The sequence below is a fragment of the Leopardus geoffroyi genome, chromosome C1 (genome assembly GCF_018350155.1).
Source record: "Leopardus geoffroyi isolate Oge1 chromosome C1, O.geoffroyi_Oge1_pat1.0, whole genome shotgun sequence".
NCBI lineage: Eukaryota > Metazoa > Chordata > Mammalia > Carnivora > Felidae > Leopardus > Leopardus geoffroyi.
This window is the reverse complement of record NC_059328.1, coordinates 113,928,762-115,082,194: the sequence shown is the minus strand read 5'-3', so window position 1 is coordinate 115,082,194 and position 1,153,433 is coordinate 113,928,762. Positions and strand designations below refer to the sequence as shown.

At 39.9% G+C, this 1,153,433-nt stretch overlaps 1 protein-coding gene and 2 long non-coding RNA genes across 6 annotated transcripts; 1 reads left to right on the top strand and 2 right to left on the bottom strand.

The window, feature by feature from the left end:
* The first annotated feature begins 279,257 nt into the window (after positions 1-279,257).
* Positions 279,258-1,086,945, top strand: CNTNAP5 (contactin associated protein family member 5). Of its 4 annotated transcripts, XM_045479456.1 has the most exons (25): positions 279,259-279,780; positions 462,418-462,522; positions 480,784-480,977; positions 630,293-630,440; positions 652,537-652,740; positions 666,709-666,893; positions 686,258-686,401; positions 717,030-717,294; positions 735,884-736,033; positions 738,842-739,013; positions 772,641-772,747; positions 814,926-815,045; positions 840,358-840,558; positions 929,539-929,695; positions 945,319-945,446; positions 945,626-945,796; positions 956,075-956,293; positions 976,929-977,168; positions 985,657-985,881; positions 1,032,566-1,032,696; positions 1,039,943-1,040,030; positions 1,074,589-1,074,807; positions 1,076,870-1,076,941; positions 1,079,600-1,079,773; positions 1,084,015-1,086,945. In XM_045479456.1, coding segments are annotated over exons 1-25 (3,903 nt in total). In that variant the 5' UTR covers positions 279,259-279,698; the 3' UTR covers positions 1,084,017-1,086,945. The 4 variants fall into 4 exon arrangements, with proteins under 4 accessions (XP_045335414.1, XP_045335412.1, XP_045335413.1 ...); XM_045479457.1 differs by lacking the exon at positions 1,079,600-1,079,773; XM_045479455.1 differs by having other exon boundaries at positions 1,079,600-1,086,945.
* Positions 640,949-642,646, bottom strand: LOC123598776. Its single transcript, XR_006712778.1, has 3 exons — positions 642,402-642,646; positions 642,092-642,172; positions 640,949-641,084 (listed from the first exon to the last, which is right to left on the bottom strand). It is a non-coding gene; the product is annotated as an uncharacterized LOC123598776 (long non-coding RNA).
* LOC123598777 lies at positions 1,086,407-1,091,270 on the bottom strand. Its single transcript, XR_006712780.1, has 3 exons — positions 1,091,016-1,091,270; positions 1,086,678-1,086,812; positions 1,086,407-1,086,546 (listed from the first exon to the last, which is right to left on the bottom strand). It is a non-coding gene; the product is annotated as an uncharacterized LOC123598777 (long non-coding RNA).
* Positions 1,091,271-1,153,433: the final 62,163 nt, after the last annotated feature.

The following is a 1,153,433-nucleotide window of genomic DNA, read 5'->3' as shown; positions in this document are numbered from 1 at the left end:
ATAAAAGTGAGTTAGTATCAGGAAACATAGTTGAGAGTTGAAGTGTTTAGAGTTTGAATAAGTGGAATTGCCTCAGAATCATAGTTAGGCAAATGCAAATAAAGTTTCATTTGCACATATGCAACACATGTATTGTCCTCCTCCAGCCTAATACTTGAATACACATCACAACAAAAACTGGAAGGAACTTGGGAATGAAAGAAATTAAATGCAAAGTCATATATACGGGGAGCCTGGGTGGCTTAGTAGGTTAAGCATCCAACTCTCAGTCTTCAGCTCAGGTCATGATCTCACGGTTCATGGGAATGAGCCCCACGTCAGGTTCTTAGCTGACAGGGCAGAGCCTGCCTGGGATTCTCTCTCTCTTCCCTGCCCCTGCTCGTGCTCTCCCTCTCTCAAATAACTAAACTTAAGAAAAAAAAAGTAATATATATGAAGAGTGTTTAGAATAGTGCGTGGTACATATTAAGTGCTTTATGCTTTAAGTATTATTATTATTAGTGCTACCAACAGTATTAATAATGCTACATATTCAGATAAAAGAAGAATATGAAATATCAACAATTTAAAGTTAAAACCATCAAAATTTATTTGGAGTATTTATTTCAATATAATAACATGACTAAAAGTGACTGGCTGGCTCAGTCAGTGGAGCATGTGACTCTTAATGTTGGGGTCATGAGTTTGAGCCCTACAATGGGGGTAGAGATTACATAAAGTAACTAACTAACTAACTAACTAACTAATAATAATATTATCTTTCCAGAAAAATTTACACAAACACTCCCAAGAACCAATAAGCAAGTATAGCAGGATCACTAGATACAAAACTAGTATACAAAATTCAATTACTTTCCTATAAGCTTGCAATGAATATTTTGAACTGGAATTAAAAAAAATAGTATTTATAATAGTACCAAAAATTGAGGTTCGCGGAGGTAAATATTGCAAAAAATATATAGAATCTGCATGCTCAAAACTACTAAACACTTTTGGAAGATCAAAGATTTAAAGAAAGGGAAGTGTTTTGTTCCCACTCATGGGAAGATTCAGGATTACTAAAATGTTAATTCCTCCCAACTTAATCTATAGATTCAATGCAATCTCAATCATAGTAATTGCTGTCAAGGATGAAAGGCTTGACAAGCCTTTCAAGGAGTTGATGAACTCCTTGCTGGTGAATGTGGAAGATGGTATAGCCACTTAGGAAGAAACTTTGGCAGTTTCTTACAAAACTAAATATAATATTACCATAGGAACCAGCAATCATGCTCCTAGGTATATATTCAAATCAGGTGAAAACATATATTTACATAAAAACCTGTATGCAAATTTTATAACAGCATTATTCATAATAGCCAACAATTAAAAGCAATGAAGATACCATTCAACGGTTGAATAGAATTTCATATATTTAATAAATAAATAAATAAATAAATAAAAACAAATAAATAAAAATCAACAGTTGAATAGGGAATTAATCTGGTATATATATGTACAAGGGAATACTACCCAGGGATAAAAAATAAATATCTCATTACATCATGAAAATACATGTATGAGTTTTAAATGCACATTGCTAAATATAAATGTATTTGCATGGATGTAATCTTCCACTCCAACAGCAGGAAATCTAACTCCTGCCATCTGTCTTATATTACATACCTTTTCATTTACAGTATAAATAAATAGTGGTTTTTGAATTATTGACCCAATATTTAGGAAATTCTAAAGAATCAAGTCTGAAATCTATATAATATATGATTCCATTTGTACGACATTTTGTATATACCAAAATTGTGAAGAGATTACACAGATCAGCATTTGACACACTTTTGGCAATGGTGAGGTTTAAGTACACGAAGCACAGATAAATTTTTAAGACTGTAAAATTATTTGTGACATAGAGATGCAAAAAACCTTCAACAAAATATTAGCAAACCAAATTCAATAATACATTAAAAGATCATATACCATGATCAAGTGGGATTTATTCTAGGAATGCAAGGATGATTCAACATCTGCCAATCAAACAATGTGATACATCACATTGACAAAATGAAGGCTAAACACCATAGATAATCGTCTAAGTAGATGAAGAAAAACATCTGAAAAAAACTCAACATCCACTTATAATAATAACTCTCAAAAAACTGTGTATGGACAGAATGTATTTCAACATAATAAAGGTTCAGCATAATAAATGACAGCTAACATACTTAATGTTGAAAAGATAATACCTTTTCTTTGAGATCACAAACAAGAATGTTCTCTCACCACTTCTATTCAACATAGTATTGGAAGTCCTAGCCACAGCAATTAGGCAGAATAAATAAATAAAAGGCATACAAACTGGAAAGGAAGAAGTAAAGCTATTTGCAGATCACATGAGTTTATTTTTAGAAAACCCTGAATAGTCCACCAAAAAACAGTTAGAACTAATAAATTAATTCAATAAAGTTGCAGGATACAAAATCGATAGGCAAAACTCTGTTGCATTCTTGTGTACTAACATGAACTATCAGAAAGAGAAATTGAGAAAACAACCACATTTATTACTGAATCAAAAAACACACCTAGGAGTAAATTTAGCCAATAGGTAAAAAATCTGTTCACTGAAAACTATGACATGGATAAAAGAAACTGAGGAAGACACAAATAAATATAAAGATATTTCATGCTCATGGATTAGAAGAATTAATATTGCTAAAATGTGCATATTACACAAAGCAGTCTACAAATTCAATGCAATCCCTATTAAAATTCCAATGGAGGGCTGTTGGGGTGGTTCAGTTGGTTAAGCTTCAGACTTCAGCTCAGTTTGTGATCTCACGGTTCTTGGCTTTGAGCCCTGCGTCAGGCTCTGTACTGACAGCTCAGAGCCTGAAGCCTGCTCCAGATTCTGTCTCCAACTCTCTCTGCCCCTCCCTTGCTCATGCTCTCTCTCTCTCTCTCTCTCTCAAAAATAAATAAACATTAAAAAATTAAAAAAAATTCCAATGGAATCTTTCACAGAAATAGAACAAATAATCCTAAATTTTGTATGGAACCAAAAAAGATCCTGAATACCAAAACCCATCTTGAGAGAAAAATAACAAAGCTGGAAGGATCATGTGCCCTGATTTCAAACTATGTTACAAAGCTATCATAATCAAAAAAGGCATGGTTTTGGCATAAAAACAGACACATAAATAAATGGAAGAGAGTAGAGAGCTCAGAAAATAAACCACCCCTAATTAATTTATGACAAAGGAGGCAAAAAAGTTAGGGAGTAAGCTCATTAACATTGATCTTAGTAATGAATGTTTCATACCAATGAATTTTTGAATCTGACTCCAAAAGCAAGGACAACAAAAGCAAAAATAAATACATGAAAAGTCAAATTAAAACCTTCTCCACAGCAAAGGAAACCATCAACTAAATGAAAAGGAAACCTGATGAATGGGAGAAGATATTTGCAAATTATACATTTGATAAGGGATTAATATCCAATATATATGAAGAACTTATACAATTCAATAAAAAAATTCATTTAAGAAATGTGCAGAAAATCTGAATACATGTTTTCCCAGAGAAGACATATAGATGGCCAACAGGCGCATGGAAAGATGCTCAACATTACTAATCAGTGGTAAAATGTGAATCAATTCCATAATGAGATACCACCTCACACCTATCAGAATGGCTAGAATCAAAAAGACAAGAAATAAGTGTTAGCAAGAATGTGGAAAATAAAACATTTGTGCACTATTTGTGGGAATGTAAATTGGTGCAGCCACTATGAAAAACCATATGAAACTTCCTCAAAAAATTTAAAAAATAGGAATAGGCATGTGATTCAGCAATTCCACTTTTGGGTATTTATCCAAATAAAATGAAAACCCTAACTAGCAAATATGTATGCATCTTTATGTTTGTTGAAACATTATTTAAAATAGCCAAGATAAAGGATCTTGGGAAGATGGCGGCGTAGGAGGACGCTGGGCTCACTGGGCGTCCTGCTGATCACTTAGATTCCACCTACACCTGCCTAAATAACCCAGAAAACCGCCAGAAGACTAGCAGAACTGAGTCTCCAGAGCCAAGCACAGACGAGAGGCCCACGGAAGAGGGTAGGAAGGGCAGAGAGGCGGTGCGCGCTGCACGGACTGGCTGGAGGGAGCCAAGGCGGAGGGGCAGCCTGCCGGCCAAGCAGAGCCCCTGAGTCTGGCTTGTAAAAGCTGAGGGGCCGGAGGGAGTGTGTTCCGACAGCAAGTGGGACTTAGCATCTGGGAGGTCATAAGTTCTTTGCTCGGAAAGCGGGAAGGCTGGAGGACAATGGGAGGGAGAGTTGTGCCTCCCTCCCTGTCCGAGTTGTTGAGTCCCGGACGACAGAGCTCAGCTTGGCTGGGAACAAAGGTGCTCGCCAGCCCCATCTCCCTTGCCCATCCCACAGCCAAAATCCCAAAGGGAACCAGTTCCTGCCAGGAAACTTGCTTGCACCTTGCAAACACCCAACGCTGTGCTTCTGCGAAGGCACCCCTCCGGCAGCGGGTCTGACTCCCTCCCGCTGCCACAGGGCTCCTCCTGAAGTGGATCACCGAAGGAGAAGCGAGCTAAGCCTGCCCCTCCTGCCCCCGTGCACCTTGCCTACCCACCCCAGCTAATACGCCAGATACCCAGCACCACAAGCCTGGCAGTGTGCAAGTAGCCCAGACCAACCACGCTACCCCACAGTGAATCCCGCCCCTAGGAGAGGGGAAGAAAAGGCACACACCAGTCTGACTGTGGCCCCAGTGGTGGGCTGGGGGCAGACATCAGGTCTGACTGCGGCCCTGCCCACCAACACAAGTTATTCAAGACAGCACAGGGGAAGTGCCCTGCAGTCCCGCACCACTCCAGGGACTATCCAAAATGACCAAACAGAAGAATTCCCCTCAAAAGAATCTCCAGGAAATAACAACAGCTAACGAACTGATCAGAAATGATTTAAACAATATAACAGAAAGTGAATTTAGAATAATAGTCATAAAATTAATCGCTGGGCTTGAAAACAGTATAAAGGACAGCAGAGAATCTCTTGCTACAGAGATCAAGGGACTAAGGAACAGTCATGAGGAGCTAAAAAATGTTATTAATGAGCTGCAAAATAAAATGGAGACAACTACGGCTCAGATTGAAGAGGCAGAGGAAAGAATAGGTGAACTAGATGATAAAATTGCAGAAAAAGAAGAAGCTGAGAAAAAGAGAGATAAAAAAATCCAGGAGTATGAGGGGAAAATTAGAGAACTAAGTGATGCACTAAAGAGAAATAATATACGCATAATTGGTATTCCAGAGGAGGAAGAGAGAGGGAAAGGTGCTGAAGGTGTACTTGAAGAAATAATAGCTGAGCACTTCCCGGATCTGGGGAAGGAAAAAGGCATTGAAATCCAAGAGGCACAGAGAACTCCCTTCAGACATAACTTGAATTGATCTTCTGCACAACATATCATAGTGAAACTGGGAAAATACAAAGATAAAGAGAAAATTCTGAAAGCAGCTAGGGATAAACGTGCTCTAACATATAAAGGGAGACCTATGAGACTCGTGACTGATCTCTCTACTGAAACTTGGCAGGCCGGAAAGGAATAGCAAGAGATCTTCAATGTGATGAACAGAAAAAAAAAAAAAATGCAGCCAAGAATCCTTTATCCAGCAAGTCTGTCATTTAGAATAGAAGGAGAGATAAAGGTTATCCCAAACAAACAAAAACTGAAGGAATTCGTCACCACTAAACCAGCCCTACAAGAAATCCTAAGGGGGATCCTGTGAGACAAAGTACCAGAGACATCGCTACAAGCATGAAATCTACGGACATCACAATGACTCTAAACTCGTATCTTTCTATAATAACACTGAATGTAAATGGGCTAAATGCACCAACCAAAAACATAGGGTATCAGAATGGATAAAAAAACAAGACCCATCTATTTGCTGTCTACAAGAGACTCATTTTAGACCTGAGGACACCTTCAGATTGAGAGTGAGGGGATGGAGAACTATTTATCATGCCACTGAAAGTCAAAAGAAAGGTGGAGTATTCATACTTATCTCAGACAAACTAGACTTTAAATTAAAGGCTGTAACAAGAGATGAAGAAGGGCATTATATAATAATCACAGGGTCTATCCATCAGGAAGAGCTAACAATTATAAATGTCTATGCGCCAAATACCGGAGCCCCCAAAAATATAAAACAATTACTCATGAACATAAGCAACCTTATTGATAAGAATGTGGTAATTGCAGGGGACTTTAACACTCCACTTACAGAAATGGATAGATCTTCTAGACACACGGTCAATAAAGAAACAAGGGCCCTGAATGATACATTGGATCAGATGGACTTGACAGATATATTTAGAACTCTGCATCCCAAAGCAACAGAACATACTTTCTTCTCGAGTGCACATGGAACATTCTCCAAGATAGATCACATACTGGGTCACAAAACAGCCCTTCATAAGTTTACCAGAATTGAAATTATACCATGCATACTTTCAGACCACAATGCTATGAAGCTTGAAATCAACCACAGAAAAAAGTCTGGAAAACCTCCAAAAGCATGGAAGTTAAAGAACACCCTACTAACGAATGAGTGGGTCAACCAGGCAATTAGAGAAGAAATTAAAAAATATATGGAAACAAACGAAAATGAAAATACAACAATCCTGACACTTTGGGATGCAGCGAAGGTAGTCCTGAGAGGAAAATACATCGCAATCCAGGCCTATCTCAAGAAATGAGAAATCCCAAATACAAAATCTAACAGCACACCTAAAGGAACTAGAAGCAGAACAGCAAAGGCAGCCTAAACCCAGCAGAAGAAGAGAAATAATAAATATCAGAGCAGAAATAAACAATATAGGATCTAAAAAAACGGTAGAGCAGATCAACGAAACCAAGAGTTGGTTTTTTGAAAAAATAAACAAAATTGATAAACCTCTAGCCAGGCTTCTCAGAAAGAAAAGGGAGATGACCCAAATAGATAAAATCATGAGAGAAAATGGAATTATTACAACCAATCCCTCAGAGATACAAGCAATTATCAGGGAATACTATGAAAAATTATATCCCAACGAATTGGACAACCTGGAAGAAATGGACAAATTCCTCAACACCCACAACCTTCCAAAACTCAATCAGGAGGAATTAGAAAGCTCGAACAGACCCATAACCAGCAAAGAAATTGAATCAGTCATTAAAAATCTCCCAACAAATAAGAGTCTAGGACCAGATGGCTTCCCAGGGGAGTTCTACCAGACGTTTAAAGCAGAGATAATACCTATCCTTCTCAAGCTATTCCAAAAAATAGAAAAGGAAGGAAAACTTCCAGACTCATTCTATGAAGCCAGTATACTTTGATTCCTAAACCAGACAGAGACCCAGTAAAAAAAGAGAACTACAGGCCAATATCCCTGATGAATATGGATGCAAAAATTCTCAATAAGATACTAGCAAATCGAATTCAACAGCATATAAAAAGAATTATTCACCATGATCAAGTAGGATTCATTCCTGGGATGCAGGGCTGGTTCAACATTCGCAAATCAATCAATGTGATACATCACATTAATAAAAGAAAAGATAAGAACCATATGATCCTGTCAATCGAAGGAGAAAAGGCATTTAACAAAATTCAGCACCCTTTCTTAATAAAAACCCTCGAGAAAGTCGGGATAGAAGGAACATACTTGAACATCATAAAAGCCATTCATGAAAAGCCCACAGCTAACATCATCCTCAACGGGGAAAAACTGAGAGCTTTTTCCCTGAGATCAGTAACACGACAGGGATGCCCACTCTCACCGCTGTTGTTTAACATAGTGTTGGAAGTTCTAGCATCAGCAATCAGACAACAAAAGGAAATCAAAGGCATCCAAATTGGCAAAGATGAAGTCAAGCTTTCGCTTTTTGCAGATGACATGATATTATACATGGAAAATCCGATAGGCTCCACCAAAAGTCTGCTATAACTGATACATGAATTCAGCAAAGCTGCAGGATACAAAATCAATGTACAGAAGTCAGTTGCATTCTTATACACTAACAATGAAGCAACAGAAAGACAAATAAAGAAACTGATCCCATTCACAATTGCACCAAGAAGCATAAAATACCTAGGAATAAATCTAACCAAACATGTAAAATATCTGTATGTGAAAACTATAGAAAGCTTATGGAGGAAATTGAAGAAGATATAAAGAAATGGAAAGACATTTCCTGCTCATGGATTGGAAGAATAAATATTGTCAAAATGTCGATACTACCCAAAGCTATCTACACATTCAATGCAATCCCAATCAAAATTGCAACAGCATTCTTCTCGAAACTAGAACAAGCAATCCTAAAATTCATATGGAACCACAAAAGGCCCCGAATAGCCAAAGTAATTTTGAAGAAGAAGACCAAAGCAGGATGCATCACAATCCCAGACTTTAGCCTCTACTACAAAGCTGTAATCATCAAGACAGCATGGTATTGGCATAAAAACAGACACATAGACCAATGGAATAGAATAGAAAACCCCAGAACTAGACCCACAAACGTAGGCCAACTAATCTTTGACAAAGCAGGAAAGACTATCCAATGGTAAAAAGACAGTCTCTTTAACAAATGGTGCTGGGAGAAATGGACAGCAACATGCAGAAGGTTGAAACTAGACCACTTTCTCACACCATTCACAAAAACAAACTCAAAATGGATGAAGGACCTGAATGTGAGACAGGAAACCATCAAAACCCTAGAGGAGAAAGCAGGAAAAGACCTCTCTGACCTCAGCCGTAGCAATCTCTTACTTGACACATCCCCAAACGCAAGGGAATTAAAAGCAAAAATGAACTACTGGGACCTTATGAAGATAAAAAGCTTCTTCACAGCAAAGGAAACAACCAACAAAACTAAAAGGCAATCAACGGAATGGGAACAGATATTTGCAAATGACATATCGGACAAAGGGTTAGTGTCCAAAATCTATAAAGAGCTCACCAACTCCACACCCGAAAAACAAATAACCCAGTGAAGAAATGGGCAGAAAACATGAATAGACACTTCTCTAAAGAAGACATCCGGATGGCCAACAGGCACATGAAAAGATGCTCAACATCACTCCTCATCAGGTAAATACAAATCAAAACCACACTCAGATATCACCTCACGCCAGTCAGAGTGGCCAAAATGAACAAATCAGGAGACTGTAGATGCTGGAGAGGATGTGGAGAAACAGGAACCCTCTTGCACTGTTGGTGGGAATGAAAACTGGTGTAGCCACTCTGGAAAATAGTGTGGAGGTTCCTCAAAAAATTAAAAATAGACCTACCTTATGACCAGCAATTGCACTGCTAGGAATTTACCCAAGGGATACAGGAGTACTGATGCATAGGGGCACTTGTACCCCAATGTTTATAGCAGCACTCTCAACAATAGCCAAATTATGGGAAGAGCCTAAATGTCCATCAACTGATGAATGGATAAAGAAATTGTGGTTTATATACACAATGGAATACTACGTGGCAATGAGAAAGAATGAAATATGGCCCTTTGTAGCAACATGGATGGAACTGGAGAGTGTCATGCTAAGTGAAATAAGCCATACAGAGGAAGACAGACACCATATGTTTTCACTCTTATGTGGATCCTGAGAAACTTAACAGAAACCCATGGGGGAGGGGAAGGAAAAAAAAAGAGGTTAGAGTGGGAGAGAGCCAAAGCATAAGAGACTCTTAAAAACTGAGAACAAACTGAGGGTTGATGTGGGGTGGGAGGGAGAGGAGGGTGGGTGATGTGTATTGAGGAGGGCACCTTTTGGGATGAGCACTGGGTGTTGTATGGAAACCAATTTGACAATAAACTTCATATATTGAAAACAAATTGAAAAAAATAAAAAACAGAGATGTGAAAAAAATAAAATAAAATAAAATAAAATAAAATAAAATAGCCAAGATATGGGAGCAACTATCTATAGATTGATTTATTGATAGATATATTATTATCTATCTAATTATAGATATATATAATCTATATATATATATCTACATTATATAATATCTATCTATAATATATCTATATATCTATATATAATTATATAGAGAGATCTATTAATTGATAGATCTAATAATTAATTATATATAGATCTATCTATTATTATCTATAATATATATATATAAATACATATATATATATGTATATATATACCAAAATACTACTCTGCCATAAAAACTAATAATATCTTTCATTTGTGACAACACGATGGACCTTGAAGGTATTATGCTAAGTGAAATAAGTCAGAGGTGACCTATACTTTGTTATTTCACTTATATGTGGAATTTGACAAAACAAAAGAAAACAAAACAAGCCAAAACTCTAGATATAAAAACACATTTGTGGTTGCCAGAATAAAGTAGGTTTGGGGGTTGGTGAAACAGGTGAAGGAGATCAATATCAAGTTAGAAAATAAATCATAAGGGTACTGAGTATAGTCAATAACACTGTAATGCATATTTGAAAGTGACTAAGACAGTAAATCTTAAAGGGTCTCATGAAAAGGGTCACATGAAAATAAAATTGTAACATTGTGTGGTGACAGATGATAACCAGACTTATTGCATTGCTGATAATGTTGATAACGCATACAAATATTGAATCAGTATGTCGTATAACCAAAACTAATATAATGTTATGCCAATTACAGTTCAACTAAAAAGAAATAAATGACTCAAAACAAATGTTACAGTAACTAAATCTAATGAATACTACCTCAGCCAGGTGATCAAGGTTAACATCAACTGTACAGGTCATGCTGACAGTATGTACCATTGATATCATGTTATGAAAATGACACTCTGTGGTTTTCCTCTCCCAAACCCAAAATGCTAATAAAATCATGAAAACACATCTGACAGATTCCAATAGACTGGTGTCCTGTAAAATATCTGACCATTACTTCTTAAAACTACCAATTTTATCAAGAAGATAGGGTATCTAAAAATCTGTTACAGCTAAGGGGAGTCTAAGCAGACATGATAAGTGAATGATGTTATCTGGTATACTGAATGGGATCCTGGAACAGATAAGGATAGTGGGTAAAAATAAAGTAAATCTAAATGAAGTAGAGACTTCAGTTAATAATAATAAATCAATATTAATCTCTTAAATGTTACAAATGTACTATGCTAATATAAGATGGTAAAAATAGTGGAAACTGAATATGGGTTATAAAGGAACTCTCCACATCTATTTTAAAAATCAAAAAATATTATGAAACAGTAAAGAGCTTATTTAAAAATACAGCTGGGGTGCCAGGGTGGCTCAATCTGTTGAGCATCCAACTCATGGTTTGGGCTCAGGTCATTCATGATTTCATGGTTATGGGATCAAGCCCCGTGTTAGGCTCCATGCTGTCTGCACAGAGCCTCCTTGGGATTCTCTCCCTCTCCCTCTTTCTCTCTGCCCCTCCTCCTCTCACATGGTCTCTATCTCCAAAATAAACAAATAGACATTAAAAATAAATAAATAAAACTGTAAGTCTGACTGAGTCCTTCTGTAAAAACAAATTGACCGATTCACACAAAAAGAAAAAAACTGTGGGAAAGGAAAGAAAAGAAGGAAAATGGGAATATATGGAACATCCAGTATGTGCAAGGTGTTCTTCTAAACACCTTCTAGATATTCAATGTAATCTAGTTACTTTATGTCTTATAATAGCATGTGGGAGGACATTGTTACTTCCAATATTTAAATGAATAAACTAGAGTTTAAATGACTAGTCGAATATCAAAACTGTAACAAAGTGTATTAAGAGTTTAAACCTAGACTTGTCTATTTGTTTGTTTAAATATTGTGTGTGTGTGTGTGTGTGTGTGTGTGTGTTTTAACCAGTTTTTAGTGAATGATTCCAGAACGTTAATTACAATCACAATGCTATATTAACCTCATCACTAATTTCAAATTTTTCATTCTTCCAGACATTAACTTTGTACATATTTTCCCATTTCATGGGCTTTAGGTGACCTCTTATCTCTATGTGTTTCTGTATTGCATATATTTTATTTAAATGAAATCACACAATATCTATTCTTTTGTCAATGGCTTATTTTATTTAGCATAATGTTTTTATGGTTTACCTATGGGGTAACATGAATCAGAGCTTCCTTAATTTGTATGGCTCAATAATACTCCATTGAATATATATTCTATCTTTATCAGTTGATACACAGTTGGTTTGTAACACCATGAGAATGAAGGGAATTACAGTGTTTCAATTTTTGAAAAAATAAGCAGCTGTGCAGCAAAGCTATAGATCACCACTTGGGTAGTTTTGGCATCTCTAAAATATCAAGTCCTCTTACCTATGAATTATAGGATATCTTCCAATTAATTTTAGGTCCTCTCTGATGTCTTTCAACAATGTTTTGTAGTTTTCAGTTTATACATAATTCACTTTGTAGTTAAATTGATTCCTGGATATTTTATTCTATTATATGCTTTTATAAATGGAATTGCATTGAAGTTTCCTTTTATGAATGTTCATTGTGAAAGTAAAGAAACACAACTGATTTTGCATTTTGGTCTGGTATCATTCCACTTGACTGAATTTATGCAATAGCTCTCTTATACCTTTTTGGGGGGTTCTTTGGGGTTTTCTATGTTTAGGATCATGCCATCTGTGAAATAAGATAGCTTTACTTCTTTCTTAACAGTTTGGATGCTTTTGTTTTGTCTGTTTCTCTAAGTGCCCTGGCTAGAACTTCCTGTACAATGTAGAATAGCAATGATGAAAGTCGGTATCCTAATCAGTCTGATCCTAATCAAATCAGTGTTGCTGATCTTAGCAGGGAAGATTGCAGTCTTTTACCAATGAGCATAATGCTAACTGTGGGATTTTCATTAATGCCTCTTATCATATGGTGTAAGTTCACTTCTATTCCTAGTTGTCCAAGTATTTTTATCATAAAGGGTATTTGATTTTGTCAAATGCATTATCTGCATCAGTTCGGGTGATCAGAGTGTGTGTGTGTGTGTGTGTGTGTGTGTGTGTGTGTGCATTTTTATTAATTCCATTTAAGGTAGTGTGTAACATTAATTGATTTTTTTTTTTATTTTGAAACCCTTTGCTTCTTGGCATAAATTCTACCTGGCCATAACATGTAATTCTGTTAATATCCAGTTGGATTCATTTTGCTGGTATTTTTTGAGCATTCGTGCATCTATATTTATAAGGGATATTGGTCTGCAATATTGTTTCTTGTGTCTTTTTCTGGCTTCTGAGTCATGCTTGGCATATAGAATCCGTTAGGAAGTGTTGTCTTCTCTTCTATTTCTGGGAAGAGTTTGAGATGGACTTGAATCCATTCCTCCTAAAATGAGTTTAAAAATATAGGGTATTAATGCGAAATTTGAGGTATAGTAAGACCAACAGAGCCGGAGACGTTTTCCATTGAAAGATAATTTGTTACTTGTAGTTCTGAAAAGAAAATGGTATGCCATGACCCAGAGGGATCACATGGTACTAGAAGGTGGAGGAAGGTTAGTAATGCATCTTCCAGACTAAGAAGACACTTGAATGCTAAAAGATGAAGAAAGCAACTCCATACAATTTACACAATTTAGTTTTATTCAGGGTAACTTACCGACAGGGGCGATCAGATAGATAGTATATGGCCTTTCTCTGTCCCTATTCTCCACCCCATCCCTAATTTAATCCCCACCTTTTATGGAGTGAGGGATGTGGTGGTGAGGTCTCAGGGTAGTTATCTACAGTGGGGCCATCTGTGGGCTAGAGGCTCCTCTCGAGTCCTAGAAAGTTGTTCCACTTGTGGGCCAGAGGGGAGTTGATATCAGCACTCCTATACATGGTAAAGCACCAAGTTCTATCAGGAGGTAAACAGAAGGGCAAAAAAACATGGGTAAGAGAATTTATTGTGGTTTCTTCAGGAAAGAAAGGGAAAGGCAGGATAAAGAGGCTTAGGGGAGTTTAGTTTTAGTCATTTCAATGGGCTCTGGGGCAAAGACGCTGTTCCTAGTTGTTAGGTACTTGTCCCTGGGGGGTGGTTAGGACAGGTGAGTAGTGTGGCTCAGGGTGTGAAACCTGGTAAGGATGGTAGAAAGAGTGTGCGCTCTGGATTGGGTAGTTTGTATTTGACAATTGCACTTGCAGGAGAATAGGATAATTGTTGATTAGCTGTAGGAATTGGCTAACCAGTTGTTTGTTTTTCAATTGTTGGGTTTTAGGAGATTTTTGTGCATTTTAAATAACAGTCCTTTGTCAAATACATCTTTTAGAAATACTTCCTCACAGACTGTGGCTTATTGTCTCATTCTGACTGTCTTCCACAGAGCAGATTTTAAAAATTATAATGAAGTGCAATTTATCAATTACTTCTTTCATGCATTTTGCCTTTTGTGTGATACCTAAAAAAGTCATTGCTGGGGGCACCTGGGTGTCTCGGTCGGTTAAGCATCTGACTTCAGCTCAGGTCATGATCTCACAGTCTGTGAGTTCAAGTCCCACATCGGGCTCTGTGCTGACAACTCAGATCCTGGAGCCTGTTTTGGATTCTGTGTCTTCCTCTCTCTCTCTCTGCTCCTCCCCCACTCGCGCTGTCTCTTTCTTTCTCTCAAAAATAAATAAACATTAAAAACATTTTTTTTAAGTCATTGCTGTACCCAAGCTCATCTCGATTTTCTCCTATGCTCTCCTCTAGGGATTTTATAGTTTTATGTTTAAAAAAAATTTTTTTAATGTTTATTTATTTTTGACAGAGAGAGACAGAGCATGAGCAGGGGAGGGGCAGAGAGAGAGGGAGACACAGAATCCCAAGCAGGCTCCAGGCTCCGAGCTGTCAGCACAGAGACAGATGTGGGGCTCGAACTCACGAGCTGTGAGATCATGACCTGAGCTGAAGCCAGACGATCAACCGACTGAGCCATCCAGGTGCCCCTATAGTTTTATGTTTTATATTTAGGTCTATGATCCATTTTGAGTCTTTTTTTTTTTTTTTTGTCAGAGACGAAAGCCTATGTCTAGAGATACTTTCTAGATGTCAATGTCCAGTTTTTCAACATCATGTGTTGAAAAGACAATCTTTGCCCCATAGTATTGTCTTTGCTCCTTTTTCAAAGATCAGTTGATTATTTTTATTTGGCCCTACTTTTAGACTCTATTTTATGTAACTTACCTATTTTTTTCACCAATACTCCACTGTCTTGATTACTATGTCTTTATATAAAGTCTTGAAGTCAGGTTCTGTCAGTACCCTGTCTCTCTTCTTGTTCAGTACCGTGATGGCTATCATGGGTCTTTGTACATCTCCTTATAAACTTTAGAATCAGTTTATGAATATTTACAAAATAACTTGGTGAGATTGGAGTTGAGATTATATTGAATCTATAGACCAAGTTGGAAGTAACTGACATCTTGAAAATATTGAGTTTTCCTATTCATAAACATGGAATAGTTCTCCATTTATATAGGTCTTTTTGATTTATTTCATCAGAGTTTTGTTGAAACTTGATCTTTATCTAGATCTTGTACATATATATATATACATAAATATATATATTAATATATATACATAAATATATATAAATATATTTATATATATATAATTTGTGAGGTGCTAATGTAAATGGCGTTGTGTTTTTAATTTCAAATTTTGCTTATTCATTGCTGGCATATAGGAAAGTGATTGAGTTTTGTATAGTAACCTTGTATCCTGAAACTTTGCTGTGATTGCTTAAGGATTTTTTTTTTAATTAGTTTGGATTCTGGGGCACCTGAGTGGCTCAGTGGGTTAAGTGTCTGACTTCAGCCCAGGTTATGATCTCATGGTTCCTGAGTTCCAGCCCTGCATCAGTCTCTGTGGTAACAGCTCAGAGCCTGAAGCCTGCTTTTGATTCTCTGTCTCCCTCTCTCTCTGCTCCTGCCCCATTCATTCTCTCTCTCTCAAAATTAAAAATAAACATTAAAACATTTTTAAAAGAATAATCAATTTGTTTGGACTTTTTACATAGGCAATCATGTCATCTGTGAAAAATTTTACTTTTTGTTTCCCAATCTATACATTTTTCCTTTATTTTTTTCTTCTCATTGTTCTCATTATTTTCTCTTCCTTTCCTTTCCTTTCCTTTCCTTTCCTTTCCTTTCCTCTCCTGTCCTCTCCTGTCCTCTCCCCTCCCCTCCCTTCCCTTCCCATTTTCTTCATCTTCTCTACTGATTTTCTGTTTTAGATTTCATTGCTTTCTGTTCTAATTTTAACCATTTATTTTGCTTACCTTGGATTCAATTTGCTTTTCTTTGTCTAGTTCACTAAAATAGATGTTTATATTGATGATTTTAGATCTATATATTTTTTTTAATTTTTCTTCAACGTTTATTCATTTTTGGGACAGAGAGAGACAGAGCATGAATGGGGGAGGGTCAGAGAGAGAGAGGGAGACACAGAATCGGAAACAGGCTCCAGGCTCCAAGCCATCATGAGCCATCAGCCCAGAGCCTGACGCGGGGCTCGAACTCACGGACCGGTGAGATCGCGACCCGGCTGAAGTCGGACGCTTAACCGACAGCGCCACCCAGGCTCCCCTAGATCTATATTTTAAAAAAATAATGTTTACTTATTTTTGAGAGAGAGAGAGAGAGAGAGAGAGAGAGAGTCAGAGCATAGAGGGGGAGGGGTAGAGAGAGGGAGACACAGAATCCAAAGCAGTTTCCAGGCTCTGAGCAGCCCCTCATTGTGGAGCTCGAACTCACAAGCCAGGAGATCATGACCTGAGCTGAAGTTGGCCACTTAAAGGACTGAGCCACCCTTGTGCCAATCTTTCTTTCTTTCTAAATTATGTATTCAGTGCTATAAATTTCCCTCTAAGCACTACTTTTGCTGCTACCTACAAATTTTTGCAAGTGATGATTTCATTTTCATTTTAGTTCAACATACTTTTAAAGTTTCTCTTCGGAGTTCTTTTTAGATTCATGTTTTATTTAGAACAAATGGTTAACCCAAGTAATTTGATATTTTCCAACTCTCTGGTATGGATTTTAAAATAACTACTTCTTCCCCACTCTACCAGAAGCATAGGGGATATTTTTTCAGATTTCCAGTGTTAGAACCTATTAGAATAAACAGATGTTAAACTCACAAAAGTGTAAAGTGTCCCTATTATTGAGTCACCGTGGAGTTTTTACTCTCACACTCGTTCATGCTGAGCCTCCAACAATCCTCAATTATAGTTCAAGTTTTCCACCCATCCTACTGGATCCCATGAAGTTTACTACCATGCATTTCAGCTCCAGTAATTCATGATTCTCTTTATTCCCCTGTCTGTATTTTTTATGGCAGTTGTTTTCTCTGTGACCCCATTTTTCTAATGAATCTAAGAAGTATTGTTGATTTTTCAGTTTATTCAGTTTTTTGTTTTTTTTTTTTTTAGCAGATTTCATGCTCCTTACATGCTGGACAGGAAACAGGCAATCTCTGCCTTTTTCTTTTAAAAAAAAATTTTTTAAATGTTTATTTATTTTTGACAGAGAGAGAGAGAGAGAGAGAGAGAGCATGAGCAGGGGAGGGGCAGAGAGAGAGGGAGACACAGAATCTGAAGCAGGCTCCAGGCTCTGAGCTGTCAGCACAGAGCCCAACACGGGGCTCGAACTCACAAACCGTGAGATCATGACCTGAGTGGAAGTTGGTTGCTCAACTGACTGAGCCACCCAGTCACCCCAATCTCTGCCTTTTGAATGGAGAGGTAATCCATTTACATTTAATGTAATTACTGATAAAGAAAGACTTACCTCTCCATTTAGATTTTTTAAAGACATACTTTTCTGTATATCTTCTGCCACTCTTGTGTCTCTAATTGTTCTCCATTATTGATTTCTTTTGTGTTCATTTGACATTGTTTTGTAGGAAAATCCTTTGTTTTCCTTCATATTTAATTCATGAATATTTTAAAAGATATTTTCTGTATAGTTACTGTGGCAGTCACACTTAATATCTTAAACTCATAGCAGTCTACTTCAAATTGATAACAACTTAATTTCAGCAGCATACAAAAACTCTGCTCCTATACATTTCCACCATCCCCCACAAATATTGCTGTCATAAATTACATCTTTAAATATTATGTGTCCAAGAGCATATACATGATTATTTTTATGCATTTATCTTTTTTAAAAAATTTTTATTTATTTTGAGAGAGAGAGAGAGAGAGCACATGAGCAGGGGATGGACAGAAAGAGAGGGAGAGAGGAATTCAAGCATGCTCCATGTCGACAGCACAGCCTACTTAAGGCTCAATCCCAAGCACCATGAGATCATGACCTAGGCCAAAATCAAAAGTCAGATGCCTAACCTACTGCATCTACCTGGGTGCCCCTATGCATTTGTCTTTTAAATCCTATGGGAAATAAAAAGTGATGTCACAGTCCAAAAATACAATATCTACTTTTATATTTGCCTATGTATTTGTCTTTACTGGGGATGTTTATTTTTTCATGTAGCTTTGGGTATCTTCATGTGGCTAGTATCATTGCATTTCAATCCCTTTTTTCACATATTTTGTCAGGCAAGTTTAGTGATAATTAACCATTATCTCTTGTTCATTTGTGAATGTCTTAACTTCTCATTCATTTAAAAAATTGTTAATGTTTATTTAATTTTGAGAGAGAGAGAGAGATAGAGCATGAGTAGGGGAGGGGCAGAGAGAGAATGAGACACAGAATCTGAAGCAGGCTTCGGGCTCCAAGCTATCAGCACACAGCCCAACGCAGGGCTTGAACCCAGGAACCATGAGATCATGACCTGAGCCGAAGTTGGACGCTTAACTGACTGAGCCACCCAGGTGCCCCTCATTCATCTTTAAAAGATACTTTTTAAGATTATAGAGTTTTTAGTTGCTTTTGTTTTTTTGTTTGTTTTTTTGTTATTTTTGTTTTCAAAGATTTCTGAAAAATCCTCCATTCTTGAAAACTAAGTAACACATTTTTAAATTACCCACAGGACAAAAAACAAATCAAAAGGGAAATTAAATATATATATTTTAAATTGAATCCAAATGGAAATGCATGTCAAAAATTAATCTGTCACTGCTGGAACAATTCATAGGAGAATTCTGTATCATTGAATGGCAAGTTTAGAAAAGAAAAAAAAAAGGTCACAAATTAGAACATCCCCTAATTAAACCAAAGGAATGCATAAGAAGTAAAACACTAAAGATCACAGGAAATAATTGAAACAAAAACGTACAATTATAAGAAACCAATGAAACAAAATCTAGGTCTTTAAACATAATAAAATTTAAAAAAAGAATATTAAATTGATAAATCTTCAGGCAGGTTGACCAGGAAAAAGAAATGACACAATGACCAATGTCAGAAATTAAAGAGGTAAGAGGTCCTGGTGGCTCAATCGGTTAGGCATCCAACTTTGGCCCAGGTCATGATCTCACAGTTCGTGAGTTCAAGACCCGTGCCAGGCTCTGTGCTGACAGCTTGGAGCCTGGAGCCTGCTTCAGATTCTGTGTCTTCCTCTCTCTTGGACCCTCCCCCATTCATGCTCTGTCTCTCTCTGTCTCAAAAATAAATAAACATTAAAAAATTTTTTTTAATAAAAAATAAATAAACTTAAAAAAATATTAAAGAGGTGACATAATTGTAGATTTCAAACATATCAAAAGGCAGTAAATCAATGTCATTAACAAATTCATGCCAATAAAGAAGAAACCTAGATAAAATATACAAAGTCTTTAAAGACCAACTATCAAACTCACTGAGGAAGAAATTAATAAACTCCATAGCCCTGTATCTATTAAAGACACTAAATATATATTTTAAAACTTTACTACAAAAAATTGGTGAAGTATATCAAACAATAAATTAAGACATAATATCAATTTTATACAAACTTTTAAAAAATTAAGAGAAGTAATATCTCCTATCTTATTCTTTAAGATTGAAATTGCCCTAAAACCAAAACCAAACAGAGGAAAATAGAGACCAGCATGGCCCCTGAACATGCAAAAATCCTAAATAAAGTTTTAGCAAATCAAATCTAGCAATATATTAAAGAGCTAAGATAAAATGACCATGTACAGCTTATTTCTGGGACATAAGATTGATTTGCCATTTGAAAATCATTCAACATATTAATTAATGTGAAAAGATAAAACCTTATGCCTATCCCAATATGTGCAGCAAAACCATTTGTCACATCCTAGCACATTTCCCCAATAATGACTTTAGGCAAATAGAAACAGAAGGGAACGTCCTCAGGGGTTCATGATCTGATCATGTGAGACTTCAGAGACTAAGATTTTGGCTCCTGCATTGGTAATGTAAGAGATCATTGTGCAATTAGAAATGGAGTAAAGGTTCAAACTTGGCCTGTTTGATTACGTAACCAGGACCCTTCTTATTAATTCGGATATAGCAGGACCCAAAGCTGACACAGAACCCTCTCCTGTGATTCCCACTTTAAACATTTGTGGGGCGCTTGGGTGGCTCAGTCAGTTAAGCATTCGGCTTCAGCACAGTTCATGAACTCACAGTTCATGGGTTCGAGCCCAGCATTAGGCTCTGTTCCGACAGCTCAGAGTCTGGATCCTGCTTCGGATTCTGTGTCTCCCTCTCCCTCTGTTCCTCCCCTACTTGCATTCTGTCTCTCTCTCTCTCTCCCTCTCTCTCTCTCTCAAAAATAAAGATTAAAAAAAATTGTGGAAGGAATGTCAATGACACAGGAACAAGTTTTCAGTGGCCAAACATAATTGCACAATACCTCGAGCTCTTTGTACTTCTCGGACTTCGTGAGTAGGGAGCGTATGTGCTCACTTGTTCTCTATTTCTCCTCTCTCCTCTCCTTTTTCTCCCTCTCTCTCTTCATCTTTCTCCTCACATCTCTCTCCCTATTGCAACTTCTGAAGTATCTCTTCACTTCTTTTTTTTTTTTTATTTTTTTTTCAACGTTTATTTATTTTTGGGACAGAGAGAGACAGAGCATGAACGGGGGAGGGGCAGAGAGAGAGGGAGACACAGAATCGGAAACAGGCTCCAGGCTCAGAGCCTGACGCGGGGCTCGAACTCACAGACCGGGAGATCGTGACCTGGCTGAAGTCGGACGCTTAACCGACTGCGCCACCCAGGCGCCCCTCTTCACTTCTTTTTAAAATGCCCCTAATCATCCTCCCAACTCCCTGAACTTGCTGCTCTCTCTCTTGGTGGCCAGGGGAAATGCACCTCCTCATTTCGGGCCACCGGTGTTTTGGGACTCATGGGCACCACGTGGCTCTAGTTCTTCTCCATCCACCCTGCCACAGGCAAGGTCTCCTAGGGAATGAATGTCATCATATAGTGTGGCTTTACTCGAGAGGATCAGGCTTCTCTGTTTCTGTCTGTACCACCCTGTCTTCCCTCTTCTCTCAAGCTCTGTAGGGGTGAGATACTATGAATGTGCCTGTTTAATGTGTGTGTGTGTGTGTGTGTGTGTGTGTGTACCGATATGGAGAGAGCAGGAACCAGCCAGACTTAATGGCCTAGAATAAATGGCTGATCAATCAGAACCACTAAGTATTCGCTTCATATATACATATACTTATGTATATTCAATGTTTAACCATACACTTACTCATAGAATTCTCTAATTCTGTCACGTGTATATGATTTTATTATCGATACAGACTTTGAAAAATATTTTATTGTGACAAAACGCATAACATGAAATTTACCATCTTAATTTAAAAAAAAATAATGTTTCTTTATTTTTGAGAGAGAGAGAGAGAGCACGTGCAAGCAGGAGAAGGGCAGAGAGAGAGGGAGACAGAATCTGAAGCAGGCTCCAGGCTCTGTGCTGTCAGCACAGAGCCCGACGCAGGGCTCAAACCCATGAACCGTGAGATCATGACCTGAGCTGAAGTCAGATGCCCAGCCAACTGAGCCACCCAGGCGCCCCATCTTAACAATTTCTGAGTGTACGGTTCGATAAGTTATGTATATTCACATTGTTCTGCAACAAGTCTCCAGAACTTTTTTTATCTTACACAACTGAAATTTTATATTGATTAACAACAGGTCCCCAATACCCTTTACTCTTAGCCCCTGGCCACCACCATTCACCTTTCTGTTGCTCTTGAGTTTGACTGCTCTAGATCCCTCCTATAAATGGCATCACGTTGTTTGTCTCTTTGTGATTGGCTTATTTCACTTCTCAAAATGTCCTCAAGATTCATCTATGCTATAGCATGGTTTTCCTTCCTTTTTAATGTCACGTAACATCTCCTTGTATGTATATACCACATTTGGTTATCCATTCAAATAATCGGATTATTTATGCATCCAGATTTCTTGGGTGGACAATCTGGTCACTTCTATCTCTTGACTATGGTGAGTAATGCTGCTATGAATACAGTAGTATAAATATCTCTTTGAGATTCTGCCTCAATTATTTTGGATATATACTGAGAAGTGGAATTGCTGTATTATGTTGTAATTCCATTTTGAGTGACTTCCATACATTTTCTACAGCAGCAGCACCATTTTACGTTCCCACCAAAAGTGCACAGGATTCCAGTTTCTCCACATCCTCGCTCACACTTGTTCTTTTCTTTTCTTTTTCTTTTCCTTTTTTTTTTTTTTTGACAGTAGCCACCCTAATGTTTTCTCAAGTGACATCTAAGCTTTAGGCTTCTTAAAGATTGAGGAATGTCTTTTTGTTCGTTTGTTTGCTCTTGCTTAACACAGTCTTGGGCACATAGTAAGTATTCAATTTATAATAAGTTATTGAAAGAAAATTATACTGGAGGGGAAATATCCCTTTGCTGATAAATGATCTCTATAAAAATGCTGAAACATACAATGTAAAATTGTAAAGGGCAGACTCTCGTTACTGTAAACGTATTGGGAGCTTCATGCAGACCACTAGTTCACATTATCTACATGTGACCAAGGAAGTACAGAACAAATTTCTGATGCATTATTCATCCCTTATGGAGGTAGTTTTGCTTTTGTATGCTGATCCATAAATGCATGAGTGCTTAATTTAATCTGATGTCACTCCCTAAAGCTGGTGCAGATCTCTGCCATTTCTGCTGTCACAGTTAAGGGGAGGATCAAGTGGTATCAACAAGGGAGGCCCGAACCCCAGGATATATTTATGATTTAGATATAATTACCATGGTTCAGTCCAATTAATACTGAATTTATAAAAGCTGCGTTCGCTGAATAATCTATTTATTATTTAAAGGCATCCCTGGGTTCTCGCAAGCCAAGACTGCTGCTCCAGAGGGCTGAGGCATGCCAGGAACAGAGAGCAGACAAATTGTTCAGTGAGTTTAATTTTTTATGCATGTTTTATACATAAGTAAATTGGAACATGGAGATTAGATCACACTCCAGCTGTTTCCTTTTAAACTGTGTTGTCCCTTTTATGCTACTCCAAGATAATAAGCACTTTTGTCTCCCCAGGCTGATGCATGGACACACCACACAAGCCATGTTCACCTGAACCTTGTGCAGACCATCGCCTGTCCCTTCTTCAGGCAGTGGGCACTAAGGATGCTTCTCTGTGCTGGTGCCATCAAAACGTTCTTTGGGTTTTTAATGAGTTCATTTATAAATGTGAGAGTCATCGAGGTTGAACCGATCACCCGAGTTCACCCACGATGTTAACGTGTGAGGTGGTACTGTGTTACTACTCAACAAAGCAGTTTCTTTTCTGGTCTTAATGAGGCTCTACTGAACGCAGTCAGAGAAGCTTTTCTCCTGAATAAACCTTTCTTCCAATTCACTGAGTGTATCTTTCAGGCATTTTGTCTAGATGAAATGCATACTGAGAAAGATGGACAAAAATGCTACAGTCTCACTTATAAAAACTTTTAAAAATTGTATGTGAAGAATAGTTTATATAGGCTAAACAAATTAAACCATGTAACAGGTGTTCATTGATTGAAGGTACTGTTTAGGTGATCTCAGGTTTTTAAAAAGTACTGAGCAAACGCATAGTCTCTTTGTGAAAGGAACATATTTCCTGGTTACGGGGAGAAGACGTAGAACAGCCCCAATTCTCCACAACAGGCGAACACCCGGTATGAAATGTGCATTCACCACATCACAATACCATGCATTGGAGGACCACCCTACGCAGCGTGCCTGGCTTATTCTAGCACGTGATAGCTTTCCTGTCCTGAATGTCGCTCTGAACATCCTTCCTTCTCAAAATATCCCTTTCTCATAATAGAGGCCAGCACAAGGAAGGCGGATTGATGACTGACTGTGGAGGGGCTTGAATGTTAGGTGAACTATAGCCCTTGTCAGCTTTCGGGTGCCAATGAGGGGCACAGAAACTGAACAAGAGTGGTAAACTGAACAAGAGTGGTGAACTGAGCTCCTTGGATAGATGAGGAGGTTCAAGACGTTTTGACATGTTATCAAAATCTAATAAAGTGACTATGTTATATCAATAATGTAAAGCATTTGCATAATTTACAAGTGCTAGTTAGGAGGCCTATGATCACACCCCTTAAGTGAGTGAGGCAGCCGCTTAAATATGTTTCTTCAACTTCCTTGGCAGTTATAATAGTAAGCTGCCATCTATATGACATTTTTCCTCTTGAAATGTTAATAGATTTCTGTGTCTCCTACTTATGACTAGTGAGGCACTTAGAGCACCTTCAATAAAGGTCATACTTTCTCTATTTTTAAATGCTATTTCTCTCCCTATAACTGTAACTGGTGTTTTCACTCTGCAATCTTCCAAATCTGTTGTGTGGTTCCCTCTTTGGGTATCAAGTAATATTTCAAACACCTGTCCTTAATTAATTGTCAACGTATTACTGGACATGCATGAAATTAGACATTTATTAAATACCTTGGTTCAAAGGTATAAGGAAGCCTCAGAAAAATACTAGTTTCTGCTGTTAAATCATACTTGATAGGGAGCAAAATGTAACTGAATTATCCCTAGCCTCATTTAGAAAATTTTAAACAAAGCTAGTTTTTTTAAATGTTTATTTGTTTATTTTGAGAGAGAGAATGAACATGAGTGGGGGAGAGGCAGAGAGGGAGAGAGAGAGAGAGAGAGAGAGAGAGAGAGAGAGATAGAATCCCAAGCAGGCTCTATGCTATCAGTGCAGAGCCCGATGCAGAGCTCTATCTCACAAACTGTGAAATCACAACCTGAGCCAAAACCAAGAGTCAGATGCTGATCTGACTAAGCCACATAAGCACCCAAAGCTAATTTTTTTTTTAATTTTTTTTTCAACGTTTATTTATTTTTGGGACAGAGAGAGACAGAGCATGAATGGGGGAGGGGCAGAGAGAGAGGGAGACACAGAATCGGAAACAGGCTCCAGGCTCTGAGCCATCAGCCCAGAGCCCGACGCGGGGCTCGAACTCACGGACTGCGAGATCGTGACCTGGCTGAAGTCGGACGCTTAACCGACTGCGCCACCCAGGCGCCCCATTGCTAATTTTTTTTTTAAGTGGAGTAGCATAACACGGGCTTGAACTCAAGACCTGAGCTGACATCAAAAGTCAGATGCTTAACTGACTGAGACATCCAGGTGCCTTTAAACAAAGCTATTAATTCAGATGTGAACATTACAGTGAGAAAATTTAAGAAAAGTAAAACATTTTCCATTATCTGCAAGATTTTAGGGATTTGTTTTTTAGCTGTAGAATCAAAATATTTGAGCCAATTAGGGAAAAAAATAGAAATAATGCTATTACTAAGCAACACAAACAATGAATGATGTAGGAAGTTTAAGGAAAGATGATCACAAGAAACAGGAATGAACTAAATTCTATTTACAGATAATAAAAGCATATAAACAGATTATTTTATGTGGAAGATCTGACATATGTCAAACGTAAATTAAGAGGTAGTCAATTTTGCCAGAATTAATTACCAGAAAACTGTCCATGCTGTAGGCACTGTGCTATGGATGATAATAAGACGATAGTCAAGACTAATTGACATACAAGCAAATATTGCCACACTTGGAAAAAAGCTAAAGTAACAAAGGCATGATCTGTATATGAGGTGATCAATAGGAAGGATTAATTAAGATTTGTTTGTGGTGGTTGGGTAACGATGGATACATTTGCCGGGACCATGTTATGTTGGTAGGACCAGGGTATGATTGGGTTTGCATAAACCGCCAAGGATGAGGGTAGGAGTGCCTGACTTAGTTGGCTGAGTGTCCAACTTGGGCTCAGGTCATGATCTCATGGTTCATGAGTTCGAGCCCCGTGTCGAGATCTGTGCGGACAGCTCAGAGCCTGGAGTTTGCTTCAGATTCTGTCTCCCTCTCTCTCTGCCCCTCCCACACTCTCAGTCTCTCTTTCTCAAAAATAAGCATTAAAAATTTAAAAAAAAAAAGAATGGGGGTATATTAGTTTCTATTGACACTGTAAAAAATTACCGCAAATTTAGTGGCTTAACACAACCATAATTTATTTTCCTTTCTTCCTACAAAAGTACAACATGGGTCTCACTGGGCTAAAATCAAGGTGATATGCCTTTCTGGAGGCTCTAGAGGAGAATCATTTTCCTCACCAATTCCAGCTTCTAGACACCACCTGGATTCCTTGGCTCGTAGCACCCCCTTCCTCCATCTTCAAAGCCACCAAATATTTGACTCTTTCCTGTCCTTACACTTTGGCCACAGGCGAGAAAAGTTCTCTAGTATTAAGGATTGGGGTGATTAAATTGGCCCCTCATGGATAATCTACCATAATGTCACCTCAAGGTCCTAATTTTAATTACATTTGCCAGATCCCCTCTGCCATGTGAGGTAGATTTCCAGAGTTCGGATGTGGACATCTTTGGGAGACCATTTTTATGCTTACTGTAGATAGTATTTTAGGTGTGCAGCCATTTTTGGTTTTTTGCCTCCTTTTGTTTCGTCAACCAATGTTTTTCTATCGATCGTTATGTGCAAAGCTTTTTGTAGATACCAATAACAATAAATCTCTACGTTAAAGAAACATAGAAAGAAAGATAGATAAATACTTAGGTAGTTTCAGAGATAGCTATGACACCTATGTGTCCAGACAATTTATGTATATATATAATTTATATAGAAATTTATATTTAAATATAAATATATATTTATAAAATCTGTATACAAAAATCTTTACGTCATACCTCCTGTCTTCTACATCCCCTGAAGTGTCTAAAACAGGGCTGTGTACCGAAGAGATATTTGGGAAATATCTACTGATAAAAAAAAATAAATGTTTTCTCTCCTGTTGCTGTCTTTGGCTTTTGAATTCCTGAAACTTTGAACCTGGCCGCCATGGGTGCTCAAGCCTCCAAAAAAGCACTAAGGATGCTCCTACTGTATTGACAAAATCATAAACACCGCATGAAGCAAACAACTTATTATATTCATCATTGTCTTCTAACTTGAGCACAGATCCAAAGTACAGGCACCAATCTGGTGCCCCTAATTTTTCACACAGCTGAACCCAAACGAGGACATTCTCCCCCTGTGCCAAGGACTGTAACAACAACTCTGTCCCCCTATATGCCAGCCACTGCGTGTGCGTGTAGGTAATTCATCTGAGTCATGTTTATAACAGCATGGACAGCTAGTTGGTTTTTGCAGCGGAGCCTCTTAGGCGAGAGCGGAGAGAGAGGGAAATGGCCCAGTCTGAGTTATAGAGCTGTGCCAGAGCCACACACAAAAAGCAGCAGACCCTGCAGCTACTGTCATTACCTCAAAGAAATACTTGTTGAATAGATGGCCTCACTATGCGATCTTTCTCCTTAAGGATAGCACAAAAGGGAGTTAACTATTGCTGATAAAGTGAGTCTCTCCCCGCCGTGAACTTATTTTCCAAGACAATGTCGATAGGGCATTAAATAATCAAAATAAGTCAGGGGAAAAAAAAGTGACCGCGTTTAACTGAGTTCAACAAATCTGTGATCAGCAAACCTTTGAAGCCAGGCACGGTGCCAGGTGCGTTAAATACACTGTTAAATGAGGAGTTCGGTTTGGGCTCTGTTCTCGAAGAGTTAATAATTTAGTTGACATGGTGACATAAAACCACATGTAATACATCGGTAGACCTATGAGATATAAAAAGTACAAAGAAGAGAAACTACATCCGGGATGTTGTAAGGAAACGTTCATAAGGGAGGAAATTGATAGACAACTTTATCATATCCTTTGTTTCTTTGCCGTCTAGAAAAGTGTTTCTCTGATTTTTTTTGTTTCAAGTCCTCATTTATAATCCTTTAAATTTTGAGGACCCTGAAGAGTGTTTCTATGAGTTAGGGTTATCAATATTATTATTATTAATGAACTTTTAAGTTAAATATTAATAAGATTCATTTAAAAGTTACAGCAAGCATTTCATTAACATTTTTATGAAAAATAACTATATTATTTTTTAAAAAGAACAGTTTATTAAAAGTGTCACTGGCTTACTTTAAGATCCAGTCTAAAAGAAGATGGCCATATTCTCATACCTGCGTTCAGTCACTTGCTGGATGTTCCTTTGCTTTCAGTATATGAACAAAGTTTAGTGCACAAAGACAGGTAGTTGGAAAAGAGAATTTATTTGAATAGGCATTTCAGGTCATGCGGATAATCCTCTTTTCTACTACTGCAGCAGAACTCAACAACTGGTATTTTCTTTTTGTTTTTTTAACGTTTATTTATTTTTGAGACAGAGAGAGACAGAGCATGAATGGGGGAGGGTCAGAGAGAGAGGGAGACACAGAATCTGAAACAGGCTCCAGGCTCTGAGCGGTCAGCGCGGGGCTCGAACTCACAGACCAGGAGATCATGACCTGAGCTGAAGTCGGACACTTAACCAACTGAGCCACGCAGGCGCCCCATCAACTGGTATTTTCTTAAGAAATAGAAAATAGTGGGGCGCCTGAGGGGCTCAGTCGGTTGAGCGCTCTGACTTTGCCTCAGGTCACGATCTCACTGTTCCTGAGTTCAAGCCTCGCGTCGGGCTCTGTGCTGACAGCTCAGAGCCTAGAGCCTGTTCCATATTCTGTGTCTCTGCAGCTCCCTGCCCCTCCCCCACTCATGCTCTGCCTCTGTCTCTGCCAAAAATAAATAAACATTTAAAAAATTTAAAAAAAAGAAATAGAAAATAGAAATTACCAAATATTTCACAGAACTTTTGAACTCTGTTATACCAAAATTCATTGGTCTACCTTGAATTTTGAATAAATCTTTTACCCATGTATGGTTTTGGTGCATTGTGACTTGGTCACTTGTAGAACATATCAATTCACTGGTTTATGCCTATCTCCCAAACACTGACACATTTTATCATACAATATCAAAAATCGCAATCATTCATAATATCACCAGTCTCATCAGGAAAATTTTGAATACTGAGAAGCTGTCATATTCATGCTGGCCAATATTGGTTTTGGTTTTCCAGTATCTAATTTTCATTTGAAAACTTGGAATTTATAATTGGCAACAATACTTACAGTTGCTGTCCTTGAGGTGCCAAACTCACTTTATTTTCATCAAAATATCTGCCAAATACTCAAGTCTGAATAAGCCATTGTTGTGTCATTCTTTTGGGTAAAAAACGGGGTTCCGTGGAAAAAGAAACATGTTTAGTTTACACACCCAGAACACAAGTATTTTTCCCTGAATCAACCATTGTATTTCAATATGCAGTAAAATACTTCATGTGCCCTTCTCATGTTTTTGACACAAAATACTAAAAGAATGTGTATTGGTGAGTCATAACTAATTAAAAATAATTTTTATTTCTTCATCAAAAATATTCTTCTGTGAAAGTGGCGTATTGTTTTTCTCTGCAAGTACATGGTGGCAAAGACGACAGTAATAAGTAGCACTGAGTTTGGTGCCTCTGCTTGTTTTGAGCTAAGTCCCTTTGCCCACGATTACTTTTGCATCATTAATGCAAATGTCTACACAGTGAAAAAGGCAAATAACATCTTGGTTTTATGAAAATAATTTTGACCTTGCAGACCCCCAGAAGTGTCTCAGGGACTGCAAAAATGTATGCAGCCCACATTGCAGGATACTAATTTATAAAACATAGAATAAAATTCAGCAGGGCAAAAAATAAAATAAAAACAAATGAAAATCTCAAATCATCCAGTGTTGGTATAATGGTGCATAGCTTTTCAGATTTTTTTTTTCCTGGAAAGACCATGTACCTTGCATAGTGACAGGTAAGTAATAAGGATATGTCTGTTGACGAATTATGTAAAGAATACACACACACACACACACACACACACACACACACAGCATATACCCTGAATTGATACTGTAGAAAATGGTACTCAGTAGCCACGTGTGATAGTTAAGCTTTAATTAAAATTTTCTGTTTTACTTTATAATATACTATATTGTCAACATAATTTTGATCAAGCAAATTTCTCAAAAGTATGAAGAGGCTGAGATAATTCCAATTATGGTTTTTAGGTTTCCAATTTATTTAACAATTATTTGAACTGATTTATAAATTTTATAATATTCACATTTAACTGTTACAGGATTTTTGACTACATACTTTTACTTCATTTTTTTCACTGAAAGTATGTACTTGGAGAAAAGATCAAGACATTGATCTCCATTCTGAATGGAAGCCTAAGATCATGTAGGGTTTTCCGATTCTGTCCCTACTTCTAACCTCATCAGCTTTCTGATTAATACATGTATAGCTATCTATAAATTATTTACTCAATATTATAAAGTTTTCAATATTTTTGCATATGTTACTCTTATTATTGCCTCACTTTAAAGCCATAGACTTAAAATTTCTGGGTCAAAGTGCTCTGCATAGTTTGGGATTATAAATGCATATTTCTAAAGTATATCCCCAAACACCTGCAACTGTTTACACCTCCACTAGTATTGTGTGACTATGTCCATACTGTATACCAATGGGACTTTATTCATCCTTTTAACATTTGCCTAATCAATGTGATTAGAACATGCTATTGTGTAATGTTAACTTGTACCATTGGTTTCATTTCCTTGAGCAGAATTTTAAGAAGAGATTAGACATGATATTCTCTAGCTCCATCCACGTCATTGCAAAGGGCAATATTTCATTCCTTTTATGGCTGAGTTATATTCCATTATATACAATGATATATATTGTGATATATATTTATTCATTCATCGTCGAGGGCACTTGGGCTATTTCCATAATTTGGCTATTGTAGGTAATGCTGCTATAAATACCAGGGTGCATGTATTCCTTTGAATTAGTGTTTTTGTATTCTTTAGGCAAATATCTACTAGTGCAATTGCTGGATTGTAGGGTAGTTCTATTTTTAACTTTTTGAGGAACGTCCATAGTCCATACTTTTTTTTCCAGAGTGGCTGCACCGGTGGGAAAGGTATATAGGGGGATGTGTTAAACAGGTGATGGGGATTAAGGAAAGCACTTATGATGAGCACCAGAATGTGTATGGAAGTATTGAATTGCTATGTTGTACACCTGAAGCTAATATTACACTTAGGTTAACTAACCAGAATTTAAATAAAAACTTAAAAATAAAGCAAAACAGGTTGGAAAATCTGTAAATTATAGGATTCAAGGGGAAAGAGGGGTGAAAGAAGGTCTTTCATGCAGAGAAAAGACAGGCATGTGCTGCAAACACTCAACTGAAGAACATTTCTTTCTAGCATTTAATAGATAACCAAATAAATTCCAGGTGTATATGTATGTGTTGTGGTCATGCCGCAAAAGCAGGAGGGACCTGTGCTCAAAATTTATCAACACTAATGACAACACACATGTACCAAGGGACTATGGAACGTTTACTACTTATTTGAGACCTTTGGGGAGAACAGGGCAAGCCTCTCAAGCCATTCCAGAATAGCTGGAGAGGGCAAGCGAAGGAGACTGGCCTGGGTGCCTACTGTGATTGGGGGTGGGGCTGGTGTGAGGGTTCTCGTGTTCAGTCAGGGACTTGTGTTGCTAGAATCTTCCACTGGCATCGAAAGAGCAAGAACTCAGGCTTTCTTACCAACTTGTCCAGATGTGGGACCCAAGGAGATGAGGAAGGGGTGAGAGTAAAAGCTGACGGCAGTCACAATATCAAAATACGGGGTTGAACTCTTCAGTGTGTTATGTCGGTGTGTGTTTGATTATCCTCAACTACTGTCAAGTGCAAGTTCTCTTCTATATACTGACAAGTAACTCTCACCTTTGTGAAAAGGCATTGTTTGCTTTTGGCTTCTGTTTCTGTAGCTGTAGCAGCCAATTCTTGGTTTGCCTCCTCTTTCCAACTTCCCTTGGTCACAGGCGTCACCAATGCCCTTGAAAACCCTTTTCGTGTTTGCTTTTTTTTTTTTTTTTTTTTTTTTTTTTAGAGTCTGGCAACTCTCAAAAATTTTGTGATGCTTAGAGTTTTTCTAAAGCTCATATCCCAAAAATCTAATGAAATGTGCTTTGCCTTTAAAAGAAAAAATGAGTCATTTTTGGGTAACCAGCACAGAGATGGTTCCCAACTCCAATTTCTATTACTGGTTCTAGAAATGGCCACCTCATGGAGATGATGTTGACGGGGTCTACTGAAGGCAATCCTAGGTGTCTCATGGATGGAAGACAGGGTTCTAAGGTAGCGTCTAAGATTCCTACCTTGTGGGATACACACCCTGCATAATCCCTAGTTTGTCAATACGAATGATAATCAGCGGCGCCTGGGTGGTTCAGTCCATTAAGCATCCAACTTTGGCTCAGGCCATGATCTCACGCAAGGTTCATGGGTTGGAGCCCCACGTCAAGCTCTGTGCTGACAGCTTGGAGCCTGGAATCTGCTTCAGATTCTGTGTCTCCCTCTCTGCCTCTCCCCCATTGGCACTCTGTTTCTTTCTTCCTCAAAAATAAATAAACATTTTTAAAAATTATTAAAAAATACAATCGATAGTCATTCCCATGAGGAGGTTATGTTCAATGACACAGCAGACATCAAGAAATGGAAATTAGCCCGGGTTGACATAACCTAACTAGATATGCCTTCAAAGGGGACCACGGTTTTCCTAAAGAAGGAGATTCTCCATTGCTGGCTTTCCAGACAAAAGGCCTACAAGTGTCTAAGGAAGTTTGTGTAGACAGCTCGCTGGATCTCCACCAATTCTTCCTGCTGCTCCCCCTTCTCTGACTGTGACTCCAGTGACTCAGAACAGTTAGTGTTTACTGAGAGACCCTGCTACGTACCATGAACAAGTCTTTAAATAGCCACAGTAAAAGACTGAGCTCTTAGTGAAATATTTTTGTTATGGTTGAAAATGTTCTCAAACTCTTTAAATAACTTCAGTCAGGCGAACCCAGGCATCCATCGTCCTCTTTACTTTAGTCAAAGCCTCATTTGTTTCCCCTAAATGATATGGCTCAGTTGATTATTTACCATATCTCTCAAACTTGTCCCCCAAGGTAGGGGCCAGAAGGAAGAAATTTGCCAGAGCAAAGAATCTGTCTGATCCTATGAAAGAGAAGGTATCCAGAATAGCTTCCAGCATCTGAATATTTTAGAAACCAGCAATACTCCTTAATTCACTGGCTTTCAAATATACGCTTCCTTGGATTAGTGAAAAATATTGATTTCATGTCTTGAGAATGGTTAAAAAGGTATGTGGTTTATTTAGCATAAGTCTCCTCTAAACTGCTGAAAAAGCAAGGGTCAACCACCAAAAAACATAAACTTAAATGCCAGCTAACATTTTATGCTTTTAACGTATTATTAACTGTATCTCTGATTCTGAAAAGGAAGTGCGTATAACTTTACTCCTTTCTGCTTTATAATTGTCCTAGCAATTTCCATCCAGGTTAGACTAATGTTTGTGTCCTTTTCCCCAGCCCGAACTCCTCTCTGTGTGTGAACGTCAGTGTTTCTTACATATCATGGAGAGAGAATTAAAGAAAATACATTTGCACTGTCAACCCATGTACTGTGCCTCTGGCATTCAAGGCCACATATCAATACTCACCAAAATGTCTTACAGTAGACATGAATATTACCATTTCACAGGAGCAGAAAAAGAAGATCAAAGAGGCAAATCACTTGCTTCTGCATTGATTACCCCCTTCTCCCCAATTATCCATTACTAAATGTCAATTATAATTAGCCACGGGAAGAGAATTGCTACTCTTCTGACTTTGGGATGGGCAGGAAGGCTTGGTTTTCAGTGAGAGGGAAGAATTTACTTCCATAATCCTACCTAGGCATTTCTTCATATGGATTGTGCATATGAATTGTGGTCACCACAGCAAAACCACAGAAGGAAAAAGATACCAACACGTCCATACCAATTCACTCCCTTTCCAAATGAATTAATATCTCAGAAGTACTAAAATAGCAAAAGAAGAAACTCATAAGTTAATGTCAAGCACTGATGAGAATAAACAAAGGGGAGAGAAGATGAGGTTAGCATCATTTGGTTTCTCAAACTGAGACTGCATGATTGAGGTGACAGATGACATACTGATAAGATGCCACGTGAAACTTGAATCCAATGTCAAATGGTTCATGAAGGCAGGTGAAATCAGTGTTCTTCCCTTGATGTGGTAAAAATAGAGCCAGACTTGAGCAAAATCTACATAATTGTTTTTATTTTTTTTAATGTTTATTTTTGAGAGATGGAGAGACACACACACAGAGCATGAATGGGAGAGGGACAGAGAGGAGGAGACACAGAATCTGAAGCAAGCTCCAGGCTCCAAGCTGCCAGCACAAAGCCCGATGCTGGGCTCGAACTCACAAACTGCAAGATCATGACCTGAGCCAAAGTCGGACGCCCAACCAACTGAGTCACCCAGGAGCCCCATCTACATAATTTAAAAAAAAAGTTTACTTTTTTTATTTTAGTATATATATAGAGAGAGAGCAGAGCAGGGGCAAAGAGAGAGGGAGAGAGAGAATCCCAGGCAGGCTCTGTGCTGACATGAGGCTTGAACTCACAAACCCTGAGATCATGACCTGGGCTGAAATCAAGAGTTAGACGCTTAACCGACTGAGCCACCCAGGTACCCCAAAATCTGCATAATTTAAGCATTTTTTTATTTGTGAGATACGAATAGATAGTCCAACATAACCCCTTAAAATAAGGGAAAATATTTTTTTTTCTTCTCCAAACTTTGCAGAAGTGTCCAAATCTCATTTTAGCATACATTAAGCCAATTGTATATTCATCACTAATTTGGGACTTTTTAAAATTGCAGTTATTAGAAAAAATGGAATTTTGCATGTGTAAAAAGGTATCTTCTGACCTTTGGAAACCTTTGTTCTTTAGCTAACTAATTGTATGCAAATGAAAAATCAGCGAGCACATTTAAATGTTAATTTTACATCTTTTCTCTCATTTTTTAAAAGTAGTTCTAGTTCTTTCATTGGTCTTGTGCCAAGAGCTCAAGAATGTGGTTTTTTATGTTTCCATTTCTGCTGTGTACCTAAGATGTGAAAACAGTTTGCACCATCGTTAAAAAGTCATTTTAACAAATGACCATAGAAAGCCTCACTGCTTCCACCCACCCTCAACTCTCTCTCCAAAGGAGCCAAGAGCACTTGGGTTCACACTTCTGTGGAAGCCAAGGCGCCCTGCATCCAAATCTGACATGCTAATAGTATGATCTCTACCATGCCCTCACCACCCAGCAAGATCTATGAGGCCTCCACCTATGGATACCACTGAGTCTGTCCAGTTTCTGCTTCAGCTGCACAATTCTCAGCAAAGTCGGCTAGGAGGCTGATACTGATGCGCTGGACAGAAGGGCACAGGGAGAAAAAAATGAGGATATGTTCCTCCTGAACGTGTGGTCTGTGCCCCACGCTGTGCAAGTTACTTTACATGCTCGGTGTCATTAAATACTCATAACCGTACAAAGTAGGCATTGTTGGATTCATTTCCGAGTGAGAAATATTAGTATCACATTGGAGTAAAAAAATAGCCCCAAGTAGGAATAGAAAGTAAGAGGATTCGATTAAGATCTAGGTTTTTCTGAATCCAAATTCCTTAAGGGTGTATGATTTATTTTCATTTGTCTGCTTGGTGGTTTGTTTCAACTACCTCTGTGGTACAAGCCCCTCCCTAAGGAAGGTGGGGGGATAAATTATATAGAAAATACTCTTTCTCATGCTGAGGGTGCATTCGTTGAGTTTAGGCATTGTATTGTTGTTAGAGTACAAATTCCATTTTAACATTAAAAATTGGCTGTGACCATCCCATAGGATTAATTAGTCAATATCTATCTAATCAAATAATGAAATACACAAAAGACAATTAGTAAACTAACAGATGCATATTCGTTTGTTAAATGTTTAAATAGTGCTTTGCACATAGCAACCATTATATATATATATATATATATATATATATATATATATATACACATATTTTTTTAAGTTTATTTTGAGATAAAGAGAGAGAGCGCACATGAGTGGGGTAAGGGCAGAGAGAAAGGGAGAGAGAGTATCCCAAGCAGGCTCAGTGATGTCAGGGCAGAGCCTGATGCAGGTCTCAAACTCACGAACCACGAGATCATGACCTGAGGCAAAGTCAGACACTTCACTGCCTGAGCCACCCAGGCATCCCATGTCACTTTTAAATTGGAAAAAAGACTGTGAATTTTGTCTCTTGCTCCTTCTTTGAGCTTCTAGCTTGCCAATTCTAATGAAGCCGGCTGCGGTGTAGACAGGCTCATGTGGCAAACATTTGAAGGCAGCTGACGTTTGGCAGCCAAAGAAATAAAATCCTCAGTTCAACAGCTCCGAAGAAACTACATCTTGTGGATAATCACGTGAATAATCTGGAAAGCAAATCCTTTCCCAGTCAAGCCTTACTATGAAACCACAGTCCCTACTGGCATCTTGATCACAGCCTAGGAGGGATCCTGAAGCAGAGGGTCACAGCCCGAACAAACCTTCTGTACACTTGATGTACAGAAACTGTGAAATAATAAATGTTGTTGTTTGATGCCTCTGCATTTTGGGCAATCACATGAATAGTGATAGATGACTAATACATTGTGCTATGAGAGTTTAAACTTCACTGAGTTTGTTTTATACAGGTACACACACACACACACACACACACACACACACACACACACTTTAGCGATCTTATTACTTTTCATGATTTGGATACACCTAATCAAATCTAGGTATATATTGCTGAAATAAGACACATCCTCAGTTGTTGAAATGAGTTGCATACTCTCAGGATTTAAAACAGAACCTGGATGTAAAATAACCTTCATGTCTCACAAGCACTGGAAGGCAGATATTTATAAAATTCTAATTCCCACTGGAAAGAGAACCCCTGGAAATCAGACAAATAATTTTTTAAGGACATCTATTTGTATTTAACCAGGTACTTGTAATCCCACTTAATATCCAACCTCAAATCTAGATTGGGACTCTTTTCAAAGTTTGGCTAATCTCAGGCATTGGAAATGAATTATATTCTGAAGACAATGTGATACACAATCATAATATCTTTTAATAACAGCATTGCAGTGTTGATTCAGTTTATTCGCGAATAATCTAATGACATTTGTTGTTATTTGTTCACCGAGAGGTAGTGACAATATTTTCTCTTTCTCTCTCAAAATGCCCAGGGATAACATTCAGTATCTTCAATTAAGGAGATTCAAGAACCATCAACATGACATCTCTGAGAAGACATGAAAATAACAGAAGGAACAACGGTAACTAGTCAAACAATAAAAAGAGAAGCTAAAGTGTCAGTGAAACTTTCCCAACATGCTATGTTTTCAAGACATGTTTATTTTAACAATCACATCTCTTTTTATCTCTAACTCAAAACTTTACATTGAATTAGAGCTGAGAAATGGAACTTGAAACCACATAAGATGTGGTTATGAAACAAAATACTTCCAGAGAGTCAAACTCACTCATTTCTTCTTAGGGCATGAAGCACAGACAACAAGGTATGAGGTGAAATGTTTCCAACTGCACAGTAATAGCAGCACAACAAAAGGAATTTCTTACCAAAAGACAAAGAGATGAAATTGCTAAATCCAAGACAATAAGTCCATTCAAGAAATAAATTAAAAAAAATACATCTTAATTGGAACTGATTGCATAGCATTTTACCACAGACCAAAGTTTATGCAACTCTCAGAAAACATGAGAAAATGCCATATATACTTACAGGAGCAATAGCATAAACACCATAAAAATAAATGCAGTGGGATGTAAAATAATGACACTGTTGACAACTTGAAATGAGGGCTTTTTCTCTTTGAGGAAACCATGAGTGTTCTAGTGATGCCCAAAGAGCGTCAGCAATTCTCAGAATGCAGCCTGAAAGGCCCTTCAGACACAGTTGGCAAGCAGTGCACCAAACCCAAATGCTCACAGAGGCAGACAATCCAATCAATTTTACCAGGTTGGTTGAAGTAAGGTAAATGCAATGGAATCAAATGAGCTGCAGGATACGTGTTCCAGGTGTAAGGGACCACCCCCCACTCAGCTCTGGCCAGTCATTATCACAAAGGTCTTCTGTTACCAGACTTTCTCTTTTTCAAGAGAAGCTGGAAATATATATTTAACGTGAACTTCCCTGAGTTTATGTTGGTAATTCATTTAGGTGCAAAATTCTTTTGCAAACCCAAATGCTCAAATCAGATGGGACAGGTCCATGAGTCGGATTCAGTTGAGAATAACTGGTTTGTGATTAATCACTTACTCCATAGGGCTTGATTAGAAAAAGTGACTGGTTGTTAGATACAAATGGACTAGGGGAAAGGTGCGATGTTGACAATGTTTTAGAGAAAAGTATTGAAAAATAAATCTAGGAGCAGGGCAAGCAAAAAATAATACTGAGACAAGTTTCCAAGGCCTACAACCTTAGATTAGAGATATCAAACTAAATGTTTGCATTTAAGAGGAAGAGTTAGACAGTAAGGAGGAAATCAAGGAAAAAGCTAAAGTAGCAGAATTTAAGATAACTCCTAAATGGAGAAGGGTCCCCTTATATAGCCCCCTGAGAAGGACTATTGAATTAAGTAACCTACACATGTAGTTCTGCTGCTTAACAAAAGTCTTGTGAAATTACTTTCAGGTTACTTGGTTGTAAACAATAGCTTCCAAAAAAGGATACATAGTTTACGAAATAAAAAGTCAATTATTAAAATGACCCTATTATTTCTGCTTCACATAAATATTTTTCTATTATCACACTAGTTAAATAAATATACCAAGTAGAAAAATTTTGATCGCGCCCCACGCCCCCAAGTATCTGCTACAGATGCCTTTGGGATTTTGATAGGAATGTATAGAATGTATAGAAATGTATAGAATGTATAGAAAGTCTTGAGTAGTGTTGCCATTTCGGCAATATTGTTTTCCAATGCATGAACGTGAGATGTCTGACCATTTATTTATATCTTCTTTAATTTCTTTCAACAGGATTTTGGGTTTTCAATGTGTCAGTTTGTCATTTGCTTGGTTAAGTTTATTTCTACATATTTCACTTTCTATTATTCTATTGTAAATGAATTGTTTTCTTAACTTCCTTTTTGGTTTGCTTATTGTAAATGGATAGAAACCCAATTAATTTTTGTCTGTTGATTTTGTATCTTGCAAATTTGCTGATTATATTTATTAGTTCTAGTAGATTATTTTGGTTGTTTATTTTGGTGTGTAATTTTTAGAATTTTCTACATACAAGATCATGTCATCTGTGAACAGGGATCATTTTATTTCTTCCTTTCTCATTTGGGTGACTTTTTTTTTTCTTTTTCTTGCCTAATTGCTCTAGCTAACCCTTGTAGTGTGTTATGAAATACAACTGAGAAAAGCAGTCCTAGTTTTCTTATTCCTGATCTTAGAGGAAAACCTTTTATCTTTCATCACTGAGTATGATGTTAGCTGTGGGATTTTTATATAAGGACTTTATCCAGTTGGGGAACTTTCCTTTTTTTTATTTAAAAAATATTTAACGCTTATTTATTTTTGAGAGAGAGAGAGGGAGAGAGAGAGAGAGAAAGAGAATGAGTGGGAGAGGGGCAGAGAAAGAGGGAGACAGAATCCCAAGCAGGCTCCAGTCTCTGAGCTGTCAGCACAGAGCCCAACTTGGGGCTCAAACTCATGAACTGTGGGATCATGACCTGAGCTGAAGTCAGATGCTTAACCGACTGAGCCACCCAGGCACCCCGAACTTTCCTTATATTTATAGTTTACTGACTGTTTTTTAATCATGAAAGGGTTTTGAATTTTGTTAAATGTTTTTCTTCTTTTTGTTAAGATGAACATTTTTTCATTCTATTAATGTAATGTATTACATCAATTAATTTCTATATGTTGAAACTTCTTTGGAATAAGGGAATAAATTCCACTTGCTGAGGATTTATAATCCTTTTACTAAGCTTTAAATTTGGTTCGCTAGTGTTTAAAAATTTTTTAATGTTTGTTTATTTATTTATTTATTTATTTATTTATTTATTTATTGAGAGAGAGAGAGACAGGGCAAGGGGTAGAGAGAGAGGGAGACACAGAATCTGAAGCAGACTCCAGGCTCTGAGCTGTCAGCACAGCACATTGTAGGGCTGGAACTCATGAACCACAAGATAATGACCTGAGCCGAGGTCGACGTTCAACTGACCGAGCCGCCCAGGTGCCCGGGTTCGCTAGTTTTTTGTTTTTTGTTTTTTGTTTTTTTTTGATGATTTTTGGAATCAATAGTCATAAGGGGTATTGGTCTATCATTTTCCTTTAACATCGTTGTCTAGCTTTGGTATGAGGGTAGTGTTGACTTCAGTGAATGAGTACAGGGGTATTTCTTCATCTTCAACTTTTTTTAAGTTTATTTATTTTGAGAGACAGACACAGAGGAATTAGGGGAGAGGCAGAGAGGGGGAGAGAGAGATAATCCCAAGCAGACTCCCTGCTGCCAGCGCGGAGTCCGACACAGGGCTCAAACCCATGAAGCCACGAGAACGTGACCTGAGCCAAAACCAAGAATGGGACACTCAACTGAGTCACCCAGAGGCCCCTTCATCTTCAATTTTTGAGGACAGTATGAGAAACATTGGCCTTGGGTTTTTTTTTGTTTGTTTTTTTTTTTAATTTTTTTTTTCCTCAATGTTTATTTTTATTCTTGGGACAGAGAGAGACAGAGCATGAACGGGGGAGGGGCAGAGAGAGAGGGAGACACAGAATCGGAAACAGGCTCCAGGCTCTGAGCCATCAGCCCAGAGCCCGACACGGGGCTCAAACTCACGGACCGCGAGATGGTGACCTGGCTGAAGTCGGACGCTTAACCGACTGCGCCACCCAGGCGCCCCAGCCTTAGGTCTTTTTAAACACTTGGTAACTTTACTAGTGAAGTATCTGCCCCAGGGCTTTCTTTGGTGGACAGTATTTTATTGTTAATTCAGTCAACTTCCTACTTACAGGTCTATTCAGATTTTCTATCAGTCGTGATTTAGTCCTGGTAGGTTGTGTGTTTCTAGGAATTTGTACATTTCATCTAGGTCACTCGTTTTATTGGTGTATTATTTTATAACATAATAATAACAGTATTATTTTATATATTTAATATATAAACATATTTTCATATTATTTTCTAATCATTTTATTTTTGTAGAATTCAGAGTATATTTTCATTTCTTTTTTTTTTTTTTCTTGACAAACTAATAGTTTGTTTATGTTCTGGAATTTTTCCAAGAGCCAACTTTTGGGTTTATTGTTTTATTTTGCTGTTTTTCTATTTTATTTTATTGAACTCTGCTCCATTCCTGATTATTTCCTTCTTTTTGCTAGGTTTATGTTTGTTTGCTATTCTTTTCCTAGCTCTTTAAGATGTAAATTTAGATTGACTTGACATCATTCTTCTTTTTTAACATTATGTTTTTCTAGCTTTAACTTTCCCTCCCAGCACCGCCTTCACGGTATGCCATAACTTTTTGTATGTTGTGCTTTTGTTTTTATTTTTCTCTAGGTATTCCCTAATTTACCTTGTGATATCACCTTATCTTTTTTTATGAGCAGTGCCCACCATTTTTCCTTAATGCTTTTTGAGTTATGCAAAATAGAGATTATTACCTTACTTTAGCCCTTTAGGTATCATGCACTCCAGTTAGAACAAACACTCACGATAATTTTCTAATAAGATCTCTTCTGCTCTCCAGCTCAAGGTGGGCATTGAGACCCAGCTACTGCTGCTAAAGACCAACATTGTCACTGCAATGGGAGGAAGTAGGGTGACAGTGGGTAAAAATGCCAGAAAACATTCTGTTTTGAAAACTGCTTTCCCTTGATTGGGCATTTGCTTGGTTGCTGGAAAGTTCTGGATGTTTTCCAGACCTCTTTTGGTTCGGACAGCTTCTGGTTGTTCCTTTGATATTTCTGTAGAGAAACAAAAGCTGAGTTTTTTAGTCTGCCATTTTTCTGAATCACTCCTCAATTGCAGACATCTATTTTTTTTTTAATGTTTGTTTCAAATAGTGGATAATAGCATGTCAAAATTATTGCTTTTCGATGGTCAGTGACAGTCCATAAGTTTTATGACTTTATCAAGGAGGTATATTTTCCATTTTAAAAGTATTTTGTTTATTGAATTTGCCTCCTCGTGTATTAAAAAAATTCTATTAAATTTAGATACATATTACAGGGTAAAAATATTAAACATTCTTATTCTGTTTTTCGTATTGTTTTAAGCTTTCATGAATGAGCATAGTTTTATTGTCTGAAATGTATGATATGGAGCATATGATTAATAACCGATTATAACTTTGCAGAAATTTGTTATCCCGAGAGTCTATATCTTCAGGCAGTACTTTCAGACTATAATATATAGGTTTTCATGTTTTCTTTTCTCATCCTAGAGAATATTAAATTTCACTTTGGTCTCTCTGTTCCTATTTCCTCTATTCTTCTACTGAAGAAGTATACAAATCTATTTGTAAAGAGTGGAAGTACATTTGCATGTTTATTGTTTTCTCCTCTCCATTCATTACAAATGGATGGATTGCTTTTGTGCAGGAAGCATATAAGCTCTTGCAAAGGCTGATAACACACTGTTCAACACCACTGTTCTGGGACAAGTTTGTTGACCAGCATACTGACCTCCTGATTTGATTACTCTTTCTGACATCCTGACCTGTTGAGTCAGAAGAGTTTGAAACGGCAACCCCAAACACTTAATTCATTCAGATGATGCTCACACGATTATATTTTTATAAAGCCCATTTCTATTGCTATTTAGATAAACAGAAAGGGCATTTTCAAGGTCCTAAGAAATGTTGGAATTATTTACAATTTCAAAATCTTCTTGAATCAGAAGATTTTGGAAAAAAGGAGGAACAGAGTCAGAATGCTTCTATCAAGTTAGTGCTGATCAGACCGACTGCTCATACACACCAAGAGTTTTGAAGACCCAGAGAACATGAAGGAGTGGGGTGGTTGCAGGATACTGAGTTCACACTGATCAGAAAGAAATGTTTTGAAGCTATTATTATGCTCACAACTGTCTTACTCACATAAACATGCGCTCACTTATACTTTTATTTATGTCATGCATCTACGAGAAGGTCTTCCTCTCACCAGTTTACCCTTCTCCAGGGTCACCATCAAACTACCGAGAACTACATTTTAAACAACTGGATAAAACGGTCTCTCGTGTCACTTATTGAAGAGACCATAACTCACTTCAAATCTAATACGTGTTTTATAAATACTAATTTTTTAATTGAAGTGCAGATGAGTGTGAACAGATGGGCAACTAAGGTTTATGATAGACTTCTTCAATGTTACACTAATAATTATATCCACATTTTGAAATAATTTGCAGCTTACAACACGTTTTGATAGATTTCGCATCATTTACAGCCTCATAATAGCTCTGTAGAATATATGCTACTAATGTTTTTGTTACATTTTCATTTATGACTAAGATTAATGAATTTATGTATCTGATCAAAGTTTAGCAGGTAATAAATCATAAAGTCTGCCTCAAGCCATACCTTTTAATTTAACTTCAGATTTTTTTTTCAATACAGCATAGGTCCTTAACAGAAGATGTTATATAGACAATCTGAGATGGAAAGTTTACCAACAATGTTTTCCAATAAATTGTGGAAATAAACTATGGTTACAATAAACATAGATTTCCCATTCTATGTCCCTGCCATCATTTGATGGGTTTTTAGTAGCAAAGCTTTTTGCCATAAGCAAAAATAGGGGAGGACAGTGGGATGGATAAGATAAAGAAAAATTAACCTCTAAGATTTTGAACAAAATTTAAACCTTTCATAACCAAGATGTGTGTGATTTCTGATGAAATATGAAATATTTCTGTATGTAATAATATAAATGGCATATCAGATACAATCGTGGTGCATAAGCGAAAGTGGCAGTAGATGTTGTAACCTAGTTTGGAAAGTGACAAATTTTTTCTAATAACATTTTCTCTGTGAATGACAAAACTACATAAACATAAAGGAAAGAACAGGGTTTAAAAAGCCAGAATAAAATATTTAGCAGATAGAGTCCATTGCAATCAGTGAAATATTTATATGCATAATCCGTTTTCCTATTTGACTCAAATACATGTTTGTAGGGTATACTATTTTAATGTTCTTATTTCCTTTATTACAATTTAGAACTTGCTCTGCAGTTCTCTGTGTTCTTGAGTTTTTCTCTTCATCATCTCCTCAAAATAAAATAAAATATGGAGTCTCTGATATTAAATGCCTCAGTCCACCATTTAGAAATTTTTTCTGGAGTGCCTGTGTGGCTTAGCTGGTTAAGTATCCGACTTCTGTTCAGGTCATGATCTCGAGGCTCATGGGTTTGAGTCTCATGGAGGGCTTTGTGCTGACAGGTAGGAGCCTGGGGCTTACCTCTCTCTCTGCGCCACCCCCCCCCCTTCTCAAAAATAAATTAGGAAGAAAGAAAGGCAGACAGAAAGAAAGAAAGAGAATTTTTTCCTAAGGGAGAAGAAAGAAAGAAAGAAAGAAAGAAAGAAAGAAAGAGAACTTTTTCCTAAGGAGAGAGAAAAAAATAAAGAAAAAAAAAAGGAAAATCAAAGTTTTACAGAAGTGCGTGTATATTTTCCCCTGAAATTTAATGGAACAAAGCTGACAATATGCGTATATAAGATAACTCTGATCTCTTAAGATGCAATTATTCATGTATTTGTCTACTATTTCAACAGATTATTATTCTGATTTCCAATTCCTACAACTTGCAAACCCCTCACAATTATATCTAACACCTTCCAGTTTAGATGCTGGTGTGTGTTAAGAATTTGCATTCATTCTGTATTAAATAAAAACCTGATAAAATATGATAAGGTATGTCAAACCTCCCACTATCCATCTCTACAAAATCCCATAACCTCATTAGACATGTTTAAAGGTTAATCACTAATATTCTATCTACCTTAAAATACTAATTGACAGTTTTATAAAAAATTTTTTTATAAAAATAATATTTCTTATGCATACTTTATTCTTTTTCAAATTGTTTATTGTTTATTTATTGATCCTAAGAAAGAAAGAGAGAGAGCATGAGGGGGAAGGGGTAGAGAGAAAGGGAGAGAGAGAATCCCAAGCAGGCTCAGCATTGTCAGCAAAGCGACCAACATGGGGCTCGATCCCACGGACCATGAGATCATGACCTGAGTTGATATCAAGAGGCAGATGCTTAACTGAATGAGTCACCCAGGCGCCCTTCAAATTCTTTTGTCTGATTCACCTCCACAAACCACTATCTAGGAACTAGAGAAAGTATCTCAAATCCCATTTGACAGAGGCAGAAATTGAGGCTAGGAAAGGGAGCCAGGTTCGTGGCAAAGTTAATAACATGCATCCTGATATCAGGTTCAATGTATAGCAATTAGCTTGTGTATAAACTATTGGAATGATGAAGAGAATGGAGAAGGAGGAAAAATATTGACAAAAGAAGATTCTGAAATGGATGCAAATGATGATGAAAATTAATTGGAGCTCTCAAATAACTGGTGGGAAAGCAAACTAGTATGGCCACCATAGAAATCAGATGGCTTTCTCTTATGTTTGACTTACAGTTTCCATATGATCCAGCAAGCCCGCTCCTGGGTGTTTACCCAAGAGAAACGGCGACTTACCCTCGCACAAAAACAGGTACATGAATGCGTGTAGCAGCTCTATTCTGAATCATCCTAAAGCGGAAATAATATAAATAGTTTTCGATGGTTGAAAGCATAAACTATGGTTGACCTATACAATGGAATACTACCAAGGAATAACACAGGAGCGAACTATTGTTCCGTGCAACTTAGTTGAATCTCTAAGCCGAGTGAAAGAAGTCCATTTCAAACAGTTACATATTGTGTGTTTTTATTATGTGACAGTCCTCACAATACAATACCCGTATGATGGAAATCACATTAGTAGTTTTCAGGGATTATGAGTGGGAAAGATAAAGCAACGATTAAGGGATAACAGGAGGAAGTATGCTGGGGTGGTAAAAATGTTTTGATTCCTGATTGTAATGGTGGCCACAAGAATCTATAGGTGTGCTGAAATTTATCAAACTATATAAAAAATTCAGTTTTACCGTAAGAGAAGTTAAAAACTATACTTAAAAAATAAATACATTTTTAAAACTGTGAAGGGGTGACACAAGTCAAGGTAGATTTAACTGATTTTCTAATACACTTTGCCAGAGTAAATGCCTGTACAGTATAAATGACAAAAACAAATTACAGAATTTTTAAATCAAATTTGAAATATTATTTTAAAACAGGAAAAGGAAGATTACTTACATGACAGAGTCAAAGACATATTTTTTTAAACGCGTATTTATTTATTTTGAGAGAGAGAGAGAGAGAGAGAGCAGGAGAGGGGCAGAGACAGAGAGAGGAAGAGAGAAAGTCTCAAGCAGGCTCCATGCTGTCAGCACAGAGCCAGACGGGGACTTGATCTCACCACTGTGAGATCATGGCCTGAGTTGAAACCAAGAGTCAGATGCTCAACTGACTGAGCCACCCAGGCGTCCCCAAAGAAGTACTGTTTTTAATCACAACCAATATTTTCTTGATATCTTACGTGACTCCAATTGTATCTTTTTAACCTAGATGACTATCACTGTAGGTGTTGTACATTCAATAACCCACATTTGGAGGGACTGTGTCCTTCACTTTTTAAAAATCCATAGCTGAACAGTTTTAAGAGAACTTATTTGTCATTGATGCCTGGGGATAAGCCGGGAATAATATTCTTGAAGAAACTGGTTCATAAAAAGAGTAGAAATGCTCTGAAAGACTGTGGACTGATTAAAGAAGAATTATCCCCTGTTCTCCCCTCTAGGATTCTGAAATTTGCAGCAGGTGCCCATAAATATTGAAGACAGATTCATGAATTCCTCAGGGGTCTCCATTCACAGTTCTATATTATTTCCGATTAACATGCTAATGAAAAGTGATCTAATTCAATAGTAATATGTTAACATTCAGAAAGCAAGCTGATGATATTCTGTGGATAAATCCAGATTTCATTTAAACTGTTGCCTTTCTATCAGATTATTTTGGGTCAACAAATTCAGATGGAAGTTGTTTCATTTGTGACTTTTAAATTATAGTTTTTAAATGCACAAATAATTGAGGTGAACAAAATCTGCATAATAATATTGGGTGTTCAACAGGATAGATATTTAATGGATAGATTTAGTAATAAATGATAGAAACGAGTACCCTACCAAAAGGAAACCTCTGTGGTCTTAACAGTTTTATTAAAATGTAATTTGCATGCCATACAATTTACCCATTTTAATGTGCAGTAGATTTTAGCAAACTTACGGACTCCATCACTACAGTTTCTTTTCAGCACACTTTAAATGCTGCAAAACGTAATGATATACTCATTTGCTGTAACTTTTCATGCTCCCCACCCCGAGGAAATAATTAATTTACTTTTCATCTCCATCAATTTGCCTGTTGCAGGCATTTCATAGAAATGGAATCCTGTAATGTGTGGTCTTTTATGACTGGCTTCTTGCACTTGGCGTGCTTTTGAAGTTCATCCGTGTTGTAGGAGGTATCAGTACTTGACTGATGGACGTTTGGATTTCCACTTTTTGGCTACTTTGAATAATGCTGTTACGAATATGCATGAGTTTCGTCTGAGCATATGTTTTCGCCCTCTTGTGTGGATACTCAGGAATGGAATTTCTGAGCCTTATTATAACTCCATGTTTAACATTTTGGGATAATGTCTAACTGTTTTCCAATGTGCCATTTAAAATGCTGCTATTTTACAGTTTGCTAATTTGCCAGCAAATTCTAAGGGTTATAATTTATCTCCACATCTTGCCAACACTTTATTATTATTATTATTATTATTATTTAAAATTTATAGCCATTTTAGTGGGTGTCAAGTGGTATCTTATTGTGGAATTGATTTGCATGTCTCTAATAACTACTCATATTGGATATCATTTCATTTGCTTATTGACCATTCGTATAGGCATTTTTTTTTTTAAAAATTGTGTTATACACTTTGATATTGTTAAGTTGTAAGTATTCAAGTTGTAAGCATTCTGTATAGATTCAGGATATAAGTTCCTTCGTAGATAAATGATTTCCAAATGTTTTCTCCCTGTCTGTGGATTGACTTTTCACTTTCTTGTGCTTTGCTTGGGAGCACAAAAGGTTTTTATTTTGATGATCAAGAAACTTACATTGCGTGCAGAAAATGCACCTTATGAGCATCGTGTAGATTCTACTATTCATTGTAATTTCATATTAGATTGAATTATGAGCACAAATATCTGGTCTTTAATACGGATTTTGTGCTGAGCGAAAATGCAGTGTGCAAGCAGTAGTGAGTTGTGCTTGCTAGAGAGCTGATGAGGTTCTAGTCCAGCTTTCTGGCAGCTGTGATTTGCCCCTGTGTATCTGTGGGTCCATCTTAGGGAGACTCCTAAAATCAGGGGATGGTGGAGAGAGATGTGGAAGTATTTATGGCTCTTCATCCTTCCACAGCTCTGCCCGTGTCACGGGAACAGAAGGGGCTGTTGGTGAGTCGTGATTGTCAAGCATGTTTCCTTTTGCCATGGGGGTAGCAGTGTTCCACAGAGATGCTGTGCTCACAAACTGCGTTCCAGAATGAAGATGACATGGGCAGAATTTGACATGACACGTGAGTAAGGAATAATCCTTTGTTGCTTCAAGAAAACTGAAATTTCACACCTGTTTATTTCTGCGGCATGACCTAGTTCCCTGACTTAGCAGTAAGCACCTATCTCCCATGCCATGGACCATATACTTCTTACGACTAAATCGGTATTTTGTCTCCATTTTGCAAGTAAGAAAACTGTCTTCTTATAGGCTATAGTGCCTTGGGAATTTTAGTAAATTCCCTTAAGCCTCAGAGTTGTGATCCAAACTCCTTTCTGTCTGAATTTAAAGCTCATATTCCAACAACCCTGCTTTCTGGGCCCACGAGTATTTATGAAAAACAACAACAACAACAAACAAGATTCATCATAGTTGGAAATTCAGGTGCTGTTGCTAGATTTTGTTTTATCTAGTTCCATCTCTTAAATTAACATCTCTGCTACAAATTCCTTAATTAATCTAGATCCAGGTATTTCTAAAACTGGATTTCATACACTAGAGTTATGATCCTCTATCCAGAAAACAAACAAAAGCCAATGATATGAAATAAAGGTTGTGGTTTTATGGTCTTTTTTTGATGAATAAAATATTAGATTTAAATAAAAACACACGAGGGCCTCCTGGGTGGCTCAGTCAGTTGAGAATCCAACTCTTGATTTCGACTCAGATCATGATCCCAGTGTCTTGGGGATCAAGCCCTGAGTCAGGCTACACACAGAGTATGGAGCTTAAGATTCTCTCTCTTTCCCTCTACCCTTCGCCCCTGCTTGTGCTCTCCCTCTCTCAAATTATATATATACATATACATGTGTATATATATATATATATATATATTCAGTCAAATATATATTTTATATAGAAATACTCAAATATATATATATTTTTGACTGAATATTTCATTTGCAGACAAATTAAAAAAACATAGAAATTTAAAAGTAAGAGGGCAGCACAAGGAATTAGAGAGACCTGAATCTCATATGGATATAGGAAGCAAACAGAGAGAGCAGGAAATCAAGGACACTTGAAGGATTGAGGCAAAATCTTTTGCTGCAAGAAACCAAGAGTAGGATCTATAACAGTTACACAGTTATGCCATGTGATTTGATGAAATAATATTATTATCAGAGAAAATTCTATTACCTGTGTCACGAGACTTTACCGTATCCGGAATTAGATTGTGGGATCTGTGTTGACGTTCGTTTGTTTTTTGCTTATTTGCTTGACAATATTGAAAAAGAAGCTGTGAGGCTGAGATAATATAAATGCAACGACCGAGCTACGTGGGAAAAACGGAGAACATTCTGTGCATGCGTGTGCGTGTGCCTGTTGTGTGTGTATGTGTGGACATGTTTTCTTAGATACACATTTGCATGCAGAGAGATAAAGACAGAGAGAGAGCACAGATCTAAAGCTATCACTTAAGGCGCACATTGGGGATGGAACAGATGTGGGAAGCGAGGTGGGAGCAGTTGCCTTAATCCTGTTATTTTATAGTTAAGGAGAAGCATGAAACAAGGAAAGAGCATGAGTTAGGAATTTGGCTTACTTAGTTTGAATCTTTTTTGTCTGTTTTTAATTCATCCGGCAAAGTAGTTGACCTCCTTTGCAAGTGTGTTGTGCAAATTAAAGGCGTTCATCTTGTAATATGCTTAGCGTAACTCCTGGCACACAGACATGCACATAAACACTTGGGCAACCATGACTATTATTCTGGAAGAGAGGACAGTCCCATGGAAAGTCTCATTTCCTCCCCTATGAAGTAATGAGAGGAACGGTCTCCTGATTGTAGTGAGAACGTTGAGTAATATGTGTAAAACGGCAGACCGCATCAGCCACTTTCCCTTTAGGAACACACGCACACGCACAGAATGGTTTACTTTTTTCCCACATAGCTTGATCACTGAAATGATTCTTATCTCACAGATAGCCACATAGCTTCTTTCAACTTACTTAAGTGTTGCTCCTTTCATACAACAACAAGGAAAAATCCTTTCTGAGGTCCATATTCAACTTTCCATTGCAAATAAATAGTTAGGTCTTTTCTCAGTTTATTGGTACATTCAAATTTTCTGACAAAACAATACAAAAATAAGTATGCCTTCTTAGAATAATCTTGGCTTTAAGAAATTTATACAAATTCAGCCTTAGCATTCTGCTCTCCTTCTTTCCCTTTGTGCTAAAGTCTGGTATGAACTTTTATTATCTTTTTTAATGTTTATTTATTTTTGAGAGAGAGACAGAGCATGAGAGGGAGGTGGGGGGCAGAGAGAGAGAGAGGGAGACACAGAATCTGAAGCATGCTCCAGGCTCTGAGCTGTCTGCACAGAGCCCGACGTGGGGCTGGAACCCACGAACCATGAGATTATGACCTGAGCTGAAATTAGATGTCTTCCCGACTGAGCCACCCAAACACCCTTCCGGTCTGAACTTTTAATCCTACTGGCTATGTCTATTTACCTTTCTTATACACATTGGACCTCAGAATGCAAGCAAGGCTTTGTTGTGCTCTACCCTCTGTGCTTGCAAAGCTCTTGTGTATTTGTTTCTTGCTCATTTGACTATACCTTATTTCCCTAACCAGGGAGGGTATGAAAAACAGCAGAAACACAGTCACCCTTGTATCCTCCAGAGAATGTAGCACAATAATTGACATAACCTACGTGATGAAGATATGCTTCAATATAATTTCATTTTATTTTTGGATGGGGATGCATATATGTTAGTCCTTGTAAAGTCCTGATTACAAGGACTTTGTAATCAGAAACAACTGAGTTTGAATCCCAGCTCTGTCACATATTAGATGTGTGGCTGTGAAGAGTTGCGGAAGCCTCAGTTTACTAATCGGTTAAATAGAGATACTAGTCTTTAGCTCAGTAGTCTATTGTGAGAATTAAAGCATGATTTTCTAAGGTGCCTGGCATGTAAAGTACCATTGAACAATGTGGAATTTAGATTTTACAGAGGAAGGAATGATGATTAGGTAAAATGATTTGGTCAAGGGCACACATCTTGTTATTACAAAGTCAGAAAATGTAATATATAATCTTTATAAGAGTACATCCTGTGGTTCAATTTGTGTAACCTTGCAGGTTTTCCTCATGTGAAAGCCAATCTACTTTGTGCTGCCAGGTTTATTTATAGTCTGATCTAATGAATCTTTATTTTATTTTATTTTATTTTATTTTATTTTCAAATTTATGTTATTTTTGAATTTATTTTATTTTACTTTTATTTTGTTTTTTAGAGAGAAAGAACACATGAGCTGGGTAAGAGGGTAGAAGGAGAAAGAGGGAGAATCTTAAGCAAGTTCCACACTCAAGGCAGAGCCTGATGCAGGGCTCAATCCCACCACCCTGGGACCATGACCTGAGCTGAAATCAAGAGTCAGATGTTGCACCAACTGAGCGACACAGGTGCCCCAACCCTTATTTTAAAATGGCTAGTTAATTAACATATCATGTTTATAATATTTAAATAATATCTTCGGGGTCAGGATTTGTGATATAGATTCAATGTCATTGTCATGGGGTGACCATGTATAACTACAGCCCGAAAGCAGTACACTTGTGAGAGTGAAAGATGGTGAGACTCATACTAAGCCAGATAGAATGCCAGGACAACTAATTTGAAAGAGAACTGTCCTGAGTAAGGGAGGACATACAATTACCCTATTTGTAGAATTAGAATAAGATCAAAGTGGCAGTCTGAGAAAAAAACAAATAACCATAACCTTAAATATGTCTAATAATACCTAAACTGAATGAAAGATGTAAGAAAAGAATACCTTGGATGAATCAGTAACCTGCAGCTAAAATTATTATTTTGAGTTTTATGACATTTCTTAGCTAAAATATTAGAAAATATTATCGAAGAATAATGTCTGTGTCAATTACCCAGTAGCACATGGGCAAGCTGTTTCTTCAAATATACTAATGAATCTTTAATGTCAGAAACTTGTGCAGGTTAATCCTCTGACATCAGTATCTGGGGAGTGTGCACGTGGGGGTTGGGAAATCCATTGTTGTTGAAGCGACAAGCAGAAAATTCATTTCAGCCCTTAGTTCCCTTCAAGTTTCCAGACTTTACATTTACAATAGCTTAGAAAATGACTAAATCTCTCATTAGTTTTTCTTTACATAAAAAAAAAAGGCACATTCATGCCTCAATGTCTGGCTTTTATGAGGGCAAATGTACTTACGTGTTCAATATCAAGGACACTGATTTGCCATGAGAATGAGTTTTCTAACTCTCTTCTAGTGACTTATGTGGCTATTACTGACTTTACAAAAGTGGGAAAAAAGATTTTAAAGTCAAACAGTCAGTTAAGAGTTAAATCTTTGAGATTTAAAAATCACAAAACCCAGGGGCACCTGGGTGGCTCAGTCGGTTCAGCATCCAACTTTGGCTCAGGTCATGATCTCATGGTTCGTGGGTTTGAGCCCCACATCAGGCTCTGTCCTGACAGCTCAGAGCCTGGACCCTGCTTCAGAGTCTGTGTCTCTGTCTCTCTCTGCCCCTTCCCTGCTCATGCTCTGTCTCTCAGAGTCTCTCAAAAATAAATAAAACATCAAAAAATTTTTTTAAAAAATCACAAAACCTGTACATAATAAAATCCAGGATTAATAAGGATGAACTAAAATAAACATTATTTCAAAATTATACTAGCAAGCTTAATTAACTAACACACTCACATCCACCCTTGTGGGATATATCTTTTTATAGAAATCAGACGGACATAGGTTTCTGCCTGTGTTTCCTCATTGATGAGGACTGACCCAAAGTCCATCTTACTCATGGTCATCCAAGGTCTTCATCTTGAGAGGCACTTATGTATTTGTTAAATGCGTGAAGAACAAATAAATGAAGTGGGTAAATTAGCAGAGCTGCAGTTCCAAACCCATTCCTTTTCCTGTGTAGAAGTTGGATGGGAGTTGCCCTGTGAGTCAGGCCCGAGTTTCCTCACTCACTGTTTTGATTACTCACTAATCTAAATTCACCATTTGTATACTCTTCCTGAACAAGTTACACCACACCTATAGCAACCTATCGCCTGGGCTCTGGGACATGATCCATTACAGTTGGCACTTGTCAATTAAGCAAAAAATAACATACATAGTTTGTGTTCAAGACACATTTAATTGATCCTTGTTTGAAGGAAGGAGAAACAAAAGAAATGAAATTGAAACAATAGAGAAAACACAAAAGAGCAAATTCTTATGTGACAGGACTTTTGTATATATCATTTCACAAAATCTTCACAAAATATTATATACTCTTATAATCCTTTTATATATTCAAAGTTAATATTATAAAATATGCATAATAAATGCAATATTAACACACTATAAATTCAGTAATCTTCATTTTACACATGAGAAAACTTGGACTCAGAAATGTTAAGTGATTTGTCTTAAGGTCATGTGCAAGTTTACAATATGTAGAAACCATATCTGTCTCATTTAGGGTTCAGGCTTTTATCAAAATCCCACTTTGCTTTTCCCAGGAAAAGGCAAATTGTAGATTAGAAGTGCCGGAAGCTTTGGAAAGTGTATGTAAAATTGGAGCAACTAAAAGAACAAATGGAGATTTATTGATCTGTCCCACCTGATCCCTCATCTTTTCACTGACACCACACAACTTGGAAGGTCAAGCAAGATCACTCAAAAAAAAAAGAAACATACATCCATGGGATTACTTTGGGAAGTAATCTCTGTAACTGTCTTTTGTATACATGTATTGGCAATGCATTTGTAACTTGAACAGCTATAATATTTTAAGCTTTATCAAGTTTTGCTCCCCACCAAAAAAAAAAACAAACAAACAAAAAAACAAAAAACAAAAACGGATGAAAGAAGGAAGGAAAAAAGACAAGAAAGAAAGAAAGAAAGAAAGAAAGAAAGAAAGAAAGAAAAAGGGAGGGCAGGCAGTAAGGAAGGAGGGAGGGATGGAAGGAAGAGAAGGGAAGGAAGGAAGGAAGGAAGGAAGGAAGGAAGGAAGGAAGGAAGTTTCCACTCTGGTATTTCCTGGCTTCCTCCAGAACTTAGAAGCCTTTTTTTTCCAACATCTTATGCTTTTATGTTTTCTGCAAAGATCTATATTCTTTATTTGTTAAGTATCTAAGAACATTTGCTTATGTAAAGGGAGCCTTAAAGTATTAGATATTAAATGTTTGCCTGGTTTACAGAAACATGGATCTTTTGGAATAAGTAGATATGCCACCAGCAAAAAACATATTGAATAATAAAATGTTCACGGTGCCCAGTATTTTTTGTAACTCTAAATTTATTTATAGATTTTGACTTTCTAATAGTAGTCAGTGCATCTCTGTTTCATGGCGTGCAAAGGCACCCAGAGGGAGAATTCATTCTAATCATATTTAACACGTCAGAAATAACCGCACAAACAAATCAACCAGCCCCTCACATTGTAAACATTGGGTAGACAGATGATTACACTGCTAAGTTATTTTACCTCGAAACTAATCCTCACTGGTTGAAATGTTGATTTCTTTTCTACAAACTGCATTTCTTTCAATGTAGAATACATTTTAAGAATCTACTATCTTTGGGACCAAGTTTCAATATCTTTTACTTTTTACATTATTGATTTACCTATACAATTTCGCTATGAAAGGACCAGATAGTTCACAATAAAATTTCAGGTCAGTCCAAAAAATGTTAATGCGTGTAAAAATAACAGAGAATAAAAATAAGGAAGTAAAGAGAAGAAAAATTTTATATGCAAATTGAATCACATACATACATCTTTAGTTATTTATCATGTCAAAACAGAAACCCAGTGGGTTATATCACTCAGTAAAAAAAGTGGATAACTCGGTGAGAGCCTGTATACAAAATCCCTCACAATTGTCTCTACTTCAATATCATTTTTTATTAGTTTTCTCCAAAAACCTATGTTATAACCATATTTAAAATTCTCAAAATTCATCTCCTTAAACAAGAACCATAAAGAGAGAGGAAAATGGTATATTAATTTATATATGTATTTCTACCACTATATAGAAGACTGAGGCTGTGCCCTTTTTTATTTGCTGTTGTAATTATACTTCCAATACAGTTTCTTGAAAGGCCAAGGAGTCGAAACTGTTATTGAACCAACCCCCAAATAGGTAATTATATGGGAGAGATGCTCGTTAGAAACCGAGGCCATAGGTAGGGTGATGCAGCCAAATAATGAAAACCTGAAAACAAGGAAGCCAGGGAAATGAAGAACCTAATTTCACTCACCACCTGCACTCTAATTGGCTCTGTCTCCAAGTGGCTAAAACCTAACTAGACGTTGGATGACCTGGAAGCTTCTGCTACAGTCCATAGAAATCAGCGCACCAAGATACAGGAAAGCACAATCAAGGGTGGAACATGGATCCATTACAATATGGAAATGCAAAGTTGCAAAAATAGCCAAACGATGCATGAAGAATTTCTAGTTGGAAGGATTTTTCCTATCAAATGTACTGATTTCTTTTTTTTTTTTTAACGTTTATTTATTTTTGAGACAGAGAGAGACAGAGCATGAACGGGGAAGGGTCAGAGAGAGGGAGACACAGAATCTGAAACAGGCTCCAGGCTCTGAGCTGTCAGCCCAGAGCCCGATGCGGGGCTCGAACTCACGGACCGTGAGATCATGACCTGAGCCGAAGTCGAACGCCCAACCGACTGAGCCACCCAGGCACCCCTCAACTGTACTCATTTCTTATAAAGCTACAGTAATTAAGACAGAATGGCACTAGCATAATAAGGTAATTAGACCAATGGAACAGAATTAAGAGACTAGAAACATATCCATGCATAAGTATGAATTAAAATATAAGTTAAAATGAAGGTAGCTTTTTGGAGCAGTAAAAATAGGATAATATATATTTTTTTCATTCTCAAGTTAGTTAATATACAGTGTAGTCTTGGTTTTAAGAGTAGAATCCAATGATTCCTCTCCTCCATACAACACCCAGTGCTCATCCCAACAAATTCCCTCCTTAATGCCCATCACCCATTTTCCCCAACCCCGCACCTCCTCACACCTGTCAACCCTGTTTGTTCTCTGTATTTGAGTCTCGTATGATTTGCCCCACTCTCTGTTTTTATCTTCTTTTTTCTTCCCTTCCCCTATGAACATCTGTTAAGTTCCTCAAATTCCACATATGAGTGACATCATGTCATATCTGTCTTTCTCTTACTGACTTATTTCACCCAACATAATACCCTACAGGAGGATAATATTTTCAATAAATGGTGTTGGGACCACTGCAGATAGTATAGAAAAAAAAAATGAACCTTCCAGCGCATCATGCAAAAATCCTGGAAAGGTTGAAAAATACTCATGTCCAGAATGTATAAAAAATATCTACGTATCAATGAGATATAGACAATCTAATTGTAAAACGGCCAATATACTTAAAAATATACTTTATAAAATTGGATGTTCAATTGGCCAGGCAGTATATGAAAAAAAAAATCTTTAGTTAGGAGCAAGGCTCATCTACTCACAGGAACAGAAGGGAAAAGAGATTTTAAGGATTAACATAGATGTTGGTGATTATATGTGTAGGAGGAGTCTCATAGTCACCTTATGATTACTTTTATTTTCTTACTGAAATGAGAAACAAAGTTAATGGGTAAGAGTAAGGATAGTGAAAGGAAGTGCTGGACAATCTAAACATATGGATAATTTCCTAGAAATAAGCAACCTATCAAGACTGAATGAGGAAGAAATAGATCATCTGAATAGATAAATAACAAGTAAGGCAATTAAATCAACAACAAAAGCTTCCAAAGAAAAGCCCAGAACCAGATTCTTTCAGTGATGAATGTTAGCAAACATTCAAAGAAAAAATAAAAGGAACCTGAATCAGAAAGTAAAATGCTAAATTGTCTCTGTCTTCAATGACATATTATATATAAAAAACCCTAAAGACGCTACCACAAAACTGTTAGAATGAAAAAGTAAATTCAGTAAAGTTGCAGGATACAGAATCAACATACATAAATCAGTTGTGTTCATATACACTAACAACAAGCTCTCTCAAAAAGAAATGATGAAAATAATGTCATTCACAATAGCATCAAAAACAATAAAGCACTGAGAAATAAACTTATCCAAGGAAATGAAAAAGCTGTACACTGAAACCTATGGGACATCATTGAAATAAATTGAAGAATATAAATCAATAAAATCAGAACAAAAATAAATGGAAAGATATCCCATGTTTATAGATTGGAAGAATGAACACTGCTAAAATGTCCATCCTAACACAAAACCATCCAGAGTCAGTGTGATCTCTGTTATGATTCAATGTTTTTTTTTTTATAGAAATAGAAAGAAAACAATCTTAAAAGTTGTATGGAACCACAAAAGATGTCAAATAGCCAAAGAAAGCATAAGAAAGAGGAATAAAATTGGAGGCTTCATGCTATCTGAATTCACACAAAGTTACAGAAATCAAAATAGTATGGTATTGACATTAATATAGACACATAAACCAATAGAACAGATATAAAGCCCAGAAATAAACACATGACTATACAGTATATTAATGCTCAACAAAGCTGTCAAGAATATACAATGGGAAAAGTTAGTGTCTTCAGTAAATAGTGTTTGGGAAACTAGATATCCACATGCAAAAAAATGTGAAACTGGACCCCTATTCTGCACCACTTGCAAAAGTTAACTCTAAATAGGTTAAATTCTAAAATGGAAGACCTGAAACCATAAAACTCCCAGAAGAAAACATAGGGAAAAAACTCCTCTGCATGGGTCTTGGAAATGATTTTTGGATGTGATACCAAAAGCAGAAGGAACAAAAACAAAAATAAGTAGGATTACATCGAACTAAAAATCTTCTACAAAGTCAAAGAAATGATCAACAGAATGAAAAGGAAATCTATAGAATGGGGAACATACTTGAAAATAATTTTTCTGATACATGGTCAATATCAAAAATATATAAGAAACTCACGCAGTTCAATAGCAAAACCAAATAATACAATTATGAGCAAAATAGTTGGAAAGACACTTTTCCAAAACAGATATACAAATGACTAACGAGTACATGAAACGGTGCTTGACATCACTAATCATCAGGGAAATGTAAACCAAAACCACATTGAGATAGTACCCCACAACTGTTAGAATTGTTATTATCAAAATACAAGAGATAATAAGTATTGGTGAGGATGTGGAGTAATAAGAACTCTTGTGCACTGTTCACAGGAATATAAATTGGTACAACTATTATGGAAATCAGTATGAAGTTTCCTAATAAGGTTGAAATGTTACCTCTGGGTGTATATCCAAGGAATTGAAATCAGCGTCTTGAAGTGATATGTGCTCCCTCACCTTCATTGCAGTGTTATGTACAGGCAGCCAAGACATGGAAACAGCCTACATGTCCATTGACAGATGAATAAATAAAATATCATACACACACACACACACAATGGGATATTATTCAGTCATAAAATAGAAAGAAATTCTGTCATACGTGACATATAGATGAGCCTTTTAGTCATTATACTAAGTGAAAACAGCAGAGAAAAACACTACTACAAGATCTCACTTATACGTGGAATGTTAAAGAAAGTGAGTCATAAAGAGTAGATTGGTGGTTGCCAGGAGTGGGGGCAAGGAAGAAATGGCAGAATGGGATCAAAGGGTTTAAAATTCTGCTTATCAGATTCTGGGAATAGGTTTCTGGGAATCTATTGCACAGCATGATCATGGTGAATATTGTATTGTATACTTGAAAGTTGCTAAGAGAGTGATCTTAAAAGTTCTCACCACATACACACTCACACGAAAGCTAAGTATGTGAGATGTCAGACGGGTAACATCCTTACTGTGGTAATCATTTTGCAATATATACATGTATAAAATCATCCCACTGGACAGCGGTACACCTTAAATTTACACAATGTTATATGTTAGCTGTATCTCAATAGACCTGAAAAAATAAAAGCAGAGCACTCAGCTTTTGAGGAGGCTAAAGGAGATGTGGTTTCTTCAAGAGAAAGAAATGCGAAGGTACAGGAAATGTTCAGAGCAGTGAATGAAGAAATAAAGCGTGCCGATAACTCGCTGGGTGGAAGGCAATCACATAAGGGCATGTGAGTGTGATTCAGGGAATGTAGCAGTGAATTGAAACGTGGTGGAAGCATCAGGATAGAATTTTAAGGCAGAGCCAAAAGGATTTTCTACTGCACTGAAAGTGTCCTATGAATGAAAGAGGATTCCTTGGTGATTCCATGTATTTAAGCTTGAACATCTGAATTAATACTGTTATTGATCAAGATTAGAAAGGCTGAGAGAATGACAGATAGAGAGGGGGGTAGGACTAAAGATTTGAACACATGGATTTTTAGGTGACTATTGGCCGGGAGCTGTTGAAAAGCAAATTGGATCAAAAGATCAAGAAAGCAGTTGGTGGCATCAGCATATACCCTGAGTATATTTTTTACATTGTTCTTATTATATGAAATATACTTACAGAAAAGCACATAAAATAGGCATGTAAACTTAAACAGTATCTGTAAAGCAAATACCCATTTGCCACAATCCAGATAAAGAAATGGAGCATTGTCCGGACCCTAGAAAACCCCAACCTTTGACACCTTTATGTAACATAAACCTCTGTCTGACACCCTCCAGAAAAACCAAATTCCTGAATCATGTGATACTAAATTGCTTGTTTGCTTTATAATGTTCATATCTGTGAAGGCGCTCCTAAACAACACAGGTTAATTTTGCTTGTTTTTGAAATTTGCATGAACAAAATTATATTGTATGTATGCAATTTCATCTTGTCTCCTTAGCTCAGTATTAGTCTAGCCAAGACAATTAGGTGATAGAAAGTATGCAAATGGGAAAGGACAAAATAAAATTATCTCTATTTGCAGATAACATAGTCTTATATAGAGAAAATTGTAAAGAATCCACACAACAAACTTTGAGAAATAATAATTCTGACAAAGTTGCAAGATAGAAGATGAACATACAAACTCATTTGTATTTCGATGCACTAACAGCAAACAATTCAAAAAGCAAATTAAGGAAACGGTATCATTTGCAATGGGATCAAAAAATACAACTATTAGGAAGAAATTTAACTAAGGAAATAAAATATTTGTGCAATGAAAATGTCAAAACATTGTTAAGATAAAGATGACCTAAGTAAATAGAAAGCCATTCATATTCATGGATTGGAAGACAATAAATATTACGATGGTAGTGCTCCCCAAATTGATATACAGATTCAAAACAATCCTTATAAAATCCTACCTCTTGTAGAAATTGACAAGCTTTTCCTAAGTTGTATATAAAATCGTTAGGGACACTGAATATTCAGAAAAAAAATACTTGAAAAGGAAAGCAGAGTTGGAGGACTTCTCAATTTCAGACGTTTTAGAAAGCCACAGTAATCATGAAAGAGTAATCATGGATATATAAATAAATGGAGTAGAAATGACTGTCCATAAATCAACCAATGCATCCATGGTCAACTGATTTTAAACAAGTGTGCCAAAATCATATAATAGGGAATGAACAGCTTTTCAGCAAATGGTGCTGGGACAATTAGATGATCCTCACGAAAAAAAAGGAACTTGTACCGTTACCTGACACTTTACACAATAATTAGGTAAAATTGTACCAATGACCTAAATACAAGAGCTTACACAATAAAACCCCAGAAGAAAACATGGTGAATCTTTATAACCTTGAGTTTCATAGTGGATCATTAGATCTAATATGTGAAGCATGAGAAAAAAATAAAAAATAGATAAATTGGACTTTAGAAAAATTAAAAACACCGTACATCAAAAACCACTATCATGAAAATAATAAGATAGTCCACAAAATGGGAGAAAACTTTTGAAAATCACACAGCTGATAAGGGTCTGGTATCCACAACATATAAAAAAAACTTTAATAACACACAAAACAAAGATGGCCCAATTAAGAAATGGTAAAAATCTGGTTAGACATTTCTCTAAAGATACGCAAATGATCCATAAACACATAGAAAGATGTTCAATACCATTAGGTAAATTCTGATCGAAACCACATGATATGCTACCTTACACCCAGTAGGGAGGCTATAACTTTAAAAAAAAAAAAAAGGGAAAATAAAGTTCTGGTAAGGACTTTTGGAGAAATTGGAACCCTCAGGCAGTGTTCGTAGGAATGTAACATGATTCAGTCATTGTGGAAAAGTTTGGTGGCTCAAAAAGTTGCCTATGACCCAGCAATGGTACTCCAAGGAATATAGCCAAGAGAAATAAAAACTTATATTCAATCAAATATTTTACACGAATGTTTATTTCAACACTATTCACAATAGCCAAAAGATGGAAACAAACCAAAGGTCCAAAAATGATAATTGGGTAAACTAAGTGTATTTTATCCATTCAGTGGAACATGACTCAAACATAAAAAAAAAAAATGTAATAGGAACATATGCCACAAAATGAATGAACCTCCAAAGCATTATGCTAATTCAAAGAAATCAGGTACAAGAGATCATATAGTGTCTCAGTCCATTCAGATGGAATGTCAGAGTAGGTAAATCCAGAGAGATAGAAAGTAAATTATTGTTTGCCATGAGTTGGAGGGGTGGTAATGGGAGGGTAATGAGAGGGACTGCTTGATGTATATAGTTTTCTTTTTTGGGTGATGAAAATTTCCCGGAGAGTGGTGATGGTTGCACAGTGTTGTAAACATTCTAAAAGCCACTGATGTGGCACAATTTTAAATGTTTAAAATGTTGAACTTTATATTGTGACTTGTACCTTAATGTAAAAAAAATCACTTGTCAGCATATTATCCTTATTTACTGTGAGATCTGTTTCCTAGACATTCATAAGTGAGATTTGCTTGAGTTTTCTCCCCTCCTTACATAGTTTTGGTATTAAGATTATGCTAACCTCATTTTGTGAGTTGAGAAATTGTCTCTTCTATTTTTTTCCCCACTCTCTGAAGGAAATGTGTGAATGATTGTAATTATTTTTTCCTTGACTGATAGATGGAATTGGTCAGAGAAGTCACTTGATCAGGGAGTTTTGTCACAAAATTTCTGACTATGGAATAAGGATATTTCATGATTACAGGAAAGTTAATTTATACTTTTTGTGTGCAATTTGGTAACTTCCATTTTTGTGTGTCTATTTTATTACATTAAAAAAAAATTGGGGCACCTGGGTGACTCTGGCGGTTGGGCGTCCGACTTCAGCTCAGGTCATGATCTCACGATTCGTGAGTTCGAGCCCCGCATCGGGCTCTGTGCTGACAGCTCAGAGCCTGCAGCCTGCTTCGGATTCTGTGTCTCCCTCTCTCTCTGCCCCTCCCCTGCTCACACTCTGTCTCTGTCTCTCTCAAAAATTAATGAAAGTTTAAAAAAATTATTTTTTAAATAATTAACTGTTTATCTAAATTCCAGTTAATTAACATACAGTGTAATATTAGTTTCAGGTGTACAAAATAGGGATTCAACACTTCCATACATCACCTGGTGTTCATCACAACAAATGCACTCCCTTAATCCCCAGCATCCATTTACCCCACCCCCCAACCCAACTCCCTTCTGGTAACCCTTAGTTTGTTCCCAGTTGTTAAGTCTGTTTCTTGGTTTGCCTTTCTCTCTCCCTATTTTCCCCTTTGCTCATTTGTTTTGTTTCTTAAATTCCACTTATGAATGAAATCATATGGTATTTGTCTTTCTCTGACTGACTCATTTTGCTTAGCATAATACTCTCTAGCTCCATCCATATTGTTTCAAAGGCAATATTTCATTCATTTATGGCTGAGTAATATTCCATTGTATATATCCACCACCCATTCTTTATCCATTCATCAGCCAATGGACACTTGGTTTGTTTCCATAATTTGGCTATTGTTGATAATGCTGCTATAAATATTAGGATGCATGTATCCCTTCGAATTAACATTTTGGTATCTTTTGAGTAAATACCTAGTAGTGCAATTGCTGGATCATGGGGTAGTTCTATTTTTAAATGTTTGAGGAACCTCTACACTGTTTTCCACAGGGGCTGTATCAGTTTGCATTCCCACCAACAGGGTAAGAGTGTTCCCCTTTCTCCACATCCTCATGAACACCTATTGTTTCTTGTGTTGTGGATTTTAGCCATTCTGACAGGTGCAAGGTATATTGTAGTTTTGATTTGTATTTCCCTGATGATTAATAATGCTCAGCGTCTTTTCATGTGTCTGTTGGCCATCTGAATGTCTTCTTTGGAGAAATGTCTATTCATGTTTTCTGCCCATTTTTTAATTGGATTATTCATTTTTTGGGTGTTGAGGTTTAGAACTTCTTCATATATTTTGTATTTTATCTATATTTTCAAATCAAGTTCAAAATACTTGTAATACATTCATTTTAATAGGGAAAACTTTTTTGGTAATACTCTTTTTTTTCATTGCTGACATTGCTTATTTCTGTCTTATTCCTTCTTTATAGAAAACCTTCATATTTAACATCCCTTTTAAATATTTCTACTTTTGTTTTGTTGATCCACTCCATTGTATTAGTTTTCCATGTCATTAATTTCTATTTTTAACTCTATTAATCTCTTATGTTTAGTTTGCATTTGTATTGCAGTTCTTTATAAAGCTTTTAGAGATGGATATTTAGCTCATTAATTTCAATACTTCTTTTGGGATAAATACATTTAAGTCTAATTATTTCCTCTAATTACTTTTAGCTGTATCATATAAGCTTTTATTCATAATATTTTTATCACTCACTTAAACATATTTCCAAAATTTATCTTTTATATATCATTTACTTAGAATTGTGTTTTAAAATTTCCAAATATAGAGATTCTAGGGAAGATGGTGACGTAGGAGATGCTGGGCTCACCGCGCGTCCTGCTGATCACTTAGATTCCACCTACACCTGCCTAAATAACCCAGAAAACCGCCAGAAGACTAGCAGAATGGAGTCTCCGGAGCCAAGCGCAGACGAGAGGCCCACAGAAGAGGGTAGGAAGGGTGTAGAGGCGGTGCATGCTCCACAAACTGGCGGGAGGCAGCCGGGGCGGAGGGGCGGCCCGCAGGCCAAGCAGAGCCCCCGAGTCTGGCTTGCAAAAGCAGAGGGGCCAGACGGAGTGTGATCTGACAGCTAGAGGGACTTGACATCTGGAAGGTTATAAGCTAACAGGTCTGCTCGGAGAACGGGAGGGCTAGAGGACAACAGGAGGGCGAGTTGTTGAGCCACGGACAACAGAGCTCAGTTTGGCTGGGAACAAAGGAACTCGCCAAGGCCATCTCCCTCGCCCATCCCCCTGTCAAAAGCCCAAAGGGAACCAGTTCCTGCCAGGGAACTTGCTTGCACTGCACAAACACCCAACTCTGTGCTTCGGGTCTGACTCCCTCCCGCTGAAACAGGGCCCCTCCTGAAGTGGATCACCAAACGAAGAGCGAGCTGAGCCTGCCCCTCCTGCCCCCGTGCACCATGCTGATCCACCCCAGCTAATACACCAGGTCCCCAGCACCACAAGCCTGCAAGTGTGCAAGTAGCCCAGATGGGCCAAGCCACCCCACAGTGAATCCCGCCCCTAGGAGAGGGAAAGAGAAGGCACACACCGGTCTGACTGTGGCCCCAGCGGTGGGCTAGGGGCCGACATCAGGTCTGACTGCGGCCCCACCCACCAACACAAGTTATTCAAGACAGCACAGGGGAAGTGCCCCCAGTCCCGCACACTCCAGGGACTATCCAAAATGACCAAACGGAAGAATTCCCCTCAAAAGAATCTCAAAATAACAACAGCTAATGAACTGATCAAAAAGTATTTAAACAATATAACAGAAAGTGAATTTAGAATAATAGTCATAAAATTAATTGCTGGGCTTGAAAACAGTCTAAAGGACAGCAGAGAATCTCTTGCTACAGAGATCAAGGGATGAAAGAACAACCAGGAGGAGCTAAAAAATGCTATCAATGAGTTGCAAAATAAAATGGAGACAACTACAGCTCGGATTGAAGAGGCAGAGGAGAGAATAAGTAAACTAGAAGATAAAATTATGGAAAAGAAGAAGCTGAGAAAAAGAGAGATAAAACAATCCAGGAGTATGAGGGGAAAATTAGAGAACTGAGTGATGCACTAAAGAGAAATAATATACGCATAATTGGTATTCCAGAGGAGGAAGAGAGAGGGAAAGGTGCTGAAGGTGTACTTGAAGAAATAATAGCTGAGAACTTCCTGGATCTGGGGAAGGGAAAAGGCATTGAAATCCAAGAGGCACAGATAACTCCCCTCAGATGTAACTTGAATCGATCTTCTGCATGACATATCACAGTGAAACTGGCAAATACAAGGATAAAGAGAAAATTCTGAAAGCAGCTAGAGATAATGTGCTCTAACATATAAAGGGAGACCTATAAGACTTGTGACCGATCTCTAGTGAAACTTGGCAGGCCAGAAAGGAATGGCAAGAGATCTTCAATGTGATGAACAGAAAAAATATATATATATGCAGCCGAGAATCCTTTATCCAGCAAGTCTGTCATTTAGAATAGAATGAGAGATAAAGGTCTTCCCAAACAAACAAAAACTGAAGGAATTTGTCCCCACTAAACCAGCCTTACAAGAGATCCTAAGGGGGATCCTGTGAGACAAAGTACCAGAGACATCCCTACAAGCATGAAACCTATGGACATCACAATGACTCTAACCCCTTATTTCTATAACACTGAATGTAAATGGCCTAAACACACCAACCAAAAGACATAGGGTGTCAGAATGGATAAAAAAAAAAAACAAGACCCATCTATTTGCTGTCTACAAGAGACTCATTTTATACCTGAGGACACCTTCAGATTGAGAGTGAGGGGATGGAGAACTATTTATCATGCTACTGGAAGTCAAAAGAAAGCTGGAGTAGCCATCCTTATATCAGACAAACTACACTTTAAATTAAAGGCTGTAACAAGAGATGAAGAAGGGCATTATATAAAAATCACAGGGTCTATCCATCAGGAAGAGCTAACAATTATAAATGTCTATGCGCCAAATACCGGAGCCCCCAAAAATATAAAACAATTACTCATAACATAAGCAACCTTATTGATAAGAATGTGGTAATTGCAGGGGACTTTAACACTCCACTTACAGAAATGGATAGATCATCAAGACACACGGTCAATAAAGAAACAAGGGCCCTGAATGAGACATTGGATCAGATGGACTTGACAGATATATTTAGAACTCTGCATCCCAAAGCAACAGAACATACTTTCTTCTCGAGTGCACATGGAACATTCTCCAAGATAGATCACATACTGGGTCACAAAACAGCCCTTCATAAGTTTACCAGAATTGAAATTATACCATGCATACTTTCAGACCACAATGCTATGAAGCTTGAAATCAACCACAGGAAAAAGTCTGGAAAACCTCCAAAAGCATGGAGGTTAAAGAACACCTTACTAACAAATGAGTGGGTCAACCAGGCAATTAGAGAAGAAATTAAAAAATATATGGAAACAAATGAAAATGAAAATACAACAATCCAAACGCTTTGGGACGCAGCGAAGGCAGTCCTGAGAGGAAAATACATTGCAATCCAGGCCTATCTCAAGAAACAAGAAAAAACCCAAATACAACATCTAACAGCACACCTAAGCAAATAGAAGCAGAACAGCAAAGACAGCCTAAATCCAGCAGGAGAAGTGAAATAGTAAAGATCAGAGCAGAAATAAACAATATAGAATTTAAAAAAACTGTACAGCAGATCAACGAAACCAAGAGCTGGTTTTTTGAAAAAATAAACAATATTGATAAACCTCTAGCCAGGCTTCTCAGAAAGAAAAGGGAGATGACCCAAATAGATAAAATCATGAATGAAAACGGAATTATTACAACCAATCCCTCAGAGATACAAGCAATTATCAGGGAATACTATGAAAAATTAAATGCCAACAAACTGGACGACCTGGAAGAATTGGACAAATTCCTAAACACCCACACTCTTCCAAAACTCAATCAGGAGGAAATAGAAAGCTTGAACAGACCCATAACCAGCAAAGAAATTGAATCAGTCATCAAAAATCTCCCAACAAATAAGAGTCCAGGACCAGATGGCTTCCCAGGGGAGTTCTATCAGACGTTTAAAGCAGAGATATTACCTATCGTTCTCAAGCTATTCCAAAAAATGGAAAGGGAAGGAAAACTTCCAGACTCATTCTATGAAGCCAGTATTACTTTGATTCCTAAACCAGAGGCCCAGTAAAAAAAGAGAACTACAGGGCGCCTGGGTGGCACAGTCGGTTAAGTGTCCGACTTCAGCCAGGTCACGATCTCGCGGTCCATGAGTTCGAGCCCCGCGTCAGGCTCTGGGCTGATGGCTCAGAGCCTGGAGCCTGTTTCCGATTCTGTGTCTCCCTCTCTCTCTGCCCCTCCCCCGTTCATGCTCTGTCTCTCTCTGTCTCAAAAAGAAATAAACGTTGAAAAAAAAAAAAAGAGAACTACAGGCCAATATCCCTGATGAATATGGATGCAAAAATTCTCAATAAGATACTAGCAAATCGAATTCAACAGCATATAAAAAGAATTATTCACCATGATCGAATGGGATTCGTTCCTGGGATGCAGGGCTGGTTCAACATTCGCAAATCAATCAATGTGACACATCACATTAATAAAAGAAAATATAAGAACCATATGATCCTGTCAATCGAAGCAGTAAAGGCATTTAACAAAATTCAGCAGCTTTCTTAATAAAAACCCTTCAGAAAGTCAGGATAGAAGGAACATACTTAAACATCATAAAAGCCATTTATGAAAAGCCCACAGCTAACATCATCCTCAATGGGGAAAAACTGAGCTTTTCCCCTGAGATCAGGAACAGTACAGGGATGCCCACTCTCACCGCTGTTGTTTAACATAGTGTTGGAAGTTCTAGCATCAGCAATCAGACAACAAAAGGAAATCAAAGGCATCAAAGTTGGCAAAGAAGAAGTCAAGCTTTCACTTTTTGCAGATGACATGATACTATACATGGAAAATCCAATAGACTCCACCAAAAGTCTGCTAGAACTGATACATGAATTCAGCAAAGTTGCAGGATACAAAATCAATGTACAGAAGTCAGTTGCATTCTTATACACTAACAATGAAGCAACAGAAAGACAAATAAAGAAACTGATCCCATTCACAATTGCACCAAGAAGCATAAAATACCTAGGAATAAATCTAACCAAAGATGTAAAAGATCTGTATGTGAAAACTGTAGAAAGCTTATGGAGGAAATTGAAGAAGATATAAAGAAATGGAAAGACATTCCCTGCTCATGGATTGGAAGAATAAATATTGTCAAAACGTCAGTACTACCCAAAGCTATCTGCACATTCAATGCAATCCCAATCAAAATTGCACCAGCATTCTTCTCGAAACTAGAACAAGCAATCCTAAAATTCATATGGAACCACAAAAGGCCCCGAATAGCCAAAGTAATTTTGAAGAAGAAGACCAAAGCAGGATGCATCACAATCCCAGACGTTAGCCTCTACTACAAAGCTGTAATCATCAAGACAGCATGGTATTGGCATAAAAACAGACACATACACCAATGGAATAGAATAGAAACCCCAGAACTAGACCCACAAACGTATGGCTGACTAATCTTTGACAAAGCAGGAAAGACTATCCAATGGTAAAAAGACAGTCTCTTTAACAAATGGTGCTGGGAGAAATGGACAGCAACATGCAGAAGGTTGAAACTAGACCACTTTCTCACACCATTCACAAAAATAAACTCAAAATGGATAAAGGACCTGAATGTGAGACAGGAAACCATCAAAACCCTAGAGGAGAAAGCAGGAAAAGACCTCTCTGACCTCAGCCGTAGCAATCTCTTACTTGACACATCCCCAAACGCAAGGGAATTAAAAGCAAAAATGAACTACTGGGACCTTATGAAGATAAAAAGCTTCTGCACAGCAAAGGAAACAACCAACAAAACTAAAAGGCAACCAACGGAATGGGAAAAGATATTTGCAAATGACATATCGGACAAAGGGCTAGTATCCAAAATCTATAAAGAGCTCACCAAACTCCACACCCAAAAAACAAATAACCCAGTGAAGAAATGGGCAGAAAACATGAATAGACACTTCTCTAAAGAAGACATCTGGATGGCCAACAGGCACATGAAAAGATGCTCAACGTCGCTCCTCATCAGGGAAATACAAATCAAAACCACACCCAGGTATCACCTCACGCCAGTCAGAGTGGCCAAAATGAACAAATCAGGAGACTGTAGATGCTGGAGAGGATGTGGAGAAATGGGAACCCTTTTGCAATGTCGGTGGGAATGCAAATTGGTGCAGCCACTCTGGAAAACAGTGTGGAGGTTCCTCAGAAAAATTAAAAATAGACCTACCCTATGACCCAGCAATAGCACTGCTAGGAATTTACCCAAGGGATACAGGAGTACTGATGCATAGGGGCACTTGTACCCCAATGTTTATAGCAGCACTCTCAACAATAGCCAAATTGTGGGAAGAGCCTAAATGTCCATCAACTGATGAATGGATAAAGAAATTGTGGTTTATATACACAGTGGAGTACTACATGGCAATGAGAAAGAATAAAATATGGCCCTTTGTAGCAACGTGGATGGAAATGGAGATTGTGATGCTAAGTGAAATAAGCCATACAGAGAAAGACAGATACCATATGGTTTCACTCTTATGTGGATCCTGAGAAACTTAACAGAAACCCATGGGGGAGGGGAAGGAAAAAAAAAAAGAGGTTAGAGTGGGAGAGAGCCAAAGCATAAGAGACTCTTAAAAACTGAGAACAAACTGAGGATTGATGGGGGGTGGGAGGGAGGGGAGGGTGGGTGATGTGTACTGAGGAGGGCACCTTTTGCGATGAGCACTGGGTGTTGTATGGAAACAAATTTGACAATAAATTTCATATATTGAAAAAATAAATAAATAAATAAATAAATAAACAAATAAAATTTCCAAATATATGAATCTTCCTGGTTATTTTTTAGTTTTTGAATTTTTTTTTGTTAGTTTCATTGTGATCAGAGATATGCTCTGTATGATTTCAATTAGTTGAAATTTACTGAGACTTGCCTTATGACCAATGCAATAGTTAATTTTTGTAAATGTTTATGCTTGAAAATAATGTGTTTTCTTCACATTTTCGAGAAGCAAGAGCAAATGGGAAGGTAGCACCCCCTGTACCTCTTCTGGGCAACAAGTATTTTAGGTACAGAAGCAACAGATAACAAATACGCATAATTCTCTTTGCTCACCAGATTCAAGGGTCAGTTCATAGGGATCTACTGAGGCCAGATGTCGCACTACATAAAGGAAATTGATATTATATCTATATCTATTATTATATTCAATTGTGTAGGGGTTTGGGCCTGCATTACTGATAAATAATCAAGAGATGAAGTTCCAGTTGGTAGACCTTCAATACAAGGCAGCTAACCTTGGCTCTGAGTTCTGTGCTACCACCTAAGCATCCATGGTTACATCATCCCTCACGTAATCAAGAAGCTGGAGTTCAAGCCTTGCTTTTATAACTCTTTGATGTCTTGGACCAATGGCTTGACCGCTGACCTTAGAACTCTGCCAAGATCAATTGCTTTACAAGTTCAACTGTAATTTAATGTCATGGAACTCTGCAGAAGATCAATTGTATCTATGGACAGCCCACCTAAAGGACTCAGTTTTGAGTAAATTGACCCACGTGGATCCACATACAGTAGGTCAACTCTAATTTTGCCCTCCATATTGATGTTTTTATTCCAGGTGATGATTTTCTGCTCAGTCTGTGTGTTACTAAAAGGAGTTTAATGAACTCCACTATGGTAATAAATTTGTCTGTTTCCCCTTGCAGTTTTGTTCAGTGTTGGATTAAAATTTTATGACTCTATGATTAAGTAAGTATAAATTAAAATTTGAATATTTTTTATTAAGTCAATGTTTATTAAAAAGTGAAAATTTTTATATCTAGTGTTACTTTTTCATGTTAAAGTCTATTTTATTTGTGTTACTAAAGCTATTTAGGTTTCTCCTGGTTCATAGATGCACAAATTATCTTCTCTCAACTCTTTTCGTTCAAACTTTCAGGATTTTTTAGATATATCTCTTTTAAATAGCACATAGGTGGCATTTCAAAAATCTAATCTTTGCTATTTATTGCATAATTCACATTTACAGTTGACCCTAGAATTGCATGAGTCCATTCATGCAGAATTTTTAGTACAATACTGTAAGTGTATTTTCTCTTCCCTATAATTTTCTTAACATTTTCTGTAACTTACTTTATTGTAAGAATACATAATATAATACATAAATATACAAAATATGTGTTAATTGATTATTTATGTTATCAGTAAGGCTTCCAATCAATAGTAGGCTATTAGAAGTTAAGTTTTGGAGGAGTCAAAAATTATTCACAGATTTCTGACTGTGTAGGGTGTTGTTGTCCTTAACATTATTCAAGGTCATTATTCAAGGTGAACTACACTGTCATTATTGATTAATATAAACAGTAAGTATAACATTTTATAACATTTGTTCTATACATTTCAAATTTTCCATGTTTCTTGTCTTCTTTGTTGACTTCTTTCTTGCATTAAATGTTTTACCACTCTTTTTCCCCTTTACAAATTTGGAGATTATATGCTATATATTTTCAGAGGTTGTCTTAGAATATTCAACACACATATTTAAATTACCTGTGTCTAGTTTAACCAATGCTTTTTAAACATCCTCCAGACAGATTAAGGATCTTAAATGATTATATTTGCCTCACTTCCAAATTCTGTTATTATGCCCATGATATCTTCATTATTTTATTTAATTCTTTAAAACACTCCACGTGACATTATTTTTACTGCTTAATCCACTCAATATTTATTAAGATTTAATCATAAGTTTAGTTTTTTTCCAAATCGTTATTTATTTTTACCTCATTCATTGTGCACTTGGGATCGCATTCCTTGTGTCTCAAGCATCTTATTGATGGTTATTAACGATCTGATGTTCTCAAACCCTTTAGTTTTCTTGGTTGAAAAATGTCTTTCATTTGTCAGTTATCATAAAGACAGTTTTCCCTGCATATAAAATCCTATGTTGGCAGTTCTTTGTAAGTAAAGATATTTTTCTATTACCTGCTAGCTCCCATCAATGCTGGTATTCTATCATAAGGTTAAAATGTTTGTGGGGGGTTTTTATTTGTTTGTTAGTTTTTTGTTTCTTGTTTGTTTTTGTTTTAATCTGTAGCTCTAGTTTCAATTTTCTGTCTTTACTGTTGTTTTTGTTTGTTTGTTTGCTTTTTTTTTTTTTTTGTCCTACCCTAGATGTGCCTCATTCTTTATATTTTTCCTGGTTGGAGTGTGTTGTGCTAATTGAAACTTTAGATTAATTTCTTGTATTACTTCTAGAAAACTTTGTCCCTTTGTATCTTCAGATATGGCCTCTATCCAGTTCCTTCTCTGCCCCAATCATTTTACACTTGCTCCTCCATGTTCCTGAATCTTTATCCTAACTTTTTATCTCTGTGATTCATCCTTCAAGATTCTTCTGACTTATCTTCAGAAATTCTCTCTTGAGGATTATCTATTCTGCTCTTCAACCTATCCACTGGGTTTTAAATGTTGGCCATTACACTTTTCAAAAACATCAATGGGATTTTTGTTTTCAGAGTTACCTGGTCCCATTTTATAGTTTCCCCCTCCCTGGGGAAATTTTCAAGAAAGACTTCCTTTTTTTTTTCATTTCTCTAAACAGTAAGCATACTTGTTTCATAACCCGTGTGTCTGCAACACTCATTCTTCTGTATATGTGTGTGTAGGTCTGTATGTGTTAATTCACTCTATTCTCTCTCATAGCATCTTTCCTGTGTCTGCTTACGTTTGTTTGTTTGTTTTGTTTTGGTTTTGTCCCACATGTCCTCATTCTCAAAAGATTATTTGTGTGGATCGGGTTCTAGGATGAAAGTTCCTTCTTCTAAAATAGTATCTATAATCTATAAACTATCTGAGGCACTGAAACTAAATGGACAATTTGAGGATTCTTTTAACAAGCACCTGGTAGAACTACCACTTGGAATATTTCAAACTAAATCCTTGGCTTTATTTTTTTTGTATTTTGGTTTTGTTCTGGATTTTTATTGTTTTTTGTTTGTTTGGTTGGCTGGTTGTTTTTTGGGGGGAGGTGGGGAGCACATGGGGCTAGATTGCTGTTATAAGAGCTCAGAATCGTTGCTTCCCTCCTATCTGATTCTGGGCTGTAGTATGTATGCTTTCTAATCCTTGTGATGTAGTGGACGGAAGTTTACATGGGTTCATCTTTACCCTTATGTTACTGTCTCCTTGTGTCTTCAGCCTACTATGAATGGGTCTCTAGTTGGTTAACGTCCTTGAAGTGGCCTGAGGTGTTTAGCTTTTTAGTTGCTTTTGGTTGAGGTTTAGTGCAAATAACCTGCCCTATATTAGTTTAAGAAATTATATTAGGTGGGCACCTAGATGGCTCAGTCATTTAAGCATCTGACTCTGGCTCAGGTCATGGTCTCATAGCTCATGAATTTGACCCCTGCATTGAGCTCTGTGCTGACAGCTTAGAGCCTGGAGCCTGCTTCAGATTCTGTATCTCACCCTCTTTCCCCCCACCCCCCATTTGTGCTCTCTCTCTCTCTCTCAAAAATAAACATTAAAAAATTAAAAATATATATTTTAGGAATAATATTATAACACAGCTTATTATATCCACATATTAATTTCACAAAATAATTTAACTTTAGAACTGCTATATCCTATTTATTTTATTATTTTTTTCTTTCTCATAAGGGGCATAATAGCATTCCAATTTGATTATCAGTGTGCATTTAACTGGTAAGTGTCAATGGCCCCAAACTCACAACTATTTGGAAAAAATAAACAGACAAATGAAAAATCCTAAGTAGCTTATTTTAAGCAAACAGGAAATCAAAACCACTGCTGCAGAATTTACAAAACCTAAATAGGAACATTATATATTACAAATTATAAAAATGTTCATAACTACAAGCCCTCTCTAAGGAAAATAATGTTAATTTAATTTTTAAAAATCAGAGACTTCCACTCCTGGGGACATGCACCGAATGTACTTTCTCTCTTTCCCCCACTAAGTACAACAAAGACCCATGGAATTATATATAAAACAAATAGGTAGAGAGAAGAAGCTGATTTTCTAGAGACCTTGGGAGTCAGGTAACCACATAACAGTGAGTTTTCTTGTTAATCCATCATCCTTAATATCCTACATTGGATACTGGAGACGCTGGCAACCTGGAAACCCCGTGGCACAGATAACAAAAAAAGGGAGACTTCCTTCCACCTGGAGTTTGCTCTCTGCAGCCAAAGGACCAGGAAAGGGGAAGAAAATTTTTAGACAATGAACACTCTAGCCCAGTCAAGTGTTACCCACATACAGTCACACATATACAAATGTGGCCTTCACCTTACTCATACTAGCCAAGTCAAAGGGGGAACCTAGATTCCCACCCTTGCCAAGTTGTAATGAGACACCTCTCCCGCCAGTGTCTATGGAAACTAGTTGAGGAGCCCTAAATGGTAATATTGAGGTGTGTTTCCAGGTCCTTGTAGGGGTCGTTCCAAGAGAAGCCTACTGGAGCCCCAGGACTTTCACCACCACTCAGAAGTGAGACCAACCACTCTGCATTGTCAGGAGAGACCATGTGGGGATGCTGAATGTCCATCCCCACACATAACACATAACTAGTGATATCACCTTCATCCACCTCACTAAGGTGGTGTGAGAGGAGGCCAAAGAAAAAGAATGATTTATACCACTTTTCAGTGGTAACAAGGTCACACCTCAATGATGTCAGGGAAAATCATTTGGTGGGTGGTAACAAGGAGTCCGTGACCTTTTGAGCCAAGAGGGAGGCACAGTGAGATGCCTGAACCCCTGCTCTCATTCAGAAGTGGTGAGGAGCCCACCTCCTGATGTCAATGGAAGCTAATTATAAAATCTGGATATTCACCACTTGCCTGGAAACGAGGTGGAAACTCCCCTAAACGTACTTGAACGCTGACAGAGGACTCCTCCTAAAACATAATATATTAATAGATTCCACCTTAAACAACAATGCCCCTAATGCCCAGGTTTCAGTAAAATATCACGTATTATGCCAAGAACCAGGAAGATCTTAAAGGAGAAAAGATAATGTTAAGATGCTGTCACTGAGATGACACAGACACTTGGATTATCTGACAGTATTTTAAAGCAGTCACCATCATGGGATGCCTGGGTGACTCAGTCAGTTGAGCATCTCTTGATTTCAGCTCAGGTCATGATCTCATGGTTCATGAATTTAAGCCCCACTTTGGGCTCTGTGCTAAGTGTGGAGCCTGCTTGAGATTCTCTCTTCTCAATCTCTCTCTCTCTCTCTCTCTCTCTCTCTGCCACTCCCCTACTTGTGCTTTTTTTTTCTGTCTCTCTCAAAATAAGTAAATAAACTTAAATAAAAAGAACACAGCCACCATCTAATGTTGTAATGAGATGTTCCAGACATACTTGAAACAAAGGAAAATGTTTAAGTGTCAGCAAATAAATAGAAAGTTTAGAAAATACACAGAAGTTAGATCAACATAGATAGATAGATAGATAGATAGATAGATAGATAGATATAGATATAGATGATATAGATATAGATATAGATGATATAGATATAGACATAGACATAAAAGTAGACATTTTAGAATTAAAAATTGAAATAACCAAAATAAAATAGCTACATAGCCTCAACAGCAAATTGTAGAGGACAGAGGAAAGAATCAGTGAACCGGAAGATAGAACAATGGCAATTACACATTCTGAAATACAAGGTGGAAATAGTCTGGAACAAATTAACAAAGCCTTAGGGATCTATGAAACTACAAGACCGATGTCAGATTCCTTCCACCATCCCATTTCCTCTCTTCTTTTCTCCCTCCTCTCCTCTCTCTCTTTTTCTCTGGGTGTCTCTCTTTCTTCCTTTGTTTTTGTTGAAGGAGGAGTTCTTCAGAAGAACTATGCTAGTTCAGGCTAATGAAAGTGTACTTTCCAGCACTACAAAGTCACACAGAGCCTAAATTCATGCAAACAATCCAGGGGTTACCAGGAAAGAATGACAGCAATGGGGACGAATGTAAAGAAAGATGGGAGTGGATTGTTGATTGAAGCAAAAAAAAAAAAAAAAAAAAAAAGAAACTGAAAATTCAAAACACATGCTCTTTCTGAGACTTTGAAGAAAGGACAAAAATGTGGTCCCAAGGTGTGCTGAAGGCTTAAATGGCCAAGAGGCAAGCTTAACAGGACACACAAGACACGTCTCTAATGTTTACACTTCTTTAACATCTTTCCAGTTGCTGTGTTATGAAACTGTACTTCAGTGAAGCCAGATACAAAAACTTGTAAAATTAATGCAAAGCATCAAGAGATGGAAAAGAGCCACTACAAAAAGTGTAACTACCTAAATACTTGTCAGTGAGATCATCTTTGCTGCAGCAGTATTGTTCAAGGAGATGGAAAGGGCCTTAAGAGAGTTCCACAAAACTTGTGAAAAAGGGAAAATTGAGGCTATCATGCATTTTGTTATAATCAACTAACCTCATCTAAATATAAATAAATAAATAAACAAACAAACAAATAAGTAAGTAAGTAAAAATAAGAATATTTGTCATACCATATATCAAAACACAATTCTTTTTTTTGGAACATAAAAATGAAAATCATTAATTTTACATTTATTTGTTGAGTGCCTACTATGCACCTGTCATTATTCTAAGCACCAGGGTAACAAACAGAACATAGACATCAGTGCCATTCTCATGAGCTTTACATTATAGTGGGAGAAAGATAAGAGTAAGTAAAATTAATAAAAAATCAATAAAGCAACAACAAACAAATGGAAAGTCCACTTGTGAAAAACAATAATATGTTTGCAAATTATTCTAAAAATTAGCCTTCCAAGAAAAGATTAATATATTTACTTATTTACATTTTTACCAACTAACTTCTGGGAAGGTGGCAGTGTGTTTGTTCATCCCTGAATCCCTCTCCCTCCCCAAATCTCTATATTATGAAATAATGTAACAAAGGGAGGCATCCAAACCACCCTCAAGTGAAATCCCTCTAGCTCCCCCTGAACGTTCCAGACGAGAAAGCAGGGATGAAATTTCATTATCCTTAGTCCTCAAGGAGATCCAAGCAAACAGATATTCCTAAGTAAAATTGACTTTTTTTTTTACTTGCAAGTGCCAATCAGTGAAAAATATAATGACCAGTAGTACATTTGGGTGCCACTACCTTGATTTTTGCTAAGGCATCACCAGCGTTACCCATCATTGCTTTTGTATCATGATTACAAAAGTAAACACAGTTCTTCCATGAGGTTAAAGAAAAATGAAGAAATTTGGGGTCACTTAGGTGGCTTAGTCGGTTAAGCGTCTGACTCTCAGTTTCCACTCGGGTCATGATCTCACGGTACACGAGTTTAAGCCACACATCGTGCTGTCAGTGTGGAGCCTGTTTGGGATTCTCTGTCTCCATCTCTATGGCCCTCCCCCAGTGTACTCTCTTTCTCTCTCAAAATAAATAAATATACTTTAAAATGTAAGAAATTTAAAGACATTACTCAACACTGTGAATATTTCAGTTTCATTTGTGCTTGGTGCCAAACATTCATATAAAACAAGATCTTCCTGGCTGCTTAGTTCATGCCCTTACCAGATAAATACAAACAAATGGGCAAGTCCAGCCGTATCTGTAGATTCACTGATTTGTAAGAGAAAAGTACAGTTCTGAAGATATTATCAAAACTCCATTCTAAAAGAAGGTAGTTCAACGTTTCCTCACAAAATCTGGCAACTATGTAACTAAGGCACTTTTTTTTTTCCAAAATTAAAATAGATACACTTTTCTGGTGAAGAGATTTTACATTTATATTTCTACATGAATCAGTTTCAGAAGTGGAACAGTAGTGGTTTACTTGCCATCATGAAAGATGAAGACATTAACATGTTACCATTCCTTCCACCCTGTCCACCACCCACACCTCTTAGTGTCATGGGTATCCAATAGGGTTTTTCTCCAAAGGAAGAATTTTTACATTATTTTTATGTCATATAGCTATCATTTGAAGAATTATAGTGCTTTCATACTATGTATTATAATGTATCGTAGTTGATATAAACTTGATTTCATTTTTAAATGGACAACATGTTCTCTATAAGTTGCTTCACATGCAAATTCATGTTTCCTATGAATAGATTCCTTGGTCAAGCTTGAAGTGCTTGTTTATTTGTTTTCCTCATTAAATATCAGTGGTAATAAAGCTATTGAATCTTTGCATATCTGAGAATGTCTTGCTTGGGATTCACACATGTGCAACAACTTAACTGCATGTGGAGATAAATCTTAACAGATATCTCTTCAAAGCTATAGATTCTATTATACTTTATTCTGGAATTTGAAGACGGTGTAATTGAGTAGAAGTCTGAGAACAGCCTATTTTTCCCCCTTTGGACTTTAGTCCAATCTCAATGTTTGTAGGATTTTTTCATTATGCTTAAAATTAAATACTTACTCAAAAATATAACCTCATACATGTTACTTCTACTTATACTAGAGAATTACTAGACAATGTTAATCAACAAATTCCTTTAACACAAAAATTTTTCTCCTACTTTATTTCGGGAAATTGCTTTGTTCATTATTATGTTTTCTGTTTGAGAAATCAAACCTTATAAATTTTACTTGCTATTGTCTGTTTTCCTTGCAATACTTTTCTTGAAATCACTAGCTCTGATATATTAAATTCTGTGATCATATTACCTGTATATGTGAATTGGTCTATTTGCTCGCATAGATACATTTTTAGTCCACATTCTGTTTGTTTGTTTGTTTGTTTGTTTGTTTGTTTTGTGAGGGGGGTGCAGGGCCGAGAGAGAGGGAGAGATAGAATCCTAAGCAGGCTTTGCTGTCAGCACAGAGCCCAACAGTAGACTGGATCCTACGAACCATGAGATGTGACCTAAACTGAATCAAAAATTGGATGCTTAACCAACTAAGCCACTTAGGTGCCCCTTAGTCTACATTCTTAACATCATAACTTTTATCTATAGTTTCATAGTGTTAACACTTCTGTCATTTTCCTTCAGAAAACAAAATAATTTTGCCTAAAGTTCTATTCTTTCCTAGAGATGAGTTGTCCCAAACTCTGCATGTTCTCTGAAAATACCAATTTTTCCAGTTTTCTTTTTTTTTTTTTTTTTTGAAGTGATTTTTACAGCTCCTGTGGTTTGTCTGTATTGTGTGTTCATCTCTGAATAAAAACATCTCTAACCAGTCTTCCTTTTTCTCTGAAAAGATTCTTCCTGGCAACTTTGTCTACCATTGTATCACTTCAGTCACCCCTCTGTGAATAAAGGTAATGGGCAAGTTGCCACAGATTTCTAAACTCTGTAGGGCAACTATATCCGTAACTAGCCGGAAGTCCAGCATTTTCGTGGCTTAACATAACAGACATTTGTTTCCTGCCTACAAAACAATCCTGTGTTGGTGTTCCTGGTCTGAGATAATTAGGGAATCTAGACCTCCTCCGTCTGATCGCTGTACGATTCACTAGGGTCCTCCTTTTTTGTTTTCAACTGGCTAGTAGAAGGGTAAGAACAAGAGTATATGGAGAAAACGTTACCTGCTATTTAAACTGCCCTGGGGGAGAGTAACAGTTTGTACTTGTTAGCCTTTAATTGACTCAATGATGGCCCATAGCCATACCTACAAATAGAGGAGAGGGGTTCCTGGACAGCTTCTGTATATTTCTGTATACCAACGTAATGGGAGGGAGGAGGACACATGTTGATGGACGTCTTCCACCTCTTCCTAGTCTGTCTCTCTGACCATTATCAGTGAACATCCTTCTCAGAGCTAGTACGCATTCATGCCTCTCCAAAAGACAAGCCAAAGCCCCATCCAGTAGCAATACCCAGCTCAGAGTTCAGGCTCCCTGAGTGACAGGTGGTCCTCTCCTTCATTTCTGGTTGTGATTTCACACGTCATCTTGTCCCTCACCACCGAGCAGGAAAGAGACAAGATAAACTGTAGTAACAACTCCCATTGGGTAAACGGAAGCATAAGAAACCTCGGTTATATGCGTCCACAGTGAGCTAAGTACCTGTTGGGCAGGTATTAGGAAAGCCCCTGCCCTGCCAATGGGGGAAGGTCCTTGTTTGGATGCTGCTTCTGCTCCCTGGGAATAATGACCTTGTCCACGTTTCTCCACATGCCCTTGGCACGGCCTTCGGGGTTAAAACTCTTTGCCTCTCCTCTAGTGCTTTCCAAGGTGCCACTGGTGAGCGTGCATTCCTTGGAGGACATACAGCTCCTTCCTTATGCCATCTCCAAACACACCCTTCTACCTCCTGCTTCGTGGTACTGATGCTGGCACTAGTCAAGCCACACTTCTGCTTTGCCAGCTGGCTCCCGCATAGCTTCTGCCAATAGGGGCACTGAAGGAAAGCTGCTAGGCAGAAGTAGAGAGAAGAAATGTGTGCTTTCCTATCTGCACCCCAGAGATGTTTCTTCACCACAGCTGCAGGAGTGACTGGTCCTTCCAGCTGAATCCCAGAGTTTGGCGTTCGTCCAACACTCGCAGGGATAGCCAGCTTGCACCTCCCTCAGAGGCACAAATATCAGCCCAGCAGTTCTTAGCATCACAGTGACGGAACCCCTCCTCGAGACATCTAAGATTTAATACCTTCAAACTCTTTGCTTTGTTCCTCCAGCTCTCGGGATAATAGGTGCCTCCTGAAGTGACTGCCTCTAAAATTATCTTAGTCTTACGTCTTTTTAGCCTTTATAGTTATCTAGTTACCAAATTTATATCTGATCAGCAGTTCTTTATCTTATATTATCTCTGTTAAAATAGCTGTCATGATTTCTGACGCCTGACCAGACCATAGATGATGCTGACATTGCCACCAGCAGGGGTACTGAGAAGTGGAAACTCAAGATGAGGTTTGGGCATATCCGTTGGGCTGTATCTTTGGGTTTGAACACAACATTGGCTACTTGCCAATGGGTAATGGGAGTCTCTCTACTCCATGGAATATCATGGCCCCATGATTAACCCAAATTTCACTCATGGTTATTGTGATAAATTAGAACTAAAGAAATTGTTGGGTGACCAATGAACTGCCACTATTCATTCGTAGTAATTATCATGACTACAAGACTTTGGTATGGGACAGATTTTCATGATTATTCTGGAGCATCTATAGAGAGATTACAAACTAAGGCAATTAGACTCTCAACTCAAGTCACAGAGAATGAGAATACTTCTAATGAAACCTTAAATTCTCTCTTTTTTCTTATAGCCACAGAGATAGTATTTCTGAAAATAAAACCAAAATTGGATTGTGTGGGTTATAGAATTATAACACAATCTGAATTCACAGACTCACCAGTCTTTCCTGTAGAAGTTAGAACTTACAACAGGGACTTCTGGGGGCACCTGAGTAGCTCAGTCAGTTGAGCATCCAACTCTTGATTTTGGCTCAGGTCATGATCCCAGGGTTGTTGGATCAAGCCCTGCATCAGGCTCCACACTGAGCATGAAGCCTGCTTAATTAAGACTCTCTCCTTCTCGCTCTCTAATAAAATAATAATTAAAAAGAGAATGGGGACTTCTGGTTGGAGTCATATGAAGCTAAGAATATTGGAGCTACACCTCACTGTGGGTTTCATTGACATAGAAGGACCTTTTCCTACCCAGTGTGAGAAGACTAATATTTTTCTTTAAAATCTTATATTAAGTTTATCTAGGGAAGATGCTTTATATAAAGATATCAATTATCCCCAAGAGCCCACCCCAACCAATCTTTGCTGCCATTGGACCCACAACTATGGTAATATATTAGCATGTTCCACATGTCAATTACAAAGTCTGATTCAGTAGGAAGTAACTTACACATTCAAAGTTTTGCAAAGTTTTGCTTCATTAATTTAATTAAACAGAAACCCAAGGTATGTGTATATTGTCATTCAAAAGCTGTTAGACCAGGGAATACAGAATACAACACCAAATCAGATGTTCTGTTTTGTTGTTTGTTTGTTTGTGTTTTGGTTTTAGTTTTGGGTTTGGTTTTTTTATAGGGGTGCACTTGTTAGAGATTTTAGGAATGTCTCCTATATTTCATTTGGTTAATTGACTGCACTTGGCTTAGCAATGACTGATACATAATGAGGTTGAGATGTCAGAACTTCCTTCTCAAACATAGAAGATCCCTAACAGCTTCATGAGATAGAAATGTCAGAGAGGATTTATCATATGCATTCTTTTACCTCATCCTCTAAGACACCCCAGAGACCAGTATCCTCAGTAAGGCATTGAAATATCTAGTGAGGGAAAGCTCTATGGTGCTGTCCTGTCTTGGCCAGGAATGATGATGGCAAAGACCACCATTAAACTTCCTGATTTCAGTGGGAATTATAAAATCCCAGAGTAGCAGAGGCCAAATGATAGTGTTTGATTATTAAAGATGAGGCAGGTGCATTTATCCTAATGTTCAGCAGGTACCAAATGGTTATCAGAATGTTTAATTGCAGGATCTTGATCAGTAGTTCATTCATGATAATGTTCCTAGGAACAAAATAAATGGGTGTTTCCTTGTGTAACAGGAAAAAATCCTGTTTGGTGGCCAGAAACATGAACCGATCATCACGATGGAGAGTTGCACCTTCTCACCCTATTTTGAAATCTAAGCCAGTTTGCTTTTTTTTTTATTTTTTTTAACATATTTATTTATTTATTTAACGTTTATTTATTTTTGGGACAGAGAGAGACAGAGCATGAACGGGGGAGGGGCAGAGAGAGAGGGAGACACAGAATCGGAAACAGGCTCCAGGCTCTGAGCCATCAGCCCAGAGCCTGACGCAGGGCTCAAACTCACGGACCGCGAGATCATGACCTGGCTGAAGTCGGACGCTTAACCGACTGCGCCACCCAGGCGCCCAAACATTTATTTATTTTTTGAGAGAGAGAGAGAGAGAGAGAGACAGGGCATGAGTGGAGGGGTAGAGAGAGAGGGAGACACAGAATCTAAAGCAGGCTCCAGGCTCTGAGCTGTCAGCACAGGGCCCAATGTGGGGGGTCAAACTCACAAGCTGTGAGATCATGACCTGAGCCGAAGTTGGATGCTTAACTGACTGAGCCACCCAGGTGCCCCCAGTTTGCATGCAGTCTTCTTGATTGAAGGAGAGGCTCATTTCCCTTGAGTAAACACTGCAGTTCTGTCACTGTAAATCATCCTCCAAAACTTCTGAGAAATTGATGACCAATTATTTGAAAAACTGTGTCTTGGGGAGAAGAGATATGTAGATTTTTCAGAGATTACTAGATACTAGCCCTGTGACACTAATTCCTGGGCACTGAGTCATGGCCACTGTGGTCCATGGTTTAAAATGGGGCATGTGTGGGGCGCCTGGGTGGCTCAGTCGGTTAAGCGTCCGGTTCAGCTCAGGTCACGATCTCGCGGTCCGTGAGTTCGAGCCCCGCATCAGGCTCTGGGCTGATGGCTCAGAGCCTGGAGCCTGCTTCTGATTCTGTGTCTCCCTCTCTCTCTGCCCCTCCCCCATTCATGCTCTGTCTCTCTCTGTCCCCAAAATAAATAAACATTAAAAAAAATTTTTAAATGGGGCATGTGGTGGAGTTTTGACCCAAATTCATAAGAGTGACCTGTATACTTAGTAGATCTGCATATCCCTCCTGTGTCTGTGGTTATTTCCTCACTTACTGAATGTATACTTGGAATGGCCATTCTTAAATGATGGCAGGATGCTCCCATTAAATCACAGGATTTTGTGATTGAGCCTCTCTTTGATAGTCTCTTTCCTTCAGGAACAATGTAGGCTTCTGATCTATTTGCATTTTATTCTGTTCAAAATCCCAGGAACCACATTAATAGTTACCACTTAGGCTAAGACAAAGTTCTCAAACCCTTTTTTTTTTCTTCATTGCCTTATTTATGGAGCTTAAATCATTTAATAGGTGCTACCATAGGGTCATCTAAAAGAAATAGGCTGTAATGAGGAGGCAATACCCTTACTAATCTGGTCCTCCAAGTTATAGCAGGAATATATTTTACCAAATATTTTGCCTGTTTATTATTATAGGCCTCTAACTTTTACATGTTTTTTTTTTTCTCTCTCTGCCTTAGGAGTAGATATGAGAAGAAGGGACTTTGAAGCATACACTTCCCATTACCTAGGGCTCCTGGCTATGCTGTCACTGCCTGAATGAAGAGCTAGAAAGAGAGTGTCCTGTCTAAAAGCCAAAGAAAGCTGTGGCCTGCAGGAGCCTAGACCTGTTAGGGGTGGTCCAGGGGAGACCGCATGCTCTGTGGTAGCCTAGTATGTGGGCTAGTCTAGAACCATGAAGAGACAACCCTTTCTCCCCCATGATTCCCCCTGTCCTTTCTATTACAAGGCTTGAAATTGTGCCACTCAAAAAGAAATATTTGCAGGACCCAGCTTTTTTTTAATGACAAAGCAGAAAAAAGCATGAATTTATAGTTGAGTGGTGATAGGTTGATAAGGGGCACAGCTGGTAATAACACAGCGCCCCTGTTCAGGAGACACCTGCATCAGCGGGTCACATGGTAACATTCAGACAGGAAGGGGCCAGGCAAATGGACTTCATGAAGGAGCCTCCCCTTCTCATGCTATGTCCAGGGACTGAGAGATGGCATTTTTGTGGCAACCGCCATTTCTGGTACAGTTCAAGTTGTCCATGCGTTCAGTGGCTCATGGGGAATCGAGAGAATATGAGGCTTCGAAGTTTTTAATTTACATTCATTCTATTGAAATACAAGATAAATCAACTGTAGGTCAGCTTGCTGGTGTTAAGGAGTTTCAGAATCCCACTGCTATTCATTCCCTGCTTTGGTGTGAGCCTGTCTCATTAGTGCAAAGTTGAGAGAGGAAAAACTCAGAGTCTCTGTCTTTTACGATTTGAAGATGGCATATATTATCTACCATGCAGTTGTCTTTGTTGCTTTTAGTCTACAGTTGTGAAAGTAGCTTCAACTAGTTTATCTTCTGGATCTATGAGAGTTCCCCACTGATGCTAGAGTCCCCCGTGTACCATCCTGGACGCCAGTCTTTGAACTTCCAAACTGGGGATATCAGTTATTTTCCTTAAATCTCTACACTTACTTCCTGCATATCATACTCCCTCCTAAGAAGAGGAGTTATATTTCCACTAAAGCATAGGTCTAGTCTTTCTTATGTTTGGTCATATATCCAGATCCTTGGGCATTTCCTGTTGTAAAAGTCAGTTTAATTATGGCATTGTGACTAGGAATGATTTACTAACTTTCAATTAAGTAAATTTAATGAAAAGCTAATTGCAGGAGAGACATGTATTAAATGCTGTTAAATCTGTATAAAGAAAAAAGTAATCCTCGATGATCTTATAATTCACAAGGATCTATCATTAATTTTAGGGGCATGTCTTTTTAGTTCCTTTACCTGTGCAAGTTTAATATATTTTAATTTATGCTAAAATAAAGTTTATCCTTTTAAAAGTAGGATATAATATTAAATCCTTGTGAATGTCGTTTGTAATGTTTGCACAATTTACTAATATCAGTGTGCTGTGTTTGAAGTAGTCACTCTACTACATTTGGAATTGGTATTGGATCTGATTTTTCTCTATTATGCCTAGGTTTACAAATAAGCAAAATCAAACACAAAATGGTTTCCCTAAATTTAAATTTTGTAAAGAGAGATTTAAAAAGGTCAAATTTATGGCGTGCCTGGGTGGCTCATCAGTTAAGTGTCCGACTTCAGCTCAGGTCATGATCTCCTTGTTTGTGAGTTTCAGCCCCACACTGGGCTCTGTGCTGACAGTTCAGAGACTGGAGCCTGCTTCAGACTCCGTGTCTCCCTCTCTCTGCCCCCTACCCCCCACCATTCACACTCTTTCTCAAAAATAAATAAAACAAATAAAATAAAAACATTTAATAAAAAAGGTCAAATTTCAAAATTGAAAATTGTGAAATATTAGGTCTTGATATATATTGATAATTGTTTTCTTTCTTTTTTTAAAGTTTATTTATTTATTTTGAGAGAGAGAGCAAACACGAGTATGGGAGGGGCAGAGAGGGAGAGAAAGAATCACAAGCAGGTTCTGTGCTATCAGCGTGGAGCCCCACACTGGACTCTGTCTCATGACCCTGAGTCATGATCTGAGCCAAAATCAAAGAGTCAGACACTTAACTGACTGAACCTCCCAGACACCCATGACAATGTTTTTCTCAAATAATTTTTCTTCTTAACAAGAATTATGATGACATCATCTTAATGAAATCATCACCAGCACCAACGCATGTTTTTAGTGTCCACATCCTTGAAGGGATATTGTCAACTTTGTAATATCCTTTGTGCCTAATATCATTCTAAACACCTGGTGCTAGAAATTTCTATCATGTGACATTACAATTGTCTGTCTCTGAAAGTCCCCAACTGTCCCCCATATGCTTGGGGGATTATCTCTTGTCTTTTCTTTAATGTTGATATTTTTATTTTCTCCCTCAGAAGTAACTAGGAAAATAAAACTAGTACTTCTGACATTAGGTGTTACTTGGTTTTTTCACGTGTAAAGAATCTTCTGATGTTCTTTTTATTTTATTTATTTATTTAAGTATTATTTTTAATACAATTTATCGTCAAATGCCTAACATACAGTGTGTAGTGTGCTCTTGGTTTTTGGGGTAGATTCCCCGTGGTTAATCGCTTACACACAACACCCAGTGCTCATTCCAACAAGTGCCCTCCTCAATGCCCATCACCCATTTTCTTCTCTCCCCCACCCCCCCATCCGCCCTCAGTTTGTTCTCTGTATTTAAGGGTCTCTTATGGTTCTTGATATTTATAGATGACAATACTTCCTATGTGAAATCTTACATAAGAATGAAAGGACTAGCTGTGTCCTGAAAAAAATGTAGAACACATGAAAATGACACTGAGTTTGCTAAGTACCCATGTACCAAGTACTTGGCAGTAATGATCGCATTCAAGTTTTAAAGTTAACTTTGAAATAGTGTTAATTCAGGTACTGCATATGCTCCTTTCACACAGATACCAACATTCAACGAACTCAACATGGTGTAACAGTCTTGACCTCCACAGTTGGCTCACACACATGCTATTCTCTCCTTAGCAATGCCTCTTGTAACCCTCAGTGACTCTCTGCTAGGGAATGATGCCACTTCTTTCAGGAATTAACCTCTAGTGCATAATGCCCCCCCCATACATAAAACAAAACAAACAAAACAAAATTCTTATAACTCTGTCCGCTGGCTAGGTGGATCCTCTTAATGTTCCTGTTGGCTTACTCTGCAGCTGCTAGAGGGTCAGTCTGGGAAGATGACCTAATTCACATATCTAAAAGTCGCTGCTGGCTGTTGGCCTGGGAGTCTTGGTTTCTTCTTCATGTGGCCTCTCATACTCAATAGATTACACTGGTTTCTGTTCATGCAGGTCTTAGGACAGTAGGACAGAATTCCAAGAAATTGAAAACACAATATGGAAGGTCACTTAAGGTCTGGTTTCAGAAACTGTGTAACATCACTTTTGCTAAATTGTATTGGTCAAAGTAAATCACAAAACCAGCCCACATCCAAGGAGTGGGAAACCCAGTACTCCACCTCTGGATAGGAGGACTGGCCAAGTTGCATTGAAATGGCCATGCATACCGGATTGGGGAGAATTTGTGGCCATATTTTGCAATCTGTTTTAGACCTTATCTGACTATAATTATTTACATTTCTCCTTCATTAAAAATTCACTCGTAGTACCCATAAGTTTCACCCAGTGATGGCATTAGACTCAAAATTCAGTATCCCAGGAACTGAATCTGGCTCATAGACAGGTGAGGCTTCTTGGATATAGCTCCCTTTGATCCAGAAACCTATAAACTAGAAAACTAAGTTATCTACCCCATCCCTCACCTCCACAATGATGGGATGAGACAGGATAACCATCAGACATTCACATCCCAAAAAGAATAGTGGGAGAACACAGTAATCGCCAGTTTGTAGCAATTCTGAAATTCAGTCAAACACACATATTGCCGGATCTCTCTACTCTAAGAGCCAGGTATGATCCTTTCCTTGATGAAGAGCTTTTTTCTTTTTTTTTTTTCTTTTTTTTTTCTTTTTTTTTTTTTCTCTAGGAGTACTTTTCTAGTGCATTCTTCCACTTGGTTCTTGTCTCTCCCCTCTTGAATAATCTAAGACAGTATTTTTTAAATATGAAAAATTTTAAATTTTAAATTTAAAACATGAAAAGTTTAAAGTTCTGACTACATTGTTCTCCCATCCTGCTTTCTGACCATATAAATTGAGGGTAAAAGACCTCTTTTTATTTTCAACTGTCTCAGTGTGACACTATTTTCAATAATACAACTCTATTTTGAAGTATGTGGGTTTCCTAGAAATCTGGCTGTGGTTTCCTCATGCCTCAAATAGTCACATCTATAATTGTTCTGGAAACAATCATTCTATTTTGGGTCATGTATGATGCTGCTGTGGGGTTACACAGCAGTTATTTCTATTTTGTATGAACTTTTTCTTTTTCAGCTGTAAAGTTTTACCAGGCATTTCTTAAATCTTTGAGAGGGCTTAATAAAGAGTTTTCGGCTTTGTTTTCAAATTTCTGTTCTTGCCTCAGGGTTAATTCTTACTTTGGGAATCTCTTCTGGGCTGACATGAAATGAAAAACAGCTTTATTTCCAATTCAAACATATGCTGGATCTCTCGATTTTTTTCTACATTCTGCTTGAGAACTAAACATTTCCTTCATAAGTTCATTTCTGTTTCACATGCCTTATAATAGCAATCCGAAAAAATTCAACCGCCACTTTCAGTAGTGTGCCTGGAAATCTCCATAGCCAGTTCCATATGCTCGTTAATTACATGTTCAATATTCCACCCTACCACAGGAGAAAATTCACCGATTGTTCTGCCACTATTGAACACCAGTGTCCCTTTCTTCAGTCTCAGAGAACAAATTCTTTACCACTCTTCCTGCCTGGTGCCTGTCCTTGTCCCACACCCAATGGCACATTTTAGGTTTCTATTCAGGCACATTTCCTGATACCAACTACTATCATGTATATACAAACACCTCAAAACTCAGTGACTTGAAACCGTGGCCATAATTTATATCTTCACATTTTCTCCATTTGGTCCTAAGCTTAGCTGGGTGCCTTATCTCTGATCCGTTTGGCTCAGTCCTGAGTTCCTCATGATTGACCGGAGCACAAATCTCCTATTTCAGCTGGCATGACTGGCATGGTAGGATTTGGTTGTTCCTTTCCATGTTCTTGGGTCCTTTTATTCCCCAGGGCCTCTCTCTCCATGTGGCTTCTTATCCTCAAGGACAGTCCTTTAAATGGCATGTGAGAGCACAAGAGAGCAAAAGCAGTAACTGCACATGTTCTTTGAGTCTCAATTTGTCTATCTGCACAATGGGATGGGGAAGCTAATAACTGTAACCTAGCTTATAGATGAAATGAAAAAGTTTGTAGAATCGTTTCTGGCATAAGGTACTTTTAGCGGCTATAGTACGAGTAAAACTGAGAGGAAGCAAAAACAAAATTTTAGCTGATGGTTTAAATGTTTTTACAAATGTATTTTCAAGATTCTAGGGAAGCTGAGAAGTGGGGCAAGCAAACAAAGATTGAGTGGGAATAGATGTGGTACCATGGAACCCAGGAAGAAAAAGAATCTTGTGGAAATGCAGCACAGGGAAACTGAGGGGGAGCAGGGTCATGATTCAGCAGCAGAAGAGGATGAGAGATGAAGACAAGGATCAAAAGGGTCTTGTGGTCTACTTCCTATTCAAATGTATGGGGAGCTATGGGCATATCTTACGTAGAGTAATTTCATGCATAGGTTTGTATTTTAGAACAACACTCTGCCAGCAAAAAGATATAAGTTTTAAAAGACCCTCAGGGAGAGAATCTCTATCGCCTGATACCTGGTTGGATGATGCCATTTGCACGTGAGAAGAAAGAGTCAACATTTTAATGTATAAGAAAAGATTTTACATACATACTATTTCTTTTTTATTTTTTTTTAATGTTTATTTTTAAGAGAGATCGACACAGAGAGAGACAGCGTGAGCAGGGGAGGGGCAGAGAGAGAGGGAGACACAGAATCCCAAGCAGGCTCCAGACTCTGAGCTGTCAGCACAGAGCCTGATGCGGAGCTCGAATTCACGAATCGCGAGATCATGACCTGAGCCCAAGTCGGACGCTTAACCGACTGAGCGACCCAGGCGCCCCTATACAAACTATTTCTTGATAACACAGTTGCCGCATAAAATAAGGTGTATGTGTACACTTATGAATATGAAAGAGTTTTCTAAAAGACAATACAGACCCACAGCCATTTATGCAAAATTCTCAAGTCCATCAAGCTCAAAAATAAAAAAAAAACTTTTTTGTGTGTGTGGCAACAGAAGCTCACTCTACTTGACATTTGTGGCAAAATTGTAGCTATGTGTAGCATTTATTATTGTTTTCCCACTTGAGTAATATTTATACTTTTGTGATTTACTTTTGAATTAGGGCGGATGCGTTATAAAATATATACACACTGTATTACCATTCGGAAACACTATTTACATAATATATTTATATTTGTGTTTGTATTTATATTTATATTTCTTTTTTGTGCGTATTTGAATTCTGAAATACTTCTGATCCCAGAAGTTTCAGATAAAAGATTATGTATCTGTGCTACACAACTATAAGAATTTAATAGCATTATTATCCAAGTCAGAGCAAGAAAAGTAGTCAAAATATCTAATTAAATGCATTTCAAATGGAGAAAAGGAATTATTTCTATACACTTTACATCATCTCAAGCCAGATATTGTTGACTTCCAATCTGGTTGACAACACCATTATCTGCCTAACCTGATTCCATTCAATCATGACTCCAACGAAGCAGTTTGAATAAACAAGTCTGTTATGACTGTCATATCTTGTTAAAAGGAGATAAAAACACAGAGCTGGGGGAGACCACTGCATATGGTCAGGAGTCTGTAAAAGCAAGTACTCACTAGAAACCAGAAGAAAAGCCCACAGCATTGTTCTCAAACCATCTGCTTACAAACCAGCACTCCAACCCTTGCAAGATCATTATTTTATTAATTTAGAAAGATCTCTATGTATTTTCATATCATTTAAAATAGTTAGAATGTCATTAAAATGAGAAAGCAGTTTCAATGATTGTATGCCGCCTCTGACTCCTCCAACATTTCAAAGGTCTCAGGAGAATGGACCTAAATTTCCTTCAACCTATTTTATATTTTCACGGCACCTGGTACGGTGTGATTTGCAGGTTTGGCATCAGCAAACCATTACTGATTGCATTAATGTTTGGCCTTCTTCTAGACCTTCTAGGGATCAGTGAAGTCACACATGGGCTGTTAACTATTGATAATATATGATGCTCACCATATTCATCTTGACTGGCCATGGCCACATGATCATACTATCGGGTTTTTCTAAGGGCACAGGAAATTTAAGGTGTCAGTGATCCTTCTCTTGATGTACCAAAATGTTTCCAATTTCCTTATTAATGTAGCATATATTGAGTCCTATAACATTCTGAGATTTTATTTCATCACTTAAAATCTTTCTTTGGATATCTAGAATTAACTGAACATGTCTTTCAAATATAGGCAAAAATATGGGATGACAATTGCATATTATACTATCAGAGACCAGTCAAATTTGAACATCTTATGTACTTTTCTCATATGAATGACAACTTGGCTAGATAGATAGAACATTTTTGAGACATAATTTTGCTCTCAAAATCTAATTCATTGCTTTCCTGGAAATAATGTTGTAGAGAAGTCTAACATCATGGTGATGCTTCCTCTCTGAGCTTTTTTATTTTATGTGTGTGTATGTGTGTGTGTGTGTGTGTGTGTGTGTGTTTGCTTCGTGCTTTAAGAAGTCATTACTTAACTTGAAGTTCATTGTTTCACCAGGATATATCTGTGTCAACATCTGCTGATGTGTGCCATGATACAATATTTCCAAGAGATATATTTGAAAAAAAGTTTTCATGGTTTCGTAATTTGATAAGTGGATTATGCTGTATCACCCTTCCTAAAGAACTATAGTGCACACTAACATGTCAGGCTATGAGAAATCCTGCAATCAAGAAACCTGGTGAATCATGGCTCTATCCAACGTTCTCCAAACCCATTTAAATATTCAAACACTTGTTTCCTATCCCTTTTAGCCACATCCATGGACAAATCATTCTTTCTTTTAAATTTTTTTAATGTTTATTTATTTTTGAAACACAGAGTGTAAGCAAGAGAAGGTCCGAGAGAGACGGAGACACAGAATCCGAAGCAGGCTCCAGGCTCTGAGCTGTCAGCACAGAGCCTGATGCGGGGCTTGAACTCACAGATGGAAAGATCATGACCTAAACCGAAGTCGGATGCTTAACCGACTGAACCACCCAGGCGCGCTGACAAGTCACTCTTAAGAAATGGTTTATAAATATTAGTACTTTTAGATCATTTTTGATACCTTGTAAACTTTTTCAATATATAAATTCCCATATTACATTTCAGTAGAAAGGCTTTGTTATACCGCATTGTTGACTATTATTTCTATCTTGTTTTTTTCTTATCTCTTCAGGAATATTTGACATCCATTCCTTCTCCTTTATTTCTAACATTATTTCCTTTCGGTATGTTTCCATAACTTTCTGAATTCATCCACCAAGTCGCATGAATCAGTCAAAAATCTTGGTTGTAGACAACAGAAATGAACTTTTCACAGAACACAGCAGAAAAAAGCATTTGGAGAAAGCATATTCAAATACTCAAATCGCTCGCTGTAGCAGTGAATGGGTGGCATAACTGACTACAAAGAGTTTGTGGAAACAGATGGAGGCAAAACACAGATAGAGCCTCACCAGAAACCACCTGACTTAGACACTTGCATGGCCACCATGGTCCCTGGGCACTCACCTAGGTCACCGTTGTCCATGCTCCTAGGCATGCAAGAGTGTCCACCGGGGCTTTCCTCTCCAGGACCTTTGCTGCCACACTGCCAAATGCAGGACCAACTAGAAATCTCTCCCCCAGATTCCCTAACTTTTCTGTGGAATAGCATTCCATTCAAATTCTTGAGCCATGCCATCAACTTAACCACTTTCGGCCACATGGTTTCACTATATGGCAGAGACAAAGGGGGAAATATGGACCCATCTTTAAGGGGAGCAGGGCTTTATCCTTTTCTCATGTGGAGCTATTCCCCCCACTTTAAAGGGTACTTTTTGACTAGGCTACCAAATACACACACACAATAATGTCCATTATATCACTAATTTGCTTTTTGATGTATCCTTTTTAAGGATATGTGTAATGTGCATTGTTTATAATTATGTTGATGCATATTTGATTTTATAGCATTCTTTATATTATCTAGCTTATTTGCTTTACATTTCTGCTTGCCTTTCGATTAACTTTTCACCTCACACTGCTATCCTATCTTATCTCTCATTTTGTAGAATCCATGCTCCATAAATTTGACTAAGATAACAGCAGATGCTGTTTAAAGTTTACTCCTCTTCCCTACAGTGAAGCTCTTGAAAAATATGTACTTCTGCCTTTTATTGTTGTGTTTTGTCTCTGACATAATAGAACATTTCCTTTGGTTTAATATGATTTTTTCCCATCTTTATTCATCCTTTTAAAATGAGATAACTGTTAAGATTTAGTGTCTGCTCCTAAAACAAAGCAAGGATAATTATCTTTGATATGTCACATTTACATTCAGATGTCTCTTCTTGCATCTGGGGCTGGGGAGCTGATTCAGCAACCCAGGACCTGTACAAAGGGCCAGAGTCACAGGAAATTGAGCAGGGGAAATTCATGACCCCTGCCAGGCACCAACTCTCATGAGGCTTATATGCTTTCTTGCTACTGTCATCTTCAGTATCACGGAATAGCCTGTAGTCTGTAAGAAGAAACTCCTGTCATTTCTCCAACCCCCAAATTTGAAATTTGTTTGGTGGCTTCCTCTCTGTGCTAACACCTGTCCCAACAGAAAAACAAACAAACAAACAAACAAACAAACAAAAAACAACACTGTCATGCCTCCAAAGGTACCACAGGGGGCTATTCCATGGTTTGTGAATCCATGACTTACTGAATCTTGGGTTTACTGGATTATTCTGCACACATTTTCCTAGCCTCATTCTTGAAACTACCTCCTACAATTTAAAGGACAAGGGCATCCCACTTTTTCTCCATCAATGGCCATAGCTAATGTCTTCTTTTAGGTGTAGTCCATTCCTTGGAACAGGGGAGGGTACAGTCTGCCTCAAGCTTGACTGGCATTGGTCCAAGTGCTGCCTGCTCACCAGGGAAGCACATTTCTACTCTGAAGAAATTAAATCCTTTGGTTCCATAGTTCACTGATCCTCTGGCTTCCATTCACTGGATCCACATGATATCCACAGATATCTCAGCCTCCATCCCAAACTCTAGAGAACTCATGGAATCCAGAATTTTATTGCAATTACTTCTTACATACATAGAAAAGAAGTTTCAGTCCTGTCCTTCTTCGAAGGTTGTGGTAACTTAATATTACCTGTCCTTAGTTTCCATTAGAGAGCAGGGTTATTTTTGTGTTCTTATTTTTTATTGCTGCAGATACGGAAGGAAGGAAAGTCATCTACTTCTACCCAAGCTTTTCTCATATCTGGATCTGTAAAAACTTTTCAGCAGTTTGTTTGGATCTCATACCAATCTATTTCCTTACTTGTCGATCAGTTGCAATTTCCCAGCCTTTGGTCCTCGACTTTACTAGTTTTATATATTTTTAAAGATTTGCCATTTATTTATGTTTCAACTTTTATGCCAATTCAGAAAATTACTTTTTTACTGTTTGACTTGATTGCAATTCAGTGTAATTCATTGGGTTGACTTAGCTCAGTCTAACAGACCATTGTGACATTTTCTATTCTTTATTTTGGCTGTTCTGGTATTTTTTAAACAGACTTTACTCTTGTATATACAGATATACAGACTCTCTGTATATCATATATACAGACTCTCTGTATATCCTTCCCACTTCTTGGTGAAAGTGCTAAATATAAAAGTGACAATGGCAAAGTGCAGGCCACCTCATAAAAGCCCCTCTTCCACACATTACATTTCTACTCACCGCCATACTACCTTTATCACCTTATTTCTAGGAGTGATTTGTGGTGTGATGGGTTTTGGTTATTAACAACTATGGTTAAAGTATGGTAGAACTTTCCAAAAAGGTCCCTAAGGTAAATTAAGGTATCTGATCACAGAAGAAGAATTGTAAAGACTCCATGATTTTCCTTAGGGAGTTTAACTTTCTTTTATTAGTATGCACAAAAGCAGTATCAGTAATTTGTCTAGAACTCCATACATTCTAATTCGTGCCACGTGTTCCTATACATCTGACTTTTACCCTTATTGTTTTTATTGAAGTGTAATCGATCCACAATGTTCCATTCGTTTCAGATGTATAATAGTGATTCAACCACTCTATACATTATGCTATGCTCACCACAAGTGTTATGGTTTCTTAAAAGATCAAGCCTATCATACAGTCATTGCTTTATTCTGTGACCTTATTTAAAGGAACCTAGTACAAAAACACCAGGTTCACATGTTAACACTGTTGTAATATGATGTCTAGATTATCTAAATGCCCAGAGTTTTTTTTTTTTTTTCTGTTTGTTTGTTTGTTTGTTTGGTTTTTGGTTGAACAAAATCTTCTCTGAAAAAAAATTACCTCCCCTAGAAATAAACAATTTTTTTCCCTAATAGAACACAATAATGAGAGAGACCTGGGAAGACGGCAGCATAGGAGGATGCTGGTCTCACGTCGGCCTGCTGATCACTTGGATTCCACCCACATCTGCCTAAATAACCCAGAAAACTTCCAGGGGCCTAGCAGAATGGACTCTCTAAAGCCAAATGTAGACAAGAGGCCTATGGAAGAGGGTATGAAGGGTGGAGAGGCTGTGCGTGCTACACGGACTGGAGGGAGGGAGACGGGGTGGTGGAGGGGCAGCCCACAGCAAGGTAGAGCCCTGAGTCTGGCTTGCAAAAGCGGAGCAGCCAGACTGCCTGAGTTCTGACAGCCAGCGGGACTTAACACTTGGAATGTTATAAGTCAACAGCTCTGCTCCGAGAGCGGGAGGGCGAGAGGACACCGGGAGGGAGAGTTGCTGAACCCCGGGAGACAGAGCTCAGCTCTGCGGGGGAACAAAGGTGCTGGCAAGTGCCATCCCCCTCTCCCATCCCCCAGCTGAAATTCCAAAGGGAACCGGTTCCGGCACTGAGCTTCCTTGCACCGCACAAATGCCCAACACTGCACTTCTGTGGATCTATGCCTCCCACGGGTGTGCCTCTCTCCCAGTGTTGCAGAGCCCCTCCCACAGGGGACCACAGATGGCAAAGTGAGCTAAGCTTGCCCGTCCAGCCCCTATGCACCTTGCGGATCCACCCCAGCTAATATGCCCTTGGCCAGATCACATTGAAGCAACACCACAAGCCTGGCACTGTGCAAGCATCCCAGACAGGGGCCACACCACTCCACAGTGAGTCCTGCCCCTGGGAGAGGGGAAGATAAGGTACACACCAGTCTGACTGTGGCCCCAGTGGTGGGCTGGGGGCAGACCTCTGATCTGACTGCGACCCTGCCCACCAACACAAGTTACTCAAGACAGCACAGGGGAAGTGCCCTGCAGTTTGGAACCACCACAGGGACTACCCAAAATGAAGAAACAGGACATTTATTCTCAAAAGAAACTCCAGGGAGTAGTGACAGCTAACTAATTGATCAAAAACTATTTAAGCAATATAACGGAACAAGAATTTAGAATAATAGTCAAAAATTGATCTCTGGGCTTGAAAAAAGCATAGAGGACAGCAGAGAATCTATTGCTACAGAGATCAAGGGACTAAGAAGTAGTCATGAGGAGCTAAAAAATGCTATAAATGAGGTGCAAAATAGAGTGGAGGTGGCCATAGCATGGATTGAAGAGGCAGAGGAGACAATAGGTGAATTAGAAGATAAAATTATGGTAAAAGAGGAAGCTGAGAAAAAGATAAAAAAATCCAGGAGTATGAAGGGGAGAATTAGAGAACTAAGTGATGCATTCAAACAGAACAATATCTGTATTATAGGAATTCCAGAAGAAGAGAGAGAGAAAGGGGTTGAAGGTGTACTTAAACAAATCATAGATGAGAACTTCCCTGATCTGGGGAAGGAAAAAGGCATTGAAATCCAAGAGGCGCAAAGAACTCCCTTCAGACGTAACTTGAATCGATCTTCTGCACAATGTATCATAGTGAAACTGGTAAAATACAAGGATAAAAAGAAAATCCTGAAAGCAGTTAGGGATAAACAGGGTCTACTTACAAAGGTAGACACATAAGAGGAGTGGCATATCTATCTACTGAAACTTGGCAGGCCAGAAAAGAATGGCAGGAAATCTTCAGTGTGATGAACAGGAAAAATATGCAGCCAAGAATCCTTTGCCCAACAAGTCTGTCATTCAGAATAGAAGGAGAGATAAAGATTTTCCCAAACAAAAACTGAGGGAATTAATCACCACTAAACCAGCACTACAAGAGATCCTAAGGGGGACTCTGTGAGTGACATGTTGCAAGGACAACAAAGTACCAGAGACACCACTACAAGCATGAAACCTACAGACATCACAATGTCTCTAAACCATATCTTTCTGTAATAACACTGAATGTAAATGGACTAAATGCTCCAACCAAAAGACATAGGGTATCAGAATGGATAAAAAAAAAAAACTAGACCCATCTATTTTCTGTCTACAAGAGACTCATTTTAGACCTGAGGACACCTTCAGATTGAAAGTGAGGGGATGGAGAACTATCTATCATGCTACTGGAAGTCAAAAGAAAGCTGGAGTAGCCATACTTAGATCAGACAAACTAGACTTTAAATTAAAGGCTGTAACAAGAGATGAAGAAGGGTGTTGTATATTTAGAACTCTGCATACCAAAGCAACAGAATATACTTTCTTCTCGAGTGCACATGGAACATTCTCCAAGATAGATCACATACTGTGTCACAAAACAGCCCTTCATAAGTATTAAAGAATTGAGATCATACCATGCATACTTTCAGACCACAATGCTATGAAACTTGAAATCAACCAGAGGAAAAAGTCTGGAAAACCTCCAAAAGCATGGAGGTTAAAGAACACAGTACTAAAGAATGAATGGGTCAACCAGAAAATTAGAGAATAAATTAAAAAATATATGGAAACAAACAAAAATGAAATACATCAATGAATGTATTGATGGAAAATGAATACATCAATCCAAACGCTTTGGGATGCAGCAAAGGCAGTCCTGAGATCCAGGCCTATCTCAAGAAATAAGAAAAATCCCAAATACAAAATCTAACAGCACACCTAAGGGAAATAGAAGCAGAACAGCAAAGACACCCCAAACCCAGCAGAAGAGAAATGATAAATATCAGAGAAGTAAACAATATAAAATCTAAAAAAACAGTAGAACAAATCAATGAAACCAAGAGTTGTTTTTTTGAAAAAATAAACAAAATTGATAAACCTCTAGCCAGGCTTCTCAAAAAGAAAAGGGAGATGACCCAAATAGATAAAATCATGAATGAAAATGGAATTATTACAACCAATCCCTCAGAAATACAAGCAATGATCAGGGAATATTATGAAAAAAATTGTATGCCCACAAACTGGACAACTTGGAAGAAATAGACAAATTCCTAAGCACCCACACACTTCCAAAACTCAAACAGGAAGAAATAGAAAACTTAACCAGACCCATAACCAGCGAAGAAATTGAATCAGTTATCAAAAATCTCCCAACAAATAACAGTCCAGGAACAGATGGCTTCCCTGGGGAATTCTACCAGATATTTAAAGCAGAGATAATACCTATCCTTCTCAAGATGTTCCAAAAAATAGAAAGAGAAGAGAAATTTCCAGACTCATTCTATGAAGCGAGCATTACTTTGATTCTCAAACCAGACAGAGACCCAGCAAAAAAAGAGAACTACAGGACAATACCCCTGATGAATATGGATGCAAAAATTCTCAATAAGATACTAGCAAATCTAATTCAACAGCATATAAAAAGAATTATTTACCATGGTCAAGTGGGATTCATTCCTGGGATGCAGGGCTGGTTCAACATTCACAAATCAATCAGTGTGATACATCACATTAATAAAAGAAAAGATAAGAAACATATGATCCTGTCAATTGATGTGGAAAAAGCATTTGACAAAATTCAGTATCCTTTCTTAATAAGAACCCTCGAGAAAGTCGGGATAGAAGGAACACACTTAAAAATCATAAAAGCCATTTATGAAAAGCCCACAGCTAATATCATCCTCAATGGGGAAAAACTGAGAGCTTTCCCTCTGAGATCAGGAACACAACACGGATGGCTGCTCTCACCACTGTTGTTTAACATAGTGTTGGAAGTGCTAGCATCAGCAATCAGACAACAAAAGGAAATCAAAGGCATCAAAATTGGCAAAGATGAAGTCAAGCTTTCACTTTTTGCAGACGACATGATATTATACATGGAAAACCTGATAGATTCCACCAAAAGTCTGCTAGAACTGATACATGAATTCAGCAAAGTTGTAGGATACAAAATTAATGTACAGAAATCAGTTGCATTCTTATACACTAACAATGAAGCAACAGAAAGACAAATAAAGAAACTGATCCCATTCACAATTGCACCAAGAATCATAAAATACCTAGGAATAAACCTAACCAAAGATGTAAAAGATCTGTAGGCTGAAAACTATAGAAAGCTTATGAAGGAAATTGAAGAAGATATAAAGAAATGGAAAAACATTCCATGTTCGTGGATTGGAGGAATAAATATTGTTAAAATGTCAATACTACCCAAAGCAATCTAAACATTCAGTGCAGTCCGAATTAAAATTGCACCATCATTCTTCTCAAAGCTAGAACAAGCAATCTTAAAATTTGTATGGAACCACAAAAGACCCCAAATAGCCAAAGTAATATTGAAGAAGATGACCAAAGCAAGAGGCAACACAATACCAGACTTTAGCCTCTATTACAAGACATCATGGTATTGGCACAAAAACAGACACATAGACCAATGGAATAGAATAGAGACTCCAGAATTGGACCCACAAAAGTATGGCCAACTAATCTTTGAAAAAGCAGGAGAGAATATCCAATGGAAAAAAGACAGTCTCTTTAACAAATGGTGCTGGGAGAACTGGACAGCAACATGCAGAAGAGTGAAACTAGACCACTTTCTTACATCATTCACAAAAATAAACTCAAAATGGATAAAGGACCTGAATGTGAGACAGGAAACCATCAAAACCCTAGAGGAGAAAGCAAGAAAAAACTTCTCTGACCTCAGCCACAGCAATTTCTTACTTGACACATCTCCAAAGGCAAGGGAATTAAAAGCAAAAATGAACTATTAGGACCTCAAGAAGATAAAAAGTGTCTGCACTGCAAAGGAAACAATCCACAAAACTAAAAGGCAACCAATGGAATGGAAAAGATATTTGCAAGTGACGTATCGGACAAAGGGCTAGTATCCAAAATCTATAAAGAACTCACCAAACTCCACACCTGAAAAACAAATGATCCAGTGAAGAAATGGGCAGAAAACATGAATAGACACTTCTCTAAAGAAGACACCCAGATAGCCAACAGTCACTTGAAAAGATGCTCAACGTCACTCCTCATCAGGAAAATACAAACTGAAACCACACTGAGATATCACCTCATGGCATTCAGAGTGGCTAAAAGGAACAAATCAGGAGACTATAGATGCTGGAGAGGATGTGGAGAAACAGGAACCCTCTTGCACTGTTGGTGCCAATGCAAGCTTGTGCAGCCACTCTGGAAAACAGTGTGGAGGTTCCTCAAAAAATTAAAAATAGATCTACCCTAGGTCCCAGCAAAAGCACTACTAGGTACTTACCCAAAGGATACAGGAGTGCTGATGCATAGGGGCACTTGTACCCCAATGTTTATAGCAGCACTTTCAACAATAGCCAAATTATGGAAAAAGCCTAAATGTCCATCAACTGATGAATGGATAAAGAAATTGTGGTTTATATACACAATGGAATACTACTTGGTATTGAGAAAGAATGAAATATGACCTTTTGTAGCTACGTGGATGGAACTGGAGAGTGTTATGCTCAGTGAAATAAGTCATACAGAGAAAGACAGATACCATATGTTTTCACTCTTACGTGGATCCTGAGAAACTTAACAGAAGACCATGGTGGAGGGGAAGAAAAAAAAAAGTTAGGGAGGGAGAGAGCCAAACCATAAGAGACTCTTAAAAACTGAGAATAAACTGAGGATTGATGGGGGTGGGAGAGAGGGGAGGGTAGGTGATGGGCATCGAGGAGGGCACCTATTGGGATGAGCACTGGGTGTTATATGGAAACCAATATGACAGTAAACTTCATATTGAAAAAAACAAAAAAAATAGAAAATAAAATTTGATAGAACGTATTTCCTCATCAATATAAAAATCTTGCACTTAGAGTTGTATTACTTAATAAATTATATAATATTCATACAGTGCTTTCCAGACTTAGACACACACACACAATGTATACATACATGAGAAAATCATAAAAAAAGAACACAATAATGATGAGGAAGAAGCAAATTCAGTAGTTGCTTTTCATGGAAAAATGGGACAAATTCCAATGATTCTAAAATTTGACCAGATCATTCTGAACATAATTTATAATGAAAGATCACTTTAGAATCTTTTGACATTTTTGAAAATGTACAAGATGTTCTTATTCTAATAGCCACTTGTCCCTAAGGCCCCAAGCACCATTTCCACTTTAGCAGAAAGCTTCTTCCATGAATAGAGTCATTCTGAAGAAGTATCCTTGAAAAAAATCAACTCATAATTCTAGGTCACATTGGGAAGAAGCAGGAGAAATAGGATGACTGGAGAAGGTCATTAACAAAGGTGTCATTTCTAGGACTTTAAGGAAAAAGAGGTTTATACATTACTTATTTGCCTGATTATTAGTGCTCATTTTAAATTGGCCAGTGAATGAATATGAGGTTTGTTATAACCTGCAGTCAAACTTCACTATACTTCATTGAGTGTGCTTATTGGAAACTTATTTTTTATTTTATTTTCGGTGAAGGAAAACCCCCAAGTAGGTGTAGCCATAAGCAGCGACAACACACAGGCTTCCCAGCATTAGGTATCTCTGGTGCAATTTAAAGGCAGTCCACCCTTAGTCCACTTTCTGCAAAGTTTCCAAACTAAGACAGTGGTGTCCTGAAATACACAAGGGAGTGAGGCTTATCTCACTTACTCATTCTTGTAGAAAATTAAACAGATTACCGTATTTAGGAAAATGTATATGTTCTACTAGGTTACTAGATCCTTCTTTCAGAAGGAGAATAAGTAGGGGTGTATGCTCTTGACTTTAAAAACTAAATGAATTTAGCACATAAATAGTAAAACCTTAAGGATCTAGATAAAATACTTAACATATCAAATGTTGAAAGCAATTATTGAATACAGAAAAAAAAAAAGACAACAAAACCATTGCTAAAATACTGACCATTGAAAAAATCAAAGTCGAAAATGCATTTGGGGTCAAACGTTGTTATTAAATTAGACGTATCATTGGAAACATCGTTGTGATCTAAATGTGAAGAATGGGCAGAAAATCAGGAATTTCTGAGAGTGGATTTCTCATGTAGATATGGAGAAGGTGTGGAGGGAATGGTATAGGCAGCAAGGAAATAATTCTAAAGGACAGGGGTTTCCCATCCTCATCACTTTCACTGGTTTCAACAGTAAGAATCTGCAACCTAAGCTAACATATCCTCAGAAAATGGTGCTTTAATTATGTTTTATTTTCCTATACATAAATACATTTATTCATATCAACAAATGTTTATCTTGTTAAACAAATCCCAGGAAAATTGAAAATATTATTGGTAATAGTATAAAATTAGAAATTATCTAAATGACTGTTAATAAAGATATATTACAGCATATACACTCAATGAACTATCAAGCTGATGATTCAAGTGATTGTTCATATCTGATAATTGTATGTAAAATAATTATGTGGGATAATTATAAAGTTAAAGCAGTTGTGTTTAGATATCAAATTATGATCTTTTTTGGCTTCAGGATACTTAACCAGTTATTTAAACAAATATTTAATAAAATATGGAGTAGCAAGACACACAATGTAACACACTGAATGCATATTTTTAAAGGAAAGAAGCCTAGGGGCGCTTGGGTGGCTCAGTCGGTTGAGCGTCCGACTTCGGCTCAGTTCATGACCTCACGGTCTGTGAATTCGAGCCCTGCGTCGGGCTCTGTGCCGACAGCTCAGAGCCTCGAACCTGTCTCGGATTCTGTGCCTCCCTCTCTCTGACCCTCTCCTGTTCATGCTCTGTCTCTCTCTGTCTCAAAAAAATAAAGGTTAAAAAAACATTTTTAAATGAAAGAAGCCTATATGAACAAGCTTCATGCTGTATGATTCCAACTACATGACATTCTGGAAAAGGCTAGACAATGGAGACAGTAAGAAGATCAGTGGTTGCAGGGGTTGGGATAGGGCATGGAAGGGAAGGACGAATAGGCAAAACAGAGTGGATTTTCAGGACACTGAAAATACTACGCATTATACAATAATGATGGATACATGCCATTATACATTTGTCCACACCCATAGAATATACAACACCAAGAGTGGACTGCAATGTAAATTTTCAACTTTGAGTGATTTTGATTGTGTCAATGTGGATCCATATGTTGTAAGAAATGCACTACTCCGGCGGGGAATGCTGATGGTGAGGGAGGCTATGCATGTGTGGAAGCAAGGCATATATGAAAAGGCTTTGTGTCCTGTCTCCAATTTTGCTGTGATCCTAAAACCGCTCTTAAAAAAAAAAAAACAAGGACTTAATTAAAAAATGTTAATACTGATTTTGTGAAAGCACATTAGTTAAAGTGATAACTCCAAGTACTGTTCCAAATAAGCCCCCAAGCCCTAGGGTTTAAACATAATGGAACATTGCAGTAATTTTAGACTATTTTTAGAAATAAATAATATATTTATAAGACAGGTAGCAACCAACACCATTATGTATTTATAGCCTAATAACATATTATAAGTACTCAACATATTCTATCTCCAATTTCAGTGACTCTTGCCAATATACATTATTATATAGATCTTTATATATATGAAAACTAAGGATTGGAAAACTTAAGTAACTTATCCAAGATCACACTAAAATTAAGTAGAAAAGTATGGACTCAAACCTATTTTTGTGACTCCAAGCTCACTTACCTTTCCACCTGGAATGTTCATGTTTTCATAAACCAGTATCTTCATGGCAACAATGAGGAAACTCAAGGTGACATTGCTCAAGGTTTTGTTCATGATGCCTTTATAAAGAAGACAATCTATCCTCACTTTTCCAACATTGGGAATTGTTTTCACGAAATTTCAAGCCCCCACCATGGGAAGGTCTTCATCTGATTAGCTATCACTATCCCCTGATTTACAATAGCCATTAGTCGGGGCAAGCCACTTTTGCAGGCATCCATATCCCAGTGAAGTGATTTGTCCATGGCCGTATATAATTATAGACCAATTGGATCAGGCAGGAACCGTCCAACTGCTCCAACATTCATTTTATTATCAGCCTTGATTTGAGCTTTAATTAAATAATAATTTATTCAGTACCTCCTTCAAAGCAGCCTGCTGTGATTAATACTCATACATCACTTCAAGTGTCTATACATACTGTGGAAACTCAATAAATGGTGCTGACTAACTTCATGCCTGGCAGAAAGAGAAATACTGTTGAGGCAGTTGGAGTGGAAACAAACCCAGTAGTGTGATATGTAAAATTGAATCTGTTGATCTGTGTGTTAGTTAACACAGGGACACAGCCGCGTATTGATGACAGGCAACGGTTCAAAGCCATGTAATATCAGAAGCAGCTGTATAACCTTAACTGCGGTGCCCACTGGCTTATTTCCTTGTCGTTAGAAAGATCAGCTATGGCATTTTCACAAACATAGCTAGCATTTGACACAGCAGGCTTCCCTGGGGGTTAGTTGCATGGTGATCCTGGGCTGAAGCTCCATCAGCCATTGCAAGATGGCACTCTTTTCCCTAAACACCAGATCCACTCAGGAATGGCAAATGCATGCTGTTGACATTAATAACACCCGCTGTTTATTTCTAGGGAAAGGAGTTAAGATATGTCTGCAGTGGAGGGAGTTCAGTAGCTCCATGAACTCCATCTGCATTTTCCAGATAAGAAAATAAACACCCAATTATAAATAAAACATAAATAAAACAAACAAAGGTAGTCAGATCACATGCACACCATACATACAAAGGCACAAAGCATTAACCATTATAATTGAGAAGTCTAAATGGCAATGAATATTTAAGAAGGGACTTACCTATATCAATGGGTCAAATAGATAAAAAGCCTGTGATTTATCACCAAAATGATTCTTAGGTAGAATTAAAACACATAGGATTGGATTAATATACAAAGCCATCTTGACTTGCATCTTTGTATTTCTTGCCTCTAGGAGAAATGAGGATTACATTTATATATTTACATATATATATGTTTATGTTATGTTTATATTTATATACATATACACACATTTTAAAAAAATATTTATTTAGCGAGAGAGAAAGAGAGAGCAAGTAGGGGAGGGGCAGAGAGAGAGAGAGAGAGAGGGAATCCCAAGCAGGCTCTGAGCTGCCAGCGCAGTGCCTGACATGAGGCTCAGTCTCACCAACCATGAGATCATGACCTTAGCAGAAATCAAGAGTCAGATTCATAACCAACTGAGCCATCCAGACACCCCACATTTTTTTTTTCTTTTTCAGAAATGGAGCCAGGCTCCTTCCTAACTAGACAGGTTTTTTAAGCTCCTGAGAAGTTTATCCAGAATTGCAAAGCTGTGGAGGTCATTGTAAGCTACAGAGACTAACCAGGAAGTATAATAATGACCACATCCTGCCAAGCTTCACGACAGAAAGGATTGTGACAAAAATGATATTTTGGAATCCACAAGCATCAATAGGTAATGTTTTACAAGTATGGGGCTTCTCCAAAAGTTACCCTTTACCAGTATTACCCATTTTGCAAAGGAAAACGTTAGTTCACCAACTGTTTAAAGCCAAAAACCCAGAATTATTTTTTTTCCTTTCCTCTTCTCCTGCTTTACATCAAAACCATCAGCAAATGCTATGAGTTTTATTCTCAGATTGTGTCCTCTATCTGCCAACAACCCCCTATATTCTCTGCTACCAGCCTGATTGGAGCCTTGGTCATCTCTTGCCTGGACTGTTGGCAATAACATCTAAACTTTTCTGTTTCCAACATGGCCACCCTACATTTCTTCTCAACATATGACCTTGCACTATTCTTTTAAAACATGAATCACATTATGTGATCCTTTTGCATAAAACCCTTAAGAAATTTGATTTCATTTAGAGTAAACACAAAGACCCTATTATGGTAAACAACCCTGAAAGACCTGGCCCCTGCCTACCTTTCTGACTTCACTTATGTGCCCATAACTTTCCCTTGCCATCCTATGCAGACATCTTTTTTCACAGATGTTGATAAAAATGGCAAAATGATAAAATGATGACCACAATTTCATGAGCTTATTGGTCATTTGTTTATAATATTTGGAGAAATGTCTACTTAAGTCCTTTGCCCGTTTTTATTTTGGGTTCTTTGTTTTTGCTGTTGAGTTTTAGGAGATTTTATATAACCTGGATAATAACCTTTATCATATATATGATTGAAAATATTTTCTTCCATTGATTATTTTTTCCAATATTGACAATGCCCTTTGATGCACTTTGATGCACAAAGTTTTAATTTTGATGTGGTCTATTTATCTTTTTTTTTTCTTTTGTTGCCTATGCTTTTGGTGTCATAGCCAAGAAATCATTGCCAAGTTCAATTTTGTGAACACCTTTCCCCATGTGTGAGTATAAGAGTTTTGTATTTCTGTTTTGATCTATTTTCATCTAGGTTTTATGTGTGCCATCATGTAAGAGCTCACAATTCTTCTTTTACATGTGGATATCCAACTTTTTAAGCACCATATTTTGAAGATTGTCCTTTTCTTATTGAATGATTTTGGCACATTTGTCAAAAATCATCTGACCATATGTGTGAGGTTTATTTCTAGTTTCCCTGTTCTATTTCATTGGTATATATGCCTTCCTATAACAGTACCACATTGTATTAACTACTGCAGCTTTCTAGTAAGTTTTGAGTTTTAGAAAGTATGAGTCCTCCAAGTTTGTTCTTTTTTTTTTTTTTTTTTTCCAGATTTTTGGGCATATTCCAGGTCCCTTGAGATTCCATGTGAATTTTAGGATTTTTTTTCAATTTCTACAAAGAAATTGCCAATGGGGTTTTGATAAAAGTTGAATTGAATCTGTAGATCACTTGGGGCAGTAATTTCATTATAACATTATTAAATCTTCCAATCTATGAGCATGGGATATCTGCTCATTTATTTATGTCTTCTTTAATTTCTTTCAGCAATGGTTTATAGCATTCAGTGTTATGTCTTTCAACGCCTTAAACTTATTCCTACATATTTTATTCTTTCTGGTGCTATATTGAAGGGAATTGCTTTCTTAAAATTTGCTTTTCAGAATATTTATTGGTAGTGTTTAGAAACATAACAGACTTTTCTGTTTATATTTTGTATCCCACAATTTTGCTGAATCTGTTTATTAGCTCCAACAGGTCTTCTTTTGTTTTTGGTTTTGTTTTTATGGAATCCTTAGGGTTTTCCACAAATGAGATGTGGTCATCTGCAAACAATTTTATTTACTTAATTCCAGTTTGGAAGTTTCTTTTTCTTTCTTTCTTTATTTTTTTTCACCCCAGCTAAGTGCTTTGGCTAAAACCTCCAATGCTTTGTTGAACAGAAATGGTGAAAATGGAAATCCTTGTTTTGTTCTTAAGCTTGAGGAAAGCTTTCATTTTTCCATCATTGTGCACAATAGTAGCTGTCAGTTTTTCACATATGATCTCTATTATGTTTTCTTCTATTCCCAATCTGTTGACAAATTTCATCAAGAAAAAGATGTTCAATTTTGTCATATGTTTTTTTCTGTATCAGTTTAGAGTATCATGTAGCATTTTTATCTTTGTTCCAGTAATGTGGTATGTTACATCTATTGAATTCCATATGTTGACCCACCCCGCATTGAAGAAATAAATACAACTTGGCTGTCATTATAATTCTTTTAACACACTGGTAAATTGGTATGCTAACATTTTATTGTTTAAATCAATATTCTTTTTTTAAGTTTTTATTTAAATTTCAGTTTAACATACAGCATAATATTAGTTTCAGGTGTGCAATACAGTGATTCAACCCTTCTGTACGATACCCAGTGCTCATCACCACAGGTGCACTCCTTAAGCCCCATCACCTATTTCACCCATCCCCCTCCACACACTTCCCTCTGGTGAACATCAGTTTGTTCTCTATAGTTAAGAATCTATTCTTGGTTTGTCTCTCTTTCTTTTTTTCCCCCTTTGCTTATTTGTTTTGTTTCTTAAATCCCACATATGAGTGAAATACTATGGTATTTGTCTTTCTCTGACTAACTTATTTTATTTAGCATAATACTCTCTAGTTCCATCCATGTTCTTGCAACTGCCAAGATTTCATTCACTTTATGGCTATTATTCCATTGTGTGTATGCGTGTGTGTGTGTGTGTGTGTGTGTGTGTATGTGTACACATACACACACATACACACGCATACACACACACGCACACACACATGTATACATACACACATCTTCTTTATCCATTCATCAGTGAATGGACCCTTAGGCTGTCTCCATAATTTGGCTATTGTATATAATGTTACTATAAACACCAAGGTGCATATATCCCTTTGAATTAGTATTTTTGTATCCTTTGGGTAAATATCTAGCAGTACAGTTGCTGATTGTGGGGCAGCTCTATTTTTAACTTTTGAGGAAACTCCATACTGTTTCCAGAGTGGTGGAACCAGTTTGCATTCCCATCAACAGTACAAGAGGGTTCCCCTTTCTTCACATCCTCACCAACACCAGCTGTTTCTTGTGTTGTTGATTTTAGCCAGTCTAACAGGTGTGAGGTGTTACCTCATTGTAGTTTTGATTTGTATTTCCCTGACAATCAGTAATGACCATCTTTTCATGTGTCTGTTGGCCATTTGTATGTCTTCTTTGGAAAACTGTTTATTCATGCAGTCTTCCCAATTTTAATTGGATTATTTTTGGTGGTGTTGAATTTTAGAAGTTCTTTATATATTTTGGATACTAACCCTTTATCAGATATGCCATTTGCAAATATCTCCTCCCATACATATACTGATTTAATCTCCTTACTATTTATAGACCAATTGCAACTTTATATTTCTTTATAATTTAGTTTTGGTAGATTGTATTCTTCATATTTTTCTAGAAATATGTCCATTTCATCTTGGTTATTCAATGTCTTGGGTAAATTTGTTTATAGTATACTCTTTAAAAAAAATGTTTTATTTCTTTTTGAGAAAGCCCAAGCAGGGGAGAGAGGGAGACAGAGGATCTGAAGCAGGCTCCATGCTGACAGCAGCAAGCCCAAGGTAAGGCTTGAACTTATGAACTACGAGGTCATGACCTGAGCAGAAGTCTACCGACTGAGCGTCCCAAGTGCCCTTGTAGTATACTCTTAAAATCCCTTTTATTTCTGTAAGTTCAGTAGTGAAATATTCACTTTTATTTCTGATTTTATAAATTTGAGTCTTCTTTTTATTAGTCAGTCTAGTTAATGGTTTTTAAAATATTGTTGATATCTTCAATAAAACAACTTTGGCTGTATTGATTTTTCTCTTTTGTTTTTCTAACCTCAATTATACTTATCTCTGGTTTAAGCGATCTTATTTCTTTTATTTTGTAAGCTTTGGGTTTAGTTTGTTCTCTTTCTAGCTCATTAAGGTGTAAATTTAGTTTTAATGCATGTATTTATTTACAGGTATAAATTTCCTTGTTAGCACTACTTTCACTGCATTTCATAAATGTTGACATGCTGTATGCTGTATTTTCACTTTATTTATTTCCAGGTATGTTCTAATTTTTCTTGTGACTTTTTTTCTCGAACCAATTGGTTGTGTAAGGTATGCTATTTAATTTTCACATGTTTGTGAATTGCCCAGTTTTTTTTTCCTGTTGCATTTAGTTTTATTCCATGAAACAAAAGATACCATGTAAGATTTAAATGTTTGAAAAAAAATTAAGTTGATTTATTTATTTTCAGAGACAGTGCAAGAGCAAGCAGGGAAGGGGCCGAGAGAGAGAAAGAGAAACCCAAGCAGGCTCCGCATCATCAGTGCAGAGCCCAATGCAGGGCTCGAACTCACAAACCCCGAGATCATTCTGTAAGTCGGATGCTTAACCAATCGAGCCACCCAGGCACCCCTGAAATTTTTTTGCGACATGTTTTGTGGACTAATAAAAATTAGACTTCTGTTGCCTAACTTGTCTTTCAATCTACCTGGAGAATGTTTATTGTGCGCTTGAAAAAGAAAAAAGTGTATTCTATTGTTGGATGGAGTGTCTTATATATACTACTAAATCTACTCTGTTCATAGTCTTCAGTCCTCTAGTTTCTTATTGATCTTCTCTCTAGATATTCTGTGTTTGAAATTAGTGTATTGAAGGGTTTTTTAAATTTTTTTCTGTTGTATTTTATACTTGAGAGTGAGAGAGAGAGTGAGGTCGTGGGAGGGGCAGAGAGAGACGTAGACAGAATCCAAAGCAGGCTCCAGGCTCCAAGCTGTCAGCACAGAGCTGGACGTGGGGCTTAAACCCACAAATTATGAGATCATGACCTGAGCCAAAGTCAGGTGCTCAACCGACTGAGCCACCCAGGTGCCCCAGTGTATTGAAAATTTTTAAGCATTATTGTAGAATTCATTCTCCACTCAATTCTGTCTACTTTTGCTTTATGTATTTTTGGGCCTCTGATGTCTGATGCGCATATACTAATCATTGCTATATCTTGATGAATTGACCATGTTTTTCTAAATAAAATGTCCTCTTATCTCTTAGAAATATTTGGCATAAGGTCTCTTTTGTCTGATATTAGTATAGCCATCACAGCTACCTTTTGGTTACTGTTTGCATGAAATATGTCTTTTCATCCTCTTATTTATTTATTTATTTATTTATTATTATTATTGTAATTTTTTTTTAATAATCCAGGTTAGTTGGCATATAGTGCAATAATGATTTCAGGAGTAGAATCCAGTGATTCATCTCCTACATAGAACACTTGATGCTCATCCTAACAAGTATCCTTAATGCCCCTTGCCCATTTACCTCATCCCCCAACCCCAAACCTCAGTTTGTTCTCTGTATATGAGTCTCTTACGTTTTGTCCCCCTCCCTGTTTTTATATTATTTTTGCTTCCTTTCCCTTTTGTTCATCTGTTTTGTCATCTGTTTGTATATATGAGTAAAGTCATAGGATATTTGTCTTTCTCTGACTAATACACTCTAGTTCCATCCACGCTGTTGAAAACAGCAAGATTTCATTCTTTTTTTGATTGCCGAGTAATACTCCGTCTTTTCCATTCATCTTTATCCACATCTTTATCCATTCATCCGTTGATGGGCATTTGGGCTCTTTCCATACTTTGGTTATTGTCGATAGTGCTGCTATAAACAAGCAGTGGGATGCGTGTGTCTCTTCGAAATAGCACACCTGTATCCTTTGTTCATTGTCTCATTTTAAATGTATTTTACCTATTCAGGTCATTTTGACTTATTTAGATCTATAGCGATTTCTTGTAGACAACAGAGATTTGGATCATGGGTATCTGTCTGTTCTACCAATCTGTGCATATTAATTGCAAAATTATACACTCCATTTAGAGTAATTACTGATATGGAAGGAATTACTTGTCATTTTGCTGTTTGTTTTGTGTATGTTTTACAGTTTTTGTCATTAACTCCATTACTGCCTCTTTTCATGTTTAGGTTTCTTTTTCCCTTTTTTTAGTAGTGATATATTTTGATTCCTTTATCATTGTATTCTGTGGATATTCTATAGATATTTGCTTTCTGGCTACTATGAGGATTACATTTAACATCCTGAAATTATAACAATCTATTTTGAACTGATGACAACTTAACTTTAATTGCATACAAAACTGTAATCCTATTCAACTGTGTCCCCTACTCCTTTGTGTTATTGGTGTCACAAATTACATTTTTATCATTGTGAGTCTAATAACAGATTTATAAGTATTTTATGTACTTGTATTATAAATTCTATAATAACTAAAAAATGGAGTTATAAAATAAAAGTGCAACAATATTCATTTTTATTTGCCTGTGCATTTACTTTTGTCATAGATGTTTATATCTTTATATGGGTTTGAGTTAATATCTAGCCTTTCATTTCAAGCTGAAGGGATAACTTAGAATTTTTATAGGTTAAGTCTAGTGCTGCTGAACGCATTCAGCTTTTGTTTATCTGGGATTATATCAATTTCTCCTTCAGTTTTGAAGGACAACTTTGCTGGATATATAATTCTCAATGACAGGTGTTTTTGTGAGTTTTTCAAATTTGTTTATTGTTTTCTTGTTTGTTTGTTTCCCCTCCAGGTCTTACTCCACTGACTATTTGCCTTCAAGGTTTCTGGTGAGCAATCGGCTGAAAACATTACTGACAATCCCTTTTATGTGAATTACTTATCCGTTGGTGCTGTCAAGATTCTCTCTTTATCTTTGATGTTTGACAGTTGGATTGTAATGTGTCTTTGTGTGTCTATCTCTGAGTTTATTCTACTCTGGATTTGTTGAGTTCAGAATTGTGCCTTTCATATGATTTGAGAAGTATTGAGATATTATTTCCTCGAATATCCTTCTGCCACTTTTTCTCTCTCTTTTTCTAGTATCCCCGCAATGGGATCTATGGAAATTCACAAACCTTTAAGTTCTCTTCACCTCTTTTTTCTTAAGTTTATTTATTTATTTTGACAGAGTGAGAGACAGAGAGAGAGAGAGAGAGAGAGAGAGAAAGGGGGAGGGGCAGAGAGAGAGAGATGGAAAGCGAGAGAATCCCAAGCAGCCTGCACATGCTGGAACCCACAAAACATGAGATCATGACCTGAGCTGAAGTCAAAGGTTTAACTGATTGAGCCACCCAGGGGTCCCTAGTTCTCTTAACTTCTTTATTCTTTTTTTTTCTTTCTTTTTTGTTCCTCAGACTTGGTAATTCCAATTGTCATCCTATTTTCATGTTTGCTGATTCCTTCTTCTGCTTGCTCTAATCTTCTTTTGAATCTTTCTTGTATAATTTCCATTTCAGTTATTTTACTTTTCCATTCCAGAACTACTTTTTGGCTTCTTTTAATAATTTGTATCTCTTTACCGATATTCTCATTTTGTTCATAAATTTTTCCATCTTTGTCCATGTCGTCCTTTAGCTATTTGGACATCTTTAAGACAGTTATTTTGAAGTCGTTATCCAGTAATTCTAGTATCTCAGTTGTTTTTTTAAGTATATTTTCCATAGGTTTATTTTGTTCCTTTATTCAAGGGATCCAAATTCTTGTTTCTTTGTATGCATTGTGATTTACACTGAAAAGTGGATATTTGAATCAGATTTTTCCTTTTCCCAAAAGTTTGCTGATTTAACGAATGTTGTTGGAATCAGCTTGAGATGAAAGCTTCTTGGGTTAAATATTTAGAAAAAAATTAATTCCTACCTTACTTATATTCAAAATAAATAGTGGATGGATTTAAAAAAAATTTATTTAAGGGGCACCTGGGTGGCTCAGTTGGTTGAGCATCTGACTTTCACTCAAGTCATGTTCTCATGGTTTGTGGGTTTGAGCTCTGTGTCGGGTTTTGTGTGCTGACAGGTTGGAGCCTGTAGTCTGCTTCACATTCAGTGCCTCCCTCTTTGTCTCCCCTCTCCTGCTCACGCTCTGTCTCTCTTTCTTAAAAATAAACAAACATTAAAAAATGTTAACTATTATGTAAAATACAGATTCATAAAATCATCAAGGAAAATTTAGTGAATTGCATTGAGCTTGTAAATAAGCAAGGTCTTTGCAAGCAAGACAAAAATGCAGAAGGTAAGATTTGATTATATAAAAAACTAAAAGAATTGAACAGCAAAAGGTACAATCACTCAATGAATCAATAAACAAATAAATAAAAGCTATATACTGGATGAAAATGCTTTCTTCTTGTAGAGCTAATAGATACTAGAAGTAATATCTCAAATTAATAAAAGTTCTGCAAATAAAAAAGAAAGGCGACAAGTAAAAAGACAAATTGATAAAGGATAAAAACTGACAATTCCACAAAATAATACAAACATAAGCCCTGAATATGTGAAAAATGCCCCATTTTACTAGTAATTAACGAAAAGAAAATTAAAATGCAAAGTTTATGCAGATTGATAAAATTCTTCAGAGTTTGATAATATTGAGGGTTGTCATGGGGATGTGGGGTTTGAGTGGTTATTCCATACATTGTAAGTGCAAAGTGAAAATTAGCTTAACCACTGTGGATTTTCTATATGCATAGCCTTTGCTGTAGAAATTGTATTTTTCAGATTTGATCCAGAGAAGTATTTATGCAGGTGAATATGAATATACTGTATGTTGCAGCACTGTTTGTAATGGTGTAATTGTAAACAATCTATGTCAGGACAAACTGAACAGTGTAATAAATAATAATAGAGCTATTGTTAGGAATAATAAGGAGTCATTAAAAACAATGTATAAAATCTGTATTTATTGGGGCGCCTGGGTGGCTCAGTTGGTTAAGCAGCCGACTTCGGCTCAGGTCATGATCTCGCGGTCCATGAGTTCGAGCCCCATGTCGGGCTCTGTGCTGACAGCTCAGAGCCTGGAGCCTGTTTCAGATTCTGTGTCTCCCTCTTTCTCATCCTCCCCCATTCATGCTCTCTCTGTCTCTCTCTGTCTCAAAAATTAATAAACGTTAAAAATTTTTTTAAAAAAAATCTGTATTTATTGACACAGAAAATTAGGTAAGCTTTATGTTCAAGAAAAAAACAGAGTGATAGTGCAATACAAATACAGTAAAACCTTGGTTTGTGAGCATAATTCATTCCAGGAACATGCTTTTAATCCAAAGTACTTGTGTATCAAAGCGAATTTCAAGAACCATTGGCTCAGCTGTGATCATGTGACATTCAGCCTCACGTACTACTCGTATTGCAAGTCAGCTCTGGTTTATCAGGTAAAAATTCATTAGAAATATTTCTCATCTTGTGGAACACTCACACACGGAACAAGTTACTCGTGATCCAGGGTGTTACTCTACTAAGATTCATATGGGCTCAGAATAAAAAAGTTTGTGAAGATTGAGTCTTATTAACAGCAAGTATCCCTAAAATTCGAACAGATGAAATGGGTTTGAGTGAATAGGAAGGGAGCTGAAGGGAAATGATTATTTTTTTTCTGTATCATTGTTACCATAAGCATATATCCATCCTGTAATGAAAACAAATAATTATTTAACACTAATTACGATAATAATTACAAAATATCATCTAATAATAGGCATTAAATGAGCATTAAGAAACCATAGAGGCAGCCTCAAACTAGCAGAAAAGAAGTTCCTATAAAAGCAGAGGGGTAACATCGGAAAGCCTTTGTTCTACAAAGAGACTTTAAATCACTTTTGATTACTATGATTATTGAATACCTGTAGATGAGTATATTCTAAGTTCTTGCTTGCCTGCGTCCTTGCATTTTATCAGAAGTTTCCATATGAGATTCATAATTTGTCTATGAGAGTGTGAATGTGCACATGTGTCTGTGTTCATGAATGTAACATTGGAGCCTTAAAAAAATGCATTGCTTATTTATCACTTATTGTTTTAAGGTATCAATCACGGAGAACCTCAAAGTATTTCCTTTTTAACCTGTGTCTCCCCACCTTACTATTGCTTGAGGCCTGCTGATATTTATTTGCAACATAAATTGTGGATATAAAACAGCAAAGGAAGGATGTTTCCACTAGATGTGCAGCAATCGAAAAGGAAGCTTTTGATCATTTTGGAAAAACTAAAATTCTTCAGTCTCCATTAAATGTGTATTTTTCCCCCTAAGGCCTCTTACAGTGTAGTTGTAAGATTGACGACCAGTAGCTCTCCCTAGGTGTATTTATTGAATTTAGTAGTTTCATTTTGTTGCCAGAAATGTCATAATTGTGAACAACAGCAAAAGATAATAAAATATAGATAGAACCAGGCTGATCCTGTCATCTCTGGAAATGTTTTCTGTGGGTCTTAAATTTGGATCCTGACTCTATTTCAGTCTGTTCAGTGTTGATGGAACCATGAAATGCAGACCTTACTAGCCAAGGAAAATACTTGAATCATCAGGTAGGTGTGTGGCAGGCAGCCATACAGGAATTTAGACTCAATAAATCTAAAAATCCACGCAAAGGGAGAGGCAGGGAGCCTCAGAACACCATTGCCTTAGATGGCTTCTGTTCATCTTGCCAATCACCAAAGGCAAGTTCAAAGCTCTACGGCTCTTGAGAGAGCCGAACACACAAGGTTTTTCATTTATTTCAATAGATCAGGTCTACAAGTGCTATCTGTCTCTTAAACTCAGTTTCTAACCAAAACTGCTTCTCCGTGGCTGAAAAGTCATTGCTCACAGTAACTCCTTTCAGTTAAATGTTTTTCAAAGTACTAGCATATCAGAGCTATGCAGTATTTGGAAAGATTAATAATTTATCTTGTGTACTTTAGAGGTGGGCACACCCACACACAGTAGGCGTCACGTGGCTTGCCTAGAGCCATAGCAAATTGGTGGGAAACCTAAAAGTGATACCCAGGATGTTTTGTCTCACAGTCCAGAGCTTTTTGGAGGAACCACACTAGTTTATCACAATGAAATGTGGAGTCCAGAAAGCATTGACAAAGAAGGGGACAAAGAAAGTTTTATATGAAACAAATGAATGAACAGAGAAGGTGGAAAGAGAAAAGGGACAAGATTGAGGGGCGCCTGGGTGGCGCAGTCGGTTAAGCGTCCGACTTCAGCCAGGTCACGATCTCGCGGTCCGCGAGTTCGAGCCCCGCGTCGGGCTCTGGGCTGATGGCTCAGAGCCTGGAGCCTGTTTCCGATTCTGTGTCTCCCTCTCTCTCTGCCCCTCCCCCGTTCATGCTCTGTCTCTCTCTGTCCCAAAAATAAATAAATGTTGAAAAAAAAAATTTAAAAAAAAAAAGATTGAAAACAAGGCGAAATTAGAGAAAAAAATTGAAACCAAAGTTAAATAACTCCATTATCAGGTGCTGTTAAAATAATACATAGAATATAAAGGTTCAGGCACGATTCCGTCAAAGCTATGATTCACTCCAGCAACTTGTATCAATGTTCTACCGCACTGTATGAGAAGATACCAGAAAGAACACAAAAGAACAGGACTGAGATATGATCCACCCCAGCAAGCAAGTCAGACCACAGCATTGTGTCAAATCTATGTCATCGTGTCTTTCCAAATATTCAAATTAGCTTTTATAACATAAAAAAGTAAAAATGGGGCAGAGAGAGAGAGAGAGCAGAATACAGAAGGAATGGAAGCTGTTTGTTTTTTTAATTGCACTCATTTGGAATTTGTTCATGTAATATTAACTTAAAGTATGCAAAGCCCAGAAAATTTGGGAGATAAGCCTTTCCAGTAGGAGGAGAATTGTGCAGTCGTATGAGATGAGGACTTACTAGGCAGGATTATTGGGGATTCCATTAACATCGGCCTGTAAGGTTTATGGAGTGTACATTAATGCAGTGCATTATTAAATGGAAGTCAGTTCAGAGAGGTTCTGCTGCAAATGACCAATAACCATATGTTGCCCTTTCAGCTCTAGTTTGCTGAATTGTTCTGGAAATGAACTCAGTTGGGAGGCATTCCTCTAAGTGATTTAAAAGAATGAATTTAGAAGCCTCCAATGTATGCTGACTGTGAATAAACTGTTCTAAATCCAGAAAGGATAATTTTCTCCTTTTGAGATGATTCCTCGGTGTGGGAAACCCCATCTTCCTGCAGCCAGTCAGAGTGATTTCAGCACACCATCAGCACACAGCTAGGATTAGAGGTTCTATGTGGCATATTCTTTCATGTGATGTGTGTAAAATGTGAGCCAAGCTTTTCATGATGTTTTTCAAGTTTAAGGCAAAGTAGCTGAGTCAGAGGCAAGAGATGTTGTCCAAAATTATTCTTTTGAATCATTGAGCATTCTTGGTGATAACATGTATTTGAGAGAAATTAGCTCAATGTTTCTGAAGAAACAGGTAAAAACTGGTAGTTTTCAGGATCTGATTACTGTGTCCACATATGCATGCATTTGTGTCCACACCTGTGTATGTTCATGTGCACATTGTGTGTGTCCATTTCTTTATACAACCCCGCTCTGTAACAGTCCAAAGAAGCTAAGCAGTAGTTGGAGAAAGCACTCGTTTTTTTTTTTTAATTTCATTAAATCTTTGCTGAAATAAAACCTTCATATGTGTACTTGCTGTTTGACTGAAACATACATGGCTCTCTAGTTTACCACATTAGTGTAAAAAACTTGGAACTGATGTCCACCCTTAATCTTACCTCACCATCCAGAAGGAATATAACTGATGGACAATAAAGCTCAAGAGGACACATCTCCATTGAACCCTTCTTACTTTCCTTATACTTTGTTTTTCCTTCTCTAATCCGGTCCCACCCTGCATTTGAATGGGATTATTATTCACCTACCAATCACGGAGGACCTACTATGTACCTGCTGAATTTTGTTTTTTGTTTGTTTGTTTGTTTTTGAGAGAGAGATGGGGGGAGAGAGAGACAAAGAGAGAGAGAGAGCAGGAGAGGAGTGCGGGGAGAGAATCTTAAGCAGGCTCCATGCCCAGCATGGAGCCCTACAAGGGGCTCGATCTCACAACTCAGAGATCCGGAACTGAGCAAAAATCAAGACTGGGACGCTTAACTGACTGAGCCACCCAGGTACCCCTCTATTGAGTATTTGAATAACACATACTCCTTTGACTTTTTAAAGCATTTTTGAGATCTTTCTCTTGTTCTAGACAAGAAAAAAAAATCAGCTTGACTACCATGACTGGAAACATCTACTAACTCCCAAATCTATGGTTTCCCTAATTAATCATTAGCTCCCCAGGAGACATGGGACCTCCATTCACTATGTAGTTTCCTTAATTTAATTCATCTGAGTAATTTTGCTTAATGCTAGCCTTCTGGAAGAGAAAACCCTAGCTCTACTTTTATCTTTGTTGTTTCTGCAGAACCCATGTAGTAACACACAGAATTGCAATCGGGGGGGGGGGGCGGATAAACACCACGTGCATTCTGAGATTTTCTTTTGTTTGCTGTATGATAGGCACAGCTAAATTCCCTGCTGTATGTAAGGATGCTGCAGGAAAAGGCCACATCATGATGCTTCATACAGATTATTTAAAAACATTAGGCTTGGGTTGGTGTTCCTAACCCAGTTCTGAATCCTGTAGATCTCCAAAATGGGTGTTCTATCTACAACTTAGGCAAAATAATTCATCAGAGGTAAAGAGATGAACACATGTCTTGGGAGCACCTTCACCCCTACATTTAACATTCAGTAAATATACATAACTGTCTCCTACTTTAGGGATTGCATCATGTGCAACGGTTCAGTACGGCTACACTGTTCGCATGGAGGTTTCCCCCAACCCTGGGAGATGTGCTGGTCAAATTTAATTAACCAGCTGAGCTGGTCTTTTAATTTAAAAAAATAAGTTTCAAAAGAACTCAACTGTTTCCACTAGTTAGTTCTGGTAGGACAGCAGTCTTGCATTTATTTGTTGTTCTCACATTAATATTTAACAATACATTTTGTGCATGATTGGCTACTATCCTACCCAAATGCAGATGATTTCAGGAATTGCACTCTTCTTCTGTTAACAAATGGATGGTTTTAACATATTTAAATAGACTTAGATATTTCTATTCATTCACTGCCCATTATTACTATTTTTAAACAAATAATTCTATTTTTTTCATATAAGAATGAAAAGCTTCTTTATGTCAAAATGCACTATAAACAAAAGAAATTAGGGAAAATCTTTGCTAAAAGGCAAAAAGTTTATATTCTTAACACAATTTTACAAATCAGCAAGAAACACATTCCTAAATTAAATGAGAAAAAGACATTAATGTGTCACACACACACACACACACACACACACACACACACACAAAGTAGAAGAGAACTAAACTATGAAGAACCACTATTTCTTACTGGAAATAGAAGAAATGCATATTAAATAGCAATGAGCATCTCTTTCTTTGTCAACTGAGCATTTATTCAAAGGATAGTGTTCAATGTTGACAGTACAAGAAAAAAAGATCTTTCATACAGGCTTTAGCAATCAATTTTATAATGTTTTAAAACTAATTGGTTTTGGGACACCTGGGTGGCTCAGTTGATTAAGCGGCTGACTCTTGATTTCGGCTCAGGTCACAATGCCATGGTTTTGGGTTTCCAGCCCCGAGTTGGGCTCTGCACTGACAGCACTGAGCCTGCTTGGGACTCTCTCCCTCTCTCTCACTGCTTCTCTCCCCTCAAAATAAATAAATAAACTTAAAAAATAAATAAAACTGATTGGCTTGGGCACCTTTTTAAAATCACATAGATTTGAAAAGTCTCTTACTTTCTTTTCCATATCAGCAGTGTTATCCAATTTTTTCTACAATAAATATGTATCCTTTTAATAATTAACTCTATATATACGCATCTTAAAAAATGTATCTAATAGAAGGCAAGATAAGAATATGTTCATTGTTTTCTTTTTTATTGTGGTAAAACATACATAACATTAATTTTACCGTCTAAATCATTAAAAATATTTTTTAACATTTATTTTTGAGAGAGAGAGAAAGCATGAGCTTAACTGACTGAGCCACTCAGGCGCCCCCATCTTAATCATTTTTTAAGTAAATAGTTTGAGGATATTAAATAGATTCACGTTGTCATCCAACCATCACCGCCATCCTTTCCCATAACTCTTTTCACCTCGTAAAACTGGAGCCCTGTACCTATTGAATGGTAACTATCCATTCCCCCAATATATTAAGATGTTTACTAAGTATGTGCTATGTGCCAGGCATTGTGCTAGCTACTGGATATGCAATGCGTTTAAGAAGCATCATCTTTGTTCTCATAAAACTTAAAGTCTAATAGAGGGTTCTAGCTCTGACAAGCACAAGGCATGGAGGTCATTACTCATATCCTTGTAGGAAAAAGCTAGACAGAGAATCTCTGACATGGCTTGGATCCAGCTGAAAACTATAGCTATAGGGCAAACTTCCACCTCCAGAGAGTCACAGCTAGGAACTGCTTAGGTGGCAGAGAAACTGCTGAGGAATCAACTAACAAGAACACTTGAATGGTAATTTTGTAAACTGCTGGAAGCTGAGTGTAGGAGTAGTGCTAGTGAGAAATTCCTGAGGCTACCGTCTTAGAGAGACCCCTACACTTTCACATGTTTACCTCCAGACAACCCATGTTCCCATAGTGAAAATGTAAAAAAGATTTCATCCTTTGTGTGGATATACCCCAGGAGTTTTTAGATAGAACACCAAAAACATGATCTTTGGAAAAAAAAATAATTTGAGCTTTAGTAAATGTAAATCTTCTGCTTCAAGAAAGCATATTAGTAAGGGAATGACAGGGAAAGCCACAGCCTCAGGGAAATTATTTGCAAATTCATCTTTGATAAAGGATTTGTTTCTATATCAAATGATAAATGGAAAAAACAAGCAAAGAAAAGCTGACAATATGAACTGCTAGCGAGGATGCAACAGCAACTCTCATTCACTGCTAGTAGGAATGAAAATGGAAAATGGTACCACCACTTTGGAAGATATTTTGACACTTCCTTACAAAGCTACATGTCGACGTACTATATCATCCAGCAATTGTCTTCCTACTGATTTGTCCTTCATCTGATTTGAAGTTTTATGCCCAAACCCAAAACAAAACAAAACAAAAAACCTGCATGCAAATTTTTATAGCAATTTTATTTATTATTGCCCCAATCTGGAAGCCACAAGGATGTCCTTCAGGGTTTTGGTTACTGATTCAGTCTTTTTGCTAGATATATTGTACATTCAGATTCTCTATGTCTTCATGATTCATTCTTGGTAGGTTTTGTGGTTCTAGAAATGTGTCCATTTCATCTACGCTACCCAATTTGTTGGCAAATAATTCCTAATACTGTCCTATTTTTGTTTTTTACTTCTATAAACCTGGTGATAATATCCCTAATTCCACTTCTGATTTAGTAATTTGAGTCTTTTCTCTTTTTATTTGTAAATGTAACTTAAGTTTGTCAAGTTTGTTAATCTTTTCAAAGAATCAATTTTTGGTTTCCTTGATTGTCTCTACAGTTTTTCTATTTTCTATTTTATTTACTTTTGCTCTAATCTTTATTATTTCCTCCATTCTAGTATTTTGATCCTATTTTTTTACTTCCTGAAGGTGTAAAGTTAGGTTTCTAAGTTATTTTTTTTTGTAATTAACATTTTTTAATGTTTATTTTTTGAGAGAGAGAGAGAGAGCATGAGTCAGGGAAGGGCAGGGAGAGAGGGAGACACAGAATCTCAAACAGGCTCCAGGCTCTGAGCTGTCAGCACAGGGCTCAACGTGGGGCCTGAACTCATGAATGGCAAGATCATGACCTGAGCCTTAGATGGACACTTAACTGATTGAGCCACCCAGGCGCCCCTAAGTTATTTCTTATACATTTCCTCCTTAGAACTATTTTCCCTGACTTCAATATGTTGTTATGTTGTGTCTTATCTTCACTTGTCTTAAGGTATTTATTAATTCTTCTTATAATTTTTCTTTGATTCATTTGTTGAGTGTTTTGTATAACTTCCATATATTTGTGAATTTTCCAGTGTTCCTACTGTTTGATTTCTAATTTTATGCTATTGTGATACGAAAAGATACTTTGTAAAGTATCAGTCTTTTCAAATTTATTAAAACTGATTTAGTGGCATAACATAAGGTCTATTTTAAAAAATGATCAATGTACACATGAGATAAATATGTTTGCTGCTGCTGTTTGGTGCAGTATTCTGAATGAGTCTATTATATTCAATTACCTTATAGTGTGGTTCAAGCCCTCTTTCTTTATTGATCTTTTATCTGGTAATTCTATCCATTATTGAAAGTGGGATATTCAGTGATTTTGCAGAAATGTTTGCTTCCCCATTCAGTTATGCTCAGCTTTGCTTCACATTTGTTTATACTCTAATTTGGGGTGCATACATTTTTATAATTCTTATATCTTCATGGTTACTGCCCCTTTGTTCAGTATACAATGTCTTTGTCTCTTGTAAGAGACTTTTATTTAAAGTCTATTTTGTCTGATATTAATATAGAGGCTCAGCTTGCTTGTGTGCTCTCTCTCACTAGTCACATGAAGTGTCTTTTTCCATTCTTTCAGTTTTAATCTACTTGTGTCTTTAATCTACTTGTGTCTACTAGGTATCAAACTAGTCTCGTATGTGGGCATAATAGAGTTGGGTTTTCTTAATCCATTTCATACTTCTAAGCCTTTTGACTGTGGATTTTAATCCATTTACACTTAAGGTAATTACTAATAAGGAAGAAGTTACTTTCTCCATATTATTATTTTTTGTCATAACTCTTTTTATCCTTTATTTTCCTTTTTATTGTTTCTTTTGTGTACAGTTCCAGTGGCAAACTTTTGTTCATCTAAGAATCTCTTAAATTATTCATAAGTTTTAAAGGAAGTTTTCCTGGATATAGAATTATTTTTCCCCAATACTTTAAATATAATATCACACTGCCCTCAGGCCTTCAATGTTTTCTAAGAAATCTACTGATGATCTTCTTGAAGATTTCCTTTTAAGTGACAGGTTACTATTCTCTTGTTGCCTTCAAGATACTCTCTTTGTCTTTGTCTTTTAAAAGTTAGATTAAGTGTCTCAGTGTGAGTAACTTTGGGTTTATCCCATTTGGATTTCATTGAACTTCTTGGATTTTTAGATTCATATCTTTCCTTAATTTGGGGACATTTTATGCCATTATTTTTTCAAATAATCTCTCTGCCCTCCTCTCTCTCATCTCCTTGTCATGTAATAGTGCCCAATTTAGCTTCACAGCATTATCTAACTGCACCATCCAACTATATTGCCACCCACTAAATTCCTCTTGGGTGGAAGTCCATGAGCTGGCATTTGTTTTACTGTGAATCTAAGTGAATAATGCTAAAGATATGAGACACAGAACAGTGTGCATTTTCTTATTTATTTATTTATTTATTTTAACGTTTATTTATTTTTGAGATAGAGAGAGACAGCATGAACAAGGGAGGGGCAGAGAGAGAGGGAGACACAGAATCCGAAACAGGCTCCAGGCTCTGAGCTGTCAGCACAGAGCCCAATGCGGGGCTCGAACTCACGGACCCTGAGATCATGACCTGAGCCAAAGTCGGACGCTTAACCGACCAAGCCACCCAGGCGCCTGAGGACAGTGTGCATTTTCAATTAGCAGACCAAGCAGACAGGATACCCGCTGAGCAGGGGCACCAAAAGAGGTGGGGATTTTGTTATTAGTACTTCCAGGGAAAAATTCCTTTTTAAGTTTGATTTAGTCTTATTTCTACTCATTTGGGTATTTTGGGGGTGGGTTGGGGAAAGATTAGAGTATCAATCTTTTTGGCATTCGTGGCGTCTATAGTTCCTTCATTGGTCTGATATGGCAATGGCAAATTGCAATTGAGATATGTAGGCAACAGACTTGAGTGATAATACAGAATAAACAAGACCTGTGTTTGGAAAAAGTGATCTTGAAGAATATAATGACAAAGTAATACATTCCTTAGAACACCAGTTGGGAGCAAGAAAAAATTCCTGCTAGAGAAGAAAGAGATTAACCTAAAGCAGCTGGCCCAAACTGATGGCCCTAGGAATATTGTTCAAAAGGATACTAAAGGCATATATGAAAAAAATAAAAACATGTTCATGTCAGTATGAGATACTCTGGACACAATAGAGTTATTCAGATTTCTTTATTTTATTTCTTATTAAAGATACTTCTTAGAGCTTTTGATATGCTAATAACAGTCCATGTGACTAGGAAGTTGGGGTATAGCACTCAGAATTTCCCTTGATAAAATTACCACCATACTGTTTTCGTTGGGGAATTCATCTAGCACGTCTTAAAAATGGTGTCTGCAGGGGCGCCTGGGTGGCGCAGTCGGTTGGGCGTCCGACTTCAGCCAGGTCACGATCTCGCGGTCCGGGAGTTCGAGCCCCGCATCGGGCTCTGTGCTGACGGCTCAGAGCCTGGAGCCTGTTTCCGATTCTGTGTCTCCCTCTCTCTCTGCCCCACCCCCGTTCATGCTCTGTCTCTCTCTGTCCCAAAAATAAATAAACGTTGAAAAAAAAAAAAATTAAAAAAAAAAAATGGTGTCTGCAAAGCCAAGTTTGAGAAATTTTTGGACAGATAGTGTTGTTCTAGAAACGGAGAGCTAGTGTTACTCACTGAATCCTTTACACAAATGAGGATTCCTTTAGAAGAGAGTCTTTTCAGAGCAATTTACCATTAACTGTCTTTTCTTTCCCCAGCTTTGTTGAGATATAATTAACACATAACATTGTAAGTTTAACATGTGCAATGTGTTGATTTCATACACTTATATATTGCAAAATGATTCCCACAGTAGGGCTGTGGTTAACACCCCCCATCACCTCCCATAATTACCAATCCTTTTTGTGGTGAGAACATTTAAGTTGCTGCTCTCTTAGCTACTTTCAAGGATCTAATACAGTATTGTTAAATATAATCACGCTGCCATATATTAGTTATCCAGAACTTATTCCTCTCACACCTGAAGTCTATACCCTTTCACCAACATTGACTTCTTAAGGTATCTTTTCTAAAATTTGGTACTTATTAACTGAAACTTGTATTATTTCTAGCACATAATGAAGACTGGAACTATGTATTTCATTGAGACCCCTAATTGTTAGATAAGTTGTATGTTTCCTCTTGTTTACACACATTTATAAATATAAGGACTGCAGTTTATGAAAATACACGTTGTTACTGTTGGTTTATGGTAGTCATGGTTATCACTCCCTGGAGCTATACATAAATGCATTTTAAGATATTTTTGCAGAATTAGATTTCCTATTGCTGTTCCAATGTAATTGCTACCCTGTAAATATTTGGACTTCTTTTTAATTCTCTAGCATCAGTGAGTTCTTCTTCCCGAAAATATAGGAAAAGGGGAGTGAATGATCCTGGAGTCTTTTACCTGGCTTTAGGAAGGTTGCCAAACAAAAAAGCAACAGAAAACAAAACAAAAAAAAAACTTACTTAAAAAAACAAAACACACACACACACACACACACCACCACCACCACCACCATCACCGCCAGCAGTAACGATAAACAATACTGGTCAAAAACCACTATTCACACTTACCACATATATGTCTGTATGTTAGACATGCTGGGAATTATTCCTGAAATCCACAGAGGTCTTTCTTAACTGTCATATCTATAAAGCTGCACCTACCTCCTCTGTCATCATGCTTGTTTTTATCCTTCTTTTTTTTTCCAAAATATGTGTTAGCGCCTGAAATTTGGTTATTTGGTTTTTAAATTAATTAATTTTCTCATCTCCACTGAGAAGGCAAACCACAAAGACATGGATGGATGCCTTAACTTATCTTGTTTACCACCAAGCTCCCTGTGTCTAAAACATTGTGACTGGCACAGGGTGAAAAAGAATTATAGACATATTTTTTGGGAAGGGAGAAAGAGAAACAGGAAAAGAAGAAAGAAAAAAAGGTGAAAGATAAAAAGTGAAATTAAAAGCAAAAGAAGGTAGGGAAAGAGAGAAGATTGAAGGGAGAAAGGGACAGACACAATGAAAGGAGAGAGAGGAAGAGGGCAAAAGTCTTCAGTGTCTCACACCTTTTTCTACACTGGTCATGCCCAGCATAGTATTTAGCACAGCATCTACCTTATATAGGCCAGTAATCTGAAAATAACCTAAAAGAAAAACTTCAATATCTCGCCCATTGCATTTGTCCCTGTATTTGGCATTCAACATGTGCCAACACTTCAAGGCTCTTTGTTGCTATAATGTCTTTTCCCTTTGCCCTCCGTTCCTTTTGCTTGCCTCCTCTTCTAGGTCCCTTTGTACCACATAAGCCCTAGAGAGATGGTCTTTTAACAAGTATCCCTTCTCTCTCAAAATCATGTCAGATTAATCTTCCTAAAGCACAGATCAATGCATGCCCATTCAAAAAACAAAAATTAAAAGTCTCTAATTACATAGAGAACAAGATCGAGTCTTCTCATCCTCACATTCAAATAGATTTTCTAATGAAATTTCCCTCCAGATTTTCTAATTGATTTCTTACCAATAACCCAAACATGTGGACTCTGGACACAGGCCGAAACAAACACATAAACAAACAAAAAGCCTACACTGCTAGGAATCTACCCAAGGGATACAGGAGTGCTGATGCATAGGGGCACTTGTACCCCAATGTTTATAGCAGCACTTTCAACAATAGCCCAATTACGGAATGAGCCTAAATGTCCATCAACTGATGAATGGATAAAGAAGATGTGGTATATATATACAATGGAATACTACTTGTCCATGAGAAAGAATGAAATCTGGCCATTTGTAGCAACGTGGATGGAACTGGAAAGTATTATGCTAAGTGAAATAAGGAAGAGAAAGACAGATACCACGTATTTTCACTCATATGTGGATCCTGAGAAACTTAACAGAAGACCATGGGGGAGAGGCAGGGGGAAAAAGTTACAGAGTGGGAAGGAGTCAAACTATAGGAGACTCTTAAGTACTGAGAACAAACTAAGGGTTGATGCGGGGTGGAGAGAGGGGAAAGTGGGTGATGGGCATTGAGGAGGGCACTTGCTGGGATGAGCACTGGGTGTTGTTTATCTGTGTTTCCAACTTGCACATGGAAAAAAAAAGTATACAAAGGTGTACCAATGTTACAGAGTGTTTGCGATTATCATGTGCTGTAGATAAAGTGCCTGGGTCTCTGGTTTCAAATCCCAGTTACTTAACCTCTGTGTGCCTCAGTTTCTCAAGTGTAAAATAGAAATAGTACCTACTTCATAAGTTTCTTCTAAAGATTGAATGGGTTTAATTTTTTTTGAGACAGAGAGAGACAGAGAATGAGTAGGAAAGGGGCAGAGAGAGGGGGAGAAACAGAATCTGAAGCAGGCTCCAGGCTCTGAGCTGTCAGCACAGAGCCTGGCATGGGGCTCGAACTGTGGAGTGTGAGATCATGACCTGAGCTGAAGTCAGATGCTTAACCGACTGAGCCACCCAGGCACCCCTAAATGAGTTTAAAATTTTAAAGTCCTAGGGCGCCTGGGTGGCTCCTTTGGTTGAGCCTCCAACTTCGGCTCAGGTGATGATCTTGCCGTCCGTGAGTTTAAGCCCCATGTTGGGCTCTGTGCTGACAGCTCAGAGGCTGGAGCCTGCCTCAGATTCTGTGTCTCCCTCTCTCTCTCATCCCTTGATCAAACTCTGTCTCTCTGTCTCAGAAATAAAGATTTTTTTAAAAATTGAATTTGAAAGTCTCTTAGAGCAGACAGTAGTGTTCATATATGCTGATTCATAATATACTTATACTTTTAGGCAATTCTCCCTTAAGAATAAATTTTCCATCCTCTTTTTTATTTTTTGTATAATATTAACTGATAACCCCTCTGACAACTCTGCCAATATTTATTTTCGCTCTTCAAGACTTCTTGAAGACTTCCCTGGTCCTTTATTGAAGCCTTGATCTACCTGACGATCCTAGTTTCTTTCTTGTTTAAGACTTTAGTGATGCATGGCTTTCTCACATTATTGTTCTTACTCTTCATTTACTGACTTAAAAAATAGGTACTAATTGAAAACTACCTTTTTTTCAGATACTGTACTTTGGCTATACAGATAAGCAACTTTTAAAAATGTAACTAAGGGGCGCCTGGGTGGCGTAGTCGGTTAAGCGTCCGACTTCAGCCAGGTCACGATCTCGCGGTCCAGGAGTTCGAGCCCCGCGTCAGGCTCTGGGCTGATGGCTCAGAGCCTGGAGCCTGTTTCCGATTCTGTGTCTCCCTCTCTCTCTGCCCCTCCCCGTTCATGCTGTGTCTCTCTCTGTCCCAAAAATAAATAAACGTTGAAAAAAAAATGTAACTAAAATGAGACATCAGCAAGATAGCAGACCAGGAAACTCCAGGTCCTCAATCCCCAAAGGAAACATAAAAACAAACAAACAAAAAAAGCTACAGAAGGGTAAAATACTTTATAGCTACCATGGAAATTAGTCAAAGATTGCAACAACCACACAAATGCTCAGTCAAGAAAAAAATACATGCAAATGATAAGAAAGTTTGTGGCAATTTCATTCACCTTAACTGCAAGCCCTCCCGCATGAGGCAAGATAAAGAAGAAGAAACCCAGTTCCTGGTTCACTCTTGATAGGAAGGGGCAAAGAAAATTTTTTTTGGCAAAAGTCTAAACTTTTCATGGTGTGCCCTAAGGACTGGTTTATTTTGCCTGACTGGGAGCTAACATGAGGAAAGTCCACATAGCCCAGATTTCAGGTTGGCAAAGGCCACAGAAAGAAGTGGTTGACCCTACCATTTGTGTAAGAGTCAGGAGGTCTGAACACCTGTGGAAACCTGGCACAGAGATTCTGGCGACAGAAATACAATAAAACCCCTAAGACATTGAGAAAGAACTGGAATTAATCTTTGGGAAATTAAGATCTTTAAAAGCCATTGTGTATATGATGGAATTTTTTTAAACACACACACACACACACATACACACACACACACACCATTCTAGGCAGGACATTTCAGCAAAAGAGACATGAGACCATCTCAAGCCTTCACCCAGAGTGGATCCCAATGCTCAGAAAATGCCCTATTAATTAGTGAAGTTCTATCTGCCAATCTACAAAGATTTGAAGAGGTGGCTGTTTTCCCAATTTTGAAACAAAACATCTTCAGGCATATAAACAAGCAGGAAAATATAATCCATTTAAGAAAAAAACCACAAAAATAAATCTCAGAAACCATCTCTGAAGAAACACAAGCAACAGATTTGCTAGACATAAATACTATAGAACAACTTTTAATATGCTTAAATAGCTAAAGGAAAGCATTGATAAATAACCAAAGAAAGTCATGAAAATGACATAGGAAGAAAATAGAAATATCGACAAAGAGGTAAATATTATTTGAGAAAAAAGGTTGAAGAGAAATTATGGAGCTGAAAATCACAATAACTGAATTTTACAATTTATGAGAAAGGAATCAAATAGGCTGAAGAAAGAACCAGCAAGCCTGGGGATAGGACAATTGAAATTACTGAGTGTGAGAACAGAAAGAACGAAAGAAGAAGAATAAGGACCTACGTGATTGTGGGATATGATAAAGTCAACCAATATATACATTATGGTAGCAGGAGAAAAAAGAAGGAAAGGTGGGTAGGGACTATTTGAAGAAGTAATGGCTAGAAACATCCCAAATTTGAGGGAAGATATGAATCTACAAATCCAAGAAGCTCACTGAAATTCAAGTAGGATAAACCTAAAGAGACCCACACAAAATCATACTAAAATCAAACAATTTGAAAGACAAAACAAAGACGGATTCTAGAAAGCGTACAAGAATAGTAACAAGTCACTTAAAAAGTGATCTTCAAGAAGGTTATCAGCAGATTTCTTACCAAAACCTTGGACGTCTTTGTCTCTTGCTACAGTTTTCGACTAAAAGTATCTTTTTTTTTTTTTTCAACGTTTATTTATTTTTGGGACAGAGAGAGACAGAGCATGAACGGGGGAGGGGCAGAGAGAGAGGGAGACACAGAATCGGAAACAGGCTCCAGGCTCTGAGCCATCAGCCCAGAGCCCGACGCGGGGCTCGAACTCATGGACCGCGAGATCGTGACCTGGCTGAAGTCGGACGCTCAACCGACTGTGCCACCCAGATGCCCCTAAAAGTATCTTTTGTCTCATATTAGTATAGTCATCCCTGCTCTATTTTAATTAATATTTGCATGGAATTTTTTTTCATTTTTTTCAATATCAACTTATGCATGTCCTTAGATCTAAAGTTAGACAGCTTATAGTTGGATCCTGGTTTTTTTTTTTTTATTTTATTCACTCTTCGTGTTACAGATTTTGATTAAAGAATCTAATCCACTTATATTTAAAGTAATTACTGATAGGGAACAAGTTACTTTTGATATTCATTATTTGCTGTATGCATGTCTTTTAGTTTCTTGTCCTTCATTTCCTCCATAACTGCTTTCATATTTGAAAGCCTCATATTTGGAAGCCAGAAGGCAGAGAGATAATCTATGTTAAATAGCCAAGGAAAAAATTATAAAACTAGAAATCTGTATCTGCCCAAACTGTCCTTCAAAAATGACAGAGAAATTAAGGCATTTCAAAATAAAGCTGAAGGTCTTCATTACCAGCACACCTATCCTAATAGAAATGCTAAATGTAGTCCTTCAAGTTGAAATGAAATGAAACTAGACTGCTACTCAAAGTCACATGAAAATATATAATTCCCTGTTAAAGGTATACACACATAGATAAATATAAAAGCCAGTATAATTGTAATTTTGATTTGTAACTTCTCTTCTTATTTTATACAGAATTTTAAAAATAAATGCATATAAAATACTATAAAATATGTTAATGGGTAAATATATATAACAATGTAATTTGTGACATCAGTAACATAAAGTGCAGGAGATATTGATCTGTACATGAGTAGAGATTTTATATGTAATTAAAGTTAATTTGGTATTGGGGTGCCTGGGTCCCCAGGCTCAGTCCATTGAGCATCCAACTCTTCATTTTGGCTCAGGTCATGATCTCACAGTTTGTGGGATCGAGCCCCACATTGGATTCTCTCTCTTCCTCTTCTGCCCTTCCCCTGCTTTTGCTTTCTTACTCTCTCTTTCAAAATAAACAAACTGAAAAATTAAAGTTAATTTGGTATCAATTTAAAATAGAGGTTTAAAACTTTAAAAAACATTTTAAAAATAGAACTTTAAGATGTTATATGAAATCTCTATGGTAATCTTTATGCTGTAAAGAATGTATCTACAGACTATATTTAAAGGGAATTCAAAGAGAATCAAAATGTCACCAAAAATTTTTTTAAACAAATATGAAAGCAGTAGTAGAGGAAATGAAGGACAAGATGCTAAAAGACATGCATAGAGCAAATAATGAACATCAAAAGTAAGTCATTCCCTATCAGTAATGACTTTAAATATAAGTGGATTTGATTCTCTAATCAAAAGATGTAACTAGGAGAGTGAATAAAAAAAAAAACAGGATCCAACTATAAGCTGTCTAACTTTAGATCTAAGGACATGTATAGATTGATATTGTAAAAATTAAAAAAAAATTCCATGCAAATACTAATTAAAATAAAGCAGGGATGGCTATACTAACATGAGACAAAAGATAATTTTAGTCAAAAACTGTAGCAAGAGACAAAGACATTATATAATGATAAAGGGTAAGTTTACCAAGAAGATAAAGCAATTAAAATCATACTTGTACTAAACATTAGAATTCCAGAATGTTTGACAGAATTGAAAAGATAACTAGACAGCTCTACAGTAATAGAAAAGGACTTCAATACTCTTTTTCAATAATGGATAGACCAATAAAAACATGCTATACAGCCCTATATATAACATAATGCCATGTTTATCTGTGTTTAAAAACATACTAGAAGACTATCTGCCTAAATATTAACAAAAACTATACTTGAGTGATACAATTTTCTTTGTTTTCCAAGTTTTCTGCAGTGAATATGAATGTGTATTACTTATGAAGTGAAAAAATGGATGTTAAAAAATATAAGGATATAGCAGACTTGAACAATACTATAACCAATCAGAACTAACATCATTTGACAAAATTAAATACCCTATCCTGTTTTAAAAAACAACAACAACTCAATACACTATGCATAAAGGAAATTTCCCCAACATGATATAGGGATTTAAAAAAAATGAAACAAGAAAAAACAAAACAAACAGCCATCAGAGGTGAAAGATATTTTCCTTAAGATCAAGAACAATGCAAGGGTGACTGGTGACTAACCAGATCATTTAGGCAAAAAATAAATCAATTTATTAATTAAAAAAACATTCAAATTGGAAAGGAGGAAGTAAAATTATCTCTCCTTGGAAACCACATAATCTTACATGCAGAAAGCTCTAAATAGTCTGCATTCAACATACACACACACACACACACACACACACACACAGCTGGTAAAAGTCATAAATGAATTCTGTGAAATTCAATACACAAAATTCAGCTGCATTTCTATACTCTAACAGTGAACAATGCAAAAATGAAATTAAGAAAACAATTACATTTACAATACCATCAACAGGAATAAAATACTTAGGAGTAAACTTAACCTAGGAAGCATATTCAATACATTGAAAACTACAAAATATTATTGAAAAATTTTTATGGAAAACACCAATAAATGGAAAGATATCTTACGTTAATAGGTTAGAACACTTAATCTTGTTAAGATATCCATAGTAGTAGCCAAATGATCACAGATTCAGTATTAAACCTATCAAAAATTATAATTTTTTTGCAGGAACAGAAATATACCTCTTAAAACTCATATAAAATCTCAAGGAACCCTGAATAGCCAAAACCATTTTCTTTGTTTTTTGTTTTTTTTTTTAATGCTTTTTTAATGTTTATTTACTTTTGAGGGAGACAGAGACAGAGCACCAGCAGGGCATGGACAGAGAGAGAGCGAGACACAGAATCTGAAGCAGGATCCAGGCTCTGAGCTGTCAGCACAGAGCCTGATGCATGCCTTGAACCCACAAACCTTTTGTTTTTATTCATTTTTTGTTTTCTTAAAGTTTTTTTTAATGTTTATTTAGTTTTGTAGCTGAAACCATTTTGAAAAGGAGCAAAGTTGGAGGGCTCACACCTCCTGATTTCTAAACTTCCTACTAAGCTACCATCATTGAAACAGTGTGGTGCTGGCATAAAAAAAAAAAAAAAGACTTATAGACCAAAGGGATAGAAAAGATTGCCCAGATATAAAGCTTTACATTTATGGACGAATGCTTCTTATCAAGAGTTCCAAAACCATTCAATGCAGAAAGAACATCGTGTTAATAAACGGTGCTGTATGATATCCATATGCAAAAGAATTAACTTGAACCTTTACCTTACACTATACACAAAAATTGATGCAAAATGGATTAAAGACATAAATGTAAGAGCTAAAACTATAAAACCCTTAAAGTGAAACACAGGGGAAAACTTCATGACACTGGATTTGATAATAATTTCTTGGATGTGACATTAAAGGCAAAGAAAACAAAAGAAAAAGTACCCAAATTGGATCTTATCAAAATGTAAAACACTTGCACATCAAATGACACTATAAACTGATTAAAAAAGGCAACTTGTAGAATTTGAGAGAATACTTACAAATCACACATCTTTTATAAATCAATATCCAGAATACATAGAGAACTTCTAAAATTCAACAACAACAAAACAATTCAAAAGTGGGCAAAGAACGTGGATAGCCATTTTTCCAAAGATAGTCAATGTCTGATAAGCACATGAGATGTTCAATATCACTAATCCTTAGGGAGATGTAAATCAAACCACAGCAAGATACAACTTCACACCCACTTGGATGGATGGCAATTGTAAGAGCACAAAAAATAAGAAAAAGTCAGTTTTGTTGAGTCTGTGTAGTAATTGGAAATCTTGCATATAGCTGGTGGGAATGCAAAATGGTGCCGCTATTATGGAAAACCATGTGGTGGGTTTTCATAAAATTAAACATGCAATTAACATATTACCTAGGAATTCCATTTCTGGGCATGTGTCTAAAATAATTAAAAGTATGGATTCAAAAAGATAGTTGTAAACGAACATTTATAGTAGCATTATTCTCAATAGCCAAAAGGTAGAAAAAAACGCAGGTGTCCATCTACATGTGAATGGGTAAACAAAATGTGGTATATAAAACAATGGAATTTTATTCAGCCTTAAAATGTAAAAAAGTTCTAATGTATTCTAAACATCAATGAACCTTAAGGATATCATGCTAAGTGAAATAAACAAATCAGAATTGTGCATTAATTCCTCTTATTTGAGGTATCCGAAGTAATAAAAATCACATAGAAAGAAAGTAGAACGATGGCTGCCAGAGGCAAGAGAAAGAAGCAATGAGTTGTTAGTGCTTAAAGGGTACAGAGTTTCAGTTTGAAAAGATAAAAAAAATTCTAGAGATGGAAGGTGGTGATGGTTGCAGAACAGTGTGAATGTACTTAATGCCTCTGCACAGTACATGTAAAAATAGTAAACCTAAAATCACAATCCAAAACTGCTATAAAAGAGCTTATAATCTATTAGAAATTGCAAACTCACTCACCTTCAGGGACTGGGTGATGAAAGAAAATGGAATAGTAAGGCTAATGTTATAAACAAAAGGTGGGTTTCCCACCCAATAGAATTCATTGAAACCAAAAGAACACATAAACAAAATAAGTCAGTAGATTATATTTAACTCACTAGCCTTAAATTTAAGCCTTCTAGTCTAGGCTTACATTTTTTTTTTTAACACGACAACAACAGGGGCGCCTGGTGGCTCAGTTGGTTAAGCGTCTGACTTGGTTTTGGGTCAGGTCATGTGTGGGAGTTCGAGCTCCACATCGGGCTCTGCACTGACAGTGCGGAGCCTGCTTGGGATTCTCTCTCTCCCTCTCTCTTTCTGCCTCTCCCTGGCTTGTGCTCTCCCTCTCTATCCCTCAAAATAAATTAAAAAATAATAATAATAAACTTAAAAATTATTTTTAAAAAACGACGACAACAACAAAAAAAGAATTGTGAAATGTGTGTAGCTGCACAAGAAAAACTATTTACCAGCCAGGCCGGTTTCCAGCCCTGTGTGCTCCTGGATTGTCCAGTCCTGCTCTCCTCTGTATCTGATGCAGCGCAGATCAGTCTTTTGCTAGATGGTCAAGTAATATGTGTTAGATTGTCTGTATTGAATTCCATCCGGACAATCACTTCTTGGCATCCAGGCGCGATTCAATTCTTTTGACAGCTCATCCTACGTCTCAGCAGCTAAAGACCTAGGCTCTAAATTGACAGTGCCCCAAATCAGCCCAAAATCTTTCAATGAGAAAAAATTTCACCATAAACCCTGCTCTCCCGTGCTCCATTCTGGGTTCACCTGGGCAGCTCTCTGGGGTTCATAATGTAACATAAAGAGACATTTTTTTTTCAGTGTTTATAGTTTAAAGGGTCACTGTGTAAAAGCAGTGAAATTAAACTCCCAGGGATACAGTTCTGGCATGAACAGAGCTGTGCCATTATCCATTCAGTTCTAGCATCCTTTAAGCAGAGATTTTAAACTTACCTTTCCTATTTCTTTGTCCATTAATAAAGAAAATTATAGAACACCCTCTATAGTTGATGCTTAACTGTAATGACACTTGAAATGTACTGATTAGGCCATTATAGAAAGGGCCTTAGCAATCTTGCCTCCTGTCTGCTCTAGGAGGGGGAAAAAAAAAATCAAAACTCTCAATGTGACTGTTGGAAATGACTAGCAAGAGCTTTCTGTCCCTTGTTCTTATTTATTTGCATTTTAGAAAAACTCTTTAGAGGGACAGCATGCCCTTGTATCCTTCCCACCCCACATGGCCCATCAGAATCCATATAAAATGTATTTTGTTGATTAGAATCACATCTCTCTGGGGTCTCATGCATGACTCATTCCTAGGCAGAGTCCCTCTTCTCTCAGCCCGGTACTTCCTTACCCGCCTCATATGTGCCCACATTCTAATGCAAATGAGAAGTATTTGGACCTTGTAGACACTGCTTTACTTTGCACTGGGTTCTCTGACAGGTTTCTGGTGTCATGTACCATGCTTCCTGTATCCTTGAGGTCTAACCAGCTAATTCACAGAAATACAGTGTTTACCAATACATAGTTCCTGATAATATAATTAAGAGGAGGAAAAAGTCCAGGAATTTAATCACTGAGTGTTTAGGATTATAGGCAGCATAGATTTGGAGAGATTTAGGGGTCCAGCCTCTTTTCCCCAGAAGACAATGTGGCTTGAATATTAGTTTTGGAGTGAGACTGTTTAGGATTAACTCCTTGAGTTTACATTTCTTTGTGACCTTGAGAATGTTGCTTTCCTTCTCAGTGCCTTATTTTCTTCATCTATAAATTAAGCTATAATAATAGTAATTAAATAAAATGATTTGTTATAAGGGACCAATGAGTAATTTACATAAAATGCTTAAAGAGATGTTTGACAGAAACGTGCTCAGTAAATTTCTAACTGCAGTAATCATACTTATTCTGAAATCAGGCAGACATGGTTCAAATTCCGGATCTACTTCCTGCTAATTTAACTGCATAGAACTTTAATTTACTCATCTGCAACACAGAGACAAAAAGGTTATATAGGCCGTCAGTGAGACAATGTACCTAAAAATCTTACTAAACTGGTGGAAATCCAATAACAAATACCTTTTGATAAGCATGATGACAATGTATTCAAAAAAAGGTTGGTATGAAGTCAATAATGAATAAATATTAGTTTTCTGTCTCTAATATTCTAACATTCCACTTTGTTAATGCCTTACATCTGTGTTAAAGATGTGACAGATAGAAGAAAAAACAAATCATTTGACCCAAATTAGCTAAGATGTTTTGCACTTCAAAATCAACCTATGTTTGAAATTAATGACTATAATAGTCACCATTTTCTGATCATTCTCTTCCTGCTTCACACATCATCTTGGTGCTCTGTAGAGTCTTAGAAGCTCATTATTATATAATTATTACTCCTGCTTTTCTGACGGATAAACCATAGCTCAGACAATGAACCCAGCCATGCACAGTTGTCACAGATAACATAAAGCAGAAATTGGCTTTGAAAGCAGAAGTGTCCATGCTTTTTTTGTGACACCTGTCTTAAAATGAAAGTAAATGGTCTCTTTAAATATTATAGATTTAAGTTTTATGAATTCAATATTCATTTTCAGGCCTCTTTCTATAAATTGCTCCTAAATATTGAGACTATTAAAAATAGAACTAGAACCAATTGCATTCTGAAACACAAACAGAGTATCTAGGAAGCAAAGGAGCCTATTTATATAAATGGCAACTGAGAAAAGGATTATAGAACCACCCTGAGCTGGAACAGACAGCTTTCTTGAAGCAAACAGACTGGGTGGAGGTGATAAAATGATGTCCAACAAAGGAAAATCACACCCCCTGAACACTTAAAAGAGACTCTTGCAATAGACTTCACCACCGTTCGAAACGTCTGAGGGCTTAGAGAACATAGTGGCATGTATTTCTAATGCTGAGGCTTATTGATGGAGTAAATTACATATAAATTACTGAAGATCCCCCTTCATACACTAAGAAGGGTTGGGTTGTAAAAGTTTTAAATTACAGTCACAAGTGATATTTGGAAATAATTGTAATTGTTTATTTGAATTAAATTAAAAAAAAATAAAAGCTTAGGGGAACAGGATCTGGCCTGTTTTTGAATAAGCTTCAACATGGTCCTTCAAATAAAAGTTCCAGAGAAAAACAATCCGTGTTGGGTGTTTATACTTAGCAAACTCAGAGTTTAATTCTACCTCTCACCGCCTCTTTAAATTCGATCGCTTTGTGAAGTCTACCCAACCCCAACATAATTCAGGTCAAACACCATTTGGTGTTGGGTCTTTTGCCAGTCATCCGCCATTCTGATTGGCAGTGAGGGTTCAGCAATGACTATGCAGACAGTATGCACTGGCAGAACCTTTCTTCTGGTAGAGACAGGCGTGAAGATTTTTCCTTGCAATTGATATTCGCTTTAGTGAAGAAGGATGGAAATATTTGTAGACCAGTTCTGGAACCAGGATGGCCTGCTGAGATCACCTAGAATTCCAAATTATACTCCTAATATTTCCTTTAAAAAAAAAGTATATTTATTTGAGAGACATGGCGGGGGATGGAACATGCACACAAGTGGAAGAAGAGCAGAGAGAGAGGGAGAGAGAAAATCCCAAGCAGGCTCCTCACTTTCAGTACGGAGCCCAACACGGGGCTCGAACTCACCAACTGCAAGATGATGATCCTCAGGTCAGATGCTTAACCCACTGGGCCACCCAGGTGCCCCTTTAATATTTCATTTCATCTAATGCTTAGGTCTTGGAGAAACTTAGCATAACTGAAGAACTTAATTTCTCTGATAAGCATTTGAAAATCATTATAGAATTTGTGAAACATGTTGCCAAAGTTATAGTGAAACAGGTTAACTCTGATGTCAGTGTCCCTGTCATTATAGCCTGTAAGACATTCTTCACACTCTAATTTCATCCCCTATAGAAATGTTCTTAATTTCTATACATGTCTGGCAATGTAATGGTTTTATATTTATCCTGGTTCTGAGTTCTTTTTTTTTTTTTTTTCCTGCTGGATCCATTACTAATGTGTCAGCTCAAAGTTATATTCTCAATGACTTCCTTTCAATCAGCCCTGATTTTAGGCTCTCCCTTTTGATTGCCACTGAAATACTCAAAATTTAGTGATGTGAAGAGATTATATTAAAGCAATGTAAACAACTTTAAATTCAATATTACACATTTATATAGGTAAAAAAAAATCACTCTTAGGGTGCCTGTGTGGCTCAGTCAATTAAGCATCAGACTTCAGTTCAGGTCATGATCTCACGGTTTGTGAGTCTGAGCCCTGCATCAGGCTCCACACTGATGGTGTAGAGTCTACTTGGAATTTGCTCTCCCTCTCTTTCTGCCTCTTCCCCCATTCACTCTCTCTCCCAAAATGAACTTATAAAGAAATCACTCTCACAGGTGGTTTAAGATGGTAGACTAAGAAGATCCTGAACTCAGCTCCTTCAGTTAATACATCAAATACAGTTGCATATGGAAAAATTCACTCCAAAAAGAACTTGAGAACTTGCCGAACACCTGTTCCACAGCAAAGGATCGAATGACCACACGGAGGTGGGTAGGAGAAGCAGAGAAACATTTGTACCCCAAACTCCACCCCTGAGGAAAGGGCAACCCACAATTTGTAGGAATCTCAAAACAAACAAAGAAACCAACAAACATATAAATGGGGTTTCTTCTATGGAGTAACCCCACACCAGGCACCCCAAACCTCAAATCCTGCATGAGAGATAAGCCCCTGAAACATCTGGCTTTGAAAAGCTGAGGATTACATTCAAGGTAAAAACAGAGCTGTAGAGAATGAAGATTCTGCTCTTTAAGGGATTGTGTGCAGACCCATTTACCTCAGGACACAAAAAGCCCCTAGACTGTATGTAAAGGAGATTCCCTTGATAAACTTAAAGCAGCTGCCAAAGGGGCAAAAGCCTTTTGGGGCTGTCTCCAGGGACAGAATGCTGGCCGATGACATTTTACTGAGCTCCCTCTATGTTACCAACACTCGTGTTGGTGGGCACCATTTTTGCACCTTCACGCTATTGACCTAATAGCAGCAGGTGAATTCCCCGGTTCTCCCACCACTCGTGCGGTATTGCCAGGCATGGAGAGTGAGTAGATCCACAGCCCCCTCTGCTGCTTGTGCTGCCCCAACAGGCACAGCAAGTGAGGGGACATATGCTTCCCCCACCCCACACCACTCATGCAGCCCTGACAGACACAGCAGATGAGAAGTCCTGCCTCCGTGTGCTCCTCGCACAGCCTCAACAGAGCCAACACGTACACCAGCCCACACGGAGGACTCCCCTTGTGCACCAGACTCAGATCACAAGGGAGAATTGTGTCAGAGGAACACACAAGTCTGAAGGAAGGAGAGTGAACACAAGAGACAACCAAGCACTACGGCAAGGTTAAATGGTAAACTTCATCCTCTGCACAGAGCCATTGCTTCAAGACAGGGAGAGATTGTTGTTTCATATAATGCACAAAAACACAGAGAATCAAGCAAAATGAAGAAGTAGAGAAATATGTTTCCAATACTACCTAGATGATAGAATAGAATGGGTCAGTGACCTAGAAGACAGGGTAATGGAAATCAGCCAAACAGAACAGGAACAAGAAAAAAATAATAATAAAAATAAGAAGAACTTAAGGGGTCAGAAGGATGTCATCAAGTGTATTAACATTTACATTATAGAAGTCTCAGAAGGAGAAGAGAGAAATGAGCAGAAATGTTATTTGAAAAAATAACGGCCAAAAGCTTTCCTAGCCCAAGGAAGGAAACAGACATGTAGGTTCAGAAAGCACAGAGAGAGTCCTAAACAAGATGAATCCAAAGAGATCCACACCAAGACATATTATCATTAAAATGTCAAAAGCTACAGAAAGAACCTTAAAAACAGCAAGAGAAAAATAACTAATGACATACAAGAGCAACTCCGTTAAGACTATCAGCTGATTTTTCAGCACTAACTTTGCAAGTCAGATGTATAATATATAGTATTACTTGGTCATAAAACAGAATTAAATCTTTACTCAGCTATCAAAAGGAATGAAACCTTGCCATTTGCAACAACATAGATGGAGCCAAAGTGTATCATGCTAAGCGAAACAAGTCAGTCAGAGATAGACAAATACCACAGGATTTCACTCATGTGTAGAATTTAAGAAACACAACAGATGAAGTGGGGAAAGAGGGGGTAGAGATAGAAGGAAATAAACCATAAAATACTCTTAGAGAACAAATGGAGGGTTGATGGAGGGACGTGGATGGGGATGGGTACTAAGGAGGGCACTTGTTATGATGAGCACTAGGTGTTGTACGTAAGTGACTGATTGATCATTGAATTCTGCTCCTGAAACCAATATGGCACTGTATGTTAACTAACGAGAATTTAAATAAAAAATCGAAAAGGCAAAATAAAGAATGTGACAATATGGATGGGCTTGGAGTATATTATACTAAGTGAAATAAGTCAAAGTAAGGCAAATACTACATGATTTTACTTATATATGGAATCTATCAAACAAACAAAAACAAGCAAAACAAAACAAGAATAGAAACATACCCACAGATACAGAAAACAGACTGATGGTTTCTACAGGCGAAGAGGTTGGTGGGTGAGCAGAATGAGTGAAGAGGTTCAAGAGGTACAAACTTTTAGTTATAGAATTAGTCATGGGGGTGTAATGTGTAGGATGGGGAATATAGGTAATAATATTATATTATTTTTTATGTTACAAATGGTAACTAGACTTATAATGGTGCTCATTTTTTAATGTCAAATCACATTGTTGTATACCTGAAACTAATAGAATATTGTATGTCAATTATACTTCAATAAAAATTTCACTCTCATTTCCCAAATTCAGACTACAGATTCTTGCATGCCCTTTACTCTTTCCATGTTTTAAACTTCTCTTTTAATCCCCGGGCTCCAGTATCCACTTTTAATCAGGTGATTTGTTCATATATGAATCTTTGTTCCTTTGTCTAGACTAGAAATAACTTTGGCTACTAGAGCTTTACCTATCCCCCAAGCATCACTTAATAATAAGAAAGAAAAATTCTCGGCACTAATTTCAAGATGATATATGGTTTTACTTTTCTACAGTATGTAAATAAGGAGATGATTTAACAATAAAAGTCACATATGTACCTTGTCTCTCAATTGGACACTATATTCTTTGTGAATGCTATTCATATTTTAAACTCCTTTGAATCCTCTATTTCATTTAATGCAGCACTCTCAACACAGTACCATGGAAGGCAGAGAATGTTCTCAATGCTGATGTTCCTTTTGGTTGTCCTTTTGCATCAGCAGAATGTAGAAGGTAGAATGCTAGCTTTCAAGCTAGGTTCTTTTTTTGTTGTTTACTTATTTACTTTGAGAGAGGGAGAGATAGAGAGAGAGAGTCCCAAGCACAAAGCAGGTTCTGCACTGTCAGCTCAGAGCTGGACACGGGAACTGATCTCTCAATCTGTGGGATCATGACCTGAGCCTAAATCAACAGTTAGATGCCCAACTGACTAAGCCACCCAGACACCCTCGAGCTAGGTTCTATTAACTGCTTACTGTCTGAATTTGGGGTAAATCATTTAACTCTTCTTCTCTTTAGTATCCCCATTGGCCAAATTCATTCCATATGGTTCAGTGATGTTGTAAGAGTAAAATAAGGTAAGAAATCAAACTAAAATTATGTGTCTTCCTTTCTCTTCACTGTCTATAGTTTTGCAAAGCAAAAGAAAGTATAAAATGAAATGTTTCGGGTGCTCTTCAATGGCCATCAGGCAAACGTAAAGGGAAACTTTCGGTTGATTGAAAGTTTGTGTGTTATGTCTCTGTTGCCCTTCCCCCAACTTGCATTCACTTCCAGGGGACACCAATGTGTTGATCGTGTTTCTAGCTTCTGTAAACCCGATGCTTTAACATCTGCCCTACGTGCATATGCTAGACCCACTTGGTCTGGGACATGATAATACGCCTGAGTTACCCGTCCTTGACCTCCTGCCTCCCTTCCAGCTCCCTTCCTCCTCAGCAGGAGCCCTCCTCCCCAGGGCATAATTTTCAAATACAAATTGACCAATCCAGAGTTCATACCCCAACCACCTCCTTTATCAGGCATTCAAACTGCAACCACTATACACCTGTACTCTTCACCCCACAGTCAGGTACCAGAGAAGCAGGGACAGCCAGTCCCAGTAGGCTTTAGAGCCTATTGAAGTTATTCAAATGAACTGATCCTAAGACCGCTTACCCTGCCTCACCTGTTTTTCCTGAGGAAATCACAGCTGAGGCTCTTACCTCTTCTCCCCTTTCCCTCTGCCTTATAACCAGTCCTGGTAATTTCCATTTGCCCTACCCCCACCATGATATGTACTCCCCCTCTTGGTATCTATGAGTAAGCAGACTCTTTTCAATAACAATACTCTCCCGATAATTGTTCTTACTCAACCTCAATTTTGTAGGAATACACTTTATTTTAAAATATACCACCAGCATAAATCAGTGAAGTTACCAATAGGAGCATTGGATTCTTGTTGTACCATTAAGCCAATTAGTCCAAGTTGACTTTTTCTCTTAACTGGATTTCTGAGAAAGAATTAGATCAGTCTATGACTACAGAGATATGTCACATATGAAGAACACTCAGTATTTGGTTTCTTGGTTGACCCTAATCTTATTTTTTTTTATCATTTTTGAATAAAAAATGAACACACAGACTCTACTGGAGCTCAAAAACCAATAGGACACACACACACACACACACACACACACACACACACACACCAGGCAAAGATGTGGGCATATGACATACTGGAGAGTTGGTAAAGGAAGAGCTTTGTTACTTCTCTCTCTTATCAACCATAGAGTCTTCTGAAAATCAAAAAGAAAAAAGAAAAAGAAAGAAAGAAAGAAAGAAAGAAAGAAAGAAAGAAAGAAAGAGGGAGGAAGGAAGGAAGGAAGGAAGGAAGGAAGGAAGGAAGGAAGGAAAAAAGAGCAGTAGAACATGTTTATTCTTTAAAAGTCCATAGAACTCAACTCAACTGGCATAGTTTTGATATGAAAATGATAATAGACACATTTATACTGACTAGTGACCAATCATCCCTGTTAAACATATTTGGAAATAAAAAATAACTATCCAAATTGGCAATAATAGAATATTATGATACTGAGGTTGAGAATGGAACTAACTGGAAATGTAATGAAATATTTCTGTTTCATGTATTGGAGAGACATTGCAGTGCACATAATATATGTTCCATGTGTTGGAAACACCGCATCATTCATTTGTTCATCTGTGAAATATTTACTGAGAAGTTACTGTGATCTACATATACAAGATGTGATGAAGAGCCCGATTTTCTGTGTGCAGTTGTCTACGACAGAGCTGAGGGTACACTCATAGAGACAGACATATCATTACAATCCAGGGACAGCTGTACATTAAAGGTCCTTAAGGAGACACCTATATTAGACAGAGAGTCCTGATGGCTTTTTAAAGGAAAAGATACTTGAAGGGGGCCTTAAAGAAGTAAATGGCATTATTCTCTCCGGGGCTCTTGCCACACTGAACATTTAAGCAAAAGAGACAGGCTGAGAACACAAGGAAATGAGAAGGCTAGGAATATCTTCTAGAAAAATTTTCATAAAATTTCATAATCAGGATCTCAGCAACTTATTCTTTATTTTATAGACGAAGATTTACTGCAACCCGGGGAGGTTAAGTGACTTGCTAAGGGCTACGCAACTAATTAGCTCCTTAGTCAGAACCAGACTTTCTGCCTCCTAAGTCCACAGCATGTGGCAGGAGCTGAAGCCATATAGAGAAAGTAAAAGGACTATAACATAATGGTGAGGTATTTTAGGGACATGTTCTTATCCTGGAGTCTTTTTCAAGACTTTGTGCTGCCAAATGTGTTTGGGACTAGATTCATTTCCCTGTCCCCGTGTATCCTCAGAAGGTTACACTGCAATTGACCCTACTAGGAAAACCCACAGGTGAGAAGAAAACATCACAGCAAAGAAGTCAGCTCACCTATGCAGTCACTAAATAAAACAGAACTTTATATCAGGGTTGGAAGAATGTTTTAAATAGAAACTTAGACAACAAATATCATATTGACTTATTAGTTTCTTCTCTCATTCTTTCTAGAAAATAAGTTAGCACAATAGAGGAACAGATTTTTTTTTTCTTTCTGTTTTTGTCTAAGGGAAACACAGGGACCGGAAGTAGAGTTTTAGTTTTGTTAGTTGTGTCTTCGAAAAGTTAAGGCAAGTGCCTTGCATAGAACATAAATTTGCCCTTCTGAATAGGTCTTTTTATTAAACAGTTAAAGCAGTCACTCTGAAAACAGTAATTGAGTACTTACCAGTATGGCTTACATTGAGAAAGATCACGGTTCTTCTTCATGGGGAGCTTAATATCTCTTAAGGTTCGAGGTGGGAAAAGCCAAGAAACAAAACCAGCCTATCTCTCAGCCTGTGAAATCATCCCACCCCAATCAGCCTTAGTTGGGCTTACTCTAATGGTTGCTTTAAGATTCAACTCAAGTTTCACTTTTTCTTCCTTTTCTTGGCTTGACGTTTCAAAAATGGCTCATATGTGCTTCCTCTTTGCTCTTGACATCACTCTGTATTTCAATTGTAGTATTGACTGCATCATGCTGTGATCATAAGAGCCTTTCTCTCTCATTAGATTGTATATATATATACATATACATGTGTATGTATATATATATATATATATGTACGTTTACTCATTTATTTTGAGAAAGAGAGAGAAAACATGGTGGGGGGGGGGATCAGAGAGAGAGGGAGAGAGAGAATTCAAAGTGAACTCCATGCTGTCAGCACAGAGCCCAATACAGGTCTCAAACTCCCAAACCGTGAGATCGTGACCTGAGCCAAGTCGGATGCTTAACCGACTAAGCCGCCCAGGTGCCCAGGTCAGGGACTATATTTTATTTTACATTCTTTACATTCTGAATAAAGGAATATAGAGTGTTGTGGATGTCCAAGCAATAATTAACTGAAGAAAATTCAACACATGCCCAACAGCTGTTTATATAGGTTTATATAGGTGGAGATCGTGTCATATTCATGTTGGTATCTGAGACTTCTGAGTGTGATACAGAAAAGGAAGTCATTAATTTTAATAAGTAAATGTAAATGAATGGGAGGTCAACTGAGGAGGCGAGGCGTTATACGTAACTAATAATAAAAAAGAAAGATGAATTCATGTTAACTAGAACAACAGCAAAGAAAGTTAATAGATAATGAGAAGGCATTAACTGGACCTTGGAAGACCCTAGATTTTGGATGGAGATTGAGGAAGAGGGCAGGGATTTCAAGTGAGATATAATTTATATAAAGACATATTAGTAAGAATGAACTTAGGATATTTGAAGGTAGTCAATTGGAATATTGCCATATGGGTGGGGCAAGTCTGACCAGACAACCTACACAAGATTCACACGCCATAACTTACAGGTCCTTGATGGTATATTACAAGAAACATTAAATAAATACAGATCAATACTCCCATTGTAATCAACCCAGCACAGTTATTGTATACTGATGCAACGACAAGTGTCTACAACAGTCTTCACGTGACATTAATCTCTTCTAATTAAGACTAAATGGAGTACAGATTTGTTAGACATTTCACAATCCAAAAGATATATCAATGTTGAAGATTAGCAGTTAATAAAATTTCTTTGGCAATATTACCTAAAAATACATAAAGTTTCATGAACATGACTTAATTAGATGCTGGTATTTTAGTCCAATCATGTAACTTCTGTTGCAGTCAATTAGAGAAACTTCCCACAGCAGAAGATTTAGACATTGCCTATATGATCTGAGTAGGATATTTCCAAAGATATTAGAGATAACATCCTCCAGAAAAGCCAGCATATATGCATTGGAACCAGATGAATCTTCTTCCAAATACCTGTTTGCTACTTACTATTACAGAAGATACTTAACATGCTTGAGCCTGATTCTTATCTGTAAGTGCCTACCTTGTGAGACTCATGTCAAAGGTTTGCAGTCAAGATTAAAAGAAATAATCCCTATAAATTGTTGACTATAGTATCTGGGATATATTGGGTACCAGTAAACGGAATTATTTTTCATAATTCATTTGTTTTATTTGTTACAATTCAGTTACTGATTGACATTCATCTATTTATCCATTCATATGTTTATTGTGTGGCAACTATGTGTGTTTAGTTCTATTGTTATATGCTAGTGATGTATCAGTAAATTAAACAGACAAAATAATCCCTACTCTCGTTTGCTTGTTATAATCTGTTGGGGAGAGGGAGAAGAAATAACAGCCAGTGAAATAAAGAAGTAAACTTTATAGTATCTAATATAAATGGTAATTACTAGGGAAGGGAGTTAAAATAGGGAAAAGGACAGGGAATGTCAGAGGCGGAAGAGTTAAAATTTTATTTATTTATTTATTTATTTATTTATTTATTTTTTATTTATGAGAGAGAGAGAGAGAGGGAGAGAGAGGAATAGAGGGGCAGAGAGAGAATACTAAGCAGGCTCCACACACAGCCCAGAGCCAAAAGAGGGACACAATCTCCCAAACGTGAGAACATGACCTGAGCTGAAATCAAAAGTCTGTTGCTTAACCAACTGACCCAGCCAAGTGCCCCAAGAGTTACAATTTTAAAGAAGGTAGTCAGAGAGTGACTCCCCAAAAACTGATAGCGAGCCACACTTTGTTTTTAAGTAGGTTTCACGCCTATCATGAAGCCCAGTGCGGGGTTTGAACTCAACCCTGAGATCAAGCTCTGAGCTGAGATCAAGAGTCAGATACTAAACTAACTGAGCCACCCAGGAACCCTAGCACACACTTTTAAAAGGATGGAAGAGGGAGACGTTCAGATGTCAGAGAGAACATTCTAGTCAGAGAAAAAAAAAGAGTGCTGTCGCCTTGAGGTGGGGTTGGCCAAACCTCATCTAAAGACCAGCAAGGAAAATGGCATGGCTGGGGCACAGAAAACTGGGGAAAACTGAAGATGACTTCAGAGGGAGAGTGGAGCCAGACATTTAAAAAATTAATGGCTTTGGCTTTACTTCTGGGTGACATAGGAATAGTGGAGGGAACTGAGCAGAGGGGTGATGTGACCTGACCGCTGGTAGGTTTTAATAAGGTAGCTCCAGCTGCCCTGTGAAAACAGATTACATGGGAACAAGAACACTAGCTGGGATCAGGGTAGGGACAATGGAAGGACCAGTGCAGATCACACTCTGGATACAGCGCAGATATACTAGGCGTAGAGCCTGAAAGAAAAGGCAGTATCAAGAATGACAACAAGGTCTTTGGTCAAAACCACTAGAAGAAAGGAATTCCCAGTAGAGGTGTGCAGAAAACAGTGGAAGGGACAATCGTGTCTTCTGCAGACCTCATGCCTTCCCATCCTCTGCCCCAGAATTTCAAGTTCTGCAAAGGCCATATCCTATGTCTATATTCTACCTGTGTCTCTAAGAGGTCCAGAAAAGAGAGCTCTTTCATATAGCTAGTGGTTAATAAATATTTGAATAGAAAAAAAAACTAACCTTTGTAATGGTCTCTCTGTGGCACCATACCATGTTAAGCACCTCATATATGTAATATCATTTAATGTTTGATTACTAAGCAAAGCTTAAGACTCTGGATGGTCTGTCTACACATTCCACTAAAATTGCCAGTGAAATGTTTCCCAGATCTACAGAACTGGAATTTCTTGTCCCAAGCCCTAGGAATCTGAATTTTTTACAAGGACATACGATGATTTTCACACACACCCAAATTTTGGAACCACGATTTCAACCGACTGGTGAACGATTGGAAAGGATTAAAGTGGTAGAATAGATGATCCTCCGTGGTATAATTGCGCTCCATTATTGCTATGGTTCTGGCCATCGTTTTATATGCATTTCAGATGTTTGAATACGGATGCATATAGAACGTATCTGCATACAGCTTATTACTTCAACAACTAAAAGAAGTAAGTTACAATCTCTTTCCAAATACGCAAGAATAATACATTCTAGGTTTTATAAGGAGATTATATTCAAAGTATAAAAACCACACTTCTATTTACAGGTGAGCAAAATTAATTGGTTTACCAGGTGGCACATCTTCCTTTTAGAGAGAAAACACTTAAACCCATAAGTGTTATCTGTCCTTGATATAGCTCTATGATGATCGGTGTTTAATAGATAACATTGGTAGTTTTTTCTTTAAATAACCAAAATCTTTCACAATTTCAACCCTGAGAGCAGGCATATGTTTTCTTTTTAGAAACATCAGAATTAAGGATTAACTTTTGGGGGGGAAATAATTCGTGATAAAGAAACAGAAGGGAATTATTACTATAATAAAATATAGAAGAGCAACTATATTTATTTTTGTTATTCAAACTGCTTTGTTAATCACTCCCTGTATACCACCCACTAGGCTCACTCATTGTTGAATCAGAAAACCATAGTCATATCCTGGCTGTAGATTTAGCCCGGCAAACAATCCAGATAGTTTTGATAAAGTTGGAATTTAATGAAAGTCCTTCTATTATGCTCACCGATGGCAGTCTAATATTGGAAGATTGAGTACAGTTTGTGCCTGTGGCGTATTTTTCTAGAGTCAGATCAACCTCAGCAGTAATTTAAGTCCTTCCCTGTACATTATAGTTTCTACTGAACTAGATCTTTACCTATTCACTGAAGAAGACTTTTCTAATCTGTGTTCTAAGGGACACTGATTCCAGATAATGTCCCGGGGTCAACAGAATATAGGACATATATTTCCTCTTACAGTACATCATATACTCTAGCAAAATAAAGCATCCGAGACATCCTGCAGCAAACGAATATGGTTTTGTTTGTTTGTTTGTTTAACTCGGTGTTACCAATATTATTGTATCATGGAACCATTGGCTACCCAGCAGTGCAGTGAAATGGATTATGACGAACCACACTTGGGAAGCACTATTCTTCTTAATTTACAGGTAACTTTGAACATAAGTGTCAGAAGTATGGTTGAGTATACACAATTGCGATATCAACTCACGACTCCAGGCCATTTCCTAAATACTAATTCCCAAGACTGTAAATTCCATAAACTTATTATACTGCTTACACTCACCAATCCCACTATGTTCTAGCAACTTTGGTAGGCACTGGGGATTCAGTAAAGAACATAATCTCTCAGCAAGTCACAGCAATAGGAGAAGGGGTCACAAACACTGAACAATCAGAGTTGTGATAAGCTTAAAGAGAATAACGCATGTGAGGACCCGTGCCTGGTGGTGGGTATATGGTCTACTGTCTTTTTCTCCCCTTTCTCTTTCCCTCAATGTTGGGAAGTATCAGGATTGTGAAAAGGTGGGCAATAGACATTAAGAGCAGGTCTTGGTAAGATCTTGGTGCTAACTCTCAGAAGACTGTCTGTAGAAAATAAAAGAGAACTAAAATCCAGAGGTGGATAGAAGGGTGATGTTCAGTATACTCAGGAGCAAAGATACGTGTGTGGCAAGGTGGTCCCAAAAAGGATGGCGGTGGGGGTCAGGGAGCAGTTTGGGGGCAGGAAGAAAGCCCCGTCATCCCCATTCTCTGCCTTTCAGTATTAGAAAAATGAGTCCCCAGTCAAGGATATTAATAAGTGAAAAAAGGGAACTAATTTTGTAAAAATGTAGCAACCGAGCCAGGAAAGGCAATCTTCCAGTTACAGAAGCAAGAGAAGATCAGTGTATGATCCACATGGGCTGATCCGATATTGAGATCCTGGCTACTGACTTGCCATTTCCTAAAAGGACCTCCATCCAAAGTCAATCAGCCTCACGCCGGGGACAGAATTTCAAGTAGGGGACCAAAGGCCAGCCAAAAATCTCTAAGTCAATACTTCCAAGGCCATATTGCCGATACTGATTTGCTAAACCTATCAATTTGCTCTAAGATCCATGAGTGTCAACCCTTCAGGAGTGAAGGGAAGTCAGACTGAGTCAAGAATAATGAGCCCTGGGGTGCCTGGGTGGCTTGGTCGGTTAAGCGTCCGACTTCGGCTCACATCACGATCTCACGGTCCGTGAGTTCGAGCCCCGCGTCGGGCTCTGTGCTGACAGCTCAGAGCCTGGAGCCTGTTTTGGATTCTGTGTCTCCCTCTCTCTCTGCCCCTCCCCTGTTCACGCTCTGTCTCTCTCTGTCTCAAAAATAAATAAACGTTAAAAAATAAATAAATAAATAAATAAATAAATAAATAAATAAAATAAAATAAAAAAAAAGAATAATGAGCCGTAACCTTTTAGACTCTAAGCCTGAAGTGGGAGTGGTTAGGATTATAAAGAAAAGCCCGGAATAAGACCAAAATGTTTGACTCCCCTGGGACATCCACTTGGGGCTGCTTTCTGCCTTTTCTCTCTAGGGTCCTGGCTGTACACGTGAGCATGCGCACATGCTCGCACGCGTGCACACTCAGACGCACGCGCGCACACACACACACACACACACACTCTGAAACCAAACCAGGACCCCGTTGCTGCTCCTTTAGATAGACCCCCATGGTAAATGTGAGTAAGTTGCCTCAGCTGCCCTAGATAGAGTGTCTCATGAGGGGGTTATATGGTGACTTAGTCATGTGGAGAATTATTTTTTAAGGTATAGATTGTTGGCAAATTGTCGTTCTACCAAAGCAGGGGACAAGACAGATCTTTCCATGTACGTCCCATTTCTCTTTCCTTTAAGACGTGTTACTGTATCAAACAAAAGTGTCCGGCAGAAAACTCTTATGTGCTAGGTTGGCAAAATAAATACCATTCGACACTGATACCTTTCTAATATTTCTTCTCTGTTTGCTAAATGTCTAGTTCAGGTTGGAGAGGGGGGGTCTAGCTCCTACCCTGACTCTCCAAATTGCTCTGCTTTGGATGTTTACTCAGGCATCTTGTCTTTGCTGACGTGTCTGTTTTAAAAATTTCCTTCTCCTTTTCCTCACTCCCAAGTGCTCATTTCTTTGGTAAGGTGTTATAGAGAAATATGGTTGATTAAAATAGTTTGTGTTAAGGTGTGAATGACTCATAACTCACTTGGTACACCAATGGGTGTTGCATCTTAATGAACACCTTTCTGGAAATGATAGTGGAAGTAAAGAATTTCATATGAGAAAGGAGAAGACAGTACCTGCCTAGAATTTTCTAAACTTCAGTATTTACTACATGCGTTCATTTTTAGTCTAGGTCTTTATAGCTGATATGACATTTGAGGTAACATTAAAGGAAAAGAGAGGGGGATAGAATTTGGGTCTAGAATGATCTATATAATTGCTTCAATTCTGTTTTATTTGGGCTTCTCATAACTGGCTTTCCCAAGAAAAACTTCTGCAAGAAGCAAACATTAACAATTCCAACACAGCACGGAAACTCTAAGAAGTATAGCTAATGGAGAAGCCATACAAAAATAATGAGCTATGAGTTTCAATTGTTGTCAACCTAATGCAGCATCCTTATGACAGAAACACTAATCAAGTTTAGAACATCCGGTTCATTTCCAACTTTTGTCTTAAATAACCAAATTAGTCACCCATACAATATGAAATCTCTTGTTCATTACCCATAAAATGTTTTGCTTTATTTTGGGATAGAAGTTGCTGAAATTAAACAGAGAGTGACACATAAAGCTATAACTAGTTTTCCTGTAAACGGATGTCTTAGTATAGCATATCTTTTCTCTTTTTCAAATGCATTTGGCTTCACACACATCATAATTCCTGCAGCAAATTCAATGTTGATACTCAAAACAGAAATATTCCTGCAAGTTTTATTGTCCTATAGCATCTAGTGTAATTCTCATCTTCCCAAAGGTTCAATCTCTGCTGGAAAACGGACTACTAACTGAATTGGGTTTTCCTCTTGTTAATTTAAGCATGAGTGTGCATGTGTCTATTGGATATTTAATAGAGGATCAGAGTTAGAGCTGGGTCAGAGTCAAGACTGTGCCTCCACATCACTGAAGCTAAAACCAGGATCTGAATCTTTGGGCTATCGCTGAGTGTACTGGAGATTAAGGGAAAGGAGGTGAAGTGGCTGCAGGAGGAGAAAACTATGTTTTTGTAATAGACTTGAGATAGATGAAGGAAGTTTACAAGTCAACCTATGTCCAAATAGAGGGCTCGAGGCTGACCTGGTTAGTGCAAGTAATATAGTCAAGAGAGGGTGTCTTTTGTGCAGGGTGTCTTATGCACTGGGGACCTCATCCTGGAGAGAGGACCAGGGAACCCTACATGTCAGATAGTGAGACAGAATCGCTGCTCAGAGCCTACACTTGGTGCACCTTTGCAAGTAATATATGCAAATGGAAGGTATAAACTTGCATTGCATATCTATGATGACTTTCCAAATTTCTCTCTGAGGCTGTACTTCCTGAGAAAAGAAATGGTTAGTCATAAAGAGAACTTCCTACAAGCTATTGTCCCAGGTAGCTATTGTCTCTACCTGGAGAACAGCTATTCATTGACTTGAATGCTCATATCTTCCATATTTAGCATCTCTCTTGCACATTAGAGGGTACTGTGCTGTTTTTGGTCTCTTTGTTTATTTGTTCCTAATGTTTCAGGCCCCTACCCAACACAGTCTTTCTTTGGTTACCTTAAGTCACCATTTAAGCTATAGCGTAGTAATGTTTCTGTCCTTTTAGGAAATACTCTGACTCTTACTAGGTGTGAGGAATTTGCTGTGGAGAAATGGCAACAACATGTACTTTGTCTCTAAGAGTTTGAAAAGCAACTACTTTTATCCCCGGATGTTGCCTTCAGCCGCCCAAACCCGCTAGTTGCTAAACAACATCATAGTCACTCAGATTTCCAGTACAGTCAGAGTGGCCAAATCTATTGACAGACCACAGCGTGTTCCATTTTGGACCCAGAAATTTAACGAGCAACATCACACACTGCCCACTGACCTCGTAAAAACATCCAATGTCATTAGGCTTTCATTTGGCAGCCCCTACGCAGGGGAAGTTCAGCGAGCACCTCAGGCTATTGGATTGTGCTGGAAAATGTCATCCACAACTGGTAACACACCATAAAATTGTGCTAACTGCAGCTGGGCCCCACTGAACCTTAGCATCCCTTTTCATTCATCTCCAGTTGGCTTCTCAGCACACCTCTGGCAAAGGTGCTTCACTGTCCCCAGTGCTAACATCCTCTTACTCTCCGCAGATGAAAATTTCCTACTGCTTCCCCAAGACTCCCAAGACCTTTCTACATACCTTTTCCACTTCAAAGTGATCTTTATTTATTTTCTCCTCCCTTCAACTTTTCCTTTCTCTGCCCTCCTCTTCTCCCCGCCCCCCCCCCCACCGTGGTTCCTTCCATTTTTATTTACATTTAATAAGGACCTGTTCTGCAGTTTATTAATCCCACGGTTTCTAATCTAATGCAAATTCCCTTCTGCCGCAAACTAAGTGTTCCTCTATTTCCTAAAATAGGATTAAAGACTTAAATCAGGTGGAATTTCTTCCGAGGAGTGTTGTCTGAACTCTCCAGGCTGACTTGGATTCTCCCTTTCTGTGCAGCCAGAGACCACATGCTGACCCTTAGCAAACTCGACTGTAATTACCACTCACTGTTACACTGCTGGCTCCCCTCACTTGTGATCCCTTTGAAGAGAATGGTTGCCTGTGGTCGGTCTTATGCTTTTTACAGCATCAGACGCAGAGCAAGTTCTCAATAAATATGTATTGGATCACTAAAACACACACACAAACAAGTGAAACTTATTTCTGATCCCTCTCTATGCTTGTTCATGTACAAATTATTCCCTGTCTCTGCCTGGAACATATCTGACCTTCCTACCTTCTCCTTTTCGGTAGCTTTTATATGTGCTTAATCTCCCCCTATGAGAAAGTCATTTTCTTTTTTTTTTTTTTTTTTTTTTTTTTTTTAATTTTTTTTTTCAACGTTTATTTATTTTTGGGACAGAGAGAGACAGAGCATGAACGGGGGAGGGGCAGAGAGAGAGGGAGACACAGAATCGGAAACAGGCTCCAGGCTCTGAGCTGTCAGCACAGAGCCCGACGCGGGGCTCGAACTCACGGACCGTGAGATCGTGACCTGGCCGAAGTCGGACGCTTAACCGACTGCGCCACCCAGGCGCCCCAAGAAAGTCATTTTCTTGATCCTCCTAATGACTCAAAGTATCCTTCATCATTTGGGAGAATAACTTGTATTTGTTGTCTCCACTTTATCACCTAGAATTCACCATTCTACTCCTGTGGCTTCTCAAATTGTGGTTCCTAGGTAGACATCATTGACCTCTCCTGTGATCATGTGACCTGTGCAAATTCTTGGTCTCTAGTCAAGAACCAGTCGATCAGAAACTTTAGGGTGGGGCTCAACCATCTATATTTTGATAAGTTCTCCCAGCGATACCAATGCATGCTAATGTTTACAACCACTGTTTTTGAATTATTTTTCCCATACAACAAAAGACCTTGATTTTATTGTCAAATTGAATACAACTTTTTAGTTCTTTTCCTAATAGGTATTTGGAAACATTATTAGAGCTCAATAACACATCACACACTATAATCAATGATATATAGCTAACATAGTACCTAGAAGAAAATTTATAGGGGAGCCTGGGTGGCTCAATCGGTTAAGCTTCCGACTTTGTCTCAGGTCATGATCTCAGGGTCCATGAGTTCCGGCCCCACATCAGGCTCTGTGCTGACAGCTTGGAGCCTGGAGCATGCTTCAGATTCTATGTCTCCCTCTCTCTCCGCCCCTCCCCCATTCACACTCTGTCTCTCTCTCTCTCTCAAAAATAAATAAACATTAAAAAAATGATTTAAAAACAAGAAGAAAAATTAAACCATTAATTGAAATTATTGAAAGATTGCTTCATAGCTTTCTCTGTAAGTATTTAGAGTGTTGTTGTTTCTAAAGATTTGAGGGGTGTTTTTACTGGTTTCTAATTTTATTTCATTTTGATCAGAACACAAGATCTATATTAATAACTATCCTTTGTTATTTTTGATATTTTTATGACCTATACATGATCATTTTTCCTTTTGTGTTTGAAAAGAATGTGTACTCTATAAGTTGTTGGTATAGCTTTCTATACATGTTATATTAGGCTTGATGATAGGGTTGTTAAAATCTTTTATAGCCCTACTAGGTTGCTGTCATTAAATTAATTGACATAATATTGACTGACATAATATTGATTGTGGGTTTGTTCATTTCTACTTCAACTTCTGTTACTATTTGCTTTTGGTATTTTGATACTGTATTATCATGTATGTATAATTTTAGAGTTTTTACATTTTAAATTATATATTTTTTAATATTTATTTATTTTTGAGAGAGACAGAGACAGAATGCGAGTGGGTTGGGATAGAGAGAGGGAGGCACAGAATCTGTAGCAGGTTCCAGGCTCTGAGCTGTTCAGCACAGAGCCTGACCCGGGGCTAGAACTCACGAGCTGTGAGATCATGACCTGAGCCGAAGTCGGACGCTCAACCGACTGAACCACCCAGGCGCCCCAAGAGTTTTTATATTTTATCAGTACATTATTTTTATTATTCAGTGTCCCTTGTCATCTGTAAATGTATTTTGCCTTACTAATATCACTATCGATATATTAATATTGGTTATCATTGCCTTGTTAGATCTTTTTTCCACCTTTTATTTGTGTGTGTGTGCTTTGGAAGAAATTGGTGACATCAATTCAGTCAACAAGTGCTTAACTTAAAACAAATATTGCATTCCAATTGAAGAAAAATAAATAAGTGGAGTTTCTTGAGGCATCTGAGTGGCTCAGGTGGTGAAGCTGTGACTCTTAGTTTCGCCTCAGGTCATGATCTCCTGGTTCACGAGAGGGAGCCCCCAGTGGGGCTCTGTGACGACAGCAGGGAGCCTGCTTGGGATTCTCTCTCTCCCTAGCTCTCTGCCCCTCCCCTATGTACATGTGCTGTCTCTCTCTCAAATAAACTTTTTTTTAAAAAAAGAGTTTCTTTTTGGCAGACGGGATAGAAAGTGAAAAACAAGGCATTATTGTTAGAAGAGAAACAAAAGTTAAAAATAGTGAGGTAATAGGGTGCCAGGTTGGCTCACTATGCTGAGTATCCTACTCTTAGTTTCAGGTCAGGGCATGGTCTCACTGTTGGTGGGTTTGAGTCCCACATCTGGCACTGTGCTGACAGTGTGAGGAGACTGCTTGGGATTCTCTCTCTCTGTCTCTCTGCTCCTCCCCCAGTTGCACTCTCTCTCTCTCGCTCTCTCTCAAAATAAATAAATAAATAAATAAATAACTTAAAAAAAAGTTTTTTTAAATAGTGAAGGGAGAAAAGCTTTTTTAAATAGTGTGCTAAAAATGGAAATGATGAAATAGAAAATAGCCTTGGAATGATTAAAGCAAATGCAGAAGAAAAATACAAAGAGATTAATAGAAAGAGACTATAATGGCTGTCAAGACAAGGAAGAATGGTATCCCCAGCTCCTGGCACTTCCAATGCTAAGAGCACTGAGAATTGGCTCTTGGATGTGATGATGATGATGGGGGTCCTCAGTGACCAGGGCTGCTGCTCTAGAGGAGGGGGGTGGGTGGGCAAGGCGTCAGAATGGACAGCAGTCATGGGAGAACGAACAAAGTGAAGACAGCAAGTACAGGTAAATTTTATGAGCTTTTGCACTTCTAAAATAGTGATGAAAAATGTTTAAATCAGCCAATCATAAGAATTGACTCACTTATGAGGGAAAACACAAGTGTAGTTTACACGAAGAAAATGGAATGACATGGGAGGAGAAAAAACTGTGACCAAGTAATGCTCCCAGTCAATCTTTTATTGATTGATAGAGGACGTGAAAGTTATAATCAATGTGTAGGAACTTGGAAATGTAAACAGCATGCATGCAACTTTCTTTAAAAGAAATAAAATCGACAAAATCCAACTGGCTGTGGTAAAAGTCATATCTTACAGAGGACAAGAAGCCACACTGCCAAGTATCCAAGCAATTTTAAATGGCTGAATAAATTTATATTTAGCCAGGCTTTCCTGATATATAAAAACAATTTACTCAAGGGGCACTTGTACCCCAAAGTTTATAGCAGCACTTTCAACAAAAGCCCAATTGTGGAAAGAGCCTAAATGCCCATCAACTGATGAATGGATAAAGAAATTGTGGTTTATATACACAATGGAATACTACTTGGCAATGAGAAAGAATGAAATATGGCCTTTTGTAGCAATGTGGATTGAACTGGAGAGTGTTATGCGAAGTGAAATAAGTCGTACAGAGAAAGACAGATACCATATGTTTTCACTATTAGGTGGATCCTGAGAAACTTAACAGAAGACCATGGGGGAGGGGAAGGGGAAAAAAAAGTTACAGAGAGGGAAGGAGGCAAACCATGAGAGACTCTTAAACACTGAGAATAAACTGAGGGTTTATGGGGGGTGGGAGCGAGGGGAAAGTAGGTGATGGGCATTGAGGAGGGCACCTGTTGGGATGAGCACTGGGTGTTGTATGGAAACCAATTTGACAATAAATTTCATATTAAAAAAAAACAACGTACAGATAACGCCAATAATGCCAGAAATCAGACTATGCTAGATCGGATCCATTTTATAATAGATATATTCCAATGAACTAGGAATAAAATATAAACCAAGATAAATGGCTGAGGAATGAAAAAGCTATGACAAACAGTGAATGTGTCATCTTCTGAGATATTGAAATAGGACTGAAACCATCTGGTAATTACTCTTACAGAAAAGAATGCAGATGTTCCGAACTCTAACAGGGTTAATTTTTTTCTTTTTAATTAAGTAAAAAAAAAAATATATATATATATATGGAGGTCAGAGGATGGAAGAAGTGAGAAATCTTGTGACTATTTTTTCAAGTTCTGAAGTAGGGAGAAAATCACTATACGTAACCCTGAAACATGTAGTTAATGTGAAGTCATTGTAAACATAAAATACTAATTTTTTTATAACGCTTGCAAAACATTTTGGAAATCAGTATTTCTTTCTTTGATTAAATATTTGCCTTATGTTTATCCAGTTTTAAAATTCATCTTTGTTTTCTTTTGTTATTTTCAAGTTAAAATAAATTTGATGATGTATATGAAGCAGTATAATTTTATTGTTTCATAAAATTATTTCTAAATACCTATTAAGCTATGTATGAATACTTATATATCTCTTTCAGTATATACCCATAACAAGATTTGGGGGGTGTTAATAATCATTTATGCTAGATGATGAAATTTTGTCCTTTCTTTTTTTAAATACTTTTCAATACTGTTGAGATTTTGTTGTTGTTGTTAATAAAGAGCAGTAGCTGGCTTTATAAAATTAGGAGTGTCTTAAATTTTGTAAAAGATAATACATTTATTGTAAAATACATTTTGAAAACACAAAGAAAAGAATACAGGCCTTTTGTGTTCATTCCACCTGGCACCAAATTTACTTTCTTAGAAAATCCTTAGCTCCCCTCCGCCATCTTCAGTATAGAGCTCAGGTGATTCCCTAAGTCACAGGGAAGGCTGTCAAACCCACTTTATCTCTCCTGGTACTAACATGTGTCAATCTGCTTTGAGCTGGTAAAATTAGAATATGTATTTACTCAAGTGACTGCACAACTGCAAACTCTCTTCCACTGATTTCTTTAAAACAAAATGAGGCTCTCACCAACACAAGTCAACTACTCACGAGATAAGCTCACACTGGCAGAGAAGAAAGAAGGATAATGTAAGTTTCTGAACAATTGCACTTGGGGTGATGGCGAAGAAGTAAATGAGTGTCATGTAAGCAATAGAAAATGCAGGATTGGGCAGGAGCTCAGGGCCAGCCCTATACATTCAGGAGTGTGAGAGCAATGGACTCTTCACAAAGGTGTCCAAGTGGTGTGTGGGGGTCCGGCGGGGTGGGGAGGGTCTTCAGGGGCCACCAACATGGGCAGTTATCCCAGGATGTCACTATTTCCTGTTAGCAGCTTGTCTTCCACAGTCACTGAAGGGCAGCACTATATTTGCATGCTAGAAAGATGATCACATCAAGACCAATTTACAGTCTTTCAGACGTCACGGAATACTGTGTGTAATTAACACATATAAATTAACGCCAGTGAAAAGCAACTGTATTTCTACCAGAGATTTTAAATATCAGGTTATTCTTTTACTTGTGGGGGTAAGCACACTGGTTTTCATGTTTTTGCTTTTCAAGCTCTGTAGATCTGTGTCAGGATAATTAAAGAAGTAATGAATACATATTCATCAGAAATCAGAATGATAGAATCAGAATTGGTGAAGCAAAAAGTTTCCCAGATGATGCTCTTATAGACCAGAATGCTATGAAAAAATAATTATTAAATAACTGAGTGGTTTTGTTTGCATTTCTTTTCTCTCATCACTCCAGCTTAACATTTTTGCTATATCATTTGGGCTCCAAAAATAACAGCCAAAAATGAAACTACCATTTGGTAAACATGGACTTTAAGAGGAAAAAAGGAAACTGAATTAGATTCAAATACTGGTTCTACCATTTAACAGCTATGTGACCTTGGGAATTAAACTCACCTTTTCTGTCATACTTTCCCGCATAGCAATATGGGGCCATGCCCATCACACAGAGGGGTTGTGAGGTTGATACAGGTCCGTGTGTGCAAAGAGCTTGGAATGTAGGAAGGGCTTAATAAGTGGCAGCGACTGTTCCACTAGACTCCAGAAAAATTATATTTTGAAACTTTTGCCCCTTTAAGGGATGCAAAATTTGACATTCCAAAGTCCTTATAAATTTTCACATTTTTTATTAGCATCCTCATTTCATTAGCAGATGTACTGTTATTGGCACAGGCTGCTATTTCTTAGGTAGGAACATTTGCTTTCAGCTTGGTTGGCTGACATTCTCAGTTATATCCTAACTATGATCTCACATTCTGTCCCTGAAGTACCGAGCACTCAAAAGCACACTCATTTTTTTTTTTTGCATGAAACAGACATGAATATGATTGCACAGTTGTTGATGACAGAAAACAGTCATCAATACAGTTTACTCATTGAATCCAAATAAGTTATGTATACTGGACCAGACTCAGCTAGATACATCTCCCTTTTGAGTCCAAATCCTTAAAACAATATGAACAAAGAGCAAAGCCCGGATGAGACCATGTGTTCTCCCTGCTTGCAATTTCTCCTCCTCTTATACCCTGAACACCAATGGTTCTACTCAAGAATACCTTAAAAATGTTAAAAATACCCACATGTGAGGCAAGTTGTTAAATGATTTGTATACATTAACATCTTCAAGCCTTACAACAATTTTGAGAGGTTAGTATGTCTATTTTAAAATGAGAAAGTTGAGGCTCAAAGGGTTTATGTAATTTGCCAGATATTGTACAGCCAAAACCCAGCTGAGCTAGACCAAGTTCATGTCTTCCTGGCCCTTAGACCCAGAAGTTTTGTAGTACACAGCCCTGCACGATTATGGTTACTAAAACATGGTTGTTCCCTCATATAGGTTTCCAGTCAAATACCCATCACCAACTGCTCACTGCCTACGAGGTAAAGGTCATGTGTTTAGAATGTTAATACTCTTACCCAAACTTGGGTTCAGCTTGATTGACTTACCTGCCATATCAGAGAAGGCGACCTGCCTCTGGTAACCCCATGTCCCTCACTCTAGCAGGACCCTGGTGTTCTAAACCCCCTCAGGAAAGAAATGTGTAAATCAAATCCATCCCAAGCCAGGATGATTGATGATTTCACAGGGAGAGGTGAAGGACTAGAGAACATGTTAGGGGGCAGTTATGAAGGACATCTTGAGAACACCCTAGAGCTATGTATTTTATTTCCTTGTTTTCCTTCTTAGGGTGAGTGCTTCCAATATTCTTTTCATCTACAATAACTAGGGGATTTTCTTGATATGGAACTTGATGCAAGGTAGAAAACGCAATTTTTGACTCTGATGACCTTTGATTCATTTCAGATTTTCATGAAGTACACAGTGTAGGTGTATGGTAGGTTGGTAGAGTGCATGGTTAAATTAAATCGTCCCTTTTATTTAAAGAATGGGATACAAAGGCAATGTCATAATTTAGACAAACTGTTTTCAACCATGGGCATACTTGCTTGGGGCTAGATGCTCCTTTAAGCCACAGTGGATGGGATGAGAAAGAGAGATGACATCCAAAAGAGACCAGACAGACATAGTCTCATTTCTAGTCAACACCCAGCTGGGTCTCCCATTCCTTCCAATTATGAACTTAATTATGGAATTTCATAAATTGACTTCATCCAAGGAACTGATGATTTTTTTTTAATTTTTTTAACATTTATTTATTTTTGAGACAGAGAGAGACAGAGCATGAATGGGGGAGGGTCAGAGAGAGGGAGACACAGAATCTGAAACAGGCTCCAGGCTCTGAGCTGTCAGCTCAGAGCCCAACGCGGGGCTCGAACTCACTGACCGCGAGATCATGACCTGAGCCGAAGTCGGCCGCTTAACCGACTGAGCCACCCAGGCGCCCCAAGGAACTGATGATTAGATTCAAGGGTATTTCTGCAAACTGAATTTACTTGACTCAGATGTATAAATTACATATCAGGGTGATTTTTACAATTGGGTTTTTTTCCTTTCTTATGACTGAAATATTGTCTCATGTCATAGGCCCTTCCCTTTTGAAGTCATGGCCTCTGAAGATTGAATTCATAATCAAAATATTGAAGCAAAGGCAAATGGATAGTCTCTTGGTAATGGTTACTGGATCTAAGGTAAGCTTTGTTGAAAAAGTTTGCCTCACAATAAGATGTACCACGATAGGGCTCAGAATATCTGGGCCACAACGATGCCCTATGTTTTTATAAATAATTACCTCTGTAATGATAACACTACTTGAGAACCATTTTGCTGGTTTTTATTTTCTTTGCAGATGACTTATGCAAATGGCTGACTCACTCCTGGTGAAAGGATTCTGTGGGCGTCCACAGAGTTGCCCTGATGGAAAGAGGGTGCTGGTATGGGTGGGTATTCACTGGGAGGCTGCCCCTGGCTCTCTCCTGGACCCACTGAGAGAGTCCAGGCTTGTTCTTCTCTTTCTCCATCCTCCACAGTGGCTCCCACTTTGTGACATTGACTCAAGAACTTTGATAATAAATAGAGTGAGAGTACAGAAGAAAGCAGGCCCCTGAGAGTGTGTGACAGCCAGGGCTGGAGGGATGTTGAGGAAAGTAGCCCAGGCGAAACCATATGTCCTGTAAACTCCATACTTGGTGTAAAGCATGTATCTGCTTTATATAAAGGGGAAAGTAGCTGGATTTTTAAAAGCTTAAAAAAAGGATTATCTTTGTTGTTATAAAATTGTGTACCTTTTCCATGAAGAAACACAAATAAAGCACATAAGTTTGATATTGCATTCGACTGCATAAATTTAACAAAATTAAACATTAATCCTTTATTCCTTTTTAGCCCGGTACCACATTACTGTTGCCCTTGTCTGGTACAGCCCACTTTTCCAGTGTACTTAGTATGTAGTTTTGTTGTTATTGATTATTGCAAAATGCATATGTTGTTTGCATACTTTCCCATATCTATGAATAGTATATTGTTATACGGCACGTTTTCTTTGATGTTTTTATGAATCACTTAGATTTTACGCTTCATCTCTATTCCTATGTAATGCTTTTCATTAGTAATGCTAATGTAATGCTCATAAAACTCCAAATGTTTACCTGTCTGCTCTCCTGCTTCTGGCCACACACATTGCCCCCAGTTTTCAGACACTATACATAATATTTTATTTAACATTTTTGTATATGTTTCTTTATGGACCCATTGATTATATATACAGGGATATACTTGAGATACATACCTAGAAGTGGAATTGCCAATTCAAAATAGATGCATATATTTAATGTAACTGTCAGTACTCAATGCAAACACTGGGCTTTCACCACCGTTCTCACATTGATTACAACCTACTGTTTCAACAGGTATTTTAATTCTAGACGGTATTATTTCAATGGTATTATTTTAACTGTCTTGAATTTTTAACTGATTTATGCAGGTTACAGCTTTAGAAGGACTACAACTCTGTTCTTCAAGTTAAGGTAAAGCAAAGAAGGATGATTCCAGCCAAGGGGAAGGTAGGAGCCTGCATTTGACTTGTTTTGGTTTGGAAGATAAAAAGAAGCAAAAGTCAAAGAACTAATGTAGGCTGTTGAGAGCTTAACATAGTGGCTCTCGACCTTACAATGACCAATACATCATTTTATTTTGTTTTTTTTTTAAGTTTATTTATTTATTTTGAGAAAGAGAGAGAGAGAGAGAGCACAAGCAGGCTTTGCACCACCAGCACAGAGCGGATGTGGGGCTCAAACTCATGAACCGTGAGATCATGACCTGAACAGAAATTAATAGTCAGTTGCTTAACCAACTAAGCCACCCAGGTGATCCACAATTTTATAATAAATGTTTCATAATGCCCCTCTACTATTTGCAAGTGGAATTTATAGGTAATGTAACTTACCAACACAATATTTTCAAACTATTGCTCTAAGACTAATATAAAGGAAAAACAAAAGGGAAGTAATTTATACTGAAATAATATGCTTTTCAACTTGCAAATGACCAGGAAGCTCTAGTAAAGAAGACATAAAGAAATAAATGCTTGCATCTGTACACAGAATGATAATGATACCACAGCTATAGAAATTGTCTGAAACAGGTGTATTTTATTAGCAATTCAAATACTACAGCATATTGCTCATGATGTGCTTTTCCAAAAGAGTGAACAATTCCTGGCAGCCTTCCAAGAAAGAAAGATAGAAAGAAAGAAAGAAAGAAAGAAAGAAAGGAAGAAAGAGAAAGTAAAAGCTTGCCTCAATTTACAGGTTAGTTGCATTCTTGAAAAAAATAGTAATATTAAAACCATGGAAAAAAAAAAAAACATGTTTTCTAAACGTAAAATGGATTTAGGTTCTAGGCTCAAAATCTCTAAACAGGTTTTTCCTCCTGTACGAATGTCCATTAAGTTATTTGATAATGATGCAGAATACAGGGTAATTCCTTTTTGGGGACCCGTCCAGCTTTACTATGTTTGTCTCTGTCCCCTGAAACCACCAGCAACATCCTTCAATAAACCAAAACATCCCCTGGATGTGGAAAACTACTAGCCTGGCTAAGTGATCCTTGAAATCAAATCTAAACATGTAATTACTATTTTAAGTGTGGTTAAATCTTCTTAACCTAACAAGTCGTTTCCCAGTTACAGTTCAAGCTAAGCAAATACCAAATTTGAATTGCTAAGTCTAAATAAATCACATACACAAAACCATGATGTGTGTATAAGAATAAACAACGAAATTTGGTAAAGCCAGGGTCAATATCTCTCCCATTATCAATGATGGAAGAAATAGTTGCCAAGAATAGAGAATATAGGTTTTTGGGGGGATTTTTTTGTTTTTGTTTTTGTTTTGTTTTGTTTTTTTAATTCAGGTTGGTTTCTAATCTGATTCTCTCACTAGGATATACAATCAATCAAGTTACATACCCTCCCTAAGCCTCTGGCCTAACTTGATAGACTGGTTGTTGATATTTGGTACACAGCATTGTTGTTTAGTACAAACAAAATAATATATGCAATCCCATGCCCCAGAGCAGACAGCTAATGAAGGTCACTGTACTTTCAATGAGGGATAACTGTTTCTGCAAATGGACCTCGTGTCATTGACTGCGGGAATTGTGTTTGCATGGCTTCCTCTCCATAAGTACACAATAAGTTCTGTGGATTGATCCACTTCTAACTAACTATAGACAGAATCATTTAGAGTAAAATCTGCTTTAGAAACTCCAATTTGTATTCACACAAAAGAGAAAAAGAAAGATTAGTGAGAGGAGATATTTAACAAGGAAGAAGGCCAATGAAACTCTGAGCACTGGGGTTAGGACTTTGCTCCCAGATTCATTCTGTAGCATTTTATCGGTCTTTGGAAGGCCGAGTAGCTGAGTCTCACATCGGGGGTCTAACACCTCTTGAAACACTGTACGAGAAGGATGATATTCTCTTCTTGCAAATTGTTCTTCATTATCTAGAGTGTCCACTGTGTGTGTGTCTGTGTGTGTGTATCTGTGTGCTCGTGTACATTTAAAGTGTATCTTTCTATTTCATTTTATGATGAGCTGTAGATTTGCAATGTATTTGTGTCTCCGTGGATTCTGTCTTCTGTCTTCTGTGTGCTATTGAAGAGTCAGTTTTGTCGAATCATCACTCCATCTGTCACATTTCATTTATCGTATGGAGTTGGTCCTAAAGTTCAATTTTCCAAAATGCACTGCGAGAGACCACTCTTACGCAGAAACTGCCTTTTAGTATTTACCCACCATGCCATTTAAGCAATTAGTACATTTTAGAGAAACGATAGCAGCTCCAGCAAGCACACGGACTCTGCATTCGTCTACAATCCACCGGAGCTGATGAGATGCCGTCAAGAGAGTGCCTTGCAACCAATGCCCCCTTTGGAAACCAAGGATGATAGCCAGTTTTGTCAAGCATTTCTGTAGTGGGTGGAGATCCCGAGATGAAACATGCAGGTGAATAGAAGAGTATTATAGATGGAGTATGGCGACTTTTATCTTTTAAAAGCACAGTCTGATCTTTGTTCCCTGTACCTCTTCAGCAAGACCCGATGGGATGGGGGAGTGTGGGGCGCACCCCCTCACAAGGGTGGGAAAGGGGGAGGGGCACAGAGAGATGAAACCTGAAGTGGAGCCTCAAAAGCTTCTTTCCAGAGTACAGAACAAGAAGCTTCTTGCCAGGAGACAAATTTACGAATGAATCTGATGCTCTTTTATCTTGCTGGTGCTTTTCAACAGTTGAAAGTGTTTGGGGGCAGACACAGCTGTCTGCATTGAGACAGTCTGTTTGCTTTAACAGAGTACTGCATCCAAAGCCTGTCCAAAGGCAAGAGTTCAGATGATCTGCCTTCACCTGGAACAGAAAACAACCCAGGCTCACAACTCCACTGCTGCAAGAGTGCGTGACTGATTATGGGACAGAGTTTCTGAGGTGAGACCACAGAGAGCTGAAAATGGAGAGAAATAGAGGAATATGCAGGGCCTGAAATTTGGATAAAGATGCCCTATTACCAAAGGAAATGCGCTGCCATGGGGCCAGATTGGCCATGAGGGTAAAGAATAAAAATGGAATGTACTTTTGAACTGGTACATGGGAATGTCAAATTTATTTATTTATTATTATTTTAATGTTTTTATTTATTTTTGAAGGAGAGAGAGAGAGACAGAGCATGAGCAGGGGAGGGGCAGAAAGAGAGGGAGACACAGAATCCGAAGCAGGCTCCAGGCTCTGAGCTGTCAGCACAGAGCCCGACGCAGAGCTCGAAATCAGGAACCGTGAGATTGTGACCTGAGCCGAAGTCAGACGCTTGACCAACTGAGCCACCCAGGCGCCCCGGGAATGTCAAATTTAGAGAAATCAAGTGAGGCAAACTTGAGGACAAGGATGTTTGACAGATCTATCCAAATCATAAAGACTTGAAGGACCACTCAAAATTGAAAGGAAGAGAAGAAAATCGTAGTTTTACTCCCTACACATGGCCAGACCCTGTTTAGTGGTTCTCAAAACATGGTCTCTGGGGGCGCCTGGGTGGCGCAGTCGGTTAAGCGTCCGACTTCAGCCAGGTCACGATCTCGCGGTCCGTGAGTTCGAGCCCCGCGTCAGGCTCTGGGCTGATGGCTCAGAGCCTGGAGCCTGTTTCCGATTCTGTGTCTCCCTCTCTCTCTGCCCCTCCCCCGTTCATGCTCTGTCTCTCTCTGTCCCAAAAATAAATAAACGTTGAAAAAAAAAATTAAAAAAAAAAAAAAAAAACATGGTCTCTGGCCTGCTCTCTGCATGCTGAGTATTGTTTAGATTGACTTTTAAGATATGGAAGCAACTCAGTGAGATTAGCGAACCAGTAAAATGTAGTCATCAGGGCTAAGGTTCACACCCAGATGGGTCTTACTTTAGAACGTGCTTCCTGTCTGATTTTTTTTTCCACACTGTTTCCCAATAAGCACTATAAATATCTGGTATGAATGCAAGGGGGAGAGAGGTATTGTATAATCAGTCAAGGAATGAGTGCTCGGTGGGGAGGTAGTAGGAGTTAGGCAAGGAGTTACAAAGGTCCAGACTGCAAGAGTTTTAGATTCTAACAACGGATTCCTCAGAATCTGTTACCCATAGCAAAAGTTTAGAGTAAGTTACCTGCAACAAACAGCTGAATACTGAGCCCAAAGCCCTGCTGGGCCATACAGTATCTCTCTGGCCCGAGTAATGATTTCCCAGCTGTGCCCTGGCCCAGCAGCAGCACTTAGGAACTTGTTACTAATGCAAACTCTGGGCCCGAGAAAGAAACTCTCGTGGAGCAGAGCGGTCTTTATCTTAGTGAACTCTCCAGGAGACCGGGATGCACGCTGAAGTTCAACTACTGGACTGGAGACAAAATTGGGCTCCAAGGGAGGACAGGAGAGAGGTTATAAAGGAGGTAATTAGTAATCATGTGGATTGAAGGAGCAAGGAAAGTGCAGGGAGCAAGCCAGCCTAAAACGTGAGGCTGCAGGAAAGAAAAACAAGGAACCTACAGAAGAGCAAGGCAGGCCTTGGGGAAAACAGTTGGAGGCACATCAGTGCTGCTTTTCCTCTAGCATCTCATTTTTTGCATGATCAATGCAAAGTCCGTGTCAAAGGGTAATTTATCCACTGTTAGCGAAGCAGTTAATTGTGTTGTAATTTTCTTCTGAATAGGATATTGTACACTGATTATTTGATGTATTTACTAGAGCTTGAAATTAACACTGCCATCGGACCAAGACTCCCTGACGTGGCTTCCAGCCCCAGCAGGGAGTGTCCTTTTGCAGGGAATACCCTCACACCTGTCTGTCAGTGGTGATGCTCCTGGAGTAGGTGTGAGAGAGAATCAGAAACAGTGAGGTTCCTAAAGTCATTAGCATTTAATTATCAGTGCTCTTTGTCAAGGTCGGTAACGATCATTTTTCAGTTTATGAGTTTATCTTGCTGGTTCGTGAGGTTAGTTCTAGGAAAGAGAACATGTCTGAATGGCCTAGATCATTACGGAGCAAAATAAATGTAAGAGCTCCCCCTTGGATCCTTTTCTATATATTCAGGTAGGGCCACTCCCCCCCACAACACAGACCCTGGCCACACTTCCATTTAAAAGATGATACAAAATCAAAAGGCAATGAGATTTGGCATCGGGCACATGTAGGTCTCTAGCCATTCATGAACTAGACTAGGCTCCCCTGAAGCAGTTTCCTGTTCCTTGGAGCTTCTCTTTTCTCATATATACGTCGGGAATAGTGAACTCTAACATAACCATAGCTCATGGGTGTTAAACATGATACCAAATACAAACAGTATGGAATAAAATAATGGTCAGCTTTTTATTGAGCACCTACTCTACACTAAAATATGCTTAATTAAGGGTTTTTTGTTTGTTTGTTTTTTTAAGTTTTCACCCTGGAGCTTCTCAGAGATACCATTATAATAACTTTAATAGCAGAGGAGGTAAAAATGATACCACAGCAATCCAAAGACAGAGTCTGATGTGGTCAACAAATAGCATTAAATGTGTATGAACACATTTTTTTGTTATTTTCTATGTGAATTGTAAATGTAACTCTGGAATATAATTATATTTGTTTCTATTAAAATCTATTTTTTTATTTTCTATTTTTTTAATGTTTATATATTTATTTTGAGAAACAGAGAGATCGAAAGCAAGCTGGGGAGGGGCAGGGAAAGAGGGAAACAGGAAATCCCAAGCAGGCTTAACACTGTCAGCACAGAGCCCGATGTGGGGCTCAACCCCAGGAACCTGTGAGATCATGCCGTGAGCCAGAATCAGGAGCCAGGTGCTTAACTGACTGAGCCACCCAGGCACTCCTAAAATATATTTTTTAAATTACTTAATGCAAGCAAATAAGTAATCAGAGATATGCTACCTTCACCCCCTGGCTTCAATTACAGTGAATGGCAACAAAAATTAACTGGAAAGCAGACTTTGTCCTTCCCGCCAGTGATTTTGCGAAGTTCTTCCCTTGCAGTATCTTGTTCAATACTCACAGTGATCTCATGTGGTAGATTTCATTGTTATTCCCACTTTACAGTTAAAGACACTGCACATTGAGAGGTTAAGTAAACTTCTCAAGATTGCAAATGCTGAAAGCGATCAGAATTTGAACCCAGGTTGTCAGCCTCCAGACCCCAGGATCCATTTCACATGCCAGTGGAGGCTTCATTCTCCTTTGATTTCTTTCTTCACCTCCACATGTTTATTTCCAAGTTATAGTTAAAAAATTTGGTTGTTTTTCTATTCTCTATTTCATTTACTTCAGTTCTATTGTCATTTCCTTACTTCCGCTACCTTTGGGCTTAGTTTGTTCTTTTTCTAGTTCTTTGAGTTATAACATTGGGTTGTCTGTTTGAGATCTATCTTATTTCTTTTTTTTTTTTTTTTTTTTTTTTTTTCAACGTTCATCCATCTTTGGGACAGAGAGAGACAGAGCATGAACTGGGGAGGGGCAGAGAGAGAGGGAGACACAGAATCGGAAACAGGCTCCAGGCTCCGAGCCATCAGCCCAGAGCCCGACGCGGGGCTCGAACTCACGGACCGCGAGATCGTGACCTGGCTGAAGTCGGACGCTCAACCGACTGCGCCACCCAGGCGCCCCAATCTTATTTCTTAATATAGGCATTTACAGATTTAATCTTCCCTCCTAGAATTGTTTTTGCTGCATTTGTTAATTTTGGTATGTTATTTCCATTTTCATTTGTCTTAAGATTTTTTTCTATTTCCTAATGAGCATATTGCTTAATTTCCACATATTTTTGAATTTTTTTTCATTTTTTTAAAAAGATAAAGAAAGTAGACTTTTAGCTATGCTAAGGAAAAAAGAGAAGACGGAAATAAATAAAACTACAAGTGATCAATTGACCTGATACCACGAAAATACAAAGGATGATTAAAAATTATTATGAATAATTTACACACCAACAAACCAGATAACCTGGAAGAAATGGATACATTCCTGGAAACATACTTGTTACTGGAGGGTGGGAGGGACTCTGGTCCTTGTCTCACGGAGTCAAAGAATGAAACTCGTGGACAAGAGAGAGTGAGCCAAGCGATAGAATTTATTGAGAGAAAGTGTAAAGCTCTCAAGAGTGAGAGGGGTCCCAACTGGGTTGCCGCTGGGGATTTCTGTCCCTGGCTTTTTACTGGGACCTTATCAGCAAGTTGGTGAGACCCCACGCCTGACACCTGGCCCAGGCAGGTCCAGAACTCATTGATCTTCTCCTCTTCTTCCCCAAACTCCGCTGCCATTTCTGCTTCTTCAGCCTCCCACTTGTAGCTACACCCCACCTCCCGGAAGGTCCCTGGTCTCTCCTTGCCCAACACAACCCATTTTCTACTCAATATTGAACCTAAATCATGAAGTAATGGAAAATCTGAAAGATTAATAACAAGTGAGGAGATTAAAGCACTAATTAAAAACTTCCAAACAAAGAAAAGCCAAGAACCTGATGGCTTCACTGGTAAATTCTACCAAGCATTTATAAAAGAATTGACACCAATCTTTCTCAATTCCTCAAAAAAATGAAGAGGAGACAATATTTCCAAACTCATTTAATGAGGCCAGAGTTACCTTCAAAACAAAGCCAGTCAAGGATATAAGAAAACTATGGGTCAATATCTCTGATGCACAGTACAAAAACCCTCATCAAAATACTAGCAAACTGAACTGAACAACACATTCAAATTGTCATAAACCATTATCAAGTGGAATTTATTCTTGGAATGCAACGATGATGGTTCAACACACACAAATCAATACATATTATGCACTACATTAACAAAATGAAGAGAAAAAAATCACATGGTTATCTTAACAGGTGCAGAAAAAACATTTGACAAAACCTAACATGATTTCATGATAAAAACTCTCAACAAATTAGGTATAGGAGGAATGTACCTCAACATAATCAAGGCCGTCTATGACAAGTCCATAGCTAACATCATTGTCAAAGGTGAGAAAGCTCAATGTTTCTCCTCTAAGGTTAGGAACATGACAAATATGTTCACTGTCACCACTCCTTATTCAACATGGCACTGGAAGTCATGGCCAGAGCAATTAGATAAGAAAAATAAAATAAAATAAATAAAAAAGAAGAAGTAAAATTGGGCCTGTTTGTAGATGATGTGATCTTGTGTATAGAAAACCCTAAAGACTCTGCCAAAAAAACAAAAACAAAAACAAAAAACGTATAAACAAAGTTACTACAGTTTGAATATTTGCAGCGTAAAAAATCAATATGCAAAAATCAGTTGCCCTTTTATACACTAACAAGAAAATATCCAAAAAAGAAATGTAGAAAATAATCCAATTTATAATAGTATCAAACATAATAAACTAGAAATAAATTTAACTAAGGAGGTGAAAAATCTGTTCACTGAAAACTATAAAATACTGATGAATGAAACTGAAGATGACACAAATAAATGGAAAGATACCTTGTGTTTGTGGATTGGAAAAATTAATATTGTTAAAATATCTACACCACCCAAAGAAACCTAAAGACTTCATGGAATCCCTATCAAAATCCCAATGGGATTTTTCACAGAAAAAATAAATGTTAAATAAAATTAAATAAAATATTAAATAAAAAGTAATATTAAAATTAATGCAGACCCTGAAAAGACCTTCAAAAGCCAAACGATCTAGAGTATAAAGAACAAAGCTGTAGTTACCAGATTTCAAAATATACTACAAAGCTCTATTAATCCAACCAGCTTGGTGCTGGCATAGAAACAGACAAATAGACCAAAAGAACAAAGTAGAAAATGTAGAAGTATATCTATATCCCTATGGTCAATTTATTTTCAGCAAAGTTGCCAAGAACACACAATGGGTAAGGACAGTCTCTTTAATAAATGGTGTTGGGAAAACTGGATATCCACATGCAGAAGAATGCAATTGACTCTTATCTCATACCATATACAAAAATTGGCTCAAAATGCATTAAAGACTTACATATAAGACCTAAAATATTTAAAACTATTATACTAAAACTTTGGAGAAAATCTTTTTGACATTGGAATAGGTAGTGATTTTATGGATATGACACCAAAAGCACAAGCAACAAAAGCAAAAATATACAAATGGTTTTGTATCAAACTAAAACACTTCGGCGCAGTAAAGAAAACAATCAAAAGAGTGAAGAGACAACCTAGAGAATGGGGAAAAATATTTGTAAATCATACAGCTGATAAAAATTAATATCTAGAACATATAAGGAATTCATATAACGCAATAACAATAAAAAAATTTAAAAATAGGCAAAAGACCTGAATGGACATTTCTTAAATGACATAAAAATGATATACACATATGAAAAAATCTTGAACATCCCTAATCCTCAGAAAAATGCAAATCAAGAACCGCAATAAGAGATCACCTCATACCTGTTAGAATCCTTATTATTAAAAACATAAAAAAATAAGTGTTGGTAAAGATATTGACAAAAGGGAACCCTTGTAAACTGTTGGTGGGAATGTAAATTAGTACAGCCATTATGGAAAGTAGTATGGGGAATTTTTTTAATTTCTTCAGAAATTAAAAAAAAAATAGAACTTTTATGATCCATCAACACTGCTTCCAGAAGAAATGAAATCAGTATCTTGAGACATAAATTCTCCCATGTCTATTGCAACATTATACACAATAGCCAAGACATGGGATCAACCTAAGTGTCACATTTGCAACCATATGGGTGAAACTTGAGCACATTATGCTAAGTGAAACAAGCCAGGCACAGGGGAAAAGGAAGGAAGGAAGGAAGGAAGGAAGGAAGGAAGGAAGGAAGGAAGAAAATAAGGAAGGAAGGAAGGAAGGAAGGAAGGAAGGAAGGAAGGAAGGAAGAAAGAAAGAAAGAAAGAAAGAAAGAAAGAAAGAAAAACCCTGCATGATATTTCTCATGTATTAAATCTAAAAAAAAAGCTATTTCACAGGCGCCTGGGGGCTCAGTCCGTTAATCATCTGACTTGGCTTGGGTCACGATCTCATAGTTCGTGAGTATGAGACCCTCACAGGGCTCTCTGCTGTCAGCTTAGTTGGATCCTCTGTCCCCCTCTCTCTGACCCTCCCCTGCGTGCCCTCTGTCTCTCTAAAAATAAATAAATAAACAAAAAAATCTTAAAAATAACAATTTCATAGAAGAGAGTAGGATGGCTGTTTTCAGGGGCTGTGGGTGAGGGAAATGAGAGACCTTGGTCAAAAGATACAGTTTCTGTTATCCAAAATGAAGAAATTCTGTGGCTTTAATTTACACCATGATGACTATACTTTATACTATATTATATACTCGACATTTACCAAGACAGCAGACCTTGAATGTTCTCACCACCCCCGCAAAAATTACCATGTGACATGATAGAAAATGTTAATTAGCTTGATTGTGGTAATCATTCCACATTGTACCCATATATCAAAGTATTTTACAAAGTAAATACATACAATTTTTGTCAGTTACATCACAGTAAAAACTGGAAAATACAGTTTTTCAAAAATCTTTCCATATTCTCTATTCTCACCACTCCTGTTTTTGTTTAGGGCTGCCTCACTCTGCAATGAATTACAAGTAAGCAAGCAGTTACTATAATGTAATTATTTCTATAATTGAAGATGGTAAAATTTGCTGCAGAATTCATAACAAATGACTTGATAAGTAATAAACAGTACAATCTACCACCAAGATAAACAATGTATGTATAAAAAGGCCTTCAATAAATGTTTGCTGAATTTAATAAAAGCTTGTAAGGAAAGCGAGTGAATAAACTAATTCAGTTATCTTAGGAGAAGCCACCTTATAGAATGATTACGGTAACTGATTATAACCCAAATATCTTTTTAAAACAACTTCCTTCAGTTTAATTCCAAATGCCTTAAATTCCTTCAGTTAAATTCAAGCTGTTCATTCATTCCGCTGTTTATTCATTCATTTATTCCACAAACGCATATCTGCTGCTTACAATGTTACAGAAACTATGCTGAATCCACGAAATATAAAGAAGAATGAAGCGTAGTCTTTGCCTTTCAGAAATCACAAGTTGGTGAGACTCCTGATATGTGTTTAATTTTTAGGTTATCTAAAGCTGATGAGGTTATCTGTCTTTACAGCCATTCAATATAGGGCTGTTACCAATTCAGACTGACAAATAATCGGGTTAGTTAAATGAAAAGGAGTAGAAGTAGGCTTGCCAGATTTGGTGAATAAAAACAAGCGTGCAATAGATTTGAATTTCATGGAAGTAATGAATTTTCTCAGTATAAGTAGGTCCCATATAATCCCTGGGCTGTACTTACATAAAACATTGTTTTTTGCTTATCTGAAATTCAAGAGTGTCTGTGTCCTGCATTTTACCTGGCAACCCTCGTTTGGGGGCTTTTACAATCTCGTTCCCTCTTCTGGTTTTAATGGAGTTATAAAGGTGAACAGAAAAGAGCACTGCCTACTTACCCACGGTGCCCAAACCACAGAGTGGCAGCACCTAAAACAAAACTAATGAGGTTTTGAGACCCTTGTAAGAAAGGCATTTTTTTTCAAGGAAAATTATGTACCCTGTGAGACATATTTTCCACTCAGAGAGCACTAGTTTTCTCATTTAAATCTGCCTGTCAGGGCATATTTTGAGTGCAGTGATATTTTTAATATCATATTTCACTCAAGGATTTCAAAGTACTTTAGAAATAATTACATTATTAATGCCTTTGTGACCCCCGTGAAGTAGCTAGGGGGCATATATTATTTATAATCACATTATGGATGGAGAAACTGAGATAAAGAAAGGCTTAGTGGTTTGATCAAGGTCATGAAATGAGTCACTCATGAAGCCAAGCACAGAACTTACTACTGGTGAGCGGTACAGTTCTGTGCACTTAGGGTATGAGGGTTGGGGTGGGGGAAGGGATTATGGGAGTTAAAATTTGGCGGAAGCTTTGAAATAGAGGACAATCACAATTACAATGAACTAGAATTATTCTTCATGTCCTTTCCCTGCCCCTGCTCATCTCTCCTGCCCTATCCTGGGGCAGTGTCATGAGGGCAGGATAGCCACATGGCAGGTGACATAGGAGATGTCACACTGAAGGATGTGACATCGTCTGTGTTGTGGTCCTCATCTTAATCAGATGAGGCAGAAATTAGAACCAAACAAAGTCCGCTTCAGTATAGTCTTGTCACTGCATGGATTGTGCAACATCTAAACTAGATGTGCATCCCTGAGAAAGACATCCAATTTCTTCCAGTTTTAGGGGCCTTATCTCTGTTATAAAGATACTGGTATCAATCTTGACACATTGTGCTATTATAAATGCCATTCATAAAAGGCTGAGCGAATGGTAGCACATATTTTGACCAAATAGGCTAAAATCGAACATTCTTTTTTCACAGTTTATTTTATTATTTATTTTGAGAAACAGAGAAAGAGAGACAGAGACAGAGAGAGAGAGAGAGAGAGGGCGAGCATGAGCAGGGGAGGGGCAGAGAGAGAGAATCCCAAGGAGACTCCAGGCTGTCAGCACCTGATGCAGGGCTCAAACTCAGGAACCATCAGATCATGACCTGAGCCAAAAACAAGAGTGGGAGGCTTAACCAACTGAGTCACCCAGGGGCCACTGAAATCAAATATTCTCCAGAATTTCTCCTTTTCTCTGGTTCTTGGTTCCATCAGCAATGGAAAAGGATGGCATTAGGAGCAGATGACCTCAGAGGTCTTCTCTGGCTTTAAGATGATCTGATTTTATGGATTGCAGCTTTGAAACAGTCACCGAGGTTCACCTTAAAACAATGCTAGGTTTATAAACTGTCTCTCAAAACAGACTTCAATTCCGTACAATTCTGGTGCAATGATGCTACTACTGATAATCCTGTGCAAGGTGCAGATAACATTCTTTTACACACACTTATATACCCTCTGATAGCTGAAGATTTATTTCCAGCATTAAATACAACCCCCCCTTTTTTAATCTCAAAAAGCCCTGAAGTTATGGCATTTACATGCAAGCTGTGCCTGTGGAAAGCAGGGTATCTGTGCCTCAAACCAATTTCCCAGCTGGTTGGGTAACCCAGGAGCAGTCCTGGACTTTGGAGATAGACCTTCATTTGACCTTGGGCAGGATGGTTCACTTTTCTGGACCTCCCTTGGTTACTTTCATATGAGATAGATGTAATATGATCTAACTTCCAAGTTTGTTATAAGGATGAAATGTCATAGTAAAAATGTTCTCTTACAGAACTTTCTATTTTAATTAAATTTCCTACTAGTTGAGGTTGGAAAGCCTCATTAGGGGTACCCCCTCCCTATGCGCAGGTCTTTTCAGGAAGCTCTACAATAAAGAAATAAACCAGTGTACTTTTTTAAGATTCATTCATTCATCCCATTCATCCATTTACGCATTCATTCATTCATTCATTCATAAGAATGCTTTCTCTTTTATTTAAAAACAAAGCAAGTTGTTTCAAAGGAGAGAATGTTGCTTAGATTAACTAAAATACCTTATTCTTTTTTCTTAACAATTCAACATTTGGAAACACGTGCCTATAAGATAAAGTGTCCCTTAATTTTTTTTTTTTTTTAATTTTTTTTTTCAACGTTTATTTATTTTTGGGACAGAGAGAGACATAGCATGAACGGGGGAGGGGCAGAGAGAGAGGGAGACACAGAACCGGAAACAGGCTCCAGGCTCTGAGCCATCAGCCCAGAGCCCGACGCAGGGCTCGAACTCACGGACCGCGAGATCGTGACCTGGCTGAAGTCGGACGCTTAACCGACTGCGCCACCCAGGCGCCCCGACCCTTAATTTTTCTATGATCAGTTGACTAATCTTCCACCCACAGTTTGAAATGTCTGCTCAATTTATAGTGATATACCAAATGAGAATAAGAGGAAAAAAGTAGAAAATTATGCAAAATTGGTAGCAAGTGTGTATACACACACACACACACACACACACACACACACAATTAAAAGAAAACATTGCAGTGAACCAACACATTCTTTTAATTAACTGCTTGTGAAATCCCAGAATAATGAGTCGCTGTTCAAATCCCATTTCTATAATCTTACCACACCTTTAATCATGCTATTTCAGCACCTACCACATTAGATAGAACTCACATCTCCCATGGGGAATATAGCCCTGACTGTTTACCAAGGCAGCAAAACTCAAAATCACATAAGATGACCGTCTCCCACGTGGCTCCATAGTCAGCTGGACCACGCTGTTTGCCCTATCTCCAGGCCACACTCTCTCCACCTGTCAGGTTCCTTGCTGCGACCCCCAGGTCTATCAGTCCAGCTCCATTGGGTACCACACCCATCCACCTTAGGCTCCTTCCCACTGCTCTCCTTTCTCACTCCATGGTCAATAAACTAGCAGGACTTCTTCCACAAGAGGCTGGCTCATGCCTCTGTGCTTCTGCTCGTGCTGCTGTCTGTTCCTGCCACCCTTCCCAATGCACTTCATTTCCTTGGATGCTTCTCTACTCAGATTCTGTTGCTTCCCTAAAGACTTTCTTGGCCCCTCAGGCTGGCCTAGACACAGTTTCTGTTGTGGGCTGTGATCTCTGATGCTTCAATCAGAGCGTACCTACTACCATATTCACTGCCTATGAGCTTAGGAAGGCCGTGGCTATGAGCCACCATGATTTTATTCCTGAATTCCCACAGTCTGGCATGTAAAACTAAATACATGGAATATGAGGGAAACATTGGGTAAGTAAAAGATCATATTCATTGATGTCTTCCATAGAGAAATCTATAGCCAATCTGTAGGGTAAGCAGGAGCTTGTGAAGAGGTCCGGCATGAAGATCTTAGCCCAAGATAGGTAAAAGCAAGAGGATTGTGTTTGTTTGTGTGTTTGTTTGTTTTTTAAGGTTTATTCATTTTTCAGAGACAGACAAAGTGTGAATGGGGGAGAGGTAGAGAGAGAGGGAGACACAGAATCTGAAGCAGGCTCCAGGCTCTGAGCCATCAGCACAGAGCCCAACGCAGGGCTCAAACTCTCGGACCGCGAGATCATGACCTGAGCCTAAGTCAGATGTTTAACTGACTGAGCCACCCAGGCGCCCCTGTTTGTTTGTTTTTAATGTTTATTTATTTTTGAAAGACAGAGTGTGAGTGGGGGAGGGACAGAAAAAGAGGGAGACAGAATCTGAAGCAGGCTCCTAGCTGTCAGTACAGAGTCTGATGTGGGACTCGAACCCACAAACTGTGAGATCATGACCTGAGCCAAAGTCTGATGCTTAACTTACTGAGCCACCCACACCACCCCAAGAGGATTGTGTTTAAATGAACAAAGAAATGTTTCTCAGGAGTCTGAGTGTAAGATATATGGAGAGTGCTTGATGTTGGAGGCAGAAGCCAAAAATATACATGGGAAAAAAAAAGCTGTATATGTGCCATGAATTATAAGAAATCACCTGCAATGTGGGTGAGATACATGTACCTCCCTCATAAGTAGGTTTCAAACATTCGAGAAATGCATGTAGAACACTTAGAATGGTGCCTTGCTCCAAAGAGGCAGTGCAATAATGCTAATAATAGAAATCATTAGTATATTGTTAATTATAGAGTTTCATGAAGATGTTCTAACTCTGTGACTAAACTTTGATGATATCCTATGATAACTCTATGCTATCACTTATTAGCCATTTACTTGTCTATTGATTGAAAAAATCCACTTACCACATACATATTGAGTGCCTATGATATCGCAAGCACTCTTCTTGGTGTTTATTTTATCCCTATGCGGTAAGCTTTTGGTGACTATATTTTTTGTTGAAGTTAACTGACATACAATTTTATATTAGTTTCAGGTGTACAATATAGTTTACTTATGTATATTATGAAGTGATCACAGCTATAAGTCTAGCTACCATCTGTTACCAAAGTTGTTACAATATTATCTATATCTCCTATGTTGTACATTGTATCCCTGTGTTTTATTTATTGCATAACTGGAAGCTTGTACCTTTTAATCCCCTTCCCCTATTTTCTTCTCCATCTCCTCACCCTCATTTCCCTCTGGCAACTCTCAGTTTGTTCACTATATCTATGAGTCTTTCTCTGTTCTATTTTGTTTCTTCATTTGTTTGTTTCATTCTTTTTTTTTTCTTAAGTTTATTTTTCTGTTTTGAGAGAAACAGAGAGGGAGTGGGGGAGGGGCAGAGAGAGAGAGAGAGAGGGAAGGAGGGAATCCCAAGCAGGCTCCACACTGTCACTACAGAGCCTGATGCAGGGCTCAAACATCGAACCATGAGATCATGACCTGAGCCAAAACCAAGAGTCAGACACTTAACCGACTGAGCCACCCAGCTGCCCCCATTCTTTTTTATGGCAGAGTAATATTCCAGTAATATTCCAGTAGTATAATATACTGGAATATATATATATGTATGTGTGTGTGTATATATATATATATATATATATACACATACATATATATACACACATACATACACATATATGTATATATATCTATATATATAGATATATAGATTATATTGTATGTATTATAGATATATAGATAATTTATAGCTATATATAGATAGATCTATATTATACATATATCTATAAGTATCTATAAATATCTATCTATAAGTATATATATATATATATAATCTCACATCTTCTTTATCTATTTATCGCTTGATGGCCACTAGAGAATATCCGGTACGATTAACAACTTTGTTTTTCACACGTAAAGGTATTTTAGCTTAAACAAAGTTCAGGTCCCTTATGAAGATTCTTTCTAAGTCTCCCAAGGGGCTCCTAGTTTTCCCAAAGGTGCAAACAGATCACTAGGACTCTCTGACATCTCCAGGGTTTTTATCAAAGAAGGATCCCAGTCTTTGCCTTTGGGTGGAAACAGGATCACACTGGATCAAAGATGTGTGGCCTTTATTTTCTTGAATATCAATCCATAAGTTTCTATTAGTAAGTGTCTACTGTGTATGGGGCAATTTCTTAAGCACAAGGGATAAAAAAGATAAATAAGGAAGAATCCTAGGCTTTCAGTTATGAAAATTCAGGCTCAGTTATGAAAATTAACCACAACATAACAATCTGAAAATGCCCATTGTATAGAAGAATAAACTACGAGAGCATATAAAAGGGGCACCTAACAGTAAGGGAAGGAGTGGGTCAAGGACATCTTCTTTGAGGAAGTGATGGCTAAATAAATTTTGAAAAAAGTCAGTGTTAATGAGATAGTAGAGGAGAAGTTTCTAGGAATGAAGAATAGTGCTTTGAAGGCAAAAGATATAAAACAGCAAAATGCACCCAAGTGATTACCCATACATATTTCAGACACGTTTAACTGTAATATACAACATTATGATATACATCTATCTATGTGTCTCATACAAGTACATCTAAAAGAGGTAAAAATTCAAAAGGATATATTTTGATGCAGAAAGCCCAGATTTATTATAAGTCCAAATTTCTTGATGAAGCAATTTGACTTTTATAACTTCACTTATCTCTCTAGCTTCCTATTTCTCTCTTCCCTAAGGATAGTCTTTAATTTGGGTGTAGGCATATTTTTTCTATGAGAGACCAGATAGTAAATATTTTAGGTTTTGTGAGCCAAGCAATCTCTGTTGGGACTACACAACTCTGTTGTTGCATGAAAGCAGCCATAGGCAATACATAAACATATGGGCATGGCTGTGTTCCAAGAAAACTTTTTTCATGGACTCTGATATCTGAATTTCATGTAATTTTCATGTGATATGAAATTGTATTTTCTTTTGACTTCTTTTTCAATTATTTATAAATGTAGAAAAGTTTGTTAGCTTGTAGGCCATAAAAAACAAGTAACAGGCTGGATTCCATCCTCAGAACATAGTTTATCAACTCCTGTTTCAGAAAATCATTATAACTTAGGAGGAATTATAGAACAAATTTCATTAGCATTTTCTCACTGTTAGATCTGAAATCAGAATACACTGTTATTAGTTTTATGTATCTATACTAAACTTACTGTGTTTTTTTCTGATGTCATTTATAAATATGCTATATTTTCCATTGCGAAGTAATTAAAGGTCAACTGTATATGATGACCTTGTGAGTATCACATTTGATAGGAATGGATTCAGAACCTGCGAACTGCAGATAGGAATGCCTTTGTAAAGCATTTTTACCAGGAACATGGACCATCTGTTTCCTTGGGTGATACAGTATCTCAGTCCACAATATGGTTCCAAATGAATAATGGAGATTGGTTTTTACGAGTCAGCTTTATCTGTTTCAGCAATGATTAATAGCTCCCTGGTCCACCTTGCTTACAAAAAGGGAGAAAACATGTGAAAACAATTTCGTATCTGAGTGAGATGAATCCAAATTTTGCAAATAAGATTACAGTCAACGGATGCAGATGCCACTGAGTTTAGAGCTTTTCCTTAATGTGTTGTTTAAGGGAAAGAAGGTGGGGATTGGAGACTGTATGTCTTGGATTAGGGACCAGATTATTCCTTTAATGTAGCCTCTGACAAATCACCTCACATCACTGAGCCTTCGTTTTATCTCTGTGACATGAGGATACCAACACATCTCATATGCTATTTGGCTGAACATTTATTATTTTGCATGTATAGGATCTCGAACATGGTAACCTACATAGTATTCAATAAGGTATTTAGATTTATTTTGGCAATGATCTCTGTGTGTGTGCGTGCGTGCGTGCGTGTGTGTGTGTGTGTGTGTGTGTGTCTGTGCGTGTGTTATGCATATGACTAACTCCATTCCAATAGAACTACCCTACAATCTAGCAATAGCACTGCTAGGAATTTACCCAAGGGATACAGGAGTGCTGATGCATAGGGGCACATGTACCCCAATGTTTACAGCAGCACTTTCAACAATAGCCAAATTATGGAAAGAGCCTAAATGTCCATCAACTGATGAATGGATAAAGAAGATGTGGTTTATATACACAATGAAAAATACTTGGCAATGAGAAAGAATGAAATCCTGCCATTTGCAGCAACATGGGTGGAACTGGAGGGTATTATGCTAAGTGAAATTAGTCAGTCAGAGAAAGACAGATATCATATGTTTTCACTCCTATGTGGATCCTGAGAAACTTAACAGAAGACCATGGGGGAGGGGAAGGGGGAAAAAAGTTACAGAGAGGGAGGGAGGCAAACTATAAGAGACTCTTAAATACAGAAAACAAACTGAGGGTTGATGGGGGGTGGGGGAGAGGGGAAAATGGGTGATGAGCGTTGAGGAGGGCACTTGTTGGGATGAGCACTGGGTGTTGTATGGAAGCAATGAATCACAGGAATCTACTCCCAAAACTGAGAACACACTGTACATACTGTATAGTAGCTAACTTGAAATTAATATATATACATATATATATTATATTACGTATATACATATATGTATATATTATATACATTACATATATTATATATACCTATATATAATATAATTATAATATAATATATATTATATATACATATATATTATAATATAATATATCATTATAATATATACGTATATAATTATAATATAATATATATAATATAATATATACTATATATGTGTGTATACATATATATATATATATAATTAAAACATTTTTAAAAAAGCTCTTATTCCAAATTAGCTCTTGATTGAGGCCCAATGACCTCCATGTCCCTGAAACAGACTTTTTTCTTCCATTTTCCTTATTTAACTTCTCAGTACTATTATTTAAAAAGATTATTCTCCTTTGGTTTCTTGAATACCAGATTATTTTGTTTTTATTGTTACTTCTCTGATATCTCTCTCTCTTTTTGCTCTCTCTTTCTTGCTTTTCCTTTTTCCTTCAGTAAAAAGCCATTAAACAATGGACCTCTGTAAGGCTCAGTCCTAAGGCATTATTTCCTTTTACCTTGTGTTCTAACCCTAGGAGACATTTTTGCTCATGATTTCAAATATCGTCTGTACCCAGATGACTTACAACATATGTCTTTAATGCGCAATTCTCTTTTGTGCTCTAGAACTAACTAAAACCTAGTGAGTACATGACACCTCTCTTTGATTGACTAATCTGGCATTGTATCCTTCAAACCCAGTATGTTTCCTGTGTTTTCTATAGTGTTGTTACAGTCTTTCTGTTGCACGATATCCTTGATACCTCTTACTCTCTTATCCCACATACCTTGTCCACCATCAAGCTTTGTTAACTTTCCTCCTAAAATATTTTTATAGCAGAGTTTTCAACCTTAACACCATTGATCCTTTGGGCTGGCTAATTCTACACTATGGGGTACTATCCTATGCATTGTAGGAGGCTTGGTATTATCCCTGACCTCTATCACTTGATACTAGTTGTATGACCCTCTCAAGTTCTGACAATCAAAATTACTCCAGATGTTGCCAAATGTCCTGTGTTGGGAGTATAGAGCAAATAGGTCCCCTTTGAGAATCATAATCTATCCATCCCTCTCTGTCCATCTCACTTGGATCACATAGACCAAGCTTGTATTTCCCTCGCTCTGGAGGGCAGAAATAGCCTTCTAACCAAGCACCCGCATCTACTCTTTTCCTCTCCCCTTCTTCTTCCACTGTAGGAGCAGTTTCGTTTGGGAATTCACAGTGTGAGTGCTGAAGCCTGACAGCTGGGGTCTACTCTGCCACATATTCACTGGGTGAGCGTGGACCAGATAATTGCTCCTTTCCTCAGTCTCCTCACTCTTACAGTGGGGATGGCAATACAAACCCTGTAGGGAAGTCATGCACATCCAATGGGTAACAGGCGGGTAGTGCTCAGAACAGTGTCTGGCACAGGGTAAGCTCTCAATGAATATTAGCCATAATAGAATGGTCTTTTGAAAACAAATCAATAATGACAAGTCTTTACTAAAAAATATGCTTCAATCAATTTCATGGCTCTTAAGGGAAAGAAAAAAAAAAGTTATTAGCATGGCCCACAGGATCGCCTGGCATTGGCCCTATTTATCTCCCTTGTCTCAGGTTGCACAAAGCTTTTTCTTGATATCTTGCCCCAAATGCTTTTGATTTTTTCATGTTCTGTACATTCACGATATATGTATCATGAATCCTTCAGCTTCCAGGTCTTTGCACCTGCCATTCTTTCTGGAATATTCTTTCTTCCCCTAACCCTATACTCATTGCCTCGATAACCTCTACTCTTCTGGTTTCTGTCCAATCACCACTTCTTCAGAGAAACCTTCCCCAGTCTCCCCAACTAGATCTGTTATCCTTATTTTATCAGTTGATAGTCCCTTATGCGTGCTTTTCACATTTATTAATTTTATTTTGTGTGATTCTTGGTTAAATGTGCATTTTCTCCACTAGACTATAAACTCTTTGAGAACAAAATTTCCCTGTTATTTTTTTTATTTTTTTAGTTTTACTCACTGTTAGATCCATGCCTCACGTAATTCTGGACTTACAGGCATTCAAGAAGTCTTTCATGGTGAGTAAAGTATATAGATAGTTTTATAGATGATTAAATGACTTTATAGTTATAAAATTAATGTAAATTGCTATGTAGTAAAGACAGAAGTTAATTTAAGTTTTGTGAAAGAAGCAAAGACTGAGAAAAGCCTTACATGTGGGAGGTTTACCCAAAGATATGTTGCCTACTTGATGGCCACCATGAGTAGCTATGGCTAGATTCTGCCAAGGAACCTGTAGAGAATGCAGCCAAGAATTGTCTACCAGTTAACAGAAAAGAGGGTTATTTATTTACCAATTCCTATTGCCTATGTTCAAGTGTCCATTTGAGTACCAACTTCCTCACATATCCATTTTTTTTTCTCATATACCAAGAAGCTGAATGGATGGCTTGTAAGCTTTCTATGTGACAAAATCAGAATTTGCAGGATAGAAAGCAAAATAGCTAAAGAGCAAACATTGATGTCTAATCATTTTATCTCTAGTACTTCTATGAAGCCACATTTTCATATATTGATTGGCTATTTTCTTGTTGACACAACGTGTGTATGAGTCACTTCTCTTGGCTATTCACAATTTTAGGGGGTCTTTTGTAGACTGATAAGATGATCTCTTTGTCTCACATCTTATTTTAATATAAGAGAATCTGATAGTTTGTGCTTTATAAATCTTTGGTTCCTTCTCTTGTTTCCTGATACCAAGGGAACAAAATAATTAGAATGTTTTTTTTTCTAAAAACCTTATACAACATATATTATTTTTATGCAAATCTTTGATCCACTAAGAATTTATTTTGGTGCATCAAACAATGCAGGAGTGATCCAGATCTTCCCCTTCCTTGGCAACATTTGGTTGCCATTTTGGTGGCTATTTTGAAAAAGCCATTTTTCAATTTTTTTTTACATTTATTTATTTTTGAGAGACAGAACGTGAGTTGGGTGGGGGGGGCAGAGAGAGAAAGAGACACAGAATCCCTAGCAGGCTCCAGGCTCCAAGCTGTCAGCACAGAGCCCGAAGTGGGGCTCAAACTCACAAACCATGAGATCGTGACCTGAGCTGAAGTTGTACGCTTAACCGACTGACACACCCAGGGGCCCCTAAAAAGCCATTTTTATAGGTGTGTAGTGATATCTCATTGTAGTTTCAATTTGCATTTTCCTAATGACCAACAGCGTTGAACATCTTTTCAAGTGTTTATTCACCAGCTCTATATCTTCTTCAATGAAATGTCTGTGTGTGTTTATGTGTGTGTGTGTGTGTGTGTGTGTGTGTGTGCGCGCGCGTGTGTATAATTTCCTAATTGGATTATTTGTGGATTTTTTAAAATTTCCTTTATTTTTTCATACTGTTGACTTTTGGGAGTTCTTTATACTAGTTTTTTTTTTTCTTGGGTATGTAGTTTGTAAATATTTTTTTTTCCTACTCTTTAATCTTGCCTTTGCTCATTTAATGAGATCATTCACAGAGCAAGAATTTTAATTTTTTTGAGATCTAATTTATCACTTTTTCCTTGTATGGATCTTGCTGTCCCTGAAGTACTCTCTACATTCACTGTTTAGATTCTCATCAACCATCTCAAACTACAAACACATAGCCCATAAACACCTCTTGGTTACTATGCAGACCTAATTAGTTCTTCTTGTACTTCCCCTATCAACAATAAAAAAAAAAAAAAACAGTTGATCTATAAACAATCTACACATTCATTGAGATCTGCTGTCCGTAGAAAGAAATGCATGCCATTGTTGAGCCATGGGCTTAAACGGCCCATAGCTATTTCTACTCAATCAAGAGACATGTAGCTAGTGACAAGAAAAAGGAAAAAAAAAAAAACAAACAAACTGTTAGAGCTATTTATCTTAACCAGATTATAATTAACTATTAGAAATTTCATGTAAATATTGGGTGATCTAGTGAAGGTAAGCTACAGACATTTAGAATAGAAAGATTATTGTTAAGATAAAATATCCAAGAAAGGAATCTATTTCATTAGACTCATAGCTTGGAATGTTGTATTCCAAAACATTCCACCATAGAGTCAAATGTGGTCTAATATGTGCATGGAATAACCACAGCATTGATTTCATGTTTGATGAATACTAGAAGTTAGGATGAACAAAAAGGAACAAAGGAAACAGAAGATTCATGTTCCCTCTCTGAGAGGAAAGATATAATCAGCAAGCACAGTGTAAGGGCTGCACCAACTCTAGGGCAGAGTTGTTACATCAGTTGCTGTTAATATCAGTTGGAAAGATAAGTACTAGATTTCAGAGAAAACAATGCAGTGAACCTTGTTAGTAATTGGAAGAGATGCATTTGAAAGAATTAAGCTGAGTTTCTCTTCAGATAGCAAAGAAAGAATAAGACCTGTGGGTGAACTTAGATTCCCCTGGAGAGTCGTGGGGGAAATCGCTTAAGCAAAGTTTTCAGGGGTAAAGGGCATAAGAGCAATAGCTTTGAAACTGAAATCAAGCCAGTTAGTAACTTGGCTTCATTTAGTTTAATTGCATTTAATGAATATCTCTCAAATTCCAGTTACAAGCTTGGCGGTTACTAGACACTGGGACCATGAGGAAGAAAACCACAGTAAAGGTTGTTAAATAATATTTTAGTATATCAGAGGAGACAATCAGCCAAAAGTGTAAAAATCCAACTATAATGACAATGTGCAATAACAGAAATTTGTAGGGTCAAATAGCTTATATTAATTAAATGGATTGTAAGCATTACTTTTAATGAATACCGTAGCCCGGTATCTATAATCCCTTTTCTAAATGAGAACAGAGGTTGTGTCAGTGTTACTTTCTTGATCCCACGTGCTTTTCCTGACACTTTCACAACTTTTTAAGTGTATTTATTTATTTTGAGAGAAAGAGGGAGAAGGAGAACAAGTGGGGAAAAGGGACAGAGAGAGAGAGAGAGAGAAAGAGAGAGAATCCAAGCAGGCTCTGAGCTGTCAGAGGGGGGCTTGATTTGATGAACCATGAGATCATGACTGGCTCAGGCTTAAGCCAAAATCAAGAGTCAGATGCTTAACCTACTGAGCCACCAGGCGGCCCACTCACAATTCTTTCTGGTCCTGGCAACAAATATGTTCCAAACAATATTTTGTATGTGTGGTTTTCAAATGTCTTTCTGCTGTTGTCTCTTGCGTCTACTGCAATTGGGTTTCTGCCCCCAACCTCTCCATAGAAGCCGCTTCTCTCTGTCACTTCCTTTCCTGTGGACCTTTGCTTGTTCCAGCACCACTTCCAGAAGAGGATATCTCTCCTGCACTGAATTGCCTTTGTACCTTTGTCAAAAATCAGCTGAGCACATTTAGGTGGGTCTTTTTCTGGGTTCCCTGTTTGCTCTCGCTGACCTAGATGCCTCTCATTCTACTAATGCTATGCTATCTTAATTAGTGTAGGTAAATATTAACTCTTACATAAGGGTAGAGTTATTTCTCATTTTACCCTCCCTCTACGAGATTTTCAGTTTAGTTAACCTGGTGCGTTTTCATATAGATTTCATATAAATTCTAAAGCCTTGGGGAGCCTGGGTGGCTCAGTCGGTTAAGCGTCCGACTTCGGCTCAGGTCATGATCTCGCGGTCTGTGAGTTCGAGCCCCGCGTTGGGCTCTGTGATGACAACTTGGAGCCTGGAGCCTGCTTCGGATTCTGTGTCTCCTTCTCTCTCTCTGCCCCTCCCCACTCATGCTCCGTCTCTCTCTCTGTCAAAAATAAATACACCTTAAAAAAAAATTCTAAAGCCTTTACATAGGAACACAATCAAAAATTTGTTTTTGTCTGCAAAAGAAAAACATCTTACTGGGATTTTAGTAGGAATTGTCTTAAAGTTATAGATAATGTGGGGGAGAATTGGAATCTTTACTATGTGGAGTCTCTTAACCTATGAACGTGATGTTTCTCCATGTATTTGTGTCTTTTATTTCTTTTATCAGCATTTCATATTTTCCAGCATACGTATCTTATACATGATTTGTTAAGAGTACACCGGGCTGTTCCACTTTCTTATAATGACTGCAAATGGTATTTTGTTTTTTAATTCTTATTTCCACATGTTGATTTTTAGTATATAGGGATGTGTCTGATTTTTGTGTACTGGTCTTGGATCCTGTGACCTAGCCAACCTCATGTATTCATTCTAAGATGTGTTGTTTTTACAGATTCTTCTGGATTTTTCACGCAGACATTCAATTCATCTATAAATAGAAGTAGTTTCTTTTTTTATCTCTTCCTTCCTAATCTGTATGCTTTTATTTTTCGTTCTCTGAATGCACTGGCTAGAAATATCAGTACTGTGTTGAATGAGAATGATGGCAGCAAGCATCTTTACCATGTTCCCAATCTTAGAGAGAAAGCATTCAATCTCTTGGCATTAAGTAGGATGCTATCTTTAGGATTCTTGTGGGGACTCTTCAGAAAACGGAGGTAAATTCTCTCCACTCCTAATTGGTGGAGAGTTGTTGTTTGTAAATAGGTTTTGAATCTTGTAAAAAAAATTCCACATTAATTCGTATGCTCACATGATGATTCTTCTTTAGTGTGACAATTAGTATATTGGCTTATGTCTGTCATATAATTTTATATTATCTCATTTTTTGAAAGACATGTTCACTGGCTATACATCGAATGTTTCTTGTCTTGGGTCAAAATTCCACACCATTGTCTTTTGGCTTCTACTATTTCTGAGTAGAAGTCAGACATCTTTATTTTTGCTCTCCTGGATGCCATATGTCCGACTCCTTGGATGATTCTTAGATTTTCGTTTTCTCTTAGATTTCTAGAAGTTCATCTCTGATATGCCTAAGTGTGGCTAGGATTGTATTTATCTTGTTTGAAGTTTACTGCTGTTCTTGATTCTGTGGGTTTGTTTCTTTCATTGCTAAAAAAATTATATCTTAACCCCTCTCACATCGCCTTCTAGGATTCAATTACATGTGTATGAGACCATTTAATATTCTCCCACAAGTCTCGGATGGTCTGCTCAGTTTTCTAAAATCTATTTTGGTCTCTGCATGTCAGTTTTCTTTGTGGTGTCCACTCTACTGTCATGTCTATCAAATGACTATTCATTTCTAATGTATTTTTTTAATCCTAAAATTTCCATGACTTCATGTTTGTAGTTTCCTTCACGTTGCTGAAATTCCTTAGCTGATCCCATAGATCACTTTCTTTTTCCACTTGGCTTTGGTATGTATTTATCATTGTTATTTTAAGACCCTTCATTAGGCTGCCGCTTAGCAGGAATACAGGCAATGGTCTTGTGTATGTTTGGGGAGAATGTCTACCCCCTTTACTCCTTACTCCTGAGTCTTTTCTGTACTGCTGCCCATGGTGAAAGGCCCATGGGAAAAACAAAAGTGCTGATTCTTGTAGATTCACTCAGTGATCAGGGTATCTGGGAACTCTCATTCCTCATGCCAGGTCTCAGGGGGTCATTTAGTTTGATTTGAGTTTGGGATTTTTCTTCCATACTCTTTTCTGATTGCCCTTTCTAGCACTGGACCAGTGATAGGGTATCCATGGGTCTCTAGACTCCCAGGAACAGCCTAGTCCTTTTAGAAATTTAGCTCATTTATGGAATCTTTGGGAGGCTCAGTCAGTTAAGCATCCAAGTTCGGTTCAGGTGATGATCTCACGGTTTGTGGGTTTCAGCCCTGTATCAGGCTCTGTGCTGACAGCTCAGAGCCTGGAACCTGCTTCGGCTTCTATGTCTCCCTCTCTCTCTGCCCCTTCCTCACTTGTACCCTGTCTTTTCTCTCAAAACTGAACTTAAAAAAAAAATAAACAAGCAAACAAAAAACCAAGTAATGTAACCAAGTAAGCAGGCCTCACAGTCAAGCCAAGTCATACAATTTATTTATGAGAACCTAAATAGACTTTTCAAAACTCTAATGAATAGAAAAGTAAAAAATCAGGAAAATGATCTTTAGTCATTTTTCCCACATTTTACATTAAACCCACAGGACAGGATGAAGTATTCTGATTCGTTGGGATAATTCCTGCCTCGGGATTTTGCTGCTGTTAATTCGATGGGCACTGCCTCAGTGGCCTCGCCGCCTAGCCTCTGTGTGTGAGAGGTGGTGGCTAGATGTGGTTTCAGAGTTCATAGAGCTGTGGGATGGAGCTCCAAGATGTGAGCTTTAACACCAGTAAGTCCTGGTTTATAACCCCACTTCCGTATGTTACTACTAATGCAGAACTTGGGTTTTTAACTTGCAACCTATTGACCGTATAGGACTAATATGAGGATTAGAAACAGCAGGTGTCAAGGATCCTGCACCCAACAGGGACTCGGCTGATGGTAGTTGATGCTGGGCTAAATGCTTTGTAAGGAGGCATATGCTTGGACATAGTCTCAGAACAACACCTAGAGGCTAAATATGCAAAGATTCTGGCTGCAAGACTTCTCCAACTCTTGAAGGACCTCTGAGTCTTGGAGGCACGCTAGAGAGACTTTACAGGACTGAAGATGCGTGAGACTTAATGTATATTTTATTACAACAGTGAAAATATAAACTATCAACTTGGAGATGATTTTAAATATCATTTAAAAATATTTTATTCATGACTGGACAAGTATTTATACTATATATAACTATAATAATATATAAATATTAAAATATGTGTTATAAAATAAAAATTATAACAAGCTAACCTATAAATAAACATAAATATATAAATCATATAGCTCATATATAAGTATAATAACATGCAAAAGTATATATTTCTTATACATATGGTATATATTTTATATGTAATAATATATATAAGAAAAAGAAATCATGTATACATTAGCTAATATTCACCGAGTTTCTTTTCTCCAGACTCTTCTATAAATAGGAATCATTAAAGCAACCCAATTCTGGGGCGCCTGGGTGGCTCAGTCGGTTAAACATCTGACTTCGGCTCAGGTCATGATCTCACGGTTCGTGGTTTCGAGCCCCATGTCAAGCTCTGTGCTGACAACTCGGAGCCTGGTGCCTGCTTCAGATTCTGTGTCTCCCTCTCTCTGCCCCACCTCTGCTCGTACTCTCCCTCTTTTTCTCAAAAAAAAAAAAAGGAATAAATAAACATTTAAAAAAACCAAACCAGTTCTGCCTAACAAAAAGGGAGGAGGGCACACTTGGAGAGGCAGTGGAAGGCAGTGAAGAGGGGAAGAAGGCTGTGCCAAGTTCACGCACACTACACATATGCTCGAGCAAGAGAGAGGAAAAATGAATTGGATGGTGAAAAATGTGCAGCGACAGCCTCTAAATACATTTATCATTGCAATTTGACTTTATAACATACCCACGGTATGGTTTCTGTCATCATCCTTATTTTGCCTATGAGTAAACCCAAGAACAGAAAACCGAATTATTTGTCCCAGTTCACACAACTGGCAGGTGGTGGATCCAGGTTACAAATCCACGCAGCAGGACTCCACACCCTGAAAACCAAATATGCACTTAAGGCTATTGACATACCTTCATTTTTATTGTTTAGAAATGCATAAGTGAAGTGATACATCTCCTCTTATGTGTCTTAATATTTCACAAACTGGGACCCGTGGGACACTTTTTCCAGGAATTTTTCACCCTTGGCCAGAGAAGCTAGAGACACACTGAAGACTGATCACAGCATTTCTTTCTTGGAGATGGACAGTGTCTATTAACATATTAAGGCTCTCTGTAATAAAGAAACTTCTAATAAAAATAAACCATTTGGCCTTAATAAAGAAACAAATTTATTTATGTATGGAGAGAACATAGATTTCCTTTGTGTATCTATCAAGAGCCCCTGATACGGTATTTCTTTAAAAGTACCTTGGGGAGTATGGCTTGAGGTCATTCTCAAATTAGGACCCAAGGGTGAGGCCAGCAAATTTCCTTCTAGGGGAAGATTTGACACACTAATTAGCTCTGTGGCACCTGGTAATATCTTCATCCACTTCAGACCTTCCTCGGCACAGTTTCTGACAGAGTCCTGATGTAGATGTAATTTTGTGTTTCCTTTTCAGTATTGGTCACACTGAGGAACTTTAACTTGCAGGCTTTGGGTATAACAGTACAGTATTTTCCACCGAGTAAACCCTGTCCCAAACATTATTTATCAATGAGAAATCTTCAGAAAAGATTCCAAATTAAAGGTTTAAGATGTGGAATTGTTTTAAGATTCCTAGTGGAAATTTTACAAAGGAAAAGTGAAGCTTAAAATAAGTCAGCCTGGGTGGGGGTTGGGGGGGAGCATGTGAGTGGCTCAGTCAGTTTAGCATCCAACTCTTGATTTCTGCTCAGGTTCTGATCTCATGGTTTGGGAGAGGGATCCCTAAGTCAGGTTCTGCATGGGATTCTCTCTCTCTCCCTCTCTTTGCCCCTCCCCCTCCCCTGCTCATACTCTCTCTCTCTCAAAATAAATAAAATAAAACAAAAATTTTTTAAAAGCTTGTGTCACCCTGTTTTCTACCTGGAAACCCACTCGGTGTTTAAGGTCACAGTCTCAGCTAAGTCAATAGTCTCCCTCTTTATCTTTTTAGCCTCTGTTGCAAATGAGGCAGAGAGAACCCCGGGTGGGGGGGGGGGCAGAGTGGAGAGCAGTGAAGGGGAAACTGCATGTTTGTGCTCATTAGCCTCCTGTCCCTGTGAGAAGAGGCAAATGGATGGGAATGAGAAAACTCAGGCAGCTACAAGTTTAGAATACTGTGTTTGTCCTTGGACAGGTCACTTTACAGCTTGGTGCCTCAGGCTCCTTATCTGTAAAATGGGCTCCCCTATCTTTCTGTTTCTACGTTTAACTTGATAGCTTGTATCACAGAACCCCTTCTCTGCATGTCTACCCCAGTTCTTTCCAAAGAGTTTTAGGCAGCCTACCAAAAACGTGGATAATTAAGATAAAATCTGGTTTTAAAATCAAAGAAAAATCAAAAGAAAGGATTGAGTCCCGAGTGAAAATGAGCACGGAGAAGCCCGTGCATGCAGCAAGGTCTTGCACAATTAAAGCTTAGTTCAGAATTCCCTAGATGCTAATGCCCCACAAAAGATGAGAGGTCACAAGTGTCATGTTGTCAAAGAGCACGACTTCCTGGTGTTTCGAAGCGGGAAGGCATTTTTAGTGACAGTGTGTGGAATAAACCTAGCGTAGTCTCTCTGCAAGGGAATGCACACATTGTTCTGGCAACAGCTGGAAAGCGGAGCTTGATCCTGCATCATGGTGGACTGCCCTTCCACCTGTGTTCTTTAACAACCATCATAAAGACGCGTGCCGGACGTGAGGACATCTCCGCCATTAATACACCAGACACAACTTTCAAAATGGCTATTGCTAAGAACATTGATCACAAAAGTCGGCTCAATCTTTGATCATTATAATTTTTCAGGGTCACTGGCTGAAGCCTCTTCACTACACTCATATTAATTTGTGTTTGTGGCGCAAATAACCACAGACAGCATGGCCTCTATCAGCAAAAGCTTCTGTTTGGAGAAAAATAAACGATTTGATTTTAAACACCATTGTGTACACTTAAGAGAATGTTTAAGTGACTTATATAGCTTAGTATACTCTTTATTACCTATGCTTGGTAGGAAACATGCTTTCCACATTCCCTGTTCTAGTAGGGAAGTTGTCGTGCGGAGAACATTCTAGTTGCTGGCCATGTGACTGACCCTTCACACTCCCAACTGAGGATGCTTATCTGTATTAAAAAGTCAATGGTGGCTGACTTATAAATGGAGTGATAATTAATATTGAGTTTGTTTTATTCTTTAAAATTTTTAAATGTTTATTTTTGAAGGGGAGAGGGACAGAGCTTGAGCGGGGGAGGGGCACAGAGAGGGAGGCACAGATTCCGAAGCAGACTCCAGGCTCTGAGCTGTCAGCACAGAGCCCGACACGGGGCTTGAACTCACAAACTGCGAGGTCATGACCTGAGCCAAAGTCGGCCGCTCAACCGACTGAGCTACTCAGGAGCCCCATGAATTTGTTTCATTCTTTTAAGAAATACTTGCTGGATGGCTACTATTCCAGGCACCAGCCTGGGCATCAAAGAAGAAATGGAAAGGACATGGTTATTGGCTAATGATGATGGATGTGAAACCTGTAAGAGTCTTTAAATCCTATGTATTGTTGTGATTGCTCATAGACAATGCTTATGTTTTAACTAAAACATAAGGAATAACGGAGATATTAGGTCTGCAAAAGAGTAAAGGTTATGTGATTACTACCTTCCAAGCTCTTCTTCTCTGCTCAGTGGTGTCTGCAAAAGTCGACGGCAAAATCTCTGCAGCTACAGTTTGCTTGAAATGTAGGAATCTGTCTGAGGGACGCCCCTGAGATTTCACTTCCTTGTAAGATATATCTGAATTGTGCATATCTCTTCATAAACAATGCATGCGGCATTGTGCTAGCTGATCAAATATATACCAAAAAATTACAGAACCTACTCCATATCCTAATTTGATGGAACTGATAGAATTCCTTTAAAATGTCAATTATGAGGAGCTATGAAATTATTTTTTTTCCAGAACACTGTGTAGCGTATACAAGGATGCAGTCACTGGACAGACTATAATGGCAACGCGACTTCCCCTATGGATGGAAACTTTTTAAAATAATCCTTCCTTCCTCTGAGCAGACGCAGCTTTATACCAGGGCACACAGCTTGAGTAGCCAGAATGTGTTGGATACCTTTCTCCACTCACCCCGCTGGTTGGACAGCTTTGGACAGGTCCCAAAACACAGGGGAGGATGTGCGATCCTGAGTTGGTGCCACTGGAATGAATGCCAGAGTAGTAAAATATTAATTAGAAAATTAGTAGAGCGATATTAGCCTTAAGATATTCCAAGCAGAAAAGCTCCCTTTGGACTTTTTTTTTTCCCCAGGAAGACATTATGAAAGATGAAAAAGAGTAATTGCATTTTGAAGGCTAGGTATTTGCACTCGTAGAAAAAGCCATAGAGATATTTTCAGTTGGGGGGATGGAACAGAATGAACAAAAACTGCAAAGATAGGAGAGGGAAATTTGTGGGAACAGCTGGTAACAGCATTTGGTTGGAGCCATTGTATTGAGTGTGAGAATGAGGATAAGGGTGGAAATGCAGCTTGATACCAGCTGACAGAGGACTTTGAATACGAGAATAAAGAATTTAAATTCTCCCCTCTAGGCAGCAACAAATCATTGAGGCATTTGGAGAAAATGATTGATATAATTAAAAGGAATCATTTTGGAAAATACCAGTACAATACAAAAGAATTGTTTTCCACTTAAAAAGAAAATTAGTAATGGTTGCTACTGAGAAATGCTAAATGGCAGATCAGGTAAATAAAATCATCTCCAATTCAACTACAGTGAGGTAATGAGTGCTAATGCCTTGGTGCACTTAAGTTTAGATTCATTCCATGCATATAGCGCATTTTATAATCATATAAACATAGATGTTATAAAAATGATGTCCCGCTGTGCATATTTTAAAAATTCTTTGTCATTTAACTAGAGACTATGGATTTAGAGTTAATAAGGAGCACACCTTCTATTGGACTCCATAGAAGTTATACACTCACACATGTGTGAGTTCAATTTAAAGGTAAAGAATACAACTATAACTCATTTGTACACAGAAGTATGAGACCTTGAAGACTGAAGGCCCGGACACAGGCAAAACACTGTCAGAACTGGTTAAAGGCAAAGAATAAAGAAACTCCCAAATAATATTGGGTTTGAAAAATTGACAATAATTATAGATATATAATTGAGACTTAAAAATCAAAAGAAAATTATGAACAACTTCAAATGAATACATAAGAAAACAGGTAAAAATGACAGTTTCTATCAATATATAAGATCATACATTAACTATCCCCAAAATATAAAACCTAAACATCGTCAAAACTGTAAGAGAAATTACGTCAGCACATAAAAGTTACCACAAAATGTTATTTATTAGTTCAAAAATGTTTTGAACTAACAAGCAAGTGTTAGGAAACCATCAAGGGAGTAACAATTTCTACATTGTACATTTTTTTTCAGAGAAACACACATGAATATTTGTTTAATAAATAAAGAGAAACAGCTAAGAAATTTTATAAAGATAGAATAAGATTAAAACCAAACAGAATAACAAAAGATAAAAAATATAAATGTTAAACCAACTCTTTTCCTTAAAAATGCATTAATAATAACTAATTATAAAAATATAAAACATATAATATTTCATCTATATTAGTTTATTTAATCCCTAAAAATACACTATGCGTTAAATGCTACTATTTTACATTTTATAAAGGAGAGACCTGAGTGATAAGGAGATTAACTACTTTTGTTCATGGTCCCAAATACTTTTGATAAAACCAGGTAGTCTAGAAAATATATCTGTATTCTTATTTATTCCATTATATCTCACCTCCATATTAAATAAAATACGCTGAATCAAACACAACAGTATATTAAGAAAAATATTCTATGACCAAAAATGCTTTATCCCAAGTGTATGATGTATTTCAAGAAAGGGTAATATATTTATGTAATATATATTATTAACAGATTAGAGGAGAAAATGTAATTATATCTATACATAGAGATAAACCACTTGATTAAACCCATAGCTAAGATCAAACTTAATGGCAAAAGACTAAAAGTTTTCCTCCTAAATTCAAAAACAATACAAGGATAGCCACTCTCATTCTACTTAATATTTTACTAAAGATTGTAGCCAAGACAATTATGCAAGAAAAGGGGGGAAAAAAGGACATTGAGATTGGAATGAAGAAATAAAACTTTATCTATTTTCATATCATGTGATCTTGTGTATAGAAAATTCTTAGAAACATATAAAAATATGTAAGGAAATTTCAATCTAATAAGTGCAGCTAGGTTTCAAGATACAATACCAATATACAAAAATTAGTTGTAATTTTATATACTAGCAATGAACAATCCGGAAATGAAATTACAAAAAAATAGGGGTGGCTGGATTGTTCAGTAGGTTAAGCATCCAACTCTTGATTTCAGCTAAGGTCATGATCTCAAGATTTCTGAGCTCTGCACTGACATTGTGGAGCCTGCGTAGGATTCCCTCTCTCTCTCTCTCTGCCCCTCCCCTACTCACACTCTCTCTCAATGCGTATGTAGAGAAATTGGAACTCTTAACTATTCCTTGTTGAAACATAAAATGGTGAAGCTATTTTTATTTTAAATTTTTATTTTTTAATGTTTATTCTTTGAGAGAGAGAGAGAAAGCATGAACAAGGGAGAGGCAGAGAGAGACACAGAGTCTGAAGCAGGCTCCAGGGTCTGAGTTGTCAGCACAGATCCTGATGTGGAGCTTGAACTCACAAACCATGAGACCATGACCTGAGCTGAAGATGGACGCTTAACCGACTGAGCCACCCAGGTGCCCTGGTGAAGCTCCTTTGTGAAGCAATTTGCCAGTTCCCCAAAAAAGTCAAATATAGAGTGAAATATACTCACCAATTCCACTACTAAGTATATATCCAAGAGATTTAAAAACGTATGTTCACACACAGAAAACTTGTATATGAGTGTTCATAGCAACATCATTCGCAACAGCCCCAACTGGAAACAACACAAATGTTCATCAACTAAGAAATGGATACACAAATTGTGGTATATTCATACAATGGAACACTACTCAACCATTAAAAGAAAGAAAATATTCATATATGCTACAATGTGGATTAATTTTTTTAAGTTTATTTTGAGAGAGAGGAAGAGAGAGAGAGAGAATTTTTTTAAGTTTATTTATTTTGAGAGAGAGGGAGGGAGGGAGAGAGAATGAGTGGGGGAGGGGCAGAGAGAGAGAGGGAGACACAGAATCCGAAGCAGGCTCCAGGCTCTGAGCTGTCAGCACAGAGCCCAAACCAGGTCTTGAACTCATGAACCGTGAGACCATGACCTGAGCCGAAGTCAGATGCTTCACTGACTGAGACACCCCAAACTTTTACATTATTCTAGTGAAAGAAGCCAGACACAAAAGCCACATATGTAATTTCATATAAATGAATTGTCTAGAATAGGCGGATCTAAGAGACCACAATCAGACTAGTGGCCACCAGGTCTGGGGGAGGAGAGAATGAGGAGTAACTGCTAGCGGCTATGGGGCTCCTCTTTTGGAAAAATAAAAACATTCTCAGCATTAAATACTGGTGCTGATGATGGTGAATATACTAGAAACTTAAAAAGTGCAAGAGCCATACATTTTAAGAGAGTGACTGCCATTAAATGTGGATTATATATCAATAAAAAAGATGCTAAATCTAAATGTGAAGTATGAGATTCCTGATCAGACCGTGGAGCAGGAATATAAACTGCAGACATTGAGACAATGGACCAAGCTTGAAATCGGCATGTTAGCCAATTTCATCAATATTAAATTTCCAGTTTTTGTGGTGATGTGGGGAGTTGCACTGAAGTACTTAGTGGGAAAGGGGTCCAATGATTGCTCTCTAATGATTCAGGAAGAGAGAATAATAAAATCGAATGGGACAAAATGTCAGCAGTTGCTGAATCTGGGTGAAGGGCATAAAGAAATTGTTGGTTTTTTTCTTGATATTTTTATATAAGTTTAGATTTATTTCAAAATAAAAATGTTTACCATATTGTAAAAAAAAAGTGGGAGAAAAAGGGAAACATAAAAAGGAACACATAATTTATCTAGCAGCATACGGATAATGGTCCCTTCCGAAAAGAAGAGATGTTGAATTCAATGATTCTTTGAAGTTGTTGGAAGCTTTCTTGGCCTGCTATTAACAGGGAACTTACAACATGTCAGATTAGCTATTGAAAAAAAAATGTCCACTATGTTGTTAGAAAAAAAATGACAGGCAGAGGCACCTGCATGGCTCAGTCAGTTAAGTGTCTCACTTCAGCTCAGGTCATGATCTCACAGTCCGTGAGTTCGAGCCCCATGTTGGGCTCTGTGCTGACAGCTCAGAGCCTGGAGCTTGGTTCAGATTCTGTGTCTCCCTCTCTCTCTGCCCCTCCCCTGCTCATGTTCTGTCTCTCTGTGTCTCGAAAATAAATAAAAACATTAAAAAAAAGAAGAAGAAGAAGAAAAATGACATTGGGGGAGGGGCCAAGATGGTGGAGCAGTTTCAAAGGTTTTTTTGCCTCTCTTGTCCCTGAAATGTAGCTGGATCAACACCAAGCCATCTTGCACACTTAGAAAAGTGATTTGAGGATTAACACAACAATCTGCACAACTTGAACCATAGAACTCAGCAGGTATGTGTGCGGAGAGGTGAACTGGAGGAGAGAGAAGCCATGGAGGGGAGGGACCTGTTTTTGCCTGAGGAGAGAGGATAGAGACAGAGGGGAGAGTACAGAAAAAGCACTCCCCCTGAAAGCAGCTGGAAAGAAGGAGAAAGAGTGGAAACACCCATAAAAGACTGAACAAGAAAGGGAGAAAGGAGAAAGGAGGAAGGAGAAAGGAGAGGGTTTCAACACAATCAAGACTCTAAAAAACAGGGGAGCACAGAGTCTGAAACTCCACAGCTTGATACCTCGCAGTGCTCCAGTGGGAAGGGTGAATCCTCAGGAGCAGACAGCAAGGTCTGAGGGATCCTCGGGCCACATGGGGAGAGGTAGTTCCCCTTCTAGGAGGACATGAGGTAGAGGCTGTGTGGCCTCCACACAGGCAAAGGTCCCAGAGGACCCTGGAGAGCAGCCACATTCACTGGTGTTGGAACAAGGACATTAAGGGTGAAGCCTGGTGCCGGATGTGTGTTGTAACTTACCATAATCCCTTAAATGCTGCTGCTATAAGATCCTGCAAACTTATTCCGGGGTGGGCTGGCACCCAGCCTCAGTCTCTGGGCATCTGCAACAAATATTCCTGGGGGTGGGCCAGCACCCAGCTATTGCTTGGTGAGACCCTTCCCCAGAGGGTCTGAGTGGGTCAAAGTCTCAGGGCCCTGAGAAGTGGGGGGTTTGGAAACATAGCCCCTTCTGAGAAAAAACTCCACAGGGAGGTGTCTCCTGGCAGGCAGATGGCTTGGTCACAGTGTAGAAGCTGGTGGTGGACTGAAGCCAGAGACAAAGGAGGGGTGCTTGATTGCCAGTGGGCAAGAGCAGAGAGTTCTGATACTAGAGATAGCGTAGCTGGGTGATGCCATTTTCACCCTTCCCACGCATGGGCGTACATGCCTACATGCACCACAATGATCCACCCCAGTAAACTAAGCAGTATCATCTAGTGGAGAATGAAGCCGATACAACAACCCTGGCCCAATGAGGCCAACTTCCCTCGAGAGGACCACCACAAATCATCTTAGATTATGGACTATAGAGTGCTTCATGGTTTGACTTCCAGGGGACGCTGGATGCAATTTCAATTGTATTTCATTCTGTTTGCTGGTCCATCTTTTAAATTTGTTTTTGTTTTTCTTTTCTTTCCTTTCCTTTTCTTTTCTTTTCTTTTCTTTTCTTATTCTTGAATACAGAAAGAAAATTTTTTTTTAATTTCCATTTTTATAAAAATGATTTTCTTCATTTTTCTACTATATTTCTTACTTTTTTGTAAATTTTTAAAATTCTATTTTACTTTCATCATTTGGTTTTATTCTATTTTACTGTACTCAATTTTTTAAATGGTCAAATTTTTTCCTTTTTTTTCTTTTTTTTTCTTTTCTTTCCTTTTTTTCTCTATTCTATCAAGCTTCTTTCAACAACCAGACCAAAACACACCCAGGATCTAGCATTCTTTATTTGATCTTTTTGTGTTGTTTTTAATTTTTTAATTTTTATTTATTTTTTAAATTTCTTAAATTATTTTTCTTCCTTCAAAATGATGAAATGAAGGGATTCACCCTAAAAAAAAGAACAGGAAGAAATGACAGCCAAGACTTAATCAACATCGATATAAGCAATATGTCTGAACCAGAATTTAGAACCACGATAATAAGAATACTATCTGGGGTTGAAAAAAACATAGAATCCCTTCCTGCAGAGATAAAAGAAGTAAAATCTAGTCAGGATGAAAAAAAAAAAATCCCATAACTGAACTGCAATCTTGAATAGATGCTATGGTGGCAAGGATGGATGAGGCAGAGCAGAGAATCAGCAATATAGAAGACAAACTTATGGAGAATAATGAAGCAGAAAAAAAGAGGGAAACTAAGGCAAAAGAGTACGATATAAGAATTAGAGAACTCAGTGACTCATTAAAAAGGAATAACATCCAAATCATAGGAGTCCCAGAATATGAAGAGAGAGAAAAGCATAGGTTTTTGTGAGCAAATCATATTGGAAAACTTTCCTAACCTGGAGAAGAATACAGTCATCAAAATCCAGGAAATACAGAGAACTCCCATTAGATTCAACAAAAACCGACCATCAACAAGGCACATTATAGTCAAATTCACGAAATACTCAGGCAAGGAAAGAATCATGAAAGCAGCAAGGTAGGAAAAAGTCCTTAACCTCTAAGGAAAGACAGATCACGTTCACAGCAGACCTATCCAAAGAAACTTGGCAGACCAGAAAGGAGTGGGAGGGTATATTCAATGTGCTGAATAAGAAAAATATGCAGCCAAGAATTCTTTATCCAGCAAGACTGCCATTCAAAAAAAGGCAAAAGATTTATGTGATCTGAAGAGAAAGCAGAGTATAAGGCTGTCATTCAAAATAGGAGAGATTAAAAATTTTCCCAAACAAAAACTAAAAGAGCTTGTGATCACTAAACCGTCCCTGCAAGAAATTTTAAGGGGGACTCCCTGAGGGGAGAAAAGGCTCAAGAAAAGAAAAAAGAGAGAGAGAGAGACCAAAAGTGACAAAGACTAGAAAGAACCAGAAAACACCACCAGAAACTCCAACTCTACAGGCAACATAATGGCAATAAATTCATGTCTTTCAGTACTCACTCTAAATGTCAATGGCCTGGGGCGCCTGGGTGGCACAGTCGGTTAAGCGTCCGACTTCAGCCAGGTCACGATCTCGCGGTCCGTGAGTTCGAGCCCCGCGTCGGGCTCTGGGCTGACGGCTCAGAGCCTGGAGCCTGTTTCCGATTCTGTGTCTCCCTCTCTCTCTGCCCCTCCCCCGTTCATGCTCTGTCTCTCTCTGTCCCAAAAATAAATAAACGTTGAAAAAAAAATAAAAATAAATGTCAATGGCCTAAACACTCCAATAAAAAGACATAGCATAACAGAATGGATAAGAAAACAAGATCCATCTATATGCTGTTTACAAAGGACCCATTTTAGACTTAAAGACATCTTCAGATTGAAAATAATGGGATGGTGAACCATGTATCATGCTAATGGTTACCAAAGGAAAGCTAGAGTAGCCATACTTTTGTCAGACAATCAAGATTTTAAAATAAAGATTGTAACAAGAGATAAAGAAGGGCATTATATCATAATTAAGCAGTCTATCCACCAAGAATATCTAACAATTGTATGTAAACATTTATACTCCAAACATGAAAGTACCCAAATATATAAATCAATTCATCACAAACATACAGAAACTCATTGATTAATAATACCATAATAGTAGGGGACTTCAACACCCCAGTTACAACAATGGACAGATCATCTAAACAGAAAATTGATGAATAAACGATGGCTTTGAATGACACACTGAACTGGATGTACTTAACAGATATATTCAGAACATTTCTTCCTAAAGGAGCCAGAAAAAAACAATCCTAAAATGTGTATGGAAAAACACAAAGACTCCGAATAGCCAAATCAATCTTGAAAAAGAAAACCGAACCTGGAAGCAACACATTCCTGGACTTCAAGATGCATTACAAAGCTGTAATCATCAAGACAGTAGGGCCACAAACGTAGGGCCAACTAACCTTTGACAGAGCAAGAAAGAATATCCAATGGAATAAAGACAGTCTCTTCAGCAAATGGTGCTAGGAAAACTCGACAGTGACATGCAAAAAAATTAACCTGGACCACTTGCTTACACCATACACAAAAATAAACTCAAAATGGATGGAAGACCTAAATGTAAGACAGGAAGCCCTCAAAATTCAAGAGGAGAAACCAGGCAAAAACCTCTTTGATCTTGGCCACAGCTTCTTACTCAACATGTCTCCAGAGACAAGGGAAACAAAAGCAAAAATGGACTATTGGGACCTAATCAAGATAAAAAATCTTCTGCACAGCAAAGGAAACAATTAGTGAAGCTGAAAGGCAACTGACAGAATGGGAGAAGATATTTGCAAATGACATATCAGATAAAGGGTTAGTATCCAAAATCTATAAAGAACTTATCAAACTCAACACCCAAAAAACAAATAATCCAGTGAAGAAATGGGCAAAAGACATGAATAGACACTTCTCCAAAGAAGACATCCAAATGGCAAACAGACACATGAAAAAATGCTTAACATCACTCATCATCAGGGAAATACAAATCAAAACCACTATGAGATACCACCTTGCCCCAGTCAGAATGGCAAAAATGAACAACTCAGGCAACAATAGATGTTGGTGAGGATGCGGAGAGAGAGGATCTCTTCTGCACTTCTGGTGGGAATGTAAACTGGTGCAGCCACTCTGGAAAACACTATTGAGGTTCCTCAAAAAGTTAAAAATAGAACTTCCCTACAACCCAGGAATTGCACTACTAGGTATTTATCCAAGGGATACAGATGCGCTGTTTCAAAGGGGCACATGCACCCCAATGTTTTGAACAGTGCTATCACCCAAATACATCGGCGGATGAATGAATAAAGAAGATGTGGGGGCGCCTGGGTGGCGCAGTCGGTTAAGCGTCCGACTTCAGCCAGGTCACGATCTCGCGTTCCGGGAGTTTGAGCCCCGCGTCAGGCTCTGGGCTGATGGCTCAGAGCCTGGAGCCTGTTTCCGATTCTGTGTCTCCCTCTCTCTCTGCCCCTCCCCCGTTCATGCTCTGTCTCTCTCTGTCCCAAAAATAAATAAACCTTGAAAAAAAAAATTTAAAAAAAAAAAAAAAGAAGAAGATGTGGTATGTATATACGATGCAGTATTACTCGGCAATCAAAAAGAATGAAATCTTGCCATTTGCAACTATGTGGATGGAACTAGAGGGTATTATACTAAGCAAAATTAGTCAGTCAGAGAAAGACAAATATCATATGACTTCATTTATATGAGGAATTTAAGATACAAAATAGATGAACATAAGGGAAGAGAAAAATAATATTTTAAAAGGAGGGGGACAAAACATAAGAGCCTCATAAATATGGAGAACAAACAGGGTTGCTGGAGTGGTTGTAATTGGGGGGATGGGCTAAGTGGGTAAGGGGCATTAAGGAAGACACTTGTTGGGATGAGCACTGGGTGTTATACATAGGGGATGAATCACTGGAATCTACTCTTGTAATCATTATTGCACTATATGCTAACTAACTTGGATGTAAGTTGAAAAATAAATAAACAGGGGCGCCTGGGTGGCTCAGTCGGTTGAGCGTCCGACTTCAGCTCAGGTCATGATCTCGCGGTCAGTGAGTTCAAGCCCCGCGTCGGGCTCTGTGCTGACAGCTCAGAGCCTGGAGCCTATTTCAGATTCTGTGTCTCTGTCTCTCTGTCTCAAAAATAAATAAACATTAAAAAAAAAGAAAAATAAACAAAAATTAATAAATAAACAATCTCAACAAGAGTAAAAAAAACAGGAAAGAAAAATTTTTTAAAATGACATTTATCTGATGGACTTATAAAGTTAATTTTACTATTGGGGCATCTAGGTGGCTCAGTTGCTTAAGCATCCGATTTGGGCTCAAGTCATGATCTCAACAGTTTGTTGGTTCGAGCCTAGGGTCAGGCTCTGTGCTGACAGCTTAGAAGACTCTAAGCAGTCTGCTTTGGATTCTGTGTCTCCCACTCTCTCTGCCCCTCCCCTGCATTCATACTCTGTCTCTCTCAATCTCTCAAAACTAAATAAAAAATGTTAAAAAAAAATAAAGTTAATTTTACTATCAATATTTGAATTGTTTACATTAGTGAAGTTTATAAAAGATGGATGATAATTTTGTGATTCAAGTGAACTTCAATCAAAATTCAAAAGAAATGAAAAGAATTATGGATTGATAAAATATCATGAATAAATATAGATACGGAGATTATATTTACATTCCTGACTTTGCTTCCTTTTACTCATTAGTAGTGTTTCTAAATCACCAAACATTAATATTTTATTTTCCAACCTCAGTTTTTTTGCCTGCCTCTATGAATTATTGCATTAGTGTTGACATCACTTTAAATTTGAATTTTTCACTGCTAGATTATCATTGATATCCTGAATGTGAGTTTGTATTAAAGCCAAGAAAAAAAGTGCAGATGATTAAAATAGTTCATTTCTATCTACCCTCAGATGAAAATAAAAGCGAACTATCACTTTCTCCCCATTAGCTATCCCAAGATTCCTCTTCCACCGAGAAATGTCTGATGTCAGGGAAGTGGACTGACCCTGAAAGATAGGAGGGAGTGTTGCCCAGTCCTGCCCATCCTTTTGAGGTCACCAGGTGGAGTATCTATCTGGTAACATGATGGGGAGGCCTCTGTCACCTCATTCCCTCGCAGCTTTTACCTACCCTGCATACCCTGGCCTTCCCTGCTTTCCGTTCTCCTCATTTCTTCCCCACCCTCTTGCTTCTGAACTTGTTTCTCCCCAAAAGCTTTAGAAGACCCCCAATAGCTCACCTTATATGCTTATAATACTTCAGGAATTGAGGTAAACATATCATTTCATCCTCACAAACATTATCTCAATTTATTCTCAGAAAAATAGGGTGAAATGAATGGGTTTCCAGATCTGGCAAGGTGGAGTAGTCCCAATCCTCACTGGTCTTGCCCTGTACGACGAAAAAGCTCTGCACATAAAGCAACAAACAAGCATGGGAAGTGTCTGAAAGGTAAGAAGAAGAAAGAAAGCATGTGGCTTTGAGACCAGAGGACTCGAGGGACAGCATGGCAGGGGGCTCTCTGAGTTTCTTCTGCCCCGCAGCGGCATGCAATCCTGACCCACCAACAAGTACAAACCAAAAAAGCTCCACGATAGCCTGCTTTCTCTCAAATGGCCAAAACAGGACAGTCCAGCATTAGGAGATGTTTTCTGGTAATATACTTTCTACTCCAGCTAAATACCAGCAGAAAAACCAGGATGCTGCCCTCCCTCCCCACTGTGAATTCATTGGGACCTAGCAAGAAGCTGATGGTTTTTCTTCCACCTCACCTCTCCTCTCCTCCCCCTTCTCCCATCCTCCCAGGTAGGCAGGGTGTTTCTCAGATGACCCCCATTTAATTTAAAGTTCCTGAAAAAAGAAGTCTTCAGACCCAGATTGTTTCCCTGGAGAATTTTACCAAACGTTTAAAGAGAAATTAATATTTATACAATTACTTCTAGAAAACATAAGAGGAGAAAACATGTCCCAAGTTATTTTTATGAGGCTAGTATTATTTTCATACCAAAACCAGACTGAGACAAAACAAAAAGAAAAAAAAGCCTAAGATAATATCTCTCAGGAACCTAGATGCAGAAGTTTTCAATAAAATATACCAAATCCAATCCAGCCATGTCCACATAAAATTATATAACATTTCCAAGCACAATTTATTCAGTTATGAACAGTTATGCTAAAGTGATTTAACATTCAAATACCAATCTCCATAATCTACCATATATATGAACAGACTAGAGAAATCATATGTTGATATCAATTGATATAGAAGTAGTATTTTACAAAATCCAAAACCTGTTCATGTGAAAACTTTTACCAAGATGGACATAGATGGGAGCTTCTTCAGCTTAATAAATAGCATCTACAAAACCCTTTATAACCCACATTGTACTTAATAATGGAAGACTGAGTACTTTCCCTCTAAATTTGGCAACATGGCAAAGATCCACTCTCCCCATTCTTACTCAACAAAGTCTGGAAGTTCTAGCCCCTGCAATGAGATAAGAAAGAAAGGGAAAAAAATATGCAGACTAGAAATAAGTACATAAAACTGCCCCTATCTGCAGATGGTACAATTGTCTATTAAAAAGCCAAAGGAGGGTCACCTGGGTGGCTCAGTCAGTTAAACGTCTGACTTCAGCTCAGATCATGATCTCATGACTGGTGAGTTCGAGCCCCATGTCAGGGTCTGTGCTAACAGCTCAGAGCCTGGAGCCTGCTCAGCTTCTGTGTCTCCCTCTCTCTCTGTTCCTCTCCTGCTCGTGCTCTGTCTCTTTTTCAAAAATTAATAATCATGAAAAACTTTTAAAAATCCAAAGGAAACTAACCACCACAACAAAAACCCTGGAAGTAATGAGTCGTTCAGCAAGGCCATAGGATACATGACCAACACACAGAAAGTAGTCGCATTTCTATATACTAACAATGAACATGAAAACAAAAATTAATCACACAATACCATTTGTAATTGCTGCATAGCAAATTAAATATATAGTCATAAACTTAATAAAATATGTATAGAATATGTATGCTAAAAATCAGAAAGTGCTGACGGGGGAAAAAAAAAGTACATCTAAATAAACATGACCAAGATTCAATTATTTCCAAACTGATCATTACATTTAATGGAATTCTTATCAAAACCCCAGCAAGCATTTTGCAAAGATAAACTCACAATAAAATTTACATGGAAAGGCGTACATCCTAAAATAGCTCAAACAGACTGAAAGAAAAATATAGTGGTAAGAATCACTTTATTAATATAAGGCCTGATATGTAAGTACAGATACATATCAAGTCAGCGGGTTGGTGGAAGAATGGAAAACACATAGATCAACGAACCAAAACAAGATAACCCAGAAGCAGACCCACACAAAAAGGCCAAGATGATTTGTTGTCAAAATGAAACAACAAAACAGAAACAAGAACAAAACAAAACTAAGAAAACACAATTCAATGGAGGAGAACCTTTTTGGCAAATGGTACTGGAGTAGTTGGGCATCCATAAGCAAAATTTTTAAAAAGAACCTCAAATGAAACTTCACATTGTGCAAATAATTAACTCAAAGTGTATCCTAAATTTAAATGTAAAATAGAAAACCATAAAACTCTTAGAAAAAAAAAAAGAACTAGACAAATACTTAGGATCCAAAATTTTGGCAAAGACTTCTTACACTTGACACCAGAAACTTGACCCATAAAAGTAAGAATTGAGCAACTGTAACTCATCAAACTTAAATATATTTGTTCTATAAAAGATCCTGTTAACAGGGGGGGAAGAAAGGGAAGGTACAGAACGGGCTAAACTATTTGCAAATCACGTATCTGACAAAGGGCTTTTGTCTAACATGTAAAGAATTTTCAATACTGAACAGTATAGAAACAATCCAATTAGAAAATGGGCAAAAGATATGAATAGGTATTTCACCAAAGAATATATATAAATATAAAATAAGCACATGAAAAATATTCAACATCATCAATCGTGGAAATGTAAATGAACATCACAATAAATTTTCACTACACATTTTTCACAAAGGCTGAAATTAAAAATCATTCAATACCAAGAAGATACAGGAAAACTGAATCGTTCATACATTATTGGTGGGATTATACACTGGTACAGTGATTCTGAAAACCAGTTTGTTAGTGTCTTATAAAACTGATTATGCAACCACCATAGGACCCAATTGCATAGTTGGGCCTTTATCCCCAAGAAATGAAAACTTAGGTTCACCTAAAAGCCTGTCCACAATTATTCAAAGCAGATCCATTCACAATTGCCCAGAACAGAAGATGATACAGACATTATTTAATGGGTGATTGGTGAACTATCCTTGGGGCTCAACCACATCAGGGAGTACTACTCAGTAACAAACTTTTGATGCACACACCTACTTGGATAAATCTCTAGGTAACTTTCTGTGTAGGGGAAAAAAAGCCAATCCCAAAAGGTTATGTATCATATGATTCATTTATAGAACATTCTTGAAATTAAAAATTAGTAGCTGCTAGTGTTCAGGGACCAGAAAACAGAGGTGGGAAGAAGACGGATACAATGCTAAAAAAGCAACAGGAAAAATCCTCATAGCAATGGATTTGTTCTCTATCTTGACTCGATCAATGTCAATATTCCAGTTGTGATATTTTGCTACAGTGTTGCACCATGGTACCATAAGAGGAAACTTGGTGTGTTAGTTTTCTAGGGCTGCTGTAACAAAATACCACAGACTTGATGACTTAAATAAACAACAGAAATTTATTTCCTTTCAGTACTGGAGGCTAAAAGTCTGAGATTAAGATGTCATTCGGTGTGGTTTCACCGAGGAACCTTCTTGCTCCTTGGCTTGCAGATCGCCACCTTCTCCCCGTTGGTTCAAATGGTCTTTCCTCTATGTCTTTGCCCTAATGGCCTCTTCTTATGAGGACACTGGTCAGATAGGATTCCGGCCCGCCCTAGTGATCTCATTTTACCTTCGTTACCTATTTAACAATGCTATCTCCAAAACAGACACATTTTTGAGATACTGAGGGTTAGGGCTGCGACATTTGCATTCTGAGTGATACAACCAATCCTATAACACTGGGTAAAGGATACATGTATGTTTATGAATTATTTCTTGTATTACTTCTTATGACTACATGTAAATTTATAATTATCTCAAAATAAATAGTATTTTTTTAATAATGTGAATCACTATTATGCCTCATTGTATTCAGAAAATAACTGGAGCCCAGAGCATGACAGTTACATTGAAGTTACAGGCATCGCAAGGTAGCAACAGGCTATAATTAATTTATTCCATTTGGTTGAGCCTTTAATAGGTATATAAAACATACCTATTATGCCAGGTGATATTCTTGCTTTTTACGATATAGAGATAAGTGGGGCACCTGGGTGGCTCAGGCAGTTGAGCATTTGACCTCGGGTCAGGTCATGATCTCGTGGCTTGTGGGTTCAAGCCCTGGGTCGGGCTTTGTGTTCACAGCAGGTAGCCCGGAGCCTGCTTTGGATTTTCTGTCTCCCACTCTCTGCCCCTCCCTCACTTATTCTCTCCACCACCCACCCCCTCAAAAATAAACATTTAAAATTAGTAAAAAAAAAAAAAAAAAGTTACAGAGATGACTAAGATCTAAGTAGCTGTGATGGTTAATTTCATGTGTCAACTGGAGTGGGCTGTAGCATGCCCAGATATTTGGCCATGTGTTGTTCTAGATGTTATTGCTCTTAGATATGTGTGAAGGTGTTTTTAGAGGAGATTAGCATTTAACTTAGTAGACGGAATAAATCAGATTGCCCTAATGTGGGTGGTCCTCACCCAAGCAGTTGAAGGCCCGAATTAAAAAAAAAAAAAAAATCTGATCCTCTCCCAAGTAAGAATGAATTCTTCCTGCCTGCTTGACGTCAAACTGGTATATCTCTGGTTTTGTTTTGTTTGGTTTGGTTTGGTTTTTTTTGTTTGTTTTTGCCTTTGGACGCAAACTGAAACATGGACTCTTTCTGCATCTGGACCAGGTGCCTTCAGACCAGAACTGCGCCATCAGACTTCCTGGGCCCCTAGCTTTCCTATCCACCGTGCAGATATTAGGACTCCCCAGCCTCCACAATTGTGAATCAATTCCTTATACTAAATCTTCTTAGACACACACACACACACACACACACACACACATCTTCTATTGGTTCTGTTTTCCTGCATGATCCTGACTAGTCACTAATTCAGGAGCTGCAATATTCTCTTCACATGGAAGATGTTCCCACCCTCAGTTCTCCAGGGGTCACCCCTTCATCCCTATCTTGTTTGAATGCATCTAGGCAATGGAGTGCTGTAAGTTTCCCATTGAAGTTGGCTGTGATGGGGTACCTGGCTGGCTCAGTCACTTAATCATCCGACTTCGGCTCAGGTCATGATCTCACGGTTCGTGTGTTCGAGCCCAGCATCAGGCTCTGTGCTGACAGCTCAGAGCCTGAAGCCTGCTTCAGATTCTCTGTCTCCCTCTCTCTCTGTTCCCCACCCCCCAACTCATGCTCTTTCTCTCTCTCTCTCTCAAAAATAAAAAAAAAATAAACATAAAAAAATTAATTTAAAAAAGTTGGCTGCGAATGGAACTGTGTGATGCTCTTAGAGGCTCTGAGCACCTGAGGCCCACCATTCTCTTGGCCTTGACATGATTCCTAGAGTGTCCTACTTCCTGGCTGGAATGAATATCCCTGGAAGCATGTGATTCCAAGATAAATCCTCTCCAGTCAGAGCCTGGTTTGAATGAAGCATCCTGAGAGAACAGATACAGTGAGCATGTTTATGCTATATCCTATCACCAATACTCAGAATAGCATGTGTTTGGAAGTCATTCAATAGATAGAGAGATAAATAATAAAGAAATGATAGATATATGGATGGATGATAGATACATACATACATACATAGATACATAGATAAAATGATTGATTGATAGGGTGATAGGTTCTATTTATATTTTGAATGAAAGAGTAAATCTCTGCTTTATATAAGCAAATTTATACCCGGGACAAGTTCGTGAGTCACATTAAGTCTTGTCTAGAAGTAGGTGGGTCCAAGAGAGATTGCAGGTGGGACCCATGGACTTTCTGCCATAGACTATCCTATGATAGTGTTTTCCAAAGTGATCAATGATTGTACCCACATCCAAAGCCTTCCTTCTTTAGTCAGTGTTTTATGCTGGCTTTGAACTCAGGACAGTTGTCAGCCTCAAACAATTTTGGTTCCATGTGGCATAACTGCCTTGACATTTATTAGATGGTATTTTTTTTTATATTAATTAAAGGTTTGCGGGGCACCTGGTGGCTCAGTCGGTTGAGCGTCCGACTTTGGCTCAGGTCATGATCTCACAGTTTGTGAGTTCGAGCCCCGCGTCATGCTCTGGGCTGACAGCTCAGAGCCTGGAGCCCGCTTCAGTTTCTGTGTCTCTCTCTCTCTCTCTCTCTGCCCCTTCCCTGCTCGTTCTCTGTCTGTTTCTCTCTCTCTCAAAAATAAATAAACATTAAAAATTAAATTAAAAGTTTGTTCAAGTTAATTTTTCCAGAGGTGAGTTGTCAATATTCACAGAAGTCCTAAGAGGAACAAATAGAAGGGACAGGCACCCTGGTGGCACTACACCACGAAACCACATACCCTGGAGGGATATAAGACACGTAACATTTGAACAGCACACTACATCTTGCACGATGGGCTCCCATCTCCATTCCTCCGTAACCATGGGGCACATCATACATCATCCCTATAACATCCTTCAACTAGGAGACGTGTTGACTTGCTTGCCGAGAGCTATGATTGCTCCCTTTGCTATTCCAGCACTGAAAGCGGAGTAGCAGGATTCTTTGATTGGACTGAGGTAACCAGTCTCTTTAATACACATTTAAGAAATCAAGCCCACAATCTCATTTAGAAATCTCCTGAGGCAGACAACTAGTCAAGCAGATGATTCTTGCTTTTTCCTTAGCAATCAAAATTGCCATCGTTGCAAGGATTGCTTGCAACAGGATGAGAAAATATCGGTATTATTTTTGCCACGATGTTGCTGTATTATTAATAATCGCTTCCTGTGCTCTGAAGCTGGACCAGACATGGGTTGTTCTGAGAAGAACATGAAATGAGAGTGCGAAGGGGAGACTGTCATTTGTTTAGAAATTGTGACAGGCCAAGGGGCGCCTGGGTGGCTCAACTGGTTAAGCATCCGACTCTTGGGTTCATCCGGCTGACGTCATGATCTCCTGGTTCATGAGTTCAGGTTCCATGTTGGGCTCTGCACTGACAGCGTGGAGACTGCTTGGGATTTCTTTCTCCCTCTCTCTGGCCTTCCCCTTCTCTCTCTCTCTCTCAAAAAAATAAATAATTTTTTTTTTTTTTAAATACTGAGGCTGTCCAGGGTTGAGTCCATGAGTATTGGAGGAACAGACTAGAATTCAGAAAGCAGGAGTTGTTGCAACAGTAACTGGGGCAGCGGCAGCAGCGGGGGGGGGGGGGGGGTGGGGGGGTGGTGGGGGGGTGGTGGAGGGGGGGTATACATTAACAGTAACTGAGTCAGAGAGTGAAGATACTGTATCTTCATTTTTTTCTTCTGTCAAAAATCATTAACCCCTATCATCTCCTCCTACTTGTTTCCCGTGTTTAAATTTCACTGCCCTGGCCCCTAAACCCAATTCAAGTTACACACTGCCTCCCTGATATAGAAAAAAAAGTTAAAAAAAGAAGAATTGGCAAATTGTTTCAAACATGCAGTTACAGGAAATAATACAACAGGTGCATACCAGGCTGATGTGACACGTGTTTGCTTTTATTAATCATGCTTCCCATTCTTCTCTTAAAGAAACAGCAGTTCAAAGCTTCTAATTCTTGCAATTGACATCTGCCCATCCTCTCCAGGAATAGCAGGTTTCTGGAGCTGGTGTTACCATGTCTCTATATGTTTAATGATTTTACTCCACATACAAGTTTTCACAACCACTACAGTATTGTTTGGTGTGTTTCGAAACACACAGTAGTGCTAATTTTTTCTACACCACTCATCTGTATCTTCCTTTCTGTAATGTTTCAAATATATTTTTAAAGATGTTTCCATATCCATCCTAAAATGCTAGGATGTAACTCCCTGGATGTCACTATTCAGAAATCTCTCTCACGACAGGAACTTGGGTCTTCCTAACGTGGCGTAAAAGACAGGGACGGGAATTATATAATTGAAATCTACCTCCTTGGCCTTGGGACAAAGAAAGTGTCGAAAAACATTTTGTAAACGGATACACGGTCTCCCTGTATCCCACTGATATGGTTAAGTCAAACAGTAAATGAAGCAATGGAAGTGGAATCGCTTTAAAAGGCACAAAGTTCAGTGTAAAAAGGAGATCATGCTTATACTCATAGTGACCAAAATAATAATAATGTTGCTGAAATCATATATCCTTACTGCACTGTGTGAGGATTGCTCCCTGCTTTCTCATCGTCTTCGGCCACGCTCTCTGTGGTGCTACAAAAGTACATCCAGGACAAGAAGCATACCCACAACGATGCTTCATAGCTGCACTGCATATCACCCGTTGACATTATGATTGCAGGGACAATAACCTTGTAACGCTGGCACTATTTTCTTGTACTTTAAATTAAAAACAGTTGCCGGGCACCTGGGTGGCTCAGTTCGTTAAGCCTCTGACTCTTGATTTCTGCTCAGGTCACCATCTCAGGGTTCGTGCAGTTCGAGCCCCGCATTGGACTCTGCATAGGCAAGGGCAGAGCCTGCTTGGGATTCTCTCTCTCTCCTCCCTCTCTACTCCTCCTCTGCTCACTTTCAATTTCTCTTTGTCTCAAATAATAAGGAAATGTTAAAATAAGTTAAAATAATTAAAAATAAATAAAAACAGTGGTAGACATAATTCTGTTTAAGTAATAACGTGGAATGATAATTATTACCTCTCATTTATGATTGCTTATAAATCGTATGGTATTCTCATATAATTCTCATCAACTATGAAAAAAGGAAACAGTCACAAGTTGCACACTCCCTCCTGCTATGGACTCCTGAGAGCCCACATTTGCACTATCTGATTTTATAGCTGGACCATGTTTCAAGTGTTTGCAGTTTTGCGATCAACCCCTCTGCCAAGAACCTGTCTTCCCCTGGCAGACCCACCTCACTTTCCAGGGCTTACTTCTCACGCCGTGTGAGTTTTAATTTCATTTTGTCGTGATTATGGCTTCGGAATATGTGTTTCCCCTTCCCCGCAGCCCTTGTGCAAAGATCGTGCCTTCCTTGAAGTGGGTCCTTGTCTTCTCCTGGGCAGCTCCCTCCGGGCTGACCCTAGAATCCGCTCCATGAAAAGTGTGCCAGTTCTACAGGTTTTGTCTCGCAGCTTCAAGCCTGCAGTTTACACTCTGCCGTGTGAGGCTGGGGCTGAGACTCAAAAGCACATTGCCACTTTGTCGGGTGCTTTCCGTGTGGCTCTGCCCGTGGGGAGTGCAGAGGACCCGGCAAGGTAGGGCAGGAGGAGGGCCTTGCCCCACCTCTCCACTTCCTGTTCCTTTGAGGATCATACCAGCCTTGCTTCTTCACTTTGGTGGCTGTGGTTTACACTAGGAAGACTCACTCAATTCACTTTTTAGTATTTCCAGCATTTGCAAGACTAGTGTCACGGTGTCCCCTTAGATGCCCTCCTCAGATGTCTCATCCCCAAGGGAACCTTCGGAGACACCGACCCCAGCCGACCCCATTCTTGGATATCTGAGTTTCAGTACAGCTCCCACTCCAGGTCTTAAATTTAAATAAGCCCAGCTTCATCTGCTTTGCACAGCCAGCCCCATGGTGGCAACTACCTCATCAAAATCTCAAAAGAGTTCTCTCTCTCCGTTTTAATCTTTATACCTAGTAATTATAAAGAATCAAGAGTCTGCAGTGTTTGAAAAAAGACATTGATTTTATTAAAGTTCTCCACAAGTTATCAGCAAACCAAAGTTAGTAGCCTATAAAAAAGAATTATAAATCATGACTAAGTAGGAATGAAATATTGACTTAATGTCTAAAAAATCTATTAATATAATATACCATATCAATAGAATACAAAACAAAGACACGTGATCATTTCAATAGGTTTAGAAAAGCCATTCAACAAAATCCAGTATCTTTTTATGATTAAAACTCTCAAAATCCTAGAAGAAGAAAACATCCCAAACCTGGTTAAGGGTGTGTAGAAAAAAAAAAAAAAAACACACAGCAAAAATCATACTTAATGGTGAAAGACTGGCTTTTCCGAATAAGTTTAGAAATAAGACAAGCATGTCTGCACTTATCATTTCTTTTTTTTTTAATTTTTTTTCAACATTTATTTATTTTTTTGGGACAGAGAGAGACAGAGCATGAACGGGGGAAGGGCAGAGAGAGAGGGAGACACAGAATCGGAAACAGGCTCCAGGCTCTGAGCCATCAGCCCAGAGCCCGATGCGGGGCTCGAACTCACGGACCGCGAGATCGTGACCTGGCTGAAGTCGGACGCTTAACCGACTGCGCCACCCAGGCACCCCTGCACTTATCATTTCTATTCAACACAACCACTGTAGGTTTTAGACAAGCAAATTAGGCAATAAAAAGTACTTGAGAGGCATCTAGATTGAAAAAGAAGTAAAACTATCTCTATCTGCAGATGACAGAATCTTGAGTGAAGAAAATCCAAAAGCATCCACTAAGACATTATTAGAATTAATAGGTGAGTTCCATAAGGTTGCAGGACAAGGATACCAGTTTCTAGTTATGGAATAAACAAGTCAGTATAAATAAATAAGTACAGCATAAAGAATGTAGTTAATGGTATTGCAATAGCCTTGTGTGTGTGTGTGTGTTCGTGTGTGTGTGTGTGTGTGTGTAGTGTCAGATGATAGTACACGTGTGATGAGCACAACATAATATATACATAGTTGTTGAAACACTATATTATACACCTGAAACTAATGTAACATTGTGTGTCCATATAATCAAATAAACATTAAAAAATTAATAAATATTTCAACCCAAATACACAAAATATGCAGATCTAAATAAGTATTCCTCCGCAGATACACAAATGGTTAGGAAGTACACGGAAAGCTTGGCTTTATTTGTCACAAGTAGTAAGATACAACTTCACACCGACCAGGATCAAACAGTGACGCGATGACAAGTATTGGCAAGGATGTGGGGAAATAAAAACACCTATTCACTGCTGTGGAAACACAAAATGTTGCAGCAACTTTTGCAAGTAGTTGGCAGTTCTTCAAACAATTAAATGCAGTTACCATGTGACCCAGCATGTTCACTCCTGGAGAACTCTACACCAAAGGGAGGGTCATATGTCTACACAAAACCTTTTACATGAAAGATTATACAGCAGCATAATGAATAATATCCAAAAGTTGAAAACAACTCAGATGTCTGCTGACCAATGAATGGATTTAAGAAATGTAGCCTGTCCACCTGAAGGACTGTTATTGGTCATGAAAAGAATGAAGTACTGGGGCACGTGGGTGGCTCAGTTGGTTAAGCATCGAACTTTGTCTCGGGTCATGATCTCACAGTTCGTGGGTTCGAGCCCCACATTGGACTCTGTGCTACAGCTCAGAGCCTGGAGCCTGCTTAGGATTCTGTGTCTCTCTCTCTATACCCCCTCCCCCATCTCTCTCAAAGATAAATCAAAAACGTTAAAAAATTATAAAAAGAATGAAATACTGATACATGAGCCTCAAAACACTATGCTAAATGAAAGAAGCAAGCCACAAAAGACCACATACTGTATGATTCCAGTTGCATGAAATTCATATGAAATATGAAGTCTGTAGATAAAGAAAGCACGTGAGTGGTTTGTGGGACTACAAGGGCGTGAGATAAGGAAACCATAGCTAAAGTGCACGGGGTTTCTTTTGAGGTGTTGAAAATGTTCTGAAATTTGACTGTGGTGAGAGTTGAACATCTCTGTGGATATACTAAAATCATTGATTTGTACACTTTACATGGATGCAATGCATGGCATGTGGATCACATCTTGGTAAAGTGCTTAAAATATTAGCTGTGATGGGAATTGAGCAGAGGCCTAAGCAAACACAGTTACCTTACACCATTGCACATTTGGTTAGCTTATGTGGTTAGTGGGAGCTTTGGAATTCAGATGACATTTGCAGTTCAGAAGACTCAGAAGGGGAACGTGTTGAGGGTGCCTAGAAGGTGTCATTTGGATCCACGTAAGGGGTATTTGATCTTGATGACTGATAAGTAAGGGTAGAGGTTGGAGATTGAAGAACCTACCTTTTTAACCTGCCACACTTGACCCTGTTGATTGCATGGGCTCACTGGCTTGTGTTGTGTGAAATGAGGGTCCCATGGTCCATTGATGTGGCCTTCAGAGGCCCGCCTGACCAGGAGCTCTTTGCAGAAGCCTGACCAGAAGGCCCTACAAACTGCCAGAGGGCAGGCTGGCTGCTGTCCCTCATCTTTTCTTCTATTCAGAAAACCACCACTCCTATCTCTGTGGTTACCTCCCTGTCAAGTTTTAATAGACTGAAGTATTTGTGAGGTCTTGTGCATTGAGTCTTACTTCCCCCTGGGAGTTAGATAAACAAAAATGTCCACTCTGCTTCTCTTCCCTATTTGTGTCTCCACTCCGCTGGACATTTCCATTAACTCTGACTTATAAGACATCAACTGCTTTGCTTCAGGCTTAAATTTTCCTGCAATTTCATAATATTTGGGCAGTGGCTCCATTCTGGAAACCTAACCAGTGCATAAAATGTACTCGGAGATGATTTAATCAAAGCAGTCTATGAGTGGGAGCCAGTGGGCCCGAAGGATGGGGACTTTGTCTTAATGATTACCTCTTCAGTCCTCAGGAGAACTACCGGCTCACGACAGGCTTTGGATGCATGTATGATGAGCAGAGCTGACATATTATCAAAGGCTTGGAAAGAAGAGTAGGTAAGGTGTTTGGGGGCAAGTGAGTAAGTGTTGACAAGATGCTCACAGGTCACCTCCCAGCTGCATCATTACATGAATAAGTAAACCTGACTGTGGTGTGCCTGGATATAATTACAAAACAATTCCCGGGCTAAATTTTGGTTGTGTTTACTTTTTTCTGAAACATTACAGTTACCTGCGACTGCAGGGATCCATACACGAGACATTTTACTTTGTGTTATTTCTGAATGTTAATTTCTTTTCCTATCGCAGAGTCTTAGATTGCCTAGCTATGGGCATTCTAAAAATCAATCCATCAATGAATAAAAATGCTGACATTTTTTTTTACCAAAATTGCTTTTATAATTAAAGGGTGTATGTTTTGTCTCAAATGCTTCCAAACAAAGGAAATAGCTTGGGGGGTAAACTGGGACAGGGGTTGCTTTTTCTCCACCAAATAAATTAGTATAAATGAGAAATTGATAAAGTAATCCATTAAAAGTCAACTCTAAAATTCCTAATGTTCCTTGTGACTATGAATCCAAAAGTTCACAGTCCATTTTCTCAGCTCATATAAGAAGGGCGATTGAAATTACCTCGTGTAAGCTGTGACCTGCCAGGTTTTATGACTCTGTGGCTGGACAGGTAGGCTATGTAAATGGTTAGCAGTGCCTACTCCAGAATTAGACACATTTTGAGTGGAGTCCTGGATCCACTATTTACTAGCTGAATGAACTCGAGAAGTTATCTTCCTTTTCTGGGTCTCAGGAACTTCATGTGTAAGATGAAAGGAAGAACAGAACCCTTAGTAGAAAGTGATTCTATGAATTAAACAGAGAACAAATATAAAGCATTTAGCACAATCCCTGGCACATGCAAAGCATTCACGAAATGTCAGCTGTGTTTACTATCATTCCTTGGACGATGTCAAAAAGGCTAGTCAATGGAGTACATAACATGACATGACTAATACAGGCTGTGAGAGCTGAAGGCATGGGTGAGCCTTTTGCCTGATCACCCTTATTTTGGTTTCAAAAATAATAATTTTGATTATGAGACGTATTCATTTCACATGAAGCAAATTGCTCAAAAAACACACAAGTGCAGAGAAAATATATAGATAAAATTCTAGAGTCCCACAACTTGAGGAATGTAACTGCTAACACTTTGGCATATAACTTTTTTCAGCGTGTGTGTGTGTGTGTGTGTGTGTGTGTGTGTGTTACAGTTTCATTTTGCTCTTTTTTTAACTTTAAGACTTAACAGTTTTAGAGAACTTGTAGGTTTAGAACAGAATTGAGAGGAAGGTACAGAGATTTCCCATATACACTCTGCCCCACAAACGCCTCCCTTGTTATCAACATCACTTACCGGAGTAGCACATTTGTTACAACTGCTGAACCTACCTTGAGACATTATAAGTTCCAAGCTCCATAGTTTACTTTAGGGTTCACTTTTGGTGTCGTATATTGTATGGGTTTGGACAAATGTATAATGTTATGGTGTCACGTAAAGTATTTGAACTGGTCTAGATATCCTCTATGCTCTATATATTCATTCTCCTGTGTGGTCCCAACCCCTGGCAGACACTGGTCCTTTGTTTCTGTACTTTTATATTTTACAGAATATCATACAGTTGGAACCATACAGTATGTGGCCTTCTCATATTAGCTTCTTTCACTTCAAGTATGCATTTAATGTTTCTCCATGTCTTTGCATTGCTTGATAGCTCTTTTCTTCTTAGGGCTGAGTGATATGGCATTGTTTGAGTGAACCACAGTTTACTTATCTGTGAAAGGATAGCTTGGTTGCTTCCGAGTTTCGGCAATTATTAATAAGGTTGCTATAAACACCCGTTTGTAGGTTTTTGTGCAGACATAAATTTTCAACTCCATTAGGTAAACACCAAGGACTGTGATTGCTAGATTGTGTGGTAAGTGTACTGAAACTTTCTACGAATGAAGATTCATTGCTTTTACCTCTTGGAAGTCCAGTCTTCTCACATTAAAATGTGGGTAGTATATGATTACAAGTTAAGGATTCATGGGGTATTTAAACAGAATAGTACACTTCAAAAATATAGTAAAATTGCTGACTCATAGGACTCTTCTAATAAATGACAGTAGTAATTATTATCCTGATTTAACGAATTATGCCCTGTCTCATCCATCAGCTGTCTCCTCCTCCCCTTCTAGGACATTTGTATTATATAATTAGTAACATCATGAGTACCTTTGCATATGAGGCCTTTTTACAATTTGGACTTTTTCTTTAAAGCTGCAAGGTTTTTTTCAAAACTCTAACTCACTGTTTGCATGTGTTAAGCCGTCATGTTATTGTCACAGGAGCAAAGACCAAACACATGTGTGGTTTTATTCTCATTGTCACATAGCAAGTATGACATCACATACAGATGTGACAAAGTATAGCCAAAAATCCAGTCCTCTTGGCTTCCAGGTATCAGCTTATTCTATTAAACTCATTCTACATAACCATGGCACAAGGGCAGGTGATTTTTCATACCTTCCTGTATGACTCACAGCAGCCAAAGTGATTTAGTCTGGGGAAAATGTATTCACACATGCACCCAAACATCTCAAACCCTTGTTAATGAATGAATAACGTAAACAGTTGCAACTTTCACTCAGACTCTAAATATCTTAAGCATTGAGATGCTAGGGAAAATGCATTACTACCAACAGTGAACCACCATTTCTGGTCTTGGTCACAGGATATGACATGTTTCCTTTGTTGTGTTACGGGGTCCACTAATAGCAGAAAATAACAGTTTAAATTAAGTCAATGAAAAAATTGAAATTAAGACAATGAAGAAAAGTTAGAAAAGTTTTCAAAAGAGCTGGAGAGTCTCCCAGGACCAGAGACATGGAGTCAAGAAAAGGAATCCACTGGGAGAAAAAAAAAATCAGGTCCTGAAAAAAAGACTCAACCTTGAGATAGACTGGTCAGAGTGAGATATTTAATTAACAGTTCTCAGTGACGGGATTTTCTACAAGGCCACATGTTGACTAGTTGGTTATTGTCTTCTGGGAAAAAAAGCCAACTTGGAATACCAAATTACATTCAAGAACTACGGAAGGAAGTTTCCTGAGCGGGAGACCCCATCATATCCACTAATGTCCATTCTTCTCATGCTTAGGTTTTTTTGCCACCAAGGGATACTTTTCTGTTTACCACTATTGAATTGAATTAAGTAATAAGCTTAGTTTAAAATGCAATTCTTATCAGAATGACCATAAAAATCATGTTACTCTCATAGCTGTAGCATTTCATCTGGACATGGGGTGGGATAAGGATGGCATTGACCGTAGTATCACAAAAAAACTGGTTATGTGTTTCATGCTGAATGAACATCACTTTTGTCAACCAACAAAATAAAAACACAATGATCATCCTCCCAAGATGGTTGCAAAAAATAAAATGTAACATATAAACATACCTTATGTAATGTACATATTTAAAAATATATTAACGTGCCAAGTAAATTCCTTTGGGGAAATTAAAAAAAGTGTTTTGCAAAACCTTAATAAAAAATTGTTTTTCTACCTTGAAGCCAAATTGATTTCATTTGAAACTATGTTTGTCATGGTGATAATTATTATTATAAAATATCTGAATACATATTAGATGCACCCTAGGTACTAGGCATTGCTTTAAGTATTTCACATATATTAACACAGGTGGTGTTCACATCAACCCAACAACTCCAAGAGGTAGATAATAACTTGATCTTCATTTCTCAGTTGAGAAGGTCTTAGCACATATAGGTCAAATAACTTGCCCAATATCACATAGTTCTTGCTGGCAAATCAGAATTATAACTCAGGTGGTCAGACATTACAGTGTATCCTCTTACCCATATCACCATCTGTGTCAATCAGGATGGATTAAGTTACGTTTTAATAACAGCTCATCTCCAAATGTCACTGGATTGTTTCAAGGCATATAAAAATATATCTGGTCCACAACAGACTCATTCAAGGCCTCCACCATCTTGAAATGGTAGCCACGAAAATGAGAAGAAAGTGTGATAAATATTTTAATGTCACCCAGAAGTGATGGATGTCACATCACCTCACATTTCATTGGCCAAATCAAGCCATATGGCATACTCAACTTCAGAGCAGTGGATTATACAAATGAACCATGGTAATAACTACAATACTGGTGAAGAACCCTACTGATTCCAAAACTAGGCATCAAACACACACGCATACACAAGCATACTTGTGTGCACATGTATGTATACACACAAACCTATTGCAAAGCAGCGTGTATATTATCTCAATGTCTAGAAGAAAACTGAAAATTTCAGTAGGTTCTTTCTCTTCTTTCTTTCTCTTCTTTCTTTCTCTTCTTTCTTTCCTTCCTCCTTTCTTTCTTTCTTTCTTTCTTTCTTTCTTTTCTTTCTTCCTCTCTTTCCTCCTTCTTTTCTTTCTCTCTTTTAGAATTTGATCTTTATTGAGGATCATTTTGTGCTAGTTACTTTGAAACTATGTGGTAAACTACTAATACAGGATGCCTTTTTTTATTGTTTTAAATACAAATTTGGACATGTAACAGGTCAAATCCCTACAGTATGAAGTGGAATTACTCTGACATCAAACTCTGATATTCTAATTAGTCTGTGACCTTTTAGCTACATCCCACTAAGGGGCACTATAAATTACTTTGTCAACAGTTGGTCTACAGATATTCAAGGATATTAAAATAATCGATACATCTGTCTAATTTTCATTCACATGAGAATGTCAGTCTCATTTTTTTCTTGGTCATTTACATTTACATATATTTATACATAAGTCTCATTACATATCATCTGAATGTAACCAGGTATTAATTGCCTGGTAGCTTCAAGTTTCCATTCTGTCTTTTAACAGTTTTAAGGAGTGTCCCACTGTAGACATACCAGCAAAAATTCAGCATACCATCAAATATTTCTGGAGATTTGGGATAGGAGTGAATAGTTACAATCCACCAGGGGCCTTTTTACTCTAATTCTCTATCTTACATTTTTTTTTTCATCTTTCTTTTGTTTTACTTCCTAACGATAATGCTTTTAAATGCAAACATAGTTACTGACCCTTTTGTACAATCACTTGCAAATAACATGCATTAGCCTCTTTGGGCCACCATAACAAAATACCACAGACTGGGCAGCTTAAACAAGATGCATTTATTTTCTCATAGTTCTGAAGCCTGTAAGTCTAAGATCAAGGCCTTGTCAGGTTTGGTGTCTCCTGAGCCCTCCTTCCCTTGCTTGCCTTCTTATTGTATCCTCATATGGCATTTTCTCTGTGCAAGAACATTGCTGAGATCTCTTCCTCTTCTCGTAAGGAAACCCCTCCCATTGATGAGGGCCCCACCATAATGACCTCATTCAACCTCACTTACTACTTACAGGTGCTATCTCCAAATGCAGTCACACTGGGGGATAGGCCTTCAATACATATATTTTAGAGGGGACACAGTTCAGTTCATAACATATCACTACATAAGACTCATAACATATCGCTACATAAGACATGTACAGAATAGTATAAGTATTCTATACTTGGACAGAAAACATGATGGAAATAATTTATGGCACATATTATGGCACAATCCACAATTATGTGCACATTATGGCACAATCCAAAAACTATCTTGTTTTTTTTTTTTTTAATTTTTTTTTTCAACGTTTATTTATTTTTGGGACAGAGAGAGACAGAGCATGAACGGGGGAGGGGCAGAGAGAGAGGGAGACACAGAATCAGAAACAGGCTCCAGACTCTGAGCCATCAGCCCAGAGCCTGACACGGGGCTCGAACTCACGGACCAGGAGATCGTGACCTGACTGAAGTCGGACGCTTAACCGACTGCGCCACCCAGGCGCCCCAAAAACTATCTTGTTTTAACGTCACTGGATTATATTTAGTTTCTTTCTTTCTTTTTTCTTTTTTTTTTTTTTTTTTGGCACTGTGTACACAGCTCATAAAATAAACAATATCGAAAACTAAAGCTTAGACATCAGTGTTCTAGAAAAATCTTTAGGCCATTCTTTCCCTTCAGAATTCCTTACTAGTTGCCTCCCTATGCACAGCCCTGCTATTCATCAGGGTCTCCTCCTCCCTGTCTCTCCTCAATCCAGCTGCCAGTCTTTCACTACCTCCGACCCTTCCCAAGCCCTGTATCTGTCTCTGATGTGGAAACACTGAGCCCCGTCTCGCTTTCAGTGTCTCTACCAGATCTTATGCTAATAAATTTTCACCTTCCAGTCACTACACAGCCTCTTAGAGCATTTCCCTAAACAAAGAACCAAATACTGAAGAAAGGACTTAGCTCCTGCCTTAGCAGAAAGAAGGAGATTCAGTCAACTCTGATTTTCGATGGATCTTGAACAGTTAAAATGGTGGAGACAGTACCACTGAGGCTCAGGGCATTGTTTTAAAAATAACTTCAGAAACTCAGAGACACAAAGGAATATGTCGTATTGTGTAGAACTAAAAAGTTTCATTCCTAAGGCATATGGTTGACGCTGATAGTTTCTCTCCTATTTGCATATGTTGCGAGTATTGAATGACTTTTACAAACACTAATGGGTTGTGACCTGCAGATTGGAAAAGACTAGCTCAAGAAGGTGAAATTAATTAACAAAAATCCAAGAACTACTCAGTGTTGGAGACAAAATTCCAACACTAGCTTGCCCAGATTGAAAGCCTGTGCAAGCGCTATTAAAAACATGAAAAGTTTAGGTCTTCTCCAGGGGATGAACAATGTATTCATGAATCTGCAGGAGTTCTCCACGGAAGCATTTCACAGAGAAGCAAAGAAAGAGTTTCCACCTTTTACCCAGAATTTCTCATGCCTGCCAGGGAGGGTGACTGACTTTTCCTTGAAATGGGAATGCAGGCTCGGTTAGGCAGTTCGCTTTGAAGATGTTTTCACAACTGCTGTTTTAAAGCATTTTTATAAAACTCAGTGCTGTCATTAGAACTGTGATCCTTGCGCAGAGGTGAGACCGTAGCTCATTAGGGCTCTGCGAGTTTTGATAAAAAGAGGAAGAAGTGCATAGTGTACTTAATGCAGTGAGTTTAATACCAGGATAAGTACCTACGGTGGGTTTTTTTTTTTTTTTTCCTCTCTCCATTAGGACTGCGCCAATCTTGGATTAAGCACACACGCACACACACACTCACAACTACCTCACAGCCCCTAAGATATAAAATGGTTTATTCCCAATGCCCAAGAGCCAAGTGGAAAATATGTGACAAATATTCAACATTTGTTAAAGGGAATAAGGCAGAAGTAGACTAGAAGCCAAGACTTCAGGAGGAAAATATTTCTATTTAGAAATAGCTCCTCTACTTCTCCCATATTTCTCAACTAAGAGCTACTTCTAGGGCCTGGCCCCCACAGTGACAGAACAGGCATTCACTTTGGGAGATAGCGAGGACAGGGACTCCAGCTTCACCCACACATCTCCCACTGCCTCATCACTGAAGTATAAAGAGCCACCCCCTGGGGTAGACATCGACCCTGCAATGGTATGCTACTTAAATCCCAATGGGTGGTCTCCCTGGGACAGCAGACTCAGGCAACATGAACTCCATTTGGCAAGAAGGGGACAAAAGAAAGGACAGGCGTGAGGACATGATGGAAAACATGTATATATCATAATATTTTAAATGTGAACAATAGGCTTTTCTATTTTTCTTTTGTTCTTTCACAATAAAACAAGAGAGACTCAACAAGTCATGTCATAGGACTCCTCAAATGATGTTTGAAGTTACTCAATCACATCATCCCAAACCAACCGGCAAACTAGATGTGGTGAAGAACCCCACTGTTTAAGAAAAATTTCAATCCTCGCAGATGGATCCTTGTGTACAATATAAGACAACCTGGATAGCTTGTTAATTTCAATTTCTGTAAAATGTCTAAACACTTTTTCTTTCCCTATTTATCTCATCTTGGGCTGTAATAAAAAGTTACAGCACTCGTGTAACGTATGTTTGAACACCTTCAGCGTCACTGCAAAGATCATCCTGTCTTGAGACAAGGAGATTGCATTTCTGCACCCTGACAGAGTGAAGACTGTGTGTCAGGCATTCAGCTGGGTGAAGGAGATACAAAGGTGAGTAAGTCCAATCTGTGTGTGAAGGGGCTCTCAGTCCAGCTCAGAAATGTGAGGGCTTGGGGAAGGCTTCCAGAAGAAAAGAATAGGAACCAATCAGATATGATTGGGGGAAAAAAGACTGTTCTGAGCAGAACAAACAGCATAATTAAACATAAGAAAATTTAAATCAGTACTTGCAAAGCTACAAGCAAATTTGGTGTATAGGAACTTAAAGCTCTCTCTCTATTTCTCTCTCTCTCTCTCTCCATCTGATATAGACCATATTGGTCTCTCTATAGCTTCCACTCACTGATCCTAGCTTTACTTGTGAGGACCCATATCAATTAGGGACTTTATCATCACTATTGGCCAAAATAAAAGAGAGAAGGAGAAACAGAGGGAGAGAAAGAGAAGAAGAGAGAGGAGGAAAGAGAAGGGGGGGTAAGGCAGAGGGAGGGAGAGAGAGAGGAAGGAAAAAAGGAAGCAAGAAATCTCAAATTAAATAGGTCTAAAAAAGGAAAGTGAAGGCTGTTAAATCTCACGGAAAAGGCAATATTTTCCATTCCTCAAATCTCTAGTCAATTTCTTATTGGTTTAATTAGCTTCATTTCCTTAATCTAACCATGCTACCAGAGCAATGTGGGATGTGCACACTATTGGAGCTTCATACATTCTCTTCCTAGAACTGTCTCCAGTGAATCCCACCTAAATCACGTGGTTGCTAATTAGGAAAGAGCGAATTCCCTGAACAAAAATCAGGGTACATTCTGGAAAGAAGGAGAATGGATATGGGTCAGGGCGAAGTGAGGGACACAATAGGCCTCCCAGCATGTTCGAACTCCTTCTTACACATGGCAGAAATGCAAATCTTTCATGTACTTTTGAGCACTCCTTAGGGTTAAACTAACACAATGTCTTAATTAAAAAAATTTTTTAATGATTATTCATTTATTTTTGAGAGATTGAGAGAGAGAGAGAGAGAGAGAGAGAGAGAGAACAAGGACGGGAAGGGCAGAGAGAGAGGGAGACACAGAATCCGAAGCAGGCTCCAGGCTCCGAGCTGTCAGCACAGAGCCTGATGCGGGGCTTGAACTCACGAACCATGAGACTATGACTTGAGCCAAAGCTGGACACTTAACTGCCTGAACTCCCAAGGCGCCCCTAATCCAATGTCTTTAAGTGTGCCCTACACTTCAGGTTCTCTCAACATCTTGGTGACCAGATTTAGGGAGATAAATGTACCAAAATATTTATTTTTTAGAAAAGGAGTAGTGGGAACTTTTCAGTGACTTCCCAGTGGCTCCTAGAACCATGTTCACAAGGTATAAGGTGAATCCCTCCCCATGATAAGTCTTGCCTCCAGATTCAGACTCTCCTCTGTCACAGCACAGACTATTGCCACCATTCTTCCTTGGCTGTCCAAGTCCAACTCCTCCCCTGCCATGGACCTTTGCCCACGTGCTTTTCTCTGCTTAAAACACACCCTACTCTGCCATTTGCCTAATCACCACGTGGCTTCACCCGCATCTCCCTGATCTTTGAGGTCTCAGATTCAATGTCCTCTCCTTAGAGAGAGAGACTACCTCTCTCCTTCCAGTATAGGGTAAGTCTTTCTAGTATATGTTTCCACTGAACTCTCTCTCTCTCTTGCTTTCTTCTTCCATAAATTAATTGATAAGAATTGTAATTGGGGCATCTGTGTCAGTCAGTCAAGCAACCCTTGGTTTTGGCTCAGGTCATGATCTCACGGTTTTATGAGTTCAAGCCCTGCACTGGGCTCCGTGCTGGCTGTGCAAAGCCTGCTTAGGATTCTCCATCTCCTTCTGTCTCTGCGCCTCCCCCACGCTTGCTGTCTCTGTCTTCCTCAAAATAAATAAATAAATAAAATTAAAAAAAAAATTGTAATTACATAATAATTGTGATATCTCTCTTCCTCCTTAGAATGAAAGCCCTTTGAAAATAGGAAACTTGTCTGTTTTGTCTTTCTAGATGTGGGGTAGTGTTTCTCCGTATCCACCGTGTAACAAATACTTGCAAATGAGTATGAGAATTTGCCAACTAATATTATTAAGGAGTACACTTTCCTGAGTACTTGCTACATGATCCTTTAGAGACAAATACTATGAACAACAGAAGGCATAAAGAGGTTAAATGACTTATCTAGGGTGGCACATTAGCCGAGCTGGAATATGAATAGTAACTCTCAGTTAGCAATTCCAGTAAAAACCCAACACCATCAGAAAGCCAGAATTCTGGTTCTCTTTCCTGCAATCCGAACTTAAACCTCTCTGACTCTCACACTGCTCCAATGTACTTAACTCCTCCAGAGCCTTTGCTGGGAGAGGAAGGATATGGTGTGGATCAGAACACTAGAAGCCCAAGTGCCAGAAAGTCTTGGCAATGAATTCACCTGTGGAAACAGTACTTCATGGTTACTTGACAGCTGGGAGCCTTGAATCTGGGGACAAAGTCCATGAGAAAGGCAGCTCCATAATCCTGTTTGGGGAGGAGAAAGACAGAGGGGGCAAGCTTCTGCAGTCTCTGGTGTTGATGGTGTAGACCACTAAAGGTATGGTGAGGTTCCAGTCCCTCAACATGGCCCACCATCATCTTTGCCAGGTTCTACACTGAGGATTTCATATCATCCCTTGGATTAGGAGAGAACAGAGATTCTCTAAGATGGCCACTGGATCTCACTGGGAGAGAGAGCCCTCATGCAGCCCTGCTAGCCCCCTAATGCCACAGATCAGACACTGCTTTTTATTTTTTACGTTTTATTTTATTATTATTTGTATGTTTATTATTTTTTGAGAAAGATAGTGAGCAGGGGAGGGGAAGAGAGAAACAGGGACAGAGGATCTCAAGTGGTCTCTGTGCTGACAGAAGAGAGCCCGATGTGGGGCTTGAACTCACCAACCACGAAACGAAGTCAAGCGCTTGACTGACTGAACCACTCAGGCGCCCCTTGTTATTATTTTTTTCATCACGATAAGTTACTCTTTAATCCCCGTCGCCTATTTCCCCCACCCCCCACCCACCTCCCCTCTGGTAACCACGAGTTTGTTCTCTAGAGTTAAGAGGGGAACTTCTTTATTTTATTGTTTTCTTTCTTTAAGTCCGTGGATTCTGCCGGAGACAACAGAGCATAAATATGTGCGGAGGAAATTTTGAAACGTCCTCTTGCCTGCAGGAAATATAACTTCTTAGAAAAGGAAATGGTTTTGTTTGGGGAAATACCTTGATAAGCTTTGGGGAGGAAAGGGGAGGCCAGAGGGTGTGAATGTTGGCAGGAAGCAAGTAAGCATGGGAAAAGTTCAAGGGCTCTGCTTCAGCACATTGGCAGACTGGGTGCTCAGTGAGTGAGGGAAAGAGGCTGTGGGGATGCTGAGAGAGAAGCTAGTGTGCAAAGGTAGGAAAAGTAGGCATTTGGAAGCCAGGTTCCCTACAGAAAGAAGCAAGTAGGAAAAGGCAAGTGGAAGGTTGACCAGAGGAGATTTTATTTTTTTACCTTTTTAAAGATATTTTTTAATGTTTACTTATTTTGGGAGAGAGAAAGAGAGAGAGAGAGAGAGAGAGAGAGAGAGAGAGAATCCCAGGCAGGCTCCACACTGTCAGTGCACAGCCCCGGCGGGGCTTGAACTCATGACTGTGAGATCATGACCTTAGCCAAACTCAAGACTCAGACGCTTAACCCCCTGAGCCACCCAGGCGGCCCCCCACAGGACATTTTAAACCAGAGGCAGCTTGACATTGAATTTGGAGAGTTTTGCACAGCTGTGGAGATATCTGTCCCCTCCTCCACGCTGCCTCACCTCGAGCCCAATAAAGTCTACAGCACACACGGGTGCCACACTTTATTTTTGTTGCATTTGTCTTTTATGTCCTGTCATTTTATCTTTTATAATATATGGAGAGGGGCAGTACCTGCCTGGAGTGAGGCAGTGCAGGAAGAAGCAGCATGTACAAGAGAGCGAGACATAAAGAGATTACATTAGGAGGAATTGGGGGAATTTGAGGCCCAGGAGTCTGTGATATGATGCCAGCTGGACTTCTAAGAAATTACGGAGGAGAATTTAGACTTTTTCTGGCTTGGGATTGGTCCGTCTGATTCTACTTAGATGTCAAAGTACCAGAACACCCATAAGGACCTCTGTGTTACAAGTAAATTAAAATTAATGATGGTTTTATGCACTTTGCCGTTGATTTGCCCTACTTGTCTGCCCACACCAGAGATCGGTAGCCCACCAAAATCAGGTTCAGGGCTCAGAAGAGACACACTGTCTTTCACACTCTGATGTTCATGGGAAATGCTCATAACAATGAAAGCCTGCTAAGAATACAAGTGCCAGCTGAAGCATTCTCTGTCAATACGCTGATTATTGGTAACCATTTTTAGTCTAACACATACAGGGCAGCACGGTTAGAGGAGGAGAGGCATAAACTTTGAACCTAAGTGTGTCTGCCCCAAACTGCATTCATTGTTTACCAGCTGTGTCTCCAGGTGATCTAAAAATAAATTAAAAGAAAAAAATGAAAACCTTGAAAGTATCACTCGAATCACTCGCTTTGAAAAGAGAGATGCGTCTTAGTCACATCCACCAGCCCAAGAGGATCCGTATCCAGTAGGCCCTTCAGACATCCCAAGGGGTTGTTTTCTTGCCAACACAGAGTCAAACACAATGAGAAAGAAAAGCAACTTGCAAATCTTTCTTTTTTCTTTTTCTTTTGAGGAAAAAGGACGTTGGGAAATATATCCGCTTCAACTTTTTCCTACTCCCCTCTACCTTTCATCCTTGTGACCAACTTGACAAAAGTTTATCATTGGCTGTTTGCATTGCTGAAAATAAGTGTTGTACCATGGAGCTTCAAGTTCTGTATTTTGGTAGTGAGAGGGAAGGAGGTAGGAAGGAAGGGAGGGAGGGGGGAGGAAAGGAGGGCAGGGAAGGAGGTAGGAAGGAGGGAGGGAAGAAAGAAGGGAAGAAGGAAGGAGCAGAAAGATAATACTATGGGAGCACCTGGGTGGCTCAGCCAGTTAAGCATCTGACTTCAGCTCAGGTCATGATCCCATAGCTCATGAGCTCGAGCCCCACATCCAACTTTGTGGGCTCTGCAGTGACAGTTCAGAGACTGCCTGGGATTCTCTCTCTCCCTCTCTCTGCCCCTCCACTACCTGTGCTTTCTTTCTCTGTCTCAAAATAAATAAACTTAAAAAGAAATATAATACCTCAGACAAAAAGCCCTTTTAATGGTAGACACTCAAATTAGCAAGAGTGTGTTACAATGCCATTGTTTACTTACTATAAACACACAGATTTCTGAAAACATTCAGATTATTGAGAATTTTCTTACTTGACAAAGTCTGAAGCCTATCTAACTTCTGCTATAAAAGCTTCTGACTGCTATGTTAAAGGGCAACTGATTCCAACCAAGAAGTTTTCGTGATAGTGCTGGTTGTGGCTCAGAACAAGAGGCATAGACGTGTGGGCATGCTACAAAGTGACTGGCATCTGGATCTACTGTAAAGACAGAATCAACAGGATATCTGATGCACTGAATGTGGAGTTGAAGGAAAAGGAGGGGTGTGGACTGAGCAGAGAGGAGAAGCGAGGACTAAACTCCCTGTGCTCTTCTGAGGCATATGTAAGTCTTGATCCTTTGTTAACTGAGAACCCAAGGTTTAAAACTGAACACAAAGAAATCAGAGAATATCACAAATGGAGCAGAACATCGAGATCGTGTGTGTCTGTGCTTCTTTATTCTGCAGATATAAAAAAGAGATCCCAGAGAGGGAACCCAATTTCCCAGAATTCCTCATGCTCGTTTCATTCCATTTTTACAAATGCAACCTTGTACGAAGTAGTGCATACACACAGTGACACACGGAAATCATAAGGTACAGCTGGCCAATCACACAACATGCTCACACTCAGCCAATCGGCACTGAGATCGAGAACATCAACAGTACCTGAAAAGTCCCCTCGGCCCGCCTCTCCCAGGTTTCTATCTTCCCTCCAAAGTAATAGGCAATTTTGCCTGCTTTGGAACTTAAAAATTTTAAATAAAAGCATACGGTATATTTTTATTCAAAATTACTTTCTTGAGATTCATGCATATTGTAAAGTGTGACTGTAGTTCATTTACTTTCACTGTAACAGTTTGCTCCATAAATAGAAAATGTATTAATCCAGTTTACTTTTAACAGACATTTGAGCTGATCTCCCTCTCTTTCTCTCTCTCTCTCTCTCTCTCTCTCTCAGCTACTATGGTTAGTGTTGCTATAAATATTTTTGCATATGTTGGGGAACTATTTTATTCCTTACCTAGAGTTATGTGACATTATCAATTATAACTTCATCTCCCTTCCCATAACACAATGGCTTCACAAATACATTATTATTTGATGATCTGGCTTTAGCACATGATTCCCTAGGAAAGTTGGCATCAGCTACATTTTATGAAAACAAAATTTGTGTCCTTCTCAAAGATGTGATTTCTGCCAACTCTCTTGTTCTTAAAGATTCTCTAAAAGGTGGCAGAATGCCGTCCTTACCTGAGGATAATCCACAGCTAAAGAGTGTTTTGACACACATAAGTCCTGTAATGAGTCATTTAGTTACTCAGGCATGGCTCTAAATTAAAACAAAACAAAAAACAAAACAAACAAAACAAAACAAACCATGGAAGAGTGTATGCTATTATTCCAAAGGGAGATGTTAGAAATAACAGGAATACAGAAATACAGAACAGAAATGATAGGAATGACAGTCATGTAATAACAACAATGAGGATGTGAGTTATAATTATCGAAGTCCATAGCATGGTACAGTGATTAATAGAATGGGAGCTGCTTGGTTAGACTCTTAACCTTCACTTTCTAGCTGTATGAACTTGTTCTACCTCAGTTTTATCATCTGTTGGATACAGAGAATAATAGCACCTATTTCAAAAGCAATTGATTAAATGAGATAACATGTGTGAAGGACCAAGAACTGTGTTCGAAATATGGAAAGCGTTAGACACGTATTAAGAGCCACTGTTATCATTCTTCCCAAGCATGTACCTACATTATCTCTAAGTCCTTTTACAACCTCTCAAGATAGCTATCACTATCCCTAAACTTACATAATGTGCCTTTTTTTTTGATGTCACATTTAATTTTGTGGTCTTTGTGGTTAATAAGGTTTCTTTTTTTTTAAAGTATCTTGTATCCTATGTCATTAATTTGCTTTTTAGAGTGCCTCCCTTTACTGGGCACTTTCCATTTGTGTTGTCTCCATGCATCAAGTGCAAATCTAGCTAGAATTTTCTTATAGCCTGCTTTACAGATTCAGTTATGAAGGCCAATATAGGTTAAATAACTTACCCAAGGCTTTACAGCTTATTAAGTAACCAAATTGGTGTCTTCTTTTCTGCCAGCGGTCTTTTGCTATTTCTTGCTGCCCCCTGTGGCTTAATGGAAAAATTAAGTCTTCCATGAATTTGACTATTGTGAGCTGGTCTTAATACTCTGAGTTAGTTAGATATTGATGTTCTAGATCCTCATTTTTGGACCGCAGCAACAAAAAGGGCTTGCCCAAATTATCAAGTCAAATTTTGATTTCCGATTTTGGTGATTTAAAATGTCATAACTAACAGAAAACAACAACAACAACAAAGGAATGCATATAATGCCATGGATATTCCCTTCTTTTCTGTGCAGGATTTTTAAGCTAGACTGAAGCTCATATCAGTTATAATTTAAAAATAGTTAATAGTAAACTAAGAGATTCTAATTCTGGTAAAGCTGAGTAAGTGAGACGTCAATGTGTCTCTCACTAAATGCAACCAGAATTCTGAACTGAACGTATCAAGAAACAATCTGAGGAATCCAAAAAATAAATAATAGCTGAAAGGTTATGGTAAAAGAAAAATGATTTTTTTGAGCAATTATTGAACTAAGTTTCCCTTTTTATTTCCTTTCGCTTTTTCCTAGCCTGGAATCAAAGACCACATGCTACTTAGAGTCTGCATGTGGCCAGAAAGAACCTCAGAAGAATCTCTCTGTGCAAGACGTGGGACAGGGAGCATTTATAGGGCAGATAAAATAAGAGAAAGCCCACTAACTTTTCATTGTTGTTCTCTCCCAAGCTGGTCCCAGGGCAATCGCACAGTGGCACGCAAGCAGAAGTAACCAGAAAGACACCTACAATTCCAAGAGAAAAGTTATTGGTGGTCTGTCTAGAGACAGCCATAGCCACAGAAAGTTCATGACAGAATAAGAAGATTATGTCCAGGTTTTGCTTTCAGAAGGTCAGAACACAGATCCCCTGGTGCAAGGAAGTTTCAAGGAAATCAGAGACAACTCAAGAAGATGACCCCTTATAGTTGTGTATGAAGTCCTGAACTCCTCCTAAATCTGGGCATGACTCAATCTATCCAACACACCAAATAGTTTGGGAACTGAACTAAAGCACTGACCACTACTCAGGTCCTGGACTGGCCATCGAGTGGTCACATGGAAAAGACCTAAATAAAATTACTTTTATTTAAATTACTTTTATTTTCAGGTTCTGAAAACTGACCTGACATTGGCAATAGAGCCCTCAAGTATGTAAGCTGCTGAACATAACGTGGTCGATTGTCTACTAAAGCATAAAGATCAGGGCGCCTGGGTGGCTCAGTCAGTTAAGTGTGTGACTCGTGGTTTCGGCTCAGGTCGTGATCTCAGTTTCATGAGTTCGAGCCCCTTGTGAGGCTCCGTGCTGCCAGTGCAAGCCTGCTTGGGATTCTCTCTCCCTCTCTCTCTCTCTCTCTCTCTCCTTCTGTTTCTGCCCCTCTCCTGCTCACGCCATCTCTCTTTCTCTCAAAATAAATGGATAAACTTAAAAAAAAAAAACCATAAAGATCAACATTATCGTTAGGACTCTGAGACTCATAACATAGTACCCAAAACACACAGATGTGATGTGATCCTTAACTTCTCAACATATGACATCACAGGAAATCTGGATTCTTGCAAAAGGAAAAAAAATAAATAAATAACTAATGTTGACTCTGAGGTGACATAGATGTTGGAATTGTCAGGAAAAGACTTTGAAGCAGCCATTGTTAACATGATCTAAGAAGTAAGGTTGAGTGCTTTTGAAACAACTGAAAAGATCTAGGATCTCAGAATAAAAGGCAGAAAATAGAAAAAGAAACAAAATAGAAAATTTACAAATGAAAAACATAATAACACATATATATAAAAAAAAGTATTGGATAGACTCAGTAGCGGATGGGGATACCAGAAGAAATAATTTACTAATTTAAGGATACATCAACAGAAATTTACAAATATGAATAAAGTGGTGGGGGGGAGGAGAATGAAAAAATTAACAGAGCCTCAGGGACCTGTGAGATAAAACCAAAGATCTAGGGTTTATGCCATCAGAGTCCCAGAAACAGGGGATAAAAAGCAGGAAAGCAGGCTTGTAGAAAAAAAATTAAAACAATAATGTCTGAAATAAGATGACAAATATATAAATTAATTTTGTTTACTGTTTTTTTTATTTATTTTTGAGACAGAGAGAGACACAGCATGAGCAGGGGAGGAGCAGAGAGAGAGGGAGACACAGAACCTGAAGCAGGCTCCAGGCTCTGAGTTGTCAGCACAGAGCCTGATGCAGGGCTCAAACTCACAAACTCTGAGATCAGGACCTGAGCCAAAGTCTATGCTTAACCGACTGAGCCACCCAGGTGCCCCATATATATAAATTAAAAGGTGCAAAAATGTCAGTGAATCCCAAGCAGGACAAATTCAAAAATATACATCGTGAGAGAGCTGAATACTTTTTAAAAAAGATTTAAAAATATTTAAAAAGCTAAAGAAAAATAAAGCATTAGTTATGAGGAAAAATAATTCAAATGGTTGTGGATATCTCAAAAAAAGCGAATAAGGTCTAAAAATAGTAAAAAAGCATTAAAAAAAACTTTTATTAATGTTTATTTACGTTTAGAGAGACAGAGCATGAGAGGGGGAGGGGCAGAGAGAGAGGGGGACACAGAATCCGAAGCAGGTCCCAGACTCCGAGCTGTCAGTACAGAGCCCGACACAGGGCTCAAACTCACAAACCACGAGATCATGACCTGAGCCAAAGTCAGACGCTCAACTGACTGAGCCACTCAGGCACCCGGTAAAACAACATTTTTAAAGTAGTGAAAGGAAAGAGCTGTGAATCCAGATTCTAGATCTCTCAGAAAAATATCGTTAAGGAATAAAGGGGTAATGAAGAAATTCTCCGATAAAAGAAGGGTGATAACGTTGGTCAGCAGCTGATCAGCCCTATAAGAAATGCTAAAGGAAATTGCTCAAGAGAAGGGAAATTGTACTAGATGGAAGCTTGGACCTTCCAGACTGAAGGAAGAGCTACAGACATGTAAATGGTTGGTTGCATGCACAAAGAACTAGGGTTATCCTCTTACGTTCTGTAAAATTTATATGGCACTTGAAAGCAAAAATTACAATATCGTTGGCTATGTAGACATAATAGGAAAGGCAATACAGCATACAAAGCAGAGGGCACAAAAACCTCTGTGCTGGTAAGGTTTTAATATTCCATCTACCCGTCACTTGAAGGAATAAACTATGAATTCAAAGTAGACTGTGAAACATGAAGTGTGTGTATTATAATCTTGAGAGCAACTGGTAAAAAGTATGCAGAGAGAAAGCCAAACACCTAATAGGTTAAGAAGACATAGCAAATACTATTAAAATCATACAAAATTAGGGCACCTGGGTGGCTCCATTGGTTAATCGTCCAACTCTTGATTTCAGCTCGGGTCATGATCTCATGGTTCATGGGATGGAGCCACGGAGCCTGCTTGGGATCCTCTCCCTCTCTTTACCCACCCCCCCTCTACTTCGCCCCCACTCATGTACACTCTCTCTCTCTCTCTCTCAAAATAAACAAATTTAAAAAGATACAAAATACGATGTAAATGGAAACCACAGAAAAACAGACAGAGGAAACAAAGAAAAAGCAAATAATGACAGCATCCACTTAAATCTAAATATGTCAAATGTTGTGTTAAATATAAATGGTCTAAACACCAAATAATATGTCCTAGTGGATAAATAAAAATGAGTAAATTATACCCTGTTTCCAAGAAATTCACTACCAATGTGAGAGTAAAAGGATAGAGAATGATACACAATGTAAACACTAATAAAAAGGAAATAGAAATGATGGGAGATAATTTCTCTGGGTGTCTTGCAATCCAGGCACTGACTGACCTCTGCTACAAACTATTTTTTTCAGGATTTTTTCAATAGTCAATGGTCTTGGAAGTAAGCACCATACCATACTCTGAACCAAAAGACAGGTTTATTGTAGCCAATTTTAAACTTTTTAAAAAAAATGTTTATTTATTTTTGAGAGGGAGAGAGAGAGAGTGTAAGGAGGAGAGAGGGGCAGAGAGAAAGGGGACAGAGGATCCCAAGCAGACTTTGCCCTGACAGCAAAGAGCCCTATTTGGGTCTTGAACTCACAAACCACAAGATCATGACCTGAGCCAAAATAGAATGGTTAACAAACTGAGGCACCAAGGTGAACTCCTGTCTTTTGTTTTTTTTTTTTTTCAACTTTTTTTTTAATGTCTTCCAATTTTGAAATGAGAGTGTCTCCACTCAGACTTCCTCACCTTTACCCAACCTGCTGCTTATGCATGAGTCCCCTGGTTCCCCTCACGTTTCCCTGTGGGAATGGGGCCTTAGGAACCTGAATCTAATCCTCTGAATCCTGCTATTTCTGCGAGGCATAAATTGCCCTCAGGCTCTGACTCAATACCGTGTCCTCCATCAACAGTCACGGAACTGCGACAGGCTGTTAGCTTGTGAGTAAAATAAAGTCTCAGACTCTCACAGCTCTTGACGTGGAGTGCCTACATTAGTATGAAACAAAGCATACTTCAGAACGAGAAAAATTCGGGATAAAGAGACACATATTGCATAATGACAAAGTGCCTGTTCAGTAAGATCCGAAATGCCTAGATACGGAATAACAGAGCCTCAAAATACATGAAAAAGAACCCGTAAAACTAAAAAGGGAAAGTGGACAGGTGTCCAAGTATAGTTGCAAACACCAATATTCGTCTCTCATTAACTGTATATATTTATATATTATAGATAGATAGATAGATACATGGATAAATAGGTTCATAGATAGATACAAATATATAAACTACTAGAAAAGATACATAAGAACCAGAGAATACCATCAACCATTTGGAATCTGACATTCATAGAACACTCCATATAACAGCGAAACACAAATTACTATCAAGTGTACATGGAACCTTACCAAAGATAAACCATATCCTGGGTTATAAAATATCTTTAGTACATTTAAAAGACTCAAAGTCGTACTTCAAGTATACCGCCTGATTATAATAAAATTAAGCTGGAAACTAATAGCAGGAGGAGAAATGGAAAATCTCCAAATATTTGGAAGAAAAACAACACATGTCTCCATAATCTACCAGTCAGGAAGAGGAGTTGGGGCAGGGGGTGGGGGGTGGGGGGTGTGACTGGAATTATAGAGCCTAAACAGATGATCAATTTTGTGGTACAGAAATGTAAACATTTATAACAAAAAAGGTTAGGTTAAGAACCATAGCCAGTGTAGACAAAAAGGCAAAAAATATATTCATCACGGACAAATTTATTTTTTAGCTGGTAGCTCTATCACTTTGTATGGACTTCTGAGTCTCTATAGAGCACAGTATACAGACATCACCCCACTGGAAGTGGCCAAAGGAGCGATCTTCCAGTGCTATAATGCAGCTTTAACTGATTACAAGCCGACCCAAAGGCCTAAAGTAAATTGAAAATGACAATGTTAATCATCAAAATATCGGTGCACTGAATACACCTGTGAAAGCACCCATTACTCTCACTGCAGAGACCTTATTTATGTATAAGGTAATAAGAATGCAGGCGCTGGAGAAAACAGAATACACTGCTTACTAGCTTCCGATCCCAAACTATTCTATAAAATCCGTGAGCCTTAGCTTCTTCATTTTAAAAATGGGGCTAATGGTAGTAACTATTTCACTGAGCTGTAGGAAAGAGAAAATTAAATCTGTATCAAACGGTTAGAATAGGGCCTGAAACAGTAAGAAGTCAATATGTGTTGGCTATTATGGTAAGCTGAATAATGCCTATCAAATATGTGCATCCCCCAATGTTAATCAAGGATATGCGACTTTTCATGGTAGAAGGGACTCTGCAGATGTGATTAGGGTAAGGATCTTGAGATTATCCTGAATTGCCAGGGTGGGCCCAGTGTAAGGGCAAGGGTCCTTTCTCGTAAATGAAAGAGCGACGTCTGAGGGCCCGAGTCAGAGAGCTCAGAAGATGCTATGGTCTTCAATATGAAGTAAAGTGCAAGCACAAAGGAATGAATGAGGTGACCCCTGGAAGCTGGAAAAAGCAAGGAAATGGATTTTCTCCTGGAGACTCCAGAAGGAGCACCGCCCACTGACTCCTTGATTTTAGCCCAGCGAGACCCGTTTCAGACTTCTGAACATCAGTACTACAAAATAATAAATTTGAGTTGTGTTTAGCCACTGTCCATGGTGGTTTGTTGCAGCATCAATAGGAAATCATATATTTATTTAAAGCAAAATAAGTTATTTCTCATTTCATTTCAATTTAGACAACTGCTATTTTACCACTTTCCAAATACTCTTTCAAATCCTCTGTTATTTTTCTTGCAGAAAATAGACACTTTGAGATCATCCATAAAGGTGTTCTGCCTGGTGATAGAAACTCAGACTTGGAGTTGACCAAACTTGGATTCACATCCTGACTCCCAACACATACCAGCCCTGTGACTTGAACATATTACCTGATTTTGGGTTCCTGTTTCCTTATAACCAACACAGGGATTAAATTCTTGTCAGTCCACAGGGCTGTTATGAAAAATAATTAAGATACTGTCACAGATCATTTAGTGCACACCCTTAATTAGTAGTCATTAATGAGAATTATTAATACTAATGCTTATCCAACACCCTCACTTTCTAGATGAGAAAACTGACCCCCAGAGAAGGCAGATGTCTTGCCCGAGGCACACAGCCATTTCCTGGTATATGTCTTACAGCCCATAAGACAAGTGCAAGCTTCTCATAAAGTTGACTGTTTCTGAATATCTGTAATTTGTCTTATTTTTCCTTTAGGAAACTTTGAGGAGGCAAGCAGAGGTTGACACTAGTAGGTTGTGGATCCCCAATGTCCCCTTGTAGAAATCACTGTTCCGAGTTCTCATGGCAAATTCACATTTCTCTTTTCCAATCTCCTTTACCATATGACAAACATTCTGTTCAAATTTCAATTCAAAAACAGCTCCAAGTAAAGCTGCCTCCTTTCCCCTTGCGAAAATAAAGGTCTCCTATTTTCTTCCCCTTCAAGTGTCTTCTTCTGAAGTAATGAGTCACATGTCAAATGACAACATGATATGCTCCCAGGTATGAAATCATGCTTCCTTAGACCTTTTGTGCTGAAGAGGTGGTAGGAAGAACTGGGAGTGGGCCCAGTTGGACCGGGATTCGCTGCTGTTTGCCACCTGGTGGACACTTGCTATCACTGCAAAATAATTTCAAATCCTTGCTTTTAAAAGCATCTCTGATCAATAACCTTAACTCCTTGGTTATGTTTTCTGCCAGCGAGTAGAGATCTACTGATAGGAGGACAGTTATAAGTACATGTGATTATCCTTACTTTGGGAGAAAAAAAATCTATATTCAGTAAGTAATTAGTTGCCTGGCAGTTACAATTTCTTAGATGTTCTCAAAGAGACTCTAAATACTACCCAGTGGATCACTATCACTGAAATCTGCATTTCTTGTAACTTTAAATAAAAAATTTTTACCCATTGAGGGGCACCTGGGAGGCTCAGTTGGTTAGGCGGCTGACTTCGGCTCAGGTTATAATCTCACAGTTTGTGAGTTCGAGCCCCACGTTGGGCTCTGTGCTGACAGCTCAGAGCCTGCAGCCCGCTTTGGATTCTCTGTCTCCCTCTCTCTCTACCCCTCCCTTGCTCGCACTCTGTCTCTCTTTGTCTCAAAGGTAATAAACATTAAAAAAATTTTTTAAATGTTACCTATTGATTTTTTGAAATTATTTTATATCCTCCGGTAGAACCAGAGTGTTCAGAGTATAGATAGATATAGATAGATATAGATATAGATATAGATATAGATATAGATATAGATAGACACCAATCTCCTTAAAAAGCACAAACTAGCCCTGTCACCCTTGTCCTAGATCCTCTTTATGCGTCCATCCTCATTTTTCATCATTATTTTCAAACTTCATTACATGCATCCTCCATAGGTTCCAATAGCTAGAGTATACAATTCGTAATTGCCTACTACGGACTGAATGTTTGTAATTCCCCCCAAATTCATATCTCGAAACTTAATCCCTCATGTGATGGTATTTGGAAATGGGGTCTTTTCCATTTAATCACTATGGAGGCAATTAGGTAACAAGAGTAAAGTAATCACGAGGGGATTATTGCCCTCCTAAGAAGAGATAACCAAACAAGAGTGTTTGCTTCCTCTCTCTCTGCTGTCAGCCACATGAGACTACAGCAATGTGTCCACCTGCAAAGCAGGAGGAGGGCGCACACCAGGAGCCAAAACAGCCAGCACCTTTATCTTGGACTTCCCAGCCTTCAGAAATGTGAGAAATAAATGTCTGCTCCTTAAACCACCCAAGGGACAGTATATCGTGTGATAACAGCCCCAGCCGAGTAGGACGGTTTCTGTACTGAGCCATACTCTCCCATGCTTCTCTTCCTTTGCATGTCCTAGTTCCTCTTCATGGGTGACCTTTCCCTTGCTTGTTTTTATTTATTTATTTTTTTCAACGTTTATTTATTTTTGGGACAGAGAGAGACATAGCATGAACAGGGGAGGGGCAGAGAGAGAGGGAGACACAGAATCGGAAACAGGCTCCAGGCTCTGAGCCGTCAGCCCAGAGCCTGACGCGGGGCTCGAACTCCCGGACCGCGAGATCGTGACCTGGCTGAAGTCGAACGCTCAACCGACTGCGCCACCCAGGCGCCCCTTCCCTTGCTTGTTTTAATGCCACATCTTATTTAGTCCAATATATCTTTCAACATGTAATCACTAGGCAAAACTTAACGAGCTATTTTGCACATGCTTCTTCAGACGAAGTTTTCAAAATCCAATGTACAGTTTTACACTTACAGAACACTTTAATACAATTAAAAATGTAGTGTCGTAGTCACATCAGACACCTTTTAAATGCCCAATAGCCACATGGGGCCACATCAGACAGAACAGCTCTATATAATCTGGGACAGACTCACCTTGACATGGGCATCATTTAAACAAAGATGATAGCGTCACCATATAGAAATTTGTCAAATTGGTTTCTGTGTCAAAAGAATGATCTTATTCAATTGAAGCATTTATTGGGTACCACAGTCAATGGAGAGGGCCGACTAGAGTTGAGACAGTATCTTCTTCCTCTGTAAATCCCTTACTTTTATACCTAGCAAATTCCATGACTTTTTCCACTTAGTGGAAAAGATTTGAATCTTGTTTTTTTTGGAGGAAGCAGAAAGCAGCCGCTCGTCTCCCAGTCTGGTCGAGAGGGCACCCTCAGTGTGTCCACACATCTTTCATAGCAGTATGTTATCAGTGGATTCATTGCTCTGTGCTCTAATCGCCTGTTGGCTTGGCAGTTTTTCCCATGTGGTGGTGTTTTCCTTGAGGTGTAGACTAACTGCTCCTTCTCTGCATGCTCAGTGCCATAGCCACTCCTGGCACAGAGCTGTGTGCTAGTAACTGTTCAATGAATGGATATCAATCCCTTTAATAGGCCTCAGTTAGGTAACAGTTACTAAAAAGTGTCCAAAAGGATGGGATTTGAACTCAAGTCAATGGGGAGAAAATACTGCTGCCTTAACCCCATCTGAAACTTTATTTTACTTATCGTGTTTGTTGAAAATACACTTTTGAGACTTTATATAATATATCATGAAGGTGTTTGTGCCACATCCCATTGAAATTCTAACCTCTTTGGAAAGGGGCGGGGCTGCTTTTCAAGACATTAGTTATTGTTAAATGTGCTTATTAACAGTGACAGGCAGCTGGAGGTAAGTTCTTTGAGAGCAGAACAACATGGGGAGGAGGGACTCGAAAATACCATACAGAGAACAGAATATGAAAAAGCAAAAGTAGCAAAATAGTAGAAACAAGTATAACATCACAGCTTTGCTTATCAGTATATCTTCCTCCTGCTCGAGGACCTAAAATGGATTATTTTGTTAAAATACAGGGGCACTTGGGTGGCGCAGTCAGTTAAGTGTCCGACTTCAGCCAGGTCACGATCTCGCGGTCCGTGAGTTTGAGCCCCGTGTCGGGCTCTGGGCTGATGGCTCAGAGCCTGGAGCCTGTTTCCGATTCTGTGTCTCCCTCTCTCTCTGCCCCTCCCCCATTCATGCTCTGTCTCTCTCTGTCCCAAAAATAAATAAACGTTGAAAAAAAAATTAAAAAAAAAAATACAGACATGGATTCCATTAAATCCGAATTGAAATCCGATTTCTTCCATTTCTGAGGTCTCTGAATGGGGGAAAGTTATTCATACTCTCTGAGCTTCATCTTTCATAATGGAAAAAAGGGGGACACATTTTGTGCTTTGCAGGGTTGCTTTGGACTATGATACACACATGATGCATGCCTTACATGATGTTGGAGTCACAGCAGAAACTCAATAAATGGTACAGTATAAATCCCTTCTGTCCTGTGCTCAAGGCTGTTCATGATGTGCTCAGCAATCTATCTGATATTTTTTCCAACTTCTTGCCAACAATAGATGCTAACATCCATTCCTTGTGTGTTCTTCATTCATTTGACCACCTGAACTTTCCACATGCTATTCCTATATCAAATGTGTTGAGCAGATTACTCCCAAGCTTTCCAATAAACACACAATTGTGGGTGATTTTAGAGAAAGCATGTGGGTTGGGGTGTTCATTGCATTTTGAGGTGGAAAAGAAGGGGAACATTTCCTTGTTAATTGGGTTTTGGAACCCACGCACTTTGCCAACTAAAATGTCTGGCTAATTATATGCACAGAAAGTTCAGAATATTCCACATTTATTGGGGGCCTTCTATGTATGAGGCTTAGAGCTGTTTTGCCCACCATCTCTGTCATTTCAGGGAGGAAAGTTAACAGTTAAAAATAGTTGTTTTTCTACAATCCCTTTCAATTTCACCTGATTTAAGTTCTGAATGCACTTAAACGGTATGTGCAGCCTCAGCACAGGGATATATCTACTGTCCAAAAGAAGTAGACTACATTCCAAGAAACTCTGACATCAACGTGCAGGAAGAAAATGTCCCCGAGGTTGAATTACAACTGCCGGATGTAAGGCTGAAGCATAGAGGTCCTGCAAGGGCCCTGCTTTTTTTATTAAGAAATCTGCTGATGGAGTTTGGTTTGGCCTGAGCTCGAGCTCGGCGCTCATAATATCCTGTTCCACCTCAAAATAAAATACAAGTCAATCAAAAATTATTTTAGGCCTGCACTCTGTGCAGTTGTTAGGAAGGCATGATGCAGGTGCAGTTGAATCTGACAATGTGTCCACCAAGCTGCCCCCATTCCCCCAGCACGGCTGAAAGGGCAACTCCATGCACAACATCAACTTATCCGCATTTGGGGTATCCGTGTACTTGGGGTTGTCCACCACAATTATCAGCCTCCCAGGAGAGCCATGTGGTAACGTGGACACACTCTGTTCCATCACCTGTTATGTTTATTAAATCAATAGCCCACTAGCAAAACACGTTTCCTAACTTCCATAAGATTTTGGTTATTATTGCTATTAGAATAATACATTTTTTAGGATTTACTAAAAAACTTTCTAGCTTCTGAGTCAAACTTCTGACAAGTTTAACACACTTTATAAATATATTAAACAGCTGAGGAAATCATCACCTGGAGTTGCATCTCTGTCTCTCCTCCAATATACTGAGTTCATACAAAAGTACAAGAAAAATTCATTCCCCAAATTCCAATACATAAAGACACGTACTCACATGCACACGTGTGCACACCCATCCCCCCCACACATATTCAAATAGAAAGTATTTGAAAATCCTACATGTGGGATATTATGACAATATTGGATTCAGCTCTGAAAACTGTCCCGAGTCCCCTGTAGGAGCTTCCGTGCTTTTCTAGTGCTTCCCTAGCATTCTTGCCTTTTTCTATCAAAAGCAAGACATTATATTTAATTATCATTTATTTTAGCGTAAATCTGCATGGGCTCCTGCGTTTTGAGAGCGTGGTTACGTTTTATTCACCTGAAGTCTCCCTAGGAAAATCACACAAGATTTGGCACACAGGTTGTGCCCAAGAAATAGAAGAAAAAAATCCAAGTGAAAAAATAAACTCAAGGTTGAATAAATGTAAGAGACGTTAACTGCGCACAAAATTTTGAGGATAAGGTAATCACTGTGGGATAAAGTTAGAAAGGTCATATTAAGGAGGTGAGAATAGGTTGGCTATTAAAGATTTGTGAGGAATTTATATTCATCCATTTTAAGTTTAAACGGCATTTTGAGTTCCATTTTTTAATTCTTCGTTTATCCATTCACTCAAACACATATATTAAGTTTCTTTTCCATACCAAATCTCATAGTGAGTCCTAGGGTTACAGTAATGAATAAGGGAGACCCTTGAGGACAGGGATATGTCATCAAGGATGTACAAGCTAAAATTGTATCCGCTGGACAATGCCATTATTAATTTAAACAGATTCCTATTTAAAAAAGCAAAGAAGAAAAAGTATTATCTCCAATTGCTAGGGGAAAGCACTAAGACTCAGGGAGTTTAAGGGATACATCCTATACCCGAAGGAGGTGGATTTGGTATTGAAATCCAAGACCTTCCCACCCTCAGGTTGTTTATTTTTTCTACTGCTCCAGAGTCGTCCATAAACAGGAAGTTGCGGGTAGGTACAGAAAATGAACTAGAAGGCGGCGAGAAACACGCCCTTGCTATAATAAGGTGCACAGTAGTGAGCACCACTTTTGTTTCGGAAGTGCTACATTAGGGATAGACTTATTGACCGCTCTGCGCAGCTCCCCCCTGAGCAGCCAATTTAGGCGCCAATGCAGTTAAAAATAGGTTCTCTAGACATTTTCCTTTGCTCTAGCTCCAGGAGCTGACCACATTACCTCTCCTCACCCCCAATTAGTTCTCAATACAAAAGCACTTTGGCCCCCAGCCATTTCTAGAACCAGGGAAGCAGACTTCAGACCCAGCCTGAGCATAATTCCAAAAACAAGACCATAAGGGGAATGATGTGGAGTGAAGAACCTGGGCCGGATGGAGAGAGGTCATCTGACAGCATCATCCACAGTTCATTTGCCATTAATAACAAGACAGCCTGCATTCCTGGGCCTGCTTCAACCTGCTAATAGGTACTCTCTGGGGACGGTCTCATCCCTCCTCCTCCGGCTGAGTGGAGCCACTGCCGAAGTATCCATGGACTTAAACTATCATGTGTAACAACAACGGGACCCTACAGTGTCGGAACCTCTGGACACTCCTCTGTTCCAATGGAAGGGCTTCCTGGCCCTTCTTGTCTTCTGTATTCCTCACAAATGAGGGCATTTAATATGTCATCCTAATTCTCTTCTGTTTTCCATTTAAACACTCTCTTTATTAGAAGCACAAGCAATTGATTTAATTAAAAGGTTAATGCCAGAGCAATCTAATCTTCACTCCCCACCCTTCTCATCTGATTTATCTGGGGTTGTAGCATACATGAGAAATCACACCGAAGGAAAAGGGAAAAAGCATCAGGCTAGTTTTATAACTAGATAAATCAAAGGACAGCTGTGGAGGACTTAGTGTAGTGAACACTGCACTTTGAATGGAGATTTTTAGATATGTCACTCAGCGAGACTCTCATCACAAGGCATTTTGAGCAAGTTCGTTCCCTTTCTAGGGTTCAAGTTTCTGATTCATTAAATGAGCGGGGTTTTCCAAACTTGCCTAATTATGAGGATTATATAAGGTACTTGTCAAAAATAGATTTCCAGGACCCACGTGGGATGAACTAAATCTGAATCTTCAAAGAGGAAGAGGTCACCTAAGGTGTGACCTAATGGCCAGAAGAGTTCAGAACACTCTAGACAAATGGGCCCTGCAGTCTTGTCTATCTCTGATACCTTGGCCACATCTGACTGTGATTCTAAGGTATCATTAGATTTGGGTTATAGATAGAAACAAAATCAAGGGTTCGGGTTTTTTTCCAAAGTTCCTTTGAAGGTGTTAAAGTACAACAGCCAGAAGGCGTACCCAGGGCATGATCAGCCCCATAAAAAATCAGAAGACAAACAAGTTTATTCATATATCCTGCCCAAACTGCCCTTTAGATGTCCCCACTCTGTCTCAGTTGCTCTCCCCTCTTGCTGTTATTTGGCTGAAAGGTGGCTTCTGCTTTATATAGACTACCCATTGTGTCTGCTCCAGGGACTAGCACCCCGTTCTCCCAGCCATCTCTCCTTTTCTGTCTCCTACACAACTATTCTCAACTGTGTCTCACCAGACAGTATCTGCGAACCAATTAATATTTATGTGTTAATAACTAGTTTGGGCATAATGTATTTCCTCAGGCAGAGTATTTGCATTTTAACTAGATATATCACCTAAACTTGAAAGAATTATTCTCTGTTGGAATTTTGAGCAACGTGCACAATCTAGCATAGAGATATTTGGGGCCAATGGGTTGCTTCTGATACACTAAATCACATCATATCATCATGGAAGAAAGTACATTAATGGGGCTTTATTTTTTAATACTTTGATGTGTATAGAAGATTTAGCTACTAGGCTAAAAATCTCTCTGCCTCATCCACATGAAAAGGAATTTTGAAAATTTAATCAAAAATCCATTTAGCCCTTTCTGCTATTACCAAGCCGGCTACTCTTTTCCCCCCATTAGAAGCATCCCTACACCTTAGCTTTTTATGACAATGAAGTCTGATTTTTCCGCAATGCAAATCTAAAGAATAAATTAGAACCTTGTGAAATATGTGCATCTTTGAAATGTTTAGAAAGGAAATATGATTGTAAGTGTCAAAACCACAGGTAGCCACATTTGAAAATGATGTGATGCACTTTTTTTTCTATAAAGCTGAATGGACACTCCTGATTTTTTAAACAATGTTTGCAACATCAAGACCAAATGCCTGAGGATTTTCCTGTGTGCAGAATAGAAAACAATTGGAAGATAACATTACTGGCAGAGACAAAATTTAAAGAAAAATATTGTCACCAGTATTCATCTTACAAAGTTCGCGTCAAACCTGACCAGGAAGGCCAAGCACAAGTGTTTTAGTTTCTGTGAAGAAATGGACAATGGTTCAGTTGCCTAGGTTCTAAACAGACTTCCTGGACTGGAATGATGGCCTGCCACCTTTAAGCTCTGAGTCCCTAGGCAAACAGATTCATTCCCCTTGCCTTAGTTTCTTTATTTATAAAGCATTAAAATATTACCTACTCAGCAGGATTTCTGTGGAGAATAGATGAAATCATGCAAACAACAAGCTTAGAATACTGCTCTGGCACTCAGTTATCATGGAATGTTAGTGACAAGTGTTATCATCATTACCCAATAGGCTTTTTCCCCAGAGGGATTATTAACTGGCGCCAATCTTTGCAAATCCAAGCTCTTAATTCCTGTTTATCACTTCGGTCCCCATCATGACCAATGTCCTTATAACATGTTGAAAAATTAAGGAAGTCTCAAGAATCCTTTTCACCCTTATGACTTAAACTTGGCAGAATCTTGTCCTGAGCGATCTGCTCTAGAATTCTTTCTCCAGTCTCCACCCAGGCTAGAAGGATCCTTCCTGATCTACCCTCACCAGTGTTCTGCAATGTGAGAAGAGATGCCCCAGTGGAAGAGCAAGAAAACTGTCTCCTTGTCCCCTATAGCTTCCACCAATGAAAAGTGTGGTCCAACATATTCATTGGTGGTACATTTGTGACTTCCATTCTCCATGTATCCATTTTAACTTATCCCCCATTGATTTTTTTAAATGTTTAATTACTTATTTTGAGACACAGAGAGAGAAAGAGAGAGAGAGAGCAATAAAGGGGTAGAGAGTGATGGAGAGAGAGAATCCCAAGCAGGCTCCACACTCAGTGTGGGTCCTAATGATGGGCTTGATCCCACGACCCTGGGATCATGACCCAAGCCAATACCAAGAGTCAGACCCTTACCCAACTGAGTCACCCAGGCACCCCTATTTCCTATTGATTTTAATGTGAGTGAACTATGTATCATTTGAGAAGTCAATAACTACTTAGTAAGAGCCAACTTTGTGACAAGTACCATCCCGGGACTAAAGATTTATTGATGAAAAAGACAAATAGGATTCTTGATAGTCAAGAGACCAACAATATATGTTTTTAAAAAACCCCAATTATTAAACAATCAAAAATATGATAAGTGCCATGAGGAAAAAGTAGAGGTACTCTAAAATAGGAAGTTAGGAGGGGTGCCTGGGTGGCTCACTCAGTTAAGCGGCCAACTTCAGCTCAGGTCATGATCTCACGATCCGTGAGTTCGAGCCCCGCGTCGAGCTCTGTGCTGACAGCTCAGAGCCTGGAGCCTGTTTCAGATTCTGTGTCTTCCTCTCTCTGACCCTCCCCTGTTCATGCTCTGTCTCTCTCTGTCTCAAAAATAAATAAACGTTAAAAAAAATTACAAAAAATTAAAAAAATAAAATAGGAAGTTGGTAAAAGGACATATACATTGGACATGTGAGAGATAAGTTTCAGTTGACAGGTTGAAATAAAGAGAAAAGGTATTCTATTCAGAAGAGAATGTATAGGGAGGCCATGTGAAGGAGAACATAACAAGCAAAAGTGTGGTGCATGAAGGGAATGGAAGACAGAGCAAACAGAGAGAAGCAGAATCAGCTCATTTGCGGCCTGGGAGACTATGTTAAAAATTTGAATATTTCATGAAAGCAATGGAAAATCACTGAAAAGTTTTTACGAGAGTAATTAAAAGTTCAGAATTGTTTTTAAGAGATCAGTCTGGCTGCAATATAGAGGTGTCTGGCTAGGGAACAAATAGATGTGAGTCTATTGTGAGGATGCTCCTTTAAGTAGACATGTAAACTATTATGGTGGGTCTCGCTGAAGGGCTAGAAGAGGAGAGGAAAGCAAGTCAATACTTTTTGGACATGTATAGGGATTAGAATTGATGAGATGTGTATGAGAAAGGAGATGTGGAGGGTATTCTGGAAAATTCAGGATAAGTTGTTTTTTTGTGTAGGCAACCCTGATGTAAGATAATTGGGACATGCTGAGTTTGAGGGTCTCAAGGATATCTCAGTAGAGATGTCAGGAAGATGGCTGAATATGTGGATCTGGAGTTCAGATGAGTGGTGTTGACTTTGGATATAATTTTCAGCAATGAAACCACGGGAGTATAAGAATTCACCTAGGGAAATTGTATCCAGTGAAAAAATGAAATAATCTAAAATTGAACCTTGAGGTACTGCAAACTTGAAAGACTCAAGGGAAGAAAATAAACTATAAAGGAGCTATGAGCAAAGCGGGAGACACTGAATAATCTGTAGATGTCAAGAGGAAAGAATACCTCACAACAAGGGAATGGTAGAGTGTGAAATGCTTGTAAGAGGTCAAGTGTGCTGGGGAGTAGCAACGTTCAATGGTTCTACCATCAGGGAGCATTGGTGATCATACCTCGAGCCATTCTGATGGCTTGACATAGTTGGCATGTGACTAGGAAGTAACGATACCTAGATGGTAAATCTGGAGAATTCATCATGTTCTTCGGTGAAAGGGAGGAGAAAGAATGGGAAAGTTTGATGGAGAATGGAGGTCACGGTAATGTTATATGAGGTTGTACCTTGAAAGGCTGAAGGAATGGGGCGCCTGGGTGGCGCAGTCGGTTAAGCGTCCGACTTCAGCCAGGTCACGATCTCACGGTCCGTGAATTCAAGCCCGGCATCAGGCTCTGGGCTGATGGCTCAGAGCCTGGAGCCTGTTTCTGATTCTGTGTCTCCCTCTCTCTCTGCCCCTCCCCTGTTCATGCTCTGTCTCTCTCTGTCCCAAAAATAAATAAACGTTTAAAAAAAAAAAAAAGGCTGAAGGAAGATATCTAGTATAAAGGGAAAAGAAAGAGATTGATCCATGTCTCAGAATTCCTGAGAAAGCAAAATTAACTGAGAAGTGGAGGTATTGGCTTTAAGTTGGGGAAAAACATACCGTCAAATCCTTCAGCTTACCAGGAGAGGAGAATGTACAAATACAAGAAAGTCCTAGCAGAAGTTTTTCTATCATTCCTTCCAGGCTTCCTACTGCGAGTTCCACTGTTGCAATTTGAACATATGTAGAGCATATGACTTGTCTGTTTGCTTCCTTAGTCTCTGAAACAAAGTAATCTGTGTCTAGAACTGGTGTAGAGACAGGTGCGTATCCCCCTGAGATCTCAGAGTTTGACTTTGGTGCCCTACCTAGATGTATTCTCAGTAGTTTCACTTAATGAAAGGTTAGATTGTTCTCTTTTGGAAAACAGCAAACAAGAGAAAGAGTTTCTGAGAATAGCACTCTCTATTTCGTAATCCCTGTACTACATATTCTCTCTCAGAGCCAGGATAGGCTAGGGTTATGCTACCAAAACAACTATCTCCATAGTTTATTTCTTGCTTTTGTTCTGTGTTTATTTCAGGCTGTAAGGGTGAAAGAAGTCGCAAGCTAACTAATGATCCACTGTCTTATCACTACACCATCTGAAAGCACAGCCTCCCAGTCTATGGGGCAGAAGACAGAAGGCTGAAAATGTGTATGTCATTTTCTGTGTGTGTCAGTCCAGCCTGGAAACCTGTTATTTCCTCCCACAGTTATGGTGGTTTGAACAAGGCCCTTGGCCCTACCTAACTAGAAGGGGGCTTGGAATTTTGGGTGAACATCACCAACTTTGCCACAATCCCCCCCTCTTCTAGTCACTAAACATTTCTTTATATCTTTTTCCACACATATAACACACTTGACTCCTTACCAAATTAAACAACCCAAAGTCTCATCCATCCAGGACATTAAACTCAAAGTCTGGGATATCAGTTTGATGTTCTATAGTTTCATAACTTGTTTTAGACTGGAGACCTATAAAGCAAAAATACAAATCATCTAAACCTCTATACTTAAATTATACTATGGACCAGAGACAAAGTAACCACCATAAGCACCTTTATCTCCTTCAGGAAGGGAGGGAAAGAGAGACAGGTATAGATCTAAAGAAACCTGAATTTTCATTGGATGAATATTGTGAATGTCTCCTGCTTTGGATCAGGGAACATTTTTTTGGCTGTACCTGATTCTGTGCCCAAAAACTCAAAGCCCTGAGTTTGATACTCTGGAGTGTTCTTGCTTTTCTCTTCTCATTCTTGGACACATCTGAAGTCAGTATTTAGAAATCTCTTGTCTTTCTTGAGAGCTATACAGCTCTCGGAGAAAGTTGAAAGATCTAAGAATTGCTCTGAGTCTCAAAGACTTTAAAACTTAGCTCAAGTTCCCAGTTTCCTAGCAATACAATTCTCTCAAAAAAATTAGTATGTTTCTTGTGTATTTAATATAGATTAAAGTCATGTCTATATTTGTTATGAGCCCCCACTCCCCTTTCCATTTGAGGGGGGATCTCTTAATACTAAAATAGTTTATTTTAAAAGGTGTTGCTTTAATAATCCTTGCATTTGTCAGTTAATTCCATTTTTAGGAAAGATTTTACTATGGGGCATGTCTTCATCTTTGCCCTGTTGGATCTTTTTCATTTGGGAAGTTTTATCAGCAGGTGTGAATGCCATACCTATGTGATATTTGTCAAGAAGCTGAGTTTAAATTAATCCATGTCTTTCAAAGGTTCCTCAATTTTATTTCTTAGTCTTTAGGGTCTCAAGGATATCTGCTCCTCCGATATTATAAGTATGAATTTCTGGAATCACTCTATTCTGTTTTATTTCTGCTTGACATCAGAACCATTCCTCCTGAGATGATGTTTTTCTTGTAATACCTTTCCAAATGCTCCCTGTAAACATTAGTTCCCCTCTGATATTTATTAGCTCGTATATGGATCATTAAAAATACCTCTTGACTTCTTTCCAGGCAACTAATCTCTCTTATTGTGATGCAGCTTCCATTTTCCTACCCGATTATGATCATGAAACCACAACTCTGATCCCATTTATTTTTTTTAAGTATCTTCATATATAACAAGAAGAGTGTTTATGTAAGGGGTACACATTCTGTGCCAGACATGGTTTCATGTGTTGTCTCATGTAATCCTTGCAGCAATATGATAAATCATCACCCCATCCAACTTGCAAGTGTTTCAGACATAGAGAGGTTAAGCAACTTTTCCATGTTAGATAATATTAACTGGCAGACCTAGCCTTGTGGTTATGGATTGTGTTGATCCCAAATCTCATCTCATTCCCTCCCACTCTTAACCCTGAAAGAGTTAAAATGATAGGTGCAATCCATAAACTGTAAGCAATTAAGCCAGCTGGAGTCCAGTGAATGGTTCAGATTTTGCACACTATAGATAAGGTCTGTCTGAATTAAAATGTCTGAGTCCCAGGCACCTTGGTGTCCTTAAGAAATCACTGCAATTTAACACATCTTCTAGACATATTTAGAATGTCAAATTTTAGGCTTTTTTTTTTTTTTGCTAGCTTTTTTTTTTACTTTCTCCTTAATAGAAATCTGGCAAGGATAAGTGTGGGTGAAATGAGGGAAACCTCTTTCAAGTGAAAAACTGCCAAGGACACCACACCTCAAGCTACAACCTGGTGACCACATTATCAAAAAAGCCTTAATTTAAAGAACTAGTAGAAATCACACATAGGTGTTTTTATTTTTTAATTTTTTTTAATGTAGCAATTCTGTCTTACTTTTTTTCTCATTTCTTAATTCACACTGTGATACTTTTAGACTTTTTTTTTTTTTTTAAACAGGCAGTGCTGTTGTTTGGAACACTCAATTCACACTCTCTCTTTTCCAGTTCTTTCACACTTCCAGAAAAACATTGCTTAAAACTGCCATTATATGTCTTAGATCTTAATGTGCTCTACCTTGTCTTTTGAATTTTAATCTCTCAGTGACTATATTTATGAAAAATAAATGGCCCCAAATAAAAATTACAAAATAATCAACCAATCTGGGCTCACTCACAGTGTCTGAAATACAGTACACACATGTGATGTTTATAAATGAAACCAAATAATACGAGCCATGGTTTTCTCAGTGATCACATCATTGAGCCATTCAGCCTTTGTTTTGCAACTAACGAGAACTGGTCATTTCAGATTTAAAAGTTTTGTTCTGGATTAAAATAATATAAATTTATAGAAAACATGGAATATTCAATAAACCAGAAAAATCCCATCACCTGAAGAAAAACACTTCCAGTTTTTATGTTCATATATTTTATAGTACTGTTTATATATAACTGCACATACGATGCATATTGAGTTTCTTCTTAACAGTACAAAATGGCATTTCTAAGATCTTCACAAGTATCATTGATGAGTATCATATTCTAATCCATCATGCATTAATTTACTTAATCAATCTGCTATGGTTCTGCATTTATCTGTCCTTTATATTCTTGTGGGATAAAAACGACTCTGCCATGGGTATCTTTCTAGTGTTACTTCTTTACAATTTGTCCCCAAAATTGGGATTACGGGGTCAAAGTTTACTGATGTTTTCAAGCCTCCGAGTACACATTGTGAGGGTGTTTTCCAAAACATTTGTACAATTTTAGGGTTTCAACAGTGAAAAACTGTTAGTCACTTCACTCTAGCAAACACTGAGATTGATTAGAAAATCTTTCATTGATAACTAGTTTATAGTGAGCATATCTGGTGTATTTAGCACTTTGTTAAGTGCTGGTATTTTTAAAATGCTTACACGTACAGTATCTCATTCAGGAAGACTTGCAAAAAAAAAGATGGATAAGCTATTATTAGACTCTTGTGTAAGTGGAGCATTTGAGGCCAATTACAGTCAAATAAAATGCCTACGGTCACTCAATGGAGGAGCTGAGAGTCTAGGTCACATTTTGCAACCCGCAGGCTGGTCCTTTTCTTTCTATCCCATCTGGCCTTGTCTGAATGAGTCCCTCTGTGCACTCATGCAGACAGAGTGACACTTTCCTACAGCATGAGGACAGGTGCACGGCTTCCATTTAGCTACCATTTTTTTTTTCTGTCAAACACATCCATTATGATGGGTCCCACTAAATCCTTTTAGATTATGTCTAGGGCCATATTGGTATAAAAGGCTGCTAAGAGCTGAGATCACTCTTTAAATTATTGGGCCATTTACAGAAAGAGAAAACTGAGGAAGACACATGTGCCAGATTCATTATCACCCAGTACACTGGTTCATGTTCATCACTGTCAGTAAACCTACTGTGTACGTGAAAGGAGTATAGCACAAATCCATGTGTGTTCCCTAGCGCCTGGCAGAAAGCAAATCCTACTGGTTTTCTCAGTTTCCCTCTCATATTCTTTCTTCTTTGGCCACACATTGTTATTCTGAGATCAGAAATATGCAATGAAATCTCACTTCTACCTCTCACTTTTCACAGCAGGCTACCTCATTTGCAGATTGATTTTATATCATTAGCCAGTGATAATTAGAATGCTAACATTTTAATTAATGTAGTCATCATCAGTTGTTTTCTTTTGCTCTATCATATCCATTGCTACATTTTGAACTTATTTTTTAGACCACTGATGGGTATAACAACACTAAAGAAAATTTTCTAAAAGGAAAAATCTCACAATGTTTATTTTAGCACATCTATTTCAATGCTTGATTATTCTATGTATTATTTGTCCATATGCATAATATGCATATATTTATTAAATTTTGAAATTATGTTGTATGAATTTCCCTTCATATGTCATGAAATTTGGGGTCCATGTTTTATCCATAATTATGGTTTGCAATGGTTGTGTGAAATTTCATTGTATGTATATACAAAGTTTGTTTGCTATACATCATATGGAATAGGGGGGTATTTATAATATTTTTTCACTCTTAAAAAGAAAGCTGTAATAAATATCCTTGTGCGTTTGTAGGATTCTAAATTGAGGAACACTTCCTCATATTAATTCTATATTGAGAAGAATCTCCCTAAGATCACTCCCAAAAAGTGACCTCGGAGGGCTACAAAGTGTATACATTTGGCAATTCTTGATGCGTATATCACAATTACCTTCCCAGAGGACAGTGCTATTTCTATTGATTCTTTTTCTGACAAATTTTATCTAAATTCCAGTCAGTTAACACACAGTGTAATATTAGTTTCAGGTGTAGAATTTAGTGATTCAGCCCTCCCATACAACACCCAGTGTTCATCGCAACAGGTACACTCCTTAATCTCCATCACCTATTTCACCCATTTCCCACCCACCATGCCTCTGGTAACCACTAGTTTGTTCTCTATAGTTGAGTCTGCTTCTTGGTTTTCCTGTCTTTTATGCCCTATATTCATATGCTTTGTCAATTTTTTCATATGAGTGAAATCATATGGATTTGTGTTTCTCTATTTCACTTAGCATAATACTCTCTAGCTACATCCACATTATTGCAAATGGTAAGATGGCATTATTTTTTATGGCTGAGTAATATTCCAGTGTGTTAGAGTGTGTGTGTGTGTGTGTGTGTGTGTGTGTGTGTGTGTGTAGTCAATGGACAGAAATGAACCCACAACTGTATGGTCAAATAATCTTTACAAAGCAGGAAAGAATATCCAATAGAAGAAAGGTAATGTCTTCAACAAACGTGTTGGGAAAACTGGACAGCAACATGCAAAAGAATGAAACCTGACCACTTTCTTATACCATACACAAAAACAAATTCAAAATAGATTCAGGCCTAGAACTGAGACAGGAAACCATTACAATCCCATAGGAGAACAGTTCTTTCTTGATATGTCTCCTGAGGCAAAGAAAACAAAAATAAATAAATAAACTATTGAGATTTCATCAAAATATTTCTACCGATTCTTATAAAGCTTTCTGAAGCTGTAGACCATGGTTAACCCATTTTACAGTAGATTTAATTTTTTTTTAATTTTTACTTGTTTTTGAGAGAGAGACAAAGACAGAGTGTGAGCAGGGGTGGGGAAGAGGCACAGAGAAAGGGAGACACAGAACTTGAAGCAGGTTCCAGGCTCAGGGCTGTCAGCACACAGCCTGATGCAGGGCTCGAACTCACAAACTGTGAGAGCATGACCTGAGCCAAAGTCAGATGCTTAACTGATGGAGCCACCCAGGTACCCCATAGTAGAGTTTTAAAGTTGTCAGCTATCTAACATAATAAGGAAAGCCTCCTGAGATATGTACTAGAGGAACACAAGTCCCTGTGTTAGGGTATGGCTTGTAGCAGATGATTCCTCTCCTCAACAAGTTCTTAAGGCAGGAAGAGTTGATATTTGGTCTCTCTTTTCCAGTTCTAAATGGCAAAGTGGGGAAGAATCAGACTAGACTGAAGCTTTAAGTCAGGTCAGAGCTTTCGAGAGGTCCCTGGTTGTCTCCTTCCCCCACTTTCACTAGACTGATCCCCCAGGATATTGTGACTCATAAGAGAAAGCCATCTCAAACTATATGTTTTCCTAACCTCTCACACTCTGAGCACAATGAGACTGGAGAAAGCCTGATAAGTATATGAAGACTTCAAGGAACAATATACCCTCTTTCCATGAAGATGCTAGAATCTGGAGTAAACACCAAATCTTGCCAATTTGTTGACAACTATATACACAGTCCTTTATTTCCTAAGTGGGTTTTGAAGAAGAGATTTCTGTGGCTGTGTTTCCATTCACATATTTGTTTAAACATTCTTATATCCAGTCTATTTGGAATTCTGTAACATGTTAATTATCATGGAGTTTCAGGACAATAAGTGTTTGATTAGTCTTAGATAAAAGATCAAGTCCTAAGTCATTTCAGGTCAAAAGAATGTTTTGTGAAAACTAATAAGGGAAATCTCACTCAAATGGACTCAGGAAGCTAGAAGAGAAAGCTGGAAGAGATAGCAGTGCCACTCAATATCAATTATGAAAAGATTGTCATTTACAGATACCAACAGAAGAATCACCAACAGGAAAGACTAATCAATCAATTTCTCCAACAGGATAAGATGTACATTGAATCTTCTACAAGAAATCCACTGATTCACTTGGTAAGAAACCATCATTTCTCTTAACTCTTGCTTTCCTCTGTGAACTTTCATTCAAAACAACGCCTCCCAACCTCCTCCTTTTTTTCCATAAAATAGCATTTCTTCCAGTGTCTGCTGGACATGCCTATGTTTTTACCTTGGCTTGCTTTTTGCAAATTGCAATTCTCTTTCATTCCCAGCAAGAGGAAAATTTTGCTGGTTAAATAACTCACTTGAGGTTAAAACGTGTTATGTAGTTAGAAAGAGTGAAAAGATCCGTAGGTTGTTCTTTGGAGTTTAAAATTTCTTCAAAGAAGTGACTTGATTCTTTGCAAAATCATTTTCATATTTGGTCAGTGTCTCTAGTTCTGTTGCCTTGGGAATTTAAGAAGTTAGGGAAAACATAGTTGGAATTACTTTATTCCATTACTTTATGTTTGAGTAGCTTGCTGAACTAGCCAAACATCGGTGACCCTGCTCCCTTCCAGGGTAAAACTACTTTAAGCACATTTGAAAGGGAGGAAACCAAAAATATGGTTACAGATAATTAAAAGTTAACACATTCAAAAAAATTTTTTTTCTATTTCTCTAGAAACTGCTGTTGGAATTTTGATAAGGATTGAATGGATTCCATATATTGCTTTCAGTAGTATGGACACTTTAACATTAAATCTTTCAATATATAAAAATAGGATATCATACATTTGTTTGTGTTTTCTTTATTTTTATCAATGTTTTGTCGATTTCAGTATGTTAGTATTTTGCCTGCTTACTTAAGTTTATTTCTAAGTATTTTATTCTTTTTGGTGTTATTATAAATGAGGTTATTTTCCTAATTTTCTTTCCAGAAAACCCATTGTTAGTGTATAAAAAGGCAAGATGATTTTTTTTTTGTATTTTGGTTTGTAGCCTGCATCACTACTGAGTTCACTTATTAGTTCTAACCATGTTTTAAATTTTATTTATTTAGGGAGTTTTCAGGGGTTTCAGTATATTCAACCATGTTATCTGCAAACAGGAACAATGTTATTTCTTTTGTTCTGACTTAAATGCTTTTTATTTGTTTTTCTTGCCTACTTGATCTGGCTAGGACTCCCTGTATTACACTAAAAAGAAGTGATAAGAGTATGCATCCTTACCCGGTTCCAGATCTTAGAAGAAAAACTTTCAGTTTTTTCACTACTGAGTGTGATGTTAGCTGTGGGCTTTCAAATATGGTCTTTATTATGTTGAAGTAGTTTTATTTTATTTTAGTTTTTGACGTTTACATGGAAGAATGTTGAATTTCATCAATTTTTTGGCATCTATTTGGATAATCTTGCTAGTTTTATCCTTTATTCTGTCAATGCAGTATATTGCGTGAATTAGTTTTTATATGTTGAAACATCTTTGCATCTCAGGGATAAATTCTACTTGGTCATGCTATGTGATCTTTTTATTGTGCTGTTGAATTCAGTTTCGTAGTATTTGTTGAGGACTTTTTCATCTACATTTATTAAGATATTGGCCTGTAGCTTTCTTTTCTTGTGAGGTCTTTGTTTGACTTTGGTGTCAGGTTAATACTAGCATCATAAGACAAGTTTGAAAGTGTTTTTTCTTCTTCAGTTTTCTGGAAGAATTTGAGAAAGATTGCTGTTAATGCTATTTAAATGTTTGATAGAATTTATCAGTAAAGCTATCTAGTCTTGGGCTTTTCTTTGTGTAAAATTTTTTAATACTGATTTAATCTCCTTACTAGTTATAGTACAATCTGTTTAAACTTTCTATTGCTTCAGAATTCCATCTGCTGGTTGAAGTTCAATAATTTATTTATTTACTTTAAATGATCTAGTTTATTGGTATATTAGTGGTTATATTAGTCTCTTCTGATCCTTTTTATTTCTGTGGCATCAAATTTAATGTTTCCTCTTTCATTTCTGATTGTATTATTTCAGTTTTCTTTTTTATTTTTATCGGTCTAGCTAAAGGTTTACTAATTTTGTTTATCGTTTCCAAAAACCAGCTCAGTTTTATTGGTTTTTCTATTCTCTATTTTGTCTACTTCTTCCCTTTTCTATTTTTACTCTGAATTTTTTTAACTTCCTTTCTTCTACACTTTTAAAATTCACAGGGAACCCAAAGGATCTTGAATAGCCAAATCAACTTGAGAAAGAACAAAACTGAAGGCATCACAATTTCTGATTTCATAATATATTACAAAACTAAAGTAATTAAAATATTATGATATAGTATGATACTGGCACAATGACAGACATATAGATCAACAGAGCAGAATAAAGAACCCAGAAGTAAGTCCACACATATATGGTAAACCGATTTTTGACAAGGATGCCAAGACTATACAATGGGGAAAAGATAAGTCTCTTCAACAAATGATGCTAAGAAAACTGGATATGCACAAGCAAAAGAAAGAAAGAAAGAAAGAAAGAAAGAAAGAAAGAAAGAAAGAAAGAAAGAAAGAAATTAGATCCTTATTTCACACCACACACAAATTCAAATCAAAATAAAGATCTAAATGTTAGACTCTCAGAAGAAACTGTAAAATTCTTATAAGAAAACATAGCGGAAAAGCTTCATGACATTATCCTTAACAATAATTTCATGGATAGGACACCAAAATCACAGCCAACAAAAGCAAAAATAGATAAGTAGGACTAAATCAAGCAAAAGCTTCTGCATAGCAAAGGAAACACTCAACAGAGTTAAACGGCTTCCTGTAGAATGGAAGAAAAGATTTTTAACTGTATATCTAATAAAGAGTCAATTTCCAAAATTTATAAAAAAAAATTCCTACATCTCAACAGCAAAAAAATGGGCTAAAGACATGAATAGACCTTTCTCCAAAGACATACAAATAGCCAATAGATATATGCTAAGATTCTCTGTCACTATTAATCACATTCAAATCAAAATCATAATGAGATATCATATCACACCTGTTAAGATGGCTATTATCAAAATCCCTCCAAAGACAATAATTTTGATGACGATAAAAGGATATTGGAATTCTTGTACCCTTTTAATGAAACTGTAAAATGGTATATCCTTCATGTAAAATTGTATGGAGATTCCTTAAGAACTTAAAATGGAGCTATCATATGATTTAGCAGTCCCACTTCTGAGTATTTGTCCAAAAGAACTGAAATCATGATCCTGAAGAAATATTAGTACTCATGTTAAAGTGCTATTCACAATAGCCAAGATGTGGCAATAAGCAAATGCCAAATGACGGATGAATGGATAAATACACACACACACACACACACACACACACACACACACACACACACTGGAATATTGTTTAGCATTTAAACAGAAAAGAAAATTCACAGTATGTAACAATATGGATGAACCTTGAGAACATTATGCTAAATAAAATAAGCCAGCCACAGAAGAACCAACTGCATGATTCCACTTCCATGAGGCATCTAAAATGGTCAAACTCAGGAGTGCCTGGGTGGCTCAGTCAGCTAAGCATCCAACTTCGGCTTAGGTCATGATCTCACGGTTCATGAGTTTGAGCCCCGTGTCAGGCTCTGTGCTGACAGCTCAGAGCCTGGAACCTGCTTCAGATTCTGTGTCTCCCTCTCTCTCTGCTCCTCCCCTTCTTGCGCTCTATCTCCCTCAAAAATAAACATTAAAATTAATTAATTAATTAAATGGTCAAACTCAGAATCAGACAGTAGAATGGTGTTTACTAGGACCTGGGAGGAGGGGAAAATGGGGAGCTGCTAATCAACGGGTATTAGGTTTCAGTTACACAAAATGAGTAACTTCTAGAGATCTTCTGTAGAACATTGTGTCTATGATTAAAAGCACTGTTTTGTGCACTTAAAATTTTATTAAGTTGGTAGATCTCATTTTGAGTGTTCTTACCACAATAAAATAGAATAAAATTTAACAAATTTTACAATATTATCAGGTCATGTATTCCTATATTCTAATAGAAATATCTATAGTCTTTTCTAAGCCTAAAAGTAAAAATGGTCTACTTCGGATTACCAGTTTGCCTTCTGCATTCAAATCTCCCTTCTGAGTAATTTGAAATATAGACAACATTGACACATTTAACACTACATATACTATTTACTCCTCTCATTGTTTCTGTATTCATCCCAGGCACGTAACATTTATTCTGGTTCAAATTTTCTCCAGCACATGGCAAACAGGCTCATGACTTTGGATCTTACTTTGGTTTTGCCTGAAATTCTGCTTTTGATTTGCTTTTGCCTGAAATTCCTCCATTGCTCCCACAACAGATGAAGTTTTGCTCATCAGCTCTGGATTCAAAAAAATCTATCTTGCTGAGTTTTCGGAAGGCAGAGTCCCTTTCTTCCTGTTCTGGCTTTCGCTGGTAAATTCATCATTTAGTATATATTTAGTGGTTGTGATGTCTGCCTTACTGTCCACACGTGGGAGTGTTCTGAGGGCCGAGAACATGGCGTATTCGTCTAATAGCTAGTGCAGCTCTCTCACGTTGACCTAGCCCCCAGGAGGTGATCAATATGTTTGTTGAATGTATAAACTCTAAATTGTTGGACTCCTCCTATCCACAGACCAAACCTCACAGTCAAAAGTTTAGAACTACATTAGTTACAGAACTACATCCTCAGGGCTGTAATGATACATCAAGAACATCAAACATGTCTATGGAAATTGCCCAAAAAGAAAATATGTGTCAGTGTCATGTTTTTATCACGGTCTCCAATGGTCTGGTGCTGTGCAGAATTAACTCACATAGGCAGAAATGGGTATAATTGCAAGCCATGATTGAAAGTCTTGAAAATAGACAGCAAACAGCCTGCCTTCCTAAATCCATCCACGCGGGGAAACTTGGTCTTTTGTGAAATAAACCAAAGTTACGAAAAGTCTTTAATTTCCTTCTTGGTTACAACATATTATTAAGTGATGCTATCATCTTCCCCTGTTTCCCTCTAACACATTTGGTTGGGGCTGGCTTTATTTTCTGTTTAATAGCAGAAAAAAAAATGTCATTAAGGAGATATGCAAATGGTTCAAAGATGGTGAGCTGAAGTAATTAAAACCCTCCATATGAAAAGCTTGATCAAGATTAAATTGTATATATACTTTATTCACACATACCTTTTCCCCCAAATCGAATTTAATTTATCCAATCCTATAAACCTAAAGTTGCACACCAGCAATTCATAGACTCATGCTGCATCAAGTCCTCATTTTAATCCAATGAAAAATTGCCAGGAAACCGAGATGCGGATTTTGAAACCCATTAATCAGGTTTTTTGACAAATAAGAAGCAAAACAAAAGATGGAAATATCATTTTATATAGAATTCCAAGAATATAGTAAGAAACCAACTAAGGTTTCCTAAGAAACCAACTGAGGTTTCTCCATTCTCAATGCAGCTATGTACTAAATGCTTTCTGGGGTTGTAAAGGCAGGATGACTCTTTCCTAAACCAGGAAATAACATCATAGCAAGAAAAGATAGTTTCGTATTGGGAACTGGAGGTACAGAGTCAGTAAATTCTGAGCGATGGAATATCCTTGAGAAGCATTTGTCTAGTAAATTTAGCACCAAACTTTTGAACTTCAGCATCTATAAATCTAATCTTACCCAATCTCTAATCATTTTAGACCAAAATCACTGAGCTACAACTTTCTGCTTTTACTTTAAAATCATCTTTAAATAAATTGCTTTCCATCTGTCTTTTTCCCATTATAAATTTTTAAGACAGACTTTATTATGCCAACTCATTTTGGCTGTATTGAAAACAAATTCTTTTTGAGGGTGAGGTATCATCATTCAGATTCTGAAACTTCCTATTAACGCTTTGGAACATAAGCCAGAGTCCACCAGACACAAATTGTCAGACAAATGTCAAACACAGAAAGTTTGCATTGGCCATATTCTAAGGTCTTTTTCCCCCAGGGGAATATGATCGTCTTTGATAAGTAGGATCTTGATATCCCTACGAAGCTTTGCTATGTGAGTGAAACCGAGTGGTCCCAAACAGGACTTGCTGGAAGTTAAATTGTCATATTTAATGGCACCAAACTATGAATAACAACCATTTCATGAGCGCTTCAAGTACTAAGCATTGCATTTCATTTGGGATTTTCACAACCACCTTGTCCTTTGGCACTATCCCATTTTTAAAAAAAAATTTTCAATGTTTATTTTTGAGAAAGCGAGAGAGTGCACACACACGCACAAGCTGGGGAGGGACAGAGAAAGAGGGAGACAGAGGATCCAAAGCAGGTTCTGCGGTGATAGCAGATGTGGGGCTCGAACTCAAGATCGCGAGATCATGACCTGTGCTGAAGTCAGTTGCTTAACTGACTAAGCCACCCAGGCACCCTAACATTCTCCCATTTTACAGTTAAAAAGATTTTAAATAATTTGTCCTTTCTATCATATGCCTAACATGAGATGAAATCTTAATATATGTCCAACATCCTGAACACCAAATCTCAAACCCATACACTGTTATTTCTTTGAAAAGGTGGTAGACACATCTAAAGTGACAACAAATGTTCAAGGGAGGAGTACACATTATCTCCTTGCAAGTATAAATGCATCTATGAAAAGTGGCTTGACTGACATTTGAAACCAAAGAACTACAAAATATGAAACCACGAGTCATTTCCTTCCTTTAAAAAATTAATTAAAATTCCCTCCAATACCTTTTACTATCTCCTTTACCAGATAGCAAACCCTCAACAATGTTCCTATAGTCTGACCCTTAGCTAAATCACTTGTTTATTTGGAGACCACTAGTAGTTCTGGTTGTCTTCACCCTGGGCGTTCTTCACTCAAACTCCTCAACACCCTTCTCCTCCCATCTCTCTTGGCTCAACACGTAAGCTATGTTCTCTAGGAAACTCTGGGGCCGCAAGAAGAGGTCAAGTCCTCTTCTAGGTGTGAGTCCCCACGGTGTTGGATTTGTTTCCCTTGGCATGTAATTCAATTGTAATTAGTTGTCAGACAGGGACAAAATATAGAACTTCCTCAACTTATTATGGGGGTATGTCCTAACCAACCGATGATAAGTTGAAAATATCGTAAGTAAAAAATGCATTTAATACATCTAATCTACATCATAGCTTAGCCCAGCTGAACTTACGCATGCTCAGAATACATATATCAGCCTACAGGTGGGCCAAATCATCTAACGCAGAGACTGCTTTATAATAAAGTGTTGACTATCTCATATAATTTATTGGATACTGTAGTAAAGTGGGAAGCGGGGTGGTGGTGTGGGTACAGAATGCATTGGTTATTTACCTTCATGATCTGTGGCTGACTAGGAGCTGTGGTTCACTGTCATTGCCCAACATCATGAGAAAGGATGTTACCACCTTATCCGCCTAGGGAAAATTTCCAAAATAAAAATGTGAAATATCATTTCTATTGAATACGTATCACTTTGGGATCATAATAAAGTAGAAGAAAATTGTAAATAGAACCATCTGAAGGCAGGAACTGTCTGTATATGAAATCATGACTATCACGAGCTTTCACTGCTATTCTCTGCCTGACACTTTCTGGATCTTTCCTTGTGTTGACCCAGGTGTTGGATGAGTCAATGAAATAGAGGAACTATAGAAGATGACAGCCACAGAAAGAAAGCGAAGAGAGAGAAAGAGTATGAATTATTAAGTAAATGGGGCAAAATGTTAAAAAAAATGCTAAAAGCAAAATGTATATAGGAGTTTTTTGCAATTATGCAAGGTCATAAGTAAGCGACAATAAATACCAAAATGTAAGCATACATAAAAACATGCGGTCAATAAGCAACAGGAATTTATGGGAAGAAAATCAAAATTTCTCAATAATCTCCAAAGATCAAAAGAATAGGAACCAATGATATTTTATGTTATTATATTTTATATAATAAATAAAATTATATTTTATTTTATTTAGGGGAAGTGAAACATTGTGAAGATCCAAACTCAACTCATTTAACAGAAATATGTTTAACTCAATGTAATTAGCACCAATAAATCTACATATCCACTCCTCAAGGGATTCTTTTGTTAGCCAGCTTATCCCATGGTATCTGATATATCAAAGGGTCTTGATAAAAAAGAAAAAATCTGAATGGATGAATGAACAATATCATGTCCTCCAATGTATAGTACATCTATACCTTGAATTCTATTCTAGTGTTGCACTTTATAGACTATATCAGGGGTCAGTAAAGAGTCATCTAGTAAATAATTTAGGCTTTGCAGATCTTATAATTTCTGTGGAAACTTCTCAACTCTGCTATTGTAATGCAAAGACAGCCATAGATAGCATGCAAACAAATTACTGTGGCTGTATTTTAAAAGAGAGAAAGAAAGGAGACAGAAAGAAAGAAGAAAGATGAAAGAAAGAAAGAAAGAAAGAAAGGAGAGAAAGAAAGAAAGAAAGGAAGAAAGAAAGAAAAAGAGAAAGAGAAAGGAAGGAGAGAGGCAGCAGGAAGGGAGGAAAGAAGAAAGAATTTATTGTAGACCCTAACATTTATTTATAGACCAAACATTTTTGTAGACACTGGAATTTGCGTTTCTTTGCAGCCACTAAAAAATGTAAAAAAAACAAACAAACACACACACAAAAAAAAAACATAGTATGTGTACTGTTCAAACACAAACAGTAGACCTGATTTGACCTATGAGCTAAGGTTTCCCAAACACTTGCCTATATCATTTTTTTGCTTGTATGCCAATCCTTTCTTAAGTTGTATATAGCTTTAGAGCAGAGCAGGTACTATCTTTGTACCTCCACTATCTAGTTATACATTGTAGAGATTTTTTTAAATAAGATACCAAATAGAGATCTTATGTGCATTGAATCAAAACACATTCCACTTAAATGAATTGATGTAACTAACTTATTACAAACATCCATATATTAATAATTTTGAATGTCTTAAGTCATACGTACATATTAACTTAACCTTTAAAATAGTTTCTTTTATGATAAAACAGAGGAAAATTTGTATTTAACACATAGCAAGTTTCCCTGAAATTTGAAGGCATTTATCTTCATAACTGTGCCATAATTTCCTCAAAATCACAGTTATCCCTAATTAACTGAGAATGTGCAGTTCCTCATATAGGGCTAGACTAGAGAAGACACTTAGTAGATAGTGACTGATGTGACTTATAAAGAAAATAAAGATTAAAATGGAGCTATACAGAAAAAACACAGCCAAAATGTCTGTATCACTATACATTTACGAAACCCTGAAAATATTTTTTTCTAAATTGCACAGCTTCAAATGATTACAAAACTCTAAGTTTTTCATTGAAAAAGAGATCTGGCATATTTATTTTTAATAAAAATAAAAATAATTAAGATCATGGATTTTATTCAATGTGTTTGATCATAAATTTCTATTATTATTCTTGGTCATGCATGATTTCTTAAAAGACATAATATCAGAGGTGTAAGGAAAAACTTAAAGTAAGTCATCAACAGATTTGGTTTTGTTCCTTTACCCTTTCTGGCATCCTCTCTCCAGGTTCCTCCAAATGAACAATAATTCAGCAACCTACGAAGTCCCCCACACTGCTGCTTCAGATCTGCTTGGGAATTTTTTCTTCCCACTAGTCAACACACCCCCTGCTGGCTCTAGGCTAATATTCACTCCACCTTATTAAAAACGCCAGTAAAAAGCAAATTATAGACGTTTGCACCTTATTTTCGGTGCTGATTCAAATGGAAAAGGGACAAAAGGACAGAACTGCTAGGTATTAGGTTACATAATGAAATAATCCTTTGAAATCAGCTCTTTCTCCTTCCAAATAATTTATTTCCTGAAAAATACACCTTTGGAAAATGGTAAAAGGTTGTAGGGGAGCTTTCACTGTAGTGGTTACCGCGGATCTTATGTTCAGATGTCAGCCTGACTTACTTAAGCACCAGATGTGCACATGGAACAGAAGAGATCATTGCTGCTCTTCATTAATTTTCTTCAACCAAGGTAGTAATAGCAATTTGGCTTTAGAGACAGCTATTCCCTCAGAGACAGAAACACGGCAGCAGTAACCCTAAAGAATTTTTTTTAATAGTAGAAACCAATTTCCCAGTCACCTCTGAGATCAAATGAGCAAGTTAAGTACACACACACGCACACACACATACACACATATACACACACAGGATTCAGTAGATTTATTTCATTGCCGAGCATTTGTGGCACTAGCAATGGCATGATAAACCTAAACTCTGGAATTGGAATCTCCGTGTTTCTGCTTAATAGCTTTGTGCTTTGGGCAATGTTACTCAAATTTCACAAGTCTTGGTATCCTTATCTGCCAAATGTAGCTAATGATACTTCCCTCGGAATTTTGCCATGAATTCTAAAAGAGAAAACAAAGTCACAATGCCTACTCAGGGTGATATTTAATAAATGTTCTATACTTCTCCAGAGAACCTAACTAGGAGTGGTTTAAATAATACAGACGTTTATTGTTCCACAGTAGAAGTAACTCAATATTGTAATTAATACCCATGACATGTCTCTGCTTTTTGCCATGTCATTGTCCTGGCCATTCCCTCATATTCCCAAGATGTCTACTGGAGTTACAATACTCATGCCCTCATAAGATACTGACCATGCTGTGGGGAAAGCTGCAGGAACAACAGGATTTGTATTAACACTCCTCTCCCTTTCCGAGAAGACAATCTCTCCATCCCCCCGAGTCTTATTGGTCAGAACAGGGCCACAAGGCAAGAACCAGACACTCACTCTCAATGGGAAATATAATTGTAAAGGCTTTCTCAGGTCATGATTCCTTCACCAGACTGGATTGTTGTTTTTTGTTTTGTTTTGTTTTTGTTTTTTTGTTTCTTTTGCAATCAAGGCAGAAGTTGGAAACTTACATTTGCATACACTACCTCCCCTATCTAGAAATTGTGAGGGGTGTAAGAACCTTGAAGACAGGACCAGATCAGCTCTTTTCTATGGCAAGTGTTTAACCAAAGGAAATGATGCATGTCTAGGCACAACATCCTTGCTCAATAAATTAATGTCAGTTGACTGAATAATTGTGTTGCCTTTAAATAATGAATTATGTATATTTCCCGTAGAATGGATGGTCTTTTCAGATATTTGCATGTATTTTTACTCTATGGATGAACTGGCAAATAAAATGCATGAGAAATCCAGTGGTTAGGGGCTGAATAAATTGTCTTTTTAAAAAAAATACATTTATTCATTTTTGAGAGACAGAGAGAGACAGAGCATGAGCAGAGGAGGGACGGGGAGAGAGAGACACAGAATCTGAAACAGGCTCCAGGCTCTGAACTGTCAGCACAGAGCCTGACGTGGGGCTCGAACCCACCAACTGTGAGATCATGACCTGAGACAAAGTTGGACATTTAAGCACTTGACCCACCCAGGCACCCCTAAATTGTCTTCTTTGAACTAGGGCATAATATTTAGAACTTTCCTATATAACAACAACAATAACAACAACAACAAACTTTTACATGTATGATTCTTTCTATTCACCATGCCCAAATACCAAAGCCAGAAATGATCACACTTCACAATTTACGGATATAGAAGCTGAATCTCAAGATTATTTACTCAAGGTCTCATATCTGGTAAGCTGCAAAGTCAAGGCTAATGCTTGGGGTTTCTGATCCTAAGCTCAGAATACTTTTCATTAAACTCGAAACAGGTTTGTCCTGAAACATGATATATATCACAAATGACTTCTGAGTGATTGTTGGCACCACTTCCCTCAGAAAGAGCCAGAAATAAGTAAAGAGGAGACATCCTCTTTGTGACATACGTTCTGGATGTGGCATGGCCGGAATTATACAAATATACTTATATAAATACATTCAAAATACTTTTGAATTCCTCTCAAAAACTAAATCCAAGTTTTTGAGAAATGTATGGCTAGGAAAAATGAACTATAAAGATAGTAACCTAAACTGCATTCCTATTGATTTTTTCATATAACTGATATCTTGATTTACAAGGTAAATAAGCATAAATGCCTTCAAAGGAGACTGAATTCTGGTGCAATGGATGAAGAGGGGTGAGGGGAGGGGATGGGTATACCTTTTAAAAAGTTGACAAGGCTTTTTTATATCTAATATTATTCATTCATCATTTTTTTTTACATTTTATTGACAGAGAGAGGCAGAGCATGAATGGGGAAGGGGGCAGAGGGAGAGAGAACCCCAAGAAGGCTCCACACTCAGCGCAGAGCCTGATGTGGGGCTTAATCCCATGCCCTAGGGGTCATGACCTGAGTGAGTCAAAATCAAGTCAGATGCTCAACCGACCCACTCAGGCGCCCCTCAAATATTTTTCAAAAGCCTCCATGTATGCTGAAGACTCTAAGTTGAATGTTAACTGATAAATTACTTCTGAGAAACTACTCAGAGTGAGGAAACCCTATGAAGAGAAACAACATAAAGGAATTGAAAAAGACTTCAAGAGAGATGCGTTAGCTGAATTTGGAGTGCAATGGTGAGCAAAAAGTAGCCAATTGGGAAGAAGCAGTCCACAGAAGGAAGAAACAGTAGTATGTATCAACAGAATGACATATACCAGCTGAAAAAAACATGTGTTTCAGGTGAAGGTATATAAAGGGTTTTTCTATTCATAGGAGATCGATGTAAGAAGATGGCTAGTTTTGATGTCAAGGATGAACACGGTGGTTACAAGATTGAGTTTGAGATGGAACAAGGAGACAGAAGTAGCGGGGAGAGGCTCAAGTAAATTGTTGTCAACCTTTGGCTGAGGTCCATTTGCCTTAATGGAAAAGCCAGTTCTTCTGTAAAAGTAGAATTCTGCCTTCATTACCCTAACATGTGACTTCCTGTGAGGGCAAATGCACCCGACCTAACCTGAATTCAGTAACAAGCCTCATGGCAAAGAGTGACTCAAATCCATTTACCCCCAAAGAGACAACCACTTCCTTATGCCAACTGCAAGTTTTCCTTCCCAGAGGAAGCAATCTTTGTCAACTTAAAAACACCTATAGCACTTATTATCTGGGTGATTTGGCACTTAAACATATGCTAATTTGTATTGTCATCTTAACTTTTTAAACATCTTACTCTCCCAAGTCATTTTTAGCTCCTTGAGAGCAGGAACTTTTTTTTTCTTGCCATTTCCTACACCCTACAGGTGTAGCATGTTACTGGCCACATGCTCTAAGGAGAAAAAATCAAAAACAAAAAAAGAAAAAAAAATTAAAACATTTTTTAAAAGAAGGATGAAAAGAAGAATATTAAATTAACTTTCTGCCACATCAATCTTTTTAAAAACTCTATTTTTAAAGATATGAGTGGCAGCAGAAATCATCCTGCCATCTTTACAACAAACCATGAATATGTGAAACTGAAATAATCCAAAAGTACTGAGACGCACAACAGACTATGGTGACCAATGCAGATTCCTCTCTCGTACACGTCAGGTACCCATATGTCACAGTGAATTTTACCTATTAGCTCTATAAAGACAAAGGAAAAAAAGATGGATGGGTTTTCATTTTAAGGTGTCCTGTCAGTTGGGGCCATTCGTTCTGTGTGATCCTTCAGATGTCAATATCTGTCTCCTCTTAGAATATCATCTGTAACATGGATATGGTCAAACATAGCTGCTACATGCCTCACAGGAGAATTACAGAATCAAGGAGGCAAACCACCTGTTGAATATTCCAAGGCTAAGATGCCAGGGGATGAATGCTTCTTTCCCTTCCACTCTATTAAAAGGAAGGAAGTGGGAGGGCCCAAGGGAAAATCGAAGGGACATAAACACTGAATCCTGTCCACTTCATTTCTTTTTTAAGATTTCAGATATGCGTTTGTCTTGAGAAGATGTTCCGATTTATCCTTCTAAGATGCAGGCATCTGAAGGTTTCAGTGATCCATTTTTCCTCATTTCCTAGGAGCAATCAATCTGCTCTATCTATGCATCATTTTTAAGCTTCTTCAAAGTAAGGTGTTCTGCAAGTATGAGTTCTATATCAAGCAACATGGGGGTTAACGGACGATATTCAGCTTCCACTCCAGCATTTGAAAGGTGGATTTGTCAGACTAAAAGGTTGACGGAAGAATTTCAAAAGGTAAATATCAATCTGGCTGAGAACGGTTTTAACAGTGATTAATATTCTACAGCTAATAAAAACGTGTTGGCAAAATGCCCCCAGAAGATGGTATTGTTTACACTATTGTCTAAGAGGAACAGCTGTTTACCCCTGAAATGTTAACAAATCTTAGACAAATGTCTGCTGTTTCAGGCTCAAAGTTGCTCTGAGAACAGGTGTATTTGAGAGAGAGAGAGGAAAGCTACAACTGTAAATAGCGCTTTAAATTAGGTGCAATTTATATACTATACACTAGGATTGCATGTGAACATCTAAATGCAGAGTTCCAATATTTACTAATATCTAGAAGATTATTCACAGTTTGGGGGCTTCCCGTAACAAATTTCCCTAATTGCCTTTTAATATATATTTCAAGCACATTTTATTGACCCAGATAGATTCAGTTTTAAGTCACTGTAATAGGAAATGAAGCCCACATCTTTCAAAATTAAAAGAAAATATTTATTTATGTAAATATTTTTTTGGAGAGGTGTAGAAGATGGGATGATGTCGGGGAGCGTTAAACTCTGTGAACAAAAATCTGTACTCTCTGGGTATTATATTCCCATTTGTAAAAAGAGAGGTCTTATGGAGCAAGGGGAAATCTCACCCACTGCTAGTGGGAGAAGACATGTGAATTGCTAACATCATTTTACAAAGCAATTGGAGATACCTGCTAAAGCTGAAGATAAGCATTTCATAAGATACGGAAATTCTACTCCTAAGTACATATTTGAGAAAAAGTAAGAGACGGGTATAAGAGTGCATAGTTCACATTGAGAAAAAACAAACAAGCAAACCTGGAAATAGTCTGTAGGTTCACAAGCAGAACAATTAATGACTACGTTGTGGCTTATTTATAAAATGAAATATAATACAGCAGTTAAAATGAAAGAATTAGTACTACATATATCCAAGCAAAGAAATTGGAAAAATATAATGCTGAGTAAATTGCAAGGTGCAAGATGAAACAGTATGATACCATTTATATATTGGTTAAAGGCAACCAAAGTGATACCATATATTGTTTAGGGATGTAAATATGTGTGGTAAATGTATAAAAACACAATGTATGAGAATGAGAATAAAAGTGTTTACCTTTAGATCTGGTAGGAGATAACTGGGATTAGACAAGAATGCAAAAGCAACTTAAATTATATTTGTACTATTTTATTTCTTCTAAAAACCGTCTGTTAAAGAACATACAAGGCTGGATAATGGTGCCTATTATTTTCTACACTCTCCAGTATGATTAAATTACCTACATAGGTGTTTTTGAACCTGAAATGCTCAAAGGCCACAGATTGGGTGGCAGCACTTGGGACACTCAGTAGGAGAGGCAAGACCGATCAGCTTGACTTTGGGCACCAGCTCCCTCCTTACTCAGACCCCTGCCACCAGGGTAGCTTCTTGGATCTCCTCAGCTTTGAAGTGTTGTGACTCACCATCTCCTGGAAATGGCCGTCCTTCCACAGGTAAAGCCTGTGCCGGAGAAGTCTTCCGGTTGCCCAAGAATCTAGTAGCTGGCACAGTTATTTTCAATTAGAAGCTCAGAGACAAGAGCATCATTGTAAGTTACACGTGAAAGGACCCCCAGTATTCTCTCCTCTCTATGAAAATAATGGTGTCACAAATCGAATTGTTATTCAACTCCCTTTTAGTATTCCGAAGATGTGAGCAGAGCTCTAACCAAAAACCACAAAGTTAACCTTAGGATTCATGCAGAAGCAGCCTAGATGCTGCTGCAGGAGGGAGGATGGGGAGGGAAGGGGAGACATCAACTTCCTCTGAAGTGACTCTACCCCTAACTTGATTGTAAGCTTCACATAGGAGCAATCGTTATGGTCCCTCATTTTGTTAAGGTTTGGCAGCTCTCTGACAGCTTCCAATAAAAACAAAATAAATTGATTTATGGTAAAGCAGGAGAGTCCCCAGATGCAAACCAGAAGCCAAAGACAACCAGGGTTTCTAATAAGCATCCAGGAAGAAAAAGAACTACTCTTTACCTCCTTTGAAATTTAAATCCCTCAGCGGGGGTGGGGTGGGGTGGGGGGGCGGGGGTGGGAGGCTCAGATCTCCAATCTTCGGAGTCAACCGGGGCCCCCACCCTGACTCTCCCCATTACCACACCTAATTTGTGTCTCCCTCTCTCGGAGACCTAAAGCCCGGAACATCTTACAGTGGTCGCCCCAAGCTCCCTGCCAACAGCATGGAGGGTGTGTGTGTGTGTGTTTGTGTGTATGTGGCCGCCCTGAAAGTGCGAGCTGTGGCATCCCGGCGCGGGGGTCGCAGAGTAGGGGGCGCGGACCTGACATTAAGTCGCTACATCAAAAACCCCAACACCGCCCACACCCGTCGGCCTTCCTTAGTAGGAAGCAACCCCGGGGGAAATCCTTCAAAAATTCAAGTCTTCCCTCTCCCCTTAAAAAAGAAAAAAGAAAGAAAGAAAGAAAGAAAGAAAGAAAGAAAGAAAGAAAGAAAGAAAGAAAGAAAGAGAAAGAGAGAGAGAGAGAGAGAGAGAGAGAGAAAGAAAAGGAAAAAGAAAAAAGAAAAAGAAAAAAGGCATGTCATTAGCTCCTTGCCAAGCTTTCCACGGGAAATTCGCTCTGGCCGCTGCGTTCCGTCTTGCAACTCCCTGCAGAATCCCTAGGGCAGCGGCGTTCTAGGAAAACCTGGGGGAAAGGTCAGCGCCTCTGCTCCCCCCGGGCGGGGGTGGGGCGGGAGGGTGCGGAGGGGAGGGGAGGGGAGGGGAGGGCTGTGAGCGCGCGCGGGAGAGGGGCCCGCGGCCCCCGGGGCAGCCGGAGCGCACGGCCGCCGCGCGGGGCCTGGAGGACCCGCCCAGGCCGCTCTCATAGGAGGGCGCGGGGCGGGCCTGGCCGGGGGCGGTGCCGCGCGCCCTGCTCGCCTATAAGGAGCGGCCGGCCCGGGTGCGGATCCCAGCGCCCGCGGCCGAGGTGCAGCGGCCGTGCGCCCGGCTCGCCGCCTGCTGTTGCAGCGGGGCTCGGCTTTGCGCCTTTAAGGAGGGGGAGCGGAGGGCGAGGCGGGCGAGGCGGGCGAGGCGGGCGCGCACAGCGAGCGGCAGGTGCGGGCCCCGCAGCTCCAGCCGCAGCTCCAAGGCAGACCGCGCTGTGCTTTCGGTGGAGCTTCTGGACACGGGATGGAGTGAAGCAGCGAGTGGCTCTCCTTGGGGGGGCGGGAGGGGGCCAGGCGGCGCGCAGGAGAGAGGACGACAGGAGTGAGAGAGAGAGAAAGAGAGAGAGAGAGAAAGAGAGAGAGAGAGAAGGCGCAGCGGCAGCCGCGGCCGGCGCCTGCGAATTTGGGATCCGACTGGGAGGGACCGCTTCCTCGGGGGAAATGGATTCTGTACCACGGCTGACCAGCGTTCTCACTTTGCTGCTCTCCGGCTTGTGGCATGTAGGATTCACGGCGACAAATTGTGAGTACCAGGAGCTGGGAGCGGGTAGGTGAGGTGGGGAACGCGAGCGTGGGAGAAAGACACTCAAGTGTCCACGCGTGTTCAGTTGTGCCTGTCCTGAGCAGAGGGGAAGGGGGGCGGGGGTTGCTGATTGGTGTGGTTCCATCCCTCAAACCATCCCAAAAGTTAGCTCCGATGAGCCAGCCCCGCCGGGTTGCCTGCCCTTCTCCCCAAATCGCAAAGTTCCGGGGAGAAGGGAGGGATCGCCTTCCTTTAGCCTCAAGCCAGCTCCGCGTTCTACGCCTGCCTGGTGTCTAAGCAGAGCTTTTCCTGAGAAGGGCCCCGGGTTCAGATCGTAGGCACCGAGGGCTGTGAGCTCCCCGAGATACAGATGCTCCTGGCCACCGCGCTGGCTGATAGCGGTGACAGTCTCCGAATGCGGCTGCCTGGGATTTGCAGTGTGCCCACTGCCCCCCGAGACGCGGCTTTCAGCCCTCCCCCAGGCAGAAAGCTTCAGCTGGGGTATCTCGCAACCGAGAGGCACCGGTTTACTGGGATTGGGAGTTTTGGCCTAAGAGTCGTGGCCCAGTGTAGTCAAACCACAAGATCAATGGCTGCCCCTGTTCCAGAAGGAAGAGCTTTTGATGCACACTCCACCCCCAAAATCTTTGTGCCAAAGAACACATAATGAGTATGCACTAAGTGTACCCTCTGTCGTCCAAGCTCTAACCTCAGCAAGTGCAGGGCATTTAATTTAATAGGCAGGAAGGCTGGACACCTGGGGATCCGCCACCTGCACTGTGTATTTAAAGAACCCAGTTCGTCAAAGTTGAATAAATCGCTGGAGCCATCAGAGGTTCAAGCTCAATTGCTCAGCTGCCTCTCTAGGCAGAGAGAGGGAAGTTTTTCCAGCTTGGGAACTCCTAAATGAGAAAGAACGCAATTAAGCCATCTGTGTTGTTTCCAAAGATGGTTTATCAAGGTTCCTTGAGTTTCTGTGCTTGCTCCCCTCTCTGCTAACCCAGCCAGGAACCTCAGAATTGCTTAAGCACGTTGGGACATAACATCGCTGTTAGAGAAAGATGGGAAGACTACTTAGTACTTGTCAATCCCCCTATATCACTCCTCACCCTCTTAGGTCCAAGAGGACCTTGGGTAAGAGGTACTCAACCCAGTGTTGCATCTCAAGGGAGGACATTTAGACAAATGTTGTTTACTGGAAATGATCCAAAGCAGAGCCAGAGTCTCTATCTGTGATTGGAAGTTTTGGAGACTCAGAATCCATAGTTATAAGGTATATGCCTTATAAAGACACTATGAAAGTTTGTATTCTAAAGGAGGGTTAAAGAGGTCAGTCTCTCTAAAGGGAGGAAGGAGCCAGAGGGACTTAGTTTAGAAATCATTTCAGAGAATAGAAAGAAAATGGTTAGAATCTGATGTTTCTCTTTTCCCCCTCCTCCCTCTTTCCCCCCCCCTCCTCCCCCTCTTCCTCCTCTTCCTTCTCCTTTTTCTTCTTTTAAGTGAAATTGTTCCCATGGTGCTTTAGAAAAACATCTAAGTGGTTTAGTTAGAGGAAGTTAGGCATGATGCTGAGTTAGCCTGTGTACCTCCTAAAACACTAGAGGTCAGTATTGTCCTAATGATGCAAAGGTGTAGCCGTGAAATGGCTCTTTTTCCTTTAGCACGTTTACTTCTCTGGAAATAGTGAATATTTTGAAGATCCACAAAGGTGGGGTGAGGAATAAGGGCGAAAGAGGGTAGAACATACTCTGTAGGAATGTGGTTTGGGCTTCCTTATATAGCACCTTTTCTTAAGAGCAAAGGAAAAAAAATAAGTTGCAGAATGCCATTTTCTGTAAATTAATTGAATTATGGTTAATATGTTGTAATAATGCTCATGAAACCTACATGGCGTGGATTTAAATCTCATGCTTACTGATGCAGCAATAAAGCTAATTCTTAACATTGAAAATGGAACTTTGTGATAATGAGCTTTAGTATTTCATCAGGTGACAGTTTGATTTCCCTATTTCCAATCAACATTTCAATTGAGGGCACACTGCTTGCTAAATATTTGGGGGTCGGTGTTCTCAAAGAATGATACATGTTTTTTATCATGCTGAACAAAATGCGTTAATTCAATAGAATGGCAGCAGAAAATTGCCTCTCAAATCAGTGTATCTTGGTGGTCTTCAGAACCTGTGTTGCAGAACCTCTAAGGAAAAAAAAAACATTAACATTCCACAATTCTCCCAGACTTCAATTGTGCACACACTTATCCATTAAATACAGGGCTTTGATTTACTGTTTATCTACAATCCATTAGCAATTATATGCATATACTGAGGAAGATAAATCTCCTTTCTAATAGTCAATTTGTGTAAGTATATAGGTTATTTGGAGAGTTTTTTAAAGATTTTTTTATATTTTGAAGTAATATTTTCCCTCATTCATGACAGTAGCCCCCAAAATGGGGTATTTACCCAAGATGCTAAATGGTACCTAAGAATGCCTGTGAACTTTGTTCAAATAAAAACAACTTTTAATTGTTTACATTATTCTAATAATAATGTGTTGATATTACTAGTGTGTGTAGAATGTGTGTGTGTGTGTGTGTGTGTGTGTGCATGTTTAATTTTCTCATAATCTGACCAAAACTTGGGTGTTCATCTGTAAGAGAGAAATGAATGCTTACCCAATTATAGATTTTATAAGTTTCTAATTACACAAAATTAAAATAAAGTCAGGTTAGAAGGCCAGCTACAAAATAGATATTAGGAATCTGTGCGGAGAACATAATTACCAACCAGTAATAAAAACTCTGGAAATTCCCCCATTCCAGATTTTCAGGATATTAAGTAGCTACAACATCTCCTTTGGGTTTACCCTGAGGGAGTTAGTTAATTTCGAATGTAGCTATGATAGACCAGCATTAAATGAAAAACCATTTTACATATAATATCAACTCCTTTGACACAAGAAGAAACGATGTGACTTGCTGGTGTTCGAGTGAAAGTAGGAGTTTGAAATGCTGACGGGTTCTAGCCCTGGTTATGCCACAGCTAACAGGTCAGACGCCTGTCCGGTTATGCAACTTTCCCTGTACTCAGAGGCTTGGGTATAAAACAGCTATTGAGATGCGTTTCTTCTCCCAAACAGAACAGCAGCTCAATATTTTACTGAGAAGATTCTTCAAATATTAGGTATGTTGAAAGACTATTATAATAGAACTTGCACTCAGAAGATAAAAGCAATGCATGGGATACTCACAGGGTCACTTTTCGTTCTATTTTTAACAATCGTCAGATGTTATGTGATTATGACAGCCTTAATTTTGACCCAGTAAGTCATTTTGAATGATCCTCAAGTATCTTACCTGCTGGTGCTACATACCAGGTTCAAGGAGATAACAGCCTTGAGAAAGAAATAAACAACTCTTTATTCTCTGATGATGCCATTCATCACAGACGGAACTTCATCTAAAGTATCCTAGGACGTCACTCCTATTCATAAACATCTTCAAGTAAAGAGATGCGATATACTTTGAGTGATCTGAAGCTTCTGCGCAAACCCAGTTGATAGGTAAAATTATAAATAAACAAAGATCAGGCTGACTTTTTCCAGCAGGAGAGTGTTTGAGGTGTACTTTTGTGGCATTTACAGTCAGCAGAAGTAAAGGAAGCACTACAAGGGTGATTTGGAAGAGTCCTAAAGATTTTCCCAAGGTTGAACAGGCTAGGCTGATCTTTGACAATTCATGTGAACTCTCTTTCCCTTCAACCCTTAGAGCCCCCATCTCCAAACCAGATTCATATTTTCATCATTGGAAAATATACCTGAAAAACTAGAAGAGGAATGTTCACACCAGGGTATTATGAGAAAATTGGTTTCCATTGGAATAACCTCCCCCCAGCCCCTATTCTCATTCAAATGAATAACTCTCCTCTAAATTGACGTTTTCTTTCTTTTTCATTCCAGCTCTTCCCAATTGCCTTTTCTTTCTTTAGTAGGACCCCGTTTTCCTTTTCTACATCATTTTACTTTTCAGTGCCCCTTTGTTACAAAACAAAGCAATGTGATATCGTTTGAAATGTTCCTAAAAGCTTTCACTGGTGATCCAAAGCCCTGTAGCTTCTTTGCCAGAACTCTGCTGAAATATGGCTAGAATATGGGATGCTAATTATCCCTGCCAGTTAGGAAGATGGGGAGAGAGTCCAGTTACCACAAAGATCATAATAGAGTCATCGTTCACTCAATGAGACTTTGTCCTGAAGATTCTGTGTACTCACTTTGAGCCAGTAATAGCATTTTTAATACATTAGGGAAGCTGTCTTCATTCATCAGATCTCTGACACCTTCCGGCAGGTGTCCTTGTAGAGGTTATTGACTTATCCTAATGATCTTGGTGTATTAACTGAAGGAGTTGTATCGAATGATTATTAAGGTCCTATCTAGTCCTAATGTATTTTTGTCTTTAACTCCTGATGTTGCCTACTGGTCATTCCATTTGGATGCTTCTGTGATGGCCATGCTGAAAATTGTTAAGCAATTATATTTAGAATAACAACATAATAGGTTTTAATTCCTACTAACTACGGTGCACTTCGTATCTCTCACTTCATATGCTGTGTCCACATAATTTGGCAAGGTAGCACAGCTAGGTAGACTTTATTAAATCCAGTTTACAGATGAGTGAATCTAAGGTTAATAGAAGTTAATAATTTTCCCAGGATCATAAAACTAAGCAATGAAAAAAAAATCAGAATTTGGACCTGTGTCTATCTCCAAAGATCAGACTCTGCAAGCTATGAAATTAATTCCCGTGCATTCAGTTGGGGGCTGTATGTGAGTTGGCAAGTTGCCTTGGGATCCCTATGGTTAGGTTAGTCTCCATAGCTCTATCCATAGCAAAGGGCAGGGAGGGAGCAGTTTCCACCACAGCCAACTCCTGAGTTATACACTACAAAAAAAAGAAAAGAAAGAAAGAAAGAAAATTGGAATCTAGATTTGATGCTGGATCCCAAACATCACAATGGTCAAATATAATGGCCTTATATCTGGATGAGCACCAGATGCTTTAGTTTTCTTTTAAAGTTTCAATAAAAAACTGGATGGAGGAACAGCATAGCCTTGATGAAGACTTGTAAGCACACACACACACACACACACACACACACTTTCCCTCTACTGGGTCAAGTGCCCCTATGTATGACTTCTCATATTTCCACAACACTTCTGTTAATCCTTGTCTCTCCACATAGGTGCACGGTTCCCCAATTATCGTATTCCATTTGAATGTCTATATTCAGTGCCTAAAACATTGGCCGAAGGAATGGATGAGAGAATCAGTGAATGGTTTCTAACTAAGAATTTGAACAAAAATTCTTCTATGGTCCTGTTGCTAGAGTCTTTTAAAATGTATTTGGCTTGTTTTTTTTTTTTTTTTTTTTTTAACTGGCAAGTATTACTTATTATTGTTTTGGAAATGGTAAGAAGACCTGACCTCCGTACCGAGTTTGAGCTAATTTTATTAACTTGCTTTTGCAATTTTAATGAACATTTCCTATATGAGCTGGAAACATACAAATATATAGCCATAAAAATCTTTCTTCATAGCCCAGAGTTCAGTATAAAAAGGAAAAGTTTGAATGCTATTTAACAGGATTTTAGTAGTAAGTTACTGGAAGGATTTTATTTTATTGCATACTGACCACATGACCCCCAAAACATTGTCCTGAGCCTCCAATGTCACCCCTCTAAGCTGTGCTTGGAAGAAGCTTGAAGTGTTAATAGTTCATATTTGTCACTCATTTGAAAAACTTATTGAAGAAATGTGTCCCAACTGAAGGCTCTCTTTCCTAAACTCAGGTTTTTCTAGAAACCAGAGAAAGTAAGATGAATAAGAAAATATAGTCTATGATCTCAAGGAACTTTGCACATGGGCAGCCAGAAAAATAAATCTTTAATCACGTCAAAGTGATAAGTGCTAGAACAAAGATAAGCACAACGTGTAATGTGAGAGACGAAATGAGCATCTCAAACTGACTGGGGCATCAAGGCAGGCTCTTGGAGGAAAGAGACTTAGAAGTTAAGACTTCAACAGAGTCAAATTTCACTCACTGGAGAAATGGGGTGGGGGGTTGGGGAGGTTATCACAAGCTGTTTGTATGAAGGCTTAAGAGTAAGGTTTATTTTTGGTGACTAATCGTGGGAGCAGGCTCTAGGCAAACGGACAGAAAAATTGAGAAATCAGTAAGCAGGGAGGGGAGCTCATCTTTGCCATTGAAGCTGTGAAGCTTCATTGAAGGATTTTGTATATGTAATTCGATAATACAGAATCAGGTTTTTTTTTTTTTTTTTTTTTTTTTTTTTTAATCACTGTATGAAGCGTAGACTGGACTGGGCCAACACTAGCGGCAAGAAAACTAGGTAAGAGATGATCATGGTAACTCAGGTGATAATAAATATGAGCCCAAAGAAGGAATTTTCAGAATCTGCAGAGGTCACAAAGAACCAGAAAGCAAGCAATGGCCAAGCCCATTGAAAACATAGGGATATATGAACTAGTAAACTCGCAGAAGGCACAGATTTGTGGTTAAAATGTATTCTATAACTGCTTCCATTGTTTTTGACAAATGAGAGCTATAGATGCTAGAAAAGGTGCTCTGTTCTCTGAAATGAAGTTCTTCTCTGGGAATACCAAACGACCATATTCTCAGAGCAGTATATTTCATATTTGCATGACACTCTATAGCACATGCTGTCTGTATCCATCATTCTGATGCATCTTGTAGTCTGTAAATTACACTGGATTTTGCCAGCAGAGTGAGAACTAGTCATTAAGGAATGTGTAATTAAACCTCAGTGTTTCTGTTCTTGATCCCCTTCTGGTAGGGGAGGGGGTAAACCAGAGATCATGGCTATGATCAGTGGCCCTCTTTGGAAAGAGAAACAAAGGGAACTTGGGTGTGCCACCTTGATTTGCTATCATTGGTAATTGATTTGCTGGCATAAATTCCATGTCTCTACATTTCTAATTGCTTTTGTGCATATTCTTGGGGGTTGATTAATGCCATCTGTTCACTGGATCAGCTGAATTGATTGAGTTTTAAAGGATGACAACAGTAATGTTGAAGAGAGGGAAAAAAACGAAAGGGAAATGCCAAAACACACTCATGATGTATATTATTTTTAACTATCCACCTTTGGAAGCAGAAATATCCCTTTGAAGATGGTCCAAGGCAAATAGCAGTCTAAAGGAATTTGCCTAACAGACAGATGCTGGTAGGTGTTTGTCTAGGCCACTGTTTGCTGAATATACATGTTCACTTCTCTCCCCCTCCACCCCCTTGCCCCTTCCTTCTCTCCCTCCCTCTCACTTTCCCTTCCTCTGTTTCCCACTCCTCTCTGTCATGTGGCCGTGCATTTTTGATATTACGATTGGCTCTTCCCTGAGCTCATGATTGTGTTAAGATGTGAGAAGGGGGGGAGAAAAAAAAGTCTGTTATATTCTAGCATTTCCTTGTTATAAACTACGTGGGCACAGTCACCAAATGTGAAGCCTCCCATTAAGGCCTATTCTAAGGTCAGGCCTGACAGGGATCTGCTTCCCACAGGGCATTTGGGAAAGCCCACTTGATTCCAACACCCCCTACCATCTGTCCCCGACGGTTCTTCCACCAACTCCATCAGTGCCCTGAATCTGTAAATACAGGAGAAAGCCTTTCAATGCATGGAAACAATCCTTAAGACACAAAGCCCCGCTGGAGAGAAAATATAGGGATGTATATCTATGCTGATCTATACTTCATGGGGAAGAACAGACTTTTTCCTGAAGAAAAGTTAATAGAAGAGATGGTGCTGGATAGCTGAAGAAGAGGATGTTCTGAGTGGGGGAGGGGCAAGGAATGGGAATGTTCAAGGTGTCTAAGAGAAGTGTTACCAACTTCCTGGTTTTGCCCAGGACCTGTCATATTCCAAGCAGGTAGGCAATGGGGCAGCAGTGAGGGAGATTGGGAGGGGTGTATGTCATAGAGTTCTGGGTTGATTTAATTCTCACTCAGCGAACATTTCCTATGGATACTAACATGGACCTTGTAGAGTTAGTACGAGGATAACGTGAATTACTCTATACAAAATGCACATGATGTGGGAATTAATAGTTAAGCCTGTTATTATAATTACGAATGGACCTCAACATGGATTCTCTCAGGATCAGTTATAATACAAATCAGGGCGAAGATGTTTCCATTCTCAGGCAAAGGCAGAAGGGCTTACTCTCCCTTCATCTGGGTGAGCAGACAGCTGAGGGATTGGTAAGGCAAATAAAAACTTGTTCTCATGTTAACTCCAATGTCAAGGGGACTGTGGGGAGAATCGGTCTCCACCTGACAGAAACATGACTGTTGGGATTCCTCACGTGTTTCCCGAGCTCCTTCAGGGTATGACCACAGCTTCAGGGCCATGGCCAGTGAACCTGCTTGCTGAAAAGCTCACAAAGAGAGCCTCATGGGAGAGTGGAACAGGGAGATCCATCTAGAAAAAATGAGCACATCCCTTCCAGAAAAGTGAGCAGACCTTTACAGATAATATCAGCATTATGGGGGGAAGTGACCTTGATCAGACCTTGAGAAAAACTGGTAAACCCGGGCAGGAGTCATGTGAAGTATCCCCAGTGTCCAAAGCCCTCTGTTTATAGGAGGGTCGGGCAGGAGGTCAGGAGAAGCTTCCTCCCGTGCGCTGCTGAATCCTGTATGGGGTAGATAATAGTAGATATGCTCTTGTTAACATTAAGTTATAAAGTCAGGTGCTGGTACAATGATTGGCGAATCATAAATGCTTCTTCCATTTTCAAGTGAATTCACTTATTCATTCATTCATTCATTCACTCATTCAAAAAATATTTATGAAACATCTGCTGTGCATTCATTTCTGTGTGCATTCCTAAAGCCTTTGGTTCACTGACTGTGGATGGGGGGTTAGGATTGCTGTCCGTGTAGTGCCAGAAACAACAACAAAACAAAACATAACAGCAAAACATAACAGTGTTTCTTCAAAACAAGAGTGTGGCACCTTGGCCTCCACTCTGTTCTTGACTAGTTTATTAAACAGCCTTTCCCGTTCCTAGATCGCGTCTCTCTGCTTTCTTGTCTTCGGTGTCCTTCCCCTTGGCCCCAATTCACCTGCTTCTTAATGCTCCTTCCTTTTTGTCTCCCCTTGTCCCATCCCTCCCTTCCTTATGTTCTTCTAGTCTTCTCTTCTTCCTTTCTCTGCTCCATCTCTTGCTACCTTTTTTCATCCTGCCTTGTCTCCATCAACATTTAATAAATGGCTCGTTTTGTGTTTTGTGGCCAATGCTAACACTTCTCAAACTTTTCCACTGAAGTGCCACTCACCAGGAAAAAAAGAAAGAAAGAAAGAGAGAGAGAGAGAAAGAAAGAAAGAAAGAAAGAAAGAAAGAAAGAAAGAAAGCGTGCCTGAAAACCCAGGGGATCCTTGATTCTGCCCCAAGTAGCCACTGAAGCATGTAATTTCTTGAATTTTTGTCTTAAGCTCTCAGACACATTTGCATTCTGTTCTGCATTATAGCCATGTTTATACTATGATGAAAAAAATATTTTCCCAAGATCGCCAATTAAAAATGGATGAGCAAAGTTGATTCACTTAACCCATGGCAGAGGGCCACATATGCCCAGAGGCACAGGCCTGAGCTTCCTGGCTCTTTCTTTCTCCCTACGTGTGCTTTCCAGGGCTCCTGTGTGGCGAACAACTTCTCTGTGTCTCCTGTCATTTGGAGCAAAAGCGACTTCATTTGCCATCAACTGCGACTGGTCTGTGAAATACACATTATGCTTAATCAATAATGGGAGGTGAGAAGGGCTTATCCATTCACAGGAGGAAAAGAAAGCCACAAGCCTGCTAAGTGAACGGAAATGGAGCTGTTTGGAGGGGCTGTGGGCAAGAAGTCTGTTGAGTCTCTTCCAGGTCCGCCCTGCACCCCTGCTGCAGTAACCTGGAGATGTGCAAGCACATGCGTGAGGTTTTATTCTTGAGTGAATGAGCTCCGCCAGGTTACAGGATTGGGGTCAGCAGGGCAGATTCTTTCTGATTGGAGACAGGCTGAGCTCACCAGGATATGAAAAGAGAGATTAATGCCTCTCATTCTACAACAATCAGGAACCTTTTGACACAATCAAAAGAAATGAAACCAGCAGATTGGAATGTTGGAACACTGGAGATTAGAGATAAAGTTAAGTCACATGTTCCGGAACACGTGTTCGGAAACCTCATCCGGTGCCCGGGGTGGTACCTGATGAGGTCTCCTTCTGTTTCTCCCCACAGTCCTATGGGACAGTCATTGTCTGCTCCATCGTAGGGTGAGGACGTGCTGGCTCGGATGGTCAGATTATTTACCCAAGATCCAATAGCTAGGAGGTGGTCACACTGGGATTATAGTGCACATTTCCCCAACTGCAAAGTCTGTACTTGTTTTCACTCTACTTGCTGTTTTCTCGAACCCAATGCCAAGGCTGAGCTGTTCTTGAACTCGAGTTGATGTTCAGCCTTGCAGAGCCAGCCTTCTCTCTGACCCAGGGTGAGAAAACCCTTGTCAGGCTAGACCTACAGACTCCTCCTGGTGTCCAGGTTTACCTTTTCCTAACCTTACAGGCAATCCTTTCCCTACATCTGAAAGTCCTCGTGGCAAACACCTCCTGTGCCTCTAACCGTTTGTAAAAGTTGATTGCATTACTCATTAAAGTTTATGCCATCAACTATCCACGGCCAGGCTCCGTGCTGTCACTACCAGCCCCATGGATTCCATGATCCATGTTAGTGTCTGTTCAGTTTCAGCCTCCTTTGAGAACTTCCTCAGTCAGTGCAGTATTTCTTTTTCATCTACATCATACTGCACTGCTCCAGGGATTTGTTAGATGGACGTTCTGGGGGTTTTATTATTGTTGGTTTGTTTCTGTTGTTTAAGTTCGTGCTAATAAGAAAAACTGTATTTGTGATACTCAGGTCACAGGTTCAAATAAGGCAAAAATTGGATGGCCTTCAGATCTGTTCTGCTTCTTTGGGCTCTAGTGTTCATCCCACACACAGCCCAGAAGGTCCTTTCATCCAGTGGGTGTAGCAGGGAGGCTGCGTTTAATAAGTACATACCCAGTACCATCATTCTTCGCACAGACTGGGTGCAGTGATGAGCCCCTGCCCTGTTGTCCTTGTAGTGTCTCCTTGATGGAGGAGGTCCATGTGTGGACCTCCTTTTATCACAGCCTGCTGGAAAGCCAGGCCAGGCAATTTTCTGCTTTATTTTCCAGCTGTCTGGTGCTTCTCCCTTCCATCTGGGCTGTTGCTTGGCTCTGTTGTGAGGTCTGTCTTTGTGTGTCTCCTTTGTCCTCTTTTTCAGCTGTTTTCTTGTCTCAGTGGACCTTCTTGCTTGGGTTTAGAGAGGCTAAGTGACTCGTTTGATGGCCAGCACTCTCACGGTCTTGCCTCTTCTCTATCAGTGACTGCTTCAGGAAAGGACACTGAGGCTTACATAGACGCTGTGTTCTAGCTCTCAGAAAGAATCAGTGTTTCAAAGAATAAGACCTTAAATATTAAAAAAAAAATTTTTTTTCATTTATTTATTTTTGAGAGATAGAGTGAGACAAATTGAGAGTAGAGGTGGGGAAGACAGAGAGGGAGACACAGAATCCGAAGCAGGCTCCAGGCTCCGAGCTGTCAGCGCAGAGCCTGACGCGGGGCTCGAACCCACAAACCGTGAGATCATGACCTGAGCCGAAGTCGGACACTGAACCGACTGAGCCACCCAGGCGCCCCAGGCCTTAAATATTAAAATGTATTTCAAAAGCAGAAACTTTTGGCTTCCAAAATGAAATCTTACATCGAATTTCTGCATGTGAAAGAAATTCCAACGTTTGCTGTTTGGGGGAAATAGGGAGCGGACATATAGAATTCCACGGCTCAGTCTACTCTTCTCTTGCTGTTTCTTTGTAGAAGTACCCTGTGAAAACTTAGCCTTAATTGCAGGAATCTCTGAGTTTACAATTTTATGAAAAAGTGATTAGGCATAGGAGAGTGTTGAGGACGGAGGAGAATGGCAGCCTCCATGGTGGCCAACATTTGCTGGTGTGCCAGCAGCAAGACCACCCTAGGTGCTTACCATCTGCATCTGCTTGGAGCAGTTGATGATTGCTATTAAGGTTATTAATTTTGTTTAGTTCGTTTTTTAAAATGTTCATTTTATTTATTTTTGAGAGAGAGAGAGAGAGAGGGAGAGAAGGAAAGGGGCAGAGAGAGGGAGACACAGAATCCGGTTCGGCTCCAGGCTCTGAGCTGTCAGCACAGAGCCCAACGCGGGGCTCAAACCCACGAACCATTGAGATCATGACCTGAGCCGAAGTCGGACGCTTGACTGACTGAGCCACCCAGGCGCCCCAAAGTTATTGACTGTTTTAAATATTATCTCTGCCCAGGTGCCTATTGTTAATACTCTTTGAAAATCTATTTTTGTCCCGATGCAATTTTATATAAGTCTTAGGACAAGAAAAGCTTATTGGCATTTACAGAATGTGAAAGATAGTAGCTTATCCAGGATGTGTCCTTTTGTTTTGATCTCCTTAGTTAATATAGTTCTTCTTATTTTAGAGAAATGTTATCTTGTAAAGGCCCTTGAATTATCTACCTCCATCCCAGGTATTCCCTTTGGACCATCTCAAAAGAAGGGGTTTCATGTTAGCGTATGGTGACTAGCAAAATAACTACTTGATAGATTGAATTAAAGCATAGCTTCCGTGAAACCCAAGTGCAGACAGCACCTGGATGAGGGACAGTATAGAAGCGAACCCCTGAATGTGGCAGTCAGTTCACCCATAACTGGGCGGACTGTGAATCGTAACCACAGGCTTGTGTTTGCTTATAGTGCCGTGGATTAGGAAATCACACTGACTCTAGACTTATGCTGTACTTGCTTAGGAAAATAAACCCCCTAGCAAACTCCAAATGTTCTTGCTCTGCATCCTTAATAGAAGTTAATATAATAAATAATTTAAGATAATATATATGCATCCATATATATATATATATGTATATGTATAATATATTTGAGTTATTATTCATTTTCTTTTGTGGTTAATGTACCACGTAGAGTTTTACATGTGTATACACTCTATGCAACTGCTTATTCTGGAAAATGTCAAAATTTATTATCCCCCAAGGTCAATATTGACTTGGGTGTCGCCTTTGTGAATATTTACCTCTGCAGATAATGAATTGAAAGGGGCATTTGGATGGAAATTAATATCTATTTATTTTCTGAAATCGAATATGTTTTGCCAGAAAGGTGGATAGATGCTGGGCAGAGGGGTGCAGACACCTCCCACTGTGGCTGCTCTGGTTCAGGGCGGTATTCAGTAAGCATCCTTTGCATTCTGATTTGATGTGGTTATTTTTCTTATGGTTCTTTCACATGGTTCTTTTACCTAATAGACAGAATGCAGATCTTCAAATATATTCAGCTTGACATTTCAGTAACATAATCGGGAGATAATGATACGTGAGCATATGGATAAGTATACATGGGATTAATGAGCACCTTGGCCTTGGAATTTATGTAGGCCAAGATGCTGTTACCTGAGAAACTCAAAGCTCCTTCAACAATGATCTAATTAGATGAAGAATACAGGAAGAGACATAAAATTGCAAAATGGTTCCTTTGGTTTTAAGGTATCGAGTCTTTGTCTTCAAATGCCCTATGGCATGTCGTGTGTTTTGGAGATGTGATATGTATGTCTGTGTAAGCCTGTGTGTGCGTGTGTGCGTGTGTGTGTGTGTGTGTGTGTGCACCTGTGCAAGTAAAGTGCTTGCTTCCGTATTAACAAAAGTTAGCACCACATGTTTTGGCACCTTCTAATATATCAAACCAGGTTGAAATTCTCTCTAAAATTTGAGTATGCGGGATGCCTGGGTGGCTCAATCACTTAAGCATCTGACTTCAGTTCAGGTCATGATCTCACAGTTGGGGAGTTTGAGCCCTGCCTCAGGTGAGATCAAACCCCACTTTTGGTGAGCACAAGCCCTGCTTTGGGTGAGCCCTGCTTCTCTCTGTCTCTCTCCCTGTCTCTCTGTCTCTGCCTCTTGTGGAATTCTCTCTCTCTTTCTCTGCCCCTTGTCTTTGCCCCTCACTCACTTGTGCCCCCCCCCAATAAATAAACAAACAAATAAATAAATAAATTGTGAGTCTGCAATAAAAATATTTCCTGCTGTTCTTGTCATCACTGTTTTAGCCATACGCACGCACACACACACACACACACACACACACACACACACACATTGAGTAATCTTCTGTGTTACAAAGAACTGATAAGACATTTAAATGAAAGTGTAATTGTGGCAGGTGCTGTGTGCTGTCATATAGGCATGGCATGTACATATGTTTCTCTGTACAAATATTCACATACATTGTGTTCCTGATTTTCTCCTTTATAAACAAGACGGATTAGTTTACCTGTCATGTCAGCACATCTTCTCCAGCCGTTAATGGCCTGATAAAAGATTTGGACTTAGGAAAGAATATCATAATTAAGCACACAGACTGTAGCTTAGTAGTCAAGGGAATAGACCACTGTGCAAATTCATTAGTGAAGTTAATCCAAAAAACATCAGAGCATGTGAAACAAAATCAATTTAAGGGGAGAATGTATAACTCTATTGATGTTCTCACCCTTGTTGATACATTGTTTGAGGTAAAGATTTCTATGTTTTCTGTATAAATATCAATTTTATTGGATAATTCAATGTGACTTATTGGGTTCCTATAGCTAAGTGTTTTGTGGCTTCATTGGGAAAATGATGTCATTCTGCATATGGGGAAATAAAAACACCTCACTCGATGTCCAATGAAACTCCCATTTTACACACCTTCAATTCTCATTCTAGATTAGAAACCAACAAGATGGCGCCTCTGCTTTTGTTGTGCTAGAAAGACTTGATTCCTAGAAGAAGCCAAAGGCATTGGGAAGTTTCTTTGTCATTGTTTACATGTGCTTATGCATACATGTCTGTACAAGACACATATGTGCTCAGTGTCAATTAATTTAGTTTGTGCTTCTCTTAAAAAAAAAAAAAAAAACCCTGATAGTACTAGATCAGGAGTTCTCAACTGGAAGTGATTTTGCCTTAGGAAACATTTGTTAATGTCTGGAGATATTTCCAGTTGTCGCCTCTGGAGGCTTACTACTGTATCTTGTGGAGAGAGGAGCCAGGGATGTTAACTAAGCATGCAGCCGTGCACAGAAATGCACCCCCCAACAGAGAATCAGACAAGTATCTAGTCCAAATTATCACAGTAGCCAAAGTCTGAGAAACTCTAGTGAGATCTGTCAGTTATTTATGGACTATCATGTGTTAATTGAAAAAAACAACACACACACACACACACACACACACACACTAAACCTTTTTCTAACATCTAGTCCTATCGCAAGATCCTTAGAATAGAAGAAGAAATATCCTGGTCCTCATTTCTCCACTTAATGGCTGTATGACTGTGCTCATCATTCCATGCTTTTCCCAAGCAAGGTTGATGGTATCTGCCCTATCAGGTATTGTGAATAACAAATGAGAGAGGGAGTGTCTTTGGAGAAGCTGCACACATATTTTTGATATACTGATATTATATATATATATATATATATATATATATATATATATATATGCATATAATATTTTTTATCAAAAATATTTTATTTTTTGGAGGAATAATGGTCTGGCTATACTGTCCTGGTAGACTAGACAAACAAAGGATAGCAGGGTGATGTAGGCACAATGTGAAGAGGGACCAAGGCGACACATCCTGGACTGGGAATTACAAGGTAAATTTCACACTATTTTTCAGTTTTTCTAGTTACCTTGTAGTTCAACTTTCAGTCTTTTTTTTTTTTTTTTTTTTTTTAACGTTTATTTATTTTTTTGGGACAGAGAGAGACAGAGCATGAACGGGGGAGGGGCAGAGAGAGAGGGAGACACAGAATCGGAAACAGGCTCCAGGCTCTGAGCCATCAGCCCAGAGCCCGACGCGGGGCTCGAACTCACGGACCGCGAGATCGTGACCTGGCTGAAGTCGGACGCCCAACCGACTGCGCCACCCAGGCGCCCCAACTTTCAGTCTTGAACATCATCTGGTCATGCCACTAGTCAGAGTGCCATGGTGCCCCCGTGCAGTAGTGAAAATCTGTTTCATAGCAAAGCATTTTCTAATTATTTATCTTTTTTTCTTCTTTTTATAGCCCCATGCGCGCGCACACACACACACACACATATGTAAACATATATATATGTAAACATATATATGTAAACATATATACACACATATATATGTACACATATATGTGTACATATATGTATATATTTGGGAAGTTCTGGGAAGAAAGAAAATGTGCCAAAGTGGTCTATGACTGGTGCTTCCTGACAGGAAAGGCCAGGAACCAGTCTATTCAGATGACATTTTTCTACCTCATCTAACAACTCATAGATTAGTTAGATAAGGATCCTGGCTTTGATTGCTTATCTACTCCAAGCCAATCTTCAATTTTTAAAAGCGGTTAAAGCAGAAATTCAGTGTTTAATTTGTCTTCTCAATGGAAATGGGATGATTGGCCTTGGCCTCTACTGGATTTCTGCTTTTTGAAAAAGACAGGTTATAAAAGCCAGAAAGTGCAGAATTGGCAAAGAGACCTTTGAAGTTCCGTGATGAAGCCGTAACGCGTATAGCCCATGTAGATCTCCACATTCCCTAAAAGCATTCCAGACAGTTGGCAGCTCCATCCTACTTTTTTTTAAGTTTATTTATTTATTTTGAGAGAGCGAGAGATAATGAATGGGGGAGGGACAGAGGGAGAGAGAGACTCCCAGGCAGTCCCTGTGCTGTCAGCACAGAGCCTGATGCAGGGCTGGATCCCATGAACCGTGAGATCATGACCTGAGCTGAAATTAAGAGGTGGACACTCAATGGACTATGACCCCTGGGCATCCCTATCCTACATCTTATAAGCATAGAACTGTGACTTCACAAGATAGCTCACTTTCCTCCACAAAAAATAAAGTTCATAGGGCATCCTTTCTCCCTTTGTGCCCAAGCCTGCACCCATGCACCACCAGACCACTTCCCTTAGCTCTGCTCACCGGGGCACCTCACACCATGTGTCCTCCCTCATCATCATGATTTTTCTGCGAGTCCATCAGGGTAGCACTTGGTCTTCCTTTATTTTTCCTACAACATGGTTCCCCCTCCTTGCACTTCCCGCCATCACGTTCCACTATTTTGTACACATTCTACTTTGGCAACGCTGTATTTAAAATATAGTGTCCACAGGCCACCGGGGCAGCTTAGTCAGTTAAGCGGTTGACTCTTGATTTCAGCTCAGGTCATGATCTCCCAGTTTGTGAGTTCAAGCCTTATGTCAGGCTCTGTGCTGACAGTGCAGAGGCTGCTTGGGATTCTCTCTCTCCTTCTCTCTCTCTCTCTGCCCCTCCCTTGCTCATGCTCACTCTCTCAAAATAAATAAATAAACATTAAAAAATTAATAAAATATAATGTCCAGAATAGAACAGTCATTCCTCCAGACTTGTCTTACTGACCTGTGGGAGCCACAGTGTGGTGACCATAAGGAAAGCCTGGGTTGCAGGGGAGTTTCAGAAAGGTTTTCCAACAACATAAAGCTTTAAGTTGAAAATGAATCAAGCTAGAAAGTGCCATATAGCTGTGTCATGTAAAGGCCATTGGTGTCTTTTCTGCATTAACTTAATTAGCCCTCTGTTGATATAAATGGTTCTCTTCACTCTGTTCAAGGATATCTTGCAAAAGTTTTTCTTGTTGGTTTCTTCTAAACCAAGTAAACTAGAAATTTTCATCTTACCTCTATCTTCAGAGATTTCCCCGATCCAGTCTTGGGCCTCTCTTCTGTAGTCTGCATTACTATTACTTTCCTCTGAGCCCTTAAAGCTGGTACTATATATATATATATATATATATATATATATACACACACTATATATATATATACGCAATATTATATATATAATACAATATTATAATTATATATATAATATATATATTGTATATTGTATATATATATTGTATATTGTATATACAATATATATATTGTATATATATATAGTGTGTATATATATATATATATAAACATCTTTAAGCTCTTAATTATATACTGCCTTTTATTGGCCTCAGTTTTGTTTCTTTTCATCCAGAATATGTCTGGTTGCAATTTATCATAAGGAATCATAGTCTCTGTTTATAGTATTAGTAGCTACCATTATTGACTGCCTACTGTATACCAGGCTTGTCATTAACATGCATCACCACTAATTGGCCCCACAACCCTATATGGTTAATGTTTACCAAGCACTATATTCTTTCCACTGAGAAGAGAATTTTAGACCCTTGCTAGGAGCTGAGATTCTAACAGCTTTTTAATGTATAATTCCGGTTGACTGGAGGAAATCACATTCATTTCCCAAAAAATTTTGGAGTACAGTTCCAAACAAAGAACTGATTTTAGTTCTTGGTGTAGACACACAGTCAACTTCTGAATATAAACCATGGTCACTTTGATAGTGGCAGACAGAGTCCCACCAGCCTGGGGTTCTACCCTCCCAAAGCCATCTTTATGGAGATACCTGTATTGGTCCCTACTCAGGAGCACCCCCACTCTGTGATTTTACTCTTGCTTAAATTTTTCATAAAGCCCTATGGTTGTTCCTGTCTCTTGTACTGTCGTGATGATGGATGCTGTGAAATGATCACAGCATGTTTGGGGACACGTATCATTCAGGGTGACCTCATCTCTGAACCCAAGCTTTTCAACTGTAGCTTTAGCATTATTGCCATCACAGAAGAAAGTAATGATAATAAGAAAAGACACACACTGCACACACACACACACACACACACACACACACACTAATTGGTTCCTGGAGAACCAATTTCATCCAAAGGTTAAGAAATGCACGTCATTTTGTTATTTAAGAAAATAGAAATGTTCTGGAGCAAGATATAAAATATCACGGAATTTTCAAATGAAACCTAAGATTTCAAACATGTCTCTGGCTTCAAAATGTGTATCCAGTCATGGTTTAAAGGCTCATTCTTCTCTGACTTATGGACTCCGCAGGAAAAAACTTGGTAAAGAATTTCTGAGTCTATTTCTGTGGGCATACGTTAAGCCTTTCGTCTTGTCCTCCAGTTGAAAATTTCTTTCTCAGGGCACCTGAGTGGCTCAGTCGGTTAAGCGTCCAACTTAGGCCCTGGTCATGAGCTCACGGTTTGTGGGTTCAAGCCCCCCATCAGGATAGGCACTCAGTGCAGAGCCTGCTTAGGATCCTCTGTCTTCCCCTCTCTCTGCCCCTCCCCTGCTCCTGTGCTCACTGTCTCCTCTCTCTCAAAAATAAATCAACATCAAAAAAAAATTATTTCTCTAAATCTTTTTTCCCCTTTAAGGCAGTTACTAGATTGTGTTACAACAGAATGATGTTATATTTGTGTGTGTCTCATTTCTCATCACCCACTGATCAAAGGACACTGTGTGGCTAATGATAACATTAACTTAACTCACCTTTTAAATTCTAACACCAGTTTTTAAACATACCTCCGCTACTGGCTTTATGTGTAGGGGAAGAAAGTGGAATGAAAGGACATGACAGAAAGCCCATATCTCGCCCCAGCTTCCCACCCATCCTGACCTTCTCACAGAAAGTCCAGCCTGGACTGTGCATTAGCACTCTCCAGGATTTATATTTTGCGTTGAAGAGGTGCCCGTGACTCTCCTGAAATCGTGGATGGACTGCTGTGTCTGTGTATGCATCTGTGCGTTCTTCTTGGATAAAGGGCTTATATTTCACCTGATTTCCAAAACATGTCCGTGACCCAGAAAAGACAAGAGAGAAAGATTTTGAGAGCCTCATTACCCTGAGTGTCCTCAGGGAGGGGAGGAGGGGAAGGTCTTACTCCAGATGCCAGGGATTGTGAATTTTATCTATGTGTGCATGAGTGAAGCATTCTTTCCCAGCTTTTGACAGGGTGGTTGTGAGCTCCTTGCCCCCCCCCCCCCACCTACCCCGTGTGTGAGAAGGAGCCCCTCAATGAGGACAGCCATATAAAATCTAAAAGACAAAGACAAGAAAGAGAACCTCTGAGATTTCACAGTTTTGCCAGTGGCCAAATATGCACATGGCAAACAAGTGGGAATTTATACAGATGAACATTTTTTATTACAAAGAAAGGAGATTTAAAAAACTTATTCAGAGCCTGTCCCTTTGTCTTTTCCAACTCCTCCCCTGCCATGCCTTCATAAAAGAGAAAAAGAAAGACAAGAACAGCTTAATGTCTAGAATTTGCAAGTCTCTGAATATCCGCCTGAAAACAGCTACCCCCCACTGAGAAATCACTGAACCTTAATCATTTTCCATGGCTTCAGAGGAAAGATGGCTGAGGTATCCATTTTTTCCTTCAAATGTCAGGTGCCCACAGCAATTAACTAATCACACTCCTACCAGGTCAAGTTACAGGGTGAGGTACATTTCATATTAGAAAAGGAGACAATTGGGTTGTTAAGGCTAAGGGAACTTTCTGGAGGGAGGGAAATGAAGAGAGGTATTTCACAATAGGCGAAAGCTCCCAGGGAGTGCCTTGACATCCCCTAAGTAATCTGTGCCTTGAGCCTCAGAAGCCAGGAAATGACAGTGAGTTTGGCTGTAGCCCTTGGGCACACATTTTTATTAGGTTCATACTGGAATGCCCTCTAAAATCTCCAACATAAGAGATTTCTTTGATACTGAAATCTCCAAAATCCCTAAGACTAAGCGTGGGAGGGCCGCTCCTTCAAATCATCCTTCCTCAGTTATCTACCAGGGCCTAAGAATTGAGTGGTATTATGTGACAGCAATATTAAGAACACAGAGGGCGAGGAAGGACTAACCTTTATGCGACACTTGGAGACCAGAAACAGTCTGCCGTTTACATCTGTTAGCACACCATCTACATAATAACCCTGCATGACAAGTGTATGTCGAATGTGAGTTTATAGATAAGGAAACAGAGGCACAGAGAGGTAAACTCACTTGTCTGAGGTCACATAGCTGGGAAGCGGAAATGTCAGCTCAGGCTGTCTGGCTCCAGGGCCCCAAATCTTTGCGTCAGAGATGGGCTATATGATCCTCATTTCACGAAGGAGAAAATGAAGGTAGGTCAGGTGAATAAGCTTGCCCAAGGTTTATCACTGGTTCACACAGAGCTTGGCTTTGACCTAGGTCTGTCTGATTATACATGCCTTTTCTGGTGCAACATTCTTCATATAAACTGCTTCTTGCATATCATTATATTGGAATTCGGCCCTAGGGGGCATGTTGGTCCCTACCTCTGGTACCTGATTGCAGTCAAATAGAAAGTCTGTAGCTCAGCTGGACTCTGTATAAGCCTATCACTCTGGAACCCCTGGGTCCCGTGTACATTCAAGTGCAGTCAATGCCTCCACTCTATGAGGTGTAAGATAGAAGCCTCTTATGCAGAATTGTGAAGTCTTCCACAAGCCGGCTGCTCTCCCTTTGCAGCCAATCTTGCCATGCACCGGGGGTGCATTTATCAAGCACCTATTGTGAGCACTCAGTGAGTAGTAGTGGGAAAGAGCCTGCTCTGGTCTCATGACACTGTAAGGAAGACAAGATCATATGTCCTCTACGTGTCTAGGTGTAGAGGGGCTAATCCCCCACACCCCCCTGATAAAAGACAGATTAACTTCAGAAAAACAAAAAACAAAAAACAAAAAACAACCCTGGAAGTTGAATATCACCCGTACCTCAGGTATACATGGGAGAGACCCGGGAGAACTGAGTAACTCCCTGAAATGGCCCAAGCCTTTGCCTTAAATACTTTCTTTAGCTAAAGACAAAAGAAAAGTATTGGGGATGGGAGAGGCCAACTAGGGGGGATTGCCAGGAAAAGCACAGTACACAGGAGTAAGAGGGCTGCACGGATTTAAGTCTTTGCCATCTTCATTGAGAAGAGTTTCTAGGGGTTTATTCCTTCTCCTCTTCCTGGAACAGAGGGAGACACCCTTACAAATGGAGATTTTCCTTATAAATGTAATTGTCTCTTGCCAGAGGGTAACCTCTACCGGGTTTCCAGAGTTTCTCCTGTGTCTGCTGTTTCTTAAAGACACAGCTCAAGATAATCCATATGCCAAATAGACATATTTGGGGGTAGCGTGTTCTGCTCCCCTTAAACACATGGAGGTGAGGATCAGAGAGGCCCATGGAGCTGTTTCTGGTGCTCTCATTATTTTCATACTGTTCCCTGGCCTTGCCTATAGTACATGCGCACATACGTCTATACGGATCTCGATAACAGCCATCCCCAGGCCTGTGCATAAACCTTCATTTCTCTTTGTTTCTCTGAGTCATTTATACATTCTTCTGTCTGTGTTACTCGTTTTCCTGGCATACGTATCCCATAAGCTAGAGCCACTGATTACCCATCTTTGTAGTAGTGATCATCTATTCCCATTGAACTTGGACATTGGGTAAGTAAAGACCTGCTTTTTTTTTTTTTTAATTTTTTTTTCAACGTTTATTTATTTTTGGGACAGAGAGAGACAGAGCATGAACAGGAGAGGGGCAGAGAGAGAGGGAGACACAGAATCGGAAACAGGCTCCAGGCTCTGAGCCATCAGCCCAGAGCCCGACGCGGGGCTCGAACTCATGGACCGCGAGGTCGTGACCTGGCTGAAGTCGGACGCTTAATCGACTGCGCCACCCAGGCGCCCCAAGACCTGCTTTAAAGTCAGACAAAACTGGAGTCAAATCCTAGCTCTACCTTGGAATGTCACCTTGGGAACACCCTGTTAACCACCCTTTTCCCTATCAATAAAATGAGAATTCCTTTCCATCCCCCTCATATTTATTGGGCACGTTCCTTCCAGATACAACGCTCATATGTCATTTAGTGATTACTCTTTCCTTTTTCTCTGCATCTACTGTGCTCAGTAAAGAGTTTTATTGGTTCTTCCTAAGGTACCGAGAATTAAAGTCATGATACTCTTGTTTGCTTCTAATCTCTACTTAGAGGTTTGTTAGCTAGGTCGGGGCACAGGGGTCCCTGGGACATCTGGGGGGGTGGGTAGACGTAAGTTTCCTTAAGTTATTTGTAAAGTTATTTGCACCTACTTTTGAATTCATCACACTTTCTAGTGGGACAAGTTAAAAAATGGCAAGGTTTATTTGTGGTTTTTGATTTTAATGTTTAGTATTTTTGAAAGAGAGAGAGAGAGAGCAAGCAAGGGAGAAGCAGAGAGAGAAGGATACTGAGGATCATGACCTGAGCCCAAGTTGGATGCTTAACAGACTGAGCCACCCAGATGCTCCCAAAAATGGCACGGACAATAAGCCTTTCTCTGGTACCACCATGAGCCTCTAGGTTTGTCTTATCATTTCCTTTGAATGTCCTGCAGTGACATAGAAGGAAGATAGTAGAACATTTATTGTCACCAAGAAGCCCTCCTCTTCTTGCTCTTTGGAGTAAACAATGCCAAAGGTTCGAGAAGATAGGGTGCTTTATTTGCATCTCATGAGACAAGCAGAGGTGGTGTTAGTTCATGTATAAATCTTAAACCTAATGTTCAAAGAATGGCTCGTGTTTATTCTCAACCTGAACAGTCAAGAGTTTGCTGTGTAATATTTACCTTTCCATGTACAGAACTGTGTGTTTCAAACCAGAATAAAATTGTCTGCTGTCTTTTCTGCTAGATAAAGCATAATAATATTTTTAAAAAGTAACCAGCTTAGGGGTGCATAAAATCTGAGTTTAAATGTGGGCTCTGTTACATTCCCTAGTCTGGGATCTCCCTGAGCTGCTTCTGCAAGGTGGTAATGATATCTACCCTTTCTGATTAAGGAGCGAGTTAATGGGGCTCCCTTTTATGTTATACTTGAGGTAGGGTGTTGAACATTCAGTAGGTGCTCACCTAGTGAAAGATATTCTTGGCTTAAAGTCTGCAGGCTTAACCACAAGGCTGCACTACCTTGCTTTGCTAGATATTATTAAAAACGACTGATTATTAAGAACACATCATTAGATTTTGTTAGCATGATCGTAGAAAGGAAGCTTGTTGGAGGCCACAGTAATAAACCTGTTTCTGGGTTTTCTGGACCCGTCCTGACAAACTCCCTAGTGCACTTGGCCTCCTTCTATCTGCCCCTGCCTTTGTGCATCTCTCTTCTGATGTGGGGCTTTTGACACACGGGTGAGAATGTTGAGCAGTTCGGGGCTGGGGCCCCGGTTCCTCTCAGATTTTCAGGCAGAGCTCTGGACTTTGATGAAGACTACTTTTGAATGTATTTCAATTTCTCTGAAACATCAATCTCTCAAAGTGTCTGCAGCCTTGGTTACACTTGGCACACTCTTCTCGGGACCTGGCAAGTACTGAAATAAAATTTATAGGAGGAACCCACTCAGAGACACAATCTCTCTTCAAAGTGTGTTATTTCTGAATGAGATAGGCACCAGGAGAAAATCAACAGTGCTTAATCTTAGGCATGTGGGAAGTTCTCCTGGATGCAGTATGTTAAATGTCCATGGTCAAAGCCTGAAAGAGAAGTGTGCGCAAATGTTCAGTTAATCTAACATTACAGATCGCTGAGGTGGGATAGGGACTGATACAACGACATGTGACAAAGTGTTTCCCGGTGACATTATAGTCTGTGTACATCTCCAAGAGTTCGAGGCCTTAACAATTATAAAACCTAGTTTTCTTTCCATCTTCCCTCTTCTCAAAACGAACATGTGCACAAACACAGTCCTTGTAGATAAAAACGAAAGGTCCCATTATCCCATTAGACCCAAAGACGTGGTAGGAAGTTTAATTGTTACTGGGTAAAGATCGGATGCAAACACCCTCCCTAGTAGAAGCTTTGGCCTTCTTCTGAGAGATCCTTCATTTTATTCCTCCAGAGTACTTGATACTGGATTTCGTTTACGTCTAAAGCAGTGTGTTAACAGCAAGGGCAACTCTAGGGTGATAACCAGTTACCCAGAATATACTGAAAATCTTGTTGCCTCTAGTGCTGTGCTATACAGATCATGGACATTCTTTTTGGGTTCCTAGATTCAATTCCAACAGGTGGGTGAGGGTCCCTACACACAACACCAAGCAATTCTGAGACACCAGCAGGGCATCCAAAAATTCAACACAGATCTGACACTTCCTCCTGGAGATAGCATCAGATCCCACAGCTTAAGGGTTCAGTCCTACTGAACTGCCCTCCATGGCCCTCATAGGCCAGTTGCAAGCTTCAGACTGTTACCTGTATTTCTGACTGATAGCTACAGATTGGCAGTTCCAATGGCCTCCTCCTCAAGTTTGATTAATTTACCAGAGTGGCTCACTGAACTCAGGGAAACACATACTTAGGTTTACCAGTTTATTAAAGGATTTGAATCAACAGTCACATGAAGAGATGCATGGGGTGAGGTATGGGGTAAGGGCATGGAGCTCCCATGCTTTGTGCAGGCATACTACTCTTCACAATATCCATGTGTTCACCCAACTGGAAGCTATCCAAGCCCAATCCTCCTGAGTTTTTATGGAGGTGTCCTTGTAGAGTCATGATTGAGTGTCACTGGCCATTGGCTGATTCAACTTCCAGCCCCTCTCCCTTCCTTCGAGGTTGGAGAATTAGGACCAAAAATTCCATCCCTCTAACCACATGGCTGATCCTACTGGCAACCAGCCCCTGCCCCTGGGTGGGGTCCAGAAGTCACCTTCACTACTAATAAAGCATACATTTCACCTTCATGGCTCTGAAATGTTTTCAAGGACCATGGATAAAAACCAAATTTATCTAAATGATCAAATATATATTTTGTATACATCACTATATCATGGCATATCGTATGGGTCCTGATCTTAATGACCTTTCTGTTTCTTAAAGAAGCTAAGCCTAATTTTATCAATAAATTATATGCTTTCAAACAGGGAAACAGGAGGTATTTAAAAGAGTATTGATTGGGGGATCATATAGATTTGAGGTTGATTTCCAACCCACATAAACCCACATAATCTACATAAATGCTGCCAGCTTCAGTTTTTTTTTTTCTTTTGCAAAATGTATGTAATAATGTCCATCTCACAGAGCCTTGGGAAAGGTCAAGTGAGACATCCTATTTACCTGCCTGACACATAGTAGTCACTCAGAAACTCTTGGACAGTTTTGCTTTATTTTATTTTCTTATGGCATTCATTTTGCAACAGAAGGTGGAACAAGGTTTCCTAGACTATCTGTGATGAAGGACCAGTTCCTTCCCCATCCCTCCCTCTGGCCCCATCCATCACAGATGAATCCTTTTGTAAAAACACAGCAAAATGGATTATAGAAAAGTAGAATGAAGAAAATACCAAATATATAAAAGAGACAAGCCAAAGTTTTATAGTTAGATTCCACATGGATAAAACTATGCAGCCAGTTTGCTAAACAGGTGTCTAAATGCTCACGGTGAAGTTCTGCACTAATCCCATCCTGCACTGGTGGCAGAGGGTCCCTGGGCCTGCCGTGGTCTACATGTTGGCCCGCAGATCACACTTGGAGTAGCACAAACTGCAAGACAGAGGTGTTGTCCTTAATGTGATTAAAAGTGGAAATCACTGAGTTACTCTGTTTGAAGCATTTACGTCCTGCCAATATCTACAGAAACCAATTTTCATTTGCAAGTAATAAAAAAACAAAACAAAAACTTGACCCAAGGAAGTAACCATGCGTACACAGATATCAAGGACAGAAGCAGGGAAATACTCAGTGGGCAGTCACCAGGCACAAGAAATGAAGGAATTGGGGGTGCCTGGGTGGCTCAGTCAGTTAAGTGTCCCACTCTTGGTTTCAGCTCAGGTTATGATCTCACGGTTCATGAGTTCGAGCCCCAGGTCAGGCTCTGCACTGTGGAAACCAAAGTTTCCATTCATTGATTATGAATAATCCCTTTGCTTTCTGGAGAGGGTAGAGATCACCAGGCCAGTGGTGTGAGCTTCCAACTCCTACCTCTTTCACTGCCTCTTCCACTTGAATTCAAATGATCTGAATGCATGTCGGTTCATGTCACTCCCCTTCCTGCAGCTTCAACACCCAGACGCCTGGTCCTGGCTGACCTCTCCGAACTCAGCTTTCCTCCCTAGCTCTGCACTAGCCTTGCATTCAGTGTTCTAATTGTTCTGAACTCTTGGCAGTTCCCTGCCCCCACCTCACTCCTGCATTCCTTTGTGCCTTCTTTTTGTGCATGCTTTTTCCACTTGTAGCCTAGCATGGACCCCTCCTTGTCTGACTGACTTCTAGTTATCCTTTAAGAATAACTTCGGATGTCCTCCAGAATGTCTTCCCTTGACTGCCCCTCCCTCATTCTGAGCTAGATGTCCCTGCTCTGTGGGTCCCCACTTTCTTCTGCATACCTTGACCGCTGAACCTACCACATTATTCTGCAACCATCTGTTTGTCCTCATTTCTTATTCATAGACAAATGCCCAATAAATGTTTGAGAAGTGACCATAACTGAGGTAGCTGTCATGATAGACCTGCATACTGATCAGTCAAAAACCAAAATTTATAGCACAGATTTGGCTGAGGCAAAACAGAACCAAAGATCATCAGATTCACCCATCAGTTAAATATATAATCAAGGCAATCTCTGTATGTATCCCTTCTGTTTCTTTGCCCTGGTCCCCCTTTGATATAACTACATTTTTAAGTCCAATTAATTGAACACCATCATCCACCAGGACAAAGGTCTCCACTTTGCAGTAGCAAAGAGCATGAGAGATGTTAGGCTTGGTTTAGAATACTGGACAGAGCACCCGGTTTTGACTGGAATTTTGGCCTTGCTACTTTCAAACTCAGCAGACTGTTGGCCTTTCTGAATCTGTATTTCCTCAATAGAAAAACCACAGTGATAACCTATGTCATAGGATTATTTTGAGAATTAAGTGGCATGATTTACACAAACACCTGGTACAGTATCAGGCATAAGAAGTGGTAGCCATTATGATTATAGGCAATGATTTATTTATATTCTGTTTAAAAGCTTGCTTTATGTTACTGTGCTATGTAATTTCTTACAGTCTAATGTATTCCCAGAAACAAGTTTAGGAGGAATAAACTCTAGAAGGCCCATCCTAACATGCCTTTATTCTTCTTAAACCCTTCACTAGAAATTATAACAAACATCTAATCTTAGGAAGTATTTCCTAGCCTTTCCCTAATGAAGATGTTGGAGAATCTGAGGTTTTCCAAACTGTGGCACTCACGCTGAGGAACAGGGATGAAACGAGATGAAGGCAAGAAATGATGCCAAATGGCTTGCGGGAAGAAAATGGCTTCATCTTGGCATCAGAGAGTGGTATCAATGAGACAGGGGTCACGGGTACAAATACAGCTACAGATGTTTCACCTAGCTTAGAGGACCACTAAAGAGGCAAGAGGGCTAGTAAAATTCCTCCATTTGTGCATAAAAAAGAAACACGTACCCTTTGCCATCCATCTCCCATGAAACTCTGCTGCTGGCTTTTTGTCTGGATGCTTGGGTTAGTTTTCTTCTTAAGCTACATATCTGGGGGGGAGAAGGGATATGGGCATTTGGAAAGTGGGAAAGGCTTTTGGTTTTTCCAGTAATGCCATGGGGTAGAAATATTAAGCAACGTTAAAGAATATTAAAGAAATCATAGTTGATGTGGTAGAAACATTATAGTTGATGCAGTAGGGTCCTTGGTCTCCTCAGACCCTGTTCTGCAGACACCAAGACAAGGGAAACTAGATCATGCTTCAAACAGAACAAGGGTCGCAGTGACTTTTCCAGTTACAACAGCTGGCAGTGGCACCATCCCACCTCCAATAGCCTGGCTGGAAGATGCTGGAAGCAAGACTCCTAAAAAAGAAGGGGCAAAGAATACAAAAACATTAATTCAAAAGGATATATGCACCCCAGTGTTTACTTCAGCAGTATTTACAATAGCCAAATTTTGGAAACAAACCAAATGTCTATTCATAGGTAAATGGATATGAAGATGTGGGATGTGGCATGTATCATTCCTACATATATATGTGTGTGTGTGTGTGTGTGTGTGTGTGTGTGTGTGTGTATACACACACACACACACACACACACACATATATATACACACATATATATGTACACACATTTATATACATATGTACACACATATATATACATGTACATATACATATATGTACATATACATATATATATGTACACACATTTATATACATATACACATATATATATATATATATATATATATATATAAAATGGAATATTACTCAGCCATAAAAAGAATGAGATCTTGTCATCTGCAACAGCATGGATGGATCTAGAGAGTATAATGCTGAGTTAAATAAGTCAGAGAAAGACAAATACCACATGATTTCACTTATATGTGGAATTTAAGAGACAAAACAAAGGAAGACAAAAAGAAACAAACCAAAAACCAGACTCTTAAGTATAGAGAACAAAGTGGTGGTTTCCAGAGGGGAGGTGGGTAGCGGGATGGGTGAAATTGGTGGAGTACACTTGTGACGAGCACTTGAGTAATGTATGAGATTGTCAAATCACTGTATTGTAAACCTGAAACTAATATAACACTGTATGTTACCTATGCTGGAATTAAAATTATAAAAGAAGAAGAAGAAGAGGAGGATAGAAAGCCCAAGGAGGGAAGGATGCGCAAAACGAAGTTAAATGCCTTGGAATTTTATTGCTGCTCGAATCCCAGAATTATTGCAGTAGATCCCAGGCCCAGGCATCTTGGTGGTTCCTGACTATTCCTTATAGCTCTGAGGGCTATGGAGACTACATAACATACTTCACCAAATCCCTTTCTTTCTTTTGGTTCATTGATCAAGTTGCTTTCCCTCATCTAGGTGAAAGGAGCACTTGACGTTTCTATTTTTCTCCCTACAACTGTCCCAGAACTTTTTTTTTTTTTTTTTTTTTTTTCAGAAATCATTTCTGCCATTAGGACAAAGAGTAGTTCTTCTTGTATGCAAAAGGGCTCTCATTAGGAAGTGACTATTGATTGATGCTTTCCCACTGATTATGTACCTAAGAGAGTTTATAGACTGTAACCAAATATTGGGTGGGAGCATGGACTTGGAAGGCTGTCCTTCATACCTTTGTGATGTTGGCCAAAATGGACATAATCACATAATCACATAATCACATGTGAAGAATGGATATAGTGTATGTAAAGTCTCTTTCCAACTCAGACAAGGAGCCAGACAATTTTTTTTCTCCTTTCCATGACATCATGAGATACAGCTGAATATGAACACCTTTAAGCCTAAAGCAGGACACTTAGTGAAGCCAATGGTGATCTTCTGCTTTGGAAACACTTGACAAAGGATGAAGTCCAGCATCTTTAGCTAGACTGGAGATCTTTTCAGAAACTAAGAATCATCTGACTCTTTCTTAACATCCCCAACAGTGTCCCTCTCCTCCTCTTCATTTCCTTCAACACTTCCATGTTAATTCATAGCCTTTAGATAATGCTTTTCCACATTTTGTGGTCACTCCTTCCTCTTGTATTGTTTTTTTCTCCCTCCCCTCCACCAGTCCACATTCTGTTCAACTTTCACAGTTTACCTCAGGCCTCATCTTTTCATGAATCCTCCCTAGAGTGTCCTCATACAGCTATTCCTAACCAGTGGTGTGTGATCCTCCTGGTGGAACACAGAGGTTGTCTAAAGTAGACATCAGGTTTTGCCAGAAGCTTCTGAGAGTTACCTGAGCATGGAAAGTGAGAGCATTCCAGATTCTTTGACCCCATTCTGAGCTGGACCATTTAAACTGCTTGGCCATGTTTCTACATGTCCTTGCTAACCCCCTACTCTATGTCCTCTAAAAGATTATTTGCATATTCATTTCATTTTATTCCAGCTCCTATTTTTACCATCAGGTCTCATAATTTTCAGCAAATGTCTCCTAAGTCAGTGAGAAAGTGGAAATACAATTTGTGTCTCCCTGGGGAGACCTTCTTGAACTCTTCCTCCCTTCCCATCTAACAACACACGTATTTGTATCCTTGATTCCTTCTCTTTCACCACTCAAATGTCTACAATCATGGCTCTGAATTCCATTCCCCCATGACTGTAAAAATAAAACACTTCTGTGTCTCTCCTCCAACTTCATCTCCTTCCTCTCTGCTGGTTCCTTCCCTTCTGAATGGAAACATCTTTTTTTTTTCTTTCTTTATTTCTCAATTTTACATCCCTTTGTCTCATGTTACTTTTCTTTTGTTTTCAGACATGAAGTTTTAAAATCAATCACTGACATGCAGTGCCTCTTGTCTATCCCCTGTTATCCACCCTTCCACGTACTGGGCATGAGTTTTCTGAAATTTCTTTCACTCAAGCTTCTAGGAAGGCAGCATGTGATCAAGGATGGGCTGCAGGCTTCCAGACAGAGCAGGGATTGAGGCTGAAGTCAATCTCCTCCTCTCACGGGCCATACGAACATGGGTAATTTATCAAGTCTCTTTTGTGGCTCAGCATCATCCATAAAACTGAAGTGAGCCTCCTGCTATGTAGTCTTGGTGAGAAAAAAGATGATAACATCATCAAGTAGAACATAAAGGCTCTTGGACACTTTGAGTCTCTATGAATCTGACAACCCATGAGAATTTTCACACTACAGAAAGTCTGTCTCTTGGAATGCACTTTACTTTTGTCTTCAGTGATACTTCTTTCCTAACTTTCCTTTCTTTTTCTGGTTATTCCTTCCATATCCCCCTCCCCACTCCCCCAGTTTTCTATCTTCTATCAAGCACCACCTTCTCCAGAAGTCTGTGGATACCTTTGTTTTCCTTATTGTTTTGTGTTCTTAACTCATCCAGACCCTCACTGTAGCTAGCACTAACAGTGTGACAGTTACTAGATGCTCATGTCCAATGCTGATCTCCTGAACTCGGTTACATGAACTGACATCACAATCTGGAAGGAGCACAGGCAAAGAACGCCCACTCTGAGCTCATCTCTTTCCCTAATCAAGCTCACACACTGTCCTCTCTTCCATCACTGCATAATAGCTCTAGTTTTCAGGAGTCATCCTTGAATCATTGCTTTTCCTTGTCCCCTACATAAATTAACGAGTGCATGTAGCACTTCTCACCTGGATTAAGGCAATAACCTACCAAGGAGTCACTCTGCCGTCTGTTTGCCTCATGTGTTTTGAGTGTCCAAACCAGTCTGCAATTTACTTTGCCAGAATGGAACTTTAAGTGGATAAACATGGCCAGTTCTCCCAATTAAAATTTTTTCAGTAGTTCCTGCTCCACAGAGGATTGTGATGTTTGATGTACCAGAAGTAATACAGTCTGGAGAGGTTGTTTATAATGCTAATTTCTAGGCTTCAACTCAGCCTCTCTGAATCAGTATTTCCTGATATTTATGGTGATATTGATGCAGAGTAAAATTTGGAAACAACTCCAGAATAAAGACCAAATTACACAGAATGTTATGTAAGACTTTGGGTAATCTAGCTTCTGACCACCTCTCCACCCTCACTGTCAACCTCCTGGCCGTATCACTTGCATGTTCATCACACGGTCTGATCCTACATACCACTCTGACTTTGCATGAGGTCACAGTCCTGCCACTCCAGGCTCACCTTCCATACTTGTTCATCCTTCTAAGATGAGCTCACATCAATCATCTCCACCCTAGAAGGGCTTCCCAGAAACTCTCTGCTCACCACCTATTCAATCCGAGATAGAGGTCCATCTTCCATGCTCCCATAATCCAAGGCATCATTAGGTCACAATCCCTTTCCTTCTTGTGCTACCCCAAAGTCAAGGATATTTTTGGACATATCTCACTGTCATTAATTATTTATTTGCCTGTTTTTCTCACCAGCCAGAAACTTCCTAGCCCTTAAAAAAGCTCCAGTGCCTGTATTAGGTCCTAAAATATTATTTGTTAATTGGAAAATTCTGTCTCTTTAAATCACTGTGTCTACTGGCTGTCTCTAGCAGTCCTATGGGCTAAATCTTGTCTATCAATGACATTCTGAAATACAAGTAGTAACCTTGTGTGGAAGGTTTTCATCCTCCTGTCCAGTCCTGCTACTTCTAAGCAAGTGCTTTTGCAAGCTGCTTCCTGCTGATCCAATCTGCCCGGGATATTTAATTGGCCTTGTGCCTAGTCCCCTAGCATTCTGAAAAGTAATTTATTGTCCCACCTGGTGATGGAATTATTTCTTATTTCACAGGCATTTGTTTTTAAGTTATAGAACTAAAATTATTATCAACAAGCAATATTATTGCCAACAGTGTTATTGAAACTTTGGTTACTAATGTGTTGTTTATGTGATAAGTCATGGAAATAAAATGTATTTTCAATAGTACTAATGCATTTTTTATTTATTATATTTATTCTATACTCTTACCTTAAGCAGTAAAAGTTGCCCTTAGCGGTGTTATTAACATTTTCAAAAACTAATGGACTCATTAGATTTGTTTGTTTGTGTTTTAAACTCATAACTATAAAATGAATTCACTGTTTATTAAAATGATGTATATACATCACATTCCTGTGAGCAATAAATAAAATAATGGAAAGCGTCTCATCATATGGATGTTCTCAGAAAATTATGCTTTTGATTTTTCTCCCCAAAGGGAAGCTGTGCTGCACTTAAATGAGCAGAGCCTTTCAAATTAGAGTAAGTTGGGGTCCTGGTCCTGTAAGCTATTAGCATGAGATTCAGATTTTCCTTCTATAACATGGAGATATTGATATGAAATTTGTAAGAATGTGGTAGGTAGTGGCAAAAATAACCTGGACTGCTTTACTGTGATACCTGGCATATATCAGGCACTCAATAAATCCATTTCCTTTCTTTTTCTGTTTTCTATCATGGTAGGAGGCAGATTTGTTTTACACAGATCCATTAAGAAGGAGTTGAGAAGCCCCTATGCGCCTGTCTCTGGCATTTCTTTGTCAGCCTTGATTATCTTCTGTCTGACGTCATTGTCAAATTATTCAATCTACATGTGACTCTGGTCTCTCGACAAGATGAAAGTTCGTCAAGGACAAGAGCCTGTGAACGCCAACACAGGGTGTGCTCAGTAATAAAAATATCCGATGAATGCAAACAAACAAAAAAAAGCAGGAATAGCATTACATAAGGGAAGCAACATTATGCTTGAAAAATAATCCTCCTTCTCACAAACATGGTTTCCTTAAAATAATGAGGTTAAAAATGAAGGTGCTTCAGATCTTTTCTGATTCTAATAGTGACTTGTAAGAGACTCTTTCCGTAGTTGACTGAGGGCCATAACCTCTAAAGCCTCAACACATATGTGTAGCTTAAGAAGAGCTTTGTTTTACTGTGAGTAGGGTGGCCCCTTTACCTTTCCTGAACTTAAGTGCAGGGCAGAATTACAGGCTGAGAGATGCTGGTACCAGAAATCCCTCCACTATGAAGACATCTGTCATGATTAATCAGGCTCAGGAATTCTCAATAAGGAAAGCACGCATGAGTTTGTTTTGCTGTAAAGGCCTCCCTGGATCACATGCATTTGGGAGGCAGCTGGAGGTGGCAGCTTAGCAGGGGAAGACAGATTGGGAGACCTATGAAATTATTCAGTTGCTCGTGGGAAACCCTTCCTGTAATCCACAGGCAAGCCTATTCTTACATCTGAGAAGCAGGGTTACCAAAAAGTCCTGTCAGGGGGCACCTGGGTGGCTCAGTCGGTTAAGCGCCCGACTCTCGATCTCGGCTCAGATCATGATCTCAGGGTTCGTGAGTTCGAGCCCTGCATCAGGCCAAGGGTGTTCAGGGGGCAGAGAGAAAAGCACAAATTTCAGCATTGGGCAGATTTTAGTTTGAATCCTGGCTCTGCCACCTCCTGGCGATTGGAGCTTCTGCAAGTTACGCGAATGTGGTTTTCACATCTGGATAATAGAAACAATAAGCCATACTTCATAGTTATTGTAAGGATGAAGCGTGATCAACTTCTTGCCCATGTGGTTGATAAAAAGTAAAGTCCTCATCCTCCCCATTCCCCCCTATTTCTAGGTAATTCAGTGATACGATTTCATAAATATTTAAAGGTGTTTTCTTTTTTTCAAAATTATTTCCCCCTGTAATCTCACAGAGTAGCAGACATTTTCACCATGGTCATTTTGTTCCTGTGGTTAAAACAGAAGTTCCTTGTTAACATGCAACACTCCCCTCAGGGGAGAGATAACATATTATAACATAATGGGCATTCAATTCAGATAAATATTTTGGAGGGACCTACTAAGTCTCATACACTGTGTTTCTATACATGGGCATCTGGACATCCAGTGGGCTCTTCAAAGCCTTGATCTCAGAGAAAGGAAAGTCTGGTGATAAGGGAAGTAAGGGCAGATTAGTAACATAGAGGATTCTCTAGGTGCCGACCTGAGTCAAGGCCCCCAAATCCAAAGAGACCTTGTTATCCAAGGGGTAATGAGATTTATCTTGCCTCACTGGAAGTCTTGCTGGTATGGAGGTCAGATGCCACCCTATATACCTCCAGATTGTGAGTTCATCAAGAACACGAAAAACACGAAAAACGTCCTTTTCATCTTTGTAGTGCCAGTGTCTAGAAGAGAGCCTGATACAATTCTCAATAAATATTTATCAAATTAGGTCAAAGTGAGACATCTATATAGAAGACTCCAGCGGAGATCCAAGGACCTTTATTTACTTCAGAAAATGAAAATCATAGCTGAGTGTAGTATTCCTCAGAGACTACAGCAATAGACTTTCATCTGAAATCCCATGGATGGTGTTTATCCACTCCTTTCATAGTCTGGCTTTCTCTGATATTATTATCACTGATGTTTCTCAATGCCAGGGGCTTAAGGCCCACATTGTTCCTCTTGGAACTCAAGAGCTTTTAAATCTGAATCTCTCCTCCCTAGCCAACTTTGTTTGCCAGACTTTCTACTAGTCATTCTGGTGGCTTCATCTCCTGCTGGCTCTCATGTCCCCAGAGTTCAAGTCTGTCATGTCTTTCCTTTTCCCAAAATGGCCTTCTTCCCCTACCCCTGGCCCAGCCTCACCAGATCACCCCCACTCAGCTGCAACTGTTCTTGGAAGGCTCAGTACTTCCAAGGGAAAGCCTCCTTCTCACAGGGCACCCAACACAGCTGTCTTCTCTGTTCTCCTCCTGCACTTAACCGGCCCCATGCCATTTCACATTTTCTTAACTGATTGCTTCCCCAGTTGCTGTGTGTGCAGCAGCTGTACCTCTCCAAATAGATTAGAGAGAAGTAATGTGACTGTGGAACTGTGGAACTGTGGTGAGGAATAAGTGAGGCTACAAATGAGACAAAGATTAGCTCAATAAATGAGTTCTGAGCTTCCTCTTTCCCTTCACTCTTCACACAGAGTCTTAAAATAATCTAGATTTTGGAGATTGTTTATATCAACGTATGTCAAGCAATACGTTCTACAGCAGTGCTTTGCACGGTGTTTCACATCATAGAACACAGAAAATAAACATGTCAGCGTGGACCCTGAGGTAAAATCAAAAACTGCTCTTGGTTATAACCAACTGGCCAGAGACTTGGTCCATCCAGGCCCTGCCTTTCTGCTCAGGAATTGAGAGAATCAATGCATTTGGTCCCTCTGTGACCCATTGGTGGCATACTGACCACTTGAGCACTTAGTGGCTGAGAGCAGTACCTCCCTGTGAAAGTACACCACTATTGATAATGCTGGATTTTACCTTAGGGTGAATGAGAGTTTTCCTCTCAGATCAATGAATCCTTGTTTTGACTTTCTAAAACAATTATAGAAATTAAGTTTAAACCCTTCCTCGTCTGAAAAATATTTTTCACATGAAGACAAATGAGTTCCTCCCAAGGTGCTCATTCCTTTATCCTACAGTTTGAAAGCCCACAGTGACCCCAGAATCCCACAGTTACTCCCACACCCCAGAATTACTCCAGAGCTCTACAGTTCCTCCACAATCCCACAGACACTCTACAGTCTCACGGCTACTCCAGCCATACCCCATGAAATTCAATTTTCAGACCTCTCACATCCCTGGCCCATTCTTCTCTCAGTGTTTACCATGTCTACTGCTTTTCCATCTTATCAGATAGCAATTATTATAGCGTCCAGGAGTGTATTTGCCACTACAGTGACTTCTCTATGGTTTCCTAGAATTGTGTATACAGTGTAGGGGAATGACCAGCCTTCTATGTGAGTCCCTATCCAAGCATCACCTCGTTGATAGGTGGGACCCCATTTTAATCAACTTTTTTCTCACTGGAGTACCTGTTACTGTCTCTAGTACCTAGTAGATGCTCAACAAATGCTTTCCAAACACAACTGAAAGGCTTCTAATAGTATGTGACACAGCAAAAGACGGGGTGGTGGCCACAGATTTAGAGCTAGAAATGCAGAAAGCTCTACATTGTCTGTGTTTGAAATCCTAACGCTGAATCTGGACTAAGTGGAGTAGAATGCAAAAAAAAAAAAAAAAAAAAAAAAAAAAAATAGAGGCCTCTTTCTTCTGTGGAGGTTTTTGTTTTTGTTTTTAAGAAACATACAGAAGATTCTTCTGGCACTTTTCCATGGGGGAGCCAGCATTCATATTTATATCCCCACATTGGCAGGAAGGTCTCCGGGAGGATGTATCACATTTACTCATTTGTGAATTCATCTAATTAATGACTAAAATGTGCTCTAATCTTAGTGATAAGAGATGCAAGTTGTTATTGGGGTTTTGTTTGTTTTGTTAAGCTTTTGTTTCTTTTTCTCAGTTCTACTGATTTTCTTCTATGGTTCTGTTCTGGAAAACAGATCAAGAGAAACTTGGGGCCAGTAATATCTTTTTTTTTAATTCCCCATAAAGCCTAGAAAAATTATACAGCCAAATCATGAGCTCAGAAGTACTAATTTATGAACCAGTAGAAATCACACCTCATAAAGGGCCATTTAACACTGCACTTGGAGCTAGAAGATCAAGTTATATTTTCCAGATCTGTCACATCCAGTTATGTCATGTTAGATTAGTTAGTGTGCACCTCCAAGCATAACTTTCCTCTTTCTTAAATGGGAACATTGATTTAGATGTTTCTAAGATTCCTTACAACATTGGTATTCTGATTCCAAATTCTCTAATTCTGATTTAAGTGATTCCAGAGGTATTTACTGAAACATCTTTGCTTAGCAAAACCAGCCACAGAATAAGAAGTTCTGGTCCTTGTTCTTACTGAGTTATCATCTGGAAAGAGAAGTATAAAGTGCAAAAACATTAAATGAAAATGTTGAAAGCACTTAGACTCAGTGTGACTTATAGCACTCAATATGTAATTCTCACATTCAGCAAATATTCTTTGAGTCCTTTTATATGCAAGGTGCTACAATAAGTGCTTGGAATACAAAGAAAAAAAAAGGCAAAGCCTTTGCCTAGAATATAGTAATGCAAAGTTATACAAGTAATTGTTAATTTCAATATAAGCCACTTAAAATACAGCATTCATTATAAGTTTAAGATATAACAGGATTATAAAGGAGTAGTCTTTCAAGGTTGCTGCTATTGTATCCTGTAGGGTGTGATGGCTTCTTTTCAATAAAATGAACTAAATATTGAAAAAAATGCTTGTTTTCCATTGGCTTCAACTTAGTCTCATGCTCACTTCCAGCTATAATACAGAACTTTAGTTGCATAAACCATGTGCCCAGAGGAAACTTAATAGGAATCTATTAGAGGATTAGTGGCTCAATTATATATATGACTGATACAAAATGGTCTTAGCCTGGTTTGGGGGGTCCTGTGATTAACATCTGGCAGCTATGCAGTCTCCCCAACAAATAAGAGTCTAGTGTCAGTTGGCTCTCCAGGGGAATTCTACCAAACATTTAAAGAAGAGTTAACACCTATTATTTTGAAGCTGTTCCAAAATATAGAAATGGAAGGAAAACATCCAAACTCATCCTATGAGACCAGCATTACTTTGATTCCAAAACCAGACAAAGACTCCACCAGAAAGGAGGGCTACAGACAAATTTCCCTGATGAACATGGATGCAAAAATTCTCAACAAGATACTGGCAAACCAGGTCCAAGATACATTAAAAGAATTATTCACCATGATCAAGTGGGATTTATTCCTGGGCTGCAGGGCTGGTTCAATATCCACAAATCAATCAATGTAGATATATCACATTAATAAAAAGAAAGGATAAGAACCGCATAAATCTCTCAGTAGATTCAGAGAGAGCATTGGACAAAATACAGCATCCTTTCTTGATAAAAATGCTCAACAACATAGGGATAGAAGGATCATATCTCATGATCATAAAGGCCATGTAGGAAAGACCCACTGCTAATATCATCCTCAATAGGGAAAAACTGATGGCTTTCCCCCTTAAGGTCAGGAACACGACAGGAATGTCCACCCTCACCACTATTATTCAACATAGTGTTAGAAGTCCTAGCCTCAGCAGTCAGACAATACAAAGAAATAAAAGGCACCAAATGGTCAAGGAGGAAGTCAAACTTTCACTCTTTGCAGATGACATGATACTCTATATGGAAAATCCAAAATACTCCACCAAAAACTACTAAAACTGATCCATGAATTCAGCAAAGTTCATGCACCTGGATTGGAAGAACAAATATTGTTAAAATGTCTATACTACTCAAAGCAATCTACACGTTCAATGCAATCCCTATGAAAATAACACCAGCATTCCTCACAGAGCTAGAACAAACAATCCTGAAATTTGTATGGAACTATAAAAGGCCCCAAATAGCCAAAGCAATCCTGAAAAAGAAAACCAAAGCAGGGGGCCTCACAATCCCGGACTACAAGCTGTATCACAAAGCTGTAATCATCAAGACAGTATGGTGCTGGCACAAGAACAGACACATAGATCAATGGAACAGAATAGAGAACCCAGAAATGGACCCATAAACATATGGCCAACTTATCTTTGACAAAGTGGGAAAGAATGTTCAATGGAAAAAAGACAGTCTTTTTAGCAAATAGTGTTGGGAAAAGTGGATAGTGACATGCAGAAGAATGAACCTGGGCCACTTACTTACACCACACACAAAAATAAACTCCAAATGGATGAAAGACCTAAATGTAAGACAGGAAGCCATCAAAATCCTAGAGAAGAGAACAAAGGTCAAAGGTCAAAACTCTTTGACCTTGGCCGCAGCAACTTCTTACTTCACATGTTTCCAGAGGCAAGGGAAACAAAAGCAAAAATGAACTATTTGGACCTCATTAAAATGAAAAGCTTCTGCACAGTGAAGAAAACAATCAGCAAAACTAAAAGTCGATCGATGGAATGGGAGAAGATATTTGCAAATGACATATCAGATACAGGATTAACATCCAAAATGTATAAAGAACTTCTCAAACTTAACACACAAAACAACAAATAATCCAGTGAAGAAATGGGCAGAAGACATGAACAGACACGTTTCCAAAGAAGACATCTAGATGGCTCACAGACATGAAAAAAAGCTCAACTTCACTCATCACCAGGGAAATACAAATCAAAACCACAATGAGATGCTACCTCACACCTGTCAGAATGGCTAAAATTAATTCAGATGACAACAGATGTTGGTGAGGATGCAGAGAAAGAGGAACCCTTTGCACTGCTGGTGGGAATGCAAAGTGGTGCTGCCACTCTGGAAGACAGTAGGGAGTTTCCTCAAAAACATTTGAGGTCCCCCTCCGCAAATTTTGAGATTTCTCAAAAAAAATCCTGTGACCCAGCAATTGCACTGCTAAGTGTTTATTCAAAGGATACAGGAGTGCTGATGTGAAGGGGCACATGCACTCTGATGTTTATAGAAGCACTATCAACAATAGCCAAAGTAGGGAAAGAGCTCAAATGTCTTATTGACTGATGAATGGATAAAGAAGATGTGGTAAATATATACAATGTAATATTACTCAGCAATCAAAAAGAATGGAGTCTCGTCGTTTTCAACAATGTGGCTCAAACTAGACTGTGTTATGCTAGTGAAATAAGTCAGAGGAAGACAAATATCATGTGATGTCATTCATATGTGGAATTTAAGATACAAAACATGAATCTAAGGTAAGGGAACCAAAAATAATATAAAAATAGGGAGACAAACCATCAAAGACTCTTAAATACAGAGAACAAACTGAGGGTTCCTGGCAGGGTGTTGGGTGGGAGAAAGGGCTAAAGGGGTGGGGAGCATTAAGGAGGACACTTGTTGGGATGAGCACTGGGTGTTATATGGAAGTGATGAGTCACTAAATTCTATTCCTGAAATTATTGTTACACTATATGTTAACTAACTTGGATTTAAATTAAAAAAAATAATTTAATTTAAAAAACAAACAAAATCTGACAGCTATGGAACATTCACTGACTGAACATAATAGGGATAGAAGTGGGAGATGTGCAGAGGGGTGAGTCTGAGGATAGTATACCAGTGAGGGAGCTATAAAAATCATCAGGTCAAGGGGCGCCTGGGTGGCGCAGTCGGTTAAGCGTCCGACTTCAGCCAGGTCACGATCTCGCGGTCAGTGAGTTCGAGCCCCGCATCAGGCTCTGGGCTGATGGCTCGGAGCCTGGAGCCTGTTTCCGATTCTGTGTCTCCCTCTCTCTCTGCCCCTCCCCGGTTCATGCTCTGTCTCTCTCTGTCCCAAAAATAAATAAACGTTGAAAAAAAAAATTAAAAAAAAAAAAATCATCAGGTCAAGAGATGAGAGCCTTTGTTAATATGAAAGCCATGAGGATAGGGAATAAGACCAAGTTGAGATTTTTATCCAAGAAAGAGTAAGACATAAATGGACCCAGAGAGATGTAGGTTGAGAAGAAGAAGGTATGGGGAGTCCTTCACTTCCAAGCTTGATAGACCTCAAATCTCAAGAGAGAGTTATGGCTGTCAAAGTAGTAAGATACCTCTGGGCATAGGACATTCCACCCTGGGTGAATAGTTTAAGGCAAACATAGCATTTCCATACAAGTGCTAGAGATTGTGTTCAGGGATGGGTGGGACCATTGCTCATTTGGGCCTATGAGATGCAAAGCACAATCTGTCGTATTTTCTGGAAAAGAGAACCTAGGCTCTTTCTCTTGGTGGGAATGACAATGTTGTTGACCCCACTGCTTCAGGAAAGTATCTTATAAACACCTACAAAACCAGACTTAGGATGAAGTTGATGCTTCTAGAGGAAGGGAAGTATGGAAAGATGCCACCTATCTGATGATATAATGGAGAGGTTAAATCCATTAACCTTAATTGTTCTCCCTTTGAATTTCTGGATATCTAAGATAAAATCCATCTGCATTAAGTGCATCAGAATTGAGGTTTTTACTATTTAAAAAGAACAAGATTGATGCTTTGAAAGGGCCCTAAATTGGTAATAAAGGCCAAGAATTAAGATCATTATCTGATAAAGGTCGATAGTTGGAGGGTTAATATAATTCATTTTTTTAGGTATAGTAGGAAGGATCCAGGCAAGGATCCATAGGCATTCCTTTCCCTAATTCAACATGTCCACTCAATCACAAATCCTGTCAATTTTATGACCCTCTTATGTCTTACATACTTTGCCCAGGAGGTCAGCCCAGTCCTTTTCACACCAGGATCACTACTTTGCTGCAGACTTCTTACTGGTCTCCTACATGCATCCATTTGTAACTCCTCTGCTTTATTCACTACCATAAAACTCTGGTATTATCATTTCCTGGCTTAAAGAACATTTTCAGGAGAACTTGGGTGGCTCAGCTGGTTGAGTGTGCAACTCTTGTTCTTAGCTCAGGTCATTATCTCCCAGTCATGGGATCGAGTCCCACATTGGGATTCTCTCTCTCTTTCCCTCTGTCCCTCCTCAGCTCATTCTCTCCCCTACCTCTCTCTCTCTTTCAAAGAAAAAAAAAAAAAAGAAAAAAAAGAATATTTTGAGTGGTACATCATTGCTCATTGATAAAGTCAAAGCTCCTTAAAATAGCTCATGAAGATGTCAATAATCAGGTCTACCCATCCCACATAATTATTCATCATTACTCTGTCTTTATGACCAGATCTGGGTTTCAGCCATTCTGAGTCTCTTTGAAATCCTACCAGTGCATGTGTGTCTTCACATGCCAATCGTCCTCAGACATGATTTTCACAGGAAAAGTCAGGAATGCTATGATGTCACATCAGTCTGACTCCTAACATTCTTTGGGCTTTGGCTACAGTATCAGATCTTGTGAAAGTTCTCATCTAACCCTAGTTTAGACTGCTTCCTTCTGCTAGACATTCTCATGATACTGTATCCACTTTATCTCATTCTAGTGTAATTGGTTTTTATTTCTCTTCATTCTTGCAGGTTCTAGTCTGTCTTGTTCACCCATATAATACCTAGTGCCCATCTAGAGTGAGTACTCCACCCTTATTGAATCATGTGAATCAGGTGACTCATGTGACTCGGGCAGACAATCCTTAGTAAGGCGGTCAGGTTAGGGCAGGCACAGACACTGATGACAAGTAAAAGTGTGTTTTGGCAAAAGAAGAACAACTAATTACTCAATATTCTGTCCTAAGAATTGAGCAAATGACAAGCATTCAAAAAAAAAAAAAAAATACAGGACACACTAGTGGTTCCCTGATGCCTACCCTGAATCATGCCATTACTCCTGGCCAGTTTCACTCCAGTTGTCCAGCCTGATCCCTATGTGCTGCAGAGGTAATTATTCAACCTAATTATGTGGGTACTAAGGACAGGAGATCTGCCCACAGTCAGAGGTGAGCCCAGAGTGTCAATGTGGAAATGAATGAGTCACAGAGAGCTGGGGTCAGAAGCCAGCTTGACTAATTTCAAGCTCCGTTACTTTAGCCAAGTTTCTAAATCCCCCTAAGTGTCTGTTTCCACATCTTGAAAGTGGAAAAAAAAATAATTCTTTAAGTAGTTGTACAAATGCCAACTTTGTATGCATAACAGAAACTATAATGCACTGAAAAATGAAACTTGTCATTATAATAACACAAAGGATCCAAATTTAGAACATTAGAAGAATGGCAATAGCAACCAACAGAAATAAGAATTCAAGTGCTGAGCAAAAGCCGCTTCGTCTCATGGTTGGTGTTCTCAGTTTAACATGGTTGAGCTACAATCCACAAACTAGATGACTCATAATCAAAGGTAAAAAAAAAATCCAATTTAGTTCACAGTGTTGATGCTAATGTTAGTCTCCGTCTGGAGGTTTATCAGCTTAAAGTCCATCTGCTTTATAACACTAAAAAAGGACGATGTGTTCACAGTCTGATTTCAGTTTCAAATTGAGAAATACTTTCTGGAGCTCTGAACAGTGGATATGCTCTCGAGGTAGAATATCAAAGTAGCCGTTGCAACAGTCAGAGGAATGTCTCCCTTTTGCTGCCTCAGTGTTTCCATTTGGAAAACCTCCACTCAGCTACCATGGGAACTGTGGTGGCTGCATCTGTGACTGGGGGTGGGGGACCCCGCTGGCGGGTGGATGCAGCACGAGTGACAGTGTTTCGTTTCTTCCTATTTCTTGAAGGGGGTCATGGGCAATAGCCACTCTCACTAACAATGCTTGTTTTTAATCCCAATGGTTTCACTTCAGCTTTGAGAGGGAGATAAACCCAGTTGACGTTTGGAAAATTGTGACATTTTCTGAAATTTAAGGTAGACCTTTACTGTGATATTTCATCACAGTATTTCATTGAGATTAGGATATGCGTTTTTAGTCTAGTGATCAGTTTTTTTCTCTTTGAAAACTTATTAAATTAGTGATGTCCACTTTAATCAATGGCATCTGAGCATTGAATGAAATTGGCATATACTCTTCTGGGTGGCCAAAACCCCTGTCATTAGGAGAAAATAAGGTCCTTTCATTGTGCTCTGGGTCCTTGGAGGAGGAGGCCTGTCATCTGGTCAGTGTCCCTAGATCCCACCTCTCTCTTACTTTTTCATCCTGAAAGGGCTTATAACTGGTACTGAACCAGTTTTTAATTAAAAAAAAATGCTTTTATTGTTTTCTCATTAATACAAAAAATCAGGACAGTGAGCCTGGGTGGCTCGCTTGGTTAAATGCCAGACTTTTGATCTCGGCTCAGGTCATGATCTCATGGTTCATGATTTCGAGCCCTGTGTCGGGCTCTACACTGATGGCATAGAGCCTGCTTGGGATTCTGTCTCTCTTTCTCTCTGCTCTTCACCTGCTTGTGCTTGCTCTCTCTCAAAATAAATAAATAAACTTAAAAAAAAAACCCCAGGACATTGGCAAACACAAACACAGAAGAAAATAAACACCAGAATCCCACCACCCAGAGAAAACTGTGCTCATCCCTTGGACCATATGCTTACTGAACATTTTTATGCCCTGTTAAAATTATTTAATGGTACCTTTTTTTCTAATTTGAGAAAGAAAGAGAGCAAGGGAGAAGAGCAGAGTGAGAGGGAGAGAGAGAATCTCAAGCAGGCTCTACACTTTGCATAGAGACCAACACGGGGCTCGATCCCATGACCCAGGGATCATGAGCTGAGCCGAAATCAGGAGTCAGATGCTCAACAGACTCAGACACCCCAGACCAAGGTTTTTAATATGCCCATATATGTGAGCATATTTCTAGTTCAACACATTTGCTTACAGTCTCATTTTAAGTGGCCAAATAGTATTCCACTATGCAAATATGCTACCATTTGTACCCAACTTCCAGAATTTGAGCCATTACACTATGTTGTCACCATTCTAGTCACTGGTTCATGTAGATTATGCACACCTATAAGACAAGAGACTTTTCTTATTCGAATTTTTATTCTGGATGCCTTGCACTTGGAGGTACTCGATGAATGTTTTTGTATTTGAATTAACTCTACAAACAAAAAGGTACTTGGGATAGTACGCAAAATCTAGGAAGATAACAATTTAGGTTCTTATGGCTGGTGTAACAAATAAGCTTGAACTTGATTTATTTTAAGCCTATTTATTTGAGAGCAAGAGCTAGAGCAGAGCATGAATGGGGGGGGGGGCGGGCAGAGGGAGAGAGAATTCCAAGCAGGCTCCGCACTGTCCGTGCAAGGAGACCAATGCCAGGCTGAAACCCATGAATGGTGAGATCATGACCTGAGCCAAAACCAAGAGTCTGGTATTGAAACTACTGAGCGACCCAGGCTCCTCAGAATGAACTTGATTTCTTAAAGCAACAGAAATTTATTGTGTCCCAGTTCTGCAATCCAGAAGTCTGAAATTAGTATCACTTGGCTAAAAATGAGGTGTCAGCAGGGCAAGCTGCCCCCAGAGGCTGTAGGCGAGAATCTGTTTGTTATTTGTTTGTTTGGTTTTTTTTTTTTCCTGCATTTTCCAGCTTCTGGAGACTGCCAGCTTTCCTTGGCTATGGCTACACGTCTCCAGTCTCTGCCTCCGAAATCACACTGTCTCTGCCTCTTCTTTGTGTAAAATGTCCCTCTGCCTCCCTCTTATTAAGGATCAATATGGTTGCAGGGCGCCTGGGTGGCTCAGTCGGTTGAGTGTCCGACTTTGGCTCAGGTCATGATCTCACAGTTTGTGAGTTCGAGCCCCACGTCAGGCTCTGTGCTGACGCCTGCTTCAGATTCTGTGTCTCATTCTCTCTCTGCCCCTGCCCTGCTTGTGCTCTCTCTCTGTCTCTTGAAAATAAAAAAAAAAATGTAAAAAAAAAAAATTAAAAAGGATCAGTATGGTTGCATTAGGTCCCATCCAGATAATCCAGGATAATGTCTCCATCTCAATACTGTTTACTTCATCACATCTGCAAGGACTCTTGTTTTTTTGGCTGTACAAGGAAAATTGACAGTTTCCAGAAATTAGGGCATGGATATCTTTTTTTCTTTTGGGGAGGATGTTTTGGTTTTTTGTTTGTTTGTTTATTTTTAGCTCACCACTAATAGTACATGTTTGGCCACAGCTTTTAATCATAGACTTTGCTTTTTTAGGAAAAAAAAACCTTAATATTTGTTACATGCTCGTTATTGCCAGTATTATTCTAAATGGTAATTCATTATGGTCAAAGCATGGTTTGCTCTCCACGTTACATAGTTTATCTCATTTACTCTTCACAGCAATGCAACTTGGCAAGTTGAAACTGTGCCAAGCAGCCTCAGTGGCCAAGGGGGAGAGAGTACAGTTGTTCTGTAGCTTTTAAAAATTACCTCCAAAAAAAATACATAAAAAATAAAAATTACTTTCAAACCGTTGGAAACATTCTTATAGTTGGCTTTAAATGTATAGGGATATGAGAAAAATAGTCAAACTATTAATTCCTTGGTACCCTTCAATTTGAAATATTAGAACCATAGGGAAGCAGTGTGTTTCTTATTTCTTTGAAAAAAAAAACAACAACAAACAAAAAACAAAAAGCAAAACAACTTACCAAGAACAGCTGCAGGTGTTCTCGCCTTCTTACTGCACCACTCACAGCACAGAAGCATCCTTTGTACACCTTGGTGGATTGTCTCAGTTTAGATCAGGGCTTTTAACATTGTATTGTGTGTCCTTTCAATGTTGCAAAATATCTCTGAGGGCATCTTATTCATTCATTCATTCATTCATTCATTCATTCACTTATTTATTTATGGAAGTAGAGTACAGGATGTTACATCAGGTGTAGGATAGAGTGATTCAACAAGTTTATGCCTTGTTCTGTGTTCTCCCCAAGTGCAGCTACCGTCTGTCAACATTCAAAGCTACTAGGATATCATTGATTGTATCCCCTACTCTGTGCCTTTGGTGCCTGTGACTTACTCATGCCATAACCGGAAGCCTGTACCTCCCGCTCCCCCTGACCCATTTTTCCCATCCCCCGCCCCCCTCTCCTCTGGGAACCATCAATTTGTTCTCTGTATTTATGGGTCTGTTTCTGCTTTTTGTTTGTTTGCTTTTTATTTTTTTTTAATTTTTTTTAAAAAAAATTAATGTTTTTATTTATTTTTGACACAGAGAGAGAGCATGAGCAGAGGAGGGGCAGAGAGAGGGGGAGACACAGAATCTGAAGCAGGCTCCAGTCTCCGAGCTGTCAGCACAGAGCCCGATGCGCGGCTTGAACTCACGGAGTGTGAGATCATGACCTGAGCCGAAGTCGGATGCTCAACCGACTGAGCCACCCAGGCGCCCCTGTTTGTTTGCTTTTTGGATTCCACACATACATGAAATCCTATGGTATTTTCTCTGACTTATTATTTCACTTAGCATAAGCCGCTGAGGTTCTCCTTAATGTGGCTTTTTCCATCATCATCTCTTCTTCTGAAACATCTTCATCTCCTTTATCGCAACCACTTTTTCATTTATGTTGGTAAGTGTGCCTTCCCTAGAGTCCTCTGGCTTCATATCCCATCTCTTGAAAGATGGAATGTCAGCCTTCCCAAGGTCAGCTCTTGGCTCTATGGTTCCATTCACATTCAAGTTGTGTTTCATTTCCAGTGTCACCGCTTTTCATTTCTTTAATTTTTTTTTTACATTTATTTTATTTATTTTTGAGAGACGGAGCACAAGTGGAGGAGGGGCAGAGAGAGAGGGAGACACAGAATCAGAAGCAGGCTCCGAGCTGTCAGCACAGAGCCGTACGCAGGGCTCGAACTCACTAACCGGGGAGATCATGACCTGAGCCGAAGTCGGGCGCTCAACCGACTGAGCCACCCAGGCACCCCACAACTTTTCATTTCTTTACTGCGCTTGCGTTTTTGTTGCCCAGTTCCCTCTTTCAATCATCCACGTTTGTCAGATACCTCTTACCTTGTTTCACTGGGAACAAGGAAGCAACACAATCATACGCCTGGCTGTCTGTGTGTGAGCGAAATAACATGCCCAGTGACTTGAGAGGCACAATGCGATTGGGCACTGACCCTGCTGCTCATCTGTTCTGCACATGTTAATGTTAGGACTCAGCTTTTGACTTTCTGCGATTACATACTATACTATAGTATTTCTGCACACATACTATACCACGGGAACTGAAATCTGAACCATATTGTTGGAAGACTTTGTTATTGACCCAAATGGTGGTAATTCAAATGTGTGCAGGTCAGAAACATGCAAAGTAAGGACTGCCTGTACTCTGAAGCGGGGATATTATTTTACCCATTGCATGAAAGAAGAAATTGAGCCAGAGTAGATTAAATCCAAGGTATGAAGTGGTGAAGCCAGAGTTAAAATCCAGGCAGCCTCACTCCATTCCACAAGTTTACCTTCCCACTTTTGGGCTTCAGCCTGAGTCCCCTATCCATAGCCCTCTCAATAATCAAATAAATTCTGATTGCTAATCTTGTCATCTGTACTTCTATGGGACAACAGTTCATTCTGCATCCGCTCTAGTTTAGCAAGAACCCTTCCTTCTGAGACTATCAGAGCCTACAGCTCCTCCAGTGTCCTGAGCAACTATGGAGTGTATATGACAGTGTCCACATTTGGTGGTTCCTCTTGTATCCTCAACCCCCTCACTATGTCCATTTGTTTGAGAGCTTTAAGCTTGTCCTTTTTTTCTCCTCCTTCAGTTAACTGTACTGGACCCAATATCAACTTCCTTTCTGCCCTTGTTTCTTTTCCACAAACACCTTCCTGGTGTCTTTGATGTTTTCCCCTCACTAATTCCCACCAGCAGAAGAGAAATATATGCAACCTTCTTTTCTTTCTGGGTAGTTCCTTTGCATTTTTCCATTTTCAGGAGAGTGTGCCAACCCTCATTCTATAAACAAGGGATGGAATAAGCCTGAGCGATTGGGTCTGGAGGGAACCAAAATGGTGCACAGTTGCTGAAAAGACCAGGAGATAAAGCCATCTCTTCTGTTCAGAGAGCTGACATCTACTCTTTTCATGATGCCAACTTGACCACTGGCTGTTGTCTCTACTTACATTACCATTTTCCAGAAAGAATAACAAACTGAAGAGATGAGGGCTTAAAAAGGGGATATTTTCTTGTTCCAAAGTGGTAATGCTGGAGTTGGAACTAACACGATATAGAAGAAACAGCTCCAGGTCTGAGATGCGCAGGCCAGCTCCCTCATCTACCCATCTCTGTGGCTTAGGGAAAGGCTGAGCATTTCAGAACTTCCTCTGTAAAATAAAGAAAAGCTCAAACACTTATTATTAGTGTAAGTGAAAATTAAAAGACAGTTTATGTAAAGTGTCTGGCATATATAATGTCAAGCAAAAGTCAAGTCTTACTATGAAGACTTGGAGGTTTGGGCCACAGTGGCATGTATAAATCATGCACAGTTTTTTCATTCATTCGTTTATTCATTTAGAAATTTTTTGTCATATCCCCCAATATCCGTGCTCCAATCATTCTTGTGAGCAAGATAATAGACCAATTTATTTTTTTCTTTTAAAATATTTTATTTTTTAAAATATAATTTATTGTCAAATTGGTTTCCACACAACACCCAGTGCTCATCATAACAAGTGCCCTCCTCCCTGCCCCTAACCCGCTTTCCCCTCTCCCCCACACCTCATCTACCCTTAGTTTGTTCTCAGTCCTTAAGAGTCTCTTATGGTTTGCCTCCCTCCCTCTCCCTCTCTGTAACATTCTTTTTTTTTTACCCTTCCCCTCCCGCATGGTCTTATGTTTCTCAAGATCCACATATGAGTGAAAACATATGGTATCTGTCTTTCTCTGCCTGGCTTATTTCACTTAGCATAATACCCTCCAGTTCCATCCACGTTGCTGCAAATGGCCAGATTTTATTCTTTCTCATTGCCAAGTAGTATTCCATTGTATATATAAACCACAACTTCTTTATCCATTTGTCAGTTGATGGACATTGAGGCTCTTTCCATAACTGAGCTATTGTTTAAAGTGCTGCTATAAACATTAGGGTACAAGTTCCCCTATGCATCAGCACTCTTGTATCCCTTGGGTAGATTCCTTGCAATGCTATTGATGGGTCATAGGGTAGATCTATTTTTAATTTTTTGAGGAACCTCCACACTGTTTTCCAGAGCAGCTGCACCAGTTTGCTTTCCCCCCAACAGTTCAAGAGGGTTCCCATTTCTCCACATCCTCGACAGCATTTCTAGTCTCCTTATTTATTCATTTTAGCCACTCTGACTGGCGTGAAGTGGTATCTCAGTGTGGTTTTGATTTGTATTTCCCTGATGAGGAGTGATGTTGAGCATCGTTTCATATGTCTGTTGGCCATCTGGATGTCTTCTTTGGAAAAGTGTCTATTCATGTCTTCTGCTCATTTCTTCACTGGATTATTTGTTTTTTGGGTGTGGAGTTCGGTGCGTTCTTTATAGATTTTAGATACTAGCCCTTTATCTGATATGTAATTTTCAAATATCTTCCCATTCCATCAGTTGCCTTTTAGTTTTGTTGATTGTTTCCTTTGCAGTGTAGATGCTTTTTTATCTTGATGAGGTCCCAATAGTTCATTTTTGCTTTTAATCCCCTTGCCTTTGGAGATGTGTCAAGTAAGACATTGCTGCAGCTAATAGACCAATTTATTAAGTATATTCTGGGTAGCATGCTTTCAAATGAGTCTGAATACAGCCCTTTCAGTTTGACAGGTGTAGTCAGAGAACTTTAATCAGAATTACAAACTTTATTTCGAAGCAAGTCCTTGGCATTAGGTTGTCCTCCGAAACCAAACTGTTTGACAAACCACAGATAATCTCCCAAAATTACACTTCAGCTCTAGTTTCCTGATATTTGTGTTGTCATAAATTAGTGGGAGACCTTGCTTGAGAATGCCTTGTGTACCTGTAACCCGATAACAGTGTCTCATGAACACACATAGGCAAGGGTATGTAGACATAGGTTCTGGTCCCTAAAAATACTCACTGCAGGAACCCCCACCTTTCGTCACCCAGAGTCAGACCCAAAACCTTGCTTTGTCCTTATTCTTTCAGCTTTGTATCTGTGTTTAGTGTTCTCCCAAATGTCATCCTGCCTTGGGTTTGGGCTGGTGCTTCTCATTCTGATTAAACAGATGGATAAAAAGAGATTTTAAAGTTCTGCTATCAGCTTTAGAGAAAGTAGGCAGAGTCAAGCCAGATTCTCTCTGGCTTGTACTATAACTTGGCTTGAATCAACCTTTTGGAGTGCGAGGTTGGCACTACTCTAAAAGGATTCAAACTGGAGCTGTAAATTCAGGGCATTTTGCCGTAAGCACAAGAATACAATGAAGGTATTTGGACATGGTTCTCCATTTCCTTACAAAGCCTATTGTAAGATTGCGTGGTGGGAGTGGGGAGGGTTAAAGGAGCAATCACAATGGTGTCAATTGTAGTATTTGTCGAGTTAGCTCAAGTAACATATGTTGACTCCAAAAATAAAATATTAGAAAACAGAGAAAAAAATAAAAATGCTAAGCCAAACCTAGACTCTACCCGTGAAAGGGTTAACTACTTTTTAAATTATAATATATAGCTATCGAATTTTATTTTGTTTATGATCACATATACATTTACTCTTGTAGATGTTATGTTTATAAACAAGATCATGGTCTCCTTATCAAACTTTAGCCTGTTATTTTTGTTGAACAATATGGTATGGACATCTTTCTACATCTGTAAACATATTTCATATTTTATGGGTTCCTAACAGTTTATTGCATATAGCCACATGGTTTCATTTGTATACATCTTATACCCTTCAGGTAAACTCCTGAGGAAAAAAAAATTCTGGATTAAATTCTATAATATTATTCTAAGCTGCAGAGGGTTATGGAGTGGCCTGGACTCAAATTTTAATTTACTTACTAGCATTAGGACATTCGTTCTTAGTTTCAAATTACTTTTGGGCTCAAACACATTGATTTTACTTTCTGTACTGTGACAGAGTCTTCAACTAAGAACAATTTATATTTGATCGATGATTTGATATGTACTTGGTACTCCACTAGAGATAGAATATACTTCTGTTATGGAGTCCTCAAAACCACTGTTAAATCTGTTTTGTTCCTCTTAATTCATGTTACACTGATGGTAGAGACTGAGACAAGACTTTGGGTAGGTAGTTTATTTGGGAGATGATCCCAGGAAGTATGAGTAACAAGGTGGAGAGAGTAATACAGAAGAGAAGGTGAAGTCACCATAAAGGGCAATGGCCTGGTAGCTTCTGTAGGCAGTGGGGACTCAATTCTGTGGGATCTCTGGGAAGGGTAGAGAATAGTTTTCTACTTTTCTGTTCTGAAAACATAAAGTTAGGGATTACCCTGGTTGAAGATTGCCTCCTTGGGCATTAATTCCTCCTAACATGTAGGAGATCCAAAACCTCTGGAAAAGACACAAGGCTGGGCTTGGAGATGAGACTCCCTCAGTGTAAGTCAGCTTAGATGAGTCTGTCCACTGTGGTTGTGGTTGATAAGTAGGATAAGGGTATATGATTTCCAGCAGCAAAACATCTGCTACATTATTTCAGAAGAACACCAAGATCTCAGAGAGATTATTTGCCTGATTACTAGCCCTTAGATAGTAATTGGCAGATCCAGGCTTCAGTTTTCTTGGATCCAACACACATGTTCTTCCCATCATACCATATTGCTTCCATAAATGATAAGCACTTTATGTTTGTATGGAAGCTCCAAACACTCTGCTCTCTTTAGTAGCAACTTGGGCATACCGCAGTGGCTTGCCCTGTGCACCATTCATCACCCTCTCAGTCTCCTATAACCTCGGCACTTGGACATAGGCTCTTCATCCTTTTTTTTTTTTCTTTTGCAACTCCTAATTTCCTACTTATCAAGGATAGTGCACTGTGCATTTTATTTCAAGAAGTGGATTGCAATATATTGATGAGTTGTGAAATTAGTTTCATGGGCCTTGACTAGAATTTTAAAAATGAAATAGATGAGAAAAATATTGCATGGCTTCTATCACTTCAAAAGTGTTTCCATTGTGTGTGTGTGTGTGTGTGTGTGTGTGTGTGTGTGTTAGGTTTCCATGGAGAACTTATTTCATATAACTTGTAACTTATCCTGGATGAGAAACTTTGGAAGTCATTACTTAGATGCTTAATGATGATGAGACGCCTGCGGTCAATTCCCAGCATCACTACGCATTAGCTGGACATGTCTTAGTCTTCCTATTTGTAAATATTACCAACCTTAAGGGCTGTTGAGGAGAATAAATGGATTATTATATGTAAAATATTGAGAACAGTGTCTGGCACATTAAGACCAATAGGTAAATGTTGTTATTATTGCAAATGTTCAATCAATCCATAAAGTATATGTGCAATCTTTGTTCAGTATGGAACAAGGGAAATGAAAATCACCAATATTTTGAAGTGTTTGGACAGACTTATTATTGAGATAAAATTAAAATAAAAATTTCCTGCAATTTTCAATGTATTCTTTCTCCATTGTTCCTCACTGGCAAATGTTATAGCTCTATATACACAGGGTTTATTAATTTAAACCATGAATACCTTAAGAAAGTTATTGTAAACATTTTACATTAGTAAGCTAAACTCCTTTCAAATATATCTATTTTTCTGGTATCCTGGAGGATAAATAATCTGCCTAATATGTCCTATGCCATAAAGAGTCTTACAGTATAAACAAATAACTTTTAAATTGCCATAAGCTGAAACAGAATTATAGTTTCTAGCTCAGAAAGAACACTATAACCTGGGCTTCCTAACTGTAACCTTGAATTAGTGTGGATGTGCTCTGTTTTTGTAATCTAGAGTAATCATTCCTGAATAGAGTACACATTCAATTCATCTGGGAGATTACTTAAAGTCATTTCCTAGGGCACCTGGGTGGCTCAGTCATTTAAGCATCTGACTCTTGATTTCAGCTAAGATCATGATCTTTGTGAGATTAAGCTCTGTGTCAGGCTCTGTGCTGATATAGCTCAGAGCCTGCTTGGGATTCTCTGTCTCCCCCTCTCTCTGCCCCTCTTCTGCTCTCTCTCTCTCTCTCTGTCTGTCTCTCTCTCTCTCTCCCCCGCTCTCCCTCAAAATAATAAATTAAAATAAATTAAAATAAATAAAATAAAAGCAGTTTCACAATTGCACTGGACCAATTGTGTAGGAAACTGTGAGAGAGTCCCCAAATCCGTTGTGTAAAAACTGTTCCTAGAAAGTAACATTGGATCAAAAGATACGCAATTTTGAGAATTGAATTTGCTGATTGCTCTTTCTAGGGTTGAAATAATGTCATTACAATTATTTTTACTACATCTGCCATGATTATACATTAAGCTGATTTCCATGGGTCCTCCAAAACCATCCTCAGAAAATCATGGATCCTAAGATCCTGAAATGTCAGAAAAGGTTCTAAGGGATCACTTTTTCCAGATTGTCAACTGTGGTAAGAACCCTTCTTCTTCCTTTTTTTTTATGTTTATTTATTTTTCAGACAGAGGGAAACAGAACCTGAGTCGGGGAGGGGCAGAGAGAGAGGGAGACACAGAATCCAAAACAGGCTCCAGGCTCTGAGCTGTCAGCACAGAGCCCGATGCGGGGCTCAAATCCATGAAACGTGAGATCACGACCTGAGCCGAAGTCAGACACTCAACCGACTGAGCCACCCAAGCACCACAGAACCCTTCTAATATCTTCAATGCATTTTGTTAGATCTGACTGAAGACTTAAACTGATACATAGGCATTGGTCTCTAGTGAATACCCACAGTAGCCTTCATAAACAGTCTTCAAAATTGTCAGTCATCGGTACACTTATTTAATTATAGTTTTCTTTTTTAAAAAAATGTACTCTTAAAACTAGACATGTTTTTAATAGAGAATGTATATATCCTATTATAAGTGAAACTTTGTATTACTAGATGTACTATTTTCTTTTTTCTGATACACATACAAAGGAGAGCATAATAATTAACATGAAGTATGTTAGGTCAAATAATCTGTGTGAACCACCCTTTGGGAAACACATTTTATACGTAAGAAGAAATAAGCTCTTATTTTTATTGCCGAACAGCCCTTCAAATGCATGTACCTGTTCACATTTCTCCTCTCCAGGCTGAATTTCCATAACTTAACTACTCCTCATATGAAATGATTTCCTGACTGCTCTCCATTCTATCAACCTTTTTTAGATGCTCTATGGTTTGTCAAAATAGCTTTTAAAATGTGGAAGCTTCTGTAAGGTGTTAATTTATGACTTGTCTCTGGAAAATATAAGCATTCCACTATAGCTTCCTTTTCCTGTGCCACAAACCAGAGGGACTCTCTTCCTCAAAGTGTAAAGGAATCAGTGGAATTTCTTAGAGTTGCAGTGAGTTTCTCTTTGTGCTTCTCTGATAGGGGATTGCATTAGTAAATGTACTTCTTTCCAAGGAGGACAAGCATAAGGTAAATGTCCCACCCATGAAACATTTTAACTCACTTTTTTACATTCTGAGATGGCTATAGATTCACATGCAGTTGTAAGAAATAAAACAGAGAGATCCTATATACCTTTTATCAGTTTATCACAATGGTAACATCTTGCAAAATGATACAACCTCACAATCAGGATAATGACATTAATACAATCAAAATATAGAAAATTTTTATCACCACAAGGATTCCTCATATCACCCTGTTCTAGTAAATTTCCTCCCAACTTGAATTTCCCCTTACCTCCTGGCAATCGCTAAAACCTGCATTCCAGTAATTTATGTCATATCAACCGTGGCATGTAAATGAAATCATACAGTATACACATGTTGGGATTAGCTTTTATCAATAATTCTTCCTTTTTCATTGCTGGGTAGTTTTACATGGTATGGACACACCATAGTTTATTTATTTATTTTTTTTACTATTCACCTGTGAAAGGAGAATTAAGTTATTTCTGGTTTGGGGCTATTTCAAATACAGATGATAAAAAATTCATGTGTACATTTTTGTGTGAACATAATTTTTTAAAATTTATTTGAGATGAATATCCTGTACAGTTGATGGGCCATATGATAGTGACATATTTACTTTTCGAAAATACTGCCAAACTCTATTCCAGATGTCTTTATCATTTATGTTCCCACCAGCAACATATGAATGGTCCAATTTCTCCACATCCTTGAAAGCATTTGAGGTTGTCACTACTTTTTATTCTAGACATTCTGATAGCTTGATAGTGAGATCTCATTGCAGTTTTAAGCAACCTTCCCCTACTGCCTAATAATGTTGAACATCTTTCATGTGCTTATTTGCCATTTGAACGTCTTGTTTATTTCTCTATGTCTTGCTCAATTGTAATTGGTTTACTCACAATTGACTTTTGAAAATTAGTGGTGTGTTCTAGATGCTATTCCTTTGTTGGATATGTGGTTTGAAAATATTTTCTCTTATTCAGTAATTTGCTTAAAAACCACAAATGGGTCATTTTTGTGGAGCAGAAGTTTTAAATTTGGATGAAGTCAAATTTATCTTTATGAATTAGGCTTTTGACGTAAAGTCCAAGAACTCTTAGTCTTAAATTTTGATGATTTTCCACATTTTTCTAGAAGTTTTATAGTTTTCTGCTTACCTTTAAATTTATTTATAAATAATTAAAGTGAATTTATTTATGATCTGCTTTGGGTTAATTTTTATATACCATCTGAGCATCTAATCAAGCTTAGTTTGTTTCATTTTTTTTTTCTATGTCCAATTTCTCTAGCAATATTTGTTTCAAAAACAATCTTTTCTCCATTGAATTACTTTTGAGCCTTTGTCAAAAATCATTTGGGCATATATGTATGGGTATATTTCTGAGTTCTTTTTTTTATTCCATTGATCTATGGGTTTATGCTTCCCTAATGTCATACAGTTTTCATTGCTATAACAAGTCTTGAAATTGACTAGACTGATTCCTCCCATTTTGTTCTTTCCTTTGTGTGTGTGTGTGTGTGTGTTCAAAATTGTTTTGGCTATTCTGATTTCTTTGCTGTTCTATATAAATTTTAGAATAATCTTGTCCATATGTTCCACCCCCCAAAAAAAACTTAAAACTTGCTAGCAATTTAATAGGAATTTTGATATGTATGTATGTGTGTGTGTGTGTGTGTGTGTATACATATATATATATATATATATAGCATATAAAAAAATAAATTTGGGGAGATTTGACATCTGTGCTATGTTGAGTCTTTCAATCCATGAACACTGTATATCTGTCTCTCCATTCTATATAGACCTTTGATTCTTTCTTTCATTGTTGTTTTGTAGTTGTCAGCATAGAACTCTTGTCCGTGTTTTGGTAGATTCAGATGTAACTAATAATTTTTGAGTGATTGTTAATGGTATTGTATTTTTATTTTCATTTAAATTCATGTGTTCATTGCTAGTATATAGAAATACAGCTGATATTTTTATGTTTATTCTGTAATCTCATTGAAATCAGTTATTAATGCTAAGAGTATTTTTTGTAGCTTCTTACCTTTTTGCACTGGCTATGATTTCCAGCATTATGTTGACCAAAATTAGTGAAAATAGACATTTTTGCTTTGTTTCCCATCTTAGGGTGAAATTATTCAGTTTTTCACCATTAGGTATGTTACCTGTAGATTTTTGTAGATGCTCTTTACAAAGCTGAGAAAGGTCCTTCTCTATTTTTATTTTCTGAGAGTTTTTATCATGAGTGATAAATTTTATTAAATGCTTTTACTTCTTTGATTGATATTATTATGTGATTTTTCTTCTTTAGCCTATTAATATGTTAGTTTATCTTGTTTGATTTTCAAATATGTAACCAGCCTCACATCCCTGAGGGTCAAATGGAAAAACCCCAATGAATAATAGAGTACAGTTGTTTTAATATATCACTGAATCCTACTTGCAAATTTTTTCCTAAAGGTTTTTGCATTTGTAACCAGGAGGAAAATATATCTAAATACACATATAACAACTGTTATGTAGGGACTTCATATAAATGTTCATGTATGTCCATATAAAGTTAATATAAAATGAATAGTGAAGAGTTCCTTTCTTCTATGTTTTCCTGAAGAGATTGTATAAATTGATGTTGATTCATTTTTAATCCCTTGAAAACTTCTCATTGAAACTCTCTAGGTTTGAAGATTTCTTCTTCAGGGGAGTTTTAAAAATTATCAATTCACATTTCTTGATAGGTATAGGATTATCCAAATAAATTATCTCATTTTGTAGAGTTGTGTTAGTTTGTTTGTTTTTAGAAAGTGACCATTCTATAAAATTTCAAATTTATGTCATGGACGATTTAAAGAAGGTATTCCCTTATCTTTTTGATACCGGTAAGGATACCCAGGTTTGTTTCTGATACTGGTTCTTCTCTCCTTTTGTCAGTTTTGTTAGAGTGTTCTCAGCTTCATTGATCTTTTCAAAGACTTAGCTCTTTGCTTCATTGTTTTTCTCTATTTTTTTTTGCAATTTCTTTGATTCCTGCTCTTTACTGTTGTTGGTAGTATTTATTTCCCTTTCTTTTTGTGCTTCCTTTACTCTATAAGTTCTTGAGTTTGGACCTTGTATTATTGATTTGAACTCTTTTCTGAAACATGTAGTTAGTCCTCTATATTTTCCTCTAAGTCATATGCCATGAATTTCAAAACGTTGTATTTTTACTTTCACTCAGTTCAATATGTTTTTGATTGTCTTCAAAACGTCCTTTTTGACCTTATGGAATATTCTTTAGGACTATATTGTATAGCTTCCAAGTATTGGGTGATTCTCATATTTCTTTCTGTTATTGACAACTAGTTCTATTCCATTGTGGTCAGAAAACAAGCACTATTTGATATTAGTTCTTTTAAATTTGTTGAGGTCTGCTTTATAACGCAGTATGTAGTCTATCTTGATGAGGCTTGAAAAGAATGTTTATTTGGCTGTTGTTGATTGATGGTGTTGTGGACTTCTATAACCTTGCTGATATTCTGTCTCATTGTTCTATGAGTTATTTAGACAATGGTGTTAAAGTCACCCACTATGACTGTGGGTTTGTCTATATCTCCTTTAGTTTTGATAGTATTTGCTTCACATATTTTTCAGTTCTGTTGTTTGTGGCATACGTTTTTATGATGCTATATTTTCTTGGTGCATTGACCATTTTATCATCATTTTATATCTTTCTCATGTTGCAGCACTTTTCTTTACTCCAAAGTGTACTTTATCTGATATTAATATAGGCCTTCCTGTTTTCCTTTCCTGATTAATATTTTCATGATATATCTTTATATTTCTCTTTATAAATATCTTATATTTACATATATATGTATATGTGTATATATATACATATAGAAAATGTATGTATATTTGTATTTTCAACCTGACTATATTGCTATAGTTGTAGTAAGGTTTTGTAAACAGTTTGATGTTTGTCTATAATATAGTTTGATGATGGTCTATAATCCACCCTAAGAATCTGTCTTTTAATTGGTGTATTTAAACCATTTATGTTTTATTTTAATATTAATATATTAGGGATTAACTTTTAATATTTTGTTTTCTGTGTGTTATCTCTGTTTTTCTCTTCTCTGTTTACTTTTCCATGTCTTCCTGTGGATTACTTGAACACTTTTTTAGAATTCAGTTGTGATTTATCTATAGTGCATTTGAGTATATTTCTTTATATAGCTTTATTAGTGGTTGCTCTGGATATTATATTATACCTAAGTAATTTATCAGAGTCTACTGGTGTTGTCATTTTATTTTACCAGAGTAAGTGAAACACAGAAATCTCACTTCCTTTTAAGTCCCTTTAGTTTCCTCAATTGGTAATATAATTATTTTAAATATTTCCTGCATATTTAGAACCACATCAGATGGTCTTATGATTTTTGCTTCAACTGTCAAAATTCAAACTCAGGTTCCCTACTCAACTTCCACTGACACCTGACTGGAGGGCCCCTCTTTACTGCTAGGTAGGAGTAAGAACTCTGGCTCCCCAGGTGGATTCCACTGAAACTGTAGGTGGAAAACTGCTTCCTGCCACAGAGATAAATAATTTAGGTAACTGAGGAGGAGGAGAGCCCACTGAATTGATCCATAGTTTTGCTTACTGTGTTATTTTATTTCTCCCTAATGTTCCAGTGTTCCTTCTCTTATTTTCTTTCTGTTTAGAGATCATAGCCTAGCCATTCTTTTAGGGTAGGTCTACTGGTGACAAAATATCTTCATTTTCCTTTACTCTTGGTTCTTTATTTCCTCCTCCTTCTTGAAGCATATTTTTGCTGGGCTAAGAATTATGATGAGCAGTTCTGTTCTTAAGCATGTGAAAAATGTTGGGCCACTTATTTTCTGGCCTCTGTGGTTTCTGATGAATAAAATGCTGTCACCTAAATTGTTTTTTCTTTATGGGTAAGGTGTCATTCTTATCTGGCTCTTTCAATAATTTTTCTTTGTCTTTGGTTTTTGGAAGTTTAATTATGATATGTCTTGGTAGGGATTTCTTTGAGTCCATCCTATCTGAGGGTTAGTCAGCTTTTTGAATCTGTAGATTTATGTCTTTTGTCGTATTTGGGAATTTTTCATCTATTATTTCTTTGAGTTCTTTATCAGCCCCTCCTACTTTCTTCTCTTCTTCTGATACTGTGATGACACAGGTGTTACATGTTTATTATAGACTCTAGGTCACTGAAGCTCTTTTTTTTTTCTTTTTTGTCTGATTGGGTATATTTTATTGTTCTGTCTTCCAATTTTCTAATTCTTTCCCGTGTTTCTTTTCTTTTGCTGTTGAGGCTATCCACTGAAATTTTTTATTTCAGTATTGAGTTGTTCAGATTTAATATTTTCATTTGGTTATTTTTCTCTCTTCCATTTATTTGTTGATACTTTTTTTTTTATTTTTGCTGAAGCCTTCTAAGTTTTCATTTGTTTTACATGTGTTCATTATTGATCACTGAAGTATTTTCATCATGGCTGCTTTTAAATATTTGCCAGATAATTCTGATATATAACATCTTGGTGTGGAATCTATTTTTTAAAAATTCATTTTAAGATCTTCTTAGTTCTTGGTAAAATGAGTGATTTTCAATTTAAACTTAGATGTTTTTATATTATATTATATCACTCTGGATCATTTTAAATCTTCCATTTTAAGTGGCTTTCTGTGACACTGTTTCATCAATCAAAGGGAGGAGCACTGTCTCATGTGAATGGAGAAACCAAGGTTCCCTACTCAACTTCCACTGGCAGCAGACTGGAGGGCCCCTCCTTACTGCTAGGTGGGAGTCAAAATTCTGGCTCCCCGAGTGGTCTCCACTGAAACTGTGGGTGGAAAACTGCTTCCTGCTATGGGGATAAAAGTCTTAGTTCCCTACTTGGTCTTCTTTGATACCACCCGGTGCCTCATCACAGTCTGAAGAAGATTTAAGTATAATTTTTTCATTTAGCCTTTGCATAGGGAGAAATGGGGCCATGGTTTTTTCCTGTGGTGTTTGGCCAGAGCAAAGCAGTTATTGTCTATAAATTTTCTGACTTGCTGGGCTGCTCTTTCTCTAGTTCTTTGCCTAAGAGAAACAACTTCTTTTGGGATGTTATTTTGTCTACCCCATAGGCATTTCCAGGTGGCCAGCTTCTTCACCTCCATATCTGAGATATGTGAGACAAAGAGAAATCTCAGGGCACTCACCACTGTGTCCTTCCTTTGGTCTTAGGTTTTGAGCTGGTCTTTTTTTTTTTTTTTTTTTCCTCTACAACTCTGAGTCTTTGTAGGATTGTTTTAATTATAATGTCCAGAATTTTCCCTTGTACATAGTGAGAGGAGTAGGGAAAAGTGTGTTTCCTCCATCTTCTTAGAAGCTGAAGACCCTCAGTCTTTGTTAAGTACAAAAGGAGAAAACAAAAATTTGTTGGATACTATACCCCAAGTATTTGACTTCGTCTCATTTAATCTTTCCCCTACCCTTTTTGTGTTTCCCAAGTATTCAGGTTCCACAAAACTTAAGAACTCAGGTTCCACTGGCCTCCTTCAGTGCTCTAATGTCTTCAGAGTAGCAAAAGCTTTGTAAAGCAGTTTAGTAAAAATTGTTCCCAAGTGTTATAATAACTTTGTAAAGTCAGAGGAGGAATTTTTTTTATTATTTTTTTGTAAATTTGTGGAGCTAGTATGTTTTTAAGTTCATTTATTTGTTTTGAGAGAGAGAGAGAGAGAGAGAGAGAGAGAGAGAGAATGTGCAAGCAGGGGAAGGAAGAGAGAGAGGGAGAGAGAGAATCCCAAGCAGGCTCTGCACTGTCAGCCCATGAACCCACGAACTATGAGATCATGACGTGAGCAGAAAAAGAGCTGGGCTTAACTGACGGAGCCACCCAGGCACCCCAGCAGACGAGGAATTATTAATCAAAATAATATAATTTGAGAATAAAAACCCCAAAAGGTAATTTCATTTACCCAAAGGGGTAAATGTTTAGGTTCAAAATATAAGTTTCCTAATCTAGATCTCCTTGCTCCAGGGTGCACCTTCTGCTATGATAAAAAGACAATGAATTAATCCATTAATTCAATTATTGAATTAAGTACAGCTTAGTTGAGCTCAGCTCTAAGGAGATGATAGAGTGTTTACAAAGGCATTGGCTTCCTGGAATATTCTGGCCCTGCCTTATTGCAGCCTTTGAGTCCACTCATGGTCATCCTTCCAATCTTAGCCTCTAGGCTATGAACCATTCTGAGAGTGACGTTTGCACACATACTATAATGACAGTCACCTCATACTGCTGTGACTCTATTTCCCGCTAAGAGTGGGGTCGTTGAGAGAAAACCCAAACGTTTCATCTTTATAGTCCTAGCACCTATACTGTTCATTATGCGGTAGGGCCTCATGACACAATATTGAGTGAAAGTATGGATAAGGCAAAGAAGGTATGAGCAGCCCAAACAATCATCTTGTATTTGTGGAAAAGTATTTCTTGATTATTTTATGTCGTTAAAAATATCCTGCCTACACTAAAAAATAATTGGAGATGATTATAAAATTACACAAATAATCAGTCCCATCATGCTCTAATTGGTATCTAATATTTCTCTAAAAGTTACTTTTGATGGGAATATTTGTTTCCTTCCAATAACAATTTGAATAAGAAAACTTGCACAGCACTGCCTGACGGTAAATTTTCTCATAGGATTATACTGATTACATTGGGTTGAAGGTAAAGCCACTGATATCCCCCATTATCTAGTAGATTCTACTTAATCAATATCAAATATTTTATTTATTAGTTCCTGTATGTTCAACAAAATCCCAAAGGCTAGAGTAATGAAAGAAGAAATGTAACATGTGGTCCTTTCTTCCAAGGTATTCATGTTGTAGTTGAAATACATAGTTTCTATTGATGAAAAAATGAAGGGGGTGGGGCAAGACTGGAAATAGCACTGGGTTTTGTAGAGTGTGTAATATAAACACAGTGGTAGCCTAAAAAGGAAGAATGCTTTAATTGCCTAGTATCTATTAGCCATGATTCATGGCACTTTAAATGTTAACCCTCAGAAAAAACCTTTGGAATGGATATGATCAGTCTCCTTTTATCCATATGAGAAATCAGAGACTTTGGGAAGCTGAATAACTCGCTTAATGCTGTATATTAACTGAAAACGTAGGATTCAAATGAGGTTTGAAATAAAATGTGTTCTCTCCAGAACACATCAAGCTCATTGAGCTGAATAACCAGTGAGAGTGTAATGAATAATACGTGTTTTAGAAATTAAGAGGAGAAGAATGAGCAGGATAGGGAAGAGAAGGAGTGTGTGTGGAGGGAGTGTGGACATTAAGATGTGTAGGGTTTGGATGCATGGAGAAGAGAAGACAAGATGGAGGGCTGGCCAGGGGCACAAAGAGTTCCTCCTAACAGGGAAGACCAGACCTGGACAGAAATGCATGGGAAGTGAATGAGGCCTCCCCTGGGGTGGTCAGGTGATGAACAGAGGTCTGCAAGTTGGACGTGATGGGAGGAGAACTAGAAGGACATCGGGGACTTTTGATCAACAGACTAGTGTAATGATGGTATCATTCAGAGGCTAACCTTGCAGCTGGGGCAGAATGGATCAGAAAAAGGCATAGTCCCAGGGAGGAAGAACAACTAGGGGCAGGGACAGTTTATCCAGGCCTGCATTCAGAGGGAAGAGAGGAATCGGTGCCAAGAAGGGTTGCCCCCAAGGTCTGGGTGAGGGACTGAATGTGAGGGGAGGATCGGAATGACTTGTGTAGCTCACACCTGCCTGGATGTCAGAGCAGGTGAAGCACGCGGTAGGGAAGGAGCCTGTTGTGATGTCACCACATAGTAGTTTGTGATCTGGGGGTGTTATTACCATTCTGAACCTCTTTATGGGTTCTTTATCATTAAAATGAGAATATAAGACTCACTCCACAGGGTTCCTACCAAAATTAAGTGAAATAAAATATGTAAAGCACCTGGCCCAGAACAGGCTCCCGACAACTGCAAGCTTATATCTTTGGATGGATGGTAGGGCCTGCCTTTCACAGGGAGAAGAAACACAGAAGAGTCGGCAGAAGATGAGTGTGACTTGGGAGCCCTGATACTTGTTTGTGGAGGGAACCACCATGTGTTTGTGGAGGGAGACACTTGATGTGGACCCTAAGGTAGATCAGGGATCCTAAACATGAAGTCAGGTGACAGCCTCCGTGCCCTAAGATTCTCAGGTGAGAGCAGCATGGAGCTGTCTGTGCCTGTGATACTGCACATGGCTTCTGCTGAAAACCCAGTGTAGATCCAGTACATTCTACCCCAAATCCCCGGGGAATGTGGAGACTTGTGTTTTGCATATGGCGTGCCCATGGCTTCTGTGCCTTTTCTGCATCAATCTGGGCTGGGCTGGTGCCCTTTTGAAATTAAATGGATGATAGTCTCTATATTGCTTACGATGCCCTCTTATATTTTTTATCATATTATGCTTTCTGAACACCTCCTCCTTTTTTTGTTTTTTTTGTTTTGTTTTTCTTCCCCACAATCTCTGGGCTTTATAATCATCCTATTGCAATGCTAGGCTATATTATACAGGGGAATAAACTAAGGTACAGCAAGGTGAAGGGATTTATTTGGGTTATAGAATTGTGGAGGAAACTGAGGACTTGAAGAAACTATAGGCATCAGCTAGCCCAGGGGTTGGCAAACTCCATAAAGGGCCAGATAGTAAATACTCTAGGCTTCGTGGGCTATGTGTCCTCACTGTTACCTATTCTCCTCCCCTTCTTCCTCCAACTTCTCCTTCCTTTTCTTTTTTGTGGGGGAGGCAGAGGGGCAGAGAGAGAGGGAGAGAGAGACTACCAAGCAGGTTCTGCACTGTCAGCACAGAGCCGAACATGGGGCTTGAACCCATGAACCATGAGATCATGACCTGAGCCGAAATCAAGAGCTAGATGCCCAACTGACTGAGCCACCCAGGTGCCCCTCCTTCCTTTTCTTTAATAATTATTTTAAAAACTTAAAAAAAATTAAAAGAATTCTTTGAAATCTTAAAAAATCATTCTAGCTTATAGGCTATACAAATAGTGCATGAGCCAAATTTGGCCCCAAAGCTATAGTTTGCCAACTCTGAGCTAGTTGAAACATTTAATTTTATAGGTGAGGTGACAAAGAGACATACAGGTTTAGTGAGGTGCCCAGGGGTCACCTGGCTAGAGACTGACAGAGCTGGGCTAGACCCAAGGTCTCCTCATCAATATTTCCTTCTTACCATGGTTCAGTATCTTGGATACTTGCCAATTGTGGAAATAGTTACTTACCTATTTAAAGTCCAAGTAGGGCCACTTAAAGGGCCATTGGAGATTGGGACAACAGGCTTGTTTCTCCCCTCCTGTGCCTGTCCTCATTAATCATTTCTGTATATAATTATTCATTGCCTTAGTCCACAGAGTATTTGAAGTTGTATACAAAAGCACAAATAACCGACAATAATTAAAAAAAAAAAATGAAGCAATCACACGAGGCACAAAATAAAATAAGGAATAATAATGCCAAGAAAATGATTAGCAGTAGGTTGTAAATTTTGCCTTGAACGGCTAAGTACTTATTGCAGAGTGAGATTCATGTTAGTCACAAAAGCCTGTGTCCAAAAGATTAAAAAGAATCAATTGTTGGTTGCAACACACATTTTCCTAGTTTTGAGATTTGAGAAGCAATTCCCCCAGGAGCTGCACATGAAGAGTACACTACAGGACAGAGTGACCCTGGCTGCCCAACTAAGCTAGATAGAACTGTAGGAACCTGGGGGGTTGCTCAGATTCTGGGGAACCCCATTTCTTTTGTCTCCACGATTTGAGAGTAGGGATTCTCAGACGTTGACTAGCATTTTAAGAAGCCTGATTTCTAACCTCTTACCAGACATCAGTGTCAGACCTAACTTCTAGGTCTGACAGCTGCAGGGAATAGACCTCCCTGCCCTCTGACCTCTAGCCTCACTGTAGCTCTAAGGTTTGAGATAACGAGAAGAAGGAAAGTGGGGCAGGTGGTGGCCACAAGAGCATCCTCCCTCCCCTCTGGCAGTGTGACCTAAGCCTGTCTCACTCTCCTTGTGGGCTGAAGACTCTAGGAGCCAGACCCCATCAGAAAGACCAGCTCCAAAGTGGAAGAAGAAGGATAATACAATCTGGGCCCCACTGAAGCCTTCCACATCAAAGCAATTCTTACATGGCAGAGGCTTCACTGCCACACATAGATTTCATGCAAATTACCAAACGCTCCGTACATAGTAGGTACATAATGTTACTGGATTTCTTGTCCACTCTGCCCTGATGTCCACCTCTTTCCAATGTGGCTGAGGATTTTCAATGCTTCAAGACAACATTTATGTAAGTTTTCACCTAGTCCAGTTGACGGTCCATCATCTTGCCGTCTGATGAGACGAAGGCCAGTCTTAGGTTGGTAGGACAACATGCACATCTGGAAGCATCTGAGCTCTTCCTCCTGAGTCTTTTCCATGAACACACACATGAACTCCTCTTTCCCTGGCCTGCTTCCTCCTCAGGGGACATTGGCTTATTCCTTTCTTTGTTCTGCTTTCTCAAGCGAGGTGCATGCAAAATCCCTCATCCTAACCCAAGGTACTCACCATTTCAGAGTCTCTCTGTCCTCTGAGCTCTCATTTTCTAAGCACTGCTTTACCCCATCTGCTCCTTCTTGGAACCATAGTCCTTAATTTACCTTCCCCATCTGGGTGTCTTGCAATTTCCCTAAGAGCTACACCTCAAGTTACACCGTGCAAACAGGCTGGGAATGATAATAGGGGATAGTCACTCCTTCAGTGCGTATTTGGTGAGCACATTTAGGGGTCTGGAAATACAGTGGCAAACAAGATAGGAGCTAGTGATCAGCTTATAATTGTAGAGAGCACTATTCACTGAAGTATTTTCATGCTTGTACATTTAATTATCCCCCCTATTAAAGAAGGGGAGTAATGGGGATTTGACTTTAATTACCATCTCCACAACATACACTCACTTCTTTGGATAGTCAGTATCCCTCTTTTCCCATTAAACACCTGGTCCTCCAACAGTCTTTTGTGATATTCCGGGATATTCACAGTGTAACTTAATTTCCACACGTAGAATGGAGGGCATCATCTCTTGCCAACATAATCCTTGTCAGCAAGTGGGAAAAGGATTAGGGAAGGGAGGCCTTCCGGCACAGCAAAAATCCAGCTTATGTCAATGGCTGGATTTTACAAGATCTTCTTCATTTTGTTCATGTTTTTTATTTCATAATTATTACCACATAAGAGGCTGATTTTTTTTTTAATTGAGCGGACCATGGCCTGTGGAATTAGGCAAGCCTGTGTTGAAATCCGATTCTGGTGTATTCTTGCTATGTGGTTTCAGCAAGTACCTTGACCTTTCTCCTCCTCTATGGCCTTATCTGTGACATGAGAAATAAGAATAGCTACCCTAATGCTTGTGGTAAGGAAAAGTAAATAGTCAAGCCTAGCATGGGATCACTGTTCAAGAAATGGTACCTATTATGATTACTCACTGTAGAATTCTGACTTGCATTTTGAGGGAGTGATGATTATTTAAGCGTCTGCAGCTCAGTACTGATTTGGTATCAGATGAATGCTTGATGATTCTCTGCAAATGCCTGAATATGAATGATTAGTCAGTAGATGTTCAGGTTAGTGGAGGAGAGGAAGGAATCTTTTCCTTCTAGGGGGAATGCACACCCATAGTCACGTTAAAAATGAAAGAACATTTGACATTGTAAAAGTCAAAGCCCCACAAAGCCACTGTTGGTATTTCATCTTGCGAAATGTCTAGTTTGGGCTTCATATTCTCACACTGTCTAATCTTTGTACTCTGGTATAAGATAAGGAAATAGGTCATGGGATATGGACCACAATAATAATTGCATTACATTTATATGCCAGCTCGATGGGGGTGAAAATAAAGATGTTTGTTTCAGCTCAGCATTATCGTACATGATTTGTATTACTGACATCACAGCTCCAACGTTCAAAACCAAGCTTGGAAATTTGCAGATGCCACTAAATTATGGGGAACTACAAATAATGAGGTGCAGTGCATTCTGATGGAGGAGAATTTTGCTCATTTGGGCACCTCAGGCTAGCAGAGAGCTAATGGATGGCAAATACAGTTTGGTGTAGATAAATGTTGAATAATGAGTTTTGAAACACAGACTAAAGAGAGGGAATGCCTCATGAATTAGAAGTGCTTCCATACAATGAATCAGAGAAGTCTGGTGAGTTATTAGAGGGGATGGTCTAAACTGAAAACTCTTAAGTGTTCACCCTTTGCAGAGAATAGCAGAAGTGGTCACCAGAAGGCCGCTTTGGGCAATCGGCATTTCACAGAGTGGAGGGAGCAGGGGCTTTGAGTCAGGCCTACGTGAATTTAATGTCTGCTCCGTCATTTTAAAAACTCACATGATTTGGGACAATTCTATTCATCTAGACAAACCCTATTTCTCTCTCTGAAAATAGGAATAGTGATATCTACCAAGGCTGTTGGTATGGTGTCAGTTTCACAGTGTGCAAGGTGCCTCAGCTGAGGGGGCACATTGGTTACAGGATAGATTTGTACCTTTATTACAGCAGTGTTCTTGCAGATGGATCCAAAGCTTTATTTTCTTAATCAATATATTATAAAGCATTCCAAATAAATGGAGGCATGGGATGTTGACAAGGGCTGCTCTTTTTCTTCCCACCGTAGGAGGGAACCGATGGGAGCCCCAAAGATGACACAGTTCCAGGAACAAGGAGGTACACAGTGAGGGGCCAGTTTGGGAGTGAAATGTGGGCACAAGCTCTAGTGGGCACCCCTTTAGGATTGACATTGCCCAACAATAAGATGGTGGCCTCACCAGGGATTCACGTGGAACTGTGGGATTTGACGGGGTAAATGAACCCATCAAGGGCCACGAGGTTAATCAGCCAGGTAGATACTGCCCTCCTCCTCCACAATCCTGTTGTTAAAATGCGTCAGTGCAATTGTCACATTAGCTGTCTGGTCTTTCCCTGATGTGTGAGCTGCTTGTAAGGATGAGGGCAGATCTCAGTGTCCCCATTTCCACAGGAGAGTGCCTGAACATATTGGATACAGGGTTCCTTGTTTCCGAATGAGTCATGAATGAATCTCTCTTCTGCTGCCTTCCATCGAGGAGAAAATCATATTTTTAGGGTTTTTTTTTAACTTGTCATTTGTTTTCACGTTCATGTGCATCTGTTTTTTCCCTCTTTATTTTTAGTTTTCTCAGCATTTATTTACTGAATGCCCACTGAACGATAGTCATTGTGGTAAACATTTTTCAGTCTTTTTTATTTTATTAACCTTAAAACAAACTTATAAACACACCAGTCCCATTCTCCAGATGGAAAAATTGAGGCTTAGATAGGAAAATAGTAACTGCCCAAGGTTGCCCAATGGGCAGAGATTCAAAGCTGAATCCACCCGTCCCCAAACTGCTCTCAAACCCTACACGTTAGGATCCTTCACAGTGCTTCTCTGAGCATTTTCCCACCCTGATCTCAAAAGTTACACTGGTATTTTCCTGTTAACATCAACCTACGTGTGATTGAAGTATTTGTACCTCATTTTCTTCTATTCCATTATATTACTCCCGTACATTCCCCCTATCCTGTGAGTCATTCGACTTTCACTAATTGTGTTTAGTTACCATTTGTGTTGAGATGAATATCCTACCTAGTTGGTCTTAATTTTGACCCATTTCATATCGACCCATCAAAACACATTTGTGTGAGCCATGGCGGACCCTGCCAAAAGAATGAAAAAGAATTCCCTTTGAGCAAGAGTTATGCATGAGAAAACAGAGTTTGATTTCATCACTCTCCTGCAAAAACTTCCACTGGGTTCTTTTTACTGATTTGTCAATTCTGTTGCATGTTAATTGGGAACCATTCCTTTGGGGGTCTAGACACCACTTCCAAGCCTATTTCTTTCATGCTCCCTAACATAAATTCCTCCGTGACCCTCACCTGTCTGTCTCCATGATTAGCCTATTCTTTTCAACCATAGGAAGCATGTACTATTCATTCCAATATGCTGTTTGGTGAACTGTATTCACTAGTCTGCATGTAATGTTTTCTTCTCTGTAACTCAAATAAGCCAGATCTTTTTATTTATCCACATTGTTTCTCTGGCTGGACTGTCATTACACTTCTCTGCTATCCAAACATGACCCATTACTACTAATAACCAGAGCATATGAAGCATGTTCATCTATGTTATCTCACGCAATTCTCACAGTATCCCTCTGAGAAAAATATGATTAAGCCTTTTTATTTTTCAGATGAGACTTGTAGAAGCTAGGTGACTGGCCCAGGGATTGCCAAATGAATGAAGGCTCTTGTTGGCTTTCTGACACATTTATTCTGATTCTGAAGTCCACCTTTTATGATTCTTTCATGCTGCCTCACCTTGGCCCCATCTGCACCATGATACCTTTGCCTCTAACCATCTGCTCCTCTAGACTTCCGCCCCCCTTGATGATTAAGACAGGTGTCGTCTTCAGTCCACCAATATCGTGATTGCATGAACAACCAAAGAAGCAGAGAAAGTAAAACAGCATGCGTGTTTTGCAAACACACATTAAAAACAAGTCCCCTCCTCTCCTATTTTCTCTCACTCTCACCTTTTAATCACGCCCCCCTTTTAAGACATTCTGGCAACACCAGAGCCTGTCTTGTCTCACTGTGCGAGTGGCATCTAACACACACCACCTGGCAGGGGACGATCTGGTCCTTCCTCTCCGTTTTCTCTGTGCTTTACCTGAAGAAGAGGGGAGACAACATATCTCCAAATGTGGCAACTGGGGGAGGATCTGCACTTGAAGGCTTTAATAGAAGTTGAATTTACTGACTACTTACCATATGCTAGAGATGGTTCTAATGATATTCTGTGTATTGAGTCACTTAACCCCCACAGCAACTCCAAGAGGTGAGGTACTATGTGTGCCCCATCTTCCAGATGAAGAAACTAAAGCACAAGTATTAAAAAAAAATTGTCCAGCGGCAAAGCTAGTGTGAGACTTGGAATACATAGCAAGACTGTTCTACCCCATAGTCTGGGCTATATGACTCTGTGTTTAAGATAGGCTAGAATTGAGGGAAATAAAGCAAAGCAAAACAAAACAAAACAACAACAACAGCAACAACAACAACAAAAACAAGCAAGTTGTCAGCTTGAAGAATGGCGTAGAGCCCTAGACAAATGGACTTTATTCCTTTGGGAAAAGTCAGGGAGGGGTAGAAAGTGTCGGCAGCCCTATGGCTACAAAGTCCCATGTGCAAGGAAATCAAGCTTGTGCAAGCAACATTGGTCTGAGGACATTCTGAGCCAACTGTCCCATTAGCAGCACTAATAATAATACCATCCACCATTCATTGACTAATTCCTATGACTCTCAATGTTTCCCTACTATCTGTGAATAAAGCCCCAGAGCCTTTGTGAGGCCCTCAAGAAGCTTCACAATTCAAGGCCTGCCCACTTTTTCAGACACCTCTCCCATCTTGTCCACCTTCATGCTGTAAGCTCTAATAAAAACACAGGGTACCCCTGTACCCTAAAGTTTGAGGGCATGACTTATAGTCTTCTTTTGCCTGGAAAGACCTTCATGCTCTCTGTGCCTGAACAACTGGGCCTCAATTCAGCTATAATCCATTCCAGGATATCTCCTCTGGGCACGTAAGTTAAAGGTGAGATTTCTTTCTTCTGGCCTCTAGAGTACCAAATCCTCACATATGTATGGATCTTTACCTATTCTAAGGACCTCCTCAGTTTGTTTTATCTGTCATTAACCAAGTAGCAAGGCCCTTGAGAGCAAATCTGCCATATTCACTTTGGTGTCCTGGCATCTAGCACAGCACCTAACACATGCAACGTGTCACAGAAAGGGACGGAATTGTGTAGCAGACCCTAGTATGGTATCTTGAATCTACCTCTAATCACAACATGGCCTCATGAATTGGACATTACCAGGCTGACTTTACACATGAAAAAACTTAAGCTCAGAGAAATACAATAACGTATTCAAAATTGCATCCAATAGGCAATGCATATAATAAGGAAGTGAGAGACACAGAAAGGACCCAAGCATAGCGCTGTTCAGAGTCTGGCATTGGTTCCCAGGTCAGCACACGGCACCACACTGACCGTCTCCACACAAGTGAGGTGACGGTTGAAGTTTGGGAAACTGGGCAAAAGAACCAAAAATCATGACAGTGAATGGAGCTGACACACAGAATAAGAGGGCAGCTTTAGAAAGGAAATACCTTGGGCCTTCCCTTGTCCTCACCCACAGCTTAACTAGAAGGGGGCGGGCCCATAGAACTTGGCCACGCCTAAATTACAGTCATAAGGAGGTGAGAGAGCCCTCGGGTGGGTCACATTAATGATGTTCCTCATGAAAATGAAAATAATCACAGCTAGCATTTCTGATCACTTACTATGACATTGATGGTTTTAAATGCTTTACATGTATGACAGTTCTCTTTCACAATGCAGGCACTGTCTTTATTTATTAAATGAGAAAACCTAGGGAAATTAAGTAATTTGCTGAAATTCATGCATGTGAAGTGAAAGAACCAGATTCCCAAACTCGGACTGTCTGACTTCAGATCTTAAACTCATGACAGGAATCCTACACTCTGTGATGAGGGTTGACCTCTAAGGAGGTGCTGGCTCCAAGGTATGTCAGAATCCCAGACAAGGGCAGACAAAGGATGATACAACCAGACAAAGCTGGATGTATTTGAGGTGGATTAGGAACAATTTGCACTGGGACTTTCTAGCATCTATTGCAACTTCCTTTTAACATGCACTTTACCCTGGGTGGGAGTAGGTGCTACAGAACAAATCCAGATAAGGCATTACTCTGATTGTAGAACAGGTACCAAAGTTTAATTTGAAAGCTTATTTAATTCATCAGTCCACTCACCCCTGTCCTTATAAACCCATGGACTGGAATGTGGGACTGTGCCAATACACCCCTAATATTTGAACCAAGACAGAAGTAGCACGTCAATGTTATTATCAACATGGAGTACTTACATGACCACCTCACGCTGATCACTTCTTTGAGGCCTTTTAGCAAATAGAATTAGGTTGATTTTATTAGACATGTGCTTTGACATCATGGATCAGTAGTTCTGTCTCAAACCAAGCATACCTCCCTTATGCCTTCTCTCTCTCACGAGCTAATGGGGTCCCTGGCAGCATATCCCTGTCAGACCACCACCAGCTCCAGAAGTGCTTACTTGTGTCTTCTTGTACCCACAGTACATGTTAAGGCCAACCATGACCTCCATGTAAACTGAACCCTTTCTAAAAACCGAGGCTTCCAGATCTTTGCCACCACCACCCAAGCCAGAATTAAATTTCAAGGGAACAAAGTGCGCTGTACTTTTTAGAAGTCATCTTTGAGTTCACTTTTGCAAATATTGAAAACAATGCCACAGGCACAGAAACAAATCCAAATCTGCTGGGCGACTTTGCAATGAAATAAAAAGTAAGTAAACCTCTGCCTGAAACAAATGAAGAAAGTCCTGGCAAAAATTACTGAAGAATAAAATAGAGAGATTTTAATCATCCTCAGGGGATAATTATATCCTCGACTCTGGCTGAGTTGGCAGGTGACAAGAGCACAAGGCAATCAGCGAAGCGACCAGGGTCTTCATCCTGAGTCTGTCCATTCACTGGATTCGGGGTTGCACCTCAGACAAGCCACTCGGACACTTTGGGGTCCAGTTACTCTACTGCTGCACAGAAATGGCTAACACCAACAGAAGTCACAGAAGTGGACCTGAAAGCCTGAGAAAGCAACTGTTCTGTCTCTGCCTCTCTATTCTCATGGTGTTCATTCAAATAGGGAACTCCTTGAACTCCTCCTTGACCTCCCCACTCCTTGGTGCCAAGATGGTATCTTCTTCTGATGGGAGTTGATCTCTCCATTGGTGCTCTGGAAATGGGCTCTCATTCCCTTGGGGGAAATCTAGCCTGGGAAACTCACTGAACTTCTTTGAAATGCAGACTGACTATCTATGAATTTGGGTTTAGGGGCACCTGGGTAGCTCAGTCAGTTGAGCGTTCGACTCTTGATTTCAGCTTAGATCATGATTCCAGGGTCATGGGATCAAGCCTGGCATCTGTGGAGCCTGCTTAAGATTCTCTCTCTCTCCCTCCGCCTCCCTCCACCCCCAGTCAAATAAAAAATAAAATTAAATTAAAATATTACCTACTTCACAACTCTGTTGTAATGATAAATGAGATAAATCAGGTAAGGCACTTGAAACAGTGACTGGCACGTTCAAAGCTAACGATAAATGTTAGCTCTTGTTACGTCTGGTGCTTATTTCTCTACATATAAGAAATTTCCAGGTGTCTGTCATCTTAAATATGCATATATAATATAAATATACTATAATATATATACGTATAATTTAACTATTATATGTTATTATTACTAAAGTATAATCTATGAGGTTTTTTCCAGATTTCACCTGTAAGTGAGATCATACAGTATTTGTCTTTCTCTGTCCGACTTACTTCACTTCGCATAGCTTGTTGTGGTAATCATTTTACGTGTGACGTCAAGTCATTGTGCTGTACACCTCAAAGTTTTACAGTGATATATATCAGTTGCATCTCAATAAAACTGAAGAAAAACTTGAGTGAATCATAATAATAAATATTAAGTGTATATATCTTCACTTCTTTGGACACTTATCCTCCTCTAGCTTCTAGCGACTTCATTTCTCGGCTTTCTGGGATAGCTGAACTTGTTGACCAGAGGCTCAGCATTGGCCATCTTCACGAATTTTTGTCTATTTTTTCAAAGAAAAACAAAAATATAATGAACCCCATGTAATTCTTCCTCATCTTTATCAATTATCCACTCATGTTTCATTTACCTCACCAATTTCCCATCTTCTACATCATTTTGAAGCAAATTACTGGCATACGTTATATAATCTGTCCCCGAATGCCTGTAGGTGCCTTCGAGAGGTTTATTGATTTTAGTTTTTGAGTTTCCATTGACTCCTCTGCAAGGATACCTTTGTCCACTCCAGACATAGACGTGATGAACAGATTGGTGGACATTTCTCAATTCTCTGGGGAATATTGCTTGACCACCTTTCTCAGGCATGTGACTTAGCCATTCTGTCTCAATTGCTCCCATTTTATTAAAAGTTTTGTTTTTGTTTTTAAGCAAGGTAGCTATGACTTCCACATTGTCCAATCTGATGGTAATTTTTCAGTACTAACTGGACTTGATTTTCTGAGGCCCTTGGATATTTTGCGGTGAGATAAAGCTAAACTAATATTAGCATCTGAGATAAATTAACCTGGCCTTGTTAACATTTACTTTTTAGGGGCGCCTGGGTGGCTCAGTCGGTTAAACATTTACTTTTTAAATCTTTAAAATGGGGGAAAGTTATATTATAAAGCATCATATAATATAATTCATGGCATATAGTATGTACTTATATGAGAAGTACTAACTATATGAGAAGTAGGATTATTAATACATTATTATGTTTTATGTGTTGTATAAGTAACATTGTCAATACTATTTAATTGCCTATTTGCTTCCATGGTCCCTCACCCTCTTTGTTTACTTCCTACCCATCATAACTTCAAGTCATTCACAGCCACAGGTTTGTCAAGGTTGTTATATTGGCATTTGAACCTGGACCTTATTTCCTGGTGTTCTATGAAGCTCATGGTCATTGCTTTAGTTCCCATGTCCAAGTATATGGCCTGTTTGGACTACTTCCCCTTCATCTGCTGCCCGTGGGTACTTTTCCACATGAATAATCTCACAAGCTCCCAAACTAGACATTTTCAAATCAATTTGTCACCTTTCACCGCAAAACATTTCTCTATGAATCCTCTCTGTAGTAACATTACCGAGACATGCATGCAACATTATTTTTTGTTAGCAGAAGAGCCAGCTACACTTGGGGAATAGGGATAAGAGAAAAACATATAGCAATACCTTGGTTTGCGAGCATAATTCATTCCAGAAACATGCTTGTAATCCAAAGTGAATTTCAAGATCCATTGGCTCGGTTGTGATCACGTGGCATTCAGTGTTATGTACCACTCATATTGTAAGACACCGTTCGTTTATCAAGTTAAAATGTACTAGAAATGTTTTCACATCTTGTGGAACACTCGCACAACCAGTTAGCTGCAATCCAAGTCTTACTGTACTTGGATTTTCTTGCTCATGATCCTGTGCTCGTGAGCTCAGGTATTTCTACGCTGTTTTTAATCCTTTGCCCTACCACACCAACCCTGCTTATTCTCCATTGTCACAGTCTATTGGTTTGGTTCCTCCCATAGACCCACAGCTCCTTCTCAGGGACTAAGTCCTTGGTCTTTGTAATCTCAGTGTCTAGCTCAGTGCCTGGCACACAGTTGTAAATTAATGCACATGTTTGATTATTTTTTTTTATATTATTGTCTGAAGTTGAGACCCCAGGTGGGGAGACAATGGAGAAGTCTTGTATCTATTGCTTTTATAGCTACAAAAAGCACTCATGAATGCCTGGATTAATTGCACTTTCGAGGTTTAAGTCAAAAGAGATAGTTCTGGATGTATTTCTTTTGGTTAAAGAAGTAACTACAAGTTTACTATCACCATCAACCTTCAGTGAAGGAAAAAAGAAAAAAATATATGTACCTACTCATTTGCTCCTTGATTCTCATAAAATTTATTAAATTGTATAGATTCAAACTCATCAAAGTACACATTAAATATGGTTTTTATGTATCAATTATACCTCCGTAAAGCTGTTAAGAAATAAACAAAAGAATGAGAGATAAAAACTCTACTTTATATAGGAAAACCCATCAACTGCAGTGACAAATGTTCACGAAATTTCCTCTTCCTCCCAAAGAGATTTATGAACTCGAAGGAGAAATGAGATATGCATATAAATGACTATATGTGAATAGCACCCTGCGTGGAACAAGAAGAGTGGCAGGAATTTTCGGGGAGCGGGCAGAGTATCGGATGTAGAAATCAGGGGCGGCTGGGCGAGTGTCTGTGAACTGGCTTTCAGCATCAGCAGGGATAGCAACGTGTAGAAATAGGCATGGTGGGAGTAAATGTGAGACTCCATGTGCAAGCAAATAAAATGAGAAAGCAGTGGATTCAAGGACACGATGTGTGTTTGCCAACAAGTGGGTATTTCGGTAACATTGAAGTAGAGGATCCATGTGGAGTGAGGTGGATGATGACTCTAGATGCTGAGGTTGCCCAGACTGTGGATGGTTTTGAGTACCACGTGGGGGACGTGAAACTTGGAGGACTATGGGATATACACATCATGTTTGGGGAGAAGAGTGATAGATGTGGAATAAGAATATTGCATATGTATTTGCATGTGTATAAATGGTTAAATTAATCGTGGTGTTTTAGCTTTAGGAACCTGTATGTATCAAAATTCTCTACTGTATGGTAAACAGTTATCTAAGATCCGTTTAATGTTCCGCACCTCACCCCCAACACAGGCCGGGTACACTCCCATTGTGTGTGGGTCGGGGGGTGGGACGGTCTGATCCTTGGTATAAATAAGAAAGATTTTAGAAGTTATATTCAGTTTCCCATGCCTGATACAAATTCCAGTCCATTATTTTCTCATACCAAAAAAAAAAAAAAAAAAAAAAAGTTGCTCATCATACTGATGGCTTTACTTTGTTGGGAGTAGGGATGCTATTGTCCTTATTTTTATTTATTTTTGAAAAAAATAATACAGTGTACATTTTTAGAAATGTATATAAAGATGGACAGGTGAAAGTCTCCTGACATACCTATCCTCCAGAAAACCAGGCTCCCTCCTTGAAAGCAACCCATTTCCAGTCTTTTGTGTATGGTTCAGAGATATTCTAAAAGTATGCAAACATATATAGATGTCTCCTCCCTATCTATCTACCTATCTATTTATTTATCTATCCATCTATCTACATCTATCTATTTATTTTTAAGTAGGCTTCATGCCCAGTGCAGAGCCCAATGAGAGGTTCGAACTCACCACCCTGAGATCATGACCTGAGCTGAGACCTCAAATAGGATGTTTTACCAACTGAGCCACCCAGGAGCCTCTTTCCTCCCTTTGTAACACACACATGTTGGTATAAAGATGAATTGTTTTGCATCTTCCTTTTACTACTTAGCATACCTCTGTGATCGCTTCAGATCAGCACACATAGAACTTCTTCATTCTTTTCTAAGATGCAAAGTGTTACCTCGTGTAGGTATATTCTCATTTCTTTAACCAACCTGTCTTTCACCAATAGCCCTTTAGATTGCGGCTACTCATTGCCATTAAAGACAATGTTGCAGTAAATAACTGCACATTCCAGAGTTTGCAAATGTTTGAATACATGTATGAGAAATTTCTAGAAGTGGGGCTGTTGAGTCAAAACATATGAACACTTGTTATTTTTAGAGATAGCGCTGAATTGTCCTGTAGAGACTGTGTACTGATATATACACTCCCATCAGCAATTAAAAGAGTGGCTTTTTCCAAAAACTCTCATCAAAATAGTTTTATTAATCCTTCTGATGTATTCAAGTTTAATTAATGAAAAATAATATCTTGGTCTAAATAATTGGCATCTTCTGCCAGCTTTGCCTTATCTGGATCCTTTAAATTTCAGTATGTCTTTTGTTCATGATTGTCACTTTCTGGATATTCAGCATTTTTTAGTATTTATCATTCACTCTTAAACACAGGAGTTGTTTTAGCACATCGTCATTGCCTTGCTGTTGTTTTTGTTGCTAATTTCCCAGTGGTAGAGTTAATTGATTTTCTAGTTTTTATATTGATTCTAGTTTTGCCCTGCTGTGATCACAGAATATTGTCTGAATTATTTCTGTTTGAAAACATATTGAGAGTTTCTGAGGGGTCATTTATTGAGAATGTTCTATGGATCATCTGAAAAAAAATGTTTACTCACAGTTATCAGGTCACAGAGGTTAAAATAGATTACTATATCTGCTTTTGAAATTATATCACTTAAGGTATCTAGACACTTCTTTTTTCAACTTGATCTTTCATGGAATGAAAGAGGGGAATCATATTCCACTCTTAATTTGTTTCTATGTATCTTTCCACATGTCCCCATTTTTTTTTTCTGACCCATCCTCTTGTTATAGGAAATAGGCTTACACAAATGTGAGAGAGGCTGGGGAAGCAAAGGGCAGGAGGTGAGTAGAAGGGTCACAAGGTGCCCCCACAAACCAGTCCTCCTGAAACACCAGTGCAGGGAACAGTGGGGAGGTTCAGACACTTCTGAGCAGCCATCACATTCAGCCGCTAAGGTGGGACTGAAATGGGAGATCATGGAGAACGGAAGTGGGCAACCTCAGGTGGTAAGCGCCTGTGTGTCCATAGCTAGCCTCTGGGGACACTTGGGACCACTGGTGGGCAACAGGGCTAGCAGTGGGGAAGAGCTGGACCTGGAGTGGGGGACAGTGAAGACAACTTGTACCATCTGTCTGTCTTTAGATCTAACCATGAAGACCTTCAGAGGACACCTTCCAATCCACCTCCCAGATCCACATCAAGTGACACTCAAAGCCATCTAGGAAAGGGAAATCTGGATAAATAATTTCTTAGCGTAACAAGGTTGGCTCAGTACAATCCAGCTCACTTTGCTCAAAATCTTATTTCTAAACTCTGAATTATTTGTGTGTCTCTCATATAGTATAAAATTGGGGTTTGCTTTTGTCCAATCTTGGAAGGTTTTTTTTTTTTTTTTTCTTTTATAGGTGAGTTTAGCTATATAGATTTTGTTGCATGGCAGAAATGTTTTTTGTTAGTTCATCAAAAATTTTCTGTATAATTTTATTCCTTGTGGCTTTATAAAAAGATTTCTGCAAGTAGTCTATATGTTCTTGGCTTTGCTTTAGTGACGTGTGTGTGTGTGCGTGCGCACGCTCACACGTGTGCAGAGGGGATGTTTATTTTGAATAATTCTGAAGGCTGATGTTTTTGCTCTAGTGGTTGACATTAGAGGAATGATTTTCCTATATCCTTCATTGTCTCTTTCATTAAAGAAAGACCTGTGGGGGGCGCCTGGGTGGCTCAGTCGGTTAAGCGTCCGACTTCGGCTCAGGTTGTGATCTTGTGGTCTGTGAGTTCGAACCCCGCGTCAGGCTCTTTGCTGACAGCTCAGAGCCTGGAGCCTGTTTCAGATTCTGTGTGTCCCTCTCTCTGACCCTCCCCCGTTCATGCTCTGTCTCTGTCTCAAAAATAAATAAATGTTAAAAAAAATTTTAAAAAGAAAGACCTGTGATTATGATCTGATTAAATTTATCTTTCCTCTAACTGGCACTTACCTGATCTTAGTTTTTTATGTGTTCTTTATCAGTGTTTACATTTACAACATTAAATATACTTATTCCCCCATTACTTGAAGTTTTAGTATTTTAACATTTATTTATTTTTGAGACAGAGAGAGACAGAGCATGAACGGGGGAGGGGCAGAGAGAGAGGGAGACACAGAATCGGAAGTAGGCTCCAGGCTCTGAGCCATCAGCCCAGAGCCCGACGCGGGCTCGAACTCACGGACCGCGAGATCGTGACCTTGAGCCGAAGTCAGATGCTCAACCGACTGAGCCATCCAGGCGCCTTGAAGTTTTAGTATTTAGCAACAGTCTGACCTCCTAACCTTTCTCTTTTATACCATCTCTGTACTGTTGGTGTTTGTAACATAGTTTGCATTTCTGATACTATTGCTTCTTAAGCTTTGTTGTTATGTCTCAGAAAAGAAGGGGAAATGCCTGCTTCACTCTGTCGTATGCACATTTGAAGCATGTGGACAATTTTTAATATATTCAAAATAAATGCTTCCCAAATTTGATCCTTTAGATATTGAAAACAGTCTATCTGCCACACAGTCTGCTGTTTTTAGTCACACACAAGTTTGTGGAAACCCCGCAGTGGTGAACCGCCTTTTCAGCACAGATATGATAGCAATTTCCTTATACATTTCAGAAACCAAAAAGTAATCAGAAAATGTGTTTTCCACGTTGAGGTCATAAAGCTCATGCACGTGCTTTAGAGATTCCCTCCGTCTCTCACTGCGGCCGGGGTCCTCTTTATGCACTCACAACTCTAACAAACCAGGTTATTACCGAACCCCCATCATATTAAAAGCACATAATCAGAATTTTCGAGAACTGTGTTGTGTAAACCTTGCATCCTGACAGACAGCACGGAGATCGCAGGAAACCAAGCAATATAAGGCCATCAGGACCGGCTTCATGGGTACGTGCCAGTGTGTTCACACAGAGCCCTGTGCCCACGAGACTCTCTACTTGGGGACCCTTGAAATTATTAATAATTTTACCTTTGAACTTGTGCTTTGTAAGGGATGTCCAGTGGGAAAAAGAAGCACCTGCAGGGCGCTTTAAACCTTGGCTCACAGATGGATTTTGAGCTGCCAACTTCCCCACCTGCTGACGTCCCAGGCTCCCCCTCCTGGCACCCACATAGGGATGGCTGTCACCCTCCTCTCATGGCAGGGACCTTGGCACACACATGGAGCGAGTTAGGAATAAACACACATTTCATGGTGTCTTGAGGCAGGACATGACAGAGCTGGCCCTGTGCCAGGTGGGTAACATGAGGGCACGTTAGGCAGGTGACTTGGTGGAGGCAAACCTCTTACTCCCAGTGCAGAGACCAGCCATATCCTGGAGCCCACGTTGTAATCCCACAGGGGTTGCCTACCTCCCATAAATTGGTGTGTAGGCCCTTGGGAAGAGACACTGGCTTTCCCACCGAGGCGGGGCCATGGCCATCTGTTGGGCAGCTGGCAGGAGGCGTAAACTGACAGCCGGTGAGCCCACAGCACCTGTGAGAGTCTGCACTCACTCAGCAAGTATACCTTTGCCCAGAATAGTGTGACATTAAATAAAAAACATCATGACACATCAAAGACACTAGGAAGAAAAGAAAATATATGTGTTTGTATTTCAGCACTTTTAATGGCATTTTTTGGTCTGCGTTTTCTTCTGCGTTGTTGTTGTTGTTGTTTGTTTGTTTTGTTTTCAGAAAGGGCCCAGAGTTTTATTTTGTTTTAGGCTTCTCAAAGCATCTAGTGAACCTGCAAGTAATTTAGGTGCAAGACAAACAGCTTTACTAATGGTTCTAACTTTTAGGGCTTAATTCCATGCACTTAAAATGAGTGCTCAAAACTACGAGTGCAGGTTATACTTACGGAGAGGTAGGAATCAGCTTCCTATTGTTGGCTGGCTTTGGTAAACCCAGTCATTTGCAGGCTACCTCTCCAGTCTTTGATTGATTTGCTGTCAGCTCAGTGGAAGCATCTTGGATTCCTATCAGTGTTCTTTTCCCTTTAAGATACCTGTACCTATGCATGGATTTCCCCTTTGGAGCTAAGCACGTGGCTTCCTAGTTAGGAGTGGGACCATATAGTCAAGGATAAGCAGTATGCTGAATAGAGATTCCACTTGTCAAACTCTCTGGGGACTCTTACCGTTGATAAATCCACACGCAGGTGTCTGGCATGATGCTTGGCCCTGGGAGCAGGGAGGTTCAGACAGCAAAGAACTTTGTTGTGCTTTGCAACTTCGAATTGAACCTGTAGCCAAGCACATATGCACATTAATGAAAAACAAACAAACATAACACATTCATGATGCTGCCAAATGAGCAACGCCATCAAAGAGCGTTGGGAAACAGAAGACTTTGTGTTGAATACCTGACATAGGTATGGCACGGTGCTAGCATTTTACATATGTGACTTCACTTGTTCCTTCTCCCCTTCCTGAGAGACAGCTACGTGTGTTCTCATGTCACAGGCAATGCGACTGAGTCTCACGTAGCTTAGGTTGTTCCCCAGGGTCACGCAAGTGGTTGGCATGCGAAGGCAGATCTAGGTGACCTCAAAGCACTCTACTTAAAGGGCGTCCTTCCCACGGACAACTGGCTTTATTTACTCGGTACATTTACCATTCAAAGAACTCTTCATCTATTACCTCATTTGATCTTCACAAAGCCCTTGATAGAGAGCTCACCACCAGAAAGGGGAGCCGAGGACAGAGAGGGGGTGAAGAACCCAAGTTCATTATCCATTCACACATGTGGCTCCTCTGATCTCCCATGATCTCTACTTGTCTGGTAAATGAATGGACTGAAAAATGACTGTATAATCAAAGTGCAATTTGTCCAGGGTGGTACTGTATGAATAATTTATGTAGCATAAATACTGCTGGATAGAGCACTTAACTAAACCCTTGATCAGATGCCTGTTATTATCTGGCTGGCAGACAATCAAAAAATGAAATGAAATTTGGGCAAATTCCATACACACTTGGGAAAGGCCACAGAGAGCAAAGGAAGAACAGGGAAAAAAAAGAGGGGGAAGTGAATGTGGATTTCTGGGGCTGCTGGAAGCCCCTTATGAAAACAGGCGAAAGCGTAGCGGCATATCTTAGAGTGAAATTATGTGTAGTGACGGTGATTACAGAGAAACCAGAGGCTCCTTTCTGGCTATGATATGGGGGTTGGGTGTTTCCTCCATTTTCTGCCCTGTGGTGACTGACTCTGACATTGTCCATGGGCTCCATAGCACCTGTACGCTGATAAATAGGAAACTGTTACAGTGCATATTTGACAATTCATGGGACATAAAATTATTGATCTCTCCGACACCCTCAAATGATTGTGCCCTCACCTTACGCTCCATGAGTGATGTGGATAAGTGGCAACAGCCCTCATGAAGGGATTGCAAGATGCCTGAAACAAAACTCAGAAATACTGAGCATTCAAAACTCCGAAGCCCTGGACAGATGATGCATTGGCGGTGTCATAAAAATTTCTGTAACACCACATTGTCTTCTTCCTGGCCTTTGTCCCCATTAATCATAGAGTGGGTCTCCCTTCCAAGTAACAGCTTTCACTTCTGACTTTACAATTTCTCCAGACCCAGAGCTCTGAGTCACCATCCTGTGTCTGTCCAGGGATTTTTTCAGCACCGTGTGGTTCAGCACACCCACCGCTAAGGTGCTGGTCAGGCCCTTCCCACCTTCGTCCCATCCCCAGAGACATCCTGGTGGGCATCGACACCTGCAGTGATTCATCCCTCACTGAACATCAGAGTCCCACCTACAGGAGTTTGCTGGAATCTTGTGCCACCATGAATATGACAGTAGTATCTGATGTATCTTCCCAGGGAAACTTAAACTTCTTGAGGTCTAACAGAGCACATGTCTTTTCCATTCAGTTTTTTTGTACATAAACCTGGCTTTCCTGGTTGTCAGGCTAAAAGAATGAACCAATGCCTGTCACCGGCTGGCTTCTTTAATATTCCCAAGGATTGCCTTCCAGTTCACTCACTTAGGTTTGTCACTCTTTGATATTATTTCCCCTAGTTCTCAAAGTCATTGATTTCCCATTCTAGCTCCTAATATTGCCTTAGATTTTCCTTGAGTTGACTCTCTACCTCGACATGATGTTTAGTTCGTATCCAAGGCTATGTCTCGAACATGAAACATTGCTCTTCCTCTGATTAGAAGCCATAAAGTTCCATCTACGAGGTGTTCTGACCACCTGCCTTGCACGAAGGACCCATGTAAGCTGAGCCAGCTTCTCCTACTCCTCTTAAAGACGGCAATTCAGTTAGATGTCATCCTTCTTCACAAAATAAAAAAAAAAAAATTACGTGTTACAGAGTGTTTACCTGTGTAGGTACCAAGCATATCAATGGAAAAAAGAAGCACCTTCAGCACCCAAAAAGACCTTAACTGGACCTCCATACCACCTCTACCCTCCCCCTAAAAGGCAACCACTGCCCATACTGTTGTAGTATCCATTTTCATAATTTTTTAAATAGTTTTACCTCTTCAGAAGACATCTCTAAACACCAAACATTTTTAACACTATAAATAGAATCATTTAGTGTTTGACTTTTGTTCAATATTATTTTCCTTTGAGATTCTTTCAAGTTGTTATTTGTAACTGTAGTTCATTAATTTCCAATAGTAATTAGGGAAAGATACACTAAGCAAGATTCCATATACAACTGACAGAATGTCTACAAGTTTTAAAAAGCCCGATAATATCAGGTGCTATGTTGCTGATACGAATGTAAATACATACAGACACTCTGGAAACCAGTTTGCTGTTATGTACTAAAATTTGAGAGGTGTATACCCATGTCCCATGACTTAGCAATTCTACTCCTAGATATATATCTCCCCAGAAAGGCATGCACAATTTATATCAGGAAACATACACAAGAATGATCATAGTGGCATTAATCACAGTATCAAAAACTAGAAACACTCCAAATGAATCAAGAGTAAAAGATAAATTATTACATTCATACAATGAATTATAACATGTGAGAAATCTTTGAGTTTTAAAGCTTTGTTTTGTACTTTTCTGTACAGATGTTATATTTCTCACACAAGCAAAAAGGCTAAACACACAAACACACACACACACACACACATACACAGAAAAAAAAACTCTTTATTTAACAAATTTAAATAGAAGGAACACTCTACACCTCCTTGCTGGGTAAATGAACTATTAGGTCTGTTCAAATATTCTGCCCATTTTTCTGTTGGACTATATATATATGTGTATATATATATCTATATCTATATATATATATAGATAGATAGTAGGAATTCTATTTATATTCTAGATAGAAGCCCCTGGTCTGTCATGTGTTGCAAACATCTCCTCCCATCCTATTGTTTATTTGTTCACTCTTTTAATTAAGTTCAAACAGAAGTTCTTAATTTTAATGATCTCGTTCGGCAATGTTTATCTTCATTGTGTCTTGTATCTTAAGAAATCATTAAGACATTCTATCATCTACAAGTTTTAATGTTTTACCTTTCACATTTATATCTGTCATCTGCTGGATTATATTTTTGTGGATGTTGTGATGTCACATTTTCTTTTATTTTTGCCAGTTGTCTCAGCACCGTTGAGAAGACTGTTTGATGTCTCCATGGCTCTACCATGTCACCTTTGCAATAAATCAAGCATCTACATGTGCAGGTCTATTTCCAGGTTTCTGATTCTATTCCACCATTCTATTTGTCTAACCTTGAGCCAAGATCACATTGTCCTAATTACCGTAGTTATAATAATTCATGACAGATGAGAGAACTCCCTCCTTATTCAAGAGCATCATTAGCTCTTCTTGTCTTTTGTTTTAAATTTCCATATAAATTTCAGAATCAACTTGTCAAGTTCCAAAACACAATGAGTTGCAATATTGGTCAGGATTACATTGAATTAATAGACCAGTTTGGGAGTAACTGACATGTTCACATGAAGTCATGAGTTGATGGATTTGGTTTGTCTTTCATTCAAGTCTTATTGTTTGTATCTCCCAATAATAGAGTGTTCTACATATAAGATGTACTTCCTATTGATTTATTCTTAGGTATTTTCTATTTTTGAGGCTGATATAAATTGTATCTAATTTTCAAATATAATATCCTATTTGTTGCCAGTATATGTATGTACATTTCTTTTAGTAAGTTGACCTTGAATCGTCCAGCCTTGCTAACTTCATCAATCCTAATCATTCATCTATGGATTCTTTCATATTTTCTATGTATATAATTATAGCATACATGATTAATGGTGGCTATATATTTTCTTTTCTGATGTTAATATTTAAATCGTCCCTTTGCTTTCCTGCATTGGATAGGTCCTTTAGTACAGTGTTCTGCAGAAGTAAAGATGGTATATAATCTGTTCATTCCTCATCTCCAAATAATAGCTTTCAAAATTTCATCAGTAAATATGATGCCTGTTTAGATATGTTTGTAGATTCCTTTTATCAAAGATTTTCCTTTCATATATGCGATATTGTCTCTCTACGTATAACATATATAATTATCAAATGCTTTTTCTGCATCTAAGATGATATTTTCAGTTTGAAAATATAATTAGCTATACCGATTTTCTTTTTTTTAATTGTGTCTTTTTAAAATTTACCTCCAAATTAGTTAGCATACACTGATTAATTTTCAAATGTTAAACCAACCTTGCATTCTAAACTAAGTCCAAACTAATGAGAAGTATCTATATATAAATATACATTTATATATATAAAATGTAATGGCAGGATATTATGATAATAGTATATGATTATCATGGTATTATCATGTCATGACATATAAAATCAAAATCTCTATATATCCTTTTTAGACATTGCTAATTCAGTTTTTAATATATCTTAATGTTCTGTTGAAGCATGAAAAATACGCAAAAAATACAAAAATGCAATGAATCAGCACAGAATGGATCACAGAATCAACACTGCCATGTAATTAAGTTTGCTAATTTGTTTTGGATTTTACGAGGTTCATGAACACGTAGCAAGCTCTTAAACCATGGACACGAGTTACATGATTTTCAAAAATCACTTCACTTAGGAATCTCAGACTTAAAGCCAGAGGGTTGGGATTAAAGATCTTGACATAAATATCACTGACACTCTCCTCAACTAAGAAGTAGCCAGGCTCTCACCTTCTGGATGGAAGTGAAAAGAAAGATACGTTTTGAAAACAAAACAGTGAGATCGGGGCAGAACCACAGGGACTCCTTAAGGTAGGAAAGATCAAGGACTCTTAAGTCAGACAGGCGTGGGCTTCCCATACATCGCACTGCTATTATTTACGAACTGTGTCACCTTGGACATTTTATTTGCCTTCTCTAAAATTCAGAGCCCTCACTGATACAGCCAAGAAATGATGACATTCTTTACAAGAGTCTCAAGGACTAAACTGCTCTAGTTTGTAAAGCACAGTGTGTAGCACACAGTGGATGCTTGGTAATACTTAATTTCCCTCTCTCTGCATCTGCTTTCAGTTAACACAAATCCAAAACAATGAAGACAAATGTTAAATTATTTAAAGGCTGGTTTCCTTAGGTGTAAACAAAGAACTGACAAGAACGAAAATGGGGGGGAAGTTGTTTCCTGAAGGAAGGTTTAGACCAGACTGTATCTCAGATTGTGGTTCCTCCCTCTGCTTTTAGAACAGTGATAAAGTGGGCAGCAGGCCTTCAGACTAGAAAATGGTGAACAGGAGGCACTGCCTGGGAGGGTGTGAGTCCTCCCACCTAAGTCCCCACAGCATGAACACGTGAGCTGTGACTGTCCTCCGGGTATGCAGGAGGACAGGGGGTGACTTCTCTTCTGCCCGGGTATTGGCACAAAGGAATCTGAGAGAAGGGAAGGATCTGTGGCAGGGGCTGGGTGTCCTCAGTTTAGTTAACTGCATCCAGGAACTCAGTCCCCCGAGGTGAGCCTTGCTGTTTCTCTCCATTTTGGTGGCTCAACACAGGCTTCCTGGCTGTGCACGGAGCACCCCACATACTTGGAGTTCCCCCAAGATGGTTGTGCTCTTCTTGAACATGAACTCGTCCTTTCTCACATTAATTTCAATGTGTAGCCCAGAACTCCTAGATATTTGGGGCTGTTTCTATTATGAATTTTGCACTTGCTATTCATACCTTTCAAGTATCTGAGTTTCTGTTAACACTGCCTTAAGGAATGGCTACTCTTCCCACACCATCCTACTCGGTCGTTCACTTCAGGGTTGTCTACAGTTAGTCCCCCGTGGAACTCGGTTCCAAATTCAAGACAGCTTACTGCAACTCAACTGAAATCTCAGGTGAAAGAAGGCAGGCCAGGACGTGTAAGAAAATGAAACATGGCTGCGATTTTAAACACAAGTCTTTGGCCTGTTTTGCCAGAGTTTCCATTTTGTTGCCCTTAAAACTCTAAGGGGGTTCTTGAATTACTTCCTCCCCTTCCCGCTTCCCCAAAGAGAGCTACAGACCAATAGTGTCAACATGATTCTCAAAGTGTTACCTCAGTTTACCTTTTGCTTACTCCCTTTTGATTTCCAGGTTTGACTTTCAGAGGATGCAAACCAGGTCAACCATTTCAGTTGTCCTGGGCCAGAATTCTGACACCTTCTCTGGCCGCTTTAAAGTTTCCCCTCCCCTCAAAACTTCCTCATTCCGCTTGCCCAGTTGATATTTTTTTTTTTATTACTAGTTAGCATACTATATATTTTATTTACGGAACTTGCTTCTTCTTGTCTCCCTTACCATAAGATAAACCCCACAGAGGCAGACATTTGACTCTATGTGTCCCCAAAGCCTAGAACAGTGCACAGCATTTATAGCATGTACTCAATAAAATTTGGTCAAGATGATTATCCCAATTTATAACAAATGCATTGAAGTCTAAATTGTCGAGGATAGTTTGGGGTGAAGAGTCAGGTTGGAGGATAGGCGAAAGGAAAATTCAAACCATCTGTAATGAAGTGTACTAATTCAATGAGTACTTAACACAATACATTTTCTTTTTTTTTAATGTTTATTTTATTTATTTTGGAAGAGAAAGAGCAAGAGAGAGAGAGAGAGCAGTGTTGCAGGATTTCTTACCTCAAAACCCAGGGTTCCTTGTCTCACCACTTCGAAGAATGAAGAGGGGGACACAGAATGAGCAGTAGCCAAAAGTTTATTAGAGTAGAAGATCACAAAGGAAGAATACTAGGACAGCTCTCCTTACAGAGAGGAGACATTCGAAAGTGAATGCCCACGATAGGAGGCAGGGGTCCTTATTTTACAAGGTTCTGGTCAGCCCTCCCTCCCTTCCCCCTTGTTCCTTCTCAGGTTCTACCCTTTTTGGCTTGATAGCTCTAGGTGCTGGTTGCCCATTCCTGATTGGTTGGTTTCCATTGTATGAGGGGTGGTCTCTGGCCATATCATTCATTGTGGGTCATGTGGTTTATGGGCTACTACTTATTTTTAGTTAGGTCTTTCATCAAATTCCAGAGGGAAATCTGATGGGGAGTAGGTGGGGTCTGTTACATTCTTAAGAGGAACCTTATGCCTACGGGATTTGCTGTGGTCAGATGCTCCCTGCATTGTTCCAAAATATGTGTTTTTCCCCACCCAGGGACCTCAGGTCCTAACCTTTCCCTCTCTGCCTATTTTATCCTATTTTTTCCCCATTATAGTAGCAGGCTCAACATGGGGCTCAAACTCACAAACTATGAGATCATGACCTGAACCGACATCAAGAGTCGAACACTTAACTGACTGGGCCACGCAGGCACCCCAACACCATGCATTTGCTAATCAAATGATACTCTCATTCTAAGAAGGATTTGTTCTGGAGAAGTGAAGTTCCTTCTGTAATAGCAGTTCCTTCAGGAACCCTTGCTGATCTACTCTCCTGTTCTGTATTCAAGCACAAATCTGACTAAATCACTGAGATCAGTAGTGCTCAAATGCAGATTCTGAGGCCCTGCTCCAGGGTGACCACATCAGAAAGACTGGGGGTTGGGATTCTGAGCAACAGGGGTTTTAGGGTCTCCAAGGGCTTCTGTTAGATGCTCAAGTTTGAGAACCATTGGTCTATGTCTTAAAAGAGAGAACACACTGTTCTATCTTAAAATCATTCTTTTTCTGTTCTGAGAGAAGATTTAAAAAAGGAAGACCTTGACAATGCAACATATTCATATGAATATGTATATGTGTACACGCATTAAGTACACACACACTCACATAATCATGTAAAAGCCAAATGTACATCCTCCGATGTTTTGATAATTGAAGAGCCTTCCACGCCACAATACCTGCCTCAGGTTGTCATTTGTGTAAGCTACATGTCTTGGCATTCCACTTAGGAGAGTTGACGAGTTAATTCTCAGACCTGTTCCTTCTAGGGGACACCTCTGTCACTAGGCTGATTGAAGGGATAGTAAAGAGGATGCAAAAATAATAAAGCTTATTTCCCAGTAAGGAAGTGACAACGACAGTAAGCCAGTTTGCTTCCTAAATCCTGGTGACCCAGTCTGCTTGGGGGAATTCCCTGCTTTCCAGAGAACACGGGAAGAGTGTTTCGGAGGGGGATAAGGGTAGTGGAAGGACAATGAAAAATGGCCCTGTGAAAGAGCTCATACTTCTTCATCCAAGCTGTCTATTGCATGACTTGTGGAAACTTGGTATTGACACTTTGGGGAGATAAGTGAGGTGAGGAGAATTGACATCTGCTAAATGCCCACTATGGACCGACTGATTACACGTGCATCTTAATCTTCATAATGCCATACTGTCTAAAACTGCTTCTCCATTTTAGAGAAAGAAACCAACATGTAGAGAAGCCATATAATTTGTCCAGGGATCATAGATCTAGTAAATGGGGTCATTCATTAACAGTTACCATACACGTATTGTTGGACACTCTAAGGCAGTGATTCTCAAACTTGGAACCATGTCAGGGGCTTAAAAAATAATGATTGCTAGGGTCCACGCCAAGTTCCTGATTTAATTGTTCTGTGGGCCAATCTGGGCATGGGGATATTGAAATGCTCCCAGATCACTGGACTACACAGCAGCCAGTTTGAGAACCTCTGTTCTGCGGATAGAGTACCAGCTTTAGTGGATGTCAGAGTCTGATAAAAGTGACAGCTATGACAGTTATCATACAGGGCTACAAATGATGTGTAATAATGATGGTGGTCTGAGGGTGCCTTGGGAGCACAGAATAGATGCTCCTCCATTAGGCCACTCATCATTGCCCAGAATCTAAGCAGACTTACAAAGCACACAGAGACGAAGAAAGAGAAGGGACACCTGAGGCTGAAACAGTTAACAGTTGATGAAACAGAGTTAACATCAACTGGAGAGGGACGAGGGGGAGCTAGAGAGAACTGGAACATGAGGAAGTGACAGGAGAGGGGAAGGGGAAAAGCCAGGTCTGGGCAAGTACCTTTGAAGGACTTGAGGCGTAAGTGGTATCTTAAGAGATGGATAGAATATGAAGAGACTTTGAGGAAATGAGGTTAGACTTTGAGAAAACTAGAGGTATAGAGAGTTTAGGACTGTCTGATCTGATCAGCTCATTTTACACGTGAGGAAACTGGTGTGCAGAAAGGTTACTCAACCTGTCTCAAACCAACAACCAAATCGTGTCAGGAGCAGAACCACAATACAGATCTGGAGACTTCCAGGCAAGTTTCAATCACTGAAGTGCCATCAGGAGAAGTTACATTGAAGAAAGTAGAATGGTCCTTGTGTGTTGGAGTCAGAATACTGGTTTAACATGGGAGAAAAGTAGCCACCAGCTGAATAAAGACAAACATGTCGTTTATCGTGTTGTATGACCTCAGAAAAGTCTCTGGGCGTGCATTCGCCCATCCCCTCATCTTGTTTCCAGAGATGTTCTTTTTTTAAGATAGTTGAATGCGGAAGGTCTATGTGTTCAATCTACTCTCTGTGTCTTTGGTGTGGTATAAGTGAGTAGATTTTGGAGTAGCAAAGTGATGTGAATTGATCGTAGTGCCATGGTGGACTTGGGTTATTCTGGCCATCTTATGTGTTCCTAGTCGCAGCTACCTCGATCTTTTTGTCAGTGTTTCTTCACCTTGAGAGGGATGGAAGTTTTTGATATTAGTGCTCGCCCCAGGCCCCCCAGTCCCCTCCAGGCCCCCAGCCCCCCAGTCCATACACACACACACACACACACACACACACACACACACACACACACAGGCGTGTGCATACACCGATGACCTTTGTTTTGAATTAAAAGAGTTTTCGTAAGCCTCCTGTGAGTGTCTTAACTCAGTCTGTATTAGGCACAGACTGACCATTATAAAGCACATTTCATCAATGCAAGACATTGATGAAAAAAATGCAACACTTCCTCTCCAGCTGGTTTTCTAGCACGTTTTTACATTTTCCTTCCCTGCTTCTCGTACTCATTTTCATCCCAGAAATATTTCAGAGGCTTTCTCCCTTCTCTGTATTTTGGTTTCACTGAAGTCTGCACAGTCAACACAATTGCTGCTTATGTCTGGCTTCCAGGACTTTTATCATTTTGAGGAGAGTTGCAAAACCCAAAGCACGTGCTTTGTGGTCAAATGCTGAATTAGGCTTTGAAAGGGTCTAGGCTTGGTAAAATTCTGGCATATTTTGAGTCATGAGAAGTACCACTGGAGATGAGCTAAGGAACTCATTGTCCCCACCCCCAACCTGCCCTGAATGATCCAGTGCACCTGCGTTAGGACCTGAAGCTTTCCCAACCACTGCAACCCACGTGTTGATCTTTCCCTTATATGAACATCAGCTGAGTTTTATAGTGTGTACCAAACAATTTAGCACTTAGCGCTAATTAAATGAGGTTAAATAAAATCACTTCTGTAGAAGTGCCTGCTGTGAACTGTAGTAGACAGATGCATGGTCGTATTACCACCATTAATTAGATTAATTGCCTTTTGTAGGTTCATTTTTTTCTCCTCCACTCTTTTGTCAGCTTTCTACTGGAGGTTCTATGCCAGCTAATGCATGATGGAAAGAGATAAATAGCTGTGGATTTATTAAAGATGGAATTTCTTGGTGGGTCTGATCCATGGCTGCTTATAGAAGGAAGTGTCATTTCTTCCTGCCGCCATTTTCTCCTTGAAAATCCTCACCCATCCCTGCGAAGGGAACAATGCCAGCACTCTATCCAGCTATATTTAGACAGCCAGAAATGAAATAACGGTAACATGATTGATAACCTTAAGTCCAGGGAAATGATATTACTAATTAAATCGTGAAACATTAGGCAGGCTGTCAAGCACAGATATATTTAAAGCTGTAACAGCTCTTGCTTATTTTTAAAGTGTTTGCATATTGAGTGATTCGGGTAAAATTGTTTCTATTTATCAGGCCAAGTATAAAGTGCTCATTTCCATGGTATCTGCAAGCATAACATGCAATCCAAGATAAATCTGGGTCCAAGAGAGCAATGCAGACAATCGGTCAGATTCTATGAATCAGAGCTACACTCAATTTTGGAATTAGAAAAATCTAAGACTTTACAACTTCTAGAATCAAAGTGTGTGGGTGAAGTAAGGTAGAAGGAAAGGATACAAGTAACCAAGCTACAATTTACCTAATGCATATGTTTTGCCAGGTTTATCCACACATTACTAACCTTACCAGTCCTATTTCACAGATGAGAAAACCCAAACACAGAGACATGAAAAGAAAGAAAAAGCAAACAACCTTCCCTGTATGGTGTAGCTAAGAAGGGGCAGATCACTCCTTGAACTCAGGGCTCTCTGAAGCCAACGTCGGGGTTCCTTCTGCGTGGTGACTTCTATTTCCTCTGAGGGATCTTCCTTCCATGCTTACTACCTTTATATCTAGTAAAACCCTTAAGCTAACATAAAACCCTGAAGACTAAGAAAAAATTCTCTCACATTAAAGAGTAGATGAAGGTATACTTCTTCTTCAGAGGTGGTCACATTTATAAATTAAATCCTTGTAAGGGATAAATCTCTAAAGCTACGGAGGAGTTAAGAACACTTGGTGGGCTCTGGGGTCAAGCAGATCTTTTGTCCCCCTGGCAGGTCAGACAGGATGGTGTGACCACTAACATACTACTCCTCAACTCGAGGAGTCCTCACCCCTTCTCTAGAATGGGGTAATGATACCCACTTTGATTGTGTTGAAGAAAATTGAATGGAGGGGCACCTAGGTGGCTCAGTCAGTTGAGTGCCTGACTCTTGATGTCAGCTCAGGTCATGATCTTAAGGTCGTGGGATCGAGCCTCACACCGTGCATGGACCCTGCTTGGGATTGCTTCTCTCTCTCTCTCTCTGTCTCTCTCTCTCTCTCTCTGTCTCAAAAATAAATAAATGAATAAATAAAATTTTAAAAAAGATTGAATGGAGATAATTGTAAGAGATCTACAAAATGAGAAAGGGAAGGGGAAAATGGAGAAAGGACAGGACTTCCCAACATTTCCTAAATTGCATTCAGGTGAATGTTTGCTTATGCTCTATTGAAAGATGGCCTTCGATACTGCATAGTGTACAGATTTTGGCAAACATAATAAGCACATCCTGCTTCAGCACAAGGTATTAGATTGAGCATAATAAAATTGTGGTTTAAGATGAAAGGCCTGAAAATCATGTTAAATAGGATAAGGAAGCCTTAATTGAAGCTCCTGCATGATTGCTTTAAAATCTCTTTATCTTGGTTTGTTATTTTGCCTTCTGATCTGAGAGGGAAGGATGACCCCGGCTGACCTATCTTGCATTCACTGTAATAAGCTTTCAGTCACTGTTGCAAATGAGTAAACAGATACTGTTCCTAATTCCTAGTGCTGCAGAATCACAGTAAATTACATGCACCCAGGTAAAGAGAGGTCTTTTGGCATTAAATCCCAGCCCGGGACCTCATCGTCATTCCATATGGATTGGCAACTCGCCAAATTCAAGGCTATAAGCTATTGTTGTAATTAGACTTTGAAAACCTTCTTCTGATTTTCCCTTTTCTGTGACAAGGATTTGCTACTTAAAATTATAAATTGCAAATATATTGCCAGGGTCTGGATTTGATCGTCTTTCATTTCCTCCCTAAGCTCCAAGAAATTGCTTTTGTTTTCAGGGTTGAATTTGGGTGGCTTTGAAGTGCTAATTCTGATATGAGTGAACAGGGGAGGGAACAAGAAGGCAGGGCGGACCCTTTTGTCCTTGCGCAGCAAGGGTTGTTTCCATGCTCAAGGCCACATCTTTGGCCCCAGCTTTGGCCCCAGCTGACTCAACCTCAACATCTACTGCATTGCTATTCAGTCTTCCACTCAGCCACCTGTCCCCTCCTTTCACCCAAGCTGATTGTTTCACGTGAAATGGTTGCCTTTTGGCCTATCCATGCAGTAACAATATACTTTTGAGTGTGAACAGTATACTTCTGACTTAATCATTATGCCTGAAAAAGATGAATACATCAAGATCCATGTGGGCCAACCAGGACATCTGGTCACCCCACCTATGCTAACCTCCCCTCCAGTGTTCTCTGACCCCTTCCAGCATTAATTGTGAGCCTCATTTCTTCTTGATGTTTAATCCTTTCATTTTATGTATGATTTTGTTTTTAAAATACTTTGACTATATATTTTATCTCACCAGCTAGGTTTCTAACTTCGGCATAGAGACACTGATCCTTTAGTGCCTAATAACGTATTATGGGATGGTCAGAGTAGACATTCAAACACTGAATGAATAAATACACATTAATTAAAACTATTTGGATGGTTTCCTTTTTTTTTTTTTTTTTTTGTAAATGGGAAAGAAGAAAGATGATGCTGATGTAATAGTACCAATCCCCAGAAGTATAAAAATGCCAAAAATAATGTTCCCATAAACAGTAGCAGCAGCTCCTTTTGAAGTTTGCTGTCTTTAGAAAAAAATCTAAAAACTAGGGTACTGGTTGACCTGTTTTCCATTAATATGACTGCTTGTGTTTTCATAAAGGGAGCACTGGCCTCAGGACATTACTTGACTTGGGTTATAGTCCTGGCTCTAAGGAATAGCTGTGTGGCCTTAAATGTGTTATTTCCAGCTGGTGAGGCCCCATTTCTCTAATCTCTTTATTGGGTTATTAGGCAGATCTTTATTTTTCTTTCCTCCAATTCACAGCCATGCTCTGATGATGTATTTGACAGTACGACCATTAGGATCACATCCTATATAGGAAGTGCTTTATTGTTCATCCTATATGGGAATGTCAAAGAGTATTTCCCATACAGGACCGTTAAGTCCCCTCCACGATATTATGCCATAAGTATTACTAACTCCACTAACAGATGAAGAAATGGAGACGAAGGGTTAAATAAGTTGGCCAAGTCTGTAAGTCAGTGTGTACTGAGGTCTGTACCTTCAGTCGCAGGCTCCTCCGACTCTGTAATCGGGAACTGAATTGTGTCATTGCCTCAGAAAACCCAACAATTTCCTGTTGGGTAAGTGATTGGGTGGTAATAGATTGGGAATTGATCGCAGGATTCATTTAGCTGCAGTGGCTCCATGCAGATTCAGTCCACATGTGTGTTGGTAGGTGATGCAGTTGGAAGACATTGCTTTTATTTCTCTGTTGAGGAGAGTGGGTGGTTTCTACGCAGCAACTAAATGAAAGACTTTTAGAGGGGAAACAAAAGCCCCAGTGGTATGTTATGAACACTCCTTTGCTTACATACTTTCCCTTTCCACTACACAAGTTTCAGAAGGAGACTCCTTCCTTGTGAACCCCCCATTTTAGATAAGCAGGAGCAAGGATATTTTCATTTAGCTTTCTGTTTTGACACTGCACCTCGAGAATAAGCATGCAGGGTGCCTGGGTGGCTCCGTCGGTTAAGCATCCGACTTCAGCTCAGGTCACGATTTCAGTCTGTGAGTTCGAGCCCCACGTCGGGCTCTGTGCTGACAGCTCAGAGCCCGGAGCCTGCTTCGGATTCTGTGTCTCCCTCTCTCTCTGCCCCTCCCCTGCTCATGGTCTGTCTCTCTCTGTCTCAAAAATAAATAAAAACATTAAAAAAAAGAATAAGCATGTCAGTGGGAATGCAAGCTAGTACGGCCACTCTGGAAAACAGTATGGAGGTTCTTCAAAAAACTAAAAATAGAACTACCCTGCGAATGAGCAATTGCACTACTAGGCATTTATCCAAGGGATACGGATGTGCTGTTTCGAAGGGACACATGCACCCCCATGTTTATAGCAGCACTATCAACAGCAGCTAGGATATTTGGAAAGAGCCCAAATATCCATTGACGGATGAATGGATAAAGAAGATGTGCTATATATACACACACACACACACACACACACACACACACACACACACACACAAACACAATGGAGTATTACTTGGCAATCAAAAAGAATGAAATCTTGCCATTTGCAACTACGTGGATGGAACTGGAGGGCATTATGCTGAGTGAAATTAGTCAGAGAAAGACAAAAATCATATGACTTCACTCATATGAGGACTTTAAGAGACAAAACAGATGAACATAAGGGACGGGAAACAAAAATAATATAAAAACAGGGAGGGGAAAAAACAGAAGAGATTCATAAATATGGAGAACAAACTGAGGGTTACTGGAGGGGGTGTGGGAGGGGGGATGGGCTAAATGGGGAAGGGGCACTAAGGAATCTACTCCTGAAATCATTGTTGCACTATATGCTAACTAATTTGGATGTATATTTTAAAAAATAAAAAAAATAAAACAATTAAAAAAAAAAAGAATAAGCATTCAGGGTTTTGCAGAAAGAGTGGATGAAAACCAAGGGCCCAGTCCTCTCCAGGTAAGATGTCAAACATGCATGGGCAGAAGTATCTCTGTGGTGTATTGGATGTGATCACATTCTTCAGGGGACAAAAAAGGATTCCGTGGGGGTATCCTACCCTCCCTTGGCAGGATAAAGGAGAATATTTAAATGTACTATCCATGCTACACCATTAGGTTAAAAAGGAGCCCGTTCTCAGAGCATACCTGAGCAGGAAAGGTGTCCACGCACCAGAAGGGCATTGAAACCTCCCCCGCGGCTATAGTCAGAGGTGATTCTGCCACCAGCTGGGGTCTCAGGGAACACAAAAACAGGGAGGCCAAGCGAGAAAGACCCAGAACAGCAGCTGCCCTGCCTGGAGTCAGACAAGAAGGACTGGGAAAGTATCTGTGATCAACAGTCAGGACCCGAAGAAAGAGGCAGGCATCCAAACCGTAAAGAGGCCACACCCTGCACCTCAAGTGCGCCCTTGTTTAGGCTGCATCACAGTTGTCTTGTTCCTGAGCGGAGGGGCCTGGGTATTTGGGCACAAGCTATTGCTTCTCCTTTACAGATGGCTGACTGTAAGAGCCCACAACCTCTCAGGCAGTGCTCACAGTAATGAAGGGGCTTGCTCACTCTCCACAAATCCTTCTGTGGGCTTCAGGAAGTGCAGCGCTTATGGTTTGTGTTATTACAGTTAGATATTTGAATACAGTGAAGCTTGCCCCGCGATTAGAGTGCAGGTTTTCTTGCACAGGTAAATATTCCCGATGGAATGTGGTCTCACTGTGAGCTGCATTTATCTGGCCGCATTGCATAATATAGTTGCAAATGGGTCATGTGACTTTCCCATTCAGATAATTCTGTGAGATAAATAGAATCAACCTTATTGACCCCATTTTATGGATCAGCGGCTTGGTTAATTATGATTGCTCCTGTTGATACCCAAATATTAAAGCCATGTGAACTTCAAGTCGTTGTGATAAAATAATGGTAGTGCTAAAATAACACCATTAACTAATATGGAATGAGCACTCAGTATGTGTCAGGCACTCGGCGAACAATCATCTCAATCTCTCACCTGTAAATTGGAGATATAATTATGGTCCCGTCCATTTCACAGCGTTGTTGAAGATTTAGAAGCAGTAATGCACGGCCAAGTGCGTTGGCACGTTAAATACCGCTCAGTATTAACTGTCCGTTTATCAGCCTGTCAGCTGTACGCACAGGCTCTTCTCCATCGCTCACTGAATCACCCTCATCTGGAACTGCTGTCAACTACGCTTTTCTCAGGCACCTCTTCTTACATTTCTCTCTTTAACTCCTTAATAATGATACCAGTGCGGCAATAATAATGAGAGAGATAATAATAGTGCATTTCTTTCCATTGTGGAAGCCTGTCTGGTTGACAAAGCATCTTATACATGTGATCTACAAAACATCCGTGTGAAGAGGACAGATCAGATAGCATCAGTCGCACTTTCCAGAAGAGGCAGCTGAGAGCCAGAAAGACTGGCTTTTCTAATTCACATCAGTAGCAAGGGGGAACTCACACCCGGAGTTTTGTCACCTTGCTCCACAGCTGCCTCTCCTTGAAGTGAGTGCTCCTCTCCCGAGTCCTTTTTGTCCGAAACAAAAGTTCTGGAAGAGTCCCTCCGCCTTCTTCAGACCTTCTTACATGAACAGCTACTGCCACGCTGCTCGCTGCCACAGGTGATGTGAGCTCCTGTACCGTCTGGAGGAGGCTCTCCTACAATGAGCATTTCTTGTGTTATTTCTGTCTGGAGTACCTGGTCACACAGATGGGGATCCAGAGGTCACGCTGCTCTCTCTACAGGCAATGCTCTTACTGTCTTCCTCGATGGAAGATTCAGCTCAAGTGTGTCCACTCCTTTGCCATCACCCCTCATTAAGCACTGCTCTCTGGGCGTCCCTTTGGTACACAGCACCGACTTTCAGTGAAGCCCGGGCAATGCCTTCCTTCCCCCACGTAGTCACGAATCGGTCCCACTGGATACACGGTGGGGTCCTGGAGAGGCGGAAGCACACCTTGGGCCTCTCTCTGTGTCCATACCGTAGCAAGAGAGATGCCAAACCCACCATCGAGTTGTGAATGAATGGCTAGAAAAATAAAGAAGCCAATACATAAAACCCATTGCCTCTGCTAAAGGACAAAGTGTCTGTTGCTGTGGTCAAGCCTCTGTGCTCTGCCGGAACCTGAAGTGCCCAAAACAGCCCCCTCTTTTGTCATGACTCTTCAGTTGCCATTCTTCCCCACAACATTATCAGCATAACGTGCTCATTCTTCCTATGTGTCGCCTGGACGCATTTTTAAGTGTACATGGAGGCTAATTCTCATTTCACTCATTTGTAGAGACCAAAGGTGAGGTGTTGTGAGAGTTTCACCTCCATGAATCGATGAATTTCTTGGGGTTCATTCCATGGGGGGCCAAGAGTTCCCTAGCCTCCCCCTCATTCTCTTCCTGTAGTGAAAAGGAAAAAAAAAAATAGGGCAATGGGACTGTCTCCATTAAAGGAAAAGAGAGGTGAGGCAATTAAAAATCACTCCCCAGACTAATTAGCACAACAGAAAAAAAATGGGTAAGTTTTCCTTGATATTTATATTAATGAACTGGGGTTCCAGACAGTAACTGTGGGGTCTATTAATAAAAATTAGTTTGGAAACAACATTGCAGTGGGTTCTTTTATATGGCAGTCTCTTCTTCAGAAAGCTCGCTGTTAGTAAAATACCCCCAGCAAGGGGTCTGGCACAATGCTATTTCTATCTCGTAAAATCCATATTGTCTACTTCTAGTCAATGAAACACACTAACTAATAAAACTCAATTGTGCATGGTCCTGGGGCCCGGAAATCATGTGGATAATTTAAACGAAAGACACAGAAATACAGATAATTGGCTGTGGCCAATATTTCTAATGAGCTGCCCCACCTAGTGTTTTAGATATACCTCTATTTCTCAGCAGTGTTTCAGAACTTGGCAACCAGAAATCCTCAACAGTCCCCCTGACCTGATCCCACCCCAAAACTTCATCCTTGTGGAAGACGTGTTCTGTCTACAGCAGAAAGATCATTGAGCTTCACGATCAGATACATGAGGCTTCATATTGTGATTCCATCTCGTCCTGGTGTGGGAGCTGGGATTTTATGCCAGCATCTCACCTTCTTCCTTTGTGTAATTGGTATAAAAATATCTACTATAAGATTATTACCAGAAGGGATTAAATTGAAAGGGGCAGGTACACCAGCCAGACTTGCTCAGCTCCATTTCCATTCCCATTGCTTCCCCTTTGAGGCAGAGAGGTCCTTCCTGCAAAGGCAGGAAGGGCCAGAAGTAAGAGCCTAAAAAATTCACAACCTGCATAGACGTTCTATGCAGAAGCTAATGAGTGGCCAGGATTTTCACGTCTTCTGAAGCCTTATAATTACAATTTTCTAGCTGCGGGAGAGCAGGGCATTTCCCAAGCCAGCGCTAGTTGAGGGTCAGGTGCGTATTCAGAAAACGAGATGAGTGCTGGTGGCTGATGGTTCAGCTTCCCACCAAAGCGCAGGCACAGGGAAGAGGACGTGCCTGGGCCGTCTTCTACCTCCCCAGGCCTCCTTCCCCTATGTGAAGACATGTATGCTTGATGTTCTCCTTTCCTCTGGGTTTCTATCACACATGTCTACACTGGATCAGTAAGGAGGGGCTTGAAGAACAATAAGAAGAAAATGAATGGAAACTCCAAGGGTCCTAAACTTAGCACATACCTTGCAGTTATCAAGGGTTTCGTTCTGGAGCACCGAAATTAAGTGAATATTGAAATCAAGCAAGTCAGATGAATTTCTTTTTGGTTTCCCAGTGCAAAAGTTTTATTTATACTATAGTCTGTTAAGTGTCTAATAAGTTTATTAATTTATTAATTATTTGTATAAACACAATGTACACACCTTAATTAAGAAATGCTTTCTTGCTGAAAATGCTAACCATCGTCTGAGCTCTTGGTGAATTGTAATCATGGATCACAGATCACAATAACAAGGATGATGATAATGAAAAAGTTAGATATGTTGCAAGAATTACCAAAATGTGACACAGAGACACCAAGTGAGCAAATACTGTTGGAGAAATGGCCCTCCTAGATTTGTTTGATGAAAGATTGCCACAATCCTTCCATTTGTAAAAAAACAAACAAAAAACCCCACAAAAAACCCCCCAAAACCCCACCAAAAACCACGCTACCTGTGAAGCACAGTTAAGTGCAGCACAATAAAATGAGGTGTGCCTGTATATCTGTCAAAGCAATGTCTGTTTCCCTGTGAAGCTGCTAATACAAGTCCCTCTTCTGGAGACTTCAGGTGTGTGTCGCCATCTACCTATTTCCACTCCTGTTCCTTTCTCGACGCCTACAGTTCACTGCCATCTAGATCTGTATCTTTACCCACATCCACATGCATGCTACCATCTTTCTCACTACCAGAAATGAGGTGTGGAGACCCAGGTTTTCTTTGTTCATGTTGTTTTCTTTTGTTTCTAAATTGTTTATGCAAATTGTGATTCTTATGTGTCTTCTGATTCGTGCTGCTTTTTGCCCTATAAACTTCATTTATTCTTATTTCATTCTCGAAAGCTAGGACAAGCACAGCCTCTTTCATAAAGATGTATTGATGGCCTTGATCTTTATTCATCGTGCAATTCTCTGAACTCCTGCATAATGTATTATTATGGCAGCCATGAACCCTAAATCTCTAAGAACTGACTCACATTAGATGAGAAGCGTTGAAATTGTGGCATTCAGATAATCTAGGTCATGTGGCCTTCATACTTGGAGACTCGGTAGCCCATTTTTAATTAAATATAGTCCACCATTTTTTAAGGGTATCATGTAAGCATCTGAGACTCTCAAGGACGGGGCCATGGCTGTACCATCATGGATAGCTCCATAGCTCTCTCTAGCTGAATCAGAGAAGTCTTATAAATGTACCCAAGACTTCATGTTTTGAACTTTCCCACTGCTGCAGCCATAGGGTGACTGGAATGGGAAGAGGAACTGATAGTGGGGGTGGTGGGGAGTGAAACAACGTGTGCTAACCATAGGGCAAAGACATGTGCCTGCACAGGTATGTGTGTATGTTTGTGCTAGAAACCTACAGAATCAGGTTCATGCTGGAACTGGCTGGCTGGGAGCAGTGGACCTCTTCTACACATATCACTTAGATTGACTGTCAAGTCCTCTAGGACATGTCCCTTCACGAGGAAAGCTCTGGCCATTGCAAACAACATGCCTTTCTTCCAACATGCTCTATGCTCTTTGTCATTGTATATACCATAGTGTGTCCTTTGGGGATCTCCTATCCCAACTCCTTTAGGGACTTAGGCATAGCATTCTATATGGGGGGTGGCTCCTAATCTAGGCTGGATAAGATGTCCTTCCTCTAGGTTACCCCGTGTCACTTTTTTCATAAGCATGACTCATATTGTATTCTGTGTACACATTGGTCTTCTTCACCAGGCCATGAATCCCTCAAGGGTTGGATGGCTCTTTTCATCATCACATTCCACTGCTTAGAACAGATTCCCTCTCAACATTGACATCCCATCAGTGAATGGGATGAGGGATGAATGTGTGTGAATGAATGAATAAATACATGAATAAATAAAACCACCTATTACACTTTTATGATGTTAGTTTTCCTCTGTTATTTTTTTTTCAAATTTGCTCCTCGTGTTCATTTTAAGCAGATTTTATTTGTATGTAAATGAAAAAGAAAGGAAAGAAGGAAAAAGCTCAATTCTGGCTGGGCCCACACATGGATTGATATAGAGAAAACCCCTCTGAAATCTATTGACCATGAATGGTAATCTAACATAAACTCTAAACCCATTCACTAATAGTAGCTTTAATAGCTTAGAACCAAATTACATGAGTGAACTCCAATTCTAGAGAAATTTTTCCTCAACACCCACGCATTGAACACACACACAAAATATTGTTCTTTTGGGTGCTTCAAGACAATAATAGGTGAAAATAAAACTAGTCTCTAACTTTAAGAGGCTTACCTTCTAGTAAGGAAAATTTGACTGGTATGCATATCAGTGTTTTGCCAGGTATAGAAACATTGTTGAAAGCTGTAGAGATCAAGATTAATTTGAACTTGCCTTTGAAGAGATGGCAAAACAGGGAGAAATTGGTCACCATTCTGGGTTGAAGGAAATCACAGGATCCTGTTAATTAGAGGGTTCTGAGCCTGGAGCCCATAAACCAGAAAGTAAGCCAAGGGAATGCCCCGCCACCGCCTTCTCTGTCCCACTTGATCCGTATTTGGAGACAATTCCGTTTTGCCGGATTTTGTGGAAAACTTCAGCAGTGAGCACAGATTTCCTCAATGAGAAAGAAAGAATTGAAAAAATGTTAGCTCAAAGAGAAATGTTAGAGATTATCCATTGCAGCTGAGGAAGCTTTGGGCCGAAAGCTGGAGGGGTGAAGACGAGAAGCCCCATCCCCCTGTCGATGTCCGCATCTCATGGGAGCTTGTGATCGGTGTTGGATATAACCTAGGTACTGCCTAGAGACCAAATGTCTCTGTGCTCCCGTTCCTGTCACATCTTCATGTGTCCTTTCCTACATAACATCAAGCAAATGAGAGCACAGGGGTGAGCATATGCCAAGGTCTACTGGTTCTTAAAAACATCCGTGTCATGATTCCATATGGAGTGATTATCAAAGCTTTGTTTTCATTCAGGGTTCTTGAAACCACTCACCAGTACTGCTCTAGAGGATCTTGAGTTCTCAATGAGGTAGTATTGAAAGAAATTTTGGCCTGAAACCTATTTCATACCAAAGCCTAACTGACATGGCTTTCAGAGATAAGTAAGCATGCCATTTCATGAAGACCGTCAACTTTCTTTTTTTCACGTAAGGGTTTCTTCATGATTCGCCATGTTATCCCTCAACTGCCATCCATTGAAACTTCGGCTATTCTGGCATTGTTGGAGTGTCTGGGGCTGTAGATGGAGACGGGTTCTACTCTCACAACCAAATTGAAGAATTAGTCCCTGAGGTCGAAATAAAACCTATTTAATTTGATTATTGACAGAAGAATAAGTGGTGCTATTACTTCAGTCTAACCTCCTTAATAGGGCATATTTGAACCCACATGATTTGATTCTCTCCAGCTGCTTCCTTCCCCACAGCCTCTCTCTCTCTCAATCTCTGTCCCTCTCTCTCACACACGCACAACAATCTGTGCGTCAGCCCTCTAGAATTACTCGTAAGTGTACAAGAAGCTATGCTCTGCCCACCACCACCAGCCTTTGCACAGCAAATGGTTCCTCTCCAGAACACTTTTTGCCTAACCCCAACTAGCCCTTTGGGACTGCACTAAGGTGCCATATGCCGAGATGTGCTCCTTGCTCTTTCACATCTATAGCTCTTCAGACTCCCCTTCTTTCTGGAAACAAATCTGTTATGGTAATTATTCATTTACTTATTTTTTGTTCTTATAAGACTGTAAGCCACGCCTAGGTAAAGGCCATGCTTTTTATCTTTACTCCAGAAACCCTTGCATATTTCTAACACACCAAATGGTGTAGAACAAAGAATTTGACATCTACATTATCTATTTCTACACACCGCAACGCACATGCGTACCCCCCTCACACACATGCACACATGCATGCACTGAGTCCAGAGGGCTGAAAAACGCCACCGAATGCCATCTATTCGTCTTCATGCCATTGAACAAGGAATTGTTGCCCAATGAAGCACACTGAAGGTAAGAGAAGTTCAAAGGATCTCCCGAAGTAGGTCCAGCCTCTGAAAAAGCAGTGGGGTGGTTTGCGCTGTGATATTGCCTTTCTTGGAATAGCCTTTTCCCAACTACCCTTCACCTCTTCAGAGGAAGAGAGATGAGGTCCCCGTGTTAACACTCAGAGATAGTGCCCTTGTCACATGAGGAAGGCTTCAATTTGCTCATGTTCTGTGTTCTCTTTAGAGTGGCAAAGGAGACTGGTCTATAATTATCTGCTTCCTTCAGTTTCTCGTTAGTACATGTGGTTGCTGAATAGAGATAAGTCTATTTTTGAGAATTCTGTGCCCAATCATTGTTATTAATTATAGGGAGGATTTGATGGTTTTAAGTATATTTAATAGGATTTTGAGCTTTGGATGTCATGGGAAGAATGGAAATTTGATACATGTTGATAGTGACTGTAAATAGTACACAGCTGACCAAAATTTCCATTTCTGGTGTGTTGAATAAATAACACCTTGCAGTTCTGCAGTGATTTTTACTTTAAAGGGCCCTTCATGAGAAATGTTTTATCTTCAGAATAACCCAGTTGGAGCAGTAGGGCAGAGGTCGTCCTACCCATTAACAAAGAGAAGGGGAAACCCAGGAGGAGAGAGAAACAGGTTTTCAAAGCCAGGAAGCTGGTGCCAGCTCTCCTGACACCTGGGCAGGTGTACTTTTCACTGGCAGCTGCCACATCAGTTGGATCCTTGTTGCTAAATGTCCAAATCCTGAATGTGCCAAAATCACTCATACTGCTAAATTTTGTTCCAAAATGCATGCGTGCACACACACACACACACACACACACACACACACACACACCCCGCCTCTCCTGATGTTTCCTGAGGAGGGATAGGACTCAGGAACACTAGAAATTATTCAAGTCAAATTCAATTCCTTTCAAATATAATGAGCTCAACCCCCTAGCCCTTTCAGGTAGGAGTCCTTCTTCTAGAAAACTACTTTAAATAGGTAGAGACATGTGAGCATATTTTGATGTTCATCTCAGAATTATGAAAGCAAATATTTGAAAATGAAGTCCAACATTAGAAGAATACTTAAATAATTTATATTGTATCCACATGCCAGAATTGTATAAAGCTGTTAAAATGCATACTTCTCAAGAATATTTCACAAAGATGGGGAATGCTTTGTGACTTAACATTAAATAAATCAAGAATAAATAAAAATAAAATGATACATCACTAGTAAAGTCTCTTGTATCATAAACTTATGGATGATTTTTCATTTTCTTATTTTTTTTTAGCTATAACATTAAAAACCTTATTTGAGTAATAAGAATTTAACAAATACTTTAAGTTCTATTTGTTCAAACAATAAACTAAATTAACGTATACTTTCATTCATTGTGTTTTACGGAACCCCTTTTATGATATGGTCAGACACTCATCTAAAGGGCTGGGGTACACTGATCCCTGCCTTGTGGAACTCACATTTGGTGATTGGGATGTGGGCGGTGCACAAGTCAGAAAACTGACAATAAACGTACCCAATAAAGGCCATGGCATGTCTTTATTTGACAAATATTTTATAATGTACTCTCTGTCCCAGGTGCTACTAGTAGTGAATAATCAGGTGATATGAAAACAAGAAAAAATACAGAGTTTTCCAGGGGAGGGAAAGTTGAAATTTAAAAAGGTGGTTATCAGTCAGGCTCATCAAGAGAGTGATGAAAGAAATGAGAGCCTGTAGCCAAAGCACAATCCTATATTTGAAGCTTTGGGAACAGGTTTGTTTTCAGAATGTTTTTAAACGTGGAGAAGTAGTTCAATGCATGTACTGTAAATTAGCTAGCATTCCAGTGAGGTCTAAGCAGTACTCTTAATCGAACCAGATAATATTTCTACAGGAAAACGTCTGAATATTCACACAAGGTGGAATCGATAAAAAGTATGTTCTCCCACGTTAGTTCAGGTTAGGTTTCTTCCTCAGGTGAGCTATGGGAAAAAAGGTGGTTTAATCTCAGATCGTTTGGGATTCCAGAAATGAAGATAGGGGCTGTAAAATGAAAATACACAGATTGTGTGAAATCATCCTTCATAGTTATTCCCATAAAAATGTACCATTTTGCTCCAGATGCCTTTCTGACAACAGTGCAGCCTTAGGGGTAGACTTGCCAATAGTTCAGATGTTAGTAGATGGAGTGAGCTACTCTGCCTGTGCTGATGAGCTGCTTAGCCCCCAGAGCACCAATGGGCCAGGCTTTGTCCCAGAGAGAATTCCTGCTTGGCAAAGAGGCTTGGGCTAGCTCACCCTCGACCTTTCTCTACTTTAAGAAGATCCCACTCCATCAAGGCATAAATATATTGCATCATCTCTCGACGCCTGTCTTCAACAGTGACCAGTCCAAAGGTAGTACACTGACACAGATGCTTGAAAGATGTGTGGTCAAACCCACCATTTGCATTTATGAACATGATCTTGGCCCACGTAAAAGAGTCAGTAAATATGAGTTGAAGGAATGTTCGAGTAACTGAAGATGCCTGGATTCCGCCCATGCTGCTCAAGCCTTGCCCCGGCCCAGGGTCTCCCAGGTTAACTGCCTTATGTCTTCAAGGGTTATGAGCTACTTTATGACATCATTTGCTGTCTAAATCACTCCGGTAACCATGCTTTCCAAAATTTCCAGGACGGTGCATGATTTAAATATTCTCACTTAGTTTTGGTTTACATATCCCAAAAGCTAATTTAGAAAATATTTTACTGTGGAAATGCCATGAGGCAGGAACTTGTGTTGTTTTTGTTCCCTGTTATATTGCCGGCTCCTTAAACTGTGCCTATAAAAAAGTAGGCATTATACACACACACACACACACACACACACACACACACACACACACACATATAGAATAAATGAATCTTATCAACAGTTTTTCTTGAACACATTGAATTCTTATAAAATTGTGGGCAAATATGCCATTTTTAACTTTTGTTAGTCATATATATTGTTTTCTTGGAACCCTTTAAGGCTGTGAGTGTTCCATTAAATTCTTTATTTCCAGCCGGATCATCCAACCCCCTTCAGTCTGTCTGCTCATATCTCCTACTCCACTTCACCATTCTTCCAGTAATTACATTATTTTGAGTCCTTCTATATTACGTTTAATTTTGATAAATGAGTAAGGAAAGAATGTGGCTGTTTAGACATTAAATTTTGATGCTTGTCATTACAAAGAAGACTTAAATGCAGGAAGGAGAGGAAATAGGAGTTTGTTATCATGGGATCCAAGGTAGTGCCTGTCACAGAGGAAACAAACCCAGAAGAATATTGACTTTATTCCAATGGTAGTGAAAATGGAGGTTGGTATCACAAATGAGCCAGTTTTATGGTTGCATTATCCAGATATAGAGCTCTCACTTAGGTGTGTCACCAAGGAGAACAGCGTGATTTTCTGCATTCCTTCTCCATTCCTTTTCCAAATAGAAGGAAAAAAAATAAGCTAACAAAAAATACTAAACACTTCTTAAGGTCCATTTGTGAGTTCTGAGAGCCGCACGGGATGGGTAGTGAGAATCCAAGGGAGAAATCATGGTGTCCAACCTGCCACACTCCTTCCCCTCCTGTGATCCTGACTGCAAAATGAAATCCTAGAGCTTGAACAGAATCAACAAGCACTGGACAACTTACATCTGGCCAGGCCACCTGTGCATCTTTTGTGGCTGCCAAAACAATCCCCTTGTCATCCTTGAGCGGCACAGAGACAGCCTGTTGGCCCACCCAGACCAGTCCTGCTGGCAATGAGAGAGTTCCAACTTCTGACTTTCGGGCAAGTGTTACTGCTGTTCAGTAACCTCTGTCTTTGCAGTTGAAAATCCGATCTTCTGTCTCTTGTGATTACCTCTGCATTATTCCAAAAGCTCTTGGGAGTAGTGGAGTGGGAAAAAAAGTCCTTCGTTCTCTTTACTACTTAAAAAAATACTGTGGACAGTAAAGGGCTCAGCGCCCAATCAAAATATCTATTTTTTTTTCTACAAGGGACTGTGAAATTTATTTCCAGTTAAAAAAATACAACTAGAAAGTATATGTTTGCTATTATATCAGAACACAAAGTTTTTGGCATCTGTAATATTTGTCATTGTGTTGAATAACTGAGACTTGAAATACGGTGACCCATGGTTCTAAATGTGCCCAATATTTGAGTATCTCAGCTTCAATTTACTAATTTTATGCATTCATTTACTGCCTTAACCAGTGGAGGTTTTAGTTACCTGCCAGAGTTTCTGCTGGTAATTTATAAATTAGCTATAGATATGAATAATGAGAGCAAATACTCTAGATATCGGATCCTGGATATTGGGTAGTTGTTATTCAGTACCCTCCCCCTCCCTCCTGGAGAGCTCTCTGTCCTTCTTTTGACACATCCAAGTCTGTTCCTTTTTTTGATGCCTATTTAACACCTACTGCTTGGTCACTTGTTAAGCTCTGTGCTGGAGATACACAAGCGAGTAACAGAGAATCAGGATGTGAGAAGTGTCCTGCAGGCAGCACATGGGGAGTTCCAAGTAGAGGACTTGACCTGGGATGGGAAGTCCTAGTTAAGATCCCAGAGTGGAGCAGAAAATGGAAGTTTCCAAGAGGAGGAAGAGCACGTATCAAGAGCCATGGAAGAGAAAGCCTGCCATTGAAAGAACTCAGGGTGATAAATAGATCATTGGGTGCAGTGTGGGGGCTAAATATTCCATGACCCAGGGTGAGTCGGTCTGGAGCACACAATGGAAAGCCTTGTGGCTGATATCAGGGATTGAGGCTGTATCATACAAGCAGTGCCAAGCCATGGAAGGTTTCTAAACAGAAAAGTGACAGAAACACATTCACCCTCCTGTGTCCTCCAGGAACATCTTGCTTTACCTGCTCACGTGGTCACGGTCCCTCTCTGACCACCTTGCCGAGCACCTAAGACTTGCTCAGTGCCTCTAACCTTGCCAGGAGGACTTGGAAGTATGAGGAACCAGGTTTAAAAAATCTGTTCTGCCACTTACTGGTTGTGTGATTTCAGACATTGCATTACTAAGATGTTCTTCCTTAATTGGACCTCCTAATGGGCTACTAATTAAGTCTATGTTTCAACACTTTAAAAATGTTCTCCTCTGTTGTCGTTGTCGTATGAATTTCAATTAAATGTCTTAACTCACTGGCCTTAGGCCCTTAAGCGGATTGCCAAGATGAATTCATTTAGAACTATGTATATCTACATTTCAAGACTGCTGTGCCTGAAAGATAACACGGGACCTAACTTTATGAAGTTGTCTCATGTAGATGATGATGTCCCCTTGTCTCCGAAGCCTACATAATCTCTATCCTTTTGCCTATGTGGGCAAAGCTCGCAGACCCACGAACCAAGAACAGCTACTGTTACTTTAGCGTGCACCTGCATTGCTTGTGTTTGCACCAAAGGTACCTGTGCCCTCCGTCATAGAACGATGCATTAATTATCTGGTGGACATCAGATACTTATTGTCATTAAGGACATTACAACTTTGTAAAGGGTAGGTGAGAAGATATGCGGGGCAGGGGAAATAAAGGCATAGGGCATCCGCTAAAAGCACGATAGCAGGTGCTTTCCGGGTGGTGATCCATTGAGTTATACTTGACCAACATGCATTGGCGGCCGATGCATTTTCTAGAGGAAGACATGGAACCTGAGGGGTACAGCGACTTGCTGACTGTGCTCTGGCTTATACGAACCAATGCACACATAGGGCAGTTGTGAAGCAGGGCCTGGCTGCCGGTCCATGCTCCTGATGTGAGTGTTTCCCGGGAAGTGACACAACAGTAAAAAGTGGATACTGATTTGGATATTGTTTACTGAATATATACTACATGTTTGGCACTGTGACTGCCTTACCGCATAGGTAGTAAGTTCTATTGTTGTCCAAATGTTGCGGATGAAAAAACTTGAGACCCTGCCACATGAAACCAATAGCCCAAGGTCTAAGAATTGCTAAATGGAGGAGCTGGAATCATCGACCTGCCTTTTGCCAACTTCATTGTTCTTAACCAGTCCACTTAAGCACGATGATATAATCATTATATACATCGTATGGGATTAAAATTGATATATCACTCAGAGTTGATACCCGTTAATGAGGATAAGATGAGATTTTGTTGAAGGAGAGGGCGGCAGACACAGAACTAGTGGCTGGAGGGAATCTGGAAAGTCAGAGGGGAAAACGGAGAGCATTCCAAGCAAGACAACATCACAAGGCATTCAGGGTGTTGGAGAGGAACGTGACAGATTTGAGGGGCATTGAAGAGAACAGACCAGGCAGAATCTAAATTTCGGTTTTGAAAAAAATAGCTGGTAATCCTATCCTATAATAGCATATACCCCTCTGCTTGGTAATCATATTTCATATTTCTCCTCTAGTTTCCTATTAAAAGAAAGTTGGGACTCAGAGACAGGCAAATGAAAATCATCCTCATTTATCAACTTTGGTTGCTATGGAAACTATTGGTGAGGCTCTGTACAAAATCCTGCAGTCAAGGTCATCTAGACCATCCCTGGGGTTAATTCCTCTTAGAATATTCCAGGAGCGATTAGCCAACCTAAAACCACCCTTGGGCTGAGGCTGGAAGTTGAGGTCAGGATTACTGACAGATTTATAAAGAGTTAACCCTTGCTGTCATAATGACATGATTTAAATAACTCATACCATCCATTGATTTTTCTGAAGAAGAAAGGATAATGACATTGATCAAAAAATAGAAGAAAATAGAAAACTAGAAAGAAATACAGAGACAAAATGCGGGGAGGCCATGTACAATAAGTGCTGCTTAATAAATATTTAAAATGATAGTCTCTATCATTTAGAGAGGACACAGAATGCTGGTTTAGAATGTGACCCCTGGCATCAACCCATGCTGGACTCATCCCGATTTGGCTGCTTGAGAACTGAGTACAATGCAGCAGCTAGGTAAATTCCAGAACCTTCCATCTCATCTGAATATTTGCAATATGGCCCTCCTTAGGTAGGAATTTTGCTCACTTGTTGGCTTTCCTCATTGTGGTGTGGGCTCCCCCAAGCCCGAGTGAGCCTAGTTTGGATTCCCCTGTAACAGATTCTGAGAAAGGTGTTCAGCCACAAGGAGTTTGTTTAGGAAAGAAAGGGAACAGCTGTAGGGGGCCTGGAAGGGAGACAGAGAAGAGAAACAGGGTATCACAAAACGAGTGTGGTCAGCTAATGGAGGTGGGGAGTGGTGGTCGGAACTTCACTCCACTGGAGACACTGAGGGGCAGTGTAGAACGCACACCTTAAATTTGTCCCTCTACAACATGAGTGAGTTCCCATCAGTCCCGGGTTGAGGAATAGTTCCAAGGAGCAATGGTGGTCTGGCACTTCTGTCCTGCCATGTGAATGACAGAGGAGGTAAAGAGTCCTCCCATGGGAAGAGGAAGTCTTTGGATGATGAAAAGCAGGTGCTGCAGTGAGAAGTCTGGTGTGTTGAAGTGTTACAGGTGAGGGGTATGGGTGGGCACCTCTAACACTTGCTACTCTCCCTACTTCAGAGCAATCAGCCCTCCAGGATTTTCTCCCTAAATATCTGTCAACAGAGTGATGGATAAGATGAATGCCTTCTCTAGCCTTGTGATTCTTTGGTTGCACAATGGAATCAGATGGGGAGCTTTTAAATAATACTAATGGCTAGGCTCCACTGTGGACCCATTAAAACAGAATCTCCGGGATGAGGCCCGAGTATCGGAATATTTAATAGCCAGGACTGAGAACCACTGCTGTTGTTCAAGTAATGTGTGAATTCTTTCTGCAAAACCCTTGGCAAGTATCCCATACAGGCCTCTTTGTGAAATACTTCATAAGGAGGAACTTTGCTACTCTCAGAAGCAAATCATTCCCTTTTTTGATAGAACTAATTGTTCCATTATTTTTTATACTTATGTTGTCCCAAACTGGCCTCTGTACCTTCCTTCCATCAGTCATCCTAGCTCTCCACTTTGGAACAGTGCAAAATAAGTCTATTCCATTTTCTACATGACTGCCCTTTAGATATTCAAAGGCGGTGATAATGCCCCAACTTGACCTTCGTTTTACACTCTGAACACTCTTAGCTCCTTCAACAACTGCTATCCAACCTCCTCTAATCATATTTGAGTTCTCCAAGTAGCACTTTTATCCTTTGGAATTCTCAAAGGAACCCATGGTCTATGTCAGCACATGGGCATAAAAAGAGAATGAAGTGTGTTGAATGAAGTGTGTGTGTGTGCGCGTGCGCGTGTGTGTGTGCATGCACGTGTGTATAAAATGTTCTCAGTGATGGGTCCACTTAAAATATATCTACTTTAATTGGCTTATTAGGAAACAATAGGATTTTCACTCCTACTTTCCTATCTACCAGAATTTGCCTTTTCTAACCAGGGTTACTTTTCTCCCTTGGTGAATTTGTTTGAACACCTCATTCCTCACATTGCTTTTCAGGATGATGTAGATAGATTTCCAACATACATAACAAGGTGGGGGAGAGGGGAAGGGTTTGCAGCGAGGTTTGTCATCAGTCCTCCACACAAGTACTGAGTGAGCCACAGGATCCATGACCTCAAAAACAAATAAATAAATAAAATAAAAATAATAAATGTACCACTGTGAGAAAGAGATTAAACGGCTGTGGTACTCCAGGGTAAGCAATTGTTGCCTCAGTGACTGTATCTGCTACAAATTTGGAGCAAGTGTAGTGGGGCCTCCTCTGGACAGGTGCAATGGAAAAAAAACTTCACTGCTCTGGAGACAGTGTGCATGCCTGGACGCCCCCTCCAAGACACACAATAAGATGCCAGCGGGCTTTGGAAAGTGCTTCTAAAAGAAAGTTTGGGGAGAAGGTAGATTTGTGCCACTTAATGTAATATGTTCTCAGAAAACACAGACAAATGGAATTGATAGATGGCTGCAATCAGCAGTCTGGATCTGTAAATAGGATTAAGACTTGAAGACTCAAATGGCCAAGACTGAAAAGTGTCAACAGGTAGTTTGGTATACTGGCAAGCCCGAGGACAGATGGCAGGAGGACGGTAAAATCCCATGAGGACAAAAGGAGAGACTTGAATCAGAGAGACAGCACTGTGACCTCGGATCCACCACAGACCATCAGGATGACCTTCTGAGAGAGATCTATGTTTTCCAAGCTGCAGTTTATGCATCTGTGAAAGGAAGGAAAATAACTATCATTAGGTGAATGCCCAACCATGGTCCAACAATTACTGTAGAAATGGTAGGATCTTCTGTCTGTGTCAGGCCCAGGGTAGTACCCCGTGAATGTGAGCATTTTGTCTAATTCTTAAGAGTTCATAGACCTAGAAGCCCTGGCTGGGGCAAACCCTAGCCCCAAAACGCACCCAGTAATGTGACCCAGGGAACTCTTTTATCATCTCTGTGCCTCAGCTCCCTCTTCTGGAAAATGAGATCATAGCACACCTACCTTGCAGGGTTATTGTGAGGACTGAACGGTCTAATATGTATGCAAAGCTTATGGAGCAGAGCCTGGTACATAATAAGCATGCAAAAGACTTAGCTAGTATTTAAGGATCTGTCCCCAACTGTTCCCATTAGTTAAAAAATCTTTGAGGCTTAGTTGTTCCACATGTAAAACAGAGAAGGGGCATTAGAGTCACTGAAGATCCTGGCTCTTATTTTTGGTGACTCTCTATTTATTGCGGGACTTGGCAAGTTGCACTGGGAATACAGGTGCATGTCAGTCCTCACAGCTGGCTGCCTTCTCCCTAAGAGCAGAACCTTGGTCTTAACTTTCAATTCCAACAGGATAGACATTTGGTGGTTCTTCCTATTGATAAGGTGAATCTGGATAGCCCCTTGCAGGTGGGGAGCAAGTGTGTTTCTGGAGGTGTGTTGCATATGGCCAGCAGACCATGTGTTGATGACTCTGACTCAAGCAGCGAGCTGCCTTCAGTGACCCCCCCCCCCACCCAGAATCTTCCATTTCACCCTCCCTGACAAGTCTCCTTTAGGTAAGAACTCATTAGTGGTCAGTATAGACCTGAGGAGAAAGTTTATGTGATGTGGCTCAGAGACACATATAGTTCATGGGTTTTACTGCCTGCTCTCCACAGTCCTGTCCCCTAACAGGAACAGCTGCCTTTAACATTGACAGTGCATTTGTGACTTTGCGTGTCTCTTGGGATATAAAACTCACTTAAGGTAAAAAGTGTTGAACATTGTTGGTTGGTTGGTTTTTCCACTCAAATTCAAAAAAAAAAAAAAAGATTTGCATGATAACTCACTTCATTAGTTGGAGTATTGGAGCTATTCTTCTTGACCAAAGGTTCACAAACTTTTTCCGAAGTGCCAAATGGTAAATATTGTAGGCACTGCAGGCCATATGGTTTCTGTCACAACGATTCACTCTGCTGTTGTAGCAGGAAGACTATAGGCAATATGTAAATGAATGAATATGCACTGTGTTCCAATGAAATTCTATTTACAAAAGTAGGCGGCAGGCCAGATTTGGCCTGCAGGTCATAGTTTGCCAACCTCCATACTTAGTCAGCAAAATGGTCAGTGTGAACATTTTGTCCCTGTGTTGTCACTAACCGACTGTGAGACCATTGAGAAGTCATTGACCTTCTCTGGGTCCCGGTTTTCCTCATCTGGAAAATGAAGGCACTGGACAAGGGGACCCGTATATTTCTTTCTACACCTAATAGATGATGTTCTGTGATTCCAGTGTGACACTTCAAAGGCATAGCTGAAAACCTAGCAGACAAGGATAAAGAGGTTATGGTCGTCTTTTGAAAGCCAGCTGTCGCATCTGAGCTCATTGTCAAATATCAGCAAACAACATAGCTGCCTATATGAAAGAATCAAGGATTCTAGGGAATGCACAAGGGATATCTGGAGGGATAAATACATTTGAAGAATGAGGATAGGAGAGGAAAGGAGAGTCGACCACCTATCCAGAGCTTCCCAAACACTAAACAATATTCTTGTCCTTCACGGATACTGATTATCTTGACAAATAGCCTATCACGCAGATATCACTCTCCTGTCTGAAGAAGCTGAGATTATGCACAGTCAGGAAATTTACACTAAGTAAATGGCAGAGCTTTGAATCACATCTGCTAATTCCCATGTTTTTACCGTGTCAGACTTTACTAAGGCAATGGAGGAAAAGGCAGATATTGCCGCCAAGGGAGTGAAAAACCCTAAGCTAGGGTGAGCAGGGGAAGGCCAACTATAGGGTCATTGAATTAATGGGCTGGGTCCCTCTCTTCTGCAACAATACATTCTGCAGTGGTAGATGTCACCTGCTTTAGTCCTCTTCTCTCTTTGGTTGCTCTCTTTGTTTTCTTTTTCTTTTTTTTTTTCCTTTTTTTTTTTTAAGCTTGTGAGCAATGGACCATGGTACATAAGCAACAAACTATAAAAACTGGGCATGCAGGTGAGGAGAATCGTGGCATAATCAAATAAAACTTGCAACAGAGTTAATCTGACATGCACCTAATGATATACATAATGCAATTTTGAGGCATGGTAATTAGGTATAAATAGTGAGCTGTTGACATAAATGGCTGTAATTAGTATTGCTCCTGCACACGCAGGCCCCGTGTTCAATTTTGTATTTCTCACTTTGTTGGTTCTTTGAGATTTATAAATTATCATCATTGTTGACAGAGTTTAAAACTGGAGAAGGCGAGGCTTTAGGAATTTGTGGCCAAAAGGCCATATTTATTTGTTTTATTTTATGTGTTTGCTTATATTGTTTGTCTATATTATGCACTGCCAATTTCACAAAGGCTTTGTGGATTATCTGCAATCGCCATAGACAATGCAATAGGAAAATATACAAATTCAATGATAAACAACAGAAAAAAGCAGGATCAGAGGAAATATCAGTGAGAAAAGGAAGTTTAGACCTTAAAAGAGGCTAAAAGTCGACTTTGTTTCTTCCGGCAATAGAGAGATGATAATAACTTTTGTGAACTGAGTGCCTAGTGCATCAATTTATTTCTAATTATCTTAACAACACTGTGAAGCAGATATTCTAATTCCAGTTTTGCATATAGGTCAGAGAGACAAAACTATATTTACTAAGTTCATTCAGCTAGTAAATTGATAGAGCTGAGATGAGAACACGGTTGGCATGAACTCAGACTCATAGTCCACTCTGCTGGGTTGGAGACCAGTTGCCCTGGGGGAGACAATGATGCAGGTGATGATGAGACTGAGATTTAGAGGAAATAAACTGCATCCAGAATAGTGAGGGAGCCAGAGAGGCCAGGAATAAGCTGCCTTGCAAGGTCAATGTACACACACGCACTAATGAACCCCTCAGGAAGAGCCCGCTTGGAGACCACTAGGACTTCGCAAGTACTCATTGTTTATACAATGATTCATTGACCCGGGTGGATGTCAATAACTTGAAAAAAGTATCAAGCATGTGAGTGTCAACTCAACAGCATTATTTTATGCTCATTTTAGTTTGGACCCCTTCCTTACTTTAAAGAGACTTCCAAGGGCGCCTGGGTAGCTCAGTCGGTTAAATGTTCAGCTCTTGGTTTTGGCTCATGTCATGATGTCATGGTTTTTGAGTACAAGCCCCACATTGAGCTCTGTGCTGACAGGGCAGAGCCTGCTTGGGATTCTCTCTCTCTCCCTCTCTCTGCCCCTCATCTGCTCATGTTCTTTTTCTCTCTCTCAAGATAAATAAATAAAACTTTAAACATAAGTAAAGAGACAGCCATACCTCAAAAAAATTATTGAGAATTCTGTGCTTATTGCATATGTATGGAAAAACAAAAACTAAAGCAAATGGTAACTGCCCTGCATTGCAAAGAGCTAATAGTGCCATGGCCTATGCCCCCCCTCAAATTAAAATACAAAAATCATTAAACGTATCTTGATAAGTACATTTTGGAAATCTTTTCAAAATTCATCCATAGAATTGGGGCACCTGGGAGGCTCAGTCGTTTTAGCCTCTGACTCTTGATTTCGGCTCAGGTCATGTTCTCACAGTTTGTGAGATCAAGTCCCTCAATGGGGCTCTTTGCTGGCAGTGTGGCACCTGCTTTAGATTCTCTCTCCTTCTCTCTCTGCTCCTCCCCTGCTTGTGCAGGCTCTCTATCTGTCTCTCAGTCAGTAAATAAACCTAAAAAAATAAATAAAAGTTCATCCAAGGCATCTGGGTGGCTCAGTCGGTTAAGTGTCCAACTCTTGACTTCGGCTCAGATCATGGTCTTAAGGTCATGAGATCAAGCCCTGTGTCAGGCTCTGTGCTTAGGTGAGCCTGGAGTCTAAGATTTTTTTTTCTCTCTCCCTCTTCCCTCTCCCCACTCATGTTCTCTCTTTCTCTCTCTCTCTTTCTAAAATTAAATAATAATAATAATAATAATCATCCATAGATTTAATATATGATTGTAGGTGATTGGAAAATGTCTCAAGGTGAGATTGCATTTGAAACACATCCTTACTTATGTCTTCAGGTTTTAAGAGTTAAGAAAACAAAGCAAAAAAAAGGGAAATGATTATTATAATTTTTTAAGTAGCAGGTGCATACATCATGTGCAGTCACTGTGAGGGTATAGCACTCCTCTCTGGAGTCAGTGAAATCCTGTACCATTGGCTTGAATAGTCTTGGGCAGATTTTTTTACTCCTCTGTACACATAGTGCACTCTGTAAAAATACCTACAAGTAAAGTTTAAATAACATAGTGCACTTAAAGTTCACAGCACTGAGTCTGGCATATAATAACTGCTCAATATGTGTCAGCTCTTTTTATTCTAAATATCAAATGAAGGGAAGGATATGTCTATGTAGGTAGTAGGACACTGGAGTTGGGATATACATCATTAAAGAGAACTTCTTGTAGGGTCACCTGGGTGGCTCAGTCTTTTAAGTGTTCAGCTCTTGACTTCGGCTCAGGTCATAATCTCATGGTTTGTGGGTTCGAGCCCTGCATAGGGCTCTGTGCTGACAGCGCGGAACCTGCTTGGGATTCTTTCTCTTCCTCTTTCTCTGCCCTCCCCACTTCCCATGCTCTCTCTCTCTCTCTCTCTCTCAAAACAAATAAAAAAAACTAAAAACAAAGAGAACTTTTTGTAGATATAATTTTAGTTGCTCTTGATCCCCCTTCTTATAAAAGTATGATTTTTGAATGACAAGAAAAATGCTTAAACCCACATTAAGAGTAGTTAGTCCACAATGTATATTTATTTTGTACATCATTGGCATTCCTTAATTTAATATTTATAATGAAATTTTGAGGTTAGTCCTCTTTTAATTTGCATTTTACAAACAGTAAATCAAGACACCGACGGGCTAAGTGACTCACCAGATGGTAAATGTGGCAAGTCTGGGCTGTATGCTCACATGGGCCAACGTAGCTAGGTGGACCGCTGATTAGTTTTACTCAAGTTGTCCATAAGGTGGATGAAACCCTCATCACCGACTTGAGAATGTTGATGCTAGTGTTAAAATTGAAGAAACTTGACTCTCAGTGTTTATTCAAAACTGCTCTACCCTCATCCATAGTTTGAAATGAAAGGAGGAAAGTAGAAATCAAAATGAAGGTAAGATAATTATCCCCCCTCCCTCCAGATTTTATCTAAAATTTAAAAAACAGAAAAATACTAATTGATCATATTTTGAAAACTAAGCTAGGAATTATTTGGTTGCCATATGACTATATGAATTAGTAACTATAATAATCATAATCATAATAATCACAAATATGCCACAGAGTGTATTTCAAAGATGCTTCCTATGCATGCCGCCATAGTTTCTGCTTCTCTGCATATCTCCTCACATTGCTAAATATCAGCAACCTGGGAGAAATTCCAAAGATAGGGCACTTTGAAACCAAATTTTCTCTAAATTACATGTTAGCTTTCAAAGTAGAAGATAAAAAATGGAGAGTTCAAGTTGCTAGTGAGAGTGGCCCTCCAAAACATTATTTAACTGACAGGTTCTTGAACTATTCCTATGACCATTATACTTTCATAATTATGGGATTTTAAATCTGGGAATGGACCACAGAACTAATTTGATACCTCCTATCCTTTTATTTTAAAAGTGGGGAAACAGAAGCATAGAAATGAGAGCAAGGGGAGCTAATGGCAGAAGCAGATCAGAATGAACATACCATGACCGCCATGTTTGATATTTCTACCATACCACACCAGGCCCATTCCCCCACCCCAGGCTTCAAGGAAGACAGGGACATGTGGTTTCCAGGCCCAGGAAGCATAGCTAGGGAAGTAGTTACTCTGTTCATATCAAGCCATCATTGCAGGAAAACGTCAGAAGGAAACTATCTTAGCTGTTTACCCACAGAAAGTTTTCGTTTATAGCAAATGTCAAGATGGGATCACGGTGCCTTGAGGAGTCAGGCATGGGAGTTTGCATCTTATTTGCATGAAGATACCTCAGGACAGAAATGCTGGCTGTCAGGGCTCATCATTCTACATGAACTTAAACAAGCAAACTCTATTTACCTTCCCTTCTTAAAGGTCAATAAAATCAACATTGGCTTTGCTTAAAGCTCCCATTTTGAAATCAATGTGGTTTCCTCTCTTACATCTGCACTACAGAAAAGCCACCGTCTCCTATGACAGCCTTCAAGATTATACACTTCTACCATTCTTTTGCCTTTGTTTCTCATCTCATTTTCCAACTTAAGGAAAGAAGAGAAGAGCATTCTTCTTCTTCCATAAAAAAAAAACTCTTTTTTTTAACTCCAAGTTATTTTCTCTGCATGAGTCTGAAACATTCTCTCTAACATTTCCAGCTTAATAATTTTTATTCTCTGATCTAAGGTCTACGACTTGGTTCTTTACTGACTTAGCTGGAATTCACTAGGCATTTCTTTCTTACATCCGTGTTTGGCCATCACATTTCTTTTCAGTGGATTTCAAACCATGACTGTGTTCCTTGTGTTTGGGCTCTGAAAACATCAACATGCATGCCAGCTATTAGAGAATATACTTCGGTCCTTGAAGTCACGTAACCACTCATAAAAAGATTTATGTAGTTCATACTTATTCAGACACCATTCTAAGTGCCTAGACACAACTGTGAACATGCCAATAACTTTGCCCTCATGGAACTTAAATTCCAGTGCAGGAGACAGGCATAAGCAAATAAAGAGATAATAGTATAATTTCAGATAGCTCTGTGTGATAAAAAGAGGACAAACTTAGTGCACAGATGCTATTTTAGATACTGATTGCTAATACAGCGTCCTTGAGGAAGTGATATATGATAACTAAATTTGGGGAACATTGGAGCACCTGGGTGGCTCTGTCAGTTAAGTATCGAACGATGGTTCAGGTCATGATCTCTCAGTCCATGAGTTCAAGCCCCACGTCAGGCTCCCCACGTGCTGACAGCTCAGAGCCTAGAGCCTGCTTTGGATTCTGTGTCTCCCTCTCTCTCTGAACCTCCCCCCACCACCTCAGAAATGAATAAACATTAAAAAAAATTAAAGTGGGGGAACAAGGTTTGGAAGAAGAAAATGCTTCCCCGAAGAGGCATGAAACTAAGACACCCTTGGTTAATTGAAAGAACTGGGTGAATGTCCAGGTGATAAGAAAGGCAGAAAGGACAGGTGGAGAGGAAGAAGAGGGCTAGGCAGGGACAGATGATAAAGGGCCACATACATCCCTGAAAGAATTTGGATTTTATTCTTAGTGGGAAGAGCAGCTTTTGGCAGCATCAGAGCAGGGCTTTAAATGACACAGTTCTGATGTTCTCCAACACACATAGGCAACACTGTGGAAGGGAGACCTTACTGGGGGAATGCCGGGCCACAGGTTTGTCCTAAGTTGCTGGCGACTGAGTGGACGGTGGGGGCGGGGGGGGGGGGGGGTAGTGAGCTTGTGCAGGAGAGGGCACGAGTAAGGGTGGACTGTACAGTGTGAGGTGTGGTGGAGCCAGACAAGATGGGGCTCGCCACTGGGATTGCAATCCATGCCAACGCAGACTTAACTATCTACACACACTTGGACAAGAGCTTACCCTCAGCTGTGAAGGGTAGGGACTGTGGCCTGTTCTGCAAGGATATTATAAGCCATCATGATAGAAGACAGACAGGGCATGTTGCTTGTTATTAATGTAAAAGGCATGTTCTTCTGAGTCAACGGACCAGGATTTGAATCTCAGTTTAACTAGTCACTTAGGCATTTGCTCAGTGCGTGATGATTTTTTTTTTTTGCATTAGCTAAGGCTTTCCCCTCCCCTGAAATATGTGTAAAACGATATCCATCTCACACAGTTGTTTTGCGAATTAAAGCCACGTGTGTGGAAGCACCTAAGGCAGCGTGGATTCAATTTAGTAGCTGGCTGATTTGGGACTGGTTGCCTTAATTTCTCTTTCCTACAGTTTCTTCTATTAAATGGAAAGGCCTGATAATGTTTGCAAAGATCAAATGAGAAAATACATCTACAGAGTTTGCCAGAATGTCTGGAATATAGTTCATGTGAAAAAATGCAAGATAATATAATAATTATCATCAGCACCTTTCTCTCATCCCCCACCCCTGCCCCATGTATATGAGACAAATTTTCATGGTAAAGATCTAGTGTAAGGATGGCTTTAGAGGCACAGTCTAATGTATGTCTGTAATCCTCTTTCTGTGCCTCTGCATCACTAAAACCTGAGAAGTGGCATAGCATAGGCTCAAGGACACTAGACAGAACCTGAAACTGTCCCTGTCACTACCTACCTGCCCATGGAAGAGCTCCTTTCCATCTTAGTACCATTACACCTATTGGTGTCTTTCCTTCATTTATTCAACACACATGCAAGGGTCCCTTCCGTTTCAGGGCACTAGACAATGAAAAAGATGCCAATAATAATAATAATAATCAAGAATATGTGATCTCTGTCCTGGAAATACACACAGTTCAGAGCAGAAGTCCCCAAACTACTGACCCATGGGTGCCTCATGGATGGTCCATGCATAAAAAATGTTTTATTATCATTTCCATAATTTAAAGTCAGGAATGTTTCAATGTCTAAAGCCCTAGACTATTGACTTTTCCTTGTAAAAATATAAATATTTTACAACAATTATATGCAGAAGTATAGTAGCTGGGTCTTTGCACGAGGCATGGGCCCTTCGTTAAGACACAATCCCCAAAACCCCCAGTTACTTTTATATGCAGCTGCCTCGCTCATCCATATTGCCTGATGGGTGTACAGGATTGTGAGTGTGAAACCTTGGTTGACTAGGAAAGAATATGGTCTAGACATGGAGACTCTCCAAATATCCAGGTCATAGAATTCATTCTTCCGGTTGAAACATGAATGTTAACAATCCAAACAAAAGTCTCCAAACAGCCAATTATTTGGGCTGTGATTTGCCTGCTTTGCTTCATCATCTATCGCTCCTATGGCTTAACATCTGTGAGTTTGTAAACAGGACGGGGATTGAATTACACAGACTGTTGTTTTGTTCAAAACTGATGTGCCATAATCCTGATTAAAGCATCATGTGGGAGATTTTATAAAAATAATTATATGCGGTTCTCATTAGAGCGAGTAAGAACCTAAATCACATTTAATGATCTAAAGCTTGAAACAAGTTACACTGACTTATCATGAGGTTTAAGGACAAGCAGCCCAAGGATGAAGAAATGGGCACTGTTGCCTTGCATACTTGATCGCATCTTGGACAGGCAGACAGCTTAGACCCGTTGATATTGAAGTCTTGTCTGGCTTCATTAGCCATCATTTACCTAGTTATTGCCAGTTTTCCCTTTTCCCTTGCTCTCTTATTGGCTTCCATTTTTACTTATTTTAAATGGTGGTGGCAGCTCTACTATTGTGCCCAGAGCCCAAGCTAATTAACAGAAGCCAGCAAAAGAAAGAAATCTACCATTTCCAGCCCCTGGGGTTTCTTGCCAGTCAGTGTTTGCCACCAGGAGGAATACACGCGACAACTGGGATGTGCAAGAAGAATATTTACATCGACAAAGACTACACCATCGGGAGGAATGAGGGGGTGTACAGAATCCAAGAAATTCCTAAGCTTGAGTTCTAGCCCACTCCCTTTGTCCTTTGACAAAACTTTCTCAATTTCCTCTCCAAACCTTCCCCCAAGGTGGAGTGGGCAGGTCAAGTACTGCCCAGTTCCTATATCCCGTTCCTTTGCTTTTCTCATTTCAGTGTTATTGGCATACGACAGCGGTCTGTAACCAAGGAAGCAAGACAATGGCCCCTGGGAAGTTCAATTCTAAGCCTTTGGCTCCACGTGGTAGAATTCCAGTGGACATTTTTTATTCACCTTGTCTCTTGTATTTATGAAGATAAAAACTCTTCACTCTTCTCATTTTTTGTCCCATGATCTCCCTTAAATTCTCCAAATTAATACATTCTATTTTGTAAATGGTGTCATGTCTCTCTTTCAAAATAAAAGATTGCTAATTAATACACAGAAACATCCTCTTAATTTCTCCTCCCACCCAAAGATTTACTTTTTTTTAAGTTTGTTTGTTTGTTTATTTATTTAGAGAACCAGCAGGAGGGGGGGTGCAGAGAGAGAGAAGCAGAGAGAATCCCAAGCAGGCTCTGAGCTGTCAGTGCAGAGCCCAATGATGTGGGACTCAAACTCAGGAACCGGGAGATCATGGCCTGAGCTGAAGTCAAGAATCGGATGCTTAACCAACTGAGCCACCCAGGCTCCCCCCAGAGATTTAATTTGAAGTGCAATTCTACAGTTTATGAAAACCATACACCATTTAGAAAATCTTGCTTCTCCTCCTCAAAAATAGTTTGACAGGTGCTTCCCCCTTAATATATTGCCATATGTGACTGTGGAGTCACAATCAGGGAAATTGAAAAAGTTTCTCTTCCACTCCAGAGCCCATTTTTACTTGGAAGTTTCACTCTACTTATCACTTAGAGTTGTCAAGTTAAAAACAAAACAGTTATTTTAAAGGCTCTCACTTTTCTCAACGCTGTATAAAAATTCCTGAAATTTTTTTTTCTCAGTTTTTTTTTTTTTTTAAACAGGGTAAACACAAGGTAGGAAGTTTTATGTGGTGAAATGGGCTTCATGACCAGGCAGTCTTAGTAGGATTCTGAAAGCAATCACAGAATGGTGGAGAACAGATTGTGTCTTTACATCTCCTTTTAGGCTGGCTACAGAGAGCCTGTCTAGCCTGGAGTTGTCAAGGGCAGCTGAGATGCTTCCACGCAGTGTCAGAGCCACTCTGCAGTGCAGGAGGACCAGCACCGGAGGATTGCCAGAGTCCAGGGAGGTCATATACACAGAGGACTCCTTGCCCCTTCTGTGTGCTGATTGCTGACATCAGAGATCTGTTGAAGGAATAGAAGGAAAATCCCAAGTGGTACAAGGCCAAAGCAGGCAGTCAAGACACAGCTATGGCAAAAAGAAGGAAAGGAGGGAGCAAGGAAAGAGGGAGGATATGTGTGGAGGAAAAGAGGAAAGAGGACCAGTGAGGAGGAGAAGATTAGAAGCATATTTTAATTCTCAGCCTTTTCTGGCTGTGTGACCTGGGGCGAGGCAGTTCCTTGATGTAAAAGAGGAAGAGGTGCCCTAAATTTATAAAAAGATCATTGGTTTCCTTCATCTCTCCCTGAGAAGTGTTCTCATTGTAAATTATTAATCATATCAAGGAGCAGAAAGCTGGTTTTTTTTTTTTTTTTGGTTATTAAATTGTTATTGACTATATTCCGCATGCTGTACTTTTCATTCCCATGACTTATTTATTTTATGCCTGGAGGTTTGTACCTCTTAATCCCTTTCACCCATTTTGCTGACGTCCCCCACCCACCCACTTCCTTCTGGCAGCCATCAAGTCGTTCTCTGTATTCATGAGTCTGTTTCTGTTTGTTTTGTTGACCAGGGCTCCATGTTTACAGTGCACAAGATAGTATCCATGAGACTCTAATCGTTTCCTGACAGTTCATACAGAAACTAGGCAAAGAGTGTACACAGTCCCTGGGCTCTTGGAGAGCACGAGGACTGCTAAAACGTAGCTCTCAGTTTTCAAGATTTTCTCAATATAGGCTCTGTTTGTTTGGTAGTGGTCGTGACAAACATAAGCCTGTGATAAACAAACATAGCTCAGTTTCTTGGGCAGAAAGTCCTTTTCCTACTAGACTTTCAGGTTAGGGTCGAGAGAGCCCTTGGAGTAAATCTGTCTGGATGTAGTAGAATCAAAGAATAAATTAGGAAACGTCTTGATTTTCTCAGATGTCTGCAAGAATATCCTGTGTGGAACTATCATTGACCTGAACAGAGAGAAGAGCAGGCAAAGAAGCAGCCACTGGAGTTGTTTAGTATCACCTGTATTGTGGAAACATTATCATGGATCACCAGCTGTGTCAAGTTCTCTATATAAAAAGATGGCGTATAAATAAATAAAAATAGCAATTGTTATTATCATTACCTTTTAGTGATGTGTATTTCTCACCCAAAACCCAGTTGAGCATTTGTATAGTAGGAAAGACTGTGAATTGGGGATACAACCCAGTGCTTTGGTTGAGGCAAACTTTAAAAGATCAGTCCGTTAGACCTTCTCTACCACACAAATAGCGTACGTAACATGGCTGCCCTCCTCAGCAGAGTCCAAGGAAACCTCGTCTTCCCCAAATGTCCACCTTGGAATCAATAGGCCAGCTATTCCTATACCCAGCACTGCCTCCTTCTTTTCTTCTTGGTTTTCTTTGCTGTTTTATTTACATTTGTGTCTTCTTGAGGGCAGAGGCTGGATGTTATTGATTGCACCCTTCACAGTTCTTACTCCGCGTGTGATATGGGAAGATAGCATGTGCAATGCTGAGGAGGAACTGAGGGCCTCTTTTCTTTCAGTTATCGGTTTTGGTGGTTGGGGGTCCTATGGCGCTGAGCTTTGGACTGGCACAGGGAAGGTAGAGATGCAGGTCACAGCCAAGTGCGAAGCAAGCATCCACTCACACAAAGGACGCATGAACGTAACCAAAAAGATGAGTCCAATGCATCCATTAGGGAAAATTAATTGTGAGGATGATGGAAAGGCGCCATCAAGACAAAGCTTCTCTTTGAAAGAAAACTTTACTGAGGGTGAAGTTTCTCTAAAGACCTTTGGGTCACTAACAGAAACTGTGGAGACTTGACATTTATTGTGAACTTTCAAAGAACACTGGAAAATATAGTTATTAATTTTCAGATAAATATTAACTAGTAATGCCGTGGTGCACTTCCAGCAAAACTCACTGGAAACTTCGTTTCTAAGATCCAAGAACCCCGGCCCATTAGTGCCTCAACAATTTAAAGATGGTGCCCAAATATTTCCATTTCCTTTTTATTTTTAAAGTGCAGACCAAGATGATGGTGTATTTAGAGCCCTTACTCAGACTTAGGCTCAGTATAATTCTGCAACAGATGTGAAGGGGAGGGAGTTGGGTGAAGGCTGTAGCCCCTGGTTCCAGAAGTCAGGGCCACTTGAGCTGAGGTCCAACGCTTGCCATATCACATAGATCTGGTTTGCTCTTTTCTTTATTGCAAAGATGGCACGTAAAACCCCAGGCAGGAGTGGCACCAATGAAAGAATCTATCTATAGCCAAGGCCAAAATAACACAACCGGACATTTAAGGGAGCCCAGTTATATCTTCACATTTTGGAGGGAAAAGAGGCAGGGTGGGAAACCAGGGCAGGCACAGGCACACTGCAAGTGACACAAGGCCTGAGGACAGAATAGAGAGAATAAAGAGAGGTAGGTGGCATATGGAGATAGTTGTGAAGAAATCTACTTGAGGACTTTACATATCTTAAATTTTTCATTTTTTTTTTCCAGAAAGGGTCGACTTCTGTTTCAGTCACTGACTTAACCTTTACTTTTCTCTCTGAGAATTACCTTGGGAGAAGCCCAGTAAGGGTTTGACTTGTCCATTTGGCATGATTTAGTACCTGAGTTAGCTTTTCAGAAATCTTGCCAATATTAGCATTGTGTGCAGACGCTTCTCAAATGAGTGGCGCCCTGGGACACCAGTGGAGATGGGACTATTAAATCACACAGCAGTGTCCTCTGTCACTCTGAAAGGCAGACAGTGGGGCAGCGGCTTTCCGATGCTGTCCTCTGGGTAAACTATGGGGCCTTGTTGTAGAGCATTTGGGGTGCACGGTGGTGAGGTGCCATGTGGCAAGCACGTAGCAGACACAGGGCAGGGTCACAGTCTGGGTGGCTCCCACTGGCCACTGTAAGCTGTGTCAGTGTCTCCTGCTGCATGTGGATACCTGTGGGCTGAAGTGGTCAAAGGGTTGGTAAGAAGACTGCAGGAGTGGGAACAAGGGAGGAAGTGCCCCTTGAGATAGGAGAGTACAGACGGGCATAGTGGAAAGGCAGTGCTCACAGACCTCACGGCCTGCCCCTTCCAGCTGAGTGACCTTGAGTCAGTTACCCTGACCTCCCTGAACTTTAGTCCCTCACTCTTAAATAGGAAACTTGGCAGACCCATATGCTGCCCATTCTGACCCATTAGCCATGTTCTGACCCATTAGCCATTTGATGAGCCCCTTCTTTACTTTTTACCTCCTCTACCCCACCATCTAGGTGGACTTTTCCATTTCTAAGCTGCTTAATACTGTAGTGTCAACCCCATATGGCTGTCACTCCGATGGAAAGAAAGCTATTGCTTTTTCAAAACAGGATAGAATTACAGCAGGGATATAAAATGTTGGCTTCCATCGAGTAATTTCAGATGTCGTGTTGGCTCCACTGCCTTCCACAAATGCTCTCTTTCCCTGCCCACTGGCCTAATGCTCCCTCTTCTCCTTGAGCAAGGTTAGATAGAGGCATTGCATTTAATTCATGCTATTTATTGAACACACCAATTATGCCATTCCAATTTGCCAGGTGCAAAATATCCTTGCATAGTTTTGATCACAATCGGTGCTGCCATACAAGATCTCCATCACCCCCCCAGCACGCAGCTAATTTGAGCTGTCCTTTAGATGTGAAAAAGGTGAAGAACTTATGACAACTTGGCTGGGCACCCACAGTCACTGAAAGGCAGAGAAATGGCGGTGTAGGCTGTCTGGCCTTAAATAGGCCCCACCAGAAATCTTGGGATCATCGCGCTAGCTAGAGCTGTCCTTGGAGGCCACGCGATACATACAGTTTCTGGTTTTATCTCAGACTCTTGACCTTCTCCTATTTCTGGTTTTGGAATTTATTGTTTCCCTGGAGTCAAGCCTGTCTCCTAGAGCTAAGAACGAGGTGTCCTCACCGTGGTGGGCATTCAGGAGAGTAAAGGTCAAGCCGTTCCTGTACATGTGGTAAATGCTGAAACGGGCCTCTCTGAGGAAAAGGTCCAGAAAGGTTTTCTGTCAGCCAGACTTGGTGGAGGTTCATGTTCTTTATCAGCAAAGAGCAGCACAATGACTTCACCTACCTGCGTGCAAGACAGTCTCTGTTGGCCAATTTATCAGTTCATTTGTTGTTGTGTGCTCAGAGCCTGGCCACAGCATTGACCATTGACGGCAAAATGCTTAATAACTGAGTAACTGATGATTAACAATCGTATTTACGTTTCACTATTAGGATTTGATTAAACATAGTTCACTTTTTTTTTTCTAAGCACTTGAAGTTTCTATATCCCAAGTGCTTATATTAAAAACAAATTATCTAGAAGAGGGCTGCCTTTCCCTCTCAAAACAGCAGGGAAAATGGTAGGAATTATTGAGTAAGGGGAAATATGTACACAGTGAGATGGACATTATTATTGCTATTATTTTTGTTATTAATTTGGAGTAAATTGTTAAATAGCTACTAAAATGTTTTTATATTTTTCAGATTATAAAAGTAATATATGCTCAATTTACAAAGTTTATAAATTACAAAAAAAAAAAAATAGAAAACACACCACACCTATAATTGAACTGCTGAGCACTAATGCCTTAACATTTTGATTCCATGGCATTTATTTTCTCATTTTAAAAGTTCTCTCTCTCTCTCTCTCTCTCTCTCTCTGTGAGCCTTAGAATATGCGCTTGTATATGTATCACACAAATGGGAACTACATACATATATATATATGTGTGCATACACATGTGTGTTGATTAGAAGCCTACATATTTAAAATTTAGTAGACTGATTTTTTATACTTTATCTTATATTATGACCTCCTCCTCTGACATTAAATTGTCTTCCGAATTATGCTTTTAAGAAGTTTTTAACTCATAAAATCGAAAACTCACACACTTGAGTCCTTGAGGCTGAAAATTCTGTGTCCATAGGAGAGTTAGCTGTGTCTTTCCCATTCTGTTCCCACAATTCCTCTCTTATCCAGTCTCTTCAATGGTCCCCCCATCCTTGGTCTAAAAGAATGACTGAATTTGCCAGCATGTGCTCTGCTGGACTTCAGCTCCCTAAAACACAACAGTCATTCAATGAGAGATAATACCCCTGGCTTCACACCTCATTATTGGGAGACATGAATTACTTTGTGTGGCTGAATCAGGGGAAGGAAATGCCACTTTCTGAGCCTAATGATGAAATAACTCAAAGTAGAAATCTTAGAGCTCTGAAGAAGCCTTCCTCTCAGGGGTTCTGTGGCCTCAAAACCGGGCAACACTCCTCTCTAGGAGACAGACGACTGTCTAATTTCTTCAAGGAAGGCTGCTGGGTTCTCTATCAGAGTGTGATAAGAAAATAGAGGTTCTCAAGTCAGGTGGTTCTGGATTCACATCCTGCCTCTTACACTCGAAACATGCCTCTCTATACATGTCAATTCATCCTTTTTATGTGTCATTTTCCTCTTATGAAAAAAAAAGTGACAAAACCTGTATTCATTTTGGTGCTTGTGGGAAATAGATACATAAGGATATAAATAGGGCCTGGCATGTGGGCGTTATGTAATCAATGTTCATTCTGTGTGCATGCACACAAACACATTTCCCTTAGAACCTCATAGCAAGGAGATGTTTGGGGTAAGTACTGTAACGTCTCTGCAATGTTGGATTAAACATCCTTCCTGCTTTCTACATCGAATTTTTTGTAATGACTTACTTTTTCCTTACTGTTCCCATTCTTCAGCATCCATTCTTCTCACATCTGGCTTATTGCATACAACTGAATCACTGCCTTAAATATTGTTTCCCTTTCAATTGAATCCATTATCTGTACAGAAATTAACACCCTCAACCAACCCAAGTCTTTGTTAGGCTATAAATCAATTTTTTAAAATTATTTCTTAGAGTCTAATTTCTTTCTTTTAAACATGACTCTTGCTTTCCACTGGACCTTCCCCGGATTCTTTTTCTTTCTTTCTTTCTTTCTTTCTTTCTTTCTTTCTTTCTTTCTTCCTTCCTTCCTTCCTTCCTTCCTTCCTTCCTTCCTTCCTTCCTCTTTCTTTCTTTCTTTCTTTCTTTCTTTCTTTCTTTCTTTCTTTCTTTCTTTTTTAATGTTTACTTTTGAGAGAGAGAGAGACAGAGTGTGAGTGGGGCAGGGCCAGAGAGAGAGCGGGAGCCACAACTCAAGAAGTGGGTCCCAGGCTCCACGCTGTCAGCACAGAGCCAAACACAGGGCTCGAACTCACAAACCGTGAGGTCATGACCTGAGCTGAAGTCTGACGCTCAACTGACTGATCCCCCCAGGCGCCCCATCTTCTTGATATTATCATGCAGTTGCTGACACTAGAATCTGGACTAGCACTCTAAGTAGAATCTTACCACAAAATGTAGGGCTTACCTGGTGTTTCCCCCCGTACTGAAATATCCTATAGTTATTCTTGACGTCTTGTTTACTGTTATAGTTTTAGTGTTCCTTGAATAGTACCATATGGCTTGTGTTCCACTAAGACTACCAAGTCCACTCTGGTCTCAGTCCCTCAGAGGCAGTATTTATTCTCCACCTTAGGTTTGGAATGCTTTTGTTGTTGTGATTGTGGTGGTGATGATAGTTGTTTTTGTTTGTCTTAACCCCTGATGTTAAGGCAGACTTTTAAGATACCTACATTTTACTTTTTTAGACGCTTGGTAGTTTGCTCATTATCATAGGATTGATATAATTTAGAAATAGATCTCAGAAGCGGTAGTTTGAATAAGAAAAAAAAAACAAGTATTTATAGAAAAGCTCTCAGATTTTAGGGCTCTTCCAAGAAAGACTATGTCAAATTTAGTTCCTCACCCATCCCAGCCCCCTCTTACCCTTGCTCACACCTCTGGCCAGGCTCACTCTAAACTTTAGTCAGATATTAGGAAGGTCTACACCACAAGATCAATTTTACTTAAGGGAATGTGCGCATTCTTTTATTTCTCTTCCTTTTTTAAGATCGCAAAACAAAGATGTTAAAATCTTTCTTAGAGTGATTCCGTTACTGTCAGAGACTGCATTCTATAAACCCAGGAGTGATCAACATCCCAGATGAAGATACTTCCTGTAATTATATGAAATGTCAGTCTGCAAGTCACATGGAGGTGAAGGGGGAGTTTTATTTCAATTCACTCAATGACAGATGTCCTTCCAACTTCTAACTATTAAAATCCAAACCCTGTGGCTCTAGCAGAATTAATAGGATTTCGATGCATTCCTGATAGGTTTGACTTTTAGATTTCAACGGTTGGCCCCATGCCTGTGCTTGGCGTGGTTCATCTGCTCATTTCTGCTCCCCTAGGACAAGGCTATTTCAGAGTACACATTTCGTATTTCCATCACAACCAGTGAGGGCGTCTCTGAAAAATAAACCTGTGGTGCTTTTTTTTTTTTTTTGTTCTACCAATGTGATTTGGATGATTCCACAGTAAATAAAAGAGATGAAAAGACATGATTTCAGAAACATTAAGACTATAAATAAGGGGAGGAAACGTTTGGCTTCTGGTGTCTTTTCCAACAATTAATTTCATGAAAGAGTATTCTCATCGTTTACAAACAATGCATGAAAATGCACAATGGTCTTTGACAGGACTTCACAGAGCCTGCAGAGCTGAGATGATTTCCATCACAGAAAATCAATTTCCTGTAAATGGTGAAGAAGCAAAGATTTTAGGCCAACATCAGATAGGATTCTCGAGAGTCTATTTTCTGCTTGTTTTCTGGAAGCGCTCAATGGAAATTTGAAATAGATATATTGTACCTTCATTTACTTTCTCTTTTTTCTTTCCATCCTGTGCAATGATACCAAAGTTCATATTTTAGGTATATTTTTAGGCCTAGTTTTCTTCCACAAAGAATGCAGTACAATTACATACATGTTGGGTGCTCCCTGTTTGCAATCTAAACATAGGTGCCAGTGAGAGATGGAGAAGAGATAACGGTACAGGAATAAGTCCCTGATACCACCTTCCCCCCACTCCCCATCCTCTGGTTGTCAGGAACCCAGGGCCTAAATCTATACAAATTGAAAATAAAATGGGAGCTTTAGAAATATTTAGATAAGGTTAGGGGCGCCTGGGTGGCTCAGTCGGTTGGGCGTCCGACTTCAGCTTAGGTCATGATCTCACTGTTGGTGGGTTCGAGCCCTGCGTCAGGCTCTGTGCTGTCAGCTCAGAGGCTGGAGCCTGCTTCAGATTCTGGGTCTCCCTCTCTCTCTGCCCCTCCCCCACTGGCACTCTGTCTCTCTCTCTCTTGAAGATAAATAAATGTTAAAAAAAATGGAAATATTTAGATAAGGTTAAAATTGCCTATAAATTCCAGATGAGTTTTATTAGCACTCATTGTAACCAATTCCAACAACTGATAGAAATCATTTAAGAAATTACGATACTGTTTGGTCACGTGTTACATGAAAACTAATACTTGGTTAATGTTTCCATTTTCTGGGCTCTGGATCTCAGGAAATGAAAATCGCTCCCCTGTTAATTCAAGAGCTGCTGTGTAAGTAACAGGAAATGCCCTCCTCTGCCAGCTCATTTCCTCTTATTGTTCATTTTCAATGGGCCCCTAAGCTACATTTTTGTGCCACCCTCTCCCCTCACTTGCATTGAGCCTGGTAAAAGCCAGCAGCTTCCACTGAAAACGAGCTGGGTCAGAGACACCCAAGAGGACTATGAACTCCCCTTCTGTAAGAGAGAACGTGAAGGGCAGTTATAGAGAAGCTAGACATTTTTATCTAGCAAAGTCTAGTCATTTAGACAGATACGTTAAAGGAAAACAAAAACACATCTTTTCAAAACATTTCAATATAATTATACATATATATATATATATTTTTTTTTTTTTTAATGTTTATTTTTGAGAGAGAGAGAGTGTGTGTGAATGGGAGAGGGACAGTGAGACAGGGAGACACAGAATCCGAAGCAGGCTCCAGGCTCTGAGCTGTGAGCACAGAGCCCGACGCGGGGCTCGAACTCACGAACCATGAGATCATGCCCTGAGCCGAAGTCGGATGCTTTACCGACTGAGCCACCCAGGCACCCCAATATAATTTTATATTTGATGTCATTGAAATATTAATTTTATATTTCTTTTATTTATATTTTAAGTATAATTCTATATCTTTTTGCATAAGGCCCTTGATGTTTCTTTGGATATCCATAGCTTGCTTTGGCAGCTCAGTGACAAATTATTGAATGAATAAAGGTAAAGTATATAAGAATTTCTGTCATCCAGAGAGTGATTTTATTATATTTTGGAGTCAAAATTCCTTCCCTTGTACAGAATCAAGCTGTGGCAATATAGGATACAATTCAGCATGCTGAGCATGATGAAGATGTTCTAGGAATACATGTTACCTACAGGCAAATAAACCTACATCCACCTGTTACTTTTCCTTCATTCTACAGTCATTTGTTTCGAGCCAGCTACCATCTATATGTCTCAATACGTTTTCATTCTATAAGCATTAGACCTCTGATCTCAGGCGCCTGGGTGGCCTAGTTGGTTAAGCGTCAGATTTTGGCTCAGGTCATGATCTCACAGTTCGTGAGTTCGAGCCCCGCATTGGTCTCTGTGCTGACAGCTTAGAGTCTGGAGCCTGTTTCAGATTCTGTGTCTCCCTCTCTCTCTCTGCCCCTACCCTGCTTGTGCTCTCTCTCTCTCTCTCTCTCTCTCGAACAAACTTTTTAAAATATATTTAAAAAAACGAACTCTTTTATCTAGCAAACAGATCAGGTGGAGAAAAGGAGCTGGATGGATTATGTGAAGATCATCCTGAAAGAAACAAGATGAGGCCGGGTTGTGGCCCTGGCTGTGTTTGCAACTACATGTACTTGGGCAAGTTATTTCATTTTATGTGTTCTATTCCTTTTTTGTGTAAGGAAAGGCATATATCTCCCGCCTGCATCACATGTTTGTGTCAGAAGCAGCTAAGATTGTCAATGCATTCTGAGATATAGAAAGCGCTATATATTTATAAGATGGTATTATTTATACAATGGTGTTAATAGTATTATTGGGTAGTAGACCTATATTAACAAACAGATTAGGATTTTCTCTTCCACGCTTTCAATCTTGATCTCATCAGTAGCTGTTCTGGCTTTAAGATATTTTGAGATTCGAGGTTGGCTATGGGATAGACAGGCACATCGTGATTCTAAAAAGAAAGTCATTCAAAGAGCTAAGTACAGTTTTGACTTGACTTTAATGATCTATAATTTAGGGAAAGTGGACTCAAGATTATACCTTTCTAAGTGTGATTCCTTCCCAAAAGAATCAGATTTGGGAACACACTTTTGGTCATTACATTTCCTCTCATTCTCCTATTGTGATAGAAAAGTAGGTACGTGTTTGCTCCTTATCTGCCAACGCAGTATTTATTTATAGGAGCACTGTTTATCCTCACTGGAAATCACTCTCATATTCTCCTCAAAGGAAATACAGAGAGGTAATCATCCCAAATACAGTTATGTATTCTTCGTTAAATGTAATGATTTGTGACATTATAGACAGTATCTTGTTTTGTTCTGAAAGTATTTCTAACAGGGAGATTAATTGTCCCAATTTTACAGATGAAGAAACTGAGACTCAAGAAGATAAAGTCACTTGCTGAAACTCACACAACTGTCAGGAACCTCAAACTGGACCCCAGGTTTCTTTGACTGCCGATCGCATACATCTTTGCTTCTGTTTTCTCTGGAAGCTGAAAGCTTGTACCAGTCAAAGCAAGCATGTTGACATTGACACAACAAAGTTCTGGAAACTGCTTCATCACTGACAAATCCAGGAAATAATACTTTAGTCTCATCCCTCTGGTTCTTTAACCATGTGTTTTTACTTATGTATTTGCCAGTTACTTAAAAGTGTGTCTACCAAAATTCTCTAATGTGTTTACACTTACCAAGAATCTGCCATTGCCTTCGCATTCTTGCCTTTAAGTCATTCTTTTTCTCTAGGGTATTACCTTTTCTCTGACCTCATCTTCTGCTTGTGTCTTGAGTACCAACAAACAGCTTTGGCTGTGCTGTCTTCTCTCTTCCAGTCAGAGGCTTTCCGCCATTTTATTCCCTCGCGGCAAAATTATATCACCTTTGCACTTCCAAATTTTCTCTTTAAATTGTGCTTTTCTTTTCACCATGAAAACTCTGCATATTGGATGTAGAAATTCTGTTATTCATTCTCCTAAGTAGCAAAGAAGTATTCAATCAATCCCTCAGCATGGAAAACATCCCACATTTTGCTTATTCATTTCCGTGACTTGAACTAGCCCTTCAATATTTGGCTTAGACATCACTTCTGCCTGATACCTCACCAATGTCATCAGTATGATTTAGACTTTTCTTCTTTACAGACATTTAGTTTCTGTATTCCTAGCACTGGACATAGTGATTGGCATTTTGTAAACATCTATTAATAAAAGAATAAGTGAACATTTGAATGAATGAATGAATGAATGAGATATATGTCTATAAATGAGAGGTTGCTTTAAAATTCTCTATTTCTCCAATCCAATTTATAATGTCACCTCCTAAAAAACACATTGTCTGCTAATTATTTTATGGTAACCTTGAAACCCTTGAAAGATTTTCCTTCTTAACTATTTTCAATAAATGGTAAAAATGTCTATTTTCCTTTGAAATATGTTCAAGTCTTATGAAAAGTTGAAAATGAAATGTACATTCAATGTGTTGTAATCCAGTGGAATCAATTGATATTGAATTTATGTCACTGTGCTTCTGCTGGGTTGAATAGCTTCCTTTCAGAAGCCATCATCCATTGCATTAATCAATCTAATCAAATAGTAAATCACACTCAATCCTTTCTCACTTGGCAAAGGTATAAAACCCAGTTAATGTATTTCGTTGCAACCCCCACATGGTCTATTTCTAATGTTTTTATGAAAGGTTGTAATGAGTTTGACTTAATTTATTCATGCATTCATTCAATACCCAGTTTGTGCGCGCGCGTGTGTGTGTTTGTGTGTGTGTAATGCACAAGGAACCTCTCAAGGGCAGGATAAAACATATGCCCCCTCGGATGTGTGCCATCGATGTGGGGAGGTGGATGATGAAGGGATAATTACAACAATGTGGAGTATTCCAGAGGAAACTACATATTTGCTAAAGGTGAGAAGATGCTAGTAGGGTATGGAGAAGGAGGAGGTTGAGAAAGCATTTGAGGGAGAGAGAGCAGCCCATGAAAAACAAATAGGCAAGAATGACAGAGACGTATTTGGGACTGAAAATATATTGGCTGGATGAAGGGAACATGGGAATTGCATATCTGAGAGAAGGGAAGACAATGAGACTGGAAATATATGCAGCAACTACTTCAAAGAGGCCATATGCCCTCCCCAGCATTTTGGTCGCAGAAGGGGGGAGGCTAAGTTAAATAGGGGGGCAGTGTGATCAGAATAGCACCGGGAAGCAGCACTCTCGTGGAGAGTCATCAGATAAAATATGGTTAAATTCCCGATAATGAATAATTCTTTAGTTGAAGCATATTCTAAGTATTGTGTGGGAGTATACTAACAAGGTCTTCATTGCTGATCTGAAATTCAACTTTAGTGTTTGTTTATTTTTGAAAAACAGAGAGCATGAAAGCTGGGGAGGGGCAGAGAGAGAGGAGACAGAAGATCCGAAGCGGGCTCTGCTCTGTCAGTGCAGAGCCCGATGCAGGGCTCGAACGCACGAATAATGAGATCAAGTTCATAACCTGAGCTGAAGTCGGATGCTTAACTGACAGAGCCACCCAGGCACCCCTGAAATTCAACTTTAACTGGGTACCCGGTATTTTCATGTGTTCAATCTGACAACCTTACTCTGGTGGCAGCGTGGAGAATGAATTAGTGAAGAAAAAACAAGGCAGAAAGGACAATTTGGAGGATAGATTATTCAAAATTTCAGTTTACCCTTTGAGCCACAGTGGCGGTGGGAATGCATTGTGCTAGATTTCAGAATATGAGCCATCTTATGAGGGTTTCTGAGGCTCAGATAGGCAACAGTTTGAAGAGAAGGTAGCCTTTATATCTTTAGACTTGATTCAGAAGCCTGTGGATTTTTGGAATGGATAACTTTATTGGGCAGGGTTCATACATGATAAACTGGGGAGAGGGCAGCATGTATGCATGTCTGCCCTGAAGACGGAAGTGGCATAGATACTGTGATAATTAAACCCAGGGATACAAAGACCCAGTGTCCTTACCTTGGTCTCCAGGAGACACTCTCAAACATGCACCATATTGGTGTTCGAATGATGCTTTGAACTTTTCAATCCCCTATCATACTCAGTGTCTCACATCTACACCCCGTGGTCTCACAGTCCAAGTCAGTTATTATTAACCCAAAGCCACAGATGAAGGAAATGCACACATGTAGAAGGACTCTATTTTAGCTCCCTTTGCTGTTCCAATTCCAGTTGAAATGCCACCTTTCCCACAAAAATTTTTATGGTTCACAGTTTACTCTCCCTGCCACGTACAATGCCAGCATTATTTTTTAAATATTTTATTGTTTTAGAGTTTATTTATTTATTTTGAGAGAGAGAGAGAGGGCAGGGGAGGGGCAAAGAGAGAGGGCGGGAATCCAAAGCAGACTCCACACTCTCAGCACAGAGCCTGATGCGGGGCTCGGACTCATGAACCATGAGATTATGATCTGAGCCAAAATCTAGAATTTGATGCTTAACCAAATGAGCCACCCAGGCACCCCGAGATTTTATTTTTTAAATTAATCTCTACACCCAATGTAGGGCTCGACCTTACAACTCCAAGATCAAGAGTCACATGGTCTATCGACTAAGCCAGGAAGGTGCTGCCAACATCAACATTATTAAGTCCACCACAAGGCTGTTCTCTGAGACCTTATTTTTGATTTGATCTTAATCAGATTAATTGATTTCATCTTAAGCATTCATATTGCCAGCCACTAGACTGCATGCTGCCAAAATGCAAAGGCAAATTCTTGCATTTATGTGGAAACTTCCATAATATCTCAGTGAGCATTGGGCATCTAAAAGACTCTTAGTAAATGTTGCATTATCAGACTAGCATTGGCACAGCCAGAGGTAAAAGTTTCTGGATTTGCAGGCTGCTTCTTTTCTGGCTCATTCTCATACCTCTTTTGTGTTCCCTCATTTGTAGAACCAGGCAGAGCTACATTTGTGAGCAGAGCAAACACAGAAACTGTGGGTCACAGTGCCATTCAGAAGACACTTCGGTGTCACCTGGGTGGCTCAGTCGGTTAAGCATCTGACTTTTGATTTCAACTCAGGTCACATGCTCTCACGGTTCAAGAGATCGAGCCCTGTATGGAGCTCTTCGCTGACAGTGTGGAACCTGCTTGGGATTCTCTCTCTCCCTCTCTCTTTGCCCTGCTCCTGCTCACTCACACGTGCTCTAAACAAACAAACAAACAAACAAATAAAAGATACTTTATTCATCCAATAGACTTAATGCAGGACTGGGTCTGAAATGCACTAAAGGAATAGTGTCTATAAACTGCATGGGGGCGGGTGGGTACAGTTTAGTGGAGTGACAGAAGTCTATACCTGGCACACACCTAGCCTCCTCTACCCTCCAAAGGTGGCTTGCTCCAATTCTGGGCTCCTTTCCACCCACACTAGAGGTGTGACTTCATTCCTCCTCTGACACTGCTCGGGTTCTAGAAGTGCTGAGCTGAGAAACAGAGTGAGTGTGAGCAGGGTCTCCTCGGCACCCCAAAGGGGTCCATCCACTGACTAGTTGATTCACCCCGAACTAAAGGGCGGTCACTTTACATCTATGAATATATTCAAGCATTCATTTTATTTGTTGGCATAAGGGCATATGTGTGTACACCTGTAAATAAAAAATGTACAAAATACATGTACTATATATTTTAAAAAAGAGTCATTTTCATCTGAAAGTGTCAATCAGAATTCCCTCGAAGACTTGTTAAAACAAACTTTCTGGATTGGCAGGGTTTCTGATTCAGATAGTCCGGGTGGGGTCTGAGAATTTGCATTTTAACAAGTTCCCAAGTGATGCTGATTATATTAATCCAGGACCACATTTTGAGATCCGTGGGTATAAAATATATAGTCTTATATTTTTTGTGCATGTGTCTTATACATGTTGGTTTACAGATAAATGCGTCTCTTCTGTAATTGTGTATTATGGTTAAAGAGAAATGAGTAGACATATGCTTATCTACGTATTTAAATTCACACACATATAAATATATACAAATAGTATGCATATTCATAAAGTTGTTTATATGTGAATATAAATGTATATAAATGCATATGCAAATTTATAAGCCCAAATATATAATTTTACATCTTTGTATACGGGCACACACACAATTTCGTATATAGAAATATGGTTATAAGTACGTTTGTAGGTGATGTTTACACTGTGTATGTGCATATGTATGTTACCAATGTGTCTTTCCCTTTTACAACAAAACCCTTAGTCAGTCAAGCATAAAACTTGGCGTTTATGTTCAACTCATGAGAAGCCCTGGTTAAGTGTTGCAACCTGAGACTGAGCTACCTTGATGCTCTTCATGTTAAACTTTCTGGGATGATCTTTTCAATGTCTCTGGAGTCTCTTGCACATTTGCCATATTTCACATACGAGAGTGGTGAATTAAACCAGCCGCATGTGCTTTCAGAACCACTATGGTCACCCTGTGAAGTCAAATCATTTCACTTTTTTTTTTTTTTGCCTTCCTCTCAAGAGATGGTGCAATCTTTCCAGCATTTGAGTGGCAAACTTAATGAAAAAGAAGTACAAACTCAATGTGCTGTGTGCTCCTGGGTCATGTCTCCTCCTCCTGCTGACGGTGTCTGGTTTTGTCACAGGCAACTATAGTCTCTAGAGGAGGAGGCAGTGAGAACCACGAGTGGGGGGACTGATGCTTAGGAGGGCAGAGGTAGAAGCGAAAGAAATGAAAGCACCAGGTTTACCGGATTTCATGGGACCCTCAGTATAATAGTAGCTTCTCTCCCCTCTACCACTACCCTCCCTGCTCTAAAGTCCTCCCAGCACTATGGAAGAGAGGAACAGATGATCTGGAAGAAGAAAAGAAAATGTAGAGGGAGGAGATTTCTCTGTGCTTCACGAAAGTGATCATGTTCTGCTTATATCTAATGACACCATATTGAAATAAATTTTGTCCTTAATATAGAACGCTGTGAGCTGAGGTTCAGAGTCTTTAAGTAGCATGCTCAAGGGCTCTCAACTAGAAACGGAAGAGCCAGAATTTGAACGAAGATCTGTCTGATTTCAAAGCATAGATGCAGGCATTTTGATGAGGGCTTTCCTAAAACAACCTGCAAGAGAGGCCCAGAAAATAACTCAGCATTCCTGGAAGTGTATCAAACTACACTTGTCCTGATGGGAATGAGAGGAGCAGTAGGAGACCTAGTGGAATTGTGCATTTTTAAATAGGAAAATAAATCTGGGATACGAGGGATGGGCAGCAGAGATATGTTGTGAGCTGTCATCAACAGCATTTATCAAATACAGCGTGGTGAGTTGGCCAACGTGGATCTCCTCTGGTGTGAAGTCTGAGGTTCACATGCTTTTATGGCCATAGCTTTTATCAGGGTGTTTGCCCTGTGGTAAATTCACCATGAACAATCATTGAATTAATTGCCCAATTTGAGTGGGCCTTGCTTAAAGGTAGTCTTTCCTGGCCTGTTCTCTAATGCCTGAAATTCTTTTAACAAGGGATAAGATTTTATTTCATGAAATGAGGTAATGTAAATGTAAGTAATGCAGACAGAGAAAACGTTGACTCAGCACCTGAAAGTATAAATAATCAATGGAGGATCATCTTCTGAGATTATGGTTTATTAGAGAGGGGGAGAAGGTCACTGAATGTCCCATAAGGGAGTCAGAAGAGGAACAGAAATGACAAATCTAGTGGTATCGGGTAAAATGTTCTGATCTCACTAGTTTCTTGAGATCTGATCCTTTGGGGTGACTTTCAACAAAGAAAAGGTGAGGAGTGACTTTAGGAGCTGGGAGACCCTATGCACAGAAACTTTCCTGGCAGTCTGTTTATCCAGTGACATTACTTTCAGACTCTTCACTCGAGCAAAAAAAGGTATCTATCACTGGCCCCTGTAGAAACAAGAGATCCTGAAGGAGGGAAAACACTGGTAAAGAGGTTTATGAGTCAGCTGAAGCAGTGCTTCCAATGAGGCTCGGGAAGTTTGGAAATAAAACCCTCTTAACAAAACCCACAGTGGATTCTCAAAATTAAATAAATTATTTGAAAGATCTGCCCTGCCCCCCACACACAGGAAGAGTAAAAAAGAAAGAGACAGAGAGACATAGGATTATTTCAACACCAGCCAGAATTAAAGAGTGGCATCTGCCATGCTTTTTGCCTTCTGCTGTCGTGAAGAGAAAGATTAATCATGGCCTGAGGGATTTTACATCTGGATGCCTTAAAGTTTGGTCTAGATGATTGAATTCAAGACCATGTATAATAAGATTTCAGTATTTTGAAGATTAAGCCTTTCACGAGTTCTTCATATGTTTTCTTCCATCAAGCAGTCAAACTGAAATGAACCAAATATTTAGGAAATGCACATTATAATCATGCACACCCTCTTCATGATTAGGAATTGCCATTTTTAATTTTAATTCCTGTTATTCATACAAAAAATATTTGTTGAGCCCCTGTGTCGGGTACCCTTTTGGATGCTGGAGCTACAGCAGTAAACAAGGCAGAAATCTCTGACCTTGTGGCACTTACACTCTAGTGGAGGAAAATAAACAAAATAAATCTGCAAAATATGTAATACTCTGAACACTTTATGTTGTTGAAAACTTTTATAAAGTCCTCTCCTGGGCCTTGTTCTCCAGGAGCCATTGTTAACCTTGTGAGGAGTGGAGGCCATGCAAGCTGGAGTGTGGTCCTCACACATCTGCTCTGCAATTGCCTAGTCCCCAGACCCTAAACAGGTCATTGATGTACCTGAGCCTCAATTACTGCAGCTCCAGTATCATGGTTCTTATATTTACCTTGGAAGCTACTGTGAGTTTTATAGGAGAAAATATATGTGAAAGAATGTGAATATAACTGGTGATGAGGAGAGTTCTGGGTGATCTTTATTAACACACTTGTATCCACATAATTAACTCAGAATAACCAAGGAGAAAATTTCCTTTTATCTAGAGAGACTGGTGTGTGTGTGTGTGTGTGTGTGTGTGTGTGTGTGTGTGCGTGTGCACGTGTGTGTTTTGTCCTCTCTTGTTTTGTTTGTGTTTAATGGACTGGCCAGAGGTTGATATCTTAAGAATTGGCAAGACTCTTGTCATTAGATTGCTAATAAATTCCAAACCACCTTGTGGGGTCACAAGAGTGCTATTCTAAATATATAAGTGATAGTTCATCTAAAGGACATAGAGGGCGAAGGGACAGGAGGCTGTCCTCAGCACATGACCTATGAATGTCAGTGCTATAGAGTAAAACAGGCACCACCTCCATATTGGGCTTTCCACCCGCTTTGTGCCCCCTTTGAACGTGACTTTTTTTCTTTAATTTTTTTTTACATTTATTTATTTTTGAGAGAGAGAGAGCACGTGCACAACTGGGGCGGGCGGGGGCGGGGGGTGGTGGGGGCAGTGAGAGAAGGAGACACAGAATTTGAAGCAGGCTCCAGGCTCCGAGCTGTCAGCACAGAGCCTGACGCGGGGCTCAAACTCATAAACCTGGAGATCATGACCTGAGCCAAAGTCAGACACTTAACCGACTGAGCCACCCAGGCACCCCTGAACATGACTTTTAACCTCTTCAAGGTTCTTAGAAAAAATATGGAACACCTGGTGGCTCAGTCAGTTAAGCGTCTGACCCTTGATTTCAGCTCAGGTCATGATCTCACAGTTCATGAGATTGAGCCCTGCATCGGGCTCCTTGTTGATGGTACAGAACCTGCTTGGGATTCTCTCAATCCCTCTCTCTCTGCCCCTCGCTGGCTCACTTGCTCCCTTCTTCGCTGTCTCTCTCTCTCTCCCTCTCTCTCCCTCTCTCTCTCTCTCTCAAATAAAAATAAACAATAATTTAAAAAAAGAAAAAAAATAGCAACTTGCCTATTTGTGGGACTTAGACTCAATGTGCCTCTCCAAAGAGAAAAAAAAAAAAAAGATACAAAGGCTTCATACTTGAATTAAAAATTACAGCCTTCATATGTTTTGCTAGACCACTTTTCTTAAGTGCCCTTAAGGGTGAGCTTTCTCTCTCTTTATTCCATAATGTGTGTGTTATTTAAAGAATTTATTGCTTTGGTGATCTGCACAGGGATATGATATGAGCCACTATTAAACTAACAATTGGTAGCAATGATCTTTATGAGCAAACTTCAAGGGTAATTGGAGAAGAAGTCTAACAATACCTGTTTTATGAGTTAAACACAACAGTGGGTAGTAACCAACAAGGAAATCTCCATTAAGAAGGAGGAGAGGATGAGTGTAGTTTCAAATAACACACAATTGACAGACACCACATTTGGCCCAGTGGGACACTTACGGGATCAAGTACCCTAACCTTAAATCAGATATATAACATTCTTGCAAATAATCACTCCATAGTATATAAATTAGTAAAAAATGTGTGTAGCAAGAGAAAAAAAATGTCTCAATGAAGGTACTTGCACACCGAGAACAGAGACATGACAATGGCAAGTGCTCACACAGTATATACTTTGGTTTTCTTCTTTTTTTTTCAATATGCACTTTTTGAAGCTGCCTCTTCTTCATTAAAACAGAAATAAGGGTGTAACAATACATGCCTATCCCATTACTAAGATCATATAATATCTAACAATTAGTATCATTGTGAATAACATTATATATAAATATTGCATGCCTCTGTGTGTTTATATATGTGTGTATGTGTATTTATTTATTTATGTAAATTACAAGTCTGTGAGTGCTTTGTTCTAAGTATATTCTCCAGCTTTCCTCATTTATAGTAACTATCGACTATGTGTCATTTCCCATGGCATCAATTTTTTAACCCTTATCCTGCTCTGGGATGATACCACTCAAGGTGTTTATTTATTTTTTCCTGCAAAGGTAGATGCCTCTTCAACTATTGGATGACAGTGGTACAAGCTTGACTTCTTGTGACATATCTTATTTGAACTCAAAGAGCTGAATAGATACTTGTACTTTCTGCAGATTATGTTTTATTTTTATTGGTGGCTTTGGAGAAATGTCCATGTCTTTTGAGAACAAGCACCAAAACATATCTGGATTTTCTGAATAAAGGCTTGAAAATGACTCACAGTGATTCCTTTATTCTACCCATATCCTTAGGCCAACAAATATGCATGACACAAGTTGTGTGTATATGTGTGTGTGTGTGTGTGTGTGTGTGTGTGTGTGTGTGTCTTTTCTGGAATGTAGGGAAAACTTCAAAGGGTAAGGATTTTATGAACTGCTTTTCTTGTGCATTTCAGAGTGTGTTCACCCTTTGGGTTTTTGAACCTCCATGTTCCCACATATGCTTCTTTCATTTAACAAGTTTTACTTGTATTTTTTTTGTCCTGCAAACAAACTTATAAAAATGCTTCCAGTTCTTGAAATTCTTGAAAGTGTTCTAGTTCATGATCAATTTCAGATCCATGGCATTGGCATTAATCAGTGTAGTAAAAACGATTAAAATAGTTGTATCCCAGGGGAACCTGGGTGGCTCTGTTTTTTAAGTGTCTGACTCTTGATTTCAGTTCAAGTCATGATTTCATGGTTCATGGGATCAAGCCCCGTACTGGGCTCTGTGCTGACAGCGTGGAGCCTGCTTGGGATTCGTTCTCCTCCTCTCTGCCCCTCCCCACTCACACCTGTTCTCTCTCTCTTCCTCAAAATAAATAAGTAAACATTAAAAAAATGTATGTATCCAATGTCAGCAATCTCCAAATCTTCTCTACCTTACATCACCAACTTTTACCCACATCATACCAGCCCAAGTCAGACACTGTATGGTCTCAGCTTTAGTCTACTCCACATGATTTACACACTTACGAAGGTCAATAAATGCAACTATTCTGTGATTATTCTTCTATTTAGAATAACTAAGCTCACATTAAATTGACCTTTTAAGTTTAGTTGCCTTTCCAGTTTTGATGGACCAAATGTTCTGTTTTACCAAGAGAAAAATAGTAAAAACGAGGGCAATGTGGCTGATGTCACACAACGTGGCTTGTGTAGGACAAAGCAGGAAAGCAAATTCAGGTTTCCACTTTCTGGCTTTACTAGCCTTACACAGTTTTTTCTTGTTAATTTTTTTTAACTTCATTACTAATAATTTGTTCTTTATTCCTCCTTTCTTAAAAAGTGGCATAAGAGTCCGAAAGGAAGTTGTATCCGTGTACTATTTATAAAAGCCATATTTTTTAGCAAATGTTGATGGCAACCGAAATAGAAGTCTCAGGGGAAATCTGGCTTAACAAGTTAGTAATGGGTAAGTGTATTTATTAATATGAAGGATAATTGTATTCAGACTGAAGAGCGGATACTCTGTTTGCTATGAAGTGCTTGGTGTTACGGGAATCTAGAGATTAGTCACTATTGAGAAACTAGAGTTTCTGCTCTTATTAAAATCTGGATAATTTGAGTCAGTATTCTTCATATTAACCACAGCTCGGAAAAATGTTTCTTTTACCGAGGTTGCTTTTTCAAGTTAGAAGTGGTAATGAACATAGATTATGTGCTGCTTTAAAGGGTCACTAACCAGATTCATAAAGGCAAAAAAAAAAAAAAAATCCTATTCTTTTCTTTTACTTCATCCTATAACTAACAGCTCTGACTTTTTTCCTGAAGCAAAATAAACAAGGAAGAAAGATTAATTATTAATTTACAAATTGATAGCTTTAGCTCACCTCTTTTATTCAGAATAAAAAACTTTGATGTATCCAGATGTATAATGTAAGGTCATGTTTACTGTTAAATCAGTATATTTTTATAGTCCAAACCAAACGCAGAACTTGTTCTATTTCTTAATACTCTAATACTGGAGTGTCCTGAAGAATAGTTGTAATTCTCTAGAAATAAAATTATCCAAGTCACATCCCACTTTTGAACCATTGTTGAGCTTTAAGAGACTTTATTTCTAGGTGTGAATGTATGTATCTCTCTTACTTTGCTATATTGGAGCAGGAGTGACTCTTGTTTACTACTGAAATTATTTAAAAAAATTTTTTTTAACGTTTATTTATTTTTGAGACAGAGACAGAGCATGAACGGGGGAGGGGCAGAGAGAGAGAGGGAGACACAGAATCGGAAGCATGCTCCAGGCTCTGAGCCATCAGCCCAGAGCCCGATGCGGGGCTCGAACTCACGGACCGTGAGATCGTGACCTGAGCTGAAGTCGGAGGCTTAACCGACTGAGCCACCCAGGCGCCCCACAACTGAAATTATTTTTAAATAAGCGAAAGAGATGTGAAATCTCCCAGTTAGAGTTAACCCCTCATATGTATATGTGGAATAAGAAAACAAGAAAAAAAATATTTGTAAGCATTGCAGTTTCCTTGGCTGTCCTAATATTTAAGGAAATATTATCTGAAGTTACTCCAAATGAGATTATGATATTACCTGGAGGAGAAGTTTAGGTTGTCTTTGGGTCCACCACAGGATAGAACATACAAGATACTGGGTTTATGCCCTTTGAAGGGAACTACAAGGTGAACTAGGGGCCGAGCAAAAGGATGCAGATTTAACATTCATACATTAAGTCAACAAAGAGGCACTGAGTGTCCACACTACATGAAGTCTGTACTGGAGAACAAGGCGAAGAAAATGTAGATGCTACTTTCAAGGATTTCATCAAGAAGAGGAAAGATATAGACCAATAAATTTCCAAATATGGCAGTTGTAATAGGTTAGATGACACAGACAATCATAAGGAAGAACCTTTAAAACAGACTGGCCTGACACTGAGAGTTTGAGCCCTTTTGGGTGGGGCAGTGGATGGAAGGAGGCCCCCCTTCAACAAGCACACAGAGGGTGGTTTGGGCATGCTCTGCCCCCTCCCCTGGTCTCCAGTTAACCTGCAATGTTGCCCCCTCCCTGCTGCTACCTTCTCTCCTGGGAAAGTGGTCGCAATGAAAGACTCTGAGCAAGCAATGCCCACTTGGGATATTGAGGAGATATTCAGGTGGAGAGCGTGGCTAGGATTTCCAGGAAGAAGAGCAACTTTCCAAGGCCAGGGAGCCAGGAAAGAACTGGTCCACTCAGATAACTGAAAGTTATTTGATGTGACTGGGAAAACATGGGGTAAAAATGGAAAGATCAGGCCAAAGAGCTCGAGCAGCACCATGGTTGATGCCATTATTGATACATCAAGGATTTGACGTTTTTTTTTTTTTTTTTTTAAGCTGTGAGGAGCCATTGATGAATTTTAATGTGAGTTACATGAAAAGACACCAAGAATAAACTGCCACTTCTTCACACATTGAGATTACAAAACCTCTTTCCTTGGGATGCTTTAATGGGCTGCCATCTTTGGGTCACTTCGGTTTTGGACATTCTGGGCTTGGGTTGGTAACCTGTGATGGGGAATCTGTGATGTTCTTTCACTGCTATAAAAAATAGTTTAAACATTGACTAGAATACTTTCTACTGGCTCAGCATATCTACTCTCCACCCTTGCCCTGCTCTGGACCCCGGGGACTGAGCTCATCGGTTGGTCTTCTTTCCCTCTCACTTCTGCTGGATTCTGTCCCAGGAGACATGAGGAGAAGACATAAGTCTGGGGAGAGCAAGATCAGAATGTTTACTCCACAGTCCATTCCTGCCCCCTTCTACCATGCTGGCTACCTGTCCTTAGAGGAGTCCATCCCCCTTCCCCCTGTGTTCACTTCCCGCTACCCTTTGCAGACGTGCTTCTGGCCTGTCCATGTACATCTTCCACACTGTGCTCACCTCTGCCACTGTGGACCACCCATGACGCTCCATCCTTGTGGGTGGCTTTCTCATCACTCTTCCCACACTTGCAAGGACAGTCCCTTTGTTATATTCTCTTCCATGCATTTCCAAGTGCCATCTTCTTCCTGCCAACACCCAGACTGCATAGTGACGTCTAATAACATTTCAGATGTCTAAAACATCTGAAACAGCCTAAAACAACAGCAATTTATTGGCTCACAGTTCTGGAGGCTAAGAGTTCTAAATCCAGGTTTTGGCAATGCGCTGCTTCCTCTGAAGGCTCTAAGAGAGGATCTTTCCTTCTCTCTGCTAGTGTCTGGGAGCCTCAGGCCTTCCTTGGTTTGTGGAAATGTAATTCCAATCTCTGCCTCTGTCTTCACATGGCTCTGTGTCTCTGTGTCATTACGTGCATTTTTCCTGTGTCTGAGTATCTATATGTCCCTTTTTTTAGAAAGACACCAGTCATATTGGATTAAGGCCCATCCTCCCTAATTACCTCATCTTGATGGGATTAAATTAAATTTGCAAAGATCCAGATCTGAATAAGGTTGCATTCACAGGTACTGGGGATTATATATATATGTATGTATTATGTATATGTATACATATACATATTATGCATATGCATATATCTGTATTTTATATATATATATATATATATATATATATATATATGTATATGTATAGTGTGTGTGTGTATGTGTGTGTGGGGGACATAATTCAACCTATAACATACGCTTTTCTTATTTATTATGTGAATTGCTTATTGTCTATCTTCACAGGCCAAGAGTTCCTATTTTCTATAGTAGGGATCTTGACCTCCTTTGTTTCCTAATCGGAGTGTTAAGTTCGCTGATCAAGTATCTAAGGTTGTGTGGATACAAAGGGGGCGCTCAACAGATATGTGTTGAATGAAGGGAAAGTCTGAATAACAGGCTGTTTTACAGGTAAATGTGAATGGAATTTTATGCAGCATGGAAAAAGAAATATCTCTGAAGCTCTGGTTTGGCAACCTTAGGTTTTGAACAGCAAACACTTTGTTAAGATTTAAAAAGACACCTTGGGGCGCCTGGGTGGCACAGTCGGTTAAGCGTCCGACTTCAGCCAGGTCACGATCTCACGGTCCGTGAGTTCGAGCCCCGCGTCAGGCTCTGGGCTGATGGCTCATGATGGCTCAGAGCCTGGAGCCTGTTTCCGATTCTGTGTCTCCCTCTCTCTCTCTGACCCTCCCCCGTTCATGCTCTGTCTCTCTCTGTCCCAAAAATAAATAAACGTTGAAAAAAAAAATTAAAAAAAAAAAAAAGATTTAAAAAGACACCAAACCATGAGCCTTTCGCCGAGAAAGCAATACTTCACTGGACAGGTGGGGATCCACATTTTATTCTCATGATTTATTTTCTGTATTTTACAACATGTTCATGAGATTTGAAATATTTATTTTTATTTATTTATTTATTTATTTATTTACTTATTTATTTATTTATTTTAAATATTTTTTTTTCAACGTTTATTTATTTTTTTGGGACAGAGAGAGACAGAGCATGAACGGGGGAGGGGCAGAGAGAGAGGGAGACACAGAATCGGAAACAGGCTCCAGGCTCTGAGCCATCAGCCCAGAGCCCGACGCGGGGCTCGAACTCACGGACCGCGAGATCGTGACCTGGCTGAAGTCGGACGCTTAACCGACTGCGCCACCCAGGCGCCCCTGAAATATTTATTTTTAAGCCAATCCCTGTTACATCTTCTGAATATCAGACCTGGGATTTGACTCTACGGCAAAGGGTTGATGTGTACCTTGGGGAGTGGAGGAGACGAGAGGGCAGGTGCAAACCTCTCTGTGAGCAGGCTTTGGCAATAAACGGCCGTGAGGTGTAGCGGGACCTTGTGTGGCGCTGGCCTCACTGCTGTCCTCCAGCTCCGGGTCATAAGTGGCCTAATGGAGCTTAGCCCGGCACCTCTCTGCCCATAGCTCGGTGCCTGTTGTGGCACGTGGATCCAAATCACCCGTCCCAGGACTGCGGGTGCATCTGGATCCCTTCGTGGGTTCCAGGGCCAGCTGTGGGAACGTCTCTTCGTTTCAAATTGCTGCCCAACCCCTCCCACATTTTCTTCCCTTCTGGGCTACTCAGGCTTTCCAGGACTTAATACATCAGCTTGCTCTTCACACTGTCCCTGGATGATTCAGCCAGCTACAGAGGAGCAGGAGCAGGAGCAAACAGCTGTCACATATGTTAATGAATCCCAAATTGCACATAGTACAGATACAAACCAGGTCCCTCATGTACGGGCATGTCATGACTGTCCATATTCCAGTAGGGCCTGGATTCTCTAGTCTTTTTTTAGTATTTATTTATTTATTTTTAAAAATTTTATTATTATTATTATTTTTTGAGAGAGAGAGCAGGGGAGGGGCAGAGAAGGAGGGAGAAAAAGAATCCCAAGAAGCAGGCTCCCCACTGTTAGCACAGAGCCCAACACGGGGCTCGAACCCACAAACTGTGATAACACAACCTGAGCCAGAATCAGTTTGGATGCTTTACCAACTGAACCATGCGGGCGCCCCTGGATTCTCTAGTCTTGAACATGTGGTCATTTGACCAAGATACATCCACTGGGCTTTCATACACTTCCTTTAGAGGCTGGCAAGTAATTTCAAATATTTGGGAGTAGCCCACATCAGTTACTAAACCAGTGAAAAAAATCTATCATTTGAAAGTAAAAACATATCCATGAAAACACTTAGAATAATGATTATACATTCATAAAAATTATATAATAATATATAATATGTAATATGCCACATATATAACATTATAGATAACAGTATACATAGTATAATGACATATATAATGCAAGTCTATATGGTTTTATATAACATATAATATTATTGGATTATAATGCTAATTCCATTATTTCATCATTAATCCTCCGAGAAAGGATTTCTTTTTTTTTTTTTTTTTTTTTTTTTTAAATTTTTTTTTTTTCAACGTTTATTTATTTTTTGGGACAGAGAGAGACAGAGCATGAACGGGGGAGGGGCAGAGAGAGAGGGAGACACAGAATCGGAAACAGGCTCCAGGCTCTGAGCCATCAGCCCAGAGCCCGACGCGGGGCTCGAACTCACGGACCGCGAGATCGTGACCTGGCTGAAGTCGGACGCTTAACCGACTGCGCCACCCAGGCGCCCCAGGGATTTCTTTTTGACATTAGACACACACAAAAATATTAGCAGGTGAATGCCAAGTGATAGAAGTTATTTGAAGTGTCCCAATTCAGTAAGGGATTGTTGTCAAAATACATAAGGGTTCCTGCACACCAAAAATAACGCCTAAAAGGACAACCACTCCAGTAGAAATAGGCCAAATATAGATCATAGCCACTTTTAGAAGAAATAACTCAAAAAGCATAAAAAAAATCAGATGAAAAGCTCAATCTTTTAAAAACTCAGTAATGTAAATTTAACCCAAACGAGGCATTACTTAACATCTATCGCCCTGGCAAGAAGCAGACAGCAGAGCAAGGTCAAGGGTGGGAGTGGACAAGGTGGCAATGGCATTGTGGGCTGCTGCAAACATGCTGGGGAGCCAGCTGCTGTGGATGCCCACCCTACTATGACCCTGCATTCCTGCCCTGGGCGTGTGTCCCAGAGAAAGTTTCACTCAGGTCCATGGAGGCATGCTTATGAATATCTTTGTTTTAGTGCTTTTTAGGATGTTAGGGAACATGCGGGAGGCTTGCAACCCTTGCTGCAAAAGTGGGTCGGTAGAACACAGTCAGTGAACACCCTAGAGCAGGGGTAAGTAAGCAAACTTGTTCTATAAAGGGCCTGGAGGTAAATACAGTAAAACCTTGGTTGGCGGGCATAATTTGTTCCAGAAACATCCTTGTATTCCAAAGTACTCATGTATCAAAGAGAATTTCAAGACCGTTGGCTCAGTTGTGATCATGTGACAAATTTGCATCACATACTACTCATATTGCAAGACATCGCTCGTATATCAAGTTAAAATTTATCAGAAATGTTTACTTGTCTTGCGGAACACTCGCAGAACAAGTTACTTGCAATCCAAGGTTTTACTGTATTTTCAGCTTTGGGAGTCAGAGGGTCTCTCTGGCCATTGCTCAACACTGACAGTGCAACATGAAAACAGTCCTGTAGACATGACCCAAACGAATGGATATGGGTGTGCTCTAATGAAATGCCATTTACAAAAATAGGCAATGGGTTGGATTTAGCCTGGACTACAGTTTGTCCATTCCTATCTGACTAAATCTGTTTACAAAATTTGTTTTAAATATGTACACTTGGTAAAAAAAAATAGCAAAAGTAAATATAATAAAAGATCCACATCAATCACATATGAATGACTCCTTGTGGGGAATGGAGAAAGGGATAAGGATGATATAAAAAAGAATAAGGGAGGTGCACGGGTGGCTCAGTTGGTTAAGTGTCAGACTCTTGATTTTGGCTCAGGTCATGATCTCATTGTTTGTGAGATCGAGCCCCACATTGGGCTAAAAGCACAGAGCTTGCCTGAGGGTCTCTGTCTCTCCCCCCTTTGCGTGCACACACACACACACACACACTGTCTCTCAAAATAAAATAATCATTTTAATAAAAAGAATAAGAGGCAAACCATAAGAGACTCTTGGATACTGAGAACAAACTGAGGGTTGATGGAGGGGGTGGGAAGGAGGGGAAAGTGGGTGATGGGCATTAAGGAGGGCACCTGTTGGGATGAGCCCTGGGTGTTTTATGGAAACCAATTTGACAATAAATTATATCAAAAAGAAGAAGAAAATAACTCATAGCAACAACAACAACAACAAAGAATAAGAGGTGAACGAGTGATGAAAATTAACGTAGAAATAAGGAATATCATTAACTCAAGATTTTGTATTTACATGTAATTTCTGTTTTTCTAAACAAGGGACAACAAGCTACAGTTTCGAACAAGGAACTTTGATTTCCTCACGACTTCAAGAACCGGAGTACTGCCTAAGTGCAGCTGAGTGCCCGCGGTGGGCTAACATGAAATGTGGGCTGGTGTGATGTACCTAACTGCAGCAGGGAATCACGGCACTTGGTGCAAAGTCATTTTTAGTGCCTTTTTTTTTTTTTTTTAATAAATGGCACTAGATGAAAATAGCAGCTTTTTTTCCCCCTTGATCAGGAAATAATGATTTGAAAAATGCCCAAGGGGAGAAGAAAAGTGTCAAGCTGCATGTACAATGGCTTAAATCGTTCAAGATACTACCTCTGATAAAGAAGAAATAGGGCTCTGTCTTACAAGGAAACCCTGTCCATACAGGAGATGGAATGAAGGATTAACGTGCAACAATGGTTGAAAGCAAGGGATGGGAGTCAATTTGGGATTCATGTCCTGGATCTTCCACATTCTAGCTGAATTACTTAACCTTTGTCAGTCTCTATTTCCCCATGTTAAGATAAAGATAACTTGAAGAATTGTTTTGAGACTGAGAAGCTCATTTTTAAAAATAGGATGAGCACACAGGTATTCCTCTTCTCGTGGAAGATATATTAATGGTTTGTATGAGTAGTAACTCCTCATTTCTTTCTCCATGTTTCCATGCAAATATTATATGCTCATTAACAGAGAGATGATCATTGCCACAAAAGTGTAGGGTATTTTCTGGAAGAACTACCATTGTATTGTCTTGAACCCCAAAGCATCTAGATAGAAAGCATCCCAGTTCTTGTAAAATACTCGTAAGGCGTTTGCAAAAGAGATTAACTAAAAGAAAAGGCAATGCTAATGAAGTCACTAACTAATTAGAAAATTAGCAAAATGCAAAGAAGCACACCATGATGGTGGAAGGTCACCCGGGGTCATACATGACTCCTCTGACTCAAAAATTATGTAACAAGATGCAGACTCTGTCCTCTGCTTTAGTCCTTTCCAGACTGCAAGACTTGGAGACAATGTTTGCTTTTCTTAAAGATTCAGCCACAACCGATTGCCAGCGTCTTTTGGCACTGAGACAGGTAGTGACACACATCATCCACCAAGCCTCCAGTGAAATGATAGGTGGTTCGGATAAATAGGATTTATGCAAAGTCTCATGTTTCCCAATCAGTTCTAAATAATGTATATACTTTTGTTCTCACGTGAAATATTCATTTCGTCTTTAAAATTCTTTCTTATTAAATTGAGAGTTTATTAAAAGCAAGCTTGGAGGTTATGTGCAAGGTGTGAATAATAAACACTGAATACATATTCTTCATGCTCACCATCTCAATTCAGGGAAAATGACATAGTCATTGTGTGACATCGGCCTGTGGGCCCCTCTCCAGTCTTTTTCTCTTTTCTTCCACCTTTGCAAATATTCCAGATCCTGAGAAGGGCTGTGTTTTTTGTTCCCTTGTCTTCCTGTAGGAAGATTTTACCACCTATGGTTCTATTTTTTAATTTTTGTGATTTCAAACTTCATATGAATAGATTAAATCACTGCATCTTCTTCCAGGACTTGACTCTTCACTCAGTATCTTTTTTTTTTTTGTTTCATAGATGTTTTTTGCGGGCAGCTTTAGTTTACTTTCCATGTGGAATGATTTTCCTTTGTGACAATACACAACAGTCTATCTATCCCTTCTGTTGTTAGCTGATATTTGTGTGGATTTCAGTCTTCTGCTGTGCCCTGATAAATATTTTTGCACATATCCTAATGCACTTGGAAAAACATTTGTTTCGAGTATGCACCGAGCAAGGGGATTTTGTCCTCATAAATTGTGCAGATCTTTAACTTGATTAATAATATCAAGTCATCGTCCAAAATGTTTGTACCAATTCACAAGCAACTTGTAGGCATTCTAATTGATATTTATCCTCATCAAAACTCATTGTCAAAAATTTTCTTTTGTCTCAAATGGAGGGTGTGAAATAGTATTTCATTTCCATTTTAATTTTCATTTCCATAAATATTAATGAATTCTTTTGTTAAATCTATGAGCCGTTTGAGTCTTTTTGTTTTTTAAAGATGCTTTTCAGATATATTTCACTGGACCATATGCCTTTTTAAAATGTATTTGTATGAATTATTTAGATATTCTGAAATCGAGTATTTTGTCAATTAGATGGCTGCCAAAACTACCTCCCAATCTGGGACTTATATTTTTACTGTTTTTATGGATTTTTTCTTAATGAACAGAAGTTACTGATTTTTATATAGGGGAATTAATCCTTTATTTCCTTGATAATGTGAATGTTCTCTGTTTTTAAAGAAAAGTTTTCTACCTCAAAGTCATAAAAACGTTCTTGTATACGGTTTTCTAAAATAGTTTTTTTAGTTTTGTCTCTTACATTTAAATCTTTAATCTGACTAGAACGTATTTTTTATGTGTGGAGTGAGAAGACATTTGTCCAATTTCATATATTTCCACATGAATAGTTTTCCAGGACCATGAATTGTAAAGTCTCTTCCTTCCCTACTGACACATAGAACCAATTCTGTAATAAATCATGTCTCCATATATTTCAGGGGCTGTGTCAGCTTGATTGATTGATTGGTTCTTGATTTACTTGTTTGTTTTTCCATCGGTAATATTCAATCTCATGTCAATACGCATCCTGCCTTAATTACTACACATTTTTAAATAATTCTTTATATATACGAAAGCATTTTCACTCATTTTATTTTTCTTATTTGGGAATATCTCAAATCTTTAGCTCTTCTACATATATGTTAGTATCAGCTTGTCAGAGTCGAGAGGAAGAAAGGAAGGACAAGAGAGACAGGAGGGAAAGAAATTCAGATATGACATTTGAATTGATGTTTCACTAGCTTTACAGATCTCTTTAGGGAATAGCACAATTGCCAGTTTTACAATACCAAGTCTTACTAATTTCTCTCTATTTACCTGGGTCTTTTAAAATGTCTTTCAAAAGGGTTTTATAATTTTCTCACTGTTCTGTTAGATTTATTTCAAGCTGCTTGAGACTATCATAAACTTTGTTTTCAAAATCATATTTTCAATTATTTGCAGCTGGTGTGTATAAACACAATTGATTTTTATACATTGATTTTATGTCTAGCAACTCGAACACTCTTAGTAATTCTAATAATTTTTATGCAGATTGTTGACAGTTTTCTTCTAACAATTTCTGCATAGACTGTTTATGGTTTTCTAAGAATACAGTCGTATCACTGGCAGATGATAAGGGCTACTCTCCCTCTTTCTTAATGATCAAGAATTCTTTATCTTTTTCTCACCACGCTATGCTGTCTAGGCTCTGTGTAAAGTAAGAATTGTTCATCATGGGCATATCAGTCTTTTTTATGACCCTGGAGACATGCTTTCAGCAGTCGGCCACTAAGGATCATGTTTGCTCTATGTTCAGCATATATACCTTCTATTTTAACTTGTTACAAGTTTTTGTCAAGGATAGAAGTGGAGATATGTTTATTGGATATGAATTTTGATATTTCCCATCTATGAACTCATCATATTATTTCTCTCCTTTTATACTTTAATTTGGGAAGTCATATTGAACACTTTTCTAGCATGAACAGTCTTGTCCTGTTGACTATTGCTAAGGCCTCTCTAAGATTCGTTCTATTCGATCAAGTACTGGGCTCTTCTTAGCATTTGTTTGACGTGGCCATGCTGGTGATCTTTAACACATTCCTGGATCTGTTTAGGATTTTTGCCTCAGTGGTGATGAGAGTTGCCTAGAACTTTCTTTCACTGTCTTTGTTGAGTTTCAGTAGCTTCTGTTAGTGTCAGAGAATTCGTTGTAGGGTTACTTCCTCATTTATGCTCTGGACTGATTTATGGAAGGCTGCCATGGTTGTTTCTGTGAAAATTTGGTAGAATTTCTATTAAACTCCCTGGTGCGCGCACGCACACACACACACACACACACACACACACACACACACACTTCTTCTTGGGAGACCACTAATTGTGTAACATTTGCCCAAGGTATTTCCCTTTAACTAGGTTTTCAAATTTACTGCCATAATGTTGTTTAGATTATCCTCTTAATAACTGGAAAATCCCTTCTGTGCCTTCATTACACCCTATTTTCAACTCCTAGCTTCATTCGGGGGCTGCAGGCACTTCTGTCTGATCTTGAATTTCTTACTACCTGGGTCCTGAACCTCTTGTCCGTCCAGACTCTGTCCTCTTGTCCACACTCTGGCTGCTCCCGGTCTGCTTGTCTAACACCTAACTGCTGACTGAAACCTGGAGTCCCCACTGCTTGGCCACCCTCTCTTAAGGAGGTCCCTCCGTCCATCCTCTCCAGCAGGGCCCTCTTTGGGCTGAGTCTCCTCTGAGGCCCACAAACTCTCTGGAACCAGTCAATATGCAGCATCAACCCCTTTCTCAGAATAATAGATTTCATCAGCATGTGTAGGGAGTGACCTGATGTGTTTCATTTTCTTCCTTTCTTGGACTTCTCCTTCATGAGTGCTGAGAGTGGACAGGTATGGCTTGGAAGGAAAACTCAGTCCAGGCTCCTATTCATTTTCCATGTTTCACTCCAATAGTGTGGAACACTGAGGCTTATAGTGTGACCTCCCTATAGGTCACTCATCCCTGCTCCCCACCTCAGCCTGCACTACTCTGATTTCTCCTAGCGCTGGTGGTGGTATCTTCCTGGAAACGGTGGACCAATGCCCAGCCTCCCCTGCCCATCCTGGCCCGTGAGTCTTGAGTACCCAGGCAACACCTGGGGATGCCTTGTGGCTCCTTTCCTCAATCCAGGGCGTGAGTTTCCTCCCACAGATTTCAGGGCAGAGGCATTTCCAAGGCTGGAGCTGCTTCAGTCTTATCCCTTCTGTGTTCGGCTCCACTCTCTTGCTCATACTCACCAGGGAAATAGCTCTTGTTTTTTTAATGTTTATTCATTTTTTGAGAGAGAGAGAGAAAGAGCGAGCAAGGGGGGGGACATCGAGGTGGGGGGGGGCAGAGGATCTGAAACAGGCTCTGTGTTGACAACAGAGAGTCCAACGTGGGGCTCAAACCGACGAACAGTGAGATCATGACCTGAGCCAAAGTCAGACGCTTAACCGACTGAGCCACCCAGGCGCCCCAGAAGTAAGCTCTCCTTGAAGGGCATCTTTCTCCCTGTTCTTTTTAATGTTTCCATTTTCCCGCAGGATGATCTTGCACTGAATGACTGAAATCACTCGACTTGTTAAGATTCTGCACTTCCAATGGCACCCTCCTCCTGTGTCCAGGATCCACCTAAATGGACTAAGGCTCTGTCCAATCTGGACCTTCCATCCCCACCATGCTGTCTTCTTGGAGTCCTCAATCAGAGTCCTGTCTTCCAGCCATGCCAGATGTCCCAAGCTCCTATAAACCCTCTCCAGTCACTTTTTACTTTCCCTCATGCTTATGTCGCCATTGCTTAGGTGTATACTTACTCAGGACACACTGAGCACCTACAGTGTGCCCAAACTTGTGTTAAGCACTAGAGATGCATGGATAAAAAAGAAAGTTGAAGTCTTTGGTGTGGATTAAGCATGTGGCTTTGCGGACAGTCAAGTGCACAGTCACCTTTCATCCTGAGAGTAGCAGTGTGGGTGAGGACAGTGGAGAAGAGCAGCCTTGCAGGGACAAGGGGATTCACAGGAAGGATTTCTACATCAAATGAGGTCAGGGTGAGACCTGAAAGTGAGAGGAGCTGAATTGAAGAAGACAATAGCAGGATAATCAGGTAGCATTACCGTCATGTTTATGGTGAGAAACTCAGTAATGACCGGGAAAAGATGCTTTAACTATGTAATGTGCAAATTAGCATCCACAATATGTGATAGACTCCTAAATATGTGATAGAAAGCAAGCAGCATAATTAAAACAAAAACAAAAACAAAAAAAACAAAAAAAACAAAAACCTGAGCAAAGAGTATAAGCAGTCAGTTCATTCAAGAGGAAATTTAAATGGTTAATAGAATATTAAAGTGACAACCCTGGGGTGCCTGGATGGCTCAGTCAGTTAAGTATCTGATTCTTTATTTCAGCTCAGGTCACAGTCTCATGGTTTGTGAGTTTAAGTCCCAGGTCAGGCTCTGCTCTGACAGTGCAGAACCTGCTTGGGATTCTCTCTCTCTCTCCCTCTCTCTCTGCTCCTCTCCTGCTTGTGGTCTCTCTCTCCCTCTCCCTCTCTCTCCACCTCCTCTCAAAATAAATAAATAAATAAATATGTTAAAAAAAGGACAACACCTCCCCATAATCTGGCAAATATTGTTAACCTGCTATATTGCCAAAAACAAAACATCTACAACATGAAATATTGAGAGGTATAAGGAATAAATTAAAGCCATCTTATATTCTTATATTACTGGGAGTGGATGTGTATTGGTACAATCACTTTGAAAAAGAATGTGACAATTTTTTCTAAAAATGAAAATACATGTGTATCATAGCCCAGAAACTTGACTTCTGGATACATTCACACATGCACACAGGGATGTTTATTGAAATGTTATTTGTATCACCAAGAAATAAAAAATAAAAATAAAATAAAAACAACCTCAATTCAATAGGAAAGTGAATAACTAAAATACAGAATACTCACATGACCAAAAACAACAACAAAGCTTTAAAAGAATGGGTTAGATTTAAATGTATGGGTAGGGAGAGAGCTAAAAATCAATTTTTACTGGAAAAAAGAAGTTGCAGAATGATTTAACACCAACTTCTAGTTTTATAGAGTTATGTTTCATTCTGTTTTATAAAATTCCAAATGATCCTGGAATTTAGAAGTTTCTAAGAAAAGTATGTCTTGAAAACTAGCATTTCTTTTATTCTTTCCTTCCTTCCTTCCTCTTTCTTTCTTTCTTTCTTTCTTTCTTTCTTTCTTTCTTCTTTCTTTCTTTCTTTCTTTCTTTTTCTCCTTCCTTCCTTCCTTCCTTCCTTCCTTCCTTCCTTCCTTCTATCCTTCCTCTCTTTCTTTCTCTCTTTATTTCCTTCTTTCATTTGTTAGTTGGGGGAGCTGTGGTTGGGTACAGAGTTGGAGGCTGGTGAGTGATTTGCTGCAGGGAAATCATCAGCAGAGATTTGGGTTAAATATTCATTTACATTTTGGAATGCTTTGGCTCTTTTTCATAGCCATCATTTCAAAATGAATCAAAAAAAATCATTTGTGTTACTACTTTTTATCTTCTTTTAAAAGCCAGAATATAAGCATAAAATTGTTCAATGTTATTTGCAGTGCTAAGGAAATCAAGAAACAGCTTTATCTAAAGTTTATGAGACTTGAATAAGGAAAAAGAGGAGATAAAATTTTGATAAATTTTTGATAACTTTTGACCAAAGTTCAGAGATACTTGCCCAGTTCTATGTGAAATTTATCTTGGTCAATCTTTTAGTTTCCCTCTCTTCCGATGAATACATAGGTCCACATATTTCTTGAAACATCTTTCAGCCCATTCTCCCTCCAGAGAGGGCCTGATTGGATCTTTTTCATTAGTCATGGAAGAAAGAGTCTAGGCATATGCTTTCAAAGGGTCAGAAGCCTTTGGAAATGGGTGATGCGTTTCTAGTCTTTCTACATGACATCAGAATGGAAAACAGTGTCTGGTACTGGTCTAGTCGTCTTTAAAGATAATTATATTGGGATGACAAATCAAAATCTTCAGGGAGAAACTTCCAAAGCCCACTCTTAAGTATGTAAACTACTTATAAATGTAGCCAAGAAAAATACAAACATGATTAAAGTGTGCTGATTTATAATTATGAAGATGATATTAATCAATCAAATAATCAGGAGATATTCGACCATAATCGCCTTTTGAAAAAGAACAAGAATGAACAATTACTAAATCCTTGCAATAAACGAAGTCCATTACATGTTACCACATTTAATTTTCCTCCAAACAATCACAGTAAAAAAGGTTAATTATCTCATTTTATGTCAAAGAAAACAAAGGCTAGAAAGGTTAAATAAATTATTCAAGGGCTGCATCTAAAACCCTATTCCTTTTACATGATACAGTCTTCCCCATGGGGCTCAGTGTAATGCTGGAGTACAGAAGAATTTGTAGGTTTCCTCTTTAAGCTCAGCATCTCATTGGAGAGACAGTAACTATCATGTGTAGCAATGACGGGAGCCACCCATAGCCTGGTTCCAAAACAGGGAACAAGAATTCAATCAGGATATTCAGGAATGGTGTTTGAAATTGACCCAGGAGATTAGGATTTCACCTACTTGAATCTGTTCTCAAATGTCTACAAGATAGGCTTACAGAAGCAGTATTTCAGAACACATTCCATACTCCATAATATCGTTTCATCTTAGGTATCAAAATTGGCAAAGAACTGTAGACTCTGCCCATTAGTCTCATCATGAATATTGTTTTGCTTTTCCTTTGCCTCCAAAAGTGTTTCCATAATTATGAAAAGAAACTTCTTGAAGTGGGTTGTAAAGATCTATGTTCTAACACAAAAGGGTCTGGTTTGAATTCACATATTAGTATAATTATGTGTGCACCTTAAATTTCCAGAGATAGCTAATATGAAAACTATTAATATAATCACTTAAAACTTTCTAAAACCAAGGTAGCAGAATGCATTCTGTCATTTCATTAATGTCCCTAAGATTCTGGACTGAGTCTTCTCCCAATTTCCTATTCTCAATAGGACTGTTACAGTGATCACTCAAAATCGCTATTATGGCTATGCCGATTGTGGGAGTGTCACTGAGGCCTCACGGAAGTGATTCAGTGGCCATCCTGAGAGCATTCAGAGGAAGGCCATGATTTTTACCTGCCAGTTCCATGTCAGTATCTCTTCAGTAGCGTAAAGCTAAAGAACAAAAACTGTCATGCAGGTCTGTGAGTGCGAACCTGCTGGTCAGGTGGGGCTGGACTTTAGAGGAAAGAAAAGAGGCAGCTTTAAAAGCAGAATTTGCATGCCAGCCTTCTGATCAGGCCAGAACACAGACATAGTCTGAGAGTCCACAAGCCAAGCTGTCTAGGAAGAGCCTCAAAATCCAGGGTAAACTCCTGTGGAGGTCAGAAAGTTCAGGACGGCAAGAGTACTTCCATCTGAGGTGTCACAGAAGACAAAAATTCTAAATTTCAAGAAATTACAGCTGATTGTCTGCTGGCCCAGGAGCAGAGGCAGTAGAATGGACCTTGCTCTAAGTCAGAAATCACTCATTTTACCTCCTCTGTGTGCCCTGTTGGCTCTGTAGACCCAGGAGACATAGTCATGTGTGTGCTCAGGATAACACTAAAGGCCAGGTAACATAATCTCTGTGGAAATCTCAGTAATGGACCTTTACCTACGCTTGGTGATTTAGTTAATGTTTGGTTTGGATATCCTCTTATAGATATTGTAATAGCACTTGGCAGAGTGTATATAAAGAACACTTGTATTTTTTCTAAACATTCCAAGGGTGCAAGATTGGTCAAGAGTTTGAGCCTTTCTTCTGAGGTGCCTGGGTGGCTCAGTTGGTTAAGCATCCGACTTTCAGCTCTGGTCATGATCTCATGGTCTGCAGGTTCAAGCCCCACATCGGGCTGTCTACTGTCAGTGTAGAGCCCCCTTTAGATCCTCTGTTTCGCTCTCTCTCTGCCCCTAGTCTACTCTCGCATGCTCTCTCCCTTAAAAATAAATAAACATTTAAAAAGAGAGAGAGAGAGAGAAAGATTGGTCAAGAGTTTGAGACAAACTGAACAGAATAGACTGAAGATTCCTCCGTCAACTTTGCAGGATGGTAATAAGATAGTTAATGCTAAAAGGCACTGGACAGATCTAGGGCCAAGCCAAGCCTTGTGACCTTGGGCAAGTAACTTAAATACTCTGAAATTGTTTTCCTTATAAAACCAAGACAATAATGCCTCATTCATAATTAGTATTAGGAGGAGGCAATGAGGTAATTTATGTAAATCCCCTGTCACGGTTTACCATTGTCTGCATTCAGTACATGGTGTGTTCTCTTGTAATGCCAGCGGTTATAGCAACTGGAACAGTACACAGATGGCCTACATTGCAAGACACTTTGTGATAGGAAGGGAAACTCTGTCTATATAACTTTTCCATGCTGATAATCTTCCCTTCTACTTCTCTACCATTCCTTTCTCTTCCACTATGGGGCTAGACAGCTTTGCCAAGCTCTGTCTGTGTGTTAGATAGATCCCAGAGGCCCAAGTCAGCCAGTGGGGATGGTTACATGAAATAGCAAAGTGAGAGAAAGCTGCAAGACAGAGACCACCAGTGTCGCAGGGCTTTTCTGACCCAAGTGTAGTGTCAGAGATCTGGGAGCTTGATCTTGAATCAGGATCTGTTCCAGGGAGTACCCTAGGAGATCAAAAGCAAACACCTGGACCATAACAGGCCACAGAAACCACGAGGATGCCGGAATGGGGTGACGTAGAATTCCAATCAGGCTCCAACTCTTTTGAAGTCACAGCAGGAGCAATGACAACAAAATACTATCCAGTTGTCACATCAGTACATATTAAACATGAACAAATGACTAGATTTTTTTCAACTTGTGAGTGTTCATATAGATTCAGTCCAAGTCTGTTTGGCAAATCTAGTATTGAGCATCAAATGGCATTCATTCACATTTTCCTGGTGCACTACATTTACTCCCCAATTAAAATTCCATTTAAACAAACCAGAATGCCTTCCTAACACATTGTACTGACTCCAAGGAACTAGACTCTGTGACCCACTTCATCAAAATGCACTTGAAAAATTCTGTCCGGAGCTCTCAGACCAATGCTATGCAGTAAAGGTTTTATTTTCTTCATTCTGCCTTTTCTCTTCCAAGGCTTGACTTATAACCACTTGAGATAGAGCTAAAGCTGACAGAGAAAGTGAAAATCCTCTGCCTTCTTGCCCGCAGGAAATGCTTGGCAGGAGATTTCCAGGCTGTGCTGTCATCAAAGCTAAACTTAACCTTGTTCAGGAAAAGAACCCTTCACTTTCAAACCAACTCCTTGTCAGACCCATTCAACCTGCTGAGTACAATGTTGGGGGAGAAAGGAAGGAAAAATAGCAATGAATGCATTTCAGTTTGAGGTTATTGAGTCTTGAAATGATGACTTCTCATGTTTTGCAATGACATTAAAGTTAAATGTCTTGGTTCATGGGCCCTTACCATTCCCTTCATCTCCATTAATCTTTGCTCACAGTTTTGAAATATACCACTTTCTGTCTTGAGCAATGAAATGAAATTTTCCCAGGGTTATAATTGCTTTCCAGTGTGTCTTTTCTCGTGTTATTTGATTGCTAAAGATTTCCTCTAAAATGGGAGATATTTAGTGAACACAATACAATGCATTTTCCTGCTATTTTTAATCTGTTCATGCATAATTTGAAGGGTTGGGTATGGGGAAAATGGAAATTGAACTCATCTGACCGTGACAGATTTGCAAACTCTGAATACAACTCAAAACTTTATTGATGCTTTTGAATTACAGCACCAAGTACCTGGACATGTCCATAGAACATCTACAGCATTTTATGTCTTCATAGCTACAGCCAACATTTGCTTAAAAGTCACAATTGTAATTCAGGATTGAGCAAGGAGAGCATTTTACAAGGAAAAGTAGAACATGCTGAAGCATTTTGCCTGGAACAAGCTTTTTATTTTTAGCCTGTCCCCAAAAAAATCATTATCTAGAGGCCTGAAATGTCTCAAAAAATCATTATATTTGAGTGCCTGGTAGGTCATATCATAGAGTCGAGGATCAGATGATATTTGGTATCAAATGGGTAAGCTCTCTGGACCAGAAAAACAATTGGTAGAATGAATTGTCTGTTAGAAGCTACCTCTTCCTTTGTCTTCTGATGAGTACACATTCTCCAGAGAATGTTTAACAAACGGCACACCAATACCTTGGTTCAGTAAATTATATCCAGTATTTTTATTGAGTTATATAAAAGATAGCACTTCCAAAATTAGATTCTGATAATCTGAGGGCTCAGAATAATTGATATCTGTGTGCATGTAGTAAATGAAGATCTCTCTACTTCTGCAGCTTGGGTATATTTTGTATGAGTAATGGCGTACAAAATGATGGCAAAGATGGAAGGGCCAGATTTGATACTTAGCTCTGAACTCTGCCTGGTTCCCTCTCTGCCAGCGAGAAAATTCTTTTTAGAAGAGAATAAACACATAAAGTAGAGCCATCCATCATCAGTTAAAGGGAACCAGCTGGTAAGTTGGGGACCACCAATGCCAGTTTATTGGCCATCCCTGCCTAATTCCCATCTTCAAATATTAAAAACTATGTCAAGAGAGGCCTAGTCATAAATTAAGGGGGATGATCACTGGGAACTAGAAATTTTTTCAGTTCAAAATGTTAGGATTCAAGTTTAGTGCATTCTCTAAACATTATTTCCTTACTCAAAAATCTATACGGGGACTTACTGGATAATTATAATGTTATAGTTACCATTGATTGAGCACTTTCTATGTTCCAAGCATTATTTTTTCTGTTGGCTGTTCATAATAATCCTAAATTTGTCACAGTCCCCCTGTTGAAAACAGACATCACCATTGGCATTTTCCAGGGAGGGAAACTGCAGCCCAGAGAAGTTAATGGATTTCCCTAAATTTACCAAGTAAGTCAGTAGAACAACCAAATACACGAGCAGGGTGATGGAACCCACAACAGTAATGTTTTCACTCTACTTGATACTTGAACACTCATTGGACTTACACAGTTAGGCTTCTGTCTGTATTTCCTGTTCTCTGAAACTTGCTTTCTTTGCCTGTGGAATTGGGGTCGGGGAGATGCTTGAGGCTAGAATAAGTACTTTGGGGAGAATAACTAATACCTGTGTGTCATTGATAACTATGCCCCTCACCTGTTAGATGGCCACCATTATGGCTGTCCTACTTGCCTGAGACATGTTCTCCCCAAATATCCAATAAAGAAGGTATTTGGAAATCACACACATATAAAAATAGTAATGATGACCTCATCAAAATTCTCTTCAAGTACTCAGTTTTTCTTTCACTCCTTTATGTGACTTGGGTAAAGACTTTACTGTTGCCCAGACATTTCCCATTTTTGAAAGCTGTCTAGTTCCTACTCAGATTTTTAACCTGAATTTAAGACCGTCCTCCATGTATCTAAAATTCTACTTAACAAATAATTATTGAGCAACTGATGTGTGATCATCGCTGTGAAAGGCAATGAAGATAGGAAGTAAGACATGGTCTCAGTTCCCAAAGAGCTTGATGTCTCATATGCAACAATATCATCAAAACAAAAACCCATCAGTGAGCTAGGTACTCCTACTGAAGTGGAATATAGGGTAAAATACCCTCACAGGAAGAAGCATTTCTATCTGATGAGATCCAGGCATGCTTCTGGGAGCATTTGCATTCTGTGCAGGGAACAGGATTTGATGGGTGGGGAAGAGGAAGGTGATGTGGAGGGCATACAGGACATACTAAAATATGGAAGGGCTCACAGGTGTGACACGGCGTGTCCAGAAAGCTGTCAAGAAATTGGCAATTCTGAGCACAGACTGACAAATAAGGAGTGCCAGAAGATAACAACCAACAATCTGATTACGAAAGGAAATAGAGAGGCAAGGAGCTAGAATTTTATTCTGAAATCACGGGACAACTATCTACCTCAGGTCAGCGTGATGTTGCTTTTTTACTGAAAATAGTAGTCACTACTCACTTCTCTCTTTGGACAATTAAGAATGTATCACTTGATAACATTATATGACTTTCCATGCGAGACATATATTCATGTATATATGAAATATATGTTCATATATATATGACACTATTTATTACAGTTATCTAAAGGAAAGGTGAGGAGTGTTAACTCTCCTTTGGAAATCATTTTAACGTGGCCATTCATCTCTGTTTTGCTTGCTTTAAATTTGTTAATTTTAGAAACTGATTTGTGAGCTTACGTCTCTAGAATAACAAAATAGCCAAAAATCTTGACATTATTCTTTATTCTTACCTCCCTTTTAATTCACCAAGCAATGACGATTTTTATATAATATACCTCAATTCCCTTACCTGTGTCCAATGCAATTGCCATCGTTTAAGTTCAGGCTCTTATTATCTCTTCTTTACTACTTCCATAGGCCTGGATTAGTTCTGTCTTTCACACTCACTGACTTCCCCTATCCTTACTCCGTACATGCACACACATATTTGTCCCATTCTCTATGCTGCAACTAGAATACACTTTCCAAAATACAAATTGGTGAGCCCCTCTCGTGCACAGCACGGTTCCTTGGCATTTCAAGCTTATGATCTCAAAACACAAATAGGGCAGTCCCTATTTTTTAAATATGTGTGTTTTTTTTAATAAATCAAATATAAGGACTAGCAAGAAATCCAAATATTTTCTACAGCTTTATTCTTTGTAATGCATATATGAGCAATACTTTATGTTCTTCTTAAGAATTCCCAGCATAATGGAACAGACAGCATGATGCCTGGCACTTTGTGCTTAAGAAATGTTATTGCATATAAGAAAAAAAAAGCGGTGAAACTTAGAAAGTGTGCCGTGTTTGGTCTTGGAGGAAAAGTAATGCATAAACAGAATAGCTCTTGGTACAGAATTATCCTAAGAGCCCTGAAAGGCTGATAAAGAAACAGTGTTAAAACCATCTGGATGGGAAAAGTCTAAAATATATAATAAAGGGTACAAGAAATGTCATTTTTCAAATGCAGTGACTGGAACTGGAGATGAGGAACTTGAAACTAAGGAAGAAAGAATGGCAGCAAATGAAGGGAATTAACGTGTATCCAGTTATGTGCCAACCACTGGGTTAAATATTTTACATGAATTGTCTCTTTTTGTTCTCATAACAAGCCTATGTACACTTATTATCCCCATTATATATAGAGAAAACTGAGATTAAATAACATCCCAAAGGACATATAATTAGTAAGCTGCGGAGTCAGGATCTGAATTCAGACTGGGCTGGAATCCAGTGTCTGGGCTCTTTCCAAATATACTAGTCTCCAACTGGTCCAGAAAGAACACACACACACACACACACACACACACACACACACAGCCACATGATGATCTTGAAAGACTACTGCTCTGTGTCTGTGCTGTCATTATTTTCTCATCTACAAAGATCAATAAAGATCAATATTTGTTCACATTATCAGTACATGTTTATCCCATCCACTCATAAATGGTTGGCATTGACCTCATTGGGTTGTGCTGTCAGCCAGCTGGCCAGTTTCCAACACAAGCCTATCTTTTTTAATCAGGCATTTTTCCTCAATTCCAATGGGCAGACTGATGACACACAGAGATGTTAGTGTTTCCTTTAGAAACTCCGTGCCTATATCCATTAAAGATGAAGAGGGTTTTACAAATGTCTATGGATTGATTGATCTACACTTTAAAATCATGGTTTCTGGAGTAACTAGAATTTCCAGTGTAATTTAGAACTACTTGATGCAGGATCCTCAGCAGCTATTGGAAGTCTGGCTTCATTGTATTCAAAGAAAGAATAGATATCTACTGAAAAAGATACAGCTCTAGAAAAGACATTCTCCGCTCTGATGAATACTGAGTTGGCAGAAGCGTTATCTTTATAATTCGTCAGTCGTCTTCATTCCTTCATCTTCATATTCCACCCATAATTCTTTAAGCAATGCACTTTTAAAAGTAAAAAGACATCATCTGTACTTTTAGTTTTTTAAACCTGTGATCTTATTTTTCTCATGTTCTCAATCTTCTTCATTCTATATATCCCATTCATTCCATTTTTAGCCTTACTTAAAAACCTAATAAATTCCAAATCTACTTTGCAATGATGTGTGCATGTGTGTGTTGTGTATGTTGTAAGTAATGCTGATAGGTGCGTTCTGTGTAGAGTGTTGATAGGTGGGGATGGGAAGAAGGGAACAGGGGTGTATGGAAACAAAGTTGGATTTAGAAATTTTTTTAAATATGAAATTTATTGTCAAACTGATTTCCATACAACATCCAGTGCTCATCCCAACAGGTGCCCTCCTCAATGCCCATCACCCACTTTCCCCTCCCTCCTACCCATCAACCCTCAGTTTATTTTCAGTTTTTAAGAGTCTCTTATGGTTTGGCTCCCTCCCTCTCTAACTTTTTTTTCCTTCCCCTCCCCCATTGTCTTCTGTTAAGTTTCTCAGGATCCACATAAGAGTGAAAACATATGGTATCTGTCTTTCTCTGTATGACTTCTTTCACTTAGCATAACACTCTCCAGTTCCAGCCACGTTGCTACAAAAGGCCATATTTCATTCTTTCTCATTGCCACGTAGTATTCCATTGTGTATATAAACCACAATTCCTTTATCCATCTATCAGTTGATGGACCTTTAGTTTCTTTCCATAATTTGGCTATTGTTGAAAGTGCTGCTATAAACATTGGGGTACAAGTGCCCCTATGCATCAGCACTCCTGTATCCCTTGGCACATCTCCAAAGGCAAGGGAATTAAAAGCAAAAATGAACTATTGAGACCTCATGAAGATAAAAACTTCTGCACTGCAAAGGAAACAATCAACAAAACTAAAAGGCAACCGATGGAATGGATTTAGAAATTTTTTAAAAAATAGGTAAAATTTTATTTTTTCAAAGATTGACTTTCCTTTATCATTTCTTCTAAATCCCTCCAAAATCCTAGTCACCACTCAGCTTCTCACATTACAGAAATTTCCAATCCCTTTTTACCTTTTTACCCACCAAAGATTTCATACCTTCTAGCTAATCCAGCTCCTCTATGAAGGAACATTCATAATCCTATAGGTTTAATAACTTTAGCATACTTGAGTTTAGGCAACCGCCAGACTGATTCTTTTGGCGGTCGTGGTTCTTAGTCTCTGACTGAAGCTGATCTCAGTAACAGGCACTTTACTCCTGACTCTGCTGGTTGGACCTCAGCTTCTGATTCTTTTGACCAGCCCACGACCCCATCAGTTGTACCCTGGCCTTACATTCAGCTGGAGCCTCTTATTTGCTCACAAATCTCTCTTTGTTCTTTCATCTTCATTCTGCCACCTCTGGGAGCCAAATTTAAGGCTGACATACCTAGTAGGACTTGGCGAGAGAAACATGTTGAAAATTGGTTTAGAAATGGCAATTGGATATAGACGGACACGAGCAGGAACCTGGGAAGACGGTTGCAAAAATTGTAACACGGTGTTCGTAAAACCCGAAATAGGATCAAGTAGAGGGCAAGCGAGAGAAAAATAAAAAAATAAAAGTGAGTATAAATCCGAGAAATCTTTCTTTCAACTGGTTTAATCAACAAATATTATTGAACATAGACATAGTCCCAGATACTAAATGGTAGAATAAAATGATATTCTCGGTCAACAAGATGTTTCCTATGGCTTACATTGGCCCTATATCATAGACCTTACACATGAGGGACTCAGAAAACACTTGTTCAGTTACATTAAGTCATTGATAAATTATATTTAAAGTTAAAATAGAAAAATTAAACAGCCAGTTGTGAACTCAATATTCCTAACCTGAGAATCAAAATAATAATAATAATAATAATAATAATAATAATGATAATAAGCCATCAGTGGCGGTATGGAAGGGAAAGGAGTAATATAAGAGGAAAGCAACCTAAAAAAGCATATTTGCAGCATATTTTGAGTTTGAGCTAATTATGGGACATCCATATGGGGATGTTCTTGAAAATCCAAGAATGGCTAACCTCACACAAGACAGCCAAATGGAAGACTCCCCACTGCCAGTCTGAACGAAATTCCTGCTGTCATTTTAGGGACTGGAAGCCAATTTTCAGACTGACAATATGCAAAGAGTCACGCTGACCTTGGTTCAAAGCCCAGTATAGACATTGACCAGGGTGTGAAATGGACTAAAACCCGTGTAGCCTCCTCATCCATCCACCACAAATGATGGTCTCCCTCTGGCTGGGCTGCAGTGACTGCTGACAACCCAGACAGACAGCTGCACCAGAGGTGCTGGGAGAATTATGGTGGCCACCGCTGCCCTGCTGTTATACATACTGGGTTTGATTATGGTAGAGTCCTAGCAAGCCACTTATAAGTGAAGGACAGTACCTCCAAGTCAAATGTTACCTAAAATTTTAAGTAGAATTGTTTGTAAAGCTGAGAAAATATCCCAGAACCCTCTTGTGAATTCGTAGACAGGAATAGCTTCTCTTAGCCAGCTGCACCCCATCCGTCATCAATCACTATTGTAGGGCAGCAAGCGATGTGCCCAAGTCCACAGTGTTTGAGTGCTTTATAATTGCTTTAACTATCTTCAAAGCCTGGCAGACACTCTGATGTCTAGAATGTGTGCAGTGAAAGCTTGTTAAGTGGACAAATGAACGATAACCCCCGCCATTTACAGTTGAGGAAACTGAAATACAGAAAAGGAAAATGAGCGCATGCTCACAGTGAAGGTAAAAGAGGGCCCAGGATTCCTGGATCCGAAGTCAAAGGTCTTTTGCCTGGAATTGTTCATAAACATAAGGAGCTGCTTTAAAAAACATACGGATTATCTTTCAACCCAAAGTGGAAGCTTGGTTTCCTGAGCTCAGGCTCTGTGTCTTTGACTTTCATCTTTATCTTCCTACAGCAAAGAGCACAACCATGCATGTTCAGCACGTAATCAAAAGGCGGATCCTGCATTAAGTTGGAGATGGATGTTTAGAAGAAGGTTTAACCTTCTTTTCATGACTCATTCTAGAGAGCCATGTTTTTTGGTCTGCTCATTATGAAGTCGTTTATCTCCTAGGATTTCATGGTGGAAAATGGAGATGGGGTCAGATTCAAGAGTAATATTAGAGTAGTTATTTTTGTTGTTTACTAAGTGAAATTATAGGTAACGAGGGGAAAAATAAATGAAGTTAAAAGCGTGAGTTGTCACTTCTAAGCACCCTTGTAGGCACTATACAAAATGCATGCTTTATGTCTTTTAAACAAAGTAGGCCATTAAGTGTGCAATGCTAAGAGGAATTTTATCTCACCTATAAATACAAGTGAATCTGTTAAGCTCCAAATCCCCACGTACAGACAATTTACTGTGGTAATCAAGACGATCCTCACAATTTAACTTTGGGCCATCTGTTACTCTATTGGTATTTTAATAATAATGAATAAAAATATACGTTGACAACAAAAAGTGTTACTTAAAGTAGAATCGTCTTAAAGAGTCAATGATAATTTCTAAAAAGGTGTGTAAATATCATATTTACTCAGAATTCTCTTTTGTGCCCTTACCTTTTAATTAATGTGAGAGAAGACCTTTAGTATATAACTGTACATATATATTGAGGAACAAATTACCCCCACTTCTTCAGATTGACAGTATCAACTAAAATGCTTGACTTGAGGATCCACACAAATATTCATAAGGACACAAGTCACTTTTATTTTTCTCTTCTTACACTTTTTTAAATTTTTTAAAAAATGTTAAAGTTTATTTATTTATTTAAGAGAGAGTGAGGGGGGCAGAGAGAAAGAGAGAGTGAATCCTAAGCAGGCTCCATGCTGTCAGCACAGAGCCCAATGCGGGGCTGGAACTCAAGAACTGTGAGATCATGACCTGAGTCAGTCAGGAGTCAGACCTTTAACTGACTGAGCCACCCAGGCACCCCTCTTCTTCTGTTTTTTTAAATCCTTCCTTTAATGTTTTCTTATCTTTTTTTCTTTTTCCTTTCTTTCTTTCTTTTTTTTTTTTTTTTTTTTTTGGAGAAAGAGAGAGAGAAATGAATTGGAGGTGAGGGAAGGACAAAGAAAGAGGGAGAGAGAATGTTTTTTTTTTCTTTTTGTCCTGATTCTTTATATTCTATGAAACTTTTTTTTTCAATATATGAAGTTTATTGTCAAATTGGTTTCCATACAACACCCAGTGCTCATCCCAAAAGGTGCCCGAGGGAGAAAGAATCTTAAGCAGGCTCCGTGTTCAGCGCAGAGGTCTATGTGGGGCTTGATCTCATGACCCTGAGATCATGACCTGAGCCGAAATCAAGAGTCCGATGCTTAACTGACTGAGCCACCCAGGCGCTCCATGTTTTCTTTACTTTTTGATGTTGAAGGAAGGAATAAGAAGGCAAGGAAAATAGGGAAGAAATTAAAAATCTTTTGAAAGTTACAGGCTATTCTTTACTATTTTTCTGTTATCTAGGAGGTGGCAACTATGCCTTTCCTTTTGCACAAAGAAAGTTATTCATTAAAACAAAATGTTATGAAAAATAATATAACTAATGGTTATCAGGCTAAGGCAAAGGCGGCAGGAAACCCTGCCCTAGTGGTCGCCATCTGGGAGTGAGGAAACCTGAGTTTTGGTCCAGGCTAGTCAGTCCATCGATTAACTGAATAATCCTGAGCAGACTATAAACCTGAGGTTCTCATTGCTGAAGTGAAGGGCTTGAATTTCACAACTTCAGATGGGTCTTTGGGTTTTGCTACCCTCTTAGTCCATGAATGTATGTCTAAGTCATTTGCAAATAAGAATGAGGTTGTTCAACAGTTACACAATGCAAAGAGCTGTGTTGCTTTCCATCATACCCATAGGAGTGGATTTTTATCTGCCCGGGCATGGGGTAGGGTAAGAAGTGGCATTTCTATTATAAAGGAAAATATTAAAGATGGCAATGAAGTTATTTTTTGAGGAAAAAGGGAGAATTAATAAATCGCACGAGAGTATGGGTTTGCATTTTTAAATAGCCTTTTAATTTCTTCTCTTCCACACCAAATCTTTTAAAGACAAGCCCTATCCACAGTCTTTTTAAGAGTATATTTTGAAAATATCCTACTACGCCAATGCATCCCTAAAGTGTGGAAAATGGTTTTATGGTAAAATCATGATGGTCCATCTCAGGTTGTGTGTCCCCTTGAAAGCCTGACTTTGGTCCCTCGGTATGTTTTCCCCAAACTTCAAATGTCCCTCTCCCCACCTGAGTTTCTTCACCGTCTCCACTTTCCTCATGTAAATACAGACAAACATCCAGCTCACTTTTGTAGGAACCGACTGCTCGATTTAGCTTTGTGGAGACATACTGTCAGAAGGCTGGGATGCGAGTGGTGTCTAAAATGTAATGACAACACGAGTTTGCTTATTCAGAGCCTGCAGAAATGGTGGAGCAAATGGCGCTTTGTTTCTTTCTTTCCCAACCATGTGTTTGGTGTGATGTTGGCCCAGTCTCTGCAAGGCTGGCAATCCACAGAGGGGGCGGACTGCCCCATGCAACGTGTCCTCACTCTCCAGTGATTCCTCACCCCTTCACTTCCCCTCCATTTCATATTCTTCTTCTCATCTGGCCTTCCGTAAACCTCCAGGGCCAAAGAGCTACCAGTGACACCAATTCTTGAGCAGGTATTGTGACAGAGACAAGATCCCAGAAATAAAATTGTTGAAATGGTTGTTCTCAATGTTAGCAAGTATTACAAACCATTCATACAGTGCTTCCTGTTTTCCTTCTGTGCTTTCTCCTTTAAAGGTGACTTTTCCCCATTTTCTCTCATTCTGTTTAACATGACTCTGTGGCTAGAAATGTCAGAGAAGACTCTCTTGATTTTTTTTTTTAATTTTTTTTCAACGTTTATTTATTTTTGGGACAGAGAGAGACAGAGCATGAATGGGGGAGGCGCAGAGAGAGAGGGAGACACAGAATCGGAAACAGGCTCCAGGCTCTGAGCCATCAGCCCAGAGCCCGACGCGGGGCTCGAACTCACGGACCGCGAGATCGTGACCTGGCTGAAGTCGGACGCTTAACCGACTGCGCCACCCAGGCGCCCCGAGACTCTCTTGATTTTGCAGACAACGGAGACCCTCCTTAGTGCATTTGAATATATTACTTGGAATCACCAAGGCAAGAGAAGGAACCAATGTAGAGTGAGGAGCTCCTAGCACTAGCTTTTCTGATGCTTTCCACTGTCCCAGACTGTCCCAAATCATGAATTAAAAACATATATATAAATTGTTCTCACTTATGCTAGATCCTTCTCTTCTGCTTTAAGAATAAGATGCATGTCTACAAATAATATACACTTTTGGACTTAGAATGGTTAGGTGGACAAATCTTAATTCCCAATGACCAGGGTTAATTTGATTAGAGGCCTGGTCTATTCTCAATTTAGGTGACATAGAGAAGACAGAGGGGACTACGTATTGGCTGGAGAAAAGAGGTCTTTATTCCTTTCTGATCTGAAAATTTCCCATTATTATCGCTATTAGGGGTAGAACAAAAGTTCAGCCGTATTCTTTAAAGGCCACTATTGGGGCACCTGGGTGGCTCAGTCGGTTAAGCGGCCGACTTTGGCTCAGGTCATGATCTCACAGTCCGTGGGACATCGCAGAGCCTGGAGCCTGTTTCGGATTCTGTGTCTCCCTCTCTATCTGACCCTCCCCCGTTCATGCTCTGTCTCTCTCTGTCTCAAAAATAAATAAACGTTAAAAAATTGAAAAAATAAATAAATAAGGGCCACTATTGCAATGAGCAGGGTCCATGACAAGAAGTTTCCTGAAGGCTCTCCTCTGAACCTATCCTTTGATGCAGATTGTTTTTGATGGGTTTACTAATTCCCAAAGTGGAAACACTGACCGCACACAGTGAGATACAAGGAAGGTACAGTTCAGAAGAGGAAATGGCCGGTGGAAATGGCAGCTGTTTTCAGGAAGCCAGTGAACTTTGGAAGCAAACCTCTCCCTGAGGCGAGCACCTTGTGAAAGGGGAGACTGCAAAGGCCTGGGGCAGATACAGCAGATCACTTACCTGGGTGTTTGTATAGTCAGGTCCCCATTTTAGTGGGTTGAGTGTAACCTTGGGTAAAATTCTCCTAAACTTCCTCATAAGTTTTTTTTTCTTTCTTTCTTTCTTTCTTTCTTTCTTTCTTTCTTTCCTTCTTTCTTTCTTCTTTCTCTTTCTTTCCTTCATTGATCAATAGTCTCTGAGATACTTGAGGTCTAAGACTCAGTTTTACTGCACTCAATCCCTAGTGCCTATCCAAGGTCAAACATAAAGTATATCTTTATAAATATTTATTGGACTGAATTAAATTGCAATGATTAGGTCACTTCTGTTTCTACTTAGGGAAAACATAGGGTTAGGGGCACAAAGCTCAAACATGTCATCGGTATATATTAAAAAAAAATCCTAAGAGGGGCACTTGGGTGGCTTAGTTGGTTGAGCATCCGACTTCAGCTCAGGTCACGATTTCACGGTTTGTGAGTTTGGCCCTGTGTTGGGCTCTGTGCTGATAGCTCAGAGCCGAGAGCCTGCTTCAGATTCTGTGTCTCCCTCTCTCTCTCTGCTCTTCCCCCTCTCATATTCTGTCTGTCTCTTTCTCTCTCAAAAAATAAATAAACATTGGGGCGCCTGGGTGGCGCAGTCGGTTAAGCGTCCGACTTCAGCCAGGTCACGATCTCGCGGTCCGGGAGTTCGAGCCCCGCGTCAGGCTCTGGGCTGATGGCTCGGAGCCTGGAGCCTGTTTCCGATTCTGTGTCTCCCTCTCTCTCTGCCCCTCCCCCGTTCATGCTCTGTCTCTCTCTGTCCCAAAAATGAATAAATGTTGAAAAAAAATTTTTTTTAATAAAAAAAATAAACATTAATTTTTTTTTTAATCCTAAGAACCTAATATGGTAACATGACTTCATACATGTTATATGTTTAAAGACTACGTAAATGTTATAATAAACATGGTACTTTATCTTTAGAAAATCTTCAATTTGCTTGTGGAAGTGGGTGTCAGAAGGGTTGTGAGCTATTAGAGAGTAGTGGGAGGAGTGTTATCTGAAATTGGAAGATGGTCGTAACTACAGATGCAGACAGGTGTGGCTCATAGCATAGCTGTGAAGTCCGATATTGTATGGTCTTTGATGTGGGTGTGTGTACAGGCATGGTGTATTTCTGTGGGCTTCAGTTCCACTGATTCCAGTTTTCTGTATTCACCTAGTGTTTCCTGATGATGAAATAGGCATAAGCAAATGTGAGATTTGCATTATATTCAAATTGTCTCCTACTACATAAATAGTGTAACCGATCTGCATTTCCATACAAATGTATTGGAAGTGTATATGCATCTCCCCTCACCTGCATTTTATGCCTGGAATAAAGTAGCCGTGAGCTCTGCTTTCTATTAGCAGAATGACCATAACTGCAGAGGTGTCCTTGCTGTGATTTTTATGTCGTTCCTGTTTAGTGAGGATTTGGCTGTCTTTTGTGTTTGTCAAATACCTCAAAATATTTTTCAAACATTTGTGTTGGGGTAAAAAAAAAAACCCTCAAAATACACTTAGCCAGTGGATTTTTTAACACATTTAACGAACAAAAATTTAATCCTTATGTTTCTCATTAGTGTTCCTGTGGTGAGATGAAATAGTCCTCTCTATCAATTTTCTGGATAGAGAAGCAGCCCCATATCCAATGTACATTTAAAAATTAAAAAAAAAAATCAGACCAACTTTTCTTGAAAGCCCTTAATACATCAAGTTTACCTTTAATCTGAATGACATAAAATCATGGTTGAATGAGGTATGTCTACATTTCATGATGTCATTTTGCAATGTCCTGCAAAATCAACTGTGCACAAAATGAAAAATTGGAAAATCATTTGGTCCTGTTGTGTGAACTAGTTCCTCCCTTGCTTCCTTCCTTCTTTCCTTCCTTCTTTCTTTCCTCCCTCTCTACTTCCTTCCCTCCCTTCCTTCACCATCCATTTCTTTCAACAAACCTTTACTGAAGGCCTATTATGTATCAGATTATTTGCAGAGTCCCACAAAGAGTGTACCATTTGGTGTAAGGTGCAAACAAATAAATGAATTATTACGGAACATTTACATGACCAGTTTGCTATGTGAAGAGCAGAATTGTCTGCATGAGATCGCATGGTTCATTTGGAGGAACATGTCTGTGTTGTCAAGACCACATCTCTGCCTATGACCCCACCCTGTTCTACATTTGAACAGCATCAAAGAAGCCTTAGAAAGCATACCTGTCTGTACTGTTTCGAAGGGACACGTGCACCCTCATGTTTATAGCAGCACTATCAACAATAGCCAAAGTATGGAAAGAGCCCTCGGTGGATGAATGGATAAAGAAGATGTGGTATACACTCACACACACACACACACACACACACACACACACACACAAACACACACACACGATGGAGTATTACTCAGCAATCAAAAAGAATGAAATCTTGCCATTTGCAACTACGTGGATGAAACTGGAGGGTATTATGCTGAGTGAAATTACTCAGTCAGAAAAAGACAAATATCATATATCTTTATTCATATGAGGACTTTAAGAGACAAAACAGATGAACATAAGGGAAGGGAAACAAAAATAATATAAAAACAGGGAGGGGGACAAACTCATAAATACGGAGAACAAACTGAGGGTTATTGGAGGGGTTGTGGGAAGGGGGATGGGCTAAATGGGGAAAGGGCACTAAGGAATCTACTCCTGAAATCATTGTTGCACTTATATGCTAACTAATTTGGATGTAAATTTTTAAAAATGAAAAATAAAATTAAAAAAAAAAGGGAAAAATAAGCAAGCATACCTGTCACATTTGGGAAGGCTGGAGAAGCTGTTATTGAAGTGAATAGCAGATTCAAGATTGTACACGATTGGGGACTATTCTCACTTACTTTACGCAATGAATTATTACAATTAGCCGTTCATTTTCCAAAGATTTTCACACAACTGGGAGTGAGACATTTTAAATCATTCTGTCTAGATACAACTATGGCAGGATCCCTTAGGGATTGAAGATGGGAAAATAGGTAAACAATCGTATCCCCCCTTCAACAGTCTTCCTCCTTCTAGAATAAGCTCAATAGCCATAACTTGAGGCTTTACTCAAGTGAATGATTAAAGGAATGGGTGATTGTTAGACTCCTGGGTGAGACAAATCAGTGAGATTTCTGGCCACACCAGTTTCTAGTGTTGTGACCTTGGACAAACTATTTAACATCTCTGAATATCACTGTCTCCAACTGTAAAGGAATTTATACCAGTCTTTCAGGATTGTGAGGAATGAATGAAATAGCCCATGGAAACAATTGGTACGGGCCTTGTTCAGAGCATTGGTTAATTAATAATGGGGTTAATGCCATGATTCTTCCCTTTATGGGCTCTCTCTTGCTAATACAATTTGCTTTCTTTCTTTCCTATCATTATAGACAATTGTGATGACCCATTAGCATCCCTGCTCTCTCCAATGGCTTTTTCCAGTTCTTCAGACCTCGCTGGTACTCACAGCCCAGCTCAACTCAACCGAAGAGTTGGTGAGTAAGATGACTAAAACTCAAAAGGCAAATGCTAAATAAGCATGCTGTGGGGAAATGGAATAAAAGGACATTCCCATGGGATCATGTCCAAGAGCAGTGTTGAGAAGCAGAATGGGAAAGGGGGTTACAATGGAATTAAGCCATGTTTCCTAGTGCATAATGGATATTCAAAGTATGCTTGTTCTTGCCTCCCCAACTCACACTGTTTTTCTCTGATTATCATGAGAGGCCTTTGTAAGAATAAGTTTTTTTAAAAAAATGCTTTATTTTTATATTTCATGTCTCTAACATGAATAGCTACCAAAATACATTATTATTGTAGCATGTATATAATAAATGTGTGAAATCTACTAAGATTTTTCCTTCAAGAACTTAAATTTTAACAACAAAAAATGTTGCTAATTTTAAAAATATATAGTACTATGAAGTAAAAGTAAGAAAATACAATACAGAAAAGTAAGTAAGTAATAAAGTAAGTAAGAAAATGCAAAGCAAACCTACCAACTAGTACTTGTGGTTAAATGGTGGGTGTGTACAATGTCAGACACCCTTAACTGATCTCTTCTGTGACGTGTCTTTAACAAATTATAGTGTTGGATATCTAGATAGATCTGTTTTTAGTCAGAGTTGGATGTTGACTTTTATAATGTGTATCTGAATTTGTTAACTTTTAAAAATTATTTAACATCTGGTTATCTTTGTATATTTATATATCTAGTGAATATTATAAACGTCTTCAAGTTGAGAAAAATAATTCATATGCAACTTCAAGAGGTACAGTGATCTGTTAGAGTTCATATTAATTATTCTTGACTGTATCTTCTCGTCGATAATATGAGGCCCATCATATTAGTAAGCTTTCCAGTCTTGGCCCATCTATACGTTCTGGAACAGATTTTAATTGCTCATTGTGTTATGGATATCATTTTTAGGTGTATTTATTTATATATGAGAGAGGGCGACAGAGAGAGAGAGTGTGGGAGGGGCAGAGAGAGAGGGAGAGAGAGAATCCCAAGCAGGCTCCTCACTGTGAGCACGGAGCCTGATATAGGGCTCGAACTCACAAACCATGAGATCATGATCTGAGGCAAAACCAATAGTCAGGTGCTTAAACAACTGAGCCACCCAGGAGCCCCAAGGGTATCATTTTTATAAGTGCAGGATGATTTAACTGGTTGACATTTTAATTTATAGTTTTTAATCTTCATTAATGGTGAGAGTGCTGTGTAATTTTTGTTTGTGTATTTGATGTTTGCTTCGTACTACATTTCACAAGTATTCTGTTATAATGGGATCCGTAATTTAAGGTAGCAATTTCTATAGCTTTGTTAAGAAAGATTTTAAGAATGCTATTCTAAAGAGAAATAGAATGACCAATCAAAAACCCAGCAGGAAAATATTAATAATTGTGTATTAACACTGCCTTTTTGCTGAACACTCTGTGCCAAGAATTTTGTAAAGCATTTCACCTATCAAGGAATTTCGTCTTTGGAAAGCTACCATAAGATGCGTGTTATTACATTTTAACTTCAGATGGGGTTCCTGGGTCTCAGAAAAGTTGTATAACTTGCTTAAAATCACAAAATTTGGAAGGAGAAATGCTTTGATCAAATCTAAGACATCTGAACCCAAAGTTTTGCTCCTCACCACCACGTGAGCAAACCGATTCACTAAGACAGGTTATAGAGGGCTATGTTAGAAAGAGACTTGGAAACTGGCCAGGGTTCAAGTGCTGCCCACAGCATTTACTTGCAAGCCCTGTGAGTGTCTGCAAATTGCCTATCTGCTCTTGACTTCAGTTCTTTATCTGTAAAGTGGACCAGTAATGCCTGCTTTGACACATGATGCTCAGACTGCGGCAAGCCTTGCATATTAAAAAGATCCTTCTCGATGCAGGGTAGAGAGTCTGACCCGAGCAGGGAGGTCCACTTGGCAATTTCAGGAAGAAACCAGAGTTGGAAGATTTTAATTTGTACACCAACAGGGCATCTGGAGCCAGAGTTCTCCCCAGTTTAACCCAACTGTGAAGTGGCAGAAAGTCATTACTGCCTAGTAGCACCTCTGCAGTTTCCTGGGAACCTGTGAGTCTGGTCACAGGCCGGCTCATCCCCTGGTGGACGATATTGACAGAGCAGATGTCTCTGCTCTGATTTATTGTAATTATTCTGCTCACTGGGAAATCTGGGTGCCGGAGTCCAAGGATAGCACCAGCGTGTTCAGATAGGACATTGACCTCTCTTTCTTCTTCCAGCTAGAGTCTAAATCAGGAAGGTCATGCAGGGGCGACAGTCTCAGAATGTTGAAATGCACTGGCCTTGTCCTCCAACAAACTCCCAGGCCTGGCAGCCTCCGGTTCACTCACTGGGTCCAACCACTGCCCTCAGGGGGAAGTCAACACAGCCTCAAGGAGAGAGTGGATCACTGGTTCCCATCCAAGAGCTGTGCATTTGAATCACCTAGATAGCTTTAGAAGTAGCAATGCATGAGCTCGTAGTCCAGATACTCTGAATTAATTGTCTGGAGTGGGATCCAAGGGTAGATATTGATAAATAAGTAAATACAAGCTTTCCAGGTGATTCTAAAATGCAAGACTTGCAACTATTAGGTTGAGTGAATTCATAAATCAAAAATCACTCTATTAATATTTATTGAGCACCTAATATGTGCTAGGCACTCTGTTAGAACTCTGGCACAAATCCTATTCATAAAGAGTTTACATGGTTAATTTAAATTAGCATATCATTAATAGCTAACATTTGTTAGTGATAATATTGATATTATTACTTTTTTATATGTAATATAAATAATATGTATGTGTAAATATACATATATAGTTGGATAGATAGAAAGTCAAATATATACGTATGGTTATGTATATATACACAAAGTCACATATAGAGAAAAGGTGATAAATACAGGGTTGGATATATATAAATATATATATCCATATATTAGGGTATATATACATATACAGTATATGTGTATATAGTATATATATGCACGCATACATACTACTTATACAGAATATATAAATATAGTATAGTGTATATTATAATAAAACATATTCATATTAAGCACAGATTTTTTCATATGAGTTTTCTAAATATAAAATTTTTAAAGTTGAGAAAACTGTAATTTTTTATTTTGATTGGAAATATTAGTATAAAGCAGTGATTTATTTTTCACCTGCTACAAATAGACTTATATGCTGTCTGTCCACCGAAACAGCCTAGAAGTAATTATATATCTCTGTCTAATGAACACCTCTTTCTATATTTCTTCCTTTAAAACTTCCCTTTTATTTTATTTATTTTTTTTTAAATTTTTTTTTTCAACGTTTATTCATTTTTGGGACAGAGAGGGACAGAGCATGAATGGGGGAGGGGCAGAGAGAGAGGGAGACACAGAATCGGAAACAGGCTCCAGGCTCTGAGCCATCAGCCCAGAGCCTGATGCGGGGCTCGAACTCACGGACCGCGAGATCGTGACCTGGCTGAAGTCGGACGCCTAACCGACTGCGCCACCCAGGCGCCCCAAAACTTCCCTTTTATTTTAAAAGAGGAAAGATATTCAGTATACCCCAAAGTGCAAACTGTTATGCATGGTGTGAAACAGTTATACAGATATACAGATATACATGGAGATTTCAAAGAACATCTTGGTTTTCATTTGAATTCTCCATGTAGTGTTTTAAACAGCAAGTTCCCTGGCAGATGGAAATCATTGCTACTCAGCACTGTCATGATCAGGTTTGGCTCCTCCCTAAGTGGTAGGGTTGGGTGTCTACCATCATACAACTAAATCTCATATCAGCAATCTACTTACTACTTACCAAGAGCCATCACTCTTCTAGGCCTTTAAGGTGCATCGCTACTACCCTCTACACAGGTGTTATTATCTTGGTTTCATAGATTAAAAAAATGCCATGGCACACAGTGGGGAAAAAAAAAAGAATATTAGAATAAATATGTTTAGGTAGACACAAAACTAGCTACTATCTTACAATACAATAAAATTGGGGGGTTGTATCTTCTCTACTGGAAAAATACTTTTAAGTTAACATGTAACTTCTCAGTATCTAAGATCTAATTATCAATCAATGAATAACAAAACCAAATAACAGGCATATTCTAGAGAATTAAAGAATCATTGAATGGTCCTGTTGAAAACTGCCCAGGATGATATTGAAAAGACATAGCATACTCTTTTTTGATTTCCAAGTTCTGGATGATGTTTTTTCTTAACATACTCCATTTCTTCATTCCTGCCTTCATTCGTTCATTCACCTATCACAGTATTTCATGAATTCCTTCTACTCTACCCCATTCAGCCTTCTATCCATTTATCAGGAAACGTCCTGGTATGTTACCCAAGATGAAATACAAGCTGTAAAATTCTTGACCTCCATGAGACTATGTCTCCCTCGTATTGAGTGCGCTCAACCGTGTTCTTGTAGCTGTTCAGTCTTGAGCTATTTCACAGAGGTGAACTTGGCTGCAAGTCCTGGGCACGATTTAAAACTGCTGCCTCCACTGGGATCACACACCTCTGGCGTACATTGAACATAGGTAATGAAGGACCACTTTACCTCTCATCTGGGCTCAGAACTCAAGCGCACACAGTTTTCTGACCTGTACGCAGGAAGAAAGGATGCCCCACTGGTAACTTTGTCACGTTGGAAGCAGGGATCAACTCAAAAGTTGAAAAGAAGACTATAGAAAAGGTGTGCCGATGAGTGTCCTCACGCCCTAAGTAAAGCAAGTGTCATGAGTTCTGACTAGTGACTAGTGACAAACTAATATTTCTGAGAAAAAAATGCAGTCTTGGAAACAGCCTTTGCCCTCAGGTACTGCTGTGGGAACCACATTCTGGGCAACCTGCAAAACTAACAGGGAGATTGGTTGGCTAAATGCCCACCATAATAGCATTCGTATTGTTATCTTATCTAGGGATGGGATTTGCCAAATCGAATTTGTGTTCTCTCCCTCCACAACATCCCTCAGCCCTTTTGTCATCCACCCACAAGGAAATAAAAATTAAAAAAGAAGAGAGAGAGAACAAATTACTTTTAAAAAGAACACGACAAAATATATCAAACTGGGGGTCAGATCGCCATTAACTTAGGTTACGAAGTCAATCTATATAATTGTGGCTTAGGAGGGATCTGACTTTGTCAAATGGGATTTGTTTTGTGGCAAGAAAGCTTTTGATCTGGGCTTTAAAGTCAGCTGGGCTTTGAGAAGCACTAACTGTCAGCAGGAAGCCCAGAGCTGGTGGCACGGTGTGAAGCCGCTGAACTGTGGGTTAGATGTGCTCCAAAGTGAGGGGAAGGTTTTAAGTTACTTTCTATGATTAAAAGGCAAATAACAACAGACATCTCTGGCCCCGGGAGAGGAAAGGTTTGTATTTTTCTTTCCCCATCCCATTCCTTTCCCCATCCGCAGTTCTGCAAACCATTACGTTTGCCATTTGTTCCTTGAAATTTTAATCTCTCTTCCTCACTTGATATATTTTTGAGATGCTTGCCTGTGTAAGTTGAGATTGTGTGTTTCTAGCATGACAATTTTGTTGCCATGGAGAATCTGATTTTTTTTTTTTTATGTCAGGGCCTTTCCCAGCTTCCTGGGCTCACGGACCAATGAAAAGGCTCACAACCCTTGCCCCCATTTCGCCCAGAATCCTTGCACGCTTTTTATTTTCTCCTTGGGCAACACTGGTTGCAAACAGCTGAGGACCCACAAAGGCCTCTGTAAGTTGGTTTTCAATCTGTTCTCACTGGTCCTTCCATGCAGAGAAGTGGATTCGGGACAATTCAGGAATCAGGGTTCTCACAATGAGCATCTTGGCTGTCTGGGGACTTGTTCCAGATAGCTAGGTGACAATCTGAAGATCCCGTTTCACAGGCAGCACTGCAGTGCCTGCCTGCAAATGACAGCACCAGTCTCCCATATGGATTGATGGAGCCAGACGTGATATGCGTCATCATCTCATCTGTTTGAAAAGACAATGGGACGTACAGAAGTCTCAGTGTTTCCTCCTCTCCACTTGAAGGGTCCTTTCCTTATTTTCAGTACTTTTCCTTTCTTATGTCCTGTCCTAGCTGCCCCCCTCGCCGCCCCCCACCCCCAGCATGGCCAGCATCAAGTCCTGTGCTTCCTTTGTGAGTTTATGCTTTCCTCACTTCTCCAAGTGTGGGCTCTATGTGACAGTGCAGGCAGCACCTGGGAGCCTGTTAGAAATGCAGGATCTCAGTCTCTGTCCCCAAAACTTCTGTTAGAACCTGTGCTTTAGCAACAGTTGCATTCAGGCAGTCCAATTGTTGGGGATGCCCTATTCTAGAATATCCCTAGACTTCTGCTCCTTCAATTCTTAACCTCTGTGCCTTTTTCAACGTTTATTTATTTTTGGTACAGAGAGAGATAGAGCATGAACAGGGGAGGGGCAGAGAGAGAGGGAGACACAGAATCAGAAACAAGCTCCAGGCTCTGAGCCATCAGCCCAGAGCCCGACGCGGGGCTCGAACTCACGGACCGCGAGATCGTGACCTGGCTGAAGTCGGACGCTTAACCGACTGCGCCACCCAGGCGCCCCCTCTGTGCCTTTTTCAATTCAGCATCTCAGAGGTGGGTGGAGGGGGGATGGGAGGAAATAAATCAAAGTTATCTAAGTTTTTATGAATATGAAACCACGCTCAAAACTAAGAAGTAGAAACTTAACCTCTATTTGTTGTCATTGTATCAGTATTCCAAGATAGTTGGCATCATTCATGTTTGTTAAGGATGAGGAAGTGGACTCAGAGAGGTCAAGTCACTGACCTAAGAATACACAGCTAATTGTTGGTAGGACCTGGACTTGAATCTAATTCTGTCTACCCAAGTTTAACTAGTATCTTTATTCATATTGATCTGAGATATTAATCTGAGTAAAGGTGGTGCTGGTATAATAGTCACCCCTTTAGGTCACTTTGGCATTTCAGGTGGTGTTGCCAGTGTTTTAACCACAAAAACTGGACTTTCAGGCGTCAAGAGAGAAAGAGAGATATGGACACCTGTGCCTCGTCGATGCCCTTGAAATCATACTGTGGCCTAATAGGCCAGTGGGCAAAACTAACCTTGACCTACATATTTAAACAAGGCCCTAGGCCTCTTCTCTGACTAGAATAGCAATAGATCATTGAGAGGTACAGAATAGAAATCTGCTGCTGTTTAATAGGAGCCTTGGGACCCTATCGCAAATGCAGACAAATCCAATGTGATGACCCTCTCTTTATTCAGCCAGGGTAACTGAAAAACACAATGATGTTAAGAGGGGAAGGGGGGATCATATGAACACTTTTTCTCACCAATAATATAATACTTCTGAGATTATAAACATCAGCATTCGGCACAACAAAAGTGATAGATAAACCCATGAAATTGACACTTTACTCCTTCCTCTGATGGCTGGTCACTTCCTCTGAAATGCCAAGCTGAGATTATTCTAAGCAGCACTCTGTAAAATGCTAGCTCAAGTAATCACTTATTTGATGCCACTCATACTTCACAAAGGGATAAGATCATCAGTTTGTCAGTTCACTGCATTTAATTCGAAGCATTTTCACTTAAAAATACAGTAATGCAGTTATGGGCATGGCAATTAATAGCAGATATTTGTCTAGTGGTTGACAGTTTACCACTGCATTTGCAATGAAGGTCACACCCAGGAGGAAATAATGTAGTTGAATAGCATATTGTATGCTGGATACTTTTGCTTTGTCTAACCTGGAGTAGTTAGGTAGGAGCTACTCAATTCGTTTGTTTAAAATCCATCTAGCAATCTTTCACTTAAGACATTGTGGAAATGCCATTAAAAAAATGAGCCAAGGATTATTGAATCTACCATATGGAGTGAAAATGATAACATATATCCAACTCCAAGAAACCAGAAAATAAGAGTTAATATAAAAAAGTAGTTCATCCTTCTCCAGGAGTCCCAGTGGGTGCCTCTTATCCTGTGGTGGTCCCTCCCCTGGGGACCCCTTTTGAATGTCTCACACTACCCTTCTCTTACTCAGACTTGTCTATGCAATGACTTACGTGCATCCGGACTAAATTAAAAAAAAAAATTAATGTTTATTTATTACTGAGAAACAGACAGAGCATGAGCATGGGAGGGGCAGAGAGAAGGGGAGACACAGAATCTGAAGCAGGTTCCAGGCTCTGAGCTGTCAGTGCAGAGCCGGACCCAGGGCTAGAACTCAAAAATCAGGAGATCCTGAGATCTGAGGCCAAAGTCGGATGCTTAACCAACTGAGCCACCTAGGCACCCCCGGACTTAATTTTTTAAATCAACGTACACATTTGCTAAAACCCCAGATTTTATAAGAGAATCCATGTCATTTGTTTTGCTAAGGACTTGCTTCTCATTAATCCCTTCCACAAAAATATCCAGAGCAATTGATACTGTCTCTGGGATATCTTTGTTAGGGTAATTTTGTGTGTGAGAACAACAGAAAACTCACTAGTTTGAAAAAAAAAAAAAACTCAGTAGCATGAAAAATTATTAAATGGTGGAAACTCGGCACATGGAGATTGAGAGGTGTCCATACTGTTACTTCTTTTTTTCAATTTTATTTATTTATTTTGAGAGAGAGAGAGAGAGAGAGAGAGAGAGAGAGAGAGAACAAGTGGGGGAGGGGCAGAGAGAGAGGGAGAGAGAGAATCCTAAGTGGGCTCTGTACTTCCCCCTGAGCCTGAGGTAGGGCTCAATCTCTGTGAGATCATGACCTGAGCTGAAGTCAAGAGTTGGACCTTAACTGACTGAGCCACCCAGGCACCCCCATACTTCTTTTTCTTGAACAGCATGATAGTTACAAGGGTGTTCAATCTGTAATAGTTTATTAAGCTAAATATTTGGTTTGTGAGGCTTTCCTGTATCTGTGTTTTATTCTATATTTTTTCAAAAAAACACCACCAGGAATAAAAATAAAATTTATTACCCTACATCAAAGGAAGCCCTCAGTGAAGACAGGCTTCAGAGCTAGTGGATTAGTTCATCAATGCCATCCTCGGCGTCTGCATCCTTTTCCAGCTAATATGCCTGCCCCACATCTCAGCCAGACTTAATAGCATTCTGAGAAACAGAAATCACGGGCGCCTATGGCTTGCTTTTAAGCCATCCAATTTGATTCCTCAGAACAACGTCAGGATGAATGTCACCTCAGAACTTGTTTTAAAAAAAAATGTAGCCTGTCTAGACTTATCCTAATCCCAGATCTTCTGGACCAGAAAGTCTGGCAGAGGGACCTAAGAACCCCTGTTTTTCCAAGCTCCTCAATTGATATTGATGTGCTGAAGTTTGAGAACTATGGCGTAGAGCTAGGAGACTCTTCCCGGCCCCACAACTGCCCTACTACTCTGCTTTCACATCACCAGCAGTTTTTCTCTGTCCAATTAGCCATAATGTGGTCATGTGTCCACTCCTGGACCCAATCACAGTCAAAGGTGGTAGAATTACCTTGACTGGCTTTAGACTAGTAATCTGATCCAGAGTAAGAGAATAATTGACTCTATTTCTTCCCTCTCCTCTCTCTCTCTCTCTCTCTCTCTCTCTCTCTTTCTCTGTCTCTCTCTCTCTCTCAAGCTGTATCTCCTACCATTTTGGTGGGTTATACTGCACATCTTCCAGTCAAAAGAGTAACTTCCTAATCAAGGGAGGAACTGATGCCAGAGTTATTTTTTTGAGCCCCAAATGAAGCTTTTGAAATAACAATGAAACACACTTGTATTTAACCATTTTGTGGCCATAGTGGTTAAACCTACGAAGAGACAAATATTATCTTGATCCTTGATTCTTGGTAAAGTGGACACTTAACTATATTATTTTTGTAGAAGGAGAGAAATTACTTGCCCAAATTCATGCAGTCAAAAGTGATGCTTTCAGCTCAAACACTGGCTTTCAAGACTAGGCACTGTCTTTCAAACAAAACTGTCCTAGGAAGCCAAAGTAAATGTAGAATGTGAGCTGTGCTAAAAAGTATGCTGCTCACGAGAGAAAAGTTTTAAGTGGCAATGCCAGCAAGATGAGATCTGCAGGTTTAAATGAGTTTTGATTCCTCTTCTCCATTTTCCCTTAAAAACTCTTGGGAGAGTCATTTTTTCTCTATCTGCCTAAAAACAGGGAGCGTGTCTTATCTTGCTGCTCAATCTTTTATACTGCTTTACTCATGGATGGAACTCAATAATTATATATCCATTAAATGAGGAATAAATAATCCACTCACAGCTCCCCAGGCCAGAGCAGCCGATGAGTGGAGTTAAACTGTATTGATTTGACAAATTAAATAGAACTCAGCCTCTACCATTTTATAGGAGAAATTCTAGAACAATGCTATCCAATAGAAATTTCTGCAAGGATGGACTATCCCTTAGCTGTGCCGTCTAACATGGTAGCCCCTAGCCACACATAGCTTTTGAAATGTGGCTATTTAAGAATTGAAACTTTAATTTAAGTTAAGCTAATTTACATGTAAACAGCTACATCTGGCTATTGGGTATCACATTGAACTGTATGACTCTAGGGTCTTTTCTTTTTTTTTTTTTTTTAATTTTTTTTTCAACGTTTTTTTATTCATTTTTGGAACAGAGAGAGACAGAGCATAAATGGGGGAGGGGCAGAGAGAGAGGGAGACACAGAATCGGAAACAGGCTCCAGGCTCTGAGCCGTCAGCCCAGAGCCTGATGCGGGACTCGAACTCACGGACCGCGAGATCGTGACCTGGCTGAAGTCGGACGCCTAACCGACTGTGCCACCCAGGCGCCCCTAGTCTTTTCAAGTTTTATATACAAGAACTTCTCACGTGGATGTTTTTCACGTGTATATGAATCAACCGTTGGCCTGCAAGGGGCATCAATGTGAGATATCCTCCTTGGGACCGAACTCCAAATTTTCCAAGCCCCAAATGCCTTCCTGCTGCTTTCCCTCACTTCTTGTGTAACTTCTGAACTCTGAAACGTGCAGCCAGATATACTTTTCCGATCCATGAGGACCTTAATGGCTCCACTGTCTCACAAGGGAAGTATTCACTGTAGGACGTCACAGCTGAACTGTGGGAGTAATGAACTTTAGAACCCTTCAGAGTAATAATACAGCTCTCTCCTAGAAACACAGGCACACAGGTATGTGACCAAGCACACTCACTGTAGCAAAGGCTGTTGACACCCACATCTCCTGGACTTTACCACTTTCAGAACAAGGACAACATCTTAGATGAGATGAGATGGGACTTCTTGTTCAAATGATTTCTGGGGGAGTGATTTCTGGAGACAGGCTGTGAGGGAAGACAGAGGGGAAAGCTAGTAGGAAATGTGGTCTCAACTGAGGTCTAGCTTCCTTCCAATGCCAAGAGGAAGTTCTGGGCCACCATAAATATCAGCCACGTCTTGAGACAATGGGATCGGCTTTTGGAACTTTGTATCCGTCCATCACTGGCTGAGATGAGAACCAGGAAGTGGTGACTTCCCAGGCAAGAACACTTCTGTTTGGACAAGAGCAAATCTCTAGAAAAGGGGCAGACAGTTCTAGTTGTCAGCCTGCACCCATAGCTGGGCGATGAATCTATCTACTAAGGAAGACCAGAGAGGAACCCTGAAGACATCTCCAGCATCACCACTTCCAACCCCAACATCTACACATTCTCTACTCTGCCCGAAGGGCTATCTTTCTGTGCTTTAAACACCACCCTGCCTACCCGCAGTTTCAATCAACACTTGACTGAGTTCGTGTATAAAAAACCTGTATATGGTAATGATCTGACAACAGAACCCTAAAGTGCATCCTGCACTGGTGAGATTAAGCTCCTCCACAGGAATGGCTGGCTTGCAGGTGTGCCACGGGTCAGCTCTCCTCCCTTCCCTGTCTCATCTGCATCCCTCTCACCCAGCTTCCTGGGGTCAGTTCCCATATGAGCTACTTACACTCAAATGCATTCTTCATAATTGACCTCTGGTAAACCCAAACCAAGTCACGCACAGAGTCACCGCTCCCGGCATGACTCTCGAGGCAGCCTCTATCATGAATGGGTCCGAATGGAACCCAGACCCTCCCTTGCCTTTCATGAGTGTCGTCTTATGATCACTTTTGGTCTTCTCTGCAAATTGGCCTCAACAGGCCCACTCCACATTTCCTACACGTGTATCTGTTTTGAAACCTACAGGGTATTTTGGTCAGGTTCCCACTTGCTTTTTCCCAAGAGGCTCCTTAGTCCCTAAATAAATGTCCCTAAATAGAAGTGTAGGAGGACCAACCTGCGACACCCAGGTCCTACTCCACGTGCCCAGTAGCAGAAGGATGATGCCCAGTCTTCCCTCCAACACCCCCCGGCCCCAAGCCTCAGAAGTTACTTCCCAGGGACGCCTGGGTGACTCAGTCGGTTAAGCGACCGACTCTTGGTTTCTGCTCAGGTCATGATCTCACCGTTCATGGGCTCGAGCTCCACATTCTATCCCATGGTCTGATCTCTCTCTCTCCTTCTCTCTCTGCCCCTTCCCGGCTCACCCTCCATCTCTCAAAATAAATAAACAAACATTAACGAGAAGAAGAAGTCCCTGCCTAGCCACAGGTCCCATTCCAAACGAATGATAATGACGCTGTGCTTACAGATGCAGGAGGCCCCCCCTGAGGGCTGTGGAGAAGTTTGCCAATGTTGTCATCCCTCTTACCCATACTGAGTAATGTTAAATATTTATGAGACCATCTCTCTGCCTTATTCATTGCCATCACTGGGCAGTTTTGTCCCTGAAAACTCTTGAACCTTTGCTTACACAGGCACCGAATATTTAATAATGATGCAGCTAGTAATTCAAGCTAGCTTCCTACTCATTTGTGATGATGTGCTTGTGGTTTTTTAGGGCCTTGAGTAAATCTGGAGGAAAGCAGCCGCATAAGAAACCTTCTCCCTCTAGGGTTTATTTTGGGGATTTTGTTTTAAATGGCCATGTGCTTCAAATAGTTTAGGTGTGAAATGCCGTGTGTGTGATTATTCTACCTCTTGTTGGTCTTGTACTAAAGGGGCTCACTCTCCTTTTGAAAGATAGTTGTAAACTTTTGCTGGGCAGAGACCCATTTATAATCCGTTCTGTGCCCATTTCTAATGTGTGACCTCAATCAACTCTCATTTCCTTTGCTGAGTTAAAAGTGGCAATAAGGGTAGAAACTGAGGAATTTCTGCCTTCTACCAGTTATTCTGTCTCATGCTCCAAGCTTCTCCTAGTGTGTAAAGTGGGGAATAAGTATCATGGTGTAAAGGGCTGGGAAAGGAGCTGGCTGGGTGTCAGAAGACATGCCTCTTTGGTCTTACTTTAAACCTGTTTAGAATTCTCCATGAAGAAGAAGCATCGGTGAGACATCAGCACGTTGGGTCTCTCCCCACGATAAGCTGGTTGACTCTCTGAGGCTGCTTTATTCTCTCATAAATGGAAATTTAAAAATATATTGCTGATCGCTATGAGAATCAGGTGAGATGTTGAAAACGTGCAAAGAATTATGTTTCTAGTGATAATTGCTGTTTTGGAGAAGGAAAAGCAACAGGAGGGGGGTTCTCTGACCATCCTGTGGAGAGGCGGTGTCGCCGAATAGTTAAGAGATTGGGCTCTGGGTCCTGGTTTTGTGAGTTGGAATCCCCTGTTCTGCCACTTACTAGTTGTGTAGTCATGTGATCGTGGAAAAGCTGTCCAACCTTTCTGGCCTCAGTGTCACCACCTGTAAAATGGACATAATCATAATAATTAATATCTATGTTGCAGAGATAACTGTGAGGATGAATGAGTCCGTGTGTGCCAAGTGCACAGGGTGGTGCTGAGCACTGAACAAGGACCATCTGTTATCTAATAGTGGATATGAATGAACACTTCAAGGGCTTGCATAATGGGGTGATGGGAAGGAACAATAGGCTTAACTGGGAGTGATAATAACTATTGATGCAAGAACAGAGATGGATATTTCCCAATTCACAAAGTTTCAGATTTCCTTGGCAATTTTAAGTCTCCATTTAACTACACTTCTGTGTCTGGTGTGAGGAATTGGGGACCGAATGAGAGAAGGGTGCCCATCTTAAATCCAGAGGCAATTTCATGTGGTTATTTGTTGTTGTTATTTTTGATCATCAAAAATGGCATATTAGATTTAAGCTATGTCGGTCTACAAAGTAGATAAATAAAGCAAATCTCATCTGTAAAATATTAGAATGGAAACTGTAGAAGCTGTCTCATCAAGTTTTTCACAAACCACTCAGCATGTCAGAAACACCTTTCTAAAAAACAAAACAACAACAACAACAAAAACAGATTCTCAGGTTAGGCGTCTGAATACATTATCAACGAGAAGGCCCAAGGATGTATATTATCATCTTTACAAGGCCTCAAGGTGTTTCTGATGATGGAACACCTCTGAGAATTTCTCATCCAGTCTAACCTCAGGAGCAGAACTGTGCCTTGAACCAGGTCTCCGGGCTTTTGGCCCATAATCTCCTTTTCCCATCCTGTCCCCAAAAGTCACATAATGCACAGGTAGAGTATGGGGGCTTGGGCTGTGCTAGGAATAAATTAAGATACAGCATCAAAATCATGCAGGATCTCGTATTTGAAAACGATTGGAAAATTCTAGGTGACATAAAAATGTAAAGTTACTTTTCCTTTAAAATCAAAATCTTCCTTGAAATGTGCATTAAAATCTCCTAAATTTCAACTGCAAGGATTGTGGGGATTGCAGTTAATAATCATCAATACCTTAGCCACAATTACAGGCAGCACTGCTTTAGTCAACACCTTTGACTTGCCAAACACAGGTATCTGTGTGTATGTTACACCCCCAATTTAGAGAATAATTCAGACACAGAAAGCTAGTGTGGGCTGGTGTGTCTTCAGAGTAACTGCAAATAGTATCTTCAGGGTTCTCTCATCATTTTGAAAACACATTTATTGTTTGGTGCAAGGAACAAAATGTTTGTCATAGCAACCGTGGCAACCCTGGGTACTTGGCCTATTAGCTGTAATGCAGGAAACATCTTCAGCAGCAGGAAAGGAGTCCTTGGCAATTATCACCCAGATAGTGTCCCTCTGTTTGAAGAGGGTCGGCTGAAGCTTCTGGGTTTGGAACATTTTTTAACTGTTTGTGCTAATGAAGGTGAACAGCAACAATTCCCTTTTGGTTAATTTCAGAGTGGCTTTGGCTCAGACAAAGTTGAAGAAATGTTTTAGCGTTAACTGTCCCTCTTTTGTTTTGGTTTGGGTTTTGGTCAGTCTTCTGTGATTGGATGCTCTGCAAGTTGACAAGGAGAATTCCTTGTCATTTAAGGCTCTGCACCATCAGCACAGAGTCCGACGCAGAGCTCAAACTCATGAACCGTGAGATCATGACCTGAGCCGAAATCAAGAGTCAGATGCGTAACTGACTGAACCCCCCAGACACCCTTCTCTCTTCCGTCCTTAACATACATTCTTATCATATATGAATAATGATGATAATAATTAAAATAAATGAAGAAAAAAATCCTAAAGCACAACTAGGAAGTCTGGATAAAAGAGAAAATAGTTAAGGTTTGAGTATTTTGATTTTCAAACATAGTGGTGGTCACCCAGCAAGTCACAAGTTCCATATTATACCAACAGCTGTCAAATTGTTGCATATATTCTTTATGCAATAAACCCCATAAATATGAATTATGTGAGTCTCAGTTTCTGTAAGAAAGATATGCTGATAAGAGAAAATATGTTACAGGCAAAAAGCATAAAAGGATGGAATCACTCATATTTTCATCACTCAGAAGAAATCACCATACAAATTCCTCTCCTATCACGTTTTAATACTGTTGAGATCATATAGTTTATACAGCTTTGCTTTTTTCACTTAAGAAGAAAGAGGCATCATGAAACGGACAGGAGAAGAAATTGAATGGAAATAACGAGCAGGTTCAGAATCACTTTAGACTTCTTTTGGAAATGTGAAAGATCTTCTTAAGCCTCCCTGTCAGTTGTGAGAAGTTGAAAGAAGGTCTGTACTGGGAACTGTGGACGTGTTCATGAAGACAGAGCTGGTTGATAAAAATGTAGCTCTGGGTCTGGCATCTCAGAATCTCTGCTCAAATGCCTCCTGCTTATTTATTGATTTTCTGGGCTTTTAGGAACTTTTTTTTTCTTCTGCTACATATTAGCCTCAAAGAGCTATGATTAAACCCTGAGTGCCAGGTGTTCTAAACTTGCTGGATCTCAGTCTCCCTGACTATATTATGAGAATTGTGCTTTTTATCTCACAGGGTATTATGCATGTATTTAAAGTAGGCTGAACTGCAATATCAAATAAATTCTAATGTGCTACCAATGTCTCAAACAGCATAGATGTTACGTTCTTGTTCATATTATAATATAGGGCAGGCGTTTAAGTAGACAGCTGCTTTCCTCCATGTGATGATACAGGAATCCAGGCTCTTTCCAAGCTGTCATTCTGCCATCAGCTAGGGCCTTGGTGCCAACTGGATCCGTCAGTAGAAAGGGAAAGCAAGTGGGGAAGAGATTTGTTGGCTTGCAAGTGGCACATCTTCGTAGTCACGTTTTTATTGGAGAGAACTATAGCCATGTATGTGGCTACAACTCTAATAGTGTAGAGAGCTGAAAAATGAAATTGAGCCTCACAACCACCACAGAAGAAGAGATAATGGATAGTAGGGAAGTCAGCCACATCTGCCACTGTATTCATGTCTTGCAAAATATATAATAAAATACATTCCACAGTAGATGCTGAGAATGTCCCTTCTCTTCCTGTTTCTGCATTTCAACGCTTAAGAGCAGTAGCTATTTGTTAGGAGAAAATCAACCCACAACCTGTAGGATGTGCCTGTGACCAAAGTAGGACCCACCTCATGTCGTGTATCTCCTGTGTCTGCATGTCCGCGCCCATCGATGAGAGGCCGTCTGCACTGGGCGGCCAGGGCTCAGGAAAGTTCTCGGTTACCAAGGAGAAGTCCCATTGACTCCTTCCGAGATAGTGAGAAAGTAGACTGGGACATTACTAAAATGATTTTCAGTGACACAGGCTGAGCTCAAAAAGGAATTTATTGATTAAACCTTCTAAATTATAATTTTAACTAACTCCCCAACTCGATGCCCTGAGCAAGGTGCCTAACAGAGGTGTTGTTTTCATCTTGTCCCCACCCAAGGCGTACGCACTCTGCCATAGTTTCCACTCAGGATTCAGAAGGTCTGTGAACTCTTGGGTCAGTAAAAATGATTATTAACTTCTTTGTTCCTATGTGAAATGAAAATAGAAAACTGAGGCCACGGTCTTCCCACTAAGCAAGAGCTAATATTGATCTTCTGCAGAGTTCCAGAGTGTCAAATAATGAAATATTGGTCCCAAAGTCTTTTGTCACATGTGAGCATGTTCCTGTGTGTCAAGTACTCTGAATCCCAAGAAGATCCAGAAACACAGCCCACTCTGATGTCCTTCTGAGATTTTGCATATGATGTTCCCTTGGCCTGGCCGATCTCTCCAATGTTTCCTCTAGTTAAACTTGTTTGCCTGCAAAACGGTTATATTTGCTTCAGGTTTAAGCTCCACCATCCCTGTCTATAGGCCTTTCCAATCACCTAGCTAGGCGTCGTGTCCTCTGTGCTCCTGTTGTACCTTCTGTTTGCCTTTCATAAGGCTTCTCGTCATATCACATTGCATATTTTTGTCTGTGTGTCTTTGGTACCAAGAACGCCTCAGGTGCTCAGTGAACATCGGACAAACAGATGAGGCAGGAGTCAAAGACATAGTCCATGAACTTTCATCTTTGTATCCACAGCAAAAGAAGGAAAGAAAGAAAAAGGAGGCTGGCCCATGGTAGGTGTAGAGAAAACACAGAGAGGGATGAAAGAATGAAGAAAAGAAGGAAGGAGATGACAATCAGGCAGAGGATAGAAAACATGTTACACGGTTAAGGCAATAAGCAAATAAAAATAAATAAACAAAGCCAATTCTACTAGGAATCCAGAAAATGGAAAGTGTAATGACTGAGGAAAGACCAGAAGACTTATGGAAGGGACAGCATGGATTTGAGATGAATCTTGAAGCATGAGAGGGAATAGAATGGAAGAGAATGGAAATTCAGCCCAGTAAGGATGAGCAGGGCACGTTTGGGGGTAAAGACATGTCAGTGGAACACCATTTCATTTCTCTTTGAGAACTGTAAGGTGTGGCCCTGTGAGATGTTACTACAACCCACTCTCTCTGATCTTCTTCCAGGAACTGGTGGTTGGTCCCCAGCAGATTCCAATGCTCAACAGTGGCTCCAGATGGACCTGGGAAACAGAGTGGAGATTACAGCAGTGGCCACGCAGGGCAGATATGGAAGCTCTGACTGGGTGACAAGTTACAGCCTGATGTTCAGTGACACAGGACGCAACTGGAAACAGTACAAGCAAGAAGACAGCATCTGGGTAGGACATCTTTTCTCTTCTGGTGAATAAAACTGAGATGTGGTAATGGTAACCAGTGAGTGTTTCTACCATTTTCCTATACCCAGATTATTGGTAGCTTAGCAACTATTGAATACCCATTCAGAAATAATTAGACCGTATATGGGTCCTATCTCCAGCATGGCTCTCGTTCGAAGGGAAATTAGGATGTCTGTTGCAAAAGTTTAGTGTTTTCCTCCTCTTCTGGTAACTTGAGTAATTCACTGACTAGGCCTCAGTTCCTTCGTCCATAAAACCAGAAGGATGCAACAAGAGTCTGATTGTTAATGGCAATGTATTGATTTATTGAGTAGTATTTACTCACTTGTTTATTATGTACCAGGCCCTTTGCACACTTTGTAGTGCCCCGACTAGCTCAGTTATGTAATTTGACCGATATTGCACAATTCGTAAATCTTGGCATTAGAATCTGTAATCAGGTCTGACATTGAAACCACTGTGCTCAACAGCCTCTATCAAGATTTAAAAGGAATGAAAATGTTTAAAAATACAAGGCAACTACAAACTGTAAACTCATTCTGTCTTTATAAACAATCAGCAGCTAGGAAGCGAAGGAGAGTTTTCTCCAAGTTGTGAAAAAGAACTTTCCTTCCCTACCGCAAGGCCCAACCTCATGACCTTCTCTTGTTAGTGAAAGGCTGTCCCCAGACTGAGGTTAGAAAGGGAGAGCACATAGCAAGAGGTATCTGGAGGAAGCTTCAGAAACTCATGCACTGGATAAAAAAATGTATTCATTTGCGTTGCTTACAATTTAGGGAAAAACATCTCCAAATATTTATTTTTCTCCCAATGTGCATAAAATGTGAAGATTTGACAATTGATAAAATTATCTGTCTTTCTCATAATCTCCCTACATGTTTTTCCTGTGAAATTAATTCCAAGTTTGTTTTCAAACTGGTATTGGTCTACATTTGTCTGTGTTGGCCCTGCTTTGTTGGAAAAAAAAATTTTTTCCTATTTTATGTTTATTGCTTTTTGCTAACCTCCTACTAATCAATATTGCTAATTGAAAATAATAGTAAACTGAGGATTAAGATTAGTCATGAACAGATTGCATCTTGAGAATAGTATTATTATCATCTTTATTCTGGGTTGCCTATAATATTAGGTTGAATTATTTTCAGAAAGCATGTGTTTTCTTCATTTTAAAAATAGGCTTTTGGGGACTATTCTATTTTTTCACTCAATTTTGAAGCCCCTATACAATTTTACAGTTTTTTTTTTTTTTTGCTTCCTTTTATTTTGCTTTTAGTTCAAAAGGAGAAATAATCACACCTTCCATTTTGAGGAAGTTTTAAGGTTTTATGTTGACTTTAGAGGGACTAAGAGATGTGGGATTACTTATTTTCTTTGGCATGTTCAATCAGAACTGGTCGTTTCTCAGAATGAATTGGAGTTTTGAGTTATTTTTTGTCTAAATATTTTTATTAAAGTGTAATCGACATGCAATATTATATTCATTTCAGGTATACGACCTACAATTCAACATTTGTGTACCTTGCAAAATGGTCACATAATAAGTCTAGTTACTGTCTGCCACCATACAGCATTATTGTCCATATAATATTATAGTCTATATTCTCCAAGCCACACATTACATCCCCGTGACATCTTTATTTGATATCCAGATTATTTTACTTCTTGATCTTCTTCACCCATTTTGTCCATACCCCAAGCCCCTCCCTTTTGGCAATACCAATCTTTTCTCGGTACCTCTGAGTCTAGGTTTCGTTTGTTCTGTTTGTTTGCTTTGAGTTTTAGATTCTACATGTAAGTGAAATCATGTGGTATTTGTCTTTCTATGACTGACTCATACTACTTAGCATAACTCCCTCATGATCTGTCCATGTTGTTGCAAATGGCAAGATTTCCTTCTTTTTTTATGGCTGAGTATTATTATTCTGTGTGTGTGTGTGTGTGTGTGTGTGTGTGTGTGTGTGTGTGTGACATCTTCTTTATCCATTCATGCACTGATGGACACTTAAGTTGTTAGCATACGCTGGCTATTGTAAATAATGCTGCAGTGAACATACGGGTGTGTGTCTTTTTTGAATTAGCATTTTCATCTTTCTCAGATAGATAGCCAGTTGTGGAATTACTGGATCATATGGTCCTTCGTTTTTTAAATTTTTTGAGGAACGTCCATGCTATTTACTATAGTGGCTGCATCAGTTTGCATTCTCAACAGCGGTGCATGAGAACTGCCTGTTCTCCACGTCCTCGCCAACACTCGTTATTTCTTGTCATTTTGACAATAACCATTCTGACAAGTGTAAAGTGATAGCTTATTGTGGTTTTGATTTTCATTTCCTTGATGATTAGTGATGTTAAACATCTTTTCATGTACCTGTTGGCTGTCTGTATGTCTTCTTTGGAAGGATGTCCATTCAGATTTTATGCCCATGTTTCAATCAAATTATTTTTAGTGTTGCTGCCACTGTTGTTGAGTTGTATGAGTTATTTATATATTTTGAATATTAGCCTGTTATCAGATATATGATTTCCAAATATCTTCTCCCTTTCGGTAGGTTGCCTCGTGGTTTTGTTAATTGTTTTCTTTGCTATACAGAAGATTTTCAGTTTAATGTCCTATGTATTTATTTTTGTTTTGTTGCTTTTGCCTTAGAGTCAGATCCAAAAAAATATACACACAACTGATTTCAAAGAGCTTATGTTCTATATTTTCTTCCAGGATTTTTATGGATTCAGGTATCTCATTCAAGTCTTTAATCAATTTTGAGTTAATTTTTGTGTATGCTGTAAGATAGTGGTCCAGTTTCCTTCCTTTGCCTGTAGCTGTCCAGTTTTCCCAGCACCATTTATTGAAGACATCATCATTTCTCCATTGTATGTTTTTGCTCCTTTGTCATAAATTAAGACTCTCTATTTTGTTCCAATGATCTATGTGTCTGTTTTTATGCCAATACCATATTGTATTTTGATTACTCTAAGTTTGTAGCTATGGTTTGAAATCAGGAAACATGATGCCTACAGCTTTGGTCTTCTTTGTCAAGGTTGTTTTAGCTATTTGGAGTCCTTTGTGGTTCCATATAAATTTTAGAATTCTTTCTTCTACTTATATGAAAAATGTCATTGGAGTTTTGATAGGGATGGTGTTGAATCTGTAGATTGCTTTGGGAAGGATGGACATTTTAACAATAGTTATTTTTCTAATCCATAGCATGAAGTATCTTTCCATTTATTTCTGTCCTCAAAATCTTTCACTGGGGTTTTATAGTTTTAAATGTACAAATCTTTGGGGCGCCTGGGTGGCTCAGTCGGTTGAGCGTCCGACTTCGGCTCAGGTCACGATCTTGCGGTCCGTGAGTTCGAGCCCTGCGTCGGGCTCTGGGCTGATGGCTCAGAGCCTGGAGCCTGCTTCCAATTCTGTGTCTCCCTCTCTCTCTGCCCCTCCCCCGTTCATGCTCTGTCTCTCTCTGTCTCAAAAATAAATAAACTTAAAAAAAAATTTAAAAAGATGTACAAATCTTTAATCTCCTAGGTTAAATTTTTTACTAGGTATTTTATTCTTTTGGATGCAATTGTAAATTGGAGTTGTTTTTTTTTTTTTTTTTATTTCTCTTTCTGATACTTTTACAGTGTATAGAAACATGACAGATTTTTTCATATTGATTTTGTATTCTGTTACTTTACTGAATTCATTTTTAGTTCTAACAGGTATTTTTTTTGGTGGAGTCTTTAGGGTTTCTTATATATAGTATCAGGTCATTTGCAAATAGTGACCATTTTGCTTCTGCCTGTCCAACTTACACCTTTTATTTACTTTTCTTGTTTAATTGCTATGGCTACAATTTGCAATACTATGTTGAATAAAAGTGGGGGGAGTGGACATCCTTGTCTTATTCCTGATCTTAGAGGAAAAGGTTTCAGCTTTATACTGTTGAACATGGTATTACCTGTGGGTTTGTCACATATGACCTTGATTATGTCCAGGTACATTCCCACTATACCAGTTTTTTCAGAGTTTTTATCATAAGTTGATGTTGAATTTTATCAAATGCATTTTCTACATCTATTGAGATGATCATATGATTTTTACCTTTCACTTTTGTTAATGTGGTATATTATATTGATTGACTTGTAGTTGTTCAATCTTATATCCCTGTAATAAATCCAGCTTGATAATGGTGTATGATCCTTTTAATGTATTGTTAAATTTGGTTTGGTCACATTTTGTTGAAGATTTTTACATCTATGCTCATTGGGGATATTGGCCTATAATTTTCTTTTTTTTTTTTTAATTTTTTAAGGTTTATATATTTTTGAGAGAGAGAGAGAGAGAAGAGAGAGACAGAATATGAGCAGGGAAGGGGCAGAGAGAGAGGGAGACACAGAATCCAAAGCAGTCTCCAGGCTCCAAGCTGTCAGCACAGAGCCCAATGCAGGGCTCAAACCCACGAACTGTGAGATCGTCACCTGAGCCGAAGTCGGGCATTCAACCGACTGAGCCACCCAGGCGCCCCAGCCTACAATTTTCTTTTTTGTGTTTTCCTTGCCCAGTTTGGGTATAAGAGTAATTCTGGTTTCTTAAAATAAGTTTAGAAGCATTCCTTCCTATTTATATTTTTGGAAATTTGAGAGTAGGTATTAAATCTTTGAATGTTTGGTACAATTAACCAATGAAGCCATCTAGTTTGTTGGGAAATTTTTGATTACTGATTCAATCTCCATAATAGTAATTGGTCTATTCAGATTTTCTATTTCTCCATAATTCAGTCTTGGAAGATTCTAAGTTTCTAGGAATTAATCCATTTCTACTAGGTTGTCCAGTTTGTTGGCATGTGATTGTCCATAGTAGTCTTTTGCAATCCCTTTTATTTCTGTGGCATGAGTTGTAACTTCTCTTTCATTTCCGATTTTATTTGACCCCTCCCCCCTTTTTTGGTGCTGAGTGTAGCTAAAGTTTTGTCAATTTCAGTTATCTTTTAATTTCGTTGATCTTTTCTATTGGTATGTTTGTTTGTTTTTCATTTTTATTTCACTTATTTCCACTCTGATCTTTATTATGTCCCTCTTTCTACTAATTTGGGGCTTTGTTTCTTCTTCTTTTTTTCTAGTTTCCTTCAGGTACAAAGTTAGGTACAAAGTTTATACCTTTAGGTACAAAGTTAGGTACAAAGTTCATTTGAGATCTCTTTGTTTCTTGAGGTAGGTCTGTCTTGCTATGAATTTCCCTCTTAGAATTGCTGTTGCCTCATCCCATATATTTTGGTATGTCATATTCCTGTTTTCATTTGCCTCCAAGTAGTTTTTTTTATTTCCCTTTTGATTTCCTCTATGATCCAGTAGTTGTTCACTAGCATGTTGTTTAACCTCCATGTATTTATAGTTTTTTCTAGTTTTTTTTTCTTATAATTGATTCTTAGTTTCATACCCTTGTAGTCAGAAAACATGTTTGATATGATTTCAATTTTCTTGAATTTACTGAGATTTGTTTTGAGGCCTAAAATGTGACGTACCCTGCAGAGTGTTCCATGAGCATTTAAGAAGAATGTGTATCCTGCTGCTTTTTGACTGGAATGTTCTATCTCTACCTGTTAAGTTAATTTGGTTTAATGTGCCAGTTAAGGCTGATGTTTCCTTATGGATTTTCTGTCCGGATACTCTATCCATTGATTTAAGTGAAGTGTTAAAGTCCCCTACTGTTATTGTACTGTTGTCAGTTTCTCCTTTTTAAGCCTATTAATATTTGCTTTGTATATTTTGGTGCTCCTATGCATGCTGCATAGATATTTATATTACATTTCTTCGTTTGATCCTTTTATGTACTGCCCCTCTTATTTCTTTTATCACAGTCTTTGTTTTAAAGTCTATTTTGCCCGATTGAGTGTAGCTATACCAGCTTTCTTTTGCTTTCCACTTGCATGGAATATTTTTTTGTTTTTTTTTTTTTCATCCCTTAACTTTCGGTCAGTATTGCTTTGCCTCTGAAGTAAGTCTCTCATAGACGGTGTATAGAGGCATGAGGCTCACAGAGACCAATCTAAGCTCACATAATCAGGCACTGACAGTGCCGAAATATTAAATATTAGGATTTAATTCTAAATATAGGTTATTGCAAAACTGTACTTTCTATTTCTCCTTTACTATACTTGATTATTTTTTAAGCTTAACAAAATTGATTTACTCTTCTCACTTTCAATGTGAGTTTTAATGGACCCACTGTGTACAAATAATGTTAAGTCCTATTGCTTAATTCACATGTTGCTAAAGTATGGGTAAGAAGGCAGCAATAATATCAAACTGTGTTTGCATAGGGTAGAGATGTTGCTCAAACTCTCCAAAACTATATCAACCTTCAAGAATGTCCATCAGAGACTCAGTATTTTACCAAATACTTTACAGACATAGGCAAAATCTGACTTGTGGATAATATTCATTAGTATTTCCACCAAATTATGCTGCTGGATGAATAGATTACTTTAAGGATTTTTATTTGTTCATTTTACTTTTTATTTTAAATTTAAACTTAGAAGTAAGATTATAGATCCACCAAAATTAAGCCTGGTACACAAGATGAGCGCAATGGGAAAACAAGAGATTTTTACAAAACTCTCCAAATTGTTTTATTCAACTTTTCATAAAAAGTCAACACCTAAAAACATCAATATCAAGTACTGAATTAATTAAGTATGGTGTATAATGGAAGTAAAGAATCTCCTGAAGGAGACTTTCACATGGTCTTTTGAAGATCTTCGATTTTCAGATGATATGCTTTTAAAATTGAGTTAGCAAACAATGCAACTTAGTACATGCCATGGATAGCATATCAATTTACCAGTACTTGAGACTTATTTTATTTTACAAAGTTCATTTCGGAATGGGGAGCCTGAAAATTTATCTGTCTACACAATGTACACTATCAAATATTCATGCCCTAAGAATTCAATTTGAAGACTTTCTGACCTGGTACTGAATGGAATGTTCATGAATGAGGCCACCAAGCAGCCGCTTAGAGATGAATCATGATTTATGAACAAGCCAGAGTTTCCCACTACATTAAATAATCAGGTGTGAAGGTCTCAGGGACAAACATAGCAACAATTTTAGAATCTTAGCAGATTTAAAATCTCTTCCTGGTTGGCTCATAGACATGCCAAAGAAATGTAAATATTAAGTTTCCTAACTCTGAGCAGCAACATTAGCCTAAGATTGGCAAAATGGATAAGTATATTTGGAACAAAGGGACCTCTAATTAAATCCACACAGACTAGAATCCTGTTACCACCAGTCATTTTGAAAGATAGGTCTGTAGAAACACTCACTTTTTAAAATAGATACAGAAATTGCTGCTTCAGCTCTGGGTCCCTCTTGTATGTGTTCAAACCCTTAATAAATCTATCTGTGTTTCCCATGTACAGCATGCAAGTGCTCTAAATATGCATCCCCCTCTACATGCATTGGCATTTTCCTTTATTTTCTGATGTTTATCACTCTGAAATTTCAAAGACAGCTGCTGTGCTTGTGTTTTAATACATGGTGTCCTCTTTTTAAATCACTATCCACATGGCTCATGATTGTGAACAAGTCAATTAGGATCGTCTCCTCTTCTCACCTAAGACAGTTTTTCAATGTATTATAAAATTTCAGGCAAAATTTTACTTGTCTTATCCTTGAGCTTTCTGTGCCCCTCCCCTCCCCCACATTTCTGGGTAGATCAGCAATGTCAAGTATATTAGGAATGGACACAAAAGCTTTATAGGAAGATTCCAAAGTATGATCTGTTTTATTTCCTTTCTAATGGCAAGTGTCATACCCATTCTGGCTACAGCAGCATATTGAGGTAACAGTTCCAGTCATTGGACTCACAAGTATTTAATAATTATTAGTACATTAGTACAGAGCAACAAGCGACTGCTAAGATCTTCAACTTTAAGTTGGGCTCTGCCAGTGCATGTTGGTTGAAAGAGCATTTCACTCATCTCAAAGTTAATTTCCATTGTCATAGCCCCCAGATTCCATCACCCTTTATCACATCATCCTTTATCACATGTAAAAAATGATATATATCACAAATCTGTTACCCTTTTATATCCAAGAACTTCAGTACCAGAAACCCACAGTCTATAAAAGACAAAGAAAAATCTACCTGAAGTCCCCAAAGTTATCTTACACCTGACCTGCAGGCCCCTCACTCAACCATGTTTAGTTTATAAATAAAGTATCTTTTATTGAGACATATTGAATACATTATTTGCTTTTCCTGACCACTTTTACACATATATGAAAGTGTGCATACAAACTCTTTCTGTAATTCAATTCTAAATCCCTCCTACTTAGAGATTTTAATGTCACGTAAACACTTCAATAAGTTTTTCACTTACCCTACTGTGCTTTATTTATGAAGATGACAGAAAGTAAGAACTAGAAGCAATCTATAAGAATCCTGGAATTTCCAAATTTCTCTTTCTTCTAATTATTTGCCATTTTTTCCCTAAGTTTACTCCTCCCATTATCAATGTTAAAGCTATATTCATCTCTGTAGGTAAAGTTATTCTACTTGTCTTTTCCAAAGATAATCTAATGAGGCCCCCTCACGTACTAGTTTTAGACAAGTATCTGTTATTGCTGGATTCATCAACATTGACCACGAGGATATTAATGGTCTGTTTTACCTACATGTTCTCTTACTTGTCTCTAATCTCCATTTAATTAGGCATTCACAATCAGCCTCTGCTTAATGTAGATCATGTATTTTAAGATGGTATCATTCTAATCATTCCTCTTGCCATAACATAGGAAGGTTTACTCATGGGGGATGTAAGGGCCACAGTGATATGGACCACTGGGGGAAGACAAGAAGCTTAAAGAATTGAAGTCATTACTAAAGCAAGGGATTTTGCAGAGCTGGCAGCTAAAAATGAAATAATCACAGGTTAGAATACATCCAAAGGGTTGTAGTGAATTGGGTTGATTCCTCTGGTGTCTATATTCCAGGAAGCCCAATGCAATGAAGGAGCTATTCTATCTGGCACTCAATATGAATAGTCCCTCGGCTAAGATTACCAAATATATTATCTAATACCTTCTAAATAATGTTAATGAATTTCTATTTTAGGGGGGAAAAATGAAGTTTAGAAGGGCCAAGGAACCTAGTCAATATCACAGAAGTAACAAAGTGATGAACCAAGATACAAACCCAATTCTATGTGTCCATAAAGCCTAAGCACCTGAATCGCTTGATAACACCTTACTCAGTAGTTGATAACATAAGAATTAAGAGCCAGTATTCTCAGACAAAGGGCTGATGTAAACTGGGCTAGGATCAGGACACATTCTGGTCCAATGGGAAAGTAGCCCACTAGGCTAAACCAAAGTGGAAAATTCAAGTCCCATCTGGGCTAAAGCAGCATGGCGAGCCTTGTGGGAAAGCTTGGTGGGTATGGTGATGTCCAGGATGTAGCCCTAGCACATTACATCTTTGTCAACTAGTTTCAGATTCTTCCTACTGGTGGCTCTGAAGTCAGTGGTGTGCTCATAATTGTTTCAGAAAGAGGTTAGAACTAGCTCACTGGCCTAAGCCTTCTGTTGATGTTTCTATAAAGCAGATCATCAGAACAAGAGCTGGGAGAGACTGATGTATACAAAGCCAAAATCTGTCTCCCTCGAGTGTTTACACATTGAACCTCAGTTGTTTGCTCATGCAATGTGGGCATGAAAATGTCTACCTCCTACTCTACAGAATGGTTTCTCAAATCTTTTATTTTTAAAAAATGTTTTAAGTTTATTGTGAGAAAGACAGAGACAGCACAAGTGGGGGAAGGACAGAAAGAGAGAGGGAGAGAGAGAATCTCAAGCAGGGTCCATACTGCCAGAGCAGAGCCCGACATGGGGCATGAACTCATAAAACCATGAGATCATAACCTGAGCCAAACCCAAGAGTCAGACGCTTAATTGACTGAACCACCCAGGCACCCCTCAAATATTTTAACGACAACTAGACTCTTTGATTCCTTTCTGTCATGGATGCAATTTTCATTCCAGTAGGCCTGCTCAGTGATGGCCAATAATCACGTGACAGATTCCATCTGCCTCATTAGCTCATCATTACCCACTGAAACTACTGTAAATTATTGATATTCAGGTTACAGTTTTCTTTTCTGAATATCATGTTGCCTCTTCCCAATATGTCAGGCATTTAGCTCTATATTGAAGAATCCTTTGGCCTGTATGATAAAGTGGTCTATGATTTCTTGTAGCTTTATGGCGTCTGTCTTAATATAAAACACTTGCATATGTTAGCCAACACTTTTCTCACACAGAGGTCAATAGAAACAATGGATTATACATTTAGGTCATCAGTTCCCTGATTTCATCCTTGAGTGACTTCCAAACTCTCTGGAAGATGGCTGTCTGATCTTCATGATTCATGCACATTTATTTTGCCAATTTGGTCTAGAATATCTTGAGTATTGATCAACTGTTTGATATAGTATTTTAAGCCTACCAATTTCAGAAAACAATTTGTGAGTGAGAATCTCATTACCATCCACATATATCTTTTAAATTCTCATTATACACCAGACAGTATGCTAGGTGTTGGGCATAAAAAGGGGTGTTCAGGTCTGATTAATCCCTTCCCTGAATGTGCAGAGCCATCAAGGGGAAGTAAATGACACTGCAACAGAGCATGTGTGTTTAAGTGGCACCGATGGCCGTCCAGGAGCAAGAAACTTCAAAAAGGTGTGCTGGTCAGTAGGGAGCACAAGGGACATAGTTGAATCGAAAGGGCAGGGGCTGTGTTCAAGTTACTCTGGCTTCCCAGCAACTACAGAATGCTGTGTGCCTAATACTAAGTCAACAACTGTAAGAAGGGAGGAAGAGGAAGTTGTATGAAGGGAGGAACACTCACAGGGGGATAAGTGCTAGAAGCACAGTCTTAAAATAAGTGGTATAAGATGCATCTGAGGTACGCAGAATTAATCAATTTAGATAGAATATTTCTCTGGTCAATTCTACGAGATTAACCTGGCAAGCAGAGCTAGCTAGATATTATGGGCTCCTAGTACACACATACTTTCTTGAGCTACAGACCAAGAACATAAGTCATCATGTGTTTATAACTTTGTTTTGATTTTTTGGTTGTTGTTAAATAATAAACACATATCATAAAATGCTATCAAATATATTTTTCAAGGTTTTGTTAATAGTTCTCTCCTTGGTTCTTTCTCATACATATATACATATAAGCTTTTAATGTATTTATTTTACAGTTGGCCATTAATAAAACTTCAGTATTACGCTAAGCAAAGGAAGTCAGTCAGAGAAAGACAAATATTGTAGGATTTCACTCATAGGTGGAATTTAAGAAACACAACACTAAGGAGGGCACTAAGGAGGGCACTTGTTGGGATGAGCACTGGTTGCTATATGTAAGTGATGAATCACTGGGTTCTACTCCAGGAACCAACAGTACACTGTATGTTAACTAACTTGAACTTAAATAAATAAATTTTTTAAAATTCAGTTAAGAAGTTAGCATGTTTAGAATTCTGCCTCTGATTGAATAAAGACCATCAGTGCAAAAGCCAGATATCACCACATAGCAGGCCAACAGAAGCAAAGAATGAAGGGAAATGCAGAGGCTTTTGATTACAGTAGAGTCTAGTTGCACCATTGCTTGCTTGTATGACTTTGGAAATGTCACTTCATCTTTTTGTAGTGATTCTCCCCATCCATGGCAGGCATATATCTAGAAACTTCCAGGCCCTTTGCATCTATTCCTCTACACTTCCCTGCTTGGACTCTTTGTGTTAATGGGCTTCCCTGTGGGTTGCAATGAGAAAGACATGGCAATCAAGTCTGAGTTTCAGTAGGGATCCGGCTCAGAATTGACAAGGTCCTCAAAGCTTGATAGTCCCTGTGAATCATCCCCATGGTTTTATCCTGAGCACTTTCCACTGACCTTGGATTCTCTTATCACTAGATGAGGCTCTGCAGAAAAGGGGAGAAACAAGCGGCCAATCAGCATTGTGAAAGCAACAGCTGGGCTTTACCTCAGAATCAGCAGGCTTCCTCCAGCCCTCTGGCTCCACATGTAGCCCTTGGAAGTTCCTCGTTGATGCCCATCTGTTTTCCTTTCTTAGTGTTAGAATTGGCTGAGATGTTTCAGAGAACTTCCCAACATGGGGCCTAGCCTCTTTAAGGAGTAAATACTTTCACACATTTACACATGTGGCATTTAAACACGTCACATGGACACAGAGTCAACACACAGTCTTCAGGATTAATATTCATGTGGACACTTACTAGGGGAGAGCAGATGTTTGCGATCTCCTACAAACTGGTTGCATTTGTAGTGGGATAGGATCCAGCAGCTGATAATCAAAGGAAGGAGGAGGCTCTGGTTAAAATTAATTCTTCTAAATCCACTGCTTTTAAATTAATCTTATTGTTTAAGTCCTCAGTTCACAGGAAGCTTGACTTTAATTGTATTTCTGATATATATAAACCAGTTAGGTTTTGGAGACATCCACCTTAGATTTGGAGAAATTGGAGTTAATATCCCAACTTTAACATATAGCAAAGCATTAGATTTTTTTATGTGAACATATTTCATTATTTTAGTGAAGTATAATGACCAAGAGGAAGAAATCCTATTAAGTACCTTTTGTTCTTTTGTTTATTTAGTCCTTTTTAAAAAATGTTTATTTATATATTTTTTGAGAGATGGGGAGAGAGAGAGAGAGAGAGAGAGAGAGAATGAGAATCCCAAGCGGGTTCCATGCTATTCTTGCAGAGCCTAGTGAGGGATTTGATCTCACAAACCATGAGATCATGACCTAAGCTGGAATCAGGAGTCAGATGCTTAACCAACTGAGCCACCCAAGCACCGGCCATGTAGTCTTTAACTATCATGATTTTTTTTTTTCTTTCCTCCACTTAGATTATACCCATCTTTGAAGTCTGACAGCTAGAAATTCCATGACTTTGATAAATGTTTTAGTACGTGCGAGGCTCAGTGTCCTCCTCTGCAAATTGGGTATATAAATGTGCTTACTTAATGTGGTCTGTTAAGGAGAGATTCACAAAAAAAAAATGTGCCTCAAAATGTGCCACATTGCTTATGACACAGATTGCTGGGCCCCACCTGCAGAGTTTCTAATTCAGTAAATCTGGGACGGAGCTGAAATTGCATTTGTAACAAAAATCCCAAGTAATGCAGGTGCTGTTGGGTAGGGGCCTCGCTTTGAGAAACACTCGCTTTGAGAAACTGTCAATGGGTTAATATGTGTAAACTTTACACAGTACGAAATAAATAAAGGATAGATACAGTTGCTATCACTATTGAAGGTAGGTGTGTGTGATGCACCTGGGCACCTGGTGCAGATACCCAGAGGAAACTAGCTTTCAGTTTTCATTCTTTTGAGCTTTGTACGCAAATGGGAAGCAATCTTAGTAAGTCAGCTTTTTTTTTTTTTTTTTTTTCCAATAAACTAAATACTCAGTGGAGAAGGTAAGATCTCCTTGTGGTTGCAGGCAAAGATAGGTACCCACCCAGGCTCATTAGAAACAATTAGCTGAGAGTCCTGGTAGCAGACAGAAGAGGAGAGGAGGAACCTGGGGGAGTTACTGACGCCTAAAGAAGAGGGCTCTGGTCCAAAGTCTGAAGCCCCGAGTGCCTACTTGGCTGTAGTCAGATGGAAGGATTCCAGGCCTGGCAGGGACCTCCAGCAGGCTAAGAGACTCTCAAGCATTCTTTAAAAAGTCCAAAAGAAAGCAAGCTTCATTAAGTTTATGATTACAATGATAGCAGGTGATAGTAAAGAGAAAAAAAGCATAATACAGTCAGCACAAGTTTCAATTCCTGTTAAGTATAATTTCTGGTTGAGTTTGCCTTCCTTTAGTAGGAAAAAAGGAGAGAACACAAGTGAAATATGAGTGTGAGCGGGAGTCGAACTTGTGTTTCGAGTCCCTGATCGATTGCAACTGTTTGTGGTGGGGAGGACCCCCCTTCCCACTGCTGGGTCACCAAAGGCATCGCTGTGGCTGTAGTGGCCATCTGGATTAGAGAAGGAGCTGAATGGTATCACTAAATTTGTCTAGACTCTAGATTTACAAGTAATTCTCCAATTTAGGGGCTCAAGAATTATTTGGAAATTAATTCACAAGTCTGTATAAAAAAAGAGCAATGTTTTTCTTTCTTTTTTTTTTTTTTGTCTTGTTTTGTTTTTAAGTATTAGAAGTACAGAGAGAGCGTCCATAAAAATCAGTCTTGAATTATTGTGGCCCGAATATCCTAGGTGCTCTGTTGTGTGGGAAAGGAGATGTACTTGGGAAAAAAAAAAAATCTGTACCAAAGAATCATGGGCCTCTAACATCCTGTCTTATCTGATTGTAATTTAGGATATCAAGCATCTGTTAGGCACATTCTGCATGCAGTAAATTAAGGGGACTTAAAGAGTAGGAGATAGAAATCCCTAATCAAAGGTGAGATAAATGCACAGAAAGGTACACAATAGAAGGGTGTGCACAGATTGTCATGGACATGAGAGCATGAAGTTTCTGACTTGTCAGTAGGATAAGTGCTGTGAATTTTGGTCTTGCAATGGCTCTTCCACAGTGGTGAACTATCTGTCCCTGTTTATAACACACTGCAATTATCTGCAGCCCAAGTCCCACTAATGGACTGTGAAACAAAGTGGAAGCAACCCATAAGGGCCGAGCAGATAGGCACGAACAGGTCAGTGCTCTGTTCTAAACAAGGCAGCTGCCGGTGTGTGGGAGCTTCTGTGAACGGGAAGGAGTCTGAGCCAGGCGAGAACAGGGGGAGTGCTGTGTAGGCAGAGAGATCCCAGGGATACCTGCTGCATTTACCCTGAGGGGCGGGTCCTTTCTGAAGTTTCTACGTCCACACGCCCCGCCCCCTAGCCCCGTGCCCTGCACTTTTCCCCACCCATCACCAATTTCTGTGAGGCGTCATGCTGTGTTTCAGACACTGCGTTTACATGTGTGTTACAGGCATGTGACAATTTAGGAGTGTATGTGCGCACACAGAGGCGGCGCCAAGTCATCGCTTGGGAGGGGCGTCCTGAGTCACCCGCAGAAACAGGTAATTTGAGGGAAGATCCTGTGCTTGCTGGCCACGCTCTGCTTGGACCCCCTCCCTCCATCCCCACCCCATCAAGCCGGCTGCCCCCCCCCCCCCCCCACCGCTCATGTCCACCAATGAATAGCTGCTATTGCTGAGGGAGGTGGTGTGTGTACCTCGCTGCAGGAGGTCACAGGTGATGCCCAGGGCCTGTCTCTGAGACATCTCTGGGAGAGAAGGCTGCTCTGGACGCCCTTGAGCCCGGTTTCTGTTTCCTCGAACCTGTTCTACTGGGTCCTCGACACACCCTTCCCTCATTCCACGCTATGTGCTGGACTTCTCTTTTTGACATGGATTTGTCACTCGGTGAATAATTTCTGAAACAAATGACACCTCGATAAATGGCCTTGTGAGTGTTGTGCAGGGGCAAGCTAAGTCATCGTGTAAGAAAATGCAAAATCTTTCTTCTTATGACGTCGTAAACACGTTTCCAAAATAACTACAGGGGTGCCTGGGTGGCTCAGTCGGTTGAGCATCTGACTTCTGCTCAGGTCATGATCTCACAGTTTGTGGGTTTGGGCCCCACATGCTGAGAGCTCAGAGCCTGGAGCCTGCTTCAGATTCTGTGTCTCCCTCTCTCTGTCCCCTCCTCCCGCTTGCGCGTGCGCTCTCTCTCTCTCTCAAAACTAAATAAACATTAAAAAAATATTTAAAAAAATGAAAATAGCTACACAGTTACAAAAACTTTCTCTCAAAACTAAATAAACATTTAAAAGATATTTTAAAAAAATGAAAATACACAGTTACAAAAACTTTCCAGGTCTTTAAGTGTGCAAAATCAGTAAGAATGCTTTGTAAGCCTCCCACCCCCACCCCCTGAAACTTGAAAACTTACAGATGATGTTATTTACATGTAGAGATATGAATGAAACTGCTGTTTTATGAGTGTGTTGCTATTATTTTAGCTAGAGTTGATAAATTGCATTGATATATATGTGTATGTTTATATGCATACATATTAATATTTAAAGATATATTGCACATATATATTTGTAGATTTAAATCATATGAATATATTTCTAGATTAAATATACGTGTGTATATTTATCTTTAAATAAACTTAGATAAATATATGTGTTGTATATACATCTGTATATGTATGTTACATATTATACATATAAATATATATATATATCTTTAAATATTAGCATGTATCACCTTGATTTCTCCATAATTATAAATTGTGGAGACTTTATGATTCTTCCAGATCTTTTACCATTTTGCCAGTTATTAGAAGATTTAGATGATTTTGCTTTATTTACTTTGTATTAAAACCTTTATGTTGGAATTAGATGTCACAACAATAGCAATATATAAATTATGCCAAGTTACTGTAAAGTTTCATTGCTAATTGCCCAAGTCTTATTAAACTGCAAAAAAATGGAGGCATAGTACTTTAGTGACACGATGACCAAGCTGGACTCTACATTTTGTCATAGAAGTTGCTATTAAATGAGAGGCACTATTAGATGGGATTGCAGATACAGATGCAGATATAATGATACAATATTTTTGGCCTGAAACCGTCTTTTAAGCATATTAGAAACAATGGCACTAGCAACACATACGGAGTGTGTACTGTGAGCCACACTCGTGCTGACAACTTTTTATAAACACTGCAAAGGAAAGATTATCCCTACTTAAAGATGAGACCATAGGGCTCATGAAGTTAATCATCAACCCAGCCTAATGTGTGTAGCAAAGCTGAGACTTGAAAAAGGGACATCTGTGCTCAAGGCTCATGTCCTTCCCTTCACATGACTCATTCATAACCAACAAAAGTACTACCTGCTTGTAACACAGACATGCCAGCTGCCTTAATTTAGAAAAGTAGCCAGCACTAATAAATCTTTGAAATAATCATAATTTCTTTATTTTCTCTACTCGGAATGACCCCCCGTTGAACGTGTTGCTCTATTGTTCAATGACTTATGTGATTTTTTTTATTGAAACCTGAAACCAAAAACATAAATTACTGTGTTTTGGAAATAATTGGGCACCACTTATCAGAGTTCCTACAGACTGGATATTAATAAAGAGAGTGCACTCTGAATTAATTGTCTTCCACTTGGAACTACATTTGCTTATCCAACACTAGTTACAATGCTGTCAGTAATCGAGACTGTACTCCATGGATTCAGCTAAGATGGTGATGGCAGCCAGCAGGTGGATTTTTATTTTATTTTATTTGTTTTTAAAGTTGTAGTATAGTTGACACCCAATGTCACATTAGTCTCGTGTGTACGACATAGCGATTTGACATCTCTATATGTTATGCTGTGCTCACCACACACGTAGCCGCCATCTGTCAGGGAAGGTGGATTTTTGATTCAAATTGGATCTGGATTATACTGTTTCATTTGAGTCTCTTTTGAGAGTACTTAAAAAAAATTCTCTTCCACGAACAGATTTGGAACACGAACTTTGGATTTAGGCAAATCTGAGTAGGAATGCCTGCTACTTACTAACGTTGTCAACCCTGGGCACCATTTTATGTCTCTGAGCGTTAAAGTTCTCATCTTTATAAGTTTATAAAACCTGCCTCTGAGTGGTGCAAGAACTCATTGAGTTATCAATCCGTGCAGATCCCCAGTGTCTCTGACATCTAAGAAGCAGTCAAATTAGCCATCTTTGAGTCCTTATTTGAAACGACTTTGGTTGTTTACCAAGACTGTGTCAGCCTTCCGAAAGGCACGTATTTTTCTTCAAATGTACGGTGATAAATGCAGACAAAATAGCCCTGTTTGTGTTCCCAGTATATTTTCTAGGCCACTGGCATTTTCCAATCCCTAAGGCCACCCACAACATGCTAGGGGCCAAGAGAGGCACCTTGGAGGCTCTGAACAGTTGAGCGTTGTGCCTCTCAGCCTGGTCCCAGGGTGGATGAAGCATCTGTCATTCTTGTGCACAGACACAGGTTACTCAGTCAGGACAGAAAGTGTAAGTGGGTCTAGAAACACGGTAACCCACCTGGAGGGCCAGGGATTTAACACTGAGCAGATTTCTAGTCACTGACATTTTGTTTCATTCGGTTCCCAGGAAAATCACTTTGGCATCATTTCAAATTAAAAACTGGGGCCTTGGCTGAGGATGGCGTTTTATGATAGGCATCTTGCTGAAGGCCCAGAATCTCCAGGGCCATTCATCAACATCCAGTCCCGCAGTGCTACGTAATAGCAGAGCATTGTTTGTTCATTTCAGAATGGGCTGGCTAGCCAGTCAAAACGAGTCAGTCAGAATGCTTGACTTCCAGAAGCACAAGCTTGCTTTGCAATTTGTTCTACTACTGACATAGAGTCCTTAACCTTCTCCCACTAAATAAAAATATTGTCTGACATAGGGCACGTGGGTGGCTCAGTTGGTTAAGCAGCTGACTTTGGCTCAGGTCATGAGCTCGTGGTCTGTGAGTTGAAGCCCTGTGTCTGGCTCTGTGCTGACAGCTCAGAGCCTGGAGCCTGCTTGGGATTCTGTGCCTCCCTCTCTCTGCCCCTCCTCTTGCTCGCCTCTCTCGCTCTCCCTCTCTCAAAAGTAAATAAACATTTAAAAAATTTAAAAAATATTGTCTAGGGGCGCCTGGGTGGTGCAGTCGGTTAAGCGTCCGACTTCAGCCAGGTCACGATCTCGCGGTCCGTGAGTTCGAGCCCCGCGTCGGGCTCTGGGCTGATGGCTCAGAGCCTGGAGCCTGTTTCCGATTCTGCGTCTCCCTCTCTCTCTGCCCCTCCCCCGTTCATGCTCTGTCTCTCTCTGTCCCAAAAATAAATAAACGTTGAAAAAAAAATTAAAAAAAAAATATTGTCTAACAAAGATTTCCATGTGAGCAACCATGTTACCCAAAGTCTCAAGTAGCAGCAAGTTCTGGACAAAGATGTAGACAAAGATCAGATGTAAAGAAAGGAGGGAGGGAGACATTGTGGGAAGCAACAGATTCTGGACAGGGTATAGGAATAGGGGCTCAAGAAAGATCTGGATGGTGTTGAAGGCACCAAATTCAGAACCATCTCTATCTGGTGAGACTTAAAGAAACTTTCAAAAGCGGTACCAAGTAGAACAAACACAGGGTTTGGAATTAAGGAATCTATGCCTCCATGCTGTCCCTGTCCCTAATTGTCATAGGCATCTTCAGGGTCAATTAACTTCTCTGGTCCCCCAAGGGTGTATCTTATTCTAATGCATGTACCTTGTCTGGGCACTCAATAGGTGTTCAGTAAATGCTGGCTGTAATTACCATATCACTTTCAACAAGTATTAGCTGAGTATGTATTGTGATGAGTCACAGGACTGGATTTTGGGGAAAAAATACATATAATAACTGCCCAGAAAATAAAGAAATGCCATCTGTTTGGCTGAAATGCAGGACTTGAGTTGGGCACATAGGAGAAAAGCCCGGGCAGTATATTGATACACCTCCTGGATTTGTTCAGATAAATTTCTTGTTTACACTTGCTCACACCCACATGTTTTAATTGTGTCACCTTTCGCTCTCAAAACTGTTTTGGTTTAGATGCTAAATTATATGGGCAATGTGCTTCTAGGGTCCATTAATTCAGTGCAAGCAAATTATAATTAACACAGAAAAAAGAAGACTAAGGGAATGTGGTATCTTTTGATCAGGTGTGACCAGAGAATGGGTAGTGATATTAACTGATGTTGGATGATCCTTACGTCATGTTAATTCAGGAGATGGCCAGCAACATTTTCTTTAAGAGTTTAAAGTTAAAGCCTGATGAAAGAAATACCATAGATAACATTTTCGTTGTAAGCCTCCAGTGGTCTTAAAGTTCAAGGTCTTTAAGAATCTATATGACATCAGTGTGAGCAATAATGCAGCACGTATAGAAACCTAATTTTTTTTAACAAGAAAACATTATTTTATTTTATCTCAATTTTGATGTTTAGAAACCCTAATTTCTAAGGGGTTCCTGCAGGATGCCTGTGAGGGTAATCAAGGATGGGGCTTACCTAACTCAATTAATTTTTACTAAGGACAAAATCAGCTTATTTGGGAGAAAGATGTCTAGCAGAATGCATATCAGCCTGTAAGAGACCGATACATTTGATTTTGAAGCTTCAGAGGAATCAAGGAGTGCCTGGGTGGCTCAGTCAGTTAAGAGTCCAGCTCTTGATTTCAGACTCAGGTCATGATCTCATGGTTTGTGGGTTCGAGCCCTGCACTGGGCTTTGTGCTGACAGCATAGAGTCTGCTTGGGATTCTCTGTCTCCTCTCTCTGCTCCTCCCTGCTCGCACTCTCTCATTTGCTCTCTCAAAAATAATAAAATGCAATCAACATTAAAACAAGTAGAAAAAAAATAGTAATAAAATAAAGTTTCAGAGGAATTAGGTCACTCTTCCATTCAGTGAAAGTGTATGTAGGGACTACAAGATTCAAGTATCTTCTTGCGGTCACTTTTTAACTTGCACACAGACTTGTAATGGGCTGAATGGCGCCACCCCAAATCCGCGTCCACCTGGAACCTCAGAATGTGGTCTTCTTTGTAAATAAGGTCTTTGTGGATGTAAGTATTTATGGATCTTGAGGTGAGATCAGCCTGGAATTCGAGAGAGAACTGTAAACCCAATGACTGCTGTCCTTATAAAAAGAGGAGAGGACACCAGAAACACAGGGAAGGTCATATGAAGTTGAGGGTAGAGACTGGAGTCTTGCAGCTGCGAACCATGGAACACCAAGGATTGGCAGGACCTCCCCAGTAACTAGGAAGAGGCAAGAAAGGGATCTCCACTAGAACTTTCAGGGAGAGCCCAGCCATGCTAACACTTTGATTTGGGGCTTCTGGCTTCCAGAACTATGAGAGCATGATTTGATTTTGTTTTGAGCCTCTCAGTTTGTGGGAATTTGTGTGGCAGCCCTGGAAAACTATTACGCTTCATGTATGAGATTGCAAAATGTGCTGTGACTCCACACCTGTAACCCTGACCTTCTCTACCCGAGCATGGACCCTATGCAGAGCGGCCCTGACTCACCTGACTCACCGACAGCACCTTGCTGTTGCACAATGCTGCCACTGGTCCCAAACAGCCATACTGGCTGTGCTCTATAATCCTTTCTGTCTTGAAGCATTTACTCATAGGAACACCATCATCTGTAATTCTTCCTCAGTCTCCCCTCCGCATGTCCCTTCAACACATACACCTTCACTTCTGGAAATTGTCTCTCATCTTCTGAGATCCAGTGTGAGTATAATCTCAGACCCGTGATGACACTTCTCCTGATTCAGTCACTTCGAAGAGAAGTGATCCCTTACACATCTGCATTCCCTTCCCACTTTCTTGGCCCACGTCTTAGGATGTGTAGTAAGTCTTTTGTACATTGTGTTTTAATCCCTTCTGGTGTGGCTTCATGTGGGATAGTCTTGTCCAAGGAATGAAACGGCGTGAGTTTGAAAGACAGAGTCCTGTCTGATTTGTATCTCTGTCTCTGGACTTTGCCTTGCACAAGTAAATGTTCAACAGCAACATGTTGACTATTTGCCCTGGCTGCCTCATTCCAGAGTGATAAAACTGAGATGTTCTCTAAAATTACTTTTCCATCACTATAAATTTGACTTGAAAGCCATGCAATTGATGCATTTGCAAGGGATTATCTATTGCCCATAGCTCATTAAGCCTGCGCTCAGAGAAACAGCCGTCCTCAAGACCCCAAGTGAAAAAGTGGCCCGTGCAAATAGCCTGGCATAAGGACACATACCCACAACATCACTGCTCATGCAGTGACTCTGCTCAGTGGCTACAGATCTGGGGTGGATGAGTTAACTTGGAAAAGGCACCCAGAATTTGTCAGGGAATAAGAAGGCACAGCACCTCATTAGTTTGTTCCCAGCAAACAATTTTCAGGAATTAGCCACATAGTGATACTCCTAAAAAATGCTCTTTGTAAATGAACAGAGCTGATATAACAGGCATTTCAAACCAGTAATCGTTGGATTAATGACACTGCTGAAGAACGAGGGCTCATTATACCTAATTTGGGAGATTGCGAATATGTTGCATAGATGAGTTACAAGGTGGCATTTGGGCAAATCGGCTGGACAAATGTGATATGACATGATAGTGCCCCTTTGGATGTTTTAGAGATACATCCAAAGGGGCACACTTTTATTTGAAGAATATAGAATAATATTACATATTTAAGTGTATGAGTTCAAACTGAGTTTGTAAGAAATTGGCCCTATGATGGATATACAATATTCCAGGAATATGTGATCACACTTAAAGGGACTCCACCAGATAAAAAGTCACATGTGGCAAAGAGGATTTCATGGCGGTTGCCTTCTGAGACTCACATATCTTCCTATAATAATGCAATTATTCATCAGTGGCCATTTGACATTAAACAATGTAAAGTGAGTTTTTTTTCGGTTTTTATTTAAATTCTAGTTAGTTAACATACGGGGCAATATCAGTTTCAGATGTTCAATTTAGTGATTCCTCACTTCCGTACGTCACTTGTGCCCATCACAACAAGTGCGCTCCTTCATCCCTGTCACCTGTTTCACCCATACCCGCTCCCACATCCCCTCTGGTAACCATCAGTTTTTTCTCCATAGTTAGAGTCTATTTCTTGGTCTGTCTCTCTCTGTTTCTTTTTTTTTTTTTCCCTTTCTCATCTGTTTTGTTTCCTAAGTTCCCCATCTGAGTGAAATCATATGGTATTTGTCTGATGGACTTAGTTTGCTTAGCCTCATACTCTCTAGCCCCATCCATGTCATTGCAAACGGCGAGATTCCATTCTTTGTTTGTTGTTGAGTAATATTCCATTATATGTATATATACCATATCTTCTTTATCCATCCATCAGGCGACAGATACTTGGGCTGTTTTCATAGTTTGGCTATTGTGTGTAATGCTGCCATAAACATCAGGATGCTTGTAACCTTGTGGACTAGTATTTTTTTGTATCTTTGGCTGAAAACCTAGTAGTGCAATCACCAAATCATAGGGTAGTTCTATTTGTAACCTTTTGGAAACCCCCCATACCATTTTCCAGAGTGACTACAATGTAAAGTGATTTTAAATACATGTATCAATAACCAGTAATACTTCCAACAAGCATAGCTTCATATGCTCCATAATACAAAACAGGTTGGATGAGACAGGTGGATTCTTAAGAGTTTAAAAGGAAATGTTCATTCATCCATGAATAGAGAAAGAGCTGCGTGCTGAAATTAAAAAACCATGCAATGAAAAACAGAACCTCTTGCCTGCAGATCTGACTCCAGGTAAATGTAATAGATATCATGCATGCTTGTACACACACACACACACACACACACACACACACAGAAAAATGAATACAATTTTCACATCTTAAATAATGTTGACCAGTTACAAGGTTTACTGAAAAATTATTCCCTTCCATTGTCATTTTACAATAGCTTAAGAGACATAGTCTTATTTTTTACTTACATTTTCTGTGGGAATGCATCCCTTATTTTATTTATCATTTAGTTTAGTATAATTTATATAAAAAGATATTTTAAAATAAAACTAGAATGGTCAAGGGACTCAATGTATCAGAAATTCCATTATGGCAACTTAAATTTTTTTAATGCTTATTTATTTATTTATTTATTGAGAGAGAGAGACAGAGCATGCATGGGGGAGGGGCAGAGAGAGAGACAGAAACACAGAATCTGAGGCAGGCCCTGGGCTCTGAGCTGTCAGCACAGAGCCAGACCTGGGCCCCGAACTCGTGAACTGAGAGATCATGACCTGAGCCGAAGTCAGACACTCAACATACTGAGCCACTCAGGTGCCCCCCATTAGGTCAACTTAAACACAGAAATAGCCGTTCTGATGATGATACACATTGATGCAAAGATTCACAGTGGCCATATTTATTGGATAATTCAGTTAATCTAGTAACTGGAGAGGTAGTGAGCTTCTTGTGTTGGGGCTTATTTAAATACAGAGATCTCCAAAATACAGATATCCCCCCAGCAGAATCAATCACATCCATATTTCCCTGCTACTGCCTCTGAACAAGGACAGACATATCACACACCATTCTTTTTTTTTTTAATTTTTTTAACATTTTTTCATTTTTGAGAGACAGAGAGAGACAGAGCATGAGAGGGGAAGGGGCAGAGAGAGAGGGAGACACAGAATCCGAAGCAGGCTCCAGGCTCTGAGCTGTCAGCACAGAGTCTGATGTGAGGCTCAAACTCAGGAACTGGGAGATCGTGACCTGAGCTGAAGTCGGAGGCTCAATCGACTGAGCCACCCAGGCGCCCCTCACACACTATTCTAAAAACTGTTTTGTTTGTCTCTCTCCCCAGAAGAGAGTGAGCTTTGAGAGACTGAGACATAGGTAAGAATAGCAGTAAAAGGCGATGGCAATGATAATAGTAGCAAGTAAGAACAGCAGCAGCCATAGGTTCCTCATGTCCCCACTTCCCCTGCCCCTCCTGCCCCGGGCACACATCTGCCCCTTGCTTTCTGAGCTTGCAGTGTCCAGATCTGTGGCAATGTGGCTTTCTGCCCAGGACACGCTCCACCTGCCTACTGCCTGCCGCAGTGTTTGCCTTGTAACCAGGCCACTCTGTACTTGGGAGCTGCAGGCAGGATGCTATTTCTGCAGTGACATTTCCTTCTTTCTTGGCTGTCAAAAGCAGAGGCTGTTCAGGTACCAATCCTCATACTCTCGAATAAGAGAAAAATTGCTGTATAGGTAGTTGGAAGGGTGTGGGTTGGAGGTTGGACCCAAGCAGGGACCAACTGCAAGGGTCAAGGAAGTATGGGAAGATTGGATAAGTACAGCTCTCAGTTTCATTGTGATTGCTGTGGCTGTTTACTAGTTATTTACAAACCACCCATGTTAAGCAGAAGTAAGATAGGTGAAAATGTATATAATAGGAAAGAATTAGACGAAGCAATGAGGGAATCGTGGGGAAGAAGAGATAATGGCAGAAAAACAAAACAAACTGAACGTAAGGTTAATACAACAAATTAGAGTGAATACATAGCAGGATTCCCTATGATGGATATCATCTTTGCTAACACTGCCTTTGCGTATGAAATACAAACATCATTCTCCAAGTTGAAGAAATTAGGATAGAAATGTTAGCAATGTGTCCCCTGGCCCCCTTTTACTTCTATCCAACCAGGTAGATACCATGCAGGCCAGTGAAAAGAGAGGCATTTTGTTGTTGTTATTGTTGTTGTTTGTTTTATTTAATTTCGGTTTATAGAGCACAGCATGGGGTTTTACCCGAAAGCCTTCTGGGAAAAAGCAGCAAGTAGGAAGGTATCACCTGTCAGTGAGTGGCCTAGAATGCCTGGGCCAGGAGCAAACAAGAGCTGGAGGACCATAACAGGACATGTGAGATAATGTCCTCCGTTGAGATATTCCACCTGGATATATGCCCTTGTTTGCAAAATACACAGAACCTGAACCGTATGTATTTATCTCATCCACCACTAGTGGATACATGCTCCATGGTCCCTATGGCAAAATTCAAGGACCATCTCTTCCCCCGGCCAAAAATGTGATTGGTTTCATGATCAATGTGTCTCAGCGATCCTGACCAGTTTTTCAAAGGTCATACATGATTTGGAGGCTGCTTGCTTTCCACTGACACTCTTTTGGGTATGACAAGTGCTCCCAGAGTCCTACTGAAGGAGACCTGAAGGTGACGTCAGAAAGAGCGTGGGGTATATGTCCACAAAGCCTTCGCTTTAAATCTCAGCCCCCCTCCATCACCAGTGTCCTGTGCCCCTAGACCAGTTATTTCTGGTCACTTCTAGCCTGCCCAGTGTCCTCTTCTATGAAATGCAAATCACAGTGGCAGATTACTGGGGGATTAGAGGTGATGTAGAAGAGGTATCTCTCACACAATAGGCGGTCAACAGATGGTTGATATTATTGGCTACTTTTGCTTTGTGCTAACCCATTTTGCCATATACAGGAAGAGGATCTTTTAAATCTCTAGATGCCAGAGTAGTGAAAACCAGCCTGACCTTGGGAACTATCTGGATACTCAAACTAAACTATGGGTGTTGGTAAGAGACTTCTGAGTTGATTAACAAAATAAGTTCATTTACATCATGCAAATATATGAATCTATTCTTGTATATGACTGCCTAACTTGGATTCTGTCCTCTGGTTGACAGTCTTTGAGTAAACTAAGTGATGCCCAACTCTGCACACACACACACACACACACACACACACACACACACACAAACCCTGATCACCAGGCCCAGTGATCAGTATCTGAATTAGATTCCAAGACACCAGAACTATAAATATTGATCCTTTCCGAGGCAACATGAATGTGAGCAGCCAGAGAATCAGTCCCAACAAGGTTCCATGGGGAAACTCCAGAATCAGATGTCTGAGAGATACAGGACCAACACCAAGGCTTAAAGCCCAGAACCAAGGCTGAATTTAAGTTGTCCAGTGGAGATCTCAGGTTCATGGAGAATGGAGTGAAACTAGATCTGGTCCAAGGTAGGAGGGTCCTAGATGATCACCCCCAACTATCCCTGGTGGTTTTATGAACTTACTCGACATCCAGAGGCAGATCAGAGAATTACCAAACCAAAGGCTGCCCGACCCATTCCTGTTATTTTATTTGCAGGCATCACTGCACAGGAATCTCTCTATAGTACTGTTGTGTGAGTGTGTGCATAGCTAAATGTGCCTATGTGTTTCAGCCCATGTCTATGTATTTGAGGATGCGAGAATTCCTTTCAATGAGAGACACTACTCTGTGGTGAAAGCCACGTGGAGCGTCAGTAACACCGACCCTTGAGGGATCCCAGAGTCAGAGTTGCGACCCTAAGTGGTGCCGCGAGAGGATCTAGGAGGCCTCTGGCTCAAGGTGCTTGTGCTGGGAACATGTAAATTCATTGTATTGTGAGTGCAAGTTTTCAGGCAGAGGCCATGATAAGTGCTTCCAGCCTCTCTCAGTTGGTGGAGTGATCCCCATCTTGCCCCCACCTCGGCACATAAAAGGCTGTGAAGAAAGCTCCCACTGTGTGCACTTTGCCATCTGGAATCCCTTAAGTGAGAACCGTGTCATTCCAGTGCTGCCCATCAATGCCTGTCTGCCTCATCTCTTAGTGTCAGTTTCACTTTCTGCGTCCAATAAGGTCCAAATGGATGGCTGGCTATCTCCCCACACTCCAGTTTGGCTAATAATGGTTCGCTGGCTACACTAATGTGGTCATTACCCCCCTCACGTTCATGGGGTGCAAATGGCCACTTTAACATCCGTCGCTGCTGTCCTAATCCACCACCAGCCTTCGTACCAGCTGCTCTTAGAACCCAAGAAATTCTGTCTAAAAAGACGGCATCGTGCCCGTGCTTCCCACGAGCACTCGGAGATGAAAGAGAGGGTACTGAGGACAACATGCCTGAGAGAGATGATCGCAAGTTCGGGAAGAGAGGAGGCCCTCTGGCAAGGTTTTGAGATGCAGCAAATGAAACTAATTCATGAGTAAAGGATCCTGACACGAAATTGGAGCTGGCGGGTGCGTGTGTACAGTCTGGCTTATCTAGGTGACAGAGGGCCGCTTTGGGAGCCGGGGATCTGTCTTCTGCTCCAGGAGCTCTGGCTGGGCCACACAAAATTAATGGGCCTTCACATTTCCATTTGCGGCATGAGAATGGTAAAAAAAGAACGGATTCTGTCAGTCAGGATTTGGGTCAGTGCAAAGTCAAACAACCAAGCAGATGACCCAACAGCCACAGAGAAACAAACCACATAGTCTCAAATGTGGCCCTTGCTGACACCCTTCTTTCTGTACCCATTACACTGCCCGTGCTGATGGGTTCAACCTCTGGAGTCCCACCGTCAGGGGACAACCCTTATTAGCTATGTGACTTTAAACTGGTGCTTAATCTCTCCAAACCTTCCTTTCTTCATCCATAAAAAGAAACAAAGTAACTGACCTCATGAGACTGATGCGATTAGTAAGTCTTATCTCATGAACCTGCTATGTGGTATCTGATCAACCAATGGCTACAGATAGTACTTTTATTTCCAGAATCGGATGGACATTTGAGAAGTTTGAAGTATTTTAAACTATGATATCCCAGCATCACCATGCCTGCTAACCAGTTAGAATTCCCTAGTCTACATGACTAGAAATGACCATTTAAACATAAAAACAAACAAACAAACAAAAAACTGAATTGACCTGTTATGAAACTAGATGAAATCAACCACTTGGCATTTAAGGATACAATATCAATTTCTTTGCAGACTTCGGAAACTGATTTTGTTCCAATTGGCTCTGGGAGAGAGTTAAATTTCACCTTACCAAAAAAAAAAAAAAAAAAAAAAAAAAAGTTGGGCAACCCTAAGAATGATTTATGAATAGGTCTCTGATGCATAAAATCTCATTTTCTTCAGTGCATTTGTCAAAAGGTTTTCGGATGTGTGCCTTGTGTAGGACTTGGTTATTGTAATCCCCTCAGCCGCCCATGCAGGAGGCGTATTTTTACTGAAACTTTCTCTTGACAGGTCTTGGGATGATCATACTTGACTGATGTGTTGGTGTTCTTCCTTTAACTCCTGCACTATGAACTTTATAACAAGTTTTACTTCCCTACATATTAATGCTCGGGTCTTCATGTGCAGATGAACCCAAGCCGTAAAACTCGGTCCCGTCGGCCAATTAGGATTCATCTGACAGGCGACACTTTGTCTTTTGTGTGCTAACCCAGCAACGGTGAAAAGACAGCATCTTGTTTGCGTTTCCAAAGATACACCCCCACAGAATAGAAATTACATACGCTTTTTGCTGGCTTAAGCATAATATGGATTTATTATATGGGGAAGATGGATGAGAGATTTTTTTTTTTTTTTAATGTGCGGCGCAGGCTTTAAAATTATTTACTGTCCTCATTATCATTAGGAAGCAGGCGTTATCTGATCTATCTCTCCAGCTTTTTATGGTGAAACTCTATTTTAAGGTTCATAATTTTTAAGCATCACCTGTTCCTGCACAGAATATGTGCACACCGCGCTGGAAGGAGTGGCGTCTGACGGATGTCCGATTGCTTTCACAAAAGCATATTTGGAAAGTTGAGAACGTGTTTTCTAACAGAATGCAAAAATTGGGTCCTCAGCAAAGCGGATGCCGCTCAGAAGAACGTTCGCAAAGGAATGGCTGCTGAATTTATGTAGTGTGAACACTGAAAGTAAAAATTCAAATCCTCACCTTTGGGGTCATGGTGATTAATTTCCATTCCAAATGTAACTCTTCTTAGAGGCAAGAAATCCAGTAAATATTCCCCTGTGACCATCAGCCCCCTGAGCTGGTGGCAGAATTAATAAAGCTGTCGGGATTTCTTTGGAATATTGCACGTCTCCCTGTATGTCACTTAATTGTGAAGTATAAATATGCATATGGCGCATCCAGGAAGACTAAATATATTAGTCTTTAGGGCTTCAGCGCCTGTTTCTGTACTCATTTATCAATTTTGATTAAATTAGGGGAGAGCATTTTGAAACAAAAAAATACATGAAAATTATGTAGTTTTCCTGGAGAATGGCTTGCATTGTTTTTCCAACCCTAGTGTCTGGGGAGACATATATTTTTTTCGAACACGCAGCTTTGGATAATATAAAATGTTCTGTATATGAGATTATGTTCACAGCTTGGGAGAATTGGGGGAAAATGCTCCTGGCAAGCAAACTGTGTTTAAGAAGAAAAAGTAGAATACCCAGGAGCAGAGGGAAAACGTAATGCAACTTAGTTTCTGGCACTTTAAAATAGGCAGCTTCTAATACTGCCTGGCAATCCAAGGGAGGCTTCTCAGGAAGATTCTGGGTCTGTGGTAGTGGGGAGGATGGTGTGTAGATGGAGGGGAAAAGCTTCTGTTTATGTCAAGATCGAGCCCAATTCTTCAAAGCAAATGAATCGTATTTAAAAGGAGATTGGCTTGTCTTTTACTGGGTGAACTTGGAGCCCCACGTGCTGCCCCACACTAGTTGAATTACTCTTTATTTTGACTGATAGATATGGGCACAGACAGGAGTAAGTCAGCATTTGGTGACTATCAATACTGTTTTCACTTTGAAACAGTCAAGAAAGAAGACAACCTTTTAAAAAGAATAACAAGACACGTATAAGTGGATATAACTGAGTTTTTAAAATTTTTTTAATGTTTATTAATTTTTAAGAGAGAGAGAGAGTGCAAGCAGAGGAGGGGTAGAGAGAGAGACAGAGACAGAGACGGAGACAGAATCTGAAGCAGGCTCCAGCACAGAGCCCAGTGCGGGGCTCAGACTCACAAGCCATGAGATCACGACCTGAGCTGAAGTCAGACGTTTAACTGACTGATTCACCTAGGTGCCTCTAATTGAATTTTTTAAAGGTTTATTTATTTTTGAGAGAGAGAGAGAGAGAGAGAGAGTGAGCAGGGGAGGAGCAGAGAGAGAGGGAGACAGAATCTGAAGCAGGCTCCAGACTCTGAGCTGTCAGCACAGAGCCCGACGACGTGGAGCTCAAATTCATGAACTGTGAGATCATGACCTGAGCTCAAGTCGGATGCTTAACCAACTGAGCCACACAGGCGCCCCGGATATAATAGAATTTTATTAAAATCCAGGTATTGAAGTTTTTTTTTGTTTTGATTTGTTTGCTTTGTGTTTTGTTTTTACTTCCAAGACTGAGTTTTAGTTTGGAATAGAAGATTAATAAATATTATTAACTGATCAGTTAATATATGTTCTGTGTTGTTATAAGTACTATAAAACTAACTTCAAGCACATTGTAGGTATTATTGTCCCATTTTATAGATGAAAGAATTGTGGTCCATAGCGATTAATCAATTGCCTTCAAGCCCTGCAGTGAGGCAATATTTTCCCTGACAATAATGTGGCTTGGGGCAAAATTATAAATGCTATCATGCTGTACATGAATGAAGGCTATAAATCATATCAACAAACTGTGAATTAACTTGTGCTCTCTCCTCCTCTGTTAACAAACATACTTTCAAAACAACATGGAAGTCTAGGTTCAAATCAGAACACGAGGTACACGGCACACTCTTCCCTTCCGACTGGGCACAGCTTCTATTTCCAGACTCTGATCGTGCTTCCCCCAATGCTCAGCTGACCCTTGGTCGTGCCCACACTGGTCTTGTGGCCTGACCCATCTTGTTTGAGGAGGATGAGCCCGGGACAGGCCTGTACAGACCCAGGAAGTGGGTTGGGGGCCATTTGATCGGGGAATTCTCAGATCTCATTACCTGAGAGAATGATGCTCTAGACTAGGATGGACGCAGTGTGGGGGTGAGGGGGGTGGTGCAGTCCAGGCTCCTAGTGAGCTCACTGCCTGCACAGAGTCTGCATCTTCAGGGAGGAACCCCTGAAAAGGAACACCACAGCAGGTTCCCTAGAGACCATGGGACCTGGGACAGGGGGCCTGCCTACCTGGTCTAAAGGAGATTTTACAACCTGGAAGTAGGGCTTGAAATGAACTGATTCAAACTAGGATCTTGTGACTTGGAAGCTGGTATCTTACCCATTCTACCTTGCTGACTTCCTAGTGCTTTAAATGAAAAAATACAAGATAAACATGTGAATCTGGCTATCTGACCATTTGAGGACTCCTTTTCACATGAACAAAATAAAAAGATTTCAAGAGTCAGGCCTCAGTGCAAAGCCTTCATGTCCCCGTGTGCCCTTGAGAAGTGGCCAGGGTCCCTAAATCAAGGCCTTCATTAAACCCAGCTAGGTTTTTTTTTTTTTTTTTTTTTTTTTTAGCGTCTTCTCGAATTGGGCCTTAGGTGCACCTCAGGACCACTTATCTGTTAGTAGTGCCTCAGATAAGATATTCAGGGCTCTGCAGATTTCCCAGCTGTGTTTCCAGTGAGCGATAGGAGCATCGGGATCCTTTGTGTCTGCAATCACTGGGAAAGAGAAGCCATGATAAGCACCAGGGAGAGGGATTTTTCTCGCCTGTAGTCTGAACACAGAAAGTGATAAGAGAGGAAGGCCTCTGCAGACTGACCCCAAAAGTGAATGCAAGCCAAACAAAAGGAAGCCCTGCATATAAGAAGATAAGACAGTTGCACAATTGGTAACTGGCTGTAGAATATCCATCCATTCAAGTCACAACCATATCCTACAGCATACATTGGGGAAAAAAAAAAATATATATATATATAATAAGAAAAAGTCTCAAGGTCTCCGCTATTAACATAGGTCAGAATATCCAATCAGATTTAAAGAAAATAAGGCAAAAGCCTAAGTCCATTGGAAAATTGAAGGCATTGTTTGGTCAGATAGATAGCCTACTTACTCAAACCATGTCCATAGATATTAATGAGGAGAAGGCAGTGCTGGACTACAGGAAGTACAATGGTCCTTACATTAAAAATTTTTTAAATATTGAATATGAATGTGAGTGAGGTGTCTCTGAATAACTTGTAAAAATGAGATGTTGAATCCTGCAGGAGGGAGCCTGATGGTGATACCCCATAACGACCATAAGCTGGGTCACAGGAACACCCCACTTTGTAAGACTGTGGTTTCCGTGAAAGGACAAAATCAGTGCTTTTAGTTCAGGGATTGGCCAGGTCTGGTGTGTGGAACGTCCCAGTCTTACCCCATATGTACTCAGTGACAGCCAGAGTCACCTCTGTCCAGCAAGCGGAATATTTGAGTTCTGTGAGTCTTGAAAGAGGGGAATGAGAATGTCTGTTAACATGCATGGCTTGGCAACTTTTAAGTTTGTAAATCAAATGAGTTTGTGTCTTTTTAGACTGAGGCAAAATGTCACTGCATCAGAATTACCTATTAATGCACTATGTCAAATACTCCTGTTCCATACAGTATTGAAGTGGCCAGATCAAAATACCAGAATCAAAATGTCAGACCTTCTTTTCCTCTAAGCATTTCTTTCACTGTTAAAATAGGCATTCTTACCACACTATATACCCGGTTTTTGGTTCCCCAGTTATGATCATCAATCCCAGAAAACAGAGCTTCTTGACTGCTGGATTATGGGAAAGAAGAGGTTATTTTTACATACAGCCACTGATTCTCAGCCCTTGGAGCTAGCGGACAGGGTCTGGGGAGAGGTCCAGTCCCAGTGAGCAAGCAACCTCATCCTACACGGTACAAACAAAATCATTGTGTGTTGTGATCTGAGAAGGGTTGGGAGACAGGAACAGACAGTTCTAGGAAAAGGAGAGGTGAAATTGGGTAGAATAAATGGAGAAAATATACAGAAGAGATAGATTTTACATATGTAGACTTGCGAAGGGCACTGAATTTAAAATTAAAGAGGGAATGGGGTGAGTGGATTGCACCAGAGAAGAATAATAGGAGGCACAATTGGAAAGATGCAATTAGAAAGTGGGAAGGGGGTGCCAGGGGGGCTCCGTCAGTTAAGCATCCCGCTCTTGGATTACACTCACATCATGATCTCACTGTTTCCTAACTTTGAACCCCCACATCGGGCTCTGTGCAGACAGCGTGGAGCCTGCTTTGGGATTCTCTGTCTTCCTCACTCTCTGCCCCTTCCCCACTCACTCACTCTCTCTCAAAAATAAATAAATAAGCATTAAAAAAGAACACAGTGGGAAGGAACGAGTGGGGCTGACATTATGAAGGGGTGCTCTCAGGCTACCAGAAGAGCTGAGCCCAGTCCTGTGGTCTAAAGGGTCTGAAAGAGGGGTCTGGCAAGATGGCTAGAGGGAGAGGAGGTCTCAGGGCAAAGATGTGATGAAAATGGGGTTCAGAAAAATACACATTTAATTGTAGGCATACAGGAAAGATGGAAGAGAAGGAAATGGAGTCTGAGAAATCTGATAAGGGGGCCCTAAATCTATGCCTTTTCAGGTTTCATCTAAAATTTGGCATCACAAAGATACTAAAGCTGTATCTTCTATTCAATTGATTTTGTGTATTTAAAAAAAAATAGTTTTCCGCTTGAGAATTTCATCTTCGTTTTGTTTTTAGGTTTTAATTGCATGTGCCTGTGGCATAAACTAACTTGTCTTGTCCCTCCACATTTGAGACTTTGCTATAGATAGCTATCATCAAAAATTAAGCAGAGATCGAGCTTATTTCTAAGATATTTTTAGTTTTCCCAATCCCTGATCTGGACTTCCGGTTCTCGTTGATTTTCTCTAGTTCAGATAAGATGGATTGCTTTGGCTTATGAAGTGAGTACTTTCTCTAGCAATAAACTTTACTTTTAAATGTTATGAAAGTGGATTGAAATGGACTTTAATAGGAACTAGCTGTAGCATATATGCACCAGACATTTTTATACAGAATGTGCTTATGGAAAGGGAATCTGAAGCCTGAAAACTTTCCAGAAACCATCTGCTCTATCCCCCACCACTTCAGGGGAGGATAGGGAAAAAAAAAGAGAGACAGAGAGACAGCATGTTAAATCATAAAATTTTAGGGTAAAATAATGTATTTCTAGTTTTATCATTGCACAGAAGGGAAAGAAGAGGTGGGTGAATAAAATAAATTTTAATACAGCTTCCTTGCCATATATTAGCTGTAAGTTGATAATCAAATGGCTTAAGTTCTCTGAGTCTATCTCATCTGTGAAATTAGATAATGGTGTCTACCTTACAAGACTGTTGGAATGATTAAAATAGCATGGCATATGTAAAACATCAGTTCTGAGGTAGGTGTTCAATAAATTATGACCAATACACTATTATTTTATTGCTATTGTTTTTATAAGAATAAATTTGAAATATGACAGCAAAGATTCATACGTTTAATTTGAGAAGTAGAGAATTCAACACATGAATCTGTCTGTCCAAAGCATGAAACACTATCTCTAAGCTTCGGATGAGCAAATGCATGACCTTATAGGTCATGATCCTCATGATCCTTAGCTCTTGACCTTGTTCTCCAAAGGAAATGTTAAAACATACAAGGAGTGGTGATAGTCTAGATTCCGATACTTATTAGTTATGTGTCCTTAAGAGAGTCTTTAAGATTTTTCTAGCTAAGAGATCTGTAAATATTAAATATAATAATGTACAACATACCCAGTGTAATGGCTCTCACATATTGCAGTCTGTAAACATTAGTTCTGTATCCTTGCACCTCACCTGTAATGTTAAAATGCTACCAGACTTTCCTACTCTCCAGGGTTATTTGGTGCTCAGATCTAGCAATATATTATGGGTAAGTATATATACGTGAACTTAAAATTAAAAACAATTATCAGAGATTCGTGTCCTGATATGGAACAATGGATGGGCAATGGATGCCCTGAGAAGTTGAAGAGAAAGATAGACTTCCAGATTTCCCCGTACTGAATAGACACTCTGCTTCCTCATTTAATCAATCGGTGTCTAGACTTCAGAGATAAACACTTTTCTTAGCCCAATCATTGAAAGTACTGCCCAGAACAATCCATATGTCTTTCCCACACACAGAATAGGTATACAATGTGCTTCCATGTTGGATGCTATGTTGGCCTATGAGCCCTAAAGGACCAAATGAAATGCTCCCCACTACCGACTCCTGCCTGCCAGGCTGTGAACCCTGGTTCACCTTCCTTTGACCCGAGTTCAATGCAGTGATTTCACCAACGGACCCGAGAGGGAGACAAGTGGGGGTGCCACTTATAAAGTCTCCTTCATAATCTAAATGTGGGCCCTTTCTAATTCACTGCTTATGAAGATTAGCTCTGAAACAGACATTATTTATACCAATATTTTGGATGTTGACACAGAAGCCCCAAAAGTGTAAGTAACCCGACTAAAGTATACGTGGCAGAAGATATGGTGTCTGTGAACAGATCAGTGTGATTCCAGAGTATATAGACCTGTGCTGCCCCAAAGATAAAGAACACAAGCTACCTATGCAATTTTAAATTCTCTAGTAGCTGCATTGAAAAAGCAAAATGAAGCAGTTGACGTTATTTTTAATTATATACTTTACTCAACCCAATATGCCCCAAATATCATTTCAATATATAATAATGTAAAATTATTAATCAGATCTTTTACTTTTATGCTAATGCAAAAAACTACTTAATAGTCCTTAAAACTCATTGTGTCTGTTACACCACCATGAGCACATCTTTTTTTTTTTTTGTTAAACTTCTTTTTTTTAGATATGTCTGACATGCAAAAAGTCGTACGTATTTAATTATACAACTTGATGAGTTTGGAGATAAGTATACATTCATAAAACTATCACCATAACCTATGCCATAGCATATCCATCACCTCCAAAAGTTTCTTCCCACCCTCTATTTATTATTATTTTGGGGTGGGGATAGAACACTCAACATAAAATCTGCTCTCAAAAAATTTTGAGTATCCAATACAGTATTATTAAGTAAGGCTCCATTGCTGTATAGTAGACCTCTAGGAGTTATTTATCTTACATAACTGAAAATTTGGAACCTTTGACTAAGGCTCTCCTCAGCCCCTGGCAACCATCATTTTACTCTCTGCTTCTATGAGTTCGACTATTTAAAATGCCTCATGTAAGTAGTATCATATAGTATTTGTCATTCTGTGTCTGGCTGATTTCACAGCATAATGTCCTCCAGGTTCCTCCATGTTGTCACGAATAACATGATTTCTTTCTTTTTTTAAGGCTCAGTAATATTGCCTTGTATGTGTATGTCACACTTCCTTTATCTGTTCATCTGTCAATGACATTTAGGTTGCTTCCTTGTCTTGTGAATAATGCTGAAATGAATATGAGAGTACAAGTATCTCTTTGAGATCCTGATTTCAATTCCTCTTTCCAGAAATAGGAATGCTGGATCACACTGTGGTTCTATTTTTCATTGTTTGACTAACCTCTACTATTGTTTTCCACAGTAGCTGCACCAGTTTATATTCCCACCAACAGTGCACACAGGTTCTGATTCCTCCACATCTTTGCCAACCCTTACTATATTGTGTGTTCATGTTTTCTGTATCACACAACTTCCTCCTTTTTTCAAAGTTTGCCCTTAAGGCACAAGATATACACCAGATTTATCCAAGTGTGGTGCAACATTGAGTCAATTCAGTGAATCAAAATTAGCCAGACTGTTTGCCTGAATGGGTTAATTGGCCAATCCAATAACAGATCAAATACCACAGAATCAAACACCACAAATTTGGTTTTTCATTGGCTGAACAGAAAGTACAGTATCTCAAGGATAGAAGATGCTCATTGGCTGCCCTTTGGGACTCTTCACCTTTTTTCTAAGCCTCTATGCCCTCTTTTCCAACTCCAGGTTGGCTTAGGGGCCAATATTTATAAGTAAGGTAAAATGAGTCCTTTTTCTCTTGCCTCCCCTTATTTTACATTAGATGCCGATGATTGAAAACGAAGACTCCTTTACACAAGGTTATGCATTATTTTATTTTTCCCTATTACATCAACTGAGACACCCACAGTCTGCGTGGGGACAGGGTATGAGTATGTGGTCTTGTCCTGGGTACTCCCTCAGGGGATCATCCAGATTCCCACTAAAGCTGATGAAGTATTCTGGGCTATATGTGCATCTGAACTTGGGAAAGGCAAGATGTGAACAACAAAAACAGGAACGCTTACAAGAGGCCATTCAAAGGGCTTATCACGCATATTTTGTGTTTTTGATAATAGCTTTCCTAACTGGCATGAGGTGATAGCTCATTGTGGTTTTCATTTGTATTTCTGCTATGATTAGCAATGTCGAACATCTTTTCATATAGTTGCTGGCCATTTCTATGTCTTCTCTAGAAAAATGTCTATTCAGTGTATTTACCCACGTTTTAATCAGTTTGTTTTTTGCAATTGAGCTGTGAAAGTTCCCTATATATTTTGAATATTAATCTTTTATTGGATATATGGTTTGCAAACATTATCTCCCTTTCTGTAGGTGGCCTTCTCGTTTTGTTGATTGTTTCCTTTGCTGTTTAGAAATTTTAAATTTGGTGTAGTCACACTTGTCCATTTTTTTTTTCTTTTGTTACCTGTGCTGTTAGTGTCTTATCCAAGAAATCATCACCAAGACTAATTTCAAGAAGCTTTTCCCTTACATATTCTTCTGGGAATTTTATGGCTTCAGATCTTATGTTTAAATCTTTAATCCATTTTGAGTCAAAGTGATTGACAGATTCAATACAATCTCTATCAAAACCTCAATGTCATTTTTTACGGAATTTCTAAAAAGTTCTAAAATTCATATGGAACCATAAAAGACCCTGATTACCCGAAGCAATTCTGAACAAGAACAAAACTAGAGGCAACATACTTCCTGATTTCAAAATATATTACAAATCTTTAGCAATCAAAACAGTATGGTAATGGCATAAAAACAGACATATTAACAAATGGAGCAGAATACAGAGCCCAGAAATAAACCCATGCATATACAGCCAACTGATTTTCAACAAGAGTGCCAAGAATACACAATGGGGAAAAGATAGTCTTTCCAATAGATGGTGTTGGGAAAACTGAATGTCTACATGCAAAAGAATAAAATTGGACTCTTATGCCATAGCCCAAGAGTTCATTTTAATTTAAACTAATATTATATCAATTGTTCAGTGGCCACATATGAAAAGGCCAGGTAGATAATTTCGCTATTTTGTGCTACCTCTCTATCAGTCTTCCTTCTTTTGACACATTCTGCATAGAACATCTACATTACAGTTTAATTTTCTGATACTTGTGGAGGCTTTAAAGGAACCAAAAGTGAAAGGAAAAATCTTCCTTCCTTGTATTTTCCTGTGGTATTGAGTTTCTAAATATCATTTTCAGAGTATGCATCTTAACTACCATTGTCTTACATGCTCCGTCCTATCAGACAAAACGATATACCTGGTTATGAACTACAGACCCCAGCATGCTCACCTTGACCTAAGTTCCTACTTTCAGATAAAGCACATAGGGATCACCAAACTGGGCCCAGATCTCACCTCATTATTTTCATGGCTCCACCATCTCCTGGCTGTTGATGACTCATATTGATATATTTGTTTATTTGAATTTCTGACCCATTGTTTGATCTTAATCCCTGGTCACTTTGTGGCTGCCTTTATTCTTGGCCCACTGTTTCCCTTATTTTCTGAGACAAGCACCTCTCCACCACAGTTTCTCTAACATGGCATCAGACAACTTTCTTGACCCGTGGGACTCTTCTTTAGTCTCGCCCATCAGCTGTAGTATTCTTGGCAATTGTTGCTTGCTCACTGGGCTTCATACCTCCACACTCTGCATGAACTGTCATTTGAAGCCTTCCCCAGTGGCCTTTCAGGGACTCCTGCTTTGCACCTGGTTGTCAGGCTTTCTCCTCACTTGAATCCTCATGTGACTCTCAGTTGCTTTGCCAAGCTTTGCTGCCAGTGGATCTATCTAACGTCTGCCAAGTGGATGGTTTTTTTTGGTTGTTGTTTCTTTCCTCTTCGTTTCAAACACTATGAGTTTTCTCAGAAATAAGCTTAGCATCCTTATTCAGCAGACTTCACACTGAAACATTCTGTACTCCTGGGAAATATTTTAAGAGCCACAGAAGCCAAACGTATATGAGAACAACTTCTTAAGCAAGAGATTCCCAATGAATCTAGCGGGTGATAGAACGCAGTTCTGAAGTACAGGAAGCTAGGAAGGAAAAAGGAAGGAAAACTAATATTACATGCCTTAGGGCAGCTTAAACGTGCTTCTGATATGGAATGGATTTAAAACGAAAGACTTCAACGGGCAAGTTTTTCTTTTTTTTTTTTCTGATTTTAACTTAAAGAAAGGTTTGTTGACCGATCCAATTAAACACCTAATCAAGAAAAAAAAAAAAATGGATCAACTTATCTCCTAGTTGTGATGTATGAAAATATACCCCACAATTTATCAAATTATACCTACATCTAGTAAATTGCAAAATACAGATCCACCAAACTTTGTACATGTTTGGATAACATGTCCAATCCAAGGAGAGGACAGTTGGGCCCCAGCTTCCAATATTCCAAGTTCAGTTGTAATGAAAACTACATTCCCATTGAGGGAATCTAGAAATTTTAACGAAGTCTGTAGTAGGGAATACTTAAACATGTGGTGCACTCTTTTCCCCCAAATTCACTCATGAGAAGGGTTTCGATACTATTCTTCTCTGGGTTGGTAAGGAAAAATCTTAACTGGGGAATTATGTTGGGTGCTACACGTGCAAAGAACAATGCAGGTGAGCGAACATGCACCCAGGGGAAAAACAATAGGGCAGTGAGCACATTATAACCAAGTCACATGGAAAAGTTTGAAAAATGCTACAGATGTCCGGTCTAAAGACTACTGTTTTGGCAGGATTGAGAGGAGATGGCATGTAGCCCAGATGCTTGTGCCCAAGCACAAGAAGCCATAAATGAAGGAGGCTTAGGATACATCAGCCAGCCTGACCACCTCCTACAGGTGATGGTACAGGCACAAGATGGGGGAGTTCATGTTAATGACTTTGAAGGGCAGCTCCAACCTTGAGATTCTATCATCAAATATTCCTCTCCCACAACCACATGTGAGATATAAATGTTTCATGAAGCACAACCATGAGCAGACTGCTTTTGACCATGCCAGTAAAGGGGATTCCTGCTAGTGAGGAGTTTGTGCTTTGACCTGGGGCTTGTTTTTCTATAAACAATCAGCAATGCAACATGGCTATGCAAGGCGGGGTTGGCCCCAGCACGTTTTCCTGGCCTCATCTCATTAGATGAAAGGTGGAAAACCAGGCCCTCTCTGGCCTTGGGCAAAGAAGCTTTTATTGATTGCTTGTCATGAGGAATCTGCAGCCAAAGAAGAGAAACTGGAGGAGTCCTATAAACTGTTAACTCCTGGTCTTGCCTTGGCCATATATGCAAAATGGACACAATATACAGGAGCTATGCAGAAACCAAAATGGCCCATATCCCTATTTCTATCTCTAGGAAACCCCAATATTTATTTCCTTTGTAAGTGATTGGGTACAACCAGTGTTCATTAACTTTCAGCTGCAAAAGCTTTAGTACACACCACTGTGTTAAAGTAAATATTAAGACAATCATCCATTATTATTATTATTATTATTATTATTATTATTATTATCACCATCATCAATAATGACCTTAGCACATCAGTTAGGAATAGGTTTATCTACTAGCAAGAATAGCTTTAATTGGATGGGGGAAGACTGTGTATGTATGTGTTATTATTTGCTTGTTTTTGCAATCAGAGATCCCATGGCAAGCAAATCAGGGTTGGCAGAGCAAATGCCAAGTAACTAGTAAGTGCATGAATCTGGATTCATGTCAGGTCAGGGCCCATGCATTTGCAGTCATCATTGTGTTGATATACAGAAGAGGTCAGCCTCGGGACATGTATCATCCCATGCCTGACTTTGTTACCCTTCTGCCAAGTGTCCCTATGTTTCCAGCAGATGGAACAGCAATGTTCTTATTGTGTTACGCTGGCAGTGCTAATTCAACCTCTAGTGAATATTTGCAGCATCTTCACTAGATGTGATTAAAGCTAAGAAAGCTGAAGGCAATTTTAGGGCTGAGATGGCATATTTCATAAATACAGATGAAGGCAACGCTTAAGTTAGATGGGATAATAAGATCATTGGATTTGTACAAAATATCCAAGATCATCAAGTTTAATAGACCCAACGCTATATTTAACGAACGGCATTGAAAATAACAAGTTTATAATAAGGTATAAGCAGATTCTACTCATTTAATTAATTCTCACCAAAGGAATCGCAAATTATTTCCAAAAGAAAAATACTGAAAAAATGTAATTCAACAAAAAAGTAAGGCATTTATTTCACAGAGAAGTGATCCAAACAGACTTTTAAAAACATTTACCTTTGCATAATTATTCTTTATAGTAAACTTTATATGAAATTGACCAAATCTTAACACCCCAGATGGCCAATCATGTGTTTGTTCACCCGTCCACAATCAAAACAAAGCCCTAGATAAGCAATGACTTCAACATTTTCTACAAATGAGAATTTTGAACAAATAGGCCTCAAGTGGCTGATGTAGTATCTTTTCTGAGAGATGAAACCTACAAATTAAGATGATTTAGAATCCTGTCATTCCAAGCTATGACTTCTCATTGCAGAATAGTGACCTTTGATGAACGGCTCAAATTAGAGAGATATGTACCCATATTGAACTACGGTTGGTTTGTATCCTTTGACTTTACTGATGTTTTGAGTGAGTCTTTCTTCTCTCCTTCATGCAATCATTTTATTCTCTTCCTCTTTTAATTATGTTCCACGTCCGATATGAGGAAGTATATACCTCCTTAGAGAATGCTTCCACTGTAATTCACCGTGGGTCTTATTTATGCCTCAGGTTATGACATATGTAAAAGTTTGTTTCTATTCCTTTCTTCAGTTTTATGTTTAATACTTACTAAACACTTGCTAGGTGTCAATAGTTTGGCATCATTCTTCCTAGAGAATGAAAGAGCTAGGTTTTGGAAGTGCCATTGTTTGCTGTCCTAAAGCCCAGATGGAACTAATCCTCGGTTGATCATATACAAGTGTTTGCAGGAATTGCCCTAGTTTATGCCTATTATCTGATCTTAACTATGTATGTTGGCTTTTTTTTTCTCATCTTCAAGTGTTTCAGTTTGGAGGGTAAACTATATGTTGATTCTGGGTAAAACCATAGGAAATGTGGTTATGTAGGTAACCACATTAGCATGTATTCCTGTGTGTATAAGTAAAGAAACCTCAGATCGCCTGATTTGATACGCTAGTGCCACTGTTCACATACGGAAAAAAAAGAATAAAGTTGGAAGTATCACACTCTCTGATTTCAAACTTTTTTTTATAAAGCTACAGTAATCAGAACAGTCTTGTATTGGCATAAAAACAGACACGTAGATCAATATAACAGTATAGAGAACCCAGAAATAAGTCTGTGAATATATGATCAATTAATGGAAGACAAAGGAGTCAAGAATATATAATAGGAATAGGACAATGTCTTCAGTAAATGGTTCTGGGGAAACTGGACAGTCACATGCAAAACAGTGAAACTGGACCACTATCTTATACCATACACAGAAATTAACTCAAAATCAGGGTGCCTGGATGGCTCAGTTGGTTAAGCATCTGACTCTTGGTTTTGGCTCAGGTCATGATTTCATGGTTCGTGAGTTCTAGCCCCACATCAGGATCTGTGCTGCCAGCGCTGAGCCTGCTTGGGATTCTCTTTCTCTATCCAGCTCTCCCTACCCCTCCCTGCCTCTCTCTGTCTCTATCTCTCAAAATAAACAAAATAAACTTAAAAAAAATTAACTTGAAATGGATTAAAAACTAGAACATTAGACCTGAATCCATAAAACTCCTAGAAAAAAGCATAGGTGATAACCTCCTTGACATAGTTCTTGGCAATGACTTTATGAATCTGACACCAAAAGCAAAAAAGTGGGAATGCATTAAATTAAAAAGCTTTTAAACTAGGACAGCAAAGGAAACCATCAACAAAATAATAAAAAAAAGCAACCTACTGAGTGGGAGATATACCGGATAAGATCCAAAGGATCTAAAAAAACTCACACATCTCAACAGCAAAAATCCAAACAATCCATTTCAAAAATGGGCAAAGGATCCAAATAGACATTTTTCCAAAGAAAACATACAGATGGTCAGCAGTAAGTGAAAAGATATTCAACATCACTAGTCATCAGGGAAACGCAAAACAATAACGACAATGAGATGTCACTTCAAACATGTCAGGATGGCTAGTAGCAAAAAGACAAGAAACATCAAGTGTTGTTGAGGATGTGGAGAAAGAGAACACTCATGCACTGTTGGTAAGAATGTAAATTAGTGCAGCCACTGTGGAAAACAGTACAGAGGTTCCTCCAAAACTAAAAATAGAACTGTCATAGGATCCACTTTCAGTATTTATCCAAAGAAAATGAAAATACCAATTCAAAAAAGGTATATGCACCTCCATGTTCATTACACCATTGTTTACGATAGTCCAGATATGGAAAAAGCCCAAGCATCCATCAATGAATGAAGGAATAAAGAAAATATGGAAGGGGCTCCTGGGTGGCTCAGTCGATTAAGCGACTGACTTCGGGTCAGGTCATGATCTCACAGTTTGTGAGTTCAAGCCTCGCGTTGGGCTCTGTGCTGACAGCTCAGAGCCTGGAGCCTGCTTCGGATTCTGTGTCCCCCCTCTCTCTGCACCTCCCATGCTCATGCTGTGTCTCTGTCTCTCAATAATAAATAAACGTGAAAAAATTTTTAAAAAGTAGAAAATATGGCATGCATGCACAATGGAATGTCAATCAGCCATTAAAAAAGAATGGAATTTGGCCATTTGCCACAACGTGGATGGAATTTGAGGGCATTATGCTAAGTGAAAGACGTCAGAGAAAGGCAAATACTATATGACCTCTTATGTGTGGAATCTAAAAAATAAAAGCTCATAGATATATGAAACAGACTGGTGGTTGTAGGAGGTAGGAGTTGGGAAGTCATGATTTGACAAGCTAGTGCCATAGTTCACATATGAAATCAAGCTTCAACACCTATCAGAAAACAAAGTAACCACCTAAAATGCTCTGCGTAGTGTTAGCTTATAGAAGAGAAGTAATAATAGCTAACATTTATTGACTATATATTATGTACCAGGCTGCGCTAAGGGCCCTCAACCACCGTCTAACCTTCAGGAACAATCCTACAGGGTGGGATTGTTTATTTCCAATTTCTTTGTGAGGACATTAAGGTTCTGATCAGTGAAGACAGGTGCCAATCATAACCTCACTGGAACCGAACTAGGGGATTTAAACAGTTCTGCTTACAAATTACACAAAGCCTGTTCCCACTTGGCTGTGATGTGAACAATGAGCTAGGACAGAGGGAGAGAGTCACAGCCACTGTATTTGATGAGTCAGTGTGGTTTTCCACTCTCTGCAGGCATCTGTTGGATTCGAGGACTCATCCTGTCATTCACTCTTACTACATGCACTCCAACCTCCTCACCTCTACACCCCCCAACCCCTGTATATGCACATTACTTATTTGTCACCAAAAAGGAATATGCATTTAAATTTTATCCCATGCCTTTCAGCCTTCTAACATTACCTTTCACTCAATATCCAAATGTATAGTTTAAACATCTATCTAGCATTTGCTTGTAGAAAATGTCACATTCCTCACCTTTATCAGAGACCTCCTATTGTGTGGGTTTCAAGACCTGATTGTTATCTTTAACTTCCAACTCTCTTTTTAGGGAAGAAATTTCTTTTTTCCCCCTGCTTCATTGAGATATAATTGACATATAACAGTGTGTGTGTTTAAAGTATACAAATCGTTGACCTGATACACTTACATATTGCAAAATGATTACCATCATAACATTAGCTACTGACTCCATCATATCACATAATTACCATTTGTTTTTGAGTGGGGGTGAGAACATTTAAGATCTGCTCTTTTAATAACTTCCAAGTTTTTTAAATGGCCCAGCCACTTTCACTGTGATCACTGCTTGCTACGCGTGTGACACAACACCATATAAACCAGACTGTTTATTGCATAGCACGGATTTTTTTAATGTTTTTTGTTTTTTATTTTATATTTGAGAGAGAGAGAGAGAGCAGGGGAGGACCAGAGAGAGAGGAAAACACAGAATCCGAAACAGGCTCTAGGCTCCGAGCTGTCAGCACCGAGCCCGACGTGGGGCTCAAACTCAGGAGCAGTGAGATCATGACCTGAGCTGAAGTCGGACGCCCGACCAACTGAGCCACCCAAGCACCCCTGCATAGCACGGATTTTTACTGCACTTTGAGCACATTGATGATGAAAGCATCAAAAAGACATGACACATCGAGGCCTGGATGTCACTCCCCCCATAATCATCAGCTGCTCTCCCACTTTGGGTCTCTAACAGGCCTCTCCCTTCAGAAGCCCCAGTGTCCCTGGAAAACGTCACATCTTCAAATCAAGCCCCTCCCATTATTTGATCTTTTTTACATGGCCCTGGGTCCTAGAAAACAACAACAACAACAACAACACATATTTGGATTTTAACCTGTAGTTATTAAACAGTTCTAAAGACAATAAACAAACTAAAATCTGTCTACAACAGAATAAACACTTCACTCCCCCCCCAAAAAAGAAAGGTGACTTTTCCTGTTATTGAACCCTGAAGGTTAACTTCCTTTGTCTAGACCCTCTCATAACTGAGCCATTTTCCTAAACAGATAAACAAGTTTTCTTTTTCTATTGCTCTAGAACAAGGAAATGCTGAAACCAGCTTTTACATTAGCAATTTTCTTCTAATGATATAAATAAAATATATTAATCACTAAAAATGTGTTTATTGACCACCTGCAATTCTCCAGCAATGTGGGGAAGATTACGGGCATAACAGCATAACATATGGATCTTCAAGGAGCTTTCAAGTCCGTTGAAGAGAACAAATCCTCAAAGAATAGATAGAAAGGAGAAAGAGGCTAGCTGTTTCTCCCACACTTCCTTCTCCTACCTAGTTAGGCAAAACTGGCTTGAAGATTAAAAGGAAAGCATCTATGGGAGGAGATATGCCCTTTAAACTTTAAGTAAGTTAATTGAAACTAATTCAGTGTTTATTTATTGCCCCACCCCCTCATCCCTCAAGTAAGTGTTGACACCCAGAAATTGTGCAAAAATTATTTTAAATTGCTAATTGGAGAAATACGTTATGGGGCACAAAGTAGAAAAGATAGACTGGTGAAAAATAATTTACCATGGAAAGGGTAAGGTGACTATCAAAAAGAGATACCGTTTTGTTTTGATTGCACACGGTAGTATTTAAAAGGCTATCATCTCTATAAAGCTGGTGCCATCCTGTGGGTCAGCCCCAAGGAAGAGCCAGCTAATTGAAAGAACTTGGCAAATGTAGATTCTCCTGGGACCAATTAGATAAGAATAGGAGAAATGAGCTTTTTCTTTCACAAACTGGTTGCAGGATTGTTGCTGACCAAGTATGGAAGCCGGATGGAACGGTTTAAGCAAGAAAGTAAAAAGTGTCTTTTACAGTCTCTCCTTCCCCAGGCTCAGGTCAAAGACCTAGGACCTTCAGTAACTAACGTAGACACTTCCCTCATGCTGGCATGTAATTCCTCCCAGGTGTCCCCATGGCATCTGTCTGCAGGCAGGTTACACCTTTAGTCTCACATAAAAATGATACTCTTACCCTTCCGTCTTTTCTGAGGCTGAATCGTTACTTGACCATGTTTGAAATGCAAAGATTCAGAGCAGTGTGCTTTCCAGGCTTTGAAGACAGAGATGTTTCAAAAGTTAAGCAGATCATATAAAGTAGAGATCCTAGGTAGAGGCCTCAGTATAGGCACTCAGTAAGGCCCAAACAAATTATTGGTGGTAAAACAGAGGGCTTTGGAATCAGGCACACTTGTGTGTGGATGCCAGCTTTTCAGTAAACTGGCTGAGTGATTTCGGTCTAATGTCTAGCTTCTAGAAGCCTCAGTGTACTTACTTCTAAAATGGAAATAATAGTAGGTTCTGAGGTTTGCAATTGATGGGTATAGAGAACCAGGTGTTTAATAAGCTATGGTCATGTGGCTGAAATAAAAATGATATAGCAACCAGGAGTTATTCTCCCTTCATTCATCATTGGAATTGTCTGTGATGGTTGGTGTATGTCATGCATGCCAAAGAGCATTCGCAGCCGGCCGTCTCTGACTGGTTCACGTCTCTCCAGCATATATATTCACGGCATCGAGCATCTCTCCTCGATGTTTCCCAGTTGGAGTTTTCTATTTATTCCTGCACATGGTTAAATTGTGTCTCCTTCCGGATTGTATGTAAGCTCCTTAAAGGGTAAGTGCCGTTATGGTTTCATTACTTTGCAAAGGAGTGAGCATCCCCGGGGCACACCAAGATGCCTAGCTCATGTTTGGCACATGCAGATTTTGATCAAATGAAATTTTATTTTATTTTTTATTTTTTATTTTTTTACATTTGTTTGTTTTTGATAGAGAGAGACAGAGCACAAGTGGGGGGAGGGGCAGTGAGAGAAGGAGACACAGAATCCGAAGCAGGCTTCAGGCTCCGAGCTGTCAGCACAGAGCCCGATGCGGGGCTTGAACTCACAAACCATGAGATCATGACCTGAGGTGAAGTCGGACGCTTAACCAACTGAGCCACCCACATGTCCCGATCAAATGAAATTTTAAAACCTTGCCTTCCAGTTTCACAAGTGAGCAGACTAAGGCTCCAAAAGAATAATTTTCCTGAATTAACTTAGGTTTTAAATGGAGAGCCTGTGATCCAGACCTAAAAGTGATTCTGAAGAATCCATATGTTTTCTAGGAAGGTAGACAATATTGCATTACGGTCTTTTTTTTTTTTTTTTTTTTTTTTTTTTTACAGATGAGTAAACAGAACCTTAGAGGTTGTGAAATAATTTTCCCAGGCAGATGCCTACAGATTTGGGGACTCAAACCCAGGCTGCCAATTAGATTCCTACAGTTCCTTCCCTGTAACCTGCTTCCTGTTCATGATGAAAACTATTCTTCAGATATTGCTAGAGCCTTCCTTAACTGCCCTCTCTGCTCGCTGTGTGGGATTTGCTTGGTCCAGGCAGGAGTGATTTTTTTTTTTTTTTTTTTTAACTCCCAATGACCTGGAGGAGTCAGTCCTTGCAGAGTCTTGGATTGGCAATGGTTGGGGAAGCAGGCTTCAGCTGCCTCCTGCTTGGTTGTTCTAGTTTTTGCTGGAGGGCATTTTCTCTGAATATCTTTGACAGGCGGCCAGATCTTTTTATTAGGTGAAAGTGAACCTCGGAATCCACCACAGTGGAGTGTGGGAGGGTTATGCTGTCAGGAAGTTAAGTAGGAGAGGTTGCAAGAATTCACCAACTCAGGAGCAGGTGGTTGAGCCCTCTGCCCACAGGATTTGCTGAGGCCCGTACGTGAGTGTCACAGCTAGGATGATCCTGACAGGTCTTTGAAGTCTTTTGTGGGCTCTGAGTGTCTTGAGCTCTTGTAAGCCAGGCAGGGATGCAGGCTCAGTCAAGTACTTCAAACTCAACTTTTTCAGCCTGCCAAGTGAAATAAATTCAGGAAACAACAGGAAGCCTACTCTGTCCTGGAATGTTAATTTTTGCTATGAACCTTTGGGTAGTCCACAAGTTCTCTGGGCAGTTGCTGTGGGCTAGCTCAGTACCTGTACTTAACCTCTGTTCACAGTCTAGGATGAACCAGTGTTGCTGGAGTGGTAGAATTATCAAAATATTTCCTTTCCAGTTCGCAAAATACCAAAGCTATCCAAAAAGTCCCCATAACCTTGTTTCTACCCTGTCCCCTCTGCAGGAACCCCTAAGTGTTCCCTGATCCAGCCATGACTCATCTAGAAACTGGTTCCTATAGTGTGATAACTACTGGTGGGCAAAGACTTATTAAAAGTTTTTTAATATTGCCAAATTTATTGTCAAATTGGTTTCCATACAACACCCAGTGCTCACCCCAACAGGTGCCCTCCTCAATGCCCATCACCCACTTTCTCCTCCCTCCCGCCCCCACCAACCCGCAATTTATTCTGTTTTTAAGAGTCTCTTATGGTTTGCCTGCCTCCCTCTCTAACTTTTTTCCCTCTTTCCCCTCCCTCATGGTCTCCTGTTAAGTTTCTCAGGATCCACATAACAGTGAAAACATATGGTATCTATCTTTCTCTGTATGACTTCTTTCACTAAGCATAACACTCTCCAGTTCCAGCCACGTTGCTACAAAGGGCCATATTTCGTTCTTTCTCATTGGCACGTAGTATTCCATTGTGTATATAAACCACAATTTCTTTATCCATTCATCAGTTGATGGACATTTAGGCTCTTTCCACAATTTGGCTATTGTTGAGAGTGCTGCTATAAACATTGGGGTACAAGTGCCCCTGTGCATCAACACTCCTGTATCCCTTGGGTAAATTCCTAGCAGTGCTCTTGCTCGGCCATAGGGTAGATCTATTTTTAATTTTTTGAGGAACCTCCACACTATTTTCCAGAGTGACTGCACCAGTTTGCTAAATGTTTTAAATACTACTGTGCTTTGAAATGGCTGTGACTTACCTAGTCTCTCTGCTAGACTTGCATTCTTGAGGGCAAGAATTGTACTTTGCTCCCTTGTTTTGCCCTAACACCCCACACAGGAGTTGGGAACATCCTGTATTTTCAAAAAAAAAAAAAAGAAAAAAAGAAAAATGAAGACACTGTCAGAGCAGCTTTTGGTACAGTTTGCTATTTTAAAACAGGCTAGTGGTTCAAGTGTGAATATATACTCAATGGTGTGGCTGTGTTTTTTTCTTCCTCCAGGACCATGACTAGTTTCTGGCTGTAAGATCACAGGTGGTGTTCTCTTTGTTGCTTGCTACTCTCTGAATGCTCCTGTAACACTGGAGTCATGTAGTTCTACAAGAAGAGTTCCCCGGATAACTAGTTTTATGAACCGTGGCCACTTTGGCATCTCTCTGTCTCTCCTGGCACTCCTGGGAATATCCGGGACAGAGGATATGCTTTCTTTTCATAGAGTTATCTTAAATGAAAGGAACTCTACACTATGTAATATATACATTACCCAGTAGGAAACGAGGTTATACAGTCATTTAAAATTGCTGGCTGACTTTTATGTGACTTTCATCTCATCCATAGTGTTGGACTTTTGTTCTTTCTCATCCTCATCAATGGAATCCTAGGCGCGTAACGCTTGTTAAAATCATGGCCAACGTTCCCAGTTCCCAGCACAGCATTAATTGCAGTGTGTTTGGTCATTTGGATGCCTTTCATCTGGAATAATAAAATATGTTGATAATATTTTTATTTACTGGACAAATAATGTTTTTAATTTAGTGAATACTTTTGTTGGCGGATCTCCCACCGTTCAGCAGGCCAATGTATTGCCTTTTATTTTAACCGTAATACTCCAAACTAGGTATCCTTATCATGGTTTTACCTAGGAGAAAACAAAAAAACAGAGTGATTAAATAACTTCCCCATTGGCCCTCCAGTTACTAATTGGTGGTTCTGGGATTCATCTCGAGTCTGCCTGGCTCCAGCCTGCAAACGCCTTTCCTCCTGGGAGTGTGTGTCTTTCATTTCCCACGGACTCGTGCCTTCCCGAGGACGGCCTGATTCTCCGGACCAATTCAAACTCCACAGAGCCATCCTCACAGTCACAATCTGGAACAACGGGTGTCAGATCCTGGGAACCTTAGAATTAAAGAGGGAGCTGCAAAAATTAGACGCCCAGGTGCCACTTCCAGATAATCTGTCCGGAGGGGTCTGGAGTGGGCCTGAGCATCTGGCAACTGGAGGTGGGTGAGGGGATGGGCTAAATGGATGATGAGCATTAAGGAGAGCACTCTTCGGGATGGGCACTGGGTGTCATATGTAAGAGATGAATCACTGGGCTCTACTTCTGAAACCAAGACTAACTTGAATTTAAATAAAAAAAATAATACAGGAAAAAAAGAGTAAACAAACAAACAAACAAACAAAAATGTGTGGCAGAGTCTGAACCACTGTTCTAGGGCAGTGCCCCCCCCCCAAGGTTAGTGTGCATATGCACCCCTGGAGATTTGTTAAGGATGAACATGAATCTGGAGAATTGGCGTTGAGCCTGAGTTTCTACATTTCCAGAATGCCCCGTAACACCACTGCTGCTGGCCCAGCAGGTTGATAGCAAGGCCCCAGAATTTCCATGGTTTCTCTGTCTAGCAGGCCTCATCTTCTCTGGCTTTCTCTCCTCTTGGGAGAAATTCTCCTGCCAGGGCTTTGCAGTGAGTTCTCAGCCACTGTCTTTCCACAGGCTTGGTAAATTATGTGAAAGCTCTGGTTTTGACTGAAACAACCTGTTAGCCGATTGGATAGCGAGTGGTGAGTAATGAAGTCAGGGTCACAAGTTCAGTGCCCCAGTTCAATGCCCACAGGGATCAGTTAGTTTTCTCCACTCCTAGCCACAGTCTCCAGGCCTGCGATTGTGCACATGTGTGTGATTGGCCCTGAGGGATAGATGCTTCATCCACCATGCACGAAACACTCCCCGGAAAAGCAGCCAGTGTATGAGTCCTCCTCACAAGGAAGTCAACAGCATCATCTGGAAGTAAGCATTCAACAATATTAGCTAAAACTGGGTGTTCACACATTCTAGACACTGTGCTAGACACTTTAGAATCTTCACAACATCTACTAGGCATGTAGTCTCTTGATCCCTACTTCAGAGATGAAGAGATTAGACTCATGGTTGTAATCTGATTACACACACACACACACACACACACACACAGCAGCAACCTGTAAGCAACCTGGAACTGCAAGGGCTCAGGCTGGTGTGCTACATGCCATAGAGTAGAAATTAGGGTAATACATTATTTCTAAATTTTAAGGCTAGAAACTTTAAAATTCATTCTTGATTCTTTATATTGTCCCCTCAATTTATAATGAGTGACTGCCTCACTGTTTTGTTTTTAGAGAAGTATGAATCAGACTCTCCCTGTATTTAAAAAAAAACAACTGATTAACTCTGTCATATTGGGAGTATATTACCTACATTCAAGATGGACAGCAAGAGTATTCACAGATTTAACTACCATAATAAAGGCCCTGGTTTTTCCGATATACCTGTCTTAGGCCTTTTTGATTTGTCCTAAACTTACAAGAAATACATCTAAGTCAGGAGCCTGGGGATTTCTCCATTCAAATTTAGGTTGGATTCCTATGTGTCTGATGAGTGGGGTCTGCTTTATTTTTGTCTGTTAAAGAATCACTAATGTGGACATGGGTGTTTTGTTTTCAAGCATCAAATTCAAGAGGAAGCTGTATCTGTGTTGCTTCAGTGTGCAGAAATATACATCTTAGAAATTAACACTGAATATTGAATGCTAATAAGTGGGAAAAGAATTATGATTCCAGCAAGGTCTAAAGACTGTATGATTTAACACTAAAGCCAAATTGCTAAAAGCGGCTGATCCTACAGCTTTTTGGTTGTAATCACTTTTCCTGTGAAGCGTGTCAGTTATACTGTTACTCTGAATGAAGCCAATCCATTAGTCAACACATTTTTATTGACAACTGTGGAAACTGTCTTAAGCCCTAGGAATTGAAGCAGTCAGGCCTATGGCCTGCCCACATAGAGATTTTGTCCTTCCTGATCAATGAAAAATTTTATTTTTTTATTCTCAATTTTTTAATGTTTATTTATTTATTTATTTATTTATTTATTTAAAAATTTTTTTTTCAACGTTTATTTATTTTTGGGGGGACAGAGAAAGACAGAGCATGAACGGGGGAGGGGTAGAGAGAGAGGGAGACACAGAATCGGAAACAGGCTCCAGGCTCTGAGCCATCAGCCCAGAGCACGACGCGGGGCTCAAACTCACGGACCGCGAGATCGTGACCTGGCTGAAGTCGGACGCTTAACCGACTGCGCCACCCAGGCGCCCCATAATGTTTATTTATTTTTGACAGAGAGAGAGAGAGAGAGAGAGAGAGCATGAGTGGAGGAGGGGCAGAGAGAGAAGGAGACACAGAATCTGAAACAGGCTCCAGGCTCTGAGCTGTTAGCACAGAGCCCGACATGGGGCTCAAACTCACTGACAGTGAGATCGTGCATGACCTGAGCCGAAGTCGTATGCTCAAACGACTGAGCCACCCAGGAGCCCCGAAAATTTTATTTTTTTATTGAAGATTTGTTTGCTATCCCTAGGGAGTCTTTTATCTTGCTTTAATGGAAGACTTATAAATTCTGATAAATACTTTGCTGTTGAGCTACTATTCCTCAGGGTGTTTCAGGTGATGATAAAAAATAAAACTCATAGGTCCCTACTATTTTAACTGAAATATCTCCCTCTCTCAAACTGAAATCCCTTTGGTGATTTTCCAACCCCTCCACCTGCTTTATTTCCTTATTGGTATTTTATCACTCTCTGAGATTATTTATTAGTGCCTTTAGACACCCTACCTATCTTTTCTGCACTGGATGTAAGCTCTGTGGCCACAGAAGTTTTTGTCTATAGTTTGGTGGTATGTCATTATAACCAGGAACAGGACTCAGAAAATAGGAGACACTCAACAAATATTCCTTGGAAGGATGGGTGGATGAATGAAATGAATGAATGAATGAATGAATATTGGGCATGGATTCAGTTCAAGAAATTCCTACACTGAATGAGAGGTTACTAAAGATGGCTTTTTAGGCTTCTCCATCTAACCATAAGATTTGAGGATTTTATAATTCAGCTTCCCAATTACCATTATTAATAATCACTTATTGATCCTGTAGCATGCGATGGAGGTGGCTTTGTGGTTAATAATCCAAGGACACTGCAGTCATATCAAAATGGCATTCGGTATTGACATTCGTCTATAATTTTATGCTATGTTTCAGTATTTGAAGACTTCCGTGTAAAACAATTTTTATCATCTTTTTACCAACTGAAGACCATTTCACTTATTACAGACACCTTCCATTTTTTCCCAGGGACCCAAAATTATTATGCATTGGATTGCTTTAATAAAGATTGTTTTCAATCAAGTTGGCAACTAGGCTATTGCTAACAACAAGCTAGAGAAAGGAATGTATGACAAGTTTTCAGCTGTCTTCAGAGTAAGTGACAATAGGAATAAAATTGGTTTCCCACGTTTTAAGTGCATGGCCACTTAAAGGAGTAGGTTTAAAGAGTATGAGCAAGTATGAGTTTGTGTATACAAACTTGGCATTAGTCCCCATAATATGAAAACAATATATAATGCTTGAAGCATAAGCACATTGGTTTGGTTTTAGAAGAACTAAAAGAAAACAACACCCTTGCATTATTTAGCAATTACCATTATGAATGCCCACTGTAGCTAGACAGTGGGCCAAGTGGGCCAGGCACTAAATATATTTATTATTTCTTTTAAAATTAACTATAGCTCTGAGAGGTAGATATATCATTACCATATCACAGATGAAACCGAGGGCCAGAGAGATTTAAAAAATAAATTGTGAGAAATTGAATCCGGATTTTGAACAAGGTATGCTCACTGTACCATGGTCTTTGCATGCTGCAACACTGCCTCCTGTTGGTCTAGTCTGGAATTACATACACTAATTTATAACAAGCACACATATATGTAAAGATTATTATACACAAAAGATTATGCATTATATATATTATGGTGGTAGGATTGTGAGTGATTGTTTATTAATTTCTATTTATTGTTATAAATGTCTACAAAGAATATAAGTTTTTAAATTTGTGTTTAAAATATCCATTGGACTTTTTGGAGGGCATCTATAGATCTTTGGAGAATGATTTCAAAGGGGGCTAACCATGTTTACCCCAACTGTGTCTTGGGCTGCTGCAAGAAGCAGGGTATTAGCTTAGCGGACCACTGGTTAGCCTCGGCATCACATATTTGAAGATAAACTACTCATCAAGTTAAATCCAATGTGACTTCCACTTTTTAGCACTTCCTGCAACTCAATGCCTAATAGCATGCTATATTCAAATAGCATGGCACAGTTTAATGTGTTTTTCCCAGTGCGTTGAGTTTGGAAATCACTATATAAGTTATTACTACAATTATTTTCCACCTTCATCTGCCAAAGAGAGAGAAATCAATTCAGTCCACATCTTGACTGCAAGGCTGTTATAAAAGATCCATTGTCTGCACCGATTCTATACATGGATTTTTGAAATTGAAACCAGCAATGCACCATAAATTTCAGAAAAGTGATCTTCAACTGCCAGGCAGATCCCAGGACTATTTGAAACATGATTTGGGGACTTGCATTTCAATTTCCATTACTCACAGGTCTTCACCTTTGCTGAGTCGGGTTCTAGGCTTAATGTTCTCACTCAATAGTTCTGTCATGTTCAGTAGGTCACTTGGTGTCTATCCCAGTTTCTAGTTGGATAAAATGGGAACTATTACACCTGCAGTTCATTCATCACATCTGCATTTTGGGATTGCCACTCACCATGGTGGTGTTAGAATAACCTGTGGGTTTCTCAAGGTACTGAACAGCAGTTATCTAAGTCAGAATGGCCCCAATTTCTGGCTCCACAACTTACTCGCTTCAGGGATTGGTAAGCCCCTGCACCTCCCTAACCCTCAGTTTCCCTATCCTTAAAGTGAGAATGATTATGGGGCGCCTGGGTGGCTCAGTCAGTTGAGCGTCCGACTATGGGTCAGGTCACGATCTCGCAGTTTGTGAGTTCGAGCCCCGCGTCGGGCTCTGTGCTGACAGCTCAGAGCCTGGAGCCTGCTTCAGATTCTGTGCCTCCTCTCTCTGCCCCTCCCATGCTCATGCTCTGTCTCTCTCTGTCTCTCAATAATAAATAAACGTTTAAAAAATATTTTTTTAAAGTGAGAATGATTATACACATGCCTCAGGGTCATTGTGAATAACAAATGAAATACTATGAGTAAAGAACTTGGCCCAATGACAGTCGCAGAATGATTTCTCCATGGATGACATATGCAACTATCCAAAGACATACATGCAGGGGCACCTGGGTGGGTCAGTTAGTTAAGTGTCTGACTTCAGCCAAGGTCATGATCTCATAGTTTGTGGGTTCAAGCCCTGCATTGGGCTCTGTGTTGACAGTGTGGAGCCTGGAGCCTGCTTCAGATTCTGTGTCTCCCTCTCTCTCTGCCCCTCCCCTTCTCATGCTCTGTCTCTTTCAAAAATAAATAAACATTACATTTTTTTTTTGAAAAAGACATACATGCAAATAATTTTTAATGTAAGTTCTTGTGTTTAGGTTTTGCTCTTGTTTGGTTTTGTTGATTGATATGGTAAAAATGCCTACCTCTATGTGTATTATGTATTTACTATTGAAAATCGACAAGGAGAAAATCAAGCTGGGATCCATAATCCTATCACTGCTCCTAGCTGTCATTTTAAACTACTGTTAACATTTTGGTGGTTCTTTGTTTCATTTATATTAATTCTATAAGTATTTTAATAGAGTCATATAAAAATATATAAGTTTTATCTTAATCTTGTTATTATAAATACTGGCAATTTTTGGGGGCGCCTGGGTGGCTCAGTCGGTTAAGCGTCCAACTTCGGCTCAGGTTATGATCTCGCAGTCCATGAGTTCGAGCCCCGCGTCGGGCTCTATGCTGACTGTTCAGAGCCTGGAGCCTGTTTCAGAGTCTGTGTCTACCCCTCTCTCTGACCCTCCCCCGTTCATGCTCTGTCTCTCTCTGTCTCAAAAACAAATAAACGTTAAAAAAAGAATTAAAAATAAATAAATACTGGCAATTTTTAATCTATTTTCATTATATAAGTAATTATATATGTATATATTATTTATTTAGAATCTATAAATAGAAAATTTAGAAAATTATAATTATTTATAATTCCATAGGCTAGGAATAGCCACTACTAACATTTTAAGAGCTTCTCTTCTGGTCTTTTTTAATATGCATATATTTATGTTAATATAAAATGCCAGCAATTAGAAGGCCTTCCATTACTTTTTAAGAAAGAAAAAAATAATGCTACCAAATCAACATTGACAGTGCTTTCTTATCACTAAAAACCTTTATTTTGCATGTCTTTAAATGGCCCTCTTAAATTATATAGGCAGAGGTTTTTATCATGGTATCATTCTTGTACATAAATAAAGAGAAAATAGAGGGGCACCTGGGTGGCTCAGTTGGTTAATCATCCAACTTTGGCTCAGGTCATGATCTCATGGTCCATGAGTTCGAGCCCCGTGTCGGGCTTTGTGCTGACAGCTCAGAGCTTGGAGTCTGCTTCGGATTCTGTGTTGCTCTCTCTCTCTGTCCCTCCCCCTCTCACATTCTCTTTCTCTCAAATCTAAATAAACAATAAAAAATAATAAAAATAACAATAATAATAAAAAGAAAATAGATACAAAATACAATTGATAAGACAGTCATAAAACTCCTGCACATTCAGAGTTTGTCTGTCTGGGTCATTACTGACACAGCCATGTCTGTGTCCAATACAACATCATCTTCTGTGCATTTTGTTCTTCCCTGTAAAGCAGCAGGCTCTCAACACCACTTTAAATAGCAATTAAACCCAATATTTTTAGTACCAACAATGCACATAACTCATGTAGTGACTAACTATGCCACTGCTCTGTTCAAATCTACACAATTGTTATGTGGCCAGCATAATTCCATGATGGCCAACCATGAGCCATTGATGGGGAGACAAGCCCCAATTTCAGGCAGGCTGCAGGTGAAAATGCACATCTGCCTTAGCACTAGGGATATTTTACCTAATATTTCTGTTACGCTCTTTATTTAGTTTTATCTTTTTTTCTTTTTTTTTAAATTTTCATTCAATATTAAATTGGGAACATTTCCCAGTTTCTTTAAAACTCTTTTGACCATCATTTCTTTCAAATTATTCAACAAATGTAGAACCAAGGGCCTTAGCTTTTGAGGCTTTTAGAAAATTACCACTATTGAAAACAAAACTAGCAAACAGGAATATATTAAAAATTCTCTCTACAAAAGCGAGGGAGGAATTGGACAAATTAAATGATGAACGCTGAAATGTGTACAAAATTTAATTTTAAATCTCTATAATTGCACGTTGGAATATCTTGACTTCTGGGAAGAATATTTTGATGAAGCGCCTATTTTTAATTAGATAAATTCATATTCTGTATCAGAAGGGAATGAAATTGAAAAAGCCTGTGATTTCCCATAAATCTAAATCTTATGAAACATTCAAGAGAATCATAGTGGCAATTTATTTGACAAGTTTTGTTGTGTAAAATATCTATCAAAGAAAGATACAGTGAAAGGCAAACACACTACATATATAAATTATTTGGGGGCAAATATATAAACATTTTTATACAAAGAAATATTGGGATTCAGAATATCCTCCATTTAGCAAGCTTGCTCTGAATATGTCAACCATTTATGATACATAAAATATAGTTATGAAGAGAACTATAGGCAATTTTAAATTTTTTTAATATTATAATATGGCCATATTGAAAAAAGTAAATTTTTCCAAAATATGATAATGAAGTAGTATATGCATGTAATATATGTATGTATGTAAGTGTATGTAAATATACTAGATAATTGTTATTTTTATTTGTTAGAAATAATTTATTAGGAAAACAATTTATTTTCTTAATTTTATAAAGACTACCTGTTATTATAGATTACGTTTACCTATTATATTTTATATACCATATTATATATTAAATTTTATTTTACACTGGTTCATTATTTAGTAAGGAAATAGTTAATCATTTATTTTAGGGGTGCCTGGGTGGTTCAGGAGGTTGAGCATCCGACTCTTGATTTCGGCTCAGGTCATGATTTCAGAGTCGTGAGATTGAGCTCTGCCTTGGGCTCCGCACTGAGCATTTATGATTCTCTCTCTCTCTCTCTCTCTCTCTGTCTCTCCATCTGACCCTCTACCCCATTCACACCCTTCTGCTTGCTCTAAAATAAAAATATATATATATATGTATTTTAAATAAATGATATATACTAAGTAATAGACTTAATAAATATTAAATGATAATATTTTCAAATATTTTAAAATCTTCTTTACTTACACCAGAAATGAATCCCTCTTCTGATGTGTAATAAGGTCTTTAACCCTTCCCATTGTAAACCATGTAAGTGTTTCTATCCCTCCTATTGTACTGATTATTATACATATTAAACGGGTATCTCTCCATCTGCAATCCTGATCATTTTGTTAGGATAGTTTCCACGTAATGGAATTTCTGATAATATGAACATTTTATATCTTATAATATTAACATCTTAAAATTAAATTGCATTAAAGTCTTTTGAAAGATTTAATATGTTCCCCGACTGTTAAGAAATAATAGTGTAAAAACCCAATGCATAATTAAAAAAAAGAAATTATTTAAAATAGGCTTTAAATAACTACAAGAATATCAATAACACTGTGCAGAGAGATCATGTCAAGCAAATAATGTGCACAGTACTTGTGAAAACTATTTAAAATAATTATATTTGTTTTCAATCAATTATGTTTTTAAATCCAAGGGACTCCTGTGTTGGACATTTACCATGCCCTGGGCATTATGCATAATGCTCTAGATACCCTGGTAAATAAGACACAGACTTTGTCGTTGAGGGATTCTTCTGATGGTGGCCAAAGTGCAAGCAACGGATATAATTACCTGGAACCCTTGCAGTTGTTCCCATAACTGTTCCTGTAACAGAGCGCCTGAATGCCGTGAGCACAGGGGGTGGCCTGCCCCTTCTGCTGAAGTGTGGGGGTGGCAACAGAGAGAGCATACACCAGGCAGAGTTCACAAGCAACAGGACAGAGGAGCTGAGTCTGGAAGGCTGAAGAGTTTGACAGCAGATGTGTAGAACAATATGGACAGAGTCTTCCCAGTAGGAAAAGCGTAGCGGGGCTGAGAAACTGATCTTTAGCATGCGTGAAGCTGAAAGAGAAGGGGGAGTGGAACACGGGAAGTGTATCCGGGATAAAACTGGGCTAAGTCTTACCCATCTTTCTATGGGTGCTCCATAGAATTCAAATTCAAAGTTTATTTACTGATACCTTACTTCCTGTGTGCTGCATAGGATTCTAATCCGCAGAAACAGTGCTGGGAGGGGCACCTGGGTGGCTCAGCTGGTTAAGCTTCCGACTGGACATCAGCTCAAGTCATGATCTCACAGTTTGTGTGTTCGAGCCCCACATTGGACTCCATGCTGAAGGTGTGGAGCCTGCTTGGGATTCTCTCTCTCTCTCTCTCTCTCTCTCTCCCTCTCTCTCAAAATAAAAATTTAAAAAAATGTAATAATAATAAAGTTAAAAAAAAGAAACAGTGCTGGGCACAGCAGATAAGCACATTGGCAATAAATGACTACAATAATATAATTTAAAATAATGACAAGTTAACAAAAAAGGTAGAGTTTTAAAGATGTTTGGCTGCAGTTAGATGTGGAAATATTCTGGACGAAGAGGTCACAGAAGGCCTCTCTGAAAAGATGATATGTGTACTATAGCATATGTGTACATAATGCTAATGAAGGGTTTAGCCTTCTTTAGTAGTACTGGAGGAAAACTAGTCCAGACAGTAGGAATAGCAAAATAACAAGTGCAAATGTCCTGGGGCAAGGGCAGACCTGGCATGTTTGAAGAACTGGGAGAAAGTGAGTGATTGAAGTTCAGGAGCAAAATAAGAATGAGAGAGGTAGAAGAGAATGTAGAGATAAAGAATAGAATGACTCTGGAACTTGGAGATCTTGGTGATGGGTTTGAATGTTATGCTAAGTGTTATGGGCAGCTACTGGAGTTTTCTAGAGGGAAAGAATGTGATTCTAAGAGCTTATTTATTTCCTTGTAATATAAAAGTTCACTCATACTGTTATTACTCTAATGTAGAGGGGAATATATGCCACATGTATGTGTCTCAAAATAATGAATCTCTTGTTTATGTTTAATATTTGAAGACGTAGCTTTGTATGAAACTAGAGTAGAGCTTCAACATGGTTCTCGATTTTTGTTTTGAGTACCTATGAAGATCATTCTGGATTTTTTTTTTTAATTGAGAAAAATGTTATTCTCTCTCAAGTATTGAACTCTTGAGCTCATCCTGGGCAGAGGTGGGATGAATCACCTAAATGGACTAGTGGTGTGGTGTAGAGAACACGGGCCTGCCACGCGAGGCCTCGGTTTCAGCTTGTAAACTTGAAGGTGTAAGGGAGCCTTTCCGACAGTTTTTCTTTAAGTATATTATTACTTCAGAAATGAGTTAATTTCCCCTCTCATTGTCCTTATGCCAGTGGTTACTACCATTTTGACTTTGATTGATTTTGCCTCAGCCTCTTTCAAGGAGGTAATCATCTGCACAAAATGAGCAATTAAAAGAATCCTGTAGGCGATTGAAAAGTAACGAAAATTTGTGGATACTCCTCTCCTAAGTAGCGTATTATGTTTGTATATTTGAAAAAGAAAGTCTTAAAAAATAATTATACACCTTATATCACACCTTCTCTTCTATTAATGCTTGGTCTATTTGCTTCCTGTCTTTTCATTATGAATGTTTTATATAACTTTATTCATATCATATAGGCTGCTATTCACTTGAGTATAATGCCAGTGCACACTTTTTATGCTGTTTGTCAAAATAATTAATGCTGGGTTCCCACAACAGGAAAATACTTTTGAAATCTCAGTGGCTTAATGCTATAAAGACTTACTTCTCAAGTCACCTCACAAGTGATTGGGTGACCATCTGCCATCTTGTACCATTCCATTTAAAACAAACACCCTATAAAGTTGCATGGTGGGGGGAAATGAGAGGGTGCATGCACAGTAGTTCTTAATTACCCAGAAATGAAAAAAAAAATTCTAACAGTCCACTGAGCTGATGTGGTTTCATGTCTAAGTACAATAGATGACATGTGGTGTTTGATGAGCACTATCTCTGTCAGCACCTACCTTTCAGACACTAAATATTTGCCCCCCTCGCATTCGCATACATTCCGACCTTGTATCTCACCACACACTAGATTTCTCATACGCTTCCTGAAGGAAGACATTTCATAGTCTCATTCGTTCACAGCATCTACTTCCAAGTCCTGATGTCTGGTAGTGTCTCCATAAAGTGTGTGTGTGTGTGTGTGTGTGTGTGTGTGTGTGTGTGTGTGTGGCTTCTCTTGGTACAAAGATCTTCGATTTAAGAAAGAAGGAAAAAAAGAATATCATCTTTTACCATCACCAACACCATTCATAGTTTATACACACCTGTACATGCAATGTGCAAAGATGGACCAGAAACAAAACAATCACAATAGACACTGCCACCCAGAGAGGAGAAAACTGGGGGAAATGACACAGAACTCACGACGGACACTGCCTCATGACCTTTCTGCACAATCCTGTTCAGTGAATGCTAAAAAGTCTTCCTACCCTGGAAGACAGAGGCTTGAGTTGCTCTCTCAAATGGCTCCTTTATGGATCATCTTCTGGACTCTTCAACTCCTCTCTAGAAGGTTCTTCCTTTCCCTGGCATCAGCAAAAATGAGCATCAAGGGATATGCCCACTTTGGAGGCTATAAAGCTTTTGCATCTCACTTCCTGTTCTCAGAAAGTTGGAGCCACCAGGAAAATTTTAAGGGCCAAATACTAAAAGCCCTTTTTTGCTCCAAATCCATGATACGTTTATATGTTTACATTTATATTTGCCTCAAATACTAGAAAATTTTTGATCCATCTACTTCCCCTTAGTTCTGTGTGCTAATAATCATGCCTAAAGTTCTTTCTGAAGTTTATATAATCTCTCAGAAGCCCTATTCAAAGCCTTTCTCTCTCAACTCAATGGCAAATACCGACCTGGAAAAATACATGTGAAATGGTACATCCTTAATCTGACATTTGCCTTGATTTGTTTTATCTAACTAAGAGGTTTTGCTGGACCTTTGTTGCTCAAAATCCTTGGAAAAAAACAAACAAAAAAAAGAAACATTATTTTCTTTGTGTAACTAGGAGCACTCCTGTTTTTCCAATCAGGAGGGCCTCAAATTTCTGTAATTCCCCGAGTCGTTTTGTTTCTGCATGTGAACTAGCAGATTCTTTCCTGAGCCCTTCTCTTTCTTCTAAACCTGAACAAACACAGCCAATACACACTTATATTCCCATCGCCAGGCTTTCCCCTTAATCCATAAGTCCATTGTGTATGGTTGACCCTCGAAGTCAATGGTCTCACCTGATGTGTCACCACTGCCGATCATAGATTCCACTGTTCCCACTTCCGCTATCAGACTCTGTACTGTCCTTCAGAGAATCACTAATCTTGGCCACCAACATACAATCATTTACTTAGTCTTCTTTCTTTTTCTTCCCCCTATTTGTTTCTTATTCACACTCTTCACTTCAAGGTACTGATTTCTATATGAGTCTAAGTGATTAATACTCCTCACAAAAGGCAAACTTCTGACATCTCAATGTGAAATACAGTGCTCTTTTCCTCACACTTCAGTTGGGTGTGAATGAGGCGGGCTTCCTTCACCGTACAGCTTTGCCATCTGTAATGATGGCCAACCCCTGGCTCCACACGTTACACACCGCTTTTGCTTGTGTCTATTTGCTCGAACTAGTTTGACGGCCCCAACATAAATTTGAGGGTGGCTAGGGAATTTAGGGAAACGCACGTAACATTTGGTTAAGTGTCCACTGCGTTATTGTGAACCCGTCTATCTTTTTAAATTGCTTTCTCATGCGTGATTAAGTATGAATTTCAGGTCTCTCTTAGAAGTGAGGTGGGAAAGTCGTGACCTAGTCCAGCTTATTGGATAAGAACTACTGTGTGGCTATAGACCTGCCTTTGCACGAGCTTTGTCCTCTTATGTTTAGCACTCACAGGAATCTGCTTTCCTAATCCTCCAAAGACTATATTGGGCCCAAACATGCCTACAATTGTGAAGGCATGTAATCACAAGAAAGGTAAGTCATTCCGATGAACAATGGCGAGTGGTAGGGGAACCCATACCAGATTTCCCTTACTGTGGGGGCTAGGAAGGGTCTCCTGGAGCAAGAGGCATTTAAGTGGATGTGCTAGGTATGGGTAAGTGTGCCATCTGAGGGTAGGGGAGATGGAGAGTGCTCCAGAGAAAGAGCAAGCAAAGAGGAAGAAGGAGCTTGAATCTTTGCTGTCATGAAAGAAGGTCAGCAGGGCTGCAAGCTGAATGCAGAGGAGACAGCAGTAGGAAGGGGAAATGGGCAGACAGCCCAAATGAAAGGTCTGGTAGGCTCTGTTAAGGACATGAGAGTTTATCGAGGACAGAAGAGTTAAGCCAACCACTGTCAGGAGCCGTTCACCCCCTCTGCCTTCCTCCATCGCACTGCTGGCTGTGTTAACTTAGAAGCATGTTTGGCCTGAGGGCTGACAGCAGCTTTTCGGGACACAGGTTTTCCAGCTGGTTCTACAAAGGTAATCTGAGTGCCAAAGGACTTGACTCTCCTGCAGTTTTAACCTTGAAAAACTGGGCAGAAATGTACTTATCCATCAGGTTGAGTTACAGGAACTATATAACTCAGGCAGTCTATTCAAAACATGTTTCTGCTTTGGAGAGAAATGTACCTTCAAATATCTTTTACAGGGTATAAAAGTAAAAAAGTAAAAAAATGCATATTTTAAAAAAATTTAATGTTTATTTTTGAGAGAGAGATAGAGAGAGAACAAGAGCAGGGGAAGGACAGAGACAGAGGGAGACACAGACTCCGAAGCAGGCTGCAGGTACCTGACTGTCAGCACAGAGCTCCATGCAGGGCTCAAACTCAAAGAACCGCGAGATCCTGACATGAGCCGAAGTCAGACGTTTAACAAACTGAGCCATCCGGGCGATCCCCCCAACCCTTCCTTTTTTTTCTTTTTCTTTTTTTTTTTTCTTTTTCTTTTTCTTTTGTTTTTAATGTGCTCCTCCAAAGAAGTTGCAGGATCTAAGGGCACATTGGTTTCTTTTCCAACTTGTGATTTAGCAATTATGTGATTAGGTATTGCATGTTTTACAAGGGCATCAGTGTTATTGCTGCTACTAAAGCTTTTGCTTGGATGATGGACTATATAACACTGGCAACTGATAGTCTCTGAATCTTTATTTTCTTTGCAGAGGCAGTGTGTAATCTCCCAAAACTGGACAGCTGTACTTGCTAAATAAAGTATTGTATCGATCACTGTCTTAAACTCTCATGCCTTTTGCAGTTGGTGAACACGTACTGCACTCTTCATTTTGCTCATATTCATCACACCCGATTCTTGTCTCTTCTGTCTTTCGACCCCCCGATATATGAAGGGAAATCATTAATGAAGAATTTAAGCATAATTTGGCATTATTGGCTTTCCTACTATAGTTCAATTTTGTTCATATTCTTTTGAAAAAATGATTTTTTTCATTTATTACATGTATTGTCCTATTGGACTAGAGTGCTCAGCTTGGCTTACGATCTTGTGTTCCACCTGACACTCGCCCACACACTATTCAGTGAAAACAAGAATGACGCTCCCTTGTATCCCACTCGTTGTGAGTATTCAAAGGTCCCGTTCCCAAGAGCTTCTATTTGGACATCATTTTCCATTCCCCTTGGTGTGGTGTCCTTCCCCTTGGTGTGTTAAAAGGCCGACAGTGATAAGCCTGATTTTTGGTCTTGATATTTTGTCTCTGATCTCTCTGGGGACTAATCCGTGTCCACCTTAAGTATGCCATTTCAGATTATTTGGGGGAAGACACCCACCAGAGGTGACTCCTCTGGAAAGGCAAAAACTTAGTGAAGTAGGACTATTTGCTCTTAAGGATGATGATGATGGTGGTGGTGGTGGTTATGATGACAAAAAACATACTTTCTCTAGCTCTTTGCTCTGTTTTGCATTTGTGTGACCATTTCTCCATCTTTGGATTTGGCCTCTTCCCTCCATCAAAGAAGTTCTAGGCCTGAGTAAGCTAAGTATGGTGTAAGGAATACTTAGTTTAGAAGGCAATTAACTCAATATCAAATTCTTTTTTCCCCTTCGTGTACTATCCCTTGTCTCCAGATCTCTGGCCAGGATCATGCCTTCCAGTGGTTGGAGCTTTTGCCTAAGAATTGAATTCTTTGTTGCTCATTTTCTGCATTCTCACTACGTACACTTGATCTTTGCCTACAGAAAGGTACAGGTATCAATGCACTTCTTGTTTCTTCCTCAACAAATCTATCTTCTTATATTTGACTGCAGTTCACCATGAATTATGTTTTCCACCAGTTTTCCCAGTGTTGTGGTAACACCCTCCCTCCCTCTCGTGAACATTTGGGCGGTCTATTTTGTCACGTGGTTTAAGGCCTGCTTTATCATTTACCTGCATGTGGGGAAGAGGGAGGCGAAACCCAACATCACTTCCCTGAATTGACTCCAATGGGGCAGTGCCTGTTTGGACACACAGCTAGGTGGTCTGGACGATATACATGTAAATGTACGTATTCGATCATGGCACAGATTTAGAAGGCTCCACCCTATAAACTCTCGTGCACATGTTTATAGCAGACAGATGAAGCAGCTGCTCGCCCATGACACCGTCACAGAAGTGTCTGACCCTTCCTGTGATGCCGAAAGTAGCTGCTTTTAACACCAATCAAGACAGGTGTTCAGCTTACAAATAAACGATTGCTAAAAATACTACCTCTGCCTGTGTCTATAAAACAGTGTCACCTTAAAGTGAATTACAGCTTTCAGCTGGTCATGGCACTAACTGTATGAATTATCTGAAAGAAAGGAAAACTATTGCAAGGCCATCCTCTTTGGGCTTAATCGTCTTGATAGGATGAGGCGTGACCTAACTCAGTCCGCCAGACCATCATCATCACCATATCATCATCGTCCTCTTCCTCTTAATTTTCCTCATAAGTTCTGTTGGTGCTGAGAACTATGCTACGGGCTGGGAATAAATGGTGAACAAGACAGACAGAAAGCCTAGTTTTATAAATTACATGTTCCAGCAACAGGGATAATTAAGGAAATAATAAAGAAAATAATTAGAAACATGAACAATTTTAATTGCTATGCTAAGAAGAAGAAGTGTTTCATGGAGAGAGAATTCAGAACTTGAATACTTGACTGCAGCTCAAGTACCAAGAAAGGCTTCTCTGAAGCAGTGCCATTTAAGCGAAGATCCAACATATAAGAAGAAATAATGCTGGGGAGGAAAGCGGAATAGTCGGTCCAGAGAGGGAACAGTCTGTGTGAAAACCTTGAACCAAGAGGATCTCATTAAAACTGCAGAAGTTAGGGGCATTTGGATGGTTCAGTCAGTTAAGCGTCTGACTCTTGGTTTGGTCTCAGGTCATGAACTCACGGTTCGTGAGTTCGAGCCCCACATCTGGCTCTGTACCAGCAGTGCTTGGGATTCTCTCTCTCTCTCTCTCTCTCTCTGTCTCTCTCCTGCTCTCTCTTCCTCTCTCCCTCTCTCAAAATAAATAATAACATAAATAAACTTAAAAAAATAAAATTACAGAAGTTAGAGGAGCTGGAGAGGAAGGGGCCAGATCCTTCAGGTTTCTGATGGCAATGAGAAGTTCTGAGAGAATTGGACAGCTATTACTAGACCTCTTTCCCATTTATAAATAACATTTTGGGGGGCCCTGGGTGGCTCAGTCAGTTAAGCGTCTGACTTTGGCTCTTGTCATGATCTCATGGTTCATGGGTTCAAGACTCGCATCAGGCTCTGTACTGACAGCCTAGAGCCTGGAGACTGCTTTGGATTCTGTGTCTCCCTCTCTCTCTCTCTCTCTCTGCCCCTCTCCCATTCACACTCTCTCTCTCTCTCCCAAAAATAAATAAACATTAAAAAATAAATTAATAAATCAATAAAAATAACATTCTGGGGGCACCTGGGTGGCTCAGTCACTTAAGCATCCGATTTTGGCTCAGGTCATGATCTCACAGGTCATGGGATGAGCCCTGGGTCAGGCTCTGTGCTGACAGTTCAGAGCCTAGAGCCTGCCTTGGATTCTGTGTCTTCCTCTCTCTCTCTGCCCTTCCCCCACTCAAGCTCTGTCTCTCTCCGTCTTCCATAAATGAATAAACGTTAAAAAAATAAAAATAAAAATAAAAATAGCATTCTGGCTGCAGTGTGGAGAGTAAGGTGGAAGGATGGAAGACCAGTTATGAGCAAATAAGGGGGACATTTTTTAATCAGTCAAAAAGTGTTGGTATCATCTTTTAGACCATACCTCTGATCATGTCTAGCTTTCTGAGTTCCAAAAATATTCACGAGTCCTAGGTGTTTTCATGAAGATGACTTCAGTCACTCAGCCACTCATTCAGCCTTACTTTACTGTGCATTGACCCTGTATGAGGCACTTGGGTTCAGGGAAGAAATGCAAAACACCGGCCACCAAGGAGCACCATGGGAGAGGCAGGCATGTGAATGACAGTATGCCAGGTGCCATCACAGGAGCAGGCAGGAAAACAAGGGTCACATAGGAAAAGGCACCTAACCAGCTATTGATACAGAGAGGATATGTCTTAGGCGCAGAGAACTGAAGCAAGAATCAAAATTAGCCAGATACGTCTGGTGGGTATTGACTGTTTTCTGTAAGTTGTGAGTTTGGGACTTTGAAGAGTTGAAGACAACAATCATCTTTGGGGACTTCAAGAAAAGAAGCACATCATGTTTTCGTCTGTATCCTTTATTGCTCACCCTAGTAATTACCTGTATATGCCCTTGCTGAGGTTCCTGGATCTTGTTTTAATCCGGCCTCATTTTTCCCCGCCCAAACACACTTTCCACTCATTTTCACCTCTGCCTCTTTCTCACATTTGGCTCTGTCTCCTTAATACCTCTTATTAGTCAAAGAACAGGAGATTGCATTTGCTAGAACCTCAACCGGAATGGTGACTAGGAGAAGGATCATGACTGGTTTATGTAGATGATAATTGAAGACAAGACCAGTTCCAGGCAACCCTGGATCCAGAAATCAAATAGTCCAGAGACTGAAGTCTGGAGTCTGGAGACTTGGTCTCTCTTCCTCCCCAGGGGCTCTCATTTGTTCCCACTCTCTTACTCAAGGTCACTTTATCTAGCTCCGGTGTCTGCTGCACTCATGGGCAAAGCTTTCCGCAAGGAAACAAGTTAGCCATGCTCTTTCCCAAGGTGGCGGCCTAGCAATGTGTCCAACATGGGAGAGAGTCACCTTTTCTTTTCAAGTGGTTCTACCAAAGTCCAGAAGTGAGCCCGTGTGGAAATTGGAGAATTAATGACTCTAGCCAAGAGTACCACCTATGTTGGCCAGCCAGATCCCAGCCATCCATACTGCATGCATGCGTCCCTGAAAAAGGAGACGTGACATTTGCTGCACCCAGATTGAGTGGGTTAACAGTGGATGTGGTGCAGATTCTCCATGAGGGTGCTGATGTGTCAACATCAAAGTGGGGGAAAATGTGGATGGCATCCACTACACTTCTCACAGAACACACCTGCTTACCCTGGAGTCCCAGTTTTACTAACTTGGTTTCTCATCAGAGTCTTTTCCTCCAATGGAAGCAGGGATGAAGAAACTTTCCTCATTGAGATCACCTACATTTGTTAACATCTACAATTCTTGATGGGCATTGTCTACTACTCTGATTTTTAGCCCTAGTCTTTTATCTTTGACCTGAAATCTGTAGGATTAAGGGCTTTTGTCTTCAACCCCAGCTACTACATTTTTCTTTTGGTTGTATTCTGAATAATACTATGGGATACTCTAGTCATCCCTGAAAAGAGCAATCATTGCCCTTTGGGACCATTCTGGAAAGAATAACTTTATATACCAGGAAATGGAGACTTGAAAGGTAGTTGAAATGTAAGAGGGCACGTAACTTGTGTCTTGGGCCAAAATGGCAAAAGTTGACAATGGCTACAGGACAGCAGATGTTCCACTCATATTTCCTAGGACTCCAGTGAGGAAGGGGAGACACTGGTAGGGGAAGCAAATTATGCCTTAGTAACCAGATCTCACGGTTTCTTGATACATATTGCTTTATTTCCCCATTGGTCCTCTATAGCTTTCACAGAGTCTTCTCTAAAACCTTTCTGGATGCTGGTTAGAAATGCAGAGTTTTAAACCTCAACTCAGGCCTACCAAATCAGAATCTGTAATATAGAACAGGGCTTACAGGTGATTTTACCCTTGGTTCCGATTCTGCTTCCAAACCCTTTCTGCAGGCTCTGCCCTGCTTTCTAACATGATTCTTTATTACCTGCTCAGCTAATGACTGACTTTCTCATTTTCCATTTTCTTTGGCAAAAGTAGACAATGCCAATGCTGCTAACTAAAATCAAAACAGATGTGCTAAGAATCTCATTGACTATTTTATGTAACTACTTGAATTACCAGAAGGCTCAAACCAAATTCATGGAAAATTAAAGCATAGGAATCTTAAGCCAGAAACTGTTTAAACAGGCTTAAAAGGTTACTGCAGGAAAAGAACAGGATCAGTTTGTTTAAGTGATAAAATAAGAACTTAAGCTGAGTCAGGGAGAGAAAACCTGCCTCTTGATCTATAGAGTTATCTCCTTAATGAAGTATTAGCTGTTTTACTATTCGGGGAATTAAAAATGACCTAACATATAAATATAAAAGCACCAAATTGGCAAACATCCCACATATTGTACTGAAAAAAATCATTTTGTAGATTTGCAGGATTTGAAAACAGAGACTGTGAAGTAGGAAAAAACAACAACATATGTCTGTGAATGAGGCTGAGTTGGCTTCCCGTCCCCATGAGCCATACGCCTGCCTCAGCAAGTAACTTCGGTTCTCAGGCTTGGGCTCCTGATTTACAAAATTATCTATTTTATATAATAATAATAAATTATTAATAATGAATAATAATCAATCTATAAAGAGCTGTTGTACAGATTAAATGATACTGTTTGGTCGTAGAGCCCACCATAAGCTACAGATATTCAGTAAAGGGGAGTTGGGACTATTAGGAGAAAAAAAGTGGTAGAGAAGTAATGGCAGGAGAAAGTCACTGCTTGGTGCTAGGGAACATTTGTCAGTCGACTTAAATTTTTTTTCAAAAGAAGGTCATCTCTATTTTCATACTTGAGACTTACAGATGGCTTTTGGAGTAGGGAAGATAGATACTCTTCCAACTTAATAGATGCAGATGGAAAACAAGAAGCAATGAGATCAGACAACTCCTTAAGGCTCCCTGCCCTTGTATGGGAGTCACGGCTGCATGACATGTGGGGCTTTTAACCAGAGTGGTGCTTCCCAGGCTTTAGCTACTCTGCATCAGGCATCCTTTGGAGCTATGTCCCCTGGCCTCTGCTCCTTGCCAACCGAGTTTCACACTAAGACAGTTGAGAGATGGAATAGAAATGAAGCTCTACATAGAATCCAGAGTGTTGGTTCCATAAGCAGATGTTCTTTTCTATTCAACAGATTTATCCCAAGTATGTGCAACAGTGTCTCCCACACAGTGGGCATCAGAAATATTTGTAGGGATAATCACTAAGCATGTATTTTTATATTAAAAGGTGGGTAGCCTACAGAGTCAGCCTGTGTGTGCGTGTGTATGCGTGCGCGCGCATGCATGGATGCACACAAGCATGAGTGCTCTCCCACACATGCTCACACAAGGGCATTTGTGATTGTGTGTCTGTGTGTTTTGGTGGGTGGGGAAGGACAGAGGAAGAAGTTGCCAAGTGATAAAGAAAACATGCAAATGTGTGGCACTTCCTACTTAGAGGGTTCATAAACTCTTTCCCTTCTATTAATAATAACCTTTATCTTTACATCCCTTCAGAAGGAAAGGTCAAGATTGGCTAGAATCATAACTTACCATTATAATTTAATTCCCTTTCTTCCTCCACTGCCCCCTTTACTGTACTCAACCCCTCCCTTAATGAGCCCTTGGAGAGAGTGAGAAAAGAAAACAGGCCTCATCAATTTCCCTAATGACCCTTTCAAAATGCCTTTTTGTTAAACTTTTTATTTTTAGATCTTTTCAAACAATGTTCATATTAGAGGGTTGTCAAAGGCCTCATGGGATTTATGGAAACTTTCATTAAGAAAAATAGGCAGTGATTTCAAGGACAGTGTCAAATGTCATAAAAAGAGCTATTTTTAAAGTTATGGATAAGTAGACAAAGTTTCATTAAGTAGTTAACCGGATTCGCCTTGGGAGCTTGAGGGTGGCCATAGAACTCTATACTGCGACAGGCTTAGGTTTGAAGCCTGATACTTACTGGCCCCGGGCCTTGTGCAGGTGCCTAAATACTTTGAGGACAAAGTCATCTCCTTGAAAGTTCCTTCACTGTTTTTTTTTTTTTTTTTTTTTAATTTTTGGATTAAAATGAGGCGCCTTTTGTAGACAAAACTCAGTACATGTCCTGGTAGTTAGAAAGACATCCAACAACCTTTGAGTTCCTTCACTCTGATGATGTTTGAGAAACTCAGGTCTTATTTGAGTTCTCCTCGAAATCTCTTCAGATGACCTTTTATTATTTTTTTACCTCTTAGACTATATCTAATAAACTACCGTGCTTTGTTTTGTTTTGGTACCTGTAGGAATCAGCTCAGGCCACCATAACAAAATACCTTAGACTGGGTGATTTAAATTTATTTCTCACTGTCCTGGAGCCTTGGAAATCCAAGATCAAGTTGTCATTCAGTTCTTGGTGAGGAATCTCCTCCTGGCTGCCTTCTTGGCAAGAAGACAGCTGCCTTCTTGACGTATACTCAGATGGTCTTTCTTTGGGGCATGTTGCTGAAGACAGAGTAAGATCTCTATTCCTTCCACTTTTTATAAGGTCATCAATCCTATCAGATTGAGATACCATCCTTATAACATCACCCAATTTCAATTACATCCCAAAAGCCTGATAGGACTTAAGGGATTAAGGCTTCAACATATGAATTTGGGGGGAACACAACTCATAAACCACAGCACCACCCAACTCCCAAACTGCAGTCCTCAGCTTCTCCAGTTTTCTAATGTCCCCACAGGAAGAAGTTGCACAAGTCACCTAATGGTAATGTGTACTCAATAAAATGGTAATGTGTATTCAATGCACAATGATAATGTGTATTCAATAAAACTTTGTTAAGAACCTACTATCTGGTGGGCTCTATCCTAGGATCTGGGTTATCCTCATTAATAAGACATGCTCTCCATCTTATGAAATCTAATAGGAAAAAGGGATGCCTGAAAAATAAACACAACAGAAAATTACTGCTGTGATCATAGAAATAGGTTTATGGTAATGTGGTGTACAAAGAAGGGAACTCATTTATGGCTGAAAATGAAGATTCCATGGAGTCTTCATTATTAGTAGACAAGGATGTGGAGAGAAAATGGAAGGCAAGAAGCAGCCTAGTATGAGGAAGACAATAAACAATCTGCAGACAATTTGGAGGGTCTAGTAGTGGGATTGGCAGTGGGTGACTCAGTGAACCATAAAACCCCCATTTCAGACAGGAACCGGTTTATAGAAAACTTTGTATGTCTTGCTGAAGAAGAACTCCTTTGTCCTTGAAGGCATTAAATACATTTTAACAATAAATTATGGTGCTTAAAATAAGAATTGGGTTGGAGATATGTGGAATTGGGACAAAAGTGGGCTTTGCAACTGAGTAAGAATATAGCATTATAATTGCTAGTGATCAGTCCTTTCATCAGGGGACTATTGAATGAGCCTGGGTTGGAAATGACAGTGAATCCGTTTGTACCACTGCATCAAGAAGCCATTTGTCACTGTTCCTCAATTAACCTTGTGCCATCATTGATACCTGAGTTACTTGGGTTTGTGCATTCAGTTCATACCAAAAATAGTCTAGTAGGAGATAATTGTCTTCAATTATTATATGATTAATCACTAGTCAGGTGGCTGGGAAATGCTTTCAAGTTGTTTTATGGATCAGATCATTAAATATATTTGTAAGAGAAGAGGTAAAATGTCTAGGTTCTCCCTTACCACAATAAAAGTTTATTCAAGATGTAGTCCCTGAGTTTAATACCATTGGAATTCATTAGACATTGTCAACCCCAGCCCTGATGCTGGGTTGGTACATGAGACCAGAAGCCCACCCAAGAAAGATATGAATAGTAACCAACAGACCTAATCAAGCTCTAAGGACTCTATTTATGTTTACACAATTGCCTAGAAACTCAAAATTTGACTTTTGCTCCTTATATCTTTCTTTCTCTATCTTGATATATTTATTTTTGTCTCTTCACTTGAAAGTACGAAATAAGTTTTGGCTCCTTTCTCACACTCTTTCAACCATTGACACTTGTTAAGAATTTGAGTTTATGGTATTGTCTGGATCATTGCACTCATGTCCGTGCTACTAACGGGGGATACTGAATACACCCCAGGTGAGCTAGCCCCAAGAGAACAATTTGGAATCCAACAAAGCTGTGGGACAGGCAGGGAGAGAGGGATGGTGGTGGTTTAGGGTGCAGGGGATACCAGAAATTCTGTTCTCCCAGATCATTTCTGTTCTTCATTCAATTGCTAATGGTTTGCCTGGGACATGAAGATTTGTACTTCCAGATAAACTTAGTATTTCCTTCATTTTGTCATCTTTGGTGATGGAGCTAAATCACAGACTTCAATTGCTTTTCTTAATAACCCAAAACATACTATATTATATTCCTTGTCCTTCAAAGTAGACTTTGATTTGTTGCCCCAATGGATCCTTTCAGAAATACTGTGGATGGGTGATTTGCAGGAAAGCCAAGATGCTGTATATTTTCCAAGTACCGGATTCACAAAGAATAATGTGATAATGATGCCTTGTTTTCTCAAGCTTTCTGATGCGCAGTCCTGGAGCTGGCAGCATGCAATCTCTGACTACTTCATCTGAATTACTTAAATGGGGAATTTCTGTCTGCATTCTCTTACTGATTTTTGTGTTTCACAACCTGCAGTTTCCAAATCTTCGGGGGTAAAGAAGGCATAGCTCAAATTAGAAAGTGTCTTGCCAAAGCCCATAAGAACAGCCATTTCTCCATGATTTGCAGTGACTTGTTTGAATCTCCGTAGTGGGCCCTGAGAGACCCATATTTTGTCTTTGGGAGCAAGCACAACATGGAGTTGATTCGTGATTTTAGCTGAGGAGCCACACTGAGGCACCAACTGACTGAATTATTTTCATGTGGATAATGTACTGGTGGGCCTCCAGCTTCTCCTAAACTGAACTCAGGATTCCCACTTTCATATTTTAAATTAACAACACCCGTGGGTTTATTTTTCCGTTTATAAAAGTAATACGTACTCATCTTTAAAATATATAGAGTAGAAATTAAAATCTCTCGTAATCTGTTATTTGGGTGTTTTAATGACCACCCATGTATGTATTTATCCATCCATCCATCCATTTATCCATCCATCTGTATATTCATTCATATCCAGCTTCATTTAAGAATGTATTTAAGACAGCTTACTTTATATTATGAATATGTCCCCATCAGAGTATTGAAACGTACATCAAAAATAATGTCCCATATCTGTGACAATTTGACTTTAAAAATATATAGAAAAAATATATATGTAGGAAAAGTTAAAGGGAAATGTATCTGAATGTGTATATAGTATATGTGTATGTGTGTCAGTGATGTGCCTAATGCATACAACTGGCAACTAAGCATTTCTGTTTGGTTGGTTGGTTTTGAACTCTGCTTTGCCTGTGCTATTCTTCCTCCAATTAGAGGAAAACTGGATTATACAAAGTATATAATTTTAAAGGTGGAAAGTGAGCTCAGAGACCATCTGGCCCTGTGGTTTTCAAATCTCAAGGATTCCAAGCAGGTGCCTCAGGGCTTACCTTGGGCAACAGGGCTTCACCTCTATTGCACGGGGGTTTCCACTTCTGTTTTAAAAAATAGTGCTATCCCACAAAATAATGTATTTATTTATTTTTAATTTTTTTTAACGTTTATTTATTTCTGAGACAGAGAGAGACAGAGCATGAACGGGGGAGGGTCAGAGAGAGAGGGAGACACAGAATCTGAAACAGGCTCCAGGCTCTGAGTGGTCAGCACAGAGTCCGACGCTGGGCTCGAACTCCCGGACTGCAAGATCATGACCTGAGCCGAAGTGGGACGCTTAACCGATTAAGCCACCCAGGCGCCCCACAAAATAATATATTTGTGTGTGTGTGTGTGTGTGTGTGTGTGTGTGTGTAAAGCTTTCTACTGCTTAAAAAAAATCTTTAAAAACTGTTGATTTGGTCTAACTTCTTACTCTGGGGGGGTTATCTCTCCTGCAAGGGGCCTGTCAGCTGGCCATTTAGATGCTATCTCATCCCCCTCCCTCAGTGACTTCAGCTAAGCTTACAAATATAAAGGCTCTCTTCTGAAGGCAGGGGCGTGATCGCTTTAAGAACAATCCAGCACCTCTTGCCAGTGATTGGTAGTTTGGGAATCCAGGTATATGTTTCTTCAGGGGTCAAATGTAGGAAACAACCAACCGTAGGAGAAGAATTTTACGAAGAGCTTTTGAGAAAAAGTTTCCTCATCTTTGACCAAACAAATAAAACAGAAGCGGGGGCCCTCTTCCTACCTTGTTGAAGTGAGGCCTGGAACAACTGTTGTGAAAACAGCCTGTGGAAGGAAGGGTTAGATACAGATGAAGGCAGAGCTCAGAAAACCACAGAGATGTGGAGACAGACCCCCCCAGCTGAATCACCCTGCCTCCCAACCTTCCCTCCCCCACCCTCAATGCCCAACTGTTATGTTTTGTTGCCATATTGAACCAGGCCAGTGGGAGTTGGGTGTACATCTGCTGATATACAATGTGGTCCTCACTATGCCTGTAGACCAAAGGTTCCCAGGCAAGCTTAGAAACCTGCTGGGTGTTGCACCAGAGAGTGGGGCTGAATCCAGAGAACTCGCATATGATTCCAGGCAGAATCACCTTTTCTTCATGTGAGAGTTGCCTAATCAGTCTATATCTCAATGATCCCATGAGAGAATTGATGGTAAATACCTACACAATACCTAAGTGACAGGGTTGCTAAAGGACTCACATTAAAGTGTGTAAAGTCTTGTGCAAAATGTGAGGTGGCATTCTCATGGCTGTGGTAACTGGACTGCTGCACCTTACAAATCATTTTTTATAAGGGCTGCCTGGACTGGGTTGTTTGTTTTTTGGACGTTGAGTTTCATAAGTTCTTTATAGATTTTGGATACTAACCCTTTATCAGATATGTCATTTGCGAATGTCTTATCCCATTCCACAGGGGAGGGGCAGAGAGAGGGGGAGAGAGAATTCCAGGCAGGCTCCACACTGTCAGTGCAGAGCCCAATGTGGGGCTAGAACTCAGAAACTGTAAGATCATGACCCAAGCCAAAATCAAGAGTCAGGTGCTTAACCAACTGAGCCATCCAGGTGCCCCAGAAGAAGCTTTTTATCTTGATGAAATCTCAACAGTTCATGTTTGTGAGTGATGAACCACTGAATTCTAAACCTGAAGCCAAAATTGGCCTGTGTGTTAACTAAAATTAAAAATAATAAAATAAAAAAACAAAACAAAGCCTGCCTGGATAGGTTCCTCTGTCTCCAACCTTGCAGTTAATAGAGTGATCTACATTACCTTTTTAAGAGGATTTTTAGAACACAGAACTGTGTCAAACAAATCTCAGCAATTAATCTTTAGAGCAGAAGAATAAACAGATATGTTTGTCTCCTTTTTCTGCTTGATCTAAAGAGAAGTTGGACCCTTATTAACATCTAAGAGAAAAATATAATTGTGAGAGAGAACAAGCACAGATACAAGCACAGGTGCCAAATTGGTGGTCATTGAAGTCGCTGATTTAAAATACACACATGTGGGGCACCTGCGTGGCTTAGTCAGGTGAGCATCCAACTTTGGCTCAGGTCATGATCTCACGGTCTGTGAGTTCGAGCTCCGCGTCGGGCTCTGTGCTGACAGCTCAGAGCCTGAACCCTCCTTCTCTCTGCCCCTCCTCTGTTCGTGTTCTCTCTCTCTCTCTCTCTCTCTCTCTCTCTCTCTCTCTCTGTCTCTCTGTCTCTAAAAAAACAAATAACCATTTAAAAAATTTAGAAAAATAAAATACACACATGCATGTATATATTTAAATTCATACACACGTTATATATCCATCTTTATATTTGGAGGACATGCATGTGTGCCTGTGTGTGTTATATGCCTGTGTGTGTGTTACCTACTATGTACCAGGATCTGTGTGCAGGACGTGAAACTGGGAGTATGGTAGAGACAGAGAAGCAGATAACAGATTTTATTTTTTTTTTAATTGCAATGTGTGTGGTAAATTCTAGAATGGAATGTGTGCAAGTCTTCGTAGGAGACGTGACAATGAAAACTTGTCCACCAAGTGCTTCCCAGGAGACACAGCCCTGCAGCAAGACAGGCAGAAAGAACAGATACTTCACCGGAGAAAGTTAAGCAGCGGACAGTGGTTGTAGTCGGTGAACGCGGTGGATGCAAGCGTACCATGTTCAGTACTGCTGGACCCCAGAGCTGCAGGGTGGAGGGTGGGCTGTTGACAAGGGCTAACTCACCAAGGCCTCTTTTGCTTTGAAGGAGTGCCACTATTTTTCTGTCAAAGTTACCATCTCAACCTTAAACAATGCTAAGCTAGAGATCACTGTTACAATATGCCTTACGTTCAGAGAGCGTATATATTCATACCACCCATTTTTGTAAAGCCCTGAGCTAAAGGTCTGACTTACATAATCAGCAATTCCTCAAAGTGTGGATGAATCTGTCTTACATTCCGGGTCCAATGCATAGACTTGCGATCGGGAAATAATGAGATAATTATATTACTTTATGCTCCACAGTCAGCCTTTATCATTTTTAAAGGATGTCTAAAATTCTATTAAGCTTAATTGTTGCAACTATTAATAACCCAAGGGAAGAGTTTGGAAAACAGCACTTAGTTTTACTTTAGTGATTCGGCTCATGTCTGAGAATAAGGATCTTTATAAAATCCCAGGACAGGCTATTTTTGTAGTGTTTCAGCTTATTCCAGTGTGAACTGCTGGCCACAGAACCACTATGTTCCCTAAGGCAGAAAACTAGGCATCTCTCCTTCACCTTCTTCCCTCAACCCTCACTTCCAACCAGATTGTCATTTCTGTATCTTAAGTATGTCACCCTCTCTTTCTCTCAAACCTGTTGCCATTACAAGAATTTCAGAATCCACTTACCCTCATGGTCCATCATGACTCAGCTCCCCATGAAGCTCTCCTGCTTCTCCTCTACCTGAGCAGAAATGATCACTCATATCTGAAACTCCCACGACAGTTTGGGGGCTGTTTTCCACTATATCCGACTTCCTTCCTGGAGTGGATATGACCTGCCTTTGGAAAGCAAAGATGCATGGCTGTTCACTTTTTTATCCTTATACTTGGCTCTTGTCACACTCTGACACAGAAAATGATCAGCCAGCACTTGTTGAGTGAGTGACAGAACATCTATAAACATTTTCCCGACTTGTGGTTTTATTCTTTAATTTCTGTGAATGGTTTTTCCCATTAATTAACATGCTCATTAATACATAAGGCCAACCAAAGCAGATGGCAATTCTTTGCTCTTGGGATTTTTAGGACGTTGATGTGGCAAATGGCAAAAATGTGTACAAACAACTAATTTTCAACATGACACCAACAAAATGAAGAGGTCTCATTGGTTCCCTGAGAAATGTATCAAAGACTCTTTCCTGTGGGAACTCTGCCTCCTGGTGACATGAAGGAAAGGTAGAATCTAAATTGGGCAGGTCAAGATAGGTGAATGATCTCATATTTCCATTTAGACTTGCATATGTTTGTCTTTTGTCTTTATTTTGGTGGTATTGTGTTTGGTGTGTATGGGTGTCTGTGTCTGCTCTGTGTGCATGTGTGTGCATGTTTTGGCACAGACTCCTTAACAACAACAAAAAACAACAACAACAACAAAAACAAAAAAAAAATAAAAACAAAAAAAAAACAAACAAACATAGCCAGGGCACCTGGGTGGCTCAGGTGGCTCAGTGGGTTAAGTGTCCGACTTCAGCTCAGGTCATGATCTCATGGTTCATGGGTTCGAGCCCCGCGTCCGGCTCTGGGCTGACAGCTCAGAGCCTGGAGCCTGCTTCAGAGTCTGTGTCTCCCTCTCTCTCTGCCCCTCCCCTGCTCACTCTATTCCTCCCTCCTTCTCTCAAAAATGAATAAACTTAAAAAAAATAGTCATTTGTCTTTTCTCACTTTATCATCTCCCTCCCATGCTTTCCTTCCATTTCCATTCCCTAGATCAACATTTCTCAGCCTCAACACTACTGACTTTTTCAGCCACATCATTCCTTGCTGGGGAGGGCTGCCCTGGGCATTATAGGATGTTTAGTGGCCCTCTGGCCTCTAACCACTAGATGCTCCCCTATACATTTCCCCCTCCAATCTGTGTCCACCAAAATTGTTATCAAATGTCCCTGGGGTGCTGGGAGCTTGCCCTCAAGTGGAAACTTGATAGCCGATACTGAGGGTCCAATGGATATCCATCATTTTATAACTAATTGAATCACCTTATGACCATATAATAAAGGACATGCATAGGAATTTTGGTTATTCCTTCTTTTATAAACCAAGATCCTATTATATCCCCTTCTCAGCTTCCTCTAAGCCCATAGGTAAGGCACCAAACTGCTCTTTTTTTAATGTCCATACAATCCTTCCATGGTATGGATATGTTACCATCTTTTTAGCCATCATCTCTCTGTGAACATCCCCTGGGTTTCTATTTAGGTGCAAACACACAATACTGCATTAAGTGCCTTTGCATTTACAGCCAGACCTGCTGCTGCTTCTATTTCTATGGCTTACCTTCCCTGGAGTGAGCTTTCTGCACCATTAAGTGTGTGTATGTTTAATGGAAATGGATGTTGATAGATTGATTTCCTACAAGGCTGAAACAATACGCATTCTCTCCAGCAATGTTGAGTGGACCCACCCTTCCTCCTGCCTGCCCACCAATCAGCACTAGCTGTCAAGGCTCTACTTTTTTCCTTTCTAATAGATCTAAAGAGCTGTCCCACTGTCACCATAATGTGCATTTTCCTGACTGGCTGCTATGTTGAAGAGCTGCTTTAATTGAGTATCTAACTGGAGTAGCATGACACCAGACACCTGCGGGGCCCCACGTCACTACTCCGCTGCCCACCTCTAATTTCTAGAGCAGCTGCCTCGGACACTTCAGGGCAGACACCGACTCACCTCGTCGCACATGCTTGAAGACAATGTTCTCAGTTATAAGTCTTCAGTCTTTTCATCAAATAAGGTTTCCCTGTACCCCAAATCATCATCATCGTCATCATCAAATACACGAGGATTTGGACACTTTGTTAAGCACCATTTGAGGAAGAAAAAAAAGCTTCACTCATAATTGAATTTTTTGAGTGTTTCTCATAGTTTATATTTGTGGGCATTTGTGTGTTGAGTGTGTGTGTGCCCTCCAAACACAAAACTGGACATGTGCTCACTGGTGGGCCATGCATTTCTAATGTCGTGTTAAGTATTCTCAGTTTTTAGGAATGTGCCACAATGAGCCACAAGATCACACATGAAATGGGTGACTGCAGGTTTTAGTTTAGGGGAAAACGGAATGCTCTGTGGGGGAGAATGGAGTCTCTATATTCTGGTGCTCTGTGGAGTCTTTAAAAACACCTACTATAATACGGTTCCAAAGAGGATGAACTGGAGAAAAAGCAGTGCAGCAAGAAGGATGTAGGGGCAATTCTGTGTGGAGGCTAAAAATTAAAGAAAGAATTAGAACTTGTTTTTCACTTTTATCATCCAACACAAGGGAAAAATATTAATTTCTCTTTGACTTTTTGAAAATATTTTTCCATTATAAAAGAACATGTGCTCATTAGAGGAAATTTAAAAAATCATTTTTAATAGACACTGTGTTTTTCAAATTAGAGTGTGCTTGGAAGTTAGGGGAAATGCCTCCCGGACTCCGGTATTGTGTTGACTCTCAGCCCAGATGTTCAGTATGAGTTTGTTGTTGTCGTATTTAAGGTTTTTTTTTTTTTTTTTTTTTAATTTGAGAGAGAGGGAGAGAGAAAGAGAGAGTGGGGTGAGGGCAAAGAGAGAGGAGAGAATCCCAAGCAGACTCTGTGCTACCACCGATGTGGGGCTCGATCCCGTGAACAATGAGATCATGACCGTGGTCAAAATCAAGAGTCGGACGCTCAACTGACTGAGCCATCCATGTGCCACCCAGTATGAGTTTTTATGTCTTCTTGACTTTCGGAATATAAACAAACAGGAACTTGGGGCACATTCTACTGGAGCCTCTTGAATTTGACACTTCAAATTTAAATTTTTTTTTTTCAACGCTTATTTATTTTTGGGACAGAGAGAGACAGCGCATGAACGGGGGAGGGGCAGAGAGAGAGGGAGACACAGAATCGGAAACAGGCTCCAGGCTCTGAGCCATCAGCCCAGAGCCCGACGCGGGGCTCGAACTCACGGACCGCGAGATCGTGACCTGGCTGAAGTCGGACGCCCAACCGACTGCGCCACCCAGGCGCCCCTTGACACTTCAAATTTAAAAGCTAAAATTCTTATATTGTTTTCATAAGCTATTTTCCTATTGACTTATTTTTCAAAACAAATCTCCAAAGACAACAAATTATTCTTATTTGACACATGATACATCTAGAATGTGCTAAGACCAGTGACATATGACACATACTAGTGATTTCCACCATTTCTAGCTCTGCCAGAAGTTAGGCACATCTTTCACTAGCTAGTATCAGTCTGTTATAAGCTTGAGAGCTTACCATCTGTAGTTAGTTAGGTTAATCTGAGAAATATCACTGTAGCCAATGACCAAGACAGGAAGGTGATAGAAAGGGGTTAATAGGCAAAGAGCAAAGGAATACAAGGGTAATAAAATGATTTGGACAACCCAGATTAGGACAAAGTGAATAATGATAAAAATAATAATCATGAAAATCAGGACAATAAGTATGTGTGCAAAATGGCTATTTAATAGAGCTGGTTTGACCTTGTCTGGGGACTCTCAGCTGAAAAATGGACCAATAGGCATTTTATTAGCTGCTTTGTTTTGCAATAATAACCTCCTTGTGCAGTTGGAACTTTCGGTGTAAAAATGTCCATGAAGTAGGTGCTCAGATGACAAAAGCATTACTTCCTCCAGGATAACAAAACCTTGCTGGTAAAACTGCAGTCCAGTTACATCCTTTTGCTGCCTCTTTAAAATTTTAGGCACTGGGGACGCCTGGGTGGCCCAGTAGGTTAAGCAGCTGACTCTTGATTTCAGCTCAGGTCATGATCCCAGGGTTCCCAAGTTTGAGCCCCACGTCCGGCTCTGTGCTTACAGCACCGAGCCTGTTTGGGATTCTCTCTCTGCCTCTCTCTCTTTCAAAATAAGTGCATACATTAAATAAATAAATAAATAAATAAATAAATAAATAAATAAATAAAATTCCAGGCACTCAAAATTATGCTTTCAATAAACATTAACTGAAAATCTGACGTATGGCCAGGACTAGATATTTCTTCCATACATAAAGTTACCACATATACCCAGATGGGTCATAGACACCTTCCCAGGGGAGGCACTTGATCTGGGCACTGACGTTCCCATGGAAGTCAGGAACTTACAAAATAGATACCTTAGGCTCTTAATTCTTAGCACCTCTAGTTGTCTGAGTTGGTCTTAAGGCTATTAACAAGTCCTAAAACAGAACTTCACAGAATCAAGTCAGTACCTAATTTTATATGCAGATGTGAATAAGGTCTTAGAGTCCTATGAGTCATAAAATTCAATAATACATCTCTTGGGGCGTCTGGATGGCTCAGTCGGTTGAGCTTCCCAGCTTTGACTCAGGTCATGATCTCATGGCGTGTGAGTTTGAGCCCTGCATCGGGCTCTGTGCTGATAGCTCAGAGCCTGGACCCTGCTTCAGATCCTGTGTCTCCCTCTCTCTCTGCCCCTCTCCCACTCACATTCTGTCTCTGTCTCTGTCTCTGTCTCTCTCTCAAAATAAATAAAAAACATTCAAAAAATTATAAGAAAAAAACAATACACCTCTTGCATCAACTAAACTATCCAAGGAAATCAAGCACAGCAAAACAGCCAGGGACAGGGATTCCATCTATAGGAGGAGATGGGCACATATGGGCCCAGACCCTGGGGGACAGAGGCACCAAGACCATGGTAGAGATGGGGGCATCGTGTGTGCATAGATGTAACAGCGCTGCCACAGAATCCTCAGATGACAAGCAGAGGCAAGCTAAGTCAGGTCTGTCAACCCTGTCTCCTGGGGGGGGGTGGGGGGGCTCTGAGAATTAACTAAACAGTGCTTGTCAAGATGGCGGTAATAGCTTAGGTAGGGAGGCATTACGTCATTCTTACATTACTTCATTAGACCTTCGATAACTCCTTCAATTACTCAAATTGAAAGTCAAAATAAAGGGGAAACATTATGGCCTTTGTGTATGTGTGTCTATGTGTATGTGAAAGAGGGAGATGGAGAACAGAGAGCTTTGAGGTGAGTTATAGGGGTAGAAAGAGAAGGAGAAGGTATTTGTGTTGGGATCTGGAGGTCCAATTTCAGAAAAGTACTAGATAGAATCTGGACCAAGAAAAAAAAAGACAGAACCAGAAATGGATGCGCTAATTGACATGCATTAATCTGTTTGCCTTTTAATTTTTTTTTAATTGATCATCTAATATGTGTCAAGCACTGTGACAGACAGTGAGGATAGCAGATGAACAAAACAAGCTATGGTCCAATTCTGGAGTTCCCAGAGCCAGAGTGTATATAAGCTGCATTGGCAATGGTTATGGAAGGTCTAGAAATTGAATTTCTAGGTCCATAGGTGTGTATGTTGGATACAAATGGGTCTATGGAAAGTTAAAACAAAGTCAGAGAAAATTGGGCTGGAATGAAGATGGCAATAGAGAATGAGCAGATATGCGGCAAATGGAAGGCAGGACCCGGAGAGAATTCCTCAAGCGCTCATGTGTCCAGATAGCTCATTGGGTCCCCAAAGTTTGAGGGTAGGGGCAAAAGTTATAAGTCAGTGTATATAACACATATAAAATGTGTTTACCCGTGGGGGTTTGAGAGTGAATGAGTTACTTCCTTTAAGGGGTGTGTAGTCCAATGAGTGAGGCAGTCCTGTCAACTGACAACCTTAAACCAACATGTTGTGTGTAACAGAAGCAAAAGCCTGTAAGAATGATTGCTGACCAGATACAGGGGGCAGGAAAGACGGCTTCCTGAAGACCTCAAGGGGGAAGAAAGGAGAAATTAGTTCTCCACAATGGAAAGGGGGTCATTTGAAAAAATAAGTTCCCATCAGCTTCAAGGTTTTTGTGGTTCTATGACCTTAAAGGCAATTGACTATATCTTCTAGAAATCCTTTTGAGTGGGAATAACATAAACACACAGTGCAAGAAATACTGTTTTATTACAGTTCTACTCAGGGTAGTTTGAAAATGAATGGAAATAGAAACAGAGCCATTCATTCAGTTTCAGAGTTTCCAGGAATGGGTCATGAGAAATTGAACCAGTATCATGACTAGTGATACGGAAGAAAAGAAGCAATTCACTATCCCATGATGGAATCCTGCAAAACTTTATCTCATCAGTGATGTGTCTACGACACAGGGTGTCTCCATGCATTATTGTTTTTTTTTTTTCTTTTTGACCTGTAGTGCAACTGATTGGAAAGTATTAATCTTGGAGTCAAAAACTTTTGCTGCCTCCAAATCTGGCACTCATTAACATAATTGAAGACATTGATCAAGTCCCTTCTCCTGTCGAGCTTCTATTTCTCCATCTGTAAGATGAGAAAGGGAAATGAGAATATTTCCAAGCTTCCTTCCCAATTGAATATTTTATATTCTAACTATTCACATGTTGCAAATAAGGACGGAGATGCCTAAGTAGGGATCTGACTGCCTTAACTCAAATTTACTTAGAGTACTAGAAGAAACTGTAACTGGAAATCTTCCCTGGAAAGTGAGCTGCCCTGACTGGGCCCCCTTCCCCCTCCTGTCTCTCTAAAGTGGGTGGGGCAGGTTCAGGGCTTCATACAGAGAGAATAAGCATGAGCCACACCAGCCAGAGGCTTAAGATTTAAGCACAGTCACTCTGGCTCCAACAATGAGAATTGCAAGGAATTTAAGGAGGATAAATGCAGATAACAAACAAGTAATAAATAGGATTAAATGTTTGCAGAATGTATCAGAGTGGAGTGCAGTCATGGGAGAGAGCCAAGAGAACATTAAGTTTAGACACAGGAGGGTAGGCAAGTAGGCGGGTAGGCGGAATGATGTTTCTTTGTAGAAGGCTCATCATGAAGAATTCATCCCTCCTGAGAGTGTGCATGGGGCTTAAAATTCCTGATAAGCTATGTGCATGGCCTGCACAAAATACACTTCCTTCTTGAAGCAGTACTATAATTAGGAAGTTTTCAGTATGATTTTTAGAGCAATGAACTTGCTTTTCAGCCAAGAACTAGTGGTGAGTTTTTGCAAGTGTGTGTGCGTCCCTATGATGGCTGTGGGAAGAAACCCCTAAAGTAAAGCATCAAGTTTTTCCATACATGGCCGAGCTATGAGTACTAAGCATTTACTTGACAGAGAAGAGGCTGTGAACTGATCAGAATTATACTGTGTTAGAAAGGAAGTTTATTAAAACAATGAAACACAGAGGCTCTGGAAGCAGATTCCTTGGTTAAAATCCCTGCTCTGAAATTTACTTTGAGCTGTGACCTAAGCACAAGGTACTTAGGTTTTCTCTGCTTCCACCTTCCTCATGCATAACGTGATTATTATAAAAATGTTTCACTCACAAGATGGTCCTGAGAATTGAGTATTCCATATTAAAACAAAACAAAACAAAACAAAACAAAACAAAACAAAACAAAACAAAACAAAACACGACCTTAGAGCAAGGCCTGTTTGTGTTCAAAACTGCTGAAAGTTTTCATGGAAAGAAAGTTTTCAAAACATATAAGATGCAGAGTTACAGGGAAAAGAAGGTGGGATTATTTTTTTTCAGTCGGCTTAATTTCAGGTGCTACAATGTGTATGTTATATTTGAAGGACAAATAATGCTCTTATTTTTCTTATATCATGTATGAGACAAAGAAGTTCTGGGATTTGTTTCCTTTTGGAGTGGAAATTCCATGCGAGAACCTATAGTTTCTAAATGGCAGGTTTTGTATTGTTCTCTGTTTTTTAAACCAGTAGTTTTGTGCTCATTCCCCCTCCCCCAGTGAGTGAGGCTGTGAGCTACTGGCTCATCTTGGATACTGCTTATAATATCTTACTTCTTTCTCTTGAATTCCAGGAGCTCATTCAAATCTTGGTCTTACCCCAGAGCTCTCTCCCCCAAATCTTCCTCTTTGTTCTTTAAATTAGTGACTTCTCCCTCCTCACCCTCCAGGAGTTTCCTTCCTTTTACTGTTCCTTTTAAATGCATATAAGCATTGTCCTCTTGCAAGATTTCACCTCAAAGAAATGCAAATGGCTGCAACTCTTCTCCTCACTGCAGAGGGTGAAGAGAAGACTCTAGTAAGCAGTATCACCAGACAATAAGATTTTTGCTGAATGGTTCTAATAGGACTGGCAGAGGCAAGTATTTCTATAACAGAAATATAAAAGGGAAGCTAGGGAGATGTAAAGGGAGAAATTTTTAATCTAGGTAATGTGAGAAGAAAAGCTTTCATGGAAAAAGTGCTGTTGAAACTGAACCCTGAGGACGGGCATGACTTGGTCTCATGGTTGCGGTAGCAGGGAGACCCTCCCAGTCGGTAGAACATCATGAGCCAGAGAAGGGGTGGATGGCCCTAGGGGTTCTGTTGCCAGGAGAGCCAGCATCCTTTCTGTCTGAGACTTGTGATGCATGTGGGGGATCAAAGTCAGATAAAGCTGCAGAGAAGAGCGTGATCGGCTTGCTGGATGCTTTACATGGATTCCGTACCCTCTGATCATGACACAGTGTTAAGTGGTAAATTGCACCTCCGTTTTACCTGAGGGGGATCACTGGAAGTTTGAAAATCATGCCAGAGATTGCTCAGTGGAACATGGTAGACCTCTTTGGCTCCCTCCATCCTATGCTGAATGGCCAGAAAGGTTTCAATAACAAGTTACAATAGGTCTCTGACATTTTATAAGCAGGAGTGTAATGTGATTGAAGCTGTAAATGAAGACGAATCCTGCAGCAGTCTGTTGACCAGGTTGGAGAAGAGAAAGAGAAGAGGCAGGAGGCCAGTTGTGAAGAGTAATGCAGGCTTACAAGGAAAAGGCAACTTGGGCTGGAAATACCTGAATACCTGAATACCTGTGGGAAAGGAAAGTGGAGGTAACTGTGTGTAACACTGCAGAGTTACAAAGGTCTTTGGATCTAAGGCAGTGTGGTTTTTTGACTTTAAGCCATTGAAGGTTTTGTTGTAACTAGTAGAGTTTGAATGCACTTATCTCCTATAATATTTTAACTATGTCAGAATATATACTTTAGTCACCTCCATTGTAGGGTTGTCAGGCAGGCTTCTAGGAAACCATTTCCTCTCTCTCAGAGTTTGCTCTATTAGCCGTGACCCAAATAAAAACTCAGTGGAAACCGGGACAACATTGCAGCAAGCTCATTATCAGTTGCGTGGAGGTGCAGACCTGCTGTCATTAGCATGGGGAAGGACAAATGCTAAAATCTGACTTCCCCAAAGAGGAATTACACAGCAAATTGAATAGCGGCTTAGAATTGAACAGAAGTGGAAAGAAGGGCTTATGAAAATGTCAGCATTCGTAAGTAAAATAATGTAGTGAATGTATTCACAATACAGATCTAACTCTGTCCATGCGTCCTTACATTGACATGATAACCATTATATTTCAAAGTGCTTTTCATATCCACCGTCCCATTTACTCATCACGGTAATTGGAATAGAGCAGAGGACAAAGTGAGGACCAAAACATCGAACGACTTTGCCATGAGGCAGCAAACTTTCTTCCTGCTTCACTATGGCCTCTTTTCCTTACTGAGTTCAGTGAAATGATCCTTTACCCTTCGAGTTCTAGCTTTTCCCCCTACCATCCACATACATTTACCTAAAATTCCCATCAACCCGAAGTAGTTACTAAAATTGAGAAGTAACAATAAAGAAAATACCAACTGGCCTGACCTTGCCACACTCTGAAGACTACGGAACAGAAGACACGCTCCAGACACATGAATCTCTTGGTTTTAAATCAACACCTTGCCACACCAGTGGGTTGAGATCAATTCTAAATCGTACTGCAAATATTTTTCTATCATAATACTCTGTTGAAGTTTGTGAATGATTTACTTTTTAAAATAAACTAAGGTGCATTCAAGGTTATCTCAATAGTATCTCTAGAATAAATATTACTCACTTGCTTACTTGAATTCCAATGTATTTTCTTCGGTGGGGAAAAAAAAAAAGCATGGCATTGTAGTGAACAAAATAGAGAAATACTTAAAACTCCAACACTGGGGAAGTAACTGTCACTGATGCCACAGTATGAATCTTGAAGTTCAAAAATCATCAGCAGGGGAGTGCGTGGGTGGCTCAGTCTATTGAAAATCCTACTCTTGATTTCAGCTCAGGTCTGATCTTACAGTCATGGTATTGAGCTCCCGAGTTGGGCTCTGCTCTGAGTAAAGAGCCTGGCTAAGATTCTCTCCCTCTCTCTTTCTCTCTCACTCGCTCTCTCGTTCTCTCTTCCCCCTACCCCCTTCCCCTGCTCTCAGTCTCTTTCTATCTCTGTCAAAAAAAAAAAAAAAAAAAAAAAATCAGCAAGATTGTGAGCTGTGATTATTATGGTTTACTTTGGTTTCTTCTTCCTTTTAACCATAGATACATTTTTTTAGTCTGGAAGGAAGTAAATTGGAGGCTGAGAGGCAAATAATGTGTCAGTATTACACATGAGTACAAACACTACAAACATATCAATTAGCAACAACACAGCCCCTATGACTTCTATGGGAAATGCAAAGGGTTACACAGATGGACATTTTAAAAGTGCTAATTAATAACACTTTAAAATGCATAAATTCTACCAATTAGAATTTTAAAAATACACTAAAAACAATTATTCTTTAAGACTTGCTCTCCTAATTAATATTAGATAAAGTGGAAAGCTAGGGAAGAATATCAAGACTTATTTTTAAGAAACTGAACTTATATTTTTTTATTAAATGACAAATTTTGAAGATATTTTATTAGTGATTTCAGTACATAGATGCTCATAAATAACTGAGTGTAGCATCACTAAAATCCAGTACAATAAGATAATAAATCTGTGTTGTTTTAAGCCACTGAATTTGGGGTACTTTGTTACATCAGCAATAGGAAACTAATACGGTTGTCAAAGCTTGAATGCTTTCTTAATTTTTCTCAGCACAGCCTTTTGCTCTTTTGGGGGACAGCTAGTGGAAGATAAGGTGCAGCTTCTTTAAATGTTCCTTTTGTTGTGAAGGAGGAAGGTAAGGAGAAGCTTCTTGGTGGCTGATGGTTAAGGGCTGGTCACTGACTCACAAGAGCCTCCCAGAGCAGGAGGTCAGGTCCAAGAGCACTTCTAGAAAAACAGACCAATGAAGGGAGGGCAGGAGAGGCTTAAGGAGTTGCGCAGAAGAAAGCTGTGAAAGAGGGGCTGATTCCTTTTATCTCTATTCCCTGAATTAAGTATGTGTGCACTTTTGAGGTGAGCAGGTGAACAGGGATGGCCAGAGTCTGGCTTACCATTTGTATAACTTCGCAGTGGGGGTGCCTGCTACCCTCCTCTCTCACACTTCCCTTGTGTCACATGCACTTAACCCAGGTTCTTCATCAGCTGCCAGTTTAAAATTAACATTGTAAATAATGCCCTTTGCTGCCATCTTCGGTATTTAGAAAGGCAAATATGTGAGCGTGTCTGTACGTTTACATCTACACCCCAACGGACACAAACAACTCACATACGTGTAATTTGCCCTCCCCCACCTTTAAAGTTTTTACCCATGACAGTTTACATGCTACTTCTCCTTAGCCCTTTACAGGATGGAAAATAGAGTGAAAAAGAAGTGCTGAACTGTGGCTTCAGAATTCATGGCCTGTTCATCTTCCAAATATGTTCATCATCTAGCAGATTCTGATTGTTATACCCCTAAGGATTTGAAACTGTATTTAAGTAGAAGTGTGTGTGTGTGTGTGTGTGTGTGTGTGTGTGTGCATACAGACACTTTAAAAAAATGTTTTTTTAATGTTTATTCATATCTGAGAGAGAGAGAGAGAGAGAGCGCACAAGCTGGGGGTGGGGATGGGGGAGGGCTAGCAGAAAGGGAAACACAGAATCCGAAGCAGGATCCAGGATCTGAGCTGTCAGCACAGAGCCCAACACAGGGCTCGAATTCACGAACCATGAGATCGTGACCTGAGCTGAAGTCAGAAGCTCAACCGACTGAGCCACCCAGGCGCCCCCATGATACTTATTTTTTAATGGGAAATACATTTGTTATTAAGGTATTACTCACATAGAATAAAATTCGCCCCCTTAGAGCATACTATTCAGTGCATCTTAGCCTATTCACAGCCATCACCACTAATTTCAGAAATTTTCATCACGCAAAACACAACCCCATTCCAATTTGCAGTCACTCTCTGTCCTTCTCCCTTTCTCATATAACTCATATTTCATTTTTTAGGAACTGCCAAACTGTTACTCCAATGACTTCACCACTTTGCATTCCCACCAATAGTGTAATTTCCCTACATCCTTGCAAACACTTGATATTGTCTGTTTTGTTTTTGGGTTTTTTGTTTGTTTGTTTGTTTTAGATTTTAGTCATCCCACCGGTGTAACGTAGAACATCATTGTGGTTTTGATTTGGATTTCTCTAATGACTATGCTGAGCATCTTTTCATGTGCTTAATAGCCATTTGTATGTCTCCTTTGGAGAAAAGTCTATTCAAATTCTTTATGCATTTTTAAATGGAGTCCTTTGTCTTTTTACTGTTGAGTTTTAAGATTTTGTTATGAATTCTTGTACTGGACTCCTTTTAGATGCATGATTGCAAGTATTTTCTTCCATTCAATGGATTGTCTTTTCACTTTCTCATTGGTGACTTTTAACCCACACTTAAAAAAAAAAATCATTAAAGTCTAATTTCTCTACTTTTTTTTCCCTTTTTTGGTCACTTTTGTTTTTGGTGACATGGCAAGAAATCATTGTCTACTCCATGGTCGTGAAGATTTATGCCATGTCTTTTTCTGAGAGTTTTAGAGTTTCAGCTCCTGCATTTAAGACTTAGATCCATTTGATATACATTTTTATAGATGGTATAAAGGAGGGACCTAAATATTTTCCTCGTTTTAAAAAATTTTTATGTTTATTTATTGTTTTTGAGAGACAGAGAGAGCCAGAGCACAAGCAGGGGAGGGACAGAGAGAGAGGGAGACACAAAACTCCCAAGCAGGCTCCATGCGATCAGCACAGAGCCCGATGTGGGGCTTGAACCCAAGAACCATGAGATCATGACCTGAGCCAAAGTTGGATGCTTAACCTACTGAGCCACCCAGGCACCCTGATATTTTCTTCTGCATGTGGAATCCAACTATCCCAGTGCCCTTTGGTGCAGTGACTATTCTTTCTCCTTTGAGTTGTCTCGGCATCTTTGTCAAAATTAGTGGAAAGGTTTATTACACAACTGTTTTTTTTAAGTATATTTACTTATTTTGAGAGAGAGAGAGAGAGAGAATGCACGTGTGTTAGTGGGGGAGGAGCAGAGAGAAGGAGAGAGAGAATCCCAAGCAGCCTTCGGGCTGTCAGCAGAAAGCCCTATTCGGGGCTCAATCTCACAAACCTGTGAGATCATAATCTGAGCTGGAATCCAGAGTTGGACGCTTAACTGACTGGGCCACCCAGGCACTCCTATCACAGGACTCTTAATTCTATTCCATTAGTCTGTATTTCTAACTGTATTCCAGGACCAGTAAACTGTCACGTTTACTACAACTTTGTCATAATTTTGCAACTGAGAAGTATGAGTTTTCCAATTTTGTTTTCCTTTTTCATGATTGTTTTGACTATTCTGGGTTCTGGGCCTCTCGTATTTTATATGAATTTTAATATCAGCTTACCTACTTCTTCAAAAAAAAAAGTTCAAACTTCAATAGGGATTGTATTGAATCTGTTGATCAACTCAGGAAGTATTACAACCTAACAATATTAATTATTTCAATCCATGAAAACAGTATTTCTTCCCACTTGTGTGGATTTTTTCTTTCAACAATGTTTTGTACTTTTCCGTATCAAATCTCATACTTCTGTTGGCATTTTTTTTCTAATTATTTTTAGTTTTTTACTATATTGTAAATCATTTTCTCAATTTCCTTGCAGATTTTTCATTGCTAATGTATGAAAATAAAATTGGAGTTTTGTATATTGATCTTGGATACTACGCTTGCTGAACTCATGTTCTTCAGGGCTTTCTACATATAAGTTCTTGTGAGCTGCAAACAGAGATGGTTTTACTTCGTTCTCTCCAACCTGGAAACGTTTGATTTCATTTTCTTACCTAATTGCGCTAATTAGGACCTAGAGTAAACACTGAATCAGAGTAAGGAGAACGACATCTTTATTTTGTTCCTAAACATAGGAGAAAAGCTCTCAGTCTATCACTATTAGATATAATGTTTATCATATTTTTAGTAGATGTTCTTTTTCAATTTGAGGACATATGAGAAATTTGTAAAGGGACTTTCTCATAATAAATCTTCCTTTTTAGTTATTAAAAAGCCATGGTTATTATATTAAATTTAGAAAATGCTAACACGTATTTTGAATCAGTCATCAACATACCACCTAAACAAAACTGTCACTAACATTCACTCTGGCACACAACCAAGAGGAAAATACTAGATTTCAAGCTTTTGTTTCCTATTCTCCACTTTTGTAGATAATGTTATAACGAATGTAGTTGTGTAAGTTACTTTTTTGCCATTATTCTGGATTACTTTCTGAAAGATTTCTAGAAGTTGTGCTTTAAGATCAAAGGACATCAGTATTGCATGTGCTTCAATCTCTTATTCATCTCTCTTATCTATTTTCTATCATTTGCCTGTCATCTAGCCACCTCACCATCTGTCATCTATGTATTAAGTATCTATCTGCATATATAATTTTTTTATAGATCTATGTATGTAAATACATATAAAATTTAAAATTTTTCTTCAGGAATTCTCGTTTCAATCCATACACCTCTAAGACGTGTGTGTTTTCATTCTTTGGTAACCTGTAAACATTTGGTACTGTCTTTTCTTTTTTATTTTAACATTTGCTAATTTAACAAATAGAGATTGCATAGATTGTTGCTTTGAGCTGGCATCTCATGTTTAAAATGTTACTTTGAATTATATATTTCGAATGTGTGAGCCATTTGGTTTTCTTCCCTTGTGAATTGTTCATGACCTTTACACATCTATTAGGTTGTTAATGCTTTCTCTTAAATTGTTTGATCCTTGTATATGGTAAAAGCACCAATCTTTTGGCTATCACACCTATTAAGAAGTCTGACTCTTTTTGAGTTACTAGAAATTATACTTTCAGGGGCTTCTGGCTGGCTCACTCAGTGGAGTGTGGTACTTGTGATCTTGGGGTTGTAAGTTTGAGCCCACGTTGGGTGTAGAGATGACTTAAAAATAAAATCTTAAAAAAAATGTATACTTCCAACCAAGTAGCATTTCCTTCAAAATAGTCACTATGGGAAATTACACTTATTTCAATGTTGTTTCCATTTATTACAGCACCATGAGATATTTTTATTCTGGAATGACCTTAAGATCTCTAATGCAAACCACAGAATTAACCCAGCCTTCTTTATTATTGTGAGCTCAATTCAGTGTCGCCAAATTGCTCATTCATGTATTCCCCAGACTTGATTTTGAAATGACTTCTGGCTCTTTCTAAACTAACATCCACCTTGAAAAGATGAATCTTTGTTGCTATGGGTAGCATCAAAAGGATGAGCTCTTAGTTCTAACATAAATTGGTTAGAAAGAAGAAGAGTTATAAACTCATAAGCAAGCCTAGCATTATCAGGAAAATTTAATCTCCACCCACTGTGACTACTTGGAATGCTAAAATATTCGTTATGTTTTCTGATACATTTAAATACCTATGTAAATACACGCAATTTATAGAAATACAAATGGTTTGTTCCTCTTTTAATCCCTCATCTCTTCTTGTCAGTTTTTACACCTCTACACTCATAAAATGCTGTTGTTGTTGTTGCTTTACATTTCTTCAACACGTTTACACAAAGCGATCAACCTTTTTCACAGCTCTTAAAAAATAAATTTCAACATCTAGTGTTTGTGAGGAGACATGACTTTAGTAACTTTAACAAAGAATAAGAAGGCGTGAAATTCCTTTTGCTACCTTATCTATAATTTCTGAATCCCATTAATGAAAATTCATTGAGTATATATTACATATAAGATTCTATACATTCCTACCAGATACACCGTAACATTCCTGGGCCCCCAAAATAAACATAAAGAAGTCTTTGTGCATTCTAACAAAGTAGCTAGGACTGGTTACCTTGTAGCCCTGTCTTTCAAGGACTTCTCTTTCAGTGCTTTACCTGATATTTTAAAATACAGACAAGCCAGGCTTTTCTGTGTCTCCCCAAAGAGGCTACTGCCCTGAATGAACATCATTAGAAATGTTTCCCTTTAAACTTTCCATTTTTCCAAAGACTTCGACTTACACTGGCTTATACTTCTCTGTATCGTCCCTAGACTTCACCTTATCTGTACACCACAGATAATGCCTTTGATAGATACATTTCTCTAGAGAAGAGAACAAGTTTTCAACATCAAACCAAGACTCATCCCTTTTGGGGGTTGGGGGACGTGTTTGCAGAAATGTCATAGAAAAGATGTTTCTTAACACCAAAGGTATTCTTTACATTTTTTCCCTAACACTTTGCAGATCCTTGAGAGTGTCCTGGTTTCAGAGATGATCCATTTCAAGGCAACCTTTTTCTTTCACCCCAGTGCAAGGGGAAAGTTAAGACAGAGGTTGTATTAGGCCAGTTCCTTCTGTTCTGTGGCTATATACTCTATCTTTACTTTAATGGTGGACACACCATTAGTCGTATTCACTTTCTGTGACAGGCAGGCCTGTCAGCCTGGTAGCGCTCTCCTTGGTGTGATAGAAGCATCATGATCTCATCTCTAAACTCAGCTGTGGGCAGGGAGACCAATGGAACGTGCAAAGAGTGGGTTCAAATCAGTATATTGGAAAGTCTCATCTGAATGAGTTTTCAAAGCAAAAAGTGCATGATGAAGTTGGGGGTTGGAGGGAGATAATAGGAAAAAAAAAAAGATTGAGGAAGCAGAAAGAATACGAAGAGGTACAAAAGAGCTGTCTTGGAGAATAAGGAAGATGCGTTTTCTCACATTTGTTGCATAATCTGGCCAGGTGTAGTTAAGGGATCTGGGAAAATTGTATAACAATTGGTAGTCCCAAAAGGTATTTTGCTTTGGAATTAAGAGAGATTGACATACATTCATCAAATGTCTATTATATTACTTAAAATTAATTTCGGTAACTCCATTACAGAAGCAAAGCAATAAATACGCAGCTCTAAAAGCTGATATTTACATGGAGGTGTAAATAGGTAAACAATTTAACATGGTAACTACAAAGGTAGAGCTAGGGTAGAAACACCGAGAAAGAATACTGAGCATAATCTTGGGAGTAGGGGAAGCATTCCGAGAATACGTAACACTGACCCATAATAGTAGGGTGAAGCTGCAATTCTGGAGGAAATTTCTGGACAATGCCAGTGTATTTTTGCCTTGTGTTGTGCAAATAGGAAAGTTGCACAACAATTACCTGCTGTGGTGGCCTTTCCTCATTTCACCCAATCCATCGGAAATAAATATTGCTATCAAGATCCATTTTCCTCTGACACATGATGTTTTCTAATGGTCACTACTCTGAGAAGAAAATTATCAAGGGAGAAAGAAGGATATTAATATTAAGCAGGTATTATGTGTGCAGCACTGCCTTACCCATAGGGAGTCTTTATCACAGGACTATTCTCTCTACGTGAATAGTACACCCTTTCACACATGATGAAGTGAGCCTCGCTTAGGTTAAACAGTTTACCAATGGTACATATAGAAAGCGAGGGCTGGAGCTCCTGGTGACTCCAGTGCTTTGGAAACAGAGAGATGCCTTGTCGGGAGGGAGAGCCACTGGTTGGGACATCTGCCACTAACCAGTTGCGCATTCTAAGGAAGGCACTTGGTTTCTCTGAGCTTTTGTAGCTGCTTTGTAAGTCACGGATATAAACCCAAAGGTACAGTAAATATAGATGGATAGTGAAAGTTTTGTGGAGTTTTCTGGCATCTCTAGTGAAAACTATGATTTGATAAGCACACTTATGAACAAAAATTTAGGCTCCAGGGCCTAAATACAGGTTACATTTCTCTGCTTCTAACACAAGAGAAAAATTTTTGGTGTTGCTTCCAAGTGTGAGTAGAGCCAGCAGGATAATTGAGAGCTGGAAATACATGAATTGACCCGTCCTTCAAACAGCACAAATCTTTGGTGAAGTTATTAAACTCATAAAATACTTAGGTAAAGGTGTTTTTTCTTTTCTTTCTTTCTTTCTTTCTTTCTTTCTTTCTTTCTTCTTATGATTTTTTTTTTTTTTTTTTTTTTTTTGATAGGAAGGAAGACCAATAAAGTGGTCAAGTTTTAGGCCCAAATCAAGGTGGGGACGAACTGAAGCAAGATATGCAGGCGTGGAACGTAGGGAAAGAGAAAAAGTATGGGGAAGAAATGAACCAGAAACTTATATGGCCACAGAACTGGGGTTGGGCCACATTGAGCTGGGTCTTTAGCCGACATCTTTCAAAATACTATGAAAATCACAACAGGTGCAGACAGAAAGCATATTTTCTTTAACAAAAATTTTTTTCTTAATGTTTTTATTTATTTTTGAGACAGAGAGAGACAGAGCATGAGCAGAGGAGGGGCAGAGAGAGAGGGAAACACAGATTCTGAAACAGGCTCCAGGCTCTGAGCTGTCAGCACAGAGCCCCATGCGGGGCTCGAACTCAAAGATTGTGAAATCATGACCTGAGCCGAAGTCGGACGCTCAACTGACTGAGCCACCCAGGCGCCTCAGGTATATTTTCAATGTAAGGTGACACTACTATGATAAATACAATGGGTTTGATGTGCTCTGCCTCATTCTTGGGACTTTAGGGTATTGATATGAATTTAAGATCAGTCTTTTATGCTCTCCTAACTTTTCACAAAAAGAAAAACCAAGAAATGGGCACCTGGGTGGCTCAGTAGGTTAAGTGTCCAACTCTTGGTTTTGGCTCAGGTTGTGGTCTCACGATTCATGAGATAGAGCCCCAAGTCAGGCTCTGCACTGACAGCGTGGAGCCTGCTGGCGTGTCCTCAGGTCAGAAATGCAAAAGGCGTTTCAAACAGGAATCTAGCCAACCGCTCTATTGCAGGCCTGCGTCGAGACAATTGCAGTATATGCCATCCTCTTCCACTATATCTCCATAGCAGACTGCCCTCAGATTCCTATATGAATTTCCCTATCGCCACAGAATCCAGAATAGAAGTAGTGACATCTGTGCAAGTTTAGAAGGAGAGAAAGAATTCAGAGGTGGACGCTGATTATCAGGGAGTGGTAGTCTGTGAAACTTAAAAGTATTGACAGCGTTGGAGACAAGAATACTCGAGGGGCACCTGGGCATCAGACTTCAGCTCAAGTCACGATTTCATGATTCGGGAGTTCGAGCGCCGCATCAGGCTTGCCGATGTCAGTGCAAAGCCCTTTCAGATCCTCTGTCGCTGCAGGTTCTGCTTTGGATCCTCTGTACCTCCCTTTCCACCACCACCCCACCCCCTGCTCCTTCCCCAGTCATGCTTTCTCTCAAAAATAAATAAACATTAAAAATAAAAAAAAAGAATACTCAGAACAAGGGATTTCAATTTCCTTTGTGCTTCTTTTTATCTCCATGCATCTGAGAGCCATACATAAAGAGTGAGGACAGGTTGGATCACATTTCAGTTAAAAAGCGGTGCATTTGATAAAAGTCCATTGCAGACTGCAAGTTTGTTTAAAAGATGCAAATGATCATATGACACCCATGGGGCAGATGGAAATAATTTATTACTTGGACAAGAACGATTCATAAAACTTCATAAAAACTCAACAGGATTCAAGAAGACATGTTTGCAACGAAACAAGGACATAAGTATGAATAAAAGGCATCAAGGTGAGATGAAATAAACACGTGTCAAATAAGAAAGGATTGAAAGGAAATTAAAAATGGCCACATAGGATTTATTGTCTTCTTCCCTGGAAGTGGTAAAGAACATAAATAACTCTGCAGATATTTAAAACATAGGTGAAGAGAAAAACAAACAAACAAACAAAAGAAACTTGAAAAACTAGTCCAGAGCATGAGAGAATGCTTTTGGTTCTTTAGTAGTGTATAAGGACAACTCCTCAAAAGACAACGATAAAAATACATTGCGAGAGGAAAGCTATTAGACCTACCATAACGAGGGAGAACCCACTTGGTCGGAGTCTCAGTAGTTCTTGGAAGAGGAAAGGCACAGAAGGATATTTTTGGAGGTCAAGAACCCGGGCTGAGTTACTTCAAGGCTGGTCTCATAAGTTGGGCAACTGGTTAGTAGCAGGCAGTTTATACCAAATCCATTTGGGTTGAAGGACACAGAGAACCAAGAACTCTGAAATGAGTCTTGATGAATGGACTGTTATTCTTGACGAGATAACTATTTTAGTTGGTTGACAGTTTCATGTCAGGAGACAAGAGTTTTCCAGGGTAAATGGTAAGTCACTTTGGCTTAGTCTCTGTCCTGTTTCATACAGGGGCAAAAAATTAAGTTGGTTTTAGTCTCAATGAGTAATCTAGATTGTCTTTCTATTTTTTCCCCTTTGTTCTTCTATCTTGAAAAAAGTGGCCAGATGTTGCCACATGTGGAGTTTTTGTGATTAATTTTGTGTGAATGTAGTCCTGCCTTTAGGTAACTACAATGGGATTGATCATCAATTTAGGAAGGTACATGTCCATTGTGTCTGAGATAACTCTTGTCCTATGCATGAGTTCTTTCTTCTGTAGGAAGAGTTCTCACTAAATCAGGTCCATGTTCTGTACACTCCATATATATCATCTTTCTCCTCATCATTTTTTGTTCTTTTCTGTATAATTTGTTTTCTAAAAGAAGTGAGTGATAATTTCAAAACTTAAAAATAGACATTTAAATATATGTGTACAAAAAAGGATCAGAGGATAAATGTTCTAAAATCTTTACAAAGTCTGTTTTATTTTGGAAAATGGGCCAACTAGGTGAATTTTTTTAAAGTCTACTATTCTTACTTTCCACATCCCTTTAAGGAATAGGTATAATTTTGGCCATAGGTGGAAACCTCATTTTAATTTTATAAAGAAGCATAATAAAAGAGATACGCAAGCTTTCAAGCTCTCTTTTCCTACTCTTAACTTTTTCCAGTGTCCAATTAGTGTGTGAGAGAATGTGCTGGTGGAAATGAGAGGAACAGGTCTATGTGATAGCGGACAGCCCCACAGCAGGAACGCGATTTCCGTCCCATTGAACCAACTTTTCCACAGCGGTTCTTTGTGCAGCATGAGCCATCTTCGGAAGAAAACCTATGAAAGTTGAGTGACTGTCCATGCAGGTGAACCTAGAGGTTCCATCTGCATTGCCCTCTTGGGAAGTGAGGTTCTGGCTTTCGCTTTCAGGAGTGAGCTCAGTGTCACAGCAAGGCAGAATAACGTCTGTACAAATTTATGGCTTTTACAGCCAGGGTCCATTTCTATTTGTCCAACTTATGAGAGCTAAACATAGAGGTGAAGCTAGGCTATTTCTGTTTTTTCATTTTTTTTTTTTAATTTTAGAGATAGAGAAAGAGAGAGAGGGAGGGAGGGAGCAAGTGCGAGCAGGCGAGAGGAGCAGAGGGAGAGAGAGAATCTCAAGCAAGTTCCACGCTCAGCGTGGAGTCTGACATGGGGCTCAATTCCGCGACTCTGGGATCACAACCTGAGCCAAAATCAAGAGTCAGACACTCAACTGACTGAGCCACCCAGGCACACCAAAACTTAGATATTTCCAATTTGAATTTACTCGATATGATAAAGAAGCATGAATATCAAAGAGGCAGGAGGGCATTTCCATGGTTGGAAAGACCCACTCTGTGAGCTTCATTTTGCATTTGATGTACCCAATGTCAGCAAGGACAGATGTATTGCCAGGATAACATATCTGCCAATGAACTGGAAGTAACTTTAGCTTTCCCTCATGAATTTTAATTCATTTAATTTAATTTAATTTAATTCTGTGGGTGTTGAGTAGGTGATAAACAATGCTTATAGATGAAACATAAACACAATTTCCTCTCTCTAAGCCTTGGTAGTATGGATAAATATATTATGACCAAATGACAGAATCAAGATTCTGTCACATGATCTGGAGACTATCTTTAGTAAAACCATTATAAAACATGATAAAATCATAACAAATTCTCTTAAGGTGTAAAAATGAAAGATAATATCTTGTTTCCATTAAAATATGTACTCACTCAATGATTTTAGCACTTTCTCTTTAGAAATATGCAGACAGATGTTGGTACATAGAAACCCAACACCTTAAATTTCACGAAGAAGAAACAGCTAAGTACTAAACAGTACCCTACGCCTACTAAGTACTGTTAGTTTCCAGAATCTTATCTCTGTTTAGTATCTCATGATAAATTCAACAAGTAGTTACAGCGTATTTTTATATCACTTGCTACTCTTCCAAAATCTAGACTTCTGTTCTGATTTCTTTAACCACTGTTTACCTCAGTTAGTCTTTGAGCTTCTCTACCATGGATGATAGCAGCGCATAAAGTCAAAAAGAAAGCTGTTGCCCATCGGGCTGTGAGAGAATAAACATGATAGCATGCTGGCCTGATACCTCTGCCTTCACCTGGCTGTCAATTTTAATTGTTTCAGCCATCCAGGCCCAGCCTTAGATTTGACCTTATTAAAAGTGCATCTGTATCTCCTCCGTTCAGCTCCCTCAGTGCACACTACACCTTACCGTTTAGCAATGGATTTTATGGCGGACAAGACACTGCCCTGTCAACAAGTAATGGACTACATTTGATTTACCTGTACATATCCAATCACTGTTCAGTAAGTTTTTACGACCACACCTACTGTGTGTCAGTCAGGCTTTTTGTTGGAGTTCAAGATAGAGCAGAAAACAATCCAAGAATGTGGCTTATGGTAGGGTGAAAAAGACAGATGGTAAACAAATAATACACAAATAAGTTTTGCTGATTTCAGTTGTCTGCAGGGATTATGATTGTTTGTAATGTCTCACATTGATTCCCCTGTTGCTAGCTATCAATCAGGACATGTGCAGATGTAATTCCACTGTAAATCATATTTTGTCACTTCTTTCTTTATTGGCTCCCTGGACACCTCCCCCTTTGGGTTTTCCTCTTGTATCAGTAGTAGATCCTTATCATATTTGCTTATAAAATTTTTCTTTGCTCTCTGACTGGATCTCAACTATTCTTATATTCTCAAATGTGTATCTCCCAACAGATTCCCTCCCCTGACCTCTAGACCCATAAATCCACCTGCCTTCTCAATATCTCCCTTGTACCAACTCAGCACACCTGAAACAAAATGACTTCCTCTCCAAACTTGTTCCATCCCCAGTCTTTGAAATCTTAGTAGATGGCAACTCAATCTTTCCAACAGCCCCCAAAACCTTAGCTACGTCCCTACAACTCCTCTCTCTCTTTCTCACAGACACATCATAGCAATCCATCTTGTCTACCTTCAAAACCATCCCACTAACCTTCACCTCCCCATCACTACCCCATGCTCCCAGCCTCTGTCACCTTCCTTATCTCCCTGCAGTCTATTTTCCACCCAAAGGTCGGAGGCACCCCTTTATAGTTTGAGTCGGATTATGTCTCTGTTCTGCTCAATCTCAGGCAGCAGCTTCTGATTAAACTCAGAATAGTAAAAGACAAAGTCCTTGGACTGGCCTATAACGATGGATGTCATAATACACACAACTTCTTGAGCCCCCTCTGATCTTGTTCTTTTCCTCTAGCCACCTTCCTCCTGATGGAACACACCAGGGCCTTTGCTCTGGCTGCTTCTTATTTCTGGATCACATCTCTGATAACATATGGCTCCCTCTCTACTCCTTTAAATCTTTGCTCAGATCTCACTCTTTCAACAAATACTTCCATGATGGACCTCCTTCATGCTGCTGAGTGCCTCCTTCACCTGTGCACTCTAGCTTTCCTTACTCTGCACATCTTTTTCTTTTGTCCATAGTACCTGTACCTTTCTATCATACTATTTCATACGCTCATGTTTCTGTCTGCCACTCTGCTAGAACGTAAGCTCCACGAGGGCATAAATCTTTTTCTGATTTGTATGTTGCTATACCCCAAGTGTGGTGAAGAATATCTGGCACCTAGAACATTCGGTGAACAACAATAACAATAAAATGGACGAAAGAATCAATACATTTAGTGATTTTTATTTTTTTCTTACAGAGGAGGAAACTGGTGCTAAAATTCTGGTTAATTTTCCTCACAATACTCTGAATTCAGACAGTGACTGCATTGGTAGAATGCAATAACTAACTAACTAACTAACTAACTAAATAAATAAATAAATAGTACAAGAGGAGAGAAAGGAAATTAATGAGAGATGATACAGTAGAACTTTGGTTCGAAGAGTTGAGAGACACAGCAGTTATCTTCTTAAGGTCGCCCTCATCACCCTCCTTTCCTCTCACATGGTCATGGCACATGGTAGACATGCATTATTGTTTGCTGAACTAAACTGAAATTCTAGAAGAGATATCAATTAACCACGAACAATGACCACAAAGTTGATATAGCACTAGTTAATGGTTCTTGAATGGATTTTACCAAGAAATATCAGAAATCCTAAGAGATATTCCATACAATAGGAAGAATGTTAATGGGGAATCTGTGGGGAAACTATTCTGGGGAATCTTCACATGCTTTGCACTTCTCAGAAATGCGTGGTTCACATCAATAGGTTAGGTTTTAAGGACACATTCCTTTGCTACGATAAGGAAACTAATTTAGTGAAGTTTAGCTGATTACTTTCCAAATATCTCACACAACACTGGTGCCTTAGAAGGCATGGTGTTGGAATCATTGAAAAGGATGATCTCGAATGGTCCCTTCCAATAGTAACACTATAGGGAAGTCGAACAAAAGCCAGGCTTTAAATCCGGAGACCTGAATTTAAGCTTCAGTTTTACTACTTCTTAGAAAATCTTTCCTGGGAAAATCCTTCTACCTTGTGAGGCTCACTTTATCAATCTGAAACATGAGGTTGATAAAGGACATCTTCACCAAATGGTTGTGGGGATTTTACAGGCCAACTGACAGTCCTTGCCTTCTTCTTCCTTCTCCTCTTCCTTTCTTTCCTCCTCCTCTCCATTAAACAGTTATTTTCTTTAGTGAAATGTATTAAATTAAAAAATTAAATCAAACACAATCTAATTCAATTCCAATCTACACTGAAATTGCTAGGGCAAGACTGACAGTAGTGGCCATCTGGCAGCATTCATAGGAAAAATAATGCTGGTGAGTATCTTGTATCGCGATGTCTGCAGCCTCAGAAGAAGGAAACCAACCCTGAGCTGAAGCCCTGGTTACAGAGGAACTTTCTTTGAAGACAAGTAACAGCCTGAGCTTTGTACAATCTTACCTCTCAAGGTGTTTATTTTATTTTATTTTACTTGATTTTATTTTAAAATGTTATTTGTTTTGAGAGAGAGCGCAGGAGAGGGGGAGAGAGAGGGAGAGAATCACAAGCAGGCTCCGCCCTGTCAGTGCAGAGTCTGAAACAAAGCTAGATCCCACAAACTGTGAGATTATGACCAGAGCAGAAATCAAGAGGTAGTCACTCAACCGGCTGAGCCACCAGGTGCCCCTCAAAGTGTTATTTTAAAGACACATCACAGCAGCATAAATCACCAGCCATTTCTTCCCCCAAGAAAATAAGGACACACTCCAATTACAAGTCTAGTTGAAATGCATGTATTCTCACCAATAAAATATTTTAGTTAGGATTATTGACTTAAAGCTATTCATTTCTGGACACTCTGGGATACTCTCCAATCCTCTGCCTTTGGAAGCTCTCTAAGGCAGATAACCTTGCCCCATTTTCAAAATGTAGAAATTGAGGTTTAAGGAGGACTAACGAATTAGTCTCAGGTCACCCAGGGTTATCAGTGGCTGAGCCAGGATTCAATCCTTCATCAATCTGCCTCCAAAGTTCATAGTCTCTAGATTTTTAATTGTAGTCAATGACAAACTTGATATGAAACTTTAAAAAAAATTTTGTTAGCCTCCCCCCGTGGCCAACAGGAAGCCCAGAGTAAACTGAGGAGCAGGTAGGAGAAAACAAAATATGATGTTGAGACAAATAAAATATGGCTGCAGAGAACAGAATATCCTTGGTGATATCACTAGACTACAAGTCAGTCGTTGTATATTCACAGTGTAGCCTTGCATCACCAAAAGGCTGCAGACATCTCCTTTCACTGTAGCAATAATAAGGGGATGGGATGTCTCTCATGTTTGATTCTCACCCTGTTAGTTTAATTAATTCTGAAATTATCAAAATGCTGGCAGAGGGATCAATGTCATATGCAGCATAATAATTGTTATACCTGGTGCATGTACGTGGTAGAGAACCATCACAGAGAATGTCTGGGATTACAGAAAACAAGGCAGAGTGACCTATTTAAAGGCTGTGACTAAGTGCTCATTATATTTCCTCTTTACCCGATAAACATATCCAATATTGAGGCATAGGAGTCTTTCCTTGTGACTTGGCTTTTATTAATGTTTTTACTCTCAGCATCTAGTCAGTATGTGGCACACGATAGGTTCTCAATAAATATGTGATGCTGAACGGGTCTATTAATACAATCAGCATATGTGTGCACATACCAAGGAATTAGGGTTCCAAATTAGACAGGTGTATGGGCATTGGTCATGTTCCCCGGGAAACAGACTTTGGAAGAGAGTGGTGTGTAGGAAGATTATTGGAAGGTGCATTGGAAGTCAGTAGCAGTTGAAGGGAAGGAAAAGCAGCATGGTTGGGTAGAGAGAGGCTGGGATATGATGTAAGAACTTTAACCCATCTTAAGCTTTAACCCATCTTAAGCTCTAAAGCTGGGAAAGCCCGTCGGCATTCTCCAAATCGAGAAAAGGGGGCTGAGCCTTATTCCAGTCTCCCATAGATGCTGACGAGTCTTAGGTTGTAGGCCCTAGGGAGGAGACATGAACTTGGACAAGGAGGTTCTATTCCACCAGCACAATTCCCAGGGATGGACTCAGCCAAAGGCTGTCTGGTGGCAGCATTTCCATCAGCTAAGAGAATGAGAGCCTCAGTCCTGACTGGGGATTGGGCCCACATGGCCCAGCACCCAACCCAGGTGCACATGGTAGCTAAGTCAACGTCATGAATGAGTTCAGGTACTCTCATTCAATGCCCAGTCAGAAGAAATAGAAATTACAGTTGACCCTTGAGCAAGGCAAGGATTAGGGACACTGACTCCCAGGCAGTCAAAAATCCACCTTTAACTCATGACTCCCCAAAGCTTTACTAATAGCATACTATTGACTAGATGTTTACAGATAACATAAAGTCTATTAGCTCTAGATAATTAACATAAATCAATTTATGTTATAGGTATCTTATTCTGTATTCTCACTGTAAGTGAAGTTAGAAAAAAAGAAAATGTTATTAAGAAAATCATAAGGAAGCGGGGATACACATACAACATGGTAGGTGTATTATTGTAAAAGAACTCAAGTGCAGGTGGGCGGGGCCAGGGGTGGGGGAGAGGTAGGGCTGCAAGGCGGGGCGTGGCCGCTGGATGGCGCTGGTCCTTAGCCCCGCCGCTTCCGCTCACCAGCCCCTGTGGCCTGCAGGCGGCGGCAGCAGCAGCCTTCTGGAGCGCGGTAAGACTGCCCCGTCTGTCTTGAGCTGCGCCACCAGCCCCGGCCCATGGCAGCTGAGGCCACACGTGAGTGCCGCGGCCTTTCGGAGGCTGTGGGGGTCCAGTTGCAGCGCTGCTGGGGAGAGGGGGCCACGCCCGGGAGGAACCGAGGCCTGAGGCCACTCGAGTGCAGCCCAGCAGCGGGCGTGCAGAGGACGGGGAGGGGGCAGGGGCGCTGGGGCACAGGGCTCCCTGCACTGCGCCATCCATGCCATTTGGGAACGTTCTTCTGCGTCAGCCCAGCCCCCTGCCTGTCTGCCCCAGCTGCCAGACCAGACCACCCCGGTGGCACTCCCAGAGACTTGAGGGCCTGCCTGGGCCTGGGCCTGGGGCTGCTGAAGGCTGGGGCGCTAGTCCCGTGCGCGCTGGGTGGGTTGAGGGTGCCATCCCTGCACCAGTCGCCTCCATTGGATCCCTTGGAGACCAGGGTGGGCAGTTGCAAATACATGCCTTGTGACTTTTGCTGTCAACTCTAATGAACAACAACAACAACAACAACAACAACAACAAAGGCAAATAGCCCATGCTTAAGTAGACCCACGAAATCCAAACTTGGGTTGTTCAGTGGTCAGCTATAGTTAGAATGAATGACTCTTTTCGGATAATTATGAGTTTCAGTTGAGGACTGTTGCTTCCTGAACAGAGACACGTTCTTTCGGAGAGGTGAAGGCAGACAGGGTAGAGAGAAACCTTTGTGCTAGGGGCCAGAGGCCTGGTTTCTGATTCCAGCCAGCCACCAGCAGCTTGAGCCCATGCTCGCCACCAGCCCCATGGCCTCCGTTTCACATCTGAAAGCTGTGTGTTGGCATAAATTGATTTGTGAGACCCTTGGGTTTTAAACGACACTCCATCTGAACCACAGAAAGGATTTGGCTCCCTGATGTGATGGAAAATTATTAGATTCACAAAACCTTCTAAAATGCTAACTCTTATTATGGCCGTTTAATGACCTTCATTCAAAGAGCAATTACTTAGGGAAAGAAATCAATTCTTGGAAGGGGACTAGCAGATAATTTCTAAATTCACTTGCTTTTCAGCACTGTGAATCTTGAGCAGATATTTTGTCCCCGTCAAACACGTAGCACATGCGTGGTGTGGAGCAATGGTGTGGAGAATGGGGACTGTCTATGTTCTACAGTGCATGGTTTTCAAATGTGTACTTATAATTCAGTTGTACGGAACAGTAGTGGATTTTTTATATACAAATTGTTGTAAATGCTGGCAAAATTCCCTGTCTAGCCCATGTATTAGCCTTCTAAGCTTATGTTGAGACAAATAGTTGCAGTAATAAATACCAAGTTTGATTGGTGAAACACTGAGAATGAATATAAGAGAAACACAAAAAGATATAGCTTTAAAATTTGGCTTCTGAAACCTGATCATACTGAGATATGCAAAATAAAACTATGTTGGAGAGCATTTCACCTGTTGGTTGGCAAAAAGATCAAAACGCTTTATAACACAGTGTGTTGGTGGGGGTGTAAGGAAAGCCACATTCTCACAGATGCTGGTCAGAGTGAAAATCGGTACAGCCTCTAAAGAAATCAATTTAGCAATATCCATCAAAGTTACAAATGTGCATAATCTGACCCAGCAATTTCATTTCTAGAAATTTATCTTAGAAATGTACTTGACACGGGCAAACTAATAGAATAAATTAGTTGAGATCCTTTCCTATAATACCAAAAAAATTGGGAACAAATCAAATGCCCATCAGCAGTAGAAGAGTGAGATATAATTGAGTGCACAAAGACATAAAAAGAATAAAGAAATACCTTATATACTGATATGGAAGGAAATCCAAAGTATATTATTCATGGAAAAAGCATGATGTAAAACAGATTATATAGGATAATACCATCTGTGTAATAAGAGCAAAAAATACATGTCTTTTTGATATAGGCATCGGATACCTCTGGAAAGATACAGAAGAAATTAGACATTGTCACTTCAGGGCAAAGAAGCTGAATGGCTAACGGTGCACGCAGGGTTGGGAGAGAAATCCTTACCGAAAATTTTATCATTCAGTTTTTAGCTACATTAAAAAAAAAAACAAAAAAAAAAAAACGGTTAGCCATGAGCTGAAAGAAAGCTGGTAGCTTGAAGAAAAGCTGATTTAATTAGAAAGGTATAAACAGGGAGAAGAAAAAGGGTTGCGGAAACTTGGTGGTCCCTGCCTGGGTGGACCTGGTGGTTCCATCGGGTCTCAGGGTTTTCCCAGAGTCCCGAGGAGGGTGAGGAGAGAGCGTGATTCTTGGGGAAAGGGAACAAGCAACTTCCTGTCATCCAGTAGTTTCGGAAGTTTCCGCAACTCAGAATCTCAGTGTCTTTAAATGATTTTATGTGTTTGCATAGAAAAAGATCTTGGACACTACTGAGCCTAGAAGAAAGATAACTTGAGTCAAAACCAAGAGATTCCCCTTCTAATTGCAGCAGTCAATTATATGGTTTTAGTTGTGTCATTTAATTTCATGATTCTTAACTCTTTCTAAGATTAGATGTAACTGGAGAGCTTTTAAAAAATATACCCATGTTGGAGGCTTCACCTCAAACCAATTAAAACAGAATCTCTAAAGGGACATAGGAATTGATATTTTTAGAAGAGTCCCAGGTGATTTCAAATTGGAGCCAGGGTTAAAAACCATTTTTTTTTCTTCAGTTGTATAACTTGTCAAAGTGTTATTTCTAAGCATCAAATGAAATAATAAATGGACAGTTACACATTTGTACCACATAAAGTGTTTTAAGAAGAAAGTGAAGCTTTTAAAGAGCTTGCTGCAGTTTTCAGCATATACAAAGTGTTCAGCAAATTGTCTATATACATATATTCCATATATGTTTTTTAAAAATCTCCGTGGAACAAATGTAAGGAGGTCCTGATTACACCTGTAGCGATTATACTATATGCATATCAATTACCAGTAAAGATAGTTTCCTTGGGCTTAGTAGGAAGAGCACCAAATTAAAATCAGAGCCATCTGAGGGGCTCCTGGGTGGCTAGGTTAGTTTAACGTCTGACTTTGGCTCAGGTCATGATCTCTCAGTTCATGAGTTTGAGCCTTGCATCGGGCTCTGTGCTGACAGCTCAGAGCCTGGAGCTGCTGCAGATTCTGTGTTTTCCTCTCTCTTTGCCCCTCCCCTGCTTGCACTCTGTCTCTCTCTCCCTCAAAATAAATAAACATGTAAAAAAATCCAAAAAAAATTAAAGTCAGAGCCATCAGGGTTCAATTGCACTCGTTATTCATTCTCGTTATTTTTTATGACTAATATTCCATCGTCTATAGACCCCATCTTCTTCATTCATCTATTGATGGGCACTTGGTTTACTTCAATATCCTGGCAATTGTAACTAGTAGCAGTGAACATATCTTTTTGAAATAGCATTTTCCTTTTCTTTGGGTAAAAGAAATTCCACAGTAGTGGAATTACAGGCTCATATGTACAATTCTTTTGTTTTTGTTTTTTTCATTTTTTCCAGTTTTATTGAGAAATAATTGGCATACATCCCTGTATAGCTTAAGGTGTATAATATGGTTTGATTTGCATATATTATGAAATGGTTACTACAATAGGTTCAGCTAACATCCATCTTCTCATATAGATACAACAAAAAGAAAAGAAAAAGAATAATGTTCTTATGATGAAAACTCAGGATTTTAACAACTTTTCTATTTATATATCATACAGCGTGTTAACCACGGTCATCAGGTTGTACATCACATCCCTAGTACTTATTTACCTTGTAACTGGAAATTTGTACCTTTTGACCACCTTCCTCCAATTTCCCCTCTCGCTGCCCTGCTTCTCAGGTAACCACAAATCTGTTTTTTTCGTCTATGAATTTGGTATTTTGCTTTCTGTTTTCTTAGATTCTACATATAAGTGAGACCATACAGTGTTTGTGTTTCTCTGACTGATTTCACTTAGCATAATGCTTTCAAGATCCATCCATGTTTGTGTGTGTGTGTGTGTATCTCTATCTCTGTCTCTATCATCTCTATCTCTATCTCTGTCTCTGTATTTATATAACTATTTATATAGTTATATATATATCCCTGTATTTATATAACTCCTTTTGTTTTATTTATTTATTATTTATTTTCAGAGAGAGAGTGAGAGAATGAGAGCAGTGGAGGGGCAGAAAGAGAAGGAGAGAGAGAATCCTGAGCAGGCTCCACACTTGACACAGAGCCCATCACAGAGCTTGATCTCACAATGGCGAGATCACGACCGGAGCCAATATCAAGAGTCGGACACATAACCAGCTGAGTCACCCAGGCATCCCTATACCACAACTTCTTTATCCATTCACCTATTGATGGGCACTAGGTTGTTTCCATGTCTTGACTCTTATGATAAGGTTGCTATGAACATGGGTGTGCAGATATCTTTTGGAGTTAGTGTTTTCATTACCTTTGGATATAATCCCCAAAGTGGAATTGATGGATCACATGGTACTTCTGGTTTAATTTTTTGGGGATCCTCCCTACAATTTTTTTAGTGGCTGCACCAAGTTACAGTCCCAACAGTGCAAGAGTTTCCTTTTCTCTACATTCACACTAGCATTTATTATCTCTCGTCTTTTTGATCTTCGTTCTATCAGGTGTAAGATAATATCTCATTGTGGTTTTAATTGCATTTCTCTAAGGATTAGTGATCTTGAGCATCTGTTCTTATACCTGTTGGCCTTGGATATGTCTTCTTTGGAGTAATTTCTGTTCAGTGGGCAAATCTTGAGATGGTGAAGTCCTTGAGAGAAGTCTGAACTCTTGGATATTTGGGTCATTTTAATTTCCTATTTTCCACTCCAAATCAAGGGACGGGGAACTAGGGAAATAAAGTTGGATATGAAGTACAAACTGCTGGTTATGGATTTGATATTTGACATCACAATTTGATTTTTTAGAATCGTGCTTTAGATGCCCTCAGCTGGAGATTGAGCGTACCTCATGGGTATAGGAAGAATGTGTTTGCTCTGACATTTGAAATCTTATCAAAAATGTCTTAGTCTATCAATGTATGGAATGAGGGATAAAATATCTAATTAAAATAACTACTGTATAAAATAGAGAAGCTTTTCTCAAAGTGTTCTTTGGGGAACATTACCATAAGATCAAAGAAACTATATGCAACATGAGAGTTCCATGATAGAGTTAGTTTGGAAAATTTTGGGTTAAATATGCCAAAGGGGCTTTTGCTTTTAATCACGGAGCTTCTTATGAACTTCAGCAAGCTAATATGAACTAGGAATCCCCTCTGACAGATACAGCACATTGGTTCCATAAAGTTGTAGAACTCCTATGACTGAAATACTCTGAGAAACATTGCAGTCATTGGTAAGAATAAAGTTAAAGTAGCAGTAAATGTGGGGGAAGATGTGGAAGGATATAGGGAATCATAGATATCATCTTAACTTCCTGTATATAAATACTTAACCCATGGGTAATGAAGAAATGCATGGGACGTGTCTACACCATCGCCAGTTTCAGGGCTGGATCTAAGCACAAGGATTCTGTGGTGTTAGGGAAGGCCATGATGTCCTACGTTTTCAAATAAGACTGCAAAGGAAGATTTATATTTTATTATTGAAGGAATATAGATTTTTCCTACTTACGAGACCTGGGAGGGGCACATGGTGGTTCAGTCAGTTAAGTGTCCCACTTTAGCTCAGGTCATGATCTCACTGCACGTGTGTTCGAGCCCCGCATCGGTTTCTGTGCTGATAGCTCAGAACCTGGAGCCTGCTTTGGATTCTATGTGTTCCTCTCTCTGCTCCTCCCTTGCTCTCTCTCTCAAAAATAAACTTTATTTATTTATTTATTTATTTATTTATTTATTTATTTATTTTAAAGATCCCTGGGAAACAAGTTACCTGGTGCCTGTTAGTAGCCAGTTTCTGACAATGAAGTTAATCAACCTTGGGATGAAGCTGCATCTATGGACAGTAGCAAGGATAGTTGTAGAGAACTTAAGTTTCTGAAGATATCACAGTATTACTCAGTCAACTCTTAAGCTTCCCCTGCTTCTGGACTTACTAATTCTAACACACTGATATGTATTAAATTCTTTTTTTATTTAAACCAGCTTGACTATTTATGTTAACTGTAACATACCCAAAGAATTAATAACATGGCACTCATCAACACAGAATGGAAGAACAACTGTGTCCAAAAGAGTTAGAATTTATTGAAAAAAGATAGAATCGAATATGCATGTGAGAAGAATATGCTACTGTCTAGAATTCTTTAAACCTGATGGTTTGAGCACGTTCAAAGAACTTTGCAGAGATGCAAAAAACAAAGGCAGCAGAAAATTTATCCTTGAAGGGAGATGGTGTCATTCAAACTTGAGACAAAGACATGACAGTCCAAAGATAGATAACAGAATAGTCACGTATGGAATGTACCACCGTGCTGGAGTAACATCATTGTTCTTGATATTAGCTGGGAGTCTCAGCATAGAGAGAAACATTTGATAAATTTTTGATTTGCTTTATAGGCAGCTTTAAACTCCTGGAATGTATTAGAAAGGATAAAAAACTATTACTTCGTATCCACAAAGGGAGGTTTCTTTATAAATTAGAACAATGGAAAACTCATGAAAGCATTGACTCTCCTCTATATGAAGTATTCTAACACATTAATTTAATGGTGGCCACCATCATGATTTCCAGAAAGGAGAATTATAAAGGGAATATATTAAGAAAAGTGGGACACAGTCTGACATGAAATTGTCATTAAAAAAAATCAGCATTGACCTTGACAAATGAATTGACAAGGAAGAACTAAAGTATTTGAAGTGGTGGCAAGGAGTTCACTATTAAACTGAGATTTTAACAAGGTGTCTATAAGTCATGTGAAGAAAGACATGTCATTAAGGACAAATACACAAACCTTGCACAGGATTGTAATAATACTACTTAGAAGCCTAAAGCCCATTGTAATTGAGGCTTTCAAAAAAGTGCAAAGAAAAACAAAATAAAACAAATATTTTCATTTATGTTGAATACATTTGGTTAAATTAGGAGCTATGTGATTTTATTTCTAAGGATATCTCTTAAATAGGTGATTATAAATTTGCACAAAGATTTATGTACCAAGGTGTTTATCATAGTGTTATTTATGGTACAGTATTGAAAGAAAACTGACAATCTAATAATAGAGAGCAGGTTAAATTAATTCTAATGAATATGTAAAATGATATACTATGTATTACTAAAATTTTGATTTTGAATAATTTTAGAAGTGAAATTCCTCCCATGATACCATGTTAGATGAAAAAATAGCAGAATATAGTTATATTCAGTGTAAAATCACTTGTATGTATTTTGCATATACGTGTGTATATGTACACAGTAGGTAAAATATGTATCTCTGGTGGTGACATTATGGAATTTTTTATTTTATGGTGACCTTGTATTACAGGAGCTTGGCATTATTTTTAAATAAAGACAATTTCTTAAACTTTAAATATAAAGTGAGATTAAAATTAGATATAGTAAGAAATAATTGTATCCGGAAAAATAAGTTTATGTAAGCTTTTATATATATATATATATATATATATATATATATATATATATATATGGAGGATTATGTTCTAATAACAATCAAATGGAAACTCAAAGTTATGTAATGTTTTATCATATATAGTTTTCTTCAGGTTAAAAAGATATGAACCAACATGGTCAGTAGTATAGGAAAGTAAAATAAAAGTAAGAGAGCCCATGAATAAATGCTAGTGAATGAAATATTTATCTTCGGCAAAATCATAGAATGACTTAGTTAATAAGTGATTTGTGAGTGCCTAGTAAATGAAATAGTAATTACTGCAAGCTGGTAAGAGTTTATCAGGAATAAGGCCTGCTCCAGTAGGAATGAGCACACCTGGTGGCAAGATCTTGGTCTCTAAATACCATTCTCCAATAATCAGAGCCAGGGATTCTTGGAGAAGTGATTGATACCAGAGCCGGGGCAGGGAGAATACAGGGTGAGCCTGGAGCATCTTGTGATGCAAAAAAGAATAAGGGGGTGTTGAAGGAAAGGTGGGATTGTGTCATGGGGACACACAGGTCAACCTAAAAGAGCTCCTGAAGCTGGAGCAATTTGAGAACATGATAAATTATCATATTAGATTATAAACCATAGACCAAACTGAGTCTGTCCTGATATAAGTAAATCATTGAATACATAAATAAAACGTGAGAGAAGGGACTGCTTTTCCTTATAGAAGAATTCTAACTGGCCAAGTAGATTGAATGAGCAAAATAAAAAGTCACTGTGAGAGTACCGCAGTAATAAGCAGACTAGAATCATCTATGGGTGCTAAAGTTAGTGAGTAAAAATTTGAAGAGAGACAAGATATCTGCAAAGCCTCAAACTATCTCTCTAAAAATATTAATTACAAAGGGAAAAGTTATAACTTTATAATAAAGACACCTGTAGACTCCTCCTAAACTGAGTGATCAAGGTTAGCATCACCCATAATACAGCATAGCAATATTATCATCCCCCAGTATGATGTACTGGCAAGGGCACAGTGTCACTTCTGTGGGTTCTTGCCCCAAATACATAACCTCAATATCATCATTAAAAAAAAAATCAGCCCCAAATTGAAGGACATTCTACATGATAACTGACAGGTAAGCATTCTTTAAGTCTGAGGGTCATGGACAATGAGGGAAGAGTATGAAACTGACAGATTGCAGGGGACGAAGGGGACATGGCAGTGAAATGCATGTGGGATCCTGGATTGGATTCTGGAACAGAAAAGGGACAGCAGTGGAGACCCTGGTGAAATGCAAGGGAAGAGGACAGTAGAGGTAATAGAATGACCCAGTAGACTTTTCTGGTTTTGATGGTTGTGCTGTGGTTATGCAAGTTGTTAACAGCAGGGGGATCTGGCTGAGCAGTTTTTAGCTACACTCTGTATTATTTTTGCAATTTTCTTTTAAGTCTAAAATTATTTCAAAATAAGAAGTTTAGAAAAAAATAGAACAATCCAGCTTCACATGTTCTCATATATTTATATAGATAAAATTTTAAAATCTACTAAATGTTAACACTGAGGAATTCAGAGATGTTGACCACATAATATGCAAAATGCTTTGGGAGAGTGTCGCCCGAGGAATGGCCTCAATGAGGAATCACAAGGTCATTGAAGACCTTAGCCTGCTGCTCTGTGTTGTAATCAGGATGCAACAGGTACCAAGCTTCCAAGTTTTTCATATAATACAAAACTGGGAAGGAGGAAAAATATAATAGAACTTGGGTCCCCAAATTCGTGAACTGGAGGAGAAAATACTGCCCTTCGTTTCAAAATAATCATCCACACTGGAATGGAAGTGGAAAGATGCTGATTGTCACGAGTTCAGGTGAAGTAGGATGAGCCGTAGCTGCTATTCACTTAACAAAGTTGAGTTCCCTTTATTGCAAATCCATAATGAAGAATAAATAGTTTTCCTTTTCATATTATTCTCAAAGACAGAAGTAGGAACAACAATAAAAGTTAGTGGGAAGTACATGTTGGCTCATAACCAGGAAAACCCAGCAGTGGTTACTTACGAGGTGGAGTGTCGCAGATCCATGGTTAATGCCAGGAAGAGCAGGGTGGTCACTTTGGGGCTGATTGGCCAAGATTCTCTGTGCTAGGATGAGTTTTTCATGATTCCTAAGAGTGTCTAAACTAAAATGTTGTGACATTAGAGTATGTACTTTGTGTATGTATGTGTAATCCAAAGTGGAATGCGCAAGCAATATTATTATAAAGTTTGGCATTTAGGGGTAGCAGTTTGTGGTTGCATAAATGGCTTTTTGTGAGCATGCCATTCCATGTTAATCTCCAATTTCTTCTATTTTTAAAGAAGATATTTACTTTGGTGTGAGCTTCTACAAAGGGTCCAGATGGCCCAACCTTTTTTTCCTCTTAAGCTTAAGAAAGTAATGAGAAATGAATTAGAGTTCTTTGATGAGTCAAGCTTCATGCCTCCAGAGGAGTGCTAGGGAAGGCACTATCGATTTATTTTCTTCAACTCATCTCCTGTATTTAAATGGAAGTATTGATACCTGTAAACAGGTTTCTCCTGAGGTTTTGGGGGATGTGAGGCTGTGTTTTGTATTTGAATCAAAGTAAGATTTAGATTTTATAGCATTAAAGTAAGAAATGTGAGGGATTAAAATAAAAGTTTCTGGGGAGAAAGAAGCTGGAAAAAATCTTTGCTAATAGCCTTAAAGCAGTCCCAGAGGCAGTCAGTACTTTCAGTGATAATGTGGTAGGCAATACTCAAGCTTACCAAGCAGGTAACTAAGTGGAGATGGTTAGTTACATTAGGAACACTTTCTTCCATTTCAGAAATAATTATTTGATTTTGTAGAAGGATTTATTCTTCAAAAAGGGTCTCTTCTTATGTTTTTAAAGGTTAGCGTATGGGTCACTTTTCGGTTGAGAGAGAGAGAAGTGAAGAAGGTAGTGGGTGTAGAAATGAAAGAATTACGAAGAAAAATCATAGTCAGGGCCACCAGTAATTTCTGGAAACAAAAATAGGGGTCAGGCATCCTAAGGATGATAATTAAAGTCACTGGAAAAAAAGGAAATTGATTTTGGAAAATTTTGTCATTAAAAAGAATGTAGTACCTACAAATTAAACTTTCTTTTTAGTTCCAAGAAATACAGGAATTTCTGAGCTAAATGTGTCAATGCTTTTGAAGGGAAAGCTTTCCTATGTACCTTATGTGCACATCTTAAGTGGTGTCTTGATTCAAGTGGGTCTCTTGGCTGAGCCAGGAGATAGCCAGCCTTTGGATTCACGCTCTTTGCCACTGGTGATTCCAGGAGCCAGTGCTAATTCCTGGTAATGTTGTTTCAGGGTTTCTACTTCTTTGTATCACTTTTAGCACCATCACATGCCATATGATCACAAGATTTTGTAAATGGGGACTGATGCTTATTTAGAATCTTTATCAGATGGTCTAAGAGGACTGAACTGGTCTATATATACACATGGGTATGTACACATCAAAAACCTAATCCTTTAAGTTAGGACTTCATGAAGACAACATAAAGACTGAAAAAGAATGAACTCACTTTATGGAATAAACCATATATAATTTAACATATATATATATATGTGTATATATATATATATATATATATACACACACACACACATATATATACACACACACACACATATATACACGTATATATACATATACATATATGTGTATATATATATATGTAGGAGGTGGCTATTTTTAGTATCTTTGCATGTGTTTTTACAGATATTTCTCTAAATATACAAGCCTAAACATATACATTTGTATGTCAAGGAACACATATTTTTTAATTTTTTTCTGTCATCACATGTACATTTGCCTGATTTTTTTTTTCAGTAGCTGCTTAACATTTCATTATATGGTCTTACCACTGTTTCCTTCATTTTTGGACAATCAGTTTGATTTCAACTAGGTTTTCATGTTTCAAATATAGTGTAGACACAGTCTTTGTAAAATTTTTTTGGCATACTTGGATGAGAAATAGTTAGAAAGTCATTTCCTGGGAGTGGAACTGTTAAGGCAGAGGGTATAAGCATTTATATACCTATTATCATTAGTATTGTTGACCTCAGTTATTATTGACATTTGTGAACCCTTGTTATTCTCATTTTACATCTTGATAAAAGGAAACAGTGTTCCATCTCAGAAGTCTAAGGACAAGCTCACTTTGCAGATGGATTATCTTGCATTGGAGGCTTGCTTCCTCTAAAACCCTATGAAAAAAAAATCACTACTGTTAATTTTTTATTATTCTCATGAGGTCTATAAGCATGCTGGTTCTGACTTCCCTGAGAATTCTACACTCAAAACAGTGTTCTTTATCCATCCCTGAGATTCTGCTCCTGTAGATGGTAAACACAGCCTCCTGTGTAGTCTATCCTGAATATGGACCCATGGTTCGGCAAAAGGTAGATGGTATAATGTACCCTATGGAATAGCACAGTGATACTCAGGGACAGCAGATGGTCAAGGGGGTTAAAATTTAAACTCATTGTTTCTCATACTTTGGTTGTGGAAACTGCTTAACGTAACACTTAACACGTAAATCAGAATTGGAATTAGGACCTGGATTAACATATTTGTCTTATGTTTGTTTTATTTTCTTTCCTTAAGCTGGTTTTCTGTCATTATGAATGATGTGGTTTGACATGTTGGGGTTCGGAGCCAGTAGTGAAGAAAGAATTCTTGAGACGTCTTTAGTGCAAAAAGGTGGTTTTATTAAAGCACAAGAACACGACCTGTGGGCAGAAAGAGCTGCACTGGGCTTGTGACCGGTGACGGATTAGATACCTTCAGGTTGGGAGGGAGTTATGGATAGCTTATGTCTCTAAGGAATTTTGGAAGCAATGTTTCCAGGACCTTGAGGGGGCTAGCTATTGTTAGGAAAAGGTCATTTATTACTGTCTCATAAAAATTCAGTCATGAGGGGCGCCTGGGTGGCTCAGTCAGTTGAGCGTCTGATTGTGGCTCAGGTCATGATCTCCAGGTTCATGGATTCAAGCCCTGCATCGGGATCTGTGCTGACAGCTCAGAGCCTGGAGACTGCTTCGCATTCTGTGTCTCCCTCTCTCTCTGCCCTTCTCTCTCTCTCTCTCTCTCAAACATAAATAAACATTAAAAAAAAAAAATTCAGTCCTGAGATCCTTCACATGTATATCAGGGGGGCCAAAAGCTTGGTGTATGATTGCTAACATACATCTTGTGGGGGTAGAGGTAAAGGAACTTTCCAAAGGAATCTTTATATGTTAAAGTTGACTTACAGGATCCTGGAGGTCAGGATAATGTTAAGCTAAGATTGCCTATTGCCCTTAGCAAAGTGTCATCATGGAGACAGCTGAGTTCCTAGAGGAAGGTCACTCTGACTGTTTCAAGGACTTGTCAATAGGCTGTAATTTGTAAGGAAATTTAATTTTTCTCCTTCTGCCTTTGTTTCCCACATCAATGAATACAGTCCATTTGTTTTGTATATCCAAAAATCTTATCCTATATATTGATTTATTATTGGAATTAACGCAGATTTTATATAAATTTTAAAAAGACTTGAAGATGTTTTTCCAGATATTAATAGCTATAGTTTGTTAAGACTAAGCATATGGCAAGAACTGCATTATAAACATCATCTCATTTAATCTTAAAAGTCATCTTGAAAGATAAAACTGAAGATCTAAGAAATAAGGAAAATTGTCAGAGCTGGTACATGGCTGAGCTTTAAGGTTCAAAGTCAGGTTTTTCTTCTTGCAACTCTCATACTTTTTCACTATACTGACTAATTTATATTGAGTTTGCCCTTGGGGAAATTGGAGAGTACAATATCTCCATACTGTGGTAGAGAGGAAGACAGATAAATGCTGCAGTTCCCTGAAATCATAGGAGCATAGACGTCAGTTAATTTCCATCTTCATCAAATAAGCATATTCCTTCTAGGACTTGCCATACACATCATGTATTTTATCACTTAGTTACATATTTTGTGCTGCTCACGCTTCCCCTTTTCACTGGTTTATACCAACTCCTTCCAAATTTCTAATAAAAACTACCATTTTTTTTTGTCTCCCCTTTGAAACAGTTTTTGAGCAAACAGCCAGTCATAACACAGACATTCTTTGGGACTCTTCCTCAATGCAAGGCACTATTGTAGACTCCGGGGATAGAACAACAATCAAAACAGAGTCTGTGTCTTCACAGAATTCATATTGTTCTGGAAATAAGAAAGAAAATATACCAAAAATAAATAAGTGATTTTAGATCATGGTATGTGTTGTGCAGAAAAGGAAAATACTTTTCTTCCTCGGGAAGAAAATGATTTGGAAACCAGAGAGAGGGGTATTTCACTGGGGAAGAGTAGTATTTGAGCTGGTACTTAATTGTTCAAAACAGGCAGCCACAGGGGAGAAGGGTGGATCTAGGGGAAGTGAGTTCTACCCAGAAGGAACGTGAAGTGCAGAGAATCTGATGTGGAAGCTAGCTGGGTGTGTTTGGGGATGGACACAGGTCTGACGTAGCTGGGTGGTTGGAAACAAGTAGATATGGTGGCGAGAGTGGTGGAGAGCAAGGTGGACAAAAAACATGTAGGGGTCTTGCAGAACTTGGTAAAACGTCTGGAGTTTGAACTTCATTCAAACTCCCATCAGGCTGCCAACACAACGTTCTACTTGGGTGTGTAGTGTGACTTGTTTTACCTATGAGAACAACTACACCAACTTGGGGAAGATGGACAGCAGACAGAATAAGAGTGGAAGAAGTGAGACCACTTTCTTAGAAAGTCATTGCAGCAGCTCAAGAAAGCTGTGATTATGGCTTGGACAAGAGTGGAACAGTGAGGAAATGAAAAAGTGATCATATTTGCTAGAGTCATTGGAAAAGGTGATGCATTATCTCGCATATGTGAGGGAAGGATGGGAATAGGAGTGACCCCAGGACTGAGCCTCTTAAGGGCATCTTCTGATGGTGGCGCCATTACCGACCTGAGAAAGCATCCAGTGAGAGATGATTTATTGGCAGATGGAGAGAGGATGGAAGGTTTTGTTCCAGCTCGAAAGGTTTGAGATGTCTATTAGCCAGCCTGAGAGATCTGGGGCAGGACCTTCAAGGAGCTGTGCTAGAGGATTAGACCTACAGACATAGAGTCACTGAGCATATCAGTGGTAGTTACAACTATGGGCTTGAATGAAATCATCTAGGAAAAGATCTTCCTCTGGTGATGAAGAGAACGGGACACAGGACAGCAGAGCCCCGAGGTGTCCAACAGTGGGAAGCAGGAATAGCAAGAACAGGGAGCAAACTGAGACAGAGAGATAGGGAGAGTTTAGGGAAGCAAGGAGGAGGTGATGTCGAGGAAGCAATGCAGGGAAGCAGGGAAGCAGAGAAGCAGGGTGGTGGTAAAAAGGGGAAGTGGAATCTAGGTCAGCTTTCTTGTTTGCCTTATTTTTGGTACTTGTTTTGTAAGATGAGGGTCACTGAGGCATATTTACATGCACAAATGCATGATGCAATAGGAAGAGAAAGCTAGGTCTCCTGCGTGGCTCAGTTGGTTAAGCATCCGACTTCAACTCAGGTCGTGATCTCATGGTGCATAAGTCTGAGCCCTACATCTGAAACCTGCTTCAGATTCTATGTCTCTCTCTCTCTCTCTCTCTCTCTCCCCCCCCCCTCCCCTGCTTGTGCTCTGTCTCTCTCTCAAAATAAATAAACATTAAAAAAAGAAGAAGAAAGAGAAAGCTGATGATAAGGAGTAGCTTCAGAAAGAAAGAGTGGGCAGGAGGGTTAAGAGTAGTTAGCTGGTCCCATGTGCCCAGGTGGACACTTGGTTCACCTGTCTGGTCTGGACAGCAGATAACTATGTGAGCAGATTCAGACTGGGTATGGTTTTGGGGATAGGGAGATGAGCTAGTTCTAGTCTGTTTCTGTTGTGTTCTAAAAATATGAAGGAATCATCAGCCAAGTGTGGGAGTGAGGAGGGAATATTGGAGGTTTGAGAAGAGAGAAGATTGCATGAAATTATCTTCTTGGAGAGTGGGAGAGTGAGTTTACCTAGCAGTGGTTTTAAAACTCTGAACAACATATTTGAGTTTCAATTTAGTCCCCTCCCCAGCTTCACAATCTTGCAAAACCTGCTTAAATCTTTTCACCTAGTCTCTTCCGTCAGTACAATTAAAATAATCTTTGGGAATCTTTACATAAAAGCTCTGGGATGCCAGACATCTTCATATACACCCTTCGATTTAATCTGCAAAATGAAGAAATGACAGTTACTAGGAGATCATATATTATATATATATATAATGCAATGGCATTATAAACTATTAAAACATGTAACAATTAAAATACTTTGCTGCCGTTGTTCTTACCCACAAATCTTAGGTCAAACTATTTGGTGTTTGATTGATTCTAAGGATTCTTTCTGGTTAATTCCAATGTCAGAAGTGTGGAAATTGAACCTGTGTTTCTTTTAAAGCAAAACAAGGTATTAACACAGGAAAGACTTTTTTTTTCCCTTTTAGAGTGTCCTTAACATTCCTCAAATTCTAGCATGTTCTTGAAATGAAATTACTTATGTATTTGGAAATGCCGAGTTTTCAAATACCCTCCTTCAACCCAGGTGCAGAGTCTCTCCCTTTGTTTTAGTACCTTCTGCAAACACACCTTCCATCAGGTTCTGGGCCTCCCGCCCCAGTTTCACATTCTTATGCCAGGGATCTCAGTGGCCCTGTGTGTTTCCCAGTCACCTTTCTTTCAAGGAGTTTAAAGCACTTGGCAAACATTATCTCTGGAGTAATGATAACAATTCTTTAGGTTTGCATAGCCCACAGCCTTCCCCGGAGCCTACTGTCTGCATTCATATTACCTGATTTACTCTTCCATTACCATCTCAAAGCCAGTGTTAGTTTTAGACGTGTAGACAGAGAAAGGAAGGTCTTGAAAGTTTACAAGCGTAGCGATAGCATTGGCTTGTAATGTCCTTCTTCCTAACTCACCAGTTTCTAGCAGCCTTCGGAGGTCTCTCTGCACCAGGAAACCTTCCCTAATCACTGAAGCAATGATCGCCCCTGCTCCTGAACTGATTTCATCACCGTGATAACAGCCCCAAGCACGGTGCTGCAGTGGGAGGCAATGTGGTCTGGGAGAATGAAAAAAACAAACAAGCAAACAAAAAAACCCCACAAATCAGAGCTTTAAGCAAACCCCATCTTCTGCTAGCTGTTACATAAAATCTCAGAGCCTCCCTTTCCCTTATTTGTGGAAGTTGCAGGGCTATTATGAAGGTCAAGACTAATTTATGCAAAGTGCATCCCTAGTATGTTCGTGACCATATTTGGGCACAATGAATTATAACTCATGAGTTATAATCAACATACATTTTATCATTTGCTAATTGTTTCACATAAATATGCTTTTATCTTCCTGATAATAAGAGGGTCCTGCATGATATGACAGAGATCACATCGTAAGAACTGAGTTCTTCAGTTTGACTTTGCTCACGTGCCTTCATGTTTCCATATTTTCTAACCAGTGTAGTCAAGTTACACATTTCCCTCTAGATACTGTCCTAACTTGGATGTGGGTCCTACTACTTGTCATTCAGCTTTAAATTACAATTTCTTTTATTATTCCCCCTTTAATTCATCATTTACTATCAATAGATTATTGAGCTTCTACATATGTAATTTTTAACATTTCTTCTTTGGTTATGTGTTTTTTATATTTCTTTGTGGTCTTCGAACATAGATCTATATGTGTTTAATTCTTTGGAATCTATTCAGATCTCTTTTGTGACATCATGTAGGGTAGCTTGTTGTTGTTGTTGTTGTTGTTGTTGTTGTTTTGTATGGGAGATATTTATAAATATTCCAAGTATGCCAAGGAAGAATGCATATTCTCTGCTATACTGACCTTACATGGCCACATTGTATTCAATGTTGCCGGCATATAAAACTCATCACTTCCTGTCACTGCTTTTTCTCCTGTGGAAATATATATGTATGTGTTGTTGTAGTGGAGAATTTGGAAGTTTACATGAGTTGACTTGGAGAGGATTGTTTTATTGTCTAATGGAACACGGAGGATAGAGAAAGGGGGTAAACTCTGGGAAATAAAGAAGGGAGGAGATATTTATTAACTATTATGTATAAGGCCCTTTATAGATGGTGTATCTTTATCCTCTTGGGATAAAGGCATATTATCTTCATTTTAAAGAGGAGGAAACCAACACTTAGAAAAGGTAGGAAATTTCAGTCTGAGTTCCTCTGAATCCAAAACCTATATGGTTCCTCTATTAAATAGAAGAAACAGACATATCCAATAAGCTTTGGGTTTGTTTTGTTCTTCCTCTGCTATTTAATTTCCTCAGTCTTACAACCTACAAGGAGAACGGAGCAGGTACACTTTCAGGGCCAGAGGTGCCTCCATCCATCCTTTCCTGTCCACTTGATGTTGCCTGCCTTTCCCTTCCGTGACCGCACCCCTGACAGGCGAAATAGCAGAAGACAGGGATACCATATGGACTCAAATATGGGACGCGTGTCTCACTGGCTTGACTGTTTCCACAGAAGCAGCTGGTACTTAGCAAATGATTAGAAGTCACTTTGCAAATGGCAGGTAACCAACCATGGAGCAAGCGTTCCTCGCCACACCCCATTTTTTTGATACAAAAGACATTTTATCTGAACACAAATTGAAGATACAAATTAGTTTTGTAGATGCACAGGGATGTTCGGCTTGAAAAAATCAGCATAAAAAGGCCTGTTGGTAGGTGAAGATGGTTTTTATGTTTGTTCTCATCACAGAGGCTTTAACGAGAGAGGGATACACATCGTCATGGACACTGTGTAAATAGCGAACATGTTTCCATCATGTGTTGTACCAGCCACCATGCTAAGCACTTTGCATGCCTTGTCTCACTTTACCCTGTATCAATCCTGAGAGATAAGTGTGTTTATTATCCCTGGCTCCTGTGGTCAAACTAGGCCCCTGATCCTCTCATCACAATTATGCTATACAAGTATTCAAGTAAATTAATGTGCAATTAATGACTGCCTCCCCCATGAGTCTGTATCCTCTGCAGGGACAGGGTCTGTGTCTGTCTTTGGATAAGTCTATTTTCGATGCTCTGTACAATGCTGGCCACATGATTAGGCACTCAAAAATAATCTTTTTTGGGGGTAAATGAATCTGCTTTTACAGACGCTTAAGTAGCAAGTAAGTGGCTGAATCAGGATCCGGTTCCAGGCTCGCCTGAGCATCGTAAGTGCTACATTAAACAAATCTGTGCTTCCTTCTTGACCAAGAATGATCATATGTATCCCTTCAAGACAAGTAAAATGTCCCTGAGAAGTGGGAAAAGTTGTCGGAGCCCTATAGCCCGGGATAGGAGCGCATTACCCTCCCAAGTCCCCATGCCCTTCTTCAGCAGGCTGGGTGACGGTGTGTTTCTTCTCTTTTTCCTGCTCCCTTCCTTTTGGCTGCAGATTCCTACAGAACCCATCATTCACCTTGTATCTCTATAGCATCCAGGATGTGGACAGCATGTGTGTGTGTCGAGTGAATGAATGAGTGAGTGAATAAGTGAACTTCCTGAGGTGAGTTTGAGCCCTAGACTCTTCACATTGTACGTGACCTTGGCAGTCCTCCAACCCAGTCGGCCCCCTGCAGGAGTCCCCCCTCCTGTGCCATCCCTGGAGAGCCTTGTCAGCCTGCGGGGTGGTGGTGCCTCCTCAGGCAGTCTCTCCCATTCTGGAACAGAGTGACTCCCAAGAATTTCCTCCAACTTGTTCTACATCTCTAATGGAAACCCGTACACGGAAAGGTGCATCTTTCTTCAATAACAGTCTGATGGTAACTGTCCCTTCCCCTTTTCACCATCTTCCTTACCACACTCTGTGTGCTTATCTCCGTAGATCTCACCTCAGTGGCTTCGTGTTCCTCCTGTACTCATTCCCAAATATCCTTCCACTCCTCCAAATGTCCTCTTGTGATCACGCTTGGTGGATGCATGCCCTGGGGCCCGCAGCCCCCACCCCAAACACGCATGCTTCAGGTTTGGCCTCATAAGTAGAGCCTAACTGGAACGTCATCCCTCCACTGGGGACAGGCACCAGCTCTTTGGCTACTATGATCCCTTGCTCATTTTCTCACAATCCATTACTTTGAAGGAAGAATTCTGTTTTTTTTGTTTTGTTTTGTTTTAATCTCTGGGTTTGTACTCTGAGATCAAAACAAGTAGAACCGGGGGTAATTTTGAGTTCAGTCCATAGCCCTCAGATCTTAGCCAAGGTTTCCTGAGAAAACCAAGCCTGAGGCTAAAGCTGTTTTGACAAATTCAATTCCTGGGAAGCTGGAGTGAGGGGAAGGGGGTGAGGGAATGCCATTACATCATGATAAAGGAGTGGCACTACAAGCTGGCCACGTCTCTCAAGGCTTCCTAGTAGCCTCACAGAGCCACTGCACATCGTCACCGTGCGCCCGAGGACCCAGCGCATGTCCTTACCACGTGCCCAGGCACCCAGTGCGCCTCCTAGCAGCGTGCCCGAGGACGAAGGGGAGAAATTTATCCATCAGCTTGGTGTCATAGACTAGTTCCCTCTCTGCACATTAACTCCTCACACATTCAGTTGACCATGTGTGAACACAGACTGGGCCTCTGGGGCCGGAGTGCAGAGACGTGTGGCTTGGGCTCCAGCCAAGGTGCCATCAGGCTGGGGCTGGGAGAGCAGCTGTTGCCCAAGTGATCCTGCCCTACAGCAGCCACTGCAGCCACCGGAGCTCAGGGGCCTTGCAGAGCACTGGGGGCACCTTCCGCGCTGCAGGTGTGGGGCTCCACAGGGACCTCTGATTCAACTCAGCACGCCACAGGGGTTCTGTCCTTCCCCCTTCCCATGTTTAGTAAAAGCCTTGGCTGTTTTAAAATAAATATTTATTTTTTGAGAGAAAGAGCTTGCATGCACACACATAAGTGGGGGAGGGGCAGAGAAAGGGGGACAGAGGATCTGAAGCCTGATGCGGGGCTCAAATTCCTGAACCATGAGATCACGACCTGAGCCCATATCAGACGCTCAACCACTTAACCTGCTGAGCCACCCAGGTGCCCCCAAGCCTTGGCTTTTAAGAAGCTTAGGGAGCCGGCCTCACTCAGCCCAAGCATCCCATTTATGGGGAGGGCATTTTTTTGAACCTTCATTCTAGGTTTAGGTACCAGAATTATGTGCTCTCAAGGTGTGTGTGTGTGTGTGTGTATATATATATACACACACACACATATATACACTCCTTTTCTTCCCCTTCATCATCACGCATTCATTTGTGTGAGTACTAGAGTGTGTATCCTGGACCTGATTTCAGACCCTCGCACGGGGATTATTTGGCTTTCACCATTATCCCCACAGCCTCACCGAATGCCAGGCACACAGAAGGGCTCAGGGTTCATTCATTCACAAGCCAGTGACTGAACTATGCCCATGAGACCTGAGAGATGAAAGGAGCCCATTTCCCCACACACGTCTTTTTTTCCAGAAATTTGATTCAGTAGAGCCAAACTCAGTGTAGGCAAATTAAAGAAGAGAGAGCTGAAAACAAAACATGACAAACAGACAAAACATCGTTTCTGGGGGGTAATGTTTGGGTGCAGAAAGGAAGTGCAAATGAAAAGTTTGAAAATCTAATAAAATGCATGGCTTAAAAAATATATATGTCCCTACAATTTGGGAGGAAAGATGGTCTGCTGGAAATATTCTTTCACTGTTCTCCTTCCCAATTCCACTCAAAATAAAATTCTACAAGTTTCTTTTTTTAATGTTGATTTTTTTTTTACTAGTAATAAGAACATAACACTTAGTGTCTTTTTTACACGAAGTTTTTGACACTTTTCACAGTCCCTGGTATGGTTAATTACCCCATAGGTTATGTCTCTTGCCTTCTAAAATATGCTTTTGCTTCTATGTTTTTCACACCAGGACTAGATTTTGACAGACAAAAGGCACACATCTACTTAACAAATGAATTAATTATTTACATAATATGGATTATGGCATTAGTTGCTTTGAGACCAAAAAAAAAAAAAAAAAAAAACAAAACCAGAACAAAACAAAACACAAAAACCAAAACCAAGGCATTTCCGCCTTTTGCAGAGAATACAGATCAAAGAATTGTCAGACCCTTATTTCTTGTTTAAAAAAAAAAAATCTAAACTGGGGCATCTGGGTGGCTCAGTCGGTTGAGCATTCAGCTTCGGCTCAGGTCATGATCTCGGTTCATGAGTTTGAGTCCCCGCGTCAGGCTCTGTGCTCGCAGCTCAGAGCCTGGAGCCTGCTTCAGATTCTGTGTCTCCCTCTTTCTCTGCCCCACCCCCACTCATGCTCTGTCTCTCTCTCTCTCTCTCTCTTAAAAATAAATAAAACATTAAAAAAATTTTAAAAATCTAAACAATAACAGTAAAGACAACAAAGCATCTGTTGGTCACCGCTATGAATGTGAACCCCGAAGTCTCATCCAGCTAAAGAATCTGAGGTATAGGTGCCCCTAAAACATGACTAAACATAACAAAAGGGAAGTAAGTTTGTCTTGGTCTTCCAGGTGACAAACCACGTGTTAGTTCCTGTCCTTGGCTTCAGATAATCCGACTGCTGACCAAGTCAACTGCTAGATGCTTTGCTTATTTATTGTGTGTGTGTTCACATGTGTGATTTTAGTTCCTTATCTGCACCCTCTGGTTCACCTCTCACCTGTCTTCTGACTTTCACAGTTTGGCAGCCGGCCCCGATGAGTGACTTCTGACTTCCTATGACTTCTGACTTCCTAAATTTATTTTCTTTTTTTTTTTTTTAAGTTTATATATTTATTTTGAGAGAGCGTGTGCATGAGCAGGGGAAGAGCAGAGAGAGAGGGAGAGAGAGAATCCCAAGTAGGCTCTATTCTGTCAGCACAGAGCTTGGTGAGGGGCTCGATCTCAGGACTGCAAGATTACAACCTGAGCCAATGTCAAGAATCGGATGCGACTGAGCCACACGGGCACCCCCGACTTCCTCAGCTTTGTCACATCTGTTCCCACTATGTAGGAAAGTTTCCTTTCTAGCAGAAGATTCTCTCCTGAAAAGCCCACCAGTCCTTGCTTTCCTCCTTGGCTGCCCTCACTGATCCCCATCAGTTTAGGAGAGAGGAGACCATGGAGGACAAAGACCACCAGAGGTGATCATACTGAAGGGAAACATAGCAGAATATAGTTGGAGGCACCTGAGTAAACTGTAACACCTGGGAAAAACCTCTTTGTCTAGCAGCTGAGGCAAAAATAATGACATGTTGGGACGCCTGGATGTCTCAGTCGGTTGAGCATCTGACTCCTGGTTTTGGCTCAGGTCATGATCTCACAGTTTCATGAGTTTGAGCCCCTCCATCGGGCTCTGTGCTGACGTCATGGAACCTGCTTGGGATTCTCTGTGTCCCTCTCTCTCTGCCCCTCCCCCACTTGCGCTGTCTCTGTCTCTCAAAATAAATAAATAAACTTAAAAAAAATGGTAACGTGTTGGGCTGCATCCTTTTCACCTATATTAATAGAAAATACACATTCAGCTGTGCAGTATGTTATTTTTTTTTTCTGCGATTAACTCAAGAAGGAATTTTTTAATCACACCTGTGTAAAAAGCCATTAAATGTCATCATGGGCAGTGCATTAAATAGTACTTTTACACAACACGCATAAAAGATGTGACAAAAATGCAGTTCAGCAATATTTTTGCACAAGATCAGAAAAGCATAGCCACTCTCCATAAAGACAGAGAAGTAGAACTGAGACCATGTCGTAAGGGTATTTCTGTAAGGAAGATATAACGAGAATTTGTGCTGGACATAAGTTTGAGAGCTGTGGGCTTACGTGTTATCCTGCATTGTCTGGTGGAAATGTTAAATTCTGAATCCAAACCAGCATGGGTTTAGACCTTGATTCTATGAATTATCAGAGGTATGTCTTGGAGAAGTCATTTGAATTCTCTGGGTCCGAGTCTTCAAGAGATGGGTAGAAATAAATCTATCTCACAGAGACATTTTAGGGAATTAGCCAAAATAACAGATTTCTACTGTGTGTGTGGAAAAAACATTAACATGACAGATGCATAATATTTGTTAAGAATAGTGTATGAGGAGTGAGATGTTTTGGAGACTTAAGATGATTTAAATGTTAAACTATTAACATGGTTAGGTATGCTAACAAGAATAGAAACTATAGAACTTTCAAACTGAAAGTAGACACAACTTGATCATAAAAATGGATGGATTTGATAAAGTCATCTTGCTGAATTCAACTTATTGACCTGCTCACATCACTTTGTACCTGCCGTCACTCAGACAATAAAAAGAGAAGAAAGGGGCCCTCCTTCACTCATGGCCCTCGGGAAATTGCCACTTGCACTGGGCAAATGGTTCTGTGGCAGGTTGCCTCAGTGCTTTCCTTTGTAATCTCTGAGTCTTTTGTTTTAGCTCTGGTGTAGCAATCCCAAACAGGACCAGTGACAGTATCATTAATCCAGAGCACTTGCTGTTGTCACAAAAAAAAAAGAAAAAAAAAAAAAAAAAAAAGGCAAGGTGAGACCAGGCATCAGGAATGACAGCTGAAAAAGGCAAGGAGCAAGTAGTCAAACGTTGCTCAGAGTGAGAAAGGTGACAGAGGACATGAATCTGGATGGAAGGCACAGAGCAAAGTGACTTCTCCCATGTCTGCTTTGTGCCCAGCAAACTTAAATGGAGGCATAAAGATATTTATCATGGGAACCTTTTAAAGGACCAATTAGCATTTACTATATACCAAGACTGCTTACTGTGAAGAAATGTTAGCAGGAATGAAGAACTATAAAAGCTGACAAGGAAAAGGTCAAATAATCTAAACAGGATAAAATGGTATATACTCAACAATTACCCCTGATGATGGAAAGAAATGGCTTTGATTGCCTTTAAAAGGAAAACAGTTAAAAGGATGCTAATCCTTTAAGCCAGTTGTCTTTACAAGTCTCTAGGAACCGGTTAGTTAAATGAAATCTCTAAATAGCTCAGTAAGTCAGTTCACAAAACCAAAATCTCTTTAATGGAGACAGAGCTCTCATGCATTTTGACAGCCACATTGGAAATTAAGACTGAGATTATATCTAACAAAGTAAAGCCACACTGAAATTTATTCATTCGATCCTGCTGTCTCTTTCAGAATCCCTACTTCCTGCTCTGAATAATTTGCTCAGATATGTTTCCTAAGTGTAATATTTGAATAACTCTTTTTGGTTCATATTTTGTTGTTTCTTACCAAAAGAAAATATGGAAGGGAGGGAGGAAGGGAAGAAGGAAGGAAGGAGGGAAGGAAGGAAGGAAAGAAAAAAAGGAAAATAAAAAAACACCCCAAGATGCTTTGGTCAGTTTGTTTTGGCAATTTGGGTATCAGGTTAACTGAGAAATTATGAAAAAGACACTTTTCAGAACTCCTCCTGAAATATATTCTGGGACACACAGACAACTGAGACTAATCTACATTGACCTCATAGCACTCCTAAAAGTGGTTTGGTTTTTTAGTTAGCTCTCTAACCGATTTCCAAATACTAGCTTATTTTGTTTTTTTGCTATTTTTTCCTCCTGATCATTTTGTCTAAACACAGGAATGAGAGAATGTAGTTTAGTGGGCAGAGGTTTTTTTTTTTTTTTTTTTTTCTTTTGTCAGATGTGAGTCCATGCTTGTTTACTGTTGCACATCGTGAAGTGTGGAGACGTTGTAGTGTGGCAGTCCGAGCTCCCAGTCTGCAGAGGACACCCTGCCGCTTAGTCCCCACGTGGCATTAGCCAGACCTCCATTTTTCATGATTGCTCTGACCTCCAAATATTTCTGAGATGCTGGAAAATACTTACGTGTTCTTCAGAGCCATCCTGGTTGTTACTCTTCATTTCAGTCAGGACTCAAGGCCTTTTTGCTGTATCAGGATTTACTTCCCCGGGTCTCCCAAGTGACGACGCATTTTGCCCTAAGAATTCTCTAAATGCCAGGAAAACTCAGCTGTAGGGTTTGGACATAAGAAGAAGGCTTGGAGGGGCGCCTGGGTGGCTCAGTCAGTTGAGCGTCCTACTTCGGCTCAGGTCATGATTTCACACTCCGTGAGTTCGAGTCCCTCGTCGGGGTGTGTGCTGACAGCTCAGAGCCTGGAGCGTGCTTCGGATTCTGTGTCTCCTTCTCTCTCTGCCCCTAACCCACTCGCATTCTGTCTCTGTCTCTCTCAAAAATAAGTAAACATTAAAATTTTTTTTTTAATAAAAAAAAGAAGCCTTGGAGATAAGTAAAAGAAACCTAAAACACAGTGGAACTTCAAACCGATGATCACCTATTCAAGATCCTTGACCAACTTTCCCAGCACATCCTGGCAGACTGTCCTTCTGGGCACCTCTCTCCTTCACTCCTGGGGTATCCTTCTGTTGCAGGGACACAGGTGGCTGCCCTGCCCCTCCAGGGTCCCTTTGACTAGACTAACCTGTGCTCCAAAACCAGGGGCAAGACTCTGCCCGCTCACTCTAAGGGGCAGGACACAGTTTCTCCTGCTCTGAGTGCAAGGTCAGTGTGCATAAAAGCTACACATGTCCTTGTCCCAGGTTTCACTTCATCCAAACCGGCTTGTGGCTTTACTTTGGCAAGACCGAGGGGACCACTGAGGTATTGTGCTTGATTTCTACAACACAATCTTGCAATCCCTTTCTATGCATGACTGAAGAAATGGGGTTCGCTTTAAGCTAGCAGTCCATCGTGGATTCCAACCACCAAAGTTTTAGAATGCTCAAAGTAAATTAGAGAACTCTCTGTAGGAGATATCTCTCATATTTTAGACGTTTCTAGTACTTACTTGTTACAACCGTGTGTACTTTCTCTAGCCATTAATAAAGGAGGATAAAGGGAGGGAAACAGGAGAGACGGAAATGATATATCACAGAACCAGCACCGGGAACACAGTCCCTGGCAGAACGTGGTTTGGACCCCAGGGGTACTTTGAGCTTGTCCTGACCCTATCCTGACAAATGACATATCACCGACGAGAAGGAGAATACGGGTAGCGTACACGTAATGAGCATTGGTCGCATGCAGGATGCTGTGTATTTTACATGTACCATTGTCTTTTATCCTTCCAACAGCCCTGTGACGCACACACTGTCACCATCCCCATTTTACAGGAGAGGAGGCAAAGGCACAGAGAGGTAAAGTAACTAATGTATGGGGGCTCCCTTGTGATGGAGACAGGACTGCACTCCTTTGGGTTGAATGTCCCCCTTCCTTTGGACTGCACCCCTGCCCCCCGAGAATCATGCATTCTGCCTGCATTCCACGAGAATGTAGTCAAACTCAGATTTAGGCTTAAAATCCCATGAAAATGTCAACACCCCTTGTCATAGCGGTGATTTACTTACAGTTTTTTAACGTGAATATTAAAATACTTTGGACATTACCCATCGTACATGCTAGAGTGAAAGAGTCAGCCCCAAATTAAGTTCACTCAAGGAATGTAGACTCTAACAGAAGAAACAAACATGCCCGTTGATAAAGCAAAGGGCTGAACAAAGATGGAAAGAGGGAGGGGCTGGGTGTGTGCTGCGTAAAGTCAAGCTTTAAGCACGTACACATGATACCTGGCAAGCGTGGAGGTTATCAGAGGGAATTCTATTTGAAATCCCGCACTGAAAAATGTTCATTCTTTCATAGTAAAAGTCAGGTATGCACACGCATCACTATGATACAAAATAGAAAGTGTTAAGTGCCCTGACAGTTAGTAATAGCATACTGTTACAGTTCCCAGGAGAGGGAGACTGTGTGGCTCCTGAAAAGTGAGTGTGTGGGTGGGGGACAGTGGAGGCTTGGACTAATGGGCAACCCAGCACTCGCATCCCAGCTCCACCATCCGGGACTCCGCAGACCTCTAAGTCTCAGTCTCCAAAATGCCTGGAAATAATGTGGGATGGGGTAAGGCCTGATGCGAGAATGCGTGCCTGGATCATAATCCACATCCAATAAGTGTGAGCTCCCCTCCCCCTTTTGCATGGGGAGTTAGGGTTTGTTTAGTAAAGGAATTAACTTTTGACATGGGCTCAACAGTAAATATGATCTAACTAAACATGTAGAACTAACAATAATAAGAGTTAATAATTATACAGGTAGAACTTTATGCCAGAACTTCATATGTCATGCAAGAACTATTCTAAGCAATATCCAAGCCATATATATGAATGTATATATTACTTATGATAATTCTGGCATGAAATAGGAGACACGTGCATGCGTGTTAACAAATTTACACACAGACATTCCTGCATGTGCGCGCACACACAGACACACGCACACACACTCAACCCAACAATCCCAAGGGAATGTTCTCTTATCCTCATTTTAAACTTGGGCAAATATTAGTACAGAAAAGTTGAGTACTCATCCAAGTTCTCAAACTCAGTAAGGATTTAAACTTAGGCACATGATCCGGAGTCTGTCGTCCTAACTCTACACTGAAATGCTATGCAAAGGCATAGCACAAAGGTACTGAAACAAACTTCCATGTAATATCTGTGGCCAGTGACAGTGAATAGCCTAGTTTACAGAGCATGCAGGCATTGTGAGATAGAAGTATCAGGAAACAGAGTAAGGTCAGCTCACCATGCAGAGGAACTCAAAACGCCTGTTTGACTTGGTTCAGACACCATCACCAATGAAATCAGACCGAGTGTAGAATTGTCAAGCTAGGTAGTCTGAAAATTGCTATTTAAATTTGAGGATGAAGCAGAGTATGAACAGCGCCTGAGTGTTGCTTGACACAGCGAGGTACAAAGGCATTATCCAAGTTTAATTCTCTGCATTCAATCTGGAGTATGCAGACTTCCCTGGTATTTATACATGGCAGCAGCTGGAAGGATGGTTCATGTTAGCAGTAGAAGCCACTGGTGCACATTATTGGAGAGCGGACCATCCATTTATAGTTCTAGAGAATCTTTTTTTGGAAAAAGAAAGCTTTGATATATATATAATTCCTTCTGTATGTCTTATTACTCCCATTTAATAGGTAAAGAAACCAAGGTTCTGAAAGTCAGAATAAGTGGCCTTTGGCTATATATGAAATAATGGTAGGAAGTGATTTTCGAGGGTGCCTCCACCCAAAGTCCAGCAGCTTCTTCAAACTGTGTCATGCAGCCAAGGAACCAATAACTCTTCCTACAGAGGGCTCAGGGATAATACATGAAATGTGGGATGAAAATGGCATGTATTACCCCCCCCCCACCCCCCACCACGTATCAGGTGCTAGAGACACGAAATGATCAGGGTGTAGGTCCTCAAGGTGATTGCAGTCTATAGGAGACCACTCTGATGCACATGTTCCAGCCCTGCTGCTGATGTGTGGCCAAGATGGAGACTGTAGGAATAAATAAGGGGGGGGGGGTGTCACCAATTTAAACAAAGAGTTTGGGAAGAGCACAACAGAGAAGATCCTGAAAGAAGGAGTTTGCAGGTGTTTTTGAGCGAACCTCAAGCAGTGCGATATGGTAGAAGGGCCCTGTAGGGAAAGAAGAAGCAGGAGATGGTTTGAAAAACAGAGGGCTTTTGTAGGGCATACTAGAAATTTCTCCTTGATTTTGAAGCTAATATACCCTCTTGTAAGATTGATGAAATGGAGTAAGACCAGAGAGAGAAAGATTATCTGGTGGCTGTTACAGTCATCCAGGGAAGAGATGATGAAGGTAGTGCAGAGAAAGAAAGAAATGAACCTTCCGCCAGATGTTTCCTGAGTTCTCCTTTACTCACGGCCACAGCTCAGAGGTTGCAGCAAATATCCAGGTATTTTATTTCAAGTTACCAGCCATACTGTCAGCAGAAATGAAATATTTTTGCATGCAAGTTTTTCTTCCTTCTTCCTTCATTGTACTTCAAGGGTCCCTTTTAAAACTGTCAACCACAGCGAGATGTCACCTCACACCTGTTAGAATGTCCATCATTGAAAGGACAAGAGGTAACTAGTGGTGGTGAGGGTGGGGAGAAAAGGGAATCCTGGTGCGCTGTTGGTGGGATTGTAAATTGGTGCAGCCATGATGGAAAACAGTATGGAGGATCATCAAATGATTAGAAATAGAATCATCATATGGTCCATCAGTCCCACTCTTGGAATATATCCAAAGGAAATGAAAACGCTGATATAAACAAAGATATCTGCACCCTCATGACAATGAGCTAATGCCCAGCATTATGTACAATTAGCCAAAACATGGAAACAACCTGAGGGTCCATTGGGAAATGAATGGAGAAAGAAGGTGTGGGGGAAGGGGACTGAAGGAAGGTGGTCAGAAGCTACAAATGTCCAATTATCAGGTAAATGACTACTAGGGATGTCATCTACAACATAATGATGCCCGTAGCTAACATAGCTATGTGATGTTATAGGAAAGTTGTTGAGAGTGAACCCTAAGAGTTTACATCATAAGGAGAATTCATTTCCTTTTCTTTTTATTGCATTTATATGCAATATGATGAATATTAACGAAACCTATTGTGGGAATCATTTCACAATCTATGTAAATCAAAACATCATTCTGTACACCTTAAACTTATACATTGATGCATGTCAATTATTTCCCAATAAAACTGAAAAAAAAAAAAGGAAATTCTGATGTTTCCTAGAGTCATTGCTTGAGCTACTAAAAATTTGACAGAAAATAGCTAAAAGTCAGCTAAGAGCAGAAATGGAACAAAGGAGGAAAGGATAAGAGAAGTAGATCATGATAAACTTGGCCTATTATATGGTTTTGCCAAAGGCTGACAATGAGCTAACACCTTCTCTTCAGAGTGCTGGTTTGAGATCCAAATCTCAGGAAAACGAATGAAGGAAAAAAAAAAAAGAAAAGAAAAGACATGTGTTGACTGCTTCCATGCTCCTATTTCCAGAGAAATCTGCTGTCTCCTCAAAGGTTTCTATTCAGCAAGGTTAAATTATCTTTAGGAGAAAATCAGCTACATGACAGGTGAATTGGGGCTTATCAGCTGGTATAGACATTGCTATTTGGAAGTGAGCCCGTAAAGCACTGTGGAGGAAATAATGGTAGGAACATCCTAGAACCCTTTAGTCCTCACTTGGTCCTCGTAGGACCTAGCCTGTTCTCTGGCTAGTTAAATGTAAAGGACAGTGGGAACCACATCCACAGTCTTCATATAGTTTGTGAGGCGAACAATTGAACCATCACAGGCACAGAATAGAATGAAGGAAGAAATGTTGACAATGTATGTTGCCCACTCTCTCCTTATGATACTTCTCCCTCGGGTAGTTTTTGATAAGCTGGATAGCTTAGGCTTTCTTAACTATACAGATTGAAACTTCCCTCTCTATTTGCTTCTCTGAAATGCTCTAGTCAAGGAATTAAGAGCATGAAAGTCAGCCGTAATGGTAGAAGGAACTCCTATACGTAATATTGCTTCAATTCTCCCTTCAACTACTTGTCCTTCCTTGAGAAAATGTCTTAAAACTTTGGTTTGTCCACCAAAAGGCATGAACATGAAATTCTCTCAGGGTGATGCTTTGTGCATATTTCTATAGTGCAACATTCTTTTAAGATGTTCCATGGAAAAAAGAGCAGGGTTCCATAATGGAACAATTTAGGAGAAAAAATGTGTATTGTTCCTTTATTCAGCAAATCTTTCTGGGCCTAACCTGTGATTCCAGAAGTCCCTGCTCTCTTGGAGCTCACAGTGCAAGGAGAGAGACAAAGAAGTAAAGCAAGATGAGTTTAGGAAGGAAAATAAAGCAAGATAGGAGGGTGGGTTGTACTGGGAAGGGAAAAGAAGTTGGCAAGAGCCCCTACAAAAGACTGCAGTGCACATAAACGGGCAGAAAAGCTCAACAGTCTTTCCATCTTGGTATTCATTATTCCCTTTGCCCCATGACTTTACCCTGGATGTATCGGGTTGTCTCTTTCTAGCTCTGGACCAGGTCCTTACTGTAGGGTCTCTTTGGTCTGGATCCTGTAATAGAAGACCAGGCCCTCCTGGCAACCCCCATGCTCAGTTCTCCATTTCATGAACCAGGAAGTTCAGAAAGCTTTGTCTTTCTTTTCCAGAAATCAGAAGAGGGCAAAGGAATTGTTTCTTTTTGCTTTAGTGGAGTCTGAAAAGTCTGATTTTGCTAAGTGGGTGTTTCAATCTTCTCCAGTTGTGCACCATATGGTCAAGCTGCCATACATGATGGTGTTATAGCTCTTAGCACAAGAGATGGAAATGTAAATATATGACAGTGTTGTCAACAATCACTTTATTACCCATTATACTTAACGCAGCAGAAGTCACACAAAAATCGGAACCTCTGAACAAACACAGCAATGACAATGGAGGAATTTGGTGTCTCATATAAATACATATTTTTAAACAAATATTTATCTGTACATGCATAGTGTCCTCAAGAATAATTAGGGTTCTGGATCATCCACTCTGGTAGACAAAATACCACATTTCTATTATTTAGCTGTGGGTTAATATATCTTATTTCCACATTATTAGTTGATCTTACTTTATTTTCTAGTAAAATGTGACCTAGATCAATAATTGTCACAACGATGCTGATAGCCTAATTGTATGCATAAGGTTCCTATTGGTCTAGGGAGAGTTTTGAGCAACTTAACTTGGAAACTTCCTTTAAATCAATGATGATTTGTTAAAGCTGTAAATGGGCAGAGGCCAGTGGCAATTTGAGAGCCCTTCCTTCAACTTCTACTTTAACATAACTTTAGCAATGCCCTCTCCTAGCACTTGTAACTGTTGACATTCAATGAATTAATTCTCTTTGTACTTGAGATATTGATGGAATTGTTTTAATTCAAGTAGATTACAGAGGAACACACTGGTTCATCAGACTAGGGGGAAGATGAGGAAATGGATATAGAATTAATCACTTTTGAAGGAGAAAGTGGAGGTAGATATCCAGATGCCACGGTCATGGTCTGCTGTATCTATGAGAAGCCAGTTTTTCTGCCTAGGGATGGGTACTGGTTTCTGAGGGCACTGGTGCCTCCAGTGGGAGAGGCATATAATTGAAGGCCTTTAATCTTTGTAAGTTACTCACTAACTTCTGCTGGCAAGTCTCACTATTTCCCTCACTATCTCTGGCTTACTCTGGAATAAGCCAGAATGCATGTGATGGGTTAAATTTGTTTGGAGACTTTATACCTGATGAGATTTGCATGCAAATAACTTTAATATGGGTAATTTAATGCTAAAGTGATCAAAGAGCGCCTGGGTGGCTCAGTCAGTTGAGAGTCCGACTTCAGCTCAGGTCATGATCTCACAGTTCATAGGTTCAAGCCCTGCATCAGGCTCTGTGCTGACAGCTCAGAGCCTGGAGCCTGCTTCAGATTCTGTGCCTCCCTCTCTCTCTGCCCCTCCCCAGCTTGCACTCTGTCTGTCTCTCTCAAAAATAAATAAATTAATGAAAAAATAATAAAGTGGCCAGTATTATGACTTCACATAGGATTCCGTTTTCTCAACTGGCCACGCAATAACCACAGTAACCATCCTTTCAAGCAGATGACAGTTAAGGTCAGGACAGGGAGACTAGGAGCAAAATGACGATTGGCCATTGACTGCATGAGAGCACATGTCAGACAAAGGTTGTGTCAGGGCTGGGGTGGGAATGAGGAAGTACTCATACCTCAAGCTGGAGGGCACTTCTACTTCCAGAAACAGAGGAGGAAGCAAATATCTCTTCAGTGATACAGTCACGAACTGGAAAAAAATAAGCACATGTCATTCCTAAGAGAAGGGAACAGAACATGAGTGCGTGATGGTTACTAGCAGGGCTTGACCTGACAACCCTACTCCACTTGTGATCAAGGTCAAGTGGGAGTGACAGTTTTTCTCTACTATTGCCCTCAATCCTTGAACTGTTCTCCTACTCTGGAGACTGTACTGGCAAAGGAGGACAGTGCCATGGATTGGTTTTCCTCTTTGCCAACTATCAGGATCAAGCGACAGAGGTGGAGTTGTTCTTATGCAGTTATCAAATTCAGGGTGGCTTTCTAGCTCAGTTAAATAATTGCTCTTATGAAATTGCAAGTAGATATACCACATCTGCTCTTATAAGGATATAATGATGTAATGGACACTTTCCTACAAATAGGAGTAGAATAAAAAAAGAATTCAGTAGTCTAATTCTCCTTTTTACATCCCTAAAATTGGTCACTTAAGGAATATGGTCAATGATACTGTAATAGGTATGGTGACAGGTGGTAGCTACACTTGGGGTGAACGTGCCATAACTTATGAACTTGTCAGATCACTATGTTGTACACCTGAAACTAATGTGATGCTGGGTATCAATTATACTCAAAAAAATATATATATATAAAAACAGCAAATAAATGGTAAGAAACAGAATTCCTGTCTCCCACCAATAGTGTCTAGTTCCTAACACTTACCTCTCATTTTCTTTTGTATAAGTGCCTGTCTGAAATCCATTTCAGCACATACACCTACAGAGCAGTTTGGAACTTCAAAGCCTGAATGGGTGTATCAGTTTTAGTTTTAACTCCGCAGTTTGCATGTTAATTACCCTCTGCCTTATTAAATGTATCTTATTAAATAAGAAAAAATGTATTTCTAATTAGCTCTGGGCTGCTAGTCCTTCCTTAGCTTTAGTTTGTACTGTTTTTCTGGGAGAACCCTTTGAATGTCATTCAGAAAATGTAAGTATGATTGACAAATGCCTTGCATGGGGCTTGAGGGTATTAGTAAGTCACTGCTTCAGAATATGCTCTCACACAAAGATATTTTTACACAGGAACTAGCTATTGGAATTTCTCTCTTTCTGTCTCTCTGTGAGAGTATTGTGTGGTTTGTGAGAATCTATTATGTGCAATGTCATTTGCATGTAGTATTTAATGTAAGTTTCGCCACTGCCTTGGAGATTTTATTTGCACGGTTCTCCTGGTGAGAAAACCAAGAGTCAGAAAAGTTGTGTTCCTTTGCTTATTCATTCACTCAGTGATTCAGCAACTTACTAATACCAGTGTGAGCGAAGTTAAGATGCTGTTTGAAATTCACTGATTTTGAAATAACTACAGTGCACAGATTTGGTTTGGGTTGCTGAATGCCATTTCAACATACCTTGAAGAAATACCACGTTCCGTGCACTAGACATTCTGGTTTAAAATAAGATACAGCCCATATCCCCAAAGGAACTACAGTCCTTGCGCTTTGCAAGGGACGACAGAGCGAATCAGCAAGGTGGTTAGGATTAGCACTCACAGCTCATATCCTTTCTCTCCCACTCTACTGCTTCTTTTAAAACAGACCCTTAGGCAGCATGGAGTTTGGCAGAGCACCAGACTTGAAATAGGTCTCCCTGAGAATTCCTGATATTCCCTGTCAAGGTTACGGAGGCAGAATTTGGTTGCTGCACCTGTTATTTATTGCCCACACTGCAGTTAGGCAAATTAATGACATCTTCCCCGCAGCACCTGGATGCTTGCAGTCTCGCTGCCAGTCAGAGCCATCAGTGGGTTTGGCACAATGTGATGTATTTGTTACAGCCAAGTGAGTTGCTTGGGTAGCAGCGAGCCCAGACCCGTTCACTCTCCATGGGTAAGTGCCAGTGACCATCCCGTCTTAGCCTCATAGTTTGTGCCTACTCCATTAGCTGCCTAGTAAAGAATAAAAAGAGTATCAGCACTTTCATCATGAGCAAAGGGTCTTCCTTTCATAAGCCAAAACGTTGTGTAGTGACAAGGAATGAATGTGTAAGGGGAAGGAACTGAATGCTGACTCTGAAACTCTCGTTTTCTTGTGTGTTCTCCTACGTGCTCCTCCTGTGAGCCCCCTTCTAGGTAGTTGTTTTCTCTTATGAGCGCACATGAACTCACCTTCTGTGGTCGTTACACTTCTTGAACTATGGGGGATGATATGGAAGAAGAAAGATGAGCTTATGCACTATGTTCTTATGTAGGGACCAAATCAATGAACAGCCTCAAGAACCATATGCATGAGGGGTTCCTGGGTGGCTCTGACTCTTGAGTCAGTAGGTTCAGCATCTGACTCTTGATTTTGGCTCAGGTCATGATCTCATGGTTCATGAGATGGAACCCGACCGTGGGGTCTGTGCTGACAGTGTGAAACCTGCTTGAGATTCTCTCTCCCTCTTTCTCTGTCCCTCCTCCCCTCTCTCTTTCTCTCTAAAAATAAATAAATAAACATTTTTTTAAAAAGAACAATATGCATGGTATTTTATAATAAAATAATGCCACTTATCCCACGACAACAGTAAAAGGCCTGTGCCCAGATTCAGTATACTGTTGGTTGATGTGGGGTGAGAACCAAACAAACTTGTGAGAAACAGTGTAGATACCGTTGCCCCAAATTAACCTGATTCCCAAAGTCTGCCAGTGAGGTGGGGAATCCCTTGTCGACTGGCAGCACAGTTGTAAGATGTGGCACAACTTTGGAAAGTTGAAATGTACGTGTGCGGGGGAGCGGGGGGAGGCTCCTTTAGTGAGGAAGCTGGCTAAAACTTCTTGAGGTAAACAGAGTGAACTAAAATTATACAGAAGGCCTAGCAAGTGCCTGGCGTGGAGCAGACCCTCAAACCTGGTAGCTCTTATTGTGCCACAGCCATGATTTGGTTTCAGAAACCCGATGTATATGGGCAATAATGAGAATGCAATCAGAGGGTCACCGGACTTTAATCAGAGTCTCTATAATCCAGTCTCAATTTGATAATTTCTTGATTTATAATTTATGATTCAATTTAGGCTCTCCAAAATCAAGTTGTCTCATCTTTAAAATGAAGATCATGCAGATTTTCTACCTTGTGTGGACGTTATGTTCAGATGAATTGATGGATATTCTTTGTGGTCATTTTCTGTCTCCCATCATCGAGAAAATTGCTGATGTGATTTCCATCCTCAGAGCTTAGTTCTGCCCTTTCTAGAACTTCATATACATAGAATTGTGTAGTATGCTCTCCTGATGGCTAGCTACTTTTGCCCAACACACGTATTGGAGCAGGTGTTGTTGGTTATTTTTTATTGCGGAGTATAACATTCTGAGTTCAGATTTACTAGTTTTTTATCTTCTTGGGATGGATATATAGATTTTTAACTTTACTTCTTCCTTCTCATGTAAAAAAAAAGGCATTTGTAACCATCCATTTTCTTCTAAGGGCTGCTTTGGCTATGTTCCAGAAATGTTGATACAGTGTTCTTATCATCATTCAATTAGAACTATTTTCTAAATTCCATTTTGATTTCTTCTTTGACCTATGAGTCATTTAGAAGTGTGTTGAATAACTTCCAAACATTTGAGGGTTTCCTAAATAAGTTATTATTATGACAACTTAATTGTGGTCAGAAAACAAGCCATATGATTTTTTTTTTTTACCATATATGATAGGGTCCCTCTTAGTGAATGTCCTATGTGTGCACTTGAAAACAATGTATTTAACCTGTCATTTTTCCATGTTCTGTGAACATTAATTAGGCCAGTTTCACTGTTTGAATATTCTACATCCTTACTGGCTTCTTCCTCACACACACTTATTCCATCAGCCCGACAATTTCTAACTTTTCACTGGAGTTTTAATCATTTTTCTTTTAATTTTTTTTTTCAACATTTATATTTACTTTTGGGACAGAGAGAGACAGAGCATGAACGGGGGAGGGGCAGAGAGAGAGGGAGACACAGAATCAGAAACAGGCTCCAGGCTCTGAGCCATCAGCCCAGAGCCCGACGCGGGGCTCGAACTCACGGACCGCGAGATCGTGACCTGGCTGAAGTCGGCGCTTAACCGACTGCGCCACCCAGGCGCCCCTAATCATTTTTCTTTTAATGTAATCACCAGTTTGGTAAAGTTTAAGTTTACCTTTTTTTTTTTTTTTTTCTTGTCTGTGATTTATTCCTTTGTTTCTCATTTCCTATCTTAGTTTGTGTTAAACTGGGATCAGGTTTGTTGTTCTTATATTATTATTATTATTATTATGTTATTCCATCCTTTCTCTTTTATTGGCTTTGTGGCTATACCTTTTTGGTTTATTTTTGTGCATCTTTAACTTGTAATTTATATAAAATTGCTAATATATCACTTTATATACAACGTGCAGCCTTGAACTAGTGTAATTCTATTTATCCTGTATCCCGTTCTATGCAGCTTTGTTGACATATGTTTTCTTCTATATATGTTATAAATCTCACAATGTGTTTTTAGTTTTCCTCTAAAGTGTGAATTGGCTTTACAATTTTTAGGAAAAGAAAGAAATCTAGTCTTTTATTCTTACCCACACATTTAACCCTTTGAGTATCCTTAATTCCTTCCTGCACATTGAAAATTCTGTCTTTGGGGCACCTGGTTGGTTCAGTTGGCTAAGCATCTAACTCTTGATTTCACATCTGGTCATGATATCACAATTCATGAGTTTGAGCCCTGCATTGGGCTCCACACTGACCTTGCAGCATGGAGCCTGCTTGGGATTCTCTCTTTCCTTCTCTCTGCCTCTCCCCTACTCAAGCACTTGCATGTGCGTGTTCTCTCTCTTTCTCTCAAAAATAAACAAATTAATTAAAAAAAGAGAAAATTCTATCTTGTATCAATTTCTTTAGATAGAATTACTTATGTAGCAATTCTTAGCAGTGGAGGTCTATTGGTAATAAATTATCTCAGCTTTTGTTTAAATGAAACTATGTTTATTTTTTCTTCAGAGCTGGAAGCTATTTTTGCTGGGTATAGAATGTTAAGTTGAGGGGCACCTGGGTGGCTTAAGTGTTCAACTTTTGATTTTGGCTCAGGTCTTGGTCTTACAGTTCGTGAGTTTGAGCCCGGCATTGGGTTCTGCACTAACGGTGTGGAGCCTACTTTGGATTCTCTCTCTCCCTCTGTCTCTGCTCTCTTTACTCTCTCAAAATAAATAAACTTAAAACAAAAGAATGCTAGGTTAATGGTATCCTACTTTCAGCATTAGTTGGTCTCTAACATATCTCATGAAAAGTCAGCTGTCACCCTTAATGCTGTCCAGGTATCTTTAGCAGTTGAGCTGACTTGGGGTGAGTGATAGCTTTAATGAATCTAATAGGGCCTTGGAATTCAAGCACTGGAAGAGGAAGGAGACATTTGTTTGCTTTTCTTTCTAGCCTGCAACTTCCTGAATTGCTATATGATGATTACTTTTGATCTTGTCAGAAGTTGAACTAGTGCACTTGGTGAGAATTTGGCTGAAGCTTCCTTTAGACTCAGTCTGCCTCCAGCTTTAAGTATTCCCAAGTTAATGTTAGCCTCTTAGCTCCAAGAGGGTCCTGGGACCATGCACTGCATACTTTGAGATCTCAAACTTTGAGACCTTGGGTCTCCTCTGGCATGAGCCTATGAGGCTATGAAACTACAAATTATATAGCTCTGGGACCGTGAGATGTTCAGATCATGACAGAGAGACTCAGAAAGATTAAGTCACTTGCCTAATGTTACACAATCTTTCCAAGATGTGCCCTTTTTGATGAGAATCCAAGATTCCGTCATCAGAGCACTTAGTACATGAGTTAAGGGATCCTATAAAGGATTCCAGGTTCACAAAATAAATCTTATATCTAGAATTATACAACCAGGATTTAAACGTTAGCTTAAGATATATTTGGTATATATATTACATAGAACTCTGGAGGGGGCACCCCATTGTCCTCAGTGTAAGAAAGATTTTATTGAAAGTTTGGGTTAGATAGAGATACTATAGACCCAGGGCCTTTATGTGCCTGGGAGGTGGGTTGTAGCATCCATAAGTAAGAGGGAGTCCAGATTACTGAATGGAAACTCCCCAGTTAGGTTGTAGAAAACCATGAAATACCTTAATTCTATCTAGGACAATCAGAAACCACCAGTACCTCTCCCCAAGATATACAACATGTATGAACATATATATCAAAGAAGTATGGACAAAAACATATTAAAAATGGAAACCAAAAACTCTAAACTCTATAGGGAAAATTCCGTTCTTTTTTTTAATATTTATTTATTTTTGAGACAGAGGGAGACAGAGCGTGAGTGGGGGAGGGGCAGAGAGAAAGGGAGACACAGAATCTCTAGGGAGATTCTCTAGGGAGAAGCAGGCTCCAGGCTCTGAGTTGTCAGCACAGAGCCCTACACGGGGCTCTAACCCACAAACTGTGAGATCATGACCTGAGCTGAAGTCGGATGCTAAACTGACTGAGCCACCCGGGTGCCCTGGGAAAGATCCTTTCTAAGTGAACAAGGGACTGAAGAAGGTTTATACCTGCACCAGTTGTAAGGCTGGGAGCAGGACGTGTGGAAGAGCCAGCCTGCCAAGTAGAGTCATTCTTATTTGCATGAAGAAAAAATGGTACAACCTTGCCTAAATCCGTGGCCTGGATGTTGGATTTGAATCTTGAGGAATTCCTCTCCACTAAGTCATTCCGTTACATGAGAATTTTGTTGCAGGTGTAGCTGCAAATTAGGAAGTGAATGTATTCATTCTTCAGTAAGCCACTTTGTGCTGCGTAATAGTGACGCTATCAATTGCTTATGTCAGAGTTAGTAGCCCCTGGGTGTATTGTGTGCTGCAGAATGTCTGAGTGTTCACAGCTGTGGTGAGGATACAGACAAGGTTCAGACTGGATCTTTGAAAATGGATTCGGGGCGCCTGGGTGGCGCAGTCGGTTAGGCGTCCGACTTCAGCCAGGTCACGATCTCGCGGTCCGTGAGTTCGAGCCCCGCATCAGGCTCTGGGCTGATGGCTCAGAGCCTGGAGCCTGTTTCCGATTCTGTGTCTCCCTCTCTCTCTGCCCCTCCCCCGTTCATGCTCTGTCTCTCTCTGTCCCAAAAATGAATAAATGTTGAAAAAAAAAATTTAAAAAGAAAAAAAAAATGGATTCAATTCCATTGTTTACATAAGATACTTTACTTGGTGTTCATTTTGGCCACTTGACGAACTAGCGGATCTCCCTTTTATTGACATTGATGGGACATTAGCAAGTATGCTTTATCTACAAATACTTGAATCAGAAAAGAAGGCAAATGACAATTTTTAATGAAGCAAGCAAATCCGTGTGCTAGATGACATATTGTCTTAAGGATTAGGGAACCTTGGGGTGATGAGAAAGTTGTCCGGATGGCTAGTGGTGAGGGTTGCACAATGGTGTGAAAGTATTTAATGCCACTCAAATATACATTTTAAAATGGTTTCAGTGGGACGTTTATGTTACGTATATTCTACCCCAATGGGGAAAAGAGATAGGGTGTGAGACTTTGGATTCCATCTCCAGAAAAATTTTTACTCCAGAAATCCCTCATCCAAATGAAGACTAGAGGACATAATTCTGGTGCACCCAATAGTTCCCAAACTATGTGCTCCTTTGCTTCAACTTCCTGAGAAAATGAGTTACCTAAGAGTCCTAAGAGTCAGAACCCCCCTTCTCCCTCCAGTAACGATTGACATGGCGATAGCTGAAGAGTGTGGGGCTGTAGAAAAACCACAAGCTTTGGAATAGGACGACCATGGAATTGAATCTCAGACCAATTCCTAACCAATTGGATGATGTGAAGATTTCTTTTTTCTTCACCCTTTTTCTCTTTACGCTTCAGGTATTTTTTTTTTTTTAATCTGTGAAATGGTAATAATCATAATAGAAAGTGCTTAGCATAGTGACTGGCCTCAACTGATGGTAACAGTTACTTCAATGAAAGCCTTTTCCTTCTAAGAGGAGATGGCCACTTATCTCCTCTACCACAGGGAGGGACTATGAGCATTAGAAATATTGGAACGTCATGGTATTATTTACTTTGTGAAGCTTTCAGGTGTCATGTCTAACCTTGGGGGAGAGAGTTCCTCAAAGAATAATGGATAGCATTTTTGAAAAAAAAGGCACATAATGAAGAATTTTCACAGGAGTCGGTTTCTATTTGACATATCTGTGAAATTGAGGATTTTCTTGGAAAGACTCAGTGGAATAACATATGTGAATTTGCAGTGAGGTGCTTTGAGCTCGGCATGGGAAGGAGACGCAATGGTGTCACAAATCTCACGGGGCCTCCTTTTCTCTCCGCAGACCTTTGCAGGAAACATGAATGCTGACAGCGTGATGCACCATAAGTTACTGCACTCAGTGAGAGCCCGCTTCATTCGCTTCGTGCCCCTGGAATGGAATCCAAGTGGAAAGATTGGCATGAGGGTGGAGGTCTACGGATGCTCCTATAGTAAGTGTACACACGTACCCTCAACGCTGTTGTGTTGTGAGCGCCGCCCACCCCCCCCAAGGGTTACCAGCTTATCTACATTGTGATGGCAATCTCAGGTTGTTTCAAAACTCTTTCAAGCCTTTAATAACTTCTGCACATTTGAAAATGTAAAATTCAACCCAGAGCTAGAAAAACTCTTCTTCTGTCTAGGGATGAAGCAGCTTGGTAGTGATAACGTGATAAGAGCTTAACAACAGCCCAGAGTTCAAAGTGAAGAGCTCTTGAAATGTGAGCATCATTTGTCCTTGAAGTAGAAGAGGAATTTGGGCTCCGTTCTTTCCCAGAAGTGAGGTGTTACAGGTATGATAAATTCGCCCCTCCTTCAGCACCATGAAGAGAAAAGATTCCCCCTCTTCACTTGTTCTAGAAGGGGAGGAAAAGGAGCATTCCAACCTGATGTAACCCAGGGAGTACTTTTCGCCTGGAGTTATGCTAGCCAACTATTCATCTGTGAGTTGTTCTTGAACGTAAAAGTGGCTGGCAAATAAGGAAAATGGTAACCACGGGTAGAACTGGCAGTCGCTCTGGAATACAGTCAGAATTACGCAGGAAATGTAATCATTCCTATAATTCTCCTCTGCAAGTTATATATTTAAAACTAAAAGTAGGCCATCATAAATTAGTTTTCTACCTTAGCAGTGACATCTCCTGCTTATATACTAAAACCCAGTGACCCCTAATGTATGAACGCATGTGATTGCTACCACTAACATGGTTCAACAGATCCTGGTTTTGGTTATAAGAGTGCCTATTGGGTTATGTGCTTGTACCGTTTTTTTGTAATATGGCCAACTGAATGCCTGTATCAGAATCATCTGGAGCGGTCCTTAAAAATGCATTTGCCTAGCCAAGTCCTGTACATACTGGATTATGATTCTGGGCGTAGGGACCCGGAAAGCTGAGTATTAACAAGCTCCCTAGGGAAGCGATGGACATAAGAGCATCTACTGAAAATAAATTTCTTCACAGAGGGGATTTACTTGTGAAATGGCTGTCTTTATCTTGAACAAGCATTTCCAGAAAGAGTATGTTATACAACAGATACATCAACAGCACACCATTAGGCTAGGGAGACACTGCATTCCACTTCAGCCCTTGCATAACACAGCACAGAATGTCCATAAGGGCACATGCTTCCAATTCCAGGTTCTCTGGCATGCCCGGATTCCCTTGTTGCCTCTTCTCTTGATAACAGATGTCGCTACTTGGAGGTTTAATTTTAAAACTTTTTTTAAGTAATTTTTTGTTACATTTATTTATTTATTTATTTATTTATTTATTGAGAGAGAGAGAGAGAGAGAGAGAGAGAATGAGGGGTGGAGGCAGAGAGAGAGGAAGAGAGAGAGAATCCCAACCAGGCTCCGTACCATCAGTGCAGAGCCTGATGTGGGGCTTGAACTCACAAACCATGAGATCATGGCCCGAGCTGAAACCAAGAGTTGGACACTTAACCATCTGAGCCACCCAGATGCCCCCCCTTTTTTTTTTTAAAGAAAACTTTAAAAAAAAAATTTTTTTTAACGTTTATTTATTTTTGAGACAGAGAGAGACAGAGCATGAACAGGGGAGGGGCAGAGAGAGAGGGAGACACAGAATCTGAAACGGGCTCCAGGCTCTGAGCTGTCAGCACAGAGCCTGATGCGGGGCTCGAACTCACGGACCGTGAGATCATGACCTGAGCCGAAGTCGGACGCTTAACCGACTGAGCCACCCAGGCGCCCCAAGAAAACTTTTTTTAAAGTAATTTTTTGTTAAGTTTATTTATTTATATATTTTGAGAGAGAGAGAGAGAGAGTCGGAGGTTTATTTTTAAGTAAAAGGTGACACTTTCATGCTGAAGTAAAGAGGTTACCTATGTTATGACTTCAGCCATCTATTTTGGGGTAACAATCCCATTACTGTTTAACATGTCCTCATTGTTTTCTGTCAGCCAGTCAGCTTTCCTTTGCTGTTCATGTACATCGTTCTGCATGCATACACAGAAAGACTCCTCGCATCAAGTTGAAGAGCAGACTGGAGGGTTGAAAGAGACCTTGGAGCGACACCTTCAGCTTTTTCCAGTGCTAGACCCCTTTGAGACTCTGATGGCAGCAAGGGACATCCCCTTAAGAAGAGCACCCACAGTGACATTTTTTCATAAGCAGATTTTTCTATAATATTAGGAGGCCCACAGATCTGCTAAAGCCCAGTTCTTGACCAGGCTCACAGTCCCTGATTTGGAGGAAGCCCAGTCCTACGGGGTCTGCCCTCCAGGTAGGCTCCATGTCTACTCAGTGCATTCCCTCACGGGATAACTTATCTTTGGGTACCTATTGTGAGTGATGGGATGTTAGCCACCTTGGGGAGCTGCTGAACACTCGGTCCTTTCCAATCATTGGTCCTGGTGCTTTTTTGCTTTCCCTTGGGGAAAAAAAAGAATTCACCTCTCACTTCTTTTTTTTTTTTTTTAACTTTTATTTATTTTGAGGGAGAGAAAGAGATGCGGGGGTGGGGGAGAGAATCCCAGCAGTCTCTGCTCTGTCAGTGCAGAGCCCGAAGTGGGGCTCGATCTCACACACAGCGAGGTCATGGCCTGTGCTGAAATCAGGAGTCGCCTCCTTAACAACTGCCCCACCCAGACGATCCCTCATCTCTCATTTCTATCTAAAAACAAGTCTCTGTGTGTCCTCTGGATCAGAGGATGGTCCTCCCTTTCAACACCATCTCATCCTCCCTTTGACTGGGTCATTCCTGTACGTAGAAGACTTTGCTCTATAAGCTATCAAAAGGAATACAACAAAAGCTGACTAGCCCTACTTAGCAGCTACTCCTTCTCTCCCTTGCTTTTCACAGAACAGCTTCTCTCCAAGGTCTGTGTGTGGTTAGCACCTCCACCCGCTCACACCCCAGCACACTGCACCTGATTCTCTGCGGTCTGGACACGTGGTGTTCCGTTCCAGGTGTCTGCTTGGCTAGCCAGGGTCCCAGGATCCAACCAAACACTAACCTAGTTGTCGCTGGGAGATGGTGACCATCTGCAGTCACTGGGCTTTGGGGAAAGGAGAGTATTCTTGATGTCTGGGTGGGCCAGATTCAGTCGGTCGGAAGATTTTAAGATCAGAACTGAGGTTTCCCTGAGGAAGAAGACATTCTACCTGTACAGTGTAGCTTCAGGTCCTGCCCGAGTTTCGTCCTCCCCTTCCTGACAGCCCGCTTTGCAGATGAATTTCGGACTTGCCTGGGCGGTCCCCACACTCATGTAAGCAGTTCCGTGTAGTCTATTTGTATCTGTATCTGTATCTGTATCTGTATCTGTATCTGTATCTGTATCTATTTGTATCTGTATCTATTTGTATGTGTATCTATCTATCTACCTATCTATCTATCTATCTATCTGCATACCTATCTATCTCTCTATCTATCATCTAATGCAAAACACCCCACAGAAACTACTTCAGCAAAGACCACCAGTGAAGAACTCCACATCACCATATCCAATGGTCACTTCCCTTTTCTCACCTCACTCAACCTCTGAGTAGTATTTGGTTCAGTTACCTATTTCTACCTTTTAAAAACCTGGTTTTCCCTTCTGGCTCACCAGCTACCTGTGCTCAATCTCAGGGCTCTGTCTCAGAACTTCTTTCCATCTACACCCCAAGCCCATCTGAATTTACAGAGTCCCATGAATTTAAACACTGTGGATACGCTGATCGTCTTCACATCTGTATCTCCTGGCCTGACCTCTAGAATTATATAGGCAATATGCTAGGTATGTCCTCGTGAAAGTCTAAATTGAATAGAGCAGAAATACAACTCCTGATTACCATTCCCTCAAACACCTGTTCACATCTCCCCAAACTCAGTAAATGGCACCACTGTTTGTTCACCTGCTAGAGCAAAAGCCCAGAAAGCAGTCTTGAGTCCTCCTTTCCCATAACTGGCACTCCCGTGCAACTTATTTAAGTTCACAGTAGCTGCATCAGCTCTCTCCTCCAAAACGTGCCCTGAATCCACATATTTCTGCCTTCCGGAGCTGCAGCCTCTGTCTCTTCTCCCCCAGTGTATTTAAATCACCTTACAGCTGGAGTTCCTGCTCTATGCCCAGTCTCCCCAAACCTATTTGGGAGGCAGTAGCCAAAGTGATTCTTATAAATATTATAGAGAATTGCATCATTCCCCTGCATACTTCACTTAAAATAAAATTGAGACTCATTTCCAGCAAGTAGAATTTCTTATTGGAGGTTCCTTGCCAACCTCTTCAAATTCCTTTTAGTTCTTCCAGCCCTTAGAGGCCATCTTGCTATTCCTGGAACATGCCAGACTTTTTCTACCACAGGGCCTTTGCACTTTCTGTTCCCTAGGCACAGAACAGCTTTTCCAAGAATTTACAGAGTTACTTCCTTTAGCCAGTGCAATTCCAATTCTGATGCCACCTCTTCAGAGAAGTCCACTTTTCTTAAAATGTTATTTATTTATTTTGAGAGAGAGAGAAGGAGAGAACACATGTGCATGAATGGGGGAGAGGCAGAGAGAGAGAGGGAGAGAGAGAGAATCCAAAGTAGGCTGCACTCTGTTGGTATAAAGCCCTATGTGGGGCTCAGTCTCAGGAACCATGAGATCATAGCCTGAGCAGAAATCAAGAGTCAGATGCTTAACTGACTGAGCCACCCAAGTGCCCCCAGAGAAGTCCACTTTAATTGCCCTTCTAAAGTCTCCTGCCCTACTTCCTGTGTATCAGCTGTTATCCCCTGGCTATATGCTGTACCTTTATTTTCTTCGTGGTCCCTCTCACAAAACAGAATCTTGTTTGTTTGTTTTGGTTTACTTGTTTGTTGTTTGCCTCTCCAAAGCCCTGCACCAGAATGTAAGTGCCATGAGAATAGGCACCTTGTCTATTAAGTCTCAGGACCTAATAGGCAGAAATGGGTATTTAGGAATGAACGGATACATATATCAGTCCAGTCTCAGCATGGGCAACCATGTAATTCACCTGAAATTACTTGCTGTTAATAACACCCATTGTAGTTTCTAGGGAACTGTTTTTCTCCCCACACCATGGGCTCATAAACCTTTTTGTCAAAAATCCATTTGAGTATGTTGCTAAAGATTGGTGGAAAACTTACAGTTCTATAATTTCTTAAGACCTAAAGTTTTAACTGTTTTGGAAATATCTGCATATTCATTCATTCACTCATTCACTCATTTATTCCTTCAGTTGACAACTTTATTGAGCAATTAAGATACATCACATACACCATGCATCATGCAAAGCCCTGAGGGATATAAGAAATAAACAAGACCTTTCTGTGAACTTTAATGCGTCCTGTAGTTTTTTTTTTCTTTGAAGCGCTTTTGTATGATTGCATTTCATTAATTAATTCTTCAGTTGTTTCTTTGACATATGTCTCCCGACTGGACTCTCTGCTTTGAAAAGGCAGTCACTGCACCTGTCAGGTACCCCCACGCCCATCGCAATGCTGGGTTCTTGGTATTCTTTCAGTATTTGTCAAATGATTGACATTGCTGATAGTCAGAGAGGGTGTAACAAGCATGTAAATAAAAACCTGCCACAAAATACGCGTGTGCCTCATAGGAATCTGCAAAGGGGACCCCGGGGGGGGCGGGGGGGGGAGAGGACAAAGTAAGCCAGTGCTACTGTTGGTATCAGAAAGATTGCAGAGATACCAGCCACCTGAGCTAGGTCTCAGAAGTTGAGTAGTGACTTGCCCGGCAGAGGGGATCTCCAGGCAGCAGGAGGGGTGAGCACAGAGGGGAAACTGGGGTACGGCTGCGGGATTTTGCTGCTTAGTGCACAAGAGGCAAGGGCAGGAAGGTAGGAAACGGAGCCACTTGTCTCTCTCTGCTCCCGCATTTCCCTACTGTAACTTAAAAAACTTCATCTGGCCTGCAGGAGGAAAGATATTTATAGTAAGAGATAGCCCTTCCTCTTCTCTAACCTCTCCTGGGCTTCACTTCCTTCCTAATAAAGTCTAGCCTGTCCAGTTTGAAAAGCTCTCTCCTTGTTGGAGGAGTCAAAGCAGGCTGCCTTTCAGTGCCTTCCAGTCATCCCTCAACATAGCAGAGTCCGCCCCAGCTGGAGGCTCTTGTTTTGTTCCCTTTTGCTTTCTTTGAGCCTCTTTCTTCTTTCTCCAAACCCGGCTTGAAAATCCCGTGCCCTGTACACTTCTTCTTCAGACCCCAGTCACGTGATCCCCTGATTTGTCCCTCCTCTTATCTCAGCCAGCATTTCAGCAGCTGTAGTGGCCGTCTCCCTGCTTCCAGGACCTTCTGGAAAGGAGAACTGGCTCACCCTTCAAGGGCTTCTCACAGCCTTTGGCGGAGCTCAGAGTTCTCCACCCCTCTCATTTGCCATATCCCCATATTCAGCTTCCGCTGTGTGTACATGCACGGTTCCCGGCACAGACCTGGGTTTCTCTCCAGATTGCATGTTTTCATTCTTGCAGCTGCCTTTTTCCGAAAAATCCTCTTTCTCCTTCATTAGGTTTTCTCTCTTGATTGCCCTTCACCAGCCAGATCAGATATCACCTGCTTTTGAAATCTTTTTGCCTCCTAGACCTTGCCATGTGGCCCCCTGTTAGGTTTTATGTTTCAATTCTAGGTTTCATCTTGTTAAATTAAAGTTACCTGGGGCTTCCCCACCAGTCTGTCACCAATCTGTTCTATAAGGTGGAATCATGTCCTACCTCTCAGCTACCTGGGACCTAGATTAGTGTCTGACAGCTGCTGTGTGTTCCGTGAGTATTTAATGTGCAATTAATTTTTAGATGCAGATGCTGGCATCGTTGTTCATTTTTGAACGTGTTTATTACATTTTTAAAAATCGCAGCACTCCTTCTAATGAAGGCCTTTCCCTTACCTTTTTATTTTTATTTTTTAACGTTTATTCATTTTTTGAGAGAGACAGAGTGTGAGTGGGGGAGGGGCAGAGAGAGAGAGGGAGACACAGAATCCGAAGCAGGCTCCAGGCTCTGAGCTGTCATCACAGAACCTGGCGTGGGGCTTGAACTCACGGACTGTGAGATCACGACCTGAGCTCAAGTCGGACACCTAACCCACTGAGCTACACAGGCGTCCCTCTCTTGCCTTTTGTAAGTGATGAAATTATGAGCTTACGAGAATCTTCCTTCCACATGGGTGTCTTTCATACCTTATACTTTTTCTCGTTGAATAATTGAGATTATCTGTGGTTGCAGTTCCCAGATCGATTTGTGTTTGGAGCCTCCTTAAGGCTATTCTGGTATATTCTGTCTTAAAATCTCTAGAAGTAAAAGCATATCTCCATTTTCCCTAAGTATTTATGTTTTTAACATCTTTTCTTCTTGATTGTCTTCATTCTCTTTTATTAATTCCCCAGTGACCGTCTCATTTTACTGACGTTCCCACTGCTTTCGTGTTACCACTGCTGTCTTTTTTGCCATGGTCATGATGAAGTTCAGAGCAATAGATTCCCTTTGTGTGCTCAGATAGGAACGGGTGAACAAATGACCTGTTATTAAACACGTGAACCTTCCAGCAAACCCTGCTGATGTCTTTGAGTCTCTTGTTTCCTCATCCTCAAGTCACAGTGGTAATTACTTTAAAGACTACTGTGTCACCTTTGAGTTACTGTGTATAAACATAAAGCAGAGTATGTAGCAAACAGTTTGTGTTTAGTAACTGACAGCTAGTACTAAAGTAGGTGTGTATCCATAGAGGAACGCCCTGTATTGCCAGGACATGTTGCTTTTGGGGGAAACATTAACCAACCACATCCTCTGTCAGAGAAGGGGCCTCTCCCAGATTCAGATGCGTTCTGCTGGTGCTTCTGCTGCTGGCATGGGCTCTGGGATCTCCTCTCTCTGCCTCCTTCCGGTTTTCTCTCTCTCTCTCTCTCTGCCCAAGAGTAGTATCCAATGTGGTCTTCCATGGCATTCTGCCAAGACTACAATCCAAGTTCTTCTTTTCGGATTGCTTCTGCTGAATGATTTCATGAAGTGAATAATTCTCTGGTGAACCAAGAAGATAATTTTACCGTGCTGACAGCTAATCTGAACGAGTTATAACCACTTCTTGCTGTGTGTCGAGTTCGTGATGGCTTGCCACATCTTCCGTGTATGCATCCACACTTGTTAGATTCTCATTATGTTCTCATAAGAGTTCTTGAATACCTCCTCCATTACCATGTTTCCTCTTGTGTCACCACTGTTGTCAACTGGGGGTGCCTGGGTTTTTAAGTTTTGTGGGGATGTTTTCTCTCTCTGACCAGTTTTCAGGTTGATTAGTTTTTGGCCAAACACGTTCATGCGGTGACCCAAGTAAATAAAGGATGTGGGTCCTCCTACATCACTGAGTTGGTAGCGTAAAGATGCACACTTGAAATAAAGATGTCAGTATAGAATTGGGAAAAATAATTCATCTCCTGTAGAGACTACAAAAGAAGAAATAGGGAAATGGGGAGCACCATTCTTCGTTGTGATTAATGGCGACTCTTTCTGGGAGAGGGAGCCAGTATCTTTGCTATTGGTGGCAACCATTCCCTCATTCAGTTATGATTTCCATTAGAAATGCCACTGTCATCATCAACATACCCCTTCCCCACTGTCATTTAATATGCACATTACAGTACAACACACTCCAAGCCTCGACAGTCTTTCTTTCTTTCTTTCTTTCTTTCTTTCTTTCTTTCTTTCTTTCTTTCTCTTTCCTTCTTAATATAATTTATTGTCAAACAAGCTACATACAGTGTATACACTGTGCTCTTGGCTTCAGGAATAGATTCCCATGATTCATCGCTTACCTACAACACCCAGTGCTCATCCCAACAAATGCCCTCCTCAATGCCCATCATCCATTTTCCCCACCTCCTGACCCCCCCGACCCATCAACCCTCAATTTGTTCTCTGTACTTCAGAGTCTCTTATGGTTTGCCTCCCTCTCTGTTTGTAACTATTTTGTTCCTTCCCTTCCCCCATGTCTTTCAAATAGGAAGTACTCCTCCTATGTACTGTACAAGGACAGATTGAAATTTATTATTTTTTAATGTTTATTTATTTATTTTGAGAGAGAGGGAGAGCATGAGCAAGGGAGGGACAGACAGAGGGAGAGAGAGAGAGAATCCCAAGTAGGCTCTGCACTGTCAGTGTAGAACCCAACATGGGACTCCATCCTAGGACTGCCAGATCACAGCCTGAGCCAAAATCCAGAGTGAGACACATGACTCCCAAGGTTCCCTTCCGACTGACTGAAATATATAAAGATGAAGTGTCTTTTAGATAGGTTAAGTGATTTTCATCCTGAGCCAAATATCTCTTCTGAGCTCTAAAACTACATATGCATTTGCCTGATTGATATCTCAATTTCATTATGTCATAAATAGCTCAAATTTCACATGTCCCAAAGGGAACTCTTAAAATCAACCCTCCAACCACATTCAGTTTCTTCTGCTTGTGGACCTCCTCATCTCAGTAGACAATACCAGGTGCCCAAATCAGCCGTGGGAAACTTTCTTTCAATCTGCCCTCTCCCTTATTTCCCATAGCAAATCCATCAACAAGTTCTGTCAGTATGACTTCCCAATCCATCCCCAATATGCCCATTTCTTTTCATCCTCACAGTCACCAGCCTCATTTAGTTACTTCTTGTATCACCTGGATTTTTAATTCAGCAACCCACTTTCACTCTTTTTTTTTTTTTTGTCTTTTTCTTATTTTCCATTATCTTCACTACAGTCAGCAGGATTGTCATAGAATACAGAGTTGAGCCCCTTCCTGCTGCACACTTTTCACTGGCTTCTGCTTGCACGTAACACAACCAAAGCCCTGTGCACCCTGTACATGAAGAACAGGCACCAGGGGACCTGGACTTCACCTGCCTCACTGGCTTCACCGCTCTGTGGTGTCCCTCCCTACCTGGGCTCAAGCTCTAGTGACTTCTGTTCTGTGGTCTCTCATGCCATGCTGCCTCCTTCCTATCTCAGGGCCCTTGAATGGGCTGATCACTCTGTCTGGAGGGCTCCCCCTCCCCACCGCCTCTGCCTTCTTTAGCTCAACTCTTTTTTTTTTTTTTTAATTTTTATTTATTTTTGAGACAGAGAGAGAGAGAGAGAGAGAGAGAGAGAGAGAGAGCGTGAGTGGGGGAGGGGCAGAGAGAGAAGGAGACACTGAATCTGAAGCAGGCTCCAGGCTCTGAGCTGTCAGCACAGAGCCCCACATAGGGCTTGAACCCATGAACCATGAGATCATAACCTGAGCTCAAGTCAGATGCTTAACCGACTGAGCCACCCAAGTGCCCCTTTAGCTCAACTCTTCAATCATCTCAGCTTTATTATAACTTTCTCAGAGAGGTGCCAATTGATTCCCAATTCAAATAAAGTTACCCTTCCATTTTTTTTTTTTTTTTTATCTTAACACATACCATTCTTTTATTTCAAAGCATCGATCTCTGCCTCAGTCTGTTTGGGTTGTTATAACAGAAAACCATAGACTGGGTAGCTTATAAACAGCAGACCTTTATTTCTCACGTTTTGAAGGTTGGAAAGTCCAAGATCAAGGCACAGCAAATTTGGTGTCTGGGGAGGGCTCACTTCCTGTTTCATAGATTTCCATCTTCTCACGGTGTTCTTACCTGGCAGAAGGGACAAGGGAACTCAGTGAGTCTCTTTCATAGGAACATTAATCCCATTGATCTTGTCTCCTTTCCCAAAGCCCACCTCCAAATACCATCACACTGGGGAGTAGGTTTCAACATACGAATTTTTGGGAGATACAACATTCAGCGTATAGAATGAATACACGTGTACACACACACACACACAGTAAGAGAGAAATAGAGATAGATCAATATAGATATCTAGTAGCTATTTAAATGTGTATTTCATTGTGAGCTACCTATCTCACTATTTCAGGCTCTATAACATCAAGGAGCATATCTACTTTCATACGTAGTTCATAGCGCAAAAAGAGGCTCATTTCAATTAATAGCTATTAAATTTGTTGAATGAACAACTTCCTCAAAGTGGCACAGCCAGTGGCCTTCTGAGACAGGCTTTGAACCCAGTTCTATACTGTTCCTATATCCGTGGGCTTTTTACTATGTGTCTGAAAGCATTTAGTCGTATGACATGGGAAAATCTTACTGGAAAGCATTCTGTTCAGCTTTCTGATACCCGTATTATTGGTTTATTCCCAAAGCCCAATGTGAGCAACCTTCAGTTCCTGAGCATAGGAAGGTGTCCAGGAACAGAGTGTGGCTACTGCCCCGTCCAGTAGCTCCTTACCTCTTTGTCCCTTACCTGCATTCTCAAACCTAACTCTCCATAAAAATCACCTGGGGGATATTCTGTTTCTAAATACTAAGTCATAATCTCTGGGTAGAGAGCCCAGCATAAGCATTTTTTTTTTTTTTTTTTTTTTTTTTTTTTTTTTTTTTGCTGTTCCTAGGTGGTGGTCATATGGAGCCAGAGTTTAAAACCGTTTTTCTCAAGCTCCTCTCCTAGCTATGAGAGTCATTTCATTCTTAGTTTACACTGTCTACATTTTCATGTCTGTGATTGCAAATCTTAAGGATTTTAAATGAAATGTAAATACGGTTATAGGCCGTATATACTCACGTTAACACACGGGCATACTCACCACCAGAGATGCAAAGCGAGCTTTCTCACCTACTGGTTGTATAATCCTGGACAATCTCGGGTCTTCTGTGGACGCAGCTTCCTTTCTAGTGAAAATACAGGTAATAATAGTGCTTGTTTCACATAGGCAAATTGGTTGAAACAGCGTTTGGCATAAGATAAGCCTTGAAAAAGGGTTAGCTCTGATCATCATTATCTTCGGCTGTTATTTAAGCTGGTCACCACACTTCTCCCCATTTTTCTTTTCCCAGCTTATTCAGGACCACATTCCATCTGCACCTCAAAGGAAGAAGGTGAACTTTTTTACATACCAGTTCCTGAAAGGTTCCAACACCTTCATCAGGCCCATCTGGAGACTTTAGGTTAAGGGGACTTCTGTCTGGGGGCTTCTATTTGAATTCCTTTCACTATGGGAAGCTAATTTTAAAAAGTATTATAAATTCTGATAAGGCATCATGATCTGCCACACTTCCCAATCTCATTAAAACTTACAACCGTGTTAGTATACCTTAAGTTGCCTCCTTTCCACACAGAAAAAGACTTTGCCCCTACTTGGTTAATTATTGCCAAGTGGTGACATCCAAAATTGATCAGCCTCAGAGCTGAAGTCACATTCTCTTTCCCCAAATAAATCTCTTTGTCATCCCAGCTTCAGCTGCCCTCTTTGTTGTTCCCATCATCTGGGGCCATTTGTCATACATGGTAGAGGCTGAAAAACTGTAAATTTCATCTATGGCATGTTAAGGTCCATATCACAGGGGACTTTAAGAGGCTAGGTTTATAGCTATTTAAACCCTAGAGGAGCAGAGGACGTGATGACAGCAGTCAGGCCTCAGGGCTTGGAGACCCCAGTGTGAGCTTTGAATCCTGCTTTGGAAATCATAGATAGCATTTTATAGCCAGAAATACCTCCACAATCACTCATTGCAATTTCTTCAGTCTATTGATGAGGAAATCAGGGCCCAGAAGGGTCTTAAAATTGAGTTAGTCAACTTCTTCCCTTCCCTTTTTTTTCTCTTTTTTTTTCTTTTTTTTTTCTCATAGTTCACAGAAGAATAACAAAAAAAGAAACTCTTCTATGAAGAGACAAATATACATGTACATGTGCAGTGAGAACATATCAACTAAAAAACACTGTGGTATTCTCTCATAGGTCAGCATTTCTGATGAATCTGAAATAACAGTTATTATTGATTAAGGTTCTTAAAACTACTTCAGTAGGCAACACACATGACTCACTATTCCCCTCTCTGCTAGGCTTTGGAGATATAGAAATATATAGGACAATATGAACTCAGGAGTTTTAGTAGCTTTAAGAAAAAAAAAAAAAGCAGACATAGAGCGCCTGCGTGGCTCAGTCGGTTAAGCATCTGACTTCAGCACAGGTCATGATCTCTGGTTCATGGCGTTCGAGCCCCACGTCAGGCTCTGTGCTGACAGCTCAGAGCCTGGAGCCTGCTTCAGATTCTCTCTCTCTCTCTCTCTCTCTCTCTCTTTCTCTCCTCCTCCTCTCCTGCTCATGCTCTCTCTCTCTCTCAAAAATAAAACATTAGTATTAAAAAATCAAAATAAATAAAAAAGGCTGACAGATTCTTATAAATGTGGGGTTAAGGAAGCGAGGTGTTTTGTAAGGCCAAAAAAGGAGGGGAAATCCACAGTTAACCATTTTTCCTGATGAATTGATGTTTGTCTGCCTGCTCTGTGCTTTGACTGACTGTATGGCTCTGATTCCTGTGACCCTTATGCTAATGGGTATGATTTTAAAGGAGCCTTAGGAGGCAAAATGGACTGATAGATCAGCCACTTTCCACAACCGTGGGCTTCCTCACAAAGGCCAAGGCCTTGCCCCCTATAGTTTGTGTTACATTTACTCTCTGTTGAAATGGTCACTGGAGTGACTTCTTCACTGATGGTACTCAGCTAGAATCATTAACAAGGGGTATTCAGTTTCTCCCCCCAAATGAAACCATGGTCAATCTTTTTTAAGACAAAAATACCGGGGCCCCTGGGCGGCTCAGTCCGTTTGGCGTCCGACTCTTGGCTGCGGCTCAGGCCACGATCTCATGGTTTCATGAGTGTGAGCCCCGCCTCAGGCTCGGTGCCGGTGGTGTGGAGCCTGCTTGGGATTCTATCTCTCTCTCTGTCTCTCTCTCTCTCTCTCTGCCCCTATCCCACTCACACTGTCCCTGTCTCTCAAAAATAAACTGTAAACAAATAAAAGAAAAAGAAAAAAAATACCCATTAGTTTTACGGTGGGAAATTACAGCTGTTTTCTTCAATGTTGACCCTCCTACTTAAATGACGCTCGTTGTTCGAACTCCCTTTCACAGGGAACGTTTGTGCATTGCGGCTGAAGGTTACTGGCGATCTGGAAGGCAAGCAGACAGTTCATAACTGTGTTATGCTATTTGCACACCAAAGGCTGCCTGCTCAGGACTGGGCTTTGCCTTGATGCCTCCTTCTGGGAACTTGTGAATAAGATTTGTGAAACAGTACTCCTTTAACAAAACCTTCTGTTAACCTGTCACGCCTTAGTGGCTGTCACCTGCCACTTCCCGTGGTCTGCCCTGTACCTTTTTCCTTGGGGTGACCCAGTCCTGGGCCATACTGTTGTGACAACAGTTTAGTTGTCCAACGCTCCCCTTCTATCCCACATATGTCTACTTGGGCTGAAAGTTAAACAGACTGTAATTATGCTTCCCTGTATCACCTCCTACTCCACCAGAGTGATTCATTTGCTGAGTGTTCGTGTCACTGTGTCTGTGTCCCCGGATGGAACGACCCATGTCTCAATCATCTGCATCTCATAGCTCAGCATAGTGACCAAAAAGAGTACAAAATAGGCCCAAGATCTGCCAGTGGACTTAAGAATAAACAGCCAAAGCATCTCTACTGTTTATAGAATTCCTTAAAGTGAGTACATTATTTGGGTATAATTCTTCGTAGCTCGTGAACAGTCCAGTTGAGCTACAAACTTCAAGTGTGTTCAGAGATGTCTATATGTCTAAGATATCCAAAAATCCCTGGGCGTTTTAAGAAGGCAAGTCTGACTGTCAGAGCTAAAAATTCTATCTGCTAAAGTTAGGGTTGAAATTCAAAGTTTTTTGTTTGTTTGTTTTTGGTTTTTTTTTTTGTACTCTGGCTGTTTTTTATGTTGTCTTCTTGAGATCCATTCTGTGCTTTCCCTGCTGTCTATCGTACATAGAAATGTCAGAAGTTCCGTGAGGAAAGCGCTTCTTAGGGATTGTCAGTGCTAACTTTGGAAACTGACATTGCTTTCATAGTTCATCTGAGGTTATCATTAGCTTCTGATAAGGCCTGGCAAAGTAGGGATTGGTAGAGGATCTGTGTAAGTGCGAGCCGACTGTGGAAACCTTTGTGCTTTGCGGATTGCTAGCCAAAGCCCCCGAGTCCTCGGTGCAAGCATATGGTCTGAATAATAATCATTTTTCTTATATAATGTATCATAAGATAAGCTTCAACCTGTGATTGTATTGAAAATCATGTTTGCTGTGAACAGCCGAAGAGTCTGAGTGGGACTAATTGTCTCAGGGTGAATCGATGGTGTCTCCTGTCAGCTTTGAGCTTGGGCTTCTGTGTCTATGAGAAAACAGACTCTGTGTCCTGGGCCCACACCAGCATCCTTCTCAGCTCACTTGGGGATTTGAGCTTGGAATCTTTAATTCAGTGGAGCCCTTTTTTTAGCTGGTTTGTTGACAAGCTACCAACATCCATCAAATATGCCAGAGTATGCCTTCAGAACTCTGTCTTTCTCAGAAAACAAGCTCTGACAGCTGGGTCAGCAATTATGGGCCCAGTGGGAAATCGGCCAGTGCTGGCATTTCTCAGTACCGCTGGGATGGAGGGGAGTATGTGCTGGTTTTATCTTGACCTAAAAGGACAGCTTTGTGGGCTGTAGGACCTACCTGCCCATATCCTGCACCTTTTTGGGTCCCCACATGGGCTGTCCTTCATATTCTGGAGAAATCTGCCAATGTATAACCACCTTAACGGGCCACAAATTGAATGGAATTAAATTCACAGTAATGAGATCCTAAAAATTGATTTTGAGACAGAGGAAGATTGTCCACTCTGGGAACTAAATATCTAACAGCTGTCTTCTCTGCAAGAAGAAATTGGGGAACGCCGCTGGGGAGGGGCGGGACGGGTAGCCAGGACTGGAATGTGGGCTGACCAAACAATACAGTGGGGTTTATCACTGTCTTCCTGTGCTGAACATGGGTGCTCACATGTGTTGAGGGAGGTCAACAAATTTTGAATATAAGAATGTCTTACTGAAGTGAGACCACAGAAATATACTGAGAAAGGGGGTTTGAGCTTAGTGGAGATAGTGAGGGTGGGAAAGGCATTCCACGTCTACCCTAAAAAAAGCCTCTCAGAAGTTTGTGTGGTTTCCCTGGTCCTCTTAGGAACAGCACTGCTCTGAGCGAAAAAAGAAGTACAACAGAGTGGGGACACCAGGGAAATTCATATCAACTTTTAAGGAAAAGAAAACTTCCTATTTAACATTATCTTCCTTTTCAAGTTTATTTATTTATTTTGAGAGAGAGAGAAAGAGAGAGCAGGGGAGGGGCAGAGAGAGAGAGAGAGAGAGGGGAGGGAGAATCTCACACACCATGAGATCAATCCCAATGTGGGGCTAGATCCCACACACCATGAGATCATTACCTGAGCCAAAATCAAGAGTTGGACGCTTACCCACCCTGAGCCAGCCGGGAGTCCCATCCTTATCTCCCTTTTAAATTGGCATCTCCTTTCTTGTATTCACATTCCCACACACATACATACTCTCTAGAGCATGATTCATTCTCCTTGTACAAAGTCATGTACATTCTCCTTGGACATGAGATGTAAGTTTTGTTGTATCCTCACACCCACCCATTTTTTTCAGAGGAAACATTGATGGTTTCCGGGTCACACAACTTATTACCATGTGTATGCCTTTGGGCAAGGTACATAATCTTTCTGTGCTTTGGCTTCCCCATGTTACACATAGGGAAAAATATGGACGTTGCAGCGCTGTTGAGAACGTTAAATCAGGCAATATGTCCTAATTTGCTCCTTTTTTTCCCCTAGAGAATGGATTACTTCATCCACAGTAAGAAATTTCTATGGGTGGCTTAGAGAGGCTGTGATAAAGGACACAAAAGATATATTTAGTTTTGTCAGTTAGTTTCTTGGTGCTCTTAAAACTATATTCTGAGGTGATTACATACTTTTCCACCTGCCATTAGGGGCCTATCTCTACCCATTAAGCACCTTGCAACACACTTCATTTTCCTTCCCTTCCCTTCCCTTCCCTTCCCTTCCCTTCCCTTCTCTTCTCTTCTCTTCTCTTCTCTTCTCTTCTCTTCTCCTTTCCCTTCCCTTCCCTTCCCTTCCCCTCCCTTCCCTCCTCCCTTCTCCTCTCCTCTCCTCTCCTCTCCTCTCCTCTCCCCTCCTTTCCTTTTTTTTTTCTTTTTCTTGGTATTTTTAAAAAGATTCTTCTTTCAGTTGCTTGTAAAACATGAATGAAGGTGTTCATGTCTGTAACCAGACCCCATGCCACAAATTAAATCCTGAAAATACTTAATGAGAGAATCAGGACAAAGTGATTACAATAATAAATAAAGAGAGAAAAGCAGTGTATTACAGACTTGTTTTTCTTCACAACCACAATTTAAAAATATTTTCATTTTTCTGTAAACTTTTCTTTTTCTCTTTAACTTCCTGTTTCTTCTTCTGAGAAATGGTTGACACATTTTACGTGTGACTCCATATTTCAAAAGGTTCAGTGTGTTTGCCTGAAGTCTCTTGGGTTGTCAAAGTATCTTTCTCATTAGTCATTGGTGGCCTTGGGTGGAAAGCCTCCACTCTGCACCAGGCCAAGTCTGTCTTTCTAGAGGGGGCCTTTCACCTCTGCACTGGCGAGCATGTGTCTGCAGGGAAAGCACTTGTCACATCCCAGGTGGCCGAGCATGTACTTCCAGGGAAATTAACCCTCTGAGTGTGAATGGGTAGCCAGACTCTTAAATGGTGGGGACAGGTAACATGACAGGAAGTTAAGGGACAATCGGCAGTAATACCTTTGAGCATGGTTTCCTTACTGGGCCCCTAAGTCATTTCACAGGTGTTTCTGGACAGCATAATGTCCTGGGCCCAATGCTGGGCTCTGAGTCAATGAGTTGGTTAATACACATCTGGCCCCTGCCCTCATGGGATGCTCTGTCACGCTGGAAACAACCAAGTGTCAAATACCATTTGGGAGGCGCATTGTGAAGGAAGTATCAGGGCATTTAGGGAAAACTCGCTAATCCCTAACCCGTTATGGAATGGCCAAGCACCTGCCTGACAGCTGGAAATGAGAGTGTCAGTGAGACAGGGGTGGACCTCGTGTAAGTGCTCAGCACATGCAGAGTGGGTAAAGTCAGGTGGGGCAGGTTGGAATCCCGGCTCCGCCCCTTGCTAACTTCATACTTATGCACCTCTTTGAACCACAGTTTCTTCACTTGTAAAACTGGAACCCAAATAGTAGGTTCCTCATAGGCTGATTGAAATCAAGATCACATAAATCTATATCTGTATCTGTATAGATATAGATATAGATATAGATATAGATACAGATATAGATATACATGACATCACAGGGCTCATGGTGTGTGCTCTCTACATACCCAGACTACTCCCCATGTTGCACATGCATGTATGTTGAAAGTACATTGTGCATACAGTGGAGTCAGGGTTGGGGAAGGAAGTCAAAGATGAGGTGGGAAAGCAGGAAGGCCAGATCACAGGAAGTCTCAGAGACAGAATTTAATTCTCAGTGTAAAGGGAGTTCACTGAAGGGCTTCAGTGAAGGTGATGGGTAATGTTACTTATGTTTTATGAAGATGAGAGAATGGGTCAGAGGGAAGTAGCAAACGTACAGTCAGGGACGGCAGTTACAAGGCTATTTTAAGACTATGAAGGTGATGATGTAGGCTTGAATGCATACCTGCTCAGTGTGATATGACAGATACTGAATCAACTGTGTTCTTTGGATCGTCTTCATACCATGCACAAATCTTTACCACTGTAAGTAATGCCTTTGGATTAATGATGGATGAGATGAGGGGTGTGAGATACTGACTCTTCATTTCCAGGTACGGTTTATGGAATTCTCATGATGACTTTGTAGGGTAGGCTTTGCTTAGCCCTATTGTACAGATAAGAAGACTGAAGCTCAAAGACATCACTTGAGTTGCCTCAAGTCTTCCAGCTTATAAATGGCAAGACCATAATTGAAACCCAGGACTGTTAGACTTCCAACAATATTTGTTGTTTTTGTTCCTGTTGATTGCCTCTGTCTCCTTTAGGTTTTGTGGCAATAGGGAGATGTGTTTTCTTGGAGGTAACCTAGGTCATCAACACTTATATCACCAAATTAGTTACTAGATTAGCCAGACATTAGAGGGAACATAATGCAGGTCATAAGTGCTGTGATGGATCAGGAGGGAGGGGAGTAGGGCCATGGGAGTGGAGAGAGTTCCTGTGTACTTCAAGCTGAGACACAGGGCACAAGGTGTGTCTGTGAAGTAATAACACACTCCCTTGTTTACTCATGAAAGCATTTGTCCCACACCCACAGACAATAGAGTGTTTCAGCTTTCTGTTCCCATAACGCTGGGTATACTCTCTATTGGAGCTCGTAATAGCCCATACTAGTGTGGCTGTCCATAAATAGTATGTGTTGTATCAATTCACTCAACAGCAGGCTCCTAAGGACCCAGTTTCTTACCCAGAGTCTGGTGCAGTGACAGAGGGGGACAACTGGAAGAGAGTATGGATTCATAATGTATGCACCCAGCACTCATGAAGAATTGCAAATAGAGTGTGAGAAGCTGGGGCAAACTTGGCATCCCCTGGGCAGTAATCCATTGACTCAAAAAATGGAAAAATGGAATAGCACCATTTTGGGTGAGAAAGTGGAGTGTGACCCACCAGATTGGACTGGTTAGGAACTCAGGTCCCTCCAGTCATTCCAATGTTATTAATACCCCTACTGCCTATCATTGATGTAACACAATGTGTCAGACATGATGGCATCACTTTGTACGTATTGTCACTTTATATGTATTAGCACATTTAACTCTTACTGCAGTCTTCTCTGAAGAATGTTAAGTACCCCATTTTACAGAGGAGGAAATCAAGTCTCAAAGAGATAGAGTTGCCCAAGGTGACTCAGCTAGCAAGCTATGACTATCATTGTTTAAAATCCATAACCTTATCTATGCATGGACTCATTACAACATAACTGATGACATATTGTTGTCTGTGGCCTCCATTTGCTTTGGATAGGAGTCCAGTTCAGGGGACAGGTGTAGGGGTAGCGATGGGTGGTATGGGAAGGGTCTAAGGGAGGTGGGAATTGATGAAAACCTCTGTAGCTGAAGTATTTCTTTCTAGGGTCTAAGGAGTCCTCAGCAACCTTTTGGTTTGAATCACTTTGTTCCTTAGGAATAAATTGCTAAATTGCATCTTAAAACTAATTACAGTAAAAGTATGATTTCACTTTTACTTTCATTTCATAATTTTGGCTTTACAAAGAATGTTTCTAGATCCTTGGCCAAAATAATATACTTAATTTATCATTGTGTATGCTCAAGCTGAGCATTTTAATTGCTTGACGAATAATGAAAAATTGAGTTTTTATGAGTGCTTGGTTTCAAATAAGACCAATCCCACCCCTTCCATACACCATTCACCACTGTCCCACTCACATAAGATGGTAAATAATGAATCTGTCTCAAGTTATATTAAATAGTCTTGAATTTTTTCTATTGTAAAAGTAATAAGTGTTCATTGTAAAAGTTTTTGTAATTAAAAAAAAATAGGAAAACTAATGTGAAAATAACATAGAACACCTCCCAAGTAGAGTCTCTATTAACTTATTTTTAAGGACTTACTTTTTTAAAGAGTGGTTTTAGATTCACAGCAAAATTAGGTATGCAGATTTCCCACATACCGCCTGCTTCCACATATACAGATCCTCCTCTGTTGTCAGCATTCCCTGCCAGAATGGTAAATTTACTACAATTGGTGAACCTACCGTCCCCATAATTTTGCCTTTTCTAGAACATCATACCGTTGGAATCATACAGTAGCCTTTTCAGATTGGCATATTTCACTTGGTAATACACATTTAAATTTCTTTCATGTCTTTTCATGGCTTGCTAGCTCATTTCTTTTTAGTGCTGAATAATATTCCACTGTCTCGATATACCAGTTTATTTATACATCCACCTACTGAAGGACATCTTGGTGGCTTCCAAGATTTGGCAATTATGAATAAAGCTGCTATAAACATCCATGTGCAGATTTTTGCATGAACATAAGTTTTCAACTCCTTTGTGTAAATACCAAGCAGTGAGGCTGCTGGGTAGTGTGATGAGAGTATGTTTAGTTTTATAAGAAGCCACCAAATTGTCTTCCAAAGCAGCTGTACCATTTTGCATTCCTACCACAAATGAATGAGAGTTCCTGTCACTTCACATCCTCACCAGCATTTCTTGTTGTCAGTGTTCAGTATCTCGTTCTTGTTTTAATTTGCCTTTTCTTAATGACACATGGTGTGGAGCATCTTTTCATATACTTACCTGTCATTTCTATAATTTCTTTGGGGAGGTGGGAATCCGTATTAACATTTTGACATACAATTTTCAGATATGTTTATTCATATCTACAAAGTGAGTTGATTTAAATCACGATCTTTCTCTTTACTTTCTCTTCTTTGCTTTAACAATAGTAATTGAACACTTTTTATATATAAAAACTAAAACGAGAGCTATCACTGACACAGGATAAGTCAGGGATGGTAAGGGTGCCATATATTTGCCTTCCCTATACAAACAGCAAGTTTTCCTTTACCGCATATTCTTTTCCACTGAACTCAGAGGAGACCTCACAATATTTTTCAACACAGGTTCTAAGAAGACAGTACTATTCAGTTAATTGTGGAATGATAGACTGTATTTTTCCATCTCTAACCTTGAACCTGAGATGAGGAGGTCAAGTGGCTCCAGATATCAGAAGCAAATTGATAATGAAGATCAATCATGAGAGATTATTACTACCAGGCACCTGACATTGTAGAGCCTGATGTAGGTACTTACAGTATTCTCACCCTGTCCCCTCAAGCAAAATATGACATATCACTAATGAGGGGTTTTACTTCCAGGCTACTAATCAGTTCACTTTGATTCAGTGTGTGATGCTTGCTTATAAATGAATAATCCCCCCTGAGTCTAATTAAGTTGATCCTAGTCTATATGCTTCCTGTTGAGATGGGACCTTCCCAATGTCAAGAACATTCCTATAACTTGGACAACAACTACGATGGGAAGCAGGAAGAGCAATTATGAGGATATTAACTGATCTCTCTCTCTCTCTTTCTCTCTCTCTGCCCAGAGTCAGATGTCGCTGACTTTGATGGCCGAAGCTCCCTTCTGTACAGGTTCAATCAGAAGCTGATGAGCACTCTCAAAGATGTGATCTCTCTGAAATTCAAGAGCATGCAAGGAGATGGGGTCCTGTTCCATGGAGAAGGTCAACGTGGAGACCACATCACTCTGGAGCTCCAGAAGGGGAGGCTCGCCCTACACCTCAACTTGGGTAGGGTCAGGCTTTGCTCCTTTCTATGTAGAGATAGCAGGAACTCCATTTTGTAGTGGGTCACAGTTCCTTATTGCCCAGGTGTATCAGGCGAAAATTGCTGGAGCTCAGTGTAAGTGGTGTTTTCCCCTTTTACATGTCAGAGAAGAAAAAATTACCATTTTGTGAAATAGTTAAGCTGTACATAGCATTCTTTGAAACAAGAAAGTATTGGCAAGTAGGGAGCTCTACAAGTTCATTGCTATCATGTATGTATGTATGTATGTATGTATCTATCTATCTATCTATCATCTATCTATCTTTTTTAGTAATAGAATTTAATTTGAGCACATTTAACACACATGAACATATAGTTTTTTTAAACTGAGTTGAATCTTCAGCAGCTTTTTTTTAAGTTTATTTATTTTTGAGACAGAGAGAGACAGTATGAAGGGGGGAGGGGCAGAGAGAGAGGGAGACACAGAATCGGAAGCAGGCTCCAGGCTCTGAGCCATCAGCCCAGACCCCGACACAGGGCTTGAACTCATGGACTGTGAGATCGTGACCTGAGCTGAAGTCAGACGCTTAACCGACTGAGCCACCCAGGCGCCCCCATGAACATATATTTTAATGAAGCTTGCTCATAAGCTATTCTGATTGGTATATTTATGACCAATCATAAATTGGTACATTTATGAAAGTTGAATCCCAAGAGAAAAATAGAGAAGACGCATTTTAATTTATTTGGTTTCTTTCTTTCTTCTTTCTTTCTTTCTTTCTCTCTCTCTCTCTCTCTCTCTTTCGTTTGTTCTTTATCTTTCTGTTTTTCTGTCCTTTTTCTGGTTGAAGGGAGATAGAAGGTCATATGTATAGTGGGAAAGTCTAAGTTTCTAGGCAAACACAGTTTCCTTCAAGTGCCCTGGTCGTGCCAGGATGAGCCCTAGACTTGCCAAATACCAGTTAATTTGGTACAGAATGTCCTCCTGCCTTCTGTGCATTGAGGACACTGGCCTCCTCTTGTGGGCTGGCACCCAGCATGGCCTCACCACAGGCAGGCCATCATTGTAATCAACTTCCTATTCCAGGGAACAAAAGAGAAGGGAACAGCCTCCTTTGTGTGCTCAAAGGTACTTCTGAAGGAAGAGTGAAACAAGTGCTGACGGCAGGGGGCAGAATTCCCAGAGGTGCAAAAGCAAACCTAAAAGCTCTTCTGTAGAGAAACCAAAAGAAAAAAAAAAACACACACACACACAAAAAAGCAAACAAACAAACAAACAAACAAACAAAAAAAAAAACACGAGCCCATGCTGAAGGAACAGCAAGTGCCATTCCTTATGAGAATGATTCCCTGCCTCTCATTCATATTTGTTAACATTTGGGAAAGGGGCGGTTATGGTACTTGTGGAAGATAATTATCACTAAGTATTCGCTATCAGAGTAAAGAAGGACAGTCATAGCAGAATCGAGTTTGTAAGTTCAAGTTGCATGGAAAGCTGGAAAAAAATCTCAAGTATACTTTCACAATTAGGAGGAGAGACATAAGAATAAAGATTAGTGTGGACTTATCCCAAAAGCCAAACTATGTAAGCCTCTATTTTGAGTTATTTCTGAGTATCTTCTTACCCACCATGGTGAATATTGGCAGGGGTAACAGGGAAAACATCTGGAATCCCAAGTTTAATTCATAAAATTGACATCTAGTGCATTAGATTAAATATTCACCAAAAGCATCCTTAGAAGCAGAATTTTACCCAGAAGAAAGCAGCAAGAGGATTTGCCAGTAACCTGATTAATTGTATTAACATACATGCAAAAGCAACTCAACAATGAATTATCTGAAGGGCGGGCATACACATATTCAGCAAAAGTTGTATCAGTTTATTAACTGGCCTTCAATTTTGAGGAAGGGACTATGGATGAATGGAGTGGAGCCCCTCAACTGGCCATGCCTCAGAGAGCACTGTGCGTTGTGAGTGAAGTTACAATTATTTGTCAACGCCAGAGCAGGCGCCTTCTGATGACACTCAGTCTTCCAGTTGCTGCCATTCCCAATTATGTATGCTGTCCCTCTACAATGCTCTGCTCCAGCATGCATAATCCAGTGTTGCAAACCAGTTTCACTCACAGTATTGGATGATGGAAAGGAGTAGTAGGTGTGGTCACTCAACAGAACTGTTTTCATTGCAGACACGTGCCAGCTATTTGTTATGGGGAAAGTCACATAACCCACAAGCCTCTGTTTACCTATGTAGAATCCGGGGCTAAGGAATAACTGTCTTGTAGAGCATGGACACGAAAACCAAAAATATTATAAATTAATATTCCATGTCAGTAAGTGAACCTAATGAAGGATCCCAAAGATAAGCTCTTAATATTGCTCATTTCTTCATCAAATAATATCCAAATGCCCTGTACTCTTCTCCATGCCAACCTTCCTGAAAAGAAATGGTGTATGAAATAAATAGGACCTATTCCTTGCAATGAAAAACAAGGCAAGTCTATTTTCCCCAGATTCCATGTGCCCTGTTTTTCTAATCAGGATGGTGACAAAGTAAAACCTCACTGAGTGAATGATTCAGTAGTGAGAATATGTTCTTCATCTAGTCTGCATAGTTTGAGAATTTCTTCATCTTAGAAAATGAAATGCTGTGGATTTGAGTGTTCCCTGTACTTCCCTGTTTGAAGCAGCCACCTAACTTTCTTATAAATCAGTGCCAATTTGCATGTTTCTTCTCTAGAGAGACACTGCCACGTATCAGTTCCTTAGCCCTTCCTACCTCACAAATAGGCAGCAGATCTCTGGAAGCACTAAGTTAAGGGCACGGGGGATGATAACTGCTTTGATTTGCTCATAACAGACAATCTGTCATGTAGATTGCAAAAGGGCAGGACAACATTTGTTCATTTCTATAGCTCCAGAACTTAGGAAAACACCTGCCCAAAAATGAATACATTGGAAAAAGGGGGTTCCATCTAAAATAGCAGGGGCTGGCACAATGCACGTTGTTACCGTTGGGCTTGCTCACCCCAAGCCTGTGCACCTGGCTCCCTCATGTGCCTCTCTCTCTCTCCTATGATGGCGCCCTGCTATTTATAAAATCCCCACAATGTGTTAGGATCCTAGCCAATCTTCAAAGCAGCCCTGTTAGGTGAACAAACCAAATTAGCCCAATTACCCATAAGGAATATTAAGATCAAAAAGAATAAATCACTTCAGTTTACACAGTTAGCTATAAGGTATCGCCACTGTTAAAATGTATTATATCCAATCCATTTTTTCACTGTTATGTTCAGATTATAAAATATATGCCAGTTTTAGAAAATCTGAAGAAAAAATAAAATCATTATATTTAAGAAAAAACAGTCACTTGAAATCCTACAATTCAGTCATCTCTGCTATTAATGCTTTAGTATATTTTTCAAATGTTTTTTCTTAAATATTTATATAAACATTTTACATAGTATACAAAATTCATGTTCTTTCTATGTTGCCACACAGCCTCTGGAATAGAAAGAATTCATGTTATGCATGATCATGTGTACCTATTAATATTTTAAATTTTGTAAAAGAAATGAATCAAGAATAGAAAGAAAGAAGGAAGAGATGGATGTGAGGGGGGAGGGAGGAGGGGGAGAAAGAGAGGCAGAGAGAGAAGGAAGGAGGGAGAAAGAGAAAGAGGCAGAGAGAAGAATGAGGGGAGAAAAAGGGAGGGAGAGGGAGAGAGAAAGAGAGGAAGAAATAAAGAGGCAGAGAGGAAAGGAGAGAAGGAAGACAGGGAGGGAGAGAGACTGAGAGACAGAAAGAGAGACAGAAAAAGGAAGAGGCAGAGAGGGAGGGAGGGGAAGCAGGAGGGTGAGAGAAGGAATGAGGGAGGAAGAATCCAAGAATCCAAGATAGTGGGCTAAAGGATAGTCCTAGGCCAATGAAAGAGGTAGTTGTTTTTGTGTTTCTTTTTCTTGTTTTGTTTTTTTTTTTTTTTTTCGTTTTTTTGTTTTTTGTTTTTTCCCCTTCCCAGCTCTCATGGGCACTCCAGCAGCCTTTCCTTTAGTGACAATTCTCCAGTGTGTGTCCTTATCTAATCTGAGACTTTACAATTCAGCAATTCAGGAGAAGAGTGGAGGGGTTCAGCACCATGGACAGCTGCCAAGGCTCCTTCTTGGGAGTCCTATGGGCTGTAGTTCTTTTCAAGTGATGCTCTTTCCTGGCTGATTCACATTGCCTAGTTACCTCTACTGTGACTGACTTGGACAGGTCAGTTCTATGGTGAAATTGACCTAGGTCAACCCATTTAATTAATTTCTTAGGGTAAAGCAATATTTTTTTTTCCCCTAAAAGTATTAATGGGAAAGAGATTTCTTCTTGTAAGGAGATTATAGAGACTCCTCTTCTCACTCTGTACACATCTCATTCACACTACCTGTGGCAGTCTGCCCTCTGCAGAATTCCAATGGCACAAACCCACACATACAGGTGGGAGAATCAAAGAGCTGAGACATTACATGACTGGGAAACTGTTGTAAGAACTAAGCAAGACATCAATAGTGCATGTTGGTCATTCATCCTTACAAGAGTTCAGTGCCTTTGAACTGAGGCAGAATGTGCAATGTGCAGTAAATACAGCAGTAGTAAAGTGAGAATCCTGGAATAGCATAGACACACGTAAAGCAGTGTCCTTCGGGGAGCAAGCATAGGGTTCAGAGGCCAGAGCACTTGATTGAATATTCAATTTATTGTCATATCTGGAGATGTAGGTGATAGATCTGCATATTCTCCAAAAAGTAAAATGGACGTTTACTATATTTTTTGAAATCTAGACATTTGAATAAGTCAACCCACATGTATTTATAAAATGTTTATCATGTTTCTGAGTTGGTACTGAATACCATGGAAGATATTTTAAATATCGCCATTTTTGAGAGCCTGCACTTATGCCGTGTACCAGATACATTAAATACATATTTCATTTAAAATCACATGATAGTCCTAAAAAACTATCCAAACCCATTTCCAGATGAAGGAACTGATGGTCAGTGATGTATAGTCAGTTGCCCAAGATCACACAGTTGCATTATGTTAGACCTTGGATTAGAACCCTCTCCAGTCCCACCCCAATGCCCTGACATTAATAATTAAGACGTTATAAATCTTTATGAAATAATTATATATTAAATATCATGAAGTCCAAGTTCATATGTTAAATTGTGACAATGGAAGGATCAGGGTGGGAGAGAGGAGCCCAAAAAAGCATTATGGATGAACCCCGACTTACCTGGGCATTTTATTATGAAAAATAGAGGAAGACAGGTGTTTCAAAGTATCATGGGGATAAGGTGCATCCCATTTTTCATAAATTTTGTCACTAATGTAGTAACAATTTGTTGAACAAGTATATTAAATCAGATGCTAAGCTAGCCACTGGGGTTAAAAGTTCTATTTACCTGTCCCTGTATTCAGGGAGTTCTTAACCTGGTAAACTAATCATTTCTATTTACATTCTACCTTTTTAATTTTAATTTAAAAATATAATTATGTATTATCAAAACCATATACCATAACTGTATTAAGATAGTGTTTTTATGAGGACTTTAAGTTACAAAACAGATGAACATAAGGGAGGGGAAGCAAAAATAATATAAGAACAAGGAAGGGGACAAAAACCTAAGAGACTCTTAAGCATGGAGAACAGAGAGTTACTGGAGGGGTTGTGGGAGAGGGGATGGGCTAAATGGGTAAGGGGCATTAAGGAATCTACTCCTGAAATCATTGTTGCACCACATGCTAACTAACTTAGATGTCAATTTAAAAAATAAATTAAATAAAAATTAAAAAAAAAAAAGATAGTGTTTTTTAACATAGCATCAGTCACAGAAGATGGATACAAATTAGGGGTCAGACTTGAACAACCATCCCTAAATCTGGCAAGTGTTTTATTGAATGAATTTTAGAAATTTCCTAACAATTAAAGAAGTATGTTTCATTGCTTTAGTGATACATAAATATTTTCTCTGATTTGAGAGTCAAATCCACCGGTATCATGTGGCTTACTGTTAGCTTCTTTGTTTTGTTTTGTTTTGTTTTGTTTTGTTTTAATTTTTTAAATTTTTTTCTTTTTTTCCAGAAAGTCTCACTTGAGCACTTAGGAAAATATTCATTAGCCCTGCATCTTGCCAAACAAGGGTCTTTGTAATACTGGATAGCCTATGGAGTTGAAATTTGCCTTCTTCTAAATCTTAGTCTTCCCCCTTAGTGTTGCCCCATTTTTCTTTTCCACAACTTTTTGCTTTCCATCCATCAGACTCTTTCCTGCTAAGCTAAGCTGCATAACTCACACATGTGTATGGTGGGATGCAGAAGGTAAGAAATGAGGGTGAATGGGAGTATCTTTTTTTTTTTCCAATAAGGGTAGCAGTGAGAATATTAGTGTTGGAATAAGATAGAGCTGGGTTGTAACCCTAACTTGGTGTTCTTGGGTGAGTCATGTGTCTTCTTTGACAGAGCTTTTTGCAGGGTTTTGGTCAGGAACGATTGAAACAACATGTATAAAGTGCTCACATTATGTGAGAAGTTTATAATTGAATACCGATGTTGATAATCTGAAAAATTAAAGGTGGAAAGGTTAGTTCTGAAGGTCAGATGGAGGCAGGCATTAGAGACTTCCATACGAGTGGCCGCCTATTTCCTGAACAGTAAATGAAGCCCTTTCCACGAGTGACTTTTTGCAGAAATACAATGTGAAACAAGAGTTCCCTTTCCCTTTTGCTCAGGTGATCTGAAGTTCACCAATTGTGAAAGGTGATGTGGCATCTATGTTTGAACTCCTAACATAAGACCAAGCAAGAAGATCCAAACAAAGACGACTTTGGGTGAAAACCTAGTGATAATGTGTGCCCTTAGACAGAAAATGTTAAGTCTAAGTGTGGAGAAATTGACATGCATATCCACAGTATGTTGGCAGGGGACAAAGATGAGAAATTAAATCATAAATATTTTGGAAACATTACAAGCTTCCTGTAAAAATTGTTACCTGCTTTAGGGCCTTGAGAATATTTACATTTTTTCATTTTAAATTTATCTCAAACCACATGAAAACAAGTGGTTTTTTGTTTTTGTTTTTGTTTTTGAGTAAAACGTTGTTTTATTCCCTAACATGTTCCTGGCCTAAAAGGTAGCTTCTGCATATTTTTGTCTTTGACCTCCACAGTTGCCCATAGGCATTTTTATCTTGCCTTAAGAAATTGGAAACTACTGAAAGCTAGTGGTCGAACCTCACTTGCCACTGAGGAAAAACTTGAAATATGTATTTCAGGATAAAGAGTTTGATAATCTCTTGAGAATTAAGTGTTTCTTAATTTCTAATAATGGACATGTCTTGGTAAGATAGAACATTTCCTAGGACTAACATTCATCTTTCTTTATGGTAACATCTAGTGTAGGTACAATTCAAAACATCCTTCTTGATGAATTTCAGAAATTCCCTGTTTCCCCAATTGTTTAAACAAACTAATTTTCACTCAGTTTGTTTTAATACAAGATTTCTGAATGTTAGCGTAGGATGATTGATGGAGGTGTGGGTGAAATTCATTCACATCCTCCACTTTTTTGCTAATAAAGAAGTAACTTGTACTGCAGGGAATAGTCAGTAATTTACACATCACTTCTATATAGTTTTCAATGAACCAGGAATGCATGATAAGGAATTTGTTTTTAATGAATTTTATTATTTTTCTCATTATCAAAAATAGTTATGCCCACTCTAAAAACAGCGGGATAAAAAAAAAGAAATCAAAGCCTCTTAATATTTTAGTAAATGCATTTTTTTGTTTATTTTCACGTAGTGCTTATCTGTTTCCTTTCCATACTTGTTACTTAGTCTTTATATATACTTTTCTATCCTACCTTTTTATAATTTATTTTAAGGTTTTTTAATATTTATTTATTTTGGGGCACCTGGGTGGGTCAGTCGGTTGGGCGTCCGACTTCAGCTCAGGTCATGATCTCCTGGTCTGTGATTTCGAGCCCCGCCTGGGGCTCTATGCTGACAGCTCAGAGCCTGGAGCCTGCTTCCTATTCTGTGTTTCCCTCTCTCTGGCCCTCCCCTGCTCACACTCTGTCTCACTCTTTCTCTCAAAAAGAAATAAACATTAATTTTTGTTAATGTTTATTTCTTTTTGAGAGAGAGAGAAAATCCCAAACAAGTTCTACACTGTCAGCACAGAGCCCAACATGGGGCTTGATCTCATGACCATGCAATCATGACATGAGCTGAGATCAAGAGTCAGAGGCTTAACTGACAGCCACCAGGCTTCACCCCTGCCTTTTTATAATTTAAATCAGGAAGGTGCACACTATTTAATACCCCTTTTATTAAATGTTATTTTTTAATGTTATCAAAAAATGGCAGTTACTACTGAGTATACTTTTGAAATGATATAAATACTTTGTATGTATCATTTAGATTCATATGTAATATTCCATCTGGTGATTCTGCCTAAGTTTACTCAAAGTTTTTTTTTTTTTGGTCTCTTTCCAAACGATTAGACATTATCTCTAATATTTAAATTATTAGATATTTTTAAAACATTCATATTTTAATTTTAGTTAGTTTTTTTTTTTTAGAGGAGACATCCAGAAAGTAGGTTACTAAGTAAAAAGTTACGAACATTTTTTAGTTCCTAAGTACGTATTGATTTTTTTTTTTTTTCAAAAGAATTGGTGGGATTTTCTTTTGCATTATTTTTGGGCAATAAATAAATTTGACCAGGTAAGTAAACAATGTAAAGAAGGAACAATGTTAATTCACCTTTGAGGGCAGGTCAACAAATTGCTATAAATATTCATGAAAATTTCATAACCTATTTAGCATGAGAAGATAAGTGTGTTAATTAAGGTTCATGTTTTCATTAGGCGCAGTAAGACAGAAGTAGCTGCCTTTTATTTAAGAAGATATACAGTGTTGTTCCTCTGAAGTTTTAAAATTATGAGCAGGATTATTGGCTGAAATAGCAAACTTGGTGCAGTAAGATTAGGGTGTGGGAGAGGAAGGCTGACTTTAATGTTGATGAGGGTATATACTGATGGGATTACAGAAGGTACTTCCTCTTCCCAGGTGTTCTGAGGCATGACAATGGTGGTGATGGTGGTTCCAGTGGATAGAAGTAGGTAGACTATGGTGGTAGCAGCCAACTTGGAAATTTACTCCTTGAAGTTTCAGAATTTAAAGATCCCAATATACATGCCCAGAGAACCTTGATTCAATCAGGGTAACATATCAACTCATCCAATTTAGTATTACATTTGGAAGTTGTACACCTGGCTTACTTAAAAAAAAAAAAAAATCACCTAAGGATTTTAAAACAATGGATCAGGGACATATAGTTAGCTATTTAAAAAGACAAAAAGACAAAATAGGAGTGGGGGGTGCTGGGTGGCTCAGTCAGTTAAGCTTCTGACTTTTGGTTTCAGCTCAGGTCATGATCTCATGTTTGTGAGTTCGAGCCATGCATCTGGCTCTGCACTGACACAGGGGAGCCTACTTGGCTCTCTTGCTCTCTCTCTCTCTCTCTCTCTCTGCCCTTCCCCTGCTTGCTGTCTATCTCTTAAAATAAATTAAAATACGCTTTAAAAAGATAAAATAAAGGAGGAACTCTACCTTATGTCATATGCATCGGAATAAAATTCAAATGAAATGAAGTGGAAAAAATGGGAGAATTCTTTAATGATCTCAAAATGGAAGGGCATTAAAGTATAACAAAAATACATAAAACAAGCCATAAATGAAAAAGAAAATGGTGGCTTTTTCAACCAAGAATGTCTGAATGACAAAAAAAAAAATTTAAAAATAGAAAAAAATTTAAAGTGAAAGCAAAAAACAAAGAACAGCAACAAGGTATTGGCACCATTCACATTACAGACAATGGACTAAATACAAGTTGATAAGGAATTTGACACAAGAAATAGGCAAGAAATGTGAGGAAATAGTTCATAAAAAGGAATTAAAAATGAAAATATTTTCAAAATCATTCACTTTAAGGGAAATGTATATTAAAACTGCTCAGAAATATACTGTTTTTGTCTATTAGACAGGCAGAATTCCAAAAGCTTGAACATATTTTCTTGACAAGCCTGTGCAGAAGAATCCCTCTCATAACTTGCTGGTAGGAGTTTGAATTGTCACAACTTTCCTAGAGGACAATTCGACAGTACCTGTCAAAATTGCGTATGCGAAAACTTTTGACCACCAGATCCTTACCTAAGAATGCATGTTACAGAAATCCAAAGTGCTGTCTACACACATCCAAAGTGCTGTCTACATACAAGGTATTTGAGAAGTTTTAAGTATCAATAATAGAGAGGCTGCTTCAACATTTATTCATAGGAAACTGGTTAAAATGCATATCACATATATCATTCAATGGAATGCTATGTGGCTGCAGAAAAGAATGAGGCAGTTTTTATATACTGATGTAAGAAAACTCCGAAGATAAATTAAGGGAAAATGAAAAGGTACACAAAAGTTGTGCACTGTATTTCATCATTAAGGTAAAACATTAATGAGGAGAAATAAAGAATATCTTTGCATATGTATATGTGTGCATATGTGTGTATATAGTCTTGCATATATTGCTATATATGCATATATTTAATGTGTGTATGTATTGCATTTATATAAAGTATATATGTACATATAAGTTATATATACATACAGAGTGCATATATGTAAAGTATATATATGTGTATATATAAATAAATTGTGTGTGTGTGTATACACACACACTGGCTTGCATATGCCTCAGGTTTTTCCTGGAAGGAGAAAGAAGACATTAATAACAGCAATTCCTTATAGGACATATATGGAAGATTAGCATATGGAGGCAAGGATGGAGGAAGATTCATTACTGAATCCAGAAAGTTAAAATATATATATAGTCACTTTGACCCATTTGTAATTAAATTCACCTTTTGAAGCTGGAATAATAGTACAGACAAAAATATTTAAATACTTTGCTTTAATCATTATCCTTGGCTTTATTAAAGAACTCAGTATATCTCCAAAACCCACCAAAAGCAGCACATAGAATAAATAAGTAGGAAGAAAGGATATGGTTCCTTTTCCTTTTTTTTTTTTTTCATTCTGTGACTTGCAGTGGCTTTACATTTTCAAATGTTTAATGTTTGTGACTTACTGTTTAGAAATAATTGTTACATCATGCATTTTTAATTTTTAAGAAAAAAATTGAGGCACATACCAAAGTGAAATCTCTACTATTAATTTCACGTGGCTTATTACCTGGAACTAACTGTTTATAAGGCACACTAAGTTTCCTTCAATAGTTCATTAGCCTTTAGAAAAATTTTATTTTAAAAATAAAGGGTGTGTGTGTGTGTGTGTGTGTTTGTGTGTGTTATGGGGAGAGAGAGAAAAAGAGCAAGATAGAGAGGGAGATGTTCTCGCTCTTTCTTATCTCATGACTGGTACCACTTTTCATGCATCTGCTCAAGAAAATAAAAAACTAAACTAAAAGTCATCCCTAGGGGACTCTTCCTTTATTACTTCCCCCTCCAATATCCAAGGGAAAATATCCAAGTGAAGTTGCCACATGTTAGCTCCTTATTACACTTGGAAATGCATCCTTTATGCCTTCTCTTTTCCTAAGCCCCTGGGTCCCCCATCTGATCACTGCCAGTCTTACTTGCCTTCTGATCAAATTCTCATACAGCTGCCAAAATAATCTTTTTTATATAAGAGTAAGCAAACAACAACAAAAATTCCAAGACGCTCCTCTCTCACCCTCAATGTGATTTGAGTTCCTAATAAATTAATAAATTGCTTTCTTAGATGTTAATCTGAGTTAGTAATCTCTGATTTACTAATTCACCACATGCCCATTCCTTAAAGGTAAATGAGATGCATGGTTATGTCGCACACACTAGCACACTATTCCCAGATGATATAAGCCAGGCTGGTGTGGTCATGGCACACTGTTGCGTGGACTCCCCTACCACGTTCCTCTCTATCTCCTAGCCTTGGCACGTGCTTCTCCTTGGCTGTGTGGGGGTGTTCCTTCTTCCAGCCAAATCTTAAACCTGTCACTGTTCCATTGGAGCTTCACAGCTGCCTAGCCTGCATTTGCTTGGCTCCTGGCACTAAATGCTATATACCGGCAGCATACTTTTTATCAATTTACTTATTGAGAGACTCCACATTAAGACTTTCAAGGAGGGAAATAAGCCTTTTAACTCTGTATCTCCTTTATCTCCTTTAAATTTCACATGCCACTATATATCACTATAGCCAGCACAGGTAGATATCAGTGCCTTTTTTCTTTTTAATGTTTATATATTTATTTTTGAGAAAGTGAGCACATGGCATGTAAGGGAAGGACAGAGAGAGAGAGAGGGAGAAAGAATCCTAAGCAGCCTCTGTGCCATTAGCACAAAGCCCGATCCTGGGCTTGATCCCATGAACCATGAGATTATGACCTGAGCCGAAATCAAGAGTCAGATGCTTAATCCACTGAGCCACCCAAGTGCCCTGGTATCAGTGCCTTTTTATGGAAGGAAAGGAAGAAAGGGAGGGAGTAAGGAAGGGGAGAAGGAAGGAAGGAAGGAGAGAAAAAAAGAAGGAATGGAGAAGGTGAGGGGAGGAGGGAGAAAGAAAAAAATATCTTTTAATCGTTAGCATAATTTCACCAATGGCAAGAACTCAAACAATGTGGGATAATGAACAAATCAATGAAATAATGTCAGCTATGAATGCACCACCTATCATTTTTCAATTACAATAAATTTGATGCCCACCACCACCCCCATATGAAGCAACCAAGTGTTATGAAGGAAGCAGTGCCTTGGGGCCATAATGAAGGTGGGAGTGAGCAGCCTACGGGGGAAATGGCAGCTCCTGCCCCCTTAATGCCACACTGTTGAGCATGCTGTTACAGCGCTCTGGTAAAACATGACTTAGAAGAGAGGAGGAAGACATTCAGCTTTCAGTTTCTAAGGGGACCAAATAATAAAACACTCAAAAACTTGAAAGTTTATATATAAGTCATAATTAATTGCATTTAACTGCTCATTTAGCTAAATCTGAGCTGTTCTAAGGAAAAATGCTGTAATCTTTTGGACAAAAGGTACTGGCAGGAACTTCCATAAAAATTGGAGGAGGGACGTGGTGGGGGGCGAACAAGCCCAACTTGATGGAAAAATATACTTCTTCACCGGAATCTCTCATGGTCCCTCTCTCCTGAGAGCTGTCCAAGCTCCATTTCGGCTGAATCAATGCCTATGACCCATACTATCGTCAGAGTAAAAAGGCTCAGGTGGACCTGGATTTGAACCCTGGCTACATCTCTGGGTCATGGGTGCTTAACCTCACTGATCCTCAAGTTTCTTATTTGTGAAATTCAGATAATAATTTTCCCTAAGAGGATTAAAGATGAAGGGTATAAGCTTCCTACTTATGTGCTGTTCGTATAATATAGTAGGCACTTGAAAATGGCAGCGGATGTGATGATTTCCTCATCGTTGCCTTTGACCGCAGACTTAACCCAACTCAGTGTGCCCATTGCCTTCCCTTTACTTCTCCAGAATTAACTTTTCCTCCAAGGCATAACTCAAGATTCGTTTTCTTCATTCAAGAGTCGTTCAAACACAACGTATGTGTATTATCTCTAACTGTGATACCCTCTGTTTTCGATATGATTGATAACCATTAAGATATGGTTTATTTTATTATTTAATTGTTCACATTCTGCAAACGTGTCCTTTCATGTCTACAAGGGGATGTGTTTATCATCTGACCTAGATTTTGTTCTTTGAATCTGTGGGCGTACCTTGTTATTCCCTTACAAGCACAGCACGGTCCTGGGCCTGTGGAGGGAGAATCATGGTTGACCGTTAGGATATAGAGCTGGCATTGCTTGCAGAATGTTCCCGTACTCAAGACTGCCCTTGTGCACAGATGCCATCCCGTCTTCCTCTCTCCTTCACAGATGACAGCAAACCTCGGCTCAGTAGCAGCCCACCCTCAGCCACCCTGGGCAGTCTGCTGGATGACCAGCACTGGCACTCAGTCCTTATCGAGAGGGTTGGCAAGCAGGTGAACTTCACAGTGGACAAGCACACGCAGCATTTCCGCACCAAGGGTGAGGCCGATGCCCTAGACATCGACTATGAGGTGAGTTGACTCTCCCCGCAGGTCCCCAGGCCCCTTGCTCAGTATCAGTAAAAATTGGCCAACAGAAGAGCAATGGAGAGAATTGCTCAGGCAGCCTTCAGTGGAAGAGTCCAAGGAAGGCATCTGACCCGTGTGTGTGGGGTACATGCCTTGGCAGTAATGGAGCATTAGCAAATTGCGTGCATTTTAAAATCAGGAAATCTCCTTGTTCACTTTTATAGATGTGTTCTGCTTGTAGCCTTCCTGGATCACTGTGTAGTCTCGTAGTTACACTCAGCTGGACTGTTTTCAAAAATCAATTTTGAGAATAGCTGGGGAGATACAGAAATTATACTAATACAATATTATTTGTCAGTAATACCTGGGTTTAAAAAAAGAAAGATAAACAAAATCCAAAGGAATCTGAAATCCACACGATATGCACTTGTTTTTAACCTTCATTCCTATGCAAACTTTTGACAATACATGTGGACAGTTGGTTCTTTCTTGCTTTCTTATACAAGAGGCACCATGAAATGCACCAGACTTACAACACAAAGAAGATTGCACAAAATTCTGCAAACTGACAGCCAACAGTTATGCATCTTGGCTAGTAGTTCAGTTCAATAAGTATTGTGCCCCAGCTGTATACTGGACTTTGTTTTAAGCCATCAACATACAGAGATGGCTGAGACAGAGTTTCTGAGTTGGAGAAGCATACAGTCCAATAGCAGACCCAGACCCAGAGATGAGCTGCTGTGGCATAAGGGAGTAAAACCTACTGGGGGGAGAAGTGAGGGGTATTGCAGGGATACTGGGAAGAGGGTATTTGGCTCAACCTAGGGAGACCTGGAGGGCATCTGGAAAGAGACACTTTTGAGTCTTGAAAGAAGAAGAGCACTAGCCTGATAACAAAGGTTAGAAAGGCAGGCCAGGCCAGGCATGAGATATCACAGTCCAGTATTTATCGGGTTTGAAACAATAGACAGGCAATGGTATGTTGGACCAACTGATATTGACGCATGAGGGCCAACTGGTAGATTTTTCAGGAATTTTGTGAACTGGATGGCAAACATGGACTTTAAAAATTAAGTTAAATAAACTAATAATTCACTGAAGTATTTTTAAAAGTAATGCATTCATTAATTCCTCATCATTGTACTATGTTATATCAATTTATCCATCTATCCACCTACCTACCTACCTATGCATCTATCTATATGTACTCTTGAGGTTTTTTATATCTGTTGTATTTGTGTGGTAAAAATACTGTAAATTGGGTTTGCTACAGTACATCTCTTCCCAATTTCATATTCAGTGACATCCCTTTGGTAGTTTGAAATCCACCATGTTGAGTATATTTGTGCCAGGGATTTGGGCAAATGCTATAAATTAGGGCTTGGTTTATTGTTATGTAAATTGTCCAGACCAGGGATTTGTGAACTACAGCCCTTAGGTCAAGTCTGGCTTGAAGCCTGTTTTCCTGGAGCCTGTGAGTTAAGAATAACATTTACATTTGTAAAGGGTTGTTAAAATTTATTTTAAAAATTAAATAAAAGTGTATGTGACAGAGACTGCATGTGATCACCGATAAATGAATTCAGTGAAAAATCAACAAAAGCATTCTATAAGAATCAATTGGTTACATGGCATTTACAATAAAGGTTATTGTATGTTATTTGCAAATTGTGTCTACATGTTTCTATCAGTAAAATAATCTCATGCTTGTGTAGGCACACACACACACACACACATAACATACATGTGTGTGAGCCACACCCTGAACAGCCAGATTTTAAACCTTTATGAACATGCCACGTGAGGCAGGGTATGTTAGAGATCAAACATAAGAATTTGGGAAGACGCAGATGATGATAAGCCATGTGACCTGTGTTAGCGAACTTAAACTATGGGGGCTAAGGGGCCTCTGAAGGACATTTTGCAGGATTGTGGCTAGTTTTATGTTTTAGACTAGTAATTCTGAATGTCTGTTTCAGGAGTCAGCCCAATTAACATCCCTTGGGGATTTGTTAAAAATAAAATTACTCAGGTCTCACCCAGACCTGCTGATTAGAAACTCCAGAGGAAGGGCTCAAAAATCTGTTTTTAGAAATTGCCCAGGTGACTGTGATGTACGCTACCATTCGAAAACCGCTGTTTTAATTTTTTTTAAATTTATTTATTTATTCTGAGAGAGGGAGAAATGGGGTTGGGGGGTGGGGGAGAGAATCCCAAGGAGGCTATATCACGTGAACTGCGAGCGCGTGACCTGAGCTAAAACCAAGAGTTGGGCTCTTAACCAACTGAGCCACCCAAGTGCCCCAGAAAATCACTGTTTCAGAGCAGTTACACTCTAGCTTAGACTTGAAGGCGGGGGATTGTTGGACAGATGGTGGGGATACTCTGTTAAGAGACAATTTCTGTCACCAGTGGGGTACATGCTAGAACAGCAGAGGTGGATATGAATAATTGAAAAATTAGGATCTGACTTATTTTTTTTCAATCACCATCATGAGCTGTAAGAAGGACTTCATCTTTTGATCCTAACTTTAGCTTAGCATACTGTTGATGAGATATGCCATGCATTAAATTCAAAAGAGAATTTGTCCCTTCTTGACTCAGAAAGATACCAGATCTTTTTTTTTTTTTTTTTGAGTGGCTGATAACTGGAAATCTATGAATATCAATTATCTTTCTTTGCCAAATTTAAGTAATTGCAAAAAGAGAAAAGAAGAAAGAATACACACAATATTGGAAAATATATCATTCATGAACTTGAGGACAACAGAAAACATAAAATCATCTCTATGTCTTATCATTTCCCCAAATACTTTAATTCTCCTGGCCTGGGAGATGGTTCTAAAATTCTCCCAGTTGCCTGATTTAACATTTATTTTCAAGCCTATGTCCACCTGTCTCTCCTGTGTAGAGAATCTTTATCGGATCACAGCTGAGTAGCATTAAAGTGAATGTCAGCATTTGAGGGAAATGGAATCCAGTGATGTCATTCAATTTATGGAAGTGGAACAGATTTCTTCAGGAAATACCTAAATTTCATGTTGCCTGATAAAAAGTATTTCCTAGGAAAGAAATATCTTGGAGTGTTCCTTTGAAGTAAACTCTGCTTCAGAGAATTCAGGCCCCTGCTGGAGTGCCCAGCTGGCTTGCTCCAGTGACCATATAGGAAAACAGATCGACTGTAATGGCGACCTTAGACGTTGGCTATATGAGAACACGGGAGTTATGTGTTGGGAGAAGTCTCTGGAATGACTGGAGCTCTCCAGCTTTTGCAGATTCACCTTAAAAACTATTAGAGAGAAAAGGAGCACTAGAATAGGAGTCTTGTGGGTTTTTTTTTAATTTTTTAATGTTTATTTTTGAGAGAGAGAGAGAGAGAGAGTGAGAGTGAGAGAGAGAGAGATACAGAGCATTAGCAGGGGAGGTGCAGAGAGAGAGAAGACATACAATCTGAAGCAGACTCCAGGCTCTGAGCTGTCAGCACAGAGACTGATGTGGGGCTCAAACTCACAGACTGTGTGATCATGACCTGAGCTGAAGTTGGACACTTAACTGCTGAGCCATCCAGACTCCCCAGGAGCCTTGTGTTCCAGTCACCACTTTGCCACTAATTGTGCAAACCCAGAAAATGAAAACTCTTAAGTTACCCAGAAGTAATATTAGCACCCTATTGGCAGGCAAAGATAAATAAAATATCTAAGTCTAACGTTTATTTTGTAACAGTATTATCTATTAATCAGGATCTAGGCTATTGATATTATTTCTGCCATGGGACCCTATGTGCACATATGAGCCCTGGATACCACCAGCCAGCAGGATAACTAAAATCAGCTCCTTGGGCTCCAGTGACCCATTGTCAGAGCACATCCTCCTGCTCTACAGTTATCCCCATTCAAATTTTATACCAAGGTTGAGTATATTATGAAAATCTATGTTCTTCTTAAAATTTTAGCATTAGGAGTTAATAATTGACAAGACAATATGCTAACTATGGTGGCCTTCCTTCCTTCACCTTAGACTACCTTGAGGATATCAACTAATGACATGATGTCTTTCCATGTGGCCCCATGAAGACTTTTGTTTCACTAAGATGTATGAGGTTGTTTGTTTCTGCTCCTGGCTAGTGCTGAGATCTTCTGTCAAAAGAGAGAGAGAGAGAGAGAGAGAGAGAGAGAGAGAGAGAAGCAGAAAGTATATAGATTCTTGTTTCACTTTGGGAAACTTATGCCAGTTTACATCACTCAGCTTATATGATTTTCTCCAAATGCCATGTGAGAAAGACTCTAACCATTCACTTCACTTCTGGCCTGGAGCAGAAGAATTTTAGGAAAGAGATATTTTTAGGATCTTAGTAAGGGCCCATTTCTCTGAGATTCTTATAATCCAATAATTCTTTTCCTATCAAGAGTGCTCAGTGACCCTGTTTACATAGCTGTTTTACAAGCACCAGAACTATTAAAAACATAGTTTGGAATGTATGATTTGCATTGTATCATGGCATAAATACCAAAAAGGCATTTTACAAAATAAAAAATACATGTATTTAATAAGAATATTTAGTTAAAAAAACTAGATTGGACTAAACCCTCTAAGCAGTTAAAAGCACATATGTGTGTGTGTGTGTGTGTGTGTGTGTGTATATATATATATATATATATATATATACACACATATATATATATATATCTTCAAGTGTAATTTTTATCAAAGTTTCAAAGAAAATAAGAGATAGCATTTTTAATCAAGAGTTGTGGAGGTTCTTTTAAGTCTGATATAAATTTCAGACACCTGGAAATAGAATATATTAAAAATGTTGTATGTATAAATGTTTTAAAAACTTCCCTATGACCTTCCATAAAAATACATATATAATGATATCACTCCCTCAATAACTTAGAAAGGTAGTTCAACATTTAATTAATGGGTAAAAATCTCCCACAAATGATTTTTAATAAATAACTTAAAGAGAAATCAAGAACACGAATATGTAAAAAATTGCTCTCAAATATATGAAAAGATATTCAACAACACCCATTAATAAAAAGGAATGCAAATTCATGCTACAAGTGATATTTTTCACTTATACTGCAGACACCAAAAACCTTATAATGTTGGCATGGGTATGGAGTAACCAGAGCTATTTCATACATTGTTAGTGGGATGGTAATTAATATTATATCAAAGAAAGAGCAATGTCTTCAAAATTAGAACTGTATGGTCTTCAACCCAACAGTTCTGTTTCTAACAATGTATCCTACAGTCATAAGCAAATGTGTGCCATGGGACATATGTTAGGAGTTTTTATAGATTGGAAATTCCCCAGAAATCCATCAAAACAGGGTTAATTAAGAATCGTGCTAAGCCCTGTAGGGAAACATCTCTGCCAGGGTGCCCTGGTGACCTCACACTATCTACGTGGTCCACACAACCAGAGCTTCGCACAACAGCTGATTTGAGGCTTGGCGGGATGCCTTATGCTCTTTCTGAAACACCAGAGGTTGGAGGCCTGCAATTAGCAGCTTCAAGGCCATTTCCCACTCACTGCACCTGCTCCGTGGGAAGCTGTCATGACAGTTTCTTGTTGCCTCCTAGGTTCTGATAAGGCATGAGGCTTTCTGCCATGCACTCGCAGAATAGAGGTGCATCATCTAGAATTGGTGAGCTAAAGTCTAGAATAAGATCTGTAGCAATGGAGAACCGTGTAACTTATATTGTGGTCATCTGACCCCTTTTTATCACCTGTTTTTGGTGTGTGGGACAGGGACCATGGGGAACAGCAATGTTTGGACACTCTTGCCTTTGTTGACTCTGTAAGTTACAAACCGTCTGAATCTACAAGTGGCTCCTTTGCCTTTACAGGTGGGTCAGTCAGGTCTTGGTCTTGGGCTTGCCTTGTTTTGTGTGTGTGTTTGACACAGCCATACAGAAGCATTATGCAGCCATTAAAAAGAATGAGGCAACCCTATATATTCTGGTGGGAACCATCAACCATATGATTAGTTTTTTTATGTAATTTTATTTATTTTTTAATGTTTATTTATTTTTGAGAGAGAGACAGAGTGTGAGCAGGGGAGGGGCAGAGGGAGAGGGAGACACAGAATCTGAAGCAGGCTACAGGCTCAGCTGTCAGGCTCAGGCTGACAGCTCTATACAGCTGTCAGTATAGAGCCTGATGTGGGGCTTGAACTCAGGAGTCACGAGTCATGACCTGAGCCGAAGTCAGATGCCCCAAAATAATTTGTTAAAGAAGAGAAAAATCATTGTGGACTGCAGTGTAAACAGTATCTGTGTTTAAAATTAGAAAGAAAATGTGGACTTGACAGCAGACTTCATATAGACAGAAACCTCTGGGAGAGACTAAGGAGACGGACAAGATGGAAATTAAGAGAATGGGGTCAATGAAGATGGAAACCTTACTTTTCCCTGACTACTTTAAAAAAAACGCTTTGAATTTTGTACTACATGCGGAAGTATTTTAAGGAAAAACTGAGATGATAGAAAGAATATATGACTTAAAAGGTTTCTTTTGCTACTAAACTTACAACCTCTGATTTATGTTTATTAATAGTTTTTTTAAAGCAATTACCACTTCAGAATATGTTATTAAATTTACTTATTTTAAAGGTTTATTTAAAATTTTTTTAATGCTTATTTATTTTTGAGACAGAGAGAGACAGAGCATGAACGGGGGAGGGTCAGAGAGAGGGAGACAGAGAATCTGAAGCAGGCTCCAGGCTCCAAGGTGTCAGCACAGAGCCCAACGCGGGGCTCAAACTCACGGACTGTGACATCATGACCTGAGCCGAAGTCGGATGCTTAACCAACTGAGCCACCCAGGCGCCTCTTAAAGGTTTATTTTTAAAGTTTGTTCATTTATTTTGAGGGAGAGAGAGGGAGCACATGCATGAGGGGTGGAGACAGAGAGAGAGGGAGAGAGAGAATCCCAAGAAAACTCCACACTGCTAGTGCAGAGCTTGATGTGATGCAGGGCTTGATCTCACACATGGTGAGATCATGACCTGAGCCAAAACCAAGAGTTAGACACTAAACCAACTGAGCCACCCAGGAGCCCCTAAATTTACTTATTTTAAATTGTCTCTCAACATCCCTGTCCTAGTTGTAGAATTCAAGCTTATCATAAAAGTTGACTTTTTTTTTTTACTTTCATTTATTTATTTATTTTTAATTTTTTTTAACATTTATTTATTATTGAAATACAGAGAGTGTCAGAACGTTAGCAGGGGAGGGGCAGAGGGAGAGGGAGACACAGAATCTGAAGCAGGCTCCAGGCTCTGAGCTGTCAGCACAGAGCCCAACACAGGGCTCGAACTCACAAACCACAAGATCGTGACCTGAGCCGAAGTCGGACTCTTAACCGACTGAGCCACTGAAGCGCCCCTCATTTATTTTTATAGAAATGTGTCTGGTATATAATATACACTCAATAAATATGGGCTGACTAAATGAAGGAAGCTTCCTTCTGTAATTATAAAAGGTAATATTTCCTGCCCAACTTTTGTTCTGGTAAGAAGTTCCTTCTAGGTCTGCCATGTTTGAAGGCCACCACCCTTGCTTTAGCTTGACATTGCCTGAAGGACACTTCTCTTAGAACTCAGGCATGATTTGGGGCGCCTGGGTGGCTCAGTCGGTTAAGCAGCCGACTTCGGCTCAGGTCATGATTTCGCGGTCCATGTGTTCGAGGCCCGCATCCGGCTCTGGGCTGACAGCTCAGAGCCTGGAGCCTACTTCGGATTCTGTGTCTCCCTCTCTCTGACCCTCCCCCGTTCATGCTCTGTCTCTCTCTGTCTCAAAAATAAATAAACGTTAATAAAAAAATTAAAAAAAAAAAAAAAAAAGAACTCGGGCATGATTCAAGGACTGGCCAGAAATAATGCAACTACTTATTTAGTGATCAGAATAACCACAGATCACCAAGGAAACGGTTTTCCAGATCACATGGCGGCGTAATCGATCCTTTTCTTTCTTTGGAAACTCAGTTGCAAGGCTAAAGTAGAGGGCCTATGTGGAAAAAAATAAATGAAAGAAAATAAGGAAAAAGATAATGAGTAAATGCAAAGCGGAAATAAAGAGGAGGAAAGTGGGAGGAATAAAAAAAAGAAAAGAAATACTATTTTGTGTGGTATTTTGTGATTTTGCTTTACCCCTAAAGCAGCCTTGTGAGGGAAATTATTATGGCTTATATCACAAACGTAAAACCAAGACAAGAGAGATGGATAACCCACCCACCCCATCCCTATCCCCCAATAACCACTGTGTAACAGAAAGAAGACTTGAGCTCAGATCTGTATAACTGTTCAACTGGAGACCCTTCTAGTGACCAGACATTCTCCCAAGGATGGATGATCCCTCAATATATGAGTGCAGCAGCCTCTGGTCCTTATCCTGGCCTCTGCAGTGTACAAGACTTGAAGCCACAGTAATTGCTTCCATTTTTCTTTCTACTTTAAAATTTGAGATTGTTGTGATTCGTGGACTTGATAATTTTACGTTTCCCCACATTTTATAACAGCAAACTGGAATATAAAAACTTCTCTTCTCTTCCATGTATATTAAAAGTGAACTAATTGAGTATTTCAATACTAGCATTAAAAAAAAACTCACAAAAATCTTTGTTTTCATTGACATGAGCTAAAAGAACAAATGAAAAATTCCTTCCTATTTTATTTTAACTGCTATTGGGATGGGGGATGTAATAGGTTTCAGTTATCTGATAAGACGTCTTGAGCCTGGCTGAATTATTATAACCATCGATAAAATATTATAGAATTAGCCATGCCACAGTTGAATATGTGTATAGCCCAAAAGAAGAGTACAAATGGAGGTCCACATACCATGAGTTTACATATTTAAAGGGTTACAAGTAAGCTAACAAGCTGTTGAATAAAATATGTTCTAGTCTCCTGCTTTGATGAATGTAACTTACCTGGTACATCCCATATGTTCAAGCCCTGTCTACAGTGGAAACAGTTGCCCCTTGGCCACTGCTCAGACCTATGCATCCATGGTCCATCCTCAGGATGGCAGATGAGGAGAGAACCAGTCAGGCCCACAAGGCACTTTCAGAACTGTTTCGGCAGGAAGCTCTGGGGTGCTGTGTAAGGAGATTGTGTTTTATAAGGGTGGTAGCAGTTTTCCATAGTTGTTTCCCCGTGGCTCCCCCATGAGGCAGGATGGAACTGGGGAATGGTCAAGTGGGGCCCACTTGGGTTCAAGCTCCACAGCAGGAGCCCATTTTGCCTGGGTGTATGGGGGATACTGCAGTTAGGATTTTTAATGAGCTCCTTGTTTGGATGCAGAAACATACATGATTTAACCCACTGTCCAAAACCTAAGGTAAAAATATTGTTAAGTTCACTCAGACAGAACAAGTTATAAATATGTGTTGAACCAATTGGGCTGTGTCAGCACCTGACGTCTATGAGTCTGTAAAAAGATGCTTATTTAGAGACAAAGCAATTGTCAATTGACAGGAAGCAATTGACAAAAGTCGGGCCAAGAGCAACACTAAAGATACTACTGGAAAAAAAATAAAATAAAGGTGGCTGGAATCTAGCCGCGGGTGCAAAACATGCTTATAGATTGAGGACATAGGGTTGCTCCAGCAGAGGAAATAGGGAGAGCTGATTTATGCTGTTGAGGAAACTGATGGTTTCTGCTGCAATAATTGTACATCACCTCTTCTTTTCTCCCCCTCAGGGAGACTGCAGACATCCTACCAACAGTGTATATAACACAGTTGCCCAGGATTAAGGAGGTCCAGAGGGTATGAGACCTTTAGTTTTAAAAGTGGGAAAGTTTCCGGAAAACCAGGGCAAGATGTTGACCTGAACCTGGGGCCTGATTTACTAGGAGGGCCACTCTATGGAACCAGCAGTAGCAAAAGCGATAGGGGAGGTAGTGTGTGCAGTGGATAAGAGATGGGGTTCTGGATCGAAGCGCTTGACATTCCAACAACTCCACCTCTTGGCTGTAAGGCCTCAGTCAAGAGGCTAAAGCTCTGTGTGCCATCATTTTCTTCATCATTAGTCTGGAGCTGAGAACAATACCCAACTCAAAAGTCAGAAGTAAAATAATGTAAGTAAACTCTAAGCCTAGTGCCCAATGTGCAAAATGAATCAATGCATGCCACTGTTGGTATTATTAGAACAAAAACTTATCCAAGAGAGAGTTCTGAGGCCAAATCCAACTGACACATGCAGAGCAAAGTTGGGCTTGGGTTCAAAGGCAAAGCCAGAGCAAGGTAAATGTGGACCTGGAGTGTTAGGCAGGAGGCACAGGCACAAACAAGGCACTTTGTATGACGAGGGGGACTGGTGAAATCAAGGCTCCCTTGTACTCAATGCAAGTCTGCGTCTGGGTCAGAGATTACTCACTTTCTGTCCCCAGCAACACAGACATAGGGCATTTCTTGTGCAGAAATGAGGGGACACTGGGAATTTATAAAAGACTAGATTATGGAAACAATAAAGAAGAGCTAATTCTTGATGAACATGTAACCTTTTATATCCTCTCATTTGTGACCCTAAAGTAGTGACAAAAATAAGACATCATATATACAGTATGCCTTTTAAAGAGATCAAACATTCCAGAAAAGTTACAAACTGAGTCATCAATCAAGTCAAATAGTAGAGAAAAAGCCCTAAGATGGTGACCTTGGGAAAGATTTTGGGCTGCTATTATCTCATGTGGCCAGTTTGGTATTTTTCTTTTTTTAACTATTTAAATTCAGGCTACTGTTTAAAAATCAAAAGATTTCACGGGAAAATTGGGGTTTCTGGTCTCATTTCAAATGGCAGAAACTCATAACCTTTGAGAACATTCCAAAAGTCAGTGATGGGCTCTTCCTGCATAAGGGCCACGGACTCTACCCATGGTTCACCAAGCACCAAGCCAGTAGCCATCAACTCGACCCATGGTTCACCAAGCACTAAACCAGTGCAAGTTGTAATGGTTGAAAAAGAAGACAGCTGTTTGAATCTATTTTCATCCACTCTCTGTTAAAAAGTGGACTATCAGAGCAAAAGTGAGACAAACATTCACAAACTGGAAACTTCAAAAGTACCAGAAATCTCAGTCTGACAGAAAAAGGAATCTTCCAAGCAGGAAGACTCTCAAATTTAAACTGGGCCAGGGAAAAAGCCAATAAAGAGGAGTTAACTCAATGCCATAGAAGTAACATCAAAGATTTAAAAAGAGAAGCAAACCCCAGACAAACAAGAGGACTGAGATCAAAGGAAGAGAGAGTGGCAGATTCTGGACCTCATACATTTAACATCAAAGCAGGTTTTCTTCTGGGACTCATCCAGTTGAAGCCCACCTGTGACACCAGCAAGCCCATCAGGTTACCAGATGGACTATGTTGCCCAAGACACTGAGACTGTGAGTGGAACTTTACAATCGAACCCCCAGTTTTGTTGCCCAATAAGATCAATGAAAGGCACACTATGCAATTTGGCAGGAACAAACAAACAAGAAAAGTAAGCAAAGGAAGGGGCTAGATTGACCAAAGCAAAAGAACAATCATAAGGCAAAATCAGTTTTTAAAGTAAATCGCTAGTGTTCTTTTTTTGAAGCAATTCAACAAATATTTGTTGGATTTATTAGGTTTGAATCCTACCTCTTGCATTAAATATTCAAAAATGAGTGAGATATTGTCTGTGTCCTTGAGAAATGTTTTTAGAGAGATGATTCCAAAATATTCAACTAATATTTATTCAGCATCCATTATATATCAGGCATCATTTCAAGTGCTTGGAATATTGGAAGATGTCAGAGAAAAAACAAAGACACTACCCTCATAATGCTTGCATTTTAGCAGGAGAATGAAACCATAAGTAGTAAATATAACAAGTAAATTACATAGTAAGATGACACATGCAAAAATATATCTAGGTAATAGATTGGAAGTTCAAAGACAGAAACAGGTTACAGGTTTGAATATGTTGTTCAGGGTGGGCATCACTGAGATGGTGTTAATTGAACAAATATTTTTAAAAATGTGATTTTGTTAAAGGCTATTTGGAAAGAACTGGTTCAGGGTATCTGGTCCCCTTACACTGTAACAATTATATAGTGTTATGAGCCCATGAACTAATAGAAGCTGGTGTCCAGCTCTGCGATCCATATACTGAAGACCTTTGGGCAACATCATACAGATGATGCTCTCTGAAATATAATCTCTGTTCAGTATCATCAATATCTGCCCCAAGGTGGAATATGCCAGAGTCTGAATGGACAGGAAGGATCATATCATAAGAATCCTGCACAATGAAATTAGTGAATGAAGAGGTTCATAGCGTACAGCAAGGTTTGGCTTGAAAGCAAAGATTAATTTAAGGAGACTCATTAAGGTTTAAAGGAAATATATGGGCAATTGTAAACATAATAATGATATGTGGGGCAATAAAAATAATAGTTTGTACAACACATATATTTAAGGAACTGAAAAAAATTAGAATAGAAATTCAGGAAATCAAAAAAAGAAATAAATCAAAAACAATACTTTTTAGAATGATGACTGAATTTAAAAATGTAGAACATGACCCTGAGAAGATATCCTTCCTACCTGTAGAACAAGTGATAACAGATTTTTAATTACTATTCTTATAATACTATATAATTACTAGTCTTCCTAATTTGAAAACAAATGAAAATAGTCAGTGACCATAAAATTCTAGCAAGACATATCTCTCTTTTTCTTTTTCCACTCAATATAAATGGAAAACTAGAACTGACCAATAAGCCTTTTTAAAGGAGAACACAATGTATTTAGTTCCAGTGTTCTGAAAATCTAAAAACCAGAAGGAGGCTTCTATAGGATGTTGGGGGAAAGTTAGTCTGTTTATTAATTCAAAACAAAAGTCACTCTCTTGAATTGCAATTGAATAAAATATCAATATAGATTATCACAACCTTTAGACTGAAAAATATTAAAGGAATTACTGTCCATATAGATTTCATTCAGAAATTGTTGAATCTAATGCCACAAAATGACAGTTTGGAAGAACTTCTTAACTGAGAAGTTTCTTCAGTATGAACGACACTGATAACAGTAAGCATTAATGCCAGGATCTGTTCTTAACCCTTCAGGTATAGGAAAGCTTTTAATTCTCACAACACCCAGTCACACTAAGTTGTGTATGTGACAGAAGTATCATCATTACCCTCATTTTGTATATGAGGATCACGAATCAAATAGAAGTTATGTCTTTTTCCCAAGGTCCCACATAAAGTACGAAACAGATATGGGCTTGAATCCAGCCAGAGAAGTTCCTGAAGCAGTGCCTTTAAACACTTGGCTGTGAAAAGGGAGATGAACACTGATATAATTTATAAATTTATGCAATTTCCTAACAAATTGCTACATAACATAATACCTTAAAAAAGGAATTTCAAACTGGAAAAAGTAGGAAGACCGATTATTAATAATCATTATTATAGTTTAAGTAAACAAAATTAGAGCAAGTTGGGGCTGAAGAAAAAACACAAAACAAAACAATCTGTGCTTCATAGAAAGTAATCCAGGGGCACCTGCATTGCCCAGTTGGCTAAGTTTCCGATTCTTGGTTGCAGCTCCAGTCATGATCTCAAGGTTTTGGGGGTTCTTCCATCAACTGATGAATGGATAAAGAAATTGTGGTTTATATACACAATGGAATACTACTTGGCAATGAGAAAGAATGAAATATGGCCCTTTGTAGCAACGTGGATGGAACTGGAGAGTGTTATGCTAAGTGAAATAAGCCATACAGAGAAAGACAGATACCATATGTTTTCAATCTTATGTGGATTCTGAGAAACTTAACAGAAACCCACGGGGGAGGGGAAGGGAAAAAAAAAAAGAGGTTAGAGTGGGAGAGAGCCAAACCATAAGAGACTTTTAAAAACTGAGAATAAACTGAGGGTTGATTGGAGGTGGGAGGGCGGGGAGGGTGGGTGATGGACATTGAGGAGGGCACCTGTTGGGATGAGCACTGGGTGTTGTATGGAAACCAATTGGACAATAAATTTCACATTAAAAAAAAACGGTTTTGTGGGTTCAAGCCCCCCATTGGGCTCTGCTCTGGTGATGTGGAGCTTGCTTGGGATTCTCTCTCTCCTTCTCTCTGTCCCTCCCCCACTTGCACTGTCTGTCTCTCTCGAAACAAATAAACTTAGAAAAGTTAAAAATTAATAAAAAGAAACTGATTCAAAGCCATTGTTTGAGAAGCTAGGTGATCTTAGTGACTGTCTTCCAAGTCAGCTTCATAAAACAGTAACCACTGCAGAGTCTATATAGCAAAAACGTGTAAGAGACAATAAAAAAAAAATAAGAAACAAAATAGAATAAAGCAATGTAGATAATATTTATAATTACAGCAATAAATTTAAAAATTATCTACAATTCCACAGGGGGTAAGTAGTCTCATACTGCTTTAATAAACAAACACCACACATGTGGTTTACAAGAAACACACTTATTGTAGAAATAAACAAAAGCGTTTTTTTTTATAAAAATTTGGAATCAGGGACAAAGATACACCACATAAATTTATAGAAAAAGCAGGGTTGGAAAAAATAATACCACTGAAAGTAAAAATTAACATCAGAAGATAAAGGCTGTCATAAAATAATAATCATTATGGTCCTTATTTAAAAACACCTATACTGGGGTGCCTGAGTGGCTCATTCTGTTGAGTGTCCAAGTGTTGATTTCATCTCAGGTCATGACCCTGTGGTTTGTGGGTTCAAACCTCATGTCAAGCTCTGCACTGACAGGGTGAAGGCTGTTTGGGATTCTCTCTTTCTCTCTCTCTACCCTTCCCCCGTTTATTCTCTCTCTCTCTCTCTCTCTCTCTCTCTAATAAATAAATAAGCAAACATTAAAAAATACCCACTTATGCTAGGCAGATGTATGTATCAAGTAAAATATCAAATACAAAAATTAAAAAAAAAACTATCTGTTCCTACTATTTAGATATTTGTTAACACTACCCTTACATGAGCTGCCCATGTGGCAGTTCCAGGATAGATGCCCAGGAGCCAGACTAAAGGAAGTGATCATTAGTTTTCCAGTTCTGCTGCCAGATGAATGAACTAATGGGCAGCATTAAAGGAGAAAAGTCAGTGTTGTGAACTTGGGTGACAGTCAATCAGATGCCAGCTGAAGTAAGCAGAATAGTTTGAGAATGATCAATATTCATTTTTTGCAAATAACAGTCAAATAATTTGGCCATCTCAGGTCATGAAGAAGAGTGAACTTAGTGTGAATGGCTTGATGGACAAAAACATTGTCCAGAATAATATTTTATTTTTTATTCTCACAGTTTTGGTAAACCAGATAAAAATATGAATGTAAATGATCTGAGGAACAGAATTATTAATGCAGAATTAATAAACACATACCAAGTACAGCCTACAAGGGTTTATGAAGTATTTATATAAAATCAATACTATATGTGTAGGAAAGAATCAATATATGAAGCAAATTTTTCCATTCTAACTTACAACAAACAATAATTCAATAGTATAATTATAATCCCAAATTTTCAGCTACGTGAAAAATTTGAAAATATAAGAGGTCAAAAAATGTACACTGACACTCAAATGTGCAGAAACATCGTTTTGTTTCTTCTCCCCAACTGAATTTGACATGCTTATCAGCCCCTGCTTCCCTTCATGGCAGAAAAATCCAACCCAGATGATAAATGATAACTAGTTAATGCCTGCTTAAGACTTAGTGCACTGTGTAAGTATTGGGTTATATTGATGTTTCTTATTTCCTCTTCTTCTTCCCTTTTCCCTGGGCAGATCACTGGCTGGGGTGGGGGAGGGGGGCTGTGTATTTTCCAGCATTAGAGGCAGTATGGGCTAAAGGGTTGCTTTCTACGGTTGCTGTCCATGGTACTGGCAATGGGCTCATGCTTTGAGGTCTGGTCACTTGGCCTCTCCCAGACCTCCAGGTCCAACCACCATCCTCAGTCCATCCATATCCCCCAGCCTGTGAGACCCTCAGCAGCCTACCTCACACTATACTAGAATAACCAGGTCGTGGTGAAGAACGCTCACACCTTTCTGTATTATTTCCCTCAGCCATTGATAGTCTGTCTCCCTTCTGGCAAAGTTTGCTCTGGGTCCCTGCTCAACTAGAGGCATCTCTAATAGACTTTAGCCATCACTGTTTTGGGAATGAGGTGGGGAGATACCTCTGTGCTTTCCAAAATCCATCTTGTGATCAATATGACAGTCCCCCAGGCCTCAGTAGGTTTCAATCTTGAAGAGAATCAAAGAACAGGGCCTGCACTGATTTCTAACTATACTCTTGTCTCTTGTCTCTACCAAATTTCTCCAAAAATCCCCACCCAGGCTATAAACAGCTTTTGCTGTCCTTAGTGTGATTGGAAATTACAATTTTATAGTAGATAGTACACTCTATATTACTTGACTTCTAAGATAAATTTCTCTACCCCAAATCTTTCAAACACTAATTTTTTTTCTATTTAAAAAGGTGTTTTTTTCCTCTTTCTCTCTTTTTCAAGTATTTCCTGTAATTCTTATTTTCCTAAATCACAACTGAGTGAAGCATAGTGTTAAAAACATTTTTACAAATTGAGGAAGGTGGCCAACATTTAAAAAAGTATCATTATATGTTTTAAATTATAAAAATGAATAAGAACTTATGTCCACACAAAAACCTGCACATGAATGTTTATAGCAGCTTTATTCGTAGTTGCCAAAACTTAGAAGCAACCAAGATGTCCTTTAGTAGGTGAATGGATAAATAAACTATGGTAGATCCAGATGGAATATATTCAGCAGTAAAGAGAAATGAGCTATCAAGCCATGAAAAGGCATGGAAGAACTTTAAATCCATATTACGAATTGAAATAACCCAATCTGTGAAGGCTACATACTGTATGATTCCAATAGTATGCCATTCTGGGAAGGGGAAAACTTCAGAGGCAGTAAAAAGATCAATGGTTGCCAAGGGTTGTAGTTGGGGGGCACGGGAGAAGGATGAATTGGCAGAGGACAGAGGTTTTTAAGTGCAGTGGAACTATTCTATATGATACTGTAATGGTGGATACATGGTATTATACATTTGTCCAAACCCAAAGAATGTACAACACCAAGGGTGAACTTGAGTGATCATAATGTGAGGTTCACCAGTTAAGACAAATGTACCATTCTGGTGAAGGATGTTGACAATGAAAGAGGCTATGTATGAGTGAGGACAGAGGGTAGATGGAAACCTCTGTACCTTCCTCTCAGTTCCATTGTGGACCTAAACTGCTCAGCACCCAAAAAAAATGTATTTACAAAAAATAATTACAAATTACAAATATTCCATTTAGTTCTTACGTTATAAATTTGACTTATGGAAACAATGTAGAAAACAGAAATGGATCTTTTTTAATGTAAGTGATTCAAATTGAAAATATTTGAATACTGCAACAAATCAAGAAGGAAGATTTTATACAAGTTATCAAAGAAAGAATTGCACATTGGGGCGCCTGGGTGGCGCAGTCGGTTGAGCGTCCGACTTCGGCCAGGTCACGATCTCGCGGTCCGGGAGTTCGAGCCCCGCGTCGGGCTCTGGGCTGATGGCTCAGAGCCTGGAGCCTGTTTCCGATTCTGTGTCTCCCTCTCTCTCTGCCCCTCCCCCGTTCATGCTCTGTCTCTCTCTGTCCCAAAAATAAATAAACGTTGAAAAAAAAAATTTAAAAAAAAAAAAAAAAAGAAAGAATTGCACAAAATATTTGTGAACTGAACAATTTCATTGGTGTTTTAAGTTTTCCACAGTGTTTCCCAAGATTTATGAGCCATTCTTAAATAGAGTCAAAGATAACATTCCCATAGTTTTTCTCAGAGACAAATCTAGGCTTGATCTAAATACTTGACAAAAGATGAAAATTACAGCACAAACTGATCTACTATTTAAAGTATGAGCACGTTTATTTCAGGGCAAATGAAGCACACGTGTGGTTCAATCAAAGAGCCTATTAATTTATGATCTGTTAATATAATTGAACCTATCAGGAGTTTCAATATAATACCCTGTATTCTTATTTTATGGGGATTTCTTAAAAACCAGTGGATAAAACAGCATTCATTTCTCAGTTTGAATAAACAAACAAATGAGCTAATAAATGATTTATGTGTAAAATAGGAGTAGAAAGATATCTCTTTAATGTGATGTGCTGTCAGAATAAGTATAGTATATACTCAGGAAATACATAAAAATTACTGTTTTGTTTTTGCAAAGTTCTATATCATGAATTTAAGAAGTTTTTACAAAGACAGTGAAACAAGACAAACGTATAAAAATTGGCTCGAGGGGTACCTGGTTGGGTCAATCTGTTAAGCTCCCAACTCTTGATCTCAGCTCAGGTCATGATCTCATGGTTTGTGAGTTTGAGCCCCTTGTCAGGCTCTGTGCTGACAGCTCAGAGCCTGGAGCCCGCTTCGGATTCTGTGTCTCCCTCTCTCTCTGCCTCTCCCTCGCTCATGCTGTGTCTCTTCCTCTCTCAAAAATAAATAAACATTAAAAAATGTATTAAAAAAAAGCAACTTGTATTTTACTGGAAGAAAGTGGTAAAAACTAATAATAATGCAAAAACTAATATCTCATGTTCTTCCCAGAGACAGCCATAATTAACAGTTCAGTGCATTTCCTCCAAGTTTATACTGTAAGAACAATTTTTGTTGTTGACATCATACATTATACCCAATTATAACTTGCATTTTTCAATCAATATTATGTTCATTTGCCATTTTATCACGTGTTCAGTAAACACCAATATTGACAACTAAGTAACCTTCTATCATACTAATTCTTTATCATTTCCTTTAAAGAAACTGTATGGCATATTTACATTACTTCCTATCTTTCATTTTTATAGAAAATAATTTGGATATAATCATGTACATAGGCTCTTTTGCTACAATGCAGACTTTTAAACTAGGTCTCCCTCCGGGTGAATTGAGGTATATTATGTTTGTCCCTTGGCTTTCATTTGGCCATACTATCTCAGATGTTTGGACCAGAGATAAATATAACGTTGTTGATTTTCTTTTATTTTTTTCACCTTCTATAAATTATTGTTTTATTTGGTATTAAAAAGGTTCAGAAAGGAAGTGAAATAGTTTTGTAAAATAAGCCCTTAAAAAGCAAGCAATTATAGTTATTTTTATGTGGGCTAATCAGTATCCTTTTAAATGTGCAATCAAGTGGCATCTATAATTATTTGAGCCACTTGGCTCACACATACAATTGAAACTACTAAAATTCACTCTCTTTTCTTTCCTACTCCTTCAGGGCTTATAACTAAGAGTTGATTTTTTTTTCTCTCTCTCTCTTCATAAAGCTTAGTTTTGGAGGAATTCCAGTACCAGGAAAACCTGGAACCTTTTTAAAGAAAAACTTCCATGGATGTATTGAAAACCTTTACTACAACGGAGTAAACATAATTGACCTGGCTAAAAGACGAAAGCATCAGATCTACACGGTGGTAAGTTAACATGTTTCTCAGTGTGGTGATTTCTAACATGTTGGAGTAAGTCTTTCTTCCATCCTGAACCTCTTTATAATGTGTTTGTATTACACACTTTGAGGTCCTATCAGCCTCCCAAGTGAAACTGGGGAGCAACAGAAAATGCAGGAATCGAGTGAGTGTGAATAACGTTATGAGGAGTAACAAAGCATGAGAGGCACCTGAAGAATTCTATTTTCCTGTCCAGCTGTGGGTAGTGTTTGCAGCTTCCTCTGTGTTAACATAAATGTCTTTATTATCTCTGTGAAATGCAACAGTAGAACCACAGATTCTGTTAAATTCTATAGCTTGAGAGTTATGTGTTTCTCTACTCATCATTTGTATTAAAATTTTGAATGAGGGCTTAAACCTTTGTCTTTGAGATTTCCTCTGATGAATTTATCATGCTAGCAAGTTATATAATTTTCTAATTAACTAATATTTATCTTCCCCAATAGACTACGAGTTTCGTGAGTGTCAGACCTGTCTCTTTCTTGTTCACCACTGCATTCCCAATACTAGCAGACTGCCTTGTATATAGTAGGTGCTCAATAATGGTGTTGATATTTACAACTATATTTGTGGATTGGTTTATTTCTCTCTGTTTTTATTTCATATATTTTGTATCCATGTTGTTTAGTACATGCACAGTTAGGATTGCTATGTCTCCCTGGCGGATTGGCCATTTTGTCATTACATAATGTTCTTCTCTGTCTGTGATTGTTTTATTTGCTCTGAAGTCTACTTTATCTGATATTAATATAAACACTCTTCAGTTTATAAATGGTGATTAACATTTATACGAAATGTCATTTTTTTCATTTGCATACATTTAAACAGCCTATATCACATATTTGAAGCGATTTTCTTGTAGACAGTAAATAGTACAGTTATTTTTAAATCCACTTCATCAATCTCTTTTAAATTTTTTTTTTTCAACGTTTATTTATTTTTTTGGGGACAGAGAGAGACAGAGCATGAACGGGGGAGGGGCAGAGAGAGAGGGAGACACAGAATCAGAAGCAGGCTCCAGGCTCTGAGCCATCAGCCCAGAGCCCGACGGGGGCTCGAACTCACGGACCGCGAGATCGTGACCTGGCTGAAGTCGGACGCTTAACCGACTGCGCCACCCAGGCGCCCCCATCAATCTCTTTTAATCGGTGTATTTAAACCATTTACATGTAATGGTAATTATTGGTGTGTTGGTGCTCAAATGCCTGTTTATTTTTTGTTTTCTGTTTGTTACCTCCATTTTTTATTTCTCTTTTTCTCTCCACCTTCCTGTGTTTTTCTTGAATGACTTTTAGAATTTTGTTTTGATTTATGTAGTGTTTGAATGCATCTCTGTGTATACTTTTCGCTGGTAGTTTCTTTAGGTATTATAAATATGCATCTTATGACAGTTTACTGGTATTTCACCAATTTAAGTGGAGTTTGTAAATCTTACCTACCTTTATATTCTTTTACCTTTTCCTGTTTATTATATAATTCTCTTAATTATTATTTCCTATCTATATAATTGGAATCATAATAAGTGTTATTTTGCTTCAACTGCCAAACCTAATTTAGAAATCTCAAAAGAAGAAGAAAAATCTGTTTTACTATTTTTGCTTACTGTTGTTCTTTATTCCTTCCTGAATTTTCCAGATTTCTTCTTTTATCATCGCATTTCTGTTTTAAAAAATCATTTTTTTGCCATTTTTTGAGGTGTATGCTCATGACAAATTCTTAGTTTTCCCTCAATCTATAATGTGTTCGTAGCTATTCCATCCTTGAAAGATATGTTCTTTGTGTATAAGACTTTGGGTTGAATGCTGTTTTCTTTCAGGCCTTGAGAATGGAGCCACTTCCTTCTGGCTTCAATGTTTCTGGTGAAAAATCCACCATTATTAAAAAATTTTGCCCCATAGATAAGCTGTCATTTCTCTTTCAGTGCTTTCAAAATCTTTGCTTTGTCTTAGTTTTTGTGAGTTTGACCATTATTTATTGTGTGATTTCCTTAGGTTTACCCTGTTTGGATTTCATTCTGTCTCCTGAATCGGTGGGCTCTTGTCTTTCACTAAATTTGGGAAATATTCTGCCTTTTATTTGAGTATTTTCTAGTCCTCTATTTCTCTTCTCCTTTCTGAATGTCACAAATATGAATGCTGGATCTTTTACTACAATTCCACAGGTCCCTAATCCTCTGTTCATATTTTTTTTTTTCTTAGCTCTTTTGTCTTGTGTTCAAACTGGGTAATTTCCATTGTCATATCTTCAAGTTCACTAATTCTTTCCTCATTCCCTTCATTCTGTTACTGCACATATTTGTTAATTATTTTTATGTCTGTTACTATATTTTTCAGTTCTAAATTTTTCATTTGTCTTTATTTTCTGTTTCCTTGCTAAGACTTTCTGTGTTTTACTGGATATTTATATTTTCTTACTTGTCTCAAATATCTAATTGTTCCTTGGAGGAGTTTTATTATAATGTCTGCTTAAAAATACCTGTCATGTAATTCTAACATTATTTTTTTCTCATCTCAGTGCTGGCATCTGTTGATTGTCTTTTTCATTCAATTTGATCTCTTCCTGTTTCTTGGTGTGACAAGAGTTGTTTTTTTTTTTTTATTTTAACCTGGACATTTTAGAGATTATACTATGATGAATTGTATTTAAACCTGCTCTATTAGCTGTCTTCCTCTGACAATATTGTAGTAGTGGAGAGGGAGATATTACCTCCACTCTGCTAGGTGAGGGTAGAGTCCAGATTTTCCACTCAGCACCCATTGACTCTTAAGGGTAAGGTGGAGAGGGATGAAAGTTCCAGCTCTCCACTAACACTTAAGTGATAGCTCTCCCTGGCTGGGGTATGTATGAAAGCCTCATTACTATTCTTCATGGCACATCCATTAACATTACAATGTGTGTGTGTGTGTGTGTGTGTGTGTGTGCCCTTCTTATTACTAGACTGTGATAAATGTCATGACTCTGCACTAAGACGTCTTCTACACCATCCCTACGGGGGATGGGTATGGTTCCTCTAACTGCTGAGTGGGGGTAGACAGTCCAAGTTCTACCCCACATGTGGTTTCAGTTGATACTACAGGTAGAGACTTGCTACTCTCTGACAAGGCTTAAAGTCCCAGCTTCCTAATCAGTCTTCTTTGACACAGCCTTGGCCAGGAATTTTGACATCTTGTTGCAGCATGAATGAATGGAAATAGGGCCACAGTTTTTCTGTGGTGTTTGGCTGGCATAGAGCAATTACTGTCTGAAGATATTCTGTCTTACTCTGCCGTTCCTTTCCTTGTTCTTTGATTACAGAGAGCAAACTTCTAATTGGGATTCACTTTTGATCTGCACCAGTTTGTCTCTCCAGGTTGCTGACTGCTTCAGCAACAAGTCTTAGATGTAAATAGGCAAAAACAAAAATCTGGGGGAACTTTAACTGTTGTTCTGTGGGTCTCAAGATCCTTATGCATGCTTTCTTCTCTCAACCATTCAGAGTCTTCTTAGGTTTGTTTCATACATAATGTCTGGCAGTTTTTATTTGTACTTAGTAGGAGAAATAGAGAAAATTATACTACTCCATTTTTCCAGAAGTGGAAGTCCTTTAAACTGATACTCCTCAGGGCGCCTGGGTGGCGCTGTCGGTTAAGCGTCTGACTTCAGCCAGGTCACGATCTCACGGTCCGTGAGTTCGAGCCCCGCGTCAGGCTCTGGGCTGATGGCTCAGAGCCTGGAGCCTGCTTCTGATTCTGTGTCTCCCTCTCTCTCTGCCCCTCCCCCGTTCATGCTCTGTCTCTCTCTGTCCCAAAAAAAATAAAATAAAATAAACGTTGAAAAAAAAAATTTAAACTGATACTCCTAAAACCCATGACAAGAGTAGGCCACTGTATCATAGACAGGCCAAACCTGATTCTCTCTGTGATCTGGCTAGTGGACTATCTGGAAAACCCATAGGTCTTAAATGACCTTGATGTTTATTTTCCCCTTGATAAGTATACCTTATAATGAATATTGTATTTCATTTGGGTTTTTGGATTTTGTACAGGTAGTACATTTTATTTTTTTGTTTGTTTGTTTTTGTTTTATTTATTTTTGAGAGAACATGAGTCGGGGGTGGGGCTGAGAGAGAGGGGAACAGGGGATCTGAAGCAGGCTCTGCACTGACAGCAGTGAGCCTGATGCAGGGCTCATACTCACAAACTGTGGGATCATGACCTGAGCCAAAGTCAGGTGCTCAACCTACTGAGCCACCCAGGTGCCCCAGTAACACATTTTCTAAAGTGGCCATTGGATTTGAGGGTATGAGATAGATTTGCTTGAAGGGAATCATAGTGGCTTAGGTGTTGCCAATATTTTATTATTTTTTAATGTTTACTTATTTTTGAGAGAGAGAGACAGACAGAGTGCCAGCAGGGGAGGGTCATGAAGAGTGGGAGACACAGAATTCAAGGCAGGCAATGGGCTCTGAGCTGTCAGCACAGAGCCTGATGTGGGGCTCGAAGCCATGAGCCATGAGATCATGACCTGAGCCGAAGTAGGACGCTTAACCGACTGAGCAACCTATGTGCCCCAAGGTTGCCAGTATTTTAAAAGGCTTGGGCCAAATTTCGGACTCCTGTTGTTTTGAAGAATAAGGCTGGTGCTAAGAAGGGGTTAATCCTCCTACTCTCATTCTAAGAGATCCATTGACATTGCCTATCCATCCTTGGCTCATGCTCAGGAATCTTGACAATTATCCCACCCACATGTACTTCAGTATATCCATCTCCCAATTGACCTAAGTACTAGATTGCTGGTGATATTTTTCTTGAGTCTAGTTCGGGACTTGAGCCATGTGAACACATTCATTCTCGCCCACCCCATCCCCACTAATTAAGTATTTCATAATATACCACTTCCTTTAAGTTCAATCGGCCTATTGGTAGTAAGATCACATGCTACTGGCAATTTAGTTTAGAGTAATGTCATCAACGTCAACACGTCTAAAAGGCAGGACACTACCTTCTGCTGTTCTAAGAGTTGGCAGATCATGGTGAAACACAGGCATTTATAATAGCATGTTCAGTCCCATTGTTCATAAACAGGTTCAAAAGTATGTGACACTGGGTGTTATAAGTTAGTGATGAATCACTAAATTCTATTCCTGAAACCAGTGTTACATTATATGTTAACTAACTAGAATTGAAATAAAAATTGGAAAAAAAAGTATGCGAGCCTGAGACTTACATATAAATAACTAAAATCCTTATGGCAGTATCCAGAAAGGAAATATGCATACATATTACATGTTAGAAACGTCTTTAATGATGATATATATTTAAAATTTACTGGTTACACAAAGCAAGAAAAGGAGAAATAAAGAACACAAGAGGAAAAAAATGAATTGGTGAATATTGGAAGCTTTCATCATCTCCTTTTCTGGGCGAATGATTTACCAAAAACCTTAATAAATGTTGTGTTGATTTTAAACTACTTTAGCACTTACCAAATTGCCTGAAACTTTGGTAGCATCCTTCATTCCTGAGAGTTTAATTGGCGGTATTGTTAATACAAAGCACGAGGAAGCCATTTAGCACTAATGTACTTGGGGAAAAAAAAATCCCAAGAAAACTGTTTTACTTTGCAGGTAGACAGCCTTTAGTTTTAACCTTCAAAATTTAAAGGGGAAATAAAACGTTATTTTTATCCAGAATTGCTTCCATCACCTTGCTTAAGTGAGAATTCACTTCATATCACTACACACACACACACACACACACACACACACACACGCACATGCACCTTTATATACTTAGTCTTTTTTTCCTTTAGGAATGCTGTGAGGGAAGGAATGGTTTGCACTGTTAATTACAAGCACAAACTCCTTTATTCCCCTACTCATGCTTAAAGTTTTCCCCCAAAGATACAGTATCAGCTACAGAACCAGCTTGGCTCTAGGTTACTAAGTCACTGCTGTGCTAAGTAAGGGCTTTTGAAAGGGGTGGCACTTCTGTCCTTTGCCGGTGTTCACAGACTCTCTCACAGCTAGTAAGTCTTGGAAAGTTCAGAGTTTAGCAGGAGAGTCATGGAATCAATGCATTAGGTAGCAAGGGTATGATATTACCCATAAATTATAAAATGTGATTCAAGGCTCAAGGAAGCATCTGTGTTGGCCTCATGCAGCACAGACCTCTTTAGCAAGTGGCATTCGGTGAGTATCACCATTGCAATTTGTCATTCCTTTCTGTGGGACCTGCCCACTCCCTGGAGATTTAACAGCTGTTCCATGGGGATAATTCAATTTAGTCTTTATGGCTCGATTTGACTACAAGACGATTCTCCACATCCCGAAATGCAGTAAAACTAACAGCTTAAAGTAGACATAAAAAATACCTCACTATTCTTCCTCAAATCTTTCATACTATGCTAATACAGCACCATATAATAAACAATCAGAAAGTAAATGGTCCATTGAAGTGTGTGTACAGTACCTGTAATGTGGATGATTATATACATAATATAAGAAATATATTGCCCTGCTAGTTTCCTGAAAATGATTAATTTCATACCCTCCACTTCATAAGAAATGATGCTTTTTTTGAGCTCTGCTTTCCGAGTGTTAATCCCCTCTTCTAGAGGCAAGGAGAGTAACGTGATTGTTTGGATGTTGGCTGAGGTCTATAACCCACTTCACTATAGGTCTTAAAATGATTTTTTTTTTCATTTAAAGGAAGAGCATAGCAGAAATGGTCTTATTACTTTACTTGGTCTTTGGTAGAAGAGGGGGGAAAAACCATTGGCTTAGAGCAGGACTATAGACATAGAATTGACTTTGGGGCTAATTGACCATGTCAATTCACTTCTGTGCCTTTGTCTACAAATAATTAAAATTAAGGAATTGAATGGATGATAGCAATAGCGAGCACATATAATGATCTCCCAACCTCATGGCTGCAATTGCTGAACAGTCACAAAACGTCTTCCACTCAGCTATCTGCTATGGAAGCCGCACAGTCTTCTGAACCCAGCACCTGCAGTAACATAATGGTTGATAGACTAGTTACATTCCTAAACACGTAGTTTTGTATTCTGTGATCCCACCAAATAACAAAAGTAGATTGGTGACCGCTTAGGTTCTATGTCCTGAATCTGACATTTAGTTTATTTCCAAACCGTATGAACCGTGAAGTGGGTTTTGAGTAAATATATTCCAATCTTATTCATGTCATTCATTTGAGAAAATTGAATGGCCATCTCTAGTCCACATTTGATCAAGTGATGGACTTCTTTGAAATGAGGCATGTAAAAAAGATGTTACCCCGTGGACTTGAGTATAACAGGCATACGGATATATAATAATAGCAGGCTTTTATGAAATTTATCGTCTGTTTGTATCTGCTGCCACGAAACTCACTGGAGTATGGTTGTTTATTTCTTGCAGCTCTGAATCCAAGAAAATACACTCAGAGATAAGTATAAGTGTGCACATGAGATCACACACACACACACGCACTCACCTCTGTATATGCACGCACAGGCGTATACATGCGCCTTGACAGTAACCTTTGTCCTACCTTCCTGTGACCCAGAAGTTTATGAAAATTGCTCAGAGAAAAGTCCCCAGTGTCTGGTGAAGCCTATAATCTCTTCAGTTTGTCCCCGGGATCATGTTTCATCTCTGTGAGCATGCTCTGTGATAAATGATACTTTCCCTTGATGGAAGGAATCACTTGAAAAAGCAACTAACATATCATGTCTTCTCTCTGCACTTTCCTGCTATCTTCCACTGTCATTTGACCAGTCTGACATTCACATTACTTGCTTCTGTGTCGTATGCACCTCATACCCTGGAAAAAATATTGCTAGATTATTAGCTTCCAGAGAAGTTGCTTCCTCTCTTTTCATGGGCACATTAAAATTAGTTTCAAGGTCATATGAGGAATAATATGACTTAAAAGTTAAGAAAAAGAAACTAACAGTGGAATGGTTTTTCTCCCTGAAATTGTTCTACCTTAAATCAATGTTATGACCTGTTTTTTTCTAAGATGACTGATTTTCATGAGCTCATCTGGTAAAATCATTACGTGAAGTTATTAAAATTTCTTTAGAATGTTAAAAATATACATTTCTATATATTTTTAGGGATATTTGGAATATACAGAATAAAACACACAATAAGCCAGAGAGGAAAACACTATTCTCATCTATATGTATTTTGTTTTTGTATTTTAAATGTATATTTTATAAAGCATAGGTGTTATTTTATTGACAATTTTATATCTTGCTTCTTATGGTTAATGTTTTTCTTAAAATATATTCTATATCTTTAAAATTTTTTAAATTTCTCTGTATAAGCATCATTTAAACGTTAACTCACCAGAGTGTCTTTGGAGAAAACAAACATAATGAAAAAATAATTTTCTGAACATTAAAAAAAATTTTTTTGATCTTTATTTTTGAGAGAGAGAGAGAGAGACAGAGTGTGAGTGGGGGAGGGGCATAGAGCAAGGGAGACACAGAATCCAAAGCAGGCTCCAGGCTCTGAGCTGTCAGCACTGAGCCAGATGCGGGGCTCAAACCCACAAACCGTGAGATCATGACCTGAGCTGAAGTCGGATGCCCAACGGACTGAGCCACCCAGGCACCCCATGAACACTTAGAATAGATAACCAGGAGTGAAGATTATTGGGTGAACGATTATGGATTTTTGACTCAATTGTTTAAAGTCTGTTCCAGTTTAGCCTCCACCTGCCCCCCCCCCACCGTTTTATCCTTGTGGGTTCCACCTCATACCTTCCATTCATTTGAATATTCACTTGTATTTTAACGCTTATTCATTTTTGAGAGACAGAGAGAAACAGAGCATGAGCGGGTAAGGGACAGAGAGAGGGAGACACAGAATCTGAAGCAGGCTCCAGGCTCTTGAGCTGTCAGCACAGAGCCTAACATGGGGCTCGAACTCATGAACTGTGAGATCATGACATGAGCTGAAGTCGGATGCTCAAGGGAGTGAGCTACCCAGGTGCCCCTCATTTGAATATTCAAATGAATTTAAAAGAGTGTGGTTAATTTGCGACAACATGGATAGACATAGAGGGTGTAATCTTAAGTGAAATAAGTCTGTCAGAGAAAAACAATTATATGATTTCACTCATATGTAGAATTCAAGAAACAAAAGGAACAAGGAGAAAAAGAGAAAAACAACCAACCAACCAAACAAACAAAAACAAACTTAAATACAGAGAACAAACTGGTGATTGCCAGAGGGAAGATGGGTGGGAGGATGGATGAAATAGGTTAAGGGGATTAAGAGTACACCTAAATTGATGAGCATTGAGAAATGTATAGAATTACAGAATCATTATATCTTACACCAGTAACTAATGGAACACTGTTATACTTCAATAGAAAAATAAAATTAAAAAGAAGTTGGGTCTAAATGAAACTTGAAATCAACTCAGGCTCTTTTCTTCTATGCAAAACTTCTAGCTAATGAGCTGAGCATGTGTTTTAATGCTCTTTTTTTTTCTTTCCAACAACACCAGCAATGTTAGTACCTTCACTTGAAGACGTATTGTCTCAGAGAGCTGTCTTATAGATAATCATGGTGCCACAAATCACAATGCTAATGCCAGAGGAGAGGAAAGGGGGGTGACATATGGACCTGTGGTTGTGTTCACTCCTTCGTCCCTGGGACCTCTGTGAGAGACAGACAGGGACAGACATTGTTATCCACAGTTTATACTGAAAGATGCTTTTTGCCCAGGACCAGGGAAAGTCAATGATATATAGGCAGCGGCTATGTCATTCACAGTCTTCTTCCTCTTCTTCTGGAAAGCACTACACCATCAGCTTTTATTCATTTTTATTATACATCTATTTTTTTCCTGGGGCCTTGAATGACTTTCACGTCAAAGTGAAAAAAAAAAAAAAATACAAGGCTGGGCAGATTCGTGAATAGCACCACCGCTTACTTGGGAATTGAAGACCAATGAGGTGTTTCAGAAATGGCCCCTGTGTGGTTTGCTAATTGACAAATAAATCTCTCTGGGGTATCTCTTGCCATGTACGGGCATTGAGGCAGAACCCTTGCCTTTGGCCAGAGGAGGAAAGAGCCGCAGAAGCAATGTCTGGGAACAGCCTAACTCCCTTACACCGACATGGCTGTGGTCTTGGCAGGGGCTCCTCACTGGTTCCATGGCTCTCAGCGTGTCCAGTGCCAGCGTCCCGCTTCCAGGCTCTTCCTTCCGCATTTAAGGAGGTGGCTATGAGTCTTGCACAGGGATTTTTTGCCTCCCTCAACCCTCTGTGACCAGTGGCTCTTGTATTCCGTGATGGAAGCTTCTGTGCCTGGGTTTTGAATCTTTCATAATCAGCTGCTCCAATATATAGAAGTTTATTTCCTCCAGTTTCTCCTCAATGCTGGCTCTTTTCTAGCCAGGCCTAGATGCTTCAGTGTTTCTGGAATTCACTATGTGCATACCCTGCTCTACACCTGTTCATCCCATGTTGCTCCCATACCAGCTGAGCTCATTTTTACTTTCTGCTCTTCCCTGACCTAGCCCCAAACCAGCCATCCTTTTCCAAACTCACAAGTAGGGATGACATTCTGAATCAGGATGAGCCTCAAAATATTCAGCTGCTTCTGAGAGATGGAACAGAGTACAGGAGCCCCCAGGCTGTGCCAACCACAGACCCTTGAGTTGCTGCCTTGTGGGGAGGCCCAGAGAGAACTGGTAATCAGACAAGTGTAGATTTCAGGGAGCCACTTAGGAGCTTTAGGGCAGTGGGCATATAGCAAATAATTAGGAAGTTTCAGAAGTTTAAAAATGGAACCACCATTAGGGTAGACCAGTGTGAACCTACTGCATTCCTGCCCTGCCTGCGTCAACCCCAGTGGACTGTCTGTGGCTCTCTGGACCATAGGGCTAGGGAGAATCATGGATTCAAGTCCAGCCTGTATAGAAGAAGTTGCTATGATCCATAAGCAGAATCCACCATGGGTTTGGGAAAGGTGTACTGACGAATACGCTGTGACTGCTGGCCTTATCCGGCCACTCCAGATCCCACCTTCTCCTCAGAGTACCTTTCACCACTCAGCTCCATTATGCTTTCTTTGTTGTGACCCTCACACTTATGCAGCATGACACAAGTCAGCATTTGATTCATCATCATCAGTCATCATTATCAAAATATAGTTTATTGAGTATCTACTGTGCTCATAGGAAATGACCCTTGCCTTCGGTGGGAAACCTTAAGCTTCTCTCTGCCCCAGTATGCACATGCTAGGCATTGAGTCCCGTTTCAGAACTCAGAATTAGAAGCCGATGCAACTTTGCCTCTTTGTATATACTTTCTGCTCTCCTGGCCACCATTTTGATGGCCGCCCTTCCTCATCTCCTCTCAGTTGCCTTAATGGTTTGGCATATATTTTTGTTTCTTTTGCCACCTTGAATACTCTAATGATTATCAGTGGTTCTCTCAATGATTCCATTCGGTTTCATAGCTTCTTGCTTTCTTGCTTTGACTGTAGCTCTGCTTTCCCACCTGTAAGGCCAGGTGTGCTTCTGGCCGTCATACCCCCCAACCACTGAAAATTATTGGCAGGATTCAAAAATACTTTACAAGAGTTAAGGAGGAGAAGTCACAGGGCTAGTGGGTTTAGGAAAGACTTCAGGAACGTACAAGAACTTGAGGTAGGTTTTGAGGAAAAATATCTCAGATAATTCTGAGGTGATAGGAAGGCATTTCAAGGCAGAGCCACAGAAACTCACAGCGGAATGTAGTATTTCTTGGAAACAATGTTTTATTCTAGTCTAGTTCTTTGCAAGAGTTTCGCCTTTCACTTAAGACCATAAGTATGTTGTAAGTTTCACAAACTAAACATACCTTTCTGTGTCACTCATAGTGTTGAAATGTATATAAGGAAGGTACCGTGTGTTGAAGAAGTGTATAATCTTTGAAGGCAGTGAGATTAAATCCCAGCATCATCACATAATAACTACAGAATCTGGACCAAGTTACTTTACTTCATCATGATTCTGTGGCATCATCTACTTCATAGATGCATGGTGACTTCTGGGATATTATAAGCATTGAATCACTAATAGCTAATAATAGTGTTATAATTATTTTTATTGCTCCACTTTGCTCATCATTTCTCATTGTATGCTCCCCATGAAGACTGTAGTCCTATGACTATGCCTGTCCTGTTCGGTAAATGGCCTTCTACACGAACAACTCTAAAGATTTTACGTCAGTGATTACTAATATTTTAGGAGGCACGTACCCCTTGAAGAATATGATGAAAATTATGGGCACACTTTATTTTGCATAACATTTCTGGAGCACATACATACCCCTGAAGTCTATCCATGGACGATAAATTAAGAGCTCCAGATTGTATTTTAGATTAGGAAAATAGTAGATAAAACCAAACCTTTTCCATGTGTTTGTAAGTTCCTAATAATCGTATGTAAATTTTCCTCGTTGAATCACCACGACCTCGGTAAGAAGGGACCTGACACTGGATCTGCTTCATGTGTGACAGCTGAGATGGCTTCTGAGAAGCTCTTTGCTTCGTGTCACAAGATTTAGAAGATACCTCTATCTGCCAAGATCTAGGTTGTTTGAAAAGGATACACACACACGCACACACACACGCACACGTATATATGTATATTATTACTATTAAAAAAATGTTAGCCAGTAAAAGGTGGTTAACTTGCTAAAATGGGCAAAAGAGGACTTAAGGATCCAGAAAGGGCACGTTGAAAAAGATCAGGTAGTTTCTCTTGCCCCTAGGGAGAATAGACTGTGAAGGAACTAGGGACTAGGAGAGCTCTCCCTGCCTGCCTCCCAGGCTGAGATTCACACCTATTGGAAAGGGAGGTTACCAGGGGACCAGGCAGTCTGAGGATAACAGTGAAACTTGCCAGACAGCGCAGGTCGAAGTTGCCTGTGGGAGCTGCCCCCTACGGGGAAAGTGTGAGCTGAGGGCACAGCTGGAACTCAACTGTGAGAAATCATGGGGCTCTCCAGTGACTTTCCAGTCATGGAAGACAGGAACCCAGAAAAGTCTCCCAAATGCAGTCTCCTTGCAGTGGCCCTCTAGTGCCCTCTACTGACAGAGCCTAACGTTCAGGTGAGAAATGTTTACAGGGTCCAATTCCAGTGTCAAAAGCAGGCCAAAGAAGGGTGGCTTTGGAGCTGAAACTCAGAAATGGGTAACTGGCTCTCTCTCTAGTCTCTTTTATTTCTTTTAAAATGTACGCTAAAAACCAGAGGCGCATCTCTGGACATCTGGAAGAGGGGGTAGGGAAGACAAAGGGAGGCATGTGTATATTCATGGTTCCATGTCGCCTGGGCATGGCCTTGGGCAAGCATAGCATGTCTCACAGGGGTTTAAGTGCAAACTCTTAAATACACATGCAGGCTTGTGTGAGTAGGGACGTGTTAATTTATTTAACTGTGTCATTGCTTGCTGCCTCAGTAGAATAGTGAAACTACTCTTACTCTCTTTTTTTTTTTTTTTTTTTTTAATTTTTTTTTTCAACGTTTATTTATTTTTGGGACAGAGAGAGACAGAGCATGAACGGGGGAGGGGCAGAGAGAGAGGGAGACACAGAATTGGAAACAGGCTCCAGGCTCTGAGCCATCAGCCCAGAGCCCGACGCGGGGCTCGAACTCACGGACCGCGAGATCGTGACCTGGCTGAAGTCGGACGCTTAACCGACTGCGCCACCCAGGCGCCCCACTCTTACTCTCTTTTATGGGTCCACGTAATCTGTTACATTGAAAGGAATTCCTCATACTCAGAAGGGCGTACTGTGGGTAGACTAGAATGTGAATCACTTGAACAATTTAGCCCTCTGGTGAGGATTTGACATGCTGCAATTCTCACAAAACTTCTCACATTTCACCGAAAGGTTTTCTCATGCAACTCACCACCCTCTCTCTTTGAAACAGTTTTATTTCTTTGCCATTTGTTTCCACATTTTTCCCTAATGTCCTAGTTCAGCTCCCCATTCTATTCCTACATCAGCCCAAGTGGTTATCCATTCTCCCCACGGTGGTCAATTATTACTTCAGTTTCCTCCCTGACAACAAGGTCCCCAAAGTACCTTGCTTCTGCCAAGGAAACCGCCCTTTGAAGGACATTCATATTTGTCCTCATTGCACCCAGAGAGTCCAGTAGCTAAATAACATGTTATCTTTTAAAAATAATAAGGATAATTTAAAAGTGAAAAATAGATCGACTAGGCCTTTAAGAAAGGTGCCCGGAGATGAAGAACAAGGCCAAATGGACACGTTCAGCCTCCTCAAGCCACAGTTGGTGTGTCTGATAGAAATGTCTTGTGTGACCAGATTTGGGGCTGAGGGAATGCCCTAAAACCCACTGTTTACCTCAGTGATGGATGACCCATGGTGAAAACTTAGAAGCACAGTATGATTTGGGGGAACACTGCAGGAACACAGTGCTGAGATGCAGTGTTCAATGCTAGCTTCGCAAGGTTAATGGAAGATCAGGCAGCCCCAGAAGAAGCTCTTAGTTTTAGAGGCTCTGGTGGATGTTCGTCATTCTGTTATACACCGGCAAATACAACATTTCACACAGAAATCGTAGCAAGCACCTGTCTCATAATCTTCCAGGAAACTAGAAAGCATGTGAATTTTACCAGACTTTTAACAGTGTGATGACTGGGGAAAACTGTTAAGACAATCCAGACTTTTTTTTTCCATGTTTTTACTTATAAAATTAAGTGTTTATAACCAGGGTACGGCCATTTATAGCCCAGAGGTCCAATTTTAGTGCTTCATGACCCAGATAACCCTACAACCTTATACTCCTTACAGGATGCAGTGGAGCCCACGTTTTATAAAAATGTGGGGCAATTAGGGCTGATACTGCCCTGGGAAAGCACAAGAGTCATAGTCCTCCCAGCGATGTAATTAAATGACCAGCATAGGAAGCAATAAGTATCTTAGAAAATGACATTTTTTTAAGTTTATTTATTTATTTATTTTGAGAAAGAGAGAGCAAGCGTGGGAGAGGGACAGAGAGAGAGGGAGAGAGAGACAATAACAAGCAGGGTCTGTTCTGTCCACACAAAATCCAGTGTGGGGCTCAAACTCCCAAACTGTGAGATCATGACCTGAGCCAAAATCAAGAGTCGGGCACTCAACCGACTGAGCCACACAGGCACAATGATATTTCATTTTCATTTTTCAATATAAACAATGATATTTCATTTTCATTTTTCACAAGAGAATTTGGGGGTATAGGCCAGTGGTAGAGCATTTGGCTGCACAAGAAAATTCATGTTTACAGATTACAGGAAATTTGTAAAATATAGAAAAGTAGAAAGAAAGAAAAAGATCACCGGCATTCCTGTCAAACAAAGGCAACCATAAATACTATGCCAGTGTAGATTTTCCAGTCTTTTTTTTTTTTAAGTTTATTTATTGTGAGAGAGACAGAGACAAAATGAGGGGGGGTGGGCAGAGAGAGGAAGAGAGAGCGAATCCCAGGCAGGCTCCGCACTGACAGTACGGAGTCCACCATGAGGCCGGAACTCATGAAACTGTGAGATCACGACGTGAGCCAAAACCCAGAGTTGGACGCTTAATCGACTGAGCCACCCAGGCTGCCCTCCAGTCTTCTTTTTTTAAAAAGGAATATTCTTGGGGCGCCTGGGTGGCGCAGTCGGTTAAGCCTCCGACTTCAGCCAGGTCACGATCTCGCGGTCCGTGAGTTCGAGCCCCGCGTCAGGCTCTGGGCTGATGGCTCAGAGCCTGGAGCCTGTTTCTGATTCTGTGTCTCCCTCTCTCTCTGCCCCTCCCCCGTTCATGCTCTGTCTCTCTCTGTCCCAAAAATAAATAAACGTTGAAAAAAAAAAATTTTAAAAAGGAATATTCTTTCATATAACTTCTTTTGTTTTTCTTGTCATCAACATAGTCTGTAATGAAAATAATAACTTACTGAGCATTTAGTATGTGCCAGGTACTCTGTCAACTGCTTTTTGCACTTATCTATTTTAATCCTCGAAGTCACTCTATGAAGTAGACAACTATTTGTGAGAAACATGAGTGTTAATGATCTTAAAGTCACTTCTCAAGTTACATAGCTAGGAAGTCTGTCTCCCTGGCTTTTCTGATGCCAAACCCATGTTCATTTGCTGTGATATGTGTTATGTACATTTTCTACCCTGCTCTAATCACTGGGTTTCTAAATTTTAGCTAAAGTAACATCACATCATGAAAGTGGTGATCAACAGAAGTTGAATAACTGAATTACTTTTTTTTTTTTTTTTTTTTTTTGTAAGAGGAGGAAAGGACTCATTTGAATTCCCAGTGAGGAAGCTAGCATACTACAGGTAGTACATGCTTAATAAGTATTTGTTTAAATTTGTGCTGGGATGATTATACCAATCCAGACCTTCAAGGTCTGATTAGCAGTGAGAATGTCTCCTTATTTAACACTGGAGGGTGGAAGCACCTTCTGAGGGGAGGCTGTTCCTCTGTATACCTAGTGATCTTCACATATAAGTAAGATACCATTGGCACCACCTACCTTTTAGCCACCTGAGATAGAGAATTAGAAGATGACCTTCCAGGGGTGGCTCCCTTGGTTGAGTGTCCGACTTCAGCTCAGGTCATGATCTTGCAGTCTGTGGGTTCGAGTCCTGCCTCGGGCTTGCTGTTATCAGCGCGGAGCCTGCTTCTGCTTCAGATCTCTTGTTCCTCTCGCCTCTCTCTCTGTCTCTCTGTTTTCTCTCTCTCTCTCTCTCTCTCTCTCTCTCTCTCTCTTTCAAAAAGGGATGATCTTCGGGCTGTCTACCTCCAGTAATAATCTCTGTCCCTGATGCAGCGGCAGCGGCATGACCTAATTAGATTCACTGTATGAGTCAGGAGATGAGGCTTCTCCATCCAACTGGGTTACTAGGTAGCTGGGTAAACTCTACAGTTGATTTCTTCTTTCTGGTGCTGTGACTGAGAAACATTCTTTAGATCATCTCTAAAATACCTCTCAAGGCAAAGATTTCATTAAGGAGAGTTATTTAGCAGCCCTCTCTCACTGTATGAGTTTACAAGGATTTCCATAACAAAACACCAGAGATTGGCTTGGCTTAACAGAAACTGACAGTCTTAAGGTTCTGGAGAGGAGAAGGCTGAGATCAAGGTGTCAGTGGGTTCGGGTTCTCCTGAGGCTTCTCTTCCTGGCTCGCACATGGGCACCTTGTCCTCTCGTGGCCTTTCCTCTGTGTCTCCATGCAAATGGTTTTTCTGTGTGTCCAATTTCCCTCTTTTATAGACACCAGTTAGATTGGTTTAGGGCCCACACTAATTGCCTCATTTTAACTTAATCACCTCTTCAAAGGTCTCATCTCCAAATACAGTCCCATTCTGAGATACTGGGGATTAGAGTCTCACCATATGAATTCTGGAGGAACAACTCAGCTCGTTACAATTGCTTCAAATGGTATTATCCTAAGACCACTGGCAATGCTTGTATCAGTTATCTATAAGCTCTTCTGCCCTCTCCACAAAACAGTAACGGAGGGATGAGAAGCCTCAGGAAGCAGTTAGGAACCCAGATCATTCCATCCTTCATGCAAGCCATACTTGCTCTGTGGCTTTTATCCTGAGGGTCCCAGTAAGCTCCTGGAACTTGAGGTATCATGTCTACGTGTAAAGCTGCCAAACAGGAGAAAAAGCAGAAGCCAAAGGAATATCCCTGCTGGCTGAGTCAGCTCTTTTTGAGGCTTCCAGGAAGTCCCAGTTAATGCTTCTGCCCTGTCATGCCTCAAAGGCAGACTAAGTCACCTGGCCACATAGATTTGCAGAGGGAGTGGGGACATGTAGCCATCCACTGGAGCCTATTGTTGCCTCAAGTTCATTGGAGTTCCACTACAGGAAAGGCAAGGAGAATGGATTTTGAGTAGGGAACTAGGGATCTCTGCCCAAATCTCTTTGAACAATAAAAGTCAGGAGAGTTCTCATATGAAAAGTGGTGCAGAATCTACTTTGGCGTCAAGGTCTATCATCACCATTATAACGGCACTCTAGATTTATGCTGTGCAATATGGTAGCCACTAGCCATGTGCGACTGTGGAGCATTCAAAATGTGGTTAGAGCAAATTGAGATGAGCTGGAAAGGTTAAAAAATATATAATCTCAATTTTAATATTGACTTCATGTTTAAATAATATGAATGTATTGAGTTAAATAACCTAATATGCAAATTAAAATTAAGTTAATCTCTTTCATTTTACTTCTTTCTTTTTAATATAGGTAGCAGAAAATTTTAAATTTCGTGTGTGGCTTGCATTATATTTCTGTTAGTGCTAATATTCACCACCCCAAATAGGAGTAATCTAGTGTCAGCTTCTAATTTTTAAAGTTACTTTTCTGGAAAACTTTTAAAATGTCTATTCAGAGACAGCAGCGATAATTAGAATTAGATACGTTTCTTCTTATTTCTAAATCGTTATAGAGGAAAACGAGCAGCTGATTTTTATGATGTATTCATTATCGACGTATGAATTTGCCTCATTTTCCAGGCCAGGTAGTGGCACTTCCCTTTTGCACGCCCTTGCTGCTTTTCAGTCTCTACCCAGGATGCCCGAAGCCCATACTGTGTTTTCATTTGTTTCTCACCTCCGTGAATTTAGTCTAGAAAAGCACCATGTGCATGCATGTGGAGTAGAAAGTTGCTTTGGTTTTGGGCCAAGTTTGTACAAGAAAGTTCACTCAAAAGGAAAAAGTGATGACATGTATATGCACACACACGTACACACATACACACGATGCCTTCTTTTGACTGTCCTGCTGTAATGACTTGTTACATGTGCCTACTTCAGTAGACATGTAACCTGAAGATTATAGTAGAAGGGACAAACAATTCTGAAATTATTCAGGTGTGGGAATCATTTGAAAAATAGTAGTCATTGGGTTTTACCAGCTGCTTCTATCCCTGCTTAGATTCCATTCTTTCAATAATCCACACTGATGCCTTTGATAGCAGCTACTAATCCACAATATTATTGTCGTGAAAACTTTCCAATAGTACTTGGACAACTATTTAACTAAAACTTCTTTTAGAAAAGTATTAATTTTGGGGCACCTGGGTGGCTCAGTCGGTTGAGTGTCCGACCGGCTCAGGTCATGATCTTATGGTTCGTGGGTTCGAGCCCCACGTTGGGTTCTGTGCCGACAGCTCAGAGCCTGGAGCCTGCTTCGGATTCTGTGTCTCCCTCTTTCTCTGCCCCTCCTCCACTCATTCTCTCTCTCTCTCTCTCTCTCTCTCTGTCAAAAATAAACATTAAAAAAATTTTAAGAAAAAAAAGTATTAATTTTTCATTTCAAATAAATTTGAAATGGAGAAAAAATTAATTATGTAAATAAAAATCACCACACTTCCACAACCCAGCTGGAGTCACTATTTAGCAAAGGGGCCTCCGTTCTATACCTACGTTTTTATCCAGCTATATTTTATCTGATTCATATGTGCAATTTGTATTCTGTTCATTTCTTTTGATGTTGTAGTAAAAGCAATTGTCGTGCTTACCATAAAAAATTGTTATTAGTGGTGGCAAAATAATATGTCATATGAAGATACCATACTTTACGTAACTGTTCTTTTAATTTTAGAGCCAGGTTTATTATTATAAATAATGGTTGCGTAGTGTATAAATCTTGGTTTGATTTCAGAGTGTTTCCTGAAAATAGATTTCCAGAAGTGGAAGTAAAGTGTCAAAAAGGATTATTAATATTCTTAAGCTTCTTGATCCATATTTCCAAATAGCTTTGTACAATATTTGGAAATAGAAATTCAAGTGTGTTCAAAGGAGAGTTACAGCTTTATCTTCTACCTTAAAAGTAAGAGGTTATCTGGGGCACCTGGGTGGCTCAGTCGGTTGAGCGTCCGACTTCGGCTCAGGTCATGATCTCACGGTCCGTGAGTTCGAGCCCTGCGTCGGGCTCTGTGCTGACAGCTCAGAGCCTGGAGCCTGCTTCCGATTCTGTGTCTCCCTCTCTCTTGGACCCTCCCCTGTTCATGCTCTGTCTCTCTCTGTCTCAAAAATAAATAAAACATTAAAAAAAAATTAAAAAAAAAAAGTAAGAGGTTATCAGTTTAGTCATGGGTCTGTCATTCCCTTCTACTCCGCAGTTCGCAAGGACCTCTCCTAGGGTTTGTTTCTAGGGGAAAAGCACCACTATTTGTAAAAACTGAAACTCAAGTCGGGGTATTCACCTTTGACACACAGAGAAGAAGCATGGAATATGGGGTCAGAAACAGAGACACACACAGGCAGAAAACTAACACTGACTCCACAGCCAAGGAGCTGAAATTGGGAGCCAGCAGTCTTGGGGTGGGGTGGGGGGCAAAAGAGAGGCAGAGTCAAGAGTGGATGTCTGAGGCCAAAAGCAGCATGTGGCTCTCACTTGGTCCCTGTTCACTGATATGGACATGTAGCCAGATCGTGGAAAGCCAGAGAAGAGGGCCATGTGGGGAGCCACCTGCCAGCACACCTACAAATGGGACATTCCCTTCCATAGTAAAGATGCTTCTCCCTGGGTATCCCCCAGATGAAACCCAAGGAACATGATCTCCATCCTTAAAGGCCTTCTTTGGCAGAAACAATGTTGCCTTCATAGCCTAATGCCAAGCATCTCCTCTCCCTTAAATTCCAAGAATGCCTCATGACTTTCTTCCCAAGGATTGTCTTCCTCTTCTTTCTCACCATTCACACCAATCCTGTTCCCACTCCCACTTCTTCCCACCTGTCATCCAACTCAAAGGGTACTTTGTGAATCCATTTCACATGCTGTCCCAGCAACCTCAACTTCTCTCTCCTGGCACCTAATCGTAGTTGCGATGACACATTCGGTGTCCCCCACCCGGTGCAGTGTGAACTCCAGGTGAGCAAGTTCTGAGCCTGCCTGTCTCCTGGGCTGTGTCCTTGCTACTAAGACTGAGCCTGGCCCATGCGAATGATTTAATACATCTCTCATAAATAAACAAACAAACAAAGGGGCTTATCTTTGTCTAAATATAAACGAACAAACAAACAACCCTAAATTTGGCCTCTTGCTCCTCCTAAGTTTGTGAATCAGAAAGATAGCTTTAGCTAACAGAACATTCTTTCCTCTACATTTGCTGATAGCACACCAGTCAGTCCTGGGAGTTCTCAGACAAATCAAATTAGAAATGGTTGTACTCATTTGGAAAATCAAGAACTGGCTTTGAAATCTTTCCCCACAAATTAGATTGAATCAAGATCATTTTCCCCCAGCTTATAAATGCTTGATTGGCTTTGTTTGATGCCTTGTGATTGAAACTCAGCCTTGCACTGCTAGCTGTATTTTTTTGCTCACCAGGGTGTTGTGATGTCTGGATGATGATTAAAAACAAAACAAACACCCACAATGAAAATGCTTTGTAAATAACAGCTCAGCACAGTAGTATAACCCTTAGAAGTGCACATTTAGGATCCTCTAAAACCAGTTGAGGTAAGCAGAACCTCAGGATGGGTTTGCTCTATTCCCTTGAGGTCTGAACTTGGGTTTTCTGGTGACACCTGGGTGGCTCAGTCGGTGAAGCATCCGAGTCTTGATTTTGGCTCAGGTCATGATCTCCCAGTGTGTGGGTTCAAGTCCCACATTGAACTCTGTGCTGATAGCACGGACCCTGCTTGGGATTCTCTCCCTCCCTCTCTCTCTCTCTCTCTCTGCGCCTCTCCCCCCTCATTCTCTCTCTCTCTCTCTCTCTCTCTCTCTCTCTCTTTCTCAAAATAAATAAACTTTAAAAATACTGGTTTTCTGGTACAGCAAGACAGCCATTCCTGACATATCATCTCTACTCAGGACCAAAGGAAGGGACATACCAGGACTTGGCTGTGACATTTGAAGAGTCCCAGTGGGAGTAGACTGGTCACCAATCTCCATCTCCCCTAGTTACTCACAAAGTCCCTTTATCTAACTGTTGCTTTGTTCCCCAGACTAGATGCAGACTCATCCTAACTTTGGTCAAGTTCTGTTCCCACCCTACCTCCATCGATGACTGCAGGTTTCTTGTCAACAGATAAAGACTGGTCTACTCTTTGAATGCTTTCTGCCTTTCCCCTCTCTTTTTCTGCAGGGGTGGACAGAAGTGGACAGAGATATTCTCAGATGAGTGACAGCTATGTGTCCCCAGGGCCAGAAGCCTTGGGTCCCATATCTGGTACATGGTTTTCTGGTTCGCACCACCCTTCCAGCTAAAGCCAATCCCCACCGCCACCCCACCCCCACTTCAGAGGCTTGGTGAAAGTGTGCGCTTGCCCCTAGGGGGGTGAGTGAACTATGTGTGCCCTGGGGCAGTTCCCTGCCACCTCCATGGGGGACCATTCCAATCATCTGTCAAGGTTCAAGACCACAGCATCCCAACTGCCTCCGTTCCATTGCACATCCTGGTGGCCAGTAGATCCCAGACTGGGGCCTGGCAAGTGTCTTTCCTCTGTCCTCCTCTCCCCCATTGACTCCAGGCCAGGTGAGGGCCTTATTGTCAGGTAGTGAGCAGCATTTAGTGGGTGGAATGAAGTCCTAGAAAAGACTCAGGGAGTAGTGGCAAACAGCCTGATTGGGAATGAGTTAGAGGCCATTGGCCTTGCAGGCTCCTCTCATGCCTTGTATCTATGACTTCTTTGAGACCATAATTTAAAGCAGCAGGAGATAACTTTCTGGTGCCTTCCACAAAATAGCCAAATGGCTTGAATCACTATCACAGGCAGGAATAGAGGTCTTTGGGTAGTGAAATGTGTCAGGAAAGAAGGCACTTGCCAAATCAAGACAACTAGAAAACGATGGTGCCAGTCATCATTGGCCAAAGTTTGACTGGAAGAAAATGCCCACAACTGAAAAATGCCTATGTGCACTCCATCACTGGTGGCCCCTTTAGCCATAACCTGTGGTCTGTGCAGCCAACACAAGTAAGTAAGGAACTATCTTGAAACAAAGTGGATCCCTTAGCAGAGAGATAAGGTAAAGGCACTCGGGCACAGTTAGCTTGGGCTACTAAGATCTGAACCATGTCGTGTACGTCCATGACCTCATCTAAAATAAGCATAGGATTATGTTCAATAATACAGCTGTGAAATAGGCACAGATTAAGTCATTTGTTCATGTCTTTCTTCTCAGTTTTATTAGCTCCTTATTCTACGTTGGTGAACCATGGCATTTTAGCCTTGTGCTGTCTGAGTCCTGGCTAAAATACCCAGTGGCCAATGGGAAAAAGATGATGACTGCATATTCAGCAATGTTTGGCAAACCAGAGACCATTAGCTCACCATTCAGCACGTTTCAGTCTGTTCCATCTATTATATACTCACATTGAGACCTTGATGGTGTTTCCTCCACCGTGTCCATGACAGAACAGCATCTTCTGAAGTTTGTCCCTCTGTATGGACAAGAAGTGTTGTGTGTGACAGTTCATCGGATTCATTCTGTGGTCACATGACAAAGACTTAAATGTACAGACACTCCTCACTCACAGGTCATCAGGAGACCACAGTAATTATGAGATTACTGTAAGATCTCCTCTTCGACAGGCCCCTCCACCAGGGAAGAAGGGTTTTAGTTGGATGGGTTTTATTTGGAATTCAGTCAGCTTTTCACTAACTTCTGGTCTCGTGGCAGAATAATGGGGATTCGTTTGGAAAGGGGGTAGCTGTTCAGCACCTGTGTTCTCGCTCATTGTTTTCTTCTGATTTTCACTGTATATCCCTTGGATCAGCACCAAGCTAAGCAGGTTACATATAATTTCACCTATTTTATTATCTGCAAGAAATTTTTAAACACTATAAATCCTGGTGCAGTGAAATGTTAACCCAGCATTTTCTTTGTAAAGTATTTATGGATGCTTTTTGTGTTGAGGGAACTAAGGAGAGGAATAGTCAGTCAGTTGGTTGTTATATCATGTGAAGTATGGTTTTAAAAATTGGACCTCTTCTCTAATTTTTAAAAAATTTTTTTTAATGTTTATTTCTGAGAGAGAGACAGAACACGAGTGGAGGAGAGGCAGAGAGAGAGGGAGACACAGAACCCGAAGCAGGCTCCAGGCTCTGAGCTGTCAGCACAGAGCCTGACACAGGGTGTGAACTCATGAACTGCGAGATCATGGCGTAAGCCAAAATTGGACACTTAACTGACTGAGCCACCCAGATGCCCCAAAATTGGGCCTCATTTTTAAAAACATAAATAAATAAAACAAAATATTGGGCCTCTTTTTAAAAATATGAAACACCATCATTTTTTGTTTACTATTTTTGTAATATACATCATCCTCTCTGGAGGCTTGTGCTTTCTTCCCTGCAGTTAGAAAGAATTAGTAGAAGGACGAGATGTCCTTCCTTATGCCCTGAATCATTCTAAAGAAAGGTATTTTAAAATGTAAACACTTGGCTGCCCTTCTCATGCCAACAATAGGAATCATCCAAATGACTCCTGTTCCCCCCTCTAAAGAGGACAAATGATAAGGATGTGGGTGCACTCCATCTCAGAGACCCTAGGAATGAGAAGCAGTGGGGACCTTAGAACCATCCAGGCCAAAGGCTTCAGGTTACAAAACAGAAAACTAAGACTATATAAGTGACTTACCTCAGATCACTCAAGAAAGTGGCAGACCTGGGAAAGCAGAAAAGCACCATTAGGAACAATGCTGGGCACCTTGCTCATGTCCTCATTTGATCCTAAGTCAACCCTCTACTATTATCCTGGTACAGTAGCCAAAAATAAGGATCAGACAGAATATGTGTTTTTTTTCCAGTAAATACTTATGACAAGAAGCCATTTCTCCCTAAATTGAACAGTTTTACTTCCTTCTCAGAATTCAATGGAAGATGTTCTGTACCCAATTACAAATGTATTAATGCGTCAAGCCTAGCCAGGTATTCAAGAGTAGCTAATTACAACAAGGCAGTATAAGAGATGTAACAGATGTATGGTAACACACGTGTAAATATGTAGATAAATGGTATGGTACACAGACCAATGAAAGCTTGTGGAGATGGCAGCCACCTAGTGGATGGAGGGATCTGGAAGGGGCTCAGATATGTGGCCCGAGAAGGAGGGAGTGGGAAGTTGGGTGCCAATGCCTGAGGAAGCCATTCCTGGTGGAGGGAGAAAGGCATGGAATGTGTTTAGGGGGCAGTTGCCATAGTAACTATACAAATTGATTGGATCGGTCAACTTGAGGACTTCTGTTTGCTGTCAGTGTGTCTTCACACTCTACTGGGGGTGGACACCAGCCATGGCAGGTGGCAGTCAGTCAGCAGTTAAGGGCCATCTCTGCTCTTACTTACTTGAAGTCTGTTGTTCAAGCGGAGGAGAGTAGGAACTATGCTTGGTCTCCCTGCCCCTTCACCCTGCACAGCACCTCCTATCAATTTGACCTACAAAATACCTGTTTGCTTTTCTCCCTCTCCCCCTTTGCCATTCTCCGTGGAGCTCTTCACAAGCACTTCACTGCTGTAGTCTACTAACTGTGATTGAGAGCTTCCTGAAATATGGTTCTTGACCTCTCATCTTTGCACACAATACACTCCACTCACTAAGGACAGCCCCCTGAGGGATGCATCTGAGGCACAATATGACTATGCATCTATCCTAGACTCTACAGCTGTTTCCCCTTCACCCCCTTCCCATTGTCTTGTTTTCATAGGATCAAGTTCTAGTAGCTCAACATGGTCTAAAGGCTTACACGGTTGTGTCTCTTTGTGTCCTTTCCACTTTATCTCGCCTGCTGACATGCTGGCTGTTGAACTGCAGTCAGCTGACCTTCTTGTAGGTCCCTGACTATGCCACACACCTTCCTGCCTCCGGCCTTAGCAAATGCTTTCCCGCTGTACTCAGATAACAACACTTTCCTTACTCTCCACTTTGCTTCTCCTCTGCTTCCGTAAAATCTCAATTCCAATGTCGCCTCCCTGAGGAAGCCTGTCGTAACCTTCCAGATTAGGATGGTCTTCCTTTGTGTGAGATCATGTACTGCTTCTTTGTAGCAATTAGTGATGTGGAGATTCTTCTCTGTCCTCTGGATGGAGGGCCTCCTTGGGGAGGATGAATCAATGAAAAGAGTTTGCTTTCTTCACCAATACAAACTTGGTTCTTGGGTTTCAAGTCATGACCATCTGTAGGAGGCCGTAAAGCTGCTCATGACAGGGGACAGTGCCAGCTCTTGTTGTTTATGGTACGAAATACTGTTTTTACACAGATACGGGAAGTCTCTCTAGTATGGCCTATGAACAGATCTTTAGGGTTTCAAAGTTCGGTGTTCCATCTGCAGAGATCACTCTTGTGCAAGAAAGGTGGGGTGGGAACGTCTGTGTTTTAAGGGTTTTAAAGAAAAGGCCGTGGTGGATCCTTGAGAAGAAACATAGGTATCGTTGGGGGGTCTCTAATGGACAGCTACCTGCTCTATCTTGGTTCCAGCATATTTGGGTATCTCACCTTTTGGAGGATGGGCTTATATGAACGTGAAAGCACAGGGCACTAAGAACTGCCATCCTGGGGACAAAGTGAGGTCTTCACTTAGGGGCTCCAGCTCCCTGTTGCAGTTGTTGCCTTGGGGAGGCCTTACCACAGTCTTGACTGGCAGCCTCTGGAGGGTCACCATCCAATCAGGACATGGTGGAGTTGCCAGGAGAAATACATCAGGTACCAAGGATTTAGCCTCTTCAACATAGAGTGACTTCTTTTTTGAACAATGAAGGACACTGCAGGTCTTGTAACTTAGGGAGGGGGCAAAGGGACCCGTGGCAGTGTTACTGACTTCCTTTTAATCTCATCTACAGAGCCAGGGTTGGCCGATTTATCGTGAAGATTTGGCCACAGTGCACTCCTGTGTCATGGCATGCTCCATACATATCAGTCAAAATGTACATTTAAGGACTAATGCAAAGGATTAAGATCATATTTATAACTTATGTGTAAGCACATTGGTTTACAGTGCTTGAGAAATCGTGAAGGGTTCTTGAATTCTCCAATGAATTCAGTGTGCAGTGGAGTAGAGAGTCTGAGAAATGGAGTTTCTTTCTTGGCAGGGCGGTGGGGAGGGAGATGGAATGAAGTTGAATTGATAGATCGAAGGGGTAGAATACAATCTGTAGACTTTTAGCCACTTTCTGTTTTGACACTGTTCTAAAGTGAATTGCCTTCCTTCATGCTGTTTCTAAATCATGGCAGGGACTCCCTCAAATGCTGCCTTGAGAAGGATTCCAAAGTCACAAATGGCATTATTGAGAAAGATGAAATAATCCATGCTGACTTCAAAAGTAGCACTTGTGCATTTAGCTGATTTTTTCTTCTTTCTCCCTACTGGGGAGATGGGGGTGGGGTTTGGTATAGATGTTTCTCAACACTGTGGCATTTCTGCCAACAGCAAGCATGACTGAGACAGGATTATACGCAGAAATGGCACATGGCAGCTGTGGCATGGGGAGCTGAGCTGGAAACACTCACTTGCAGGCATTTCCAGTCTACTCCCATCTCTTTCCTACTTGTTTGTTTTTGGACTTGCCGTCAGAGAACTGAGCAGGGCTGTGCTCTAAGAGCAGGGAGCTTTTGGACAGCTCAAGCAGCTGCCCCAGGGCAAGGGCAACCGAGGACAGTGTGAAGGATTGTGGAGGAGTGTGACCTGTAGTGAACCAGGGACACCTCAAAGCATTTCAGCGTTGTCCCGCTCCCCGCGCATGTCAACAGTGTTGATCACTGCACATGGCCTTACCTTAACTGGGGAGAATCCCTGAGGCATTTATCTGAATTTCTTGCTACCAGAGACTAGCCGGGACACTTGAGTGTCCTTCAAGGCTTGCTGAGTCCCCTTGCCTATTTCAGAAGCATCTGAGCTGAAGGTCCATTGGACACTGTGTAGATGAAGCGAGTCTGAGGGAGACCTGTCCGATATGAATGAACTGATCAGATCAGAGGAGAATCACAGTTCTTTAGGCCCCCATCCCCATGCCTGTGGATCCATAGAACACTCAGAGGATGGCTTGGGTTGAGCTCAACATCGGATTGTAAACCAGTGGAGGAACAGGGACATTGGTATGACCTCCTACTCTTCTACCTTCCACCCCATCAGTGCCCCCCAACTGTTCCCCTTTCTGCATAGCCTCCAACTTTGGGTACAGCCTTGCTCTGGCAAATTTGTTACCAGAGGAGGGATACTGACTTCAGGAAGAGAAAAAGAGGAAAAGGACTGCTATCTCTGAACTTTGCTAGAGGAGTGTTTGTGATTTTCCTCCTTCCAAAATGACAGCTTTGCCTCGGTCAGTCGGCCATCAGTGGGGATGTTTTCATTCTTGAAAAGAAGGCCACGAGAAATTTTTAAAATGTGCAAATTCAAACAATGGATATCATGAGCAAATGGGTAGAAGTTTTAGAATGGTTGTACCTGGTACAGAGAAAGAACATATCAAAGATGGTGACTGAAAGGAGATCCTTCCATGTCAGACAAGCAGACAAACAGAGTCCCGTTGTCCCTGCTAAGGAGGCAGGTGTCTTTTGTTAAACTTCCTTCATGAAGCTGGTTTGTGAATTCTTTTTTTTTTTTTTAACGTTTATTTATTTTTGAGACAGAGAGAGATAGAGCATGAACGGGGGAGGGTCAGAGAGAGGGAGACACAGAATCTGAAACAGGCTCCAGGCTCTGAGCTGTCAGCACAGAGCCCGACGCGGGGCTCGAACTCACAGACCGCGAGATCATTACCTGAGCTGAAGTCAGCCGCTTAACCGACTGAGTCACACAGGCACCCCAGTTTGTGAATTCTTTAAATGGAGGCAGTATTACTGTGCAGAACACATGAGATAACATGGTTGAGTGCTTAGTCTATTGCCAGGTGTGGTGGGCAGTGTGAGCCATAGGGAATTTCTTGATGGATATCAAGGCCTTACCCTTTGACCCATTAACTAACTTCTGGAGATCTAGCTCAAAGAGGAGGAAACATCTAAACAACAATAACAAATGATTAGTGCAAGAATATGCTCATAGCGGCATGGTTGATGAGCGGACCCTCAGAAACGTGCTATTGGTAGCAATGTTTGGAGGCTGCTGCTTGCCTTCAGAAATGTAAGACTATCATTAGCAGGCCTGGCTGGGATCTAGGGATGTTTTCCTGGACTATGGGGATTTGGGAGTTGAATGATTCGCCTGCTGTGGTACTGGGGGCTGCCCCAGGTATCTAACCTCCCTATCTGGCCACCTTAGTGGAAAGGTGAACTCAGTCAATTAAGGCAGGGCATTCCCCCCACTTTTGGAAATCGCTGTCTTTTTTTGTGTGCAAGTGCCTGTAAGAGTGTCTTTAGAAGGCTGAACCTAGCATCATGCAAAGACAGACCATTCACAGCCTTGAAAGGAAAGATTTGCAGGAAACATGATGTGTCCATGACTATTTAGATGAGAATATTGTGTTATGCTACCTGAATAAGCCTGCTGCTTTGTTGTGGAGATTAGTTTGGAGTTTAAAAGAGACAAATGGTAGGGATAGAAACTAAGATGTGGTTGGCTGCTGGGTTTGCAATACAAATTCCAAATGGCTTTCATAACATAACACCTATTCACAATTTATAAGGTATCCCAGGCTCTCTCTTTATTGACCTAGCAGAAGTGACTCTGGAACATTTTTTTATTTTCCTGTAACTGCCTGATGTAAACGCATCCTCTAATCATCCTCCAATAAACATGGACCAGTTTTCCCTCACTTAGGCAAAGGGTAATCTTCTTCTGCGTCTTCCTGGTTCTAGTCTATGCACACTTACTATTCCCCACCTCTAGTCTTCCCACTGCCACGCCCCCCGCCCCGCAACTCATGCTGCTGAAAATCTTCATAGCTTGAAATCAGGTGGCTGTCACTTTATTTTTTCTAAACTTGAATGGTAACTTAGCAAACATACACTCTACCTGTTTATCTTTCTGGTCTGACCTCTTCCATGGCCCCTGGCCCTCCCTGCCCCATATAATGTTCAGAAATGACAAGTTCCCTGTAATCCCCAGGTATGCCATTTTGCTATTATATCCAAACCTTCCCACACAATGTGCCATTTATTTGCTGAAAAGCCTGGCGGGGCACACTCACTTCTCTCCTTCCCCCGCTTCCTTCCAGGAAAGCATCACCTCCCTTGTGAAACCTTTGCTTGTATAGTTATTTCTTCTACCAGGCCCCCCCACCCCCCCGGGACCTTTCCTGTCCTTCTTTTAGCACATCCACATTGTAACAAACTTGTTTCATGTGTATCTCTCTAAACTTTGTCCCCTGCTTGGCCCATGGTTGACTTGCGGTACATATTTATTCAGTGGATGAGTGTAATTGCTTTCCTGTCTGATTCCTTAGAAAATGTTGATGCTTACCCCTTTACCCCCCACCCCAACTGGGGTCTTTGATGGCCTTCTTGAAGATAACACTCCAGAAAACAGGAGTGGGAATAGTCTCGCAGGTACATCTGAACAAAGCCGACGTATTTCTTTCCCTTTAAGATCTTGCAGCTGAATGTGGAATGATCCTGAAATTAAGGTCAGCACCAGGTGGTTGTTTATATCAGCTGTCAGATTGCAGAATAAAAAATGGCTTTTATATGTTTGATTTTTATTGTTTTCCAGGGCAATGTCACTTTTTCCTGCTCCGAACCACAAATTGTTCCCATCACATTTGTCAACTCCAGCAGCAGTTATTTGCTGCTGCCCGGCACCCCCCAAATTGATGGGCTCTCAGTGAGTTTCCAGTTTCGAACATGGAACAAGGATGGTCTGCTTCTGTCCACAGAGCTGTCTGAGGGCTCGGGGACCCTGCTGCTGAGCCTGGAGGGTGGAACCATGAGACTCGTGATTCAGAAAATGACAGAACGCACAGCTGAGATCCTCACAGGTACGGTGTGCTGACAGCCACTAGCTCGGTTTCTGGTTCGGCCAAGTTGACAGATGTTTGAGATTCTGACTAAAACATGTAGAATCCAGCTCGGGGATGTGGGATGACCCAGTATTCACAGATTTACTCTAAGTATGAAGAGGCAACATTTAAAAAAAATATATTTTTAAGTTTTTGAAGGTTTATTTATTTTTGAGAGAGAGAGACAGAGAGACAGAGAGACAGAGAGGCAGACAAAGAGAGAGAGGGAGTCACAGGATCCGAAGCAGGCTCCAGGCTCCAAGCTGTCAGCACAGAGTCTGATGCTAAGCTCAAACTCATGAACTGTGAGATCAAGACCTGAGCTGAAGTTCGATGCTTAACAGACTGAGCCACCCAGGTGCCCTGAAGAGGCAACATTTTTAACTTTTTTTTTCTAAACAAAACAAAACAAAACACCACTGAATTCAGATGTATCTATTGAACCTTTGAAAAGTCTCTTAATTCCCTTGTTCCTCGTCAGACTGGTTCCAGTCATGGGAATAAGAATTTCTATCTAAATATGACATAATATAGACCATTTACGGAGCACTTTGCTGGGTCTGGACAGACCTGGCATCTATTATATAGAATCTTCATCATGCCTGTTCAAGGAAGGTATTTTATAGGTATTTTATAGAGGAGGAAACGAAAAGTCACAGAAGCTAAGGAACTTTCAAAATCACATGTTAATAAGTGATGGAGTTACAATTTCATCCTGAATCTGTCTGACTTCGATGGCTGCAGTTTCATTGTATACCACACACATGACCACCACGGACCTTTTACAGCCACCAAATTTTATTTCAAGTAAAAATTAGCGAGTTTTAAGAAAAAAGTTTTTAACATAATGTTTTTAAGATGTTATGTGAATACTGATACATACATCATCTAGGTACAGCAAAAAAAAATTAAGTTTATTTTATTTATTTATGTATTTAGGGGGAGGTGCAGAGAGAGAGAGAGAGAGAGAGAGAGAGAGAGAGAGAGAATTCCAAGCAGGCTCCATGCTGTCAGTGCAGAGCCCTATGTGGGGCTTGATCTTTTGAACTATAAGATCATGAACTATAAGATCATGACCTGAGCCAATACCAAAAGTCAGACATTTAACTGACTGAGCCACACAGGAGTCCCATAGGTATGGCCATATTGTTTTAAATGGTCCTAGAATTGCTGAAGTTTGGAAAGTACATATTTGGTAATATACATTCTAATATGTAGCAGTATGGAATAGATTTATGGATAAGTCATGTTTTTCCAAACTCTGAGTCTTCCATTTGCTGTTTCTGCAACATGGAATGGTAGAACTTTCTCCATGTTTCCCTGTTTGTCATCTTACTGTCTCCTGTCTTTCCAGAAGCAGTACTTATAGCTTACTACGGTTAGACCACATGCCACACATTATATTAGGGGCCAAGGCCAGTTCCTAGGTCAACACATCATTTGAAAAGCCTCCCTGCTTTACAGTCTGCATCAAACACCCCTCCTCTGTGCATTCTGAGCCAATATCCATCCTGAATTACACTCTATTGCATTTTTCTTTAAATGTCTTTCTTTTCCCACTGGACTGTGAGTTTTGTTCTCCAAATAAATTAGAAAAAATTGTCTTAAATAGTAAAGGACATGCCTTAATACCTAAGATCAGGTCAGACTGTGGGAGAACCTCATATGCCAATAAGTGAACAAAAAAATCCACTGAACCTCTGGAACAATGGGAGAGCCTGGGTCTGGAACTTAGATTCAAAAGGTACTTCCTTTCCTTACTGTTCTATGTCCCTGAATACACTTGGCTTTGTCTCACTTGTCAGTGAGAGTGTATTAGTTATCTATGGTTGTGTAACAAACTGGACCCAAAGGTAGTGGTTGAAAATGTTAATTGTGTGCTAATTTATAAGAGTTGGGAATCCAGGGGCACCTTGGCTGGACAATTCTGGCTGCAACCAAGTTGTTGGCAAGGGCTACCTTCATCTTCAACTTCAATTCTGAGTAAGTCTGCTTCCAAGCTAACACATACAGCTGTTGGCAGGCCTCAGAAGATCCATTTCCAAGCTTATCCCCTGGCCTCTCCAGAAGGCTGCCTCATGAAATGATAACACTCTGATCCCACAATGAGTGATTCAAGAAAAAGAAAGAACTCGCGAGACAAAAGCTGTTGTCTTTTTATAACCTAACCCTGGGAGTGGTGTTCCTTCACTGTTACATGCTCTGTTCAGTAGAAACAAGTAAATAAGTCTGGGCCTTGCCCGAGCCAAGGGGATTATACAAAGCTGTGGATATTAGGAGTTGGGGATCACTGGGGACCATGTCAAGGCTTGCATATTACGTGAGATGGGAAAAATAAATTCTTACGTCAGGAGACTGCTGTGATGGCGATTAACAGAGATAATGCATCTGAAATCCTAAGCCCAGTGTTGAGAAGCTCTTTAGCAAATTTCTCTCCCTTCCCTACTGACTCAAGACCTATCGCTAGAAGGGACCTCACCACATAGTGGTAAAAGCGGAGCCAATTTGTGCAGTCACGGGAAATACTTTTATAAAATTTATAAAGTTTATAAAATTTCCAGTAATGGAGGTGAGTTAATCACTTAGAAACATAGTATTTTTCATGTTCAGAGTTACAGAAGTTCAACTGCAACCCTCCTTATTTGAAGAAGAAAAATGTGAGTTGGTGCTAGGCTGTTTCTCTCTCTAATCGGTGAGATGTTCGAGGACAGAGACTTGTAGGCCTGAGGTCAATAACGCAGTTTTAATATAGTTTAGGCCCTGGCGGCACTGTGCTCTACAGCAGCCAGGTGCTGCCTGTATTATTAAGCACATGTCAGTCCATTAAAACACGTTTATGACCGAGAGAGGCTGCTGAAAGCTGTCACGTTACCCAGCTGCAGAAAGGGGGGAAAAATCATCCATTATTTCAGACCTGTCTCTCAAAAAATGAAATGAGGGGCGCCTGGGTGTCTCAGTCGGTTAAGCGTCCAACTTCAGCTCAGGTCACGATCTCACGGTCCGTGAGTTCGAGCCCCGCGTCGGGCTCTGGGCTGATGGCTCAGAGCCTGGAGCCGCTTCCGATTCTGTGTCTCCCTCTCTCTCTGCCCCTCCCCCGTTCATGTTCTGTCTCTCTCTGTCTCAAAAATAAATAAACGTTAAAAAATAATCAAAAAAAAAATGAAACGAGTAAAAGGAAGTTTGAAAAATGTGCTGACTGGGTTCCTGAAGTCTGGCTCGGAAAACTCTTGCTTTTTTCTTTCCCCACGAAGAGTTTCTGAATTTTGGAAAACTGGAACTTCTTTCATTTTAAATTTCAAATGGAGTTAGGCTTGGTGTCTGCTGGACTTTTTCTACCTCATCGGGGGCGGGGGGCGTCAGGCAAAACAAAAACAATCAACAAACAAAAAGTCCAACAAAGCTAGTTTTCCTGTTCCTTCCATTTCTCAGGAAACATATTTTCAAAGTCCTTGAGATCATAGTGGCTTTCCAAGGGATGACAGCCCCAAATGAGAAATCAGAAAGTGATGATCATTGTCCCAGTAAGGTTGGAGGCTCTCTGGGGCCACCTTGACACATGGTACCTCCTGGGAAACAGAAACAAAGCCACTTTTGGTAGTGGGACAGGGAATCCAGATACTTAACAATTAATTTGAGACTAGGTCAGGTGTTCCTACCATCTAAAAGAGAAGGTAACCCCCGTGGAAACGGACATGCAGAGATGTCTGGAACATTCACTTGTTTCCAGAGCTTCGTACAGGATGTGTGTGGCCTTTTGTTGAGGACATCCTTTCATTGTGAGTGATGTGGTTGTAGAATCAACAATCATTGTAGATGCCTTACAAGTCAGGCGTTGCTCCTGGGCCTTGTCATATGCCGCAGGACAAAACACACCCCTGAAAACTTATGAAGTGGTTATTATTTTACCAAAATGGGTAGGAAGAAACTGGGAACCAAAAAAAAATAAGTGCAAGTGACGAAGATGGTGTTTAACATCAGGTCTTTCTTTAGGATTCCCAAGTTCATGGTCTTTTTACGGGAACTTGCTGCCATCCATATTCATTTTATATTATCAAATGTTTAAGTAATTCAAATGTAAAATTCTGCTTTAGATGAAAGATCTATAGACAAATGTTCAATAGGCTGTTATGGTAAATAGCTATTTAGTATTTAAAGTTAAGCATTTTATTTGGGCGCCCTATTATTGGCAGATTCCTGGTTTAGATGAGATTGACACAAGATAATGAGTCCATCCTCTTTAAGACTTCTTACGTTTTATGGGGCACCTGGGTGGCTCAGTTGGTTAAGTGGGTGACTTCGGTTCAAGTCATGATCTCACAGTTCATGGGTTCAAGCCCCACATTGGAGTCTATGCTGGCAGCTCAGAGCCTGGAGCCTGCTTTGGATTCTGTGTCTCCCTCTCTCTCTGCCCTCCCCCACTTGCACTCTATGTCTCTCTCTCTCTCAAAAATAAACATTAAAAAAGAAGACTTGTATTTTAGCTATGTTTGCCTATATAATATTGTAATAGTGTAAAACAAATAATCCACATCTACATATCGACACACACGTACTTCCCAGTATTCATTATGTATACATGGCATAAATGCTTAGTGCTGATTCCTTAGTAAGATTATCTAAGGACTAAGGGTAGTAAGCAGCAAGAGGTACTAATTAGAGTCTGTCTTCTCCCCAAGGCTTTACCCTCTATTGTATAGCTTTTCCCATTCTGGTCACCTCTGTGCTCCAAACCCCACATGGAAGTCTTGGGGCTGCATTGATCCCTACCTTCAAGGGGTCCTGCTGCACAGTGAGACTTGCCATTTCTCCTTTCAGGAATCACAAGAGATATACAGGCAAATATTAAATAAATGAACAAACACCTGGATTTTCTACTTTGTTCATTTCAAACTCCCAGTTCTTTACCATGTGTCACAGTGACCACTCCATCCCTCAAGTCCACACCTGTTCATTGAGCAGTAGATACTATGTTCTATTTTTTTCTTCTTTGAGAAAAAGAAGGAGAGAGAACAAGGGGAGAGAGAGAGAGGGAGAGAGAATGAATGATAAGCAGGCTCCATGCTCAGCATGGCCCGGTGTAAGACTTGATCTCATAATCATGAGATCATGACCTGAGTCTAAATCAAGAGTTGTTCGCTTAACCATCTGAGCCACCCACGCGCCCCTATGTTCTATTTTTTAATGTAGGAAATAGATGCTGTTTTAAAGACTCTTAAACAGATGCTAAGAATCGAGATTGGTATTGTCCAAACTCGTCTGAATTACTAAGAAAACAGGGAGTTATATAAAGGTAAAGAATGCCACCTGGTCTGTTTCTTTGGAGAATTAGGAAGAAGGATTTTGATTTTCACATGAAACATTAAATAATCTAAAGAAAAAGCTGGTACCACTGTAATTATTTTAATGTGATCTGAAATTTCAATGTTACTTGTATTTTTTGGATGGGAGAATGTTGGGGAATGAGAAGAGGAAGAAAGAGGCCTGGGGGCTTTAGTCATTAAAGTTTGAAATCTGTTGGTTTTTTTTTTGTTTTTTTTTGTTTTTTTTTTTTTTTTTTTTTTTTTTTTTTTTTTTTTTTTTTTCCACTGTGGTGCTTCTCAAAATGTCAACTGCTCTCTGAAAAGTGAGTCTGGGCAAAGAGCTTGAACACAGGCTTTAGAATTCAGGGCTCTAGCTTACCTGGGCTCTACAGTGATGCAGAATATGAGTAACTCTTATTCTGTTAGACCTCATTGTTCTGTTTTGTTAAAGGAGAGACTTGGTCTAGAATTAGTAAAGCCTTTTCTAATCCTTTATATGAATTTCTGAAGAACAACAGATGTCAACCCTTTTCCTTATTATGAAATCATCAACCCTAGAGTCTTCTTTTGAAAATAGGGTAAATGGCCTTGATTGGAGATATGAAAGGCCAAGTCCCCAGTCAGAGGTAATGATTCTCAACTCCCAAAATTGTGATACATTTTGTGAGGTAAGAAAGGTGAACTTGACCTTTGTCATACAGTGATATTTGTGAATTAGATGCTTGGGTTTCCCAGAAAGTTCATGCGTGTGACCCTCAGTGATGTGTATAGAGTTAGGAGCCAAAGATCCCAATATGATAAGTTGTTTTTTTTGGAAACTACCTTAAATCTAACTATAATAGTGTGTGTGTGTGTGTGTGTGTGTGTGTGTGTGTGTGTGTTGGTTAGGGGGCAATAAGAATGTACAGGCGCTTCAAACTGTGTTAACAGAGGAACACTTGTAGGTTCTAAAGCTATCACATGTGGAGAGAAAACAAGACAGAGACATGGCAAGGGTCTCTGAATAAGGCTTTCTCATAGTTGAATTTTAAAAAATGTATTTATTTATTCTGAGGAGGAGCAGAGAGAGAAGGAAAGAAAGAATCCCAAGTAGGCTCTGCACTGTCAATGTGCAGCCTGACATGGGGCTCAAACTCACAAACTGTGAGGTCATGACCCGAGCCGAAATCAAGAGTCGTGCACTTAACTGCCTGAGCCACCCAGGTGCCCTATAGTTGAGGGTTTTTATGGTTATGTCACTGAGAAAGTACAATAGGGACCAGTAAGGCCAAACCGTGTGAAGAGCACTTTTGCTTTTCCATTAGAGGAATAAACAATCCAGAGCTTTCCTTGGTGTCACTAGAGGTATTGAGCTCTCGGTGGAGTTTTTGGGATTATACAATGAGTCTCGGCCATGCTGAATGGAACCTGGGAAATGGAAGTGGAAGTCTCCAGACCTCAACCTAACAGCTGGGCATCATGGAATGATTATAGCCTGGGAAGATGGAAAGTAAAAACCAGTACCCAGGCACAGAACAGAATTCTTGCGCAAGAGGAGATACAACTAGCAAAGATCCACAAATCAACCAGATATCAAGGGGAATTTTTCAGTTGAGGCAAAGAGCATATTTTGAAGAGGCCCTCTCACCTCATCCCATTTAATCCCTAGGTAAAAGCAATTGTTTTCAACCATTTTGTAACTTTCATATTTCCATATAATGGCTTTGAATAGGAAGATTTCTAGAAAGAGCATTCCAAAAATACCAATTAAGCAATCCATTTTAATCAGCTATCCATTTTCCATACTTAGTAGACTTTTGGGACTGAAGATAAGGTGAAATTCTAGTGGCATAACCTAGGTCAACAGCTAGATGGGCATTTCTTTGATCGTTATTTAACATCGACTGTGTTTAAATTAAATAAGTCCTACAATTATGGTCAACACCACCCCACTTACCTTTTAGAATACACTTCAAATGGTTTCTCAAGAAACCTTGCCAAAGCTGGCCAGATGCCCCATCACATAGTCTTCTAGCTCTCTCTGATGTAGTATTTACCCGTGTGTGTGTGTGTGTGTGTGTGTGTGTGTGTGTGTGCGCGCATCATGACTACTATAACAAAACACCATAGACTAGGTGACTTAGGAACTTATTTTTGCACAGTTAATAAGACCTTATATCTTTTTTCTTATAAGGACATCTATCATATTGGATATGGGCCTGGTCATATAACCTCATTTTTCCTCAGTTACTTCATTAAAGGTTCTCATCTCCAAATACAGACACATCCTCAGGTACTGGAGGTAAGGACCTCAGCCTGTGAATTTGGGAAAAACACCATTCAGCGCATAACAAGGTATATCAATCATGTGTCTATTAATTGGTTATTGGTTGCTTCTCTGTCCACTAGAACATAAAGCTCCATGGGAACCAGAATACTGCCACGCCCATCACTATTTGCCCAAGGCGTAGTATAGCACCTTGCTTATCACGGGTTTTCAATAACTATTTGCCCAGTATATAAGCAACTGTCTAAATGAATAAACCAGTAAGGTTGACCTCCAAAACAATTTGGAGGGATATCATTTTAACAGTGAAAGGAGAGGTAATCGTATTTTTTTTTTTTTAACAAATGTTCATGTTACCACAGTTATATGCTGCCTACTGTGTCAAACCTGGGAATGAGCTACCCTCAGGGGAAGTGCTAATTAGACAAAGGCCAGTGGAGCTCCCAGAGGTGGAGAGATGGCTGGGAGAGCTGCATCATGCAGGATAGAAGTGCTCGCCCTGATTACTACTTGTGGCCAGATGGTTTTAGGCTACGACCCTGCAATTATCGGAGCTGCTCCCCAAATATCACCCCTTTTCATATAAGCTGTTTATATCTAGCCACCATCTGCACATCAAGTAAACATGATAACTTTGTGAACTTTGTCCTCTGCTTCAATTAAGTTGTCATTAATGCCTCTGTATTTGAGCTAAGATAATGTTGATGAGAGAATCCCATTAACAAGGGCAAAGACATAAATAGCCACAGGGCTGTGACTGTCATAACAAGCTGTCTGCCGGGCACAGAGTTCAAGTTTCCGAAGACAGAAAAGTGATGAGGTGTTCCAAGTTATGGGAAACTAAGAAATGCAATTGCCTGAGCTTCGAGATATCCTGCAAAGGTTGGGAATGTTTCCCAAAACAGTGATCTCTTGGACATCTGCAGCTTTTTCCAGTCTGATTAATGACAGTGGGATCATTTTATTTCTTAACTGACTCTTCCTTCCTCACCATTCATTCAAAAGAGTAACTGAGGGAGCTAGGTTTTTATTATTACATCAGATATGACACTCTAATAGTCAATCCTGACCTCACTTCCTTTGCTCTTTCCTAGTTTCTGCTTTGATAATTCCCTCATATAATTTGCATTGCCTCTATTTAATTCAGGAAGGTTTTGAAGTTTCTACTCTCTGCTGGCACTGTATGTATGCTCAGACCTGAGGATTGGGGCATTGGCCACTGGGAGCCCATGGGTACAGTTGGAAGAGATGGTCTTGGGGCATTTGTGATGCAAGAGGATGTATGCTCAGGATAGTGGGGGATCATGGAGGACAGGAAGCCAGATGAGTGAGAAGGGAAAGGTTTTCTAGGGGCAGGGGCAAGGACAGCTTGTTTTGAAGAATGGATAGAATTTGGCCAAACGAAGAGGGAAGGAAAGATGTTCCAATCCAAGGAAAGAAGTAGGAGATCTAGGAGGCTAAGACTCCATGGCTGGCTCAGGATGACTGGGTCACCGAGGACAAAAGAGGACAGACAGAAGAGAAAGCAGCGTTCTGACAGAGACATCGGAGTTGGAGCTGTATCGTGAAGGCAATAGAGAAATTATCTGTCTCTGGCGTTGAGCTTGATTTTTACCATGTAGATTTTGGAGCTGAGCATTCAAGTCAATATCACAGAAACAAGAGCTTTATCATCAACCACAAGTACGTCACATTTCCTGCCTGACTCTAGTGGATGGCAGAACCGGATGTTTTCCTTGCATACCCTGACCAAGGAGGGTCTTCAGGATCCAGGTCACCTTGATGTATAGGCTAGGCTTTAACAACTAGGAAAGGTTTGACCTGTGATTTATGGCCCAGGCACCAAGGAGAGCCCTGCTACTGACACTTGGCAGTGGAGATTCAGCTGGTGAGATGCTCAATCAATCAGTGAGCATTTGGAGAGGGCAGAATGCTGTCCTGTTGATGCTGAGGGGGATACCAAAACAAGACTCAGACTCTGACCCCCGGGAACTCGTCTCAGTAGGAGATGAGACTTACAGCTATGCATTAAGCATAATGCATGGTTCAACACAATAAATAATATGAACTAACTGCATAGATCAGATAGCAGATGTTATAGGGATTGAGATGGAGAAATCACTGTGTTGGTCTAGTCAAGGTAAACCTGCTTTGCTCATTTCTTGGTTTATTAACCTATTCACTCATTCATTAGGCACTTGTTATGTGCTCTGCACTGTGCTTGGTGCCTATGATAGAAAGTTAAAAAAAAAGAAGGATGCTTCCTTGTTCTTACAGTTGAGGAGAAGAAGCTCTAAGACAAATACTGGGGATTGGAAGGTAGGGAAATGGGCTTGGTTATTGAAAGCTGGGAGTGGAGGCACTGATTAGGTAAGGGGATTCACTTAGAGCATAATGAATGCACTAGCTTAGTTACAGTAGGGAGTTTGCATAGGAGTATTGAGAAATGGGATTGAGACGATAGATGGAAATTCAATTGTCAAGCTAAGCAGTTTGAGATTCATTCTCCAAGCTCCATGACCCACTGGAAGGACATGCTGTGGGGTACTCCTTAGACAGTTCAATGTAGCGGGCTGTCCAGCACCAGAAAGAAGTCAGAGGCTGGGGAAAGAGGGAGGTCATCACAAAATTCCCCAGCTGTGGTGATAAATAATAAAATAATGGCTGGGGAAGGAATTGGAAGAAAAATATGAATTCAATCTACCATATAGGGAAGGGTTAATAAAATTTGATAATTGATGGATAAAATGTATCCAAGGAAAACAGAACTCAGGACCTAAATCATAGCATAGTGGTACTAATAATTGTAATATGCTCTTTTACGATGTGATTTACATTTTAAGACCGCTTTATTCAATTATTTATGTATTCCCTACTTTGTTCTCACAAAAAATTGAAACTACCTTTGAACTATTAAGTTAACAGTGGGCATGACAGGATGTGGGAAAATCAGCTGAATTGGGTTTTCTGGAGAAGATAAAGCCTAGAAACTTGCAAGTCAAGCTGGGTAATTCTGTCTCTGTTTTACAGATGAGGAAGCAGGTGTCGAGGGATGAAGAAATCTGTCTAAATTCCTAGAAATTATAAGTGGCATGGCTTTGAGCAAGGGGTAACGGGTGAATAGAGGCATCAAGGAAATCTGTGACAAGTTATTTCCAGGGTTGGAAATAGAGTCATCAGGGATGTGCCTCTGGCCTGGGCTGAATCTCTGCGTGCTGGCCTGTTGCTGTATCAGCTGAGGCTTAGAGGTCCTGCGACAGCCATGATGTTCCAAAGACTCTGTGTTCAAACCATCAGGAGAGACAGTGAAATAAGGTGAAATCTAAATGCAAATATCTATTAGGCATTTGAGGACAAGAGAAATACAGAAAGATAGGGTGGGGGTGAGAGAGAGCAGCAGGGCTCTGTAGACTGAAAAATTAGTTAATGTGTCATTCTCAACCAAGGGAGATTCCCCACCCTTCCACCCCAGCCTCCCATTCCCCCAAACCTACCCAAGGGACTTCTGTCAATATCTGGAGATATTTGTGGTGCTGGGAGTAGGGGGGCTGTTACTGGCATTTGGTGAGTCAGGTGTGCTGCTAAACGTCCTACATAAGGGGTGTATTACAGAACGCCCTACCCCCAACAAAGAATTATCCAGTCCAAATTATCCAGGGACAGTGTTGAAGAACTCTGCTTCTAGAAAAACCTTACTCTTCTTAAAAAAAAAAAAAAAAGTTTAGGCCTTTCAGAATATTACTTAACTGCTCTGAATCTCACTTCCATCAGATGTGAACTATCAGTCGCTGTGAAGTTCTCATTACAAAAAGTATACAAAATGGCTTATTAAATACTCGGTAAGATTACTTATCTGGAAAAATAGCATCGAAGTAATGGCGGTTAGCTAGAATTCCACGTCCGATCTAAGTAGACGTTCTAAGAAACAGAAGTTGAATTGTATTTTAATTCTTAGAAGCTAGAAGATCCACCAAAAGCCAGGACCAACGTTTGAACTCAGTATTGTCAAAACGGAAGTTTCCTTGTGAGAAGATGAGCTGGTCGGCCATTTTGGAGATTTTCTGGCTATAGAGTCACATATGACCCAGTGGTCAGACTCCAAGGTGCTCACTGCGAGAACTGAAAGCTCAGGTCTACACAGAAATTGGCACACATGTTCACAGAAACTTTATTTATAATACCCCTAAATGAAAACAACCCAGATGTCCATCAGCTAGTGAATGGAAAAATAAAATGTGAGATAGCCATACCATAGAGTATATAATTCAGCAATATAAAAATATCCTGACACAAGCTACAGCAAAGGATGAACCTTCAAAATGTGTTAGATGACAGAAGCCAGTCATAAAAGGGAACCCGATGCACGAATTCATGTATAGGAAATGCCAAGGACGGGGAAATCCATTCAGACAGGAAGCAGAGTAGTAGTTGACTAGGGCTGGAGGTGAGGGGGGTGAGGAGATAGGGGAGGAGGTACCTATATGTTATAACATTTCTGTCGGGCATTACAAGTGTTTTAAAATTAATTGTGATGGTTGCCTGACTGAATATACTAAAAAAAAATGACTTCTGCATTTTATTTTTTTTCATTTTTTTCAAATGTTTATTTATTTTTGAGAGGGCAGGGGGTTGGAGGGCAGAGAGAGAGGGAGAGAGGGAATCCCAAGCAGACTCCTAACTGGTCAGTGTAGAGCCCAATGCAGGGCTCAATCTCACAAACCCTGACATCATGACCTGAGCTGAAATCAGGAGTCAGACGTTGGACCGACTGAGCCACCTGGGCACCTCTTGAATTGTGCATTTTAAATAAATGAATTGTATGGCACGTGAATTTTATCTCAATCAAGCTGTTCCAAAAATATGAATAAAGAAAAGCAAAGTTGCATTCAATGACAGAAGATAGAACTTTGCAGAAGTAATTGGCCATCAGTTCCTGCAGCAGGGGCAGGGTTGGCCTAGGAGGGGTGGAGAGGGAGAGCAGGAGCTCAGCCTGGTTCTCCGGAACCCATCCCCCTCCCTTCAATTCTGACTCCACCTCTAGTAGCCATATGACCCTCGACAGCCTCTCTGGCTTTTCGTTTTAGCATCTGTAGCGGGAGGATCATGAAACTGGGCCTCCTGGACCATTGTGAGAATTAGGAATTACACATTTAAAATGCCTGGCACATCACAGGTATTCGGCACTGTTAATGTGTGTTACTAGCTATTTTTACAATTGGCCTGTATTTCAAAAGTTCATTTGCAAGCAATGATGGAAACTGCCTTTTTTTTTTTTTCCTTCATGGAGAAAAACCGTTAAGTCTTAAGCAAGCACAGAGAAGTCTATCCAACCCTCTCTGTAAAGGAGCTCTTTTATTTATTTATTTATTTATTTATTTATTTATTTATTTTATTTATTATTTTTTATTTATTGTAAAGGAGCTTTTAGACAAGTGGCTTCAGCTGAATTCTGGGACCTGGGAGCAGTTGCTTTGTTAACAAGGAGGGCCAGAAGTGGAAAAGGATGAAAATGTTTCCTATTCTTCTCAACTCAGTTTGTTAGTCTTAAAAAATAATCATAAAAGTTGGACATTAGAAACTTTGAAAATTCTAGTACTCTCTGTAAGAAAAAAAAACAACAGCACACTAATCATTCCATGTCATTCCAGTATTTTCTCTTTGTAGCAATTTTTGACAAAATGCATACCATGACCACATACGCTATTTAGCCTGAGTTTTCCACTTATCTGGATATCACTTGCGTTCTTGGACATTATAATTTTTGATGACTACATTATATTCTGTGTTACTAAATATGCCGTATTTGATTTAACTAACCCGCTATTGTTGGAAATACTGGTAGTTGGGAATTTTTGCTCTTAGAAATAATGGCCTCATAAACTCTCCTCCCCTTAAATCTTGGCTATAATGCTTGTACTATTTCAGGATTAATTCTTCAGAAAAAAAATATGGGAAATGAGGTATGATATTTTTAGGGCTTTTTTTTTTGATGCCCTTTGGTATTTTGCCTTCCAGAAAGAAGGTACAAACTTACGTTGCCATCAGCAACATGAAATTGCCTGTTTCCCTCTTTCTACACTAACTGTGTTGGTTTTGTATCTGTTGCCTGTCTGGCAGATGGCAAGTATTTGACATCACTTTGCAGGTCAGAAAATGTATGTGTGTCATCATCCACCAATCTTTCCAGAACCCCAATCCCGCATTTTAAGCCTGGGCTCCTAAATCCTATGAATCCTCCGGGGGCCACCCTAAAGTGGCCCTGATTACCCTGTTCTACCTCCAGGAGCATTTCCCCATCGAGGTGTTCCTGGCCTCAAAGGTGGTACTTTCTCATTCTCCCCACTGAAAACTTTTCTTCTTTCAGACCTTTCACCTCAGGGAGGTTTTGGGAGGAAAGCAGTCTGACAGCATCGGTGTTCCCCAATTTGTGAACAATTAATAGCACTTAAACCTGTACCTTCAAAAAAAGAATTCTTAGAAACGAAACCTTGGAGAACTTCTAGGGGTGTTATTTGGTTATAAAAATATATATTACATATATAGCCATTAACAGAATGAAGTGGGAAGGAGGGCCCAGCAGAAAGCAGATTTTTAGAAGGGAATATGTCACTTCGTTTGCCTTGGAATCTGTTCCCAACTCAGCTCCTCTAAAACCAGCCTTGTTTTTCCAGGCTTCTTTTCATCTTCCTCTTCTGAAATCTCAGATGGTGTAGTTTCCTAACCCAGGCTGCACAACCTTCCAAGGCCTGGGGCCACCCTGAAGCCTGCCTTAATTAACCCGGTGTGGGGCCCAGGGACCTGTCTTTTCAGAAGCTCCCTAGGTGCTGCCTTTTGTGTGGTCAGCCTCAGGAACCACTGTCCTCATAATTTTCCTCTGAAGAGTGAAGATTTCACACAGGGACTCGGGACCATGGAGGAAAAGATCAAAAAGATCAAACCAAAAGGAAAAGCAGACCAAAAAGGGAGGAAAAAAAAAAAGAAGAAGAAAGAAAGAAAGGAAAAGAAAAAGACAAGCAACGATGCAAACCCTCATTAAGTGACAGTGTTGAAGAGAGCGATATGGACAGTGATGTGGGAAGGGGAGGGGACCAGGCAGCAGAACATAAAGGCCAGTGTTCTGGCCTTGCCACTCCCACGGGTCAGACCTCTTGTCTCAGGCCAGTGTCATCTGTGAAATGACTAGAGGATGCATCTCTGATTAGGCAGGACACTCTGCACGCCTCCGTTCTCTTCTTACTGGAGCCCTGATGCTGAGCAGGGCACTGGTCCCTGGGGGGGCAGTATTTACATCCTCTAAGTTGGGTTAGTTACTGACGCCTCTTCCAGCTCAAACAGTCTATAGTTTGTCTGCAGATGCAGTCTCCTGTGTTATGCAAATGTATTTAAATCAGTATGCAAATGAGAATAAAAAGAAGTAAAGACCCACAGCTGGCCGTGCCCCCCAAATGCCCCTGCCGGAAGTCAAATGTTCATCGCCGGGAAACGCGTGACACAGCCTCTACCTCATTAGCAGAGTCCCCGTGGTTAGGACCCAAACTCTGGCTTTTGGGAGGAAGTACGGCCGCCAGGTTGAGCAGCCCCTGGGTTCACCCCAAGCAGATGTTCAGGGCCGCAGCCAAGGCTGCCAAGAAGCTGGCTGGAAATGCAGGGGGGTCCCTTGCATCTGGCCTGTTGTGAGCAGATGGGACCCAGCTGCCTGGTGCAGTGCAGCTGGGCTCCCAGCCTGGCGCTGTGCTGCTCCCTGGGCACCTTCTCCAACCCTAAGAGGGCTCAGGGGCACATGCGCTTCAGTAGCTATTCTGAGAAGCCCTGCAGACCTCTGCTCTGATTTTCAGTGCTTGCTTTCCAGCTGGTTTCTTAGGACCTGCTCCAGTAGGCTCTACCAAGTCTGATTTCTTTTACCTCCAGAAACAGCTCTTACTCTGTCCCTTGCTCTCCATTGTCACTGCTGCTACTTTGGCTGAGACCCTTATCATCTGGTCTTCTGGGGCCAGTGCAAGCAGTAGGCCCCACCCATTGTGCTTCCTGCTTTGACTCCCAGCGGTCCTCTGCCACCCCGTCTTTGCACAGTGGACCTCCAGCTAGGTCATTCCCATGCTGAAGACCCTTCATGGCCTCCCATTGTTCTAAAGCAGTGGTTTCCATTCCTGACAGCACGTTAGAGTCACCCAGGGAGCTTTTAAAAAAAATGCAGATGCAGGGCGCCTGGGTGGCTCAGTCTGTTGAGCATCCAACTCTTGATTTCAGCTCCGATCATGATCTCATGGTTCATGAGATCAAGCCCCACGGTGGGCTCTGTGCTGACAGCGCAGAGCCTGCTTGGGATTCTCTCTCTCTCACTCTTTCTGTCTCCCTCCTTCCCTCTCTCTCTCTCTCTCTCCTCTCTCTGCCCCTCTCCCCCCACTCTCTCTCCGTGTCTCAAAATAAATAAATAAACATTTATTTTTTTAAATGCAGATGCCTCGGGTCCTATCCCCAAAGGTTTTGATGGAATTGGCTTGAATAAAGCACTTTACACAATCATTTATCCAAGGAAATTGTGGAAACCCATTCCTTAGTTTTCCATGCCAGGTACCTGGGTGAATGGATCCTTTCTCACTGGCTTTCTTCTTGTTCTCCCCCGCTTCTCATTGCAGACCCTGGCTTTTTGTACAGGCTCTTTGACTCCTGGACTCTTGCTCTCTGAGTAGAGAACTCTTTGCACTTTTCAGAACTTCCCTAAACTGTCACCATCTCTGCTGTGAAGTCTTTCAGGGATCCTCCTATGCCATTAGTTAGGTTTTCTTTCTTCTCTGCTTCCATAGTACCACTCCACCCAAAACTGCATGCAGTGTTCTTTTCTTGCCTTTTTTGTCTGTCCCACTACCCTGAACTCGAAGGACAGAATTCTTTTTTTTTTTTTTAATATTTATTTATTTTTGAGAAAGAGAGACAATGTGGGCAAGCTGGGGAGGAGCAGGAAGAGAGGGAGACAGAAGACCTGAAGCAGGCTCCTCACTGACCATAGAGAGCCTGATGTGGGGCTTGAACTCACAAACCATGAGATCATCATCTGAGCTCAAGTTGGACGCTTAACCCACTGAGCCACCCAGGCGCCCCGCAGAGGACAGTATTGTAACCCTCACTGCGTGCCTCTTCCATTTAACGGTAGCCTATAGATACCATGTGATATGTCTCTCCATCACATGGTGATGGTACTCTCCATACTTCACAAGCCAGGGACCATTTTATAGTTGCTCTTCTGTCCATTTGTTTTAGCTAACATCATTGTCTGCTTATGACGCGACATGGACCGTTCTACATGCACTACTGTATTGGCTACTGTATAATTATCACAACAGCCTAGAAGTCATTTTCCCCACGTTGCAGGGGAGAAAACTGAGGCAATAAGAGGAGGAAAACAACTCCACACATAGCAAGACACAAGAAATGTCTACTGAGTGGAGACATGTGACTGTGTGCTTTTGTCACAGACACATCTTTGTGACCAGACTGATGAATAAGACTGTGTTTCCTCGAGCAAGTACTTGGCACCAACAGAGTCTTAATAGCTGATAGATTTTTTTAGAAAGAAACTATTCCCATCTTCATGACTAATTCCCAGTACAGTTTTCTTAGTAAGGTAGGCTGGCAGGGTAGTTATGCACCAAAGACATCTGAGGCAAAAGAGCAAGATAGGAATTACCTTTTAAAAAAAAATTATCATTATTATTTAGAGAGAGAGAGAGAGAAAATGAGGGCACAAGTGGGGGAGGGGCAGAGGTAGAGAGAGAGAATCTTAAGCAGGCTCCACACTCAGCATGGAGGCTAACACAGGGTTCGATCCCGTGACCCTGCGATCATGAACTGAGCTGAAATTGAGAGCTGGATCCTCAACCTACTGAGCCATCCAGGCACCCTTGAGAGAATTACCTTTTTTTTGCAATGTTTTATTTATTTTTGGGACAGAGAGAGACAGAGCATGAACGGGGGAGGGGCAGAGAGAGAGGGAGACACAGAATCGGAAACAGGCTCCAGGCTCTGAGCCATCAGCCCAGAGCCTGACGCGGGGCTCGAACTCACGGACCGCGAGATCGTGACCTGGCTGAAGTCGGACGCTTAACCGACTGCGCCACCCAGGTGCCCCAATTAAATTTTTTTTAACTTTATTTATTTATTTTGAGGGAGAGAGGGTGTGCAAGCAGAGGAGGGGCAGAGAGGTAGAGAGAGGATTCCAAGCAGGCTCTGTGCTGCCAGCACAGAGCCCGACACAGGGCTCGAACACAGAGGTGATATCATGACCTGAGCTGAAACCAAAAGTCAGACACTGAACCTACTGTGCCACCCACATGCCCCTTACTAAAAAAGAAACATAAGGCATTTGCAGGAAAATGAGAGAAAAACAAATCACCTATAATCCTACCACATAGAGATAAAATCACCATGTGCATTTTTTTGTAAGTTTATATATTTTGAGAGAGAGAGAGAGAGAGAATGAGCAGGGGAAGGGCAGAAAGAGAGAGGGAGAGAGAAGATCCCAAGCAGGCTCTGTGTTACCAGCACAGATCCTGACACAGGGCTCGAACTCACAAACCGTGAGATCCCGACCTGGGCGGAAATCAAGAGTCAGATGCTGAACCAACTGAGCCACCCAGGCATGGGCATTTTTAAGTTTTTTCCTTTCAACCTTTTACTTTGCATTTATAGCAAGAAGTCAGTTCATTTGGCAACACCTGTAGTTGTAATATACAGACCAATTTGTGTTTTGCCCTTTTGTTTTGAACTCAAATGTATCAGACATTGTTCAGCCACTTTGAAAAAAAAGAGAAGTGAAGTGGTAAAGGGAGGAGGGAAGGTGAGGCTTATGGGTCTGCTGGGGGTTTGGTTTAAGCAAAAGGAGACACGGGGAGGCTGCTGAGAGCACGCGTGGAGCACGGAGCCCGGCAGGTGAGGAGAATGAGCCCTGCTGGCTCCAGATCTCCCCAGTCAATCATCCCTACTGCCTTCCCTGTTTCTTTTGCAGGCAGCAGCTTGAATGATGGCTTGTGGCATTCAGTCAGCATCACCGCCAGAAGGGACCGCATCACTCTTACTCTGGATAATGATGCAGCATCCCCGGCCCAGGACACCACTCGCGTACAGATTTATTCTGGAAATAGCTACTACTTTGGAGGTAAGTTCCCCAGCTTTTGAAAAATAAAGGACTGAGGGAGAATGCAATGGACAATTATTTTGCTCTAATCATTCTTTTTTTTTTTTTTTTTTTTTTTTGGCAATTAGACCATTCACACACACGCGCGCACACACACACACACAGGTACCCAATCCCAAGCACAAAATAATGAGAAGCAAACTTTCTGACAGCTGTGCAGATATAAACTATCTAGGTCAGTGCAGAGGGGAAAAAAAAGAAAAAAAGAAAAACTTTAGCTATAAGAGCTGGTGTTATGTAACATGTCCAAAGGAGATTTTTGTAGCCATGCCAAGCTCCGTGATCACGTTGGGAAGGAGGAAGTCAGCTGAAAACTTGGAGGATGTGTACCAATAGTCAGCAGTACCTGCGAAGGGAAAAATCCAGATGGGAAGGCAGGGAAGGCACAGCCAGGATCCTCAGCCATATAGGCTACTCTGCCGCTTTGCTGTCTGAATCCCCCATCTGTTCGCTCCTTCCCGACATCCCTGGAGGCCATGCCCGTGGAGTAGGGCTCTAAAAATGGGGAAGGTCTAGAAGTCCTGTGAACTTGTAGCTCCAGTGGAGCAGGCGATACAGGTCCAGCTGTCCCCATTTCCAGGTGAATCCTAGGAACATTCCCAATGACAAAGACACGGGGCATACTGGAAAGGATGAAAACTACATGATGAGGAATTCACTGCCTTTTTATAGATGCATGTGCAGTTTTATTTAGTTTTTTTCCCCAAGTTATTTCTTTCATTAAAAATCTTAGTATCTAATTTTTTAGTCATGTGTTTGTATTATAGAAACAGTCTCTAGAGAGTAATGTCAAAGAGCCATCTGACCTTGAGGAAGACCTGATGGTCCCTGAACTTCCTTATCTAGGACATGGAGAAACAAAGCCAGACTGCTGGAGAACTTCAGCAGGGTCAGGGTTACATGCTTGCAAATAGACACACGGGCTGCACCTTTGGTAAACACGGGTGTGGGCTGGGCCTGTTCTCCTGTTGCTAATTCTTCGTCCATTAGGAAACTGAAGGGAAGTGTTTCTGTAAAATTACAAAGTGCGGTCTCTCAAATAGACTTTGCAAATCACTTCTCTCATGGCACTGACACGCGGTTAAGTTTTGAAATCCAGAAGGGGCTTTGCATAAGTGCATTGTACATAACAGGGTATCCTGGAAGGGAAGCAGCATAGAGCAATACTGTTGTGGTTTGATTTTTTAAGACCCCACCAAAACCCTCTGTCCTTCACTCTAAATCCCCACGTCTGCAAGGACAACAGATTCCAACAAGAAAGGAGCTCTTCCAGTGCCTCTAAATGTCGTATGTGTTTTACGCCATTTAATTCGTGCAGGAACTTTGTGAAGTAGGCCATTGTAGCCCCATTTCACAGACAGTAAGACTGGTGTTTGCTGAAATGAAATAACTTTGTATAAACGTTAGAATCAGGACCCACCCCCAGGTCTGTGTTCTCCGCAACCTGCTGCGTTGGGACAGCAAAGGGATGCTAGCAAATGTAGCATAAAGGCAGCAGAAGAAGGGTCTTGGGGACCCTAAGATACATTTCACAGACTGCATAATTCTTGCATCACATGCAGTGTCTCATCAACAAAGAGAGAAAAGCATTCTTGTATTTGTTTCTGAGGAAAGTGATGTTCGATGATTATGGCATACAGAATGCCTCGAAGACGAAATGTCTGGCTTCCCCCCAGTTAAGGGGGCGCTGGGTTTACAAGGCCAAGACTTATCTGCGATTTGAACGGCATTTAAGCGAGCGCCCCACACGTAGACCATAAACTTAAGGGAGGTGAAAAATGAGCCTGAGCAATAATAGTCAACTTCCATAAATTCTCTCTACAGTTTCAATTAGAACTTGTAGGAATCTCTCTTCGTTTTATGGTGTGCCTGTGAGCTGTTAAGCAGCTGCTGGGCATCAGCCCAGCAGTGACTGTCTATTAGAAATGGCTGAAATAATTCCCAATTATTTATGGGTTATTGCCATGTTTTCAAGCTTGCATTCCCATATGCTCTGAACCTATTAAAACCCATCGGGATGGAGCACAAGCGCTCATATACCTACATTGCCGTGTACCTGTCTTAATGAGAAGTGCCCTGATCGCAAGCTATGCTAAATCAGCGTAATGCAGTGTTTTTTTAAGGAACACCCTTTAAAGAGGTACGGTGTTAACCTTTCAGTGTGCTATTACAGCCCTATAACTAGGTGCGTTTAAGCTCGTAGTTCCTTTGGCATCTGCGTTTGCTTTGCACCTCGCTTCAGAATTCCAGTTCTGTTCCTGCGTGTGTACCTTTCTCAGGAACTAAGCCTGTTAATGCCAACAATTAGCCAGACGATTACTCTGCCACCATCCTTACCCAAACCATAATTTCCTTTGAAAGCGTAATTGAGAATTGAATTGTGCATTTAGAGCGTGTTTCGAGACAGAACCCAAACTCCCAAGTAGTTATAATATGTTGCCTCTTGGGATGAGTGTACACCATGCAACTGGATAGTTGGATAGTTTACCGACAGGCGAAAAGAAAGAGGGACCAGGTGAATGTTACAGTATCGGTGTTCCCTTTAACGCATGTTGTTTTCTGTTCCGTACAACGATTGAGTATGCCCCGTTTTATACCAATTATGTCCCTTCTTTGAGAATGCTAGGATTTCCAACGAACATGTGTGCACTGCTGTGAATGAAAAAGCCCCCAAAACAATTAGACCTCCAGGTCCTCCATCAATAGGTCACCAAAGCAATGACTGATCATTTCAGTATTCTTCCTCATTTTTTTTTCTCTGTCCCACAGGGTGCCCCGACAATCTCACCGATTCCCAATGTTTAAATCCCATTAAGGCTTTCCAAGGCTGCATGAGGCTCATCTTTATTGATAACCAGTCCAAGGACCTCATTTCAGTTCAGCAAGGTTCCCTGGGGAATTTTAGTGATTTACACATTGATCTGTGTAGCATCAAAGACAGGTAATTATTGTCTCTTCTCCTCTGTTCTCCCACCCCCTTCCCATTCTCACTGTTCTAAATATGAGTTTCTTTAAGCAAAATTCTAATCCACTGACATTAGCCACATTAGACATAATTGAGTTGCCTAATGGAAAATATTTCTGAAAGGATTTCAGGCCCAGAGAAAAATGGTTTAAATTAGTTGAGTCTCTCTTCATGTTGACTTGCAGTAAATGGGATATGCAAATTAAATCAAAATACAAATTTGTGACAGGATTAAAATTGTATGCATAAACAACATTTGATTACTTTGAAGTTAAGAGTGAAGCAAAAAGGAGGGAGGGATTACTTCGGTCTTAAGCCATTTTATTCTTTAGAGCAGGGAGCATCCTTTCTAACAGGGGCAGATGAACATCAGGCCCTCAGGGTCTAGAACGGAGGTTCGTGTGGTCCAGTGGTGAGGTGACTCCTGGGGCCACTGACCTGTGGTGTCACCTCCAAACCACGGCTTCTTTGGCGCAGAAAAGAGCAGGTCCCCTATGGAGACAATCAGCATTTAATACTGTGCAACCCACAGATGCGGCACAAGTTCAGTTTCTTTCTTTATTTCTTCTGGGCTCCAACTCCTCTTACATTTAAAATTTCTAGCTTCAAATACACACTTTGGAAAATTAAAGAGGACCAGTTCTGAGTTTTCAGCCAGGCTTAGTGTGCTCTCCACGTTTTTTGTTTTTTTTTGTTTATTTGTTTGTTTTAATCTTTTTTGTTTTTTCAACGTTTTTATTTATTTTTTTTGGGACAGAGAGAGACAGAACATGAACGGGGGAGGGGCAGAGAGAGAAGGAGACACAGAATCGGAAACAGGCTCCAGGCTCTAAGCCATCAGCCCAGAGCCTGACGCGGGGCTCGAACTCACGGACCGCGAGATCGTGACCTGGCTGAAGTCAGACGCTTAACCGACTGTGCCACCCAGGCGCTCCAACCACGTTTTATCTCTAGCACTTACCTCCTTCATTCTTGTGGTTACAGTCATCCTCGTCGATATATCGTTCAACAAATGGGTGAATAATAGGTGTGCAGTGCTTACCCATGTGTTGGTGTTACAGAGTCTCTGCTCACGTCCCATCATGGAATAAATGAGCCATTATGATAAAATGCAATAAATGCCCAAGTAGTGCACCCTTATTTGTGGGATGTCTGGCAGCCGCAGCTCAGCCTGGCCGTTGGGAGAATGAGGTCAAGAAGGTTTTCAGGAAGGGGTGCTTAGCTAAGTCTTTTTTTTTTTTTTTAATGTTTATTTTTAAGAGAAAAAGCACCAGCAGGGGAGGGACAGAGGAGGCGGGGCGGCGGACAGAGGCTCCGAATCAGGCTCTGCGCTGATAGCAGCGAGCCTGATGTGAGTCTCAAACTCACGAACCATGAGATCATGACCTGAGCCCAAGTCTGACGCTCAACAGACTGAGCCACCCACATGCCCTGGTGCTGAGCTAAATTTTAAAGGACAAGCAGACTTGGCTGAGGTGTGATGAGGGGTGCCGGTGTACGATGGGTCCTCTGGATGTAGCATGGGGAGTGGCAGAGAAATAGGAGAGATCATGGCTTGCAAGCATTTCAACAGTTCCAAGCGCCTGTTTTCCATTGTTAAATATTGGGATGCATTTTATAAGCCATGGCGCATCATCATTCAATTGGCAACATGTCTTTCTTAGCGGCATATAAACTAAGGGTATATGTTAACAATGAATAGTGCCTTAGGGTCAATAAAATATAGCTCAGTGGATATGGAAGGTCACTGTGATGGAGTACATGGTGTGCACACGGCTAGAGATTGGGGCTGTTAGGAATTATGAAGAAATTTGTGTGCCCGTGGAACGTGGCCCCGTGTGCTAAGTGACAATCAGGAAGGAAGGTATCAGATTTGCTTACTAGAAAGAGTACCCAGGAAAAAGGGAGAAGGATGGATGGACGGAGAACCAGCCTGGAGATAGGAAGGGAACCACCCCCATCCATGGGGCACTGATGAGAAGTAACAGGTGTTTCTCCTCAGCAGCACAGCAATCAGCTCTGTAGGTTGTAGTCTCCTCGGATGCTCCGAATGACCAATATAATTTGATGGAGTTTTATGTGCATGTTTCTCTGTTAATACCACTACACATGGGATCCTCAACAAATCACACAGACTTCCTGGCTCTTCTGCTGCATTTTTTTTTTCTATTTGACCAGCTGGATAAGTGGGTAATAAAATGTGTGCTTCATTAGAATGTGCTAGTTTAGCGATCTCAGAATAAAGGGTACTACACGGAATGGTTGCCACCCCGATAGTCTTTATTAACGATGAGGGGGAAGCATCCGACTTCATCAGCCAGCACAGCCTTTTGCAAAGTGTAGTTCAACAGAGGGAACATTCATCAATAGGGATCTCTTATGATACCTTAATTTCTAATCAAGGACGCTCTCATTATTTTCGATTACATGAAAGTCATTGCCATCTATACTGCATCATTACTTTTGTGTAATTGTAGTCTGTATAATTGTATTACATACAATTGTGTTTTGGTTAATTGTATAATAAGGGATTGTGTTTAGTTTAGTGAGTAAATGGCACGTTTTTCTTGATTTACCAGACATTGCCTCTAACAGAAGGGGGTACTGTGGTAGAAGGCTTTGGTTGATTAATTATTTCTTGAACTTATATTTAAAATTTGTTGGAGAGGGGCGCCTGGGTGGCGCAGTCGGTTAAGCGTCCGACTTCAGCCAGGTCACGATCTCATAGTCTGTGAGTTCGAGCCCTGCGTCAGGCTCTGGGCTGATGGCTCATGATGGCTCAGAGCCTGGAGCCTGTTTCCGATTCTGTGTCTCCCTCTCTCTCTCTCTCTCTGACCCTCCCCCGTTCATGCTCTGTCTCTCTCTGTCCCAAAAATAAATAAACGTTGAAAAAAAAATTAAAATTTGTTGGAGAGGGGAAGAGGTTCAAAAGCAGGTGGTTCTGAGTTTTGTGTTGCATTTTTAACATGTTGATCAACTAAACTTGATTTAAGAGCAAGTTGAGTTTTTGTCTAGAAAGAACTTGCCATTTGGGGATGGGGTGGGGTGTGCTAGAAGAGGTGAAGGTGGAGAAGTTTGGCTGTGTTTTTGTTTTGTTGTTTTTGTTTTTTTCTGGCTGTGTTTTTTATTATTGTTTTTTTTAAAGTTTATTTTGAGAGAGAGGATGTGGCAGGGGCATAGAAAGAGAGAGAGAGAGAGAGAGAGAGAGAGAGAATCCCAAGCAGGCTCCACACTCTCAGCGCAGAGCCCACTGTGGGGTTCGAACCCACAAAATGTGAGATCATGACCTGAGCTAAAATCAAGAGTCTGATGCTTAACAGACTGAGCCATTCAGGCGCCCCTGGCTGTGTTTTTTTCTTAACTATGCTCCTGTCTGGAAAGTCCAAGGAGGGCAGCCTTTGATCTGACCTGAGAGTCTCTTCTCTCCCTGGCCAAATTCTCTGCCCTTTCCTTGTAGGCTTTAAAGACCCAGTCTTCCCCCTGGCGTTTCAGTGGTTGTCTGCCCCACCCCTCCCTGTTCCCTTTCTTCTCCCTCAAAGCTAGCTGACCTGGCTGGCCAGAAGAATCCAGCCCTCTCAGTGACCCATAAGGCTCTCAGTGCTAATCACTCTAGGAAAACCAAGGTGGCATTCACAAACATTCCAGGATTCGAAGTGCTTCCTCCCATGAGGGTCCCTGAAGCATGAGCAAATTCACAAAATGTTCCTGAGACCATGCCTTAGGTAACAGCTGGGAGGGTCCATTCTCATGGATTAAGGAGCCTAAACTAACAGTTTGCATTTCAGCCATCTCCATGATGGGCAAATTACCAAGTCTTCTGGCCTCTCTGGAAAGAAGAAGGCTGAGCGATTGGCCTGACCCCCAGTTCTGGCAGCAGAGACTGCTGACTTTAGGAGGTGTCATCGGTAAAATTGCCGAGTGGCTGGCAGTCCAGGGATGGACTGGGAGAAGGAGATAGAGCACCCTTGTGGGAACCACATGTGGGGCCAGAATGGAGCATTCCCAGCAAATCCCGTGCACTTTCCATAGTCTTTCTAAACCCCTCGACTAGAATGTGCATCCACTATACCTCACTTTGCGGGCTGAATCTTCAACCTCATGTTTTCTGCACCCCAGACCAATGTTCTTCGAGATCCACACTTACCTCTTGCAGTCTTCTTGGACTTAAAGGAGGCAGGACATGATATTTTAAACCACACAAAGCAAAGTCACCCCCGATAAATGCTTTGCTCCATGAACAACTTTATCATACTCAACCCCTTAGATAGGCATTGAGTGAATGGGTGAGGCATTCTATGGGTGAGGTATATACCCAAGTATATACTTGGGTGGCAAAAGATGTGGTAAGAACTGTGGAAGCCTGGCAGTGCAAGGGCATCAATATTCCCATTTCTCAGAGAGAGTCAACTAAGACCTAGAGACATATGTCAGTTTTTCCATGACTACAGGATTGAAGTTGTGGGTCAGAGTCGAACCCTGCCAGTGTTCTCTCTCTGACTTGCACCCAGCAGACACTAGCCTGGAAATGGCAGTTGTGGGGTGTCTGTGGCTCCTAAACAAGTGGCCTTATCTTCTGCCCCACCGTAGAAAAATTTTTCGGGGATATTCAACATATTAAATTCTTTGTAAACGTTAGTTGCCTAATTAGATGCCATTTAGAAGGGGGCATTCAAAGTGGTGTGCAGCATCAGGGGTTGGGGGGACTGAGTGAAGTAAGTCCCGGTGATCCAGGTCAAGAAGTACCTCTTCCCAGGACTTTTGTTGGAAGATCCTACCAAGCCCACTCGAGGAGCTGTGTCCAGTCCTGCTGAGTCCAAAGTCCAGGGCAGAAGAAACACATCACCAAATATTGTCTTAGAATATGAAGAGGAGACGGGATCCAAGGTGTGAAGCCAAACTTAGAGGAGCAAACAGGGACACACTGTCTGAGGTGGGGTGAGTGGGTGTCACACGGAGGGCAATTCATTACTCTCTGTGCAGGTGGCAGCAGCCTCGAGAGGTGATAGAGTGTGTTTAATTCCCAGTCACTACTTGTCAGCTTGAGATACGACACATATCATTTAACCTTATTGTGTCTGTTTCCACTTTTGCAAAACCGAGATTGTAAAATCTACCTTTGCATTGAGAGTTAAATGAGACAGTGTGAGAAACCAGGCGCTGAGTTGCATGGCTAGTAAACAGCAGTAGATCGTATGTAAATGTTCGCCATGTTAACTCCCATAGCCAAAGTTTGCTAGCTCTCCAGATTCCATGGAGAGAGGAGAAGGCTCTGGTCTCCCTCCGAAGTTCTTCCAGCCCACTGTGGCCAAGTGATTCCCATTAGTTTGCGGGGTGGATCCCCTTAGATGTACCTCATATGTGCCCTCAAGTTCCTCTGCTTAATGACTCGGATTGAGTTGTTGTTCAGAGGAGCTCTCCCTGAGGGCCACAAACAACCACCCATGAGGAAAGTGCCCATCAGTTTGGGTGCCAAGGCCGCAGTCTTTCAATTCTACCAAAACTTGATTCTCAGGGCCTGGTTGGGTAAGGAAAGCTTGTGATTGGTATGCCCTGGGGCACAGAATTTAAGGCAGTTCTTATTTCTTGGCTCATGCAACTGTAGACCCTGAATTTACATGAACCTAGAAGCAAGCGCCTCGTTAGCTTGTGCAGGCGAATTTCAGCAGGATCACATCAGAATCACGAGGAGGGGTTGTTAAAACCCAAACCACTGGGCCCCACCCCTAGAGTTTCAGACGTTATTGTTGTGGGCCAGGGAACGTGCATTTCTACCAAATTCCAGGGTGCTGCTGGGCTGGTCTTAGGAACTGACTTTGAGAATCACTGTCCTAAAAGCTTCCAATCCTAGAAGTCAGGGGACTGTGTAGATTCTGCACAGAAGTGGTGTAGGTGTGGGGAAGAGGGATGACTTCTGCCCCAACTGTGCCCCCAAGCAGCTGTCCTCCTGATCAGAATCTCACAGGGTCTCTGAAAAGTTCCAGCAACTCTATCTCAATGTCCAGCTCCTAAGTATTGAAATCAGTCCACGGGAGGCCCTTGGGTGTGAGCACAAATGAATCCCGTCTCACTCCAGCTTTCCTGGTTTTTGTCTCCGAGCTCCTGCCCTGCTTCCCACTGCAAACAAAGCTTTTGGGAATACAAATGAAACCAGTCAGATCCTCAGGGGTGCCTTCGCGAAGGGATATTTTGGTGTGGAGGGAGTGTGCGTCTTAGAATAGTTGCAGTTGCCATGAAACATAACTTGTCTTTGTGTTATTTGAGAGACAGTTGACTTGCTGGCCCTGCTGTAAGTCAGAGCTTGGTCTTTCATTCTAGATAAGCCTCACACCCTGTGGGTGGTGGTGCTGCCATTAGAAGGATGGTGACCCTGCCTACCAAAAAATATGACACCGAAGCTTTCTACAGATGGAAAGAGACTGATTTCATCCGGTTTCCTGGGGTCTGGCAAAGGGTCTATGTGGTCACATGTTGCCTTGCCCCACATCCCTTCCTCATAGAGTGATGGCGCTGGGGAAGGTCCTTGGAGATCATCCACCTTTGGTTTTGCATAGGAGAAGATAGAGGTCTAGCGGAGTATGGCAAAGCCAGGTATGGAAGCAGGGCTCTTCCCGTGGGGTCTTTGTTTTTGCCTCCAATGGGGACTTTTTTGCTCCAGCCCTTTTAAAAATGAAACAATTGGCTTGTTCCAATGAGTGAGTCACATGTGAAATGCTGCTTTAAATGTCTTGCAGCCAAATAAGTTATGAAATGTAGCTTCTCACTCCATAACCACTTCCTTCCCCCCCCCCCCCCAACACACATTTGTTTAAGAAAAGCATCTGCTAAACTCTCTGGTCAAGATTCTTACCTTCTTGGTTCAGAGTTTGGAGTGTTGTAAACACTGAGAGTGGAGAAGCATTATTTTGGATGACCTCCCATAAACAGACTTATGCTAAAAACCCACTCTGTGTGTGGGAGTCTGTTAAAAACAGTAGGCTGTATAAAAAGCTTACATTGCATGGTAATGCATATGTTTTAGTTCTTCTCTAAAATTGAAAGCCTTTCCATTGGGTGCCAGAAAAGCCATTGCAAGGGCAATGCCCACACAATCTGAGTTTCTAACTCTCAAGTGAGAAATGCTACAATATGGTGTTCTCCTTTAACTCATGGGATGGAGCCATCATCAAAACAAGAGCACTTCTGCTGTTTTTATTTATCATGCTAGTCTATTTTATGGAGGAAAAGAAAAGGTTAGAGTTTATGTAACAGTTACTGAGCAAACATTCTCTAAATACGATTTCATTTAAGCCTCTCCGCAGCTCTGCCAGCCAGAGTGGTTCTCAAAGTGTGGCTCCCAGACCGCCAGCACCTAGAGGCATGTTAGAAATGCATATTCTCAGGCCCTGTACCTTTTGGATCAGAAACCTGGGGAAGGGGAGCAAGCTGAGTTTTACAAAGCCCCTGCCACCAGGGTGATTCAGATGCACAGTCAGATTTGTGAACCGTTGGGTTGCCCTCTTACTGTTATCTTAGGGATAAAATCACCCATGCTTAGTAAGCTGCCAGAGGTCGCATTCTTAGTATTTGGTGGACCTGCTATTCAAATCCAGATTTTGCTGACTTTTCGATCCACAGAAAGGTGGAGGGCCTATTGCCTAAAGGAGAGAAAAAGGAGACATGCATTCAGGTATGCAGAGCAAGTCAGGGGAATGTCACTGAGGAAATAAGATGTTGAGAACTTGATGTGTGGGCTGTGTTTAGGGAGGTCAGGCAGGGCTGTTTCAGGTGAGGTGGAGGGATTAAGCCTGGGACTCAGAACAGGTGAGGTGCTGGGCATTTGTCTCCCTGTATGGGAGAAGCTGTATTGGCATCAGTGGGTAAAATAGAACTTAAAGTCAAAGCCATAGGGAACTTGCAGCAAACAAAACAGTTTAAAATCTGAATAACAGGCCATATTAATAGCTAATCCTAAAAAATGGTTACTGTGTGCCAGAACATTGTGTGTGTGTGTGTGTGTGTGTGTGTGTGTGTGTGAACCCTATGAAGTGGGTAATACTGTTAACTCCATGGTACAGAACGGGATTCAGACACAGCAGCGCTAATACCTTGTCTGGGTCACACGGCGAGTTATGTAGCAGAGCCTGGCTACATAGGGTCTGGTTGAAGAGGTTCGACCTGTCCTTGCCTTGCACTTGACTACTTATAACTTTGTAGTTAGCAGGTATCCAACATTCTTCAGCGGGATTGCAAAGTAGAAAATGATGTGTTTTCATCTTGTGTCCTGATCTTGAAGCGGGTTGTATCGATGCAGGCAGAAAAGGGATATGGGCCACAGTGATGGACCACCAAGGATGCCTGAGGGGCTGTCATCCTTGCAGCTCATTGTCACAGCCTTGTGACAAGCACACTGAGGTTCAGAGAGAGCTGAAGTCTCCACCTCTATTTCTTTAGGCTGGTTGGGGAATACAGAAGCCTCACAAGTGACTTGAAATGGCTGGCTGTCTTCACGAGGCAGATTTTGAATGGGTTTGTTAAGTGCCTTTTATCTAGAAAAGAGCCATTTACTCATCTGCTAATTGAATGAGAGTTACTCCCCATCACCGAGCTTATACCTCTTTGAAAGTCAGAGGGAAGAGGGGCATTGGGGGAATATACCACCTGGCTTGGACCTGAATAAGTGAGCTTGAACGAGTGAATCTGTGTTCTGTGTCCAACCTCATCTCTCTTATTCCTTGTTTTTACAAGAAAAGTGGATCATTATCTTGATGAAATGGTCCTTCTCTACCTGTGCGTGCGGAAGGGCATCGGGGCACCAGTGATTCACAGAAGGCACAGAGCGCCAACGAAGCCAAAGGTGGCTCTTGATTCTGTCCCATCAGAAGGTGGTGAGACTGTTCCCTCACCAACCAGTGATCTGAAATACGGCTGCAGAAAACCAAGCCGGAACAACAAGCTGGGTGAATTATCACCAGGGCTTCTGGAAGCTGAAGGATTCATTCCAAGAGCTATAGTCATGAGGTTGAGGTGAGGGGTGCAGCTTTAGATCGCAGTAAGAAAATGTCTTTTCCAATCAGGAAGCGCTTGGAGCCTGTCTCCTGAGACATACTGGCTAAAGAATTCAGATGTTTTAGATGACATAGAAACCAAGAAAAACTTTCGATCTAGATTAAAAACAGGGGGGGAAAGGCGATTTTAGATCCTCAAGTCACTTCTGGCAGCCAGTGCTTATATTTAACTGTGTGGAAAACATTTCTAAATTAATAAGAAGAAAGAGACGTTTCTTTGTTGCTCCCTTCACACAAGCATTACGTAAATAAGCCTCACCCAGCACCCTGATAAAGGCCTTCTGTCTGTTTTTCTCATTCTCCAAAGAGTGCTCCTTTCTCCATGGCCAGTGTCCCAATCGTTTGTTTTCTTTTTCCCTCACTTATACTGATGTCCACTCATTGGGCTGCTGAGGCGAAGCCCCTGGCACCTTGGGCGCTGTTTTCCTCTAGTCCAAAAGCATTCACGTGTTGCTCCTCATAAGCACTGTTTCTGGGCTCGATCGGAAAGAGCAAAGACCTTACTATGTTTTCATTTGGAGAAAAAACAGGTCTGACTTGGGACAAAATGTCCTTACCTGTTTCTGCAGTGAAACCTAAATTTAAAATCAGTTCCGTGCTATTTTTATCTTGCACCAAGATATCTCACAGGAAGCTCCCGAAACTGGATTCGGCCTCTTGGGTTTTGCTGCGGCCTGGACTTCTGAGCGCAGGGTTCGGCCTTCCTGCTGCCCATCTCACATGCGCGGCCAGCATGACCACGTACCATTGCTGTAACCGTCACAAAGGGGACACTGGCTTCCCCGCTCAGCAGATGAGGAGACCGACTTTCACATGAATTTAAAAATGTACGTCACAACAGAATCAAACTCGGGATTTCAGGCAGCGGTGAAACCCCTGCTGTTTACATTTTAGCCTGACTTTGGACACAGCCAGTCACTTAACCTCTTCATGTCTCACTTCTGTCCATAGTCAAATGGGGACACTGGCTGCATCTGACCACTCTAGGGGGCTAAAGGAGAACAACGTGATATTATTACAGCCTCCCTCTTGAACTTAGGGCAAGGATTGACTGAGGGCAAGACGATGAAAGTTCTTAAAGTGAAAAGCAAGAGAGACAGAAATGGATGGGGCTGTGTGTTATCACAGCAGGCCCGGTGTTAGAAAACCCATACACAGGTAGAAAAAGATGACACCCTTCTGAATAATTTACCTACATACATAACCCATTTTATTTTTTGGACAAGTGATGAATGTTTTCACACAGTTCAAGTTACAGATTTGAAATCTTCCCTCCAGGTTTAGCTTCATCTTGACTAGATCGCTTTGACGTGATTTACTAGGGTCTTTCTCTCCTAACATTGGGATATGCTGTGGGTGGAGTGGGAGATCATCTCCACACCTGGAAAACACACAGGGAAGAGGCATTACAAACCTCACACTGACAGTTATGCAAAAGAATACGAACATATCAAACTTCATAGTCTTTTCTTTTATTTAAAAAAATTAATGTTTATTTATTTTTGAGAGAAAGAGACAGAGCATGAGGGGGAGAGGGACAGAGAGAGACAGAGGAAGGCACAGAATTGGAAGCAGGCTCTAGGCTCTGAGATGTCAGTACAGAGCCCGACGCGGGGCTCGAACACACAAACCATGAGATCATGACCTGAGCTGAAGTCGGACTCTCAACCGACTGAGCCACCCAGGCTACCCCATAGTCTTGAGTCATGTGATACCTCATGTGTCCAGGACACCATTAATTTTATTATGACAAAAATGTCATCATCAGCTTGTGACCTGCTTTTATCCATGCTAAAAACAAATTTTTTTTTCCCCTGTAACAATTAGGTAAGGGGCTATCCCTGCTTTAGAATTTAAAATAATCCCAGACAGGGGCACCTGGGTGCCTCAGTCGGTTGAGGATCAGACTTGGACTCAGGTCATTTATCTCACGGTTTGTGAGTTCAGGCCCCACATCAGACTCTGTGCTATCGTCACAGAGCCCGCTTTGGATCTTCTATCTCTCTGTCTCTCTGTCCCTCCTCCACTTGCGTGCTCTCTTTCTCTAAGATAAATAACATTAAAATAACAATAATAATAATCCCAGACAGTGGTAAATGACTCAAGGTGTATATGTTTGACCAGATAATTCTGTTGAGAATTACAGACTCACACTCTGAAATGAGAATCGTATGCATCAGCCTGGACATTTGTGTGCGCAGAGATGTCAGGAGATATTCACACACACAGGATACAAAAATATGACGCTATCTGGTGCGTCCTGATGTACTTCTTGGTCCTGCTTGCTGAGAGACCGCCCATACTCTGCTAATCTTCCTCTGTGACCCACACATTCATTCAGCAAATCTTTTCAGAGGGCCTACTATGTGCCAGGTGCTTTTTTGTTGTTGTTGTTTTGCCCTGGAGATCCACGGCTGAACAGGACAGAGAGTTGCTGCTTGTCCTTCCTGGTATGCTTGGATTAGGAGTCTCTTTGTTACTATTGTGGGTCGTTCGTGCACTCCTTATTCATTCATTCATCTCCTGTATTTGGAACATCTCTGCTGGGTCACCTCCTGGATAGGAGCTAAGGATGGACGTATGTGCTGAGCATAGTAGGTCTTCATGCCCCTGATTTCAGAATGCTCCATGGAGAGACACAGATTTTAACCCAATAATTATGGAAATGATCACATATGCTCCTCAATAAGGTGTGATTAGCATGAAGCAGATCCATAGAGTGCTAGGAGAGACTGAGAGGCAGCTGGCTTTTAACGGGGTGGGGGTGGTTGTCAGAAAGGAGACATGTGGGTGCCATTGTCTTCAGACTCTGCAAACACAACTGTTCACTGCCAGTCTGGTTTGTAGTTTCCAGTGCCTCCTACAGACCTCTGGCTGGCGATTCTGATCTCAGTGCCCTGCCTGTATGTCCTCTGCTGAAATCACTGTGTGCTGGGGGGAGGGATAGGGGGATAGGGGTGGGAAATTCAGCTTTCTTTAGTGGGAAGAAACTTTCTGTGTTTTTAGCTGAAAACAAATTTCTCAAAATTTCCCCCAAGAAGAATGTGCTGGGAATTCTTCTGTCTTTCAGTAATAATAGCATACCTTTAATTCCCCCGACCCCAAAATATGCTGTCCTGGCTGCAAGGCTAAGGGGTTTACCTTAAACCTTCTACTAGCTCATTCCTAATATCATATTAGCTGCACTTACACTTAACAAAACAGAAAAACAAAAACAAAAACAAAAAATAGGTCCATGTCTTCCCATCCAAAATAAACCCCAGTGTAAAGGTGGTAATGATATTTCAGCTGGCAGCTTGGTAAAGCGCAAGAATCTGAACGTGACAGGAGGCATATGCATTTTAAAGGTCATTCTAATTACCATGCTTACTCATGCTAAGCTGCTACTCTGGGGTTTATTGGAGAAGAACCACATGCTGGGGGGAACTGAGACCATGTGGTCGGCAGGGACTTGAGCAAATAGTAAGGAAGGTAATACAAATTACTGTTGTTTCCAGTGATATTAAATAATTCTTCAACGTCTGAGACATCTGAGAAGAAGAGGGAGGGTGGGCATTGATGGAGACCAGGGCGAATCCTCACCGTTCTGAAAGCTGTGATGCTGTGACGCCTTTTCTCGGGATCCGCATTTGACATGGTCGTACAGGGACCCATGAAAAGAGGCCCTGAGGATGAGCTCCTGCCTGCATTAAATTTTCCATTTGCGACCACTTCATTCTCCCCATCATAGTGAATTCATAACACAACTTTTCTTGATGGAATTATCCTAAATGTAGAGCCACTTTTTAGATAGGGAAATAAAATAGCGGAGAACTATTCTCTTAGTGGCAGTTTGCCTCGTACCTCTCTCCTAGTTCCCGAAATACAGATTTTATTACAACTCTAGCTGTGGTGAAATTCAGATTCTGTACATGTGTTTCCCCTGCCCTCTTGTAGTTGGTGGAGTGAGGCATTAAAGACAAGGATCCCCACCCCCCAGCTTGCCTCTTTGGTCTCCCTTGACCGCTTCTCCCATTTCCTTCCTCTTCAACATTATCTCCTCTATTAATTCATCATTCTCTTTTTAAGCACTTACTGAGCATCTGCTATGTTCCCGAATACGTATAATCTCTGCCTGCAGGAAAGCTGAAGAGCAAGAAAGCCAGACAAAAAGCAGACAGGGTACACAGGGAAACTTGTGGCACGGAGGGGCATGGAGTTACATCTGAGCTGCATTGTGACAGGCAAGCAGAGCAAGCTGAGGTGAAAATAGCAGTCGAGGGGCAATTCAGTTCCAAAGTGAACCCCTCCCTGCCCCATAGCAGCCGGTCTTATTCTAGCCCCCAGGCACCTGCTGCTATTTACTTGTGTGGAGTTTCCTTCCACCGTTCCTTTTACCCCAGTTCTGCCCATCTCTCACAGACTAGTTCAGATCCACCTACCCTGTCAAGTCTCCCTTCCTATGCCTGATGTTCACCAAGACCTTATGTGACCGTCCCTGGCACTTCTTTTCTCTATTACATTTAGCTCCCGATCATGACTGTCACCTGGTTTGGATCTGTATTTCGCCCTCTCAGAGAAAGTTCTTGATATGCCCACTGATGCTTTCTGTTGAGGGCGCATGCTTCGCCATCATTTGTTGAATAAATTGAACCTTAACAGCATCTGCTGTTGGTGGCTGGGGATGAAATGCATGTGTAACTGACAACACTCAACACTCCTCTGGGAGTCGGATGTAGTGTCACCTCAAGAGATGGAATGAACTTCATCATCTTTAATATCTTTTCCCGTCCCACACCCTGGAGACCGTTGTCCAAGATTTGGGAACTGAAACCCTTCACCTCTTTCTCCTATTGAAAACTTCCCACTGTGGTTCACACCAAGCGGCACTCTATTTGAATAGCTCGAGTGCCTAATAAAAGCAGCTGGTGCCAGCTGTCATCGTTCACGTGGTGTTAAGTGCTCCTTCTGTAAGCACTAGCGAGCAAGAGTATTTTTGTTTAGCAAGGCCATCATAAAATTAGACAAGCAAACCATAGCAATGTATTTGAGCAACGTAGCCTATAAATATTACAGTGGAAGGAAGCATGCGAGCGCATTATCCTTATTACAATCTTATGCTTTTAGAAGATAAGGGGGTTAGCTCTGAAAAAGAAAAGTGTGTCTGAAGAGAAGCCAGCTCTAGAGAAACATACAGAATGTCTGCGGTGATTGTCAAAGCATGTCACCAGTCTCCTGGTAATAGGATCTGGGGAGTGCACCCCCTGGATTCAGCGAGCTCTGAACAGCCTCCTGGAGGCTCAGTTGGGAAAGCTTGTGAAATTGGCATGGTTCACCTGTTAGGAATGGGATTAAAAAAAAATGATACTGACGGGTGCCAGCGTGTCTGTAACTATGTCAGCTGTTTATCTGAAAGTGAAGTCATTGAAGAAGGATAAAGGTTTCCCGTGAGCCCAGAGAGCAGCATCGGAATCATATACAATCCATACTCTGTCACCGTCTTTATTTTTCTCTCTCTTTTTCGGAAATGCCTGGCAGAGACTTAAAAAACATTGTTATTATTCACTGGGCTGTGTCAAATTCTCTAGTGCTTTCTAACAGAGAGAGCCACTTCCAACTTTTTCCAAATGCCATCTAAAGCCTCTTTGTAAAAAAAAAAAAGTATACGGAAGTTGTATTTTTTTTTTTCTTCTCCTATGAAATTTTCCCCTTGTTTCTATAGTATAACTGGCGTCATCTAAATTTAGTAGAATTCAGCCATGGGCCAGGTGCCATGCTAGGTTTTATCCTTTACTAATTATCTTACTCATATCTATGGAGACCTATACTAAAATGTTTAAAATAAACCATTCTCATTTTATGAAGTAGAGAACTAAGGTTTATAGGTGTTCAGTGACTTTTCCAAGATTACATAGTTAGCAAGTATTTTCATTAGAGGTTAATGGGCTCCCAAGCAACTTAGAAATAACAGAAATAATGTTGCCTTTACAAAATTAAGCTAAACATCTCATAGGATTGTCTTGAAGATACACTTAGTATCTATGCCAGGCTGAATTATACCTCAATTAATGGCATCAAACATATACCCCTTGAGTTCTTGTACTCTTGATGTCAGAGTGAAGGAGCATCATGGATCTGACTATGTCTCCCTAGGAATGGATGAAGCCTATGGGATGTAATAGAAATGTTTGTGTCAGTGAGTGAATTGAATACTAATTGGACTAAACCTTTACTGCCCACTAGAAGAACACTGTGCAGTGATGGGAACAATCTCTTTTATGTTGTCTACACCTAATCACTAGCAGCTTTTGTGCAGTTGAAGTGTGGGTGTTATGACTGAGGGAGTGAATTTTTAATTCAATTTCATTTTAATAAAGTTAGATTTAGATAAGCATGTGTGGGTAGGGTCCACCATATTGGATAAGGCAGGACTAGACTCTCTGTGCCAGTCCCCATGGAGCTGTATATTTTTTTCCTAGTTCAGCAACCTGCAGCTGCACCTACGGTGACCCTAAAGATGAGGTATGGGTCTCAGAATCAAGACCCAATGAGTGTATATAATGCCAGCCTTAGCAATCCATGCTGTGTATGACCCTGGTCTATACCTTTCCATACCTCTCCTCAGAGCATTTGTATCAGAAGACAAAAGCTTATCACTCTTTGCCTTAATTTCTCCCAAGATCCTGGGCAGACAAGTGGTTTAACTATTTTTAGCTCAAATGTCAAAAAATTTGTGTTGCTTAAGAGATAACTTTACTATATCAAGTTTCGTTTGCTGTATCTGTTGACCAGTTCAAAGTTACCTTCAAAATAAGGACATATTTTGAGCAAATATATACTTATCATCTAATTATATATCATCACTAAGGATTTAGTTTCTAATATCTTTTACAGAAGAGAATCTTCGCTTTTTTTATTCATCTCAAGTATCATAGAACATGCTAGAATTAGTTATTGATAGCTCTCTAAAAACTTCCTGCCTGGGGCGCCTGGGTGGCTCAGTCGGCTCAGGTCATGATCTCTAAGTTCATGAGTTCGAGCCCTGCGTCAGGCTCTGTGCTGACAGCTCAGAGCCTGGAGCCTGCTTCAGATTCTGTGTCTCCCATTCTCTCCGCCCCTCCCCCACTCACACTCTGTCTCTCTCAAAAAATAAATAAACATTACAATTAAAAAAAAAAAAAAAACCTTCCTGCCTGAATCCAAGCAATTTGGAGTAAGAAGTATCCTGGGGGCCAACAAAACTTGTGTGGGTTCACTCACTAATGTGGATTTGGATCATTCAATCTGTCAGACAGTACTGGCATTAAACCCAGAAATCCTTGAACCATCCTTGTTCCGATTTTAAGTTTAAATGGCTGGCCTCCTGATATTTTGTAATCGATCCATGGAGCTTACCTACAGGAAAAGGATGTGTTGGTCAATCTGGTGGGAATACCAGGCCCTTTGTAAATTAAACTTTTCAGTGTACATCCTTAAACTGGAATTCTAGTATGCACCAGGCTTCTGTTAGATTTGCTTGCATCAGTCATAATATTGATGATTAGTGGTCCTGATCATCTGTGAAAATTGGATTTCAGTGCTTGGAGGCTGAGAGCCCTACCTTTGGATGGAATGCTTTCCAAGGTAAAGGCTACCTAATGGGGGTCTCTGTAGGCAAATGGTTGATTTCACCTGAGTCTTTGTATTAATTAACACAAATGACCTCAAATAAAGATCCATACCAGACTGCAGGTGTTAACCTAGCACAATTTCCAATACTACCAATGGATTAAAGGTAATCTTAAGATTTAACCCCAACCCTGTTGGAGAATAGCTTCAACTTTTAGAATGCATAAAAATCACTTAGGATGCTTTTTTAAAATGCAGATTTCTGGACTCTATAACCCCAGACATTCTGATTAAGTCCAAATGAGCTAGAGACATGGAATCTGCATTTTATCAGACACCCCAGGATGTCTGTTTATCACTCTTTTAGAAATATTGTGTCAGCAGATTAAACAATGAAATTTCCTTATTGAGCTCATCATAGTACAGTTTCATCCAAATTTTCTCTACACAGTGGGGAACAACACTCTAGTTCTGCCTGATGTTAATGGTATTCTTTGAAAAATGATTTCTTTGTTCAAATAAGTTTGAGAAATGCTGGAGTAAGTAAAATTAAATGGCTTTCTTTACTGCAGGATTTCCCAGTGTGTCATGTGGTGGTGGCAGTTTGTGTGTGTGTGTGTGTGTGTGTGTGTGTGTGTGTGTGTGCGCGCGCGCACCATACACTTCTAAGCTATGCAAGAGGGGAATTAGTTAGAAGAAGTTCACAGCATCACAGATATATTTACCATGAAACCCTTCTTTACAGACTACTCATCCACACAAGAAACTTTTGGAAATGCTACCCTGAAGTATATAGTACATCAGAGTAATCACCAGGAGGTGTTCAGTAGTGTAGACAAAGTGACTTCAAAAGCTGGTGTTAAAGAGAATGAGAGGATCATAAGCAGACCTTGGCCCTCCTTTTTTCCCCTTTTTCTCAATAAAACAAACATTTTTCCTTTAAAGTGAATCCTCTACCCCCTTTTTTCCCTCTTTTTTTTATTTTTCATTTTTTAACGTTTATTTATTTTTGGGACAGAGAGAGACAGAGCATGAACGGGGGAGGGGCAGAGAGAGAGGGAGACACAGAATCGGAAGCAGGCTCCAGGCTCTGAGCCATCAGCCCAGAGCCCGACGCGGGGCTCGAACTCACAGACCGCGAGATCGTGACCTGAACTGAAGTCGGACGCTTAACCGACTGGGCCACCCAGGCGCCCCCCCCCCTTTTTCCTTCTAATTCTGATGCCTAGAACTTCTTCCTTTGATTTGTACAGACCGAGATTTACAGCCTGCCTTTTACACTTCTGTAATCTTAAATAAGCTGCTTAATATGTGATCCTCACTTTCCTAGAGATAGTGATAACTATCTCACAGGGGTGTTTTATTGATTAGCTGAAATAATGATGTGATAGCGTGGCACGAAGTCTAGCACACCAAGTGTAGCATTTATTGAAATGGTAGGGAGGTTAACATTCTTTCACGTCTATAAATATTTTGGGGAAATTCAGACAGAAAAGGGAAGAGCACAGTGTATGATTTATTTCCTGAAACTCTAGAGCTGGCAAATCGGATGCAATGTTTGTACGCACCATGATGCTAGTGACGGTGGCTTTGGACGATATTCCAAGGGATTCCAAGATAGAATTTAGACTCAAAGGTGAAAGACTACAGTGGATGAGTGGTGGTACCTACCAAAGATGTAGGAGGGAGTGAAAGCAACTTTTTTCTTAGCCATGCAGGGAAATATTAAACAGAAATGCCAGGTGGCCCCAGTCATCTAAGATCTGTCAGCATGTCATTCAATTCCAACGGAATAAAAATACAGTTGATGAACAGAGACGGGCTGAACTTTGCTGTGTGCATTATTAATTTTGAAAAGAGACAGAGTAGTCTGGGAATGAGGGTTCAGTTTTGGGATGTCATGTGTGGAGCCTCAAATGACATAGAGGATTCTTTCTTTTTAATATTTTTTTTAAAGTTGATTGATTTGAGAGAGACAGAGACAGCATGAAAGGGGAGGGGCAGAGAGAGAGAGAGGGAGAGAGAGAATCCCAAGCACACTCTGCACCACCGGCACAGAACCCAATGTGGGACTTGAACTCATGAAACTGCGAGACCATGACCTGAGCTGAAACCAAGAGTCAGATGCTTAACATTGGTGCCATCCAGGCACCCCTGACAGGATTCTCATACAAAAGTGAAAGTGAATGCAGGCTGTGTGAGGGTTAGTGTGTTAAAATGGGGGCTGTGGACAGTCCTTTAGAAGCCATCTATAATTTTATGTGTCTGGGGCCTCTTGTCCTGCTGTTGTCTGGGGTCACTCTTCCTCCTGCCCTTCACACCCCATATTTCTGTGGGAAATGTATTCTTCCGTGGCTTCTAGCCCTCGGCCAGGGCTGACCCATCAAGCTGGGCCAAATTGGCCCCCTCTGGGAGGTCCCAAACTTGACATTAGAGAGGAAAGCTCTTTTCTCATAGGGGAGACACCTTGGGTTGCAAAACTTGGCGATTCCCAGCAATCCTCCCTGTCACAGGGAGGAAGATGGGACAGAAGCAGAGTGAGGGAAATCAACCCACAGAGCACAGCCAAGGCCAGGGTGCCATGAACCCCCTAGTTGTATCCAGGTGTGCAGGCTCAGCTTCTCTGAGGTCCAGCTGCATCCCGGCTCCCCCCGGCCGTCTTGGGGTTCAGCTCTTAACTGTGCTCTGTGGGCCTGTGTCTCCTTCTTGACCTAAGATGGCTTAAATTTTGATTTTCAACTAAGCTTCTCCTTAATGGAAGACTTTTCAGCTCCCATTTTCCACACGTGTAAATTAGATAATGAAGAGTCTAAACAAGTTGAAAGGGGGGAAAATGTGTGTATAATTATCGTAGGAAGGATTCAGTATTTTCTTTCTTTTTTGTGTTCTCCATAATCTCCTAATCTCCTCGTGCAAGGGTCATAGCATTTGAGGTCAGATCGGATTCAGAGCCTGTGTCTGGAACAGACAAAGTCTGGGGCCAACCAGACTCTTCCCTGGCTGTGGTTGGAATGACTAGCCACCACCTGTGGTCACTAGCAGTTTACCACAAGTCAGGGCATTGCCCCTGCGGGGTTCAGGCCTCAAGCCCCAGACACAGATCTTAACTAAACCAGAGCAGTGACTGCTCAGTTCCCTGCAGGAGGCCAGGTTTGCTGCAGTGGACAGGACACTGGTAAAAGTTAAATGAGCAAAGATTTAGTGTGACCTTTCTTAGCAGCTCCTGAGGTTAGCGACAGAGAATAGAAATGTCACATCTGCATCAACAAGCCCAGTGAGCAAACTGGGCTTAGCCATGTGCAGACCAAATAAATCTCCCTCTCCATGAGCCGGGAAATACATATCTGTTACAGAAAGAAAGAAAAGAAAACACACAGTCTGGGTCTGGGTCACAAACCACCTGCAAGTATACATGAAAAGAATAATGGGTTTATTTACGTGGAGTCATGTTTTGCCAGACCTTACTTGATTTTCAAAGTGATTTGGAGATGATTTTTAGCTCGATTTTACTAAAGAGGAAATTAAAGCGGAGAAAAGCCTGCAAAACTTCAAATGGCACACACGCTAGAAAATGGCAGACTAGGATTTGAACTTGGAGCTCCCCAGTGTGACGTCCGGGTTGTCCAAATGCACCCTGTCTGTGAAGGAGCCCACACTGTTCCTCAGCTAGAACACAAGGGGACAGTCCCAGACCAGCCCTTCCTCATAGCAGAGTTTCCATGCTCAAAAATGAGACCTTCTGGTAGACCTCCTCATTCCCCAGCTCAGGTTTAATTTTATAGCATGACCTTTAAAGTGAAAATCAAAGAACCTTCCCAGAAGACATGCCCAAATGGATCAGCAACCTGGATACTTCAGGCCCTGCTGGTGTCGTGATGTTCATACTCTCTCTCTGTGGGTTCCAGAGGCCGTGGTGGTGACCACAGCAGCCAGGCCAGCCTGCAAAATAAAACCTTGGAAGGAGATTCAATGAACCCAATCATGACCTGTGTCCCTCTTGTCCTGTATATAAGAGGTTTTTCTCTCTGTTTTTTGTTTTTTGGCAATGAAAATTTTTTATTCTGCCAAATAAAACCATAGGGCTATCTTTAAAAGATTAAAAGCAATATTTGAAGATCAAATTATTTCTTTAAAAAAATCTTTTTAATGTGTATTTATTTTTGAGAGAAAGACAGAGACAGAATGTGAGTGGGGGAGGGGCAGAGAGAGACAGACACAGAATCTGAAGCAGGCTCCAGGCTCCGAGCTGTCAGTACAGAGCCTGACACAGGGCTCGGACCCACGAGCCGTGAGATCGTGACCTGAGCCGAAGTTGGACGCATAACCGACTGAGCCACTCAGGCGCCCCTCAAATTAAATATTTCTAAACTTGGTCTATGAAACCAATGAAGCGCTTTGAGGACTCGCATGTGCAGTCATGTGTGAGCCTTGGCGTTCATTTTATGTGACTCTTTTAAAAGTTTAGAAAACCCTGATTTACATACGTAAGCAGCTGCCAAGTGATACAGGTTTTGAATACCTTTCCCTGAAATAGCTGATATTTTGCAATAAGATTTATCCAGAAGTGTTCAAAAGTAGGTATATTTTTTAAATTTCAAATTGGAGAACTGTGTTCATTCCTTATAAATACAAGAGCCAGATAAATGGGTAGTCAGTGCTATTACTGTCTGTAATATGACATTATTCTGATGTCACATTCATCCATTCACTTGTTTTTGCTCTGTTATTATGCAGTGGAAAGAGCATGTGGCTAGCAGATGTTCCCGAGCATGGCTGGGTTTAAATAGATTTAAGTGGGTTTAAGTGTAGCAATGCCCACTCTACCTTCTGGGACCTGAGCAGACCCAACGGGACCCAGCTGGTGCACTGCAGCATGCTTCCTCATCGATGATGTTAGTACATCCTTATTCCCACGAATACAGTGCAGAGAAGGCAGAAGAAGATTGACATCGAGTTCTCCAGAGCTACTCCAGGGCACAAAACTAGCATATAGCTAGTGTGGTGTATTAAAATCTGATATATAACACATTGGAAAACTATAATGTGTTTTTAATGCTTATTTATTTATTCTGAGAGAGGGAGGGAGAGAGAATCCCAAACAAGCTTCACGCTGTCAGCACAGATCCCGACATGGGGCTCGATCTCAAGAATCGTGAGATCATGACCTGAGCCAAAACCAAGAGCAGGATGCTTAACCGACTGAGTCACCCAGGTGCCCCAGAGAACTATAATGTTTTGGTTTAAAATTACACAAAATTATGGGGCACCTGGGTGGCTCAGTTGGTTGAGTGTCTGACTTCAGCTCAGGTCATGATCTCGTAGTCCATGGGTTCGAGCCCTGCATCAGCCTCTGTGCAGACAGCTCAGAGCCTGGAGACTGCTTCAGATTCTGTGTCTCCCTCTCTCTCTGCCCCTCCCCTACTTGTGCTCTGTCTTCTCTCTCTCTCTCTCTCTCTCTCTCTCTCTCTCGCTCTCTCTCTCTCTCAAAAATAAATAAATATTAAAAAATTAAAAAAAGAAATAATTGCAAAAAGAGCCCAAGAACTAAAAAAGGGGAAAAAATAATCCTCACAATTTGCAATTCCCTGATCCATCTCTACAGGATGGTTATGGACTAGAACTCGAGCCTTGAACTAGAAATCAATCCTTGGTATTCAAGGTGAGGACTAGCAGTTCTCTGGCATCTTTAGGGAGCTTATTATAAATACAGAACCTCACTCTCTACCCCAGACCTACTGTATCACATTTTAACCAAAATTTGAGAAGCACTGAACCAGACAATAGAATTGTTCTCATTCATAGTGGGATATGAATGATGTTCTAATGTTTAAGAATGAGACCACTGTAATAATCTGGAAAGCCCTCTGCATTTCCTGACTCACTTTAACATAACAATTGATACACCATCTATATGATGGTACACAAAAGCATCCCAGTGCAAGGCACGCAGAACCATTTACCTAACTGATATGTAGTAGATGAACCCAGACCAGATTTCTCTCCCGTAAAGTCCAGAGCCCGTCTGTAAATTGTGTGGTGCTTTTCCATTCTGTTGAATCACTTCTAGGCCATAGAGACAAACGGATTGATTACAGAAATTCAATTCTGCCTTATTTAGTCAGAATGACCCATGTCAGACTGATAGGGAATTCTCTTCCCTTGTGATTAAAACAACAACAACAACATTATTTTGTTATTGGAGAAGGCGTGTGTGTGTGTGGGGGGGGAGGGGTATGTATCTTTGTAAAGTGACCAGGTAGCAATGATTTGCTATTAGTTTCATGGCTTCAGCTTGCTCCTCATATTAGCAGTTTTGGAATAGATAACACTGATAACATTCTTCTTGAATCGGAACATCCTCTGCTTTAAAGAAGTGGCCTTTGAAGAGCACTGAGCATCTCTTGGTCATGAACCTTAGGTTTGCAGAAGAGTGGAGAGAGGACCTTCCTATTTGGCCATCAAAAGCCAGGGCAGGGAAGAGCTGTGCTGCTGTGGATGCCTGGCTCTGGGTGAAAGGTGGACAGTACTCCTGGGAGGTGCACCACCATTGCTTCCTCCATTATCCTGGGATCTTCTCAGCAACAGTTGACAATTGGCTGCCTGCTGTGAACTAGACCCTGGGAAATTTAGGAAGCTGACTTCTGACACTTTTCTTTTTATTCACTTAATTCCTTAATGTCTGCATCTGCTGTAATTACAACAAATTTCAATTATAATGAAGATCCAACTGTGGGGGTAAAATGGGATTATGGTAATTGTTAGAATGGAGAGGCATAGAAATAGGTTTCAAAAGCTTTCAGAGAAGCTATCTGACCAAAATAAGATCAATGCAGTTGGCTGCTAATTAAAGCAAACAGACAAAGGAACGCAACCTAGCTGATTTTTAATGTATGAGCTTCATTAAAAGGCTTGCATTAGTCAGCTTGCATTTTGAGGACTATTGAAATGTTTTGTTCTTTTGTCTCCAAGGAAAGCATATAGAAATTGAAACTGACCTTCAGCTGTATAAAGAAGGGATGAGAATTCTTAAAAAGGGAAGTAACTCAATGGAGCATAAATACATTCAGACTCATTTGTAGGTAACCATTTATCTGAACATTTGGGAATTTCAAAGGTCTGCCAATGGATGTCCTACTCATTTCAATCTGTTATGGGGAATGCGGAAAGGGGAAATTTCATACTGAGGACAAAATTTTTCTGTGGGTGTTTATAGACATACACTGAGTATTTTTTCAGGCTCATCTAAACAGATGAGTTCCTCTAGCTGTGTTCAGGTTGGGGATTTTTTGGGGGGATGTGCATGTATCTAACAGTGCGTGTGTTTAAATAAATAACTGTCATAGAAGGATAGCTACTCAGGGACACACACCATTGCGTGCTTATTTTCTCAGACAAAAGATGCTCTTTTTTTAATTTTTACACGAGACTTTTAAAATTTACATGGATCAATAGAGGGCCATAATGAATGTGATCATTAGGACTCTATTACCAGGTGGGCTGTGTTCCAGAGGAACAGAGGCCTCACCCACTGAATTTTATTTTCAGAGTTTAATGAGGAAGGTGGAGGTTGGTCAGTGGGACCTGGGTTTGAGTGTCTGCTCTGCTTTAGTAAGGGACCTGGGGGCTCACTGAGCCTCTGTAGCTTTAAGCAGAAAACAAGACTCATTCACCTGAACCTCTTCTGTTGTCCAGCTGGTCCCCAACCTGGGCTGACACTGTGTCTTGGGACAGCCTGACTCACTCTTCTTACAGACCACTTCTTGAAAGAAAAGTTTCTCTTTGCTCTTGTCTAATAGCAAAATAAAATATGAATGTAAGCTCCTGTATATATATTTCTCTCCAGTTTCGTTGTAAAAGCAATGACCAAGCCGGAAATCAATAAAGAGTGGGATGGTACTTTCATTCCCACATTTAACCACTATTAACAGATTACCATTTTGGACCATTTCCTTCTAGACCTTATTTTCTCTTTATAATGATGAGGGCCATAACAGCAGAAGCTAAACATCTTATTCTGCAGTGCGGTTTCTGTACTTAATATTATATTACACATGTAGAACTTTCCAGCATCCTTACATATAGATGTATGTATTCCTTTTAATTGCCTCATAACATTCTGTAGTATGGATGTACCACCATTTCTTTAACTGTTCCCAAAATGGTGGACTGTGTTTCCATTTTTTTAAGTTGTTAATAACGGTTATAATTTTGGGGCACCTGGATGGCTTAGTCAGTTAAATGTCTGACTTTGGCTCAGGTCATGATCTCATGGTTTGTGGGTTTGAACCCCACATCAGGCTCTGTGCTGACAGCTCAGAGCCTGGAGCCCACTTCTCTCTATCCCTTCCCTACTTACATTCTGTCTCAAAAATAAATAGATGTTAAAAAATAAAAAAAAAAAAAATAATTATCTTGTATATCCTTGTGCATTTAAGAAAGTATTTCTAGGGCATTATTCCAAGAAATGGAATTGCTAAGTTAAAGCAGATACATAATTTAAATTTTGGAAATGCCACCACATCAGTCAGTGGCAACAGCCTTCACATGTTGCATCAACGCCAAAGAGCGTAACAGGCAAAGGTCAAACAGGAACAATGTGTAAAATAAGAAGAAATACTCAGATATCATAAAAAAAAATACAAGGAACCACTGTCCAATATTAAAAACAAATAATGAAAATAAAAGGATGTAACAGTTTTTCCCTGACACGTACAAATTAAGAAAAGTAACATAAAATCCAAGGTTAGCTGGTTTTCAAGAGATACATTCACCTAAATACTATTTAAGGGAGTTTAGAACATTCGGGAGGAGAATTTGATTAACAGAATGAACCTAAAATCTACCATTTTCACCAAAAAGTACTCACTAAAGTGACAGAGCCACACTGAAGCAGGGGAACTAGAGATAGAATTCAGCGTCCAACAAGTGGAAGTTGCTTTCAAGGTGAGAATCAAGGGCACCGTGTAGAGCCTGTGGATGAGCACGGTGTCCCCCATAAAGTGGGTTAGGAAGGTAAAATTGAATTCCTGTTGGATTAATCAGCCAACAACAGGTATGATGAAAGTGTGGCATGCACAAAGGAGGATTTTTTCATGCAAGTTAGACTGTTTGTAAGGTCATTTTTCTTTCAAAGAGTGATGCTAAATTTCTTAAAATTATGAATTCAAAATCTTGCTTTTTTACGGTTTTCTTTTCAACTTTGTAAATTCAGCTTCTAAAACCGTATTCTTCTTGTAAGTCTAGCAAGTATTAGCACTCAGGTCTAAAGCCCTTTGAATAATGCTTAAGCCCATTTATGGACTTAGTGACTTAAATACCTTCAAATGTATTAAACTACATTTATAATATGATTTATTTACTTTCCAAGTTGTTCAGTTTGCTGCATTAATGCCACAAATATTTCTACAAGTTAAGCATCCAGAAAACGAACATTTAACTTTGGTGTACTTTATTTATCTTAGATGTTCTACTAAGGAAGATTTTTAAGGTCTAAGTTGGTCATCTTACACTTTTTAAATTGGTGTTTATAAGGCCAAATTAGGCCACATAGGCCAAATTTCTTTAAAATTACAAATGCAAATTCAAAGTTTTATTTCAGTCTTGCTACAAGATAAAAGACCCATCTCCGGCCAATTCAAAGATCCATTCTTGGCAGAGGCTTTTTTTAGGGGCCTTTTAAATATGTCCCTTGTTAGACTGAATTAAAAAAAATTAATTAATGATTATTAAACTCCTGGACTTGATGCAAGACTGTTTAAGTCAGGTTCCCTGTAAGGTTGACCATGGACTGACATTGGTCTTAATCCTATTAAAATCCATGATAAATATGCTTAAGCATATTTATCAAAGTCAATTTTACTAATTTCTTCCCAGCAAGATGTAGATTATATTATACAAAAGTTTCTGGCTGAGATCGGGTTTGGGACCATTTTTCTCTTTCAGTACCTTATTCCTTCTTAACCCTCAAATATTAATACTAAGATTTTGTTCATCTTAAACTTTTGATACTAAATTCAGAAATTTCTGGCATTAAAATTTTTGTGCCTAAAGAAGACACTGACTCTGCTAAATGACGGAGATAGAAACATGAGCTTTGTTGATGTTAGTGAAACACCTTGAACGCTGGTTATGCGTGGGTTCTCAGTCAAGGGCTCCATGACATCCTGGTGGACCGGCCATGAAGTGTATAGCCCTGAATTCAAAGGCCAACTTTGAGTCCTGAGTATATTTTCTATTTTTCTTAATAATTTTAAGAATTCAACAATTTGGTAGTGAAAAGAGATTGAAAACAAGATCAAAACCTCTTTTCCTCATGCTTTATCCCTGAATTTATAGAATTTATAGAATGAATATAGCATTGTACTAATTATATAATATGTCCTTTATTCTCTACCTCGGGCTTATTTCTTCCCATTTAACACAGTTTTCACTGTCATTAAGACCTCTTTAGCTACCGAAAATATCTTGAAAAAGTCTAACCTCGCAGCTCTAAGTTTGCTAATGAGTTTCTGGAATCAGTGGGCAACTACATGAAGCCTCCCTCCCTCCCGCTCTTGGCAGAAGTGATGTCCTAATGCATGCTGAGAGTTTGCTTGTAAGGAGCTGGATCATCTTCCATTGGAGAGAATGTGCACAGTGTTTGAGAATACAGGCTTCAGTGACAGGTAGCATGGCTCACGGTTCTGGCTCTGGCACTTCATAGTTAGACAAGTTATTTACTCTCATCTTGTCCTACTTTCCTCATTTATGAAACAGGGAAAATAACATCATTAAAGCAACATCTCAGATATGACTGTGTGCACATCTCCAAGTTTCATTTTAAGCTTGGTAAGAGGAAGTGGGTAAGAGGAAAGCCTTCAAGAAAGCAAATCTAAATTGCCTCTTGGTGGCCGTATTTTGTAGGAGATTAGCCATGAAAATGATGTTTGGTTAAACATCATTAGGATAGTCACAAAGCTGGTTAAAGGTCATTGCATTTTGGAATATCTGGTTAAAGGTGACAGTAATCAATGTGAGCTAGATAGATAAATTGAATTTCCCAAACAGCCCTTTTATCTCATTAATATCTATCAGAAATTGCACACAGCTTATCAGGAATGCTAGATGTTTCCTCTCAGGAGCTCTTAAGTGGCATCATTCAAAAGTGTTCTGCTTCAGATCAATTTGGAGCTGGTTATCCCTGTAAGTACCTGGGAGATAAAATTGTTGCGACCCAACAATACAGCCCAGTAGTCACAAGTAATCAAAAGGGATTACATCATTTCTGTGCATCCATAAAGACCACTAAAGAGGATCCATTCATGGTGTGCATCAACTTCACCACCTCTTTGCCGTGTTTTTCTCCCTTCTTTAAATTGCCCTTCATCTATGACTGTGCAGAAAGCTCTCTTTACTTGTATCACTATTTCTTTACCATTTAAAAAAAAAGTGAGGCTCTTGTGTCACCCCTCATCTCCACTCACCTCTTATTGTGCTTCTCAGTGTCAGGCAGGTAATAACAAACAAAAGAAGGCCAGATACACTGCAGCTAACTAAAGAGGCTTCGCTAAAAGTGGGCAGCTTCAGCTGACTGTTGCACTCCAGAAATGTCCATCCATCCATCCGACCATCCATTCATCCATTCATTCATACATGCATTCATCCAATCAATCAAAAATCATTTATTGAGCACCTACTGTTTACTACATTGATACTCAGTGAACAAGAGAGAACAACTCTATGGAGCTTACTTTCTTGTGTGGAGAGATAGGCAACAAATCATAAACTGAGCGCATAAGCAGAGTATACAGTGGTTTAGAAGATACAGTAAAATGGTAGACAAAATAGGTAGGGTTGAGAGAAGGGATTGGGTATGTAGACAGAAGGGGGGTTTGCAATTTTAAATAGCATAAATGTGGGAGGCCTCTTCCATAAGGTATCATTTGAGCAGAGACAGGGAGACAGGTGTGGGTTGTGTAGGCATCCAGGGAAGAACATTCTAGACAGAGGGAATCTCAGTGAAAGACCCTGACAAAGGAGCATCCCTGGTATGCTTTAGGGACAATGAGGAGGTCAACTGGAAAGATGGAAAGCTGGCTTCTGTGGCTTGGTCAGATGTAGAAAAGGGAGAACATTAGGGGTGAATTCAGAGAATTAATGGGTGTACAGATCAGCAGGGACTGGTAGGTCATTTGAAGGATGTTTCTTTTACCCTGAATACAGCAGGAAGCCATTGGAGAGTTTCAGTACAACCTACCTTAAGGGTTAAGAGGATCTCACTTGCACTTGTGTTGGGAATTGACAAAAGTGGAAGATGGGAGGTCAGTTCATTGAAGACTACAGTTGTTGAGGTGAGAAATGCTGGTGGCCCAGACCACAGCGGTGGCAATAGAGGTGATGGGAAGTGGTCAGATGCAGGACAGATTCTGGAGGCAGAACCAGAGGGCTTGCTCCTACCTTGGACCTGGGCTGATGGAAGGGATTCAGGACAGTCAGTGTCAAGTATGGGGTTGCTGTCACCTGATGGTGAGGGATATGGGTGGAAGGTGGGCTGGGGGAGAAGCAGGACATAAGAAATTTAGACGTGCAAAGTTTGACACATCTGTTAGACACCCAAGTGGAGCTGTGAAGCAGACAGCTGCATTTATGAGCACAGAGTATAAACTCAGAAGTCACTGGCATATACTTATGAGACTTGCAATGTCCATTGCTCAGTAATCTGGTTTTTGTGTACGAAAAGCCAAAAATGGGTATTAAGTATACGAAACTTTTTAAATTATAAATGAATGGACAGACTACATTTTCCAGAACTATCTTGAACCCCACTGGTTCCCTAATGCTTTTCTCAAGCCTCATCTGCTCCAGCTGGAAACTTTTTCATGGTCTCAGTGAAAGCTAAGTTGGGGAAATAACCACTCCGAACATTCTTGACGAAAACTCCAGGCAGTCTTTTTGTTCTTCCTAATGCCAATGGAGAGGACGTGTGGTTAGCAGAAACTGTGCTGGCCAGGATGTTTGAAGCTGGACTCTGGTTTACGTTCTCAGAAATGTCCATCTTTGGCCGTCTGACTGGCACAATCTCCCAACATCTTGACAAATTCTTTCCCTTCTTCGAAGCAGCTTCTTTGGCCTTTAAAGAGAAATGTTTTGTTCTCTCGTATATCCTTCTGAACAACCTGCCACACCAGAAAACAACAGCAGTGAAGCAAGAACCATGCACTCCCACAGGCTGGGTGGTGGCCACTGGAGAGGTCCATGGACTGGTCTGGAAGACTTTTCTTCCGACTTCACCTCTGCCCTCGCTTGTCCACAGCCCCAACCAGCAATGATCTTTCTCTTTCAGAACAAGTTTTGATTTGGGGGAAAATTACAAATTCTCACTTAAATCTCATTATAATTTTTGTCCATATTCCATTTTTTCCCTCTCTTTCCATTTCTCACTCTCATCTGCCTTTCCTTCAGCTCTTTCTATCCTCACCCATCAGCCCATGCATTCTCTGTTTTGATAAAGAAGCAAATAGCTTCCAGTGGGTCTTTCCCACTCTCTAAGTCCTTGCTGACACACATCCCTGCATTTGCTTGTTTGGGCTCCTGGACAGGACAAAGGCAAGTGTTGCGCTCATGCTGACAGCTTTCTTTGTTAAACCAGTGTGCACCAAGAGAAAGCACATCCATCCAAATCCAGTTGCCTATGAAGTATCATTAGAATTTGAGGAGATAGGAATTCAGAGTGATGATCTCCTAACAATTTGAATTGAGGGCTTTACATCTAAGATAGTGATGGACTATCACCCTCAGTGGGCCCTTCTTACTTTGGTAGCACCTCCATTGTTCTCTTTCTGGGTCATGCCTTCAGTGCTCAGTTTATGGCAGGTAGGGAGAAAAAGAAACAAAGCACAAGTTAAAATGAACTGATTAAAGAAAGAATGTGGAAATTATTCTCATAAAACTGCCCTTGTTAAATAAGCAAATTGGGGTTATGCATCTTTTATTTTGAGTGTCAGCTTTACAGATGAGTTTTTCTAATCATAGTATGCGTTGAACCAAAATGAACCAAGCTACAAGCATCCATTAATTTTTTTTTTCTCATTCTAGGAATATTAGATTTTTTTTCTTACCAAAGTACTCTTTTCCCTTTCAGAAATATATCATTTTTTAAAGTGACCATAAGCAATGAATTTCTATCCTACCCTTTTCACTGGCAAATTGAGTTTATTAACACTGCAACATGAAGTCTGTGTGAAGCTTATTAAAGATGTGGTCAAAGTGCCCACATATTTCTTACCATTTTCCCCCAGGCCTCTCCTACTACATGCCAGACTGAATTTGGCAATCTTGAGTTTTAAAATATTTTAACGTATAGAATAGAGGGAAAACAAGGGTTTTCATTTGTTTTTGTATTCATAGAGTGCTGTTTTACAAAAGGTTAAGATTCTGTTAGTTGAAAGTCATGGAATCCCAGCTCAAGCCAGCCTGAATGGGATAGGGTTTTTTCTAGAATGATCTTGGGTTATCTCACAGCACCTGATACAGATTAAAACAGGCAGCCCTCAGAAGTTCAGGGGTGCAGCCAAATCTTGGAATAACCAAAACCAGCCACACAAGTACTGTCAGAACTCTCGGTCTTTCTGCTGCATTCTGCACCCCAGTATTCTATCTCTGTCTCTCTCTCTCTCACTGCCCACAAGCTTTCTTCCTGTGGATGAAAACATGGCCCCTGAGAACTTCTGAGTATTCTATAGTGTCAGACATTAAAAGAGGTCGATGTGGACCTTCTTGGTACTGAAACCAAGAGAACTATAGGATTAAGTACCTCACCACCTGGCTCTGTTCTGCTTTCCATCTTTAAAGCAATTAACTATACGCTGGGGGAAGAAGGGGAGCACGTGTGTGTGTATGTGTGTGCGTGTTTGGCATTGGGACAAGGGAAGTGGAATGGAGTTGGATAAGGGTAAAGAGCGGTTGTGTAACAACTTGACAATTCCAGTGGGGAAAATGATGGAGAAAATGCCCTGCAGGAGCAGCGTGATCCAGAAGCAGGGAGGTGCTGGGATGTAAGAGAAGACAGGGGTAGGGTAGGTGGGCTTTCACAGGCTAGCCCCACAGACTCTCCATCAGGGTACACCCTGGGGCAGACATCTTTACTTGGAATATGTGGATGTGGACACTGATGCCTCAAGTTTCTGTAACTCCCCACAACTCAAGGCTAGTGGGGGGGCGGGGACTTTGGTCCATATCAGTGACAAGCCTGTTTCTTTCCCTTCGACCAAGACTAAGAGCTGGGAATGGGAATCAAGAGGAAGGATGCAATCTGGAGTAGGAAAGGGACCACTTGTTTTTGCTTATGTGTTGATTGCTTGGTTTCTGTGAACACGTTCCATAGAAAAATTACTGGTTCCTCTTTCCCCTCCCCCCTTCTGTTCTTTAAGCCACAGTTAGATACTATGGAGTTACCAATATGCTTTCCCCAGACATAAGCCCTGTCAGCACAATTGTACGTTTGCTGTGCTGAGCGGAAAATTTCTAATAATACGTCTGAACATATGCAGGAATATTAGTTTCTGTGCTTTGAAACAATCATTGCTGGAGGGTTTTCTACCTATATAGGACACTTAGGATAAATCATCTTACTTTTGCTTGCCTCACATTCTCAGAGGCTACATAATGAACCCTTTTATTGTATTAGACCACTTCTGTAACTTCCTTACTCACACCCTCTCCCCCTTTAAATTCATGGTATTTTTTATATTTCAAGATTATTTTCAAGAGTTCCCGCATTTATCACTGCTTTTACTCTTAATTATATTCATTATTAATATTGAGCATTCACCAGGTTATTTCTGTCACAACCATTCCTGTGCTGTAGAGATTTTAAGTTGTGTGTGTGTAAGAAGTGAAGAGAATTAATTGCCCCAAGACATCATGCAGCAAATGCCTGAGCTGGGATTCAAACTCAGATATAAGTGACCCTAAAGCCCATGATCTCTGTCCAGAAGATATGAACCTTTGCCTTCACTCCCATTAATTCAAGTGGTGCTTGAAGTCTGTCCTTCCTATCATTTTTGTGATATAACGTGTTCATTTTACTTTGTTGTGGCCATGCTTAATATCTTGAATTTTCACTTACTCCAGTCTCAGTTTGTTATAATCCTTTTTGCTAAGCATTTGCAGTAGCTTTATGATAGCCCATTAATTTTATGTACTAAAAATTCCCTAAGAAGTTTTCTAATGTTGGACATCTACATTGATTCATCATGGCTGCCTTGTGAATGATGTTAATTAGCATGCATAGTCTTTATATTTTGAAATATATTCTTAAGATAGAGCCATTTAAGTATGATCACTGGGTCAAATTATATGAATGCTTTAGAGAATTTTTAATGTGTGTGGTGAAAATGTTTTTCAGAATAGTGGTACTGTTTTCATCATAAGTAGTAAAGGCGTCGTTTTAAGGGTGGGTTGGCATTTTTTGAAATGATAAAGCTTCCTTGCATGTTAAATGAGCAGGTAACATCTTTTCAAATTTCATGTGTAGTTTAAAATAGATTCCTGGCCATCACCCAGAAGAGAATCATGAGGACAGTGACCTCAATTATCTGCCCCTTTTCCCTTCCCTTTAAAAATGCAAAACCTTTCCAAAATGCAAAATTGCAATCTTTGTACATTTTGTTCGATGGTAAATGAAAAATCTTACAGATCCTGACCACTTCAAATTAACTTTAAGTCAATGGCAATTTGCCCCAATGTTGAAATGCTTCATGTAATTGCCTAAATCAGCTGTGAGCATTTCATCTCACAGTAGTGCTGGACAGACCTGTGTCTTGCAGTTAAGCCAAAGACTTGTTTTGCTGTTATTCAAGTCTGACTTAGTATAGAAAACCAGAAGATCAAATTCTTCTATCAGTCCATGTAGTTGGGTATCAGACATTTTTGTGTTTTCCCTTCATGTCAACTGAGTTGGTTTATTTTGTTTGCTTTTGCTTTGTTTCCTTAGGTGTTTGCCAAACTACTGTGAACATGGAGGAGGCTGCTCCCAGTCCTGGACTAGCTTCTCCTGTAACTGCAGTAACACGGGTTACAGTGGCGCCACCTGTCATAACTGTGAGTGGTCCTGACTTACCCACAGAATGGGCACACCTCCAGGAGTGCCAGTGCTGACTTCAGGATGCGCTCAACGTGGGGCAGGCTCTTTGGGTTCATTCATCCAACACATGTTTCTTGGTGGCCATGTGGGATACCTATAGGACTATAAGCCATATCCTCAGAGAGTTTGTGGCCTGCCAGGAACACAGATAGGAAAGGGAATAAGTGTTGGAGGCAGAGGAGAGACCATGTGCCCTAGGGTCACCAAGGGGAGCTATTAGATCAAGGGTGTTGTCTGGATGGGCTCGGTTAGGCTACTGTAATAAACAACTTCACCTGTCAGTGGCTTAAGTAACCAGTGGTTGCGTCATGCCTGTGTTACATGCTTATGTCACATTGGCAGGGGCCCCTCTTCCACTTTGTCCTCATTCTGGGATACTGGCGGTGCTCTGACACCCAGGAGGTTGCTGTGGCAGAGAGAAGAATGAGAAAGCATACACTGGCCGTTGAAAGTTTCCCCCTGGGAGTGGTAAACATCATGTCCACTCACATTCTATTGTCCAAGGAAAGTCACAAGGGCACACCTCAATTCAAAAGTTGCAGTCTTGCTGTGGGATCAGAGAGAACCAGCATCTAGATGATAACTTCCGATGACGACATGTCAGTGTTAAGGAGGCTTCAAATAGAAGGCCTGAGTTGATCTTTCGTAGGAGTGTGGCAGAGAAAGAAAAGAAAAAGGAGACTGAATGTGTGAGTGGCTTGACGTGGCTGGAGAGTGCTGATAGTAAGAAGTAAGAGAGGAAGCAGGGTGAGTGAGGGAGGCTGGAGCACACAAGGAATAAGGGGTGATGAGTAAAAAAATAAATGACTAGCCGGGGCCCCGATTACTGTAATTTTATAGTTTCGTTGGGGTCACCAAACAAAAACACACGACAAAATAGAGGTTTGCCGTTTACAGAATTGTGTGTCAAACTGTGTGAAGTGAGCTGTAAGGATAATTTAGAAAGACACAATCTGAAGGTGCTGGCTATAGTTGTGGGAGATTTCATCGAAAATGTGAGCTGTGAAATTGACTTCGAAGGTAGAGAGGTAGGAGGTGGAACTGTTAGAAAAATGTAAGAACCGAGCCAGGGGGCTGCTGAGGACTACGGTGAGGCCCAGCAGGGGTGAACCTCACCAGGGTTTCCTAAGTTCCTGCTGTTGCCAGGATGGCACCTAGAGATTCAGAAAGCAAATGGGAGATGCCGGCAGTGCTGAGATCAGACTCTGATGCAGGGGGCACTGTCGTCGCTGTCAGCCCTGAAGACCTCTCAGCCATTCGACAGCCTTTCTGTGCCTTGCAAGGTAGCATTTACCAGTGATGCCCACAGAGATGTCTAGTCGCATCAGAGACGACACAGCCCAAAGTTCATCACGGATGATGTTACTATTTTTTGGATGCCTGTGGAAATGAAAAATACCACCTGGCTAAAACCCCGCCTGGCTTTATAATGAAGTATATTATCGGGGCACCTGGGTAGCTCAGTTGGTTGAGTGTCCGACTTCGACTCAAGTCATGATCCCAGGTTCATGGGATCAAACCCCACGTTAAGACAGTAGAACGTGCTTGGCATTCTCTCTCTCTCTGTCTCTGTCTCTCTCCCTCTCCCCTTCTCTGTCTCTCTCCCCTGCTTGTGCACATGCTCCCTATCTAAAATAGAACTAAAAATATTTTTTTTATTTTAAAAATGTAATGAAATATATTATTTAAAATTTTCTATTTAGAAATTTGGAACACAGTGAAGGGAACACTGGACTAAGAGAGATTAAATTTGGATTTTACCTAGCTCTTGTACTTGAATAAGCGTATCATTGTGTCACTCCAAAGCTGTTTCTTCACAGACTCTATACTAATGAAATCTTGTGGGCCCTTTTAAGGCTAAAATTACATGTTTTGTTTAAGATTCCTAATAAATACCAACCTATGAGCATGGAGCCTAATTCCAGAGATATCATCCTTAAGTAGCCAAGAACAATGTTTACTTGTATAGTACTGTCTGGATTCTAGATTGTCACATCAGTGCTCTTGTGAGATGCTCAGTGACCACCAGAAAAGCCATCAATGTAATAGAACCTTGAAGAAAATTTAAGTCAAAGCTGCCCAAATTTAGGCAAAATCACATGACAACATTTCTATGAGTTTTTATAGCTTATTCCATTCACTTTCTCCTAATTTAACACTATGTCGAGGAGTTCATCTCTATGGATACTCTTCTCCTTTAATTTTCTCCATCCATCAGGCTAAAAATAGAATATTTCCAGCTTTTAAAAAAGTGTGAAGTTGAAAATCAATGGAGGTGAGGTGCTGATTTTTAATGGAACGCTATCCCAGCTGATGAGCAGGAGACTCAACACACAAAGCCTTAAAAATACCATTCTGTTTTTATAACACTTTCTATTCCCCTTGCTGTGAAATTGCTCAGTGCTCTATGATAGGTTGCCACACTGTTAGGCTCTTTCTTCCCTTCTGGGCACCCAGCCAGGAGAAATCAGGTCCTTGGATGGTTTGAGGGCTGGCAAACACACCTGGTATGCCTGTGCAGTTCAAGAATTTGTCATCCTCTAACTGATTTCTTCCCCTTCCCCAGTTGGGTGAGGACCATTGTTTTGAGTCAGATTTGTAAATTGAGTGACCCAAGGCATGCTTTCCTGCCTGCAAAAAGCCTGTCCGTCCAAGCCCCCTGCACTGCCCCCCGCATGGGGCATCAGAGATGAAAGTTGCCCAAATGCAGAAGACAATACATAGGTCCCTAGGCCCCTTGGCCCTCCACCACGTAAGAAAACTACCAGAGGGGTTATAGGGCTTCTGATCCCTCAAAGCTCACAGGTAGCAGGCTCGGTGGTATTTGAGGACACCCTCAGATTGAAACAACCCAAGCAAGTTCACAGCCCCACTCCTGTGGAAATGGCAATGTCTTTGGTGTGTTGGGGCCTGTGTTCTTGAAGCAGTCATCCACACAACATTATATACAGTCTTCAGATTTGTAAGACAGTTCATATTACTCAAAACTGATAATTTCTTGAGTATTCTTAATCCTTTGTTTCTTCAAGCTCTTCAAGGTGTTTTAATTTTTCATTATGGTGCTTCTTAGTGAATGTAAACCAACAGGGCTGAGGACAGGTAGGATTAACTTCTTTCTTCCAGCTTTTGTGGATAAGAGAGGAGTCTGGGTAAAGGGAAGGGTATGATGGACTCTAAGAAATAGCACAATGGGAACCCCAACGTGTTTAGGCAGAGCGGGTTGCTGGTAAAAGTAGATCTATCATCATTCCATTTCAATTTTCCTTCCACCTTACCTGATGATACATAAAGAAGTTGGGCATACAAGTTACATTTCTTTTCAAGTACACTTTGTTCAAAACCACCTGTTGAAGAAGGAGGTGGTGAGCATGTGGGGAATTCCTGTCTCCAGATAGGGAAGATATGTGAGTCTCTCACTTATCCCATGAGCTGTCATTGAGCCCTATCGTGTCGTGTCTGTAAGTTGTTTTGGTTAGGAGCCGCCTTCTCTGCATTGTATTCTGTTCTCCAGAGGAATAACTGAAGGTATACCAATGTTTGCAATCCACACAACCCCTGGCAACCCAACCAATGAGCAGAGCCTTCAGACCACCAGAGATAGTCACCCGTGTTCTTGGTTTGATGCAACGTGCAGGTTTAGAAGGTTATGTAGTTAAAGCCAAACTTCTAAACAGGTACAGTATATCTTGGTCATGCTATCCTATGAGTGCAAGTTAATATTAAAAGGAAGAGGATTTGATTATGGGAGTTCAATGCATAATTAGTCTACCATGTAATGATAAAGTCATATGGTATTACTATCTCCATTTTATAGAGCATCACACGGCAACCCAGAAAAGTTACGTACCTTCCTCAAGATCACACAGCTAGTGGAGCTGGGACTTGAATGAATGGAATCTGTCTTCAGATGCCAGACACATTTTAAGCTCTGTGTTTTATTTCCTTTCTTAAACACATAAGACATTTGCAAACCTCTCTATGTGAACTTAATGGTGAGGCATCCATGACTTCCTTCATATTGCTTGAGACACACTGGGATATTGTGATACATGATTGAAAATGTAGAAGACTGCGAGATGAAGATGTTTTTGCATTCTAGAATAATCGTGCAGTCATCATGGAAGAAAGTAGGATGAATTAGCACTTGAAAGACAGCAAAAATTAAAATGAATGTAAGAAATAGGAAAGCTTATGGAAACAGGCAAGAGCCAAGATGTGATGGTAGGAATATCTATGCTATACTTTGGAACACTGCATATATTTCCGTGGCTCCAGAAAGGAAAGATAAATAGCTCCATTCATTCCCAAAGCCCAAATGATATTCCTATAAAGCAGTTTTCCCTAGGGGAAATCTGAGCTCATTCCCATTATAACCAAACCTTTTTATGTGCTATTGCAATATCTATAAATACCACTTTAATGATTACATAATAAATAGTCCATTTAATGACTTTTATTCAAACACTGTCATCTTTTTTTTTTTGGGCGGGGGGTGGAGAGGACCTGTGTTGTTTCCAAATATTTATTATTATAACCAACTGTAGTGAGCATCTGTGTGCTTAAGTAATTTTTAAATCCTTCATAGTCTATTGTTTCCTCAGGACGTCTTAGTAGTGGTATTACTGAGTCAAAGACCATGAATAGTCTCAAGGATCTTGATTCATATTTTCAGCTTGTTTTCCTAAAGTCTGGCTACAGTTTGTACTCTGATTATTATTTTCTGATATCTTGTTTTGCCTTCTCTGCCAGAATTGTTTGCTGCAACTTAAAAAAAAAAAAACTCTTCCACTTGCATTTTTACTAAAACATTTGAATATTGAAATGGAAATTATTATTGACCTTCATGGTGAGTTCCAGATAAAGAAAATGGTTGATGTATTTATTTATTTTTATTTTTTTAGATGACTTATACAATAAGAATAAGACTGTCTCTCTCTGTAGAATTCTACTTTGTCATGCAACAAGTACCTTTTGAAAGCCCATCTGGTGTCAGTAACTATGCATGTGATTCCTTTCACGTTGAGTGGACTCAATAAGTGACACAAGTACTTACTTATCATCTTCTCTATGTCTCCTATTGAGTGGGAGTGTCCTTGATCTTCTCACTATGTCTGATGACATTCACATGGTCCCTTTCCAGGGTCTCTTTACCATTTCCCAGCCTTGGCTAATCTCTTTTTGCAGTCCTTCCTGACACCTTCACAGTGCCTTTTAGCTCACTTTGCAGCTGGGCAAGAGGATGTCAGCTTTCTTCCTCTCCCAAGCCTGATATAGTGCTTCTCCCATTGGGCAGTCAATAGCCGGGTATTGATTGGGAGCATGTCAAGTTGTCTGGCTATCAGACTCTACACTAGTCATCACAGAGGGATAACACTTCTGGCTGTTTTAAGAGTAGGTAAATGGTCTGTAACCGCATGGCATTTCGTGGTTGGAGCGACAGGTTAGAGAGGGTGGGGGATTCTGGTAATAAGAGGCTTATTTAAAGGCATCGCTTATAGCTCTTAGCTCAGAGCAGCTCATATCCTAATATCATTCTGTGGGTTTCTTATCAAAATCTAAAGCAAATTCATCTTCATGCGTAACCCCAGTGCCTTCTGCAGATGTTCCCAGCTACAACTAGACACCTAAAGGAGAAGAAGAAATAAATGAATAATAGTAATAAATTGTGGAATCCACGCCCTCCTTCATTTTATGACACTAACCACAGTCTTTTGTGTCATCATTATTTTTATTTACGTTAACTCCCCTAGTGAGACTGAAAACTCCTTTGGAGAAGGAGCCACGTCTTGTTTATATTTGTACTAAACACAGCCAAGGAACTGGTGGCATAAAGGGCACACCGTGTAACTGGCGAGACGGAAACTTAAGTGGGAATGGGTCATTCGGTGTGCCATTAGATGGGGACTCCATAAGGACAGGGTGGTATCTGAGTCTTTTCTGTCTCCAGCCACTGATTTCCACCTGACACACAGTAGAAATCTGCCATTTGCTGTGTACACGAATACATGAGGTACGAGCACGACGTAGTGGTAAGTTACTGGGGCACAGGCATGGTCACTTTCTGTGCGGAGGTGAGAAAGTTTTCTCAGTAATTGACCTTTGAGCCCTGAAGCCTTACTAGGGCTCAGAGGATGAGAAGGAAGAAGAGCAAGGGGAAGGAACAATGAGCAACATGTAAAAAGGCAGAGAGACATGAGGGTCACGCAGCAAAGAGAGGTCTATCCGGTGCCCAGCATGGCTAGAATCTGAAGTGCAATGGGGAAGTTGGATTGGAAGGCAATGCAGCCAGAGTAAAGGAAGGGGGCTACTTTCAGAAGGAGCTTGGTTCTCTGTTGAGCATCGAGGAGCCAGCCGTGGTTTGTTGGTTTCGCTTTAATTCTCAGAAATGACTTGCTAATATTTATTTTGTTGTTGTTTGTATTTTGCTTATTGGAGTTTCTTTTTTTAAAGGGAATTATAATTCTGATGGTTTTGCAGAGCATGCACTGAAGTTGTAAGACGAAGATATGGGCACAAGGAAGAGATACTGGATGCTCTTTACAATTGTGTGGACAGCAAATAATGAGAGTTGGAGCAAGCTAGGAAGAAGGGACCTGACTTGAAAGGCATATCTAAAATTCGATCAAACAGACTTGAAGACAAATCGAATACAGCAGAGAGAAGGATGACTATTAGCTTTTTAGCTTGGAAGACTTCATGAATGAAGAATATAGTGACTAAGTTCTCAGGTCTGTCTGGGCCTGACAGCCTCCTGTCAAATCCAGGCCCTACAACTTACAAGCTCTATCACCTAGGGCAATTTATATGAGCTCTGTGTGCTTTGACTTCCTTATTGGTGATATGGGACTAATAATAGTGGCCCCCTAATGGAAATATCATGAGGCTTAAGTAAAATAATCCCCCCTAAAGTATTTAACCTAGCATCTGGCAAATGCAAAGTGCCTGTTTCATGTTAGTTGCTATTTCAACAGGTAGAAGAGGAGATTTAGTGGATGCTGTTATCAGTTCAGTTTGGGGAGCAGTGTCAGTCTGGAGAGGTGCTCACCGTGCTGAAGTAGCTGGAAATCCCCGAGTGAGGCCTGGGAGGAAAATCAGAATCATGAGGGGTCTAGTTGCTGAAGCCTTTTGAGTAGCTGAAGTTGCCCAGGTGTGGTAGGCCAAGGATGAAACCTACAAAGTAAGTCATTTTAAAGGACTCAAGAAGGGCTACAGTGAGTCACAAGTGTGAAGGAATGGTGAGGAAAGAAGAAGGAAGACTAAGAGGAAGTGGTAACTTAAAACACAGAATTGATTATAAATGGACATGTCTGAGTGATATCCCCCATCATAGGGTGTGGTGATAGTTGAATGACTGGATGAATGTTTAAAAAAAAGAAGTTGCAGTTGGGGCACCTGGGGTGGCTCAGTCACTTGAGCGTCTGACTCTTGATTTCGCTTCAGGTCATGATCCCAGGGTTGTGGGATCGAGCCCTGTGTCGGGCTCTGCACTGAGCATGGAGCCTGCTTGAGATTCTCTCTTTCTTCCCCTGCCCTGCTCATACTATCGCTCTAAAAACAAAACAAAACCAAATAATAACAATAATAAATGCAATAAAAAAGTTGTAGAAAAGTACAATAAGGGAAGGAAAGAAACCATTTTTCCATAGGGAATCTATGACTATAGAAGTATTGTAAAGTATTGGAATTTGCTGTTCCCAGAACATTTGTGAATTGATGACTGTCACAGGTGTTGTCAGGATCCAGGGTTCAGAACCGCTACCTGCCACTAAGAAGATTTGACTCTCCTTCAGCAACAAAGGCCATTATCTTTGTATTCATCAGTAAAGAAGTAAGAGAAGGCACTGCTTTCTGCAGGGGCATTGCGTCTCTGTGAAAAGAGAGATTGGAGCAGGTTGAGCTGGAGGGAAAGTTCTCAAAGAATGGATGGGGAATGTACCTTAGGGCCAGACTTGGATAGGCAGGAAAGTCTTAAGAGAGTGTTTTTCCAAAGTGAGAACCAAAGGAAGGATTCTATATAAGGAGGAGCACCTAGAATGTTTGAGTTTCTCCCAAGTTACTAGCCTAGGGGTGAGGGAATGGACATTTGTTTGGTTTCAGCTTCTTTTCAGTGCCATGGATTTATTGGGGGGCTAATCTATGTCATCTCACTCTCTGAGGCCCCTTTGGTTCTTAGCTCTGACCTTGTTAGATGGTGGCAATTCTTCAAACCACTGGGTGTTCACATATGCATATTTCTTGACCAGAAAGTCTTCTTAACACTTTTTTTGCCCAAGTAACTGTGTCAAGTCTTGCCAGAAGCCTACCAGGACCTTTCCTAGATGTTGTTCCACTTTGCTCCTTTGGTACCCATTCACATAGAATCTATTGCACTATACGAACATGCAAAGTTTGGTTCTTGTTTACCTTTCCACACTGCTACTGTTCTGTGCGTCCCTCTTTGTATCATATCTGGCACATATGGGTGCACAGCAGAGGATCAATGGACATAAACATCTCTTTTATGGCCAAATGCTTAAAGCCACAGAGCTAGAGGAAGTGGGATTTGAACCCAGTTCTAGATGGCTGAAAGCACTTCCTCTTCACATTACAGCATCTCTAAGTGGAAGAAAGAGCACTCTTAAATATTTTATAGAACATGGCAGGATTTAATAACAAAACTGATACAAAGACTTCTTATTAGAAAGGAGGAGGAATCAAGGTTGCATAGTCACCTCGGATCAATTTTCTTCCTTTTGAACACATCTCAACGATTTAAGACTTTCCCACAGTCATTTCCTACATGATAATTTGTTCTGTTTGTTCTTTCCTTCCTCTTTTCCCCATCTCTCCCTTCTTCTCCCCTTCCCGTCATTAATTGAGGCTAAGTAAAGCCAACTTCAAATACTTAGGTTGGATTGACAATGTGCAAGAAATGTAATCACCAGTTTTGGCTTTGTTCCAAATCCTTAGAAACAGCAAAAGATCCCCAAATATGAAAGACTATAATTAACTGGAGATAATTTAATTGTTGATGTTGCCTTCCTTTGGAGAACCATTGGTATTTACTTTGAACACTGAGTGGGGACAATGAGCATTTATTTTTAATGTATTTCAATCAACAGAAGACTAATCACCATAGAAATATAAAGCTCTGGTATGTCCCATGAGCTGGAAGTAATCTGGACTGGATACATACATATTAAACTCAATATATGAAGACACATTTTCCATCTGTGCTTCAGCTTTGGATCCAGACATATCTAGGTTATATTTACAACTCCCTGGTCTTGGGCAAATTACTTAGCTTTTTGCAGACTCGGTTGCTTGATCTCTGAAATAATAACAGCTCATTCAAACAGCTATTGCATACACTATGCTAAGAAACCAGAAACATCTAGCTCAATATTTGTGATTTGGCACTTCCATGTTAAATGGTATCTATTATATATTTAAAATTATGATTATGAAAATTTTGGTGTATTTTTCATATCATTTATAATACTCAGTAATTTATATGCCTGTGCTAAGTTGTTTGGCTGGGAGAACACGTCTCATGTTGTATATTGCAAAACAAAGTTTAGGTTCTGGTGCAGGTGTTGTCATTAGCAGAACTGAGAGGCACAGTGTCACTGAGAAAAGCCCAAGTGGGGGCTCAAGGGGCCAGAAGTTAAAGCTGTCTCTGCCACAGATGGCCTGAGGCAAATCACATACTCATATAACCCATATTCCTCGGGGGTACAATGTGGATTATATACGGATTCAACATGGTCACTAGGAAAGATTATTTTGATTTCCTCTGATAGCAGGACTCAGGATGCACGTGCTGACTTTCTGTAGTGTGTTGTTATCATACTGTACACTTACTGTTTTTCATCTTAGCCATTTTCCAGTGTTCTAGCTCAGGATATTATTTGCATGGATCATGTAGCTTATCTCTTGTTGTGGTTTATAAAGCACAAAGTGCTCTTTTACACTGTTACCTCAAAAAATCCTTTAGGGGCACCTGGGTGGCTCAGTGGGTTATGTGTCCGACTTTGGCTCGGGTTGTGATCTCGTGGTTTGTGAGTTTGAGCCCTGCTTTGGGCTCTGCACTGACAGCACAGGGCTCTCTGCCCATCCCCTGTGTACTCTCTCTCTCTCTCTCTCTCTCTCTCAAAGAAATAAAAATAAACTTTAAAAAGAGTGAAAAAAAAGTCTTTCAAAGTAAAACAAGTTAAAATATGAGGGTATAAGGGTCACAAATGCTTAAAGCTCTTACATGTTGCCCTTGAAGCATTTGGTTGAGTTGCACTACTGTGAATTTCATTAGAAATGGATCAACTCAAAGAGTAATCAGCGTAGTAGGTGATGAGTGAATGAGAGAGATGGCATGATCATTCATTATAGGTTATCAGTTTTACTTTAAATGATAGGGTAAGATTGTACTATATAACATGTCATGAAAAAGGAATTTCTAGTGTGCTCAGCTTGAAACTTGCCAAAATATTTTTACTATGTAATTTAGAGATAAAATTTAGAAAATATTCCTTTATCCATTAAAATTCCATAACACGATCACACTGTGACCAATGGCAAGTTATTTCACCAATTTGAGCCTCACTTGCACCATATCCCAAGGGAAAATAATAGAATCTGTTTTTTATTGCTCCTAGGATAAATTCATGAATCAATGAGCATGAAATCCCTTTGACAAGTATGATTCTAGCCCTTCCTTATATGTTCCTTCTTCTTATATATTTACATCAATTTGTTTCCACGGCAACCTTGGTGAGGGACAAGGCAAGTATTTAGAGGAAGGACCCCAATATTCAGAGAAGTTTAGAAGGCAGAGCCCAAGGACATTCCATTATAAGACTGGAGCAGGACTAAAACCTGGATATTCTTGTTGTCTCTGAATTTATCCGTGGGTGTATCCCACAGAACTTTCCATGGCTGTATCATGTTCTAGCTAAGGTAAGTTGATAGTGGTGAAATTCTAGGGTTATTTCAAAATTCAGTTGGTGTTACCTGTATGGTAAAAGGAACTCTGAGTATATCACTTCTCTGCTTCACATTCTTCAGTGGCTCTCCATTGTCTTAATGATTAAATCCCTGCTTCCCATTTGAGTAAGTATGGCTCTTCATCACCTGGAGCCCTTGTAAATCACACTTTTCAGTCATGATCTCATATGTATCCATGTTATAGTAAGTCTGATCCGCTTTCACTGCTAAGCACATCAAATTCTTTTTTCTGCATTCTTTTGACCCTAGATGTTTGTTTGTTTGTTTGTTTTTAAGTAATCTCTACAGCCAACATGGGGCTTGAACCCTACAACCCTGAGATCAAGAGTTGGACGCTCTACCCGCTGAGCCAGCCAGGTACCCCTGATCCTAAATGTTTCTCCTGACTTTTTCTTCCAGATAATTCTCTATTCTACCTCGATGCTCTGCTTGAGGATCACCTATTTGATCTTTCGTTAGCATTAACTTAATCTCCTTGAGGACAGGCACTTGGGCTTTTCATGCCTGTGCCCTCAATACCTAGCATCGGCTCTGGAATATGGCGTATGCAAAATAAATGTTGAGAGAATGGAGTTTTTACTGTCAGCTTGTTGGCATTTCCTTGATGTGTGTTTGTATATCTTCTCCACTGAGAGGAGAAAGACAACACAATGTATGATACCCCACAAGGTCAGTTAGGCTTTCTCTTTGGTCACCATGAAGAGAAATTTCCTGTTTTTCACTTGAGTGGAGCCCTGAGGCTCTTTCTTTGAATTAGGAGCACATTTCTTATGGACCCCCACGTACAGTCCAGTCCCCCATTAGCTCCCAAACTGGCTTGTAAATCATCTTCCAGGCGGCATAGGTGTAGTCTGCATTTGAAGATATTAGCACAAAGAGGATTTTTGGGTGCGTCAGTATTTGTAGAAAACATGAAAAGGAAATGAAGCTGTCCATTGTCAGAGCAGGATGTGTAACTGAGTTTATTAGTCTGTCAACGGACGAGTTGTCAGAGTCGTGTTTTGGCAGTGCAGATTTCCCACTGGCAGCTAATGTGATGATGAAGACCTTGGCAATCATCCCCTTGCTCCTGTCTCCCTGATCCCACTGTCACGATGGCTGAAAGAGGAACCAAGTGAATCATCTGCTGACATTTGATTTCATGGCCGCGTGTTGTCCAAATGGGCTTTCAGTGGGATAAACGTTACATAATCTGTAGTCTGCCTGGAGCTCACAGGCCATCAGTGTAAGGACCTATGCTCTACTGATTCTGCCTAGGGGAAGTCTTCAGTCTGATGACATTAGCAGGGGATTGTCAAAAGAGGTAGACAAAAAATTAAATTGTGTTTTGTTTTATGGACATGAAGCATGAGAAGAGAACTTTAGTTTTATGGAGATAAAGTACGAGAAGAGAAATTCATTCACTTCCAGGCTCTGGCAATTAAAAATTGGGTAACCTAGGAAAAATTACTCAAATTCTCTGAAACTTCCTTTTCTTACCTCTAAATATAGGAGTAATCATGTCTGTGTCTTAGGATTTTTTTTTTTTTTGGATGATAAATAAGGGATCACTTTGGAGCATCAGGTATGGTGCCTTATGTAGGAGGCTCTCTTGATTTACTTACTTTCCTTCATAAATCCTCCACACTTTTACCTTTTCTGGTCTTCAGTAGAGAGCTTTTAGATTAGTAACAGATGCTGATTTCTATGTTTGGAAAGGACCTTTCAGTACAAATATGTTATTTACATCCTTCCTCAAGTGATGCTGTAGAAACAGGGTGATCAATACCTCCTGCTATTATTGTGCCTCTCTGGTGGGTAGAAGATCTGCTTCTCTTAGAAGCTAATACCTTCTTTTAGCTTTCTCTGGTTAGTCTTTCTTGTGCCTTCTATGAGCCTACCATGGACAACCTGCTGTTTTCTCTTCTTGCTTGGTGTTGAGGAGTTCCCCCAAAGAGGAGGACTTGACATGGTTTTCTTCCACCTCTATCATACCTCTGTTGCTTTGAATTAAGTATGATATCAGAGGTCTCCATAGATCTTATAATCACTGGATTCAGAAAGTACTTAGGTAATAATAACCAAGGAAGGAAATTGCTTTTGCCTACATTAAGCAATGCATAGTCTACTTATTACCACCATATTATAATGACCATAGTTGATCCCCAAATCTGTGAACATAGATGATTTCCACAGTTTATATTGGTTGCTGTTATGTTAGGATTTAATTAAGTTGTTTATTTTCATTTAGCGCCGGTTTGTGAAAATCTCTTCTCCTTTCAGATCACCCTTCCACACAGCGTAGGCTTCTGTCAGGCATGTGTAAGTAAGTGCTCATTCCAGGTCCAACAATATCATTGTGGGTGATACCAGAGTAATTAAAGATCTTATGCCTGTTCTCAAGGACTTTGAAATTAGCAAAAATGGTGGGGGTCCTATATTATATACTCAGAAAATAGTTCAAGATCGTACATGGTCAAGGAATAAATTGAATTGAATATGGGTAAAGATAAACGTATAGACACCCGAGCAGGAGGGACCAGATGAAACATGAAGTGTGGGGGGGAATGTTCAGTAATTCTAGAATTGAACTATACCTGGTGTGTAAGTGTGATCTGCAAGGCCAGGGAAAGCGGGGGAGGGTCAGGAATCCAGGGTGGAATTAACTTGGCTGGAGTTAGGGTAAATAAGGAGACTGACTTGTATAGATTGAGGTTCTTACTAATGGAGAAGAATATTGATGATAACAAAATTGTCATCAGTCAGCAGGGTTTCAGCAGAGAAACAGAATCAGGAGGAAGTATGTATTAAGGTATATATCCCCCCATCCCCCCGCCCCCTGCCAAATGGCCTGTGCTGTTGTGGGAGCTGGCCAGGCAACCCTGGAATCCCAGGGTGGCAGCTGGAGGTACCATTCACAGGGATGATTTCCTTTTCTTCAGGGAATCCCAGCTCTGCTCTCAGGCCTTTCAACTGATTGAAGCGAGTCCATCCAGATATGTTAGGATGATCTTTCTTAGTCAAAGTCAATGGATTATGGACTTTGATCACATCTTCAAAATATAGATAAGTGTTTGATTGAATAAATGGGGACTATACTCCAGCCAAGTTGACACCTAAAACTGACCAGTGCTATCTGTCAAACCATCACTGTGGTACCGATATTCATCTTGCCATATTTGGTTATACTTCCACCTAATATGTCATGCTTCTGCCTGATATGGTACAACTGTCTTGTTATAGCTGATGCCATATTGAATTGTTTAGTGTCTTTGTTTCAAGTTTATTTAATCTGAGAGAGAGAGAGAGAGAGAGAGAGAGAGGGAGAGACAGAGAGAGAGAAGAGAAAGCACACATACAAGCCAGAGAGGGACAGAGAATCCCAAGCATGCTTCACACTGTCAGCCTAGAGCCTCATGCTGGGATTGATCCCACAAATCATGAGATCGTGACCTGAACCAAAATCAAGAGTTAGATGCTTAACCAACTGAGCCACCCAGGCACCCTTAGAATGATTTAGCACCTTAATGATAACACGGGCCACAATGTTATCCCCATCAGCCCTGGTGTGTCTAAGATGCTGACCATGTTATATTTTATGCAATCAAAGCACAACCCCATATTTGTTTCCTACCCTTGCTTTACATTTTATTTAATGAAGATAATTTCTTCTGCCTTTTGTTACAATCTTGGACAAGAGTTAGATTTTCTTCTCACTTGCAGGTGATAAACATCCTTATAATGCCGTTATATCACAAAGCATAAACCCAATGCAAGATTTAAAAAGCCCCAGTTTAGGGGCACTTGGGTGGCTTAGTCATTTGCACCTCCAACTCTTGATCTTGGCTCAGGTCAAGATCTAATGGTTCATGGGATCAAGCCGCAAGATGGGCTCTGTACAGACAGCACAGAGTCTGCTTGGGAATCTTTCTAAATAAATAAATAAATATATATAAATAAACATTTTTTTAAAAGGCCCAGCTTATGCTAAGCGTCAATACCTCATCTTCTATCAGAGATAGGATTTTTTTCAAATTTTATTTTATTTATTTTGAGAGAGAGAGAGAGAGAGAGAGAATCCCAAGCAGGCTTTGCACTGTCAGCATGAAGCCTGACACAGGGCTTGATCTCATGAACCACGAGATCATGACCTGAGCCAACATCAAGAGTCAGATGTTTAAATAACTGAGCCACCCATGTGCCCCCAGAGATTGAATTTTAAAAAGCCTATAGCAGTTAAGGACCTGTGAGAGGGGAAGGGATGTGTGGGTAGAATTAACTGTTTCACTCGGCATAATTCCCTGAAGATTCATTTAAGGTGTTGCCTTTTTCTTTGCTCAGTAGGAGTCCATGGAAGGACCACAGTTTGTGTTTTTGGGCAGAACAGCTGATTTTTCTGCTTCCCATCAGGCTTCTCTCTTCCATGGTAGGATCTGTCCTGTGTTTCCGGGCTTGCCTGGTGGCTTTTGGTAAGGAAGCCGAGTGTCAGCCCTAACAATGAAGGAGACCCCTTCTCTTGGCCATTTATTGGTAGTGGGATCCCAATTCCAGGTTCTGCCAGGTAGTGCCAACCTCACCTGTTGTTGTTAGAGGTAGTCTCTTTCCATTCAGTGTGCTGGGAGTCGGGGGAGGATGATCCTATCTCACTGCTTCCGTGCTACTTTAAGGTAAAAAAAATGGTGGATGTGGGTCACCTTCTTGGGCCAGAGGGAGGGTATAGAATCACTGTTGTGTTATCTCTTCAGTTTTGAAGTCCCAAAGCATGTCTCCTTCCTCTTTCCATATTTCATCGTCTTCCTTGGCTACTTCTTGCATTATCTTCCAGGATGGTAGTTCTAATTAGCAAGGAAGATCAGAGAGAGGCAAGTCTAAGTTACCTTGTCTGAACTGGAAGTCCCTCCATAGATTTTAAGAATGTGATTTTAAATATATAAAAATGATGCTTGAATTTTTTATTTAAATTTCAAATAGGGGGGCGCCTGGGTGGCTCGGTCGGTTAAGCGTCCGACTTCGGCTCAGGTCATGACCTCACGGTCCATGAGTTCGAGCCCCACATGGGGCTCTGTGCTGACAGCTCAGAGCCTGGAGCCTGTTTCAGATTCTGTGTCTCACTCTTTCTCTGACCCTCCCCTGTTCATGCCCTGTCTCTCCCTGTCTCAACAATAAATAAACGTTAAAAAATATTTTTTTAAATAAAAATAAAAATAAAATAAAATAAAAAAATAAATTTCAAATAGGTACTATGTTTTCAGGGATACAGATCAATTCATATAAAAAAGATATTCAGTGAAACCCTGATTTTCCTGTTTATCTTCTGTCTGCCCAGACCTGCCCTGAGGCTATCATAGGTAACTTGTGTCTTCTACCTTTGATTTTCTTTATAGAAATACAAGCAAATACAAATGCACATTATACACTCTGGTTTTCAAATAGTGATCTTAGAGCTCATCTTTCCATATCAGCACATAAAGAATTCTGTCATTGTTTTTTCAGATGTTTGGGATTCACTTGTAGAGCTGTGCCATAATTCATTTCATAAAGCCTGGATTGATAGGCTTTTTTAGATTTCTTTTTCTAATCCTACACGAATAAAAGCACAATGCCTAAACTTGAACGTCTGCCATTTTACACACTTGCAAGTCTATCTGCAGGTTAGATTCCCAAAAGAGGGATTGCAGGGTCAAAGGATATGTGTGGTTTTGCTGGATGTCACCAAACTGAGTGCCCCAGGCACTGAGCCATTCAGGCGTTGAGCAGTGCGTGACAGTGCCAGTTGCTGCGTGTGCAGAACTCGCTAACAAAGAGCATTGCCAAAAGTTTGGATTTTTGCCAGCCTGATAATTATTTCTTGGGAAAATGGAAATCACATTTTTAAAGGCCTGGTGGTGTTTAGCAAATGATAGGAGAGACTTCTGAATGTTTGGTCCTCCTCCTCCTCAGAGCCTTCAATATGCTTACTCATTGCCCCGATGCAGCGCTGGATCTCACAAACAGTAAGATCATGACCCAAGCCAAAACCAACAGTTAGACGCCGCTTAACCAGCTGAGCCACCGCAGAGGCCCTGTGCAGCTGTATCTATTGATGTGTGTAAATGGGTGTGTATTTACACATATCATATCATGTCATATATGTGACCTATATCATACCATATATTTGTTACAGATGGATATTTAGTTTCTGCCTTTATGAAGTGTTTAGGGGACACAATCTGTGCATATGGAGTGATTAAGAAAGTTAACTCTTTGGTAAAGTCTTTGCTGAATAAGTGGAATAGAAAAGATTCTAGAAATCAGAACAGTATGGGACACCTTTATATGAGAACGTTGGGTCACCTTTATATGAGAAGTGGGGAGGAGTAAGTCCTTACAGGATGCAGATGTTGGCACAACTGGGCAGAACTTAAGAAAAGAAGGAATTTCTGGTTTCTCATAGGCTCTCACTAAAGGATCATGGCGTGTTGATGGAGATGATAAAGGCGGGCACAGATAGCTGACTTGGGAGCCAATAAGGAGTTGACTGGACAGACTGTGTAGGGAGGCAGTGGGCATCCAGGCTGGGCATGGGGATACCCTTTTTACCCTTTCCAGTTCTTCAGCATGCTTGTCTGAACAATACGGATCTCTTTGTTTCTCGATTAGTAGAGATCATCTCAGGTTTCATAATTGTAAGTTAAAATCATATTAAGGTGAGAATAAAAGTGAAAGAGGGAACAAAATTGAAGGTTGAAATAATGTCTTCATGATAAGCTTCTCCTAGCTTCCTCATTCTTCCTAAAAAAAAAAAAAAAAACCTCCAATCTTCTAATTAGAAGATAAAGAATGAAAGTGAGTGCACAGACTCCCTTATGTGATTCCTCCAAGAAATCAAAGCTCTTTCATCTCCAATTTTCTAGCGTGACAACATAAAACAATCTCATTAAGGACTTTGTGGAATATTGGTAAAGGTTAGCCAGAGTTCAGGCAGCAGTGACTGAGAAAAAGCGTTTGAGAGTTTGTACAAAGACTGGGCAACTTCAGTTAAGTTTTCCAGAAGGTGGGACTGCACAGAAGGGGAAGGGTCTCAGGCAATGATCTGTCAAGAGATGTTCCTTCACACCAGAAGACTTGGCAGGCACAGGAGACAAACAGAGGCCCCAGAAGGCAAGCTTACTAGCAAAAAGAAAAAAAAAAAAAAAGAGGAAAAGGAAGATTGTAATGTATGCTCATAATGGCTATCCAAGCAAGACAAAGATTGTCTCTCTTGTAGCAGAGGCCATCTTCCACAAAGGTGACTGTCATGTTGCAGTATAAATAGTACCGCAGGGAATCTATCCCGGAGTCCAAGAAAGAGGCACATTCTTAGGCTGGGGCTCTTTTACAGACCCGGAGGCAGGGCTGTAAGTTACATATTACAACATATGGTGAAAGCTCACTGCCTTCAATCTGCCTTAAAATGCGTCTTGAAAGATTGACATACAAGCGATCTAGAAAGACTGGATTGCGGTTTCAACCCGGTGCACTTTCCAGTGCCAACTGAAAGACGTGCCATCCCGAATGAGCTGGTTTTCTTTGGGTCAGAAGTCCTGGGCAGATGTCTTGTCTGTCCTTAGGTGGGCATGTGGTGAGGGAGCAGAGAGCACGTGCGCGCGGTGAGCGGCCTCATTAGGACAACACGGAAGTAGGGGCCATGGCTGCTTCCCTGGCTTTGCCCATTCTGGAAACCAGTATCTGACTCTAAGAGGTAGGCAGGTTTCCCCCGTGAAGTCCCATCGGGGGCTTCTTCTCAAGGTGTCTGACAAGGACAAAAGGATAACTGAAGATTTAATCCGTTCTAGAATGGGGATTACATTCAGTTTAATATGAATATTTATAAAAACTGGAAGTAGATTCAATGGATGATGAGATCAGGCTCCAGGACCCCCTTGCTGGGAGGCTGTATACACCACCTAACCAGCAAGGTGACTATTTCTGCTGGCCTCTTCCTCTCTTAGGCCCCAAGGCTATTGTACTGTATTCCCTCTGTTCCGCACCATCTGACCAGGGATGGCATCTCCTTTCCCTGGAAACCTTTGCACAGAGTTCCCACTTGGGTCTACGCAAGTGCTCAAAGAGGATTCTTTTACAGCACGACGATATTACTTGCCTTGGTGGGAGTCCATGGTTACTACCCCTGCGTGTTCACCATTCTGAACGCCTTTGTTCTCTCTCCTCTCCAAGCAAATCCATGCCTCCTCCTTAAAACCATCTCAGACCATGTTTGGGAAACCTGAAGAGTTCTCCCACAGTATTTCCAATATTCTACTTTATAGTTTCTGTCCACGTTAATTTCTGGTTTCCTCCTCTCACTTTGCCCCTCCTCGATTTACCAGGCACCTACAACACATCAGACAGTTTAAATGCACGTTCCCATGATCCCATTTACTCTTCAAAACAAGCCTGTGGGGTAAGCAGGATTATTATATTTTACAGAAGAGGAAATTGCAGTGCAGCGATAATTGGGTAGCTTTGCTCTCTCTGCCTCGCTCTAGTGATCTATATGGTTTTCAATTTCCTAAGACCCTGCTGCACACATTGCTCTAGTGAAGAGTGAAGTCAAAGGCAGGGTGAAGGTCCTTGGACACCAAGTGAAGCCTATGTCAAGAGTCCACAGCTTCTGCTTAGTGGAGAGAAGAGCTCAGGCGCATTGCCTTGAGAGGCAGGCTGACAGCTTTGCTTACTGACCTTGGAAATAACCCACTACAGGTGCTGTTCTCAGTCTCCGTGCTCAGAGCTGGGGCAGATCAGCTTCAAAATCCCTCAAACTTACAGAATTATGAAGATCACTTTTATTTTTTTTTGAGCTTATTTGTTTATTTATTTTAAGTTTATCTATTTATTTATTTTTGCTGGGGAAGGGGGGAAAGGGGCAGAGAGAGAGGGAAAGAGAGACAATCCCAAGCAGGCTCCACACTGTCAGTGCGGTGCTCCATTCACAAACTGAGAGATCATGTCCTGAGAGGAAACCAACAGTCACTCAACCGACTGAGCCACCCAGGAACCCCTGAAGATCCCCTTTAAGAATTGTTTTTCGGGGCCGCCTGGGTGGCTCAGTCGGTTAAGCGTCCGACTTTGGCTCAGGTCATGATCTCGCGGTCCGTGAGTTCGAGCCCCGCGTTGGGCTCTGTGCTGGCAGCTCAGAGCCTGGAGACTGTTTCCGATTCTGTGTCTCCCTCTCTCTGACCCTCCCCCGTTCATGCTCTGTCTCTCTCTGTCTCAAAAATAAATAAACGTTAAAAAATTAAAAAAAAAAAAAAAAAGAATTGTTTTTCGGGTCGCCTGGGTGGCTCAGTTGTTTGAGGGTCCGACTTCGGCTCAGGTCATGATTTCGTGGTTCGTGAGATCTAGCCCCATATCGGGCTCTGTGCTGACAGCTTGGATCCTGGAGCCTGCTTTGGATTCTGTGTCTCCCTCTATCTCTGCCCCACCCCTGCTCACACTCTGTGTCTCTGTCTCTCAAAAATAAACATTTAAAAAAAATTTTTAAAAAGAATCGATTTTCTGTATTACTTTCAGAATGAGAAAATAAATCATTTACAAATGGTAAAGATAAAAGAATGGCAACCGTCAGAAACACTTACAAATTAAAAAAATAGTATTTTTATCAATTTCCTAATACAATTTTATAGTCCTTTGCTTTACTTATACATCCTTGGGCTGTTTTTCCTTTGTCTGTTTACAAGATGCTTTTGTTTACTTATTTTTTTTCACAGAAAATAAAGTGGCAAATCAGTTTCTCCTCTAATATGGTTGATCGAAATAATTTTTAAAAACTTATGCCGATCATTTAGAAATTAGCTTTTCAGTTTTATGTTTTGTTATTGGTAATGCCATATACGCTTTCAAAATACCATTGCCTACTTACTTTAAAGTAAAACAGCATGGCAATAGAATGGGAAATTTCAAATATCCCATTTTCTTATCTGCTTATCTGATAAATGAAACTTAGCATAATGGATGCTGAATGTTATTATTTTTTATGCATGCCTACTACTGAATGTATCTATTTTTAGGACTATCTTCAGAAGTTTATAGGCAAACATTTAAACTTTGTTTTTTTCCTCTAACTTTTTTTTTTTTGCTATGATAAAATACACACAATTTAAAATGTACCACCTTAGTCATGTTCAGTGGAATTAAATACATTCAGAATGTTGTGTAACTAACCCCACCGTCCATCTCTAGAGCTCTTTCCATCTTGCAAGAGTGAAACTATACAAATTAAACAATAACTCCCATTCCTGCCCCCTGTGCCACATAAACTTTTATGAACGTGGTTGAAGTTGGGAGAATTCCTGTCAAGTTTCATAAATTCAATACAAGATTTAGAAGCATTTCCTACACGCTGGCTTCTGGCAGTGTGCATTTCAAACCCGGCTTCTCCATGAGGACACAGACATTGCTGGTGCTAAATGCTGCAGGGGACATTTCTATGGAGACATGGCCTCTGGTCCCGCAGGGTTGGGTGTGATGTTGTGGGAATCTGCAGAAGCGCCAACAGAAGTGTTCACAGAAGCTCCTCCCAGGTCACAGCATCTAGTAATGACCATACTTGTAGATGGCGGCAAACCATGTGGTTATAACCCATCAATCTGCAGCCAGATATGTATCCACACATGCCTTCCCTTACTCTGCATCTGAAAAGGTTCTGTGGCTTCTCCAGTGCCACCTGGCCTGAGAAGTGTGACAATAAACAGGACGAGGGGAAGAGGCAATGGTATTAACCGGTTGCAGTTAAATATTTTACTTTGATGATGATCAAAATACCCCACTTTTACAAAGTTTTGAAGCTTTGTAGGTGTCAACTTGGTTTGACTTGAACTGTATTCCCCAGAGTTTTCTTTCCTGTGTTATTTTTGAGAGAGAGAGAGAGAGAGGGAGAGAGAAAGAGAGAGAGAAAGATAACAAGTGAGGGAGGAGCAGGGAGAGAGAGGGAGAGGCAGAATCCGAAGCAGGCCCTAGGCTCTGAGCTATCAGCACAAAGCCCGATGTGGGGCTCAAACTCATGAATTGGGAGATCCTGACCTGACTGAAGTTGGACGCTCAACTGACTGAGCCACCCAGGCACCCCTATTTCCTGTGTAGGAAAAGAATAAATGAAAGATACAGTAAAACGTTGGTTTGCAAGCATAATTCATTCTGGAAATGTGCTTCCATTCCAAAGCACTCGTATATCAAAATGAACTTCTAGAACCATACCATTCACTCAGGTGTGATCACGTGATGTTGGGCATCACTTACAATTCCTGTTGTAAGACATCGCTCGTTTACCAAGTTAAAGTGTATTAAAAATATTTGCTCCTCTTGCAGAACATTGCAGAACAAGTTACTCACCATCCAAGGTTTTACTGTGTGTATAGCAGGTTTGAATGGTGGAAGGGAGACAGCCACTTTGTGTAGTTCACACTGTCTGTTGCTGATAGGGTGCCTCGCCATGTTTGTTCGGGGCATTGGCTGCACCGGCTTTTGCTGTACCTCCCTCTGGATCCCGCGGTAGGGTAGCCTCTCTGACTCCTGGGCCAGGCGGGTGAGTTTACCTCTGTGACAAAGAGCCCCAGGTTTTGCAAGATACTCGCACGGCTCTCGCGAGAGACAACCAGAAAACTTGTGGGGTTTCCATCCATGCTGGACTCCAGTGCACACTCAGGGGGTCCAGCTTGCCTTTGCTTCCCCACTTCACATCCCGCTTCCCTTCTCAATGCTGCCTTCAGGCTCCCACATCCAACAGAAACACCACAACCTCACAGAGACTTCTTTGCCAGCTCCCACAAATCCCGTAACAGATGCCCCCTGGTAGATCCATATAATTTCCCTATGGCCTGCTTCTCTGATTTAACCCTGACTGACACACAATGTTTACAAAAATACATAGGCACGTCAACATGTTGCTGGGACACCGGTTAGGGCTGCCAGCGCAGAGCTTGACGTGGGGGCTCGAACTCACGAAACTGAGATTGTGACCTGAGCCGAAATCAAGAGTTGGTTGCTTCACCGACCGAGACACCCAGGTGCCCCGCTTCAACTTTTTTAGCTTTATAAAATATATAAAAGTATAAGTAAAATACAGAAATCTGTAACCCAGGTTTCTGTCTCTGCTTCCTCTTTTGTGGTCAGGCTGTTGTTTCATGATGATTAGTATTCCGTGAACACTGTGATGATGAGAAGGATTTGGAAGCATAATCTGGTAGGGAGAATTACAACAGGTTTTCACTGAGATGCCCTGCGTGACAAAGTTGAACATCCTCAGTGACGGTAGCTCAGGGCATTTTTTTGTTCATGTCTTTGCGTCACATATGCGGCCCGCACATACTAAAAGACAGGCATTTCTCACAGCTTCAAAAAATAGGCATCTGCCAATTTGTACAGGAAAGCACATTCTTCACGGTGTGCAAATGCAAAGCATTAATTTATTTTACATTGTGGCCTTTACACAGAGAATTCTGGACTTGTTAACAATGATGGTAAAATATAGACAGATACATATATGTGGAATTATTTCCAAGGATGCCTTCAAGCAACTTTTACTAGGATTGCCCTTATTACTCTATTTGAGGCCAGTTTTGGAAACTTAGAACCGCAATATATCTCATGAGTTTTTGTTTGTTTGTAGCATTTAGAGGAGAGAACAAAGAGTTTCGAGTCAAGGAACCCATGTCGGTTGACCAGTCCCTCACCAATTGGGATGGCTTGGGGCAAAGCTGTCACACTTTTTGAGATCATTTGCATTATCCAGAATTAGGAATGCTCGTTACCCAGCTTGGCATTCAGGAATCTCCCAGACACTGAGCTAAAGTTTTAAGGAACAAGGTAAAGGTAAGCTAATAACCAAGGTGGTAAGCCATCCCCAGATCTCCGTGGCTTAGCAAAATACAAGTTTCTTTTTGTCTCACATCACACTGTAGTGTGGCTGATCTCTTCAGCCACGTGGGGACTCAGTCCACTTCTGTCTTACAGTTCTACTTCTTTCTAAGTCCTTGGGAACCTCCATTCAGCTGGTGGAGGAGGAAGAAGCTGAGAATGACACATGGAAACTTTCTGAGGAAAGTGGGGCACATGTCCCTATGCCATTTATGCTGGAGAGACAGTAAACTAATCTCAGTAGCCTGCATATGCTGTGATGTGTTACCTCTGACTTCTTTTATTTTTAATTAATTTATTTATTATTTTGACAGACAGAGAGAGAGAAAGAGAATAATTGGGGGAGGGGCAGAGAGAGAGAGAGAGAGAGAGAGAGAGAGAGAGAGAGAATTCTAAGCAGGCTCCACACTGTCAGCACAGAGCCTGACATGGGACTCGAACTCACAAACCATGAGATCGTGACCTGAGCCAAAGTCTGATCCTTAACCAACTGTGCCGCCCTGGGGCCTCTCCTACCACGGACTTTTAAAACAGCAAGTATGTGTTTGCTTGGAAATGTGTTATAATCTTCCAAAGTAGATTTATTAGCATGCTTTTAGATTTAAGATAATGGAAACCTAGTGTGGTAATGAGGCTAGGTTTATAAGGCTCATAAGTGGAATGGCTAGGGCTTTAATGTAGAACTCCTTGGCTAAAACAACACAACAAAACCGTCTTTCTTTTTCAATGTACCCCTGATCTCTACTCACAAGGAAATTACCATTTGGTTGTAAAGTCAAGGCTTACTCCCTTGGAGTAAGCATGCACCACCCCAAGCATGATAGGAGTCTAGTTCCCAGAGCATCACCCCAACCAGGAGCAGGCAGATTAGGGGAATGTGTGCCTCCAATCAGGCCTCAGGGAGGTGGATGTGGCAGGCTGATTTCACATTTTCATGCCTGACTGGGTTAAACAGGTTAGGGAGCCTCGCTGAGAGGCCCCCCTCACCGGATGGCAGTTTCAGCACCAAAGCCAAGGGCACTGAATAAGTTATGCTATCTTATCTTTCTAGATGATTTTCCAGCTGTCTGAATCAACCAGCCATTTGTACTCCTTATCTAATCTGCCCACAACGTCCCAGCCAGCTGCATTAGTGAAGTTTTGTTCTGTGCAAGATGATAGGGATGCCATGAATCAGCGGTTCTTGAACACTGTGAGCCCAAGGAGAGGCCAGTGGAGCCGAGTCTAGAGTTGACACTAGCCTGTCTGCAGGGCTTATGAGTTTTTGTTTGGACTGGATTTGTGTTTTATTGTGTTTTCCGTATAAATGGAGAGTAAAATATCCTCACATCTTCATATTAAATACATCTTAGGAGCTTCATTCTTCACCTTTTTAGTTTAGAAAGAGGTAAAGTGATACGATCAGGTTAGAAGCCCCAAGCAAATGCAAAGACAAATATAGTCCATGGATGCTTTTCCAAATTTAAGCATTGCAACAAAAGCTTTCTTTGTTATGAGTAAAGCTAGTAAGTCACGATTAGGTGGATAGGTCCCTCCGGGGACCTTGGGGAACTCCCAGAGCTAGAAGGGCAGCTGCGTTTACAAAGCTAACTCTGAGTGCTACTAGAAAGTTTGTAAATGCATGCTGGAGACTCTGAAGTTGAAATAAGTCTCTGAACATCACATTTGATTTTTCATATTAAGTGTATCTGAGTGAGAAGCAAGAACTTCTTTCTGTGAAGGGGAGAATATGTTGAGCACAGCCATGCCTGGGGGGTAGATGTCAGCTGCTGGGCTGATGGGTGGGTGAGCTCAGACAAAATCAGGGTGATCTTCTGAGCCTTTGTTTACATCTGTGTAAAAGTGAAGCTTAGTATTACTGTATAAGGTTAGCTATCCTGCATGTAACGTGTGTCTACAGCTGTGCCTGACACACACCGGGCATCCTATAGTATCGAATAGTAACTATTTCTTAGTATCAAATGGTAACTGTTAGCATTATGTGACCCAGTAGTGTGTCCTTTTGTCATTTCCCTGTGCTGGATACATTTGTACCTAGCATTGTTATGTTTTCCTATTAGGTGCTAGCCTAGATTTACACTGAATCTTTGTGTAATTTAAAATGGATTTTTGGATTACAGTGACAGATACATTTAGGCTTAAATCTTACCATTGTATTAAATCAACTTGTAAGCTATTTTTTTTTTCCTCCAGAAGAAAATAATACTTCTTCCTATTTCTCTTTGATTGCTGATTAATTCTTTCCAAATGAAATGCCCAGATGTGTGGAGTCCTAGATAAGCTGTAGACTAGTTCTTTTCGAATTCAAACATGCATAAAAATGCCCCTGTGACATACTTAGGCCTCTTTTTACAAAGACCTACAATGGCCTCTTACTTGCTTAGACCTTCATTCTTACTCAGGAGGACTATTGCTGTGGCCTTCTCACCTGTGGCTGCACCTCGCCCCCCACCCACCCAGTCTAACTTGTTTTGCTCCGGCTTCCAGAGAGGTCTCACAGAAGGGCATATCTGCCAAAAACATGTGTGGTCCTCATGAGCCCCCACTGGGAATAGCCTTGCCTTTTCATCTATATGTTTCTAAATTCACAGTCATTTGTTGAACACCTACTGGGAACCGGGCTAGCCCCTGAAAATACAGAGACATTCAAGATCCAATTCCCTCAAAATTTATCACATAAATGGAGAGTAGAACTCAATCTACTCTCTCACCTGGCTTATAATCTGATAGCAGTGGCAATATCTTATTCATTTTTGTATCCCCAGAACTTAACTCTATACCTAACATAGGGCTAGGGTGCCATATATATTTGATAAATTTCCTGATGAATATCCTAAATTTACTATGTACACGTACTCAGTCCTTCTTTCTTTAATTGTTTTAGAAGATTTATAAATCATAACAATTGGATAACTCCCATTGTCTGGATCCCTACTATGGGCAGGGCAACATGGCAGCCCATTTCCATGTATTAGTTTATCTAATCTCATAAAAGTCTTGCAAGAAAAATAAGACTTGAGAGATGAAGCAATTTGCCAAAGTCTGTTAAATTTTCAGTGGTGTTTGAATCCAGAGCTATTGCCCCCCGAAGGTTTTCTAGAAAGATATCAAATGACACAGTGAAAAAATTATTAACCAAGAGTAGGGTCATGTATCGAGTGAGTTGGTAATCAGTCTTGATTTACAGAGATACACGATGAACATTACTCCCCAAAGAGGTGCAATATCATGAAGGAAAACAAAAGGGGAGAGAAGTAAAAAAAGTCATGCTCTCTGCCACTATTTTATATCTTTCAAAGTTTTGGTTTTTTGTTTTGTTTTTGTTTTTGTTGTGTTTTTTGTTTTTTGGGGTTTTTTTTTAGAACAAGTCTTACCAATTTTTAACTTTGCAAAAGAATTACGGTAAGATCTTGTTCAAATACTGTTTCTTTTTTTTTTCTTTATTATTTATTTATTTTTGAGAGAGACAGAGACAGAATGCGAGTGGGTTGGGGCAGAGAGAGAGGGAGACACAGAATCCGAAGAAGGCTCCAGGCTCCGAGCTGTCAGCACAGAGCCCAATGCTGGGCTCAAAGTCTCGAGCTGTGAGATCATGACCTGAGCCGAAGTCAGACGCTCAACCAACTGAACCACCCAGGCGTCCCTGTTTCTACAACACTCTGCTCAGATATTCTGATGCAGGATGGAGTCCATGAATGTGCATGGCTAGTAACCTCAGGGTGATGCCCTTTGCAACTGGTTTAAGGACCACACATAGAACCACTGCGTGCCCCCTGCGGTTCCTGCTGGTACCTGCCCCCAGAGTCCCACTGCTTTGCCTCCATGCCCCTGATTCGCTAGACTTAATTCAGATGTGGACTGCTAGGAAGGCTTATAGGAAGTGTGTTTACATGTTTATACTTTACATATAACACATTATTAAGGATAATTACTCTAAGATTTGTAGATTAATTTGCTGGATCACAGAGGGTCAGGATGACAACATAACAGGCATATTAGACACAAGATTCTCTGTTTAGCAACCGTTGCTTCATTTTATCTTTATTTTAATGAAATGGATTATGGCTTCTAAGGAGACAATGGAGTTACTGGCGGAGTGTTCGGTGGAAATAAAGCTGGGCTCAGAGGTGCTCCTTTGCCTTCAGAGCTCACCAGGGGTCATCTGATGGGCATGCTGCTGTATTTAGACACAGTGGGCCAAATGTAATAAGAGTTCAGGGCTCTGATGCAGTGTGTTCTGGAAGGACCTACATCTTCTGGGATCTGTCCCTGTGACCTAACACCCTGCCTTTGACTTTTTTTTCAGGTTTATCGAAGCATATTTTTGTGTCACAAATTTCACCTGAAGTGTACAGTTCAGTGGTGTTTAGTGTATTCACACAGTTGCACACCCATCATCACTACCTAATTGTAGAACATTTCAATGCCCCCAAAGAAACCCCAGACATGTTAGCAGTCAGTTCCCATTTCCCAGCTCTCAAACACCTACCCTTGGCTGCTGGCAAGGTATATATACACTGGTATCTATACAAGGTATATACACACTTGCTGCTGGCAAGTGTGTATATATACACACTTACTGTATATATAGCCTCATGTGGACACTTTACATTTATGAAATCATGCAGTGTGCGATCTTTCGTGACTGGCAGATTTCACTTTGGTGAAATTGGTTTGAAGGTTTAACGGTTCACGTTTCATCCATGTTGTAGTATGAGTCAATGCTTAATTCTCTCCCGTTGCCTGATAGTATTCCACTGTATGGATATACCTCATTTGTTTACCCGTTCATCACTTGATGGGCATCTCGATTGTATCCGCTGTTTGGCTATTATGAATCGTGCTGCCATGAACATTCAGGCACAGGATTTTATGTGGACGTGTGTTTTTGTTTCTGTAAAGTATATACCTAGGAGTAGAATTGTTTGGTCATATCTCCCTTTTGGAAGTTTTTAATTTTGAAATAATTCACAGTAAATTGAAAAAAAATACATATCAGGTGGTGCTGTGTGCCCCTTACCCATTTTCTTCCAATGGCAGCATCTTGCATAAGTGCGGAACAATATCAAAATCAGGAAAACAATATCTGTAATACACACCGAATTTATTGATTGTTCCATTTGACATACACTTCCGTGTGTGTGTGTGTGTGTGTAGTTCTGTGCAATTCTGTCATGTGTATGGATTTGTGTAATCACCACTATAACTATGATGAGGACACTTTCATCACAGAGACCCCTCATGATGTCCCTTTATAGCCATACCCCTCTCTCTTTCTCCCCATTTGTAACCGTTAGCAACCACTAATGCATTTACATCTCTACTAGCCTCCTTTCCAGTGAAATACCACAGAATCTATGCCTGTTTTCAACCTGTACCATGTGTCTACAGACTGTGACATCGAAAGATCTAGTTTCCAATTTAGTTTCTTGACACATGTTTTTGAGCTAATGTCAGCAATCCAACCGGCTTTTGCATACTTTTTTTTTCTTTTCTTGTATGGTAACCAGGCAAGGCCAACTCCCACAAAACTACTGCACAAGGGGTTTGCTAAATGTAACTAAATAAATGGTTGTTAAGTATTTACTTAATTACTAGAGTTAATTCAGTCTTCTTTGTGTCTGTAGGCCGTGTGTAGATCTGTAACTAAATATTCAATCATGTGGTAAATGCTAGATTGCCAGGGGCATAGAAAGAAAGGAAAGAAATAGGACTGAACCATTTTTAAGGCGTCAAAAAGCATGTACTTGTCTTGTAAGCAAGTTTCTTGTCTATTTCTGTAGTTTTACAATAGGAATATAAATGGTGGGGCAGAAAAACTACAGCTTTGACCTTGATACTTGAAAAGGTGAGATCTAAATAAAACTATTTTGCTGTCTGAATACTATCATTATCTTTAATGAGAGTGGGCATCACAAGGACATTTCAAATTGTACTTTAGGCCATAAATTAGCTGCCAGAACCAGATTCAGACTATTTTCCTTATGAAAATACTCATCCATCTGCCCTGTCCAGCTACATTACACATCTGTTTATATTAATATAAAAATCTATTCTAAACAATCTTAACATGTCCATTCTTGTCCTTTTCATTGAAGAGCACATGATCTTTGTGTATCCCCATAACGTTAGACCTTCAAGTGTAGCACATTTAGTAGTTGCTGTTTTGAGTGGAAACAAATCATTCCCCATTGATAAAGCTTCTTGTGCTTTCCCTTCATGGCCCTGTCTTTGTCCCGACAGGAAACGGGGCGCTTCTCACATAGATGGCCTCAAATGGCAATTGAGAGCCTGTACAAGACACATTGAGTCTTTGTAAATGAGTGGAGATGATCACATAATACTTCTCTTTGGCCCTGATATTGGATTAAGCCTCCATTTGGCTATTATGTTCTTTTAAAATATGCTTTTGGGTTCTAATTGCTGATAATTTCTGTAAAATTTTGTTATTGATATTCATAAGTGATTCTATAGGTTTCTTTTTTGGTGTGATGTCTATTATTTTGAGGGATCACCTTTATACTATATTACAAGTTTGGGGATTTTTTTTTCTATGCTTTAGAGATATGTAAGTAGAGTTAAGTTTATCTACTCCTTAAGATTCTCTTGAGAAACTATATGACCCTGTTGTTTTTTTTTCCCCCCAGGGGAGCTCTTTAAAAATTTTTATTTTAGGGGTGCCTGGGTGGCTCAGTCAGTTAAGTGTCCGACTTCAGCTCAGGTCATGATCTCGCGGTAATTTTTCAAATTCAAATCCAAAAAAATACCTGAAATACCTAAATATTGAAAGCAAACATTAATTTTTAGAGACATTTTCAAATATACACAAAAAATAGATAGTACAGTTGTTAACTCTGTATCCTTTGCTCAGGTTCAGCATTCATCAATATGCTGTGATTTTTGTTGCTACTATTCCCCTTTGGTTTTTTTTTTTTTGGGGGGGGGTGGAAAATTTGTTTTCTTTTTTAATTTTAATTCCATTATAATAGGCATACAGTTTTACATTAATTATTAGTTTCAGGTGTATAATATAGTGATGAAACAATTCTATACATTATTCAGTGCTCATCATGATAAGTGTCCTCTTAATCCCCTTCCCCTATTTCACCAATCCCTCCGCCCACCTCCCTGCTGATAACCACCAGTTTGTTCTCTGTAATTAAGAGTCTGTTTGTTGAGTTGTCTTTTTTTTTTATTTGGTTGTTTTGTTTCTTAAATTCCATATGAGTGAAATCATATATCATATTTGTCTTTCTCCGACTGACTTAATTCACTTAGCATTATATTCTCTAGTTCCATCCAGGTTGTTACAAGTGGCAAAATTTCATTCTTTTTTATGGCTGAATAATATTGCACTGTGTATATATACCACATCTTCTTTATCCATTCATCTACTGATGGACACTTGGGCTGCTTCTATAATTTGGATATTGTGAATAATGCTGCAATAAACAAAGGGGTACATGTATCTTTTCAAATTAGTGTCTGTATATTCTTTGGGTAAATACCCAGTAGTGGAATTAATAGGTCACATAGTAGTTCTGTTTTTCATTTTCTGAGGAACTTCTGCACGGTTTTCCACAGTGGCTGCATCAGTTCGCATTCCCACCAACAGTGCACGATGGTCCCTTTTTTCTCTGCATCCTCGCCAGTATTTGTTGTTTTGTATCTTTTTGATTTTAGCCATTCTGACAGGTTTGAGGTGATAGCTCATTGTGGTACTGATCTGCATTTCCCTGATGTGAATGATGTTCATCATGTTTTCATGTGTGTGTTGGCCATCTGTATGTTTTATTCTGAGAAATGTCTCTTCATGTCTTCTGCCCATTTTTTTAAGTTGGATTATTTAGTTTAATCAGATAGGTCATTTACAAATATCTTCTCCCATTCAGTAGGTTGGTTTTTAGTTTTGTGGATTATTTCCTTTGCTGTGTAGAGGCTCTTTGTTTTGATTCGGTTCTTTTAGTTTATTTTTTGCTTTTGTTTCCTTTGCCTCAGGAAACATACAGAAAAATGTTGCTACAGTCCATCTCAGAGAAATTACTGCCTGTGCTCTCTTCTAGGATTTGTATGGTTTCATTCTCATGTTTAGATCCTTAATTCAATTTGAGTTCATTTTTGTGTACAGTGTAAGAAAGTGGTCCAGTTTCATTATTTTTCATGTAGCTATCCAGTTTTTCCAACACCATTTCTTAGAATTTCCCCATTGCGTATTCCTGTCTTCTTTGTCAAAGATTAATTAACCATATAATCACGGTCTATTTCTGCACTCTCTGTTCTATTGATCTATGTGCCTATTTTTTTTTTTTTTTTTTTTTTTTTTTTTGCCAGATGCATATTGTTTTGATTGCTACACCTTTGTAATATATCTTGAAATCTGGGATTGTGATACCTCCTGTTTTGTTCTTCTTTTTCGGGATTGATTTGGTTATTTCAGGGTCCTTTATGGTTTCATACAAATTTTAGGATTGTTTGTTCTAGTTCTGTGAAAAATGCTGTTGGCATTTTTGTAGGGATTGGATTCAATATGTAGATTGCTTTGGGTGATGTGGATATTTTAACAATATTTGTTCTTCCAGACTGTGAGCATGGAATATCTTTGCATTTGTTTGTGTCATCTTCAGTTTCTTTCATCAGTGTTTTATAGTTTTCATAGTGTAGGCCTTTCAAATTTTCTTTTAAGTTTATTCCTAGGTGTTTTATTATTTTTGGTGCAATTATAAATGGAATTGCTTTCTTAATTTCTCTTTCTGCTGCTTCATTATTAGTGTATACGAATACAACATGATTTCTGTGTATTGATTTCGTATCCTGTGACCTTACTAAATTCATTTATCAGTTCTGGTGGTTTTTTGGTAGAATCGTTACAGTTTTCTATATATAGTATCATATAATCTGCAAATAGTGAAAGATTTAGTTCTTCGTTACCAAGTTAGATGTCTTTTATTTATTTTTCTTGCCTGATTCCTGTGGCTGTGTTGAATGAAGTGGTGAGCGTGGACATTTTTATCTTTTTCCTGATCTCAGAGAAAAGTTCTCAGTTTTTCCCCATGGAGTATGACATTAACTGTGCGGTTTTCATACATAGTCTTTGGCATGTTGAGGTACTTTATGTCTAAACCTACTTTTTTCAGGCTTTTTTTTTTATTATGAATGATATTACACTTTGTCAAGTGCTTTTTCTACATCTGTTGAAATGGGCATGTTTTTTTATCTTTTCTCTTGTTGCTAAGTGATGTTATCATGTTGATTGATTTACAAATATAGAACCACCCTTACATCCCAGGAATAAATCTCACTTGATTATGGTGAATGACTTTTGTAATGTGTTATTGGATTCAGTTTGCTAATATTTTGCTGAAGATTTTTGCATCGATGGCCTGTAGTTTTTTTGTTTTTTTGTTTGTTTGTTTGTTTGGGGTATGTGTGTATGCGTGTGTGTGTGTGTGTGTGTGTGTGTGTGTGTGTGTGTCTTTACTGTTTTGGTATCAGGGTAATTCTGGCTTCCTAGAATGCACTTGGAACCCTTTCTTCCTCTTCTATTTTTGGAATAGTTTGAAAAGAATAGGTATTAACTCTTCTTTAAATGTTAGGTAGAATTTGCCTGTGAAGCCACCATCGGTTCCTAGACTTTTGTTGGGAGTTTTTCGATAACTGATTCAGTTTCATTTCTGGCAACCAGTCTGTTCAAATTTTCTGTGGGATTCAGTTTTGGGGAATTATATATTACTAGTAATTTATCCATTTCTACTAGGTTGTTCAGTTTTTTGTCATCTAATTTTTCATATTATCTAATAATCCTTTATATTCCAGTGGTGTTGGTTATTATTTCTCCTCTTTCATTTCTGATTTTGTTTATTTGATTCCTCCCTCTCTCTCTATGTCTTTATCTCTCTTTTTATGGATCTAAAGACTTATTGATTTTTTTGATCTTTTCAAAGAACTAGCTCCTGGTATCATTCATCTGTTATTTTTTTTATTATTATTTTCTATTTTGTTTCTTTCTCCTTTAGTTTTTATTATTTCCTTCCTTCTATGTGTTTGTTTGTTTTTTTCCCCCTTGGCTCATTTAGGTGTAAGGTTAGGTTGTTTATTTGAGATTCTTCTTGCTTCTTGAGGTAGGCCTGCATTGCTATAAACTTCCCTCTTAGAACCACTTTTGCTGCATCCCAAAGATTTTGGACCATTGTGTTTTCATTTTCATTAGTCTCCATGTGTTTTTTGTATTTCCTCTTTGATTTCCTAGTTGATCCATTCATTGTTTTAATAACATGTTGTTTAACTTCCATGCATTTGTGGTTTTTTTTTCCAGATTTTTTTCTTGTGCTTAGTTTCTAGTTTCATAACATTGTGGATAGAAAAGATTCATGGTACGACTTAAGTATTTTTGAATTTGTTGAAACTTGTTTTGTGGCCTAATGTGTTACCTGTTCTGGAGAATGTTCCATGTGTACTTGAGAAGAGTGTGTATTCTGCTGTTTTAGAATGGGATGGTCTGAATATATCTGTTAGATCCATCTGGTCCAATGTGTCCTTGAAAACAGTGTTTCCTTGTTGATTTTCTGTTTGGATGATCTATCTATTGATATAAGTGAGGTGTTAAAGTCCCTACTATTTTTGTATTACTATCTATTTCTTTCTTTAATAGTTCTTTGTGTATTTGGATACCTTCATGTTGGGTGCATAAATACTTACAATTGTTATATCTTCTTGTTTGATTGTTCCCTTTAAGATTATATAGTGTCCTTCTTTGTCTCTTGTTACAGTCTTTGTTTTAAAGTCTATTTTGTCCAATATAAGTATCGCTACACCATCTTTCTTTTCACTTTCATTTGGATGATAAATGCTTTTTCATCCCTTCACTTCAAATTTGCATGTGTCTTTAGATCTGAAATGGGTCTCTTACAGGCAGCATCTAGCTTTTTCATATTTTTTTTAATGTTTAATGAGAGAGATAAAGATAGAGAGAGAGAGAGAGAGAAAGAGTGCAAGCCAGAGAGGGGCAGAGAGGGAGACACAGAATCCAAAGCAGCCTCTGGGCTCGGAACTGTCAGCACAGAGTCTGATGTGGGGCTTGAACTCACGAACCATGTGATCATGACCTGAATTGAAGTCACACTCTTAACTAACTGAGCCAACCAGGTGCCCATAGCTTGTTTATGATGGGACATTTTAAAAACAAATTTTGTACTGATGATTTCATTACAAACACCCCAGTATGTATCAGTAACAAAGAAGATCTTTTTTAATCTTTTGAAACAAAGCCATACTACCATTATCATACCCAACATAATTAAAAATACTTTCTTCATACCATCTGATGCCAAATTTGATTTTACTTTTTCTGATTGTCCTTTTCTTAAGTCCACACGCAGTGTTTGATTGGTATGTCTCCTACATCATATCTCCTTTTCACTATTTATTTTTTGGAGAAACTGAATCATATGTTCCCACATTCTGGATTTATCTAATTACATCCTTAGAGTGTGGGTGAGAATGTTTCTTTACTTCTTTCTGTAAATTAGCATTCAAATCTAAGGGCTTGATTAGATTATCTTCGGATTTTTGGCAAGTCTTATCTAGTGCTGTGTATTTCATATTATATCACATTAAAGACACCTTGATAATCACTTTTGGGGATGTTGAGATTGATCCAGGTTTGGGTATTGTTAATTTAATCTATCCACTAAAAAGTTCTCTATCAACTTATATTTTTTGTGGAATATTAAGTTACCATCAAATATATTATATGCAAGAAAGGTAGGATATGATCTTTTCTCTTTCCAAAGAATACGACTTTATTCTCTAGCATCCTCGAGAGGTGACCAATGGACTTAAAAAGATAGATCAATGATAGGTAGGTAGGTAGATAGATGATAGATAGATTTAAAAAAACTAGTAGATTGTATATATTTAAATCTATAAATTCAGTTATGAGTCTTTTTGATGCTCACATGCTTCCATCAAATTGGGTCTTCGGCATTTTTGACATATTTTAATTTTTGCTAGCTTTTATGTTTTCAGGTAAAGGAGGCATTCAGTCTCATCCTGTTCCAAACATAAACTCAGTAAAACCCTTCTTCCTTTTAGTAAGAAAGTATTCAGTGGTCCAAATGTGGAAATACATAATCAAAACAATTAAATAATGAGTTTATACTGATACCACCAACTCAAATTCAGAATTCAGAATTACATATTTTTTTACATTTTATATTTTTAATTTTTATGGCAAAGTTTTAGTTTCTTTTGTTATTAACAGCATAATGTGCCATTAATTTTTCTTGACAGATACAATAGTTTAATAAATCAATACCAATGTTATTTAATAAGAAGGCTTTTTAATATATTTTAAGATTTTTGTTATTTTCCTTTGATTGGTATATCCTGTTTCCTACTCATCAAATTACCGTTTTCAATATGCTTAAATTTGTGAATTGATACTAAAGCTAAAAATAGTTTTATTGGTCACTTTTGGAGGATACTAGAGGACAAATTCAGCCTTTTGATACTGATGAATTAAAGAGGAAGCATGAAATATCACTCTTGCTTTTTTCCTACAGTCTATCTTTTGGTTAAGGAAACCTAATAATTGATGAGGAATGTTTCATTTTTATAAAGTATTCCCACTGAGAAATCAAGAAAGAATGGTAAAGTAAGATCAGCAACATACCAACTGATGTGTTTTGGGGCAAAGTCCTTATGTTTTATGAGTTATTTGTAGTATTTATAAGTGGGAATGCTCGTTTCCAGGCTTTGCCCTCAGGTATCTCCCTGTAACTGAATCAAAGTTTACAGAGAAAGTATATTAGGAATGGTAGGCTAACTACAGTGGTAAACAGCCCCCACATCACAATGCCTTAGTAAAATAAAAGGGCTTTTTAATACTCCCATTACAGATCCATGTGATTCTTTTTCAGGAAGTCAAACACGGATACTGTCCACTTCTATAGCTCCTTTTCCTTTTAGGTCCTTGGGATGCTTTATTTGGATTTTGTTTCACTAAGTGATCTGCTTTGGTCAAAGTTGCATCAGCAAACATGCAGTCAAAGGCCTGACAGTTGCTTGCCATCTTGTTGATCTTGGAGCCTTTACCAGGGGAATTTGTCTGTGAGAGTATGAGAGATCAAAGCACCCCCAGAAAGCCCTGCTGACCCAGAAGCTAAGTGCAGATGCCTGGAGAACCCTCACAAGACATCCTGAGCCTGGCCAGGAACTTTTCCAGATGAGCCCTGATCTGTAGAATCATGGAATGATTATCATTTTAAGTCAGTTTTGGAGTGGTTTGTTATGTGGCAATGGATAACTGATATACTGAGAATGTTGATGAAGCAAGATTACCCAAATATAATAATGGGTGATATCAGGTTCATTTTATTACTTGTATTCTTAAAAAATTTTTTAAGATATACTTATTTTTAAGAGATAGACAGAGTGTGAGCGGAGAAGGGGAAGAGAGAGAGAGGTAGGCACAGAATCTGAAGTAGGCTCCAAGCTCCGAGTTGCCAGCACAGAGCCTGATATGGGGCTGGAACCCACAGACTGTGAAATCATGACTTGAGCTGAAGTCACCTGCTTAACCAACTGAGCCACCCAGGTGCCCCTCTTTTGTCTATTTTTAAATTGGGGTAGTTGTCTTTTTATTGTTGAACTTTAAGAGTGTTTTACATATTCTGAATATGTCTCCTATTAGATACATGATTTACAAATATTTTCTCTCATTTTATGGGTTATCTTTTCACTTTCTTGATGATGTCCTTTGAAGCATGAAAATTTTACATTTTGATGTTCAGTTTATCTATTTTTTCTTTTGTTGCCTGTGCTTTTGATGTCCTATCTAAGAATGCATTGCCACATCCAAGGTAATAAAGATGTATACCTATGTTTTCTTCTTAGAGTTTATAGTTTTAGTTTTTACAATTTGGTCTTGATCCATTTTGAGTTAATTTTTGTATGTGATATGAAGTAGGGATCCCACTCCATTCTTTTGCACCTGGATACCTGCTTAAACCAGCATCAATTCTATTTTTTTTAATTTTTAAAAAATGTGTTATTACTTATTTTTGAAAGAGAGACAGAACACAAGCAGGGGAGGGGCAGACACAGAATCTGAAACAGGTTCCAGGCTCTGAGCTGTCAACACAGAGCCCGACACAGAGCTTGAACCCACCAGCTCTGAGATCATGACCTGAGCCAAAGTTGGATGCCCAACCAACTGGGCCACCCAGGCACCCCAATTACTCTGTATTATTTACATTAATTTCAAACTTTCTGTAATGAAAAGTTACAAAGAAACTACTTAATGTCAGTATTACTTGAAACAATTTTTAGTGAATTTGTTTAAATTTCCTTTACACTGTTTTCCAGAGCGGCTGCACCAGAATGCAAACTGGTGCAGCCTCTCTGGAAAACTGTGGAGGTTCCTCAAAAAATTAAAAATATATCTACCCTATGACCCAGCAATAGCACTGCTAGGAATTTACCCAAGGGATACAGGAGTGCTGATGCATAGGGGCATTTGTACCCCAATGTTTATAGCAGTACTTTCAATAATAGCCAAACTATGGAAAGAGCCTAAATGTCCATCAACTGACGAATGGATAAAGAAATTGTGGTTTATATACACAGTGGAATACTATGTGGCAATGAGAAAGAATGAAATGCCTTTTGTAGCAATGTGGATGGAACTGGAGAGTGTTATGCTAAGTGAAATAAGTCAGGCAGAGAAAGACAGATACCACATGTTTTCACTCATGTGGATCCTGAGAAACTTAACAGAAGACCGGGGGGAGTGGAAGGGGGAAAAAAAGTTACAGAGAGGGAAGTAGGCGAACCATAAGAGACTCTTAAATACTGAGAAAAAACTGAGGGTTGATGGGGGGTCGGGGAGAGGGGAAAGTGGGTGATGGGCATTGAGGAGGGTACCTGTTGGGATGAGCACTGGGTGCTATATGGAAACCAATGTGACAATAAATTATATAAAAAATAAATTTCCTTTAAATGTTTAGTAATTGCTCTTTTTCCTTTATATTTAATGTTCAAAAATTATTTAAAATATTTGTATTGTTTCAAAATTAAAACTATAAGTGTCCAGAAAGTTCTAGCTTTCAGCTCTGTCCCCATTCTTTCTCTCTCTCCCCTTAGGTACCCATTTATATTAGTTGTTACGTGATTATACTGGGAGTCATTTTAGAGATTTGTTAGTGAATTAGGAGTTAAATTGGTGACAGATACATAGACAAGTAGGCAAATGAGAGAATAAGGCAATTATTAATCTCAACAAGTTACATTTGTTTCAGCAAAGGAGAATTAATCACATTATAAGATTTGCTATATATGAATGGATGTATGTTGTCATGTCATTGCAAATAGTATCCATCGATCTAACTAAAATTACAATACAACTGTATTGGAAATTTGGGGGAATGGAAAGTTGTTTGAATATGGGTGTGACGAAAAAGCTAATTCTGGGGCACCTGGGTGGCTCAGTCGGTTGAGCATCCGACTTCAGCTTAGGTCACGATATCATGGTTTGTGGGTTCGAGCTCTGCGTCCGGCTCTGTGCTGACAGCTCGGAGCCTGGAGCCTGCTTCGGATTCTATGTGTGTCTCTCCCTCTCTGCCCCTCCCCCACTTGTTCTCTGTCTTTCTCTGTCTTCCAAAAATAAATTTAAATTTTTTTTTTTAATTCTTAAAAAAAGAAAAAGCCTAATTCTTATCTTTTATATTGGTAAGTGAATAAATAGCCTGTAAAAATGAAAAACAAATCAAGCAGCATCAATTTAAATGTGCTATTCAGAGATAAAATAGTCAATATCAAAATAATGGACTAAGAATTAAAAATCATCATCTCTGGTGGTGCCTGGGTGGCTCAGTCTGTTAAGCGTCTGACTTCGGCTCTGATCGTGAACTCACGGTTTGTGGGTTTGATCCCCCCATCAGGCTCTATGCTGACAGCTCAGAGCCTGGAGCCTGCTTGGGATTCTGTCTCCCTGTCTCTTGGCCCCTCCCCTGCTCACACTCTGTCTCTCTCTGTCTCTCAAAAATAAATAAATGTGTAAAAAAATGTTTTTTAGAACGTCATCATCTCCACGCAGAAAGGAGGCAAGACATGTTGGTTTTGCCTAACAAGCCTTGTGGTTATGTTATGAGTATCTCTTCGAATCCTTACTAGTTGTATGAGGCAGGCTCTTTTTTATACCTGTAGCTCCATGAGAAAATTAATGCTTTGGGAGTTTGTTAGCCATCTACTGCTGTGTAATGAATTATAACACAATTTGGCATCTGGAAACAGCAAACATTATTACCTCATAGTTTCCCTGGGCCCTTGGGCTTCTCTGGGTGGTTCTCGCTCAGTCTCTCACAGGGCTGCAATTAAGATGTCAGCCAGTGCGGCAGTCATCTTGGTGTTTGTGGAGATCTGTTTCAGGGCTTACTCACATGGCATGCCCAAAGCCTCCAAGCTCACTCCGGGGGTCCTCTTTCCAGAGCGGCCACGGGACACAGCAGTTGACTTCCCTGACAGCGAGCGATCCCAGAACACCCAAGATGGAGGCCACTGCCTTTTTAAAGTCTAGTCTTGGTAATGACAGATGCTACCTCTGTCATATTCTGTTAGAGGCACATCTGTAAATCCAGCCCACACTTAAGGGGAGGGCATGAAATCAGGAACAAGACATAAAAGCTAAGGGTGTGGATAAGATGAGTTACCGTCAAGGTTGCCTACCACAGGAGAAGTGGCTTCTCCCAGTAAGTGGTAAGCGTAAGTACGTAAGTCTAAGTGGTAGCCCTGTGATGCAAAACCACCCAATTCGATTCCAGGGCTCATGTTCTTAACCACTATGTAACCTTTGTATGTTGCCTGCATGGCATTTACCCTGAACGGGAAAACAGTACCTCCTTTGACACCACTGCCATCTTGGACGTGTGGGAGTGGCCAGGAGGGATAACTCACGTAAGAGCTGACTTTCATACGTGTGTCGCACACTCCGGTGTGTTAGGTTGGGGCAAACATGAATAAGCTGTACATTACGCTCAGTGTGTACGATGCAAACTAGACTCCCCCACTTACCTCTGCTTCAGAAAGGGTGCATGACTGCAAGAGAGAATTATATGGGTACAAGGATAACCTTGAATTCACTCTAATTTATAAAAAGTCACACCCTCTCAAGCTTTAGAACTTTATTGGTAATGAATTACCTGAGAACCCCCTCACACTTGATCATGACAAAATGCAGCTTCGTATTTCTGGGATGGGGCATTAGTCACAGGGGCACGCTGGCTAAGGTGAGGAGCTGGTGCTATATCTTTAAAGCTGTTGAGAGCCACTGAAGTGTGTTAAGCGTGGAAGGATGACATAATTGGATATGTACCTGCTGCTCTGAGCTATGCCATCGTGTCTGAAACATCAGACGACATTCCACATTCTCATGCATAAGACAGCAGATGCTTCCTTTACACACCACCGAATCCATTCATGTTGATGTAATGAGATTTATAAATTTCTCCTATCTGCATATTGGTCCGAGTACCCCATCTCCAGGCCCCTGTGCCTGCCTCTCTCTGTGTGCATAAACACCTTTGTGGCTATGGCTACAGCCTCTCTCTGTGCGCTTTTGATGGCACAGACTGATTGCCTCATTCAGGGTCTGTGGTCACATGGCAACCATACTGTTGACACATCTTAGGAACTTAGTGAGTGCTTGTTAAGTCAAAATGGACTAAACTTGACTGGACACCTGCTCTGTGTTTTAGGTACTGTGCCGAGCTCTCGTTGTGTAGAAATAAGATAGTGTTATTTTGTTAATTAAAAAAGACTTGACTGTATGTATTCATTCAGTTTTTCATCCACTAATCAAACATTTTTGAAGTCCTGCTGTGCATGTGGCCTTGTGCCAGGTGCTAGAACACAGCCTGAGACAGCACTGCTCTTCCAGCTTCTGTGACCACTGGGGAAGACAGAACAGTGTATGGTGATCCTAGCTCAGTCCACTGTGTGGGCACAGAGGAGGGGCACAGCTGTCAGCAGAGAAAAGGGCCACAAAGGAGTGAAGGGGAGACTTTCTGGAGGAAGTAACCTCTGAGCCGTTTGGAAGAATAAGTGAATAAATGCTCGGGTGAATGGAGGCTTAACTCCATCAGTATTGGGACACTGATTTGTTAGGACTTGATGGGAGGGGGGAATCGAGGCTATAGAAGCAGGAGGAACCAACACTGAAAGTAGATATAGGTAGGAGGTACCGATCCCTCCAGAGTGATATGTAGAGCCAAGCAAAGCTTTATCTCTGCTGTCTTTGTGTCTTTCCAGCCCTCTACGAGCAATCCTGCGAAGTATACAGGCACCAAGGGAACACGGCTGGTTTCTTCTATATCGATTCCGATGGCAGCGGGCCGCTGGGACCCCTCCAAGTGTACTGCAACATCACAGGTAAGGGGCAGAATCCCCACTCAGGCTTAACCGAGCTACCTGATGGTACACAGCACAGGGAAGTCCACTGGAAGGGGACCTGTGTAAATAAAAATTTAAAGAGCCAACCTCAGGTATGGGGAGCATGGTGTTTAAGTAAATAATAGCAATTAGCAGCTGGATTATCTTTCATAGGAGAGGAAGACTTAATGGTCTTAATCACATTCCGCCAAACCTAGAATTAACCAGGAAGCATTTTCTGTAGACCCTGCCAAGGACATTTTCTCTTTTAAAACTCAAGAGCAGAAAGAAAAGGGAAAAAACAACTAAACAAACCAAAAGCAAACCTGAAAATCAATAGAGAACCCTGACTCAGGAAGTGGGGAAGTGTGATTCATGTCTGGCCCTGGGGATGGTGTGAATCCCATATGCTCTCTGAGGCTCAGTTGTTCATCAGTGAAATGGGCAAAGTAGTTCCTTCCTCCCAGAGTTGAAGGTTAGACACAATCATGAGTATTGGAGGAATCAGCAAGGCTAGTTACCCAGTAGGAGCCCAACAAGAAAAGTGAATTACTTGCATTTTCCCAGCCACTCCTTCCTAAAGTGCAGAAAGACATAGTAAGAATCAATTATTGCACGGATTTAGAAACAATCTATGATCACTAACTTATTCTGCAAAATAATTCCACAAAGCCCAAACCTGATGTAATAGTTTCTTAAAAATTCAGCAGTGCAAGTACCCTCACCATCGTGAGGGTCACTCATTGGCGCATACGCGCTGTGTGTGTTTGTTCCGAGCACTGGCCTTTGGAAATGACAACAGAATCATGTAATAAAGCAGAAAAGCAGGGGCTATTAAAGCTCATTGAGTCGTCAGGCCTCAGGCGTCCCTGCAACAAGGCAAGCACATTCCCTGAGCTCCTTCTGTAGCCGCAGACTGGCCTTGGCACGGAGGATATGCGGAGAAATTAGATAGCCACTCTCATTTATGAGGCAGGAATATCAGGAGAAATGCCGGGCATATCACAGGTAGAAATGCAAGCAAACCATTGCAAAAATGGTGATTATGGGCACTTTGCAATTTGTTCATCTGGATGCAAACGACCAAAGTTTTTCTGCAGAAGATGCTATTTACACGGATTTAGAAGCATTTCCTTGTATTTCCTTAACACTTAGTGCGTCTCTCCAACCTGCACGTATGCTAACTGCTTCCCAACTAGCCCATAATATAATTAGAAACTGTGGGACTGTTTTCTTTTCATCGTTATGGTAACCTATAGTGCTAACCTGGAGCTAGTTTTCTCCCTGGATCTTGGTTATTTTCCAAATGTAATTAACAAATGGATCTCCAGCAGTTCCTGCTAAGAATACAGACTTTCTAGCTGAGGACATTCGAAATTAGTAAACGCCCTTTTACTGAGCCCCGTGAGTGATTCCGATGCAAGTTGTCCCTGGTCTACACTTTACCAAAAAATGGAGGAAGTGATTTAGCTGAAGAGTGAGGATGAGGAGAGTGGTTCCTGCTGCTGAGAGATCAGGTATGGTCACTCAGCTCCGACCAACTTCAGGAGCTGAACTGAGAGCTTACCAATACCATTTCTTTCCCTCCTCACCATAAAAATCCGAGGTAGATATTTTTATCTCTGTCTTACATAGAAGGAAAGAGAAGACGAGAACTTCGTGACTTTCTCGAGGTCATAAATACTGGAGCTAATAGTCAAGACTCAGGAAGCAAACAAAACCTTCTGGTGCAGTAATAATTTATATCACTAAAACATTAATTGGATACTTGTATTGCTTATGTTTTGCTTTACACAGTGATGCAATTTTTGTTATAAAGTAAATCAATATTAATTATAGAAAATTTAAGGAGAAAAGCAACGTATCAAGAAAATGTTGAAGTGACCCCTCAGCCACAACCCAGAGACTGCTTTTGGTACTCTATTGTTAGGATTTCCTTGGGATTTTTTTTTTCTGTGAATGTGTATGTGTATTTCTTCTGTGAATGTATCTGTTTTTAAATATATATTTTAAAATCAAGCATCAACTTTCCTTTTTGTCATTAAATATTTTGAATTTATTTTTTAATTTTTTTTTTTAACATTTATTCATTTTCGAGAGTGAGAGAGACAGAGCATGATCAGGGGAGGGGCAGAGGGAGGGAGACACAGAATCCGAAGCATGCTCCAGGCTCTGAGCTGTCAGCACAGGACCCAACAAGGGGCTTGAACCCACGAAGTGTGAGATCATGACCTGAGCTGAAGTCGGACGCTTAACTGACTGAGCCACCCAGGCGCCCCTGAAATTTTTTTTTTTTTTACATTTATTTATTTTTGAGAGAGAGAGAGAGACAGAGCACGAATGGGGGAGGGGCAGAGGGCATGGAAGACAAAGATTCCTATGCAGACTCTAGGCTCTTAGCTGCCAGCACAGAGTCTGACTCGGGGCCTGAACCCACAAACCATGAGATCATGCATGACCTGAGCCGAAGTCAGACGCTTAACCGACTGAGCCACCCAGGCGCCCCATGCCATTAAAATATTTTGAAAATAAAATATATACATTAAGTGTAGCTTTAAATTTTTAAACTCTTCAAACTAATGCGAGTTCAGGGACACAAAGGGTGCCATTGATTCATAGGTCTCATTTACATGGAGCTCCCTGCCTCTCATTGGAAACATTTCTCTCAGGGCTTCTGTATGATGTTTTGTCCAAGAATGGCTAAAGATGAATTTTCACTTGTATTTAAAGGTTGCTATTTTGCTGATGTGATACTGAAGGAATCAGGACCTCAGAGTTGTGTTCGGGAATGGATAGGCTTGATTATCCCTGATCAGGCAATTCTTTTACATACGGTTTTTGGTTATGTGCAGTTGCAAAACATAGAGGTTTTGCTTTTGTTTTTGTTTTTGTTTCCTAAAAGAACTATAGAAATAAAAGCAAACCTCGCACAAGCTGAATTCTGTAATTCTCATATTTGACATTTCTAAAAACATAAATATAATGATCACATACATTTTTTTTTATTTATATATGTTAAATGTTCTTAACTATGAGTGATTTGTAACACCTGTAAAAATGTGACAAAGGGGTCCAGGGAAGCGAGGGTCCAGGAAGGGAGAGAGGAAATGGACAGCGAGAACCAAGAGAACTGAACAGGGGTGGGGTAGGGTGGAGGGGAGACTCATTCTGCTTAGGATCCGGTTTCTGAAAACAAAAAGTTGCTGTTCTCTGCACTTTTCAGCAGCATTACTGGGGTAACCCAGAGAGTGTAAATGACACCGGAAGGCAGGGAACCTTGTGCTAGTCAGCTGAGTGTCCCTGGCCTACTTGTCCATAAATAAGGTCTGGGATCCTAAAATAAGGATCTGGGGCCAGGTGGTCTCACAGGCCTTCCTCATTTAGAATTCCATGAGAGATCATTTGAGGTTCAACCGAAAAGGGGACGTTTCTCCTAAGAAGTCTATGGATACTTGCAAACAGATGTCATGAAAGTGAAGAGGGACAGATTTTAGTCTTGGAAAACAGGAAATTCGAATCCAAAATACATCTCTCTTTACAATGTACCCTGGGCAGGGGAGGGCATGAGCTCCCTTTCCTAATGGCAAGGTGGTGCCTCACCCCTCCCGGGAGATTAAGTCTGTGCATCTCACCTAGGACAGGGTGATCTTGGGGAGATGACCTCCCAGATGCTCACATAGTAACTGCCCCGTTCGCTGGATGGCAGCATGATCTCTGCACAGGGACAGTATGCCAATGTATGGGAGTAACCTAAGGGGGCGATTAGATTTATGTATAAAGTGGACTGTATCTGAACCTCTACACGTTTTGATCCTGTGCCTGCCATACCTCATACTGTGTTCCAAGCCAGTTCACCACGGAGCTAGTGGGTAGGAGAGAAGGAAGGGCCACTGTTTGGATGGAGTGTTGAGTGAAATCATGGATGAGGAAGATAAAGAGGAAGCTTCTGCAGGAATACACATTTGGGCTACTTCTAACATCTCTATATATGATTTACCATTCAGTTCAGCTTAGTGTACATTTGCACATTTCAGGCACTGTGCAGATTGCCAAGGATACAAAATAGTGTCTGCATCAGCTTCTCTTGGCTGCTATAACAAATTGAGTGGCTTAAAAATACCAAGAAGTGTATGTGTCACAGTTCTGGAGGCTAGAAGTCCAAAATCAAGGTGCTATAGGGCCACACTACTTCTGAAACCTGTAGGGGAGAATCCTCCCTTGGTTCTTCTGGCTTCTGCTGGCTCACCCAACCTATGAGCATTCCTAGGCCGTAGCAGCAGCCTTCAGTGACTGCCTGAAGCAGCAGTGTCACCCTGCTTCTGTGTGACATAGTCACAGGTAACTTTCTCCTCTCATGTATCCTCTTATAAATAGGACACCAGTCATATTGGATTAGGACCCCTCCTAATGGAGTATGACCTCATCTTAACTTGATTACATTTGCAAAGAACCTATTTCCAACTGAGGTCATGCTTGCAGGTGCTGAGGGTTAGAATTTCAGGAGGACAGAATTCTACCCCTAATGGTATCATTTCAGTCTCCTTCACAGGTTAGTCATGGAGCAGACACAGTGGAAATTATAATATAAGGATAATGACAGGAAGTGTATCGTGTTCTTCCAGCCTCTTGTGGAGTGGAAGGGTTTTTGGGTAGGCAGGCAGTGCATGTTTCTGATACCTGGAGGGGGAGCACTAACAGGCCGGAAGCAGAGACGAAAGAGGGCATTTCCAGGAAGAACAAATGAATGTCAGGAACAAAGTTCAAGGGTCTCGAGCCTGCATATTTGTGGGGGCCACAAAACTCACCAAGATGAGTCACAAGTTTAGAACACTGAAAAACTAATCAAATTGCATGAATAGGAAAGGATCAGTTTTACTTGAGCAGGGATAAGCAAAAGCTGTTGCAGGTCCGTAATCTGAACGAAAGTTTCCCAGCGAGGAAATCTACTGCGTCAATTCTGGGGAAAAGAAGGAATGTTTTATTATAGACAGTTACTGAGCATGTCAGACTAGTTAAATGTCTCTGAGTGAAAGATGAACTACTTTCTGAACACCAGCCACAGGATGCCATCCTCAGAGCATTCGTAGGTGTTAGCACTGTTCCTTTATATTGAGGACAGTGGATCTCTCAGAGGGCTTGCTCAGATTAGGGACTGTTTACAAAGGTGTGAGCCTACAAAAGGAAATTATGGGAAGAGGACCGCAGAACAGAGCTAGTAACAGAGGGGCTGTTCCCACTCTCAGGCCCAGGGAAGTGAAGGGAGGGAGAGTTGCCAGAGTAGGAAGGAGAGCAGCATATGGAGAGGTTGAAAGAACTATGGCCTCTTGTGTGGGAATAGCCAGCAAAGAGCTTGGGGAATGACCTCGATCTCCCCTTGGTCCTACCAGTCTGTTTCCCATGTCTCCACGGACAACCCAGCTAGAATTCAGAAGGCAAGAGCGCTTGCTGATGTAATGTTTTTCAGCAGCCTTCCTGGGCACAGAGAAGGCAGCAGAAGGAGAGAGGGTGTATTGGCAGGGCAAATGGCAAATACCCAAGGTAGCCTGTGTAAAGAAGGTTGGGGAAACAAATGATTAGAATTCGTCAAGGATCAAGGATGGCAGTGAGGCAGAGGGCTGTCAGTGAAACCCACAAAGCATGCAAATATATGAAACATGGATTTGTTCAATAGATTCCAACCTGAGGCAGATAGGACCTCCCTTTGTGGGCCGAATGGGAGTGAGGTTAAGATGAATGAAAGAAGCACATACTGAACAAGAGACAGAGAGAAGTAATCGACTAAAAGTTGCTAAGTCACTCAGTTGGTGAATTACTGAAGGACACATAGAACACCAAGAGAAACCATGGCATACTAAAATGTAATGTTTGGTTAAAAAGGAGACCTGGGCCCCATACCACTACCTACCTGGTGTTAAAATTTTCCTGGCCTGAATGTGGGTAATTTTAGCCAATGATGTGAAGTTTGTGATCATGCTTGGCTGTGTCAGTCTAATTGGGCAAGTATGTAGGAGGGCATTTAACACAACAAGTAATCTAGGCAGACTCAGAACTAGTTTACTGGGTGAAAATGCATGTAAGGTGGGCTTGCAGGGCGGGTTAGAAGCCATCAGGAAGTGAGAGAGTTCTGGGCACTGGGATCAGTACAAAGGAGAAGATAGGAATGGAGAAAGAGAAGGGCACAGAAAGCAGTTGAAATCAGTGAACATCTGAGGAATCTGTGCAAGAACTTGGGGTTGGAAGATAGGAGAAGGAGGCTTCTCAGATGTTTCCTTCTTCCCTCAGTGCAATGGTCAGTTTTATGTTTCAGCTTGGTTAGATCGTAGTGCCCAGATATTTGGTCAGTAATTATCATTAACATTTCTGTTAGGGTGTTTTTTTTTTAGATGAGTTTAAGATTTTAATCAGTGATCTGTGAATAAGACAGATTACCCACCAAAATGTGGATGGACCTCGGCCTAAGTAGAACAGAGACTGACTTCCAACAAACAAAAAGAAACTCTGCCAGCAGATGGCCGTCAGACTCCAACTGCAACTTTTTGCTGGGTCTCCAACCTTCTGGTTTACCCTGCAGACATTGAACTTACAAAGAAAGCCTCCATGATCTTGTGAGCCAATTCCTTAAAATTGATTACTTGGTTGATAGATGATAGACTTAGATATAGATATAAGTAGATATTAATACTCATATTCTATTGGCTCTGTTTCTCTGGACAACTGGACTTGAAGTACCTGTATTTTGGGTGCTCCCACTCTGTGCTCTCCTCTCATTTCTTTGTATTTCCATCCTGATGCCAACCATACTACATCATAAACGTCAGTGTTTACTTGTGTGTTCCTATGGATCTGTGAGCTCCTTGATGGAAAATTAGGGACAGAGTATGATGAATCCTGGTTCTACTTTGTGCATGCTCCAATGAGCTCATTGTAAATGGAACTCTAAGAAATTGCAGCCAAATTAAAGATTAATTTTGACCTTTTCTCTTTTTGCTTTCCCACTTCCCCTAATTTATCTTAGATTAAGGTCCTGTCCTATTAAATCAATAGCAGTCTGGAACTGTGGATACTGACTCAATGTCTGATTTAAGTGGGCTTGACTCATTTCTACTATGTGGAACATCTTCTCCAAATCCAAGAGTACCTGTGCCCAACTGTTCCCCATTGCCTCCAAGACCTCCCATTGATAGCCTTCCCCAAATCCCTTCTTATCTTCAAATACGGGAATGACCAGTGGGAGTAGCACATGTGTTGGAGTCACATTGGAATTTAAATTCTAGTGCCAGCATATTCCAGCTGTGTGACCTTGGACAAGTCGGTTAGCATTCTGGACCTTGGTTTCCTTATCAGTAAAATGGAGATGATAAAAAATGGCTGCCTTCAAAGGTTCATTTGAGGATTATAATATATATGAGAACTTCCTAGTTTCAAAAAGTAGATGGTCATGAAATAGGGTAACCAAATACCCTGGTGTGATTATTAATCATGCCCTCATTCTCCCTCACTGCTGTCCTAGTATAGATGGTATCTGTATACTCCTACTAGCTGTAAAAGATAGGTGTGCACCCTTGCCAGCGATAAAGTCTGTGCTGCTTTCTGCAGGAGTCATGAGATTTCTGAGGCTTGAGAAACCTGGAGGTAGCATTTCTGAGGGGAAGCTTCTAGTATTTATAAAGCAGAACTAGAAAGGTGAGGCATTCCAACAAGATTTTCTTTAGAACTTGACATTTACACTCATTCTATGTAGCTTCCATTGTGCCATGTTTAATGTTAACAGGATACCTTGTCAACATGTTAAAAGATGTTTCCCAGGCACACACAGTTTTTCCTTTGTACAGTACAATTGTATACGGATATGCAAAATTGTTTGTTTAAAACCAGTAACAAAAACGCATTGATTTTCTCTCTTGATGAATACAATACCAATTTCATGTATCTAGACCTGCACGGCAATCATCAGCCATTGCAAGGAATTTACAAGGAATGTTTAGTCAAATCTCTAAAGCAAAACTTGTTTTTCATTCTCAAACAGCTCATAATCCATTTGCAAACCACCTTACAAGTCGCCATGTCTTATCACTCTCATTATTATGATGCTCTGTTTCTCCCTTCTTTGGCAGCAGGATCTGTTTTCATTAAAACTCATCAAAGCATGCATAATGGAGTAGGTAGAGAAGCTGCAATTGAGGTCTCTCTAATATTCCTGCACATAATTGTGCAGTGTGATTGCAGGTAATAGATTATCATCCAGACTGTTGACAAAAAGAAAGAAATGCATCCATTCAGTTAGGTCTAACAGTTCTCGGCCTCGCTTTGAAGTTAGAGCAATGCCAGAGAGTTTACTGTTTGTGTATGGACTGTACAAAGGTCTGTAAGTATATAGGAAATTAGGAAATAAGAGTTACCTATGACATTGTATAGAACCAACTTATGGCACATTTATCTCTCCCTGATTTGTTTAGTACATTCGTAATTTTCGGCAGCTGGATTTTACACGAAAGAGAGGTAAAATTTAGTTGTTGATGACTTGCCCATCTATAATAAAGTTCTGTCCTCATGCCTCCTATTGGCATTCCCCTTCAGGCTTCTACCCCAAACACTCCACTTCTTACACACACATACGTACACAGGCACACACACACACACAACAAAAAAAGGAAGTATTAACTTCCCTGCCAAAGTCGTCTACAGGAACAATCGAGGCTCAGGTTCTCAAGCTTGTCTCTCATCGTAAGTTAGATAGCCGTCATTACAGAAATAGTTGCCAAAAAAATTGTCATTCGATTACAGACTTCATACAGTTGTGCTGAATATCTGCTGGCTACTGGGCTAGTTCCAGATGCAATACTGGAAAGTAACTGGAATTGGTTTTGCTTTGCAAATATGTTAATGAGGCTAGCAAGTTACAGAAACAAGATCCCAAGTATAGCCAGCAGACTTAAAGCTGTTCCTGCTAGGTATGCTGTGTGTCTTACCAGAGGGTCCCAAGGCCTGGGACGTACACTCTCCTCTAGGACTTTGAATCACTATGCATTGCTTGTCTGCTCTGGGCCAGGCACTGAGGATATAGAAATGATTAAGATATGGTCCCCCAGCGGTGCCTGGCTGGCTCAGTAGGTTTAATGGCCAGCTCTTGATTTCAGCCCAGGTCATGGTCTCACGGTTTGTGAAATCAAGCCCCGTGTCAGACTATGCTCTGACACAGTGGAGCCTGCTTGGGATTCTCTCTCTCCTCTCTCTGCCCTTCCCCTGTGCTCTCTCTCTCTCTCTCTCTCTCAAAATATATAAATAAGCTTTTAAGAAGAATGATATGGTTTCTCAAGTCCACAAAGTTTAAAATCTCATGTCCTTGTTGTACACACACACGCACACACACACACACACACACACACGGGTGCCTGGGTGGCTCAGTCAGTAAAGTATCTGACTCTTGTTTTCGGCTCAGCTCATCATGTTATGTAGCCTGCTTGTGATTCTCTGTCTCCCTCTTTCTCTTTGCTTCTCTCTCTCTCTCTCAAAATAAATAAATAAAACCACCCTTGTCCTCAGCCTTCCCCAGTCTGATTCATAATTCACACAACAGCTAGAGGGATCTTGTGAAAGCACAGGTCTGACCGTCGCTTCCCATCCCTGTCCCCTTCTACCTGTGCAAATCCCAAGCTCCTTATTCATGACTGCCTATCTTGAAGGGCATGGCTATGAGAGTATGTGCATTCATATGCATTAATTGAAAGTCTTACAACAATTCCTGGTGCTTCTTACATCCTTCAGATTATTATAATTAATATCTGTTATACTTATTGTCTTGGGACCATGCGCAAGGCCCTCATTCTTTGTATCTCTCTTCCCCTCTCTGTATATGAAGGGTGATGATAATAGCTTTCTGTGATTGGTGTGTACTCCGTTAAATGAGTTAACATTTAGAGAATGTCGGAGAGTGACTGACACCGAGCAGGTGGTGGAGGAAACATAGGACTTTCTCCTCTTCTTTCCCCTTTCCTTGGAAATGTGTCCACTCAGGCTCACTCATGAGTGACATATATGCCGTGGCTCACTAGCGGTTTAATCAGTTGGAATAATAGTTGCATTCTTGCTTATATTTCAGAGGGACAGTTTGCTTTTTATAAATTAAGTGTTTTCCGAAGGACTGTTTTCAGCTGATGAAACATGGCAGTTCCACGGCTTAGAGGAAGGAAACTTTTTGTAAGTGTCTCTGTCCCTGTTTGATATCTTATGCTGTCCACCAAGGTGTGGCAACTTCAGAGGGCTCCTAGGGCTTCCAGAAGGCTGGTCTCTTAGGCGAAGCCAGGGAGCAGATCTGCTTGTGTCCAAGGCGAGAGCTTTAAAGTGGTCTCTCTGGGCCAGTGGCAGACGGCATAATCTCCTGCTAAATTGGGCCATTAAATAAAACTACTAAGTCATAAAGCTGTAGCATTACCCTGAAATTAAAGCATTGTCACCTTTGAATTGCCAAGAATTTTAACAAGCACTTAGAGAAATTCCTTTCACACACCCATTTAGCATGGCCAGTTGACTCTGACCACGTGGATGAGAACAGAAGGCTCAGGACAGAAGATGGGGAGGGTGATTGCAATGTGACTTTCATTCATTTATTTGCTTATTCGTTCATTCACACACCCTCCCTTACAAACTCACGCACTGCTTTCTTTATTTTATTTTATTTTATTTTATTTTATTTTATTTTATTTTATTTTTTAGAGTGACAGAGAGAAAGAGAGCACAAGCAGGGGAGAGGGGCAGAAGGAGAGAGAGAAAATCCCAAGCAGGCTCTACACCGTCAGTGCAGGGCCCCATCTCACAAACCCCATGAGATCACGACATGAGCTGAAATCAAGAGTTGGATGTTCAATCAACTGAGTCATCTGGGCACCCCGGAAATAGCATTTTTAACAAATACCTGAAGATACCAGACTTTGGGAAATATCTTTACAAGGTGATTAGCATAGTGCTTTACTCTTAACATGTCCCCTTCCATATTCATCCCCCACTTCTAGGAGGGGCCTGGTCAGTGACTAAAAGAGTAGTTCTTCTTAAGATCTGAACACAGAGCCTATCCTGACACCTTCCTGGTGGACCTTTCACAACACATTTTTATTGCAGATACCTGGTGATTCTTTCCTTTTAGTGCTGTGAGGATCAGGGCACAGTCCGGTCAACCAGTGTTTACTGAGGCTGCCTGGTACTTAGTGCTGTACAATACACTGTGAATCACTACCCTCAATGTCCAAGGATCTCATATTTAACTTCTAGCTCTTAAAGCATTTTTATCTAGGCCATTCTATTTAAGTCATGTGCTTATCTTGTAGATACTTGACAGCCATGGTATTCCGGGCACATTAACTTCTATGAGACTCAATTTCCTCATCTGTATAATAGGGATGATCAGTTACCCTTACCTCAGTGTGCTGATGTGTACATTACATAAAAGTAAATGAGCATTGTGCATATAGACTCAGTACAATCTGTGACAGTGTCTAAGAGCTTCTAAAATAGAAGTCATTATCAACAAGTACTGCCATCATAGTAGGATCTAGACGCCAAAGGAATTCAGAGAGAGGAGCAATCAAGAAAGGCTTCCCGGGAGACATAGGGCTTGGGTTTGACCTTGAAAGATAGGTGTCCCTGGGCTGGACAGAGAGGGCAAAAAGAGGAAAATCAATCCTGTTGAGAGCAGCAGGGTCCCGGATGTGGGGATGTAATGAGCAGGTACCCAAGAGCCCTTGGCCTTTTTTGAGGGCTCCTGGCTCACCTGTGAATGCTGATGCAGTGCCACCATTGGGCAGGACACTTTCCTTGTCTGGAAGAGTGAAATAACAAGTGTCAGTCAAAGGTGCCTCCCCAAACGCTTGCTTTCTTTTGTTCACTTTTGCTCTGAGCCCAGGATTCCAGGGAGAGATCATGAATCAAAGTCAGTCTAGACATTCCAAACTGTAAAACAGCCAGGACGTGCTAGCAGCTTGTGATTCTATGCTCTGTGAAGTAGGGGAAGCAGAGGGTCCATTTGTCTGGGAGCCTTGTTCCTCCTTCTCAAGTCAAGGGAGCACCAGTCAGCCTTGTGCTGTCAGTATGCAAGCATTTGGATATGTTACATGTATTTGCAAAAAGAAGCTGACAAAAGACATTGGCTGGCTAGTGGCCTGGGGGACAGTTCCACATGGGTTTAACAGTGCCAGCTCTGAATGTTCTGTCCAGACCTCAGGTGTTGGGTCTTGTACCTGGTTCTGTTCTTCTGGAATACCATTCCCTTACCTCCTTCTTTAGACCAGGCTCTCCTCTCTTTCTCTTAAGAAGCTTCTTGGCCTATAAAAATTCACATGACTCCATCTTCAATGCCTGTAATAGACTAACATACACCAAATCTAGCGTGGTCGTAAAGAGCTTGGGCTTGGTTTGAATCCAACCACTGATACTTCTTAGTTTTGTCGATTTTGGTGATGTTAAGTTACTCAGCTTCTCTGTTCCTGAGTTTCCTCTCTGTAATGAATAATAGAACCTATTTTTTAAGGTGGTTATGAAGTTTATATGAGATCATGATAACCCGTAAGAAAAATAAATGCCTGGCATTATATACCTAATACATGATAATTGTTAGTTATTTTTACTACTCTATCATCAGCAACCTTGACTCTGGTTTCTGGGGATGCAGTAATGAAAATAATAACTAATTACTTTTACAAGCACACAACACCTGATATACTGAAAGCACTCATGAAAATTAATTCAACATTATTAATAAAAATGCACTTGAGAATGGATGTGCTACCATGTATGAACGGTTGAGTTTGATACTAATTTTTGCCACTTGATAATTATTTGGATAATTAGTCCTCAGCCATGTGTGTGTTGGTATAAGGGCACATGCACAAGAATTTGTCGGAGCACAGTGGAATAGCTTGGAACACTTACTACAGGCGTAGTGCTGCACAAAGCATTATCTTTTCCTCCCCAATGTGTTTATTCTAAAATGTTCAAACTTACAGAAAAGTTGAAAGAACACTAAAATGAACACCCATATGCCTTTCACCCAACTTTTCCAAGTGTTAAAATTCTGCCATACTTGCTCATTTGTGTGACCTTCACTTCTCTCTCTCTCTCTCTCTCTCTCTCTCTCTCCCTCTCTCCCCCCTCCCTCCCCCACATCCCTTCCTCCTGGTATAAAATGCTTCTTGGGGCACTTGGGTGGCTCAGTTGGTTAAGCATCTGACTCTTGATTTCAGCTCAGGTTATGATCTCAAGGTTCATGGGATCGCGCTCCACATCAGGCTCTGTGCTGACAATGTGGAGCCTCCTTGGGATTCTTTCTCCCCATTTCTCTCTCTCCCTACCCTGCTCATGTTCTTTCTCTCAAAATAAATAAACTTAAAAAAATGCTTCTTTTTTTTGTGAACTATTTGAAAGTAAGTTGTCAACATACTGATCTTTGAAACCTAAAGACTTCAGTTTATATCTTTAAGAACAAAGGTATTTTCCTACATAACCACAATACTAATATCATACATAAGAACATAAACATTACTCCAATCAAAACTGTTCAATGTAGAGTCAGTCTTGTCCGTACAGTGTTATCTGGTTTTGTATTTCTCTTCAGGATTCAAGCAGTGTCCACATGTTTAAATTTGATGGTCATATCCTTTTAGTCCGTTTTAACTAGAAACTCCCTTCCCCCAACCCATCTTTTCTGTATGGCTTTCATTACATTAACTTTTTGTGAAGTGTACTAGCCAGTTGTTAAGAAAAATATTCCAGGGGCGCCTGGGTGGCGCAGTCGGTTGAGCGTCCGACTTCAGCCAGGTCACGATCTCGCGGTCTGCGAGTTCGAGCCCCGCGTCAGGCTCTGGGCTGATGGCTCAGAGCCTGGAGCCTGTTTCCGATTCTGTGTCTCCCTCTCTCTCTGCACCTCTCCCGTTCATGCTCTGTCTCTCTCTGTCCCAAAAATAAATAAACGTTGGAAATTAAAAAAAAAAAAAAAAAAAAAAAAAAAAAAGAAAAATATTCCATATTTTTTTTAGATTTTTTTTTCTGATAATTTCTTTATCGTTGGAATGCTTTGGCAAGAAAACCTCATGGGTGATGTCTGTCCTCTTCAGTGCATCTCATTAATAGGTACATGATGTTGTTGGGGCAATTCAGCCCCAACACTGGCTAACACACTCCCGCCAGATCTCTGCATTGTGAAGGTGATTTATAGTCAGTGAGTTGTCTGTGGGATTATATGCAGACACTGTGTGAATATCTCCTTCCTCAACGTTTCCTCCCAATCCAGGAATGACCCTGACCCATATGTAATCACACTGGAATTTGTAAAATGTTGTTTTACTAATCCTATAATTCCTTCTGCATTTTCAGCTGTCATTCTGGATTCTTCTCTACAGAAGAGCTTTTTTTTTTTTTTTTTTCAGAATAGCTTTGTATTCCTTGCCCTGCCTCCACCTCTCTTATGTCACTCTAGACTCATCTAGACTCATAAATTATTTCATTTTAAAATGTTGTTACCATTATCATGATGTTCTTTGTGTTCCAGTTTCCCCAAGTGTAGCTAGTAATACTCCGGCTAATTCTGCTCCTATGGCTTTGTTACCTGCCTCCATTAATCTTGGAGTACTTCCTTGTTTCTAGCACCAGATATTCCCTTGAACTTGCCCTACCTAGATCCAGACTAACTTTTTTCTCAAAAAAAAAAAAAAAAAAAAAAAAACAAACAAATAAACAAAAAAAAACATTGCTCCTTTTTTGTAGCAAATGGTATTTAAAAATTAGGATCTAGGTGTTAGGTTTTCTTATTACTTCTAGTCTATTTCAGTGGAGCGAACTAGAAAATGTGCGTTGCTGTGGGTGTGTGTGTGTGTGTGTGTGTGCACGCACATGTGCACACTTGTGTTTAAATCATGATTTCTTATGGTTATAGCCAATGCAAATACAGCACCATTAGATTTTCCCTCATCATTCTCTCTTCTATATGGATCTCTCTTCTCTCACGTTGAGAACCTGTCTCAACAATACCAATATATTTACTCATTTGTTCTACCTGACAATATACACAAAATAGATTCAGAGTCACATCAGCCATTCGCTACCAATAACAAAATAAAGTGTAGCATTTCCTGAATTTTAACTTTTGTTCTCAGAATATATTTTACCAAGGGGGTATAGCTAGACAGAATACCTCATTGAAAAGTTACTTGAATTAATATTTCCTTATTTGTGATTATTTTGTCTGTTTAATATACAGGGAGGCTTTTTGTTTCTGCTTAATGTTCAATTTTAGGTTTTCCCTCTTTTTATCCTTTTGATTTAATCCTATATTTTGATTATGCAAAATATTTGCATGTTACAAAAGCTAAACATACGTATTTATATGTACTTGTATTTATATATTTACATAATATATGAATATATTTTTATATTTATATTATATATAAGATGGTTGACCAAAGATGTTTTACTCTCTCTCCTATTGTATTCACCCTCTTCTTACCCATCTTATCCAGGTCACCATTTATATTGGTTTATCCTTCCTGTGTGTATTTCTATTTCTTCTTTATTCTTGCAGAAAATGTAGCATAGTCTTTGCACCTCGGTGCTTTGATCTTGTCACTTTACAGTGCTTCCTGGGACGTATCATAAATCAGTTTAGAAAGGTGTTGTGTGGTATTTATTATAACTGCATAGTATTTCACTGTGCAAATTAACTATGCTTTATTCATTCAGACACCTCGTGATATGTGAATTTTTTTTTCAATATGCTGCTCTCACAACAGATATTCTGGGCTGCAGAGCAGAATTTCAAGTATATGTCTAAACATACTTTCACATCCTGTATCACTTCCCTGCTAATTTCAAGAGCTGTCACTGAAGTCACTAAAACCCTGGTTGTGTGGGATGTTTCATTCCATGGTAAGTGAATGCCCACTGTGGGTCAGGTATTTGGCATGCAACGACTTACATGACAGTCTTTTTGCCTCGTGGAACTTACCGTGTAGTGGGTGGTGGGGGGAGAGGTTGAGTAAACAGGTCGTTAACAATGGTTGCTGAGTAAGAAGAGAGCAGATTGCTGGTGGAGTCAGAACAGGCTTCCCCCTGGAGAAGACACTGGCACTCTGGCAATATCATTCATACTGTGATGAGCTCTGGAGCAGAGATGTCAGCTGAAAGAAAGACAAATCATTCCATGTGCCTCTTTGAGTTACTTTTTGTCAATCACCTCTAGAGCCAGAATCTAAAAGCCGTGAGAGCAGAGTAAGTAGACAGTCTGAGATTTACAGAAGCCTTGTCTTCCTTTGTGACCTTGTGAAAGGAGATGTGAATGCTGCCCTTGGATATCCCTCCTCAGGACTGGGACCACGGGGAAGACTTTGCAGTCAATAGTCTCCCTTTTGGGCTCCTACCTTCAATCTTGGCTACTGTGGCGATTCTTTTGTTTGTTTATGTGTTTGTGAGAGGGTGCATATGGGGGAGAGGGGCAGAGGGAGAGAGAGAATGTTAGGCAGGCTCCGTGCTGAGAGTGGAGCCCGACATGAGGCCCGATCCCATGGCCCTGGGTTCATGACCGGAGCTGAAATCAAAAGTGGGATGCTCAACAGACTGAGCCACCCAGAAACCCCAACATTAGACCTTCTTTAAAAAGGGATGGAAACTACTACTCATGGTGTACTTGTGTCCCAGATACTGGGCTGTATTTTCTGTGTTTATCTCCTGAATCCACATCAAGTGTGAGGTAGAGATCACTTCTTGCTTGTGTTTTGAGAAATCAGAGGTCCAGAACGGTGGAAGAGAATGTCCAGCATCATTCAGCTAGTAAGTGACAGATGTAGGAACTGGATTTAAATCTATGTGAGTGCCAATTTTTCCTCAGCATGCACCAAACAGTACCTGCTACCGACGTAGTCCTAGAGATTTCATAAGTAATACTGACAGCAACCAAAGGCGGCCCACCAGCCCCACCAGGTGATTTCCATGTGGATGGTCCTTTCTCCTGTCCCCTGCCCAGAGGGCAGGTGCAGTGGGTGTGTCCACACCCACCCCTCCGGCTCCATGCTGCCGGACTTTCAGCTTCCTTGGGACCTTTGCTCCCAGAACCAGCTGTGAATGCCTTGGGCTTAAGCGTCCAGAGTGTCATTCAGCCCCCATGCCCCTCATCTTACCTTCCCAGTCCCTAAGATAATGCTCTGCACACTCCAGACATTTACTACATTTTCCTTGAAGAAGCCCATGAGCAACAAACAAACATGATAGGATGTGCGCGTGATCTGTTTCAACTCCCCCCCCCCACTCCAAGACCGTAAAACAGATTACCCAGGTCTCTGTGATCATACCACCTATTTTAAAGCAAGACAAGAGAAAAATAACCCCCCAAAAAGGTACATAAAAAGTAAAGGCTCCAGCAAAGTAGGAGAATAAATCACAGTCAAGTATGTTGTCTGGAAGTCGTAAAGCGTGGCCCGCGCAGGCAGGTGGAAGCGCAGTAATGGCCAGAGCAGGGCGTCGCTACCCCCCGCCCTCCCCCGTACCCCGCCCCCCTGCGCCCTGGTGTCTGTGTTCCAGCTAATGCAGGGGAGCAGCGGGCGGGTGGTGGGCAGAGCTGGGCTGTAAACCGGTAATGCACTCCCCTCAGCAGCAGAAGGCCAGACGCTGAAAGCAGCCACATCTGCAGTGGTTCTAGTGCCGCACGGGTGGATTCTCGCTCAGACAGCTGGCTGATCCACCTGACAGGGAAGACAGCTCCTGTGGGAATCCGAGGCCGTTTAAAGGAGTTGGACATTGTTTTACACCAAGTGTCCCTCTTCCCTTTACAGGTTAGGGGTGGAGGGTGCTGACCCCCTCAGCACAGGTTCCCATGTCTGTCTCTGATGCTGAAATGACCCTTTCTGATGCTCCCCGAATGGCTTCATCAGAAGGTGGACTTTGATTTACCGTCTGGTACCCAGGGCCAGGCTGTGTGTCCAGCTCCGCCCTGTACGTTTTGTTCCATCCACGCATCACCACTGCTCAGAGGGTCATAGCCAGTTTACGGAGGACAAGACTGAGGCTTGGGGAGGTTAAATGTCTCTGCCGTGTTCAGGAATGTAGTCCATGGCAGAGCTGGCCAGGTCCACCCATCCCAGACCCCTCGCTTTTCTCCCCCACATCTGCCTCCATTAACCAGGGAAGCCCCTGCCAAGCAGACATTTACTCAGCGGCCTTGCCCGTGCTTTAAATGGAGAGATAAGGTACAAACATATGAAAAATTAAATAACTATCAATGCAAAACGACAAGAGATGTCAGTAGGCTGTGCACGCATAGATGGCAAATGAGTGGTACAGGCAGTGGCTTGAGGATTATTTGAACTGCCTTTACCCCTGGCATAGAAAATCCACTTTGTCAACATAGATAACTGTACCAGAAGTGACCCCAGGGACCTTAATATAGACTTGCTTTATTACAATAGGAGCATAAGTGAATTGGCACACTTTTCAAAGGACTATAAACAGCTCCCCACAGTGATTTAAGTTCAATTAAGCTGGGTATTGACAATCTGTAGACTTCCCTTCCTCCCATACGTTGTGATAGAAAAATTGCACATTTTTTTGGTCCTGCAAAGAGACGGATATGTGTGTAGAATGAGGTCTCATTAATCAGAGTTATTTCGTGTCTCTCTCTCTCTCTCCTTTTTTGCTTTCCTTTTGTTTGTTCTTTCTTCTCCGTGACGATCTCCATAGTAACAGATAGAACAGCTTACATCATCTATAATTACTGCTATTATTAATAATAATAATGATCATCACAATAATAATAGCAATCAGATAAAATGAGAGAAAAGATATGAAAGAAATTAAATTCTGGCTTTGTAGGTAAACAGTTTACAGCTTCTGAAATAGAGCAAGAGAAACCAGGAGGTCATGGAGAGACCCAGGATGTGCGTTCACAGAGGACTTTCTGGGGTGATGACCGGGAGGGATTTCACAAGAGAGATGATAATACACAATGTTTCAGAACATCACAGCATTACTACTATGCAACCTCTTTCTTTTCTCTTGTCAATAATGTTGGTGGTCATATTGAATGTCTGTGTGTGTATGTTGATCTCATAACTTGAAACTTCTTTTGCATTTGGACCATTGGACCACTACACATGCATAGAAAAGCTGCTTTGGAAATGCTGGAGGAAAAAACCTGGCAGAAAGCAAATGGTGATTAACTAATCTTGTCCCTTGACAACAGTTTCCTGAAATCCTACGCACTGCCCCATGACAGCCCAGGTTCTGGAGGTCTGAGAGTGAAAGGCTTCTGTTGCTCTGTCCATTCTCAAGGAAAACAGTGCATTCTCTGCTGGCAGGCTTCTCTAACAGCCACTCCCAAACCTGCCCCCCCCCCAGTCTCTGGGTAATCCCACTTATTTATAATCTGAAGAGTAAGTACCATAGCCTGAGACATTTGTCTTTCTTCTGTGCACAACCCCCACCCCCACCCCTAAACGATGGTAAGCTTTTAAAGAGTTAGGCAGTGCATTATCCTTCCGGGCAGGTACTCCTGTGGCTGGCCCAGCACTACCTAGGCACATATTTGAAAATAAGAATGAATGATACACTTTATATTTTGGGAGATCTCATAGCTTTATGGGAAGACAGACTTCAAAACTAAATTCACAGTGCGGTTTGAGAAATGGCTTTGCCAGCCTGAATCACTATACTCTGTTATGTCTGTGAAATGATGCTATAGAATTTTATTCCACAAGCCTTCTTGATACCTCATGGCCTGTAACTCCTTTAGGAATAAAGGCAGGCATAATAGCTGGTGTGGGTCTGGCTCATGAGATCATTCACACTCACGCCAGTACATTGGACACCCTTAAACATCTCCCCATTTCCTCAAAGCTCTAGTAATTAAAATAGTAGGATACAGCCATAAAAATAGACATATAGACCAACAGAACAGAATGGAGAGCCCAGAATTACACCCCCACAAATGTTTTCAATTAATATTTGACAAAGGAGCCAAGAACACTCAAAGGGGAAAGAATAGTCTCTTCAACCAATGGTTCTGGGGAAACTGGACAGCCACATGCAAAAACAAACAAACAAACAAACAAAAACACTTGGGCCCTTATTTATACCACTCACAAATATTAACTCGAAATAAATTAACGACTTAAACCTAACACTTGATACCATAAAAATCCCAGAAACACAGGGAAGTTGCTCCTTGACACTGGTCTTGTCAACAGTCTTTTCGGGTATGTCATCAAAAGTAGAAACAAGAAAAGCAAAAAGCGACAAGTGGGACTACATCAAACTAAAAAATTTCTGCACAGCAAAGGAAGTGTGCAACTAAATAAAAAGGGGATCTATGAAATGGGGGAAAATATTTGCAAACTAAGTATCACATAAAAAAAAGCAAATATATAATTGCTGTTACGATCCTTAATGAATGGGCTAGATTCCTGCCAGCTCAAAAATCTCTAAATGCAGTTTTCCCTGAAGCGGAGAATTTATCTTGGATAACTTAATACATGTATTCCTTTGAGCAAGTTAGAAAGATGGGGCTATGCTGCTTATCGTGGGACTGAATGGTAGTCAACAGGAAGAAATAATAGAGACTGGATTGGGTAGCCGAAAGTGGTATCGAGGGCAGTGTTTTCCAGGACCAACAAATTCCATTGACTACAGACCAGGAAATGCAAGGGACACCAAATAAATACAGAGACACAGGAGACGATTCCAAAGGGAAAAGATGATTGAACAAGATGGTAATAAGTTATTAGCAGCAGCTATATGACAAGAAAATGCAGTCCATCCCACCTGCTAACCTTATTTTCCAGGTGAGCTCCCACCCTCAATTCTTTAAAGAATGAAGTCTGGGTACTGGACCTCATGTTACAGAAGAGTTCTAATGTAGACGTTCTTTACTCTTCTGCATGCCATTCAGCCTGCCTTGTGTTCAAGTAAAACGTGATGCCAAATCACTGGGATATGATCATGGATAAAATGACTGATATTGGTATCCCATTTTCCAGTGTGGACATTTCCGAGGTTAACAACTTGCCCAAGGCCTCAGTGCTGACATTTAGCGGAATGTAGTTTCTAATCAGACAGGCAGGTGTGGAAAGCCAGGCTGCTATCTTGTGGCACCTTGAAGCCCTAGATGCATCTCTAGAGACAAGAATACATGGCCTGTGGTATAGGGTCTGGTCTGGAGGCAGACCAGTAGAGGATGATGCCTGGAGCCTGGAGGCGTTCATGATGTTCTCCCAATCACAGCATTTAGAGTATATATTTCTCTGTCCCTGAGTGTAACTGGTCCTTCTTGCATTGTAGGGAAACCTCCATTGGTTTTCTTGTGTGGGAGTTCAAGTTCACAGAACTGCGAGAAAGGAGCATTTCCTAGTCCAGGTCTCTTGACACTGGCGTGGTTTCCCCAAGGATCTGCAAAGAGAGGGCTAGTCTCAGTTTGCCCCCTACCCTCTCCTTCAGTGTCTCATGTGTCCTACTTTATGTTCTGGGAAAGAACCCAGAACTACTGGTGAACTACAGAACACAGTAAGAACTACTGTGACAGCCACCAGAGGCCGTCTCCTCCTCGATGCTATTGTTAATAATAGCAGCATCTGCTGTCTGTGGGATCCTTGTGGACAGAGCTGATATATCCTTTATATAACAGGCACGTACAGATTTCTGTGGGATGCTTGATAATTCAGGCACTAATGGACCTTCTCACACAAATCCCCTCACTTTACAACCACGCGGTACAGTTGGCGTTCATTTCTGCTCTCCAGATGCTACTGATGAGGAAACTGGACTTTAGAGAAGTAATAATTTGACCAGTTCTTAACTAGTAAGTGTCGACCTGGTACACAAATCCAGATCTTCTAACTCCAGAGCCCAGTCTGTGTCCACTAATATCCACCAGCCCGTGACCAATTTGACCATCTTGAACATTTAGCTTCATGGGTTCAATTTCAGTTAAAGCACCTGTGGGTCTGTGAGTAGATTCCCACCTCCGCCCACCTAGAAGACAGTTCCAAATGAATCTTTCTTGTTTGAAAATCTTTAGAGCTACAGTTCACATCGACACCCCTTAGCTAAAACTGCCTATCCCCATCCTAGACCAGACATCAGGGGCATCAGGCACCAAAGCTAACTTTCATGAGTGGCATTGACCCTCGCCTTTAATATTTTGTCAAAGTGCAGGACTTAATCTACACCTGCTACCAGTGAAACTGAGGGGGGAAATAACAGAAAGCAAGAAGAAATAGTATCCAATTACCTCCTTCTTTTCAATCTTTCTTCTTCTAACTCCCAGGGGGAACAAATAATCAGAGGACAAAGGGCATCTTTGAAAGGAAAGCCAGCTAAGAAGCTCTAGGTTTCACATAATCCTTTCTCCTCTTATAACTCATCCTGCATTTGTAGGGCTTGTGATGTCTGAGTAAATCACAGGGGGCCCTTTGGACCTCTTAATTGTTCTTTTGTATCTCCTGTATATTTGCATATATCAAAAAGTGCCAGTAGTTGAGTTATTAGAACTGCCATTCACCCTCAGGTTCCAGAAGTCAGGGTTGGCAACATTAGTGGCTTTAAGATGAAATGTTGTCTCTCTTACACCTCTTCCTTTTCCATCTTGCTAAAGATAGAATGTGACTCTGGCAAAATGAGTCAGTGAGTAAATGAATAAGCAAATCAATGAATGAATGCATGAATAATCAGATGAATGGATGTGTGGGTATAAGAATCTGTGTGTATTTGGAGGGAAATCTAAATTCGTAGGATTTAATGATGCTGTGTGGACCACTTCTGGCATCAGATGACACAGTGAGACTGGGGACAAGTTTTTTGTCTCTCTCTAAGCCTTCATATATCTATATCTCTATGAGTATGTTTGTGTCTGTATCCATAGCTGTACCTGTGTCTATGTCTCTCTGTCTCTCTATCTGTATTTACCGTGGTGGAATGTTATATGTACCAGGGATAAGGTATGTAAAATGTCCTTACACAAAAAAGTAACACAATATCTATTATTATACATTAAACCAGGTGGTTCTTTTCTTCTTCTGAGCACCGTGGACATTTAAAAACTTTCAGTCTTTATTTCTCTGTCCACGATATTGGATTAATGAACAATCACTTTTCTCTGGTAATTATCAGTGTTTGTTTATATTGGCATGAAAATTTTTTGAGTTTCATGTTAATTGTTTGTGTAACATTATTTTTACAAATTAGAATCAACATCCTATCTTTACTTTCAGTCAGAATCTAATAACCTTCATTCTATTATGTTTTTTGAGTATTTATAGAACATGTAATCCTGCCTGTGTGAAACATTGGAGATATGTGGTTATCAGTGGGCTGGTTTTAGGGAATAGTCTGAAGATGATTTAGAACGTTTGAACAGAGTTTAATTTTTTGGCTGCAAGCACTATTTCCTTTTTTGAAGTTGGAAAATACTTTAGAGACAATGGAAACCAAATTTCTTTCTGTCCCTCCTTCTAATATATTGAAACAGAAGAGCAGAGCAGTAAAGTTACTTATCCCAAGTCACCCACAGAATTATGGTAGAAAAAGTATTAAAATTGGGGGTCTTGGTGGCCTGTGTTTTTCCTTTCCAGTTAAATATGCCAACAGCCACAATCCTGCTTCTTAGTAGTACTAATTAATAATAGTTACTTTCAGTATCAGCGCTTATCATTATTGTCTATAGGTATGCCCTGGGTCATTTCTTTACTTCCTAGACCTTGATTTCCTCCTTTGTAAAACTAGGAGGTCAAAGTAGGAGGAAACCACATGATGTCTATGGTAAGTTCTTTTTCAGCTCTGAGAATCTATGAAGAGTAATGATGTTATTATGTGGGCAAGATTCTCGGATGACAAAAGCTTTTTAAGTCTTCCTATTTCCTCATTTGCTTTATTTGTGAACGTGTTCAGAATGAAATTCTATGTCCCATTGCAGTCAACGTTTTAGTGTAGGTTATTAGTACAGAATGTCTGATGGATCTCAGACCATGCCTTGCGACTTCATATGCTAGGTTGCTATTCCGTATTAAATTCCTGCTGGTATTTCTCTTTCTTTCTTTCTTTCTTTCTTTCTTTCTTTCTTTCTTTCTTTCTTTCTTTCTTTCTTTCCTTCTTTCTTTCTTTCTTCTTTCTTTTTTCTACTGATAATAAAACTGAGCCCTAGAAAAGTGAAGTGACTTGTCCAAGCCTGTCATTAGTGGGGGTAGGTTTCAAATACATATCTCTCAAGCTCTAAAACTCAAATGTTTCTGCTCTCTCCTCACCATCCATTCTTACCTATAGGAGGTAACACACATTCTCCAAACCTGCTGTAAAGGTCCTCATCTCTGCATGTGAATTTTTATGCAAACCTCTTAAAATATTTTTTTGGTAACTAGAGGTAGCATAGAGAATTAAAGCAAAAAGGAACTTCATCTAAGTACCTTGTATGAACAGCATGGATCACATAACCTCACCCTTGTTAATCAGGTGTATTTTACAGATACCTTCTATACGTAGGTCTTTCTATGTGCAGCAAACATTCAGTGGGATACTTGTGTTTCTGTGAGACAATTATCTATGCTAGTGTGTGTCTTGTGGGGAAGTGTGTGTCAGTACCTGGAAGCTACTGGGCTTTTTTTTGTGCGGTCAGACACCTTATGTTCCTGTTCTTGCTTGGTCATTTGCTTGAGGGTAGGCTGTTCAATTCTTCTCACTTTTCCTTCATTTCTAACATGGCATTTCTAACTTCCTTCTGATTTAGGTAATGTCACTTTAAAATGAGATAACGGGCATTAAGTGCTTAGCATAAGGGGTTCCACAAGTTTAGCTCCCGTGATTATTAACCCGCATATTTTTTAAATGTTTATTTTTGAGAGAGAGAGAGAGAGAGAGAGAGAGAGAGAGAGTGCAAGCAGGAGAGGGGCAGAGAGAGAGGGAGACACAGAATCCGAAGCAGGTGCCAGGCTCTGAGCTGTCAGCACAAAGCCCGATGCGGGGCTCGAACTCACAAACCTCGAGATTATGACCTGAGCCAAAGTCAGATGCTTAACTGACTGAGCCACTCTGGTGCCCCTATTAACCCCCATATTAAATTAAGGCAGAGCTTTATGAGAAACAGAAATCCTCTGGTCATTTTGTTTGTTTGTTTTTTGCACAGGTAGAGCACTGTAGTGGTGAATGATTGCCCCACGTGGAGCCAAGTATCACATTGCTTGAGTGATCTCTTCCCCACCTCCTCCCCACACCTCTGGCTTTATTGAGGTATATAAGCACGATCCCCTTTTGACCTTCCTTCTGATGTCTCCTTCCTTGGGTTGTGTTTTCTGGACAGAGGACAAGATTTGGACATCAGTGCAGCACAACAACACAGAGCTGACCCGGGTGCGGGGCGCCGACCCAGAGAAGCCCTACACCATGGCCTTGGATTATGGTGGCAGCATGGAACAGCTGGAAGCCATGATTGATGGCTCGGAGCACTGTGAGCAGGAGGTAGCCTACCACTGCAGAAGGTCCCGCCTGCTCAACACGCCAGGTAAGGCTAGTCCCTGCTCCTCTGCATGGGCCACAAGGGCTGACAACAGATAGGCTTTCCAAACACAGAATGTTGAGGACAGGGGTGTCTGCCCACGAGGGGGCTGCAGTGATGGTTGTTCACCCTGCCACAGAAAGAAACAAGGTCGGGACAGGACCAGGGATGGATTTCTCATCCTGGCTCTGACTCCCAGGTGTGGCCGAGAGCGAGCTTTGCAGCCTCTCACAGTTCCATCCTGATACGCAAAAAGACAAAGAAGACCACACCCGTCCTCCAACAGCTGAGAGAATGAGAAGGTTCTTGAGAGCAGCAGTACTCAAAGAGAGCATTTAAACTAGACATAGAAGGTGTGGACTTGGGAAGAGATTTCTCTGGGAAAGGGAATAGCATATGAGAAAGCACGAAGGATCTCAGCACATTCACCAAAAAGCAATGAGTTCTTTCCAGGGCAAGATATGCAGAGGGACGTGGTGTTGGGCAAGGAGTCCAGCAGGACAGGCAGGGACAGTCCTGTGTGTTCCCAGCTCTAGTGTTACCTGGAAAGTACAGGCCTCCATGGAAATGACTCTTTTTAAAAATAAGGTTGCTGTTAGAAAAACAACAACAAGCAAACAGACTTCTAGGACTCTTACCAGAACCCAAAAGGTTTTTTTGCAAAATGTCAGGAGGGCTTTGTCAAAGTTCATGGGTACTCTGGGAGTCCATCATTTTCTGTGACTATCAGTTTATCATCTGTTCCATGGTCTTAAAAATAAAAAAAAAAAAGAAAGAAAGAAAGAAAAGAAAAAGAAAAAAGCCAAGAACCACAAGGACATAGAATATCCAAGAATGGGTGTCACAATCTGTCATCTCAAGAAACTTACAACCCCGTTATGCTTAGAAGTTAGGAAGTGTGAAAGGCCGAAGAAGATTAGACAGTGGGAATGTCAACAAAGGAGAAGTGATAGAAGCCTAACTAAATATAACATGCCGCCTCACTGATCTAGAATCTTTAGGAAAGACGTTGTTCCACATAAGTGAATTTTCCAGATAAGTGTCACTTATCCCTTTAAGCACCAAAAATGTTTTCAAAGAATTTTTAACTATTTGAAATGAAAATCTTTCTCAAATGGATTACATGCTTCCCCGCTTTCTTAAACAGAGGGTTCTGAACATAAAATGTAACCTTTTCTTGATGACTAGAGATCATCATTGTGAAAATCAATTACCGTACTCTCCTTGGCTTCAGCCATGCTCACAGGGCCAATTGGATCTGAGGCACCGGGTGCTGGCCCTCCCTGGTGTCCTCAGATGTGCTGCTTGAGAGGCTCCGTGTTGATGCGTGTTCCCATGTCTCTCTATTCTGGCTGTCAAGCCTGCACCTGTCACTCTCGGCACTATTCAGAGTACCTGTGTCTGGAAAACCAACCTACCCTCTTTTCCTTGAGTGGTTTCTAGTTTTCTGAGGATTGTGTTTGGTGGAATTTTCAGAAAAATGGGGGTAATGTTCATTCTGACCACGGATTCCCTTCAGTGTATGTATCGTGTGATATCAATTTAGTGACACCATTGCCTTTGTATGTACTTTTTTTTTTTCCCTAAGTCAACTGTCATCATATCCCTGAGTATATTCAAGTGCAAGGGCATGGATTTGGGGGCACATATTGAGAGGGACTCTGCCTCTTACTACTTCGAGAAACTTGTGCACGTTGCTACCTTTCCACTAGCAATTTCAGCACCTGAGCGATTTCGTCCTGGTACTGTGCCTGGTACTTATCAGATGTTCAACAAATGCGGGTGTCGTATTTCTTTCCTTGCTCACAGCTTCAGTCCTAGCGGAGAAGGTCCAGATTTGCACTGCCATGAGAAATAGGTTCAAAGGATGATTTTATTTCTACTTCAGTGGTATAAATTGAAGAATTATAATAATTATAACTCACGCATGCAGATAATCTCACTACCCAGAGAGACCAATGTTGCACTTAGGTATGCATTCTTCCGGACGTTTTCCCACATGCGTGTTCACAGAAACACAGTGAGAAGATACTATCTGTGTCTTGGGGTTGAGAACGCTCATTAATCGTCTTTTGCCCCATGGGTTATGAATCAAATGAGGTACGTGAACGAGGACAATGGACATGTGCACCCAGTGTCTGCTTTTTTTTCTGGCGAGCTGGCTTGCATAAACCAGGCATTGCTTGTGGGTGGGGTAGGACTGCAGACAGAGAGCCCCTTAGAGATGTGGCCCCAACCTCACAGCCTTCAGTGCAGGGATGGATCCTGACTCAGTGGTGCTTACCTCCCAGAAACGGGCAGACAACCATGTACCATTGTGGGAACATGAATGAACCCCCAGCCAGGGCCTAGTGGACTGCTTTTGTCAGGCTGTTATAATAAAATACCGCAGATTGGCTGTCTTATAAAAAAAAAAGAAAAGAGATAGAGAGAGAGGGAGAGAGAGAGGGAGGGAGGGAGGGAGATCAGGTTCTGGGACCCGGCTTCACCTGTGGTCAAACCAGGGATGCCATTTCTGATACACTGTGCACACCTCACAGATCCAGAAGTTAGAAGCAAGTCAAGTAGTCTGGGTAAGTCAAGTAAGTCAAGTAGTTAGTAAGTCAAGTTAGAAGTAAGTCAAGTTAGAAGTAAGTCAAGTAGTCTGAGGCCCTGTGATCATCAGGGTGGCTTGACTTAGGGCGAATCCCTGGGTATCTTCAAAGGGGGTGCAGCATTCTTCCTGAGGTTCAGCTGCATCCAGGGCTCATGCATACCTTCCCAGGGTGGCCCCAAGGACCCCCGCAAGGGCATTCCCAGAGCCTCTTTCTGTCTGCTCTCAGCTCTGGATTTGGCTTCAGGTGTCTAGGAGCAGCAGGGGGAGAAGGAAAAGGAAGACAGGCAGGAGAAGTTCAGGCTTGGTTCACCTCTGTGTATTTTTCATTCGGTCAGTGACTGAACCATGACACTGTCATTTTCTGACAGTTTCCCCTGATATCCTTCCCCAGGGTTGCTGATAAGCGCCAGCCAATGGAATGTGTTATCTGTCTTTTTAACTGAAGATTTATGCTACAAACTCTCTGAAGGGCCAGAATTCCAAGCCTCAGGGGTCCATGGGAAAGGTGTCTTTGCTATTCCCATGCATCTTTGTAGTCATTTTCCCTGGGCTTCTACTTACTACCCTGGACTTTATGCAGGGCCTGCGGTCCCGTGCTACAGAGTAGTTTCCAGGACAGGAATCAGCAGCCTGACAGTGCCCAGGGCACCTTGTCACTAGGATAGGAGGTGGCTAGGAACATTGTCCCCAGGAACAAGGGCTACCCTGGTTGAGCCCAGGCCTTTCTCACTGCCAGCATCTTCCTAGGAATTTTGCCCAAGGCTGGGGTTCTGAGGGCAACATGTGATGTACATATGAAATAAAATAGAACACAGCTTCGGAAACACACAGAAGACACAGGAAGAAATATTAAGTCCACGATCTGGAGGATGCTTTAATACTTGGCCAGTTAACTCTATAACCCATAAGGAAGACAAGATTGAAACGGGCAGAGGAAGGGAACCCAGTGCCCAAGTCGCTGGTGGGGATGAGGACTGAAAGCCCTGTCTATCCCAAAAATCTCTTCCATAGTCTCCATGGCACCACGACTTCCCTCATTAGATTCTCTCATTGGAGTTTATCTGGCATTTGCATCTTTTTATACTTAACCCCTCTGTGGAGTGAAAGTCTATTTGGCAATATTCTCCCCAATAAAACCGTGAGCTCTCTAAGGCAGAGGTAAAAAGTCATAATTGAAACATATGAACACTGAAATAGTTTGAAAATACATAGGAAAATTGAGACTCCATTACATTGAAATTAATAGCCATAGGATATATTGAGCTGGAGTTTACTTTGGTTCTGGAAAGAAAGCATTTACCAAGCAAATCAGCCAAGCAAACAAGTTTGCCATGAGGATTAAGTTCCTCAGTAGAACTAGTTACTTAGTCCCCTAGAGTACTTCAGAGTCCCCATTTCCCTACCTGTAATAGGCTAACATCATTCCTGTCCATCCATCCATCCATCCATCCATCCATCCATCCATTCAGGCAGGCACATGAGTGGTTTCCACTTGGGGTCAATTGCTTTACCCAGCTATGTCCCAATGGATTTGAAAGTGATTAAATCCCATTTCTTTTAAACTCTTCCAAAACTTTCAATTTTGTTCTTTTACCTTAATTAATGATATTTTAGTGAGTATGCAGCTAACTGGCTATATATATGTATACATATATACAAGTGTGTATATATATATATATATATATATATATATATATATATATATATACATATATATATAATGTTGATATATAGTTTAGATTATATATAAATACATAGCATGTATGAATATATCATATATACACACCACACACTATAGCATATATGCTATATAATGTATATTATGTAATTGTATACATACATATTATATACTTTGTGTATGTCCAAATATATCTACAAATGCACTTGTGTGTACAAACCCTCTTGTGCATTTGTAATATTTGGTTTCAGATGTGTAGAAAACAAATGATCAGACTTATAAATCTACTTAAGGAATTGTGATAGAGAAAAGTCAAATCATGGGTAGAAACAGGTAGCTTTTCAGGGTACTCTGGAGTTAACTAAACTTAAAACTCTTTGTCCCCAGTATTTGTACCAAACATGGTACAAATATTAACAGATGATTATATTTTCTTTCAAACAATAAGCATTTATTGGTTCTCTCCATTTGGTATCACGTACTTTTCTGTCTGGTGGGAATGAAACACTGAAAAAACAGAGTTCCTGCCCCCATGATTGTAGCAAGTTACGAGAGAGATAGACCAAACACACACGAACACTCCCACCCCCACCCCCACACATGCTCAGTTCATGAACAGCATGAAGGAGAAAAGCTGAGAAGCACAAGGATCCTGAGAGTGACCAGGCCTGGGGAGTTCTGTTTCATAACAGGGTAGGAAAGCTCACTAGACTAGGAGGGGCACACCATCAGAATCTTGGGTAAAGAGAAGGTGTGGGCCATGTGATATCTGGGACAGAAGGTTCCAGGCAGAGGAACAGCAAGAGGGCCAGTGAGGCTAGTGGAGAGAGAAGAAGGAATGGGGTGATAGGAGAATGAGGCTGGGGTATCCAGAAACCAGATCATGACAGGTCTAGAGCTACGGGTTTTATCCTGAGTGCGCAGGGAAGTCACCAGAACCTTGAAGCAAAGGATTGCTCACTCTTCCTCTTCCTATTTCAAATCCAAAGGCTAATGTCAGTTTATTTAAGTCAGGCTAAACCAGGTATCTGTAATTTGCTAAGTCCATAGACAGTTTAGGTCACTCCTTATGCCTGATGAGCTAGAAATAGCTACTAGCTCTCCGAGGACAGAAGCCTTGTCTTATATAGCCCCGATCCCCACAGTCTAGCTGAGCACTGTCAGCAAAAGTCTTAGAGGCCACCTCTGATTGCTTCTGATTCATGGCAGTACTTTTGTCCTTGTTCCCCCAATTATACTGAGTTGAGATTGCATTGGCCCCTTCACCCATTATTTTACTACTTCCCACCTACCCCCACCACATTCACAAATTCTAGAGGAGGTCTCTATGGGAACTGGAATCCTTGTCCTTTGCAGCACACCCTTCCCTCCCTTTTCTTCCTCCCTCCCTTCATCCCTTCCTTCCTTTCTTCCTCCCTTCCTTCCTTCGTTCCTTCCTTCCCTCCCTCCAACACACACACACACACACACACACACACACACACACACACGTGCACATACATGTATAATTGATCCCCAAATCCATAGTCCTTTTGTTAAGCCATGTCGTCACCATTCTACTTAAAACAATTTTGTCACAGGAACAGCATAATCAAGATCACAAAACTGTGGCATGACACCTGCAAAACAAAAATACCAGGGCAGTATTTGAAATCTCTTTAACAAAAGATTATTTCTACTTTAGGTATAGCAAGAATCGTAAACAAGATCATGACTCCTGTAAGGCATACTCTTTGGTATTACCACTGCTGCTGTTGATTTTGGTTCTTGGCTACTGGGAGCCTTCTTTCTGGATGGCATGTCTAATGCATTATCTCACTTAATCCTCTCAATGGTCTTATGAAGTCTGTATTATCATTCTCATTTTTTCATGGAAGTGAGGCTCTAATAACTTAGGTGGTCTGCCCGGGGTCTTATAGATACTAAATACTGGAGACCAGTTCCAAATAAATGTCTTTGACTTTAACCTCCATGTACATTCCAGACTAACATGCAGCAAAAGAAGAAAGGTCTCACAGAGGGACTGAAAATAATATTTAGGTACTCACAGAAAAGATTCATCTTCTGTTCTCATTATCAACTGTTATTTAACAAACTTAAACTTAAAACTTAGCACTTTAAAACGATGGCAACGTCCATCTTGTCCACTCATATGCAGTTTGGGCAGGTGCCAGCAGGATTTGCCCATCTCTGCTCCACCCTGGGTCACCAGGGGCTGGGGCTGGCGCTGGGTGTGTGCTGAGAGCTCACTCACTCAGTTGGCGCTGGCTGTTGGCTGAGTCCTCAGTTGGGCATGTGGTCTTTCCATGTGGCTGCTTGGCTTTCTTATAACACAGTGACGGGGTCTCAGGGCAAATATCCCAAGAGAGGGAGAGGGGAAGGCTGAACCTAGATTGCATTTTCTTACCTAGTGTTGAAAGTCATGCCTTATTATTTCTGCCATTTTCTAATTATAAGACAGTCACTCACACTGGCCCACATTCAAGGGGATGTCAATTTCATTCCATCTTTTCATGGGGTGAGTGAATGGACACTCATATGTTCTTTAAAATTTCATATAGATAGTCAACCAGCCTAAGGAACAGAGCAAATGGAAGGCAGAATCAGGAGTCAAATCCATATCTCTACAACTCTGTGTAGATGTTTGCACTCTACTGTCCTGCTGGCCAATAAGTCAGTTCTAGTTCAAGCAGGAAATGTGTCTGACTCTCCATTTTTCCCTCTTAGGGACTTTTGTTACCCTTAAAATAGCATGGCTAAAATGTGTTTATAGGAGCTTGCCATAGGTCTTTAAAAAATATAAAGAGACTATCACATGAATCAAGTCAATGCATTTTACTGTTCATGAAAGCCACCTTTCCTAATGTCCTAATAATTCACTCTTGGTGTTTTGCTAGGGACATAAAGTCAAAATTAGAGGTGGGTGGATTTTACAAAGAAGACCTACACCTTAGAGGAGCTAGAGATGTGGGTGTGTATCTAAGGGAAATAAAAAAATACCCCACATCAATTCAAGAGATATGTGTCTGGTTGCAAATAAATTGCTTTCCAGACCATTGATTACTTCAGTAGTCAATGTGGATTGCTCAATAATCAACATTTAGACCCTGTATGAGATAAAGTTTTTATTTTTCTCACCACTCTATGAAATGCTGTGTTCACTTAATTTATCTTGAGTACTTACAGGAAACAGGGTTCTTTTTTTTTTTAATTTTAAGATGTAGTATAGTGGTGGGGTGCCTGGGTAGCTCAGTCAGTTAAGTGCCCGACTTCGGTTCAGGTCATGATCTGGCAGTTCGTGAGTTCAAGCCCGGTGTCTGGTTCTGTGCTGACAGCTCAGAGCCTGAAGCCTGCTTCAGACTGTGTCTTTTTCTCTCTTTCTCTCCCTCCCCCACTTGCACTTTGTCTCTCTCTGTCTCTCAAAAATAAATAAACATTAAAAATTTTATATAAACAAAGATATAGTACAGTGGCAACAACATGAAAAGAGCATGAATTTCGGAATCATAGAAAATGGTTTTAAATTTTACTTTTTCTACTTCTTAGCTCTGAGCATGTGAGCATATTACATGGACTCTCTGAGCCTCAGTTTCTTTATCTGTAAATGTAATAAGACAGATGTTGTGTCTTGCATATAGTAGACATTCAAGATACTACTGTTATTTTAGCTAGTATTTTATCACATTTTCCAAAGAGCAAGGGGAATATTAGTTCTTCTGGCTACCAGGTGAGGGTCTCAGAATCCTATTTTATGACTGGTGGAAAAGTTGAATTTTGGGATCTGTCTCTTGTTGATTTATGGGCATACTGACTTCTAAACTAAAGTTTAGGTATTGGTAAATGTGATATTTTCTTACCTAATAGCACTGTTGAAAGTGTTACAATTAAGTCTATGCCCACCCCACTCCCACTGCCGACCACTCAAATGCATTCATCTATTTTTATTTTTTTATTTTTTTCATTTCAATGAAGAACACCATCCAGTTTCTCAAGGCCAAAGCCTAGGACTCATTCCCTCCTTACTGTCTCTGTTCCCCATCCAGTATACATCAGCGAATATTCAAACTCATCAGTCACAGCTGACTTTGACCCCAGCCTTTTCCCTTCATTTCCACTGTTAACCGCCTATGTTCAAACTTCACCCTCTCCAGACTGGACAAGTGCATCACATCCCTTCTCCTCTCCTATTCCACCCCTACCCTACCTCCCTACATTTTCTATCTCACACAGCAGACGATGTGATGATCTTCCCAAAATGAGATTATATGAAACTGGCTTTAAATCCTTCTCAGACTCCTTACCATGGCCTATAGAGCTCTGCGGGCTGAGCCCACTCCTCAGTTCATGTTCCCCCACGCCCTCCCTAAACCTTTTATTCTATTCCTTGACAAACTAGCCCTCTACATCTTAAACGGATGCACTCTCTGTTTTCTCTACTCAAAAATTTTGTTCCTCTTCCCATGATTAGATGTCAACTTAAATTTTACATACAACTGGGGTGCCTGGGTGGCTCAGTCGGTTAAGTGTCTGACTCTTGATTTTGGCTCATCATGAGCTCATGGTTCGTGATCGAGCTCTGAGTTGGGCTCTATGTTAACAGCACAGAGCTTTCTTGGGAATCTCTCTCTCTCTCTCTCTCTCTCTCTCTCTCTCTCTCTCTTTCTCTCTTTCTTCCCCTCCCCCACTCATGCTCACTCTCTCTCTCAAAATAATAAAACATTTAAAAACTTTTACATACAACTAAAGTATATACTCTATCATTTTTTATCACTTCATCCTATTTTAATATTCTGCACAGAAGTTATTACTACCTGATATTTTCTTCCTATTTGTTTGTTTACTATCTGCCTCTGTCAGTAGAATGTGAGCTCCATGAGGGAGGGATCCTTCTTTGTTTAATTCACCACTTTATGCCCCAAGTGCCTAGAACAATACCTGGCACCCAGGAAACATGGAGGGAGTAGTTGTTGAATGAATAGAATATTCCACCTCAATGAATAGTTAGTATCACTGGTGTCCATATTATGTCAGAGGACCCATGCTAAAAGAAGTACATTTGGCTAAACCTGCTGCGGAGACCCTTGTAAGCAGAGAGGAGTTTGTGAGTGGGAAGGGCAAGACTGGGAGGTGGGAGCCACCATTCTGCTTCTGGCTCCAACACAGACTCTCTGTGACCTTGAACAACTTACTTACACATTTTAATGGACCTCAATTGCTCTTCTTTAACCTTAGTGGGTTATATTTGATGTTCCCTAAGTGCCCTTCCCACTGTGACACTTCATGACTCTACTAACCAACACAAAGTGAGTTAAAATGCATGTGACGGTTTATTACTTTCTTGTCACTGTAAGGAACTGGAGGAGTCAGTAAAACAAAAACAAAAACAAAAAAAAAAAGAGGACTTTCCTAAGACTCTGAAGACAATGAAATATGATAATTTATTTATATAGTAGGTGACATTTTTCATACTCTCATGCACCTGATCTTCTCCTCAGAACATTTTTACATATGGTGATACCGATTGTGCAGGGAAGGTGCGAAACCTCCTCAAGGTCCTAACAAGTCAAGAGTGGCAGGGTTAAGAATTTCTAGCCTTAGAGTAAGTATGCATGTCTTATAGTAGTTACTTTATATAGTAAATATATAGTATTTACTGCAGTGGTTGGGAGGTGGTATGGAAAGGGAGTGATACCAACTGCACCGATGAGGCCCGTCAGTCTGCACACACTTCGTGTCTAATGGCAGCTCAGCTTGTTATGGGGAGTCATGGCCGACCCGGCATTTTCCTCCCACCTGGGTCCTCACTGCAGCAGCAGGGTGCCCATGAAGAACGCAGGCATCACTTGTCTTGGGCTACTGCATATCAGTCATGTGACCTTAGAAAAGGTACTCAACAGCCGTCAGCCTCAGGTTCCCCATCTCGAAGAATGCAGATGACATAAATAACGCTAATTGTACTCACATCATTTCTAAGGATAAAAATAGGTGGAAACTTTATAATTGAAGTTCCTCAATTTCCCTAAGTTCATTTGAAATGACACAGGTGTCTTTCTCTACCTAACTCCCCACGCCCTCTCACTTTTGCTGAGAGACAAGAATGAGCGCATTATGGCGGTTTTATTCCTCCATGCTTTCCTACGCATGTGTGTGCCTGCACCCCTGTGTGTGCCTGTGTGCACATGCGTGCGTAAGTGCACGTGCAGGATCTGATGAGAAATACCAAGCAATGTGCTGGGTGCTGTGCAGATGTCAAACCATAATCTCGGTATTTCATGGTGGACATGTTTTAGGCTCTGAAGCAATAGGTAGGTAGGTAGGTAGATAAAAATAAATAACTCAGCTCCCCTGTTCTGCCACTTCTTTGCCAAGTGGCCATTGTCAGGGTATATAACCAAAGTTTCTGAGTCACATTGTCCCATCTGCACAATGGGTAACATATTAACCCAATTTGCAGCCTTTTTCAGGGATTGCGAACATATACGCAAAGGGGTTGACCACACTGACTGCTACCATTTAAGGAGCCTGTGCCCTTATCGATAGAATTAGAGACAATATTTAGAAGTTAGAAGGATGTAAAGTGCTCCAGAAATGAACAATTAATTCCATTTAGGTGAATCTTGGAGATCTTCTGTGGTAAGGCTTTACTTCTTTTGAGACACAGCATGGGTAAGAGTCACTGTGAGAGGGAGAGGCATAGAGGGAGACCATTCTTAGGGAGTGGAGGAGAATCCTATTTAGGAGTGAAGTAGTTGATAGTGTTGCTATTTATTTCAGTGAGGAGGCAGAAAGGATGGGAAGGAGGATGGGTAGGAAGGAGGGAGGGCCTTCCAACATGCTTCTGTAGATGAACTTCACTACTTCTGCTGAGTGAAGACTGGAAAGTGATACAATCGGAAGACTAGCCACGAAGCCGTAGAAAGAGCTGACTGGGTCAGGAGGACACTACAGACAAGGAGACTAGTGAGGTCCATCTCTGCAGTCAAGGGAAGAGGTAAGAAGCATGGGGTCATAGAAATAGGAAAGGAAACAAGAGAGCGATCAGATTGCTCTTGATGAACAAAATAGACTCAAGGAATGCTGTTCAATGGGAATGTGAAAGTTTTCTAACAACTGCATTATAAACATAAAAAGAAACAGGAAAAATGAATTTTAATACTATGTTTTATTTGTGACACTATATCCAAAATAGTATCTGTTCAATGTCTAATTAGGCGAAATGAATTTTAATACTATGCTTTATTTGTGACGATATATCCAAAATAGTGTCTATTCAATGTCTAATTAGCAAAAGAAAATTATTACAATTTATTTTATTTTTCCCAAATCTTGAAAATCTGATGTGTATTTTGCATTTACAACACATTACAACACATTTCAAGAGCTGAATCGTTACACATGGCTAGTGGCTACCATATTGGATAGTGCAGGTCAAAAACGTTTTCATTCGGGATAAGGCTTCCATCGCAAAACCAATTAACAGAAAAATTGGAGTTAAGTGGCTAGAGTGTGTTTATTCTAGTAGGGAATAAAGTAGATTTTGTACTCAGTATGCTGATTTTGAGATATGGGATGGGTGGTTAGGCTAGCGGGCTGTGCTGAGGCCTGAGGTCAGGGGTCAGAAGTGGCAAGGTCACAGGTGAGCAGAGTGGGAGACATCAAGTCCATTAAATAGCACATTAGGGGAAGGGTGCTAAGGGGAAGTGGGGTGGGGGTGATAAAAGAAAGCTGTAAGCAGTGAGAATGGGGCCCTAGGGTGATGTGATAAAGGAAACAGTGTGGGAAGCAAACAGTGCCCGAGCCCTGGAGATCCCATAAGTGCACAGCGTAAAAGTTCTAAGCAACAGTCATAGAAATATTGCAGAGGGGATCTCTGCAGACCTAAAGATGGGTTACTGTTAGGAATAATGGACTCTCATACTCTTAAAAGTTGGTGTAAAGGCGAAGAGGGGGTCTAGAGTCCCTGTATCCAGATGTGGAAGTTCAGCCAACAAGAGAATCAAGGAGTACCAGGATCACTAATTATTATGACAGTAAGACCCCCAGCAGTGATGGCAGCACCTGACAGATGTGTAGCCTGTGGGTGTGTGCATACATGTGTATACAGATACATATGTCCATGCATGCATATTCGTGTGTGCGTGTATGCATATTTAAACACACATGCTATTTTATATTTTTTCATCGCCACTTAATAAGGTGTTATTATTCCAGGTACATAAATGAGGAAATGGAGACTTCAAAGTAAAGTAACTTGCTGTAGGTCGTACAGGGACCATCCAAATTCAAGTAGCTCTAACTTCAAAGGTCATACTCCTAAAAGTCAGAGACAGATATCAAGAGAAGATGAAGGAAAAGCAGGATCAAGATCCTGAGTCCAGATAACTTATTCTGTGGGCTGATTCTGCCAAATGAAGAGAGATGTGTTTACTGAAGAGAACGTATCAATATAGGGTACATGTAGCTAGTTACAACATGTCATGTGTATATACATACGTAAAACAAATCCATGTATACATATGTATACATACACAAATACCTGTATATGATATGTATATATGCATTTTATTCAGTTTTTCTTTTCAGGTTCCTAATGATCCCCATGTAAGGGACACTTAAAATAGAGAAAAAAGAAAAGAAACAATATTAGCATGAAGCCTAGCTTTTGAATCTAATAGCTTTAATGTGCCAGGATTTTTAATATGTATTTTTCAGTTCCTAGTATAGATGGATTGTACACCCATCTCATTTAATCTTTATAATGTCATGAGCCACGTTTTTACTGATAAACAAACTGAGGGTCAATGAAGTTAAGTGAAGGAAGAACCACATGACCCTATCCATATCTGAACAAACACAAGTGACTCTAATAAAACCTGTGGTGATTAACTTCAGTTTGGTGGACAAATGAAAACAATCCTTGTTTTAGTCTGCCAGGTCACCAGCTCCTCAGAAGCCAGTTATACAATATTCTCTTGAACTGAATCAGGACAAGGCTGGATTTTGCCCAGTAAACTGGTATTATATATACAGCCAAGTCACTACAAAATCTCTCTGGGCAATCATTTCATAAGATGTCCCCAAGAATAGAAAACTAATTCTCTCTGTGAACACATCGCTGACAGGGAAAAGAAGTCAGATAAGAAGAAAATCAGAAATGAAGTTGCTGACACCCTAACAGACCATCTGTATATTCAGCAGAGTTTTTGGATTGAGTTTAGAGAGGATAAGACATCACAATATTGGAGTAGGTTGCAGAAACCCACTTGGGAAGTTTAAGACAAAGGAAAGAAGGAAAGGAGGGAATGAGAGAGGGGAGAGAAATAGAGGGACAAGGGGTGGGGGTGAGTGTCATGGAGAGAGAGACGGAGGGAGGGAGGGAGAAGAAAAAGAACCCCTTTGAGGAAATTGTCTCTGAATTAGAATCCTGTATTCTGTTTCACTGTGTATCTTGAATAAAGTTGAACAGATTCTCAACTTGGAGATATGATCCTAGGGTAGATAGCCCTGTGTGATCTTCCCAAGGGCCTCAAGTTATGAAGTTGAAGAGAGGAGTCCATGACAACAGACATAGACATGACAACTCTTCTAACCAGGTCCCCCTACAATGAGCTTCTTAAAGGGAGAAATGGTTATGGTGGCAATAGGAACCCTAGGATGACAATCTGTTGGTAGCTGAGAGGCACAGAAGACCTACATTTCCTCAGCGGCAGAAATGAAATAAAAATTATTTCCCAAGTGAGACTTTTCTACCTCTGAGTGTTTAAGAATACCTACTTGGTCTTACTCATTTCTGAACACCTCTTCTAGAGCTTTGCCTGTACCTGGCACAAAGCAGGTGCTCAAAATTCTTCCTTGTATGTGAAAATCATATGAGAATATGGTTTTAACAAAGTACTTGGAAAACAATAATGGCATTCCTGTATCAGACAGGATTGGCTAAATTATGCTGCAGTGGTCATAACAAAATAAAAACCAGAACTTCTCTATGGCTTAAGATAACAAGGTTTCATTTGTCATGTAGACCAGATACTCATCAGGGAGTGGTTCGGGGCCCTGCCTTCAGTCTTCTCACTCCATGACCCAGAGTCATGGAGTAGCTCCTCCTTGGGGGTTTCTGGTCACCTTGGAAGAGGAAAAGAGGGCTCTGGAGTGCCTCAACCCTGCTCTAGCCTGGAGTGACATATGTCACTTCAGCTTACAATTCATTGCCCAAAATGAAAGACATAGGGGAGGAAAAGTAATTTTTCCTCAAAACTTTTGAGTTTCTTGGCTGAGACCCCTGTGAGAAAAGACAGATGAGCAAGAGAAAAACAAACAGAAGTTTATTAACATGTATATCTCATGTATACACAAGAGATGCCCAGGGAGAAATGAACAATTCAAAGAAGTGGCTTAGAACTCCAGCTTATATGACAGTGCAGCAAAGAACAGTACATCTGTGGAGACATGATAAGACAAAGGAAAACAGTTTTAGGTTTCCAAGAGCAGAGGTAAAGGCCGGTGAGTAAAATTGTTATGTAGATTCCTCTGGTGCCATCTCTAGGCTGATAGGGTCTAAAGTTGTCTGCAATTGGTTAACTTTTGTCCTCCTAAACAGAGAGAGGAGGAATAACTTCATAAATGTGTGTCCTGCTTTCAGGCAAATTTAGGGAGGACGAGGAGGTTTGTTTGTCTCTACTTCTCAGTTACCTTCAGCTCAAAATAATCCTTAGGGCAAGTGGCATATTTTGAAGTGTCATATTGTGCTAGCCTTCAAATACCTATAACCCCAAGGGGACCAGAAACTATAATGCCACCATATGCCTGCAAGATGAAGAAGAGAAATAATTGGTGCATAGCCTCAATGCCCATCACAGAGTTCGGGGGGGTGGGGGTGGAGTGCGGAGGGAAGAACAGGGAAGAAAAGAACTGAAAACAAAGTCATACCCTAATTAGAGTTGAAATAAAAGGGTAGGCTTGCAACATTGCTTTCTTCTTCTTGTCTACTACAAGATGTATTATTTTTTTTTATAATGTAGGATATTCCAGAAAGAAAAGTGTATCAGATTTATAAAATACTAAAAGCTATTTTTAAACCTACAAGTCTATTTTTAGGTCCTCACTTATGAATATATATAGCATGAATTTTAGTTTTAGCTAAGATAGAGTATTTGATTAATATCAAAATCAGCTTTACTATTTAATTAATATTACAATTTCAGTGTTAGTTCACGCTAATGTCAACATAACTTGTAGGGCTAATATTTGGAAAGTATTATTATATTCCTTTCTTTTTGAAAATCAAAGCAAACTTTCAAAATCAATTCTGTAATTAGTCACAAAGCCCTAACACACGTGTGGATAAAAATGTGTCTATATGCATGTGTTGATGTATAGATGAAAACATTATATATTTTTGACTCACACAAATGTTTTGACTCACAACAACATCACACACAAATGTTACTTCTGTGAATCCATTTGCCCCTGAAATAACATTCTTATGTGTATGTATTGCACAAATGTACAAAACAGAACATCACAGTGTCCTGTCGATATATTTTCCCTCATGCTCTGAATGCTAGCGTACTCAGTCTGGCATCTGGAGAGCCGACAAAGCAGATGGTACTGGACGCTCTTGGCCAACAGGGCTGGTGCCCCATCCTGCAAACGCCCCTAGGCGACAAGCACACCGCTGTGCCATCTTGCACTGAGTGCATCCCGGTAGCTTGGGTTACTTTCCCTCAGGGCTGCTTCTGCTGTTCCATATTTTATATTTGGGGGAGTTGTTTTGATATTTCAACACTTTCAAATGTGTTCAGGTGATGGTGCATGGACTACAGCAAAGAACCAAAGGGAGGTTATTACTCTGGATGTTATAAGATCTACATTTCGTGACAGCTAGAAGTGCTTTCTGAAAAAGATGAGGGGAACACTACAATGACCAGGCAGTTGGGGATTGGTAGAAATCCTCTAATACCATGAAGGACTTTAGACATTGTAGCAGCTGGAGAAGATTAGCCAATAAATGAATGAAGAGAGCTAGAAGAAAAGATGTCCTGGGGTGGTTCCTGCTGCAATTTGAATGGGTCTCTGTAGGGTCTACCAAGACCATTGTAGTGCTGATTGATTAGTACCAGAAAAGCAATCCTACACCCTGCTACATGAAGGACTGAAGGATAAAGGGTCTGTGCCTACTCTGAGTATTCTTTATACTACACAAGGGTGCTCTGGGTGCCACAGAAGTATGTGTCCTGCTTTTGATAACTTAAGTCGTTGGCTTCTTAGTGATACCAAGCTTCTCACAGTTGCAGGATGAGGGTATCTTTGTACCTAAGCCTGTTCAATCCCATCTGGTACTTTTTTGGTCAAAGTAAGTATAACTCCTCCTCCAGTTACTCACCAGTGCCCTTGGGTCTTTGGGAGATATGTTCTTTCCTGCCTCAGGGCAAGTGTAATTTCATTTCTCATCCTCCATCGTGCCTGAATACACAGTTTACCTAAAGGTTAAGAATTATGAGTCTAATTAAGAGGCTGGACCAATTCCACTACATTAACATGAATAGTGCATGGAAAGCACTCCCCATGGCTTCATTTTTTAAGCTGTAACCATTTCCATGTCGCTTCGCTCTTTCCTGTTTTTTCTTCCTGCTCCACTTAATGAAAATCTAATGGTGGCAATGGTGCCTACCTTGACCAAAGAGAAAAGGTGGTAATTGTTCCCGCCTGTCTCTTTCTCATTCCCTCACTGCTAAGGGCAGTGTCCTAGAGACAGGTTTACTTTACTAATCAAAGGCACTCCATGGGAGAAGAAACCCAAAGGATGCGGAGTTGTCAAGAAAGCTCCACCACGGACAAATATGATGGGACTCGTTCATCAAATGAAATCATCAAATGATAAAATGTGAACTTTTCTTGAATCCTGGAAGTGAAAGGTCATTATAATAGAGAGTCAGTTTTATAAAGGTTAAAAGTAAGTGATGGATGGTGATGTATCCTGGAATCCCCCTGGCCTTGTAACACTGCCTGCATCAGACACTCCTGCCCTGGTTCAATGGATACACAACCGTTAGGGCCTCTGAGCCAACAGTGAGAGTGTGCTTCAGTCACACGTCTGTCCAGACAATCCTCTGGTGTCAGGAGCTTCCACAGGGAGTGAGTCTAGAAGTCCCACTCTGCTGTGGGTTTCCCTTAAGACTTACCTCAGGACTCCCCCGAGGGAGGAGCTGGGGTCTGAGATCTTTTGCCACTAATTGAAAGGTTCAGGAACAACTCTTTAGCATGGCATGTGTTCCAGAGGTGTTGAGGGGAAGGTAACAAATTGAACATATGTTAAATCATCGCTAGAAGGAAAGTAATTGCCCAGGAAACTGGATGATGTGGAGTGAGTCTTCAAAAATATGTTATTTACCAAGACTTGGCAAGCTGTAACTTATCTTCCCTCTAGGGGTCCCTTCCTGTCCTTATTTCCTCATGTATTATCTATCTATCTATCTATCTATCTATCTATCTATCTTAACTAATCTATCATTATTTAAATATTCTTTATTTTATCTTACTTCCCTCCGTGGGTCCTTTCTGATACTCAAGCTCAATGCTTGAGCTCAGGGATTCACAGAACACGAAACACAAGCAGGTTTTGTGTGGTATATGAGTGCACTTTTCAAAAGCATTATTTGTATTTTTAATTTGATGTGTGCTAGAAAAAATATATGCAATTAACATACCAACCACATGATTTCAAGGAGAGTAGTATAAGTTGAAAATAAGGTAGTAAATTTAAGGTCAATTAGATTTTTTGAAAATATATGAAATAAGGGGTGTCTGGGTGGCTCAGTTGGTTGAGTATCTGACTTTGGCTCAGGTCATGATCTCACAGTTCATGAGTTTGAGCCCCATGGAGAGCTTTGCACTGACAGCATGGAGCCAGCTTTAGATTCTCTGCCCCCCTTTCTCTGTGCCCCCCCCTTTCTCTCTCTCTCAAAAATACACATTAAAAAATAAAAAAAAGATATGAAATAATAGTGCAGGTAACAAACTCAAAGCTGATTCTGCTATGACAGAAGGCGGGAAGTGTTAGGATGCCTTTCCTTCCCCAGACAGTTCGATTATGTTACATCACCTTGCCTTACTCACGCCTGGTCTTACTTCCAGATGCACCTGCCCTATGCATTGCTGCTGGTGACATTTCTTCTTTCCCACGTCTGCTCCCCTGTGAAGCCCACTCCTGTCATGTGGGCCAAGTTAGCATCTGCTATTCTTGACCTTTTTACCTGTTTCATCTAGTCACTGTATTAAGTATCCACTTTTGTTGTAAGGGGTTGCATACCTACAGCTGGTATACAAACGGTAGTCACTTTTATATGCTCAGTACATAGACCTGCATTTAGAAGATCCTGCATAATTTGTTTTGAAGACGCAATCGGTTTCTCTAGAACTTCTCTTAGGAAAGTCACCAATGAGCCTCACAGTTGCCCAATTCTATGGGGATCCTGGAAGTTCTTCCCTTGATGTGGCAGCATTTGGCACCTTCCATTTCTTTGGAATACATGCTTCATTGACCTTGAAGATGCAACAGCCCCGTGTTTACACGTTCCTACCTGACTGTGCTTTCACTATTCTTTGCTGCTTCTTTCTTTTCTATTCTAAAATGAGAGTCATCCTTGAACCCAGTCCCCGGCTCTCTTCTTCATTCTCCTTTGGGGTTACAATCCATTCACACAATAGAGACTCAAATTTAGATCTCCAACCAAGATTCCTTTTCTGAATGTATGGTGCACATACCCACATGCCGAATGGTTATGCAGTGTCCAGAAATAATTTTCTGATCTTCCTCCACATCTGCTCTCCAGCATTCTTGCCCAGCTCTGTCAGGTGCCCCACCAAGAAATCCTGGAATTATACCATGATTCCTCTTTTTCCCATACCTCAATCCTGCCTATTATGATTTAAATGTATTGGGAATGTGGGGTACCTGGATGGCTCAGTCTGTTAAGAATCCGACTCTTGGTTTCTGCTCAGGTCATGATCTCACAGTTTGTGAGTTCAAGCCCGGCATTGGGCTCCATGCTGACAGTGCAGAGCCTGCTTGGGATTCTCTCTCTCCCTCTTTCTCTCTGCCCCTCCCCTGATCGCTTTCTCTGTCTCTCTCAAAAAATAAATACGCTTAAAAAATGTACTGGGAATGTAGCCACTATCACCACCACCCTGGTCACTTCTCTGGTCCAAGATGCATCATCATCATCTCTCATTGGGTTTCTTAAGATTGCTTCCTAAATGGATTTACTTGCTTCTTATCACACACTCCAATTTGTTCTCAACATAGAAGTCAGTGTGCATTTCTTCCTGACACAGCAACCAGTGTCTTCCTGTCTTACTACAAGTAAGACCAGTGACCGCTCAGGTCTTCCATATTTTGGACCTACTTGATTCCTTTACATTGTAAGCAACTTGTTGCTTTCTCGTTTCAATTGTGGCCATCGTAGAAGAGGTATAGTGATATCTCATTATGGTTTTAGATTTGCATTTCCTTAATAATTAATAATGCCAATCATCTTTTCATACACCCATTAGTCATCTGTATATCTGCTTTGAAAAAATGTTCACTCAAATCCTTTGCCCATTTTTTAATGTTTTTGTTTTATTTTGTTTTTGTTTTTGTTTTGTCTTTTTGGCGTTGAGTTATTAAGAGTTACTTACATGTTCTGGATATTAATCTCTTATGAGATGTATGATTGCAAATATTTTCTCCTATTCGCTAGTCCATTTTCTTCATAGTGTCCTTTAATATAAAGTTTCTAATGAAATCCAATTTATCTGTTCTTTTTTCTCTTATTATTTGTACTTTTGGTGTCCAGTCACTTGTTCCTCTGCCTGCAAAGTCCTTTTCTAACTTACTACATGCCTTACTACTTTACCTCTTTCAGAACTTGGCATAAATACAACTTCTTAGCTGGGCCTTCAACTATTGACCCTATTTAAAATTGTCACCCTTCGTGGCCCCAGCACTGCCTACCCCATTTTCCTGCTTTATTTTTTTCTTCATCAGCCATTTCCACACAATATGATTTACTTATTTATGCACGAATGCTTCTGGACTTATGCTAGGTAAGGCAGGGATTAGTGGCTGATACTGTTGTGCCACAACCCTCATGCCTGTAGCAGAGTCCGCTACAGAGGAGGGACTCACTATACTGACTGGTGAGGGAGTACAGCCTGTCACCAGAGAGCTGCTTCTTCCTGTGCGTAAGCAATTTTATGTCTCTTCACTCACCTACCTTTGACTTCAACTGTTACTTCATCATTGGTGTAATTATCAGCATAATCATCACTATCCAGCCATATTTAGAAGGGTTCCACCTCCTCATGGTGCTAAACTAAGTATAGCTATGGAAGCATGCATCTGGGATTTTCCATGACAATCTCGATATAAAAATAAGTTTATTAGACAATGTAACCCAGTTTTCCCTCAAAAAAAAAAAAAAAAAGTAGGCATAAGAAACAGCAATTCTGCACCACCACTGATGAGCTGAGTTTATGACCTTACATCAATGTCACAGCTTTTCTGAGCCACAGTTTCTCCATCTGTAAAAGGAGGCTATTGTGAGGAATAAGGAAAACCATTGCTCACAGTGGGAATCATGTGCTCAATTTCATTCGCTGGGAAACTGGGCATAGAATACTTAAAATGGTAGCCATTATAAGAAGTATTAAGCTTATTAGTAATAATAACTGTGATATCTCATGTGAAGAATTGGAGTACTCAGTCTCAAGGCACTACATTATGTTAAAAAATTAACTTATACTCAGAATGTGCTTTCGTAATGAATTTTAGTTAGTGATTGCAGTAGTGGTGATGGCACTGATGATGTTCATTAAAATGATAAATAGTGAATTAAGAATTCACAATTCCTGATAGGGTAGTAGAAATGCAGTGTCATAAACAATGTCGAGGTATTTGTGAGTTACGCTTTTTTTTTTCCTGCCTCTTTGCCTGAGTTCCTAAACATTTCAGCTAACTTAAGTTTTTTTGAAGGCCTCAACATGTCAATGTTCCTAGTAGGCTTTATTTGTTGGGACCCGCTTGTGTACAAAATAAAACATCTACCAATGTAATAAAAGCAGAATCCATTTGTTGAATACCTACTCTGTGCTAGAGATCCAGGCTAACTTCATCATCACATGTACTATTTTTCTGATTTTATAGAGAAGCATCTGGGGCACAGAAAAAGTGAGAAATTCCTGCAGTCAATACAACTATAAAGGGAAAGTGGAAACTTCAACTCATTTTTTTTCTGACTTCAAAGCCCTAAAATATTTTCGCAGTGATAAGGTGCTATTTTTTTACAGCTTTATTAAAATATATTTAACCTGTCATAAAATGTGCTCATTTAAAGTCTGTAATTTGTGGTTTAAGTATATTCACAGAGTTGTACACATCACCATAGTCTAACTTTAGAACATATTTTAACATCTCCAAAATAACACCCCCTGGAAATTTATGGTCATTCCCCAATGCCTCTTTGCCCACAATGCCCCAACCCCAGGCAAATACTAATCTACTTTCTATACTCACGCATCAACCTCATCTAGATGTTTCATGTAAATGTAATCATGCACTATGTGGCTTTTTTGTAACTGGATAATTTTACTTAGCATAATGTCTCTAAAATTAGTCTATGTTATAGAATGTGTCAGTATTTAATTATTTTTTATTTCAATTAATATTCCATATGCTGGTTACTAATGTTTTGTTAATATATGGATATACCACATTTTATTTATTCATTCATCAGTTTATGAGCATCTTAACCTGTTCCCACATTTTGGGCTATTATGAATAATGCCATTATATACGTGAAGGCCACAATAGGTTTTCCTTCCTCTTGGATTATACACATGGGAGTAGAACAAGTGGGTCGTGTAGGAATTGTATGGTTAGCCCCTTGAGGAACCACCCAACCATTTTCCAAACCACTGAACCATTTTATGTATCCATCAGCTGTGTAGGGGAGTTCTGATTTCAACACATCTTTGCCAACATTTGTTATAGTCTGTCTTGCTTATTTTAGTTATTTGAGTGGGTGTGAAGTAATATGTCATTGCAGCTTCGATTGTCATGTTTCCTAATAACTAATGTTGTTGACCACCTTATCATATGCTTAGTGGAAACCTTTAGATTTCTTTAGAGAAATGTCTATTTAAATTATTTACCTACCTTTACATTGGATAATTTGTCTTTTCATTGTTGGCTTGTAAGAGTTATTCATATTTTCTGGATCATAGTCTGTTATGAGATAATAGGATTTGAAACTAGTTCTCCCATCTGTGGGATGCCTTTTTACTTCTTGAAGGTGTCCTTTGATGTTTGTTTATTTATTTATTTTCCTCATTTTGATGAAGACCAATTTATCTACATGTTTCTTTTGTCACTCATGTTTTTGATGTCATGTGTAGGAAACAATTACTTAGTCCAACGTCACAAAGATTTATTTCTATGTTTTCTTCTAGGATTTTTATGGTTTCAGTTTTTAAATTTAGAGATATGACCCATTTTTAGTTAACTTTTGTTTATGGTGTGAGGTAGGGAGTTGACTTCATTGTTCTACTTGTACCATGTCAATTGAACTGGCTCCATTTCAGGTTTTCCCATTAATATTTCCCATTGCATGGTCTTTGTGCCCTTGTCAAAAATTATTTGATCATAAATATGAAGGTATAACTCTGCACTCTCAATTATATACCATTCATCTATTTTCCTGTCCTTACTCTAGTATTACACTGTTTCAATTACTATAGTGCTGTATTAGGTTGTAAAATTGAGAAATATTAGCCCTCTTAGCCTACTGAATTCTTTTCAAAATCAGTGTGGCAATTTTAGGTCCCCTGAATCTCTAAGTGAATTTTCAAATTCATGTGTTGTGTCAGTTTCTGCAGTGAAAAAGCTATGATTTTGATAAGGATGATGTTGATCTGTTGATTAATTTGAGAATTACTATTACCTTAAAAATGTCTTCGGATCCATAAACATGGAGTGTCTTTCTGTTTATTTAGATTTTCTTTAAATTACTTAAATAGTATTTTCTCATGTACAAATTGTGCAATTCTTTTGTTAATTTAATCCTAGTTTTCTTATTTTCTTTTTTTATATACCTATTTATTTTTATTATATAGTGTTTCCTTAATTTATTTTTACATTCTTCATTGCCAGTATATAAAACTACCTGTGATTCCATGTATTGATCTTGTATCTTGCCACAATCTTAATTTATTCATTGCATAACTTTGTATTGGCTTCCTTAGGATTTTCTATACATAAGATTGTGTCATCTGAAAACAGTGTTACTTTTTTCTTTCTAATTTACTTGACTATCTTTTTCTCCTTGCCTAATTGCCCTACCTGGAACCTCCAGTACAATATTGACAAGAAGTAGCCAAAGTGGAAAGACATCCTTGACTTGTTCCTGATCATAGAAGGAGAGTATTCAATCTTTTCCGTTAGGTATAATGTAGCTATACATATTTCATAGGTACGCTTTATCAGGTTCAGAAAGTTTCCTTCTAGACCTGGTGTCTGGCTTTTTTTTTTCATCTTTTTAAAATTATTATTGTAAAAGCATTGAATTTTGCAAAATGCTTTGTGTGAGTTTCCTGAGATGACTATATAGTTCTTTTTTGTCTTATTATTATTGTCTGTAATAGTATCAATTTTCCTGAACTTACCATGTTTTATAATATTTTTATATGCTGTTGAATTTGCTTTGCATGTATTTTGCTGGATATTTTTGCATCAATATTCATCAATGATATTGGTCTATAGATTTCTTTTGATGTCCTTGTTTGGTTTCAATATCAGAGTAATGCTGGTCTCATAGAATGGATTGGGAATTGTCCTCTTTTCTGTATTTTTTTGAGAAGTTTGGGAAGGGAAGGAGTTAATTTTTCTTTAAACATATCCAGGTAAAACTCATGGATAGAGTCATCAGGACCTAGACTTATGTGTGTATGTGGTTGGGGAGGGAGGGAAGGATTGTGGTTTTTTGTTTTGTTTTGTTAAGTAATTCAGTGTCTTTATTACAAGTATTCAAATTTTATATTTCTTCATGAATCAGGTTCAATAACTTTTTTTGTTTCTAAGATGTTTTCCATCTCGTCTAGGTTATCTAGTCTGTTTTTACATAATTGTTCAAAGTATTCTATTATTGTCCTATGTATTACTGTAAAGTCAGTAATGATGTATCTTCTTATATTCCCAATCGTAGTTATTATAGTCTTCTGTCTTTTTTGTGCTCAGTATAGCTAAAGTACTGTCAAATCTTTTAACCTTTTTGAATCAATCTATTGGTTTCCCTGATTTTTCTCTATCACTTTGCTAATGTCTATTTCACTTATTTATTCTCTAATATTTAATGTTTCTTTCTTTCTACTTGATTTTGGCTTAGTTCTTTTTCTAGTATCTTAAGGTAAAAAGTAAGTTTGTTCATTTGAAATTCTTCTTTCTTCCTTTCTTTTTCTCTTTTTTATTTCTTTTTAATATATAGGCATTTCCTATGATGGGAGCTTCCTGGTCCAACAAGTACCCCCAATATGAGGGTAAAAAAGTATACATTATAGCAAAATTTACCCTCTTCTACACAAAGGAGAGACTAAGAAGGGAATGTATCTGATTTTGTCATGATCTGCTCTTCTGATTGCTCTCTGCTTGATATTTGGCTTCTCTGGGTGCCTTTGGTGTCCATGCTTATTTTATTCCAGTTCTGTCCACTCAGTTCCTTACCTGTTGCTTCCATAGCCCTTTGCCAGAAAAGGAGCTTCCTCAAGGACAGGAACAATGTCTGGTGATTGTCACTTTGCATCTCCATGGCTTAGATCAGGCTTGGTACATGACAGGCGCTCAGTAAACTTTCAGGAAGTAAAGTGAGCTGCGTAGACCTTTCATTTCAGAATCCCAAACATATGTCATGAATGAACAGTTGAAATCTCTGCTACAAACTCATTTCCAGCAGGAAAGCAAAGAAAGGAGAAATGCCTCCAACCCCCCCCCCCCACTCTGCTTATTAGAAGGATGAGTGGCCTGAGGCAAAGCCACCAAAAAAGAGGCAGGCATTGGTAAGTCACAGCAGGATGCATCTCTTTCTGGTCTCAGGGGCATTTCTGTGGTAAGCAAGACAAAAGACCCTGTTAAATGACAAGTCTCCTCAAGGAGCTGAGCTGAGCTAACAACTGGACCTACCTGCTGATGCACACCTGGGAAATGCAGTGTCAAAGACCCAGGAGTCTTATCCTTTCCTAATAGGACAAGCTTGCCATGCTGCCTCAGTTTTCTGTGGCTAATGAAAACAATCCTTATCACGGTTATCACCTCATCCCTTTTAATTCTAAGACACTTCAAGGTTTACAAAACTCTCACCTACAGTGATCCTTACGGTGTTGCCATTATGAGGGGCAGAGATCAGATACTTGTCAATCTCCACTTATAGCTAAGAAAACTGAAACTAAGGATCTTGCCCCAAATCGTTAGTCAAAGTAAGTGAAAGAGCTGAGCCTAGAACACAGGTTTCTGGTCAGTGGTCCCATTTCTTTTACTGTTTCTCTTGAACTCAAAGCAAAATATATTTCCTTGCTAATTCCTTTGGATACATGGCTATTCACATTCTCAAGTGGTTACCATCAACTCTGTAAATAGCTCTCCCTCTCTCCATCGTGTCTTTAGTCAATGCACACACTAGTTGCCATAGTCTTTACCTTTGAAGTTTTGAAGGTGTGGAAGTTATATCTGATCCTCAGAAGGGCATCTAGATAAAGAAATCTCATTTCTATCCAGGTGCCTTCAAGTTTCTTTGTCAAATTTCTCATTTAGGTGAGGGTCGACCCAACTCTGTCCTTCAAGATTCATCTTAGATGTCATATCCTCTAGAAACTTGTTTTGGACTCCCAGACTAGGATAGATTCTTCTTTCCTCAGTCTTCACAGCATCCCATACTTTTCTCTGGGGAAACATTAATAATATTATTCTCTGCTGTCACTTCCTGTAATATTGGATTGACTGCTTCCCTTTAGTGATCTGAGTTCGCTGCAAGGGTAGGATGTCTAGAAAAGCTAAGAATGACTTATTATTCCCAGCCATATTCCTGTGCCTCACACAAAGCCTGACACATGATAGGGTGCCATAAGCATTTTCCAAATGACTGACATTGACCTTCTTCTCCCCAGCCATCTAGCTCTCCGTTCAATAGTCAACCCAGTATGAAAACAGAGACTTCCAGGGGAAATGCATTTCAGACAAAACATTTTGGACAAAATGTTGACCATGGTCTGGTGATGATGATGCTTTTAATGGAACTGCAGATCTCTCCATTGTCTGCAAGATTGCAAGTTATTGGCTACCAAGCCCCGAGCTGAGACAGGAGAGAAAATGGAACATCATATATATACCCAATGTCTTCCTGACGTTCAGTAGTTTCACTTGGATAGGCAATTTTCAGTTGGTTCTGTTGCCTAGGTTAATTACTAGAATTCTGAAATGGTTGGTTTTAGTTGTTCTGCCTGCAGTTTTGTTGTTTTAGAGAGAGAGTGAATTCAGCAAGGTCCTCACTCTGCCATTTTGGAAGACATGATGATTTTATAAATTTGATCTTGTGAGAGAGTATAGGCTGGGTTTGGAATGGATTGTACCTTGTTACCAACTACAGAAAAGGATGTTGGCTAACTAGTGATGCAAAAATAGGAGATAAGTCCTTTAGATACTTAACGAAACAAATTGTTTCAATCATTCTGTAAATACTTATAGGCAAACAGCTATAGCAAGCATGAACTTCTTCATCTATTTAAAATAATTTTATGGATTTTTGTTGTTGCACTTGATGGTAGTGGTAGTGATGGCATGCGTGTGGGTGTATTGTGGATGTTTGGGGTGTTCGTTTTCACTTGAGAATGCTTTATTGAGGGTGAGATCAACATTTTCAGAACTGAGAGGCAATAATCTGGGTGTTTCCTCCAATTAATATAAATTATTCAGGAGTCTCTGTAAGCACAGTGTGACTGAATGTGAATATCTGCTTTTGGGGGATCGGTGTGCCTTACTCTTTCCCAAACACTGTGTAGCTGGGTACTGTAGATTGTTTGGTTGATCCATTATGGGCTCTTCAAACGGGGGAGTCCATGAAGCACCTTCCAATAATTTCACTGATTTTTTGTTTCTGTTGTTCCACTGATCACCAGAAGGGAATATTTGTGGCTTTGCTCAGCTTAAGTTCTGTAATACTAGTTTATATATGTACTACATTAGTTTTTCTATCATTTTCCTGATAACAAAGAAAAATTAGTGCTCTAGTCAATCCTCCAATATGTTAGGCAACTTAACATTTAATGACTGACTAATCACTTTACTTTATTGAGTGAGTAATCATTTTATCTACATGGTGCCACCGGGGAGGTAGTAAATTGTGAAATGCCACCTTGGACAACTCATTTTCTTTCTCTGCACGAGGCTTGGGGATCCTTCTAGCCAGATTGTACTGAAGAACGTCATGTTTCCAAAGGATAAGCTTTATCTTCCGTGAAACAGACCATTTGCAAAATTAATAGGTAAATTAGCAAAGTGTAACAGCCCATTAGACCCACTGTCATAGTTTAGAATCTGGGCTGGGGAAAGGAAGCAAAAGCTGAATGTGTAAACAGAAGTTCCCTGAAATGACAGGAACTGTCTGCCTGTGCGGAGAGTTGTGGCCACTCAAATGGAGCCCACAAACTGCTATTAACATGTGGTCCCCTCAGGGCCTCAGTACACGTGTACCAGGGGCAAGCTGTTGGGCTTTAAGACCATAGCTAGAAATCTTAAATTGTGTGTGCTGAAAGCATCATATTGCCATAAAAGTGCCAGCACCTACTTTACTAACCATTTCTTTTCTTTTTTTTTTCAAAAAGTATCTATTAAATACTTGCAGTATTGAAATTTTAATAGCCCTTAGTATATACCAGGACTTACATATGACCACTGTTGTCTACTTGGAGAGCTTACTCTCTTATGCAGACTCGAAACTACTGCCCTCCAGACTAAAAGATGATACCAGCTAAAATCATGAATTTTGCAATCAAATAGACTGCTGTGTGATCTTGGTAACTTTTTTGGCCTCTTTTGAGGCCTACTTGCATTAGATGTAAAGTGAGGATAATATCACTTTGTGGGGTGGTTTTAATTGCAGTAATTAAATAAAAAGGTCTGTGCCAATAATAACCGTAGGCAACTCTTACTGAATCCTTAACATGTGCCAGATAGTATGTTAAGAGCTTTACGTGCACTATATCATGTAAGTCTCACAACAAAACTTATAAGGTGGGAAGTAATATATGCACATCTTACATTTGTAGAGACTAAGGCTGGAGACATCAAATGACTTGGCCAAGTTCACTCAGCAAGTGAGTGATGGAGGTGGATTTCAACTGTACAATGTCTGGCCTCAGGGCCTTGATCAGCCTTGACTGTTAATCATCAGACATGATTGTGTTTGTAAATAGTAGCTTTCAACCAATGCCAAGTTCCTTCTTTTGCTCTTATTACCACTTCGACCTCTCATATCTGCCATAGGGATTAAAACTCTATTTGAGTACTTTTCTAGCTAACCTCTGAGGTACACGATCTTCAAATTGGTTAATAAAGCCTCTTGATCTTCAAAATGTAAATTACTTGAGTGCTTAGGTGCACCTGGAGGAAAATCCCCCCTGGACTCTTCTTTTAATTCCAACTGCCAAAGTGCCGGGGGTTCATTTCCTTTTTGCCTCTCATAGAAATTAAAGAAGACACATTATTTCCATTTTCCTGTCTCAGATCTCGTCTTCCTCACTATTTTGGAGGCTGTGCAGAATAAATACCGTAAAATGGCTCATTTCTGCTTACACTTTATTTCTTAGTACCCACATAGATCATCTCAATCACCTATAGAAATATTTGAGTCAAAGGCTAAGGCAGCTGATAAAATTTTTTGCTTGTAGGTTATGAGTCTGAGTATCCCAGCATCTCTGCATTGAAAGAAAAATAGTTACATTTGGTGTTTGTGATGATTTGAGGTAGTGAAAATATTTTTACTGCCAACAAAAGCAGTTTTATGGTGTTCAATCCTGAATCACTAAAATCTGGATTTTCAGTGGAGCAAATTGCACTGCTTACAACGGAGGTTTTTTAAAATGAGTGCTATTTATTATCTAGGCAGTGTTCATTGGCAAGTTTGTCTATATGGTTAATGCCTCTAAAGGGTCGAGAGACACCCAACACCTAAAGTGTGGGTGTGTGTGTGTGTGTGTGTGTGTGTGTGTGTGTGTGTGTGTGTGATTGGCTATTCCTGTGAGAAGGAAGGAATAACATAAGTGAAAATGCTGAAATGATAAGCAATATAAGGTTCAGGTTGTAATTTCTTTAAGAGTTGTCATTTTTGCTATTGTTTCCTTGTATTTTTTTATTTCTTATTCTGTAGTTAACTTTTCTTAGATTTAAGTCATCTCTGCAATTACAGCATGAAGCTCCTACAATTGTTTTTGAAAGCAACATGATATACTGGGGCATTTGATCTGAGATTTAGACCTTAGTCCATCTAATTCCAAAGTTTATTGTCATACTATCCTAAAAAGACATCAGTGGATAGTTTCCTGCTTTGGAACAGAGACAGTGGTGTCTGGGATGGTTGGGGGGGGGTGCAGATTCAATCCAATATGTTATTTATAAATGGGTAATTTGTGTACAGCATTCAGCTAAGTACTGGAAGTCTGGGAGAGGTACACAGATAGTAGGTGTTTAGGATTCGATTCCTTTAAGAAACTCAACATATATTTTGGGAGAGTGGGGTGGAGAAGGAGGCATGACCTCAAGAAAGATTTGAAGGGTGACATGACACTTATGTGAACTCATATGAAGGCTCCAAGCAAAATAGTCCTGTGCAAGTTCATAGAACTATGAACTGAAGTGGTAGAATCCTTCATGGAAGACTGTGATTTATGGATGTATTAAAAGTTCTCCAGATAGGGTTCATCTGCAGAGGGTGACAAACTGGGACAACATGGCAGTGGAGGGAGTGAGAGGAGAGAGAGAAAGAGAGGCCCAGCTTACTTGTATTCCAGACAAGTTCAGCCTTTCCAGCATGCTAATATGCCAGTCATGAAAGTAAAGTTAACAGTCCCTTCCAACATGGTACTCATGGCGACGAAGTCATCTCGGACCCTCCAACTTTAGGTGACATCTCATCACAAATATGAGAAACTCTATGTGAGACTGGAAAAAGAATTGTCCACCTGAAACCTAGTCAACCCACAGAATTGTGAAAAATAATTAACTAATTATTTAGAGCCACAAAATGTTAGGGTGACTGATGATGCAGCAATGGATAAGTGAAACGGTGGAGCTCTGAAGCTTGGATAACTTGAATAAATATATGGGAACTACAAGCAACAGAAGTTATGAGAAATGGTTTGGTATTTATTGATTTCTTACTATGTCTTTATAGAATTAGTTAAGATTCTAAATGAATTCTCTAACTCAGCCCTGTCCAATAGCACTCACTGCACTGGTGGAAATGTTCTCTAGTTACATTCTCTTATATGGTCGCCACTGCCACATGTGACTATGGAGCACTTGCAACGTAGTGATTGTGAATGAGGAACTGAAATTTCAATTTTAATTGATTTCACTTAAAATTTAAATACCTCCATGCAGCTACAATATTGGATAATAGAGCTCTAAAGCTTTGGAAGTGGATACATTCGATGGGTAGATAATGTTAATCCCCGGCTTCTGCCATCAGTAGTTGGGTGGGTGGGAGAGGAATTAGCCAACTTGGTGGCTGTGTTCCTTCTAGGTTTGGCATCTTACCAGCTATATGACTAGGGCCAGGGCGATATGGGAAAGAAGTGGTATAGTTACTACCAAAGGCTTGACACCAGTATATCTCAAATTGTGATACAAAATATTGGGGTGCTCATTAACAATGGTCCACCCCAACTGTTCTGTGTGAAGGTCTTGAGCACTGTATTATAAAAAGGCTCCTGGCTGACAGAGCTACAAGTCCAGTTCCTGACCACAGCTCTTCTTTTAGTGATCAATTTACCTAGATGTCTGTGTGTGGTATAACAGTTGGGCCTCCTTAAAAAGTTATTATGCATTTCCTTAGATACGTTTAACTCTCTTCAGACCTTTTAATTTTTCGTTTTTTTCTTTCTTTCTTTCTTTTTTTTTTTTTTTTTGTCTGAAATGCTTTGCTCTGGAAGTTTCAAGGTTCATGGTTTTCCTTTTCCACCAGAATTACATTTTTCTTAAGTTCCTCCCTTGAGTGCTTAGAGAATATTGATGTGAAGGGTGGTTGGTAATCATAGGAAGCAATTTCTATATTCAGAAAGGATGGAACTTCCTGTGCATGGAAACTACAGAGAAACCTGTAAGTGGCAGACAGGAAGATCCGACTGAATTACAAAACGTCTGTCATGAAAAATAGCTATTTTTCTTTAGAGCGTGCATTCTCTTCTGTAAATGTACTCGTGGTTTTGGTGAATACAGAGACACATATGTAATTGTTAGTAACCATGTACATATAATTAGAGTATCGAAATATTAAAGGAAATACTATGGCACCTCAGTAAGGTAATTTTGCCCTGTTTGTTTATACTGAGTTAGACATTGACTTATTAAAATATTTATTTAAAAATTGAGGCATTTGTTTACATAAATTTTACTAGCACTAATTCTGAGCTATTGGTGCCCAAATACATAAAACTGTATGTTCAAGAAAAGTGTGCTAGGTTTCCAGTATCGCATGCCCTCCAGACCTTAGTTTTTTTCTTGTTTATATTGGAGGAAACATTGCTATCTAAAAGATACTCCTTGCTGAGTTCTATGACTCTCTACCCCAAATCCTGTTCTATAAGCAATAATCTCTATAGTGTTTGTAACAACAACAAAACCTCAAATTGGCCTTTGTTTTGTTGAAATGAAATCAAGATTAAGCCTTTGATGATATTTTTGGAACTGGTGGAAGATATTTGGTGAGGGGTGGGGAGTCTGGAGCGGGTTAAGCAGTCATGTGGCATGGTGTGGTTCCTTGCTTGGAATTCTCAGCAGAGTGGATGTGAGGGGAGAGACAAGGAGAAAAACAGATTAGGAACCTGGTGTTGCTGACTTAGGGATACTGAGACCCAACCTGGGGCACTGTCAGTAGCTGGGATAGAGAATGGGGCAAATTTCAGGAAAGGTCTGTCAGCCTTGTTGACTAAGTAAGAAAATGGAGAGTGCAGGAAGGTGAAGCAGACAGAATGGTCTGGGGTTCGAGAATAACTGGTAGAATTTTGGCTTCACGATAGAGGTAAATGATAATACAGTTCATTCAGAGAAGGGGGGAGACTCCCTGGGGTAACTGGAAACACTCTGAGATCATTTGGGGACACGGAGTTAGCCAGCAAGCATTATGTCTTGGGGTGTGTGAAGGAATTAAAAAGCAAAGGTGTGAAATATAACATCAGATGGACATGTTAAGCAATAATGTATTGCCAAACTGATGAAAAGTCATTAGACTTCAATAATGGCCCACATCTGAAAGTTAATTATTACAGGGTGAGTGCATGGGCGCCTCATGCAGACAAGGTCAATTATCTTATACCTACCTAAAATGTATTATGAATAATTTATAGGTAAAAGTTGGCGGTAAAACATGTTAAAAAATAAAAGGTGGGGAAAACATTGAATCAGTGGTAATGCATTCTGATAATAGCAGGTAGATAATTATACGTAGGTAATGTTCATACTTAGGGGATAAAGAATTATTCATTAGAATGAAGATATTCAACCCTTGCCACTATCCTGCTCCTGAGAATTGTGATGTTATTACTCTTAGCACCACCACTGTTTTCATTTTGCATTTTACCACACCCAGCACAGTGACCATTTATCAAGCATTTACTCTTTGCCCGGCTTAATGTGAACTCCCAAAGATATAATGGTAAGTAACATAAGAGCTGTGCTCCTTTGGGAGTTCAATCTGATGGAGGAGATACATTGGTAACCAAAGAATTTTAAACAAAGTAATCATTGTTGAGATGGAGGTAGTGAGGCCTGGTCCTGGAAACAGATTCCTGAGTGAGATTAGATCCAAGCAAGTCTTGAAGGACTAGTGGGGATTAGCCAAGCTAAGGTGAACACAGAGGATGCTGTGGCTGGAGAGTGAGGCTGAGTCAACAGCATGAGCTCTGCAATATGAAACAGCGTGGTGCCCAGACGTGTGTGCATGCATATGTGTGTGTGTATGCGTGGGTGTGTACATGTATGTGTGTTTATGTGTGCCATGTGCATGTGTGCATGTGTGTGTGCTTGTGTGTGTGTGTAGTGTTTGTGTGACTGGGGGAGGATGGTGGGACCAGAGGTAGCTCGTTCTTTCTAGAGTTTGTATAGGTCCAAAGGTTTTCGGTCTTGATGTCTAATCTCCATGATGTTTTTATTCTCATTTCAATTGGGTTTGCTCTGAATGCAGGACCAGAAGTTCCTATAGGAAGTAAAATTAACAGTGCTGTTTCTTTTCTCTTCCATTGGGCCTGCTTGTGCCTCACACCTGTGGGGAGTGAAGAATGCACATGCAGAACATGCTAGAAGGGGAATGTCTCCTGTCTCTCCCTTTTATTAGTCTTCCCTTTTGGAAAAATTATCTACATGAATGAATACACATTACTTATATAATAAGAAAAATTAACGTGTGTGATAAGAAGTAACATGCTTTTAAAACATGTTTAAAAGCCTGGGGCGCCTGGGTGTGGCTCAGCGGGTTAAGCATCCAACTCTTGATTCAGCTCAGGTCATGATCCCAAGGTTCTTGGGTTTGGGCCCCATGCCGTGCTCTGTGCTGACAGCACAGAGCCTGCCTGGGATTCTCTTTCTTTCCCTCTGCCCCTTCCCCACTCATGTGTGCTCTCTCTCTCTCTTTTACTCTCAAAATAATAAACTCTTAAAAAAATGTTTAAAAACCTTACCTTCAGCACTCATATGAATTCTTGCTTGGAGTTTTAAAAAAACACACTACCTGCTTCGAATATATCAAGTGCCCATACAGGGTTCCTTATTGAAGTTAAAAATGCTTTAATTCTTGAAGGTCAAATTAATTCTTTGGGTTTGTTCAGAATGAGGCTTTATTCCAGCACTCTTACCGCAAGGCAACATGCTTTGTGTTTGTTATTTCTTCACATACTCTTATTCACGCAGTGGTCTTGCTCTGCACCGAAGTCTCCCAAAGCAGATTTCCCCCTCACTGAGCAGCATAAATAAACAAAAGTGTTGAAATGTGGTTTTTTCCTGAGTGGTCATCAGTTCTTGCCTGCAGTACTTTAATTGCCTTCAAACAGATATCTGTGTCTTGTTTCTTGTTTCACCAATTTCTGTTGTACACTGTTGCTTAAAACTCTTACCATCCTGAAATCTTGCCTCAGATCACTTTTGCCTGCAGGGTGAACATGGGGTGTCTCTGTGTGTCACTCAAAGGCCTCTGTGACTGTGCCAGGCTGGACCCTCCAGCCTCTTACCTCCTGTTGGTGAGCAGACCCCCTGGGCAGCCATGTCCTTCCTGCCTCCTCCCATTTCCACACTGTCCTTTCTTACTAGGACACCCAACACCTGGTCCATTGTGTCAACTTCTCCTTATTCGTTCAGATTTTGTCCTAATATTATCTCTTCCTCAAAGCCTTCCTTAGCATCTCCAGGCAGAACCCCCCCCCCCCCACTGTGCTCCCATGGTTCTTTGAGCATTCACTTTTCTAGTCTAGGATGTAGTCTGTTGCTGAAATTGTTTTCTTTCGGCACCATCTTTCTCATATCATGTGAAAGGGAGATATGTCTGTCTATATTTGTGTCTCTAGCATTCTAGCACAGTGACTGGCACTTACTGAAAACTGAGTCAGTATTTCAGGAATGGATTACTTCTTTCCATACAGTCAGGGTTCCTACTTTCTTCAGGTACACCGTGAACTTCTGTGACCTGTACCTCTGCGCACACCATTATCATAGGATACATTATGTGATAAATGTGCTAAGTCCTGTGGTAGGTTTTTTGTAAAGGTGGCCTCTGACAATCCCTTTCATTCCTGTACATGCTCTTCCCACAAAGAGACAGAATCTATTTCCCTTCCCCATGGGTCTAGGCTGCCTCGTCATTATGACTTGCTTTGACTATGTGATTAGTTCTGTGCCAGTTCCCTGTCTAGGCATCAGGAGGCCTAACAGTTTTTACTTTTGTGCCTCTGGAAATCTGTCTAACTTCCATGTATAGAGGTTGGAGCTGGAGTATTGAATGAAAGAGGTGATATGAGAAAAGAAAGGGACAGAAAGTCCCCAGCTGTTCCAACCACTCCAGTTGAGGCGCCAGACATGTTAGTGAAGTTTTCTGCCATGTTCCAGCCCAAGCTAAGCTCCCTAATTAATGTGGCCACAACCAATGTCACATGTAGAAAATAACAGCCCAGAAAATTGTGATAAATAACAAATTTTTGTTTTCCACAAAGAGTCAACAAACTGTAGCCCATTTGGCCTACTGCTTGTTTTCTTCTGATAAAGATTTATTGGAGCACAGACATGCATATTGGTTTCTATGTTGACTGTTGGCTGCTTTTGCTACCAGGACAGAGTTGAGAGGTTGTGACAGAGACCAACCTTATGCTTTTCAAAGTTTAAAATATGTATTATCTGGCCTTTTACAGGAAAAAAAGGGGATCCTTCATATATATATATATATATATGTGTGTGTGTACTAAAATTATATATATGTACATACACACACACACACACATATATATAATTTTAGTATCTTTTATATATTTATATATATTTATATAATTATATATTTATATATGTTAATAATACATATTATATATAATATATTATATATAATATGCATTATATATTTTATATATTATATATAATAATTATATTTATATAATTAATATATATTTATATATATATAATTTTAGTATGCCTTTCAAAGTTTAAAATATGTATTATCTGGCCCTTTACAGGAAAATATGGGGATCCTTCATGTGTGTGCGTGTGTGTGTGTGTGTGTGTGTGTGTACACACACACACACACACACACACACACACATATATATAATTTTGGTATCTGCAAACAACAAATATTTATCAGATTCTCAGTTTCTGAGAGTTATGAATCAAGAGTGGCTCAGCTGGCTGATTCTAGTTCAGGGTTTCTCATGAGGTTGCAAACAAATATCAGCCAGGGTGGCATCATCTGAAGGCTTAACTGAGGCTAGAGGGGATCCCTCTTTTAAGGCACTAAAAGCAGAAATATAATCAATAATAAATATACATAATAAATGCATTTTTGTTCTTCTTATAATGAAAATGTCATTTTTACTGTGTTTGGATATGATCTCATTTAGTATTCCAAATAAAAATCCCAGGAATTTCCCTGCTTCCACAGTTTGACAGTGATAACCATTTGGCATAGTTTACTAAGAAGTAACAGATCACCAGAATGAGTGCTGTCAGATATCAACTGATCTCTGGAGGGGGAAGGGGTAAAAACATGTCACAGGTGATAACAAGTTAGAGGGAAGGCTGTGCTGTGTAATTATTGATGAGAGCCTAGTACATGAGACTTGGTACAAAGAGAAATCAATACCTTTTTTGTTCCAGATTCTTTTCTTTTTCACTTCCTTAGCAACATTGGAAAAGAAAATATTAACACAGAGTAAGAGAAATTAAGTAAATATATCCCCTAATTATGTGAAAGTGATGGGATTTAAGTTGCTTACAGTATTGTTTTCTGGTATCACCAAATGGAATCCAAGAATTAACTGTTGAGAAGCCAGCACAGGAGCTGTAATGGTCTCTGGGGAATGTCCTGGCTGATGAATAGAGCCTTTCTTGGTTTAGCTTCTTTTACCAGCTCTCAGCTTTCCCTTGTGACTCCCCAGTGGGGTAATCCATCTGTTCTTTTGAAGTCAGATAGAGATTTTTTTTTCCATGACACATGAATCTTTTCTGGTGAATTCTGAAATTCTTCAGAGACAGATCTAGAGTATGGAAAGAAGGCAGTATGCTGTAGTGGCAAGAGCCTGAGTTTTGGACATTCGTGGTTCCAGGTTCAAATCCTGGCTTCATCAATTACTTGCTGTGAGTACCTGGACAGCAAGTTTTAACCTTTCTGGGCATGACTTCTCTATAAAGCATGGACAAAAGCAGAAACACGGTTGGCACAGAATGCATGCATTTTTTTTTCTTTTTATAGTGGAAACATATGATTTTTTTCTGTTCAGAGATGATCTCATTCAGTGTTCAAAATAAAAATCCCAGGAATATTGCTGCTTCCCCAGAACACTTTAACAGTGATAACCATTTGTTGAGAACATAATGCCAAAATATCGTGCCAAGTTCTGAAATTGCAAAGATGAATAAGTGATAATTTTCTCTTTAATACAAGGAATCAGAGGTTTTAACTGTCCCATCTACTGGGAGACATGGTTAGACTACATTTTATTCAGTATTTACTGAAATAAGACTGTAAACAACTGACACCAATCAAGTGTTGACTGAATGCCTAATTTTAAGCACTTTACATACATTAGTTTATTTCTGAGTTTCCTATGGAGTCCATGATTGTGACATAAGTATGCCACAGTGGGCTATACCTCTGCTTCTGTGAATCATGTCCCTACTGTCGTATCAGTGCCTTAGGGCACTGTTGAAAACAGACTTGTTTTCAACAGAATGAAACCACTTTTTTCTTCTAGATATTTTTAAAGATTTGAGTCCAACCTATTTTAAATGATGTTAGATGGCAAACAAAACAAAACAAACACAAGAAAACAAAGCCAAGAAATGTAACTACTGTATTTCATTTCAACTGTCTCTAACCTGCTGTGGCTGATAAAGGACTGTGAATTTTGACCATTACTGGATCTAGCTGTAGTTACTTGCCTGACCCAGGAGCAAACGGAATTTTTTATAATTACCTGTGTACAAACTTATTTGCTCATTCTGTTATGTCCGAACACTGGTTTCATTGCTGAAATGGTACACTCTATAACGTACCCCTTTGAGCCTTCAAGAAACCCTGACTTTCGCCTCCTCAGTGAACTACTCAGTGAATTTGTTTCCAAAAGAGTAATCCTTGGCTTGACAAATAGAATTAGCACTGTAATTTTTTAAAAACTTTTGTTTTCTTTTTACAGTCCGGTAGTTTTTGTTTGATTCTTTGATGAGACATTAGATGAATAAGTAACTTTTCGGTAGACATTCATTAGCTTGTTAGTACAGGCTGGAATTTGAACCCAAGCAGTCTGGCTCTTGAATGCACATTCCTGGTACCTCAGTATGGTTGTCTACATGTGGTCAAACATTAAACACCAAGTTCTTTTTCATAGGAAAATGCCAAGCACTTGAGCACAGGTTTGTAATGATCTGTTAATGATATGATTTGGCAGAAGCATTGGTAAAGACATTAATATATGAAAAGATATGACTCATTCACCATAATGCATATGGAACAACAACACATAGGCACATTTTTGTGTATGTGTGTGTCCATCGTAAGTATTTAACAACAAACTCTCCAAAACAGTGCCCATATATATACATATATACATATACATATGCCTATATACATATATATGTATATGTATGTATACATATGTATTTATACATATATGTATTTATATATAACTTTGTCATAAATTTACTTATGTAAAGGCTGCCTAGTGTAAAATTTATAAATAATAAAATTAAGTATTACTCTAATTATAAATTCCATGTAGACATTTGATTCTCACAGAATGTCTGTGTCGATTTTTGACAGATATTGGTATTTATAGCCACCCTATGGGTACAGTTGATGAAAAGAGTGAAGCTCCAACATGAATATTGTTAATACTTTCATATGTATTAATGAGTAAGACAAAAGTGAAATAATGGAGGCAGATGTTGAAACTTCCCTTGTTAATGATGTGGGCAACTACTCTGGTGAATCAGATAATAGTTTCCAAATACTAGGAGAATATTTCCTCAAATTTTTGTGTCATCTAAATGTCATGGATGCAAGATAACACATTTTTAAGTTTAATCTATATTATTGTGCCTTTTCCCACACTTTCTACAGTCTAGACAATCAATTAAACAATAAATCAAGCCCTGATTTATAGCGATTGTCAGTTTCTGTGGTGTGAACACTCACCATGGCTGATTTCATGCTACCAACATGGAGTCAACGGAAGTGGAGCTGGGAAGACATGCCCAGCAGTGCATCATTCTAGGTTTCAGTCACAGTAGACAAAAATAGCCCCAAGAACATAGATAGTTGTAAAGTGCAACGTGCAACGGAACAATTGAAAAATAAATAGCTTCGATTATTCCCTTTGTTTTAAATTTAATCATTAATTATAAGGTTACATACTTTATTTTCTGATCATGAGCAAGTTTCCCAAGCAGCTCATAAAATTTCTGAATATTTGCCAGTGCACTCTACTGAGTCAGCGTAGGCTGACTGCAGAACACCTCTGTGTATACCTGAAGGATTTGGATACAGGAAAAATACCATCTGGATTGTGACTTAGACTTTAACATATGCACCTAAACTATCAGGAATTTTCAAATTATCCAAAAGAGGCCAAATATCTCCTAAGCCAAGTAGGGTATAAAGAATATCTAAAGAAAAAATGTGTTCGTCAAACATGAGCTGGTAGCCTAGGAAGCAGAAATTCACATTCGGTCCAGACAGCGTAAGCCTGGCTCAAAATGCTAATGCTGAAGTCCCCACCGTAGGACTGTCCTTAGAGACAGGATGGATGGGAGCTCACATTGTCAACTGTTTTCTGGGAAGTGAAGAATGTCACTGAAGGGGAGTCGAGAACGCTCTGTACTCTTGGAGGTTCTTTATATGTGCTTTTGCTTTTGTTAAAACAAATCTCCTAGGTAAAAATATTGCTCCCATTCTTCATGTAATGAAGCTGAGGTTGAAGAAAAGTAATTTGTCCAAAATCACTTATCTGTTAAGAGGTAGAGCCAGAATGTGAACCTGGAGAATGACTCCAAAGCTTTCATTCTTTTATCCTGAAGATTCAGCTAGAGGAAAACAGCAAAAAAGTGATTTACCTCTGGTAGTAAATGCATTTCTTGGTACCACTAGGGCCTGCCTCCCAGGAAAATGTAGTCTTTAAATGACCAACATGATTCCTATTAAAAGTGAGGAGGGGCACCTGGGTGGCACAGGTTAAGCTTGTGACTCTTGAGTTTAGCTCAGGTCATGATCTCACGGTTCCTGAGTTCGAGCCCCACATGAGTCTCTGTGCTGATGATGTGGACCCTGCTTGGGATTCTGTTTCTCCTTCTCTCTGCCCCTCCCCCGCTTGTGCGTGCTTTCTCTCTCTCTCCCTCTTTCTCAATAAATAAATAAACAAACAAACAAACAAATAAAATGAGGAAATGTTACCAGTAGAAAGTTTGTTGTGTGTGGGAGTATTTGCTTTTGAGGTTCTGGTTGAGGAAGAAAGCTTTTCAAAGCTTTCTTGTGCATTTGTTCAAAAACAGTGGTTCCTTCGAAAATAAATCAGAGAAGCAGGAAATTGTTATGGTTTAATGCCCCTGATCTTGTCTCTTCTTCTTGCAACTGGAGTTGCAATTCAAATTTAAAAATGCTTGGAATCTTTTCTGTCCTAGAGCAATAACTCCTTTGACTTCCCATCCCACCTCAAGTGCACTTATTTTACTTTTTCCTTCTGCCTCTCAGTAAAAAGTGGTCTTTAAATGACCAGCCAAAAGCTAATTCCTTTCTTGCAGGCATCCCTGCTAACCGCTTTCAAGGTACTCTGTCCTGGTCTAAATCCTTGAGTTGTATGTCCCTGAAGGGGAGCAAGGACGTTGAGTTCATTTACAAATTTCCTACAATATTTCCTTCATCCATAAATCAATGAACTCATGAAGACAACCATAGCTCAGGCCGACTTGCTGACTTTTGAAGTATCCTAAATGAATAAGTGACATTCTTCAATTCTTTTTTTTTTTTTAAGTTTTTATTTACATTCCAGTTAGTTAATCTACAGTGTAATGTTAGTTTCGGGTATACAATATAGTGATTCAACAGTTCCATGCAACATCTGGTTCTCATTACAACAAGTGCACTCCTTAATCCCCATAATCTATTTGATCCACCCCCCTACCCGCCTCCCCTCTGGTCATCATCAGTTTGTTCTCTCTATAGCCAAGTGTCTGTTTCATGGTTTTCCTCTCTCTTTTTTCCCCCTATGATCATTTGTTTTGTTTCTTAAATTCTACATGAGTGAAATTATATGGTATTTTTCTTCCTCTGGTTTATTTTGCTTAGCATAAGATTCTTGCGCTCCATCCACATTGTTGGAAATGGCCAGATTTCATTATTTTTTGATGGCTGAGTGATATTCCATTGTGTATATATGCTACATCTTCTTTATCCATTCATCAGTTGATGGACCCTTGGGACTGTTTTCATAACTTGGCTATTATTGATAATGCTGCTATAAACATTCTTCAGTTCTTAAACCTACCCCTCTCTCTGACAGCATCACATCATTAAACACACACACACACACACACACACACACACACACACACATTCATAGTTACAATTGCATTTTTTTTAAATTTCCATATTACAATTTACTTCAACAAAATGTTACTTGATACAGCTAGTTCATCATTTATGAACAGAGTCTTTTCTATTGGAAATTCATGGCATTTTAGAACTTTATGAAAAAATAAATTTTGTTCCTTTTAACCATCTCATATCATGAGGAAATATCTCAGAATGGCTAATGAATTTAAGCCACAGTTCTGCATCTACTCAATGGTGGGTCTGTTTATACATCTCAGATACTCCATTTTTTAAAGACTATTTTTTAGAACAGCTTTAGGTTCACAGGAAAATTGGGAAGAAGGTACAAAAATTTCCCATATACCTCTTGCCTTAACACATGCATAGTCTCCCTTATTATGAACATCCCCCACCACTGCGGAACATTTTTTACAATTGGTGAGCCTACACTGACGCATGATAATTACTCAAAGTCCAAACTATAAATTAGGGTTCACTCTTGGTATTGTTAATTCTATGGATTTGGACAAATGTATAAAAATGACATGTATCGTTCATTATAGTGTCATTCAGAATATTTTCACTGCTCTATTCATCCCTCCCCAGCCCCCAACCCCTGGCAACCACTGGTCTTTTTAAGATCACCTTAGTTTTGTATTTTCCAGAATGCCATATAATTGGAATCATATAGCATGTAGTCTTTTCATATTGGCTTCTTTCACTTAGTGATATGTATTTGAGGTTCCTCCGTGTTTTTTTTTCTTTTCACGGCTTGATAGCACATCTCTTTTTAATGCTGAATAATATTCCATTGTCTGGATGCAACACCGCTTATTTGTCCATTCACCTATCGAAGGACATCTTGATTGCTTCCAAGTTTTGGTAATGTATACCTGATTTTTTTAATAGTCTTACTTTTTAGAATCATTATAGATTCTTAGAAAAATTGAGAAGAGTAAAACAGAGCTTCCATATACCCTGTACCTAATTTTGACTATGTATGAATATATAACATTAGTATGATAATTTGTTTTAATTGATAAGCCCATATTGATTTTTAGTATTAACATAAGTCCATAGTTTATTTAGATTCCCTTAGTTTTTCCCTAATGTCTTTCTATTTCAGGATCCCATCCTGCATACCACATTACATTTACTTGTCATATCTCCTTAGACAACACTTGTCTGTGACAATTTCTCAAACTTTCCTTAGATTTGATGACCTTGACAGTTTTCAGGAGTACTGGTCAGGCATTTTGTAGGATGATGCCCTGATTTTGAAACCAATGTTAGGTCTCCATTTATTCCATACTGACTTTTTTTTTTTTTTAATGGCAACATCAACAAGACTTACCTTAACTGATCAATGCTAATAAATGATTTGATGAAACAGCCCTCCCTTACGTAGAAGAAGGAGGAGAAGGAAAAGGAGGAGGAGGAAGAGGAGAAGGGGAAGGAGAAGGGAAAGAAGAAGAAGGAGGAGGAGAAGAAGAAGAAGAAGGAGAATAGGAGGTTGAGAGGAAGAGGAAAGAGGAGAAGAAGAGTAGGAAGAGGGAGTAGAAGAGGAAGAAAGTAAGGAGAAGAAGAAGGAAGAGGAGGAGAGGAAGAAAAAAATGTCATCTCCTTCCAGAAGCCTGGTGTGAGGTGTGCACTTCCTCCAACAGAGATTCCTTCGCCTGGAGTGTTGTCTGGAGGATGCATAACCTTCCAAGCTGAGGTAGCACATTAGCCCTCTGTCATCTGTTAACAAACTAGCACGATTGCTTTGTTGTTTTTTTAGCCCTCCCTACTACATACCTGATACTGTTCTATGTACTTGTGTTAATCATTACAACAAGCCAATGCAGCACCAATGCAGAAGGTCCAATTAACATCCTCCTTCTGTATAAGGAAACCAAAACATACTGCATGCACTGGGACCCCCAAGGGGAGCCAGAGGGTGGACTCTTGGAAAAGAAGAAAGCCTTTCAGTGTGCTTGAAGCCTGGAGAGAAGTGAGTGGTAAATAGTGGGGCTAGCAGTATAAGCAGGGACTGCATACTAAGGACACTTTCTGGACATGCCAAGGCTGTCGAATTTCCCCCAGGAAATAGGTAATAATGAAAGGTTTCTAAAAAGGAGCATGGCATGCTCAGGTTTATTTTGTCAGGTAATGACTTTTCCTGCAGTGTGCGGAATGAGTTTGAGATGGACCAGACTAGAGTAGGGAGGCTGTTACGTAACACAGGAGAGAGAGATGGTGGTCTGCATGAAGGCAGGGATCCTTTTTCTTTTTCTTTTCAAGGAAATGAATACTTTTATTAATAAGGTCATTTTTTTTTCTTTGTATTACACATGGTAGGGGTTTGACCTCAAATACTTGTCAGGTCTGCTACTCAAATGAACTTGTAGCAGGACAGCTTATGAACTTCAAAAATATTTAGTCCCTGTGCAGTTTAGTGCCCAATGTAGACAGCCTTCCTTTCCTTCCCCAGCCCCTCAAGAGTCTTTGCAAATATCTCTTCCGTTTTATGCCCAGAATCCCCTGAAATGCATCAGGGCATTACATCAACTTGTACAGAATACCAAGATCGTATTTCTGTGCTAGGTTCCATGTCAAATAAAGCTGAGTTGGGTTGTCCAGACAAACTGACCAGACAGGTCACATCAGATAGTGTGCCACATAAAAATTTAATTTTGAACAAGCTACATCTCTTTTCCTTGGTCTCACACAGAAATTAAAGTCTCAAAATACAGACATTACCATCCTCCACCCCTTCTTCTGATTTCTGTTCTCGGAAATTTTGCTTCAGGAAGGCCTCACTCACCCTCGTTTTGCAGATACTCTTTGGAGTTGCAACTGGAAAACTCATGGATTTAATATTCCTAAAAATGTTGTAGATGCACATAGGTTGATATACGGGGGTATTTGATCGATAGCAAATATTAATATTTTTTTTCATACACTTTGCCAAACAAAAATAGAACCTTTTTGTATTTTCTTCATTTCAAATTGAATCTGAATCTGAGCAGATGTAACAAGAAGTGCGGTCTTCATGATTTTGGGGCAATCCTCCCTAGGCATAAGGGACTAGGAAACCCCACAGAGTATTCCATAATGGAGGAAGGACATCTACACTTCTATTTATCATGGTCAACGCTAATATTCCCATTGTGCAGGTGAGAGTTTCCATTGTGAACTCCTTGGCAATATGGGCCAAAATTTTTGTCTTTGCTAGAAGTGCTGAGGCCTAGAGTCTAGCCATCCTTGATAAACCAAGAGCTTTCTCTCTGAGCACTTCCTGGCCCTGGCCCATCATTTAGCCTGCCTGAGAGGCCCACTCTGCCTTTTTCCCATGGACAAACATCTCTCTTTCTCTCACTGTTTCTGCCTCTGTCCCTCCCAAGTATCTACAGCATGTGTCCTATGGAACACTCTGTGATGGTGGAAATTATTCCACTCTGCACTGTCCAACACTGGCTGTATATGGCTATTGATCACTTGAAATGTGGCTAGTGCCAATGAGGAACTGAATATTTAATTTTAATTAATTTAAATTGAAGTTTAAATAGTCTCCCATGGCTGTTAGCTACAATATTGACAACTTAAGAAAGAGAAAAGGCAGTATGGCAGTTGTTTTAAGGAGCTTGTGCTTTCTGCCTTGAGATGCAAATCACCCCCAAGACAGACAACACGGACGCATAGTCACCTTCTTTGAACAGAGAAAGATAGATACACAGCTTGCTGTCTCCATAAAGCATCTCTTCCATTCTTATGTGGTTTGGCTGCAGTGCCTATCTGTAGGTTGGGAGTTCAGATTAATGACTGAAGCACCATTGGAAGACTCTCTTCAGGCCCTGTGCTGCACCCTCAGCCCACCCACTGAAAGCCTTGCTGGAATGACATAAAGCGTCAGGACGTTCAACGGAGGTGGACCAGGTCAGCTTTAGCATCACTTCAGTCCACAGAATCAAATGAGCAGATTGTGCAATGAAATGAAATTTCTCAGATTCCCATGGCCTGTGCCAGATGTGCCCACCTCCCAGCCTCCCTCGCTCACACACCAACCCCTCTCTGTAGCATCTCTCACTGTGCCTCGAAACACTTGCTTACAAAGCACATACACCATCCTTTTCAGGACTATAAGAATAGCTGGTTGAGATGGCCAAGGTAGGGTAGCCATCATTGTGATCATGCCAATAAAGTCATTTCCAAGGGGCGCCTGGTTGGCTCATTCAGTTAAGCGTCCAACTTTTGCTCAGGTCATGATCCTGTGGTTCATGAGTTCGAGGCTCGCGTTGGGCTCTAGGCTGACAGCTCAGAGCCTAGAGCCTGCCTCAGAGTCTTCCTCTCTCTCTGCATCTCCTCCACTCAGGCTCTGTCTCTGTCTCTCTCTCAAAAATAAACATTTAAGTCACTTCCAGGCTCTTTAGACATCCTTCTCAATTCCTATGTTTAATTTGTCATTCTCCTTTTCTTTCTTTTTATTATTGGGATATAGCTTCATACCATCAAACTCACTATTTTAAATTGTGCAAGCTTAGAATTTTCTAGAGGTGGCATAACTACCACCACTTTTTTTATTTTTTTAATGTTTATTTTTGAGAGAGAAAGAGAGAGAGACAGAGCGTGAGCAGGGGAGTGGCAGAGAGACAGGGAGACACAGAATCCAAGCAGCTCCAGTCTCTGAGCTGTCAGCCCAGAGCCCGACACGGGGCTTGAACCCACAGATCGTGAGATCATGACCTGAGCTGAAGTCGGACACTCAACTGACTGAGACACCTAGGCACCCCTATCACCATTCTTTAATACCAGGGCGACTTAATAATGACCCCCCCCCCTACTCATTAGGTTCTCTCCATTCCTCTTTCTTTCCAGTCCCTCTCAACTATTAATCCCCCATCTGTATGTATTCATCCTACTGGATATTTCATATAAATAATAACGTGGGATATACTGCCTTTTGTTTATGGCTTCTTTAACTTTTTGTGATGTTTTCATGGTTCATCCACATTGTAGATATATCGATACTTCATTCCTGTTTATTGCCAAATAATATTCTACTGTATGGACATGCCACATTCATGTATCCATTCATCAGTTAATGAACATTTGGATTATTTCCACTTTGGCACTATTACGAATAATGCTGCGATGAATAGATTTTATGTGAACGTAAGTTTTCATTTCTCTTGGGTGTCTACCTAGAAGTGAAATGGCTGGATAAATGGTAATCCTTTTTAAGGAATTACCAGACTATTATCCATAGGTGCTGCACCATTTTATGTTTAATCAGCAATGTTTGAATCCACATTTAAATTGGATTTGAATCCAATTTCTCCACATTCCTGCCAACAGTTGGTAGTATTTATCTTATTTTATTATATCATCCCACTCAGTGAACTGATATCTCATTGTGGTTTTGATTTGCATTTTCTTAATGACCCGTGATATTCAGCATCTTTTCATGGGAAAGCATGTGATACATTTGTTTAATTGGGTTATTTTTTTTTTTTTGTATTTTTCTTTGTTGAGTTAGTGATAAGAGTTCTTTTTATATTCTGCTCAGAGACCATTGTCAGATATATGATCTGAAAGTATTTCCTCCTGCTTTATGAGTTGTCTTCACTTTCTTGTATGATTAATTCAAGGAGAGTTTCTATCCTATCCTTTCCAACATCTTATTGTGAACTTTGCAAATATACATACATATAAAAATGTGTATAGGGCACATTCATATGTATTACTTTGATTCTACAATTAATATTTTTAATGCTTATTCATTTTTTAAATATGAAATTTATTGTCAAATTGGTTTCCATACAACACCCAGTGCTCATCCTAACAGGTGCCCTCCTCAATGCCCATCACCCACTTTCCCCTCCCTCCAACCCCCCATCAACCCTCAGGTTATTCTCAATCTTTAAGAGTCTCTTATGGTTTGCCTCCCTCCCTCTCTAACCTTTTTTCCCTTCCCCTCCCCCAGGTCTTCTGTGAAGTTTCTCAGGATCCACATAAGAGTAAAAATAATATGGTTTCTGTCTTTCTCTGTATGACTTATTTCACTTAGCATAACACTCTCCAGTTCCATCCACATTGCTACAAAAGGCCATATTTCATTCTTTTCATTGCCAAGTAGTATTCCATTGTGTATGTAAACCACAATTTCTTTTTTTTTTTTTTTAACGTTTATTTATTTTTGAGACAGAGACAGAGCATGAATGGGGGAGGGTCAGAGAGAGGGAGACACAGAATCTGAAACAGGTTCCAGGCTCTGAGCTGTCAGCACAGAGCCCGACGCAGGGCTCAAACTCACGGACCACGAGATCATGACCTGAGCTGAAGTCGGCCACTCAACCGACTGAGCCACCCAGGCGCCCCTGTAAACCACAATTTCTTTATCCATTCATTCATCAGTTGACGGACATTTAGGTTCTTTCCATAATTTGGGTATTATTGAAAGTGCTGCTATAAACATTGGGGTACAAGTGCCCCTATGCATCAGCAGTCTGTATCCCTTGGGTAAATTCCTAGCAGTGCTCTTGCTGGGTCATCGGGTAGATCCATTTTTAATTTTTTGAGGAAACTCCACAGTGTTTTCCAGAGCGACTGCACCAGTTTGCATTCCCACCAACAGTGCAAGAGGGTTCCCGTTTCTCCACATCCTCTCCAGCATTTATAGTCTCCTGATTTGTTCATTTTAGCCACTCTGACTGGCGTGAGGTGGTATCTCAGTGTGGATTTGATTTGTATTTCCCTGATGAATGGATAAAGGACCTGAATGTGAGACAGGAAACCATCAAAACCCTAGAGGAGAAAGCAGGAAAAACCTCTCTGACCTCAACCATGGTGATTTCTTACATGACACATCTTCCAAGGCAAGGGAATTAAAAGCAAAAATGAACTATTGGGACCTCATGAAGATAAAAAGCTTCTGCACTGCAAAGGACAAAGTCAACAAAACTAAAAGGCAACTAACGGAATGGGAAAAGATATTTGCAAATGACATATCAGACAAAGGGCTAGTATCCAAAATCTATAAAGAATACACCGAACTCCACACCCAAAAAACAAATAATCCAGGGAAGAAATGGGCAGAAAACATGAATAGACACTTCTCTAAAGAAGACATCCAGATGGCCAACAGGCACATGAAAATTTGCTCAATGTCACTCCTCCTCAGGGAAATACAGTTAATAATTTGCTCCTTTTGCTTAATCACACGTCAGTACTCTGCTGGTGTTACCTTCATTTCCCTTCAGCCTCTCTGGACATTCCTGGTACAACCCTGCTCTTCCTTCGTAAACTTTAATACTTCTTTTTCTCAACATTAATACCCAACATCTAATACCCAGGCATTAGACCATTCAAGACCAGGGGCAAAAGAGCCATGACATCAACAATAAAATCTAATTGTTCTGCTCCAAAATAAGGACATTTACTTTAAAAATCTGAATTTACTTTAAAGATCCTGTCAGTTGTCATAAGAATTCCGTTTAGCAGGAGCACTCCCATCCTTCAGATCATTTGGAATTTAGAATTTAGAATTATGAGGCCTTCCCGCATCATAAGATCTAATGATGAGAGCCTATTAGCCCTTCCTTCCCCTTTGCCAGTGAAGGACTTCCCAGCTAGAGAGGACTGATAATGCCACCCGCAACTCTGTGTGTACTCTAAACACTAAGGTGATCGCTTAGGGATGTGGGTTTTTTTTTTTAAGTCTTTGTGAGTGGGAAGCTATCTCCTCCAGTGCCTTATTTTATGTCCCCGAATTTAATAGTGCCAATTCCATGGCTGTTGAGTTTACCTGCTTTATTTGCTCTAAAGAGAAACTTCAGCAGAATTTCAGAAGGGGCTGGAGAATTGCATGTCAAGCAGTGCCTGTCCTATATCAATTTTGCACTGCACCAGGGAAAGAGAACTGCGATGAAGTTTCCCATTATGTAAAATCAGCTACTAAGAAGATGGCGAGCAAAGTTAAGATGATTGGCAAAGGAATGGGATGCAACATTAAGGAGAGTTGGGGGCACGGTTAAAAGATTGATTTGCCCCTTCTCCCAGTCTCTCTTTCGGATCCTGCCATTTATTTCAGAGGCTATCAAAAAGCACTATTTTGAAACCCATCTGAGTTTTTGAGCATTACCATCTGACGTGCTTATTTCGACATATGAACATGAACAGATGTTTACATTATAATGTTAAATGTGCCAGCTGTTCTGTGTCAGAATAAGCATCTATGCATTTTACTTAAAAGTGAAACAAAGTTTCTAAACCTCTTTCCTCTCAAACATCGAAATAAATGACACTTTCCTTCCTTTCTTCGTTCCGCTTCTCTTTTGAACAACAACAACAAAAAATGTTTCTTGGAACATGTGCCATTTCTGGATGTATCACAGATGCGTGCCTAATGGTATCAGCCGGTCAATGCCATGCTTTCAACATTCACGGGGTAAAAACCAAGTTTAAAAAATTTGTCCCAGATATTTAGGCTTGAGTTTTTAAGGCTTCATCCACAGCTGTGAAAGTCCAGTTACATCGCTGTAGGCAAATGTCCATGCACTTTGATAGCTGTCACCATTTAAACAGTCTTGATCATCAGGTTTGCTTTTTTTTTTTTTTTTTTTTTTTTTCCCTGCTTGTGATACACAAGCCAGAAGAACAGGGATTATCCCTGTTGCATTGTGTTGTAGTTCTGTATTCTATATAAAATGAAAGATTTCAGTTTGCTTTCTAAGAAATGCGCTGGAGATAACATGATTCATAGACACAGAATAGGTGGCCTGAATCTAATTCAGTGGTTACAAGTGAAGGTTTTCGGGTTTTTTTGTTTGTTGGTTGGTTTTTTGTTGTTTTTTTTTCCCTGATTTTCTCAAAGCATTAAACAAAACCTAACAAGGGAATGTTAGGGTTATCAAGTGTGAAACTCATTATATTATTCCAGGAATATGCCAGGGGCTGTATCTTTTTTAAGCCTGTCCGTTGGAAAGATAAATAGAATGTTTTACAATCCTTAAATGTTTTTACACAGAATGTTTTTGGTTTTTTTATGTGACCAGGAAGTAAGTTTAAAGTATGCTTAATTGGTAGCACAGAGTACTTCTTATATGTTTAATGTTTCCTCAAGCATTTTAAATGTTTGTCTGAGTGTAAACAGCAAAAATACCAGAGGAAAAATACCAGAATGTTTCCAGTTGTCTTCTAAAGTGGCTACAAATACCTATATAATCTAGCTGTCTCCCTCCCCATCCCTGTCTCAACACCTACTATCCCCTCCTTGCTTGCCCTTGCTCCCCAGTTAAACCAGCATGCTTGTTATTCCACCTTCTCTGGGCTTGACATCTTTGTGCCAGTTGATCCCACTGCCTAGAACCTTCTCCTCCCTGCATGCAACTGCTTAGTGGTTCATTCACGTCCTTCAAGGTTGAATCAAATGCTGCTTTTGCTGTGGAATGAATATTTATGTGCCTCCAAAATTCTTACTGAACCCTAACTCTCTGATGTGATGGCATTTGGAGGTGGGGCCTTCTGGAGGTGATTAGGTCATAAGGATGCAGCAGCTCTCATGGATAGAGATTAGTGCCCTTACAAGAAGAGACAGGAGAGAGACTACGTCTCTCCTGGCCATGTGAGGACACAGCTACATACCCATCTGCTGGCTTCCCGATCTTGGATTCCAGCCTTCAGGATGGTGAGAAATGTGTGTGTGTTTCAGCCACCCACTACATAGTACTTTTGTTATAGCAGCATGAACATCAACATACTTTCTTCTAAAATGGATACCCTTGTATTTAGAACTTCCTCTGCTGCTTCTCTCCATATCCAACTCCCCTACGTGTCTTCTACTTTTGATTTTTTTGTACTTTCCACTGAATTGTATGCTATGTAATTATATCATGTAATATGTGATTATTCATTTTATACATTACACACACGTGTGTGTGTGTATATGTATATATGCACGTGTATATATATATGTGTATATATATATGTATATATACATATACATACGCACACATATATATATACATCATAGAATGACATGTGTCGGGAGGAAGGGGAACTCCCCTTTCCAGAAGCTAAATTTCATTAGAAAAGGTTATGTTTGCTCTATTTAAATCTAGCAATATATCACATGTAGTTAGGGCAGTGCCTGCCATATAGGAGGCACTCTCTAAATATTTGAGAGAATAAATGAATGGGGGTGGCATTATATATAATGTAATAAGAATAGAATAATATAATTTGATAAAATGATGATTCTTTAAAAATGAAGAAGATGTACTGTATAACAAAATGAATAGCATAAAAAACTAAGTTAAGTTTCAAGGTGTTCAAAAGCCTAGAAACAGACAGACTTTGTAATGAGTAAAGTAACTATTAACAAAACATGCTCTTACCGCCCTGTCATCTTTCATAATATCTTTAGTTTGAAATGGACTTTCAGTTTTGGCTCTTCCCCTCCAGATGGCTGGCTTTCCCAGGTGAAGGGAAAATCTAACAGGTCATTCTGGCCAGCTGTTGTTCCTCCCACCTGCATAACAACAGGTACTGGGCCCAGAAGACAATAGTGAATCTTTGTAGGTTTGGCTTTGAAAGTTGAGAATTGTGAAACATGGTAGTTCCAGTGCTGGGTTACTTCTGTACATCATATGAGATTTCATCACTGGTAATAAACAGACTTGACAAACATCAAGTATTCCCTTTCCAGATGTTAGAAGTAATTGTTTTTTGGTGACTTGGGGCCAATGTCGATCAGTTTAGAAAGAAAGGAAAAGATTAAAGTTTCATGTGGATTCAACTCTTTTGCTCCTCTTAGCTACAACTGAAAGTCAATGCTAATTACTAATTTCTTGATAATTTTATTTGGGGAGAATTTACATTTATGTGAAAATATGATAATAGGTGTCTTTCTTCCCAAAGTATTATTTATCCACTGCTCATCTGTCATGCTTATTATGGCCTTTAAAGTATCCTAGAGTTGAAGAAGAAACTTATAGCCATTTAGCTACACTGAGGAGGGAGGTGGGTAGTCTCTACCCAGTGGCTATCCCAAGAGGTGACCTGGTGATGGGCACACAACTATAGAGGTGTAAGGGAAGGGGATTTGATCCCTCCAAAAATCTCCATCAAAATATGAAAAAAATTTTGGGACACTTGGGTGGCTCAGTGAGTGAAGCATCCAACTCTTGATTTTAGCTCAGGTCATGATCTCACTGTTCTGTGCTGATAGCACCAAGCTTGTCTCTCTCTCTCTCTCTCTCTCTCTCTCTCTCTCAAAAAAACATTTTTTTTAAACAATCTGAAGTAAAGTTTCATTTTTGATATGGACAAATGCCCATTTTTTTCAAATAAGTGGGAATAAACATACTTCTAAAAAGAATTGCTCAGGGGCGCCTGGGTGGCGCAGTCGGTTAAGCGTCCGACTTTGGCCAGGTCACGATCTCGCGGTCCGTGAGTTCGAGCCCCGCGTCAGGCTCTGGGCTGATGGCTCAGAGCCTGGAGCCTGTTTCCGATTCTGTGTCTCCCTCTCTCTCTGCCCCTCCCCCATTCATGCTCTGTCTCTCTCTGTCCCAAAAATAAATAAACATTGAAAAAAAAATTTAAAAAGAATTGCTCAGTTATTGAGCTGCACCACACACTGCATATTATCTAAATAAACTCAGGGTGCAATAAATATAAATAAAGTATGAAGAAGAAAATCACCTACCCCATCATTCCTATCTCTCAGCCACTTAGGATACAGATAATCCAAATGAAATAAAATACTAAAATACTATCTAAATACTAAAATAAAAATCTAAAATACTTTTAGATCATGGCCAGGAATTGCTAGCACATTCAGGGATGGGAGAAGGGAGTAGATATAGAAGCAGTGGATTTCATCCTCTATTCTGCAGCGGCTCTGCCCATGACATCAAAGATGCCTAACATCTCATTTTCTATTTTTATAAAAATGAGGATCTCTTCCTTTATATTTCCAAAAAGATATATATTTAGGTAAAATATTGACCTAAAAACAATTTAATTGTAAAAGAGAAATCTCTCTCATCAGCCTCAAGTATTCTAAGTTTCCTTTCCATGCAAGAAAGATGATAAAAGATTATTATCCCAATTTGGATATCTTAAAGTATAAGTGAGGGTAAATGACTTTTCATATACTAATCAATGTTGGTAGGATGAAATTCAAAATAAAAATTATATCCATAATGATGTAAATAGAAACTACTCATTTTTGTAAAGGAAATTCATATGTCAAGGAACTAGTTGGACCCATATGGTATTTTGGTAGTGGTTGCTATTGTTTGGTAAATGATCTGGGTATTTACAGTTGAGCTTATAATGTTCTTTGGGTTTATAAGTAATAAATTGAAAATCAAATGGGCTTTCTTCTTCACATCTGTTAATGTATGATCAACTCAGTCAAAATGAAGAAGTCGCATTTTCTTTTTTTTTTCTTTTATTTTTAACCCAGTATACTTAATATATAGTGTTATATTAGTTTCAGGTGTATAATATAATAATTCAGCCATTCTATACATTTCTTAGTGCTCATGATGACAAGTGCACTTCTTAATCCCTATCGCCTATTTCACCCACCTCCCCACTCACCTCCCCTCTGGTAACCGTCAGTTCTCTGTATTCTGGTCTTGTTGTTTGTCTCTTTCTTTAACTTGTTCATTTGTTTTGTTTCTTAAATTCCACATATGAGTGAAATCATATGGTATTTGCCTTCCTCTGACTTAACTTCACTTAGCATTACACCCTCTGGATCCAAAGTGCTATTACAAATTGCAAGAGGTCCTTATCTTTTTTATGGCTGAGTAATATTCCAGTGTGTGTGTGTGTGTGTGTGTGTGTGTGTGTGTGTGTGTGTGTGTATACCACATCTTCTTTATCCATTCATCTATTTGTGGACACTTAGGTTGCTTTCATATTTTGGGTATTGTAAATAATGCTGCAATAAACATAGGGGTGCATATATCTTTTTGAATTAGTGTTTTTGTATACTTTGGGTAAATACCCAGTAGTGGGAATTACTAGATCCTATGGTAGTGCTATTTTTAATTCAAAATGAACAACTTTAATGATGGCACTGGTAACTGTGGCAACAGCAGGAATGGGGACACAGTTTCAATGTGAAACTACCTAGACACTAGCAAAAGCAGGAGTCGTCATTGCTCCTGGAGCCGAAAAGGAAATCGAGCCAGAGTAGTATAAGAGGGCTACCAGATAAAGGCTGGATTCCGTTAAGAAGCTCAACCACTGGTAGTTCTCACAATACAGAGAAGAAACCAGAAACAAATACCCTGACCTCCCTCTCCTCTCAACTTCCTGCTGCTGCTTTCACTGCCAGCAGCCATGGACACCTGGGTAGCACAGTCTGAAGAAGCAGCTCCCGAGGCCACAAAGAAGGACAAACAAAGACAGAGAATGTACCCTGGGTGTTGGAGGTCCATGGGGAATAACTAGAGTGAGAAGGATGTAAGTCGTATTGCGGTTTATTGTCATGTCAGACACTGGCATGTATGTGTCTTTCCTGGAACCAGCAGTTGGAAAGTAGCTTTCTGGGATTCCGTAGACTAAGGATGTTTCAAAGTGTTCTTGCGACTACCTGATTCCTAAGAATGAGTGTGGCTCTGTGTTTATGGCGGCAGCGGATTCCCACACCGTCGCTTAGTGATCGTTAACATTGGCGTTAATTGCTGAGTTCTCCAGGCCAGAATTGCTCAGCAGTTGACAATTGTGGTGAATCAGCAATTACTTATGTACAGTTTCTCTTTAATGTGGTCTTACCTGACTGCAGAGAAGCTGCAGAAATGAGTTCTTTCTGTTCCGCACCCTGGGCAGAGAGCCCAGCTTATGACATCCTTCTCTGAACATTAAATTGTAATGGTAAGTTCCTGACCACGCACTGTGTTCAGTTTGACGGAGTGTGGAGCACAGTTTCTCTTGGGCAGAACTGTGAAGTGGGCATCTCTAGTACCACTTTTATTTGATATCTCTTCTGCCCCCAGGCCTTTGTAAAAGTGCTGCTTCCTTGGAAAAGTCCTATCGCAGTGATTCACACTGAGATCTGAGTAGAGTTAACAGCTTAAAGAAGTATTACCAGCTTCATGGGTGTGTGTGTGTTCATTTTAATAGAGATCACCAATGTAAGTGTCTGTGGAGGTCAAGCAGCTAACATAAATGAAAATGTTACTTCTACAAAGACTCATTTTGTATAAAAAAATACTAAGGAAAAGCTGTCTCTTTCTAAAAAATGTGAAATTATAATTGTCATCAAGTTAAAAACATGGCGTGCCTAAAAATATAGAGTGAATGCATGTGGAAGGTTTTTATAAATCATTATTAAGGAAATTGGCAGGGTGGTAAAGTCAGGTCAAAGATCACTTGAGAACACAGATTTACATAGTCAGGAAAACATGCTAAAACAAGTTAGCTTGTTAGACACAAAAGTGGTCAAAGTTTATAGGTCAACAAAACTATAAATTTTGGAGGTAGAAATCATTTTTATCTCTACTGGACAAAAATCCACAAGTTAACATGTATTGTGGTCTTAATCAATAATAAAGAACAAGTCAAACAAAGATAAATCCCTTAAAGAAATAATTAATCCCCTAGATAATTAAATAATCTTTTAGAGAATTAAATTAAGTATTAGATGGGCCTGTTAAACAATGCTTCAACATGACCTTGAAAGGGTATTAGCCATCCTTCCGCCTTATTTCCAAGTTTCAAATAACTTTTCTTAACAAAGGAGCTTGCTGTCTTCTATTTTTCTTAAAACCACAAAACCACCCTGGTATTCTTTGGTTTCCCAATTTTGATAGATGTAAAAGAAATAGTTACTTTCCTTTTAATTATTCTATAAAATTATAAAAGTAACAGAAAGTAGGTCCAGCTATCACTGTTTTACCATCCATGGTGAATGAATAGATGGTTGCTGAAGGGCTCCCTCAGTTCCTGAAGAGGATGTGATATGTTGGAGCTGATGGGAACAGGAATCAGAAGTCCAAGTCTATCCTTAATGGAGAAACTGGTTTGTGGGAATGCGAGCCTAGTGATGCCAGGTCTTCTGATTTTTCCAAGTGGGCCCAGATATCTGAACTTTTCTGGGTTATATCTCTTGATTTTTAAGTGTTGGCAAATTAATTTGAAAAGTTAAAAACATGGCAGAGGTCAACAATTGCAGGCTACCTCTGCTCAGGGAGCTTCCATGTTAGAGCTTTGGTAGGGAGATTTTAGTTTATTTGATACCTTCGTACGTGAGATATGATAGAAAACCAGTGGGTTTAACCAATTTAAATTTACATCTTTCAGCCTAGAATACTTAAGTCTTCTCAGTTTAACAAGAAGACTTAACATCCATTATCTGTTCATCCACCCATCCATCCATCCCATTCATCCATCCATCCATCCATCCCATCCCATCCCAACCCATCCCATCCTATCCCATCCATCCATCTATCTATCCATCCCATCCCTTCCCATCATATCCATCCATCCATCCACCCATCCTATCCATCCATCCACCCATCCATCCATCCATCCATCCATCCCATCCATCCATCTATCCATCCATCCCATCCATCCATCCACTCACCATTCATCTATTCATCCTTGCAGCCAGCCATTCATCCATCAAACATCTACTATATATATAGATAGGCCAATTGCTGTGCTGAAACATGGAGATGAATATTATTCCATTTCTCTTTGAACCTTTGTAGCCAGATTTTACACTTGTCCACTTTTGACCCTCAGCTGCCTCCTTCATCTATTTCAGAAGGCCTCCTCTTTTTAGCACTTCTCTGGAACTATGCTTTTCAGGTAAATTTGGGACCAGGCCCTTGTTAAAGAGAGCAAACATTTCTTAGTCGCTATTTAACCTGAGTTTTCTGTGGCATCTGAGCCTATTCTAATTTGTTTGAAAATCTTCCTTTTGGTATCCAGGAAAATGTTCTATACTGATTTTCTTCTTGATGCTACTGCAATTGGTCTCCTAGAGGATAAATCTTTCTTCCTTTCCCAAGTCCTCTGAGTTATCATCCCTTCACATTGCAATTCCCCTTTCTCCTATAAGACTCATTTGAGTGGCACTAACAGAACTGTTCCCTATCACCTTGCCCTCAACATCCAAATGATCACTGGCTCTTTGATAAATCATACCCTTAATATTCTCAAAACCACCTTCTTCCCCCCATCTCTATCTGCTTTCATTCAGGTTCGTCTAATTTTGTATTAATTATAACCTTCAAGATGCCTGTGGGCACGAGTAACAGAAAACACAGTGTCAAATGGTTTACACAAAAATATTTCTTAACTCATTTACAAAGAAAATTTTATATTTTGACAGTTCCAGGATTGTGTGATCCAGCATCTCATCACAGACACGTTTCTTATAATTTTTTCAATGTTTACCTCCAGCCTCATCTTCGTGATCCCCTGATGCATGTAGAAGTTCCAGCCTTTCACCAGAAAGAATAGCATCCATTAAGCAGAACAAGGCCCTCCTTGCGACCCATTTTAAGCCCCTGGCCTGATATCCTTTTACATTTTATTGGCCAGAATTGTATAATACTTCTCTGTCTAAAACAATTACGGGAAAGAAATTGAATTGCATCGATCAGTTTAAGCCAGTTGCAGTTTACTTTTCATCTGGGACCCACCTTCTTGGAGGCTTGTGTAGGATGGATACCTGAACCAAATAACAGCAAGAACAATACCAATAGCTAAACTTGAACATGCCAGATGTTCTTCTAAGTGTTTGCTTGTATTACTTCATTCAATCCTCGCACAACCATATTTGGTAGGTAGTATCTTCTCCATTTTTCATAATCAAAAACTAAATCTTAGAAAGTTTAAGGGTTGGAGCACATTTGCATAGCTATCAGGATTTATACCCAAGCTGAATGATCCAGAGTTTTGCTCTTTATCCCCATATATCCCACCTAATATAGGTTTTATCAGCAGTGAGCAGAGGATCTACAGGAGGAAAAGTTGGTGCATTGGCTGCCAACAGTATTTGCTGTATTTCTGCCTCAATGGCATGCTAGTTATGTATCTTATTTCCAGTATTATTTATCTCCTTGACTCCATCTCAAACCAGCTTCCGTCCTGTTATCAGCGTGTCTTCTGAAACACAGATTTGGTCATGTTGCTCTGCTGATGTACTAATTTCTCAGTGTCTCACCATTGCCTTTAGGAACAATCCCAACTTCTTTATGAGGGTACATACGGCCCACCACTGTCTGACTCCCTATCTCTTCCCTTTAGTTTTGAAAAAAAACTTTTCTCCTTGAAATTTGTGCTTTAACGTTTACTAATTACAGCTCATGCCATGTTCACACCATGTTCTATTACATCCCCTTGACTTTTCATATATTCTCTCTCTCCTCCATCCTTCCTGCCTGCCTGACTGCCTGCCTGCTGGGAATATCCTTGGGCGACTCTTTTCCAAGATTAATATGTCACCTCCTTAGGCTTTCTTTCCCCTGACATCATTTCCATTCTCAGTTTGATGAGCCTCATTTTTTGTTCCCATAACACTCCATGTATTATGACATATTTTATTTGTCCTCCCATTTATATCTTCCAGGGAAGGGTAAGTTCCTGGAGAGCAGTTACCATGCCTTACACATCTTTATATCCACAGTGCATCCTGGTGTACAGGAAATATTTTTAATATATTTTCTTTATTTTTCAAAGTTTTTATTTAAATTCTATTTAGTTAACATGCACGGTGATATTAGTTTCAGGTGCAGAATTTAGTGATTCATCACTTCCATACAATGCTCAATGCTCATCACAGCAAGTTCCCTTCTTAATCCCCATTATCTGTTTCACCCATCCCCCCATCCAGTTTCCCCTCTGGTAACCATTGGTTTGTTTTCTATAGTTAAGAGTCTGTTTTTTGGTTTTCCTCTCTTCTTTTCCCCTGTGTTCATTTGTTTTGTTTCTTAAATTCCACATATGAGTGGAATCTATTTATCTTTCTCTGACTGACTTATTTCACTTAGCATAATACTTTCTAGCCCCATCCATGTTGTTGCAAATGGCAAGATTTCATTAATTTTTATGACTGAGTAATATTCCATTGTATGTATGTATGTGTGTATGTATGTATGTATATGCCACACACACACACACACACACGCACACACACACACGCACCACATCTTTATCCATTCATCAATCAATGCACATTTGGGCTCTTTTCATAATTTGGTTATTATTGATAGTGCTGCTATAAACATCAGGGTACACATATCCCTTCAAACCTATATTTTTTAATCTTTTGGATAAATATCTATTAGTGCAATTGCTGGATCATAGGGTAGTTCAGTTTTAACTTTTTGAGGAGAAAAAGAAGAAGAAGAAGAAGAAAAAGAAGAAGAAGAAGAGAGAAAAAGGGGGGCAGAAAATTGATTTGAGGAAATAATAGCTGAAAATTTCTCAACTTTGAGGAAGGAAACAGATATCCAGATCTAGGAGGCACAGAGAAATCCCACTGAACAAGTGCACAGAGCTACCCTGAAGGGGCTCAGAATGTCTTGAGTTAAGGTAGAAATTTGAATTAGGTATTTATATAGTAAGAGAATATTGCAATAAACCATTTTCTTAAAAACAGAACCCCATAGCATCTGAGTACAGTTACTTAATGTAACTCATCTTACTAACACATGTTAATTTCCTTGATGAGTTGTTATACACCCTTGGTAAAATGCAAGGGCTCCCCGTGGAATGGGAGAAGAGATAGATTTGTTTATTATTTTACATGGTGACCCTCAATTGACTCCAGATCATGGGCTAGGTGCCTGAGATATGAAAACTAAAGAAGTAAACCAAAATGAAACAAAAAGAAAGAAAACACAACAAAACCAAAAATCATAAGTATCGACATTGTTCTTGCAATTCACTGGGGGTAAAGCGAAACAAGCAAATAAGTAGTAAAAGTAGGGTGTGTTCCCTTCTGTCAGTAATATCAACCTTGGGTGGTACAGAGGCCCAAGGAAGCGTCTCTAACCACCTGGGGAATGAGGGGAGGCTGTGACACTTACCAGAGAAGTCCAGCTCAATGATCAAATGTGTCTGTGAGTTAACTGTCAAGAAGGGCATTCTGGGTGGAGGATAAGCGTGTGTATCAGCATGCCTCCCGGTGCATCACCATTTGTGTCTCCCGTGTCCCCATTGATGGCCTTAGCCCTCTGCTAAGAAACAACTCAGCCTTAGTTTTTAACTACTGTCACCTCAAGAGGTTCATGTGCCCTTTGGCAACTGGCAGCTGCTGCATTAAATTTACAACCCATACAGATTTCACACTGAGTGGTTTTCTGATTGCAGCCCTTAATGTTTCATTGAGGATATTTCAAAAAGTGTTGTGAGATACTTGAGCCTTGATACCTGCAGTGACCAGTTCCAGGAGGTCCAAAACATACTGGAGTGATCATGCTAATCACTGACAATATAGAATTTATACTCATGAACTACACCAAGCAGAGAGTTGGCTACTCCAGTTATGTGGAGGTTAGGGGGAGCACCGTTGGGAAGAAAATGCTAGGGCTCAATGAGTAGGTTGATGAAGTTCACCCATTTCTTTTTAGCACCTGAGATTGAGTCATCACTGGGCTTATGGCATTATTTATTCTCCATTAGGGGCAGGGCAGGCATACACTTTTCATGGTCTCTAAATTGCCTGCAATTTTGGCATGAAAATGATGGCAATGTCATGACATTTTTTTTTTGATACTTTAGGACATTGTATTTATACCTAAAAACAACTATTCAAATTTATTTTAGTTTAAACAATTGATATTCAGTATCTTACCGTTTAAATAGACTTTAAGAACAATCTTTAATGCTTTTAAGTTTAGATTAAAATCTTATTCCATTTGTAAACCTAAAAGATCTTAACAATCATACCTAAAAGAACTTTGAATGAAAATTGGTTCCATTTACAAATCTTGTTAAACACCTAGAAATGTTTTGGTATGCAATTATGAATCTATTCAACCTAATTTCCTTGTTAACTAGAGTGAAGTCTGGTAACAATACAAGTTTTGATGTGAAACCATTCTTAATTGGCACCTTTTCTCAGCCTGGCCCCCAGTTCTCAAATGCTGGGAAGGAATAGGAATGGTTGTCACAAATAAAGCGATCGATTTTATTGACTCCCCCCACACACACACACTCCTGCCCTCAAGGGCAACGCAAAGGAAAAGGATGTTGTTGTTGTTTTTTTTTTTTTTCTGTGCTTGGACATCACCTCTGGTTCTTTTCTTTACTTCATAGCAACCTGACCACATATGAGGACTGACTAGATTTTGAGTAGAAAATAAATCTTCTGGGAAAATATAATTTAAAGAAAGCTCAGATGACTATAGTGAAAACCACAACTTCAGTTTTCAGGATTGTAAGCTTTAGGTGAGATCAAGTTTCAGATGTGCTATTTCAAAGACAAAGATACTACCTTCAGGTTGGTATCTAAAATTTACTCTTTTTTTTTTTCTTTGAAGTAAGTCCAAAGTAGTCATTCATTTAGGTAATTATAGACACAATATTGCTTGTGAATTTAAATTATATAGATATAGATATATCATAATGTGTAATAGGTATATTGTATAGTATACTGTATATTATACTGTATACTATATTAAGATATATAGATGTAACTATCATGTATGATATGTACATTATATGTGTTATATATACTATATATATAACATGTCTAATATATTATAGACTATAGGATATATGGTTAAGTATATGGTTATATCTCTATGGGGCCATTTATATATTAAATATAAAATTATATTTTACTAGAACCACATATACATAGATTTTTGACTCTCAAAACACATCTAAGAACCCAATCTGAAAAACAGACAATCTGGAAACACTTCAGTCTGTAAAGATTCGCAAAGGCATGTTCTTGACTTATAGAAAATACCTCACTGATACTTTTAACTCCAGCACATTTTGTTAGGAACTCTTAAGACACATTAGAAAATACAAGCTCAGGGCGCCTGGGTGGCGCAGTCGGTTAAGCGTCCGACTTCAGCCAGGTCACGATCTCGCGGTCCGGGAGTTCGAGCCCCGCGTCAGGCTCTGGGCCGACGGCTCGGAGCCTGGAGCCTGTTTCCGATTCTGTGTCTCCCTCTCTCTGCCCCTCCCCCGTTCATGCTCTGTCTCTCTCTGTCTCAAAAAAAAATAAATGAAAATAAATTTTGAAAAAAAAATAAAAAAAAAAATACAAGCTCACAGAAGAGATGTAGAAAGACAGGAATATTAGAACAAGAAGACAAGAGAGTAGAAAATTGTAATAAGAGACAAAACATGTTCTTATTATTGGCCACAGAAATTCAGAGTTATGTTCAATATTTGGTCAGATACACATGGCAGCTGGACTTAGTGGGTATTTCACTGAGCAGGATACCAACTGAGTTCCAAGCCTTCTTCCTCAACTTTTTAAGCAATTACTGTGTGTCAGGCATTGGGATAGCATGAAGGATACAAAAAAATGAGTAAGACGTTCCACATGGCTCTTCTGATATTTGGAACCTGTTACTTAGAAAACACATTTGACTGTTGAAATAAAGAATCAAAATAGCAAAGTCTTGAACACAAGACACATTTATGTCTCTCACATAATGATACTTGGTTATATTCAGGCTTCTTCTTTCTCATTGCTTGGCCATTCCCAACAGTCTTAACTTCTCTGCATCATCTTGGGTATCTCACCACCTTCTCCCATGAAGGCTCTAGTACAGAAGCAAGAGCATAGTTCTTTTCTTGAAAGGACATACGTCATTTCTACTCATATACCACTAATCAGAGCTTAGTCACATGGTTTTACCTCACTGCAAAGAAACACTGTATATTCATCCTTTATCTGGGTGACATACTTCCCTGAAAATGCCATTGTTATAGGAAAAGGAAGAATGGATATGGGGGAACAACTACCAATCTCCATTACTTTGTCTAATAGAGGAAGATGGGCATGTGAATAAATAGACATATATTATGACTTCCAAGTTCCCTTCTCAATGTGTAAATTTTACAAGCTTAATTATACTCAACGTGACCTCCCATTGCAATATACCAGAACCAATCAAAACTACAAGTTTATGACTCATCCAGAATCAGTCCTTCTGAGATGTATATTTACATAAGTCCTGTGAGCAGTTACATTTTCAAACTCAGTTGTACTTTGACTTAGCTCTTCTTTTGTTTCTTACCTTTATGGTTGCATTGAAAAAGAAAAGTCATCTGTAGTCTTCCATTTATTCTCTATATCTTTCTCTTGCCAATGGACATTTCTTTATTTATTTCTAATTCTTCTCATATTCCTGTCCAGCCCCGTATACAGCCACCAGCAAAAGGGAAATGATAAAAAAAAAAGGTGAAAAAAATTAAAATAGCTCTAAATAATTAAAAACAGTTGGGTGGCTCAGTTGGTTAAGCATCTGACTTCTGCTCAGGTCATGATCTCACGGCTCCTAAGTTACAGCTCCACATCAGGCTCAGTGCTGACAGCTCAGAGCCTGGAGCCTGCTTTGGATTCTGTGCTCCGCCCCCGTCTCTGCCCCTCCTTCATTCATGCTCTGTCTCTCTTTCTCTCAAAAATAAATAAACATTAAAAAAATTATAGTAATAGGAGCGCCTGGGTGGCTCAGTTGGTTAATCATCCGACTTGGGCTCAGTCATGATCTTGCAGTTCATGAGTTCAAGCCCCACATCAGGCTCTGTGCTGGTGCCTCGGAGCCTGGAGCCTGCTTCGCATTCTGTATCTCCCTCTCCCTGCCCCTCCCTCACTTGCACTTTCTCTCTCTCTCTCTGTCTCAAAAATAAATAAACGTTAATTTTTTTTAATTACAATAATAGAAAAACCCTGGTATATACAGTTCTTGCTCATGGTAATGATGCTGAATGATTGTAATTATATTCTACTTAAAAAAACTTGGACAGGTGAAACATTGATATAAAATATTACTATAATTATTTGTCTTAAAATTGCATGATAAAAAATCTACATCTATAACTTAGGAAATTTCTTCGCTGTCTGAAACTGCTGGACACATCAGGTGTAGCAGTAATGGTATTGGTAAAAACAAAAGCCCTCACTTACACGATACCTATAAACTCTAAACATCTTTAATAGGCCATTGTCTTACCAATGCACATTTGTTTTGTTTTTAAATTACATAGACTGTAAACAACTTAAGAGAAATGAAAAATGTTTTATTTGTCTGTATTCTGTCCATATGTAAACAGCGATCGAACACGTGCTGTGTGGATAGACCCGTGCTAGATATCAGGGATGCCTCGGCGGATGGAAAATACAAACATACACACATTACTTAGAATAGGCAACTACTAGATGAAGAGTAAATAGGTATTGATTAGCTGATAGATTTTTCTGGCATAGTACCTAGTTAGGATGAGAGGAAATAAAATTAGGCTGTTGGTCTCTTTGCAATTTCCAACAACCTGTGGATAAATATTCATCTCTTGGGAAATCATTCTGCTCTAAAATAGGGCTGGTCTGGCAAAACTTCTGTGGTTTCAGTTTAAGTCTTCCTTTGCCTAATTTCTTCCTGTTCCTCATAATCACGCCCTGCTTAAATACCCTGGGTACTTATCCCCTCAACATGATTCTAAATATCTAGATGATCATCCCCCACACTTTGTTTTCATTTGGCCAAGCTCCCACTATATAATTATTTTAATCAAGAGCACCTCTCCTTTAACCATGATAGCAAGTGATGCCATTTCCAGAGCACGGTGGAAATTAAAATGGTTAGAATCCAATTTGATTTGCTGTGTGATGGTGATTCAGAGGGGGTGGAGGAGAGGAGTGTAGGCTGTGTTTGCCACAATGAAGTTCAGAGGCTGCATGCTGCCAGATTGGCATAATTTCTACCTATGAAAGGCTTTTTATTTCAGAATGGAATTCTGGAATTTCTGTTATTGAAACACGTAAGGGGTACTTGAGTAGTGTTGAATATTGTACATTGGTGTGTAGAATAATAGCTCCTGCCTAGAGACACTCAATATTTGGTTTAAATAGATGATAACACAGGGGGCACCTGGGTGGCCCAATCGGTTGAGCATCCAACTTCCTCTCAGGTCATGATCTCACAGTCTGTGAGTTCGACTCCCATGTCGGGCTCTGTGCTGACAGCTCATAGTCTGGAGCCTGCTTCAGATTCTGTGTCTACCTCTCTCTCTGCCTCTCTTTCTCTCTCTCTCTGTGTCTCTCTCTCAAAATAATAAATATTAAAAAAAATTAAATAGATGGTAACACAGACAGTTGTAAAATAAGCCATTGACTTGACACAGTGTCCCCCAAAGCCCAGTGTGCATAAGATCATCTGGGGGCTGCTAAAATGCTAAATTCTAAGGGCACCTGGGTGGCTCAGTCGGTTGAGCTTGAGGATATGACTTCAGCTCAGGTCATGATCTTGTAGTTGATGAGTTCGAGAACTGCATCAGGCTCTGTGCTGACAGCTCAGAGCCTGGAGCCTGCTTCATATTCTGTGTCTCCCTCTCTCTTTGCCCCTCCCCTGCTCATGCTGTGTCTCTCTGTGTCTCAAAAATAAATAAACATTAAAAAAATTTAAACGTTAATTTCTAGGCCCTCTCTCCAGAAATTCTGATCAGTCAATGCGACATAAGGCTCTGGAATCTGCAATGTAAATGACTGAAAGACACTGAGCATGACTCAGTTACAGCTCAGACATAGATTGCAACTTTTACAGAATATTGGGAAATCTGACATCAACAATATAAGCCACACAGGTTGAAGTGAACTGTAAAATGTAGGGAAAGGAAGGTGGGGTTTTCATAGGACATGCTCACCTTCAAGAGGTACTGGATTTGTTCCTCTTTAACTTCATGTTTGTTAGACTGCTGGATTCAAATGCAAATATGTTCATACAGGGTTTTACAAAAGTAAATAAGGATGGACTGTTCCACAGTAAACGTTAGACATTCTTTATGGCTGTAGATATGCAGAATTCCAAATTGCTTGCCTGCTCCTGGAAGACAGTCTTGAAGAGTGGACATAGGTTTATCCACATAGATGTGACAGCCCTGAAAATGTGGTGACATTGTCGTCTGTCCACAGAAGTTGTTTCAAACCTCTGCACCGAATAAATTAGAAGATGAACAGATGCAAAGAAGACAAGAGTTTGATTGATCTCACCTAAATGCCCACATTTCCACTCCTGCCTCATTTATGACTAAATGAGATCAGAACATGAACACTTCAAATTAGAAAAAATATAAAAAGACAGAGTAGTTCTAAATGATTATTATTTAGTAAACATCCCCTTTGTGCCTAAGAAAACTATCCTTTTCAGATTTGGTAATAAGGGAAGGTGATTTTTTTCTAGTTTCACTTTATAAGCCCACCCTTCCATGTAGGAAAAAAAGTGTAAAAATAAGCCCAACGAACTCTATTTTTTAGTAGACTCTAATATCAGTGAACTTCTGTGACCTTTGTTTTTCCTGTTTGTCTTTTTTTTTTTTTTTTTTTGCTTTTTCCAACTGTTCCATAATGTGTCAGGATATAAATGGTTGGGGGGGGGGGGGAAGGAGAGAGCACAAACTGTCCATTCATTGAAAAACAAACAAAAACCCAACTATTGTCTTTATAAATGTCACTCCTGCTGTTGCCCAGACAGTATTGGTAATTACGTGTGTTGAAGGTCATCCCATTGGATGTGATAGGTTTTCATATTCTGTTTCCTTTGGGACCAAATATGTACATTTTGCTACACCTAGCATATATTACAGCAGTCACATGAAGTCAGTGATTTTAGCGAAAGGCATGGACTCATTAAACAGCAAACCAGTGACTTTACTGAACCAAGTGACCGAGTGCCCCTCAAGGGAAGAGATAGAGCCCTGCTGTGGAGAAGAGAGTGGGTAGATCCTGACACGGTCCAGTTCTTCTCCTATACTTTGGGTAAATTGTTTAACCTCTCTGAGTCTCGTGTCTGTAGCTATCAAATGGGCCTACTATAACTCCCTTTATAGGATATTAAAAGGATTAAATAGAATGGCATATCTAAATCTACAGTTACTAGCAAATAACACCTTTATTTTCTCACTGTCTCCTGTGAAGTGCGTGCAAATTAGGGGGATACAAAGATTTTTAATACTGTACTTCACACAAAGAAATGTTTTACAAATGAGTGAAACCCAAGTTCCCATCTTTGAGAGAGTGCAATCTATAAGGAAATATGAGGGACAGACATAAAGAATGGCCTTACCAAGTAGTAAGCTTATCATGGGATTGGAAATGGAGGGGATATCATTTGTTCTGATAGCTGGTTATTAAAAAGGGATTTTTAAATGACATTTAATTTTAATTTCCTTTCTGAATCACAATTGCACAATCGAAGTTTGGAAAACTTCTTGCATAAAGTGATTTTAAATGGCTGCATAATAGTTCCTTATGTGATTGTGTGGCAATTTCTTTAATTATTACTCTATTGAAGGGAGTTAGATTATATCCCAATTTTTTTATTCTGAATAATACCATGATGAACATTCTTATTAAGAATTTTTTAAAGGTCTTTAGAAGTAGATTTGTAAAACTTTAAGAATATTAAAAAATATTGTAAACTTTAAAAAATGTTCCTCTAGAAAGTTTGTCTAATATTTAGGAGAATGAATGGCTAAGATTTTCATGTGAAAAAATAAGGTTAGTGTTTGGAACCCAAGGTCTCAATGGTCAGAATTTCGGTGAAGGATGTTTTATAGATTTCTTTCCCTGAAACAGACGATTTATTTGAGGAGTCATGGAGAAAGAAAAAAAATGGTGGATTGTTAAGTTGGCGAGATTCTCTCAGGGATGAATTCAGGATTTTGAGTAGCCCACCCAGTGGGCATGAGATGAAAATGAGCCTCTTAGCTCAACTACAGTTCTAGATTATTTGTGAATCCAGTGTTGCCTCTGTCTCCTGATCCCAAGGTGTCTGGGTTCTCATGTTGACTCCACATGTGTAGACTAGTCCCCAAGGCTGGGCTTCCGTTCCTTTATCTGTGAGAAGAGAGTGTTGGCTGCCTGGATGTCTCATGTTGACTAATTTATTGGTTGTTTTCAGAGTTTGTATCTGAAGCATTTTAACTGCTAAATATTGTCACCAAAGCTGTTGAAAAACCCAGTGGTTTCCTCCTTTGAATATTTTCTGAAAACATGTGTTCCCATTTCCCCTCTTGAAGCTGAATTCAGTCACATCTGGTTGTTGCTCCCAATTCCTGTTCCACTCTGATGAGTTTAGAGTATACAACTGATGAAACCAGAAATAACTTAGCAGCTGATGGTATTTCAGGAAACATTTTTTTCCCCAATCCCAATTTTTTAAAGGACTCAGAAAATGAAAAGTTTTTATTTATTTATTTATTTATTTATTTATTTATTAATTATCAGGTCACTTACTACTTTTAGAACTAGTTTTAGTAGAAACCAGATCACGGGACATGAACAGAGAAAATATAGAGCCAGGAGGGTCATTGTCCCTGAACAAGCTTTGCTGGGAGACTTGCAAGTACAAAACACAACTATATTCAAAAATTGCAATGTCAACTTTAGATCACCTTGCCATATAGCAAAATACATTCATTGCATTTTTCCCCCAAATGACAAAATATATCATTTTTGTGTCTCTACCCCTTTAGGTATGAAAATAGAATGCTAACTTTTTTGAAGGCTAATGATACTAGTTTACTAGATCACATTGAGAATACAATTTTTGGACCCTTATTTTTTTTTCTTCTTTGATAGATTTTAAGGTGACAGATAACGTTTTCTTTCCTATCAAGCTAAATAATACTGTTTCACAGACTGTGGAACATTTGTCTGTATCATTTCCATCTTTTCGTAACACTCACATACCTCCTGAGGAGTTTAGCTAGCAAATCCTGTTAAACACATAGAAGAGGAGAATATATTCCAATATTCACCTTTGCCTCTGCCCAGCTCCCTCTCCACTCTGGGTGGTAGACAGATCTCAGTACTCGGAAATGCCAGGCAGATCTCCAATTTATTTATCTGTAAGAATCTAATGAAGCGTGCTGAAAACAGACAAACCAAACAAAAGCAAAAGCAAAAATCACAGAAGACCTCAAAGTTAGTAGCTTATAAAATCAAATGGGCAAACTAAATTTGTCTTGCCCTTTCATGAATGCCACCACCTCCTTTAATACTTAAGGTCCATTTGAGTTACCGTCCATGTGTCAGGGATTTTGGAATTCAAATCTCTCAAAAATCAAGAGGAATCCTAAATGGTACTGGTTTCATTTGCTAGAGCTGTTATGACAAAATCCCACAATTTGGGTGGTTCAAAAACAGAAATATATTCTCTTATAGTTCTTAAGACCAAAAGCCCAAGATTAAAGTATAGGCAGGGTTGGCTTCTTGTTTGGAGGCCTCCCTTTTTGGCCTGCAGATGGCCACCTTCTTGCTGTGTCCTCACATGGTCTTTCCACTGTGCATATGCGTCCACTTATGTCTTTTCAGAAGAGACTTTATAAGGGCATCAGTCATATTAGATTAGAGTCTCACACTAACAACCTCATTTTAACTTAATCATATCCTTAAAAACCTTGAGGTACTTGGAGTTGACCCTTCAAGTATGAACAGGTATGTGTATGGGTGGGGGACAATTCAGCCCATAACAAGTATAAAGAGTTAAAAGTAATTACAGATGCCATCAATCAGTTACCAAGCTTTTCTGAGAGCCTCAGAGATCACCTCAGACCACCCGGATGGTAATCTATGGGATGTAGGTGAAGGGTCCAACTCCCCACTCCCCTCCCTTCTCCAGCTTGACTATACAGGGTGGATGATGGCTTCATTGTCTCTTCTATTCTCTAAAGCTGTTGGACCTAATTCAAAGTAGCATCACATATGACAGACTCTTGTCAGAGACTCTATTCTCAGAGTGTCTTCTATCAAACACTCACCCAGAGCCCAGCTCAGAAAAGTAGTCCTGGGAGAGGAGTGGGTCATGGGAAGGCCATGTAGTCGATCTGTTCCTTAATTTCACTCTTTAGGTGAAGCCAGTAATTTGAAGGTTAATTCTTAACTATAGTACACTGTCTTGTCCACAATAGTCCCTTAGTTTTTTTCCCTTTTCCCAAATGACCTCCAAGAAATTCCTCCAAGTGAAATTCAATATATGCCCTTTGTGGTAGGCATGCTATTGAGGGCATTTTTTCCAGTATATTTCTTTGTGTCCTCCTAAGAAGATCTTACATGAAAACTCACTTTCTAACTTCAATGTCCAAAAAAAAAAAATTCCTTTACCTCCATTGAGAATTGGTAACCTTTCTTTTTATGAGTAAGAAATATGTAACTGATGGTGTGTTTCTTGTCTCTTTTACTGACAAATAGAATGTTACCAAATAATTTATTTCTATAATTTCACTATTTGTTCTTATGAGGACAACCCTAATACATATTTCATCACGAATGTATTGGTCATATTCTTTTTGAAAGCCATCTGAAATCAAAGAATTGAATAGAGGCAGATAATATTGCTTTTTGTCTCAAAGAACTTAAAATATCCCTAGACTACAGAAGAAATTTACATACACACTTTTAAAAAATAAAAGTTCTAAATGAGTGGTAGCCATCTACAGCTGGAATTGATCAAAGAAAGCTTCATGGAAGAGGTAACGTTTGTAGCAAAATTAGGCATGGGGTATTAAAAACTTTAAGATGATTCTAAATCCGTTTAGAATCTTCTGAATGATCTCTTTGGAAATCTGCTAAGTCCACAAAAAGAGACTTGACTGTTTTTTGTAATATAATTATAAACAAAACTAGATGATAATTCATAATCTAACTTAATCTAACATAATCTAAGCTATTTTCTATTATCTTCTGTCAAATTCCAAATGAAAGGCATTCTTAGACCACTAGATAGGCCTTCTCACCTCTTTGGTATACAAGAGGGAATGTTTCAGGTTCCTGGACATAGTCAGCAAGGCTCTCATGCAATCACAGTCCAGAGACTACCAGACGTGGCCTGTGAGGACATCACCTGCCCAGTCGCCTAGTGTCACTTCTGCCCCTGCTTTCTAGGTCAGAGCTCCCAAATCCACTCAGATTTAAAGGCAGGGGAGTGTCAGAGAATTTTCAGACCATCTTTGGAAACCACCACATGTACACCCATTTCTTATCTTAAAACCCTTGTCTTCAATTATTTTAATAAAACATGTACACCCATTTCGTATCTCAAAACCCTTGTCTTCAAATATTTTTATAAAATACTTATATTGAACATCTAATTGAAGCTAGACAGTGGTTATTGTTCATAAGAAAACTATTTGAATCCTGTTGGATGTTCTGTGATTGTTTTCTGTTGTGGACGTTAGTTTCTATCCTTGTTATATCTTCAACAAAAAATACTCTGCAACTTTCCTGATTAGGTAAAAAAAAAAAAAAAAAAAGAGCATTAATTGCAGATGGAATGAGTCACAAGAAGTTTGACTATGTATATAAATGTAGGAGAAACCATGTTCCTTTTTACATTTTTAGTATCTCTCAAGTTGGAATAAATCTTACAATCAGTAGCATATTTTAGTTAAACTGGTAGTATTTTTTCTTTCTTAGCTGTACATAAAATAATGCCACAACTTATTATCTATGGCAACTAACACTTGATGAAATATGATAGCTGTTATTCACAATTCCAGAATGACCAAAGACGTTTAGCTCCTAATAATACCCTCCATTTGGGGAGAGTTTTTTATGTAACCAGAACAAGTCCTAGACCTTAGATCTTGCTTGAATTGTACTGTCCTAGAGACCTGTTAACCCTCAGAGGTATTTTTCCCCTTTATTAATGTGCTCATTTTTCTAATTTGATTCTAGACTTCTAAGAGCAGCCGACAACGCATTAGCTGTCTCTTTCAACTGAAAGGTCCCTTAATTGACTTGTTTCTATTGACTGAGACCCAAGAAGGCAGTCTCTGTTAATGGTGTATCCTGATGGAGACAAGGACTGGGTTTGCCAGCACTGGGGCTGAGTGCTAGATCTATAGTGTATCATGTTATATCCCCATCACTTAGCTTTTCCTTACGATAGCAACAAAATGACTTCTTGGAGAATGAAGCCCTGCATCATGTGATATGAAAAAATTCATAGCTGCCTGTGAGCAATGTTGGTACAAATTTCTTGATAATGATCCGGCCTCAAATCTTAGGTCAACTATTCATTTTAGGGGAAATTTTATTGAAGGTATCATTAATGTTGTTTATACTACTATACCTTTCAAATAGGATAGTGTTTTGTGTAGCGCGCTAGACAGTGTATGTGTGCCCACAGATGTATATCTACAAGTATATTTGTAATCGTTTAAAGAACTATTGAGTGTGTAATATATACTGAGCATATAATAATGACTAATCATCCCTGCCCTGAGGCAGATTAATGCCGACCTCTGTGGCCTCATCTCTTGCTCTGTACCTTTTGTGATGTAGAAACATAGCAACTAGTACATTGTAACTCCTGAGTGAACTCTTGCCAATGTTCTCACTTTCTTATTTAGGAAATTACTTTGAATCGACATATATAGTTAATCAGTTTGTTCAACTGGTCATTTGATCTAATTTTTTCAAAGATAAAGTACTCTTTTAAATGACCTATTCCTGTTCAGAAACCAAAATTACCACTTTCATGTATTTTCTGATTGTAGAATATCTTTCAGAATAATTAAATGACCTTTGTGGTCTATCATGGAAGAGAAAATCCTTGAAGGCAGGAGACTCATAGCCTTGTTTTATTTTTTGTTACATACCCTGCAAATAACCATAAACAGGAGAGTGGTTAATAAATATTATTCAGATTTGGGGATGTGAACTAGGAGATACAGGCATGAAATCCTATTTTTATTACTATCATTATGCTGATGATCCTCTGGCCACTTCTCTCTGGTCTGCGTAATTGCAGAGCTCTTCATATTTTATTCATTAGAAGAGCTGCTCTGTGTCCATTCTTCTTACGTTGCTGCCTTGCACTGTTTCCAGCACTTGCCTGGTGGGCGTGATCTATGGGCTCCATCAACTTTCTGCCTGTGCCTTGTTCGGGCCTCTAATGAATATGAGACTTGCAGCCATCAGTTATGTTTCAAGTACAGAAATGAATGAAGAGGGGATTTTTGTTTGTTCATTAGCACTATGAAAAAGCAAACTCACTTTGTCTCCTTCATGCTCTCTTTCATGAATTTGCTCACCTATTATAATCTGAAAGGAAACTTGATTCATGTAGGTATTTACACAATGGGTCCCAGCTAGCTCTTTTTTTTTTTTTTTTTTTTACCATAATCAGGTAATGTCTCGTAAACATCAGTGACAGAATATTACAAATAGACTTGTGATCAATTCTTCTTGTATTTGAGATTGTGTTTATGTATTTAAGATAGAAGACATTGAAAATTATTGTTGGTAGTTGGTCAAAAAGAAGGGATGGAAGAGAGAAGGAACTAAAGAAGGAAAAACAATTCTGGAGGGAGGTATATAATGGAGAGGCGAGGCGAGAAGGAGGGAAAGAAGACAAAATGAGAGAAAGGAAAGGGGAGAAATGGAGGGTGAAAGGGAGAGAATGAAGGGGAAAGAGAATGAAAAAGAAAAGGAGAATCAGGAGGAAAGAAAAAAATAAACAGAGCACCTGGGAAAGAAAAGGCATGGGTATGTGTATGGGTGTTTATTTCTGAAGTTCTGTAATTTACAGTTGAATCTGTAGTAGTTGATCAAAGGGACAGGAAATACTGAGTGCCTTACATAAACATCCATACCCTCTGTTACAAGGTTTTCAACACACACACACACACACACACACACACACACACATAACCCACATTTTGTGCCACCAGCAAAAGGAATTTACAGTATGGCTGGAAAAACTCGTGCTGTAAGCCACAGTGGGTTAGTTAGTGTCTTGATAAATGGTAACAGTCACTTAGAGGTCATCTATTAACATGAATGGTCACAACCACATTTTGATTAGCAATGCGACATTTACTCCTTTCCCACATCAGCACACAATTACTGATGTATCAAATGCCTTATTTAGTCAAAGACTAGTAGATATTTGGGGAATACATACATGTGAATATCTGTGTGTATATTTTATATACATTCCTATAGGATCATGAGTAATAACTGTGTTTCAGGCTTTGTGAGGAAGTATTGGAAAATACTGATGGGACAGTCATGCCCACCAAACAACTTAGGAAAGAATGCACATTTGGGAATCTAGGCTTTTTACGTAGTTGTGTGTAAGTAATAGAAGAAATATCTATGAAGAAGGACAAGGAAAAATACTCTGTATCTCCAAGAGCTAGGCCCATCGAAGGGTTGTGGGTGAGAAAATTATGGGTAAAAACAGCTAAGTGGATGGATGAATGGATGGGCTAATGAGTAGACAGATGGAGTAACAGAATGGATAGATGAACACCTTCATCATTTTCCATCAAAACAAATGAAAAGTGAGCCTGGGAGAGTCATTTGACCTGTAGCGGGAAGGTAGTAACTTTGTTTTGTTTTGTTCTGCTTTTTGAGCCAGAGTAGCCAAAAATTAAGAGAACTTGAACTGGTCCTTTCTAATCTTTCCAAGCTTGGAACAGAGTTTGTTAAAGTAAAGGAACTGAAGTGGAATGGGCATGGGAGCTAGAGGAAGCTGGATCACTATGGGACATAATTCTCTGGTGAGCCTTCTAGGAATTCATGAGAAGATGAGAAGAGCAAATATATACTAACTGGATTTATATTAATCCAAAACAAAAGAGAAAAAAACTAGTTCATGTTTATTTCAGTGGCCTTATTCTCAGTTGCAAGTTAAACGTAATTCTTAATAGGTATTTTATTCATCCCCTCCTATCATTATATCTCTCTTTAGATGGAACTGTAAAACGTAATGCATGTGGAATTAAAGCTAAAGCTAAGTGACTCATTAGTACCTAGCAGTCTGCAGTGTCACCAAACAAGAATTCTTGACAAATAACAGGAGGGTGGTATCTGAACCTTTTCGAATGAGTTTCAACCCATCTGACCGTGATTCCAAAATTTTAGTGTGTAAAATTTCAGTGCTGTCGCTTGGTGAGTATGATAGAAATGGAGAGTCTTGGACTCTGCTCTCAGAGTGTTTGGGAAAAGACTGTGAGCCCTGGTTCTTAGGAGCGCACCAAGTCATTCGGATTAAAGTCAGACAGAAACTACACTTTGAGAAACAACCGATCAAAGATTTCTAGAAATTCTAGTCAGTGCCTATTTACATTATTAGCCTGTCACTCCTTAGGTGGCTGTTGAGCAGTTATAAAAACTCAGGCAAATTGGCTTTCTCAGAAACAATGGTAATGATTAGAACATTTATTTTTGCAGGTATTGTTTGTTTGATTGATTGTTAGATAAATCAAAGGTATACCAGTATAGTTGGGAAGAAAATACAGTTTGGAATATCCCCAAGAGAGTTGGGGATACAAACTCAATAAAGCCCTCCAGTTTAGCCAGTAAAATACTTACTTGATGTGTACTTTTATAATTTTGACTCAAGACCAATTGCTATGAAGATCTATAATACCCTTTCATTTCTAGCTATTATAGGACTAGGTTTTGTTTAATAAAGTAAAAGTAGAATTAGAATTTGGAGCCTTTAGACTTAAATTCAAGTCTTCCTTACCTTGCGATCTTGGGAAATACCTTAATTTTTTATTACCTTCAATTTATTTGTGAAATGAGAATAAAAAATCTTCACAGAGTTGTTGGGATGTGGGCGTTGAATGACATATTATGTGAACCTTGTTTGGAAGGCTAATGGTATGGAAATCCAATTTTATTTCACTAGTTGGAAAACAGAAATGGCAGATGTCTTCACAAGAAGAATGACTTAAGAATTTTCCCCAAGAACTGTGCTTTCCACTAAACATTATCCTGCTTTTTTTCCTCTTGACTCTCCACATGTCACTTAAAATTCTACTTCAAATGTATTTCATTCTGAGTTTCATTAAAGATAATTTTCGGGGCGGCTGGGTGGCTCAGTTGGTTGAGCGTCTGACTTCAGCTCGGGTCATGATGTCACAGCTCGTGAGTTCCAACCCCGTGTCGGACTCTGTGCTGACAGCTCAGAGCCTGAAGCCTGCTTCTGCTTCTCTGTCTTCCTCTCTCTCTGCCCCTAACCCACTTGCATTCTGTCTCTGTGTCTCTCAAAAATAAGTAAACATTAAAAAAAAAAAAAGATAATTTTCAACTCCCCCCCCCCCCCATCTACTATGTTGTGAGGCCCCTATTGGCAGGGCTCCTGTTTTGTGTTTTTGTGCTCCAACCAGACAAGTGTCCACCGTAAGTGTTTTATGCCATTTTGTGAAATGCACAAATAAACTGGTGTGTTGACACCTTTGTGTGTGGTGACTTCATTCTATGCCACATTTATAGTTAGCACTTACTTCAAGGCTTGATAGGCTCTATTGCTAAAATTACAAAAATACTTAATGTCTTCAATGATGGCATAAAATGCCAAAGATGAATATACCTATATAAAGACTAAAGGCGTCACAACCATATGTATTTCTATAACAATATATTTTTGTAAAATCTATTTTTAATGGAATCTGTGGGAAATCCTTCTGTGCTAATGTTTCTTTTTCTTGGCATTTACTCATTTATTTATTCAGCAAATACGCATTTGGTTCTTGGCCCAAATCAGGCATATTCTACATTCTGAGGATACAGTCATGAACAAGAATGAAAAGCCCTTGCTTTAATTCAGATGAGGGTTGACATATGGAGAACATGTTAAACAAACAAGCAAACAAACAAAACAAACAGAAGTATGGTTTCAGGAAGTGGTAAGTACTTCTAAAAAAATAATGGAGTGATTTTGGAGCACTTTAGTGTCAGTGGGGAAGAGGCGAGATTTCATTTCAGGATCTAGTGATACAACACAAACAGCCACTGTGAAAACCCATGAGAAGACAGATCTGGGCAGGGGAGAGCAAACCAAAGACAGCATGTGTAAGGGCCCATGATAAGGTCGGTGAAGTTGGAATGGGCTGGAGCCTCTAACACAATGAGACTGAGAAGTCTGAGGGAACCAGATGTGTGTGCTCTTGGGGGCCATGGTAAGGAGTTCGGATTTTGTTCTCAGAATAGTGTAATACAGAAGGATTTTAACCAGACAGATAAGTCATCTAATATGGACTTTAAAAGCCCTTGTTTTTTGTTTTAAGAATAACTTTCAGGAGATAGAACAGTAGCTGAGTTAAGGATTTTACTTTTGAGTCTGTTGCAGTCAGCTACAAGAGCTCTCTGTGGCTTTGGCCAGAAGCTGTCATTTGCTAACTAAGTGACCTGGGGGAGGTAATTTATCCTTGGTCTAAAGCCTTTGTTTCCTCATTTGTAAAATGGGATAGAAGAATTTACCTCATAGGGTTATTGTGGAGATTGAATAAGATAGGATATAAAAAGTGTGTAAAACTGCCTGAAATATTTTAAATGCTCAATAAATGCTGGATGTTTTAAATTAAGATTACTTGGAGCGCCTGGGTGGCTCAGTTGGTTAAGCGTCCAACTTCGTCTCAGGTCATGATCTCACAGTTTGTGGGTTCAAGCCCTGTGTCGAGCTCTGTGCTGACAGCTCAGAGCCTGGAGCCTGCTTCAGAATCTGTGTCTCCCTCTCTGTCTCTCTCTCCCGGTCCCCGACTCATGCTCTGTCTGTATCTCTATCAAAAATAAACATTAAAGGGGCGCCTGGGTGGCACAGTCGGTTAAGCGTCTGACTTCAGCCAGGTCACGATCTCGCGGTCCCTGAGTTTGAGCCCCGCGTCAGGCTCTGGGCTGATGGCTCAGAGCCTGGAGCCTGTTTCCGATTCTGCGTCTCCCTCTCTCTCTGCCCCTCCCCCATTCATGCTCTGTCTCTCTCTGTCCCAAAATAAAAATAAACATTAAAAAATAAAAAGTAAATGAAATTAGGATTACTAGTATTAAATAGGTACATTTGCTTTCGTCCCCAGGTTTTTGCAATTCTCTATTTTCTATGACTGTCTGTGGACATTAGGTGATTTACTTTTCTAACCCTGTTTCTCATGCATTAATGTTTTTACTGTATTCATCAGTATCGCTTAAGCTATGCTATGGTGATAAATATACCACACCCTAAGTCTCTGGGGCTTCACACAGTGATGGTTTGTTTCTTCTCACATTGCAGTTTGATGTGGGCAGGGAAATCCTCCTCCATCCTTCTCACCCAGAAGCTACTACTGGAAACTACTACTTTCAATTTTGTCCTATCAGAGAAATTGTGTGTTAAACCAAAGATCTTATATTCGTGCTACAGTGGTTATTTTCTTATTGGTTCCCACACACGTATCCTAACTGGTCATTTTCTCCTGCAAGGCGCATATCTCCACACATTTTTCTGTACATTGAAAAGTATAAAGTTCCATGACGATTTGTGAAGGTGAATGTTCAAAACCTGAGCCATGGAATGGTGGGCCTTAGGGACCCAGAGCTGTGAGCCCAGCTTTGCCCCCAGTTACCATATGACTTGGAACAAGTCATTAAACCTTGTGAGGACGCCTCATTGTAGCCCTAAAGATAAAATACACTACTTATTGCAAAGTATTATTATATTCTTTCACAAATCTTAAACAATATAAATATAACTTAGGTTAATCATTTTGTCTATCTGTTTGCCAAACCGGGAAGAATCCGTGTGTTCAATTCTAGAGAGATTTGTCTAGTCCTGCTTTAAATAACCCCATCAAAGTGACTTTTATCATTTGTTTTGAGAGGACTGTATCATCAATCTTTCCTGCCCACCCCCTCCCCCAGCCTTTTGTGCTCACTTCAATTTAAATAGGCAGGGAGAAGAGAGCATTGAACAACATTATAAAAATGTTAATTCCTAATGTCACCGAGTAGCTCTTAATCACACTATTAGACATATGTTCTGATTTAATGATCCTGACCAGCAAGCAGTAAGACCAAGTTTGACTTTGATGAATGTCTACCATTATTTTCTGATATGGATGAGGTTGTTTTTCTTTCTAACTAAATGTTTCCTCAGAAATGATATTTTACTTAGAAAGAGCATATAAAATGCTTTCCTTGGTGGCCGGAATCATCTTTCCTAAATTGGTGTTGGTGTTTCGATGATTTGTATTGTGATCATAGAATGAAACATTTTGATGCAATCACTTGTAATTAATTATTTGCCCTTTCAGGGTAGGTGATGTCTTTTCTCCCTCTCTTATTTGTTGAGCCCACAATGTTCAACCACAGTCAGTGAAATAAGATATCTTTGGTATGTGCAGAAATCTTCTTATTTCAAACCGTTGCTTTCTAAGGATGCTGTAGCGAATTTTGAGTCCCCTTTTCTTTGTGTCTCGTAACTACACAGACTCTTCTCCAGTGGCACCACCCCTTTCAACACCAAGCCTCTACTCAAAATGGCACGATTTTCATGAAATGAAACCATTTCCATGAAACCTTTCTCAGGACTCCTGGACAAGGTTTATAGTTTCTTATTCTGGACCTGCCTAGGAATTTATTAACTGCCCTATTTTGGTCCTAATCTCATTCTAACTTTCATTTCTCGCAGCTGTGTACATGTCCTTCTTCCCCTAAATGTTATGAGCTCCTTTGAGGCAGTGACAGTCTATTAAAATTTATATCACTGGGATACATACCATGCCCTTCAAATCTTCGTACAGCATAGAATTAAGAAATAATTAAATGGAATTATATATGTGCGTGTGTGTGTGTGTGTGTGTGTGTGTGTGTGTGTGTGTAAGTTTAAAATCTTGTATTGCCCTATGAGTGAAAGCTGGGACAGACGACAGTCTAGTGACCGGACATTAGAATAAGTTCTCCAAAGTTCTTTGCACAATTTCTAACTAGATGCCTGGGTGGGAGACATTGAACCTAGAAGAGGTGAACTGGGACTATCACATTGGGGAAAACTTACCTAAATTGTAGGAAGATCCAAGCACTATATTTGAAGAGGGAAAAAGTAAGCATGAGAGTCAGGGTTCCATCGACAGTAATTGACGTTGAGTTGGGACAGACTGGGCTTGAGTAAGGAATATGGGAGGGGAAGAAGGGCAACTGCAGAAAGGGATGAGGAGTGACTTCCTGAGCAACCGCTCAAGTGCCTCCTACAGCTACTTACATATATGGGCCAGAAGATAGATAATTAGTTGGGCCAAAATAGAATTGATGTTTCTCTTTATTTTCCTTAACCACCTATATTTCCCTTTATGTGTTTCCAGCCAAATTGCAAATCCTTTGAAAATAGAGCCTTCGATCATTCTATTTACTTCCTTATAATCCCTACAGAATTTTTTGACATGGTTGATATCTAATTTGTATTATCAGTTATTGTCACAATAGTGTTATCTAGCCAGTTGCCAAAACTCAGTGGCATACAGAATTCAGTACTTATTCTCAGCTCACGCATCTGTGCATCAGGTGGGATAAATGTACTCTGTGTGCCACATTCTGAGGCCACGCTGGAAAGGTGGTGGCAATCTGCAGCATGTTCTCGTGGTCCTGTCAGAGAAGATCCCCAAGGGAAAGTGGAAACATTTGCATGACTCTTTTAAGATCTAGACTCTGAACGGACACACTGCCATTTCTGTTCGTATTCAGTGGGCCAAAGTGACTAACAAGACCCAAGTCTAACATCATCCCTGGATAGGGATGTTGACAACTCCCACGAACCCACTATACCATATATGTACTGATCGGTGTGGACATTGTTGAAACCGTAAAAGAAGAGACAGCTAAGTCTTTCTGTTGGCACACTGAGGTTACCAGAATTTAAGGCCATGAGCATCCTACCTGTAAACTGAGAAATAAAATTAAAAAAAAAAAAAACAATAAAAACAATGACAACGGTTCAACATGGTAGCACTGTCTGTATATATTTACAGAACTTTCCACCTCCTTTCTGGTTAGTTTGGAATTATGTTTAGACTGTTCGTAGTAGTGGGAAGAGCCAAATTCTCTTGGCTCTAGCTCCAGTTACCACTGAGAAGCTCATTATTTTCCCAGATGTCAAGACTTTGGTTTTAAACAATTGCAGGCTTAAAGAGGGCTCTCCGGTTTGAATTCCATTCAGCAGCTCGTAGTGATTAAGTCATAGAAGTGTGCAACGAATCCTGCATCATGATTTCTTTTAAATTTCCTACATTAAGAAAATAATAAATGGAACTAAGCAGGTACAGGTTGGGTTTCTGCTTAGGAATCCTATCAAACTCCTTTTGATTTTTATTTCTCCTGGAACTCTGTCTCTGTGTATATCATATAAGGTTCACATTGGAAGAAAATTTAGGGGCAGGATGATGTGCTTATGCACTTATTAGCAAAGCTTAATACTTTTCTGATGCTGTTCATGAAGTAGGTAATACGGACTCAAAGTTCTGAGTTTAAAAGTGAGGATAACAATATTGCTCCTTGTCTACCTCCTCATATCTCTCTGTCTCTCACTTGCTCTCTGTTTCTGTCTTTATCACACACACACACACACACACACACACACACACACACACACATTCACTGCCTCCCTAAACTCAAATTCTTGTTATAAGTTATTCTACGATATGAGGTTTCTGTCCATATTTCTTTGACCCAATTGTGAGAAGTGTTTTCCAAGTTTATTTTGAATTGTCTTCTTGAGGATAATTAGAATAATAAGAACTTAGTGTTTTACAATGTAAATGCGAGTCAAAATACACCTAGAAATTTCTACATGAGCCCAAGGATGGAGAAAGGGTGCCGGGTCTTGGACTTCACCCCTGGCCTGATTAAGAAAGAGTCTTGCTGTACTGAAATAACAGAAGAGGAGCTTGACAGTTAGGGGTTATTATGGGCAAACCTAAGACTAAATACCCCGAGTGGTCTGCTGTGCCAATGGGGTTACGTGGTGGTTTTATACAATTACCTATTTTAACTTGTTTGTCAAATACCCTAGCCGCATTAAAACGGAGAACATTTGAGTTCCCAGGAAATGGACATAAAAACAAAACAAAACAAACAAACAAACAAACAAACTATGAGTAAAAACCCAGAAAGATATAGAGCATTTGAAAAGAGGGTATTATGCTAAGTGAAACAAACCAGGCAGAAAAATACAGATTCCATATGTTTTCACTTATATGTGGATCTTGAGAAACTTAACAGAAGACCATGAGGGAAGGAAGGGGGGGGGGGAATTACAGAGTGGGAGGGAGACAAACCATAAGGGACTCTTAAGGACTGATAACAAAATAAGGGTAGATGGGGGGTGGGGGATAGAGGAAAGTGGCTGATGGGCAGGGAGGAGGGCACCTGTTTGGATGAGCACTTGTTGTTGTATGGAAACCAATTTGACAATAAATTATATTTTTTAAAAAATGAAAGGAAGTCTAGCTTCAGGGCATAAACTGTGCTTTCAGTTTGTGTGCCGTCTCTAGCAAAACCAAATGCACTCGTGATGATGTTCTTGAAATTCCTGGCAGGGAAGTCCTTAAAAGGTTCCAGCAAGCAATGCTAGTATTAAATTCTTGTGGTATTATTAGTGCGTATAAATGTGTAATAGTTAGATATATTTATTTATTGTGTTTTCTTTATTTTAGGTTATGTAAGAGATTATCCAGTCACCTGTAATTTTCTTAGTTATCTCTCACTTAAATCCACCCATATGGGTTTTGCTGTAAGGTCCTAAGTTTTTTAACCATACATTATTTCCCCACATGTCAGAGCACAGTGGCATAACATAGGGATTATAATAACTTGTAGACTCTTGGACAAGAATGCTCGAGTTCAAGTCCTCATTCTGAACTTTCTGGTTGTATGGCCTCAAGACAGTCATTCAAACCTTCTTTGCCTCAGTCCCTTTGCCTGTACGGTGAAGGATAATAATAGGTACCTCCTAGGATAACAGTCATGATTAAATGGGTTAATACATGTACAGCATGTTAAAAAACTGCCTGTAACCGAGTATATGCTCAGTAATGTTTCTTATTGTCATTTTTTTTTAATTTTTTTTTCAACGTTTATTTATTTTTGGGACAGAGAGAGACAGAGCATGAACGGGGGAGGGGCAGAGAGAGAGGGAGACACAGAATCGGAAACAGGCTCCAGGCTCTGAGCCATCAGCCCAGAGCCTGACGCGGGGCTCGAACTCACGGGCCGAGAGATCGTGACCTGGCTGAAGTCAGACGCTTCACCAACTGCACCACCCAGGCGCCCCTCTTATTGTCATTTTTATAAGCCCCATGATAAATGACTCATCTTAGGTTTGGTGATAGTCTGTTTGACATTAACAAAGGGCAAGGGATCACCTTCTGTGCTCACTTACTGCCATACACTGAGGTCATTCACTGTATACCATAAACTTTCTCAGGAGGGTTTTAGATCATATATATATATATATATATATATATATATATATATATATATACATAAAATGATGAATTTTCCCAGACCTTGTTGTATACATGAGGTTACATAACAATAATACGAGGTTACATAACAATAATAATCCCAAATGCACAGAAGTAATGCAAATAAATTAAATTCTTTAGTGATTTTTGTTCTGTATGCTTCATACTGAGGGCCTCACCACCTCTCCCAGCCTCAGTGCTTACTGCTGAGTTTCTAAGAGAGGGAGACACAGAATCTGAGTCAGGTTCCAGGCTCTGAGACGTCAGCACAGAGTTCAATGTGGGGTTTGAACTCACGAACTATGAGATCATGACCTGAGCCGAAGTTGTATGGTTAACCGACTGAGCCACCCAGGTGCCCCCACTTTACAGTTCTGACCCATTAAGTAATACTAAGTGTGTATTTAGCTCTAGAGGAGCCATTTATCTTATTTATACCTGTCCAATATCTTTGGAGTGACATTTCTGTGTTAGGGAAAATTCACACCGTGAGTCCTGCCTCTGTAAGGAGTCAGAATTCGCATCCCCAGTCTCCCTTCCAGCTGGGTTGCAGGGGTGTCCTTGTGCTTCCCAGATCAGGCCCCTGTGTGCAGCTCTGACTGGGAAGCAGGCTCTACACGGAGCTTCTGTTCTGCTGGTTGGGGTTGAGGGCCACAGAAACATCTCTCTTTGGAGGGATGGGGCCTGTTAACCTGAGATGCTTAGGAAGGAGTGGTCCTGGCACTGGCAGTGTAACATACTCAGATGCATAGGTCTCCAACTTTTAACTTTCGGGGACAGTGAGCCAGGCAGAGCTCCCTGAGCAGCCCAGTGAGCAAGGTGGTGAGCCCATTAGCCAAAAGCCCATTACTTCCTTGGTCACGGTTCTGTGGCAGTCTGGTATCTTCTTAATAAATACTCCTTGTTGGGGTGCCTGGGTGGCTCCATCACTGGAGCGTCTGACTCTTGGTTTTGGCTCAGGTCATGATCTCAGAGTTCATGAGTTCAAGCCCCACATCTGGGTCCACGCAGCTGGTGTGGAGCCTACTTGGGATCATCCTGCTTGGGATCCTCTCTCTCCCTCCCTCTCTCTCAATCTCTCTCTTTCTCTCTCTCTCTCTCTCTCTCTCAATCTCTCTCTCTAAGATAAATAAATAAACTTAAAAAAAATTGGACTTAGAACTATCAGAGTGAATTCTTAGTTTGTAGGCAAGAACCTGATTAATAAATGTTCTATTTTGCCTCTTTCCTGATATTTTTTTCTTGTTAAATGTTCCAATTAGAGTTTCCGCAAAATTTGGAAAATCATAGTTTGAAAACCTGGCGATAGATTTTAGGAAATCCCCTTATTTTACATTGATCCCACACTCCCTGATCCTTTAAATTGAATGTTTGCATTGTTTGCTGGGTTCTTCTCTAGATGACCAGCCACATGTCACTTGCTCCTTCCTTGAAGTTTTGCTCAGAGAGTATTTTTTTTTATCAAGTTCTATCCTGACCACTCTCAAACTTCAGCCCACACTTTTTTTGCAGCCCACTTTTTCTAGCCTATTGTATTGTTTCCATACCTCTTGTTCCTTTCTAAATATGAAATGTATTATTATTATTATTATTATTATTATTATTTGTTTACTGTAATTACAATGTAAGATTGGGGGAGGGGGGCTTGTTTTCTTTGGTTGGTCGGTTTGGTTCCTCTTAAAGTGACTTATCCCAAGTGCCTAGAATAGTTCCTGGGATATTATAGATCTTCAGTAAATATTTGTTGGATGAATGTTGAGATATATCTACATATTTATAATTGTGCTTTGTTCTTTCACTTTTTAAAACACCTGGGCAGGTGAAAATAAATCGGACTTCCCCAGTGGTCAAAATGTGCAGCTAGGGTGTAGACTACCCTTCCTGACCACATCATTAGTGTCATGAATCAAGGCAAGTCCCACCCTTTTTGATCCTGTTTCCTTGTTGCTTACGCTTCATTTAGTACTCCTCAGGAAAACAAACACAAAAGTGGAACATCCAGGAGGAAAACTGAGCAATGATGGTTCTGCTTTCAGATTTCTGCATATGAGTGTGTGAGTGTGTGTGTGTGTGTGTGTGTGTGTGTGTGTGTTTCTCCTCTCTGTCGCTTCCTTTCTTCTTGCTCATTTACAGTCATTCAGTTAAAACAATTTAAAACCTTAATACTAATTTCCAGACATGAAGAGGGGACCTTAAGCCTCAGTTCTACAAGACACTGATGGATTTACAACACAGCAAAGCCTTGAGCTGCTGTGGAACTTCTAGGGGCTTAAGATAACAAGTAAGCATTGGTGAAACTCCTAGGAAGCAACATAGACACCAGAAGCTATGCACAGATTGGTTGTCCAGAACTCATACCGTTAGTAATGATGCTATTAATATGATTACAACTTGGGGCGCCTGGGTGGCTCAGTTGGTTGAGCATCTGACGTGGGCTCAGGTCATGATCTCGCAGTCTGTGAGTTTGAGACCCGCGTCGGGCTCTGTGCTGACAGCTCAGAGCCTGGAGCCTGCTTCGGATTCTGTGTCTCCATCTCTCTCTTTCCCTCCCCCACTCATGCTCATGCTCTCTCTCGCTCTCTCTCGCTCTCTGTCAAAAATAAACATTTATATACATACACACACACACACACACACACACACACACACACACACATATATATATATATATATATATATGATTACAACTTTTGTTTAGCTCGCAAACAAAAATGATCCATGATGACATTGAACATTACTATGGGATCTGGATTCTAGATTATGGGGGAGAGGACTGAGCAGTGTCAGAAGGAGCTAGAGATGAAGAAATTTCTTCCCATTTCCTGGACCCAAAGCCACCATTGGTAAACATATCACATACACAATATTTTACCCTCGTGTTGCCTGAACTCACCCACTGGAAAAATCTCTCTAGGCCACTTGAACGTGGCTTATCTAAGCTAGGATTTAGAAGCAAAGCAATTCATTTGAACTAGTGTTTAATGATTTACAGCTGTTTGAAAGTAGGGAAAATGGATTTATACCATTGAGAACTAGTCTTTAAAAAGAAGGTACTCGCTAACAAACATCTCTAACTTGAATTCTAGCTTAAAAGATAATAAGGGGGCTTGGGACATTATAGGCAGAGTCAGGAGTGGTATTTTGGCATGAGTTTGGTCCTTCAGGCTGACCTCCCTCTAACTCGGTAATGCTAAGACTCTTCTGCTTTTCGCAGCATCTTCCTTATGTTTTTCCAATGACCTACTGATTCTTGGAAGTTCCAGATTGCCACTTCTCTCCCTGCTTGCCTCAGTGACTTTCATAAGGGTATTAGCACTGACAGCAATTCTTGGAAAGTTGTTGCTATCTGTGCATACATGAATGGTTTGTAAATTATGTGTTTGTAAATCAGAAGTTGCATGTGTAATTAAATCTTGACTTGGCAAAATTCCCACCTAGTAACATTATCAGACAAGTATTATTCTACTTTAAAATGGCACGGCATTAAAAAATGGCCCCTCATAAGCATTTCTTTCATTTTTTAAATAATCACATATTAAGTGCTTGTTGTATGATAAACAGAAACAAAACAGCAATTTCCAAAGGAACCTGGATGTAACTCCATGAAGACAAAAATGCATAATCCATGTCTGCCTACAACCCATCACTTGGATTCTTATGATAATTATCATTTTTGAGTAATAATTTTAATCTAGTGACATATTCCCAGTTATAAAGGAAAACTCCAAGAGATTTTACTGAACTTAAAAAAAAATAAATTGCCAAAAACAAGACTCCAAAATAGTTTTCTGTTTATTATATAAACCAGAAATCAGAGTTTATATACCAGATGTATAGGTTAAATATGACATTCAGAAGGAATTATTCGGCCCACCCACACAATTGATCTTCAGAAGGTTTTATTTTTTTTCCTTCTAGTCTTTGAACTTGAAATATATGACCTCTGTTTAAACAAGTTGGAAGCTATGGTAATCCAGGGTACCATCATTCTTTCTTCACCTTAGTGTCCCCCTGCCCTCAGAGTCTATGAGAAACTGAGACCAATGTTGGCCCTCATGCTGTTATTTTACCTTTGGTAATTTTATAAGGAAATTAATTATTGTATCTGTAACTTAAAATTTTTGGTCTGAAATCTAGCCCAATTTAATTAATTGTGATACCTGCCTGATTTGAGTTTGTGACCCTATCTCTGACCATTGTGATTAACTCATATCCCGCTACATAAATACTTTTCATGACAGTGTTGTTTTTATCTATATCTTTATATGTATATAGATATGGGTATGGATATAGATATATAGATACAGATGTGTGTATATGGATACATAGATTTGTATGTATGTAGATAGATAGATAGATAGATAGATAGATAGATATACAGGGAGAGAAAGAAAGAAAGAAAGAAAGAAAGAAAGAAAGAAAGAAGAAGAGAGAAAGAAAAGAAGGAAGGAAGGAAGGAAGAAAAGAAAGAAAGAAAAAGAAAAAGGAAAGGAAAGGAAAGGAAAAAAGAAAAGAAAAGAAACAAAGGGAGAGAAAAGGAAAGAAGAGAAGAGAGGAAGTGAGAGACAAAATATATATAGTATGTGTATGTATATATGTATAGATACATATCATGTATATATAAGTATATACGTATATCTATCTATCTATATATATGTACATTCTTCAAGACACTTTCGTCTCAGCTTCTGACACCCTCTGCAAACTATCTTGTCTTTCAGATGGAACACCATTTACCTGGTGGATTGGGCGGTCTAATGAAAGGCACCCTTACTGGGGAGGTGCCCCTCCTGGGGTCCAGCAGTGTGAATGTGGCCTGGATGAGAGTTGCCTGGACATTCGACACTTCTGCAATTGCGATGCTGACAAGGATGAATGGTAATGGGGATCATGATCTTTCTGCAGTTGTGGAGGAAACACATTAATTGATGCATAAAATTTCCCCCAAGAGAAAAAGACATGGTTGAGAAATTCAATATAAACTAGGTCCCCCTAATGATTGTGATTGTTTGTAACTTGGAAAATTGCCAGCTCTAGTACTTTTAGGGCTATCACTGAGGTTTGTAACATAAAACACGTCACCTCGTCACCATCTTCTATTCTGAACGTTCATTTTTTTCACAACAGAATGAAATGTAACATTAAGCTTTGTCATGTAGTCAGTGTTTCTACAATGTGTGGAATATAGCTTCTGGGAGAGAGTGGGGGAGGCAGAGATGTGTAATCATACAAACTGTGTCTTCATTCTCCCATTTTCCCACTGATGTTTCAGTCACCGGCCCACCCTCTCCTGGCCAATACAATGATAACAAAGGAAATTTATATTTATTGAACATCTACTTAATCTTCACAAAAAAAACCATACTAATTCCTTATAATTGTCTCACTTTTGCATCTTAAGGTTGAGGAATGTGGTTTACAGAGAAGTTGAGTAAGGTCACTGACCCACATGTATTAAGTGACGGATCCAGAATTTGAACTCAGTTATGGCTGGGGCCAGGGTCTCTCTTCCTCTCCCCTACCTTATTGCTTTTGTAAGGTTAAGACCCTTTGTCCTTCAAGTGAACTACCTGTTTTTCACTGTATTATGAAAATACAGAACATTTCCAATACCATTTTGTTGTCACTAAATTTCAGGCATTCTTTAGTTTTGGCTTTGTAATTTTGCTTGCTTCATGAAATTCTGCTCAATTAAGAATTCCTAAGTCCAACTGCTTTCAACCCACTTAAAAATTTTTAAGTAATTTTTCTCTGGTGTTTAAATTGATAACAGCAGAGACTGTTTTGAATAAAACTTCAGGTAGAGTCAAAATCTAAATTCACTGAGGAAAGGACCAAACACCTCCACCAGGTTCTTCTAGATGGGCCACCCTTTCAGAACGCTGTAGGGCTGCCTGGGCCCTGAGGCAAGTTACCTCAAAATCTTCACATGGGTAAAATCAAACAAAGTTGACTGGAGGTAGGTTGGACTTCTCCATTCTTTGGGCCCCCACTTTACCCTGCGGTGCCTTCTATCATAATGTCATGAAGACCTGCAATCAATTATAACTCATATTTTGGATGGAGACTATGTCTTTTAATATTATATCCCTCAGGATTTATCCCTTGTGCGGTAGAAACTCAGTGGTAGTTAACTGAATAAATGAATTTAGAAGACCTCTGAGGATGAGGGATGACCACAAAATGGCTCCTCCAAAGCTTGAGAGATTTTTGTGGAAAAGTTAAATGGTTTTGTTGCCAGGAAAACATAGTCAAAATGATCTGCAATCAGCAGCTTAGAATCACTCACTTTTGCATGATTCATTAATTCCCCTTCTCTATGCTTGACATCAGAAATTGTAGATGTATACACCTAAATGGAAACACCTTTCTTTCATCATGTATAATCAGAGAAGTTGATATGGGGCAGTAGAATATAAAGAGAAGGTGAAGTGTTTCTCCTAATTACCTTCAATTCACTCCCTAGTGGCTGAACTCTTTGATCTTTGCTCACTGTTTTATTTCCTGTGGTGTGGCCCTTTGCATACAGGACACTGCCTCAGTGCCTTTCCTTCCTAGGGAACAACTGACTAGGGCTGGGCTTAATTTATTAAGCAATGAGGGGCAGTGGGAGAGAATGACATCATATTACTTAAAAATAGGCCACCATGTTGATATGTTTCCACACTCTCTTCTCTAGGATTTTCCACTGACTCTCTCTTTTACTCAGATTACACCCTCTTCCTTGTTTGACCTGCTCACTAGTTCACTAAGCTTTGAACCCTTTATAAAGTGTTGACTCAACTTCATCATCTAGGCTGTACCCAGAGGAACACTTCAAAATGTCCTTTCTGTCAACTCTGGTGTCATCATACCTCTATCAACATAGAAGTTATTGCATTTTTCATATCCTTTTCCAGTTCCTTTAAAGCCAGGGAAAAAGCCCCATTATCTGCCACTTTCTGTGGCAAACAACCTTTATTAGAGGCAGCAGCGTTTTATTTTAGATATAAATTTTGTTCAACAACCCACATAGCAAAGATCAAGAGAACTGACCAGACCTTTCTTTTGTAAAGATGCCTACTTCACCAAGACTAGAATAACACATTGAGTGTCTCAGGGCAAAATCCAGGTGAGATCAGGGAGTTCCTTCTGTCATTCTTATGAAGGAGCAGAGGCTGAGATCCTGATTTAACTCTTCTGGATTTCATTCCTTTGTCTTCGGACAGTCACACACTCTAATATATTGAGTCTGGAAAATACCCTGTTATAGAAGCAACTGCATGTACTATTCCATTTGACATTTACTCATGTATCACCTGTTTATTGAGTGCCTAGTCTATGCCAGTCAAGCAGTCTGCTTTGCAGAGAAAGCCAAAGGCATTGTAGTCTCTGCCCTTGAGGAACTCATGGAACAGTGAGGGGGAAAAATAGTTAGCAATATACGGATCTTTGTGATGAATTTGGTAATAGAGATAAGTATAGATGCGCCCAGACCTGTGGTGGATATGGGCTGGGACAAGTGGCAATTAGGTTTTGAAGGACCGAAAGAAGTTAGCTAAAGTTAGTATAGTATGGGTAGGTAGAACCTTCATATGCTCAGACAGGGAAATGTGAAATAATATAAAAATCACTACTTCTCCTACACACAAATATTTTGGTGTGATTGTTGCCCCGTTTTCATGTGGGGGATTTATAAGAGAGGAAGACAGGAAAGAAGACTAAATCCAGATCAAGAAGCTTCTTGTATTTGAAATAGTAATGAGATCCCTTTGTCTATACCAAGATTGTGGACACAGGATATCCTTTCCAATATGAACCCTGCCAGAGCCTTGTGGAAATGCCCATCACTTATCTATTCAAGTCTATTATTTAATGAAGAAGAGAAAAGGATAAAAGCACACAGGATTGTGAAATAGTCATGTTTTTGTTTTTCTATCTTTTTTTTTAACATTCTTCCAACCACATTCTTAGCTTCCATGTGGTCAAGCTGGCTTTCCACACATCTCAAATTTTTGTTTCAGAAGAGAGTGCCCTATTAGTATCGCTGGTGTTTCAAAATGCTCCTAAGAAGCCTCAAATATATTTATATTGTACAGTTACCTCAAGTTTCTGCTTTTGGTAAAATTGATCAGAAAACTGATTTGGGCTGGTGGAACATCTAGCTGATAGCATTTTGATGTATTACAACTTCTGGGTAATATTGTCGCTTAAAAATGTTACCTATCATGCACTGAAGTGTTCTTGGCATTTTATGTGCTCTATTTCATAGTGTCATCCCCACAACGCTTGAGGTGGGTTTTATCATCTTTTTTTGCCCAGAAAAGGAAACTGAGGCTCTGATATGGTACCCTCAGTTCAGATCACGTGCCTAAGGGGGCAGGGTGGGATTCCTGCTGAATCCAAGGATACTCTTGGTTACTACATAAAAGGAGCCACCAATTTTGAGATTTTCAGTTGTGACAGCAGGTGAGGATGCCAGAGACCTCTCCCAGGGCTTCTCCAATCACATCGTGGCAGCCTGTGGGTTTCCTTTCGCTAAAACAGGCTGCTCTGGGAGGCTCAGCCATCTTCCAGGCCTCTGGTAGTTGATAATAGTTTATTCTGTTTTAATCAACCTCTGGAACTGAATACATTGCTGCCAGACCAAGTAAAGGGGGAAAATGAGCATGTGGTGGGTGGGAGGGGAGGTGAGTCAGCCCAGAAGACGGAGGTGGATGGAGGAGAAAGAAGAACTTGACAAACACCAAAAGCACAACTCTTTCTTAGAGTAAAGGGAAGCGTCAGGTAGGCATCACGGTCAGGTGTTCTATCTCCAGGGGTTTCTGTCTCAGCCGAAGAACTAAACAGAAGGAAAAAGAAAAAAAAAAAGGAAGAGAAATGAGAAGACTTTGAATGAGTAACAGTTTTACAGTCAATGATTGTAAAGGAACTTGTCTTCAACTTAGTGGTTTGACATATAGAAATCTTGCCAATCCGGTGTTTTCTGATCCCATTACTTCAGACTGATGGACTGTGGGGAATAACGAAGGACACTGGGGGCAGTTCCAGGCTGGAGACAGCACAGGGACAGTGGGGCTGTGTGGGTGGGAAGCTGTCAGCCAAGTAGAGGGATCCAATGGGAGGAGGGATCCAATTGGAGGAGGCAGGGAGAGCCTCCTAAGTGTCCCTGTTGGTGGGGGCCCATGGCCCTAATGAGGACTTTGCTCAACCAAACAACCAGGTGGAATTGAAATGAAGCTCTGTTGCTTAACAGTAGAACATTTTTAAAAATTTATTAGAAAGTATAGACATTTTTATATGATTTTCAGTAACTCTGTTCTTTGCCTTTTGTCCTTGATGTACCCTTACATAAAGCAATATGGTACAAGATAGGAAGAGAAAATGGTATAAGGTTTAAATTCTGGTCATCTGGTCATCCAAAAAAAGGGAACCTATTATTCTGTTTCTTAAAAAAAATATATATACAGGATATTTTTAGATTTTTTTTTCAGTATATGGAATCCTAAAGCTTCAAACCATTCTTTTGCCATTGATTCCACTTCTCTACCACAGAGAAATTATTTAATAAATGGTGTCAAATCCATGAATGAACAATTGAATGTCTTCCGTTGGGCATATTTTTACTTTCCGTAGGTCAGGCCATGGTCATTGTAGGATTAACTGATCTTTATTTCATTGTTAGCTGTTATCCAGCTTTTATAACCTCACAAGAAACATTCACCCAAAGTTTAGCCTAAACTTTCCGCCACACATTCATTTCCCTTCTAGCTCTCAAAAAGTAGTTGGAAGTGGCCACTGTGCTCCAAAAGTTATCTTTTTATACATTTGCCTTCAGCTTTTCTCTTTGGTAACTTCACATCTAATCCAGTCCCAGGACTTTGACCTTCACAAAGACCCTTCCTGCTTTTCCCACAAGATTTACTGAGACAGTTGCCTTCAGGAGGAGGATGCTGGATACACCCAAGGGGTTTAGGATTCTGCTGTTCCCTCACATAGGCTGTTCTGTGGTCTCACAGACCTCCTTTCCTCAACCTTCCACCCCTGAGATTCCCAGACTTGGGACAGGAATGGTGCCTCATTCTTGGTAGTGTCCTAAGATGGCGCAGGAGTCCTGAATCCTGAGAGAAAGGAAAGGATCACCTCAGAAAACACTAAGATTCTACGTTCTTTGCTGGTTAAATTTTATTATTCATGAAACTGTTTATGAGCTGTTCTACTGCCTATTGAGTTTTGAAAGTGCGTTTGTTCCTAGCAGACAGAAATTATGAAAGCTTTATCTGTATTTTTACTTGCACTCTATGAATTCCCACATGCATCTAGTACTATAATCAGGGCCTGCACCTCATGTTAGAGAGAAGTATGCATGGCACATGGTAGGTCCTTCATGCATTGACTGCTGAAACAAGGAATGAAATAATGAATCCATGGGGTTTCCTTTCTCCCCATCCTCTCTCCCTGGCCTAATATGCCCTTCACTTACTAGCTATTGTCTGCTGTTTAATTCATTACATTTCCACTTAAAATGTATATCCTGGGGCAACTTGCTTTGGCTTGTTTAAACTATCCCATGACTAGATTTCAGATCGTTTTTAGACAGAATGTGTCGTGGTGCATCTATTCTCTCAATAGAAAGCATCGCATACTCAAGAAAAGAAGGAACAGCACAAAAATGGGGGAAAAGAATCTATATCCAGAGGGTGATAATTCAAAAGTATACCACATCATTATTTTATAGAATTCTAAATGGAGTGAAATAGTTGATATCATACCAAAGACAGCATTAGGGATTGTTTTCTGTTTATTTGTTTGTTTTAGTTTAGTGCTGCCACCATCTATCATTTCTTGGGAAAATATTCAATATAAGGAATTTAAGACCTGTTGGTTCTAGAAAACAAAGCTCAGTTATAAAATACTTGTTAGTATTTTAGACTCAGACTTTTATTACATCAGTTCTCTGTCAGGCTGTACAAATACAGTCTCTAAATTGTCTGTGGAATCGCATTACTTGGGTAATTGCAAAATTGTGAGTATCAGAAATAGAACTCGAAGTCAATATGAAGGTTAAGAGTTTGCATTTATATAGTATATTTTATATAGCATTTTGATTCGGATTGTTATTGTATAACAATATATTATAATTATACTGAAAAATGCAGTGGGACTTTGGCTTCTATTTTCATTTGCATACTTATCACTAAGTGTACAGCATTACTCACCTAACAGTAGCTCTTACTCAGATCCAAATTACATGAGCTGCTTACCTCTTTTATCTGCTCTGCAAATTTGCTCACAATTGTCAGTTCTGACTCACCCAATTTAGGTTTCTATATTTAACAAAGCATAAGGGGACTATTTCTCTTGATTTTTTTTTAAATTTTAGGAGCTCATTTTCATAAGATAAATCCATTCTATTATATACTTACTATAAAAACTCAAATGTTTCAGAAATATTTAAGCAAAAAAGTAGAATCTCCTTCCTCACCACCACTTGGAATCCATACTTGTGCTCTGTATGTATAATCTGACACCTAAAGATAATAGTTGGGCACATAAGGTACTTGTACATATAAATATCTTCCTATGTGTATGTCATATTCACTAAATGTGAGATCATATTGGGGTGCTTGGGTGGCTCAGTCAGTTAGGCGTCTGACTTCAGCTCAGGTCATGATCTCGCAGTTCACGAGTTCGAGTCCTGCATGGGGCTCTCTGATGACCGCGCAGAGCCTGGAGCCTGCGTCAGATTCTGTCTCCCTCTCTCTCTGTCCCTCCCCCCACTCAAAAATAAATCAACATAAAGCATTTAAAAAATGTGAGATCATATTAAACATATTATTCTGCAGCTCACTTTTCTCACATAAAATGTGTCTTGGAGAGCTTTTACTTGGCATCATTAAATAAGCATGAAAACAAGTATTTCCTGTCCATTTTAATAACTGCAAAGTATCCATAGTATGTCTGTATCATAAGTTATTTTACGTTCCTTTATGATAAACTTTTTCCTTGTCAGTGACTTTTCACTCTTAGGGGGAAAAACGCTGCAGTGAACATTTTTGAGTCTTGATTTGCAAGACTCTTTGAAAATTATTATTTCTACTGCATAGACCCTTAACTTAAAATTGTCAAATTATCCACTTTTCTATTTTGGTAGGTGTGGCCAAATTGCCAAAGGGACTTAGGATGTTACCCAGACCACAAAGGGGATCAGTTCAGATCTGGATGCCCTGACTCTGTGGGACATGCTCCTCTACCTGAGGAGGAATATGCAGAACTCAGTAGAGGCAAACATGGCCACAGAGAGAGACACCAGGTACAACTTCTTTTTGCTCAGAACTTGCTGGACACCTTAACCAAGTGTGGACAGCTGTGATGGGCCCCAGGTGATAATGAGTTCCTCTCCACTTCCTTCTCTCTGCCTTGGTCATTTCTGCCATGACTGGTATTGCTTCTGAGGTCCATGGGGACTCTGTAGGCTAACTACAGATAAATCCTAGTGTTTTCTGCATTTTTCTCAAACTGTAGAGTCTTCATCATTAACAGGAGGAGCAGGAGAAAAAGAGTAGGAGAGGGAAGGAGGAAGAGAGAAAATAGCTCTATCTCCTTTGCAAATCTGCCTTATAGATTTGCAGTAAAAATAGCATGAACTAATACCCATAATACACCTGGAGCACACAACTGGGGTGCCTGGGTGGTTCAGCCGGTTAAGCAGCCGACTATTGATTTTGGCTCAGGTTGTGATCTTGTGATTCGTAAGATTGAGACCCACACCGAGCTCTGTGCTGACAATGTGGTGCCTGCTTTGGGGTTCTCTGTCTTCCTCTCTCTTTGTCCCTACCCTTTTCACATGCTCTCTCTCTCTCACTCTCTCTCTGTCTCAAAATAAATAAATATACCTTAAAAAAAAAGAACACACAATTGTAGCTACCTTTGCTGGCAGCACCCTCATTTTCTGGATATAAAATGTAATTTATCTCTAAGTAACATTTTATTATGTAATGAGATGATCAAATCCTGGATTTGTCATTTAAGTAACTATACAGCCTAAATCATTTAGCCTCTCTGAGCTTCAGGTTCGTATCTTATTTAAAGGAAAGAAGGAAGGAAGGAAGGAAGGAAGGAAGGAAGGAAAGAAAGAAAGAAAGAAAGAAAGAAAGAAAGAAAGAAAGAAAGAAAGAAAGAAAGAAAAGGGGAGGGGAGGGGAGAAGGGAAAGGAAGGGAAGGGAAGGGAAGGGAAGGGAAGAGAGAGAAAGAAGAGAAGAGAAAAGAAGAGAAGAGAAGAGAAGAGAAGAGAAGAGAAGAGAAGAGAAGAGAAAAGAGAAAAAAGAAGAAGCATATCTCTGGTGTCTCTGTTGAGTCCTGGCTGAGTTAGCAGTAACTTCAGCATCTAGCTGATGTGCCATGTATTTATTTCTCAAAAATTTGTTAGTCATCATTTTTATTATTTTCCCTAGTTTTCAGTGTTTAAGTAAATGGGAGGAGGCAATATTGATTTATTGAAGTTAATTTCTAAGAAAAAATACCTACATCTATGTCATAAAATAAATAGAATTAAGTAGCACACTGGAACACTCATAGGTGAAATGAGGAAAGAACAATGAAGGCCCCTCTCCCCAAAGACAGGGCTGCCCTCTGAAAGTTCACTAGTTAAAATCGTCCTGTAATGGATGGGTCTTCCCGCAACAGAAATAAACCAAGAGATTGCTTGTAAATGTGTAACCGAAGAGCTTGTGGGCTCCCAGAACTCCTGTCAAGGTGACCCCCATGTAATCTCAGGGAATGCAGGGCTGGAAAATGATTGCAAATTAGTAAACTGAAACCTAGTCAATTGAATTGTATCTGGTGTGGAGAAAGCCTGTGTGAACGGAATGGGGATGGTCAGCCGGAGACCCACGAAGGCAGCTCAAGGACTCAGGGTCAGTGCTATTATTCCAGCATGGTTCAGAGAAGATGTAGGCTAACTGTGGGAAGGAGCAGTGTCCCCAGGTGAAGGAGGGAGACCAGGAGACCAGAGGAGCAAGGTGATGACAGCAAAGGTGTGCTGTTCAAATCCTGGCCTCTCCACTTGAAAATGATGCACCCTAGGAGGTTCGGTCACCTCTGTGAAGCTCCACTTCCTCTCCTGCACAAGGCAGGTGATGATTACAGCATTGTCATAAGGATGTTCTGTGGACTAAATGACAGCATGTGTGAAAATCTACTTTTATGCTCACATGGCCAGGAAAAGGCAAGAGGCAGCTCCCACGTTCACATTCAGTGATAGGAGGCACTCAGCTGAGCCCCAGAGCCAGCAGTAGGTTCTAAGAATAGCAGCCTTAAACTGGAGTAATGCCTCTGACCCCTGGGTCACTTTCTTCAGAACTCACCCTCCACGGGGAAGCCTGGGTGGCTCAGTCGGTTAAGCGTCCGACTTTGGCTCAGGTCATGATCCCGATGGCTTGTGAGTTCAAGCGTTCAAGCCCCACATCAGGCCTGTGTTGGCAGTATGGAGCCTGCTTGAGATTCTCTCACTCCCTCTCTTTCTGCCCCTCCCCTGCTCGTGCGCACTCTCTCTCTCTCTCTCTCTCAAAAATAAATAAACATTAAAAAAATTTTTAGAAATAACACTCTGTCAAAGGTAATTGTGGTTTTAATAAGAATTTTATTGTACACTCAACCCTGTTAAATATTTTGGAAGTTGGACCATACCTCTAAGAGACAAAGACCTCTTATCATAACCAACCAACTTTTAAATAAGAGTATGAATCATGGTTCACATTGCTGAGTATGTTTCTGGGAGTCTTATGGTGGAGAATGAGAGCAGGAAGATAGTAGTGAGCTTGACACCAGAAAGCCAGTGTAGGTAACCATCACCAGGGCCTGGGCCAAGACCCTGGAGCTCCCTCTAAATAAAACTGAGGCCTGGAGGGTGAAGATAAGGCAGTTGGATGGACAGACATAAAGCAGGTGAGCTTGGTGGAAGTGGTTGATGAAGAATGAGGGAGGAGTGAGACAAAGAGAGAGAGAAGACCTGTGTGTGTATGGCCTCAGTCACTGGGAGAACAGAGCCGTGTCCTTCACAGGACTGAGTAACACAGACAAGTAGAGGAACAGATCCCTGGAGTAGCGACAAGTGGAGGGGACTGGGGCATATCCGTTAGAGATGACAGTTGACATCCAAGGAAGGTGTTCGGTAGGCAGCTGAAAGACTATGTGTTCATTGTGTCTGTGACGGGAAGGAAAGCAACGCTGTGAAATGCTGCCACAGAGTGGAATGAGTTAGGGGCTGACATATTCATGGAAGTTAGCAATTCAGTGAGTGGGGCTGCCATGGCATGAAAGGAGAGAAGGCTGGTTGGGGGAGAAGAGGGCCAGGAGATAAAGAGGGAGAATGCAGACAGTTCTGTGAAGAACTTTCCTGGCACTAGTGAATGCTACTTCTGTTCATGTCCAGAGCAGATCAGTCAAACCAGGCCTCCAAAAATCTCCATTTGTGGTAGTGTTTTCTTAATTAATTTTATACTCATAAATTCTTGAGGGTCATGAAAATTTCCTAATAATAAGGTAATATTGGGTGGACTTTGGCTGTATGCATATACCCAGTCCTGGTTTTGTTTTCTCCCATCTATTTGAGAAGAGCACTCTGGTTTCAAGTTTCTAGAATGTTTTAGAAGAACTATAGTTTCTGACATGTTTAAATATTTGCAAAATTGTCTTGTTTTGCCCCTCATGTTTCTTATGCTGGGAATGGAAAACAAGCCTCCAGACATGTTCTGGTCAGCATAGGGAACAGGGGAATAGATATGGCCTCCTGGTGTGGACTTGCATATGTGGCCACAGTCGATGCTTGCATTCGCTTTTTTGACAACCAAGTGAGAGCCAACCTTCAGTCTAATCCCCTATGTCATTTTTATTAGGAAGTCTTAAGAACGAAGACCAAAGGGAAATAATTGCCTTAAACAAAGTTAGGATGGAATTACTGGCAAGCATCAATACAGTTCTTCAGACTTGCAAACTTGCTCGTGGGCATTTAGTTGGCCATTCTTCCCACCCAGCCATGGAAGGTGAAGGGCATTATGTCACCAGCTCAAGGGAAGGGTGTACTGAGGGTCTTGAGACTGATGCACTCAGATTCATGCACAAGGGCTTCAAAGTTAGCTGGGGCCTTAAGTTTTTGCATAATTTTCTAGATTTTTCTACCTTATGCATAATGATATTTATTTATTTATTTATTTATTTATTTATTTATTTATTATTTATTTTTCTTTGGAGTGACTGAAAGCAATAAGAATGTAAAAAGGAAACAAAAATCTCTCTTGATACTTTGAGTTACCCAAATGACTCTACTAAAAGCAGCTTACCGAGAAGAAGTGAACTAAAATTGGCTGATGAAAAAATAAATGGCAGCATGTGACTTTTCACCATATTTTACCCCAGTGATTCACTAAAGAAATCAGTGGCCCCTTTTTGCCTCTGCAATTCTGAATTTGGTAAAATCCCAAGATGCAGATAATAAAAGGAAGGGGAGACCACATTTCCTCTTACATGTCCTTTCATTGACCCTTGTGTGTTTCCTGAGGACCACATGTCTGTCCTTTGTACCCTTGCAGCCTCCAGAAGCTGGAGTCACTGACTGCCTTCTGCTCATTCATGCCAACCGTGAAGCTCCCTTTGTTATTTTTCTTTAAAAAATTCTTTTTATTTCACTTTTTTAAAATTTCAAAGCTTACAGGGAATTCTAATAATTATTGAATCCCCACCTTGTGTTAGTGTGTGGTTTTATATATGTTATCTCCTTCCATTTATATAGTATCAAATTGGTATTATTAAAAAAAAATTGATATTATTATCCCCATTTTAGAGGTAAGGAAACTGAGGCCCAGAGTGACCTCACTGACATTTTATAACTAGTGTCTTCAGACACATGGATTCAACCCATAACAGTCTGGTCAAAATGGCAGTGCTTTTCCACTACAACACAATGGCTTCTGCAATTATAAAGTACTTAAGTGCCCTGTACCCTTAGGAATAGGCTCGCATATTGTTCCAAAGGAAGGCAAAGTCTATAAAACGTGTGCCCTTAAGAAGGTAAGTTCAAACAAAAGAGAAAGGAAAACAAGTCAATGTGTGGAAAGAAATGTATAGCTCTAGACTCCCTACTTATCACTAGGCACCACCCTAATTTGTATCACTGGGTATCATCGTGTGGTTAAAATCCACCACCAAAGCCCCCAGGTATCCATCCTACCCATTGATGCTTTGAAATCATACCTATCACTCACAAATTGAATTAAATCCACTTTTCTTCTCCCTGTGACATTAAGAGCATGAATAAATACGCAAAATATTGTTGACACCTAGATTGCTCATAGTCTGCACACAACCCTCACCTGCATTTTATTGGCCAGTGCAGTGTTGGCTCCCACCATATCCTTCCTTCCTTCCTCCCTCCCAATCACTTTCTTCCTTCCTTCCTTCCTTCCTTCCTTTCTTTTCTTTCTTTCTTTCTTTCTTTCTTTCTTTCTTTCTTTCTTTCTTATAGAATTTTAAATCCTTTGTCAAGGTTTAAAAATTGAGAAGTTTTACATTAATATTCCAGTCTGACCCACTTGTTTTACATTCATGAATATCATTATTACTTGTTACTAATGGATTCACTGTCTCCTTTAGCCAGAACAACTGTTTTCGACCAGTTTTCCTCTCTCTCTCTCGAACGTATGTGTCAGGTTCCATGTATTATCTAACACAAAACTGGCTTCACTCATTTTTATTACTTATTTGGCCCTTGTAGGGAATTACTCATTTGGCCCCTGTGTCTATCATAATTCAACAACTTTGGAAAGCAACTTCCTTTTTTTTTTTTTTTTTTTAGTTGTCAGATAAAAAAAAAAAACCTATTTTTGGTATTGTGTCTTGCATCATCAAACTTTTTTCTCTGTTATTTGGAAGAGATTTTTATCCTTAGAGTGCTATTTGTATATTACAGCACTTTAACCCAGGACATCAAATTGAGGCAGACAAGGTGTCAAGTGTGTAAGGGAGGCAGTAGTTAGCATTGATTGACAGGCTTAAGAATCAAACATTTTCACCCTGAAAATGAAAGTGGAGAGAAAATCCTAAAGCAAAATGGTTTCTTCAGGGTTGCAAATGTGTTTGTCTGTATTCTACTTTGACTATGTGGAATTTGCTTTGAATTCTCTGCTTGAAAAGATATTGGAGTATGAAGACTCAAATTTTATTCTGTGTCTTTGTAACATTCATAGAAATCCTTTGAAACATAAACTAAAGTCTTATGCCCAGCCCTTTGAATGGCCTCTAAATATGGTACTCAAATAGTAGAAAATGGATTAGTGCATTTCTTTACCTTTTTGGCTACTTGACCTGAAGGGTATGTGTGCAGGTGAATATTTCATTTATTTATAGCCAAGATGGATTGGTAGGTTTTTCTCCAAATCTCGTGAGTTGGATGCCAAAACTTAACATTTAATTTTCTGTAGTGTTTTGTATAGTAGGCGATATTCAATACAGAATCATAGCTGGAGGTGTGAAAAAATGGATTGACTTGTCTGAGGCTGCAGAGGGTTCAGGGACAAAGATAAGAACTAAAATGAGTATTACCACCACCATTTCTGAACAGTTACCATAGCTCAGGCACCATGCTAAGTGACTATATGATCTCATTTAATTTGTTCAATAACTCTGTGGTATAGACTTTATCTCCATGTTAAAATTGAGGACTCCATGGAATCTCAGAAATAAAATGATTTGCCCAAGTTAAAACAGCTAGGAACTGGGGACTTGGGGTTCCAGAACCAATCTGTGTGCTTCTAAAACTATGTCCTTGAAGCATTACATCACATTACTGCTGCCAGGCTTCCCAGTTAAGAATTTGGGATACTGTTTTCTTGGTCTCTAAACTCAGAGATGTACATGCTATACAATGCTAATGAAATATAACATTGGTTTTGAGTGTGTTTTGAGTGTTTTGTTGACTTCTTTGTGACTACAGAGAGACAACCAGTATGAATCTGCTTCTTTGTGTTGTTGTTACTTTGCCTTGAATGTTGGTGTGCGGTTCTGGGTCTCCCAATTCCCAGGCACAGGCAAGATGATCCATCCAGTGCTTAACTGAGGTTGTATAGGTGGAGAGTCCAGCCCACTCCGTGGGGTTCTCAGACTGCCCCCATAGGATTGAGTTTGGCTTGCCATTTAAAGTTGGTAGCATGCCTGATGGATGAAGCATGGACATGAAAAATGCCCCATCATCTTTTCTAGCAGGGAACCTGATGCTCAGATCAGTAAAATGGAACAAGACCATAACGCAGAGTTTGCCTTGCACGCTTAAAAAGGCTATTGAAGAATGTTGGTTACTATCTCAAGACTCGCTGTGGTATAAAACATTTTGTATTTTTTTTTTTGCCCCGTCTTTCAGAAATTTCAGTCTTTTGTTAGTCATGAGTTTCAAATTATCATGTCAGGATGAAATACACAATATACAGGCATCTTCAGAGTCTTAAAATATATGTGTATACATATATGTTAAATTTACACCAGGCTATTTATGTCACGCTTGTTAAATTTAGATGCAGGGTAGATACCGAGCATGTGACTGAGCCTCTGCCCCTTGTGTCCTGTGAACTTAGGCAAGTTATCTGATGTCTCTGAGCCTCAGTTTCCTCATCTGTGAAGGAAAATAATGGTACCCACTGCATAAGGGTGCTGTCTGGGAAAAAAATATCCGCTGGTATGTTTCTGGCTCAAAATATTCATTCAATGCCAGTTTCTTCCCTACACTTTTATTCTCTCAGTTATTAAATGGTTTGTCCTTACCATGAGTCAAAAAACACAGCTTTAAAAAAGGGAAAAACAATAGCTTCATCCATTTATTTTTAACTTTTTTTTTTTTTTTTTTTTTTTTTTGCCACCGGGTGACTAGTTAGTTCTCCAGCTGCATAATTAACAAAGACAAAGCCCAAGCCCTTAACTACCAACATCTTTAGAACATAGAGCACAATGAAAAGCAATAAACCAGTAACTCTAGAGACTTGTTTTTACCTAGAGTTAAAAAGGTGATAAGAAACATCCCAAGCTGATCAGAATCTGGAGGCAGGAGGCTGAAACAAGTCCTTGGAGTGATTTCAAGTGGGATTTGTGGCCCCTATTTCAAGTCAGTTACTGAGCTACCCAATCTCTTTGTGGCAAGAGAGCCGATGTTTGATGTTACATCAGCACTGCATCTTGCAGGTGGGGTGCTGTTAGCTACAGCAAGCCACAGCAAGCTCTGTAAATTACCTGTGTTTCTGGAAAGACTTAGGGAAAATGTAAATGCCACTGGTTTTTGGAAGCTGGCCAAGGATTTTGTAATTAGCATTCCAGTCTTTTGCATATGCTTATGAGATGAAGAGCCTTCTGTCTCCCCCATCCCTGCCCCCACCCTGCTGCTACAACCACCCAAATCACCTCGGAAAAGAAGAGTCTTGGAAAAAGAGTCCCTACATAATCCACATTTTCTCCTCTTTTTTTCTTAAATTTATGTTTTGCAGGACAAATGATACTGGCTTTCTTTCCTTCAAAGACCACTTGCCTGTCACTCAGATAGTTATCACTGATACCAACAGATCAAACTCAGAAGCTGCTTGGAGAATTGGTCCCTTGCGTTGCTATGGTGACCGTGAGTACTAAGTGGAAAGAAGCTTTCTCTCTTCATTACATAAGCACAAGATGTTTTTATTCCCTTATCCCTTTTCCCTGCAGTGCCCCTCAGTCTTGAAAATTATTCACATGCCCATTGCTTAGATCTATCCCATTCCAAAACAATGAATCACGCTTAAGGATTTTTTTCATTTGCAGGGCACTTCTGGAATGCGGTATCATTTTACACAGAAGCCTCTTACCTCCACTTTCCCACCTTCCATGCGGAGTTCAGTGCTGATATTTCCTTCTTTTTCAAAACCACGGCTTTATCGGGAGTTTTCCTAGAAAACCTTGGCATTAAAGACTTCATCCGACTTGAAATAAGCTGTAAGTGCCCTCATTTATGAATTTAATGTAATGCCAACAGAAGTTCGTGTGTTATCTTCACCACTAACAACTAGTGTATGTGCATACTATCAGATTAATAACTCTGGACATTTGTAAAAATAGCCATGATAATTTCTGGTTCCTTCTAATGCTTTTTGTTTCATTATTACCTACCGGTATTTAGTTGTTCTCTCTTCAAAATAGGGCATTCTTTGGGGCGCCTGGGTGGCTCAGTCGGTTAAGCGTCCTACTTCCACTCAGGTCATGGTCTCGGGATTCACCAGGTTCAAGCCCCACCCCTGGCTTTGTGCTGACAGCTCAGAGGCTGGAGCCTGCTTTGGATTCTGTGTCTCCCTCTCTCTCTACCCCTTGCCCACTCACACTCTGCCTCTCTCTCTCTCTCTCTCAAAAATAAATAAACATTAAAAAATTTTCAAAATAGGGTCGTCCTCAAATTTCCATAGGTACCTATTACAGTGTCCTTTATCTGTCCAGGGGTACTTCTCACCTTTGACTTTAACCTTCCACACCCCAAAACTTTTTCAATACAATTTCCATGGGAAGCTGAATGTGTTCTTATTGTGCATTCTATTCACATTTGGGGTCTACTTTTTTTTACTGTACTTTTGCTCTGAAAGTGATTTCCAGATTTATTTCCCACCATTAGGAGTGTGTGACTATCCAATCAGAATCCCCATTGTTTCTCTACCCCTTGTACCTCCTAAATTTTACCCCAGGACGTGGCTCATTTTCTAACATCCCATCTCCTATATACAAGTTGTATTCATTAATGATCATAAAGCTAAATGAAAACTAATAGAAATGCAAATGGCAAAATGTGCTAATATTGAACTCCTGTATGTTATCATGCCAATCAAAATTTCCAATACAAAAAAGAAAAGACAATGTAGTACATGAAAATTTTCTAACTTTATTTTTTTTTTAATTTTTTTTCAACGTTTATTCATTTTTGGGACAGAGAGAGACAGAGCATGGACGGGGGAGGGGCAGAGAGAGAGGGAGACACAGAATCAGAAACAGGCTCCAGGTTCTGAGCCATCAGCCCAGAGCCCGACGCGGGGCTCGAACTCACGGACCGCGAGATCGTGACCTGGCTGAAGTCGGACGCTTAACCGACTGCGCCACCCAGGCGCCCCATCTAATTTTAAAGTAAAAAGGGGGAAAACATCCCTGTGTATTGCTTTGTTCCGGTAATAGTCATATTCAAATGTCTGTTCATTTGACTTTATTTCTGCAAATTTGTGGATGACTTCATCAAAACTGATTATCTTCACATGTGCATGTTCAAAACAGTATAATCAGATTTGTCCATCTATCTTCTCTTATACTGATCAAAGGATACTTTTACTAATTTTAAATGAAAAAAATTTTTTTTTCTCATCAAGCAACAGACATGTAAATTTTAGGAAAGGTTTTTTTTGTTTGTTTTTTTTGTTTTTTTTGTTTGTTTTTAATTTTTTTTTTCAACGTTTATTTATTTTTGGGACAGAGAGAGACAGAGCATGAACGGGGGAGGGTCAGAGAGAGAGGGAGACACAGAATCGGAAACAGGCTCCAGGCTCTGAGCCATCAGCCCAGAGCCTGACGCAGGGCTTGAACTCACAGACCGCAAGATTGTGACCTGGCTGAAGTCGGACGCTCAACCGACTGCGCCACCCAGGCGCCCTGGAAAGGTTTTAAACATAAAGATAAGCTTCATAGAGGGGCACCTCTGTCGCTTAGTTGGCTGGGCGTCTGACTCTTGGTTTCGGCTTAGGTCATGATCTCATGGTTCGTGGTTTCCAGCCCCGTGTCGGGCTCAGCGCTGTAGGTGCAGAACCTACTTGGGATTCTCTCTCTCTCTCCCTCTCCCTCTGCCCTTCCCCCACTCTCTCTCTCCCCCTCTCTCTGAAAATAAATAAACTTTAAAAAAATTAAGTTTGGTAGATATTCAAAAAAATATTTTATTTACCATAAATTCCAGGAATTGCAATTCTTTCTGCGTGTTTTCTTCAGAATCAATTCTAACAGCTTTTAGATATCTCTGCAATCATTAAAAAAATCCACTAAAAATTTTGCCTGGAAAATCTATCACAGATCACTATTCTATTTGGTAAAATCTCATAGAGTTCCTAAAGGTTTGTTGTTGCTCAAGCTCTCCTGGGTGCAGTTTGTGTCCACAAGGCCTGTGATAATGTGTATTTGTGTCTTCTAACAGTAGTTTTGAGTTAAACAATGATAGCACGATAATTGTAAAAATGAGAAATGAGAAGCTGAATTCTTACTTTTAAAACTAAGCACATATGTTTAAGTCTGCATGTTCAGGAGCCAAAGGTATATCTGGAGTTCTCTGCATTAACTTCCCTCTTGAATATAATATTTATTAAGTGGTAAGTAATAAAATGTGCTATTTGAAGCTTACATATACATTATTAAAAATTCATACTAACATCAGCATTTGTTAGAACTTAGACCAAGAAAAGGGTTTTTTTTGGAGGAGGATTTTTTTTTTTTCCCTGAGATTGTTTAGAATTGCTGTTTTTGGTTGCTTTCGCTGGTTTTCCAATTTTCTATACTCAGTGACTGCCCCCTCCAACTTATTTCTTCTAAAACAATGGGCTGTTCCCATCATCTTGTTCTTGTTATGCCCATGACTGTAACTTGCACTTGTCATTAGATGCCTCATTTTTCTGTGTCTGAATTTTTTTTAATGTTTATTTATTTTTGAGAGAGAGGGAGAGAGAGAGAGCACAAGCGGGGGAGGGGCAGAGAGAGAGGGAGACACAGAATCTGATGCAGGCTCCAGGCTCTGAGCTGTCAGCACAAAGCCCCACATGGAGCTCAAACTCACAAACCTCAAGATCATAACCTGAGCTGAAGCTGGACACTTAACCGACTGAGCCACCCAGGTGCCCCTCATTTATCTGTGTCTAAATGGATGCTTTCTGTATTTGATTAAGGCAACTGACCCATATTCGAATAATGATCTGACTGCATGAAATACCCTTGAAAGTAATGTCTTAGCAACAGAAGCTTGGAAATTTCAGAGATTTAGGAAAAGAGCACAAGCGCTAGCTGGAAGAGATGACTGAGGTGTTTGCACCAGTCCTTTGAAATCACCAAGCAGCTAAGTGTTTCTTTTGCAGTTATAGCACAATACGTACAAGGAAAGAGATCTTCTTAATTGGTAGTTTTAACCTCCTTTTACTCCAACAATTTAGACTATTAATGGGAGGAAGCTCTTGTGGCTTTAATGTGAAAGAAGATCTCTCATATCTAACTTGGCCAGGCTCTGAAAATGTGGAGTTGAGTGCCAACTATTGCATAATATGGATATAATAACCTCAATGTAAATTTAATAAAAATCAGACCCCGAGGCCTTTTGATTCATTAAAGCAGCAGCAAATGTCATGGCATATTATCACAAGGTAATGAGCAATGATTTAGTGTTAATTACATTTCAGTGTCCAATTTGTTTGTACTTTCTGGTACTGTATTTTGTCCTTTTGGTTGTATAGAAATGTTGAAATGCAGGTGGTATTAAATTTGGTGAAAATTTTAAAACCTATTGACATGATTGTTTGCTGTACACTTTTTCACCAGGTTGAAGAGTGTATATGTTTTGGAAACAAGATTTTATATAAAAATTTTAAAGTACAAGACTTCATGATTTTCAGAATATTTTATTTTATTTTATTGTTATTATTTAAAAGGAAAAAAAAATTGGGGGCGCCTGGGTGGCTCTGTTGGTTAAGCGTCTAACTTCAGCTCAGGTCATGATTTCACAGTCCATGAGTTCAAGCCCCGCGTTGGGCTCTGTACTGACAGCTCAGAGCCTGGAGCCTGCTTCAGATTCTGTGTGTGTGTCTCTCTCTCTGCCCCTCCCCCATTCATGCTCTGTCTCTCTCACTCTTAAAAATGAATAAATGTTAAAAAAAATTTTAAAGGAAAAAAATTGAAAGGAATCTTGCATTTCTTATTAATAGCTGCACTCATCCTATACCTTTTCTGCAGATAGAATGTTCACCCTAAGGGGTTCATGACAAGATACTTCTACAGATCAGCTACTTATAAAGGAAATGGTCTTTAAACACATGAAGTGGCTCAGAATAGATTTCTCTTCCATCCCCAAGGAGTGTTCCTCTATAACTATCTGAACTGAAGCTTCCAAAGTTGATAAATCCATGTTGTTCGACAGGGAACAAGAAATGTCTGTGAAATTTTCAATCCATTTCTTTCTGGGGAACTTCCAGCTAACACCTGTGAATTTTGTAGTGTTGACATTAGTCCGTATTCTAAAAGAAGCAAGACATTTTACAATGTCCTCAAGTCTTATTAGTGCATCTATTTCAAATGAGACTAAGAAAAAAAAAATCAGCTGTTTTGGCCATTATCTCACAATGGCTGTGCCCGTGGAAATCAGTATTTTGGAGTAGGTGAGGAAGAGCAGAAAGAAATGGCTGTTGAGAGTCGAGGGGGCCATATTGCTTGGAACCCCATGTGGATTCAAACTGCCATTACTCTGTTTAATTGTGAGCATGTCTGTCACCGCTTTAGTGGTTACTTGTGCAAAATGGGGTTTATGACACCCATATGCGAATCAGACATATTTGGCTGCAATTAAAAGAAAACTCAGGGGCGCCTGGGTGGTTCAGTTGGTTAAGCATCGGACTCTTGATCTCAGCTCAGGTCATGATCTCAACGGTTTGTGAGTTCAAGTCCCATGCCAGGCTCTGTGTTGAAGGTGCAGAGCCTGCTTGGGATTCTGTTTCTCCCTCTCTCTGCACCTCCCCCATTCATGTTCTCTCTCTCAAAATAAATAAATAAACTTAAAAAAAAAGAAAAAGAAAAGAAAAAAGAAAACTTGATCTGAACTGGCAGATACAAGGATGGGAATTCACTGGTGCTGAAACATGCGACTAAGTCCAGAATTGGTGGGGCACTTTATTTCTGGTTGGATTCATCAGTTTAATAATGTTGTCTGCGGTTTAATTTATTTCTCTTCTTTCACTGACTTGTGAATATCTCCCTCAGTCTAAAGCTACTGCACCCTCACGGGAGGGCTACATTTCAACTGGTGGGAAATCACTTCTTTGCCAGCTATCCACACAATCCTGTTGATAGGCAACTCACTTGACCCCCTATGACCAATGCCTCTGGCCATGAAAGGAAAGATTGCCGAGTGGTTTTTCTAGGGCCCACCTTTACACCTGGAAGGGGGACTAGCTTTCCCTAAAGACTATAAGGGAGGAAAAATAATTTCCTTCTTAACTTTTCAGTTCTTGGTTGAGACCCCTGTAATAAAAGAGTGACAAGAGAAAACAAACGAAAATTTATTGACAAGCACACATCGTGTGTTCATGGGAGTTGTATAGAGAAAAATGAGTAACTCAAAGCAGTAGCTTAGAACTGCAGCTTACTGGGGTGCCTGAGGGGCTCAGTCATTTAAGCTTGCAACTCTTGATTTCAGTTCAAGTCATGATCTCGCAGTTTCATGAGTTAAAGCTCTGCATTCGGCTCTGCACTAGCAGTGCAGAGTTGCTTGGGATTCTCTCTCCCTCTCTCTCTGTCCCTGCCCCCACTTGCACCGTCTCTGTCTCTCTCATATAAATAAATAAAATCAAAAAATTATATAAAAAAAGAACTACAGCTTATTATATAGCATGTTCAACAGGGAATAATAAATTTATGGAGAGATAATCGGACAAAAGAAGGCAGTTTTAGGTTTCGAACAGCAGAGATTAAGACTAGTTAGTAAAGTTTGTTAGGCAGAGATGTTTGGTAAGCTGATAGAGTCTACAGTTGTCTCCAAGCAATTAACTTTTGTCCTGGTAGAGAGGAAAGGAAGGACATTTTTGTCAATTTATGACCTGCCTTACATACACAGGAGGAGAGCAAGGAGTTTTTCCTTGTCTCTGCTTCTTCTCAGTTGCCTTCACTCAAAATCAACCTGATTTTAAAGTAGCATATTTTGGGGTGGCGTATTCTGCTGGCCTTCAAGCCCATGGAAAAAGTGAGTGAGATATACATATTTCATATATGTTATCTGTATGGAAATATATATATATATATGTGTGTGTGTGTGTGTGTGTGTGTGTGTGTGTATATATATATATATGGAGATATATATGTGATATATGTGGATAAAATATGTATACATGACATACATCCATATAGATATGTAATATATATATGTGTATATATATATATATATATGTATGTATATCGGGGGGAAGAGAGAAAGAGACTTGAGTTGTGATGTTTAGTGGTATCATATCAAGAATATTACCAGAGAGATTACCAAATGGGATAAGAATTTGAAGATGGAATCCTCAGATCTTCAGAGAATGGTAAAATTAATATTAATAGTAATTAGATTTATACATTTATATGATATAATATAATATAATATATAATATAATATAATATAATATAATATAATATAATATAATATAATCAGACTAAATTATTGAGTGTCTTCTCTGAATAGACACTGTACTAAAATTTTTACATTTATTACTTATTTTGCTCTCAAACACTCCTGTTGATGATCAAGATACTGCGCTATGATTTTCATTGTTCAACTCTTACTCCAATATGCAGATGAGGAAGGTGACCCTGGTTAGTAACCCGAGTCACACTGCTGCTAAGAGTCAGAATCCAGAGTCAATGTACCTCTCTGTTCCTTATTCTGCTTTGCAACACTTCCTCAATGCCCAAGAATGTTAAGACTCAAGAGAAAATAGAATTTTCTTTGTGATTTGAAACAGAAGACATTCAGGAATTCCTTGAAATTTTATGCAAAGGGTATGTGTTTTTTTCCTAGAGTTTCCATCAGATCATGTCTCCAAAAATGTTTAATGATATTTCATCTAGTTCATGTTTTTCATTTTATCAATGTATGCGTGGAAGATCAGAGAGGTGACTTCTTCTTTGTCCATAAATGGTCCCTGGGATCTCTCTCATGCCCCACATGGGGTGGGGCTGAGTACACCAACATGGGGTTCAAGGAAGGAAGAACTTTATACAGGAGACTCTCCTTAAAAGTTTTATTTTCATTTTCTAGAAATACTAGGTAGATACTCTCTTGCACTTATGCACTTTCCTCCACTTAACATGTCCCTTCTTTGATTCTCTCTCTCTTCCTCTCTGTCTCTCTCTGCCCCTCCCCCACTCATGCATGAACTCTTTCTCTCTCTCAAAATAAATAAATAAAAATTAAAATAAAAAGAAAATACTTTGTGAGCTCATTGGATTTCATTCATCTGTACATTCTCAAGGCCTAGCACAAGGCTTGACTTGGTAAAAACTCATTGAATGCTGAGTGCTACTTTGGCTTTGTCTTCAACCAAAAGGTGAGCAAATGATGAGGGAAGATATTGGTGAGACAGGAAGGAGAAGGGAAGTCCAGGGGGTAAATTCATGCGGGAGATAAGGCTGACACAGGGCTTCTGGTTTTCCCGTCTAGGACCATCGGGTGGCGTCCATCCTTCCAGCAAATAAGAGCGGGCTTATGTTTGCTTCTGGTGCCCTCCTCAGAGTCACTAGTCAGTGTTGGAAGTATCACTCATTTACTTAGATTATTCTTGTTCAGATGTATCCAGGCACTTATGTTATATATTCTAGGTTTTGACCACTCCTCCCCCCACTGAATAGGTTTGGAAGACAAATATATTTTTTTTTTCCATAGGAAGAGTAGGTTAAAAAATGAACTCCAGGGACACATCATCTGGATTTAATTCTTGACTCTGCCCCATCTGGGTTAGGACAACTTGTCAGCTCAGTTCCCTCAGGGGTAATATGTTACCTGTCTCATAAGACTAGAGTGAGGCTTAAAATATTAAGGAGTTCATTCATGGAAAATGCTTAGCAGAGTGTCTGGCTCATGGTAAGCACTCAATAAACAATTAGCTGTGATTATCGCATTACTGATTCCCCCCCACCCCGACCCCAGTTCTAGGGGGAATGGGTGAACAAAGTAGGTCCTAAATACTGACCTAAATAAAATTAAATAATAATAATTTTTAAAAATTCCAAGGAAGTTAATACCTGGGTATAAACCAAAAAAAAAAAAAAGAACTTACAAAACTGCATTGAATATATATGGTGTAACATTTTAATGAATGAACCTTTAGTTGGATGAGAGCTCCCTATATACAAGCCCTGGTGGTAGGTGTCCAATAAACCAGGTGTTCATCTACAGTTTGTGGACTAGTTGGAGAGACAGACCATAAACAGATCATTATACAACAGAAGGACAGATGTTGGAGCAGGGATAAGCCCAGACAGGAAGCCTAACAAGGAAGGGGGGGGGTCAAGGGGTGACGGCAGACACAGCAGTAGAACAAGAGCTCTGCAAAGATGTGCTGTCCATGTAGAACTTAATATCCACAAGACCAGCTTTGCAGGAAGGCTTTTAGAAAAATCTTTAACATTTTTCCTCTCCAATTCTCACCAATCTTTACCTGTTTTCTGTAAAGAGAAATAAATTGAGGACCCAGTTATCTCTCAGTTAGTGTTTATTTGATCTCAAGATATACAGGGCTGTGAGGTAGCATCTGTGGCCTGAATAAGAAACAGGAAGTGGCTCAAAGGGCCAACTTCACTCTTATTTAATCTTTTAATTGCTGAACCCAATTTGTTCTCTTCAATTTTGTCTGGGTTTATGAGCCGAGGCATTTAGCTGAGTTGTTGAGCCACGCCACTGCTATAATAGTCATAGCTATCACTTTGAGTATGTCTCGTGTGCCAGGCGAGGTCCTGTGAACTTCGTCAAGGTTAATTCATAAACAACCTGACAATGAGGTACTGTTTTTATTCCCATTTTTCAAATGGGAAAATTGAGGTGTGACAAGATCGAAACGTGCCTTAAGTCATGGTGGTTCCAGAGTCCATGCTGTCAAATCCCATTTTAAGGCCTCTACCTTCCTGCCTCCCCTTTAGGTCAAGGTCCACACTGACCAGAATGCAAAACAGTTCAATCCTCGGTTACTTGCAAATTCTACCTACTGGGGGCTTCTTATAATGAGGCTCATTCTCTGGGTTTAAAGGCTGAGGAGGAAGTAGTCTGGGATGGTTATTGGACCTTTGGGATTACCTGATTACTCAAATCTGGAAGTTGATGACTTTGTCAAATATATACCCATGTCCTGCTTTAGGTATAATGTAGACGAGGCCAACCAAGGTGCTGAGAAGGAAGGAAAGGTCCTGCCTAGGCAGGCTTCAGTGACTTAAAGGGGACTGTCTTCTTATTGACATCAATTTAAAATTTGCCTCTCCACATCCTTCAAATTTAGAAAATTCTTACGTAGTAATGGAAAATATGAAAAGACCTACTCACTAGAGAAAAATGGAGAAGAATTCTACTTTTGGAGTCAGCTTCTTTGTACTGTGTTGTACTTCTCTGAACTTCAGTTTTCTCATTCGTAAAATGGGAATAAAAATGATGCCTTTCTCACAGGGATTTCTTTGAAAGATTCAAATGACAGAATCTTTGGGTAGTGCTTAGCATGGCACTCAGCAGAGTTCATTGTACCTGTTGTACTCCTGCTACTTCTCTTTTTTTCTCTCTTGCTCAATGGCTATGTGGCCAAACCACCACCATCATCCCCACCATCATCATCATTATCATAGGTGTTATTACCCCTGACTGACTGACCCCTGGCATGTGTGAGATGCAGAACTTTATCAAAGGGCAGAAAGGGTCATGGGAGGTGGATGGGGGCCTGTGTTTGATCCCAGGCACCACTACTTGCAATGACACGTCCTTGAAAAAAGCACTCAAACTTTCTGAGTCTCCTTAAAAAAAAAAAGTCATAAGATTAGCCTGAATGATTATAATCACATGTATGAATGAAATAACATAGAGAACACTAGACCTCCAAGGGTGTCAACCTTCTCCCAGCGGGAATGTAGCTGGCTCACGAATCCAGTATCTACAGATATCCATGAAGGGCATAGTTGAAGCCAAAATAGACCCAGAAAACCCAAAGCCTTGGTGCCAATGAATGTTTATCAGATTGGCATTTCTGTCCCTAGCCCCTATCCTATTGGCTGAATTCTCACAGTGAGTACCAACTGGGCCAAAGAAAGAGCTTGGGACTTAGTATTTGGAAGTTTTTACTATTAACACTAAATTTGATGTCGTAGAGATTTCAGCTGGAGGCCTCTTCACCTCATACTGACGCATAGTCATTTATACCATTCATTCAGGTTGTGTGCCGTCCATTCACTGACGACTCCCCTCAACTTTCTACCTATTTCTCTTGTTGGTTTCAGCTCCGTCTGAGATCACTTTTGCCATTGACGTTGGGAATGGCCCTGTAGAGCTCATAGTTCACTCTCCTTCTCTTCTGAATGACAACCAATGGCATTACGTCCGGGCTGAAAGGAACCTCAAGGAGACTTCACTCCAGGTGGACAGCCTCCCAAGGATGACCAGGGAGACATCGGAGGAGGGCCACTTCCGATTGCAGCTGAACAGCCAGCTCTTTGTAGGTAAGAGACATTTTGAGGCCCCTCTGTGCTAAAACCCTCCAAGATCTCTGCATGACCAGGCCCAAGGAAAATTACGATTTCGCTTTAGACCTAAGGAATGATTAAAATATATCCTAAAGCACTCGTAATTGTAAATGTGATTTTATAAATCCTTCTTTTCTAGCTTCATGAGCCACAGAAATAAGAGATTATGCCACCCCTTAGCAAATTTTGAGGTGGTCTCAGACTCTTTGTATCTTTCTTCCTTGTGCATATTATCTTCAGGTGTCTGAGGAATCCTATTGTTTTTCATTCTTACAGTCAAAATCTACTCAGAGAAAAATAATATATCAGCTATTTACACTTCAGTAGATGTTGTCTCTAAGTCCGGGAGCCACCCTTCCCCCTTCCTAGTGATACGTGACTCCTGATTCCTGTTGATAACTATGCAGTGAAACATGTTACAGCATCTCAGAGGGATGTGTCATCAGGCTTATGGTGGGGGAAGGGACTATTGTTTACCACGGGCTTCTTTGATACTCCCTGAAACAACATCATGAAGGTGGTTGCCTTACATTTGCACAGGAAAGCAGGCCTGGTTCCCGAGCTGACATCTCACCACTGGTCAGTCCCTCCTGAGACTCACAATCAGCCTCTAGATAGGTTATTCATCCGAACTGATCGCCAGTGCTGACATCAAGGACTGGAAAGCCTCAAATGTCACTTATTGAGTCCACTCATTCATTCATTCCTTCATTCATTCCATAAATAGTCACTGAGCACTGAAAACAGGTCAGGTACCTTGCTAGATGATGGGAATTGAAAAATAAATTGTGGGATGACATTACTTTGCAAAGAGCTATGTGTGTGTGCCTCTGTGTATGTGTAAGAAAAAGAGACCGAGAGACAAAGACAGGAAGAGAATTTAGCCACATGAATCCAGGTAGGAAACGTCAGCCTCTTTGCTATAATTTAGAAATGACTTTTTGAAAGTAGGTGGAACAGGGCTTGTAAAGCTTTAAAGTACAAAATGTAGCTGTAAATATTAGGTTTATTGTAATATTATCAAAGCTAAGAAGCCGCTCTTGTATAAAACTTGAAGTTCAGATGCTTAGAACACTGATATAAATAAGTCCCAAAATGTGCTAGTCAACCCAGATTTAATTTTCTTTCCTTATTCATTTTTTAGCCAACGCTCACACTACATAGCTTTACTACTAGTAATGAAATGTCATCAGCAATCAATGGGTATTTCTTACCTCTTTCCTTACATTGGGTTTTTGCAACTTTTAACTCTGACAAAAGCAGTCACTAAAAGCACACCAGCTAAAAGAAAAAAAAGTAACAAAATATGTCATATTTTCTCTTCTCAAGAGGAATCATATTTCTTTCTTCATCTGTCATGTTTTACTGCTCTAGCAGAAGCTATGATATAAGTGATTAAAAGCATTTTTATGATTATAAGGCATTTACGTAATTAATAACCTACATGAGTGATATGCTTTACTCTTAAAATATTTTTGAAAATTTATATTGCTGCTTTAATTCTATTTAAACATCACATTTCATTTCTCTGAAGAAGTTTGCTAGTCATCAAGATTTAATGTCTTTTTTGGTGAAATCAATTCAAGTAGTTTGTAATTTTCATAAATTATATTCCATGCCAAAGTTTAATTTATCTTCAGGCAGTATTTATGAATCTTTCTGGAGGAAAGGTGTATATAAAGATGGAACAATATTTTTTATCCTTTCATGCAAATTTCATGTCATTATGAAATTATCATATGACCTGCATATGTGATAAACTTTGTGCAAGTCAAAAAGGGAAAAGACGCAGCTGTGTTTCCTGGCAGGTGTTTATCTCAAGACGTTTCAGTTGAATTGATCACAAGGGCAGGGAGTTGTAGGAGCATGTCAATGGCTCTGGAGGACATTCCTTGCTTGAGCTGAAGCCAAGGTCAGCTGTGGTGAGAGCGCCTGTTTCTGTTATGTTTCTCTCCAATAAGTTCCATCTCAGATGTTATTCTGCTTTATTGAATTTGTCTTAATGTACTTGAAGAAGAAAAAAAAATGCACACTGTTGGAGGTCACTTTAGTCTGTTGGTTTGCATTCTGTTGTTTAGTATACAGCAGTGTGCCCATTTAGAAATGTGTCCGATAGCCAAAAATGCTGAAGTCCCAGTGTTTCTATTTTGTGTAATTCAGTGGTTCAAAAACAAAAACAAAACCCCCCTGCTTAGCTCTAGCCATCAAAATGAAGAGTTGCATTCCCTGTCATTCAGAAACCTAGAGACACCAGATATTTATATTTGCTAGGCAGAAAAAAGAGATCATTGGTGGGTACTTCTTCATAGGGATAGGTTGAAGGTAGCCGTACTTAAGTATTCATTTGGACATGTCTGTCTGCATACCTTTGGCCATGAAAGGATCTTTCAATCAAAACAGAGCATCGGTCAGCATTGCAATCCCTGGTATTGAGCTGTGCTCCCGAGTGCTTACTGAGTACCAGAAACAGCTTGAATTTTATAGAATAGGATGTACCTCCTTGCACTGCCCCTGTCATTGGAATGGGACAAATTAAAGTGCTCAAACATGAGTCAATGCATGCTCGATTACTGGAATCAGTAATTTTATCTTAAGACTTTTATCACCATGATGGTTAAGGACACTGGCAGCCATGTCATCCGACCGGTCACATTTTTTGTGACAGAGCAGAAGAAACTTCATAGCACATGGATTCTGAAATGTATGCTGTGAGCATGTCATTGTCACATCGTGGAAACTCCCGGAGGTTTCACCCCTCTGCTTGCTGTTCTCTACGAATGTGCCAGTCAGTGTGCAGACGACACAAGAGGACTCCAAGAACTAGTACTTGCTGTGGAAAGTCAAATGGAGACATATGGGTGTGTACCCCAGGTCAATTGCCAATGGGCCACAGGACCTGGGTAGAAAAACACTAGCCTCATTATGCCCGTTTGTCTTTATCTCCAGAATGGAAACAAAGCATCTGGTAACTGATCCCTCAGGATTCGAGGATATGTGATTTCCATTATTTATATTAAGAATGTAATCATCCTTATCCTCATTCTCCCCAAATCGGATATTGTGTCTTTCCAGATTTGCTGCAATTATAGAATAGACATTTCTTAAAGATATGGGCCTGTGTGGCTCATTTTCATGTGATTTTACTGCCTTCTTTTTTTTTTTTTTTTTTTTTTTTTTGTCTTTCATGGACTTTTGTTTTGGAGTTGTTTGTTGTTGTTGTTGTTTTTAATATGAAATTTATTGTCAAATTGGTTGCCATACAACACCCAGTGCTCATCCCAACTGGTGCCCTCCTCAATGCCCATCACCCACTTTCCCTTCCCTCCCACCCCCCATCAACCCTCAGTTTATTCTCAGTTTTTAAGAGTCTCTTATGGTTTGCCTCCCTCCCTCTCTAACCTTTTTTCCCTTCCCCTCCCCCAGGTCTTCTGTTAAGTTCTCAGGATCCACATAAGAGTGAAAATATATGGTATCTGTCTTTCTCTGTATGACTTATTTCACTTAGCATAAAACTCTCCAGTTCCATCCACGTTGCTACAAAAGGCCATATTTCATTCTTTCTCAATACCAAGTAGTATTCCATTGTGTATGTAAACCACAATTTCTTTATCCATTCATCAGTTGATGGACATTTAGGTTCTTTCCATAATTTGACTATTGTTCAAAGTGCTGCTATAAACATTGGGGTATAAGTGCCCCTATGCATCAGCACTCCTGTATCCCTTGGGTAAATTCCTAGTAGTGCTATTGCTGGGTCATAGGGTAGATCTATTTTTAAGTTTTGAGGAACCTCCACAGTGTTTTCCAGAGCAGCTGCACCAGTTTTCATTCCCACCAACAGTGCAAGAGAGTTCCCGTTTCTCCACATCCTCTCCAGCATCTATAGTCTCCTGATTTGTTCATTTTAGCCACTCTGACTGGCGTGAGGTGGTATCTGAGTGTGGTTTTGATTTGTATTTCCCTGATGAGGAGTGACGTTGAGCATCGTTTCATGTGCCTGTTGGCCATATGGATGTCTTCTTTAGAGAAGTGTCTATTCATGTTTTCTGCCCATTTCTTCACTGGATTATTTGTTTTTTGGGTGTGGAGTTTGGTGAGTTCTTTATAGATTTTGGATACTAGCCCTTTGTCCGATATGCCATTTGCAAATATCTTTTCCCATTCCGTTGGTTGCCTTTTAGTTTTGTTGATTGTTTCCTTTCATGGACTTTTGTTTTGTAGTTGTTTGTTGTTGTTGTTGTTTTGCGCTCAGTTGTGTATGTATGTCAAAGGAAACTGCAGTTCCCAATTTCTAGCTCCTTGGGGAAATACTAGACTGTGAAAGAAAAAAAAATGATTCTTGATACATCATAAAGTCTAAAAAGATCCCTAAAACTTCTGTTCCTACCTCGATGCTGGTGGGGAACTGTTTAGTCCCATTTTCAGGTGAAGCATGACTGACTTGGAGGGGTCAGTGGTGAAGCCAGTCAGGAAAGAACAGTAACACTCAGCTCTGGCGCCATGTAAGTGGGTTCTCTGTGGCAAAAGGCAACCGCACGCACACACACACACACACACACACACACACACACACACACACACACGAGCTGCCAGAGTCTCTATATGAGAAGTCACTTACGTTTATCCTCGTGAGTGCCTCAAGGGGATGGCTTTCCTGATGCAGGCCAGTATTCTATTTGAGAGGATATAATGTGTTGCAAAGCACAGGAGGAGGTAGATATCCCTTTCACATTAAATAGTCACTGAAAAATCACTTTTTAGTTTACTTATTATATAAGCCACTGTACCTGGAAGATGTTACTTACCATTACGTCTGTCATTAAAAGAAATCATTGTCTTCTCAACGTCCTATACATTTCTGATTATAACATCTAATTTACCAAACAAGTTTAGTTTTTCAAAGGTAAGGAGTCCATGAGGTATACCTAAATTGTTTTTCTTAGGAAAACAATACGTGATTTCTGACATTCCCCATTAATACAAGCAATACCAGAAATGGTTATTGGTGAGTTTAAGACGTGGGTAAGAGGGGCGCCTGGGTGGCGCAGTCGGTTAAGCGTCCGACTTCAGCCAGGCCACGATCTCGCGGTCCGTGAGTTCGAGCCCCGCGTCAGGCTCTGGGCTGATGGCTCAGAGCCTGGAGCCTGTTTCCGATTCTGTGTCTCCCTCTCTCTCTGCCCCTCCCCCGTTCATGCTCTGTCTCTCTCTGTCCCAAAAATAAATAAACGTTGAAAAAAAAAATTAAAAAAAAAAAAAAAAGACGTGGGTAAGAGACCGCAGAAGGCTGGCAGGGTGAGTCCAAGAATTGCTTTGCTTCATTGCTACATATGAAGTACCTAGAGGAACAGCCAGTACGCACAAAACAGTGATGAACTACCAGGTTCCTCATGCATTTCCCTTCCCCAATACCCCTGCTCCACAAAATCACACGCTTATAGCTTGAAAGTGTTTTGAAAGAACATTGGCTCTGTTTTTATATTCAGAGGAGTGGATGGTTAAATGACCCCTTCTGCAGAATTTTGTCTCTTCTTTAAGGTGTTCACAGTTGAATCCATTTAACCTATACCAATAGCCCATTTTAGTGTTTTTTACCGCCCCCCCCCCCAAGGGTCCAGACACTTACTTGAAATGTTTACCTACAATCTCTTCTGTTTTAACTGAAACTGATTTCATCATATGCTGGTACAGACCATTGGGTTGACAATGGCCAGTTGAAGTAAAGTGTTTTCTTATTTGGTTTGGTTGATTGATTGATTGATTGTCTTTGGTAAAATGTTATCACAAGTCTTATTGTCTTTTTTATTTTATTTTTTTAATTTTTTTTTACATTGATTTATTTTTGAGAAACAGAGTGAGACAAAGCGTGAGCAGGGGAGGGGCAGAGAGAGAAGGAGACACAGAATCTGAAGCAGGTTCCAGGCTCTGAGCAAGCGGTTAGCACAGAGCCTGATGTGGGGCTCAAACTCACACACTGTGAGATCATGACCTGAGCTGAAGTCGGACGCTCAACCGACTGAGCCACCCAGGTGCCCCCTTACTGTCTTTATTATTTTTTTTTTAATTTTTTTTCAACGTTTTTATTTATTTTTTGGGGGGACAGAGAGAGACAGAGCATGAACGGGGGAGGGGCAGAGAGAGAGGGAGACACAGAATCAGAAACAGGCTCCAGGCTCTGAGCCATCAGCCCAGAGCCCGACGCGGGGCTCGAACTCATGGACCGCGAGATCGTGACCTGGCTGAAGTCGGACGCTTAACCGACTGCGCCACCCAGGCGCCCCCTTACTGTCTTTTTTAAAGGAGGGTATGGTGTGGCAAGCAGCATCATTTTCTCATGCAACCCAGGGAGAGAAGCCCGGAGGTTAATGTAATGCCCAATGTTCTAAAACCTCCCACAAAAGACCACCAGAGTCGTGAGTCAAAGCCAAGCGGCAAGGGTTGTTTATTACAGGTTCGAACCTGGACCTCTGCGCACTCGTTGCTGGTGACGCAAAGAGGCCTCGATCAGGGTTGGTATAGCGTTTTTATAGACAGGGATAAACAGCATAGGTGAGGTTTCAAATCAAGGACATTTGTTGTTTTCTGACTGGGCATCCTTTATCTGTCTTTCGGCGGGAAGGCTCTGTGTCCTTCGGCGGGAAGGCTCTGTGTCCTTCAGCGGGAGAGGGAAGGGGGAAGGGGAGGAATGTGTTAAGCAAGCAAGATTACAGAAGCGAAGGACGCCAGTTAGTTTGTGTACAATTACTACAATTACTCATTTCATTACATATCAGACTATATTCATTTAGGAAGGTTTACAACCCATTCTACTACACAGCGGGTTACATCCAGGACAGGTCTCACAATGCTCATAGCAAACAGCAAGCAAAACAGACTTCTCAGCAATTGTATTTTTTATCAAAAATCCATAATAAGCAGAAAAGAGAACCTAGCTTTAAACTAAGGTAGGGCTGTCATTTGGATTGCTCCTTTCAGTTAAGACTACACAAAAACCCAATGCTAGAAGCATTCCTCTAGCAATGCCATCATCAAAGTTTATGACTAAAGAAAAAATTAGGGCAGTGTCATTTCTGTAGCGCTGGGGTGATAATCATAAAAAGAAAGTAAATCCAGATCTTTCTGGAAAATAAAGTCAGTACTCCCGGACATTCAAGGGCCCAGTCTGAGGGACAGAGGGAGGTGAGAAGTTGTTTGTTCCTTTCCCTAAGCCAAGATGCCATTGAGTTAGCAATCAGAGAAGTCCAGGTTGGAACAAAGCAGACCCAACAAGGCATGTGGATACTGGGACCCCACCTACCACCTAGTGATCCTGTTTTGGTTTCTCCAAGGCTTTGGTGACAAAGCTGAGGATTCAGGGAAGGAGGTGAGAAGCCCTGAACAGAGTGATAGAGGGGAAGAAATGTAACCACAATCCTCAGCAAAGTGTTACACTCAGTTCTCATGTTGTTACCAAGTTCCTTCTGATCCGGGGAGGAAGGGATTTGGCTTCAAAACCACTTGTGTAGGGGAAGGTGGTTTTGCAGAAGAGATGAGAAGGGCCACATTTGGATTCAGTTTTCTCCTCCATCAGCCATGTGTCAGGCTACATGGTGAGGGTCATCTCAGGACCTGTTTATAGTGCAGAGAGAGGCTTAGGAACTCGTGGTAGACCCAGGAATGTACTGCTAAAGTCCCCTTTCAAGGATTACTTGTTGCCTGTCACAGGAATGCTGTTGGCACACATTTTTCTAGTGTCTGCCCCTTCAGGCACTGCCTTGGTTGCAGAGAAACACCGGGGCAAAGCCACATCCTTGGCAAGGAGGCCCACATGCAACGACCATTTGAGTCCAGGGTATAAAAGTTTGGCCATTTTGACCAAGGGGGCACATCTCTGATGGGCTTTTCTAGCTCTAGTGTTCTCTGTGGGCTGCTCTAGTCTAATGTCAGGCCTGCACTGCCACTCTCACCGTCTCTGCCCACCCCTGCTTCCCTCCCCTCCCATCCACAGGTGTGGTTCCCAAGGGCATCTTTAACATACCACTCTCCCCTTTACATCCATCCATAGCCTGCTTGCTGGAAAGCCCAACCTGAGCCAGAGTCATAGAGATTTCTTGCACAAGACACACAACCACACACACACACACACACACACACACACACACACACACACTTTTTTTTAATCATAGTAATCTTCTTAAGCAAAATGTATTCCTCATGTCTCCCCCAAATCAACCATAATATAATGCCTTCTCCCCCTTTCTTCTCTGAAACACTCTTTAAAGCTGATGGAATCCTTGGAGTCAAGTTTGCATTGTTTTCATTCATACCTTTTTTTTTTAATTTTTTAAATGTTTATTTATTTCTGAAAGAGAGAGACAAAGCGTAAGCAGGGGAGGGGCAGAGAGAGCAGGAGGCACAGAACTGAAAGCAGGCTCCAGGCTGTCAGCACAGAGCCCCACGCGGGGCTCGAACTCCCAAACTGTGAGATCATGACCTGAGCCAAAGTCAGATGCTTAACCAACTGAGCCACCCAGGCACCCCAGCTACTAGCTTTATTTTTAGTCAGTTACCTTTACAGAGCCTCAGTTATTCCATCTGCCACCGGGCTTTATAATCAATACTCCACAAATCAATTGCAAAGATTTAATTTTTCTCCTACTTGGAATTCTCTATCAAGGTTTATTAATTGGGAGTTGCAAGCAAAATCATTTTAAATGGGAAATTATTTGTGGCCCCACCCCAGTGGGATAATGAGGCACTGCTTGGCCTGGAAATTTATGAGGTTTGACATTTAAAGGACACATTCAATTAGTGTAAAAGCTCCCAGGGGAGGGATCTTGCCCCACACTGGGTTTTATCCTTCCTTTGCGCAAATCAGCAAAAGTGTCCCCGTATGGTAGTGTATCTGATATGTGAATGCCCCAAAAGCTGGGGTAGGGCCTTTGTAAAAGGGAAAGTTACAACGGCCGTTGTCTTAGCAACCAGCTTTCAAAGGTAAAGGAATTTTCAAAACCCGGCTTTCAAATTGTTACATGGTATATACACAAGCTTGCTCTGAGGGGTTTTCACTGGATTCACATGGCGGTTGCTATTGTTTTCCCTGTGCTCTGGTGGGCAAAGATGGGCTCATTTATCAGATCAGAGAATGTGCCCAGACAAGTCCCTCCATTTGTGATTCAATGATACTGTAAGTTTCATGAAATAAACTGAAAGCCGACCACATCCGACACCCATTTGTGGAGACATCTGAGCCGGCATGACCTTCAGAGACTGTCCTTCTCTGAGCCCCTGTTGCCAGTGAGGCAGCAGCAAAAAGCCAACCCAGTTTTGTTTTATTTTGTTTTGTTTTCAATCGAAGTAATTTTCAGTTTTTGTTTTAATTGAAGTAATATTTTAAGGCAAGTTTATTTTTTGTTCTGTCACGTATCAGCCTTATCCTCTCTTCCTTCCTTGTCCAAAACACCTGAAGGACCAATACATTCTTCTTCTTTTTTTTAATGTTTATTTATTTTTGATAGAGAGAGAGAGAGACAGAATATGAGCTGGGGAGAGGTAGAGTGAGAGGCAGATACAGTCTCCAAAGCGGGCTGCAGTCTCTGAGCTGTCAGCACAGAGCCCTGCATGGGGCTTGAACCCATGAGCTATGAGATCATGACCTGAGCCAAAGTCGGACCCTTAACCAACTGAGCCACCCAGGCGCCTGAGGACCAAGACATTCTTTATAGCAGGTTATGCACCATTTTTGCTGGGTTGGGGAGAAAATGCTCACTGCAAGATGTCTGATGCCCCATTCCATCTGCCACTGTGTCCTTATTCTTTTCTCTCACTATTTCTTTTTCTTTTGGTCACAATTCATTAATTTTTTTTTTTTCTAAATGTACATTCTGCTCTCAGCCCTGGGCTGGACAACAGAGGCATGAAAATAAATAAGATTCATTTGCTATTTAAGAAGTACGGGCTTTAGGGGCGCCTGGGTCCCTCAGTTGGATGGGCATCCGGCTTTGGCTCAGGTCATGATCTTGCTGTTCGTGAGTTCGAGCCCCATGTTGGGCTGTGTGCTGACAGCTCAGAGCCTGGATCCTGCTTCAGATTCTGTGTATTCCCCCCTCTCTCTCTTTCTGGCCCCTCTCCCACTCATACTCTGTCTCTCTCTCTCTCTCTCTCTCTCTCAAGAATAAATAAGCATATAAATAAATAAATAAATAAATAAATAAATAAATAAAATTTTTAATAAAAGTACAGGCTTTGAATGGGGAGCAGAGGTTCCCACTAGGGAACCATTAAGCCAGGTTCCCATAGGGTGCAGAATAGGGTTGATATCCAAGGGCGGGTGGGGGGGTGGTGGTGAGCAGAGCTAAGGGGGTGTGGCTCTCAAGTCTGATCTGGAGGCAGCTTCCAGACTCTATCCCTCTTACATGTGTGTGCTGACTCCCTGCCTCTCTCCTCCTTACACTGGGGAATGAGGTTAGTAGGAGACTTCGTACAGTCTCTAAAGGAATCGGTGCTTAGAAGGCAGCCTGGGATGCGTGTGCACAACTCGGTGTGCAGGGAACACCTCTCTCAGCTTGGCCAGTCACTTGCTTATTCAGGTTTCCAGGAGTACGACTGGAGCCCAAATGTCCAAAACCTCAAAGCAGGCAGTGCTTTCCTGCCCTGTTGTTTATTTGGGTACCCGTGAGTGGCCTCTTCCTAGGGGAGCCTCAGGACAGCGCATTCCCCGCTGCCATCTGCATTGCACCAGAGCCCTGCTTTGAGCCCTGAAGCATCTTAAAGTATCTTAAAGCAATGGGGCCCAATGCCATTCTGCTTCCCATTCCACTTGCCATCCCCCAAAACCTTTGTCCTCAGAGACCCTCCCTTCCCTGCCTTTCATCTTCATATCCCTCCCTGGGGAAATTAAGTTATCAAACAGGTGGGAGTTGACACTACTGGTAAGGTGAAGTTGTTGCCCTGAAGGCCAGAATTGGCTGTCTACTCACTGGGTGCTCACCTACACAATCCTGAGCAAGAAAAAGCTCTTGCCCTAGAGGAGCCCCTTTCTAGAAGTTATAGTGCAGGCCAATGGATGGATTATATTTATGTGAGTTTCCATTTCTTTTTACAATACCGCCAATATTCTGGGGTCCCTGACATCCATAGCTTTTCCTTTCCTCCAGAGCAAGCTGCATAATGGTTTTGGTCTGGTTCCATCACTTTTTGCCTCTGGGTCTATTCACCCTCTTTTTCTTTGCTACCTTCTTTTCGGCAAAGCTACCTTGTTTCCTTCCTTTTATTCCTGAAGGCCATTTAGCCTCTCTGGATACCTGCATTCCAAGAGGGAAATGTGGATGATGTACATCCAGCTTGCCTCATGTTTACAAAGACTAAAAGCTCCCTATATTTATATTATTTTTATATTATTATTATTATTATTATTATTATTATTATTCTACTACATTGGGGGATGAAGACTTGTCCATCACAGTTTTTAAGTTCTCATAATAAGAACAACATTTTAACTGATGCTTGTAATATGTGTTAAAATATAATCTTCAAGGGGCGCCAGAGTGACTCCATCAGTTAAGCATCTGACCTTTGATTTCATCTCAGGTCATGATCTCAGGAACCTTGGGTTTCTCTCTTTCTCTCTCTGCCCGTCTCCCATTCACGTTCTCTCTCTCTCTTTCTCTTGCTCTGTATCAAAATAAATAATCATTAAATATATACAAATAGTCCTCAAATATTTAAAATCATGAGTCATGGGCAAATAGAAAATAAACTTGTGTCAGAGACTTTATTTAATTCATTTGTTAGCGAGGAAGCCAGTAAGATGTGATGGCCGGTTCAGAGAGTATCTGAAAATCTAGGATATGTATAGACAATTTAACAACAACAAAAAAAGTTAGGATAAGGTTTTGGTGTTAAATATACAAGTGTTGCTCAAATCAGGCCATCTTTCGAGTTATCTGTTCTACTGGAAAGAAATTATTTGCATCTCTACTAGATAAACACCATCCATGTTTTTTGCTTAATTTCCAAGTTACAGCTAATTTTTTTTTTCTGGCAAAAGAACACACACGTTTGATGGTACGTCCCTAGTCACACTGCAGCCATCACTTCCCCAAAGAAAGCTTGGGATAAGAAAAAGACCCAGAGTGATTACTGCACAAATGCATCAAAATGTCATGACAGCGTTAATAGATTGGACTTGAGAACTGGTTGTCCCTGACCTGCCATTGCTACTCTCCTATTTAGTGAATTTCAGGCTTTTTTTAAATATTTTAGGATCTCCTGGTATCACTCATAAAATTGCTCTGGGTCAGGTGAAAGATTGGGGAAAATTCTGAAAGCTCATAATTATAGAGCTTTTTCTTTATCTGCTGATTTCTTTAAATGGATGTGTGCTTTAGCTCCTGGGACCGTATTTGTTCTCAGTAAGGCCATGCTGGAGAAAACTAGCCAGTGACTGCCAGGGGCCCTAGCATACAGAAAATCCAGACATTGGTGCTAATAGGACAAGGATGTTGCCGGGCAGCCAGCTGGGAAGAATGTAGATGCTCCAGCTGATTCTAGAAAAGACCGGGAGCTCATACGGTATTTTTCATTCCATTGCCCTTGCAGGAAGGCTCCTCTTTCACGGGAACCTTTGTATCTTTTCTTTAAAGCTATTTTTGATAGTGATTTTTCATCTTCAAAAACTGGCAGAGGGGAGTACGGTGAGGCATGGCTTGGCACCCATCTTGGCAAGATGGGACATGTTCCTATTCGTCAAAATGGCTCCCGTGGCTACTCTAGACCCATCGTTAGGATTATGGGAATTTTGCTGCCTCATCATCTTGATATTCCTTCAGGGGTTCCTCCAGATGATATGCAAAACCCTAATCGGCCACCTTGAACTGCAGTGGGATTTGTTCCCTATGGCTCCACATTAACAACAGAAACAGAAGCACCATTCAAGTGCTTGCTTGTCTTTCCCCCTCCTCCTGGATGTAAATAACCAAAAGAGGATTTCCACAGAATGCATATTTAGCGCTCTGGCTGGGCAAAATGTTGGGCCCTGCCACCATTCTGTTAAAAAGAAAGCAAATATTTGTTTTTTAGCTGGTAGTCTTGAAGAAAAAACAACAAAAAAGCAAGCCTCTTTACTTTACAGAAAACCCAAGTAGCAAGATAAATACCTCTGACACACCCTGACCCACACTCCAGACAAAAACATGCTGATGCTGAGACAGGTTTTCCTTAATGCCCAAATACCACGTCGATTAATAAATGGCTTTCAGAGATATACACAATTCTGTAGCAAGGAGTTATATTTGAAACTTGATAGAAGATTACTTCCAAAATGACTTTTAGAAAAAGAAGAGCAACAGCATTATACATAATGTACATAATAAATGAAAAGATTTATTTTAAAGTGTACAATCAATATGCAAATACATGTTCACTGAGAATTAGTCAATAATACCTCCAAATACTCTTATTAGAGGCAACCGATATTAGCCCAGTATGAGACTTTCTAGACAGTGTTCAAGGTTCTTACATACATTTAAGTACCCTGAGGAAGCACTGTACAATATTATTATTTGTGGCTATATTTACATAAACGATATATTTATAGGCATTATACCACAGCTTTCTCACCGGTTTTTGTTTGTTTGTTTTCGTTTGCTTTTTGACTTCAGATATGCCTCGGAGACCATAGCATGTCAATATAAATAGCATATTAAACTGCTGTCTAGTGTTTTACCTAATATTTTCAGTTTTTGCTTGTTTTGTTGCCATGTTTATTTTATATCCTTAATGCATTTGGAATTTGTTTAAGGTTTTGAGGTAGGATTGTAATTTTATTTATTTTCCAAAATAATTTCCCATCTCCATTTATTTCATGGTTCCTCTTTTTCCTAGTTACTTAGAACTCTAATGTATGTTATAATGTAAAAGCCATCTTTCTATATAAAGAGTCTGTTTCTGGAATTCTTAGAAGTTTCTAGTTTCTTGGGGTGCCTGGCTGGTTCAGTCATGAAAGTATTCAACTCTTGATTTCAGGGTCAAGAGTTCCAGCCCCACGTTGGCTATAGAGCTTACTAAAACCGAACACAAAAACAAAGCCAAAAACAAAACCCATAAATTTCTGGTTTCTGTTTTATTTACATAGATTTTTTTCCCCTAAGTACTGCACCACTTACAGGGCACACACTTACAGGGCATATTTTGATACTGAATAGGAGAGGTTTCCCCTTACACGTGCGTGCATACACACACACACACACACACACACCCCTACTTCACTCCTGTTTTTAATCCTGTATCTCTTCTTGTGGGATTTTAGATTTAGCTTTTCATGTTCTATGAAAATAATTTTGGGGGCTATTGATTAGATTGTATTGTGTTAAAGAAACTAGCTATAATTACTGACTCATACTGAAGCATGTTTTGTTTCTTCAGGTATCCTTAGGAGTGAAGGTAAAATTGTATCATTTCCTTTATATATACACGTCTTGTTAATTGCAAGGTGTTTTGCTGCTTTTGTTGTTAAATGGGATTTTTTCCTAGCTATTCCGTCTTCCAGTTGGTTATCGTTGCTATATAGAACCATGATTGATTTTGCAGGTTGATGTTTATATCCATCCACATTCTTATACTTTTAATTGTAATAATTTGGCATTATTGTTTTGAGGGGATTTTCTAGGTAGATAATTATACTATTTGTGCACATAATACGCTATTTGTAATGACTATGTATGAAGCTAAATTAATTATTTTGGGGTGTAATCATCACCACTAGCTCCATGTTGGGATATTTGTTTAAAAAGGTAGAATAAGGCCAATGATAATAATGTTTTCATGGCTCTTGATACACATTGCTGAATTATTCTTGATAAGTTTTTCACAACATTCATTTCCACCAAACAAATAGGAAATACTTTCAATCTGTTGTTATGTGATTCTAAGTTAACAATCCCTTTCCCAATTTTTTGAGGAGGATTCGTATTTTATTTGAGGTCCCAGTTTGTAGTGAGGATTAAATCAGAATATGTCTGTGAAGCACAGTGCATAGAAGGTGCTGTATAAGAAGTAAGCTTTTAGTTCATCTTGACTATTGCATCGTTATTTGACCTTTTAAACATCGAGTTAGTGCCACCTGTATTGTTACATAGAGTGTCTTGATTGATTTTTGAGCAAGAAATCACTATATCTGGCCAAACTCAACCAGACACATGCTTTGTTTTTAAGAAAATCATATTTTGGAATGAAAGTTTCTCCTAGGATTTCCTTCTGGTACCAAGACTGTCAGTTGGACGGGCAGGATAAAAGCAGAAGACAAATGATGGTTAGTGTATTTGCTTTTATCCATTAGGTATATGCTAAATCCTCTGTCACTTTAGAATTTGGAATCTAGGTGGTACATGTACCTGTACTTAATTTAGCTATTATGATTCATATAAAAAACAGCTACTCCAAGTTCAATGTCAAAAAAGTAAGAAAGAAAGGAAGAAAGGTAGAAAAATAGAGTTATTATCTTTGTGAATCCAGAGACCAACCTGGCACATTCAGTGTTTTACCTGAAGAGGAGACCTCAACGAAGGAGTTTTGCTTGAGCATGAGGAGGAAAGAGAACAGGCACCCACGAGAGAAACAGAGGCTTTTGCACTTGGTGCCAAAGACCAGAACAAATTTGAGATGTTCCTCTGGAAGCGATGAGCATGTATAGAGCTGACACATGGAGGTTTTCTAAGACAGGCTTAGAATGATGATAGTGACCTTTGTATGTAGTTCAAGGAAATATCATCACAATGAACATGCTTGATACCAAGGGCCAGCTAAAGAGTCTCAGGCAGAACTGCTTCTCGCTAGGCCAACAAGCTAACCAATAGTGATAGTTATCCAGAAGGGTGAGGTGGAGGTCAAGAGAATAAATGCTTACGTGTATATTACTTGATGGGGGGGAAAACATGGTAGAGATAAAGGTAAGAAGGTAGAAGGATCCCTTGGTTATAGGAATCACTCAAGTTGTCTAATCATTTCATTCATTTTAGGATTTTAGAGCTTTCAAGGTATGCAGGCTTTGAAGGTCAAGAGACCCCAGTCCGACACCTGGCTCTGCCACAGAAAATCTGTTTGAGGGGCCCCTGGGTGGCTCAGTCGGTTGAGTGTCCAACTTCAGCTCAGGTCATGATCTCACAGCTCATGAGTTCAAGCCCCGGGTCGGGCTCTGTGCTGACAGCTCAGAGCCTGGAGCCTGCTTTGGATTCTGTGTCTTCCTCTCTCTCTCTGCCGCTCCAGTGCTTGTGCTCTGTCTCTCTCTCTCAAAATAAATGAATGTTAAAAAAAATTTTTTTAATAAAAAAAAAAAAAAGAAAATCTGTTTGATTCTTGACTCTGGCCAAAACAATCTCTCTGACACTAAGTTTCCTCAGCTATACAATGTGAGTACTTTGAAGAATGCCTTCTTTTCCTTGGGGTATTCAATGAGTTAATTTTATCTTATTGTTTTAATTTTTTAAATTTATGTTTATTTATTTTTGAGATAGGGAGAAACAGAGCATGAGTGGGGGAGGGGCAGAGAGAGAGGAAGACACAAAATCTGAAGCAGGCTCCAAGCTCTGAGATGTCAGCACAGAGCCCAACGCAAGGCTCGATGTCATGAACTGCGGAGATTATGACCTGAGCTGAAGTTGGATGCTTAACCAACTGAGCTACCCAGGCACCTCTCAATGAGTTATTTTTAAAGTTTCTAGCAGACAAGTATGTTTGAAATGTAATTTTTATTTTAAATTAGAAGCATTGTTCTGATTCTTGGTCAGCTTGCAGATTAACTACAAACCTCGAAATCATGACTTTCAAGTGCTTTAATTATGACGCTACAGTTTTGTTGTTGTTGTTTTTTCTTGTTGTTCCAACCTTTTAATGAACTGTAGACAAGATTCAGGTGAGTAAAGAGAAAAGTATCTTAGAGCTTAGAGCAGCAGCTTAAAAATCAAATACCTGCAAGGGCAGGGAAGGCCATATGAATGAATGAAGTGGTCCCGGAGGAGAATGTGGCCAAGTGGGGATGGGAGTCCCTGTCTTAAAGGAACTGACCACAGTGTGGCTACAGCTGACACTTGCCATGCAGGAAAGCAGGTTCATTGTTAACATCTCTTCTGATTTTTCAAAGATTTATTCGAATTTAAAAAATTTTTCTCATTTTTTAAAAAGTGACAACTAAATAAAATAACTAAATACTGGGTTGCAGAAACTATGTGAGGAAGGGATGTGTGTATATGAATGCAGGTGTGTGTGTATAAAGACAAGGGTGGAGTAATGGGATTGTGGAATGCATGGAGACGATAACATACCACATTATGGCAAGTACATGAAGAGATCCAAAGTCAAGACCATAGGGCATTGGGGAGCCTCTAGTCGTTCAGAAGACCCGGTGCACTGAAGTCAGAGAAGGGAATATGGGCCGGGGGGAGGGGGAGAGCTAGAGAGGTAAATGAAGGCTAGATCTTTCATACTGTACCATCTGTGCTAAGGATTTGAACTTGATCCTGAGGACAATCAGTAGTCTCTGAAGAGCGTTAAATAGAAATAGCCGAGTCCAAAGTAATGAATGGATGGGAAGAATCAGGACTGAGGGTACAAAGATCAGTTGGAAGGTTGTCAAAGGGAGTCAAGTTGGAGTGAGGAGCATTGTACTAGGACTATGGCTCTAGGTGTATAAAGAAGCAGATGGCACTTTATGTTAACTACACTAAAATTAAAAAAAAAAAAAAAAGTAGATGGAGCCAGAGATAGCTGGGAGAGCAAATCTGCAGGGCTAGGTTGGGAGGGGGCAGGGGGAGGACTGTGTGGAAGGAGGGGGTGGGAAGATTGTGGCTACATTTCTGTATCGTATTCAAGTTTCACAGAAGGTTCACATCTACACCAATACTCTACAGGTAGTAGGCAATATCAGAAAATGGAGAGATCTAGCAAACTGACTGGGTGTGAGTGTGTGGGTGAGGGGCATCTTTCTGGAATTATTCTATTCTCAGTCTACCTATTACCTCTCCAGGAAGACAAAAGAGAAGCCCGACCTCTAGTTTTTTACCATTTGTAAAGAATGAAAAGCAGTCAGGTGAACCCTGAAAGTTAGTTCGTTGTGTAACTTAGTTCATAGTTCATTGTGTCATTTGTTTTGTCAGCATCCGGGAATGAAATGCTCCTCTTGTTTTAGGTCATTCTCTCTATGTTCCATATGTCTCAACCCTCAAGGAGCACATTTCTGCCAGAGAAACCACCCCAGCCACTCTTGTCTCCATTTATACACTTGTTGACTAAGTCACACACGAGAAAATGTGCAATAGGTCTTGCATTTCCACCTCTGCTAGAAGCAAAATGCCCCTAACAAGATGTATGAAGAGTTATTCAAATCTACTGCAGAGAGTAACTACAAAATAAGGGGTGGGAGGGGGGAGGCAAAATGGTTGACTACATCAATCCTCCCCTCTTTATTCTGTACAATCTCTGGGAAGGAAATAATGAGCCTTCCTTTATGATCTGCTTGTATTTATAATTGATTTATCTTGCGGTTGAAAGGAGATTTACTCCCTCAAATTGAGACAGGCAGGAGAATGCAATTTGGGTTTGACCTCCTGGCCCTCTTTGGGTATCGCTTATCAGAACTGAAAATACAGTAGAGTTTCACCATTATTTCAGAATAAAAGACTCGATTAATCCTTTAGCAACGTTATGTCTGTCTGTGGATGCAGCCAGTGACTGCCGTACACATATTGATGTGTCTGTAGGCCTGGTGTGATTCAGGGAAGGCACAAAACCCCCTTAACCCCACGGTACCTTCCCATCATCCCCATTTCCAATTATTTCCTTGTCCAGCCTGCCAGGCTGACGGATGCCAGGAAATTTTAGGTTACCTGACTTATTTCTTTAAGTTACCGCTTTGTTTCTTGCTTTAGCATCTATATTCCTCTTCTGAGATGACACATTTGGAATTCTCATCTGTATCCACCCTGGTGGGAATATATTTTTATGTGGGCATTTGCTAGACCAAGATTTAATAGGATTGTAGGACTAGAAATGAATGGGGCTCAGAAAGGAGAGTTGATGGATACAGAAAATAAATGATAAGTTGGTCCTGCTCCTATTTTTTTTTTCTCTCTGTTATACACTTTGTAGACCTTGAAGACCTAAGTGTATCCTCCCTTTATTCATATGTGTGGACTTGAGGCCACAGTGTTGAATTTGGACTAGAACTTTGGTTTTTAAAGGCAGTCTGGGCCCATGTCTTCTCTGGGATCTCCCATGATTCCAAGCACCAAATAAATAAATATATCCTGATTGGGGGGCGTGGGGGTGCCTGCGTGGCTCAGTCAGTTGAGCGTTTGACTTCCACTCAGGTCATGATCTCCCAGTTCATGAGTTCAAGCCCTGCATCAGGCTCTGTGCTGACCACTCAGAGCCCAGAGCCTCCTTCAGTTTCTGTGTCTCCCACCCTCCTCTGCCTCTGTCTCTGCCCATCCTCCTCCCCCTGCTCATGCTCTTTCTCTCTCTCAAAAACAAATAAACATTAAAAAATTAAAAATAAATATCTCCTGATGAGATTTAGTTTAATTTCTTGGCTTATTGTCTCTCTGTTCACATTTTTCTGATATCTGAGGTTTGGGATAGTAGAGTCCTGGGTTCCCAATGGTAACAAAATCCTCTGTCACTTGGAATCTACTCCATTCTTAAATAATTTGCAAAGAGCATTGTGAATCTCTCTGATAACTTCAGGATGTACCCGCAGCAGAAAAGTTGGGTTATAATCCGGTTCTGTATTCCAGAAGGAGAAATTTCTCTTCCAAATAATAATTTGGAGGTAAGTGCTAAGATAGTGCTCTCTGTCTCTCTTTATATATACACATACATATAAATGACCTACTGGTTCCAGTCATTGTAAGGGCTCAGGAGAAGGCATAGAAAAGAGTAATGATTGAGCACATACTTCATTCCACGATCTTAACTAAGCTTTACGAAAATACACTAAACAGACTTATTATTATTTTACAGATCAAGTAGCTAAGATGAGGTCATCCAGTGGTCAATGTGGCTAATCAGCTAGTGACCTGGAGTATGACTCCATGTCTGTGTCCCAAAGCCCGCCCTCCTTCCAGGGCTCGCATCGCACTACAGGAGCCATGCAAGACTTGTTCCCATGTTCTAACTTCATGTGCCTAACAGCTTGCTTCTCACTTTGTCCGAAGGGACAGTCTCCCTTGTGCATTCTACTTCAGACAAAAGTCTGCTGGAGACTACATCAGAACACATTTTATTTCATTTGCAAGGAACATGGTGATCGAAAGTTTCTGTCTGAAACGTGTAAGGTACAGGATTCCATGTGAAGCATATTATTTTTTCTTTCTTTCTTTCTTCTCTCTCTCTTTTTTTTTTTTTTTTTTTTTTTTTTTTTTTTTTGAGTTGGGGTGAGCTTCTTCCCGGCCTGGAGAGACATGCAATGCATTTTGCACATGCTGTTTGAATTCCTAATTCTCACCTGAAGCTATAATTGAAAAGTTCAACACAGCAGGACAACAGAACGACACATAACTGTTATGAGTATCTCGCTATTAAACCTAAAACATTGAATGGTATGATACCTTACTTTTTTTTTCTTTTATTTTTCACTGCTTAGGGGGAACATCATCAAGACAGAAAGGCTTCCTAGGATGCATACGCTCATTACACTTGAATGGGCAGAAGTTGGACCTGGAGGAGAGGGCCAAGGTCACGTCTGGAGTCCGGCCGGGATGCCCGGGCCATTGTAGCACTTATGGTGGCATCTGCCACAACGGGGGCAAGTGCGTGGAGAAGTACAGTGGGTACTCGTGCGATTGCACCAATTCACCATATGAAGGGCCCTTTTGCAAAAAAGGTACAATAGGCACCTCTGTTTTTCCCGTGTTGTATTCTAGTGCCTCCAAGCCATGGTCAATTCATGCCCTCAGTCAGTTCCCAAGCGATCATTTATCTTCTTCAGTTTCACTCTGTTTAAAGACTCTGTGTAACTCCTCAACACAATTACATATACCCATCTCACTGTGTGTTGACATTGGCAGTACAGTTGAACTGGATAGATAGTAACAGCGTAACATGTCTCCTTGGCCCAGGGGCCAGCTGAGGCCTGGGAGAAGTGGACTCTCATTTCTGTTGTATCAGAAATGTACCAGATTGCCAGGGGTGCACTGATCTTCCCAGTTCCAGTTCCTTAGCCCACACGTGTAATCACAGAATTATAGAATCGACCCCTGGAAGTGTCTCAAGGAGGCTTAAAGTCATTTTAAAGCATTTTTTACAAATAGAGAGCTTATAGGTAAGTGAGTAGACATCTAGCATACATCTAGTAAAATCAATAGCATACATCTAGTAAAATCTCCCTATTCTGCAGATGATGTGAGTACGGTCTGAAGCTTTAAAAGCCTTGCCTGGAAACTCACATTTAGTTCATCAAGGGTCTGGGAATGAAACACAGAGATCAAAATCCCTGCCCCGGTGTCTTTCTATATCCCCTCCTAATCTTATTATTTCATTGCATTGGCAAAACTAACCATGATGGATGTATATCTTGAACGAGGAGTGATGATCATGGTGTAAATTCTCTAGAAAAATTCAAGATAACTATACAAACTATAAAATGGGATTATTCAGTATAAACACTTAGTATTTTTTCAAACACAAAGGCAAAAGATTAGGTCTCCTACCAATATTCACAAGATTGTAAAGTTTATTTTATTGATAGAAAGAAAAAAGTTTGTTGAACAAATAATGTACACAATATTTCAAGAGCAGCATTTAAGCTATTAAAATGTTTCAATTACTTTGAAACACCATTTACATATAAACAATGATGACAATTATACACAATTCTTGTCAATTCATTAAAACTCATTTCACAAACACCTCTACCAAACAGTGCTTTATTTAGTCCAATTTCCTGTTGGAACTTAAAAACAATGGAGGAGAGGAGCACTCAGTGTTCCCTTTGAAGGACTCTGTAATTTAAGCTCTTCATCGTTCACACTGGCCCTCTCCCCAGTCAGATTGAATTACTTGCTTATTATTGTTGAGAACCATTGTATTTGTTGGGGGAAAAAATAATGGTACAAACTTTAGGGCCAACAGTGTGTTGGGCCCTTCCTTCATGAGCTTGACATAAAGTGGTCCCATCCCAGTAAGTATTTAATGTGCTAAGAGACACAAAGACACCACTGGATTTTCACCCTGAGAGAGGTCTCTGATTAACTTCCCCTAAAAAAAAAAAACCTTAAATGCCACCCTTAGTCTAGTCCCAGAAGAAGCAAATACAGAATAAACACCATCAGGCCTAGTTACAAAGGTATACTAGCATTGTTTTACAGGATCTATATCCAAGTTGTATGTTTTGAAAGAAAAAAAAAAAAAAAAAAAAAGAACAGTGTTGTTCTATATTTCTCCAGAGACATTGGTCAGACATCTCATAGATCATATTGTTCTAAATTTAGCCTAATTTTTCATTGGCTTTTTCTTTCCCCTGAAACAACTCTGATTAAGTATCTTCTGTCCCTACCCCCATATCTTTTTGCTGCATATATTGAAATAGCCTGTGTTCTCTCCCCATTTTTTACTTTGATCTATAAGCAAAATAGACAAATATGTGCTTAGCCTTTTCAGCTTGCTTCATATTTCACAGCCCCAGACTTTCACCCCTTCCTCATAAATCTAAGGAAATGATTCCCTTTATATTCAGTACCTGCATAGTATGTAGAAGAAACCTTTTAACCTAGTCTTCTAGCCACACCAATTGCCTAGGGAAGTGTACCATGGGAGCCATTGGCTATGTGATGATCCTGAACAAGGGTGCTTTTCTATGTTATTAACTAGTAGGGCATGTGTAACTTAGGGGGTGCAGATACTGGAAATATGTGGGGTGGAGTTACCAATTCCTGGGCCAGAACCATAATCCATTGATCCATTTCCTGTTTCTGATGATAGTACAAAGTAACAATAATCTTGAGATTAGTTAGTAGTTATTGACTGCAACATACATTGCTTATGACCAGCCTAGTTGGGAGGATATTAACATCCACATTTAACATATTGGGAACATTGAAGTTCATGGAGTTTTAATGACTTGCTAATAAATGTCAGAGCTGAAGATCCATCCAGCACTTTTTGGTTTCTTTTTTCTCTTTAAAAACCCTAATTTCATTCTGTATAGGAATATAGTATTATTAGGATTCAAATATTATTTTCTGCTTTGTGTGTGTGTGTCTTTTTTTTAATGTTTATTTATTTTTGAGAGAGAGACAGAGAGAGACAGAGTGTTAGCTGGGGAAGGGGCAGAGAGAGGAAGACATAGAATCTGAAGCAGGCTCCAGGCTCTGAGCTGTCTGCACAGAGCCCAACGTGGGGCTCTAACTCACAAACCGCAAGATCATGACCTGAGCCGAAGTCAACACTTAGCCGACTGAGCCATCCAGGCGCCCCCTCTCTCTTTTTTTAATTGAGATGTAATTTTAATACCCTAAAATCCACCATTTTAAATTGTATAATGAGGGGCGCCTGGGTGGCGCAGTCGGTTGGGCGTCCGACTTCAGCCAGGTCACGATCTCGCGGTCCATGAGTTCGAGCCCCGCGTCGGGCTCTGGGCTGATGGCTCGGAGCCTGGAGCCTGTTTCCGATTCTGTGTCTCCCTCTCTCTCTGCCCCTCCCCCGTTCATGCTCTGTCTCTCTCTGTCCCAAAAATAAATAAACGTTGAAAAAAAAAATTAAATTGTATAATGAAGTGATTTTTAGCATATTCACAAAGTTGCATAGCCATCACCATTATTTAATTTCAGAATATTTTATCACCCTAAAAATAAATATTATAGCCATTAGTAGCTACCTCTCATTCACCTTTCCCCACTGTCCCTAAAAAACAACTGATTCACTTATCTATCTGGACATTTTAGATAAATGGAACCACTAGCCTTTTTGTGTCTAGATTCTTTCACTTAACATGTTTCTAAGATTCATCCATGCTGTAGCATTTTTTAGTATTTTGTTCCTTTTTTGTTTCCAAAGAGTATTTTATGCCATTATATGGATCCAACACACACACACACACACACACACACACACACACACACACACACATATATGTCTGTTCATCACTTGGTGGCCATTGGGATGTTTCCATTTATTTGGCTATTATAAATAATGCTGTTAACATTCATATATATGTTTTTGTGTGGACTTATATTTTCTGTTCTCTTGGGCATATACCTAGAAGTAGAATTACTGTGTCATATGGTAAATGTCTGTTTAATTTTTTGAGGAAACTGGCAAACTATTTTCGAAGTGGCTGCTCCATTTTACATTCTCACCAGCAAAGTACAAGGATTCCAATCTCTCCACATCCTCACCAACACTTGTAATTATCCGCCTTTTTAATAACAGACATGTTACTGTGAATGTGTGAAATGGTATCCCATTGTGGTTTTGACTTTCATTTCACTGATGACAAATAACACTGGACATCTTTCATGTTCTTATTGACTGTATACCTTTTTTGGTGATACATTAATTTAAATTTTTGCTTGTTTTTTGATTGAGCTATTTTTCTTTTTCTTTTTTTTTTTTTTAATTTTTTTTTCAACGTTTATTTATTTTTGGGACAGAGAGAGACAGAGCATGAACAGGGGAGGGGCAGAGAGAGAGGGAGACACAGAATTGGAAACAGGCTCCGGGCTCTGAGCCATCAGCCCAGAGCCCGACGCAGGGCTCGAACTCCTGGACCGCGAGATCGTGACCTGGCTGAAGTCGGACGCTTAACCGACTGCGCCACCCAGGCGCCCCTCTTTTTCTTTTTTAGTTGCAGGAATTGTTTGCATATTCTGATTACGATTCTCACATTAGATATATGCTTTGTAAATATTTTCCCCCATTTTCATTTTCTCCATTATACCTTGTGAAGCACAAAAGTTTTTCATTTTCATACCATCCAGTTCTTATTGTTTTATTTTAGTTGATTGTGTTTGGTATTATGTCTAACAAATCATTGCCTAACTGAATGTCATGAAGATTTATGTCTATGGTTTCCTCTAAGAGTTTTTATAGCTTGATCCAGTTTGAATTAATTTTTGTAGCTGGTGTAAGGCAGGGGTTCAATTTAATTCTTTTGCCCATGGATATCCAACTATTCTAACACCATTTATTGATGTGTGCTTGTCTTTAGCCCCCCTCAGTCCCCACTATTGTATGAAGAATCTAGGTATAGCTGTCATACTGTTGTCATCTTTTTTTCCAATTAAAAAGTTAGACAATATATTTGGAGATTTACCTGGAAATATATTTGGAAATCTAGAAAAATAAAAAATCTAATTCCTCAAAGACAAGCATTAAAAAGAAAATATGATTTTCTTCTAGCTCTTTTCTTTGCATTTAACCTAGCTGCTGTAATTCTGCATTTCATATCTACATTTTATGCTAAATTTTCTTTATTTCGTTTTATACACATTTCTATATAATTCACCAGTTTTAATGACTGCAGTATATTTCATCTGGTGGGGTTGCCTCTGCTCGTGTCACCCATTCTATCCCCAGGGCAAGTTAGCTTAGCAACAGTGGTGCCATTCTGCAATCTGGCACTTGATCTGCCTAAATTCAGCTTCTGGCTCCTCTACAGTCTACAGTGTGTGGCATTGGTTGTGTAACTCGCCTCCCGATTCCTTGGTTTTCTCACCCCAAAAATTAGAAAATTCAAAAATCCTTTACGAAGGATTGTGGTGAACATTTTAACGAGCACTTCACAAAGCATTTGGGATAATGCCTGGCAAATAAAGTCCTACAGAGAGCTTGCTCTTATTATTGTCTTGGAATTTTAGATTGCTCCAATTTTTGCACAAAAATAATGCTGTGATAAACACATGTATTGATTTTTTTCTCCGTAATGGAATTTCAGTGAAAAAATAGTATGCATATTTAGGTAATCTTTACCAATTGCCAAAAACCTGTTGAAAAATTATTTATTATTTACCTTCCTGCCAACTATCTTTCTTTTTTTTACTTTTTATTACAAAAAAACCCAATTCTATATGATAATAAGGAGAAGAGTTTCAGAACCCTCATGCATCCATTATTTAGCTTCAAAAATGACCAACTCATGGCCATTTTTATTTCATCTATACACTCACATCCTCTCCTCCTCCTCCTTTATTATTTCAAAGCAAACTTCAAATATCACATCATTTTGTCTATAAATATTACGATATGTATTGCTAAAAGATAAGAGCTTATTAAAAACACAGATCCACAGGATCATTGCAATAAGAGAAATTAAACATGTCTAATATTACGAAATATACAGTCACCATTCAAATTGCCAATTTTATCATTTATTTTTAGTTGGATTTTTTGCCAAATTAATGACAGCTTGATTAATTTCTAGGTAATCACTGGCCTACTCATTACCTTTATACTCATTCTAAGTTGTGTCCCTATTATTGAGACCAACTATTGTCCATTGAGTTCCTACCATGTGTCCTGCTTTTACACAATGTCTTTCAGTTGTTCTACCCACCACAAGATTAAATCCACCCCTCTTTGTAGGTGACATTTTGAGCTGAGGTTGAGGGGGGATCCCGTGAGATTGTTGGAGAAGGGGCACAGCCAGGTTCCAAGCTCCCAGTCCTTCAGACTCCACAGCTGGCTCAGAGATACATTCTCTGCAGTGCCACCCTGTTTCCCGGCTGTTTCTTATAATTCACTCAACACTTTACTCCTGGTCAGTGTGGAGCTCCTCTTTCCGGTCTGATTAGGCTACTCTGACCATAGAGACATGCAGCTCTGGGAATCACCATCTCTGTCACACACACATCAGACTCTAGGCTACCTCTCATTGTGGTTTGTTTTGTTTTGTTTGATGCATGAGCTTTCTTCTCAGAATGTAATCAACGTAGTTTTAGATGATCACATCTAGTTAAAATATTTCTTCCAATTAGACCAGTGGTTTTGTGTGTTCAGATAAATCACTCAGGGAGCTTAAATATGGTCAGGGAGCTTAAAATCTTAGACTATAAAATACAAGAAACTTAGAGAATAATAGAATCCAGTGTTTTGCTGAAGGAAGTTTTATGTTGAAAGTGACAGTATCTAAATATTAAACATTAAAATAATTAAACATTAAGAATAATTAGATCTGGGGTTAGGGGAGAAGGGAAGACAGAAATTTGGTAGGACACTTCTAGTTTAAAAATGCTTTACATTGTAATTTCCTGTCCTAAGTATAAGGAAAAAAATGAAATCTGTATATGCCCACATCTAATATGCTATTCATAACAGAATGCTCTGAATTATAGTTATATTTGAACACACACACACAACATCAAATAAAAGCCATTATTCTGTTAACGAGGAGATAGTAGCTCAAAATGCAGGCCAAGCATCCCCAAGGAAATCCACTCAAGGAAAGTGCTTGAATCAAGCTGATGATTAACCGGAATCCTCTCTGTCACAAGTCTCTGCTGCATATCTTTGTAATCAGGAGTACGGATGTTGTAACCTGAATGATAAATGCAGAACACTTTCTCTGAACCTTTAGTCAAAATGAACTGGTATTCCCAATCTGCCACCAATATGCATAAATATGCAACTTTAATTTTTTGGCACTGTTACAGACTGTTATAGAATTTTCACAAAGGTAGAACAAATTTGCAATGAAATTAGGAAGGGAAAGCCAGGTTTGATTATGTTCTAGGTGCCACCAACTCAATCAAGAAATTTCATGGAAAATTAGGTGAATTCCACATATCATTCAGGAAAAAAAAGAAATCAATCACGCCAGTATGGGTTCATGTTTATTGTGCTATCTTTATGGTAAAGGTTTGCTGCGAGATCTGAGCTATGTTGTTCTAAAAGGAACCTTTCCTCTGTGCCCTGATAGTATATTACTCTATAGCAGTAACATTGAAAGAGAACTTACAAGCAGCCTTGATTGAAAGAAAAGAATATCTCAGGGCACCTGGGTGTCTCAGTCAGTGTGGCATCTGACCCTTGGTTTCGGCTCAGATCATTATCTCACTGGGGTTCGTGAGTTTGAGCCCCGCATGGGGCTCTATGCTGACAAGGCCGAGATTGCTTGGGATTCTCTCTCTCCCTGTCTCTCTGCCCTTCCCCTGCTTGTGCTTTGTCTCTCTCTCTCTCTCAAAAATAAACAAATACACATGAAAATGTAAAAAAAGAAAGAAAATATTTCGGCATTGGGTTGGGTATGCAGTCAATAAACAGTTTGTGAAGGAAATTGGGATGGGTTCAGGTTGAAGTTTCTTCTAATATGGAAAGTCTGTAAGTTCACACTGTAGTGGCTGTTAGAAGCGCTCTACACACAGTATCTCATTTATCCACTGAGAAATATAGTTGACGTAAGTGTTACACTTCCCATCCACCAGATGCCAAAACAGTCTCCACAGGATTCACTAGCTTGCCTGGGACCACACAGCTAGTATGAAATTGATCCAGCCCAGACCCAGGGATGAAGCCAAATCCTGTGCCAGTTCCACCAAACTAAAGTGGTAACAGTTGGAGTAAGCATATTATAGAGGGAATGTGGGTGACTTGCACATTCCTGCTAATTGAATGTCATAAATTTGTAGATGCTGCCTTTCTCCATGGTGGCAGCAGAACTCCATCCAACGTGCGATGCTATAGGAATTGTTTCCCATAGGAAGCCCTGTTTGCTCAAGTCTTGGCTCTTTTTGGACTCGAATGTCAATTCCTAGACATCCCAAAAAATGGAGTCCAGGGGTTGAATACCCATGCCTTTTCTACTAGTTCCATGGATTCTCTCTCTTCTGTTTCCATGGATCCTCACGTTTTACCCAACACCGTAGAGGGTTACTGCAGAGCCTCCTCCAGTGTCCTATTCTCAGTAACTTAGAACCCACTCACAATCCTCCTAACACACCAGAAAAGCACTAGCTGGAACAGTTAGAACCTCAGTTTTGAAACGAGGAAGGTCGCAGTAAAATTTATCACTACAGTGCTGGCGGCAGGGATGGTTTATCTTTGCTTCTCGAGAAATCCACCTGGCACATGGTAGTTATACCGCAAATGTATGTTAAGCTGGAACTAACCTCCAGGTTGCAAATCTCAGCTCTCTTTTTTAAAGCTATGCAACCTTGTTCAAGGTGCTTAACCTCTGCAGCCTCGTGTTTCTCATTTGTAAATAAGAGTAATGACTTCTGCCACTTCAAACTTATTGTGGAAAGCGTATTGTATAATTCAGGTAAAAAAAAAAAACCCTCACATAGTGCTTGTTGCTTAGCAAACAATAAACAGTTATTGCTAGCCTGAATAATCAACTAAATGTGGCAATGTGTGCGTTCCCCTCTTCTATGTTTCAGAGGTTTCTGCTGTTTTTGAGGCTGGCACTTCAGTTACTTATATGTTTCAAGAACCCTACCCGGTGACCAAAAATATAAGCCTCTCATCCTCGGCGATTTACACAGATGCGGCTCCATCCAAGGAAAATATTGCATTTAGCTTCGTGACAGCTCAGGCGCCCAGCCTCTTGCTCTACATCAATTCATCTTCTCAGGATTCCCTGGCCGTCCTGCTCTGCAGGAATGGTGAGTACTGACAGCATGAAGCCTGACGAAGTGTCATGTTGGGCTGAGGGACAGTGCATGCCCTCCAGAACGCTGCAGAATTTCAACTTAAATTTGGTCCCACCTGGGCAGCTTAATGCCAGAGCTCCAGCCAAAGCCTTGATTGTACTTTACCTTTATGACTTGCAATTGGTATTCAGGGCCAGTGTCAATTCATTGCTGAAGTCTCAAATGCGTTGACTTTAATTTGCCTCAACTGTGTCGCAGTAATTCTTTATTATTTATTCTGTGCTGGAGTCCATTAAGTGCAAAGGAGAAGATCATAAGCATATCTGAATTTCGGAAGGACACTCATCACATATATCGTGTCATCTTTGCTGCAGTCTCCTTTACTGGGGGCCGTTAAAACAACTGGCGTAAATGCAGGCCGTATGCCTAGAAATCGATTGCCTAGGTCTTGGAGAGAAGTTGTAGATGTGAGTCAAAACACTGGGGAATACGGGGCTTGGTGCTGAGGATCAGACTTTGAAGAGAATGTACACAAAATGGAATCTGCAAAGGTTAGAAGGGTATAGGGGCTGGAACGCACTTGATGCAAGGGATGTTGAAGGACACCAAGTCTGACAGTGCTTAGGAGAAGTCAGGTTTTCTCACTACGTAATTCCAGCCAGCACTGAGCAGGACTTTTGGTCCTGGTCAAGAGCATGCGAGATCAGAATCCTAGGGGATGGAACAAGTATTAGAACTGGTCATGAGGGCAAAGATGTGGCCATCCCAGTCGTCTGATCTCAAACAACACATTCCCATGATTAAGAAAATGTTCTTTCTCCTCTTGTAATTTGCCAATGTAATGAGAGGAGGCTGCGCTTTAGAACCATCCCTGGGATGGACTGTGCTGAGGCCATAGAAGGCCATTGGAATATGCAGCCATACTCTGACCTCTCTCGACCTTAGACCGATTTCTCTTGCTCTACTTTCTTTTTTTTTTGGAATTGGGGAAGTGGTAGGAGGTCTTCTTCTTTGGTTCATCTTGCTTTCTGACGATTTATGACACTGAAAGTAAAGAATGATGTGTGAGCCTCACACAAAGATCAAACCTGGTGGGCGAGCGAGTTGAATCAGGCCTGAAGTACATTAAGAATGACAGCGTCCCACTGACAATTTTATTCTAAGAGCAAATGCAAGGGAAGTAAAAAAGAGAGAGAGAGAGAGCCTGGGTGGTGACTGACCACTCCAAGACTATCTGATCTTGAAGAGCCTATAAGAGAGAAAAGAACCATTATGGGTTATTAGACCTCTTATTAGTCAGCAGACCTTTGTATGATTAGAACCATTATATTAACATGTCAGTTCTTAAACTTTGCCCCATAATGTCTCTGTGAGGTGAATAAGGCTGGCTGAGGATGTTGAGGCATAGATTAACTGATTAACTTAGGCCAGGCAGATATCTCAGGACACGGCTGAGACCAGAGGCCAGATCTCCTGATAATCAGCCCTGCCATCTTTCCTCTAAGCTAGACGATCCTGCTGTGATGTGGCTAGACTACAGTAAATTAGTTACAGAGCAGTGAGATGCAAGTTTTCTGCAAAGCATCTCTTATGTGTGGTTCCATGTCCCATTTGTACCTGCCAGGTTGTATCTGTGGATATAGACAGTGTGTAACAGGAATAAGTATATCTGATTACATAAATACTACCCCACATACTCTCCTTCTCTCTCTCCATACACACACACATTCTGGACACTATTCTAATTAATGTACACAGCTCTTAATTCTTACGATAATCCAATGTGATTGGCGGTATTAATCTCATAGTTCCAGCAACTAAGGCATACAGAGATTAAATAACTTGCTTAAAATCTCACAGCAAGTAAATAAAAGAGCTATAATTCAGTCTTCCCTCCTGGAGTCTGGTAGCATACTTTATGTCCTTAACCATAAGCTCTAAATGAAGAGTGTTAATTTATTTTTTGAAACAATGTGCTTTAAATAAATTGAATTTATTTCATTAGGAGGGCATGCTTGAATTCTGTCTGATCACTTATTTTCTTAAACTCTAAAGCCTCACTTCCGTGAAAGCTCTACTTGACCCTATGGGCATTTATGTTCTTTAAGCCCTGGCTAAGTGCAGAAAGCAAGGAGATACTTGTGCCTTGTTTGTTTGTTTGTTTGTTTGTTTGTTTGTTTTAAGCTTAGGCCTCAGGGAGAGACTAAAAGTTCAGGCTTCAAGAGAGATGAGTGGCCAGGCAGGGACTAGTCATGGAATGCCCCCACTCTCCTCACTGCTTCAGAACCACCTTCCCCATTGCTGTAGGAACTCTTGTCACACTGGACAGTCCATGATTTAGGACCCTGGGCACTTCCTGCCATCTCCTTGTTCTACAGAGACACAGCTGAGATATGTCCCCATTCATTAATTCTTCCACCCATTCCGCACTGCACAGTATCAGGAACTGTGGAGAGCAAGAAAAATAAACAGGATGCAGTGCTGTCTAAACACCATAAGTAAAAAAAGAGACTCGAAACTGCCTTACAGTTTTTGATGGACAGTCCAGGTACATGAGGGAATGAAGTTGTCCAGATTTCTCAGGCAACCTAACTACAAGTTAGATATTGTCTAACTTTGAGGATGAATCTCCTAGGAATTCAGGGGTTATATAATAGGGCAAATGCCTTGAGCAAGAGTGAGTCCCTTGCCATCAGAGGTCTTCAGACAGTAATTAAATGACAATTTGTTGGAGAAACCATAAGAAGAATTCTGGCAGTGGATGAGGGAGAAAAAGAACCTCTGAGTTCCTTTCCAAGTCTGAGATTTTGTTATTCTCTGTTCCCTTCCTGTGTAGTCTTACATTTATATTTCTTTCTGCTGGGGCCATGTTTGCAGCCTTTGAAATACTTCTATGAGGAATTAAAACTTGGTATTGGTACAACTTGTTCCCAGTATGCTCACGGTATCAGGCCGCTGACCTAACTTCCAGGGAGTCAAATGGGGACCCTGCTTAGTGAGGAGCTAGGGATACTTTTAGTAAGACTTTGATAGACTTCAGTGAGAAATATAACTTCTGAAAATACTAATGGTAAGAATACCTACAGCTTATAAAAAAAAAAAAAAAGAATTAAGTGAACAAAGACAGTAAAGGGTTAACTAGGGAAAGTCTTTCTGTGGAAAGGTTTTATAAGACTGACTCACACCTCTCTGCGATGAAGTTAAGCGTTTTCTGTTAGTACAGGTTTCTTCACCTTTCTTTGATTTAAGACACCTCTGGGAATCTGGTGGAAATCATGATGAGAAGATCATTGTTAAAAGGAGTCCTTTTTGTTCTTCCCAGGAGGAAGAAAATGCCCACGGCCATGTCTTACAAAATGGCCCCCATTTCAGTACTGTGAGTTAAGAAGCCAGGGAGTGGAGACAGGTGGATAAACTGTGTAAATACTGAACAAAATCCTTGGCTTGCAAATCTATTTAATATGGGTGTTCGGGCCGGAGGAGAGAAGAGCAGTGGGACTCCCAAGTCATTCTTCTGAGTCTCCCCCTGGTGGGGGTTTGGTTGGCACGTTTGGAATCCTTCCTATGCCTTTCATCATTTTTCTTGAAGTTTCGCCAACCAGAGACTTATTCAGGTTAAGCCGCTGCTGTCTTTTCAAATGAAAACACGTCCTTTTTCCTAAAAGAAGAAAAGAATTTTCATTTCTTGGATGGAAGATTAGAGAAAGAAAAGGAGGCATTTAGGTTTAGGGAGACCTTAGCAGAGTGAGGGTGTTTGTGGTCCGATGGGCTGGAGCTTTGGGCGGAAGCCCACTTCTCAGAGAAATGGCAGCTGGGAGAGAAGGGGCGGATGGAGGAGGAAAGGGTCCAGAGAAGGTAATGGGAGTGTACATTTCAATTCCACAGCATTTCACTGAAGGATGGCTGTACCTCCTGCACAGTTCTATGGAGTTCTTCAAACTTGTCATTTGATAAATATTCACAGAGCATCTATCAGGGAGCAGGCACTATTTTATGTACAGGAGAGACAGATTCAGACAGGATCCTGTTCTGCCTTTCAGGATCTAGTCTGGGGACAGAGGCACAACAAACAAGGAAAACAATGTGCCACAGATGTGGGGTAGAGTCTGTTCCAGATAGAATGAGGGAAGGAGGGTAACAAAAGGCTTCTTGGAGATAGTTAGCCTTGAGTTGGGCCATGAAAGAGAAGTGTTTTCTAGGCAGACATTAGATCATTGTTTAATAAAATGAGAGGTTTCTTTGAGTGTTTCTCATTGTCTCCATTTTATTTCCATTGCATGTGAAACATATGTATATATATATGTTTTCCCCCCCAATCATTTCCCCTTTCTACTCTTTCATTGCGTGTCCTTCTTGGCCCCTTGATAGTAAAAATAAAAAAATCAAATTGAGAATATGTGCTAAGTCTAAGGCCATCAATCTATGGTGAAATCATTTGAGTACAACATCCAAACAGGGCCCCAGGTCACCTTCCCCTGGTGGCTGTTCTGCTGCCCTCCGGCACCAAATGGTTTGTCTGACTTTGCCTCAGCATTTCCTTTTTATCAACTTTTTTTTTTTTTTTTTAACATATACATTCATAAGGATTCACTGTCTGCATTTGTGATTGCACACACCTTGGAGGGAATAATGATGAACCCGGACACTTTACATTTTGAACAGACTGACTCAAGGGAGACAGGGATAAGGAGGAATCCAGAGAGGGAGCGTCTTCAAAGTACAGACTTCAACAGCTGCTAGCCAGGGCTGGCTTGACCCTAGACTACTCTCAGCTTCTCACTGCTTTCTTGTGGAAGACTTTCAAAGTTTAGTTCTGCCTCCTACCACTCCCTTTGTGACACCAGCATATACCTGAGTACCTCAGAGTAGCAGGAACCCCAATAAACAGCCTGAGAAAGCATACCTCCGAAAGCATGACCGTGACCACTTCAGTCTCTGGCTTATGTTAAGCAACACTTTGCTGCTTTTGAACTTCAAATTCCCAAAAGTCTTTTGATATCTGCAGGACTGTTTTGGTTGGTGCATTTCCATCATTTCTGGGCTTTCCAATAATCTCTTGCTGGGAGGACATACCAGCCAGGTCCTGCTGGGCAGCTCTCCTCCATTTCAGACTAATGTGGTTATGCCACACCATGACCTTGAGAGGGCAGTCAAGAATCCCTCCTCCTCGTGTCCTCTTAGAGGAAAGTCAAAGATATAGGCAGGCACAAATGGCATCTCTAGTATCAGACAGTTAATCCACTGACCAAGGTGGGGGTCTGAGAGAAGAAATAGAGGTATGATGAATAAAACTGGATCTAGGTCATCTTTCTTATTTTTCTTCTCTCCCTTGTGGAGATTTCTCTCACAATCCTTGTTGTGGATTTCTCTCTCTCCCTCTTTTTTAAATGTTTATTAATTATTTTGAGAGTGAGATAGTATGCAAGCAGAGGAGATGGACAGACAGGGAAAGAATCTCAATCAGGTTCCATGCTCAGCATGGAGCCCGATGAGGGCTTGATCCCGTGACCTGAACCAAAATCAAGAGTCAGGGGCTTAGCTGACTGAGCCACCCAGGCAGCCCAATGTTGTAGATTTCTTATTTTGTGGTATGCTCATAAGTCCATGAAGATTGTGTCCTTCAGAGCGCCTGGGTGGCTCAGTGGGTTAAGCGTCTGACTTCAGCTCAGGTCACGATCTCATGACCCATGTGTTTGAGCCCTACATCGGGCTCTGTGCTGACAGCTCAGAGCCTGGAGCCTGCTTTGGATTCTGTGTCTCCCTCTCTCTCTGCCCCTCTCCCACTCATGCTCTGTCTCTCTCTTTCAAAAATAAACATTAAAAAAATTAGAAAAAAAAAGATTGTGTCCTTCTAAAATCCATATGTTGAAGCCCCAATTCCTTGTATTTTGAGTGAGAAGGAAGTTAAGGTTAATTTAGGTTAGAAGGGGAGATCTCCAATCTGCTATGGTTAGTGTCCTTAAAAGACGAGGCAGCAGAGTTTTCTGTCTGTCTCTGTCTCTCTCTGCCATGTGAGGACACAGTGAGAAGGTGGCCATCTGCAAACCAGGAGGAAAGTCTTCACCAGCGACTAAATTGGCTGTCACTTTGATCTTGCTGCCATCAAGAACTGTGAGAAAATACATTCCTGCTGGTTGGTCTACCTGGTCTACAGTATTTTGTTATAGCAGTTCGATCAGGCTAAGACAAAGATCAAATGAGAAAATGTAAGAAGATGTGCTTCATAGACTATAAAGTACAAAACACATTGTATTTTCTTATTGATAATCATAATATGAATTATTTGCGTGCTTGGGTGGGCAGAACATGAATGTTGAAGGTGGGATTCGGGATAACAGAGATTAAAATTTCATCCAAAAAGGACATGAAAATCGCCCATTGCTTAGAGGCAGAGCATCTAATGGTGGAGGAGGGTGACATTACCCTGAGGAAGGAGAAAGATGAGGCAAAGGGTCTCCAGCCTGCACCTTAGCTGCTGTCATTAGGTACAGGCATTTGCTTTTGATATACACAAGTATGAAAACCAAAAAGAAAAAAAAAAAAGAAAAAGAAAACTTTAAGAATGGCTTTCTCAGATACCCTCTGAACTAGATCGTTGGGGAACTTGTCTGATGTTTCTGAAATAAAGATAAACAGACAGGCAGACATAAAACAACTGAAAAGCAGGACATATTCACAGGACTCACTGTATGACCAGGCCCAGCAAGATACAACTGAGGGACATAGTCAAACTCTTGGAAACGCCCACCTCACACCCTGGCTGTGGAGCTGGCTGGACGGCAAGTGCCAGCATCGAGGAAGCCAAAACAAGAAGAACAGAGCTACTGAGTCAATGCTCTAAGCCCCTGCATGAAGAGCAATAATCAAAGACTAGTATGGAATTAAGGGTAACCAAAAATACAAAATGCAATTAACTCTGCAAACATTTATTTAATACCTCCTCCATTTATCTGCCAGGGCTGCCACAACAAAATACCACAGACTGCGTGGTTTAATCTACAGAAATTTATTTTCTCACAGTTCTGAAGTCTGGGAGTCTGAGATCAATGCACCAGCCGGGTTGGTGTCTGGCGAGAGCTGCCTCATTGAGTTGTAGGTGGCTCCTTTCTTACTGTGAGTTCACATGGCCTTTCCTTAGTATTATGTGCCTGAGAGAGAAAGGGAGTGTGCTCTGAAAAGGACACTCATCCTATTGGATCAAAGTCCCACCGTTAGAAGCTCATTTAACTGTAATGACATTCCTACGGACTCTCTTTCCAAATACAGCCCCACTGGGGATTAGGGCTTCAACTATGGAATTGAGGGGGATACATACATTCAGTTCACAACAGCTCCCATGTGCTAGATGCTGTCCAAGGTGCTCATAATAGAAGAACAAATATGGTGTCATTGAATCGGGGAGATTCTCGACGTTGGGTTCCAGGTACAATTCATCTTTGTAAGGTCAGCATCCAGCAGAGTACTCAGCAAAGAGTTGGCCTTGGTATTCTTGGATTGAATTATGTCTTGCAAGTGTCGGGGACGTCCCCCAGAGTCCATGAGGTGACAGTGGGGCTATTGGGGGACAGAGGACACTTCTTCTCAGTCCATCATGACCCAAGTAAATATGGGCATGAATGTAAATTATTAGCATGCTTAATTCTGTTCTTCCTGAGATTCCATTCTGTCACCTGTGACATACTTTTGAGAGGCAGGGTTGTTTGGACATTGGGGCTCTGGGGAGCTGGCATTCTTTTATTTTATTTTTTGCGGCCCTTTGAGATCTCTGTACTTTCCCGGTTTAAAAACCTTTTTAGAAATTTCCCAAAAATTGAGCAACTGTTTATTTTTTTTCCAGCAAGGCTGGTTGCTTACGACTGTACTGTGAGAATCCAGAGAATTATTGTCTGGTCTTGTGCTTCATTGTTTGTAAAAAGAGAAAAGGCGTGCGCTTGGTGCCTTAGTTTCTTCATCTGTAAATTTGGGATAATTGCATTGGTCAAGGGTTGCACAGCAGTGTTGTTGAGGATTAATAAAATCCTATAGTAAAAGGTTTGAAGGAACTCAGATTAAAGATCTGGGGATAAATACAAAGAAGGGTTATTATAAAACAGAGCAAAGCGCTGGCTGGTGATTGAGCCGCCTTGATTTTTTTAAAGCCAGGGCTGGAGAGACCGGGGAACTGGATGGTTAGCTTTTGGACTAGAACTCTAATTAGGGGCTTAAGGATTAAGAAAGTAGTTGAAGTCTGTGTGAAGAAAGCTTTTCTCAGAGAAAAGACATGTTTTTATTCTTCTTAGAGCACTTGATCTGTAAATACTTACATCTTGAGATGTGAAACAGTCAGCAGAAAGCCCAAGCTCTGGGTTTATTCAGTTCTCTGTGCAGTTAATTACCTTTTGTGAAGCAAGTAGGCCTTGGATTATCATTATTTCTCTTCATTCAGAGTTATTGGAGATGTGTTTCCACTTTAATAAGTAACTTATCCTCTCAAAGTTTAGAAATGAGGGTCCTGGAAATCCAATCCCCTATTATAAAGCTGCACTGGAGACATGGTGAGCAGGGTTTCAGCCTTATGAGGAGTCCAGTCAATTTCTAACACCACCCATTGGAGACCTTCCATGATCTCCCGGCCCAAAAGCAATTGATAGCAGCTAATTCTTGCCAAGTGCTTAATGTGTGACAAGATGTAGTTTTAGTGATTTTAGTCTTACAATTAGTTCATTTAATCCGTTTCACAACGGCTGTGGAGTTAGTACTAACATTTCCCATTTTACAGATGAAGAAACTTAGGCACGGAAACATTAAGTAACTTGTCCGAGAAGACACAGCATTGAACCAGTGAGGCTGAAAATCAAACCCCGCTGGTCTCTTTTTAGCCTGTGAACTGTTCCACTCTGTTCTGTGACCTCTCATTGTTCTGGGCACGACTCAAAATGGAACCTGCTGTTTTCTCTCTGGTGTTTGCTTTCACTTTTGTGGAGGGAGCGTGCTGTGTCAGGAATGCCGTATTCACTCCCTGTGGTGCTTCCAAAACTCTGTTTAAATGATGGGCCAGATAGAAAGGATGGCACAGTAGAGACGGAGGACAGCCCCGTGGGAAATTTGGAAATACACTGCTGGTGGAAGGGGTGCCAGATAGCTCCTTCTGTTTGGCAAATTGTATTTTGATGCACCTGACTTCCACAGGACTCTCTAGTGGAAACAAACAAACAAACAAACAGAAAAACAAATAAACCAGCATTCTTTATTGATGCCAAATTCTGTGATGTGAGTTGCCCAGTCCAGCTAAAGCTCCTGCAGTAAGACCAGCCAGCTAAATTTGACAGTCATAGTCATGTGACATAAAGAGCACATGGGTAAGTGTGTGTTTCTCGGAATAAGTGATCTTAATGTGATTAATAGGGCTCAACAGAATTTTTCTGGTTCAGGAAAATCCCGTATAATAAATGCATGCTTTTATGTAAACATGAGGATAGATGCACAAGTTTATTGTTGTTCTCTTCTTAGACTCCTCTACAGTTACATAAGCAAATTTAAAAATTAAAAAAAAAAAGATAGGAACTTAAAAAGACAAAGAGAACAGAATAGAGCTTAGGATGGGTAAGAGATATGAATACATTTTTAAAAGCTGAACAGCAATGGAGGAGGAAAGCTGGCTTGGTACAGGTCACTATGAAGGCATGGTAATGGGAAGGGGTCATGGGATAGGCTGAGGCCTGGCTATTCTGCACACCATGGATACTGGCATGAGGCGTGAAGTCAGGAGAAAACGAGAAGTTTTTGCAGAGAACTGTTGACCTTAAATCCAGTTTCCTTATCTGGGAAGATAAGTTCCTTGGGAAGACCAGACATTTGGTAGCATATAGAAATTGAACAAGAGTTTCTAAAGCTGAGGGTGAGATCAAGAGACAGAGTTAAAGAGAGAAATGACATGGCATTCTGTACACTTGGGGCCTCATTTGTCCCTTTTTCCAAGAGGTCTTACAGTGAAGCCTTTCTCTCTTCATGCAGGATATGAGAGGGTTTCCCTACCGAAGAACTGAATGGACCCATGAAAAATATATGTGATGGGGCACCTGAGTGGCTCCATTGATTAAACATCTGAATCTTGATTTGGGCTCAGGTCACGATATAATGATTCATGGCTTTGAACCCCACATCGGGCTTTGTGCTGACAGCATGTGGAGCTTGCTTGGGATTTTCTCTCTGTCTCTCTCTGTCCCTCTCCCTACTCATACATTCTCTCTCTCTCTCTCTCTCTCTCTCTCTCTCTCTCTCTCATAATAAATAAATAAAACTAATAAAATAAAAATATGTGGATAACTAGAATTTTAGGGATGTCCTCATTGAAAGGAATGATTTACCGATATGGTCACTTATCAGAGAATCCCACCTGTTGACACACTCAGCCCGTGCACATGGAATCTTCGATCCAATATGCAGTCTGAGTCACAATTGTGAACAGATGACCATGACTTACCACAACCATCAGACATTTCCATAAAACCTCCAAGATGAAAGAGAAGGATCAGGTAAATAAACACAGATAAGTGGAGAAAACAGGGATAATGCAAGAGGGGGAAGAAACATTCAAAATCTAGTATTTCAGAGAGATACAAGAATATATAAATCCATGAAACAAGAACATGATGCTTTAAAATGAAACTGTAAAACAATAAGAAAGAACTCTCGGAAATGTAGCAAATTCTAGAAATTGGAAGATAACATTTGGGAAATTTCCTAGAGAGTTGGACAAAAATACAGAAATGTGGACAATATGAAGACAAAAGAGGAAATTAGAGAGCAAAACATAATGTTCACTACGTAAAAGGAGTTACAGAAAGGGAGAATAGAGGAGGAGAGAACATTAGCAAAGATGTAGTTAAAAATACTTTATAGAATGAAAGAAATCGGCTGTAAAAGTTTGCATCCCTCTCCAGCCCAGAAGACACACACCAAAGCAAAGGCAACCCTAACTTTGCTAAAGACAGGATCAGACTCGAGCTAGCAAAGAATCTCTTAACAAAACCACTGGAAGTTTGAAGATGATGGAAAAGCATCTTCACAAGCCTAAGGGAAAATGGTGTTCAAACTGGAATGCTATACTTAGTCAAATTATTAATCATGTGTGAGGGAGCAATGCAAACAATTTCATACATAAAAGAGAAGAGGTATTCCAAGTCATTATTTAAGACTCCCTAAACACCTTAAGATAGGGGGCACCTGGGTAGCTCAGTCAGTTAAGTGTCTGACTTTGGCTCAGGCCATCATCTCATGGCCGGTGAGTTCGAGCCCCTCATCGGGCTCTGTGCTGACAGCTCAGAGCCTGGAGCCTGCTTCAGATTCTGTGTCATTCTCTCTCTCTCTGCCCCTCCCCTGCTCACACTCTGTCTCTCTCTCCTTCAAAAATAAATATACATTAAAAAAATGCTACTTGATATGCATGTATCAGTTATCTAAGGTTGTATAAATAAAACACCCCCAAATTTAACACCTTATAACAGCAAAAATGTACCCCTTTATACAGTTCTGTGAGAGGTCAAGGAATCTGGAATTGGCTTAGTTGGATGTTCCTGGCTCATGGTCTCTCATGAGGTCACACCTCTTGGCCTGCAGTAGTCCAAAGGGACTGGATAATCTGCTTCCTAGCTCCATCTTGTCACTGTTGACAGGGGCTTTCAGTTATTTGTTCTTGACTTTTCCATAGGACTTCACAGACAGCATGTCAGTCAAGAGAAAGTGATAAGGGATGGCAAGAAGTTGAGAAAAAGAGATAAAGACAGAGAGAAAGGGAGAGAGAAATACATAAAAGAGAGAGTACCTAAGACAGAGAATGGACTCTTTTCAGAACCTGAATTCAGCAGGGACCCCTGCTGATGATGTGAGAGGAGGTCACATGAAGGTGTGATGACTAGGAGGCAGGAATCCATGGGACCATGATAGAGGCTTCCCGCTACAATGTACTTCACCCAAAGAAAGACATATTTAAAAAAGAATGGTATTGGCTCCAGGAAACGTCACCCACCACAGAACAAGCAAGGTAATTTCAGGATAACAACTATGCAGAAGTCCTAGTGACCAGCCAGTCTAGACCCATGGTTCTCAACTGGGCATATTTGCATCCCCCCAGGGGACATTTGGTGATATCTGGAGACATTCTTAGTTGTCAAGATGAGAAGTGCTACTGGTATGTAGTGGATAGAAGTGAAGGATGCTGCTAAATATTTTAAAGACCGAGGACAGCCTCCCTTCCCCCTGTCGCCCCCCCCCCCATCACTGCACACAAAGAATTATGTGGACCAGAATATCCGTACCTTTGAGGCTGAGAAAACCTGGTCTTGAATAAGGTATACTGACAGAGGGCTTTTGGAGAGTGGCTCTTAGAGAAAATACGCAAGTGAAAGATACCAGCAAAGGGTGATACTGACATCAGACACAAAGATGTGGACTTTGAAAAACAACCTAAGCAAAATTGTAAATTATCCAAAATTGGAGCCATATGTGACTGGGTCCAAGAAAGGTAATTCCTCATCTGTCATTGTGGGAAGGCAACATATAATATTTAAATTAATAAATCAAAAAATAGCAATATATTTAATAAAATAAAGTTGAAATAAAATAACAAGAAAAACAATAGAACTAAAAGTCACTACACAGGAGGAGGAGGGCCCAGAGTAGGAAAGTGTGGGCCAGGAGTTGCTGTCTCTTGTTAAGTCTTTCTATACTATTTGACTTTTAAAAAGTACTATTTTCATAAACAGTAATTAAATGCATGAATAAATCCATTGCTTGAATTTTTTGTTAATAGAAAACTAGTTCTCCCCCCTCTAGTAAATACATATAAGCACATATAAATATGTAAAGGATATTGGTTGAAGGCTCCTTAGATGATTATCTACACAGTTGAGTCCATGCCCCATTTCCATGTTTTCAATTAGTGAATTAAGTCCTATAATGAGTGGATGGAAGAATAAATGAGTGACATAATTTAATTGGAAATATTCAGTATAACAAATGGTTTTACTTTTCTTAACAGTTAAGCACACTTTATTGAAATGGCCAAGACCACTAACAGGCTGCCTCATCACCAGATCTCTTTCAGGCCTTACCTTCTGTGGGTTTGCTACAACATGTTATGGTGTTGGCTACCTCTTCTCAGCCTTCTGTGTGGATACTGCATCCTCAACCTGCCCTTTACATGTTGGCTTTCCTGTGGCAGTTCCAGCTTTTTCTTGGATAAAGGATACACTTGCACTGAGATGTCATCCATTTTCATGACTTTAGGGATTATGTAGATCTTCGAGGCTTTACGAAAATTGTCCCAGCTACTTGAGGAGGGCATCTTTAATTGGCTATCCTGTAGACACCTGAAGCTCCACATTAACCCCACCTCCCAACACACATGCAATACACACAGACACATACTGCACACATATAGACGCATACGCACACACACACAGACATGTGTACACACATACGCACATGCACACACATAGAGACACGCACATGCCTGCATGTACATACACATGCACACAGGTAGATCTTCCCTTGCGTGAGTCTTCCCTTTCTCAAAGAAGTGCTCTGTATTCACCCAACCAGAGACATGCTTCACCCATGACTTCCTCTTTCTTACCCCGCTTACCCCCCTGCATCAATCACCAAGCTTTACTCAACCTTCTTGCATCGCATTGCATTTACTTCCCTGGTCTCTTATATCTGTCAACTTTGTACACTCACACTATGGTCATCTAAGCTCTGGCCACCCTAATCTCAGAATCAAATTACTGCAGCAGTATCCAAATACTTCTCCCAGCCTCCAGGCCTGTGTCCATTTAATTCCTTCCCTATTCTGACCAGGCTGATCTTTTTTAAAATTCAAATATATTCATGTCACTCATTTCTGATCTCTCTGACTGCCCTTGGGCTAAGTTCCAAACTCTGTTCAACCCTAGGTCTTGCTTTCCTGTGAAGTTCTAATTCTTCTTATTCTCACACCCCACTGTCCCCTTTCCCCGTATTGAATTATGTCCCCATGGTTGAATGCATCACGCTGTTTCACCTCTGGGTCTTTATACATCTTGTACCTTTACTTGAATCATTCTTTCCTTCCCCATCTTCTCCTCTTTGTTGGCAAATTCTCATTTCTTCGAGGTTAAGTGTAATGTCACTTCTGGGAAGCATTCTGGTTCCCTCCCAAAGACTATGTTAAGTGCCCTTCTAATGGGTTTCTGCAGCAGTCTGCTACAGAAACTGTCACAGTCTCTGTTAACTTGTTGGATCCACAGCTATCACAGTCATTCAAGGACTCAGCACAGGCCTAGCACCATTCGGGGGCCGCTACATACTTTGCCACTATAGATAAGATTTTCCGTGTGAAATCTTGAGAGCTTTTAATGAAAACAGGGCACATTTTTTTTCAAGCAAAAGAGCCTTTTTAGAGGCATATTCTAATGGTTCATCTTCAAAAGAGTTCACTGTCATATCTTTATGGTGCACTAAAGTGCAGCTAAGAATCAAGGAGAATAAATTAAATTGGATAACGACTTTACTTAAAAGCATGAAGCTAAAATGAGCGAAAAACCTTAAGAAATAGCAGATAATAAAAATGGATTTCTCTTAGCCTCTTATCTCTAATTTTGATACGTATTTTTCTTCTCAAGGTATACGAAGGGGCCGAGGAAAGGTATCGTAAAAGAGAGACAATTTGAAACAGATAAAATACTGCATTTAAAAACCGTAGATGAAAAACCAGGACCAAGTCATCAGCTCCATAATGGTACTGCTGCTGTCGGATTTTGATTGTTTGTGTCGCCATCCTTAGGTGGGGCCCCTAAAAGACAAACGAGATTAAAGATGAAATGCCTGATGGTTCAAAGAAATGAAAGCGCGACAATAAAAATCAAAGACACAGCACACGTAAATCCCCTTTGAAGGTCCCGATTTCCAGCTCTCTGTAGCAATAACTAAGTAAGCCTGGGTGTCCTGTACCATAGGCCACCGACATTTGTCAAGCTTTCCAATAAATTGGCAATGAAAGACTAAATCCGTGCAAGGTGGGAGATGAATTAGCACACAGCCAAAGTACTGGAGAAATAAGCACTGGGTTCGTAGCTGAAATATTTTTTGATAAAGTAATAATCCCCCGTAATCTCTCTCTAGCTTTAAATAACAGCCGGTCTTTGTGCCGGCAGTTTAATTTTGTTGGCTGCCCTTGTCTTACAAATATATTTAGTGGAGTCTGGAATATCATTCTGTGCTGAAAGCCGGAGCTTTTGTCATGCTGAAGCTGGGCAAAGGCAATAAATCAAGGACGAAAGTGAAAAGGAATAGAAACGGGGTATCGGAAACTTATTCCCCCAGAACGGGCGAGCTTTCTTCTCGTGCGAGCAGGTGAATTGCATCAGTTATGTCTTCCTGTTAAGTGCCTGTGTTGTAATGATATTGACTTATATCTGCATTGCACCCTGGTTGGCATTGCTCCAAAGTACTTAAGATGCATCTGTGGGAAATACACGCTGAAAATAGCATCTTGAAAATATACAACCCCCCTTTTCTTTTCTTCTTTTCCTCCTCTAAGATCATTCTTCCCAGGAAATGCCCCGAGACGGCCAACCTTAGCTGCTTCCACTCGTTTTCTCATTTGTGTCTGACCAATTAATAAATGGCTTTTTAAAGGTAAGGGACGGACCACTGTAGATTGAAAATGATTGAACCACGACTAATGTGCTTCATGATTTGCATTTGCCACATTTGGTTATTGTTGAAAATGGATTACAGAGAAAGAATGTTGAGTTGTTTATAGGATTTTTCTTTTACCTGAAACAACACAAAGGAATAAAAGTCGCTGTGTGAGAAAGCCAGAGATCTGGGTTCTTACATTAGTTTTCAGTTCTATTTCCAAGTTAGTGGCTCAGAAGAGCGCACATTTCTTATCCCACTATTTCCTTGGGCCAGGAGTGCAGCACAGCGTATCTGGTCTTCTGCTCAGAGTCTCGTAGGTGGGCTGTGGTCTTACCAGGTTCTCCACCAGGGAAAGAACTGCTTCAAGCTTCCTCAAGCTGTTGGCAGAGCTCAGTTCCTTGAGGTTTTAGGATGAAGATCCCAGTTTCTTGCTGGCTGTTCACCACACCTTGCTCTCAGCTCCTAAAGGCACTGACAGGTCCTGGCTACATGGAACTCTCTATAGCCCTTCATAGCTTACTTCTGCAAGCCAGTAAGGGAACACCAGTAGTTACATAAATGGATGTATCGCAACATAGAATCCCAGAAAAGATATCTCATCACCTTTGCCAGCTATTTGCTAAAAGCAAATCACGGGTCCTCACCTACACTCAAGGGTTGGACATGTGGCCCATCTTGGGGTCTGCCTACCACATTTCTAGTCTTTGGGGGGGCATTAAAAACTAGGTACTTTTATATATTCACTCAAAGCAATAAGAAAGAATGACAAATGTGCATCAAACACAACTGGTGAATCTCGCAAATTTAGTGTTGAAAGAAACCAAATACAAAAAAAGTGTATCTCTATGATTTCAATGTTTATGAATTTTAAAAACGTGAAGAAGTAATCTCTGCTAGGAGAAATCATAATAATGGTTAACTTTGGGGTGGGAATAGTGATCATCAGGGGAACTGAGGGCACTCTACAGTGATGGAATAGTCAGTCCCCTGAACTGACAGCATTGTTGATGAATGGCTCAGTTTCATTTAGGCCCTGTGAGTGGCATCTGACCTTAGAGTCCTTCCTAGATGACAGGCTGCAGTAGAAGGCCCACCCTGTCTGCAAGTCAGGCCCTACTTCTCTCTCTCTGCCTTCTACACTGCTAAGTGTTCCTTCATCATCTTATTATACATATTATACATTTGTTTGTTGCCTGTCATCAAAACCAGAACGTAAGCTCTGGTGATCACAAAGTTTGTGTTTTGTATCTCCGGCATCCAGAATGAAGCTCAGCCCATTGTACACAGTCACTAAATTATTAGTTGATTGAATGAATGAAAGCTTAGTTAAGCTTTTACATTAGCCACATTAGCTCCCCAACATCACCACTGGGGGTTCCTGTTTTCTATTGGTAAAATTCCTAATTAATAAAATGGCAGTACGGGCCTTTTAGAACCCAGTGACCTGAGATTTGTTGGAGATTTTAATCATCTGTCACCAGAGTTTCATCACACTTGTCTTTTTAAAAAAAAATCAGTACACAGTTGATGATGCTGTTAATGGAACACTCACTTAAATCAGCATTCAACCAAGGATAGAGTTAAAGTTGACTTTAAAGTAATAGTTGGTCAGTAGATCTGATGAATCGAGATTTGTTTGAATGATTTAATCCTCCAGCTTCAAGGCTAAATTTAAAAACCAGACTAGACACTACCAAATTAAGGGAAATAAATAAAAGCAGAAATGAAGCAAGCACAGGAAGCAATAAGAGCAAAAGAGTAAATAATAATTAATAATTATTATTATAATAAAATAAAAAAATAAATTAATTTAAAAAAGAAAAAGTAAAAAAAAAAAAAAAACAATTCAGAATCAGAATGAAGGACAAAAGAAGAATAGCAAGGAAAAATCCACACCACCAGTCTACATGTTCCACAAGCTTTTCTACCCGTGGTAATTCACCCCCATAAAGCTGCATACTTATCAAGTGTCCTTTTCTTGACGTTTCTTTTCCTGGTCCCCATGCTTTTCCTAGATAGGCTCTATCTTACTTATTAGGCCTTTCCTGTAGGGATGTTAGCTTGGGAGGTGTAATTGCATATCAACTTAGGGCCTTAGAACAACATGACTGTTGATTTGTAAACTGATAGAATTACCCAGAAGGGAGAAGGTTCTCCCCAGTGTAGAAATGGGCTGGGTCTAGACAAAGTCCTAGAACCTCCGTTAGTACACATCACACATCATTCACATGCCTCTGTCCTGTTACACACCTAGAGTCAAGCTGTTGCTACTATAACTTCTATTAAGACCTTAGTCCAGGGGCGCCTGGGTGGCGCAGTCGGTTAAGCGTCCGACTTCACCCAGGTCATGATCTCGCGGTCCGTGAGTTCGAGCCCCGCGTCGGGCTCTGGGCTGATGGCTCAGAGCCTGGAGCCTGTTTCCGATTCTGTGTCTCCCTCTCTCTCTGCCCCTCCCCCGTTCATGCTCTGTCTCTCTCTGTCCCAAAAATAAATAAACGTTGAAAAAAAAAAAAAAAAAAAAAAAAAAGACCTTAGTCCATTTGTTTGTTTACCCAGAAGGTAAACGTGATTTCAAGTGTTTGAGGCATTTTTAAAAATTGAGAATTAGCGATCTCACCGTCCTAATAATTGGGTAATTGTATCCATTTAGAATCAATATTCCAGTGCTTTGGGCTGATCTTATCATTCTTTGGGAGAATAATGATTTTCTTCTCTGGAATGATATCTAAATCAAGACCTGATTAGGAACAAGGAGGGGAATGTCTGCCCTCTCTCTCTGTTTCATCCCCAGCCCTACTCTTCATATCAGCTAGGGAAGTAAGGAGAAAACCAAAGTGAAAATGCAGGGAAGGTAGGAGAGATAGGAGGGGGAAGAGGGAGAGTGAACAAGACACAAAGGAGAGAGAGAGAAAACCAAAGGTAGGCAATCTCATTAAAGAGGCACAGTTAGGAAAATCCCATCAGGGCTGCCCCTAAATTGCCTGGCTTCTGGTTTTCAGTCTTTGAAATCCTCCCCAGAAATATGGTGGCCCCTCAAATTTATTCAGTAGGTTTTTATGTGCATTATGTCTTCTCATCTGTCCACGATACCCACGTTAATCTTACTGTCACAACGGACGCAACCCAAATCTTAGTGACTCACAAGGACAAATGTCCACATGATTCCTCTCTGGCTGTGGCTCAGCTTCTGTGATTTTCCTCCATGTGCCATCTCATTGGGAGGCCCAGGTTGAATCCATAGTTCTATTTGGGACTCTCTCTTCTATGGTAGAGGGGCAAAGCAAGCATCCTTGTGGAAACATGCACTGCTTCCTAAAGCTTCTGCTCATAGGCACTTTGGCCAAAGCAAGTCAGATAGTCGAGCCCAATACGAACCAGGGCAACACCAGTCTCATGGCCACAGGCAAGGGTGTGTAAGTTCTTTACAGGAAATACAAATCTGTATTTGGGGACACTCATACAACCTACCTTAATACCTGAATAAGTCAGAAAGGCTGTGGGTCCACTCCATTTATAGGTAAGCAAATAGAGGCACAGAAAGCTGAAGTGATATGTGTAGATGCATGAGACTGAGCAACAGAGCTTGGTGTAGATCTCAGGTTACCTGATCTCCAGCCCAGTGATTTGGACACCTATCTACATCTCTTTCTCCCACCAGCATTTTCTTTCATCCTAAGGCAATGCCTGTCCAACTTCAGTGGGTATCAGAGCCACCCGCGGGCCTCCTTAAAGCACGCACTGATGGGCCCCACTCTGAGAATCTCTGGTTTGTTATGTCTACAATGGGGCCTACAGAATTCTATTTTTAGCAGATTCCCAGGTGATGCTGAGGGTATTGGTCTAGGGACCACACTTTGAAAACCACTGCCTTAAGGTACCATCTCCAGAACATGGAGAACATGGTGCAATGTACAACTCCCACGTTAGAATTGTGTGTGTGTGTGTGTGTGTGTGTGTGTGTGTGTGCGTGTGCTTTATTTTCAAAAAGTAAGAAATGGATTGGTTTTATATTTAACAGTGCCTCCCTAAAACTTAGGAGAGTCTGAGGGTCTTTATAGTAGTATTTCTCAAGGTGTGGTCCCTGGCCCAGTAGCACCAGCATTGCCTGGGAACTTCTTGGAAATGCAGCTTATTGGGGCACCTGGGTGGCTCAGTCGGTTAAGCGTCCAACTTAAGCTCAGGTCATGATATTGCGGTTCATGGGTTCGAGCCTCACATTGGGCTCTGTGCTGACAGCTCAGAGCCTAGAGCCTGCTTCTGATTCTGTGTCTTCCTCTCCCTCTGCCCCTCCCCTGTTCACACATACTCTCTCTCAAAAATAAATAAACATTAAAACAATTACATTAAAAATTAAATTTAAAAAAAAAAAAAAACAGAAAAGGCAGATTATTGGCTCTGCCTTAGAGGTAGTGACTCCTAACTTCTGAGTACAGGGCTGAGGCTCCTGCATTTCAACAAATGATCCAGGTGATTTTGACATACACTCACCTTTGAGAACCATGGTTTGGCCCTATTTCTGGGGCTACACTGTAGCACCCTGAGGAAGGTCTTCCGGCTCCTGCTCTTCAAAGTGTGGATCACATGGGACGCCTGGGTGGTTAAGCATCTGACTTTGACTCAGGTCAAGATCTCACAGTTCACAGTTCGAGCCCCCCGTTGGGCTCTGTGATGATAGCTCGGAGACTGGAGCCTGCTTCAGATTCTGTGTCTCTCTCTCTCTCTGCCCCTCCCCTGCTTGCACCCTGTCTCTCAAAAATAAACATTCAAAAAGAAACAAACAACAACAACCACAAAAAGTAGGGATCACAGACCAGCATTCTCCTTATCACCAGGAACCTTGTGAGAGAAATGCAGGCTTTCAGGCCCCATTCTAGACCTACGGATTTCTCCTCATGTTCTGGGGTTTCCTCTGCCTGCAGAGGACCTGGCTTCTGTCTTATCATCCAGCCATTTCATCTGTTATAACTGATTATTTACTTGACTTTTGATTATGATTTTATTCCTGGATGGTCCTTGGTTTCATACTCTGTAGCACTGGGATTTCATAAGGCCTCCCATCCTCCTGACTAATATGGGTTCTCAGAACTTTATTTGCCTGCAGCCTCCAGTCCTCTTCTCTGCTAGGTTGGTGTGGGAGGTTTAGGCAGAGCCATCTTGGAGTGAGAGACTCTAATTCTCCTGATTTCTATTTTTCCATTAAAATCCTTCACCTCCCTTCATTACAACATTATCTCTTTAACTCTTTTCTTCATCTTTTGAGACTAGCATTATGAGCAATTTTACCGAATCTATTAAACAAACAATTATAGCCATACTCTTGTATATTCATGGAACACAAATCATCTAAAGAACCAACATGGCGGCCTTCTCATGATTTGTTCATGGAAAAACATTATATGATCAGTAGTTCCTTTGAACTGGATGCATTATTGCCATTTTTGAAAAGCATTTCTGTATCCAAAAGTTATTTAGTCTTTGCTTCAAGTTAAAAAACAAACAAACAAACAAAAAGTCACAGGCTGCAGACAATGAAATCAGAGGCACAGATCAACATCTCCAGTGATTTCTAGGCAAACTCTGAGTCATTTCACTTTGAATGTGTGGTGTTTATATAGCAAATGCAGATGTTGTGTTCACTTACTTCTAGAGCATTTGCTAAAAGGCTTGGCTTATATGGGAAACTTTCCTGAGATATTCTGTTAAATTGTGTGTATTTTGCCTGCTGAGAGAAATTTTAAATTAAAACAAAAACAAAAATGAAAAAAAAACCAACTAGATCTTTGGCAGAAATTGAAGTAGGTGCATCTTAAGCAGAAACTTAAGGAGGATGATGTTGAATAACAAGTCAGTATAAACTCAGCCCCAACTACACCTATGTGTGCCCAGCATTGTACTGAACTGTAGGGACAGAGAGGTGCATAAAACCTTCTTTCTATCCTCAGGGGTCTTATGATCTTGCAGAATAAAAGTAACTCAAAAAAGAAAATGCAATATTTTATCATAAATCCTGTAATTGGTGCAACCAGTGATTTGTCACCAATGTAAGGAAACTTCTGACAGTAAAAAGGGGTGTTAATTATATAATTTTACCCTCATAACTGGGGTAGTCTGGGGTTGTTCCCAGTACACCAGTACACCAATTATATGGTCACCCTATCTACAATTGATAAGCACAGGTCTAGTGTAGGCTTGGAACCAACCTCTTCTTGGGGGATGATTCTGGAAGAGTTACCCGGACACCAGATCAAGTGCTAAAAGATACTGGTATGCTTCATTGTCGTATTGATCTTTAGAGACCACTCATCTATTGATGAGCTGTTGTGTTTGGTGTGGGGGTCACCTTCTAAAACTGACCAGCATCAAATGCTTAGTGTCCCCCTACTCACCAGCAGTCCCTTGCACTATCATTGTCCTTGCCACCTTCGCACATCCCACCATGGCAAAGACCGTCACCACCCTAACCCTGTGCCCTACAGATTAAATGCAGAAGGAGTTGCAGAATAAGGTTTCCAAGAATCTGGGTTTAACCCTGGCTTTACAGCAAACTAGCCATGCTACTTTTTGCAAATCCGTGAACTCTAGTCTAGAGAAGGAAAACAAGAGTTCCTGCTCACATTGTTCTTTGGTGCCCCCATCAGACTAAAAAGTGGTATAGTATATCAAAACAGGTGGACATAGGGATCAGTCTCAGCACTGACACTCCCTAGCTGGGTGACCTTGGACAAGTCTCTGAACACATCTGAATCACAGCATCTCCATTTGTAGTAACACAACCCTAGAAGGCAGTCTATATGCCAATGGCAATGATGGGTACAATATGTGAAGTCCCAGACAGAGTGGCTAGTGCAGAGTAAGTATTCAGTAACCAATGATGAGCTGTCATCATTACTATTACTGATGTAGTTGTTGACTGAACCATGGGGGTGGCAAAGAGTGAAGCTTCTAATGTTCTTTCAGACAAGGGGCCATACCCTTTCCCAGAACCATCTGGGAGTCATCATTCCTTTTTTTTTTTTCATCTTTGTTTGATATTTTCAATTCACTTGCTAAAATTCCAGAAACAGTTTGCTGCTCATTCCCCTGCTGCATTCCCAAGCAGGAAGTAGCATGCTTGCTGGCAGGTGTTGGCTGTTTGACTGAAAGGAATAAACAAAAAGCTGTGATGACACAGTTTGCTCGAATGTTTTCTCCATTGTGTGCAGGGGAAGGGGGTTCGTTAGCGAGAAGCTCACTCTGAAGGGCGCCCAAGGCAGAACAGTCAGAAGAGGCATCAGTCAGTATTGGCATCTGGTAAACGTTGGCATGAGAAAACCTGTGTCGTGTCAATTATTTAAAAGATCATCTTGTCCAGAGATGGTGATTCTCATGGCAACTCCCACTGATTAGTAGTGGTGCCCTGGGAACCATTGGGAAGTTACTTGGCCCTGGCTTGAAGGAGGGCATGATTAGTGGTGTCTGCCTGGGATGGAAGGTAAAAGAGCACATACACTCTCTTGTGGCTGCACCTGCCCTAGTACCTGAATTGTTTGTCTGCAGGACTGTCATGTGAGCAAATAGTCTCATACTTCAGTCGCTGATTTCTCCATCTTTAATAACTCTTGTATTCCCGGATTTAGCATGTTTTTATAATAGCTCAGTGATCAAACAAAGACTTGTTTAATTCATGTTGTTCTTCCCTACCCACTCCGTTTTTTCCTTCCTTGAAAACAATAGACTTCTATTCATGCAAATATTACAGCTACTTATATATTCATAACCATTGTAAAATGGGAGAATGGCCAATAAAGAAGATAATAACAAAAGCTGGAAATTATTAGATAAATGAAGATAATAATTATTTAAACCATGTATAATATATTTAGAGTTCTTGATAAAAATACTGTTTTCAGCTATGGTCTACCTACCATCTATTTTTTTCTCATACAGAGCACAGGGTATATGTCATCTCTTCTCCTGTGTCACAGTTGGGATAACAAATTTATATTCTTAAAGTAATTAGAAAATAGTGATTCATTTGCCTTTGATAGGAGTTATTTACCATATTTTTTCATCTCCAACAGATACCTGTTGGTATTCAGAGTTGGGTATGTCAGCATTGGGAATGTTTCCAAATTTTTTGTCACTCTAAAATCCCACTTAAGCCAACTCTCGCTCAAGAAGGGCTCTTACAGGTAACAGAGCAAAGCTATGAGGAATCACTACAGAAATTTGATAGTGACTAAAGAACAGTTCCTGGTATGTGTGTAGAACACGCAGAATAAGGAGATTATAGGACTCAGAGCAGAGCGTCAGGGGGAGAAATGAATGCATCAGGAAGCTTCTTTCTTCTTCAAATATGAACCCTTCCCAACCAGAACAGCTTTTGAGATGGAAATACCGGGGAGGGGGGGGAGGGTTATACGTTAGGGCCTGAAAGTTGCTACCCATCAGAGGTCTCCTTTTATTCTGGAATCTGGGGAAGAAGAAAGGCAATATGCTTTCTGCAGAAGACTTGCTGTCATATCTACACTTCTTGGAATGGGGTCATCAGACCACCCTCTCCAGCACATGTCACATCCAGGAACGTCTGGAATCAAATGTTATGTGTTGTGTGCAAGATTCTTCTGTGGAAAGGATGCATAGCTTTCATTAGAACCTCAGAAGCATCTTGGGAAGCCTGGGTAGCTCAGTCAGGTAAGCGTCCCACTCTTGATTTTGGCTCAGGTCATGATCTTACGTTTTGTGAGTTTGAGTCCTATATTGGGCTTTGCACTGACAGCGTGGATCCTGCTTGGGATTCTCTCTCTCCCCCTCTCTTTCTGCAGCCTCCTCTCAAAATAAATAAATAAACTTAAAAAAATGTGTCTTTAACTGTAGAAAAACAAGACACGCAGGAAAGAGTCCTTATAAATCACATTGGCTTATTTAATAAAAAATAGTGAATTTAGGGATTTAAATCTCTCTTCTGGTTATTCTTGTATTTTAATATACTTTGGTGTTTATATCACCAAAATACTTGCATATTAATTTAGTTAACATAGTATTTGCAAATGGTATTTTTTAAAAATCTGTATTATCTGTATTTTGAGACCGCACCCAGAGATTTATGACTGTACTAAATATTAAAAGCTGAAAGAGGTACCTTAGTTTAAGAAACTTTATGATCATATTCTCACCCTGTTTAAAACCTTTTTAAGGTAATTAATCTTGTTAAATTTCATTCCCTGAGTTACTAGTGAAGTTAAATATTTTAAGTTAGTTGCATGGCTTTGCAGAATCTGTTCATGCCCCACTGATGTTCAGATCTGTTGATGGAGTGACTTAGAATTGGGAGCAGGATGCCCCCCACGCCCCCCCCCCAAAAAGAAAAAGATATGTACAGAGAGAAGTAAAGAGAGAAGGAGGGGAGATGGTGAGCAGAATTCCGGGGCCCAATTTCCAGCCCCTCCGCAGACCCAGACTGCTTTTTAACTCTGGAACACAACCCAGAATTCCCTCTCCTCCCCATCCTCGGGACCAGAGATGTTATTTTAACCCAGAGGATCTCAAAGTGTGGAGTCTCTGGATCATCAGCATCAGCGTCACATGGGAATTGACTGGAAATGTGAACTCTGAAGTCCCACCCAGACCTACAGAATTGGAAATGTGGCGGTAGGGCCCATACTTTGTGCTTTACACAAGGTAGGTGATTCTCATGTAGGTTCTCATTTGAGAAACATTACCTTAACCAGATAATAGCTCCAGAACTTCCTTGTGAGAGGACTCACCTGGGCAGTGGATCAACATACACCTTCTCAGGTCTTTTCTTGGAGATTTGATTCAGTGGGTCTGTGATGAGGCCCCAGAAATAATGATTGTTAATGAGTATGTACACGGATTCTCATCATTAGGAAGCTTTGGCTCCACCCAGCTGGCTTCCTTCCCATGTCCCATGGCACATTGCCTGCTGCCAATGGGCCACGGAGATTTCCAGCAGCCTGTTCCCTCAACTCTCAGTGTCCAGGCAGGCCTGAGGCAGATGACATCTTTGGACCGGCCATCTCTGAACACCCAAGTTTGTACACTGTGGCATGTCTACAGATGTTATGAGAAGGTCGTGACGCCTTCCAGACATCACCCCAGGCCCCCAGAATAACCCACAGTAACCAAGCCCTTCTTCTCCCATCACTGAGGACCTGTGAGAGACTCAAGCCACCCAGACAGCATCTCTTCGGCCCGGCCCCCGGGCTTCTCATGGATGAAGCAGTATCTGAAGACAAAGGGAGGAAGTCAGGGAGACCATAACCCACTTATATCCTTATTTGATTTTTACATAAAACATCACGCTTTCAGCGTTTGTTGCATTTTGTTGCTTTATTGCAATTCATAGCTAAATGTGATGTATCCTTTTGTAAGGAGCTCCATGTCAGGATAATAAACACTATTGCTCACTGCCTGCTGTAATAGAGGGGTTCTAAGGCAGCTGCTGCATTCTCTTGTCTGGGTCTGTAGCTGTCCTCCTTGATGTCAGCTGTCTCAGATCAAGGCTGTCTGTGTCCGGGGAGCCCTTTAGCTTACTATCTGTGGTTGGTTCTGGTCTCGGTGAACTGCACACCGTATGTCAGGGGTGGACGAGAAGTCCAAGGAAGACAGTCTCCAAGTCAGCTCCACCTTCTATTGCCCTACGTCTGAGGTGCATTCACAGCGGGCCACAGCTGGGCACACCAACTTGAATGGAATAAGGAATGGTGTACTTGACACATCATGTCGGGAGTCCTGATGCCACATAGCAGTGACCGTAGAAGAACTATTTCAGGGGCACCTGGGTAACTCAGTCAGTTAAGTGTCAGACTCTTGAATTTGGCTCAGGTCATGATCTCGTGGTCTGTGAGTTCGAATCCTGGGTCCAGCTCTGCACACGCAGAGCCTGCTTGGGATTCTCTCTCTCCCTCTCTCAAAAATAAATAAACTTAAAAAAAAATGTTAATGTTTATTTTTTTTTTGAGACAGAGAGAGACAGAGCATGAGCAGGGGAGGGGCAGAGAGAGAGGGAGACATAGAATCTGAATCAGGCTCCAGGCTCTGAGCCATCAGCACAGAGCCCAGTGCAGGGCTCGAACCCGGGAACCATGAGATCATAACCTAAGCTGAAGTCGGACTCTCAACTGACTGATCCACCCAGGTGCCCCTAAATAAATAAACTTAAAAAAAAAGAGAACTATTTCATTTCTCAGAGACCTTTTCCATGCCATTGATTTGATAGTGACGTCTACTTCTTATTTTTTTTTTAACATTGTGTTGCGAAAAAGGAAGAGTTTGTAGAACACCTAAAAACATACCTGCCATATTTTCAACAAAGGCAGGCTCCCTTCTTCTCTTAGCTATTCCTCGGCTGTTTGCATAGTTGATTTTCCTGAGAAATGGCTTCTCTACAAGTATAATAGAAGTATTTGCTTACCAGATGTTTAACAGGGACCCACTATGTGCCTTGCACTACATTTCAGACGCGGCACCAAGTGCAGTCCTATGTAGCACATAGTATTTAGTGTCATCCCAAATCCCAGATGATGGAGCTGGGACAGAGCAGTATAATGAATTGCTTATAAAGTAAACAAGATCCAAGATTTACACCACATACTCTGCTCTGAAATCTCTATTCTTGTTTATTTTTTTATTTAAAAAAAAATTTTGGAGAGGCGCCTGGGTGGCTCAGTCAGTTGAGCATCTGACTTTGGCTTAGGTCATGATCTCACGGTTGACAAGTACGAGCCCGCATTGGGCTCTGTGCTGACAGCTCAGAGCCTGGAGCCTGCTTTAGATTCTGTGTCTCCCTCTCTCTCTGCCCCTCCCTTGCTCACAGTCTGTCTCTTTCTGTCTCAAAAATAGGTAAACATTAAAAAAATTTAATGTTTATTTATTTTGGGGAGACAGAGTGGGGGATGGGCAGAGAGAGAGGAAGACACAGAATCCGAAGCAGGCTCCAGGCTGTGAACCATCAGCACAGAGCCCAATGTGGGGCTCGAACCCACGAAGCACAGGATCATGACCTGGGCTGAAGTCGGACACTTAACCGACTGAGCCACCCAGGCGCCCCTGAAATCTCTCATTGACTATTGATGACCCAGACTTTAGCTTTGAGAGGCTCTCCACCTAGAGCCTGAAGTCTGGTGTTTTTACTCAAAGCCCTCCACACACACACACACACACACACACACACACACACACCACATTCACAAACGATGTTTCCCTTAAAAACGAATTTTAAGACAATTGACTGTGTTGTTTCATCTTGCCAGCTGTACTTTCTCTGAAGAGTGAATTTACTGAGCACAAATCCCCAGGGAGAAACGGCTAATTAAGGCACAGGCTTCCTAGCCAGCTGTTTCACACAGAGAGAGGTAGTTCATGTTTAAATATCCAGGCTGTAAAGGGGAGGTGAGGCAGCAGAAGGCCTCTGCAAGCTGCCAAGAGATATTTCTTGTTGAATGGCACTGGAAGCAGGGACTGACAGGGTGAAATCTGTAAGTAACAGGACAGCGGGCTCCCCTAAATCACGTCAAGGAAGCTCTGGGCGAAACCATAACCATGGATTCTCATGTGCTATGGCATTGAAGGTGCCACTTGGATATCTCCTCAATACCCTCCTTTGTTGTACTTGCTTTCAAGATATCTTTAAAACGACTTCCGATTAATACCCTCCTCCGAAGGGTTATTGCGAGGATTAAGTAACGTGCACACAACAGAGAACGTAATGAAGGTGACTTTTATCTATCTATTCCTATTTAGTACAAATATAATCAGACGAGGCATACGGTTTTAGAAATATTCTCTTCTAATATTATGTTGCAGGGTGTTTCCATACAGTTATATACTAGCAGATAAATTGTGTTAGATTATAACTTGTTCACATTTTTCTTGTGGTTGAATATTTAGGTTGATTTTTCATGCTTTACTGTTTTAGTTTTTTCAATGTTAGGATGAATTACTTACCACTGAATCTTGGGGCCTCAACTGTTGCCCTGGGTAATTCCTACATGTGAAATTGCTCAATCTACATGTATGCATACATTTTAAGGTCTTAGACATACAGGGCCAAATTGTCAAGGGTGCTGCAGAACTTGGTAAAGGTCCCACATGGCAACTGTGACTGAGCTCCCGGAATGCAGAGGGGCTTGCCTAGGAGCGAGCGTCCCCCAGGGTGGCAACATCTGGATCCACACGTAGAACTAATGAGTCTAAGTTCTACCCTGTATGGCATTTAGCACTCCTCTGTCCCTGGGCATGGAGCCAGAGGTCTGGCTTCTGGAAAAATTAGTATTTGCTGAATGTCTGTTATGCGCAGTGCAAAGCCAGAGCCTACATTAGTTTGTTTGCTTGTTTGTTTGTTTTCAAAATCTAACACGACATCTGCAAAATAGATGTTACCATTCTTATTTTGCTTTGGGGAACAGAGAGGTTAGGTGACTTGTTAAAGCTCACACAGTAAAGCATGGCTGCCTAATTCCTTCTGTGTGACTGACCTAGCGCAGATGTACCAGGGAGCTACATCTCTTTCCAGATCACACCTGCCGGCATCGATAAGGAGGACACTAACATCATGGCAGGCACATTGATGCTTCCACTCTCTCAGTTACAAGAGGGACACCTCCCTCCTTCCACTGATCTAACTGACAGCATGAGAGAGAGGAAGGGGGGTTGGAACACAGGTGGGTAGCCCATGGTAGGAACTTTCAACTTTGTTCTCTGGTGAGCCCGAGAAAGATTTAAGGATAGGGAGGGTAGAAAGGGTAGAAAGGAGAATGAAGAAACAGAAAAAAAAAAAAAAAAAATAGAGCGGTTTCCAAAGGATGATTCTTCGGAGAGAATTCTTAGCACATTTAGTCATAATGACAATCACTGCTCCTTCCTTCCAGTCCTCAAGTCAGGCTAGTGGGGTCATTTCCTGTTGAGAGGGTATGCTGTAACTTCCTGAGGTAGGGGCTGACTGAAATACGCTGTGTCCTTGGTAGCCTCTATCCACACTTTCGAGTGCTATGCAGATGAATTCTCCTTGCATCCAGAGGGAGTATGCCTTGGGCTGTTTTGAAATTGTTTAACTCTCTTCCATGAGTGTCAGTGTATAAATACACTCTTACTCAAAGAGGCCATAATCCCTACTGAAGAGTTATTAATTATACACATACCTAGTGTTTGTATTCCAGCTTTCCCCAGGGAGCTCAAAGCACTTTGCAAATATGAATTGCAAACAATAAATAATGCCTTTGACTTCTAAGAAACCTGTCTCTGAGGGCTTAAGTTGATGCCTCCCTGAGCATTCTTACAGGAGTGAAGCCCTCCCTTCCTAGGGCAAGAACAATCACTTCCGCTCTTCTCCAGTAAGAGAATGGTGGCTGAACAGACCCAGTTTTACCAAAGTGGCACGAGCATATGTGAGGGAATGACTTTGCAATGTGTTTTGCAAGACAGATAGGGGACCCTAAGCGGCTTTTGGAAGCCAATGTGGCTTTATGCTAATATGAGACCAAATCTTGATCCTGTGTACCTGTTGACATGTTTTCTGAGAGGCAGTACAGAGTAATAGTCACAATTAGCCGGCGTTCCAGAGTTCAGACCCCAGTGCCTCTCTTCATATTACCAGTGAGGCCCCGGGTCAGTTAAATGGACTCCCAGTACCTCACTTCCTGTGTGTACAAACTGGATATATTGATAGCATGTACTTCATGATTTTCTGGGAATTGAAGCCATATTAAGTACTTTTAGAGTATCTGCAGCATGCTGTTCGTAAACGTTCGCTCGTGTCCTAATTATTATTTTGATTATTATGCAATCCCTGAAGCTATTTTGCAAGAATTCCATATGCTAATCAATGGTGAGCATAAGGAGAGGGGGCGTGGACAAAGCACGGGCTACAATTTGACAATCCCATGTTGAGTATTGGCTCTGAAGCACCTGAATGGCTAAATCTCACTGTTGGCTAAAAGAACTCGTTTCTTGTCCTACTGAAGGGAGTTATCCAAATGAAATGTGTGCACATAGGATGGACATATTTATTTCATAGTTTGCTCTATTTTGAGTCCCTCACCCAGGGAAAGCAACAGAAGAATTATTTGGGCCATGTTTTGGTTTAACACAGAATCCAACTGCAGTGGAATTAGTATGTAGCAAGTGTGATATTTTAGGCACAGTTTTGTTTGCAAAACAGTAAATAAATGAGAACCACTGGTTGCTTTCTATATAAACCTGCTTCTCCTAGGAAATCATCTGTTCTGAAATTTCCCATTCACTAGGCAGAAATTTGAACTTGAGATGAGGGTCAGGTCTTTCAGAATTCTTCAAGGCTGCTGCCTACCCAGCAAATTGTACACATCCAATTGATATCAATTGGTAATGAGACCAGCTCTCCAGGTGGCTTGTTTCAGTGCTCGCCACCACTCTTGCTTCTTTCCAATTCCCTATTGCGTAAATGGAGCTCTTAAATATGGTGCCGCATTAAATCAGCTCTTTGCAGAATCATTTTGCAACCACAAAAATGATGGAGTATTAAGCCCAAGCCAACTAAGAAGATGATGATGATGATGATGATGATAATGATGATGGTGATGATGATGGTGGTGATGATGATGTGGCATTATTTATCTTGATCCCATATGGAATTCTTGCAAAATAGCTTCAGGGATTGCATAATAATCAAAATAATAATTAGGACACGAGCAAACATTTATGAACGGCATGCTGCAGATAACTCTAAAAGTACTTAATATGGCTTCAATTCCCAGAATTTCATGAAGTACATGCTATCAATATACCCAGTTTGTACACACAGGAAGTGAGGTACTGGGAGTCCATTTAACTGACCCGGGGCCTCACTGGTAATATGAAGAGAGGCACTGGGGTCTGAACTCTGGAATGCCGGCTAATTGTGACTATTACTCTGTCCTACCTCTCAGAAGACATGTCAGTAGGCACACAGGATGAAGGTTTGAACTGAGCCCCCACAGCATGGAATTCTACAATGATTCTGTCATTGGAAAGGGTATGGAACTTCTTTGAAAGAGTGTTTTTTTATTCTCATACATTCTAACAAGTCTTTGAGCTGGGAAACAATATCCCTAACTTACTATAAAGCAATATCTTATTACACATGGTTGACTGTGAACGTAATTGGGTTGCAGCCAACACAACCCCCTGTCAGTGGCTCTCAGATCGCTGTTTCCAGCCACCACTTTTCTCCAAAATTCAGTCCCCAGATCTCTTGCTGTTTGTTTGCCATCTTTAACTTTATTTTTTTTAATGTTTATTTATTTTTGAGAGAGAGAGACACACACACACAGAATGTGAATGGGGGAGGTTCAGAAAGGGAGGGAGACCCAGAATCTGAAGCGGGCTCCAAGCTCTGAGCTGTCAGCACAGAGCCTGACATGGGGCTTGAACCCACAAATGGTGAGATCAGACCTGAGCCAAAGTGGGACGCTTAACCGACTGAGCCACCGAGGAGCCCCTGCCATCTTTAACTTTATATTATAACCTTAATATCCCACATAAATTATAGTAGTTAAACCTACTTTTGTTCCATTTTAAAACTTGTCTTTCTTTTCTTTCCATATTGCGTGTATTATCTAAAGCTATTAATTCCTTCCTTCATGCATTCATGTTAACTACCATATGCCAGATGCGTTTGATACATGCTGAAGACAGAAGTAAATGAGATAGACAGGAACCTCTGTCCTCCTGGATCTTGCATTTTGTTGGAAGATGTGAATACACTGCGAGAAATAGAATTACAAACCGTGAAGTTTCCTGTGAGAAAATACAGAGTAGTATGAGAGCTCCTACCAAAACTGGGGGAGGGCTGCAAAGAGGGATTCCCTGAAGGAGAGAGGGTTCTCCTCAAGTAGCAAGGGTGGGTGGGGCTGGCTGGTTGGGTGGGGTGGATTCCAGTAGAAGAGATGGCTCCAACAGATTCTTGGGAGGGAGGACGGTGTGTGGAAGAGCTGACCGACGTCCAGTTGGCCACAGAGAATGGGGTGAGTGATGTGAGAGGGGTCAGCTGTCACAGAGCACCCCAGACCTGGAACTCTACAGTCATGGCTCTTCTCTTTGCTTGAATACACCCAACCTTTCACCAAATCCTGCTGATATTGGTGTTGCCCTCTCATAATTATCATTTCTCTTATTCAGTCTTGCCTTGATGGTACCTAAAGGCCTTTAGATGGTTTGCAGGGCTCCCATCCCTCACTGCCCTAAGTCACTGAGGCCTGGAGTTCTCTGGAATTCTTCTCAAATATATCCTACCATATTCTTTCCGTTAGAAACTTCACTGACTCCCCAACCCCTGCAGTGTAAACCCAGATTCATGAGGCAGGGTACACAGCCTCTTATTAGCATGTGGCATAGCCAGGATTTACATGGGGAACTGAATTTCCTGCTTTAACATTCCCTTCTCTGAACTAGAATGTATTGTCAACCATGAAGAAGTGCTTGAGGAACTCTAAAGATCTTTTCTAAATATTTGGAGACACAAATGTAGTTACTTTATTTTTCCTCCAAGCAATGCACACTTGTCTCTTTTTCAATATTTCCATAAGTGAACAAATATGTTTGATGTAGTGAAAAAAGTAACATTAGTCTTCTTTGTAAGCATAGGTCTTCTGAAACATATTCATCCTTTCACTTGGCAAGTATTTAGGCAGCCCTTACTATATGTAAGAACAGTGGAGGAAAAACAAGAAAGGTTGCAAGGATGTAAACCTCTTTTGGCCAGAGTATAGGACTACAGGAAGGGTTGGGTAGACATGACTACCAGATTGAGATACGATTAGAGAATACAAGTCTTTGGACTTGACTATGTTGATAGGTAGGGAGTATTCTTCACAGTGAAGTCACACTGTCAGGCATGGTGAAGGAAGGTAAATTTGGTGTTGATACAGGAGAAAGGACTAGAGAAAAGGTGGTCAGTGGGAAGGCCATGCATGGCCCAGGCATTGTAGAATGTCGGGAGGATATCCTTGAATAAGGTGGCCACCTTTCTACCTGTTAATATGCTCCTGTCGAAGCTGGGACATTTCCTCTAGGTCATGACATTTGTTTTGTTTATAAATTTAGGTTTACTTTCCATCCTCCCGAGGAGGTGTGAGCTCCATGAAAGCAGAATTCTTTGGCTGAGCAGTCCCAGTACCCAGCAAAATAAATAAATAAATAAATAAATAAATAAATAAATAAATAGTTAAAAAAGGCACACAGTAGACATTGATTAGGCAGAAATGTAGAGGATTCACTATTAAGTACATGGCCTCTGATTGTTTTTTTTTTTTTTCCCTCAAAGGACTATTATCAATGTTTCCTCTTCTTTTTTTTTTTTCTTTTCTCCCATAGGTATACTACATAATGTTTATCATCCCAGGAGAGTGCAGTCTCTTGTCTTTTCTCCCCAGTTCATATGCAATGCGTGCATCTTTTTTGAGAGGTTAAAGCAAATAGTTAGGAAAGACACATATTATGTGTAAGCGTGCATGTATGCAAGTACATGAGTGAGAGGGTATGAGTGTGTTAGTATGTTGTGGGTATGTGGGTATGGGGAATGATGTTCTTTATTATTATTTCATTTCTATTGGACCTCATTTTCAGAAAGGAGGGGTTGAGAAGGAAAGCAGAAAGTATTCTGGGCTGCTACTGTAGTTTCTTCTCTCTTTGTGTCTCAGCTCAGGAGGCAGAGACCCTCCTCCAGCTTCTTATCTAACCTCAAATCCATGGCGGTGTGCAAAGGGCATAGTATAGGCCTTGGGTTAAAAGCCCCATATTGCCACTGAGACTTCATTTTTAATTCCCTGAGCTTCACTCCCCATTTGTAACAAAAACAGTAACTTCAGAATTATTGTCCTATCACAGCCTCTGACCCAAGGGAGTGGCTGGTTCCCCTTAGGGGTGGGACAGGAATCTTGGAACAGGTCTTGGGAAGGAGCCAGAGGAGTCTCTTTGATCCCACATCCTGGGACATCCCCAAGTGCTCCTCTGTTCGCTCATCAAGTGCAACGTCACACATAAATATACAAGAACTTTCACAAGGGGAGGCACGGGATGGGCACTCCGTAAACTCCACCTTTATCCTCTTTGTGCACATCCCTCAGATGCAGGTCACTGTCACCACGGCTAAGGCCCATGTTGGAATAAGAAAGAGTCGGGATCCAGGAGGGACCCCATCCTGCATAAGGCCCTCATTTCTGAGCAGATGGGACTCCCCCGTTGGAGGAAACCACCCCGCCCCCCGTCAGGAAAGACCTCCATCCGAGTGTCTCTGCGCCATTAAACAGGATCCTGTGGTTATGTCTTGATGACTTTGCATTGTAAAAAGTGCCTGAAGTTATTCATGAGCTAGTTACGCTGTTTGTTAATGATTTTAGAAAATCGTCTAGGAAATCATCTCTAATTGACCATCATTTATATTTTCATTTATGGAAGTGCCTGAAGCCAGCACTGACTGCTTCAGTTTCTGCACTTGGCAGGCTGCATGGGGCTGGTGGGTGCATCAGGAAAACACAAAGGCCCAGGCGTGTGGGTGCCATGTGGACCATGCTATGCCTTTCACATATTTCAACTTTGGAAAAAATCATCATTCTATGCTCAACATTTATTTTTAATGTTCCCTCTTCATCCTTTCTAAGTGGTACACACAGTATTAGATGGTGAGGATACTTTTTGACCTGATTATTAAAAACAGGTTGGCTCAGCACCTTGTCATATGGATGTATTTGTGCTGCTGGGTCAAATCACCACTGGCCCCCCAGTCCCTGGACTGACATCCTTAGAAGATATATCAGAGCTGTCATCCAGAGCAGTGCTTTTGACTTTATAAATACCCTTTAGAAAAAGCAGAATTATGAGTTGAAGAAATAGTGAATGGTTTCCTGTAGGCACACAGGGTTCACATCCCCAATTTATTTAATCTTCTGCTCATTTTCCATGTGCATTCCTGCCTTCCATCCGATCACAGACATATGCATCTTCCTCTTTTTCTTTTCCCAAGGTTTGCGTGTTCTTTATGATTCCAATTCAGGTGTTATCACCACTGACAAGCCGTCCCTGATTTTCCAGTTTTTTACCTGGACGTATGCATTTCCAGAATTTGTCTTCACTCTTTCATATTCATCTTCTACGGTCCTGCGTCACTCGCTAGGCTGTGCATGTCTTGGGAGAAAGGCTGTATCTCTCTTGTCTAAGCCAGTGTTCATAACACAATTCCTGGAACAACACAGTGTGACCGTTCTGTCCACTGTATGCTGATGGAGGGCCAGCTCTGACAGAGCTCTGCCCTGAGCACGGTGGGACATGCAAACACAGGAGCATAACTTCCTCATTGGAGGCAAATAGTGGCTCTCAGTGGCATTTTAGCCAACCAGATAAGTCACAAATCGTGACCTCATATTTCTGTGAATCTGCATCGTCACTACCTGTTGTCATCAATTTTTTTTAAATGTTCAAAACTACATGTACAACTAACAGTTCCAAATATTGTAAAGTTTTTAGTGCCATGATCAAAAGCATCTATATCCAAAAGCATTGGCTCATAAAAAGTGAACATAAAATTTACAAAAGCCGCCTCATCCTGAATTCTTTAAAGACTAATTACTATGTTGAGTTCTAATGACTATTGCCTTCAAACCCCATAAATCATATACAAATAAGAGGAGAGAGTTTTTAAATGTAAGTGAACTCTAATTGGGTCTCAGCACAAAGGAAAATAGATCTTTAGTAGCTCAATGAAATCTCTAAGCACATAAAACATAGCCAGTGTTTCCCATGGAGTTTTGTGGACTGTGCCTTTTACACATGCTATAGAGTGAATTCGGGGAACAAGCCTGAGCCAGAGGAACCTGTTTGGTTCCAGTCATCTGTATCAACTGAAAAATAGAAAAGTAAAAATAAAAAAAAAGTAAGTAAATTCCTCATTTCATCATTCGGTGTGTCTTTCTTTTGTCAAAAACAAAAAACAAAAAACAAAAAAAGGCTGACATCCCGTGATGCAGGCCATAGGGAAGCAAAGTGGACAGAGTGCCATGGAAGAGGGGTAACTGGTCTGCATTGATTCCCAGTAATGGGACTCTGTTGCCATGCAAATGACTTTTGAGTTAAAAGTGAGACAGGTTGTGGAATATTTTGTGCAAACGTAAACAGAAGCAGTGAAATAGAAGATAATTGTTACTTCTTAAGGTGCTGAGAATAGGACTGAATGAAGTAAACCAGAACCCATCACTGAACAAGCTGGAGGATTTGGTACCTGTTTATTACTTCCTCTGAGGGTTTTCAAGGTTGTTTTTGAATAAGAAATGAATTGAGCCCTAGAAAACCATCATAGCTGAGTGGATCTGGGAATGCTCAGAGCATTGCAGTTACTGACTCATGAGAAATTCTCAAATAGCAGAGAATATATATATATTTTTTAGAATAGCTGATTCTTTTCGGTGCTAATCTCTCCTCACCTTGCCCAAGATAGAACTAGGAAGAAGAGCCTTAAGGTTTAACTTTGCCATGAAAATTCACTTTATCTTTCACGGGGTTTGCAATTCTTTCAGGATAAATGTCTCCTTTTTTCCAAGTAGCTTAAAAATATAGGATTTTTTTTTTAATTTAAAGACATTAAATTTAGCATTCGGTTGTGCATGCAGTGATTTGAGGACAAACTCTGGACAACTGAGTTTGGCTTCAGATTGGCCACAGATTGGTGTTTAGGTTTTCTCTAAGAAGTCTGGCTAAGTAGGATTAACATACAGATAGGCCTTCATCCCAAGGTCGTTATTTTTATATGCTGGGCTGCAAGGCAGAAGTGCAAAGCATGGCTGGTACCCTGAGGAGAAATTCAGATCACAGGTCAGAGGGAAGATCTGTGTGTAATGACTAATATCTAAACGTACCAACGGCATTAGACAAGCTACACTTTCCTTATATGTAAAATTTGTATAGACGAATAGAGAACGTGTCATAATTTTTGAGGTACAAAGATGAAATATGAGAAAAATCAGTTTAGACAACCCTAGAGCAAAATAGGCAACTGATGATAGTTTAATAGTACTGATTATACCCATAACAATAACTAACATTTGTAGCTATAAGGGTGATAATTATTGAAACAATCATGATCAACTCTGAAATAATTGTTTGCATTATATGTGTGTAAGACGGGTGAGATAAAATGAATATTTCTCACTCATCACCAAACCATTCACTCATTCAGTCTATAAAAAAAAATCAATAAATATTCATTGAGCCCCCACTATATTCTAGACTTTTTTTTTTTTTTCTCAGCACTGGGAATACCCCAGGAAAAGATACAGGTAAAGCTCTGTTATCATGAAGTTTATAATTAAATGGACAGTGAAAATCACTAGGCAAATTAAAAAATGCATGACTTAAGAAATGAGCAGGATAGTGACAAGTGCTCTGAAAACTTAGTTATGTGGAAAACCAGGCCTTTCCACAATGTCTGACCAAAATCTATATAGGAGATATTGTTACATAGTGACTCAGAATGGGTTTGTATGACTGGAACAATATGTCTCCTAAGTATAGTGAATCATGTTCAGATTTTCTGTTCTAGACCCTTCCATTTTATTAAATCTATGCCTTTATGGAACTTGCATTTCAGTGTAGGGAAATAGGCAATAAGTAGTAGATGTAACAATAAGCAAAATGCTGCAAGGTAATAAGCTCTGTGTGGAGAAGAGCAGGTTAATATCAGGAAGTCAGGGATATGTGTAAGTCAGGTGAGGGTTTCACATTTTTTAACATGGCAATCAGAGAAGAACTCTTTAAACAGGTGGTATTTAAGCAAAAACTTAGAGGATTTGGGGGGGGGTGCAGGAGGCAGGGGAGCCATGTGTATATCCAGAGAAGAACATTCCACGCAGAGAGAATAAGGAAAGCAAAGTCCAAGACAGACATATGCTTGCTTGAGAACTTGGAAGGGAAGCATTGTGACTGGACCCCAGTAAGAAGTGATAATGGAGTAGGTGATGAGGAAAGAGAGATAATGAAAGCCTTAGGACCCTATAACCACAACAAAGATATTGCCTTCTACACTGGGTAAGATGGGGGGGGGCATTTAAGGGCTTCGAGCAGGGGAGTGATTGCTCTTTTTAATACTGATTTATAGCAACTGATCTGATTTACGCTGATATATGCTTTCTTTATCACAGGATTGTTCTAAATGCTCTAGTAAGAGTAGTCTATATGGGGCTAAAGCTAGAAGAGGAGCAGTTATGACTCTATTGAAATAAAATGGATAAGGGAGAGAGCCAAACCATAATAGACTCTTAAAAACTGAGAATAAACTGAGGGTTGATGGGGGATGGGAGGGTGGGTGATGGGCATTGAGGTAGGCACCTGTTGGGATGAGCACTGGGTGTTGTATGGAAACCAATTCGACAATAAATTTCATATTTCAAAAAAAGAAACAATCTGGGTGAGAAATGTTGGCTGTTTGGGTGAAAGTAGTAATAATGGAATTGGTGGCAAGTAAAGAAACTGATTCAGGATATATTTTGAAGGGGGCATGTAAAACTATGTCACACCCACTGGAAATGAGACAAGGAGAGATATCAGGAGTGGTTCCCAGATTTTTTGGCCGAGCACATAGGAGTATAGGCTTGCTGATACTTGAGGTGGAAACATATTTAGTAAAGAGGATCATGAATTCAGGCTTGGGCATATTAAAGTTTTAGGTTATTAGGCATCCAAGTACAGATATTGAGAAGGTAATTGTAGAGAGGAGATTGCAGGTAAGGGTAGAAGACCAATTTGGAGATAGAAATTTAGAATTGTTCTACATTTAGACAGTATACTGGGCTCATAATGTCCCCCAAATTAATCCCAGAATATGATCTTATATAGAATTAGGGTTGTAGCACATATAATTAGTTAAGATCAAGTCTTGCTGGGTTAGAGTGCATTCTATATCCAATGACCAGTGTACTTATAAAAAGGACGGATATGGATACTCAGAGATGCATGATGACACATAGAGAAAAGAAGGACATGTGACATGACAGTAGAGGCAGAGATTAAAATTATGCAGCTACAAACCAAGGGATGCCAAAAGTTGTCAGGCCCCAACAGAAACTAGGAAGAGACAGCAAAGAGTTACTTACCCCTAGAGCCTTTGGAGGAAGTACAGAAATGCTGATGCTTTGATTTTAAATTTTAGCCTCCAGAACTATGTGTAACAACAATTCTAGGAAACCAAAAAGATAATATTGGAACCATAACACTGGCTGAGATTGTCAAAGCAGTGAGCATTGGTAGAGAAAAGTTCATAGACTGGGACTTCAACATTAAGAGGGCAAGGAGAAATAGAGGAATCAGCGAGAGGGAAGATGGCCAGTAAAGAAGGAAGGAAACTAGGACAGGGAATGTTTTGGAATCTAAGTGAAGAGTTTTACAGAGAAGAAAGTGACTGTAGACAATGTCAATGGGAGTTAAAATGGGGATTTTGAGTGGAAAATTGGATTTAATATGAAAATCATTGATGACCTTAGAAATAGAAGTTTTGGTGAAGATACAGGGTTGAAATCTGACTAGAGGGAGTTTAAGAGTAAATTAGAGAGAGGAGCTGGAGATAGGAAATATAGATAAAGCCTCAGGAGATTTTTTGTAGACCAGAAGAGAACAGAGAAATATGGCAATGGCTAAAATTAAGAAAGCTGAAGATATTTCTTTTATTTCCTTCCTTCCTTCCTTCCTTCCTTCCTTCCTTCCTTCCTTCCTTCCTCCCTCCCTCCCTCTCTCCCTCCCTTCCTTCCTATCTCCCTCCCCCTTCCTTCCTTCCTTCCTTCCTTCCTTCCTTCCTTCCTCCCTCCCTCTCTCTCTCCCTCCCTCCCTTCCTATCTCCCTCCCCCTTCCTTCCTTCCTTCCTCCCTCCCTCCCTTCCTATCTCCCTCTTCCTTCCTTCCTTCCTTCCTTCCTTCCTTCCTTCCTCCCTCCCTCTCTCTCTCCCTCCCTCCCTTCCTATCTCCCTCCCCCTTCCTTCCTTCCTTCCTCCCTCCCTCCCTTCCTATCTCCCTCTTCCTTCCTTCCTTCCTTCCTTCCTTCCTTCCTTCCTTCCTTCCTTCCATTTCCTCCCTTCCTCAGCCTCCCTTCCTCCCTCTTTCTTTCTTTCTTTCTTTCTTTCTTTCTTTCTTTCAGGAAAAATTCTAATACGAATGAAGTAGTACAGAGAATTAAAGAAAAACTGTAAAGGAAGGAGGGGTTGCCTGAGTGATGTGTTCAAGTACATGAGAAGGATGAGAAGGAATGCATGAAATGATACTAGGTGAGATCATAGATAGTTCGTCTAAGTTAAAGAGAAGAAGGTAAAACATATGGGTTCAGAAATTGACGGGATAGTGTATATGGTGGCAGGAGGTTGTGGTACTTATTTCTGGTTACTTTAGTTTTCTTGGCAGAGCAGGAATATCCCCTTAGAGTAGGGAAGAAGGCAGAAGTGGAGGCCAGAGGACAGAAGAGAAGACATTAAAGAGCTGTCTGAGCTGCAGATGCACCAACTTAGCAAATGCACCGAGACAGAGAGGACACAAGAAAGACCCACTTGAAGTTGGTGGGGTTGAATCTGAAGTGGCCTACCGGCAGTCTGCATTGTTTGTATTGTCTTCTGCCAGCTAAACCAGGCAGGAGTTGAGAAAAAGTCGGTTGCATTTTAGTAGTTAAAGTTCTGCCAAGCAAATATGTCCATTCAGTAAAGCGTGACCAAGGTAAGTAAGACCATATAGGAAAGGATGATTTACAGTGATGGGCCATGTAGTTTCAGCTGGGTAAGGAGAGAAGAGAGGACATGAGGAGGTTGAGGAACAATAAGTAGTTGTTGAAATTAGCCTTTCTAGGGATTATGGGAATCCAGGCATTAGAAAAAGGGAGCCAGAAAGGGAGAAGGTTGTATTCAGAAAGTAGGATGCCCAGGTGACAGTTGGTGATGGATTGAAGGAGGGTGTGTTAGCTGAGCTGGAAACAGGTGTGGAGATGCACAGTTTACTTTGTAGAGACCAGATGGCTGCTGATCACTAGGGTGTGCATCATGTACGCAGGGGTGCTGGTGAAGGAACCCAACAAAACAAAGATGACTCCTAAAGCTTTGAAGTGAGCCCCCAGTGGGTGGGTGGTGCCACTGAGTGGGGCAGTGAAAATGGAAGAGAAGCTAATTGGTGAGAATGGTCTGGTTAGTAGAGACTAAAGGGTGCAGAGGAAGCCACATAATTCGGGATTGATAGGGATTCATAGGGAATGGAAAAGATTCAACATGTAAAAGAGCTCCTGCTTTCAAAGTGAAATGATAAAGCAAGAAACTGACAATGCTCTGTGGACAGAAATATAAGAATGGACTCCACTGCAGGGGTCCAGTGCCTTCATGGGTTTCTCTTTTGATGTTGAAGATACCACTTTTTGTACATCAGCCCAGTCACATACGTGTCTAAAGCCCTTTATGGGACCCCTTTTTAGAAGAACAAGTCCAGGTTCTTTGCCTGGACTGTCTCTTTACTGCTCTGTTCCAAGTTCCCACTCAAGGTACAGGATATTAGTTTTTCCATCTTTCAGAATGAGAAAGCTTGGTTGGGTGCAGATCTGCTAAGCTTTTCATCAGCGATGCTGGTCTACAGCTTTACTGTTCCAAGCATGGTAAAATTTAGCCACAGTGCTCTGCTTAATTTCTACAACTGCCTGAGCATATCACCTTATGTTTTTTCCCTAGCTAATTTCTACCTTCCGTCAACAAGCCTCTTTCTCTGAAAAGCTTTCTTACTACCTCAACTCTTTTAACCGTTCATCGTTTTGAATTCACAAAATACGCATTCTGTATTGTCTGCCATATCATTCACTTTTCCCTTTGTGTCACCATCCACTTTCTGTCCATCCACTCATCCATCTACCCGATCACTTGCCTTTGGAGTCAGGGTGGTATAGTGGAAGGAACATATACTTTAAAGTTCTATACTCCTGAATTTGAATCTTCTTCTCCTTCTCCTTCTCCTTATTATTATTATTATTATTATTATTATTATTATTAATTTATGTAGCTGTTTACCTCCCTGAAAATCTATTTCCTAATCTGAGGATTTGATTTAAAAATATCAATATCGTTACTACCGGGTTAAATGTCTAAAACATAGAGGTGCTTAAGAGCAAGCCAGCATGATCTTGTTTTTGCTTTAAACTGGATCAAAAACTTCTTAATGATAGAACTGTAGCATTGTAACTATAGTTTATTTAAATTCTGACACACAGTAGGCATTAAAAAATTATTAGTTTATAATTTTGTTGGAGTGGTAATAAAATTCTCCAGAGTGGATACTTTGTTCAACAAATACTTTCTGGAGACTTAAGACAGCAAACCCTGCTTTATACTTTGTAGACACAGGGATGAACAAGCAACTATCTCTCCTACAGGACCTTAATAAATTCAAGGAGAAAGGCAAAATAATCATGATAAATTGAGTTTGTTTGTTTGTTTGTTTTATTAAAAGTGAGCACAGTGGCAATATAGTAAAATATTTTATCAGTCTTAGGAGTGAGTAGAGACCTGGGTAACCTGAGATGGGTTTTGATGAATTAGGAGGAGCTTACCAGGCAGATAAGGAGTTAGGGGTATGATTCCAACTACAGGAAAAGAAAAACACACAGAGGTAAGAAGGAGCATTATTTGGGTAGATGCTGAGTGTTCAGGTATGATTCAGATGTGGGTAATATATAGGTGATAAAGTTGGAAGGTAAAAATAAAAGGCTTTGTATGTCAGGCCAAGAAGCTGAAATACATCATATAGAATTAAGGAGGGTTGGATTTTTTTTTAATTATTCATTACTTCCATATAACACCCAGTGCTCATCATAACAAGTGCCCTCCTTAATACTTATCATCTATTTAGCCCACCCCCACCCACCTCCCTCTGACAACCCTTAGTTTATTTGGCTTGGAATTTTTTTTTTTTTTTGAGTTCTAGAGTCACATAGCAAAATATGCACTATTCCCACTCATGGCTGTGTGGAAGACAGAGAAGGAAGAATGGGAAAGTGGGAACCAGTAAAATAAAAGAAAAAGAAATAATGTTTTTGAATAACTGAGATGCAAGCATCATAACCCAAAGGCTTGGCTCAAGGCATTCAACTAGAATTTTTTTGTATTTTACAGGTTTGAGTTTCTACTTCATATTTTTTTCTATTTTTATGAGAAGGAAATTGTCAAGCAGGATATGAATAATAAAATGTCTTGCTAAATGGTATATGGTATCCTTTGTTGAGTATTAGAGCAGCTTTGAAAATAGGCCCAACAGAGAGACACAGGGAGAAGGTCATGTGAAGATAAAGGACATCAGAGTGACGCATCTACAAGCCAAGGATTGCCAGGATTCACAGAAACTAAGAAGAGGCATGGGAGTATCCTAGCCTCGAGCCTTTGAAAAAATATTTTTAACTTCTAGCCTCCAGAACTATTGTCGAGAGAGAATAAAATGTATGTCGTTCAATAAAAAAAAAGAGGGGGCACCTGGGTAGCTCAGCTGTTTGAGCATCCAACTCTTGATTTCAGCCCAGGTCGTGGTCCCAGGACGGTGGCATTGAACCCTGCATTGGACTCCACACTGAGCATGGAGCCTGCTTAAGATTTTCTCTCTCCCTCTGCCTCTCTCTCTCTCTCTGTCTCAAATAAAAAATAAAAAGGAAAGAAAGAAAAAAAGAAAGAAAATAGGTCCAACATCTCCCAAGGAGAGCATGGCTTCTCTCTCCTCAGCCAATTACATCCACATAGATACGTACAGAGCATCTGGCATTGGTCAACTTAATGTCTATACAAATCCAACAGTAAGCTTATCAAACCTATGGGTCTATGGGGTATTTGAAGTGTGGGATCCCAATGGTCAGGACTGCAGAGAAAGAGTGTTCTATGGGCTGTGTCTTATGGGATGCAGAGGACTGATACAAAGCTGTCCAGAATAGATGTGACCAAATCCTGGTACGCCGAGTTGTTACTTTGTAGAGGCTTTCCACTACACTCCTGGAAAACCAAAGAGTTCTGCTGGCCAACATGAGGTTGTGGGTTGAAGGTGGGTGGAGTGGGAGAGGACAGTGGCAGCAGCAGCCTAGAGACAGCTTCCCATTCCTACTTCAGCTCAAGAAGCTCCGTATTTTTTTGTTTTCTATAATAGCATTCACTATCATTTGAATGCAGTGTTCTAATTTGAAACCAATTTGAAAACGACTGGACTAGGCATATAAAGCAAATCCAGATGTGTGGGAAAGAAATAGAACCCTAAATACTAACAAGAGACAGAAAGTTCAAGACAGATGGTGGGAATTCAAACCTGAATGAATTCCCTAAAACATCAGAGACTCCAATGCAGAAGGATAAACTAGTGCAGACATTACTACATTCTAGAGGAGGCCTTCAGGAATTACCTAATTCCTTAGGCATGCAACTCTTCTATTCTCCAGATGTTCTCCCAACTCCAAGTCAAGAAATACCAGGGCAAAACAATTTCTAAGAAAAATGCTTTGGTCTCTGGACCTACTGAGAATAAGTACAACCTAAATTTGTACTATTTCAGGGAAGTGATTCCTTTAGATGTAAAAAGTTTCAAGATCCCACTGAATTTTTTGACCTTCCTCCCTCCCTCCCTTCGTTCCTTCGTTCGTTCCTTCGTTCGTTCATTCCTTCCTTCCTTCCTTTCTTCCTTCCTTCTTTCCTTCTTTCAAAATTTACTGAGTATTTACCATATGCCAGGCACTGGGAAAGTAAGATATGTGCAGATCATCAAGGGGTTTATAGATTTGTAAGAGAGACAGGTGAGAGATAGATAATACAACTCAGTACCTGTTAGAATAGAGATGAACACAGGGCCTATAGGAGCAGAAGAAGGCATTGATTCCATCAAAACTCCTAAGAGGATGAGATGAATATTTGCATGGCTCTGGAAGAACTTGTTGAGGTATTTTAGATATAAACTGGAATGTTGGGGAAGCTTCAGAATACTTTGATAGACAGAGTCACTATGAGATTATTGACATCTAAGGTGGATGGTTGTGAGGCAGGTGTTGGAAAAGATGTATAAAATAGAAGCTATGTTTAAAATGGACAAATGCATCCAGAATATGTATGCAGAATCTGTACATGCGTATGTATTACCCAGACAGTGGGATGGTAAGAGTCCAAATGCCCTCAAGGAATGTGGTATTCACCATCATACCTGACACAGAATTATCTGTCACATGCTGATTTAGTTTGTGGGGTTGAATTCAAGATGAAAACACCAGGAGTCTGGAAGGACATGCCACCCAACAGCCCACAGGTGTACAAGGTGGGCACTTCCCTACCAGAGCCTGGCTGTGGCCCTGTGTCTACACTGCACTACCACTCCTGCTCAACTCCTCTCAGCACCAAATATGCTACTGTTAGAGAACTGTTATTCATGTTTAAGGGATAAAAAAGTAAACAGTAATAGTTGAACAGTAATATTTGGAAATATCCGATGGTCAGAGCTAAAAGGAGAGAGCAAACCAGGAAATCCAGCATTAGCTTGTAGTCTTTGTGATATTGGTGGACTCTGTTGGGTAATGCTTTCATAGGCCAAACTTTTTCTTCTATTCTGGCTTAGATTATTTTACAGTCTGATTTCATATCATGTATTCTGAAATTTCATGAAGGCAATTATGAAGAAAAGGAATTATAGGAAGTAGTAGGAGTTGAAGAGAGAATAGAAAATGAATCCCTGCTATTAAAGTTTTCACAGCCCAATTACAGAATAGACTTGTGACTGTTTTATTTTCCAACCTGGCATTGTGGTTTCTGTACACACACACACACGCACACACACACACACACACACACACACACAAATGCACACAAATTTTGCACCTATACTCTGGATTTTCCATGTGGACCCAGATGTTATAGTAATAGCATATGTAATGCCTTTTAAAAATTTGAATAATGAAAAGATTGAGACATAGGTCCCTAGAAAACAGTAATGATCAACTAAAAGACAATCTGATCATACTTTTTCATTTTATGGGTCCTATTTTTAATTATAATTTCTAATTTTTTTTCAAGGAAGCTTACAGGTTCGCTATCAGCTAAGCAAGGAAGAGACCCATGTTTTCAATATGGATGCAGAGAATTTTGCCAACCGAAGGTTGCACCATTTGAAGATTAACCGGGAGGGAAGAGAGCTTACCATTCAGGTACCTTACTTCTCTTCTCATTCAGCCAAATATGTTTTGGCTGTTCAATAAAATATTCTGTGCTTCTACCCTGAGCTAAGTATGAAGCCAAGTCCTGGGGATAGATATCAACCACACTTGGCTCAGCCTTGGACAAACTAGACAAAAGTGAACTACAGGGAGCTTCCCCCCTCCTACCAGCATCCACATCACCTGAGTTCTTGCTACAAATGCAAATTCTTGGGCATTACATCAGATCTACTTAATCAGAAATGTTTTTGCAGGGGAGGTAGCAGGTGATTCTGAAGCCTAATCAGGTTTGATAATCCTGAACTTAAGTATAAGAGGAAGATGCACAGCTGAAGAGGAATCACAAGAGACTGACAAGGGCTGGGATAGAAGTGTGTACAGGTGCTTTGGGAGCATGAAGAGAACACTGATCTCTTCTGGATATAAGTACCTGTTTCTTAGAGAAAGTTACTCCTAACTCTAGTTAGTTTAGAAGGCGAGGAGGAGTTGGCTAAGTGGAGAAGAGAGAAGAAGGTGGTCATGTGGTGGGTCCACGTGAGCATCGGCAGAGACGTCCAGAAGAGCACAGCATGTGGCAGGCACTCTGGAATTCCTGGGGTCTCATTATAAAAGGCAGCAAGAAGGGGAGGGCACATCACAACAGAGAACATGCAGAGTCGAGATCATCCTGTTCAGAATCGTGTCCTCAGGTGAGCCTTTCCATCTGCCCAGCAATCCCCCTTTATTGTTTTAGTCCATCACTCTCTTGATCTCCTAGATGACAATTTTAAAACCTCCTTCTTTCTCCTTATACCCCAACAGTTACAACCCCATCTTCCCTTGTGCAAGATGACTTTCTTTTCTTCTTTCTTGTGAGAAATGTAGCATCCAGAAGAGAATACCCCCATACACTCTCTCCACCCTATTTACCCACCTCCTGCATAGGTGTCCAGGCACTCTATCTCCCTCATGTGGGTGAATATGAGCAAGCAGTGATTCTAGCTCATGCCAGACCCACCACCTGTGGGCCAGGTGTCAGACCCCACTCAAGAACATCACTCCAGCCTTCATATCTTCCCCGCCCTTGTCAACATTTCCCCGTTCTGTTGGATGGCTCCCCAAAACATAAACATGCAAAGATTGCTTGCATTAAGAACATAATTACAATAATAAATAAAATAATAATTTGCATACACCATGATAAGAAAAAACGCTCTCGAGGTCGAGGGAGGAAACCTCTGTCTTCTCTGACTTCATATACTGCTCCGTTTCCTCTTTCAGTCTATTGCCCATGTCCTTGGAAATGTCTACCTCCTTGGTCTTCTGAGTTTCCCTTCCTTTTTCTTAAACCTACATCACAGAAGGATTTTTCCCTGTGCTGGAGTCAAATTATACTTCTCAAGACACCAATGGTCATACAGAATCCAGCGATCTTTTCCTGACTTGGCTTCTCGTTGGCATTTGACACGGCAATTGCCTCTGATCTTGACACGCATTCTTATTTGGCTTGTAGGACACGGCTTTCACCTGCTGTTTCTACTGCATCTGCTGGTTGCTCCTTCTTTTCTCTTTGTTTGCCCTCCCATCATCATTCAAACTGGAACATCACAGGACTCATTTTTATACTCCTCTTCTTTTCTGTCTACGCTCATTTCATGTCTAATTTCATTCAGACTGACAACTTCAAATGCGCTGGGATGCTGATGAATTAATTCCAAAGGTGTATCTAGCTCTAAACCTTTCCCTGAATTCCAGATCTAGCACTGCCTGCTTGGCTATCTATTTGAGTGTCTATTGTCCATCTTGAACATTACATATTTCACACTAAGTTTCTGAGAATCTTACCCCAAACACTCACCACCCCCATAATCTTCCCCATCTCAGTCCGTGGCAGCTCCATGCTTGCAGTTTCCCAGTGTAAACATTATGGTGTCATCTCAGATATCTCTTCTCTCACATGCAACACCATGTTGATCAACAGCTTCTACCCTGCCCCAGCCACTCTCATCTCTTCCTTGGATTATTAGAGTTTACAGTTGCATCTTAATTGGCAGATAGGCCCTTGCTTCACTTTTTGTTCCCCTGCAAGCTTTTCTCAACACAGCGGCCAGAGAGTTTGTATTAAAACTTTAGTCTTAGGCGCCTGGGTGGCTCAGTCAGTTGAACATCTGACTTCGGCTCAGGTCATGATCTTGCAATTCTTGAGTTCTAGCCCCGTGTCAGACTCTGTGCTGACAGCTCAGAGCTTGGATGGAGCCTGCTTCGGATTCTGTGTCTCCCTCTCTCTCTGCCCCTCCCCTACTCATGCTCTGTCTCTCTCTCTGTCAAAAATAAATAAACATTAAAAAAATTTTTTTAAACTATTCTTAATGACGCATTTTTGATCACCTTATTTAATATGGACAACCTAGCCCTTTGACTTCTATCCTGCAGTGCTTGAACACTATCTAACATTCAGTATAATTTATTTATCTAATTTTTTGTCCTCTCTCTCTCCCCTAGAGGACAGGGATTTTTCTCTGTTTTCATTACCATAGAACTCCCACTTTGTCAAGCTGGTGCTCAATAAATATTTATAAATGAAATGAATGAATTCCATAGGGTTTAATGTGCTATGTGGGGGAGATCAAATTGACCCTGTGCAGAAGGTTTCCCATAGGATTTTAGTCATGGAATGTAGCATGGTTAGATTTTCATTTTCAGGGGGTTCACTGTGGTCACTGCATGGAAATATACATTTGATTATGAGATAGAGACCAGCCAGAAAGAGATTATGAGGGCCTCAATTAGTGCAGTGGGCAGAACCACAGAGATAAAGATGTGAAAAATAACATCAGTAGTAGCATTGTGTGCCCTTTTGGGTGTGGGCTATGGGAGAAGTCAAGGTTGACTATTAGTTTGCTTGATTGAGTAGAAGTTCAGGAATAATTGTCAAGTATATGGTATGAAAACAATCCTTGAGTGATTATAATTTAATGAGTTTACCTTTAGAATTTATTCTTGAAATAGGGGGACACATCTTTGGAGAAAGTTCGGGCTGGGGCAAGATTGGAGGATCAAATGGATGGGCAGAAAGATTTCTTGTGTGAATATCTTGACTGGGGTCCTGATGGAACATACGGGCACATTCTGGTGGGCGTGTGTATATATGATTCCTTTTTCCTTTCTTTTTTATATTTCCTGTATTTCTTTCCACAAATGAAAGACGCAGACAGGTCAGTGGGAGGACAATAGAAGGTATTTCCTTCTCTTCTCCATCAAGAGGATCTCTACCAATCAGTTTAACAATCAACAATAAACATGTATTGGTTGATAACATATGGTTCCCAAGACACTGAGGAAGCAGAAAAAACTAGAGCTAGACTTTTTTTGAACTTGGACTCAGTTTATTGACGCAGGAACACAACACACCTGCCTCTCAGTCACCCCCACCCCTCTTGCCCTATCTAGATCTCTTCTTCCTCCCTGCGTGGAACTCTTCAGTGAAAACAGAAAAAGGTAGGCTCCTACTCATCACCAGTCCTGCCCTTAGGCCGTGTGGAGTAGGGTGTAGGCCTTACTCAGAACCTGTTTGAGAGAGAGGGCAGGCGGGCATCACCATACTCCACCAAGCAGAGGCATCCTGTACCTAAAAACAGATTCTTCCATGCCCTCCCAGGCCCTGAGTGGCTATTCCTCCTCTTCTCTTTCTTTGTGATGCCAAGAAGGAGGTCATGAGGGCTGGGCCTCAAATTAGGAGCAAGTGCTCCTGGTGATGATTTGAGAATTATAATTTGGCTAGTGTTTTTTTAGGGTATAGGTGCCCACCAGCACGTCCTGGCAGTGGAGGTGAACTTCAGTGTTCCTATTTAAAATGCATCCATGACATTAAACGGATTAAGCCAGCTTACCAAAATGCCAGCTCAACAAGCTGTAAAGAAGGAGGTGCCAAGCACTTTTGAAACCCAGTAGTTAGTTCCTTCCTTAGAGAGATGAAAATCTCAAGGTCAAGGCGTCGCTACGGGGAGACAAACTTGAGTGTGAATTCCTGTTCCACCACGTGCATTATGTGATCTTAGACTATAACTCACCTTTCTGAGCTTCAGGCTACTGCTGTATTAAAAAAGAAAAATAGAAACAGGCGGGGGTGGGGTTCAAATGCAACCGAGCTCAGTTTTCATAAAGATTAGATGAAAGAACATAGCTGAAAGACCAAGCATGAAGCCTGGCATGTAGGACGTACTCAGAAAAGGTTGGCTCCATTTTCATCTTTTTCCATCTCACTTAAAACTTGACAAGACCACTGGGTATCCTCAATTCTGAGATCAACAAGGCTCTGTAGTCCAGATGACAAACTTTAGACATCCTGCTGTTTTAAAGGACTACAATGCTTCACCCCTTAGGACCTCACCAATTATAATGAAACACAAACACAATGCTAAACCGTAAAATGCACAAAAGGAAGCCTGATGAAATAATGCATTTCCCACTGAATCCCTCAATGATTCCAATAGCCCATATAACTGCTGAAGCCCTAAAATAAGTATCTGTGGGGCACCCCTCTTTTTTACGTGCTTCTGTCCTGTGAGTTGGCTGTTTTTCCAATCGGTGACCCAGCAGCTGAACCAGTACTACTGCTCAGGTGCCCACATCCCATGTCAGGGCTGGAGCCCGTCCCCAACTCTCCATAGTCCACCAGGAGCCCCAGGTATCCTGTGAGCCATCTTCCTTCCTCTCTGAACCTTTACAAATACTCATCTTTTCCGAAAAACCCCTTTGATTGTCATTCACCGCCTCTCCTTCATTAGTCATCTGGTTTAAGTGCTAACCACCAGGTAAGTTCCCCAAAACAGAACAGCAGGATAGGGAGGACTCACGTACTTGACCAGTGAGCTCTCCCATGTGTGACATCTGGGCATGGGCCTGTCAAGGTTTAGGGACAACTTGCATGGGAAGCTGACCCTGGGGAGCCCGGGGAGGAGGTGAGGGGCAGAAGCAAGAGCAATCTCAGCTCCACCTTCAGTGCTACGAATCTTTCCACCTTCTCCACTCAGCTGGAAATTCCACCCACTTTAACCTCCTCTCCAACCTGGACAAGAGCACATGAGGGGACGCCCCTTGCACCTGCTGGAGGGGGCAGTTTTAGCCAGTGGAAGAGGCAGGGGAGAGCTCTGAAGTGGGGCAGGAAGAAAACATTCCTAGAGGCAAGGACTGAATCTGAACCCATGGGTATTAATCAGACTACGGATGGGGACCGTGGGGACTAAAACCCTATGTTGTACCTAAAGGTGAAGGAGCTGCCAGGCAGTGAGAGACATCCTGGTGCTGTGACCAACTCTGTCCTCGTAGCTTCAAGATAGAAAAGGGATCAGTACAAGATGTTTATTCATTCACTCGGCAAACCTGTGTTAGGAGATACTTTGCCAGTTTCTCTAGTAGGTCCTACAGAAAACATATATCAGTAAGATGTATGAATTCTCAAAGAGGCAACAGTTTAGGGACACCGGGAGGGAGAGAGAAGCAGATCATTATAATGCAGCACTTAATTTTTTTTAATGTTTATTCATTTTTAAGAGACAGAGATAGAGTGCAAGCAGGGGTGGGGCAAAGAGACAGGGAGACACAGCATCCGAAGCAGGCTCCAGGCTCTGCACTGTCAGCACAGAGCCCATTGTGGGGCTCGAACTCACCAGCCGTGAAATCATGACCTGAGCTGAAGTCGGACGCTTAACCGACTGAGCCACCCAGGCGCCCCAATATAATGCAGCACTTTAAATGCAAAGTTAGAGGCAGAAAAAAAAAGACACCATGAGGACAGAAAAGAGTGTCAACCGATCTAGCCAAGGCATCAAGAAAAGCTTCCTGGAGGAGGTAGCCTCTGGGAGCACTTAGAACAGTGTTTGGCATATAGTAGATACTCAAACATTTGTTGAATGAGTTTTGTAGAAAGCCAGAAATTAAACAGACAGTGATTGTCTACAATCCCTATCTAGAGAGGGATGGACAAGGAAAGCAAACCCCATAGAGAGTGACAGGTGGGCCACATGACAGTGGGACACTGCTTTGTGACACTGTCTGGCCCTGCCCAAGTTATGGATCTCTAGGACATCATCTCCTCAGTCTGTATAACAGGGGTAATAATGCCTGTCTCACGGTATTCTAGGGAGGCATATATTTTGAAAGCTGCTTCAATATGATGTCTCATACATACCAAGAGTTCAATAAATAGCAAATATGATTCCAGTCTAATTTCACAAATGAGCCACAGTCACAGCTGGTGACTTCTCTCACAGTGGAAACCACTTCAGGACCTAGAGGTTCCTGGAGGAGGGCTCATTTGCCGAGGGACAGTCGTGGCCATGGGATCTGGGAGAATCGAGTACCACCCCTGGGTCAGCTGCTCCCCAAGGGAAGAGCGGGGCTGGGCACACAGCTTGAAGGGGTCTTAGTCTCCTTTTCCTTCCACATGAAACTGTACGATAAAGAGGATCCTTTGTAGGCACAGCATCATGTGAATGTGCAGCGTAGATCCTGGGAAAACTAGACCAGAAAGGCTGAGAATGTAAGAATGGATGGGTAACACTGCCTCAGAATGAGGGGCAGGGAAAGAGATGGAACTGGATTAGAAAAGGAGAGTCCCCTAAAGGATTATGGTGCAAAACAAGTCCTGGAAATCCCAGTGGTGGCTTTTGTTCACCCCTATGAAGCGGGGTTATGAGGTCTTCCTGTTGGTGGCGACCATTCAGTGAGTCTCTCCTCCCCATGGTCTAACTTTCTGTCACCCTGAAAGATTTGCTGGGCAAAATCCTGCGGTCCACACCTGAGTGAGACCAAGTCAGAATTATTGTAGCAAAGGGAGCAGTGGTGGCCCTAAAGACCAAATGAGGAGAAAGGGGGAATTGGGGAATGAGTGTGGGCTTTCTGTGTAATGGCAGGCGTGCACAGCACATTCCCAAGAAGGCTTCATTTGTTTCCTTGTTTGCAACAAAGAACTTGGTGAGAAAATTTCAGTGGAAAGATAAATACCTGTCAAAAGCTGTACAGAATTTCCCAGGGAGAAGACTTGTGTGAAGGCCTTTATTTAACCAAGAGGGAAGAAAAAGGTATTTTACGTGCATTGTGGGAGAATTAGAGAGACGTTTCTCATCTCTCCAGAGACAAAAATCCCAAAGAGGGGTCTGCTCAGGGTGTGTTTCCAAACTTTTTGCAGATGGGAGGGCGTTCTGCCCTTTCTGTGCAGACCTCTGCTGATGCGCGTTTGTCTTCTGTTTTCCTGCAGGTAGATCAGCACCTGCGACTCAGTTACAACTTTTCCCCAGAAGTCGAATTCAGGGCCATACGGTCACTCACCTTGGGCAAAGTCACAGGTTTGTTTTCTCATCCTTTCTTTTCCGGTGGGCTTCGTTGAAATAAATGAAGAAACAAATAATTTCCATCAGGCAGGTTAGTGATTCAAATCTGGAGCCTCTGGCTCACCATAGGTAAGATCTAGAACTGAGATTTCTGGTAGGGGAGTTGCTCAGGCATATGTGGCAGGGTTGGGAGCTGGCATTTATATCTACTTTATGGAATACTGGGTAAGGCAAAGTAACATAGAAATTAAGATAATGTTTACTTATGTTCTAATTAATTCTCAATGTTTGTTTTTTACTTATATTTTCTTAATGTTTACTTACCAAAATTAAGGATTTGACCTACCCAATTAGTGGATTGCTCAGATGCTCAGTCCCTTCATTAGTTCACCACCAACTGAAAGAGGATTGAAATCTCCTCTCATAATGGTGGATTTTCTTTTGTTTTCTACGGGAAATTCTGTGAAATTTCATCTTCTATGCCTTGAGTGTCTTTATGAGGTGCATGTAAGATTGGAATTTTTATAACTTGATGAACATTTTTTTTCATCCTGAAGTGGTCTTTTTAACATTAAGCCTCTCTGTGCTTAAATCTACTTTGTCTATTATTAATATAGCTGATGCACTTTTCCTTTAGTTGGTATTTTCATGGCCTGTCCCTTCTCGTGTATTTCCTTTCAATTTTTCTTTCTTTTTTTTTCCTTTTTCCTTTTTTTATTAAACTCAAGTATGGTGAACATATAGTATTATATCCCTTACAGGTGTACATTCAGCAATTCTGTACCTTTCTCCGTGCTCATCACGATAAGCGTACTCTTAATTTTCCTTTTACTTTAAGCCTCTGTATGATCTTGTGCAGAACACAAGGCTGGATTTTGTACTTTATCCAATCTAGCCAGCTTTGTGTTATAAATTGGCAAATGTAAGCTTCTCTACATTTTCGTATGGTTGGATTTGTTTCTGCTTCCTTATTTTCTGTTCATTCAACTTTTAAGGCATTTCAAACAGGAATGCATTTAACGCCAGAAATGAGTTACTTGCATAATGGCGGCACCCCTTCCATTGTTGGTAGATTCTTGTTGCAGTCTTTTGGAATGACTCATCAGCCGTCCCAAGTGGATTTTTGGGAAGCTGCTAACTCTGAGGCCATCACTGATGAGATGCTAGAGTCCAGAGGCCACTGAGGCCCCAGTCCTGGAGTAGTCCTCCCCAGGAGGCAGGAAAAGATCTCTGAAAAGTGATGGTAGAAGACACGGCATGTAACCATGAGTTTGCTTGCCAATAGAAACAGCTGAAAAAGCATAAAAATGACGACTTTCTCACTGCAGCCTTCCAAATCCATAAACTTATTTAATTTCCAGAGCATAATATGTGTCCAGAAACCCAAATGCAGTTGGGTCTGAGAAATGTCAATTTTAGTCTGCAAAATGGCAGTCAAAGGAGGCAGTCAACACTGACCGACTTCTAGATTGAATTTTGTTGGTTGTTTGTTTTCTCATTTCCATCCTACCTCCTGTAATAATAATTATTTTATGTAGATACTTTTTTGATTTACCGACGCAGTCACTATTTGACTTGTTCCTCACTCCTCCAACTGTCTACGTATTAACAGGTTTGATTTCCTTCTTTCTGAAGTACATCCTTATGAATTTATGTTGTAGAAGTGTCCCCTCATCTGATAAAGGACTTTATTTCACCTCTTTTTCTGGGAAGATAATTTTGCTAGACATACAAGTCAATAATGAAGGGCATTTCCCCTCTGTTATTGAAAGAATTATTTAGGTATGTGATGGAGCCAGCTCACACAAGCTCCTAAGAGCCTGTTAGATACATCTTGTGCCCAATTTTGCATTAAGTGATGTTACAGTTCAGGCTGAAATTGGCTAAACTCAGACTGTTCATGGAAATCAGAAATGCTACAGAGCTTCTCTGCTGCTGGGGAACAAGTTTTAAACCCTTACCAGCACATCCCTGCAGTCTTCTGTCTTTTACTGTTACTGTTGAAAAGGTGGCTGTCAGTCTGTCCCACCTTTGAAAGTGCTCTGACCACCCTGAGCCCCAACACCCACAAGCTACTTTTAAGGTGATCTCTTTTATTTTGGTGTTTTGTAGTTTGATTACCTTGCATCTGGGTGTAGATTTATTTTTGTTAAGTATCTCATTCGATGTGTTTGTTTCCTGTTTGTATCTGTTAGGTTCTCATGTTATCTGTGTATCTGGTTCATATGTCCTATTTACCCATATATCTATGGGTTAGTTCTCGGAAATTCTCAGCGTGTGAAATTGGGCTTCATTCTTATTCTCTCTCTTCAATTATTTTAGACCTGCACTAGATAAGTCTTTGATTTTCTATCTTCATGTTTCTTACTATACTTTTGTAATAAGTATTATTTTTTGTCTATCTTGAATTCTGGGCAGTGTATTCAATTTTATCTTTAAATTCACTAATTCTTTCTTCATCTCTCCCTAATATCTCATTAAACCCATGCAATGAAACATTTTTCATAAATTATGTCTTTATTTCAAAAAATAATGTTTTGTTCTTTTTCAAACGTATCTGTTTATTTAGTCTGTTGTTCTCACTCTTTTTTTTGTTCCTATATTTTTATGTCTTTAATTATTATGTTAATAACTATTGAACATAGCTCTGTTCAATAGCCAACATATATATATATATATATATATATATACATATATATATATATATATATATATATATATATATATATATATATATGTTTTGCCTCTGGCAATCCCAATATCTGAAGTATGTAGGGGTCTAAATCTGTAATTGTTTTCCTATTTTTTTCATATGATTCCTATTCTCTCATGTGTGTGTGTGTGCACGTGCATGCATATTTTGTTGAAATTAATGTGTTGGAAACTTGATAAAAAATTGGGAAGCTTTCGTCCAGGCAAGATTTGTATTTTCTTCTGCCAGGTGCCAGAAGGTGCTACCAATTTAGGATTATTTCAAGTTCTCACTTTTTTTTTTTTCCAAAAAGAGAGTGACTATAAATTTGAGCTGCAGGCCTGAATGGGAGCAAGCCTGTGACTGAAGTATCAGCAGAAATGCTGTTCCTGTTAATATCATAGTAGGTCATGCTACTGTTACTTTTGTTGCTTATTTTTCAATTGAGAGCCACAGTAGAAATGGGAAGGTTTTATGTGTATTCCCTTTGCTGTGAGGTGATATTCTTTTCTAGTCTACTTGTCACTAAAGCTTCATGTGAGAGTCTCAGGTTCAATGTCTTCACGTGGCAAAGGCTCAAAGCTTAGATTTCTGTTCTTCTCCGGGATGGTGCAGGTATTTTCCCATGATACAACCCAAATGTTGGTTTATAGCTCACCAACTTGGTGGTGTCCTCCCATCCCCCCAAAACTTAGGATTCTTCTTTGTTCCCCAAGCTCAGTGACATAGTAAAGGTATGTTTGTTGGTATTAATGAAGCAGAATTACTTTTTGGAATATCTAGTATGCTACATGTTCTATGCTCCATAAATGTATCTAGAGTCATATAATCCTCACTGCAAACAAATTAGAAGAACCTTGGGAGGAAAGAGAATTAGAGCTGAATGATGACAAAACTCAAGTTGTTTTTCATAGCACCTGATTTGTGCAGTGGAAACTCTAGAAACATCCACGTGTTTAAACAGCATCCCCTCATTAATCTTGTCACCATGTAGGATGTTCCTGTGGTCTTCCTGTCTTTTGAATTAAACCTGTAATACATGAGACTAAAAAGGTGAAACTTCAAATAAAGGTACTAAATCATTGAGGGATACTTTCTCATTTTGTTTTGGATACTTTGTGAGGAAAGATTGGAAAGAGCTTGGTTACGGTTGAAAAATAATACTCAGTAAAGTTTCTTCATTGTGCTAAGTGTTGGACACTCCTGCCTTCTGGTCTCTCTCCCCATCCAAATTGCTATGACAGAGAGGACTCCCATTTAACCTCAATGCTTCTGGCCTATGAGAAGTCTCTAGCTGGTGGTGAGGGAGAGGATGTGAACATAAGCTTCATCATTAAGTAAGGACACTAATTGTGGCTACTCTTTGGAATTAAGGCTAATGCATCAGAAAGAGCATGGTGCAGGGATAGAGGGTATGGGTAGAGATGGTGTGGAAATGGGTAAGTGACATTGATGACAAATGAAACCCTACTCCACAGTTTTAGAAGAGCCTGGCACTCTGTTGGACATTTTCAACTCTAAAGCAAAGATGTGCAAGCATTTTTCAGAGTAGATACCCAGAGCAAACAAGGTAATAAATCTATTGCCTCAGTTTTCTTTAGTGCCACTAATAGCATTCCATTGTGATATAAGAACAAGTTTGTTTGTTGTTGTTGTTGTTGTTGTTGTTGTTGTTGTTTTCATTTTCTTTCTGTAAGAGGAAGGACCAATTGACCATTCTAGAGGATAATGATTTAGTACATAATCTGTACCGACCGTGGTGCTCCATGGTATGTGCTATATTTATACCATGATGAGTAAAACACTTTCCTGAGAATTCCTGTGATGCAAGAACTAGTCCATGAAAATAACAGATATAATTGTTGACATTAAAACCTGCATCACAGGCGCTCATCTCTGGGAAGTCATGGAATGTTGCTAGGTTTATGCCTCGGTTTACTGACACCATTGGACTTTTAAGGGAGACCTTTTTTTTTAGATTGGGTACTATTGCATCAATGGGTTTAAGAGAAATTAACATTAAAAAAGGAAAAACAAGTGTGTATTTAAACACCTCATCCTTTTGGACAGTATCATCTCATTCTGGAAAATAGCTTCATTCTTTAGAAAATATAGAAATGCTTTCTTGAGGTTCAAATAGTGTGACTTATCTCTGTACTTCTAAGTCTCTCTCCAACTTGGCCTGGGCATGAGAGTGTGGACATTCAGACAGATTTAGGAATTCAAAAACCTTTACACTTCTCGGGGCATCTGGGTGATTCGCTTGATTAAGCATCTGACTTCAGCTCAGCTTATGATCTTGTGGTTCCTAGGTTCAAGCCCCACATCAGGCTCTGTGCTGACAGCTCGGAGCCTGGACCCTGCTTCAGATTCTGTCTCCCTCTCTCCGCCCCTCCCCTGCTTGTGCTCTGTCTCTCTCTGTCTCTCAAAAATAAACAAACATTATTTTTTTTTTTAAATATCTTTACACTTCTAAGAGACACTGTCTGTTTTGGTTTTGGTTTTGTTTTAATTATTTTTTTTTTTCTGGTCCAGGTTTCCCCAAATTTACTATACCAGGATATGTCATTAAATTTGATTGTAACATTTAAAAAAACTATTTTGGGTACAAGTAACAATTAAGGAACTGTAATTATTATTTACCTTTTTAAAAAGTCTTATTTTATTTTCTTATTTTATTTTATTTTAGAGAGAGAGTGAGCAGGGACTAGGGGAAGAGGGAGAGGAAGAATCCTAAGCAGGCTCTATGCTCAGTGCAGAGCCTGGCACAGGGCTCAATCCTACAACCCTGGGATAATGACCTGAGCTGAAATCAAGAGTGAGATGCTCAACTGCCTGAACCACCCGGGTGCCCCCTGAGAAGAGCCTTCTTCACTGCACTCCAGATTTAGGAAGTAGCTCCTTTTTAAGATATGGAAAAATGTGAAAGTTTAAGTGGAAAGAAATCAAAGAACTGCCTTTAAACTGTAGCCACCAGATTCTGCATAGATAATAACAGACTTGCACTCAGGGCACGCTTATAGGATTGTTTGTTTATGCAGACAGCATTTGCTAATACCCTGCCTATTTGCCGATTTCGAAGCGCAAAGCTCACACCTGGCAGAGACATTATTCTTGTGCTCTAATGCCTGTTTGCCCACCTAGCTTCAAAGTTCACTTGGTCCTAAGAAGCCATATAGAAATTGAAAGAATTCCTTCTTAACCTGCATAAAACTGAGCTAATCTGGAAATTGCAGGGCTAGCTGTGAGCACCTACAGATGCTTTTAGTCTATTAAAATGAAGTGGGTTTTGATTGTGTCTATAGAGCAGGGTTCTTGACGTCATCCAAATCCCTCACTTTTGAACTTTAAGCCTACTGTGTGTCTTCTGCAACATCAGACCATTGTCGAATGAATGCCCTGCTTGGTGTTACGGTAAATTTCTCTCAAGCATATTGTGGAAGTGGACTATGGCTGCCATTTTTAGAAAGCAAAGCAGAATTTATGCATATAAATGAAAGGTGGGTGCTTCAAAGAACTCATTTTGGAAGACTACATACACCTTCATTTTGTTTTGATTTCGTACAGTTGGGGCCCCTTATGACTCATCTGGTACAGTTGATATTAAAGTGAGAATCCAAATTAACAAAGTAAGAAGCTCAGCTTTTTAGGGACAAAGTGACATGTGTTTGGTCCTGTAATTGCTGTCATGTGACCGTGGGGGAGTTTTCCAATCTGTCTCCTGTGCCTCATCCGTAAAATGAGGCTGATGATACTTGATTCATTGAATTCACAGAGCTGTGTATGGATTATGTGAGACCCTGTATACAAAGCATTTGGCACTTAGCACACACTCAATAAATGTTGGTTTAAGCAGTTTAAGATTGTGGCAACATAAAGAACTGATGTTTTGTTCTGTTTTAAGACTCCGGAAAGGCAGCTATAAAGGTAACTTCCGAAAAGGCACACAGACATGTTCTGAGTGAGCAGTTCTGAACCATGGTGTTGGCTGAAGATATGAGTGTCACTCACTATCGGTTAGGGCCGTTCAAGGGCAAGTTGAGTTCATACCAGCCTAAGCGGCGGTGACAGTGGAGAATATAATAGTTGGTAAAAATGGAGGGTTCTGAGTGTAGGCTTTGCTTCAGGCACAGCTGGATTCAGAAGCTCAGATGTGACGGTGATTCAGTCTTTGTCACTCTATCTGTTTCTGGCTCCACTTTTGACTCTGGTTACATTTCTCTGGGGCCTCATTCTCAGGCATAATTTCAAGAGGAACAAAGGTATACTCAGCAACCCTGGGCTCAAATACTACCATTTCAGCCCCTCTGGTAGAAAGAAAGCCTTTGATTTCTACAATTTCCAAAGAAAGTCCTGGATTGAATCTCAAAGGATCAATTTGTGTCAGGTGACCATCCCAGATGACTACAATGTCCAAGTCACTAGAATACACCGAGTGGCCGTTCCTGAATACAAAGCAGTCTGCTATGGCCCTAGAGGGGGTGAAGGGGTCAATGCAGTATTAACCACATTTGCTGAGAATAGGGAAATGGTATCTTCTCAAAAGGAAGCCGAGGCACTCTTCCCAGAACACGCAATGGAATGTGAGGAGGAAAAATCAACAATAATTGAATAATGCCCCTGCCTTTTTCATAGGTGCTTTCTGCTTTGTGGAAGCAGGAGAGAGGAGATTCAGTTACACAGGAAAGGCTAGAAGTTGGGTAACTGCATGGTGCTTGTGGGCATTGACAATCCTAGTGTGTCACAACAGAAAAGGTATTAATTGAGAGAGATGCTCTTTTAAGACATGCATGTTACCAGGAGGTGGGGGGGCTCAGTAGGTTCTGCGTCCCACTTTGGCGCAGGTCATGATCTTGCGTTTTGTGACTTCAAGCCCCGTGTTGAGCTCTGTGCTTCAGCACAGAGCCTGCTTTGGATCCTCTGTCCCCATCTCTCTTTGTGCCCCCCTACTGGTTCTCTCTCCTCTCTCAAATACATACATATATACATACATACATACATACATACATACATGCATACATAAATAAAACATTTAAAAAGGAAATGCATGCATGTTACCTTCCTTGGGACAAGTTTATAGCTTCCCAAGAGACTCCTTTGAGGAAGTATTCACTTTGAAGAAAGTATTCATTCCATTCATTCATTCATTCATTCATTCTGAAAGCATAGGTTTTTTAAATGTTTACTTAGTGTCTGTTCATTCCTAATTCCTCAGTGAATAGAAAGATCGCAAACCACAATCCTTTTCTGACTTCTGAGAGTGTGTGTCATTGTCTCAGACTGCATCCAGAAATTTCTTTAAGTGATAGTGTTTCTCTGAGTCATAAGATATTTCAGATTCATTAACTTATCTGATCTCACGAAGTGACTGATATGCTTTCAAGCATCCCGAAACATCAGATGGCAGTAATCATACCAATTTCTTAAATATGCACACCGTATCTTTTGTATTTTCAAGATAGCCAATATTGAATTGCAACTTGGCTATATAGAATTGGCTACTATTTCTTCTAAAAACAATGGATGGCCTTTTTCCCCATAGAGAATTTCCACAGATGATTTCATTTCATCTCATGCAAAAGGAATCTGTGTTATCTTCTGATTTGAAATGCAATTTTATTTTGTGTTTGAAATGAATCCATGATAAGAACCCAGACCTACTCCGTGCTCTGTGCTGCTCTGCAAAAAGTCAAGTCTTTCTTGTAAGAGCAAAAATTCACTTTGAACCACATGCCCCTTTGTTACTCATTCAATGCAATCGCTTGCTCTGTCTAAACTAGTAGGTAATAAATGAATGAAAGGAAGGTATTTGAGATACATTGTTTCCAAAAGTAGACCTTCCTCAGCTCCGAGGAGCTGTTTCTAATCTATTTGAAAGAGGGGTGGCCCTTTCAAGGAAGTACCTTTGCCTAGCTTTGTTAGCAAAGCATGTTTCCTGGAGTCTACCAGAAGCCTCCTGACATGATTGTTATTAATAAAAGTTCAAACAATTTTTATCATACAAAACTGAGCGTTGTTATGGACCATGCAGTTTACTAGGCCATATAGATACCCCAATCAAATTAACAGACTCTCCCTGTTATAAAGTTCCTTCTTACTTTAAAACTCTTCCTCTTGCGGGGCGACTGGGTGGTTCAGTCGGTTAAGCATCCGACTTTGGCTTAGGTCATGATCTCATGGTTCATGGGTTCGAGTCCTGCATCAGGCTCTGTGCTGACAGCTTAGAGCTTGGAGCCTGCTTTGGATTCTGTGTCTCCCTCTCTCTGTGTTCCTCCCCTACCCGCTCTCTGTCTCTCTCTCTAAAATAAATAAACATTAAAAAACTTAAAAGAAATTCTTCCTCTTGCAAAGGAAAGTCCTCAGAGTGATCTTGGTTTTATTAAAGTTTTCAAGGGTTCAGAGTGTCTCTTTTAGACTATGGTAAATACTACATTTTCCTCACTAATCAATAATATACTAATTAATAATATACTAATTAATAATTATTTTTATAATTAATAATATACTTCTCTGTGCTCGATCTCAGTTCTTACGTTAACTCATTTTTTTTTTCCTCACAGCAACTCAAGAAGGTTGAGTTTGCTGTTTTACAGATGAGACTAAGTCACAGAGGTTAAGCGACTTGCCCCATATCACAAACTTAACAAGTGGCAGACCTGGTATTTAAAGTCAGACCCTGTGAGTCCAGATTTCACGCTCCCAATCGGTCCTTCCATATTTTGGGTTTTAAGGAATGACATGAGATATTCCAGACAGTGTACATGTCTTCTTTTTTTTTTTTTTTCTGTTAAGGACTCTTGAATTCAAGCCTCACATCTTTAGGTGTTGTGGGCTTAAAAGCAGAATGTAGGGGCAGGTTTTAATCATGGCAGCAGAGTAGCATATTTATCATAAGTCAGGCTTTGGGATCAGCCCTGGGTTCCAGGCACGATTCGGTGCTGACTCACTGACCTGTGCAAATTACTTAACTTTCTCAGCTTTACTTTTCTCAATTAGAGATAGGCATGTATTATGATTATACTGCCTGTTCCTATTTGAAAGATTAGGTTATAATGAAGATAAAGTGACTAGCGTGATGCTGACATAAAAAAGGTCAATAAATGTTTGCAATAATAGTAGTAATGATGACGATGATGATGATATAAGAGGCCGTGTTATCCAAACTGACACCTTTTCTCTTGAAAAATGGCTCCAGACTCTAATGTCATCCAGAGACTTAAAAGAGACGTAAAAGAGATCTTCCAGGGAAGAGGGAAGTGTAACAAGGCTTGCATTTCAGTCTTCCTGCAGGCGGGCGGGGCGGGGGGGGGGGGGGCGGGAATCAATGAATATGGTATTCTATAACCTTGACTCTCGTTGATGCTTGGTAAATAGCCAGTTCTTAGTTTCTGATGAATTCATCTTAAAAGAATTAAGAGTTAAACCCAGCCAAACGTACCCGATAGTATTCACATTTACATTCTCAGCAGTTGAGCTGAATTAGTGGATCAACTATGCTTAAAAGTTTGGGATCCAGTCTGATCGTTCAAAAGGTTGTCGCCATCTCCATCCCTCTCCCGTTCGCAGTATGGGGGGAGTCATGAAGTTCCCAAGACGGGACTTGATGGTTTTACTTCCTTGCTACTCTATCAGGAGGCACATATTAAGTGTTCCCTGAAGGACAAACAATGGATGATATGTATTAGTTGTATGGGCTCAGTGCCTTACTGCTCAATTTGCCATAGCTTGATCTTGGAGGGGGATCTCCAGCCTCCCTGTACACTCTGTTTCTTCCTTACAGTGGTGCCTGGCCGTGAGGTGGAAAATTAATAGGTTTGGAATCAGACAGCATGGGGCTTAAGTCCTGTAACAGTCACTCATTAGCTGTGTCGCTACTAACTGCACCTCTCTGAGCCCGGTTTCCTCATCTGTAAAGTAGTAGTAATGCTTGCTGTATTGACTTGTGATGAAGATAAGAGGGAATGTGTGTAAAGGGTCTGGCATATGGTGGTATTTGGAAACAGCAGCTATTGTTAATAAGATCATACAACCATCCTGCCTATTGATTTTCTTCAGCTGGTATCACTTTTCCTTGCCAATGGCACTGCTATCGACTTGTTTACCCTTGGCCTGGGGGATCTGGGACAATGTTATAAGTGTCAGTGTTGACAGGGTAATGGAGTAATGAACTCTGCAGCAGCCGCTCAGCTACCTCTCCCATGCTGCTGGGGACAGAAGCACGCACCTGGTTAGAAGCTGAAAGAGAAAAGGGCAACAGACATGCATTAGAATTCTAGATGTTGCCTCATGGAGAGGAGAGAAAGTCGGGCCACAGGGAGGGTTGTGTGGCCCTGGTTACTCACGTAGTCTCCATGGGTTTTATTTTTGGAAGATGCCATTAAGGATAATAAATGGAGTATTAAAACAGGTTAAAATAGCATGAAGTTCATTTACACTTAGGAGTGATTATGGGCTATCCACCTCTAGGAGAGATTTGCTCTGAATCCCTGCATTTTTTTCCATTTCACTTCCACAAGGATTATTCCCAACTGATCAGTGTCAGGACTTGACACCCGTAGCTAATACACCAGTGTTCTCTACCTTAGGTTTGAGGAAGAGTCGCATTGCCTGCTTCCCAGGGGGAAGGATAAATAAGTCAATTTTCCACCTTAAAAATGTCTTACGTTGATCCCTTAAAACGAATCACTACCCGTTGGAATCTACCCAAGACTTGGATGTATGCGTTAGCTTTCCTATCTATTTCCTTGCCTTTTCCAAAATACTTCTATAGAATATAAGCTTTGCACAGGGCATTCCACTCTTAAAATATTAATGTTATATAAATGTTTAGAATTCTAAAGATTACTCCCTAGCATTATTCCCGGGTAATTAATTCAATGCACAGCTTTTGAGCACTTAATCTGTACAAGGCAAGATTTTAAGTGAAACTAAGAATATTTTAAAGAGGGGTAGCCTAGGGATCATTGCTCCTAAAATGATCAAACACAAATCTATGTAGGTAAGATAGTTTTTTTTTTTTAATGATTACAATATGAGTAATTTTGTTAAGTGTCTCAAGGATTCTTCAGGGAGAGACCATTTCCAGCTGGCCTGATTCAGAGCAGTGTCATAGAAGACATCACCCTGACTCTACCCTTGAAGCACAGAGGTGGTCTCAACAGATGGGATGCATTCTGGGAAGGAGCGGTGTAAAACCAAATAAGGCAGCAGGAAGAAGGCAAAGATGGAGTGCTAGCAACAGGAAGTAGATATCCGCCCTCCAAGCAGGAAAGGACAAGAGTCTGGACCAGGGAACAGCAATAAGACGGGGGAGCAGGTGCAGGTGACCTTCATGAAGTAGGAATTGGGACATTTGGGTAATTCACTGGGTAGATGGGTAGAAGTATAAGGTGGACTGGAAAGGAGCACAAGAGTGGGGGGGGGGGAGCACAGTTGTGGCATTGGCCAGTCATTGCAGAGGGAAATCAGTCCATTCTGGTGAGGCCTGAGCTCAGACTTACTAACTTGAGGCACCCCTCACAATGGATTATAAAGCTGATACATTACATGCTCCTTTTAAGCCAGCACTCCAGGCCTGCTCAGCTGCTTCTGCATTTGTGAAATCCCGATCCTCAAGGACAGGGCAAAGAGCCACAGACTAGATTATGGTGGAAAAGTCCAGCCTGGACCCTTCTCAGTGTGGCGATATCCACATCGGTCCACTTCTGCACGAGACATCTCTCCCCATCCTGAGTTAGCTCGCCATTTGCAGGCTTGTATTTCTTATCTGTGTATGTACAGTTTCCCTGGGGAAGCCTGTGGTCTTTGAAAGCAGGGACTTTTGCTATCCATATTCTTATCACACCCATGTCACATCACATGCCTTTGTGCCGTGTTGGCTCTCCATATGTATTTTACAATACAGTTCTTTTGATCAGTGTATGGCAGATAGAGTGCCTGCTTTCAATGCGGGAGGAAAACGCCTGTGCTCTTCTTCCTGATTTTATAATCTGTGCTAGGGTGAACAACCACTCGTCTGCAGGAGACTGGGGGATTGCTAGGGACGAGGGATTATCAGTGCTAAGACTGAAACGATCCTGGACAACCCTGGACAGTCAGTCACTCTGAGCCATGCTTAGTTGAGTGGTTTTGAATAGTTTGGTGGAACTAGATTCCAGGGTTTGGATGCCACATGAGCAATCAGGTCTCCTGTTTTTTGCAGTCCCAGCCAAGCCCAAAGGTCACCATCCCAGCAGGTGTATTATAGGCTGACCCAAGTAAGGCTGGAGAAGAAGTGACAATGAACCAATCAGCCTCCTGACTAGCACTTTACCAGCCCCTGCTGTGGTGCTGATCACGGCAGCTCTGTGTGCAGAGAGGCCTGGAGAAGGTGTGAGGTCGCTTCTGCCCTTGAAAATCCAGTGGCCTGAGTGGGGACATAAAAGTGCACACAAGCAGTAATTGCACAACGATTAATCTCTAACTCATGGAAATTGGATTCTAAGGGCATTAGGAGCCCAGAGAAAGGAGGAATCCAAAGTAAACCATCTGTAGCCAGGATACTGTTCCCCTCCTGTCCTGGGTGGAGGGTCAGGACCTTGTTTATGAGCATATCATTTCTAGCTATGCCGAGTAGTGGGGTCTTTCCATTAGAGGCACCTTGCAAACACATCGGTGTCAAATGCACATAGCATGAGCTGCTCTTAGTCTCCGGATGGGAAAGCTTGTGTACATCTGACATTCCAATAGGGGCTCACCTTATCTTGGGGCCTGTGGACGTTACTTTGCCATGTAGTAGAAGGTGTGGGGGCCTTGGTTATTGCTAGAGCGGTTCCCCTGAGGTCTGAGTGGTATGTTTTTTTTTTTTTTTTAATACTTGTTTATTTTTTTTGAGAGAGAGACATAGTGTGGGCGGAGGAGTTGCAGAGAGAGAGAGGAAGACACTGAATCCAAAGCAGGCTCCAGGCTCTGAGCTGTTAGCATAGAACCTGATGTGGGGCTCATACCCACAAACCATGAGATCATGACCTGAGCCGAAGTCAGAGGCTCAACCAACTGAGCCTCCCCTGTGCCACTGAATGGAGATTTTTATACATGGGAAGCTTAGCTCTTGCAGACTAATATGGGGTTTCAACAGGGAGTTTTTTCTTATTACTCTGAGTATATTAGTCTGTGTGTGTATGTGTGTATGTGTGTGTCCCTGTGTTGTGCTTATCTGTGCGTAGTTACTTTGTCCCAAGTTGTTTTCTCTCTGTTATGTCACTTGATCTCCTTCATTGCTAGTAGAGGATTTCCTCAGAGTTCTAATGATCCCAGCCTTTCTGCCCATATTTAAGAATGGATGGTGAGCATGTGTTGATTGGGAACCACACTGAAGGATATAGCCGGGCCTTTAATTAGAGAAACTCAACTGTGTCTTCTGGTCACTCTTCCTGGGATAGCTGTATTTCCCAGGCAAGACTTTTCCAGTCTCCTGCTGGGAAGGAGGGAGGTTCTGAAAGTCATGATGGCAAAGAATGCTGGTGGGGCTCATCATCTCTGGGGAAAATCCTTGTATTCCCTTCATTTTTCTATTGAGCACCCATGACCTCAGTTGTGGGCATTGCCCTCACCTACCTGTCATAATCCCACAGGATTGTAGCCCTTCCTTTTCTCCAAGAACTATGGGCAGTTAAAGTTCTAAAGTACACTGTTTCGAGCTATTTTCTCTTTCTTTAGGATTTCTGTCTTTCTGAGGGGATTGCCACAGAGTTGGCTGAGAGAGAACAGAAGGCTTTTGGATACCAAATATTCCAAATTTAGAACCCGCTTCTATCAGTCAGGGTTCAGCCAGTAAGCCTAACTGTAGGAGGTGCTATATTGAGACTTCTCGCATAGACTGGGTTTACAGGAGCATGGACGCTGGGCACGAGCTCGGAAGTCTGCAGGGCGGGCCCCTGGGAGGTGCAGGCTGAAACGCTCAGGCATTGGTTGTGCACAGTGGAATTTCTTCTTCAGCAAAGCTTAAATCGCCACTTTGCTCTTAAATCCTTGCAGCTGATTGAATCAGACCCACGAAGATTATCTAAGGTAACCAGTCAACTGATTATGGATTTCATTCACAGCTAAGAAATACCTTCACAGTAACACCTGGATTAGTGTTTGAAACAGTAGATTGTAGCCTGGCCAAGTAAACATATCAATAGACCATGGTAGCACCCTCTCTGTATTTGTATTTTTTAACCAAAATAAAATTCTTCCTGGGGGCCTGGATGGCTCAGTGGGTTAAGTGGCCAACTTTGGCTCAGGTCATGATCTCAAGGTTCATAAGTTCGAGCTCTGCATCAGGCTCTGGGCTGACAGCTCGGAGCCTGGAGCCTGCTTTGGATGCTGTGTCTCCCTCTCTGTCTGCCCCTCCCCTGCTTGCATTGTCTGTCTCTCAAAAATGAATAAACGTTAATTTTTTTTAAATAAATAAAATTCTATAACATATAATTAGCCATTTTAAAGGGTACAATTCAGTAATATATAGTATATTCACAATGTTGTGCAACCATTACTGACATACAGTTCTCAAAAATCACCGTAAAGGGGACCCTAAACCAATTAGCAGTCAGTCCTCATTGCCCCCTCCCCCCCTGCTCTAGGCAAGCCCTAATCTGCTTTCTGTATCTATTGATTTACCTATTCAGGATATTTCATATAGTAGAATCATACAGTTTACAACCTTTGGTGTCTTGCTTGCTTTGCTTGTTTTCACCTAGCATAGTTTTTGAGGCTCAGCAACATTATAATATGAATTCCTTTTTGTGATTTAATAGTATTCCATTGTATGGATATACTGCTTTTGTTTGTCTCTTTATCTGCTGATGGATATTCGGCCATTTTCACCTTTTGGCCGCTGCAAATAGTGCTGCTGGGAACATGCATGTACATGTATCTACGGAATACCTGTTTTCAGTTTTCTTTGATAGATATTTAGGAGTGGAATTGCTGTCTTTGGAAAGCCGTCATACCCAAGGGTTAGGCAAACAGGGGAAATTGAGGCAATCCTGAATTGTAACCAGGCCTTTAAAGAGGACTCCTGCAATGTGAACATAGACAGAAACCATGAAAGTAGGGGCGCCTGGGTGGCGCAGTCGGTTGAGCATCCGACTTCGGCTCAGGTCATGATCTCACAGTTTGTGGGTTCAAGCCCTGCATTGGGCTCTGTGCTGACAGCTCAGAGCCTGGAGCCTGCTTCAGATTCTGTGTCTCCCTTTCTCTCTCTCTGCCTCTCCCCTGCTCACACTCTGTCTCTCTCTCTGTAAAAATAAATAAACATTAAAAAAAAAAAAAAAAGAAACCAACAAAGGAAAAAGTGAAAATTTTTATATGGGGCAAAGGAAGATTAAAAAAAAAAAAAGATTTGCCTCTGATTTTAAAGCCTTAAATCACCCTGAAAAGAGAAATTGATATCCAAATTCTGTATTAGACATAGGATTAGCCTAATAAACGTATTTTTTTAATTAAAAAAAAATAAAGATGACTGCTGTTTGCTTTTCTGAGGACCCTACCTGTGTGTATTCTGGAGCAGGCAAACATAGTACCATATCTTATCCTCCTAAGCCTCAAATATCAAATAATTAAAGTAAGCGCATATGTCTTTCCCTGGGCTCTGACGCCGAAACCTCTAGAATTCTACGAGTCACATCTAGGTGATTAGCAATTGCAGCTTGCATTTTAACATGCCAGCAACATTGAAAAGCACTGAATTCAGATTTTCACCTCTTGTCCTTGGACAGCTCAGTGGTCATGAGCACTCTGTTCAGGGCTTCCACAGACACTGACAGATAGTATTTCTAGGTCTGTACCTCTCATTCGGGAGTGAGCTGTTTATTAATCATCAGGCAGGGACTTGTCCAAGGAGCCGCGTACAGTGAAGTTTGAACAAATTGTACAACACGAGAACATGAATTCTGACATCGGACAGGCCGAGCCTGAAGCTTGGCTCCAGCTTGGCTCAAATACTGGTTGCTTGAGACCCTCGCCATTTCCTTATTTTATCTAGACCTCGGGTTACCTATCTGGAAAGCAGGAATAACCATTACTATCAGAATTGTTTTGATGACTAAATAATTGTATGCGTAAGAGTATGTGTGCACAATGTATCTGCATCCACAGTGCTTAGCACACAGTGACTAGCTGATATTCTGATGCTAGAGGGAGGCACCGTTGCAGAAGGGGAATCTGAAATGGAAACAGTAGGAAGAAGTCCTGTAAAATTCATGCTGGCAAGAAAACTCTGCAGATGGGAAACCCCATGCCTTGTAGCTCTCTTTTTTTTTTTTTACCTATCTTGACTCTCTGGCGGAGGTGTCCCCTCGCAGAGATGTAGTTCTGCAGCACCACGAACAAAGTCGGTGATAATGGGATGAGATGTAGGCAGGTACAGATCCTGAAAAGTGAGGAATATTTGTTTGTTTGATTGATTTTCTATAATGTGATACAACGCCAGAGATGGTTTTAATCAGGAAGGAGATGAAATTCTTAAATACACCATTTTGTCTTCTCTATCTAGAGAGCTCTTTTCTAAGCCATGGTATTATATTTATCATAGTGTGAGGTATTTTTGCAGTCATAGACTGAAGTGCCCCTTGTATGATATGGCTGGTGTTTATTGATCAAATTAAAATGCAAATACTCTTATCTGTTCCTGCTAATGCCAATAATTGCTGGGATAAAAATGGCAGCAGGTGCTTTCTATTATCATTATTTCACACAAGGTTTTTTCCATTGACTCGGCATATGCGTTTTGCTTTTATCAAAGTATTTGAGTGGTTTAAACTAAGACAGTAGTATCTCCACTGTTATCTTCGCTGTTTCCAGGATGACTGGAGTAACTACTTTAAAGAGAGTTATGTGTTGTTAGTTTTAATTGAATGAGTTCCAGGCAACTATCATCTATTGATATCAGCTATTTACCCAACTTTATTCTGTGGTATCTGTGAATTTCACAAGGACAGGACTTTGGGAGCATTACTCCTAATACTCGCAGAGTGTAAGAATAATATTCCTAAAGTATAATCCTTTTTCGGATGAGTTATTTTTATCCTAATTTGAGAGATGGGGAAATTAAGGTTCAGTAAGTTGCCTGGTCCATTTTAATGCCAGCTCATTTACAGTTTCTATCACCTGAAATCATTTTGCTGAGCATTTTCTCTGGCTACTAACTCATGTTTTGCCCCTATACTAAGCAGGCCAGGCAGGCCGGGGGTTTAATGCCTGCTGGGGAAAAGTCTCAGTCAATGATAACATGAGCTAGTGTATAAATATTCCAGCTCTTTGCCACCAGTTGGGATAAATCTGATGTGGGGGTGTGTGTTCCCCTTTTTCTATTAGAGTTTTCCCAGGAGGATCAAGTTCTAGTTGGCCTCTGGTCGGGATGAGAATGCACACATTCCCAGTTTCCTTCCTGCTTTTATCTTCTCCCCCAGCCTGCCACTGTTTTTCTTCACTTCCCAAATAAAGTACTGATACTCCGATGCTTTCCTTGGAGTCTCCTTTTGGGAAAATTCAAACTAGAAAGCTCAACCTCCCATTCATTAATTGGCTAAGGTGTTATGCAAGCCAGATTTGCCTGGATCCAGGGATCATATTTATTCCACGATGCCATACAGTTTTTAACACACAGCAAATAAAATATAAACCCCATTTTACAGAGCTTGAGATCTTAGTAAAAAAAATTAGCACATGAAGAGTGAAGGAGTAATGAAATAGTGGAATCAAAGTAAAGTATCAGCTTAAAGAGGCTAATTAGAAAACTTAGTTCTGAGGTGGTGGGCACATGATAGAGATCTGCATTGGATGGGGAATGTCCTTCTGCAGACAGGTGTATGGGATCTTAGAGGATAATATAGAAGGTAAACATGTTGGGCATTTGCTGTGTGCCAGACCATAAGCTACGAGCTTTATCTTCATGATTATATTTAATTCTGATACCAAGGAGGAGGTAGAATCTTAAGCATCTATTTCTGGGTATGAAACTATCCCATAATTCAGTAGTTTAATCCAATAACTATTTTATTTTTTTACATTTTATAATGTTTATTTTTGAGATAGGGAGATAGAGCGTGAGCAGGGGAGGGGCAGAGAGAGAGAGAGAGAGAGAGAGAGAGAGACAGAATCTGAAGCAGGCTCCATGCTCTGGGCTGTCATCACAGAGCCTGATGCAAGGCTTAAACTCATAGACCACGAGATCATGACCTGAGTCAAAGTCAGATGCTTAACCGACTGAACCACCCAGGCACCCCAATCCAACAACTACTTTAAAATATCTCATGATTCTGTGGGTCAGGAGTTTGGGCAGAGCTTGCCTGGTGGATTTCTTAGCTTCTTACAGAGTTAACTAGAGTCTGTGGTGATATATGGCTAACAGCTGGGCCAGTCTGCAGGATCTGAGATGTATTTATTCCCAAGTGTGGTAGTTTGTAAGAGACATCTAGAAGACTGAGCTCAACCGAGCCCTTCTCTTCCTCCACTTAGTCTCAAGGTCTGTCCACATGATCTCCCTAACAGGGCAGTAGGGCTTCTTATATGGTAGATTGGGGCTCCAATCCCCCAAGGCAGAAGGTGCCAGTCCTCTTGAAGGTTAGTCCTGGGACTGGAAGAGGGTCATTTGCAATGTGTTCCATGGATCAAAGCAGTCACAGGTCAACTCATGTTCAGAGGGAGGGGTGAGAGCCTATGTCTCAGTGAAAGAGTGTCAACGATTGTGGCCCCTTGTAGTCTATCACGTGAAAACACTCTATTCTTCATTCCTATTTTATAAATGAATAAAGAGCCCCAAATATATCATGTAAGTATCCTTAAGGGCACAATGTTAATAAGTGGAACAGTTGAATGTTGTACCCAGGTAGTTATGAAAACCTAACTGGATGAAAGTATAAAGAAGAAAGTTCGTCTGAAGGGAGTCGAGTCAGAGACTGTAAAAAGCCTACATAATATTCAATATTTATTCTTCTCTTTTTAATAGAAAATAATAGTGTTTTCTGTTTTTGTTTTAGTTTGAGGGAACAGTGTTCCCAGTTATTCAGTATCTTCCCAGCCTTCTTGACTTAAAAATGTCCATGGAGATCGTCCTAGATGATGGGCGTTACTTGAGTTTTCCAAAAGGCTTAACATAGCAGGTTTTTACAATTTTGCCCTTCAGTCTCCCTACTTTGTTCTGCCTGGAAGAGACTGTTAGCTGGAGACCCTCTACTTCTGTTATGAGGAAGAAGACAAAGGTTTTAATCTATGGAGCGGGAAGTACAAATGTGTAAAAAAACAAAAAATTAAAATTCTGGTAATATCTGGAGCCAAAATACTAACCCTAGACTGGTTGACATAAGATTTCTTACTAACTGGGAATAAAATAAGTTATTTTTTGAGCTTCTTTTTCTTTCTTTCTTTCTTTCTTTCTTTCTTTCTTTCTTTCTTTCTTTCTTTCTTTCTTTCTTTCTTTCTTTCCTGATACATGCAGTTAAATACAAATAGCTGACACTGATAATTTATGATTTGTATTCTGTGAGTCAGAAGGAGAAAGAGGAAAGGAAATGCCACTATTTTAGCCAAACCCAAAAGCTGTGGTAGAAGAACAATGATGTAAATTACCAAGAACTGATGACTGAGGGCTGGGATGATCCCTAGTGGGTTCCTTGCCTTACAGAGAAGTCTGTGGATGAAATCTTTGTTCACATCTGGGTCATGACACCAGTTTGATCTCCATTATTTTGGAGGTCACCACATGGTGAATTCTGTAGGTTGTGGAGTAGGGAACACATTCTGTAAACTGGCATGGACAGAAACTGCCTGTAGGATGAGGCTTCTGGACTGGGGCCGTTGCCCTACTGGTGGATGCTGCACTGTAATTGTGGTCTAACTGCTCTAAGAGTTAAGCAGACTCAACCTATAACCCATACTTTGTATACACTTTGCCCACAATTAGTATTTACTGAATTAAATTTGTGGTATGGTTTGTAGCATGCTACAAAACACACTAGTTCTGGGATACCTCATGTAATGAAATCTCAGAAATATGCTTCTTTTCATGAAGTCTTTCATGAAGATTCATTTTATTTATTTATTTATTTATTTATTTATTTATTTATTATTTTTATGTTTATTTGTTTTTGAGAGAGAGACAGAGTACGAGCAGGGGAGGGGCCAAGAGAGAGGGAGACACAGAATCCGAAGCAGGCTCCAGGCTCTGGGCTGTCAGCACAGAGCCTGATGGGGGACTCGAACTCACAAACTGCAAGATCATGACCTAAGCTGAAGTTGGACGCTTACTGACTGAGCCACCCAGGCACCACAAGATTCATTAGAAGATACAAATATGCTTTTGGGGCACCTGGGTGGCTCAGTCGGTTAAGAGGTTGACTCTTGCTTTGGGCTCAGGTCATGATCTCATGGTTCATGGGAAGGAGCCCCACAACGCCTGGTACATGCCTGAAGCCCTAGGAGTGTTAGCGATTACAAGAGGAAGGCAACATCATGTTCCACATGGCATGTTCACTTTGGGCATATTGTTTAACTATTTTTTAATCTCTGTTTCCCAAGCTTTAAAATGGGTGTAATAACACAAATGATATATGGTTGTCATAAGGCACTTAAAATAGCATTTGGTACTTATTAAGTAATCTTTTCATGATGAATATGATATGGGCAGCCCTCGCTTCACACAATATAGCAGAACAGTAAAAGTGACCACACATGGTCAAAAGTTCTTAATGATTCATGAGAATCATTACCCGGGACAAAAGTCCTTAATGATTCATGAGAAATTAAAAAAAAAAATTTAATGTGCATCTATTTTTGAAAGAGATAGACAGACAGACAGGCAGAGTGTGAGCTGGGGGAGAGGGAGACACAGAATAAAAAGCAGGCTCCAGGCCCTAAGCTGTCAGCACAGAGCCGGACGCAGGGCTCGAACACACAAGCCTCAAGATCATGACCTGAGTTCAAGTCAGACGCCTAACCGACTGAGCCACCCAGGCGCCCTGAGAAAATTTTTGATAGTCCTATAAACTTTAATTTTTTTCACAGCATTAAAAGTGCTCATAGGGAAATAAAAAGAATAGTAAAACTAATATTTATTTAGTATACTGTAACTTAAAATATTAGAAGCATTGAGAATTAGTGTGTTTGCTTGTGAAAAACAGCAGGAGTTGTTTTCACCATGCTTGCCTCCTTGTGCGGCAAAATAGGGAGGGAGTATCTTTTCTATGTCATGGTGACCTGTCCCTAAGTTTGGATCAGCTTCTAACATTTCATCCTTTATGCTTTCAATGTCATGAAATGTCTTGGAGAGTTCCTCTCATGTGAAAGTTTCCGCTGGTCCCGCTGCCTCTGGGACATTGTCGTTCTTTTTGCCATGAACCACTTCCTTATTTGTATCGATTTATATCACCTTCGCTAATCTCGTGTGGCTGTGTACCTAGACTCTGTCAAACAGTGTGTGTCCGCGTTTCCGTGGTCAGCTGGCTCTTTTTATAAATCTATTTGCATCCGAATTTGACTTTCAGTGTGATTTCTTGTGTCTTTGCTGCACTTTCATCTTTGTTGAGCAGTTCCCTCTTTTGGTCATCTATTTTTTTGTCAAATGATACATGGGCTTATTGAGAGATGATGAAGCAACATGGCCTTGTGCTTTGCTGTCTGTGTGGGGACTGAGTAGCAGGTGGCCCCATGACAAATCACCTGTAGGCTTTGAAAGAAATGATGGGACTGATCATGAATTATGATGAGGCTCTGTTAGTTACATGTCTGTTTGTGGACTGAAGAGCTGGCAGGAGAGTTTGTACTTTATGCAATTATTCCCAATTAATACACTGGGACCACTGAAACTTGAACCGTGTTGCTTGGGGACTGGTATTATTTAAATTGTGGTAACTGAAATTCATGCCTATCGGAGCCTTACAAAGTGGAGACTTTGCAATTACCAGCTTTATTGAATAGAAATATTTAAATGAGAAAATTACCACTGTTATATAGCCACTAAAATATTAATAGGTCGGCCTGTTTTAAAAGTAGAAACGTAGAAGCACTTTAACATTCACAAAGAAATGTTCCTATGTGTGTTGCTTTCCTGTCACTGCTGTAAGAAATTATCACGAACTTGGTGGCTTACAGCAAAGTAAGTTTGTCATATAGTTCGAAAGGTTAAGAGTGTTAAATAAGCCTTATGAGGCTGAAATTGAGCAGAGCTGTGTTTCTCTTGGGGGCTGAAGGGGAGAATCTGTTTCCTTTCCTTTTCCTTCTAGTGGCCACTCGCATTCTGTGACTTATAGCACTTGCCTCAAATTGTTGGAACTTCCTGCTTCTCTTATCACATCCCCTGCTGCTGCCCTTGACCTTCTTGTATCACTCCTATATGGACCTTTGTGATTACATTGGGTTTACCTGGATAACCAAAGATAATCTTTGCATCTCAAGACCTTATCTTAACCATATCAGGAAGCCCCTTTTCCACATAAAATGACCTATTCATGGTTCCAGAGATTAGAAGATGGATATCTTTGGGAGACTATTATTTTCTGTACCACCCTTTGTCTCAAAAAGTGAACTTCAAAGCATACAGCATGATCAGCTCAATTTTTCCTGTCAGGAAAGTGAGGCCTAAAGAAATGGAGTGTGTTCTTCATGGTTAACATGTCACAAATGTTGTTTTAATGAATCCTATTTATTGCATATAAAATTCATCAATCACATATCGGGGGATAATCTAGAGATACAATGATGAATATGTCCTCCCTCTCTCCCCCAGGTTATGAGAGCAGTATAGATGGTGTTGTTAGTTTCCCAAAAATTTCAGGTGCCAGGCCCTTGGGCTGTGCTGATCCAGTCACTCCTATGGACACACGGCCACAGGACACAGAGTTCAAGCCTGTTCTGGACCCTGTCTCTAAGGTGCTCTCTTCCCAACCCCAAACCCAGGCCTTGCCCTAGTAGAACTGAAAATGTCCCCTCCTTCTGGAGGTTTTCTGTAGCCCCACCATACCTCAATATATCTATAGTCTACTAACTGTCTAAAATTACAAAATAAACCATTTAGTACACTAAGCAAGCTATGCTGCCGGGCTTAGCTATTAAGCTCTGGTATGTGTGTTCAAAAGACTAGTATGATGCCTGAGAGGAAAAATGTAATTGAAGAGCTAGATATTCATGCTACAAGTACTTTGAATCCCTATAAATTTATTTTCCTCATTGCAGAGAAACTATAATTCCATACTACTCTGTCTTTTCCAACTCTTAAAGCTAATGTGTGCCGTTTGTGTATATAATGCTTTACCACTTAATCTGATAGATGCTCAATAATTAGTATCCCCTACTGTTATTATGCGACAGCATTTCAAAGGTCGTCCTGAGTGACATATAATAGCGTCTAGTGTTATGAGGTGTCTGTTACAGGTTAGCACCAGAATAGAAGATAATTGGCACCAAAAAAAAAAAAAAAGGCAGCAACAAATATCATCATCACCAATGGGGCAACTTTGCCTATGGCTGATCTCTATTCAATCCCTAACAAATAGCTCTGTTTTTCCTTATTTAGAGCAGCCAAATTTAGGTCATTCAACCTAGACATCAAGATCTTTATAAAAGGTGAATATATAGCACATCAAAAATAACTGGCTTTTAAATTGAATGTGTGTGTGGGGGGGGGTAGGATTTTTAAAAGGTAAAACTTTTGTTTACTGAAATGACTTTGTTCTTTAATGTTATTTAAATGGCTTCTTATAGGGGCACCTGGCTGGCTCAGTGTGTAGAGCATGCAACTCTTGATCTTGGAGTTGTGAGTTCAAGCCCCACTTTGGGCATAGAGATTCCTTAATAAATGGTTGCATATGAATATATGTATATGTATATATGTGTGTGTATGTGCAAATATATATGTATTATATTATATATTACGGTTTCGTATGAGTGTGTGTGTGTGTGTGTATGTTGTGTGTATAGATATAGACAGATATAACTTGGCTTCCAGAGATTGGTTTGTATGTATGCAACTAACAGTATTGGTTGCCTACCCATCACTCACTCTTGACTTCTTTCCCACTTCCTAAAAAAAATTCCAGTTTTATTCAAGCTTTCATGTTCCCTCATGACGTCACATGCTCCTGGAAGTTTTCCTCCATTTGCAACCCCAGAGGATGCCTCCTAACTGATCTGAAGCAGTGGTTTTCAAAGTTCGGTCCAGGGGTCACTGGGAGTGGGGTTTGGGGGATCCTGGGACCATTTCAGGGAATCCGCAACATTGAAACAATCCTCATTTTCGTACTAGATATTACTGTCTTTGTTATGTTCCTTTACACATGTAGAAAGGTGTTTTTCAGGGGCTACAAGATGTGTGATGACACCTCCACTCAGACAGCAAGGAGAATGTGTGCTGAGAGTTCTTGTTTTAGTTTCCTCAGCTTTCATTTTGAATACAGTGGATATGGATGGATATAAGACAGATAGAGATATCCAAAAATCTCCTCAGAATTTTTAAGAGTGGAAATGGGTCTTGAGACCAAAAACAGGTCTTAAGAACTTATGGTCCAAGCAAATGACTATGGTCCATTTTCATTGCCATGGACATATGTCCATGTTCATTGTCATAAACACATGACACAATCTGGCCAATTAGAGGAATTCTGCAGGGTAGCTGAGTAGCTGATGTGTTTCTGAAAAAGGATTCTTCATTCTTAAAAAGAAAAACAGCAAGAGGCAGCCTTTTCTTCCTTCCTTTCTCCCTTCCTTCCTTCCCTCCCTCCCTCTTCCTTTCTCTTTTTCTTTCTCTTCTTTCTCTTTCTTTCTTTCTTTCTTTCTTTCTTTCTTTCTTTCTTTCTTCTTCTGGATGCTGTTGGATCCGGATATGTCTGATGACCTTGGAGCTCAGCCACCTTGCTCCAGCTAGAAGTTGAGACAGCAACGGGGGGGGGGGGGCTTACCTTGCCTCTAAACACCTTGTTATTTGACATTATTACTCCCTGCGCCATTTAAATCTATAAACAACAAAAAAAGAAATGGCTATTATCAAAGCACTGAAGTTGCTCAGGATGGCTTTTACTTTTTTGGACGCTTGTAACTCCACAATTAGCATTTCCATATCAGAGTAGAATATATTTCTATAGGTTATTTTGGGACTCTGTTAAAAGACTTTCAGTTAGGACAGGCAGGACCCCAGTTTTGCTCATTTCCTTTAACAGAATAAACGATATAGATATAAATTAATACACATAAGTTTGGTTCTGACCCCGCATCAAATAATCAGTACCCGAGGAGGAATTATTTTTGTTTCTTTGAATCCCAAAGAATGGATTTATACATCAGCTTATCCCAGTCTTAAAGTCAGAAAAGTGAGTTTTCTAAGAAAAACCAGCAGAATTGGCATTGGGGGTATGATGTCTAGAATTTTTAAATTTGGTTATGTTGCTGAGGTTTTACAGAAGTCACCATTCTATATCCATAGAGGTGCCTTTGCATAATGCACATAACTAAACAAATCAATTTAAAAATGAAGAATATGGTTCAGCTACTAATTCAGTTCAAATAATAAATTTTTATTTTATTATTTTTTTAATGTTGATTTACTTTGAAAGAGAGACAGAACATGAGCAGGGGAGGGCAGAGAGAGAGGGAGACACAGAATCTGAAGCAGGCTCTGGGCTCCGAGCTGTCTGCACAGAGATGACACGGGGCTGACACGGGCTGACATGGGGCTTGAACTCACAAACCGCAAGATCATGACCTGAGCCAAAGTCAGATGCTCAACCTACTGAACCACCCAGGTACCCCAAATAATAAATTTTTAAATGGTAGAACTTTGAGGGTGCCTGGGTGGCTGACTTTGGCTCAGGTCATGATCTGACTGTTCGTGGGTTCTAGCCCTGCGTTGGGCTCTGTGCTGACAGCTTCGAGCCTGGAGCCTGCTTCAGATTCTGTGTCTTCCTCTCTCTCTGTTCCTCCCCTGCTCATTCTCTGTCTCTGTCAAAAATAAATAAACGTCATTTTTTTTTAAATGATACAACTTTTGTTTATTGAACTGGCCTTGTTATATTTTAGTCTTTTTGTATCATTAGCATATGTTTTTATGTATGTATGTATGTAATTTTATTTAAAGAGTCATGGGAGATCTTTATGGGACAAACCCTTTGCAATGCAGACTCATTCAATCACCCAAAATATTCATTTAGCGATTTCTATGTCAAATACTATATCAGAAAATAGGTAGTTAATAGTAAGCAAGTAAGTACTGTTTCTTCATAAAACTGGGTCTGGAGTGGTGCATAAAAGGTAAACCAATAATCACACAATGCATAAACACACCCATACAATTGCAAAGTTCGAGAAATGAGTTAGAAGGGAAGTCATCTGGTTTCAGTGCTGGGGAATTAGAGAGGGAGAAGAGGGCATGTGTTCCTTGGTAAGGTGTCTAAGGAAGTGTCTACTGATGAAGAGACTTTCAGGCTGAGACAAGAAAAGGAGGCTGTCATGCAGTATTTGGGACATGCTTCCTCGGCCATGTGAAAAGCAAATTCACAGGCCCTGCCTCTTAAAGCCTGCGGGGTCATTATGAACAGGACAGACCCTGTGACGTACAGCAGCCGATCTTACACGGCCATTCTGACTCCATACACATAGTAGTACATTTATAAAGCTCCAGGTAACAATGTGCTGAAATAATAGGGGCAATTCCATGTGCACTCCTGGCAGAGATGTACGGAATGTAAATGAACTTGGCCTGCCTCATCAAAGAGAGTTCCACATAACGTGTCCTGAGTGTGAATGTAAAAGGCAAGAAACTATATGCTGATCAATGGCCAGAGTGATGCAGTTTGAAATGTATGTAAATATCGATGATTAGGCTGCATTACTGCTCATAGTAGGAAACATACATTTTTTTTTTTCATTCATTAATGCCTTTTAGTGTTTACTAAACACACACTCTATGTGTTGGGCACCGTGTCTGGGTCTGGTTAATGAGGGTGGAAATCTGTAAAAGACAGGTCTCCTGAAAGTAAGAAGCTTCCAATATTGTTGGGGGACAGACTTATAAACATGATCATGAAATAAATGTCATAGAAGGTAAGCAAAATACCTGTCCCTGGCTCCTGCCTATCTTTCTAACTATCTTTTGCTTTATTTTAAGGCAGAGTTGACTTGAGTTTTCTGTGTTTTAAATGTGATGGACTTTCTCATTGTAGGCCTTATATAGGCTTTGTGTCTGTAACACTCTGCCCACCCACTCATGCATGGTTATTGTCTATTCATCACTTAAGCCTTGATTTAAATACATTTATTCTAAGCTATCTTTCCTAAATCAGTGTTTCTCAAAGAGTAGTACGTGAACCCTCCCTATCACAAGTGTCTAAGAATGTACTTTAAAAATGAAAATTCTTGGGTACCTCCACACCAGACGGACCTACGGAATGATTAGAGATCTAGAAAAAAGGCATTTTCGTGCATTTCACTGGAAATTCTTTTGCACCTTCGGTTTGCTCACCACTGTCCTAGAGTGTGTCCAGGATCTTTTCTGTGCCCCCATAGCCACAATGATCTGCCCCTACCATTAAGTCTTACGGCCTGAAACCATAGGTTGTCTGATAACTTAATCCTCCAAAATGACTGAAAACTCAGAGATAAGGAAATGTCTGCTTACTAGCAGTTGTGAAATCCACGGTCTCACACAGAGCATGGTTGCCAGAGGTGGCCCATAAATAGATGGATGTTTTACAGTGATGAAGCAGATGTTACCCAGTAGTTAAGGGGCAGAAAGGCCTTCTAGGCAGAGTGTATGCCTGTTCAGGCAAGACAAAGTGGTTCAGGTTGTGTGCAGCACAGATGGGGCTGGGTGGGTGGGTGTAAGTTAGCTCATGAATGGTTGTAAGGCACGCTACAGAGGGGGGTTTCTCTTCATGTTATCAACAGTCAATACCTACAGGTGTTATGTATGATGAAGTAGGGGGCAAAAAAAGGAGGATAAGGTCCAAGAGACCTAGGTCTGAGGCCATGGACTGGTTAATTTTCTTAGGACTTGTCCTTGATCTTATGTCTTAGTTTGCATAACTGGTAATTGAATAGAACTATCTCCCCCTTTCTCAGTTCACAAGGATGAATATTTACACAGAATATACAAAGGAACATACCATGGAAAACATAAAAGCATTAAGTAAATGTCAAGTTGTTGTTTTGTTTTTGTTTTTGTTTTTGTTTTTGTTTTTGTTTTTAAATACAGTTTAACATTCCACTTTAAGGATTAAAAGCTTTATCTGAGGGATACAGTTCTCAGCCTTGGAATAGTCACGGTAGTTAAATTTTCAGGCTACTTCTCTCTTGCCTGAAAGCCACAAAGGACTCTGGAGGCAAAAACTTTTCACTTGTATACTGTTCATACCTTCCATTAACATCAGCTTCCTTTATTTATATTTTATATTGGTACAACATTTTACTCTTCTAAGCCCAGGTTAGATGGGTCTGCATGGCATGTACTTTGACACTTTAGGATTCAAAAATCATAATGGCTTTTGACATATAGCAAATGTCATGTTACATCCTAGAGCCATGTCTATTTTTAGCAAATGGCTGATCTTTTCTCCTCCTCCTCCTCCTTCCTCTTCTTCTTCTTCTTCTTCTTCTTCTTCTTCTTCTTCTTCTTCTTCTTTTAATATCCAGAATAAACTTCCTACATAAAATTAGCCTGGATTGGCTAAACCATGATCTTAGTGTCAAATAATTTTGACCATGTGAAGTGTTGTGCTTTCTGTGGCTAGAAGAAGCCACTTGCTTTAATAGAGGGGCGTAACTTTGACTTGAAGAGATGAGTGTTTCTAAATTACTGTAGAAAGTCCAGTTTAAAAACGCTTGAAGAAGTTAGTCTATAATAACTTAACCAATCAAGTCATTCAGAGTTTTGGTACAACATGCATTCAGTTTGTCTGTGTGAAGTGGAAATTTAATGCAAAGACTTTATAGCAAACACATCAACATTTACATCTTCGTTCTCTCATAAAAAATGCAGTTTATTTGAGCATGCTGAGGGCCATTGAATCTAGGCAAAGGAGTCTGGAATGGATGAGTAGTAGGAAGAATAAAGATAATAATTAATAATAGCATTAATAACAGTAACAATAAATGCATTTAAGGGCACTGAACTAAGAATCAGACTTTTTATATTTATTTCCAGCACAATCCACGTGCCGAGTACTCCTTGTCACTGTTTTACAGTGGACAGAATTAAAACTCAGAGATAAGAAACACAAGTCGTATGTGCAAGTGCACAATCCACCAACAGGCACATCTCATTTCCAATCTGTGCTTTATTTCAACACACCATGCTGCTTCTACCTACATATTTGAGGGCAGTGGGGATAGACTGTAATGAGAATCAGAAACCGTATTCCAATGATGTTCGAAGCGTGCTGAGAGGGAGAAACTAAGCCAATGTCAAACAAGACGTTCTGTAGGTTTTTTTTTTTTTTGTAAAATACCTGAGGTTCCTTCAGGTGGTGGTATGTAGTATAAGGAGACACCATGTCATTCTCCTTGAGTGGATGGCACTCTTAAGTGGGAGCAGAAAATTGTGAAAAGAGTGAGAAAGAGAACAGCAGCATTCTTCACTGGTGGGGCCTTTGTATTCTTGTTCTGTCATTTCGGAGGAGCCACATTCATGGTTGAGTTCGTCTTCTGTTTTTCATTCTGTAGCCCACACATGCTCTAGTTCCTTATGATTCTAATGCAACTGTAACCTAAAAATAATAAAATGAATTATGAAACGCATTATGTATTTAATATAACACAGAGTTAGCAAATTCTAACGAGCAAATTCAATCAAAATGACTTGTGTTTTCCTTAGTTTTTGCAACTTATTTCTTCTTAATAATGTAAAAAATATCTTTTTCTACCCAGCATATGTTTGGGGAGTTTTGGGGGAGGCAGCATAGCTTAGATAAAGAATTTGGCATTTCAAATGGAAATCCAAAGCACAATACACCTCATTACCATTCAGAATGTCAAAAATTAAAAAAGGCAAGTAGCAAGAATTGGTGAGGATGTGGCGAAAGCGGACCCTCATGAACTGTTGGTGGGAATGTAATTTGGTGCAACCAATGTGGAAAACAGTTAAGGAGGTTCCTCAAAAAATTAAATAAATAAAACTACTGTATGATCCAGTAATTGCCCTGCTGAGTGTTTACCCAAAGAACACAAAAATGCTAATTCAAAAGATATATGCACCCCAGTGTTTATTGCAACATTATTTACAATAACCAAGATATAGAAGCAACCCAGATGTCCATGGACAGATGAATGGATAAAGAAGATGTGGTGTATACAATGGAATATTACTCAACCGTAAAAAGAATGAGATCTTGCCGTTTCCAACAAGGTGGATGGACTTAGAGGGTATTATGCTAAGCGAAATAAGTCAGAGAAAGACAACATGTGACTTTACTTACATATGGAATCTAAAAAACACAAAACTAATGAAAAGACAAAAAAAATCAGACTCATAAATACAGAAAACAAATTGGTAGTTGCCAGAGAGGAGGGGGTGGGGGGATGGATGAAATAGGTGAAGGGCATCAAGAGGTACAAAATCCCATTTGTCAAATAGTCATGGGGAATAACAGTACAGCATAGGGAATGCAGTCAATTATATGGAAATAGCATATGGTGACAGATGGTTCCTACACTTATGGTGAGTATTTTGTAGTGTGTGTAATTGTCATCACTATGTCATATACCTGAAATTATTATACTATTGTACGTCAACTAAATTTCAGCTACAAATAAAAGGAAATGACAACACAGGAAGTTCGTACTGTTGTCTCCATTTTCTGGTTGGAGAAACTAAATCTCAGAAAGGTTAACTTACCCAAAGATCTGCAGAAAGTGGTGGGGATGGAACTCAAACCAGCAGGGGGAGGTTAACTGAATGGGAAGAGTTAAAAAAATATATAGTTTGGCATTTCAAGTTATAACCTCAACTCTGGTGGGACCTCAACTTTGCCACACAATCGTTTTTATATCTTTTAACTTTTCGGTGTGTCAGTTTCTTCACCTGTAAATTTTGGAAGAGAGTAACAAATATCTGGAAGAAACTTTGAGGGGAAAAGAAATAATACTTTACAAAGAATTATTGCATAATTACATAATAGGTACTTAATACATGGTGAATATCGAGTCCTTGTGGCTTTTGAGGTTTTTTTTGTTTTTGTTTTTGTTTTTCTTTGGGTTGTTTGTTTGTTTGTTTTAGCAAATGATTATTCCTTACTGCATATTACTTAACAAGGTTATAAGAAGGAAAAATAATCCTAACTTTTTTTTCTGTCTCCATATATGTAAAGATATGAGAAATCGTTATATCAGGCCTCACACTGGGAGTATTTTCTCCTATAAGTGATTCTTGTCCCTTTCATTTATTTTCATAAGCATCCCCAGGTTTCCATCTTTATTATCCATCTAGAATAAATGCACTTTCCTCGACATAAGACTTTGTCCAAAACATCTCTTCCTAAGGAGAGAATGTCATTTTCTGGCATTATCCCCAATCTCTCCACGTGCTGATTCTTGTACCTGGAGCATGTATTCCTAGCAGTCACTATAGTGATGTCCTCTAAAGACCTTGGGCCTGATATAAGCTTCTTTCTAACTGGGTTCTGGAAATGAGATCTGGCACTTTTGACTTAGACCCTTAAGACATAGTGACATTGACATGTCACTTTCAGCTGCTTTGAAATCCTACAAGGCAGAAACTTCATGCCAATTTATGCTTTTCTGCTCTTGTCTTCTGCCTCTTTCGCTAAATGCTCTGATCTCTAATTGAACCCCTTGATAACTTCCACTCAGTAGTGAATGTGCATTTGGAATTATAGCTGCGTAGATCGCATTCTAGTGACATTTGGGCAGGAGCAACTGGTCTTCATTAGAGAAAGCTTTTTGGCCTGGAAGACTATTAAATAACAATGTTTAAAAGGTCTCTTCTCAGACAAAGTCTTTTAAAGCCCATATTATTAAGAAATAAACATACGTATGATCCTTTAATGAGTAACAAATACATACAGCTACTATAGGATGTTTTTTTGGAATATATAGGATATTTATTGGAATCTTTGGAAATCAGCAGTTTCCTCCCCTGCCCCAATGTTCTGTTACATTCACAGAAGCGTCACTTCACATCGCTATTGAATTTTCATTATCATTGCCTGGACAATTCTCATGAAATCTCTGACATGCAGGGGTAGGAAGAATGGCCCACGGAGATACCCAAGCCCTAATCCTCAGAACCTGTGAATGTGTTAGGTTAAGTGGCAAAGAGGAAGTAAGGTTGCAAATGCAATTAATGTTGCTAATCACCTAGCTTAAAATAAGGAGATTATTCTGGAGCATTTGGGTGAGCCCACTGCAATCACAGGAGTCCTTAAAGTGAAAGAAGAAGCCACAGAAGCGAATTAGAAGCAGATGTAGCTGTGGAGGAAAGACGTGCACCATACCTGGCTTTGAAGATGGGGGGAAGGACAATAATCTAAGGACTGGGTGTCTCAGAGGGCATAGGAAAAGACGACAGATTACCCCCCTAGAACCTCTGTAAGAACTGCAGCCTTGCAGGCACCTTGATTTTAGCCTGGCAAGATCCATGTCAGACTTTTACAGAATTATAAGACAACCAATTGGTGTTATGTTAGGTTGTTTAATTTCAACTGTCTAGGTTTGTGGTAATTTGTTTTAGTGGCTACATAAAATTAATGTGCATGGTTTCTTTCCTTTTTTTTGGTAAGAAGGGAGGGACGATAGACTGGTGAGCTATACATGGGTGTCAAAGGCGGAGAATATAAGGGCAAAACTGGAAAAGGTATTGTTAAGGGATATTAATTTCTCTTTTTCTTCCATATTCTCATCACATCTCTTTCTGCATGCTGCCCAAAAAATTCTCACCTGAAGATACATGGAGGCACTCTTTGACCATACATGGATTTGAAATAAATTTAATCTCCAATGGGTAGAGAGGGAAGCACCTGCCCTCTTCCAGAAAATAAACCGAGTATCATAATAAAATAATGATTTGAATCATCTAGGTAGGGTTAAACTATTGCACCTTAAATAGAAGAAACAGCTCATGTGTATTGTAGTTGTATGTAATTGTATCATAGCAATTTGTTTAAATGATCTTAGCTAGAAGAGAGAAAGTGGCTGAGTAATCTTACTACAAATCTTGAAGAGAATAAGGCATTTGATCTTGCTGTGAATCAATGATTGCTTCTTCACCTTTCACAAAGAGTCAAAGATACTTTGGAAGACTGCTGTCAGAAAATCCGTGCTCCCCAATCAGTACCATGAACAGAACTAAGCAGGTGAAAATCTCAAATCTGGTCAGTTTATACAGACCGCTTAAAACACTGAACGTGAGAAACTTCTGGAAGTGCCACTTTGACTTCTATTCCCTCTACCTCTTTTCATTTTTTTTTCCCTTGTGACACTTTTGAGTGTGATGTTGTAATGAGCATTGTAGTGTGCTTGAACTAATCCCCGGCATCCATAGATTAATGGTGATGAGGATAATGAAATAAATTTTATAAAACATTTAGAGTGTAGAACAGATTTATTAAGTCTTTGTCACAGTGCATAAAATACACGAATGAGACTTTGGAAGTTTGAAATATTATCTCAAAGCAAAGATGGCCCCAACAGTTTCCTATGAGAGGTGGTTGATATATCGATAATAATCATGGGGATAAGGTTTGGGAAGAGGAGACAAAGACCTGGAATGGTTTCCCTTAATACAAAGAATTACAAGGCAATTTCTGGAATTTTAGACATTATTTAAAGAGGTTATGAGGCATAGTTTGAAAAAGAGAACACACACACACACACACACACACACACACACACACACACCCCAGCTTGTCTCCCATCTTGCAGAGCATCTTGGATTGGATTCTGAAGTCGCCAAAGCAAACATCATGGGTTTTGTCGGATGCCTGTCTTCAGTCCAATACAACCAGGTAGCACCCCTGAAGGCAGCCCTGCGTCACGCCACCATCGCACCTGTGACTGTCCAAGGGACCCTGACAGAATCCAGCTGTGGCTCTGTGGTTGATGCGGATGTGAATGCAGTGACAACAGTGGACTCTTCATCAGGTACAGTGCAACTGCCCTCCTTTGATAGTGCTACTTTTTTTTTAAAAGAATGAAAAATATTTTTAATGTTTATTTATTTTTGACAGAGAGACAGAGAGAGAAAGAGAGAGAGAGAGAAACAGAGAGACAGAGCACAAGTGGGGGAGGGTCAGAGAGACAGAAAACGAAGCAGGCTCCAGACTCTGAACTGTCAGCACAGAGCCCAATGCGGGGCTTGAACCCATGAACTGTGAGATCACGACCTGAGCCAAAGTCGGGCACTCAACAGACTGAGCCACCCAGGTGCCCCTTGATAGTACTACTTTTGATATCTTCAAGAATTTTCTAGGTTAAAGGGTAGTATTACTCAAGTCCTTATTTTATATGATCACAGGTAGTTAAGAATTATGACTGATTTCTCATGGTTGAACTTTATATATATTGAATATAATCCCACTTTTAATATGATGAGTAGTTAGAACTACATGCATATTTGTGCATATATGTGTATACACACACACACACACACACACACACACACACACACATATATATATACACACACTAGAGTTTAAATGACTACCACCTACCACTCTGAGGATTGAAGAGTTTAGGGTCAGAGAGGCAGATTTGTTGTTGAACTAATATAATTCATGTGATATAATCAGCCTTCCTTAACAATAGGAAAGTCCCACAGCAGAATCATCAATATATCTTCTCTCACTTTACCACTCCCTAAAATACCTCTTCTGTCTTTCCTTAGTCACCATCATCATGGGGAACTTAAAGCATCCCTGGGATTTGTTTTAATTTAATCAAGTGTGGTAATCAGTTGCCAAATTAGTTATTAATTATGAACAAAGAAAGCGGGTTGAGTTTATTAATTATGAACAAAGAAAGCGGGTTGATTTTGCTGTTGCCCACTCGTCACCAAGCTTGGTGTCTTCCTGGCAGCAGTGAGGCATAATGGAAAGAAGCACAATGTGATAGGTGACTATCCTTGATTTGAATTCTGAATCTGCCATGGATGAACTATAGAACTCCAGACAAGTTACTAAATGACTATGATCTAATCTCCTTATCTGTGAAACGGGAAAAATAATACTCATGTTGTAGGCATTTCCTAAGGATGCAGTGATAATGATGACAGCTGTTATAGGTCTGAAAATGTCACATGCACCATATGCATACATATCGGTACCATTATCCCCTTTTAATACATTTGCAGATTTGTTATTTAAAAAATGTTTTCTGGGGATGCCTGGGTAGCTCAGTCAGTTAAATGTCCAATTCTTATTTTCAGCTCAGGTCATGACCTCACAGTTTGTGAAATCGAACCCCACATCAGGCTGTGCTGACAGCATGGAACCTGATTGGGATTCTCTATCTCCTTCTCTCTGCCCCTCCCCCACTCATTCATTCTCTCTCTCAAAATAAATAACATTTTTAAAAATTGCTTGCTTTCCAGATCAATGTCACCAGGCCAACAAGTGGCAGAGTAAGATTCAAACCCAGATCTACATGCCTTCAAACTTGATTGATGTTCGTTTTTCTTTTACTATATATGTAAACATGCATATAGTGAAATCCCCCTTCCCGACAGTGAGGGTTCCGTGGGGGTGTTAATCCTCCAGCACCCTTGTCTTTTCTGTCAATGAGCCTAGAATCCTTACGCAGCTAAAGAAATCTCTGAAGCAGACAGAATATGCATGCTTGAAGTAAGAGGCCATTGTCATGAATAGCGATGGTCCAGCAAACCGGAGAGGGACATCAAGGTTAATCTGGGAGGTAAACTGTAGGCAAACGCAGATATGGGTGGGTTCCACCATCTTCTGTTTTAGCCCCTACAGCTGACATAAAAGCCAATAGTCACGGAGCTGTGGGGTGGAAGTTGTGTACCTCGGATGCTTTTTTGTGTGTATGTTTGTTTGGGTTCCTAAAAAAAACCCAAAAAATTGCAAGCTCCCAACTGTTTGAGAGCACTTGGTCTAACCCACAGATGTGTCTTCTCAAGTCTCTATTGTTGACCGCCTTCCAGGACTCTGAGTGAGGAATGAAGTGCCATGTGTTTTACTCCTTGCAGATCCCTTTGGGAAGACAGATGAGCGGGAACCGCTCACCAATGCAGTTCGAAGTGACTCGGCCGTCATTGGAGGTAAATCATTCCTTGTTGCTGAAAGCAGAGAGGACATAAATGATTCTGTGCTTGGGAGAGATTTATTTGATTCCTTCCTTAATTATGGCCATCTAGCATCCAGAGCCCCGCATGATCTGTGAGACTGGGAGGGAGCCTTTTCAAGAATAGTCATGGGTGCTGTTTGATCAAAGGCGCCCTCTTCCCCCAGCATCTACAGTCCCATGGATGCATCCTGCTCCCGATCCATCAGGCAGCCAACTACTGAGTCAACAGCTGGGACATTTACTTCGCGACAGGCAGTGTGCACCCTGTTCATCTCATGCAGTTGTCAGTTTTCCTAAAGCACAAACACAGCACACCAATAAAACATATGGGAAGAAGCCATGTTGGGACAGACAGATGGGTGAAAGCCCCAGACCTGTCAGCTTTCTCCAGCAAGTGATTTGGGTTGGATCTAATGAGCAGGGTGAAGCCCACAGGACTGGAGTTTCAAATCCAGCAGCACATATGGTTACAGATACAGATCTTGTCTACTCTGCTGTGAGCTTTCCTCTCCCTCCCCCTTCCCCAGCCTTTCCATTTTCTCCCTGCCTGTTGGTCTCACCCCTTTTTATCCTGCCTCAGCCTGGCTGCGTCCTCCAGTGGCTTGTTTCTTTCCGCCTTGGCCTTGCAACACAGAGCGATCCCCAAACTTTGTTTAATGTTAGACACTTGTGAGAGACTAAATTCGTTGTCATCCAGGAGCCATAGCCCTAGCCGGTACCCCCATCGCTGCCTTCTGGCAGGCCAGATGAACTGATCCACACCAGATGGAGTTCTGTTAAAAGTCGGCACTATCCATTCATTTAACTTCTATTTAATGAGCCTCGGCTATGGGTCAAGCCCTGTGCTAAGCATAGGGATACATGGATGCTTCCCTCAAAGAACTCACAGCCTGGTGCAAGAGAGGACTGGTAAGCAGAAAACAAGGGACTAGCGAGTAGTGTTTTGAGGCAGGATGTACAAATGGCTGTGGAAGCACAGAGGTGCCCCATTACAATACGACTGTGAGGAACGGACACTGTGACCTTTCCTCTTTAAGGACGTTCTTAAAATGTCTGACCTGAGTTTCTGCTTCATGGAAGAGAGTCCAATTTGATTTTTGTTTGGCATCAAGGAAGAATGTATTGTCTGTTTCTCTTCCAGCAATTTCTCATTTGACATGTGGAGAAGAGACTTTTGTGACTGCTGACATTTCCCACCCAGTTATATGCTTCCGTGAGTCTCTAAGAGCAGGAAAGGCATCCTAGCCCCTTGGGAAAATCCCTCTAACAGTCTGTGTAAAAGAAGTAGAAACTAGTTCTGTATTTCATCTCATAAAGCTGCAGCCCGTTCTTGGGAGTCCCTCACTGCCACCCAGTTTATTCATAGGTTTGTTAACTTACGTGGCTTTACTCTGCCTGATTCTAAAATAGTCAGGGAAAATGCTGTATAAGGGTTTAGGAATATATTTTTTTAAAGTAAGCGATCTTAATGATGGCCCCTGCTCTGATACAAATCGGTAGAAGATGTGCACTCAATATTTTTAACTCTCAAATATCCATGCTTATGTAAATCACGGCGTAGGATGTCCAAAACTAATGTTCTAAAATAAACACATTTTGTCACTCTCCATTCTACTCAGAAAGAGAAACAAAACAGCAGAATACACACTTTCTTGGGAATAAGCTTGGAAATAACCTGGGAGGTTCAGGGCGTACTGACTGGGGCATTATGGTTTCCCTGGCATCTATGGATGCCGGGGATTAGTTCAAGATTCAGTTTTGTGAATGTCATACATACTTCTCAAATATTTGAATGTTGGAAAACCTACATTCATGTATAGATGCATTCTCCCATTTAAAAGTCACCAGATTCTACATTTTCACCCTCTTTTTGCTGACTTTGCTCTTTGCATCCCGAGAGGCTTCCTGGCAAAGGGTAGGGACGAGACCTTCGAGGCAGCGAGGGCAACTTGCCGAGTAGATGCAGTAAAATCACATGCAATGAGAGCAGGAGGGAACCTGACGTAACTGGAAGAGGTCTGCCATTTCAGCTGACTCGGCGTCTCCAGAAAACAGAACATACCATCTCTGCACCGGCCCATGCCTAGCAGAGCACGGAGCAGTGGAGGAGTGCCCTGTATGTTTGGGAAGCGTCCCATTACATAGCAAATCATTTTTAGCAAAGCAAACATACACCCTAAAGGAATTTACATCAGGAGAGGGTGTATTGAGGTGTGTGATGCTTCGGGATGGTTCTGTAGGGTGCTGAAGTAGTTCTAAAATATTTTGTTGCAAGGGGACAAAGAAATTACAAGCGATTACAAATGGCACATGTGCTAATTAAAAGATTCTGTTGCATCTTTAGGCCTAAATCAGGTCTTAAAGAAATAACTAAGAAATTCTTGGCCAGGATGAGTCCATATTTATATGATGGCATTCTCTGATTTAGAATGGCTTTCTTTCTGGCTTCTTAGAAACTGAAGACTGAAGGCATTTCAGCTGGTCTTCATTTCTGGGCAAGAATCTGTTGTTCCTTGTTGGGTTAGTTTTGTTTCGTTCTACTGAGTGCCTTGCCTGCCTCGACTGAATCATCTCTTCTGAGTAGATGATCCATGATGATTTCCTTCTCTCTTTCTTTCCTCTTTCTCAACAGGAGTGATAGCAGTGGTGATATTCATCATCTTCTCTATCATCGGCATCATGACCCGCTTCCTTTACCAGCATAAGCAGTCACACCGCACTAACCAGATGAAGGAGAAGGAATACCCAGAAAATTTGGACAGCTCCTTTAGAAATGACATTGACTTGCAAAACACAGTGAGCGAGTGTAAGCGGGAATATTTCATCTGAGAAACTGCAGGGTCACCTAATATTCTTTGGGTTGTTGTTAAATTTTTTCTCCTTTCTCCTATCTTTTCATTTTGGTCATCCTCCTTTTCTCATTTGTTTGCCAATTATGTTTGGCACACCCCTGTATCAACCACAGCATCTATCCTCTTGACCCAGCCCAGAAGACCAGGCAGCTATGGCCACTGCCTTCCTTTCCGACAAAGTTATGGTGGTGATAGTGACCACTCAACAGACTGACTTTACTCTAGACAAAGAAGAGACACATGGGTGTACATGTGCATATTTAGTTCTATATTTCCAGTTTCTAAGTAAGATGCACTCTTTAGTTTCACAGCTGTCCAGTCTTGCATTAAACCTCAGGCTTATGTTGAACCTGAGCTCTGTGACTTAGGCATATGACAGTCACCCTTGACATCCTCCCCCATCTCAAGTTCATTCCTACCAAGGAACTCAGGGTAGAGAAAGAAGACGCTAAAAGCCTGGTTTGTTTCAGTGGCACTTTCAAAGGATTAAGAGAGGTTTGTTTTGTGTTGCTTTTCCTTACCACAGGATGCCCATTGCCCTAACCCATCACCCTTTTTCACTTTGACTCTTCTCCCCTGAGTATTTCAAATATAAAATTCCTTATAGTAGTGAGCCATTCCTTTGCTCCTTTCATGCCACTCTCTCCTGGGGCCGACACTTTAGAACAGCACACAATAGCATAAACCTAGGGGAAGCATGGAAAATAGTATCTTGAAACTAGAAGGTAAAAAGGAAAGCTGCTAGGAAGTAGATGTTCTATAACTTCAAAAATGCCTCTTCCAATTTTGTAAGAAATGTTAGCTAGGTTATTCCTGGGATTATTATACTAAGGTATATATATATATATATAAATATATATATAAGTTGCTGCAACATAAAGAAATTCAAATAAAGGTCTAAAATAGTACCTGGTTCCATGAAGAGCTTTAAAAACAAAAATGAAAACAAAAAATTAAAAAAAAAAAACAAAACTGCACGAAAGAAGAGAAATATCAAGCAGGATTCTTCCCTTCTATCTACTCGCCAACGATCTAGTGACTAAAGTGAATGAATGCAGGTGTCATGTTTTCTAGCAGACACAATGACCCACCTCTGTCCATAGAGACATTCTCTGGGAGGTTCAGGGCATACTGACTGGGGCATTATGGTTTCCCTGGTGAACCCTCACTGCTTAGTTTGAGAGGCCCTCTTAGGTTCTACAGTGAATCACATTTTAAAGTCATCTATATTCCATGTATATAAAGGCCCCCACACACATCTTTTTGCAGGCATAGACTCTCACATGAGGTGATGTGAAGTTTCAGGGTATCTGTCCCTCCCGAAAACAAAGCATCGAAGAAACATAGTTATTCCTTCAAGAAGGCATCCCTAGCTCATCCACGAGGTGGTGGTAAGAATCCTAACGATTTTACTATGGCGATGGGTCTCACTCTGCCTCTGGGCCATCTTGGAGAAAAAGAGAAGGGGAAAAGAATATAAAGTCTCCGGTATGCTGAAAATGCCAATATAATGATCCACAAATGTGGAAAGTCCTTGCCGATTCTCTTTACGAGACAGAGTCAGTTTGGGAAACAATTACCACGTTGCAGTTTGCCAGCCTCGACAGTGAGCAGACATTCCATTTTCTTCTTAGTGTGTCTGTCTCCCCTGGCGTGGCCAGGCTCACGATGAAGAACTCATTAGCTCCGTCTCATCTCAAATCCGTTTCAGGCTTTCCTTTCAGGGTCTGAGCACGTGGGCAAGGATCAGCTTGTAATCATATTTATCAACTTGAAGATGTTCTAAATATACATTCTCTTCTTAAAACTTTCTGCAGATTCTTAATCACATCATCATGATATCATTTTGCTAGTAAGTGTATTTAAAGGATTCCAACGCTGGCATCTTTGTTTTTTTTTTTTTGTTTTTTTGTTTTTTGTTGTTTTTTTTCTTCTAGCATTTTTAATAAGATGAATGATTCATCAATAAGAGGAAAGATCTTTAAATATTATTCTCTCCTGCCCCTTCCACCCCTGTTTCCAATGTTCACTTTTGAATTGTTGATTTCCATAAAAAAGGCTGTATATAAATCAGCCTCTTGCTGATTTGGACTACAGGGACATAGTCCTTTCTCCCTGAAATAAAAGTCACCACGAAGCACAGTAGGTTTAGCCTGAAGCGTCTCCAATAATGAAATGGAAAGGCAAAGGAAGCTGTGAGGAATAAAACTGGAACCCCTCATTATTCAAGTCTCTGAGAAGCGAGGACTATATTTTGCTGGCATAGCGCTGACAGAAGAAACGGAGAACTAGCAAAGGCCAACTCTGAGTATTTGCTTTCCTCATCCACTTATAAATGCTTGTAGGTAGTTCTATAGGGTGAAGATTCCGTGAAGCTCTCTTCTTGCCCCTCCCACACTGCAGAATCCACCAGCATGCCTCCCCACGCATGTAGACTGTCTATACGCACGCACTCCGTATCACAGGCCGAGAAACCAATGCCAATACCGTGCAATCAGCACATCACTCTTGTAAGTAAAGTCTCAGGGCTAAACCAGAATTATTTTTACAGGGTTGGATTGTTTCGTAACCCCAGAGAACACTGACTTTCACTAGATGTATATGGAAACAAGCAAGCAGCTCCCTCCAAAGCAAAACACAATTTTCACTTAGAAATAAGTGCTAACTCTGCCTGTCTTTCCTCAGTGGTACCAAACCCAGGTAGTTTTGTGCAACTGTTGAATCGCGTGAGTGTTCTGACCTTTGAGCGATTATAATCTAAAACAAATCGTCATTGAAAGCACTCTGCCCCCTCCTTAACCCCTGTTTTCTGCTTCGGTAATCAGGTTTCCTAACTGCATGCTCTGAGAGCTGGACCACCATAATCCCCCACTGTAACCCTCGGTCCTTGATAGCTGTGGATTACAAAAATATTTTATGGAATGTGGTTGCTTTACAGCAAAACCGAAAGCACCTGTGCAATTTCACATTCTAAGGAGGATACTTTATTGATATAATTTCTACCAAGCAAACCTATTTACATAAGCAACAGTACGTATGCTTACCCTGAAAAATACTTGACACCCACTGCAACATTCGCTGGGTGTATAGGTTAGACTGCTGTGGTCTCTATGAGAATTCACCTAGAGAATTAGACATTTGTCGCTTCTCTGGATAAGGGTTTATGGATAACTTAGCCTCTTCTGTTCAGTCTCAGCTGCATATGGGAGATTTATTTTAAGGATCCCAGGACTGATTTTTTCAAACAGTTTCTGTTCCCTCTTGTAATCACAGACATGGCACTAAACCTGACTTCTACCTTTTGTTAGCTCCATGACCATTGCAGGGTAACAGGAGCAGGATCAGAACAAAAGAAATAGATTGTTCCCTTTCCTTATTCATCATGAAGTGCATACTGAATGCCCAGTACCCCAAGGGTTGAACTAGACATTGGCTGCACAAATATAAATTATACCTTGTTCTTGCCCTTAGAGGAGCTCCAAGTCTATCAGGGCAAGAACAAGGTATAATTGTTGTAAAAGGGCTAGGCAGAGAGTGTTATAGAATATAGAGCAGAGGTCCTGCATGATTATTTTTGCAAAGCCTTGGCTAGGGACTGAAGCAGATAATTTTCTGGAAAATGTTCATAATTTTTCTTGTATATTCCACTTTCAATATGCCGCCGTGTTTCTCTTCCTCAAATCAAATATCTGTCTATGCAGATATATTTCTGTAGAGGGAAATGGATTAACTCTTTAGGAACGGCAAGAAAAGATGGTCCTTGTCTCTAAAGTACTTTGGGGAAGGCCTGATTCTTTCCATTCTTGCTTCTTTTCTGGTTGAGGGATTCTGAAGCCCCTTCTCATCAGTCAGACCTAAGCGATGGCTTGGGGGCCCTCTGTGGGGAAGGGACAACAACCTCCACTTCCGCTCCCCTCTTCCTCTCATATCAATTCCTTCAAGGCCATGTGGTTGTAACCATTTGCTCTTCCAAATGCCCCTTAACGTGTCTGCTGTCCTTTTGCCCCTCCTAAAACCCTTCTTTGTCCCCACGAACCATTTGACTCTACTTAGAAAGGTCTCTGAGAATGAGATGAAGTAGCTTCGAGTAAATAACTGACTAAAAATTGTTGTCCATCTAAGTGAGGTCTCACCTCTGTGCCCCGGGTGAGTTTTTTTTCCAATCCTGAAAGTCACACCTGTCTCTTCTCTGCAGGAAGCTCATTCACTTAGAGGAGCCGCACCGGGAGGCTATGAACAGAGTGTCTCCTTCAAGATATTCAGGGAAATAGGAATCAGGCTGTTGAAATCTTTCTTACAAAAAGCCTTGACAGTTTGTCCACCAACTTGCCCTGGCTTCCTTTGAATTCCCCCACAGCTGCAATCCATCAAGTCCACATTGCAACCCCGGCCTGCCAAGAGGCATTTGAGACAGTGTGTAGCGCTCCTCCTCATTTTTCCTTAGCCTAAAGGCTTTGACGTACTTAGGCTCCCGTTGTCCTACGGGTCACAAGCGGACCAAAGGAATAAAGAGGTTTCCTTGTTCCCGCAGATGCGAAAATGTTCATGGGAAAAGGCGAAAGCAAACCCCAAATTTTCTGAAAACATGGAGGCTGACTGAGTGCTACTTCATGTCTGTCATGCAGTTGGAAAATGTTTTCTTTAAAAGACACGCAGCGTAATTGAATTACTTCCACACACTGTTCTTGGTTCTTTCTCCGCCCTTCCTCCCACACTCCCACCCCCACTGTTGTTGAGCCCATCCAGTTTGCAGATTTGTGTCCCTGGTGTGCATCGCTGCTTCCACAAATCCCAAACAGTTAAACCTCTTAAAGGGGGAAAAAGCAGTGTAAGCAGACACATACACAAAGATTTTGTAAATAGGGCTGTTAGTCAGGCTTTCTCCAGGACATCCTACATACACGGCTCTTCAGTAGGGATAGACACATCTCCTCTTGAGTTGGCAGTTGTTTGAAACCTTCGTATAAGGTTTTGATACTGAACTCTTGCTATTTTAGAGTGATTTTTCTCTTATTTTGCACTATGGAGCTCTGAGAAAGAACAGAAAAGCACATTTTAGTTTTTTTTAGTGAAATATTGTCCTTTGTCAGCTAGTTGTCTGTCTTTTGTAATGTTTATAGACTACAAAGTGGCTGAGTAGACGTGAGCAAGGATGAAGGCAAAACTTGGTGTGGGTGTTTCGACAACACCTGCTGTGAACACGTTGAGGAGGAAGGGGGGATCTGTGGCAACAGTCGGTGGCCATCTCAGGTGTGGAGGGTCATTGCTCCCACCATGGAGCAGGGGCAACAACTCTTCCCTCTTTCTTGGCTCCTAAATCAGGAGTCCCTTCAGTGCATTTGGATCACTGTCTTACACATTAGGGAAAGAGGCAATATCATGGGCTTCGCATGACGAATCCATTACCAACCTTGGCATGACATTTTTTTTACACTTCTCAGCCCTACTCCAACCACGTCTCCCTCCTGCCCCCAATATTTTTATTTCAACAAGATTTTCATTGTGTGCTATCACCACAGTGACCCAACCTGCCAAGGTTGAACACCCAGATATAATTTTAAGGACAAGAAGGTGTCAAAACAACTCTTCGAATCCACTATCCCAAATCAAAAGCCCCATGGGTGGGATGCTTGAGGTCCTGAAATCAGTCTAGTGGTCCTTCTTTCCCCTTCATTGGTCCTGCCATCCATGTGGCATGCCACATTATAAGACGATGTGATACTGTCCATCCCCAACAACAGATACTGCCAGGGACCCACCATCTAACACTATTTAGGAACACTGGTTTTCTCAATCCTGACCACTGACGCAGAATACCAGAACAAAATTAGGAGAGCAGTCCTAAGCCATGACCAAAGGTGAATCTAATTGTTTTAATAATTAAATGTTGGTCTTATTTTCAGTCACATCATGTTCTTCCATGCCTCAGATGCCAGCGGTAGCCTCAGAGGACATGAAAAAGGTGCTGGGCATTCAAGAGGAACATTGTATTACCCTGTAGATTCTTTGGAAGGCCCATAAGTAGAAACTTTCAGTGAAACTCTAAGGGATAATACTTAACAGGCTTCTGCCTAGTCATACTTTTCCATTATAGTCAACCCCATCCCCAAGGCTTTACATGAAATATTAACATAGTGTCTTCTATCCGGATGGCAGTGTCAACCTGTGTAACCTTGCCCTGCCTTAAATACTCATGCAAAAAATACCAAACCTTGCTTTAAAGCAGCATAGTTATAGTGTGAGAGGGTCTTATTTAGTGAGGTCCAACACGAAGACTTTTCTCCTTCTGAAGCTGGTAGTTAACAGGCCTCCTGATATCATGTGCTGTCGTCTTAAGCTGTCCCTTCCTTCAGTCAACTGGAAGAGGCAAAAGGGGTGCAGGGTTGTCACTGGGAATAGAAGGGCAGGCTGAGGGGGAACCAGGAGTCTGCCTCCAGGATTTGATAGGGAAAGAGTCAGCAAACTTTTTCTGTAAAGGGCTGGATGGTTTAATTTAGGCTCTGCAAGCCAGACAGTCTGAAAGTTGCAAATACTCCCTTCTCCTGCTGTGGCAGGAAGTGGGCCATACACGGACAAAGAGGCATGGCTGTGTTCCAATAAAACTTTATTCACAGAACAGGCCATATGTCAGATTTGGCCCATGGACTGCAGCTTGCTGATCTCTATGATAGCCCATTGCCATGTCCATTTCAGATGGGAAATCTCTCTCTGGCACGCAGTGGTCCTCCTTTTTGAGGAATGAGAAAGAGTGGGGGCATTATTTTTAACAAGTAAATAATAAAATGCAAAATAACTTCTCCCCCCCCTCCAAAACTATATGTAGACTTTCTATTATGGCAAAAGCACAAAACAGGTCACCTCTCTTTGTAGATCTGCCAGAGTCTTGCTTTTTCCTTTGGATCTTCTCACTTTTGTTCCCAAAACAGAATCTCAAGTGATGTTGCCTCGTTCCAAGTCAGTTTTGTAGACCACGTAACATGTCTTAATAATACACTGTATGGGGAAAAATAAAACGTTAGCCTTAGATTTCTTTGTTTTCTATGGTTACTGTTGTACAGAAGAAAGACTTAAACTGTAAATAATGTATATTTAATAAAGAGAGAATTTTGTATGATTTTGTGTGGAAGCCAAATGTGTCTTGCTGTGTTTTCTTGGGTTAATGAAGAGTCTAACAATTAATCCCTTAGCTCTCATTCTCATCCCTTAGACCATTAACTCCAAGACAACATGACCTGTGGTGTTGCTGGAGAAACATGAAACTCCCACTCCCTGGGTTTATTGATTTCAGCGGGCCTGAAAGTGCTGTCATGGGCTGTCTCGTCACTAGGCTGAATTATACTTGCCTGCTTGCCTGGCTCAAATGCCTATGACAGCAAGCTCAGTGACTTGGTCAAAAGGCACGTTCAGGGCTCTGGAACCATCCTGGTTTCATCTACCTGTATGAAACCCTAGGCCTCTCCTAAACTTTCATCCCTGCCAGCTTAACAGCAGCCACATTGCTTATCTTGCCTTCCCCTTCTTCCCAGAGAAAACCCCAACCCCAACTGCACTTTTATGTGTTTAGGATATTAAACAATCCATAGTGATGAATTAGAACTCACTTCATATGCTGATTAAGACTTCTATGTATGGGGTAGTCAGTCAACAAACGGTCAAAAAACTGGCAAAGGTTTTAAAAAGGAGAGTGACACTATCAGATTTACCTTTTAGAAAATCTCATCTAACTTCTCAATGAAGAATGGGCCATGGAGAAACAAGAGGGGAGGGGGAGAGAACAGTTAGGACCCATTGCCCGGAGGGAGGTTGTTTGGACTAGAGCTGTTGTAGAAGAGAATATAATAGTAGAGCTGGGTCCAGAGAGAACCAAGAGGGTTTGCTTACGGACTTGAAGGAGATTATGAGCAGAACAAAGAACCAAGAAAGATTAGAACTTGGGGCTTAGGCCACTGAATGGACAGGAGAAAATAAATAGCTTTGTCTTGGAGAACGGTGGCTGAGAAGTAGGAAGAGTGGATCCTGAGCTCAATTTGGGATTTTGTTAAGTTTAGGATTCCCACTGGGCAATAAGTGTAGGTGTCAAGCAGGTATCTGGGTATACGTCTGCAGTTCAGGAGTGTGGTCTGCTCTAGAGAGATACTTGGGAGATACTTGAATCTGTATATGCATTTACAGATCTACACATCTGTGTGTATGTGTGTGTGAGCGTCTGATTGAGATCATCCTGACAATGAATGCAACTAGGGAATAGAGCCTGGAACAATGGTCTGTTAGAGGAGAAGGAGGCAGACATCGAGGAAGGAGGAAGATGGGATGAGTAAGTTGGAGCCCAGAAAACAAAGTGTGTAATGAAGAGGAAGTGAACAGCTCTTAAATGCTACTGAGAAACCAAGTCAGATGAGAATAGATAATGACCATGGGCTCTAGCAAGATCAAAGCCCTGACGACCCTTAGAACCACTTAATGAAGAAGTGGCAAGTCCATGTGATTTCGAGTCAGCTGAAGGGATGGAGAAGCTAGGGGGAAGCATGGGATAAGACTCAGAGCAATAATTTTATGGTACAAACATGGACATTGGAGCCAGGCAAGCCACTGGGGCTCAAATCCCACAAAATCCCATTCCCTACTTTTGTGACTTGAAATAGATTAACCACCATAATCCTTGGGTTTTGAAGATGTAAATTGGAAAATTAAACACAAAGACCTTTAGAGACCCTGAGTATCAAATGAAATAACACATGCAAACCACTTAGCCAAGTACATGAGCAGTGGGGCCCTTCGTAAATGCTTCCTGCCATTATTTATCTCTTTACCCTTTCCAAATGTATTGAAAACAAGTGACACATATCACACAGAATTTACTAAAGCTAGCCATAGAAAAGTTAGTCATGCTTTGCTCTGCAAGGAGGCTCAGTAATGGCTTGTAAGCAGATTGGACTAGGAAGAAGTCTTGAGTTCTAGCTGTGGCTCTGCCATAAATGAGATTTTGAAATGCCCTGTCCCTGCAAGAGTGGGGACTGATTCTAAATAATGAAACAAATCCATTATCTTAAACGTTTACAATAATTCTGGATAGCAGAGAAATTGACCTATGGGCTTTTGGCCAGACACTCATGGCTTCAAATCCCAACTCTTCTAATTAGTAGCTGAGGGACAGTAAATACATAAATCCGTTCTCATCTCTGAGGTTCAATGCCTCATCATTCAATGGATTTTAAAACAATATTCATGTACTAAAAATATGTTCATTTCCCTACGTCTTTTTCCTGAGCTGCTTTCTAGTCACATAATATAATCAGAGAGTACCATTCAGAGTTAATGAAGGACTATGTTAATCTTATCCACTTTGCCATATTTGTATTGGTTTAAGCCTATAAAATACAAGAGAAGGGGCGCCTAGTTGGTTCAGTCGGTTGTCAGACTCTGGATTTTGGTTCATGATCTCACAGTTCATGGGTTCGAGCCCCATATCACACTCTGCATTGACAGTGAGGAGGCTGCTTGGGATTCTCTCCCTCTCTGTCTGCCCCTCCCCTATTCATACGTTCTCCCTCTCTCTCTCACAATAAGCAAATAAAATTGAAAGAAAGGAAGAAAAAAGAAAACAAATGACTTTGAGTTCAAACAGACATATACTGTGTTGTGGGGAGGACTAACCTCATGGTATTTTTTCCTAATACAATTTTTAAACTGTATGTGAATTGATTTCATTGTTCATGATGGTTCAAAATGAACAAATTTCCGTGGGCTTACATTTGATGGGGTCGATGAGCTCACAGCATCTGCACATCTGAGACCGACCAACAGGATCTGACACCAGCGGGCCGGCTGCTGAAAGCCCCGTCTGGAATGTGGGATCCATCCTTGGGGAGGAGACACCAGCGCCAGCCGATGACAGTGTTGAGCAGCGGAAGAAAAGCAAATCCACTTTAGCCGCGCCCTCTGAGGCACTCCAACTGTTCAAATAGGCCTTAGAGAATTAAAGGCTGTCTTACAGCATAACTTTCACCGAACGGAGGAGAAATGCCAGCAAGGGAGAGCGCAGGAGGGTGCTCCCTGGAAAGGGCAGGTGGTTGTCCCCACTCTGCCCCCCCACTCTGTGGTTTGGAGAGTGTGACAACTTGTCCGTGTCTCGCAGGGCCCTTTGTTGTGTGCACAGCTCTCATTTAAAAGATACTGGCTTTATGAAGAGAAATGGCATGAGTCAAATATTCTCCTAAATAGAAATGTAATAATAAAATAATTAACAATTGTTGCACACCTGGTGGATATCAAGTACTTATACGTGCTACCCTTTTTTGTCCCAATGAAACCATCAGAGGAGGACTGTCTTTCTCATTTTGCAGAAAACTATACCTAGCATGAGTAAATTAATTTGCTGAAAGAACTGCACAGTGTTTGAGGTCACAGATGCTTGGAGTCAGTTCCCACTCTATTATCTGTGTCGCTTCAGGCCATGGTCTTACCCTACCTGTGACTCAGCTTCTCATCTGGAAAATAGGAATGGTAACACCTGTTTCCCAGATTAATATAGCTAGTTAGTGGAAGAGTGAAGATTTAACCAATATCAGCCTTAAACCACATCTAGCTGTACCGAGCTGCAGCTAAAACAAATTCAAACAATGTTAATTTTGCCATTGTACAGCTGCTCTGTCCCTGGCCTCTATGCCTCAATGAAACTAGAGGAAAATCTCCAACTAAACAAGATAAACCAAAAGGCCATAAAGAGAAAATCAAAGGGTTCTCTGGTTATACATGGTTACGCTTCAAAACACCAAAACTGCACTACCAGTAGAATATGTAGGAATCATTTTGTGTCTGCAGGAAAACCTCTGTGATGTACCTGTCTCAGGGCCAATCCCCTGTGCATAGGGAGTGTAGCTGATCTTTACTCTCCAGAGGTCTAAAGAGGCAGAGCCTCTTCTTTTTTTTTTTTTTTTTTTTTTAATTTTTTTAACGTTTATTTTTGAGACAGAGAGAGACAGAGAATGAACGGGGGAGGGTCAGAGAGAGGGAGACGCAGAATCTGAAACAGGCTCCAGTCTCTGAGCTGTCAGCACAGAGCCCGACGCGGGGCTCGAACTCACGGACCGCGAGATCATGACCTGAGCCGAAGTCGGCCGCTTAACCCACTGAGCCACCCAGGCGCCCAGAGGCAGACCCTCTTCTAGAAGAGAATAGCATTATTCAAATGCTCACTTAAAGCTGAGACCACAGAAAACATTTTTCAGCACATAAACTTGCAACCAAGTAAAATCAAGTGCCCCTTTCCAATAAACAGGCAGAAATCTTCCGCCATCCATGACACCACTTTGGAATTTTAGTGGGACATTCATGTTGTAAAATATTCCGATTCCTGTGGCTCTTCCCTTTGGGTGTCTCTGAGGGAGCCGGTGAGCGTCTTAAGGAAACCTGATGATGTGACATTAATTGAGAGCCTGCAGTGTGCTAGATGCTGACCTTCCTGTTTTTGCCTGTAATTATTGAAATTATAAGGAAACGCAAAGTTAAAAATCAAACTGCCAGAAAAAAACAATATCAAGCGGCCAGAAATCAAATAAAAGGGGATCAATGTCATGTGACGTGTATATAGGTTCTTTAGCATTTTATCTTATACAAAATGACATCTTAATTTATCACCCTTTACATTTTGTAAGATAACTTTATAGTATTAATATTATAGTGTGTAATATCAACTGTTGTATATTCTGAGACTAACCATTAATTTCCTAATTCATTCATTCAACAAATATTGATCAGCAATTTTGATGTGGATTTTGAGATGTTGGGAATAATCACATAATAAGATATAGCAACTGCTCATAAAGGGCTGTACAGGGTTTGCTTAGGGAGGCTAGTACATAAATGACAATCCTGTACAACGGGTGCCATACAGAAGGGCCCAGGCCCCAATTAACACACATGAACAGGGAGCAGGCATTTGACTAAAGAAGGTGTTGTTTCAGTTGTGTCTCAAAGGTTTAGAGGATGATCACAAGTTAAGTTGAAAATGGCAAGTAAGAGAAAGGAAACAGGCACCGAGGCAAGAGTGTGTGTGCCAATTCAGGAAACCGTACATAGCTAAATATGACTTAGAACAAGGGCTAGAAAGTTCTTATTCAAAAATGACAGGCAACTCAGTAAATATGTGGAATGGCCTTTTATTTTTTTATTTTTTTTATTTTTTTAACGTTTTTTATTTATTTTTGAGACAGGGAGAGACAGAGCATGAACAGGAGAGGGTCAGAGAGAGGGAGACACAGAATCTGAAACAGGCTCCAGGCTCTGAGCTGTCAGCACAAAGCCCAATGCGGGGCTTGAACTCACGGACTGCGAGATCATGACCTGAGCTGAAGTCGGCCGCTTAACTGACTGAGCCACCTAGGCGCCCCTGGAATAGCCTTTTAGATCAAAGTCTCCTCATTGGGATGAGCAAAGCAAAAATGAAACATAGGGGATGTGCAGAAGTAAAATAGAATTATATTTTAGTTACCTCATGTTTGAAGCAAGCATTAGATGGGATTTGATGCCAGAAGATTTCCATTGGGTCCCAACCCTCTCTTTTCTGACTATGGACACCACTATTTTGAGCCTTGGGCATCTAATTTATCATTTGAGTTGTTATGAGTAATTAACAAAAGAACTATGAAAGTATCTTTTAAAACTACAAAACAATACAAATATTAGTTACTATTGCACCTCCAAACCCAGAGTGGGAGAAAATATCCATCAATTACAGCAGGGCCAGGAAGGAAGTATTTTAGGCTTTAAGGGCCAGTGTCTGCCGTCAACACTCAGCTCGGCTGTTTGGTACTAAAACAGCCATGGACAGACACTGTGTAAATGAGTAAGTATGGCTGGGTTTCCATAGGACTTTATATATGGAAACTGCAACTTCATAACTTTAGTTTAAATTTAAGTTTCATGTAACTTTCACATAACATGAAATGTTATTCCTCTTTTATTGTACTCAACCATTTATAAATACAAGAAATCATGCTTAACAGGCAGTTGGCCAGATTTGACCCAGAGGTCATACCCTGTAAACCCCTTAATTAGACAAACATTCACTGCATTTGAAGTCTCTCCTCTCTTAGTGTGGAAAATGGAGATATAAAATATATGCTTATTTTCTTTTGGAGACCAGTATCATGAAAATGTACACACATTTTAGAAAATAAGGCTGAGGATGTGGAGAGCTTAGAGAGATTCAAGAGATTCAACTCCAGGTGTGGGATTTAAGGGATCAATACTGCCCTTGAGTTGGTTGAATGGGAAAGGGTTGTAAAACAGAGGTTCCTTGGGCCACAGCTTGGACAGGAATGGACCGGATGACCTCAGTTTCCTGCTTACCAGTTGACATAGAAACAAGAAACAGAAGAAGCTATGAATAAGAAAACACCTATTATCCATAAAACATATAAAAATGTCAGTTATGATAACGAAGTCTTTCCTTTGTTGTCATCTTGTTTGTTCAGTTTGAGAGACCCAAAGGAAGTTAGCAACTTTTGCAGAAGTCACGGGATATGACCAAATTACACATTTTACTTGTGATCAAGTTGAATAGGCCGAGCCACTTTAAAGAGAAATAAACATTATTGTGGAGAAAGGGAGTCTTGTTTGCTCAGCATGGATGATGTTAATGTATAATAAGATCAATAGGACAATGTTAAGCTTCCAAACCTATGTATTGTTTGTGGGTAATCCCTGCCTCCCTTGGTGAGGAATGGCAGGGCTTTGGGTGGCTGGACACTCCAGCTGGTGACCTTATGCAAAACTTCTAAAATGATGGCCTGTTTAGGATGGCATTGTAGAGATGGTGGATCAAATTCTATAATCCCATATCTCCATTTTTGTGTTGGGATAGACAATACAGACTAAATAGCTAAGCGGAAAGCATAAAGAAAAGCTATTTAAAGATTAAATTTAAGAAAGCTATAGCTAGCAAGACAATACCAAGCAAAGGCAATGGGAGGGGGAAAAAAAAGATGAAAATTTACATAATTGTTCAGAAAGTTTTGTGTTCTTCTAGAAAAGAAGAGCTCTTAACAGAAAGCCATAAAAATCCTGAGGGTTTCTATGACTTTTTCACTTCTCACTTTTAGCAAAACTGGACGTGAATTTTTGAGTTGAATAACTGTCAGTTCTGTTGCAAGGTCAAATCGAAGTGTTGAAAGATAAAGAAGAACCAGGAACACTGTCATATTTAAATCAGAAGAATTGAATGCCATGCCCTTCAGGCTTTCAATGGGCTTGGCCATGGTCCCTGGCATTGACCCTAACTACCTGTTCTAAAGAAGGAAACATTCAGAAAAGAAAAAAAGAAAGAGAAAGAAAGAAAGAAAGAAAGAAAGAAAGAAGAAAGAAAGAAGAAAGAAAGATCCTAGTGAACCATCAAATAACCCATCTGAGATATTATGGTATTAGAAAACAAGAGTCTGGAAAAAAAACAAATCTTTTTAGATGAATTTAATTTATTTCAGCAAAAAAGTTACAAGAATGTGGGAATAAGATGGAAACAATAACATACAACTATCTTCTTTTCAAGAAGGCTTTGATCAATTCTATCTCGAAAGACATTCTTCCAATAAGTGATGACAGTGCAGACCTGATTATAATATTTTGGTACAAAAATAACTGACTTTAAGAGTAATTATTTATAACTCAATTTCAACCAGGGCCATAAATATTATTTCACAATAATTAGTCCTAGAATATGTTACATTTTACGACTTGAGATAACTCCTTTCAAGAATTGAGAGGAAGCTTACCAAATATATAGATAAATCTCTCTAAGCAGAATTATTAATAAAAAACAAATAAATATATTTCAAGATGATATTACACACTAGCCAAAGTCTACTGCTGAAAAAAACAAAAGGTGACACAATTTGACGAACCTGAGGGAATATAGCCAACACACTTATATCCAGAAAGGGGAAGGATTTGTATGGGGGAAAATAAACTGAGGTCAAAGAAGACCATACTTTTAATGTAAATAAAAGTCAAAACGAAGGACTCTTTCTCCATTGTGTATTATTCATGTATGACATAAGTGTTGGTCCCTCGGCTCTTCTATTGTAACATAGGTATGCCTCTCTGATTAGGATTTCGCCTACCGATGATCTGTTTCCATCCTTACCTGACAGTTTCTGAGCCTTTTGAAGGCAGTGACCAACTCCCACTACCCTCCCCTATACACACAAGGGAAAGTGTAGAAAGCACAAAAGGTTTTGAGCCACTCCACTCATATTATTGAATGGATCGATGGTTAAATGTCAGACTAAAATACCATGACAACTTTATGGAGAAATGTCGGACAGAGAAGTTTATGATGAGTACTCAGAAAATAATAGAAGGTATTTAAAAATGTATCCCACAAAATATTTGGGGTTTGAAGAAAACAAAAATACAGTAGAGCATAAATCTCCAAAAACCTTGAAGAAAAGAGAGTAATTTATCCTAGAAAACTTAGCTATCATCTCTACTTTCTTGTTATCAAACATGTATTGAGTTTCCTTGCATTCCGGAGTCCAGCTCCAGCAGGTCCAGAGGTTCCTAAAGGATGAATGGTGTCAGTGAAAAAGTGAAAATAAAATAAAACAAAAATAAAATGGACACAGACAACAGCAGTGTGTTGGACTGGCCGCTTTATTGTGGCAAACGTGGCTTTATATATTAGTTAGCAATTTCTTTATAGCGCACGTCATCTATGTTTTCTGGCATTACCTAATTCTAAAAATGTTCTTATGTGTAATCACCCTTTAAGGAATAACATGGTTATTTTCTCATAACGTTCCCTCCTGCCCTTTGCTTATTGATTAATTTCTTACATTATTTTCATTATGTTTCTATGTTTATCTATAATCTATAGAACATTTGCTTTGTTGCTTTCATGAAAGGTCATCTATTTCTCAACATCTCAAGTGGAACAGTTACAGGGACATGACCTCTTAGTTGTTTCCCTGAACTATTCGTGGTTCAACACAAAAGTATTCGCCTCGGTCCGAGGTGCCAGGAAGGGGCCAAGAGGGCCTTAAGAACCCATGCCTTATGCATTCTCGGAGAGACAAGGCACCTAGGAACTAATGAACCATTCTGTACTTTAACCGACTAGGTTCAATCATCATCTGGAATGCTTCCTGGGGGCCAAGTGGGCCTAGGGGTTGGAGTAACGTGTGCCCATAGATACACTCCTTTGTTGCCGGAGTGGGGCTTTCAAATCCATTTGTCCCTCCTTGGCTGGGAAATATATGAGGCTATCCTTCCTTACAGTAGAGGAGTCTTTATAGGGGGTGGCAAGGGCTAAATGTAGGGCCACACAATTTCTTTGCAGAACCTTATTTTCTTTCCCCAATGGTTCTTTTCCCAGGGGGCCTGTTGAGGGCAATTCCCCAACAGACAATTCCCCAGGTACTTTTATTAAGGCCAAATTACATAAAAGCGGGAGTACAAGGAGCTTCACTGTCGGTGAGCCGCCCTGCAGTCCCAATCCGTCCACCGCCAGGGCCCTGCCATCAAGCTGGCTGGGTAGCTGGGCTACCAGCACTTACATTAAGTTTCATAAATGTACTTTAAATGTAACCTCATGGTAGGGGCACCTGGGTGGCTCAGTCAGTTAGACGTCCAGCTATTGATTTCAGTTTAGGTCATGATCTCACAATTTGTGACATCGAGCCCCACATTGGGCTCTGCACTGACAGTGAAGAGGCTGCTTGGGAGTATCTCTCTCCCTCTCTCTCTGTCTCTCCTTCTCACACGCTCTCTCTCTCTCAAAGTAAATAAATAAACGTTAAAAAAATGTAACTTCATGGTAAGGAAAGCATTTAAAAAAGTTTCAGTTGATTATTAATAATTGATGAAGAGACAAGACTTGCATCCAATTTTTTAAATACATTCTAATAGTAACATGGCAAGCTGTCACAGAAACATTAGTTATTGGGCTAACTGCTCATTGGTATATATATATATATATATTTTTTTTTTGCTGATGGTAAAAATAAGCACTAATATTAAAAACTCACATAATAACCATGCCTGCCAGGTCTTCAATAGTCTTGAGGATACAGGATGACTGAGGGTGGTCCTGGGTCTGAGGGCATTAAAATGAGGTTGACTTATGGTTATGGGTAGTTAACGCAACACCATCTGAACTGTGGTTTTCAAAAGACTTCCAATAGCTGTGCACATTATATTCTATAGATGATTAAAATACTATAAAAACAATTGAAAGAATTACATGAGTAAATAATAGTTGAGGGGACAAGTATATTCTCCAAATCTGGTACTTCAGTGCATATGCACAGACTGTAGAATCTTTGCTGAGAAGAAATACGATGAACTTTGTTTATCCCGTATACACCAATGTTTTGGGGCATGGAATATTTTATTCTCAAACTCCCTCAGTAGTTGTTATTTATGAAAGTGGACAGTACACTGGCCCAGGAGCCAAAATCTCAGCTGGATCATACAGTCAAATCTATTCCTGACATATTATTTGGCCTTGAACACGACACTTCTACTCTCAGCGACACAGTCCAATGTAAAGTAAGAGAGCTGGTCCACATATACCTCAGAGCCTTCGCAGCTCTCAAGCCTGATGATACTAACAAAGGTCTTGACATAGAGGACACTGTTTCCTCCATGTTGATTTCTCACCATTAGTCTAAGTCAACCCTAAGAACACAGAGGGATAATATTAATGGAAAATGAGAGTGAGGACTGACAAAATTAGTTACCTTAAAAAAAATAGCACAGGGGCGCTTGGGTGGCTCAGTTGGTTAAGTGTCAGACTTCGGCTCAGGTCATGATCTTATGGTCTGTGAGTTCAAGTCTCTCAGAGCCTGAAGCCTGCTTCAGTTTCTGTGTCTCCCTCTCTATGCGTCTCCCCCGCTCATGTTGTCTCTCTCTGGCTCTCAAAAACAAATAAATGTTAAAAAAATTGTTTGAAATAAATATAAAAAAATAGCGTAGATGAAAAATCCGAAGCTTTTTAAACTCGTGTCCTGAATGTGATAAAGAATTTGAACCCAGCTCAGTCTGAAGGGATGACCAGGGAAACTCAAGAAAGGCATATGGTAAGAATGCAAGGCTCAGGATTGTAACGTTTTGGCAGAAGACACCAAGAAATGCTTTGTGCAAGACAAGATGTCCTCCACAAGGCGAAATAACCTCCTCCAGTCCTAGTCTACCAGTACGACTATTGGTAATCTCCTAATCGCCATCTATTATCTGTGGATTAGTTAACCCTTCTTCAATTACATCTGAAAGAGGACTTCAACCACCTCCATTGTGACCTCAAACTTTCTAATAGATTAAGTTCTTCTTTCCAGGTAATCTCTGAATTCAGGCCAAAGACCCTGTAAGCACAGCATCCCCTCCTAAGAACTGGGAAGTAACGACAGCCCAGAGCCCCCAGGACCCTGCCCCATGATCCAAGACAGTGATCAATTTAACCTTCACTGCCTACCTGGAGGTGCCCACCGACATTTTACTTATATAAAGCTGGAAGTATTTGGGGCACTTTGCAGACAGTCTTTGAGAGACTATAGTCTGCTGTCTTCCCAGTGTTGGCCTCTCTGAAATAAATCCCCTTCTTGTATCACCACCACTCATTTCTCTGACTTTGGATTTTGTCAGCTCCGTGTGGCTGAATCTGGTCTGTTTGGGACCCCTACAGCCACATGCTCCTGCGCCCCTGTGCCCATCTTTATGGGCCCTGTCCAGCCCTGTCCCCTGTGGCCCTGTCCCCATGCTTTAATAAAATCACCTTTTTGCACCAAAGGTGTCTTCGAGAATTCTTTCTTGGTCGTTGGCTTTGCACCCCACGAACCCCACCATCACCCCAAAATTTTATCAGGCTTGCAGGGGTGAGCACAGAAATCTGAGAGAGGGTAATGTGTGGAGAAGTTGAGGCTTGGCATCACCAAGCCTTCCCAAGCTCTGCCTTCCTTGTTTGTTACACCTCCAGGCAGGGAATGATCTTAGTTACAAAATGCCTGTATGAACCACAGAATGTCTCCTTTGTCTTTTTCATTCCTCACAAATGTAAGCACAAGACATCTAATTATGCAAGACACGTATTGTCTTAAATGTTGCAGCCCATCTTCACATCCTTTTGTCCTAGAGAACTTCCCCACTGAGCCCATTCAAGTGAATAACATGCTCTTCCACCCTGGGAACCTCCCTCTGGCAGGGGAAAAGACAGGACACTGAGGAGATAATGGACAAGCGAAATGGACCCAAAAGAAGGAATTAAGAGAGGTAATAGTATTCAGATGAAAATAGAGAAAGGCTTAGTCAATGTGGTGCTGTTTTCCAGTTTCAAAAATCTGAATACTCAGAAATTTGTCAACTTGATGAGACTTCATTTTAAGGGACACTCTTCTGAATGAGTAGCTCTGTGAAAGCCGGAATGAGCTGTTGGATAAGATCATTGTCCCTGTAACTTGGTTTGAAACAGATCAGAGAGGGGCGCCTGGGTGGCTCAGTCGGTTAAGCGGCCGACTTCGGCTCAGGTCATGATCTTGCAGTCCGTGAGTTCGAGCCCTGCGTCGGGCTTTGTGCTGATAGCTCAGAGACTGGAGCCTGCTTCCAATTCTGTGTCTCCTTCTCTCTGACCCTCCCCCGTTCATGCTCTGTCTCTCTCTGTCTCAAAAATAAATAAACGTTAAAAAAATTTTTTTTAAATAAAAAAAAAAAAGAAACAGATCAGAGACATTAACTGGGAAGATGAAGGTGTGTTTCTTCACAGAGAAGATGCTTTCTTGAGGCTGGAGTGATGACAGGGCTGTGACGTAATTGTTAGAGTTTACTTCACAGATTTCAGTAATCACAAATGCTAAAGAGATGTCAGGAAGCAGAAGATAGTATTAAACCTCATCAAAGAACAGATAATGGGAGCGCCTGGTTGGCTCAGTCAGTTGAGCCTCTGACTCTTGATTTCGGCTCAGGTCATGATCCCAGGGTTGTGGGATTGAGCCCTGCTTTAGGCTCTGTGCTAAACATGGCACCTGCTTGGAATTCTCTCCCTCTCTCCCTTTGCCCCTCCCCACCACTCGCACTTGCTCTCTCTCTCTCTAAAAAAAAAAAAAAAAAAAAAAAAAAAAAAAGGCATTAAAAAACAACAAAACAAAACAAACAAACAAAAAGTAGACAATGAACACTGCTCCTGAGGCAAGAAGCCCTCTGACTGGGCAGAATTCTCCTCAGGAGCCGTGCAGGTCCCGGCCAGGCTTGTACCATTCTGGGCTTCAGTTTCTTCCCCCTTGAAATGAAGGGAATAGACAGGATGTGTTCTGGGGTTCTCTCCCCCCAATTTATGAGTCTGTCCTCAGAACTCCATTGAGAGTTGAGAAATATTTTCAGAAGAGCTGGGGAAGAATCACATGATGCAAATAGAATCACCTCCCATGAAAAATAAAAAATAAAAAAAACCCAAACACATTAAAATAAAATTTCGTGCCTCTCGTGAGCAAATTCTGAAGTGAAAATAATGATCAGTTAATATTTTCTTCTAGCTAGCAGCCATAACAGTGACAACGTCTATGGAGCATAAGGTTCTAAGCTCGGAATGTCATGCATTATCACTAATCCTCAGGGATTACTTGACATTACTTGACATCCCTGCAAGGTAAGGCCTGCCATTCCCAGTTTGCTGATGAGAAAAGCGAGTCTTCAAAAAGATTACATAACTGCTCCAATTTCTGCTCTTCTAGCCATTGTCGGAAGAGGAAGAAATCCAGTATGGGGTGATTTGATTCCAAATGTTCTTCAGAGTCATCAACACCACTATATTCACCTCTTGGTCCCATCTTAAAAGGAGGGTCCCATTAGTAGAAAAATACAAAATCCAGAGATGGGACAAAGTGACTGGTTAACATGAACTTGATGGTTAGTTCTGAAGTTAGTACACTCAGGAGTGATCCCAACATAACCAGTGAGTTAACTGGGGTTTGAATGGAAACAAAGTTTAAAATAAATTCAAATCAAACTGAATCAAAAACAATATTTGATATTTGTTGAAGGCTTAAAATGTCAAATATTGTGCTAAAACCTTTATGTTTATTGTCCCTTTGATCATCAGCTCTGTAGAATATGCATTATTTTTTTCTTTCCTATTTTGTAGATAAGGAAGAGAGTCTTAAAGAATTTAAGAACCGAGGTCTTAGAGCAAGGACACCAGGACAGGTCTTGAATCCAAATCCCATGATTTCAATCACTGCATTTTATTCCATTCAACAACCAGGATGAAAATATATGCAAGGAGAAAGCCTGGGCTGAGCCTGGTAATATCAGGTTTAGCTCTTAATACTGAGTAAGCACATGCAGACTCAAATACTCTCAGTGTATGAGATGTGAGACTGGTAATTCATAAAGAGAGTAAACGCTTTGCTCTGGGTCAAGCATCCAGACAATATGCCCATCTCAGAATCCAGGTTAAAAACACTTGGACCTGTAAACTGGGCTGTTTTCCAAATGCAGAAGTCACTGACCTAGATAGAAGCCAGGCAATAGCCACCTTCCAACAGTGATGGAGAAGACCTGTAGTCACAAGAGCAAACTAGCTGGTGCATTATTGAATTTTTGAACATTGGGGGCTTAACCACCACCCATTTTTCTTTTTCTTCCTTCTTTTTTAAAAAATATTTATTCATTTTTGAGAGAGAGAATGCAAGTGGGAAAGTGGGCGGGGGGGACGGGCAGAGGATCCAAAGTGGGCTCCAGTGCTGACAGCAGAGAGCCTGATGCAGGACTTGAACCCAAGAACTGTGAGATTGTGACCCGAGCCAAAGTCGGGCACTCAGCCAACTGAGCCACCCAGGTGCCTGCCCCCTCTTTTAAACATGGAGCAAAATGGTTACTATTACCCAAGTTGTAAAAATGAGACATAACTATGCTGGGTACTTGCTGCTCTGCCTACCCCATCCCCAGTCAAGCTCCAAATAAAGTCACAATTCAGGTATCAAAGGATCAAATAATCTTGGCGTTCATATAACCTAATATATGTATTTTCAATGGAAAAAACAGAACTCTCATGTGACTTGCTCATTCATCCCAAAATTGTTATTTACAATTTATGTGGGTTTGAGGAAGACTACTCAATTTGTCTAGATCCTCAGGCATTTCATCTATAACAGAGGGATAATAATAATCAAGCCTACAGCATGGGGTTGAGTCAAGAATTAAATGAACGAGGGGCGCCTGGGTGGCTCAGTAGGTTGAGCTTCCAACTTCAGCTCATGTCATGATCTCGTGGTCCATCAGTTCGAGCCCTACATCGGGCTCTGTGCTGACAGCTCAGAGCCTGGAGCCTATTTCAGATTCTGTGTCTCCCCCCTTCTCTACCCTTTCCCTGCTCACGCTCTGTGTCTCTCTGTCTCTCAATAATAAATAAACGTTAAAAAAATAATACAAAATGAATGAACAATGGGGCGCCTGGGTGGCGCAGTCGGTTAAGCGTCCGACTTCAGCCAGGTCACGATCTCGCGGTCCGTGAGTTCGAGCCCCGCGTCGGGCTCTGGGCTGATGGCTCAGAGCCTGGAGCCTGTTTCCGATTCTGTGTCTCCCTCTCTCTGCCCCTCCCCCATTCATGCTCTGTCTCTCTCTGTCCCAAAAATAAATAAACGTTGAAAAAAAAAAATGAATGAACGAATAGATATCATCAAGGATAGTACCTGGGACAGAGGTCAGTAAATGCTGGTAAATTTCAGTTCACGTCAAATATCTCCTTCCAAAGTCTGTTGAAGTTGACATCTCTTTGTGAAGCACCCATGACTAAAGTCCATATGGGATTACCTTCTCTAGCTACATATCACTCCAGAAAACTTACCACTTAATTATAAATTAGTAAGTAGTGTATTTATATATGGGTCTTCGGCTCTTAATTCCCGAGTCATTGAAGAATGTGTACTGAAATGCCTCTAGTAACCCCATGTCCCCACAGGGCCAACTTCAATGTTTAGGTCCTAGTACATACCCACAGCTAACTCTTAACTGAATAATTAACTTTTAAAATCAACTAATCAACTTAAAAGCCACAGCTATTTTTAGAAGTAAAGTTGTTTGATAAGTCTTATAATTAAAATAATCATTCTCTGCTCTACCCACCTCCTTACCTGATTTTAATACCCTCAAAGAGAAGACTTGAATCTATTTCAGTTATTTCTTCTGGTACCACACCCCATTTTTCTAAACCACATGCTTATGCTGCTAATTTTGGCTCTTTAGTTTAAGATATCACTGTGCTTTCCCTGCTACAGAAGAGAAGGATTTAGCTATTCTTCATACACTCTCTACCATCCACCCAGAAAAATTAATGCACAATTGTTGGCTACATCAATATTCAGTGTTCGTATAGTTGTGACTACATAAATATTAGCCAGCCTAAGGCAATTACTGTGTAATAATTGCATTTATTCTCTTATAAATCTTTATTTCCTCATGTTTTCACTTGCTCGATTGGCTATATGCCTATCAAAAGTTTATCATTCAACTGCCTGGAGAATGAATTTCCTTTCAATATGCTAAAGCCCATCAGGTATGCAGTTTCATTTCATCCTTCCCTTCCGAAGCCTTTGATCTGCCTGCTCTAGTCAAGACTTTTGCTCTCAGGCCTGTTGCTGAGCTATTCTCCTGGGGTTTCCCTTCACCCTCATGTAGGAAATACAATGTACTGCACTTTATTTTGCATTATATTCCCTTTGCCTGAATACCATGACCTCCCTACTTTTTTGGTTCTGTCTCTCAATTGGGGAAAGTGGATACTGAGAAAAAAAAATGTGACAAAGATGAAAACAAATTACTCCTTGCTTATATATAAAGTCTTCACTTCATGCTTGATAACTAGCTAGGTGAGGGACAGGTTTTTTCGCTTGAGAATATTTTCCCTGAAAAACTTGAAGATGTTACTCCAAGGCAATTTTAGCTTTGATGTAGGGACTCAAGTCTTATACCATATAAATTCCTCATTCATTATAGGATGACTGCTTATTTACACTTTCTAAAACCTTTCAAGATTTTCCCTTTGTTGCTGTTCTGAAATCCATCCATGATATTTCTGGGTGTGAGTGCTTTTCCATTCATTGTGCTTTGCCCACAGCAAGTCCCTCTAGGCTGAAGCTTGAAAAGCTCAAGTATTCTTTGATAAATTCCTCCTTTCTGACTTCTCTGTCTTTGTGAAACAAAATGATTTGGGGCATCTGGGTCTGATTCTCAATTTTTCCATCATTTCACTCTTCTTTCTGAGTTATTTTCCTCAGTTATCAGCCCTGTTTTTTGAGCTTCAAATTTCTACCTTCATAACTTTGCTTTCCAAGAGTCCTCTTATATTATCTTAATGTTTCCTAATATTATAGCATCCTGTTCCTTTATTTCTTCATTTTCTATCTCCATTCATCAAAACAACTACATTACAAATATGAGTTTGAGTAAGTCTACATTGTAAGTTTGAATGAATGCAACAGTTTTGTTCAGTTTGATGTTGTAATGTCATTTTGAGAAAGACTCATGAGTGGAACCTGCTTTCAGATAGACTGCTCCGTTTACACTAGATTTGCTGAAACATATATGTGTGAGGAAATGTTCTTCTCCAAAGGTATTAGTGAGAAAACGGTAGGACCGTGGGGAGAGTGGGCTAACCAGACCCTGCTGTCCCTGGGCCTGTCTCACTGCCCTATCCTCCCCGAGAGCTGTTAACCAACCACAATTCACCTGATCTCATTAGCTGACACGTTGCTGTCACATACTCTTGAAATAAATGCAGTTCTCAAGAGTACTTACCAGTTGTCTTTACCAGAATTATTTTCTGGACTGAATTTTGTCACCGCTTCCACAAATTCATATGTTAAAGCACTATCCTTCAGTGTGACTGTTTCTGGAGTTAGGACCTTCAAAGAGATAATTAAGGTTTAAATGAGGTCATAAAGGTAGGTCCCTAATCCAATAGGACTGTGGTCCTTATTAGAAAACGAAGAGACACCAGAGAGCTCTCTCACTCTTCCTGTGAGCACTCAGGAGAGGTGATGTGCCCTTGCCATCTGCAAACCAGGAAGAGAGCACTCACCAGACACCAGCCCTGACTTCACCTCCATCTTGGATTTCTAGCCTCTAGAACAATAACAAAATAAATGTCTGTCATTTAAGCTACCCAGTCCGTGGTATTTTTTCGGCAACCCTAACGCACTAAGTCATTTGATAATCAAATCAAACTTTCACAAACTACTTTATGACTGTTCTATACTGGGTCTGTGGAATGGGGGTGAATCCAACCACTAATTTCTAGGACTTATCAGCTTGGAACGAAAGTGAGAACACCCATTCTCTATTCCTGGTGCAAAAACTTGTCTCTCTGACTTTCTCATGGTCTTAACTGAAATTCTAGAGTTACTTTAGATCCCAAATTGTCTCATTTCAGTAATTTAAAATGTTCAGAATCCGTTATTAATCAAAACTTTACTAAATTTACCTTAAAATTCCTCTCCTTTACAAGCTGCTTAATTTGAGGGGATGATGGTGATTTTTGTTTGTTTGTTTGTTTGTTTGTTTCCAAATATCCCAGCATTTAAAGATCCACAAGCTGGAGTTTCCCACTCCACTAGGGGAAGACAGAAGAGGTAAGCAGCCAAAATGAATCCTAAATGGACTCACTACACACATTCACTTGAACAGAATAAGTTTGGAATGGGTTGGAATTGTTCATGCTTCCTCCTGCTGGTGTTGTGTCTCCAATGCTTGAGGTACCACACAGATTCCTATAGAAAATAAACAATGATCACATAGTGATAAAAACATGAAGACATAGAACTTCAGCTATTTCAATGTGACCAACTGGAATCCTTTTTGGATTAAACTTTTCTTCAACTTTATTGAGATAAAATCGACAAATAAAACTTGTATACATATTTAAGGTGCACAGCATGATAATTTAATATACATAAATTATGAAATGATTACCACAATCAAACTAATTAACATATCCATCAAAAAGTGGGAACTGTGTTTCCTAAGAATACAATTTAATTCATCCATGAAATGTTATACCTATACAAACATTAGCTTTAAAATAGAAATTCATCCCTGTAATTGATCTGCCTTTTTTTTTTTTTTGGTACTGCAATATTCACTTTATCTTTTTTTTTTTTGGTTTTTATTGATATGATTACACAAAGTTCATTGAAAAGACATTTTTTGTTGTCCATATTTCCATTTTGTCTTGATATTATTAACTTTAGTGAAATATTAATATTGAAAATAATTGTGCCTAATAAAGGACGGGATTAATTAAAAAAAAAAAAAAAAGGACTTGTCATGGTTATAAACTAAGCTGGTTATGCCACTGGGGGGAAATATAGAATTGTCCCTGACCTAGCAGGGGACCCAGAGATGTCTACGCCAGAGGAGCTCATGAAGGCATTCTGTCCTCTGTTTGCTTCAAGTACCAGCCTTGCCCTCCTCTAGCCATGACATTTCCACAGCAGCGAATCTACACAGACATACCATTGCTCATGCAATTTCTTCTAACTAGAGTTTCTGTTCCCAATGTGCATCCCTCATGAATCCTTACAAGGCATTAAAGATTAGAGGTAGTTCTGCCTTCTTCATGAAATCATTTTTTGTTATTACTCTAAGAGTACTGTTCAGTCCCTTATCTGAGCCCCACTGCATAACAAATAATTCTCTACTGACTCCTATATAATTTGCACATTTTTTGGTGAAATGCTTCAAATATATCCTGAGATCACATTCATGATATTCTTTTTGTGAAATATTTCAATATAGATAAAAGTACAGAAAAGTATCAAATTCTTAAGTGCCAACCAACCAGATTTAATAAATGGTAACACTTTGTCATTTGGGTTAGATCTTTTAGTTATTTTCATTTAATAATAATAATATTAAATACATAACATATAAATCATTGAAGGACATTTTTCTTCTAATGCCCATTTCCATCCATTCATTAATTAAGGTAAATAATATTCTAAAGTTGATGTATACTTTTCTGGATGATCTTCTATACACTTGCTATACATGTGTGTGACCATAACATACATTATTTATATGCCCATATTAATATATATTAGGTAAATGTATAACATCTATAAAAATTGGTATTTTATTTTTTATTTTGAATTTTTTAATTAAAATAAATGGTATCATAGTGCTGATATCTTTCTACTACTTCTTTATTTCCACTCACCATTAAGCCTTTAAGCTTTATCCATTTGGATCAGATTTATTATTGAAAGCTGTTGTGTAAAATATTCTGTTATATATGCCACAACTTACCTATTTGTGTAGTGATGGAAATCTCTAAAACCAATCTCTTCTCACATCTTCAAAGCATGAGAGTGCCTGCTTCTCTACATTTGTGCCAACTTTAAGAAACTGTGTTTTTGTAAACACCTGTGACTTGATGAGTGTGAAATGAAATCTTGGTATCTTAATTTGATTTGACTCTCTAATTCCTGGTAAAGTTAATTTATTGCATTGAACATTTGCTATGTGTCTATCACTGTTCTTACCTCCTGGGATGCCTCAGTGAACAAATTAAAGAAGGATCTTGCCCGGTGAAGCTGATATCTGGTGGGGGAAGGGGAGATAAAAGATAAGCAAAATCAATAATACATAAGTAAATTAGTAAGCACACAAGACCTCAGAAGTACATTGTGCCACTTTTACAGTCACAAAATGTGAAATATACTAATCAAAACTTAGGGAAAGAAAGACTTAATCAGATACACCACTTGTTATCATCCACCTGGAATGATTGAGAGAGGTTTCTCTGCCTAGTCAATTGCTTCCACACCAAGTGAAACTACCTACTTAGATGTGAAAAATATTGTCTCATGACTTCAGTTGGTCTTGATACTTTGGGATTCTAGTCTTAGGTTACCTGTGAAGAACATTGTTTTTATTTGTGGATGCACAATTGTTCCAGCTACCTATTGCTACGTATCAAACCACTCCAAAAGGGTAGCTTAAACATTAGCGGTAATCTCTTTGGCTCACTAATTTGGGAGCTGACTGGACTCAGCTAAGCAACTCTGACTTGAGGTTTCCCCATTCCGTTGCAGTCACATGGTGGCTGAGGCTGGAGCCATCTTGGAGGCTCCTTCTCTTGCATGCCTGGCTCCCGGGCTGGAGACTCAATCATCTGGAGGTTGGAAGAGCTGGGGCTCTGGGCTTCTCCATTTCTTTTTTTTAAAAATTTTTTTTCAACGTTTATTTATTTTTGGGACAGAGAGAGACAGAGCATGAACAGGGGAGGGGCAGAGAGAGAGGGAGACACAGAATCAGAAACAGGCTCCAGGCTCTGAGCCATCAGCCCAGAGCCTGACGCGGGGCTCGAACTCACGGACCGCGAGATCGTGACCTGGCTGAAGTCGGACGCTTAACCGACTGCGCCACCCAGGCACCCCAGGGCTTCTCCATTTCTAGGAGCGCTCTCCACTGTGTTTTTCCAGATGTCTGTCTTAAAGTAGCGGTACATCTTACATGTTGGCTCAGGGCTTCTGAAGAGACTGTCCCAAGAGAAACTAGAATAAGCTGTGTATCCCTTTTTAAACTAGCTATGGAAGTCACTCCATGGCATTTTTTTTGCCATTTGCTATTCACTGAGACAGTCTCACAGATCCACCCAGGCTCAAGGAGACAGAATGTAGACTCTGTTGATAGCAAGGGCATCAAATAATTTGCAATTTTTTTAAACCATTGCAGCACAAAATCATGATCATCTATCAAAACAAACATATTTTTACTTAAGCTACTCATTTTACAAAATACCTAAAAAAAAAAAAGCTTAGAACTATCAACTACATGCACAATGAAGGCAAATAATTTAGCTGAAATTCTGTTTCTAAGAATGTTCTTAGCAAAGAGAATGTGTCCACCCTAAAATAATCACTATGAAGAGCAATATGGTGAATCATTTTACTGTCAGAGTTTTATCTCAACAGGATAAAAAAGGGAAAGAAATAGCCCAGTAAGCTACAGACTGCCTGGATAGACTTCTATGAACAAGGACCCTTGAAAAATATATTGGGGACAAAACAACTTCAGAAAAGATGAGATCTATCAGAAAAAAAGGGACAAATATTTTACTAAAAAGATACTTCTCTACCAGAATATAGTATCGCATGCTTGAAAATTTCCACTGCACAAATCTCCCAAAGCAAATGATAGCAACTGGGGATATTAGCTCAAAACTTACTGAATGTCTTTGTGTAGTCCCTAGCTGAAATATAGAGATTAAAATCTTATCTGTTTTGCCTCAAAGGATTCATAGTCTAGTAGGAAGTTCTTTATGCAAATGGTTACAATACAGGGTGATCAATGTTATAATGAACAAAAGTGTTAAGACAAATGTTACTTAGACTTGTATCATCTAGATCTGATTTGTAAAATGAGGAAAACTTTCGATGGGAAAAGTTGCTTAAAATGCTTGTCCATTATGTAATCCTTACTCCCTACTCTGCAGTATTTGCATCATGGAGAATTACTTTTTGACACATATAGTTGTATTTTTCTTCCCAAGCCCTCTTCAGAACAATAGTGTTTGAAGTAACTTCAGTGAAACAGCATGCTTGGAAACCCTTGGTAGTAATAAAACACCAAAACTCCAGGTATCAAGTTCAAGGTATTGATTTAACTACAGGGAGTGTGATTGTTGCTGAACAATTTCACAAGCCCAGAATTGGGCCAGCTTCACTGGAGGTCACCAGCTGGTGCTCTGCAGTCTCCAAAAGAGGCTCACATCGTTGACATTTAAATGGAATTTTCTTGGAAAACGTATTTCTGTCTCTCAAAGACAAGGGAAAGAGTAATGTGCCTGTCTTTGGTGAGATTATCTCTGAGTTGAAGTGATATTTTCAAAGCAAGGTCGGTCTATGGAAATTCATACTCAACTGTGGCATGACCAGGAGCCATTTAAATCTAAGCAGTGAGGACTCTATAGCCCCCACACCTGCCCTTTTGTGTTGGCTTCTTAAGGACTCAAAGTTTGGAAGTTCAACTAGAACAACAATCACACCTTAGGTGCCTGAAGATGTACACTCTTTGAATCTTTTATTTCTTTCTTATTCTCATTTTATTTGTTACAACATGTTACGAAAAGTCCCAAACATGCAGAAAAATGGAGGGAATTTAACAGTGAACGCCCTCTACGTTCTGCCATTCTCATTTTACTGTGCTCACTTTATCACATTGTTCTATCCACCTCTTTCTCCATCTATTAATTCATCCTTTTCGATATGTTTCAAAGTAAAGTAAATAAATTTGCATGCCAAATCCCAACCCATGTACATCCTCGGTTAGAGGACAGTTTTGCTCACGGTGATCTCCCCTTGGAGGCAAAAGTAACAATGATCAACTGCAGATATTTTATTTCATTTCTCTAGGGTTTGGCAAATGCGTACACTTGAGTAATCAAACCTCTACCAATACACTAAACTTACAACCGAACATTCCCTCATGATCCCTCCAGTCATTCGTTACCACCACCACTTCAGGCAATCACAATCATGATTTCTTCTTTTTTTTTTTTTAACCATAGATAGATTTGTGTATTTTAGGAATTCATATAAATGGAATCCTACAGTGTGGTGTCTTGCATGTAGAGTTTCTTTTACTCGGCAAAATATTTTTGAGATTCATTCATGTTGTACAGAGTTCTTTTCTTTTTATTGCATTATATATGTATATATATATATATTTTTTTGTCTAAATATACCACCACTTATCTATTCCTGACACAGACTGTTTCCATATTTTGCCTCCTCAGCCATACAGTTTTATGAATGTATTATTAAACACTTTTGTGCATATGTATTTTCATTTCTCTTGGATAAATACATGGTGTTAGAATTGTTTGGAAGGTATATTGTTAGTGCCATTTTTTATTCATATCGACACTGTAATAGAATTACTATTCCATATACCTGTTAACCTTTGTTTTTATTCATCATTAATTTTGCTGTCCTAGTGGCAGATAGTTGTATGTCGCCATAATTTCATAGTTTTATATCTGTGGTATAATAATTTTGAACAGTTTTCCCATGCTTATTGGCTTTTTTATACCTTTTTTATGAGATGCCTGTTAAAATGTTTTGCTCATTTTTTATAGGATTGGTTGTCTTTTTATTATTGAAATGTAATATCCGCTTTTAAAAATGTATATTTTCACTGTGTTTTATCCATTTATTTTCTTAGTGAAAGTCTCTAGTTTGGCAAAAGTCTAACTTTTTTCATGATTCTGCTTTTTTTTTATTAACAGTTGCTTACATTGTGGTTAGCTTTGAAACTGCCTTAATCCCTTTGAAGCATAGTCAAACGTAAGATAAACTGGTGGAAGTAGATATCTGCTATGAGAGCGATAAGTCACTTTTTCACTTTTTTTTTCAAAAGTGAAATGCAGAAACCAATTACTTTGCAGGGTTACAGTGATAAACAAAACAAGATGTCTGCCCTCATCGAGCACTGGGATGGGGCAAGTATAGAGAGGAAGGCAGTTAGTGACTGATGAGGGAGGCTATTTTAGATAAAATGGTTAGGAAATACTTCTCTGATGAATTAATAAAGACTATCATAATAACCAAAGTGCTAGAGCACATTGTGGTGTCTTTTCTATGAGCCAGACAGGCAGTCTGGCTTCACACGCTTTACTGTATCATTCTTTACACTACTCTACAGAACACTCATCAACTCACCATCCTTAGAAGTGAGCAATGCTGTTATCCTCCTTATTAAAAGAAAATGAAGAAAGAAGAAGAAGAAGTAGAAGAAGGAGGAGGAGGAAGAGGAGGAGGGGAAGCGAGCATGAAGTTTAAATCAACTGTATCTTGGTCTACCTGAGTCTAAGGTCCAATATGTATGTATATATATATATATATATATATATACACAAATCTACACACACACATATGTATATATATATATACATATAATTAGAAATTACTTTCTTCTAATAATTAGAAATTATTAGAAATGCATATATATACATCGACATAATATATACTATATACATGCACATATTACGTCTGTGTGTCCTGGTTAATTTTATGGGTCAGTTTGGCTGGGTCTCAATGCTCAAATATTTATTTGGTCGAACCAAATTTTCTGTTTCTGTGGATCTGGGGATATCCCTGTGAAGGTGGTTTTTAAATGAGAGTAACATTTAAAATTGATAGACTTTGAGTAAAGCAGACTATCTTCCGTATGTGGATAGGCCTGATCCAATTATTTGAAGGCTTTGATAGAACAAAAACTGACCTCACTGAGCAACAAAGAATTCTGCCAGCAGGCAGCCTTCGGACTTGAATTGTAACATTGGCTTTTCCTTGGGTCTCTAGCCTGCAGGCCTACCCTGCAGATTTTGGACTTGCTGTGTTCCATAATTACATGAACCAATTCCGTAAAATAAATCCTTTTCTCTCTCTCTACAGATGCACACTTAGATATAAACGAAGACATACACACACATATGGACTCTGACTAGCCATGATTAACGCAATATGTATATGTACGTGTCTGTGTGTGCTGAGCTCTCTCTGTATATGAGAAAACCCGATCATTGGCATATTCATGTGCATGTCTGAAAATCGACAGATCGAATTTGCTTAAGTGACCTGTTGCTCAAGGTTATTAACTATGACTTAAACTAAGCAGCATTTGAAATAAACACTCAACCAAAAACTATTCTGTGGTTTTTGGATAAATGTAGCTGATTGTCCACACCACATCTAACACATCCCTCCCTAAGACTCATTAAACAGTAATGCAAGACTTTTTGTTGCTGATGTTAATAAACCTACAAAGAGGATGAGAATGGTAGATAAATACAGTGATGGTCGGTATTTTGAGGCCTTGGAAAGTGCTAGCCCCAACAGGCTATTCACTGAGTCCTGAGAAAGCTGAGATGTGAGTTCCGTGGGTGGACGGGTTTGTGGGTGGATGTGAGGAATGTGGACAGAAAAGCAGTATGATTTATATGGCAGTATCTCCAATAGGCTGGTATCCCTTGAAATTAAGGTAACGGGTGAGAGGGTGAGTAAAATGAAAGATGACTGGTCAGAAATAGTTGGGAATTAGTTAGATCCCCAGATCTGATCTCTCACATTGTTTCCCTGGACTGGTGTCCTCTTCTCCCCAACCCCAATTGCAGGAGAACATTCAAACTTTTTCCCTGAGGAAGGTAAAATAAAATATTTCTACACAAGAGGAAGCTAAGATATTTGAGGGCAGGGGCGCTACTTTGGAACCACAGGCATTAAAGAAATGCACACCTATTGTATGAAGACAGTCTGAATTTCAAGTGCACTCTGCTTCCAGAATGCTGGCAGACAAGCCTTTATCCCCTTGACTGGAGAATACAAGCGATTTCTTGAGGACTCTGAGCGGCCCAACTAAATGGATCAGTCCAACTCCCATCAGGGAAGTCCATAGCACCTATACTCTGTGTTTACAAAAAAAGTCTTACTCCTCTGCACTTCATATAAATAGGCAGTCTGAGATCATTAGGCATCTGAAGAAAGCCTCCAGCATGAAAGAGAGAGATAAGATACAAAAAAAGCAAAATTTGAACAACCTTTTCAAGAAGAACAAGGCTTCAAATAAATATCAATAAATGTCCTTAGAGAAATAAGAAAAGTCTTTGCAACTATGAAGCAAGAAAAGGAAATTAGGAGGAAAAGGAATATTCATGGGACAAAAGAACACTTAGAAATTATTCATGAAAAAACTCGATGCAAGTTTGAAACATATAATTGGATGCCTAGTGGATACAGACATCTTTCCGAAGGTAAGGCAGAATAAAAATGAAATGCGTTACAGAAAATAAAGACCAAAAATAACAGGGAAAACATCCAAGAGTTATAATATGTGCCTAAGATGTATTTCACAATAGTTGAGAAAAGAATCATCAACCAAATTATTGAAATCTTTGAATATGCGGGACACGAGTGTCCAGAATAAAAGAGCTCAATAAAGAGTGTTATTAGCTCAATAGATGAAAATAGATCCATGACAAGGTATATCATTAGAAAACATCTGAGCCTTGAGAACAAAGAACAAAGAGAAAAAAAATCCCCAGAGATCTTTTTTTTTTTTTTTTTAATCAAGAGTCAGTCAGAACGGCTTGAGACTTCTCTACACCAAAAAAAGGGAACAACAAGACTTTCCATTCTTAAGGAAAAAATTATTTGTGATTTACAATTCTCTTCTAAGCTAAATTACTAACCAAATGACAACATATAATACTTTTTATTAATAAGGTACGATATCTCCACAAGAGCATAATAATTATTCCTTCCAAAACAAGTTGTGGTGGAAACTAATAGAAATCAGTTTACTATGTGGCTGTGAATAGCACTTGAATTGTAAAAACGATGTAGGGGTGCCTGGGTGGCTCAGTCGGTTAAGCGACTGACTTCGGCTCAGGTCACGATCTCACAGCTCCTGGGCTCGAGCCCCATGTTGGGCTGTGTGCTGACAGCTCAGAGCCTGGAGCCTGCTTCAGGCTCTGTGTCTCCCTCACTCTCTCTGCCTCTCCCTTGCTCCTGCTCTGTCTCTTTCTCTCTCAAAATTAAATAAACATTAAAAAAAAATGTATATACCGAGTACTCAATTGACCCCAATTACAATACTGTTTTGTTGGCGAGGTGACAGGAAAGAAGAGATGTGAAGGGAAGAGGTGTTGTGGGATGGAGGAGAGGAAGGCGAGTCAACAACAGATTGCTGTGGAAAATCAATAGGTAATACTTAAAAGTGAAAACCTAAAGTAAAAATAATAGCATGTTGTTTGGAGATATTGAGGCAAATAGGAGAAGAGTCTGACAAAGAAGTTGAGTGAGTTGGCATAGGCGGGAGGAGGAGACAAAAGGAGAGTATAATGCCATTTTTTTGGCAACAAATTATAAAGAACACCTTGAGTCTTTACTGCATTAAAATATTGAGTAAAGTAAACATTTAAAATAAATAAACAAAAATGAACCTGTTGCCAGTCTGCTTTCCCAAGCAATCTCTCAAAATTTTTAACTCTTTATTCTACAAATGGTCTCAAGAGTTCAGTGGCTATAGTGTCAAGGTTTTCTGATAGTTGTTTATTATATATCTGCCAGAGGCACACTCAGATTTTAACACTTTGGTTTTTTTTTTTTTTCTAAGTTTACTGATTTCTATATTTGTAGCCATCTCTGCAGTCAACATGAGGCTTGAACTCACGACCCCATGATCAATAGTCACATGTCCCTCCAACTGATTCGACCAAGCTATGCCACTTGGGTTATTATTGATCTTCCTTACATATGAACTTCTTCCTGCAATTGCTTTTTTCCCCTCCATCTGTTTCCTTTTTACGTGGGGATCTCATAAAAACACCACTTATTATACAGATGGGCATTACCATTCCTTTTCCCATTTGGCAGCTATAGCCTTTGTGATGGGTCTTCAGAAGAAAGGGATTGCTACTGAATGCTGGACATGAGCAGAAATGTAAATGATCAACCTCCAAGAAATTCCATACAAGAACCTGGCAAAACACCCATTTTACTTCAGTCCATTTGAAAACATTCGGGCACCGTTTAATGATCTCATCTGAGGTACTGAAGGATAGATTTGACCTCAATACCTTGTTCCCAGAATGGGGTGCATTATAACCCTTTTTGGAAGGCCCTCTTTCACCTTCCAGTTACATTTGGTATCTTCTCCTGGTCCTGTGGGGAAGCACAACAGCATCCATATATTGATTAGAACACAGTTCTAATCTCCCAGTTTCTCGTGTTCCCCAATTTTTCCAATATTAAATCCAGCTTCCACATTACCATCAGAAAGACTTCTGAAACACTAATATGATGATGTTCCTCCCTAGTGTTTAAATTCCTCCTTCAGTGTCTACCCGTTGTACTCAGAGCAAACTCCAACGTCTTTTAACAAGTATATCCTGATTTCTGATTTATTTGTATATCTCAGCCTCACATCTTCTACCCCTCCCACACTTTCTCTCCTCTAACCACACTGAATCCCTTGCTATTATTATCCAGGCCTACTGAGTTTCTCATTCCTTTGTGTCATTGTATACACAGTATACCTGTCAGAATTCCAATGTATCTATGGCCAAATGTTAACAAAGTGTTTTTTCATGCACACCAAACAGGAAATATTATGGGCAGGAATTACATTTTATAATGCAAACATATATTAAGAGACAAAAGCATGGGTTTAGGGGTTTGGAAACATGTCTGATTTGGGATATGGCTTTTATTAGATGCCCAGGTTAATTTGTCCCATTCTTCCTTTCAGGCCACATGGTCTTTGGTGTCCTGAAATACTAATAAGGCAAAAATCAAGATAACTTCAAAGAAGGAAACTGGCTGAAGGAAATGATTTCTTCCTAACCCCGGGGAAAGATATTGGAGATTCCAAAAGTCCCCATTATTCTAATGAAGAGTCCTAATTTTGCAGAAAAGTAAACGAAGGGATACCTTCCCTCTTTTGACTGCAATGAGAATGAGACCAGCAGAAAGAATAGAAAGAAAAGCTAGATTAGCAAGCAGCACTGGAGGAAGTGAACATGACTTTCTCACTTAGGGGCACTGACTCCAAATGGACCAGAGAACAAGAAAACCACATGAGTATCTCCCCAAGGAAATAAATACCCTCCTTACCAATAGAGTAAATGTAGGGCAGAGTATGATTGTTTCACAAAGTTCTAAACACAGCTACAGCTGAATTTTTGACTTCTCTTTCTTCCATTACAGCACAGTTTATCAAACACAATGTGTCCTCAACCATTTTTGAGAGGGGGATGCAGACACGTACAAGAAAAATAAAAAAGGAATTTAGAAGAAAATGCCTAGAATCTCTCAAAGTAAATAGTGTCAGAACAAAGTTTCTCATAGTAAATTTGACTAAGAAGAGAGGAAGTGAATCACAGCACATGTTGAACAGACAAATGCAGAAGACACTATAATAAAAAAAGAAAGAAGGAAATTATAGCATGCAAAAGCCAAAAGACTCCATTATTACAAAAACAAAATCCAAGAGATAGAATAAGATATTCATTTGTGTTTCATACCCCAAATAATTTATTACTATTACATTCACAACACTTAGAAGATCAATAAAGAAGTTGAGGACTTCAACAACACTATTAAGAAACAAAACAAGGTGCACCGGGATGGCTCAGTTGGTTAAGCACCCAACTTTGGCTCAGGTCATGATCTCGCAGTTTGTGAATTTGAGCCCAGTGTTGGGTTCTGTGCTGACAGCTCAGAGCCTGGAGCCTGATCAGATCTTGTGTCTCCCTCTCTCTCCACCCATCCCCCACTTACAATCTGTCTCTCTCTCTCAAAATAAATAAGCACTAGAAAAAATTTAAATAATATAAAAAAGAAACAAAACAAAACTAGATCTAACACGTACATAGAACAGTTTACCCAATAACAGGAGAAAGCACATTTGTGTTAAGTGCACATGAAACATTTCCCAGAACATATGTTAGGCCACAAAACCATTCTCAATTAATTTTTAAAATATTGAAATTAGAGCATCTTTTCTTACCACAATGAGATAAAGTCTAGAAACCAAAAACAGAAGAAAACCTGGAAAATTCACAAATACGTAAAATTAAATAAATGCTCTTAAACAACCAGTGGTCAAAGAAAAATCACAAGGAAAATAGAAAATATTTAGAAAAAAATGAAAATAAAACTATGAGATACAGTTAAGGTAGGCTCAAGGTGACATTTATAGCTGCAATGCCTAGATTAAGAAGAGAACTACAAATTAAGAAAGACCACAATGAGGTATCATCTCACACCTGTCAGAAAGGCTAGCTAAAATGAATAACACAAGAAACAACAAGTTGGCAAGGATGTGGAGAAAGGAGAACCGTCTTGCACTGTTTGTGGGAATACAATTTGTGCAGCCACTCTGGAGAACAGTATGGAGGTTCCTCAAAAAACTGAAAATAGAACTACACTAAGATCTAGCATTGTTAGGTATTTACCCAAAGGATACAAAAATACAGATTTGGAAGATTACATGCACCCCAATGTTTATAGGAGCATTATCAACAATAGCCAATATGTGTGTGTGTGTGTGTGTGTGTGTGTGTGTGTGTACACACACTATATTGGAATATTCTTAGCCATCAAAAAGAATGAAATCTTGCCATTTGCAATGATGTGGATGGAGCTAGAACATATTCTGCTAAGCGAAATAAGTCAGTCAGAGAAAGACAAATACCATATGACTTCACTAATATGTGGAATTTAAGAAACAAAAGAGATGAGGGGCATTTGGGTGGCTTAGTCAGTAAGCATCTGACTCTTGATTTCATCTGAGGTCATGATCCCATGATTTGTGAGATCAAGGCCCACTTCAGGTTCCTTGGAACCTGCTTGGGATTCTCTCTCTCTCCCTCTTTCTGTACCTCTCTCCTGCTCTCTCTCTCTCTCTCTGTCTCAAAACAAACAAACAAACAAACAAACAAACCAAAAAAGAAACAAAACTGATGAACATTTGGGAAGGGGGAGAAGAGAAAAGAGGGAAACAAACCCCAAGAGACTCTTAATGATAGAGAACAAGTTATAGGTTGATGGAGGGAGGTGGGTGGGGGATGGGCTAGATGGATGATGGGTATTAAGGAGGGCACTTGTGATGAACACCAGATGTTGTATGTAAGTGACGAATCACTGAATTCTACTCCTGAAATCAATATTGCACTGTATAACTAAATAAAATTTAAATAAAGGAAAGAAAGAAAGAGAAAAAAAGAAAGAAGAAAGAAAGAAAGAAAGAAAGAAGAGAAATCTAAAATAATTACCTAACATTGCACATTGAAAAACTGGAAAAAGATGAGAGAACAAAGCCCTCAGGCAGCTGAAAATAAATAAATTAGAATAGATTAGATTAGAGCAGAGATAAAATAGAGAGTAGAAAATCAATAAAAACAATGAAACCAAAAGTTAATTTTTGAAAAAGATCAGAAAATTCATTTCCTTTTAGTTAGACTTAAAAATAAAAGTAGAAAAAAGACAATAACTAAAATAGTAAATAAAAGTGAGGGCAGTTGAAAAATATAAAAAGATTATGAAAGAATACTGTGAACAATTGTACACCAACAAATTAGATAGCCTACATAACCTTGAAAAATGCAAATTGCTTAAACAGACTAAAAATGAAATTGAAAATCTCAACAGACCTATAAGTAAAGAGATTGAATCAGTAATTAAAACTCCCTTAGCAAAGAAAAGCCCAGGACCAGATGGCTTTACTATAGAATTCTATCAAACATAAAAAAAAAAAAAAATTAACGCTGATCTTTGTTAAAGTCTTCCAAAAAATAGAGGAAGAAACAATTCATAATACATTCTATGAGGCCAGTATTACCCTGTTACCAAAGCCAGATAAACACATTATAAGACAATTACAAAGGAATATATCTTATGACTATAGATATAAAAATTCTCAGCACAATACTAACAAAGTAAATTCAACAGCGTATTAAAGGGATTACGTACAATCTGTCATAGTTCACACAAGAAGAAGTAAATGATCTAGATAGATCTATATCTACTAAAGAAATTGAGTCAATAATTAATAACCTTCCAAAACAGAAAACACCAGGCCCAGATGGGTTCACTGGTGAATTCTATTAAACACTTGAAATTGTGCTTATTCTTTACAATCTCAGAAGATAGAAGCAGAGGAAATATTTCTAATTTATTATGGGAGGCCAGCAGTATCCTAATACCGAAACCAAAGACATTACACAAAAGAAAACTATAGACCAATGACTCTTATGAACATAGATACCAAAATTCTCGACAAAATATTAGCAAATCAAATTCAGTCATGCATGAAAACAATTATGTATTATAATGAAGTGGGATTTATTTCATACAGGGCTGATTCAACATTTGAAAATCATTGTAATCTATCACATCAACAAGCTAAAGAAGAAACATCACATGGTCACATCGACAGATGTGGAAAAATAATTTGACAAAATTCAACACCTATTCATGATAAAAGCTCAGAGGAAACTAGAAATAAAAGGGGCATTTTCCAACTTGATTAACATCATCAACAGAACACCTACATATAATGCAAGTAATAATGAGAAACTAGAAGCTTCCCCACTATGTTCAGGAACAAAGCAAAGATATGCCTTCTCACTATTGATTTTTAACATTATATTGGAAGTCCTAGCTAATGCAACAAGATGAAGAAAAAATAGAAATGATAGTTATACAGATTATAAAGAAAAAACAAAAGTGTATATATATGGAGATGATATGATTGTCTATGTAGAAAATTAGAAAGAATCAGCACCAGCAATAAAATCTCCTGAAACTAGTAAGTGATTATAACAAAGATGCAGAGAACAGGTTTATATACAAAAGTCAATCTTTTCTACATGCAAAAAATGAAAAATTAGAATTAATTTAAAAAATTTTTAAATTATTTTTTTAAATGTTTAAAAATTTACATCAGTGTTTCCACATAATTAAATACTTATACCTACATCTAATAAAATGGGTAAAAGATCTATATGAGGAAAACTGCAAACCTCTAATGAAATAAATTTAAGAAAATTAAATAAATGGATAGATATTCCACATTAATGAATAGAAAGTCTCAATATTGTCGAAATGCCAATACTTCCCAAAATGATGTATGATTCAAGGCAATCCCAGTCAATATCCTAGCAAGTTGTTTTGTGGCCATTGACAAACTGATTCTAAAATTTATATGGAGATGGAAAAAAAAAAACAGAATGGCCAACATGATATTGAAGAAGAACAAGGTTGGAGGAGTGACATCACCTGATTTCAAGACTTACTGTAAAGCTACAGTAACTGAGACAGAGTGGTATTAGAGAAAAAGCAAAAACAGCAAAAAAAATAATAGATTAATGGCACCAAATAGAAAGCTCAGAAATACACTTACACAAGACAAAGAGCAAAGACAATATAATGGAGAAAAGATAGTCTTTTCAGCAAATGGTGCTAGGAAAACTGGGTGTTCACAGGCCAAAAACTGGGATTTAGACACATACCTTACCGCCTTAACAAAAACTAAATCAAGAGGTGCCTGGGAGGCTCAGTCAGCTGAGCTTCAGACTCTTGATTTCAGCTCAGGTCATGATCTCAAGGTTTGTGACTTTGAGCCCCGCCTGGGGTCCAGCGTTGACATGGTAGAGACTACTTGGGATTCTGTCTCCCTCTTTCTCTCTCCCATTCCTTCTCTCTCTCGAAATAAATAAAAATAAATTTAAAAATTAAATCAAAATGGGTCATAGATCTAAATGTAAAACACAAAGCTTAAAATTCCTAGCAGATAATTGTAGAAAATCTAGATGGCCCTTGGTTTGATGATGACTTTTGGGATGCAGCATCAAAGGCATGCTTTATGGACCTCATTAAAATTAAAACTTTCTGCCTTGCAAAAAGCACTTTCAAGGGAATTAAAAACAAAAAATTCCATAAACTAGGAGAAAATGTTTTCAAAAGACATACCTGAAAAAGAACCTAGATCCAAAATATACAAAAGATTTTAAAACTCAACAATAAAAAAAGTAACAACCAGATTTTAAAAATAGGTTAAAGATCTGAATAAACACCTCACAAAAGAAGATAGACAGATGGCAAATAAAAGTATGGAAAGATGCTTAACATATGTTATTAAGGGATTTAAAAATAAAGTAACTAAGATGTACCACTACATACCTACTAGAATGGCAAAAATTGCGAACATTGATAATACCTAATGCTGGTGAGGATGTGGAGAAATGGAAACTTTCATTAATTTCCGGTAGAAATACAAAATGGTATAGCCATTCTGAAAGACATTTTGACAGTTTCTTACAAAAATAAACATACTCTTAGCATATTATATAGTAATCACATTCCTTAATATTTCCCAAATGAGCTGAAAACTTATGTCTCCACAAAAACTTGCACCTGGATATTTACAGTAGCTTTATTCATAACTGGCTAACTACACTTAGAAGCAACCAAGATGAACTTCACCAGGTGACGGATAAATAAACTGGTACATTCACACAGTGAGCACACCAGTTACCACAGCAAGTAGAATCATAACGTATCTGTCCTTTTTAACTAGTTTATTTCACTTCACATACTGTCTTCAAGGTTCATCCATGTTGTAGTGTGTGCCAGATTTCTTCTTTTTTGAACCCTTGTGCATGTGGTGAGAATGTCAATTGATGCAGCCACTATGGAAAACAGGGTGGAGGTACCTCAAGAAATTAAAATAAGAACTTCCATATCATCCAGCAATTCCACTTCTGATGATTTATCTGAATAAAATGAAAACACCAACTTGAAAAGGTACATGTGCCCCCATGATTATTGCAGCATTATTCGTGACAGCCAAAATATGGACAGAACCTAATGCCCACCCATAGATGAATAATGAAAATGTGAGATATATATAATGGAAGATTACTCACTCACAAAAGGAAATTAAATCTTAGCATTTATGACAACAAAAATGAAACTTGAAGGCATTATGTTATGTGAAATAAGTCAGATAACAAACGATAAATGCTATATGATCTCACTTATATATGGAATCTAAAATAGCAACAACCAACACTGTGATAAATACTGAGCTCATGGGTATAGAGAACAGACTGATGGTTGCCCGAGGCAGAGGATGGGGGTGAATAAAATGGGTGAAAGGAGTAAAAAGGTACAAATTCCCAGTTACAAAATAAATAAGTCATGGGGCTGTAACGTATAGCATAGTGACTGCAGTTAATAATACTGTTTTGCATATTGGAAAGTAGTGGGAGAGTGGATCTTAAAAGCTCTCATCATGAGAAACAAAATTTGTAGTTATTTAAGATGATGGATTTTAACCAGACTTATTGTGGTGATCATTTTGTAATATATATGAATATCCTTATGTTGTACACATGAAACTAATATAATATTATGTCAATCATACCTCAATAAAATAAATACATTTTTTTCCTTTATAAGGCTTAATAATTTCCATTTTATGTATATGCCATGTTTTGTTTATTCATTCATCCCTTGAATATCCTCTACCTTTTGACTATTGTCAATAATGCTGTTATAAACATGGGCGTGCAAATAAATGTTTGGGTGCCCGCTTTCAATTCTTGAGGAATATATCCAGAAGTGGAATTTCTTGATTATATGGAAATTCTGTTTTCAGTTTTTCTTGGAATAACCTCGTCTGTTTTTTTTTTTTAATTTTTTTTAACGCTTATTTATTTTTGAGACAGAGAGAGACAGAGCATGAACAGGGGAGGGGCAGAGAGAGAGGGAGACATAGAATTTGAAACAGGCTCCAGGCTCTGAGCGGTCAGCACAGAGTCCGACGTGGGGCTTGAACTCACAGACCATGAGATTATGACCTGAGCCGAGGTCGGACGTTTAACCGACTGAGCTACCCAGGCGCCCCTCAAGACTGTTTTCTATAGTAGCTACACCATTTTATATTCCCACAACAGTGCACAAATTTGCCGATTTCTCTACATCCTCACCAATGTTTTTGTTTTGTTTTGTTTTGTTTTGTTTTGTTTATGGCTAAATGATATTTGACAAGGTCACTAAATATATTCCATGGGGGAAAGAGAAGTCTTTTCAACAAATGGTCCTGGGACAATTGGATTTCCACATGGAAAGAAATGAAGTTAACCCCTACCTCACACCATATACAAAAATTATCTCAAAATAGATTAACAATCTAAATATAAGAGCTAAAATCATAAAGTTCCTAGAAGAAAACATAAGGGTAAATACTTACGATTTGGGTGTTGGTAATGGATTCTTAGATATGACACTGTAAACATGAGCAATAACAAAAAAAGATAAATTGGACTTCATCCAATTTAAAATCTTTTGTGCATCAAAAGACATCAAAGAAGTTAAAAGACTCTACAGAATGAGAGAAAATATTTGCACATTATATATGTCCTAAAGGCTTAATACCCATAATATAGAAAGAAATTCCCACAATTCCTCAATAATGCATGCAACCTGACTAAAAGTGGACCTCAGGCTTATAAAGACATTTCTCCATAGAAGATGTACTCAGAATGGCGAAATAAGCACAAAATAAGATGTTCGGCATTAGTCTTTAGGGGACTGCAAATTACAACCATGATGAGCTCTCACTACACACCTCTCAAAGTGGTGGAAGTGAAAAGTAGGGAGAAGAATAAAGTACTGTGCGATGAGACACTGGTCTCTTACACACTGTGGGGGAATGTGAAATGGTGCAGGCTCTGTGCAAAACACATAGGAAGTCTCTTAACAACAAGCCAAAACAACCCCCCTAAAACAACCTGGGCTTTGATCACAGATAAATAGGTTTATGGTCACATGAAAACCTGTACACAAATGTTCTAACAGCTTTATTTGTGAAGTCCGAACACTGGAAAAATCCAGATGCCCTTCAATGATTGAACAGTGAAACATATTGTGGTACCTCCATACCGTGGAATACTACTCAGCAATAAGAAATGGATGATTGATATAAGTAGCAACTTAGGTGGATTTTCAGAGAATTATGCTGATTGGGAAAAAAATAATCCAAAAGATCGCATGTTATATGAGTTCATCTATGTAGCATTCTCTCAATATCAAAATTGTAGATCTGGACAACAGGTTAGCAGTTGTCAAGGGTTACATAAGTGCTGATGGGAGAAGGAAGCAAGCATAGATTTAAAAGGGCAGCATAAGGTATCTTTACCGTGATGAACAGTTCAGTGTGGTAACTGTATCCATATCAATGTCCTGGGCATGAAATTATACCATCGTTTTGATGTTACTGTATGGTGAAACTGGTAAATGATGTAGAGGATCTTTCTGTATTACATCTTACAACTGTGTGTAGATCTGCAGTTTCCTTAAAAATATAATCAAAAGGAAAAGAGTACCAAGTCTATGAATACTTCATAATAGAACACAGGTCATAAAGAGAAAATGTATTTAAACTAGGACCTCAGAACTATAGAAATTATAATAAATGGAGTGATAGAGAGCATTAATTCCACTTCACATTATGGGTCATTATGTTTCAGATGTTTATTTGGTAGGCAACTAAAAAACTGAACAACTAAATTAAATAGGATGTTTTACATAGATTGTGGATTGTTATCACTGAAAAGGCACGTATAAGCTATTTGTGATTTTTTGTAAATATTGGTAAATGACACTTGTTCCTCATATAATTCTTTATTATACTATGAACTTGAAACATTATTCTTTCAATTTTATTTTATTTTAAACATTTAAAATAAAATTTGAATTTTAAACATTTAAAAATTTTAAATTTTAAACAAAAAATTAAAATTTTAAACATTATTCTTTCAATCTGTCCATTAAACTTATCAGATTTATTTTATTCCTTTGTTCTGTCTCTTTTCCCTTGGTTTTGGAAGACTTTCTGGTATTTGCCTTATTTTTATGGTTTTCCTTACAACATAACATGTATCACAGAAAGTTAAGAGTTAGTGTCACCCTCCTTACCAACAACAGAGAAAACACAGTGTTTTATTTGTACACTGTGTTCTCAAACTTCAGTTCTGCCTGCTTTAAAATCCAAAATTAGTCATTATTTTTGTTTTTCAGTAGAGACCTAATTAGTTTTCCACTTATGTCTATTTATCTATTTGCTCATGAATACATCTTGTAATCCTTTCTCTTTGTTCCAATATCCCTTTTCTGCTGAACTTGTTTCCATGAAGATCTGTGAACTATAAACTCCCTTTGACTGTAAATAGCTTGAATTCATCATTCTGGAATGACACTTTGCAGTGCAGGGAATTCTAGATTGACAGTTACTTTCCATCAGTACAGTGAGAATAACATTATCATTTTTCTGTTGTTTTTTTAAACTGTTATCCCAACATGTAATATTGTATTATTTCACTAAGAATCTGTGAGTATCAATTTCATTTTATTTATCTTGCTCAGTGCTTGGCACGCTTGTACAATCCAAGGCTTCGAGTCTTTCATGGAATCTCAAGAATTCTCAACCATTAATTCTTATACTGTATTCTCTTCATTTTCTCAAGGCACTTCTCTATCTCTTTGTGGGCATTTGATGAATTATTTTATTTTATCATCCTTATAACCTTGCCGGTCATTTATATATTACTATATCATCTCCATCCCTCAGCACTCCATTTCAAAGTGTTTTCTCATATCGATCAGCTGTGTCTACTCTTGAAACTTACCTATTAAGTTTTTAATGGAAATGATTACACTTTCCTTTCTTAGCAATGCCGGTTGGTGCACGTTAAAAGTTGCTCTATTTTATTTTTATAGTCTCTTTTTCTTTAATTTGGTATTGACTTGCATTCCTATTTTTAGCCCTTAATAATTTCAAAGATATTTATAGTGAGTTTCAAATTGTCATATTATCTTAGGTTCTTGTGACTGTTAATCCTTCTGACTCTTTTGTTTGGTTTTCCCTCACACACAAAAAAGGAAGTGGGTTTCAGGCTTTCTTTACTGGCCCAATAAACCTGAGGATTACTTTTTCTGAAATATTACTTTACCCTGGGTTTATGTAGGTGTCTTTAGTGAGCTAGGGGCAGCGTTCACAGATCAGTTTTTGTGTTAAATTCCTAGTTTGGAGATACATTCCGCGTGTGGCATGCAAATTCTGCTTCTCTTTTCACAGGTGCATAGATTTGTGTCTTCCTACCTCACAAGAGGTATTAATTTTTACTTGACAATTTCCTCTGGCCCGTAGATGATGTGATTTGGTTCCTCTCTCAGGAAAAGGCAGTTACTCCGAAGTTTCTTTTGTTTAGGGTCCCTAGTCCCAAAGTTCTTTTCATATAGACCGTGTGTCTTGCCCCAAAATGATGTGACATCCTGTCCCCTGATTATGAAAACCCATGTCCTCACTGAATAGCATGCCTGGCTCTAGCACATGCCTCATCAGCATAGTGTATTGGAAACTGGAGTCACCTCAAAACAACATCAGGACTACAATAAAAGATTGGTTAGCTTTGACTTGCATCCAAGGATATTAATTAACAAAATGTGAGAGACTGCTGAATAGTATGTTCTCACCTGTCAGCAAAGCTTTTTGCCACATCATTAACATGAGTGTTAACAGGGAATAGCCATTGCAAAATATTTAAAGGCAATTTTTGGCTGATGGACGCTGCTTTATGACTAGTTATCTTGGAAATTCACAGGGGAGTGTGGGTGATGGGTATTGAGGAGGGCACCTTTTGGGATGAGCACTGGGTGTTGTATGGAAACCAATTTGACAATAAATTTCATATTTAAAAAAAAGGAAATTCACATATGCTGCTTGACATTTTTAAAAAATTATGTGCACCTAGATTTCCAACAATAGACTTTTTTTCATTCCCTTGCAATTTGTTGTTGTTGTTCTGTTTGCATGTTCACCCAAAGCTCGATTAGGACTCATTTGCAGTTGTGTATTTTGTATTTTTTTGTATTTTTTTTAAAGTTTATTTTTATTTACTTTGAGAGAAAGATAGAGAGCAAGTGGAGGAGAGGTAGACAAAGAGGGAGACAGAATCCCAAGCAGGCTCCACGCCAGCAGCACAGAGTCCGATGCAGGTGTAAAACTCACAAACATGAGATCATGACCTGAGCCCAAGTCGAGAGTTGGATGCTTAACCGACCGAGCCCCCCAGGATCCCCGGCAGTTGTGTATTTTTTAAAAGTAAAAGAAAACTAGTCAATTTGGAGATCTTGTTCTTCCCGTATTTTCAAAGTGATACAGATCCTTAAAATTTTTTTAAAACCTACCAGCAGTTCATAAAGCTTGAAGGTAAATAGGGTAATGTTAATATCAAGGTCATGACATCAAATCTTTGAGCTTTATTTCAACAACTCTGGAACGGGTAATCATATACTCAGGATACTGTGCAGATTATATTAGATGAGGCATTAACTCTTTTTAGTATACTAATTAACATTATAAATACATGTTGCAGCAAAGAATTACAATACAATAATTAGCTGGTAATCATCAATAATCATAGCCGGGGTGAAAAATCGGAGATTTTTTTCTACCGACATTAGAACAAGAGGATGTTTTCTTTTATTTCACTAGATAAAAAGAAAGTGACCACATTATAGTTTTGATGAATAACATTAATCTGCATAGAACATTTCCCTCTAAACCTGTGAGTCATTGTATAATGCTTTATGCTCAATTCTTCAAAAGAGACATGGACCCTAAAATCTCCTGGTATGGCATGTGAGGAGACTGCAGCCAGAGAAGACATGAGGTCCCCCAAATCTGCTGACCAGCAGAAAAGGTGGGGTGAATGGAGGAGTCACATCACGAGGCATTGCAGGAGGACTCTCTAGGAAAGTGTTATACGTTCAATAGCGTCATTAAAGGAAAAACCAACATCCAACAGGTAGCTAGTTCTGTGTGATGAATCAGATTTCCAGGTAATAGGTAAGACTTCCAAGATCAGAAATAGAAGAAACAACGTTAAACTCAAGGCACTGGTGTTTCAGCATTTGAGTTTCCTTTCCATTTCCGAGGTACCATGACTCTTGGGGAATGGTATCAAGACAAAATTAACAGTGAGGTAGATGGTACTGTGATTCCTTTAATCCTTCCAGCAACTCCACCAGGTCGGTAGCAGTGTTTCTTTCTAGGCAGAGAAACAGAGGCTTACTGTTTAAATAGCTTTCCCAGGATGACAAAGTGAAGCGTGAACGCAAATCTACACCACACTTCCAGTACACTGTGGTCAATTATCTGTCTTGGTCTAAGGGCACTAACCAGGTAGGAGATGGTTTTGTTGGAGTTTGATTGATTGATTGATTGATTGATTTTTTAAGTAGGGATAGCACAGGAATTAGAAAATCCAATACAGAGAAGCATGGAAATATTTCATATACTATGATAGAAATAAAACTTGCTAAAGCAGGAGTCAGTAATTGAGACTGATTACTTGAGAGCAGAAAATTTACTCTGGTAGCCAAAGGCGACCTACTAAGTCCAAGCACCAATCTCTAGCAATGTTAGAAAACTCAGTACCTTGAAAAGACAGTAGATTTTAACGCGAGTGTCTGACTTCACATCTTAGAATAAATTATTCACAGATGTCAACAATAAACCTAGTTTATTATTAGGCATCAAAAAACATAGGAACATCAGTAAATATAGTTTATTAGTAAACATGAATAATGATAGGCACATAGTTCTGACACAAACTTTTAGTGCCTCCTCCTTAAAAAACAGCAGCAAATAATCCCATTTAAGTGTTCTGTGTTACAGTCTTTTTAAAGCCTCTTTTCTAATTTGTCGTATATTTATTTGGTTTCACTTTGGTCTCAGAATGGATGCGACAAATCTTCACTCTTGTATTAAGCCTCTTATTACGATTACTTGACTGATCATTCTCGGGTTTTGTGGTAACTTCCACAGAAACTTGTTTCTGCCAATGAGAGTCTGGCAGAACGCGTAACTTAGCCCAACGTGAGCATCTCTTTTGTGTGATGATGGCTTTTCTGGCCGGTTGTAGTGAAAGTGGGAGGGATTTTTATACTCTTCATGCACAAGCCCTTCCTACTCAGGTCAGTTCTAGAAGCAAACCCTGGTATGGGAGGGCACGTGGAGATCACAGCAATTCCTCGCTCCTTGCCTCTCTCTCTCTCTCTCTCTCAAGAGAGATTCTTATTATCACACATCCCTACAGCCTCACACTTTTGACAGAAACTCTGTAAGCAACATTCCCACTTCAAGATCAGAATCCATTGCAGTGAAATGACAATTCCAAGTAAAGCTCGTCAGTCACCAAAATTTTGTTATGGCTTGAAATCAAATACATTAAATAATTAAGTGGGGCTCAAAGGTTTCACTCTTAGTTCTGAACTCAAAAGAGGAAAGAGCCTCAGGTCTGAAACAGGGTACAGTCTCTGCTTGATACACACAGGGGTGGGATCACCACCCTAGGGTGGCAGAATCGTACGCTACATCATGATGCTAAGATTTTTATAGAATGTAGTGTTGAAATCACTATATTTCAACTCTGCCTCTCTTTCTTGTAAGGTCACTGGATCAGACTTATAATTGCTCTGGAATTGGGAAGAGATAAGCCTTGAAAAAGTAGCAATTTATCCCCCATCCATAGAGTAATCTAAGATAGCTCTTTTGTGCCATCCTAAGTGTAAAATATTGCAGTTTACATTTTATTTATGGGAATATAAGTGTGCTGGCAATTTTCTTTGCATAAAACAGATGTGTTTTGAGGAAAATATGTATTTTTCATGTACCCATTTATAGATATATGGTTTCTCTTGGGAGCTGAAAATATTTCCTTTTTTTTTTCTCTCGAATCCCCTTAGTGTTAATTATCTGCTTACAGTTCTTATTTGTTTTTATAACAAAAGTGATACAGGTTCCTAAATCAGTTAAAATACTTAACTTCCCAACTTGTTAAGTGTCTCGTGTTACTAAAAAGCAAAGTTTTAAGATTCAACTTTTTATCCTCTGATCAAACACTGTCTTGGAGTAGAATTTCAGTTCTCTCATATTTCAAGATCGAAACTCTAAGTCTATTTTTAAGGCCATATACATGCAATCATTTATACATGTGTAATATGATGAACTGTATGCATATATAAAAATAGATGGAAATGTCTTCTTTTCTTCTGACAATGTTCCATCCGTGGTCTTATTTTCAAATATGTGGATCTTATGTGAACCTATGTAAGCAATCTTAAATTCCTCAAGGACATGATGAGTTGTAAGTATATAAATTTTATATGATATTCCAATTTGGCTTGGATTTTCATGTTGAGGAACTCGAAGAAATTTGGTCATCAGTCCAGTCAGAACTGGTTATGGCAGTGAAAGCGGAAGTGGAATGTGTCAACTCCGTGCATTGAATTTTCCCCCCCTTGGGAATTTTATGTTCTTATTTTATCAGATACAGAGGTCCTGGGCTTTCTGTTTGGAGATTGCAGGAAGTAAATTCCCTCCTGACTCAGCACTCAGCAGGGGTCTTCACTTCTTACTTCTGGCGACTTGTTCCAAGAAAAGTCATGCTTGAGATCAGTGTCTACCTGAAGAGGGAGTACCTGGGGGTCCCTGGGGTAGGACAGAGTGCTGTCCTTCAGTTACTCAAACCCTGGACTAAACTTGTGACTGGGTTTGAACTCAGATTTTCCATGTATCATGTCAGGTTGCTCAAGTTCCTTGTTGGCTTTCTTTCCCCCTCACTTTCCTTCCCCTTTCCCCTTCTTTCTCTACTTCCTTTCTTCTCCCCTCCTTCCCTAAATACACGCATGGAGATAACACACGGACAGCAAATGAGACCTGCTACCCATTCCCAGACTCTCCCTATCTCCCCTCCAAACACCTGAACTATTCAGCCAGTCACTTTGTATATGCAAAGATACGGAGCAGAGTCTTTAATTGGAGGACACCAGCATTATTTCCTCTCCTTGTTATAGAATGTAGTAGCTGTTAACCCTTCTGAGAGAAAAGGACTGCTACTTTTCTCGGGATCCCAGTGGAAAGGAAAGTTAGATCATGTAAGAGCAAATGAGTATAAAGATTTAAGACCCTGTAGGGAAAATGGAATTGCAGTGGTTTTGTTTTTCTGTCTTTTATCTTAAGAAATCTTCATTGTATTCTACAGAAAGCTTTAGAAATGTCAGTTCTCCCTAGACTTGAATTACCAAAAAGCTGGCATTCTATGGAGACAGATCCGAAATAATGCGCTTCAGGAAATCACTACCCAACCCTAGCTTCCCCACAGAACACTCTGCCCTCCTATCCACACTCATCTGTAGGCAGAAGATAAAAAGCTTCATTTCTTTTTAGTGGTTGGTCTGTGGCAAATTGTATCTTAGTGTTTTAAGGGGCGATCCACAGGCAATGAATGCAGCATTTAAGTAGTCCTGGGGAACAGGATGAGTCTTGCGTTCTGTGCACTGCATAAGGCAAGCTTTACATGACCTGCAGAATTCCAGAGACGGGGGTTACAAATGCTGCCATTACCTTCTGATTCCAGCTGTATGGGGCTGCCTCTACTAAATGAGTTTGGACATGAATAAAGCCAGTCTATTCTCAGCTTGCCAGCCAAGCCTGCTGCTCAGCTTTTGGGTGAAATGAGGTGCTTATCTGCTCTCTTCTGTCCCTGCAGGAACTCCTTTCACACGAATCCCGTGTGTGCATTGTACCATTTCCTTGTACCATTTCCGATTCTTTCTCTCAGCTCCACTCTATCTACATCCAAGGAGTCTTCACAGACTGAAAGACCTAGGATGGGATGGGAAGGAGAAAGTTCTAGAATCATAAATGGACTCCATACTGGATTTTGGGTCAGGCTGTCTCCACTGATAACAACAAACTTGACTGAACGGTGAGCCATCTCTTGTTCAGTGATTCATGGATGCAAGAACCCAAATTTCAGTTTAAGTATATTTCTGCCTGGGCAGATGAAGTGCTCACTTCTGGAAAAATTCCATAGTCAGAGCAATTTGTCTGCTCTCCTTTTCCTCTGCCAGCCCCCCACCCCCACCACACACACTGGAGCTTTTAGAAACCCCAGTGCCCAGCAGTTATATCAGAATCTCTAGGGATGAAATAAAAATATTTAAATATTTTTAAAGCTAAGTGATTCTATCCAGCAGAAATTTTGAGACATTTTGTGTTGAGGAATTTCAGGCATTTGTGGTTACATGTGGATGTATTGTGAGGGACATAAGAAATTTGCTGAAGGAGTTGAACTCAATATTTCAACAAGTTTTTACCTCATTTAGAATAAAGCCAATATCCCCGCTTTGGCAGGAGCTAGCACATTGTTAAATTCTTTACAATTTAGAATCTTGCTCTTGTCCTTGTTGACTGGAAACTGGGCTTCTTGTGTATCTACAGAAAACAGGACAGAAATGTCAAGTTATCAATATAGCATCAGTGTGTCAATGGCTCTTTTAATTGATGAGGATGTATGTGGCTCCTGTGCAGGGATTGGTGTATGTGAAATTATACAAGAGAGGGGGAGATAGTTTTCTAAGAAATTTCTTCTAAGAGAAGGTGGGACTCAATAATCTATTGCTAAAACAAAGTCCTTTATCAGGTCTAAATTGCTGATGACAGCTGGTTTATCTCTTGCTCTTGGGATGTCAGAATAAATATTGTCAGTTTTAACTATGGTAGACATATCAATTATCACCTACTTGCTCACATGACTTATTAGGGACTCTTCCCTACAACCTTTCTTTTTATTTTTTATTTCTTCCTTTTTTCTCACAGTCGTCCTAAAGGCACGCTCACGGACCATCCGCATAGCATAGTGGGCTTCGATGGTCAGCTGACTGGAGAAGAACTAATCAGACCACAATTTAAGAATCTGGAACTGACAGGGTGACTTAAGTATAACTGAGAAGACAGCTGATGACCAAACAGATATTTTGTGTGTGTTTTTATTTTTATGTTTTGCTAGAGTCAGTGGCCCTAGAAGGCAAGAGGCAGACCCCACTGAAGTCACTACAAGAGTATGTAAGCAGAGAAAGCTGGTCTACAGAGAAGAGTGCTGGAGTAAAGTCACTGTGCAGAGGGAAGCAGATACACAATGCAATGCACTCCCATGAATGATGGGGGCAGGGTGGTGTAGGTCCCTGACTTTTTGTTACAGTAAAACCGTGGATTGCCAGTAACTTGTTCTGTGAGTGTTCCGCAAGATGAGAGAACATTTGTAATACCTTTTAACATGAAAAACGAGCGATGTCTTGCAATAGGAGTAGTATGTGACCCTGAATGTCACATGATCACAACTGAGCCAATGGTTCTTCCCCCTCTGTTCCCTTCTCTCTCTCTTGCTGCAGGATTGTGGGTGATCATCTCCTTTGCTTGGATGCTAGGTCCCAGGCATCCAATCACCCTCCTCTTGTCTCCCTCACACCAGCCACAAAAGTTTTCAAAGGCAAGTGCAGGTAAATTTGTGTATTTTTGTATATATTTTGTATTTTCTTCATTATTTTGTATTATATTTCAGTATTGTAATCATTTTATATGAGTATTTTTGGGTTGTGTAACAAATCATCTGAGTTTCCATTATTTCTTATGGGGAAGTTCGCTTTGATATACAAGTGCTTTGGAATACACTCAGGTTTCTGGAATGAATTATGCTTGCAAACCAAGGTTTTACTGTATATGATATTTTACTTATTTTGTTGGTATCCATAAGGTTGTGTACTGTTACTTTTCAGTCATCTTCTTCTATGTTTCAGTGGCATTCTGTAATTAAAAATATTAATAAAAGCATTATCCCTCAATGCCTCATTGTCTATATGTTACTCCCTCTCATCCTACAGATGAGTGTTAGTTTTCTGTAGCTACTCGAACAAAGTACCAGAAACATCGTGGCTTACCGGCACAGTAATTTGTTCTTTCACAATTCTGGAGCCTAAAAGTCCAAAATCATAATGTTGATGGAGCTGTGCTCTCTCTGTAGGCTCTCAGAAAGAATCCTTCCTTGCCTCTGTTTGCTTCTCTGGTGGTTGCTGCAATCCTTGCCTTTACTTAACTTGTAAACACATTAATCCAATCTCTGTCCCATCTTCACAGAGTGTACTCCTCTAAGTTTTTGTATGCGTCTGCTTTTTCTTCGTCTAAATCATTGTATTAGAGCCAACCCTAATCTAGTATGACCTCATTTTAACTTAAATACATCTGCAAAGACTCCAAATAAAGTTACATTCTGATGTTCCCAGTGGATGTAGATTTTGGGGAGAACATTATCCAGTCCAGTTTAATGATATAGTTTATGAAATTTCTCTTCCTTGAATCTGGACTTTTGTTTTGAAGGGCCTCACACAGGGTTTCTCATACATTGTAGAAGTAAATGACTCTTAGACATGTTCATTCACATCACTGTACTAAGATAGAGAGGAAGGCATTAGAGGATAATGAAAAAATCGTGGTTAGCTTCTGCTTGAGGCCAAGAATATAAAGTAGAACTACTAGATCCTGGATATTAAAGATCACGAAAATAAGATAAGCTTGGGAGGATCTTCTCAGAGGTTATGAAACGGTGAATCTATAGTCTAAAAGCATCTAGGAAGCTGCAATAAATATTCTCTGACAGAATAGAATTTAATCAGATGGTGGTGTACTGGGCAGAAATGCCCTCCACCTCGCAGATTTTTCTTTCAGTATTTAATATTTTCCACTTGGATGTGCCACTGTTCATAGACTGTCTTGATGATAGAGAGCAGGGGAAAAACATCTACCCTCCATACTGAGACAAGGTATTCTTATGGTCACAAGCATGATGGCATATCTAATACTAGGTGGTCCCCAGCCATTTTGGCTTGAATCCCCTGGCTAGTTCTCCATCTACCTAAATTTGAAAAATCAGACAGACAATTATATGAAAACCTCAGCAGAGCCAACTTTGCTTCTGGGGCCCATTCTTCTGTCTGATACCTGTATCCTTAATCTATATTGGTATTTGCAGCACAATTTGATGATGCTTTGTTCTTTTGCAATAATGATCTTTTTTTAAAAAAATAAATCCCCAACTAGACTATTTGTCTTCTCAATGTCTTTCTGCATCTGGTCCAACCCTGAGAACTTAGTAAGCTTTCATTGACTTTCTGACTTACATACAAGGAATAGAAGGCCCTATAAGTCATTAAACATGAGGAACTTGATCAAGACATTGAATATCTCCAAATTCTTGCTCTGAGGAGTGCCAAAGGCAACACTGAATACATGGAAACAACACAGGAAGTAGTTCCAGTTCCTTTTCTACTGGACCATGTGACCTGGAGCAAAACAATTAGCAACTTGACCTGAGCTTCTTTTTGAAAAACATTCCACAATAGAACACCACCTCACACCTGTCAGAATAGTTAAAATTAACACTTCAGGAAAAACCAGATGTTGGCGATGATGTGGAGAAAGGGAACCACGTTTGCACTGCCGGTGGGAATGCAAACTGGTGCATCTACTCTGGAAAACAGTATGGAGGTTCCTCAAAAAACTAAAAATTGTACTACCCTATGACCCAGCAATTGCACTACTAGGTACTTATCCAAATGATACTAACATGCTGATTCAAAGGGACACATGCATCCCAATGTTTATAACAACACTATAACAATAGCCAAATTATGGAAAGAGCCCAAATGTTGTTGATTGATGAATGGATAAAGAAGATGTGGTATATATACACAGTGGATTACTACTCAGCTATGAAAATGAATGAAATTTTGCCATTTGCAACAACATAGCTGGAACTAAAGTGTATTATGCTAAGCAAAATAAGTCAGACAGAGAAAGGCAAACATCATATGATTTCAGCCACTTGTACAATTTAAGAAACACCACACACACAAACATAAGGGAAGAGAAGGAAGAATAAGATAAAAACAGAGAGGGAAACAAACCATAAAAGACTCTTAGACCGAAACTGAGGGTTGTTGGAGGGGAGGTGGATGGGGGATAGGCTAGATGGATGATGGGCATTAAGAAGGTCACTTGTTGGGATGAGCACTGGGTGTTATATGTAAGTGATGAATCACTGGGTTCTACTGAAACCAATACTACACTGTATGTTAACTAACTTGAATTTAAATAAGTAAGTTTTAAGGAAAGACCACAATGAAACATGATAAAATATAGTAACATGTATTAAAGAGTCATTACAGCTACCTATATCAAGGTTTACTGTAGAAGGACCTGTGCGATGCAATTTACCCAAAATATCTCATTTAATCTTGACATTAATCCCTGGGTTATGTGCCATTATCAGAAATTTGAAGATGATAAACCTAGGATTCAAATAAGTTGAGTAGCTTGTCCAAAGTGAACAAGGCAGTGAGTAGCATATCAAGGATTCAGATGTAGTTTGTGGATTCAAAAATGTATTCTTTAGCATTCACTGCTGTCTTTATAGAGCTTGTGCTAAATGATCTCAGGAAGTTCTTTCTAGTCATAACATCTATAATCCTCCAGCGCGATGCTGGTACAGCAAAGAGGGTTGATTTTTGTCACATGCTTGGTAACAGTTTGCAATGGGAACCATCTATTTTTATTACCACTGTTTTCTTCAAGAAATCTGACTTCACAGATGTAGTATGTCCAGCTTCTCTCCCTTGTCCATTGTCTTCCTGCCACTGTCTATTACATTAAAGTTTATTCTCTACCTTTTTCACATGAATTCCCTCTCCCCTTTACCCCATAAGTATAAAAACAGAAGATCTCACTTAGCTGTTGGTGGGGTGTCTGTATTGTCTAGAACAAGTCAGAGAAGTATGACATTTTATGTAGCATCTTAAGAAGTAAAGAAAATAATACTCATTAAGTGCCAACTCATCAGGTATTCTGTCAGAATGCTTTTGTATATAATCTCACCTAATTTGCAACACCAAAGGCACCAGCTGGCTTTGTGATAATGCGTCTTCTGAATGCAGCAACAATCTTAAGCAGAAACCAGAAGGGAAGGGAAGTGGCAAACATAGTTTTGGTGACTCTGTTCCCATCCACAGGGAGCCCCAGCCCCCAGGACAAGTGCTCTTTTCCCAGATGGGGCACTGAAGTCCAGAGAATTTAAGCATTCTATTCAAGATCAAATAGCTATTCTGTGAGTCTGGATTCAAACCAAGTTTTTTTCCAGCCCCAAACTAACCACACTGTCTCTACTCTTTGCAACCCCCTAGTCTAGTTCACTCTTGGAAGGTATTTACTCTGTGTCAGGCCCTGTCCTTGGTGCTAGAAATAGAGCTGAGAAAAAAACCCGCCTCTACTCTGTAATCTGATATTTGAGTGGGAAGTAATTGACAATCAACAAGGAAACTAATATATAATTAAAGGCAACTTTGTGTAACATTTGTGTGTTAAAGAGTAACAGGTCTTAGAGTGAGCAATTTAGATTAGGTTAAAGAAAAGTTATTTATTTATTTCTTGAATACAATTTATTGTCAAATTGGCTTACATACAACACCCAGTACTCATCCCATCAAGTGCCCTCCTCAATGCCCAATCACCCATTTTCCTTTTTCCCACCCCCACCCCCCATCAGTATGTTCTCTGTATTTAAGAGTCTCTTACCCTCCATCTCTCTTTGTAACTATTTTTTTTCCCTCTTCCCTTCCCCCATGGTTGTCTGTAAATTTCTCAAGATCCACATATGAGTGAAAACATGACATCCACATTTCTCTGACTGACTTATTTCACTCAGAATAATACCTTCCAATTCCATCCACATTGCAGCTAACGGCATGATTTCATTCTTTCTCATTGCCAAGTAGTATTCCATTGTGTATACAAACCACATCTTCTTTATCCATTCACCAGTTGATGGACATTTAGGCTCTTTCCATAATTTGGCTATTGTTGAAAGCACTGCTATAAACATTGGGGTGCATGTGCCCCTATGTATCAGCACTCCTGTATCCCTTGGGTAAATTCCTAGGAGCACTATTCCTGGGTCATAGGGTAGATCTATTTTTAATTTTTTGAGGAACCTCCACACTGTTTACGAGAGTGGCTGCACCAGTTTGCATTCCCACCAATAGTGCAAAAGGATTCCCGTTTCTCCACATCCTCACCAACATTTGTTGTTTCCTGAGTTGTTCATTTTAGCCACTCTGACTGGTATGAGGTGGTATCTCAGTGTGGCTTTGATTTGTATTTCGCTGATGATGAGTGACATTGAGCATCTTGAAGAGAATCTATTTAAAAGGAGGTCCTTATGCTAGAAAGCAACAGACAGAATATAGCCTGGAGGACAGTGTTCTGTGGAAAGGAAGAGCAGCACAATGGCCCTGGGACACAGGAGGAAGCTGGCATGGTCAAGGCAAGTTCCCAGAGCATGGCGAGTTTCCTCTCTTGTCCATTTGTCACTGATGAAAGCTGCTATGGCTTGGGCGAGAAGGAAGCCAGTGCCTTGGACCAGCAGAAGGGTGGAAATCCCATCTGGGAGTCACAGTGGCATTCATCACCTCTGAAAGGGGGCTGCCTTCTCTTTGCTGGGCAAAGGTCAGTCCTGCATGCCCAAATGAGTTCAAGCCCTCTGTCCCTGAGGGATCTCTGTAACCCACAAAGCAATTTGGTTTTGTTTTTAAATTACAGAAGTGGCCTTTCATTGCATAGATTCTAAACAAAAGTCATGAAACTACACAAGGAATTGCCACAGCGACTTGCAGAAAGTTCCAAAGGGGAAAAGAAATAAACATAAGGGCTGGAGGAAAAGAACAAGGCATTTCAGTTGACGTTAAGCTGACTTTTCTTCATTTCCCATAAGGTCACATTCAAAACTCTCTGTGCACTTGGAAGGCTTATAGTGGTTGAGCGTTTATTATAGGAAAATCATCACCTTTTCTGCTACTCCTCCAGTCGAGTCCGTGCAGTTGATGACAAGAAGGAAGACAAATGCAAAACCATCTGAGACCTTGCTCCCCTGGTAAGCATAGGTATTGGTAAATCACATTAAAAAGAAAGCATAGAGGATATATATTTAATTTTGATGAAATGATCTGCTCCTTCCTCCTCCCCTAATCTCTACTATCACTGCCTTTGCAGGAGGGTGATGGCTAAAAAATATGTGCTGGTGTTTAGGGCAACAGAACCCAGAATATTTCAGGTAATATTTACCCCCAGGGGAGTCATATTTTTCCAGGTCTAAAAACTCTCCTGAGGGAGAGTTTATGTTGCTGCACTGGACAGTAGTGTTTTGTTTTTATTTCTATTTCAACACAATTTCCCTGTTCAGAAGGTCATGAACACAATATATGACTTACACAACAATATTAGAAATTCCCCACCCGCCAGCCACCCAAAGGACTGGGTAACTCAGTAACCAGTAACAGTGACACATTTACTGAGCACTCAGTACATAAAAGGCACTGTGCTTCTAGGGGCATCTGGGTGACTCAGTGGGTTAAGGGTCTGACTCTTGGCTTCGGTTCAGCTCATGATCTCATGGTTTGTGAGTTTGAGTCTTGCATTGGTCTCTACATTGGTAGCACGGAGCCTGCTTTGAATTCTCTCTCTCTGCCTTCCCCCAACACCCCTCTCTCTGTCCCTCAAAATAAATAAATAAACTTTTAAAAAAGCACTGTACTTCTTTATTTTAAAATTTTTAACATTTATTTATTTTTGAGAGAGAGACTCACAGTGAGAGTGGAGGAGGGGCAGAGAGAGAAGGAGACACAGAATCCGAAGCAGGCTCCAGGCTTCAAGCTGTCAGCACAGAGCCAGATGCCAGGCTCAAACTCACAAACTGAGATCATGACCTGAGCTGAAGTTGGATGCTTAACTGACTGAGCCACCCAGGTGCCCCAAGAGCACTGTACTTCTTGAAGGAACATTCACTCTTACCCTAATATTATGGATTGCTAAGGTTGGGGGTGACATATAGATACAAGAAAGTGAAGGTATTATCTCAACTCATTTGTGCTGAAGAACAGCTCCTCCAAGGCAAAGTCAAATCCAGCCAAGGTGGTGAAGGGGAAAGGAGGGAATCACAAATAATTGTTCAATGCACATGGCCCTCATTTTTTTTGTTGTTGTTGTTGTTTTTTTCCAGGAAAAATTCCATGGTTTTGGCATTTTGAGTGTACACGATCAATTAAATGTTTTCCAGTTTCACTTTCTGAATCATTTTCTGTCCCCATATGTCTTCAGACCTCTCCCACTGTCTTAGTTCTGGGTTTGGACAGCAAAATAACCAGGACCCTCTTTCTGCCTTTAGGGACTCACCATATCCACTAATGAACAGAACATGTCTGCATGGGATACTGAACATGTGGTCTGTTCCCGCTTGATGATTACCTAGCTGCCCAGAGCATATAGAGTCCAGGAGTCAAAGTGAATGTGACCCACACAAGTTCCTAAGCTGGGACAGTCACGTTCTGCTACAAACTAAAAAGCATTGGTAAGAAGGAAGTGAATGAAAAGGTCTGATAGTGTGGAGAACCCGGAAATGTGAGTAGGAGTGCAAGACTGGAAGAAAAAGGGGCACGTTCAGCGTGATTTCAGAACAGACACTGGAGCGGCTGGGAGGGACGAGGCAGATATGCTCATGTGACACCTAGTCAGATGTTGCTGCACAGCTGAATCACCATTAGCAATTTCAACAACTCCTGACACTTGAGCTGCACCAAGAGCAATTAAACCAGAACCTCTGGGCTGGGGCCCCAGCATGCTGAATGTTCCCACTGATTACAAGGAACAGCCAGGGCTGAGAACCTACAAAGGAAAGGGTTGGAAATGGTGGATCAACCCCACACAGGATACTGTCCATCATCAGGCTAGCCTGTTTTCTTCTGTTCTAGCCCCCAGTCCGGAGAAACTGGCCAGATTTCCTCCCCTCCAGAAAGTGTTTCTGCCCACTCTAACTTGGGAATCCCTAATCTCTTCTAAACCTGAATTCTTCTTTGCTTCTCCTGAATACAAGCCCATCAACTCTTCTTAATGGTACACACATAGAGGACAAACAGTGATTCCTGATGGCAAGTTAACAAGTGTGCACATGCCACTAGGCTTTAGGATCTGGGAACCCAGTTCCAGGTGCTGTAAAAAAATGCTTCCTGTGCATGACTTTACTGACTCCTCACAACCATCACATAAAAAAAAAAAAAAAAAAAAAAGAAAAGAAAAGAAAACCACTGGTTCCTTTTTACAGATGGGAAAACAGAAGATTCAAAAAGTTGAGTAACTTGGCAAAGATCCTTTGGCATGTCTGTGGTAAAGACTGGGCATGAACCCACGTCTATGTGATTGAAGACCATCACCTTACTACAGGATGACACAGCTGCATGGCAATGTCATAGAGTATGATACTGGCCATCGCTGTTCATTGTTTTCCTTTGGCATAAAGCAGTGTGGGCTTGGGACTCAGAGTCATCCAGTTGAAAATTGTGACCTTGTGACTTACTTCTTTATCTCTTTGAGAGTTAGTGCTCATCTATACAATGAGAATTGATTTTAATTTTTATTTATTATTTTATTTTGAGAAAGAGAGAGAGAGAGCATGAGCAGGGGAGCAGCAGAGAGAGAGAGAGAGAGAGAGAGAGAAGCCCAAGCAGGCTCCTTGCTGTCATCACAGAGCCCGATGCAGGGCTTGAACTCATGAACCGTGAGATAATGACCTAAGCTGAAATCAAGAGTCAAATACTCAACCAACTGAGCCACCCAGATGCCCCTGCAGTGAGAATCTTTTTTTTTTTTTAAGGAAAAGTCCTGATAATGAAGACTAAAGGAGAAAACACATAAAATTACTATTAAAATGCAAAATTGAAATACATATTCCTAATAGATGGGGGATGAGGGAGTGAATAGTTTGTAATTCTGAGATACCATACACCCAAGACCCTCCAGACACAGAACTCTTTGATCTGCTTGCGTGATGCTTTGGGGCATTGCCTTCCGTGGGGACAGAACGGAAGTATGTACACACCTCAGTCAAGGGACTAGTCCCCACAGCACTTGCTCCGCTCAGTGAGGCCAGCCCAGCCCTATGTCATTTCTCACGTTTACCACTGTGGCTGCTCTGACCTGGCTTCTTCCTGCTTCCTTCTCCTGGGCCACCTTCACCATTTCCTACCTCATTCATAAAACTGGGTTGTTAAGTCTGTAAGAATTGGTTTTAAAGAATAATCTATCCTGAACAAACACTCTGGGGATTCACACCCATGGTCAAGAGCAGAGCTTCAATGTAAAATCTCTGTAACTGTCATTTTGATACTTCAAAGTCTTGTATGCTGTGGAAGGGTGGAAGAGGCCACCATGCTTCATGCTTCACACCTTGTCCCTGGGGTATCTATCTGCCCCTGTGCCTTGAAAGGTATAAGGCAACAAGGCAAACATAGCCTGTCTTCATATACTCAAATTTTAATGGGAAATTAATAGTGTTATTATTATTTAAAATAAACTCACACACCTATATCCCCCACAGACATATACACAAATATATGCACAGAATTTCATTAATATTTAAGATAAAATGAGACTTCAAATATATTTGCCATTTGGAATGGGTTATTTATGATTAGGATGCCATGCTCAACCTGAGTTTATATTCAATCATCTTGGACTTCAAGACGGCTTAGGTAGGAAAATATGAGAAGCTTTGGGAGAGGTATATAGAGGTGGAGGCCTGGTGGGCACAGAAAGAGAATGTGTCATGTTAGTTCAAATTCCAGTTCTTCGACCAGAGAGCCACATGATTTCTAGAAGTCACTTTGAACTTGAGCTTCCCACATGTGAAAAGGACCGTTGTACTGGCAGTTCTGTTTGCTCTGTCTGCCTTCTCTGTCATAGCTTCTCTGCCCTGCTCTGGGTTCTGGAAGGCTGCCCCTATAGACTGCAAGCTGGAAAGGCCATGACAGAGCAGCTCAGAGAAGGAGAAGAGGGACATTGAAGGTATAAGCCCTGGCTGGGTCCAGAAACACTGTTTCCTCTTTGCCCCATGATGATGGGGATAAGGGCTTCCCCTGCAGCCAGTCCCAGAGGCTGCTTCCTTCACCCTCACTCAGGGGTTCCCTTAACTTCACCACAATGGCACATTGCCATTCATAAAGCTCTAGTAAGTTCCACAGGTCCAGAGCCATTACTTTCCTGCCCCACCATGACTAATATAATTTCAATCCCTAAAAGGGGTGGATTGCTGAGGCTATGAGCACACATGTGTGCACTTAACAAGCATCGAATAGGTTACTCTTCATTTACTTCTGGATATGGAAAGGTTACCAGGAGATCCTGTGCTGGAAGTCATGTGTGTTAGAATGTCCACACTGCTTCCAGAGGTTTAGCGTCCCAGATAGCTACCCCTGCCCACACCTGCACAGGAAAACCACATGTGTGACACCATGTTTTCCCTTACTCAAACTTTGTCAACTCAGGATTTATAGGTCATCATTATAGAACCAGAGACATATTTCCTTCCTGAACCCTATACTCTCAAAGCCCCAGTAACTGAGTCAGTGGCTGGCAGTGATCACACTGGGTCATGAACAAATGTCAGAAGAGGGAAAGCCATGTGACAGAGGTTTCTGGGGACCCAGGACAAAAAGGCAAAGCACTGAACACCACAAAGGTATCTGTAGAGAGAACTGACCATCCCCGTGACCTGTGCCTCCCTGAAGCTGTGTTAATGCTAGATGCTAATTAGGCTTCCATGATCTTTTTTCTTGCTAGCTAAAGATGTATATATTTCATGAATTTCATGTTTTAATTAATGATTTTATGTTCTATATATTACCTTGGCTTATAAATGCAAATGGGCTCTTGGAGATTCTTCAAGTGGGAAATGCATTCCATAAATGTAAGATTGTTATTAATCTTGATTATTAATATTTAATTTTAAAATGAATAATTAACCTCATTCTAATTCCACCTTTTTATGGCGTTTCTGAAACTCTTACTTTCTTTCATGTCCGACCCAGAGGTCCTCACTATTCTGAGGCTGTCATTGGCTTTGAAATGTCAAGATCTCTATCCTCTTTGCATTCAGGATTTATCTTCATGAGGGCTCCCAGAAAGCAAGTCAAAGACACACATTAGGACTGATATGAGCAAAACTGGAAATTGGTGAATGGATGTCAGAATAGCGAAGGTGGAAAACCTGGCTCATAAATGGGCGAGAGCAAAGTGAGGTCACAGGTCAGACCACCACCCACATCCCAGCACTGTGTGAGTGAGGGACACCACTGCCCTCATCCACTGGATACAGGCCACCACCAAAGGCACCGCCAAGACTTCTGCACTAGACATGGGCCCAGACCCCACTGATGACCTTGACACCATCCTCAGTCACCAGAGAGGCTCCTCTACAGTAGCTGCTCCTCTGTGTCACAAACTCCCAATCTGATGCAATGGCACATGCATCTATCTTACTGAACCTTGGTCACCTGTCCATGCTCTGATGCAAGAGAGGCTGGAAGAACTTTGAGAGCACTTACATCTCTGGCATGACTGCACTCCAAATAGGCAGGAGTTTCCTCTGTGGGGTCTCCAAACCAGACAAATATGCTCAGTGCAGGCTCCATCCTCGTCTTCTTTACCAAGTGGTGAAGTAGTGCAGCCCCACTGCCGACACTACATGTTTTCAAAATTACTCCCAGGATCCCTTGTAAAGGGAAAATTCTTTTTCTCTGTTTTTTTTTTAATTTTTTTTAATTTTCTTTAATCTTTACTTATTTTAAAGGAGAGAGAGACAGAGGGTGAACAGGGGAGGAGCAAAGAGAGAGGGAGACAGAAAACCTGAAGTGGGCTGCATGCTCTGAGCTTTCAGCACAGAGCCCAACACGGGGCTCAAACTCACGAGCCATTGAGATCATGACCTGAGTCGAAGTTGGATGCATAAATGACTGAGCCACCCAGGTCCCCCTCTTTTTCTTTGTTAAGATATTTTTTCCCTTTTTCCCCCTCTACTTGGGCAACACTGCGTATTTAGCAATTTTCCAAAATTTCCCTTTCACTGTATGAGGTTAAGAATTTGGGCTTGAAGGGCTGCTTGGGTGGCTCAGTCGGTTGCGTCCAACTCTTGGTTTCAGCTCAGGTCATGATCTTGAGGTTCGTGAGTTCAGGCCCCACGATGGGCTCTAAGATGACAGTGCAGAGCCAGGTTGGGATTCTCTTTCCTTCCCTCTCTGCCTTTAGCCCTCCCCTGCTTGCTCTCTCTCTCTCTCAAAATAAGTAAATAAACTTAAAAAAAAAGAATCTGGGTTTTAAAGCCAGATTGCCTGGCTTCAGATGTGTCTATTCACTCACCAGCTGTATTCATCTCAACCATCTTGTTTGTGCTTCGCATTTTTCTCCTAAAAATGAAGGTAATGATAGTAACTATCTCATAGGTGTTTCTAAGAATCCAATGTGTTAATACAGGGCTACTCAAAGTATGGTCCGTGGAGAGGACCAGTTACACAGTTTGCAGGGCTCAGTGCAAATGAAACTGAGGGGTCCTTGTTCACCAATTGTTAAGAATTTCAAGATGGTGAGAACAGAGCATTACTGTAAGCCTGTGTCTCTCTGGAGCACGTGTCCTATGCAACAGCACAAGTCACATGTCCATGAAGGGGCTTTGTGCAATATTGTTAAGTTACTGCTCTAGAAAAGATGCAGAAATGAGAAGGAAGCATTTAAACATTTTTATAGTAATTTGATACCACACTTCAGAGTGTGATCGGTGGGAATGTCTTGTCGACTGTGGCAGATACTGGTTTGGATACTGTCCGACTTAAGTACTGAGTTGCATGTGTTATGAGCTGTGCATGAGTCCTGCCCAGTGTGCTGATTATCCAATTGGGGTTGATTAAAAATTAGACAATAAAAAATGGTTCTGTGTGACAGATTGTCTGAGAAGCACTAAGCTAAAAAAGACTATAAGCTTATGATGGTACCTGACACATAACTGTATGTTCAGTAAATGTTAGCTATTATCTATGATTATTTTTAACATACATTATTTTCTTTATGGAGTGTGTGTGTGTGTGTGTGTGTGTGTGCGTGTGTGTGTAGGCATGAGATGTGCTTTTTCAGAATCTTTTGTTTCAACTGTTATCTATCTAAACCTGACTAATTCTTTATGACTGTCCACTTCCTACTGAAAACCTTCTAGTCCCCTTACCTGCTAACTAGGTAGTTGGCCTTCATCCGTGGCTCTCACTTCCCATTAGCATCTTTAGTGCTAATCCTTTTGCTGTATTTTTCTCCTTTTCCTGAGATGTTTTTCTTCACACTTTTTCTGTTTCTAGGAGGTCCTGGAGGTTGAAGAGGGAATATTCTAATTATTTTGAACATATGCAAAGCAGCCCGTGTGACTTTTCTGGTAACAGAATTAACACGAACTTGTTTCCACTGGTCAGAGTCACACATTTCTCCTAGACTCTGTCCCACGTGACTCTTCCTTTGACTAATTTTGATCTGTACCCTTTCATGGTACGAAATAGTAACTGTGAGGGTAATCACTTTCAGTAAGTTCTATGGGTTCTTCTAGTCAATCATCAAGCATGAAGGTTGTTTTTGCCTTCAGAGCTTCCAGTTACCAAGATTAGAGGGCACAGAGTGCCCCAGAAGACTGCTCTCACTTCTGACAAAGCAATCGTGATGCTAAGCCATTGTCTAAATACTACCCACCACAGGGAACTAATAATTGATCTGATTGCTCTCCAAGAGTCTTTACATATGAATGCCCATTTGTATCAAAGAGACACCCATGGAAATGATTTATATACCCTTAACAGAGGAATTTTGTTCATTTGTATTTTCTTTCTGTTTCTGTTTCCTGTTCCATGGATCTAACCATGTAATATCTGAACATGTAATAATATATAAGCATGTAAAATGAAATAACAAACATTTATTTAAAAGATGGTTGTAAAACTGTTTATAACAGAGAATACCTTGAAACAATTTAAATTCCCAACAACAAAGGGATTATAAAATATATTATGGTATAAATTTCTAACAGAATAATACATAGCCATTTTTAATACTCTTTATCGAAAAATTTTAGATACATATGAAAATGCCCATGATAGAGTATTAAGTAGAAAAAGTAGAGTGCCAAATTTTATCAGCAATATGACTCTGAGTTTTACTTCAATGCATTTTCTAAATGATAAGTAACTAGAATGTCTATTTTTGTAATAAAATAAGTCAACTTTATTATTGTAAGAGATTTAACATTGTAGAGTTATAGTGAGCTTGGGGAACCAGGGATGGATCATTTCTGTGCCTCTCCAACTTTTCTATGCATTACAACACCAGGAGTCTCTGGAAATACTTGAAACACTATATTAAGAATTTTTTATTCTCTTATATGTGTAAAATATTTCCTCTTATTCAGTAATATATTTATGCTTCTTTTAATTAAAAAATCAAATTAGTTACCATCAAGAAAATAATTACAACAGAAAAGACCACAACCAAATTTCCCATTTATTGCATACGCAAGTTTTCTGTTCTCCCAGCTTTCACAAAATCCATGAGTTTCGCCAATGTGAAATTTGTATCCAATTAGATGGTGCATGCATAGCACAATTATTTTTAATTAAAAATTAAAAGTCTTCACCCAATGTTTTATTCAAACAAAAGTATTAATCTACAAAGATTACTCATGTTTATCCTGTGGCTTTGGGTGCCCTTTGCCATCTTGGGATGTGCCCTGGTGTAGGGACACATACCCCTTTTTTGAGGAACCAAGTCACTTCTGAAGTCCACTTTTGAAAGATGGCATATAGAAGAGTGAACATATTTTTATTTTAATTTCTGGCTTTTCATAGTTTTCCCTAACACTAGAGAACAGAACTTGTCAGCTGGTTTGTAAGAACCATAGGAACATTTCAGGTCAGGATAAGGAGATAAAATAACCAAAAAAAGTTCTCTTTAGAAATTAAAGAACTTGAAACAAATACAGAATATAAAACTATAATATAAAAAGATAAAAAATAATTAAAAATATATTAAAAGAATAAATTCCTGCACCTCTGGTGTTTAAGCAGAAGGTAGATTACATCTCTGAGAGAGGCGCTCAGTACCGGATGGAGTGTGGCTAAGACGACTTCTGAGTCTCCTTCTGAACCTGGATTTGGGTAGAGGATGCACCCTTAGCTGTTGAATGCTGACTGACACCACCAGCCATGTATGCACCACGACATTCTTCCTCACATCAACATCTTTATCTCCACTACTTTTTTCTCCTTCAAACAATTCCTCTTCCTCCGAGGATGCAGCTTTTAACGCTATGTTCCATTTCCCAATATGCCACCCCACACTCCCCCATCCTCCTTTCACTGACAATTCATTCAGGCAGTAGCTGGTAGGGCCGCTGTTTGTTCCACTCCAGATAGTCATACACAGTGGTCTCTCTGGTAACTTGGTTGAGCAGTACTTGTCTGGTTTCCATCATCCACAGCACCTTGGTGCGCCCTTTCAAATGCCTTTCTTCCCCCCTACTGCCACTCATTAAGATAATTGACTTTGTTAATTTTTATTTTAGCTACAGCATAAATTTCACTCCTTCAAAGAATGTGATGGCCTGACTGGTTTTTAATGATATTAAGGTGATTGTAATGACAAGTGCTCTCACTAGAAGAGGACGTGGGGTGAATGGTGGGGAGTAGCAGTTTCTACTTCAGTGAACAAGATCAAATAGGCTGGCCTTGAGGGAGTGACTTAGAAAAGACACTCCCGCGAAATTTCTGTGAGTAAGAGATTGGGACACAGATTAGAAAGGCAAAGAGAAGGTCTTGGAATATAATTCCTAGGGAAGGAAACAACAGCAAGAACAAAATTTCCAGGAATTCACAAGCAGGTAAGGGAAGCAATCAGGAGCTCTGAAGTCATCAGAACTGGGTTTGTGCCCTCGCTCTATCCCTCATTTGCTGTGTAACATAGAGTTTGAGGACTAAACTCAGGGTCTGGTGGGCAGAAGTGTCAGTGGCAGGGAGGTAACAGTTGAGAAGATGAGTCTGCAGACATCATATAGTCTTAGATTATGAAGGACTCTGGGAGTTAAATAAAATTTTAATTTCATTAATGACAGAAAATCACATCGTCAGAGGTGCCAGAGAATTTGTAAACCAGGGGAAAAAAAGAGAGAGAAAAAAAAAGAAAAAAAAGAGAGAGACAGAAAGGGGACAAATTAAAAGGTTAGTGCAACAATTTAGGGATCTAAATAAGTTAATGATAGTGGTAGTAGCAAGAATACAGATAGATGTAGGGTCGCCTGGGTGACTTATTCTGTTAAGCGTCTGACTTCAGCTCAGGTCATGATCACACAGTTCGTGAGTTCAAGCCCCCCGATAGGCTTTGTGCTGACAGCTCAGAGCCTGGAGCCTGCTTCAGATTCTGTGTCTCCCTCTCTCTCGGCCTCTCTCCCACTCACACTCTGTCTTTCTCAAAAATGAATAAATGTTAAAAAAATTTTTAAATTTTTTTTTTCAACGTTTATTTATTTTTGGGACAGAGAGAGACAGAGCATGAACGGGGGAGGGTCAGAGAGAGAGAGGGAGACACAGAATCGGAAACAGGCTCCAGGCTCTGGGCCATCAGCCCAGAGCCTGACGCGGGGCTCGAACTCACGGACCGTGAGATCGTGACCTGGCTAAAGTCGGACGCTTAACCGACTGCGCCACCCAGGCGCCCCAAAAATTTTTAAAAGAATACAGATGTAACAACTTATAAGAAAGATCAATTGGGGGCGCCTGAATGGCTCAGTCGGTTAAGTGTCTGACTTCAGCTCAGGTCACGATCTCACGGTCCGTGAGTTCGAGCCCCGCGTCGGGCTCTGGGCTGATGGCCCAGAGCCTGGAGCCTGCTTCCGATTCTGTGTCTCCCTCTCTCTCTGCTCCTCCCCTGTTCATGCTCTGTCTCTCTCTGTCTCAAAAAAATAAATAAACTTAAAAAAAAAAAAAAAAGAAAGATCAATTGGATTATTATTTTCGACAAAGGTTACCCCTTGTTGTCTGGTTTAGCAACTGGAAGTGTCGATCATAACACTGGAAGAAGGTGAGACTTTATGGAAAAAAAATAAGCAATTCTCTTGAGGTCATCTTGACTCAAAGAGCTTATGTATGCCATACCGGTGAAAATGGTCTACAGATGATCTTATTTGGATCTGGAATTCAACTGAAGGTAGCAATTGGAATTCATTCCTTATGCAAAAACGTAGCAGGTGAGATGGCAAGTGGGATCAAGAGGCCACTGATGGTTATCATGGTGACTAATATTTCAGTGGTGCACTTTACAATATAATTTTCAATATACCATTCATTTCATTCCACCACAATGAGTGAGATATAAATGACTAATATCATTATCTTCATTTTTCCAAGTATAACAGCAAGTTCTGAAGGTTATATGTTTTCACTTGAAAACAGCATAAATTAAGAGATTCAATGCCTTTCTGCTACCCTGACCTTGAGCTGCCCAACCATGAAAGGCAGCAAAAGACTAGAGCTAGCTGTCAGAACATCTGAACATCTGTGAAGCAAGAACACTCTTTGATGCTATAAGTTATGGTTTCATTCCTCTTTTCCTATTCACACTTGAGGTCCTATAGCTATTGACTCTCTTGAATTTGAGCTCCTCTTCCATTAAGAAGATAATTTCATTTGGGGTGCCTGGGTAGCTCAGTTGGTTAAGCGTCCGACTTCAGCTCAGGTCATGATCTCACAGTTCGTGAGTTCGACCCCGTGTCAGACTCTGTGCTGACAGCTCGGAGCCTGGAGCCTGCTTCAGATTCTGTGTTTCCCTCTCTCTCTGCCCCATCCCCACTCATGCTCTGTCTCTCTCTGTCTTAAAAATAAATAAAATAAAAAAAGAAGATAATTTAATTTACCCTATCTTATAAATATTGAGTTCCTTACATTTGGCAAAAGTTATTATCTTGACTTTGGTCTTAGGCAGAACTCACATCATCAGATTTCACCTAGCTTCCTAAGCCAAGGGTGGAGAACTCTAGTGCGTCCCCCCCAAAAAAAAATCAATTCTATTTAAAATGTTCTATTAATACTCTGAAGAGATTCTAAGTATAGCAGTGATTAGCCCCTTCACCCAGGAGAGCCGACAAGTCACCATATTCCTCTCTTGTGGACAAGAGGCACAGATGAATGTTTCCTGACCAAGACTTTTGGCCATTTGATTGAACCAGCCCCAGTCAAATGTGGACCCGACGTCAAAACAGCTGTGATAGAAGGGCAAGAGGACACTGAACAAGCATGATGACCAAGTGCTCTATCTATCTAACCAAAAGATGGGCTAGAAGGAAAATAAGTTAGCATTACAAAATTGCATGCTCACAATTTCCTAAAGACCATTAACATTTAAAAAAAATTTTTTTAACGTTTTATTTATTTTTGAGACAGGGAGAGACAGAGCATGAACGGGGGAGGGTCAGAGAGAGGGAGACACAGAATCTGAAACAGGCTCCAGGCTCCAAGCTGTCAGCACAGAGCCCGACGTGGGGCTCGAACTCATGGACCGCGAGATCATGACCTGAGCCGAAGTCGGCCGCCCAACCGACTGAGCCACCCAGGCAACCCAACATTTTTTTTTACCTCAGAAAATTATTCATTTGAGATATATTTATATAACACCTACCATGTTGTAGGAATTGCCTACAGCATCGGCTGTGTGCTAAAACCCTTGGGAACCCATGGTGATACAAATATCAACCAAAGCCAACACTCACCAAAAGTTTATAGGTAAGGAATAAAGAGAGGGCGATGTGGAATGCCAGGGATAGCTCTCATGACCCTTTTTTATTTCTCTTTTTTTTTCTAGCCCTGAAAAATTTTATAAATGTTTATTTATTTTTGAGAGAGAGAATGAGAGTGAGCAGGGGAAGGGCAAAGATAGAGGGGGAGAGAGAATCCCAAGCAGGCTCTACACTGACAGTGGGGCTGGATCCCACAAATTATGAGATCGTGACTCAAGCAGAAATCAAGAGTTGGGAGCTTAACCAACTGAGTCATCCAGGCACCCCTGATCCTGATTTTCTTCCTTCCTTCCTTTCTTTCTTTTTTTCTTTCTTTCTTTCTTAGCTACTTTCTGGAAGGTAGGAAAGAAATTTTGAGGTAATAGGAGTCTAGAGTTTAAGGAAAGACAACACAGTTTGGAAAAATAAAGCAATAAACCTATCTACTGTGCTTTGAGAAATAAATATATAGATGGCCAGGAATATCCAAAACAAAAAAGCGTCCCTGGAAATGAGGGGGAGGAGAACATACTTGGCTAGTCATGAATATCCTTGGCTCTTTATTTTACCTTTTCCCCTGAATTCCACATCACATTTTCTGGTATTTCCAATTAGAGCTTCATCTGCATTGCTCTTTGGATGAATTGTTTTATAATAAACTTTGCTTTTAAAATGGTGTGACCCTGGGGAACATGGGTGGCTCAGTCAGTTAAGCCTCTGACTTCAGCTCAGGTCATGATCTCATGGTTTGTGAGTGAGTTCAAGCCCCGCATCCGGCTATGTGCTGACAGCTCAGAGCCTGGAGCCTGTTTCAGATTCTGTGTCTCCGTCTCCTTCTCCCTCCCTCTCTCTCTCTCTCTCTCTCTCTCTCTCTCTCTGCCCCTCCCACTCTCACACTCTGTCTCTCTCTCTCTCTCTCTCTCAAAAATAGATAAACATTTTAAAATAGTGTGACACTATGCTTTTGGTACCGTATGAGTTAATGTTTGTGTTCTGTTAGCCAGTTCTGAAAGCTAACCCTGATTTATATATTGCTTCTATGAGCAGATGTGTTCTGAGTGTCAAATGTAGACCCTGTCTCCGTTGAGGGAAGTCTTGGAAAACTTCTCCAACTGGAAATGTGTCCACGTCTGGCAATCATGGGTCTGTTCCCAGCCCTCATGGCAGAGATACCAATTTCTTCTCATTTATTTTAGGTTTTATTAGTGCTCTACAAACTCTCTTTCCATGTGAATATATGCTCCAAGGACAAAATAAACATTAAAATGTTTATTTTAAGAGAGAATAACTAAGAGAATAAAGGGAGCTCCCATTCCGTGAGCAACCAAAGTGGGAATATGTTCTATGGGGACAAAGGGAGACCATTGAAAGCCAACTGACTGGTTCCCAATTCATAAAGAGTCATTAAGTTCTGGGCACTGAGGCTGCAGGTGATATCA

Bases quoted from the DNA above. Each gene is read 5' to 3' on its own strand.
- CNTNAP5 (XM_045479455.1), top strand. From the start codon at position 279,699: ATGGATTCTGTACCACGGCTGACCAGCGTTCTCACTTTGCTGCTCTCC. The intron at 666,894-686,257 runs GTGAGTTGACTC...CTCTTCATAAAG, and splicing joins CCCTAGACATCGACTATGAG to CTTAGTTTTGGAGGAATTCC. The intron at 1,032,697-1,039,942 runs GTACCTTACTTC...GTTTTCCTGCAG, and splicing joins GAAGAGAGCTTACCATTCAG to GTAGATCAGCACCTGCGACT.